We start from the raw sequence: 1153433 nt of genomic DNA, 5'->3' as shown, positions 1-1153433 counted from the left end.
ATGGAAATTTTTCTGCTGACTTTTAGGTTTTGCTTAATCTTTAAAATGAAGGTGTCAAACCCTCAAATTTCAATTTAATTCAACAAACATTTATTGAGTATATATGATTTTCAAAGTTTGTAGACAAAAATGAATAAAACTTGTTCATCCCCTTAAGAGGTTTACTGTTTAGTGCCTGGATAGACAGATGCACAGCTCCTTATAATACACGGAAAATCCCAAAAGTTCCTCAAAGAGGTATAAGGTGATCACTGTAGTTGTCAGAGCCAGTGGGCACTTCCAACCGGAGTTAACCAGAGATTGAGTTGTGGAGGAGGAGACGTCTGACCTGGGCCTTGAAGGGTGTTAAAATTTTAACAGAGCAGATCCTGGGAAAAGGGCATTTTAAGCAGAGGAAACTAGGCATTTAGAGGTGGAGAAGGCATTTCATGGAAAATGGAAGTGTCTCAACTCTGTGCATCCTGAGCAAAGATTGGGCTGAGAAAGTAGGATGGGGTCAGATTATAGAAGACCTTTATTACTGGGCTAAGGAGGCAGTAGAGCACTGCTGAAGGCCTTTGAGAAGGGCAAGCGAGGATACAGGGCATGACTGGACACAAAAAGTAGACACTCAATTGTTTATGGAGTCATCCAATGCATTACATTTTCTTAGGAACATTCTAATGCCAACAGCAGTTTTCTTAGATAAATTCCTCTTTCCGTTCAAGGCAATGGGTCGAGTTTCTACTAAATCCAGGTTGTGTTTTAAGTATATCTGTCCTCTTCCTTTGGCAGAAGTGCTTCTCTTTACCTTGTCTTCACCGTCCCATCTTGGTCTCCTCCTAGCCTTGCTCATCAGTCCCCCCATCCCCTTGAAGGCAAAGTCACTTCCCTGTTCACTCCTGTGCTGGCATCTCTGGTCGGGTTACTTTCCTTTTCTTACTGATTCTAGGTTCTATTTTGTCCCTTCAGATAATGGAGAGCTAGGTGTACCCATGAACTTCTGTGATTCTTTTTTTTTTTTTCTTTTTTAAGTTTTCAGTGCTTAGCATGAATCACTGTAGAGAAAAGTGAAAAGTGCTAGTGAACAAAAACAAAGCCCTGACGGAAGAGAGAGCAGAAGAGAGATCTTTAAAGCATTTTTAAAAACTAGCTATTAAGCAAGATAATATCTCTGCCTCAGCTTCTTCATGTGCCACAAGGAGGATGATAGTGTCTACTGCATGTGTTGTTAAAAGAATTAAATGAGTTCCTATTTTGAGCAAAATGGTTAGCCAACCAACTTGTACATGGTTACCATGCAGTAAAAGTTCCCTTAAACAGAAGGATGAGCATTCAATAGATATACTAAAATAATTTTATCATGGAAAAACAAGTTTGCTTTTTCTACTATCCTTATTCTACTTTTCCTCCATCTTGTTCCAGATTTCTTAAGTATTTGTAACCTTGAGAAAACATAACATAACCTCTGTGTAGAGATCCTCCTCTCTTCCAGAAACCAGCTAGTAGAAGGAAGGTCAAGTAGCAGCTGAAGAGACAACCACCTAAACTAAATTTGTATTGAAATCTTTCTTGCTTAACTCCAAATTTCATTGGTTACTTCTTATAAGTGAAGAATGGGATATCACTTGTAAAAAACTAACTAGAGTCAGGACGCCAGCAGGGGGTGCTCTCACACCCTGTGATGATGGCAGAGCCCAGTGGGGAGAAGAAAGACTCCTCTTCTTTCCTGTCAAGGACTCAACCAATGAAAGCTGTAGATGCTTTGTTTACTCCAGCGCTCCCAGCTTCCTTTCCCCTCTATGAAAGACCTCTATTTTTGCTGGGGACTTGGACGGTCACTCGCCGTGGTTGCAGAGCCCAAACTGCAATTCTCTGCTGATCCCGAATAAAACCAGTTTTGCTAGAGGAATATCTGGCAGTATATTTGTTTTAGGTCAACATTCTGCACATATTTTATCTGATAAAGCTCCCATATTTTACTCAGTCAATTTCAGTCATAATAGCTAGGATCAGTGATTCTCAACCAAGGGCACTTTTTTCTCCCAGGGAATAGTTGGCAATGTCTGGAGACACTTTTATCACATCTGGGGGTTGCTGCTCATGGGTAGAGGCCAGAGATGCAGCTGAACATCCTACAGGACACACGATGGCCCTCCACACACACACACGAGCATTACTCAGGATCAAATGTTAATAGTGCCAAGGCTGAGAAGCTCTGGATCATATTGAGCGGGTCTACGCTTCAGTGCCAGCTGAGAGTGAGGCTTTGAGGAGATGGTGCTAGAGGATGAGCGGGTGGAAAGTCAAGCTGACTACCTGGCATACCTGAGCGGAGGAGTCTGGACCAGGGCAGGTAGGAGGAGGATCCTGTGATCCAGGGAGAATTTCTGGCAATTGGGGTCTGAAACAAGTTTTGCTTATTTGTCAACTTGGTCAAGGCAATAGGAACAGGATATTCAGGGAATCACATGGCTGTAGAGAAGGGCTTGCTGTCATGTTTCTTCTGATGGAGACCCTCCCAAAAGGTACAAATGGTGACCTGGGCTAGGTTGAGGGGAGCATCCAGTGCTGATGAGCTCAGCATTTGTGGGCACATTGCAATAAAGTCAAGATAGCAGGAAGAAAACATGACCCAGAGCCAGAATCATTTAGAATATTTGCAATGAGATAGATATAAGTGGTGGGTTCAAAATATGTGCAAAATTCCTCGATATTCCCTTCAAAGGGGGAGCCTAATTCTCTTCCCTTTGAGTTTGGGTTGGGCTTAGTGATTTAGGTCTAATGATGGGCTAAAAAAGAAGTAATGGAACATGACCTCCATGGCTAGGTTACAAGATTCATGGCCTCTGCCTTCCTCTCTCTTTTTGGATCACTTTCTCTGGGGGAAGCCAGCTGTAGTGTCATGAGGACACTCAGGTAGACTCATGAAGACATATGAGGTAAGAAACTGAGGCCAACAGCCATGTGAGTGAACCATCGTGAAGCAGGTCCTCGGCCCTGGTGGAATGCTCAGATGACTGCTTGAGGACACATGGAGACGCTGAGCCAGAACTCCCAGCTGAGCCGCTCTCGTATTCCTGACCCTCAGAAACCGTGTGATAATACGTTCTTGGTGTTTTAAGGTGGCAAATTTTGAGGTAGTTTGTTAAACAGCAATATATAACTAACACATAAATATTCAGGAGTGAGTTTTTTCATTAAGGACTGTTATAGATAGTATGCAGGAGGTTTAGGTGTAACTTTTAAGGAGTAGAGGTGTCATTGCCTCTTCATTGTAAGAGATAGAATTTTGATTCAGAATTGTGTCGTTAGGAATATGGACTTGTGAACAGACTGCCAGGATTCCAATGCTGATTCCCACTTACTAGCTTTGTGACCCTGGGCAACTTAACCTCTCAGGATTCAGTTTGCTCATTTTTAAAAGAAAGATAAGAATTAATAGTTGTAAAGTGTTTATAAGAGTGTCTGGAACATAGTAAGCATGAAATAAACATTAGCTGTTATTATTATTTCTGTAGTTGTATCACCTTACACTCAGAAGGTGATTCACATTTGTAAAATACTCTGCGTATGTTATTGGAAAGCTTGGAGCCTGGGTCAGAATGGGCCCAATGAATGAATTCTCAAATTTAGCATAAAGGGCTATCTTTATGTGGGACCCTGTCGCACACAGTTTTCAGGCTGGCCTGGAGGCAGCAGCACTTAATGCCAACTGTGTGGTGGTTGCTTGTTAACTATTGTCATAAGAACAACCTCAAATACATTTGTGTGAGAGGCAAATAAAATGGTCATAAAATATTCATATTTTTTGACAGCTTGGCTCTTAAGGAATACACTTTCCCCTGAACTCTTAAAGAAAATTTATCTAATTTTAGTGCCAGGTACATTAACTTTTCAAAGAAGGAGATTTGATCTCAAATGTCATGTGCCCTTACATGCAATACATTTTTACCCACTGGTTAAGGTTGATAATGATGTTATATGGATTTCAAGTAATTGGCACAAATCTGGAACTTGAAATATAAAATTTCAAAATAAAATTTAAATTTATCAAAATGCTTCTCAAAACTACCTTTCTGTTTAAATGAGGAGTATCAGCCCTGCTCCTGGCCATTTGCTATCTCTGTTACTTGCACCTGTGAGCTTTCAGAATAAACCCATTGTCATACACTGAATGCTTGTGTCCCCTCCAAAATTCACAGTTGAAAACCTACCCCCCAATTAATGGTATAAAGAGGTGGAGTCTTTGGGAGGTAATTAGTATTAGGTGGGCTTGCTTCTGAGGACACAATGAGAAGTCAGCTATCTGCAGCTCACAAGATGGTCCTCACCAGAACACGACCTTGGGGCACCCTGATCTGGGATTTCCAGCAGCCAGAACAGTGAGAAATGAATTTCTGTTGTCAATAAGCCATTCAGCTTATGGTATTTGTTATGCAGCCTCAGCTGACACCAGGCATATTTACTAGACAGCATCACACTCAAGTCAGTTGTGTGTCTAAGGGGAGAGTAAGGCAGAGCAATGGATCACTTTGGATTTTTTTCTTTTTTCTTTTTTCCCTAAACTTGAAATAGCACAATAAATGGAGAGAAATTTTAGAAAATTTTGCTGGGAAAATAAAATATGAGAAAATATACCAAGAGTGTGCTTAGAAATGGAAATGGCAGATTTCCATCATGTTTATCAGAAAGAAGGAAGAATAAAATCAAAGCATTTGAACTGCATGTGCTTTTAAAATGTAGAAAGAACCGTACTGTTCAAGAGACATAGTAAATCAAAAAAAGACAACTTGGCACATTTTATTGTGTGGGGAGGAAACTTACCTTCGCTAAAACTGACACTATTTAGAAAATCACAATACCACCTCTAATCACGGTGTATCTTGTATGGGTCTAACCTGTTCGCTTCACAGATTTTACTGAAATCAGTCTGACTTTGTTTTGTCATTTTTACTAGGATAAATCCTTAAGCAACTGCATTTCAAATTCTTTCTTGATATAAACTGTAGAAGTGATAGAAAGAAGAGAGAAAAAAACTTGGGGAAAAAAGCTCTCCTTTTTGTATGAAGAAAAAAATTTTGAAATAAATAACTATATTTTGTTTTTCTATAAATAGGGATAATAATATTTTCAACGTTATAGGGTTGTTATCAAAATGACTTATCATTATGAGTTAATATTAATAAAGAATTTAGAACAGTGCCTTGTTCATAATGCATGTTATATCAGAGTTAGTTAAGTGCATAAATAAGAGAATTTTTAGGATGCAATTGTTTAGGGTAGAAATAAGTGTTAGTGATAGTGTGGCATGAGGTAGGTCACCAGAGGTGTAATAGGAGGGTAACAGGCACCTAAACGTTCATTTGAGTGATGACTTCTGTTTGTTTCTTAGCAAACGAAGTTGACCCAAACCATTCAGACAGGTCTGCAGAGGTCTTCTGAGCAGACAAGGACAAGAGATGGGTTGCTTGAGTGCTGAAAATTCTTTGCTCTTTTTTCCTTTGTTAGGGCTTCACCCCTCCTTGCTTGGTTCTAGGAGAGGCTTTCAGATTTTTTTTAAGGCCTTTTTGTTAAATTATTTTCATCAGAATGTTCCCTAGCCTTATTATCTTGCTTACTGAATTAGAAGAGTACAATTTTAACATGGTGTATCGCCCCGAAACATGTGCTCACCCACTCATGCACTCACAGGAATATCCCCTGGCATGAATGCTGGACAAGTTTCAACTAAAGTTTGGATTTCTTTTTTGTCAGAATTCACTTATCCTCCAGGGCGATTATTCAGTTAAGGGAATGAGGGGCTGGGTACTCTGATTCTCTCTGAAGTAGACTTAAACTTTCTGTGATAATATCAACAACTCACATTTGCTTCTGGCTTTACAATTAAAAAATACTTTCTGGAAATTATCTCATTTGATTCTCATAACAATCCTATAAAATATTAATAATATTCACTTTTATCTGAAGGGAAAACTGAGTCTCAGAGATTAAATTACCTACGCCAATACCACCACTATATGTAGAGCTAAGAGTTTCCAGACCTAAACTTTCTTCCCAACTTGCTTTCAGTCTATCACTCAGGGTTTTATTTTTAAAACCAGAATCAAGGCAAAAAATTCAATATGGTTAGCAGTTATGTTTGTTTATTATTTTACTTTCCTCTCTCTCTCTTTTTATGTTTCACCCTCTCTCCATAGTTGCTTAAAAGAACAAGTTTGAATATCAATTAGCCACAAATTAATGCCATTAGCTTGAGTTTTTTAGACCTTGTGGGAGGAAAAATTCCAAAGCTGTCTCCTATGATTCCCATTCCCTATTTATCCCATCAAATAGTTGTCTACGTACTGCTGGACAGAGACTCTGCAGTTGTAATTAAGGTTACTAATCAGTTGACTTTAAAATAGGGAGATTATCTTGGATTTTCTGAGTGCACCCATTGTGACACACGAGCCCTTTGAAAGCTGGAGAGGAAATAGAAGAGAAAAAGCCAGAGGAATTCAAAGCATGTTGACTCCATATTTTGTTGCTGGCTTGAAGGAGGAGGAGGCCAGAGAGGAATTCTGCCAACCACTAGTGAGCTTGGGTTAAGATGCTGAGCCCCAGGTGAGAACTGCAGCTCTGCCTGGTACATTGGTTCCAGTCTGGTGAGACCCTGGACAGAGAATCCAGCCACACTGTGCTGGACTTTTGGCCCACAGAACTGTGAGATAATAAATGAGTACTGTTTTAATATACTAACTATGTGATAATTTGTTATGCAGCATTAGAAAACTAACACAGATCTGTACATTTAAGTCTATATAATTCGAAAGAGAATATGTGAAATTTTTATTTACCACATTCTTGGCCTCACTGGACACTGAGAAGAGAGAGTGATAACAATCTCCATTCATCATTGTCAAAAAACACATGGCTCCAGGGGATTCTAAATAGCTTCTAAATTGAAGGGAATTCTACTACTCTCTAAGCAGCAGTAACATTGCTCTACCTGGTAAATAAAAGGAGTTTGAGTCACTTCAAGAGGTTGTGCATTTGGGTGATTCCAATAGTGATGATGTTGTCTGCCAAGATGCCTACATGCTATTTCACCTACCTACACTGGCCAGGGCCACACACTTCTCACCATAGGGACTCTGTGGTCTTTTTTTTTCTTTTGTCTGACTCTAATCGACCCATGGCAATGAACCAAAGATCCCAGCCTCCTTTGTAAGAGTAGGAAAAAAAACAGCCAGCGCCTAAGTCCCATCCATTGGGCATTTTGTTTGGACCATGAGTTCTATTCCCAGAGATTATAGGCTGAATTGTGTCCCTCAAAAATTCATATGCTGAAGCCCTAAACCCCTATTACCTTTTCTGGAGTAGGGTCATGGCAGTGGTAATAAATTAAAATGAGATCATGCTGGAGTAGGGTAGAACCCCACAGTCCAATTTTACTGGTATCCTTATATCAATAAATAGGGAAAATTTAGACACAGATATACACACACAGGGAGAATGCCATGTGGAAATAAAGGCAGATATTGGGGTGATGCAGCAAAAGCCAAAGAACATCAAACATGTCAGAAAACCACCAAAAGCTAGGAGAGAGGCCTGGAACAGATCTTTCCTCACTGCCCTTAGAAGGAACCAACACTTCCAACACCTTGATCTTGGACTTCTAGCCTCCAGAACTGTGAGACTATACATTTCTGTTCTGTAAGCTACTCAGTTTGCGGTACTTTGTTATGGCAGCCCTAGCAAACCAATACACTAGGTGATATAGAAACTATTCCCAGACCAGTTCTCATTATAGTTAAAGAATGACGGGGTAACCTGTCCCACAGGCTTGTGTCAATCTAGTTGTAATTTCGACCTTGATGGCAAAATTTTTCTGACACAACCAAGGTGTTCAGCAATCTGATGTCATCTCTAAACCTTTTCCAGATCAAGTCTGCCGATACGATCCTATATTCATCAGTTACCCTGAAGCCCCACATGGAGGTGACAGCACCTAAGATAAGCACATGACTCATTGATTTGAGATGGGCCAAATTCTGAGAAATATTTCATTGCTTGTCATGAAAATGTGTTAAATAAGACCACAAAAAGTATTTTCAAAGAACTACCATAGTTTCATGAACAATCAAGGTAATGGGTTTTCTGAAGTTAACAAAATCGACTTATTGGTGCTTTACATCAATATAAAAGTTTAGAATAGGGAAAATACTCAGCACTAAACTTTTACTAATTCTAATAGCTTCTTGTATCAAACGCAAAAAATGCCAAGTATGTTTGACAACACTTGTCTGTAAAATAGAACATACATTTAGGAACAAAATGTTGTTTTTCTTATCTATGTATATAGCAACCTTGAAAGTTAAGGTTAGATGACAGAGAGAAAAAGGAAAAATCTAAGATTTGGGAAACAAGTGTTCCATGTCCAGTTTCTGATATTAGGCACAGTTTTGGGCCATCGTTGTAACCTTCCTCTGTCTGGTTCTTCATCTGTGAAATGGAAGTGGGTGGGCTGCCATGATATTCTTTCTCAGAATGTTATGATGAGATAACTGTGGAAGTTCTTCAAGTTCTTTGAAAAATATATCCAGTATGTATTTTCCTAAGGAAATATGAAAACTATTTCTGTACACGTGTGTGTGAAAACTCATCTGTTACTGTGGCTTCTAAGTCACCAGCTTATTGGAATCGTTTTCTATAAAGATTTGGTTGAAAAGAGAGGAAAGTGAGCAGGGCATAGAGGCTACAAGGTAGCAGTGGATGAAGCCTGTGTCAGGGCACCAAGGCGTGAAGGAGACCAGGAGGGGCAGCTTGACTGTTACGAGGGTCTACATTTAGTACTAATACTGATATTATCAATGCCTATGACATTTTGCAAAAATTCTGAGGTTGGGATGATTGGTAAGCTGGGATGAAGTGAGAGAGTGGCATGGACTTACATATACTACCAAATGGAAAATAGATAGCTAGTGGGAAGCAGCCACATAGCACAGGGAGATCAGCTCGGTGCTCTGTGACCACCTAGAGGGGTGGGATAGGGAGGGTCGGAGGGAGACGTAAGAGGGAGGAGATATGGGAACATATGTATATGCATAGCTGATTCACTTTGTTATAAAGCAGAAACTAACACAACATTGTAAAGCAATTATACTCCAATAAAGATGTTAAATAAATAAAAAAAATAAAAAATAAAAATAAAAACCATTTCCAGGGTTACCTCCCCCAACTATGTGACCCTTGCAAAAAAGGTTTAGTTTGCTGTAAACTGGTAATCCCTTAATACATGGATACCCTGGTGGGGAAAATAAAATCTGATTGTATACCTTAAAAAAAAAATGCTGAGGTTGGCGTGATTTTATATATGTACGTATATGCGCGCACACACACACACACACACACACACACACACACACTCTGAAGCTTCATGTAATGAGGCCATATATAACAAGCACTTTATGTAAAGACTAAAGCAATATGGAAAGACACACATAAGGCTTTCTAGTTTTGAAAGGTTTATCTCGCAGCCTTCACCCTGACATCGATTCACCTGCATTCACAGATTCAGAGTGGTAAGAAACCCCTGGATTACAGGGTTGTGTGTACAAGAAATCCAAGCGGGGTAACTGGGCAGATTGATCCAAAACAGCTCCTTATAAAACTTTCCTCATTCTTCCAGGCTCAATCACTTTTTTCCATGGAGTGTTTCTGACCTCCCACTTCCCATTCTGATGCCCCCTGCACAGAACTGATTCATTTCACACCTGTAAACTTATCACGTGGTATTAGCTCAGAAATCGCTTTCCCTTCCTCTCGCACAAGGTTTTGCTGCTGAGGTCACAGCAGCGAGTGGTAGGGCAGACCCTGGCAGGGACTGGATCTCCGCCCCCCCTCGACGCCACGCAGAATGTCTGGAGCTCAGGGGCAGGCGATGGACCTATTTGATTCCATGAATGCCGTGTTTTTATTCGGGACATAGACCTGTGCCTGTCTTCAGTCAAGTTCTCGCTTCTGCCTCTAATCACTTGTCCTGCCTTTTTTTCCCCTCCCTTCCTATTTTTCTGAGTTAAGCTATTATCAAGATCCCTACCTAAGGCCTGGCAGTCGTGTCTATAACTGTTCGCTGAATGAGTGAACGGACTTCTACACAATTCGATGCTGTGCAGTGTCACAGAGCTCGGGCTCTGCGATCAGATTTGTACTGAAACCCTATCTTGGCCACTAATTAGCTTTGCGATTGCAGGCAAGTCCCTCAACATCTGTAAGGCTCATCTGTAATATGCAGGTAACAGTATTTACCTTACAGGGTTATTGGAAGACAGAATCTCATATATAATTAATTATCCTTATGATTTTTTTATGTCTTTTTTTGTTCATGTCCGCTATTTACAGGGACCATCTTTATTCGCATTTATATCTTCAGAACCTAGTGCAAGGCACCCTGACCTGGCAGTGGGTAACTTAGTGTTGGATAAATGGTAGGATCCTGGCAGGTCACTGGAATTTTTGCAGAGACTTTTGTAGAGCAGTTTTAGGTTCACAGCAAAATGGAGAGGAAGGCGCAGAGATTTGTGATATGCCCGCATCCCAAAATGCATAGCTTCCCCCATTAACAACATCCTCCCCATTGATGAACCCATACTGATGAACATCACAATATGATTTTACATAAAAATATAGTTGGGGATAGAGGAAGAGTCTGCCATGCAGGGAGGCCACTTTTGAACTCATATCCTACAGAAAACATGTTTGGTTCTACTGATTTATTCAAATAAGAAGCAAGGGTCACAGCAGATCACAGATCTGCTCTCAGGGGTGTTTCCTGCCAGGACGTGAGCTCTTGACACTGGGTGAAGAATATTTCACATCCTCACCTTAGGTCAGGCCACGCTGACTGTCAGCTACCAGTGAGACATGTGCTACCAGCCTAAGGTCCACATCTGCCTCACTTGAGATAAAAGCGTCTTTAACTTTCTTCCTCTCAGGGAAAAGGGCATCAGCAGTCTGTGAAATTGCTTCTTGAAAATCAGATATAGGTTTTGCTCTTTGGGCAAACTCAGTGCTCCTCAAAATTTACTGAATTCTTGAAAAGAATATTTCTTAATGGACAATTTCACTTTGCTATGATATTGAAAGTAGCTTATGAAATTCTCACATGCAAAAATTTAACATTTTCATATAATTACAAAATAATATATACATATTGTATGAAAGTCAGAAAATACATCAAAGAGCTGAGAGGATAACAAGAATCAAGATAAATATGCTGGATTTTTGGATATACATATACACACGTATCTATGTGCATATATGCATATATTGTCATTCTAAGTATTCGAATGTATTGTGTCATTTAATTTTCATGATACCTCAGTGAGTTAAGTACAATTACTCTTTCCATTTCACAGATGAGGAAAATGAGGCTTAAAGAGACTAAATGACTTGACTGAATTCATACAGATAATTGTGGAACCTGAATTTTAACTCAGATGCTGTGATTTGCATTTCTGTTCTTCAATCTCTATGGTGTGTGTGTGTGTGTGTGCACACACACATATGTACAAAACATTTACGGTCATATTGTATATACTCTGTGGAAACCTGTTTTTCAATTGGTTATAAATATTTCCGATGTCATTAATATTTTTCTATGACATAATTTTGGGTTATGGCATAGTTATCCATTGTAAAGCAGGATTTGTTTATTTAAAAATACATCATTAGACATTAGAGACATTCTCTAACAAATATCAGTACTCATAAGTATAATGGTCTTTACAGAATGCATTCCTAGAAGGAAATTGCTGGGTCAAATTGTATGCAAATTTTAAGGCTTTCAATATATATTGAACAAAGTGTTCTAAGAATTGTTGCAACTTCTTCCTCTAAAATAGAGGTCTTTCTTACCAGATCTGACCCAATGCCTGTATTTGCAAATAAAGTTTTATCAGAACACATCCATGTCCATTTGTCTATGGTTGCACTTGTGATAGCAGAGCAAACAGAGACCACGTGATCCACAAAGCTGGAAATATTTACTATCGGGCCTGTTACAGAAAAGATTTACAATCCCCTCTCTACATAGTAGATTATAAAAAGTATGTTTCCTTGCATTCCTGCCCATCTTGGATATAAACAGGTAGATGGACAGGTATATATATATATATATATATATATATATATATATATATATATATATATACAGTCACAAATTTGGTAGGCTAGATTAGTATTTCAATGTAGAAAAGAAAATTTCTTACATTTACTGTTCATTTGCCTTTCTTCTTTTGTGTCCATTATCCTTTTTTTAGTGTTTTTACTCTCTTTATTTGCCATTTTGTTTGTTGAGTTCTTTATAAATTAAAGATGTCTACAAATTTCCCAATAGATGTATTTCCCTTCGAGTCATCTGTCTTTCATGTTATTTACAATGGCTTTTGTTATATAGGAGGTTTGGATTGTTTTGTAGTGAAATCTGTCACTACAGTGAAATTTTTATTTAGGATTCCTTCCTTCAATTAAATTTTACTTAGGAAACCCTGTTTTCCCTTGTGCTTTGTGCAATTCACATGTATTTTCACTTGGCTCTTTTATAATATACTTATTTATTTTTGTATTCATTTATTACTGTTATTTCTTTAATTCATCTGGACTATATTTTGAATGAGGCTGTAAAGTGAGGAACTAGTTTAAAATATCTAGACAGGCAATTATCCAGCCTTACTGATTCACAATTCCACTGTTATCACCTGCTAAATTCTGGTTCACATGAGTGTCTGCTTCTGACTTCTGTGATAGTTCACTCATTATGTCTGTTCTCAGGTTATCCACTAAATTCGTACTCAGTTTTAATTGATGAACAAAATCTCCTCATTACATTTTTATAATTTTTTTTACATCTTCTATCCTGTTTACTCTTCCAACTGAATGAACTTTTGAATCACTTTTTCATTTTTAAAAAAATTAATGAGGATTTAATTTGAAATTCATTAGAACAATTATTTGAAAGGGATTGAAATCTACCATGTTAAGTCTTTCCATTGAGTCAGATTCTGTTATGTTTCTGAGAAATATTCAGTAGTTTATGCAGTATAGATCCTGCACACATTTTCAAATGTTTATTCCTACATAAATCAAATTCTCTTGTGCTAATAAACTTTCATCCATTACATTTTCTAAATGGATGTTCTTGGTATTTAAAGAAAGCTATTATTTTTCTAACAGGTTACTTTTGTGTCTTCTCTTAATACTTTAGTTATTCCTCAGTTGATTCGTTTGGGTTTTCTAGGTAGAGAATCTTTTAAAATATTATACTTCTGATTTAAGGTTTTTATTGTGTCAGTCAGAAATTTTAGATAGTGTCAAGCCCTAGGAGCAGCTGTGTGCATCTTATCTGTGCATCATTACTCATTTTAAAGTAATTCCTTGAATGTTTCTCAGTTATACCTGAGGTTGGCTACTGGGTTAATATACACTTTCTATGTCACGTTAAGGAAGTAGTCTGCTATTCCTATCTTATTAGGGAGTTAGTTGTTTAAAAATAAGTGTTTGGGGGCTTCCCTGGTGGCGCAGTGGTTGAGAGTCTGCCTGCCAATGCAGGGGACATGGGTTCGAGCCCTGGTCTGGGAGGATCCCGCATGCCGTGGGGCGGCTGGGCCCGTGAGCCACAACTACTGAGCCTGAGCGTCTGGAGCCTCTGCTCCGCAACAGGAGAGGCCGCGATAGTGACAGGCCCGCACACCGCGATGAAGGGTGTCCCCCACTCGCCGCAGCTGGAGAAGGCCCTTGCACAGAAACGAAGACCCAACACAGCCAAAAATAAACATAATAAATAAATAATAAATAAAAATTAAAAAAAAATAAGTGTTTGCTGGAATTTAGCAAATGGCTTTAGGTATCTGTCAACACAATTTGTTAGTCTGCACTTTTCTTTTTGATCTATGAATAGGAAATGTTATATGAACAAGTCCCTAATGTTAAACCATCTTCGCTTTCATGGAATAAGTCCTACTTGCCATGGGGTATCATTTTTTTATACAGTGTTGAGTTTGATAGAATAGCATTTTGTTTATTATTTTTAAAACTATATTCATGATGATGATGAACTGTAGTTTTAGTTTTATCTTTTTTTAGGTGTTGTTATTACGTTTTTACCAGTTTGGTAACATAAACTCAGGTGACTGCATGCTTTCTGTTGTGGTGGTAAGATCATTTAACACTAGATCTAACTTCTTAATAAAATTTGAAGTGAACAATACAGTATTGTTAACTATAGGGATGACATCATACAGCGGATCTCTAGAACTTCTTCGTTTTGCGTAACTGAAACTTTATACCCATTGGATAGCAACCCCGACTTCTCCCTGCCCCCAACCCCTGGCAAATACCATTCTCTGCTTCTCTGAGTTTGCCTATTTTAGAGAGTTCATATAAGTGGAATCATGCAGTGTTCATCCACTTGTCCTTCTGTGACTGGCTCATTTCATTTTGCATAGTGTCCAGTTTCATCCGTCTTGTCATATATGACAGGAGTTTCTTTTTTTTAAAGGCTAAATAGTATTCCATTGTGTGTATATACCACATTTGATTCATTCATTCATCCATCAGTGGACACTTTGGTTGTTTCTATGTCTTGGCTATTGTGAATAGAGCTGCAGTGAACATGGGGGTGCAAATCTCTTTTCAAGATCTTGATTTCAATTCTTTGGGATAAATACCCAGAAAAGGGATTGCTGGATCATGTGGTGGCTCTATTTTTAGTTTTCTGGGAAACCTCCATATCAGCTGTGCCATTTTACGTTCCCACAAACAGTGTACAAGGGTTCTCCATGTCCTCCCCAACACTTAACCTTTTTTATTTTTTTAGGACAGTCATCCTGATAGGTGTGAGGTGGTATCTCACTGTGGTTTTGATTTGCATTTCCTTGATGATTAGTAAAGTTGAGCATCTTTTTATCTACCTCTTGGCCATTTGTATGTCTTCTTTGGAGAAATTTTTATTCAAGGTCTTTGCTCATTTTTTAATAAACATTCTGGAACAGTTTATGTAGCATGACAGTTATTAAAATTTCACAAAACTTACTAGTAAATTCTGTGGACCTATTGACTTTTATAATGTTGCCAGTAACGTTTTAAATTGGCTTCTCTCTGGCTAGTGATTTCTTCCAATATTTTTAAAGTTTTGGATGAATTTAAGAAGTATGCCCAATCAGAATATGATGAACGGTCCTGGGTACACAGCTTGAAGAAGACAGGACCTGTATGCAAGTAAACTTTTCTAAATCACTTGTTTTCAGTAACATCTTCCTGCTCTCAAAGTCCCTGGAGTCTGCCAGCCCAGACACACTCTGCATTACCATCTCTAGGGGGATAAACCTCTGGTCTTCCGCGAGGTGGGAGAGAAGCAGTTGGTGGGCTGCAATTGGGGAAGGGATTCTTTTGTTTTTAATCTCATCCTCAGAGGCAGCTGGTACTGCCAATGTCTGAGTCTTTGGAGGGATTCTGTAGGGTAAACTGGCTGGCTGTACCCACCACTGGCTTCAGATTCAGCTCTTTGGATCTGTTAAGTCAATTACTACTCATTCATCTGCTTCCCTGTTTCCCAAGATCTGCTACTCCTGCTCGTCTCTTTGTCCTTGTGGATTTATACTGTTTAAAAGTCACTTTTAGTGGAATTTTGTGGCAGCTAATGAAGCTACCTGCATTATTTACTTCCATATGTTTGGTTGTCTTCTTCTCTTTTTTTTTTAACTTTTTACATTAAAAAAATTTCAAGTCTATGGAAAGTTTCAAGAACATTTCCCTTAGATGTATCAATTGTTAACATTTTTACCACGCTTGCTTTATCTCTCTACATATCTTTGATGTATTATTATTATTTTTATAAACAACTGGAGAATAGATTGCAGATGTCATGATCCTTTATTCCTAAAAGCTTCAGCATCTATTTCCTAAAAGCAGGATGTTTTCTTACCTAGTCATAACACAATGAAAATATTCAGGAAATTTGGCACTGTTGCAACACTGATGCAATATTTTATCTAAAAGGCAGCCTGCATTCAGATTTTGCAAGTGTTCCCAGCAGTGTCTCTACAGCAACTTGGGTTCTTACACTGCATCTAGTCGTTCTGTTGCTTTGGTCTCCTTGATGTGGAACAGTTCCTTTCATTTGAAAAGCTTCCTCAGCCTTTCTTCAATTTTCATGAAATTGACAGTTTTGAAGAGTTGTTTGTACAATGTTCCTCATTTTTATCTATCTGACTGACTCCTCATGATCAATTCCGGTTAACATTTCTGGCGAGAATGCTACTAAGTGATGCTGTGTCCTTCTAGTTGCCACATCAGGAGTCACATGTTGTCAATTTCTCTCATCATTGGTGATGTTAAATTTCACCACATTTACAGGCTGAATCATGTCCCTCCCCAACTCATATGTTGAGACTTTAACCCCCAATAAGACTGTATTGGAAGATTGGGCCTTTATATGGAGATAATTAAGGTTAAATGAAGTCAGAAGAGTGGGGCCCTGACTCTATAGGACTGATGTCCTTATAAGAGGAGGAAGGGACACTAGGAGCATGTGTGCACAGAGGGAAGGCCACGTGAGGACACAGCAAGAAGGTGGTTGTCTGCAAGCCAAGAAGAGAGACCTCACTATAAACCAACCCTGCTGGCACTTTGATCTGGGACCTCCAGCCTCCAGAAATGTGAGAAAATAAATGCCTGTTTCTCAAGCCACGCAGTCTATGGTATTCCATTATAGCAACACGAGCAAGTTAATAAAACTACTTAGTTAAGGTTTTGTCTGCAAGAGTTCTCCATTTTATTTTAAAGGAAGTTTTATCTCCCTTTGTAATCAACAGAATATTTCAGGAGATACTTTGAGGTTGTGTAGATATCTTATTATTCAACAAACTTTCCCTAAAGATTTGTTTCATTAACATTCATTGTACCATATGACCCAGCGATCCCACTACTGGGCATATACCCAGAGAAAACCATAATTCAGAAAGACACATGCACCCCAGTGTTCATTGCAGCACTATTTACAATAGCCAGGTCACAGAAGCAACCTAAGTGCCGATCGACAGACAAATGGATAAAGAAGATGTGGTACATATATACAATGGAATATTACTCAGCCATAAAAAGGAATGAAACTGGGTCATTTGCAGAGATGTGGATGGACCTAGAGACTGTCATACAGAGTGAAGTAGGTCAGAAAGAGAAAAACAAATATTGTATATTAATGCATATATGTGGAATCTAGAAAAATGGTACAGATGAACCAATTTGCAGGGCAGGAATAGAGACACAGATGTAGAGAACAAATGTACGGACACCAAGGGGGGAAAGCAGGGGTGAAGGGTGGTGGTGGGATGAATTGGGAGATTGGGATTGACATATATACACTAATATGTATAAAATAGATAACTAATAAGAACTTGCTGTATAAAAAAATAAAATTAAATTAAATTAAAAAAATACATTCATTGATGTTTCTTCCTTGAAACAGTTACTGACAAGGTGGTTTGCAAATGGTGATTTATAACTCTATCATTCCTTCTACTTTTAGTAACTGGCAATCTTCTATTTATTTATTTATCTTATCTATTTATTTATCTATTTATTCAGCATGATCTCCTGGATAGTTTATCTTAATCCAATGTGTAGTACTTTTTACTGCCATTATTCTTTTGGATGATCAAAATGTCCCAGATCCAGCCAGTGTCACCTCCTTCAGGCTGACTTCTTATTTTCTGGCACAAGGTGTTCTTTCCTACTCCACCTCCTACTTCCTTCCTACTTCACACCTGGAACTGGCCATTTCTCCAAGGAACCCAGGTTCCTCTTACTGGGGCACATGGATGCACATTGCTGCTGAGGTGTCATTGTTGGGTGTCATTGTTTTCTATACGCTTTCAGAAAACAGAACCAGGAAAAAAAATTTTTAGGAATGACTTCATACCAATACCTGAAATTCCATACAGTTTTTTCTCATCTTCCTTTATTCTAATTCATATTTGATTTCCCTTTTGATGGCTTTTATTTGCTAATAAACTAACAAATGATGTCAAGTTCAGCTGAGCTCATGGAAATGAAAGAAATAGTTGGAGTTTTGAGGAAAAAGGAGATGCATTATCAGAGAGTAAACTGATTACAAGAATATAGTAGGATTACAAGGTATGCTTGAGGGCCCGCTTAAGGTTTGGAGGAATAAAGTGGATCTAATTTGTACACATGTGTGTTTTTTGTAAGCCAATGTCTACAGCTCAAGAACAAGCCTGGAGTAAAGAGAGAACTGAGTTTAATCAAGTTCAGATTTTGCCGACCTACATGACGAAGTCAAGGAAGTTGTGAGTAAATACAAGAGAGGGATTAAAATGATCATGGAATCTAACTTGATAAGCAGGTGAGGGGGGGAGATGAACAGTGGAAAAGTGGTAGGATAAATAGGACAGAGGGAGTGAGTCCAAGGAAGTTGGCTGGAAAGATGAATGGTGGTGATCGGAAAGGCAGATCCCTGCGGTGGACAGTCAGGAACTGCTGCTGATGTCAGTGTTGACGTTTGGCCAAGGGATGCATGGTGGAGGGGACCATGCGGCAAGACCACTGGAGGAGACAAAATAAAGAAATTGAGAGGCCAGTGTTTGGATGGGACCATTCATGTTGATACTGAAATAATGAAGAGTCACCATAGCAGTAGTGGTAACAGTGAAATGGAGCAGGACCCTATGGTCCTTCCCCCCATGTCCTCCACCCGCCTTTTGTCTGTAGAAAAACTTTAGCCAAAGAATAAGTTTAATCAGAGAAATGAGAAAATTCAGAAGCAAAGGAAAGCAGTCAAATAAGACCAAATAATAATATAGTCATTAATCAAAGTCAAGGACATTTAATTCCTCCTCAAGGGTTATAGACAATACTCTGAGCCATGTCTTTTGAGCTCTTTTATAGATACTGAAACCTTCACCAGGTGGAAGAAGTTAAGTGCATGATGACCAGACTATAACCATGACATAAGCTGCCACAGTTCGGAGAACTGGCCTCAAGGAAATGGGAACAAATCGACCCTGGAACTGAAAACTAACTGTATTTAAAACAATCAAGATGACACTGACCTGACCAGGGCATGACCAATTTCAAGATGACTGTCATAGCTGCCTCTGCCTGTGCACCCCTGAAACTCCCCTTTAAAAGCTCTTGTCCATTTGCAGCGACATGGATGGATCCAGAGATTGCAGTACTGAGTGGAATAAGTCAGACAGAGAAACACAAATATCATATTATATCACTTACATGTGGAATCTAAAAAAATGGTACGAATGAACTTATTTACAAAACAAAAAATGGAGTCACAGATGTAGAAAACAGACTTACACTTACCAAAGGGGGAAAGGGGAGGGGGGAGGGATAAACTGGGAGATTGAGACTGACATATACACACTACTATATATAAGATAACTAATAAGGACCTACTGTATAGCAAAGAAAACTCTACTCAGTACTCTGTAATGACGGGAAAAGAATCTAAAAGAAGTCGATATATGTATAACAGATTTGCTTTGCTTTACAGCAGAAAATAACACAACATTGTAAATCAACTATGCTCCAATAAAAATTAATTTAAATAAAAAATTAAAAAAAAAATAAAATAAAATCTCTTGCCCGCTGACTGGCAGGGGGAAGTCGGCCTTTGGATATAAGTCTGCCCTCTCGCCCGGTTGCCGGCCTCTGAAATAAAACAAGTTTTCTTTTCCACTAACCTTGCCTCTTGAGTATTGGCTTTCAAGCAGCAAGCAGCTGACCTGACTTTCAGTAACAACTAGGAAAGTCACAAACAAGGTGCTAACACCTGGAAGAGGGTTGACTAGAGTCTCAGTAGACAGCTCCCACAGGTGACATGTGCTTCAGTGGGGTAGAGATTTATAAGAAAAGAGGCAAGAAAGTTGTCTGAAGGTGTCCACAGGGAACAAGGAGGACCCACCCTACCTCCAGACCCTGAAGTATATGCAACATTGGAGGAAAAAGGTCCTACTGGAGCAGCTACTGGCATAGTCCTCAGGGTGGGGTCAGATTTCAGTTCAAGCAGAGAGTAAAGCAAAGGCTCTGTTGTGAGTTTGAGGGTGAAGGATATTTTGCTGATATTAAGCTGTAAGTTACAGAATTCCCAGCTTAGAAGGTCTCAGAGGGGTTAGAGCGTGGATAGGATTAGGGGATCTACAGAGCTGTGTATGATGATTCCAGGTTATAAAAGATAACCCGAAAGTCTGGGACTGAGGCCAACAAGGACATAAAGCAGAGGATTAATACCAATTTTTTTTTTTTTGGAGGTGGGGAAACTGAATGAAGCTTACCTTTGTATCTGAATGTCTTTAAAATGAGAAAATCATGTATTTAACTTACTGAGCGTAAAGAAAGATAGTGATAAATGAGATCGAGAACTTGAAAATGAAACTGACTTTTGATAACATGGGATAAATGTCGACCTCACACATTTGTGAACAAAATCATACAAGTATCATACATACTCTCAAACATTGAGCACTAAGCAGGTACAACAGAAGTAATTTGAAATCATCTTTACAAAATAGATATTCTCTGACATGAAATGGAAGTCTTTGTTATCAGCTATTAATTATTATTTGAAAATGCTGCCCATTGAATTATTTCATTCAAAATAATTTGCTGAAGTAAAATAGGAGAACTGATATTTTGTAAAATCAGATTATCAAGACAAAATGAAAGAATAATAGAAAAAACAAAATCAAATCAGGAAACCATAGGTTTAACATTTTATTTATGGATTTGAAGAAGAATCAGAATTAACATTTAGAAGCAATTTGCATTTATTCACTTCGCTTTTTTTTTTTTTTTTCTGTTAGGGAAACACACTTTTTCTACGTCTCATGCTTTCTTTCTGATCCCAAAGTCTGATATTTTTTGTGTTTGGTAACATACTGTCCCTCCAGCCTGCACTGTGGGCTGAGGTTATGTCATTGGGGCTGAGGACAAGTGAGAGGAAAGTGACACAGTGAAGATGCAGCCTCACCACCTGTTACATTTAGGAACCCAGCCCTTCGCTGATAATCCTTTATGCTATAATTAGACTTACAGGAATCTGGTTGTCACCTGTGAATGCCAAGTATGCTTCCACGTCGTGTTTCACGTTTTATCTGCAGAGACAGTACACCCAGGAAATAACCAGCTTAAAGAATGTGCAAATTCACACCCCTGAACTGCTGAGAAATTCTTTAGTCTAACTTCATAGCTGTCAGAGGGAGCTATATTTGTTCTCCCTGACTGACGTGTAACAGGAGTTCAAAAAGTCACTTATTTTTCCTTCCATTATTACAAATGTGACTGAACATAGAAGTAGAGTGCAAGGGTTTTGCTCCAAAGTTGAAAAAGAATCACCGTGAGTAGCACCTGCTACACAGAGCATGGTGACCAGCGTGGAGACCCCAGCCAGCCCTTCCTGGACCACTGAGGGCACCCGACAGACTGGAGGCTGTGATTTCCTCTGAGCAGGAAGGCCTGTGACGCAGTGCTTTCCTTGAGCGAGGAGGACTCACGGCCTATGTGGGTGTCCCGGATAATTTCATTAGGAAAGGCCACTCTTCTGCACAATCTTAATGCAGTCAGTCTCCAAAATATTTCTCCTGGTATTGACATTTCCTGGGAGTAATTTGAAAAAGTGGAGGCATAGTCAAGACAATGAAATATTTCTATTTCTCCACTAACTTTAGAACTGTGGAGGGGATAAATGCCAAGGCTGAAACCTTGCAGGAAGGCTGACTGTTCCCAGAAGACAGGTGGCTGCCGCTTGATGAGAACAAGAGGGAGAGACTGAGGAAAATGTCATCTACCAGAGACAGAGCACGAACATGAGCCCGAGGTTAGGTATGTCGTGGGCCTCAGCACATGACGTCTACCTTGAGTTTAGATTTATTTCTTGGCATGCGGTGTGTCAAGAAGTTAGTCTAGGATCTAGGTGGATGTGTTTGGAAACAGCTGGATCCTACAAGAATACTCTTTTTAATTTTATGACTGAGTATGTTGACAGCTCACGTCAGACAAGCAGACTGCAGCCTAAGCAATGGTGGGTGAAAGAGCTTGCAAAGCGGAGGTGAAAAGGGCATGAGGAAAGCCAGTGTTACCTCTGAAATAAATGAGGACTTTTCAGGGCAGTTATATGGAATTTCAGCTGCTGGATTACTCCAACAAAGAACACTTAAAACATTGCCTTCCCTCCCTCCCTCCCTCCCTCCCTCCCTTCCTTCCTTCCTTCCTTCCTTCCTTCCTTCCTTCCTTCCTTCCTTCCTTTCCTTCCTTCCTTCTCTCTTCTGTCCTCCTTCTCTTTTCTCTTTCTCTGCTTTTGTTTCTTTCTCTCTTCCTTCCTTCCTTCCATTCTTCCTTCCTTCCTTGTCAGACAAGCCATGATTTTTACTGCTTCCGTGCTATGCAGTGATGGGTGTGGGTTTATCTTTGGTATGATATTAAATTAGAGTCGGGTTAGTTTCACTTTGCTGATGAAGGATGTGAGTGTAAGATCATTTTCCATTCTTTCTACCCTGTCCCCTTCCGGATGCAAAATGGTCTTTGACTTTCTTTACTTCTCACCTCATCCACAAGCTTGTTCATTTGATTATCCATAGTGATACTGTTATCTAAATCAATCTCTCTAGAGCAGTGCTTTTCAAACTGACCTATACAGGGTCTTGAAATTAATTTAGTGGGTTGTAACCAGAGTTTAAAAAATGAAGTAGAGGGGAATATATGATATTGGAATGCCTTGCACATTGGAAGAGTCTTGCTTTAATGAAACAGGTTTCATTTATATGTATGGCCATAATAGAACACTATAAGAAATATATCCCTTCATGTGGACGCAGATAAGAAAGATTGAAAACCACTGCTGAGGGATGGTGGGGATTCACTGGTGGCTGCTGAGGGGCCCCAGAGGGCAGTGGCCACAGTGGCCCACAGACATGCCATCTGGATTACCTGAGGTGGCGTCTTGTGCAGATATTGTTCTTCTGTTTTCTGAGCTCTTGGAGTTGCATTAGTTTCCGTTTTCCAAGCCTTGTCTTTTAGACAGTTCTATAAGCTCTCACTATCCTTCCGGCAAATTATTTTGCAGCTTAAGTGAACCAGAGTTGAACCAGAGTAGCTTGAAAAGGTCTCTGAATTATGCCCTATGTGGAAGAGTTAAATGTTAACCCACCTGATACTGATGCTGCAAGAGTTCGCACATGGGGAAGGTCAGCTGTAACTCGGGTCACAAATCCACAGTTAATGTGGTTTACTCCCTTTCCCTTTTTTTCTGCCAGGAAATACAAAGAAAGTCAAGTTGATTTTCACTAATTAGGGTCAAACAGATCCTCCAATGAAGCAGTATTCTGAGTATTGGTGATGTCATTTAGAATTTTAATGAAGTTTAATATGCCACATCACTCTTTTTTTTTTCCTTGAACACCTTTTTTTATTGAATGAAAGATTCTTTAAATTTTATAGTTCTTTACAATTTTCAAAAGTTTCACACACATGATTTCATATAATCCCGTAATAACCCCTTTTTTAAAATCTCCCACTCCTGTCTTCCCCCTCCCCCTTCTCTCTCTCCACTAGTAACCACTAGTTCTCTATATCTGTTCTCTATATCTGTTAGTGTGCTTCTTTTTTGTTTTATTCACTAGTTTGTAGTATTTTTTAGATTCCACATATAAGTGACATTATACAGTATTTGTCTTTCTCTGTCTGACTTATTTCACTTAGCATAATACCTTCCAAATCCATCCATGTTGCTGCAGATGACAAAATTTCATTCTTTCTATGGCTGAGTAGTATTCCATTATATATATATATATATCTTCTTTATCCATTCATCTGTTGATGGACACTTAGGTTGTTTCCATACCTTGGCAATTGTAAATAACACTGCTATGAACATTGGGGTGCATGTATCTTTTTGAATTAGAGTTTTCATCTTTTCTGGATATATGCCCAGGAGTGGGATTCCTGGACCATATGGTAATTCTATTTTTAGTTTTTTGAAAAATCTCCATACTGTTTTCCTCAGTGACTGCACCAACTTACATTCCCACCAACAGTGTAGGAGGGTTCCCTTTTCTCCACATCCTCACCAACATTTGTTATTTGTGTTCTTTTTGATGATAGCCATTTTGAAGGTGTGAGGTTGATATCTCATTGTGGTTTTGATTTGCATTTCCTTGATGATTAGCAACATGGAGCATCTTTTCATGTGCCTGTTGGCCATCTGCATTTCCTCTTTGGCAAGATATCTATTCAATTCTTCTGCCCATTTTTAAAACAGGTTGTTTGTTTTTTTGATGTTGAGTTGTATGAGCTGTTTATATATGCTGGATATTAACCCTTTATCAGTCATATCATTTACAAATATCTTCTCCCATTCATTGTTGTCTTTTCATTTTGCTAAGCCACTTTTTTTAAATATCTTTATTGGAGTATAATTGCTTTACAATGTTGTGTCAGTGTCTGCTGTACAACAAAGTAAATCAGCTATATGTATACATATATCCCCATATCCCCTCCCTCTTGAGCCTCCCTCCCACCCTCCCTATACCATCCCTCTAGGTGGTCACAAATCATCAAGCTGATCTCCCTGTGTTATGCAGCAGCTTCTCACTAGCCATCCATTTTACATTTGGTAGTGTATATACGTCAGTGCTTCTCTCTCACTTCATCCCAGCTTCCCCTTCCACCCTGTGTTCTCAAGTCCGTTCTCTAAAACTTCATCTTTATTCCTGCTCTGCCACTAGGTTCAACCTCACACCTATTTGTTTTTCTCTTTCTGACTTACTTCATTCTGTATGACAGACTCTAGATCCATCCACCTCATTACAAATAACTCAATTTCGTTTCTTTTTATGGCTAAGTAATATTCCATTGTATATATGTGCCACATCTTCTTTATCCATTCGTCTGTCAATGGACATTTAGGTTGCTTCCATGTCCTGGCTATTGTATATAGGGCTGCAATGAACATTGGGGTACACGTATCTTTTTGAATTATGGTTTTCTCATGGTATATGCTCAGTACTGGGATTGCTGGGTCATATGAAGTTCATTTTTAGTTTTTTAAGGAATCTCCATACTGTTCTCCATAGTGGCTGTATCAATTTACATTCCCACCAACAGTGCAAGAGGGTTCCCTTTTCTCCACACCCTCTCCAGCATTTATTGTTTGTAGATTTTTTGATGATGGCCATTCTGACCAATGTGAGGTGATACCTCATTGTGGTTTTGATTTGCATTTCTCTAATGATTAGTGATGTTGAGCATCCTTTCATGTGCTTCTTGGCCATCTGGATGTCTTCTCTGGAGAAATGTCTATTTAGGTCTTCTGCCCATTTTTGGATTGGCCACATCACTCTTAAGTAATGTTCACTGAGAGCCTATTGTTATACTTGGCAGTTAGAGTTGGAAAGGATTGTAAAAGGTAAAATCACCAGATGAAATTGTTTAAAGTAGGAAAATTTGTGTCTGTGCTAAGAATGCAACCAAATATTAAACACTTATAAGGTTTAGGATCTAGGTGGATTCCTAAGCTGTAAGTAATATATATATATAGAGAGAGCACTTCCTTTGTTCATAGTTGTACAAGATGAGACATAATCTAAACATTCATCAATAGGGAATTTTAACAATTAATTGGATATTTATACAATTGACTATCATGTAATGAAAAAAGAAAGTTTTCTTTATGTACTGACATGAAACAATCTCTGAAAAAAATTAATTTAAAAAAGCAAGGTGGAGGGTAATGCATATAGTAAACCCCATTTGGTTAAAAAAAAGGGAATATTACATGTTTGTTTGCTTAGGCATAGAAACACCTGTGGAAAGAGCCACAAGAAACTGATGCCTTTGGCAAAAGAACCTGGAGGACAGGGAAGGCTACTTTCCTATTATCCTCTGGACATTTTGAATCTTGCATTTAAAAAAAAAATCAGTAAATTAGAAATGAAAAACATCTTCTACATGCTGATCTTTGATCCGTTTTCTGAGTTTATTTAAGCTTCGTTTGCTCTTTTTTACCCTAGCCTTGGCGTGATGAAAATAATAGACTCTCAGAATTCCCCATTTGGGAGAATGTGGAATTGAGATGAATAATTAGCCTTGATGAATCCTGAAATACTGGGGACCCAGCAGCACATGACTTTCCAAGGGTGAAATTTGGCCCTTGTCACTTGGACCAAGTGTGTTTTGGCATGTTCAAGAGAGAGCAGCATCTGTTTTATTATTTTGTATTGAATATGATCACTTGTAAGTGTTTCTACAAACGGCAGGTATTTAAAGCATAACACCAAATGTGCACAAATAAAAATATCCCCAGTGATGAGGACTTGATTGCTGTCATAACTCATCAGTGCTTCTGAAATTGACGATTTTGTGACACCCAGGATTATCATTTGCTACGACTAAACCCTTGGTACTGTCCACTTCTTATCAAGGCATTTCTATGAATGTATTTGATGAACATAATTGTATTTTATATTTATGAAACAGATGAAAAAGTCTGATGCAATATACTGGTATTTAAAAAGACACTGTGGCCTACAGCATCAAGAACAACACTTGGACCATAATCTTCTAAAGAACCCAAGAGAAAGGAAAATAATTAGATAACTTTTAATAGAATGCTTATCTGTGCATTTGTTTAATAGTTTAAACATCTATGCTTCCTATAATCTATATTTTTCCATGTTCTTTGAATTTTTCTAGTACCCAGAATGAAATAAACCCAACATGCCTCTCTATTTTTCCCTTTGAGCCCTCATTTAGATATTAGCATATTTGATCAATAAAAAATATATGTTGTCATATCCATAGTATATTTCAAGAACTTGACCTAAATTTCTTGACACATATTGGCTAAGTGGGTGCACTAATAATATTCAATATTCTATGAAGTTTTATTAGTAGAGGTATAATAATAAGATAAAAACAGTTTAAACTTTCAGGTTCAACTCCATAATATCTAATTCATTGTATGCATTTTAAAAGGTGTCATATTTTCCACGGGTACAGCTTGCATACCATCTGTTCGGTGAGGGGATATTTGGAGTCATGCCAGTTGGCAGCAAAAGCTATTGTTGAAGCTTAAATTTGGCACTTAATACCCTCCTTCTTATCCCTACCACTTATCCATTCATCCACCAATAAATTTACCTGAGCTAAGTGGATAGGTTTAAACAATTCAACCATCCACAGAGTTTTTCTTTCTCTCAGACACAAAGTGATCCTGGTAGAATCTGCAGTAAAGATGATTATCCCTTCCAATGCTGCCTGTGAATTTTGGAATAGAAAATGTTTTATCTATCTATCTGGCTGGCTATCTCTATGTGTATATCTATATATAGATTAAGATTTCCCCCTATGGAGTGAGGCTCCACAACATAAAGCAGCAGTATCAGGAATGATGAGAATTCTTGGTTGAAAGAAATTGATGATTCTGGAAAAGATGAGGGGGAAGGAGGAGAGAGTCCATTTGCAGAGTAGCAGATGTCTTAAAATGGAAATAGATCTTGGGTTTGGCAAGAATTCGTAAAAGCTTCAGAGATAACCTCTGCTACCAAAGTTGACATTACCTTTCTTTGTCCAGCAATCAGTTAACTTCAATAACACCAGCACTTTGGACCAACAATCTGGCAGAGAAGCTGATTTAACTCAGAATAAAGATATTAACGTTTAAACGAGAAACACCCTTAGGTTTTATGTGGTTATAAAATTGTTTTAAATAATGCAAACAAATGAAAAATTCAAATTAGATATTGCAAATGTTATTATAATTTCAGTTTCTTCTTGGTAATAATACATGCCTAGTGGTGCCTTTGCTACTTGGCCTCTGGCTTCCTAAAAAACTGTGCTACATAGGACAGAGCAATATTCAACCAGAAATGCATTTAGTCCTTTCCCATGGATATATCTACATCTGTTTTTCCATTTTTGCTTCCAAAACATAAACTCTCACATGGATTTTGTTGAATTATTTCACTAGGAAACTGGTAAGTATATGTCCTTGTACTAATTAGGTATAATGACCTTATTTTGACACTAGACATAGAGAAACATTGTATCAATTTATTAAGTACATGCATGAAACCATCTTTTTCAGCTTTGCTTTTGATAGTGACACACTCTTACTGCTATACTGTGTATCTATATAGTGAAACACATCGACGTCCAGAGAGTGGGGCTTTAGGATTAAAAGCATGGGCTTTGGAGTAAAGTAAGTTTTGACATCAGATCTCAGCTCGCCGGTTATTGGCTATAGGACTTTGGCAAAACTTCTTAATCTGAGTGTCAGTTTTCATTTGTAAAATGGGGAAAGTAATTATACCTACATCAAAGATAGAATTAAATGAATTGTGTGTGATGTGGTGAACAATCATTCCCAATTCATAGCCTTGCATTTTGTTTACGATATTTTAAATGTGCAGGTTTAGAATTTTGCTGTTGGCAAAATTGCCTTGTCCTCTCTAGATTATTTCTTCCATTGTGCTTTACAGTAAGAAAGTCTTTCCTTACCTAGAGATCAGGTCCTCCTAGATATACAAACAGTTGATCTTTGAACAACGCCAGGGTAAGGGACGTCGACCAACCTCAGATCATGTAGTACTATCATACATATTTATCAAAGAAATCTGTGTATAAGTGGACCCGTGGAGTTCATACACACACACACACACACACACACACACACACACACACACACACACACGGTCATCCCTCAGTATTCACAGGGGATGTCAGGACCCACCCATGGGTACCAAAATCCATGGATGCTCAAGTCCCATAGTTACCTTATCTGCTGATTCTGCATCCACAGATAAGGAGAGCCGACTGTATATGTATTTCTTGTTTTTATGCTTCACTTTAACATTTATTTCTTCAATTTATTTATAATATATTTAGCATATGATGCCAGATGACAACTTGAATGAATGTTCTTCCAAACAATTAGTCAATTTACCCAAAGGCAAAAATCTTCCCACATCTTCATGTATTTAAAATAATACATTAAGTTCTTATTTTGCTAGGATTGATTTCTAAGCTTTATTATTATTATTTTTTTCCCCTGTTACACTGGTCTCTCTGTTAATTCTTCACTGCGTAAATTTTTCTGTTTATAGCAGGCATTACCATCTGGTATGGTCAGTCTTCCTTCATTAGACGTTATCAGAACTTTGGGCTTTTTTCCTCCTGTTTTTCCAGATGTGTTGTAGACTTTGTGTAATGTTTTTATAATTTTAATTTTTATATTTTGAAAATGTAGTAGCTGCACAAGCAATAGAGCAGAGAGTAGATATTCTTACCAACCCTGACTCCTACATTTTCTTCCCCTTGCAGTTGCTGTGTGTAAGAACTTAGACATGTTACTTAATCTCTCTGCCTCAGTTTCCTCACCTGGAAAATGGGGATAATAATTGTACCTAACACATTGAACTTCTTTTTTTTTTTTTTTTTTTTTAATTTTTGGCTGTGTTGGGTCTTCGTTTCTGTGCGAGGGCTTTCTCTAGTTGTGGCAAGCGGGGGCCACTCTTCATCGCGGTGCGCGGGCCTCTTACTATCGCGGCTACTCTTGCTGCGGAGCACAGGCTCCAGACGCGCAGGCTCAGTAGTTGTGGCTCACGGGCCCAGTTGCTCCGCGGCATGTGGGATCTTCCCAGACCAGGGCTCGAACCCGTGTCCCCTGCATTGGCAGGCGGACTCTCAACCACTGCGCCACCAGGGAAGCCCCTGAACTTCTTTGATGATTAAATTATATAACTAAATTGTTTAGAACAATGCCTGGCCTATTGTAAGTGCTCTGTAAAACTTAGCTGTTTTTATCAGTAGCAACGTTTCTTGTAAATCCTTCTAGAGATAGTCTATGCTGATGAAACGTGCTTTATCACTTTACACAAACAAATGGAAGCAAAATGTGTACATTCTTCTGCACCTCTTTTTTAAAAAAATTTAATAGATCATGGAGCTCATTCTCTATCAGTATATATGTATTATATATATATATATATATATATAATACATATATACCTATCTTTTCTTTTTAATTACATCATAATATATTATTGTATAAATATATTTTTTATTTTAAAAATCTATTGCTAATGAATATTTCGATTGCTTCCAGTCTTTTGCTACTGTAAACAGTGTGGCAATGAATGATTTCATCTTAAGCACATGTGTAAGTATATTTGTTGATCAATTCATAGAGGTAAAATTGTGGATCAAAGTGTATGTTCATATTAAATAGTAATAAATCTTTTTGATTTGACCTCCATAGATATTATATTAACTTGTGCAGACATCGGTGATGTGTGATAGATTCTGTGTCAATACTGTATTACTAACACAAAAGATTATCAAGCTTGGTCTTTGTTAGTGTGAGAGGTGAAAAATGTTGTCTCATGGTTTTAATTTGCATTTGTTTAACTATGATTAAGGTTGATTTCCTCTGATATGCTTTAAAAATTATATTTATTTTTATTTGAGCAGTGAATACATGTCTTTTGCCCATTTTTAAAATTAGAGTTTTGCTCTTTTTTATATTGATCTATAAGAACTTTTGGAATATTAAGAATATTTGGTCTTTGACATGTATGTGGCAAATATATCTCTTCCATCTCTTCACTTGTCTCCCATAGTTTATGAATTTTTTTGAGGTGTAGAAATCTAAAGGTGCTCTGTGTGTCAAGTTAACCAATATTTCTTTCTGTGACTTCTGGGTTTTGACTTCTCTTTTGTGTCATGGTCTTGGTAGTAGGTCACATCTGTTGTTCCCTACATTTTCTGGGTGCTATTCAGGAATGAACTCAGGAGAATTAAGGGTTAGGAATAAGATGTTCACGTTCTGATGGTCATCCAGCCCAATTTAATGCGTTTTAAGGCATGCCACCAGAAGATTAAAGTAATGGAGTCAGAGCAAGGCAATCATCGTCATGTCCATCTGTCATGAGAATGAGCTTAGTGTCTTCCTCCCTAGATAAGGACTGCTTGCTGGTGAACTGCCAACCCACAGGTCATAAGCTATAAGCTCTCATTTTCTCCCATTTGGTGACTTCTTTTCTTTGGGCAAGTTACTAAAAGTGGAATTTTAGACCCAAGAATAGGGATATTCTTAAAGCCTTTGACACCTATTCATATACTATCCTCCATAATTTGTAGAAATTGGTACCAACAATGGATGAGAGTTCCCTTTACTAGAGCCCTTATTAAATTTTAAAAATCTCTCCCAATTTGTAGGCAAAATATAAAATTCTATTAATTGTGTAATTTGTTTTTTTTTAAATTGCTAGTGAGGCCAAAATGTTTTTGCTTATTGTTTTTATGCTTTTAGAAATGATTATGTACTTAAATAAATTCAAAATTTTATGGTGTTTGACTTCTTATTATTGATTTATAAGTGCTCATTATATATTAAGGTTATTAATCCTTTAACTGTCATCTAGTGTACTGATTATTCAACAATCCAAATGTTCTCCTGGGTTCTGTTAAAATATATGTATATCATATATTTAATATGTGTATATCATATACTTAATTTTTACATATCATTTTACCATTTTTTACTTAATATATATATCATATACTTAATTTTTACATATCATTTTACCATTTTTCTCTCTTACATATAAATGCCTATAAAAGATAAATGTTTATATAAATATAAATAAATGCCTATAAATATGCATGATTTCTTTTTAGATTTTAGATAACAATTTGACTATAAAAGACATTCATTTACTGTGGCATATTGTTTTGAAATTTGTTTTAAAAATAGTGTAATTATAAGTCTCTTTGTTAAAATTTTAGTGTAAGTTTTAGAAGTTCTACACTTCTAACCTTGTGTTGAGTGTTAAGGACATTTTGCCTCTGTAATGTTGCTCCAGATGCTTTCTTTTATTAAGAACTCACTTACAGGAGGAGTGACATCAGCATCATGGTGGTGTGAGATGCTGTCTTATTCCCTTCAATTTACAAACAGTAAAACATCCATAACTCAACAAAGGTTCCTCTGTCCAACACACTAGGCCACCAGAGAATTCCACACATCCATACTTCTGAAGGTGGGTGGATTGGAATATATGGAGGAGGAACAGCTGAGGAGAGCCCACAACCCAGGTAACCCTAGACACAGCAGAGGCACCCACTGTCCTGGTGCCCCAGGTGGTGACACCAGTGACAGCAGTGATACTGGCAGCAACAAGGCACCAGCAACCGTGGAAGCTCAGGTACAACAAGGGCACCAGGTGACATTTCTGGTAGAGGCGATGGAGGGTAGAAAGTGCAGATGAGGAAGCCTAAGTAAGAGAAACCAAAAACTTGTGCTATAGCGCCACCTACTGAAAAATAAAGACATCTAGTTATCAAGCTGTTGAATTGTTAGAATCAAGTGAAAAAAACCAAAACCAAACCAAACCAAAACAAACCCCTCTGAATAAGGAAGAAAGGTGTTCACTACTTCAAATGCACCAAAAGAGGAACAACTTATCAAGCACATGATAAAACATGGTATCACAGTATCACAAAAAGAAAATGATAATTCTCCAGAAGCCAAACTTAAATTTACAGAATATTGTGATCTAACTGATAGAGAATTCAAAATAGCTGTCATGAAGAGATTCAATGAGCTATAAGAAAAGTCAGAAAGAAAGTTTAGTGAGCTCAGGAATAAAGTTAATGAACAGAAGGAGTACTTACCAAAGAGATGGAAACACTAAAAAGAACCAAACAAAAATTCTGGAGCTGAAGAGCTCAATAAATGAGATAAAGAATGCATTAGAAAGCACTGGAAACAGAGCAGATCATATGAAAGAGAGAATTAGTGAACTCAATGATAGAAATGATACAGGAGAAAAGGAAATAGAACTAAGATCTTAAAAAATGAAGAAATTCTATGAGAACTATCCAACTTCATTGGGAAGTTCAGCATAAAGATAATGGGTATCCCAGAGGGAGAAGGGAGCAGAGACTTTATTTAAAGAAATAATAGCTGAGAACTTCCCAAACCTGGGAAGGAACTGGGTATGCAAGTCCAGGAAGCTAAGAGAACACCTAATTACCACAATGCACAAAGAGCATTTCTAAGACACATTATATTAAAACTGTCAAAAGTCAATGACAAAGAAAGAATTTTAAAGCAGCCAGGGAACAAATGATGGCTTTCTCAGTAGAAACTCTATAGACCAGGAGAGAGTGGAATGACATACTCAAAATATTGAAAGTAAAAATGGTCAACCAAGAATACTCTATCCAGGAAAGTTATCTTTTAGATATGAAGGAGAAATAAAGGCTTTCCCAGGCAAACAAAAGCTGAGGGAGTTCATCATCACCAGACCTGCCTTACAGGGTATTTGAAAGGAGCTCTTCTCCTTTAAATGAAAGGGCAAAAGTACAGAAAACTTTAAGTAAGGTGATAAATAGAGAGACAGAATCAGAAAATTGCAACTCTATATCAGAAGAGGTTGTTAAACAGTTAATTATAGCATATAGATTAAAGGGAGAAAAAGCAGTAAAAATAACAATAGTTACTTCAATTTGATAACAAACTCCCAACATAAAAAGAGATTATTTGAGACAATAAAAACATAAAAGAGGAAGAGAAAATGGGTGGAACTTGTATAGGCAAATAAAGATAAATTTTTATCAGCAGAAAAAGGACTATTTTTATCTATGATGATTTTTTTTGCATAAAAGGACTATTTTTTATATAAAAGGACTATTTTATACAAACCTCATGGTAACCACAAAACACAAATCTAGAGCAGAGACAGGAAACAGAAAAGAGGGGAACCTGAAAAAAATTATAGAAAACCACCAAACTAAAATGGCAAACAGGAACACAAGGACAAAGAAAAAATGGAGATACAGAGCAACCAGAACACAAAAGACAAAATGGCACAACTAAGTCCTCATCTATCAATAATCATCTGAATTGTAAATGGATTTCATTCACCAGTCAGAAGACACAGAGTGGCTGGGTGGATTAAAAAACAAGATCCAAGTATATACCTCCTCCAGGAAACACACCTCAGCTCTAAAGACAAACAGAGGCTCAAAAAAGAAGGGATGGAAGATGATACTAGAAGCAGATGGCAGCCAAAAGAAACCAGGTATAGCCATTCTCATATCAGACAAATTAGACTTCAAGCCAAAAGAAGTAACAAGAGACAAAGATGGACACTTTATGATAAAGGGCATAATCATCAAGAAAGTATAACAGTTATTAATATATATGCACCTAACATAGGAACATCAAAATATATAAAGCAATTATTGCCAGACCTAAAGGAAGAAATGGACACCACACAATAATACTGGGGGACTTTAACACCCCACTTATATCAATGGATAGATCATCTGCACAGAAAGTCAACAAGGAAACAGCAGCCTTAAATGAAAGATTAGACCAGATAGACTTAATAGATTTATATACAACACTCCATCCAAATGCAGCAGAATACACATTCTTCTCAAATGTGCATGGAACATTCTCAAGGATAGAACATATGTTGGACACAAAACAAGTCTCAGTAAATTTAAGAAGATTGAAAGCCTATCCAACATCCTTTCTGTCTTCAGTGGTATAAAACTAGAAATCAACTGCAAGAAGAAAGCTGGGAAAATCACAAATATGTGGAGACTGAACAACATGCTACAGAAAAACTATTGGGTTAATGAGAAATGAAAAGAGAAGTAAAAAAATGACTAAAGAAAAATGAAAATGAAAATACAATATATCAATATTCTATAGAATGCAGCAAAAGTGATACTGAGAGGGAATTTTATAGCAGTTCAGGCCTATGAAACTCAAACAATCTAACATTACACCTAAAGGAAGTAGGTAAAGAATTAAAAAAACAGAGCCCAAAGTCAGTGTAAGGAAGGAATTAATAAAGATCAGAGCAGAAATAAATAGAATGGAGACCAAAAAAAAAAAAAAAAAACCACACATGAAAGATCAATGAAACTATGAGTTGGTTCTTTGGAAAGATAAACAAAATGGAAAAACCTTTAGCTAGACTCACAAAGATAAAAAGAGAGAAAACTCAGATAAATAAAATCAGAAATGAAAGAGGAGAAATTACAACAGATACCACAGAAATACAAAGGATTATAAGAGAATACTATGAATAGCTATCCACCAACAAATTGGTCACCGTGGAAGAAATCAATAAATCCTTAGACTCATACAACCTTTCAAGACTGAATCATAAAGAAATAGAAAATCTAAGTAGAAACAATCACTAGTAAGGAGATTGAGATGGTAATTTAAAAAGCCTCTCAAAAAACAAATATCCAGGACTGGGTACCTTCCAGGTGAATTCTACCAAACATTCAAAGAAGATTTAATACCTATTCTTTTCAAATTCTTCCAAAAAAATTGAAGAGGAGGGAATGTTTCCTAACTCACTTTGCATGGTTAACAACACCCTGATATCAATACCAGACAAAGACACCACACACACAAAAAATTACAGGTCAATATCTCTGATGAGCATAGATGCAGATATCTCCACATAATATTAGCAAACCAAATACAATACATTATAGGATCATACACCATGATCAAGAGGGATTTATTCCAGGGATGTAGGATGGTTCAGATCTGCAAATTAATTAACATGACACGCCACATTAACAAAATGAAGTATAAAAATCAAATGATCATCTCAATAGATGCAGAAAAAGCATTTGATGAGATTCAATACCCATTTATGATAAAAACTCTCAACAAGGTGAGTATATAAGGAAAGTACCCCAACATAAAAAAGGCCATATACAAGAAATCCACATTTAACGTCATACTCAATGGTGAATAACTGAAAGGTATCTCTCTAAGATCTGGAACAAGACAAGGACGCTCACTCTTGCCACTCTTGTTCAACATAGTCTTAGCCACAGCAATTAGGCAAGGGAAAAGAAAGGCATCCAAACTGGGGAGGAAGAAAAAATGTCATCATTTGCAGATAACATGATTTTATATGTATAAAACCCTAAAGACGCCACCAAAAGAACCATTAGAAATGTTAAATGAATACTGTAAAGTTCCAGGGTAGAAAATCAATATGAAAATCTGTTGAATTTCTATGCACTAATAACAAACTAGCAGAATGAAAAATTAAGAAAAGAATCTCTATGTCTTCTTTGGAGAAATGTCTATTTTGGTCTTCTGCCCAGTTTTTGATTGAGTTGTTTGTTTTTTGATATTGAGCTGTATGAGCTGTTGTATATTTTGGAAATTATGCCCTTGTTGGTTGCAACATTTGCAAATATTTTCTCCCATTCTGTAGGTTGTCTTTTCATTTTCTTTATGGTGTCCTTTTCTGTGCAAAAGCTTGTGAGTTTGACTAGGTTCCACTTGTTTATTTTTGCTTTTATTTCCTTTGCCTCGGGAGACTGATCTAAGAAAGTATTGCTAGGATTTATGTCAAAGAATGTTTTGTCTATGTTATCTTTTAGGAGTTTTATGTGTCATGTTTATATTAACGTCTTGAAGCCATTTTGAGTTTATTTTTGTGTATGGTGTGAGGGTGTGTTCTAACTTCACTGATTTACATTCAGCTGTCCAGCTTTCCCAACACCTCTTGCTGAAGAGATTATCTTTTCCCCATTGTATATTCTTTTTTTTAAACACTATTTTATATTGGAGTATAGCTGATTAACAATGTTGTGATAGTTTCAGGTGAACAGCAAGGTGACTCAGCCATACATATACATGTATCCATTCTCCACAAACTCCTCTCCCTTCTAGGCTGCCACATAGCATTGAGCAGAGTTCCCTCTGCTATGCAGTAGGTCCTTGTTGGTTGCCTCCTTTGTTGAAGATTAATTGACTGTAGGTGTGTGGGTTTACTTCTGGGCTCTTTATTCCATTCCATTGATCCATATGTCTGTTTTGTGCCAATACCATACTGTTTTGATTACTGTAACTTTGTAGTAGTGTCTAAAGTCTGGGAAGGTTGTGCCTTCAGCTTTGTTCTTTTTCCTCAGGATTTCTTTGGCATACAGATGGCCAACAGACAAATGAAAAGATGCTCGACATCATTAATTATTAAAGAAATGCAAATCAAAACTACAATGAGGTACCACCTCACACCAGTCAGAATGGCCATCATCAAGAAGTCTACAAATAATAAATGCTGGAGAGGGTGTGGAGAAAAGGAGCCCTCCTACACTGTTGGTGGGAATGTAAGTTGGTGCAGCCACTATGGAGAACAGTATGGAGGTTCCTTAAAAGACTAAAAATAGAACTACCATATGATCCAGCAATCCCACTCCTGGGCATATACTCAGACAAAACTATAATTCTAAAAGATACATGCACCCCAATGTTCATTGCAGCACTATTTACAATAGCCAAGACATGGAAACAACCTAAGTGTTCATCAACAGAGGAATGGTTAAAGAGATGCAGTCTATATATACAATAGAATATTACTCAGCCATAAAAAAAGAATGAAATAATGCTATTTGAAGCAACCTAGAGATAATGACACTAAGTAAGTCAGACAGAGAAAGACAAATATCACATGATATCACTTATATGTGGAATCTAAAAAAAAATGATACAAATGAGCTTATTTACAAAACAGAAACAGATTCACAGACACAGAAACAAACACATGGTTACCAAAGAAGAAAGGGGTGGGGAGAATAAATTAGGAGTTTGGGATTAACAGATACACATTACTATATATAAAATAAATAAACAACAAGGACCTACTGTCTAGCACAGGGAACTATATTCAATATCTTGTAATAACCTATAGTGAAAAAGAATCTGAAGAAGAATATATATATTCTTTATACATATATATATAAATCTGAATACAGATAATATATAAACATGTATATATATGTATATCTAAATCACTGTGTCATACACCTGAAACTAGCACATTGTAAATCAACTATACTACAATAAAAAAAAATTCTCATTTACAAACTCAAAAAAATAATAAAATACCAGGAATAAATTTAAACACTGAAAATTGTACACTAAGAACGATAAGATATTGTTGAAAGAAATTGAAGAAGACAGAAAGAAATGGAAAAATATTCTGTGCTCATGGATTGGAAGGATTAAATTGTTAAAATGTCCACATTACTTACAGCAATCTACAGATCAATGCAATCCCTATTAAAATCCCAGTGATATTTTTCACAGAAATAGAACAGAAAACTTAAAATCTGTGTAGAATCACAAAAGACAGCAAATAGCCAAAGCAATCCTGAGGAAAAAGAGCAAAGCTAGAGGGATCACACGCTCTGATTTTAAATTATACTGCAAAGCTGTATTAACCAAAACAGCATGATATTGGCAGAAAACAGACACACAGATCAATGGAACAGAATAGAGAGCTCAGAAATAAACCCATATAGATACCAACAACTAATTTACAACAAAGGAGCAAAGAATATACAATGGAGAAAGATAGTCTCTTCAGTAAACAATGTTGGGAAAACAGGACTGCCACACATCAAAAGAAAGAAACTAAATTGCTACCTTACACCACACACAAAAATTAACTCAGAATACATTAAAGACTTGAATGTAAGACCCGAAACCATAAAACTCTTAGAAGAAAACATAGGCAATACATTCTTTGTAATTTGTCTTAGCAGTATCTTTCTGGATTTGTCTTTTCAGGCAAGGGAAACAAACAAAAATAAATAAATGGGACTGCATTAAAAAAAAAAGCTTCTGCACAGAAAAAGACATGATCAACAAAATGAAAAGATAGCCTACCAAATGGGAGAAGATTATTTGCAAATCATATATTCAATAAGGGATTAATATCCAAAATATGCAAAGAACTTACACAACTCAAGAACAACAACAACAGAAAAACCCAAGCTGATTAAGAAATGGGCAGAGGATCTGAACTGGCATTTTTCCAAGAAGAAAAATGGCTCATAGGCACATGACAAGGTGCTCAACATTATTAATTATTAGGGAAATGCAAGTCAAAACCACTATGAGATATCACCTCACATCCATCAGAATGGCTATTTTCAAAAAGGTCAGAAATAACAAGTGCTGGAGAGAGTGTGGAGGAAAGAGAACCCTCATAAACTGTTGGTGGGAATGTAACTTGATACAGCCATTGTGGAGAACAGTATGGAGGTTCCTCAAAAAATTATGAGTAGAACTACCATATTATCCAGCTATTTCACTTCTGAGTATTTATTTGAAGGACATGAAAATGCTAATTAGAAAAAATATATGCACCCCTATGTTTATTGCAACATTGTTTACAGTAACTTAGATATGGAAAAAACCTAAGCGCCCATCTATGGATGAAAGGATAAAGAAGATGTGGTGTATATATATATGTGTGTGTATATATATATATATATATATATATATATATATATATATATATATATATATATATATATATATATATATATCACCTGAATAATATTCAGCCATAAAAAAGATGAAATCTTGCCATTTATGACAACACAGATGGAGGGCTTTATGTTAAGTGAAATAAGTCAGACAGGGAAAGACAAAGACCGTGTGATCTCACTCCTATATGGAATTAAAAAAATAAATAAAATGAACAAACCAAACAAAAACAAACACATAGGCACACAGAGAGGAGAATAGTGGTTGCCAAAGGGGACAGGGGTGGGAAGAGGGTGTAACAGGTAAAGGGGGTTAACTGTATGGTAATGGTTGGAAACCAAACTTTAGGTGGTGAGCACCCTGTCATGTATATAGAAGCAGAAACGTAATGTTGTACATGTGAAACTTATACACTGTTATAAGCCAGTGTTACCTCAATTCCCCCCTCCCAAAAAGTTCACTTGAATAAGACTGACATATTTTGAAGTATGCTTCATTAGTTACTTGCAAGATGAAATTTCTGCTTCCTTATGCTGTTATTTCAATGTGTATAGAATTTTGAAATGGAAGATGCTTCAAAAGGGATTCTTCATTTCCTTGAGCACATGCAATTCATTCTTAAAGCAAATCATTGGGTTGAAAGTCTGTATAACTCAGTTGTTTATCTAGTTCACAAAATATGCCTTGCTGATCAATTTGTCATTTTCCTGTGTCCTTTTTAATGCTCACCTCAAGATTCCAAGCCTCACTTTGTCAAATATAAAGCAAGTACTATCACTACACTGTGCTAAGTACTGTTCCAAGTACTTTCTGTTCATTGTCATTTAATCTTCACAAAAATTCTATAAAGTGAAGTATATTATTACCCTCAATTTGTAGATGAAGAAATTCAGGCACGGAGAGGGTGACTTTGCACAGATCATTCAGTCAGGGCAGCCAGGATTAGATCTACAGAGTCCCAGGTGAATCAGAAAGTTGTATTTTTATGTAAAATCTCTAGATCTGTTAATGGTGGTAACTAACTCAATTAAATTTTAAATAGTGTGTGAGTCAACAAAACGCAGGCAAAAGACAAAATATCTGCACACTGAACACAGCAGTGCACATTCAGTTTTTGACTTCAGGCTTTTAGGATTCCTTGCTCATTGACATCTTCCAGGTACTCCTGGCTTTGCTCACCACGGCTGCTTCTTCTGGATCTTTCTATGGGCCATTTATCACACTCTGATTTCTACATTATTAAGTTGGGCTTGTTCACTCTCTTCTTCTCACTTTCTTGCAAGTGATTTAAGAGGACAAATAGGCACAATTGAAGGAGGGAGACTGTGGGCAATGGAAGGACATATATCTATTGAAAAAAAATCCACATATAAATACACCCATGCAGTTCAAACGAATGTTGTTCAGGGGTCACCTCTACACTGAAATAGGCTTTTGAAGATGACTTCAGGAAAATGAAAACGTTATATTCTGAGATGAACCAGGCAATCTTATAAAGAAGCTGTTCCTTGCCTCTTACCCTCTTTAAGAGGTTCTTTGGGCTGAAATACTGCGGGGCTCTGTCTCGTTAGGGGAGTGCGTTAAGTCTATTGTATGACTATGTTATCTCTCATCTCCATTCTGTTGTCTATGACCTCCCTTAAGAGTTTGAAAACTCCTCATTTGAAGTTTCTCCCCCATGCTCTTTCTTGTGTTACATTGGTCACACTTATGCTCTTTTCTTCCTTTCTTTTGTTTGCATATATATTGCTAGGGGTACTAGTCTTCACATTTCAGCTGCACTTTAATTGGGATATTTCATTTGAATCCTTAAGCTTGTCAGTTTAACACCGTCTTGCTCACAACATCCAGCAGAGGAAATCAGTCCCATCAGTTTTCTCTTCTCTGGGTTGACATCGTTGAAGTGCTCTACAGGAAAAGGAGGCCTTTATTCCAGACATAGAGAGAAACTTCATGAACTGAAGGGCTGGTGTGTGACTTGCAAAACCAAAAACAGGATTGACTAAACTGGGACATCTCTGCCTCTTCCTGCTGCACTAAAATAGAATATATTCGGGTGACCCCATTTGTAGTCTGCTATTTGAGGGCTCTGTGATAAGGGCTAAATGATGGCAGGGAATAAAATCTAAACGAATGCCAGGATTTAAAAATATATATATATTTACAAATTCCTTTAAAGATGTAACTGATGCTGCATTATAATTTTCTAAAAGAGATCATGATTGACAATTTTTTATTTTGCAGTTGAAACATTTCCCCTCGGTTTTTGTGGAAGGTCTCTTTTGACTCATCCAATAATGCTAAGCAACCAGATATATAATACTAAATGATATTTTATTTGTATTTTCTCAACATTCTATGTACAATAGAAATTTGGATGTACTAGTCTTCCTTCCTTAGTGAAAACATGCAAACATCTCACAGAAAAGAAATGGGTGCAGTAATCTTTGACATGCCCTGTTTCAGAACAGTGGCCATATACTTATTAATATTATTTATTGTAATAAGAGGAAAATAATTATATAGCAGGGTGATAGGAGGTTTGGGATTTTCTTTAAAGTATCCCATAGAAATCTGACAAGTTCTACTTATATTTTAAGTTCAGCGTTTATTATACCTCCTAACTCTGCCAGGCAGAATTAATTATTTATCTTTTCTGCTTCTTAGCATTTTGTTCAGTCATAGTACTTGGTGTGTTGTATTGTAATTTATATTTCTGTCTCCTTAGAAGGACTGTGAAGGACTATATTCTTCTGGAAGGATATATGGTATATATCTGCAAAGAAAAGGATATCACTCAAGTGTTAATAATTATTAGCTTTGGATAGAGAGATTATTTGTGATCTTTGCAAATAAATTATTTTTGTTTCTGTTTACTTAAATTTTCTATTTTTTCTAGTATGTTGTCATTTTTTCCCAGCAAGTACATACTGGCTTTTTGTCAGGTATTGTTCTAGGAATTAGGTAGTATGTTGAGAACAAAACAGAGCAAAACCCTGTCCTCATGGAGCTTATATTCTCATGGGAGGAATCAGACAAAAAATATAAAGAAGGAAAAAAGGGAAGAAGAGGAAAAAAGAATGAGAAGAGGAGGAAGAGAGAAGATGGAGAAGAAAGAAAAATAACACTAGTAGTAGAGATCAATGATGGCTGGAGATCATTTGGAGGTGAAAGCAAGTGAAAGGGTGGTTTCTAAGCCCGTGCACCACAGCTACTGAGCCTGCGCTCTAGAGCCCATGAGCCACAACTACTGAGCCCACATGCCATAACTACTGAAGCCCGTGCACCTAGAACCCGTGCTCCGCAGCAAGAGAAGCCACCGCAATGAGAAGCCCACGCACCACAATGAAGAGTAGCCCCCGCTCGCTGCAACTAGAGAAAGCCTGCGTGCAGCAACGAAGACCCAACACAGCCAAAAAAAAAAAAAAAAAAAAAAAAAAAATTGAAGACATGTTTCAGAAAGTAGGAACAGAGGATAAGTAGGAACACAAGTGATGGAAAATAGGAGAATATATATTTAAAAAGCAGAGGATCCATTCAGGAGGTCTAATATTTGACAGGTAAGGGCTCTAGTCAGGGAAACCAAAGTAATGGGACAGAAGAGATCATCGATGGACCTGCTATACAGCTTTCCAAGTGAAGGGTCTGCCTAATTCACACTCAAACCCACCAGTCAAATGTGAGGGCAGAACAAAGGCTCTTTATACATGTGGGGTCTCACAAAGTTATCTTCTGTATATTTTCTGGAAGTTGGCAGAGGAAGCGCTCCACCAAAACCAGAGGGTAAACCATGTGGGAGAGACGTGGGGTCGAAGGACAAAGGGTTCTAACAAAGGGAGTGGGCGAAGGGAATTCCAAGCATGCGGGTGGAGGGAAGTGCCAGGGCTTCAGCTGGACAAGCATGGGCTAGAGTAGGAGGACAAGGGGCCACTACACGGAAGTCCCCCCCCAGAGACCACCATGAACTGGTGACATACCTGATGGGTTTGTACTGAGATGAATCTGAGAGTTTGTTAGGAGATTTTTAAAATATATAAATTTGTGATGAATGCACAGAAGACAAAGCAAGCAAACAAGACCAAGCAAATGAATAAGCAACAGTAACAAACAAACAAAAACACCCCAGTCAAATAGAAACACTAGAGAAAAGTAAATGAAGAGCAAATGTGAGAAAGAAAGAAAATATAATCATATATGTACTATGTGAATGAGCTGTGACAATGTATACGTAATCACAATTTTGTTAAAAATGAATATTGACTTAATAAAAATTATGATATAACCACATTGTGAGAATGGGGTAAGATGTATATGTATTTGGTCATATAAGAGATTTAAAAAATGTACTTCTGTGTAGGGTGCCAATTGACAATATCTAAAAAATAATGATATACTATTTATAAGCCTGCTGTTTAGAAATGGGAAATAAAACAATAGAATAAAAAGATAATATAGTTTAAAAGGATTATCTTTTGGTGGTGGAAGTAAATTGTGAGGAAGGATAGGGCAGGACACTGGTGTTTTTTGCTGTAAGCCTTACAATAATAGTATTTGACTTCTAAAATATATACGCACGTTATTTTGAGGAAGGAAGGGAAAAAGGGAACAAAGCAAGAAAGGAAGGAGGGATGGAGGAAAAGAGGGAGGGATGAAAGGGTGAGGGCAGGAGGGAGAAAAGGAGAGAGAGTAAGAAAGGAAGAAAGAAGAGTTAAGAGGAGGCAGAGAGACTACAGGCAAATAATAGAATAATACGTACTTTAGCCCTGCACAATACATCAGCTATTTTTGTGTGTTATGAGGGTATTGGGGGTGGAGAGGAAGGGATGATCTATCCTTTACCTTTTTCCTCTTTGGAGCTAAAATCCCCAAATTCTTGTCATTATAGTGAGAATTCAACACCCAGCCTCACTTTCATTGACATGGAAGCATACAACCCCAGGCTGATCAGTGTTCCCTCATAATTCTGGACAAAGTGGTTGGCTCAACGATGGACACATCATTGATACAGATTGACAGGGATACTGGGGGATAGAGTGTGTCTTTCTTTTTCCTGGATTTCTTAGCTCTAACCCTGGAGCTGCTGGGGATCATCTTTGCTACCACGTGATTGAATCTTTCTGGAATAAAGCAAACACAGAGGAAATCAGAGGGTAAAAAGACACAGCCTCATGTATGGGATGATATCATGCTTGAAATAGGTCAAGGATTTCTTAGTTATCCATGCCAATATATCTCTCATGCTTTGGCTAGTTTGATCTGGCTTCTGCCATCTGCCACCAAGAGTCTGAGTCACTGAGCCTTATCTCCATTCTCCATCCACTTTCTTCTTTGTCCCTGACTTGTTTATACCACCAACTTCAGGAATCCATAGCTCTCTTTTACAAAAATTCACATTCAAAAAACCTGTATAAACAGTTTTGGAAACAAACTAATATGTTATCTTATTTGGGAGTATTTGAGTGTTGATATGGCATGAAATAGAGGTGAATATTAGGATGTTCTTTTGAATTTTGTTTTTTTAGGATATTTACTTAATTTATTATTTATGTTATTTATGTTGACTGATTGAAGTATAGTTGATTTACAATGTTGTGTTAGTTTCAGGTGTAGAGCAAAGTGATTCAGCTTTCTCTCTCTCTCTCTATATATATATGTATATATGTATATATATATATACATATATATATATATGTTCTTTTTCATGTTCTTTTCCCTTATAGGCTATTACAAAGTATGAAGTATAGTTCCCTGTGCTATACAGTAGGTCCTTGTTGGTTATCTATTTTATATATGGTAGTGTGTAAATGTTAATCCCAAACTCCTAATTCATCCCTCTCCTGCTCTGTTATTTATTTATATATTTTTTTAAAAAATTGTATATGTTTAAGGTGATGATTTGATATACATACACATAGTGAAATGATTGCCACAGTCAAGTTAATTAACATATCTTCCCCCATAGTTACCATTTTCATGTGTGTAGTGAGAGCACCTGAAATCTATCCTCTTAGCACATTTCCATGTTCAGTACAGTCTTCCTAACTACAGTCATCATGCTGTACACTAGATCTCTAGACTCATTCGTCCTACATCAATGCAACTGTGCCCTTTCACCAACCTTTCCCCATTTTTCCCACCTCCCTGCCTCTGGTAATCACTGTTCTATTCTCTGCTTCTATGTATTTGACATTTTTAGATTCCATGTATAATGGGATCATGCAGTTTTTTTCTTTCTATGTCTGGCTTATTTCTTTTAGCATAGATCCAAGGATGGAGAGAATGAAACGTGCCCACCAAACTGAGAAGGTATCTTGAAACTGAAAAATGAAGGAGCCAGCTCCCTATAATCAATGGATCAGTTTATTATTGAGTAACTTACATACAGTGTGGAATCAGGCAGACAGTGATCCCTCTGCTACTCAGCAATTCTCTGCACCACCAAGGGGCCACTGGGACAACTTTATAGTCAAACTTAGGCATGAGGGTATGTGCTCAGAGACAGGGCATGCATTCCTAAGTCAAGACTGCATCTGATCTATGATGGGTAACTAGACTCATGAGTGCTGGGAACATGTAAGCGAAAAATCTTATTGTTCAAAGACTAACAGAGCATATGGGCTACCTAATGAACATTAAACAGTATCTATTAACTACAAAGCCCTTGACAACAGAGAAGAGATTTACTACACAGTAAAGTCCCAGGTAGTCAGAGGAAGAACCAGGAAGAGCTGAAGGGCCCAAGATGGTGTTAGTTATGGTAACAGCTGTACAACATAACAGTCTCCAGGTTCATCCATATTGTTGCAAATGACAGAATCTCCTTCTTTAAGGCTGTGGCTATACACACACACACACACACACACACACACACATATATATATATGTGTATATAGCCACAATTTCTTCTTCATCCATCCGTTGATGGACCCTTATATCTTGACTATAATGAATAATGCTACAAAGAACCTGGGAGTGCAGATATATTTTCAAGATACTGATTTCATTTTCTTTGGCTATATCATCAGAAGGCACATTGCTGGATCACAGTATAGCTTTATTTTTAGTTTTTTAAGGAACCTCCATACTGTTCTCCATAGTGGCTGCACCAATTTACATTCCCACCAACTGTATATAAGGGTTCCCTTTTCTTCACCCCCTCACCAACACTTATCGTTTTTCTATCCTTAGGATATTTTAACTGTCTGGAAATCTAGGTGGTAATTAGTCAAGCTTCATAAAAGAGAAAAGAAGTATGCTTTAATTCTTGCAAACAACTTGAAATATTAGCAAGAGCTGAGGTTACCTTTAAGCCATTGACCTCGTGGATGCATTTAAAGGACAACTTAATTCAGTCAACTATTTGTATCTTTTTAGAAATAAAATCATATTTCTAGAATGTGTAAATAGTCAAATAATTGATCTTTTTCTTTTTCAAAATTTAGATATATGTCACATAATGTGTGTGACTGTATTTTTCCAACATTTCCCTTCTCAATTATTCTTTCATTTCTCCTATCATTGCTAGAAATTTTAAGCCAACTAGAGAAATCCTTTTGTTGCTTCACAGTTTTTGCTCCCCCTCGTCTTTCTCCAGGGTGAGTACCTTGATTCTGAGAGCTGGCCATGGTGATGAGGCCTGTGTGGGATGTTTTCCTTGGATTGTCACAATGTTTGTACAGATCAGTTTCCTGAATGAACTTTCTGGCTAAGAGCAAGCAGAAACTGTACTTAAAGGAGCTAACATAGAAGACATTTTGTGGTCTCTGGATTCACTATATTAATCAAAAGGAAATCACTGAATTGAGCCTTTTAAAATTTTTTAATAGGAAAGTTCTCAGAAATCAGCTGTAATATAAATTCCCAAATGGAAAAACTGAAGATCAGCAAAATTGAAAAACTTAACTAGATAAATGCACGTGTGTTTATTTTACCCACTCTGATTATAATTGTAAAATATCTGCCATAAATAGGGTGAAATTTTTGGTAACTTGGTGTAAGTGTATATATTTACTGCTGACAGACTTCATTTAGATTTTAAGAGCTCTTTATAATTCTTAATGACTTAGCTTGAAACATTGTCTTTGTGAATGAGTAGTTCATCTCTTCACAAGTGTAACATCTGTACAGAGTACTGTTGTAACACAACGTCCTTCCTGTGTCAGGTAAAGGTCAAGCTCAGGAACTTCCTGTTGCTGTTGCAGATATGACTGGGGAGTTTTCATTACAGGGAAAGCTAAAGGTCAGACTGGAACTGAGCCAGCACACACTTTCTGTGGAAGGAAATGTCAGAACCAGATGGAGGACAGTGGAATTTCTATCCATGATATAGGGGTGACCCCATCACTCTTGAATGGTCCTACAGATTGGGAATGAGGACGCCTCTGTGTCTAGTTAATGCCACTTCTTCAAAGTACAATATTTGTGACAAGTTCAATTATGAAGTTTTCCATCTGTAAACTTTTCCAGAGATTAAATTTAGTGATAACTGTTCCTACCTCCTCACTCTCAGGATTCATACTGCATCAGAATTGACATTCAGAATTACAGGGGAAAGAAGAATGAGAAAGAGATGTGCTTTCTTTACAATTAACCTGTAATCATAGAAAAGTTACTGCCCCTTCTTCATTGCCTCATTTTCACATCTTGTTCTTTCTTCACATCGCAGAGATTTCTAATACTAAGTACTAGTGTTTTAAAATAGTCAGTAGTCCATATACTATTTAAATAAAAAGTTGTTATTTTTAAGGAAAAAGTTTCCCAGAGTCACTGAAAGTAGAATCAAAGAATACCAATTCTTAAGTGCAAACTGCTAGGACAGTTGTCTCTGATGTCAAAGCAACCTGAGATAGATTACCATGCATCGTGCTCCAAGGCTTTCTGAGGATGGAGATTGTACTAATGTCTGCAGAAGCCTCTTTTTGAACGTGTTGATCTCTATCAACAAAACTCTCTTATCTCTAGTGTAAATCTCTTCTCAATCACAATTTAAATCCACTTCCCACCTTATATAGCCCTCATAGTATGGAAATACTAGGAAGTACCCTTTATATAAAAATTTTCTACTTTTTAAAGTAGCAGTCATCCCATTACCTTCTTTTTTGAAGATTAAACAACCCAAATCCTTTATTCTTTCTTAATAGGCTTTAATCATCCCACCCATAATTTTGGTCTGCCTTTTCCAGCATCTTTTTCAAATTCTCTAAACTGCTCTTAAAATATGGAGATCAACCTTAAGCCTGTACAAGTAAACGGGAATCAGTGCCTACTCTCATCTGGCCAACTCCTCCAAGTATGAATTTTTAAAGAACTCAGTGCTGACTCATAATAAACTCATGGTCTGTTATCAGTTCCCACATTTAAAAAATGTGGTCCTGATGTCTAGCCAGTGATTTCCACAATTAGGATAGTGTTTGGTTTGGGACTTAAAGGACTGGGAGATACATGGTGAAATCTTCCCCTTTTTCTAGTCTGACATTAATGATGTATTGTACCCCCATTGTGGAACTGTCAGAATTCTTTATCCTACTTTGGTGAATATAGTCTCATTAAGAACATGAAATGTTTTAAGTACTTCAGGAGGAGAGCTACTTGTCAGCCAACTTGACATTGTTGTGTAGAGATACCTTCTCAATCAGTAGAAGTAAGCCAGTGGTTATGTTTGAGAAAAATTGCCAATCTGAAACTCTTCTCAAACTTCATATGCATTTATCTGCAATTTGTACATTAGCATATTTATAACACACACGTATGTTTATTGTGTATCCTCAGTGTGCTAGGCAGTGTGCAGAAGGAAAACATAGTTCTAGTCTTTGCAGAATTTTGGAAAAAAATAACTTTGCAAAACTGCAGCATGTCGCAAACAGAATATGTGTCTGTATAAATACGGTCACATGTATTTAAAATATATACATGCTATAATTCTGCTTTTCTATTTTGGAATTTATTTTTTATTTTTTTCCTGTTAAGTAGACCCAGGTAGATAATACAGAACAGTGTCAGACATATGAATCTAAATGTGAGACTCACTCCTTCTTAGACTCATACTTTTTCTGAAATGAGCTTGAATTTAAGAAAGATTTTTAATGAAGGAGGAATGATGGTTTAACAGATGGCAGATGGGAGCTTGTTCTAGGTTTTCGAAATAGCATAAACTGTCCTATAAAGCATCTATAGAAAGAGACAGACAGAAGGGGAAGTGAGTGGTATTTCTTGATTAGTGTGTTGGAAACAGGTGGGGGAAATGATGGAGGTGTTACAGGTAGGCAGGCTGGGGAGAGTGACACGGACACCCCGACTGATTGGCAATGCAGGATAAAGCACCATGGAGAGCCTCTGAGGAGAAGATAATTTTTGCAGCAGCAAAGGAAGAAGAACCAGCTATTTGCTAAGTGAGAAGAGATAGGATACGGAAAGTAAAAAGAGGAGACTTAGCATATGGTGAACATTCAACCCCTAGAAAGAGTTCCAGCTGCCCTCTCTAACTTCCCACCATCAACTTCCCCTTCTAAGAGTCAGCCTCTGAACTGAGTGCAGTGAGAAGCAGGTTTAACTGAAGAGTCTCTATCTTCCATAAACACACATCCTTCAGCACTCCCACACAGGCATGTCTCAAGTCCACAGCACTGTAATCACAAAGGTGGGCAAAAGAGTGCTAATCCCAATCCTCATGGAACTTGTTTTTTTGGGGAGAGATAAGAAAATAAGTAAGCAAACAAGTAAATACCTTACAAATTGTACTAGATGCTGTGAAGAGGAAATAAAAGCATGCAATAAGAGAGACTACTGGGAAATGTTATGGGGGGTGAGAAAACTATTTTAGACAGCATAGGGTTAATAGAAGCTTCCCTGAGGAGGTGATATTGTAGATTAGTCATAAGATCAGAGAAGTCGGAGGTCAGAGGAAAGAGTGTTTCAGGTAGAAGGAACAGCCTTTGTGACGACCTTGAGGAAGGAAAGAGCTTACTGTGTTTGAGAATCTAAAGAAGACCAGTGTGGCTGGAACAGGAGTTCAAGAATAGGAGCAGGAGAGATGGGGCTGGGCCTGATCGCAGTCTTGTAGGTCATGTTAAATTATTTTATTTTGTTCAAAGTGAAATGGGAATAATTGGAATGCTTTTAACAGGAGTGTGACATGGTCAGATTTATTTTTTTGAAAGATTGCTCTGGCTATTGTATTGAAAATAGCTGTAGCAAAGTTGGCAGAATTATACACAGATATTGTAATAACTTGAACAAGAGTCATTGAAGCAGTGGCAGCTGAGAGGAAGAGACTCAAGATATTTTTGTCATTGAGTTGATAGGGCTTGGAGGTAGATTAGACACTAGGGATGAGAAGGAAAGAGGGATTAAAAACAGCCCTCGGGTTTGAGCACCCGGTGAATGGTGGTACCATCTATGGGAATATGGGGGACACACAGGAGAAAAACTGGGGGGTTGAGTATTGTAGGCACTGTATTTGAGATACATGAAATTTGAGATGCCTGTAAGACATTCAGTTGGAGATATCAACAGCTGTCTGTTTGATATCACAATAAACACGTGAGTCTGGAGCTCAGAGGAGATGTCTGAGTTACAGATACACATTTGGAAGTTATCACCTTGTAGGTGGTAGAGGAAACATTCATATGGACATACACCTATTCTGTGGATGCGAAATATCCAGGGTACATAAACAGGTATATGCTACCACAAAGTTACATTTGCCATCTTTGATATCTCAGGTCCTATAAACTTTGGATTTTACTCTAGGATGGGCTTTAGAGCCTAATAGAATTTTGTGGAAAATTCAGGATACATTTGAAGATGGAAGGCTTATTTGTTTTGAAGACTATGCTCTGCCAGGCAAATGGTGAAGAATCCAATTAGGATTCTCTAATGCAAAACTCTAGCCCTTCTCAGTTTTACAATTGTTACCTTGCTTTTGCTATTGGGCCCAATAGATATTTTTCTTTATCCCTTTCACAGATGGTTGAGGACATCTGTATTAAGCCAACAATGAGGTTCACTGCATTATATTCTTCTTCTTGCCTTTTAGCTGTTACGATAATAATCAAAATTAGCATTTTGGAGTAATCTTTCATACCTTCAAATTGTTTTTAAAAACACTTACTAATTATTCCTCAGTACACTATTGTGTAAAAGGAAATGCTTTTATGGTTGTAAGGATGGGAGAGCAGGTAAATCGATACCATTTTGACAGCTGTTGTTTATTCAAACCATCACTGAAATTGCTAGGTGAAATCTCTTAGCTAGTGAGTACAATGTATTTACTTTTAAAAGAACAGAGTGACAAAGAAAGAGCTCATGGCTATAAGAAAGGTAAATTCAGTTATTCTAAAAACTGAGACTGAATCCTAAATAGCTGAACTCTAGTCTACATAATTATGTAAGTAAATAACTATATATATAAACATCTACATATATAAAATTATATATAACTATATATTAACTTAAACCTTTATAACATTATTTATATTGTACATAACTATATATACCTTTATATATGATATATAAAGATATAATTTTATATATAACTATATATATACAAAAAGTTTGCCTCTTTTTCAGACTTGGAATGTCAACCATTTCACATAAAATATTTGGAAGAGAACGTTACATCTTCGTAATCAGAACAAACTAAACATAATTTAATATTTTCTAGATGACTTAGGATTATCACTATAAACATTCACTATTGCACGGTACTACAGTAATATGAGGCCCACTTACCAGGAGCTGTGGAAGGTTTTCTTCTGGTTTCTCCATGAGAGAGCAAAGGATGGTGGTACTCTTGCCATTATCTGCTTTCCATACTTTGCTTCCTACTCATGCCTGTAACTCTCTTCCTAAATTCTCCTTCATTTACTTATCTCTCATCAGTCTCATGCCCAAGTCAATGCGCAAGGAACCCTACTGGGTAAAAATCAACAAATTTTTTAAAAATGTAAATTTTTTTCTACTTTTTAAAGTTTGTTTTTTATTAAGCTCCTTTAAGCTCTGTTTAGAGAAGTGAGTTATAATCAGAATAATAGAAATCCATCATATTTATCATGCATACATACACAAGTATGTATCATATTATACATACTCATGTATCCACATACAAAATGATTATAGATTACTAAGTATAGATTGTCATTTGGATTATCCTCATGGTACCACAAGCCCAAACTCAGACAGTAATATAAAAAATTGCCTGGAGATAGTGAACTCCATAGAGCCATGAACATGGCTAATTTAAAAATTTGCAATATGGATTTATTCCAGAAATGTGAGTATGATTTAATAATTTAAAAAAATTAATAAATAGAATTCACCACATCAATAGATTAAAGGATAAAAATAATTTTATTATCTCAATAAATGCAGATAAATATTTGTTAAAATTCAACATATGTCTAGAAAACTAGGAATTTCTAAATCTTACAAAGGCTATCTATTAAAAAATCTACAGAAAACAACATACTTAGTAGTGAAATATTGGAAGCTTCCTCCTGAGATTAGGAACAAGAAAAAGATGTCCATTCTCACCACTTCTATTTAACATTTGTATTAGAAGTGCAGTAAAGCAAGAAAAGAAAAAGGTATAATGGCTAGAAAGGAAGAAGGAAAACTGCTATTATTCACAATGACACGATTACATTCACAGAAATTTTAAAAAACCCGTAAACAAAATATCAATATTAGAAACAAGGAAGTTAGGTTGCAAGGTATAGGTCAATCTATTGTGTTAACAACAAACAAACAATTAAAATTAAATTAAAAGCAATATCATTTACAATAGCACCAAAAATCATATAGATAGAAATAAATCTAGTAAAAGGGCACGAAAAACTATATGATATTGCTGAAAGAAATTAAGGAAGGCCAAAGAAACAATGATTTACCATGTTCATGGATTAGAAAATTTAATATTGATTATATGTCAATTCTCCATAAACTGATCTGTATATTCAATTCAATCACAGTCACAATTCTAACAAGGTTTTTTGATGGAAATTGACAAGCTGATTCTATATAGGTAGAAATTCAAAGGACCTAGAATAAGGAAAGAAGCTATAAAAAGAAGAATAAAACTGGACACCTCCTAACATACTTCTTTCCTAAGAAGAAATACTTATACTAGCATATTAGTTACCTATATCATGTATAGCTAACTACCATATCAAGACTTATAGTAGTTACCTTTCAGTGAATATTGATGGATAGGGACCACAAGGATGCAGGAAACATTCTATGTCTTTACTTGTGTAATAGTTTAGGTATATATTACATATGCAAAAACTAACTAAGCTGAACACTCAAGATTTGTGTATTTTAATATATATAAATTGTACCTCAGCTTAAAAATAAAATTGGTCTTCGGGAAGCCTTATAATCTGGAAAGTGCTTTCTGTCAAAGAGGAGCTCACAGAAAAACATCACAAAGTACACAACAAAGTCCACCACCAGGAGAGAAAGAATTTAATCCCAAGAACAGGGAACAATATAGCAATATGAAAAAAATGATAAAATAACTGTGTTTAAAACCAAAAGGATAAATAGAGGTTTTATCAAAGAGCTAAATGAAATAGAATCCATAAAACCAAGACAAAATATTTTATGTATGTATGATATATGTATGTATGTACTATGTATGTATGTATGTATCTTTCTCCCTCGCTTCCTCAAGGTCTGTTTAAATCTAAAATCCATGTCTTGTTCCTTTGTTCCAATAAATTGCCTCCAAAACCATTAAAAAATTAAAGAAACTATTTCAATTCCCATACTGTTGGCACTGAAGTATTTAGAGTTAGGTTTTAGTGAAAGAATTAGTAAATATACATTAGGAAGTTGAATATTTATTATTAAATCTAAGAAAAGTAAATTTACTTTATATTCATATTTAAAGTTCTTTTTGTATATTAATGAGACAATAGCTATTAAATATTTTAAAATAGAAATAGTTGAATCCAAAAATTATAAAATTAGCTTTTTTTTAGCTTAAATCATCATCTTTTGGTGCAGGCTGAGAACTGCAAGTTGACTTTTTGTGTTTGTCTAAACATAAATATTAATTTTTCCCCTTTAAAAAACTAATAATATAATGAACAAATTATGTAAACATGGTCAATATAGTATTTTACCATTTCTGATACCTATACTCCAAAATGTTTCATCTACTTTGACTTCTAATTCCGTATGTGTGACCCCAACTATACAAAGAAAGTTTGTAGAATTAGCACCTTTTAGTTGTTGTGAAGGAACAGAAATAAAATGTTTACAAGATTCCAAGAGTTTATTGTGCGTATACCAGAATGCTAAATTCTGGGTCATAACAATTGAGTAACGTAGCTATAAAAATGAGTCAAGATGCAAGTATTCGCCTTATATCCAGAAGATAAATCACTTCAAAGTTCAGTAGTACAATAAACTGACAATTCAGAGAACTCGTCAGGATACATTTTTGTCTTATGACGCAGACAAACCATAAATTCAGACTAGAGAGTATATTTTACCTTTTGTTTTTGTTTTGCAAATTGTTACTGAGGGTGATTTATGGACAAATTTAAACTATTATTTTTTACATTAGTGATGAATTTTACGACTTGAAAATACAGAGTATAGTTTAGTGGCTTTATTTTGTATCCTGAAGATTGTTATGTTGGATAAAGCTGCTCTCAGATCCAGAAGAATAGTAACTCTATTCTAATCCCATGTGACCTGACATCTATGCTCTTGTGTATGCTCTTGTGTATCCTCCTTGACACTTCATCTATGATTATTCTTAAGTCCTCAGCCATTCAGACTTGGTACATTACAGATGAGACAGCCAGGGAGACCCAGGGGTCCAGAGTTAGCTGGGCTGGGGACATATTCCTAGGTTTGGGAAAATTAGTCCATTATTAGATAGACTGAAGGAAGCAAAGGCCTTCTTGCATTATCAGCTGGCATTGTAGTATCTGCCTGTCTCACAGTAAAGAAAGAAAATTAATTTTAATTTTTACACATTTTGGGGTGGTATTCTGGGTTGGATTACTTCTAGATGTCTAGTTGTATCTGCTGGGAAGGAACGGGCATTTATTTTGGATCTGAGACTTGGGGTGATATCCAATCAGGAAACCCCCCACTTCCCATATTATTCAACCCCTGAAAGCACACTACTTTAATAATAATAATAATAATAATATTGTTATTATTAATAATAATAATGGAAGCTATTTATTGAGCACTGATTAGGAAAATTTTGTCTTAACCTAGTTGATTAAATGAAGTTAATCAATGTGGACTTGTTTCAGTTTAAGGTTTTTTGTGCTTTTGTTTGGTTGTTGCATATATTGTATTTATAAAATATATTTATGTTGCAAATACACATAAACATCATGTTTTAGAACAAATGTACAGTGGTTGTGCTACACTGATACACAATTTAGATACTTTGGTCCTTTATGCTCTATATGGGTCCAGGGCAGTGTTATTTGAGTTGTATTTGAAACTGGTATCACTTATTATCAGTTTTGTAATCTTGGGCCAGTCACTTTACCTAATGAAGATGATAATTGTGTCGACTTTGTTGGGTTTTTGTGACGCATTTAGGACAATGTGTGACAAGGAACGATATACAACAACAGACAGCTGTTAAAATTCTTTTTAACGTTTTCACAAGGCTTTATTTTCACAAGGAAAGTTTTCAGAGATCAGGGATCATATTTATAAAGAAGTCTGTTGGTAAAATTCCCAGTATTGCACAATGTGCCAGAAGGCTTCTGATAAATGCTGTTTGATTGCTTGATTCTGAATGATCAGGTAAGAAGGATTCAGAATTTAGGAGCTTTCTGGTGCTATAGATGAATGAGTCAGTAGAATGTAAAGTGATAATAAATTCAAAGGTTCCATGGCATAATTTAGTAGCTTTTCAATGATCTGCTAGCTGTTCTTTGATAATGGTGTTGTCCTGCCTTAAGCAAATTTACTACTGACATTAAGTGGGGAAATTAAATTCCTGTGATCATCAACATCCTATTGCTTAGCATCAAAAGGGCAGCTCCCTGTTTGGTAGTAGTGGGTTTCTGATCACAGACCTTAAACCTTAGAACAGGGAGGGCTGTCACTTTTAGGGGAGCATCATGGAAATGCTCTGTTGATCGTGGAAATGTCAGCAGGTGTTCATAGATTTTTTTAAAAAAATATTTATTTATTTATTTATTTATGGCTGTGTTGGGTCTTCGTTTCTGTGCGAGGGCTTTCTCTAGTTGTGGCGAGCAGGGGCCACTCTTCATCGCGGAGCGCGGGCCTCTCACTGTCTGGGCCTGAGCACAGGCTCCAGACGCGCAGGCTCAGTAGTTGTGGCTCACGGACCTAGTTGCTCTGCGGCATGTGGGATCTTCCCAGACCAGGGCTCGAACCCGTGTCCCCTGCATTGGCAGGCAGATTCTCAACCACTGCGCCACCAGGGAAGCCCCATAGATATTTTTATTCCTATGTTTCCTCTGCAAACTAGGCTCTCTGCCAATATATACACAATCTCACACTTCTCAAATTAAAAAAAAAAAAAAGGAAAATAACAACACAGAACAGTGGGATGGCATGGAAGGGGATGTCACTGTCATATACTCAACTTCATTTCTGAAGAAATAGAAGACCTCCATGTTTTAATTTTGAGCATCTTCTAATTGTTCTCTCTAGAATAAGCATTGTGGTTCCATTTTAGACCCAGGCATCAAATTCTCTTTGGATTTTTTGACCATCTTGTTTACTCAGAAATGCTAATGTTTTTCAGTTAGCTAATCTACAATTTATATAGGAAGTTCTTTAATTTTCTTGTCACTTCTTCAGCAATATAACTGGATAAACTGGGGTAATCCTTTGTGTTTATTTAGTTTTAAGGCTTTCTGTTAATCTCTGTGCTCCAAGTTTTCTAGAATCATATGCCTGATTTAAAGTTTAACTTTTAACTTCAAAATGAATTCAAAATACTTTTCTTTGATAATTCATAATATGCCCTTGAGATTATTTTGAAAAATGGCTCACATGGCTAGAAAAATACATATATATATATTTATAATATATATCTTTATATGTAATTTTCTACATATTTCTATATAAATATATATCCATTTAAAATTGCATATACATTTAAATATTATTCATATTTATATAGCAAACTCATATGAAAAGCAAGAAATGTGTTTAATAGCAAATATTGTATAGAGATATTAATCCCATGGAGTAGGAGACTGGATTGCACTGATATTTTTAAGATACAAATTACACATTACGGGAATTCTAGCCTTCTCTGTTTTACATAGGGAGAAACAGAAGAACCAGACTCTAATTTAGCCATATGCGCTGTGTTCCCAAGATTTACTTTAATTCCTGGGAATCCTGGAAAGTGACAAGGAAGACTGAATGCCATTGCCTTTCAGATTTTTCTCTCCTTCTCAATTCATTTCCTTTGAATTTATTTTTGGAAAGTGGTATAGGGTGTATAAGAAATTTAGCATGGTTGGGAGTTAAGCCATTGTTGAGCCCTCTCTTTCCCTTCTAATGAGCATCAGAATAATCCTTCATTTCTGCGACTCTTTATTTTTATCTGCATCTCCTCTTTTCTCCTCCATCCTTTCTTTCCTCACATAGATTCTTTTTGCTGTTCTGCCACCATCAGGCTTTACAGAAAAATTTAAAAGGCAGTTTTATTATCATCAGTGTAGTACAGCCCACAGATTGCCTATGCAAATGCCATTCTTTCCTACTTCCTTAGAAGAAAACCCAGAATTTACTCCAAGCAGTGACGTATGTCTACATAAAGTCTCCAGGTCACAGCTTGCAGATATGGTGGCCATGAGATGTTACTGGGTAGGGATTCCCAAAAGGCTCCTCACAGGGCCTGACTTGGTAGGAGGTGTGCCCTTTGCCACCCCCTTTCATCCCTCTTCCTGCCAGGAATGCAGATGGAATGGACGGTAAGGTGACCCTGAGCAAGGAAGCCATGTTCTACTGGTGGAACCGAAAGGTATGAGAAGCCTCAGCCACTGGTAACCCTGGACCTGCCAGACTCCAGATTCCCCTCCTCCAGACCTCAGTCAAGTGAGAGAAATAAATCTTTGTCTTGCTTAGGCCATGTACTGGGATTTTCTATGGTATGCTGCAAAATTAAATCCTGTATATACACATGTACACATAATACAGGATTTGATTTGGGTGCATATCGGAGACTATCCAAAAGCATTTCAAAATTTTTAAATGTCTATAGTGAATAGAATGTGTGTGTGTATATATATAATATAATATATATATAATATATATGCATATATGTGTGTATATATACATATGTGTACATACATATATATTCATTGTAGAAATTTGTTAGAATATGAAAGGGCATAAAAAATTTAAGTAGAAACCACTTGTAACTTTATTACACAGAGACATACATTGTTAAAAATGTGTTTCCTTGGGCTTCCCTGGTGGCGCAGTGGTTGAGAATCTGCCTGCCAATGCAGGGGACACGGGTTCGAGCCCTGGTCTGGGAAGATCCCACATGCCACGGAGCAACTGGGCCCGTGAGCCATAATTACTGAGCCTGCGCGTCTGGAGCCTGTGCTCTGCAACAAGAGAGGCCACTATAGTGAGAGGCCCACGCACCGCGATGAAGAGTGGCCCCCACTTGCCACAACTAGAGAAAGCCCTCGCACAGAAACGAAGACCCAACACAGCCATAAGTAAATAAATAAATAAATTTTAAAAAATGTGAAAAAAAAATGTTTCCTTCTGTTCTTATTTTTTGAGATTTTTTTTTTCTACAAAATTGAGATCTTCCTTTATTTACTTTATATCCTTTTATATCCTGTCTTTTTTCACTTACAATTATATCATATCATTAAATATTCTTTCAGAATCTGATTTTAATAATCACATACTTGTCCATCTTTTGGATCCACTGCAGTTGATTTACCTAATCTCCAATTGTTGGATATTTAAATTGTCTCTAACGTTTTGCTAGACTAATTTTTAAATCAATCTTTCCATACTTTTATGAGTATTTCTTTAGAATAAATTTATGAAAATGACATTGTTAATCATGGTTTAAAATGGCACAAACGTTTCTAAAATCCTTGACAAACTTTGTCAAATGGTATTATACAAAGAACATTCTCTTCATCACTAATATAGAGTACTGCCATTTAAAATATCTTGTGTAACTTGATGGATGAAAAGTGGCCTCTCTTTTTTAAGAAGATGTACTTATTTAATTACTAATGAAATCAAATCTTTTTCATACATTTCTTGGAAATTATCAGTTTTTCTTATCAGTTTATAAAAGTACATTGCAGATTAAGGATATTGACATTTTGGGTTGAACTTGCATTGTGTTGTCTGGCACAATGCTGGCACCTAGTAAGTGCTGACAAATGTTTCTTGATTTGGGGCATTTTTCCTTTAATATTTAAAGGTAGGAACACAGGAAAGGGGTACCTTTTGGTTTGTGGCAGAATATAAAAAGAGACATTCTGCTTTGGATAAGTTGTATTGGGGTGTTGATTGGGCATCTAAGTGGGAGATGACCACACAGCAGTCTTTGGGAAGGTGTATGGGCACCACTTATGCTGTATGGAGAAAATATTGGAACATCTACTTGTGTTTATTTTTAATTTTTTATAAGGAATTAAGCTTTACGAAGTGTCACCTATAGATGGGTGTCACTCAGGCTGCCCTGAGTGGTCCCTACATTTTGCACCAGGATGGGTTATACACAGTAAGTAAGATTTGCTGCACAGACAGTTTAGTTTTGCCCTGAGAATTGGGCTGACAGAGGTCGCTCACATGTCTAATCAGGGCCCTGCCACACAGTAACATTACTGGATAAATGGATTTACAGAGCTTATTACTGAGTTTTAATAAATATACCTCAAGAAACAGAAAAGAGGTTTAAATATTAATATGGAGGTTATAGCTTGAAAATGATATCAATAATATAAGCATCTGTGCGCACAAGAAACTGTCAGAGTGACACTCGCGGTAGGAGCTCTTTGTCAGCCTCACTCCATGGTTAGAAACAGCGACCATTTGCTTAGGTCTAACAAGGTCCACCAGATACTTTCACATTATCCACATGTAAGTTTTGTAATAACAGTAAGTGAGAAAATAACTGCCTTTTGTACTATAGAGAAAATATATTGAAAATAAACATCTGGATATCTTTTCACCATTTAGCAATATGTGCCATTGATATAAATATATATACAAACTTATACACACACACACCCTCTACACACATTTAAGAAAATTGGAAACAGAATTTTCTAGACAATTTAAAAATATTTCATGTTATTTGGTATTTGAAACCACTTGTGAAAAATATAAACAAGTAACACTGTCTAATGAGTTTTCAAGGACAGTAGGATGAAATCAGCGAAAAAGCATATTTACCAGTTGAATATTTGCTTTTAATGACTGCCATGGCCAAATAAAAAATGTCTCACATAAATATCAAAATAAACTGAATTTCAAAACTGACCTGGAATCTAATTAATGTATAACAAAATATTAAACCAAGGTTTTCAAAAGTAAGGCAACATATTTCATCTCACTGTACTCAATATATTTGGGCAGAGTGGATAAATAAAACTTAAAAATACTGAAAGTGTTATATGGAAAATATTTATTTAATCTCATTGTAAAATGATTTTATCTTGGCACAAGTGTTATAATATATGCAATATATTAATATATTAGTCCTTCAAAAACTTATACAGATAGGGGAACATTAAGCTCAGAGACCACTGGAAATAAGAATGTAAGATTGCCCTTTTGAAGATATTGGGTAATTAAAGTCATTAGGGATTGCATGTCAAATGAGAAAAGGACTAATCAGACAGTTCCTCTATCTCACGACCATTTAGAATCAAATTATAGAGTAGAAGCCTAGAGGATGCATAATCCACAGAATCGATACTAGAAAGCAGGGTGAAAATGCAAAGGGATTTGTGTCCAGAAGCCCTCACATTCAATTCTGCCTCCACCATCCCTAGTTGTACAATTCTGGGCAATTTATTTCTCAGAAATTTAGACTCGATATGTGTAAAATGTAAATAACACCTAATTCTTAGAATTACTCTGAGCGTTTCTGAGATAACCTGTGTAGGATACTTAGTCTCCCACCTGGCACACTATAGGTGCTCAACCTATGGCAGTTTTTCTCACAGCATCTTTACAGGTACATTTCCAGTAGCCCGTTTGCTCAGTGTGATGTTATTGCTGGAGAAACTGGATATCCTACTAATTACCAGAAGAGGCTGAATTTCATTTGAGAATAGGAGTCACTACCATTTCTTTTGTTTTATTTTCATTACTACACTGATGTGAACTAGTATTTACTCCAATTTTGTGATTTTGGATGGATATATTTCTGGTTGGTGGATAGGCTTATAAAATGTTCATATTACCTATAGTAGGCTCCAAAAAGCATTTGTGGTTTCTCTCTGATCCCAGACCATCCTGCATTTAAATCCTTTTACTGGATGTCACATCCTTTTGCTTTTCCTCTGTGCTGTTTATTACATCATATTGCTTTATGATAGTATCCCCATGCACTCTTATCTTGCCCTTGCACCTCTCCACCCATCCCACTGTGATCAAGACACTACTTTTAGACCATCTATTTTTTAGACAGAACATGGTAGTGAACAGTGCTGCTGGCCGCCCTACCAGGAAATCTTGAAAACATCTTTTGTAGGCTTTGTAGTCTATCTACAGATGCTAGGAAATTCATATTTTATCAACCTCCTAGGGTCCAAATGGTACTCAGAAAATGCAGCCTTCAACTGAGCTTTGTGATTAATTGTTGCTGTCAGTCATTTGTCAGCAGAAGTGGTGCCTTCACCTTTAGCTTTTCACCATAAATCAAAAGTCTGGGGACTTCCCTGGAGGTCCAGTGGTTGGGACTCTGGGCTTCCACAGCAGGGGGTGCGGGTTCAATCCCTGGTTGGGGAACTAAGATACCGCATGCTGCGAGGCCAAAAAAAAAAATTAAAAATAAATAAAGGTAAAATTTAAAAAAAAAATCTACATTAAAAAAAAAAAGAGTCTGGATGAAGACGATCAAGAGGATGAGGGTAAGGATAATGGTAGCTGATCTGAGCCTCCACCTAGAGATCCCTGGATGTCCCCTTCCCACTCAAGTCTTTCCCGTCTCCTGGAAGTGTCCTTTCCTTGTGACTCTTACAGACCTCTGTGGTTGTTATCTCTGCCAGCCTCCTCTGAAGCCCTGGGGCCTTGCTGATGTCCACCCCTCAAACCCCATGACATAGATGGGAGGGAAGTAGAAACCATCTGCAGGAGCAGCTCTCTTTTTATAATTTTTTGTTGAGATATAATTGATATACAACATTGTATAAGTTTATGCTGTACAATGTGTGGAATTGATACATTTGTCTATCACAATATAATTACCACTGTAGCATTAGCTATCACCTCCAACATGTCCCACCATTGTCATTTCTTTTTTGTGATAAGAACACTTAAGATTTAGTTTCTTAGCAACTTTGAAGTATATAATACAGTATTGTTAGCTACAATCACAGTGCTGTGCACCAGAATGTATTCATCTTCTAACTGCAAGTTTATGCCCTTTGACCAATATTTCCCCAATTCCTCCCTCCCCAGTCCCTGGTAACCACCATTCTGCTCTCTGTTTCTACAAATACAGTATGACGTCACTTGTATGTGGAATCTAAAAATGAGGCTGTATTTTCTGTGGTGGAAAAAAAAGATTTTTTTAATTCCATTTTTAAAATTTTCAAATGGAATGGCCTTTGCTTATTTATTTAGTTTTTAACACACTACTAGTATTACATATTTTATTTATTTCTATCTCCATTTCTCCAAGATCTTAGGGCAAACTCTGTAGGACTGACCCAAGGGAAAAATGAGAGCAATGCTCACATTATTATACCCCAAGTCAGCTGTTCTTATATCTGGCTGTACATCAAAATCATTTGGAAAACCTTTTTCTCTTTAATTAATTAATTAATTTTTATAGACATATAGTTGATTTATAATATTAGTTTCAGGTGTGAGACATAATGATTCACTATTTTAATGATTACACTCCATATAAAGTTATTACAAATTAATGGCTATATTTCCCTGTGCTGTACAATATATAATTGTTACTTATTTATTTCGTCCATAGTAGTTAGTATCTCTTAATCTCCTACACCTGTCTTGCCCTAGTCCCCTTCCCTCTCCCAACTGGTAACCACTATTTTGTTCTCTATATCTGAGTCTGTTCCTCTTTTATTATATTCATTCATTTGTTTTATTTCTTAGCTTCTATATATAAATGATAACATGCAGTGGTTTTTTTTCTCTGTCTGACTTATTTCACTAAGCACGATACTCTCTAGGTCCATACATGCTGTTGCAAACGGCAAAATCTTATTTCTTTTTATCCTGAGTAATATTACATTGTGCAAATATATAACACACCTTTTTTATTCATTCCTCTGTTGATGAATGCTTAGGTTGCTTCTGTATCTTGGATATTGTAAATTATGCTGCTATGAACGTTGGGGTGCATGTATCTTTTCAAATTAGTATGTTTTTGTTTTGTTTTGTTTTTTTCAGATAAATACCCAGCAGTGAGTTTGCTGGGTTATACGGTACTTCTAATTTTAGTTTTTTGAGAAACCTCCATACTGTTTTCCACAGTGGTTGCAGCAATTTACATTCCCACCAACAGTGTAGGAGGGTTCCCTTTTCTCCACACCCTCACCAACATTGGTTATTTGTGTTCTTTTTGATTATGGCCATTCTGACAGGTGTGAGGTGATATTTCATTGTGGTTTTGATTTGCATTTCCCTTATGATTAGTGATTTTGAACATCTTTTCATATGCCTGTTAGTCATCTGTATATCTTCTTTGGAAAAATGTCTATTAAAGATCTTCTGCCCATTTTTTAAACAGGTTATTTTTTTGATGTTGAGTTATACGAGCTGTTTTTTATATTTTGGATATTAACCCCTTATTATTTGTAAATGTTTTCTCCCATTCAGAGGTTGTCTTTTTGTTTTTTCAAAGGTTTCCTTTGCTGTGCAAAAGCTTTTAAGTTTAATTAGGTCCCATTTATTTATTTTTGCTTTTGTTTCATCTTCCTTAGGAGATTGAAAAAAATATTGCTATGATTTATATCAAAGAGCATTCTGCCTATGTTCTTTTATAGGAATTTTATGGTTTCTGGTCTTACATTTAGGTCATTAATCCATTTTGAGTATATAGTGTAAGAAAATTGTCTAATTTCATTATCTTACATGCAGCTGTCCAGGTTTCCTAGCACCATTTATTGGAGAGACTGTCTTTTCTCCATTGTGTATTATGGCCTCCTTTATCATAGATTAATTGACCATAAGTGCATGGGTTTATTTCTGGGCTCTCTATTCTGTTCCATTGATCTATGTGGCTGTTTTTATAGCAGTACCATGCTGTTTTGATTACTGTAGCTTTGTAGTGTAGTCTGAAATCAGGGATCATGATATCTCCAGCGTTGTGCTTTTTTTCTCAAGTTACATTGGCAATTCAGGGACTTTTGTGGTTCTATATAAATTTTAGGATTATTTGTCTAGTTCTGTGAAAAATATCATAGGTATTTTGATGGGGATTGCATTAAACTAGTGTATTGCTTTGGTTGTATGGAAAGTTTAATAATATTAATTCTTCAAATTCTTCAAATCCATAAACACAGGCTATCTTTACATTTCTTTGTGTCATCTTCAATTTCCTTCATCAATGTTTTATAGCTTTCAGTGTACAGGTCTTTTACCTACTTGGTTAAGTTTATTCCTATGTATTTTATTCTTTTTGATGTGATTTTATGTAGGACTGTTTTTTTGCTTTCTCTTTCTGATAGTTCACTATTAGTGTATAGAAAAGCAACAGATTTCTGTATATTAATCTTGTACCCTGCAACTTTACTGAATTCATTTATTAGTTCTAATTATTTTTTGGTGGAGACTTTAGAGTTTTCTAGATCTATATCTATATCATGTCATCTGCAAATAGTGACAGTTTTACTTCTTTTCTTCCCACTTGGATGCATTTTATTTCTTTTTCTTGTCTAATTGCTATGGCTGGGACTTCCAATATTATGTTAAATAGAAGTGATGAGAATGGGTATCCTTTTCTTGTTCCTGACTTTAGAGGAAAAGATTTCAGCTTTCCATCATTGAGTATAATGTTAGCTGCATGTTCGTCATAAACAACATTTATTATATTGAAATATAATATATCTTCCCTCTACACCAATTTTGATGAGAGTTTTTATCATGAATGGATAGTAATTTTTTGTCAAATGCTTCTTCTGCATCTATTGAGTTGATCATGTGATTTTTATCCTTGCTTTTGTTAATGTGGTGTATCATATTGATTGATTTGCAGATATTGAACCATCCTTGTATCCCTGGGATAAATCCCACTTATCATGGTGTATGATCCCTTTTATATATTGTTGAATTTGGTTAGCTAATATTTTGCTGAGGAGTTTTGCACCTACAGTCAGTAGGGATATTGACCTGTAATTTTCTTTTTTTGTAATGTCGTTGTCTGGTTTTGGTATCAGGGTAATGGCAGCATAGAATGAATTAGGAAGTGTTTTATTCTCTTCATTTTATTGGAATAGTTTAAGGAGGATAGGTATTAGCTTTTCTTTACATATTTTGTAGAATTCTCCTGTGAAGCTGTCCAGTCCTGGGCTTTTGTTTTCTGGAAGTTTTTTGGTTATGATTTCAATACTACCACTAGTGATGGGTCTGTTCAGATTACCTATTTCCTCCTGATTCAGTCTTGGAAGCTTGTATGTTTCTAGAAGTTTGTCCATTTCTTCTATGTTGTACAGTTTGTTGGCATATAACCATTCATGGTATTCTTTTATTTATTTATTTTTTTTTTGTACCTCTGTGATATCAGTTGTTATTTGTCTTCTTTCATTTCTTATTTCATTTATTTGGGGCCTTTCTCTTTTTTTCTTGGTGATCCTGGCTAAGATTTATCAATTTTGTTTTTCTTTCCAAAAAAACCACCTCTTGGTTTCACTGATCTTTTCTATTTTTTGTCACTATTTTATTTATTTCCTCTCTAATTTTTATTACTCCCTTCCTTTTGCTTACTTTGGGCTTTGTTTTTTCTTCACTTTCTAATTCCTTTAAATGGTAGGTTAGATTGTTTATTTGAGATTTTTCCTATTTCTTGAGGTAGGCATGTATTGCTATAAACTTCTCTGTTAGAAGCTTTTGTTGCATTCCACAGATTTTGGAAAGAGGTGTTTCCATTTTCATTTGTCTCAAGGTATTTTCTGATTTCCTCTTTGATTTCTTCATTGACCATTTGGTTTCTTAGTAGAATGTTGCTTAGTCTCCATGTGTTTATGTCTTTCCCATTTTTCTTCCTGTAATTAATTTCTAGTTTCAAACTGTCGTGGTCAGAAAAAAAAATCTAATGTAATTCATATCTTCTTAAATTTGTTGAGACTTGTTTTGTGGCCTAACATGTGATCTATCCTAAAGAATGTTTCATGTGTGCATGAAAAGAATGTGTATCCTGCTGCTTTTAGATGGAATGTCCTGTAGATATCTAAGTCAAACTGGTCTGTTGTGTCATTTAAGACCACTGTTTCTTCATTGATTTTCTGTCTGGATGATCTGTCCATTGATGTCAGGGGGTGTTAAAGTCCCAGACTATTATTGTATATATTATTGTACATTTTTCTCTTTGTGTCTGTTACTATTTGCTTTATATATTTAGGTGCTCCAGTACTGGGTGCATATATGTTGAGTGTAATAGCTTCTTCTTGTATTGATCCCTTTATCATTGTATAATACCCTTCTTTGCCTTTTGTTATAGACTTTCTTTTAAAGTCTACTTGGTCAGATATGAGTATTGCTATCCCTGCTTTATTGTCTGTTCCATGTGCATGAAATATCTTTTTCCTTCCCCTCAAATTCAGTCTGTGTGTGTCTTTAGCTCTGAAGTGAGTCTCTTGTAAGCAGCCTATAGATTTCTCTTTTTAAAACAAATCATCCACCCTATGTCTTTTGTTTGGAGCATTTACTCCACTGACATTTAAAATGATATTGATAGGTATGTACTTCTTGCCATTTTGCTACTTGAGTGTTTTCTTCATGAGAGGAATGTAGGTTTCTTACAGCCCCATGTCAGTCCCACTGGTTTTCTAACCAGCTATGTGGACTCCTCTTTTCTGGTGTTGGACCCCAGGGCTGGGTGCCCAATGTGTGGCTCAAGCCACTCACTCCCCAGGGTGGTTTTCCAGCTGTGAATCTCCTTTTTCCTCTGAGTCCCCTCCCAGGGGCCCAGGTCCTGACCTGATGTCTTCTCCTCCCTTCCTACCTGATTCTGTGTGAATCTTTCTTACAGCCTTGGTAGTACAGGACTCTTTCTGCCTGTCCCCAGGTTATTTTCAGTGAGAAATATAGATGTAGATGTATTTTTGATGTGTTTGTGGAGGGAGGTGAGTTCTATGTCCTCCTACTCTGCCATTGTGATCTCTCTGGGAAAGCTTTTTCTTTCTTTAATTCTATGTTTTGGAGCCTAAACTTAAGTTCCCAAAACTTACTGAATGCAAATGTCTAGGGTGGGACCCAAGAATCCCACCTAATACTTCACCTATGAGTGACAGCCAGTGAGTGTTTCTGAACCACGTTCAAGTACCATATTTTCCTCCTGCCTCAGAGTAAAGTCTATGCCTCTTTTCTCCCTGGTTCTCTCTACAATCTCCTTTTTGGAGCTTTTCCATCACTGGCCTTCAAATCTCTCCTCCCTCATCACACATGATTGCATTAGTTAGAACAAGGAGATTAAAGTTAAGGTATAATTGTGAGGACAAATACAAATTTAAAATGAGAGACCCAATTCCCTCTGTAGAAAATAAGGGAAGAAACTTTCCCCCCTCTAGTTTTTTGAGCATTTACTTTAGTAAGCTCTTTCTTCTTTATTTAAAATTTTATAAATACGTTTGAGTACTAGATAGGACTTTGGTTAGCTTTATGACCCAGGACTGACTTTCTCAAGGACCTGGAAACCATCCTTTGGAATGTAAATATCAAGAGCAATACTGTCCAGTCTCTCCATTTCTGTGGGAGGGCTAGAGCCTAACTTTGGGGGTGCCTGGCTACAAGTTGCAAAACAGCCTCCTGTCACAAAAAGATGAGATTGTTTTCCCCCTGGAAAAAGCCAATTATCTAACACAGATGGTCACCCCAGTAACCAGGTACAGTCAGGATGAACTCTGTGTAACAAATGGTGCTGTCGAGTCCTCTTACGTAAGCACTAGTTATTATCTTGCAAATATATGGAATGGGCTGTATCTGCTCAGTTGTATAAAGGGTGCGATTTCTCTGTCTTTGTATCTATTAGTGGACTGCCTGTGATGCACATCACATTCTGGTTTAATGCTTATTCCGTAATGAAACTGTTTTCTTTCTCCTCTCCCTTTGTGGGAAGGTTTTCTGCGTTGGGAGAAGTTTTTTTTTTTTTTTTTTTTTGTCTGTGTTGGGTCTTCGTTGTTGTGTGTGGGCTTTCTCTAGTTGAGGCAAGCGGGGGCTACTCTTCGTTGCAGTGCATGGGCTTCTTATTGCGGTGGCTTCTCTCGTTGCAGAGCACGGGCTCTAGGTGCATGGGCTTCAGTAGTTGCGCACATGGACTCAGTAGTTGTGGCACGTGGACTCTAGAGCATGCAGGCTTCAGTAGTTGTGGCACGTGGGCTCTAGAGCGCAGGCTCAGTAGTTGTGGGGCCCGGGCTTAGTTGCTCCACGGCACATGGGATCTTCCCAGACCAGGGATCAAACCCATGTCCCCTGCATTGGCAGGCGGATTCTTAACCACTGTGCCACTAGGGAATATTTTGTTTTTAATTATATTTTCCTAACATAATCAGTGAAGGGAAGGCTCATGAAGGAAGGAAAAGTGTTTACAGTGAATAAGATAAATTTAACTGTTGGAGAAGTCCCTGATGAAGATGGGGAGGAGAAATATGGGGAGTGGACTGTAATAGGATATCTAGGGGTAGATGGGGCAGAAATGTACAGGTGACCTAAGACATCTAAGAAGAACTGCTACCTTAAAATAGAAGGCAATGAGTGCCTTTTGTTCCTCTTTCCATTGGGGCTGAGGTCTCAGAATGATCTGTGGGCTTTGGATTTTCTAATTTTCTAAAGCAGGCAGGTCTGGGCTGAAGATGAGAAGCCAGGTGAAGGAATAAGGTTTCTTTCTCAAACCAAGGTTGGTGGAAATGATACAAACAGTCATAACTTAATGACATATTCTCGTTAAGAAAAAGAAATTTTCTGACAAGAACTTCAAAAAAGTAACAATGACTAATGAAGAAATCAAGAAGATTTGAACAAAATGTTCTGTGAAACTGGGAGAATAAACCTTTGGGGATCTGGACAGGAAAAAATTTACTACAACAAACAAAAGACTTGCGAGCCCCTCTGTTCCCATGCCACCTGACAAGCTTCTGCTTCTTCCATAATCTCACTCCCTCTGCAGATAGGCAACTGTCTGCCTCCCCAGGGGAGCCTGGCCGTAAATGGTGAGTGCAGAAAACTGGGAGCAAGCAACATGCATCCGCTCAGATCAATGCTTATGTGGTTTTCACTCACTTCTCCCTTCAGGGGCTCCTGGCACTTACCTGTAGATAGGCTTTTGACGGGTACTGGAATCCATTCATTTGTAAGAACGTTCTAGGAGCTCTGCTTCCAACTAGTGTGCAGATACAGATTGTCCATCACCATGTATGAACTGCAGGATGGGTTTGCATAAATGGCCCTATACTTTGTAGATAAACAAGGGTTAATCTACCTTCTGCAGCTCCACAGGGGGCAAACTGCCTGCATGTTGGCTCAGGAAACGTTGGAGCTCTGACGTTTGAGTCCTTGACAAGCCAGTGCATTTCTGTTTGCTTCCTGAACTGGGACGAGTATAAACAGTATCCGAGTAGCTTTTTGTTCCAGTGTTTAAATGTATTTGTCTAATGTGCTATCACTTAGGCAGAAGGTATGGCTGTGTAGCTTCCAGGGCCTCAGAGCATCTCATAAATCATAAAGGAAGAATTTGAACATAGAATTGACCCACTGACTTCTGTGAGAGCGTGGCCAAGCTACCATACCTAAAGGTGATGTGCATTGTCTCAAGATGCCTTTACTAGGCAGCACGTAACTCTTTGCCTAAACGTCCATCATATGCATTTTCGAATGACCTATCCTGGGACAGATATTCCTTTGGCTGGTTTGTACATTATGACTCAGGTTTTGGAAGACATTCTGTGTTTAAAGAATGAGAGCTTATGAGCTCATGAGTACGTATGGCTCACTTTTGCCAAAATTTATTCGAATAAATCCATTAAATAATTTGAGGTTACCTATAGTATGGAGACCCTGGAAATAAAGATAAAACAAAAGAAATTATCGCAGTCCTTTAAAAGTCTACATTCTCATTGAGCATAAAAGATCAAAACACATGACTCAAAGAATGTAACGCAGTGTGTAATCTCAGTTGTCCAAATCCATTGCACTTACTTTTAAATAGGAAAAGAGAAGAAAAATACTGCAGGATGTAGATACAGCATCAACTGCTTTGACTAGTTCATAAAATGTGGTCAGATGGAGAGGACAAGGGGCCAGTCCAGCATGAGCAAAAGAATGGAGGTGTGGGAATGAGCATAACTGATTCAACAGGTTCTAAAAATATCAGCTTGTCTGCAAGAGAAATTTGTTTAACATAGAATTGCATTTCCCACTCACGTAAAACGCCTGAGCTATATGATCTGAGGACGATAGAAACACTCTGATGCCAAGAACCCAGGATCTTTCCATCGTGTGGCTCTGCCATATACTAGCTCCCTGTCAAAATCATTTGATTGTGCATGCTGGCTTTTCCAGTCATCTGGGCATCACTCCAGCTGGAAGAAAAGGGCACACTTTTGTCCTTTAAAGCACTTCCTTCCTTTGAGGACAATTCCTGGAAATTGCATGCACAAGTCCACTGAATTCTCACGAATTTCATTGGCCACAAGACACAAGGGAAGCTGAGAAGTGTAGTCTTCATTTCAGGCTGTCATGTGCTTAGCTTAAAAAAATTAGAGAAGGTGAGAATAAATATAGGGAACGGAAAGTCATCAGTGCCACAGAGAGTGATGAGAAATAAGGTGGAGCCCTTAGAGTGAGTCTAGATCAGGACTCTGCAAATATTTTCTCTGAAGGACTAGATAGTAAATATTTTAGGCTTTGTGAGCTATACAGCCTTTGGTATAACTTACTCAACTCCACCACAGCCAATAGTGAAAAAGCAGCCATAGACAATAAGTAAGCAAATGATCATGGCTGTGCTCCAATAAAACCTAATTTCCAAAAAGCAGGTGGAAAGCACAATTTGGCCCACAGACTATAATTTCTGATTCCTGGTCTAGATTATAAACTTGACTTGGAAATTTCATGTGCAGGGCAATGTGAGGAGTGAGCATGCCATGGTAGAAGGATCACTGAACTGTTGTTTGGAGACCTGGGGCCCCGTCCTGCTCTATCACAAGTTAGATTTGCAAATTTGAGGAAGTCATTTTGCCTCACAGAGTAAGAGTGTCCTCATTTTGCTAATGAGGGGGTTGAATAGAAAGTCTCTAATGTTATTTTCAATTCAGAAAGACTGTGGAGATAGTGGACTTAAGATGTCTAATTGGAAAACTGTTGCAGGGATCCTGGTGTGAAATGGTGACGCTAGGGAACTAGCAGGAAAAATGGAAAGAAAATTTCAAAGATAATTTAAAAGGAAAATAAACAGAAAACAAGTGGTGGTTAGATAGATAAGGTAGTTAAGGAAAGTCGTAAAATGCCTGGAAGGTTTTGAGCAGTGGGGCTGAGAGAATGTTGATCCCATATCACGGACAGAAACATAGAAGGGGATCCATCTTCAGTAAAAATTCCAGGGAGAATGATTCTTCTCCACTCAGATTTTTCCTTCTTTGTCAAGGGTCAGCAAACTTTTTCTGTGAAGGGTCAAAGAGCAAATATTTTAGGCTTTATGTGCCACACAGTCTGTCACAAACACTCAACTCTGCCCCTGTACGGTGACAGCAGCCACACACAATCTGTAAACAAAAGGGCACGGTTGTGTTCCGATAAAATTTTATTTATGAACACTGAAATGTAAGCTTCCTGTAGTGTTCCTGGGTCAAAAAATATTATCCCTCTTTTGAGTTTCTTCAATCATTAAAAAAATGTACAACCTATTTTCAGCTTGCAGGCTGTACAAAAACATGTGATGGGACAAATTTGGGCCCATGGGCCATGATTTGATGACTCCTAGCCTATGTGCAAGCAATTCTCTAGATTTCTGATCTTTCTCAACAATCTCTTTTTGGAAGTCTGTGGAGAGAAACTGGGCATGTGTAGCTCTAGCCTTTCTGTTCCCTTTGGTCTTGGAAGCTAGGGCTACACACCATTCTGCTCCCATCAAATTGGGGATGTAATACAAGACATAATGAGCGGAACTTCTCTGGTCAAGACAAGGTACCTCTGTTTATTTCCGAGAAATCCTTTCGTCCTCAGATATAAACTGCAACCTCCAATCCAGATTTACCTGCGTGACATTCTGACCTGCCACGAATTGATCGTATTGGGTTCAGAATTTGAACAGTAAGAGAGAGCTATTTATCAGGCGACCTCAAAGACCTTGGAAGTTGGCAAGCGTTCCCAGAGGCCAAAAAACCATTGCTTCAGAGACTTGGCCACAGACAGTGGTGACTGGGCTAGTGCCTAGGACATAGGAGTTAATGGGTAAACGACTGGATGTGTAAACACAAAAGCGTGGGAAGGTCCACCTTGATACTAGAAATAGGATTCTGAAATGGGGGTAGGGGCCAGAGGTAAGTTGACTGTAACAAAACTGGGGTTATCTTCCTTCAGCTCTGAAACTGCCCATCAGCCGATATACGCAGTTGTCAATGGTTTTGACTCAAGCTATTAGGACTGATAAGAAAGCCTGGGACAACAGAGAACTTAATTTAAACCATTGAGCCCTTCCTGTTACCGAAATATGGGCTTGACTTTAGAGACAGAAACATAACCAATATACGTTTTTAAAATTTTAAGGAGCTGCTTGAGAAAAAAAAGAGTTAACTCCCTTTTGATAAAAAGCATGCTGTTGCACATCTCCGAAGCAGAGAGGGAGAAAATCCATTAAAAAGAGATTTATTTGGATTCCTAATTAATGCATCTAAATACAACAGGCAAATTGACAGCAATTACTGGAACTGTTACCCAGATTTAAAACCAGTGCTAAAGGAGTTTACATTTCAGCTTTGTAAGCAATCTGGTCTCTCCTTTTTTTCATTCACCCCTTCTTAAGGTTTTTCTGCTCTTCTAGACAAGTTGGTCTAGAAAAGACCCTGGGCCTGTATCCCACTCTGTGGCATCTGTGCATGGTATTTCCCCTATTCAGTACACATTCCGTGTGGCCTGTCCAAATGCAACCCTCTCTTCAACACAAAGCCCAAGTTCCACTTCCTTTAGGATGTATTCCCTGACTATTCCAACCCTGATTCATTTTCCCCTTCTCTAAATTCTTACAGATCAAAAAATCTATTCCCGTTTTTCAGGAAGATGGATGTTTTTAACATTTAAGACCTACCCACTCTGGGCATACACTGGTCTTGACAAAACTATAGAAGAGTATTTCCTAGATCTGCACATTAATTTTGTTGCATAGTATTTATAAAATGGTTTAATATATATTGAGTAACTATAAATGGCACACTGGTAACAGTTGCTATTTGTGTGATTGGGCCTAATCAAGACAGATTGTGACTTATGTTCATTCTCCAGGGCTTTAATGTAACTAAATCCCTTTTTCTACTGAAGGAAGCCTAGATGATTACAAGTGAAAGTGAAGTTTGGTACTATGTGGTATTCCATGTGCCTACTGCTGAGAAAAAAACCAGCCAAAATTTAGTGGCTTAAAACAACAATATTAATTTTGCTCACAAATCTACAATTGGGCATGGATGGTGGGATGGGTCGACTTTGTGTCACTAGGGGTGACTCAGTGAGGGGCTAGAGGGTCACGTCCAAGATGGCTCACGGATGGAACATGGATGTGAAATTGGTGCTGGCAGGTGACGGGAAGCTCAGCCAGAGCAGGGAGACCAAGGCCTGGCTTCCTTTCCATGTAGGCCTCCCCGTGGGCTGCTTGGGCTTTCGCACAAGTGATAACTGATTTCCAAGAGCAAACATCCCAAGAAAACAAGGGGAGAGCACAAGGCACTGATATGACCTTGGCTTAGAAGTCACTGATATCTATCTTCCCTTCTCTGTTGGTTGAGGCAGTCTCAGAAGCCTACTTAGGTCCAAAGGAAAGGAGCATAAATGAAGCCTCTTGACAGAGAGTAGCAAGGGTCTAGAAGAGGATGTGGTGTAGGGGGTATTGTTGCAGTCTTCTTTGGAATATATGACCCATCACAATGGCATTTACTTTGAATGAAACTAACAATGGATTGCAATGCTCTAGTATTTTAACCACATTTTTGTAGAGGACCCGCTGATTTATAATCCAGTGTTCTGGATTTAATTTTAAATTGGTCTTAAATTATTTTCCCCTGGTCGCAGGTATACATGGCTTATTCCCCAAACTAGTTTAAAGGGCAAGGGTCATATCTATAGTTTTTAACCACTCACAAGGCTTGGTGGAATGCTGGACACCTAGGTGATTCTGGAAGTACACATTGGAAGGTGAGTAGAGAAGGGTTTGTGCCATAAATTCTGTCTAAATAAAGAAATGAGACTTATGCTTTAAGCAAAACCTAAAGAAGTGGTAAAGAGACTGGCTCACAAACTCTCTCTCACCTCAGCCTCATCATGCAGTTGTCTCCTGTACTTGGGGGTGTAAAGTGTTGCAGAATTCGGGAACAATTATGATGGAGGAATGGTGGGGATCAAGCCCAGTGTGATTACATGCCCTGAACCAGGTGATAAATCCACATAGCTGGGCAGAGGGAAGCAGTTATGAAAGTCAGGTGGCTTCTATCTCTGTCCTAAGCATCACTTAAAAAGCATTTTTAAGAAACGCCATGCTTTATTTTCTCCTATCTTGGAACTCTAAATTCCACGTTGATCTCCCTCTGTCTTCTGTGTGTGTGTGTGCACGAGCATGTGTGTGTTTAATACCTTGGAATGATTGTATACTTTTGATGAAACTTACCTTTAAAATGGAAATAAAAAGAAATAAGGATTTGGTTTGTACAAACATACCTCTGAGGTATTGCAGGTTCATTTCCAGACCACCACTATAAAGTAAATATTGCAATAAAGTTGCTCACACACATTTTTTGGTTTCCCAGGGCATATAAAAGTTATATTTACACTATACTGTAGTCTATTAAGTGTGCAATAGCATTATGTCTAAAAAAACAATGAACATACCTTAATTAAAAAATACTTTATTGTGAAAAAACTCTAACCATCATCTGAGTCTTCAGAGAGTCTGAACCTTTTTGCTGGTGGAGGGTCTTGCCCCGATGTTGGTGGCTGCTGACTGATCAAGGTGGTCACTTCTGAAGGTTGGGGCAGCCGGGGCAATTTCTTAAAACAGGACAGCAGTGACGTTTGACACATCGATTGACTCTTTCTTTCATTAATGATTTCTCTGTAGCACGCAATGCTGTTTGATAATATTTTACCCACAGGAGAACTTCTTTCAAAATTGGAGTCAATCCTTTCAAACCCTGCCACTGCTTTATCAACTAAGTTTATGTCATATTCTAAATCCTGTGTTGTCATTTCAACAATCTTCACCAGGAGTAGATTCCATCTCAAGAAAACGTTTTCTGTGCTCATCCATAGAAAGTAACTCCTCATCCATTCAAATTTATCATGAGATTGCAGCAATTCAGTCACACCTTCAGGCTCCACTTCTAATTCTAGTTCTCTTGCTGTTTCCACCACATCTGCAGTTACTTCCCCCACTGAAGTCTGAACCCCTTCAAGTGATCCCTGAGGGTTGGAATCAACTTCTTCCAAACTCCTGTTAATGTTGATATTTTGACCTCTTCCCATGAATCATGAATGTTCTTAATGTCATCTAGAATGGTGAATCCTTTCCAGAAAGTTTTCAATTTACTTTTCCCAGATCCATCAGAAGAATCTCTATCTGTGGCAGTTATAGCCTTACAAAATACATTTCTTAAATCATGAGACTTGAAAGTCAAAATCACTCCTTGATCCATGGGCTGACAAATGGATGCTGTGTTACCAGGCATAAAAACAACATGACTCTCATTGTACATTTCCATCAGAGCTCTTGGGTGACCAGGTGCATTATTAATGAACAGTAATATTTTGAAAGAAATCTTCTTTTCTGAGCGGTACAGTGGGCTTAAAATATTCAGTAAACCATGTTGTAAACAGATGTGCTGTCATCCAGCCTTTGTTGTTCCATTTATAGAGCACAGGCAGAGTAGAATTAGAATAATTCTTAAGGGCCCTGGGATTTTCACAATGGTGAATGAGCACTGGCCTCAAGTTAAGTCACCAACTGCATTAGCCCGTAACAAGAGAGTCAGCCTGTCCTTTGAAGCTTTGAAGCCAAGCACTGACTTCTCCTCTCTAGCTATGAAAATCCTAGATGGCATCTTCTTCCAATAGAAGATTGTTTCATCTACATTGAAAATCTGTTGTTTGTGTAGCCACCTTTATTAATTATCTTAGCTAGATCTTTTGGATAACTTGCTGCAGCTTCTATATCAGCACTTGCTGCTTCACCTTGTACTTTCTTTAAACTTCACTAACCAACCTCTGCAACTTCAAATTTTTCTTCTATAGTTTCCTAACCTCTCTCAGCCTTCAGAGAATTGAAGGGAGTTAGGATCTGGCTCTGGATCAGGCTTTGGCTTAAGGAAATGTTGTGGCTTGTTTGATCTTCTATCCAGACACTAGGAGATTGCTATCTCCATATCAGCAATAAGGCTGTTTCACTTTCTTATCATTTGTGTGTTCACTGGGGTAGCATTTTTAATTTCCTTCAAGAACTTTTCATTTGCATCCACAACTCAGTTACCTGTTTGGCACAAGAGGCTTAGCTTTCAGTCTGTCTTGGCTTTGGACGTGCCTTCCTCACTAAACTTAATCATTTCTAGCTTTTGATTTAAAGTGAGAGATGTGTGACTCTTCTTTTCACTTGAACACTTGGAGGCCATTGTGGGTTTTTTAAATTGGCCTCATTTCAATATTGTTGTGTCTCAGGGAATAGGGAGGCCCAAGGAGGAAAGAGATGGGAGAATGGCTGGTGGGTAGAGCAGTCAGAACACAAAAAACATTTATTGATTAAATTTGTCATCTCATATGGGCACAGTTCATGGTGTCCCAAAACAATTATACTAGTAACATCAAAGATCATTGATCACAGATCACCATAGCAAATATAATAATAATGAAAAAGTTTGAAATATTCCAAAATTACAAAAATATGACAGAGACACTAGTGAGCAAATGCTGTTGGGAAAATGGCACCAATAGACTTGCTCCATGCAGAGTTGCCACAGACCTTCAACTCGTGAAAAATGCAATATCTGTAAAGCACCATAAAGTGAAATGCAGTAAAATGAGATGTGTCTGTAACTGTAGGTGAGGAAAACTTTAGCCTTCTACTCTTCTAGGTTCTTTGGTTGGTCTAAAAATTAAATTGACATAAGACAAATTAATGGGAGGAAAAAACAAATTTAATTTTGTAAATATGGTAACTCCAAGGATATGAGGTGCTCAGACAGTTAATTGAGGTTTATATACCATCCTGAGCTCAGGAGAAGGGGATAGGGGTATGCGACTTCAAAAAGGAGGAAGACAGCTCACAGGAAGAGGAAGAGCAAACAACAGTTAAACAAATGTTTGCCCTCAGATGGCTTTCGTATGTAAAAAGTTATCTCTGGTAATAGCTCTTTTCCTGGTCCAGGCCCCCTGTATAAACTCTTTTAGGCAGTTAAGGAAGAGGTTAAAAAAACAAACAAACAAACAAAAACCCAACTCTTCATGAGTTTGTTAGGTCTTGATTGCCATCAGCTTAAAATAACCCACATGCCAACGTGGCATATTTTGGACTCATATATTCTTCTCCTGCTCGTAATACTTCTCAATCTGAGCATGTTTTAATTCACAACTTATAATTGTGTCTGGTGAGCAGACTTCCAAGATAGTGTTCATGCCTTTGTGTAATCCCCTCTTTTGAGTATGGACTGGACCTAGTGACTTGTTTCTAAAAAGCAGAGCACATTAAAGTGATAGGATGTCACTTCCACGATTATGAGACCAAAGACTCTGCCTTCCATCTTGGTGAGATGCTCTTTCCTGCTAGAAGGTTCTCTGTTGCATTCTCAGGTTTCTCACTTTAAGGAAACAAGCTGCTGTGTTGAGGACGCTCATGTGGCAAGAAGCCAAGGGTGGCCTCTGGCTATTGGAAGGGCCCTCAGTCCAAAACCCACAAGGAATTAATTCCTGCCATCACCTACATGAATGAGCTTGCAGGTGGATTCTTCCCTAGTTGGGCAGCCTGGCCACCAGCTTTATTACAGCCTGTGAGAGACCCTGAAGCAGGGGATGTAGCTAAGGTTCATCTAGTTTCCTGATCTACAGAAACTGAGATAATAAATTTTGTTGTTTGAAGCCACAAAATGTTGGAGTAAGTAGTTACACAGCAATAGATATTTAACACACTGTGATGATTACAGCAAATCTTAATTCTAATATCTACAAGAAAATGAAATACAACCTTGCTTTGGAAAATACAATAATCATCCCAAATCAGGTGATTGGTATGCAACTAGATATGCATTTTCCTTTCCATGACCTTCATTCCTTTCTTAAAAACAGTTCATCAGTGAAAAACTAGTATTGGATTGAAGAAACAAAATATACTGAGTTTAAAAGCACTGGTTTTCAGTGTGAGTTATTTCAAACTTTGTCAGGTGCCAAGGTTTGGTAAATGTTTTCAATAACACTTTCTTTTCTTTTTGCTCTACAATGAATGACACAAATTTATTTTGACCTCAATGATAATTCTGTCAGTAAGTCTATAGCATAAACAAATGCCAATTGAGGGGAAAGCAATAAATGTAAAAACAAGAATGTAGGTGGTATGGGGCTTAGGTCATTTGAGCAAATGATCCATCCTGTGGGCACCAATGCATGTGTATGAGTGTAGAGTCCCCATAGCAACAAGAATTTATAGTTTGCAAAGATTTCATTGTAACTGTCTTTGGAAATTCTCCCGCCAACCCCATGTTGGAGGAAAAGCAGTCAAATGAATTCACTCCCTTCATTAGGGAATAATGGTCCAGTGATATTAAAATGATGATTGAATAAAATGCCAATTAGTCATTATTTCTCACAAATCTTTGGTCTCACAAATCAAGTGTGGGTTTGTCAGTTAGGTTTACTTTGTTTCCTTTGGTGTGATGAAAGATAGCTTGTAACATAACAAATTCATTCATATGGAGGAGTGAAAAGCCCTGAAAAGGCAAGAATAAATTAGTTTTCCACCAACAGTTGGCAGTAGCTTGCAGTGGTCTTTTCCTTGTGTATATTTTTAATAAGTATGGACCCTTCACGGTTATAAACATTCATCCTGTGCTATTTGCACCAGATTCATATTGTTTAACAGTATTACTCTATGAACTAGATGTTTCCTGGGAGATAACTGTTACGAGTGAGTTATTAAGATAACCTCATGGGGAAAATAAAAAAGAATGATTGCTCTTCAGTGGTGACACTTTGTTTAATGGGGCAATATTTTTCCTTACAGAACTTATTGCTTTCTGGCTAAGGGTAATGAGTGAACACAGGCAGAGCTGTAGCCTGACTTCAGTTATTTTCAGGGTGTGAGGAGTGGGAAACTCCCCCCCAACATCAACTGTAACTGATGGCGGTATAAAGCTGCTGCATGGGAATGGCTTACAATTTTTTGTTTTTGTTTTCATAGAAACAATATGCACAGGAAAATATAAATCAATACAGAGGCTGCACTAAGTTTCCAGAATTTAGTACCAAAAATATATGTGAAGAAGGATATGCTTTTGTATTACCTATGACTAAGGAGGCTTTTTTTCCTTCAGCTCTCACAAGAAACATTAATATTCATCTTTATAGTTATATAATTTATGGGATTTACTAATAACTGCTCATTTTGGGAAATTTGGAGTATATAAAACATGCACAAATAGGAAAACAAAAACGATGCACACTCCCACCGCTTAGAGAGAACTATGTGTTATGTTCTGGCTTGTGTGTGTGTGTGTGTGTGTGTGTGCGCATGTGTGTGTCCAGCTTTGCCTCTTACTGTCTAATCTTAAGCAAATAACTGAATCTCCCTGTATTTTGGTTTCTGCATCTATAAAATGATGATAATAATAGCATTTTCATAAGACTGTGGTGAAGATTAAATAGATTTATACACACATATGCCTGGCCCATTATAAGTGAAAGTTATTATTCCTACGTACATAGAGTCTGATTCAAACTGATATTATATTATACATATGATTTTTAAAACGTTAGCAGTATATTAGGAAAATTACTTCTAGTTCATGAAATAGCCTTTTATGATATGATTTAAAATGGCTAGATAGTATTTTGTCCTACGAATGTACCACAATTTATTTAACAAATTCTTTCTTGTTAGATATGTCATTTTTGTCGTTATAAATAACACCACAATCCGCCTCCTTTTATCTCCATCTTTACCACAGATCTGACTCTTTCTTTAAAATAAAGATAAAGGGGAAATTCTTGAATCCAATGGCATTTACGATTTTAAACTCTTTTTGTAAATGTTGCCCGGTTGCTCACCAGCATATACCTCCATGGGAAATCCATGAGACTTCCTTTTCCCTGAAACCAAACAATATGAAAAAACCCTCTTACCCTTCTTACTCCTTAAAAATCCAAACCAACACCAAAACCAAAATTGTAACAATTTTATATGGGTTAAAGCAATATTTTAATTTCCATTTTTATTACTAGCAAAGCTGATTTTTATGTTTATTGATTATTTCTAGCTATTATTATTATTATTATTATTATTATTATTATTATTATTTTGGTCTGGATGGTCACCCTTGAAAGCTTTATTTAGTTTCCTTTAGACATAAATTTAGAGAGACTGATAACTAAGAAAAGATAAAGGAAGTAATTCTTCTTCTATATCTTTGATTAAGGGCACACAGAGAGTGCCACAGCAACCTGCTACTCTGTTAAAGCACAGGTAAATTAAGTTTCAGAAGTTTTCAGCTTAACTAACAACTGACAAGGGTGATTAAATCAGTTAATACCTGAACTGATCTGGTTTAAAAAACAAAATATAAGTGAGATTTACTTGACTTGTGTCCACAGGAGGGCTCTCAATGCTGCTAAACTTCATTTCTGGAGGAAACTTTTCTTTTTAGAGAAGATGCTTAATAGTTAGTGAATCCCATTTGATGATTAAATACTTTGGTCTTTAGGAATGTTCCACTATTTCATGTGAAATAAAATGTAAAGCAAAATGTTACAGATGGTGTGATTAACTGCCTAGAAAATCCAAGAGAATCTACAGACAAAGTGTTACAACTGAGAAATGAGACCAACAAGTTTGCTGAATACAGAAATCACCACCAAAAAATAATCTCATTTCTATATATCATGAAAACCAATTAGAATGTGTGATTTTAAAAACTATTTCGATATAGCAAAAAAAACCCCAAAAAAACCCAAAACTCTGTATGGTATCATTGAAAGATGAACTGAAGCACATTAAAATTTTCAAGAGTTTATTTGAGCATACATCAGTTTGAACTAGGCAGCGCCAAACCAGAAGTGGTTAGGAGTGTTCCACCACTAGGAGCTAGGGGGAGAGATTTTTATAGAGAAGATATGGAAGCCAAGCCAACAAATTGTTTGATTGGCTATAGCGTAAGCAGTTACCTTATTTGGGAAAGGCTGGTTGGCTGTTTGTGACTGATTGTTCTTAAGTTTCATTTTCTCAAATTTTCTCAAAAAGGCATTGGGGCTACCTCATTCTAACAGCCTCCTTGTTTAATTACTTTCACTGTATCTAGGAATAAATATAACAAAAATCATTCAGGTTTATTATGGAAAAAATCTTAAACCTTTACTGAAGGTAGACCTTAATAAGTGGAGAGAAATACCATGCTGTGTGTGGAAAGACTCAACATTGTAACTGTTTCTATTTTGCCTGAATTAATTAATAAATTCAATACTATTCATATAAATCCCCAAAATACTTTTCTTGGAACTTGATAAGATTATCCTAAATTTGGATGGAAGATTGAAGGGCAAAGAATAGCCAAGATAATTTAACTGATTAATTAATGTGTTTTTAAATTGAAATACAATTGACTTACAATATCATATTAGTTTCAGGTGTACAACAAAGTGATTCAATATTTTTGTACAATACAAAATGATCATCGTGATAAGTCTAGTTACCATCTGTCACCATACAGTAATTATAATAATATTAACTGTATTCCTTATGCTATACATGACATCCCTGTGACTTATTTCTTGTATAACTGGAAGTTTGTACCTCTGAATCTCCCTGACCTATTTCACTCATTCTTCACATTGCTTTCCCCTCTGGTGACCACCAGAGTGTCCTCTGTATCTATGAATCTGTTTCTGTTCTGTTATGTTTGTTTGTTTGTTTTGTTTTTTAGGTTCCACATATAGGTGAAGTCCTACAGTAATTCTTTATCTGACTTATTTCACTTAGTGTAATACCTCTAGGTACATGCATGTTGTAGCAAATGGCAAACTTTTATTCTCTTTGTGGCTGAGTAATAGTCCATTGTATACATACCACATCTTCTTTATACATTCGTCTATCAATATACATTTAGGTTGCTTCCATATCTTTAGCCAAGACAATTTTAAAGGAGAAGAAATAAGAGGAGATGGAGGAGTGTTTATTTATTCTATCAGATTAAAAAACTTATAAAGTCATCATAATTAAAACTGTGGATATTAATACTAGATTAGGTAAATAGGTCAAAATGAACAGAATTTTGAAATCTAGGAATAAGCTCATGTTTATAATAACTTGTTAAATGCTGAGGTTGCACTATACATTAGTAGAGAAAGAATAACTATTCAATATGTTCTTTCTCCATATGGTGCTGAGACAAAAATCACTATCTCTATGAAAAAAGGTAAAATACTACTCTCAACTTATACTTTGCTTACCCCAAAATTGCAGGTATATTAAAGACTTAAATATAAAAAAAAGAAATTCTAAAACTTCCATGAGAAAAATAGGAGACAATCTTTATGACATAAGGATAATGAAGTTTTTTAAATAAAACACAATATGCACAAATCATAAATGAAAATATTGATCAATTTCTCTATGTCAAAAGACATCACTGAATGTGAAGAAAAGTTACAGCTTTGGTGAAAATATTTGTAAACCATAGATCTGATAAAAGATTAGTATCCCAAATACATAAAGGACATCTACCTTCCCCCAAGAAAAGAGGCACATCTCTCTCCTTCCTTCCTTCCTTCCTCTCTTTCCCTCTCTCTCTCTTTCTTCCTTCCTTCCTTCCTTTTTTCTCTTTCTTTCTTTTTCTTTCTTTCTTTCTGTCTTTCTTTCTCTCTCTCTCTCTCTTTCTTTTCTTTCTTTCTTTCTTTCTCTTCCTTTCTTTCTTTCTTTCTTTCTTCCTTTCTTTCTTTCTTCCTCCCTTCCTTCCTTCCTTTCTTTCTTTCTTTCTTTCTTTCTTTCTTTCTTTCTTTCTTTCTTTCTTTCTTTCTTTCTTTCTTTCTTTCTTTCTTTCTTTCTTTCTTACTATCTACCTACCTATTTATCTGTCTGTCTACCTACATACCCATGATTCAGAGAAGAAAATTGAAGGGCCAATAACTGAGGGTTGAAAATATGTTCATCCTCACTCATTGTACAGTCAGGATCCACTCAGGAGACATTAATCATACCAATCATTTGAACAGGGAGATTTTAATACAAACAACTAGCTCTCAAAAAGTGGTTAACTGATAATAGAAGCTAAAAACGACTCTAAGGGTACAGAAGTCACAAATGAGGAAAGCAGCTACCACCTCTAAACTGAGGGAGAATGAACAAGAAAGGAATTAAGAGCTTAGATGACTCTGTCTCTCTTCTCTCTAAAGCTGCCAATGGGAAGAAACTTGCTGGAGGACATGGGCTAGCCAGGTGGCTGAGAAGCTTGCCTAAGGGCATGGGTAGGCTGGAATCAGACCAGGCAGGCCACTGAAGTGAGTACACACCACCAGGCCTCTTGTGTACCAATTTGCTGGCTGCTGTGCTAGACTAGAAAAGCACACTGGATCGAGGGAGGGACACCCCTTCTTCTTGCTGTGGTTTTACACTCCCTTCAGTGACCTCTACTGATGGAGCCATAAAAGGATGAAAGTTTAGAGGGTACACCTCCAGTATCACAGAGCAGGACAAAAAGGATGGGTTTAAAACTGAGAGTCAGTAAGTTGAAAACTGGTGCACTGGTAATCAATAAAGGGCATGTAAAACAAGGGGTTACCACTGACAAAACTTAAACAAGTGTGATAATACCAAGTATTGAAATGACAGCAATCATACCTTGCTGCTGAGAATGTAATCAACAAAGATTTTTAAAATTTATTTTTTATTGAAGGAAAGATTCCTTAAATTCTGTAGTGCTTTACAATCTTCAAAAGTTTCACAGATTTCATATAATCCCATAATAACCCTTTAAAAATAATCTCAGACCATTATATTGTCTCTCCCCTCTTTCCTCTCTCCACTGGTAACCACTAGTTCTTTATATCTGTGAGTCTGCTTCTTTTTTGTTTTATTCACTAGTTTGTTGTATTTTTTAGATTCCACATATAAATATTATATAGTATTTGTCTTTCTCTGTCTGCATAATAACCTCCAAGTCCATCCATGTTGCTGTAAATGGCAAAATATGATTCTTTTTTATGGCTGAGTAATATTACATTGTGTGTGTGTGTGTGTGTGTATATATATATATATATATATATATATATATATACTATACCATATCTTCTTTATCCATTCAACTGTTTTTTTTTTTTTAATTTTTTTTAAACATCTTTATTGAAGTATAATTGCCTTACAATGGTGTGTTAGCTTCTGCTTTATAACAAAGTTAATCAGTTATACATATACAATATGTTCCCATATCTCTTCCCTCTTGCATCTCCCTCCCTCCCACCCTCCCCATCCCACCCCTCTAGGTGGTCACAAAGCACCGAGCTGATCGCCCTGTGCTATGCGGCTGCTTCCCACTAGCTATCTATTTTACATTTGGTAGTGTATATATGTCCATGACACTCTCTCACCCTGTCACATCTCACCCCACCCCCTCCCCATATCCTCAAGTCCATTCTCTAGTAGGTCTGTATCTTTATTCCCGTCTTGCCACTAGGTTCTTCATGGCTTTTTTTCCCCTTAGATTCCGTATATATGTGTTAGCATACTGTATTTGTTTTTCTCTTTCTGACTTACTTCACTCTGTATGACAGACTCTAACTCCATCCACCTCATTACAAATACCTCCATTTCATTTCTTTTTATGGCTGAGTAATATTCCATTGTATATATGTGCCACATCTTCTTTATCCATTCATCTGTCGATGGACATTTAGGTTGCTTCCATGTCCTGGCTATTGTAAATAGAGCTGCAATGAACATTTTGGTACATGACTCTTTTTGACCTATGGTTTTCTCAGGGTATATGCCCAGTAGTGGGATTGCTGGATCGTATGGTAGTTCTATTTGTAGTTTTTTAAGGAACCTCCATACTGTTCTCCATAGTGGCTGTATCAATTTACATTCCCACCAACAGTGCAAGAGAGTTCCCTTTCCTCCACACCCTCTCCAGCATTTATTGTTTCTAGATTTTTTGATGATGGCCATTCTGACCGGTGTGAGATGATATCTCATTGTAGTTTTGATTTGCATTTCTCTAATGATTAATAATGTTGAGCATTCTTTCATGTGTCTGTAGGCCATCTGTATATCTTCTTTGGAGAAATGTCTATTTAGGTCTTCTGCCCATTTTTGGATTGGGTTGTTCGTTTTTTTGTTATTGAGCTGCATGAGCTGCTTGTAAATCTTGGAGATTAATCATTTGTCAGTTGCTTCATTTGCAAATATTTTCTCCCATTCTGATGGTTGTCTTTTGGTCTTGTTTATGGTTTCCTTTGCTGTGCAAAAGCTTTTAAGTTTCATTAGGTCCCATTTGTTTATTTGTGTTCTTATTTCCATTTCTCTGGGAGCTGGGTCAAAAAGAATCTTGCTGTGATGTATGTCATAGAGTGTTCTGCCTATGTTTTCCTCTAAGAGTTTGATAGTGTCTGGTCTTACACTTAGGTCTTTAATCCATTTTGAGTTTATTTTTGTGCATGGTGTCAGGGAGTGTTCTAATTTCATACTTTTACATGTATCTGTCCAATTTTCCCAGCACCACTTATTGAAGAGGCTGTCTTTTCTCCACTGTATATCCTTGCCTCCTTTATCAAAGATAAGGTGACCATATGTGCGTGGGTTTATCTCTGGGCTTTCTATCCTGTTCCATTGATCTATATTTCTGTTTTTGTGCCAGTACCAAACTGTCTTGATTACTGAAGCTTTGTAATATAGTCTGAAGTCAGGGAGCCTGATTCCCCCAGCTCCATTTTTCGTTCTCAAGATTGCTTTGGCTATTCGGGGTCTTTTGTGTTTCCATACAAATTGTGAAATTTTTTGTTCTAGTTCTGTGAAAAATGCCATTGGTAGTTTGATAGGGATTGCATTGAATCTGTAGATTGCTTTGGGTAGTAGAGTCATTTTCACAATGTTGATTCTTCCAATCCAGGAACATGGTATATCTTTCCATCTATTTGTATCATCTTTAATTTCTTTCATCAGTGTCTTATAATTTTCTGCATACAGGTCTTTTGTCTCCTTAGGTAGGTTTATTCCTAGATATTTTATTCTTTTTGTTGCAATGGTAAACGGGAGTGTTTTCTTAATTTCACTTTCAGATTTTTCGTCATTAGTGTATAGGAATACAAGAGATTTCTGTGCATTAATTTTGTATCCTGCTACTTTACCAAATTCATTGATTAGCTCTAGGAGTTTTCTGGTAGCATCTTTAGGATTCTCTATGTATAGTATCATGTCATCTGCAAACAGTGACAGCTTTACTTCTTCTTTTCCGATTTGGATTCCTTTTATTTCTTTTTCTTCTCTGATTGCTGTGGCTAACACTTCCAAAACTATGTTGAATAATAGTGGTGAGAGTGGGCAACCTTGTCTTGTTCCTGATCTTAGTGGAAATGGTTTCAGTTTTTCACCATTGAGGACAATGTTGGCTGTGGGTTTGTCATATATGGCCTTTATTATGTTGAGGAAAGTTCCCTCTATGCCTACTTTCTGCAGGGCTTTTATCATAAATGGGTGTTGAATTTTGTCGAAAGCTTTCTCTGCATCTATTGAGATGATCATATGGTTTTTCTCCTTCAATTTGTTAATATGGTGTATCACATTGATTTACGTATATTGAAGAATCCTTGCATTCCTGGGATAAACCCCACTTGATCATGGTGTATGATCCTTTTAATGTGCTGTTGGATTCTGTTTGCTAGTATTTTATTGAGGATTTTTGCATCTATGTTCATCAGTGATATTGGCCTGTAGTTTTCTTTCTTTGTGACATCTTTGTCTGGTTTTGGTATCAGGGTGATGGTGGCCTCGTAGAATGAGTTTGGGAGTGTTCCTCCCTCTGCAATATTTTTGAAGAGTTTGAGAAGGATAGGTGTTAGCTCTTCTCTAAATGTTTGATAGAATTCACCTGTGAAGCCATCTGGTCCTGGGCTTTTGTTTGTTGGAAGGTTTTTAATCACAGTTTCAATTTCAGTGCTTGTGATTGGTCTGTTCATATTTTCTATTTCTTCCTGGTTCAGTCTCAGCAGTTTGTGCATTTCTAAGAATCTGTCCATTTCTTCCAGGTTGTCCATTTTATTGGCGTAGAGTTGCTTGTAGTAATCTCTCATGATCTTTTGTATTTCTGCAGTGTCAGTGGTTACTTCTCCTTTTTCATTTCTAATTCTATTGATTTGCGTCTTCTGCCTATTTCTCTTGATAAGTCTGGCTAATGGTTTATCAATTTTGTTTATCTTCTCAAAGAACCAGCTTTTAGTTTTATTGATTTTTGCTATTGTTTCCTTCATTTCTTTTTCATTTATTTCTGACCTGATCTTTATCATTTCTTTCCTTCTGCTAGCTTTGGGGTTTTTTTGTTCTTCTTTCTCTAATTGCTTTAGGTGCAAGGTTAGGTTGTTTATTCGAGATGTTTCCTGTTTCTTGAGGTAGGCTTGTATTGCTATAAACTTCCCTCTTAGCACTGCTTTTGCTGAGTCCCATAGGTTTTGGGTCGTCGTATCTCCATTGTCATTTGTTTCTAGGTATTTTTTGATTTCCCCTTTGATTTCTTCAGTGATCACTTCGTTATTAAGTAGTGTATTGTGTAGCCTCCATGTGTTTCTATTTTTTACAGATCTTTTCCTGTAATTGATATCTAGTCTCATAGCATTGTGGTCGGAAAAGATACTTGATACGATTTCAATTTTCTTAAATTTACCAAGGCTTGATTTGTGACCCAAGATATGATCTATCCTGGAGAATGTTCCATGCGCACTTGAGAAAAATGTGTATTCTGTTGTTTTTGGGTGGAATGTCCTATAAATATCAATTAAGTCCATCTTGTTTAATGTATCATTTAAAGCTTGTGTTTCCTTATTTATTTTCATTTTGGATGATCTGTCCATTGGTGAAAGTGGGGTGTTAAAGTCCCCTACTATGATTGTGTTGCTGTCAATTTCCCCTTTTATGGCTGTTAGTATTTGCCTTATGTATTGAGGTGCTCCTATGTTGGGTGCATAAATATTTACAATTGTTATACCTTCCTCTTGGATCGATCCCTTGATCATTATATAGTGTCCTTCTTTGTCTCTTATAATATTCTTTATTTTAAATTCTATTTTGTCTGATATGAGAATTGCTACTCCACCTTTCTTTTGATTTCCATTTGCATGGAATATCTTTTTCCATCCCCTCACTTTCAGTCTGTATGTGTCTCTAGGTCTGAAGTGGGTCTCTTGTAGACAGCATATATATGGGTCTTGTTTTTGTATCCATTCAGCCAGTCTGTGTCTTTTGGTGGGAGCATTTAATCCATTTACATTCAAGGTAATTATCGATATGTATGTTCCTATTCCCATTTTCTTAAATGTTTTGGGTTTGTTATTGTAGGTGTTTTCCTTCTCTTGTGTTTCTTGCCTAGAGAAGTTCCTTTAGCATTTGTTGTAAAGCTGGTTTGGTGGTGCTGAACTCTCTCAGCTTTTGCTTGTCTGTAAAGGTTTTAATTTCTCCATCACATCTGAATGAGATCCTTGCTGGGTAGAGTAATCTTGGTTGTAGGTTCTTCTCCTTCATCACTTTAAGTATATCCTGCCACTCCCTTCTGGCTTGCAGAGTTTCTGCTGAAAGATCAGATGTTAACCTTATGGGGATTCCCTTGTGTGTTATTTGTTGTTTTTCCCTTGCTGCTTTTAATATGTTTTCTTTATATTTAATTTTTGACAGTTTGATTAATATGTGTCTTGGCGTGTTTCTCCTTGGGTTTATCCTGTATGGGACTCTCTGTGCTTCCTGGACTTGATTAACTATTTCCTTTCCCATATTAGGGAAGTTTTCAACTATAATCTCTTCAAATATTTTCTCAGTCCCTTTCTTTTTCTCTTCTTCTTCTGGGACCCCTATAATTCGAATGTTGGTGCGTTTAATGTTGTCCCAGAGGTCTCTGAGACTGTCCTCAGTTCTTTTCATTCTTTTTTCTTTATCCTGCTCTGCAGTAGTTATTTCCACCATTTTATCTTCCAGGTCACTTATCCTTTCTTCTGCCTCAGTTATTCTGCTATTGATCCCATCTAGAGTATTTTTAATTTCATTTATTGTGTTTTTCATCGTTGCTTGGTTCCTCTTTAGTTCTTCTACGTCCTTGTTAAATGTTTCTTGCATTTTGTCTATTCTATTTCCAAGATTTTGGATCATCCTTACTATCATTATTCTGAATTCTTTTTCAGGTAGAGTACCTATTTCCTCTTCATTTGTTAGGTCTGGTGTGTTTTGACCCTGCTCCTTCATCTGCTGTGTGTTTTTCTGTCGTCTCATTTTGCTTATTTTACTGTGTTTGGGGTCTCCTTTTCACAGGCTGCAGGTTCGTAGTTCCCGTTGTTTTTGGTATCTGTCCCCAGTGGGTAAGGTTGGTTCAGTGGGTTGTGTAGGCTTCCTGGTGGAGGGGACTATTGCCTGTGTTCTGGTGGATGAGGTTGAATCTTGTCTTTCTGGTGGGCACGTCCACGTCTGGTGGTGTGTTTTGGGGTGTCTGTGGCCTTATGATTTTAGGCAGCCTCCCTGCTAATGGATGGGGCTGTGTTCCTGTCTTGCTAGTTGTTTGGCATAGGGTGTCCAGCCCTGTAGCTTGCTGGTCATTGAGTGATGCTGGGTCTTGATGTTGAGATGGAGATCTCTGAGAGATTTTTGCCGTTTGGTATTACGTGGAGCTGGTAGGTCTCTTGTGGACCAGTGTCCTGAAGTTGGCTCTCCCACCTCAGAGGCACAGCCCTGATGCCTGGCTGGAGCACCAAGAGCCTTTCATCCACACAGTATCTAAAACACTGGGAGAAACCGCAGTCTGGGAGAAACCGCAGCAAGGCTGGCTTCTTAGCAGTTGCAGCCGTAACAGGAAGCTTATTCCTTCCTATGGATGGGGCAACAAGTTGTCTTGCAGGTGCAAGGGCGCCTCCTTGGTCCTAAGGAAACTAACTTCTCGTCGCCTTCGCTGTGGACTCGGCGCCGACATTGCGGAAGGACCACGCATGCGCCCATTCAACTGTTGATGAACACCTAGTTTGCTTCCATACCTTGTCAATTGTAAATAATGCTGCTACAAACACTGGGGTGTATGTATCTTTTTGAATTAGTGTTCTTGTTTTTTTTTTAGGTAAATATCCAGGAGTGGGATTGCTGGGTCATATGGCAGTTCTACTTTTAGTTTTTTGAGAAACCTCCATATTGTTTTTCACAGTGGCTGAACCAATTTACATTCCCACCAACAGTGTAGGAGGGTTCCCTTTTCTCCACATTCTCATCAATATTTGTTATTTGTGTTCTTTTTGATGATAGCCATTTTGACAGATGTGAGATGTTATCTCATTGTGGTTTTGATATGCATTTCCCCGATGATTAGTGATGTTGAGCATTTTTTGATGTGCCTGTTGGCCGTCTGCATTTCCTCTTTGGAAAAATGTCTACTCAGTTCTTCTGCCTATTTTTAAATCAGGTTGTTTGTTTGATCTTTTGTTGTTGAGTTGTATGAACTGTTTATATATGTTGGATATTAACCCCTTATCAGTCATATCATTTGCAAATATGTTCTCCCATTCAGTAGGTTGTCTTTTCATTTTGTCAATGGTTTCCTTTGTTGTGCAAAAGCTGTTAGGTTTAATTAGGTTTCATTTGTTTATTTTTGCTTTTGTTTCCTTTGCTTTAGAAGATGGTTCCAAAAAAAAAAATTGCTGCAGTTTATGTCAAAGAGTGTTCTGCCTATGTTTTCCTCTAGGAGTTTTATGATTTCTGGTCTTATATTTAGGTCTTTAAACCATATTGAGTTTATCTTTATATATGGTGTTAGAGAATGCTCTAATTTCATTCTTTTATATATAACTGTCCAGTTTTCCCAGCACCACTTATTAAAAAGATTATCTTTTCTCCATTGTATATTCTTGCCTCCTTTGTCATAGATTAATTGACCATAAGTGTCTGGGTTTATCTCTGGGTTTTCTATGCTGTTCTATTGATCTATGTGTCTGTTTTTGTGCCAGTATCATACTGTTTTGATTACTGTAGCTTTGTAGTATAGTCTGAAGTCAGAAAGCATGATTCCTCCAGCTCTGTTCTTCTTTCTCAAGATTGTTTCGGTAATTCGATGTCTTGTGTGTTTCCATACACATTAAAAATTTTTTTGTTCTAGTTCTATGAAAAATGCCATTGGTAATTTGATAGGGATTTCATTGAACCTGTAGATTGCCTTGGGTAGTATGGTCATTTTAACAATATTGGTTCTTCCAATCCAAAAACACAGTATATCTTTCCATCTGTTTGTGTCATCTTCAATTTCCTTTTTTTTTTTTTTTTTTTGGCTGTGCCTCGAGGCTTGCAGGATCTTAGTTCCCCAACCAGGGATCAAACCCGGGCCCCTGGCAGTGGAAACACGGAGTCCTAACCACTGGACCACCAGGGAATTCTCTTCAATTTCTTTCATCAGCATCTCATAGTTTTCTGAGTACAGGTCTTTTACCTCCTTAGGTAGGTTTATTCCTAAGTATTTTATTCTCTTTGATGCGATAGTAAATGGGATTGTTTCCTTCAGTGAAGCTAGTTTAAATAGTAATTGTCAATCCTAGGCAAAGTTGAAGATGCACAGACCTCATCGCTGCAATGCTACTTCCAGGAACACACAGCACAGGAGACCTCCTACATGTGTACAAGGAGATGTGTATGATAGTATATATTTCAGATATATGTTTAATGACCAAAAATTGAGCAGAACACAAATGTCTGTCCGTAGGGGTATTACACAATAAATTGTGGCATTTTCAGTGGTATTTTAACTCTGCAGCAATTTGAAAATATGAAATATTTCTATAGATATCCACATTGATAATTTTCAAAAACAATGTGAGTTTAAGAAAGGAAGTTTCAGAAGACCTCTTTAACATGACATCATGTATATCCATTTAAAAAATGCAAACTAATACTCGATATTAGGGACTAGTAAAATTTTCTGAAAAGGGCTAAATAGTAAATATTTTAGGCTTTGTGAGCCACATATAGTCTCTGCTGTATATATGCTTTTTTTTTTTCTAACCTTTTAAAGATATAAAAACTATTCTAATTTATGGCCATACAGAACAGGCCATGACTGGATTTGATACACAGACTATAGTTTGCATACCTCTGCTCTATATTGTCTACAGAAATGTATGCATGTGAAAGCATGGATGGGAAGGCTACGTAACAACTTCACAATGGTGGTTACTTCTCAGAAGGGAGTAACAAAATCAGATTTGTAGATTATGGTAGAATGTTAATATTTTCTAGCCTTGGGAAATGAGTACATGATATAGCTCCCTTACTGTACCCTGTATTTTCTGCATATTTAATATATATTTTATAATTAAACATAACTTGTAGAAAGTATAATGAAAACCATTGGCATACATAACCAACAGATTGGGACTGGTATATTGCAGGTATAATCTAGTTGAAATAGGCAACTGAGAATTATTTTTCTAGTAATTTTTGTATTATTTATATAAATATTTAGAATTAAAGCTGAAAGTATGTCTCATTGTTAATATTAGTTGGTAGTTGTTTTCTATAATATTTAGGAAGAGATAAGGGAAAAACTACTTAAGTAGTCTTGTTAAGAAAACAAACATGAAGAAGATAAGAATGAGGTCTAGAGATAAATGAGAAAATTATTTGAGGCAGATTTTGCCCTTGTGATGAAAAAAGATGAATAAGGCATAATATCAGAGAAAGCAACCTTTTAAAATTATGGGTTTAAATTTGAGGCATTATCTTCATAAACAATACCCATATCATGCATTGGGGGATAAGAAATTTGTTCCTATTCTTAAATCCTTATGAGGAATCAGTAATATTTGAATTACAGAGTAAAAATCATGACAGATTTTATTTAACAGTGGTAGCTGTTTGCATTTAAAAATATTTTGGAATGCAGTTGTTTCTGCTATTGGTTTGGTAATGATAAAATTCATGTCACAGAGAGCAGTGCTTTACAGAAATGCCAAGGAGACAGTCATAACCCCTTTTCAAGTGGTTGGAGCTTTTAGGTTTCTATTACATCTTTGTTGAAGGTCATGGAGCATCCTTAACTTATGTGCAGTGTAATGTAGTCTAACATTAGAAATGAGTAGTCTTGTTTTAATTTTAACCTACCTAACATCTTATTGTATTATCTGCCATGGAAGTAATTTTTAAAGTAATTTAAAAAATATGACCAAACCAAAAATAGAGATCATTATACAAACGCTAGCACATGTTCAAGGAGGTCAAATGCTCTTTAGAAGCATTAATTAAAATTTGTAGCTCTCTAGAGAAGTAAATAAATATAATTTTTCCTATGGAGCGTAATCTTGACAGAGTAGAAGATTGCGTTAGCATGAACCTTAGTTCAAAGTCAAACGGTGAGTCATTACCCAGGATGCACAGAAAACTCAAGGTTCTCTTTCCTCTTCCCTTGAGGAGCTACTGTACAACTGTCTCTAAGTGCTAATTAAGGAAACAGACCAACAAGAAACAAACAAACAAACAAAAAGACAAATGAAGTCTAGAACTAACTATAACATTAATTTTGGAATAAAGTACTTACTTAATCATAAGGGTGTTCCTCTAGTTTAACCACCATTGTCCTATCCCTCTAGCTTTGACTTCCCTGAGTGTAGTTTGATGTTGATGGTTACTGTGAAGTACCTCACAGGCATTCTCAGTTTATGACATGATACATGATAAACATCTTTAGCTTTGGGGGGGAAATTTGCTCTAGAAATTCGACATTTATTTTAGGTGATGAAACAGGTAATTACATCTACCAATGTAAATAAATTGCTCATTAAGAGCACAGGTACAGTTATGTTCACAGTAAAGTGAAAACCATTCTTCATGAGGGAATTTAACAATTTACATAAACACTTGAAAGATACGATCTTCTAGAGCATTTAAAAATTCGTATCCTTATATTTCAGGATGAAAGGATAATTGTTTTCAGGTTCTATGATATATGGTCAATAATCACTCAGCAGTGTTGCTACTTAGCCAGATATGTAATTGATACATTGCAAAATTCCAGAGTTGGTAATACAGAACAAGGGAAATATTAACAACACATTTTTGGTTGGTGATGGGATATTCCACAAGGCTCTGACAAATGGTGATCACGCATTAATGGTCATGAACCAGATGAATTGTTTATTAATGTATTAAATATTAAATCAGTAGATTCTGTTTAGAGGCTTCATTCAGGAATTTGCTTTCTTAAAGAGGTATTACTATTGCTCCAACTAATTTAAAAACTAACCATAAAATCCAAAGAGTAAGTATAGGAACAGCATTCACATTAGAGCATACTTTAGCAAATTTCCCTATGTAATTGATTTCATGGAATATTGCTGGGCTGGCATGTTCCCCCAGCACTCCTGGGAATACTGGAAAGACAAGACAGCAATACTTAGTGCAGGGTTATAATAATAAGTTTAATTAAGATAAGACAACATTAATTCAATGGTTTGACTATGAGGTTGGCAACAGCTTTTCCTCCGTGCTGTCAATGTTGTAATCTCATGAGTGTGCCTGCTTGTTTAGAAGAGCTGAATGTGGAGAGTTTTCCTTTCAGACCTCTTTGAGGAAAGTGCGGTTTTCTCTTGTTCAGGCCATTTTCATGGTTACTCAAGGCAACTCTAAGCTTCTTGGGACCAGTAAAATCCCACAGTCACCCTCTCAACCTCATACCTACGAAGCTTATCTAAAATCTAGACTCATGTGACAATGTGACAATGAACGTTTCATGATTTTGCCACAGGATGGGGAACTTCTCATTTTTTAAAATGGAAATATAGTTGATTTACAATATTGTGTTATTTCAGGTATACAGAATTGTGATTCAGTTATATATATATATGTATACATATATAATTTTTTTCAGATGCTTTTCCATTATAGGTTATTACAGGGTATTGAATATAGTTCCCTGTGTTATACAGCAGGTCCTGGTTGTTTATCTATTTTATATATAGTAATGTGTATATGTTAGCCCCAAACTCCTAACTTATCCCCTCCTTTCCCTTTCTCCTTTGATAACCATAAGTTTGTTTTCTATAACTGTGAGTCTGTTTCTGTTTTATAACTAGATTCATTTGTATTATTTTTTAGATTCCTCATATAAGTGATATCATATAATATTTATCTTTCTCTGTCTGACTTACTTCATTTAGTATAATAATCTCTAAGTCCATCCATGTTGCTGCAAATGACATTATTTCATTCCTTTTTATGGCTGACTAGTATTCCACTGTGTGTGTGTATATATATATATTTTTATATAAATAAATAAATATATAAAAATAAATAATATAGATATACTACATATATATGTATATATATATGTACCACATCTTCTTTATCCATTCATCCATTGATAGACACCTAGGTTGCTTCCATGTCTTGGCTATTTTAAATAGCGCTGCTTTGAACATTGGAGTGCATATACCTTTTTGAATTAGAGTTTTCATCTTTTCTGGATATATGCCCAGAAGTGGGATTGCTGGATCATATGACAGCTCTATTTTTAGTTTTTTAAGGAACCTTCATACTGTTCTCCATAGTAGCTGCACAAATTTACATTCCCACCAACAGTGCAGGAGGGGAACTTCTCTTTTTTGACCTGAAGGCTTAGAGGTCTTCAAATGTCAGATTCATCACCTGAATATGGGAGCAAGGAGAGAAGCAGAAGTGTCAATCAACCCTAGCATTTTACTAATTTGCTGATTACTGGTGCACATGAACATGTTCAAACTGTAGTCTATGGATGATTAGAATACAGATTTGCAAAGACACTAGGAATTAAGTCCAGACTCACCCTCTTTTCAGGAATGCCCTCTATGTGATCCTTCATAGATGAATCTTGCATTAGTCAGTGTTTCTGTAGTGATAATCCCAAAACATATGTTTCATATTCATTCTGATGTTGGTGGCTCTGGCTCTGCACATGTCTTCTCTTTGCAGGACTGAGGCTGAAAAAGTTCCCAAATTCAGGACACGCTGGCTTTGTGGCCAAGGGGGAAAAGCAAGAGAGACACAGGAAACTCATAATGCCTCTTCAAGCTTAGGTGCTGCATAAAGCCTTGCTACTCAAAGTTTGGTCTGACCACCAGCAGCTGTGACGTCACTTGGGAGTTTGTTAGAAATACAGTATCTCAGAACCCCTCTAGACCTACTGAATATGAACCTTGATTTTGACAGGATCTTCACCTATTTTTAGACACATTAAAGTGTGAGAAATACTGGGGTACATCACACCCCCTCACGATCATTGACAAAACCTCAACGTGGATCAGGGAAGTGCACACCCACAAGAAGATATTGCAGGTCACATGGCAGTGAACAGGGATAAATAATCTTTCAGGAAGCAAAAACTTGAAAAAATAAGACAGTCTACAGTCCTTAAAGCAGCCATGTAAAACCAGTGAGACTTACTATTTCTTGAGGCAGCCCATTTCAACAGCTGAATGTGTCTACTCATCTGGTTTTCATCTGTTGATTCTGCTCTTGTCCTCTGCAATGAAGAAAGCACCTACTCCCTATTCTGTATAACTTTAATTCAATGAGTTAAATGCACTGCCTGTGTCTTATCCTCTCCTGAGTATCATCCAGTGGAAACAGACCTCCTCTCCTCAGCATTTTCCTTGGGTTGTCCAGCCCACTATCCTGGGATCCCTGTTTGGTAGCCAAGCTATTCAGGTCAGGAAATTAGAATTGAATCTGATCCTTTAGTATCTGCCCAGCACATAGAAGAGTGAGGCTATTTAATCTTTTTTTATCAGGACATAATATTTCTATAATATGAGTTTGCATTAGGTTTACAGTGGTTGTGTCATTCTTGTGGACTCCTAGTGTGTTTATGCCACCATCTTAGAGGTTTTCATATCTCTTTTCTTTTCCATTCTGCATCCAAGCAATTGATTATTTGTAGTTAATACCAGGACAATACCTTAATTCTGATAAATTAATCTTGGGATGTTGACTCATTCTTTTAGAGGCTGAAGATTTAAAAATTCCTGATTCCATCATACTGTAAATTAAATAGCCTACCCAGTTTCAATTTATCTATGGATTTATTAAGCTAGCATGCATGTGGGGCTGAAGCACATCCTGGTTTGGGGATCCTGAAGCTTAATATAATTCTAGGAATTCTTTTTAAAGAAAAAGAACGCTAAAATACATTAGTTTTCCTAATTTCACAAAATCAATGCTAGGGCTCCTCCAAAGGCTTTGAAAATGACCTATGGGAGTGAGCGTCTCTGAAAGTTAAGCATCATTAATTTCACAGTAATTCTGCCACTGAACTTGGGATATGGTGTATGAAAAATTGAACAGTTGAAGTGTCACACAGTGTCAATATGCTTATTTAAAAAGGTATTGATAGCTCTAGAATGGTAATACAGAAAGAAGAAAAAGAATATGGGTAGAGAGGATTGAAAAATAGTTATCTATAAGCTGAAATCAGGAGCTTGAATGAAATGAGTGGTTAAAGCTGGATTAATACCCTGTCTTTCCTTCCTTCTATATCTTACAGATTATTAATAAAAATCATAAACCAGACAGGGCCATTAGAAAATTCAATAAAGTGCTAATTAAGAAAACCAATAAAAATGTATTTGTGTGAATGTGTGTATATATATATTATATATATATATATTCCCTCTTCTCTTTTATCCATTTTGGGTTCTCTAATTGAGGCCAATAAATTTCCTGTGGATCATGTATTAATTGTACTTTATGTGATACAATCCATCCCTTGACAGAAGTCCATCATTCTGATGCCATATATTTTTATCAAAGACACACATACAGTTGACCCTCGAGCAACAGGAGTTTGAAATGTGCAAGGTCCACATAACCATGTAATTTTTTTCAATAATTACATACCACAGTACTACACAATCTGCAGTTGGTTGAATCCAAGGATGTGGAACCACGGAAACAGAGGACTGACTCTATAGTTGTATGCGAAGGGTTGGCACCCCTAACCCCTGTATTGTTTGAGGGTCAACTGTATTCTATTTTTACTTCATTATAATATAATTTTTCTTTTTTTTACTGTATTTGTCAGGGCTCTCCCCAGAGGAATAGAGTGAATAGGATTTGAATATATATAGTTTTTTTTTTTAAGGAATTGCCTCACAGGATTATGGAGGCTGGCAAGTCCAAAATCTGCAAAGTAGTCTGGCAGGTTAGAGACCCAAGGAAGAGCCATTGCTGCAGTTCAAGTCCAAAGGCTGTACGCTTGCAGAATTCTTTGCTCAGGGGAGGTCAGTTTTTGTTGTATTCAGGCCTTCAACTGATTGGATAAACTCCACCTACATTATGGAGGGCAATCTGTTTTAGTCAAAGTCCATCCACCAATTTAAATGTTAATCTTACCTAAAATACATCCTCACAGAAATATCCAGTATAATATTTGGCCAAATATTTGGGCACCATGGCCCAGACAAGTTGACACATAAAATTAACCATCTCATTTACTATCATCACCATCAACTGGAAGAAGACTTGAAACATCTTATTTGTGCCCCCAATTGTTGTTTAACACTCATGTCTTTGAAGTCTTGAGAATTATGTTCCTTGTCCCTTCCAAAATTTTCCCATTTCCTCATTATGGAAATGAACCCAAGCTGTCCCAGAGAGTTTGACAAGACTCATGAAGCCCATATCATGAACCATTTCTATTGATTCATGAAGGTACAATTTTATTGCCTGAAGGAACCAAAAATTCTTTGCTGATACAGAAATCTGAAAAGAGATGAGGCTGACGAACCAAGAGGTGAGCTTTATGAGTTTTGTCAAACTCTGGGACAGTTTGGGTTCATTCTTTTAATAGGGGGAAGAGGCATCTGGGAGAATCTTTTCTAGGAGCTCAGACCACCCTACATAGAAAACCATGTAAGGAATGGGAGAGACCCTGAGCACTGAGGCTACTGTGGTATAACATAGCAATCCTTTGTCCCTATTGTTTTGAGAGGTTGAAGCATCAGTGTGTGAGGTTACCAAGGTGGGTGGGAAGACCTACAAGAATAGACTTCAAAAGAACACTTGCAAAGTCTGAAAGGCATAAAATTCCATAAAATACAGAGAATAAGACACAAATTATTTTTAGACTACGTAGTTGGTAGGAAAAGGAACAATAGAAAGATTTTAACTCACGTTTTGTTCTCCACCCTGAGTTTTATGGAACCTCCTGACCATTTGATTTTTAAAAATCTATGTGTATCCTCCAATAAAGTTTGCATAACATTTGAATACCTTCGTTATAATTTCCACATGCCCTTTGTAAAAAAATAGATTTATTTTTTAGAGTAGTTTTCAGTTCACAGCAAAATTGAGCATAAAGTACCTTTGCCCCCTGTCCCCACACATGCACAGCCTCCCCCATCAGCAGTTCCCTGATTTCATATTTTTTTAAATACAAAACGTGCCACTCTCCAAGAACAGTAAGACAGCCACCCTCGTGAGCAGCAAGGTTCCTCATGGATGGTCCCAGGGCGCTACATCACTGCCAGGTAAGTTTTCCACTGAACTTTGAGTCTACAATTAGCCAATGAATCTTCCCAATTCTGTGACGGAGACTGTCATCCATGGGCAGTGTTGAGCATCAGGGGGACGGTTTGAGACTTCACTGCAAGTAGCCTCTCCTTTTGCCAATATTCACATCCATAACAGTCTAGGAGGTGTCAAGACATTGGTCCATACACAGCCATTTGAGGTAAACAGGAATCACTTTGCTTCCTCCAAGACGATGTCCCAGGAAGATGGCACACTTCATAGTTACCCCTCAAGAGAGTTTCTAACTACCTTGATTTTGCTCTTCCTTCCAGGAGTGGCAATGAAACACTCCAGCTAGTGCCTAGGTGTTTCATTGAACATTGTTTCCTAATAATTTTTCAGAAGGGGGATATTTATCCTCCATGGGTCAAAACTCATACTTGATTTTAACTTGTGATTGTTTTTCTTCAGAATCCCATTCTTTTACTCTCTAAATTCTTTATATGGCCTGGGATTCCCTCCACTCCCACAAAATCATTTTCTTCCTGGTTTCCTTCTCTCAACTGGCAGGTCCTTATGGTTCTGTGGTGCACATGATAATCGATGATGTAATTATTATTACTAATTATTGGGCTGGATTATAGTAAGTATACATAGATGTACATAAAATTTACTAGGTGTTTACTCTGTGTGAGGCACTGTACAAAGGACCTATGAAAGGTTATCTCATTATCTCATTTAAATCCTTACATCAACCCTGAGGAGTAGGTACTATTATCTCCCTTGACAGATGAGGCAACCAAGGCACACAGAAGCTTTGTAAAAATTTAGTGATTTTAACAACAATAAAAGACACAACACACAACATAAGAAAAAAAATCTTTTCATGATGACTGGACAGCATCATTTGGTCTCCTCACTGTAATATCTTATTTTTGACATGACTGCACAGGTACATGTCATGAGAGGAATACCCATGTCTCCAGCCGACGTGTACCTGCTTCAAGGCCATCCATACTGCTCTGTGAAGGGACTTCTGGTTACTGCCCCGGCCCGGATTTCAGACCTCGAAGGTGACAATTTCTGTACAACAATGAATTACATATCGAAGAGAGCTGCTCTGTTTAACAGCCCCAAACCACTTTCTTTCAACTGCAGGGGACAGTCTCCATTCAAATAGAAGCTTCAGAGAGTTCATATTGCTTTAGACGGGGTGGAAAATACAGTTGGATGGAAATGCTCACAAGGTGCCCTTCTTTCTGTCACTGCTTGGTTTAGTCTCTGAAGATGCCCACTGAGAAGGACTGGTCTCTGTCGTAGCACTTAGGTGGGTAGGCTCTTGAGTTAGTCCGGCTCACCCTGTACGTCATCACTGCCCATGAAACGTGAGCAGATTGCTGAAGCTGGGTCTCAGCGTCGTCCTCTGTCAAGTGGGTTTCATGACTGACCGACCTGGTAAAATTGTTATATGGACTAAATAAAATATGTAAAGCATTTAGTGCAGTGCCTGGCACACAGGAAGCACTCAGTCTATATTAGAAGCTATCATCAATAGTATTATTAATAATTATTACATTAGTGAACAACAATAGTACTACTAATAATAAATCTATGTCTACACTCCTTTATATGCAACCCAGTAGTTAAGAGTCTGGGCTCTAGAGCTGGGTCCACATTTGCTAGCTGTGTGTTCCGAGGAAAGCTCCTTCACCACCTGACCCTCAGCTTCCTCACCTGTATAATGGAGATAATAAGAGCACATACTTTATAAGGGAGTGAGAAATTATTTGAATCAATGATATACATAAAGTACTTGCTTAAAAACTGAATTGTTATTGTCATTCTTATCATGAAGCTTTCCTTCTTGGATTTACCTACCTGTGATGGTTTCCTCAGGTAAATATAGAAAATAGGGACTTCCCTGGCGGTCCAGTGGTTAGGACTTTGCCTTCCAATGCAGGGGGTGTGGGTTCAATCCCTGGTCGGGGAGCTAAGATCCCACATGCCTCGTGGCCACAAAATCAAAACATAAAACAGAAGCAATATTGTAACAAAATCAATAAAGACTTTAAAAATGGTTCACATCAAAAAAATCTTTAAAAAATATATAGAAAATATGTTAAATATATATATACATACATGTATACATATACAGACACACACACACACACACACACACACACACACACACACACACACACACACACACATATATATCATTCACTTCATCAAATAGCACATGCTGAGTTGCATGGCTTATCTTGTTTTGGATTATCCTTCCCCCATTGAGGATGTAAGTCCTTGCCCAAAAGGTTCATGTTAACATTGCCATGCACACAAACTGACCCACACATACCTTCATTTAATCCATATTTGCATCTGATTGACTGCAGGGCGCATATACCCTATGAATGCGCAGGGAGATCAAGTTATTTTGAGTGATTTGCAAATCATTCATTATTTTAACACACATATTGAGAATCCACTGTGTGGTAGCACTGTTGTAGGTTCTGGGGCTACCACAGTACATAAAGGGGATCCCTTTCAAAGAAGGGGGTTTTGTGTATCTCACTCTGTGGCAATTTGGGGTTGAGAGCATGCTGGTGAAATATGAACGTGGAAAGAGGTGGCTGGGAAATGTTTGGTGACAAGATGCTGAGACGGATCGTATAGGAAGTGGAGATGTTGATGATGTTGCAGGGATGCCTGAGGGTCGTCCTCCTGAGTCATAGCTGCTGCCCGGGCTCCCTTTGCAGCGCGGTTTCTGCTTCCCTGTCTTGTTGCTGCAGTTCCGCCCCAGCCCCTGCCTGGGTCCCTGTCCATCTCTCATGACATGGCACTTGCTGGAATTCTCACTGACTCAGATGTTTGCTAAACTGTGTCTCTCCTCTGATATTTGTCTGATATTTTCATGTGGGACAGAGAGAGAGGACACCATTCTTAAGGCTCGTAATTACTGATTAATCTATAAAAGAAAGGAGAGGCTAAGATAATCAAATCCACCTTCTATGCTGTTTTTGTTTATATAATAACCATCTGACTAGTTTATAAGGATTAATCTGTGCTTAAAGTGCCCAGTAAAGCGCCCAGGACTACATGCAGATCATTTGTATTCTCTTGTTTTGTAGGGAATCGGGGTGGAGAGGAGAGACTACAAGGTAATGAGAGATTCATCTGAGAGCAGATATGTACTTAAGCTTCTGGCAAGTCAAGGAGTAAAGAGGACTTTTCTTCTTGTTGCAGTTATAAGAAACCCAGGATCAGCGAAAAGCCTGCGCAGAGATGCTCTGTTTTACTCATAAGATTTTTGGGTAAACTATGGTCTATCATCCTCCGATCTTATCATATTCATTCCCTCATCCAGCAGCGTCTGTTTCCCAAATTATTTTTCATTCATTTCTTTATACCCTAGAGCACTGGGATACAATGTTAAAAGATACACTTAATACTTAATGGGATAGTTAATAGTGCTGAATGGCATCTCTGTTGGTCACTCAGATATGTTTAATGGCAGAGACAATAATACTGGGTCAGAGTTTTTTCTCAATTCTGACCTAGTCAGCCCCTGTACTTCCTACTGACCCATCACAAAAGGGATAAATCTCAAAAAGGCTTCTCTGTTTTCCTAATCAATCTCCACTCATTCTGAACCTGAATAATATCCTAAAAGGAAAAATCCAATGTTTTTATGTATGTGTATCTTTCTTGCCTCAGTGTAAGCCCTCCTGATTGAATATGGTACCATTTCCCAAATATACAACATGTCTTCATAAAGTTAACTCTGCCTTATCTATAATCTTGAAATTGTTCCATGCAACTCACAGAAATCTCACAGGAAGTAATCAAGCCAAGCAGCTTAATTTAACAACAAAAATAAAATAAAAATGCAGTTGAGTGACTGTATATTAAACATATACTACAGCCAAGTCTAGCCTGCTGTCAATCATCAGATATTTTCAGCATGGCCAAGCCTACCAGTTCTGAAAGTTTTGTAAAAAAAAAAAAAAAAATTCAGTAAACTTAAGGTCTTGGGCTTGGGGTTGGATGGAGTGGGTGCAATCTTGGGAAGTACAGGATTCTTCCCTTGTTCTATCGCTGGCTTTGAGGGGTCAAGGCTGGAGATGTTCCATCAGAACTGTAAAAACACAGTTGGTTCTCAGATTAAGATTTTGAGGGATCAAATTACTCAGCAAAATGATTTATTTGGGGCCTTGGCTGAGTGAATTGGTTGATAACAAAAATATCTGTCTAAAAACTGATTTTTTTAAGACCTTCACTTGTGACTAATATTTGTATATTTTTATGTTACTTTTAGGGCCATGGTTGAGAACTTTTTTTTTAATATTAGAGGACATAAGTTTTAAAAGCAAAAATTTAAGTGGAACTTCAAGCTATCAGCAAAGCACTGTTCTGCCTGATGTTTGGTCTCTACCGCTTCACCCCAGGGATCTGTAGACATGGTTTGAAAGCCACTGTACTAGGACTTAAATTTCTAACAGCCTACGTAGACCAGTAGTCAAGAGGACAGGTTCTGAAGACAGATGAATTTAGGCTCTAATTTTAGCCCTGAGATTTATTAGTCTTGTGAACTTGGGAAAGTCATTCGACTTTCCATGCTTCACTTTCCTTAGTTCTAAAATGAAGATGATAATATTATCAATGTCATAAGGTTATAAGAATTAAATGAGACATTTTAGGGGTCCTTAACCTTTTAGGTGCCATGGAACCCTTTGGTGTAATTGAAGATAACATTTTTCAATTCATAAAATAAAATACATAGAATTAAAGGAAAACAAATCATTTTGAAATACAGTTATCAAAATATTAAAAATTGTGTGCCACACTAGTATACATGGTTCTTTACACATGAAATAATAAGATGTGAGGACAAGTCAAATAACTCATAATTTCAATGTAGTAATAAGCATAAACAAGTATTTCAAGGTATCTGTCATAAGTGTAATGTGTGATGAAAATATTTGTGATTTCTATTGAAAGAAATGCTAAATTTCTGTTGAAAGAAGTGCTAAATTTATGTTAAAGGCTAGGGAAAATTAAGATGTATTTTTTCCTGTTCAAATTTATGGATCCCTGGGTTTTATTGGATTTTTACTCAAGAACCCTTGTATTAGAAGGTTCTAGCACAGTATCTATAGATTAGGGGTTTAAGGTATATTTGTTGTTGTTACAGTTACTACCACCGTCATCATTGTCACCATTTCAGAAGGCAGGAATATGTATTTGGAATTATTAATTTAGCAATAATGTTTGAAGCTTCTTAGGAGCTACTAAAAAATAGACTAAGAGTTGAATATTCACTAACAATATGGAATAAAATATGACAGTATCAATTGGGATATTTTCTTAAAACCAAAACGCAGAGGCTTAGAAATGTCAATAATTAGGTGCCTTGCTATCACTAAAGTTTTTTTCATTTATATCTGTTGGAAAAGTTTTCTTTCTTTTCAATTATAATGCTATGGTGTTCCCATCTCATCACTGATTTCCACATGTTGTCACATTGAATAGATAAATAATTTGGCTTTAAAAACCACTGAAATTCATATAAATCTCTTCAGAAGCTTCTTTTTTTGGGGGGGGGATGTATTTGAAGCATGTATTTATTCAACACTACAATATTTTCGTGGTTTATGTGCATTAAATCATCAGAACACTGAGGTACAGACTCCCACCTCACCTCATCAGTAGGTGCACTCTCCACTCTGAGGTTTACAGTTTGCCATAGCCCCCTAGGTGCTTATCCCTATTTTTAAAGCTCACAGCCTGAGAATGTACTGTTTCCCCAGAACCATTTTTACTCCACAGGAAGCCTTCTCTTTGTTCACTAAACTTTGAGTTTATGATTCATCACTCAAACTCCACAATACATTCTTTGCCACCTTCTTTTATAAGACAGCTACCGATAAAGTATTTAATCTGAATACCACGAGCCATTATTTATTTCTAAGATAAATGCACAGTGTGTATTTATCTTAGAAATTCGCACTGTGTATTTCTAAGCGGAGACTAGATGCTCCATGTTCATATGAGACACAGTAATCCATCTAGGAAAACCGGAAGTTGCCCTGAGATCAGGACTCACTCACTGGTCCCAAGAGGACAGAAGCTTCTTGAAGGGGCAGCAGTGAGAGAATTCTATGACCGATATCCAGTAAAACTTCCTAAAATTTTTTTTTAACCATCTTAACCCTCAAAGACCCATTTATGGGTGTTGCTCTCACCAGTGATCCTTTCTTCCTGTGGTTCACATGTCATAAGCATACAGCTCAATAAATTCTTACAAACTGAACTCACCAGCACTTGGATCAAGACATAAAACCTTACCAGGAAATCCCCTCATGCTCTCCTGAGGTACTGCAAGCCTCCAACAGGGTAGCATGACCTGACCCTTAATATCTTACATTAATTTTGCCTGTTGTGCTTTTAGAAACACACAGAACTCTTGTTTAATTCAGTCAACATCACTTTTCTGAGATCCATCCATACTAACTCATGTAGTTGAATTTATTAGTTGCTGAATAACATTTCATTATGTGAACATACCACAGTTTGTCCATTTTTCTGTATAGGCATTTGGATATTTTATAGGCATTTTGGGTTAAGAATAGTCCTAATATGAATATAACACCCCTGGGCCTTAGCTGAACATCTGAATGACTTCTGTTTGGCATTCATCTGTGAGTGTAGTTATCATGTCTGATTGTATAAATTAACACACAGGAAGGAATGATCAAATCAGACTCACATAAGCCACAGAGATCTTATCCCTCAGCAAGCTTTACTAAATAATTTCAATTTGAAGGCGATTGACAATTTCAGAAAGAGCAGAGAGGGTTCAGGGCATCAAGGGTGGCTTCCCCGGTCTTGTCTTTCCTTGCCCAACATGTCCTGCTGGCCCAGAATAATAGATGAGATCTCTATTACATTTGCGGGGTCGCCTCACAAGTCAGGAGCATTTAAATACGTGAAGCCACGGAGCTGTGTAGCTTAGGTGAGGTTCTCCAGAGGGCCATTTCTCACGTATCCTGGGTTCTTTTTCTATGGGTAATCCTTAACTAGGACATCCTGCCAAGGGCATTTCAGATTTAAGGTCACTTCTCCCAAATATCATTAGTCTATTTATCTGGAGGTCTAGTTATAGAGCAGATTACACTGGATGACCCCAAGAGTCTTTCTCCCAAGAGCTCCCCTTGGTAAGGGCAGTGAATGGATCAAAACCCAGTTGCTTTAACTCCCTCCTCTCAGCACGGGCAGTTTTAATAGAGAATGCCAACGAGATTGACAAAGTGGTTATACAAATTTACACTTGCAACAGTATTGTCCAAACATTCCGGTTTCTCTACTTCCCCACCAATGCTTATTTTCCACTATCATTTGCTTGTTTATTTTCCTTTTCACCATCATTGTAGGTGTGTGGTGAAATCTATTTGTGGTTTTAACTTGTGTTTCTGTGATGACTGAAGAAGTTGAACACCTTTTCATACATTCGTTGGCTTTTTGGATATACCCTTTTGTAAAATATTTGTTTGGGAATTTTTGTCCATTTTCGACTGGGTTTGTGTGTTCTTTCCCTATTGAACTGTAGGAGTTCTTTGTACATTCAGGATAGATTTCTTGAGATATACGTGTTATGAATATCTTTTTCCACTCCATGTGCTGCCTTTATACTCTCTTATTAGTGTTTTTTGATGAACAGAAATTCTTTATTTTATTATCCAGTTTTCCATGTCTTTTTAAAATGTAAAGCCACCTGCTAATGACCTTCCCGTTTTCTCTGCCTATCAGTACTAATTTGGGAAATAAAGGAACCAGGGAATTCTGAACAAAGATGACGCCTTAGGAGGGAAGGGAACAGGGAAGATGAGTTTTGCTACTTTGTACATTTCACACAACCATGTAATTCATGTTGTCACATCTTATGCTCTGAATGGCTGGCCCTGTTGCTGTCTGACAGCTTTGGTGTTAGCAAGCCTGAGAATTTTGGCTTGTTTTGTGGCTCAGCAGTATCTATTTGCTATTTTTGGCTCAAAAAATATCACCTAATCCCCATTTTCCACATCAGACATTCAGACATGCAGAAACTCTGTGTATGTGTGTTCTCTACCCGACACTATAACTAAGTACATTCCATATCTGCTTTTGTTCCCAAGATACAAAGGATTTTCGAAAGACTTCAGAGGAAAATGGACTTTATCACCAAGCACTTTCTTCAGCCCCTTCTTAATGATTCACTCGTTTGAACAGGGCAATTGTAAGAAATTTGTCTATAGTTTCTTAAATCTAAATATGTAAATTTGTGCATTTGCTATTGTCAGGTTTTTGGATTTTATCCATTTTAATAGTAGTGATATATCACTGTTGTTTTAATTTACAATTTTCTAATAACAAATGATGTTGAGCATGTTTTCATATGCTTATTTGTCATCTGTATATCTCCTTCAGTGAGGTGTCCAGATCTTTTGCCCATTTTCCAAATGGGTTGTTTGTGTTCTTATTGTTGAGTTTTAAGAGTTCTTTGTATATTGTAGATACCAGTCCTTTAGCAGACATGTGTTTTGCCAGTATTATCACCCAGTCTGCAGCTTGTCTTTTCATTCTCTTAGTAGTGTCTTCCACAAAGCAGAAGTTTTAAATTTTAATAGAGTCCAACATTTTTCTTTCATGGATGTGCTTTTGTACTGCACTTAAAAATTCTTGTCAAACACAAGAACGCCTAGATTTTCTTCTCTGTTTCCTTCTAGAATTCTTATAGTTTTGCACTTTACATTTAGGTCTATGATCCCTTTTAGTATAATTTTTGTGAAAGGTACAAAGACTGTGTCTAGATGCATTTTTTCAAATGTGGATGTCTAGTTGTTCCAGTACGATTTGTTGAAAAGACTCTCCTTTCTCCACTGAATTGCCTTTACTCCTTTGTCAAAGATCATTTGACTATATCTGTGTAGGTATATTTCTGGGCCCCCTATTCTATTCCATTGATCTACATTCTTTCACCAATAACCACACTGTTCTGATTACTGTAGATTATATGTCTTGAATCAGATAGTGTCAGACCTTCAACTTTATTCTTCTTCAGTGGTATATTGGTTACTCCAGGTCTTTTGCATTTCCATATAAACATTAGAATCAAATCAGTTATACATAAAATAGCTAGCTGGGATATTGATGAGGATTACTTTGAATCTATAGGTCAAGTTGGGAAGAATTAACATCTTAACAATATTGAGTTTTCCAATCAATGACTATGAAATACCTCTTCATTTATTTAGATATTCCTTTTATTTTATCTTATTTTTTTATTGAAGTATAGTTGATTTACAATGTTGTGTTAGTTTCAGGTGTATAGCAAAGTAATTTAGTTATATATCTATATATATATAAAAGTTATATATATTCTTTTTCAAATTCTTTTCCATTATAGGTTATTACAAGTTATTGAATATAGTTCCCTCTGCTATACAGTAGGTTTGTCTATTTTATTTTATTTTATTTAAAATTTAAAAATTTATTTTGGTTTTGCTGGGTCTTAGTGGCAGCACACAATATCTTCGTTGCCGCATGCGGGATATTTTTAGCTGCAGCATGCGGACTTCTAAGCTGTGGCATGTGGACTCTTAGTTGTGGTATGCATGTGGGATCAAGTTCCCCAACAAGGGATCAAACCCTGGCTCCCTGCATTGGGAGCATGGAGCCTTACCCACTGGACCACCAGGGAAGTCCCTATCTATTTTATATATAGTAGTGTGTATCTGTTAATCTGAAACTCCAAATTTATCCCCTGTCCCCTTCCTCTTTGGTAATCATAAGTTTTCTATGTCTGTGAGTCTGTTTCTGTTTTGTACATAAGTTTATTTGTATCATTTTTTTAGATTTCACATATAAATGATATCATATGATATTTGTCTTTGTCTGCCATACTTCACTTAGTATGATAACCTCTGAGTCCATCCATACTGTTGCAAATGGCATTATTTCATTCGTTTTTATGGCTGAATAATATTCCATTGTATATATGGACCACATATTCTTTATCCATTCATCTGTCGATGGACACTTAGGTTGCTTCCATGTCTTAACTATTGTAAATAGTACTGCTATGAACATTGGGGAGTGTGTATAATTTTGAATTTGTTTTCCTCTTTTCTGGATATATGCCCAGGAGTGGGATTGCTGGATCATATGACAACTCTATTTTTAGTTTTTTAAGGAACCTCCGTACTGTTCTCCATAGTGGCTGCACCAGTTTACATTCCCACCAACAGTGTAGGAAGGTTTTCTTTTCTACACACCCTTTCCAGCATCAATTATTTGTAGATTTTTTGATGCTGACCATTCTAACCAGTGTGAGGTGATACCTCATTGTAGTTTTGATTTGCATTTCTCTGACAATATACAAATTCTGTTTTGCTAGATTTAGTCTTATGTACTTCATTTTTTTTGGTGCTATTGTAAATGGTAGTATTGTATTTTTAATTTCAAATTACAATTGTTCATGTCTGATATATAGGAAAGCAATCGACTTTCATTGATAAATCTTGTATCCAGCAATCTTTCTATAATTACATATATTAGTTCCAAGGGTTCTGTTTTCAATTCTTTGGGATTTTCTACATAGACAATCATGTCATTTGAAAAAAAGGCAGTGTTTTTCTCCCTTCCTGGTCTGTATACATTGTATTTCCTTGTCTTGTCTTATTCATTGGCTAGGACTTTCAGCACAGTGTTGAATAGGAATGGTGAGAGAGGACATCCTTTCCTTCTCCCCAGTTTAGGGAGATGGCATCCAATTTCTCACTGTAAGTAACGATGTTACCTGTAGGGCTTTTTGGTAGGCGTTTTTAATTTGAGTTGAAGAAATTCCCCTCTATTCTTAGTTTGTCGAGAGTTTTTATTGTGACTGAGTGTTGGATTTTGTCATATGCATTTTTGCTTCAGTTGATATGATCTTATGCTTTTTCTTCCTTAACCTGTTCATGTGGTAGATTATATCGATTGATGTTTGAATGTTGAACCAGTCATGCCTGCCTGGAATAAATCTCACTTGGTCCACGGTGTATAATTCTTTTTATACATTGTTGGATGTTATTTGCTAATGTTTTGTTTTGGATTTTTGCATCTATGTTCATGGAAGATACTGGTTTGCAGTTTTCCTTTCTTTTAATGACTATCTGGTTTTGGTTTTAGAGTAATGCTGGCCTTATAGAATGAGTTAGGAAGCATTTCTTCTGCTTCTATTTTCTGGAAGAGACTGTGGTGAATTAGTATTATTTCTTCCTTAAATGTTTATAAAATTTATCAGTGAAACCATCTGGGTCTGGTATTTGATACAACTTCTTTAATAGATATGGAACTATTGAGGTTTTTCTCTTTCTCCTTATGTGTTCTGCTAATTTGTATCTTTCAAGGAATTGGTCTATTTCATCTGAGTTATCAAATTTAGGGGCATGGTGTTGTTCATAATATTTTATTATCACTTTAATGTCCATGAGATCAGTAGTGATGAGCCTTTTTTATTTATATTATTAGTAATTTATGTCTTTTCTCTTTCTCTTCTTGGCTACCCTGGCTAGAGGCTTATTAATTTTATTGCGTTTCCAAAGAACCAGCTTTTGATTTTGATTTTGAAAACTAATTTTTCTGCTTTAAGTTTTACCAATTTCTACTCTAATTATTTCTTTTCTTCTGCATGTTTTTGGTTTAAATTCTTCTTCTCTCTCTCTCTCTCACCCAAGTTTCCTAAGATTATAAATTTTTAGATCATTCTTCTTTTCTAATATTTACATTTATTACAATAAATTTTCCTCTAAACACTCTTTTGCTGCATTTCACAAATTTTGAGGTTGTATTTTGTCATTTAAGTTCAAAATATTTTAAAATTTCTTTTGAGACTTTTCTTTGACCTATATGTTATTTATAAGTGTATTATTTAATCTACAAACATTTTTAAGCTGCCTTTCTATTATTGATTTCTAATTTAATTACATTGAGGTCTGAGAACATATCTGTATGATTTCTATTCTTTTAAATTTCTTAAGGTATTTTTATGGCCCAGAACATCATCTGTCTTGGGCCATATTTCATGTCAGCTTGAGAAGAATGTATATTCTTGTTGGATGGAGTATTCTATAAATGTCAATTACATCTATAGATAGAAAGTGCTATTCAGTTCAACTATATCCCTACTGATTTTTTGCCTGCTTGATCTATTGATTACTGAAATCTCCAATTGTAATAGTTGATTTGTCTATTTTTCCTTGAAGTTCTATTAGGTATTTTCTCATGTATTTTGATGCTCTGTTGTTAGGTTCATCCACAGTTAGGATCATTAGGTCTTCCTAAAAATTAACCCCCTTATTATTATGTTATGCCCCTCTATATTCCTGATAATTTTCCTTGTCTGAGGTTTGCTTAATCTGAAGTTAACATAGCTACTCAAGCTTTCTTTTGACTAGTGTTAGCATGGTTTATCTATTACTTTACTTTCAACCTATTGCTTTATATAAGTGGTTTTCTTGTAGACAACATATAGTTGGGTCATTTTTAAAAGGTCTGCTCTGCCAGTCTCTGTCTTTTAATTGGTATATTTAGACTATTCACATTTTATATTTAGACAGATCACACTTTGATTATTGGTATAATTAAATCAATATTTACCATATTTGTAACTGTTTTCTATTTGTTATACTAGTTTTCTTTCTTTCTTTCTTTCTTTCTTTCTTTCTTTCTTTCTTTCTTTCTTTCTTTCTTTCCTTCTTTTCTGCCTTATCTGGTTTGGATTGAGCATTTTATATGATTCCATTTTTCTCCTCTCTTACCACATCAATTACATTTCTTTTTTAAAAAAAATTTATTGGTTGCCCTACAGTTTGCAATATACATATACAACTAATCTAAGTCAACTCTCAAATAAAACTGTATCACCTCAATTAGCACAGGTACCTTATAACAGAATATTCCCAACTTCTCCCTCCCACCCCATATTACATTGTTGTCCATTTCACTTACCCATATGCTATCAACACCCAATACTATTATTTTGAACAGTTACCTATTAGATCAATTAAGAATAAGAAAAATAAAAAATCTAAAAGATTTTTACCATCTTTGATGCTCTTCCTTTCTTTATGTAGATCCCTATTTCTGACCTATATCATTTTCTTCATCCAGGAAGAACTTCTTTTAACATTTTTCACAGGCAGTTTTTATTTGTTTCAGAAAGGCTTTATTTCTCTTTCACTTTTTAGGGATAAATTCACTGGTACACAATTCTAGGTTAGTGATTTTTTTCCTTCAACCCTGTAAATATTTCATTCTACTTTCCTCTTGCTTGCATATTTTCTGATAAGAAGTTCAATATAATTCATATCCTTGCTTCACTATGGTTAAGTATTTCACCCAACATCCTGACTTTTGACTTGTTTCAAGATTTTCTCTTTGTCTTTGGTTTCCTGCAGTTTGAGTATGATAAATCTATGTTGGTTTATTTTACTTTGTTTCATGTTCTCTGAGCTTGCTGGATGTGTGGTTTGGTGTTTGTTATTAATTTTGGAAAATTCTCAGCTATTGGTACCTTAAATATTTCCTCTGCTTCTTTCTTTTCCTTCTGGTATTCCAAGTTAGTGTATGTTACACCTTTTGAAATTGTCCCACAGTTCTTGAATATTCTGTTCTGTTTTTTTATTCTTTTTTATCTTTGTATTTCAGTTTTGGAAGTTTCTATTGACATATTTTCAAGCTCACAGATTCTTTCCTCTGCCGTATACAATCTACTGATGAGTCCATTAAAAGCATTCTTCATTCCTATTACAGAGCTTCTGATTTTTGGTATTTCCTTTTGATAAATTCTTAGAGTTTCCATCTCCCTTCTTATATTGCCTGTGTGTTCTTGCATATTTTCTATTTTTTTTCTAGTAGAGCCCTTAACATAGTAATTATCCTGACTTTAAATAACTTATCTGATATCCCCAAATCTGTCATATTTGAGTTTGGTTCTGATCTTTGTCTCTTCAGACTGTGGATTTTTTTTTTTTTTTTTTTGCCTTTTAGCATGCCTTGTAATTTTTTGCTGACAGTCAAATATGATGTATCAGGTAACTTACTATGAGGTTTTATGTTACCTGGGGCTTTGTTTAATATTTGCTATAGTTGTAGGTGCCAAAGTCTTCGGTTTCCTCTAGTGTCCTTGTTTTTGCTGCTCCCCCACCCTCTTTTGTCTGTTTCCCTAAGAAATTCTCTTAAATAGAGTCTGTTGCTAGCAGCACTTTCAGCTGTGGTCCACTGTTTGCTGGAGCTCTGCCGTGGTGGTAGGTGTGGGAGAGGGGAGAGGGTCTATAATGTTGTGATTAAACCTCAGTCTTTCACTGGGATCACGACCCTGAACTGTGACTTTCACAAGTGTTCTTGAGCCTTTTTTTCTCCCCTTAAGTGAGACAGGACAGTAGAGGAGGCTGGAGTTGGGTAGTTGTCCTTCTCCCAAGTAGGATAAGGAGCTTATAAAGTCTTTTTCTTGGAGAGTAGCCCTTCATTATAGGGAAAAACTCAGAATGTATTTCAGAATGGTTACTTTCCTCCTCCCCCTCCCAGAAATGTAAGGGGTTTTTCCTGGAATCTTCCCTGTGAGAACCTGGTGGGGTTCCTGGAAGTAAAGTTCATGAAAATGTGTCAGGTATCCTCCTTCTCAAGTTAGTCCACACTCAGCCTCCAGCAATTCACCAAAATGACCATTTAACTGCTTCTACCAGTTTATGACTCCAGCTGCTTCTGTTCCAAGTAAACTGGTCTCCTCTGTGATTCTCTGTATTCTCTTATCTCTCCAGAGATATCTCACCACCTTATCTCTCCAGATCTTGAGGTGGTGGTTTGCCCTGTGACCTCAAGTCTCTAATGGGTCCAAGAAAAGTCAGATTTTCAGTTTGTTTGACTTTTTTTCTTGTAAGAATCAGAGCAACAACTTCCAAGCTCTTTACATGTCAGAGCTGAAACTGGAAGTTGAATATCTTTTTTATAAATAAAAATATATGAAACTTTGTATTTTTTTCAACCGTAGGACCAATATAAAATTTTCACAGAGTTTCTTAGTTAAGATAATTTTAAAATAAATAAAATTGAATATACTTAAAATTAAAGTAGTCAAATCTCAGTTATCCAAAGGCTGGTTGTACTTACAGATTGTCAGTAGCTATGCCTTCTCACATTTCGCCCAAGCATCTCTGATTTGGAGCAATGCTCTTACTCAAATAAGACTTCCTAAAGTGGTTGGGAGTGGGGAAAAAAGAGGAAGGAAAAACTCCAAGACCATTTTTTCTCTGTTAGAAACATCAGGGTAAGAAGTGAGGGATGAGATTGAGACAAATAGATAAAGTGAAGTGTCAGGATCGTGGAAATGAGTTAGACTCTACCCCAGGCCTGCGTTGTTATACCTAATTGAGTAGATAATATAGAATATAGGACTGGAAAGAGTTTGGTAAATGTTATTAAGGGAAGACCTTGCAAAGTATGAGATTCATCCTCTTCACCTTGTAAAATTTTTCACTCCGTTCACAGTGGCTAGCAGAGTTTTCAAAGCCTTTAAATCATTTTCATCATCAGAGAAGGTTATCCTATTCAAGATTTGACAGTCTTCTAAAGACCCACTTCTGTGACAATATGCCTCCACCAAAGAAGAAGGGTTATACATTAGCATTTGTGATGTGATCTGTCAGTTCCTATGAGTTATATCATGAGGTCTTTAAATTTTTTCCTGCAAATGATCAGGTGACATCCTTGGAGCTTTATTTCTGAAGAGCATAGTATAAACTATGTTGGAAGGCAAATAAAATGCTTCTACAAGCATTAACGCTTAATTGGCAAAGTATAGCCCTATGACTTGTATTTAGAAGTTAGTTTCTTATTGCTGCTTTCAAAAACACCCCAAAATTTAGTGACATAAAATGACAATAATTGTTACCAAGCCCAAGCTCATACTGATCGCCGCACGACAGGCCAATAAATCGAGAGACGAGTTGTCCGGACAAGGAATAGAGACTTTATTCAGAAAACCAGCAAACGGAGAAATGGTGGACCCGTGCCCCAAAGAAACATCTTGCCTGAGTTAGAATTCGGGTTTCTTTTATACTGAAAGGGGAGGGAGTAAAGTCAAACATTTCTTAGTTCCCGTCAGACTCCAGAGGGGATGTGTTAATATCTTCCTTCCTGCAGCCATTCACAGGTGGGCCTGGTCAGGATGTTTCCTGTGGGCTAAACAAAGGTATTTTAGCTGACTGCTCATCACCTGTGAGACAGGGTTCTCAGAGATGGGCCATTGTGTACACCTTAAGGTTATAGGCAACTTTCCTTCAGTGATGAACTTGTAATAGAACACAAAGATTCTTCCCTATTATGTAATTGTTTATCTTTCATTGTTTTTGTAGGTCAGGGGTTTGGGAAGGGCTTGCCGGGGCAGGTCCTCTCTGGAGGGTCTCAAGCAGTTGCCGTCAGATGTCAGCAGAAGCTGCAGCATCATCAAAGTATGCCTGGGGCTGGGGCCCCTGCTGTAAGGTGGCTCACTTAGCTGGCAGTTTAATGCTGGCTCCTGGCACCCAGGTCTCTCCAGTGGGTAGCTTGAGTGTCCTCACCGCACAGCCACTGGCTTCCCCCAGAGTAAGCAACCATCTGAGAACCCAAACGTCCAAGGTGGAAGTTGCGGTGTTTGTTATAACCTCACCTTGAAATTTACAGCCACTCCCACTGTGTGTTAATGGTCACCAGCAGTGTGATTCATCATGGGAGGGTGCTGAGTGGAGCATAAATAGCAAAAGGTATGGCTCCTTAGGATGTCTTGGAGGCTTCCTGCTGCTCAAACTTCCATTTCTTATTTTTAGAAATATGTAATAATTGATTTTATTACTGCCCCCCAACAACTGTTCTTTAGAAGCAAACCCATCATTATTATTCAATTTTCTTATACTTCTGCAATTATTTCATTTTTATATCATTGCAATAGCCTAATGCACTAAATATTCTTCTTCTTTTTCTCTCTTCAATATTATTCTTAAAAACTGAAGTAGAAACATATTTCTCTATAATAGCAATATGAAAAACTAGTCAGAGCCATCAACTAAAATCCAGTTCTGTGTCTACAAGAAATCATCCCGTATCTGTATTTCCCAAGAGGTATTCTGTGTGCAATAAGTTTCAAGGTTAGATACAATTGTGATATTCTGGGTTTTGCAAAGTTAAACATGCCTTGTTTTTTTTTTTCTAGCTGGATTCTTTCACAGCACTAGTCTTTAATATGCTACATTCACTGCAGATTTCTAAGAGGGGGATGTAATATGCAACACTTCCCAAAGTTCCTGGATCATGGAATAGTTTCCCCTTAAGACATTTTGCATTGGTGTTTTATGAAATATATTTTAGGAAGTGCTTAAATATCTTATTTCACCCACGTGTTTCTTCTGTTTAAAGCTTAGCGTTGCCAGCAGTATTTGGGTTTAAACCCCTCCCCATGCCTTCCTGCAATTCATTTCCCCTTGCTACAGCCAGCATGTTCTTTTAAAATGCAACTATCACCCAGCTGCATCCAAAAAGTCAAATGATATTCCAGTTTTTCTTATGATTAAGCCCAATCTCCTTCACAAGAGCTTGCATGGTCTGGCTCCTCCACGTGCACACCCCCTCTCTGCACTGTCACACTGACCTCACCTCATTGTTTACTGCTTGCTGTGCTTTTCCCATCACAGGACTTTTCATTGCCTGTATCTTCTACCTAGAACTCTCTTACCAGCCCTGTCTATCTGATTAATTCCAGCTGATCCTCCAGATCTACGCTCAAGGTTTAATTGAAATTTCTCTCACTAATCTTACTCTGTCAAGGCTCCTAGCATGTTCTACCCTTTGAAGTACTTATAGTATTTACAATTTTGTAATCATTTGTGTTATTATTTGATTACAGTCTGTCTCCCACTATAAATTATAAGCTCTCTTAGGGCAAAGACTTTTGACCGCCATATTTGATATTCCAAAAATATTTGTAAGTAACTAAATTGACTGCCCTCAGGAATTCCCCTGTCCTTTCTCACCATTACCATGCTGGTTCAGACCTTTATCATTCCATCCTTAAATTGCTATTGTCACCTGCTAGTAGATTTCCTTCATTCCAGTTTATCTATGTTCTGGTTCTTATTGAACACTGCAGCCAGACTCCTCTTCTGAAAGTACTATTCCCATATGTTGCTCTTTTATGAACATGCTTTAAATGGTGCTCTGCTCTTCAGAGCAGGATTCGCAAACCCAAAAGCCATCAGGTGAGGTCAAGTGGAAAACATTTGCTGCTGTTAAAGCCCATGGACCACCAGTTTATGACCTTGATTTATAAGTATCTAAATATGATGTCTAAATTCCTTAGCTTTGTACTCAGGACTCAGATTTGGATTTCACCTGAGTCTCCAGTTCTAATCTGTTCAACTATTCCATCAGTCACAGTTTTAGTCAAAAATGGCCTCTCTGGGCTTCCCTGGTGGTGCAGTGGTTAAGAATCTGCCTGCCAGTCTCTTCCCTCTGCCGTCACTGAACTGCCCCGGAGCCCGAGGGGAGAGCGGCCTCACTGAGGCTGCTGGCTCTGGAGGGGCCCCAGTAGCCGAAGCTGCAACAGTCCTGGGGACCGCAGGCCAGTTGTTTCAACAAGTAACTTAAAGACAAAATGGAAAAACAAGGAGGTTTGTGCCTGAGATCATGTTGATGTGAAACCAGGGATGGCCACCTTGTGCCACCCGTGTGGATGACATGCTATTGGTGCTCCAGCCAGGTGTCAGGGCTGTGTCTCTGAAGTGGGAGAGCCAAGTTCAGGACACTGGTCCACAAGAGACCTCCCAGCTCCAGGTAATATCAAACGGAGAAAATCTCCCAGAGATCTCCATCTCAAAGCCAAGACCCAGCTCCACTCAATGAGCAGCAAGCTACAGTGCTGGACACCCTATGCCAAACAACTAGAAAGACAGGAACACAACCCCATCCATTGGCAGAGAGGCTGCCTAAAATCATAAAAACGCCACAGACACCCCAGAACACACCACCAGATGTGGATCTGCCCACCAGAAAGACAAGATCCAGCCTCATTCACCAGAACACAGGCACTCGTCCCCTCCACCAGGAAGCCTACACAACCCACTGAACCAGCCTTAGCCACTGGAGACAGACAACAAAAACACCGGGAACTATGAACCAGCAGCCTGCAAAAAGGAGAACCCAAACACAGTAAATTAAGCAAAATGAGAAGACAGAGAAACACACAGCAGATGAAGCAGCAAGGCAAAAACCCACCAGACCTAACAAATGAAGAGGAAATAGGTAGTCTATCTGAAAAATAATTCAGAATAATGAGAGTAAAGATAACCCAAAATCTTGGAAATAGAGTGGAGAAAATACAAGAAACGTTTAACAAGGACCTAAAAGAACTAAAGAGCAAACAAACAGCGATGAACAACACAATAAATGAAATTAAAAGTTCTCTAGAAGGGATCAATAGGAGAATAACTGAGGCAGAAGAACGGGTAAGTGACCTGGAAGATAAAATAGTGGAAATAACTACTGCAGAGCAGAATAAAGAAAAAAGAATGAAAAGAAGAGAGGACAGTCTGAGAGACCTCTGGGACAATTTTAAACCCACCAACATTCAAATTATAGGGGTCACAGAAGAAGAAGAGAAAAAGAAAGGGACTGAGAAAATATTTGAAGAGATTATAGTTGAAAACTTCCCTAATATGGGAAAGGAAATAGTTAATCAAGTCCAGGAAGCACAGAGAGTCCCCTACAGGATAAATCCAAGGAGAAACACGCCAAGACACATATTAATCAAACTATCAAAAACTAAATACAAAGAACAAATATTAAAAGCAGCAAGGGAAAAACAACAAATAACACACAAGGGAATCACCATAAGGTTAAAAGCTGATCTTTCAGCAGAAACTCTACAAGCCAGAAGGGAGTGGCAGGACATATTTAAAGTGATGAAAGGGAAAAAGCTACAACCAAGATTACTCTACCCAGCAAGGATCTCATTCAGATTTGACGGAGAAATTAAAACTTTTACAGACAAGCAAAAGCTAAGAGAATTGAACACCACCAAACCAGCTTTACAACAAATGCTAAAGGAAATTCTGTAGGCAGGAAACACAAGAAAAGGAAAAGACCTAAAATAACAACCCAAAACAGTTAAGAAAATGGTAATAGGAACATACATATCGATAACTACCTTAAATGTAAATAGATTAATTGCTCCAACCAATACACATAGACTGGCTGAATGGAAACAAAAACAAGACCCGTATATATGCTCTCTATAAGAGACCCACTTCAGACCTAGGGACACATACAGACTGAAAGTGAAGGGATGGAAAAAGATATTCCATGCAAATGGAAATCAAAAGAACACTGGAGTAGCAATACTCATATCAGATAAAATAGACTTTAAAATAAAGAATGTTACAAGAGACAAGGAAGGACACTACATAATGATCAAAGGCTCAATCCAAGAAGAAGATATAACAATTATAAATATATATGCACCCAACATCAGAGCACCACAATACATAAAAAATATGCTAACAGCTATAAAAGAGGAAATCGACAGTAACACAAAAATAGTGGGAGACTTTAACCCCGCACTTCCACCAATGGACAGATATCCAGAGAGAAAATTAATAAGGAAACACAAGCTTTAAATGACGCAATACACCAGATAGATTTAATTGATATTTATAGGACATTCCATCCAAAAACAACAGATTACACTTTCTTCTCCCATGCACATGGAACATTCTCCAGGACAGATCACATCTTGGGTCACAAATCAAGCCTTGGTAAACTTAAGGAAATTGAAATCATATCAAGCATCTTTTCCAACCACAATGCTATGAGATTAGAAATAAATTACAGGGAAATAAACTTTAAAAACACAAACACATGGAGACGAAACAATACGGTATATAATAACCAAGAAATCACTGAAGAAATCAAAGAGGAAATAAAAAAATACCTAGAAACAAAAGACAATGAAAACACGATGACCCAAAACCTATGGGATGCAGTAAAAGCAGTTCTAAGAGGGAATTTTATAGCAATACAATCATGCCTTAAGAAACAAGAAACATCTCAAATAAACAAGCTAACCTTACATGTAAAGCAATTAGAGAAAGAACAAAAACCCCCAAAGTTAGCAGAAGGAAAGAAATCATAAAGATACGATCAGAAATAAATGAAAAAGAAATAAAGGAAACTATAGCAAAGATCAATAAAACTAAAAGCTGGTTCTTTGAGAAGATAAACAAGATTGATAAACCATTAGCCAGACTCATCAAGAAAAAAGGGAGAAGACTCAAATCAATAAAATTAGAAATGAAAAAGGAGACGTAACAACCGACACTGCAGAAATACAAAGGAACATGAGAGATTACTACAAGCAACTCTTTGCCAATAAAATGGCCAACATGGAAGAAATGGACAAATTCTTAGAAATGTACAACCTTCTGAGACTGAACCAGGAAGAAATAGAAAATATGAACAGACCAATCACAAGCACTGAAATTGAAACTGTGATTAAAAATCTTCCAACAAACAAAAGCCCAGGACCAGATGGCTTCACAGGCAAATTCTATCAAACATTTAGAGAAAAGCTAAATCTATCCTTCTCAAACTCTTTCAAAATATAGCAGAGGGAGGAACACTCCCAAACTCATTCTACGAGGCCACTATCACCCTGATACCAAAACCAGACAAAGATGTCACAAAGAAAGAAAACTATGGGCCAATATCACTGATGAACATAGATGCAAAAATCCTCAACAAAATACTAGCAAACAGAATCCAACAGCACATTAAAAGGATCATACACCATGATCAAGTGGGGTTTATCCTAGGAGTGCAAGGATTCTTCAATATATGCAAATCAATCAATGTGATACACCATATTAACAAATTGAAAGAGGAAAACCATATGATCTTCTCAATAGATGCAGAGAAAGCTTTTGACAAAATACAACACCCATTTATGATAAAAAACCCTCCAGATAGTAGGCATAAAGGGAACTTTATCCAACATAATAAAAGCCATATATGACAAACCCACAGCCGACATTGTCCTCAATGGTGAAAAACTGAAACCATTTCCACTAAGATCAGGAAGAAGACAATGTGGCCCACTCTCACCACTATTATTTAACATAGTTTTGGAAGATTTAGCCACTGCAATCAGAGAAGAAAAAGAAATAAAAGGAATCCAAATTGGAAAAGAAGAAGTAAAACTGTCACTGTTTGCAGATGACATGATACTATACAAAGAGAATCCTAAAGATGCTACCAGAAAACTCCTAGAGCTAATCAATGAATCTGGTAAAGTAGCAGGATACAAAATTAATGCACAGAAATCTCTTGCATTCCTATACACTATACACTATACACTAATTCCTATACACTAATGATGAAAAATCTGAAAGTGAAATTAAGAAAACACTCCCATTTACAAACAAAAAAGAATAAAATATCTAGGAATAAACTTACCTAAGGAGACAAAAGACCTGTATGCAGAAAATTTTAAGACACTGATGAAAGAAATTAAAGGTGATACAAATAGATGGAGAGATATACCATGTTCTTGGATTGAAAGAATCAACATTGTGAAAATGACTCTACTACCCAAAGCAATCTACAGTTTCAATGCAATCCCTATCAAACTACCACTCGCATTTTTCACAGAACTAGAATAAAAAATTTCACAATTTGTATGGAAACACAAAAGACCCTGAATAGTCAAAGCAATATTGGGAAGGAAAAACGGAGCTGGAGGAATCAGGTTCCTGGACTTCAGACTATACTACAAAGCTACAGTAATCAAGACAGTATGGTACTGGTACAAAAACAGAAATATAGATCCATGGAACAGGATAGAAAGCCCAGAGATAAACCCACACCCATATAGTCACCTTATCTTTGATAAAGGAGGCAAGAATATACAGTGGAGAAAAGACGTCCTCTTCAATAGTGGTGCTGGGAAAACTGGACAGCTACATGCAAAAGAATGAAATTAGAACACTCCCTAACACCATACACAAAAATAAGCTCAAAATGGATTAAAGACCTAAATGTAAGGCCAGACACTATAAAACTCTTAGAGGAAAACATAGGCAGAACACTCTATGACATAAAACACAGCAAGATCCTTTTTGACCCACCTCCTAGAGAAATGGAAATAAAAACAAAAATAAACAAATGGGACCTAATGAAACTGAAAAGCTTTTGCACAGCAAAGGAAACCATAAACAAGATGAAAAGACCACCCTCAGAATGGGAGAAAATATTTTCAAATTAAGCAACTAACAAGCGATTAATCTCTAAAATTTACAAGCAGCTCATAGAGCTCAATATCAAAAAACCAAACAACCCCATCCAAAAATGGGCAGAAGACCTAAATAGACATTTCTCCAAAGAAGATACACAGATTGCCAACAAACACATGAAAGGATGCTCAACATCAGTAATCATTAGAGCAAAGCAAATCAAAACTACAATGAGATATCATCTCACACTGGTCAGAATGTCCATCATCAAAAAATCTACAAACAATAAATGCTGGAGAGGGTATGGAGAAAAGGGAACCCTCTTGCACTGTTGGTGGGAATGTAAATTGATACAGCCACTATGGAGAACAGTATGGAGGTTCCTTAAAAAACTACAAATAGAACTACCATATGACCCAGCAATCCCACTACTGGGCATATACCCTGAGAAAACAGTAATTCAAAAACAGTCATGTACCACAATGTTCATTGCAGCTCTATTTACAATAGCCAGGACATGGAAGCAACCTAAGTGTCCATCAACAGATGAATGGATAAAGAAGATGTGGCACATATATACAATGGAATATTACTCAGCCATAAAAAGAAACGAAATTGAGTTGTTTGTAGTGAGGTGGTTGGAGTTAGAGTCTGTCATACAGAGTGAAGTAAGTCAGAAAGAGAAAACAAATACCGTATGCTAACACATATATACGGAATTAAAAAAAAAAAAAGGTCATGAAGAACCTAGTGGCAAGAAGGGAATAAAGACACAGACCTAATAGAGAATGGACTTGAGGATACGGTGAGGGGGAAGGGTAAGCTGGGACAAAGTGAGAGTGGCATGGACATATATACACTACCAAATGTAAAATAGATAGCTAGTGGGAAGCAGCCTCATAGCCCAGGGAGATCAGCATGGTGCTTTGTGACCACCTAGAGGGGTGCGACAGGGAGGGTGGGAGGGAGATGCAAGAGAGAGGAGATATGGGGATATATGTATATGTATAGCTGATTCACTTTGTTATAAAGCAGAAACCAACACACCATTGTAAAACAATTATACTCCAATAAAGATGTTAAAAAAAAAAAAAAGAATCCGCCTGCCAATGCACGGGACACGGGTTCAAGCCCTGTTCCGGGAAGATCCTACATGTCGCGGAGCAACTAAGCCCATGCGCCACAACTACTGAGCCTGCAATCTAGAGCCCTCGTGCCACAACTACTGAAGCCCATGCGCCTAGAGCCTGTGTTTCCCAGCAAGAGAAGCCCTCGCTCTCTGCAACTAGAGAAAGCCCACGCACAGCTACGAAGACCCAATGCACCCAAATAAATAAATTAAATAAATAAATAAATAAATTTATATTAAAAAAATGGTCTCTCTGCTTATTAACTCCGGAACAACTTTCACCCTAACTTCCAGACAAGTCTCTTGTCACCACATTCCATTGACTTAGAATCCTCTTCTTCCAGATCTATACTTTTCAGATCCTCCAAAGGCAGGAATGCTTCCTATATCCCAAATCAGTGCCCCAGCCGGGATTGATCCCTATCCCCTAGTGGTTAGTTAGCACTAAGATATTAAGGTGCAATGTTATCTTCTTTATATTTAAAATTTACAACAAAATATTACTATTATTTGCATTTCCTTATCCAAAATGTTCTTATTTAGTAAATGTGTAATAAATGTTTATTAATTGGTTTTTTAAAACAATCGTCAACAGCTGTTGTCAACAGGTGAAAATGTAGCAAAAGCTCCTTGAAGCATTACTTGTTAGGCTGAGAACTTATTTTCATTTATCTCCTTCAGTAAAGCCATCAAAGCAAGTTTCTTCAATTTCCCCATTATTAACACCAATATGTATTCATTCAACTATGCAGAAGAAATTATAAGTGTTATAAAAATAAAATAGCTTTTTAGGAAGAAAGTACAGCAGTAGCTTCTGCCATCCTATCCCTTAGAAGTCAATGGAGAAATTTAAGTTAAATTATTTTTGCTGGTCCCAGGAAAAAGAATGTATGAAATACATTTGAGATAGAGCATTGTGATTGATGATGGTTTGGAAGGTGTAGAAAATATTGAACAGAGCCACAAACCTACTTTCAAGGAAAGTGCCATGAGAATCCTGGAAATAATCCAGTAGTAAGGCATTTTTGAGCTGGGTTGGAAGTTCCATCAGTGACTGAGTGGAATCTGAAAGAACCTGTGTGGTGGTGTGGAAGAAATGCAACCGTAGCAGAAAGTAATAGCAAGTCAGTACTTTGATGTTACTGTTAGATCCTAGAATTACTGAATTATTAAGCCTGCCATGAAGAAATGACTAATATATATTGCCCACTTTCATTTAATATGCTCTCCTTGTGCTTTATTTTGAACAATCACAATCTCTTCACTTAAAGCAGAATCAAATATTGTCTTATGAATAGAGACACCAAGTTCTTGGAATTTATCTCTGGCCGGGCACGTGACATTGAGCCAGTCATTATGAATCTTTGTTTCCCACCTGGAAGTAAGCCCATTAAAAAATCTCACCAGAGAAGGTTCTTAAAATTCTGTGAGATTTTGAAAAGGAAATTTTATATATCACTTCTGTAAATGGTGAGATAGCATATATATTTTATAAAGGACCTGTTAAGTCTAGCACTCTGTTTGCATAGTTCATGTAAGATTTATCTATGATACTATTCAAATTATCATGTGTAATTAATGTTATTGTTTTTAATGTAAGTATGCTACTTTATTGATTTTGTGCCCAAAGGCAACCTCTCTATTTTCTTGCACTGATGTAGCCTAAATTATGACTAATTTCCACTACCTTTTCTCTCCACTAACCCCTAGTTATTATTGCATTCCTGTGGCACATTAACCGGATTGGTACACAGTACCATTCCATCCCCTGCTATACTACAGAAACTAGCTGGCTACAAATCACACCTGGAGACTCCCTTGCAGCTGGGGTTCTGCACGTCTTTGGGTGCCTCCAAGCAGATACATCCACAGAAAACTGGAGGCAGAAATGAGCGATCAGAAGGGGGTGGCACCACAGAGAGAGAGGGGTTCTTCCGGGAATACGTTTGAGAAAAACTGTAAGGCCCATATGCTGGAGCAGAACAGCTGAGGGGAGTGTCTCAGGGAACAGAATTGGCGATCACATCCCGCAGATCCTTGTAAGAGATTTTAAAGCCTTTGGTTTTACATTGAGCGAGATTGGAAACAACTGGAAGAGCCTGAACAGAGAGACATCATCTGACTTCGGTTTAAAGGGAGTGCTCTGGCTGATGTTGAAAAGAGATTGTAATGCTGCAGGGGTGGAAACAGAACGACCAGTTAGGAGGTCATCACAAACATCCAAGAGGGAGGTGATGGTGGCTCCAGTTGGGTGTCAGCAGTGGAGGTGGGACGAACAGTCAGATCCTGGGTGTATTCTGAAAGAATGCCTAGGGGTTTCCTGGGTTTTCTCATCCCAGGTGACAGATGACTCTTCCACTGGAGAGTGGAGTTGCCAAGTGTATCCAGGAGGGGGCGCACTCACCCACGTCAAATGCTGCCCATAGACTGAGGAGGGGGAGGATTGAGAAATGAAAACTGGTAATGTGGTTGTTATAGGTGACCGAGACAAGAGTGATTTTGGTGAAGCTGGGCATAAAAGACACATTGGAATGTATTAAGAGAGAATAGGAGGGCAGTTGGAGACAGTGTAGATAGTGCTTTCAAGGAATTTTGCTCTAGGAAAGCAAAGCAATATAGTGCTATCTGGCAGCAGAGAGACAAAGGAAAGTTTGTTTGTTTGTTTTTGTTTTTGTTTTTCATAGTACCGGAGAAATAACAGTGCATTTTCGTGGTAATAGACTAGCAGAGAAAATAAATGTGTTGATGTGGGAGAGGTAGAAGAGAATTGCTAGAACAATGCCCTTAAGGAGGAAAGAAGAGATGGGGTCCTATGTCTATGTGGATGGCCTGGTTTCAGATAGATGCAGCGGTAGTTCACTCTTAGTTACAAATAAGAAGGCAGAGCATGTAGGTGGAGATGCAGGTAGGGGTCTGGAAGTTCTCTTCTACTTGCTTCAATTTTATCAGTGAAAGAGGACTCAAGGGTAACAGCTGCACGTGAGCTCGAGATGATTATTGGGTCTATTAATGAGTAGTCAGGTGAGTGGTGATGTGTCACTCCCAGGTTAATTCAGGGTTAATCACATCTTTGCCCAGTGCCTTGGCATGGCTGGATGGAGAGTAGGGGGAGGTGAGTAAGAGAATGGAGTCTGAACTTTGTTAGGAGGAAACTAGGCAGGAAGTGGGGTAGGGCATCCGGGCCCAATTCAAGAAAACTTGGGGCTCAGAAGAGGTACTGACTGCAGCAGGGGGTAGGATCTGGGAGACACTCTGAAAGTCAAGGCAAACGGTGAGGAGACACAGCATCGTGTGTACGGGATGGGGAGAATGTCTTGTGTGTACGGGGTGCACGGACCCCATCCCAGGGACAGCTAGATCCTAGCAGAAACCCTGGCTCCTATCCCACTCCTAACAGGCTGTTCAGGTGCTAGGACGGCTGAACTGACACATGGAAGCCCTTTGTTGCCTGGAGCTTGAGAATCCTGTTGAAACAAACAGAAAATTGCAGAATTCAGTTTATTTTTGGTCTATCTACGTAATGGTGGAATCCTATCCATTGCATTAATGTTTTGTCCACACAAGCGTGTAAATTTAAGCAAATAGTTGAACACTGGGCTTGTTCCAACACCGTCTCTGATATCTCAGAACAAGAATAATTTCTAAGTGAAGCAGATTGTAAAATGTATGTTCCCTTTAAACGATTCAAATGTTCGTATACACTGTAACATGTTATTCTGAGAGGCATACACCACTGTGAATGAGAAAACTGTGTGTTAGAGAGCAAAACATCCAAGATCACAAGTGGTGATTGACAGGTCCCGACCCCCAATTCTGATTTTGATTCAATGAACACTCACTAAGTTGCTATGTGCCAGACACCCTGCTGGGTGGTTTGTTTCAGCCTCTTTACTTCCAGCCCTCTGCTTTTTGCTCCCCCTGCCCCACCAAATAACATCATCTCAAGAAAGCTGCATCACCAAAAGGACTATTGTTTTTAGACTAAATAATGTGAAATAATGGTCACATCTTGTATTGATCAATATCCTCCCATTATTTTCACTAATAAGTGATTTCAACTTAAATCTGCAATTATTTTCACAAGGAGGAGCTATAGCCATTTATCCTGCAGAATTGTAATTGCCCATGTTCCAATATTTTGTTGTTGTTGTTTAAAATATCATCTTCTGAAAGAATCTTATAAAATGAAGACTATTTTCAATTTGTTAGTCAAAGGAGAAAAGTGTTGGTGTTTTTGGTGGTAAGGCAATTAATGGCACTGAATTCATGTCCTGCCATTTCTCCAATGAATACTCTGTTCTTGACTTCAAACTAGTGTGCATAACAGAAAAATAAGAGGCAATAAGAAAACTGTGCCTCTCTTGCACCTGTATTCATCTTGGAGGCAGGTGTTTATAGCTACTTTAAATGGGTGTTCAGATAATATGGTGAATTTTGTCATCACTACGCCAGAGCAAGTAATCAGACTCAAGAAAGAGATCTGTATGCTTAAAGAAATCTGTCTAAGCAGACAGAGTTGATCTCTATAAAGAGCTAATGGGTTTGGCTGTTTAAGTGCTTGCCTGGGAGAGCATTATGAAGACAAAACCAACAATACCACTGGCAGTGCTGGCTAACGCTTCAATTATTTACTGTACTGGTATTTTAAGATCAATATTCCTTTAATTTATACAGTTTGGAGCCAGGATAGGACTTTATGTCTCAGAATTTCACTCTACCATCCAGGGGAGGTTGTTTTTTAAGAACATACGCAACTATTTGAAAATTCCAACATGATGTGTGAGACTTGGCACGCCCGATAATAAAATATATATATTAAAGGTCTTTATTTAGGAAACACGGGGCCAGAAATTGGTACACTTGTCATGTTCTAAGTGTATTGATTAAGTTCTCTGATTTTCCTCTGCCTAACCTTGTTGCTTAACTGAAACAGGAATGGGCTTCTTAATAGAGCAGTGCAAATAGAAATGGGGCATAGTTACTTTAATAAAGAGCTAATACATTAGAGAAAATCCCAAAGGAATTTTCAGAAACCTGTATTTAAAAGCTGATCTTTCAAAAATCTAAACAAACTAGAATTGAGTGACCACTTGGTTCTCTTGTTAAAGAAAATAATTTTTATTGTTTAAAAAAAATCTAGTACTTTCCCTAGGGCTGTTCACACCATTCCTACCACCTTCCTTTAAATTTTTTATACTATTTTTTACCTTAACTTTATTTAGTTTTGAATGAATAATACTTTCATATGTTTCAAAAATAAAAATAATATAAAAATATATACACAGAGAAGTTTTGCTACCACCCCTGTTTTCCTCCATCTCCAATAAGGAAGAGCTGTGAAGAAACATTTATTTATTTTCTTGATACTATTTATTGAGGATCTCTAAGCTCTCTGGGGATGCAGCTGTCCTTCTCAAAGCAAGATCCATCCCAAGCGAAGCCAAGTGAAGTGTACTCTTGATCGTTGTTTCACTGAATAAATACTATGCAGACAAAAAAACTATAGAAACATCAGTTTCTCTTTCCCCTTTTGGTCTGCATAAACACATGGGCATATCATCCCTAAAAGTGGATAAGTCCATCCCTCCATGGGTTGTAAGTACAACAAAATCACAATATAGACACGGTACATAGGAAATGATTCACTAGTTCAAAAGGAGAAGTCAAGGCAGACAAAATGGCCCCTGAGGAACTGACTTCTTCAAGAAAAAGGACCAAGTTTTAAAAAAATCTAATGTGTCTACTCGACAGGACACAAGTGCTCTTGCATTTATATAAACAGAAGAATCAGAAACTGGGACAGTTTTATTTCAGGTGACTTGTGAGTACTGAATTTGAAAAATCAGTCATTGAACAGCAGAGTAGATACCACAGAAAACTGGATCAGTGAACTAGGAAAGCAGCTCAAGAAAGTCTCGGAGAAGATAAAGGAAAAAAAATAAAGGACTAAGGTACAAAGGACACAGAGGATAGATGCAGAAAAGTCAAATATAGGCATAAAGAAAAATACAAAAATGTTTCCCTAATGTTTATGAGTGTGATATCCACCTGGACACATTTAAAATGCTGCGTCCTGAGCCCCATCCTCAGAGATGCTAGTTGAGTATGTTGGGGATTCGACTGAGGTTTACCTATTTTTCAAAATATGAACATGGAGTGATTTTAATGATATGAAAATTTGGGAAAACACTGCCGCAAATGAAGAAAAAGTACCCAGACAAACAAGCCAAAAAATTTAAAATATTCATAGATATAATATGATTTCCAGGAGTTTTAAAAAGATTTGGTCTTCATAATAAAGGGGTCATAAAATCCAAATAAAATTAATGATGAGACATAGTCTACTAAATTGAATTTCAGAAACAAAGGGGAAATCGTTCAAATATCTAGTCAGAAAATCTTATAGAAGGCAAAAAATCCATTTTGACATACTTCTATGAGACTCAACACTAAAAGAGGAGGAAGAAATGTCAGCAGTTGTGGCATAAAAGCTATACTGCCTGAAAAGCCATTGTTCACTGCAGTAGCAGGAAAGACATTTGCAGATAAACAACAGCTCAAAAAATGCTTTATTTGCTTACCTCTCCTGAAGTTATTGCACATAGAGGAATGTTAATCATAAATTAGAAATGGAAAAAGTGTAAGTCTAAAATTGTTAACATAGCTTAAAATGCCAAAAACATAATGTATTGAATTAGAATATATGTACTATCTGAAAAGAAAAATAATAATCATGATAATCTGGATGTTTCTTTTTATTTATTTTTTAAAAAACATTTTATTTTCAAATAATTTCCAACTCTCAAGTGTTGCATGAATAACATGACAAATTCCTGAATATCCTTGTCCCAAATTCAAGTTTTGCCCATTGTCAATGCCCTCATAACAAAAGGTTTAATTCAGGACCACACATTGTACCCAATTGTCGTATCTCCCTGGCTTCCTTCAGTCTAGAAGAATTCCTCAGTCTAATTGACTTTAATGACCTTGACATTTTTGAAGGTCAGTTATTCTGTAGAAACTTTCTAAATTTCTGTTTGATATTTCCTCTTGTGTATAACCAGGTTATGATTTTATTTGCTGAAATAATAGAGAAGTGATGCTGTATTCTTCTCATTGTTGGATTTTTCTTTTTTTAGAGACAGATTATTTCAACAAAAACTTGGGGATTGGAAGGAAGAGGAGGTAGAAATATACTAACCTTTCACGTTATGTGTGGCTATCAATAAACGTAGTTTATTTTTTACCTTGATAGACTAATATATGTTAAAATGTAATTAAAATGTGAATGCATGGCACCAGAAACAGAGACTACATTTCCCATGCTTCCTGGCAAGTAGCTGTGGCCATGGCGCCAGGAAGCGAGGGGAAGAAATTCCAGAAAAGAAAGAGACACAAGGGGGAGCCCCCAAATCTGTGTACTAACTTCTCAAATCCTTCCACATGTGTGGAAGATGCTAGGATGCCCCAGGGGAAAACAGCTGCTGGAAGGCTGAAAAAAAGAAGCGGTACAGAGATTTTAGCAGCTACCCTGATGCTGGAGAGATAGAGTTTGGAGTTTGATTCCCACCAATGTTTGGGAAACACCCCAGGCTTTCCATGGAATCCAGAAGGCCGTGGTTTAGGAATGAGACCCATGTCTCAGGAGAAAGGGCAGAACTGAAATGTACCAGCTTTATTTAACAAAGCCTGAAACCACACCTCCACACTCTCAATGTGATCTGCCAACAGTTTAATTATTTGCAGGAACAAAACTCAATACTTTTCAGAGGAAGTTAACACAGTTTTTTACTGGAAGCCAAGTGCACAAATAGATCAGTAGGATGGAATAGCTCAGAAACAAACCCAGATAAACATAATGTATTAGGTAGTACTAGGTTCAATTGCATTTAATTGAGAACAAAAACAAAACAAAACGGAACCCTCAGATAACTCTTGCTTAAAAACCTCCACAATGTACCATCTACAAAGCTTAGTATACAATTAAAAAATTTTCTAGGTATATGATAAAACAGAAAATGTAATTCATAGTCAAGAGGAAAATATGGTTAACAGAAACAGAATAGCAGATCACTCAGATGATAAAATTAGCATGTTTAATATGTTAACAAATCTACAGAAACATATGGAAGCAATGGGAAGAAATTAAGAAATTTCAGTAAAAAGAATCAAATGGAAATCCTAGAACTAAAAAATTACAATATCTGAAATAAAAACTTAATTGTATGATATTAATAGATCGTATAACTACAGCATACTTGGACTTAACATTTTAATTCTAAAACAATCTATCCAGAGGAAAGAAATATGTGAAGACAGATATTCAATGATATACATATGTGTATGTTTATAATAAAAAATAAACATTCTGGTCTGTTGACATTTAAAGTGGTTATTGACAGGTGTATAATTATTGCATTTTGTTATTTGTTTTCCTAGTTATTTTCTGTTCTTTTCTTCTTTTTGTTTCATTCCTTGTGGTTTGATGATTTCCTTTAGTGGTATGTTTGTGTTCCTTTCTCTCTAGTTTTTGTGTGTCTATTTGTAGGCTTTTGATTTGTGGTTACCATGGGGTCCCTACATGTTATCTTATAACTATATCTACTTGTTTTAAACTAATAGTCATTTAAGTTCAAACACATTCTGCAGATCTATGTTTTTTATTCTCATTTCCCACGTTTTTCTTTTTCTTTTTTTTAATTTAATTTTTATTGTTTTTTTAATACAGCAGGTTATTATTAGTTATCTATTTTATACATATTAGTGTATATATGTCAATCCCAATCTCCCAATTCATCCCACCACGAGCCCCCCCCCTCCCCACTTTCCCTCCTGGGTGTCCATACATTTGTTCTCTACATCTGTGTCTCTATTTCTGCCCTGCAAACCAGTTCATCTGTACCATTTTTCTAGGTTCCACATATATGCGTTAATGTACGATATTTGTTTTTCTCTTTCTGACTTACTTCGCTCTGTATGACGGTCTCTAGGTCCATCCACATCTCTACAAATGACCCAATTTCGTTTCTTTTTATGGCTGAGTAATATTCCATCGTATATATGTACCACAACTTCTTTATCCATTCGTCTATTGATGGGCATTTAGTTTGCTTCCATGACCTGGCTATTGTAAATAGTGCTGCAATGAACATTGGGGTGCATGTGTCTTTTTGAATTACAGTTTTCTCTGGGTATATGTCCAGTAGTGGGATTGCTGGGTCATATGGTAATTCTATTTTTAGTTTTTTAAGGAACCTCCATACTATTCACCATAGTGGCTGTATCAATTTACATTCCCACCAGCAGTGCAAGAGGGTTCCCTTTTCTCCACACCCTCTCCAGCATTTGTTGTTTGTAGATTTTCTGATGATGCCCATTCTAACCAGTATGAGGTGATACCTCATTGTAGTTTTGATTTGCATTTCTCTAATAGTTAGTGATGTTGAGCATCTTTTCATGTGCCTCTTGGCCATCTGTATGTCTTCTTTGGAGAAATGTCTATTTAGGTCTTCTGCCCATTTTTGGATTGGGTTGTTTGTTTTTTTAATGTTGATCTGCATGAGCTGTTTATATAGTTTGGAGATTAATCCTTTGTCTGTTGATTCATTTGCAAATATTTTCTCCCATTCTGAGGGTTGTCTTTTTGTATTGTTTATAGTTTCCTTTGCTGTGCAAAAACTTTTAAGTTTCATTAGGTCCCATTTGTTTATTTTTGTTTTTATTTTCATTACTCTAGGAGGTGGGTCAAAATATCTTGCTGTGATTCATGTCAAAGAGTGTTCTTCCTATGTTTTCCTCTAGAATTTTAGAGTGTCCAGTCTTAGATTTAGGTCTTTAACCCATTTTAAGTTTATTTTTGTGTATGGTGTTACGGAGTGATCTAATTTCATTATTTTACATGTAGCTGTCCGGTTTTTCCAGCACCACTTATTGAAGAGGCTGTCTTTTCTCCATTGTATATTCTTGCCTCCTTTGTCATAGGTTAGTTGACCATAGGTGTGTGGGTTTATCTCTGGGCTTTCTATCCTTTTCCTTTGATCTACATTTCTGTTTTTGTGCCAGTACCATATTGTCTTCATTATTGTAGCTTTGTAGTATAGTCGGAAGTCAGGGAGTCTGATTCCTCCAGATCCATTTATTTCCCTCAAGATTGCTTTGGCTATTTGGGATCTTTTGTGTCTCTATACAAATTTTAAGAATTTTTTTGTTCTAGTTCTGTAAAAAATGCCATTGGTAATATGATAGGGATAGGGTAATTTGATAGGGATTGCATTGGGTCACAATATTGATTCTTCCAATCCAAGAACATGTTATATCTCTCCATCTGTTTGTGTCATCTTTGATTTCTTTCATCAGTGTCTTATAGTTTTCTGAGTACAGGTCTTTTACCTCCTTAGGTAAGTTTATTACTAGGTATTTATTCTTTTCGTTGCAATGGTGAATGGGATTGTTTCCTTCTGATATTTCATTGTTAGTGTATAGGAATGCAAGAGATTTCTGTGCATTAATTTTGTATCCTGCAACTTTACCAAATTCATTGATTAGCTGTAGTAGTTAGGTGGCATCTTTAGGATTCTCTATGTATAGTATCATGTCATCTGCAAACAGTGACAGTTTTACTTCTTCTTTTCCAATTTGGATTCCTTTTATTTCTTTTCCTTCTCTGATTGCCATGGCTAGGACTTCCAGATGCTATCGGTTTTTCACCATTGAGAATATTTGCTGTGCGTTTGTCATATATGGCCTTTATTATGTTGAGGTAGGTTCCCTCTATGCCCACTTTCTGGAGAGTTTTTATCATAAATGGGTGTTGAATTTTGTCAAAAGATTTTTCTGCCTCTATTGAGATGATCATGTGGTTTTTAATCTTCAATTTGTTAATATGGCATATCACATTGATTGATTTTTGTATATTGAAGAATCCTTGCATCCCCGGGATAAACCCCATTTGATCATGGTGTATGATCCTTTTAATGTGTTGTTGGATTCTGTTTGCTCGTATTCTGTTGAGGTTTTTTGCATTTATATTCGTAAGTGATATTGTTCTGTAATATTCTTTTTCTGTAGTATCTTTGTCTTGTTTTGGTATCAGGGTGATGGTTGCCTAGTAGAATGAGTTTGGGAGTGTTCCTCCCTCTGCTATATTTTGGAAGAGTTTGAGAAGGATGAGTCTTAGCTGTTCTCTAAATGTTTGATAGAATTCGCCTGTGATGATTGGGATTGACATGTATACAATGATGTGTATAAAATTGATGACTGATTAAAAAAAAAAAAAGGAATTCGCCTGTGAAGCCATCTGGTCCTGGGCTTTTATCTTTTGGAAGATTTTTAATCATAGTTTCAATTTCAGTGCTTGTGATTGGTCTGTTCATATTTTCTATTTCTTCCTGGTTCAGTCTTGGGAGGTTATACCTTTCTAAGAATTTGTCCATTTCTTCCAGGTTGTCCATTTTATTGGCATAGAGTTGCTTGTAGTAGTCTGTTAGGATGCTTTGTATTTCTGAGGTGTCCATTGTAGTTTCTCCTTTTTCATTTCTAATTTTATTGATATGAGTCCTCTCCCTCTTTTCCTTGATGAGTGTGGCTAGTGGTTTATCAATATTGTTTATCTTCTCAAAGAACCAGCTGTTGATTTGCTATTGTTTGCTAATAGTTTTGCTCTTATCTTTGCTCTTGTTTTCTTTGTTTCTATTTCATTTATTTCTTCTGTGATCTTTATGATTTCTTTCCTTCTACTAACTTTGGGTTTTGTTTGTTCTTCTTTCTCTGTTTCCTTTATGTGTAATGTTAGATTGTTTATTTGAGATTCTTCTTGTTTCTTGAGGTAGGATTGTATTGCTATAAACTTCCCTCTTAGAACTGCGTTCACTACATCCCATAGGTTTTGGATCTTTGTGTTTTCATTGTCCTTTGTTTCTAGGTATTTTTTGATTTCCTCTTTGATTTCTTTAGCGATCTCTTGATTATTTAGCACCGTATTGTTTAGTCTCCATGTATTTGTGTTTTTTACATTTCTTTCCCTATAATTGATTTCTAATCTCATAACATTGTGGTTGGAAAAGATGCTTGATATGATTTCAGTTTCCTTAAATTTACCAAGGCTTGATTTGTGACTCAAGATGTGACCTATCCTGGAGAATGTTCCATGTGCATGGGAGAAGAAAGTGTAATCTGCTGTTTTCAGATGGAATGTCCTATAAATATCAATTAAATCTATCTGGTCTATTGTGTCATTTAAAGCTTATGTTTCCTTATTAATTTTCTCTCTGGATATCTGTCCATTGGTGTAAGTGTGGTGTTAAAGTCCCCCACTATTTTTGTGTTACTGTTGATTTCCTCTTTTATAGCTGTTAGCATTTGTTTTATGTATTGTGCTGTTCGGATGTTGGGTGCATATATATTTATAATTGTTATATCTTCTTCTTGGATTGAACCCTTGATCATTATGTAGTGTCCTTCCTTGTCTCTTCTAACATTCTTTGTTTTAAAGTCTATTTTATCTGATATGAGTATTGCTACTCCAGTGTTCTTTTGATTTCCATTTGCATGGAATATCTTTTTCCATTCCCTCACTTTCAGTCTGTATGTGTCTCTAGGTCTGAAGTGGGTCTCTTTTTTTTTTTTTTAATTTATGTATTTATTTATTTATTTTTGGCTGTGTTGGGTCTTCGTTTCTGTGTGAGGGCTTTCTCTAGTTGCGGCAAGTGGGGGCCACTCTTCATCACGGTGCACAGGCCTCTCACTATCGCAGCCTCTTGTTGCGGAGCACAGGCTCCAGACGCACAGGCTCAGTAGTTGTGGCTCACGGGCCTATAGTTGCTCCGCAGCATGTGGGATCTTCCCAGACCAGAGCTCGAACCCATGTCCCTTGCATTGGCAGGCAGATTCTCAACCACTGCGCCACCAGGGAAGCCCCCAAAGTGGGTCTCTTGTAGACAGCAAATATTTGGGTCTTGTTTTGGTATCGATTCAGCCAGTCTATGCCTTTTGGTTGGAGCATTTAATCCATTTATATTTAAGGTAGTTATTGATATGTATGTTCCTATTACCATTTTCTCAATTGTTTTGGGTTGTTATTGTAGGTCTTTTCCTTCTCTTGTGTTTCCTGCCTATAGAAGTTCCTTTAGCATTTGTTGTAAAGTTGGTTTGGTGGTGCTGAATTCTCTTAGCTTTTGCTTGTCTGTTAAGGTTTTAATTTCTCTGTCAAATCTGAATGAGATCCTTGCTGGGTAGAGTAATTTTGGTTGTAGGTTCTTCCTTTTCATCACTTTAAATATATCATGCCATGCCTTTCTGGCTTGTAGAGTTTCTGCTGAGAAATCAGCTGTTAACCTTATGGGAGTTCCCTTGTATGTTATTTGTTGTTTTTCCCTTGTTGCTTTCAATAATTTTTCTTTGTCTTTAATTTTTGCCAATTTGATTACTATGTGTCTCGGTGTGTTTCTCCTTGGGTTTATCCTGCCTGGGACTCTCTGCACTTCCTGGATTTGGGTGGCTATTTCCTTTCCTATTTTAGGGAAGTTTTCGACTATAATCTCTTCAAATATTTTCTGGGGTCCTTTCTCTCTCTCTTCTCCTTCTGGGACCCCTATAATGCAACTGTTGGTGCGTTTAATGTTGTCCTGGAGGTCTCTTAGGCTGTCTTCATTTCTTTTCATTCTTTTTTCTTTATTCTGTTCCATGACAGTGAATTCCACCATTTTGTCTTCCAGGTCACTTATCTGTTCTTCTGCCTCAGTTATTCTGCTACTGATTCCTTCTGGTGTATTTTTCATTTCAGTTATTGTATTGTTCATCTCTCTTTGTTTGTTCTTTAATTCTTCTACGTGTTTGTTCTTTAATTCTTCTAGGTCTTTGTTAAACATTTCTTGCATCTTCTTGATCTTTGCCTCCATTCTTTTTCCAAGGTCCTGGATCATCTTCACTATCATTATTCTGGTTTCTTTTTCTGGAAGGTTGCCTAGCTCCACTTCATTTAGTTGTTGTTCTGGGGTTTTATCTTGTTCCTTCATCTGGTACAAAGTTCTCTGCCTTTTCATTTTGTCTGTCTTTCTGTGAATGTGGTTTTTTTTCCACAGGCTGCAGGATTGTGGTTCTTGCTTCTGCTGTCTGCCCTCTGGTGTATGAGGCTATCTAAGAGGCTTGTGCAAGTTTCCTGATGGGAGGGACTGGTGGTGGGTAGAGCTTGGTGTTACTCTGGTGGGCAAAGCTCAGAAAAACTTTAATCCACTTGTCTGCTGATGGGTGTGGCTGAGTTCTCTCCATGTTGGTTGTTTGGCCTGAGGTGACTCAGCACTGGAGGCTACAGGCTCTTTGGTGGGGCTAATGACAGACTCTGGGAGGGCTCATGTCCAGGAGTACTTCCCAGAGCTTCTGCTGCCAGTGTCCTTGTCCTCACGGTGAGCCACAGCTACCCCTTGCCTCTGCAGGAGACCCTCCAACACCAGCAGGTAGGTCTGGTTCAGTCCCCTATATGGTTACTGCTCCTTCCCCTTGGGTCCTGTTGTGCACACTACTTTGTTTGTGCCCTTCAAGAGTGGAGTCTCTGTTTCCCCTAGTCCTGTCAAAGTCCTGTAGTCAAGTCCACTAGCCTTCGAAGTCTGATTCTCTTGGAATTCCTCCTCCCACTGTTGGACCCCCAGGTTGGGAAGAGTGACGTGAGGCTCAGTACCTTCACTCCAGTGGGTGGACTTCTGTGGTATAATTGTTCTCCATTTTGTGAGTCACCCACCCAGTGGTTATGGGATTTGATTTTTTTGTGATTGCGCCCCTCTACCGTCTCATTGCACTTTCTCCTCTGTCTTTGGATGTGGGGTATCTTTTTTCATGAGTTCCAGTGTCTTCCTGTCAATGATTGTTCAGCAGTTAGTTGTGATTCTGGTGCTCTTGCAAGAGGGAGTGAGCACACATCCTTCTACTCTGCTATCTTGAACCATTTTCCCCCAAGTTTTGTGTTTTTTATTTTATTTTTATACCGTCATGTTTATCCCTTATCTGTTTATTGTAGTTATACAACTGTACTTGATTTTACAATTTTTGTCTTTTAATCTCTGTACTATCTTATTTAAGTGGTTTATCCATAGCCTTCACTATATATTTTCCTTTAGTAGGGGATTTTCCCTTTCCTATAACTTTTTACTTCTTGTTGTAACATTTTCTTTTCCACTTAGAGAAGACCCTTTAACATTTCTTTTAGGGTAGGTTTAGTAGAGTTGAACATTTTTAGCTTTTGCTTGTCTGAGAAGTTCTTCATCTCTCCTTCAATTCTGAATGATAATCTTGCTGGGTAGAGTGTCCTAGGTTGCAGGTGTTTCCCTTTCAGCACTTTGAATACACCACTCCCTTCAGGCCTGCAACATTTCTGTAGAAAAATCAGCTAATAGCCTTATGAAGGTTCCCTTGTTCTCTTTGTTTTTCTCTTGCTGCCTTTAGAATTCTCTCTTTATCTTTAAGTTTTGCCATTTTAACTATGATATGTCTTGGTGTGCGTCTGTTTGGGTTTATCTTGTTTGAGACCCTCTGTGCTCCCTGTACCTGGATATATGTTTCCTTCTTCAGGTTCGGAGCATTTCAGCCATAATTTCCTCAAATGCATTTTTGATCCCTTCTTGTCTTCTCCTTCTGGGACCCCTATAATGCAAATGTTGGTATGCTTGTTGTTGTCTCAGAGATGCTTTAAACTCTTCTCATTTTTAAAAATTTGTTTTTCTTTTTGCTGTTCCGATTGGGTGATTTCCATTATTCTATCTTCCAGATCATGTATGCGTTCTTCTGTATCACCTAGTCCGCTGTTAATGAGAAAGTCCTTTGCCAAGTTGTGCTTCACTGATAGAATATGTAAAGCCTTTAATAATTATCATGTAGATACATATTTCTCACTATGATATCTGTAATATGTTAAGTGAGGAAAAGCAGGTTTCAAAGTAAAATTCATAGTATGATCATACCTTTGTTAGAAATTAACATTACACACATTTATACACATGTGTATAGAAATAAGTCTGAGATAATAAGCATCAAAATATTAAGCATGGTTATCTGTGGGTGGTCAAATTACAAGTGATATTTTTATTGTTCATCTGGGTTTCCTAAGCAAAATAATGCAAGTTAAAGACAGTTTCTGGGGACTTCCCTGGTGGTACAGTGGTTAGGAATCTGCCTGCCAATGCAGGGGACATGGGTTCGAGCCCTGGTCTGGGAGGATCCCACATGCCGCAGAGCAACTAAGCCTGTGCGACACAACTACTGAGCCTTCACTCTAGAGCCCATGAGCCACAACTACTGAGCCCACGTGCCGCAACTACTGAAGCCCACATGCCTAGACCCCATGGTCTGCAACAAGACAAGCCACCTCAATGAGAAGCCCACACACCGCAGCAAAGAGTAGCCCCAGCTCACCGCAACTAGAGAAAGCCTGCACACAGCAATGAAGACCCAGTACAGCCAAAAATTAATTAATTAATTAAAAATAAATAAATAAATACAGTTTCCGTAGACTTTTTATACCCCTCCTGTGTTCTGGCTATATTCCTTCTCATCAGCTTATTGAGTAAAATAATCTTTAGAAAAATGTAACAATTAGCGTCTCTTTTGAGGGGAACTTTGGGTTAAATAGGTTTCTGTGGGCTGGCATGTTCACTGTGTATAATGCTGACAGTAGGAGAAAATGAATCTGGGGTTCCAAATAACATTCTTAGGAATAAAAGGTATTGCAGGATAAGAACTTCTCGTTCTTTTCTAGTCACTCTGTCCCTTTGGCAACCACTTGCTCTTTGGGCCATTGTGAGTCTCTGAATAAACAAGAGACAATCTGTGTTCATACTTTTTTTTTTTTTTAAACATCTTTATTGAAGTATAATTGCCTTACAATGGTGTGTTAGCTTCTGCTTTATAACAAAGTTAATCAGTTATACATATACAATATGTTCCCATATCTCTTCCCTCTTGCATCTCCCTCCCTCCCACCCTCCCCATCCCACCCCTCTAGGTGGTCACAAAGCACCGAGCTGATCTCCCTGTGCTATGCGGCTGCTTCCCACTAGCTATCTATTTTACATTTGGTAGTGTATATATGTCCATGACACTCTCTCACCCTGTCACATCTCACCCAACCCCCTCCCCATATCCTCAAGTCCATTCTCTAGTAGGTCTGTGTCTTTATTTCCGTCTTGCCACTAGGTTCTTCATGGCCTTTTTTTTTTTTTTTTTTCCTTAGATTCCGTATATATGTGTTAGCATACTGTATTTGTTTTTCTCTTTCTGACTTACTTCACTCTGTATGACAGACTCTAACTCCATCCACCTCATTACAAATACCTCCATTTCATTTCTTTTTATGGCTGAGTAATATTCCATTGTATATATGTGCCACATCTTCTTTATCCATTCATCTGTCGATGGACATTTAGGTTGCTTCCATGTCCTGGCTATTGTAAATAGAGCTGCAATGAACATTTTGGTACATGACTCTTTTTGAACTATGGTTTTCTCAGGGTATATGCCCAGTAGTGGGATTGCTGGCTCGTATGGTAGTTCTAGTTGTAGTTTTTTAAGGAACCTCCATACTGTTCTCCATAGTGGCTGTATCAATTTACATTCCCACCAACAGTGCAAGAGAGTTCCCTTTCCTCCACACCCTCTCCAGCATTTATTGTTTCTAGATTTTTTGATGATGGCCATTCTGACCGGTGTGAGATGATATCTCATTGTAGTTTTGATTTGCATTTCTCTAATGATTAATAATGTTGAGCATTCTTTCATGTGTCTGTAGGCCATCTGTATATCTTCTTTGGAGAAATGTCTATTTAGGTCTTCTGCCCATTTTTGGATTGGGTTGTTCGTTTTTTTGTTATTGAGCTGCATGAGCTGCTTGTAAATCTTGGAGATTAATCATTTGTCAGTTGCTTCATTTGCAAATATTTTCTCCCATTCTGATGGTTGTCTTTTGGTCTTGTTTATGGTTTCCTTTGCTGTGCAAAAGCTTTTAAGTTTCATTAGGTCCCATTTGTTTATTTGTGTTCTTATTTCCATTTCTCTGGGAGCTGGGTCAAAAAGAAGCTTGCTGTGATGTATGTCATAGAGTGTTCTGCCTATGTTTTCATCTAAGAGTTTGATAGTGTCTGGTCTTACACTTAGGTCTTTAATCCATTTTGAGTTTATTTTTGTGCATGGTGTCAGGGAGTGTTCTAATTTCATACTTTTACATGTATCTGTCCAATTTTCCCAGTACCACTTATTGAAGAGGCTGTCTTTTCTCCACTGTATATGCTTGCCTCCTTTATCAAAGATAAGGTGACCATATGTGCGTGGGTTTATCTCTGGGCTTTCTATCCTGTTCCATTGATCTATATTTCTGTTTTTGTGCCAGTACCAAACTGTCTTGATTACTGTAGCTTTGTAATATAGTCTGAAGTCAGGGAGCCTGATTCCCCCAGCTCCATTTTTCGTTCTCAAGATTGCTTTGGCTATTCGGGGTCTTTTGTGTTTCCATACAAATTGTGAAATTTTTTGTTCTAGTTCTGTGAAAAATGCCAGTGGTAGTTTGATAGGGATTGCATTGAATCTGTAGATTGCTTTGGGTAGTAGAGTCATTTTCACAATGTTGATTCTTCCAATCCAGGAACATGGTATATCTTTCCATCTATTTGTATCATCTTTAATTGCTTTCATCAGTGTCTTATAATTTTCTGCATACAGGTCTTTTGTCTCCTTAGGTAGGTTTATTCCTAGATATTTTATTCTTTTTGTTGCAATGGTAAACGGGAGTGTTTTCTTAATTTCACTTTCAGATTTTTCGTCATTAGTGTATAGAAATGCAAGAGATTTCTGTGCATTAATTTTGTATCCTGCTACTTTACCAAATTCATTGATTAGCTCTAGGAGTTTTCTGGTAGCATCTTTAGGATTCTCTATATATAGTATCATGTCATCTGCAAACAGTGACAGCTTTACTTCTTCTTTTCCGATTTGGATTCCTTTTATTTCTTTGTCTTCTCTGATTGCTGTGGCTAACACTTCCAAAACTATGTTGAATAATAGTGGTGAGAGTGGGCAACCTTGTCTTGTTCCTGATCTTAGTGGAAATGGTTTCAGTTTTTCACCATTGAGGACAATGTTGGCTGTGGGTTTGTCATATATGGCCTTTATTATGTTGAGGAAAGTTCCCTCTATGCCTACTTTCTGCAGGGCTTTTATCATAAATGGGTGTTGAATTTTGTCAAAAGCTTTCTCTGCATCTATTGAGATGATCATATGGTTTTTCTCCTTCAATTTGTTAATATGGTGTATCACATTGATTGATTTGCGTATATTGAAGAATCCTTGCATTCCTGGGATAAACCCCACTTGATCATGGTGTATGATCCTTTTAATGTGCTGTTGGATTCTGTTTGCGAGTATTTTGTTGAGGATTTTTGCATCTATGTTCATCAGTGATATTGGCCTGTAGTTTTCTTTCCTTGTGACATCTTTGTCTGGTTTTGGTATCAGGGTGATGGTGGCCTCGTAGAATGAGTTTGGGAGTGTTCCTCCCTCTGCAATATTTTGGAAGAGTTTGAGAAGGATAGGTGTTAGCTCTTCTCTAAATGTTTGATAGAATTCGCCTGTGAAGCCATCTGGTCCTGGGCTTTTGTTTGTTGGAAGATTTTAAATCACAGTTTCAATTTCAGTGCTTGTGATTGGTCTGTTCATATTTTCTATTTCTTCCTGGTTCAGTCTCGGCAGTTTGTGCATTTCTAAGAATCTGTCCATTTCTTCCAGGTTGTCCATTTTATTGGTGTAGAGTTGCTTGTAGTAATCTCTCATGATCTTTTGTATTTCTACAGTGTCAGTGGTTACTTCTCCTTTTTCATTTCTAATTCTATTGATTTGAGTCTTCTCCCTTTTTCTCTTGATGAGTCTGGCTAATGGTTTATCAATTTTGTTTATCTTCTCAAAGAACCAGCTTTTAGTTTTATTGATTTTTGCTTTTGTTTCCTTCATTCTTTTTCATTTATTTCTGACCTGATCTTTATGATTTCTTTCCTTCTGCTAGCTTTGGGGTTTTTTTGTTCTTCTTTCTCTAATTGCTTTAGGTGCAAGGTTAGGTTGTTTATTCGAGATGTTTCGTGTTTCTTGAGGTAGGCTTGTATTGCTATAAACTTCCCTCTTAGCACTGCTTTTGCTGCGTCCCATAGGTTTTGGGTCATCATATCTCCATTGTCATTTGTTTCTAGGTATTTTTTGATTTCCCCTTTGATTTCTTCAGTGATCACTTCGTTATTAAGTAGTGTATTGTGTAGCCTCCATGTGTTTCTATTTTTTACAGATCTTTTCCTGTAATTGATATCTAGTCTCATAGCGTTGTGGTCGGAAAAGATACTTGATACGATTTCAATTTTCTTAAATTTACCAAGGCTTGATTTGTGACCCAAGATATGATCTATCCTGGAGAATGTTCCATGCGCACTTGAGAAAAATGTGTATTCTGTTGTTTTTGGGTGGAATGTCCTATAAATATCAATTAAGTCCATCTTGTTTAATGTATCATTTAAAGCTTGTGTTTCCTTATTTATTTTCATTTTGGATGATCTGTCCATTGGTGAAAGTGGGGTGTTAAAGTCCCCTACTATGATTGTGTTGCTGTCAATTTCCCCTTTTATGGCTGTTAGTATTTGCCTTATGTATTGAGGTGCTCCTATGTTGGGTGCATAAATATTTACAATTGTTATACCTTCCTCTTGGATCGATCCCTTGATCATTATATAGTGTCCTTCTTTGTCTCTTATAATATTCTTTATTTTAAAGTCTATTTTGTCTGATATGAGAATTGCTACTCCAGCTTTCTTTTGATTTCCATTTGCATGGAATATCTTTTTCCATCCCCTCACTTTCAGTCTGTATGTGTCTCTAGGTCTGAAGTGGGTCTCTTGTAGACAGCATATATATGGGTCTTGTTTTTGTATCCATTCAGCCAGTCTGTGTCTTTTGGTGGGAGCATTTAATCCATTTACATTCAAGGTAATTATCGATATGTATGTTCCTATTCCCATTTTCTTAAATGTTTTGGGTTTGTTATTGTAGGTGTTTTCCTTCTCTTGTGTTTCTTGCCTAGAGAAGTTCCTTTAGCATTTGTTGTAAAGCTGGTTTGGTGGTGCTGAACTCTCTCAGCTTTTGCTTGTCTGTAAAGGTTTTAATTTCTCCATCACATCTGAATGAGATCCTTGCTGGGTAGAGTAATCTTGGTTGTAGGTTTTTCTCCTTCATCACTTTAAGTATATCCTGCCACTCCCTTCTGGCTTGCAGAGTTTCTGCTGAAAGATCAGCTGTTAACCTTATGGGGATTCCCTTGTGTGTTATTTGTTGTTTTTCCCTTGCTGCTTTTAATATGTTTTCTTTATATTTAATTTTTGACAGTTTGATTAATATGTGTCTTGGCGTGTTTCTCCTTGGGTTTATCCTGTATGGGACTCTCTGTGCTTCCTGGACTTGATTAACTATTTCCTTTCCCATATTAGGGAAGTTTTCAACTATAATCTCTTCAAATATTTTCTCAGTCCCTTTCTTTTTCTCTTCTTCTTCTGGGACCCCTATAATTCGAATGTTGGTGCGTTTAATGTTGTCCCAGAGGTCTCTGAGACTGTCCTCAGTTCTTTTCATTCTTTTTTCTTTATCCTGCTCTGCAGTAGTTATTTCCACCATTTTATCTTCCAGGTCACTTATCCTTTCTTCTGCCTCAGTTATTCTGCTATTGATGCCATCTAGAGTATTTTTAATTTCATTTATTGTGTTTTTCATCGTTACTTGGTTCCTCTTTAGTTCTTCTACGTCCTTGTTAAATGTTTCTTGCATTTTGTCTATTCTATTTCCAAGATTTTGGATCATCCTTACTATCATTATTCTTAATTCTTTTTCAGGTAGACTACCTATTTCCTCTTCATTTGTTAGGTCTGGTGTGTTTTGACCCTGCTCCTTCATCTGCTGTGTGTTTTTCTGTCGTCTCATTTTGCTTATCTTACTGTGTTTGGGGTCTCCTTTTCACAGGCTGCAGGTTCGTAGTTCCCGTTGTTTTTGGTATCTGTCCCCAGTGGCTAAGGTGGGTTCAGTGGGTTGTGTAGGCTTCCTGGTGGAGGGGACTATTGCCTGTGTTCTGGTGGATGAGGTTGAATCTTGTCTTTCTGTTGGGCACGTCCACGTCTGGTGGTGTGTTTTGGGGTGTCTGTGGCCTTATGATTTTAGGCAGCCTCCCTGCTAATGGATGGGGCTGTGTTCCTGTCTTGCTAGTTGTTTGGCATAGGGTATCCAGCACTGTAGCTTGCTGGTCGTTGAGTGAAGCTGGGTCTTGATGTTGAGATGGAGATCTCTGAGAGATTTTTGCCGTTTGGTATTATGTGGAGCTGGTAGGTCTCTTGTGGACCAGTGTCCTGAAGTTGGCTCTCCCACCTCAGAGGCACAGCCCTGATGCCTGGCTGGAGCACCAAGAGCCTTTCATCCACACAGCTCAGAATATAAGGGAGAAAAAAAATAGAAAGAAAGAAAGAGGATAAAATAAAATAAAATAAAGCTATTATAATAAAAAATAAGAAAAAAAATTATTAAGAGTAAATGTATTCAGAAAAAATTTTTTTAATTTTTAAAAATAGATTAATTTTTTATAGTAAAAAATAAGAAAAAAATTTTTAAGAAAAAAATTTATTAAGAAAAAAATTTTAATTTTTTAAAATAAAAAATATGAAAAAACTTATTAAAAATTTTTTTAATTTCTTAAAATAGAAAATATGGAAAAAATTATTAAGAAAACATATATTAGGAAAAAAAAATTTTTTTTAAGTAAAAAAAAAAAAAATGGACGGACCTAACCCTAGGTCTAATGGTGAAAGCAAAGCTATACAGACAAAATCTCACCCAGAAGCATACACATATACACTCACAAAAAAAAGGAAAAGGGGAAATTAATATATCCTGCTCCTAAAGTCCACCTTTTGAATTTGGGATGATTCGTTGTCTATTCAGGTATTAAACAGATGCAGGCACATCAAGTTGTTTGTGGAGCTTTAATCCGCTGCTTCTGAGGCTGCTGGGAGAGATTTCCCTTTCTCTTCTTTGTTCGTCAGCTCCCAGCTTTCAGCTTTGGATTTGGACCCGCCTCTGCATGTACGTCACCTGAGGACGTCCGTTCCCTGCCCAGACAGAACGGGGTTAAAGGAGCAGCTGCTTCGGGGGCTCTGGCTTACTCAAGCCGGGGGAGGGAGCGGTACGGAGGAGGCGGGGCGAGCCTGTGGCGTCAGAGGCGTCGTGACGTTGCAGCAGCCTGAGGCGAGCCGTGTGTTCTCCCGGGGAAGTTGTCCCCAGATCACGGGAGCCTGGCAGTGGCGAGCTGCACCGGCTCCCGGGAGGGGTGGTGTGGAGAGTGACCTGTGCTCACACACAGGCTTCTTGGTGGCGGCAGCAGCAGCCTTAGCATCTCCTACCAATCTCTGGGGTCCGCGCTGATGGCCACGGCTCGCGCCCGTCTCTGGGGTCCGCGCTGTTAGCCGCGGCTCGCGCCCACCTCTGGAGTTCGTCTAGGCGGTGCTCTGAATCCCCTCTTCTTTCGCGCCGCGAAACAAAGAAGCAAGAAAAAGTCTCTTGCCTCTTCGGCGGCTGCAGACCTCCTCTCCGGCTCCCTCCCGGCTCGCCGCGGCATGCCAACCCCTTCAGGCTGTGTTCACGCCGCCAACCCCAGCCCTCTCCCTGCGATCCGACTGAAGCCCGCGCCTCAGCTCCCAGCCCCGCCCGCCCCGGCGGGTGAGCAGACAAGCCTCTTGGGCTGGTGAGCGCTGCTCGGCGCTGAGCCTCTGTGCGGGAATCTCTCCGTTTTTCCCTCTGCGCCCCTGTTGCTGTGGGATCCACGCTGATAGCCGCGGCTCGCACCCGTCTCTGGATTTCGTTTAGGCAGCTCTCTGAATCCCCTCTCCTTGCGCGCCGCGAAACAAAGAGGCAAGAAAAAGTCTCTTGCCTCTTCGGCAGCTGCAGACTTTTTCCCGGACTCCCTCCCGGCTAGCACCAAAGCCCGAGCCTCAGCTCCCAGCCCCCGCCCGCCCCGGCAGGTGAGCAGACAAGCCTCTCGGGCTGGTGAGTGCTGGTTGGCGCTGAGCCTCTGTGCGGGAGTCTCTCCGCTTTGCCCTCCGCACCCCTGTGGCTGCGCTCTCCTCCGCAGCTCCGAAGCTTCCCCCCTCTGCCACCTGCAGTCTCTGCCCACAAAGGGGCTTCCTAGTGCCTGGAAACCTTTCCTCCTTCACGGCTCCCTCCCACTGGCGCAGGTCCCGTCCCTATTCTTTTGTCTCTGTTATTTCTTTTTTCTTTTACCCTACCCAAGTACGTGGGGATTTTCTTGCCTTTTGGGAGGTCTGACGTCTTCTGCCAGCGTTCAGTGGGTGTTCTGTAGGAGCAGTTCCACGTGTAGATGTATTTCTACTGTATCTGTGGGAAGGAAGGTGATCTCCGCGTCTTACTCTTCCGCCATCTTGCCCCTACTCCTGTGTTCATACTTTGAGTGGCAAGTTTAATTTAGACAATCCGAAAATTTGAGGAAAAGATTCCATCCACTGTCTCTGAGCTTTCTTTCCCCTCAAGCTGACTAAAGCTCTTCCCACTGCAGTTGGGCTCAAACTTGTGTACATGGAGCTCTCTTGGTGCGGTTCAGTGCAAGCATCCTGTGGAACTCAGTCCATCGTAAGCCATGAGAGCTCCTTTTAGAATCTCATCTTCTGTTTCCTGGGTTATGCAGACAACTGTACTCATGTGAGAGCAATACACAACTTTGTTACCAGGACTGTAAGCTGCTTGAGTTCTGTAACAGGAAGGAAGAAAATCAGAACCTGTGCCGCATTTAGATTAAGCTTTGGGGAAAAAATGTGGGGACTTACATTGGCAATATGCTATTTCATGCTGAAATAGTAAAATTGAATGTCCATAAGGACAGTGTAGACTAAGACCAATGAATAAATAAACATGTTTCCTGTCTCCCTAGTTCGGAAAACCATAGGTTCCTTTTAGCTATTGGTGTTGAAATTTTTTAAATTATTACAGGTTGTCCTTACTTTGCACAGTTGTGAAGGAACATTAAATGGCTGAGCCAACTGACACCAAGCATGGAGCTCTGAATCATAATTGGGAAAATTTATGATCGTTCTGTGCTATTAGAAACTGTCATCAAAACACTTAAAACTCTCTTATCATTGGTTTTAAGTATATAGGGAGATGTTTTTAAATACTAAAACTAATATTTATTTAACATACTGCTATTTAAAATATCAGAGGGAACTTCCCTGGCGGTCCAGTGGTTAAGACCCTGCCTTCCAATGCAAGGGGTGCAGGTTCGATACCTGGTTGGGGAGTTAAGATCCCACATGCCTCACGGCCAAAAATCCAAAAACATAAAACAGAAGCAATATTGTAACAAATTCAATAAAGAGTTTAAAAATGGTCCACATCAAAAAAAAAATTAGAAACATTAATAATGAAAGTTTCATTTATTTGTAAATAACTTACCAAGGGTAGCTTGAACAGTGATGCCCTTATTGTTGTCATATAACTAACCGCCTTGGCCGATTATCACATTCCTTCGTAAATCTGGATCAGCTTCCCATATTGTCTCCTTTTCCCTTTCAATGTTGTGAAATATCTCCAAGAATTTCTTTAGTGAGACATTTTTGACAGCGTCACTTCCTGTAAGACATCGTCCTCCTTTTCCTCACCACCGTCTTCTTCCTGTCTGTCCACACCTGTCTGTCCACAGCCTCACCTCCACTAGGCTCTCCGGCTGTAGGTCTAGAGCCTCCCCAATGGTGGCTGTGCCAGTGTCCCCACAGTCAGCTGTGACTCCATGCAAGTTCCAGTGAAATAGCTCTCCCAGTGTAATCGCCCCTCATTTCTTTGCTGCACTTGCATTTTTTTTCTTCACTTCTTTACTGGAGTATAATTGCTTTACAATGGTGTGTCAGTTTCTACTGTATAACAAAGTGAATCAGCTATACATATACATATATCCCTATATCCCCTCCCTCTTGAGCCTCCCTCCCACCCTCCCTATCCCACCCCTCTAGGGGGTCACAAAGCATCGAGTTGATCTCCCTGTGCTATGTGGCTGCTTCCCACTAGCCATCCATTTTACATTTGGTACTGTATACATGTCAGTTCTACTCTCTTACTTCATCCCAGCTTCCCCTTCCCCCCTGTGTCCTCAAATCAGCACTTTCATCTTTGTTGGCCACTTCCCTCTTTGATTATCCATTTTTGGAACAAGTCACTTGGAAGGAACCAGCTGTCTTCAGGAACCACCTGGAGGCACCACCGGGAGAATAAAAGGGGTGCCATGATGTTACTATCCTGATGCATATACAGCATGAAATATCATTTCATCTATAGGCTCATTAATCTCCTTAACAGCAGTAACGCTAATAATCTTCATAATTTGAGAATCATTTATATCCAAACGAGAAGTCTCAGTAGTGGAACCTACTACTAATTACCTAGAATGAGAGACAAGGGGGCAACACAAGCACGTGCTTTCCTAACTGTGAACGAGACGGGATCTGCAGTGACAGACTTTGAAAGAAGCCAGGTGTTTGGTCATGATCCTGACGCGCGTCTGTTATTTACCTGGTGATCTGTGGACAGCGGCTTGTAGCGAAGTGTGTACTTTATGCAACTTCTCACGGTGATGACAACATGGTAACTGAAATTTGAACTGTGTGGTTGGGGTCTGCTGCTTTTTAAACTAAGCTGTGGCGACTAGAGTTCTTGCAAAGTGAGGACAGCCAGTACTGGATCAGAATTACATCCTCAAAACTTAGGTGAGAGGAGACACAGTTCTGTGGGGAAAACTGGAGGCGCTTCTGAACTTCTAGGGGCACAACTCTTCCAAACTGTTGTATTGGAAGCTGTGGATTGAACAACAAATCACTTTGATGGCAACACAACCTTAAAGACTCAGTTGCGTGAATAGAGCTGACACATACGTGGAGTACAGCTGATGTGAACCCAAACTGACATTTGGAGTGAGCCTGTTGACAGAATTGTAGGGATAGAAAAGAGCTGTTCATCTCCGTGTAATCAGGAAATGAGGAAAGTTGGAAAAAACATGGAGTTGTTCTAAACATCATAAGTAAAGTAAGGATACTCTGATTTCAACAAGGCAAGAATTTCCCACGGGGGCCCCTGGTTATTGAAGGAAGCTAATTACATTGATATTTTCTTCTTGTCTTTCTTCTGTGGTACAGTGAATTGTTTTTCCAGGGTCTTAATATCACACTAAAACAGAACATATTTTTAAAAAATTAAATGGCTAACATAGTGTCTGGATAACTAAAGTAAAATTTGAAAGAAGAAAAGTTTCTAATAAATAAGGTAAACATTGTGCAGTGAATAAGAAGATTTTTTAAAAGTATGTGGATTGTGCTCATTAAATCAATTAGCAAAAATATTTAAAATTATTTTAGAGTAGGAAAGAATTTGTCAAAATAGCTTTCAGGAAAATAATCAGCATGCTCAAGAACATTAAAATAGAGTCAAGAGATCAATCTTTGTTTTGACGCATTTTGTGAATCAATATTGGAGCTCATAAAAGGCAAGAATTCCATGCAGCCTAGAACTGCAGCTAGAATTTGCAGCTTCATGAAAGATAGGTAAACACATGAACTTAATATTAGGCCAGATGATTGTAGAAAAATCTGTACATATAGGAGCAATAAGTAAAATAATTATGAGAACAGGTAAGAATAAATTCGATTTCATCTTCAGCTTTGATTCTTTCCCAACGGTATTACATTAGTAAATACACAGAATGTGGCTCTGCGTCTGAGGTTTGCTGGAATAATTGATAGAGTGTCTTGTGAATTGGATTTATTTCCCAAACTGGGTTTAGCAGGCTTGGAGAAGGGCAGCTGGGAATATTGCAATCTGGCTGACAAACCAAACCCTGATGATGGATGTGAGTGGGTCCAGCTGGAGGTAGGAAAGAGCTGGTGGGGTGCCTCCCTAGTCACTATTAGATATGATCATAATTAGCACTTTTATTAGGGAATCTGAGTAAGGAGTAAATACCAAATTAATGGAAAGGCTGAAAAATGAACTAGGAGCATTAGTTTATAGCAGTGGGGAATGTCATAAAATACAGGTAGGGGAAACTGAAGAACTGCAGTGAGAAAAAAGAAAGAAAAGAAAAACAAAATAGAAAGCTAGTGAATCATTTCCACAAGGATTTTCATCTGAAACTTAATTATAAAGTACTCTGAAATGGCATAATAATAACTAAAGTTGCCTGCACAGACAATCAACTTGGGCATTATACGTTGTGATCAGGGTTTTGTCATCGGCAATGAATTATTCTGCCCGCCTACACCCGTATCTCATCTGTAGCAAGAAAAGGCCAGGATGAAATGCCTGGATTGGAGTTTCTGTCGCCAGAACATCATACATACTGTCACACACACATACAAATTGTCTTTGGCAACAAAGCCCATAAATATTTCCATTGGTTATGAAATAACCCTGGACTGCCTTTTATGATCACAGATGTAGGACAGAACGTAGCTTCATCCTAAGGCAGATGGCAGGTCTGAGGCAATGATCACCCCGTCAGGTTGAACCCTGAAGGAGGTGTCCTTTACAGGAGGAGCTACAGCTGGCAAGCTCCCAAGGAATTGTTCCTTGCATCTTGCTTCCCCCTTCTGTGTCCCTCTGCCTTTTTTTCCCCCCTCATACATCTGAATATCCAAAGAATATATATGATGCTGGCCATTTTTAATCTCTAAATTCCTTTTCATTACATTTTTCAATTCTCTGATTGATTAAGGGAGAACCTTCAGTGATAAATGGATTTCAGTGTCTACTTTAAGACTATAGATCTATCTTTCAATAAGAGCGTTTTTCTGAAGCTTTTGGTTGGCCAAGCAAGAACCAGCTGGTAGGAGTTGTTATTTAATATCAAATACAAATTCCAAAAAATTTTCTAGCATTTAACATTTATACAGTTGCTCCTGTGTTCATTTGGAAAGTTGAATGGGTGGATAACATTCTTAATTGAGCAGCAAATCTAATGTAGCCAATGAAAAGCAAACTGGAACCCATAAATTCACTTGTGAAGGCTTCCTAGGTTACTGCCCTCCGAGGAAAAAAGAGCAGCAAACTGAATTAAGGCTGAATATTTTTCTGGTCTCTATGGAAAAAATTTTCTTCAAATTTTATTTTTTTACCTTTCTGCTCTTAAGTCAGTTAAGATCACAGTTATAAGAGCAATTCCATCAACTTTGCCCTAACAGCCAAGGCCTTCAAATCCACTCAAATCCATTCTGTTCTAATGTAAGACTTGTTCTGTCTTTTAACCTCAGACCTATAAGTCCCCTCGGCAGCCTGTAAGATTCTTTCGTTGTCTCATTGTTGCCTCTAAACACACCGTGCCCTTCTTTTTTCTTGAATAAACTTAGCATTTTATGAGCAAAATGGTGTGAAAGCTCTCTCTCAAATCTTTACCTTTACACCTCTATTGGAATTAAAAAACAAAAATGAAAGCAAAAAAGTAAAACAGGGGCTTCCCTGGTGGCGCAGTGGTTGAGAATCTGCCTGCCAGTGCAGGGGACGCGGGTTCGAGCCCTGGTCTGGGAGGATCCCACATGCCGCGGAGCAACTGGGCCCGTGAGCCACAACTACTGAGCCTGCGCGTCTGGAGCCAGTGCTCCACAGGGGAGGCCGCGGTAGTGAGAGGCCCGCGCACCGTGATGAAGAGTGGCCCCCGCTTGCCGCAACTGGAGAAAGCCCTCGCACAGAAACGAAGACCCAACACAGCCATAAATAAATAAATAATTTAAAAACCCTTAAAAAAAAAAAAAAAAGTAAAACAAAACTAAATCCCAGGGTAACCAATACCAACAATCAACAACAACAACAGCAAAAACAATGACAAAACATCAGGAATTTTAAACTAAGGGCACATTCAAATCAAGGGAGAAAATTTAACACAAACCACAAAAACAAAACTAAAATCCTTTATTGCTTATTTATGAATGCTTTTTTATATAATTTCAACTAGCAGTTATTCTCCTAGTTAAGCCATATAGATAGTATACAAAGAAACAGATTATCTCATTTATTCTTATAACCTCATGAGAATAGAGTATCATTGTTCCTACTTTGCAGACAAGGAACGGGAGGCACAGAGAAGTTCAGAACTTGCCCAGAGACACACAGTCTGAAAAAAAGGTGTTGAAGGACCCACACTCAACCAGCTGTTCCCAGTCAGCTAGCTCCATTTATTTCTCATTTTTGGTAACTCCATGCTTAAGACCTTAAAAAAGAAACATATCTCACTGATTTTAAGAAAGAAGTTCAATGATGCAAAAGGCCCAGTGGCAATTCAGAGTGGGACTCTTCACTGCTGGGTGAAGCAAAGTGTTCATTCTGTTTTCAACCTTCTAGTTCCAATTTAATCTCCTACAGCACCAGAGGAGTGTTTATACTGAGCTGCCCAGGCCCTGCAGAGCAGGAAAATGATAGGAAAGCTTAGTGGAGATATTTATGCTAAAATATGATTGACAGGAAGGTTTCCTGCATTCTTTCTGATGGAGGGAAGAGGCAAGCTGATTATGGACCTTAATGACATCTGTAAAGTCTCTTTTACCAAATAAAGTAACATAATCCTGGGAATGAGATTCTGCTACATTAACGGTCTTGCCCATTCTCAAGGGGAGGGGATGATATAGAGTGTTTGCACAGAGAGGCAGGGATCTTGGGGACCAGCTTAGAATTCTGCCTACCACAGAGTAAGAGAAGCTTCTGTGAAATTTGTGTTGCCTCACATACAATAGAGGGAAAAAACCCCTGAATATTACATCTGTGCACTGATAAAGTCGAACTTTCCCCAAACCCTGGGACCCTGGAAAACAGCCATGGTTAAGAAATCCACCCACCCTTTTGTGTTTGGGAAAACTGCTAAATGGAAAGACCCACTCTTCCCTGTATGACTGAGTTCAGGGCTACCCGCCTTGTTTACCTCTGATGAGGCCAGACAAGGACCCTCCAAATTCCCACTCTGCCTCGTAAATGATTAGCTAAACTGCTTTGTCTCTACTAATCAATTGCAGCAAAATACGCATGAATCTGATATGATTGAACTTTAGTTAAGCTTCTCTCCTTCCCCCAGACCCCTGAACTTTGGTCCACCCTCAGCCTGCGTCAGCCCCTCCTAAGAGTCGGCTGACCCTGAGTGGTGCATTCTCTGACCTACTGTCTTGTCACTGCCATGTCCACCCCACATTCACATCCATCCACTGCCCTACAGCAGGCGCCCTCTGGTTTCCAGATCTGACAGAGCATCTTCCCCATGGCCGTAGTTCTTAGTCCCCCCTCTTTTTTTTGTTTTTTTAAAATTAATTAATTAATTAATTTATTTTTGGCTGTGTTGGGTCTTCGTTTCTGTGCGAGGGCTTTCTCTAGTTGCGGCAAGCGGGGGCCACTCTTCATCGTGGTGCGCGGGCCTCTCACTGTCGCGGCCTCTCTTGTTGCGGAGCACAGGCTCCAGACGCGCAGGCTCAGTAGTCGTGGCTCACGGGCCCAGTCGCTCCACGGCATGTGGGATCTTCCCAGACCAGGGCTCGAACCCCTGTCCCCGGCATTGGCAGGCGGATTCTCAACCACTGCACCACCAGGGAAGCCCCCCCCCCCCATTTTGCAATAATCCTTCCGAATAAAGTCTCTCCCTAACCTAAGTCCCGGTTTGTGGTTTTTTTAAACATACAGCTGTGCCTTTCAAAGCAATATTCTATTCAACTAATGTAATTTTTTAAACCATTTCTCTGAAAGCAGGGCAATTAATCCTCCATCTCAGCTGCTGTGTGCTGAGACAATGGCCCAAGTGAGTCCTGCAGAAATCTCCACGGAGTCATAGTTCCTTTCCTTGGAGCAGTTAATTAAAAATCACCCCTCTCAGACTCCAGTTTAATCCAGCTAGCTTAAATTAACACAACTAACATTAAAGTAAGTAAGAATTTCAAGGAAGAAAACTTCAAGGAAAGGTCACAACAGTTTTAAATGCATGAGATTGCCGTAGATTTTGGCAGTGTAGGAAAACTATTTTTATTTAGAGGCTAAGTCAGGGTAAAAGTCATCCTAATCCCTTGACTTGGTTGTGTCCTGGGATCCATATGGAATAAAGTAAAACTCACCCGGTCCATGATCTTCAAATAAGGCCTTATAGTCCTGTCTAGGAACTATTAGTCACACTACATCTGCATTTGGAAGTTTTAGATTTCTGATGAGGACAATTTGAAGTTATAACTGATTTTTAATATTTTTTCATAAACCATAGTAATTGGCCATTATTACTTTATTTAATGATCAACTTTACTATGAGATACAAATAGAAGATGCCACAGTTAAAACTACAAGAACCAACTTATTCTTTGATGTTAGGTAGGTCCAGGTTTTCAAAACTTGAATTAAGAAAACTCTTTGGATTACTGAGGAAATTTAGACCTTATCTTTCAAAGTCTAAACATTTGGTTCAAATTTTAAAAGCTCCATTTCTACTGAGGACAGCCCACTTACCAGATCTAGAGATTTAAAAAGGAAAACGGGACTCAGAACTTAGAATTTATGGAGTCAAGCAAATTTTAAAATATCTACTGGGCTGAATTCTCAGTAATAAACACTAGACTTTTATATTTGAATAATGTCATTTGTCATACAATATCTACCATACTACATAGTTTAGAGGTGGAAAAGAAAGAAAAACAAATCAACTTAATGTATGTGTGATTTAAGACCTGATATATTTCTCTAGCCACTAGCAAAACAGAAAATCTGCTTTATTTAACATCTCCTTTTGAATGTTAGCATAAGCCTAGTGGTAATTTGATAAAGGATATAAAAAGCCTGACTTAATGGCAATTAAGTGGGTCCATGTCAAGTCCTGTTATTATAATCTTCATCTATTTCTTCTTTCCTAGCCTATGTTTGAGAACACTGAATAACACTTAATCATATCAGCTGATATGATGGATTAATATGAAGTTCTTTGGAATTGGGGCACTTATATATTTGAACATTTCTACAATTCTCTGGATCTCATTAACTTTGTAGTATGACATGAACATCTTATAGATCAAAACATGGAAATAGTAGCATAGTAGGATATTTGGCACACTAGGACAAAAAAGGGATAGAATTTGCTCCTAAAATGTAATTAGTTCAGGCACAATTTCAGAAGAAACAATAAAAGGAATCAACCTTGTCTAGATATTTCAAATATTTTAATACCAATACTATCTCTTAGTCTTAAGCCTACGGATAAATTACCGTTACCCAGCACGGTGCTATGATAATGTCAACATCATCACCAATTAAGAGTCAGGACACAGCCAGTCCCACCACCAATTCATAAGACTTGACTTTAGCGGGACCCACACCTGCATTCAGTAACCCTTTCTTCACCTTTAAATGATCATTGGATACACTGCTCGTGGTACCGTGAGCATGGTGCATTTCTATTGTCCTCCAATTCCAATTCCATTCTTATCCTCTTTACTCTTTGTAGATGATTGCATATCAAGACAGGTCCACCACATAAGTTATTTACAAATTTTCTTTTCCATATCAAACTTTCTGCTTTTATTCATCATATTCTTCGCTTCCACCCCAGAACAAGAAGTGAATTCTTTATTCCATTCCCTCTCACCCCCTCAGGCACCTTGTGCATTTATTAAATCCTATTTCATCGACTCCTATCCATCTGCCTATGGATATTTTCAAGCCACTAGTTTTCCCACTTTTTCCTTCAAGGCCCTTTTTCTCTAAGTTTGTGTATGTCCATTTCCTCACTAGTTATGCAAAACTCTGTCCTCGGCAGTCTGGCTATTCCCAACCATTAGTGACATCTCTATTGATTGCCTAGTTATTAAAGCTTTGAGAAAGAAAAAAAGCGTAGCTCCTGAGATCCAAAAACACTCACGGAGGGGCCTTTCTTGTAAGCTGGTCTGAGTCTCACATCAAGGCCATATTGCTCTCTTGTTGGACGTAAACAATGTCAGAGAATATCAACATCAGAAAAAGTCTCTCTAAGACCATCATAAGTGGGACAAAAACAAGTCCACCATGCAACATACAAAATAACAAACATCCTGTGACCGCGACTTCTTTACCAAATGCAGCTTTAGTTTATCTATATAAAGTTATCTAAGTATAGAATTTTATTCTCATTTGCCAGCCTTGTATGTAAGATTTATTGAGATACTCAATCACAGTGTGTGTGTGTGTGTGTGTGTGTGTGTGTGTGTGAATTACCTGGATCCAGTCACAGTGACCCATTTCCCTGAAAAAGACGTCATGTTTCCTCTCCACATTGAGAAAGCCCGATAGTGAGAAAGAAGAATGAAGCCAATAAGCAGAAAAGTGGGGTTAGAAAAGGAGTTGGTGTCCTGAGGTCTCTCTGCCGGTGCAGGAGTTTGTTCAGCTGTTCCTTAGATTCTGAGAATTCATTAGTTTATCTTATTTGCTAAGCTCCAGCTGGGTTTCTGTCACATGGAAATGAAATATTCCAAACTGATATACTTATTCACTTTCTTCTGCCGGTCTGCATCTCAGTCTTTGGGACCAGACCTTTAGAAAGAAGATGACCCATGTTTCTGGCTGGAGAACTGTAGAGGAGGATGTACTTCAAAGACAGACCCCGCTGACTTCGATCAAGATGTGTAGTTTTGGTTTGTTATGCATAGATAAGACCTATACTAGATCTTTCTGTGATCCTCCAGACATTTTCTAATTCTGGAAAAATATTCTAAATGAAAAATGACTTTTGTTGATATGCACCACCCTTAGAGGATTTGCATGGGGTGAACATGGTGGGAAAGTAAATGGTATATAAACTTTTGAAAAGAAGAAGAAGATACCAACATCTAGCTCAATAAATTATGTTCTGATTGGAATTTCCTTTTTTTTTTTCCTAAAGAAACACACATACATTTAGGTCACAGCTCTGCAATTTGCAGAGGTAATAAACTCTAGTCTTAGTAAATAAAAATGAATGAACATCACTAACAGGTCTTATTTTGTTACCAGATTTCTTCCCCATCTGGAAAAAGATCCTTGGTGTTAGCTCTAACAAGTGACTCAACGTAGGGGAAGGGACAAGCCACGGTCTTCATATTTAGTTCTAGGCAACCTCTATTTGTTCTAGGCAACCTCTATTTGTGAAGTCTCAGGGTTTCTAGACAAACTTACCAGAGAGAAAGGAAAAGGGGACCAGAAGAAAAGATGCTTGATTTCTTGACGTTAAAATGGCAATGGATGTTTAATGTGGCCAGTGGAGTGTTACAATGAAAGAGTAATAACTATGCAAAAGAAACGTGGTTTCTTTTGATATAATATTCACATGTAACATGGTCCACTGGAAAGTTGTGAAGGACAGCATTGATTTCTTGAATCATCTATTCCGGAAGTTTTTGTTGAGCACCTGCCCTATGCCACGGGCTATTCTAGGTACTAGCGATACAGTGCTAAGCAAAACAAACAAAGTCCCTGCCCTCAAGGAACTTACATTCTCTAGTGGACAGCAATATATTGAGAATACACGATATGGCTGGTCTTTATGTTTGTAGACGATGCTTGTGAAGACGACCACCATCTTTTTACATGCATGAGAAAGTTGCATCGTCCAAATGGAACTGCAAAAGCAGGCGTCACTCAGCAAATTTTACAGCAGAAGCAAGACCCTTTGGGTATGCATTTGCCCCTGAATACCTGTTTTGCCAACATACTGAGGCCTGGTCACAGGGGGTGAGGTCAACAGCCTTCTTCCTTCTATTTATATGGGAACTATATATAATTCATTTTCCAAACTAGGAGACCTTGGAAAGTAAAAGGAGGCACTAATAATAATTATGCCAGGACAACAGGCATCAAGTTAAGCCCTGTGCCCATCAGAACAGCGTTCTCCAGATCCCTTATTCCTGCTGGGGAGGTCTGAGGCTTTAAACAGCCATCCGGTGCCACCTAGCAAGACCCTCGAGCTTCAGAAAAAGCTGATTGACTCCGGGGATACATATGAGACTCCAGTTTTGACTTGCGTAGTTTGTAGAGCTAGACAAAACTGTCAGCAGGGAATCCTTGATATTTTGACAGCCTCATCCCCAGTTCTACAAGGAAGGAGATGTTCTCTCCAAAAAAAGACCAATCTTTCTTGCTTTATCAGCTTCAAAAAAGGCTAAAGTACAGGTTTGAATTTTGAGACCTTGGGGGCCTGTAAGTTAAGAGTGAACTGTGTAAGAGCTCCCTACAGCGCCTCTACGGGGTAATTGAGCACATTGCACAATTCTCTAGGCTGCCACCCCAGGGCAGAGGGGCAAGACGATGTGACTTATAAAGGCCATTCAGTTTCTAATTTTTATGATATAATTTGTAATGCTTCATAAAAGTGACACTTTAACTAGTCCAGGTCATAAAACATGTAATCGTTTTGCTTGACAAATGTTGGTGCAGGAGATTAACAGCTCTGGATTTGTTGTTACTGTTTATTATTATTTAACCTTGATTGAGCTCCACTAGTATTGCTATTTCATAAGACACAGTCTTTGTGCTTTAAGAAACATCTGTTATGTTATTTAAAACTCATACACACGTATGTGAAAAATTGGGGGCAGGGACAGAGTGGGAGAGATTTAGGGAGAAGCTTGCCTTATCTTGGGGTAACCAGTAATTACCAACTTAATTTTATTTGATGAATTAACCCACATTTCCTTCCGGCCCCACTTGTTCAGGCCTCTTTTGGACCACTTTCCACTGAGACATCTATGTCCCTTCCCACTAGCCTTCAGATCATTGCTAGAATTGCCTGGAAGACCACACCTGCCTTGTTCTCGAAGTCCCGACACCTTGCACAGCTCATGACACAGTGGTTATTTGTTGAATACAGCAAGTAACATTTTTAGAAATTTATGTGGGTTGGTAACGTGCAGGATGTCAGCAACATTGAAACATAGAAGCTGCCAAAATATGACCTATACTCTGGGGAATTATTTGACCACCCTGTTGGCATATATAATTTCAGTTAACATAGTTTCTTCTGTATTTTAGAGATTTAGCGAGCATCTCTGTGATTTAATTGATGTATATCTAGCAAGCATTCATAAAACATAAACCCTAATCTACCATTTTAGTTTATTTCTTCTGAACTGAAGGACTTTCTTCAAGGGTCCCCTATTAAAATGCAAATAAACTCTGGACTGTTAATAAGCCCCATGGTTGAGATGAGCTCCCTAGGGAACCTGAGATAGGGCTGCAGCAGTGTCCCCTGCACTGTCTGCCTCCAGTTTGCCCCACAAAGGCCCATGGTAGCATTTCCACATAGGTTCCAAAATACCTGAAAACCTGCAGCTTTGTGGGGAAAGACTCCACATTAATCAATATGTAACTTAGTCAAGATTTTACAACTTGCAAAATAGCAACTGTAGGCATTATTTTCTCTTTTATGAATCCACAGCTGTTTTGGGGGATAACAACCATGGATCAAGGGGAGGAGGAGGATTTAGCTTTTATTTCAAATTAAGATAATCATCAGTTTTTCGAAAAATTATGTGCAGCAGGACCAGTGCTGCATTGGAGTTCGTGTTATTAGCTTTTCTATTTAACTTCCTTGAAAACTTTATTTCAGTAGTGAAGATAGGTTTTGATGGATTGGGTGAAAACTTGTTTTTGCCTTTGAAAAATGTGTTTACTCCTCGGGAACTCAAATTTCTCATGGCAGTGTTGATAATTTGGAGAAAGTTGGGAGCATGCAAGTTATGTTTTGGGTTACAAAGGACAAAAGGCAGCACCTGTGAACGTCAGATGTTCCCATCTGCTTGTGGAAGCACAGTCACTACTTTAATCTATAATCAATTGTCTTCCTTAATCAGAAAAGTGCAATGCGTGGAAGAATCTCCTCCAGCCTACAGTGAATGCTCTGCAAGGTCAAACTATTTTAAATACATACTGATGAGTCAATGGAAGTTTTAAAATGAAAATGTTATAACCAACAAGTTATAAAGGGGTTGCAAAGCACCAAGTGGATGATGGCTTACAAAGAGTTTAGAAAAATGTTAATTACATGGAAAATTTGATGACATGGAAAAGAAAGGGTAAGGAGGTATACAAAATTAAAATGATGAATCACAGACTTCTCTGGTGGTGCAGTGGTTAAGAATCCACTTGCCAATGCAGGGGACACAGGTTCGAGCCCTGGTCTGGGAAGATCCCACATGCCATGGAGCAACTAAGCCCGTGCGTCACAACTACTGAGCCTGCACGCTAGAGCCTGTGAGCCACAACTACTGAGCCTGCGTGCCCAGAGCCCGTGCTCTGCAACAAGAGAAGCCACCACAATGAGAAGCCTGTGCACCGCCATGAAGAGTAGTCCCCACTCGCTGCAACTAGAGAAAGCCCGCGCGCAGCAACAAAGACCCAACGCAGCCAAAAATTAAATAAATAAATAAATAAATAAATAAATAATGAATCGCCCTTTCTACATCAATTACTTTAGCTAATTAACGTTATAAAATCTTGGGCTTGTTGTAGATTTGCTGCACTGATGTAAGACTATTTTCACCTAAGGTGTTGTCACCATTGACATTTAGACGTCCTCCTTGTGATCAGCTTGTCTCTACCACACTTCACAAGCCCACACGTTCATGTCTCATCCAAATGTAAAGGATCCAAAACGTGCCGCCCAACTAAGAAGCAAAGAATGTCAACCCTGAGCTCATCCCCTTCTGAGGACAGATTTCTTAGCCCCTCTGAAAAAAAGATAGGTTTATATTTGAAATGATGTGGTACCATTATGGACAGGTCATCTAATATAGTAAATCCTATTTCAGATCTGTTTATTAATAGAAGATGAAGGATAAAGCAACACAGAAAACAATAACATGAGGTGTAAAATAAAACATTTGTTTTGCTAAGGATCATCCCTTAACATAAAATCTCACCATTCTCCTGGCTCTAATATAAGGGTTTTAGCTTTTATTTTATTTTATGTTTGAAATGTATGCATGCCTTACTGCTCTTCAATCTGTCTTCTTCTATTTATATTACCATATCATGGAATGAAAAGACGCCAAAGATATGCAGAGGCCAAGTCCACCCAATTTGATATTCTAAAATACAGAGAAAAAATAACTCCCTATGATATGCAGACAAGAGGAATTTTGGTTCTGGGGCAGAAGACAGTCTTCTACTTTTCTACCACTTACTTCTCTGGGCTTGCTTAAAATATATAGTAAATATATATTTTTTACAAGGGCATCGCAAAGATTCAGAAATAAATGGGTAAGCTGAGCTGGAGAGATTTTATGCTTACCTCGCTCTTTTTCCACATTGTGGGCTTCCTCAGGGTTGCATTTATTTATTTAATTTTATCCCCAGCACTTAGCAAAGTGTTTGGCACACGAAAAGTTGGTGCTCAGAAGTGTTTGAATGAATGAATGAATGAATACAAAATACATAAAGATGAGAATTAATAAGAAAAATTGAGACTAAGAAAAGTGACAGGCAAAGGGACCAGTCAGTTCACCAACCTTTACAAATATACCTTTTCACTGTAAACAGGAAGGCTTTGGTCCCCTGGTCTTCCTCCTTCTACTATCTATCTTTATAGAAAAATAAAGCTCATTTGCTTCACTCTTGTTTTTGCCAATTGTCTGCCGCCTGAAGTTTCTGACTCCTGTTCCAAAAGAAAGCACGTTCTCCTGTTTTTGTTTTTGTTTTTTTCCCTATAAGGAGTGTTTTTCCTACACTTCATCACGATTACCTTGACCCTGATCTGAATGCAGTAGATTCTCACGTTGGTGACTCAGGAGAGATCATGAACACACACACACACTGAATTACGGAATAAATCTCGTTTTGCTCAAGGGTTCTCAGTGATCCATTTCCTCCTCCTGGTTTTTTCCATATACTTTGTACTGTTGTGTTAGCAATAGGTCACATTTTTGGTTTTTCTGCATCACTGGAGAGCTTAATTGATGAGAGCATCACCTTGAGTTTAACCCTCTTTGCAGTTATTTCCCTAAGAAAAGCCATGGCATTTATTTAAATGCATTTTTGTTCATATTTTATGATTTTTTAAGAAAAACCACTTTATTGTGGGATAATTGGCATACAACAAACTGCACATATTTAAGGTGTACAATTGGTTAAGTTCGATATCTGTATTCACAGGTGAGACCATCAGCATACTCAAGAGAATTAACATACCTGTCACCCCAAATTGCTTTTGGCCCATTTTCTTCAGGGTATTGAACCATTTCTGAAAGAAGTGAGGTAAAAGGGTGAATTCATTTTGTTTTAGTTATTCTCTCTGCCTATTCCATTCCTGGGGTATAATTAAAACTTGTAAGAGAAATGTTATTTTTACAGTTTAAGATAACTTTATTACTTCTTCTCTGTGACACTGTTGAGGATTGTTTTTGTTTCTTCATATGGCAGAGAAGAGCTGGTTGTCCCCCACTATCCACACTTTCCCTTTTCCTTAATAAGAGCCACCCTGCATTGTAGCTGGACAGACACACGTCCTCTTAATTGACAGCCAGGTTTCCCAGTTTCCCTTGTGGTTGGGTGTGAGTGGGTTCAGTCCAATGGAGTGTAGACAGAAGTAGATCCTAGGAGTGCCTTGAGGGAAGGCGTGTAAGGTACTATCATTTAGCATCTTAGACCAGGAGACAGAAGCTGCAAGTTGAAGACGGGAAGACAAAAAACAGAAGACACTATCTCAGCCTGAGACTTTCCTAGCAAACGGTTATGTGGGAGAAAAATAACTTTCTGTCTTCTTTAAGATACTGTTACTTGGGGATTTTATTGTTGTTACTGTATCCAAACCTATATTCTAATTAATACCCTTCTATTTTATAAATAAGGAAAACTTGGACACAGAGTGGCTAAGTAAACAAAACTGCTTTGAGCCATCTTATTAAAATAATTATTTGTTTCTTCTAAAATAAACTCAAGGATAAAGTGTACTATTTGAAATCATTTCCAGTGAGGGGCATAAAATATCAGATATTTATTTAGGAAAATGTTCCAGCAAGATTGGCAACTTGAAATGCTTGCATAGCTGCTGCTTGGCAGACTTCAATGTAGTTCCATAAAGTCTGTTCCCAAGAATTGTCCTTTGGACAAATACTTGGCTAGACACACTAGCATCATTTATTATATACGAACGTTAACATTCTTCCTATTTCTCTAGGCCATTGCTGTTTCACCTTCATTAGAGTGGCAGTTAGAAACTTTTCTAGATTGATAACAAGAGTTGATTTGATATCATCAAGGAAATGGCTCTTGCATGATGCTTCCTTAATGCTCTGCCAGGAAGGACTGAGTGTTAAATATGTCATCATTTTATACTTTTTATGTGCAGAAAGTCTCATTTGACATTATCTCAGTGCCATAGCTGCACTGATTTTCCTTGCTACCTTCACACCCCTCAACACTTGGAACTCCTTTATTAGAATGGTAGATATTATGTAATGAAGGTAGTTCTGAAAGGCCATAACATAGCAGACGTTTACTGCTGCTGAATTGAAATATCAGGTTCAGAAGATGAACAAGTTGCCTAGCAACTGGTGCTGCAAGCTCCAGTGACTGCTCATGCCCACTGAGATTGACAAGGGAGCCATCACAAGCTGCCTGTACCTTCCTATTTAGCAATTCTGACAGTGAGACCAAAGCTCCCAAAGGAGGAAAGGAGGTGATTAAATATTCACATTTAAAGAAGGAAATATAGATATATCTTGTATATACAAAATATACTGGCTATAATATAGTTAGAAACTTTTCTTAGAGAAATTCCTATATTAATTGAGAGAGAGAGAGAGTGAGAGAGGAAATCAAGAGAATGGAGGAAGCAGGAAAATTAAGATTTGAAAAAGAACAAGATGGAAAAGGGACCTACTGCGGGCTTTGGTTTCCCGTCTTATATTGAAGTGCAGTTTGTTTTGGCTGAGAGCCTTACCTGATGCATGCATGACTGGGTAAGCCCAAGAAAATTTATCTTAGACTATAGCAACCATGAAATGACTTTTGAATATCTGAGCACGTGGTGGTCCATGTTCACGGCACTGTTTTATATGCAATCATACTTATGATGTGTTTGCTCCAATTGTCCAGCAGTACCAGCAGTCAGACTTAGCAGTGCACATTTTCTTCCACTGGGAATGAGATTTTATTTTTTGTTGTGGTCCAAATAATTAACTCCTATGAAGGATTTCTTTTCTACCCTGTTTCACGGACAGCATTTATTTTCTGCAGTTTGTGAAATATGTAAACACGAAGCACCATTCAAAATGTATCTTTTTGAAATAGATTCAGGGTTTATTTATTGTGCGTGACAATCCTTTTGTAAAATGTTCAAGCAAGGAATTGAAACCTCTTTTGTTTTAAGGGAAATGAAAGAATTCATTTTAAGATCCTCCATATTTTGGAGGTAAATCATTGATTATAAGTTCTGTCCCATTTCAAATAAAATTAAATTCATGTTTTGCTGTAAATTTCATCTAGGAATTAATATTTTTATCCTCATGGATGTAAAGCACATGGCCCAGCTAGAATATTTTAAAAATAAATATACCTTCTGACCTAGCTGGAATTTATCTTAGAATGTACTCCTGATGTATGAAAACATATAGGTTAAAGGACCCTCAATAAAGTATTGATAACAAGAGCAAAAATCTGATAACATAATTGTCCATTAATAGGGTACTAGTGACATAAATTATTGTATAGCCATAAAATGGAGTCCTAAGAATCTATTATATATTATATATATGTATATGTATGTATATATATGTATGTGTATACATATACACATACATACATACATGTACATACATACATGTATACATATACACGTACATACATACTAGGGATGTACATTTTTTGCAGGAAATATATTCAAAATACATTGTTCAGACACAATTTGAAGAAGACAATATAAAGAAAACCACAGAATACATAAATGTTTATATGTGATACAAGCCTTTACAGCAGTTGTTTCTGGAGAAATTTTTAGGGTACACTGGCTGGTGAGTAAGGAGGGTTTTTTGCTGTTTACCATAAACACTTTTGCCTTTTAAAAAAGAATCACACACATGTATTACTTTTATAATAAAAAATGCTAAAACACATATTACTTAGCACCGACACTATAAAATACATTGTTTCATTTCTACTTTGTGTAGACATATGCAAACCGAAAAAAATTTTTTTCATATCATTTTAGCACAGCATCTTTAAAATAATCTTGTCTTCAATAATCCTGTTAGGGAAAAGATCATAGAGGGTGTCTTGAGGTCTTCCTTGGGTCTTATGCGTGTTTCTAGGGTCTTAAGTAAATTAACTCATGAACTTTCTGAATTACAGGCAATTATCTTTTGAAGTCTTGAGAAGAGTTAGGGGATTAGGAAGGAACAAATGTAATACTGATCTCTTTCTTTCTTTGGAGCCCCAAAGCCAAATATAATTATCTTCTATTAAGTCTATTTCATCCCCCGGTAAAATAATGAAGCAAGTAGCAGTGAAGTGGCTCTGGAGCCTTGATCATCTCTTATGCAAAGAGCGATTATTCAAGGATTTGTAGAGTCAATATTCTAATTGGGAGGAAACCGTGTCCACCTCGGATGGTGTCACCCTTCTGAACGCTCCTACAGAAACACAGCTCATGTGTTTATTAGAGAAAAGCCATGAATGACTTAGGTGCTGGGAATCTGACAGTTTATGAGAATGGTCTGATGTTTTGATGGTTTCCTAACTCTGGTCTAAGATGAGATGGTTCAAATGCAATCAGTTTGGGGTTTTTTTATTACAGCAAGAGCATCTGACTTCTGGTTACCAAAGGTTTTCTGAAAGGAAAGTTAAAATACAGAGGACCCTAAACTGGATGTTGTAGCCAATCCGTGGAAGGGTTCTAGCAGAGAAGCCTGAGCTACTTAAGAATTTGCACAAACTATCTCGCATTCCTTCGTAATATCCCGGTTACCCCGTGTAAAATCAGTGTCAATCAATGTAAAATGAATGAATGAATGAGTAATATAGTTTAAATATCCTTTACTATCCTCCAACTGGGGATTACTTCAAAATGGGTTTTCTTGAGTATAAAAAGGTCTGTATTAAGCCAAACGCCAATGTAGAATGCCCCCTCCCATACACCATCAGCACCTCTTGACTACCTTTATTCGTGGCATGCTTACTGTAGTAATTGATTTTCCCCCCACATAGATCCAGAAATGTTGCTTATGAATGTGAAATGTTATTCTGTCTCAGTCATTATTGCTGTGTAACAAACAACTCAAAACTTAGTGGTCTGAAACCATCATCATTTGATGATGGTCAGAGAGTCTGGGGGTCAGGAACTTGGACAGGGCACAGCAGGGATGGCTTGTCTCTGCTCCCTGCCTGGAACTTCAGCTGGGAGGACTCAAGGGTTGGGGGCTGTGCATTGACTTGCCTGGAGGCTCTTTCACTCACACTTCTGGGCTGGGGGACAAAGACCCACACCAGCCACAGTGTGTTGACAGTATGGTCTCTCCATGTGGCATGGCTTCTTCACAGCATGGCGGCCACAGGGCAGTCCATCTCATGTGGACGCTTGGGATGTTTGCAAGCATCCAAGCAAACAGGCAGACACTCACAGCCTCTTTACAGCCCTGCCTCAGATGTCGCACGGTGTCACCTCCACTGAACGCTATTGGTTGAGGCAGCCACTAGCCTGCACAGATTCTGGGGCTAGGGATGCAGACCCCACCTCTGGGTCAGAGGAATAGCACAGGATTTTGGGAGACAGTGTTTTGTTTTGTTTTATTGGAGTATAGTTGCTTTACAGTGTTGTGTTAGTTTCTGCTGTACAATGAAGTGAATCAGCTATATGTGTACATATATCCCTTCCCTCTTGGACCTCCCTCCCCCAAGCCCATCCCACCCCTCTAGGTCATCACAGAGCACCGAGCTGAGCTCTCTATGCTATACCACAGGTTCCCACTAGCTAGCTATTTTACACATGGTAGTGTTTTTATGTCAAACCTAATCTTCCAGTTCGTCCCACCCTCCCCTTCCCCTCCTGTGTCCACATGCCTGTTCTCTATGTCTGCGTTTCTATTCCTGCCCTGCAAATTGGTTCATCTGTACCATCTTTCCAGATTCTACATGTATGCATTAATATACGATATATGTTTTTCTCTTTCTGACTTACTTCACTCTGTATGGTAGACTCTAGGTCCATCCACATTTCTACAAATGGCTCAGTTTCATTTCTTTTCATGGCTGAGTAATATTCCATTATATATATGTACCACATCTTCTTTATCCATTCATCTGTCAATGGACATTTTAAAAATGACCACGTTCTCATTTACAGAAACACATCAACACATTTTGTTGGCCATGGAAAGTCTTTTAACATAAACAAGTATCATCCACAACCAGATCACTGAAGGCATAATTATGGAGCCTCTGCTCTTTGCCAGCCATGTATAAAAACCTGCTATGCAGCAACTCTACTTAACTGTAGTATTTTCAAATTAGACTCTGAAAAACAAACCTTAGAGTAGGTAGAAGAGATCGGAATTTAGGGGCCATTTGGTTAACCTTCCATGTAATACAGAAACCCTGTCTACACCACCCTCCCTGTTCTCAACTAGATTTCCATTGAATCCTTCTGTCACAGGAAGCTTACTCATTTATGAGGAGAACTGTTCTACACAACTCTAAATACTATAATTGTTTTCATTACAATGAGTAAAAAGATGTGTTTTCATTTTAATCTTTGGTCCTAATTTTGCCTATTATAGCAACGCAAATATAGTCCTCACCTATGTGACTGGTTCTTTTTAAACAGCTGGAGAAAGCTAACATATTTCCTGTGAGTTTTCTTTTCTCCAGGCTAGTTATCTTCAGAGCTTCAAACTTTCAGTTAAATATCTGAATTTCAGGACATATATGTTCCTAATCGTCTTCCACTGAGTGCTTTCTGCTTTTGTCCATGTTCTTTTTAAAATGCAGTTCCAGGGGCTTCCCTGGTGGTGCAGTGGTTAAGAATCCGCCTGCCAATGCAAGGGACACAGGTTTGAGCCCTGGTCCGAGAAGATCCTATATGCCGCGGAGCAACTAAGCCTGTGTGCCGCAACTACTGAGCCTGCACTCTAGAGCCCACGAGCCACAATTACTGAGCCTGGGTGCCACAACTGCTGAAGCCCCCCTGCCTAGAGCCTGTGCTCCGCAACAAGAGAAGCCACCACTCGCTGCAACTAGAGAAAGCCCGCTCGCAGCAATGTAGCCAAAAATAAATAAATTTAATTAAAAAAAAATTCAGTTCCAAAACTAAGCTCAGCATCCACACTTGAGTTGATTAGGAAGAAATCAGCTACAGCTGAAAATTACCTCCTTTGATCTGAACAATATATTTCTATTAATACAACCCAATATTGCATTTGCTATTTAAATTAAGCACATCCTACAACTGGCTTAGCACTACTCATGCCAGAGAGCCTTGCCTAGTGATTGCTTGTAAGGACCCAGAGTCAGAAGGCTTGGTTTCACATCTTAGAGCCATTGTTTCTACTTATATGACCTTAGACTAAACAGTCTGCCCCTCAGTTTCCTCAGCTGTAAAATGAGGCTGGTGATAGTACGGCTGTGACACTGCATATAAAGTACTTAGTGCTGCACTTGGAACAAAATCTATAGTCAGTAGATATCAGCTAGTCAACTAAATCCAATTTATGTAAATTACTGTTAAATCAGCCCCCACTCCTCCCAGAACACCTGTCCTTGTGCAGCGTTTTGAATATAAAGTGCATACCTTCAAATTACCCGTGCATATTCCACTGTGTTAGCTTGGAGATCAAACCTACTGGTATGTGTTTTATTCTTATTCTGTGTTTTGCTATCTCAGGCATTTCCGCTGTTTTGTATCATCTGCTGAGTTCTTTGCTGTGCCTTCTCCGTCTTTGTCAAAGCCACTGATAATGGAACACAGGCCAAAGAACCAAGCTACTGGAAACCCTTTCTTTCTTTCTCCCTCCCTGTCAGCCCCACGCTCCTCCTCACCCTCTGAGTGACCCTCCTAGAGTGTCCTGTACAACTACCAATACTCTCACCCCATGGCCTGGCCTCAGACCTGCATTATTCATTCCAGTTCTGAATCCCTGAGGCTCTGAACAGTCCTTGTCCATTGCAGGCACTCAGAAAACAACCAAGCCGGCATTGCAAAGTGCTATGGGAAGACAAAGGAGGTATCTATTGATATGACCTTCAGCAGTCAGGGAGGACTTCTTGGTGATGGTGATGTTAGAGCTGGGCCTGGGAATCAGGAGTGTTATTCCTGGTGTTGGTGGTGTTTATATAGACAACAGCACAGTACCTTCAGACCCACAGGGAAAGCCTTGTGCTGGGGCTCTGAGGGTAAACGTTTGTTGCTTATATTCAGAAAATTTGCCTTAGGTCATTAGCGGATAAGAAGGGAGTGCGTGTGTGTGTGTGTGTGTGTGTGTGTGTGTGCGCGCGCGCGTGTGTGTGTGAAAAGAGGGAGGGAGAGATCGGGTGAGAGATGAGGCTGGAAAAGCAGAACTTAATTCTTCATAGCTTTAAGAGCCTTGCTAAAGAGCTGGCCTTCGTCCTGTGGGCAGAATGGCACAGCGGAAGGTTTGCTAAAGTACGGCTGTGAAATAATTAGATTTTTGTTTTAGAAAGATAACTGCAGACAGAAATGGATAGAAGACTGAACCGGGGTGGTGGCAGAGGGAGAGGAGATAATGGAATTGACTGATAAGAGTTTTAAAGGTGGTATCGATAGGACGCGGTGGCTGATGGAAGTGGGATGGGGGAGAGGTGTGGGCAGAGAGGGGTGCTGGCTCGCTCCAGGGCATCCAGCTTGATTAGACGGGCTGGATGAAGAGACCACTGAGGCAGCGGACAGTGCTGGGAAAGACAAGGTGTGCAATCCCGTTGCCTTGTGAGTCTGCGTCAGCAAAGGCAGACAGGAGTTCAGAATGTATCCATCGTGTCATCCATCCGTGGATTCCTAGTGACCAGCACGGGTCTCAGGAGTCTTGAGGGCAGCGTCTGGAAGCCGTACAGCTTCCCTGCCTTGCTAACTCTTGGCAGCAAAGTCTTTACTTATCCAGATGTCTTCACCTGTAACAACACCTTCGGGGAGGGGGTGGCTTCTTTCTTCAGGATTTTAAGAAGAGAATAGAAGAAGGAGTTGAAAATAGCAGACCTCACGCTAGGAAATTAGAACTAAATACGCTTAAGTTCAACCCAGTGATGGGGAATCTCTAAATAACCGCATCCAAGTCTAGACGTTTTTCATTATGAAACTGGTGAAACTGTACAGTCAGATGGGGTGCAGATAATTCTTTCTTTTCCTCCAGGTGCTACTGGTCCTATTCTTTATTCCGTGCTGCTTTTGTGCCACACCAGAAAGTGCTCGCCACCCATGAATTCATCAGTAATTGCTCAGATTTTAGTCAGAACAAAGCCATAATTGCATGCAGAGGTTCTTTATGTCAAATGCCTTACACTAAATATATGCTTTCAGTTGTTATCCCTGGTGCTGCTTCCTTTCCCACACGACTGGTCTGCTCTCCCCACCCTTCCATCTTGACTATTTGCTCTTTATTTTGCCCTTGTGAACTTGGTATTCATTTCCAAGGGGAGGAAGAAAGAGCTAAGGAATACTGAATAGAGAATCAAGAAAGTATTCCTCCCTTTTTCCACAGACAGAACTGGCCTGACATTTACACATTGTAATGCTGCCTGCGTGATTGTATTAAAACATTTTACTGTCTCTTGTACGAGTGGGGTTTCACTGTCTTGTTGGCTACCCTTGAATTGTTGTAGTTAAAAGCAAGAATGCACGTGAGATCTCCTGGTGAGGAGACTGCATAGGCGGCAGAGGGAGGCGTGAGGGGGTCCTGGTAAACAACAACACACACAGAAGAAGGAGTGTGCAGCGTTCTACCCTGGTACATGGGGATCATCAGTTCCACTCCTTCTTTTTCTCTAAAATTCTAAGCCATTCATTTAATCACCCATTCCAGCATTCTGCTGGAGACCGATGCTAAGCTCACTGATGTATAGTTTCTGGAATTCCTGGGACGCTTGCCCATCTCGCCGGGCACATCTCCCAGGCTCTGTTATCCCTCAGTGAACACTCTCAGAGGCTCCGAGTTCAGCGTTTCTCTGCACCATTCACTGTTCCCCAAAGCTTGTCCCTGTAGAGGGCTTGGTGCTCTATCACCATCTTCTTGCCTCTCTTATGAAATCTAAATTCTGAATTTTCCTATTAATCTTAGAAGCTATCTTTTAACTCTGTGCTATGAAACGGAAGATGTTGGGGGAGAATGAGAAGATCTTAAACCTTATGGAAAACAAATAAAAAACATGGAATGCAAAAGTTATTCGATTTACTTATATTAAATTTAATACTCCAGAGTTGATTAATTTTAGAGAATGGAGGCCTTCTTTGCATCTATTGTACTTAATGTTCTTTTGGAACATTATTCTGTTAAACTATCAGTTTCTGATCACCCCTCCTCACCCTTAAAGTCTCACCTGGATTTTACATCTGCTGTAATTTCTTCTCAGGTCACAACCTTAAGCTCGTTAAGACCAGGTCTAAATGCATATACTCGAAGCCCATCAAAACAATGCTTAAACTGTCTGGACATTTCTCTTCCAGACAAGTGAAAGAAGTCCAGTGGCAGCAAGAACTCTTATGGGGGCTCAGGTTGTCAGGGACCCAGGTGCCTCCTCTCTTTCTTCTCCTTTTATGCTTAGTATTTGTTTTCACAGCCCATGATGTGTCACTGGCTAGTGACAGCCTTCACATTTGCATTTCAGCCAGCTGGAAGGAGCCAGGAAGGGCAACCTTTCCTTTCAATGAGACTTTCTAGAAGCCCCATGTAATACAGTATCTTCTCACATCCCATGGCCACACACACCCACAAAGAGGCTGGGGTAACACTGTGACCAATTAAAAATCTAGGCTTTGTTAAAGAAAGAAAAGGAAAAGGAATTTCTGTCAGGCAACCGGCTATCTTTGCCATATTGTTATTCCTGAATTCGCATTATACTTATCAAAAATATCATTTACTGGGGGTTAACTTTAAACAACACCCTTGCCCTCTTGAACTTGAGTGTAATTTATTATTTTTTTTACAGTCTTATTCTTCTTTCCATAAGACACCCAGCTTTACGACTGCATCTTAGCACATTGTAGAATGTCTTTGGATGTGTCACTCTCAACTCTTCTCACAGTTCCTCACAGGAGTTAGGGACATTGGGGGTGAGTGAGAGTCACTTGCCCTTTATATTAAGGTTTTCACGATGGGCTGTCCGCGATGGGTAAGCTCCTGCTTGGATTTGATAAACACTGGAGAACAAGCCATTAGAGAAGAGCAACTTTCAATCTCACTTATAGGTTCACCTGTGTCTCTAGGGAACTCTAGAGCATCCCTACGTGGAAAGGTGGAAACGTATGCTGGCCGTTTCTCCCCCTGACATAAAGTTGCTGTGTGGAATGCACTTCCCGGCATCTGACTGTTTCCTCCCCGCCCTTCGGCTGTTCCGTCTGTGACCCTCTCAGGTCTCCCTTCCCTCTCCCTCCTCACTGTTGTGTTAGAGGTCACGGTTTCCTGGGCTCTCATGTCCCCTGATTCCACTCTAGGGGCAACATCTACTCCACAGGTGCAAGGACCTCCATGGCTGACTGTTCACACATGTGTTTCTCCAGTGCAAGCCTTTCCTCTGGGTTGTAGACTGAGTCCCCCTCGTCTGTTGACGGTCTCCAAAGACATCTAAAATTAATTAAGCCCCCAATTAAACCCATGCTCTCTAGCCCCTCACTTACCCCTCTTCCTGGAGACCTTCTTCAGGTATCGTCTCTTCGGTGATTGCCACCGCCATCCATCTTGTTGCAGAATCTAGACATCAGGTGGCGTCTTTGCACCTTCCTCTTCCTCCCTACACAATCCCACCCATCCTAAGTTCTGTCGACTTTACTCCCTTAAATCCAGTCTCTTCTCTCCATCTTTTCAGCTAGGTGACTTTCACCTTTCACTTACTCTGCCACCTCCTAACGTGCCTTTCCCATCCACCCCCACCCAGCCCATCTCTACGTCATGTCCAGAGTAATGTTTTCAAAAGACAGATCAGAACACGATCACTCTCATGTTTAAAATACTTCAAAGCTTCCCCCGTTTTCTCTTGGGATAAAACAGTTGCATACCATTACCTACCATGCTCCATTTGGTGGAGCCTCAAATGTGCACACGCCCTTCTTTGGACACTTCATTCTCCATCTTACCATCGACCACAGGGCCTTTGCACATGCCATTCTCTCTACCCCCTGCATCCACTCAGGTCACATGGGACAGCTCTTCATCATCACGTTGCTGCTCCATCACCACTATTTATGGACATGCTCCTGAAGTTTGCAACCAGGTCAAATTCTCCTCTTCTGTGCTCTCAGGGCACTGTGTCCTAGCACTTCTCTTCTTCATGAAATTTATTTATTTTAGGAATTCCTGATTAACAGCAGTCTCCACCACAAGACTACAAGCTCCACAATGTCTGGGACCATATTTGTTTTTGCTGTTGGGTCCTCAGTTCTCAGAAGAGTTCCCAGCTCATAGGGAACATTCAATACCTACTTGCTGAATGAATGGATGGCTCTAGTAGATCCTTCATAATGACAAGAACACATCTTTTAGGACTGATGCTCTCACAGTGACACCAAGACATTAGTTGCCTTTCCCACTGTGGTGATATTTGCACATTAATGGTGTAAACGCAACAGTGGTAAAACTTCTGGTGATTTTTAGTGCAAATAAAATCAGTGGCACCAAACGTTACTACAAGTCATTCTATTGTTCTTCACTGCAAGGCATTCTCAGTAGGAAAACAAAACAAAAATGAATAAAAGCAAAACGGAGCACAAAGCCAATTTCACATAAGAATGGTATTAATGAATCTGTAAAAATTGTGCTACATCTTGACCCTGAGTACGTGTCCTTTTAGTATCGTGTAGGGTAGAATACTACCAACCTGTAACTCACTTTGCAGCTGAGTTACAAACTGAAAGAGCTACTTGATTCAGGAAGCGACATGTTTACTTGAAAGAATGAATTATAAATAAGTACCCCCTTAAGTATTTGGGAGACATTTTCTTGAAACTGAACAAAGCAAACCTGCCACTTCCAGGAAACTGACTGACAGTATTTGTTGCCAATGATAAAATTTTAGCATTCAAGTGAAAACTAGAATTTTGGAAAACTCAGGTCTGCCACCGCAAACTTTATAGCTTCCCTACACTTAGAGACTTATTCGATGAGACTGGTGGTGATATGAATAAATGTGATCTTTTGATAGTACATAGATGAAGTGTTTTAACACTAGGAAGAGCTGCATAACTTGTCCAATATTTTCTAAATGATCAATGTATGGTATTACAAAATCGTTCAGAGTACAGGACGCATTCAAAGTACAAGACAGACCAATACATTTTAATGTAAGAGAACATGAAAATTTTACAACAATGATTTCAGATTTGGCATTGCAACTAGCTTTTTTTTTGAATATTTGAATTTTATTTTATTTATTTTTTTATACAGCAGGTTCTTATTAGCTATCTATTTTATACATATTAGTGTATACGTGTCAATCCCAATCTCCCAATTCATCACACCACCCCTCCCCTGCCACTTTCCCCCCTTGGTGTCCATACATTTGTTCTCTACATCTGTGTCTCTATTTCTGCCCTGCAAACCGGTTCATCTGAACCATTTTTCTAGATTCCACATATATGCATTAATGTACGACATTTGTTTTTCTCTTTCTGACTTACTTCACTCTGTATGGCAGTCTCTAGATCCATCCACATCTCTACAAATGTCCCAATTTCATTCCTTTTTATGGCTGAGTAATATTCCATTGTATATATGTACCACATCTTCTTTATCCATTCATCTGTCGATGGGCATTTAGGTTGCTTCCATGACCTGGCTGTTGTAAATAGTGCTGCAATGAACATTGGGGTGCATGTGTCTTTTTGAATTATGGTTTTCTCTGGGTATATGCCCAGAAGTGGGATTGCTGGGTCATATGGTAATTCTATTTTTAGTTTTTTAAGGAACCTCCATACTGTTCACCATAGTGGCTGTATCAATTTACATTCCCACCAACAGTGCAAGAGGGTACCCTTTTCTCCACACCCTCTCCAGCATTGGTTGTTTGTAGATTTTCTGATGATGCCCATTCTAATTGGTGTGAGGTGATACCTCGTTGTAGTTTTGATTTGCAAAACAAATGATTAGTGATGTTGAGCATTCTTTCATGTGTTTGTTGGCAATCTGTATATCTTCTTTGGAGAAATGTCTGTTTAGATCTTCTGCCCAATTTTGGATTGGGTTGTTTGTTTTTTTGATATTGAGCTGCATGAGCTGCTTGTAAATTTTGGAGATTAATCCTTTGTCAGTTTCTTCATTTGCAAATATTTCTCCCATTCTGAGGGTTGACTTTTCATCTTGTTTATGGTCTCCTTTGCTGTGCAAAAGCTTTTAAGTTTCATTAGGTCCCATTTGTTTATTTTTGTTTTTATTTCCATTTCTCTGGGAAGTGGGTCAAAAAGATCTTGCTGTGATTTATGTCATAGAGTGTTCTGCCTATGTTTTCTTCTAAGAGTTTTATAATGTCTGGCCTTACATTTAGGTCTTTAATCCATTTTGAGTTTACTTTTGTGTATGGTATTAGGGAGTGTTCTAATTTCATTCTTTTACATGGAGCTGTCCAGCTTTCCCAACACAACTTGCTGAAGAGACTATCTTTTCTCCATTGTATATTCTTGCCTCCTTTGTCATAGATTAGTTGACCATAGGTGCATGGGTTTATCTCTGGGCTTTCTATCTTGTTCCATTGATCTATATTTCAGTTTTTGTGCCAGTACCATATTGTCTTGATTATTGTAGCTTTGTAGTATAGTCTTGCAACTAACTTTTAAGATACTGTTGCTGCTGAGTTTTGGTATAGTGTAAAAGAAGACTATCCAGAAGTATCTAAAAAGATTATTTAATGACTTCTTCCCTTTCCAATCACACATCTGTGTGGAACCTGATTTTCTTCATCTACTTCAACCAAAACAACATGTCAGAACACACTGAAGGGGTACGTTGAAGGAATGCAGAATGGATCTGAGAATCCAGCTCTCTTCTATTCAGCCAGGCATTCAAAAGATCTGCAAAAAGTGTAAAATACTGCTATTCTTCTCATTAAATTTTATTCGGTTTTGGAAAGTAAATTATTCCTAAAATATGTGATTTATGCTAACAGGTTATGGATTTACTATTGTTATTTTTAAATAAGTAAAAATTAAAATAAGCAATTTAGATTCCTAATATGTATATTTCAGATATTTTAATAAAAACTATTTGGGAGATAGTCAAGAATTTTTAAGAGGTTTTGAACACAAGAAGAACTGGGGAGCCAGTGTGCGTGCAAGACCCCTGGGGCTGACTGTTCACTCTTCACAGCCCTGCAGCCTTGTCCTCCTGCCTCCGAGAACTCTGCAAGGCATGCCAGCTCTCCTCTGACGATGCACAAAGAAACGGGTACTTTGAGGTCCTTTAGGCATAAGAGGAACTTTGTGATTTAAAAAAAAAAAAACCTGAAAATGATTTCTGTACATGGCAGAAGCATGACACAAGCCCCATCGCTCTGGCAGCCACAGCTCTGGGGTCTGTATGGCTGCAGGTGGGTCAAACTCCCAGAGGACAGGCGAGCATCCGCTCCACGGCTAAAGAAAAGCAGGAATCGGAACCAGTTTGTCAGAAACGTTTTGTAACCTTAATTGTTTTCTTAAATATCTTTCCCTCTGTAGTAGGTGATACTTGAGAGGCAGTTACCTTGTCATCATGTTTCCTTCTTGTTTTATGTTTTGCAATACTTGGGTGATGATGAGGGGGGAGTGTGGGGTGTGCTGCTATGGGAAGTTTTTGTTCTGCAGTAAGTTGTGCAGCTAGTATTTTGAGTTTTTAATGAACATATTTTATTTTCTTTTGGAAACTGGAGAATTCAGTTGGGGGCTACACTGATCCCAAAATGGTGGTGAAACCATCTCTATGATGTGGATGGAACCAGAGACTCTCATACAGAGTGAAGTAAGTCAGAAAGAGAAAAACAAGTGTTGTATATTAATGCATATATGTAGAATCTGAAAAAAATTGGTATAGATGATCTTATTTACAAATCAGACATAGAGACAGAGACGTAGAGAAAAAACGTATGGACACCAAGGGGGAAAGGGGGGTGTGGGATGAATTGGGAGATGGGGACTGACATAATGCTCATATTATGACACTATTGATACTATGTATAAATGGATAACTAATGAGAACCTACTGTACAGCACAGGGAACTCTACTCAGTGCTCTGTGGTGACCTAAATGGGAAGGAAATCCAAGGAGGAGAGGATATATGTATACATAGCGTTGATTCACTTTGCTGTACAGTAGAAACTAACACAACATTGTAAAGCAACTATACTCCAATAAAAATTAAAAAAAAAAATAGAAACCACACTCACAAAAAAGAAACTCTAACTTCAACCATTTGATTGGAAGCAATTTGCCAAAAGAAGACAAGTCTGTGATGGGCACATCTTCCTCAATGTTTTGCTGGAGACCTAAATTGCTTTGTGACAGTGATTATCTACTTATGTACTTAGTGCTGTTGGCAGAGACGTTATAGGCTGACGCTATATCTGAACACAAGCCTTGCTCTAAGTAATCTTAACAATTTAAATAATTCAAATACCTGTCTTTACATAAAAGAAAAACTTAGAACATACTTTTTGGTAAATAAATTCTATTCTCTGAAAATCTTTGGAAGTGTTCCAGAAAGACCTAGACTGCAGGTAGGAGAAATATTGATGTTATTTCAATAACTTTTATTATTATGTGGTTAGATAACATTTTTAAAGGTCATCACTAGCTCTCATTGTGGGACAGTAAGTAGCTGAAGGGAATTCTCTGCATTACTTGAGCAGTTCAAGGTCCAATAAACCTACCTATGGATGTAATTTCAAACAAACATTGGCAGATTTTTTCTTTTTGTACAATGTTCTTTTTCTAAAAAATAAGAGATCCTTGTGTTGCTTTTGGAAATAATAAATCAAACTCTGAGGTCAACAAAACAGGGATGATTGCTGCATAGTTTGCAAATGTTCCATTGTGTGTGGGGAACCTGGAGTCAGTCACTGCGCTGGAGAAGCTTTTCTAGAATGTTCCCAGACTTGGTATGGTAGATAAGGTGAGATTCGGGGTCAGGGAAGATTTGACGATGGCTGCTGTGACCCTTTGAGCCTTAGAGCTCTCCAGAGGAGAAGCAGTCACGCGGGGCTCAGCTCACCAGTAACCGACTAGGTAAAAACAGTCACTTAACTGAACACCATCACTTTATGTTAGAAGAATTGATTTGAGAAGCCAGATTCAGCTTGTAATCAAACGGGGAACAGACCTTTTGCAGATAAGGCAGAGGAAATAAATGAGCACACCTCACAAGGGTCTGTGCTCCCTGTCACCAAGCAGTATTGGTGAGTTGTGGCTTTCTGTCACTTCCAATCCTTCCTCACCAATGTCCCCAAGTACCCTTTCAGCTTTGCTGATCACATCAGGAAATGAGTTGGCTACCTGATAATCTACTTTTCAATAACTTAGTTCTTAACTGTATTTGTTATCCTAGTCAGAAAAGAAAAATATTTCTTTATTCTCAGAAAAAGGAGTAAATCCTTGCTGCTACTGGGTATTTACACTGGGCCAGGTCAGTCTTATCATATATTTCAATAGCCTCTTACTCCCTTCAAAGAAAGAAGGCATTTTCATATCACATCTCCTGTAAGATTATGTAACCAGATTATGTTACAAAAACAGCAATGGACTCAGTGCTGTCTCCTGTAATGTGATAGTGTGTGATGGTGATCATGAAGTGCTAACTTTCTTCTCTTTTCTTTCATTAGAGTGTAGGAGCATTCATAGTTTCACTTTCACTAAAAACAAAAATTTAGTAAAAGAAAAAAAGCTATAAATTTTCAAGGGCTTTGTCAAATTGTAAATGAGGCATGTACTATGAACTTCTCCCCCGAGACAGAAGCAAGGGACACTTTTATATGACTTATAAACCATGAGAGCCGCCTAAATGAACTTCAGAAGCGGGCGTGAGCTGCGGCTAACAGCGCGGACCCCAGAGACAGGGGCGAGCCGCGGTTATCAGCGCGGACCCCAGAGACGGGCAGGCGACGCTGGGGCTGCTGCTGCCGCCACCAAGAAGCCTGTGTGCGAGCACAGGTCACTCTCCACACCGCCCCTCCCGGGAGCCTGTGCAGCTCGCCACTGCCAGGGTCCCGTGATCCAGGGGCAACTTCGCCAGGAGAACGCATGGCGCGCCTCGGGCTGCTGCAACGTCATGCCGGCCTCTGCCGCCGCAGGCTCGCCCCACCTCCTCCGTACCGCTCCCTCCCCCCGGCCTGAGTGAGCCAGAGTCCCCGAAGCAGCTGCTCCTTTAACCCCGTTCTGTCTGGGCGGGGAACGGACGCCCTCAGGCGACGTACATGCAGAGACAAGTCCAAATCCAAAGCTGAACCCCGGGAGCTGTACGAACAAAGAAGAGAAAGGGAAATCTCTCCCAGCAGCCTCAGAAGCAGCGGATTAAAGCTCCACAAACAACTTGATGTGCCTGCATCTGTTGAATACCTGAATAGACAACGAATCATCCCAAATTCAAGAGGTGGACTTTGGGAGCAGGATATATTAATTTTTCCCCTTTTCCTTTTTTTTGTGAGTATATAGGTGTATGCTTCTGGGTGAGATTTTGTCTGTATAGCTTTGCTTTCACCATTAGTCCTAGGGTTACGTCTGTCCGTGTTTTTTTCTTTTTTTTTTTTTTAACCTAAAAAATTTTTTTTCCTAATAAATGTTTTCTTAATAATTATTTCCGTATTTTCTATTTTTAGAAGTTAAAAAAAAATTTTAATAAGTTTTTTCATATTTTTTATTTTAAAAAATTAAATTTTTTTTTCTTAATAAATTTTTTTCTTAATAATTTTTTTCTTATTTTTTACTATAAAAATTAATAAATCTATTTTTAAAAATTAAAAAAAAATTTTCTGAATACATTTATTCTTAATAATTTTTTCTTATTTTTTATTATAATAGCTTTATTTTATTTTATTTTATCCTCTTTCTTTCTTTCTTTCTTTCTTTCTTTCTTTCTATTTTTTTCTCCCTTTTATTCTGAGCCGTGTGGATGAAAGGCTCTTGGTGCTCCAGCCAGGCATCAGGGCTGTGCCTCTGAGGTGGGAGAGCCAACTTCAGGACACTGGTCCACAAGAGACCTCCCAGCTCCACGTAATACCAAACGGCGAAAATCTCTCAGAGATCTCCATCTCAACATCAAGACCCAGCTTCACTCAACGACCAGCAAGCTACAGTGCTGGACACCCTATGCCAAACAACTAGCAAGACAGGAACACAGCCCCATCCATTAGCAGGGAGGCTGCCTAAAATCATAATAAGGCCAAAGACACCCCAAAACACACCACCAGATGTGGACGTGCCCACCAGAAAGACAAGATCCAACCTCATCCACCAGAACACAGGCACTAGTCCCCTCCACCAGGAAGCCTACACAACCCACTGAACCCACCTTAGCCACTGGGGACAGATACCAAAAACAACGGGAACTACGAACCTGCAGCCTGTGAAAAGGAGACCCCAAACACAGTAAGATAAGCAAAATGAGAAGACAAAAAACCACACAGCAGGTGAAGGAGCAGGGTCAAAACACACCAGACCTAACAAATGAAGAGGAAATAGACAGTCTACCTGAAAAAGAATTCAGAATAATGATAGTAAAGATGATCCAAAATCTTGGAAATAGAATAGACAAAATGCAAGAAACATTTAACAAGGATGTAGAAGAAATAAAGAGGAACCAAGCAACGATGAAAAACACAATAAATGAAATTAAAAATACTCTAGACGGGATCAATAGCAGAATAACTGAGGCAGAAGAATGGATAAGTGACCTGGAAGATAAAATAGTGGAAATAACTACTGCAGAGCAGAATAAAGAAAAAAGAATGAAAAGAACTGAGGACAGTCTCAGAGACTTCTGGGACAACATTAAATGCACCAACATTCAAATTATAGGGGTCCCAGAAGAAGAAGAGAAAAAGAAAGGGACTGAGAAAATATTTGAAGAGATTATAGTTGAAAACTTCCCTAATATGGGAAAGGAAATAGTTAATCAAGTCCTGGAAGCACAGAGAGTCCCATACAGGATAAATCCAAGGAGAAACACGCCAAGACACATATTAATCAAACTATCAAAAATTAAATATAAAGAAAACATATTAAAAGCAGCAAGGGAAAAACAACAAATAACACACAAGGGAATCCCCATAAGGTTAACAGCTGATCTTTCAGCAGAAACTCTGCAAGCCAGAAGGGAGTGGCAGGATATACTTAAAGTCATGAAGGAGAAAAACCTACAACCAAGGTTACTCCACCCAGCAAGGATCTCATTCAGATTTGATGGAGAAATTAAAACCTTTACAGACAAGCAAAAGCTGAGAGAGTTCAGCACCACCATACCAGCTTTACAACAAATGCTAAAGGGACTTCTCTAGGCAAGAAACACAAGAGAAGGAAAACACCTACAATAACAAACACAAAATATCTAAGAAAATGGGAATAGGAACATACATATCGATAATTACCTTGAATGTAAATGGATTAAATGCTCCCACCAAAAGACACAGACTGGCTGAATGGATACAAAAGCAAGATCCATATATATGCTGTCTACAAGAGACCCACTTCAGACCTAGAGACACATACAGACTGAAAGTGAGGGGATGGAAAAAGATATTCCATGCAAATGGAAATCAAAAGAAAGCTGGAGTAGCAATTCTCATATCAGACAAAATAGACTTTAAAATAAAGACTATTACAAGAGACAAAGAAGGACACTATATAATGATCAAGGGATCGATCCAAGAGGAAGGTATAACAATTGTAAATATTTATGCACCCAACATAGGAGCACCTCAATACATAAGGCAAATACTAACAGCCATAAAAGGGGAAATCAACAGTAACACAAGCATAGTAGGGGACTTTAACACCCCACTTTCACCAATGGACAGATCATCCAAAATGAAAATAAATAAGGAAACACAAGCTTTAAATGATACATTAAACAAGATGGACTTAATTGATATTTATAGGACATTCCACCCAAAAACAACAGAATACACATTTTTCTCAAGTGCTCATGGAACATTCTCCAGGATAGATCATATCTTGGGTCACAAATCAAGCCTCAGTAAATTTAAGAAAATTGAAATCGTATCAAGTATCTTTTCCGACCACAATGCTATGAGACTAGATATCAATTACAGGAAAAGATCTGTAAAAAATACAAACACATGGAAGCTACACAATACACTACTTAATAACGAAGTGATCACTGAAGAAATCAAAGGGGAAATCAAAAAATACCTAGAAACAAATGACAATGGAGATACGACGACCCAAAAGCTATGGGACACAGCAAAAGCAGTGCTAAGAGGGAAGTTTATAGCAATACAAGCCTACCTCACGAAACAGGAAACATCTCGAATAAACAACCTAACCTTGCACCTAAAGCAATTAGAGAAAGAAGAGCAAAAAAAACCCAAAGTTAGCAGAAGGAAAGAAATCATTAAGATCACATCAGAAATAAATGAAAAAGAAATGAAGGAAACAATAGCAAAAATCAATGAAACTAAAAGCTGGTTCTTCGAGAAGATAAACAAAATTGATAAACCAATTAGCCAGACACATCAAGAGAAAAAGGGAGAAGACTCAAATCAATAGAATTAGAAATGAAAAAGGAGAAGTAACCACTGACACTGCAGAAATACAAACGATCATGAGAGATTACTACAAGCAACTCTATGCCAATAAAATGGACAACCTGGAAGAAATGGACAGATTCTTAGAAATGCACAACCTGCCGAGACTGAACCAGGAAGAAATAGAAAATATGAACAGACCAATCACAAGCACTGAAATTGAAACTGTGATTTAAAATCTTCCAACAAACAAAAGCCCAGGACCAGATGGCTTCACAGGCGAATTCTATCAAACATTTAGAGAAGAGCTAACAACTATCCTTCTCAAACTCTTCCAAAATATTGCAGAGGGAGGAACACTCTCAAACTCATTCTACGAGGCCACCATCACCCTGATACCAAAACCAGACAAAGATGTCACAAAGAAAGAAAACTACAGGCCAATTTCACTGATGAACATAGATGCAAAAATCCTCAACAAAATACTCGCAAACAGAATCCAACAGCACATTAAAAGGATTATACACCATGATCAAGTGGGGTTTATTCCAAGAATGCAAGGATTCTTCAATATACGCAAATCAATCAACGTGATACATCATATTAACAAACTGAAGGAGAAAAACCATATGATCATCTCAATAGATGCAGAGAAAGCTTTCGACAAAATTCAACACCCATTTATGATAAAAGCCCTGCAGAAAGTAGGCATAGAGGGAACTTTCCTCAACATAATAAAGGCCATCTATGACAGACCCACAGCCAACATTGTCCTCAATGGTGAAAAACTGAAACCATTTCCACTAAGATCAGGAACAAGACAAAGTTGCCCACTCTCACCACTATTATTCAACATAGTTTTGGAAGTGTTAGACACAGCAATCAGAGAAGACAAAGAAATAAAAGGACTCCAAATCGGAAAAGAAGAAGTAAAGCTGTCACTGTTTGCAGATGACATGATACTATACATAGAGAATCCTAAAACTGCCACCAGAAAACTACTAAAGCTAATCAATGAATTTGGTAAAGTAGCAGGACACAAAATTAATGCACAGAAATCTCTTGCATTCCTATACACTAATGATGAAAAATCTGAAAGTGAAATTAAGAAAACACTCCTGTTTACCATTGTAACAAAAAGAATAAAATATCTAGGAATAAACCTACCTAAGGAGACAAAAGACCTGTATGCAGAAAATTATAGGACACTGATGAAAGAAATTAAAGATGATACAAATAGATGGAGAGATATACCATGTTCTTGGATTGGAAGAATCAACATTGTGAAAATGACTCTACCACCCAAAGCAATCTACAGATTCAATGCAATTCCTATCAAACTACCACCGGGTTTTTTCACAGAACTAGAACAAAAAATTTCACAATTTGTATGGAAACACAAAAGACCCCGAATAGCCAAAGCAATCTTGAGAACGAAAAATGGAGCTGGAAGAATCAGGCTCCCTGACTTCAGACTATATTACAAAGCTACAATAATCAAGACAGTTTGGTACTGGCACAAAAACAGAAATATAGATCAATGGAACAGGATAGAAAGCCCAGAGATAAACCCACACAATATGGTCACCTTATCTTTGATAAAGGAGGCAAGCATATACAGTGGAGAAAAGACAGCCTCTTCAATAAGTGGTGCTGGGAAAATTGGACAGGTACATGTAAAAGTATGAAATTAAAACACTCCCTGACACCATACACAAAAATAAACTCAAAATGGATTAAAGACCTAAGTGTAAAGCCAGACACTATCAAACTCTTAGAGGAAAACATAGGCAGAACACTCTATGACATAAATCACAGCAAGATCCTTTTTGACCCAGCTCCTAGAGAAATGGAATTAAAAACACAAATAAACAAATGGGACCTAATGAAACTTAAAAGCTTTTGCACAACAAAGGAAACCATAAACAAGACCAAAAGACAGCCCTCAGAATGGGAGAAAATATTTGCAAATGAAGCAACTGACAAAGGATTAATCTCCAAGATTTACAAGCAGCTCATGCAGCTCAATAACAAAAAAACAAACAACTCAATCCAGAAATGGGCATAACACCTAAATAGACATTTCTCCAAAGAAGATATACAGATGGCCAACAGACACATGAAAGAATGCTCAACATCATTAATCATTAGAGAAATGCAAATCAAAACTACAATGAGATATCATCTCACACTGGTCAGAATGGCCATCATCAAAAAATCTAGAAACAATAAATGCTGGAGAGGGTGTGGAGAAAAGGGAACCCTCTTGCACTGTTGGTGGGAATGTAAATTGATACAGCCACTATGGAGAACAGTATGGAGGTTCCTTAAAAAACTAAAAATAGAACTACCATACGACCCAGCAATCCCACTACTGGGCATATACCCTGAGAAAACCATAATTCAAAAAGAGTCATGTACCAAAATGTTCATTGCAGCTCTATTTACAATAGCCAGGACATGGAAGCAACCTAAGTGTCCATCATCAGATGAATGGATAAAGAAGATGTGGCACATATATACAATGGAATATTACTCAGCCATAAAAAGAAATGAAATGGAGGTATTTGTAATGAGGTGGATGGAGTTAGAGTCTGTTATACAGAGTGAAGTAAGTCAGAAAGAGAAAAACAAATACAGTATGCTAACACATATATATGGAATCTAAGGAAAAAAAAAAAAAAAGGTCATGAAGAACCTAGTGGCAAGATGGGAATAAAGGCACAGACCTACTAAAGAATGGACTTGAGGATATGGGGAGGGGGAGGGGGAGGGGTGACAGGGTGAGAGAGTGTCATGGACATATATACACTACCAAATGTAAAATAGATAGCTAGTGGGAAGCAGCCGCATAGCACAGGGAGATCAGCTCAGTGCTTTGTGACCGCCTGGGGGGGTGGGATGGGGAGGGTGGGAGGGAGGGAGATGCAGGAGGGAGGAGATATGGGAACGTGTGTATATGTGTTGCTGATTCACTTTGTTATAAAGCAGAAACTAACACACCATTGTGAAGCAATTATACTTCAATAAAGATGTTTAAAAAAAAAAAAAAAGAAGCTTTATTCCTTGTTCATAGCAACATCTGGCCCACAGCTGGAAGTTCCCTGGACACCAGTCTTGACAAAGGACCCCACAGCTTAAAATCCCGGTCAGTATCTCGGTGTGTCCTCTGCAGCCTCATCACCTGCCTACCTTCCTCCCCTCCCGCCCTCTGCCCGGCTTCTTGGCCTTTATTTTGGCGCAGTGTTTTTGCCAAGGACTAGATGCATTGTGATCTCCATAAGTCTTCATGCTTTTGGCCAGCAGAGAAGCATACGTTTGTTTTCTTTTCCCGAAGTGCTTTCTACATATGCCTTTTCTCTTGCTCTCAACCTAGCTCTCAATTCTCATCCTGATCGCCTCTCTCTCCCTGTCTTCCTACCTCCCTCTGCTTCTCTTTCTTTTTCCCCCTCCTCATCCACCAGCCCCTAAAAATAATGGTCGTGGTGTTAATCGTGTGTTGCTGGAAAACACAGGACACGATGCAAAGTGGCAAATTGATATTTATTCTCTAATTTACATTTTTGAAGCCTTCTGGAAAAGGCTTTTTATAAATTTTTGAACAGCAGAAAGACTTTGATATACAAAAATTTGAAACATCTGGGCTTGTATAACTTGCAACTTAGGAGAAAAGGAGTCATTTCTAAGTGACCTATATTCCTGCATTTGTGGCTGTGAACAGGAAGTAGAATAGTTTGTTTAACCTCTTTCACCCTGAACATAGCAAGTATTTTCAGGGCGACCCTCACCTGACTATACAATTTTGCAAGATGATGATGTGCAACTAGGCAGATGCCTGGGAATGCCTACAGGCTTTTCTTGGATGCATAGTTAAAGGAAGCAAGATGATTTCTTTTAATGATGAAATAATTTTTAGAGAATTCTCTAATTGAGTGTGAAATGATAAATTCTGAAAAAACACCTATTATGCTAGAATTATAACATTGGAAGTTAATTACACTAATTCAGATGGGGTGAGGAAGGTCTCTGCACAGCTGCAGTGAAGTGAAGCATTGGAAGTTACGGACAAGGTCTAGCATCTTGCTATGTAAACACATGGTTGTCACGATGTTGGTGTCAATGGGAAGATGTGCTCTGCCACATCCCAGAAAATGTGTAGGGGAAACACTGGGGCAGAGGGTCTCTGCTTGGTCTCCTGAGAAACCTGGATGCCATGTGCTTACTAACATTTTCTTGGCTGCTCCAAAATAGCGCTTACACAATTGCCTTTAAAAAGAAATATACCAAACAATCTCTAGGATATGCTGGTCTTTTGATACCATCATAAAAAATATTTTAAAAAAACTGCACAACCCTGCTTACAATTCAAGTATTTTTAAGATTCTAATACAGTTTTTTCATCAGATAAGTGATCTGCTCAGTCAAAGGAGCTGTGCTGAGGACAAACGCCTGGGACTTGTCCAGTAGGTCACAGGATAGATTTCTGTGAAGTTGTCTGTAATTTGCTGCCGAACTTGGCAGGGACAGAGGTGCTTGTGGACTCTTCCTCTAGGCCTTTCCATGGCAAGAAGAGAGAACCTGGCCCTCACTGAGGCTGCCGCTTCACCCCAGGCATGGTCGGACTACGGCAGCCAGCCCCGGACAGTCTCATAGGCATCTAGCAGATGGGCTTCCCAGCAAATGAGGACACAGACTGGTGAAACTGGGGAACCATGATAGGGATGGGAGAGCCTCAATTCAAAGCATAAAAAGTATGTGCATTATATTTCCACCAGGCTCCATGAAGAAAAGTAGGTCCAGTTCTCACCTCTATGATAAATGCCCGAGAATGAAATTGTGCAAAGAAAGGCCTTTGTCCAAGATCTCTCACGGATTGGGCCGTTTGATATGGCTGATCTGTCTGCAAGTTGGGTCTAAGGAATTCTGGAAAGGAAAAGGAAAAGGAATGGTACCCAAAAGCTGGCTGTACTCCAAGATCCTGAAACAAGAATAAAGAAAAGTCCTCCTCACAATGGCCACGTGGTGGAGGCCATTTGCTCAGAGTGATCTGTGGGAACATCTCTCTTTTTCAGGGAAGTCTGTCTGCTGAGGTGATGAGATGGCTGGACCCCGGGATGAAGATGCCTTGCCATGAGTTCGCTTGGTTCTTTATTCTGCTTTCCTGATCCTCGGGTCACTGGGGAGGTTAGGCCGCAAAAGAAGGGCCAACCAGTCGCTTCTGGTGCTGAGTTTCCCTCTCCTCCTGTGAAGGGGAGAGTCAGCAAGGAGCAGCCACGTGGAATCCGTGGACCATCCCCATCTCCCACCTCCTCAGGCTCAGATGTGAGAATCCCTGGGCATGTTCCCATTAAAGGCATCGGGTGGTCAGTGCTCTCTCTCTCTCTTTCTCTCTCTGTATATATATGAACATGGCATGCTTTAGTACCCTGATAATATTCTCTAAGCAAAACGTACTTTGATGTCAACCCTGGGATCTCATTCTGTCATGTGCCCTTGTGTTGAACCAAACCCAGTCTTGTGCTCCAGGGAAGCTCTTGGCAATTCTGCCTCAGCATCCTTCTGTATGGAAGGGGAGTGGTCTTCTGGATACCCATGTCTCTCTGCTTGATTCTGCAGATCTGTCCTTCATTCATCCCAAACACTTGCCAGTGAGTTTACCCTTCAACTTTCTACCCCCTGAGCACTATTCAGTTTTCAGCAGAATAACTGCGAGCTTAGATTCTGGGGCCAAGCTGTGAGGATGCGTCCTGGCTCTGCCTCGTGTCATGTTGGAGGAGTGATGCATCCCAGTGTCTTTATTTGTAAAATGGAAATAATGATAGAACTTGCCTCCTAGGCTTATTTTGTGGATTAAACTAATATTTACACATAAAGTATTTGCAAGCACGCAGAAAGAGCTTAAGATTATTACCAAAACCTCTGTTTTGGAAAGTCATCTTCATGGGTGATTTCTTGAAGTAGAGTGATGTTCTCCTCTTTTTGGATTCAGCCAGATCTTGGGGGAGCTTTGTATTTGTAGCACAATGTTTTGACTGTGAAAAACTGGTTTTGGTGACTGTATTTGGGTGTTGTTAAGTATTTATTTGTATTAGGATTCTCTAAAGAAAGAGAACCAATAGAGTGTGTGTGTGTGTGTGTGTGTAAATGTTTTACAGAGAGAGATTTATTTTAAGAAATTGATTCATGCGATCGTGGAGGCTAGTGAGTCTGAATCTGCAGGGCAGACCAGCAGCTGGAGACCCATAGAAGAGTTGACGCTACAGCTTTAGTCCGAAGGCCATCTGGGGAAAGAACTTCCTTTCCCTTGGGGAGTCTCTTAAGGCCTTCCACTGATTTCATAAGGCCTACCCATATTATGGAGGGTAATCTACTTTACTCAAAGTTTTACTAATTTGAATGTTAATCTCTTCCAAAAAATACATTCACCATGATATATAGACTGGTGTTTGACCAAATACTGTGGTCTAGTCAAGTTGAGACATAAATTAACCATCATATTACCCTTCAAGGAGAGACATACATCAGACAGAGAAAGACAAAAACTGTATGATATCACTTATATGTGGAATCTAAAAAATACAACAAACTAGTGAGTATAACAAAAAAGAAGCAGACTCACAGATATAGAGAACAAACTAGTGGTTACCAGTGTGGAGAGGGAAGGGGAGAGACAACATTGGGATGGGGAAGTGGGAGGTACAAACTACTGGGTGTAAGACAGGCTACAAGGTTGTGTTGTATACAACACGGGGAATATAGCCAATGTTTTTTAATAACCGTAAATGAGGTGTAACCTTTAAAAATTGTACAAAAAATAATCAGAAGTATTTTTATGATCTCCTATATGTGGTATATTAAAAATATTACAGGCTTTGTGTAAAAAAAGAGAGAGAGAGAGACATGAGAATTATGTCTGTAAAACTCAGGGAATTGAGGAGGCTACTGGTATGGAATTCACCATGTAATGCAGCATGAGGGTTCATGAAAAGCACCTCTTGGCCTTTTGTGTCTACAGAGGAGATGTTGGCTTTATCTAAGGGTCTTAGGGACACTGTGAACTACATAACTAATTGCAGTTTATATATATATATATATATATATATATATATATATATATATATATATATATATATATATAAGATTCCACAAGTTGCACCGTGCAGCTGGTTTGTGGGATCTTAGTTCCCCAACCAGGGATTGAACCCACACCTTCAGCAGTGAAAGCACAGAGTCCTAACCACTGGACCACCAGGGAATTTCCTGCAGGTTCTATATTTGCACTGGTTACTAGGAAGCTCAGAACCATCACTTGGTGTAGCTCCAGAGAAGAGTCTAGAACCTTGAGGTATACATTTTAGGTGTTAAGTTAGCCTCTATGTCACCTTGATTGTCCTTCCTCCTGTTTTTTATTTATGTATAAGTGTCTTTTCCTAGAGCATAAGTCCATTAAATTACTATAATTCTCTTTGTTGGTCTGTCTGTTCCCAAAGATACTAAGTCTCTTGAAAACGAGGACCATGCTTTGTTCACTGTTGAATCACCATCTCCTACCACAGTATCTAAATATTTGTTGAATAAACATTTTAATGTATATATTTTTTATAAATCACCTCAAGTTCACCTCAGAGTGAAGCACAACTTAATTACTACATAAAATTATCTTCCAGTCTACATATAAAATTCTCTATGCATTTTAGAAATGCAATTCTAGATTTGAGAGAGAGAAAAAGGGAGAGATACTAGATGATGCTAGGCATTCGTCTGAAAAGTTGACACAACCTCTGAGCTGATTAAACAAAAGAACAGGAATTGACATGCTGACCTTCACTTCTAATCTTTCTGACTCTCCTCTTTAGTTGAAAATTGCTTATTAAAAGCAAGCTGGCTCCTGTTCTTGGAGTTTAGTGGTTTTGGTGAGGAGGAAGCTGTAATTGAACACTTCTCAAGAGGCTCCGAGGTCTCTGACATCGGTGGGTGCTTCCAGAAGAATCGTTTTCATGATGAATTGCTGTCTTTTGTAAGGGTGAGAAGTGGTTGATGCTTTGAGGGGACTGAACTCTAGTGGATTAAGCTCGTAGATGTCTTAACAGTTTAGTTGGTTTTTAGGTGTCAGTGGATGAATTTACCTGTGACCAGGAAGATCTTAACACCCCCCTCGCTTGACCAAACTTCACACAGGATTCTCCTTGACTCTAGGCCCCTGACCTGTCTCTTCTTGGAGCTTTTACTTTAGAGAACTTGGAATCGTTAAGTTCTCTACCTGCCTCTGTGAGATGTAGGTCTTTTTAAAAGCTTCTCGAAGGTTTTACAGTACAGGAATGTCTTTCTAAAGCACCTGGACCAAGTCTTTGAAATGTGATCTTCAAAGAAGGCAGGGCAAGAGCCTAACTTCAGCAGAAGCCTTGCTTCGAGTGGAAAGTTACCTCCTCATAAAGAGAGGGGCAAGTTTGCATTTCTTTTGGGTAAGGCCAAACAGCAATCTGCACCCACATCCCAGCTCTATCTGAATTACAAACCAAAGTGCCATTTTTTACATTTCAGAAAGATCAGTATTTCCGAACCAGCACATTGTGTGGTGTAAAGATACAAGGAGTCCAAATGAAGAGATGATTGGTGAGCTCAGAATTAAAGAAAATTAGGTGTTCTCACCTAGTTTGGAATATTTAACACTTTCACTTTGGAATACTTTTTGTTTAAAGAGTCATGACTATTGTCAATATGAGAAAAATCTTTTCTTTAATCACTGCTGGCTGAACATGGACAGTTATTTTTTTTTTTAATTGGAGGAAAATTGCTTTCCAATGTTGTGTTAGTTTCTGCCATACAATAAAGTGAATCAGCTACATGTATACCTATATCCCCTCCCTCTTGGACCTCCCTCCCTCCTTCCTCTCCGCCCCCATCTAGGTCATCACAGAGCACCGAGCTGAGCTCCCTGTGCTGTACAGCAGGTTCCCACTAGCTCTCTATTTTACGCATGGTAGTGTATTTATGTCAAACCTAATCTCCCAATTCATCCCACCCTCCCTTTCCCTGCCGTGTCCACATGTCCATTCTCTACATCTACGACTCTATTCCTGCCCTACAAATAGGTTCATCTGTACCATTTTTCTAGATTCCACACATATGCATTAATATACAATATTTGTTTTTCTCTTTCTGGCTTACTTCATTCTGTATGACAGACTCTAGGTCCATCCACATCTCTACAAATGACCCAATTTCATTCCTTTTTATGGCTGAGTAATATTCCATTGTATATATGTACCACATCTTCTTCAACCATTCATCAATCATTGGACATTTAGGTTGCTTCCATGTCCTGGCTATTGTAAATAATGCTGCAATGAACATGGGGATGCATGTGTCCTTTTGAGTTATGGTTTTCTCAGGGTATATTCCCAGTAGTGGAATTGCTAGATCATACAGTAGTTCTATTTTTAGTTTTTTAAGGAAACTCCATACTGTTCTCCATAGTGGCTGTATCAAGTTACATTCCCATCAACAGTGCAAAAGGGTTCCCTTTTCTCCACACCCTCTCCAGCATTTATTGTTTGTAGATTTTTTTTCTAATATCTTTATTGGAGTATAATTGCTTTACAATGGTGTGTTAGTTTCTGCTGTATAACAAAGTGAATCAGCTATACATATACATATATCCCCATATCTCCTCCCTCTTGTGTCTCCCTCCTACCCTCCCTATCCCACCCATCTAGGTGGTCACAAAGCACCAAGCTGATCTCCCTGTGCTATGCAGCTGCTTCCCACTAGCTATCTATTCTACATTTGGTAGTGTATATATGTCCATGCCACTCTCTCACTTTGTCCCAGCTTACCTTTCCCCCTTCCCTGTGTCCTCAAGTCCATTCTCTACGTCTGTGTCTTTATTCCTGTCCTGCCCCTAGGTTCCTTAGAAACTTTTTCTTTTTTCTTTTTTTAGATTCCATATATATGTGTTAGCATACGGTATTTGTTTTTCTCTTTCTGACTTACTTCACTCTGTATGACAGACTCTATGTCCATCCACCTCAGTACAAATAACCCAATTTCGTTTCTTTTTATGGCTGAGTAATATTCCATTGCATATATGTGCCACACCTTCTTTATCCATTCATCCGATGATGGACACTTAGGTTGCTTCCATGTCCTGGCTATTGTAAATAGAGCTGTAATGAACATTGTGGTACATGGCACTATTTGAATTATGGTTTTCTCAGGGTATATGCCCAGTAGTGGGATTGCTGTGTCGTATGATACTTCTATTTTTAGTTTTTTAAGGAACGTCCATACTGTTCTCCATAGTGGCTGTATCAATTTACATTCCCACCAACAGTACAAGAGGGTTCCCTTTTCTCCACACCCTTTCCAGCATTTATTGTTTGTAGATTTTTTGATGATGGCCATTCTGACTGGTGTGAGGGGATACCTCATTGTAGTTTGATTTGCATTTCTCTAATAGTGATGTTGAGCATCTTTTCATGTGCCTCTTGGCCATCTGTATGTCTTCTTTGGTGAAATATCTCTTTAGGTCTCCCATCCATTTTTTAATTGGGTTGTTTGTTTTTTTTGATATTGAGCTCCATGGGCTGTTTGTATATTTTGGAGATTAATCCTTTGTCCGTTGCTTCATTTGCAAATATTTTCTCCCATTCTGAGGGTTGTCTTTTCATCTTGTTTATGGTTTTCTTTGCTGTGCAAAATCTTTTAAGTTTAATTAGGTCCCATTTGTTTATTTTTATTTCCATTTCTCTAGGAGGTGGGTCAAAAAAGATCTTGCTCTGGCTTATGTCAAAAAGTGTTTTTCCTGTTTTCCTCTAAAAGTTTTATAGTGTCCTGTCTTACATTTAGCTCTTTAATCAATTTGGAGTTTATTTTTTGTGTATGGTGTTAGATAGTGTTCTAATTTCATTCTTTTACATATAGCTGTCCAGTTCTCCCAGCACCACTTATTGAAGAGGCTGTCTTTTCTCCATTGTATGTTCTTGCCTCCTTTGTCATAGATTAGGTGACCATATGTGCATGGGTTTATCTCTGGGCTTTCTGTCCTGTTCCATTGATCTATATTTCTGTTTTTGTGCCAGTACCAAACTGTCTTGATTACTGTAGCTTTGTAGTATATTTTGAGGTCAGGTAGCCTGATTCCTCCAGCTACACTTTTCTTTCTCAAGATTGCTCTGTCTATTCGGGGTCTTTTGTGTTTCCATACAATTTGTAAAATTTTTTGTTCTAATTCTGTGAAGAATATCATTGGTAATTTGATAGGGATTGCATTGAATCTGTAGATTGTTTTGTGTAATATAGTCATTCTCACAGTATTGATTCTTCCAATCCAGGAACATCATATATTTTTCCATCTGTTTATGTCATCTTTGATTTCTTTCATCAGTGTTTTATAGTTTTTTAAGTACAAGTCTTTTGCCTCCTTAGGTAGGTTTATTCCTAGGTATTTTATTCTTTTTGTTGCGATGGTAAATGGGACTGTTTCCTTGATTTCTCTTTCTGATTTTTTGTTGTTAGTGTATAGGAATGCCAGAGATTTCTGTGCATTAATTTTGTATCCTGCAACCTTACTAAATTCATTGATTAGTTCTAGAAGTTTTCTGGTGACATCTTTAGGATTTTCTATGTTTAGTATCATGTCATCTGCAAAAACAGAAAGAGCCATGACTATTGTCTAACATGAGAAAAATTGTTTCTTTAATCACTGCTGGCTGCACATGGACTATTTTTGAATAATTCTTCTCATTCCAGTGGGCTTATTTTCTTTCACTGTGACAGTGTTGAACTTTACCTGAGCCCTATGACTTTGGGAAATGGCAGTGGTTAAGAAATCCCCCACCCTTTTGTGTTGCAAAAAAAAATGTCTTACAAAATGCAAAGAACCACCCTGCTGATATTACTTAGACAAGACTCTCAGATGAACATCTTGTCTACTTATGACAAAAGTCAGAAACAGACTGTCCAAATTCTTATGCTTTGTCTCGAGATTACTAGCAGAACTGTTTGTGCCCATGGACCAATCTGAACAAAATACTTGTTAACTTGACCAAACTTCAATTGGGCATCTTCCTTTCCCCAGGCTCCTGAACTTTGGACCATCCTTGAGTTTAAACAACTATCAGGAGATTAACCAAGCAGGGAAAATGGAACCACCTCCCCTGCCTGTCTGTCCCAGAATTGGCTAGCCACCGAGAAAGACATTCCCAGTGTTACTTGGTCCCACTGTCCACTCATCCTACTCTCCCACGCAGTTCCTTCATGTCTTGCTGACTCTCCCCTTCCTACCTGCCATCTGGGATGTTCTGGATCTCACAGTTGGAGTGTTCTCCTTACTGCAACAGCCCCTCTGCCCTACTGCAATAGTCTTTTCAAATAAAGGTTCTCCTTACCTAAGTCTGGATTTGTTTTTTGACACCTAAAAGATGATAGCCATTTTCATTGGTCACCAAAATTTCTTCAGTCTCTATGTTCTTCTGGTTCTCTGTTCTTATTAAACCTCTTTTCTGTTGTAATATCCCAGTTACAGATAACTACAGAAACATCTCAGGGGCAAGATGATTTTTTCATCATGTGAAACTCTGTGTTGATTGACATGCTGGAAACATGTTTGTCTCATATTCTTCAATGAAGTGCTACAACATTGTAGGATTTCATGAATTGATTTTGACAATAACTCTGGAAAACTAAAACTAATAAAGTTTTCCTAAGAAGCTAAGAGTGATTCAAAAATTACAAGCTGAATTTTTTGAAGCAGTGGGTTTTGGATTATGCCTATTTAAAAAAAGTTCTTGCAGCTATATATTTTTACCAGGTGTCTGAATCCAACCTGAAAATTCAGGTTGGCTTCTCTCTTCTGTCTCCAGCTGCATGTGTGCAGGTAATAACAAAACTGGGGGAAAATTAAGTACATTTCAAGTGGGTTTGAGAAGTAAAGCAGGTGCAAATAGAGCCACACAATGGACTCTAGATCCAAATCTGTTTAAAATCACCTGTTATTTTGGATAAGCCATGCTTTTCTGCTACAATCAGCTCCAGCCTCAGCACCCCCATGACAGCTAATGCATGTTTTCAGTTTTCTGCCTCTATGATTCACCTGAAAAACGTTTCCATGGAACTTGTTGTTATTTGATTTGGGGATTTAATAACGTAGAAGGAACAAGTGGAAATACCGTGGCATCAGGAGAATGGTCCCAAAGTAGAAGTCAGAAGACCTGGGCTCTAATAGTGGGTCTGTCATTTACTTATGGTGATCTTAGGTAGCTCACTTAGCCTCTTCTGAGCCCCATCTTTAGAGTAATTAATTACTGCCCCATGTGGTAATCTTAAGGACAAAAAGACAATATAGGGTAATAAGAGCTTCTTAATATTTAAATAATATTAATACTTGTTTCACATATGTATCTCATATCTTCAGTATATTGTGAGCTACCTAAAACAGAGGGCTTATAGAAATAAACACATAATAATTGTTCAGTAAACTCTTTTGGATGTGTGACGATATATATGACTGTAAGCAATTCTAAAATAAATTCCACAAATAATTCAACAAATACTTATTGTGTGCACATTATTGTGGTAGGTCCCTTACAGATACAAAAATGGATCAGATGTGAATCCTGCCCTCCAGGCACTTACAGCCCATCAGAGGATATCAGAGATGTGTATAAGTAACAAGAAAGAAGATTTCAAAAATCCTAGGAGAGGTACAGAAGCAGTGCTGTAAGAGTTCACAGGAGAAATTATTTTCTAGTTTGGAAAATCATGGATAACTTCGTGAAGAAGAAATATGACGTTATCCTGAAGCATAAGGAAAATCCGGTCATGTGGAAGGGGAGACCTTCCAGTTCAAGGGCACAAGGACCCTGGCAGGCCCTGAGTTGGCTCAGAGGGATGTGCCCAGCACTATCTAGGTGACAGCTGCACCCACTTTGGCAGGGTACGTGTGTAAGTGCAGTGGAAACTTCAAAGGCGTGTACTAGAAGAGGGCTGCCTTAAAATGATGATTCCTTGATACTTACTGACCTGCATATTTTTTCTTACAGATTTAAAAACAGAAAGCACCACTACAACTCGGCATCCTTCTTAGAGTAAATTTACACTAACATTTTTAAGTATGCAACTTTTGGTTAGCTTTCATATATTAATCTAATATTTAGAGTTATTGGAACTAGAGAAAAATGGCAAAAAGTATAAGTTTTTGTTTTATGGCCATGAATATTATGGTTTTAGAAGAAATATTACTATAATATATTGAATTTATGTCTTTAAACATATAGAATTTGTTTTCAAACATAGGCTTATTGAGTTTTTTTTTTCTTTTTCATCAAGATTTTACAGTTTGAAATGGGGAACTGTATATATGATTTTCATTCCATCTACAGGGTATTGAGCTGGAGCTGAGTGTTATGGATTTTATATACATATATGTGCATATGTATATGTGTGTATATGTATATGTATACATATACACACATGCATATATATGTGTGTTTATATATAATAGAGAGAGAGAGAAAGTGAGAGAAATTTACTAAATATTATTCCTGCCACTGGAAAGTCATCTGATCAATTTAATAGGCATTAAATATTACAATTACATTATCATTAGCATCAAGTTTATTTTTATTGAAAAACCAGTCCTTCGTTATGTTGTACTCTTTTTTGCATAATGATGTCACTTTTATTTTTAAAATCTGATTAAAAGTAGACTTCTCACGTCTTTACATGGAGCACAGGAAGGGTATCTGACAGGAGTTGGGTTTTAAGGCTCGAGCTCAGAGGCGCCCTTGAGGTTGAAGCACCTTGGTGTCTGCCTCGTGGCCTGTGGGCCGGGGTTCCCCTCGGTCACTGGCAGCAGGAGCCCATCTGAGTCTCGGCCAGACCACAGAAGACTGTACAGCCCAGGCTTAACCAGCAAACTAAATAAACATCTTAGAAATTTCGAAGCCCCCAATCTCCTCCCCACTCCCTTTACTTCCCTCAGACTGAAAAGCACAATCTCATCATCCCCGAAAGGATGAGGAAATTGCTGAAGTCCTCTTCCCAACCTGCCCCCCTGGCCCCCGGGTTCCTCTGGTGTCACCCTGAAGGGGGGGTTACATTACTGTGTGGCTCTAACACCAGACAGGGCACCAGGGAGCCTGCTGCAGTAAGCTCATGTCAGACTCCTCAAATCACAGATAAATCATCTGCCAATACATTCACTCCCCTCTCCTTCTGCTAGAGAATGTACAGATACAGTTTTTAAAAAAATCCCGAATAAGTTCATTTTCCCCATATGCTATGAAGAATGGTAGTACAAGTAGTTTCTTCTGTGAAACATGCAGTGAACTTCATTACTTATAATAAACATTGTCCCTGTATTATTTTTTGTATGGTAACTTACTGTTTCCTACCAGAAGTTATCTTTTTTGGCCATGAGAGAGAAAAAACGTAATATTTGTGTAAGAGTATGATGGCAGCAGATTTCTGACAAGCCCCATTCACATGGTACATTGTTCCAAAGGGTGTGTGAGTAGAATATACAGAAGCACTATTACTACTATTACATTGGAGAAATCATTAGCCTCAGAGGAGTAATAACGGTATGCTATTAAAACCATGAATACATTTTCAGTATCTGTAGTGAAACAAAACTTTATAAATATGTAAATTTCCGTTCAACAAATCCAAAATAAAATGCACTAAAAAACTGATATGTAGACAAAAGTTTATTTACACCATACAACATTTTAAATATTTTATACACAGCTGCAGCAGAGAAAGCTACTCAGAGCTTTCTAGAGAAAACTGCAATAATAAAGATGTGAAATATATTATTCATATAAAAGTGAGATTATTACTTTATTGCATTTAAAGCAATGAAGAATGTAGCTCAACAAACATTCATTTAATGACAAAAACTTTGCTTTTATATTATAAAGTAAAAAGTGTAGTAATGGCCAAACAGACTGTTATAAACTTTAAAAACTGCATAAATATATACATTGTGCTTCATGGTGAAGTTTTTTGAAAACTAAACCATATGAAGCGGTTACAACATGAATCGTTGCTTGAGGTTTATCTATAAAGTTTACCCTACAAATCCATTCCACGGGTACTTACAACACAGGGTGGTCAGGACTGTACACCTGGGCTTCTCTCCACTCGCCTGACTAGGGAGAAGTTACCAAAGCAAACACCACTGACATTTGGCATGTGGAGGTGCTGACATGAGAGTCACACTGTCCTGATAGAAATGTCAGGCTTCCCAAGTCTTAAGTGTCAGTGCAATACATTTTGTCTCCACCTCAGTCCATTTTGATTTTGTTAAACTTCTGTTTGAAAGTCCCCCTCCTGCACATCCAGAGGCAAATTCAGACATTTCTCCCACTCTGCTGGCCTCAGTTCCAAGGTGTCCTTTGCCTCTGTATCTAAGACATTGATTGTGGTGTAATGTTGGTATTCACTGGGGTTTTTGAAAGTGTCCCATGGATTCTTGTTTGGTGCTGGGTTTTCCTGTCGAGAAGAGAGGGGAAGAGAGTCATTTATGTGATGACTAGGATTGCTGCTTGTTGAAATTTCCAGGAAGAGAGCCTGTTCCTAAGCTTAATCCAGTTTATGTGATTCAGAGATGATTTGAAATTGTGGCCAGCTGCAGGAAATGGTTTTGATTTCAGTTTTCTTTCATTGAACAAATTGATGAACACCGTTTTTGAGTTACCCTAAAATTTTCCAGCAATCAAAGGAAGTGAATAGTATTATAGAAGGCAAGGTAGATGATGTTTTGTTTTGTGGCATCTTGTGAAGGGTCAGGATGGCTACATGTTCAGGTAGGAAGGAGCGTTAAGTTACTGCTAAGATTACATGTAGAAAATTTAAGTATTTTGTCAGAATCTTTGGAGGGATAAAAAAAATTGAGGCTATGTCATAGGGCATGTTATGTAACATTAAAAACTGTAAACCAAACTAGCCATATTTCATAAAATGAAATTTTAGATCACTGTATTTGTTTAGTTTTTCTGCAAGAAATTATCCTTTTTAGAATATGAAAATGCTGCTTGTGTAATCTATTTTTTTATCTGATGTATATTCCCCACAATTTTCTATATACTTGGGTGGCACACTAGCACAAATCCTTTCAAAGAGCACACCTTTTTCGGAAAACATATCCAGCAATATAAGCATTTAAAAAAAATGTCTACAAGTCATTTCTTCTTAAGTTTCATAGTCCACACCCTCTAATTACCTAAGATTTAAGATCTGCCTAATTATGCCACCACCGAGACCTTCCATGTTATAGGTGCTCGATGACTGCATGAGCAGACATCATTTGTGGTTTTTATAGTCTGGTATTTGCTGAAAGTTAGCAGTAAAATTTCTCTATTTTAAAGAAGTGTGATTTAAAAATTTCTGTAAAATGAGGGGCTTTGAATAGGATACACTAACCTGAATAACATCAAAGAACAAGAAGGAAATCATGACTGAAATCTCCTTAGAAAAAACTTAAGCTAAAACAACTATAGTTGTTAAATGTGTCCTTTACTCCCTCTCCCTTCCCCCCCTCATCCCCCCACAAATTCTGGCCTTCAACTGACTACAATCTATTAGCAGGGGGAACATAAAACAGGTACTTGAATAATTATTTGGATTCCATTCAGTATATTAAAAATCACTCTCTGGTTGGGATAGGCAAAAGAGGCGACTTACAGAAATACTTATAACTAGAAATTACGTTATTAAAATTCTCAACACATTAGATGTTTTCAGCACTTATTAGCCTTAATCATGATGACACACAAGAAAAAAAATAGCTAATAAGTAAAGATTTAATAAAAAGTTAACTTTGGGGATATGTACAGTGGATTAATTCTGATTTAGTCTAATACCTTAAAGTCTCATGAACTATATAGTCTTGTAACTCTCCCCTTTTCTCTCTCTCCCTCTTTTCTTTCCCTTTCTCCTTCCTTGCTTCCCTTCAACCCATGTTTATTTATCAGCTGCTCTGTGCTGGCATCATATTAGGTGCTAGGGAGAGTAAGGTGATAAATCACTTGGTGAAAAGCACATGGTCCACCAGGGAGCATAGGTTTAAAGCCCAATACACACAGGTCCAAATTCCAGTTACTCCATTCCATATGAATGTGACCTTGAACAATTTATACCATTTCTCTGAATCTCAACTTTATTATTTGCAAAAGAGAGATATGCTTTGTCTTTTGGGCCAAAGGAGTTGGCCAAAGGTGCAGCTCATTACCTACTTTGTGAGGCTGCAAAGATAAAAAAACATGGAGGGGCTTAGTATGATGCCTGATTTTAATAAATGCTCACTAGGTAGTAATCATACATATCATAAAGGTGTCTATAGTTAAATGAAGGTATAAAATATACAGTTATATCCACATCTACGATCCGGAAAAAGTGCTGAGGGAGTTCGGAGGGTGGAAATATGGCTTCCCTTTGTGGAGCACAGAGAACTTTCTGAGAAAAGCGACATTAAGGCTGGCATAGAAGAATGAGCTTTGTCATTAAGACATATGTGTGGCTGGAGATCGGGTGGCTGGAAAGGCACGTGTACCAAGAAGTACAAATCCAGAGAGCGTGGAGATGGGACATCGCAGAACAGTGCCAATTCATTTTAGCTGGAGTGAAAAAGAATATCAGAAAAAAACAGGCAAAGGTGAATTGAAAGCCAGATCATAAGGGGCTTCGCCTGCCAGGCTACTTCCCAATTTGGAATTTATTTTGTAGGCAATGAAGAATGGTTGGACCTTAGGTGGCATTACAGGTATCTGAGCCATCAGTCGTCAATGGAAAGCCATGGGGTGGATTTATCCATCTTGGAGGAAGGCTGTCTCAAGGAGCTTTCTGGGAATCCTAGGTTTGACAGAAAGTTGAATAAGTTCAATCCTAAAAGGATTCAAGATATGTAAAGTGTTAGTTCACTGGCTTTAAAAATAAAGGTTTCATTATGTTTGGAACAAGTGTGATTTTCCTTTTATATTTTAAAGATCAAGCACCATGGATACAGGAACTAAAAAGGCCCATTTTAAACTCTGTCAGGATGTCTAGATTCTAATTTCAAAGAGTATTATTGCCAGTACGGGACTGATCGAATTTCCAAGAGCTTCTATTAGTGGGTAATAGATTAGTTAATGTGGTTCATCTCCTCTGGCATCCCATGGTACTCCCTGCTGAGCTGTAGTTCTGACCACTGTTCCCGTGTGTGGACACCCTTGAGTGGAGAAGAACCACCACACCCAGCAATCAGGGTGGGAACAGGAGCCCCAGGGAGTGAGGGGGCTGGTGCCCACGGGCCACCCATCTTCCTCTGTGCTTGGGGTGGATGGATTCTCACGTGGAAAGTGTAAACTGTTCAACGGTCCAAGGAACGATCAACCTTGGAACAGCCCATGGGGGTCACTGAATTCCACAGGGAGAGCCACCCAGGCCAGGAAAGCTTTCAGTGGAGGCCTAAATGCTGATATAAAATTCAATCAGAGTTGGTACAAGTTCCTGACTTGATGTAACTGTTTTACGTTGGTTGGTTTGCTTTTTGAGCTCAAGTATAGAACAGAGGCGATGTACTTAAACTGAAGCATGTGTGATAAAGGCCTAATCAATTACAAACTTAGTATAAGCCAACATGCGTGAGGCTTCCAAAAATGCGAATGTGGTCTTAGGCTGTATAAATAGAGAACATTAATGGAATATGAGAATTCAGAGCCACTGGAAACATGGCCTGGGCTGCCTGCGTGTTTCCCGCAGTGTCCAGCCAGAGTTGAGGGTCGGGCAGACTGGTAAGTCCCTCCCGCCTCCATCCTTTCCTCTTTCCCTCCTTCCCTTCACCTTTTCTTCCCTCCCTCTCTTCTTTCTTTCCTTCCATCTTCCAGTCTACCGATCGCGATCGCGGGGACAAAGTGAAAGAGAATGTGTTTATTTTACATTCTAAAAGAGGGAGAATTTGGAGCTGCTCCTTGCGGGGGTGAGATCCTGATGGAGACACTCACAGGGAGGGGTTGTTAACAATGTCTACCCCTTGTAGGGATGCAGGTGCTGTCCGGGCTGGAGCAGGGAGACGGACTTAATGGTCTTTTAGTTTCCCTTTGATTCCCCACATTCTACATAATTACCATCATTTGCAGGTGCCAGGCAGGTGCTGTGAGTTAGGAGCCGGAAAAAAAGATGAAACAGACTTTATTGAGGTGTGTGTTTTGAAAATGTCTTTCTCCACCCAATTATGCAGTTCCATTAGCAATGTGCCACTATGAATTATATGACTGAATTAAGGATAGTGAACTCATTCACACGTTCCTTATTAATCAGAACTGGATACGGATTTTTTTCTCTGTTCTCATGTATTTAGGACAACGGTGAAGCAGCAATGACAACTAGCCTCCCCACTCCTAACCTCCCAAATGATAAATATTTATAAATCCTTTCTAGAAAAGGCAGGCGCCTGCTGCAGAGATGTGCTGTAATTAGTAGACTATTTTGGTTGTCAGGAAACTGAGATACAGATATTTGTGCCATTAATGATTTAATACCCAGACCATACAAGGGGAAATTATAGTCATATTATAGCAGTCAGCCAGCTGCATCTGTTGCCTAAGGCTTCTGGATTGGTAAACATAACCTTCTCTTAGAAAAAACAAAAAACAAAATGAAGTTTCTTCAATTTATTTCAATGTTAGCTTTCAACATTTCAAAATGAGCAGCTACTAAGTTTAGGTCTAATCTCAATGGTGCAATTTTCATTTTCCTGCTAACTAAAAGTTGACAGCCTAATATTTGGGGTGGGGGGGCATAGATGAGAAAGAATCACTCACTACATATAAGTGTTTTCTCTATGCTTAGTGTTGTGTTGATGATTCCACATAACATATGATTCCTGCTGTATGGAGGAAAATAGACTGATATACACAAACTCTTTAGAGACCAATGAAGAGTTAAAGTGTATATATTTCTGATAACCTTCATTTAACAAATGCAGATTAAACTATTAGATCTGCAAGAAATCAAGAGCGGTCGTTTACTGGTAACTTACCATGCATGACCAGCATCATACTTAGTACTGAGAAGAATACAAGAAAAACACAAAGACACATAAATTCTTGCTGTTGATAAGCTAATGATACTAATCAGGAAGCCAGGATTAAGACCCATACACGTATGAAAGAATCACTAGCATTAGAAAGTGACCCAAAATACCTTAGAGTGACATGTATTTCAGAACGCTAGAGGTTGGGAGGAGTAGGTCCAGCCAGGGCCTGCAAAAGTGTGAGGCAAAGAAGGAGTGCCACGCTTGGAGAGGGGAAGCGTGGAGTCAGACGGCTGTCCCAGCTCCAGCTCTCAGAGCTGAGTCTCAGCTTGTAGCATCTCAGGGTCCCACCCGCTTTGGAAAGTGCGAGGATCGAAGGAAGCGTATTACTAATGACTGTTTTTCTATGCCCAGATTAGAAGGAGAAAATTGAGGTTCAGAAATTGAGCTTTGTAACTTGCTCAAGATCGTTCTTGAGCTCTCGAGTTCTTAGCAGAAGCTAACTATCTGCTAGAAAGCTCAAGCAGATAGCTCTTGCTTGAGTTTTCTTTTACAGATCTTCCTCAACTTATGACGGGGATACGTCCCATTAAACCCATCATAAGTTGAAAATATCGTAAGTTGAAATGCATTCAATACATCTAACCTACTGACCATCATAGCTTAGCCCAGCCCACCTTAAAGGTGCTCAGGCACTTACATCAGCCTATAGTTGGACAAAATCATCTAACACAAAGCCTGTTTTATAATAAAGTGTTGAATATCTCACATTATTTATGGAATACTGCACTGAAAGTGAAAAACAGAATGGTTGTCTGGGTACAGAACGGTTGTCAGTGTATCGGTTGTTCACCCTCGTGATCTCGGGGCTGAGTGGGGGTTGTGGATCTCTGCCCGTGTCCAGCATCACGAGAGAGTACTGGACCACATCTCACTAGCCTGGGGAAAGATCAAAATTCAAAATTCAAAGTACGACTTCTACTGAATGCATATTGCTTTTGCACCATCATAAAACTGAAATATCTTGTTGAAGCATCATACTGATTTCTGGACGCCTGCTCCAGTGCTCTCACGAATAATGATATAGCCTTCTCTGGAGCTTTGATTGTGCCATGCACATAGTAGCTGCAAAACATCATTTTATTTGATTACATCCTATGCTAGCATTATAGTAGTGGGAATGAGTGAAGAGAATGGCTGCAATCAACAATCAAAGCCCCCAGTGCTGATGTGTATCCTGAAACTCTGGTAGACAAAACCCACCACTCTAGTTTTAGGTAGCAATTCTCTCTCTCTCTCTCTCTCTCTCTCTCTCTCTCTATATATATATATATATATATATATATAGAGAGAGAGAGAGAGAGAGAGAGAGAGAGAGAGAGAGAGACAGATATATATATGTTATTTATATATTATATATTTATAATATATATTATCTATCTATATTATATAGGCTATATATATTACATTTAATGACCTTAAAATGCCAGGCATTCAAATGAAAATATTTAGTCAACTACTTGGAAATTTGAATTAACTAACTTTTAACTCTGATGATAAAAGGTCCAGGTGAATCCAGCACATTTTTGATATATAACTAATTCCAATTAGACCTTATAATTGAGAACATTTGAAATATGAATAAAAAACTTAAAGACTCTGTCATACCTAATTTGCCTCTTAGTACATTTCAAAGCACCTTCGGGGGATTATTACTTAGTTTTCAGTTTGCCACTCTTGTGTTCCCAAGACAACTGGGAGCTTCCAGAAGGCAGGGGTGACAGCTGACATGATGCATCTTTATTGTGGCATCAGGCACCGATGAAGTAAAGCATACTCACCAGACTGCTTGTATTTGGTATATCCCGAAATCTGTCCAAAGTTTGAAATTTCTGATTGAGTTCCTGAAACAGTTCCATATGCCTCTTCCTTGTATGCATGACCTTCTGCAAAAGACAGTAAGATGGCTCTCGTTTCTAATCTGATTTATGCATTAAAAGAAGAGATTTAGTATTTTGCTATGCTAATAAGGGAAATCAAGTTTTGCAGGAACTAGAAGGTCCCAGAAGATGCCACAAATGCAAATGGTTTGCACCAAATCCTTGTCTTATGGTCAGCACTTCTGGAACATGAAGAATTGGCTATTTCTTCCATTTACAAGATTACCAAAAAACAGTTTTCTCCTGTGGGTGCATTAAAAATATAGCAGTCATTTCTGTGTAAGATTTTCATCATTCAAAGTTAAAGCTGTTTTACAAAAATTGTTACAATATAAAAAAAAAAGTTAAAAATTTTTGACTTGTAAAGCACCACCGTCTCTCAGTGTTTGTCATGGGAGATATTACATTTTTATGTTTGATTTCTATAAACACTAAAATCTTAGCTGGCTGTACTAAAGGGGAAGCAAAATCCCAGGCCCTGCCATTTAAGGCTGACTCAAAGCACTAAAGTGTCTGAAATATAATGTGAGATCTAAAATCTTACACTTTCCCTGTGAATAGTGATCGAGCTTCGCAGAAGGAAAATCTGACCCATAGGTTTCACATATTTGTTTACAAAATGGTACAGAATCTTAACACTTAGAATTCAGAGCATAAATTGTGTGGTTGATGAGCTTCTACAACCACAGATACAAATATATTGATATTCTTCATCCCTGGTGATATACTTCTTCCAACTTCATCATAACTCAACAAATAGAGTCAGAAATAAAAAATGACCTTGGGGTAGGTATAATATCATGAGCTGAATCTTTTTCTGTTACAGAGCATTTAAAAGAGCACTAACAAAGAAGAGTTAGATAATAAATTCCCTGTATTTACAAGTGTAAAGGACAAAATACCTTCCTCTACTGTGATTTTTAAAAGTTAAAAATTTCAATGTTTTGGTGCTTCTCCAAGATTATGCCTTCATGTTTGTGTAAGATTTTATAGTTTTTTTAAGCATGTGATTCATAACTCACCATTTGCTCTTGTGGATTGCATGGGTATACTATATTCATGCCTAAGCTAGGATTTGAACATTTGGTCTATTGTTTTAATTACAAATATTTTCAGAAGTCAGGATTTGTTTTGAAAAAAGAAATATATCTTTGGAGGAAGATCTATAATGCCCAATTTTCTTCTCAAAAGACATTTGCGCAGAACACTATCTCCTTGAGAACAAAAATGGCAAAAGAAAAATGCAAATGGAATTTTTAACATATTTTAAAAAGGCTTCTTCTCTCTTATGCCAACTTTAATTTCCTATATTTAATGAATCTGTGTTTAGGCAATACTTTGTTTAGCTAATTCTTCTATTTTCACTAGCTTACTTTCATAAGAGAGAATTCTGCCATTTTAAGTCTTGCTCTACTGGATTATTTCCACCCTGGCTCCTCTGAGCTCTAGGAGTTCGCTGTTGATGAATCAGGTGGGGAGGGTGGGAACATGGCACCATCAGTGGTGACAGGAGCATGAAACACAGCACCCGGCTACAGAGTGATTAACTTCCCTGCAGTTCTGGGGAGAGTACAAGAAACAGATTTGCAGGGTTTGCAGAGAAACACCAGGCAAACGTAACTTGACTAGTGATAGCTGATGGGGACTGATGAGAGGGAGATTTGCATAAGCAACGCGATGGAAGGATATTGAGGACCAAGTAGCTGGCAAACAATGCAGTACATTCTGTCCTTAGGGAGGCAAATATCTCCTGCAGCACCAGGTCCTAAGACACTGACGAAAATATGAATTTGTGTTACAAGGAATGCTTTTTTTTTTTTTTTTGGCAGGAGCCAGACTCTGACAGCGGGGTGGCGATGGGGGGGTCTGATGACTTTCAGGGAACTTAGGGTGGGGAGGGGGAGGAATGTTTTTTAAAAAAAACAAAACAAAACTATAGTCATCCGAATATTGACTCTGGCTCTAACTTACAAATAGTGTTTTTCATGATAACGAGTCTAACCACACAGTTACTTTGTGCTAGGGTGCAGTAGGAGTGACGTCATAGTGCTGACATTTCTCTAACGATATTTCATTCTGTCAGTTAATACGTATTCATGACATCACATATTGAGCTAAACGGGGGAGTAACAATGGTGTGCAAAATCTGGTAGAGTCCCTGCCCTTTTATAGTTTGAGGTGTAATGGAGGACCTAGGTGTTAATCACATAATAACTCAAATGCAAGTTAAATTAGACTGTGGTAAGGAAAACAAGCAGTGCTGTTATAGCAGTAAGTGACAGGGAAATTTGCTAAGAGAAATCCAAGTGAGGTCAGTTCCCCAATCTTTACATATTCATTTTTAAGTTGCATATTCTCAAATCAGTTATTCCTGCATCGTGTTTGTTCTCTTTCTTCCATTTTATAAAATGCAGAGAATTCCTAGTACAATTTTTAATCTTATGCCCAAATCCCCTTTCCTCAAGGAGATCATTCCTTTCCAAAGAGATGGACTTATTTTCTTCTAAGATGGTTGATACTACTGGCACAGCATGCCTGCTCTAAGGTGGCCCTGTGGTGAGTTTGCTGTGTCGTCTTCCACTTTTCTTTTATTTCATCAGAGGGTCCCGACTTTGCACTGGGGAACTGTCCATCAAGGTCTTTACCGTCCCCTGCCAAGAGGTGAGTTTTTCCATATCCTTCCAACAAAGTTCTCTTTTGTCTGTCAGTCAAAGTCACTCTCTGTCTCTTGTAACCAAATATCTCTGATGTGTAAAGCATGTTTAATGAAGCAAACAAAGTGTCAAATATATCCCATGGAAATGAGGATACATTAACTGATAGGAGTTTTTAAATCATATCCTGATTGAATGGGCAGTGCCTGATTCTGAACCGACTGGATTTTATTTTGAGGAGTTGGATTGTTAAGACATTCTCAGAAATGTATATGGTGGATACCACTATGATATAACCAAAAAGCAGTTTGCAGTGTTCTCTGTAAGTTCATGAAAGCTACTCTGAACAATAAAGCTCAAGGACCCTGAAATGAATATAAAGACAAATGAAAAATTTAGATGCTAAAATTCAGGGCCCTTCCTATCTAGAAACATCCTCATGCCAGATAATCATTCTAATTTGAAACTGCCATCTTAGCACAGCCAGAAAGCACCATAGCAATGATGGCCTGCTGGTTCTGAGAGGAATGTCACATTAGGGTTGCCAAGGGACAGCTCACATATCTGTCATGGGCCCAGTTTGACCTTCCATGCATGATTCTGTCTTGTTCATAAACTCAAGTACATCTTTCTGCTTTTCTTAGTGGGGAAGGTTCCATTGACAAGAAAGCCAGCATCACAGTGAATATTGGATGGTTTCTATCCCAGTAATGTTCTGGGATAAAAACTTAAGCTGCAGTTTAGTTGTCACAAATAATAAGGGTTTCCCTTGATTTATTTACTTGCCTAAATAATTACTTATTTGAAGCAGTCATGCCTTTGATCATCTTGCTGACCTAATAAGAAGTTTTCATGCTTATAGATCTTACTGGTTCATTTTGATGGCTCTTTTTGGATTTTTACAGACCTTAGTGTTTATCTGTTTACCTTTTTCTTTCTTTTGTGACCTAAACATCCTGTGTCTCAAAGAAATTGACTTCTGCGACAAAACTGTAACTCATGTGGATTTTCTACTTAAGCAAGCAAATATATTCTAATTGGCAATACATATAAAATTCAGGTTCCTTCAGTTATAACACCTTTCAAATATTACAGGCATCTTTTGCAATAAAGAAAAATGCTTGGCAATGCTCCCTTGCACTCAGATTATTATCACTCAGCCTTTTTCAAAGCTGTATTGAAGCTCCATCCCAAGAAGACCAGCCACCTAACTGCACAAAAGTAGTGTCTCCTGAATAGCTCTTTTCATAGGACTCTTATCTTTTATTTTATATCTTTGTGATTCAAGGGAGGCAGTCTTGGCAGCCTTTTAATTGTTGAAATTAGAGAAAAAGTGATACACTGTAAAGCACTTTCATGAAATTTCAGATACTTGAGAAAAATTAGGATGCGAATAAACTTCATGTCTTGAGCTCCTATTACATCCCAGACAATCTCCTTGATTAAATACTTGGGATGTATCAAATCTAACAGCTCTAGGTCTGGACAAACTTGGATTTCGATCTTACTTCCATGGCTTTCAAGTTGTGTGGTAAGAGGCCCAAAACTCAACCTCCCTTTAGCCACAGTTTCAGTAGTCAGAATAACCTAGTAAGATTGTTTTGAAGACTTAAAATGGGCTATAAATCACATCACTGGAGCACACAGGTAAGAGCCAGAGTAGCCATTATTATCTTTCCCAATCCTCACAATAACCCTGGGAGGTGGTGGTCCCTATCTCACTTGACTGATTAGGAGACATAGCTTGAGAGGCCGGTAAAGCTCCCAGCTCACACAGGTGGTGGGAGGTTGGAATCCATTCTGAATCCAAGTGAATTCTCTCTGCACGTTGCTTGCTGTCTTAGATGGACCCTGCAGATTCAGGGAGCATCCTTTATCAGACCATTCAAGTCTGTGATTATGCCATCTCATTTTTTCTGATGGAAATGGAGACGAAACAGTCCGGGGTGGGTGAGGGGCCTTCTGTAGAGAGCCCATAAACTCTGTGGATATTGATCACCCTGCAATGGTCCCATAGTACTGCAATTCTGGTCTCCTTATTTTGTCTCTGAACACCTCGTAGGCAGTGACTTTGCATCCCTGACACCTAGCACAGTGTTTGGCAGGTGCTCGACAGATGGGTATGGAATAAATTAAATGAATAAGATGTCATAGATACATAGATACATAGGCCTTGGAAGGCCATCATCAATCTTGCCCCCTCTCCTTCTATTCAAGAGGTCTCCCCACTGGAGGGAAGACTCATTTTATTGGCCCCAGACAAAAAGCCTCCCTCCCTGTTCTGGTCCCCTTGTGCTCCCTTATTTCCCGTACAAGTGCCTTATAAAGGGCCTGCAGGTGGTTTGAAACAAACTGAAGGTTTTCTCTTCCAAATTCAGAGTCTTGAATCATAGAGTTGGAATCTCTTTAAGTCTGAATTACAGATAAGATAGGCTTTACTATATATAAACTTTTAGAAATGGAAAGAAATTGCTAGAAAAAATTGGAGAATCTCCCGACTAGAAACTTTAGATTATGGGGCTGGGAAATCATGTGCTGTTAGGAATTAGAAACCACTTGGCCGGAATTACCTTTTCAGTGTTAGGCGTTTATATAGCTATGCTGCCAATGTCCATATTTACTCATATAAAACTAGGTTTATCTCTCCTCGTCTCACTGCTTTACAGTCTTCAATCCAGAGTGGGCTGTTGAATACTAGTCTGCAGTGATGTGAAAACCCATGTCAAGGAAGCAAGAGACACTGCAGGAATTAAGGTTGACTATCAAATCAAAGCCACATTGTGGAAAGGGGATGATTTATGTACTTTTCTTTGGCCAGACTCCCAATGTATCCATAAGACAGAACCTGTAGCCAATTGAACTGTCTGACATTACAGTGTCTATTTACATTTCAAACATGTTTCTATTTGAATAAATATGTACTCAGGGCTTAAAAGAAACCAGACAAAAGGTCTGAAAAGACTGAATAAGGTGTGTGTGTGTATATATATATATATATATATATAGTCACTGTCACTCAAGAGTATACTTGGCTACAAATAAATAATTTTGCAACAGTTTAAATTTAGGAAGCTACAAGAGATGGATATAGCCAAGTTTGCAGTGCTCAAATTTTTCCTCCCAAAATGTGCAGATTGCCTAACAAAATGTACCCGCTGCTGGGGGTCGGGGACAAAGCAGGAAGGGGCCTTTTATGAAAAGGACATTTCTAAGAAATCGTATGCTTTCTATTGATATTTAGAAATTAATTTAAATTTTATCTTCTATGTCATAGCTTAGCTGTGTTCACAGTGATATAAAATCAGTATAAAATAATATTTTATCTTACTTGACTATGTTCTCCCAAATCTTCCAATAAAATTAAGTCCCCACAAAGATAGTTCGTGATCACCCTGGATCGGTGCTGTCTTGCGCCTGCTGCCCACCACCATTGCCCAGAGTGAGAAGCATGGGTTTACTGGGAGTGGAGGACTCACTAGAAAAGTCAAAGGAACATTCTCAGGTGTGTTTAAGAGGCTGCATGGTTCCCATGGAAGAATGTGACAAGGTTTATCCCCATGGTTTTGAAAGAGAAGATACAAAATAGATACCTCTCTCCATGCATTTTTAACACTGGAAAGGATAACAATGTCTATTACGGTTTCAGAGTGGAGGCTTGTAATAGCATTCCTAAGAATTCCTTGAGCTTAGTCCTCAATCCAAGACAAACAACTTAAACCACCTGCCAAATATTTTTGATTTTACATCATATTAGGCACCTTAATCTCCAAAGTATTAAAATGCAACTCATCCTAGCTAGATGTCTCCTTGGCTTCCCTGGATCTGTTTGTGGTACTAGTAGGAACCCAGGCTCAGACCCATAGAGCTATCTTTCTTCTGCTCCCCTGCCCTTTGACCCTATGCTCAGTTAAGGATCTGATCTTGACTCTGCAGTGTCCCTTTATCCATTTCCTTTCCTACCACCTCTGAACCTTCATTTCTTCTTTCTTCGACTAGTCACTTCCTAATTTATATTTCAACTTCCTCGTTCACCATACTATAATCTCTCCTTCCTATTACTGCCATATTCATCTTTCCGTAGCCCAGATTAGACCTCAAAATATTCCTCACTAAAAATAAACAAAACAAAATACAACAGAAAAGACTTAGCAGCTTTTAGTAACAAATCAGGTAATTGTTTCCATGGTCACAAGCCCTTCACTCTATGGTTTCTAAATTACCCCCTCTGTCTGTGTTTTTCTTCCACAGACCTCATGTTATGGTGAATTTTGACTTGCCTCTTGTTTCTTGCACATGCCACACTCAACCAACCTCTATGCCTTTTCCTCCTCTGGGAATTTCTACCTGCCGTTTCTAGCTCCTTGAGTTATATTTGATGTGGGTAGCTTTGAAGTCCTATGTGGCTATCTTTGAGGTGTTACCTCCCTAGTGGTCCATTTTCTACACTGCTCTCTGCCCCAACTCAGATATAGTGCTTGATCATTTTTTATTAAAGCAAACCAGATTAAAAATTCAATTTTTCATCACTCACTCAACAAAGCCTTATTGGATGCTTACGATATACCAAGTCTCTGCTTGGAGTTGGGAATACAAATCCAATAAAAGGTTTGGTCACAGAACATAGGGTCATCACTACAGTATTTTCTGTGTATTTTCCAGAAAGTAAGAATCCATGTTCCACCATTTTATGACCAGTCAACCTTTTGCTTTCTTTGCTCTATATTGTCTTGGAGATCAGCTCCATGAAAGGGCTTTTCCCATGTATGACACTTACCCACAGGGTTTTATGGATATGTGAGCTAAGAGAATATTGTTATCATGTGTAGATTCTGAGGAGTGTGTGAAGGGAAGATGCTTTCAGGAGTCCAGGAGGCAAAGTTTGTCTGGCAGTGACAAAATGCCTGAGTTGGCCATTGTGTGGTAAAGCTTGCTGGGGTTGGGTGAGGGTTATCAGAAAGAGGGACATAAACATACTTAATTTATCCAGCCTGAATTAAAACGGGGAGAGGACAACTTGAACTCTTCTTCAAGGACCATCCATAAAGGATAGATAGATTGTGTTAAACATTTCAATACAGCCATAATTTTTCTGAACACAATCTATGAGACATCTGCTACATAAACGTAGTTGCACATAGACAAAGGGGATGAAGGGGACTACTAAACGGTTGCTTAAAAGAGAAGTAATACCTCAAAGACTTTTTCTGGCAAGATTTGACACCTATAGAAATCACGTAATAACTAAAGCAATTAAAGAGCACAAGAAAATATCCAGGGTTGCAGTGTTGCCACTTCCTTTCATTACCAGCAGATGTTTCGATAATATCCTGGTTGTATGTTGGAATCCTAAGCACAGGAAGCAGGATCTGCTTAGGGAGTCTGCTACCAGTTGCCATGGTGAAAAATACAAATACAAGTACAAAAGAAAAATAACAATTTTTCTAATGCTCCAAAGGACACTGTATGATTAGATTACTTTTCAGTGCTGGCAATTACATAACTTTAGTTGGTTGCCCTGAGGCTTAATTTTAGATCTAGATTTTTACTATATTTTATCACTGATGCCTAGTGGGTTAATTCCCACCTCCATCCCTTTGTACTAACACAACAACTGATTGTTTTCAGGAATATATAGACACACACACACACACACACACACACACACACACACACACACTGGATGATCCTCTTCTTTGGCTACCTGAAGAATTAATAGAAAAAACCCCAAAATATCTGTCCACTAAAAGGCACTAAAGAATCTAAAAGTGAAGACTTTTGCTTATTTTCTCTTTGAATTTATAGTCTTGATACTTTTATCTTAACAATTTAGAATATAATGAAATATTGGCTCTGTGCCAGGTTACTACAATTGAGCCACATCAGTACTAAAATGTGCCACGTAATCATTGAGGTCAGATTCATTATCATTACTTTGTATCTTGTACAAATACTCCTGAAATATGCATAAAAAAGACCAATTCTCCTTAGACCCTATTCAAGGTAAAATCAGGACTTGCTCACCATTGCAGTAAATAAAAACAATTGTCTCCCTTTTGATACCTGATGTGCATTACTGAGCTACAACACTCATCAACCTAAATGAAATGATGGAATTATGAGTTTCCATGTTCTGGGAGGCTTCTGTAATTTTAGGAATATCAGCTAAGAGTGTTAAGCTCTATGTAAGTATCACAACAGCACAAATATGCTGGAGAAATTGATAATGTATTATATCCAATTATGTCAGCAGGCTATGAATCATATCCAATTAACAAGATGCATAAGTGCATTTTATGTGACGCTCCAACATCATTAATTTTGTGCTTAGCACAAGCTGCTCAAACAGTATGATTTCAGTAATTTCTAGCATCAGTATTACAGCAGCATTATAAATTCAATGTAAATTGGAAAATGAACATCTTCGTCTTGTTTATATCTGTGAAAAAGCATTTACCAAACACAGGAGCACGTTGAACCAACACTTGCTATTGGAAAAAAGAGTCTGGAAGGTACCACAGGGATCCTATGGTACCACTGACTCAAGGCAAGTCAGTCCTGAGGAAGCCTAGCTACCCAGCCAAAGCCCCTCACATGGCTCTCTTCACGTCCTCACTGAAGTAAAACAAACACGATTGTTTTAAATATGAAAAATCAAGAAACCGAAATTCCTACCTCCCAACAAACTGAGGGAGGTAAAAAAATTGACCAAGTTCAACTCTCAACATAAATTGCCTGCTTATCTTAGCATTTATGAAATTGATTCTTTACTTGTCTGGAAAATCTCAGTCTTAGCATACATTTAAAGCAGTTAGAACTTAAATTTTTTTCTACAACTAGTTATACAGTAGGGATTTTAATTAAAAATGTTTGACTTCTCATTTAATTTAAAAAAAAGTAGAACTCCTACACAGATGCACAGGGTAACATGTTTAAGTAATTATACACCAACTTTGAATTCAAGTAATTAAAATTAAAAAAATAATCCTTAGACACTTACCTCAAAGTCGAGGTCTGAATATCGTGATTTTCTTCTCTGTTAGATATTTTGTAAAAAGAAGAAAAACCAATAAAGTTATGTTCAGTCATTCAAATAATACAAAAATTACTGCTTTCAATAAGATAATCCTGCTTCATTGTGTTATAAGTATTTCCTGCACATAAGAATCTGTGAACATTTTTATGATTTCAAACTATTACACTCACATTATTCCATTTTCACTTTGGACTTCCTTTAAAATTGAAGAATACAAATATACAACATATTTCTCTTGGCCTCTTAACTCTAATTTTTTCAATAAGGAAAAAAAATTCAGTGAAAATTCACACAAAACAGTCAATCTTGTGGGAGACTTTAGGACTACAGCAAAACTACTTTATAGACACAAAGGGTTCAAAGCTGTGTGGGAAAATCATCTAGCTCTCAAGACCTTGCACCATGCCCCTGCAATCTTCATTTCTACCAAATTCTATCCAACCCTCTGTCTATATTCCAAAGTTCTATATAGGTCTCACCCATAAATTTCTTGGTATTTGGTAGTCCTCCAGGACAGGAAAGTCCCTCTCAGTGCTAGGCATTAGGAACTGAAGTATTTGTTCTAATTTAGTAAACTGAATAACAAACAGTCTACACCTCAGCAGGACATGGATATAGATGTAAATACCTCACTATACCTCTGACTCAGTTAAACAGTTCTCAAATCTAGTTACAGATAAATATGACTTGATAAAATCAGGAAACATGATTAAAATGAAATTAATGTGATTATATAATATTAGTGCAGGGAAGGTGTTCTAAACATCTGCTCTAAGCAGTCACTGGATTCTTAGAATGATTAGCTGTAGAAGGAGATAGCTGATAAATATAGAAAGAGTGCACCAAATTGTTGGAGATCAAAAGTTTCCATACAGGCTTTTTTTCTCTTTTCTTTTCTTTTCTTTTTTTTTTTTTTTGAAGACGTGGGAATGAAATACAGGGGGAATTAATAAATATTAAACAACTTGTAATATCCAGGAAGTTGGGAAAATATATAAACCTTTGGACAAACTTCTTTTCTTTTATTTTTTCCTCTTCTCCCATCCCAATAGCTATAGCGTAAAGTTCAATAACCTACGAGGGAATCATATCCAAGACAGGTGAGAGATTCTTGTAACTGTTGAGTATCAGGAGAGAAAGAAAGGAACTAATGCAGTTTACTGGAAAATATGACTAAATTTCTCCAGTGAGAGTTAAAATCGTCACTATAGACCTGGAACCTTCCTAGGTAACCAACCCCACAAAGCATGTTGCAGTAAACAGACAGCAACATACCCAAAGAGAGATTTTGTTTAATCAAAAGTTTAGAAGTTCTGAAATCATTTGATTTTGGTGGGGCTGCTTAAAGACTGAGAACCGCGTCTTTCAGTGCTGTTGTGGAGAGCGCTGAGAAGGATGCTGCTTTATTCAAGGGAAAGTCAGCCTGAGCTCACTTTGCTCCCTGTGGCCAGCATACCCTAGGCCAGCCCTGGTGACATCCTGCAAGAAGAGACACGCGTGGGAAGCTGTTTAACCCAGCACTCCTTTGCCATCTCCCTGCCACTGCTGTTGTCTGACTGTGCTGTGTAAGAGCCAGGCTCCAGCGCACTGCAGCCCGCTTTGCTGTGAGATGTTAGACCACATGTCAGGGTTTCCCTTCTACTCTGGGACGCTTTGCCTTCTTGGCACTGTGACTCAGCAGGACACTTCTGTAAGTATACGTTAAGCAAAATTCTTTCCTAATACAGCAAAATCCAAGCATGGAAACAGTGTTAAGCAATTAGTAACAGAACATGAGTCACACGCCTTGCGTTCCATTTGAAAATTAAATAGTGAAACCTAAGGAAAAAGGTTCAGTTAGCCAGCAAAGAGGCCCATCCACTGCATGTGTTGAGGGCTTCTCTGTTGCAAAGGTCCTAACAGCCATGTGCTACCTTCTTTGTTGAATGCAAAGCTGTGTTGCCTAAGAACTGGAAATGTGGATAGATGCATATTGCTGAAGGCTCCCGATTTCAGGAGCAAGAACAAAAGATAGGAACCCAGAGGAGCAGCAGAGATAGATTTTCCCTATGAGAGCAGATGCCACCTATGCGGATGTGAAACATGGAAAAGAAAGCGGATGTACTCCCATCAATAAGTCTCTCTCTCGTCTATTCACTTTATTAAAATCACATGCTAACCTAATTGTATAGCGGAACTAGCAACCTTGAAGGATTAGACTAGGAAATGAACACGTGAAGCAGATTTCAATCAAAACAGCCGAAAGATAGTTGGGGGTAAGGTGAGGAGGTGGGCTGGAGAATACAGCAGTGAAGACTTAAACATTAGAGAGCGGAAAAACATGTGGCGGACTTTGAGAGTCCAAGGGAGATAAAATGTGCACATTATTCATAACCGCACAATCCTGACCAAGTGTTCAGACCTTTTATAAAGTGCTTTCACGTCTGAACATGCTAACTGCCCTGTGGGATGGTTAGGAAAGTACTATGCATTATCCCCGTTTATGAATGAGGACAGAAAACTGAGGACCAGAGGAGTTCAAATAACTTGCCTACTTCACCTGGGTAGTTATCACATGGGCTGGGATTCCCACTCAGGTCTTCTGCCTGCAAACCCTGTGTTTTCTCCACTGTTGCTCAGTAAGTGCTCAGTGGTATAAGGGGTGATGGTTCATAGCCAAGATAGTTTGCTGATTGTCCCTAGAACTCAGCAAGAATAACATTACGGGATCCAGTCAATCCCAGGCTGACAGCAGTGGGATCGAGACGCTCTGCAAGCATAAAGCAACGTCAGGCAGATGAACTTTTACTTGTCAATTATATTTTAAAGGAGAAAAAAAGCATCGATATGCTACTTATTTGAGAGAAAAATCTGATGGAAATTTACAATAATTTGTGTCAAATAAAATAACTTAAAATCATTCTAACATGAGATAGTTTATGAGCCATGATGCAACACAGTGGCCGACTTCACTTTCATGATGGGTCTCCCATCGCAAAATCTACTTTATCTTAAAGAAGTATCTGCATTGGGAAATCTGTGATGGAATGGAAGGACCAGAATGTTAACTTCTGTTTATCGCTTCCTCATTATAACACTCATTATCTCTTAGTCTGTTTTGCAATGTGCTGGAGAGTCTTTCAAAGCACTGAAGTCCGTGGAAACTGTGACTGACTTACGTGCTCATTCAAATGTCCCTCTGAGCTCTCTGGAATGTTATTGTAAGGTAGGAAAGTGGTTAGAAAGAATGGTTATATGTTTAAAAGATGAGAATCAATGAAGAAAAGTGATCAAGTCATAATGATTTTTATGATAAGTCGTTAATTGAAGAAATGCTACATATAAATTTAAAATAAGCCAGGATGGTGTTGACATATTTTAGGAAGATATAAGTCCCTTTCTCTGTACATACCCCAGTTCCCAAATAACTTGATACAAATCATCCTTTTTGTCATAGTAGGTGACGTTTCTTTTATGCTCTTTCCTTTTCTTAATTTCCCACTTAGAACTCACCCCAACTTCTGTTCTGTCCTCAACATTCCATTAAAATTCTTGTTGTCAAGGTCTCAGATGAACTCCATCTGGACGGTTTCTAAGGTCAATTTTCTCTTCTCATCTTAACGGACTCTCGGAAGCTTTTGAAGGTTAACAATCCCTTCCTCATCTCTCTCAGCTTTTCCTTTTGTTTTCTTTTCCTCCTTCTTACTTGCTGTAGTTCTGCCAAGTCTCCTTTTCTCGCTCTTTCTCATCTCCCTGCCTTCTAAATGTTGAGTTCCATAGTTTTCTTTTTTCTTATATTCTCTCTTGGATGAAATCATTCATTCCCAGGGTTTTCAATACCATCTTTTAAGTTGCAAACACCCTTTCCTTTCCCGTCACAGGAAATGTTGCATATCTAGTTGGTGAAGCCAGGCATTTAGGAGTCAGCCTTCAGCCCTCCCTGCCTCTCATCCTGCACATCAAATCCACCAGCGGTGCCATCTGTTCTATATCCAAAACACATCTTGACCTGCCCTCCACAGTCAAAGGCATTCTTATCTTTTGTGTGGATGACCTCAATGGTCTCCTAACGGTCCTCCAGCTTTCTGCTCCACTTCTATACCTCTCCCACTACCACTGGATCCTAATCCTTTCTATTCCAAACCATCAAAGTGATGGATGGATGGACGGAGAAATGATCATGACAGTTGCCTAACTGTCCTCAATTTTTTCTTTCATTTTACAAGGTTCTGCAAAATCTGGTCTCTTCTTCCTATTCCAACTCGGTCTTAAGAAGCTTGCCCCTTGCTACACGTGTCTTCTAATCCTATGAGAATATTCCAAGCTCTTTCCTGCCTCAGGACCTCTTCACCTGCAGTTTCTTTTGTCTGAAACACCCCCGATCCTTCGGTGCCTCACAAGCCATGTTCCTCCTTAACTTCGTTGTTCACCCTGTGGAGCTTCAGAAGGCCTCCCAGACCCCCTCATCTAAAGAGGCCTGTCTCTCACACTCCATGGTTATTTCCCAGCACAGCACACTCTTTTATTTATTTATTATTTATGGGTGTGTTGGGTCTTCGTTTCTGTGCGAGGGCCTTCTCTAGTTGCGGCAAGCGGGGGCCACTCTTCATTGCAGTGCGCGGGCCTCTCATTATCGCGGCCTGAGCACACACTTTTAGATTATTCATTTGTTAACAGTTCATCATCTGTCTCTTCCATAGTGTTTATTCACCACAGGGGCAGGATCCACATCTGTCTTGGCCACTTTTATATCCCTGGCATCTATCAGAGGGCCTGGCATAATAGTAGACATTCACAAAATTATTGATGAAAGATTGAAGGAGCTACACTATGAAAGCCAAATAAATCCAAAAGAATGACTTGTATTTTGCTTGTGTTTTGTTCTTTTTCTCAGGAATACTCCAGGAGAATTTGGATAAGCATGTGGGCTATATACACAAAGACAACCATTTTGAATATATCTATTGACAGCCAAGAGGATTGAGACCATTTAGAAGAATGCAGGCCTACCACTAACAGAGGGGAAAATTCTTTAGGATGATTTCAGAGTAAGAAAATGCACACCAGTATGAGGCTACTCAGAGGAATACTTAACAAGGATGTGTATAATGGCATCTGTCCATAGTGAAGCCTTGTAGAATGATGAATAATTTCTCAAAGGGAATACTTAATTGTTTGTGCCTTTGCAAATTAAGTTGGACAAGATACTAGAAGATTCACAGTGGGGAATAAATTCCATGGACTAATAAATGCCAATGTGACTGCCATTAAGAGTTTCCATTACAGACTGAGCAATGAACCCACTCAAGGAGAAAGCTTTGATGTCAAATCCATTCAAAATATCTGTGTAAATGAAACTCGAGAATCATTAATTTTGAAAAATGAGTTATTTGAGCTAATTTTGCTTGTATGCCTGCATAAAAGACAAAATTTCCTAATCCAGGAGCAAAAACAAAACACTGAAGAAGGGCAAGCCTTTCTTTCACCACAGCTACATGAGGAAAAAAATTTTCAGAAAGAAAAAGATGCTCTGCCCAATGGTCAGTCCTATAATGGTTTCTGTTAGTGACAGAAGTATGGCCATAACATTTTGTCTAATTTCCTGAATACTGACCTAGTACAGCAATCGAGTTTCTTTACCGATATTCAAGATATAATGGTAATGAAATAATAATCACACGACCTTACATCTGAAGTGCTCCTTACAATGTTCAAAAGGTTTTTCACATACATTATCCAATTTGATGTTCACAACAGCCATAAGGGAAACACCTGCGATGTGCCACTATAGCTAAAATGTTTTACCTTTCAAAACCATTATGCTGAGAGCTCTATAATTCATGTCCAGAGGAAAAATGGTATATAAAAAGTTAGCCTAGAATGGTGTCCCTTTTTACCCATTTATACATTGAGAGAGATTTATCTGAGTATGTTTTGAGATACATTGTTAAGTTATATCTGAATGTTCAGAAAACCTGGAGTAGCAGAACTTTGTTTAAAAAAGAAATTGTGCAATTTACTATCTAACTCTGTTTAGTTATGAGAAAAGCTAAGGCAAAGCTAAGCTAAGCACGTAATGTGCTTACATTGGAGCAAAGTGTTTCACAGGAATTCCAGTGATGGAGGAACTGAGAAGCCACAAAATATACCACGAGGGAACCCAGGGATTCACAGGAGAAGGAGCTACTGCCCACCACTGCCCACCAGGCTGGATGAACAAAGGGAGATGACACAGCGACCTAAGCCCGGGGGCTGAGGCACCTGGCAGAAGCTGGAGGCCCTACAGAACAGCTAAGGAGACATGAGGTACTGCCCAAAGCAGAAAGAGGGGGAAAAACACCCTGGATTCATTCTTTTCCCCAATCTCCAATCTCTCACAATGTTTCCTAGTGGCCAATCTTCTCACCCAGGTAGGAACCTGTATCAACCCCGAGAGACACAGGGGAAGAAAGGGTGAAGGTGGACCCTGGACTTGCACACAAGTTGGGAAGGCTTTGAGTAAGGAATTGTGTCCTATTTAGATCTACCAGCTACAAGCCATCGAATGTTCCAATAAGTCAAGACAAATATTGACCTATCTTCTTACACTGATATATCTATAATTTTTCAAAAAGTAAATAGAACCACAGCCCAAGGTTTAAATTATTGATATATCTCATAGTCCTCAATGGCTTGAGAACACTGATACCTCTTTTTTCCCCACTTGCTTCACAGTACCTCGTAGTTTTTTGCTTTATATACATACCATGCACTCAACACATTTTGCTCATTAATTGAAGGTGAATGACTTAAATGCTGATGACAATGTTAAGCAATTAGAGGACATCTAGGACTGAAGCCATTGTGAGACATTCTACCATGTGCATATTGCAATGAATCCTTAATTGTGGAAATCTAAAATTTTCAGAATTGCTTAACAAGTCCATTCTGGGAATGGATACAGTTTGAAGAATGGCAGATAACATATTACATGAAAGAAAGACACAAGATAATATTAAGATGGGAGAGAAGCTGGAAATGCTTTTATGCCAAAAAACTTGATGCATTTATTAAACTTTCTACGCTGAATAATTGGGGGTTAGCTGAACAAGCTCTCCTGGAGGTTGGAACCTTTTCTGCTGGCACTGCCTTCAGGGTTGGGGAGCCTCCCTCTTGCTTTGTTGCCTCCTGCTTATTTGAATAAATACTTCCACCCACTCTTTGGCTTTGTTTCTTTCTCCTTTGACTCTTGTTTTTCCTCGCCTGCACTTTTCCTCACCAATACTGCATTCTGGGCTGCAACTGACAGGTTTTACCCTCTTCTTTTTCTTCTCCCACCACTCCTCACTTTGTCAAGTTGTGAACACCCACTCCTCTGGAGGCAACTTCCTGAATTACTAGGAACATCTTTTTATTACATCCCTGAAAAGTCCCCGAGGCATCTGGCCATCCTCTGCCATCCCAGTTTCCCAGGCAGGATGCCCCTGTGGTTGGAACCTCCCTTCTCACTCAGAGAAGACTCAGATTGTTCTATGGTCCCATGGCTGCCACATAGTCACTCACTTTCATCTTTGTATTGTCTTCTAGGTCTCAAGACACCTCCTGGCTACTGTTGCCCCCCACACTACATGTAGATACTCTAGTCATCTTTCTGCTTTTCCTCTATTGTCAGAATATCAGCTTGCCTGCTGGTTGACTGCAGAGAGAGTGTGGCTCACTCCGCCCACAAAGGAAGCCACACCAGACTTTATCTTCATGGCCACAGTCTTATCTCCAAAATCTGCTAGCTGTATACATCTACACTTCATCTATTTCACGTCTTTATTCCATAAGACCAAGTGTCTGTCCAGGGTTAAATGAACTTTATAAAGTTACTCTCATGCTAACGTTCAGGCACATGACTGTCTCTTTGAGACAGCGTAAAATTGATCAGGACAGAAAGATTCCGGTCCTAGATTTGCTGTGCACTTACTCTGTGACCTTGAACAAATGACTTTACTTCAAGGATTAGAGCAATTTATCCATTGTCCAGAGGTGTCGCGAAGATGAATTAATTCACGTTTTTAAGGTGATTTGAGGATCTGCTAATGAAAGATGCTATATAAATGCTAATTTTTATTATTCATTCCCACATCTATATATTCAGCTGTCTCCTAAAATGGTCACCCTAAGCAATTACTAACTATTAAACTCTTTGAAAGAATGAAAATGAGGAACTGAAATTTCATTCTGAATCCTGAATTTTCTTCCTCTTCAAGATGTAAGCCTTGTGATTTCTAAGTCATTTAAATGCAGATCTTTTGGCTGAATCACATTTATATATGATGCTTATTCTTAATAATAAGGATATGGAGATTTGGAAAAATTACCACTAAACAAAGCAGCACTCAGAAATTCAGTCTATTGTTCAAGCACATACAACCTGTACAATATCAAACCCAGCAAGGTTTTAAGCCTTTTAGACATAAAGCATTTTTATAACAAGAAAAATATTTTAATGCAATTCCATTCTAACCCCTCTAGCACATTTTAAAGAGCCATTCTATGTAGAAGACTCCATATGGTCTTTAAGATTATTTACAGTGTTATGTTATTATATTCACACTCACTGAAAATTCTTGTAAAAACTTCTGTGATTTTGCATAAATGTTATGTAGTTTGTGCTTACGTGGTCATTATTTTAGTAGACCTGCTAGTCTCTGGGATATTCAAGTTAGAGATGGAAGCAGTGGCTATTCTGCTAATTCAGAATGATTGGATGCTCTTGTCTACAGGGAGCTCCAGCCACTCAGGAGTGAACTTGGACTTACTTCCCCTATGCCTTTGGTTCGAAGGAATGATTCTCCTCAGAAACCCTATTCTGTTTAAGACTGATCTACTGATAGAATTTCAGGATTTATTCTAGATTCCCATCTAGGGTAGAATTTCCTCAACACAGTTGGGAAAACCCTCAAAATTACACCGCACATCAAGTCACTCCAGCCTTTCAGGGTGTCTCTTCATCTTGGCCTTGTAGAAGGCACAGCCTTATGGGAAGAAAGAAGGGGCAATTGCCTCTGGGCACTTTTGAACATTAGAACATTATCAGCAAACTTCTGATGGAAAGAGTAGGCAACCAATTATAGTGTCTTATGAAATAATCTATTATATTAAGACAATTGGCAATACATATTTAAAAATGCATATATTGCATTGTATACTGAACATATGCAATATATCAGCAGTGGGTTTACAGCAAAACTTCAAGACAGAGGATATGAAAGTCACATACAAAACAGTAACAGGATGTATGTCAAAAGAAAACTAGACATTACTTGTCTTACTTGACTTAGATCTTACTTGATTAATTGTAATACAATATGAGTGATATTGATACCTGTTGACTACTCTTTACATCATTTTGTGGGTAGAAAAGAAGCTGAGGGGAGCTTGCTTTTTCACAAAAGCCATGTGGTTTGACCTCAGAGTCCTGACTCTTGATCTACTTGATTTACATCCCTCCCAAGAGTTCACAATTTAAGACCAAAACATTTAGGGTCATAATTCTGTAAGAGCTAAGAAAAATACATTTCCTCTGAAAGATATCAGTCTAAGGTAATAATAAAGTCTATAATCAGTGTAATGGTAGATCTCATTGAAACATTCCAATTTTGTTATTTTAACAGCTGCCCTCACACAGAAAACCCAGACCTTGGTTAAAGTTTGCAGTGCCATCCAGAAACTACTTTAACCACCAAAAGACTTCTGGTACCCAAGAAACATCAGGAGGATCTTCTATTTGTTTAGGAGTGGTCTACTTGGTTCCCATTATGACAGATAGGTATCGTTTTAATTATAGAGGGTTCCTTTTCAAAAATATGACCTCGAGAAAGGGGATTCTGATGCTCTACTGGAAAAAGCATATGTCCAGAATCTTAATCACAACATACCCCAAATGCTTGGACAATACATAACTGCAAAAGCTAATGTGACTCTTGCCCCCAAGTGCAGTGCCCCATGAATCTATCTATCTATCTATCTCTTATCTATTAATCTATCAGTCTATCATCATCTATCTATCTTTCAAATATCAAGGGAAGGCTTGTTCCATTGCTTACTTCTAAAGAACTCATTGATATCGTTGATCCAGTTTCACTTCTCGATAATCCCGCATTTTCATCCAACTCAGAGGCCATGAAGTTCTTCACAGCTGTGCGAGGCTCAAAGGGCAAATTCTGCATATGTTCCTGGGGTGCGAGATGTTGCTCTAAGTTCATATTGAACTGGTCCATGACAGGAGGATTCATGTTGAATTCAGGATTCACTTTGTAGTGCAATAGCCTTTCGTGGGGCAGGGTTTCCATGCCAATATTCATTTTGCTTTCTTCTTTCATTGATGGCTGGGTATTAACAGAACTTCTGGGCATCACAATATAGTCACTCTCCATCATTCTTTCTTGAGGATGGACGATGTCCATATCCGCCCCTCTCAAATTATCATCCGTACATAAGTACACAGTTCTCCTCAATTCACTGTTCTCTTTTTTCAAACATTGATTGCCCAGCTCATTCATACTCATGGGCATGTGCAGACTTGTGGGTTGCTGAATAATGACTTTGGAAATGACGTTTCCAGGTAATGTTGAATAGCTTAGCCCTTCAGGGTTTGTTCCCTTTTCTTCTTCGTCATCATTTAGAGAAATCCTGGAGAGGGTGCCTGTTATTGTTGCTGCTCGGCAAGGACCAATATCCTTGTGAAGAACTGTGAATTAGAACATAAAAGTAAATAAAAGAAAGTTAATGCACACTTATCGATTACTATCGTATTCTGTTGTCCCTCATTTTACTAAACATTTTCCTTAATAAAATAAAAATTATTAAAAATTACGTATCTATTTTTTGCACATGGTCCAAATTACTCAATCACTTTGTGTTGAATCTGATATGCTCTGATAGTTCTCAGGTAGCCCACAGATAAAACATATGGGAAAACTGATTAACAGACTTTCAAAAATCTCAGTGCCCTAACCCTAAATAACTCAGCCTAACTTTTCAGGGGAAAGGCAGATTACCAGAGAAATTTTCTCCATCAATCTACTGCAAAGGGCTTTATAAAATTATGGATATATTCACAAGAGTTTGACTTTTTCTTAAAGGGTTTTCCCCTAAAGTATTCTACAAGTTCTACTCATTAAAATACTTCTTGAGAGAGGTAATCAATGAGAATTTCATCCTACTACATCAGAAATCCCTTCAAAAATTATGCCCATTGAAAACTAATGAGCATTTATCTGTGAAGTCCATATGGTCAAGTAGATACAGGGTTCAAAAGTATTTATCATCTTCAGTTCCATGCAGGAAAAGTAAGGCATTTTTTAACAAGCTCAATCCATAAGCTCCAATGCCCTTGAGGGGGTATTAAAAGTGCCAACTGACTTTAAGCAGAAAAAAGCTGTATAAGCCTCTAAAAAAAACCTGTATGATAGCAGAAAAAACCTGTATGAGCCTCTAAAACCTCCATTCCATTTTAAGCCTGCAAAATAATGACTTAGGAAACTTAAAAATGCATGATAACTTGTAGTAAGAAAGAGAACAAAATAAAAACATAAACCACACCAAGGAAAAACCAATCAACAGAAGAGTTCAGAATTCCTTATTAAAATATAGTTTAGTTTTTTCTCTTTTTTGCCTCTCTAGAAAGAAGAAAATCATATTTTATGTGTAATGGAGGCAGAATGACTTGAAGCCTGCTTAGTTGTGGACAGCTGTCGGTTTTGAGGTCAGAGAGAATGAAATCCTGAAGACGTGTTCTTGGTCATCGTGGTGCTGAAAGCACACAGAACAGCACTGTGTGCAAGCTGGTTCAACACGGGCTCCCAGTGCTGCCCTATCAACAAGCAGATCCATTGCCATTGAATGTTTCGTTAGGCATAGGTAGCTATAAATATTTGGTTTATTATCTCCTCATGAAAAGTCTCAGACATATTCAATTTTACCCATTATTATCCAGTTCTCAAATAGCATCCTAATTATTATGCATTAGAGCAGAGTTTGCAAAATAGAAGATTTTGAATGCCTTTCCCTATTACAAAGAAGAGAAGCTTTCAAATTAATTCAAGACATGCATCATTCATGTAATATCTTTTATCTTTAGAGATACTGTATTTAATCATTGTATTAGGTCTCTTTCTTCTTAGATATTCAAGATGTTATTCACCTATACTCCAATAAAAATTTTTTGAAAAGAGCAGAAAAAAACCCAAAAAAACAAAACAAACAAACAAAAGATGTTAAATCTACATCGTGTATTTTTTATTAATCCACAATTTGGTGTGACTTTTTATATTTAACTATAATGTTTAAAAAGTAGAATAATTCAGTTTAAAAAAGTTATTTCCAAACCTCTTAAAATAATAGATAGGTAATGAATTGTGGTTGCCGGGAACAATTTACTTGAAAATATTCAGAGATAAAGTATGTTAAATTAATAGATTTAGTAATATTCCAAATAAAATACCTTAAAATATCTCCAAATTCAGGGAAGAATATTTTTAATCCTTAACTGTAGGCAAAAATTAATCCAAAATTTATAGCAATACAATTTAAAGGCTAGTTATGGGAACCTATTACATTTTATTAAGGACATATAATTTTATACTTTAATGAGTATTTTGTAAACTATAAAGTAAACCTTGGTACTGAATATTGATTTCATAATCTGCATTTGTATAAAATACATTTAGTTTGTACAAATGTAATATGATTTGCAGTTATAGTAGCACATTTTTATCAATGATACAGCTATCTTTGCTGAAAATTTGTATATCTTAAATATTTGGGGAAATATAATTCTTCTTATTAAGTAGTGTTGACTCTATATGAGAAATTTAACTGTTTCTTTGACTTACTTAAAATGGATATCCAAATTTTGAATCTAAAACATAAACAAATAGACACCACCTACACATACAAACGTGATGGTGAAGTGATGGGACTTTTGAGAGAAATTAATCAAGTTATGAAGGGCAAAATGCAAATAAAACCAAGACAAAGCAAAAAGCACCTGAATATTTTGCATAATCAGATATACACGCCACCCTTTGGGAAAGTGAATTTCAACAAAACTTAGAGAAAGATTATTCAGATACCAGGAATTGAGACTTTAACACTGAATATACCTCAACATGGAAGGAAATCTTTAGAAAAACACAGGGTCAAGTTCCTGATAAGCTCAGCTAAAAAAGGGCACAGACAGAAAATGAAAAATTAAAAGAATTTTTTTCTAATGAAGCAATGATACTGGCCTAATATTAAGAATACTAAATCTCAGAATAAAATGAATCTGGGAAAAATGGGTATTTTAACAAAAGAGAACAAGATGAATATAACTCCTTTATCTGTAAAGTTTGGATGAAGATTCAGAAGGCATTCTTATCAAACTTTCAAAGGCCAAACAATTTCAAATGGATAGAATGGTAACCTAAAACCAGTAAGATAGTAGCAAATAGAGATAAATGCAAAGGCTAGATTTTTCATCAAGGACAAAAAACCAAAAAAAACAAAAAAAAACCCAGAACCTTTACATATCGTAGACTGGGAAATCCCTGACCGCTACTACAAAAAGTCTTGGGGATTTTAAATGATAGCCAGTGGACACTAGTACTGTACCAGCTGCTATGAAATCAGATGCAAAGGTAGATAGCATTAATACAAGGAAAGAGCCAACTGTGATAAATGCTGGCTAAGTGTGGGCAGCATAGTTAGAACTTGGGCACCATAATTTCAAATGATTGACACCTGGGGCACCATGTCTGCCTGGGAGGATGCTCTGAGGAATGAGTGAAGAAACATGGTTTGTTTAGTCTGGAAAAAAAAAAAAAAAAAGACCTAGATTGGGCTAAGCAGTATTTGCTTTCAAATATTTGCATAGTTAGTTTAAGTGGATATTCACTCTTATTCTCAAAGGCACCACGAAGACCAACGAATAGAAGGTTAAATAAGGTATATTTTGTCCCAATATAAAGGAACATTATTCATCTACTCTTGGTGGGTGTCCACAGACTGGAGAACAGATGTTGGGGACACTGTCCCTGGGATCCAGCCTGGGATCCAGCTCTCTAAGACGGTGTGCGCATGCTCTGAAAATACAGCAACAAAGCTGTGATACACACACACACACACACACACACACACACACACACACACACACACACACACACACAGTGGTATTTCATCCTTCCAGCATGGATGATGAAACTGAGGCACAGAGAGACATCAACCTGACTGGCCTTACACCTGACAACCAGTAATAGGTGGATGGAAGGCTTCTGTCTCCAAGTCAATGCTTCCTGCGGTCACAGTGCTCCCAATCAACCATCTTCACTTCCTCGCATTCCCCATTCATATTCTCCCTCTCTCTCATTCCCTCCCCCCTCTCCTACATCTGCTATTACAATGCTTCCGGTTGAAAGACTCAATTTACACATTTACAGGAATATGTGATGGGTAAACCACAGCATTTTCTTTAAAATCAAAAATCATAAAAATGATTCAACATCTAATGATTGTATTTTCAAAATTCAAACATTCTTACCTGATCGACAAGCAATGTCTACATCCTTTTCAAAGTCTGTCTGTAACAAGAAATAATAACATAGAATCTTCATTTAATGAAGACCTCAAGTGACTTTTAATGACCAAATTATCTGAAGTTAACAAATATCTGACTAGGAGATACCAGGATATTGTTTTGTGCAAAGGAAGTTTACCAAGGAATAATCAAATTGTTTTCAAGAGTATTTTCTAGAGACCACATGTTGGATAAAATCAATGGAAACATGGTGTATGATTTTAACAAGGCAAAACTATACCCATGATCATCTAACACCAGATGTAAAAAAACAGAATTTCAAGGCAATTCCTTAAACCACGATAAAATGATTGGAATGTGAAATATTATGAAGATACTTAAATAAATGTCTTTGTTATTTATATTTTTATGCATTCATTTTGAATATATTGTTTGTAATTGAATATCTTATAATACAGCTTTGTCAAATCCTTAATAGTCAAACTAGGCTCTTCTGATGATCCATTTTCATGCAAATGTGACAAAAGACTTTCAGGCTTAGGAATTAAAATTGAAGATTAAACAATACTAATCTGGCCTAGAACCTGCTTAGAGTTTAGTTGCATCCTCATATTTTCCCCAAACTTTTACTGTAAACAAATTAGTTTATTTTTATGGTGAAATTAAATTAGCCCATCTTAATCAATATTTAGATTCAAGATATCAGTATTTATCTCTTTGTTTTTAATAAGGAATTAATTATTCTTTCTCCTGTCTTACTAGTTACTGGTATGTCATTTAGACTGCTTTTGTGTTGCCTAATCCAAACACATCAATAATTAATCAAACATATTATTAAGAAAACTCTATTTAAGCCATGATGTTAATGACACAGTTTAAACCTTACTTCATTTCTAAAATATACGGAAGTGGTTATGTGTAAAGTACCCCTTATCCCAACAACAGTCAGAACTCATGTACAATGGTTGGCCTTCTATTGGGAGTGTGTCTGCCCCTCATGCTTTAGGGCCGTGGCTCTCGTCTTGGGCTGCCCCCTGGAGCCACCAATGCCTGGGTTCTATCCCAGGATGCTGGTTTCCTTGGTCTGGAGTGCGGCTCCTCTGAGGAGTCTGAATGGGAAGCAAGGCGAGAACCACTGCAGGTCTCGCTTTAAGACCAGATGTGCAGGTACCATCCTGTTCTGATCTGTAAACAAACATGATCCTATGGACACACTGTGACCCTAACTCTGTGTGAGGATGAACATACCCCCCGGTGTCACCCAGAAACCCCACACTCAACACATCAAGGGTCCAATAACAGATCGAGGACTCCTAACCAGTCCAGACAGAATCGTCGTCTAGTATCAGAGTTCCAAGCCTGTGACTGAACTACAGTCAAGGCCGTTCAAAACGGAATTTTGATACTATTTTACGACTAAGAATATTTGCTTATTCCCTTGAGAAATCATGACTGAATCAAGACTCAGAGGGGAATTAAAAGCTCACCATGATTTGAGCATGCCCGTTAGGAAAAGAACTGGAAGAATCAGCATTGATTGGGTCCTGACAGTTTCTCAATCGGCATCTAAATGCATCTTGAACCTGTGAAAAAAAGACAAACATTCATTTTCTTCTCTCTTGGTAATGACCAGGTACTGTCTATATTGGCAATTGACTGAGAAAACCATTATCACTGTTTTTATGATCCAATACCCGTTTTGTTTACTTGGTGCACCTGGACTTTGGTCCATGCCCAGGGAATTCATCATTTGCCATCATCTGTAGAGGGAGGTGCTGGGAACTCCTCAGCTGTCCCGATGCCTGTGTCTGGCTCAAAACTAATTATTCCTGCCAGAGGGCGGGATTATTTCCACTGCTACAAACAATATGCCTGTCTTTCAAGGGGGATTTACTATTCGGTATGGCATAATCTTCATAAGAGCTTTAAACATTGGGAAAAATGAGATGACTCTATGATCTGTCGACCAAAATTGATCTGGGATTTTCCTTTTATGTCTTAAGTAACGCATATTGGGGAGACCATTTCTTGCCTTGCTTCAAGTACTATGTGCCCTTATGTGCAAAAAAACAAAACAAAACAAAAAAAACCCCACACACAATGAAACAAAAAGATAACAAAAACTACTCTGTTTCTGGTTGATTCTCGTGGAATAAAAAAAGGCCACTTAGCAAAGCCAAACTTCCTTAATATACATTCACAACTGGATTCTGAGCAACGAACAAACACATCACAAGGAAATTCAAAGAACGTTAAATCCTTTGTTAAACAGCACGTGGATAAACCTGAATAGATGAATAACAAACAAACACACAAATCAACCGACAGCTACTCTGATGTCATGGTACCTCTGTGTCAGCTGGTCCCTCCACCTCCTGCGGCTCATTAGGCCCCTAACAAGCTTGCCGGTGGGCATCACCGTAAGTCAAGTCAATGGCAACATCATTTTACTAGTATTTGGCGTTTCTGACTTCACATTATTGTTACTCCCCTCCTTGTTTATTATAATCTGTCTTATTGGGTTACCAAACAAAGCACAGATGACGTGGCATTCCTTCTATTTTCCTGAAGCACTGTGGTAGGGGCCACCAAGGGAAACATAATGATGTCCAGTTTTGCAAAGCATGGATATAAAATATCCTATCACTGTTTGGTTGTGAGATGTGCGTAGTTTAGGTACTGGCCATAAAAAAACCCTGAGCCTATTAAGCTGTTTTCAGCTCCTCTCATCCATTTCAAAAATTCGTTAGCAGCCTCTTTCCCAAACGGCAAGATGTGGCAAGTGACATGAAGTTTAGTTACCACCACTGAACCCTGGCTGCAGTTCCGTCATGAGACCTCTGCCCACCTGGTGGATTTCTCCCCTCAGGTTCTGATCCTGGTGATGCAACCACTATGGCTGTGAATTAAGCAGGGGGATGGGCTCCAAATCCTCTGACCCTTCCATTTTCCGATTCTAATATTTCTTTTTTTAACCGTTTTTAAATTGAAGTACAGTTAACTTACAATGCTGTGTTAGTCTCAGGTGTACAGCAGGGTGACTCAGTTATACATATATATATATATATATATATATATATCCTTTTTCAGATTCTTTTCTGTTATAGGTCATTGCAAGATATTGAGTTCCCTGTGCTATACAGTAGGTCCTTGTTGTTCATCTATTTTATATATAGTAGTGTGTATATTCTAATATCTCTAAATCTGGAACTCTCTGGAAAAAAAGAACAAGGAGTTGTCTGATACAACCGGGTGAGGTAATTTCTTACTTCCTCTTTCAGACACATCAGTAAAAGTTCAGGCTCAGTGAAATTTAGTCTGATCATCTTTTCCTGAAGAACTGGATGTACATTTGGAACTAATTCATCCAGCTTCTCCCTTGGAGGAGACATGGCATGGACAAACTAGACTCTTTAGAAGCGAATGCTTCTTAGATTAAGAAGTCATAGCTGTGAGTCATAAAGCGATACAATTAATAATCAGAAGATCATTATACACTAGGGTAATGCGTCTCCTGTTTGCCAGATGATCTCTTGTTTCTGTTACACAGAAATTTGCATTTGGGGGAAAACACTAAGAAAGTATATCTGTTTCAGAAAAAAAATTCTAAGAACTAATGTCAGAAAAATAGGTACTTGCCAATTTTCTGTTTGTGCCCCGAGGCAACTGTTAAAGAAGCACGCACTTTATAAAGGAAGATAAATAATATGTTAGAAATGTTGCCTTCCAGGAGCTTGTCACATGAATTTGTTTCAAATCTGCTTCTGAACACCAGCATCTATAAAATATGAAAGGTGGCCCTTGGTAAAACGAAACATTAACTCTTGCTCACCAGCCACTCTACTTTCAGACCTTCGGAGTGCAGTTGTCAAGGATATTTTTGTCTGACAATGAAATACGGAAAACCAACTCCTGTAAGTTTCTCTTCAAAATCCACTATCTGATTGCTTGAAGAAGATATAAAAGAAATCTCTTTTTCATAACACACACATACAAAATCGATAACCATAAACTACCAAACTCCCAAATATGACAATGGATTAAAGGCATTTCCATACTGGAGAATGATGTCAGCTACATGAATCAGTCAATGCTAGTCACAAGAAATATAAAACAGAGAAGCATAAAAACTCTACAGTAAATTCAAGGTCATTTTAATGGTCATATAAATGCCATGATTTAAGTGTTGGATTCTCTGACACTTTTAGTGCCTCTGTTCCTTCTAATTCAGAAAGATTTGCAGGAGAAACTCCTCTGTTCTATTAAAAAAAAATCTTAAAAATGCATTCAGGCAATCTAGCTGAACTAGCCTTAAATATTTATCCAACACTGACAGGGAAGCATGATCAGACTAGATTTTGTACTGTGTACTGTTATCACAGAAAAGGGTGTTTCAGACAGGACAGTACCTGGAAAATGCATCTGCAGCTATTTGAAAACATTTTGATAATTAAATGAACGTTCTATCAGGTAAACAAAGAGACTTTTATCTTTGGTGAACTAATGTGTATTGTATTTATGGAGAACAACTAGAAGTTTAAAAAAAGCAAGTCTACAAGGACTTTAATTCCGAACAAGGAGAAAGCATAAAAACAAACAAAAGACAGAATCTCGATCTGGCTATTGCATGCTGAAATTAAAATTTTCTGTGCCAAAAGTAGCATTTACAACACTGGCCAATAATAGTCTTGGTGTCTTTCTTGCTTTGTGATTAAGACTGAAGAAAAATAACTGTTAGAAGATTCAGATATTTACTATTTAAGCTCCTTAAGCTGACTGACTGTGGAGAACAAGTCACTTATTTGAGGTACCAATTTAATTTAAAATTTCTTTTTAGATATTAAAATCATTATACCTGAGTTCGTCCAATATCAATCATGTTTTAAACTTATGTAGGACCAGTAAATACAATTTTTAAACAAACCCGTCTAGAATAATTAAATATTTAATACCAATTTTGGCACTGTTAAAATCTAGATTTCAAAATGTCCTTTTTTTTTTTTTATAATACTCTGCCATAGATCTTTCACCTTGACGGTCAGGCAGAGGGTTAAAAAGTATCGGGGGTGTAGCAAAGAACTGATATGTGGATAGCCCTGGAATATTTAGGAGACTTTAAGGAAACCTGGTTTCATGTTGTGAAATAAAAAAGAGTGGCAAGAAACATCTCCCAAAATAAGGTGAGGTGACCACAATAAGCTAACAGGTTGTCTTCTGAAAGGATCCTGCCAGGCACCACCACCGTTATCCCGACCAGATCCTGCTGGGGCTGCTCTAAAATCTCCTGAGAAAGCTATCAACCCTTTTCCTGTGGACAGATTCCTGGATGAGACCAGAGTTCAAAGAGGTCCACAGGGCACGTCTCTCTCCTGTCCCTCCCCTAGGGACAGTGATTCGTTTCATCTCAGCAGCAGCCAGTGAGAGCTTCTCTGCTGGTCCCCGCTCCGAAGACAGCTGGCAATGCCACTGTGAAAGTCGGTGCCAGATCTAGAGATTGCTGGGGAAGAGCATGGAGCATTGCTTGGCAGTGTTGCAATTTAGAGGAAGCTTCAGGAGAGAGCTGCACTGTTTGAAACAGGCTCTGTATTCAGCTATAGACCCCAACGCTTCACCTTTTAAGAAGACAGCTTTACCTCAAGTTTTGCTTCCTGACTTCCAATTCCAGAAGATCATTTTAAGCAAAGAAAAGAAATAAAGTCACATTCTTGTAATTTTTTGAGACTGTTAGTTTGGGAGGAGAGGAGTTTCTTAAATGTTCTGGTTATTTTCTGAATCTAATATCGACTATTGTTTCTATTGATTCACATCTGTACAAATGGTTTTTAATTACATGAAATTTCATATAATTTCACCATTAAATGAACAAGAGTGTTGTCAATTTCATGTGTATAATACCAATTCACAGAAGCACCATGAATGACTACACACTATTAAAATATTATTTGACCCCTCTGATAGCAAAGGAAATGAACAAAAATGGTTTGTCATTTGCTATATGTTGAAGAGAAAATATGGACTTCGGTCCCAAATTTCAGTCCTAATGATTTTCTATCGGAATTCTCTAACACCTAAAGGATCTTTCACTTAGTCTCAAAATTGTCACAGCTTTTACTCTTTTTTGTATCAGATTTGGGGGTCCCATAAGCTGCCCCAGACAGCCTTTCACATACATGATCTGAAAAAATGTAACACTATTTCTTCTGCATGCCGAAGAGAAAAGAAAGAAAGGGAAGTCATACACCAGACGCCTCCACCCATGCCTTCACTGAAGATACTTCATCTTAGCCTCGTGCCATCCATGTCAAGGCAGAAAATAAAAACTTAACTCATGACCTCTTATTACTTATATTAATTTTAAACCTTTATCCCAAACATACTCAACTTCCTGTCGCCAGTTTAACACTGTTGCAAGCTGGGACCCTGGGGTCTGAAAAGAGAGAGAGGTGAGATTTGCCCTTCCACGCAGCCAAAGCACTCCGAAGAATTTTGGGTAACAGTAAGCCATGGCTGGGTGCTACCTGGCAGACATGCCAGAGTTTGCCAATCTCTGCCATGAGCTCTCTGTGTCTTCATTTGTTCACTGACGCCATTGTACTAATCTGATTTCATGCTTTTGTTAACCTCCTGTATGGAGTTGGAGAACCACACATGCAGATTAAGATGGATAGAAATATTCATGACAGGGCTTCCCTGGTGGCGCAGTGGTTGAGAATCTGCCTGCTAATGCAGGGGACACGGGTTCGAGCCCTGGTCTGGGAGGATCCCACGTGCCGCGGAGCGACTAGGCCCGCGAGCCACAACTACTGAGCCTGCGTGTCTGGAGCCTGTGCTCCACAACAAGAGAGGTCGCGATAGTGAGAGGCCCGCGCACCGCGATGAAGAGTGCCCCCCGCTTGCCACAACTAGAGAAAGCCCTCGCACAGAAATGAAGACCCAACACAGCCAAAAATAAAAAATAAAAAATAAAAAATAATAATAATAATAATTAAAAAAAAAAGAAATATTCATGACATAATTGCAATTATGCTCCAATCAGGAAAACCTAATCTGGAGTGAGATATAAGACTTATATTTTACTGCCTAAGAGATGAGATGACTATTGAGTGAAGGGAGGCTGGTGATTTCTGGGGAAAAGTATAGAGGGCTTTATATGGTCCTTCCTTGGGTCCTGTCCACGCTCCTATTTAAAGGCACTCTCTGTGCTTCCTACCCTCTGTTCCGATTAAAATCCAGCTTTATTGCAGTAGCTTTAGCCATCCTCCCACTTCCAGGCACACATTCTGTCTTATTAAAAACAAAACAAACAAAATCTTTAAATGTATTTCTTTTGAAAGCTTCAATTCAGCCAGACCAAGATAAAGCTCTTAGCAACCCACCTCGCTCTCCCTTTAACCCAACTTCCCTCCGAGCAAGGACAAAACCCTAACACTCCCCACCCTGGGCAACTCACTCACTCTCTAAAGTCTATTCTTCACGACACACTGTGGCCTCTCACCAAGGCCACTGCACACCTCAAGGAGAAAGCTCTAAAACATAACTTAGTGCTCTGCCCTTAAATGTCGTCAGTTCTGTCTTTCTCTTGATGCTGCAGTCAGAGCCACTAAAAAAAAATCTCTTCACTTGTTTTATGCCCCCATATGCCCCAGGTGGTCTCAGAGGAGAGTCAACTCTCTACCACTCACCACAGTCTTCATTTCTTGGAAGTCGTACGCCCGGGACCCTCTTTCCATTTTCCTCCACTTGAAACTTTCACTTTCTTAAGCAGGACCCCGTTAAGTTCTGAAGTCTCCTATCACCCACTCCCCCATCTTCAAAACCCACTGAAGCCCCTGCTCCTCAGGGGACTGTACAATGTACCTTCTTCCGTGGTCACGAGTCCTACCTAAATTCCCTGTAGATCAAGCTGGGAGATTCATGCAGCTCTCCATCTGAACTTTTTTGTATGCGATAAGACCTCTTTTCAAATTGCTCTCTAGTTATTTCACCACTACGGGCCTCATTTATTTTTTAAAATGATTTGGGGAGAATATTGGTTTTAGATGAGATAGCTAAGGAGGCTTGTCTGCTTCATATAGTCACTGGCATGTGTTTGGAAATAATTTTGTTTATCTGTATTTTTATGAAAACAATAAGACGAAATGGGACATTGACAGAAAAAAAAAATGGTGGAAGGGAGTGGGAGAAACAGAAAGAAAGAAAAAAACTGTTCATGTTTATTTTAAGCATTTGCTACAAAATCACTTCCCAGGTTTGGATGAAACTTCTGGGACCTCCTCTGGCAGAGCCTGGCTCTCCTGTCAGTGCTGGGGAAAGAGAAAAGATGAGCTTGGCCCCTGTGACTGATGCATCCTCATATACCGATACAACAAAATTATCCATCTAAGTACTTTCCTTTTTCCCTTCCTCTCAGTGAAGGGGTTTTAGTGTAGCTTATTTTGTACTACCATTCTTGTTATTTTACCCTGCTGACATCAAGCTGTCCGACTGTCTTAGAGCCAGGCACAGCCAGAGACAGGAGAGATGAGAAGAATGTACAGGCACCAGGAAAGTGGTTTCCTAGCAACAGGAACTATTTCAAAGCTTTCATAACTCTTGTGCAGTTAGAACTTCCATAGCAATGTGGAGAATAGTAAATAGTGGCTATGTCGCCATGTGCCTGTTGCAAATGAATTCTTCTCAAGAAATGATGGCTAAATGAAGGAAGCACCTGTATTTGTTCTGTTAGATCCTGTCTCATTACGTATGACACGTATTAGTTTCCAAGATCTAGGTTTGTTGCTGAAAGTAAGGTGTTGTGATAAATCAGATGGTTTAATTTTTTAAAATATTCTTATTCCCTCTTGGTGTTTTCACTTCTGTCAGTGACATCTGCTAAAGCAATTCAAAAGAGAAAGGGGCTTCAGAAGAAGACCCTGTACTTCAAGAATACACATTTTATGAAACTGAAATATTAAGATATCAGCTCTGGAGGTCACAACAAACTGCTGGTCAAAGAATCAATTTGCTTTTTTAGAAAAAAAGTGAAATATAATTGAGTTGAGATGGTAGTAGGGTGATCCTTTCTCCTTCCCCTCCTGACCTGAAATAATTTAGGTTTTCCAATTCGACCCACTGAAAGCAAAGCCACTCTTAAAATGGATGAAGCCCCACACATATCACATTCAAAATGCCACAGTTACAATGTTTCATTTCTTTTCTCCTTAAACTGCAAGGCTCTCTTCCCCTCTGTGCAGACCCACCTGCTTCATAGAAGACTGTAAAAGTCAATATGGGTAAAGCCTTTTTTTGTTGTTTTATCTTTGACTTTTTTTTTTTTTAACATCTTTATTGGAGTATAATTGCTTTACAGTGGTGTGTTAGTTTCTGTTGTATAACAAAGTTAATCAGCTATACATATACATATATCCCTATATCTCTTCTCTCTTGCATCTCCATCCTTCCCACCCTCCCTATCCCACCCCTCTAGGTGGTCTCAAAGCACCAAGCTGATCTCCCTCTGCTATGCGGCTGCTTCCCACTAGCTATCTATTTTACATTTGGTAGTGGATATATGTCCATGCCACTCTCTCACTTCATCCCAGCTTACCCTTCCCCCTTCCCGTGTCCTCAGGTCCATTCTCTACATCTGCATCTTTATTTCTGTACTGTCCCTAGGTTCCTCAGAACCATTTTTTTTTTTAGATTCCATGTATATGTGTTAGCATACGGTATTTGTTTTTCTCTTTCTGACTTCCTTCACTCTGTATGACAGACTCTAGGTCCATCCACCTCACTATAAATAACTCAATTTCGTTTCTTTTTGTGGCTGAGGAATATTCCATTGCATATATGTGCCACATCTTCTTTATCCATTCCTCTGTAGATGGACACTTAGATTGCTTCCAAAGCCTTTTGAATTCATATTGGATGAATCATTAAAGACTACAAACAACCATATTATGTTAATATGTATCAAAAATACGCAGAAACAGAAATATGCTTATCTGTACCCAGTCCCTTTCTAAATTGAAGGAAATATTCCTTACATTGTTTATATACTTTTAAGAAAGAAAAAGACCAGGGAATTCCTTGGCAGTCTAGTGGTTAGAACTCTGCGCGTTCACTGCCGAGGGCCCGGGTTCAATCCCTGGTTGGGAAATAAGATCCCACAAGCCGTGTGGCACAGGCAAATAAATAAATAAATATTAAAAAAATAAACATTTAGCTTAGGTGCTGGCATACAGCAAGAACACCATAAATATTAAACAAATAAAAAAGAAAGAAAGAAAGAAAAAGTCCATACAAATTATCTTGAATTATTGTGACGAAAATATTTTAAAGTAAAGAAAGCAGTAGAGATAAAACTGTATTCCTAGCATCTCCCATGGGATTATCAAGTAGATTACTAGATTTGAGTCATTATACAATATTTTACATGTAGCTATTGAGTCTATTTGCTTTGGTCTATTTTTATGAAATGTTTGTTCACAGGAGATAGCAAGGATATGGAAAGATGCCTTATTCTCCTGAACTGTGGTTAATGCTAGGGCAGTGTGATCACAGGTAATATGAGATAGACCCATTGCTGGTGTCGGGCAACACACATTTAGAAGGTCAGAAAGAATTTCTATGAATTCAGTGAGACATCCTTATGATGTGGTCTTTGGGATTTGCAAAATTTAAACAGGGTTCTTTTGGTTTTTCAGTAACAATTTCCACTGAGGAATTCTGAAAGAGACTTGCCTATAACTGAAATCTGCTCTGTGTATTTATAGCACTGTTACAGGGTATTTTTAAGGGTCAATGAAAAAATACTAGATATGCAAGTTTCCATTTCAGTGTTGGAATGAGAGACATGACACTCTGCTATTAATTTATCAGCTATAAAATTATTTAATTTGAACTAATCATTGAAAATGCAATAATAACAGGGCCAATATCCATATTCTTATTCCCAAGTAATACAGAAAATATATATTTACAGACACCTATTTAACAGAAGCATTTATTATATGATTTAATTACCCTTAAATCATGTTTTTGATAATTATTAGTCCAATTAGCAAGTATGGGAAAGTTCTGATGGAATTGAATTTTTGTGCCAAATATTTTTCTTCATGTAAGCAGCACAACTTTGATAATCAGCCAACAAAATATCTGTCACTTTAAAACCTGAATATTTTTATCATAGCCCAAGGCTTTTTAGAGAGCTTATTTCTGAAGAAAAAGAGAGGCTTATTTAGATTTGGGACATTTTTTTCCTCTTTAACACCTAAAGTATTAATATCTTCTGAAAATCTCATGCAGATAAATCATGGATCTTGCTTACAGCCCACACTATTCATCCTTAATCATCAATCAAAAATGTACTATGTGTCTACACACTTTGAACAATTTTGTTACATAAACATATTAGAAATAACATTAACATATTAGAGATAACATTAACACAGCAGACTCTCAGGATAGTTATGGTTGGAGAAGAACATAGCTCAATTTCTTTTTTAACTTTTAAGCAACTTTGGTCTATAGAAAATTCAACACTTGGAAGATTTTTAATGCTGATATTCTAGGTAGAAATTTGTGATGTCTTGGTAATGAAGAGCTAGATCAGATTTTTTAAATGATGAAATCCCCCCTTCCCCTTGCAATGTGAAGTCATTCTTCTGTTTTCATTGTTTTTCATCATACGATGTTCTTGGAATACACATGTGGGTTTATTGCTGACATCTGTATTATACTAAAGTAGCTCAGAAATACTGTTCTCCTCATCTGGTAAATGAGGTAAAAACCTGTGCTTACCTTCACTCATCACAGTGAAAGCTATGGGATGTATACTCAGATGCTCATGTGTCTTTTTTCAATGTGCACATCATAATAAAGTTGTCAAACAAGCTAGATAATGCAAAATGACAGTGGAGACCATCTTCTCAAAATTACTAGCATGGCACTGTGTCACTGTGTGTTTTAGTCACCACCGTCCCCAGAGTAAATGCTCAACTGACTCATAAACCTTGTAAACACTGTATTGGTGCTTCCAAGCACTCAGAATAATCGTTGCACCAGTTGGAAAACAATATTTTATCCCTAAACAACTCAAGTCTGAACTCCATCACTGATCTGGATGGATTTGGCGCAGGTTAGTGTCTCATGAAGGATGACTTCTTTCCTTCACTGCTGCCAACAAACCTCACCAGGACCTGGAGAAACACTGTGATTATAGACCTACAGTCCTTGGGGACAATTGCTGCCCAATCACGCTCCACTGTGTCCATTTTTTGTATTTTCTGAGCATTGACATCCATATCAAAATCATCCCCTTTGAGTAACCTTAACCGCACCTTAGTACAGAGACAAAAGAACCCCTCGTTCATCTTCAACATTTTCTTTCTAAACCAAAGTCTGTTAAGTATGAGGAATGGGGTTATGCTGTGTGTAGAAGCATGAGTTAAGGAACAGGTTTAAGAAATACCATCACAATTACATTTTACAGGTACGCTGCCCACCCTCTTATCTACACCTATGATTTCATCATAGCCTCTCTTGAACCCACTGTCCCTGGCTCTTGGCACCTCTGGTTGCATTTTCCCTTGCATCACCCCATCTGTTTTAATATGTCACTTTCAGAGTCCAAGGAGCCCCCTTGAACTTTGCCTTAGCATTTCTCTTTAGCGTTGACTCCCAAATGATTGTCTTTAGAGGAGACCAGCTTTAACCTGAAGATCAAGTTATTAAAAGAAAAGATCCTATTTGTTAACATGGAAAATACTCTTCTAAGTATCATTCTTCTCTCTTGCAGAATGATCTTTCTCACCTCTCTCCGAAGAATGCAATGGACCATGACGATCACAAAGCCTTGCAATGAATCAAACACGGCAAAAAGTATTTGAAACAAGATGGAGCGTTTGTCTGTCATGGCCAGAACTGCAGACATCCACGTCAGAGCCAGAAGGGGCAACACCACACAGGAGCTCCAAAGAGACGCCCTGTTGGAACACAGAGGAAGCGACATTACGTAGCTGCACGTACGTATGCCCCAGGCGATAACCATACCCCAGTTCAACAAAGCATTCTTGTAGGTGGCACCAAGACATTAACTTGGAAACCACAAAGCAGATAACATTCGATAGTTTTATTTAGTTTTTGATAAACAATCCCACAATAGTTACAAAAGCCGTTGCAAACTATAAATATTTAAGTATGCTCTTAGCTCTAATATTAGCAAACACGATTTTTTTTTTTTTCCATCGTAGCATTTTCTCACATGCACGGTAAAAGATTTGTCACAAGAAGATGTAAATGATTGGGACTAACATGGCGTTACTGGCGGTGGTGGCTGACAAAGCTGTTGTTGAAACTACTCCACACTTGGCACATTTGAGCGTCAAACCGCTATGAGGCTCACTCATCTGACTGCAAACAAACAGAACACCCACAAAAAGAACAAAATATTGAATTGTCACCAAAAAAAAGTTGCCACTGCAAGTTAGCTTTTAAATACGATTTCATGCAGAAAAGTATATTTATCAAAGAAGAACGCTCTCGGTCGTGTTAAAGATGCATTTACACTACACATTATTTTTGTAACATTCACCGCTTAATAATATGGGCCTTTGTTACATGCAAAGCATATTTCCATCATTTACACCATAAATGGCCCTTGTGTCTACAGATCAAAGTTGCCCAATACACTGAGTTAAACAAAAGCATGTGTTTGTGTGGACATACAGTGAAAACCCTTTATTCAGACCCTTGATAATCAAACAGGTAAGGATTCCTAGCTTCAAAGATTTTCAATGTCACTTACAGAAAACACATAATATCAATTAAACCCTTCTGAAATGTACACATGTATCTCAGAAGTCCAATATAGGGAGCTATGTATTTTAGGCTTTTAGTCATTTGTGGAAGATGTAGCTTTTATCTCAACATATTCATATTTGGAAATTTCTTATAGCATCAATGTACTGTCTATATTTTAGGATGATCTGAATATAGGGGCTGATGAAATTTGATGAAATATTAGTTGCTAATAAAAAGAGTGATAGTTTTCTGCTTTAATAAAACACATTTAACATAGTCACCAAGTTCAAAATATTCTTTCTGCACATTTTGTCATAGACTCCAACCTAATAGCTTTTATTTATTTATTTATTTATTTTCAACCTAATAGCTTTTAAATGATCTATTCAAGTCTAGAGGATATTGCAGGTAAATTCAGATTCAATCTACTATCTCATAGAAGCAAAGTCACACTATGTAGAAAAACTTGACACATTTTTCTTTAGAAAAAATTCCTTTGAAAATGACTGGTTTTTAGAAACCTATCATTTTAGGAAAAAACAAAAAAGAATTACTTGAATCAATTTCAAAACACTTTGAAATAATTTTCTGTGGTCTCTTGTCCATTCCCATGTGATGTTTATGCCTAAAATATAGGTTTGCCCAGTAGGTTTTTTATAAAAATAATATTGTGGTGGGCCTGTATTACCATGTGTAAAATAAAAATGGCAGAACAGAGAAAGTCATAAGGGGCTCCTAATTCAGAAAGTCTGGTTTCTTTCAAAGAGGTGCCTTCACTGGTGAATTGCACTTGGATGAGATGATAAATCTGGAAGCTATTAAGTAAATTGATCCATAGATCCCGTGAGAAAAATCAAAGCTCTCAGAGTTAGATATGGGGGTGGAGAATGATCCTAAACCGTTCATTTTACTGTTTCAACCCAGGGCATATGTACTAGCCACAGGTGTCCAGACTTTTCCAAATAAGAAGTAATAATAGTCTACCCAGTTTGGTTCATGAATGCCCCAATGGCCGATGTGTGTGAAACTGCTCCCAGGAGAAGGCCTAGACCAGTCGGCTCCACAATATATACTTTAAAATGGTAGATGAGAAAGTTCCATTGCAGAAAAAAAAAAAGAGAAAATAAAATATTTTACTTGAGATGTTCTAAATAGACACATGTCATTGTATCTTGTTTTCATTCTTTCCAACTATCATTTTATATGTGTTGATATTTGCAATAAGTTCCCCCTTGGTAAATACACTTTATGTATTAGAAAAAGTTAATCTAGTTTGGGTATTACAAAACTTATCAAACTATTGTACTATTATTCAAATATTCATTCACTCATTCTTTTATAAATCTTTATTGAGCATAAACTATATGCTTGGCAGTTTCTAATAATTGATGATAAAAAGAAGAAAGGAAATAGAAGAAGTAGATAAAATGGGAGGAGGAACATCTTGGTACCATATTTGATTCTAATTAAATAATAATGTTTCAAAAGAAACACTTGTTTTATATATATATATATATATATATATATATAAACAAACTGAAATGGTCAATATTTACAATTAGGGAGATCAATTGTTAAGTTAATCAATTAGCTTCCTGCCCAATATTTCTTTAGATAATTCTGATTATTTGTTCTTCCCTGAAGTCTTTATCACTGGCCCCACTGCTTCTCTGTGAACTAAAAATTAGCTGCAAATACTCATATCTTCTAAAAAAAGATATTCAATCACACTTTGGAATAGAGAGCAAATTTCAACCTTTAAGCTAAAATAAGGTTTGCTATTATAGAAAAAAAAATTTAAGCCTAGAGTCATTAATTTTTTAATAGTGTTTTTCTGCTGCTTTGAACAGTAACAAGCATTCTGTTTTTACAACTTGTATTAACGTCATTTCTATTTCTCCAGGAGTGGCCTTTGTACCAAAAAAAAAAAAAAAAAAAAAAAAACCCCAAAAACTGTTTGACTCAGTTTTTCCATTAAAACAGGTGTAACTTCTAATGATATTTTTAGAAATAAAGGTTTAAAAATTAATAGGTAGATTGAAATGGATAATTTCTAAATTCATAATATGACAATGTTGTCATTTCTCCTAAACCTATGTTATCTCTTACAAAGAGCTCTGTGAATCAAACTGGATGTTACGTATAAAATAATCAAATGAGAAAAAAATTCTGACTGAGTTTACTAAATCCTTAGCATTAAGCTCATTCTGATAATCTCGTCTCTTTTTCTGACTTCAGTGTCATGAATGGTGGAATGATGGATGCTTGATTGACAGAAGTTCAGGGTCCTTTGCAAGCAAGCTGTCCAGCTTGGTTTCTTCATTTCACCCATCATAACAATAGCCACCAACTGCTGAGTGAGTGCTTGCTATTTTCTAGAAATTCTAATGAAAGTTTTATACACATTGTATTTCATAGACTCTATTATGAGGCGAGAGTTATTATCCCCATTTTACAGTTGAGAAGACTGAGCTGCAGAAAGATGAAATAACATGCCCAAAGACACACACAGCTAGGAAACTGAAGAGCTAAATACTGAGTGTGGCTTTCTCTATTTTAAAGCTTTATCCTAACCACTAACCCACTCCATCCCCCAATTAAAAACAATAATTATACAAGTCTGCACCACTAGTGGCAGAACTGAGTTTCTATATCCAGTAACCAATATGAACAATTTATTCTAACATGATTAATCTACGCAAGAAATAACTGAAGTAGCTATTGCTCCAATTCTAACCATACGTCAGACTAATGAGTAATAGTGTGACAGTTTCAAGTGCACATGGTATAGAAAGCTCAGTGTCTGTACAAGTTCAAGTCTGCCTATTTCAAGTTGCTTTAGAGATTCATCTGAAGTGAAGACAGTCTCTAGATAGGAAGTGATTCCCCCTCAGAAAGGAGCCTACAATGATGTTTATATTCATCACTGCAAGTTCTAATGCTTGATATGAATGATATCCAACTTTATACTGAAAGCCATTAAACCTAGTCTTTTACTAGGAAAAAAAAATGTCTGGACTATCTTGTCTTATAAATCATTACATAGATTATAAATACACAAAGGACTTGAAATTCCCACCAGTCAGTGATAAAATACTATGCCTATTAAATAATACATAAATTATTAATGAAATGAGAACAATTAAGGGTTAAGTTTTGAATGAAAGTACAGTCAAACAGAAAGGAGAAAGCTATAAACTTTTTATAAAAAAATGATACAAAGGGAAATTCAAAGGCATTAATATTTCATTCAAGTTTTTACAAATTTATATGAGCTAACAATATAACCTTAAAAAGCTGCTATCAACCTGCTCATGAAATGTTATTAAGTCATTAGATATGGTGATATTACAATGACAGTAAAATTAAAGGAGATGCTTTTCAAAATTTTATAAGTGGTTAAAATGTGCAAGTGACAATTACGAGTAACTCTTTGTAGCAAGTTATAGTGAACATGTCATAAAAATGAATACATATGATAAGAATAGTGTTTCAGCAGTGATTATTTCAAGGGAAGACTTTTTCAGATATATACAATGAATCAAAGAAAATGTAATATTTTGCCCTCCTAAGGTTTGCTTGTCCTGATTCTCTTGTGTCCCATACTGAAATTATGTTCAATCTACCCTCCTGTCCTTTGTGACTAAAACTAGGAGGTCTTTGGAAACCCTCACCCAAGGACAAGCATTTCAAGGCTAGCCTTAATATTTAATCTTCTTATCTTACAAACAGGCAATATGCACAAACAAATCCAGATTTTCTTAATGGTCTTTTAAATTATTTTCAGATTTTGGTCACACCTCTTTAGGAATAGCCCATTGGAAACTTGAATGGCAGAATCTACCATACACACCAGTTTGTCAAGAACAAAATTCAAGGCACAGTCAAATGCAGTCGGTGACCTGGGATTGGAGTGTGGGATGCACTGGTAAAGACCCTTCAAAATCTACCAGTTGCAGCTTACCCGGCTCTGTGTTTCAGCTTTCTATCTAGGATCCCATCTCTTGAAACAAGTTTATTAAATACCAAAATGCCAATCACCATGTTGACCTGTCAAATAGAAACAAAGGTTGGCCTTTCAATGATATTGAAGGGAATCAGGTCCCTGATTTTTCCTGAAAACCCACTTTTATCCATTCACAACCTCGGCAGAATTATATACTCACAATGGTAGTGATAGGAAGCACTTCTCAAATATTTTACAAGTGTGTAAAGGAAAACGGGACACTTTAACAGTGGTGTTAGTGTCTGTCTCTTAAAGGATTCTCATGAGTTGGAAAGGTGTGTGACTTTAATGTTTTAAAGTGCATTAAGCACATTTAATTTCTATGCTTTGCAGCTAACACTGAGGAAATTAACATTCAACTGCCGAACTTTTAAATTGCCATACTATGCCAAGCTGGCGTTCTTCTCTCTGAGTCATCCTTGAAGAAAATAAATTAGTCAATGAGTTTTACCCTATGCCTGGGAATCAAAAGACTTTGTCTCACAGTGTATGGCTAGGGTGAGCCCTGGCATCCAAAGGTGCTAAGGATTTGTCGTTGCTCCCAGCTGGGAGAACAGAACGCCTCAATTCTGCACAGTGTGCAGCTATTTCTCCCATGAGGTGGGGAGCATTTTAATGCACCATGCTTTTCTAGACAAAGGAGACAAAGGAGAAAGGCTATTCAACTCAGCAGCATCCTTTAAGATGTACACTAACACTAATTTTTACAATGTGCTCTACTGAACACTTCTCAGCATTTTCCAAGACTCTCTCATCCACTCAAAAGGTCTTTTGCATACTACAGCTGAAATGAAGTCACACATATTTGTCTTTCTCAAGTCAAACTGTAAAAAGCTGTAGAGATTGCTGTGGTCTATTTTTTTAAAAAAGATTTATTTATTATTTATTTATTTATTTAATTTATTTTTGGCTGCGTCGGGTCTTAGTTGCGGCATGCAGGATCTTACGGGATCTTCCACGAGGCATGCGGGATCTTTCGTTGCCGCGTGCAGGTTTTCTCTCTCTAGTTGTGGCACGCAGGCTCCAGGTTGCATGGGCTCTGTAGTTGTGGCACGCGGGCTCTCTTGTTGAGGCGCGAGAGCTCAGTAGCTGTGGCACACGGGCTTAGTTGCCCCGCGGCATGTGGAATCTTAGCTCCCTGACCAGGGATCGAACCCACGTCCCCTGCATTGTAAGGTGGATTCTTTAGCACTGGACCAACAGGGAAGCCCCACTGTGGTCTATATGTAGCAGCTTTATTCTAAGTGCCCCTGGTTCTCTAACCTACCAGCGCTTCCTGATAAAGGAATCCAGTACAATGCTGGAACCAAGATAGATAATCAAGGAAAAATATTTTCTCCTTTTTGCCTTCCTGTCCCTCACCCTCCATGGTCAAAAGAACCTTGGTGCGATCCCCAATGCAAATGGTGAAGCCTTTACACTGAAACTAGTAGTTCACAAAACTTCTGTTTTAAATGAAGCAGGATGACCAGTTAATAAAAAAAGAAACTTCCACTTCTCCAATATGCTTTGGGCATATGGAACATAAAGCTGAAATCTACTGAATTACTGGTGTAAGGAAGATCCAAAGCACCCATTAGGTAAGAACTTAGGTGTCACTCTTCATAGCTTCCTTACAAGATACCATTTGATCAAGAGAAAGAGTTACTCATCTTTGTACGTCTATTATTTGAACTAAAAAAAAAAAGTGTATTCCATGGGTTCTATTAATCTACAATTTAATCATGAGGGAATTCATCACCACTCCAAAGACCTTTTATCTTTCAATTATACACATACTTTTTGTTTCTTCATTTTACGGTTATAGGTATGTTAACCTAGTAGCCTAGGGAAATAATTCAATTAATTAAATAAGAATTTAATGCAGCAGACAAAAATGTGTGCAATAGTTTCATTTTCCCTATGCTCTTCTAACCCTCATGCCTAGATTTTCTTTTTCTTGTGAATCACAAACAGTTCCTGCTCTCTTATAATTTAGAGGTGGAAGAACAAGCTTTAAAGGAAGAAAAGTCACGCAGAGTTATTAAGAAAGATATCGCTAGCTTCCAATTTATTGAATGAATCGTTCAAGAAACCAAAGGGTAACTTTTCAATTAGAAATCTAATTGTACAGCGAAATGGATCTTTGTACTTAATTCAGATTGTTTCTTTTCTCTCTAACATTTTTCAAAGATTTATTAGGCAAGAAAGATTTGCAATCAATAAATTCAGAGAGAAAGAAAGAAAGGCAGGTAGTGGGAAATTTTCATGTTCCTATAAACAAACATGTAAAGGAATTATTTTCTGATTCAGAAAAGAAAAATTTGTAAACCTTATGCATAACATATGGATATGTTGCCCCCAGAGAACATTGAGAAATGTCTGGAGACATTTTCTGATTGTTAACAACTGAAGGGTATTATTGGTATTTAGTAGGTAGATGCCAAGGGTGATGATAAATACACAGGACAGCCTCACAACAAAGAAATGTCCAGCTCAAAATGTCTGCAGCACGGAGGCTAAGAAACTTTGACCCACGAACATATATTTTCTTGTTGCTATTTAGTATCAGCCACAGTTATTATTAAGAGATCTTAATAACTATGTAGCTCATACAGAGTAGTGTGAAGCTGAAATAATAATGATGAAATTCTATACATTAATGAGGAAGAATTTACCGAAACTTAAACTTTGTCACAAATGTGAAATTCCTGTAAGAGAAATCCCACACCCCCACGTTTGATATTCTTCAGCCTTCAAAATAAGAATATTTTAGCATAATAAAGGACTGAATAGCAGTCAACATTCAAATTTAAGCAACGATTCATTGAACTTTAAAATTTCTACACAATACGGAAGTGTCGCTCTAATAGAAACGGGGTAGCCTTCCTTTGCTAAGAAAACAAACTAAGTTGATTTCGGTGTTTACCAGGACAACAGCAGCTGCGGGTCCCACAAAAGCGTAGAGAAGTCCTCCTTCAAGGGAGAGCCAGCAGCTGAAAATAACATCAGATAAAAACTAACAAAAATTAGTGATAAGGGTTAAACCACTAAAGTGTGATACAAATAACTCGGAATTTTGGCATATTTCAAAGGTTTGTAGTTTCAAAAAAAAAAAGCACAGAAGATGTGGAAAAAAGCTAAAATTAGAGCATTTCGTGAGTAAGAAATACTATATACCTCTCACAGAAAAGACGCTTCGATTATAAGGTCTTACTGTCGGGCAGTTAAAACATTCTAGACAAATTACTCTTGCAGTGAGATTTTTATACTGACTTTCAGTACAAAGGTGATGATTAAGTTTTGTAAAATGCTGCTTTACATCCATTATGGAATTTTTCAAATATACTTTGAAGCAAGAACAGTGTGTTTTTAGAGTCTTATACGTGCCATTTACCTGTTCTTCTTTGAGGCCATTGAGATAGTGGGAGACATTGGTTTAAAAACCATCATTGCAAAGAACAGATAATCTACATTTTGCATGCTTTTTTTTTCTTCTAATTTTACTTTTTCCTAGACTACTAAAAAAATCACTGAAGATAAGCTTTTGAATAAAAAGAAATACAGCTGTGTTTGTTTCAATTACTAGATTCACCAGGAGATGCAGATTTGCATTGATAGAGACATGGTAACCGCTTAGGTAAAAAGACTCATTCTCTCAGAGCAGAGGGCCGTCAAGAGGTCCTCTTGATGCAGCCACGCCCACCATTTCACGCACCTGCCTTTGACCTCTGACCTTTTCCATATTATTTCTCAGTCCCCAGAATCAGCAGACTGCCTCTAAAATGACCAACAATCAACAATTAACAATAACTGTTCTCTCTCTCTTCTAAGAACTTTTCTATATTGGTTGTGGTGGTGGTTACATGACTTACGCATTTGTTAAAACTCACAGAATTATATACACTTAATAAGGTGAATGTTACTATGTAAATCAGTACGTGCATGCGTGTGTGCGTGTGTGTGGATTCAAAGTCTGCATCTAGTTATTGCTCCTTGGCCATAACAGCAGATAGATAAAATTCTACTTTCCCACTTTGAGGTCAACGATTTAACATCTATTTTAAAAACAAAATACCTGGAGAAAAAGCCCTTAGTCTGATAGAACGCTTCAGTTTGGTGTCTCTGAGACTGCCACTCAATTTCTACTGTATTTTTGTGTAAATTCATCTCCAAACTGATACATTCCTCATCGTATTGTATTAATTGTTAATCATACACTCCTTGAAAGTTGGAACTGTTCCATCTATAATCCTACTTCTTTCCATGTCCCCAACATGGTGCCTTTCAAAAAGAGGTATGCTACTGTGAAAAGCAATGGCTTAAAGGTAATGGTGCTGTCCTAGGACTGCTCTACAGCATATGCTACCAGGGAGTTTTTCTGTACTGTAGACTGCATAAGAAAAGCAAGTGCTCTGATGACATGAGTTCTTGCAGTTCTTTGGAGGTTTCTTTTGGGTGACAGGTGAAGTGGTGTCTTTTGGCACACTCTCCAGTTGGATGTACCCACTGGAGGGCTTCATTAGCAACGATTCCTATCTCAAACCTGAGCACAGTTAAACAGGACATCTCCCTTTAAGACGTAGGCCTCTAATAAGATGCACATCTCTTTCCTCATTTCTCTACTGTCTCCTCAACTTGAAAGAGCAGATGAAGTAAAATATGAAAGTGCATCGTTTTACATTTGAAATATTAAATGTAGTCTTGACTTATAAATTCTCTCATAGAATGTTATCAGTATTCCAGCTCTGATTAGGGTGGGCTGATGCCACATCCCTTTTTCTCCCTTCTAATTTCTTCCATAGCCCAGGAATTTTCTAGTGTGGAGTCTATTGAGTCCCTGACCTACAGGTTCCAATATGCATTACCCTAACATAGCAACAAAACTTGAACTAACGTGACATAATTTGGTGGCTACCAGTATATACCATCATCTGTGAATCAGAAGCTCAGATTGGAATCATATTCTAAAATGTAAACATGTCAAGGTTTATCCAGTTCTTTAAAAAAGGTATCTGAGATTGAAAATGCAAAGTAAATATTGAAATATTTTAGAAATTAAGGACACTGGTCTTACAAAGAAATGGGAGACTGAAACAAGAATTCTGAATAGTCCTGCAGCATTTAATGTCTAACTTTTGTGCATTTAAGCCACTTACATCATTCCTCAGTAATGTGACTTATACCACTGTTAATGACTCAGTGATAAAGTGCAAGCCATCAGCAGTGCCAGCCAAGACTAATGAAGCATATTTGATGATTTACTTAATTATAAACAAGATTTATCACCGTGGACGGACTTACTAGTGATCAGTGCCATATCCTTTTGTCCTGGTGAAGCCTACTGATGTAGCCACCACTAATGCTGGTAAACCTGCAAGAAAAGCATTGTCACACTTCACATTCAGCTACAACCACTGTGCACACTGGCTCAAGCAAAGCCAGAACAAACTTGGAGTGCTGAAATCAGAGGAACTACCTTCAGATGAATCACTTCATAAAGTATGTTTCCATTACAAAATTTCTTCCAAGTACAAAAACATGAGTACGACAGCTGGGTTTTTATGTCAGTGCATTTCTCTGATGTTGCTAGGTTACCATCGGTTTTGACATGGGTCTAAAGGAAACTCATAACAGAGATTTAGTATATCTATTGTTTTTTCCCCTAGGGGTTTACACTCTTATAAAGGAAATTTATATTTATAAAATCAGAAAGGCAAAAAATGGATGTTCTGGTGTGATGGAATATCACAGAAATGGAACATTCAGTTGGCCTCATATTGATTCACATCAAGTTGTACTTATAATAAGATAGAAAGAATAAATCACTTAATTCTTTATGATTTACTTATAATAACAAGAATGTAGGAACAGGGTTAAGGGCCCGAGGAATTGATATTTAGGCTTCCTGCTCATCCTCCTTTAACAATCCTGAACAAAGTTCAGGGAATTTATGCCAGTTTTTCTTCATGAAAAAAAAGAAGGTAGGTATCACTCCGGGCAATACTTTGTCCCTCTTGGCATTCAAGTGCCTGCATTCCTGCACCAATTCCGACCTGACATCTTTTAGTTTATGTTTCTATGAATCACGCTTACCTTGCTCAAGTTCAATGGAAACTCCCTGTGTTTGGTGAATGGGGTTCAGTCTAACCTAATGTTTTATCCGGTCATGCCTTTTTTTCAGGAAGTCCATGTTTGTGTTTTCAGGTTGAAAAATCCATCATCTAATCATCTTCCTGTGTCCCCTCCATCCATCTTCTTTCTTCCTAACATTTTTCCTTATTCTCTTCCGGGAATCTTCAAATGACATCACGTTCCTTCACGAGGTTTAAATGATGGGAACTGTAAAGACCACCTCTGAGGGACACATCATGTTTTTTTAAACAAATGCTGGTCTCTCTCTCTCTCTGCATATATATGATATTATATGTATGTGTATATGTATATCTCTCTCTGTATATATATATATATGTGTATATACACATATATATACGTACACACATATATTTGTAAATATATGTATGTCTATAATTATATATATAATGTCTCTTCCTCCCCCTTTCTTGTCCTCCTTCTTCTCCTTCTTTTCTTCCTTTTTCATATAGTTGACTTTTTTGATCGACCAGACCGAGTTTGTTAGAAAAAAATTCTCTTCTGGGTCCTAGCTGAAGAGCTAATAGTCTTCATTCCATACAATTTAGATTAAAAAATTTTCTAAATTATTATGTTGCACTTTGCCATCATGAAACTCATATGCCACTATTCTGCCCACTCCCAGACCTCCTGACAGTCTAGAACCATTGGTTTAGCTTTTTTGTTACCCAGAGTAGTTTAATATTAGCTGTCACCCTGGAGACCAGCTGTGTACCCTTCTCCTCAATATCATCTTTGGTAATGATGTTAAATAAGGTAGTTAAGCTTCCTGAAAATTGCTACTCTTTATACTTCAAGGAAAGTCTTAATTTCCCTGCATACTATAGTTCTTGGACCTAATCAATTCCTGATTCAACTTTAGAAGGTCTTTAACATGAAATCCAGACAAGAATTTTAAGAAACTGTAAGTACATTACATTCTCCAATCTCTTCTTAATGGTTTTCCCATTTCCCTGTGCAGACATGACATCCCCTAGCTGAAAACTGATGGATAATCTTCGTGTTCTTGGTCTTATTTTTTCCAGCATGAATTATTCTGGTATGGTAATATGTCCACTTATTTGTAATTTTTCAGGGTCCCTCTAGCATCCTATTCTCCAGTCTTCTGGTACATTAGGTATTTGTTATATATTTGGTCCAAAATTCCCCAGTTTTTTTAGTGCAGGTCTTTTGAAACTCAAAGGCAAATAAGAAAAAATCCTGTTTTTTTTTTCCCTAAAACTAGTTTCTTAAGTGAATTAAACTAATTAATTAATTATAATTAAACCAATTTATTAATTCCAATTAAACATTAGAATTGGTCCCTTGAAATACATAGGTCCTCCAGATGTCCATTTCATAAGTCAATGTGAGAGAAACTTTTCCTAATGAAGAATTAATTCATCCTCAGCCCGTCAGCAATTCTGTGTTTCCTTTGAGGACCCCACAGACTAGCCATGAGGTTTCATTCACAGTTTGAACAGCTTTCTCCTGTGATGCGAATAGCTCTATTGAAATGGACTCCTCAGAGTTTTCTTGTGGGGAATACAGTACATGGTTAGTGTACATGACTAGAACGTCATGCTTTGAGCCCTGAACATCTTTAGACATTTTGTGTATCCAGAACCTATTAGTAGAGAACACTTTGATGTCCTGCCTGTAGATACCTCAGGTCTCATTTCCTACCACGTGGGCACTATTGATTATCAACCGACCAGCTACGTGATCATCTAATATTCATTCCTTTCTAAAGTTCCAAACACTCAAATAATGTTCAAATATGACCAGCTTCCTATATTTCCACTTCCACATATCAAATTAGACAAAGTAGCCTGGGGATAATCACACTCTCCAGCTTCATTCATTACAGAAGTGTTCAAGGTCATTTTAACAAGAGCACAAAAGAGAATATTAATATGCTTACCCCATCCAAGGCACAAAAAGCGTTTCCTTATAAGCCGCGTCCTAATTTTTCCAGTTACAGCCATATATGATTGCCACGCCTCAGTCAAAACCCAACAGAATGAAGCCAGGAAGAAAAAGTGCAAAAATGCAGTGGTGGTTGTACAGATGCTCTGTGGAAACAGAAAAGACTCACACTTAATATGCAGGCATCACGTGTCCTTCAGAAGGTTGTTAATCTCCAACTCATTGCTTTTACTTCAAATATCTACCTCTGCTTTCTGACAGAGTAATTATTTACAGAAATTAGAAAACCTGGAGTCTTTATGCTGTGCATTATCTATGATAGAAAAAAATGTCCTAATTCCACTTGTGTGTTCAATTTTTTATGAGGTGAAGCCTGAATGTAAATTTAAACTCAAGGGAGATTTAAATTACTACTTTACTTGAATTTTTTTCTTGAAACATAATTATGGGAATGATCCTTTCTTTGGGTTAATTTAAGTTACAGACATCTTGCATAATTCTTTTTGGTACATTCTTTATCCTTCCTTTTTAACCAATAATGCTTTGTTGTATTATCTGTTGATGTTAAGATTATATCGCCACAGCCTTTCAAAAGAAAAAAATTACTATGCTTTTTTATACAAGTGTGATATTCAAGGTGTAAGAGCAAAGTACAAAATGAGGTCTGGCTAATAGCCTAGAAAAAAATAGCATATGTATTTCAAAGTACTTAATACATTGCTCTGTGTTATTACACTATAATGTATATCCTAATCAAATCATTTTGAAAAGCTAACCAAGTCACTGGCAGTACACAGCCATGATTTCAGAGATCTTTTTCTTTGTGCAACTTAATCACTTAAATGTGCCACCATTAGTTACTTGTGACTCGTCTGCAAAGATGAGCAGCTTCATTTTGGTAAAGGCTGCTACTTACTTCACTACTGGTATAATTTCTTCGTGTAAATCTTGTTAAAATGCCAGTCCTTATAAACCAGTCCCAGTAACCAAACTAATTTCTTCTTTTCTCAGTTTCAGTCTTGCTGTTTCCAAAAATTGAAAAAAAGCAAAACTTATAGAGCTACAAAAAAAATCACTAAAAACTCATAACAAAGAAATAAAACTACAATCCCCATCCTCCCATCTCCAATCCGATCTACCATAGCAGAATATCTTTAAAAAAATTTAACCCAAAATTTTCAAATTATTTGTTTATTCTTTGGAAATTCACCAGATGTTAATTTAGCTTTTCAGTTCTTTTAATCATATATAAAAAAAAAAACTTTACCATGTTTATCTCACCAGGTTGTTTTAATGAGGAGGGATAATGTACAGATGCTGAGTAGGACTGTTTTAGGCAGATGGCAACTGCTTAACCGATTATGAGTATAATCATCATTATTTTAAGTAGTACTAAAAATACTATTACCATTTTTCAGCACGGGATTCCTTATTTCATGTGGTACTTAAATCTACTTGGTACTTAAGTTTATTCTTACAAAATTGATAGGAGTTTGGGACTGACATGTACACACTGTTGTATTAAAAATGGATAACCAACAAGGACCTACTGTATAGCACAGGGAACTCTGGTCAATATTATGTAACAACCCAAATGGGAAAATAATTTTAAAAAGAATAGATAGATGTATATGTATAACTGAATCACTTTGCTGTATACTTGAAACAATCACAACATTGTTAATCAACTCTAATATAAAATAAAAAGTAAAAAAAAAAGCAATCCATAAAGAAATTGATAACTTTCAGTCTGAGAAAGTCATGGCTTTCCAGCACCTTCTTCCTCATCCCTTTACTCCTGTTTCAGCCATAATGTAGGAGCTTTAACCAACTGTGATTCCTCCTGTACTTGAGACACAGACTTTTTTCCATATTGAAGTTTAAACATCTGCAGGCTGATTACTTTGCTCCTTCTTGATCTGTGGTCCCTGATTCCGATTTGAATTTCAAAGATAACCCTTCTATTCAATTCCTGGACTAGTTACACTTTCTAATTCACCTGTCATTTCCTTCCAACTGGTTGTCTCCTCTCAGTTGTATGTGTTTATTGATTTATAAACTATCAGTACAGGGTTATATGAAACAATGCAAAATGTTGAAATGTTTAAATGATAAGTGCTAGAGGCACTGAAATTTTGTAAGAAGTAATAAAATGCTCAAGGTCTCACTACAGTGACTTAATTTGCTCTCGCTATATTATGCTTGTTACTTTGGGATTTCTGAGACTCCCTTTAATTCTAATGTAAATTGAAATACACATAATACAAATAATTTGGGGTCAGTAACCCCAAAATTCTCGGGAATTGTCACGAGAATTCATGTCTCTCGGGACAATAATATGGCCACAATATGTGTGGGGAAATATACAGTAACGAGAGAATTAAGACCCATTTCTATGGGTGGTGGCATTCTACTATGATCAGATGAAATTCATATACTACTAGAAAGTGCTCCAAGTATGGAATTAAGCTGTCTCAATGTAAGAAAGGTATATCTGTGGACTAAAGAGGTCTAAAGTTATGAAACTAATCTTGTACAAAGGGTACAGCAAAATCCTATGATGCTGAGAGAGAGGGAGCTACCTTTTGCTTCATTATCATGTGAAGGATCGGTATACTCAGATATGCATTTCATGAAACACACACTGATTTTTCTACTGATGTGTTATATTTGCTAAGCTGTCTTTCAAAGTACAACTTTTATAAATAGCAATTTTCAAATAAAGTCTGTTATTTTCACATTTGTCCCATCAGTTTCCAGAAGGTGGCCACTCTAAGTCTGAGGCTCAGGATTCTCTGATTCTTCTTCCACAGAACCTAAATCCCACATCTGTAAGCCACAGAGATCACCCATCCTTGGATCCCCACAGGACTGGGGACTTTTCCACTTATAAACTCAAAACTCTGATTTTCCTTTTCTGTCAACGTTCACGTCTTGTCACTTGCTCAATTCTTCCTGCCACTGGACCCTCTGTGATGACCTCCACACTCTCACACCCTGTCTTTATTCAGCCTGTGTGTGTCTGCTCTCAACTCCACCATAGCTGGGTCTTCACAGCTTTTGCCACTACAAGCACAAGACTCACTAGCTCCCCAAGCTCGTCATCCACTTCTTCGGCTCGTCCTTCCCTGTCAGACCACAATTTGGTCCTGCTTGTGTATGAAGAGTGTTGTTGACAAATATTACAAAACTTGGAAAGGTATTTAACTTGGCAAACTGAGGACAGTTTATACCTGTAACCTTCACGTACACTCTTTATCACAAATCCATAGGGACAACAGAAAATGTTGCATAAAATAACTGGAAAGAAAAGATATGTAAACTGTGGTAGACTAGGTACTGTGAGAAATGCCTGAAAAACAGAAAGTCGACGAGGGAGGAATGAAGAATACCAAGACCAAAGCTACCCATTAGGAGCAGAGATTAAGACATGGAAATTAGGAGATTTAAGATATATGGATGATACAGAGGTTCCTACATCTGTTTAAAAGTATTTTTGGAATAAAAAAAAGAGAGAAAATTTGGGGAGGAGGAAGCCTTTAAAGAAATATTATGGGGAAATTTCTCAGAACATTAAAGATCCACTAGCTGAAAGACAGATACACACACACACACACCCCAATATGTACTGTGATGAAATCTGTGAATATCAAGAATAAAGAGAAAATCTTAAAAGCTGTCAGAATCGAAAGAAAGATTACTTACAAAGGAATAAGAATCACATTGACATCAGATTCCTTGTGAGCAACCCAGGATATAAGAAGACAATAGGCTATCTTCAACATTCTAAGGGAAAATAACTTTGCAGAATTCTACACCCAGCAAAACTGTTATTCAAGTAGAGGCAGAAATAAAGACATTTTTAGAATGGAAATGAACTTTGAAATTTATTACCTTAAGATTCTCTCTGAAAGAATTGCTAGACAATAAAAACCAATAATAATAAAAAATCCAGAAGAAGGGAATGAGACAAAAGAAGTCTCATGAATATCAATATTAAAATATGTTAAATCTAAATAAATGCTTATTAAAAATTAAAAATACATATTCATTATATAGCCACTTGGATATATAATTCAAAATAATATCAATGAGGGCTAAAAGGTGAGAGATAAAAGTTGCAAGGGAGCAGGGGAATTTAAAAGTATGTTGAAGCCTCTTTTTTTGTCTGCAGGAATATTTCAGATACTGATCAACTCTAGATGTTAGAAAAACATGTTTGAACATTTATGTTAACAATGTTAAGGTAACCAAAAAAAGGTGGAAACAAATAATATATTTTTAAAATAGTAGAAAAATTGAACTAAGAAAAATCTATCAGTCCAATTAAAGGTAGGCAAAAGTACAACTAGAAAATATAATACATAGAAAAATTAAATGAGAATAAGAATAATTCCAAACTACAGGAATTACAATAAATGGGAATGCTTTAGATTCACTAGTTAAAAGTTAAGAACTTTTATCCTGGATAAAAAAAAAAAAAATCCAGTAATGAATTTATAAGAGACCTCAAACACAATGACACAGGAAGACTGAGGATAAAGAGATGAAAGAGCTATATTAAGCAAATGCTAATAAGCAAAAATCAGATGTCACAATGTTAATATTGAAAAGAGCATTAAAAGAGATGAAGGACTTTTCATACTGATAAAAGGAGGAGGACATAAAGAAGTTTCCAAAGTAACACATTTCTATGAAACTCATCACAAGTTTCCAAAGTATATGAAACAAAACCTGAGAAAACTACAAGGACAAACTGTCAAACTAAGTTTACAATAAAAGACAACCTATAGCTCTCAGAAAGTCACAGAAAAGTGGAGGAAAATAGTAATATGGAATACTATAACAATCAGTAAAAGTGATTAATCATCTTTCTTTGCAATATTATACATAAGAAACAACATGTGCAGTTCTTTAAAATACAAATAGAATATTTACAGCAGTAACTAGTCCTAGGACAGAAAATAGAATAAAATAAACTTAAGTAATTTGATAACATACAGGACATTTTCACAAACTACAATGTAATGAATTTAGAAATCAAAATTAAAATTCTGTACCTCTTGGGGGGAAAACTTTTAAATAATTAATGAATTAAAGAGAAATTAAAATCCAAATTATAAACTATTTAGAACTGAAAAACAGTATCAAAACTTGTGCAATTTTGCTATGACAGTACTCAGGATAGTTAAAGCCTTAGATAGAAAACAAGAGGAAATGAAAATAAATGGGCCACTTAAAGAAATCAGAAGAAGGAGTTTTATAAAGACAAAAGCAGAAATTACAAATGAAAAAATTTTAGAACAGTCAAATTGATTTATAAAACCCAAGCTGATTCAAGAGGCTAATAAAAGAGCTACACCTTTGGCTATTGTGATTTTTTAAAGGGTGGAGGAGAAAGAAAAATAAATAACATTAGGAATAAAAAAAGTTATTAAAAGTATAATAAAAGAATAGCAGGTATTATATATATATAAAATTGAAAATCTACATAAGATGGACATTCTTCAAGAAAAACATAAATGATCAAAATTGGCCTGAGAGATAGAATTTAATCTTAGCTAAAATGGAAAGGTAGTAAAAGGTAATAAAAGAAATCTTCAAAACAGAAGTGACAGAAGTTTCAGAAAAATTTACCGTCAAATTCTAACAAACTTAATGTACTATAAGTCCCATTTTATAAAATATTTTCAGGCCAAAGAAAAAGATTAGAAGCATCTGATTCATTTTACAAGGCTAGAATAACATTGACATCAAAATGAACATGAAAACTATGAGCCACTTTCACTTATCTACATAAATGTGAAAGTATTAAATTAAAGATCAAATCCAGAAATACAGAAAAAAAGATAATAAATCACTATCAAATAAGTGTGCCCACTAACGCAGGATGATTTCAACATTTAAAGTGACTTCAATATAATTTATTATATTAACAGATTAAAGAAACCATGTGATCATATCAATAAATGTGAAAGAATTTGATAAAATTCAAAATCCAATGATCATTTAAGGTATCTTCATTACATATTACAAATAGAGGAGAACATTCTTACTTAATAAGGGTGATCTCTCCAAACTTATGATTGAAAATCATATCTAATAGTGAAATATTAGAAGCATTCCCATCATGAATAAAAGCATGCCCACCGTCACCTCTACTATTCTAAATTGTATAGGAGGTCCTCACCAAAACAATACAAGAAAAAGCAATAGGAAAGGAAGAGACAATATTTTCATCATTGCAGAAATATATCTCCTTACTAGAAAACCCAAAAGGATCAATTTTTTAAACAATTGGAAATAATGAGAAGAATCAAAAAAGTGGCTGGAAATAAGATCAACATACAAATATTATATTTCCTGTACACTGATATCAATATACAAAACTGACTTCCTTATATACCAACAATATCCATTGGAAGATGTAATACAAAATTTCTAATTAATCATGACAGATTTGTCTCTCTTCTCCCTCCCAAACCATGTTAAAATGGCCAAAGTTTTAAACAGGAAAAAAAGAGAATAAGCAGTAGACAAGAGTGAACTCAAGGCATTGACAAATTCAGAAGATGCTGAGGGAAGGAGGTGTAACTGACTTAGAGTGGCAGAGAAAGTTACAGCCTAAGTGCTTGTAGGATGAGGGGTTGGTGGAAGAAATACTGACTGTAATGGAGCAAATTCACTCTGCAGACCTTCAGAGGGTTTAACACGTGGAAACAGTAGGGGCCAGAATTGGAAGGAAGACCCAGGTTTGCATGGGACTGAAAAAGAGCCAGGTTGGTTGAAAACTCTACATACAGAGTAGCTGAAACTATTTCTTCCCAGCTCAATGCAGCCTAGCACTGTCACAGGGAGGTTTAGTCTTTGGAAAATTCAGTGGGTTGGGTTCTGAACTCAGACACCAGTCTCGTGGTTAAGTGTACAAGGCAGATGCAAATGTATGTATTAAACCATAGGGCCCTCCCTCTCTTTCCCCCTCACTTCTACTCCCCAAATGCCAGCAGGTCAGAGGTTAAAATTCTCCCCCAAAGGGGAAAAATCTTCATACACTGGCTCATCCTTGATTAACATATAGATTACCTTTCAATAAGTTCATCTACCCTAGTAGAGAGCTTCAAGTCACTTTTTAGGGCCTTACTTTTTTATATGGTTACACAGCCAAAGATAATTAGATAATTGAAAAAATCTTCCAACGTGGAAGAACGAAAAAAAGCCAAGTGAAGAAAAAAAAAAGTGAGGCGGGAGGAGAGATAATAGAGGTAACAGAAAAATTAAAACTTCTAAAACAGATTAAGTCCTTCAGAAATTGAGAAAAGACATTGCACCTATAAAACAAAATCACTAGGGAAAGATTATCAGATGAAAGAAAAGGTCCTATTCACAATAACAACCAAAATTATAAAACACCTCAAATACATTTAACAAAAATGCGCAGGAGTTTCATGTAGAAAATTCTAACATTTAATTAAAGTACACAAAACAAGACATGAGTAGATGGGAAATATATTATGTACATGAATTGGGAGGCTCAGTGTCATGTAAGTGTCAATATTCTCCAAATTGATGAATATATTCAATGCAATTCTCATCAAAATTTTTTTTTTTTTTAAGTTTGACAGGCCAATTCTAAGTCATGGAGCAAACCAAATACAAAGAATCCTCCAGGAAGTCTCAAAAGAAGAATAAAGCAGGATAGAGGTTTTCCTAATGGCATAAAAGAGAATAACATGTAGTCAGAGGATCACCATCCCCATTTGGCACATGAGGGTTTGGAGACACTAAGTAACTTGGCCCATGTTTCATGGTTACTGAATGAGGAGGAGCAATTAAGACATTGTCTCTGACCCCAGAGCTTGTGCACTTCCTTAACTACGTAACTACACTACATTTTGACAATGTTTTTTTGCTCATTAATAGCCTAAGCCTCACAATCTTTTTCATCTTTTTCAGGCCCCAACTTCCCCCCTTACTCTTATATCAGATGAGCTTGCCTTCAACATTACTGATGAGGTATGGACCATCAAAAGTATTGTTAATCTCATATTCCCTGGAACGCTTAGCTTCATCTACCTCTGTCTCCTTTCCAGAGCAGACCCTCACCCTTCCAGGAGCTGGTGTAATAAAGCTAAGAGGCAGGTTCACACACTGCTTCATCTGCTGTAAAAATGAGGATGCTGACAGCACCTACTTTGTAGGACTTTTGTAAAGGTTAAATGGCATGATCTATGTAAAGAGCTTGATACATAGTAACTACTCCGGACCCTACATTTGGTCAGCTCTATACTCTCCCCATTTAGTTAGCTCCTATATGTTTATATACATAATCTCCTAGCCTACAAATCTGTTAAAATATCTATCCTCAACCATCAAACCAACTAATCAACCTCCTTTTTATTGCCTTTTTTTCGTTTCTCATCCAGTTGCTTTCTCTCTTTCCAATTGTCAAAATTCTTGAAAGGTTAAGCTGTTCATCCACTGCGTTACTACCAGCTCACATATTTTCTTCTTGCCATAAAGCATCTCCCATGAATTGCCCTCCCACAAGAATAACCCATGACTTCCTAATTTCCAGAGCTCATGAATGGAATTTTTTTAGTTGCCGCACAAACTTTGGACCTCAACATTCTCACGCATCATGAGATCTTTACTATGTGATCTTTAAAGGCTTCCCTAGCTCTAAAATTCTACAATATCATGAATACTCTCTAATTAAAGACCTCATCAGGATATTCACTTCTTCTTGAATTAATTTAATTTTTAATTAATTAATTTTGGAAATTTATGTTTTCCCAGGAAATTATCCTTTTCATTTATATTTTCCAATGTCTTAGTATCTGGTTGTATACTATAATGTTCTCATAAGTTTTAAGAAATACCATTTGTTCATTTCTAAGATTGCTTATCTATATTTCTTACTTCTTATTAGGTTTATCAAAGATGTCTATTTTACTAGTTTATTTCAAACCTTAATGATTCTTTAATTCCAACTTGAAAAATATTTTACATTATTACGGTGAAGAATTTTTCAAAGTGTGAAATATAATTATTTACTCTTTTCATTTGGCAGATTTTCAAGAATTCTAAGAATAAAACACAGTGTTTACCTTATTACCAACATTCAAATAAATCAGAGAGAAGGGTGTTAACATTTAAAAATAAGTAATCTTAGATAACTATTTTGTAAATATTTCAAAAAAGCAAAAGAGAAAATGCTTTTGATGAGAGATACATGATATAATAAAACCTCCATGGAACATATAGAATGCAGAGAAACCTGATTTTGTTAAAAATATGAAAAACAGAATATTGAGATGAAGCAGGAAAATATTTATAAACTATAAAACAGTATCCATATACTTTAATTTCAGCATTTACAGAGAAATCAAGAATTATTGCAGTTATCACAACATTTTAACAATCTTAGACAAACTGAAATAATTCCTTAATATGAACGAATTCTTATTTGAATTATTTTAATACTTTCCTGTATTCACATACTGATTTGTCCATAATAAATGAATTATAAATGTGTATCCCTTGCTATTCACATGGAATAAAACATGTATTCAATACAAGGCACATACAGCATAATTTTGGGATGCATCCATAACTCTTTACATATGAATGTTGCTATGGGAAAAAATTATGGCTCACCACCATTGTGATTTTCAAAGACAGTCCTTTAAAGGCTGCACTAATAATTTCCTATTTGTAATATTCAGAAAACGGTAGTTCTTACAGACTAAAAATGAATTGTTGTGAGGGTGAAATAAGATAATGGATAAAAAAGGCTTCACACAAAGGTAGTACATAACTTCACATACAGTAAGTGCACAATAAATGATAGATGTTAATAATAGATCATAATTAAAAGCTTAATCAAATACATGAATTATTTTCATTTGGCAAAACAAACTTATTTAAAGATATTTTACTACATTTTAAAAGATGAGGAGAAAACTAAGTTGTCAAGCACATCCTCTGTCTTAAACACTAATTTCACAGCAATGTTACAAGGTCAATATTTATAAATGAGGAAATGAAACTCAGTGAAGTCGTGTCTGAAGTTGTACAGGTAGCAAATGAAGAAACATATGCTCCTTTCACTACAATATGCTGTCTGTGCCGTGAAGGACCCGATTTTGGTAATACTCATATTTATGTGGTTATACTATATCTTTTCAAGCCACCAAAAATTCTTTTTGAAATAAAAGTGTATAGCTTTTAAATAAATAGATGTTATTATAAACAAACAAAAAGGATATTAAATGATTTGTCCTTATTGTCCAAATCATCACCAAATAAAACAGAAAAATGCACCATTTAAAAGTATAGCTTTACAACAAATAATAAATGTTGGTGAGGATGTGGAGAAAAGGGAACCCTAGTACACTGTTGGTGGGAATGTAAATTGGTGCAGCCTCTATGGAAAACAGTATGAAGTTCTCTTAAAAAACTAAAAATAGAGTTGCCATATGATCCAGCAATTCCACTCCTCGGTATATATCCAAACAAAATGAAAACACTAGTTCTAAAAGATACATGCACCCCAATGTTCATAGCAGCATTATCTACAATAGCCAAGATATGGAAGCAACCTAAGTGTCAATCAGCAGATGAATGGATAAATCTACTCAGCCATAAAAAAGAATGAAATTTGCCATTTGCTACAACATGGATGAACCTGAAAGGTATTATGCTTAGTGAAATAAATCAGACAAAGACCAATGCTGTATGTTAACATTTATATGTGGAATCTAAAAAATAAAATAAATGAATGAGTAAAACAAAACAGAAACAGACTCACAGATATAGAGAACCATCTAGTGATTGCCATTGGGGAGAGAGATGGGGGAGGGGCAAGATAGGGGCTGGAGGTTGAGGTACAAACTATTATGTATAAAATAGGTAAGCTACAAGGATATATTTATACAGCACTGGGAATATAGTCAATATTTTTTAAAATGGAGTATAATCTACAAAAATATTGAATCACTATGTTGTACACCTGAAACTAATATAATATTGTAAATTAACTATCTTTAATTAAAAAAAGAAAAAAAATTGTTGAGACAGTAGGTTTCATGTTAAGTGTTCTGTTAAAAACAAAAACAACAACAAACAAGAAAGGGACACAGGGCAACTTTGGAAAGTGTTGGAGGTATCTACTACCTTGATTGTGGTGATGGTATAGTGAGTGTTTGTGTATGTTTAAACTCATCAAATTGCACACATTAAGTATGTGCAGTTCTTTGTATATAAATTATACCTTAATAAAGCTGTTTTTAAAAAAGTACAGCTCTGGTTATATAGATTCCACCAACACATATGCAAATGCCAAATGGAATGAATCATTAAAACCAGTTAGTGTTGTGGCTTTAAGCATCATCATTTCACAAAATTAAATGAAAACTTTATGGTATTAAGGATTCAATCAGAATCTTTCTGTTAATGTCACTTCTTCAGCCTCCCTCATTCCATAGCTGCTGTGACATGCTACATCAACAGCAATGTCATTTGCAGAAAACTGACAAACATCTCTCATAGACCCAGATACTTAGCTTGTGCATTGTTCCCCTTGGATGTAAAGGAAAATATCAAGAGAAGAGATGTAATGGACTTTAGTTCTCTCTTGAAAACTCTTGGCTCATCATTAAAAGTTCTAATACTCGCTTAAAATCAGTGGCACAAAACTTTGATGAGGAAATGTTATTATATTATTATCTCTCTGATTCATCTTTTTTGAAAAAAATTGAACAATACAAGACATTTCTAAATAGTCATGTACAATATGAAATAGTTAATGAGTAAAGGAACAATATCAATGGTTGGTAAATATGAATACCTCAAACAGTAATAACTCTTATTTGCTAGATTTTTATAATTTCATATTAAAATAAAGCAGCACTATTAAAAAGAAAATAAATGCTAGATAGATGTCAATAGAGATAAAAATCTGTTCCACAGATGTCAAAAATATGTATCTTGCAAAAACATGTTCCTAATTTGCAGACCTTGGAAAGTTTGTCACATATAATGGGGAAATCTGGTTCTTTGAAATATGTCCTTTGGGAATCCAAACATTTGTACATCACACACAGCAGATGCTTCATTATATACTGTTATCTCCAGACTTAGGAAATAACAATTTTATTCAAAATGAAATTAAATTAAGCCACTGCTAAATAAGGCCAAGAGTTCATCTAAAGCTTCACTAATAACTTGGAATCTTTGAAATGTGTTATAAGCTCTAAGATACTTCTAAAAACTGACTTACATTGTGATCTGTATTTGTAGAGGAGATCATTCCTCAGTGAGTGTATATCCTCTGGTTTAAGCCAGCACCATATACAGTCACTCAAAAGGGATAATAGTAACTCTTGTATAAAGTTGCCTTCAACTTGTAACAGCAGAGCAAATAAAATAAAACTCTGTAGCCTTGTTGCTGGGGTTTCTAGGCTTTGAAAATATTTCTTTGATGACTTGGAAGGCAGAGGAAGATAACAAGAAGAAGACATTTTTATATCAAGAAGAAATTTATTTATTTACTGTTTATCAAGTTTAATCAACTGTCCACTTGGTATCACAAGACTATTTCAATGTGGAGTGAAAACAACTTTTGATTTAGAGACCACATGGTGTGAAAAGGTCCTAGGTTTCAGAGGCAGGCTAGTATTTCTCAACTTTGGCTGGACAGGATTATAACCTAGGGAGCTCTAAAAAATACTCACCTATTAGTGTGATCCCCTAAGACTTTGATGCAATCAGTCTGGTGTGTAGCCTGGCCATTTTAGAATTGTCAAGGCTCCACTTATGATTCCAATGTGCATCCAACATAGACAGTCAATAACTCCAGACCTGTGACCTTGCATACAGTATTCAATTTCTCACAGCTTCAATCTTTCATTTGTCAGATGGAAGTGAAAATATCCACTACACAGGGTCACCTTAAAATTACATACAATTGATGTAAAGTGCTTAGCTCTTGGTGGGTTCTAAAAAGGATTAGCAATAATGACTATCCACGCAAATTCTCAACCCATTATAGTAACTTATCTAGTCGTAGTCGGTCCCTGGAAAGAATAACAAAAATGGACCCCTCTGCTATGCATTCATATTTTAATTTATAATGCCAATAGAACTGATATACTTCTTTATAGAACCCCCTATGAAAAGAGAATCAAGTAGCTAACAATGAAAGGTGTGGAAAAAAACAAGCCAAAACAGCGTAATGCAAAGAAGAAGTGACTTGTAGAAATCTCAAAGAACTTCTCCAAAGAACCAGTTTCAACCCTGAGATTGGGTGGTTCCATTTGTGCTCACCTTTCAAATCTCTACTTCCTTATCTCTGAGCCATCCAACCCCAGATATTTCCAGTCCAATATGTCTAAAAATAAACTCTTCACCCTTCCTCTTTAGCTAGCTCCTCTTTTTCTGTTTGCTATTATTGAAAGAACACCCTCATTCTCATGAATGAATGAAATCTAGATGTCAGCCTTGTAATTCCCCCACAACCAATCCATTACCCCTTCCTATCTGAGTATATTTAATAATGATATATCGACTCCACTGACCTTTCCATTTCCACAACCTTAGATGGGGCCGTCATGCGCTCTCTCCTGAACTCTTAGTGACAGAGTGAGATTTCAGTGCAGAGACCACCCTTCTGCTGGCCCCATCTCCAGCTCCTTTAGCAGGCTCCAGAGTAAGCACGGCAAGATGTCCCTGCCCCTCCCATCAACAAGTTAATCAAGGAAAGGTCTTTGATAATTCAAAAAGAGTCATGTACCAAAATGTTCATCACAGCTCTATTTACAATAGCCAGGACATGGAAGCAACTTAAGTGTCCATCAACAGATGAATGGATAAAGAAGATGTGGCACATATATACAATGGAATATTACTCAGCCATAAAAAGGAACAAAACTGAGTTATTTGTAGTGAGGTGGATGGACCTAGAGGCTGTCATACAGAGTGAAGTAATTCAGAAAGAGAAAAACAAATACCATATGCTAACACATATATATGGAATCTAAAAAAAGAAAAGAAAAAAAAAAGGTCAGAAGAACCTAGGGGCAAGAAGGGAATAAAGATACAGACCTACTAGAGAATGGACTTGAGGATACAGGGAGGGGGAAGGGTAAGCTGGGACAAAGTGAGAGAGTGGCATGGATATATATGCACTACCAAACGTAAAATAGATAGCTAGTGGGAAGCAGCTGCATAGCACAGGGAGATCAGCTCGGTGCTTTGTGACTACCTAGAGGGGTGGGATAGGGAGGGTGGGAGGGAGGGAGATGCAAGAGGGAAGAGATATGGGGACATATGTATATGTATAACTGATTCAGTTTGTTATAAAGCAGAAACTAACAAACATACCATTGTAAAGCAATTATACTCTAACAAAGATGTTAAAAAAAAAAAAGGAAAGGTCTTTGAATATGTCTGGTATATACTAAGTGCTAAATAAATATGTGGTGTCATTATCTGTATTTTTATAATTATTAGAAGGGGATATGGGTACGAGATTTATTTTCACAATGAGAAATACTAAAGTATGTTTAAATGTTAAGTGAAGAATCAAATAGAGAGAGAAACTGTGAATCAGGAATGAGAAAAAACTGACTGCATCAAGTTCAGGAAAATTCTGACAGAAATGAAATCTAAAGCACATGAGAAGAACGAACCTTTGAGAAAGTCCCAATTTAAAACAGGTAGGGAAGAAGAACGACGGGGTGAAGTGTAGATGAGGTGGCATATTTGTGGTGGGAAAGTAAGATCATTCTTCTCTGTGATGGCTGGCAGAGTCTTTCTGGAGTAGGATTGAGACAGTTGCTAAAGTTATAGAAGTAGGAGGGAGATCAGAGGTTTGAGTACATACGGAGGGACTGGGAATTCTCTTTGTTGAGAACTGGAGGGCCAGATGACGTGGAATTGCTAGGCAGCTTTGAAGCCTCTATCCAGCTGAGTGATCATGCATGTATCAGCTGATCACCACTGGAAAATCAAAGACCTAGAGCATAGGCCCCCATCCAACTCTGAAGTCAAGGATTCCAGTCCCCTGCAAAAGTCGAGAAATACTGGTTCTGCTGTTTTTCTGTTTGGGTGTTTTCCTGGGTTCCATTTGCAATGGACCATCCAGTACACACATGGTTCCATTTTCTCCCCGCTTTGACTTCTTATTACACTCCCCTTGCTGCTGTGCTCTCAGAAGACAGAAACCAGCTCCCTGGAAACAATTCAAACTATTGCCAGGAACAAATCAAGATTTCAGCACATTGGTTGGGATATACTGAAATCACATTGCCTCAAAACCCTTATGTTGAAGCAAGATTGAAGATGTGTCTCAAGCTGCTTCTTATCTTTTAATAAACAATGACTTCTGAAAGTTTGGAACCCTGCCAGGCTAGGTTCTCAGCTTCTCAGCATGTGGGACAGACAGCTATGGTCAGAGTGCTGTGGTCCAGATTGGACAAAAATAATAGATCGCAAAACAAACTATTTCCAGTATCATTACTTTTATAAGTAATAACTATAAATACCTTTTTGGAAGACATTCATTTATTGGGAAAGAATAGTTCAGCCCAGACAAACCCTAGATAATCTTTATCTTTATCATGTCTTAATAGGTTTTGCCGTCAAGGAATTCAGGGTCAAAATATTTCTTGAGTATCCAGTGTATGGAAAATCCTGTATTAGGCAAGTTACAATATAAACATTTTACACAAGAACATAAAACTATAAATTATTTAAGTATAAAACACATCTGCAAGCAGTTATGACATATGCATGTGTTTAGTACAGATTACTGAAAGGAATAAGGTCAAGAGGATAAGGACACTTCAAATTCTGAACTTAAGTTGCTGGATTTTTGGTGTGTGTATAAAACACATTCTTAACATTACTTAATTTCTTTTATCAGTACAGAATATTAGCTAAATTTTATGAGGACAATTCACTTTTAAATCTGGAGCTTAAGTGACACTAGCAAAAAGGAAGTAAAAACTATTTTATGTTATTTTCAGAACATTAAAACATTAGCAGTATAGTACATAATAACCTCATACTTTGTTTAGAAATGTTGACGGCTGGATCACAATGTTTCTGGGTTGGCCAAAACTTTATTATTAAGCTCCTTTGGTTTCAATGTGACATGTCATGCCTTATACCATTTCCTTTTATCATATTTTAAATTTTTATTTAAACCCAAAACAGCAAAAATGTGTCAACAGGAAAAGAGAAGCGAAATCCAAAAAGCCATTAAGTCAAAAATAGATCTCACTAAATATTTTAAGTGTAGTCTTTTATTCTTATATCATGACTTTTAATTATACAGTTTAAAGTCATGTGGCTGAGCTGAGAAACTCCCTCCTTTTTTACACACAAGCAAGAGTACAAGCAAGAGAGATCTGGGCTCAAGGTTGAGGGGGAGAGGGTGAGAATTGGGGAGGAGTTGAAAGGTGTTCCCGGTTGTCTCTAGAGCTATAATTTCATTCCCCTCATTTTAGGAGGGTGAAACCCGTTCCTCTCGCCCCACCTCCAGCCTTGCCTCCTTCTATTCTTCTCCATACATTTTTGCCTTCTGAGGAGAGGTGTGGCATAGTCAAAGTTAGTGTTGGAACAGAAAAGAGAGAAGAAAGAGAATTCAGTTACATCCAGCAACCTGTCCTCCTACTTTGACCACAATGTCCTAATGCCAGGATTCCACAAGGAAGAGAATTTTGCTGCAGAATCAACTCGATTCCAATGAACCAAATACTATACAAATAACTGAATCAGTTCAGATCAAGCTAATATTATATAAATCATATCTGTCTTTTTCTAAGTATCTACTTATTTATCTTATTCAATTCAATATGTATATGCCAAGTGTATGTTTCTAAGAGAAATCAGATTATGATTCATATTCAGTTCTCAATTACAGGCTCTCAATGCATGAAACACTCTCTTGTAGTAATTGAAGCACTTTGAGAGGAATACACATCCTTTCAGGTTTCTAGGATCCCATTTAATGCATGACTATAGCAAACAATGATTGTATCTCAGAATAACACAACACCTTTTTTTTTTCTTCCATGAATTCAAAATCATTATCTCTTGTATTATCACAGTATCTGTTGGAAACTCCTATTTTTATGCTTATTTCAAAGATTATAGCTTTTAAGGATCAGGAATTTGTTTTCTTTTTTTATGTTCAGTGGAATACCTGGCCCATAGATTTTATCCAGTAAATAGTTGTCCTATGAAAAAATTAAGAAAGTAGCTCTGTTATTAATAAATTCAAAGGAGATTTTGGCCTGAATATACATGTTGTTACTTGATGGTGATTAAGTGTGAGGAGTTATCCATCATTATTGTTGTAGAGATGACTAGCTTCCTTCGATATCTGTTCACTCCTTGAACTCATAACAGAATGTTAAAAGATAATACCTGGGCACATAAGTCTCCAGAATAAAAACTGAAATTTTCCATCCTTTCTTTTAAGGTCATATGATTAGATTCTTGCCAATGGAAGATAAACAAAAATAGTATGGGAACTTTGGAAAGTATCCTTTTCTTTCCCTTTTCCTTTTTGTTGTAAGATGGAAGGTTTACATGATGGCTGGAGCTTGAGCAGCCATCTTGGACACTGAGTGGAAGCTGCAAATTTAGTATGACAGAAAAAAGTCCAAAGGAACTGGGTCCCTAATGACAGAGAGCTGCCTATATTTATATTAAGTATGGAATAAACTTTTATATCTTTTACATCACTCTTGTTTTGGATTTTCCCATAACTCAGAGCCAAAGTTAAACCTAAATATTATATTTGGTATCAATGTATAAAAGACAGACATGTATTATCATGCTCTTAATTGATAAAATATTATATATTGTGCTAGAGTAAATGCAGTCTGTGAACCGATTGGAATAAATTTTACTACTCTGCCAAGCTCTGAAGTAAATCCAAATATTTACACTCCATTTAATATACTCTGAACCATATCTTCCTCGTCTCCACTAAATGCCCTCTCACTTAGCAATAAACAATATTTGTGAAGTGAGGTAGGTGGCTTTCCCAAAGTCACACAGTAGGGGCAGAGCAAGGACCCAAAGTCATGGCTTTTGATTTATTCCAGGTCTCATTTGCTTTCCTTCACACTGAATGTTATTAGAGGATCTGTTTGAATTGGAAATGACCAATATCACCTAAAATTATTAAACTGGAGCAGATCCTAGACATCTAAAACTTCTCACTAAACAAAATTCTCACCTTGCTCCTCCCTGCCTTTCTAGCAGATGGAAGTCAAGATTCGTGGCTTCATATTTTTCCTAGTGTGATACTGACACCAGAATGTACACTTCAGTTTCAAATTTAATTCGTAAGTTGGGATGCACACCTCACCAACGTATTTGAGGCTGGGGGCTCTGTAGCAAAGAGAGAGTAACATTTGTGCCAGCCACATACCCCGACTATTCCCCCATCAGCAGGACCAGTTCCCCGAGTTCTTCCACTGGGATGACCAGTTGGCTTGGGCTATTGTAGTGAATTAGAACAGCTAGGAATGCGATCCTTCTGGGATCTTTAAGTACAGATCTTGAACCTAGAACTTGGGAGTGTTCTTTCTTTTGAGGAAAAAAGTTCCTACTTGCTTCAGCAAATAAAGGCAGAACCAGGTCAAGCAGAGAATTTCCAAAAGTGTCAGGGAAAGGTGAAGAAGAGCCATCCAGGAGATGTGGTTACAATGTAAGCTCCCTTTGACTATTAGTTTAAATAGGATGTTGCAGGAACTCAAAATGTATCAGTGTTCAAATTATTCAAAAAACAGAGATTATGATACTTCACTTTTTATAACCTGACTTTTTTTTTTTTGACAATCCATTTTACTTTTATTTATTTATTTTTTAACATCTTTATTGGAGTATAATTGCTTTACAATGGTGTGTTAGTTTCTGCTTTATAACAAAGTGACTCAGTTATACATATACATATGTCCCCATATCTCTTCCCTCTTGCATCTCCCTCCCTCCCACCCTCCCTATCCCACCCCTCTAGGTGGTCACAAAGCACCGAGCTGATCTCCCTGTGCTATGCGGCTGCTTCCCACTAGCTATCTATTTTACATTTGGTAGTGTATATACGTCCATGCCACTCTCTCACTTCATCCCAGCTTACCCTTCCCCCTCCCCGTGTCCCCAAGTCTATTCTCTACGTCTACGTCTTTATTCCTGTCCTGCCCCTAGGTTCTTCAGAACCTGTTTTTTTTTTTTTTTTTTTTTTAGATTCCATATATATGTGTTAGCATACAGTATTTGTTTTTCTCTTTCTGACTTACTTCAGTCTGTATGACAGACTCTAGGTCCATCCACCTCACTACAAATAATTCAATTTCGTTTCTTTTTATGGCTGAGTAATATTCCATCGTATATACGTGCTACATCTTCTTTATCCATTCATCTGTTGATGGACACTTAAGTTGCTTCCATGTCTTGGCTATTGTAAATAGTGCTGCAGTGAACATTGTTAACCTGACTTATTTTTAATGTGAATTACTCAAGCATGGCGATATCTTTTAGATTTGTTTAAAATGAAGCACTTAACACAAGTGTGACTCTGAAATCCATAAAAAAATTAACTATATTTTTAATCAGTTGCAATACAGTTGGCTCTTTAATATCATAACTTTATGAAGATAATGACATTAAGAGATTTTTAGAATCAAATACACATCAATGAAAAGGAGTAATTACTGAGAATGCAATGCAGCTGGACTTAGAACTGTAGTTTGAAACTAGAGTATGGGCACAGTTGGGAAAGCAAGAAAGTTGGTGGTGGCAAAAAAAAAAAAAAAAGAGTTATTTTTACAAATATAACGAATACAATATCTTAAGAACAAAGCACAGAGTAAGGAGAATGAGGGGGTAGCATTGCCCTGCAATGCGACAGAGGCTACAGTAAGAAGCTATGATGTTGTGGTGAGTAGGAATGAATAAGGTGGAACACTCTGGGAAATCTTGCTGGATCTCCAAAGTCTGCCATGTGCCTCCTATGTTCTTGGGCCCTATCCTCTTGGATAAGCACCACTGTATTATCACAGCTCGTTTAATTGTCTATCTACTCCCACTCCACACTGTCATGCACACGTTCAGATAAAAGGACCAAAGAGGAAGCTTCGGTTTGCTATAACTTTGTTGCTGTTCATTGTTATAAATGTAGAATCAAGCCTGACCTGTGTTAAGAAATAAAAAACTCTCAGTTGCTAAATGAATGAGTGATTGACTGAGTGAATCACTGGATGAATGAACACTTTCTGTCTTTGCATTGCTCTGTTTCTAGTTACTGATTTGTCTGGCTTATCTCCCTGAATGCAAGCCTCCAGAAGCAGTTCTATCTCCAGTCCACTCCTCTATTTGTTACTGAGCCACGAATGAGAAGATGTTCTTATTTTTCCCATAAATGAGAAGAGGTAGCACCTTATATTCTATGTATGACAAAGACTGGAGACTTTGGATAAAAGCAAAATAAAAGATAAGTGTTACTGGTCTTGCTTTTACAAAGAAACTATATGTTGGATGACCATACATCAAGACATCATTGAACTTATGTAGATAATATCATGATGGTACTGGATGACTCAATGACACACTCCTGATTTCTATGGTATAAAAGACAATTCACTGGGGATTTACTAATTCCCAGTCCAAAACCAACATGTATTTAGAATCAATGATAACAGACCGTATGAGGGCTTGAAAAGTCAAGAAAGCTCTGTGGTCAAGAAACAGCCGGTATAGATTACTTACATGAGCCTGTGGTCAGGTGGAGTGTTTACCTGCAGCTCCACAAAGTGACCATGGCCCTAGGTCTGGTTCCTCTGTGGGCTGGTTGGTTTCACCCTGTTCTTTCTCCTACACCCTGACACACTAACCTTAATGAGCCCCAGAGGAACTGTGAAGGAACTTATGTGTAGAAAAGTATAAATCTAACCTTAGTTCTAGAAAGAGGATTAAAGTGACCCAGGAGCCTCTCCTTTATAGCAGAAGGGCAACAACTTAAGAAAAACAAAAGATGACCTGATAATTCAAACAGAGAAGTAATTCATCCTCTATCAATCAGCCATCTCTATTAACCAGAAAAGTAGATTGTGCAGCTGTCACAATGTGAATATCTTGACATTAATAATCAGAGAAAGATTGAAAGATGTTCCCTTGTCTTAGGAGCAAATATATTTAAGATAAGTAAAATTTAGGAAAATTGTATATTCGATGACCATTAAAGATTCTGTTTTTTCTTTGGTTGTTGTTTGTTTGTTTGATTTTGCTTTGTTTTGAGTGGTTGCTATGTGCTAGGCACTGTGCTAAGTGTTTTAGCTGCATTATTTCTAGACTTTATGATAGTCATTCCAGGGAATATTATCACTTATTATTATTACTATATACAGATGAGGAAAGTGAGGATCAGACAGATTAAGCAACACACTCAAAGTCTAATAAAATGTAATGAGTCATGTTAAGATTCAGATCCAGACTCACAGAACTCAGCCTGTGCTCTTAAATGACTCTGTACTTCCTCTTAAGTATTGGAAAATTACAGATTAATGTATGGTACACAACAGATTTGGACACCAAAATATTCTATTAACTACACCATTTTAGAGAATAGACTAGTACATGCCTCCAAAACTGACAATGCTGATAGAAAGTGCTACACTTATTCTAGAGGCAGGTAAACTGAGAAAAATAAAGAAATATTACACCTCCAAAGCTTTGACATACAAAGACTGACAAAATATAACTACCAAAGAAGCAAAAAATAACATTCACTTGAGTTTAATGAGTTCAAATCAATAGACAGCTGGTCCCTGACTTACAGTGGTTCAATTTACAATTTTTAAACTTTATGATGGTGTGAAAGTGACAGCAGTCAGTAGAAACCCTACTTGAAATTTTGAATTTTGGTCTTTTCCCGGGCTAGTGATACATGGTCCCTCATGATGCTGGGCAGGGGCAGTGATCCACAGCCCCCAGTCAGCCCCAAGATCACGATCGTGAACAGCTGATAGACTGACAACGATTCTGTACCCAGACAGCCACTCTGTTTTTCACTTTCAGTACAGTATTCCATAAATTGCATGAGATATTCAACTGCTTATTATAAAACAGGCTTTGTGTTAGATGATTTTGCCCAACCGTAGGCTGATGTAAGTGATTGAGCACCTTTAAGGTAGGCTAGGCTAAGCTATGATGGTCAGTAGGTTAGGTGTATTAAGTGTATTTTCGACTTACAATATTTTCAATGTATGATGGGTTTATCAGGACATAACCCCACTGTAAGTCAAGGAAGATCTGTAGTTAAAACATAAGGAAGACAGTTGCAGCATCTAAGATATCTAATTTCATTTAAAGATCCAGTAGCTGTATTTTCACTATACTCCCAATGCTAGTAGGAAAAGAGTCTAAGAAACACATTGTCCCAGAGAGGAGAAGAGAGAACATTTAAATTTTCTTTAAACAAGTCTTTGAAATCCTAAAATCAGGGGATTGAACTTATTGACTATGTTCAAGCCATGTGGATGTTATATTTTTGTTTTGATTCAAAGCCTGGAGAAAACAAATGGGGTTTTCCATCATGATAGAATTATGCACTCAATATAATTTTGAGGAGAAAACCTACAACATTAATAACTCAAGGATTAAAAAGTTCGACTTGCTTTGCCATTCAGTTATAAAGAGTGGTAAAAATGCGGTTCAACTTGGAAATTTAAAAATAAGCATATGAACTCCTTTTCTTTAAACTTATGATTTGTTTAAAATTTTTGCTTAGAAGAATATTATTGAAAGGAGAAAAAAAAAAACCAGAAATGAACGTCAAAGCAGATAAAAGATAAAAGTCTACAGTGAGGCCATAACAGAGCCTGAGCCTTGAGAGCAATTACAGACTGAGGAAAGCGTGCTGAGGTCAAGGAAAATGTCCTTCAAAGAAGAATCAGGATTCATAGGAGATTATAATCAAGCTAATGATGGGGTCCTTGTATACAACTGAACCAAACCCCAACCTCAAAAACTAAAAGCTGCTTTTCCCAGGCCTCCCATTAAACAAAAGGTCCTCTAGAGATAGGTCAGTTTTATGGGTCATTTTTAAAATAATGTCTTTTGTGTAGGAGAGAAGACCTAGAATGAATATCAGCAAAACAAAACAAAACAAAACAAAAAACAAAAACAACAACAACAACAAAAAAAAAAAAACAAGAAAAGCTTAAGAAGAAATGGACTCCAAAAGGATCAGATAGCAGATGATGTGAGAGGAAGTGAATAAAGGCCAAAACTTTGTGAGATGGAAAAATGCTGAGTGTGAGAAGGGTGACCTGGTGAGAAGGGTGACCAAGGCCTTCCCATCCCCTCCTGGACTAAATGTCAGACAGGCTTCCTCTGACTGCAGGCCCCACCTCCCTTTTCTTAGGGCATTCACTTTAGGAAACTTAGAATTGTAACTCTTTCTCTGCCCCTTGGAGATGCAAATCTTCTGCCACCCAGGAATGTCTTTCTCAAGGACCTGGGAGCCACCCCTTTGAAATGGAACTGTCAGGAAGGTGGTGCCCCTCCCAGTCTCTGCGGGAAGGGTCACTAACCTTCCCCATCAACCCCCAGTGCTTTTCCAGTCGCTGATTCCAGTGTTTAATAATCCTCTCGCCTTTTGTTTCAGCAGAGTTGAATCAATCTCGTTGCCCTGTTGCAACTGTTCTTCTCCTCTATTTCAATAAAAAGCCTTCCATGCCATTTTTAACGAGTGTCATGGACTGCCTAGTGTATGGTTCCATGTGACTCACAGTAACTCCCGAGTGGCCTGAACTCATATAAACTCCCAGAGGCCAAGTAACAAAAGTGAACATACTTAGTAAGTGGAAGAACAGGGATTCAAACCATGAGCTCTCTCTGTGGAAGGCCAAAACTAACGGCAGAAAGGATAGATGTTAAAAGAGTAATTTGACAGAAATTTATTTGAATGTATCTTTCTTATTAAAAACAGCATCATAGGGACTTCCCTGGTGGTGCAGTGGTTAAGAATCTGCCTGCCAGTGAAGGGGACATGGGTTTGATCCCTGGTCTGGGAACATCCCACATGCCGTGGAGCAACTAAGCCCATGCGCCACAACTACTGAGCCTGCGCTCTAGAGCCAGAGAGTCACAACAACTGAGCCCATGTGCCACAACTACTGAGCCTGCGTGCCGCAATTACTGAAGCCCGCACGCCTAGAGCCCGTGCTCCGCAACAAGAGAAGCCACTGCGATGAGAAGCCCGCACATCGCAACGAGGAGCAGCCCCTGCTCGCCGCAACTGGGGAAAGCCTGTGCGCAGCAACGAAGACACAAAGCAGCCAAAAATAAATAAATAAATAAATTTATAAAAAATAAAAAATAAAAACAACATCATAAACAAACAGAACTAAAATATCTATTTCAAGACAACTCAGAAAGTACCTTTCATGTTCCTTCACTTGGCTCCTTCTCCTAAGTACCAGCTGGTGCCCTTCTCTCTGAGTTCATCTTGAACACTTCATGAACCATCTTTTGGAACTGTTTTGTTCTCCTCTCATTTAAGGCCAAAACCAACATCCTCCCCTACTCCACACCAGCTTTAGCCACCTGACTGCTGACGGGGAAAACTTCAGAGCTCCTCCTTTGCCTTCCTCATGCCCTAGTGATAGGAAATGAATGGACTCTAAGTAGCTTAACCTCAAAAAGCATCCTCAAGCCAGGTTTTCTTGACGTAGCAGTTTCCGTAAGCTTTCCTAAGTGGTCTATAGTATTTTACTAATAAAAAACAAAAAGGAATTTACAGAGTAAAACTTCCTTTGTATTTATTGGGCTGGAATATATCGGTTCTGTCAAGTTCAGATGTTGATGAACAACTTCCATTGGAAACAACCATGACCTCCACTGTCATCACCACAAAACTCAAAGTACCAAGCGTTGCCGACCAAACGTGCAGCTTCCATGGTTGATTTGGCTGTGCATCAATCAGGCTGCGTTTACCCCTGAGTGAAGGTCTAAGAAAGATGGGAGTTGGGCCAAATGCTGTTTCAACGTGGCAAGACCATAATCTAAGCCTATGATATAACGAAACCCCGATTTTACCTTGTGGACATGCACTTGATATCCTCTGAACATCTTTTCAAAAGGCGGCTGCAAATTTTCACAAAGAATGTCTATGAATGGGTCAATCATAATCCTAACGTAGAGTCTAATGAGCCACGAGGTCCCGTGAAAGTGATGACAAGTCCCAAGGTGGGTTCAGACTTTTCTGCTGAGGGTGCCATCAAGTATCATGTCTTGGTCTCATCTCCCCCATAGGACAGGTACGAGGATAATGCCACATGATTCCAGTGAATACATTTTGAAATTAAAGCTTGGTAAGTAAGGAGAATTATTTTTATTACTATGAGAGTGGCCATCTGTCTCTGAAGAATTCAAGTGAGAACATGACCATTCGCTTTATAGGGCGTAATTTTCAGATAATAAGGTTTTCATCACCTCCTGTGCTGGAATGTTACTTGAGCTGAAAGAGTCTCTGTCTCATAATTCTCTGACATGTTGAGGGCTTGGATTATTTTTAAGGAAGGCATCAAGTCCTATTAATGCTTGAAAATTATTGCCATGATCCCAAAACTTGCATTTGGGAGATGGGAGAAGTGGGGTAAGCAAGCAAAAATAAAATAAGTAAATAATGATGAGATTGGAAACACTGCTGAGTCTCTTGTTTGTAGCTTATTATTATAAGAAATAACCATCTCTGTTGGTTATTTAACTTGATTAGTCATCATGAGTCCATTTAATTCCTTGAAATTTGTAGTGCAATTCTGTCGATTGTACTCATTACAGCTATTAACAACAATAAACCCATCTCACTTTGGACATTCATCAACTTAGGTAACATGAATATTTTGACAGAAAGTTCCTCGTTTGGCGGGAGTCACCAACAAAGCACAATTTATTGTTTAGCTTAAATGCCAACAGAAGCAATGAGGGTAACACAACTACTCAGACTAGCTGGAAGACATCACTAACACTCTACATATGCAAACATGATGCTACTACTCCATCAAATGGGAAACCCCTTCTCAGATTTCCTCCAAGATGGCCACGTGATCTCCTGACTCACAGAAACATCCTAGTCTAGCCTTCCCATGTGAGTGAGGGCTGTGCTAACGTTTGGAACAGAACAGACAACCGGAGGCAATAAATATGAACAATCAGTGTTTCATGGCTTGGCAGTTGATTATATGGTTTACAGGTTATTGACTTTCCTTCTTTGACTCCATTAAGAATGGTCTAGTACTGTCAACCATGAAGGTAGAATATTGCACATTATTAATAGTTCAGGTGCAAGTGTTAGGGAACTCTGTTCCCTGCCCTGGTGTTTGCATGAGGGAGCATCTTCTCCCAGGATGGGAGAGGAACCAGTGATGCCTGCAGTCACCTCTCTCTCCTCTCTTTGTTGGGTGGTTTAAGGGGTTGAACATCATTCTTCCCAGGTGGTATGGCCTCTCCCAGCCTTGGGAACAGCCTCCGCAATCTCCCCTCCATATTCTAAATTGCCCAGCCCTCTGGTGAGAAGCCTCAGGCTCTCCCTCTTATCTTCCTGTGTGTCCAGGAGAGGAAGGTCAGTTTGGAGATGGTGGAGGAGCAGGATGACCAGTTACCAAAAAACGAAGGCCAAGGTACTCAATCCAGCTCTACCGCCACAATCCTGACCCAAGCAAGGCTTGATCTGTTTCTCAACCGTGAGGCTATGATGACTACTTCAGAAATCCTGACTAAAAAATACGGGAAAGGTCTGCAACTCTTGATCACACGAGCTCTGTTGTTTTGTTTCTGTTGTTGTTTGTTATTTATAGATTAGATCTTGATTCCAAAGGTCCTTGCATCTTCTGACATGGATAATTGAAAATTGGCTGTAGTTTTTAGTAACATCAAGCAGTCAAGTTGATTTCTTTGCTTTTCCCTCTATTGTAAAAGCTTGGCAGTGTCTGCCAGGTCAGACAGAGCAGGCTTGATGCAGTGAGAGAGGTTTACAAGCCAAGGCACAGAAGCAGGAGCAACAGCACATGAAAAACAGATCCTTGATTTTCTCAGTAATTATGTTTCCAGTGATGATTTGGACAAGGTGATATAGAATACAGAATAGAAGTTTTAGCACCCAAATTAGAATTTTTAAAAATAAAAAATCTTATTCTTTAGTAAAAAGGAGCAAAGGTCAGAAATCAGATATATGTCAAATTCTTGTGCCTTCCAGGAAATAACAAAGAACAACAAACCTAGGAACTGAATAATTATATAACCCAGGCAGCATCTCTCCTGAAGCGTTATCAAGAGAACAAATGTGAACATATCCAGGCCCACTGCACAGGTTTTCTCTCCATTATATAAGTACCATATGTGTAACTCTTATTTTAAGAGCTAGCAGTGCACTGCCCTAGTAGAATGACACGTGAAAGAGATCCAACGTGGGAAGTGTCAGAGCGGATTGCAGAGAACCCAAAGGCTGCAGCTCACCAACAAAGACTCTATATTAGGTAAGAGGCAGAATTTAGTTGAATCACTATCACTTTTCTGCCCCTCTGCCTGGCATGTTGAAATATTCCCCTTCTATTTTTCTCCATCTGTCCTATTTACCTTGTAACTCCACATGCAAATTTAGGTACAGCTAAATATATAAAGCCTTTTGAAATATGACTTATGAAATGTGCATATGTTAGGAAAAGATTTCAATTTTCAGAAAACATTTTATACCTCTGAATCTATCTCTGTAATGGGACCTGTTTTCTTTAGTTCTGATAAATGCACAGAATGACCAACTGCACACAGAAAAGATCACTGCAATCTAACACTTTTAAAAAAGCTTTTCAGTGAACTATATCAATCAGAGTACAGTCAGGAAAACAGAAAACTTTCTAGGTATTTCAAGTAGAGGGAATTTAATTCAGGAGATTGATTAAACAGGGGAGAGAAGAGCTAAGGAGAAAAACAGAGGACAGTGATGTAACCCAGATGTGACATTAGTGGAAAGATGCCATCACCACTATCCTCGGGGGATTCCTCAAAGCCTTAGAACTGGGCAAGGTGGAAGCTGCTCTGGGCTCCTCACTTAGGAAGACCTCTCTCTGTTCCTCCCCAGCCATGTTCCTTCCTGGCTGGGAAGAACTTTCCTTCCAGAGAGAAAAAATACCTCTAAGTCAAGAGGACATACATTCCTAGATCTCATGCCCTGTCCCCTTCTAGACCATGTTCAAGGTAAACAAGTCCTGATCTTCCCACCCAAAAGGATAAAGCTTGTCTCCAGGGCCTGAAGAGGCCTTTTACCTGGGTCTGTTCTCTCTCGGACAGCACAGATCCCTGGAGCCAAGAGGTGGCCAAGAGGAGGCAGTTATTTTCAAGAGAGGAGTGGGTGGTAGTGGTGGACAGAGTTTGGCTGGGGTCTGCAGTGTCCATGTAGGTGCACTTAAAGCTCCTTACAGTGTGGACAGGAGCCAAGAGAGGAAGGGAAGGGGGTGGGTAGCAAGCCCGAGGCCTGAGAGTTCTGAACTTGAACCTGGCCTTCCAACTCCAGGTTCCTCTGAGGAACTTAAAGGCTCAACACCAACTAGACTGGGGGATTAGGGGACACCTGTGGGCAGAGAACTCTTGGCTTGGACTGGCTGGAGTAAAGCAAAATGCCTGGCATCCCCACTCACAGGATTCTCATGGCTCCTAGACGTGGGGAAGAGGAAGGACACACAGTCAAGTTTCCTGTGTGGGAAGTAAAGCCCCCGCCCTAATGAGCAAGAGAAAAGTGATATTTATCTTGTGGATTCCCAAGCAAGTGACTTTATTTTTAAATTTGTCATTATGAAATTGTATTTGCCACAAAAAAAAAGGGAAATACTTTGAGTCGTATTTGATTTATAACTTTTAAATACTGGACATATTTGTGGGCCTCCTTTTGTATCCTCACCCCGGGTTCTGCACATGCTGAGACAAGGCTGGCCAAAGCCCCCTGCTGGAGCCTTCCAGTGGAGGTTGGACTCATGTGGGGACTGATGGGTGGGAAATGGGACAGCCCAACACACACCAGAATCACAGAGGAGGTGCAGTCACTGTAAGTAGAGAAAGACCCTGTCTTCTCACCACCTCCTCTCTCTAATCCTCCTCCAGAGCTTCCCATGGATCATCCTGACCAGGAGCCAGGAGGCAATGGAGTGTGACAAGTTTGGTTCTCTAGGATCTGGAACAGAGCAGAGCAGTGCAAAGGGCAGGGAATGGAAGTGACAGCAGACAGACAAAGGATGTCCCACAAAACAAGTAAACTAATGCAGTCTGTTGTAGACTCCTTGACCTGGTTCCGACATTCTCCAAGAGCAAAAATGTATACTATGTACACACTCCTTTCAAGTGAACATGGAACATTCTCCAGGATAAATCATATGCTAGGCCACAAAACAAGTCTCAACAAATTTGAAAGGATGGAAATTATATCAACCATTTTTTTTTTTTTACCACAATGGTATGAAACCTGAAATCAATTACAGAAAAATAAGGGGGAAAGAACAAACATTTGCAGACTAAACATGCTACTAAAAAACAATGGATTAATGAAGAAATCAAAGAGGAAATCACTTATATGTGGTATCTAAAAAATAAAACAAATGTATAGAGCAAAACAGAAACAGACTCATAGAAATAGAAAACAAACTAGTGGTTACCAGTGGGGGATAGAGTGAGGAGGGGCAAGATAGGGGTATGGATTAGGAGATACAAACTAGCAAGTACTCTGCATAAAATAGATAAGCAAGAAGGTTATATTGTATAGCACAGGAAATTATAGCCATTATCTTGTAATAATTTAATGGAGTATAACCTATAAAAATACTGAACCACTATACTGTAGACCTGAAACTGATTTAATATTGTAAATCAACTATGCTTCAACAACCAAAAAGAACTGTGCATCCAAAAAATTATATATATATATATATGTGTGTGTATATATATATATATATACACATACATACTATGCCTTTCTTGGTCTTATATATCATTTGCTTTCTAAATAAGGGAAGGAGAATTGGGGTGACCTGGGGGACAATTTGCAACCCCTCATTGTATTTCTTAATAAGAATTTTCCATTCCACTCCCACTATCTCTAGAGAATGTTTGCCCTGAGGTTAGGGGTTGCTACAGGCTTACCTTACTGAAGAATGCATATAAATTGGGCAGCTTCTGTAAACTGGGCTTCAGGGTAAAAAATATGGAAAATATTGTGATGAGTAACTCCATTCTGAATACTAAAAATAAATGCAGTTATTTAATGCTAATGGTAGTAAGGAAGTTGGAATTCATAATAATAATTAAGAAAATTTTAAATAAGAAGTAACAAGGTATTTTGGGAAAACTATGGATTTCTACATTTGAATCCTAGTTTTACTGCTTATCAATGGATATTGTATACCTTTCAGTGAAATGCTGAAGCTCCTTTAGCCATTGTTCTCTCCTCCTTCAAACAGGGATAATATCCACCTATTTAGTGACAAGTTATAATCCAAGCGTGTAAATACTCTAGCACATGTCTGTTATGTAGCAGACACTCAAGTGATGCTTATTAATAGCTCTGATGATACTAATCACAGTAACAATAAAGAGAGCGTTGATGGAATTCTGAGGCTTATCACAAGGACGACACATGCCCACAGGCTAAAATAGCCCTCATTTCTGTTTTCCAGAAAAGCAAATGAAGACATTCTCACAAAAATTGATGTGAGAAACATTAAGAAGAGGATGACAAAGCTTCCTTTAGAAATTCATTTCCAGTGTTTAATATTTATTCCTCATTGCTAATCTTAATGTTTGAGCCAAACTTTTTCTGTCTATGCAATCAGCTACAACTAAAGCGAAAGCTGAACAGAAAGGGTATCATTCTGGTAAAGATGATAAACTTTGGCTTAGAATTATCCTAAGGGAAAAAATACTAGATGTTTAGAAAATGTATTTTGAGTAAAGGTCAGCCTTGTTATGAGCTTGTTTTAGATAGTCTGATGTTAACTTTAATGTATGTTTTAAAAAGTTATTATATTATTTCCTTAAGGAGTTTCACACAATTTTGCTGGGGCACTATTATATATGGTAGACTCATAATGAGTAGAAAATTCCTTAACTAGAGTTTGTTTAGACTTTTGCTATGAGATGTATTTACTTATTTGTTTGAAATAAAGACTCTGCTTTTTATTATAGCATTTAATGCTTGTCAGAGAGTCAAAAGGAGATAGAGTTGCATGAGTGTGTTTGAACGTCACACATTTTGAATTTAAGGAGCTTTAGTCGTGTACTGACAAATAGAATTAAAGACTTAGAACGTGGCTCAGGGCATTAAGTAGTTACCATCCATCATGGCAGGACAAGGAAAATGTGAATTGAAGCCACCAGTGACCTACCTGTGTCTCTCTTCTCTCCTTTTTCCTCTGCCACCTCCCACCCTCAAGGGTTAATGTTTTGACGACTCCACCATCAACCTTGTCACTAATTATTTTAGAACTAACGCTGCAGCAACTTCTGCTGGGTGAGATTGCTGCTTTCCCATTTCTGTCCCTCTCTTCTGTAATTAACCTTGCTATTCTTAGCTACAAAGCACAGATCTCATGCCAGTCTCCTCCGTGATTCTATTTTCTATTTCAATGGCCTGTTCCTGTCTGATTTTCTCCTGAGAAAGGGTCTGTAATCACTTAGTTATATTAATGATCCGGCCCCATCACCCCCTTTCCACTCTGATGATCTTCTGCACAATTCATCCTGGGAGTTTAGCAACTGGAACCGAATCGTTTACTCGCGGCCGGATCCTCCACAATTCCGGTCCTGAGGTGTGTGGGCATCAGTAACCGGTGACAATTAAAGCGCTCACTAAGAAAATTCAGTGTTTACGTGGGGTTTTAACAGGCTTCCTTCCTGTTAACCAAGAAGATGAGGTGATTCTCCAATGGCTGTACCTCATACAGTCGTGGATCACCCAGCCGCTGACTGTCTGCAAACAGGGTGCACAGGATGCAAGGCAATTAGTTACAGACAGAAGCACACCTGAAGGCCAGACACTGCTCCCGGCTCGGGCTGCCCGGCCATATTTGCAGCGGAGCCAAACCTGCACGGCCAGGGCCGGGGTTATGGGATGGAAAGGGACACATGCATCTACTGCAGATCAGGTGCCTGGGCCTGGGGGGGGGTCAAGTCCATGCACACCTGGCGGAAGCTCTTTTTGGTGCCACGTGCACGCAAGTGTCTGTGAGTCACAAACAGGCCGTATAACCAGGTGGCTGGGGGATGCAACTGAAAAGAAAAGGCTGAGGCAGAGCTACAAAACCTGAAATAAATCCGTTCTTACTGAATTAGGAAGGGGGACCGGCAGTGAAAAATAACTCCCCCTCTTTTTTTTGTTTTGTTCTGTTTTCTTTTGGTCAGAGATCTATAAAAGTGCTAAGAAGGGATTCCGGTGGTTGTGACAACCTGGGCCTTGACTGAGGTCCACACGTGTCCCAGGCGTGGCAGCTGGGTTGGGACCTCCGGTGTGTGGAGGTACATTCAGGTGACTTTCTCAGGCTGTGACGGGTGAGGCGGCTGAGGCTCTACCACTCAGCATCATCTCTTTATTCCCTGCCAGGCCGCCTACCTCCTTGGTGATTGGTTTAAAATTCACACAATTTGTGCTGCACTCTTGGGCAGAAAACCAGGCTCTGTCTCAGGAGGTCCCCTCTGAGATGTCCTTGTGTTACTCAGGGAGCCATGGGACAGACACCCTTCTCAACACTTATTTTAGTATTTCATCAGCTACCTGCCTTTTTCTTTGGTGGTTGTTGTTTGGGGGGGAGGTGCAAATAGGCCAAAAAGAAATGAATGCATGATGGAGACGGTTTGCTTTGGGGGTAGGGGTGGAAGGCCATAGAGATGGAGGAGGACAAACAGGAACTGGACTCCTTTGAAGGAGAGATGGCTCTGCTTGTACCAATCATGGCGCCTTGACATGCTAAGAAATCTAACTTGATAGAAAAGATTTTTTTCTATCATTCCACGTATAGAGGTGTCATCATTGTCAACAGAAATTGTGCAGCAGGTCTTTAATTTAAAACAAATAAATTTTAAAAATGGTTATGAAGAACCTAGGGGCAGGACAGGAATAAAGACGTAGATGTAGAGAATAGACTTGGGGACACGGGGAGGGGGAAGGGTAAGCTGGGTTGAAGTGAGAGAGTGGCATGGACATATATACACTACCAAATGTAAAACAGATAGCTAGTGGGAAGCAGCCGCATAGCACAGGGAGATCAGCTCGGTGCTTTGTGAACACCTAGAGGGGTGGGATAGGGAGGCCGGGAGGGAGGGAGACGCAAGAAAGAGGAGATATGGGGATATATGTATACGTATAACTGATTCACTTTGTTATAAAGCAGAAACTAACACACCATTGTAAAGCAATTATACACCAATAAAGATGTTAAAAAAAAAAAAACAAATGAATAAACAACCACAGCGGGGGGGGGGGGGGGGGTGGGGGGGGGAGCGAAACCACAAACTTGCTCAGAAAGTACACCAGCATTTAAGCCAACGACTCCCTTGGGGAGTACAGATCTGCAAGAATTGCCATTAGATTGTTGAACCTTAAGCCAATCCATCAAGATGTAACAATGGAAGAAGTTCGGAGTGAAACTTCATTTCAGTTGCTAGAGAATGGAAAGCGATGAACTTGAAGGAAAGTAAACGGTTTCAATCGCAATGTAAAAGGTACTCTCAGGAACCACGTTTTATTGCTACTGCAAGTTTCAGCTGCCCCAATAACAGAACACGCTGAGAATTCACATCTCCACCTTTTTTTTTTTTTTTTTAAAGGCAGGTTTCTTGAAAGTTGCCATGTGTTTTAAAGTAACTTTCCCTGGACCTTAGAAAACAAAATGATTGCACTGAGACTTCCGGAGTTATATCAATACTTTGTGGTTTCTCAATTATAGAAAAGATTCAAGGAGAAATTCAGGCAATCATACGGATGACTTTCATCCACAAGACCAATTTGGTTTATTAGAGGAGAAACTGAGGCAAGTTCATATTCAGAGAGCAGTGTACGATGGAAGAGAGGGTGGGATCACAGTCTAGGGCAGTTTGGACTCTGTCATATATTATCTGTGTGACCTTGGTCTTCATGAGCCCCAGTCTCCTCCACAGTGAAAAAATGGGGACAATTACACGGCCACTGGGTTGTTGTGAAGTTTCAATAAATCAACATTTGTGAAGGTACCTGGCTTGATGCCCGCCATACAATCGGCTCATTTTTCTTTCCTACTGGAATAGTTTCTTCCATGAGAAATGGTGGTGAACACTGATGCAAGTTATTTCATCTTTTAAACAGAATCCACATGTTAAAAGTTTTCCCATCATCCCCTCCACCCCGAGGAAATCTTAATCCATTTGGGGAGTAGAGGCATTTGAGGTCCCTTCTCACCTAGCGTCCTATCCACTCTGCAGAGAGTGTCAAAGAGCAGACATAGTGTCCTCAGTGACGGACACAGCATGACCTTGAAGGAAGAGGTGAAGCACGCACACACACACACCACACACACACAACATACACGCCCTACACACGCACATGCTCAAAAACTACAGCCTTCAAACTGTGTTCAGTTTTCTTTGAGAGCACCTTATGTTCATATGAACAAAACATTATATGATGTGAGTATGGGATCCAGAGCCACAAACTTTGAAATGGCTGCTCACATGCGATGGCTGAATAAACTCCATAGAACTTTTGCATTATGTGGGCTTGATAAATGTTAGGTTAAAGAAAATCAGCAGCATGTTAGTCATGCTAACTTTACTCTCATCAGAGAGGCTGACGTAGTTGGTCACCAGCACACTATGTATTTAACAGCACAGGTATTACATAGTAATTTAATACCTGAGAAGAATGTGAAGATTTTACGGAATTTGATTCTACCTCCTTTTTTTTTTGAGTTAGAATTCTGATTCCCTTTCCTTATAATAAGTTGCTCCCAAACTAAGAGTTAGATGGATTCCATGGTGGATTTAAATATGGGGGCTTTTTAAACACAGCATTTATGCACATTTCAGTTTTGAAAAGACTCCGACGCAATTTCTCTTGGTTTAATATTTGTGTCGGCAATGGCCCCCTCCACTTGGATCCAGGGGCACTTTCTGGCAGGTCCTTCTCTGGATCATTCTACCTACCTGACAGCCCAGCCCCCTGCACCTGGGGTTTCTGGCACACACAGCCTTGGTGACAACATTTAAAAAGGGACAGTCAACAGCATCTCCTTTGCAACTTGGGGCTCCCACACTGCTGTCAGAAATGAGCCCTTGAAAGGAGGACGGAAGAAGCCCAGCATTAATGAGGGAGGAATCAGGATGGATAATTAGGTGAGGAGACTATGAAAGCAAAGGATTAAGAGAAAGGAAGATAGGGGCAAATCAGATGAGGGACAGTGAGATCAAGCAAATGTTAAAGAGAGATGGGAAAATATACGGTTTAGAAATGAAAGATATATTTCTGAAAGGTGTCTTGATCCAGAAGAAAAAAACAGCATGATTAAGAATGAAGACTGTCAGGAAAATTTAGCCAATGCCAGCCTTTCCCTAGGAAGTCATTTTTTTTGTTCATCCTTTTTTTTTTTTTTCCAGAAACCTGCTTTGTAGATGCACAAGTGGAACAAGAGTGGGACAGGGTAACAGGAAGGCCCACATTTCAGAAGCGAGAAACCAAGTTTGGGGAGAAGCCAAGCAGGGAAGCAGTCCATGATTCCTTTGCCTTCTTTCATTAGGGAGGTATTTAACTGAAGGAAAGCTCTTGATTTGTCTGCTGGTGGTAGAACTAGGCTGACATCTGCCTAGAGAGAAGAGGTAAGCAGAGAGGCCCGACTCCAGGAGGTCCATGTGGGGAAGAGGCTGGATGGGGAGGGTGTGGACAGGTGATGTAGAACCTCAGAGTACAGAGAGAGGCTTGAATATGCTGCTGCAAGTAGTTCTGGAGTAGGAGACTGTCACATGAAAGCACCACTTTAACAACCTAAGTGTCCATCGACACAGGAATGGATAAAGAAGATGTGGTACTTATATACAATGGAATATTACTCAGCCATAAAAAAGAATGAAATAATGCCATTTGCAGCAACATGGATGGACCTAAAGATTATCATACTAAGTGAAGTAAGTCAGAAAGAGAAAGACAAATATCACATGATATCGCTTATATGTGGAATCTAAAAAAGTGATACAAATGAACTTATTCACAAAACAGAAATAGACTCATAGACATAAAAAACAAACTTATGGTTACCAAAGGGGAAAGTGGGGGGAGAGATAAATTAGGAGTTTTGGATTAACATATACACACTACTATATATAAAATATTAATAGATAACCAACAAGGACCTACTGTATAGCACAGAGAACTATAGTCAATATTTTTTAATAATCTATAAGGGAAAAGAATCTGAAAAAGAATATGTATATTATATATAGTATATTATATATATAATATATATTAAATATATTAAATATAAAAAATCAATATTATATATATTATATATAAAACTTTTATAAATATATATATGTATAACTGAATCACTTTTCTGTACACCTGAAACTAACACAACACTGTAAATCAACTCTACTTCAATTAAAAAGAGATTAGGATGTGAAAGGGGTGGAGGATGGTTTGGAAGCAGGGGCTACTGTGAGGCTACTGGAGGAAGGTGGGTTTGTGGAGATAGAGGTAAAGGAGCCAGACTACAAATGAATTTATCAGAGGAAGTTCATGATCTCTTCCCTAACCATTCACTCTCTAGAAGCAAAGTCATTTCTATTTCCTCTGGCAGGAAATAGAAGTATTTAGACTTCTTAATATGGGGAAAAGGTACCACTATCTCAATCCCCATGGATTATTTAAACATTTACGCCTCTTGGGCAAACCCATAAATTCTTCTAAAGGAAGAACCCATAAATTCTATAGCTTTCTGTGAGTACCTTATTACTCCCCAAAGGTGTTACTTTTTTTATTGTCAACTTTAATCATTTCTTTATTTTCAATGAGTAACTGTATTCTTAATGCTTTTTTTCTGCAATTTCTTGACAATTTCATTTGGTAAATCTAACTTTTTATTTCCTTAGTGTTTTTCTTACAATTCTCAATTCTCCTTGATGGTTTTCTGCACCAACAAACCCATGAGAGCAATCATTTTTTTTTCTTCTCTCAATGTTTTTAATGAGGAAGGGTAAATCAATGCACACAAAAATTTGGTACATACCCATGACTAGACATTTCAGGAAGCCCCTTCAGTCAATTGTCAGGTTAAGTGGCAATGTTTGAGTAAATCTAAGTAAACCCAAGTTATTTCTGAAAGCAAGATATACAATGTCAAGAGAAAGAAAGTCCCACTTCAATTTGCATTTCTGTTCCTTTTAGAAAGATTCAGAGAAAGGGCCAGATGTTGAAAAGCAATAACCAGGGTTCCTGGCCCAATTTCATGTGATGCCTGGCCAGGCTTAATCTTCATTCTGACAGTTTGCAGCCCTCTCCTGTTGCCAGTGTAGCAACCATGATGCTGCTAGTCAAGCAGATCAAGTCAGCTGATATGATTCTATTCTCTGAGCTTTACCAAGAACACAGCAGGGATCAATTATTTTCATTGCCCAATAACGTCCAGACGAAAGCTGGACTACACATGTAGTGGAAAAATATGATGACTCTGCACAAAGTAAATGCATAAAGGCAGCAGCTGGAGAGAAGAGATGAAAAGTGGGAGGAAGATGGAGGGTAGCCGAGGAAATCTCAGGACGCTCGTCAGGCCAGCACTGCCAGGCAAGGTGAGGGGTGATAGACCTTCAGTTCTACTCTGCTGGACAAGCCTCCAAATAGAAATCTTAAGAACAATAGGACTTAGAGTTTCTTTGTCACCTACAAATAACAGTAGTAAAAGTAGTTTGGGGTAAAAGAAGCATCATTCCAGAGCCCCTTTTGTGGAAAAAGCCAGTAGCCCATGAGTCACTGTCATTATTTTTCTCTTCAGGGAAGGGCTTACAGACTCTAGGAAGTGTTTCATGCTCTAGATTTTAGTAGGGGAATATGTGTGAAGCTCAGCTGTCAGTTGACACCACCCTGCCTGAACACACTTGCTTGGTCTAGTAATATCACAGTTGAAAATGTGAATGCCTTACCCACTTGTGCTGAGACTTCTTTGGGATATTTGTGAATCTCTTTGAATGTATAGTTAATGAAGGAGAGTACACATAAGTTTACTGAAAAGAGTATTCATGAACTCAAAGTAAATATATGGTCTATAGTTCCTATTTGTAGTCATAGCTGCTAGCTATTGCCTTTTCCCCATATCCCAACCAATGTACTAAACTTTCTTCACAGAACAAAACTGATGGGTGAAGAGCTCAGTAACCTGCCCAAGTTCACACAGCCACGGTCTGAATATAGGTTGCACCACAAGAAACCAAAACAATGTCCAGCTTCTTCGGCAGGTCTTCCCTCATGGGATGGAGAAGCCCAGCCTCCCACTGCACTGAATGGAAGGACCCTGCACAAACATGGTGGCTGTTACACAATCAGCTGGGTGGCAGGATGCTCATTCTCCAAACCCTGAAGAGAAGGGTGAAGCATGCATTGTCTGCAGCCCCTGGGCTTGCCAGCTCTGTGCAGTATCATTGGTAGATCAGTCTTACTTGATTTTCATTACAATCTAATCTCTTGCTCAAAGCATTTTCTAATTGTGTCACTACCTTTTTACCAAACAAAAGCAAAAAGATATATCTTTTAATATATCTCCCAGTCCCCCTGGCAATCTCCAAGAGAATAAAGTTTCAATCATTTTCCCAGGTGCATCCCCCTTTATCCTACTTCCGACACCCTGTGTTTGCAGCAGCCCCCGGACTGCTAACCATTGTTCTATTCTTGCCTTGATTTTTTCCTTTGCATGTTTTCCTCATTAGTCCACCTCTAGCTATTTATTTTCTGTCCATCCTTTCTTTGCTGGTTCATAGAATTTTACCTAAACCTCCCAGCTTCCACGTATCTTAAAATGCTTTGAATGGTAAGATGACTTTGCTTCTATATTTTAAGCTACTTAAAGGCAGGAATTGTGCTATGTTCATTTTTATTCCTCTTACATGACCCTAACCTAGTGATCAAGAAGTATTAATATAATTACTTGCTAAGCTCCCACTCCATAAAGTCAGATTTAGTTTATGCAGTTCATGGTCACCTGGTAAATATTGGGCAGTTTAAACCTCAATAATCCCATTATTAATCCTTTTACATATTTTCTACCCTCCCACCTGTCCTTTATGAGAAAAACCCAAATGCAAACTCTTTATCATAACTCTGACTTAAGTCCTTTAAGCACTTTATGAAATTGAGATTTTTAAAAAATCAATTCTTAAGAGTCATATTACTTATATGGAGTGACCTAAGTGCATTTCAATTCACTTTTTATGAAAGTAATTCAGACTCTTCACTGCCGTCTTTAAATTTATGGTTTTTTAAAATTTAGTTTTCTGAATGTGTGACTATACGTTTGTTGGGACTTTTTAACTGCACTTTTAGATTCTCATTTAGTGCCCTTTTTTTTGAGAAAACTCGACGGGAAGTGGAAGCAAGACCCCTTGGAGGATTGGGAGAGACAGACTGCCATCTTAAGCCTCTAAGCTCTGGGTACCCAGGGAGGGCCTTGATGGATGCCCACTGTGAACCACCCTTTACTCCTTGTGAGCCTCATAAGCTGGAGGGATCCCCCACTACTGAGCTTTGCTCATCCCCTTTCCCAAGAACATGCCTGGATCCGGACACCGATAAATTCTTAAGGAAGCTAGCTTAGCCTTGCCACCAGGGAATTTACTTTTTGCTCCAGGAATATGATCTGTCATGCAGAATGTAGTAGATTTTATTCATTGTCATAGCCCTCCATCATGTAGCTTCATTTGGCACCCAACACAGGGCAAGGCTTTTGTATTTGCCTTAAAGAGTAGATTCCCCCAAAAGGGAACTCTGGTACACTGTTGGTGGGAATGTAAATTGGTGCAGCCACTGTGGAAACAGTATGGAGGTTCCTTAAAAAACTAAAAATAGAGCTACCATATGACCCAGCAAACCCAATCCTGGGCATATTCTGTAGAAAACTCTAATTTGAAAAGATACATGCTCCCCAATGTTCATTGCAGCACTATTTACAGTAGCCAAGACATGGAAATAACCTACATGTTCACTGACAGGTGAATGGAAAAGAAGATGTGGTACATATACACAGTGGAATACTACTCAGCCATAAAAAATGAAATAATGCCATTTGCAGCAACATGGATGGACCTAGAGATTATCACACTAAGTGAAGTAAGTCAGATAAAGACGAATACCATATGATATCACTTATATGTGGAATCTAAAAAAAATGATACAAATGAACTTATTTGTGAAACAGAAATAGACTCACAGACACAGAAAACAAACTTGTGGTTACCAGAGGGAAGTGGGGAGGGGATAAATTAGGCATTTGGGATTAACAGATACACACTACTATATATAAAATAGATAACCAACAAGGACCTACTGTAAAGCACAGGGAACAATACTCAGTATCTTGTAATAACCTACAACAGAAAATAATCTGAAAAAGGATATATATATATATATATATATACACATATACATATATATACATATACATATACATATATGTGTAACTGAATTACTTTGCTGTACGCTTGAAATGAACAGAACACTGTAAGTTAATTATACTTCAATAAAAAAAGAGTTGATTCTCCCAAAATGAGCCCTTCTCAATGGCCTTCCTCATCTGGCTCAGCCTGGACCCTGGTCTCTCTTTCAGAGCATTCTGCCTCCCCTGGGGGTGTTCACATGCAGGGGAGCCTAGAGCTGGGCAGCGCACGTGTGCTGAGAGCACTCTACAGGGGCTTGAACCATCCCTCCCCCACCTGAGCCGGGCCTCCGGGGTCTCTAGAGGGGTGACAGCTCCACACTGGGTGCAGCTCTTCTACGTGAGGCGCCCACGGGAGCAACACACTAGCTGTGGATACCACACTGTCGATGGCGCTCTCGCACCACAGTTTCCTCCTCCAGTCCCCCCTTGTTCTATTACATGTTTCCTGGAAAGTGAGTCAAAGCGCTCGGGTTCTGGGAATCGGTATATGTGTCTGAAAATAGGTTCACATCCCCTAATAAATATGTGCCAGAGCCTGGTGCTAGATGCTGTTGGGCCCGCCCTGTGGGTGGAGCGCCCTGTTTCCTGTCTACCTCGGAGCGCGCTGGACCAGCGAGCGGAAAAGCAGCTGAAGAAGACCTGCCTGGGCACACAGGCTGCGGTGGCCCGGAATGCTCTAAATTACCAACAACGCTGTTCCTTGGTCTGTGGCTCAATTAAATGCTGCCAGGCGGACTGAACTGCTTAGTTATCCAGGTAGCATTGTCCTTTCCACTGAGCTTCATATTAATTAATTGGCCTGCTGCTGTATTTCAAGAGGGGATTTGGAAAGGCTGGTTACTAGGACATTTTAGTTTGAAAGAAAGGAGATCCCACTGAGATTCTGTTTCTTGTTACAAAGAACTTGTTTTTTTTTTTTACTTTCCTTTTTTTTTTCCAATATGTTTCTTTTTTTTTTTTAACATCTTTATTGGATTATAATTACTTTACAATGGTGTGTTAGTTTCTGCTTTATAACAAAGTGAATCAGTTATACATATACATATGTTCCCATATCTCTTCCCTCTTGCGTCTCCCTCCCTCCCATCCAATATGTTTCTTATACATTTTGGTTTTTTCTTTTCTTTTCTTGCTTTCTTTCTTTTTTTTTTTTTTTTTCTTTTTTGGTAGTCACAGAAACATACAATTTTCTTTTGCCATTAAAGCCTGCTGGGGTATTTGCCCTTTGGAGCCCACAGATAACTTTGTCTTTGAGAATCATGTTAGATACTCATTGTGTGCCAGTCATCATGCTGGGTTCTTGGGATGAGAGAAATTGATTAAAATCTGTTACTTTCCAAGAAAGTAACACAGACACTTGGCTGGCACTTACTGTGTGCCAGGCACTCTGCTAAGTGCTTTTCACATGTTAACTCATTTAACCTTCACAGTATTAACATAAGGTAGATATTATTCCCATTAGACATAGATAGGTAGATAGATAGATAGATAAGGTAGTTGGACAGAGAGGTGAAAACACATGCCGAAGGTCACATAGCCAGAGGTGGTGGAGCCAGGATCCAAAACCTGGCAGTCGGAGGCCAGAGTCCTCAATTTTAACCATAATGCAATACTGCTTCTCAGGAAGACACAGAAAAACAAATATCTGTACGACACTGACATTGGTTCCACGTGGGGTGGTGCCCCAAACAGGAGCTGACAGGTCGGTTCTACCTGGTGAGGTCTGGAAAAGCTTTAAGATTTGTGAGCCACGAATGTGAAGTATTTTGTAGCTTTGCCCATTGAGATATACAGGCGATCTGGCCTCAGCCTTCTTTTATAAGGAAGAATATTGTTCTGCATACAGCAGAATAGAGAGCCAAAGTGAAAACCAGGAACGTTTATTTTTAAAAGTCCCATGTCTTGCCATCCCTCCTTCTCTGGCTGTCAGATCTCCTCTGAGGAAAGCATCTCCTGCCCGTCACTGGGGAGTCTGGCCAGGAACCAGGGGCACAGACACCCCACAACCGTGGGAGGCTGCTGACTAAAGCAGCAAGAGGCTTTTCTCTAATGTATTTTTTGCCTTCTTGGAGGTTTTGTTGGAGAGGCAAGATACAAAGAGGGGGTACCAGCTGCCAAGTGTAAGAAGATGAAACGCAAAGATAGTTTCAGTTTAATGCAAGTGAACAGATCCTTCCCAAGCTCCCATGTTGCCCTTTAATTTCTAGGCAAAAGAAAAACTTAGCATCTTTCCTTAAGAGGGCTGGATTCTATAGACATCGCAATTTTACTATGTGGCCAAAAGCGGTCCACATTTTAAATGAATTGGTTAAGCTAGCAGGTATTAACCTTGACATTGGTCATGTCAGGATGAAGCCTGTTTATCAAAAATTTCAAAATCAGTTCCTCTGGGATATACAGAAATATATAACTGATATCCAATAGTTCAGAATCAGAGTCAAATTTTAAATGTAGGAAAGGAGGTATCATTTAAGAAACAGCTAGATAAATAAACACATATATTTAAAGTGCTATCTGAGGTATCGAGGAATCAAGGAAGGGAAGTGAGAAGTGAATTCTTGGAAGAGAATTCTTGTTATAGGACTGTGAAAATCAGGACATTGAAAAAAAAAAGCTTTCATTTTCTTTCCCAAGAATTCCATGAAGTTCCTTATTTCTGGATCATATCTAAATGTGCTATTAATTAGAGTTTAAATATAGTGAGTACTTTTCTCTATGCTAGGGACTGCTAAGTTTACTATCTTTAATCATCAAATAACTGTCTATCTAAGACAGACAGTATTATTACTCCCATTTTACAGATGAAGAAATCAAGGCCAAATCAGAGCAGGAAAGCAAAGACATAGGAATTTGAACCAGGAACTCACACTGTTTACCAGGACGCTGATTTATTTCTTGTAGCTGACTATGAACAAATGTTTACTAATTTTTTGAAAACCCAGTTGTCATGTATGTAGTCCAAAAGAGTTATAGATGCAGGAGGGTTAATATAGAATTTGTTCAATTTATGCTTTTGATTAGCTGTCAATGTTATTCTACAAAAAAACAGATTAGGTGAAGTGAAGAGCACTACAAGGCATCAAACAATAGGTAGAAAATAATTCATGAGATAATAGAGGAATTCTAATACACCAACTGTTATACCAAATTAATTAATCACTAATATACTACCACTATGCACCGTGAAGATTTTATCAAATTTCACTAAATTCAAATCTATGATGATTAACCCTTTTCTAATGCCTTGAAATGAGGAAGAAGTTATAGCAAAGGGTTTCTTGCTTTCTCATAAAAGCAACTGACCATAATGTCTGAATAATTTTCATGTATGAATATATAAAAATTGTCCTTCCAGGATGCCACATGATAGGAAAATGCTAAACACCAGCCATTTTTTTTCACAGTGTCTGTATGGTACATTGACATTGGAATTCTGTGAAAGTGGTTATGAATTTTGTATCTCAAAACCCTATTCTTTTTTGTTGTTGTTTTCATTTTTTAATTTTATTTATTTTTGGCTGCGTTGGGTCTTCGTTACTGCGCGTGGGCTTTCTCTAGTTGTGGCAAGCGGGGGCTACTCTCCGTTGCGGTTCAAGGGCTTCTCATTGCGATGGCTTCTCTTGTTGTGGAGCACAGGCTCTAGGCGTGCAGGCTTCAGTAGTTGCAGTGCCTGGGCTCGGTAGTTGTGGCTCACAGGCTCTAGAGTGCAGGCTCAGTAATTGTGGCACACAGGCTTAGTTGCTCCATGGCATGTGGGATCTTCCCGGACCAGAGATTGAACCCTTGGTCCCCTGCCTTGGCAGGCAGATTCTTAACCACTGTGCCACCAGGGAAGTCCTCAAAACCCTATTCTTTTAAGAAACATCCTGTTTTCTGTCAAAAACGTGTTTATCAAGCATCAATAAGAAAAAAGACATGGTGTGTGCAGAGGAGGATATTAGTAAAAAGTAGCACAAATGTCTCCAAGGATAGAACTTTATTCTTGGTACATGATACAATAATTAAATAGCAGTAACAGTAATATTGGGTTGGTCAAAAAGTTCGTTCAGCTTTTTCTGTAACATCTTATGGAAAAACCCGAACGAACTTTTTGGCCAACCCATCCATCAAACACCTGTTATATGTCAGATACTGTTCTAAGCACTTCACTTGTATTATCTCATTTAATACTTACAACAATACTATGAGGTGAATGCTAAGACCACTTCCCTTTTACAGATTCTGAAGCTAAAGCAAGAGTGACTAAATAACTTTCCCAAGGTCTCAGAGCAGGAGGTGCAGCCAGGGAACCAGACCCCTGGCTTGTGTTCTCAACCGTCGTTTCTTCTGTTTGCTAATGACAGCGATGGGGCGATGATGGTGGTGATTGGAGGTGAGGGGAACACAGCCCTCTAGAAGTCATCAGTAGCAGACCACAAGTCTAAAGTGCGGCTACTGTCCTACCTGAAAGCTCACGTTGTGGCAGTTTCTGAGATGACAGCTGCAAACCCCTTTGAATTCCCTTGGAGATGCTTATTCTACAAATCCATAGCTCCCGCTTGAACTGTGCTAGCTCCATGATCACTCCACGAGATCTGGCGTCCTGTCTCCACCAGTGCATCCAATGTGTCTATGCTGATACTTGACATGAAGGACAATGGGGCACTCTGCTCACAAGAGGAACAGTGGTAACTGGTAGAGAACAGTGCTCCGAAATCCATTTTTGGGTGAATGGACGGAGAAGGGGTTTAAGACTGTAGTGATGATTTTGTGCTCTTAAAGCACCCTATCAATCAGAAGGCGCCACAAGGCTGGAAGGTCCTTAGGCTGACAGGCTATGAGGGGAAAGCAGCAAGGTGAGCTAATTCATACCATCTACATCTTGTCAATGAATCCATCCCCAGAAGAGCTGCTTTTTCCCCACTAGTGGCTGATGAGAAGACCTTGGAAAGTCCTCTCTGGGCCCTGGAAGGAGCAGGGTTAAACCCTTCTCATAATATGATGTACATTAAAAAACCAAAACTTTGGCCATCATTAAAAAGTCTACAAATAACAAATGCTGTAGAGGGTGTGGAGAAAAGGGAACCCTCCTACACTGCTGGTGGGAGTGTAAATTGGTACAGTCACTATGGAGAACAGTATGGAGGTTCCTTAAAAAACTAAAAATAGAACTACCATATGACCCAGCAATCCCACTACTGGGCATATATCCAGACAAAACCATAATTTGAAAAGATACATGCACCCCAGTGTTCACTGCAGCACTATTTACAATAGTCAAGACATGGAAGCAACCTAAATGTCCATTGACAGAGGAATGGATAAAGAAGACTTCCATTCTAAATATATACATATGGAAGTTTACTCAGCCATCAAAAAGAAAGAAATAATGCCATTTGCAGCAACATGGATGGACCTAGAGTTTATCATACTAAGCGAAGTAAGACAGAGAAATGTCATATGATATCACTTATATGCGGAATCTAAAAAGAAATGATACAAATGAACTTATTTACAAAACAGAAACAGACTCACAGACATAGAGAACAGACTTGTGGTTGCCAAGGGGGAGGGGCTAAGGGAGGGAAGGACTGAGAGTTTGGGATTAGCAGATGCAAACCAGTATATATAGAATGGATAAACAACAAGGTCCTACTGTACAGCACAGAGAACTATATTCAATATCCTGTGATAAACCATAATGGAAAAAATATGAAAAAGAATGTGTATATACAACTGAGTCACTTTGCTGTACAGAAGAAATTAACACAACATTGGAAATCAACTATACTTCAATAAAATTGAAAAAAAATAACCCAAAACTTTGGCAGGAATTCATCCATCTTCCTCTTTTACAGGGACTCCCTTCCTCCCCACCTGCCCTGGGGTATTTTTATTTTAGATTAATTCAGATGTGGACTGACTTATGCTTGATAGGTTATTTGCTTCTTTTTAAAAACTCATTTGAATGCCCCCTGACCACAGCTCTGATTTCATAAGATTGCTTATTTCAATTTCTTCTCCTCCATTTGGTCCTTTGCTAATATCTAGATATTTAGTGTTATTTGTGAATGTAATTAAAATGGTTGCAATTTTTTTCTCTTCCTGATGGTACCCTCTCCCTCTTCCTACGTATAAATAAAGATATTTTACAGAAATTTGGTAAATACCAGATGCTCTAGAAATGTAGGAGAATCCTCTTTTAATTTCTCATTATTTTTTTCCACAGTTCTGTCTGCATTTTTTACCTTATGGGAACAACCAGTGTTAATGCCAAATTTGAATGAAGGGATATTTTCTTATTTAATACAATTTAACACCATGCAAAGAACCACAATTAATGCTTGGTTACCATGGAAATGTTGCGATTCAAGTAAAAAGGAAGAATGGCTAGGACTTAACTTGCATTTGGTGGAACGATATTGAGAGAAACCTTATAGCATATATATTTGAATACAATGTTTTTCTTATTTTTTTGTATTCTGCTTTCCTCCAGAAAGTATTGACCATTGAAACTCAGGAGAAATCATTCCATTAACCTCAAAATACTCAGAGATCACTATAAATAATTATTTTTATACAATCGCATGTGCTGAGAAAATATCTGCATGTCTGCTGAATTTTGCACTTACACCTAGCCCTGGGCACTATTTGACTTACAATTATCATTTTTTGATCTTAAGGGTCTTCTTTATCCAAAATATATCAACAATTAATGCAGGGGTGGGTCATTTCATGAATTTTACAGGGAAAGCTTTCCTGACTGTGTTTCACAGTGGTATCTGGATCATACAGAACATAATCTCAGGTCCTGCCCTCCCCTTCCCCGCCCCCCCCCCCAAGAAAGTAAAGTTTAAAAAACGCCTTACATAGAGGCTACTGTTGGGATTTCTAGTCCAATGCAGAATTATCAATACTAATACAGCAATATGTCTTCCTCCCTCTCTCCCTCCTTTTCTATTTTTCACTCAAGTTTTAGTCTCGTGAGCATTTTTTCCTAAAGAATTGCAGTTGAAGTAAAGATGAATGAGGAAACTATAAAGTTAATGACAACTCAAGCTCTTGGAGCACTTCTGAGCTTCTGCACAAGGAATTCAGTCTACTCCATGTCGTGGTCAGTGGGGTTCTGGAAAGAGGCAGTAACAGTGAGATCTCAATGTCCTGGGCATCCCAGGCCTACATGGCAGCATTGGGGCGCCTAGTAGAAGCACAGAATGGTCAGTCTCTTTAAATCCATGACAGCCCCCAAAGCGTTCGCTTTCTCTTGTCAAGAACGATTCTCCTCCAAACCTACAAGGACTGACTGGGTAGGAGCTAATTATGCAGTCCACCGAATGCAGAACCTAAGTGGGGAGGGAGTGGGATGGGGAGAGAAGCAGTGCGTTGGTACATTTCTAAGACTTGGTTTCGCTCCTCGGCCAAGGGTCCCATTGATGTTTTATTGCTGCTCGGTCCAGACCCTCCTCTGTAAGGGGATGTATGAAGGATTTTAAGCCCTTTCTGTTGCCTGATTGACTTCTTTCAGAGCGCAGCCTCATCTGTCTAGTTGGATTTAACTTTCTATTTGGCTAGAATAAAAAAAGGAAATGCAACTACCATCATGAAAGACAACCTTCTCCTCAGCACAAGCTTCCCACACCGCACACGCTGCTCTGTAATGAACTCCACGGTCCTTTGCTTCTTGGCATGAACACTGCAAGTCAGGTGAAAATGTTTAGCTGTGTGTGACCTGGGGATGGAAGGGTAAAACTCACAAAATTGGTTTGGCTTCGAACCCAAAGAGTTTTCCCAGAGGCGAAAGGTTTGTGTACCAGCATCACAAACATTGATGTTTGTTTCTTTCTTCTCAGACATTTTGAAGTGCAACTTGGCATTGTGAACACTTCAGTGTATGGATATTCTTTTCATCTCCCGGACATTGTTTTGCTCAGAATGCCCATTTCAGCTCCTTGTAGGTTTCAGTAGAGATTTGTTGACTTGGGATGTCTCTACTCACGTATTTATGCCAATTTCTGAAGAGATCCACCAGCAGCACGCCTCCACAGGACTCCCACACAGCTACCATCCAGAGCTGCCCTTTCTATTATTTTTTAAAATTAATTAATTAATTAATTAATTGCAATTCTAATTTTTTAATGTCCCTCTATTTTCACAGTTTTCAGGCAAAGAAAGCATTTTAGGAAATTTAAAAGACTGGCAAGCTGCCTGAGCCTTAAAACCAAGAGATTTTGAACCAGTTGGTCTCCTTGTAAGTTTAGAAACCATATCAGTTAAAATTAGGTTTCACAGAAAATGGCAGAAACATCAAGGTATTAATAAAATTTAAAAAATGGGTAGAAATTACTTCTCCCCCATGTAAATGTACGTAAATACAGATAATCCAAGTGGACAAGATATTTCCATGACCACTGGGTCCCAGCTTCTTTCTTTTTTTTTAACATCTTTATTGGAGTATAATTGCTTTACAATGGTATGTTAGTTTCTGCTGTATAACAAAGTGAATCAGCTATACATATACATATATCCTCATATCTCCTCCCTCTGGCGTCTCCCTCCTACCCTCCCTATCCCACCCCTCTAGGTGGTCACAAAGCACTGGGCTGATCTCCCTGTGCTATGCGGCTGCTCCCCACTATCTATTTTACATGTGGTAGTGTATATATGTCCATGCCGCTCTCTCACTTTGTCCCAGCTTCCCCTTCCCCCTTCCCATGCCTGAGAAAACCATAATTCAAAAAGAGTCATGTTCCACAATGTTCATTGCAGCTCTGTTTACAATAGCCAGGACATGGAAGCAACCTACATGTCCATCGACAGATGAATGGATAAAGAAGATGTGGCACATATATACAATGGAACATTACTCAGCCATAAAAAGAAATGAAACAGTTATTTGTAGTGAGGTGGGTGGACCTAGAGTCTGTCATACAGAGTGAAGTAAGTCAGAAAGAGAAAAACAAATGCCGTATGCTTACACATATATATGGAATCTAAAAAAACCAAACAAATGGCTCTGAAGAACCTAGGGGCAGGGCAGGAGTAAAGACACAGACATAGAGAACGCCCTTTGTATCCTAATTCAATGCATCATCTGTTTCGTCGGGTAGCTGCTGAGCGATGCAAGTTTGCCCCAGGAACAAACTGCTCTCCGCTCAGCCCGTATGGAGATAAAGGCCCCTGGAGCACAGCCTTCTGCAGCGGAAACAGAGCCACATCACACCTGAAGTCTCTGTAACCCTTCCACAGCTACCCAAGTCTGTCTTCTTGCTTTTCCTCAGCACTAGTGGTCTCTTAGAGTCACACAAAATAAACTTGAAAGCCGTCGCATTGTTCTGTGTTTAACATGCAAACATTCCCATAATAGGCCTCCAAAGAAAATGACCAAAACCAAGGGAAGAAAGCACTTCTGATGCTGACCCCTCCTGACCCCTGCTCACTGCCCAATTCCGTTTTCAACACACTGACCCCAGCTGCTGGCCTGAGTCTTCAAAATCTTGGGTAACGCAAACAGCCAACACTAAGGATTTCTGGGTGCATAATACAACCTACATAAAACTAAATTTTCTGTTTTTCTAGACTGCATGCATTTACTCTTTTTTACCATGCTGGATGTAATCAATCAAATTACGATTCTAAGCGGTCTCCTTTTCTTTTTGAGAGAATTGAACGTGGTGAACGTGATTTACACACGTTCCCACAGGCAAACCTGAACTTGGACTAGCGGAACCTGACCAGACCTCAGAGGCACAGAGGTGGATTTGGATGGAAAATAATTATTTTTAAAATGGTAGTAAAGCAAAGAGTTACCAGGGATATAACATAGAGGGGAAACCTAAGACTCATGGAATAACTGAGAAGTATTTATCTTGTGCCCAGATGATACCAGATCGGGGAACACGTGAGAGTCCTGGGTTGATGGCAAATCCTTCCCGTCCCCTCCTCTGCCCCCAAGTCCCACACCCCTGTGGGTGCTCTGCCTGGGGCTCAGCTCTCACTTGTCTGTGGAATCGGCTTCCCTTTGCTTCCTCATCTCTGGTCTCTCCTTGCTCCAGCCCCTCCCGTACACTGCAGCCGGCATCGTTTCTCTCAAGTTCACTTCTCTCCCCACATCTGTACTATGGCACTCGGGGCCCATCTCAACCCAGCTTCCCCCCTTCTGTTCAGTACACACTCCAGGCCCTGACTGCACTGCGATGCTGGGTACTGCTTACCCCACTCTGTCTGTCTTTCTTGTTGGGCAAATTCCCATTGATACGTCAACTGCTTTGCCAGTTCCATGTCCCCCGTGGAGCTTTCCCTAACGTCTCCTCCTCACTCCCACTTGTGATGTGCGGATTGATTTCCTGTATTCTCTTCTGAGCTAGAGAACAGCCACACTGTGTCCTAATAAATTATCTGCTGACCTGCCCATCTCCTCCAGGGCAGGAACGAAAACCACTTGTCTCTGGACCCCTAGCACCTGGGAGAAAGGAGAGCTAAAACACTAAATCTCAGCACGTATTCCAAGTTCAGATGGGAATCTCTACAACTATTGGGACCAAGTTTTCCTACACGTATCTATTGGCCAGGACTCGTGTGTGTGTGTGTGTGTGTGTGTGTGTGTGAGTGTGTGTGTGTATGTATGTGGGTGCGCGTGTTTGCTTTTCATTTATGTCATTTTTTTCTTTACTTCTTTTTTATTCTTAATTATTTTTCTTAATTTGTTCGGAAATATTTTTTATGAGTCACTTTTCACCTTTCAGATAAGAAGAGATGTGTGGTATCTGCAACAATAAGAAATGATGCCTTTGTGCACTGCAATTTTGCTAATAAGCAAGGAGAGATTCAGATCTTAATAGGCTCTGCTAAGTCAAGAAAATGCAAGTGAGATACAGAGCCATAGTAAAGAGCAGGGGTGGCGGGGGTGGGGGCGACAGAGGGAGAGAGAAAGAGAGATGGAGGGTGGGAGAGATTGATTTACATCATTTCTGACCTGAAATGAGTTCAATAATATGTTTTCCATGATGTTTTGGCTTTGAATAGGAAACTAAAATTCAGAATAAAATGCCATAATGCTACATAATTAAGGGAAGTTTGATGCTGTCTTGTTGATTTACATATTACCCAAAATAGTATTGATGAACAGAAAAGGAATCTGGATGAATGTGTTTTTAAAAATTTTCTTTAACTTTTTGGACTTCAGGTGTGCAATATTGGATTAACCTTAATCTCTGGTCTACGAAACAGTCTTATCACTGTTCTCTGCATGGCTCTTTTTTCATTCACTGATTCATTCATTCGTGGATGTATTAATAATGTAACACATACTCATGGCCCAGCCATGCAACACAAAAGATAGACCCTTGAAAATAGTTTTTATACAGCCGTCTGGTCCTTTGCCAACCAACTCCCTCGATTCTTAACCTATGGTGACCAACTCTAAACACCTGTTAACTGAGGTTGCCCTTTCCTTATTATTCAGTTTTATTTCATATTTACACATTCTCACACTGAATCCTTCCTCTGGGGAAAGGAAGTCTTTAGTCAAGTTCTTATTAGTGTTTACTACAACAATACTGGAGAATTCTTCCATTAATGACACAATTTTTAGCTTTCCCGATTCAATGCAAATTATGCATGTCTTTATGGTAACTGATCATTTGAAGGCAAATGTTGTCAACTGATCCAAAGCCAATGAAGGGAAAACTGTCACACTACCAATTTACTGGATTGCCTGAAAAATGCCTAGCTCATGTAAATTTTTCCATTTAAAATATTATTAGTCTCATCTACTGTAATAAAACAGTATGAAACAAAAATGATAATATTTAGAAAATCAACTTAAATTTGTAGACATCACTGCAATAATCTATGTGCTATATTGAACGAATGTGGGAAAGTGCCATTTTTAACCAAACAGTGGGGCAGATAGTTGAATTTGAGATCCCAATGATTTGCAATATCATTAAGGCTTACAGTTCAAACTGGTATTAAAATTTGACTGTCAATTAAATCACAAACAGATTTGGAGTTTTCCTCAGTCTCCTCATGTTTTAAGTTCCTCCTCAGTAAAATGTACATAATCAGCTCTACTTCCCTTAAAAGGACAATTTGATTACTCTTAAAGATTCTTTCAAAATAGTAGACACGTTGTTTTTCTTCTCAATATTGAAGTCTTGTAAACTGGTACATCTTATTGTTAAAAATATTTATATTTCATTTTAATCATGCCCATAAGCCTACTCTTGACACTAAGTGTCTGAAGTTCACGTGAGAGACACTGGCCAAATCAGGTTGATGTTTACAAAGAGGAAAGGGCGTATTCCACATCCCAAGACTTATCGCTGTTACAGCCTTTCTTCTTGTTGCTGTGTGACCAACAGTATGCTCGTCTATAATTAATTCATTTAACTGATGAATGTACTTGACATTATGTACCCAAAGCTCTAATCATGAAAAGCCTAGTGATCTAAAACCCAACTTTGACAAGAATTCACTGCTGGAAGTCTAACATCAAAATGTCAGCCACAGTGGAGGAACCATGCTCATTAAGAGTAAAAGACCCATCGCAAACTCCCCAAACTGCCATAATCACACATACAACTCTGGTGAGCCAAGGTATACAAATGAGAAACATTGCACTTTATACCTTTGTGTTCTAGAATACTGTCCCTTAATTAAGAAAATTGCTCTCAAATTTTAATTTTACAGTCTTTATCAGTGTGTTAATACTACACATGCTTTTTCTCATATTTAGTGAAATAAGGATTCTATAAGACAGTGAAGTATAATGTAGTTTCTAAAACACTTCAGTTGTTTTTAAATTTCGAAAGGAAGTTAGTATATATGCAATACTATGTAATAAGCCTAAAGCACCAAGAATATGATATACTAACTAAATGAAACGTTGTAGTGATATAAATTTTACTTCTTGGACCATTTCTTAGTCCTTTCCTGTAAAATCATACGATACTACAAAATGATTATTCCTGTACGCACAGCAATCATGATATTTCTTGATTTGATTGGAGGTATAAATGATTTAATGCTAGTATTGACTATTTTAGAAATCTCAAAGCTAATGCTAATGAAATATAAAAATTATTTGATAGCTATGCATTTATGCAATTCAAATTCTAATAAAGGAGAACTACTTGAAATATAACATTTTGAATGAACAATTGTAAGCATAAACTACTTTGTCAAAATGCACACATCAGCTTTTATCTCAAATTACAGGAACAACTATCACTTTAAGATGAATTCTTTACATTTAAAACATTTTTACATGATGGTTCCTTTTAATATTTTTTATCCTCTTCAAAGGAAATCTCAAGGAACACCTGTAGTCAATGAAGACAATTTTTAATACTTCATTTTTCTTTATATTCTAATAAACACCTCTGTATTCTGTTGTAGCTTAGAACACTTTCTGGAGTTAGACAAGCCTAAGTTCAACACTTGGTTCTGTCTGAACAGCTGTGTGACCTTGGAAAAGATAGTTAACATTTGTAGGTTTGAGCATACTCATTTTAAAGGGGGTTGATAAAAGAAGCTATTTGCATGGATTGTTGGAGGAGAAAATGTGATGATTTATATAAAATTTTTAGCGTAATATGTCACAGAAGGTAAATACTGAATACATGTTAGGTGTAATAACAATACTTATGGTGATGATGATTATAAGTAGCAGGCATAGTAGACCAGCGGCACATGCGAAATATGTGAACCAAGAGAACCTCATGACCATCTGTTCATCTCATTTTAGAAAAGAAAACGTCAAGGTCCAGACAGCTTCAGTGACATCCCCACTGTGTCAGCCCTCTCGTGCTCTGTAAAGCACTCTGTTAACTAACCAACCCGACTCCCTGCCAGCCCATTTTAGGAGTGGGTAACGCAAGGAAAGTAGCCTAAAATTAAGGTGACTAGAGATTTTCCTCTAATGAACAGAGAGAAATCATGCATGACAGAAGAGCAAAGTTAAATCACTGTATCGATTGCTCAGAAAAATCAATAGGAAGTTTCTATCTAAAGAGCTGCTTCTGAGCTGAGAACAAGGGGTCACAAAGCCTGAGAAATAAAGGGCACGGCTCCCCCCCAAGGACAGGATGTGCCAATAGTTGCTGTGGACGCCCACAATGCCCTGGGAGTCTGAGAGCAAACCAGCCCTCCGGGCCACCTTAAAATGCTAGCGGGGTCATCTTGTCAAAATGGCGATGGCTTAGAGAGAAGTCTAACAGGAACAGCAATAAATTCAACTGGATATAATGTCATAACCGTTTAATGTAATACTGGGTCTGACTTTGACTTCCTACCTAGCCAAAAAGAAGCAGGCTCTTTGAGTGTACAGATCTTCCTTGATTTATGAGGGGGTTACCTCCTGATAAACCCATCATAATTTGAAAATATTGTAAGTAGAAATGCATTTAATACACCTAACCTACTGACCATCATAGGTTAGCCCAGCCTAGCTTAAAGGTGCTCAGATACTTACATCAGCCTACAGTTGGGCAAAATCATCTAACACGAAGCCTATTTTATAGTAAAGTGTTGAATATCTCATGTAATTTATGGAATACTGTGCTGAAAGTGAAAAACAGAATGGCTGTCTGGGTACAGAATTGTTGTCAGTGTATAGGTGGTTCACCCTCATGATCGCAGGGCTGACTGGGAGCTGTGGATCTCTGCCCCTGCCCAACATCACAAGAGAAGATCGGACTGCATAGCACGAGCCCAGAAAAAGATCAAAATTCAAAAATGAAAGTATGGTTTCTACTGAATGCATATGGCTTTCACACCATCTTAAAATGGAAAAATTGAAATTCGAAACATTCTAAGTCAGGGACTGTCAGTGCTCAGTTCAATGCTCAAGAAAATAAGATATAGTCATTACATTTGCTTTCAAATAATTCTGTTATGAACTTGGATTTAAAAATTATAATTGGATATTACAAAAACATAAAAATAGAATTTCACATTATAAAAACTATATCATAAGTCTTCATAGTTACTTATCCAAATACTGTCACTGTACTGTTAAAATCCTTATTGTCTGATTTTTAATAAGATTCAAAAAGTTGAAAAAATAATACAATGATACATAAATCTAAAAAAATCATTCTAAATGTTTTCCAAGGTCGGTTAGTCAAAAAAAAAGGAATCTTCAAATCTTCATATTTTACAAATTGTGAATAGAAATATTTTTGAGTTGAGTATGCTTCCTGGTTTGTAAATAAATATTATACATTCTTGAGTAGTTTAATGTAAATCAGAAACTGACAACTATATTGAATCAGAAATTATTTACTGATGAACCAACCATTATACAAAAGTAACATCATTACCTTCATGCCATGATTTTCAGGGCTGCACTCAAGATTTTACCATTGTCAGAGTGATGGCAACCCTGACAAGGGATTTACTGCCCAGTGACCAGTGAACATCAGATGCTTATTGCAGGATGACATGAGTCCCAAGCTTAGTTAAAATTGCTTGATTTAAATCTCATGAAAATTAAATGGAACTAAAATCAATTTTTTCAATTGTTTTAAATAACATTTACTTTATTACAGCAATAGTTTTTAAGTCTGCAGTGGCTTCTACATAAAAGAAGCATTTTATTTGATATTTCAAATTATATTAATTATATTTATATATAATTTATATAAATAAATAAATGTAGCTTTTAAAAATAATTTAATAGAAAAGATTATTGGGTATTTTACTAAAATGTAACACTGAAACTGGTGAACAGATTAATACCTGGACACGTACAAATGACTTTTATGTTCTTTCTGTCATACTACATCTTTTGTAGACTGAGATTAGCCTTTTGTGCCAAGATCTCCACAGAAAGAAATGTGCATTGGCCCTCAAGGGGGAATGTCTATCTATATTTAAGTAATGCTTCCAGAGACTTTGCAAAGTCCTCCACTGTTGCAAAGTGCATATAAGCACTGAAAAACTAAAATAAATACCCTTGAATTAAAAACAAAGAAACATACAAACACATTCAGATTTTGTTTTTTTATCCGTTACTGTCAACAAGAAACCATGAACACCCTGCACCGTCCTTTGATAACACACAGAAATATCTGATTATTACCTTTATCTATCCAGTAAATATTTCATGTCAGTCAGTAGCTCTGAACCATATTTTCCTTTTCAATTTCCTCTCTTTTTGAAATTATCAGGCAGAAAATATAAACAGAAAACTTACTGACATAAAAGCACTGCTCTTTCAAAAAACTAAGAAAGCTTCTGCAAACTCTCTTTTATCTTCAAGTATTTTCTGAAAGGACTCAAGTAATTTGAAGTATTTCTGTAATTTTTTTCAGTTATTAAGCATGTAAATAATGGGCCATGGAATGAAGCAGGGCTGAGGTGAACAAACTGCATTTGCCTTGAAGGAGTCATTTGTCTTCTGTATAGGAGCAGGTTATTTCCACAAGGGAAGGTGATTCTCTTATCTCAGTCCATCATAGATTTGGGTTAAGCTAATTGAAAATGTCCTTCAGGACACATGTGGAGACATCATTCAGGGAAAATAGAAAGAAAGGAAGTGACCAGGAGAAAATTCTATTTTTAAAATTAGCCAATAAGCTCCGGTTTCTGAACTCTTGGAATACAGAAGGTCATATTTTGCATTTTTTAAAATGTTGGGTTAAAATTATTTCTTATTTTTGGAACATGTAATTTGGTAACACTCATCTAAATCAGGTTAAATTTAGAGACGTTTTCATAATGAAGTTAAATTTTAATCAAATTTACAGATTTTCTTTTTAAGAAATACATAATGCTAAGCAGTTTCTCCACCTGGAAGATGGGTGCTGTTGGAAGAATCACATGGAGAGAAACTTCAGTCCTGCTCATGAAGACTGTCCTTACGTAGGTGGGGCTAGGTGGTGAGGGATGAAGTGTACGGATGTTTACCTTCTGCTCTATGGATAATGGACTATCCCACTTGTGTCAACCATGCTTGTCACCTTACAGGGTCTATTATAAACTGTGTGCCCTGGCTGCAGAGAAGCATCACTTGTGATGCTCTGTCTGACCCTCGTTCCCTGACCTCAGCCCTCAGAGGTTCTAATTCAGACAATTTCATGGTCCAGTCCCAGGACCCTCAGCTTTAGAAAGCTCACTGGGTAACTCTGATGAGCAACAAGGGTTGAGAACCGCTGTCTAAGGCAATGTTCCAGTTTATTTGTTTCTGCTGAAAGGCTATTATTTGGACTTCAGCAAGAGCTAGAAAGAGGGAGAGAGAGTAAGGAGGCTAATTATATTTTGGATAGTGATCTTACTAAGAGAGAAACGAAAGGAACCATGTTTCTTGGAATTCACAATTGACTTTCCAGAAATTTAATGCATCAATAGAATACAATGAACAAGACAGTTGAGAATATCTTTGGACCTCTAATATAAAAACAAGTAGATATTTTTCTGGCAACTATGAAAAGATGTTTCTTTTTAATGTTGGAAAGAACTCTCAGCACAATCCATTGCTGTGATTTTGTATCCTACGGGAAATCTTGGTGAGTGTTTGAGGCGAGCTGGGATGTGTGCCGTTAACAGGCGCATCTGAGACAAGACTTATGGAAAGAATGCAAGTAAGAGTTCATGCAGGAATCTGAGACAGCAGATGTAGCACTACATGGGTTTTTGTAGTAAAATACTCAAGTTATACTTGAGTATAAAGATGACTATACTCATCTTTATTGGAGTATAATTGCTTTACAATGGTGTGTTAGTTTCTGCTTTATAACAATGTGAATCAGTTATACATATACATATATCCCCATATCTCTTCCCTCTTGCATCTCCCTCCCTCCCACCCTCCCTTTCCCACCCCTCTAGGTGGTCACAAAGCACTGAGCTGATCTCCCTGTGCTATGCGGCTGCTTCCCACTAGCTATCTATTTTACATTTGGTAGTGTATATAAGTCCATGCCACTCTCTCACTTTGTCCCAGCTTACCCTTCCCCCTCCCCATGCCCTCAAGTCCATTCTCTAGTAGGTTTGTGTCTTTAATCCCGTCTTGCCCCTAGGTTCTTCGTGACCACTTTTTTTTTTTTTTTTAGATTCCATATATATGTGTTAGCATATGGTATTTGTTTTTCTCTTTCTGACTTACTTCACTCTGTATGACAGACTCTAGGTCCATCCACCTCACTAGAAATAACTCAATTTCTTTTCTTTTTATGGCTGAGTAATATTCCATTGTATATGTGTGCCACATCTTCTTTATCCATTCATCTGTTGATGGACACTTAGGTTGCTTCCATGTCCTGGCTATTGTAAATAGAGCTGCAATGAACATTGTGGTACATGACTCTTTTTGAATTATGGTTTTCTCAGGGTATATACCTAGTAGTGGGATTGCTGGGTCCTACGGTAGCTCTATTTTTAGTTTTTTAAGGAACCTCCATACTGTTCTCCATAGTGGCTGTATCAATTTACATTCCCACTAACAGTGCAAGAGGGTTCCCTTTTCTCCACACCCTCTCCAGCATTTATTGTTTCTAGATTTTTTGATGATGGCCATATAAACAAATGGGACCTAATGAAACTTAAGAGCTTTTGCACAGCAAAGGAAACCATAAACAAGACGAAAAGACAACCCTCAGAATGGGAGAAAATATTTGCAAATGAAGCAACTGACAAAGGATTAATCTCCAAAATTTACAAGCAGCTTATGCAGCTCAATATCAAAAAAACAAACAATGCAATCCAAAAATGGGCAGAAGACCTAAATAGACACTTCTCCAAAGAAGATATACAAATTACCAACAAACACATGAAAGAATGCTCAACATCACTAATCGTTAGAGAAATGCAAATCAAAACTACAATGAGATATCATCTCACACTAGAGTTTTTAGCACAGCCCTGCTGGGCTTGAAATAGCCATGGTGGTTTCTAGGTATAAGTCTCCTTAGTCTATAGATCACAGATACCCTACTTGTATTTAACTTCTGTACTGCAAGTAAAATAAATTTCCCTAGAGAGATTCCTCCTCACTTTGTAAATTGGCTTTTCCAAGAAATTTTAATTGGATATAGTTTTTGCATAATGTTTGTCTTAGATTTGATTTAAAAAATGGGGAGAAGCAATGAATAAAGATAGCAATTTATGTCATCTCTGGATGAGTGCATTTCTGTGTCCAAGGACATTTTCCTTGTAGCCTCTACAGTTTTGACTCCAGAGTTAAACTGGCTGCTAGGAAACATAAAGAAATAAACGGAGTGGGAGGAACGTTTTATTTACACAAAAGATATCTAAGTGAGGTTCACCTGGGCAGCATATACATGGAGAAATCCGATTCTGTTGCTGATTATTTGCTTTGATCAACAATTACTTCGCTGTTTCCTCATTTGTAAAGTGAGAGGTTTTGAATGAAGCAATCATTAAGACATTACAGTTGACCCTTGACAACGTGGGGTGAGGGGCACCAACCTTCCTTACTGTCCAAAACCTGCGTATAACTTACAGTCAGCCCTCTGAAAGCACGGTCCCTCCATATCAGGGTTATTCGTCCATAGGTTCATCCGACCGTGGATGGAGTAGTACTACAGAATTTACTACTGAAAAAAAATAGGTGTACAAGTGGACTGGTGCAGTTCAAACACGTGTCATGCAGGATCAGCTGTATACAAATTCCTATGAGACATCACATCTACCTCTCTTACCATTCAATCTGCCTGAAAACTCACTTGTCCATGAAGCCTCCTCAAATTAATCAAAAAGCAGACAAGTGAACTGCCCACATTTTAACATGAGTTTGGAACTTTGAGGGTTGCAGTTCTTGAATTTAGACTTGATTGCTAAACATAAATGTAACATACACAAGACTGACACATAAGGTGAATAGAACACACATGTCTCTGCTACATTGTTGTGGCCTCCAAGTTGTGAGGACCTATGAATGCTGCTTAGGAGAAACTGTGGTTCCACTCATGGGTCATCCAAATTCCTTGTGTCAAAATGCAGAAGTCCTTTAGGGGCCACCATGCAAAAATCTCCCTTCTCATCATCATGATCCTTGAAAGAAAAATGAAATTTTTCTGAAGCATAATCAATTACCTATCTTAAATATAGCAGATGAAGAACATTCATTGAATCAGTGATGGTTCTGCTCCTGTTAGTGTATAAAGACAGAGCTGTTTCCCTCCCTTGCCTTACAAACAGCTAACTGAAGAAAGCCATAGCAAAGTGATGTTTGTTGCTTCCTTTAACACCTCCTGAGAGCTATTTTTTTTTACTGAAGATAAATGATACTTACAATTAACTCTAACTTTAGCCTTTACTTTTTAATAAATAGATTCCTGAAAATTTTCAGTCAACCAAATCCAAAATGGCTCCCTTTGGGAGAAATTTGACATCTGTTTTTAGAAAATGTTTTGTGTAAAGTCTCAGATGCACTATTATATTTAAAACATTTGTTGGAATTTTCATGTGAGATTGATGAGAAAAATTGAGGACCTGCCAATAAATGATAGATTTTTTGGAAAGACAGTTGGAAGCAATTAAAAATAACATGTCACACTAAGGTCCTAACCACCCACAGAGAAAATCATTTGTGTAAGTAAAGAACTGGTACTAATAAGACCAAGGAGGATGAGGATGGAAAAAAAAATAAAACTCCTCCTCAAAGATACTCATCTTTCACATGCTTTCAAGTCTGCTATCTTTTCTACTGAAGACTTCTAGTTTCTAAGGTACCAAAAATTTATGTATGTCTAGGAAAAAAATGAAATAAAATAGTCAAGAATTAGCAGGCAAATAAAATTATCCTTTTTTCTTTAAGGTAGGATCTCTATGACCCACAGTGAAACTCTAACAACAGCACTGTTTTCTATGGCACACACCAGAATTTGATACAAGACCACGGTATCTTGGACCCCATTCAAAGTGTGTTGACTTAAAGACAAGAAAGGGTTGGTTATTTCTGGCCCTTTGTGGCACAGTATGTTACCTTTTCCTCTAAAAAAGCTACTTTTCTCCCTATGTATTTATAGGAGATACAGAATGCCTTTGAAGGCAAGGCATGCTAATATTGACTATAAATACTTATAATCTGTTAATATTAACCCTCTAATTTAATCTCAATTGTTTCATAAACATTCAATAATGGTATATTTTTTCCAGCACTAAGAAAGAAATACCAGTGTGAATATGGAATTCTTAACTAATCTTAGGTTCTTGCAATTCTGGTCATACTTGACTATATACTATAAAATTTTCCTTTATTCAAAAGTGTTAAAATGAAGAAAAATTACAATCCTGCAGCCTGTGGAACAAAAACCACATTCACAGAAAGACAGACAACATGAAAAGGCAGAGGGCTATATACCAGATGAAGGAACAAGATAAAACCCCAGAAAAACAACTAAATGAAGTGGAGATAGGCAACCTTCCAGAAAAAGAATTCAGAATAATGATAGTGAAGATGATCAAGGACCTCAGAGTAAGAATGGAGGCAAAGATCGAGAAGATGCAAGAAATGTTTAACAAAGACCTAGAAGAATTAAAGAACAAACAAACAGAGATGAACAATACAATAACTGAAATGAAAACTACACTAGAAGGAATCAATAGCAGAATAACTGAGGCAGAAGAACAGATAAGTGACCTGGAAGACAGAATGGTGGAATTCACTGCTGCAGAAAAGACTAAAGAAAAAAGAATGAAAAGAAATAAAGACACCCTAAGAGACCTCTGGGGGCTTCCCTGGTGGCGCAGTGGTTGAGAATCTGCCTGCCAATGCAGGGCACACGGGTTCGAGCCCTGGTCTGGGAGGATCCCACATGCTGCGGAGCGACTGGGCCCATGAGCCACAACTGCTGAGCCTGCGCGTCTGGAGGCTGTGCTCCGCAACAAGAGAGGCCGCGATAGTGAGAGGCCCACGCACCGCGATGAAGAGTGGCCCCCGCTTGCCACGGCTAGGGGAAGCCCTCGCACAGAAACGAAGACCCAACACAGCCATAAATAAATAAATTTATAAAAAAAAAAAAAGAAAAAAAAAGAGACCTCTGGGACAACATTAAATGCAACAACATTCGCATTATAGGGGTCCCAGAAGGAGAAGAGAGAGAGAAAGGACCAGAAAAAATATTTGACGAGATTATAGTCTAAAACTTCCCTAACATGGGAAAGGAAATAGCCACCCAAGTCCAGGAAGCTCAGAGAGTCCCATACAGGATAAACACAAGGAGAAACACACTGAGACACACAGTAAGCAAATTGGCAAAAATTAAAGACAAAGAAAAATTATTGAAAGCAGCAAGGGAAAAATGACAAATAACATACAAGGGAACTCCCATAAGGGTAACAGCTGATTTCTCAGCAGAAACTTTACAAGCCAGAAGGGAGTGGCATGATATACTTAAAGTGATGAAAGGGAAGAACCTACAAACAAGATTACTCTACCCGGCAAGGATCTCATTCAGATTTGATGGAGAAATCAAAGGCTTTACAAACAAGCAAAAGCTAAGAGAATTCAGCACCACCAAACCAGGTCTACAACAAATGCTAAAGGAACTTCTCTAAGTGGGAAACACAAGAGAAAAAAAGGACCTAGAAAAACAAACCCAAAACAATTATGAAAATGGTCATAGGAACATACATATCGATAATTACCTTAGACGTGAATGGATTAAATGCTCCAACCAAAAGACACAGGCTTGCTGAATGGATACAAAAACAAGACCCATGTATATGCTGTCTACAAGAGACCCACTTCAGACCTAGGGACACCTACAGACTGAAAGTGAGGGGATGGAAAAAGATATTCCATGCAAATGGAAATCAAAAGAAAGCTGGAGTAGCTATACTCATATCAGATAAAATGACTTTAAAATAAAGAATGTTACAAGAGACAAGGAAGAACACTACATATTGATCAAGGGATCAATCCAAGAAGAAGATGTAACAATTATAAATATATATGCACCCAACATAGGAGCACCTCAATACATAAGGCAACTGCTAACAGCTATAAAAGAGGAAATCGACAGTAACACAATAATAGTGGGGGACTTTAACACCTCACTTACACCAATGGACAGATCATCCAAACAGAAAATTAATAAGGAAACAGAAGCTTTAAATGACACAATAGACCAGATAGATTTAATTTATATTTATAGGACATTCCATCCAAAAACAGCAGATTACACTTTCTTCTCAAGTGCACACGGAACATTCTCCAGGATAGATCACATCTTGGGTCACAAATCAAGCCTCAGTAAATTAAAGAAAATTGAAATCATATCAAGCATCTTTTCTGACCACAACGCTATGAGATTAGAAATGAATTACAGGGGAAAAAACATGAAAAGCACAAACACATGGTGACTAAACAATACGTTACTAAATAACCAAGAGATCACTGAAGAAATCAAAGAGGAAATCCAAAAATGCCTAGAGACAAATGACAATGAAAACACGATGATCCAAAACCTATGGGATGCAGCAAAAGCAGTTCTAAGAGGGAAGTTTATAGCTGTACAAGCCTACCTAAAGAAACAAGAAAAATCTCAAGTAAACAATCTAACCTTACACTTAAAGGAACTAGAGAAAGAAGAACAAACAAAACACAAAGTTAGCAGAAGGAAAGAATCATAAAGATCAGAGTGGAAATAAGTTAAATAGAAACAAAGAAAACAATAGCAAAGATCAATAAAACTAAAAGCTGTTTCGTTGAGAAGATAAAGAAAATTGATAAACCATTAGCCAAACTCATCAAAAAAAGACAGAGAGGACTCAAATCAATAAAATTAGAAATGAAAAAGGAAAAGTTACAACAGACACCGCACAAATACAAAGAATCCTAAGAGACTACTACAAGCAACTCTATGTCAATAAAATGGACAACCTGGAAGAAATGGACAAATTCTTAGAAAGGTATAACCTTCCAAGACTGAACCAGGAAGAAATAGAAAATATGAACAGACCAACAAGTAATGAAATTGAAAGTGTGATTAAAAATCTTCCAACAAACAAAAGCCCAGGACCAGATGGCTTCAGAGCTGAATTTTATCAAACATTTAGAGAAGAGCTAACACCCATCCTTCTCAAACTCTTCCAAAAAATTGCAGAGGAAGGAACACTCCCAAACTCATTCTATGAGGCCACCATCACCCTGATACCAAAAGCAGACAATGATATTACAAAAAAAGAAAATTACAGACCAATATCACTGATGAATATAGATGCAAAAATCCTCAACAAAATACTAGCAAACAGAATCCAACAAGACATTAAAAGTATCATACACCACGACAAAGTGGGATTTATCCCAGGGAGGCAAGGATTCTTCAATATACACAAAACAATCAATGTGATACACCATATTAACAAATAATAAAAACCATATGATCATCTCAATAGATGCAGAAAAAGCTTTTGACAAAATTCAACACCCATTTATGATAAAAACTCTCCAGAAAGTGGGCATAGAGGGAACCTACCTCAACATAATAAAGGCCATATATGACAAACCCACAGCAAACATCATTCTCAATGGTGAAAACTTGAAAGCATTTCCTCTAAGATCAGGAATGAGACAAGGATGTCCACTCTCACCACTATTATTCAACATAGTTTTGGAAGTCCTAGCCATGGCAATCAGAGAAGAAAAAGAAATAAAAGGAATACAAATCGGAAAAGAAGAAGTAAAACTGTCACTGTTTGCAGATGACATGATACTATACATAGACAATCCTAAAAATGCCACCAGAAAGCTACTAGAGCTAATCAATGAATTTGATAAAGTTGCAGGATACAAAATTAATGCACAGAAATCTCTTGCACTCCTGTACACTAATGATGAAAAATCTGAAAGTGAAATTAAGAAAACACTCCCGTTTACCATTGCAACAAAAAGAATAAAATATCTAGGAATAAACCTACCTAAGGAGACAAAAGACCTGTATGCAGAAAATTATAAGACACTGATGAAAAAAATTAAAGATGATACAAATAGATGGAGAGATATACCATGTTCTTGGATTGGAAGAATCAACATTGTGAAAATGACTCTACTACCCAAAGCAATCTACAGATTCAATGCAATCCCTATCAAATTACCAATAGCATTTTTTATGGAACTAGAACAAATCATCTTAAAATTTGTATGGAGACACAAAAGACCCCGAATAGCCAAAGCAGTCTTGAGGGAAAAAAACGGAGCTGGAGGAATCAGACTCCCTGACTTCAGACTATACTACAAAGCTACAGTAATCAAGACAATATGGTACTGGCACAAAAACAGAAACATAAATGAATGGAACAAGATAGAAAGCCCAGAGATAAACCCATGCACCTATGGTCAACTAATCTATGACAAAGGAGGCAAAGATATACAATGGAGAAAAGACAGTCTCTTCAATAAGTGGTGCTGGGAAAACTGGACAGCTACATGTAAAAGAATGAAATTAGAATACTCCCTAACACCATACACAAAAATAAACTCAAAATGGATTAGAGACCTAAATATAAGACTGGACACTATAAAACTCTTAGAGGAAAACATAGGAACAACCCTCTTTGACATAACTCACAGCAAGATCTTTTTTGATCCACCTCCTAGAGTAATGGAAATAAAAACAAAAATAAACAAATGAGACCTAATGAAACTTAAAAGCTTTTGCACAGCAAAGGAAACTATAAACAATACAAAAAGACAACGCTCAGAATGGGAGAAAATATTTGCAAATGAATCAACAGACAAAGGATTAATCTCCAAAATATATAAACAGCTCATGCAGCTCAACATTAAAAAAACAAACAACCCAATCCAAAAATGGACAGAAGACCTAAATAGACATTTCTCCAAAGAAGACATACAGATGGCCACAAAGCACATGAAAAGATGCTCAACATCACTAATTATTAGAGACATGCAAATCAAAACTACAATGAGGTATCACCTCACACCAGTTAGAATGGGCATCATCAGAAAATCTACAAACAACAAATGCTGGAGAGGGTGTGGAGAAAAGGGAACACTCTTGCACTGTTGGTGGGAATGCAAATTGATACAGCCACTATGGAGAACAGTATGGAGGTTCCTTAAAACCTAAAAATAGAATTACCATATGATCCAGCAATCCCACTACTGGGCATATACCCAGAGAAAACCTTAATTCAAAAAGACACATGCACCCCAAAGTTCATTGCAGCACTATTTACAATAGCCAGGTCATGGAAGCAACGTAAATGCCCATCGACAGATGAATGGATAAAGAAGATGTGGTACATATATACAATGGAATATTACTCAGCCATAAAAAGAAACGAAATTGAGTCATTTGTTGAGACGTGGGTGGATCTAGAGACTGTCATACGGAGTGACGTAAGTCAGAAAGAGAAAAACAAATATCGTATATTAACGCATGTATGTGGAACCTAGAAAAATGGTACAGATGAACCGGTTTGCAGGGCAGAAGTTGAGACACAGATGTAGAGAAGAAACGTATGGACACCAAGGGGGGAATATCACGGTGGGGTGGGATGGTGGTGTGCTGAATTGCGCAGTTGGGATTGACATGTATACACTGATGTGTATATAATTGAGGACTGATTAAAAAAAAAAAAGACAAAAAAAGAAAAAAGTGTGAAAATGCTTTGGCCTTCATTCGTAATTTTCAATTTGATTGGTTCAAATAAATGCTACGTAACCTAAACCAAAGACTTACCACTAACGACCAAATATTAGACATTATTATATATTGACTTGGAAAATCATTCCATCACATGAAACATGGATTCATATATACTCATGTGTTTACTTTTTTAGGGTTTTGTCATTTTACATGGCACCTGAATAAAAGTATAAACAGGTTGTTGAATAAAACACTTGAATGATTTTACTGAGACTCTACAATTTTCTGATAGATGAAATAAACATATAGAAATTGACCTATTTATATAACAATTCTACTACATTCAGCAGTCACTGAATCTGTATTTTGAGGTCAAACTTATTTTCAGTTCAATACAACTGACAGTTCTTCAGTCTAGATGAACTTTGATTTCAAAGGAATATCTTAGTCATGTAGCACAATGTTCATTGCAGCTCTGTTTACAATAGCCAGGACATGGAAGCAACCTAAGAGTCCATCGACAGAGGAATGGATAAAGAAGATGTGGCACATATATACAATGGAATCTTACTCAGCCATAAAAAGAAACAAAACTGAGTTATTTGTAGTGAGTTGGATGGATCTAGAGTCTGTCATACAGAGTGAAGTAAGTCAGAAAGAGAAAAACAAATACCGTATGCTAACACATATATATGGAATCTAAAAAAAAAAAAAAAAAAGGCTCTGAAGAACCTAGGGGCAGGACAGGAATAAAGACTCAGACATAGAGAACGGACTTGAGGACACGGGGAGGGGGAACGGTAAGCTGGGATGAAGTGAGAGAGTGGCATGGACATATATGCACTACCAAATGTAAAACTGATAGCTAGTGGGAAGCAGCCGCATAGCACAGGGAGATCAGCTCGGTGCTTTGTGACCACCTAGAGGGGTGGGATAGGGAAGGTGGGAGGGAGACGCAAGAGGGAGGAGATATGGGGTTATATGTTTATGTATGGCTGACTCACTCTGTTATACAGCAGAAACTAACACACCATTGTAAAGCAATTATACTCCAGTAAAGACGTTAAAAAAAAAAAAAAGGAATATCTTAGTTTTTTCAGTCTCCTAATAAAACCTAAAAATATTGCAAGCTGAACTTATGGCATTTCTGAAATTCTATCAGTTCTAACAGCTTGAGACCTTTCTCTTACAAAAACATGCAATTCCCTGCAGGTTTCTGAAAAGCTTCCCAGCAGCATTCATTAAGAAAGGCCACAGCTCTAGATTAGCTTTGCTGCTACCATTTTCCTTTTAAAGTATTTTTTTGGAGACACTTTCCTATTCAGTAGTACATCTGCATATAATTATTCAAATACAAAAGCCTGTTGTAAAAGAATGTGGGGGTGATGCAAAAACACCAAAAGCAAGTGAACTGGTGTGACTTTAGACACAACTTTGTCCTTCACTGTATTTACCGACAATTACCATTAGGAAATATTTTTAAGAGACTGAGGGCAGATTTCATCCATTTGCAGGTAGATAATGTTCCTAAATAAAATTTAGACTGGTTCAGATGTATAATAAACAAAATAATTTGCATCTTTGGTATATTGATGCATCATCACTAAATTGTTGGGGAAAAACTACAATAGCAACTGCTAATGTCCACATTTTGATACCAGGACACAGGGAAATGAGAATATATGAATGGAACATGCTGGTCTAAGATGGAGTTTATGGAAATCACAACTGGACAAAAATACTGGACAAAAAATCCTTTTTTCTTCTAGGTAAGAACCTAGGCTCTTAGAGATGTAAGGAATTTAAAGGCAGTTTCCATTGAACCCTTCCAAGCAGAGTCCGACGCTGCCCTTACTCCACCCTGCCCATCCAGCCTCCACTAAACATATACACACATATTTCCATTCTGCTGTTAAGAAAACTGCTGTTGAGACAGGCTAGACTTGCCTAAGATCATCTCTGGATAAGTTACAGGGTTAGGGTCTGAGACAAGGACCCCTTTGTACTAATGCCAAGTTGACTCTGAAATGGTGTCTAGAAGGAGGTCCTAAGACAGACAAAGCGAATAGACTTATTTCTTCTACCAATGAGGAATGTCACTCCTTAAAGAAAGGTAAATACACTGTAGCAGAGGGCCTATTATTTATGTGTGCCTAAATTAGAGACTTCTGGAAGGAAGAATGCTAAAGCCTAGTGAGACGTGTGGAAGTCTATAGCCTCACTATTTAAAAACATAGACACAAACTATTTCCCCCCAAATCTGTACTCATCCAGTCTGGTCTACTATGTATTAAAAGGACAAGAATTTTAAAATTTATTTTAAGTTTGACTTTCAATACTCCCCTCCCATACATCCTCTCTCCCTCCATAACGTAGAGAAGTACCAAAAAACCCCTGTAACTCAGCACAAAGCACATCACACACACACACATACATACATGAATATGATTTTGTTTATTAAAAAAATAGATGTTATACAAGGCATCCCTAAGGAAGAGATGGTTTCTGATCTTGAGAATTTGAGTTAAGTAAGATTAACTTTTTTAAACTTCTAGTTAACTTTCTCCAGTTGCCAACTGCAATTTTATAGCCAGGAAACTATGGATTGCTATAACCAAAAAGGGAAAACTTACCCAGCTTAAAGAACTCCAGTACTTATTTTTATTCTCTGATGTATTCAATGCCTTCTTATATCTGATTCCATTAGTATATGTAATATTTATATGTATATATAATATTTATAGGTATATATAATATTTGCTGGATTATACTCTAGGACATTATTGAAAATAGATAAGTAGGGAGAAAATCTATAAGCGTATTCTTGTTAAACTTTTCAAGGTGAAACTAAACATATGTTCCTGAACACAGGCACAGGGGATACATTAAATAAATGCAGTCAGAGGGCTGACAAAGTTGGCTGCAACAAGGTTAGTCATTGAAGACTTTAAAAAGACTTAAAATTATTCCCCGTGTAGGCCCAGCTATTGTTGAGTCTCATCTGCTTGGAGCTGAGAGCTTGTATTAATTTTCTGCAAAAGTACTGACTCACTTTCTTATTAAGCAAATTTGAAATGGTATGATATTTTTGGCTTTGCCGGATTCCTTTCTCTTAATATCTTGTGCTTTTCTCCAAGAAGGTCAAAGAGTTAATATTAATCTTCATAACATTGCTGTGGCATATTCTTATCCTTATTTGACACACAGTAAAGCTAAGGTAAGTAGAAGATTACACGGAATAGACCGAAACAGGAGAAGTATTGATGGGCAAACTTCAGCCTTGTATTCTTTACCCACTTATTCATTTTCTGGCACAAGCTCCGAGACCAGTGATTCTGAACCAGAATGCCAATCATAACCACCTGCAGGGTATTTTCAATCTGTTTCCACCATTCCCGAGGGCAAAGTTTGGGGAGGATGTGGGGAAGGAGGGTTGAAAACTCTCCATGTGGTTCTAAATGCCCTGGCTCCTTTACCCTAATTGACAAACACTATTGTCTCAGTAGTTTCCCAATATGAGGACTTTGGTTCTTAAATGTATTTCCCTTTATAAATCATCTTTTAAATGATTATCATCCCATTATAATAATTTAACAATTCCTACTTTGGGATCCTGGACTATACACTGCTTAGTCTTTAGAAAAATGGTTGTGAGATCTAACATTTTTGACACATAAAGGTAATTTATTTCTTTATTGACTTTGTAATATTCACTTTATTGAATGCATTAACTTTAGTATTTAATATTTTCATACTCAGCACAATTCCCAACTTTCTTCACTCCCATATACACATGGATTCAATATGCAGACATTTCTTATGTCAACAAGTTGTCCCTTTTACCAGTATTCTATGAAAAGGACCCCAATATTATACCTTACTCATGTTCCCTTAAAGTTACAAGAATAAGAAATAATCAGGTGGGATGACTGCAAGATTGGGAATGACATACATACACTACTATGTATAAAATAGATAACTAATGAGAACCTACTGTACAGCACAGAGAACTCTACTCAGTGCTCTGTAGTGACATAAATGGGAAGGAAATCCAAAAAGGAGGGGATATATGTATATGTATAGCTGATTCACTTTGCTGTACAGCAGAAACTACAAACACAAACATTGTAAAGCAACTATACTCCAATAAAAAATAATAAAAAAAGAAATAATCATGGCTGCGTGGCATTATTTTTTATATTTAAAAATATAAAAAAGCAGCTCTTCTCCATCAACAATATTTCCAGTTCTGAAACTTGGTAGGTTTTCTCTAATCCTCAAGAATTTCTTTATTGATCTTAGAATTCTCCCCGCAGAAATAGTTGTCTCTTTTTTTATCCTTCTCTGTGAATACAATTCCATTTCTGAAAATGGAGCTTAAGCATTTTCTTTATGTTGCTAGCTGTGGCGATTTCATTCAAATTCCCCTCTTTTCCAACAAATGGGCTCTGGAGGCTTAAAAAGGATCCTCTTCATGCCTGGACATGAGGCTGGGGAAGATGCATAACCACACTCCAGCCACCTCCACCGTAGACTAACAACCCCATCTCTACAAATAGATAGATCTGCCAACAAGCTTTAAGGACACTGTGTGAGCCACTCTGCGTGATTCCCCGAAGAACTGTGTTTCTCCTTGTTGTGCATAGCTGAGCTCTGTTATCACCAAAAGAAATTACAAGTGGGCAACCAGGGGAGAATGTACGCTGAAGATGCACTTTGCTCACAAAACTCACACTATCCCCCTTGGAGACACTGATGCAGATCAGTCAACTCAATCTTGAACCTGATCAGCAGACAAAATGGAAAATAATTAACTTTTCCCCCATCTGTGGAATGCATTTTTGTCATTTGTTTTCAACTGAGTTTATCACTGCTTGTGAGCCATGGAACTAGGTAAACAGTATTTTGTTTACTTCAGATGGCATTTCTTTTTTTATTTACAACCCACAGTTAATAAACGCAAATGAGAGGACTGCTGTTTGCAGGGTTGCCAGGGATGCAAATGGGTGCAGGATGGAATATAAACACATTTCAGGGAAAAAAAAATCGGTCCTTGTTGAATATGAAAAACATCAACAAGGTAAATCCGGGAAATAACTATAAGATATATAGCTTTAGGATTTACTCATCAAAGAAAATGCATCACTTTTTCTTGACAGTATAGAAAGTAAAAGGAAAAAAAATATAGAAATGGTTATGCTATACACTCCTGTTTCCCTATTCCTGAAACAGCCTCACAGGGAAAAATAGAAAAGGCTTTCCAATAGTAAAACATACTATATAGTCAACAACATCCTTTCCAGTATTTGGGAAAAAATAGGCACACTCATGGTATTACTTTATTAGGAAAAAAGGACCAGGCTCTACTAATGACACATGGATAAATGTCTTATTTTACCTTTTGAAAAACAACATTCATTGTGTTTGCATTAATAGGCAAAAGAGTGGTTATTTTCAGATATTTGGATGCTGAGCAATTTAAAGGAAGCCAGATAACAGAATACTACCTATACTTTAAAAAAAGAAAATCCTAGTCAGTGAAATTTAAAACATAAATGGTTTCCAGACTGAATATTCACTAATGGGTTTTTAAATTTGTTCTCACTCATTGCAGATGAAGTCAGAAGTGGTCTGCTTGGCATAGATTCTGTCCCTTATGCTCCTTTCTCCCCTTTAATTTGAGAACTGCTTTGCTCCCATGTAAAAAGTGTGCCTCTGACTCGCTGGAGGGGAGCATGCATAACTGCTCAATCTCTAGTTCTCTAAAAACACTTTTTTTGTGCCTAGTCATAAAAGACATCAAGAGACAGGCCTACGTGCCTAAAGAGAAAGTGGTCCGTGCACTTTTGATCTTAGACACAATTTTGCCTCAGCTGGTAATTAACAAGCTCAAGAAATTTCAAGAGATGAATTCAGTCCGTAATTGCGTATGTTTTGATGAAAATAGACACCATTTTGGAAGGAAAGCGCTCCACATTTTAAAGAAAACGTATGTAGGAAGTAATCAAGTGAAAAGTCCCAAAAGAGCGAAGGATTAAAGAACAAGGGAAAAATTGTTTGGAGCAGAATACTTTCCCTAGAGCAGGACACAGATCCCCCCCCCATCAGTGACACAAGACACTGATTCCCCTCAACTATTTCTTGAGTTTAAACATGAACATTATACCAGAGCCAAAACAACATTGCAGTTTATGACACTCCTTTCTTTCTCAGTATCCTTATCCAATTGGTCACAAAATCTTAACGATTCTACTTCATGAAGCCAATCCATACCCACTGCTACTAATTTAATAAGAATAGTTATTGAAAGTAGATATCAGTTCTTCCCTACAATAACCAGAAGCACAATGCCAACAAAATCGCAACAGATTTTTTTGCAGAAATTGACAGGTTGATTCTAAAATTCATTTGGATACCCAAAGAATCTAGATCAGGCAAATCTAGACAAAGGATCTAGATTAGATAAAATAATCTTGAAAAAGAAGAATGAAATTAGAGAACTCAAACTCTGATTTCCAGACTTACTATAATTTAATTTTTTACGCAGGTACCAAAGTAATTCAAAGGGGAAAGGAAAGTCCTTTCAACAGACAGTGCTGGACAATAGGGTATCCATATGGAATAAAACTGAACTCCAATCCCTACATCAGATCATATACAAAAATTATTTTGATGTACCATAGATCTACATAAAAGCTAAAACTATAAGGCTTCTGGAAGATAATTTAGAAGAATATCTTCGTGACCTGGAGGAGTGAGCAAAGATCTCTTATAGAATACTCACAAAACACAAACTATGAAAGAAAAATATGATAAGCTAGATTTTAAAAAAAATAAAAAAACTTCTACTCAGCAAACAATGCCATTAATAAAATACAAAGGTAAGCCACAGACTGGGATAAGATATAATATGTACGTATATATATCATATATATGAAAGGTATATAAACATTATATATAAAACAAAAGAGCTGCATTTAGAATACATTAGTTTAAAAACCTCTTACAAAGCAATAATAAAAAGTGAAACAATCCAATTTAAAAAGGGAGGAAAGAACTTAAACAGAGACTTCACAGAGGTGGCTATAAAATGGCCAATAAGCACATGAAAAAGAGCTAAACCCTATTACTTATTAGGAAAATGTAAATTTAAATGTTCGCAAGGGTGTAGAACACTGGAACTATCATAGATTGCTGGTACAAATATGAAATGGTACAACAATTTTGGAAAAGTGCTCAGCAGTTTTGTTTTGTTAGAAATACTCTAACCTCTCAATATTTTGTGATAACCTACATGAGAAAAGATTCTGAAAAAGAATGAATATAGGCATATGTATAACTGAATCACTTTGCTGTACACCTGAAACTAACACAGCATTGTAAATCAACTGTACTCCAATAAAATTTAAAAAATACTCTAACTTCTTTTTAACCCAGCAATTCTACTCCTAGGTATTTAACCTAGAGAAATGAAAATACGTGTCTGTCCCAAAATTTTATAGGAAATTTAAAGCAGCTTTATTCATAATAACAAAATACCCTGTAAATAATCCAACTGTCTCTCAGTTGGAGAATGGATTAAAAAATTGTGGTGTATTCACACAATGGAATAACACTCAGCGACATAAAAGAACTAACTACTGATACACAAAACATGCAGCTCGGAGACACTATGATGAGTAAAAAAGCCCTGAACGAAAAGGTACTCATTATTAGATTCCACTTGTATGAAATTCCAAAACAGACAAAACTGAGGTATGATGACAGAAATCGGAAGGATGGCGGTCTCTAGGGAGGGGTGGCTGGAAGAGGACAGAGAACTTTTTATGTGGTGGGAATGTTCCCTGTCTAGATTGTGGTGTTGGTTACCTGGTGCATGTTGGTCAGCACTCATTGCCTTATTCTCTGTACGTCTCCCTGTGTGTACATTTTATCTCTATTAAAAGCTTATCGTGTGCTGGACACTTTCTTAGGTGTCATTTTATTTGATCCCCATAACATCCCCTCCCCACTTCTAGATTTGGAAACAACGGCAACTTCAACAACTGAGAGTTAGACATCCCCTGCATCTGTAGAGGGACATTTGAGGAGTGCGGGCTGTTATGTGCCAGGTGCTGGGCTGGGCTGGGGGTACACAGTGTGAATAAGGCAGACAAGGTCCCCTCCACTCGTATCTAAAAATAAGATGACGAGTTACAGTGATGGTTATGAAGAAAAAGAATGGGTTCTTTGAAAAGAGCCATGAGAAAACTATGAGTGTTTCGGTTTGGGGGAGTGGCGTTTTAGGGAAGGTCTCTCTGAGCAGATTAGATTTGAGCTGCTGCCACGTGGACATATATACACTACCAAACGTAAAATAGATAGCTAGTGGGAAGCAGCCGCATAGCACAGGGAGATCAGCTCGGTGCTTTGTGACCACCTAGAGGGGTGGGATAGGGAGGGTGGGAGGGAGACGCAAGAGGGAAGAGATATAGGGGCATATGTATATGTATAACTGATTCACTTTGTTATAAAGCAGAAACGAACACACCATTGTAAAGCAATTATACTCCAATAAAGATGTCAAAAAAAAAAAAAAAAGAGTCTAGTCCCGGAATGAAGGCAGAGAGAGGGGATGGGGGACAAAGGCCGGAGGTGGGGACAAAGCGTGGCCAGGCCCAGCATACAAAGGGCGACAGGCGTGAGTGGCCTGCTGGTCTTTGGACCAGGACAACGGGCACAGACCAGGTGTACGATCATCTGGCCGCTGGCTCTCTGGGTACCCTCCATGGTGTTTTGGAAGGAAGGCCAGTGAGACAGGAATGCAGGGAAGGAGGGGAAGGAATGAATATGAGCGGTGAGCGGGAGAAGGACTTTGGGTCAGCTCATGTAGGAGCTTGTGGGCTGTGTTATGGGGTCTGGATTTCATTCCAGCTGTAACAGAAGCTTCATTTCTTCTGACTGAAGGGTTTAAAGCAGACAATCTGATTTACAATTTAAAAAGATCACTAGGCTGGCGTGTGGAGAATGGATAAGTAACTTGACAAAAGGCACGTAGCCAGCGGGTGGTAGAGCTTAAAGAGCCTTCAAGTGAGGGTAAGGGAAGCCTCCACTCCACCTGAGTGATGACACACCTAACAGTACATCCTCCGCCCCCGACCAGCCTCCACATGACCGCGGCTCTCCCACATCTGATAGCAGCCCCAGGAGAGGTGCTGAGCAGAGCTGCCCACCTAGATCACACCCACATTCCTGACCCAGAAACTGGGAGCACTGCACATATTTATTTATTTTTAGGGCCATTAAGTTGGAGGGAATTTGTTTCGCAGAAATTGATTACCCGTTTTGTTTCTGTAAAAGGTGTTCTTCCTTAGGTATACAGGATTCACTTTGTAACTTTCTTTTGGAAATTAGGAAAATATATAACAAAAGTTTCTAAACAGAGAAACAGATTCTCTTATCTTTAACAAAAAGAAACAAAAGTAAGTTATCTGTATGAGAAAAAAACCCCAGAAAACCAGAACTAATTTATATTAGTTAATATAAATATCATGTATATATTTATATATAAATATAATAATTTATATTAAAAGTAATATACACTATTCTTGTCCATTAGGAGAAATCACTTTAAAATACAAATAGAATTTAATTAACAATAAGAATGTAAAATAGACACAGATAAGATTTATTCAAAATCCTTTGTAGTCTTAGTTGTGTGTATATACTGATGTATCATCTACCACAGACACATCTATAGAGATATGTAAAAACTATGTGTATTGTAGTTTGACATAGAACATGTATCCAGGTCCTTATCATGAATATTTGTGAATTAAAATTTAATTTAATATAGAATTTAAATTATATATAATTAAAAATGATCATTCTATCATACATTTCTACTGTTTAAGCTAATGATTTCTTCTTTACAATTGAAACTTTAGTCTTTGGTTCAGTTCGCTAGCAGCCTAGATAACTATAAATATTTTAATTTACACACTTTGAATTTCATAAATCTTAAATTTCATAGATAAGACTTAAACTCAACTCAATCATATGCCTACTTCATTTTTTTGAGGCTTAAGATTTAAAATGAACTGACTAGCGTCACAAAAGAACTAAAGAGTTAAGTTTTATCTTCAAACATGCTCATTTTTTTCTGGCATTAGTGTTTGTGCTTTAGTTCTGAGGTTTGCTATAGCAATGCTTATGTTTTAACATACATAATAATAATAATACAATTTTTAGGCTAGAGTGAGAACCGGAGGCTGAGACATGAAAAAAAGACTCTGTCTATGGTTGAATTCAGTGGGGAATTAGCTGGACTCTGCCATCCTTCTTTTCTGTGTCAGATGTTACTTTTCTGCCCAAGACTGTCAGGTGAGAGAGACTTTCTCTAATAGGGGCTTCACCATTTATTGCTGTACTTTAAGAAGTTTTCTTCTACAAAGAGCCAGCTTTGTTGTCTCATGCACTGGGCATTTGTTAGCTGCTTTTAGCTTCTTCAATTCATAAAAGGTCTTACTTGGCCGAGAGTGATTGGATTCATGTTTTTTTTCTAATTTTGTATATACTGGTAACCAATAGTCACCATATGAAGAAACTCTGTGTTTAGTTCTTGCTCCAAAGAAGGAATTCAAAGTGCATTTCCCTCCTTCTTATCTCTGCAGAGGCCTTTTCAGAAACTGCCAAAGGTCTCCTGTTCTAGTTCTGCAGGCTATAGAGACAAAACCTTGGGTGGAGATTTCAGAACTGAAGGTTATTTTTACATAAAAGCATCAGCCTAAAAATGGGCTGGCCTCAGCTGACATTGTAGTTCTTCCATTTACATGTACAGTAGATGTTTCTAGAAAACTCAAAATTGCTCACGGTTGGCAAACAGTGACTTCATGTCAAATCCAACCACATCCATGTCTTAATATCCATGCTGATGCAGCTTTTGAACTACAACAGCTATGCTATAGCCCACAAAGTCCCAAATATTTATTATATGGCCCTTTACCCTCCAACCTTACCAACCCTTGAATTAGATTCTGAAGTATTTATGAAAAGAGTTCTCTTTGGCCACAAAGTTAACATAATGGACTACTGAAAACTATTATCATCTTATCTCAAGGGACTTTCACTTTTGTGAGAATATGATTTAAAACAGTTCACTTTATGTGGTGGTTTTTTTTTAGCACTTTAGTACTTTAGAGTGTATTCAGAATTCTCATAAACATTATAAGTTATAATTATACAACATGGTTCCCTTGTTGACATTAGACAAATTTCTGACCATTTCATATTAGGTACTGAGAATAGAGAAAGTTAAAAAATCATACATAGGGAGAAATTTGTAATATCTCTACTGGTTTGATTCTAGGAGAGAAAAACAATCTTCAACCTTTCTGTCATACTCCTGGAGAATCATTCGACTTCTCAAATTCTCTCTCAGATATCCCTGCATCAAAATAAAATCTGACTTTTGGTGACCTTCAAAAAGACCACAAATAAATGTTGGCAAGGATGGGAGAAAAGGGAACTCTTGTACAGAGTTGGTGGGAATGTAAATTGGTGTAGCCACTATGCAAAACCGCATGGAGGTTCCTCAGAAAACTAAAAATAGAGTTACCACATGATCCAGCAATCTCACTTATGGGCATATATCCAAAGAAAACAAAAACACTAATTTGAAAAGATACATGCATCCCAATGTTCATAGTAGCACTATTTACAATAGCCAAGATAATGGAAGCAACCCAAGTGCTCATCAGCAGATGACTGGCTTAAGAAGAGGTGGTATGTGTATATATAAATACACACACACAAGCGTGCATGCATGCACACACACACACACACACACGGAATGGAATACTACCCAGCCATAAAAAGGAATGAAAAAATGTCATTTGCAGCAACATGGATGGACTTGGAGGATATTACGCTTAGTGAAATAAGTCAGACAGAGAAAGACAAATACTATGTGATATCACTTATATGTGGAATCTAAAAAATAAAACAAACAGATGACTCTAACAAAATAGAAACAGAGTCACAGATGTAGAAAACAAACTAGTGGTTACCATGGAGAGAGGGAAGAGGGGAGGGGAAGAATAGGGGTTGGGGATTTAAAGGTACAAACTACAATGTATAAAATAAGCTACAAGGATATATTATACAACACAGGGAATATAGCCAATATTTTATAATAACTATAAATGGAGGATAACCTTCAAAAATTGTGAATCACTATGTTGTACACCTGAGACTTTTATAATATTCTATATCAACTATACCTTAATTTAAAAAATTTCCAAGTAAACACCAAAACAAACAAGAAAAAGAGTGACATCATCAGGCACAGCACTATAAGCTGCCCCAATATTTTGCAAAATATTTTAGGTCTCTTTGAAGAGAGGAAACTGTAAGAATGTGAAACCAAGTCATTTCTAAGATTTACTGAGACCTAATCACAATCTCTTCCTACTGTCCTGCCATGCTCTAATCACTGGAAAATTTGTCATTGCTTATTGTAAATCATATGGCGTTTAAACCAAAAAACCAGACTAGACTCAGAATGTCAGGGAGTCCCCAAATTATTTATGACCAATAGGAAGAATTTTCATCTATGCAAGGCTGGTATATCAAAAAAATATACAACCCAGTACTACCAGCCATGATATACCTCCCCCATCCCAAAACCCCCAAAACTCATTAAAAACAAATTCAAAATCGAAAAAAAAGATAAAATCTGTTTTAACTAATCATCTCTCATCAAAGAAAGGTCTCAGAACAAGTCTTAGGTGTTTTTCTCAACTACTTTTTCTCATAACAAAACAACAACAATAATTGACCTTGGTTGCAATTGTCCCAAATAAGGCCCCCAATGTACAAGTGCCTTTACTGCTGTTACATTATCCCTCATTTAATCGATAGAGCCACAGCTTCATTCATTCAACATTTATTGATTTCATATCATGTTTAAACAAGTATTAACAGTAGTGGTTTTAAAACCTAAAAGCAGAAAAAAAAACCACCCTTGAGAACCACAGTAAGTGGGCAAGGTTGATCAGTGAATGAAAGTTATTGGATAATGTTGGTGTTAAAAATAGAGGTATATACCACATGCTATGGAGGTGTTGAAGGGCTTCACGAGGATGATTTACATAAGCCAACTTCCAAAGGGTGGTAGGTCTTTATCAGGCGAAGTACAGAGGGACAGAGGCAAGGGTGGGCCCAGCACACACGGGCTAGGATGCACTGGGAAGCATAGAGATGGGCCCCCCGGCAGGGAGCAATGGTGGGAGATGAGAAGCTCTGCTGGAGGCCACCTCAGCCTGGAGAGACAGGAGTATTTTTATAACTCATCTGTACAAAAGGAGTGCCCTTTCTGTGTCCCACAAAGTCAGTTTATGTACTAGAGGCAGCCCTGAATGTGGGTGATGTTCAGAACGTGGGGTTAATCTCATGAGCTCTACAGACCCACTGTAGAGCTGGAAGCAGGAGAATGACTTAAACAGGCAGGTGTTTGTTTTCCTTTAAATTTAGGATCTTTTGCACAGTAATATGCTAATGTAAACAAAGGCTAAGGGAGCAAGACAGAAGTTGGAAGAATGTTATGCTCCTCCAGTGAGAAATCATGAAGGCCAGGTCTAAAGTGGGGCGGCTGGGATAGACACTAGGGATTGGCCAAATGGAGGAGTCTCTACGTTGCCTGTAGAACATTTCTGCACGATTGCTTGTGGGTGAATGAACAGAGGTAGTCAGAGTAGGTCTGACACCCTCCAAAGCAACTCCCAGAACACAAGTCTCCCCTGCTGAAGGAATGTTCTCTCTCCAGGAGTTCTGTCCAGCTCTGGAGACTGACCTAAGAACACACACTGAAGGTCCAAATGGGCTTCCTTGTCCCTCAAGCTTATTTGCCTCCTGTTACTGTAACCATTCCAGTCACTCCTTGTTGTCAAGTTAATGTCCCTTCCATCTCCTTTGCTTGTTTCAAACCCATTCTTCATATTGATCTTTTACCCTAATTTGAAGTTGACTTTGATAACGTGATCCTTGGCTCCTACCACACATAACTGGAAATGTATGGTCAGGGGACAAGAAGGCTAAAGTGGGCCAAGAGAGTCCCTCCAATCCCATGCCTCTCAGTCTGTGAGCCCCATACCAACAAGGCATAATAATCCTCGCTGCCGGGAGCCTGGGGAAATCAGGAAACTAACCTACCATTCTGTTCTGTGGTTTGATGAAGGTTTTCAGGAACCTAGAAGAACCCTGGGAAAGTTAGTAAGAAGCCTCAAAACAGACTCAAATGAATCACACCTAAGCTTATTATATCCAAATCCTTTTACAAACATCACAGCAAGTCAGTAAATGAGATTTTAATAAATCTAAATAGGAAGCTTTAGCTTCAGCTATTGGGATCACAAACACATTTGAGACAAAATAGACATGGATTTGGGACGTTATTGGCAGGAAGTGACTTCTATGAGAGAAGTTATGAATAAGCACATTCCTTTTGAAGGTTAAGAACATTATTTTACATGACTTATCAAGTGGGAATATTCACATCTGTTGGATTTCAGAGTCTCTAACTAAAACCCAAGAACCAGATTTCCTTTAAAGCATGCCATCGATCACTTAGAGCTTAAACCAGGCCCCAGGAAAATAGTCTTTATCACTACATTGGCTTAAATTCTGTCTAGAATGGGGGACCCTAATCCTTGTAAAACTAACCACAGCTGTCAGCTCCATAGGTATAAGCTTAAATGATGAATTCAGATAAATTAATTTACTTATTCATTCAATAAAGATTTATTATATATTTACTGTACTCAGATTCTATGTTGGCAATGAATTTAAGAATGAATGTAACCTAGCCGTTCCCTAAGAAGTGTATAGCCTTGTTGGAAACAGGTAACAAAATACAAGACAGTAGTTTTGCACTAGGAATCATGGAGCCTCAGAGCTGGGGTACCTAAATGTGGAGGATGGGAGAGGGGCTCACAAAGGAGGAAGAGTGTCAAGGATAAGCACGAGCCAGATGAAGATGTCTGGGAAATCAGGTGGGGTGCAGGGGAGTGACAGCGCTCCAGGCTGGAGGGGAGTGAGGAACAAGCAATCACCATGACTTTGATGAACTGTAAGCAGCTTGGTATTGCTGGTGAGACTAAAAAAAAAAAAAAAAGTCAGTAAAACAGACCGAAAATGGAGAGGTCAGTGCAGGTCATGTTTAAAGTTTCTCAAGTTTGATAAGCTATAGAACTCTTTCTCAATACAATTTATTCCTGAGCCCCAATATATTAATGCAAGAAAATCAGAGAATAGGAACCCTCACATTCTCACCACTTGTGTCTGAGCACAGTTTGAAAATCACTTCTGTAGGAGGTCAGACAACAATACATGTTTGCCGAGGGGAGTGGAGTGGTCATATTTGAATTTTAGCTCCATCACTTGAGCTACAAGGTAGAGAGTGGGGTTAATGATGCTGGAAGATTAGTGAAGGTAGTTCATACCTGATTGAGGCAAAAAGCTGGAGGTGAGAAATATGTGAGGGTACACATGGCACAGGGGGCTGATTTATTAGATTTACTACGTGAGGGAGAAGGAGGTATCAAGGATAATGCTCAGAGTTCCAGCTTATGTAACTGGGTTGGAGACTACAGAAAGTACACGCAATTCATATATAATGTGTTTGAGTGTGGGGCAGGGACATAAATGGGAAATTTAGTGGTGAGCAGAAAATTGGACACGAGGAAATCTGAAGCTCAGAAGAGAAATTCAGAATCAGATGTATATCCGTGAGTCATCACCATCATCACCATCACCATGATCACAAGAACTGTTACAGGAGTGCTTACAAAGGAGTGCTTACAAAGTGCTTCATATGTACTCTCATGTAACCTTGACAGCAACACTGTAAGGGAGGTACTGAGAGGAAGCTGAGGTCCAGGGAGGCTGAGTATCACGCTCAAGATCACACAACTAGGAAGCAGGAGATGTAGGATGCTTAGGTCTCTCTGGCTTAAAATGCCTGCTCTTCACCTTCACCACCGAGAGATGGATGTCTCCAGGGAAGCCTAGAGAGCCTGACCCTCAAGAGAAGAGCAGACTCTTTCAGGCAGTATCAGGATGGACAGAATGGGTGGCTGAAAACACATACTCAATATTCCTCCTCAGAAACTGAACACGTATAGATTCAGAGGCCAGGCATGGAAGTATTAATAAATGTGTGGAGAATCTCGGTCTCTCACAAAAGAAAGTCATGGGAGAAATAAGTGAATTAGAAAGTCCTTCACCTAATTAAAGTATTAAAATGCAAGATTTTATTAAAAAAAAACCCCACAATTCTGACAACACAAAAACATCTTCCATTAGAATAACCACAGCCTTCTAGTTTGGCCTATCTTTACTAATTATCTCTAGGCAACTACATAACAAAAACATAACAACACTTGATAAAGGATAAATAAGCACCGGATGTAGTAAGGAAACTTTGTAGATTATGTGACTTTTAAAAAATGCTCCAACACAGAGTTTTTATATTTTTTGCAAGACTGAATGAAAAGACACAGGCCTATTATGTAATTCAGTGGTCCATACATAAAGAACTATGAGAGAAATTCTTTCTGAAGAGTGATAAGGAAATGTCTGCACATCTGAAATAATTTGGGAAGCTTCCTTGATCTGTCAATGAGGACTTTTGCTAGGTCTTGTAGGTCTCCTGGGACTAAAGTTAGGGTCTAACTTTGCCCTCTCACATTTAGTTATTATTTTTCAAAATAAGGATGTCTATTCAGGATGTCTATAATTTATTTTATAACACTTTGGTATTCTCAGTATGATACTATTGATATACATGTGCCAGTTAGTTTAACCTTTAATCCTAGGAGCTGTTCAGGAATGCACAGAACAAGGCAGTCAGCTGGAATTGTATTTGAAAGGGTCATACCCCAGAGTCTTGCAGAGTCAACTGCAAGTCCTTTGGATTTAGGTAGATGTATCCACAATCAACACTTCAATTATTATCAAACTGACTACAGGAGATTGGTCTTTATTGATGAACTAGTGCCTAGTCAATTATTATGGTAGATGTATCAATGGGTTCCCTTGGTGAAAACAAAGGCATTGAAAGATATGTAGATGAGCTAATATAGTTAAACACTTCTTAGTCTAAATAGACTGCATGGAAAATTCCATTGAAACTTATATCCTGTACTTCATAGAGATGAGGCCCATAGTTTTATCCCCAATCATTCTGTACTCAGACACTCGATTAGGAGGATTTCTGATTGAAAGATGCTGATTGAAGGCACAGAAGCCTGTCTCTAGAGTATTGCTATGTCCACCTGAAGTGAATGTTGCATACACGGTGTGGTCATGGTCAAAATATCTAAAATGACATAGACCTATAGTTTCATTGAGTTTACAGAACAGGTTTTGCTCTTGATTTGCTAATAAATGTTTATGTAATAAATATCACACTGTCTGATTGAATCTAGACTTGGCTTCCTTTCATTATAACCTGGTAGTGAGGTTGTAGGGAGAAGTTCTCTCTCAGAATCTTCTTGGGTGTCCACCATTATCTAACCAAAAAAAAAAAAAAAAAGAATACCCAACTGTTTTACCAAATTTGACTTCTATCAGTTAAAAAGAATGCTATAAAATGGTTAATATGATAAATCATCTCAAAGTGTTTTAGAAGAAGGTAAATATATATTTTTGTGATTAAGAAAACTATTCTCTGAATATATCTGTTTCCAAAATAACCTTCACCTTCTGCAAAATAGTAGGTCTAAAATAGTCTACATGGCTCAACAAAAGCATTTGCATACTTTAAGGTACAAAGGAAATTCTAAAAATAAACAACATTCAAGTGATAAAGGAACATCCTGGTTGAAATTTAAAATACACAGAGAAATCAAAGGGCAATGACATTTTATAAGATAACTTGAAATATAATGAAGTCAGTTATAATTACATTTTATAACTGCATTTTAAGAAGAGATAGAAGAAATACATTTGATTCTTTTCTCTGCTGCCAGCAATTGAATCTATAGTTCAAAGATTTGAATACATCATATTTTAAACAATGGATCATTTCAGCTTGTTTCAAAAGACAGCAGAGATACTCAGTAGTGAGATAATTGAATCAATTATATTTCAACAAGCAATTTGGAGAAAGATCCCAGTCTGACACTTCAAAACCATTCTGGACCTCAGTATCAAATACCAGTTTTCACACAAACTAGCCATGACAACTCTCAGAGGCAGTACCAAAGAACCTGTTCATCAAGAAGCCCTCTCAGTTGTTGCCATTTTTCCAAGTGGGGAATGGTAAAGCATCAATCAAACTTTACCAGGGAAATCAAAGATAGGAATTTGATCAATTACAAAATGCCCACAGCAGCGATGGGATCCTACACACACCCTAAAAAATATACTGTACCCACTGATAATATTTTACCTTTTTAAAATACTGTCCTGGAGCTTATACAGATCATGAGTTTGTACGGATAATACATTTTGGTATTTTTTCTCTTTTTTTTTTTTTTTTTTTGAGACATCATTAATCCTCCAAACAGTGAAGCAGGTATGGCTTTTCACATACTGCTATTTCACATATATTTAAAATGAAGTGAGGTCAATTTAATCGAATTCAGCACATGTATCTTAATAAAATATATGATTATTTCCCCTGGAAACCTGATATTGTTGAGAGTGACTAAGAATAAAATCCTAGTGTGTTATATTTTTCTCTCCTAGTCACTCCATAGTGGATTGTCCTAGGCTTGCAAGATCATCTACTCAGAGCTAGTAAAGCAAAATTAACATAGCATGAGAGAAAAACAATAATTTTTCATTTTCTTTATCATCACCACCACCTATCCCCCACTCCTCCCCACAAACATCAACAGTGTAGCAGCAGAAATCAGCACAGTCTATCTGGAACAGAACCATTAGGATCCCAAAACCATATAGAATCTATTCTGCAGAAACAAAACTAAACTGACCTTTTATTTTTTTAAACCAAGCCCATGCTGGCCATGCTTCATAATTAGAAATGAAACGTAAAACTAGACTTGTCTTATCTTGCCTTTGATGTTCATAATATTCATAGATATCTAGCAGACATTTTAATAAAAAAAAAAAAAAAAAAAAAACAGGACATTGAGAACCTGGAAAAGCCAAAATGGGCAAGCAGAATGTAATTTCTCAAGACTGCTTTAGTCTCTAAGTATCATTACCATTTAGACCTACACAACATGGTAGTCACTTGGTACATGTAGCCACTGAGCACGTGAAATGCACTTGGCCCAAATTGTGATGTATTATAAGTATAAAACACACACCAGGTTCTGAAGACTTTATTTTAAAAAAAATTTAAAACATTGTATTAACATTTAAAAATATTACTTATATGTTAAAATGGTCATCTTTTGGATATACTGAGTTAAATATATTATTAAAATTGATTTTGCTTGTTTATTTTTACTTATTTTAATGTGGCTACTAAAATATCACTATTACATACATAGCTTGCATTTGTGGCCTACAGTGTATTTCTATCGAACAGCAATGATCCAACAGAAATACACAACAACCACTAAAATATGTGGTAAACCTTGTGGAAAATTCTAGTATTTGACCATTTGGCTCAGAACTTGTAAAAACTTTGCCAGACAGCCTAAAGCAGTTTTAAAAGCATATTTCCTACTGAAGACAATGAGTTTTCCATATTCTAATGAGGGACATAACTCAAGAGTGTTTGGAGGGTAAAAAATGACAGGGAGACTTTGGTGGAAAAAACAAAACAAAACAAACTACCAGCTCAAGCTAACTCTAGCTTGAATTTTTCTGGTTCCCAGACCCAGTAAGTGATTTCTACTTCAGAGGAAAGCTCTCCTTCTTTGCACGGAGGTTCAAGGACAAACAGTTAAAGAATTGTGACCAGGTATGAACAAGTGAAGGAGCATTCCTAAAGGATCTGAGGTCCTGCCTGGTGAACAGCGAGGACGGGGTGAGATGAGGGATTCTTCACTGCTCAGGGCTCATGGGGTGTCTCCCCTCCTTCATCCCCAACCCTTTCCTTCCCTTCCCAGCTTGCTTGTGCCTACCCCCATCCATTTCCCCTCTGCTGGTTACTCTGCACACTTCTTTTTCCCCTCCCAATTCCAACTGCATCTCCCTCACTGTGGTCTTTCTCCTTTCTTCCTCTGACTTTCCTTTCCCCATGAATTTCTTGTTAAATTTAGGTTAAATAGTCAGAAGGTGGCCCTGAAATATATTTTAATAGACTTTACATTGTCTCACCTTTTTTTAAGAAGACACAGGAAAGAAATGGGAAAAGAACTAAACATTCAGATACGTGAAAGGTGAAAGTGCTTTTTACTTCTACAAGGCTCCTTATTGGGCTCTTACTGTTTTCTCTTTTTTGCTTTTGTCCTTCATGGTTAGTCACCTTCCGCTTATCCCCCCTCCCCACCTCCCCACAGTCCTAGGGTAATATGGGTCAAGACAAAATCTTCATCAGAATCACCTAAGCACTTTCCCAGGCCTCTCTAGACCCAAAATTGTATTCTTTGGGTAGGAATCAGATTTGTAGGAGTGTAAGTTAGCAAAATAAACAAACTATCCATAATCTTTGATGTTGATGCATGTCCTACAAATATCTAATATATCAAAAGTACCTACTGAAAAGTGCATTGGATGTCCTAAAAATGATAGCTTATAGGGGAAAAGTTCAATTATTGACTTTAGTATTTGGAAAAAAATTAAGAAAAGAACAGCCACAAACTGACCAGCAAATATTATCAAAGCATTTTTTAACAGAATTCCTTTGAGGTTGGGGTAAGTTAATTTAAGATTTCTATTATGGGTTTCTTGGAATGTATTTCAGAGTCATTTAGCAAAAAGACTGACAGTCATTTCTCAAAAAACATGGTCATTCAACTCAAGTCATATATTTTACATTCTGCTGAAAGTGATTACACAGTTAAAGAAGTACAAAACTGTTTAAGTATCAAAATACATTTTGCCTAATAAAACTTTTTGAAAGGCATAAAATCTAGAGTCACTTCCTCCTAATACTGTCTTCAGTTATTGTCTAAAATAAGTTTTTTGGTGGATTTTTCAACCGCTATGTTACACTAGTTAGCAATTTATAGTTGAATTTTAGGAATCAGTATGTTAATAAATTAGATCAAAACACAGGAAATTCTATTACAATTAGGGTAATGAATTAAAATTTGTGCTTTTGATGTTCCAAGGCTTTGAACTCATAGATCTTTGACATAATGTGTAATAAACACATCTGTTTACTATTATAAACAGCCTCTCAACCCCCAAGAAATTAAGCCAAGGGAATATATTTCTGGACTGGAATAACCAATACTTTCATTCAGAAACAAATAAAATATTTTTATTTTTAAAAATAATTTCATCAGAAGTTCCCTATTTTATCAAGAATAAACGTTTAGATTATCAATAGCCAACTTTATGTCACAACATAAACACAGAAGGAGAAGCAGAATAATCACCAGTCATACCTTATTATGTGTCTGAGTCTGTCCAACCAGGATGAGGATGTTGGATGAGATGATAGACAGGCAGAAGTTAATCAGAATTATGGACCTCTCAGAGCGTATGTACCTAGCCAGAGAGAGAAAGTGTCCAACTTTAAAATTCAACGGAAAGATGAGAAATTCTCTTTTATGCAAATTGGTGGAATTCATCCAGAAAAAGACACTAACATGAAGCCTTTACATGAGAAAAAATATTTAAAAAGTTGTTTTTAAAGAAGATTATTCTTAGAGAACCAATTTTATAGTGACATATAATGTCCAAGAGACCTTAAATTTATTTTTCTTTAGACATTAGTGTGGACAACATGGCACTTCTGACAGAAGCTAAATTGAACACCTGTTATCACCATAACTTTTTTTACTAGAAGTATAAAATTTCATAGAATGATATCAATTAGTATCATTACCTTCCTATTTGTGTATAAGTAATATGCTAATTATCATTTACATCAACCAGTAGAAACTGAAAACCAAAAAGAAAAACCCCACACAGATTCTAAAATATCCCCCTTATTTACTAGGAAGATGCCTTTACTTTCATGAAACCATGAACAATTTTCATCCACCTCTTCACTCGCTCAAGTATTTTTATATAGTTAGGCTGTTACTCTTTATGTTTTTCTTTTTCTGAATAATTGTTCCAAAACAAGAAAAAAGAAAATGAATCTTTACTGCTAAAATCTAATCCAAACCACAAATGATAATTCATCATTAGGCTGGAAAATTAGTTGGAGCCTGCCATATTTTACCCGTATGAAGAAGTGTTTATATACAGTCTGTCATATAATTTTTAAGCGCATCAAGAATGTAAGCCATGGAGAAAACTGCTCAGAATCAAATGTTCTACCAGCTGTTTACCCTAAAAGGGTAGCAGCTATCTTGCTTTACTGTACCCTGTGGTAAATCACTGAGTGACAGTAACAAAAAGACATATTTGTTCTTGCTGTGTATTTGAGACTGTTCAATTTGTGTTAGAACATGAAATCACTGTCTACAGCCCACAGCGTGGGCTTCCCTGTGCAGTGTTCCATGGGGGTGCCAGAGATCTGGAAGCACTCTTTGGAAGGTAAAAATCTATCAAAGTTCTTTCTCTCTGTTTGTGAGGAATACTTAGGCAGAGGTCCTACATTCCATCACATGTTTCAGAAAAGAAAGCAAAACAAAAACAAGAGTAATAATAAAATATACAAAGAAATTTTTTAAGATAAAAGAATCTTCCTTTCTTCACAGAACAAACAGAATGAACCTAGATGGACCCTCAATAAAAAATGGCCTCAAGAGTAGATTAATCTTGTCCTTGCATCATCAGTATCTAAAAATATAATAAACCACACACTGGGATGCTGAAAACATCATCAAATATTAAGTTGTTTCTTTGTTTGTGGGTGGGGGATGTATCATTAAAACGTTTAAGGGCTGCACACAGTTGACCCTTTATGTGATATTAAAGGCTTCCATGACAGCACAAGTACACAGATGACATTACTGAAAGGCTTTCATTGATATTATTTGCTCAGTAAATAGAAAAATCATGGTAATGAAGACCTAGACTGACCACCCTGAAGAGTCTTTAGATGTTTACATTTTCATTAACATTGTGACATTATTGCCTTAAAAATTGCTATAAAATGTCTCAACTTTCAAAACTTTTTATAAATGTGCTTTATGTTTTAAACAAAATTTGTGAATGCATCATTTCAATACATGGATTAAAAGACATGCTCAGTTGCTCTGTGATGTAATAACGTAATTCTACAGAACATTCTGTAGATGGAGAGAATGTAACAATGGATTCATTTTTTGATGAATATTTCTAATGAGCTACATGAGACATCAGCAAGTTTCACAGTGGTATATTATATACAAAATAATTCTGATGTTCACACATTTTACACATCATTAGAAAAGCAAAAAAAACTTAACCCTTTAATTAGAAAAAAAAAGGCAGTAAGATCCTGACATGAGTATTATCATACAGGAATGTTACTAGGTAAATTTAATGTTTACAAAATACATTGAATTCGTCATGCTACAAGATTCACTTAATAGTTTATGAATCTTGAAACTTCTATCAAATTATTAATATTACTTCAATTCTTCTACCTGTAGACGATGAGTTGATGGCCACTAACGGTTAGGAATTCACATTTATATTGTTTCTTAGTACTGTCTTCTAAACTTCTCAGTTTCATGTCAAGTTTGGATAGATCCTTTCAGGTGGTAATTCCTAGAAAGCTATTGCAATAGGTGATTTTCCTGGATTTTCTTGATTAGAGCAAACTTCCCTACAGACTAAATAATCCTGTACTTCTTTGCTAAATTTTATATATCATTTATACTAGCAGTGTTTGTGCTAGCGTTAGCCATATGTATTGAGGCGTGAAGAGAAGGTGTAATTGGTGGCTGAACCCTAAGTACTGAGAAAGGGAACTTGGTTCTGAATACTTCAGTGAGTATGACTTATGATGCCATTGATGAATTGTGATACTATTACCTAGTATCCTGGCCCATGAACACTGCCTCATTTCCTGAGAAATACCATTCAGGCAATTGTGGGAGAGAAAGTCTTCTTCCCAGCCTTTGTCTATCTTGCTCTTGTATTACCAGGACAATGCCTGCTTGACTGAGTCCTGAACCCTGGATTCTACTGTCTACAATGCTATGCCTAGAACAAGCATTTCTTTCATTTCATGAGCCTGGCCATATATTATCAGATTCCCTCATTTGGTATTTCACTACACTGCATGGGAAGGCAGGACCTCTATTATGTATCTGTACCAATGGACTAAGAATGTGTACATATTTTATTTTTGTATGAAGCATGAAAATCTTAATATCTTTGACAATATAATATCCTGGACAATTAATTTTTGTCCTCAAAAGAGTAAAAATTATAATGGAGAACAATGATTTTTTTTCAAAAAAAGGATGTTAAATCAAATGATCTTTCCTTATTAAATTGTAATTAATTTTTCAATGAAATTGTTTTTTATCTTAAGTAAAAGATAAGTAAAATACTAGGCCTGGCTACCATTGCAATTTTAATATTTCAAATATTCAGGAAATAATACATAATTATTTATTTGCTAATATGGTAACTGTTTTTAGAACATTTTAAAGTAATCAAAATGGATATAAAAATGTTTAACATTTGAAAATTTATTGGGAAGTTTAGTTATATACTAGTTATCAATATGTCAGTAGACATAATAAACTTCACAAGTCTAATTCTCATTAACAGAACAAGAACAAATCTTAGAGATCTACTAAATTTTCATACAATGTCAAACAGATGTAATTTCACATATTATAGAACAGTATTTTTCAATCACTTCCCCTTGTTTATGTTTTTTTATGACTTTTTAAAATCAGTTTGTCAAAATCTGACTTATTGGAAACATTCAGCTGAGAAGTCTTTTCTAAAGCTTTATGGTATTGTATTAATGCATTAATATTATAGAAGACTTTACACATTGGGACACACTGAAAGCATGTGTTTAAAACTTAAGCATTTGGAGGCCATATTTCTATAACAGAGAAATTAATTTGACTGTACCATTAAACTCTCAAGCTCAATAGCAGTTGGGATAAATATAAACAACACATAGACTGAACTTGGGGTATTAAGAGTACCATGTTTGGGGGTAAGCAACTTGTTGATGGCTACTATCATTTGAATTGGGAAGAAAAGTGTGTGTGTGTTTTGTTTACTTTCCCATTATAGGAAAATACAGACAAGAAAATTAAGTAAACACGTATTTAGTGTTATTGAGCTCATTTATTATAGCTCAATCACGGCAATTATAATTCTGTTTTCAAAGTACTTCTTTCAGTAAATTAAGAAAACATGAGACTTATAATAGTTATTATATTCCTTGATTTAACTCTGAATAACCGAACATTCCATTTCTAGTGTATTAATTGATTACATACCTCCATAATGCTGCATAGACAACTGCTAGGGTGATCAAGGCCAAGCAAGAAAGGCCACTGCCTACAATTAGGGTAACTGAAGGTGTACTAGAGGATTCCATGATCTGTAAATTAAACAAAAGAAGCAAAAAAAAAAAAAAGAGAGAGAGAATTTTTAAAATAAATTAAAATAACTTCTAAACTCAACAAAACTATCCTAACACTCAAAAATAGCCAATATAGTTGTTATAGTAACCAGATAATTACCCAGTAACCACTCTGTTCACATATTCTCAACCTCTAAAATGGCTAATTCTAGCTACTCCCTCTTTCCCACTGTGAAGTAATGAAGGCCTTAGGAGTTTTCAATGCTTGATTGTGGCATATACCCACTTACGGCTTTCTAAAATAAATAACTGAAGCTACAACTTGGTCAACATTAACATGTTACATTTTATCTAGTTGAAATTTGAATCAGTATTTATTTTTCTTCAACTAACTACAGTTCAGTTATTTCACAAAATGTATTTTGGTGAAATTTACTTTGATCGTCCCATTATGTTATCCAAATCTGGTACCTAGATATTGAAAATTTTTCAAACTTTCTGACTTCTGACAACTTTGTTCTAAGTCAAGTATTCTCTCATTTAATTTCACTAGCTTGGTCTCTAAGAATATAGAAGAAAATCAAGTTTCAAGTGTAAGACCTTAGAATATATTTGTGATTTTTTTTCTGTGAACAAAATATATAGAGATAATCTTCACAATGTCAATATTAGTCTCTAAATACTTGACCTTGAAAAATAAGCCTTATATCTTTTAAAACATATATAAAGATCAAAGAGATTTCTTTCTTTAGAGACTAACATGGTACTAACTAATAAAATCTGCTGTTTTTCATATTTTCAGTATTGGAAGTTTAAAGAAATGCACTTTAAGATCAAGTGTGTTCCAAATCTTAGATATGCACAATCAATTTTATAGACATTTTTGGTTATCAAAATAAGTAAAAAGAGTGATGCATATTTAGGCCAGATTTAGACAGAAAGTCACATTTTTCTTAATAATTATTCTTCAGCACTTCAGTTTCTGAAATAATTTTTCAAAGTACATTTGATGAGAATATTATTTTTTCTTTCAGACAGTTTATACAACTGTCTGTTTCAGAAACTAGTTTTACAAACCTATATACTTCTAAGGAATGATTTTACAGTTTCTGACAGTCTCTGCTTTCATAAAAATTTCATTTAATTTTTAAAAAATAAATATCCAAGGACACCCCAGAAAACCTGTACTGAAAATATCCAACGCAGATATGCAATGTGTTTGGCTATAGTGTCTGGGGTCTTCATTCTACTACCAACAGTAACCTCACAAATTCCCCAGAACAGCTTTAGAGTTCTAAAATAAAGGTTAAGCTGACAAGTATTTTTATTTGAAAGTTTGCAGCATATTAGCAATATGATTGGAGCACATCCTCAAAACTATACTGCAGAAATTTCAAGTTAGAAGACATAAAATTGAGTAGAATTTAGTTATAGCACACCAACTAGAATTCATTTCACCAAGCTACTGTAGCTAAGGAGGAGACGAACCCAATTTTGCCACCCTGCAACATTTTCCATTTCCCCATTTAAAATGTCCCTGCCTTTGCATTAAAGCCGTGTTTTCCCTTTGTTACTTACTATTTCTCTAGGTTGCTGAGCCAAAATGGCGAAGGTAGAGAGACGATCACATAAGCATTTCGTATGGGATGCATCGGTAAGCACAGTTTTACATCCCTGGGTGGACCAGGTTCCCAAAGACTCGTTCCTGCAAAGGGTGGGGGGGTGGGGGGGGAGATCGGGATAAATACGCCTGACTGCCAAATCCGTAATGAAGAAAATGCAATTTAATTGAGAGAATCGTCTACTGTAATTCCCGTACAGGGGGGGAAAAAAAATCTACTTGTTGTTGAACAGGACGTAATTTAGATGCATCTCCAGTAATGCAAAGCGAGAGTGTTTGGAGAAAGCAGGCGGGCGGCGGTGCGGCGTGCAGAGAGCTGTCCAGCGCCGGAGGTGCTGAAACCGGGACTGGCTCTGTCCAGCCCTCTGCGAGGAACGGCGGCGGCGGCGGCGGCGGCACGAGCAGCCGCCAGAGCGCTGGCAGCCACTTCCTATGCTCATCGGATCGTTTCAAACACTCAGAGAGTGTAAGGAGGCTTTTCACATTGCATACCAGCTCTGATTCCCGTCCTGTATTTTTGGATCGTGAACGCTGGCTTTTAAACCGAGGATTTCTCTGAAAAGCCTGCCTAAAAGGTTAGATAGCTTGTGTTGGGTGATATAGAATCTTCTCTGCTGGCTAGGGATTTTTCCTCCCTTTAGAATTAGCTGCTGTGAAAATTTCACCCTGGAAATGGGAAGCAGCAGCGGCGGCATCAGCTGGCTCCGACTCTCATTACCTTTGCCTGGCATCCAGGGGAGGGGTGGGTTTCAGACACCAGCTTCCCACTCCACGCTTCACTCAGCCCAAGCGCCTCTGAAGCCCTTGACGTTTCTTCCCCTCACCCACCTCTCTGCCCCGGGGTGGAAGCATTAAGCTAACCCCGAGTCTGCCAGAACATTTAGAAGAATAACCCCACCTCAAAGTCCGGTAGGAAGGGGGAAAGAGGGCCTGCTTCAATCTTCCCTTTGGTGTAGCCATTCAAAATTCTAAAGCATATGGTTTCTTTCCCACCCCAGCAGAACAATAAAAATGGTATCAACCTACGCCTTCTTGGTGGGGGGTGAAGATGGGGGAGAATCCTTCCACCCCCGGCTGAACTACTCTACAGGAAGAGGAAGAAAAAAAAAAAAAAGCTACAGAGTTCAACCAATCAACTTTATTATCATTACACGTGTTATATACTGAATGCACCAATTGTCACCTCCCCTCCCCCAGGCACGGAACTCTCCAAGTAGCAAACCTCTGTGTATGTGTGTGCTTAAATTTCAAACCAAGTTACTATCTATGTTAAAAATGACTCTAAAACTCCAGAAGGATAACACATGGCTTGATGTTAATTTTGATATGGTACTTTTTATCTCATCTACTCCATATCTCTGAATGCCTAAAGCTATTGGGTTAAATATGAATGCAGTCTATTTCTGAGCTATTTCAATGACAGAGGTTTCACTGTGACAGCTGGACTTCCAAGTTGAGCTGTAGAATATAATTCACATTATCCCTTTTTGGGATTTAGATGCAATATCTTTTTAATATTCATTAATTTGATTTAAATATGACTTGATATCACTAATATGCATGACTCAAAATACTCTTAATTACAACTTCTTTTAAAAAGGAATAGACTATATTTGGGGAGAGGTACAAAAACATTATACCTAAGTTCACCCAAATACTTCTAAGTATTAGCCAATTAAAAATTTGGTAGGTCTCTTTTCTTTCTCATGATGTCATACAACCATGCAAAATTATATATATATATATATATTTCAGTTATATCTAAACCAACTGTAACAGCATTAAATTCCAATTCTACCTAACCAGAGCAGCACTTCAATTTATTTCATTGGCTGACTGTCTCTTATTGTCTTGTGACAAACAGTTAAGACCAAATAAAAAACATTTATCTCAGCTGATTAAAGTTTAAAGAAGAAAGACACATTTAAGAGAATCTGACATGTTTTAAAACACAACATTGCATTATTAATCCTGTATGGCAGCTTTACTTTAATGCAGTATTTGTGCTTTCAAGATGGAGTCCAATACCTACACTTTTCACATTATGTGGCTATGACCAATAAACCAATTCAAAGTCTTACCAGGAAAAAAGTTTACTGCAAATAAGACCTCATGAGACAAAGTGATATATTTATACCTAGGTAATGAAAGTTTGTTTACTCAAGAAAATGTTAGTATTACTAACCTTTGGCTGTCAGATGTAAAGTCTATGTTCAATATAATGTTGCTAGACTCTGAAGATCATGTAAATTTTATATGACATCTTCAGAAAAGTAGGTCAATTTACTCTGCTCTGTACAATGATGGCAGTACTGACCTGGCCCAGCCCCAGGCAAAACTGGGAAGTAAGTGACACTGGTCTCCATGTTTCAATCTTTCATTTCCCCCCAAGCATGAAATGTTTCTAATCTCACTGGGCCCCTTTTGATGGGTACCTTCCTGAGGCTACATAACTTTTCTCCTTACCTTTCTTAGGAATTATTATCCCTTTGTTGACTTTATCTGATGAAACTAATGGAAAATATTATGAGTGACTGAGTACAGCTTGATGTGCTCTCCCCAGTTTAATACAAGTTATAAAACACAAAATAATGCATCTGGTAGCAGAACACCAGAATATGATCAGATGAGTAGGAGTGAAAATTTTGAAAGGTGAGGAGGTAACTACCAACTTCTATATTTGGTTGCTTGCAAGAGCTGAGTAATAAGTGTGATGCCATCTGATGCTAAATTTTAAATTGTTTCATAAAACCTCTTGATATTTTAAAACCAGATAAAACTCTTATAAATTAGTTTTTAAAATCACTAGCATACATGTCACTACTATTACAAAAACTATAGTATGTGTCACCTGTATTTTCACACATTCCAAAGCTATTCTTACTGTACAAAATTCTTCAAAAGCACGGTACATGTGTCTGATTGATTTCAGGGAGACCTTGTAAAGCAAACTGATGTGTGGAAGAGCTAATGTGGAGCAAAACAGCTTCCCCAGTCTGCACAGAACAAGGTTTTAAAGCACGTGGACTATTCCAGCAGTCACATTATTCTTCTAATGTCATAGATTTGCATGCCATGATTAATGGTATATCTGTGAATTATTCTTAGTTATTAAGTCTAGCTTGTCATCAATGGGGCAAGCAAATACAATGAAATATGTATGAACATTAAAGATATAATAAGAATAACAGACTGAGGATGTCAGAAGCAAACACAAAATGATGATACACACGTTTTACTGAAAAATCACATATTTCTTTTTCATAGTGTCTTTTCTGGGCATTAAATTTTTTTTTCAAATAGTTTTCAAAAATAACTAGGCCTGCAGAAATTTCATATAACCAGCACATTCTTTGTTGGTTACACCTACATTCACCCATGTTAGCTGTTAGCTGTCATCTGTACCTCTTCTCTTTCTTCCTATTATTAGGCTGACTAAAAGAAGAAAAGAGTCTGCCTGTCCCAAGTATTTGAAAGTACATACCCACAAGGACAGAATTCTGTGAAAATATATGACACAAAATCTATTATTTCTCACCTTAATACTTATTTGAGGCCTTTCCCCAATTTCCTAAGACTCTACATGATTCCTCTTTGGATCTGAGTTCATTGTTGGGGTCTGGATTTCATGGGAGAGTTAAATAATATAGCATGTGACTACATTCTCTAGCATTTAAGATTAAAGAAAAAGATTATCCATTCATTCCAATGAAAAGTTGTTTAGGAAAAAACTGATAGCAAAAACTTAGAGTGACACATTTCAAAACTGTTTCAAGAAATCAAACTTTTACCTTTTGAAATACCCAAACAACTAAATATTCCACTTAAATCCGTCTTTTATAAAACCATCTATTTTGCTTCATAATACATCAGTGTGTAAAGTATTTATCATGAATAAGTTATAAACTTTAGCAGGTTTATTATCTCAGGGTCTATTTTTAATTTAATTTTTATTTCATTTTAAAGTATAGTTGATTTTCTTTTTTTTTTCTTTTTATTTATTTTTTAAAATTTTTTTAACTTAAAAAAATTTTTAACATCTTTATTGGAGTATAATTGCTTTACAATGGTGTCTTAGTTTCTGCTTTATAACAAAGTGAATCAGCTATACATATACATATATCCCCTTATATCCTCCCTCTTGCGTCTCACTCCCACCCTCCCTATCTCACCCCTCTAGGTGGTCACAAAGCACGGAGCTGATCTCCCTGTGCTATGCGGCTGCTTCCCACTAGCTATCTATTTTACATGTGGTAGTGTATATATGTCCATGCCACTCTCTCACTTCATCCCAGCTTACATTTCCCCCTTCCCGTGTCCTCAAGTCCATTCTCTATGTCTGCCTCTTTATTCTTGTCCTGCCCCTAGGTTCCTCAGAACCATTTTTTTTAGATTCCATATATATGTGTTAGCATACGGTATTTGTTTTTCTCTTTCTGACTTACTTCATTCTGTATGACAGACTCTAGGTCCATCCACCTCACTACAAATAACTCAATTTCGTTTCTTTTTATGACTGAGTAATATTCCATTGTATATATGTGCCACATCTTCTTTATCCATTCCTCTGTTGCTGGACACTTAGGTTGCTTCCATGTTCGGGCGATTGTAAATACAGCTTCAATGAACATTGTGGTACATGACTCTTTCTGAATTATGGTTTTCTCAGGGTATATGCCCAGTAGTGGAATTGCTGGGTCATATGGTAGTTCTATTTTTAGTTTTTTAGGGAACCTCAATACTGTTCTCCATAGTGGCTGTATCAATTTACATTCCCACTAACAGTGCAAGAGGGTTCCCTTTTCTCCACACCTTATCCAGCATTTATTGTTTGTAGATTTTTTGATGATGGCCATTCTGACTGGTGTGAGGTGATACCTCATTGTAGTTTTGATTTGTATTTCTCTACTGATTAGTGATGTTGAGCATTCTTTCATGTGTTTGTTGGCAATCTGTATGTCTTCTTTGGAGAAATGTCTATTTAGATCTTCTGTGCATTTTTGGATTGGGTTGTTTGTTTTTTTTGATATTGAGGTGCATGAGCTGCTTGTATATTTTGGAGATTAATCCCTTGTCAGTTGCTTCATTTGCAAATATTTTCTCCCATTCTGAGGGTTGTCTTTTCATCTTGTTTATGGTTTCCTTTGCTGTGCAAAAGCTTTTAAGTTTCATTAGGTCCCATTTGTTTATTTTTGTTTTTATTTCCATTTCTCTAGGAGGTGGGTCAAAAAGGATCTTGCTGTGATTTATGTCATAGAGTGTTCTGCCTATGTTTCTCTCTAAGAGTTTTATAGTGTCTGGCCTTACATTTAGGTCTTAATCCATTTTGAGTTTATTTTTGTGTATGGTGTTAGGGAGTGTTTTAATTTCATTCCTTTACATATAGCTGTCCAGTTTTCCCAGCACTACTTATTGAAGAGGCTGTCTTTTGTCCATTGTATATTCTTGCCTCCTTTATCAAAAATAAGGTGGCCATATGTCTGTGGCTTTATCTCTGGGCTTTCTATCCTGTTCCATTGATCTATATTTCTGTTTTTGTGCCAGTACCATACTGCCTTGATTACTGTACCTTTGTAGTATAGTCTGATGTCTGGGAGCCTAATTCCTCCAGCTCTGTTTTTCTTTCTCAAGATTGCTTTGGCTATTCGGGGTCTTTTGTGTTCAAATACAAATTGTGAAATTTTTTGTTCTAGTACTGTGAAAAATGCCATTAGTAGTTTGATAGGGATTGCACTGAATCTGTAGATTGCTTTGGGTAGTATAGTCATTTTCACGATGTTGATTCTTCCAATCCAAGAACATGGTATATCTCTCCATCTGTTTGTATCATCTTTAGTTTCTTTCATCCATGTCTTACAGTTTTCTGCATCCAGGTCTTTTGCCTCCTTAGGTAGGTTATTCCTAGGTATTGTATTCTTTTTGTTGTAATGGTAAATGGGAGTGTTTCCTTAATTTCTCTTTCAGATTTTTCATCATTAGTGTAGAGGAATGCAAGAGAGTTCTGTGCATTAATTTTGTATCCTGCTACTTTACCAAATTCCTTGATTAGCTCTAGTAGTTTCCTGGTAGCATCTTTAGGATTCTCTGTGTATAGTATTATGTCATTTGCAAACAACGACTTTGTAAGAAGCTTTACTTCTTCTTTTCCGATTTGTATTCCTTTTATATCTTTTTCTTCTCCGATTGCTGTGGCTAAAACTTCCAAAACTATGTTGAATAATAGTGGTAATAGTGGACAACCTTGTCTTCTTCCTGATCTCAGAGGAAATGGTTTCAGTTTTGCAACATTGAGGACAATGCTGGCTGTGGGTTTGCATATATGGCCTTTATTATGTTGAGGTAGGTTCCATCTATGCCTACTTTCTGGAGGACTTTTATCATAAATGGGTGTTGAATTTTGTCAAAAGCTTTTTCTGCATGTATTGAGATGATCATATGGTTTTTCTCCTTCAATTTGTTAATATGGTTTATCACACTGATTGATTTGCATATATTGAAGAATCCTTGCATTCCTTGGATAAACCCCACTTGATCATGGTGTATGATCCTTTTAATGTGCTGTTGGATTCTGTTTGCGAGTATTTTGTTGAGGATTTTTGCATCTGTGTTCATCAGTGATATTGGCCTATAGTTTTCGTTCTTTGTGACATCTTTGTCTGGTTTTGGTATCAGGGTGATGGTGGTCTCGTAGAATGAGTTTGGGAGTGTTCCTCCCTCTGTTATATTTTGGAAGAGTTTGAGAAGGATAGGGGTTAGCTCTTCTCTAAATGTTTGATAGAATTTGCCTGTGAAGCTATCTGGTCCTGGGCTTCTGTTTGTTGGAAGATGTTTAATGACAGTCTCAATTTCAGTGCTTGTGACTGGTCTGTTTATATTTTCTATTTCTTCCTTGTTCAGTCACGGAAAGTTGTGCTTTTTAAGAATTTGTCCATTTCTTCCAGGTTGTCCATTTTATTGGCATATCATTGCTTGTAGTCATCTCTCATAATCCTTTGTATTTCTGCAGTGTCAGTTGTTACTTCTCCTTTTCATTTCTAATTCTATTGATTTGAGTCTTCTCCCTTTATTTTCTTGATGAGTCTGGCTAATGGTTTATCAATTTTGTTTATCTTCTCAAAGAACCAGTTTTTAGTTTTATTGATCTATGCTATTGTTTCCTTCATTTCTTTTTCATTTATTTCTGATCTGATCTTTATGATTTCTTTCCTTCTGCTAACTTTGGGTTTTTTTTTTTTTGTTCTTCTTTCTCTAATTGCTTTATGTGTAAGGTTAGGTTGTTTATTTGAGATGTTTCTTGTTTCTTGAGGTCGGATTGTATTGCTATAAACTTCCCTCTTAGAACTGCTTTCGCTGCACCCCATAGGTTTTGGGTCATTGTGTTTTTATTCTCATTTGTTTCTAGGTATTTTTTTATTTCCTCTTTGATTTCTTCAGTGATTTCTTGGTTATTTAGTAGTGTATTTTTTAGCCTCCATGTGTTTGTATTTTTTACACATTTTTCCCTGCAGTTGATATCTAGTCTCATAGCATTGTGGTCGGAAATGATACTTGATATGATTTAAATTTTCTTAATCTTATGAAGGCTTGATTTGTGACCCAAGATATAATCTATCCTGGAGAATGTTCCATGAGCACTTGAGAAGAAAGTGTACTGTGTTGTTTTTGGATGGAATGTCCTATAAATATCAATTAAGTCCATCTTGTTTAATGTATCATTTAAAGCTTGTTTCCTTATTTATTTTTATTTTGGATTATCTGTCCATTGGTGAAAGTGGGGTTAAAGTCTCCTACTATGATTGTGTTACTGTCGATTTCCCCTTTTATGTATGTTAGCATTTGCCTTATGTATTGAGGTGCTCCTATGTTGGGTGCATAAATACTTACAATTGTTATATCTTCTTCTTGGATTGATCCTTTGATCATTATGTAGTGTCCTTCTTTGTCTCTTATAATAGTCTTTATTTTAAAGTCTGTTTTGTCTGATATGAGAATTGCTATTCCAGCTTTCTTTTGATTTCCATTTGCATGGAATATCTTTTTCCATCCCCTCACTTTCAGTCTGTATGTGTCCCTAGGTCTGAAGTGGTCTCTTGTAGACAGCATATATACGGGTCTTGTTTTTGTATCCATTCAGGCAGTCTTTGTCTTTTGGTTGGAGCATTTAATCCATTTACATTTAGGGTAGTTATCAATATGTATGTTCCTATTACCATTTTCTTAATTGTTTTGGCTTGTTATTGTAGATCTTTTCCTTCTCTTGTGTTTCCTGCCTAGAGAAGTTCATTTAGCATTTGTTGTAAAGCCGGTTTGGTGGTGCTGAATTCTCTTAGCTTTTGCTTGTCTGTAAAGGTTTTAATTTCTCTGTCAAATCTGAATGAGATCCTTGCTGGGTAGAGTAATATTGTTTGTAGGTTTTTCCCTTTTATCACTTTAAATATGTCCTGCCTCTCCCATCTGGCTTGCAGAGTTTCTGCTGAAAGATCAGCTGTTAACCTTATGGGGCTTCCCTTGTATGTTATTTGTTGCTTTTCTCTTGTTGCTTTTAATATTTTTTCTTTGTATTTAACTTTTGATAGTTTGATTAATATTTCTCTTGGCATGTTTCTCCTTGGATTTATCCTGTATGGGACTCTCTGTGCTTCCTGGACTTGATTGACTATTTCCTTTTCCATATTAGGGAAGTTTTCAACTATAATCTCTTCAAATATTTTCTCAGTCCCTTTCTTTTTCTCTTCTTCTTCTGGACCCCTATAATTCAAATGTTGTTGTGTTTAATTTTGTCCCAGAGGTCTCTGAGACTGTCCTCAATTCTTTTTATTCTTTTTTCTTTATTCTGCTCTGCAGTAGTTATTTCCACTATTTTATCTTCCAGGTCACTCATCTGTTCTTCTGTCTCAGTCATTCTGCTACTGATTCCTTCTAGAGAATTTTAAATTTAATATATTGTGTTGTTCATCTTTGTTTGTTTCCTCTTTAGTTCTTCTAGGTCCTTGTTAAACGTTTCTTGTATTTTCTCCATTCTATTTCCAAGATTTTGGATCACCTTTACTGCCATTATTCTGAATTCTTTTTCAGGTAGACTGCCTATTTCCTCTTCGTTTGTTTGTTCTGGTGTGTTTTTACCTTGCTCCTTCATCTGCTCTGTGTTTCTCTGTCTTCTCATTTTGCTTAACTTACTGTGTTTGGGGTCTCCTTTTCGCAGCCTGCAGGTTTGTAGTTCCCATTGTTTTTGGTGTCTGCCCCCAGTGGCTAAGGTTGGTTCAGTGGGTTGTGTAGGCTTCCTGGTGGAGGGGACTAGTGCCTGTGTTCTGGTGGATGAGGCTGGATCTTGTGTTTCTGGTGGGCAGGACCACGTCTGGTGGTGTGTTTTGGGGTGTCTGTGAACTTACTATGATTTTAGGCAGCCTCTCTCCTAATCATGGGGTTGTGTTCCTGTCTTGCTAGTTGTTTGGCATAAGGTATCCAGCACTGTAGCTTGCTGGTTGTTGAGTGAAGCTGGGTCTTGGTGTTGAGATGGAGATCTCTGGGAGAGCTTTCACCCTTTGATATTACATGGAGCTGGGAGGTCTCTGGTGGACCAGTGTCCTGAACTCAGCTCTCCCACCTCAGAGGCACAGGCCTGACACCCAGCCAGAGCACGAGGACCCTGTCAGCCACACGGCCAGGTACGTGGGGGAGTTTCTTGCCTTTTGGGAAGTCTGAGGCCTTCTGCCAGCGTTCAGTAGGTGTTCTGTAGGAGTTGTTCCAGATGTAGTTGTATTTCTGATGTATTTGTGGAGAAGAAGGTGATCTCCACGTCTTACTCCTCCACCATCTTGAAGGTCTCTCCTATCTCAGGGTTTTAATGGTCAATTTATTCAAAACCAAAATAGCTACAACAGAAATTCTTTAAAAAATTACACACAGCTTTTGAGTACACTGCTCTTGCAATGTATGTGCACTGAAAGAAAGTAATTATTTCCCAATCATAACAGTCATTAACTTCTAAGAATTAGGTGAATCTATATCACTTTTAATGTATATGTCATACAAAAATGAATAATGCGTATTGTTTCTTTGTATAAATTATTCTCATAATACAGAAAATTTTGGAGTACAGATAAAAAAATCTTCTCAATTTTGAGTAAAAAGCAGTCTTTAAGAGTAATTTCTACTTTCCAGGACATTGGAAATACTGAGAACTTTGTTATCTCTGGCAACCATTACTATGTTAAAACACAGTGAAACATGAAATTAAGAAGTTTTGCTAAAAGTAACCTTAGTGATCACCTAGCCCGTTGGTTTTCAACACTTGCTGTATATTAAAGTCACCTGGAGACCTTTAAAACTTAAATCCTGAGGTGGGGTCTGGGCATTATTACTTTTCTAATGTTCCCCAGATGATTCTAGTGTGCAGCCAAGGCTGAGAACGACTGATCTATCCCAACCACCTAGTTTTACAGAGGAGGAAAGTGAAGTGCAGGGAATTCAGGAAGCTTATTTTAAGGCACAGAGTGAGATGCGAAGTTGGGTTTCTCATTTCCAGATTAGAGATTTTTTTTAATACATTTAGTTGTAGTCCGTTTTAAAGCAGAATGTAATGAACAGTCCTATAAAAAGATCTGAATATCATGCCTATTTACACTTGCAAACAATGTGGCCCCCATGTAATGGTTTTAGCAAAGTACGAGTTATCAGTGGATGAAGTTAGCTAAGGACAGATTGTCATGCTCTGGTGTTCATCCTGTTTTTTAAGTGATATATCTTATGACATGTAAAAAAAAAACATTGATTTATACCAATTTTTCATGACATAAAGCATCTCTCATCTCTAGTGAGATCATTTATAGTTTGAGGTGATATAAAAGTTGAAATTACAAATTCTGAAAACATGATATTGAGTAAAAGTTATAAGCTCTTTTTTCCTTCTAAAAATATCCTCTATTTAGATACAATAGAGGATTTTTATATCAATTATCATAATGTCTGCATATAGTATTATACACTAGTATACACAAACACATATATATATATTTTTTAATTTAAAAAGAATAATACCAACATAAAGCATTTATAGTTCATTCACTGTGGTGAAATTTAGAAGTGAGTACTTTGCTACCAGCAGGAAGAACACTTATCATCCACTAGGCTGAACCTGGAATTAATAGTGACCCCTCCAGGCCATAATTAACACCAGATTTCCAATTCTTTGCCTAGAAATGAACTAGTTCTAGGAACATGCTACACTTAGATCTTTCCAACACTCCTCTGTGCCTATTCATGTTTTGTGTCCAACACTAGAATATTAGTTGATAAATTCACCTCACTTTCTTTATTTATAAAATTAACACTCTCCATGCCACCCTAGAATATTAGTGCTTTTGACAATTGTATCTTGTTCAGATTTGAATCTCTGACATACCGCTTTTCACTTAGTAGGGACTTCAATGTTTGTTCAGTTAATTTAATAATTATTTACATTTCAAGGGATGGCTTCTAATGCTGTTGGAGCCAGACAGATTGTCTTAGCTCCAATTCATTTGCTGTCCTTCAGCATATAGCAGAAATGCAATCTGAAGAGTATCAATGAATCTTAATAGGCTTATCTATTTGCTTTTGGTCTTCAAACATCATTTGATGATGAACTCTGAAAGACTCAGCATCCTGCAGTGATTATGTCCACTACAGCAGTGAGGCCTGAGTCTTTACTAAGCAGTCAATAAGTATTTAGTGAGTGCTTTTCAAATGCCAAAGTAGAAGACACATACAAAAAGAAAACTAACAGTTTCTTTCTTAGAAAAGTTGACAATCTGGTTGGAAGACTATATAATCCAAGAATGTTTTCTATCTTATTAGTTTTACAAATTATTCCAGAAAATGCTGTTGATACGCCCCTTCTATTTTAAGCCACTATCATCTCCCCTCTAGATAAATATCATCACTGGGCTCCTTGTTCCTTCCTTGCTATCTATCCTCAAGTTCAATTTCAACACAGAAGCCAGAGATCCTGCTGACACATATGTGAACTCACGTCACTCTGTTCAAAACTCTATCCGTGGTTCTTCCCATCTCACTTGGAGTAAATGACAAAGCAGTTAAAATAACCTACAAGGACCTCTACCAGCTGGTCTATCATTATCTCTTTTTAAAACATTAATTAATTAATTAATTAATTTTTGGCTGCATTGGGTCTTCGTTGCTGTGCACGGGCTTTCTCTAGTTGCAGTTAGCGGGGACTACTCTTTGTCATGGTGTGCAAGCTTCTCATTGCAATGGCTTCTCTTGTTGCAGAGCACGGGCTCTAGGCATGAAGGCTTCAGTAGTTGTGGCTTGAGGGCTCTAGAGCGCAGGCTCAGTAGTTGTGGTGCATGGGCTTACTTGCTCCATGGCATGTGGGAACTTCCCTGCCCAGGGCTCAAACCCGTGTCCCCTGCATTGGCAGGCAGATTCCTAACCACTGCACCACAAGGAAAGCCCCTGTTATTACGTCTTTACCTTCCTCTCCTAACACAATGCCTTTGCCCATCGTTTCCAACCACACTGAGCTCTTTGTTTTCTCAGCTTGGCATTTTGCGCTGGCAATTATCATGGCCAAGAATGTATTCCTCAAAGATAGTAACGTTGCTATTCCCTCACATCACGTAGGTCTCTGCCCTTATGTCATTCTCCCAGAGATGTCACTGACTATCCAACTTAAAGTAGTAACTCCGCATCTGTAGTAAGTTAAAATGGGCTCAAATTCTAATAATTCTTCTTATCAAGAGGTGGAGTTTCCTTCCTCTTCCTTTGAATCTTGATAAGCCTGTGACTTGATCTGGTTAGAAAAATTCAGTAAAAGTGATGTGTGACTTTGCCTGGAGGCCTCAAAAGTTCTTACAATTTCTAGTCTCATCATCCTGAAATTCTGCTTTCATGTGAGGACAAGAAACCAGCACCAACTACCAGCCATGTGAGTGAGGCAGTATTAGATCATCCATCCCTAGGCTGAGCAGTCAGGTGACTGTAGCCTCGAGAATGACACCAGAGGAGACCAGCAGAAGAACCAACCAGCTGAACTCAGTCAAAGAGCTTTGAACCATGGAATCATGAGCAATAACATGATTCTTTCTCTAAGCCACTAAGATCTGAGGTGATTTGTTACATAGGAAGTGATACACTATCCAAGGCTTTCCTACATGCCCTTGACCTTACTCTGATCTACTGTTGCCCACAGCACTTATTACATCTGATATATTTATGTATATATTTTTAAATTCACTTTTTGCCTGTCTTTGCTTACTAGAATGTAAACTTCCTGAGAACAGTGATATTGTTACATTCATTTCAGTCTTCCCAGATCCTAAAACAGTGCTGGACACTTAGGTGCTCAGTAAGTATTTGCTGAATGACTACCTGGTACAGATTTTGTCCTAGTGTAGTTGGACTTTCTGACCACATTACTTCATTTGTTTGTTTGTTTGTTTTAACAAATACTTATTCACCATCAAATAGATTCAGACACTGTGCTAGGTTATTTTGTGAACATATACATTTCCACTTTGCCTTTTGGAGCTTGAGAGCTTCAGTGGAAATTATCTTACAGGTGTAGTGTCATTGCCACTTTGTCATAAAATACACATTAAAACCAATAATATGTTACTCTTGAGGGTCACTGAGTAACATTTACAAGAATGGTAGCACCAGTTTCATTTCCAGTAATATTATTTATTTATTTACTTATTTACGTTTAAAACTGTGGTAAGAACACTTAACATGAGACCTACAGTATATACAGTTGACTACAGGCACAGTGTTGTACAGCAGATCTCTGGAAATTATTCACCTTGGATAATTGAAACTTTGCCCCTGTAGAACAGAAACTCTCCATTTCATCCTCCCCCCGCCCCTGGCAACCATGATTTCAGAAGTATAGGCAACAAAAGCAAAAAAAAGATAAGTGGCCTCTATAAGCTAAAAAGCTTCTGCACAGCGAAGGAAGCAAACATGAGTGAAATGGCAACCCACAGAATGGGAGGAAATACCCTTAAACCATATAAATGATCAGGGGTTAATATCTAACATATATAAGGAACTCTTACAACTCAATCACAAAAAGAAAAAAAATTAAAAATGGGCAAAATATTATTTTATTTGTTTTTTTAAACTGGAAATGTGAGAGTAGAAAGGAGTATGGGAAGTAATAACATTAAGGGAACCAATCTACTGGCTTATAAATATGTATAAATATCTTCACCATGATTTATTAATAATTAAAGGTTAAAATATGCTAGCTGCCATCATTAATTAGTCAATAGGCAAATAAAAATAATCATGCTAATGAAAATAACAGCTAACATTTACAGAGTGTCTACTCAAAGTTAGGTGCTGTGGTAGATACTTTAAATACATTTATGAAAAAATCCTAAAATGAAATATCAAAGTTGGATAGTACTGACAAATAGACCTAATGCCTCCATCTGGGATCGTGAGGACCCTGGAAACAAAAGAGCCTGGAGTTGGAAGGTACCTGGATATCTCCATCTGTATAAGATCCATGTAACCCCTGGACGCCTACCTTTGGCTTTATTATTATATGTTTAAAATACAGAAATGGTGACTTTCCTAAGGCCATTCAACTGGTACAGGGCTATGCCAGGAACTGAGCCCGAGTCTGTGTGACTTCAGAGCAGATTCCCGTCCCTCTGCTCTCTCAGCGATGAGGAGATAGGAGACGGCACAGTCTGAGCTAGGAATGCACAAGGAGAGCACCCAGAAAGGTCACGGTTTTGGGAATTAAAACCTGACAGATTGTCATACAGAGTGAAGTAAGTTAGAAAGAGAAAGACAAATATCATATAATATCGCTTATACGTGGAATCTATAAAAATGGTTCAGATGAACTTATCTGCAAAACAGAAATAGAGTCACAGATGTAGAAAACAAACTTATGGTTACCAAGGGGATAAGTTGGGGGAGGGATAGATTGGGAGATTGGGATTGACATATACATACTACTATATACAAAGTAGATAACTAATAAGAACCTGCTCAATGGCACAGGGAACTCTACTCAATATTCTGTAATGACCTATATGAGAAAATAATCTCAAAAAGAGTGGATATATGTATATGTGTAACTGATTCACTCTGCTGTACAACTGAAACTAACACAACAGTGCAAATCAACTATATTCCAATAAAATTTAATTTAAAAAAATCTCACAGAAAATACGTGGGGAGGATCTCATAAAAAGGTGATTGGAAGGGGCAAATACTTAAGAGAATAAAAAGATGTGGCTTGAGAATTGTCACTGTGGGCACAGAGGACATTAAGAACATTTGAGAGAACGATTTTCGTAGAGGTCTCAGATGAAGACTAGACTTCTGGAAGATTGAAAAAAGGAACCCTGTGATATCGAAGAGGTTAGCAATAGAAGAAAAAAGACTGCATGCAAGTCAACACAGAAACATAACATTTTATCAATTATGTTTTTACTTTGAAGTAAGAATAAATCTCCTAATGCCTTCCAATGCAGACCTTAACTGTCCACTGAGAAGAGATTCTGATAGGATGTAGCAATGGTGAGGCAGAAGTCCCACAGTTTGATTCAGTGTTAGTATGAGAAAGTGTTATTGGTGTCAGTAAAATGAAAGAAAATTCAAGAATAAAGTTTCACTTTGTGTATGGCTGATTCATTTTGTTGTGCAGTGGAGGTTAACACAACATTGGAAAGCAACCATACTCCAATAAAAATTTTAAAAAATTTTTCATTTATATCATTTTAAGCCTTTTTTGTCCTCAGAAATGTCCCCCATATTTGTTTAGACAAATTTAAAAGAAAAAAAGAGCAGAATCAATGGACAGAAAAAAAAAAAAAAAAGAGATGGTTTGCAGGATACGGAGATAAAATTTTGAATGGAACTGGAGGGAACTGCTATAATATATTTTAATTTATTGATGAATTATGTATGGTATATCTACTAAAGTGGCAAAAATACACTTTAGTTCTATCTATAACTAGATTAAGAAAGATTTCCAGTCATTCTTGGGTGTAGGTAAGGGAAGCTCCTAAAAGTTATTTTTCCTCTCATTTCTTTTTAAAACACTTTCAAATTTCTTGAACACTGAGTGTTAGTTAATCTCAAAATCACAAAATAATTCATTCCAATTGGATATTTTCCTCCCTCTAAAAAAACTGTTTATCTGGGCTAGTACCCAGTTTCTAGTCTGATATAATCTGCAACAGCTGAGATGCACAGCCCTAGAAAAGCAGGATTATTGAAATAAAATAGAGCACATGTAAACACATGCTACTTTCCACTCTAGTTCTCAGATAATATGGACACAAAGCAGTCCTGAGATATGGTTAGACCATTGTAAATTTATAAAACAACAATGTGTATCCAAGATCTGTCCAATTAAAAATTCACTTGCTCATTTCCTGATTCTAATGGCTTTTGTTTCTTTTTGTACAGTGTTAATTCCAAATGTGTAAAATACACATATAAAAGAGATGAAAATATATTTGACAAATTAATTACAGTAGTTGCTTCAGGGTATTGAATTATAAGTATTTTTTGCTTCTTTATATTTTTCCCATATGACTATATTACCTCTATAATAAAAAAATTGTTTTGTGATTCAAAAATAAAATTATATGAAATAATATCAAGCTAATATATGATTATCAGAAGATTAATTCTTTCATAGTCTTTATTTGTAGAAAATGAATATTTCTTCATAAGTACTTTCATAATTTGCACCACAATAGTCCCCTTACCAGAAAACTAAAGGGATAACTTTAAGGAAAATCTATATATAGCTTTAAAACTGTACATATATTTATATGTGATTCAGGAATATAAGAGAGTTCCAATTTTAAATGGATCCTCCAAGTCTTTTATTATTGGATATCAAAAGTCATTTTGTAGCATATAAATATTTTCTCTTAAACTACAGTAGCATTATGGCACACTGAATTGAATTAATAATGGTTGGGGTCATAAACTGATGTTTAATTTTATTACTTTCCGCTATTTACCAAGGGAGGTATAATCTTATATAATCTTTTGCTAAAGTTATATAAATAATCTACGCAGATTTATAGTGATAAAGCAGACTTTGCAAACTGACATTTAACCACTGACTGACAATGGTTATCTTTAAGCTTTAGCCACTATTTTGCAGAAGACCCAGTAAAAAAGACAACTTATAAGAGAATATATAGTCTTGGACCCACAAGGGAAGGTCAGCTGTTTATCCTGGAAATTTATGCTACATATTTTGGGACAAGATGATAAGTGTTGTGAATTCTTACAGAGTTCCTAGCACCTTGAAGTCAAATCACCAAACTGTTGAAAATTACCAACCAAAAATACTTCATAAACCATTGTAAAATGTACAACTATGATTCACAACAGTTTTCTATAGGCAGAAATCCTGGCACAAAAAATTTCAACACAGAATCACTGAGTAAGCGTCTAAGGCAGCTATTTGTAGTATAGAACCTTTTTTCCCCCTATTCCATTTGCGATTATAATTATAATGTGGTTTGGCTGTAAACTGGTCTAGTCATACTTTTGGCACTGGGTCATGGGTCAGCTGTTTTCCAAGTTAAAAACTGGAGCACATGCCTGCAATGTTAACCTAAACTGGAAGAATAGTTCTCAACAATTTACTGTTGAGACATGAAACTGAGGCATCACTTAGGGGTGGAAGCTTAATTCACTCAAAAGTCTGATGCATTATTTCTGGGATAAAGCTAAAAGTCTGTTTTTTAATATCAGAGTTATTATTTTCAAGAAACAGAAATTTTAAATCTTGGGTTAAACATACTTCAAAAATTATGATTCATCATTGCCTACATAGAAACTGAAAAAATGAGGATTCATTGGACATATATATATAGTCTAAATGACTATCTGGGTGGCACGATATTCTTAGAACTCTGAAAAAGGGAGCCCTGAGTATTAGGGGACTGTTTCTCTGCTCACTTCCTCAGTGTATTATGTGCAAATTTGGGAACGTAGATATTCACAGAGAGGAAATGGAAATGATTGTAGTGGCAGAACAAAGTATTACTGCATACAAACACGTGGACGTGAAATAAGATAGTCTATGAAAAACTGAATTCAATTAAAATATAAGCTAAGAAAATAATCTGTTCACCTCAACCAAGTGGTTCCTGGTCGTATGTTTATTCAACTAACACACTAATTTTGTACCAGCCCCCAATATCACTCATCTGCAACTACTGAATTCTTTATAAACGAATCAATATCCCAGCATTGCAGTGTTGAAAGTGAAAAAGCTCATTCAATAAAAGCCACGCTGCAAACGTTTTGCACCTACTTGATGACAGAGATAAGTTCTTACACCAAATCAAACTTTGTAATAATGGCGTCAGTAAATATTCTTTTCATCTGTTTTTTTTTCCTTCTAATTAAAATTATGCTTTGAATTTACTTGCAACTAGTTTCAAAAGACCTTTCCAATTTTCCTCCCTTTTATATCATCTATAGAATTTATGAGAAAACAAATATCCTTGTCCTGCATAATTGTGTCATCTTTGTTTTTTAAAGTCACAGATGTGGCAACAGGAAACACAGTTTCTGGTTTCAGCACCACCACAGTACTGTTATCTGGAGGAAATCCTTAGCCTAACCTGGGACTCAGTATCCTCATTGATGAAATTCAACAATTGCATGTTCTAGCTACCTTTTTGGGATTTGTGGTGAAAAAACTCAAGATAATAGACATCCTTACCAATTATTTATTTAGTTGATATATGGCCCAAGCATTATTAATGGGAATGAAAATACTTTCTCTAAAGAAAGTTAAAAGTTCTATATAAATGCAATATATTATCACGATGATCACATCTACCATTTTATCGACAAGAAAACCATGTCAGAGGAGTCAAGTGACATGGGCAAGACTATCCATCAAAGATTCTCTCTCTTACCATTGCATCATAACATTTCCAGGTTTAAGACTCCGGGTTTGGAAGACCCAAAATCAAAAGAAATAAAGTAATTAATATCCTCCATGAAGAAGAAAAAAGAGGGTATGAATTGATTTTTCACCATGAATTTTTTTTGTAACTATAAAGACCTAAAGAATTGAAAACAGAACCCTGAATTAGCAAATCTCTTTGTGATCACAGAATCACACAGCCAACAGCTACATCACATATTGTTTTTAAGTCATGGGTGGCTAGCGAACTATCAAGAGAAAATGTATACACTACCAGGGGAAAGATCCATGTCATATCCTGAAATGAAATACAAAGGATGGGATCTTTCTATCTCCTAAACACTGCCAAGAAATTATCAGTGGAAACCTCCCATTCAAAGTACTCTCTCTGGAAATCATGAATATTAAAAACAAATGCCCTTAGAAGTATGGTCAAGAAGAACAACGTGTGAAATTACAAAAATGTAGTAATTTCTACAAAATTCTGGCTTTGAGGAAACTTGAAGATAGATCAAAAAGATGTTAGGTAAGTGAGGATAGAGGACCTCTACTGCTGATGAGAGTTCACAGAGAAAGCATTGTTCCCAGACTCTAGAACATCTTGGATCACCCACCTGGCCAGGCGTTTGCTAAGCTAACCACTCTTGACTACATGTCAACTTGACCAGAGAGAAGCAATGGAAGCCTGTGCTTAATTCCTCAATGACAGCAGAAGCAGAAAGGATGATAAAGAAGCAGGAGTGACAGCAGAAGCAGAAAGGATGATAAAGAAGCAGGAGTGACTTAACGTGAATTATGTAATGTGGCTTTTTTAAGTTCAGTGCTTAACAGCGCTTAATGTTTAAGTTGATTTTTAGATTCTGACATAAAAGTTGAAAGAATGGTATTCTCTGAATTCATGAGTAGGTGAAATTAAGGCTTTTTAGGTGCTGATTTAGACACCATAAAATACTGACTTTCATCATTTAGAGAACATGAAATTTTGCTTTAACCTCATTTATTTGTAAATTTATATAAAATGTTTTAATGCCTTTTTTATGCTCTGCATAGTATAGGTTATAGAGATTTCAAAGACTGGAAGATACACATAGTATAATGTGAAGACAAATACGCAGCTTGGCCATCTCCACTCCCAATTAAGAAAATTTCAAACCCTATAACCCAATTAGAGACTGTAAGAGTGTGGCTAGTGATCTGCTGACAAAGGGAAAGAAGTGTGTGAATCCATTTCTCAAAAGTTTGGCATTTAAAGAAATATGTGTTGCATGTACTTAAATAAATGTGTTCTATCTTCCTATCATGCTGTGGTTCCACTGGTACTATGGCTTCTCTGTACATTAAAAAGTCGAGCTGTGAAAATTCATGGTTGAAGGACAGCCCTGAACCCCCATGGCACAATTAACATTTTAATAAGAAGTCAGGACCTTTTGTGTTTTGGATCTCAACTGTTTGTCGTCTGAGTGGACCTCAATCTGTTGAGCTCAGAGAATGGGGTGATTCTGTCTTAGTGAGATTTTAAACAAATGTAGATCACACAGGCCACTGTTTCAGCTTGATACTGCTCTCTCCTTCATTAGCAGAGCTCCCTTATGTTTGAAGGTGCCATATCAGAGTCCAACAACTAGTTTTCAGCTCTGGCTTCTTTTTTAACAGGCACAAAAACTGTACCCACAACACTCACATTCTGGGAGTGGCTAATTGCAGGTTCCCCTCATTTGCAAGGTGCAATGGGCTAACTGCTATTTGGGAATGCGATAACTTGAAGAGGAAGCATTGGATAATGCTTGTTATTTAATTATTTGCAAATCAAACATTGCCTCATACACCAGAGGCACTAAACTTCTTCACTGGAGACAAGTTTGAAGGTCATTAAAAAGCTATTTGTTTTGAGGTTTCAGAACAAAAAGTACCTTAAAAATGTTCTAATGTTTAGAAAAACACTTTTACTCCTAGATAACATCTTTCAAAAAACACTAAAAAACAATCTCCTATTTTCATTACTAGGCAAAATAAAAAACTGTCATGAGAAAAATTCCTATGGGAAAGTTTCAAACATCATAAAAACGAGGCTTATAATAGGAAAGCCTTCTCCGTCTTAATATAACATCACTAATATAAAACTCGGGTTGCTTCTCCCTTCTTCATATCTCATTTCTGACTACTGCAGACACATTACTATAATGTATGTTACACATATAGCACAATATTTGTTATATTATTATTCTTATTAGGTAAAGGCTACAGAATCTCAGGGAATTTTGACTTTTATTTCTTAGTGACAAGAAAGCATAGTTCTAGTTATCTCTAAAGAAGTGAACATTAATAATGCACATAGATATTGAAGTAGTTCAACCACGACTTTAAATTTTGCTTACTAATTCAGTCATAAAACCAAGGACAGCATGAACATTTACCTATGAGTTACATAATCTTTTAGCAAAGTTGAAGACTCCAGTTGTGTTCATTGTGTCCTTCAGCATTCCTGTTTTCCTCTTAACCATAATCAAGGATATTTTTTAAAAAACTTAAAGTATAGAAATGTCTGCCATATTTAGTTGATTGATTTTAAGAAGAATAGTTGTCACATGGTGTCTGCCACTGAAGTGAATGTCATCTGGAGAAGAAGACTCCAAATTCTCCAAAGAGAATCAGACATCAACATAATGCTCCACAATATAAACTACCTATCTTTGTAGCCAACGATCTAGGATACATAGATGATCCCAGGAAATCAGAAATATTCCTGTTGAGGATGCATTTGGGAAGGCTGGTATGAAGACTGTTTATCCTCAGAATGGCACAGAAAATTCATTTTGTACAATTTCCAACATTGCAATTTTAAGACAAAGAAACAAATTACCTATGTTAAAACTTCTCTAACTCAGGCCATTAGATGTATCTTCAATGTCCTAGAGTTTCACTGTAGCCATTTGGAGCGACAGACACAGAATCAAACACAGCCCTGGGAAGTGTAATAATGACGTTCTGGAGCAGTGGTTTTATATTACTAGGGTGGCTTCTGGACTTTTAACACATGAGACAAATGTGGATAGAAATCCACCTCACCTCCAAGTAAGAGTGATGGTATTTCATGAACTGGTTTGGGAAGATATTTAAGAACCCTGTAGATGTACAGAAAATCTGTTGTGAGCAACACTGTAAATTTCCACTGGCTCCACCTTTGTCCGATGAGTGCTACTCTCCCCCCTTCCTGAACTGTCTTCACCTAATTAGGCTTCTTTTGCTACCAGGCTTGCCAAACAAAGCCTCCTCTAAAGGCGACAGATTCTCGATGGAAAATCAAGCACAAAAGAAGAGGAAGAAGAGGGAGAACTTGCTTCTGGGGTCCCCTGTCTCTAGCCCCGGAGTTCAGTAGGATTTCTTTTAGGTTCTGAGTACAGAGGTCCTTATGGTAACATTTATTCATATCCTTGTGAGTTTGTTTTCTTTTATATCTTACGTGTAACTGTTCACTGTTACCAAGATTCTCTTCCCAGAACCAAAGAGATTCTTGGTTTGTATATCTACACCAGGACATCAAACACCCAGGGCTGCAGTTTATACAGAAAGCTGACACAAATAGAGCTTTATAGGTGGAAGAATATTACTAATGGATTCTAAGATTGGACTGTTATTTAAAATACGAGTAGATCCCATTTGTACAAGACTCAGTCTTGACATTAATGGGTTCAAATATTCAACAACAAGGACTTATGAACTACTCTGGACAGAAGTGTTCATATTGATATAACAATGGCTGCTTCATTTGCAATATAATGCTTGAAAGACCTTGATCTTTTTTTCAGACAGAGATAAGGTTTTTACACGCACACCCAAAGGTATTAATGTTAAGTGCAAAAAGAAGTGTCTCAAGAGAATCTCCTAGATATCAGAGGCCTTGAATCCCTATGCAAGAGTCAGATACTCTGAGCCCAATTCTCCATTACTTCTTTCATACCTTTGCATTTTTAAAACTAAATACCTATCTAGCTCCAAAGGGGTGGGGTGGCAGGGGAAAAGGATATAGTTACATTACTCTTAATTCTGCTAGGTTCAAATCTTACTTTCAGATATACCTCAGGAAGGACTCAAGGACAGAGGACTCTCCCACCTGACAGCCAAAGGGTCTGCGAAGAGAAGTGAGTCAGGGTTTTGAATCATCCTAGCAGTACAAAGGAGAAAACATGCTAACACCAAATCATCCATCTCCCGCGGTCTCTTTCAGCCAAATCGAAGGCCATGCGGGACCAGCGTTGAGATCTGCTGCAGCCCAGATGGGATGCTGGGTGACACACTGCTTCCTTTGCCTTGCAGCTAAGCCACCTTGAACAAACCGCTGCATTCCTGCTGTGTCACACAGCCCTCCTTATCAGCCATGTTACCAACTATAGATAATTTAGGACTGCTACACTCAGGAATAAGGGACGGGAAAAACAGATGCTCAAGGCTGGGTTTTACCAATTTTATTCTGTGTGCTTCCTATTGCTTCATAAAAACTTTTTCCCCGTAAGTTTTAATTGCAATCACTGTGCAGATGGCTCCTAGAGACTTGAGGTAAGGAGGCCAGCCATTGCCTCAGACTCGCCTTCAGTGCGGTACTGATAAGTCCCCTCCCTTCTCAGTGATTGCTGCCAGGACTCAGGCAAAGCCTCAGAAGGTTTGTCTGTGCTTATGAGGACCACGTCTCTGGTGGGACCCCTTCTGGATGAGGCATCTGCACCACCCACTCAGGACTCAGAGAAGCTGAGGGTTCCCTCTTGTCAATCATTGGCTGGACTGGATCCAGAGTGGCTGAAAGGAGGTGTGATGATTTATACACCCCTTTTGTTCCAGGAAGAAGGATCATGCCCTTGAGTGTCTTTTTCCCTTTCCTCAATAAGCCCCTTCCTGGCTTCAGGACAAGATAGGCTGCAGGTGCACGTGAGGCTGGCCGCACTGTGCTGTCACAACTCTAAACCCGAAGGTCTGCAGTTCCTCTGTTGATTGACAGCTGATTTCATCATCTCTCTGAAGACCACTAAGTTCAAAGCCACTGGGATCCCCTGCCCCTGAAATCTAAACACAGTTGCTTTCAGGACCAATGGGTGGGCTCTTTCCAGTTATTCGGTCCAAATAGATTTTGTATACTTTGGGACTCCATGGACCCTTCTAGGGCTTTCTAGGCTGTTTTTCTGTTTCTGCAGAATGGACACACATGGGGCTTCTTTTTACATGTTCTTGAAATTGCTCTCCTCAGAGGACTCTATATCCCAGGGTTTTCTCTTTCCTCTGGTCTCTCACAGTGGGGCCTGTGGTTGAGGACATTTACGCAGCCCTGGTCTTACCCACAAGCATTGCACAGACTATTGACACAGTCTCACTTACCTCTGAGCTCTCCTTTGTCTGGGCAGGGGCATCAGTGCCCACCATGACCCCAACAAAGCCCTGCAGTGACTCTTCCCTTCACAAAGTGTTAAAAGCCCTTCAAATCACTAAGCTTCTTGATAGGAACCTTGATCTTGAAATAGACTTAAGCAAATTTTCTCACTAATTCTGGTTATTCAAATGCAAATGTTCCCAGGCAGTAGTCTTTGGGGATGTAAAACAGTTCTGTTTAGACCCATTAGCGCCTCTCAATCAAGCAAATTCTTTGGCCCAAGGCCTCCCATTCATCCATCCACTTAAACAGAGTGTCTACTATTGTCAGGCATTTACTAGACTTTGGAGAAGATGAAAAAGATACTCTGTCACAAAAACCATTATCATCCTTAAAATAAGGTCAATATTTAGTAACAACTTAAAAACATGATGGGCAGAATACACATTTATTTCTATTGTAATCTCCTTTGCCAGTAGAATATTTTGAAAATAATCTTGCATTCTAGAAAGTCAAGATAGATAAATCGGTTCAGGAGATGTAAACTTATTTTAACAATCTAGGTCAACTGTGAAGAAGAATGAATGAGTTAGCAACATTCTGCTTGAGGATTATCAGGACCTAAGAAATGTATTTCACTGTGTAAAAGACAGCCACCCCACTTCTCCCCCTCTAACAATAAATGACAGAAATTTTGTTTTAACTGTGGGAGAAGGTCTTTAAATCATCGAGAATATTATTATGAGAGAATGGACAAGACCACCACTAATAAGCTCTGTTATGCTTATTTATTTGTTTGTTTTTTATTTTTTGTTTTTCTCCCTAAGTCTTTAAAATGTCTCTAATGAGAATTGTGGGGAGAGGTTACATTAGGTCTCTTGTAGGTCTTATAATTCTTTGTTACAGCAAAAAAGCTTGAGTTTAGTAAATATTTTCCTGAAAAGAAAATGCCCTAACTTTTGAAAGCAATAGACATTTTTTTGTTGTTGTTGTAATTGGTGAATTTTGTTCAAAGATTTTTTTTTAACATCTTTATTGGAGTATAATTGCTTTACAATGCTGTGTTAGTTTCTGCTGTATAACAAAGTGAATCAGCTATACATATACATATATCCCCATATCTCCTCCCTCTTGCGTCTCCCTCCCACCCTGCCTATCCCACCCCTCTAGGTGGTCACAAAGCACCGAGCTGATCTCCCTGTGCTATGCAGCTGCTTCCCACTAGCTATCTATTTTACATTTGGTAGTGTATATATGTCCATGCCACTCTCTCACTTCATCCCAGCTTACTCTTCCCCCTCCCGTGTCCTCAAGTCCATTCTCTATGTCTGTGTCTTTATTCCTGTCCTGTCCCTAGGTTCTTCAGAACCCCCTTTTTTTTTTTTTTTTAGATTCCATATGTATGTGTTAGCATATGGTATTTGTTTTTCTCTTTCTGACTTACTTCACTCTGTATGACAGACTCTAAGTCCATGCACCTCACTGCAAATAACTCTGTTTCGTTTCTTTTTATGGCTGAGTAATATTCCTTTGTATATATGTGCCACATCTTCTTTATCCATTCGTCTGTCGATGGACACTTAGGTTGCTTCCATGTCCTGGCTATTGTAAATAGTGCTGCAGTGAACATTGTGGTACATGACTCTTTTTGAATTATGGTTTTCTCAGGGTATATGCCCAGTAGTGGGATTGCTGGGTCATATGGTAGTTCTATTTTGAGTTTTTTAAGGAACCTCCATACTGTTCTCCACAGTGGCTGTATCAATTTACATTCCCACCAACAGTGCAAGAGGGTTCCCTTTTCTCCACATCCTCTTCAGCATTTATACATATATACATATATATACATGCACGTGCACATACACACACACACACACACACACACACACACACACACACACACAATTATGTTTATGTTTACTCTGTCACCCTTTATTTGAAGCTAGGACTAAGAACAAAAGGAAATGGGAAGAATCATAATTTATAGGTTCTCTCTTTTTTTTAACATTTTATTTTGGAATAGTTTTAGACATAAAAATGTTGCAAAATAGTACACAGAATTCCTGTATATCCTTCACCCAGCTTTCCCTTATATATTAATCTGACACAACCACAGTGCAATTAATCTAAGTCACTAAATTAACCTTAGAACATACTATTAGGACTTTCCTGGCAGCCCAATGGTTAGGACTCTGAGTTTCCACTGCTGGGGGCTTGGGTTCGATCCCTGGTCGGGGAACTAAGATCCCACATGCCACACGGTGCGGCCATAAAGTAAAAAAAGAACATGCTCTTAACTGGTCTCCAAACCTTATTCAAAATTCAGCCCTTGTACCTCTACTGTCCCTTCTGTGATGCACCATCCCATCCGGGATCCTGCACTGCATTTAGTTATCCTGTCTCCCTAATCTCTAATCTGGGGTAGTTCTCATTCTTTGTCTTTCATGATCTTGACCACTGTGAAGACTACTGCCCACTTATTTTGTAGAACCTCCCTCAATTTAGATGTGTGTGCCCTTTCTTAAAAGTAGATTGAGGTTGTGCATTTTTGGCAGGAATATCACAGAAGTGATGTGATAATAAGACACACATAGGTCCTATTCCTGGTGAAGTTAACTCCAATCACTTGATTTAGGTTGCATCTACCAGATTTCCCCACTTTTCCCATTTGTAATTAAGAAATATTTTGGGGGGAGATATCTATGCCCTCTTTTTTGAAATTATCACAGGGGTGATTCTGGGGCACCTTTTATAGGGACAGGAAGCTTCTTTCCTTATTAACACCTAACATGCTCTACAGTCATCCCCATGGCTCACTGGGCAGTGCTCCTCTTAATTTTAAACCTCAGCAGAATTGGGGAGTCAAGTCTGTACAGCTAATATCACCAGCTTGGCTGTGGTTTTAGTCACTTCTTAGGTTGATCATTGCCAGAATTTCCTTCCACAAATACAGTGTAGTTCCTGAATAGAATGCATGGCCCAACAATATAAAGGCAGTCTCTTTGGACTAGCAGAAAAATAAAATGGATCTGAATCAGCAGGAATGGAGGATGCTTTAACTCAGTACCTAGTCAAGCAGACTGACAGAGGTATGCAAGGGCTGCTGAGAAGCCAGGTCAGGTACCAAACGTGGTCATTTATTATCAAGCTGACACTCCAATGCAATACTAGCTCCAACTGACAACTGGAACAAAAAGGGAATTAAAGATTTTCAAATCCATCGTGCACATCCGCGTCTCTGTGCCTTTGTTAAGACTGTTCTTCTCCTCCTGTTTGTATCAACGCCCTTCCTTCCTTAGCCCAGGTCAAATGCCATCTCCTCTATGAAAGCATCCTTGACCTCCACCTCAGGGCTGCCAGGATTCTCCATGTCCAGATAGCATTTGTAGCAAATCCAATACTGTACAGTGGTTGTTTACCTTGGTCTCTTTCACCCATACTCATGTTTTCAGGTCCTCAGTATTAGAGACTATATCATTCTACTTGGAACCACAATATATAGCTTTGAACATATCAGGTGGTAAATACTGAGAAATTAACTACAAACTTCAAAAACATTGAAACAGTAAATGCTATTTCATTGTCTTTCTAAGTATCTACTTATCGACCCATCTATCTATCGCCTCTAGCTTTACCCTTCTGGTTACAGAAAGATTTAAGGTGACATTTAAATATATACAGTGAAAGATAAAAATAACAATACTAAACAAGAAAAGATATGAAAAAGTAGGGGTGAGAAGAAGGGGCCAGGAGTGTATCCAGCGAAATATATTTTATAATATCTTATACTTTTGCTAGGAATGGGGTCTGTTTTAAACTAAGTCTTATGATAAATATGAAATAAATAGTTCCAAAAATGTCATGAAACCTAAGGAACAATGCTGTGTAGCCACAGAATGTTCCGTTTGATGATTCTGTAAAAAATTAATAAACTGAAACCTCACTTAAACGGGGGGCGGAGGGAACCAGAAGTGGACCTCTCACTTCCTGTGATGATGGCAGAGCCCAGCAGGAAGAATAAAGACTCCTCTACTTTCCTGGAAGGACTCAGCCAATGAAAAGCCATGGACTCTTTGTTTACAGCCCTCCCACCTTCCATTCCCCTCTGTAAAAGGGTTCTTTCTTTTGCCGTGAGCGAACTTGCAAGTGGCTCACCATGGTTGAAGACCCTGAATTACAATTCTCTGCTGATTCCAAATAAACTCATCTTTTCTGGAGAAGTATCTGGCAGTCTATTTATTTTAGGTAAACAATTTCTTTATCCTAAAGCCAATATACAGTAAGTATTACCTTCTAAAAGCAAAATACAAAAATAATCCTGAATTCATGCAGAAGTCTTTAGTAATTGCCAGTAAAGGTTTGTTGAAACAATCCATACACTTGCTTCCCATTCACGTTGATGAACTTGGAACAAAGCTTCCTTAGAAACCAGGCATAGGTATGCTACCCATAAGTAAATTCAATAAGAGGGTTAAGAGCAAAATGACTCTCCTGATTGTTGGACTTATCTCATTCCTAGAATTAGTATATAGGGAAGAAAATTGTGTGCATTTGAAAGCTTTCTAAGGGGAAATGGGGGAGTGAGATATGAACAAATAGCTGAATTTGTTTATGTGTGTTCACTTTAATCTTGTGCTAACTGTTCCACATTCATCAAAACATAAAGTGACTTCTCTGTGAAATGAATGCTTTATTTATAACTTGTACCTACTCAGGTATCTCCTTAGACCAGTGGGTTAAAGTGAAACATTATTTGATCACACTACTGGAACACTTTGGTCAAGCTATGCATCAACTTTGTTACACAAGATAATATCATTTTTTCCTCTCCTTTATAAATTTAAAACTAAAATAATGTCTGCTACCTCCCATTAGCTATCTACTGCTGCAAAGAGGCATCTCAGGCCCACAGATCAATGAGAAATTTCTAAAATCAGCAAGTTGAAAAACTGGTTCAGACTTGCTGATAAAGGTTACTTGCAAAGACCCTCAGTCAAACACTACCCATTCTTCTTTTCCAGTACATTAAGTTTTCTTATCAAACCAGTGCTTTCATGGTCTGTAATGGGATTTGAAATATGGAAAACTAGCCAATTAAATATTTCAAATATTCCACCTACCAAATCAAGAAAAGAGAAGTGCAGTCAAGGAGTGCAATGTTATGAATGTTCATTAATCTGGAGGAATAAAAGAAAAGGGCTTATTTCAGTTTCTACTGGGGAGTCTTCTTTTTTCCCCCCTTTTCAAATAAAATTTTTATGGAAAATATAAAACAGATAATCACCTTTAACTTTAAGTTCATTTGGAAAGAGTTGTAAATTAGCTGTCTCTTGTTAGGTCATCTTTTGAAAAATTCAATGCCCCACATAAAGTGGGAACTCAAAATAGTGTGGTCTGAATTACTCTTAAATACAAAGTCTTGCATTTCTTCCATTTCAGGCTGAAGGAACTCATGCACCCACTTTAATTTTTTAAATGTAGCTGCATATGATTTACGTTTTCAGCAATTCAGCAAAATAATTGGAGGGCAATATTGGAAAAGGCCATCATCAAGCACATTTCACAGGCAAATAACTGACAAGTAGAATGAGTTTTGACTGTTTTTTCTGATGTTTTATTGCAACCTTATTTGTTGCAATAGGTTGTTGCAATATGTGTTACTGCAAACTTATTTGATTTTCTGCAAATTTACTATGTCAATATTGGAACTTAATTGTACTGCTACATCAGAATTTATAGAGGCCAGAAAATATTAAACTTCTTTTATATTTAAGAATAAAAATAATTCCACTAAATAGAATTAAAAAGTGTAGTCTTGGGTTTCTCTCTTCTTCTCTTGATAACATCTCTCCAGATTATGTAATTTCTGAGCATGTTTCCCAACATCAAAAAATGCTGAGGTATGTAAAACACATGTAGCCTAGTTGTAACTCACACAGAATTGGCCTTACAAGATTACACGTGGGAGAGCAATATAATTTCGTGGCTAAGTGAATGGGATTTTGAGTCATCTACTCATATATATTCAACTAATCTTGTTCCAGGCTCAGCTGTAGATTCTGGCGATATGGCAACAAGCAAAGCAACATTCCTGCTCATACATTTGAGTGGGAAGAAGATGATAATATAAACCAATAAATATTTAATAGAATGTAAACCAGAGCAGGGTAGGGGCATAGTCAATGAGAGAGAGTCCAGGGCTTCTATGTGGGTGAGTTGGCCTCTTTAAGCTCAGTTTTTACATCTTTTATGATAATGCTTACCTCACAGAGCTGTTGTAACACCTTAAATAATATAATGCAGGGAAAATACTTCGGCAGTACCTGGCACTTAGATGCACTAAAAATATATACGTATATTATAGACTCACAGGATTAGGTTTGCCAGAAAACCCCAGATGATATTCTCTTACACATAGAAACTGAATGAAGGTCACCTCGGGCTGTGTCAGGGACCCTGATTCCTTCTCTTTTATTAATTCATCATGCGTGACCTCCAGTTCAAGCACAAAGATGACTGATTCCGCTCCAGGCAGACCATCTCCATTGCAGCCAGCATGAAAAAATAAATGGAAAGAGAACTTTCTCCCTTTCCCTAAGGATACTTCCTTAGAGTCACATATACCACTTCTGCTTGTGTCTCATTGACCAGAACTTGGCCAGATTTAAGTGAAAGGGAGGCTGGGACATGTGGAATTGTTGTTTGTTTTGTTTTGTTTTTTAAATTTATTTATTTATTTTTGGCTGCATTGGGTCTTCATTGCTGCACACGGGCTTTCTCTAGTTGCAGTGAGCAGGGGCTACTCTTTGCTGTGGTGCACAGGCTTCTCATTGCGGTGGCTTCTCTTTATTGTGGAGCATGGGCTCTAGTTGCACAGGCTTCAGTAGTTGTGGCACATGGGCTTAGTTGTTCCGAGGCATGTGGGATCTTCTGGGACCAGGGCTCGAATCTGTGTCTCCTGCATTGGCAGGTGGATTCTTAACCACTGTGCCACCAGGGAAGCCCCTATGTTCCAACTCAAAAGGAAAGGAGTTTTTATTGTAGAAAAAGGGGAGAACAATGGTGACAGTCGCAATCTTAGACACATGGGGCCAGTATTATTGAAAATATTTCTTTACTAAGAACCCAGGCATGAAGAACCTCTTCCTCTGGGCTAAGTTTGAAAACTTAACATCTTCGAGGGTAGAGAAATGCTGTAATAGTGAGGAGTCCAGATGGTGTGGGTTAAATAAAGCTTTCTTGTATGGAGTGGACTTTAGCTAACTATTTAAGTCAATATTTTGATAATAAGAGCACTAAACAATAATCCATTACACAATACTGTTTTAATAAGGCTTATTTCTAGCTGGGTTTACTTTATGTTAAAAATTACACAAATTATTTAGTGTTAACTTGGGTGATGTTTTAAATGAAGGAAATATGTGAGCATATAAGATATTTCTAACATAATATAAAATAAATCCAGCTTTATTATACTAGATTTTGCTGAATATTACATTAGGAACATGTTAACAAGCACACCATAATTTTTAGAAATTGAAAATTCTATGAAGTATACAAAACCTACTTTCTACTTTTAGGTGTCCTTAACTTTGTCCATTAGTACTGGAGCTATAAAAGAAATTGGTGATAATTTACAACAATTCCATAATTTTACAGTCTTGGAAACTAGGTCAGGGAGGTTAAAGTACTTGCTCAAGGAAAAAACAACTAATGATGGCAACTGGAAGGTGAGTCTTCTAATTGTTAGATGTGTTGTTTTGTAAAAAAAAAAAAACAAAACTATAAACTAGAGAATAAAAACAGCAAGCAGATGAATTTTATATACCCAGGTCTTATCACCATCTCTAGACAACTTAATTCAAGAGCAGAGAGCACACAAGACATCCAGTTATCATATATATATATGTGTGCATGAATAGTTTGTATGAATAGTTTGAATGAATATATGTATGAATAGTTTGTATGAATTGTATACTTCAATTTTGTATGAATAGTTTGTTCAGATCTTTAAATACTTTGAACTTTTCATAAGTAAGAAGTTAACCATTTTCATTAGTATTATGGAAAAAAGAAATATGATTTGTGTCAACTAAAAAATATAATGTTCAATGAAAACACTTTTGCCTCATGGAAAAGGGAAAATTATTTTGAGGGCTCTGGGCTTTTATATTTCACACAGAATATGTGTGAAATAACTTAGCTTGAAAGCCAAGCTAAGTCGCAGAGAGGCTCTGAAAGTTCAAGTTAATGCATCCAGGAAAAAGGTTAAGCTTATTCTTAGTGCACCACTGGTCAGCCAGCCAGTCAGTCAACACCATTTACTAAAAACTGAATGTGTTCAGGGCACAGCTTTGGGAACGTTAAAATATATGTGGTAGTTCTGTTTCTCATATCAAAACAGTTAATTACCGTAAAGATAACTGAGAAACTTCTCAGATGAAAAGCTGGAGATGACATATATACAAAGCTAGTGGCAACCCTCTTGGCCTCTGTACATAAGACCAGAGGGATCACTGGAATTACTCATACACAAATTTTGGTAGTGAGCTGAAGAAAATTAAACCATGAGATTGCAAATGATGCATCCCATCAAAAGAGATTTACAGAGATTTCCAGTTCTTTGGAATGACATATTATGTTCAGTTGTGTGGAGTTATGTGTGACGATACCGATATGATTGCTAAGTTAGAAGAAAGATGTATGAGAGATAAGGGTAGGTAGGGGTTGCAGAGAACAATGCAAGAGCAGGAAGTAGAAAGCACTGTGGCTGGAGGAGTGACCAGGGGCTAGTGACTGAAGGAACTTAAGGGCCACATTTCCAAGACTGGCCTTCACCTTGTAGATGATAGGTCTGAGAGATTTCAAAGGAGAAGGACATGTCTTCCACCAGCTCCAATTTCTCCTATAATTCCCAGCATGTGTGCAATCCTAGTATAAATAATCATGGGTGAAATAAAGGGAAGGGTGAAAAAAGAAAATTAGAAGAAGTAAAAGAAGTAAGGACAAGAGAAAGGGCTCTGCAATTTTTTGACCCTAAAGCCAAGGTCTCCACTCAATCCTGACAATGCCTCTTTTTGCTGATGAATGATGTTTCACAAAGTATAGTTGTTCAAAACCTACTCAGTGATAATAACAGTAAAACTATGGCAATGATGATCTGCATATCAGACAATGCCCTTGTACTTTCCCAGATTAGAGTGTGATTTAAAACTGTTTTCACAATGTCTTTGAATAATGCAGTGTTAATTTCACATGGAGTTTTTGATGAAATACATGTATTCTTAACTGAGCTCCTCTCGGGTCTCTGCACTCTTATCCTTCAGTGCCTGGGATAAACATGTTACGTTACATGATTACTATCTGTCATGGTGTTAGTTTTCACGTACTGTTTGTTGTTATGATTAGGCACTAGCAGCTGGGAAGACTAATTTATTACTTGGCTATTATCATTGAAGGTCATGTAACTCCAACGTTCTGTTAAAGCATTTTATCACATTCTGCAGCCTCTGCCAGAGAAAGGCTTCCTTCTGGAACTCCTCAGGTTTCTGTGGAATTTATCATTTCTTCAACCAGCAAAGTTGAAGCAAGTAGGTACTTATTTCTGGTGGCTGCCAATAAAGTATTTGATTTCTCAAATGTCTCTGTTCTCATAATGCAGCTTTTCCTTGATTCAGTTAGTTGTAAGAAATGGTGTTTATAAAAATTCAGCTATCTGTGCCCTCAACCTTTAACTATTGGTTGGAGACTAGCTTGGTTCTAAATATTATTTGAAATCTCAACTAGGAATAATCTTCACTGTATTATTTCAGTATATAGAAGAATACTTTCAACTCTAGGTAATAAAAGGTCTATTGATATTGCAAGTGTAAGTTTTGGCTTATAGGATTTTGAGACAAGCTGAGAAAGAATTTATCTATCTATCTATGTAAATAAATGGAATGGAAAGTATGGATTGGAATGTTTTAGAATTTAGTACAAGTGGAATAATGCAACTGGTTAAGTGTCCATGTCTTAGGTGCAAAGAAAAAAAGAGTCAGAATCCACTTCAGGATATAGAAAAAGTATAGAGGTTCTTGGGATCTGTCATAGATACCATAGAAAACTTTGCAATTAGACATTAGTTCAATCTCAGAATTCTTAATATTGAAAAGCAGAAGGGGAACCTAAAACATCAATTTCAGAGACAACTTGCCTATCAACATTAGAATATTTATAACTAAAACATGGCCTCAGTAGATTAACATCTGTGAATTAACAGAAGCAATATATCCTCAAGACAAGCCCAAGTTCAACTTCTGAATGTAGAAACCACATGAAGGATTGCAAATCTCCCTGGTGGACCAAGCTGACATGTAGGAATGTCATCATGTCCTGCTGGCACACTTTAAACAGAGTTCAAAATACTGAGAGCCGTATAATAGAACTCAGCTTTTTACCTGGCTAAGATATTTTAATTGTGATGGTGATGCCATATTTTTGGACACCTTATTTGTGTAATTTTAAATCACAAGGAGACAAAAGAAGATATATTGGTATTTGGTGAAATGACAGGCTGAATTGGAGAGTGGTGGGAATATTCTGAAGGTGGTTGAAGCAGTCTGTTCAGAGAAAGAGTAGAGTCCAAGTGGGAACTCTGTAAACAAGAAGTCTCATGGAAAGAGAGATACAGTGTAGGATGGACCTGATGATAATATCCGTGTAGTTATAATTCTAGAATGGACAAGAGAGTGGTAATGCTGATAATGATGAAGTTAAGAACACAGGCATATAAAGAATGTAAAATGGTCTACTTATGCTATTTTAAATCAATAAAGTATAGATGTATAGAAGAGAATGGAGCCAAAATCAGAACTCTAGGAAATGGTCTCTTTTAGGAGTTAGGAAACAAAAAGTTGGAGGAATCAGAGAAAATGAGAAGGATGGAGGGGGTCAGAGAGAAAATACTACGAATAAGGCAAGATACACACACAGATACAGACACAAAGGAGGTTGGGAAAAACCAGCAGAGAATTTCAAAATCAAGTAGGTAGTCAATAGTGCTAAGTGTCCCAGAGAGAGTTTCAGAAAGAAACAGCTGAGACAAGGCCCTGGGAGCTGGAAATACTAAGGAGTCAGAGGAGGATGTGAGATCCAGCCAAGGTGGGGAGAGTGCAGAGACAGCAGGTGTAGACCCTCCCATGAAGATTGTTCAGTAAAGCACTTTAAGAAATGGGTGTTAGTTCAAGAGGAACCAGGGAAATATTTTAAGATAAGGGAGAAATAATAAGGGTGTTATTTGTTGTTGTTAGTTTATTTCTTCATTGGGAAAGAATGTGGATGGAAGTGTGTGAAGAAATAGAGTGATTTATGGGGCAAGGTCTTGTGACAATGGAACAGCAGCAGTGATTTCTGTGTTAAAACTACAAAGTCATATGTTCTGTGAAGCATTTTTTCATCTATGTTACTTAAACAAGTGTATTTTTTGCATTTCTTTAACAAATCAATAGCCATAGGAAAGCATGCTCTCAGTCCTTTGGAAACCGCATAGGGAATGGGTTCTAGCTTTGGCTTAGAAAAACTTCTCTTCCACTTCTATTTCCGACTGCTTTCAAAATTCCACCTTGGGGATCTAGGAATTGGCTTCTTCTAGTTTCTCCAAAGCCACCTGCTTGCAGATTTCTGTTTTAGTCTATAGCAAAGCCTGTGGGTCTCCAAGGAGATGCAGCAAAGGAGCCTTGCAGAGGCAACCACAGATCTCCCAGCTGCTTTTCTCGGATCATAATGGCCACTAGCTTTTCTACAGCTGCTTAGATTTCCGTTTTGAACAGAAACATTCTATCTTTGGTTAGAGCCCTCAGTTGAATAAAAATTGCATGTAGACAACACCTTGTTGGGGGCTGGGACTCTGACACTAAGCATTTTTTTTCAGGTGTCATCAGGGTTTCTGCTCTCAGACCTCTGCTCCTTTCTAAACCACACGTCTCTCTTTAGTAATTTGATCAGTCAACATGGGTTTAATTTCATTTGTATACTGATGACAACAGATTGAAGTTATAAAATTAGCCATAATGTTCTCTCTGCCACATCTATATGGCTATAGATATGCTATATGTGCTATATGCTTGCCAAACTAATGTCAAGGATAGGGTATCTAGAAATTGTCTTCAACTTATCACTACCAAAATAGTTGTTTTCATGAAATGCAGGCACACTCTTACTCCTTCCCAGTTTCTTTAAACTTCATATTGGAAATCAATACCTTGAACATGAGAATACCAGACCCAATAGAGTATTCTCTTTAAATTTTTCTGATTAAAATTTTATTTCTGGTTTAAAAAAGAAAAAAAGTATACATAGAGCAGAAAACCGTTAACATAAAGTTCTAGCAATTTAAGTATTAAAAACAACACTTTACTTCTACTTCAGAAAGCAAATACCAGGGGGTGAAGCCAAGATGGTAGAGTAGAAAGACCCTGAGCTCACCTCCTCCCATGGGCACACCAAAATACCCAACTATTGAAAAGGCAACTACCTATGAGAAGGACCTGAAGACTAGGAGAAAAGATTTTTCACAACTAAAGATATAAGCGCGAACAACACAAGACTGGTATAAGGGGCAGAGACATGGTGTTGGTAAGACTCATGCCCCTGGTTGGTGACCCACAAATGGGAAGATAATCACAATGCAGAACCCCAAGGAGTGAGGGGGCCCAAGGCTTACACTGGGCTCTCCAGCCCAGAGGTCTTACACCAGGAAGATAAGCCCCCAGAATGTCAGGCTTTGAAGGCCAGTGGGGCTTGTGTATGGGAGAGCCAGAGAGTTGTAGGAAACAGAGACGCTACTCATAAAGGGCACATGCAAAATCTCACACACTCCAAGTCCCAGTGCAGAGGCAGTAATTTGAAAGCCGCCTGGGTCAGACCCATTTGCTGATCCTGGAGAGCCTTCTGGAGAGGCAGGAGGCAACTGGGACTCCTCTTCAGAACAAAGATGCTGGTGGTAGTCATTTCTGGGAGCTCATTCACTATGAAGACACTGATGCTGGAAAGTGCCATTTTGCAGTCCTCCCACTAGCCTATTAGTTTTCCCACCATCTCCAGGATCCCCGGGTCTGTAGCCCACTTCCCTGGGAACCAAACCCATCTACCAGTGGGCTGGCAGCTACTGCACAAGATGGCCTGGCCACCAACTGGGCCAGGGGCCAATCCAGGCTACCAGCATACCCACAGTAGTCAGCACAACCACAACAGAAGGGCCCCTGCAGCCCAATAAGGGACATCCTTAGAGCATGTAGATCTGGTAACCAGACGGGAGGGTGCTACCAGGCCCCATAAGATGTCTCCTACATAAAGCCACTTCTCTAAGATTGAGAAATGTAACTGACCTACCTAATACATAGAAATAAGCACAGAAAATTAGGCAAAATGAGGAGAAAGAGGAATATGTTCTGAAGGAAAGAACAAGACAAAACTCCAGAAGAAGACCTAAGTGAAGTGGAGATAAGCAATCTACATGATAAAGATACAGGTAATGACCATAAAGATGCTCAACAAACTCAGGAGAAGAATGAATGAATACAGTGAGAATTTTCTTTTTTAACCTCTTTATTGGAGTATAATTGCTTTACATTGTTGTGTTAGTTGCTGCTGTATAACAAAGTGAATCAGCTATATGTATACATATATCCCCATATCTCCTCCCTCTTGTGTCTCCCTCCCACCCTTCCTATCCCACTCCTCTAGGTGGTCACAAAGCACTGAGCTGATCTCCCTGTGCTATGCAGCTGCTTCCCACTAGCTATCTATTTTACATTTGGTAGTGTATATATGTAAATGCCACTCTCTCACTTCTTCCCAGCTTACCCTTCCCCCTCCCCGTGTCTGCAAGTCCATTCTCTACATCTGCATCTTTATTCCTGTCCTGCCCCTAGGTTTTTCAGAACCTTTTTTTTTTTTTTTGATTCCATATATATGTGTTAGCATATGGTATTTGTTTTTCTCTTTCTGACTTACTTCACTCTGTATGACAGACTCTAGGTCAATCCACTGCACTACAAATAACTCAATTTTGTTTCTTCTTATGGCTGAGTAATATTGCACTGTATACATGTGCCACATCTTCTTTATCCATTCCTCTGTTGATGGACACTTAGGTTCCTTCCATGTCCTGGCTACTGTAAATAGTGATGCAATGAACATTGTGGTACATGACTCTTCTTGAATTATGGTTTTCTCAGGGTATATGCCCAGTAGTAGGATTGCTAGGTCATATGGTAGTTCTATTTTTATTTTTTTAATGAACCTCCCTACTGTTCTCCATAGTGGTTCCATCAATTTACATTCCCACCAACAGCACAAGAGGGTTCCATTTTCTCCACACCCTCTCCAGCATTTATTGTTTGTAGATTTTTTGATGATGGCCATTCTGACCAGTGTGAGGTGATACTTCATTCAACCCAATCCAAAAATGTGCAGAAGACCTAAATAGACATTTCTCCAAAGAAGATATACAGATTGCCAACAAACATGTGAAAGGATGCTCAACATCACTAATCATTAGAGAAATGCAAATCAAAACTACAGTGAGAATTTTTAACAAAGAGTTAGAAAATATAAAGAAGAACCAAACAGAGACTGAAGAATACAATAACTGAAATAAAAAAATACACTAGAAGGAATCAACAGTAGATTAGATGATACAGAGGAATGAATGAGTTAACCGGAAGACAGAGTAATGGAAATCACCCAAAATAAATTGAGAAAAGAAAAAAGAATGAAAAATTGAGGACAGTTTAAGAGACTACTGGGACAATATCAAGCACACTAACATTTGCATTATAGGGGTCCCAGAAGGAGATGAGAGAGAGAAAGGGGCAGGTAATTTATTTAATAAAATAATAGCTGAAAAATTTCCTAACCTGGGAAAAGAAACACACCAGGTACATGAAGTACAGAAAGTCCCAAACAAGATAAATCCAAACAGGTTCACATCAAGAAACATTATAATTAATTATGAATTTAAAATTATAGTCAGTTAAAAATGAAACATATTAAAGATAAAAAGAGAACCTTAAGAGTAACAAGAGAAAAGGGACTAGTTACATACGAGGGGACTCCCTTAAAGCTATCAGCTGACTTTTCAGCAGAAACTTTGCAGGACAGAAGGGAGTGACAGGATATATTTAAAGTGATGAAAGGGAAAAATCTACAATCAAGAATACTCTACCTGGTGAGCCTATCAGTCAGATGTGAAGGAGACATAAAGAGTTGTACAGAGAAGTGGAAGCTAAAAGAATTCAACATCACTAAACCATCATTACCAAAAATGTTAAAGGGATTTCTCTAAGCAGAAAAAAAAAATAACAACTAGAAATATAAAAATTATAAATAGAAAACTCTCATTGCTAAAGGCAAATTACAGTAAAGGTAATAGATCACTTATAAAGCTAGTAGGAATGTTAAAAGACAAAACTAGTAAAATCATCTGTATCTACAATAGGTAGTAAAGGGATTCACAAAACAAAAGATATAAAACACTAACACTAAAGAAAGTCATCAAATCACAAGAAGAAAGAGCAAAAGAAGAAGAAAGGAACAACAACAAAGAAAATTGTAATAACAACCAGAAAAAATGGACAAAAGGGCAATAAATACATACCTACCAATAATTACTTTAAATGTAACTGGACTAAATGCTTCAGTCAAAAGACATAGAGTGGCTGAATGGATAAAGAAACAAGACTCATCTATACGCTGCTTACAAGTCACTCACTTTAGATCTAAAGACACACACAGACTTGAACGTGAGGGGATGAAAAAAGTTATTCCATGCAAGTGGAAACAAAAAGAAAGGTGGGGTAGCAATATTTATATCAGACAAAATAGACTTTAAAACAAAGACTGTAATAAAAAACAAAGAAGAACATTGCATAATGATAAAGGGTTCAATCAAACAAGAAGATATAACAATTATAAAGATATATGCACCCAACATAGGAACACCTAAATGCATAAAGCAAATATTAACAGACATAAAGTGAGAAATTTATAGTAACACAATAATAGCAGGGGATTTTAACACATCACTGATATTCATAAACAGATAATCCAGACAGAATATCAATAAGAAAACCCTGGTCTTAAAGGACACATTAGACTAGATGAACTTAGTGGTTATATATACAGAACACTTAATCTAAAAGCAGCAGAACACACATTCTTTTTAAGTGCACACAGAACATTCTCCAGAACAGATCACATCCTAGGCCACAGAGCAAGGCTCAGTACATTTAAAAAGACTGAAATCATATCAAGTATCTTTTCCAACCACAATGTCATGAGACTAAAAATCGTCTAAAAACATATGCTGCTAAACAACTAAGGGGTCATTGAAGAAATCAAAGTGGAAATCAAAAAATAACTGGAGACAAATGAAAATGAAAACACAATGATCAAAAAACTATAGGACACAGCCAAAGCAGGTGTTAAGAAGGAAGTTTATAGTGATACAAGTTTACCTCAGGAAACAAGAAAAACCTCCCCCCCAAAAAATCTAACCTTACACCTAATGGAACCAGAGAAAGAAGAACAAACAAAACCCAATGTTAGCAGAAGGAAAGAAATAATAAAGATGAGAGTGGAAATAAATGAAATAGAGATAGAATAACAATAGAAAAGATCAATAAAACCAAGAGCTGATTCTTTGAAAAAATAAACAAAATTGATAAGCCTTTAGCCAGATTCATCAAGAAAAAAAGAGGACCCAAATAAACAAAATCAGAAATGAAAGAGGAGAAGTTACAACTGACATCACAGAAATACAAAGGATCTTAAGAGATTACTATGAACAATTATATACCAATAAAATGAACAGCCCAGAACAAATAAATAAATCCTAGAAATTTACAATCTCCCAAGACTGAATCAGGAAAAAATAAGAAACATGAGCAAACCAATTACCAGTAATAAAATTGAATCCGTAATTTAAAAACTCTCAACAAACAGAAGTCCAGGACCAGAGACCCTGACATGTGAATTCTACCAAACATTTATAGAAGAGTTAATACCTATCCTTCTCAAAGTATTCCAAAACCTTACAGAGGAAGGAATGCTTCCAAACACATTATACGAGGCCAGTATCACCCTGATACCAAAACCAAAGACACTACAAAAAAGGAAAATTACAGGCCAATATCACTGATGAACATGGATGCAAAAATCCTCAACAATATATTAGCAAACTGAATTCAACAATACATTAAATGATCACACACCAAGATCAAGTGGAATTTATCCCAGGGATGTAAGAATGGTTCAATATCCACAAATCCATAAATGTGATACACCATTTTAACAAATTGAAGGGAAAAAAATCATATGATCACTTCAGTAGATGCAGAAAAAGTTTTTGACAAAATTCAACATCAGTTTATGATAAAAACTCTCTAGAAAGTGGGTGTAGAGGAAACATACCTCAATATAATAAAGGCTATATATGACAAATCCATAGCCAACATCATACTCAATGGTGAAAAGCTGAAAGCATTTTCTCTAAGATCAGGAACAGATAAGAATGCCCACTCTTACTACTTTTATACAACATAACATTGGAAGTCCTAGACACAGCAATCCGACAATAAACATAAGTAAATAAAAGTAATCTAAATTGGAAAGGAACATGTAAAACTGTCACTGTTTGCAGATGACATGATACTATATATAGAAAATCCTAAAGATTCTACCAAAAAACTATTAATACTAATAAATGAATTCAGTAATGTTTCAGGATACAAATTTAATATATAGAAATCTGTTGTATTTCTATACAATAATAATAAACTATTAGAAAGAGAAATTGAGGAAACAATCCCATTTGCAGTTGCATCAAAATGAATAAAACACCTAGGAATAAATCCAACCAAAGAGGTACAAGACCTGTACCCAGAAAACTATAAGAACAAACTGAAGATGACACAAATGGGAAGAGAAACAATGTTCAAGGATTGGAAGAATTAATATTGTTAGTGAACATACTATTCAAGGCAATTTACAGATTCAATGCAATCCCCATCAATGCCATTTTTCACAGAATTAGAAGAGATAATCCTAAAATTTTTATGGAAAAACAAAAGATCCTGTATAGCCCAAGGATCTTGAGAAAGAAGAACAAAGCTGGAGGTACCACACTCCCTGATTTCAAACTATACTACAAAGCTATAGTAATCCAAACAGGCATTAAAAACAGATGCATAGATCAATGGAATGGAACAGAACAGAAATCCCAGAAGTAGGCCCACCGTTACAGGTCAATTAATGTACAACAAAGGAGGCAAGAATATACATTGAGGAAAAGACAACCTCTTTAGTAAATGGTGTTGGGAAAACTGGACAGCTACATGTAAAAGAGTCAAATTGGACTATTTTTCTCACACCATGCACAACAATAAATTAAAAATGTATTTAAGACTTAAACATAAGAACTGAAATCATATAACTCCTAGAAGAAAAAATAGGCAGTATGGTCTCTGACATCAATCTTAAGCAATGTTTTTTGGATTTGTTTCCTCAGGCAAGGGAAACAAAAGCAAAAATCAACAAATGATACTACATCAAATTAAAAAAAAAAACTTTTGCACAGTGAAAGAAACTAATCAAAAATTTTAAAAAAAGCTGCTTAGTAAATGGGAGAGGATATTTGTAAACAATATGTCAATAAGGGGTTAACATGCAACATATACAAAGAATTCATACAACTCGACAACAAAAACACAAACAACTCTGTTAAAAATGGGCATAGGACCTGACTTAGACATTTTCACGAAGAAGACATAATGGCCAAAGGTCCATGAAAAGATGCTCAATATAGCTAATCATCAGGGAAATGCAAAACAAAACCACAGTGAGATATTACCTCACACCTGTCAGAATGGCCATCATCAAAAAGACAATAAATCACAAGCACTGGTGAGGATGTAGAGAAAAGGGAACCCTTGGGTACTGTTGGTGGGAATGCAAATTGGGACAGCTACTATGGAAAACAGTATGAAGTGTCCTCAAAAAATTAAAAATAGAACTGCCATATGATCCAGCAGTTCCACTTCTGAGTATTTTTCCAAAGAAAACAAAAACACTAATTCAAAAAGATATATGCAGCCCTATGTTAACTGCAGCATTATTTACAATAGCCAAGATGTGGAAACAAGATAGTGTCCATTGATAAATGATTGGATAATGGAGATGCGGTAATTTATATACAACAGAATATTACTCAGCCATAAAAAAAAATGAAATCTTGCCATTTGTGACAGTATGATTTTACTTACATTAAGTGGAGTAAGTCAGACAGAGAAAGACAATTACCTCATGATTTCACTTTTATGTGGAATCTAAAAAACAAAACAAATGAACAAACAAAACAGAAACAGACACATAGATACAGAGAACAAACTGATGGTTGCCAGAGGGGAGGGGCGTGGGGACGATGAGTGAAATAGGTGAAGGGGATTAAGAGGTACAAACTTCCAGTTATAAAATAAATAAGTCACAGGGATATAATGTACAGCATAGGGAATATTGTCAGTAAAATTGTACTAACTTTGTGTAATGACATATGGTAGCTAGACTTACTGTGATATTCACCTGTAAAGTATGAAAATATTGAATTGATATGTTGCATACCTGAAACTAGTATAATATTGTAAGTTTATTATATGTCAATAAAAAAGAGAGCAAATGCCAGAACTGACCTTATCCCTTTTCATCTCAGGAAACTATCTTCTAATCAATATCGAAAGGCTCAAAACTTTTAATAACAAAATAACTAACATTTGAATAGGGTTATAAAGATTTCAAAGGACATTTATGAAAATGATCACTTTTACTTCATATGAAAACCTTGCAAGAGAGATATTATTATTTCCCTCATTCTGCAGCCAAGGCCATGAAGAATAGAAAGCTCAGATAACCTCCACAAGATCACCTGTAAAGCAGGTCACCAATAAGGACCAAGTACATGGCTTTTGGGTTCCAACCTCAAGATCTTTCTATAATTCCACATTCCCTCCAAGCCATGTGTTCAGTTTCTGAGAATGCTCATGGCTTCTATCACAGTAATGCTTTGTCCCAAACCACTGAACATGCGAATAGGATGGGCCTTCCTCTCCTAGAAAGAGGCAGATCCAAACTTAGCTTTTAGAAACTTAGATGATTTACCTTGGTAAGACTGAATGTCAGGAAAAAAAATTATCTTTTCCTGGTTATAATAAGAATAGTTAATGTTTCTGGAACAATGATCTCATACCAGGAACTCTATTAAGGGCTTTAAATGAATTATCTAATTTCATCCTCACAATAACATTGTGAGGATTATTACTATCCCCATCTACTGATGCAGAAACTGTGGCACTGACAATTTAACTTGCCCAAGAGCACCCAGTTGGCTTAATAAACACTCTGATTCCAGAACCTGTGAGGTTAACGTCTGTTTATATTCCCTTTCAGCTAAAATACTTGGAAAGCAGTTGGTTTACCAAGAAAGCTTGTTCTCCAGAATAGTAATGTAACACCTAAGGAAGTGTTGGCAGAGATGTGCTCAGCAATGGAAAAGAAAAGTGAGAGGAATAAAGTTTTTGGTGTAAGTCTCTCCACTGCAGAGATTTACTGGCACACCCGTCGCTGTTGGGGCATTTCTGCTTCATCTCCGTGGGTACCCTTGCTGCTCTGGCAGCACCAATAATGGATCTGCTGTAGTTACATACCCAGTTGCTCTAAGGTTCTCATCATTTGCTCCAATGAGCCCAGCCCTTGAGCTAGATTCACATAAAATGATCGGACTTCTTTTGTGTTTTGATAGAGGGTGTGATTAGCAGGCATAAAATGACATTTTGGCAATTAATCAATTAATTGCTCTGAAGCAAATGTACTTGGATCACACTGTATTTAGGCACCACTGACCCACTTTTTCATTTATTCATTCATTCAGTGGATTCACAGTACTTGCGAAATAAAATCTAAACTCCTTCTGGTTGACTCTGCGGCACTATGTGATCTGACCCTGTTAATCACGCCAGACTTGTCTCTTACAACTTTCCCCAGTGCTCCCTTATTTGCATTTTTTTTCTCTTAAATAAGCCAAATTTATTCCTGTTCCAGAGCCTTTGTAGTTGCTGCTGCCTTTGTCAGAATGACTTGATCTCCCCAATCCTCAGATTCTCACTTGATTCAGGAATGTGCTCAAAAGTCACTTTTTCCCAGAGTCCAGAGTCCTCCCTCATCACCTTATCTAAACACCACCCACCCTCCCAGTCCTATCCCTTCACAGTGCTTTTCCTTTCTACCACTTATCCTAAGCGATGACAGCACGTGTGTGTGTGTGCGTGTGTGTGTGTGTGTGTGTGTGTGTTCATTCCCATTTTTCTACACTAGAATATAAACTCAGGGGAGTAGAGGCTTGTCATCCATCTATGTTACCAGCACCCTGAACAGTACTTGGTTCCCTGCAGGTGCTTGAGTGCCTAGTTTTTTTCCAGGCACTTCTCTAGATTCTGGATACAGCAATGAACAAGACTGACAAAGTCCTGTTCTCACAGAGCTTATACTCTGATGGGGAAGACTGATTTAAAAATAATGATTTATCATGTCAGATGGTAATGAATTAATAACTTGTATACCTACAGTACATACCACTGTTAAGAGGTTCAGAAACACAGAAGTAGAAAACATCATTGTATCTGACAAATTTACAATTATTCATATAAATATAAAAGAATAAAAGAGAATGAAAAGACAAAGCAATGATTAGGGAAGAGTAAAGATGGTAGGGAATCAGAGGAGGTAAGTTTTGAATTAGGTAAGGGACGACGGGGTGGGTAGATGTGAACAAAGGGAGGAAAGGCTCCGTGCACATGAGATTCATTTTTTCCAAAGTGCTTTCTGAATCCTTCTTTATTTCAGGTTCTCTTATTTCCTCCCAGCCTTTCAATTGTCTAGCCTCTCACCTTTGGTTGACATCATACCCACATCGATAGAACACCTACACTTGATATCATTGTAATGTGAAGGTTTAATTTACACCCGACTCCAAACATTTTCGGTGCCTCACCTGCAGATCCTGAATTAGATGAGAGAAGGGGACCAGGAATCCTACATTTAGAACAGGTGAGTGGAAATGTAAATTTGTAAAAATCAGTGGAGATTTTAGCTGAGCATCTGATATACCATAGTTATTCCTTTTCCATGAAATAGCATGTTCAAGGATACATGTGTTTCTGCACATTTTCTTATTCTGAAGTCCCGAATTTGAGGTTTTCATTTAAGTGTGTAAGTGGGTAACTGAAAAATCCACCAGTGTAAAAAAAAATCCTTAGAATAATGATAAGAAGGAAGATCTTCTGTTAAATGCTCTTACCATACACACAAAAATAATATGTTGGTAGGAACTTTTGGAGGTGATGGATATTTTTATGGCATGAATTATGGTGATGGTTTTATAGGTTTACACATATCTCCAAAATCATCAAGTTGTCTACATTAAATATGTGCAGTTATTTTTGTATGTCAATCATACCTCAATAAAGTGGTTTAAAAAAATGAAGCACATTGCTTTTGAAATTTAGACAGAAGCTAAATCTAGTTACTCAATATAATATACATATACATGCAACATTAAAAACAATTACCATATGTAATCACATACATATATTTAAAAAATAAAAATGCTAAAATATTTTTGATTTGAGAAAATGGCAAATATACTGGTTGAATATTAGCACTACTGAATATGAAAACAGAGAATATTAAGTTGACCAGTAAAAGTTCAATTTAGACCAAAACCTACTAGCAGAATTTTTATCTCACCTTCTGTCTTGCATTCAAGGGATCCCAGTGTACACAGTATTAATATTAACAATATAACAATAAGAGCTATTAGGCACACACATAAACATGTGCAGGTATGGTTGGCAGAGTGCAAAGTGCTATTATTTCTTTTTTTCTTTACAATCTAAGTGTTTATTTATTTATTTATTTTTGGCCACGCTGCGCAGCTTGCGGGATCTTAGTTTCCCAACCAGGGATGGAACCCGTGGCTTCGGCAGCGAAAGCTCGGAGTCCTAACCACTGGACTGCCAGGTATTTCCCAGTGCTATTATTTCTAATTCTCACAACCTAGCAGGGCAGTAGTAGTAGTATCTTTGTTGCAGCTGTAATATTGAAGTTCTGAAAGGTAAATTACTTGCCTGAAATAATGCATTCAAATTCAGGTCTATCTGAACCTAGAGTCTGTGCCTCTTCCACTCTGCCTCATTGCCTTTCATTAGATGAAAAATAACCGTTCATGAAAAACCAAGGATTTCTCCTTTTTTTTTTTTTAAAGAGTAAAGGGAAGAAGGGATAGCTTGTGTAAAGGCAAATACATATGAAGCATTTCGCTTGTGGCAAAGAATTCCCCATGACTGGTGTGCAGGCAGTGAAGAATCTTTCTTACATGCCAAAATAAAAAGTTTGGATTTTATCGTATCTAGAGAGTTGTTATTGATCAGTAGCGTCACCTCGTACATCTGTATCAGGGAAGGACTGCAGGAGTTAGTGTTTGTGAGGTACTTAGAACAGAACTCAGCACATAAAGCTGTGTGAGAATTAAACAAATAAATAAACAAATCTTTCATATTGTATTTTAACTATTCACTAGAAGAACTCTTTTTCTCTTATGCATGTTACTTTTTTTTCCCTCTAGGGAATCTATCCATCTAAATATAAAATAGTATGTATGCCTACCTTCTGTAAACACTCTCATTTTAACTAATTAATTTAACTATGTATTAATTTGTTTTTATTGATGTATTATTGATGTATGACATTTATGTTGGTTTCAGAGATACAACATAATGACTCAATATTTGTATATATTGCAAAATGATCACCACAATAAATCTGAAGTCTCTTTTTAAACAAAAACAAGTGTACCACAGGGAACTTATTTGCTCTGCTCTTTCATTATGTAAATGCTATGGACTGAGTATTGTCCTCCCCAAATTCATATGTTGAAGTCCCAAAGCCCAGTACCTCAGAGTGTAACCCTGTTTGGAGACAAAGCCTTTAAAGAGGTGACTAAGTTAAAATGAGGCCAATAGGAATGGTGCCCTTATACGAGGAGAAAGGGACATGGGGCAGGGGTGGAGAGACATGCAAAAAGAAAAGACCACGTGAAGACACAGTGAGAGTGGGATGTTTACTAGCCAAGGAGAGAGGCCTCAGGAGAAACCAGATCTGCTTACACCTTGATCTTGGGTTTCTAGACTCCAGAACTTTGAGAAAACAAATGTCTGCTGCTTGAGCCACCCACCCTGTGGTATTTTGTTATGGCAGCCCTAACAAACACATGCAATAAAGTTGACCTGTTTGACATTTTATGAAGGTTGACATGACAGATCTATTATTGCCTGTTACTTGAGTTAGGGCTTTAATTCCCATGACATTAGCAAGGGAGAAGATCTTTTCTATGCAAAAGTTTATGAGTTTATGCACTGGTGCATTACATTATACACATCATAAGAGGAAGGGAAACCTCTGTTTAGAAGTGATTTAAGGTTCTCGGAGTGGTATACAACTTTTATCAGAAGAATATTCATTTCTCCTTTGAAATCAATAGTTGTTTCTTAAACTCCAAATTTCTAAAGATAAATAAGGCTTTGTGACATATTTATACTTTGGTGAAGCATAGAAAAGGGAGTTTGTTTAAAATGGTGTTTAGAAAGACAGTAGAGGCCAGGGAGAGAGACAGGGGCTGTGATTACAGCCGGGGCTGGTACAGTGTGGCCTTTTCTGGCCTTGTGTATAGAAAACCTCCTTGTGTATTGGTTTTTCCAAATGTAGAACCAATCGATGAAAACCTGACCTCCCAGACAGGAAGCAAGGAGAAAGTGTGGGAAGAAGAATGGGAGAATAATGGATGAAATCTGGGCTTTTGAACTGCTTCTTGCTCTACGAAGATCAGCCAGTCTTTTAAACTTTGGAAACTAGTGTCTGCCATTTGTATAGCTTTGAAACAGTTCCATGAACGAAACTCTGAAAACTGAAAAAGTTCAAGTCCGATGTTTCCAAGGACCCAGTGAAAAGTAGGTATAAGCGGGGAGGCTTGTCCCTCAATTCCTAGGACATCTGGGTGTCTCTCTCCAGTTCCACTACTGCTTAAGCATAGTGGGGCCAATGTGCCTGCCAGCTCGGACTTCTCCTCTATAAGCAAACACCCATCTCCGACAATGGAATCCAGACATTTGTCCACTTGATAAGCGAAAAACATTAACAGCTAACATTTAAAATCAACAGCTATGTGCCAGGCAGTGCTCTCAGCACTTTACATGTAGCAGCATACTGCAGTCTCATAATCCTTTAGGACATTATTACAATCATTAGTACATTATTATTATGTACAACTATTACAATTCACTGTACTGAGGTGAGAGAAACTAAGTGCCCAAGGCCACACAGCCAATAAGCATAGAGTTGGTCTCAAATTCAGGTAGTGTAGTCCCAGAGGCTCCACTCTTAAATATCAAGCCCTGTAGGCTCAAAGACTAAAAAGATCCTATGGGATCTTGGGCACCAAGATCCCTCTAGTATGGTTAAGAAGTTACCCTAACTAGGGGTTAAGAGAGTTGATCACCATCACGTGACTCATCAATAGTGGAACCAGGTCTGGAAGCCAATACATCTCACATCCAGGCTCCTTCTCACACAATCAAAAGCTGTTTTGGGCAACAGAGAATGGAACTCAATGCTAATCCACCTCTTTGTCTTAAGCTGCCAAACCGTGCTCTTATCAAGAAGGAACCAGAGAGGTACTAAGAAATTCTGCCCATCTTCTTTCTGGAACACGTGGAGAGGATGTAGTTATAGCATCCAGGCCCGAAGATAAAGGCCTCCCCCGCAACGGTACAGCCCAGGCAGCATCACCATCACCCGCTGTGTATGCCTCCCTCTGGGGGACAGAACATGGCACCAAGTGCTGTGTAAGTCCAGTTGCGTGCAACCCCACACACTCTCAGTGCAGGTCTGTGTGGTGATACTCTTTCCCACTGCTCTTTGATTTTGAGGAAGCTCCCTTCCTATTTCCTTCACCATCTGTCATATGACTTACATTTCAAAGAATTAAAAATGAATACACATTTCTTTTGTTGTAGACCTTTACAGCAGCTCCAGAGGTAAATGGAGAAATAAGAAGGAGAGAAATTCCAAAATGGAACTCATTGAATTGGAGATTTATAGAGAGAAGTGAGAGGGATGAGAAGGACAGGAAGAAGAAAACATCATGAAAATGAAATGAACACAGTGGATGGAGAAGACAGGTAAGGGATGGACCATTAGATGGAGGAAGGAAAATGAGCACCACGGGTCAAGGAACAGAACAAACTACAGCCTTATCTCTTTTCCTGGCTCTATCAGACCTGACCCAAGTTTCCCATGGGTTACGTTCTAAAATAATGTCATCTTAATTTATGCTCTATTTGATAGTTCACATAGCCCTTCTTGTCCCTTAATTCACAGAACAATCCTATGACATACTCAAAGTAGGTTATTATCTTACTTTCTAGGTGAGAAAACTAAGATCTGAAGGGTTAAGTAGTTTTGCAAAGGTCACACAGCTGGTCTGTGGCAGAGCCCAGGTATCCCACCTACAAGCTCAGTGTTTTTTCTCCTGCAGGACGCTCCCTCTGCAGGGTGCTCTTCAATGTGGTGTCACAGTGTCAGGAAAGGGGAACTAGCATCTCGATGTCTCCAACTGTCTCTGTCTCTCTTTGTCTCTCTCTCTCTCCTGATTTTGTATGAGATTGAGCTAAGAAGAGAAGACTGAGAAAAAGTACAGACACTGAAGCACACCTGCGTCCACCAGTAGAGGTTATTTCCTTCATACAATTCTCCTCATCAAGACAATGAATGCAAAGGCTCATAAAGTCACAGAACACTGTGTTTCAGGTATGTTTTCTTGCTGGCAAGTACCTGCCATCTCATCATCAGGCCACCTCACACTGCTCCGGCCTCCTCTGGGAGAAGAGGGAGCCATAGAAGTAGGGCTGCTGAGTCAGGGGGAGACGGGACAGGTGTGGAGAGTGAAATGGGAGGTGGGATGAACGTGGCAGGTAGGGGCAGGCAGTCCAGAAAAACTAGCAGAGAATAATTCACACAAGAATAGGGAGATTGGGATTGACATATATATACACAGTTGATACTATGTATAAAATAGATAACTAAGGACAACCTGCTGTCTAGCACAGGGAATTCCACTCAATGCTCTGTGGGGACCTAAATGGGAAGGAAATTAAAAAAAAAAAAAAAAATGAGGGGATATATGTGTACATATAGCTGATTCATTTTGCTGTACAGTAGAAACTAACACAACATTATAAAGTGACTATACTCCAATAAAAATTAATTAAAAAAAAAAAGAATCTTGAAGAGTCCATTCAAGTCTTCATTTAAGAGCAAAAAGAAATCTAGTTTAAGGTAACTTAACTTGATGGTTTGTTTGGACTCCTGATATTGAAGCATAACAAAAAGAACATCAGTTCCCCCATATAAGTTCTCAGGAAATAAGTGCTTAGCCAAGTATATGTTTCCTCCCCAAACTAACTGAATTTGCAGCAAAATGTTGCAGTCAGCAGTGAAAAACTATGATAAATATCTGTAGGTAAAAGCTCGGAGTTGGGGATGTGTCTGCCTTGTTCATCGTTGTTTCACTACCAGCGACTTTACTGTAGAATATAATGGGCCCTGGAAAATGTCTCTTTAATGAATAAAAATGAATAAGCACCCACGAATGAAACAGATACATTTTTCAAAATATAAGCAAGATCTCATAAGAAGGGATCAGCACAGTCTACACACAAAGAAATGGATAACACAGCTTGGTCTTCTTTGAAATAAGAAAAACAAATCATTGAAAGACTCCAAGTTTTAGAACCATTTTACCATTTTATACTCTCGACGAGAGAGAACTTATGGGCTGGAATTCCTGAGGCTAAGATTAAAGCTAAGGATTATTAGATTGCTAGAACCTTGCTTGCCAAGTTGCCCTTCCCTTGCTCCCCGTAACCTAGTTTTAAATTCCCTGCTCTAGACTTAGATAAGAAAACATTCACTCACAGTGGTCCCAGAAGCGCATGTAGCTTACTTTCCAGGCAGCAAGGTGCAGTGGAGAAAACATTTAACTAGGAGTAGGAAGACATGGGTTCCATTCTTAGTTTCACCACTACTGACTGTGTAATCTCAAGTAAGATTCTTAATATTTGGAGGCTAGTGGTATTTCACTTCAAGGGGGTAGCAATACTTGTTGAGAGAGTGACATGCAATCAAGTATATGAAAGCATTCTGTAAACTCAAAAGCACCATACAAATATAAAATATTATTATGGTTATATTCTGAAAAGCACCTCTCTATCTTAAAATAAGATTAGATGCCATTGGTAAATAAGATTCAATATGCTGTATGTATCTTACAAAGTAAAGAGAATAGAATTTTATTGATGAGCAGTCTAAGGTCAACTGCTGACTCATTTTAGCAGAAATTGGCTTAAGTTATAATAGATGTGCCTATTTATAATTCTGAGAGGTTCCCTAAGGAGAATCATATTGAGCTAAATGGTATTTTTACCAGACAGACTTCTTTTCCACAGAAATGAATGTGAATATTAATATGTGCTACTCTGGTTACAGTCACATTAATAATTTCATAACATTCCTAACAAAGCAATAATAAAAGATGTTTATGCCTTTTTTTTGTGCTGAGTCAATAGTGAATCCTGAAATCTTTCATTGCTGATGTAAAATCTTTAATATGAAAGAGCACCACTGTGGACAAATAGTAGAAAGAATTCTAAGCATGAAAAAAGCTGGTGTAAATGCAAATATCAAAACATAGTTGAACCAATAATAATTTTTAGGTGAATATTTCCCAAAGGAACTGACTCTTTGGGGGGTCAATAATGAACCATTCAAGTCTCATTTCTGACTCCATGAGAGAAAAGATGTTATAATAAATTCTGACATCCATGCATTATCTCCAGTTGTGGGACTGTAGTTTTTCTTCCATTTCTAAGTGTTCCTAATGTACCCACAGTGCTCCAGAAGAAATGGTGTTAATGTCAGTGGGCATCATTTCACAAGTGACTGTGGAAGAGGAACACAGAACTGCTTCCTGTTCCATTAAATTCAAAAATTTACCTTTTACCATAAAATGCCAGAGAGCATTTGTGATATTATATTTATTTTATCTTACTGTATATACTTAATTTTATTACATATGAAGAAGTATTTATAATTAAATTTCAGTTATTTGTGTAGTCCAATAATGCTAAATGGAGGCAAATGATTTATCCAGATATGCACATCCAAGCAAATTTGTCTGTTATAATTTTAAAAAATTTAAAAAAGTTTAATCCTAGACACACAGGTATTTTTAAATGTTTTATCATTTTCTGTTTTCAATATTATGACTTGAACACACAATGGCACCCCAAAAATGTATCTGTTGTGAAAAGTCATGAATCATAAACCTAGCAAAAAGAGACTCCAGGAGGGAGACATAAGTGAAAATGGCCTTAAAATATTTCTTGGGTAGTAATTCACAGAGCAGAAGACATTTCATGGAGAATACTCCATTTTCTATCAGGGTAAGAAGCAAAAAAACAAGAAAACGACCTTACAGTTTTATTAAAATGATAGTTCGCTGACTCTGGACCTCACTCCCTTCTCCGACCACATCCGGAACAAGGCAATACTGATCACGTAACACATTCCTGAGAACAGAAGCTTGAGAAAGAAGACTCTTACAAAAGAAACCACACCTCAGTGTGATTGCTGAAAGGAACCAGTTTGAGTTCTTTTGGTTTACCAGCACTTTAGTTATCACTTGGACAAGCTGTAGAATAATTCATTTTCTGAATGACCCCAAATTAAAGGCACTTGACAGCCTTCAGGTCCTCCTTGCTTTTTGCTGATGTCAGGACTCTCTGGGCACGCAGAGCTTGGTGACCAGCCAGTGCTGGCTCATTCTGTATCTCTAGTAGCTTTTCCCTTTCACATCCTCTGCGCTCTCCTCTCAAGAGCCTGCTTTGTCCAAACTGTGGAAGCTTCATAGAAAAGTGGGCTTTGGAAAGTTCCTATGTGTAGAACATCTACCTAGACAACGTCCTTCTTTGATTTGTGTTAAAACTGATTTGCATTCTGCTCTTAAATTGGCTAAGCTCCAGGAAACAAAACTCACCAGGTAGCAACTTCAAAGGGGATGTGAAGTCACAATATGAATAATCCGACCTGAAACTATTACTGCTGGTACATTACTGCCTAAACTTCAATATTACTCGAGTCATATAATTTCACTTTCAAGATAAAAATATCATTCAGTAAAGACCTGATCTAATACAGGTTACTGTCTACTAGTACTGTCAGAAACCATCATTATACAGATGTTCCCTTGTAGTTTTACTACATCCCCAGGTAGCCTCATAATAACTGTTAGCAGCTGTCATTGCTCTAAGCCTTATATCAGGTAAAAATCTTATCTCTGGCCCTTAAGGCTTCAGATTTAACATTATAGGTAAATATCCTAATTTTTTTTAGTTTTAAAGTTGTTACTTAAATGAATTGCCTAGAAAAATTTTTAAAGCAAAAATGATATCGTTCTCTCTCAGTCTTACTCCCTAACCCCTACCCCACCCCTCATATATACAAACACAAAGCAATATAAAAACCACGAAGAAGTATACACATTGCTTTTGATTCCACGTTTATAATTTCAGGAAGGAATGAGGGAAATTCAGAAAGAAAAAAAATCACATTTCAAATGTTACCTTTACCATCCTAATTACCATCCTAATTATTGTTATCTCATAGCTGAATCTGCGCATTGAAAAATCGATTCAGCTGTGTACCTACTTAAAAATAACCTTGCTATGAGTATACATGGGATTAGAGACCCAAGCAACTGGTAATAGCACAACTTTGTTTAAAAAAAAAAGTCTGTACACACACACAAACTCAGACATATATGAGCACTGGCTCTGGCTTTTCCTACTCTTACAGACTGAAATTCAGTTTGGTTCTGGTATTGGCCCAAATGGCAGATTTGAGGAAATAAGAGTTTTAGTCCAAGATTAATACAATAAGTTGGAGATTTTAGTTTATTCTGCTTAACCATTTACTTATTAAATCTGTATTAAAAATAGTGACTGAACTTTTACTACATGCCAGGCAATTTTTTCTTTATTCTCATTCTACACTGGGTATAAAATAAATGGAATTGGTGATGATGGGAGCAACAGAGCTTCTATTCAAGTAAGATTTTGTCCATCTTCACCACTGATTCTAAATTTCTAAGTGCAAGTAAATCAATGCTGCCATTTGCTTCTATGAAAAAGATGAATAAAATGTGTTTAGATCTATTACTCTTAACATAAGAAGCATGGGGCCTATTTGTCTAGCTGTGGCCAAGGACAAAGATAACCAAAGTTTCATTTGCTCAGTAAAGGGTTGAGGGCCAGTCGACAATTGTTTTGTTGCTGTTTTATTCGGTGGCTCATTTGAAGAATGACTTGAATGCCCAATCATACCCGGCCTCTTTTACCCCTCTGAGCAGGCTTTACCCAACTCCCTCTGTAGAAGAAATCTCCAACAAGGCTAAGTGATTACCCTCTCCCCCTACCGATACGTGTGTGTGTGTGTGTGTGTGTGTGTGTGTGTGTGTACACATACACCATGTGTATTTCAAAATCTAGAATTCTGATTTCCCTTCTTTTACTCTGCTTGATCACTTTGGTCCTTTTGGCCTATTCTGTCTTGATGTGTTTGCTACTAAAAAAGAGACTTCTTACACAAAGATATTTTATTGGAAATATAAATGTATCAGATGCCAGATTCTTTTATAAGGCTGTCATTTATCATTTGGGAGTTCACAATATGCTAATTGCTTCTCAGAGCATACAGAAGTCATCTGTATTCTTTGCATCCTAAAAGTCAATGATAAGTAGAATCTGCCTTTGAAAGATAAGGCACATACACATATTTTATTTCTTTCAGTTACATGAATAGAGACCTAAATAGAACCTCATGAAATAAGATCAACATATGCTTCTTGTAAAAGAAGTGATAAGAATGAGTGAGGTCCTTTAAGAGTTTAGAAAGCACTTCACTATTCAGAGGGAATATAGTGTGAATAGTGAGAGAGAAAACGAAAGGAGAAATTCCAAGAAAGACGACTCTGGTCCTTGTACCATTATGCCGTGTTCTGTTCTGTGCTGTGCTGAAAATGTTCCTGGATCTGGTCTAATCTGGTGCCTTAGTTACATAGTAGTTTTTCTTTCATGAATGATGTGTGAGGGTTTATACACTCTCCTACCAGTCCTATGGCCAAGAAGAGTTACAGTCAAAACTTTTAAACAATGCATCAGTGAATAAAAGTCTGTAAAACTATAAGAAGAGTTTTCATGCTATATTATTCTCTGTTCTGCATTTTTTCAATATTAGAGTTGGATGAAGCAGGTTATATGTACAGTACAATGATAGGTTCTTGAATTTTCATTAAACCCAACATCCAAAATGGCTATACAAAGGAAGGTATATTTACTGCCCTGTTCTTCCATATATGTTATTTTCCTCTAAAGTAGCATTGGAAGGCTAATCCCAGTTTAGAAAATAATAAAAGAATTTATATTAAAAAATAAAAAGATGAATTGAGGATGTTTGACAAGTCTACATGTGTGTAATGCACGGATGGCTTTTTGTGCTTAATTTAAAAGAATCCCTGTCATTCAGAGAACAACCTTCTCTCTCCACTGCATATGAAGAAAGTAATTTAAAACTTCCAAATCAGACATTTAAAAAATGAATTCTCAAGTAATCTTCAAGTAAGGTTTAGGGCACATTATCTTCTGCCCCAGCAAATATGTCCCATGCAAATTATGAATTTAGAATAACAAGGATATTTTTCAAAACATTTTCATTTATATTGTTTTCTCTTCCCTTAGCAGTTGTTCTTCTGTATTCATATGAAAGTATCTTTTATCCTTTCCACAGATCTGTGTATGCTTTTTTAAAAAAGAAACCAATAAGATAGAAACATATTTTGAAAGTTCAAATTCTTCCAGTAAGGCAATAATGTCAGGCCAGTTTATAATTTTAAAATAAAAATAATGCTGATTTTGGACTTTACAGATGTTTTAGGATGGTAAATTCTATACGTGACAGAAAATTACAAAACTCCACATACAACTAATGTACACCCACAGATTAATGATGTATTCTGTATAGGTTTTTTTTTCTTATACATCATTTTTAATTTGTTACTATTTTTGTTGATGGTGGTGGAAGCTATGATGGCAACAGTCACTTTTATTTGGGTTGGAGGAAAGAAAGATTACATTTGCATTTTCCCCCAAGTCACATGAGAAAAGTCACATTCATTTTCCTGTTTCTTATAGCACTTAGGACATATATGTACCAAGCGATGGACATGGCACTGGAATCCGATGGATGGGAACCCATTTCTTTATAATGGATGGACCCACACAGAGTCACTGGTTTCAAACATGATTTGTTAAGTTTATTAGGACACAGGAGTGCCTTGAAACTGTTGAAACCATTTCTTTATGGACAAACATAAACTGTCATGGCCACCAGCCTCAGCTGTTATTTGATTTATGAAGATTAAAAAAGCATTACTCTCTTTTGCCTACACACCCTTACATTTTCTAGAGTTATTACACTAGCTTTTGTGAATTTATTTTTATTCCAACTGGAAAAAAATGACTGCATTAATTTTTCATAATAATGACTGTTACCATAATGACATGGAAGATTAAAGGTATATAATTTTTTTTTTACATTGTCCATATTCATAGGGCACAAGAAATAATATTAGGGTGTTTTTTTTTCCATAAAAATGAGTTTGTTCAGACCTATGAAATTCTTATTTTCATTCATATCTCTTCAAGTCTATAGTATTTCAGATTGTCTAATATAAACCTCTATATCTCGGAGGATCAGAATTTAAGGAAGAGTTAACATTTGAGATTAAAATATGGATGTGCTTTCATTCTTCACACATATCATGTAAGTTCTTAATTGCAGATTGAGGAAAAAAAGAACCTAATAATCTGGCCATGTCCTCTTAGAAGTAGCTCAAGAATTTTTAATGTATAATACATACTTTGGTAAGGAGCTCTGTACCAGAATCTTGAGTCTAGCGCATTCAGCAATTTAAACTTGCTGGAGCACTTCACAAATTGGAATTCCAATTTGAAAGAATGAAGGTCCCCTAAAGACCCACAGCACTCCAATAATTTTAAATTATTTTCTGCTTCGTAAGTTCAGAGTCCCTACTGCTTATAAAGAGACACTTAAAACAAAAAGGAAAGTACCACAATCATTTCAAATCACCATGTATAGTGTAGGACAATTTTAAGACTGAAGTACTTGTAGGTTTTCCCATTTCATTTGAAGACTTTCATTTTGAAAGTAAGTCAAGCAGCTTTTATAATGGAACAATTCAAAATGCACTAAGCGATTTCAAACGGAACCAAAACTATGACAAAAGTAGAGTGCACGTGGTTATAGAAAAATATAAACATAAAGTGTATCCTCTGAAATACAAAAGGAAGTTAAATTGCCCTATAAATTAATTGGCATAAAATAGCGGGAATGGAGGGTAACATCCGTATAACAGTAATAGCAGATCTTTAAAGGGATAACAGAGAAAGTAGTTACTGAATTTTATAAGGAAGGATTAGAAAAAGAACAAGATCTATATTGTTGAATGTTTGATTCAGTGCTATGCTGGGGTCAGTTCCTCCAGGCTCACGAGAGTTGATCGCACACCTCATCCTCGTTCTCTACTGTTATGTAACATTATGTTGGTAGCTTGAAATAAGTCACGGTAGCAGTATTTACATCATGGAAACCGACAAAGGCTACAAATTAGTTCTTTTTTCCTCTGGAGAGTTAGTTGTTAGACATTTACCAACATACCATTGGTGCATTACATCTAATTCATTGCTATGCTAGGCTCTTTCAATTGAAAGGGGAAGTGATCACTCAGATTGCCTCAAATAAGGGAAAGGATAATGGTGGTTATGGGAAGAATAAGGGGGAAACGAATCTTACCCAAGAGAAGAGTCCCAGGCCAACTGGGACAAACAGAACCAAATAGTGAAGAATCAAGAGCATCATGGAAATAACTCAAAGGTCTGTGGTTCAGAATTCAAGGCAGCTCATTCAGCTCAATATCAAAAAACAAACAACCCAATCAAAAATGGGTGGAAGACATAAATAGACATTTCTCCAAAGAAGACATACAGATGGCCAACAGGCACATGAAAAGATGCTCAACTTCACGAATTATTAGAGAAATACAAATCAAAGCTACAATGAGGTACCACTTCACACCTGTCAGAATGTCCATCATCAAAAAAATCTACAAACAATAAATGCTGGAGAGGGTGTGGAGAAAAGGGAATCCTCCTACACTGCTGGTGGGAATGTAAATTGGTACAGCCACTATGGAGAACAGTATGGAGGTTCCTTAAGACACTAAAAATAGAGCTACCATATGACCCAGCAATCCCACTTCTAGGCATATATCTGGAGAAAACCAGAATTCGAAAGTATGCATGCACCCTGATGTTCATTGTAGCACTGTTTCCAATAGCCAGGACATGGAAGCAACCTAAATGTCCATCGACAGAGGAATGGATAAAGAAGATGTGGTACATATATGTAATGGAATATTACTCAGCCATAAAAAAATGAATAATGCCATTTGCAGCAACATGGATGGACCTAGAGATTGTCATACAGAGTGAAGTATGTCAGAAAGAGAAAAACAAATATCGTATAATATCGCTTATGTGCAGAATCTAGAAAAATGGTACAGATGAACTTGTTTGCAAAGCACAAATAGGGTCACAGATGTAGAGAACAAACTTATGGTTACCAAGCGGGGAAGGAGGGGTGGGATGAACTGGGAGATAGGGATTAATATATATACACTACTATGTATAAAATAGATAACTAATGAGAACCTATTGTATAGCACAGGGAACTCTACTCAGGCTCCTTGGTGACCTAAATGGGAAGGAAATCTAAAAAAGAGTGGATATATGTATACGTATAACTGATTCACTTTGCTGCAGAGTGGAAACTAACACAACATTGTAGGGACTTCCCTGGTGGCGCAGTGGTTAAGAACCTTCCTGCCAATGCAGGGGACACAGTTTCTTACTGTGTCTCTTTCTCCAATTCTCTGGAATCTTCAGCCTATCAGCTAAAGTATTTTCTGCAAGAAGGGCTTAGATAAAACTTGAAAGTGAACAAATTCCCATTTTCCCATGTCCACCCTTACTTTCTGCATTATCCTCTTTTTCCCTCCTCGTCACAAACCCTTTGGGTACTCCCAGCATGGTTTCATTTTCCCTGTATTCTCAGGCTTTCTCCTAGCAGTGTGGATTCACACACTGTTCGATTCCCTGACCTTCTTTATCCACTGGCCATTATCTATTCAGTATTTCTCCCACTCCTTCCAGGTTCTACTCTCTGCTGGGTAACAAAAATGAGTAGTAATGACTTAAATCACATAGAAAAAAATCAGTGCTACAAGATTAATGAACTATTGGAATATCTCTTCTGTTTACCTAATGCTTTCATTGTATGAAAATACACGTGTCCACAAACTTATGGTTACCAAAGGGGAAAGGTGGGCAGGGGAGGGATAAATTAGGAGTTTGGGATTAACATATACACACTACTATGTATAAAATAGATAAACAACAGTGACCTACTGTATAGCACAGAGAACTCTACTCAATATTTTGTAATAACCTATAAAGGAAAAGAATCTGAGAAAAAAATATATATATATACATATATATGTATAACTGAATCATTCTGCTGTACATCTGAAACTAACACAACATTGTAAATCAACTATACATCAATAAAAAAAAACTATATATATATATAGAAATAAATACCCTCCAAAAAAAGAAAATACACGTGTCCATCGTCATTTCCACCGCTACCATCTTAGTCTAAGCCATCACCAGTCTTCATTTTCAACTGCAAATAGTTTTCTTACTCTTGTCTTATACACTGAGTGATCCATCAAAATGTAAATTATAAATAAGCAAAAAGCTAATTACAAAACTAGGCCATTTAGTCTCCTGTTTAAAAACTTACTTAGTGGCTTCCCAGTTCCCTTAGGAAAGAATGTGAATTGCTCTCCTGGCCTAGGGGGCCTGATCTGGCCTGGCCCTGCCTGTGAACTCCTGTTTCTGTATGTCCTCTGTGCACTCCAGGTGCACTGCCATTCTTCCTGTATCCATCTCGGGCCTCTTGTGCTGTCCTGCAGGCCACAGCTCCCCAAGGAGACCTCCCTGACTGCACGGAGCAGCCCTTCTCTCCTGGAAAGTCTCTCTTCTGCTTGTTTACTTGTTTATTACCTTTCCTTCCCCCTTAGTGGATCTTGTCTGTGTAGGTCACTGCTGCTCACCAGGGGAAGGGCATGATTAAATACAGATGTAGCTGTTCTATAATATAAATGACTCAAAATATCAGTGGTTGAAGGAAAATAGACATGTACCCCCTCTCTCATGTAAAAGGAATGTGGTTAAAAATGATATGGAGGCCCCACGATCTTACTAGGAACTCAAGCTCCAATCTGCCCCCTGCTAATCCTCAGCACACAATCTCCAACCTCAAGGTCACAGCATGGTCGAGAAAGCAGCTAATAACTCAAGCCATGAAGTATGAGACCTCCAGCAAGTCATACAGAACACTTCTGCTTGCATCTCACTGGCCACATTGAGTCACATGGCCACACCTCTCTTCAAAGGGGGCCAGGAAATGGAGTATTAATTCTGCATGGCAATGTGCCAGAATCAAACATTGAGGTCCATTACTGAGGAGAAAGAAGAAAATGGATACAGGGTAGCAACCTCTCCCATGGGATACAGAGTTAGAACAGGCTTCTTGATGTAACATGGGGTTCTCTCTACTTTTTCTTCAGCGTTGCTCCCGAGTAGTTACAAGATACTGCTTAGCATTCTTTTGTTCACATCCAGAGAGAGAGAGAGAGAGAAAAACAGAGAGAGAGGGAGATGCACCTCAGGTTGCTTTCTCAATAGAGAGAGGAAGCACCTTTCCTATACAGCCCAGAAAGTGTCTCCTCCGACTTCATTGGTCACAACCAACAGCTACGTCCAGGGGAAGGAATTGAACGCATTAGCCTGGGGCTAAGTCATATGCACCTTTCTAGAACCAGAAGTTGAGCTGTCGTGGCCCAAAGCAAAGGGACTGTGGCTAGGAGCTATGGATCCCGGATGAACAAGGAGAATAGTTACCCAAAGCAGGAGGAGGAGAAAGTGGGCAGGTCATTTTGGGGGCTGCACATGTTTCTCAGCCCAAATCATACAAATACATGTTGAGCAAAATGCATGGTATCTCCTCGTTTTCTTCAGTTTCTTTATTTCTTTAGTTCTTGTCCTCATTAACTAAAATCAGCTCAAGTTAGGAACTGCACTGTCCAATAAGGGAGCCACCAACTGCATGGGATTATGCAGCTTTTGAGAGTTAGCTCGTAGGGACTGACATGGGCTGTGAGTGTAAAACACACACTGGATTTCAAAGACTTAGTATGTAAAAGAGAATGTAAATATCTCCTCAATAAATTTTATATTGATTGCATATTAAATGTTAATATTTTAGATCTACTGGGTTAAATGAAAGATATGATTAAAATTAATTTTTTTTTTTTTTTTTTACTTTTGAATGTTGCTACTAGAAAATTACAAATTACATAGGAGGCTCATATTATATTTCAGTTAGACGACACTCATCAAAAAGGTTTTAGATTGTCTTCTAAGACACTGCCTTACTCAAGCTCTCCACCTGGACTTCCTCTACCTTCAAGCAAACCTGAACGACTTGCAGCTGACATGCTCTAATTTTGTACCCAAATCCCACTCCCTACTCACTTTTCAAGCTCTTGTGCCAAAAGGCCATGTCTTCCATAAAGCGGTACCATGATACCTTTCCAACTTTCTTCCCCCGTCTCTGAATACGACTTTACCTGTTCAGGTTTATGGCAGGGAACACCATTTGCTATGTATTACAATGGATTGTTTACATGGTTTAGCACCTTTACAGACTTCATGCCTTCTTTTCTGGGAAGAAGTTTTGCTTCTAAATCTTTCTATCTCCCCTTAATTCCTTGGCTGCTGTAGGACTTTAACAAAATATCTGAGGATGAGAGAATAAATAAGTGCTGCTGTAAGGGGGAAAAAAGGGGGGGACTGATAGGCCTACTCTTGAAGAAAGGCTGAGAAATTCAAAAGTGAGTGCTAAAGGAAAAGCAAGGGCCCCAAGGGACTTTGAAAGTGATGAAATACCAGTTAGGGGTCATAAAGAAAAAAACACTTCCTATGAAAGCTAAAAGTATGCAGGTAAGAATCCACATCATTCAAATAATTTAGATCTAGGGGCTTTTCAGCAAAATGCTTTATTTTCTACATACACTTGAACTGAAAATGGTTCAAGGGAAAAAGTTATAGACTTGGCCTTATTATAAAAATTTGGAAAATTACTTTTGAGTGTCTCAAAGCAATTCAGTCTAAAATCCTAGTAAAATGTTCTGGGATCCCTTAAGAGCAGGGTAAGGAAAATCCATCCAAAGCTTCTCCTTTGGGTCAACTTCCCCTCGTCATTGGCACTTAGAAATTGCCGTGCTCCCTGAAGCCTGAATGGTCTCCTTGAGCTGACATCCTGGTGGAATTATTAGGTTTCAGGAGTGCACCAGAGAGCCTTCTAGTCAATTCTAAGTTTTTCTGCACTTAGCCAGCCAAGGACCCCAGGGCTGCTAAGACAGAACAGAGGCTGTGCAGGATAATCTAGCCCAAGGTCAGGCTGTAAACTATCATCTAACCAGGCCATAGCTGCCAGGAAAAAGTTCATGAGCCACTGCATTAGACAAGGTTAAATCTTCCAGAGCTTTAAACTGGAAACCAGTAGTTACAGAATATTATCCTTCTTTATATATTCCCCAAATCTTTATATTTAAGGTCAAAACAATCATAGGCAGCAGATTCAACTTGCAAGGTCCTTAATACCTATTGTATTTGATTTATTTTATTTATAGCACACTTGTGTTTTGCGATAGGTTACAGCATTGTACAACATAAATTTAAAATAAATAAGAGAAATAGGCAAAGAAAATAAGGCTTAGTAAACTCTAGTAGACGTTACATTGAGCACATTGTACATGCCAAGAAAACCTAGATACTTGCTAAATGTGGTCGATGTATCTCAAAATAAGCTCCATTTCTAGTAGTCAGTTGTAAAATTGTATAATGAGGATTTATGGTAAGTGGGTACTTTTTTCCCAATCTACCCATCTAATCTCATTTCCCCCCAACACCATTTGCTTCCTTTTAATGTATATTTGTCCCCTAGACAGAATGGCTACAGAGGAACTGTCTTTTTGCCTGCATAAAGTTCCATCTGCTTTATTTAGTACAGCAGGTACAAATTACAGTACTAGAAAAAGCCACTGAAAGTGAATCCCTTTGAAACATATCAAATTTTTATGGTAAATATTACAAAACAGAAACAATAACAACAAGTTAAATTGAGATGTTATCTTAGAGTAAAAAATTAATTTATGATATGCTTATTTTAATAAATTTAGTTTATAATTCAACTAGGCATCAGTTCTTATAACCACTGTAGACTGAATCAAATGTTGATTTTTTCCAACAGAAAACTAAGATAGAGCAAAGTGGCATTCTGCCAATAATTCTGGTATGATATGAGTAATTCTACAAATTTACTTACAGAAACTTCATGAAATCAGATCTTGCAAAATTTGGAATTTCAGTCTGCAATTGATTTGCATCAAAATGAAATTTTAAGTTGGACATTTAATGTGAGTCATAGTCAGTGAGAGACTGACTAATAAAAGGCTTTGATTGAACTGGCGTGCATAAATGTTACTGTGAATTGGGTAGGTTGTTTTAATGGGGACTAGTTTTATAGAATATTACTTCATTGGAGAGTGTTTTCCTTCAAGTGACCTTTGGTTCTCCATCTTCATCATCAAAACTTGGGTACTCAGATAGTGAATATTTGGGTAATTTGTATACCCCAACATTAACTAGTCATTTAAGTTTCTTTGTTGCTTCTCCAAAGATTTGGTTCACCCGTGCTAGAATTCTGCTTTGAGTTCCACATTTAATAATTCAGATAACTACAGCCATATTTGCCTGAAACTGCTTTTTAACTGGTGAAAACGAACTTGGCCATTGCCCTGTTCTCATCTACTTGGTAGCATACTCTAACTTTCCATTGATTAAACAATTTTCCTTCATAGTCACTGGGTTGTAGTTTATTCGATTCTAAGCTATGCAGCAAGTCAGAATTTCAGGACACATAGGTATAGAGGATGTCAAATTTCTTTAATTTTCTAAAAATTAATTTGTAATATGAGCCTTGATTCTGCATCCATGCTCCAGGGATGTAAATAATCTTTAATATGAGCAGATCGTGCATCGTCCCTCACTCTGGACTGCAAGGTCACTCTAAATCCAACTCCCACCCAGTTATTTCTCAGAACCCTTCTTGAACACAAAGAAAAAGTTCCATTACTGTAGGAACCTCATTGAGGTTGCCTAAGAACTTTAACCATCTCAGTGCTAGGCTCCCCTGCCGCTTGCACTGGCAACTAAGAACTCTGGAGATTGACTTAGACCCTTTGCCCGGCTCCAGTACAGGCTGCCCAGCCATTTCCATGGTGCAGCTTCTGTACTTGCTGGGGGGCAGAAGACCTCTGGGGTCTGGTTATTGTATTGGGCTCTCTTCAGGAATACGCACATGTCCCTTCTGTTCTAATATTCACAAACATATCTGGGAAATGTATTATCCTCCTAGCCAGGGAAGACATTACTTAAAATTGGAGAAAACAATCAGAAAAACCCAAATTACTAAATTTAGCTGTTTGGCAAGGAAATCCAGGAAGAAACAGTGGACGATCCTAAACCAATTGGGATTAACTTGTATGCACTGGAAGGATAGAGACATGGAATGAAAATGAGGATAAGCTTTAGAAAAAGAAAGTTTATTTCTTTTTCTGAATTTCTGTCCTTAAAATTTGTACCTTCTAAAAATTCATATCTGAGTATGTCACTTCTTGTTCTAAAACCTGCAATGACTTTCTACCACATACAGAATAAAGTTCCTACTCCACGTACTGGTCCTCAAAATCCTCCTGATTTGGCCCCAAGCTACATTTTCAACCTATCCTCTTTGTATTATAAGCTATAGACACAATTATCTATTTGCCAATATGCAGACATGTGCAGAAGCATAGTTCTACTCAAGCTGCTCTCTGTACGTGATGCACAGGACCAGAAACCTCCTCTCTGAGAGTGAAACTCTAAATAAACATGCAACAGAACAGAGAAGATATGCCAAAAAAAAAAAAAAAAAAAGAGAGAGAGAGAATGTCAACGGACTAAGACTTCAGTATACTCTAATTGTTAGAATAAACAACACTCAAGAATTTCTTTTTTTAACATATATATTTTTATTGAAGTATAGCTGATATACAATATTATGTAACTTACAGGTATACAATATAGTGATGCACAATTTTTAAAGGTGATACTCCTTTTATAGTTATTAAAAATATTAGCTATATTCCCCATGTTGTACAATATTTCCTTGTAGCTTATTTTATACATAATTGTTTGTAACTCTTAATCCTCTGCTCCTATGTTGCCCCTCCCTCCTTCCCTCTCCCCACGGGTAACCACTAGTTTGTTCTTTAAATATGTGAGCCTGCTTCTTTTTTGTTTTATTCACTAGTTTGTTGTATTTTTTAGATTCCACATATAAGTGATGTCATGCAGTATTTGTCTTTCTCTGTCTGACTTACTTCACTTAGCATAACACCCTCCAAGTCCATCCATGTTTTTGCAAATGGCAAAATTTTCATTCTTTTTACAGCTGAGTAGTTTTCCATTGTGTATATAAACCACATCCTCTTTATCCATTCATCTGTTGATGGACATGTAGGTTGCTTCCATATCTTGTCTATTGTAAATAATGCTGCTATGAACATTGGGTTGTATGTATCTTTTTGAATTAGTGTTTTGGGGTTTTTTCAGATACATACACTGGAGTAGAACTGCTGGATCCTATGGTAGTCCAATCTTTTGTTTTTTGAGGAACCTCCATACTGTTTTCTACTGTGGCTGCATCAATTTACATTCCCACCAACAGTGTACAAGGGTTCCCTTTTCTCCACATCCTTGCCCATATTTGTTATTTGTCTTCTTTTTGATGACAGCTATTCTGACACACGTGAGGTGATATCTCACTGTGGTTTTGATTTGAATTTCCCTGATGATTAGTGATGTTGATCATCTTTTCCTGTGCCTATTGGCCATCTGCATGTCCTCTTTGGAAAAATGTCTATTCAGGTCTTCTGTCCATTTTCTAATCAGTTTGTTTTTTTTGATGTTGAGTTGTAGGAGCTGTTCATATATTTTGGATATTAATCCCTTATCGGTCATATTATTTGCAAATATTTTCTCCCATTCAGTAGGTTATCTTTTCGTTTTATACATGGTTTCCTTTGCTGTGCAAAAGCCTTTAAGTTTAATTGGGTCCCATTTGTTTATGTTTCCTTTTATGTCCTTTGCTTTAGGAGACAGATCCAAAAAAAATTATTGCTGCGATTTATGTCAAAGAGTGTTCTGCCTAGGTTTTCTTCTAGGAGTTTTATGATATCCAGTCTTACATTTAGGGCTTTAATCCATTTTGAGTTTATTTTTGTGTATGGTGTTAGGGAGTGTTCTAATGTCATTCTTTTACCTGTAGCTGTCCAGTTTTCCCAGCACCACTTATTGAAGAGACTGTCTTTTTCTCCATTGTGTATTCTTGCCTCCTTTGTCATAGGTTAACTGACAAGAAAGAATTTCTTAAATATAAAGTGAACTTGTGGTCAGTGATAGAGCCTTGGTAGAGAAGGGAGTCAGGGAGCAAACACTGACCGAGAGCTGACTGTACTGCTCACAAGAGGGTTCCTTGCCATCACTATCAGCACATGATGGGGTTGTCTCTATAACGCAGATGGAACAATAGGCATATAGGACCTAATGATGCAACCCTGGTATTTAATATCTGTGAGCATAGGATCTTTGTCCCTTTTTGATCACTGTTGTATTCCTCAGTGCAGTGAGTGGCATATAGAGGTACTCAATATTTGTTGGAAAATTGTCTCACCAACTGCCAGAGCTCTAATCTCTGTGCTCCTGGCAATCTTTTAGTTATGATGTAACTCCTCATGCAGATATGACAACAAGGCATGAATGTACTTTTCAGGGAATGGATGATGAATTAATAAAGTATCACTTTAATTTTTATATATTGGTTTCTGATGATTTTAAGTCAAATAAATCTAAAAACTGATGATCCTTAGAAGCACTAATACTCAAGGTTGTGAATCTACAAAGCTCAGAGTGAGACTATGTGACCTTAGAGGGTGAGACTATGTGACCTTAGAGGGTAAGACTATGTGATCTTAGAGGGTGAGATTAACTATGTGATCTTAGAGGGTGAGACTATGTGATCTTAGAGGGTGAGAATATGTGATCTTAGAGGGTGAGACTATGTGACTGCACCAGGGTCCTCCTCACTGTGAGAATCTGAGAGGCCAAGTGATCTTCCCTATTTAACATCCTTTCTCCAAGCTACAGAACCCACCAAAACTGTTTTCATCATCCTCACCCACAGACCAGCCCTCCTAGAAGTCTTCCCAAGGCTCACTTGTTCTGTATTCTGTATTCAGATTTCATAGGAAACACTCTGTCAAGGGGTTAACTCTCCCCCTACTGTTAAAGGGGGAAACTAAAATGTGCCTTGCTGAAGGATGATTACTATTACTGATAACGTAAATTTCCAAGTGCAGTGAGAGTAGTCAGTGCTCAGCAAATGGCCGCTATTATAAGTATCGTTTCAGTAATTTGCTGATGTTTTTAATACTGCGTTTTGAGTCAGTTCATTTTAATAAGCATGTTTTCAGATGAACTTCTTGACTCAAGGAATTAAAATTTAACTTCTCTATGCCTTGGCTTTTTCAACTATAAAATATAGATAAAAATAATACCTACTTCATAGACTTTTGTGAGATTTAAATTATGTTATATAACGTACTACTATATATAAAAGGTAACTAATATAAGAACCTGCTGTATAGCACAGGGAACTCTATTCGGAGTTCTGTAATGACCTACATGGAAATGGAGTTTAGAAGAGAGTGGATATATGTATATGTATGGCTGATTCACTTTGCCATAGAGCAGAAACTAACACAACATTGTAAATCAACTATACACCAATAAAAAAATAAAAAATAAAAAATAAAAATAAACCTAATGGCTACTCCTTAGGGAAGTAGGGGATGTAATATATATTTCATTTCAACTCTGTTTAAAATAAAGCATCAAGGTGCTAAAAATTTTTTTTTAATAAATTTTAGAAATTATATATATAAAATGGTTAGAACAGGGCCTTATGCAATTATAAGCTTGGATTAAATAGTAGCCATTATTAGTAGTAGTATTAGTAATACTTCTAGAGTTTAGAGGAGTGACATGTAAGTAATGATGCTTATAATATAATAAGACAAACAACCTCAGAGGTATGTGAAAGAACCAGAGGTAACCCAAGGAAATAAGGGATGATTTTTATTAGGGCCTATTGAAGGAGACTCCCCAGAACAGGTGAAAGGTGAGCTTATTTTTGAAGGGTGATTAAAGTTCACCAAGCAGGCAAGGGGCAGGGTTACGAGATGACAGCACCAACTCCAGGAAGATACATGGAGTCCAGGAGAGCATGGTATGGCTGGTGGGCAAAGTGAGGTTGGGGGTATGACTGCTGGGGGAGAGGGTAGGGCCAGAAGATGACACAGAAGTGACAGATAGCTTGTGTCCTACTAAACAGTTTGCATTTAATCTTGGGATTCTTAAGGTAGAGTTCCTAGGCCTCTATCAGGCTTAAGAAATGGGCCTCAGGAAGATCACAGACACCTAGAAACTCGGTACAGAATCTTGTGTTGTAGGTGTATTTTAAGTGGGAAAATGACCCATGGCTTTCATCAGAGTCTCAAAAGAATCTCCATGACCAAAATGAAGGACCACTGTTATCTGCTGGAGATGACATTCAGGATTTTAAGCAGGATCAGGTGTGGTTTTAGAAAGGTCCCTCTAGTGGCAGTGAGAAAGAAGGCTTGCAGGAGATTTGATTGATGAGAGAGGAGACTCTCAAGGGTCCAGGCAGAGATAAGGGCCTGAGGGAGGAGGACGATGGACATGGACTGGGGAGGATGACCACTTTCCACTTGGTATTAGAAGGACTCATTCATTCTACAAGTACCTGTGGATGCCTTATATATTCCAGGCACTGTGCTAACTGCTAGATAATATCAATAGAAAGTCCTAGCTGCTCACAGAGCTTTGAAACTAAAAGAAGAAACAGAAAATGGAAAATTATCTAATTATAATTGTGATAGGTGCTATGCCTCCCCATTACATAGAAATTTCCAGAGTTCAGGGACTGTGCCTTATTCGTCTATCTTCTAACAGTGACTTGTCCACAAGAAGTTCTTGATTAATGCCTGTTTCATGGAATAAATATCTTGATTTATCCCTTGAGTGGTGACCTGTTGCATGGTGACCTGTTCTGAGTGGTTACCTGACCTGACAATAAACACATCTATACAGGCATCTGAGCTGGTGCTTTCTCATCCTTTAATGACAAGGTTTTGCTTTGAGAGACGAATCTTACCCTAACCTAAAGTTTGCAAGTTACAAAATAATGAATTCATTTCTTCAGGTAGTTCCTGTAATCATTTCAATGTCTGGATATGTGATTACATCTGATTGCCTCCTTTCTACTTTGGGAAAAAAATACTAGAGATACAGAGCTAAATCAGACATAACTTGCACCTTCAAAGATCTCACAACCACATGGATGATTCGGCCTTTAAGAGAGGCAGGTAATACTGAAGGAGGAACAGAGTCATACCTGTAAGTTGTCTCCTTAGGCAATTAGGAAAACTGCTCTAGAATTTAGGAGGAATTAGAAGAAGTCAGGGTTGAAACTAGAAATGGTTCAAATAATGCAATATTTGCTCTTAAACTTACTTACTCACTCAAATAATGCCATACTTTCTCACTCTTACTGAAAGTGTTATGCAATATTTACCCATTCAACCACCCCCTTAATCTATCCTCAGGCAATCTAGGTGATGGGCATCTATTTCACCTGGGCTTCGGGTCGCTTCAAAGCAGTGGTTCCACCTACCATTCCTGAAGTGAATTGCTCAGCATTTGTAAGGCCAAACTAAAAATGCATCTTGTCTCTGCCTCTTTTAATTTCTTTTCATATGATTTGCGTGGTTTCACTTGCTGATTTTCTGGGTCTTAGGGAACCTTTTCAAAATTGCGTATATTTGTACTTTGTCGAGCATTATTTATTTATCTCGTGGCAATATGGGGGGCACCTGGTTGCACTGCATGCAGAAAGCCATTGCTTGATTAAGATAAAGAATCAGGGCTTTGATATACTTCTCGATGCACGCACTAACTTTTCCATTATTGTCGCTATGGCTGAAGTAGTGCTAAGGAAAACACCTACACTTGGGCCGCTGTCCGTGGAACCCATGACCTGAAGCTGTCATGGGCTGACGTGATGGGTAATGGTTCGGGCATCTCTGTCCCCATCTCTCTTTTGGAGATGATTAAGAAAATGGATAACATGTTGAACTAAATGGCAGCCAAAATCAGTGACCAGGAAGTGAGAGCAGACTGAGGCAAGTGAATTGATTTCAGACAAATAAGCAAGCCAAGGAAACAGAACCCTCAGCCAGAGGGGCTAAGCTGCCCCCTGCTGCTGTAGCAAAAGAATATGGAAATTGCCGTTGAGACTGGATGTCCATGACTCCGGGAGATGGGATGGGAACAGCTGATGGGGTGAGGCAGGCTGTCTACTTATGAATCTCCCACACTTTTAAAGCCATTTGTTTCTACCTTTAAATTAAAATCATTTTCCTTTCATTTTATGAAATGTTGCTGTATTTTTTATGTTCATTTTCTTAGCAACTTTAACAGCTATTGTGTCCTTGAATATATTATTAATTTGCAGCCTAGTCTAAGTTTTCAGAGAGAAAGATGTGTTGAATGTCTGTACTTACGTATTTAGAACCGTCAATTGCCTTTATCTTAGAATGTTCTTAGTGGCTAAGCCTAAAGTACCTTTTCCAATAGTCCAGCCTGAACCCTCTCTCGATTTAAATACATGCTTAGTGGTAAATAAGGGGACAAAATTGTACTGAAAACCTTAATGGAATTTAACTCCACACAGATCTTTTTATATAACCTTGAAAGTTATTTTCAAATATCTCATTTATAGAGGCAGTTTAGACCAAAAATTGGAGGCATAATTGTTAAATATGTTGATTTAAAAAGAGTTCATTTTCAAAACATAAAATAATATTAATGATATAAACATAAAACTTATCCTGTAGATTACTGCAATAGCTTTCAAAAGTCTCACCTTCATTTTCACCTCCTCTCCATGCTGCATCCCTCCCTGTCACTCACTTGCTTAAAATTATCTACAGCAATGGTTCTCAGACTATGGTCTCCAGACCATCGCCATCATAATCACCTTGGCCACCAAAGACTCTCACCTCCTGGTATTCACACCCTTCCATTGAGTATGGCTGGATTTAGTGACTTATTTCTACCAAACAGAATATGGCAGATATAATGGGATGCCACCTCCAAGATTAGGTTACAGAAAAATTGTGGCTTTTATCTTGGGGCTTCTCTCTTGCTCTCCTGCTTGCTGTCTCTGAGGAAAGCCAGTTGCCATGTTGTGAGTTGCCCCGTGAAGAGTCTACATGGCAAAGAATGGAGGAAGGTCTTCAGCTAAAAAATAACCCAATCAAAAAATGGGCTGAAGACCTGAACAGATATTTTTCCAAAGAAGATATACAGATGGCTAACAGGCACATGAAAAGACACTCAGCATTGCTAATTATTAGAGAAATGCAAATCAGAACAACGAGATATCACCTCACACATGTTGAAATGACCATCATAAAAGAGTCTACAAATAACAAATGTTGGAGAAGATGTGGAGAAAAGGGAACACTTGTATACTCTTGGTGAGAATGTAAATTGGTGCAGCCACTATGGAAAACATTATTAAAGTTCTTCAAAAAAACAAAAACAGAACTACCATATGATCCAGCAATCCCACTCCTGGGTATATATATCCTCCCCAAAATGAAAACACTAATTTGAAAAGATACATGCACCCCAATGTTCATAGCAGCATTATTGACAACAGTCAAGACAAGGAAGCTACCTAATTGCCCATCAACAGACAAATGGATTAAGAAATGAACAATGGAGTATTACTCAGCCATAAAAAGAATGAAATTCTGCCATATGCAACAATGCGGATAGACCTACAGTGTCTTATGCTTAGTGAAATAAGTCAGACAGAGAAAGACAAATACTGTATGATATCACTTATATGTAGAACATAAAAATAATACAAATGAATGTATATATATGCAAAACAGAAAGAGATTCACAGATAGAGAAAACAAACTTGTGGTTACCAAAGGGGAGAGTGAGAGAAGGAGGGGCAAATTAGGGGTATGGGATTAACAGATACAAACTACTATGTATAAAATAGGCAAGCAGCAAGGATATATTGTATAACACAGGGAATTATACCCATTATCTTGTAATAACCTATAATGGAGTATAATCTGCAAAAATACTGCATCACTACATTGTACACCTGACGCTAATATAACACTGTAAATCAACCATACTTCAACTGAGAAAAATGGGAAGGAAGCCTTGGAAAAAAAGAAGCAGTTTCTCCTTCAGTCAAGCTTTCCAGTAAGACCACAGCCCTAGCTGACACTTGAGTGCAATCCTCACCTGGATTCCTGACCTACAAAAACTGAATAAATGTTTGTTGCTTAGCAAATTCGAGGATCTATTCCAGACCTACTGAAGCAGAAACTTTGGGGGTGGAGGCCAGCAATCAGTGTTTATAACAAGTCCTCCAAGTGATCCTGATGCACTTTCTTTTTTTTTTTTGATGTGAACCATTTGAAAAGTCTTTATTGAATTTGTTACCGTATTGTTTCTGTTTTATGTTTTGGTTTTTTGGCCCCGAGGCATGTGGGACCTTAGCTCCCCGACCAGGAATTGAACCCGCAGCCCCTGCACTGGAAGGCGAAGTCTTAACCACTGGACCACCAGGGAAGTCCCCTGATGCACTTTCAAATTTAGAACCACTGCTTTATAGGAGAAAGTCTAAAATCCTTAGGTAAGCCCACAACACCCTTTCTATGGCTTTTTTTTTTTAACCTTTGTTCTCTCATCCTATGTCATTCATCCCTAAGAATTCTCCTCCCCATAGAATTTCGGCAGCAGCACCTGAAGCCGAAGAAGTTTTAGAAGCCACTGACTGTCTTATTAGCTGATACAAACTATGCTAAGTAAATTGTATACATTATTTCATTAATTAATAATTATTAGAGTCATGATAGATACCACTTGAATTCAGACTACATATCTGGCCACTCTCTAGGTCATATCACACGAGAATCTCCTAACCAAACCCTGTGAAATCTATAGTGTTATTATCCCTATTTTAAAACTGAGGAAAATAAGTTTCATAGAGATAAAGTAAGTTGCCTAAGATCACGTGGATAACTTTTAGAGTCACGATTTGGCATGAGTCTGACTATAGCCTTTGCACATCGAGCCAGTGGTCACACAGCCAGAACACGCATTTACAGTTCCTTGAGCAGTTCCTATGTTCTCTCAAGTCCCGAGGCCTCTTCCCTCTCTCTGGCATAGATACTTGCTCACTCATTCATGTTTACTGAAAGCTTATTATATGCCTGGAAATATTCCAGGCATTATAAATATAGCAGTGGAAGAAAAAGTAAACAAACCAACAGACAAAAAGTACTGCTTTGGAGCTTACATTCTAGTTGGGGATTGGAGGAGACAGCCTAAAAGGAAACACTTGAAAACAAAGAGTTATTCTAGATGATTATTCAAAATAGCATACCATAAATCAGGAAAAGTGTATAAAGAACCTGGTGGTGGAAGAGGGAGGGTGTTATGATATTAAATACAATAATTAGGGAGGCTGGCACTGAAAGATAACATTGGAGCAGATTCCTGATGCAGGAAAGGGAGGTGGTTTCTGGTTTGGGTAGGAGAATGCCATGATTGGAAATAAGCAAGTCAAGTGCAAAGGTCCTGAGGTAGGAGATGTCTGCCATGTTGAGGCAACGTCAAGGAGACCTGAACAGCTGGAGTAGACTGACTTAAGGAACAGGTAGCAGGAGAGGAGGCCAGAGAGAAAAAGGAGGGCAAATATCAAGAAGGGCCACATAACATACCGCAAGGAATTTGGGGTTTTCTCTGCTTGGGATGGGAGGCAGTGGAAGGGTGTTGAGCAGAGGGAATGGTATGGTTTAACTTACAGTTCAGTAGATCACTTAGGCTGATGTGTTGAGAATAGACTACACAGGCCAGGGTGGAAGCAAGAAGCCCATTTGGAGTAGTTAGAAACCCATCTCAATAATCTGGGGTCTAGACCACTGATCAGGGAAGCTTGGGCCATGATGACAGCAGTGGGATTCATAAGTCTCTGTTTAAAGACAGGGCTGACAGTATTTCTAAAGGATCTGATATAGAGTGGGAAAGAAAAGGAGTCAACATTTCTGGTCTGAGCAACTTGAACAATAGAGTTGTCTTTTACTGAGATGAGGAGAATGTGTAAATTGTAGGTTTGAGGGAAAAGATCAAAATTGTGGGTTTGTATTTTTAAGTTTGTAAAGCAGAAAAGATATCAAAGTGGAGATGTCCAAGTGGAAATCAGATATACAGAAACATTCAGAGGAGCACTTGACGCTGGAGGTACAAATCTGGAAGTCATCAGTTAATACACAATATTTAAAACCACAAGACTGGTTGAGATTATTAAGAGAATGAATAGAGATAGAATCCCTGGGACTCTTTGAACAAATCTGTCTACTCAAACATAGCCCTTTCTCACTCATTCCTGTCCTTCCTAAATATTTACATAATAAATATTTACTATCTGCTTGGCAACCAGCTGGACCTGGTTGGTCTGCTTGTTCATTTCTCTCCCCCTCCACAACTACAGCAAGAACCCATTGAGCCAGGACTCATTTATATTTACCTTTCCATTCCAGGTACCTGGCATATAACAAGTTTTTAATCCATGTCTTTTGAACAAGTTGTTAACTATAATCAACTCTACTAGGACTTGAGGTAAGAAAATAAAACACAAAAATATTTTTAAAAAACAATTATAGTCTGTCCATAATAATCATGACCATGGTTAAAATGCTGATGGCATGTAAAGGAAGGCTGTTCATTTTACTTTAGAACCTCTAAATTCTACTAAATGATGAGAGACTTTTATTAGGACATGGAAATTAAAAGTGGGTTAGAAAGTTATGGAAAAAATTTCAGGAACAATGAAAGGAGATGCATTACAGGGAGCTAAGGTCTAGTCACTTATGAGTGTCTACTTTTCAGATGTGCTATAGAAATCCAAAGGACATTTTGGAACTTCAGACATTAGACTAAAGCCATGCTTTCTCAGTTTCCCTCACTTGAAACTGGAGAATAATTTCACAAGACATAGCAGAGAGGAAGGGGCTTGGAACCTGATAGAAATGAGAGAAGATGAACAATGTTGCAAGAAAACTGGAGTTAGGAGTTCAGTTCTGCCTTATTTGAATCTTCAAAAAGATTGAAAAATTGTGATAATCAAATGATATTATAGTCTGCATTAAGGTATTCTTTACTTTGGAGTTGGGAGAAAACCAGCTCACTCTGGAAAGTGCTCTTATGTTCACTTTGAAGCAGATGAGAAAAAGCTGAGTGGAAGCAAAAAAAAAAAAAAAAATGATGTCTTCAAGCAGTTTTCAGAGAAAGCTGTCACAATACTTTAGTAATGCTGGAAGACTTATAGACAGGGATACTTGTTTCCCCATAAGATCCTCCAATGAGTAGTATCAATAAGAAAAGTTTATTAGCAATGTTAATTCAAAATAAATTTTATTTTTCTTTTCCTATTTTTATGAGGCTGTATTTAATTCAAGTGAAGCATAATTCTTAGCTGGAATGTCTTTGAATTAGAGCAACGCCCATCTATTACATTTACCTGCAACTGCTCAAGCCTTGTTTGTATTGCTTTCTTTGATTGAACTTTAGCTGAGGGTGAGAAAATTAATACTTAATGTAATGTGTGTTTTTCAGTCTATGTTTAATCATCTTAGGTTACATGGAATTAGAGATATGAGAGATGGGAGAAGGCAGATTCAATTATCCAAAGCTATTTTAACAATTCAATGAACATTCATCAATTTCATTTGGTACCCAAGGAACTTTATTAGGTATTATGGAGGGGTAAGGGGAGAAAGAAATAAAAAACAATCCCTGTCTTCAAATTATTTACAATATATTGGGTTGGCCAAAAAGTTTATTCGGGTTTTTTTCTGTTATCTTATGGAAAAACCTGGACAAACTTTTTTGCCAACCTAATAGTAAGGAGGAATCATAGAAATAAATAGTGAATAAGAAAAGCATCATAAATGCTATTAGGGTTCATACCTATTTTACTTGTATGATAAGATTAAGCAGAAGATGACATTAAAGAGATCCAATTACTATTTGTTGAAAAAAATGAATGATCTGGGAGAGTATTTCAGACAGGATGATTCTACTCCAAGTAACAAAGCACCAGGCCAAAGAGGCCCAGACAAGAGAAATCTGTTAATAGAGTATACTTTAAAAGAACTCCAGATATAGGTAGTTCTCTGGTTGGAGAATTCAGCATCTCAGTGATTGCCAGACTCCAGTTATTCTGTGATACACTTGGGGTTTCCTCACGGTCACAGGGTGGCTGTCACCACTCCAACCATAAATTCCTCACATAGAAATATCCAAAATCATGGATGGGAAAAGGGGAACTTCTCGGGAGGATTTCTCTCTGGAGTAGCTTTGACAAAAGTTGAAAATTAGCCTCATATTTTCTTAGCAACACTGCTCTTCCTATTTCCACTTTTGTCTCTTTACAATCCATTGTCCACACAGCAACCTGAGGGATTTTTTAAAAATTAAACAAATCATGTTGTTTCTTTAGCTAAAGAACCCCTGTTGGTGAGGATGTGGAGAAAAGGGAACCCTTGTACACTCTTGGTGGGAATGTAAATTGGTGCAGCCACTATGGAGAACAGTATGGAGGTTCCTCAGAAAACTAAGCAATCCCACCCCTGGGTATGTATCTGAAGAAAATGAAAACATTAATTTGAAAAAATACATGCACCCCAGTATTCATAGCAGCACTATTTGTAATAGTCAAGATATGGAAACAACCTAAGTGTCCATCAACAGATGAATGGGCAAAGAAGATGTGATATATATATATATAAAATGAAATTTTACTCAGCCATAAAAAGAATGAAATGTTGCCATTTGCAACAACATGGATGGACTTGGAGGGTGTTATGCTAAGTGAAATAAGTCAGACAGAGAAAGACAAATACTGTATGATATCACTTATATAGAGAAACTAAAAAATAAAACAAACTAATGAATATAACAAAAAACAATAGATTCATAGATATAGAGAAAAAACTAGTGGTTACCAGTGGGGAGAGGGAAAGGAGGAGGGGCAAGATAGGGGTATGGGATTAAGAGATACAAACTATTATGTCTAATATAAATAAGCTACAAGGATATATTGTACAGCACGGGGATATATAGCCAATATTTTACAATAACTATAAATGGAGTATAACCTTTAAAAATTGTGAATCACTGTTGTACACCTGAAACTTGTAAATCAACTATACCTCAATAATAATAAAAAGAATGCACACACACACACACACACACACACACACACACACACACACAGAAGAACCTTAAAAGAAAAAAAATTTAAACCAATCATGTTGTTCCTTTAGCTAAAGGGCCCCGTATGACTTCTCATTGCTTTTAATTTTTTTTATATAAATTTATTTATTTATTTATTTATTTTATATATTTATTTTTGGCTGTGTTGGGTCTTCATTGCTGTGCACAGGCTTTCTCTAGTTGCAGTGAGTGGGGGCCACTCTTTGTTGCGGTGCATGGGCTTCTTATTCTGGTGGCTTCTCTCATTGCAGAGCACGGGGTCCAGGCATGAGGGCCTCAGCAGTTGTGGCTAGTGGGTTCTAGAGCACAGGCTCCATAGTTGTGGCGCATGGGCTTAGTTGCTCCGTGGCATGTGGGATCTTCCCGGACCAGGGCTCGAACCTGTGTCCCTTGCATTGGCAGGAGGATTCTTAACCACTGCGCCACCAGGGAAGCCCCTCGTTGCTTTTAGAAAATAACCAAACTCCTTACAATGTCCTAAAGACTCTGTGTGATCTGATGCCAGAGAAAACTCTGTCTTCTCACCTAATAAATCCCTCCTCACAGTGGCTTGTCCTGAGCTGCTGTCTCACCCCCCGCCCCCTTCCCCTAGCCTCTCTGCTAACCCAACTGTTCTTTATCACACTATCCTGCTTTCTTTCCTTCACAGAAGCTTTCCATATTCTGAAATCATCTTGTTCATTAATTTGAGGGCACAGACAATGCCCATTTTTTTAACCAGCACCTCGAATAATAATAACTTGTTGAAAAGGAGCTTACCATTTCTGTGAAAGACAAGTACAATATTTTGAGGTTTAATTGACAGTAAGTCTTACTTAAATATTTTTAAATTAAATCAATCAGCATATATAAAACAATACTAATGTCTCCCAATTACAGTTATATTTTTTGACTTTCATTAAATATATATATAAGAAATATGAGGACCTATATAGACAGTGTCATATTGCCGAATCAGTGAAAAGGACTAATTTTCCTTCAGGTTTTGGCCAAATATCAGCATTCAAATAATTACTGTCATGTGATTTCTCTCATTTGCAGCTTCCAAATGAAGAAACAAAGCTTTCTCCATTTTACTTAACTATGTCTTCCTCCTCTCAGAAGCAGTTGAAATTGTTGCAGTTTTTAGAAACAGATTGTCCTATGAAAAATTTTTTAACAGATAGGGATTATTCGTACTTAGCCTCTGCTTTAGAAACAGCTCCCATGTGAGGTGACAGCAGTAGACTTTGGGATGGATGGTGGGAGCTGCTCTTAACTCCCTACGCTGTGATGATTCAATTTATTCCTGCATCTAATAATCCTTTAAAAATACTATCAGCTTAAATTTTGTAATAATACAGAATTTATAATGTACCTTGACAAAGGGCAAAAGGTATTATACATTGAGGTACATGATGGCCTATTGTCAAACTTCATATTTTCTTGGAAGTTGAAAACTTGATTTATTGTAGTTAAACAAAACATAGTGAACTGTTATTTCTATTTTGGCAGATGGAAAGAGCCCACACCACCTACTTGGTGGCCAACACCAAAATGCAGATGTTTATCTTGTCTGAAAGTTAATAGAGGCGGGATTTTGGGAGATGTGTCTAGAAGGACAACATTGCCAAGGTGTGAAATATTCAGTTTATTCCTTTCTCCCTTCTTATATATACTGGACACATCCTTCCACAGGAGGGCAATTTGTCACATTAGGTTATTAGCTACATGAGAATTAGCTCTCAAATGCAACTTAAAAAATCAGCTCTTAGATTTCAGAACACTTGTAGACTATCAAGAGTTTCAGTGCTACTTAAATAACCAGATGCATGCAAAATGCATTTTCAATGTTCTCTGTTCAGTTTATCACTTTGAAACTGTCAAAGCTACTACAATTTTAAAACCTTTAAGCTGGTCATTCTTTACTTATGAGAATATGCTATCTCAGCAAGGAGCAAGGGCCTTATAAGTGCCATGAAATCCAATACCTGTTGTCTGAAGGAGTGGATGGATGGACGGATGAAGACTGTGGCCAACTCACATACACTGTTCAGTCCAGCTCAACAGACAGTGGACATCTAATGTGAGCCAGGCGCTGTGCTGGCCACTGGGGAAATCGAGTTGAAGTGCAGGTCTTTGACCTTTAGCCCTGCCCTCTAGGGCAGAGACTGCTCATAACATAGAAGCTCGTTATCACACACTGTGTGCTAAATAAGTGGTCGGTATGAGGTGCTCTGAGCAAACAGAGGGAGGGGCTGAAGTTGTGACCTGAATTTACCAGGCCCACTACCAAACGTAAAATAGATAGCTAGTGGGAAGCAACCGCATAGCACAGGGAGATCAGCTCGGTGCTTTGTGACCACTTGGAGGGGTGGGATGGGGAGGGTGGGAGGAAGGGAGATGCAAGATGGAAGAGATATGGGAACATATGTATAACTGATTCACTTTGTTATAAAGCAGAAACTAACACACCATTGTAAAGCAATTATACTCCAATAAAGATGTTAAAAAAAAAAAAAGACGAAAGTATGGAGAGACTCACTGGAGGTAAACAGAGCAGCAGGAAGCAAGGTGTGTCAGTGTGGTGTGTTGGGAAACAATAGCCGGCTGACTGCTGGGACAATAGGGCAGGTTCAGGAGGAGGAGAGAGCGTGATGGAGACTGGGCTGGACCATGGAGCCTCCTAAACCACGCTGAGGAACCTGCACTTTACCTAAGGAGCAAGTGGGGAACCAAAAGAAAGAGAAAATATTCTGGTAGAAAAATGGAAGACGGATTCAAAAACCAAAGACCAGGGGTCGAATCACATCTCCTACTGTAACTTTTGATTATAAGTGCAGGTCTCTCACCATCACATGAAAAGTAGGAGTTGACGTTAAACCCCAGCATTGACCTGTTAGGGAGACAATGAATACGCAAAGAGTTTGGCTTTTACGACGTCTCTAAGGTAGTTTAAGTTATTCCTACTGAATTCTAAGGTTGCACTTTTCTGGGGGTGGTGGTCCGAGATAAGTCAAATGATCTTTGTCTGATGTATTCCACTTGAAATGTCCCTATTTTCTTAAACTTTACTAATTCTTCTTTAGGATAAGGCTATGGTGTTCTACATCACTGAAAAGAGCTTTCCCTTTCTATGAAACACAATCACATTTGTATGCAAAGTGCCAACTTCTCTCTCTTTCATTGTTCCCTCCATTTACTTTTCATCCTATTTTTCTATAATCCTTCTTGGCCTTTAAAAAATATTCTCCCAACCTCCCTTTCCCCATATTACTCCATCTATTTGTGTGTCTTTAAGTCTTTAGGGTTATCAACCTTGACAAAATACCCCGTACAATTCCCTGGACCACAAGGCTACGTGTTTAGAAGCAGGAGGAAGGGTGAGTCTTGAAGGACAACTTTATAATATTCTTCTCTCTGTCTCCATGCTACACTTTCTGGCTTCTGTAAACATCTTCTACTTTTTCACAGAGTTTATAATTGAAAATCCAACTTTGTGCTGTTTTCTTGGGTTTCCTACATTTTAGCGATAGTTTTTTCAATATCTGGGAGTATACTCACCCAGAATTCACTTCTAGGGCTATATATTGTTGGTTATGACTCCAAACTCAGCACCTGAATTTGTTTTATCATCTTTTCCTTAAAACTATGGCTTAAATATATATTAGAAAATAAGTGAGATCATAAATTAAGTGCCTCAGTGCAGCTCCAGGACCCTCAGTTTAGCCAGAGAGATATAAATGACCCCCTTTATAATCTACTTAGACTTTTCATATAGTATCACAGTATAGTATTAAAATATAGATATAAACCCAATTTCTCTACCTGCTCCACCAGCTGTCTAGATATTCAAGCAGAGAATACTATATAAAATCAATATAAATGTGTCACTGAAAATACCTTAAATGTGTCTCAGTTGTGAAGGGTCAACTTCGATATTTATAAGACAAAAACACATACCCAGTTCTGCTTATGAATTCAGGCACTTAACACACTTGTAGGTTTAAAAACTGTGTAGCCAACACAACTGCCCCTCTGAGTGACTTGGGATACCCGGAATTAGTTGTTTGTGTTCTTGTGATGAGGGGCAAGTCACTAACTGCACCTGTAATTAATCACCTGCTCACCTAATTACAGAATCACAGATTAGGTATTCTGGAAAGTGATTCACTTTCCACACTTCAGATTAAAGATACAGATTTACATAATAGGAGAACATTTATCCCACTGATGGTTTCTAATAAATTCACACTCAATTTGCATTCAGGAGAGTCACAATTGGGACCTGAATTTAAACACTATCTCTCCAAGATTTCTCTCTGGTGGTAGCTGTGGAAGCTACAAGAAGCAATGCCTCCATCAGATAAATCCATTTTGGAGTATCAAGTGTAGAATAATGCATGTCTTTTTGACAAATAAGAATAAGATGAGCTTGAAAAGAAGTATGATTACTCTTTCCTCACTCCCAAAGACCAGCTTTAAAAAACAAAAATAAAATGTGTTTGCTTTGGTTGGGCCCTTTCAAATACGAAATATAACCAAGTAGCCAAACCATTTAAGGTAACAGAAATATATGGACAAGGGCCCCTAGACAGGATTGTTAACAAGACATTAGCTTCATTCATTCATTCAACAAACATTTAATGACTACTTGCTCTATGCCAGGCATTGGAATAGATGTAGCAGTAAATGAAACAGACACAAATCCCTCCCCTAACAGAGTTTGCATGGGGGACAGGAACATGTAATAATCATGATAGTTAGGAAAAATAATACAGTGTTTGGGCAGTAAATGTTAAGGAGAATAAAGAAAGTGGGAGAAGAGAGATGGGGAGTCAGTGTGGGGGAAAGGATTAATATTTCCTCCAAAGGGTGGCAGAGAATGCCCCCCAAGAAGGTGATGAGGGAGAAACTTCTAACAGAAACGAGAGGGCAAGTCCCATGGGCATCTAGAGGGACAGCATTCCAATCAGTGCAAAGACGGTTCTGGAGGGTGCCTGGTATGCAGGAGGGAAAACAAGGAGGCCAGAGAGACACGGAGAACAAGGAGGAGAGAAGTAGGAAACCAAGACGGAGAGGTAATCAGGGAGCAGGTAGTTCATGCACAGCCTTGAAGGTCATAGTACAGACATAGGTTTATTCTATGGTTGAATAGTCTGGGAGGAGATTTGTCTACTGATAGCACAGTAATGGAAAAAGTAGGTTGTAAAGTCTGAGACATTGAGAAATTGGGGTATCTGAGCTATGAGCAAGCCTGAGTCTTCCATTTTAAGCTGATGAAATCAAAGCACAGAGCAGTTGGGATTTGCCTACATGTAGCTAGTCAAAGGCTGAATTCTAACTCAATCACATATGCTGTCTCAAAGTCTCACAGACAGGTTCAGGAAGGAATGTGTCTTAGCTTCAAGGAAGCTGGAGACTAGGAGATTAGTATTGACGAGTTTAGAATCAGTGACCCTAAGCTGAACAATCACATTAACAAAATATTGGTGGGAAAAGGAATTCTCTAAAATTATGCTTTGATCTTGCTTTTGGCAAGTATTTCATTTATTGAATGTTTTTAATCTGATCATGTTCCGTGAAGAAGATTTGGTTGGATTGATCTGTCCCTACATTTTCTCTTCAGGGGTTAACTCGGAGTGGTCTCAAAAACTCTTTATAGGACATATAACGGTGGTTTGCATATGCAAAGGGCATCTGTCTTGTCTATAGTTGAGTATGAGTGATGTGCATAGATGCACAGGGCTTCATGAGAGTGCTCTATGTCCATTTGGCTTAGTGTGTGAGGCTTGAAGCTAATTAAGCTGAGAGCATGAGGTCTTCCCCATGTGGGCATGTACCTTGGCCCTGTCACAGCTGCAGAATGCATCCCAAACCCTGGCCAGCTGTCTTGAAAATGCATGCCCTTGGTCAGAAGGACAGAACCACACTAGTCAATCACCGTGGATGGAAAAAAAATTGCTCAGAGCACGTGCCATGCTAATGGTGGCATGCAGCATCCTCTTAAAGCCCACGGTGATCAGTCTTGAGTTGGAATAAGGTGGTTAGTTCCCCAGCTCATGACAACAAAGACTAGATGAGCAGCAATGCTGTTTCTCAGTGTGGATGTCTCTTCTCGAGTGCGGGGGCCTCTGCTGAGAGTGTCTTTCTCAGTGGGTCTCTCTGTGTGGGAGTATGAACACGCTCTAATCTGGGATGTGATCAAGGAAGAGTGCATTTTGTTTGTTTTTCCTCTATGCTCTTCTTGAAAGTCTGAGTCCGGTTACTATTTTCATGAATTGTCTTATTTAACCTTATTTATGAGGCTCTTGAATTCAGAGCGTAAACTTAATGATATAATATTACCAATTAGTATGTTGCTATTAAGCTTAGAGTCTTTCCACTAAGATGCTGAAAGGACCAGGTTTGAAAGAGTTCAGTGAGTCATCGAGGCTACATGTCATAGCGGCAAGAATATTCACTCTAGTTCTTGTCTGTGCTGTGCTGCTGACCAAGTAATTTACCCTGAAATAGGGGCATTTCATTTCTCTGGGTCTCCATAAAATAACTGCTTTAGATAAAGGGATCTCTAAATTTCCTTCAAAATATAAAATGTTTCTAGTTTGCTCACTTCATGTTGAGAGTCAACGTGAAAATATGTATTTGAAGTCAAGATAGACTAGTTGAAAATGACACAAAAAGACAACCTACTGACTGAGAGAAAATATTTGCAAATTATGAGACCGACAAGGGCTTACTTTCCAAAATATAGAAACAGCTCATACAACTCAATAACAAACAAACAACCCAATCAAAAAATGGGCAAAGACCTAAAGAGACATTTCTCCAAAGAAGGCATACAGGTGGTCAAGAGGCACATGAAAAGATGCTCAACATCGCTAATTATTAGAGAAATGCAAATCAAAACTACACGGAGGTACCACCTCACACCAGTCAGAATGGCCAACATTAAAAAGTCTACAAACAATAAACGCTGGAGAGGGTGTGGAGAAAAGGGAACCCTCTTGCACTGCTGGTGGGACTGTAAACTGGTGCAGCCACTATGGAGAACAGTACAGCGGTTCCTTAGAAAACTAAAAATAGAGTTGCCATATGACCCAGCAATCCCACTCCTGGGCATGTATCTGGAGAAAACTCTAATTCAAAAAGATACATGTACCCCAGGGTTCATTGCGGCACTATTTACAATAGCCAAGACACGGAAGCAACCTAAATGTCCATCAACAGATGAATGGATAAAGAAGATGTGGTACATATATACAATGGAATATTACTCAGCCATAAAAAAGAATGAAATAATGTCATTTGCAGCAATGTGGATGGACCTAGAAAATATCAAACTAAGTAAGTCAGACAGAGAAAGACAAGTATCAAATGACATCGCTTATATGTGGAATCTAAAATACTACATAAATGAACATATGTACAAAACAAAAACAGACTCACAGACTAGAGAACAGACTGTGTTTGCCAAGGGGGAGGTGGAAGGGGAGGGAAGGGTTGAGAGATTGGGATTAGCAGATGCAGACTAGTATATATAGAATGGATAAACAGCAAAGTCCTACTGTATAGCACAGGGAACTATTTTCAATACCTTGTGATAAACCATAATGGAAGAGAATATGAAAAGGGAAATATATATATACATATATATATATATATATATATATGTATATATATATCTGAATCACTCTGCTGTACAGCAGAAATTAACACATTATAAATCAACTGTACTTCAATAAAATAAAAAAGATAGACTAGTTGTTATTAACACAATGGGCGTCGGCCCTGGACAGACCTGTGATCTAAGCTTGTCTCCTACTTAGGAGTTACTGGGTGAGCTTGTGCAACTTGCACAAATTTGAAAAATTATCTTCTCATTTGTAAAACAAGTATAAAAATCCAGAAACCATTTTTGGGAGGATTAACTTAGGTAACATATACTTCAATAATTGAATGGCACATAAAAGTAAACAATGGTAGCTATTATTAACTCTTTTTCCCACACATTTCTACATATAGTTCATGGATATAAGTCATTTCATTATATTAGTAATGTACAAATCAACACAGTTCTTCACATAAAGGCAACCTTATCCAACAGATATATGTCATAATCAAGGGACAGGGAAGATACACCCACAATAAAATCTCACGCTGAAAGCAGAATGCTGGAAATTCCTGTGTCAGCAGTTACTTTTCACACTAACAGGGCACAGAAGAAGCAGTCCTAATGTCAGTAGATCACTCTGCCATTTTTTGGCATTTGACTTCCTGCAGGAACAAGTCTTTGTGGCACTGCTACCAGGCAGAGAAGTAGTGACAGCAGGGGGTGCACTGCTACCAGGCAGAGAAGTAGTGACAGCAGAGGTTGCGTGGGAGAATAGAGGGGGCTGCTAAAACACTCCCTTGAGAAAGCCCGGCTGCCAGGTGAAACCAGGTATCTGGTTTAGGGACAGGCTGAGGTGAAGAAGCATGAAAATTGGGTTGAAAAGCTCCAAAAATAGGAGGATCACCATGTTCTGAGAGGCAGAACTTGGTAAGGCACCTGCTTTCATAACCACACATAGACACTAGTGGCAGTTATCTCATGTCGAGCCATTTTTTCAGTACTGCTCAGTTTTCAAATAGAAATTCTTGGGCTTAGAGTAAACTCACAAATCAAGATCTGCTTGTTCTGAATAGAGCCATGAGCTAATTTCAAAGTAAAATAATATTTTCCTCTAGAGTCTTCTAATGGGCATAAAGCAAGTTTTCTCCCATGAACATTTTTCCTCTTATAACCTCTGCTTTCCTTAGTCACTTGAATTATGACATGAATTTCATCATACAGCTCTCCCTTTCAGTCTTAATGGCAGCTTTACAATGGAATATTCTTATTCCTCATTATAATTCATTAACTTAGCATTTTATAAACTTAATGTTATAAATCTCATTAATTTGGAGCTCAAGGAAGAAAAAAAATAGCAACCCCCAGTAAAAAAAGAATTCATCATATCCGATAATTCACTTTAACCACCAAAGAGCCTGATACTGGGCCAGCCTCCTTTCTCCAAAAAAGGACTTATGGAAAAATCAAGTAAGTTGTTGATGGGAATGTGGAGGTCAGGGGTCATTAAGGATAGTTTTAACTCTCAGTCTCACTTTGGCACATTTATGCTGTGAACACTTGACTACCATCAAATAAGTTTATCAGTAAACTGTGATGACACCATGATGGCACCAGGTCAGAACCATTACACAGCTATGCCTGAGCCCCAAACAGCTCTGGAAGCTAGCAGCTGAATATATTCAGGCACATGGCAGACCCTGAAATAGTTACCCATAAACTGCCTGCAGCTAGTGTCTTCCAACTACACCTTTCCTGATGCTGGGACAATGTTTCTGAGTAAAATAGATGGGACAGAGGCTGCCAGTTATCCTACAAAAAGGTTTTTTTTTTCACCTTCCTGGGAATGTAATTGAGCAGGACCCTATGCGGCCTTCCCAGGACAGATTCCACCCCCCCCCCCACCATGTCCTCTGCCAGCCTTCAGTCTATAGAAAACCTTTAGTCAAAGAGTAAGTTTAACCAGAGAAGTGAGAAGATGAAGAAAGAAAGGAAAACAGTCAAGCAAGACAAAATAATAATTGTTTAGCCATTAAACAATGTCAAGGACCTTTAGTTTCTACTCAAGGGCTATAGATAATATTCTGAGCCATGTCCTTGAGCTGTTTTGCAGATGCTAAAACCCCACTAGGTGGGAGAAGTTAACTGCATGCTGCCCACAAACACATAGACCCCAGACAGGTTGGAACCAGAAGGTTGATGATGTTGACTCCCAATTACCTCCCCACCAGCCAATCAGAAGAATGTCCATGAGCTGATCACACACCCCACAACCCCCCTTCCTGAAAGTCATTGGGTGATTTAAAACCCCTTCCTGAAAGCCATCGGGGAGTTCACGCCTTTTTGAGCACTAGCTGCCTGGACTCCTTGCTTGGCACCTGCAGTAAACACTGCACGGTCCTTCACCATGACCCGGTGTCAGCAGATTGGCTTTAATGCACTCGGGCAAGTGGCCCTGAGTTTGGTTCGGTAACAGAAACGCAGTACACCATACATTCCTGGCTTCTTCCCTGTCATTAGGTATGGTCATTATGTTGTTATTATATATTACATTGTATTATATTGTACTGTATTGTATTATATTACATTATATTTTATGTTTTGTTGTAATATTTATAATTGTATCTGTGTGTTTGTTTTTATTTAGGTATGATACAGTTTTCACCAATAAAATGTACCTAGAAGTGGTAGGTACCATTTCTAGGACTGGATCATTAAAAACTCCCATCCTTGTTCTTCCCTGTTATTTTCGACTTTCTCTTGTATGGAGTGGACCTGATCCCAAAGCGGCCTCTGCAGATATGTTGCCAATGGAAACATATCCTCCCACTGGGTTCCTGCATGATAGGTTGGAAGAAGGTCACCCTGCCAACCTCTTTATCTCCTTCACCTCATGACCTCTCAACAGGAAGAGGAAGGTATCTATTGTGTTTGAGCCACGGTAAATTAAGGAGCCCTTTCCTACAGCAGCTAGCATACTGTACCTAATATGGAGAATACTACAATTTGAGAAGCTGATGTTTCAAACCACTGATATTTATTTATTTGCTTGTTTGTTTTAATTTACCATAGTATAAACTGATTCATCTAAACTAGCCAAGTAAGCACAGGAAATATAGGTTCACTTTATCATTTTACGAATTGGCAAGGTCTGTAGCAAAGGATAAAACTACTGAATATAACCTATTGGGCAAAGAATAACATAGTTGAGAGAAAAACAAGTCTGTATAGAGACAAGGGGAAAGGACTTTAGAGGTTTATGAACTTTTACACGAGTCTACACATGACACACACAGAATGCAGGAGTTATGAGGGACAACATGGGTTGTCTGTTGTAATTTCACATTTCAGGCCCCAAAAAGACCTTACAAAAAAGAAACACTACTGCATTTGTGGGGTAAAGAGAGAAAAAATATTTTTTACTAGAAAATATATATTTTTTTAAAGAAGGAAATTAACAGTGAGGAATTGAAATCTGTTCTTTACTCAATAAAATCACTGGCCCTATAGAAGATATTATCTATTCATAGTAGGTAATATGTTTAATATACAACCAGAAAATGCCACAAAGAGCTGGGCATTATTCAAAGTAGCAAGATAAATATTCTCCTCTAGGTGTACATATAAATAAAATAGGCTGTTACTTGAAGCTCTGGGTTCTAAATATAGTCTGGCTATTAAAGGAAATAAAGACAGTTCAAAGAGGAACCAAATAATCAAAAATAATCAAAGACTGAAGAATTCTTCATTTTGAAGATGGAAAAGGGTAGTAGGTAGGGAATAACCAAAAGGAATACAATCATGAAGGGAATTGTTAAAAGAAAATTGATTTGTTTGTGGAATTCTAAATTTATTGACCTAGAGGAGTAGACAGAAAATTTAATATTAAATAAAATAGGCAATTACTTTTCAATATAGTAGGATGTATATTCTGTAGCAAAAAGCATTGGTAGTATTTTGTGTGGGCAGGCCACTACATATTCGCATTTGTAATTGATACATTCATAGAGAAAAATAGATGTCAGATATATATTTCTAATTGGGGGGGGGGGGGATTTTAGATATATAAACCTAATCATGGATTATAATTGTTTTTCCCCAGAACTTATTTTATGATACTAGTGGTACTTATAGAATATGGGAAGGGGAAAAATACAATCTTTTACTCATGATGACATTTCTTATGTTTAATTTTTTTATAGCCACAGTAGTTTGCATCTTATTTACAACTATATTCATATATTTGTATATGCACACACACACTTGTACACAGACACACACGCACACACGGATACATACATAAACATTTAAATCTGTATATATACACACATATGTATAGTCATGCTAACTAAGGGCATATTTCTGAAATTATATCTTTTCATTAGAGAATATGCTAGGAAAGAGATATCACAGTTATTATTTAATTTTGATCCCTGTGATTTTCTTCCTTCTTCAGTGAAGAATAAATCAAAGTTATGTCTTGGTACATTTCCTTGTATTTCATTTCAATTACACAGGAAATCTCTTGGAGAGGGAACAATTTCTGTTTTACATTGTTTATTGCCACAGACTAACCTGTTATGACTTTACCAAATTCAACACTTGGTACTTTTTCTTCTTCTCTTAATTGTCCCTGTAGTTTCTTTTCCTGGTTATTATGGACCTTTTTATCCCCAGGCAGATTTTTGAAAATCTTAAGTCAAAAATCAGGAGTTGCTGAATTTTCCAAGTCAGATTAGAAATGGGTCCTTTGGTATTGTTTAGACACAAGACACTGCAAATTCCTAGTAATAAACATGCTTTAATTTCCTGGATTTTTTTGTGCCAGGACAAGAATTTTTTAAAATAATGACATAGAAAGTGTAAATGCTATGTTATCTGTACTTACAAAATTTATATGTGGAAATTAACTCATGTATAGCCTTTCTCCTTGCTATGACAGAACATTTATTCTGTTGAGTAAAGAGAACATTTTTTTAAAAAGATAACTACACTTTTGTTGGCATTAAACTAGCCTATAGAGGACATTTTTATGGACCTTATTGAAATCAATGTCACCAGGTAAAAATCTGAAAATACTTAAAGAGGCCTGATTTAATGCATCAAATCCTTTCCACATAAAATGTAGTTGTTATTTTTGCTGAATAGTACTTATATCTGTTAGGCTACTTCTGGAAGAAACCAGAAGATAAGTCTATAATGGACAAAAAAGGTCACTTACTTAGCATAAACAGTTCTGCTACTTATTTGGAATTTACAAAGCTCCTTCCTATTTTAACGTCTGTTTGATGGTCCTTCCTTTCTCAAGGGAGTACTTTGGGTCTCCTCTTAAATAAAATTCTCAATGTATTTAAATTTATACCCCTCAGAATACACTGTGGAAAAAGATGATCTTTCCAGAAAACCAAAAACAACACTATCAACAGGGATTGCTTGTATGCGAAAGGTCCAGTTTACCTTTAGAAAACATACACCTTAAAACCTATGTAATCGAGCTTCCCTCGTGGCGCAGTGGTTAAGAATCTGCCTGCCAATGCAGGGGTCATGGGTTTGAGCCCTGGTCCGGGAAGATCCCACATGCTGCGGAGCAACTAAGCCCATGTGCCAAAACTACTGAGCCTGCGTGCTGCAACTACCGAAGTCCACACACTTGGAGCCCATGCTCTGCAATGAGAGAAGCCACTGCAATAAGAAGCTCGTGCATCTCAACGAAGAGTAGCCCCTGCTCACCACAACTAGAGAAAGCCCGCACGCAGCAACGAAGACCCAACACAGCCAAAAATAAATAAATAAAATTAATTAATTTTAAAAAAAATCTTAAAAAAATAAACCTATGTGATCAACTTCTGACTGAATGTATTCTATGGGAATGTTACTCTTCAAATTATTTTGATAACTAGCTTGTATTTTCTTACTGTCCAATTGCTCATGTATGGTCTTAAAATTAATTATTCTCCACTTATATTAGGTATGTATGTATATATGCCCCCTCCAGTGGAGAACCCACTTTGCTAGGTTCATGAGGGCAGAAAATGTCCTTCTGATCAACTTGTATCCTTCTGTCCTCCGTTTTCCAAAGTGGCTAGTGTTTACTACTGTACTTTTAAAAATGCAATAAGAATCACATGTGTGATGTGACACAGGAAGACCCATGATAGTTACAGAGAAACAAAGGGCATGGCCTCTAATCTCAAGTGTGTTCTCAAAATTCAGTTGGCAAAGTAAGACTCAGAAAGCTATCTGTCAACAATGTAGTATTTGGTGGCCAGAATACATAATCAGTGCTCTAAAAGATACAGAACTTTACGTTGATGAGGAAAAGTTTTCAAGAGAAAGTGGGACTTGAGCCCTCAATGGAAAGTAGGAGTTGAATATGTAGAAAAGAGTAGAGAACATAAATGGTGACAACAAAGGGAGAAGGGAGTGAATGTTCTGTAGGTTGAATGTTTATTTAAAGCAGATGCATGGGTTGAAGACAAGATTACAGAGTAGAAGGACTTGAGCTCACCTCCTCTCATGAAAACACCAAAATCACAACTAACTGCCAAAGAACTATTGACAAAAAAGACTGGAACCTACCAAAAAAAGATACCCTACAGCCAAAGACAAAGAAGAAGCCACACGAGATGGTAGGAGGAGTGCATATGTGATATAATCAAATCCCATACCCACTAGGTGGGTTACCCACAAACTGGAAAATAATTATGAGGATCTCCAACAGGAGTGAGAGTTCTAAGTCCCACGTCAGGCATCTCAGCCTTGGGGGCTGGCATCAGAAGAAGCCCCCAGAGCATTTGGCTTAGAAGGCCAGCAGGGCTTGATCGCAGGAATTCCACAGGAGTGGGGGAAACAGAAACTCCACTCTTGGAGGGAGGACAAAAGGTCTTGTGAACATCAAGACCAAGGGAAAAAGCAGTGACTTCATAGGAACCTGGGCCAGACCTACCTGCTGGTCTTGGAGGGTCTCCTGGGGAGGTGCTAGGGGGCGGCTGTGGCTCACTGTGGGGACAAGGACACTAGTGGTGGAGGTACTGGGGAGTACTCGTTGGTATGAGCCCTCCTGGAGGCTGCCATTTTGACCCCAAGACCTGGCCCCACCCAACAGCTTATAAGCTCCAGTGCTGGGACTCCTCAGGCCAAATAACCAACAGGATGGGAACATACCCACCTCTCAGTAGACAGGATGCCTAAAGGCTTCCTGAGTCCACAGCTGCCTCTAAACATACTCCTTAACATGGTCGTGCCCACCAGAGAGACAAGACCCATCTCCACCCACCAGTGGGCAGGCACCAGTCCCTCCCACCAGGAAGCCTGCACAAGCCTCTAGATGAGCCTCACCTACCGGGGCGGGGGTGGTCAGACACCAGAAGCAATAGAAACTACAGTCCTGCAGCCTGCAGAACACAGACCACAAACACAGAAAGTTAGACAAAATGAGATGGTAGAGGAATATGCTCCCAACAAAGGAACAAGATAAAATCCCAGAAGAACAACTAAGTGAAGTGGAGATAGGCAATCTACCTGAAAAATAATTCAGAGTAATGATAGTAAAGATGATCCAAGATCTCAGAAAAAGAATGGAGGCACAGACTGAGAAGATACAAGAAATGTTTAACAAACAAAAGATGTAAAGAACAAACAGAATTGAACAATACCATAAGTGAAATGAAAAATACACTAGAAGGAATAACAGAATAAATGAGGCAGAAGAAAGAATAACTGAGCTAGAAGACAGAAGGGTGGAAATCACTGCTGCAGAAGAGAATAAAAAAAAATGAAAAGAAATGAAGACATTTTAAAAGACCTCTGAAACATTAAATGTGCCAACATTAACATTATAGGAGTCCCAGAAGGAACAGAGAGAGAGAAAGCTCCTGAGAAAATATTGGAAGAGATAATAGTTGAAAACTTCCCTCACATGGGAAAGGAAACAGTCACCCAAGTCCAGGAAGTGCAGAGAGTCCCAGGCAGGATAAACACAAGGAGGAACACATGGGGACACATAGTAATCAAATTGAGAAAAATTAAGGACAAAGAAAAAATATTAAAAGCAACAAGGGAAAAGCAACAAATAACATACAAGGGAATCCCCCCCCATAAGGTTATCAGTGGATTTTTCAGCAGAAACTCTGTAGGCCAGAAGGGAGTGGCACAATATTTTTAATGTGATGAAAGGGAAATACCTACAACCAAGAATACTCTACCCAGCAAGGCTCTCATTCAGATTCGATGGAGCATATGCTAAGAGAATTCAGCACCACCAAACCAGCTTTACAACAAATGCTAAAGGAATGTCTCTAGGTGGAAAAGAAAAGCCCATGACTAGAAACAAGAAACTTACAAATGGGAAAGCTCACCAGTAAAGGCAAACATACAGTAAAGGTAGCAAATCATCCACACACAAATATGATATCAAAACCAGCAATCGTGAGGAGAGTACAAATGCAGGATATTGGAAAGGCATTTGAAATTAAGAGACCAGCAACTTAAAACAATCATATATATATATATATGGACTGCTATATCAAAACCTCATAGTAACAGCAAACCAAAAATCTACAATAGATACACACACACACAAACACAAAAGGAATCCAAACACAACACTAAAGATATTCATCAAATTGCAAGACAAAAGAACAACAAAGGAAGGGGAGAAAAAAGACCTACAAACACAAATTCAAAACAATTAACAAAATGGCAAAAAGAACATACATATTGATAATTACCTTAAATGTAAATGGATTAAATGGTCCATCCATAAGACACAGACTGGCTAAATGGATACAAAAACAAGACCCGTATATATGTTGTCTACAAGAGATCCACTTCAGATTTAGGGACAAATACAGACTGAAAGTAAGGGGATGGAAAAAGGTATTCCATGCAAATGGAATTCAAAAGAAAGCTGAAGTAGCACTACTCATGTCAGACAAAAGAGACTCTAAAATAAAGACTGTTACAAGAGACAAAGAAGGACACAACATAATGATCAAGTGATCAATCCAAAAAAGAAGATACAAAAATTGTAAATATATATTACCCGATACAGGAACACCTCAATATGTAAGACAAATGCTAACAGCCATAAAAGGAAAAATCAACTGTAACACATTAATAGTGGGGGACTGTAATGCCCCTGTAATACCCCTGTAATCCATGGACAGATCATCCAGACAGAAAATTAATAAGGAAAAGCAGGCCTTAAATGACACATGAGACCAAATAGACTTAATTGATATTTATGGAGCATTCCATCCAAAAGCAGCAGAATACACATTCTTTTCAAGTGCAAATGGAAAATTTTCCAGGTCTATCACATGCTGGGACACAAAGCGAGCCTCAGAAAATTAAGAAAATTGAAATCATATCAACCATCTTTTCCAACCACAACACTATGATATTAGAAGTCAACTACAAGAAGAAAACTGTAAAACACACAAACACGTGGAGGCTAAACAATATGCTACTAAACATCCAACGGATCACTGAAGAAATCAAAGGTGAAATAAAAAAATACCTAGAGACAAATGAAAACAAAAGCATGACGATCCAAAACCTATGGGATGCAGCAAAAGCAGTTCTAAGAGGGAAGTTTATAGCAATACTATCTTACCTCAGGAAACAAGAAAAATCTCAAATAAGCGACCTAAACTTACACCTAAGGCAATTAAAAAAAGAAGAACTAACAAAACACAAAGTTAGTAGAAGGAAAGAAATCATAAAGATCAGAGCAGAAATAAATGAAAGAGTAACAAACAAAGAAACAATAGAAAAGATCAATGAAACTAAAAGCTGGTTCTTTGAGAAGATAAACAAAATTGATAAACCTTTAGCCAGACTCATCAAGAAAGAAAGGGAGTGGGCTCAAATCAATAAAATCAGAAATGAAAAAGAAGTTACAATTAACACCACAGAAATACAAAGAATCATAAGAGACTACTACAAGGAACTATATGCCAATAAAATGGACAACCTGGAAGAAGTGGACAAATTATTAGAAAAGTACAATGTCCCAAGACTGAACCAGGAAGAAATAGAAAGTATAAACAGACCAATGAAAAATACTTAAATTGAAACTGTGATTTAAAAACTTCAAAGAAACAAAAGGCCAGAAGCAGTTGGCTTCACAGGTGAATTCATTCAAAGATTTAGAGAAGAGTTAACATATATACTTCTGAAGCTATTCCAGAAAACTGCAGAGGAAGAAACACTCTCATACTCATTTGATGAGGCCACCATCACCCTGATATGAAAACCACACAAAGATACCACAAAAAAAGAAAATTACAGGCCAGTATCACTGATGGACATAGACACAAAAATTCTCAACAAAATACTAGCAAACCAAATCTAACAATACATTAAAAGGATCATACACCATGATCAAGAGGGATTTATCCCAGGGACGCAAGGATTTTTCAATATCTGCAAATCAATCAGTGTGATACAACACATTAACAAATTGAAGAATAAAAACTGTATGATCATCTCAGTAGATGCAGAAAAACTTTTGACAAAATTCAACACCAATTTATGATAAAAAATCTTCAGAAAGTGGGCATAGAGGGAACCTACCTCAACGTAATAAAGGCCATATATGACAAACCCACAGCCAACATCATTCTGTACAGTGAAAAGCTGAAAGCATTTCCTCTAAGATCAGGAAAAAGACAAGGATGTCCACTCTCACCACTTTTATTCAACATAGTTTTGAAAGTCCTAGTGATGGCAATCAGAGAAGTAAAAGAAATAAAAGGAATCCAATTGGAAAAGTGCAAGTAAAAGTGTCACTGTTTGCAGATGACATGATACTATACATAAAATTCTAGAAAATTCTAAAGATGCTACCAGAAAACTGCTAGAGCTCATCAGTGAATTTGTAAAGTTGCAAAATACAAAATTTATACACAGTAATCTGTTGCATTTCTATACACTATCAAAAAAAGATCATAAGGAGAAATTAAGGAAACAATCCCATTTACCATCATATCAAAAAACATTAAATACCTAGGAATAAACATACCTAAGGAAGCAAAAGACCTGTAGTCCAAAAACTGTAAGATGGTGATGAAAAAAATCAAAGATGACACAAAGAGGTGGAAAAATATACTATGTTCTTGGATTGGAAGAATCAATATTGTCAGAATGACTATACTACCCAAGGCAATCTACAGATTCAATGCAAATCCTATCAAATTACCAATGGCAATTTTTGCAGATTTAGAACAAAAATCAAAATTTGTATGGAAACACAAAAGACCCCGAATAGCAAAGCAATCTGGAGAAAGCAAAACAGAGCTGGAGGAATCAAACTCCTGACTTCAGACTTCACTATAAAGCTACAGTAATCACAAGAGTGTGGTACTGGCACAAAGACAGACGTATAGATCAATGGAACAGGAAAGCCCAGAAATAAACCCACACACCTATGGTCAATTAATCTATAACAAAGGAGGCAAGAATATACAATAGAGAAAAGACAGTCACTTCAATAGTGGTGCTGGGAAAACTGGACAGCTACATGTAAAAGAGTGATATAGAACATTCTCTAACACCATACTCAGAAATAAACTCAAAATGGATTAAAGACCTAAATGTAAGGGCAGACACCATCAAACTCTTAGAGGAAAACATAGGCAGAACACTGTTTGACATAAATCACAGCAACATCTTTTTGGATCCACCTCTTAGAGTAATGAAAATAAAAACAAAAATAAACAAATGGGACCTAATTAAACTTAAAAGCTTTTGCACAGCAAAGGAAGCCATAAACAAAACGAAAAGACAACCTACAGGATGGGAGAAAGTATTTGCAAATGTTGTGATTGACAAGGGATTAATCTCCAAAATACACAAACAAGTCATGCAGCTCAATATCACAAAAACAAACAACCCAATCAAAAATGGGCAGAAGATATAAGTAGACATTTTTCCAAAGAAGACATACAGAGGGCCAAAAGGCACATAAAAATATGCTCAACATCACTAATTACTAGAAAAATGCAAATCAAAATTACAATGAAGTATCACCTCACACTGGTCAGAACGGCCATCATCAAAAAGTTTACAAACAGTAAATGCTGGAGAGGGTGTGGAGAAAAGGGAACCCTCTTGTACTGTTGGTGGGAATGCAAATTGGTGCAACCACTATGGAGAACAGTATGGAGGTTCCTTAAAAATCTAATAATAGAACTACCATATGACCCAGCAATCCCACTCCAGAGAAAACCATAATTCAAAAATATACATGTACCCCAATGTTCATTGCAGCACTATTTACAATAGTGAAGACATTGAAACAACCTCAATGTCCACTGAGAGATGAATGGATAAAGATGTGGTGTATATATGCAATGGAATATTACTCAACCATAAAAAATAATGAAATAATGCTATTTGCAGCAACATGGATGAACCTAGAGATTATCATACTAAGTGAAGTCGAACAGAGAAAGACAAATATTATATGATATCACTTATACATGAAATCTAAAAAAGATACAAATGAACATATTTACAAAACAGAAACAGACTCACAGATACAGAAAACAAACTTATGGTTACCAAAGGGGAAAGGTGTGGGAGGAGGGATAAATGAGGAGTTTGGGATTAACACTCACACACCACTCAAAATAAAATAGGTAAACAACAAGGACCGACTGTGTAGCACAGGGAATTCTACTCATTATTCTGTAATAACCTAGCTGGGAAAAGAATATGAAAAAGAATAGATATATGTATCTATATGTAAGAACACATATATGTATATGTAAAACTGAATCACTTTGCTGTACACCTGAAACTACCACAACATTGTAAATCAACTCTATCTCAATATAAAATAAAAATTAAAAAAATAAAGCTTATGCGTGAATGCTTTTTCAAATAGTCCCATTTAAATTTGTGTGTTTCAGCTGCAAACCACCACATGGACACTGTACTTGTTGCTATTACAAACTATGGACTTGTATTCAAACTTCAATCTACTTTTTTCAACAACATTTGGTACTAGACATAATGAGAATATTCAGTGTCATCTCTCTCTTCTGCTTTAAATATAATTTTCAATATTAACTTTCAGTACTCTACTGTTTGACCTCCATGATAATGCCATGATTTCTAATTAAATGCCTTATTCTGAAAGGCTATTGAGATAAACACTCTTCTTTTTTCTAATTTTAAGATAATTTATATTAGGTTTTAACCTTGAAATAATGGCTTTCTTCCAACACTTGAAATTCATGGCTTCTTTTCAGAATATCATTCTGTTTTAATGGTTCTTAATTTTCATCTGGAGATTTTCACAAAAAATATAATTATAAATTGGGGGAAAACTAGCAAATAACTATGTCTTATATCATTTGGTATTAAACAAAGATTAAAAACATGTTCAGAAACAGACTGAGAGAGGTCTCTGATAGGATTTGCTTGGTGGAAGAACTACTAAAGGATGTATCTCAAGCAGATGAAAACTGATACAATAAGCAGGACTGAATTTAGAAGGAAATAATGGGAAAAGCATTTGCTAATCATATGCAGGTAAAACTTAACAGGTACGCCTTTTAAAACGAAAATAACAATGCACAAAATTGGAAAGTATAAACATAATGTAGATATCAAAGCCTGGAAAAAAATAATGAATGTCAGGAGGGCACGACAGGAGTTAAAGAGTTCCAAATCTTTGTACTGTTCTGGAAAAGGGCTGAGATACTGATCCACATTAAACTCTGTTAAATCAAGTTTATAAGTTAAAAATAATAGACAACCATTAGGTGAAATGAAACAGAATATATAACTTCTAAAACCAGAGAAGGGGAAAAAGGCATCACAAAGCCTCAAATCATCTAAAAGAAAGAAACAGAGGAGAAAAAGAAGTCAGGGGTGCGGTGGGACACTTCCAAATCTACTTTAGTCAATTTAGAATAGCACTCTCCCCTCCCTTAGAAGGGTATTAGTGTCAGTGGGTGATACAAGCATGTAAGAGGGCAAATATGTGTTGATTGAATATGAGTTGTGAACTGGGCATGTTCAGGTAGCCAAGACAACACACAACAAGAATGATAACCAGGGCTTTCCCACCATCTTTCAGGCCAACTAATCTCTACAAAAACTGGTTAGAAATAATTAAGGTAGATTATTTACTGGGAAGGGAAAACTGGTAATGAGACAGAGTCTGGGAAAGGTATTCAAGGAGAGGATTGACAGTGTATTTCTGCACCAAAAAGGATCCTTAGTGAACATTTCCTTTTCTGATTTTGTACAATATAAAGACTCAGTGGATAGTAAAAAGCATCAACAGCTGTAGTCCAGTGAAATAATTCTCCTAGCATCTCACCTGAACAGGTGTCTGGTATTGATTCACATGGGACCACGATTGGGAGTCTGAGAGACTATGGTGAATGTAACACAGGAAGAAATAATCTTACCACAAGTGCATAGCTATTTAAAAATAAAACTTTTTTATTTAAAATTTTCAAAGTGTGATACTCTTCCCAGACCACAAATAATGTTTTCGTAGGCTTTTTCTGTTCAATATTCTCTTCTTCCGATATTCCTTCCCCCCTCACCTCAAGCAGGTTCTTTTAATTCTTTTCTCCTATTTGCACCATGAAATCCTGCACTTGGACTAATTTCCTTCTTCACTGTTTCTTATCCCCTGTTCTTTGATGCTACTCTCCAACTTCCTTATTCTACACATTTCTCTTTCACTTTTGTTTTCATCCCATCTGCATTATCTACATTTTTTAAAGAAATTCTATTAGGTTCCAGAGGAGTTTATTTAATTCTACACACGTGCACTGAATTCTTAACTCCACTAGTTGATACTATAAGGTAGAACTCAAGAGTTGCCTAGGTTCAGATTTTTGTTACCTTACATACTTGTTGTATGGGTTTGGACAAATCACCATCTGTATTTCAGATTAACTTCAGGTTAACTCAACTGTAAAGTAAAGACAATAGTAATACCCATTTGATCAAGTTCTGAAGATTAAATAAATTAATGCATGTAAAGAGTGTAAAACAGTTCCTGACATACAGTCAGCATTTTATAAATGCTATCTATCATTATGCTTTATGCACTGTGTTAGTCTCTAGGAAGATGGATGGTTCAAAGATAGATCCATGTTCACAAGGAATTTATGATCTAGTGGTGTTCCAGAAAAGTAAATTATCTACCCTAGGAAGAGGCTGCCTGAAACATGCTCTACATGGAGAAAGAATTCATAAACTATAAAGAACTGGTCTTGCATGTTCACTGCATCATTAGTCACAATAGCCAACATAGGGAAGAAACCTAAGTGTCCATCAATGGAAGAATGGATAAAGAAGATATGGAGTGCTTGCTTCGGCAGCACATATACTAAAACTGGAATGATACAGAAGAGATTAGCATGGCCCCTGTGCAAGGATGACACGCAAACTTGTGAAGCATTCCATATTTTTATGACACGTTAAACAAAATGGACTTAATTGATATTTATAGGACATTCCATCCAAAAACAACAGAATACACTTTCTTCTCAAGGGCTCATGGAACATTCTCAAGAATAGATCATATCTTGGGTCACAAATCAAGCCTTGGTAAATTTAAGAAAATTGAAATTGTATCAACTATCTTTTCCGACCACAACGCTATGAGACTAGACATTAATTACAGGAAAAGATCGGTAAAAAATACAAACACATGGACGCTAAACAATACACTACTAAATAACCAAGAGATCACTGAGGAAATCAAAGGGGAAATCAAAAAACACCTAGAAACAAATGACAATGAAAACACGACAACCCAAAACCTATGGGAACAGCAAAAGCAGTTCTAAGAGGGAAGTTTACAGCAATACAATCCTACCTCAAGAAACAAGAAACATCTCAAATAAACAACCTAACCTTACACCTAAAGCAGTCAGAGAAAGAAGAACAAAAATCCCCCGAAGTTACCAGAAGGAAAGAAATCATAAAGATCAGATCAGAAATAAATGAAAAAGAAATGAAGGAAACAATAGCAAAGATCAATAAAGCTAAAAGCTGGTTCATTGAGAAGATAAACAAAATTGATAAACCACTAGTCAGACTCATCAAGAAAAAAAGGGAGAAGACTCAAATCAAAGGTATTAGAAATGAAAAAGGAGAAGTAACAGCTGACACTGCAGAAATACAAAGAATCATGAGAGATTACTACAAGCAACTATATGCCAATAAAATGGACAATATGAAAGAAATCATGAAATTCTTAGAAAAGCACAACCTTCCCAGAATGAACCAGGCAGAAATAGAAAATATAAAGAGACCAATCACAAGCACTGAAATTGAAACTATGATTAAAAATCTTCCAAAAACCAAAGCGCAGGACCAGATGGCTTCACAGGCGAATTCTATCAAACATTTAGAGAAGAGCTAACACCTATCCTTCTCAAACTCTTCCAAAATATTGCAGAGGGAGGAACACTCCCAAACTCATTCTATGAGGCCACCATCACCCTGATACCAAAAGCAGACAAAGATGTCACAAAAAAAGAAGACTACAGATCAATACCACTGATGAACATAGCTGCAAAAATCCTCAACAAAATACAAGCAAACAGAATCCAACAGCACATTAAAAGGATCATACCACGTGATCAAGTGAGGTTTATCACAGGAATGCAAGGATTCTTCAATATATGCAAATCAATCAATGTGATACACCATATTAACAAACTGAAGGATAAAAACCATATGATAATCTCAATAGATGCAGGGAAAGCTTTCGACAAAATTCAACACCGATTTATGATAAAAACCCTCCAGAAAGTAGGCACAGATGGAGCTAACCTCAACATAATAAAGGCCATATATGACAAACCCACAGCCAACATCATTCTCAATGGTGAAAAACTAAAACCATTTCCTCTAAAATCAGGAACAAGACAAGGATGCCCACTCTCACCACTTTTATTTAACACAGTTTTGGAATTTTTAGTCACAGCAATCAGAGAAAAAAAGCAATAAAAGGAATCCAAATCAGAAAAGAAGTAAAACTGTCACCGTTTGCAGGTGACATGATACTATACATAGAGAATCCTAAAGATGCTACCAGAAAACAACTAGAGCTAATCAATGAATTTGGTAAAGTAGCAGGATACAAAATTAATGCACAGAAATCTCTTGCATTCCTGTACACTAATGATGAAAAATCTGAAAGAGAAATTAAGGAAACAGTCCCATTTGCTATTGCAACAAAAAGAATAAAATACCTAGGAATAAACCTACCTAAGGAGACAAAAGACCTGTATGCAGAAAACTATAAGACACTGATGAAAGAAATTAAAGACGATACAAACAGAGGGAGAGATATACCATGTTCTTGGGTTGGAAGAATCAACATTGTGAAAATGACTATACTACCCAAAGCGATCTACAGATTCAATACAATCCCTATCTAACTACCAATGACATTTTTCACAGAACTAGAATAAAAAATTTCACAATTTGTATGGAAAAACAAAAGACCGGAATAGCAAAAAGCAATCTTGAGAAAGAAAAACGGAGCTGGAGGAATCAGGCTCCCTGACTTCAGACTATACTACAAAGCTACAGTAATCAAGACAGTATGGTACTGGCACAAAAACAGAAATCTAGATCAATGGAACAGGATAGAAAGCCCAGAGATAAACACACACACATATGGTCACCTTATTGTTGATAAAGGAGGCAAGAATATACAATGGCGAAAAAGACAGCCTCTTCAATAAGTGGTGCTGGGAAAACTGGACAGCTACATATAAAAGAATGAAATTAGAACATTCTCTAACACTATACACAAAAATAAACTCAAGATGGATTAAAGACCTAAAGGTAAGACTGGACACTATGAATCTCTCAGAGGAAAACATAGGAAGAACACTCTATGACATAAATCACAGCAAGATCCTTTTTGACCCACCTCCTAGAGAAATGGAAATAAAAACAAAAATTAAAAAATGGGATCTAATGAAACTTAAAAGCTTTTGCACAGCAAAGGAAAACTTAAACAAGATGAAAAGACAACCTTCAAAATGGGAGAAAATATTTGCAAATGAAGCAACTGACAAAGGATTAATCTCCAAAGTTTATAAGCAGCTCATGCAGCTCAATATGAAAAAACCAAACAACCCAATCCAAAAATGGGCAGAAGACCTAAATAGACTTTTCTCCAAAGAAGATGTACAGATTGCCAACAAACACATGAAAGGATGCTCAGCATCACTAATCATTAGAGAAATGCAAATCAGAACTAGAATGAGGTACCACCTCACACCGGTCAGAATGGGCATCATCAAAAAATCTACAAACAGTAAATCCTGGAAAGGGTGTGGAGAAAAGGGAACCCTCTTGCACTGTTAGTGGGAATGTAAATTGATACAGCCACTATGGAGAACAGTATGGAGGTTTCTTAAAAAACTCAAAATAGAACTACCATATGACCCAGCAATCCCACTACTGGGTATATACCCTGAGAAAACCATAATTCAAAAAGAGTCATGTACCACAATGTTCACTGCAGCACTATTTACAATAGCCAGGACATGGAAGCAACCTAAGTGTCCATCGACAGATGAATGGATAAAGAAGATGTGGCACATACATACAATGGAATATTACTCAGTCATAAAAAGAAACAAAGTTGAGTTATTTGTAGTGAGGTGGATGGACCTAGAGACTGTCATACAGAGTGAATTAAATCAGAAAGAGAAAAACAAATACCATATGCTAACACATATATATGGAATCTAAAAAAAAAAGAAGAACCTAGAGGCAGGACAGGAATAAAGACACAGATGTAGAGAATAGACTTGAGGACACGGGGAGGGGGAAGGGGAAGCTGGGGCAAAGTGAGAGAGTGACATGGACATATATACACTACCAAATGTAGAATAGATAGCTAGTGGGAAGCAGCCGCATAGCACAGGGCGATCAGCTCGGTGCTTTGTGACCACCTAGAGGGGTGGGATAGGGAGGGTGGGAGGGAGCTGCAAGAGGGAGGAGATATGGGGATACATGTATACATATAGCTGATTCACTTTGTTATACAGCAGAAGCTAACACACCATTGTAAAACAATTATACTCCAAGAAAGATGTTAAATAAAAAATAAATTAAAAAAAGAAGATATGGAGTATTATTCAATCACGAGAAATAACAAAATCCTGTCATTTGTGACAACGTGAATGGCTCTTGAGTGCACAATACTAAGTGAAATAAGTCAGGCAGAGAAAGACAAATACTATATGATATCACTTACATATGGAATCTAGAAAAGCTGAGTTCATGGAAATAGAGAGTACAATGGTGGTTACCAGGGGTGGAAGGCAGGAAAAATGAAGAGATGCTGGTCAAAGGGTACAAACTTCCAACTAGAAGATGAATTCCTTCTGGGGATCTATGGACAGCATTATGATTAAAGATAACAATAGTGTACTACATACCTGAAAGTCACTGAAAGATTAGATCTGAAATGTTCTTACAGCAACAAAAAGGTAATTATATGATGTGATGGAGATGTTAGCTAACACTACAGTGGTAATCATATTGCAGTGTATGTGTATCAAATCAACACACTGTACACCTTCAACTTACATGACCTTATATGTCAGGTATATCTCAGTAAACTGGGGGGGAAAAGACTTAGATGAGACCCATTGACTCTGTGCAAATTCAGCAACCCAGAGTAGGAGGATACCTCAGGTTTATCCTTACATTTTTATGAAAGTCAAGTATTGTAAAGCAATAAGAATCATGGAATTATGATTAATGTGAAATTGGGATAGTAAGGCCCCTACACGGGAGTAACTAAGTTCTTTGAAGATAGTCTGAAAATAAACAATTTAAACAGCATCAAACTTAGACACTGAAAAAAGGTGAGAGGAGAAAGTAGCACCATTCCATTTACATTTTTACTGTGTGGCTTGTTGAGAAAGCACTAAATATAGATTGCTTGGCTTCAAGCCTGGATCAATGATTCTTGGAGCTTTTTTTTTTTTCTTTTTTCCTTTGGGGAAGAGGTGGGTTTATATCTGCTATGTGATTCGCCAAAGAGCAGAAAAAGACTTTGGAAGAAATTCTATGATTCCGGTTACTATCCATTAAAGGCCAAGAAGGAACATTTAAAATTATCAGTATTATCCCTGTAGAATAAATAATTGTCTTCAACTCATGGACTACAGGATCCCCTAACAGCTTTCTTCATTTAAACGGAGGCTTTAAATTTTAATAAATGACTCTAAGCTGTGGATTTTGTCATTTTGGCTTTGGGGAATTAAGTCTTTAAGTAAAATTGATGTGGCAAAGATATCGAAATACATTTGACTTTCAAATAAAGGGAGAGCTCTTAGATACTTTTTCTTGTGAACAGACAGGTGACAGTGAGGATAAGCAGACATGTCTTAAATACTGATGATAAGCACACACAGTGTTCACAGGGGCTTGCACTTTTCATAGACTGGGTGCAGCCCTGCTACAATGTCTCACTGGAAATACAGTAACTGGATTTTTTTTTTAATGGAGAATGTGTCCATGTGTGAACACATTGTTCTGACTCTTAACATTTGATTTCCTTTCTCTATAGGGAGACAGCTCTAGTTTCTCTTTAGGGGGTGCATATGAAGGAGACTTTCAAAGGCACTTGTGTGCAAATGCCATGCCAGAAGAAACACTGTTACCTTGGTTGTAACCTTGCTGTATGGGCCCTTGCCTCACACAAATTCCTGGGCACTGGGGCACTCTTGGAGCAAAATTTTAACATTTGGAAGTTGGTAGAAGCTGATACCAAGGTGTTCACAGTATCAAGAATTTTTGGAAAAAGAAATCACACCTAATATATGAGGTTGATATATTCTGGAATAAAATATGTCCTGTAGTGCGAACAAAGAAAGGAAGAAAGGTTAAGTTTTTCGAATACTAACCATGATTCAGCTGTTTTTTACACATTGGATTTAATACTCTTTGAGTAGTTTTTATTACATCCTCATTTTTATAACAGAGGGAAAGTAAGACACAAAGGGTTAAGTGATATGTCCCAAGTCACCCCGTGATTAAGTAGAAACTGGATTAGAAGCTACATTTGTAGTTTCAAACCTAGAAATAACCAGACCACCCCACACTCACTTGATGGTTACAGAAAGAATCGCAATGACTGACTTCGTGTATCTGAAGATATCAGGGAAATTTTCTAACACAGCAGAGCCTACTCATGTTCAAGAATGAGAAGCCAGGAAACCACACGTAAGAAACATGAATTACAACAGCAGTCATTTCTTTTAGTATAAAGAAGAAAACAAAAATTATGGAAGTCTCCAGTTATGTGTAAATATCAGTACTCAATTTCCAAAAGAAATACACTATGTGGTTTAAAAAATGTTTTCTCTTAGTAGTTTCAAAGCAACATTGCCTATCAAAACTTGAACATGATGACGAAGGTGGTAATTACCGTGGAACAAAAAGCACATAGCAAAATTTAATGGCAGATTTAGACGTTAACTGATATTAAGGCCTCAAACCTCAAAAACAATTTCGTGTAGTTTATGGGTCAGACTGACCTGTACAGGATCAATTTTGACAGGAGTCAGAGATCAGAAATAGACTTATAAAGGGACAGAACATAGCTTAGGCACTGTCATGATAGAGAGAAACATGTAATTTTGAACCAGAGATTTGCAGACTGCTATGCACTTTTCATAAAACATGGTGAAAAATCCAGTTTGGAAATTGCAATTTAGGAATACCATTTTCACTGACAAATAACTCAAATTTGAAGGCACGAATTATAAAGTTTGGTTTGTTTCAAATTCATGTCAGCTAAGACATAAGCAAACAGTCATTAATATGAGGATGTCAAGAAGGAAATGATCCCAGAAATATTGTGTTATCCTTTTCCCTTCAGTGCTGAATCAAGTCATATTTACTGACTGTGTAAAATATGTTAAGGCAGAACCTGGTGCAAAGTCTAAGTAGAAATAATAATAAACAAAATGTGTCTTAGTGGGCTTGTGGTAAATGTTTTAATGCCATTTCTAAGCTTCAGTCTTCAGGATTGAGATTGGGAAGAGGCATCTCAGTTTCTAACCTCCTTTTCAGTTTGTAAAGGTATGAGGCAGATGGTTTGGGGCATACCATGAATGACTTTGGATGATTCCGTGTGATAACTGCATTTGGACCTCAGAGATTGCAGGAACATTAATGAACGGCCATTATGGTGCCTAAACCCAATTTCAGAGGGAGACACATGTGAACATTTTATCTCTTAGCTCGGAAACACAATTACTATCTAATTAGTGATAAATTAGGTATTTTTATTAGACAATGTTTGTAAAGCACCCTACTATAATGTACATTACTGGGTATGAAGAGCTCAAAATTATACAGTCAACATTCAGCTATGGGTGAACATGAAACTCCTTTATGTATTTATTTTGGAATGGTTCTTGGTTTTCTTCAACATGGTCCCAGTCTCAATCAGTAGTGATTTGATAAATGTTCTCCAGCCCTACAGTTTTCTCAGTAACTTCCAGATTAAAACTTAGTGTCCTTTGGGTGAATACAGTCATATTCAAACATTTCCATGATCTCTTTCCCTTTGAACACTCTTCCCAAACTCCCTTTCCTCCTACTCTCAAACCTGATTTAAATCTGTGTCAGAAAGGACCAAAGAACATTTGCACAAAAGGAGCCTGTGAACAAATTGGTGACAGGCTGTGAGTCTGGTTTGGTTCACTTCTCTGTTGGTCAGTCCTCACGTCGTCTGTCCAATGAACACATCCAGCTTCTGACTCCATGCGTGGCCTGTCTGATGGTTTGGAGGCATCCAGCTAAGTGACCATCTACGGTCTCCTGACCTCATGCATCTCCCTGAAAAATGGCCACCTCTAATGCACAGTCTATCCCCCTGCCTTCACAGGTGCTCTGCCTCACTGAGTGGGACGTGGGAGTCCCTTCCTTGGTCATCTCCAGGCCCATTAAAAATTACAGAATTCCCATCCTATTCATTTTGACTTCGCAGGAACCTGAGGGAAGAGTGATTTTTGACCTTTCCTTTAATTAATTAATTAATTTGTTAATAGATATTTATTGGAGTATAATTGCTTCACAGTACTGTGTTAGTTTCTGTTGCACAACAAAGCCAATCAGCCATATGCATACACATGTCCCCATATCCCCTCCCTCTTGAGCCTCCCTCCCATCCTCCCTACCCCACCCCTCTAGGTCATCGCAAAGCACGGAGCAGATCTCCCTGTGCTATGCGGCTGCTTCCCACCAGACAACTATTTTACATTCGGTAGTGTATATATGTCGATGCTACTCTCACTTCGCCCCAGCTTCACCCTCCCAGCCCATGTCCTCAAGTCCATTCTCTATATCTACCTCTTTATTCCTACCCTGCAACTAGGTTTGTCAGTACCATTTTTTTTTTTTTTTAGATATCATATATATGCGTTAGCATATGGTATTTGTTTTCTGTTTCTGACTTACTTTACTCTGTATGACAGACTCTAGGTCCATCCACCTCACTACAAAAAACTCAATTTCATTTCTTTTTATGGCTGAGTAATATTCCATTGTATATATGTGCCACATCTTCTCTATCCATTCATCTGTCGATGGACATTTAGGTTGCTTCCATATCCTGGCTATTCTAAATAGTGCTGCAATGAACATTGGGGTGCATGTATCTTTTTGAATTATGGTTTTCTCAGGGTATATGCCCAGTAGTGGGATTGCTGGGTCATACGGTAATTCTATTTTTAGTTTTTTAAGGAATCTCCATATTGTTCTCCATAGTGGTTGTATCACATAATTTATTTTACAACTCTCTAATCTCTCTACAGCCCTTTGATGGTGTTGGAGAGTGGAGTAATAAGAGATGAAGTACATCCTAGCCAGGGAACTGGGTGCTAATCCCCCTTGTGAGTTGAAATTCTGAAATGTGGGAGGGAGACACATCCACAGGTGGGAACAGGGAAGACGAATGACCTTGCTTCTCCTCCCCACACACTGTTCTCAAAAGTTCCTCTCCTCCCTCCAGCCTCTGACTGAATCTCACCTTGCTATACTCGTCCCTAGTATCTTCCTGGAGGCAAACTCCAGTGAATCCACTTGGCCTCATGCTCACCTGGGGAAGAAGAGAGTCTGGTCCGAGGGTATTAATGTTCTTTAATTTAGGAGCTGAAGAGTTAACCACTATGGTTCTCAGCTTGGAGATCCCACTACGTAATCCGGCAAACTCATCTTAGGGTTGAAAGGGTCAAACTCTAAAGGAAGAGAAGGAAGGGAAGTTCTTGATGATATGACCTTCCTGTGTTACAAACTACTATGTTAGCCCTTAGACCTAAGCCACTCACAATCCATAGTCAGAAATATGAGCTGGAGAGTGCAAACTAAAAGATGTGGACCTGACTTGTGTTCCCAAATGTGGGACAGAGCACAAGCTTTTCATCACCTTGCTGCTTCCCCAATTCACTGAAATGACATCAAATATATTCTTAAGATAAGTCCCAAGGTCCAAGCAGAAATTTTGAGACCATGGATGCAGACAGAATGAGACTGGAAGAGAAACCAGAGTAGAGCCAACTGCCTTCAAGGTGAGAGGTGAGCGTTGTTGTTTTCAAAGAAGCGCTGGAGAACTTTCAGAGTCACTAAAGGAATTAAATGAAGAGGGGCTAGTCAGGTGCCCTCCTCCTGTTTAGATGCACATAGACTAATTGAGTTAAAGCTTGAGAAGTCTCCAAAGAAAGTGCCTGATCTGTCTGGGGAGGGCTCCAAATCTCGGTTTGGGAGCTGAAGAAAGAATCAGAGTGGAGGATAGGGGGAATCTAGACTCCCACAAACGATACAGAAGAAGGGCTCACACAAGGGAAGGCAGCACTGTCCAAGAGGGATGTTAAGCTGGGAATTGCTTGGTCTGCCTGCTTGTTCCCTGCCCATGTGCCCTCAGAGGAAGCCTGCCTCCTACAGACCTCTGCCTGGTAATGCAGACCCTGAAAGGAGTCGTTGCAGCCAAGGGGAGACTATCCATGGGATTCTCCCATGTCAGATGTATAGATACAAACAAAACACAAACAAACCATGTCTTTCATCCACTAATATGGACTGACAACTGAGCACCTCAAGGCTTCTGAAGAAAACCAATGGCAAAAAGAAAAATACCAGGAAGTAGATAGAGAATGGCAGACTCTAGAGGAAATAGAAACAATTAGGAGAAGAAAATAATTTCACATTTTTCCAATTGTTACCCTCAGGGAGATTTGATAGCATATTGTATACATGGACAAAGAATAGGCTGCTCTGTAGAAAGAATGAGTCAAAAAGTGAGAAAACATCCTTGGAAATTGAAATTATAATTGCCCTAAATTAAAAAAAAAAATCAAAAGAACTACTCAATGATAGAGTGAAGATACTGAACGCTGAATTAGTGACCTGGAAGATAAAGAGCTAACATTAGTTTTTCATTTGCTATGAACTCATTTTCCCCACATAACATTCCTACAAGGTAAGTACCATTGTTATTACCCTCATTTTATAGATGGAGAATCACAGACAACACAGAGATTAAGTAATTAGCCAAAGGTCATACAGCAAGTAAGTGGCAAGGACAAAATTCCAACTGTGGCAGTCTGTAGTGTAGAAAAAGATAAATATATGGAAATTAAAGGAAGAAAAGTTAAGAGATGTGGGAAGATCTAGAAAATCCATCATCCTTCTTATAGGAATGTTAGAAAGGATGAGGAAATAATCTAAGAAATAATAGAAGAAATTTTCATGGTGTTGAAGAAAGATTAGAATCTTAAGCTACATGAAAACAACTTTTGGAAAAAAAGAAACAAAATACCCACTTGGACACAAACTCTATGTAAAATACAAAGATGATTAGAAATGCTAAACATTATGGAGAGTTTAAGCTATCATCTATGAAAAAACGCAAACCAGAGTCCCATGCAATGCTGCATGGTGGGGGTCAGTGGTGACTCCAAAGTTTATAGGGAGGATGACTTAATCCCAGAAGCTTATTTCTAGGCAAGCTCTCAATCAAATGAAAATGCAAAAGGAAGAGATCTTTGGATGGAAGCCAGATCACGTAAGTCCTCTGCCCCAACTCTCCAGTTTCTATTTCACGCCAAGTAATTCAGTCCTGACAAAGGCCCACAAGGCTCTCTATATTTTGCATCTTGTTGTCTCCATCTCTGAAATTGCTGTCACTCCTCTCTGGTCATACTGGCAAACTTGCTCCTCCTAGATGTGCTCCAACTCCAGGCCTTTGCAGTCCCTCTTCTGATGAATCTCTTCCCCAAATATCCACCCGGCTCGCTCCTTCACACCCATGAGGTTTAGACTCAACTGTCACCTTAGGAACTCCTTCCTTAGGAACTCTATGTAGAATTCCCTTCCCCTCACCTCCCCATTATCAATATCCTTCTCCCTGTTTTATCTTTCTTCATAGTGTTTATGACATAGCATGTGTAGCATATTCTGTAATTTGCTGATTGTATTTATTGTTTGCCTCCGTCCACTGGAATATAACTTCCAGATGTGTGTCTATTTAGTGCACCGTTGTATCTCAGGCATCCAGAACAGTACCAGACACACAGGAGATCTTCAACATATTTTTGGTGAATGAATGTTGAACACTCTGCAAGAATACGATTAGAGAATTTCAGAGGTAGGAAATAAAAGTTTCCAAAACAGGCAGATGAGTATTGACTTAAATTGTACTTATATGAGACAAGACTTTAAAAATCTACTTTATTATTTAATCCAATTATATTACCTTCACTCTCTACTGAATGTAAAAAATACAAAATGGTAGTTAATTTTTAATTTCCCAGCCTAGTGATGTTCGTCTATGCTCTGAAAATGTGTTCATTTCTATGTAGACCATAATAGCTCAATCAGAAACCTAGAATAATGAAGACTACCATGACTAACTATTAGGTGACACTTGGAAATCAAAATGGCAGAACCAAGCTGGTTTCAAACATACATATATATTTTTGCTAAAACATTGCCGTGGTAAAAATATGTTAGTGACTTCGAATATAAAAACTCATGCTGTGTAACAAGTTCTTTAAACCTTAAAACATTATTTGCCACCACATAGACTTGGTTTTAACTAATAGCTTGAGTATTTTTTCTTATAACAAAATGAAAGAATAATGAGTTTTCCTGGAAAAATGGTTCCAAGACTACATCTCCCCTTATTTTTAGCTTACTTGCAGACTTCTGTAAACTCAGAGACATCATACTCTACATTTTCTAGAAAAGTAGAAAAATGAACCTAAAGATTGCAAACCAAATTTAAACAGATGCTAAAAGATAACCGCATACACATAGAGAAGCAAATTCATATTGAAACAGGTTTTTCTATTTTGTAGTAAAAATACAGACTTCTCTTTTCTTTCTGTATCCAAGGGAGGTAAAGAAATTATTTAATTCAAACAATTATTCCTCTACCAATTCACAAAAGTAGCATCATCAATCTCACATTTGCTTAGCAGTCATCTTTACCTGCATGTTAAAGGTTTAGCAAAACTTCAAGAAAAACTCTGATCTTCCATGTAACGTTTATTACTTCTTCTTGAAAGCAAAAGGACATTAGGAAAAAGTATTATACCTCCCCATCCCCAGCCTCCTGTCTCCTCTTCCTAATTCTTACAAAGTGCACAGGTTTTACCTGTTTTATCTAGTTCCTCACATCAATCTGGCGGCACAGGTATCAGTGTCCACCTTTAAAAGGTATAGAAATTAAGGCTCAGGTGGAGGGATCATCTTGCCCCAGTCAGGCAGGATTTGAATCCAGGTCTTCTAACTTCAGAACCCATAGTACTCCCATTCTGTAACAACGGTCCATGGTCCCTGTCGACGACACACAACGTTTCTCAAACTTGAGTGAGCATCAGAATCACCTGGAGGTCTGGCTAAAGCACAGACTGCTGGGCCCCATGGCTAGAGTTTCCTATGGAGAAGGTCTAGCATGGGGCCCAAGAGTATACATCTCTAACATGTTCCCAGGTGATGCTGATCCTGCTGGTCCGGGGACCACACTTTGAGAAGCACTGCAGTATACAAATACATACCCTCCAACCTTTTGGATTCAGAACTCCTGTTCCCTTCCCACAAACCTCGTCCGTGAGTCGTTTCCTCCATCTCACTTAATGGCAACTCCATTCCTCCGCAGCTCAGACCAATGTCTCTGAAGTGTTTCTTGAATCCCCTACAGCCTGCATACTGTGAATCCAATCTTTCAAACATCTTACGGCCTCTACTGCGACCATCCTGATAGAGACGCCAGCATCTCTCACCCAGATCACTGAAACAGACTCACATTTGACCTTCCTGCTTATATGCTCCCTCACCTACAGCCTGGGGTAAACACAAGATACATTTAAAATGTAACTTTATATCATTCTTCTGCTCAAACCCTGACATGACTCGTGTCCTTAGAGCCAAATCCCAAGTCCTTGTAATGGCCCGGAAGGCCCTGCATCATGTGGCTTTCAGAGCTCCCCAAAGTCACCTCTTGTTAGTCTCTCCCCTCACAGCACTCCAAACGCCCCAGACTCCTTGCTGTTCCTTGGGCAAGCCTGGCACTCTTCTGTTTCATGCCTTTTACCTACCCAGCTGCCCCCTCTGGCTGGCATGCTCTGTCTCCAGAGGGTCACGGGAATACATTTTCTCACTTCCTTTGTCTTTGCTCCAATCTCCCATCTCCAGGAGGGCTACGCTGGCCACACCCCTCCACCAATCCCCACCCACATCCTATTGCTCTACATTTTATTTTTCCCATAGTACGTATTACCTTCTATAACATGATTTGCTTATGTATTATGTTTCTTGTTTGTAGCCTGTCTACCCATGTTAGAATAGATGCTCTGAGAGGACAGAAATCTTCGTGTGTTTTGCTCACTTCTGTGTTCCAAATCCCTACTACGGTCTCACACACAGCAGGCACAAATAAATACTGTTGAATGAATGAGTGAATAATTACTCCTATTCACTTTACATTTCATCAGACTGATAAATTCCATGCTAACAATCTGCTCTAGAATCAGCCACTCATCAATAATTCTCTCTGAAATAACTTTTTAGCTCAGCGAGACACAGAAATTAAAATTATCAATAATTTCTGACTTCTATGTAAGTCAGTCGTTTTCTATGACAGTGATTAACTGGCAAAAAGGCATTTATATGGTGGCATGTGAACTCAAAATACTGTTAATAACAAATGCCAGCTTTGAGAAATCTGTGATCTAGAGTATCGGGATATGTCCATTACAACGGCAGCTCTAATTCTTTTCGAGTAGAATAAAATATGAACAAATTAGAGTTTAACTCATATTATATTCTTTTAGGGCATATTTATCATATACTCTTCATTTCAAGGGAAAAACAATATTTAGAATATTGTCACCAAAAATACAGTTTTCTTATAGATAGACCAAACATAAATTTGGTTATTAATTACTAATTAACCACTTTCAAAACTTTATATGGTAATATATTCCCATTTAAAATAAGTATATATACATACTAAGGCATATTTTTTGATAAAACAGTGGCCTATTTATGGGTTTCTGGTACCAATCAGATATTGAGAACATCTGGGACTGTGGTTTGACTCCCTAAAAAACTATTCCAACCTCCAGTCTGGTGTGACAACTTCTGCTGCAGAGGCTGGGAATCTGAAATGGAACATGTCCTAGAGGCCCTGCAGCCAGGGCTGAATGTCACTTAGTTTTCATCAACCACATGCACTCACATGAGAGCTGAAGTTAGAACTGAGCTGAACAAGAAGAGCAGCAGGTGCCAGGCATGCATCCTGCGGTGCAGACTTTCTTTCCTGTAGGCAGCTTCTTGATGATAGTAGGAGTGTCACTGATCCAGGTGGCTGGCTAAGCTCTGTGTTGAGGCTTTGAGGGTCTCTTCTGGAAACTGAGCCCAGTGGATTCAGTAAGCCATTTAATACCACATGCTAACCTTGGAAAAGCGAATTGTTTCCTGGTAGTTTGACCAGAACAGAATCCCAGGTCTGGTACCCAGTCATCAATGCATGAGTTAGAACAAGCTTCTGGTCTCCAAAAGGGTGAACGATACCAGAATTACACCATATCTGGAGGGATCTCAAGGCTCATGTAGTTTAGCCGTTTCATTTTATGGGTAATGAAACTGGGAGCCAACTGCTTTCCCAATTTGATTGATGATAGAGCCACAGCTAGACGTCAGGTGCCCCTGACTACCTGTTCAAAGTAATTCTTGCTATAATCACGTAGACTTGGGCCTAAGTGTTCATTACACTGTTACTTCTGTGACTTTGTAAAACGCATGTATTGGTAAAAGAGTCAGAAAACAGGAAAGGAATATCTGGATGCTGCAATCAGACAATGCTGTTATCTTCACGTTTCAAGAAAGTCATTCTAGAAATGGATGATACAGCTTTGAACTGAGGACATCAGCAATTCCTAAAACAGGCAGTAGTGAAGGGAAAGGATACTCTTTGGAGGCCATTGCATAATAAGCTCCCGAACTTAATTTTAACCTAATTCAATAAAACACATCATACTCAGACACAAGAAGACAAGACGATAGTTACAGGGCACTGAAAATTTGTCTTCGGTTTGAAAACTTCTGCCTGAAAGCTCAAGATAATATAAAATTTAAAAACAAACTGTCCTTGATTCATCACCCTTATTTCTGAACTTTTTGAGATAATTACATTTTAAATTAATGTTTACTCCTGAAATATTACCTATTGCCTGCGAGAGTCTGGCTTACTGTAATATGGCTGTGATATTACTTATTAAGGTGTGATGATTTAGATGACACAAGTATATCTTTTTCTCTTCCTGCCTTTCAAAAACAGAAAAAAAATTAATTTATGCCTGGTGGCCTGAGGATCACCAAAACCTCAGGAATGTGTATTCTGGTGGAATAACATACTTTGTACTTTATCGGGGGATTATACATTTCAACAGTAGTAGAGAATATAAATATAACGGAGCTCTATGCAGCCCTACCAACAGTTGTAGAAATATATTTATTGACATGGAACTATATTAATGAAACAGTAAATGAAAAAGCAGGGCATAAAACTGTATATAAAGCATAAACCCATTTTTGCAACTATATTCTCGTTATATCCAGAGCCAGATCTATATTAACATCCTGGCTAAATTAAAAAAGGTTTAAGAATGTGCACCAACAGAGATGATGGGATTACAGGTACTTTTTTTGTCTATGTTTTTTTCCAGTTTCTTTCAGACACTATATATTGGCTTTTGTAATAAAATAATAGTAGAGGAAATATCCCAAATGCTTTGACTTATGAAGTCAGCACAGCGCAACTGGAGGGAAGGGGCATCCAGCAAGCAGACCACTGGCCAAGGTCCAGGACAGCAGTTCTGTGCCCCTTGCAGCACTAATGAAGCCCGCGCATCAGCCAGACACATTAGCACGCCTGGCATGCCCGCTGTCATAATGTGGTCTCAGAGTTCTGTCCAAGGCCATGAGCCACCTGCCTGAGGATGGTCCATTTGTTATTGAAAGTTGTCTTCTGAAAACCATATATATATATATATATATATATATATATATATATATATATAGTTTTTTGTTTTTTTTTTTGCTCTGGCAATGAAGTTTGTTTGTTTATTTTATTGGAGTATAGTTGATTTACAATGTTGTGTTAGTTTCTGCTGTTTAGCAAAGTGAATCAGTTATGCATATACATATATCCCCTCTTTTTTAGATTTTTTCCCATATAGGTCATTACAGAGTATTGAGTGAGATTCCCTGTGCTATACAGTAGGTCCTTATTAGTTATCTATTTTATATATAGTAGTATGTATATGTCAATCCCAATCTCCCAATTTATCCTTCCCCACCCTGTTACCCCCTGGTAACCATAAGTTTCTTTTCTACATCTTTGACTCTATTTCTGTTTTGTAAATAAGTTCATTTGTATCATTTTTTTAGATTCCACATATAAGTGATATCATACCGTATTTGCCTGTCCCTGTCTGACTTACTTCACTCAGTGTGACAATCTCTAGGTCCACCCATGTCGCTGCAAATGGCATTATACCTTTATCTCACTCTAGCTGTGTTACCCTTAAAGAAGACACAGCTGTTGTTGGATACTATAACTTTCAGAATCTCCACCTTCTTCATACCACCTGGGACAAAAAATTGCCTTCAGTTTTCATTGTAATCAGTGAAAATAAGCATCCACAATCCCCAATTTTTCCTGTTCCCTCCTACAGCTTACATGGGTCTCATCAAAGAAAACACTTAGCCCTGGCCAGTCAGTCCTCTCCCTGCCCCTCCATCAGGGCCTGCCCTTATTCCCCCCGACACCTGAAGTCTCTCTCTCTCCCTCTCAGTATATCTCTCGATAGGCGATATATATATATATATATATATATATATATATATATATATATATATATATATATATATATATATATATATATATATATTCTGTTTTTCTGGAGAATCCTGACTGACATGCCCACACCCACTTTGTCTTAGATGTAATAAGAGTTGGGTAATATTCAAGGATTTTGGAGCCAGAGAAAGGAGGGGGAAACCTTAGTCTTGTCTTGAACGAGTCCATCACTTTTCCAGGCCTCGGATTCTTTATCGGTAAAATGATGATAATAGTACTCACCTAAGGGTTCTTGTAAGCATTAAAAGTGAAGCACTTAGGACAGTGCCTGGGACAGGGTGAGTACTCAGGGGTAGTGGCTTAAAGAAAAAAAAAATATGAAAGCCATGTTGAGATGCTATGGGTATGCTCCATTTTTTTCTCCCAAAATGTCATTGTTTGGGTCCTTCATTGTCCTAGGCACCAGAAATTCTGCAGAAATGCTAGTATTACACTGGGGACATAAGAGAGCAAGTAATGCAAATCTCTGTTTTAAGATGCACTTGAAAGAGAGCTTCCTTGCTCTGTAAATTCTAATACCCAGGCTGACTCAGGGGACATGATTAATGTCTGTCTAAATCAGACCTAAAGTAATAGTCATTCAATTATTTGGTACTGCAAAGCATTATTAGGAAAAGTCATAAAGATAAAAATTATACCCACTGCACCTCACAAAAAGTCTTTGAATAAATCACTTAGCTGAAGCAAAATAATTGACTAATGGCCTCAATCATGTAAGTTTATCCTCTCATTTTCATGCCAGGAAACGTTGCAACAAATAATATAAACTTCAGAACTAGGTAATATGTAAACATATTTAGTCATTTTGTATAAATATTTACAATCTATTGAAGTAAAATTTTGCTTTCTCATTTAATTTACTCAGAGTTAAAAAGAAACTGGAATTAGGCATTCTATTGTGGTTACTAATTATAACTTTCTTTTATTTTAGTTTTTTTAGAACTGGAATTTCTGTTAATATGTAAAATCACGTAAGAATTAGAAAAAGTATTTCTCTGGGGAGTAACTGGAGGGGTGTGTGTGTGTGTGTGTGTGAAATTTATGTGCATAATACACATAAAATACATATAGATATGGGTATATAGATATGCATATGTATAAGATGAATATTTTATGGTATATATGTTTTAGATACATGGAAAAATGTGCATGAGGTGCATACTTAAATTGTTTCCAGTACTCTCATCTCTATAGTATTAGAGTCCTAGAAATTTTTAGCCAGAGACTACACTTCTCAGCCTTTATTGCTACCTGGTGGGACACATGGTTTTGAGTAAGTGTTGGTCAATGGGACGTGAGTGGAAGCAATGTGACCAGCTACCACATCACATTCTATAAAGGAAAGTGTTCACCCTCTACCCCTTTTCTTGTCCCTTTCTGCTATTCTGCTGGGTTCAATGGAGCCTCTGCCCTTGATCCAGAGATAGAAGCCAAGCAGAGGACGACAAAGTAGTACCAACAGGGAAGGGGGTGGTCCTCAGGTGAACTTGTGGACTGAGACACCTCCCTTCTCTGGCTGGCCTGCCTGCCCACCTATGGACTCTTATGAACAGACAGGGTAACTTCTTCCTTGTTTGAACCCCTGCATTTTTAGGTCTGTTTGTTGTAGTAAGTTACTCTATGTCTTAAATATCACAGAGCCCATTTGTAATCAGGAATGCCAGTGCCCAAATGATGAGATCATCTCTGCCTGTGAGAGGATCTCAAACCACTGGGGTCTATAACTGATTACTTCATGGCCACTGAAAGTGACCCAGATGCCAACACATGCCCAATAGGCTACCCAGCTGGAAAAGAACTCTTTCATTCTTTCTATCAAAGGTATCACAGTCGGGTCTTTGAACCTGTGGGCTCATATGTGCTCAATGGTTCTGTTTCTTCTGCTTTTCACAAGTCTGAAGTGAAATGACATTTTCATTAAAAATATTTCATTGTGGCAGTCACAATTATCTTGGTTCATGTCACAGAAAACCCAACCCAAACTGAGTAAACAATTAGACAAACATGTTGAGTTATTTAGCTGAAGAATCCAGTGTTAGTGTGAAGTTCAGGTATGGCTTGAGTCAGAAGCCCCATGATGTCACCAAGGATATACTCATATTCCTTCCTTTTTTCCATGCTGTTTCCCCACTGGACAGTTTTATCCTAATGCTGATTCCCTAAGGTCACAAGATGGTTGCAGGCAGCAACCAGGGCTTCATACTGTCTCATTCAGGCCACAGAAAAGGGAGACAGTTGTTGCAGAAAAAGCCATGAGCTGTGGTTTTTATGGACAGCCCTAGGTCACATGCCCACCCCACGTCCATCAGGTGGCCTTGATTTAGGTTAGATGCCATTGCTTTGGTTAGGGATAAGGTCAAACTTACACAAAACCTATGGTTTTATATGGAGGAATGAGTGGTTCTCCTAAGGACAACTGTGATATTCTTCCCAGAACGAATAGGATTACATGCTGGGCAGCAAAAGAGCACTTAATATATTTCAACCCCAGTGTATCTGGAAGGTCCCTAAGTGACTGTAATGTGCTTAAGTGAGATATGATTCTAATAATGTTTGTGTGGGGAGCATCCTATTTGTCAATAAAAGTCTCTTTATACTACAATATTATTTCATGAAAAACTAAAGCATCAAGAAGAAACCAAATCCATTTGATATTTTGAATAATGATAAAAAAACATAATACATTTTCAAGAAAAATTTCCTAGATGTATTCTATTTTTGTGAGGTTGAATATTCCCACAAATGTAAAGTTTAATCATGCATATTCCACTGAGAAGCTGGAGAGCAAGATTTCAAAATGTTCACTGTATGTAAACTGAAGATAAAAAATATCAACCTTAGGAAGGTTGTTAACTTTCCTGCTGTCTTTCTACACCCCTGGTACTATCAACAGCCTGAAAATTAGGTACTAAGTGTTTATCATTTACCACTTTAGATAAGCTTTGTATTATTCTACAAAATAAATGGGATTTAAAATTTATTGTTAATTTTAAAGCAACTTATCTTCTACCACTTTAATAAGAAAAAGGGAAAAAGATAAGGATGAAACTGGTTTCAAGGGAAAAGTTTGGGACTTGATTACATATGCATTATTAAAATAAATTCTACAACAATCAATGAGATTTCATCCATACAAGATGCTTTTAAACTTCTTTATAGTAAGTTCTGTCTTTCTATAGCAATTTCCTATCTAAAGTATGATGACTTAACAACAAGGTCCTATTACCGTGTAGCACAGGGAACTATATTCAATATTCTGTAACAAACCATAATAGAAAAGAATATAGAAGAGGAAAATGTGTGTGTGTGTGTGTGTGTGTGTGTGTGTGTGTGTGTGTCTGTGTGTGTGTGTGTATATATATATATAAAACTGAGTCACTTTGCTGTACAGCAGAAATTAACACAACATTGTAAATCAGCTGTACGTCAATAAAATTAAAGAAAATAATGATGACATTTTTTTCCCATTTTCAACACAGAGTGACTTGGCAATCATAAATTGTTCACTACTGTTAGGGATATTATGTCCAAAATATGGTCTTATTCCATTTTTATCTCAATACATGGCATGTTTTAATCTCATTGTTAAACATGGGAGTTATTCCAGAGTTAACACCACAGCCTAAAAACAGGAGCAACAGTTCATATAATAAAAAAAAAAAAAAAAAAGAAGGCAATCATAGGATCACTGTGCCATTTCCAATTTGAAAGCATCATGGTTATTAGTTATAAACAACAGTGACAATGACACCTTAAAACAGCAGAAATCACTCAACACCGTTTGCACAGGGAGGGAATTGGCCTTAGAAACTAGACTTGCTACACTAAACCCAGCAAACAGTAGTTAATCTTATCACCTTCTCACCCCTCTGAGTCACCAAAACAGAGCTCTGACAGTTTCTGACCCACCACCTCCAATACAGGGAGTTGGAGCAGGGGCTCTGCCGTCAGACAATCTGCGATGGAGCCCAACCTTTCCCTTGCTAGTTGGACAAGTCACCTAACCCCTGGAAAGCTCCATTTTCTCTTCTGTTAAATAAGGCTAATAACACCTACCTCACAATTTGAGTTAGATAGTGAATGGGAAGCCCCGTAGCATGCTTTCCGGTAATCAACATTACCTGTTACTATTATTACTATTTTTATTCATCACTTTTATTGAGTTACATGATGTCTAGCAGAACCAGATAATGAAGCACAAAGGAATGCGAGGGTCTGGGATGGGTGGGGCTGGGAGACAATATCGATTCTGAGCCTCTCACTGGCCCTTGGCCACTGATCTTGGAAGCATATCCAAACAGTAGGCAGCAGGAAAAGAACTTCTACATCCCTCTTTAAAGTACAAAAGGACACTTCTTCTTCCCCATTTATTTCACTAATGAGATACAGTTTCAGAAGAAATCCAACCTTGGCTAAAACATGTCATCAAACTGGCTCTCACTTTGTTTATGCTAAGAGAAACGGAATCCCAGAATCTTACAGGCCACTATGGTGGGTAGTTTTTACAAAAGCATAGATGGGATAAGGTTACCCTCTAATTGAATGCCCTCCAGTGGCTTTCCATTGCCCTTGAACGTGGCCAAACAGGAGGCGCCCGAGACACTCTCTGTTGCTTCGTAATGACCAACACTGCCCCCTCCCATCACCTTTGCTCCTTACTGAGTTTCCCCGCTCAAAATATGTAAGTTACATGACTACCTCCGAATGAGGCCCAGTTTCTTCCCCGCCCACCTGCCCCATCCCCACAAGATCACTAGCATTTCAGATCCCTGAGGGCACCAAACCCTTTCCCCCGCCTGAAGGCTTCCCAGCACTCCTCCAGATCCCTCCCCCGGATGACTCTTATCTGTCATCAGACCTCAGTTTGATTTTCCATCCTCAAAAAGGCCTTGGATTTCCCTAAACTGAATTCTGACCTCCACTCCATTCTCATCTTTCCTGGGATCTTGTCTTTGCTATCCCTGCCCTTATCCCAATCTCCCATCTCTCTCGCCAGTTACAGATGGAGCTGACCTTAGAACTCCAGTCCATTTGACTTCACTTCCCACACATACGTTACCAGGCTGATCTCACAGCCTAGGTACACACTGAGTTTTCCAACACTCGCTGTACTCAATCTCCAGGGCATAGGAACTGCAATGCCAGGGAATCTCTTGGCCAATTTTGGCAGTGACAGTCTCTCCTCAAAGGAGGAGGCCTAACAGCCTCTGTGACCTGGAGCTAAGATTCCTAGTGCTTTCCACTGACTTGCTTCTTGGTCTACACAATCGAGACGGTGCCTTCTTCTTTGGCTCCCGCTGTTTAGCTCAGTGATATATATATATATATATATATATATATTTTTTTTTTTTTTTTTAATCGTGTATTTTGTGACTGCTAGTAACCCACACACTCTTGGTTCACTTCTCACGATGAGAAAGCTACAGTCTAAGAAGGGTTTTAAATAAGAAGCAAAATTCTTTTATTCCTAGAACCCTGCATAATGCTTGGCACGTATTAGACACAATAAATATTTGTTAAATGAATAATTTTCAAGGGTTCTAATGTATATTTAGTGTCATAGATTAAAATAATACAGGTTTGAAAGTGATATTTTTATATACATTCAGTGTACTTAAAAAAAGAAACATCAGTTTTAGGAAAGCTGGATTTTAAAAACTCTTCTGCTCATCTACCTAAGCAGAAATGTATCTAAGGTTTTTGCTACTTAAAAGAGCCTAATTAATAAGAAAGCACACAAACACACTGTGTAATTTTCTTGTAGAAGTTTAACAAAGATTAGTCATAGTTTATTGTTTTGCTATTTACGAAGAACATCAAGGATTTATTTAGACATCCTCTGATGAAGATAATTATTGAACAGATTTATGTATAATAGTAGCACGAAGATCCTTGATGAAGTAATATGAGTTTTGAGAGACTGGAGAGTTGGGCCAGATGTATGTTTGCATGAGTTAATGTGCTTGGATCAAAACTGCTTCCATCTTGTTTTTTTTCTGATAGGAAGGTTTTTATCCTGGCCATGTGCAGGGTCCACAGCTACACCATACAGCTCCCCTAGTGGGGGACTCTAAGCACATTTAAATCCCGACATGACTTCCTTCAGCTGTGTAGATACTCTGTTCCTCTCTTCCACAGCCACTAACACACTGGTCATGTTTATACTCCCACGTACTGCAGGTATGAATGGATAATTCACAATGAGTGCTTTCCCAGAAGCACTACCCTTTACAACAGAAGTCCCTTGAGCAAAGTGCCTTTTCTGGCTTTACAGTATAGAAGACTATTAAAGCCTCTGGAAAACTGCTGAATCCACTGAATTCTCCAGGTGAACAAGGGGATCTGACCAGTGATGATATAACTGAAATAAATTGACTGAAGAACAAAAGCTTTTACTGACTTAGATACTCTTCAAAAGGTGATTTACTTTCTCTTGGGAGGGATGGGGGTACACAAATGCATTTTCTCACATTTTTAGTGCTGTAGGGACAGGAAAAATAAGGCCTGATAAAAGTAATAGGTGGCAGAAGTATGGCTTCAACCTTGGCCTGTGGGGCTCTGCACACCACCATCCAGTTAAATGCAATTTATACCTCTTTACTACCATACGCCTGAAAGTGCGTGGCGAGGCAGGCGCACCTCAGCCAGGTGATGATGGTGACATTGGCAAAATAATGTAAAAAATGTCAAAACGTAAAACGTAAATGATGTTAACAAACATTAAAAAAAGTAACAAAATTATTATCGGGTTTGATCATTGTTATAAAATAATGCCCTTAGGTTATTACTATTTTTGACACAAAATTTAACTTTTACAGCTGTGTTTGGTTCAGATAGCCTGGTTAATAAGAAGCCTTCTTGGAAGTCTATTTCTTATTGGGATCACAGTGATCTGTGTTTTTTTTTTTTTAATATGACTATTTCCACGTTCTCTAACTGAAGTTTACTTCATTCTGTATTTATTAATTGATTTCATAGTATTTTTAGCAACTAGGAAAAAAATCAACTTTTTAGTCAAGGAGAAAAACGTATATAAAGTACACGGTTTTCTGCAAACCAATCTGCCATGTGGCAAGGAGAACTAGTTCATGGCAATATGCTGACGGATGGTAAAGTCAACCTCAGATTATTTTAGCAGCTGTGGTGTGGAACATACACTTAGATCCGAGCTTTAGATGAGACATTTCTTGCAATCTAGAGTTGACGGTGCACAAGTTATACCCACTATACATCCATTCCAGTTACCACTACTATTAGTATTGACTAGCTTCCTACTTCACTTACTTAAGGATCAATTCTTAAGTCATTTGATATAAACCACAGCACTAAAGCAAGTTCATTTTCCAAATGTTATCAGAACCATAGCAAATTCATATGTTGTGATATTTGGCTTCTCCCAAGAATAAGGTATTTTAAAAGAAAGATATCTTTTAGATAAAAATGGAAGAATAATGAAACAGAATATACCTATTTGCTTAAACTTCTTTGAGGCAGGCAACAAATAACTTGCTTAAATATGAATTTTTCCTAGAAATTTCCAGAAAAGTAAATTACCAGAAAACGTGTGGATTAAAAAAAACAATATATAGAATTATTGAGCTACTGGGGAAGTTTTTATTGAAACAAATACGTTTTCAATATTATCCCTTGGTTCCTTACCACAAATGTAGTTGGTTAGGAGTTTCCACATGTTTTCTTTATGATATTATAGAAAAGGGCAGAATATTCTTTGCACAATAATTTTATTATGTTTATAGATTTTTATATCAAAGGCTGCAAGAAATCTTATAAAAACAAAAAATCACAAACTAAAGATTAACAACAAGCGAAATTTGTGTTCTGTCCTAGACCTTTAACAAATTAAAATATAAAATTTCAGGGAATCTAGAATACAAACAAAAATTTCAACTTCATAACATATTATTGTCCAGAGCCTGGCATATTCACGTGTAATTTAAATATTAATGACAGGATCCAGGAAAGCTTTGAGATAGGTTCCAATTGTTATTTAGTTTGCATACAAGTTCTCCCACTGTTACCACCTGGTAATTGTTAAACACAAATGCTTCTGCCTTAATAGATGCTGCTTTATAATTATAAATGTATTTTGCAGAAGTTCACTTGGATATATAGATGACAAAGAGAACTTTTCTGAGTGCAAGTGTAAGAGAATCCATGCAATTACCCTTCTTCATTATTTTCACAATTCATTATAGGATGGAACTATGGATGGCAGCTATAGGAAAGAATTAAACATCTTTAATCAAGTTTAGGAGCTCATAAAAGATTTTTAAGAGTTGGATAAATGTCATAGGTTTGTCATAATTAATAAATATCCAAAGGTTCATTGCTAAATGAGACTTTTTTTTCCTTAACCAATGTATTAAGAAAAAATGATTATGGAGACAGAAGGTAAGGACATTTTACTTGATTGACAACTGGCACACTCTAGTTATGACATGTATAATTAAATCTATAAACATAACTTGCTTAATGTAGCCATCTAAGCAGAGCTATAGAAAACAGTTTTATTGATGCCTACTTTGCTTAACGAAAATTAGCTTCTCTTGAAACATCAGCATGGTGTAAATTTCATTCCAGTAAATAATGTAACAATTTCATAGTTTTGACTTATTTCTTTCAACTGAATGAAACATAATTTCAGTATACCAGAAACATTTGGACTTTTCTAAAGATCAATATAGCTGAATTTCATCTGTACGTGCCCCAATATGGATTATGCCACCTTCCTTACAGAGGTCAGCAGCTTTTCTTACTTGTTAGTTGTTTTGAGGACAACATCTGAGCACTTTATAATATTCATTTTGAGAATACCATGGAAATGAATTCATTCCAAGCATATTTTTCTTGTTGGAATTGTTGTCATGAGAACGAATACACAATATAACACAATGTCTTTTTTTAAAAAACAAAATATACCGGGGGTAAAGAACAATAAAAGAATGAAATGTATACACTTTGGATTCTATGGTTGTCTCTTCTTATGGAGAAATCTGAATAAATCTAAACATAAGAATGAGCTTCAGCATAAAATGAAAAACTGCAGAGTGATAATTTTTTCAAGAGCCCACACATGAGGTATACCAAAAAAAGGTTACAGGTTTCTTTGAAAGAGGTCAGCTGTATCTGGACTCTCATTACAAGTCCAATCTGTTCCATAAATCAGATGTGGCACCAGGTAGCCTCTTTTCTACCAAATAATCAGTGCAAAATTACTGAAGCTCTCTTTTCCATTTGGGCTCCCCCAGGCGACCTTTGTCGCCCCACTGTTCACTGATCCGTACCTTAACACCACCTTATACTCATGGTGACATGTGTGCCTTGGCTCCTGTTAGCCCAGGGAACGCGGCCTCAATCACAGAGCCAGAGATCTCTGATCCCTAACGCCATGTATTTAGACGGCTGCTTCTTAAAGGCTGAAACAGGGACTTCCCAGGTGGCGCAGTGGTTAAGAATCTGCCTGCCAATGCAGGGGACACAGGTTAGATCCCTGGTCCGGGAAGATCCCACATGCCGTGGAACAACTAAGCCCGTGCGCCACAACTACTGAGCCCGCGTGCCTAGAGCCCGTGCTCCACAACAAGAGAAGCCACTGCAATGAGAGGCCTGCGCACCACAATGCTCGCCGCAACTGGAGAAAGCCTGCACGCAGCAACGAAGACCCAATGCAGTCAAAAATGAATAAATTAATTAATTAATTAATTTAAGAAAAATAAAGGCTTAGACACAAGTTTGTGTTTCTTGCAAGGAATTTCAGGTATACGTGAAAAACATTACACGTACAAAAATACACATATTTGAAATATCTTTGCAGGCTTATTCTAAGTTACTCACCATACTGACTTAACCCTATTTATAAGAATTTCAGGACAGATGCATCTCTGCTGTTTGGGATCACTTTATATAGTTCACTACAGCATATTAAATGATTCTAATGTGACAGCTTCAAGCTGACTGACTATGCAAATTTTGTACTTAAGTGTTTTTAAGATGGAGAGTCTTAACATATTATATCAGGAGAAAATATAGTATTCACACTGGAGTAGACTGTCTAGGTTCAAATCCGATTCGACCCTCACTAGCTTAGTGATATTGGACACATTTTTAAATTCTCTGTGCTTCACTTTCTCTTGTATAAAATGGGGATGGTACTATCTTATATGGCTTCATGAGATTAAACATATTTGTATGTTAAAAAAATTTGGAACAGTACCCTGCACCCTAGGAAGTACCATATAAATGTTTCTCATAAGAATGGTAAATGAAAGTTCAAGTCTATTCTTTCATAGTCTACTTGTGTAAGAAAGATATAAACAGTGTGAAAACCCCAACAGTTCAGTGCCAATTCATCTCTGATTCCTGTATTTTACTCTTCAGCCCTTTGTTCTGTAGCACACGTACATGATACTGACTATCTGATATTTGCACTTATAGCCCTAATGATCTTCCGCTCTCTCAAAACTTCTGAGTCAAAACAAGGAAATAAAATTGTTTTAAGAAATATTCTAGGGATTAACCAAGATGGCGGAGTAGAAGGACGTGCTCTCACTCCCTCTTGCGAGAGCACCAGAATCACAACTGGCTGCTGGACAATCATTGACAGGAAACTCCTGGACTTCACCAAGGAGGATACCCCACGTCCAAGGACAGAGGAGAAGCCACAGTGAGACGGTAGGAGGGGTGCAATCAGAGTAAAATCAAATCCCATAACTGCTGGGTGGGTCGCTCACAGACTGGCGAACACTTATACCACAGAAGTCCGCCCACTGGAGTGAAGGTTCTGAGCCCCACGTCAGGCTTCCCAACCTGGGGGTCCGGCTACGGGGGGAGGGATTCTTAGAGAATCAGACTTTGAAGCCTAGTGGGAATTGATTGCAGGACTTTGACAGGACTGGGGGAAACAGAGACCCCACTCTTGGAGGGCACACACAAAGTAATGTGTGCATCGGGACCCAGGGGAAGGAGCAGTGACCCTGGGGGAGACTGAACCAGACCTACCTGCTGGTGTTGGGGGGTCTCCTGCAGAGGCGAGTGGTGGCCCTGTTTCACTGTGGGGCTAAGGACACTGGCAGCAGAGGTTCTGGGAAGTTCTCCTTGGCATGAGCCCTCCCAGAGTCTGCCATTAACCCCACCAAAGAGCACGGGTAGCCTCCAGTGTTGGATTGCCTCAGGCAAAACAACCAACAGGGAGGGAACCCAGCCCCACCCATCAACAGTCAAGTGGATTAAGGTTTTACTGAGCTCTGACCGCCACAGCAACAGTCAGCTCTACCCACCACCAGAGCCTCCCATCAAGCCTCTTAGATAGCCTCAACCACCAGAGGGCAGACAACAGAAGCAAGAAAAACTACAATCCTGCAGCCTGTGGACCAAAAACCACAGTTACAGAAAGATAGAGAAGATGAAAAGGCAGAGGGCTATGTACCAGATGAAGGAACAAGAAAAAACCCCAGAAAAACAACTAAATGAAGTGGAGATAGGCAACCTTCCAGAAAAAGAATTCAGAATAATGATAGTGAAGATGATCCAGGACCTCGGAATAAGAATGGAGGCAAAGATTGAGAAGATGCAAGAAATGATTAACAAAGACCTAGAAGAATTAAAGAACAAACAAACAGAGATGACCAATACAATAACTGAAATGAAAACTACACTAGAAGGAATCAATAGCAGAATAACTGAGGCAGAAGAACGGATAAGTGACCTGGAAGACAGATTGGTGGAATTCACTGCTGCAGAACAGACTAAAGAAAAAAGAATGAGAAGAAATGAAGACAGCCTAAGAGACCTCTGGGACAACATTAAACGCAACAACATTCGCATTATAGGGGTCCCAGAAGGAGAAGAGAGAGAGAAAGGACCAGAGAAAATATTTGAAGAGATTATAGTCTAAAACTTCCCTAACATGGGAAAGGAAATAGCCACCCAAGTCCAGGAAGCTCAGAGAGTCCCATACAGAATAAACCCAAGGAGAAACACGCCGAGACACATAGTAATCAAAGTGGCAAAAATTAAAGACAAAGAAAAATTATTGAAAGCAGCAAGGGAAAAACGACAAATAACATACAAGGGAACTCCCATAAGGTTAACAGCTGATTTCTCAGCAGAAACTCTGCAAGCCAGAAGGGAGTGGCATGATATACTTAAAGTGATGAAAGGGAAGAACCTACAACCAAGATTACTCTACCCGGCAAGGATCTCATTTAGATTTGATGGAGAAATCAAAAGCTTTACAGACAAGCAAAAGCTAAGAGAATTCAGCACCACCAAACCAGCTCTACAACAAATGCTAAAGGAACTTCTCTAAGTGGGAAACACAAGAGAAGAAAAGGACCTACAAAAATAAACCCAAAACAATTAAGAAAATGGTCATAGGAACATACATATCGATAATTACCTTAAACGTGAATGGATTAAATGCCCCAACCAAAAGACATAGACTGGCTGAATGGATACAAAAACAAGACCCATATATATGCTGTCTACAAGAGACCCACTTTAGACCTAGGGACACATACAGACTGAAAGTGAGGGGATGGAAAAAGATATTCCATGCAAATGGAAATCAAAAGAAAGCTGGAGTAGCTATACTCATATCAGATAAAATAGACTTTAAAATAAAGAATGTTAAAAGAGACAAGGAAGGATACTACGTAATGATCCAGGGATCAATACATGAAGAAGATATAACAATTATAAATATATATGCACCCAACATAGGAGCACCTCAATACATAAGGCAACTGCTAACAGCTATAAAAGAGGAAATCGACAGTAACACAATAATAGTGGGGGACTTTAACACTTCACTTACACCAATGGACAGATCATCCAAAATGAAAATAAATAAGGAAACAGAAGCTTTAAATGACACAATAGACCAGATAGATTTAATTGATATATATAGGACATTCCATCCAAAAACAGCAGATTACACGTTCTTCTCAAGTGCGCATGGAACATTCTCCAGGATAGATCACATCTTGGGTCACAAATCAAGCCTCAGTAAATTTAAGAAAATTGAAATCATATCAAGCATCTTTTCTGACCACAACGCTATGAGATTAGAAATGAATTACAGGGAAAAAAACGTAAAAAAGACAAACACATGGAGGCTAAACAATACGTTACTAAATAACCAAGAGATCACTGAAGAAATCAAAGAGGAAATAAAAAAATACCTAGAGACAAATGACAATGAAAACACGACGACCCAAAACCTATGGGATGCAGCAAAAGTGGTTTTAAGAGGGAAGTTTATAGCTGTACAAGCCTACCTAAAGAAACAAGAAAAATCTCAAGTAAACAATCTAACTTTACACCTAAAGAAACTAGAGAAAGAAGAACAAGCAAAACCCAAAGTCATCAGAAGGAAAGAAATCATAAAGATCAGAGCAGAAATAAATGAAATAGAAACAAAGAAAACAATAGCAAAGATCAATAAAACTAAAAGTTGGTTCTTTGAGAAGATAAACAAAATTGATAAGCCATTAGCCAGACTCATCAAGAAAAAGAGGGAGAGGACTCAAATCAATAAAATCAGAAATGAAAAAGGAGAAGTTACAACAGACACCGCAGAAATACAAAGCATCCTAAGAGACTACTACAAGCAACTTTATGCCAATAAAATGGACAACCTGGAAGAAATGGACAAATTCTTAGAAAGGTATAACCTTCCAAGACTGAATCAGGAAGAAACAGAAAATATGAACAGACCAATCACAAGTAATGAAATTGAAACTGTGATTAAAAATCTTCCAACCAACAAAAGTCCAGGACCAGATGGCTTCACAGGTGAATTCTATCAAACATTTAGAGAAGAGCTAACACCCATCCTTCTCAAACTCTTCCAAAAATTTGCAGAGGAAGGAACACTCCCAAACTCATTCTATGAGGCCACCATCACCCTGATACCAAAACCAGACAAAGACATTCCAAAAAAAGAAAATTACAGACCAATATCACTGATGAATATAGATGCAAAAATCCTCAACAAAATACTAGCAAACAGAATCCAACAACACATTAAAAGGATCATACACCACGATCAAGTGGGATTTATCCCAGGGATGCAAGGATTCTTCAATATACGCAAATCAATCAATGTGATACACCATATTAACAAATTGAAGAATAAAAACCATATGATCATCTCAATAGATGCAGAAAAAGCTTTTGACAAAATTCAACACCCATTTATGATAAAAACTCTCCAGAAAGTGGGCATAGAGGGAACCTACCTCAACATAATAAAGGCCATATATGACAAACCCACAGCAAACATCATTCTCAATGGTGAAAAACTGAAAGCATTTCCTCTAAGATCGGGAACGAGACAAGGATGTCCACTCTCACCACTATTATTCAACATAGTTCTGGAAGTCCTAGCCATGGCAATCAGAGAAGAAAAAGAAATAAAAGGAATACAAATTGGAAAGGAAGAAGTAAAACTGTCACTGTTTGTGGATGACATGATACTATACATAGAGAATCCTAAAACTGCCACCAGAAAACTGCTAGAGCTAATTAATGAATATGGTAAAGTTGCAGGATACAAAATTAATGCACAGAAATCTCTTGCATTCCTATACACTAATGATGAAAAATCTGAATGAGAAATTATGGAAACACTCCCATTTACCATTGCAACAAAAAGAATAAAATACCTAGGAATAAACCTACCTAGGGAGACAAAAGACCTGTATGCAGAAAATTATAAGACACTGATGAAAGAAATTAAAGATGATACCAACAGATGGAGAGATATACCATGGTCTTGGATTGGAAGAATTAACATTGTGAAAATGAGTATACTACCCAAAGCAATCTACAGATTCAATGCAATCCCTATCAAATTACCAATGGCATTTTTTACGGAGCTAGAACAAATCATCTTAAAATTTGTATGGAGACACAAAAGACCCCGAATAGCCAAAGCAGTCTTGAGGCAAAAAAATGGAGCTGGAGGAATCAGACTCCCAGACTTCAGACTATACTACAAAGCTACAGTAATCAAGACAATATGGTACTGGCACAAAAACAGAAACATAGATCAATGGAACAAGATAGAAAGTCCAGAGATTAACCCACACACCTATGGTCAACTAATCTATGACAAAGGAGGCAAAGATATACAATGGAGAAAAGACAGTCTCTTCAATAAGTGGTGCTGGGAAAACTGGACAGCTACATGTAAAAGAATTAAATTAGAATATTCCCTAACACCATATACAAAAATAAAGTCAAAATGGATTAGAGACCTAAATATAAGACTGGACACTATAAAACTCTTAGAGGAAAACATAGGAAGAACACTCTTTGACATAAATCACAGCAAGATCTTTTTTGATCCACCTCCTAGAGTAATGGAAATAAAAACAAAAATAAACAAGTGGGACCTAATGAAACTTCAAAGCTTTTGCACAGCAAAGGAAACCATAAACAAGACGAAAAGACAACCCTTAGAATGGGAGAAAATATTTGCAAATGAATCAACGGACAAAGGATTAATCTCCAAAATATATAAACAGCTCATTCAGCTCAATATCAAAGAAACAAACACCCCAATCCAAAAATGGGCAGAAGACCTAAATAGACATTTCTCCAAAGAAGACATACAGATGGCCATGAAGCACATGAAAAAATGCTCAACATCACTAATTATTAGAGAAATGCAAATCAAAATTACAATGAGGTATCACCTCACTCCTGTTAGAATGGGCATCATCAGAAAATCTACAAACAACGAATGCTGGAGAGGGTGTGGAGAAAAGGGAACCCTCTTGCACTGTTGGTGGGAATGTAAATTGACACAGCCACTATGGAGAACAATATGGAGGTTCCTTAAAAAACTAAAAATAGAATTACCATATGACCCAGCAATCCCACTACTGGGCATATACCCAGAGAAAACCGTAATTCAAAAAGACACATGCACCCGAATGTTCATTGCAGCACTATTTACAATAGCCAGGTCATGGAAGCAACCTAAATGCCCATCAACAGACGAATGGATAAAGAAGATGTGGTACATATATACAATGGAATATTACTCAGCCATAAAAAGGAACGAAATTGAGTCATTTGTTGAGACGTGGATGGATCTAGAGACTGTCATACAGAGTGAAGTAAGTCAGAAAGAGAAAAACAAATATTGTATATTAATGCATGTATGTGGAACCTAGAAAAATGGTACAGATGAGCCAGTTTGCAGGGCAGAAGTTGAGACACAGATGTAGAGAATGGACATATGGACACCAAGGGGGGAAAACTGCGGTGAGGTGGGGATGGTGGTGTGCTGAATTGGGCGATTGGGATTGACATGTATACACTGATGTGTATAAAATTGATGCCTAATAAGAACCTGCAGTATAAAAAAACAAACAAAACAACTAATACTAAACTTTCATTGGGTTATTTGTATGGAAATATGTTAATATAAATGTTTCAGACATTACATGAAATTTCTAAAAATCTTATATTTGTATTTGTATGGAAATATGTATGGAAATATGTTAATATAAATGTTTCAGACATTACATGAAATTTCTAAAAATCTTATATTTGTATTTGTATGGAAATATGTATGGAAATATGTTAATATAAATGTTTCAGACATTGCATGAAATTTCTAAAAATCTTATATGTTCTGGTATAATGTTATAAGTAATAATCCTAGTTATTACTTTAAAATGTATATCTCAGAAATAACTAATTTTCTTGTCAACTGCATTATTATGAACTTTCATCAAATCTTTAACCGTGGTCATTTTTAAGTCTTTTGTCATTTACAGACAGTTCTGGGTGTACTCTGATGATTTTGCAAATATGTTCCTATAAAAGGGTTTCATCTTCAAGAAATTCATGGAAAAGACTCTGACAAGTACAGGTTTCTGGTAACTGACTGTACTGCTGAACTGAATGAATAAGCATGTTCAGAACTCTAATGAAAAACTGATGAACTCATAAAAGTGCTAACAAAAGATCAAGATGAAAAAAAAATTAATTACATGGGACTGAGTGAACTGATGAGGATGAGTATAATTTTTGTGACTTTCTGTCTGAATTAAAAAAAAAAAAAATCCCACAAGGACTCAGAGGCAAAGAATATACAAATCAATTTTCACTGCAAAGTAAAGGAGCTGTTACAGTGGAGGATTACTGGACTGAATGTCAATATTATGACACAGTATGAGTGTGTTTCATGTTTGGTAATTGCAATCATTGTTGCTTTTGTTGTGGTCATCCATGTACAATGCTTGGTGTCAGTCTATTTATCTCTTGTAAAAATAAAATACAGTGTTTGTGTGTGAAAAAAAAAAAAATGAGGCAAAACAGTTCCACAAAAAGTAAAACATAGAATTATTACATGATCAAGCAATTCAACCCCAAGGTATATACACAAAGGAATTAAAAACAGGTGTTCAAACAAAAACTTATATAAGACTGTTCATAGCAGCACAATTCACAATAGTCAGAGGGTGGGAACAATCCAAATGTCCATCAGTGAATGAAGGGATAAACAAATTGTGGTATAGCCATACAATGGAGTATTCTTCAACCATAAAAAGGAATAAAGTTCTGATATATGCTATAAAAAAAAAAAAAAAGAAATATTCTACACAAAATTTAATTTTGCTGTATTGTAGAGCTTTAAAGATCAACAATCTATACTCCTGTTATTAACCCACAGGGAACCAAACTATTCATTGAAGCTATTCTTCACCGAGTAAGCATTTTAGATCCCTTGAGGGGAGTTGTTAATAGTGATCAGATCCAAGTTGCCCTTAATCTGGGGAACACTGTAGAGCATGAAATCTCATTTTTAAAGTTAGAAAATGCTCTATCTCCTGTCCTGATCTTTCCATGTGTCTGGGAATGCTTGTCCAGATCTGCAGCTGGGACTTCACCAGCCTCTTTCTCCTTCCCTCTCTCCCTCCCTTCTTTTTCTTCCCTTTCTTTCATTAAATCTACACTTTTTTCTGAGAAGGAAATTGACCTTAAAGTCTTGTTTTAAAAGGCCAAAATTTAACAGTAATTGTCTTTCTGAAATTATGATACCCATTTTTAAGTTATCTTTTGAAAAAGTTCTAGCAGCTGGAATAGTATCAGGGTCTTATCTTATTTGAAACTAGAAGACAATGTGTGATCAAGGAAAAGTCTGTTTATGTCCCCACTGGCCCATATGCCCCAAAGCATTTAATTTAGGGGAAAGGCAACTGTTTTACTTGAGTAAAAGCTCCCCAGTTATTAAAAAATGGGAGAATTTAGTTTTTGCTTTTCTTTCTCTCTTTCTTAAAACAAAAGCAACTTTTCTTAGGGATCTAAGTCACACACAAAAAATATTAGTTTAGAGAAGCAGGCATTTTTCATCTGTTATGCTAGATGCTGAAATTCATAGCTGTGAATAACATTGTTTCTCTGGTTATCACTCTGAGTATAAAGAACATGATATACACTGCAGTAAATTGGATATACCTCTCAATTGTACAACAGAATAAGCAGAAGCATAAAATACATGGTATTTGTTGGAGGTTATCCATGCCTCAGTATACAAATAACTTTTTAGGATTGATTCTGAAGACACTACTTTCTTGGTGAACATTTTATGGATTGGAACAAATTTTTTTTTTTGGTTTTTATTTTTCAGTTATTCTACATCTAGTTACAGCCCTCCAGGTGAATAATGAATAGTATGTGTTTTTCACAGAATACAAAGGACAAAAGCAATCAAAACCAAACAGTAAGGAAGACTGAAGGAAAAAGTTAACATATGAGATACATTTAAGAATTATAGATGTAAACAGAATGATTTACAGAGAATTCTGCATCACAGGGGAGGGAAATTCTTTCACACATATTCCTCTGCAAATGGGTATTTCTAATAAAAGTTAAAATAATATCTAGAGGGAGGCTAGTAGTTGTTTATTTTTTTATAGGAAATACTCTTTCTTAATTTGTTCATGTATAAATGACTTATGGGTCTAAATCTAATAATAAGGTTTATAAAATTGACTTTAAAAGTATTTTCTACATTTGGAATGACTCCACATTTTCCTATCTTGTTCTTTATGTATAGTAATGCAAGAGCCACAAATATTCACACAAGGAAACAAAGGACTGAAAAATATTCCATATTCCATGTGTAGATAGATCTCTGTGGGTGATGATTTACTTAGTTCAGCTTGCATGATACTGGGAGAGGAATGCTTAAGCAGAATTGGCCCTTGGACGGTCTCACCCAATGTATGGCCTTGCATTGAATGGTGACAAAGACCACATTTCTGCCTTGTGGGAATGAAGGAAATCTATTTTCATCTCAGATCCCCATCTGGTAAACACAAATGTGTTCAGAGTGTATATATTTGGGGGAGAATTAATGAATGGGCACCTAGGTGGTAGAAAATATAGCAAAGTGAAAAGTGAGGAAGGCCACCCTTTTGGGAAACAGATTGGAAGCAGGACCTTCCCTTGGATACTAAGGATGAAAGTTTTACTTACAAACTTTGCACTAATGCATAAGCAAAAAAGAGAGACTTTCTGCTAACAGTAATATGGCAGGCGTTCCTGAAACACATAGTTGCCATATGTAAGGAAAACAACACTAGATGTAGGTTTTAGTAGAATCTGAAAGCAAAGAAATTTAGGCTCAGCCAGAACAGAAGCTGTCACTCTCTTAGGCAATTCGACTATATCATATCATCAGTACCTTGGGTTAAACTGTAACAAGGGTTCGGAGACCCATCATTATTGCATTTTGGACTAGATAACTCTTCATTGTAGGAGACTGTCCTGTGAATTGCAGGGTATTTAACAGCATTCCTGTCCTCTACCCACTAGATGCCAGTGGACCCCCCATCCCTGTGTGACATCACTGGACGTATGCTGCAGATGGTCACCCTCAGCTGTGAACCCCCAGAAGGAACATGATGCTGATATCAAAACTGCACACCATATTTTTATAGATGTAGGAATTTAAAATTAAGTTAATTAAAGACTCCCCCAAAATTGGTGCTCGGAGAGTGCACTGGTACTAATAAAGTTTTCATTGAAATGAGATAAAATGAGAAAAATATAGGACAACATAGTGACTTTTTGTCCTAAGTAAATGTACTTCTTTTTTTCCACTAACATTTTAAAGTTATCGTTGTATGTGAAAAAAAAAGTCCTTTCTTAATGTTCTTATCATAATAACATAGAGTTTTATTAGGATTTTATTCTAGTGAAATAAGTTAATAGTCATTTCTTGGGAACCAATAACATGCCAAGTTAATACCTAGTAAGTATGAGTATGTATCTCATGGTGTGGTTCACTCATTCTCAAAAAATTCTTGTGTTGTTTTCCTAGAGTCCCAAGTTAGTAACACTTGAACTTGGTAGTTCATTTTAGTCATGATTCCAGTACTCAAAGTAGTAAAACTCAGATAAGATGCCCTCCTTCTTCAATTAAAGTTTTACTTGTGTGTGCATGTGTGTGAAGAACAGAAAATACAATAAAGGAGTGGGAGAAAAGAACTGATAAAGTGGAGGCAGTTTATTCAAGTCAGAAATCATTCAATGGATAATTCAAGAAAATAACCTATTTTACCTAAATGATCTAAATCCAACTGTGTAAATGAGGCCACAGAATATCTGGTTTTAATGCTAACATAATTATACTTTTACTTTTTCTTTTCATATTGATTACTACAACTATTTCATTTATTGAATGAAATAACTCATTAATGTTTAAAGGTTTTTATCTGTTCCCTAGGATCTTTGGAGGGAAGACTATAATTTTTAGCTATGGTGAATATATTTGTGTATTATTCTGGGAAACACTTCCAAAGTGCTTGGTATATCTAGATTTTTCCAGTATCTGCAGCAGCCCATGAGATACATACTTATACCTCAGAGACAAACTGTTTCAAGCACATAGACATGACCAGTTAGGAATATTACACTGGGCTCTGCAGGAAATGCTTCTCATTGAACAATTCCAGGGATTACAAAAAATGCAATGTGTTTTCAGCAAAAGATTAATTATTTCATCCATGATCTAGCAGTTATTTAAAAAAATACATTCTTTAAGTAAAATCATTTAATCTAAAGCTGTTCATTGAGTAATATTGTCATTCATTTGAAATGTTTAAATCCATAGAGTCATCTGTATTATTCTTTTTAATCTGGCCACCCTGTAGAGCTTAATTTGAATCACAGATATTCTAATCTCATGATGTGGTAAGTGGCATCCACATGACCTACCTTTAAAAATTATTGAACGTTCTCAAAGATAAAAGCAAACAGAATGTAATATTTACCTCTCTTTACTAGCTATAACTTTTAAAGTGAAATCGCTTTCTTAGTGTCCTCTTTTAGTCTAATATTAGGGGACATCAGGGTCCCCTTCTAGTATTTATATATGGCAAAAAATCAAACGGCTAACTCACAGAGAGAATGAGATTTCTCTTTCTTTCAGATGCAATGCAAATTCCATTTGGACTCCTGAGAGACCTTGCATTTCACTAAACATGTCACTTGAAATGCAGTGTGTAGCATGGTTAAAACACAGAACAGAACCTCTGGGTCCCTGACCGGCTCCCTAAGATGAAATGAGGCTCTTACGGAGATCAGAAAGGTATTGTTCTTTTCTGTGGCGAAGATGAGACTTAATGTGTTTGAACAGAGTGTACCAGTGACTTTTAAAACTGGGTAGCAGCTATGAGAGCACATTCATATGCGTAGAAATGACCAGAGCAAGGTTTTTACAAAGAAAAAATCACAAACAATAAGCAAAATTATATGGCTTGGGTTTAGGAAAATATCAGATTTTAAGTTAAAAAGCTGACAGTTTAAGTACTTAAGACAGTGGGAGAGCTAACATTCAGAGTTTTTTAAATAAAAACTTACAAGTATTTTAGCAGCATCAAATAGTTAACATAATTGTGAATGCTCCTCTTACTCTCAGGGGAATTCTGGGTATGCGTATAGATGCACAGAATAGATGATGATTTAATGGGTGATGACCAAGGAGAAGAAGAAATCTTCCTCTTTCTTGAGCAGGAGACAATCATCTTCAATTAAAGCAAGCTCACAGAACTTTGGGACTTGACTTGGTTTTACATCCTCATGCAAGGCATCAGCACATAAAAATGATAACTTAAAGTTTAAACTTCTGACTATAGCAGTTTGCAGTGAAATACTAGGAAGGCTAAAATATTCATTTATGACCTAAAGGGACTTTACAGACTTTGTCATATTAGAAACATTTCAAATGGAGTCTTTAAAAAGTTCCAGAAAGAAATGGAAAACTCCACTAAAAAGTGCAAAGTCAATCACAGAAAAATCTGAGACAAAACAATGAATACAAGTGTTGATTTTTAATTGTCGTTAGAGGTGTTCTATGTGCCCCGATCTTTATTTTAGATTATTGTTCATTATTTATATCTGCTCTATGTCTACTCAATATTAAAAAAGAAATCATCTGAACTAGGGTCATATGGGACATATAGAAAAGAAAAAAAAAAAAACAACAATATGCAATGTAACAGTACAAACAAGTGTGTGTGTGTGTACCACCCCAGGTTTTTGAAATACTGAAGTAATAAATTGCAATAGGCATCTCTGTTTGCCAGGTTCTAGGAATCACTTTGTGATTACTTTGCAAGGTAAATAAATGTCTTTCATATGGCCAGAATACATGAACTAAAAAGTAAAAACAATACTAAAGCATGGTCCTTTCTGCAAGTCGAAGCTATTAAAACATTTAGGTAAACCAAAAATCTTACTGCTAAACTCAATTTTCTTAGCCTGGACTTTAAATTTACTCACCAGTCTCCCCTACCTTATCATCCTAATTATCATTATTTTCACTAACTAAATATGTTGGTTGTGCCTTTGAACAAATTTACTAGCCACCCCCTCTATGTGTAAGCTGCTGTCAACCATGCCTCCCAAGGATCTGTCCCCTGTGCTTCTGAAAGGCCGCACTCAACCTTCACAAAATCTACTTCAGAACTCTTTGCTGAAAGCCTTCTATGATCAAAATTTCCCATTCTTCTGGCTATTTTTTCAAATTAGAAATTGCAAAACCAATCCGGTAAATCTACTGTTCTTCTGCTTGTTCTTGGCATTTAATATGGATTTTCTTGACTGCTAGAACACGGTGAGTGCCATATGTGAAAAGTAGCCTGCAGAAAATCACAGGTGGGCTTCCCTGGTGGTGCAGTGGTTGAGAATCCGCCTTCCAATGCCGGGGACAGGGGTTCGAGCCCTGGTCTGGGAAGATCCCACATGCCGCGGAGCAACTGGGCCCATGAGCCACAACTACTGAGCCTGCGCGTCTGGAGCCTATGCTCCGCAACAAGAGAGGCCGCGATAGTGAGAGGCCCGCGCACCGCGATGAAGAGTGGCCCCCGCTTGCCGCAACTAGAGAAAGCCCTCGCACAGAAACGAAGACCCAACACAGCCAAAAATAAATAAATAAATTAATTAATTAAAAAAAAAAAGAAAAAGAATTAAAAAACAAAACAAAACAAAACAAAAATCACAGGCCATTCAAAAACACGGGGTTTATTTCTTCTGACTTGGGCTAATTAGAACAAAGGCATACACAGTCAAGAGGGAGTGAGTTATGAAACATCCCTGTGCTTAACAAAGGCCTGAGGCATAAAGGCTGCGCTGATGCCTTCTAAGAGACCTGTAGCTTTGGTTAGCTTCGTGTAGCTCAAGTCAGAGGTAGCTTGTGATCTGCATTATCGTTAGTGCTCCTAAAAGTGTGCTGACGTGTACATCTTGAAGTTCTCTAAATAAGTTTTCTGCCTCACATAGGAGTGATCTAGGCATGGTGGTCTCTCTGCAAGTGGGCAGGTATCCAAGCCACATTATGTAACTAGAAATTTAGATTTTTTTCAATGTACATAAGCCATTCAATTAAAAAGAATCTTTAATCTTATGTTCTATACAGATAGTCAACCATGAATATCTGAATGATATATCAGAAAAAAAGTATATTTGATGGAATAATGAAAGCCAACATCTGACGACCACATTATAAACACAGAATGACACATGGTTTTCAACATCTGCTGAATAATTCAATCTCTCCTGTTCTGGGTGCCAATTGAACTTGGATGTATGCATCCAAATGGTCAACATTAATTAGCATTTGTGGGTTAGTCTACCGTTCGTGCTCAATCAGAAAGTAGTCTGACCTAATAAACATCAGTACCAGCATGTCTGTTAGTAAACACAGTAGCAACTAATAAGGGAATAGTTTTGAAAAGGAGAATTTTCATCTTTAATCATTTCAATAATTATTAGGTCAGAGCATGAGGGAATCATCAGTTTTGATGTCTAGGTAAAATAAATCAATTACGTTTCCCTCCTCAATAGAATAAGGGTCCACAGAGAGAAGGTGAGGCATAGACCCTCTGCTTTGGCCCTTAGAGTCGTCCTCCACTGTTCTCCCTCCTTCTGCCCTGTGTCCAGCTGGTCACCAAGTTCTGTTGGTTTTCAGTCACAGACACCCCTCTGACCTGTCCACACCTCTTCATCCCCTTCCACTGTCCAAACTCCCTTCTGTCTGGCCTGGCATCCTATGGGGCCTCTGAAGAAGTTTCCTGCCTGTTGTCTTGATCTCTCTGGTTCAGTTTCTTTCTCCATCACTATCTAAATTTAAAAAAAATATATGTTTCCTTGTAAATTTATCTGGTTTCAATAATTTTTGTGGCTTTCCGTAACTTCGAAGAAAAAGTCCGAACTCTCTAGCAAGGCAAACCCAGCTCTCGCCCCTCTGGCTCTGACTACCTGTAATTCTTGGGGCTGCCCACCCCCTGTACTTAGGCTCCAAGCATCCCCAGCAAGCTAGGGGCTCCAACACTACCCTCCACACCCTTACACATGCTGCTGACTCTGTTTAGAAAACTTCCTTCCTCTGCTCCCAATCCACCCATCCAGCACTCCCCTGACTATTTAATAATTCAGGCATCATTCCCTCTGAGAGACTGTTCCTGGGTCTCCTAATCTGACAGTTTTGATATGCACTCTTTTGTTTATCAACTGTCTCCATATGTTCACTTTTCTGTTTTTACCACTACACTAATTGTAGCTTCTTGAGGGAAGGCTTCATGATTCAGTAGATCTGAGCTGGAGCAAAATCTGTGTTTCTGACAAAGTTCTCCAATATCAGTGGTTCTCAATCGGAAATGATTCTGCCCCTCCCCATCGTCGTCGGAGACACTTGGCAACATCTGGAGATATTTTTGTTTGTCACAAGTAACGGGGAGTGGAGCGCTACTGGTCTCTAGTGGGTAGAGGCTGGGACGCTGCTAAACATCCCATAGTCCAAGGTGGAGAGAAGCTGCTGGTTGGTGGAGATGGAAGGAGTGCTCTAGGGATGCAGCCCTACCGCAGCCTGGACCACACCCCTAAGCAGATTGGAGAGGGGAAGGTACACGTTAGAAAGATACAGCTTAAATGAGTAGGGCTGTAAGACGGTTCTTCACTTAACTGTAAATTCTTTAACCAGGAGCACTCATTCTCCAACAATGCTGGATAAATGAGGTGTCAGTAAATCACTAATTTACGTAACACGCACAATAGAGGCTCAGAAAAGTTCCTGATACTCCCAGGTATACCGCAAGGGAGATACTAGTTCAGAAAAAAAAATGATGTAACTGTTCATTCATTGATTCATTCAACAAAAATTCCTTTTGATGTGCAATTATTGAGTACCTAATTGACATATATCTGACAAAACTGAAATAGTCTATTTTCTTTATAAAGTTAATGATTATGCCTAAGTTCAAGGTACGTCTCAATAAATATTCTGTGTTAATATTTTTTGACACATTTAATTACAGTTTGAACTGATTTCTACACTGCTGACATAATACTATTCATGAAAAAAAAATACCATTCTGTACTTTCAATAATAGTAGAAATATGCAAATGACTTTAGTGAGCATTTTAAATATCAGAGAGCAATACAACACTTGATCTTTAGGGCTTCAAAGAATTTCCTAATTAACCCTTTATCTCCTTAAAATGAAATGATCACTCCCGGGCATTTCAAGACAACTGTAAGCCTCCTTTTCTAAACCTGTAATATCAAAACATAAGAATTGTTACTTTCACCAGCTGTGGTTGATTTACCATTTAGTAGAACAAATTAAGAACTTATCAGTAATTATGAAAATAATTTCCTTCTTTTATTGAAATACTTTGCAGCCATGGCAGCTTAGCACATTATTATTCTGGGTGGCGTAGGTGTTGTTGAAAGGCAGTGTGAAAATAAGAGGCTGAATTATGAATTCCTCCCATGAACACTGAATCACTTTGTGTTTTCTGTGGCAAAAAACTTATTTTTCTCTTGAAGGAAAAAGAAGAACAAGAACATTTTAACTTTCAGGAACACATAGATTGCTATATTGAGCTAGATGATCTATCAACTCTGAAACAGTATTTTATTCTTTATATATGTCATAAAACTTACCATTTTTGTGTAACATATCTATATGGACAAGGCAATAACCTACACAAATTTACTATAAAATTGAACACTTCAGGTTCAACTTGGTAAATATTTATTCAATGCCTACTCTGCCTAGGAACTGTTCTAGGTGCTGAAAAAGCAGAAATGGAGTGATACAACGAGGGGATTCACAGAAACCTGGGGATGAGGGGAGGCCTCTTAAGAAAGCCAATGGCATGCAACACCATCTAATAAATTTTGAGTGCCTGAAACTGTAGAAAATGTACTTTCGTGTCCTTAGTTTTGAAAGGTATCTTACACTTCAGCAATGTGTGATCTGTACACAGAGCCAGCCAAAAAGACCTGTCAGCATAGGACCTACGTTGAGCTGAGGCATAAATGCCTTTTAATTACAGTGATTATTCAAAGGACAGCTGCTCACTTGTGACCTAGACTCATGGACGGTCTGAGGTCATTCCAAAGGTGTTATATTTCTTTTAGCTGAAACACAAGCTAGTTGTCTATAAGCTTTTTCCAATTCCCCCTACCTATACCTTTTACATAGCTTCTTTTATGTTCCCAGAGTCAGTTCAGTACGTAACAGCTGTATGGAAACCAGATATTCTACTTTCCACATTTCTAACTTAAGAAGGTGGATGGTAATGGATTTAGTTAGGACAGTGATGTTAAATTCTACCTTCTAAGTCTCAGCTATCTTGTCCTGAGACTTGAAGTTGACAAAGATTAAAGAAAATAAACGAGATTCCCTTTGTAGGCAGCAGATATAGAGGCAGACTAGGTCTCTTCTCTGACTTCAGTTTCAGTGTAGGCTCAAGTTTCAAACTTTAAAGCATCCATATATGTGTATGATTCCCAAAAAAGGAGCTGACTGGCTGTGGACTTTGGTAAGTAGTACCTTATTGAGACTACATGGTACATTATTACAATTATGTTTCTAATAAAAGAGCTTAGGCAGTGTGCAAAGTTTTCCTTGTTACTAGAACACTTTTGTGTGTGTGTGGCAGGGGGAGAGGGGGCGTGCTTTGCTGAGTTAATAAAACTTCAGAACCTGCTTAGTTAAATGTATATTTCAAACACACAGGCATCCACACATAGCAATTCCCAGGTGGCTGCCACTGTGATGCTGGAAGCGGTTTAAAATATTCTATTGGAAGACTTCTTTCAATGCTACTCCTCTTTCCCCTCTTCCCCTTCTCCATAAAAAACAAACAAAAACCTGGCACCAGGTTTCAGGTATTTAACCATATTCTCAAATACAGTTTCATAAAACCTAGTAAACTGAACCACACTTTTAAAAATCACAACTACATCTACTAGTGAGAGGGAACAATGCCACCCACTCTGAGTTAGCCTACTGAGCAACCCATCTTAGAACAGCGCTGGCTTATGAAGCTGGTGAAAATTCAGGGCAATGAAACTTGCCTAGTTCTTGCCAAAGCCCAGTTCTACAAATAGCATTAAAAAGTAGTCACATAACAACAACAGGACATACGAAAAGAGCTGCTTATAGAAAGCACAGAGAGTGGCTAGACAATCTTTTGTGTATTATGTATTGACAACATAGTGTTTTAGTCTGATGTTTCAATAGAGATTTCCAAATTTCTTTTCTTTTTATAGACCATATTTTTTTAAAGCAAATTAAAAAAAATTTTCCTTTTTTAAATTAATTAATTTATTTTTGGCTGCGTTGGGTCTTTGTTGCTGTGCATGGCTTTCTCTAGTTGCAGCGAACGGGGGCTACTCTTCATTGCGGTGCACGGGCTTCTCATTACAGTGGCTTCTCTTGTTGTGGAGCACAGCCTCTAGAGCACCCGGGCTTCAGTAGTTGCAGTGCATGGGCTCAGTAGTTGTGGCTCACGGGCTCTAGAGCGCAGGCTCAGTAGTTGTGGCGCACGGGCTTAGTTGCTCCGCGGCATGTGGGATCTTCCCAGACCAGGGCTCCAACCCGTGTCCCCCGCACTGGCAGACTGATTCTTAACCATTGCACCACCAGGGAAGTCCCTAGACCATATTTATACATATTTTAAATGACTTCTTTTGTTTTCAATCTTTTCAAAGTATTGCATCTGCAATAAGAACTCAATTTGACTCCAAATTAAATTTTTAAGATACTGTAGTTATAGTTGTTACTTGATGCATAGCTCTCAAGTACAAATGAAAATGATTAAATAGTAAGTTTAAATTTTTTCATGAAAATCATGACTACTACATACATTCTTATCCTATTCCTTTTCCTCAATGGTCCCCAAAGTTAAATCTATAACCTGTGGATTTATTACCAAACTTTAAAAAACATTGGTCTCACATTTCCTAATGTTCATTCACATTTTAGATAATTTGGAAGAGAATATTATTAAAATTTTAAGAGATATTTATGAATATATAGTGAATTTCTTGGTTAACGGGGTCTAAGGAGAGATGACATTACCTTTCTTTAATTATTGAATGTATTTAACACAGAAGCTGTCAAATGATTATTAACCATGGCACAAATGAACAGTTCTGAGGCTTAAAATTTTAAAAAGTCAATAGCAAATTAAATATTAAGAAAAATGTCCAGTCTGTTGTTTATAGGATATATAAGTAGGGGAAATTTTTAGCCTAAGTCATTCAAACAGCTGAAAAAATGGAGATCTAAAATTATCTAACATAAATTCTCTGCAATTTAAACCTGGATCTTTTCAGAAATAGAACAACAGACACTGGCAAGTTAAGAGAGGTTCACCAGGGACCTGTCCTTACCAGCCAGCTCCTGTTTCTTCCCATTAATACCATATCCAGTAATATTTTAACAACCTAATTTTAAAAATCCCGTCAAAAGTGTTTCCTGGAATCAGCCCAGGGCTCCTAAGAACAGTATAAATTGGAGAGAAATGTTGGATGAATTCCCAATTTTGCTATCACTGCTTTTTAAAACCTTCAGTTTAAGTAAATACTTTGAAAACTGACTTCAGTGACTGTGAGGATGGCTGGGAGAAGGAGGGCCCGTGGGTAAGGGGCAGAGCAGGTGCAAACACTGATGAGAGTTTCCACGGCATGGACGAGTCTCCTCAGCAGCATTGCTTGGCTTTACTTTGTCCAGGTTATTTTTTCCCATTGCATCCTATAATACTACTCAAGGTATCTGACATCTTAAAAAATTACTTTTCCAGATATATTAGGCTCATTGTTCAGACAAGGGAATATGGGTATCTATCCTTCCCTGTTAGAATATCCCAGCAAGTAACCAACGGCCCAGACAGCTCACCCATCCCCCCACAAAGCTTTATTGAACTTCTGCCATGTTCCAGTCACTGGACCAAGCATGTCTGAGCAGATTCTCTGCTGATCTTCACGACCTCCCTATGCAATAGGCAATACTATGCCCATTTTTACTTTTTAGGAATCTGAATTTTAGAGTATTTAGATATGTTAGAGTTACTTTTATTATCATATTTTTTCTATATTACTGATTAAAAAGTTGAAGCTAATTTTCAGTTTCATATCCTCAAGCACGTAGGAACCCTTACTGACAAATTGAGAGCCCCTATTTCCTATAATATTTTCACTGAACTTTGAAGAGGAATTTGTGCAATATTATTCCTTCAAAAATTGCACTTTCCAGATAATTATTCATATAGTAAATAATTGACTGTAGAAAACTATAAATCTAGATATAATTTGTAATATTTTGGTTTTAGAAATGCCTATGGATAAGGTCAGAGAGTTTTCCTTTCTGAATTTTAATGGCAAGGAGAAAATGAATCGACTCTGCCTATTTAGTTGTTTTTTTTTTTTTTTTTTAATTTTCAGCTGTTTCAATTTCAGAAAATATTTAACTTTCATAGTTTATGTCTACCACTTCTCAGGCATTACACAATTTAGTTTCATAGTTGAGATAACTGTGGGACCAGAGGGACAGACACTTAGACTGCAGAGTATAAATGAAGATGGAAAGCCAGACATTTAATGAAAGGTAACTGGAAAGGACCGGGAACTTCACCACCAAATGTAACAGCTAGTTATGTAGCCTAGGAAAGCACCTGGTCAAACCTGAGGAACCAGAGATGGATCCTGAAGTGATACCTTGCCCACTGGGAATATTTATTATTAAATAAATATTGTATAATAAATGGTGGCATCTTATTCAATCAAATGAATAAAAATAAATCAACTGACTTAAATAACACTCTCTACTCTCCTATCTTGATCAAATCCACCATGACATTTTTTGCCTTTTAACACACTATATAATTTATTTATCTATTATATTTATGTTCTTATCACTCTTACTTCCCCCATCCTCCCATATAAGCTCCATAAGTCAGGTATTTTTGTCTGTTCACTAATATATGTGTCAGGCACCTTGAATATCAGAACAAATAATAGGTTCTCAAGAGATATTTGTCATATGAATTAATGAATTTACTCAGCACACTAACTACTTGCAAATCTCTTTGCTAAGCATAGAATTTACAAAGGTGAATGAGACACACTTCCAGTCCCCTAAGTACTCAGCTCTACAAGAAAATATCAAATTGCTATAATACAAGGCAGAAAATATAGGGTTATCAAGGATAGACATAAAGTACTTTAGGGCAGTGCTTCCAACAAATAAGGTGAGCAGTTCAAGAATTAGAGGTGTGATAAGATATTGATTTAGATTTCCGATTTCCAGCAATAAGTTATTTTTCAGATCAGTCCTCCTATGTGACTACTGATAGAAATGCTGGAACACATGAGGAAAAAATGGGACAATGATGCAGTCCTCCTGTAGATTTGCAGCTTGGGTTAACATCACCTGGATGGCCCAGGTAACCTCAAGACTGAATTGGAATCCTGGGTAGTAGTATAACCAAATGCTCAGAAAAGGCAAAAACAAATCATCTTTGGAAGATTATACCTTAATAATAGGCCTCAAAGAATCCTCACAAATAATATTTTAAGGACAGTTTGGGTGATGTAATCTGGCACACTTGGAAATAAGGTCCTATGAGTGAGAATTAAGAGAAACAAAAGACAGCAGAACAGACCCACAAAAATTCAAATACAGAAATTATTAACCATTGATTATAAAACTTCACTTACTAAGGTAAAATAAATAAAACATAAGTTTAAAAATACCTGCATAAACTAGAAAAGTCTAAAAAGTAATCTAATAGATTAAAAAATTACCAAATGGAAACTCTAGGAGTGAAAAAATGATAATAACTTAAAATCAAAACTCTTTGGATAATTAAACAACAGATTAGACAGAAGTGAAGAGAAAAATGGTAAACTGAATTGTTAGGTTAAATTTTTTTCCAAAATATATTACTGAGAGAAAAAAAAAAAAAAAAAAAAACAGAGCAGAAGATCAGGAAGAGAGGTTATGATACAAGGAACATAGGAAACAATATTCTTTAGAGTTCTAGATAATGATGAAACACTATAGGTGAATATGTATTTGAAAAAATAATGATTGCAAATTCTCCATAACTAATAGGTTAATGGTCCTCTCCACCCTTGGGCACCCTAACCTGACTCAGCTTGCAAACATTTCATTCATTTATCCCAATGTGCTGTATAATTATTTTCTACGTGTGCCAAGACATGAAAAATGCTGGAAAACAATTTTTTTGGGCAGGAGTTGCCAATTTTTTTCTGTAAAGGACCAGATAGTAAATATTTTAGGACTTGTGGGCCATATGGTTTCTGTTAAAGTGACTCAATGCAACAGTTGCAGGACAAAAGCAGCCATAAACAATATGTAAAGAAATAGGCATGGCTGTGTTCCAATAAAACTTTATTTACTGAAACAGGTATCAGTCTGGATTTGTCCCACAGGCTCTAGATTACACTTTGCCAACTCCCATTTTAGAGGATGAAGGGTTACAATAAAAAATATGTGGTGCCATTTTACTCCCAATATTAGTCCTCAGAATGCACGTTAAAGGCATAATGCAATATTTCTTGAACTTTATAGCTCACAATAATGGACATAATGGGTTGTTAATAATATTAGAGGCACTTGTATAAACTTTATCAGTTAAAGTTTAGGAACTTTATCAGTTAAACTTTAGGAACTAGATTAAATTGCATAGAATCTATGATGTAATTTAAAACATTCTAAAATTTTTTTCAAACATTTTAAGGGATGAAAAAAGAACTCCTGAAGAAAGCTGAAACAAGGTCATTTTAAATTATAATGGATTTATGAGAAAACACACATTTGTGGATATATGAAAACTTCAAAAAGTAATGTACAGTCGAAAACAGGAAAGCAAAAGTAAAGAAAGCTTCATTTAGTTTCTTACCAATGAATCTTTAATTATATTGGTAGTTTCTCAGAAAATTAACGTTTTTCTAATGCTTTTTGCAGTACTTTTAGAAGAGTACAGTTGTTTTATGAACAGAAGCAAAAATTTTACCAATTACAAATCTGAACACCAGTAACTATTATGATTTTGGGCATGATTTATTTTGACCATGATAAAATATTTAATTTGTTAGAAACTGGGTAAATTTTAATTTACAAGGACTCATGTTTTGATAATGCAAGCATCTAATATTCTTACTTCTGTTAACATGTGTATAATCAAGGGGATAAAAAGTACAACAGTTTTATATTATTAGAGAATTGATCATTGAATCTGAATGGATAATGGCAAATTCCATGGAATCCTGACATCTTAGACAAAAACACCATAAATTTAACTTAACTGCTTCTGCAGTTGGATCCATATGGGCTCTGATATACCCACTGAGGCAGAATTACATCAAGTGCCATTCAGAACTAGTTATTTCTTACCACTCTAACTACAGAAAAGCAGGCATGACCTCAGAGACTATCCAGTAAAATTTAACATACCGACACCTAAGACATATATTGAACATATTAGAAAATGCACATAACAACGTCAATTTGGAAGCTTGAGTGTCGTAAGATTGTCATATAGTCATGTAATTTCTTTCCAGAGTATTACTTATATGAGACACTCAGTTAAATTTTAATATTTTAAAAGACCAATCTATGCAATAAGAATAATAACGCTTTTTGAAGCTAAATAGTTTTAAAATCCTGTCTCTGGTTAATTGTACCAACAAAAATTCCAGTGATCTACTGGAATCATGACTGTAAGTATGCTGAATATTTTGAATATAGATTTTCATTGCTTCTCAAGAAAAGGTTTCAGTCAGGTAACTTCAGGTCTGTAAAGGATGTTTCCATTTTCCCCCCTATAACAGTATGATCAACCTATTACTGTTTTACATAGCTGTTCTTGGCCTATTTTCTTTTCTTTTTCTTCCAGTTTTTTTGAGATATAATTGACATACGGCACTGTATAAGTTTAAGGTGTACAGCATAATGATGTTGCTTTCATACATCATGAAATGATGACCAAGGTAAGTTTAGTGAACATCCACCATCTCATATAGACACAAAATTAAATAAATAGAAAAAAGTTTTCCCTTGTGATGAGATTTGCACTCTTAACAACTTTCACATATAACATCCAACTGTGTTAATTATATTTGTCCTGTTGGACATTACATCCCTAGAACTCATTTATCTTATAAACTGGAAGTGTGTACCTTTTGACCACCTTCATCCAATTCACCTTCTCCTCACTTCTACCTCTGGTAACCACAAATCTGATGCCTTTTTCTATAATTTGTTTGTCTATTGGTTGGTTTTTGAAGCATAATTGGTCTCTTTCTTTTCTTAACTATTTTATAAATTGTCTCCAACAAGAGCTCTTCCTTGTTGTTTTTGTTCTCCTATAATAACTGTAAGTTATTGAGATTATTAACTTCTGTCCTTATCAGTTTGCCCCAAGTCTAGCAGTTTAAGGAGAGCAGTTTGAATACAGTCTATAAAGGAGCTTTATTATTTGGTTATTATTTGGAGGATAAAGGTTGGTTATCCAATAGTAGCAATGTTTTGTTTAATTGCTCTGAACTTCTAAGAGCTAACAGGTCTTTCTTAAAGTGTATGTTCCTAACAGTATAACATATTTTTCCCTAATGACACAGGTATGTTGGTCACCTAAAGAGCAAGGACGGTGATAACAAGCACTCTGGAGCGATGGGATGAGGCTAGAGAGTTAGTTTTATATTTTCTAGGAATCATACCATGAGGTCAATGAAATGATGACTTCCAATATGAGTAATAAAAAGAGGACAATGTTCTGGGTATGAAGGAATAAAGATAGCAAAAGCAAAGAAGAGGAATCACTTAAATTCAATTACATAACTTTGAGATAAAACAAGCCAGTGTCAGTCTCAGTCAAGATGTGATTATTCCTACTTCCAACTCCAATAAATCCATCTGAAATGTAGAGAAATGGAAAGTCTAGTTTGTAAAAGTTTTTGGTTTCAACTATAAGGTAGGCAAATAAGTTATAAATGGATTGATAAAACTGTTTATCAATAGTTAAGAAGTTACAATGAAAATTCATGCAATTAAAACTCTCGAGGCAGGTGGGAGGGACCGTCCCAGACTCCAGACCAGAGGAGCAGGAGAGGAGAGGAAGGCATTTGCCCTGCCCACTCGAACCCAGGAAGCCTGCTGGGCTCCCAGGTGAGGTCCCCTGTCCTCTGAGACCAGGGGTGGGGGGCACACCTGGGCCCCTTCTGTTCCTTGAGTCTAAGCCCCTCCCCCCACAGCCCCCAGAGCCTTTTCCAGCCCTGTGAGTCCTGAACATTGGCCCCACCCACCACCCAAACTTTGCCCTTGCTTAGGCCCTGCTCTCACAGACAAGGCTTTTCCCCGCCTCCTTTTTTTTTTTTTTTTTTCTTCTTCCGCTTTTTTACTGCTGTTGTACTGACATACCTTCTGGTTGTTGATTCATCTATATTTTTATTTTTACATTCTCTCTAACATAACTGTTAGTTTGCTAGTCTAATTTTATTTTTTACTTTGCTATTGTTCTCTTTTTTTTTTGCCACCCTACGTGGCTTGTGGAATCTTGAATTGCAAGCACAGGGTCAGACAGAAGCTCCTGCAGTGGGAGCTCCAAGTCCAAACCACTGGACTAACAGAGAACCTCAGACCCCAGGAAATATTCATCAGAGTTAGGTATCACAGAGGTCCGCATCCCAGCACAAAGACCCAGCTCTAACCAATAGCTTACAAACTCTAGTGTTGGAAGCCTCAGGCCGAACAACCAGTAAAACAGGAACATAATCCCATGCATAAAAAAAAAAAAAAAAAAAGACAGCAAAAAAATATGTCACAGATGAAGGAGCAAGGTAACAGCTATAAGACCAAATAAACTAAGAGGAAATAGGCAATCTACCTGAAAAAGAATTCAGAGTAATGATAGTAAAGATGATCCAGAATCTCAGAAATAGAATGGAAGCACAGATTGAGAAAATACAAGAATTGTTTAACAAAGATCTAGAAAAACTAAAGAACAAACAAACAGAGATGAACAACATAATAACTGAAATGCAAAAATACACTAGAAGGAATCAATAACAGAATAACGGAGGCAGAAGAACGAATAAGTGAGCTGGAAGACAAAATGATGGAAATAACTTCTGGGGAGCAGAATAAAGAAAAAACAATGAAAAGAATTGAAGACAAACTCAGAGACCTCTGGGACAACACTAAATGCACCAACTTTCGAATTATAGGGGTTCCAGAAGAAGAAGAGAAAAAGAAAGGGTCTGAGAAAATATTTGAAGAGATTATAGTGGAAAACTTCCCTAACATGGGAAAGGAAATAGTAACCCAAGTCCAGGAAGCAAAGAGACTCCCATACAGGATAAACCCTAGGAAAAACACACAAAGACACATATTAATCAAACTAATAAAAATTAAAATCAAAGAAAAAATATTAAAAGTTGCAAGGGAAAAACAAAAAATAACATACAAAGGAATCCCCATAAGGTTATTGGCTGATTTTTCAGTGGAAACTCTGCAGGCCAGAAGGGAGTGGCAGGATATACTTAAAGTTATGAAAGAGAAAAACCTACAACCAAGATTACTCTATCCAGCAAGGATCTCATTCAGATTTGATGGAGAAGTCAAAAGCTGTTTAGACAAACAAAAGCTAAGAGAATTCAGCACCACCAAACCAGCTTTACAATAAATGCTAAAGAAACTTCTCTAAGTGGGAAACACAAGAAAAGAAAAAGACCCACAAAAACAAACCCAAAACAATTAAGAAAATGGTAATACGAACATACATATTGAGAATAACCTTGAATGTAAATGGATTAAATGCCCCAACCAAAAGACACAGACTGGCTGAATGGTTACAAAAACAAAGCATATATATGCTGTCTTAAAGAGACCCACTTCAGACCTAGGGACACATACAGACTGAAAGTGAAGGGATGTAAAAAGATATTCCATGCAAATGGAAATCAAAAGAAATCTGGAGTATCAGATAAAATAGACTTTAAAATAAACTGTTACAAGAGATAAGGAGGAACACTACATAATGATCAAAGGATCAACAAGAAGAAGATATAACAATTATAAATGTTTATGCACCCAACATAGGAACACCTCAATACATAATGCAAATGCTAACAACCATGAAAGGAGAAATTGACAGTAACACAATAATAGTAGGGACTTTAACAGCCCACCTACAGCAATGGACAGTTCATCTAAACAGAAAATAAATAAGGAAACACAAGCTTTAAATGACACAATAGACCAGACAGATCTAATAGATATTTACAGAACATTCTACCCAAAAGTGGCAGAATACACTTTCTTCTCAAGTGTACGTGGAACATTCTCCAGGCTAGATCACATCTTGGGTCACAAATCAAGCTGCGGAAAATTTAAGAAAATTGAAATCATATCAAGGCTCTTTTCTGACCACAATGCTATGAGATTGAATATCAATTACAGGAAAAAAAAACTGTAAAAAACACAAATATATGGAGGCTAAACAGTGTGCTACTAAATAACCAAGAGATCACTGAAGAAATCAAAGAAGAAATTTAAAAATATGTAGAAACAAATGACAAGAAAAACACAATGACCCAAAACCTACGGGACACAGCAAAAACAGTTCTAAGGAGGAAGTTTATAGCAAGTAAATCTCACCTCAAGAAACAAGAAGGATCTCAAACAAACAATCTAACCCTATACTTAAAACAACTAGAGAAAGAAGAACAAAGAAAACCCAAAGTCAGTAGAATGAAAGAAATCATAAAGATCAGAGCAGAAATAAATAAATAGAAATGAAGAAAACAATAGCAAAGTTCAATAAAACTAAAAGCTAGTTCTTTGAGAAGATAAAAAATTTGATAAACCCTTAGCCAGACTCATCAAGAAAAAAAAGGGAAAGGATGCAAATCAATAAAATTAGAAATGAAAAAGGAGAAATCACAACTGACACCACAGAAATACAAAGGATTATATGAGACTACTACAAACAACTATATGCCAATAAAATGGACAACCACAAAGAAATGGACAAATTCTTGGAAAAGTACAATTTTCCAAGAGTGAACCAGGAAGAATTAGGAAATATAAACAGACCTATCACAAGTAATGAAATTGAAATCATAATTAAAAATCTTCCAACAAACAAAATACAGGACCAGATGATTTCACAGGTGAATTCTATCAAACATTAAGAGAAGAGCTAATTAATCCGTATCAAACTCTTCCAAAAAATTGCAGAGGTAGAAACACTCCCAAATTCTTTCTATGAAGCCACCCTCATGCTGATACCAAAACCAGAAAAAGATATCACAAAAAAAGAAAATTTTAGATCATAATCACTGATGAGCATAGATGCAAAAATCCTGAACAAAATACTAGCAGACAGAATCCAACAGCACATTAAAAGGATCATACACCATGACCAAGTGGAATTTATCCCAGGGATGCAAGGATTCTTCAATATACACAAATCAATCAATGTCAGATACACCACATTAACAAATTAAGGAATAAAAACCAGATGATAATCTCAATAGATGCAGAAAAAGCTTTTGACAAAATTCAACATCGCTTTATGATAAAAACTCTCCAGAAAATGGTCATAGAGGGAACCTACCTCAACATAATAAAGGCCATATATAACAAACCCACAGCAAGCATCATACTCAATGGTGAAAAACTGAAAGCATTCACTAGGATCAGGAACAAGACAAGGATGTCCACTCTAGCCACTCTTATTCAACATAGTTTTGGAAGTCCTAGCCACAGCAATCAGAGAAGAAAAAGAAATAAAAGGAATACGAATTGGAGAAGAAGTCAAACTGTCACTATTTGCTGATGACATGATACTATAAATAGAAAATCCTAAAAATGCCATCAGAAAATTACTAGAACTAATCAATGAATTTGGTAATGTTGCAGGATCCAAAATTAATGGACAGAAATGTCTGGCATTCCTATACACCAACAACGAAAAATCAGAAAGAGAAATTAAGGCAACACTCCCATTTACCACTGCAACAAAAAGAATAAAATATGTAGGAATAAACCTGTCTAAGGAGGCAAAAGACTTGCACTCAGCAAACTATAAAACACTGATGAAAGACATCAAAGATCACATAAACAGGTGGAGAAATATACCACGTTCTTGGATTGGAAGAATCAATAGTGTGGAAATGCCTATACTACCCAAAGCAATCTACAGATTCAATGCAATCCTTATCAAACTACCAACGGCATTCTTCACAGAATTAGAAAAAAAAAATCTTACAATTCGTATGGAAATACAAAAGACCCCGAATAGCCAAAGCAATCTTCAGAAAGAAAAACAGAGTTGGAGAAATCAGGCTCCCTGATTTCAAACTATGCCGCAAAGCTATACATCAATAGTACCGGATAGGATGTCCAGAGATAAACCCATGCACATATGGGCACCTAATTTACAACAAAGGAGTCAAGAACATACAATGGAGAAAAGACAGTCTCTTCAATAAGTGGTGCTGGGAAAACAGGACAGCTACATGTAAAAGAATGAAATTAGAACACTACCTAACACCAAACACACAAAAAACTCCAAATGGATTGGAGACTTAAATATAAGACCAGACATTATAAAACTTTTAGAGGAAAACATAGGAGAAACACTCTTTGACATAAACCACAGCAATATCTTTTTTGACCCACCTCCTAGAGTAACAGAAATGAAAATGAAAATAAACAAATGGGACTTAATTAAACTTAAAAGTTTTTGCACAGCAAAGGAAACCAAAAACAAGACAAAAAGACAACCCTCAGAATGGGAGAAAATATTTGCAAAAGAAACAACAGACAAAGGATTAATCTCCAAAATATACAAACAGCTCATGGAGCTCAATATCAAAACAACAAACAATCCAGTTAAAAAATGGGCAGAAGACCTAAATAAACATTTCACCAAGGAAGACATACAGATGGCCAAGACGTACATGAAAAGATGCTCAACATCACTAATTATTAGAGAAATGCAAATCAAAACTACAATGAGGTATCACCTCAGGCCGGTCAGAATGGCCATTATCAAAAAAGCTAGAAACAATCAATGCCGGAAAGGGTATGGTGAAAAGGGAACCCTCCTACATTGTTGGTGGGAATGTAAATTGATACAACCACTATGGAAAACAGTATGGAGGTTCCTTAAAAAACTAAAACTAGAACTACCGTATGACCCAGCAATCCCACTACTGGGCCTATACCCTGAGAAAACCATAATTCAAAAAGAGACATGCACCACAATGTTCATTGCAACACTATTTACAATAGCCAGGACGTGGAACCAACCTAAATGTCCATCGACAGATGAATGGATAAAGAAGATGTGGCACATATATACAATGGAATTTTACTCAGCCATAAAAAGAAATGAAATTGAGTTATTTGTACTGAGGTGGATGGACATAGAGTCTGTCATACAGAGTGAAGTAAGTCAGAAAGAGAAAAATAAATACCGTATGCTAACACATATATATGGAATCTAAAAAAAGAAAAAAAAAGGGGGGGTACTGATGAACGTAGTTGCAGGGCAGGAATAAAGAGGTAGACATAGAGAATGGACTTGATGACATGGGGTGGTAGGGCAAAGCTGGGGTGAAGTGAGAGTAGCATCAACATACATACACTACTGAATGTAAAATAGTTGGCTTGTGGGAATCAGCAGCATAGCATAGGGAGATCGTCTTGTGTCTTGTGATGATTGAGAGGGGTGGGATAGGGAGGGTGGGAGGGAGGCTCAAGAGGGAGGGGATATGGGGACATGTGTATACATATGGCTGATTCGCTTTGTTGTACAAGAGAAATTAGCATGGTATTGTGAAGCAATTATACTCCAATAAATATCGATTAAAAAGAAAAATCTCTCGACAGAGTGACTGAGATGGCAGAGTAGGAAAACATGGAACTCACCTCCCCCCGCAAACACATCAAAAATACATCTACATATGGAGCAATTCTCACTGAATCTAGCAGAAAGACTCCTGCATAACCAAGGTTGCAAGAAATATTCCCATGTAATCAGGTAGGATGGGAAGAGAATAGATCAGTTGGGGACCTGTGCTCCTGGGAGGGAACTCAGAGGAAAAGGGAAGTTACACAGATGGAGATCCTCCCTTGGGAGTGAGCGATTTGAGCCACATATTGGGCGCCCCAGGCATGGAGTCCAACTCTGAGAAGATGAGTCCCCTAGACTGCTTGGAGGGCTGGTGGGACTAACAGGAGGGCTGTGGGGAGCCTGGACTCTGCTTGTGAGGGATGTGGAAATGTTTGCTTACTCCCAAAACAGGGAAGAGAGGGTGGATTGAAATGGTGTGGATAGCTGGCCGGTTTCCCATGACCACCCTGACATGTGCCCCAGAAGGAGCTGAGAAACCACTCTGGACCCCCTTGCTTCCTGATGCAGCTCCACAGTGGGGAAGGACTGCTGTGGCCAAGGAGAGAACTCGGCATAAGGCACAAAGTTGGCTGAGACCTGAAGAAGCACCTGAGCAGGGTGGGGGTAGCCATTAACAGCGCTCACACAGGCTACATATCAGAAGCAGTCTGGGGCACTGCCTATGGCCAGGGCCACCACAGCCCATGTCCAGATCCACACCAAGCACCCACACCAGCCCCTCTTGCTGCTGGACCTCTGGGGTGACAGTTCCAGTGCTGGGAGAGGGGCGAGGATACATCTAGAGGGAACAAAGCCAGCTTGGATCTGACCCTCTAGGCTTTTGCTCCAGTAACTTGGGACTCAACCCTGCCCCTGATAGGTTGTTGATTGTCACTGAGCACAGGAGAAGCCCTGCTTCACACTTTGCTCTGGCTCTCTTCCCTCCATATCCAGGCCCATCTCATACCAAGGTAATAGCTGTCAGCACACACCAAGGAAAAATGTGACTTTTGTTCACATCAAATTCAACTCTCCCACCAAAACCACTGGGCACGTGCAGACTATATAGGAAAGCTCCTACATAAGAACACCCATTTACCACTGCATTAGGTAACACTTTCACCTAAATTCATAGGGACAGAGAAAGTTAAGCAAAATGAAAAGGCAGAGGAACTACTCTCAATTGGAAGATAAGGAGAAAACCTCTGAAAAAATAATAAAACAGAAATTTAAAATTGACCAGATAAGAGTGCAAATCATTAGGAATGCTAACTGAATTAGGGAAAAGAATAGATAAACACAGTGGGAATTTTAACAAGGAACTAGAAAATATGAAAAATAACTTATCAGAATTGAAGAATACAATAACTAAAATGAAAAACACACTAGAAGGAATTACCAAACTAAGGTATATAGAAGCACACTTCAGTGAACTGGAAGATAGAATAATGGAAATCACCCAATCAGAACAGCAAAAAGAAATTTTTTAAAAAACGAGAACAGTTTAAGGGACCTCTGAGACAACATTAAGCATACCAACATTTGCATTACAGGGGTCCCAGAAGGAGAAGAAAGAGAAGGGGATCAGGGGGACCTTCAAGATGGCAAGGAGTAAGCCGTGGAGATCACCTTCCTCCCCACAAATACATCAAAAATACAACCACATGTGGAACAACTCCTACAGAACACCTATTGAATGCTGGCAGAAGACCTCAGACTTCCCAAAAGGCAAGAAACTCCCCACGTACCTGGGTAGAGCAAAAGAAAACAGAAATAACAGAGACAAAAGAATAGGGATGGGACTTGCACCTCTGGGAGGGAGCTATGAAGGAGGAAAAGCTTCCACACACTAGGAAGCCCCTTCACTGGCGGAGATGGGGGTGGAAGTGGGGGGAAAGCCTTGGAGCCACAGAGGAAAGCACAGCAACAGGGGTGAGGAGGGCAAAGTGGAGAGATTTCCACACAGAGGATCGGTGCCAACCAGGACTCACCAGCCTGCGATGCTTGTCTGTTCACCCACCGGGGTGGGTGGGGGCTGGGAGCTGAGGCTCAGGCTTCAGAGGTCGGATCCCAGGGAGAGGACTGGAGTTGGCTGAGTGAACACAGCCTGAAGGGGGCTAGTGCATCACAGCCAGATGGGAGAGAGTCCGGGAAAAGGTCTGGACCTTCCCAAGAGGCAAGAGACCATTATTTTGGGGTGTGCGAGGATAGGAGATTCAGAACACTGCCTAAATAAGCTTCAGAGACGGGCACGAGCCACAGCTATCAGCACAGACCCCAGAGACAGGCATGAAATGCTAATGCTAATGCTACAGCCAACAAGAAGCCTGTGTGCAAGCACAGGTCACTATCCACACCTCCCCTCCCAGAAGCCTGTGCAGCCCACTACTGCCAGGGTCCTGTGATCCAGGGACAACTTCCCCGGGAGAACACATGGCGCACCTCAGGTTGTTGCAATGTCACGCTGGCCTCTGCTGCCTCAGGCTCGTCCCCCATTCCAATTTGATTACCATAACCCTTCCTCTCACCAGCCAGAGTGAGCCAGAGCCCGCTAATCAGCTGCTCCTTTAACTCCCTCCTTTTGGGGCAAAGAACAGATGCCAGAGAGTGACCTACATGCAGAGGCTGGGCCAAAATCAAAGCTGAATCCCAGGAGCTGTGCGAACAAAGAAGAGAAAGGGAAATTTCTCCGTACAGACTCAGGAGCAGCAGATTAAATCCCCACAATCAACTTGATGTACCCGGCATCTGTGGAATATCTGAATAGACAAGAAATCATCCCAAAATTGAGGCGGTAGACTTTGGGAACAACTGTAGATGTGGGGTTTGCTGTGTGCGACTGAATTGTTTCTGATTTTTCTGTTTATCTTAGTATAGTTTTTAGCACTTGTTATCATTGGTGGATTTGCTTACTGGTATGCTTGCTGTCTTCTTTTTTAATTATTATTTATTTATTTAATTTTAATAATTAAAAAAAATTATTTTAATAATTTTTAATATTTTTTTATTTATTATTATTATTTTCTTTCTTTTTTCCCTCCCTTTTCTTCTGAGACATGTGGCTGACAGGGTCTTGGTGCTCGAGCCTGGTGTCAGGTCAGAGCCTCTGAGGTGGGAGAGCTAAGTTCAGGACATTGGAGCATCAGAGATCTACCGGCCCCATATAATATCAATCATCAAGAGCTCTCCCAGAGACCTCCATCTCAATGCTAAGACCCAACGCCACCTAACGGCCAGCAAGCTACAATGCTGTATGCCCCATGCTGAACAGCTAGCAAGACACAGCCCCACCCATTAGCAGAGAGGCTGCCTAAAGTGATAAGTTCACAGACACCCCAAACACAACACAAGACACAGTCCTGCCAACCAGAAAGACAAGATACAGTCCCACCGACCAGAACACAGGCACCAGTCCCCTCCACCAGGAAGCCTAGACAAGCCACTGAACCAATGTCACCCACTGGGGGCAGACACCAAAAACAACGGGAACTATGAACTTGCAACCTGTGCAAAGAAGACCCAAACACAGTTAAACAAAATGAGAAGACAGAGAAATATGCAGCAGATGAAGGAGCAAGGTAAAAACCCACCAGACCAAACAAATGAAGAGGAAATAGGCAGACTACCTGAAAAAGAATTCAGAGAAATGAGAGTAATGATGATCCAAAATCTTGGAAATAGAATGGAGAAAATACAAGAAACGTTTAACAAGGACCTACAAGAAATAAAGAGCAAACAAACAAAGATGAAAAACAAAATAAATGAAATTAAAAATTCTCTAGAAGGAATCAATAGCAGAATAACTATGGCAAAAGAACAGATAAGTGACCTGAAAGATAAAATAGAGGAAATAACAGCTGCAAAGCACAATAAAGAAAAAAGAATGAAAATTGAGGACAGTCTCAAACACCTTTGGGACATTAAACAAACCAACATTAAAATTATAGGGGTGTCAGAAGAAGAGAAAAAGAAAGGGTCTGAGAAAATATTTTAAGATATTATAGTTGAAAATTTCCCTAACATGGGAAAAAAAATAGTCAAACAAGTTCAAGAAGCACAGAGAGTCCCATACAGGATAAATCCAAGGAGAAACACAACAAGACACATATTAATCAAACTATCAAAAATTAAATACAAAGAAAAAATATTAAAAGCAGCAAGGGAAAAGCAACAAATAACATACAGTGGAAGCCCCATAAGGTTAATAGCTGAACTTTCAGCAGAAACTCTGCAAGCCAGAAGGGAGTGGCAGGGCATATTTAAAGTGATGAAAGGGAGAAAACTACAACCAAGATTACTCTACCCAGCAAGGATCTCATTCAGATTTGATGGAGAAATTTAAAATTTTACAGAGAAGAAAAAGTTAAGAGAATTCAGAATCACCAAACCAGCTTTACAACAAATGCTCAAGGAACTTCTCTAGGCAGGGAATACAAGAGAAGGAGAAGAACTACAAAAAAAAAACACAAAACAATTAAGAAAATGGTAATAGAAACATACATATGGATAATTACCTTAACTGTAAACGAATTAAATGCTCCAACCAAAAGGCACAGACTGGCTGAATGGATACAAAAACAAGACCTGTATATACGCTGTATACAAGAGACCCACTTCAGACCTGGGGACACATACAGACTGAAAGTGAGGGGATGAAAAAAGATATTCCTTGCAAATGGATATCAAAAGAAAGATGGAGTAGCAATTCTCATATGAGACAAAATAGACTTTAAAATAAAGACTATTATAAGAGACAAAGAAAGACACTACATAATGATCAAGGGATCAAACCTAGAAGGAGATACAACAATTGTAAATACTTATGCACCCAACGTAGGAGCACCTCAATACATAAGGCAAATTCTAACAGCCATATAATGGGAAATCAACAGTAACACAATAATAGTAGGGGACTTTAACACCTCATTTTCCCAATGGACAGATCATCCAAAAGAAAAATAAATAAGAAAACACAAGATTTAAATGACACATTAGACAAGATGGACTTAATTGATATTTATAGAACATTCCATCCAAAAACAACAGAATACACTTTCTTCTCAAGTGCTCATGGAACATTCTCCAGGATAGATCATATCTTGGGTCACAAATCAAGCCTTGGTAAATTTAAGAAAATTGAAATTGTATCAAGTATCTTTTCAAACCACAATGCTATGGGACTATATATCAATTACAGGAAAAAAAAAACTGTAAAAAATACAAACACATGGAGGCTAAACATTATGTTACTAAATAACAAAGAGATCACTGCTGAAATCAAAAAGGAAATAAAAAAATACCTAGAGAAAAATGACAATGAAAACACGATGATCCAAAAGCTATCAGATGCAGCAAGCTCTGTTCTTAGAGGAAAGTTTATAGCAGTATAATCCTCCCTCAAGAAAGAAGAAAAATCTGAAATAAACAATCTAAACTTACACATAAAGTGATCAGAGAAAGAAGAACAAAAAATCCCAAAGTTAGCAGAGGAACGAAATCATAAAGATCAGATCAGAAATAAATGAAAAACAAATGAAGGAAACTATAGCAAAGATCAATAAAACTAAAAGCTGGTTCTTTGAGAAGGTAAACAATATTGATAAGCCATTAGCCAGACTCATCAAGAAAAAATGGGAAAAGACTCATATCAACAGAATTAGAAATGAAAAAAGAGAAGTAAGAACTGACACTGCTGAAATACAAAGAAACATGAGAGATTACTACAAGCAACTATATGCCAATAAAATGGACAACCACAAAGAAATGGACAAATTCTATGAAAAGCACAACCTTCCAAGACTGAACCAGGAAGAAATGGAAAATATAAAGCGACAAAGCACAAGCACCAAAATTGAAACTGTGATTAAAAGTCTTCCAACAGGGCTTCCCTGGTGGCACAGTGGTTGAGAATCTGCTTGCCAATGCAGGGGACACGGGTTCGAGCCCTGGTCTGGGAAGATCCCACATGCCACGGAGCAACTGGGCCCGTGAGCCACAGTTACTGAGCCTGCGCATCTGGAGCCTGTGCTCCGCAACAAGAGAGGCCGCGATGGTGAGAGGCCTGTGCACCGCGATGAAGAGTGGTCCCCACTTGCCGCAACTAGAGAAAGCCCTCACACAGAAATGAAGACTCAACACAGTCATAAATAAATAAATAAATAAATAAATAAATAAATAAATAAAAGAACGTGAATTTCTTTAACAACAACAACAACAAAAAGTTAGATTTCTCAATTTAAAAAAAAAAAAAAAAAAAGTCTTCCAACAAACAAAAGCCCAGGACCAGATGGCTTCACAGGCGAATTCTATCAAACATTTAGAGAAGAGCTAAAACCTATCCTTCTCAAACTCTTCCAAAATATAGAAGAGGGAGAAACACTCCCAATCTCTTTCTGTGAGGCCACCATCACCCTGATACCCAAACCAGACAAAGATGTCACAAAAAAAGAAAAATACAGGCCATTATCACTGATGAACATAGATGCAAAAATCCTCAACAAAATACTAGCAAACAGAATCCAACAGCACATTAAAAGGATCATAAACCATGATCAAGTGGGGTTTATCCCAGAAATGTAAGGATTCTTCAATACACACTATTCAATCAATGTGATAGCCCATATTAACAAACTGAAGGATAAAAACCTTATGATCATCTCAATAGATGCAGAAAAAGCTTTTGACAAAATTCAACATCCATTTATGTTAAAAACTGCCCAGAATGTAGGCATAGAGGGAAGCTATCTCAACATAATAAAGGCCATATATGACAAACCCACAGACATCACTCTCAATGGTGAAAAACTGAAACCATTTCCACTAAGATCAGGAACAAGACAAGGTTGCCCACTCTCACCACTAGTATTCAACATAGTTTTCAATGTTTTAGCCACAGCAATCAAAGAAGAAAAAGAAACAAAAGGAATTCAAATCAGAAAAGAAGAAGTAAAACTGTCACTCTTTGCAGTTGACATGATACTACACATAGAGAATCCTAAAGACACTACCAGAAAACAACTAAAACTAATCAATATATTTGGAAAGGTAGCAGGATACAAAATTAATGCACAGAAATCTCTTGCACTCCTATACACTAATGATGAAAAATCTGTAAAAGAAATTAAGGAAACACTCCCATTTAGCATTGCAACAAAAAGAATAAAATACCTAGGAATAAACCTACCTAAGGAGACAAAAGACCTGTATGCAGAAAACTATAAGGCACTGATGAAAGAAATTAAAGACGATACAAACAGATGGAGAGATATACCATGTCCTTGGATTGGAAAAATCAACAATGTGAAAATGACTATACTACCCAAAGCAATCTACAGATTCAATGCAATCCCTTTCAAACTAGCAATGGCATTTTTCACAGAATTAGTACAAAAAATTTCACAGTTTGTATGGAAACACAAAAGACTCCGAATAGCCAATGCAATCTTAAGAAAGAAAGATAGAGCTGGAGGAATCAGGCTCCCTGACTTCAGACTATTCTACAAAGCTACAGTAATCAAGACAGTATGGTACTGGCACAAAAACAGAAGTATAGATCAATAGTACAGGATAGAATGCCCAGAGATATACCCACGCACATATGGGCACCTAATTTATGACAAAGCAGGCAAGAATATACAATGGAGAAAAGACAGACTCTTCAATAAGTGGTGCTGGGAAAACTGGACAGCTACATGTAAAAGAATGAAATTAGAACACTTTCTACCACCATACACAAAAATATACTCAAAATGGATTAAAGACCTAAATCCAGATACTATAAAACTATTAGAGGAAAATATAGGCAGAACACACTATGACATAAATCACAGCAAGATCCTTTTTGACCCATCTCCTAGAGAAGAGGAAATAAACACAAAAATAAACAAATGGGTCCTAATGAACATTAAAAGCTTTTGCACCACACAGGAAACCATAAACAAGAATAAAAGACAACCCTCAGAATGGGAGAAAATATTTGCAAATTAAACAACTGACAAAGGATTAATCTCCCAAATATACAAGCAACTCATGCAGCTCAATATCAAAAAAAACAAACAACCCAATCCAAAAATGGGCAGAAGACCTAAACAGACATTTCTGCAAAGAAGATATACAGATTGCCAACAAATGCATGAAAGGATGCTCAACATCACTAATCATTAGAGAAATGCGAATCAAAACTACAATGAGGTATCACCTCACACCAGTCAGAATAGCCATCATAAAAACATCTACAAAACATAAATGCTGGAGAGGGTGTGGAGAAAAGGGAACCATGTTGCACTGTTGGTGGGAATGCATATTGATACAGCCACTATAGAGAACAGTATAGAGGTTCCTTAAAAAACTAAAAATAGAACTACCATATGACCCAACAATCCCACTACTGGGTATATACCATGAGAAAACCATAATTCAAAAAGAGACATGTACCACAATGTTCATTGCAGCAGTATTTTCAATAGCCAGGACATGGCATGGAAGCAGCCTAAGTGTCCATCGACAGACGAATGGATAAAGAAGATGTGGCACATATATACAATGGACTATTACTCAGCCATTTTAAAAAAGAAATGAAATTGAACTATTTGTAGTGAGGTAGATGGCCCTAGAGTCTGTCATACAGAGTGAAGTAAGTCAGAAAGAGAAAAACAAATACCATATGCTCACACATATATATGGAATCTAAAAGAAAAAAAAAAAGGTTCTGTAGAACCTAGGACCAGGACAGGAATAAAGATGCATATGTAGGGAATGGACTTGATACATGGGGAGGGGGAAGCACAAGCTGGGGTGAAGTAAGAGAGTAGCATTAACATACATACACTACCAAATGTAAAATAGATAGCTAGTGGGAAGCAACTTCATAGCACAGGGAGATCAGTTCAGTGCTTTGTGACCACCTAGAGGGGTGGGATAGGGAGGTTGGGAGGGAGATGCAAGAGGGAGGAGATGTGGGGATATATGTATACATATAGCTGATTCACTTTGTTATAAAGCAGAAACTAACACAACATTGTAAAGCAATTATACTGCAATAAAGAGGTTAAAAAAAATCTAAAAAAAAAAGACTACCTGTTTGAAACAAGTAAATACAGTCATAAGACATTATATATGAACCTCATGGTAACCACAAATCAAAAACCTACAATAGATACACAAAAACCATAGAGGAAATAACACAAGCATACCATTAAAGAAAATCATTAACTCGCAAAGGAGGAATCTAAAAAGAAGAGAATACCTACAAACACAACCAGAAAACAAGTTGTAAAATTGTAATAAGTATATATTTATCAATAATTATTTAAATTTCAACAGACTAATTGCTCAAATCAAAAGACATTGGGTGGCTGATTTGAGAAAAAAAAAAAGACCATCTATGTGCTGCTTACAAGAGACTCACATCAGAGGTAAAGAAATATACACAATGCAAGTGAGAGGATGCAAATGGAAATGTCGAAAGAAGGGTAGCAGTACTCATATCAGACAAAATAGACTTTATAAGAAACTCTTTCACAACAGACAAAGAAGGCCATTGTATGAGGATAAAAGGTTCAACAAGAGAAGAGGATATTACACTCATTAACATATATGTATGCAATACAGGAACACCTAAATATAAAAAGCAAATGTTAACAGACATACAGGGAGAAATTTATAATAGTACAATTACAGTTGGGGACTTTAACACCCCACTGACATCATTGGATGGTCATCCAAACAGAAAATCAAGAAGGCAACAGTGGTCTTAAATGACACAATAGACCAGTCAGACTTAATACATATGTACAGGACTTTACATCCAAAACCAGCAGAATACACATTATTCTCAAGTGCATATGGAACATTCTCCAGGATAGATCACATGCTAGGCCACAAAACAAGTCTCAACAAATTTGAGTGGATAGAAATTATGATATATAAAGTGGTTTTTTTCCCCCCAAACAAAATGGTATGAAACTAGAAATCAACTACAGAAAGAAGAATAGGAAAATAACACATGGAGACCAAATAACATGGTACCAAAAAAAAACAAACAAACAATGGTTTGATGAAGAAATCAAAGGGGAAATCAGAAAATATGCCAAGACAAATGAAAATGGAAACACAACTTTTCAAAATTTATGGCATGTATCAAAAGCAGTACTAAGAGGGAAGTTTACAGTGATACAGGTCTTCCTAAAGATATAAAAAAAAACCTCAAATAAACAACCTAACCTGCTACCTAAAGGAATTAGAGAAAGAAGAATAAACAAAGCCCAAAGTCAGCAGAAGGAAGAAAATAATAAAGGTCAGAGAGGAAATAAATAAAACAGAGACCACAAAAAGAAAAAAAAAATAAACTCAATGAAACCAAGAGCTGGTTCTTTGAAAGGACAAAAAAAATGATAAACCTTTAGCTCTCCCACCAAGAAATAATGAGGACTCAAATAGACAAAATACGAAGTGAAAGAGGAGAAATAACAACCAACACCAGAGAGATTCAAAAAATCATGAGAGCAGTATGAACAGTTATATGCCAACAAATTGGACAACATAGAAAAAATGGGCAAATTTCTGGTGACCAACACCTGCCAAGAATGAAACAAGGATAAACAGACAATTTGAACAGATCAATTACCAGTAGTGAAATTGAATTTGCAATTAAAAACCTCAAGCAAACACAAGTCCAGAACTGGACAGCTTCATAGGTGAATTCTACTAAACATATAAAGAAGAACTAATAACTATCCTTCTCAAACTTCCAAAAATTAGAGAACACAACACTCCCAAATTCTTTCTATGAGGCCACGATTACCCTGATACCAAAACCAGACAAAGATACTATAAAAACAGACATTTACAGGCCAATATATTTGATGAATATAGATGCAAAAATTCTCAACAAAATATTAGTAAACCAATTTCAACAATATATAAAAAGGATCATACACCACGATCAAATTGGATTTATTCCAGGGATACAAGGCTGCTTCAACATTCACAAATCAATCAGTGTGATTCACCACAACAACAAAAGGAATGATAAAATCACATGATCATCTCAATAGATGCAGAAAAAGCATTTGACAAAATTCAACATCCATTCATGATAAAAACTCACCAAAGGGGATATAGAGGGAACATACCTCAAAATAATAAAGGCAATTTATGGCAAACCCACAGCTAACATACTCACTGGTGAAAAGCTGAAAGCCTTTCCCCTAAAATTAGGAACAAGACAAGGTTGTCTACTTTCACCACTTCTATTTAACATAGTACTGGAAGTCCTGATCACAGTATGAGACAAGAAAAAGAAATAAAGACATCTAAATTGGAAGAGAAGAAGTACAACTGTCACTGTTTGTTGAAGATATGGTAATATACATAGAAAACCCTAAAGTCTACACCAAAAATCTATTAGAACTAATAAATGAACTCAGTAAAGTTGCAGGATACAAGATTAATATACAGAAATCTGTTGCTTTTCTATACATTAATAGTGAACTATTAAAAAGAGAAAGCAATAAAACAATCCAATTTAAATTTGTATCAAAAAGAATAAAATACCTAGAAAAAACTTAACCAAGGAGGTGACACACCTATACTCTGAAAGCTATAATACATTGAAAAAGGAAATTGAAGATGATACAAATAAATGGAAATATACCTCATGCTCTTGGATTGGAAGTATTGATATTGTTAAAATGGCCATAGTACCCAAAGAAATCTACAGATCTAATGCAATCCCTATGAAAATGACACTTTTCACAGAACTAGAACAAATAATCCTAAAATTCATATGGAACCACAAAAGACTCTGAATTGACAAAGCAATCTGGAGAAAAAAGAATAAAGCTGGAGGTATCTTGGTCCCTGACTTCAGACTATACTACAAAGCTACAGTATTCAAAACAGCATGATACTGACACAAAAATAGACACATAGATCAATGGAACAGAATAGAGAGCCCAGAAATAAACCCATGAACCTCTGGGAGAAAAGACAGTCTCTTTAATAAGTGCTGCTTTGAAAATTGGACAGCTAAGTGTAAAAATATGAAACCAGAACATTTTATCACACCACATACAAAAATAAACTCAAAATGGGTTAAGGATCTAAATGTAAGGCCTGAAGCAATAGAACTCCTAGAAAAGAACACAGGCATAACACTCTGAGATAAATTGTAGCAATATTTTTTTGGATCTGTCTTCTAAGGCAAAAGAAACAAAATAAAATATAAACAAATATGGTCTAATTAAATGTAAATGTTTTTGCACATCAATGGAAACCACTGACAAAACAAAAACACAACCTATGGAATGGGAGAAAATATTTGCTAATAATATGACTGAGAAGGTGTTACTTTCTAAAATATATAAATAGCTCATACAACTCTATATTAAAAATCCAAACAACCCAATTAAAAAATGGGCAGAAGACCTGAATAGACAGTTTTCCAAAGAAGACATACAGATGGCCAACCGGCATATGAAAAAATGCTCAACATCGCTAATCATCAGAGAAATGAAAATCAAAACCACAATAAGATATCACCTCACACCTCTCAAAATGGCTATCATCAAAAGTCTACAAATATCAAATACTGGTGAGGACGTAAAGAAAATGGAACCCTAGTACACTGCTGCTCAGAATGTAAGTTGGTGCAGACACTATGAAAAACAATACGGAAGTTCCTCCAAAATCTAAAAATAGAACTACTACATGATCGAACAATTCCACTCGTGGGTATATGTCTGAAGAAAACCAAAAACACTGATTTGAAAAGATATATGCACTCCAAAGTTCATAGCAGCACTATTTATAATAGCCAAGATATGGAAGCAACCTAAGTGTCCATTAACAGATGAATGGATAAAGAAGTGATATATATATATATACTACTCAGCCATAAAAAAGAATGAAATTCTGCCATTTGCAAAAATGTGGATGAACCCAGAAGGTATTATGCTTAGTGAAATTAGAGAAAGACAAAATCTCTGTGTTTTCTTTTATATGTGGAATATAAAAAATAAATAAAATGAATGCATATAACAAAACAGAAACAGATTCACGGATATAGAGAACAAACTAGTGGTTACCAGTGAGGAGAGGGACGGGGATGGATCACAAGCTTGGGGTATGGGATTAAGAGATACAAACTATTGTGTATAAAATGAATAAGCAACAAGGATATATTGTACAGCACATGGGAATATAGCAATTATTTTGTAATAACTTTTAACAGAGTACAATCTATTAAAACGTTGAATCACTATGTTATACTCCAGAAAGTAATATAATATTGTAATCAACTATACTTCAATAAAAAAAGAAAAAAAAAACAACTCCGAAACATTTTCTGAGAATAAACATGATATTTCACAGACCTGTTAGAATCAGATGGTGCTACTGAAACCCATGGAGAAACACCGCAGGTTCACATAAAGGAAGGATTATGGGTTTTCCAGTGAAAACCCATGTGTGTAGTCAACACACATGATCCAATACCCAAAATCCAAATTTGGAGTAGCCCAAAGAATGTGCAAATTATCAATCACACAAGTATAATAAAAAAACAAAAAACACAAAAAAACCCCACTTTTTTTACTAAAATAAGCCTTTTTCTGAAGTGAGGAAAGTACTTTCAGTTTACTTCATGGGTCATCCATGATGAAGCATTTTCTTCATCCTGTTAATCAGTTACTCAAAGCAGAATAAAAATGTCTTTTATAATTGTCTAAAACTGTTGAGCCTAAACAGAGTAAAATAAAATGGCTTTGTCTGGGATTATCAGGGTAGTAGATTATCACTAGAGATAAAGTTAATTGTTTATGATGGACCTTAGTACTGTAACACACTGAGGCATTCTCCCTTCAATCTTTCAATCTAATGATTGCTAGAAGTATATGTCACTAATAAAATGAAACATAAATGAAAATCATTCTTAAGTAAAAAAAATACCTTGGGGGGGGGTCTGGGCAAGATGGCGGAAGAGTAAGATGCGGAGATCACCTTCCTCCCCACAGATACATCAGAAATACATCTACATGTGGAACTGCTCCTACAGAACACCCACTGAACGCTGGCAGAAGACATCAGACCTCTCAAAAGGCAAGAAACTCCCCAAGTACTTGGGTAGGGCAAAAGAAAAAAGAAATAACAGAGACAAAAGAATAGAGACGAGACCTGAACCAGTGGGAGGGAGCTGTGAAGGAGGAAAGGTTTCCACACACTAGGAAGGCCCTTCGCGGGTGGAGACTGCGGGTGGCAGAGGGGGGAAGCTTCGGAGCCACGGAGGAGAGCGCAGCCACAGGGGTGCAGAGGGCAAAGCGGAGAGATTCCCGCACAGAGGATCGGTGCCGACCAGCACTCACCAGCCTGAGGGGCTTGTCTGCTCACCCGCCGGGGCGGGCGGGGCTGGGAGCTGAGGCTCGGGCTTCGGTTGGATCGCAGGGAGAGGACTGGGGTTGGCGGCGTGAACACAGCCTGAAGGGGCTAGTGCGCCACAGCTAGCCCGGAGGGAGTCCGGGAAAAGGTCTGGAGCTGCCGAAGAGGCAAGAGACTTTTTCTTGCCTCTTTGTTTCCTGGTGCGCGAGGAGAGGGGATTCAGAGCGCCGCCTAAACAAGCTCCAGAGACAGGCGCGAGCCGTGGCTATCAGTGCAGACCCCAGAGACGGGCAGGAGACGCTAAGGCTGCTGCTGCCACCACCAAGAAGCCTGTGTGCAAGCACAGGTCACTCTCCACACCTCCCCTCCCTGAGCCGGTGCAGCCCGCCACTGCCAGGCTCCTGTGATCCAGGGACAACTTCCCCGGGAGAATGCACGGCGCGCCTCAGGATGGTGCAACGTCACGCCGGCCTCTGCCGCCGCAGGCTCGCCCCGCATCCGTATCCTTCCCTCCCCCCGGCCTGAGTGAGCCAGAGCCCCCGAAGCAGCTGCTCCTTTAACCCCGTCCTGTGTGAGCAAAGAACAGATGCCCTCAGGCGACCTACACCCAGAGGCGGGTCCAAATCCAAAGCTGAACCCCAGGAGCTGTGCGAACAAAGAAGAGAAAGGGAAATTTCTCCCAGCAACCTCAGAAGCAGCGGATTAAAGCTCCACAAACAACTTGATGTACCTGCATCTGTTGAATACCTGAATAGACAATGAATCATCCCAAATTCAGGAGGTGGACTTTGGGAGCAGGATATATTAATTCTTCCCCTTTTCCTCTTTTTGTGAGTGTATATGTGTATGCTTCTGGGTGAGATTTTGTCTGTATATCTTTGCTTTCACCATTTGTCCTAGGGTTCGGTCCATCCATTTTTTTTTGTTTTTTTTTTTTTTTAACTTAAAAAATTTTTTTTCTTAATAATTTGTCCTTATTTTTTATTTTAAAAAATTAAAAAAAATTTTTTCTTAATAATTTTTTTATTTAAAAAAAAATTAAAAAAATTTTTTCTTAATAAAATTTTTCTTAATTTTTTTTAATTTTTTATTTTAAAAAATTTTTAAAAAAATTTCTTAATAAATTTTTTCTTAATAATTTTTTTCTTATTTTTTATAAAAATTAAAAAAAATTATTTTAGGGCTTCCCTGGTGGCGCAGCGGTTGAGAATCTGCCTGCCAATGCAGGGGACACGGGTTCGAGCCCTGGTCCGGGAAGATCCCACATGCCACGGAGCAACTGGGCCCGTGAGCCACAATTACTGAGCCTGCGCGTCTGGAGCCTGTGCTCCACAACAAGAGAGGCCGCGATAGTGACAGGCCCGTGCACCGCGATGAAGAATGGCCCCCGCTTGCTGCAACTAGAGGAAGCCCTCGCACAGAAATGAAGACCCAACACAGCCATAAGTAAATAAATAAATAAATAAAAATAAAATTAAAAAAAATTAATGAACTTATATTAAAAAAAATTATTTTAAAAAATTAAAAAAAAATTTTTTCTTAATAAATTTTTTCTTAATATTTTTTCTTATTTTTTATTAAAATAGCTTTATTTTATTTTATTTTACTTTATTTTATCCTCTTTCTTTCTTTCTATTTTTTCTCCCTTTTATTCTGAGCCGTATGGATGAAAGGCTCTTGGTGCTCCAGCCAGGCATCAGGGCTGTGCCTCTGAGGTGGGAGAGCCAACTTCAGGACACTGGTCCACAAGAGACCTCCCAGCTCCACATAATACTAAATGGTGAAAATCTCTCAGAGATCTCCATCTCAACATCAAGACCCAGCTTCACTCAACGACCAGCAAGCTAAAGTGCTGGACACCCTATGCCAAACAACTAGCAAGACAGGAACACAGCCCCATCCATTAGCAGAGAGGCTGCCTAAAATCATAATAAGGCCACAGACACCCCAAAACACACCACCAGACGTGGACGTGCCCACCAGAAAGACAAGATTCAGCCTCATCCACCAGAACACAGGCACTAGTCCCCTCCACCAGGAAGCCTACACAACCCACTGAACCAACCTTAGCCACTGGGGACAGACACCAAAAACAACAGGAACTACGAACCTGCAGCCTGTGAAAAGGAGACCCCAAACACAGTAAGATAAGCAAAATGAGAAGACAGAAAAACACACAGCAGATGAAGGAGCAGGGTCAAAACACACCAGAACTAACAAATGAAGAGGAAATAGGCAGTCTACCTGAAGAAGAATTCAGAATAATGATAGTAAAGATGATCCAAAATCTTGGAAATAGAATAGACAAAATGCAAGAAACATTTAACAAGGACGTAGAAGAACTAAAGAGGAATGGAGCAGTGATGAAAAACACAATAAATGAAATTAAAAATACTCTAGAAGGGATCAATAGCAGAATAACTGAGGCAGAAGAACGGAAAAGTGACCTGGAAGAAAAAATAGTGGAAATAACTACTGCAGAGCAGAATAAAGAAAAAAGAATGAAAAGAACTGAGGACAGTCTCAGAGACCTCTGGGACAACATTAAACGCATCAACATTCGAATGATAGGGGTCCCAGAAGAAGAAGAGAAAAAGAAAGGGACTGAGAAAATATTTGAAGAGATTATAGTTGAAAACTTCCCTAATATGGGAAAGGAAATAGTTAATCAAGTCCTGGAAGCACAGAGAGTCCCATACAGGATAAATCCAAGGAGAAACACGCCAAGACACATATTAATCAAACTATCAAAAATTAAATATAAAGAAAACATACTAAAAGCAGCAAGGGAAAAACAACAAATAACACACAAGGGAATCCCCATAAGGTTAACATCTGATCTTTCAGCAGAAACTCTGCAAGCCAGAAGGGAGTGGCAGGATATACTTAAAGTCATGAAGGAGAAAAACCTACAACCAAGATTACTCTACCCAGCAAGGATCTCATTCAGATTTGATGGAGAAATTAAAACCTTTACACACAAGCAAAAGCTGAGAAAGTTCAGCACCACCAAACCAGCTTTACAACAAATGCTAAAGGAACTTCTCTAGGCAAGAAACACAATAGAAGGAAAACACCTACAATAACAAACCCAAAACATTTAAGAAAATGGGAATAGGAACATACATATCGATAATTACCTTAAATGTAAATGGATTAAATGCGCCCACGAAAAGACACAGACTGGCTGAATGGATACAAAAACAAGACCCATATATATGCTGTCTACAAGAGACCCACTTCAGATCTAGGGACACATACAGACTGAAAGTGAAGGGATGGAAAAAGATATTCCATGCAAATGGAAATCAAAAGAAAGCTGGAGTAGCAATCCTCATATCAGACAAAATAGACTTTAAAATAAAGACTATTACAAGAGACAAAGAAGGACACTATATAATGATCATGGGATCAATCCAAGAAGAAGGTATAACAATTGTAAATATTTATGCACCCAACATAGGAGCACCTCAATACATAAGGCAAATACTAACAGCCATAAAAGGGGAAATCGACAGTAACACAATCATAGTAGGGGACTTTAACACCCCACTTTCACCAATGGACAGATCATCCAAAATGAAAATAAATAAGGAAACACAACCTTTAAATGATACATTAAACAAGATGGACTTAATTGATATTTATAAGACATTCCATCCAAAAACAACAGAATACACATTTTTCTCAAGTGCTCATGGAACATTCTCCAGGATAGATCATATCTTGGGTCACAAATCAAGCCTTGGTAAATTTAAGAAAATTGAAATCGTATCAAGTATCTTTTCTGACCACAAAACTATGAGACTAGATATCAATTACAGGAAAAGATCTGTAAAAAATACAAACACATGGAGGCTACACTGCTTAATAACGAAGTGATCACTGAAGAAATCAAAGGGGAAATCAAAAAATACCTAGAAACAAATGACAATGGAGACACGACGACCCAAAACCTATGGGATGCAGCAAAAGCAGTTCTAAGAGGGAAGTTTATAGCAATACAAACCTACCTCAAGAAACAGGAAACATCTCAAATAAACAACCTAACCTTGCTCCTAAAGCAATTAGAGAAAGAAGAACAAAAAACCCCCAAAGATAGCAGAGGGAAAGAAATCATAAAGATCAGATCAGAAATAAATGAAAAAGAAATGAAGGAAACAATAACAAAGATCAATAAAACTAAAAGCTGGTTCTTTGAGAAGATAAGCAAAATTGATAAACCATTAGCCAGACTCATCAAGAGAAAAAGGGAGAAGACTCAAATCAATAGAATTAGAAATGAAAAAGGAGAAGTAACAACTGACACTGCAGAAATACAAAGGATCATGAGAGATTACTACAAGCAACTCTATGCCAATAAAATGGACAACCTGGAAGAAATGGACAAATTCTTAGAAATGCACAACCTGCCGAGACTGAATCAGGAAGAAATAGAAAATATGAACAGGCCAATCACAAGCACTGAAATTGAAACTGTGATTAAAAATCTTCCAACAAACAAAAGCCCAGGACCAGATAGCTTCACAGGTGAATTCTATCAAACATTTAGAGAAGAGCTAACAACTGTCCTTCTCAAACTTTTCCAAAATATTGCAGACGGAGGAACACTCCCCAACACATTCTACGAGACCACCATCACCCTGATACCAAAACCAGACAAAGATGTCACAAAGAAAGAAAACTACAGGCCAATATCACTGATGAACATAGATGCAAAAATCCTCAAAAAAATAGTAGCAAACAGAATCCAACAGCACATTAAAAGGATCATACACCATGATCAAGTGGGGCTTATTCCAGGAATGCAAGGATTCTTCAAAATATGCAAATCAATCAACGTGATATACCATATTAACAAATTGAAGGAGAAAAACCATATGATCATCTCAATAGATGCAGAGAAAGCTTTCGACAAAATTCAACACCCATTTATGATAAAAGCCCTGCAGAAAGTAGGCATAGAGGGAACTTTCCTCAACATAATAAAGGCCATATATGACAAACTCACAGCCAACATTGTCCTCAGTGGTGAAAAACTGAAACCATTTCCACTAAGATCAGGAACAAGACAAGGTTGCCCACTCTCACCACTATTATTCAACATAGTTTTGGAAGTGTTAGCCACAGCAATCAGAGAAGAGAAAGAAATAAAAGAAATCGGAAAAGAAGAAGTAAAGCTGTCACTGTTTGCAGATGACATGATACTATACATAGAGAATCCTAAAGATGCTACCAGAAAACTCCTAGAGCTAATCAATGAATTTGGTAAAGTAGCAGGATACAAAATTAATGCACAGAAATCTCTTGCATTCCTATACACTAATGATGAAAAATCTGACAGTGAAATTAAGAAAACACTCCCGTTTACCATTGCAACAGAAAGAATACAATACCTAGGAATAAACCTACCTAAGGAGACAAAAGACCTGTATGCAGAAAATTATACGACACTGATGAAAGAAATTAAAGATGATACAAATAGATGGAGAGATATACCATGTTCTTGGATTGGAAGAATCAACATTGTGAAAATGACTACTACCCAAAGCAATTTGCAGATTCAATGCAATCCCTATCAAACTACCACTGGGTTTTTTCACAGAACTAGAACAAAAAATTTCACAATTTGTATGGAAACACAAAAGACCCCAAATAGCCAAAGAAATCTTGAGAATGAAAAATGGAGCTGGAGGAATCAGGCTCCCTGACTTCAGACTATATTACAAAACTACAGTAATCAAGACAGTTTGGTACTGGCACAAAAACAGAAACATAGATCAATGGAACAGGATAGAAAGCCCAGAGATAAACCCACGCACATATGGTCACCTTATCTTTGATAAAGGAGGCAAGCATATTCAGTGGAGAAAAGACAGCCTCTTCAATAAGTGGTGCTAGGAAAACTGGACAGGTGCATGTAAAAGTATGAAATTAGAACACTCCCTAACACCATACACAAAAATAAACTCAAAATGGATTAAAGACCTAAATGTAAGGCCAGACACTATCAAACTCTTAGAGGAAAACATAGGCAGAATATTCTATGACATAAATCACAGCAAGATCCTTTTTTGACCCAGCTCCTAGAGAAATGGAAATAAAAACACAAATAAACAAATGGGACCTAATGAAACTTAAAAGCTTTTGCACAGCAAAGGAAACCATAAACAAGACCAAAAGACAACCCTCAGAATGGGAGAAAATATTTGCAAATGAAGCAACTGAAAAATGATGAATCTCCAAGTTTTACAAGCAGCTCGTGCAGCTCAATAACAAAAAAACAAACAACCCCATCCAAAAATGGGCAGAAGACCTAAATAGACATTTCTCCAAAGAAGATATACAGATTGCCAACAAACACATGAAAGAATGCTCAACATCATTAATCATTAGAGAAATGCAAATCAAAACTACAATGAGATATCATCTCACACTGGTCAGAATGGCCATCATCAAAAAATCTATAAACAATGAATGCTGGAGAGGGTGTGGAGAAAAGGGAACACTCTTGTACTGTTGGTGGGAATGTAAATTTATAGAGCCACTATGGAGAACAGTATGGAGGTTCCTTAAAAAACTAAAGATAGAACTACCATACGACCCAGCAATCCCACTACTGGGCATATACCCTGAGAAAACCATAATTCAAAAAGAGTCACGTACCAAAATGTTCATTGCAGCTGTATTTACAATCGCCAGGACATGGAAGAAACCTAAGTGTCCATCATCAGATGAATGGATAAAGAAGACGTGGCACATATATACAATGGAATATTACTCAGCCATAAAAAGAAACGAAATGGAGGTATCTGTAGTGAGGTGGATGGAGTTAAGAGTCTGTCATACAGAGTGAAATAAGTCAGAAAGAGAAAAACAAATACAGTATGCTAACACATATATATGGAATCTAAGGAAAAAATAAATGGTCATGAAGAACCTAGTGGCAAGACGGGAATAAAGACACAGACCTACTAGAGAATGGACTTGAGGATATGGGGAGGGGGAAGGGTAAGATGTGACCGGGTGAGAGAGTGGCGTGGACATATATACACTACCAAATGTAAAATAGTTAGCTAGTGGGAAGCAGCCGCATAGCACAGGGAGATCAACTTGGTACTTTGTGACCACCTAGAGGGGTGGGATAGGGAGGGTGGGAGGGAGTGAGACGCAAGAGGGAAGAGACATGGGAACATATGTATATGTATAACTGATTCACTTTGTTATAAAGCAGAAACTAACACACCATTGTAAAGCAATTATACTCCAATAAAGATGTTAAAAAAAAAGATACCTTAGAAATAGTCAAATATTTATTCTTATACAAAGCTCACCAATAAGTATTTGTTGAATTCATACTATGTGCAGGTGTATCAGGCATTAGTGCAGTTAGTGAATAAGAAAGGTAAAGTCTCTCTCTTGTGGTATTTACTCTCTAGTGGGGGAGACAGAGAGTAAGCAAGAAAAATAAATAAAAAGTAGCAATGAATGCTGTGAAGAATGTAAAATAATGTTATATAAAGAGAACAACAGGGTAGCAAGTTGGACTGTGAAAGAGCACCTCAAGGAGGGATGTACAAGGAGGTACGCAGAAGAACAGTTTGTAGAATAAAATAAATTGAAAACCACTTCAATGCCACCAATATTGGGAATACTAGATAAATTATGATATATCTATACAATGCAGCAGGTACAAGGGATAAAACATATGTAGTGAAATTTTAAAACTTACACAATAATCATTGAATTAAAAATTTAAGATGACAAGTGTTACATACAGTATGACAATATTTACGTTAAAATAGTGTTAATTTCTATGGCTACACATGTGTGTCAATGCATAAGTAGATGCCTGAAATTATACATAACAAAATATAAGTAGGAGTGACCTTGGAGAGGTGGTGGATGTGGAGACCCAAGGTATTAATGATTAATGGGGTCTTGTGCCTTAGCAGTTATGTTTTATAGTTTTACAAGTAAAAGATACTCATGCATTATTTTTGTAATTAAAATTTAATTTTAAATATTTAAAAGTAAGGCAACTTGATATTGCCAGAGGGGATGGGAGATGGGGGTGGGTGAAATGGGTAAAGGGGGAGGGTCAAACCCTCCAGTTATAAAATGAATCAAACCTGGTGATATAATGTACAGTACACAGGGGATGACTATAGTTAATAATATCAGATTGCAAACTTGAAAATTGCTGAGAGTAAATCTTAAAAGTTCTTAAAGAAAAAGAATTTGTAACTATGTATGGTGACAGATGGTAACTAGACTTATTGTGGTGATCATTTAGCAGTGTATACAAATATTGAATCATATTTCACACCTGAAACTAATATAATATTATATGTCAAATATACCTCAATAAAAAATTAAGGCAATTTGATTACATAAACCAAAATTAAAAGACAACTTCTAATTTCAACTTTGTTACTGCAATCTTGAAAACACCATTTAGATCAACGCTTTTCTGTGTAAAAAGGAATAGCCATATCTCTTCATTAACTATTCTTAGAGGTCTTATACTCAAAGTTAACATCATTGCATCGATAAAACTATTGTGTATGTGAACATGATCAAAACAGAGGAACAGATGTGAAGAAAGAAAACAAAGTTGTCTTAACCTTCACTGTTTAAAACTCACCCAGAAAAACAATTTAATGATGAAAGAGTCTGGTAAAACGTGTGATGGTATGGAAGTTCTGTCACAGTGGAAACCTTTCTGATCACTTTTCAGATACATCAAGGAAACATGAACTGCACTTATCTCTGGAGATAATCTGATCTGAAAGGCAGCTAAGCACACCTCCTCTCGCTGAATTGTTTTCTTCAAGGACAACTAAAAAGCTGAAGTTTGTAAAGCTAAGACATGTTCTTTGTGATGGATAAGAGTCAGCAGATGTTAGAGAAAGCAGAGAGTGATTGATTCCTAAACTTAACACTGACCTCATCCAACAGTTTTATAAATTAAACTTAAAACCTTAGAAAAACTGTGAAAGCAAACCCAGAGAGGCACAAAATAAGGGAATATTGTTTCTTCTGTAATATCCCTGTAAGTCCCAAAGGTCTTTTGGAATAACCAACACGTTCCCCTTTTTGGATCAACATAGAAGCACATTCTACCCACTAAAAAGGTAATAAAACTAAATAAAAGTTGGTTATTATTCATGGAGATATGCAAGTATCTGTAATCAGGTGCTTAAGATGGCATGTTTTTCTTGAGTAGAAAATGTTCAATTTGATTTTTGTGGCCTTTTATTTTTCCCTTGTCTGTACAACATACTAAATAGTGCCTTAGAATATACTACCAGCATCTTCTCTGGCTATTGGTAAAGAGGAAATCTTGCAAAAATTCTATGACCACGGATTTCTCTATGTGGTTTTAAAATGAAAAAAAAAATAATGACATCAGTGAGAAACATCCAGCTCATGTTATCACCAGGACAATTTGGGATTCTCCATATGCACTAAGGTTCCTAGGAGAAGAGGATCCCTAGAATATCAGAATCTATAGCAAAAAAACATGCTTAATATCATTGATTTTTCACCCACATAAATACTAGTTTAAATTACATCAGTATCCTAAGAATTAGCACATTTCCTGTAGGTTTGCTCTTTAGCTAGAAAGTCTAAGAATGTCCCTCTTCTAGACTCTCCAGTAACTACTGATGAGAGACAAGTAACATCATAAAACCTTACATGTAGATCCGGTTTAGGGTGAAGAACATGGGGGAAAATCTTAGAATACATAGAACCCAACAATGTGGTGCGTTAACTGACAGCATATACATGGTGGTATTAGCTTTTGAGATTGATTGACATTTATCTCCCCTCCATGCAAAACAAAACAAACCAAGATTGTATAACCTGGCTACTACACTGAAATAAACCCACAGAAGTACTTAAAGTATGGGAGTCTAATTAAGCCTTAATCATGGATTTTTCTGCTCTTTGAGACCTTAGAATCTCATAGCATTACCAATGAGATTAAGATGATTTTGACCAGATATATTGCAATTACTTGTTACAAACAAAGCAATACATGGAAGAATGATTCATCCTTACTCTATGAATAAGAAAATTAAATGTCACTCAATGTTTTTATAACAAAACAATTTGGAAGGGCCATATAAATATCTCATTACTCTGATAATAGATTCAAGGCCATGCAAGTAACGTATTGGCTAAATGACCATAGAGATTGCTATTTTATTCTGCGATTCTAAGCTGAATTACTAGGGCAAAATGTTGAACTAGCATCTGAGCTCCTATAATTTTAAAATATTAGAGCTTTTAAAAATCCTCATGGAATTCGCATCGCAATGTGCCTTACACATCAGGTAATGCAATCCTACCTTGGGATGTAACCTGATGGCATCATCACACACAAACACAATCATCATGCTGTCCTACAGATTCAAAAAGGAGACTGCTTTCTCTCCTAGTGTAACTCACATCCCACTAACTTATCATATTCCTGTTGACTAGAAAGCAGCTGAAATAACTTAATGTGCTTTGAATGTTTAGTCCAAAGTCATGTAAGAAAACATCTGTCACTTACGTTTTTGAGTCATCCCATAAAACACAATAAGGATTCAAAGTGCCCTAAAAATAAGCAGAGAAAGAATAAATGTATCTTGAGTACATACATAAAAAACTGAAGGATTATGTGAAATGCAAAAAGAATGGCACATTTCTTATCCTGCAGTAAGATTCTTTAAGGTTTCCACCTCTAGTTTTTTGCGTTAAAAATTTGCATGTCCTTACTCATAGGTTTAATGGCCCATTTTATGAAATTTTATTCATGAAAACTTTATATTTATTCCAAACATCATAACCCATAGTTGTTTTTTTTTTTTAATTATAAGTGAAGGCCTCATAAACGACAAGGTCCATACTTTGATGATTTCTATTTCATTTTTTTCCCCTAAAATAGTAACTGCTGGATTATTTCTTTTAAGAAACCAAAGTATTTTCAATATCTAATATTTATAATAATTCAATCACAGTGAAACTTTCTGCATTAGGCACACCTGCCACTTCCTCTTCAGCCTCCAGTGGTGCAGCTTCCAAAAGGCAAGACATGGCTGCATTAATTGTCCATTTCTAGAGAGTCTGTAGACTTGCAATATTTTCTTAATCAACAGATCATATTCCTATAAAATCACATCTAATAAAACTATGGGAAAAACATGCTAAATGTTTATTCAGTTTAATCATTATGCAATGAGTAGCCACAATGACCTTCAGCATGACACAATGAGTTTTCCACATTGGATTATCCACCAAGTACCTTCTGTTTTGAAGAGACTAATTGTTGGCATGTTTTTCTTTCTGTCTTTCTGTCACATTCATTGGGCCCTATTTTTCCCATTGAAACTAACCTAGTAATTCTTCTTCTCTGATATTGTGAGCTATTCACAGATCCTCTTCTCTTTTTTATTAAACACACTCTGTAGCTTTCAAGTTCTCTCATCTTCCACGACATTCATCTCCTGGAGCACACACTTTAAAGTGTGTTTAGGGAACACATCCACCTGTGTCCTACCTGCACAGGACAAAGCGGTACTATTGCCTCTGCAATGTAGGTGCCATATGCCTAATAATGCATTCCAACAGTGTATGGGATATTTTGGTAATCTTCCCCTGAGCTTGACAGGTATTATTACCCACTGAGGCCTCTCAGGAGCTTTTTGAATCCTGATTTTGACATCACATATATTCACTCTTTAACTTTGTGTCACTGCAGGATTAAGAAACAAACATGATATCTATGGGCTCATCCAACAAGTCAGTGATAAAAGTGATGAATAGGCCAAAGCAGGTGAAAGCTACAGTCCTGAAACAGCCTACTGGCTCCTTCCCACAGGGGGACATGCTCACTCAGAGAACCTGCCCTTGGTCTTGTTTCCAAGTAGATAATCACTGGCATGTATCTGGCAAAACAACATCTTTAAAAGTCTAGGCAAGTTCTTTGTGAAACACTGCCTTTCTAAGTGCTGTTCACTGAGTCCATTCTAGAATTCCACTAGGAAGAAGAAACTTAAGCTCATTATTCTAAAATTGGTGAAATCTACCCCAACTTTCATTATTCATTTTAATTGGGACATTGACTAACTCCCATATTTTAGCACCATTACCATTCTCCAAAATCCCTCAAAGACCACATCTCTAAGGCATCCTTCTCATCAGATGCTCATACCTACAAACTATGCTCTTAGAAAATAAAAAAAAACATTCCCTTCCCTGAAATGGGTTATAGCCTTACAGAGATTGAAGAGGAACACACATGGAATGTTCAAATAACAAAAAAAGAGACATGCTCATATCAATGTCACTAGTTGATAATTTACTTTTTAAAGGACAAATGATGGACAGAGCATCATGGCCTGTGTCAGAGAGAGTTCCATGGAAGAAATGGGTCCTTTTCTAGTTCTCACAGGAGGCATAGATATGGATGTTCAAGAGATGGGGAGGCGGATACTGTTTCAAACTGGTTCCTTTCTCTGTCCTATGAGACCCTGTCTGGTCTTACCTGAAATCCTGATACAGCTTGTGACTTCCTAAGAAATCCTCAGCAGAGCTACAATGTCGTATAATAAAGTTATGCTATATTTATCTAGGGTTCTGTTCAAAAGAGCTCAGAGAACTTTCTAGAAAGTAAATTATCCCTGGAGTATGACAATGAAGGGCATGGGAGTATACATGTCATGGATATAGACTGTATGCGTAGGTGAGGACCTTGAGATTACAGGTCCTCTACTTCGAGTTCACTTCTTCAGTAATGTATGAGTGAGATTAAGTTCAATCTTTATATAAACCAAAGCAGGATACTGATTATAGGATTAATATTTCATAATTAGAGCTCATAACAGGTTATAACAAAAGAAAATAATATTAGAAAAGAAATAGAATATGAACTTAATTGTTTAGATATCACCATCCATTTTACCCCTCTAAAGACACTAATTTCCACTTTAGAGTGAAAGTATAAAGGTGAGAAATGCCTCTTCTACTCTCATCCATGCCTCTGTCAACCCTCAGTTTCACCCACTACCTTCCTCACCCCTTACCCCTTAGATCTCATGATTCTCTCTCTTTCTGTCCTTGTGAAAATTTAGAAACAATCCATATGAAAATTATAGGTTCCAAACGCACCACTCAATCTTGCATTTCACTGTACATTCCGGACCTACACAAAAGACAGGCACCCCTCTGTGAACATTCATTCCAGAACAGTCACCCATACGTGGGCCTATGAGCTGAGGTCAGTTATGGAAACATCTGAAGTTTACAAAAATAAGCAGAACAAACAAACTAGAGGAATCTTAGTACCTGGATAGACCAGTCACTTAGAGAATAAGAATGTGAGATGGTAAAGAAAGAAAAACCCAATGATGAATGAATTCTATACATGAAAAAAAACCCAAAAAACCTGGCTAAAAGAAACCACTTGTAAAATATTTGTTATAATTTTCAGATACTTTTCTCAAAGGTACTCTGCTGCAAGGTCTGTTATGAGGAATTTACAGAAAATCAATAACAGGAAATGGCAAGCCCGACAGAGAGCAGGAACAAAACGTAATGACAGAAGCAAGAGGAAAATAGGCAGGCTGTGAACCAACTCACAGAAGTGGATTTAAGAAAAGCATGAAACTAAGAAACCAAAAGCTGTCAGGTAAATGAGACAAACCAGCTAGAGAAGATTAATTTATAGAGCTGTCAATATAATTGACACTTAAAATATTAAAACTGAATGTATTTGAAAACTTTTGGAAAGAATACGCTGTTCTTGAAAAACATATTTTTGGCCAAAAAACTGTCTCTTGACTCCACTGAAAACAGTATAGTTGAACTTGAGTTAAACATTTGAACTCACCCACTTTTAAGTGTTTAAAAACGTACCATGACCCAAGTTTCCTAATTACCATAGATGTTCTACACAGCACTTTTAGTGCCTTTAACAGTTTTTGATATTTTCTTTTACTTCTCTCCTCTGTCTCAACATCAAGCAAACCATTACTGATCATCCTTGACTGGTGATGGGATTACATTCTGATAAACCCACTGCAAGTTGAAAATATCATACGTTGACAATGCACTTCATACACCTAACCTACAGGACATCATCGCTTAGCCTAGCCTACTTTAAATGTGCTCGGAACACTTACATGAGCCTACATCTGGGCAAAGTCATCTAACATAAGGCCTTTTTTTATAAAAAGTGTTGAATATATCATGTAATTTATTGAATACTGTACTGGAAGTGAAAAACAGAATGGTTGTATGGGTACAGAATGGTCATAAGTATATCGATTGTGCACCCTTGTGATTGTGTGGCTGACTGGGAGCTGTGGACCACTGCTCAGCATCATATGAGAGTACCTTACTGTATATCTCTAGCCCAGAAAAAGATCAAAGTTCAAAATTCTAAGTATGGTTTCCACTGAATGCGTATCGCATTCCCACCATCATAAAGTCAAAAAATTGTAAACTGGTGACTGTCTGTGTATCTATTTAACAATACAATACATCACTGGCTTTGTCCATGTATTTTTATAGGTGGTTCTCTCTTTTCCTCTGATCTTCATAACTTTTCTATTTTCTTGTTTGTAGAATAGGGAATTTAGACATCTTTTCTAGCCCTAGCCCTTAATGATTCTAGAATGACATTTATAAATGAATTCCTTTTCTTTTACAAAACTCTCTTCCAAGTCCTTTTTTCCCCTATGGAATATTTTCAACACATCTCACTATGGTATAAAGAGAAGAAGAAGAGTGAGCCAGGAAGATGATCAAAACAAACTCCTCCATTCATGCAAAAGTCACTTAGCAAACACCTGTAACATTCCAGACACCTTGGAGGCACTGGGGCTACAGCATTGAACAAAACAAAATCCTTGCCTCATACACTTAGCTATAGTGAAGGGGGCAGGGAGAGAGACAAAAAACATAAAGAAGTAAATATATAATATGCTAGGTGGTAACGTGTTATGATGAAAAGTAAACCACATGAGTAGGAAAGGCTGGGAAGTTGAATGGATTGCAATTTTGTACATTGAGAAGGCTTCACCAATAAGATGATATCTGAAGAAATGCCTGAAGGAAGTCATTTACAGAAAAGATAAAAATCACAATAAACATGAATGCTGAACCAAGTTACTTTAATTTTTCCTTGGTGCTTTTAAGTTCTGAATAAATTCAATTCACATGCTATCTTAATTACACTCTTGCTATCTTCATGTTTTCAAGGTGTTTTCTCTGGACCTACTCTAGAATCACCTGGGATGCTGATGAAAAATGTAGGTTCCTTGGCTCCAGGAATTTTGAGATTGGGGCTTAATTTAGGAACATACATTCTAATGACTCCCTCCACTCCTTATAATTTTTAATCTACATCACATTTGTAGAAGCATAGACACACAACAGAAATAACATGGTTACTTCACTCTGCTTTTCTTTACATTTTCAAATGCTTAGTCCTCATATGCCATAGTAAATTCCTAATCTGGAAACCTCTTAACTTTCTTGTACCTTTCATAGTCCTCTTGAAACAAAAAATATCCTCTTGTCTGTAGAGGTAAAGCAAGCTCATAGACAAAGCTTCTAAGGACTTGGAGAAGGCCAGTGACCTCTTTGTCACTGTTTCAACATTTCCAGTGCTCTGAGAAAGATGTTCCAGGGCGAGTCCTTGTGTCACATCTTCCAGTGAATTGCACATTGAGTTCTTGTACGTGGATAGGAGAAAGACTGTTCAACTGAGACTCCAAAGTCTCTCTTCATTTCCAAAACTTTAGATATAAAGGCATTACATTAATAATATCTGGATTTTGCTAAGCTTACCCTTTTTCTATCCCCACTGTTAATTGTATTTATTATATAACTGCAAAAACACATTTTGGGAATTCCTAAGAACATTTCCAAAATACCTGACCTGACCCACAAAAGACTAATATATATCCTGCCTATAATTCTAATACTACTTGAGAAAAGCCACATTTTAAAAAGCTCAGGAATGCATTCTAAGAGAAGTAAGATTCTCGTAGATGTAAATTTTTCCACAGTCAAATTTCTGACAGGTCATGAAAGCTGATCAATGTGAGAGGGAGCCCTTTCTGGATTATGTCTTCTAACATACAAACATCTTCATAATCCCTGCAAATGTAATACACCACCCAAGGGGATGATGCAGTCGAAGAGGTATCATATCACATGCAACTCTACAACGAAGACAGTCTGTTGAATGTTCTCCATACCTCTTCTCAAGGTTTTGAGAGTATTTTAGCATTTCTAAGTGATACTTAAAAAGAGTTAAATCTGGGTCTAACTCTAATTTTTTTACAAGGTAGCTGACAGTCCTGAAGTCCAAAGAGCCTCACTGAGAATGCAATACTCTGTTCTTACTTAAAAGGAGATGGAGATATGGAATTTTTCCATTTATTTACATGAGTTCTACAGAAAGCACCTCATTGAGAACCAGTTAAATCAAGAAAATGGAAAAGGAATAGTTGTCTTTAGCTAAAGCAGAAGAGCATAGAGGCCACTGAAGTGAGGAAGGCAGAGTACGGTTCTATCAGGATAAGTCATGTCTTCCAGGACTTGGCAGCCATTCAGTTAGAACACAAGGGGAGGGCACGTGTGTAATCCAGCTTCTGCTATCTGGTTACTCAGTAGCCCACATTAACCATATGACACTATTTTTGTGGATGTGATAACAGCTTGCTTCTCTAATTTCTTAGATATATCACTAGTCACTGAATGTACATTATTTTGTGACAAATACTTTCTATTTGACATGTGGGAAGTAGTAAAAGTAGAACCACTAGCAGAAATTATTTATATGTGTATCCTTCAAAGAAAATCATTGCCTCTACATATATGTCTTAGAGTGTCTTCCCCATATGTGACTGCATCATTTCCAACAATGGCTGCACAAGTCTGGGTGCACCTCTCAAAAAACAAATGGTTTATCTGTTGGTAAAAACTCTCCAAGGTTGAAGTGGCAAATAACTTTAATAAACAAACACTCAGATAACTAGATTCCATATAGATATAGCATACAGCTTGTCTTTTCCTTTTATATCCAAGAGGTTGTAACAATGTGTCCTAGTAGTGCTTTTATGGGGTTGTAGCAGAGACAAGGGCTGGCCAGGCTGTTCTGCACAGTTCCAATCTATTGGCTGCCAGCAGAGAAGTTTTGCTAAATTGCTTCAAGAGCACAACACATCTACAAATGTTAGAGTTGCTCCTGGCAACCTCCAGTTTTCCCTAATATCCCACCACCACTTTACAATGGCCATTCTCATTGTGTGGTGATTCCTTTAATCAGATTCCTAAAGTGTTGGCATGAAATCAGCATGGCAAAATGTAATCTCTAGTTGCTAACTGACTTTCATTGAGTAATATATTATCATTATTGTAGTTTATCTGATTCAAAATGGCACTGTTACTGTATGCATATATATTATTTTCATAATCAAAAAATTAATTTTGCAATGCTCCAGTGCAGGGTTATTAGCTTTCTATTGCTGCTGTAACAAATTACCACATACTTAGCAGCATAGAAAAACACTGATTTATTATCTCACGGTTTCTGTGTGTCAGGAGTCTGGTGAGCTTAGCTGGGTTTCTGCTCAAGAAATTCACAAAGCTGGTATCAGAATGTTAACAGGAATGTAGTCCTTTCTGGATATGGGGATGAATCCACATCTAGGTCCATTTGGGTCTCAGCAGGATTTAGTTCCTTGTAGTTGTAGGACTGAGGTCCACATTTCCTTCCTGGTTGATAACCAGGGGTTGTTTTCAGCTTTTAGAGGCTGCCCATATTCCTTGGCTTGTGGCCCTCATCCTTCATCTTCAAAGTCAGCCATGGCAGGGTGAGTCCTTCTTACCTTGCATCTCTCTGACCATAGCCGGGAAAGGCTTTCCAACTTTAATGGCTCATGTGATTAAACTGGATCTGCTCACATAATCCAGGATAAATGACCCATCTCAAGGTTCTTACCCTTAATCCCAACTGCAAAGTCCCTTCTGACATGTAATATAATATATTCACGATTTATGGGGGTTAGGATATGGGCATCTCTGGGGGGCCACATTCTCTTTACCATACAGGGGGTGACAACTTATGCAGTCCAGGGGCCAAATCTGGCTTGCTACCTACTTTGTAAATGATATTTTGTTGTAACAGAGCCACATCCATTTTTATATACTGTCTCTGGTCGCTGTCACACTACAATAGCATAGCTGAGTAGATGTGACAAAGACCATTATAGCTCATATGTCTAACCTGACTCAACTGAAAATGTTTGCTGACCCTTACTCCAACAATAACATAATTAGTCTAAAATCTTTTTGAAGAATATCAATGTTGTATTATGAATAAGAATAAACTGAATGTGAAATGTAAGTGGGAAGAATGCTTACTCAAGTTTAGGAATTCAGGATAAAACCAAAAAAAAAAAAAAAAACTGTAGCCAGAGAATAATTTCTATCTCAATTTCAGCCGTTGGCAGCACCATCAATCTACTTGTTAGCATTTCAAGACTCTCCCATAAAAACTACCAAGGGGTTTAAGCAGGCAAAACATCAGAAATCTTTTCCAAATGGACGCAAGCTAGGGTAGAAAAGTAATTTTAAAAGTAAAGGGATAAAAACGCCCCTTTGTAGACATTATAGATGTATAGAATGAACTTCTTTAAGCTTTGCCAAGTGATTTTTAATTCATTGGGTTGTTATCAGCCTTTGCTATTCATGAAAATACCCACTGATGAATGTTGGAATTTCTTTTCATTGTTTCTCATGCTAATGGTAAAAAGCATATTCATCAGAGTTTTCCATTGTGTTTTCCACTATGATTTACAAAGGCCATGGCTCATGATTCATTTTAGTTTATACACATGAAACAAACTCCTTAATTTGTTAGCTAGATCCTGTTAGTATGCCAGCAAATACAGCAAGGAAAATAAAACCTCAAGCCCCAATTCCCATGAGATCGTTTGTGACTATGACCAATTTGAGAACTACAAAAAAACCCAGTGGATTTTTCTCAATCCTGAAAGATAGCAGGTTGGCCCTACCTAGACCATGAGAGTTGTTGCTTAGAGGAAGGAATAAAAAGAAAGGCGAAAATAGACTGCAGAGGCTGCAGGCCAGGATAGTCCAATGTGTCCTTCCACCAGAAATGGAACTACATTTAAGACTTTTTATTTGAAAAAAGTGCACTTTCAGGCTTGCAAAGTTGATAGAGCACGAGATAACTAAAATGCATTTATTTTCTTATTCTTCTAACTCACCTTTTAACGCTAAGGATGTTATATATCTTGGAAATTCACAGCAGGCTCAGATCTGTCAAGACCAAGGCATCCTAATGGTGGATGTGAGCATGTGTGAATGTGTGTTTGCTTATGTGTGCACTTATAGATCCATTCTGCTGCACTTATTTAGGTCCCAATAATGACTTTCAATAAATGTATTAACTTTCCTTGTACATTATGGAACCTAACAATATTGATAAGTATAAATGTCACACTGAAGAAACCTTAAATAATATGAAAAACAAAATTCTTCTTCTCAGAAAAGCAAATTTGGTATTTCCTATAATCAAGCAATTGCTATGCCCAAGCACTAAGGACCACAAACTCAGACTCTACAGATTATAACAATAAAGCCACGAGCCTAGAAAACTGAACTAAGAATAGTATCTTACTCTTCAATGACTTATGAGCTGGTTAAAACTGCAAATGGCTTTGCTGAATACAGTTTGAAATTTCAAGATTTCATGTTCTATTACCTATTCCTACCAGTTCCCAAGGGGCTTATTACACTTAACATACTTTAAATGTTATTTATTTAAAAGCTTTTTTAAAAAGAACATGTTTTGTTTAAATAATGTTAACAGGCTTTTCCCTAGACTCCTTATAACTATTAATTTCTTTTCTTCATTTCTTTTGCACATGGTGTATACAACAGATATAATTTGCAAGTCATTAATCTCTTCTGAGCTTAGAAAAATGCAGCAGATACATTTGCTATAAGAAAATAGGTGAAAGTAGACAGTCTTGATATAAGCAAGATGTCATATCTAAAATAGCTCAACTTTGAAGGCAATACCAATGATAATACATCTGTATCTATATCTCAATAGTGATTTTATCTTTATGTAGGAAAGTTGTGTGAATGTTCATTTACAGAATTGTTTACTCCATAAGAAACAGGATATACATTCTGACATTGCATTGCTTTTTCAGTAAGCAATTCAGGGAATTATTATCTCTTACTATGTTTCATCAATGCTTATAACTGGATAGACATTACCATGATAAACAATATATACAAACAAATATGTAAATAAATATTTTATAATACATGTTGAAGGTACAAAGTTCCTTATTCAAAAATTATGTTAAAAGTATCTCCTAGCTTTCAGTGCAGTGATTAGATTAGGGTCATTAAAGGTATGAGGAGGTAGATATAACAGAAATAAAATACATTGTCAAAGGTAGATAGAACCAGTATGGTCACATTTTTGCAAAACTGGGAAAAGACCTAATAGTTTAAGTAGCAATCATGATGTTTAAAAGTTACTGCTGAGAGATTTGAGATTTTCATTAGACAATCTAGGAAGCTGGAACACTTTTGTAAAAAGTGGTTTATAGGGAAGATAATTGTCATTTTTTTTATAAAATGGAGTTTTTTAAAATCAAAAATTATAAAATACCAGAAATGTACAGGTTTTGTAAACTAAAGGATGTGAGAATCAATTTCATCATGTCATTCACTAACTATATGAACTTGGGAAAATCACAATCATTTTGTGCTTTCATTAATTGTATGCAAAAATCAAGTTCATAGAAACTTTGCAAGGGATTAAAAAAAAAACTATGTATATGCAACATATGAGACAGTTTAACACAGGAATTGTAAAAGCATAATTAAGAAAGTCTCAATAGGAATCACTTTCCTTGCCCCTTAAATCAATGATTTAGGTATTTAAGGTGGATGTATAAAGGATAAGTAGATATTTTAAATTTCTACATAAGGCCTGAACAAGGTCTAAAGAATTTCAGTTGCAGGTGGATGCATTTAACAAAGGGTTCTTGTCATTCTGGATGGAAGAGTTGGATTTGAATCACTGGAGCACCCAAACAGTTACAAGGAGCCTCCGCTGATCCTGGGTGTAGCACTTTAAAAATCTGTTCCACCGACTCTCCTACCCTGGGGTACCCTGGAGGATGTCACTGCCCTTTGCTTTATGTCTGTAGCTTCTGTTGCTGCATGCATCTTAAATCTGTGTGTTTACATGGCAGTTTTCCTCACCATGTGGCAAGAGTGGTTCTTCCATTTGATCTCCCCTACTTCTTAGCTTAGAGCCCAATAAAGATGTGGGCACTGACAAACTATTAACTATTATCCTGGAGAAACTGAAGAGAGTTCTATCATGAACCAAAGCATAGGATAATGTGTCATTTTGTTTGTATATAATACATATCTTCATAACAAATTAATTCATTTGCAACTCTAAAGAGTTTAGAAAATGTGTTCTGGTCTTATCAGTCAAAAGAAGGATTGTTAACCTTCTTTAAAAGGTAAATTCTACAAGCAACTCAATGCCAAGTGGATGATACTTACATTAGCCAAATGAGCTAGTTCTATCTCCAGGAATGAATCAGTTGTCTTGGGTTCAGGCCTTATGGTGACCACGATGATTTTGGAATTAACGACAGTATAATTTCTGAAACAGAATAATTATGATTAAAAGGAGACAAGATTGATGATGAATATTAATTCCTACTGTTCAATACATGTTGTGATGGCATTTTTAATAAATGTATCCTAAGCAAAGACATAGAAACATCGCTCAAATAGATTTAAAACATGATACTGAACTACTATTCATGGAAAGATATAGTTGATTTTTTGTTATAAATATACCCGATCTGTAACTAGAAAACTTTAGGGGGAGAAAGCTATTGCTGACTGTTACCATTTTAAAGGTAGGAAAGATGGAAAAGCAATAGCGCTAACAATTAGTTAAATCGGATTTACCTGCGAGACAGGTGGATCATGAATTCAAACCTTCAAAAGATCCAGGCAACCTTTAAATGAATATAATCCATTCATCTCAAGGTGGACCTAACAGTTTGGTTCTCCAAGAGACCAATTATTCTTCTTGCAAAGTGCTGTCTTGGTGTTTTTTAGACTATCTCAAAATTCGTTAAGATGAATGATTGGAAAGTGGTGTAGAATGAAAACAAGTAGAATTTAAATATCAATAATCTTTGTTGCTAATTACTGACCATCATTCATTTCAACAATAGAGATCTACAGGCCACTTCTTTATCTCAAAATGCTAGATGTAAGGAACACATTTGCATTTGGAAATATCTCACCAGTACTGTTCATTCACAAAGAAGTTTTAAATATAACAATATTTACAAGCTACAAAAAAAATTATCCCTAAATATAAACATGTAAAATGGAACCAGCTCTTTCTTGCATATACAGGTTTTCATCCAACATATATAAAATGCTACACACTTCCTATAATATAGAGATTTAAAGATTTTATTGTACTTTAGTTACTTGAAGAAATATATATATATACACATATATATATATATATATATATATTCATCCTTCCTTTTTACTATTCTGGGGAATTTATAACAGGTAGCAAGACAAAGTCACTTAATTTTTTTCCTCTTTTTTGTTGTTTAAGGCGTTATTTATAGGTAATAAAATTCATCAACTTTAAGTGGACAGTTTAAAGCTTTTGGTAACTGTATGCTACAATGCAAGCACCACCAAATCCAGACAGACAACCCTCCAGTTTCCTTGAGCCCCTTTGCACTTGATCCCCACACCCCTCCCCATGGTTCCAGGAAACCATGGGCATGATGTCACTATAATTATGTCTTTGTAGAATTTCATTATATAGAATCATACACTACATAGACTTTTGTGTTTGACTTAATTCACTCAGCGTAATGTTTTTGAGATTTATCAGTCCTGTTTCTCTTTATAGCTGAGTAGTATTTCATGACATTGAATTTGTGATCTATTCATCAGTTAAGTGAGCAACCTTTAGGTTGCTTCTGATTTTTAGCTTTTATGATTTTTAGCAGCTATTCATATTTGCCTATTATGAATAATTGGTATATATACTTTCTGGATGGACATATATTTTCATGTCTTGAGTAAATAACTATGAGTGGAATTGCTTGCTCATGTGGTAAAAGCATGTTTAATTTTATAAGTTACTGCCATACAGTTTTCTAAAATAGCTGTATCATCAAAGTCATATAATTCTAATATCATAGAATAATGTTGAACCTCACATTCTTTGTGAAAATGTTTTCCCTAATGGGCTGATCTTTGCCACAAAATTTCACCAGAAAAAAATGACAACTATGCCACACTTGGAGGAATATTTAGTAGCAGAGGAACTATAAACATATTCTGAGTGGGATAACATTTTTTAACCCATATATTTAGTAATGTCAAATAACAAATTCTAGAACACTCAGGAAGTTTCATGGTACCCAGCCTAACAGAAAGATAGTAAAAAACAACAAAGTATAAATTTGTTTTCAGTATTCCTTAGGAGGAAGGTGGTTGTAAACAGAGAAAGTTGGTTGACTGTTATTTATTTCATTTAATACTAAATGAGTTGGGCTTCCCTGGTGGCACAGTGGTTAAGAATCTGCCTGCCAGTACAGGGGACACAGGTTCGAGCCCTGGTCAGGGAAGATCCCACATTGCTGCAGAGCAACTAAGCCCGTGCATCACAACTACTGAGCCTGCTCTCTAGATCCCGCAAGTCACAACTACCAGATCCCGTGCACCTAGAGCCCATGCTCCACAACAAGAGAAGCCACCACAGTGAGAAGCCTGCACACCATAACAAAGAGTAGCTCCTGCTTGCTGCAGCTAGAGAAAGCACGTGCCCAGCAATGAAGACCCAATGCAGCCAAAAATAAATAAATAAAATAAATAAATTTATTAAAGAAAAATACTAAATGAGTCAACTGAAGGTAAGGGGCATTGAGAAGGATATGGAAGTAAGCTCTAAATGCCAAGTTTCCTTTGCAAACTCACTCTTCCCTGTTTCTCTGTGAGCAAAAGTGATCAGGGGATCAAGTAAGAATAGATGTGATTAACTGTGAGGTGATACCAGTTGATTAATTATGTTAACAGATCTGACAGGATTCCCAGAAAATGACAAGATATATATATATCTTGTTATATCTATCTATCTATCTATCTATCTATCTATCTATCTATCTATCTCTTGGAGTTGGGGACAAAATTAATCTGCCACCACCAAAAAATTTATGGAGGTTTCTCCCAGAGAACAGTCCTGGGACACAGATGCAAGTTCCTTTTTCAGGAATGAATACATTTGAGTTCAGGTTGGTTATCTGAAACAAAAATATTTACACGTCACACAAACCCAATCTGCCCCCTTATTCTGGTCCTGTTTATAATCCCATTTCCCTGCTATAAATAAAACCAAATGCTAATTTATAAACTGCTAATTTTAACAAATTTTAGTTAAATTTGATAGTATACAGATATTTTGTATTATTTTAGAAGTTGTATAGGTGGCTGATTTACTGGAAAATACAGATGTGGGTATTCCAAACAGGAATTTATAACTTATCAAGATATTTATGAAGTTCTCCTTGTGTGTTTGGGCTTGTGGGTATTTTAGCCCTAGGAAACTGGACGGTGGAGAGCCAATGGCTAAGATAAGCAGCCTTCTGTGGCGGGTTCACCAGCTACTTAATCAGCCTGGTGGAGAAGGTCCCTAGAAGATGAAATCTGCCTTATGGCTTTTGCTAAGTATGTGTGTGGGGAGTGGGGGGAGAGGGCATGTGTGTGTATGTGTGTTAACTCATTTAGACTACATTTGAGAAAGGATGTGTGTCAATATATTTATGCATATGGATGTGCTTATCACATTACGTGAGTCCCCTCCCACCTTGAGTTACTACCATGTACTAGCTCTACCCCACACCCATTAATGCTATATATGTCTCCTTCCACAAGATTATAGTTCAAGGAGGGCAAGATTTGTATATAGCATTTATGTATCCTCATTTACATTATGCGTGGCACATTTTAGGGCTAAGACATATTTGAATGACTTATTAAATACCACATAATAAACAAAAATATCAAACTTTTTGCCAATGTGATTTAAAATATAATGTCAGTATCACAGTATCCAAATATTTAATGAAGGAAAAATAAACAAATTTACATTATGCAGTGGCTCCCTTTTAAAAAAGTGTACAGTGTACAAAATTTCTTTAATTTATTCCATCAATTTATTCTAATTTGCATAAGTGAATAGCTGGCTCCTCATGTGCCATGTCAGGCTTTGTGATCTACTAATGCTTCCTGGCTGGGTTCACATTTGTATTCACTGCTAGAAAAGCAGATCTTACAGCCAAATAGATTTCATGACTAAAGTAATAAAGATCTTTCTTGTCCTTGAGATTTGCACTAGTCAGTATCTAAAACATTTTAAAATGTGTAGAGTTCTTTATTCAAAGAAGGCTCAAGTTATTCTTCACAATTTTTACAAAGGTTTAAGGTGCTTAGGGTACATGAATCATATCTTAAAGAGAGTAAAATAGTGACTACAAAATGCAATGCAACTGTTTACAAGCGACTCACTTTAGGTATAGGGCCATACATAGGCTGAAAGTGAAAGATCTAAAATGATACTCCATACAAATGGTAACCAAAAGAGAGCAGGGATGGACATATTTGTATCAGACAAAATAGACTTTAAGCAAAAACTGTAATAAAAGACAAAGAGGAACATTATATAATGATAAAAGGAAGATAGGAAGATATAACAATTATAAATATATGTAGCTAATGGCAGAACACCCAAAAATATGAAGCAAACACTGGCAGAACTGAAGGGAGAAATAGACAGTAACACAACAATAGTAAACTATTTCAATACAATACCCTGCTTTAATAATGGATAGATCAATCAGATAGTAGATCCATAAGGAAACAGAGGACTTGAACAACACTATAGACCAATTGTACCTAACAGAGATATACAGAACACTCCATGCAACAGTAGCTGAATATACATTCTTCTCAAGTGGATACAGAGAATTTTCCAGAATAGATCACAGGTGAGGCACAAAAAAAAGTCCTAACGAATTTAAGACAACTGGAATCATACCAAGTAACTTTTCTGAACACAGCAGAATAAAACTAGAAATCAAAGGCAAAAGGAAAACTGGAAAACTCACAAATATGTGAAAATTAAACAACACACTCTTGAACAATTAGTGGGTTAAAAAATAGATCACAAGGGAAATTAGAAAATATATTGAGACAAAACTTATGGGATGCAGCAAAAGCAGTACTGAAACAAAAATATATAGGGGTAAATGCCTCCTTTTAAAGAGAAGAAAGATCTCAAATCAATGACTTAACTTTACACCTCACAGAACTAGAATAAAAACAAACTGAACCCAAAGTTTGCTGAAGGAAGAAAATAATAAAGATCAGAGCAGAGATAAATGAAATAGAGAACAGGAAAACATAGAAAACATCACCCAACTAAGAGTTGTTTGAGAAAAAAAAAAGATGACAAACTCTTAGCTAGAGTAGCTACTAAAATAAGAAGGAAAACTCAACAAAAATCAGAAATCAAGATGGGACATTGCAACTGATGCCACAGAAATAAAAGGATCATTAGAGACTACTATGAACAATTATATGACAACAAACTGAATAACTTAGAAGAAGCAGATACATTACTATAAACACACAACCTACCAAGACTGATTCATGAAGAAGTTTAAAAATCTAAGCAGACCTATAACTAGGAAGGACATTAAATCAGTAATCAAAAACCTCTTGACAAAAAAAAAAAAAAAAAAAAAAGCCCAGGACCAGATGGCTTCACTGAATAATTCCACTGAACATTTAAAGAAGAATTAACACCAATTCTTCTCAAACTCTTCCAAAACATTAAAGAGGAGAGAATATTTTCAAACGTATCAGACAAAGATGCCTCAAGAAATGAAAACACAGTGTAATATTGAATATTGATACAAAAATTCTAAACAAAACACAAAACCAAATTCAACAACACATTAAAAAGATCAAATACATGATCAAGAGGAATTTATCTCTGGGATGTATGGTTGATTCAACATAAGAAAATCAATCAGTGTAAAACACCATTATTAACAGAATGAAGAACAAAAACCACATGATCATTTCAATTGATGCAGAAAAAGCATCTGAAAATTTTCAACATTCTCTCATGATAAAAATTTTCAAACAGTTACGTATAGAAGGAATGTACCTCAATGTAATAAAGGCCATCTATGAAAAACCCACAGCTAGTATCATACTCAATGGTGAAAAACTGAAAGCGTTTACTGTACAATGAGGAACAAAGCAAGGATGTCATCTATTGCCACTTCTATTCAACGTAGACCTGGAATTCTTAACAATTAGGGGATGCCTAGTAGCCTAACAATCAGGCAAAAGAGAGAAATAAAAGGCAACCAAATTGGAAAGCAAAAACCAAAATCATCTCTTTTAGTAGATGGAATGATCTTACATGTAGAAAACCCTAAAGATTCCACAAAAACCCTTTTAGAACCAACAAACAATGTGGAAAAGTTACAATATACAACATTGACACACAAAAATCAGTTGCATTTCTATATACTAACAATGAATAATCCAAAAAGGAAATTAAGGAAACAATCCTACTTACAACAGCATTAAAGACAATAAAATACTTAGGAATAAGCTTAACTAAGGAAGTGAAGAACTGCACACTGAAAACCTGAAAATATTGTTGAAAGAAATCAAAGAAGACACAAACAAATGGAAAGACATCCTATCTTCATGAACTGGAAGACTTAATATTGTTCAAATTTCCATAATATCCAAAGCAATCTACAGATCAATGTAATCCATATCAAAATACTAATGACTTTTTTGCAGGAATAGACAAAAAAAATCCTAAAATTCATATGGAATCTGAAAGGACCCTGAAGAGCCAAAACGATCTTTAAAAAGAATACGAAAGCTGGAGGTCTCATACTTCCTGATTTCAAAACATGTTACAAAACTACAGTAAGTCAAAACCGTATGGTACTGGCATAAAGACAGAGACTGATGGAATAGAATAGAGAGCCCAGAAATAAACCCTCACATATATGATCAAATGATCTTTCACAGGGTTGCCAAGGCTACCCAGTGAGGAAAGGATAATCTCTTCAAAACATGCTTCTGGGAAAACATCCCATGTTTTCAGTATCCACATGCAAAAGAATGAAGTTGGACATTTACATTGCACCATATACCAAAATTAACTTAACGTGGGTTAAAGATCTAAACATAAGATTTGAAACAATAAAACTCTTAGAATAAAACATAAGAGAAGAGCTTCATGACATTGAATTTAGCAATGATTTCTTTGATATGACACCAAAAGTACAGGCAACAAAAGGTAAAATAGACATATGGTACAACATCAAACTTAAAAACAGTAAAGAAAACAACTGACAGAGTGAAAAGGCAATCTATGTAATAAGACAGAATATTTATAAGCCATATATATGATAAAGGGTTAATATTGAGAATATATAAAGAAATACTAAAATTCAACAATAAAACCAAACAAATTAAAAAGATTAAAGATAAATTTTTAAAAGATTAAAAAAGAGACAAGAGACTTAGATATCTCTCTGAAGATTATATACAAAAGGCCAATAATACATGAGAAAACGCTCGACATCACTAATCATCATGGAAATGCAGGTCAAAATCACAAGGAAATATTCCTTCACATCCCTTAGGATGGCCAGGATCAAAAAAACCAGAAAATAACGTGCTGACAAAGTTGTGGAGAAATCAGAAGGCTTCTGCACTGTGGTGGGAATACAAAATGGTGAAGCTGCTATGGAAAACAGTAGGCAGAGTCTTCAAAAAATCAAAAATATAGTTACCATATGATCTAGAAATCCCACTTCTAGGTATATATGCTAAAAAATTGAACTGAGGGGACTTCCCTGGTGGCACAGTGGTTAAGAATCTGCCTGCCTAATGTAGGGGACACGGATTCGGCCCCGGTACGGGAAGATGCCACATGCCACGGAACAACTACATCCGAGCTCCACAACTACTGAGCCTGCGCTCTAGAGCCCATGTGCCACAATTACTGAGCCCACGTGCCACAACTACTGAAGTCCACATACATAGAACCCATGCTTTACAACAAAGAGAAGCCACCGAAATGAGAAGCCTGCACACCACAACGAAGAGCAGCCCCCGCTCGTTGCAACTAGAGAAAGCCCACACGCAGCAACAAAGACCTAATGCAGCCAATAAATAAATAAATAAATAAATAAATAAATTTACTTAAAAAAACTGAACTGAGGACTTCATCAACGTCACTGAGCTAAATACATTTACTTTTAAAACTAAAATTAGCCGACGGCTGCTACAAGTAAGGTTGGGCTAACTTAGAACTTTGAAAACTAACAAGAATTTCAACCACTGCGGCCCAGAGTGCTGTAGTCCCTCCTGCGTGGGCAGGGGAAGTGCAGAGAGCTTGGAGGAAGGGGCCTTGAGCACCTCCGTGAGAGTGGCCTGGTGGCAGACGGCGAGGAAGATTTGACTGCAGAACGACTCAGGGACAACAGCACAGCTGAAAACACGGACCTTCAGTGACAAAGACACAGAGCAGAGGTGCTCCCCAGACACGGCCAAAAATCACCAAAGTCCTTGTCCTCTTTTTCCAATGGCCAGCAAAATGGAATTACCTATAAGAAAGCTTATTCCTGGACTAATACAGCCGTGGGGCTGACAGGGACTTGGTGCTCTGGCAGGGCGTCAGGCCTGAGCCTCTGAGGTGGCAGAGCTGAGTTCAGGATATTGGACAACCAGAGACCTCCCGGCCCCACGTAATATCAATCAGAGAGAGCTCTCCCAGAGATCTCTGTCTCAATTCTAAGACATAGCTCCACTCAATGACCAGCAAGCTACAGTGCTGGACACCCCATGCCAAACAACAAGCAAGACAGGAACACAACCCCACCCATTAGCAGAGAGGCTGCCTAAAATCATAAGAAGTTCACAGACACCCCAAAACACACCACCAGAAGTGGTCCTGCCCACCAGAAAGACAAGATCCAGCCTCACTCACCAGAACAGAGGCACCAGCCCCCTGCCCCAGGAAGCCTACACAACCCACTGAACCAACGTTACACACTGGGGGCAGACACCAAAAACAATGGGAACTATGAATCTGCAGCCTGTGAAAAGGAGACACCAAACACAGTAAGTTAAGCAAAATGAGAAGACAGAGAAATACGCAGCAGATGAAGGAGCAAGGTAAAAACCCACCAGACCAAACAAATGAAAAGGAAATAGGCAGTCTACCTGAAAGAGAATTCAGAGTAATGTTAGTAAAGATGATCCAAAATCTTGGTAATAGAATGGAGAAAAGACAAGAAACGTGTACCAAGGACCTAGAAGAAATAAAGAGCAAACAAACAATTATGAACAACACAATAAATGAAATAAAAAATTCTCTAGAAGGAATGAATAGCAGAATAGCTGAGGCAGAAGACCGGATAAGTGACCTGGAAGATAAAAGAGTGGAAATAACTACTGCAGAGCAGAATAAAGAAAAAAAGAATGAAAAGAATTGAGGACAGTCTCAGAGACCTTTGGGACAACATTAAACTCACCAACATTCGAATTATAGGGGTCCCAGAAGAAGGAGAGAAAAAGAAAGGATCTGAGAAAATATTTGAAGAGATTATAGTTGAAAACTTCCCTAACATGGGGAAGGAAATAGTCAAACAAGTCCAGGAAGTGCAGAGAGTCCCATACAGGATAAATCCAAGGAGAAACATGCCAAGACACATATTAATAAAACTATAAAAAGTTAAATAAAAAATATTAAAAGCAGCAAGGGAAAAGCAACAAATAACATAAAATGGAAGCCCCATTAGGTTAACAGCTGAACTTTCAGCAGAAACTCTGCAAGCCAAAAGGGAGTGGCAGGACATATTTAAAGTGATGAAAGGGAAAAACCTACAACCAATATTACTCTATCCAGCAAGGATCTCATTCAGATTCAGTGGAGAAATTTAAACTTTTAGAGACAAGCAAAAGTTAAGAGAATTCAGCACCACCAAACTAGTTTTACAACAAATGCTCAAGGAACTTCTCTAGGCAGGAAAGACAAGAGAAGGAAAATACCTACAATAAAAAACTCAAAACAATTAAGAAAATGGTAATAGGAACATACATATGGATAACTACCTTAAATGTAAATGGATTAAATGCTCCAACCAAAAGACATAGACTGGTTGAATGGATACAAAAACAAGACCTATATATATGCTGTCTACAAGAGACCCACTTCAGACCTAGGGACACATACAGACTGAAAGTGAGGGGTAGGAAAAAGATATTCCATGCAAACGGAAATCAAAAGAAAGCTGGAGTAGCAATTCTCATATCAGACAAAATAGGCTTTAAAATAAAGACTACTAAAGAGACAAAGAAGGACACTACATAAGGATCAAGGGATCAATCCAAGAAGAAGATATAACAATTGTAAACATTTATGCCCAAAACATAGGAGCACTTCAATATATAAGGCAAATGCTAACAGCCATAAAACGGGAAACTGACAGGAACACAATTATAGTAGGGGACTTTAACACCCCACTTTCACCAATGGACAGAACATCCAAAATGAAAATAAATAAGGAAACACAAGCTTTAAATTAAACAAGATGGACTTAATTGATATTTATAGGACATTCCATCCAAAAACAACAGAATACACTTTCTTCGCAAGTGCTCATGGAATATTCTCCAGGACAGATCATATCTTGGGTCACAAATCAAACCTTGGTAAATTTAAGAAAATTGAAATTGTATCAAGTATTTTTTCCAACCACAATGCTATGAGACTAGATATCAATTACAGGGAAAAATCTGTAAAAAATACAAACACATGAAGGCTAAACAATACACTACTAAATAACCAAGAGATCACTGAAGAAATCAAAGAGGAAATCAAAAAACACCTAGAAACAAATGACAATGAAAACATGACAACCCAAAACCTATGGGAACAGCAAAAGCAGTTCTAAGAGGGAAGTTTACAGCAATACAATCCTACCTCAAGAAACAAGAAACATCTCAAATAAACAATCTAACCTTACACCTAAAGCAATCAGAGAAAGAAGAACAAAAATCACCCAAAGTTACCAGAAGGAAAGAAATCATAAAGATCAGATCAGAAATAAATGAAAAAGAAATGAAGGAAACTATAGCAAAGATCAATAAAACTAAAAGCTGGTTCTTTGAGAAGATAAACAAAATTGATAAACCACTAGTCAGACTCATCAAGAAAAAAAGGGAGAAGACTCAAATCAACAGAATTAGAAATGAAAAAGGAGAAGTAACAACTGACACTGCAGAAATACAAAGGATCATGAGAGATTACTACAAGCAACTATATGCCAATAAAATGGACAATATGAAAGAAATCGAGGAATTCTTAGAAAAGCACAACCTTCCCAGACTGAACCAGGAAGAAATAGAAAATATAAAGAGACCAATCACAAGCATTGAAATTGAAACTATGATTAAAAATCTTCCAAAAACAAAAGCGCAGGACCAGATGGCTTCACAGGCAAATTCTATCAAACATTTAGAGAAGAGCTAATACCTATCCTTCTCAAACTCTTCCAAAATATAGCAGAGGGAGGAACACTCCCAAACTCATTCTATGAGGCCACCATCACTGTGACACCAAAACCAGACAAAGATGTCCCAAAAAAAGAAAACTACAGGCCAATATCACTGATGAACATAGATGCAAAAATCCTCAACAAAATACTAGCAAACAGAATTCAACAGCACATTAAAAGGATCATACACCATGATCAAGTGGGGTTTATCCCAGGAGTGAAACGATTCTTCAATATATGCAAATCAATCAATGTGATACCCCATAATAACAAACTGAAGGATAAAAACCATATGATAATCTCAACAGATGCAGGAAAAGCTTTCAACAAAATTCAACACCCATTTATAATAATAATAAAAAAAAACCCTCCAGAAAGTAGGCATAGAGGGAACTTACATCAACATAATAAAGGCCATACATGACAAATCCACAGCCAATATAGTTCTCAATGGTGAAAAACTGAAACCATTTCTACTAAGATCAGGAAGAAGACAAGGTTGCCCACTCTCACCACTAGTATTCAACATAGTTTTGGAAGTGTTAGCCACAGCAATCAGAGAAGAAAAAGAAATAAAAGGAATCAAAATTGGAAAAGAAGAAGTAAAACTGTCACTGTTTGCAGATGACACGATATTATACATAGAGAATCCTAAAGATGCTGCCAGAAAACAACTAGAGCTAAACAATGAATTTGGTAAAGTAGCAGGATACAAAATTAATGCACAGAAATCTCTTGCACTCCTATACACTAATGATGAAAAATCTGTAAAAGAAATTAAGGGAACACTCCCATTTAGCATTGCAACAAAAAGAATACAATACCTAGGAATAAACCTACCTAAGGAGACAAAAGACCTGTATGCAGAAAACTATAAGACAATGATGAAAGAAATTAAAGATGATACAAATAGATGGAGAGATATACCATGTTCTTGGATTGGAAAAATCAACATTGTGAAAATGATTATACAACCCAAAGCAATGTACAGATTCAATGCAATCCCTATCAAACTACCAATGGCATTTTTCACAGAAATAGAACAAAAAATTTCACAATTTGTATGGAAACAGAAAAGATCTTGAATAGCCAAAGCAATCTTGAGAAAGAAAGACTGAGCTGGAGGAATCAGGCTCCCAGACTTCAGACTGTATTACAAAGCTACAGTAATCCAGACAGTATGGTACTGGCACAAAAACAGAAATATAGATAAATGGAACAGGATAGAAAGCCCAGAGGTAAACCCATGCATATATAGGCACCTTATCTTTGAAAAGGAGGCAAGAATATACAGTGGAGAAAAGACAGCCTCTTCAATAAGTGGTGCTGGGAAAACTGGACAGCTGTGTGTAAAAGAATTAAATTAGAACACTTCCTAACACCATACATAAAAATAAACTCAAAATGGATTAAAGACCTAAATATAAGGCCAGACACTATAAAACTCTTAGAGGAAAACATAGGCAGAACACTCTATGACATAAATCACAGCAAGATCCTTTTTGACCCACCTCCTAGAATAATGGAAAAAGAAGCAAAAATAAACAAATGGGACCTAATGAAACTTAAAAGCTTTTGCACAGCAAAGGAAACCATAAACAAGATGAAAAGACAACCCACAGAATGGGAGAGAACATTTTCTAACGAAGTAACTGACAAAGGATTAATCACCAAAATATACAAGCAGCTCATGTAGGTCAATATCAAAAAAACAAACAACCGAATCCAAAAATGGGCAGAAGACCTAAACAGACATTTCCCCCAAGAAGATATACAAAGGAAAGGATGCTCAACATCACTAATCAGTAGAGAAATGCAAATCAAAACTACGATGAGGTATCACCTCACACATGTCAGAATGGCCATCATAAAAAAATCTACAAACAAGAAATGCCAGAGGAGGTGGGAAGAAGAGAGAACCCTCTTGCACTGTTGGTGGGAATGTAAATTGATAGAGCCACTATGGAGAACAGTATGGAGGTTCCTTAAAAAACTAAAGATAGAACTACCATACGACCCAGCAATCCCACTACTGGGCATATACCCTGAGAAAACCATAATTCAAAAAAAGAGTCATGTACCACAATGTTCATTGCAGCACTATTTACAATAGCCAGGACATGGAAGCAACCTAAGTGTCCATCAACAGAAGAATGGATAAAGAAGATGTGGCACATATATACAATGGAATATTACTCAGCCATAAAAAAGAAACAAAACTGAGTTATTTGTAGTGAGGTGGATGGACCTAGAGTCTGTCATACAGAGTGAACTGTCAGAAAGAGAAAAAAAAACACGGTATGCTGACACATATATATGGAATCTAAAAACAAAAAACAAAAAATACGGTTCTGAAGAACCTAGGGGCCAGACAGGAATAAAGACGCAGATGTAGAGAATGCACTTGAGGACATGGGGAGGGGGAAGGGTAAGCCAGGACAAAGTGAGAGAGTGACATGGCCATATATACACTACCAAACATAAAATAGATAGCTAGTGGGAAGCAGCCGCATGGCACAGGGAGATCAGCTCGGTGCTTTGTGACCACCTAGAAGGGTGGGATAGGGAAGGTGGAAGGGAGACACAAGAGGGAGGAGATATGGGGATATATGTATACGTATAGCTGATTCACTATGTTATACATCAGAAACTAACACACCATTGTAAAGCAATTATACTCCAATAAAGATGCTTAAAAAAAAAAAAGATAAAAGATAAAAAAAAACTAATGAGAATTTCAAGTTAAGTTTGCTGAGGGAGGCACCACCTAGACCCACAATGAAGCCAAGTGATCAGGGATTTAAATACACTTTCAAATAGTATGGCCCAATTAAACTCAGATTTTTGTAAAGAATGCACTGACTAGGCAATATTACAATATTTTATAGTATTAGTCATGCCAATTTGTTATCCCGATGGATAATTTTAATTTCTAATGTTCTCAATGTAGGGCATTATAAAAAGATACAGAGTATCACAAAACTACAGTATTTCACTGTAAATTCAGAATGAAGTGGGAAGGTTTAGTGCCTGGTCCTCAAACTGAAGAAAAGGTGCTCTTGAGGGAAATCAGTACTTCAGGTCCAGTGCCTTCAGGATGAATTGGTATAAAAGTGATTGAACTAGAGACTGTCATACAGAGGGAAGTAAGTCAGAAAGAGAAAAACAAATATCGTATATTAATAGTTTTATTAATCACATTAATTAATCATATTAGTTAATCTTATATTAATAATATCACATATATGTAGAATCTAGAAAAATGATACAGATTAACCTATTTGCAAAGCAGAAATAGAAACATAGACTTAGAGAACAAACGTATGGACACCAAGCGGGGATATACTACTGTGTATAAAATAGATAACTACTGAGAACCTACTGTACAGCACAGGGAACTATACTCAGTGCTCTGTGGTAACCTAAACAGGAAGGAAATCCAAAAAAGAGGGGATATATGTATACATATAGCTGATTCACTTTGCTATACAGCAGAAACTTAACACAACATTGTACAGCAACTATACTCCAGTAAAAATTTCTTTAAAAAGTCATTATGTTTTCATTTTTGTCTTATTTCCAATATTTTCTAGTTCAACTGTTTTTCCTGTTTGCCTTTAATTCCTATAATATTAGGAACTCAAATGGGTTCCATTTCCTAAATGTGAAAAGAATTAGCATCATTTATCTTTTATTAGGTTGGTGCACTTGACAGCAATTTATGTGATTTTGCATTATTGACTTTTTTTTTTCCTTTTTAAAAGATAGTTTTCATGTTAGAGGCTTATGAGAACGTTGAGGGTTTTTTTTGTTGTTTCTTTTTTGGTTTCTTTTTTGGGGGGTTCATCTGTATTTTTCCTGGCACTATAATACTATACTGTAATTTGCATATAATTTTAATTAGATCCTTTACAATATCTTGAGTGTTAATAGCTACATTAATGTGTCTTTTTTCTGTTTCTTTTTCTTTCTTTCTTTCTTTTTTTTTAAAACAGGACTATATTTTCCATACGTCCTACCAGGAAAAGTACACATTGATCCCATACTCAAAAGTATCATGATCTTCCTATAGAACTGGAACTTGGCTTTATTAAATGAATCAGAAAATGGGTTGATTACAACTGTTTCTTGAAGTCCTTGGCTTGAATGTATGATTGGATATACTTCTTTTTCCTTAGAGATAATTTCTGTCAGGCACATTCTTACAAGTGGCATTGCTGGATCAATGAAAATGTATTTTTAAAGCCTCCTGGAGTTACCAAATTGTCCTACTAAAAGGTACTACAGTTAAAATCCTCACCAGCAGAGTAAGAACACACCATGCTGTGGGTAGTCATCAGTTCCCTAATGTGAATGGGGCCTGTGTGGGTGGTCTCAGCTCCCCCCAAAGGACCCCTTGCCCTTGGCTGGCCAGCTTTCAGCTATCAGCCCCAAAAGTGATCATGAAGGGTGGGAAGAGTCCAGGCCTTGTTGCCCATAGGCTGTGTTAGGGCCACCAAGTTGACCCCAAGCACCTTGAGCTGCCCAAGCACAGCTACTTCCCCCTGGGCCTTTCAAGATTTTCTGTGGAAGATATATGTGTATTCAAAGGAATGTAGAAACTTGTACTGCGTAAAGGAATAGATATGAACATCACAGAGGCAGCAAGACAGTGGAAGTGTCCTGGTTTTGGAGGACCAAAGACTTGAGATGCATTAGAACCCACCCACCTACTGGACATATCATCTTTGGCCAGTCAGTGAGGCAATAAGTTTCTCTTGTCTGTAGAATCAGAGTTCTGGACGGCATAACCTTTAAAGGGCGTGCAGCACTAATGTCCACTGGCTCTATGCTTTTTACTGTAAGACATTATTCCGAAGAATACAGTTGGGAGGCTGAGAATAGCCCTTATTTAGTTTGGACTTGAGTAGAGCACATTTCCTTCAGACGAAGGCATAATTTGAATCCACTTAATTGTAAAAGGAAAGACAATCCAGCAGTAAAATTGAAATTACAGATTAAAGAATAGTCGAATGCATATTAGGGCAAGAGAAGAAAAAGAAATATCGAAATGAAAGAGTCAACATGAAAAGTTACTTCTGTCTTTGTAGGAAGGAAAATTTCTAAATTATATCTATTCAAAACATTATGTCAAGTTCTCCTTCTGGGTCCCCATGAGGGGAATTATGCAAAGTATTGTTTTAAAATATTGTATCAAAATATAAAATTTCTGGTGACTTAACAGCAAGCCTAACATTATTCTGTGTCTGGGAAACTTGGCTCCAAAATATTCAACAGATAATTATTAGTAAAATGATCACAGAAGAAAATGTGTCACGAAAATTTAGTAATAATAAGTAAACATATAGAGCAAATTTGTATATTTTTTCATGTTGAATAAGAAGATATTTCCTTTTCTATTGGGTTCAATTCACACAGTCGAATTTTACAGTAAAACAATAGAATATATGTATTTTATTCCTTTGTTCCTAAAATATTTGAATAGTGTAAACACTAAACTTCTATGTATCTCATTTTAAAAAAATGGCTTATATAGAATATTTTATCAGTTAAGACAGTTATTCCAGTAAACATTTCTTGGACCTGTATTATTTATTAAGCACTGTTCTGGGAGTTTTGACAGTAGAGGAGATTTAAAAGCATTAAGACAGTTCGGTGAGGAGGATTGTTGCTTAGTAAATGTTTGTTAAGTGACTATAAAACAAAGACATCACCCTTGTCTTTTGAAAGGCTTATTCTACTCACTAAACTTTCTGGAACAACTTTTTGAAAAGGAAAAAAAAAACAAAAAAAGAAGCCGAGATTGCTTAGTGGTTACCTTATTTTACAGTATGAAATAAAAGAAAATGAGAAGTAAATGCTAATATTTCACTTTTCAAAGAGTGCTTAAACAAACTTTTCATCCTGAGCATTCTATTGTCATTATTTCTAATGAATCCAAAGGTGTTGTTTGTTTTCCTATAGTCATTTACCTAATTATACTTAGAAAGTGTGAGTGGGTATACATATTCATAATTCTTATTCAAATTCTTATACAAAGGTTATTAAGAACTTCAAGCTAAAAAAATATGTCAGAACGCCACAACCCTACAATTTTACTGAAATAAAGGCAGGGAATTTTTGAAGTTAAAAAGAACCTTTGAGTCCAACCCCACGATTTATAAAGTCAGTGACTTGCCCAAAGGCTAATCTGCATCTGCCTGTGTCCCAGGTAGTACTAGGGGGTGAAGTTCTGGACTTTTCCCAGTTTACCCATTCAACCACCTACAATGTTGTCATTAGTCCACCCACAAGTGACCACTACCTCTGTAATAATTTCAAAAATGTTGAAACACTTTTTTTTACAAAAAGGCTGATATCCCTAGATAAATTTCCAATTCCCTTGACTATATAGATTTATGAAACTTGGAATAATCTGACTTTGTGTAGGTGAGTGAGTTCTATGGTGTTATTCAAAATAAGATTAGTCATAATGAAACTCTGTTAAACATGTAGCAAGGAAACTAATTCACAATCTACAACATTTCATGTTGAATATTTTATTTGTATTCACTATGTCCCTCTGCAGCAAACAGAATGAATGTTGCATATAAAGGTGCTTCTATTTTGAAGTTGAACTGAAGGCAGATGATGACTGAGTGACTGAACAAGTTTATAAATTTCTTGTTATGTTAAATTGAAATTAAAACCCAAGTCATCAGATTGTGAGTTAGTGCCTAGTGTAGAATTCCTGCAAGATTAGCTTTACGCAAACGAACTCCCAGTGGAAATAAGGGTCTGACTTTGAGTATCCGGGTACTTTTTTTTTTTTTAATTACTTAATTATTTATTTATTTATGGCTGCGTTGGGTCTTCATTGCTGCGTGCGGGCTTTCTCTAGTTGCGGCAAGCGGGGGCTACTCTTCATTGCGGTGCGTGGGCCTCTCATCGCGGTGGCTTCTCTTGTTGCGGAGCACGGGCTCTAGGTGTGCTGGCTTCAGTAGCTGTGGCACATGGGCTCAGTAGTTGTGGCGCACGGGCTTAGTTGCCCCACAGCATGTGGGATCTTCCCGGACCAAGGATGGAACCCGTGTCCCCTGCATTGGCAGGCGGATTCTTAACCAACTGTGCCACCAGCGAAGTCCTTATCTGGGTACTTTTAACTTTAGCACATTTCCCCTCAAATAAACATACACAGCAATAGAGTTGGTGTAACTATAAATCAATTTTAGCTGTGAGTAATCGTACAGACCAATGTGTTTTAATAAAACCCATGGCAAAGTTGAGAGTAAATATATTAGCTTTGAAAATCTGTTAGTAGAACAAAACCAAACACAAACCTATTCAAATTCAGGAACCCCAAATTCCATCCAGAGAGGAAGGGCGTTAAAGAAAGCTAGATTTCCCAGAGTTGTCTCTGTGGTCAAAACATCCCTCTGGATGATTCACAGACTATAATAATAATTCGCCGCACATAGATTTTCTCCAAATAATCGTGTCTAACTGCAGCTGTTATTGCTTCCTTGGGAGACCTTTTCCTGCTGGACTGAACTCTAATTGTTTTTATTTATTAGACCATTTGTTAGGCCCCTGGTATAACTGTACACATCATTCGCAGTCTCTCCTCTTGAAAAACTTAAAGCTTTATTCATGAGGCTGTGGGTACGTGCTCACGGCCGTGTGGCTGTATTTAACTAAAATACAACTTTGTCTCAGTCCTCCACAGTGAGGTGGGGTGGAGGAAACAGGTCACCAAGAGTGAGAACAGCACCATCCAGAGAGATGCGTATCATGTTTTCTGTACAATCTGGTAAAATAGTTAAGACGGCAGAGCAAATAAATTAATGTCGGTAGAATTACTATCTGTAATTGTTTCTTTTTAATGTCTGGGAGGAAAGAAATCAATGGATTTCTTCCAAAATTCGTCCTCTAATTGAACAACAACATTTTTCTTAATGTAACTGTAATTGAATATTTATCTAGAGGCAAATTGAGATCTTGTGCAGATGAACAAAACCAAGTATTCCCCGCCATCATGACACTCCTTTAATTTCATGTAATGCTGACGAACAGTACAAGTAAGTACAAATAAAGGGAGAAGATAGATTCATTTTAAAATGATCCATTCTATTAATAGAGCCTTGAGGTTTTCTTTTTCTTACTTTTTTTCCCTTGGTCTTAAGGCAAGTCATGATTAGTTACAAAAGAATTACACAGCTATAATCAGGAACCAAAATTGTCTTTCCTAGTTGTTTTGCAATGCACAATATGCTAATAAGCTGTTCATTAAATGGGTATTTTCTATTTCATTTAAGAAAAAAAAGCCCTTTGTATTACCAAACTTTGTTTGACTGTTTTCATAGAATGAGCTAGAATCATATATTTGGAATCATTTACAGAGATTACAACAGCTTATTACTTTGTAGCTTACCTCAGAGTGGGCAAAATTAGATCTAAGTTTTTGTACAGGACTGCTCCAAGAACAAAGACTGATGATTCATCTAATTCTAGAAAGAATAAAATTTAAAAATATTAGCAAAACAGCAAGAAAAATACTGTGTCTTATAAAACCTTAATCTCCTAATTACAAGGGGATTCCAGTATCTGCTGATGCAAAGCCAGGTATAAGAAATGCCTTCTTAACTGTGCCGGGCAAGTGAGCCCACACACTGCATGCATTAATTGTAGCTCCAGAAGATGTACTTTCAGTGGTTTTGTGTCATGAAGTAACTTTCCTGCAGGCTGAGACAAGAAGCGGCTGTAGTTACGGCTAAGGAGTTTAAATTCCCAATGATATGGGGGAGAGCCAATTCTCTTTTGGAGCTCTCAGTTAAAATGTCAAAATTTCCAACGTAAGAATTAAGACCACAATGTCACTCTTGAAAAGGGCCATTAAATTTTAGAGGCTACCGAAGATGTGCTTAAAACTTAATTTTTTGTTAGATTTGTTTTTAGATACCAACTTTTTTTTAAAAAAGTGAGGCAGAAACAATTATTTTGCATGGAATGGAAAATCCAACACATTTCAATACCGAAACTTAAAATCTTAGGCCAAGTGCTTTACACTGGGATGAGACTGCCAGCACTGAAATTTGACCCTGACAAGCTCGGGTCTATAATTTGCACTTGTATTTTTTTTTTTTTTTTCATTTTAATAGATCCTTTCCTCAAGTAAATTCAGATTTAAAGCCCAAATTAGGTTTTCTATAGTTACAAAATGAGTTTAGAGTCGTGATTGCAGACTGTTTCCTGAATTGCTTAATACATGGGAATTTATGCCAAGTGTATTATTAAATTGAACTTATAAATTTTTTGTTCGAGGCTTAAATTATTTCACATATTTACCTTTTGATGATACGGGGGTAAAGATGCTCTTTGGAATGACCACCCTGTCTTCTGAGTTTCTTGCCCAGTCAACCATGCCCTTCCGTCCTTTCATTGGGAAGTTGATGTCTGTTAGAACAGAGGCTGCAGGAAGCTTCTGAATGCTAGCCACTGTGAAGAAAGAAGTAATGATGTCAACTAAAATATTTCAGTGCTATCAAAATTGATCAAATTAAACCTTGCAGTATATTAAGAATAAAATTTCCAGTCCTAATTGTATTTATCAGAGCTATAAAACATGCTGATTCCTTCAAATTAGAGGATATTCATTAGGGCTGCTGACTTTTCCTTATTAATTTGGTTTCTGTTGCTTTCAGCAGGCATCATACAGTGACGGTCAGCGGCTGGGTGGACAGTTTCACGAGCACGGACAGGTGCGGTCATCCCCGTTGTTCATGATTGGCCTCCATTCCCATTGTTAGAATCCCCTACTGTATTTTTGTTAAATATTTTGATTAACACACCTGATTCACAGACTGACATTTTCATTTAACTCTGAACTTTGTCTTCAGAGCAAGTTTTCTGCACCTACCTCTGAACACTATCTTTGGAACAAATATTTCCTGGATGAGATGGGATACCACGAAGACATGAAAAACAAACACATTGCTCTGGGAGACAGACCGTCAGGATTCAAATAATGAAGCACTAAAAATGCCATAACCACAGAGGCAGTATAATATGCAGAAGTGTTTAACGAATAGGACAGTAATAACAAACGATTCTTAAAATGCACACCCACAATTGAAAATAACAAATGTGTATATGTGAATGGAGAATTCTGTCTTTACTCACAGTAAGTATTTTAATATATATTGAGAAAATTAATGAATAATATGTTTGGTTATGCCTGAATATATTTTTATTATATATATTGTATATATACACTCACATACACATCTATATGTAACTACATATAACAAAACTATGATAGTAAACACTCAAGCACTTATTGAGTGCACAGAGTTTCAATTAAGAAATGTAATCTGTAGAGCTTTTACATAGGTCCACACTTGTTCCACATTAAAGTTTCAGGTGTTCCCTGGAAGATTTAAATGGAAATATGATGAGGAAACTCTAAAAGCTATCCCAATAAGAAAGGTGAAGTAAGAAACCATTAGACGCCTCATAAGTGGATTTCATTCAAAAGAAACTTGTAATTAAAACAAGAGAGGATGAAAACTAAGAATTTAACAATATTAGTTGTATAAATCTATTACCGTACCACAGGCTTAGTTGCAAATTAAACTGGTAATGTATTACTATATTTTATTAAAGCTCTTTCAGGCAATTATACACATCCATTTTCAGCATAGGATAGAATTTCATTTGGCCTATAATTTGACATAATAAGCTTAAAAAAGGATTTTGTAACTAAATGTTGAAGGAAAGAGGGTGCTGGGTAACTCATAAATTATTATGGATGTGAAAGGCTGTTTTTGGACCACATCTCTAATTCTTTTAGTTTCTTTAATAATTTGAACAATATAGTCTTGATTGTCCAGAAATAACCCAGTTCATGTGTCCTAAAGGGTCCAAAGCCTCCAGTGCATACAGATGGACAGATCAGCACATTAGTAGCATGCTTTTTCTTAAGGGCCCTACAAGCTTTATCCAATATGCAAAACTAAGTTCATCTACTTCCAAATTCCTTGACTCTAACTTTGGTTGTCTTGGTGTTTAGAGGAAATTTATTTCACCTCTCTGCTCTAAAAACTGATGAAAAGAAATGAAGGTTTTTCTGATTTCTGGTTTCTACTATAAAGGAAAACAAACAAGAGATAAACTGTTGGATCTTGAGGTCTAATAATTCCTCTGTTTCTATATACATTGGATAGAAAACAAAAATAAATAAACAAACAAAAGGAATAAATAACATATGGAGGAAGCTTATTCTGTACCAATTATATATCACTTTATCCTGAATAAATGCTGGTCTAATACCTTATTCTTAAAAATATAAAAATGAGATAATTATACATGCATGTATCTCACATTATGAAATGCATTCATTCTTCAGTTGGAGGTACATTGGGTATTAAATGATGACTATATAGATTAGATCGACTTTTGAGTCTAGACTAAAGGAATATAAAAATCAATTAGGATCACTAACTTCTGCAAGAAGTCCTTTAAGTTGCATAGTATTGAGCATCAGAAGGATATAAAAACAAACATGTATTCATTAATTTTAGTAGATACGTAGTCCAAAAAGTAAGATGGTATTTTCAATAAATACATTATGAAAAGGGATATGACTTCACAGACTGATAAGCTTCAAATCTAGCCTTCAAATTATCAGTATACATGTTCTTTAAAATATGCAGTATTTAAAATTGTACATCTTTACCTTAAACCTACTTAGGAAGATGCCTAAGGTGACACTGCTGTTCTTCATGACCATGCAGTAATTAATTAACATGAAAAACTATTTCCATACAGCAAAAATGATTTACAGATGACTTTTATTTTCTCCTTCTTTCAGTCCCTGTACCACACTTGGACCAATCCAATCCTCAATTCCTTCCCTTCTTCACTGAAGTTCTCCAAAACCCTCAGGCAAAATTTAAATGCAGTTAGTCTTTAGGGAACTAGGGAGCTCAAAAGAGGTAAGATTAAAAATGAATACCTTACATATATCCAGAGAAAACCATAATTCAAAAAGATACATGCACCCCAATGTTCATAGCAGCACTATTCACAATAGCCAAGACATGGAAGCAACCTAAATGTCCATCAACAGATGAATGGGTAAAGAAGATGTGATACATATATACAATGGAATATTACTCAGCCATAAAAAAGGAATGAAATAATGTCATTTGCAGCAACATGGATGGACCTAGAGATGATCATACTAAGTGAAGTAAGTCAGACAGAGAAAGAAAAATAGCTTATGATATCATTTCTATGCGGAATCTAAAAAAGTGATACAAATGAACTTATTTACAAAACAGAAATAGATTCACAGACATAGACAACAAACTGATGGTTACCAAAGAGGAAGGGGTGGGGGAGGGATAAACTAGGAAGTTGGGATTAACATATACACACTACTACATATAAAATAGTAACTAACAAGGACCTACTATATAGCACAGGGAACTAAACTCAATATATTGTAACAACTTATAAGGAAAAGAATCTGAAAACGATACAACATTATAAATCAACTATACTTCAATAAAAAAAAAGAATGCCTTAAAGTATGTCTAGAGTACATATGTGTCTAGTGCTGCCAAAGGACATCAGTGCAAAGTATGAGGGCACAATCTACGTACTTTGCTTCTGTGACAATTGTTGCATTAAAACCAATCATTGTGGGTGTTTAGATGATAGAGCGTCTTTCCTCAAAAATTGAGAAAACGTCTTTCTTACAGAAGATTAAAGTGGTTAAAAAAAAATCTCAAAGGACACAATGTCCCTGAACAAATAGGCACATCTTGAATGCTCCAAGAACTACCCTAAATTCACGGTATCGTGTTTTAATTACAACTCTAGATTTGATTTCTTATGCAATAAAAATAGGTGACTCATCATGGATAAACCTTGGAACAAACCCAGCTGACTTTCAGTTTGCATTTTTAATACTTTCATTTTGCATTTGGATATGCAGCATAAAATCTTCTGACAGCATCATGTCTGTTATTGGCCAAGCTCTCAAAGGATTGAGGTTCAGTATAGATTTTTGCTCATCAGAAAGCATAAGGGAATTTTTGCAAATGGGCCTAAAAGCACATGAGCTGTTCTTCTGCTTTTGTTTTTTGTAACCACTGAGCTCTCCTTTGGTTCATCAAAGCAGGTGGTGCTTCTAACCTGTTCCTGAGGAAAATCATGAGGTTTCAGCCCTTTGTCCCTATTAATTGAGGTCCTGGATGATGGGGACTCTTGTCCTTTTCATCCTTGTAATGTGAATGGCCCACTACAGTTGAATCAGTTGCATCATGAACAAGAAAATAAGGGATAAATTAGGAGTTTGGGATTAACATATACATACTGCTATATATAAAAAAATAGATAATCAACAAGGACCACAGGGAACTCTACTCAATATTTTGTAATAACCTATAAGGGAAAAGAATCTGAAAAAGAATATATAAGTATATATATCACTGAATCACTTTGCTGTACACCTGAAACTAACACAACATTGAAATGAACTATACTTCAATTAAAAAAAGATATAATGAGAAAAAATAAGGCATCTGGAAGGAAAATGCTAGAGAGTGAAAGTGTACGGTAAATGGTGTAGGAAACAGCAGAATGGGCAAATGAGGGCCAGCAGAGGTAGGTGGCAGTTTACCAGAGTAGGGTAAGTGTGGACTCTGGATCTGGGCCCTGGATTCAAGTCCTTGGTAGTTTAGGCTAACTATGATGTCCTAGTTTTTTAAGGCTGGTGCCAGTTCACCTCTGATATTTTGTACAATTATAATTAGCATCCCCTATCACTCTCAAAAGTCTCATTTTAGAAGATAAATTCCAAGTTCATTTTATATGTTGTGTGACACTGGGCAAATTGCCTAACATCTCTGTGTCTCAATTTCCTCCTCTGTACCATGGGAATAATAATATTATCTACCTCACTAGGATGCTGGAGGATGAAATAAGTAACTATATGCCAAGACGCGGGAGTTGGGTGCCTAACTAGCACCTGGAGCATGGGTGGTCCTATGGAAGTGTTGGCTATTCCAGTAGGTTTTCTCATAATCACTTCCAAGGGAACTTGGGAGCTACCTCATTGTATGTCCATAGTATGATAAAGTATTTGACTTTTACAACAAACATTCTGTTTTGGTTGTCCTTCAGTGACCTTAGGCATGGGATCACATAGTCAAAACTTAATGCTGACTATATTCAGATGATCAAAGGCAGGAATTGCACTTAAAATAAATAGAGATCATCCTTTAGTACTTTAATGCACCACTAGGGAGTGAATAAGCCTTCCTTTTACTCATCCCTTCCCTCTCTCCCTCCCCCCCCTCCCTCCTTTCCTTCCTTTTTTCTGATAGCTTCTGCCAGAGGCAAGAGGGTGCCTTCTCTGGTTATTTGGCTACACGAGGTCAGTTAGGTTAAAAATCTATTGGCTGCATCGTGAATGACAAATTCAATACTTCCATTGTAGCCATGGCCACAGACTGCACAGAGAACTTCAAAAGCACTACTTTTAAGCACTGACCTAAGTGCTTAATGCAGTGACTCACATTCTATAGTGAGTGGAGGGAACTTCCAAGGGAGGACCCCTAATAATCATAGGCCCTTCATCGTCGGGGGCAGATGAAGAAGAAGCTGTTTACGGGATGCCCTAAAAGCAGTCCTTCTCATTGCTTCCTTCTATTGATGTTTCCCATATATTTAAGGTTTGCATCATTTCTCATGTCTATTCAGAGGGAACAACTTACAAACGGGGTCCTGACTCACCAATATTAGAAAATTGGCCAGTTATCAAAATGGAATTGCTTGTGGAAAACATCACTCGATATTACTAGATGGTCACCTGCACAGTTTCAAAATCCTGTAAGTAAAACTTGGGAGGGAGGAAATGATGCATTGCATCAGTGTGTTAGAAAGCGACTCAACCATAATAGAAAAGAATATGAAAAAGAATGTATGTCTATGTATAACGGAATCACTTTGCTGTACAGCAGAAATTAACACAACATTGTAAATCAACTCTACCTCAATAAAATAATTAAGAAAAAAACAAAAAGGAACTCAGTTCTGCTCTTGAACCCATATCAAGCACACGGGGGCTGAGCAGAGCCTCTATGTAGTGTGACCCCCCTGGCACTTAGCAGCTTAAGAAGCCATTGTTTTCCTATGGCAATGCTGAGTGGCTTGTAAACTACTGAGGGTATTTGGGAGGGAAGGGAAGCACAGCTGATTTTATTGCACACTTGCCATGGCCTTGGCACTGTCCTTAACTGATTCAGCACATATTTATCATGTGGTTCCTCTGTGCTAGGCCCTGTTTCTAGCACAGCACTTGGCCAGATGCCTTAAACATGATACCTTATTTAATATTTAAAACAAGGCTAGGAGGTATTGGTGTTGTCAGTATCCTTATTGTTACTATCTGTACCTTCCTTTCTTAAATGAGGAAGAGGACACTTAAGTGGTGGCATTGTGATTCAAATCTCAGTTGTCTACTCAGAAGTATAGGATTTTGTACTGTGTGATGCAGTTTGATTATACTTAACACATAAACAGCAAATTTACTTCGCCTTACTGTAATATTTTTGCACTAAATATAAAAGACGGACATAGTGACTCAATTAGAGGAAATCAAACTATCTTTCTTGCCCAGCAGAAGATCAAAACTAGGCACCGGGCTTCCCTGGTGGCGCAGTGGTTGAGAATCTGCCTGCCAAGGCAGGGGACACGGGTTCGAGCCCTGGTCTGGGAAGATCCCACATGCCGCGGAGCAACTGGGCCCGTGAGCCACAACTACTGAGCACGCGCGTCTGGAGCCTGTGCTCTGCAACAAGAGAGGCCGCGATAGTGAGAGGCCCGCGCACCGCGATGAAGAGTGGCCCCCACTTGCCGCAACTAGAGAAAGCCCTCGCACAGAAACGAAGACCCGACACAGCCAAAAATAAATTAATTAATTTAAAAAAACAAAAACAAAAACAAAAAACTAGGCACCACTGAAGAGCAATGGTTATCAAAAGGGAATGCAGATATCATACATACACACACTTTAATTCGTCCATCATGATCTCCAACATCGTTTCCAGGAAACACGCAGACGTTCAAAGAGAGAGATTCTGAGTTTCTCTCCTCCCCACTCTATTTCCCCCGTTTACTCTGTCTCCTTCCCGAAGGCTGGGATTGGAGTGCTGAGGGTTGCGGGGAAAGGGCAGGCTCCCTGAGAGCAGCCTGGAGCCACCGTTTCCCAGGAAACAGAGGAGGTGGGAGGGGCGTCTGCAAGGACCAGGGTGCTGAGAGCTGAGAGCATCCATCAGTGCAGCCTCCGCCATCCCCACTACAGGGTGTGGCATCCCCACATCCTAGAGCAGCACACAGAGATTTAGCTGAGAAACGTTCTTCCCACTAGGAGTTCACAGATTTGTTTTCAGAGAAAAAGCAGGCTCCCCTGATATTTAAAAGTAGGCAAACTTGATAGGCAGTCAAGAAAGTAACCATGTGGCAAGTCAAAGATTTTTTTCAACTTGCTACTTTCCAATGACATATTATACATAGTGAAACTTTAAATAATTAACCATTTTGTCTATTCCTTTCTGGCGTCAAAATCGAAAAACTTGTGAATTATTTGTGAATTATCAGCTTCAGATTCTGTTTTTTTATCCATGAGCCGGTTTCAAAGCCTGGGATCCTCTGCAGTACAAGGCATGTTTCTTATTTCTGCTCTTGGCCTTTTGGCCAGACTTCAGTGCTCTCTACGGAGGATCTCCTCAGCTTCTTCTCAGGTCACTCCTACTCCCCAACATGTAATCCTGCTGACACACATGTTTACATGATTACATGGTACATCCCCAGGCAGACACACCACCCTTGTTCAAGCTGAACTCTCTCAACCAGGGACAGGCAAACTACAGCCTACGGTCCAGATCTGTCCTACAGATGTTTGTGGATAGTCTGCAAGCTAAAAGTGGTTTTCACATTTTTAAGTGGTTGAAAAACATCAAAAGAAGAATTGTATTTCTTGGCATGTGAAAATTAAATAAAATTCAAATCTCAGTGTCCACAAATAAAGCTTTATTGGAACACAGACACACCATTCATTCACATGAAGCCTAGGGCTGCTTTTAGGCAACAAGAGCAGAGTTTAACAGTTACAGCAGAGACTGTATGTTCCACAAACCCTGAAATATTTACTATCTGGCCCTTTACAGAAAAGGTTTGCCTACCCATGTTGCAGACATATATCGGAGAAAGTATTTTTAAATATTACAATCTTTCTTTAAAGAGAAATACATTCTAAAATATCTTATTTTCTGCACTTTTTCTGTGAACTATTGCATGTTCTTTCTGATGGCCTTTTTCTTTCTACGGTATGTAAAGTTTAATGAGGGAAATTTAACCTGATTATACCAATTTTCTTTCAGGTTTTAAAAAGGGTATGTCACTGATAAATTTTCATCTTCTCTACACAAGTAGTTCATGATTTCATTCCTCACACAAATACAAAACAAAATGTGATATGCAAATCAATTTTGCATGTATACCTGAATGGTAAAACCAAATCAATAAAGAAAATGCTTTAGGAAGTAAACTCTCCCTCTTCTCCCAACCAGTGAAATGAAGAACAGTATTCCTGTCCTTCCTTCCTAGAGGAAGGACCTTTAGATGATAATAAACCAAGTAAAAACAAATGAGAGCGTTTGTGTATGCAGCATTGTGTGTGTGCGTGTGTGTGTGATGTATTGTTTTGATATCTATGGGTATTCAAACCTTACCAGGGGAGTGAGGCAGGAACCTGTGAGAAGTCAAGCACCCATGCAGTCAGGAAACAACAACCGAAGTCAACAATCCCAGGGCTTCCCGAGATAGTGATCATCAATCCCCAGAAGAGTACTGGCAATGCCAAGTGCTACGACTTGACAAGAGGATGATCACTGTAGACTCAAGAGTTCTGTCTGGAAATTCATTCATCCAGCAAACTTCTATTGATCCCTGAGAGTGTTGCAAGCAGGGTCTTACCACTGAGGACCTAGCAAGTGAGCAAGAGACACAAAGTCTTTGTCCTTAATGAGCTTGCAGTCTAGTGGGGGAATGCACACAGTTCGTTAGTGAAGAAACAATTCAGATGATTCAAGGTTGTGACAGGTGGCATGAAAGAAATAACTGATGAGATGGCACGCGGTCAGTCGGCCAAGGAAGGCCTCTCTGAAGAGGGAGAATGTGGGCTGTGGTTTGACAGCTGAGTATAAGTTAGGGGAAGAAGAAAGAGCCTGTGCAGACCCAGGGCCTGGAAAAGGGCTGTGATGTTCCAGAAGTATCAGAATAGCAGTGTCTGGGTATGAGGTGAGGGAACTTACTGCACCCTAGAAAAAGAGTAATGTTTTTAATAGAGCATGAAGGTTTAGGTAGAGAAGCAGTCAAACAAAGGGCTGGAAATGACACTTTAGGCTAAGTGATCTGAGATCTAGAGCATGATCAAATTTAGAACTTAGAGATGTAAACTGGTTGTCTTCTAATTAGAAGTAATGTAAACAACGAGGCCCTACTGTAGAGCACAGAGAACTATATTCAGTATCCTGGGATAAACCACAATGGAAAAGAATATGGAAGAAGTTGTATACATACACTGAGTCACGTGTCTGTAAAGCAGAAATTAACACAACATTGTAAATCAATTATACGTGAATAAAATACATTTTTTAAAAAAGAAGTAATAGTTGATAATGTGGACATGGATAAGTTTCCCCCAAAAGAGAGAATACAATGGACAGATTCATTCATTCAACAAATATCAATTGAGTACCTATCACATGCCAAGCACAGTTGTGGGCACTGGAAATACACCAGTGAACAAAACAGTTAAAGTCCTTGCCCTCATGGGACCAGCATGGTATCTGAGGAGAGACAGGGGACAAACAAACAGAGCTAGATCGAATGTCAGTAACAGTAAATGATCTGCTAGAGAACGGTGAGTGGGGTCGGGGACCTTCACTAAATAGTGGAAGCTTCTTTGGTCGGCTGGCCTCCGTGCAGACACCTGCAGAAGAGACATAGTGAGCTGTGTAGACATCAAGAAAATGAGAGAAAAGAGGCTGAGAAGTGTAGTTTAGGAGAGATTCACTTTTAGAGGGTAAAGAGAAATAATCAGGGAAAGACACCAAAAAAAAAAAAATGGAGAGATAAAAAGATAAACCACAATAGTAAACTAACTGTGAAACAGAAAGATGTATTTTAATAATGCCAGAGTGGCTTTACAAGAAGTCAAAGGCTTTATAAAAATTATGGAAAAGGGCCACTGGTTTAGAAAAAGGAAAACCATACTCTAAAATTAGGTTCTGGCCATGCTCTACTGCAGAGTTGGTAAACTTCCTATAAAGGGCCAAAAAGTAAATATTTTCAGCTTTGAGGGCCACCGAGTCTGCTAGGAGGACCTGGAAGCCACCCCAGACAATTCATAACTGAATGGTCATGCAAGAAAATGTGGTATTTAATCATAGAAGAACAATTATCTGATGTGACCAATATTGTGGTTCTCTAGTTCAACAAACATTTTTTGGGAAAAAACTCTTGATTTCCTGCCACCAAGGCACTTCTCCTCCATCTTCCTAGAAGGTGCCACCAGGTACTCAGATGTTTGAACCAAAAACGCAAGGGTTGTCCTGGTTTTCCTGCATCTCCTACAACCATCCATCAACACCATGCTTCTTCCCTCTGTCTCCTTTCCAGATCCTTCTGGAAGCCTCCAGTATCTCTCACCTGAGCTAATTCAAGGGCTGCCTGACAGGCTTCCTTGATTCCAGTCTTGTTCCTTCAAGTCCTTCTCTCAGAAACCAGCGTTAACTTTTAAAAATGTAAATCACACCATGTTGTTCTCTTACTTGAAAGAATTCAGTGGCCCATCAGTGCTTTTAGAGTAAAATCCAAATCCACACGAGGGCCTCCCAGGCTCCGCATGGCTGGCGCCTGCCTGTCTGTGGGTCACGACCAAACCACCGTCCTGCTCGCTGCCCCTGGTCTTTCCTCTCCACCACAGGGCTCTTCCTCTCTAACTAGAATATTCTTTTCTACTCTTATCCTCGAGTGTCTGCTAAATTGTTTTTTCCTTAGCTTGGTCTGTCTGAACCGCCCAATCTAAAGAAGTTCATCTCCCTCATTCCTCTCTATTATATCACCTGTTTATTTTCTTTATGGCTCTATATTCATAGGTAAATATTATCCAGCTTTATGTTGATTTATTATCAGCCTCACACACTGCACTATAAGCTCCAAAAGGAAAGGAATTCTCCCTATTTACTGATATGTACTAGGGTCCTAACATCTAGTAGGTTTGACACAGCTCCTTGTAAATTTTTGTAATGAATGAGGTTTTCCAAAGGCTCACTAGCAAGCACTGGGGTTTAATGTGATATCTTTGAGCCCTGAAGACAAAGACACTTGGTTTTCCAATTACATTGTGATCTTTGGCAAGTCATTTAACTGCATTTTACCTTGACCATCTGTAGAAAATCAATAGCCTTTCATGAGGATTAAGCCAAAGACAGCTCATTTCTTACACACAGTAGGACTTGATATATGTCAGTTTCCTTTTATCCTTCACCTCAACCATTCTCCGCCTTGTAAAAAACACCGTGGAAGATCCAAAATTTAAAAAGAAAAAAATCCTTGCATAGAAAGAAACTACAATCTGGTGAGACACCTGTTTAACACAAATATCTTCAGTATGGGTCGAACGGGTATAAGAACTCTTCTTCTGAACTCCAAACCTGCCTACTTCAACTCTTCAATGGTATGTCTCCAGGCATCTCCAGTGTAGCATCTCTGGAGCTTAACTCTTGATTTCCACCCACTCTTCATCAAAATATTCTTTCCCTTAGCAGCCTTTTCCATCTCTAACAGGGTACCTCCACCTACCCTTTTCTCAGGACACTAAACAGTAAGTTATCCTCCATATTCACCTGCCAGAAGGCCATTCATCACTGTGGTCACTGTTTCTCTTCCAAAACATAACTCAAACTTGGCCCCTTATGTCCTCCTTGATGGCCACCCAAGAATCCACCAAGACATGGAAACAATCTAAATATCCATCAACAGAGGAATGGATAAAAAAGATGTGGTACATATATACAATGGAATACTACTCAGCCATGAAAAAGAATGAAATAATGCCATTTGCAGCAACATGGATGAACCTAGAGATTATCATACTAGGTGAAGTAAGTCAGACAGACAAATATCGTAGGATGTCACTCATACATGGAATCTAAAAAATGATACAAGTGAACTTATTAACAAAACAGAAACAGACTTGCAGATATTGAAAACAAACTTATGGTTACCAAAGTGGAAACATGGAGGGGAGGGATAAATCATGAGCTTGGGATGAACACACACACACTACTCTATATAAGATAGCTAACCAACAACAACAAAAAGAATGACTGGGGCTTCCCTGGTGGCGCAGTGGTTGAGAGCCTGCCTGCCAATGCAGGGGACACGGGTTCGAGCCCTGGTCTGGGAAGATCCCACATGCCGCGGAGCAACTGGGCCCGTGAGCCGCAACTACTGAGCCTGCGCGTCTGGAGCCTGTGCTCCGCAACGGGAGAGGCCGCAACAGTGAGAGGCCCGCGCACCGCGATGAAGAGTGGCCTCTGCTCGCCGGAACTGGAGAAAGCCCTCGCAAAGAAACGAAGACCTGACACACCCAAAATTAAATAAATAAATAAATTAATTAAAAAAAAAAAAGAATGACTGTTGGGAGGAAAATGAATACAGGAGCTCTATATTTGTGAACATCCTTTCTTTCCCCTCAAGCTCAGAAAACAGTTTTGGTCTTTGGATCATAAAACCAAACAACCCAAAATAATCCCCAAATAACAATTACTCTTCCTCACTACACACATGCACGCACAAACACATAAAAACACACACTCTAAGACTGAGTGCTCTATTTCACTACAAAAATTTATATGTCATTAAAAAGGGCACACAAACCAATTACAACTTTGCCTATGTAGTCTAAAGTGTACTGCTCAATAATATACTTACTTTGCTGTTAAGAAATTGATATTTTAGAAGTAAACATTACATATTTCTAATCTACTAGGATACTTTTTGAAATATTATGGATTCTTGGAATAAATTTTAAAGATGATAGAGATTATCCTCTTTAGTAAAAACATTATTACATTTTAGGGAAGGCAAAGAAAAAATTGAAGGAGTTAGGGAAAGTTAAAAGAGAATTAATCAGGCAATGAGTTTGGGGAAAGCAAAAGGAGACTGCCTAGAAAAAAGGAGAGGACAATTAAGGCTCTCAAATAATGAAGACAAGATTCTTCAAAAGGAGGAAGGTTCATACTTCAAAAAGTAATAAAGTAGCCCAAATGGATATTGAAGTTGACCATTAAAACGTTTTGTAGTGGCAAAGGAAACATTTCAGTATCTTCGTCCCAACTATATCCCCCTGTATTCCTACTGCACTTTAGAGCCCTTTTAATAATTTCAGCGTATCAAGCTTTATTTGATATCAGAATATATATTTGGATATATGAACTTTTATCCAATGTAAATCATTCCTGTATGAACTGTTCAGTCCCTACGAATATAAAATCCTATTTTGTAGTTATCAGCTGCAACTTGAATAAAATTACTGTCCAGCATATAAGGTTATGTGACCATTACAGCCTGTTATTATTGGGTTTTCAATTCAGTTTAACTTTTATTAAAAAGTATCTTCATTCTCTGATGTAACTTTAAAGGAAAAAACATGAATTTTCCCCTAAGCCCATAGTATGAATTTTAATGGTATCTAAAAGAACTGCATTTTGGTTGATAAATATTTTAGGACATATACACAAGGGCACACTCATTCACACCTGCTCTCTCGTATTCATATGCCACCGACCAAAACAGAAGATAAAATTAAAGAAAACACATTAAACTAACCACATAAGTCATTAGTTACATTTCTAAAGTTAAAGTTCTTCACATGAAAAATTTACGTGGGCAACAAACGCAGAAAAATATTCTGGACTATGCAAAAGACATTATTTAAGGACAAAAGAGAACTAATTCATTTATGAATTCATGAGGATTTAGCACTACAGAATTATTTAATGCATCTATAGAGACAGTTGATACAATTTTGCAGGTGATGGATTACGTGTTAAGGGGCAGAAATTATAAAATTAAAGCCGAAAAAATTCTTCTGTATAAATCATTCAGGAGAGCTAGGATTTGACTAATGACAAATAAATACATGGAAGAGAGGAGCTTCTTAATATAGCAAAGTACAAGTACCAATGAAATGTTTTTGGGTCATTTGTGTCATTACACTACAGAAGACAACTGCATAACAAACTATCTCCAAACAGACAGGCATGGCACCAGTGGTTTTCCAGATTTAGTTACAGTATCTACCTAGAAGTCTGGGATCCTGGCTGCTTTGTTAAATAAACAGTAAGTGTACTATTGAGATTAAGAATAACGACAACAACCAAAAGCTTAGGGTCTTAAATTTAGGTAGCAACTTTGGAAGCTCCCTGGAGGAGCAGACTGTGAATATGGGGATGGAGTGACCTGACCAAAGTCACATACCCTATCAGTAGCAGAGCCCATATCTGGCCCTACATTTGTCCACTATCAATTACTGAGGGCCTATTACATGCCAGATGATGTGTATATCTTTAATCTTTACAATAACACTTCAGGAAAGATATCATTACCTCTACTTTAGAAAGGAGCACACTGAGGGATTTAGAGATGAAATAATCTGCAGAAGGTCAGTTAGTTGTGATATAGCCAAGGTTTGCAGCCATTTGGGCTCGAAAGCCAGCGTGTTTTCTTGGATACAAAACAGCATCCCCGCTTCCACTGTGTAAAAGAGTATCAGTCTTTAACTTTAATCTGGGTCAGAGTTTTCTGTCAAATTCAGATGAGAACCTTTTTTTTTTTTGGAATTCAGTGAAGGAAACAATGGAGAAGAGGAACAATTTAGCACAGAATTCTTGGTCTAACCAAATAAAATAAGACATTTGAAAAGGTGAAACTATAAAAAGGAAAAAAATGAAAAAATTGTTAAAAGGGAATCAGTACTTCTTTTCACTGGTTATTGTTGTAGAGGCAAAGTGCTATTGCCATAGAGATAAGCAATTATTGCCATAGAGACAGTTAAAATGGGACTGTATTTCATATTCACACAAACTCATGGCAACATCCTTCTAATACAGTTGAACAGCAAAATCAGAAAGATGGCCTGCTGTGTGACAATTTTAGTGATTCCAAATCCTTATGGCATAAACCAATAGAGACCAGACATGTTATTTTATAACAATCAAATGTTGTGTTTAGTTGGCTTTAGGTTTTATGTTCCTATTCTAGTCTATAAGTGTGAGTCTATTAGATTCCGAAGGAACTGGTTCAAAGAGAAGAATGAAGTCAGACTGGGAAGACCTATCCTTCCAGCATCTTTTAGAGGCAGTGTCTGCAGGGAACTAGGAAGCCATCCACTTTCCAACATGGCCCTGTGCTAATCCCACCTCTGAAAGCCTTTCCCTGATGGGAATCCTCCTCTTGATCCCCAGCTGATGGACTGAGGCAAAGCACTGATTCCTTTAGGCAAAGCTCTTCACAGCTTCCTGAGGGCACAAAAATCACAGTAACTTCTCTGCAGAAACTCATGTTCTTTATAGAGAATAGTTAAAACTCAAATCCAAAATGTGTGTGGTTAGGTCTAGGTGTCAAGGTGTGTGAAACCCAAGAATTCTGTCTGCATTCTCACCAGAAATCTTAATTTTTGAAATTGTGGTTTTCTATCTCAGGACAGCTTCCACAATTCATGTCCCATACACCAAGATGTAGCCCTAAGACATACCTCTTCACCGTCTCTGTAACACACATGTCATCCTTTAGGCTTTAAACTCTTCCTCCTTAGATATGCACAGCTATGCTAGAAGCCAGCTTGGCCTCTGCTTTTCCTGTTCCTGCTTCTATGCTGTTGAGCATCATTGTGACAGTGTATGTTGTACATTTCCTACTGAGGTTTGTGTGACCTCATTAGGTTACTTCAGACCATGAGCATTTTCCCTGTAAATATAAAATCCAACAGAAATGATGGGCCTAGGCCAAAGATTTGGTCTTTACCTAGGCATTCTCCCCCAGACAGTTACTGAAGGGATGGAGAACGAATGAATGACAAATAAGTTCACAAAATTTTCACTGGCCAAGATATGTTATAAAAGATTCAGAAAAAAACATCATTCAGGCATCTAAAGGTTAACCCTCATTTTACTTTGATGCAGAAATACAGAATACATGAGTAAGATTTCCCTAGAGTCATATCAAAAGCTACAGTGAAGTTCTTTATATGACAGAAGTAGGTTAGCGTGTGGTTGGCTGAGCAAGATAATGAAACAAATCTTTAACTTTCAATTACTAAGATGCAAAGGGATAAAAATGCGTCCACTCTGAATGGAAAGCACTGATGAGAACACATCGCGTGGGTGTCCTTAACGCTCTGGCAGCAAGGTTGTATCTTGAGTATTTGTGAAAGCGTTAATTTGGGAAACACTCTATAATACAAGGGATGCTTTACCAAAGCTTTTCTTGGAAAGCCTGAGGAATAAAAGTAGAAACAAACAAATAAAAACATTTTCCTATGCATTGTACTCAAATGGCACTTCTGAAAAGGGTTTCTTAGAATAACAGTCACTGTCTGATTCTAAGGAATTTTCATTAAATGGATACTCAGATGATGTACACATAAAGTACTATAAGAAAGGAGGCATGCCAAGTAGCAACATGTAGACTCTCTATTATTTCTTTTTTAATATATATTCTTTTTCATATTTTTTGGGGGCAGGGGAGGGATGGATTGGGAGTTTGGGATTAGCAGATTTAAACTAGTATATATAGAATGAATAAACAACAAGGTCCTACTGTATAGCACAGGGAACTATATTCAACCTCCTGTAATAAACCATAATGGAAAAGACTCTATTCTTTCTTAACAGTAAATTAAACCAGGGTAAAGAAGTAAAAACTATTCAAGATCCAGAGACCATGTGAGAGATTCACAGCAGAGCAGTAGATAGGATTAGAGCTAGCAGTTGGCAGAGTACAGGGGCACTAGAGGGAAAGTTTAGGGCATCTAGGTTACTCAAAATGAGAAAGAACAGCTATTAACAATGTTTTCTAGTTCAAGTTTTTTCATGAACAAGAAGTACTATTTAATAATGACTCCATGAATAATTGTGTCCTTGAGTGTGGCTGTATAAAGCAGATTAGATAGATAAACCTGGAACTATGTAACTATGTAACAATTATGTAACTATGTAACCATTATTATATGTAACTATGTAACTATTATGTAACTATTTTTACCCCAGTTACTTTCTAAAAGAACACAGACCTACTGTTAATTTGAAACACTATGACATGATGAGGGTTTTCCATGTTGAGGTCCAGGGTTGTAATTATGTAAGTATTACTAGTAGAAATAACATTTTTTTAAATTGGAGAGATAAAGGTTTGCAAAGACCTTTGCAAAGATCTTTGCAACTTGGATAATAAACTTTTATTTATTATTTATTTTCAAAAAAAAACTAAAAAAATACAAAATAGTTTTAAGTAAGATGAAGCTGACAAGTTTATGGCTGGACTTAGTTGATCCATAGTGTTCTTCCATTCTTGAGGTCCCAGGACTTTATAAATAGAAGAAAAAATACAAAAATGGTAGGAAAGGTAGAATTTATTTCATGTGTTAACTGGCAGCTCAATCTGTCAGCTTTAAAAAAGTCATTTTAATGAACAATTTCATTCTAGCTTTTGACCAAGGATTCAGAGGGTGTAATGATGACAGAATGCTCATGGCTTCAAAGGATAGAATTGCTTAAACTGCAAGAGCAAGTATTTGTGTTGGACTCAGGAACAAGACTACATAAAAAAGAAACAGCATGGTGACTATAATCAACAACTGTCTATTATATATTTGAAAGTTGCTAAGAGAGCAGATATTAAAAATTCTCACCCAAGAAAAAAAATTGTACCTATGTGTGGTGATGAACGTTAACTAAAGTGATTATGTTAATCATTTCACAATATATACATATATCAAATCATTATGTTGTATACCTAAAACTGATGCAATGTTATATGTCAATTATATCTCGATGAAAATACTTTAAGGAAAAAATAAACCAAAGAGATTGCTTTGGATCCTAAATTTTAGAGACATTTAAACGGCCACCAAAGGAGGTTTATGACATTTGTTTATAGTATAGAGATTTGGAAATTAACCTCTCTTGTTTTTGTAGTTGGGTTCTTGGAGATGTAGTGGAAACATTCCCTTGACAATCTCTTTCTTGCACACCCTATTTCTAGCCATCATTAAACTCGGTCAGACGTACCATTAAAATACCTCCAGCATCTGGTCTCTTCCCACTATTTCCCCTGGAATCTGGTCCAAAGCACAGAGCTCTCTCGCCTGGCCTATTGCCATAATTACCCTCCCGTCGCCCTGTATGCACTCATACCCCCGACAGTCCATAGTCAGAATGGTCCTTTCAGGACATATACCAGATCCGGTTGCTTTTCTGCTCAAATCCTTGAGTGGTTTTGCATCTCGTTCAGAGACCTACAGTCAAACGCCCTCCACAGTCTGGTTCTCACTCCCCTTCCACCTCTCACAGCCTCTCTGTCAGCCACTCTACCATCAGCGGCCTCCTCCAGGCCTCTACGATGCCAAGCTCGTGGACGCATCATGGCCTTTGCGCTGGTTCCTTCTGATGGAGATAGTCTGTCCCCACATGTCACCGTGCCTCATGGTCTCAAGGCATCCAGGTATATACTCAACTAGCACTTATTCCCGACCATCCCTCCCCTCCACTCTCCCCTCTCTGTCCCCCTTCAGGATGACTTGTCTTCACATCACTTAGAACCACTGGGCATGTTAGAGGGTGCTTGACTGACATCTGTCCCTGCCACAAAACACAAGTTCCATGAGAGCAAGAGCTTCATTCGATTTGTTCACTGAGAAATCCCCAGAACCTAAAACAGAACCTGGCACCCTCTTAAAGCCAATTAAATCCATGAGTTATTACCAAACTATTACACCGACACTAGGGAGCATCTAAATGGGGTTCTCAGTTGGGTGGAAGGGAGCCCATCATATCCCCATAAGGACTATGTCTTTCCTACCACTAGAAGAGTCTGGTATGGCCCTTTCTTAGCAGCCTCCCCAGAGCGCTTCACCCCAACCATTTGGAATAACTGTATCATAGAAAATGCAATAAGATAATTCCTATTAAGTGAGAAATAATCAAAGAACTCAATGCCGCATATTATTCCAAGCCATAGTTTTAAAATGCTGCTTGAACTATTTATTTTCTCAAGGGAACCAGTATGTTAGTATCATTAAAAAAACACACACACACACACACAGGTATTTTTAATTTGTTCTTTCTGACCTACAGAAATACACACCATTTGCTTCACAAGTCTAGCAAGAAAAAGTGTAGCGAGCCAGGCAGAGGAGGTAGAATCTGACACTTCCAGACTCAAGTCTAGCTGACTGAAGCAACGTCAGGTGCTACAGATAAACAACAAAAAGATGTTAAATGGTGTATTTTTCAGGCTCAGTGTCAACTCACTACAGGCATCTTTTTTCCAAAGAAAGGAAGTTAAACAAGTGATGGAGATGTATGAACCACAAAATGAAGCAGTGACAGAAAGGAAAATAGGCCTAGAAAGAGAAGCCACTTTATTTTTATAACTACATCATCAGATTGAAGACGGGTTTCTCAATTGAAGAACAAGATATTCTCTAAAGGAATGATTAAATTTACCAGTGAGTGTAAGAAATAACATAGGTTTGATGTTGATGAGACAGCATTGTGGAGAGAAAGGAGATGTCAAAATTGCATTATGCCATTCTTAAGATTGAATTTGGATTCGATTTCAGAAAACACCAAGTGTGAACGTTCATTCCGAAAAGCCCAGCATTTCATATTTCTAAACCAAGAATAGACAGTGATATTTAGCTTGGCAGAGAAAAATGTCTTACCATTAATGTTTTCAAGGCACTAGCCCTATTGGATTACTAGAGAAAAACTGAAACTATACTTTCCAGAATATTCTATCTCTAAGGGTGTATATAGAGGTGACTTCTGAAATTCCTTACAGCTAATAACTTTAATATTCTGTATCTTGAGACTTTCTTAGCCTAACAGTATTCCTTTTTTAATCTGATATTGTCAACTTTGAAGAGTTCCTAAGGAACTGTTGTGAGATAGTGTTAAGTGGATGTAGCAACAATGATCTGTGCAAACTAAATTCTTAGAGATAATTGTATCAAAATGTTATGGGTAAATCCATTGAAAGCACCTAAAGAGCTTGGAAATTTAGATCTTGTTCATTGTATCTGCACTTTTCTTGGAGAACTTTTATGTTTTACCACCAGCAATCACATAAGATTTTTCTTAACTCCACTACTCTGAACTTTATTAGCAATTGATACTAACTACAGTATTTGTTCTGAAATGTTCTCTCTCTCCTATTAATTACATGCCACTGATTTTCTACTGCCCTGTTCTGGAACTCCTTATACCTACTACCTCTGACTATTCTTATTCTGATACCTGTAACGATTCTTTGTTGTTGTTTTTTTTTTTTTCCCTCAACATTGATTTCTATTCTATAACGTACATGACCTCTTCCTAGTATAATGTGTAAATTTTATTTGCAAACAAAATATGTTTCTTAACGTGGTTTATTACTATACATACTTTTTCAGGTAATAATATATCCTAGAGACCTCTCCATAGTCATATATACAGATATAATTGACATATAACATTAGTTTCAGATGCACAACATAATGATTCAGTATTTTTATATATAGTGAAACGATGACCACAATAAGTCTGGTTAACATCCATCACCACACATAGTCAGGATTTTTTTCATTTTAAATATAGGCATCATCTTCCATCTTACCCCTCTTATTACTGTCCTGATAATTGAAAAAGCTTTTCTGGCTTCAACCATCACTTGTATGCAGTTGACTACCAAGGGTATATCATCAATTTGACTTCTCTACCAAAACCCAAGACCACATTTTATTTTTCCACTTGAGAGGTACATTTGCATCTAAACATTAATATGTGAAAGACACTCTCAAATGTTCATTGAATAAATATAATCCCAATTCCTCCCTTCTCTCTGACACCACATTCAGTTACAGAATGCCATCATTTCTACCCTCAGAGTCTCAAACTGATAACTACATTTTGGTTTCTATTCTTACTACCGCTAACTCCCGTCTTCATTATCTCCTGCAAGGTTTATTATAAAAAGCCTTCTGGTCTCTGTGTTTAAAATATGTTTCAATCTCAACAAACTTTATCTCTGCTGTAACCTGTGTCTTTCCAAGGCACAGCTCTCACCCATCCATGAAGCCTCAGGAGCTCCCTACTGTCTTTGGAATCGGGAATCATGTTACACCATGTCTCAGCATGCCTCTCCAAGTTTATTTCATTTCCTTTACTTCCATACATAGGTGTCTTTATCAAAATAGACCACGTATCCCCTAAGCACTATCTCAACTTGGACAACTCTATACTGTTTTTGCTAAAAGAAACATTAGTGACAAACATTAGAAACATTAGTGACATAATGTTCTGGAATGTCACCATCTCCTTGCCACTCACTGTGCCTCAGGTTGAACTGTCAACAATCCAGCCATCCTTCAACATCTACACTGATTGTAGATGATTCCTTCTTTAAGAACATTTTCTAGTTCCTTACACAACATCTCTCGGAATGAATCTCTAACATTTGGTTTCCATGACACACACCAAAGTGCGTTTGGTATTTTATTCATCTATGTAGTTGTTTTATGCCCACAACTGGATTACAAACTCTTTGTAGATGAGAAGCTTATTCGTTTAATGACCTGAATCACTAAGGAAAGGCTTTGCTTATAGTAAGAAATAAATTCTTTTTGTTTTTAATTGAACACAGTCAGTGGGCTGCAACATTCATCACATGACATATCCTCCTTGAATTCAGTTTGGTGAACACAATTCAGGTTTTAAGTCCAAAACTAAAACACTTAATTTCTAAAGAATAGGCTATTCTTACCAATAAATAAGGCAAACACAATACACAACTTGAAGTGATTATGGAAAATAGATGACTAAAATCATAATAAAAAACTATAAAACACTCTGCCGCAACTTTAGACAAACGCTCTAGAGCAGCTGTCATCCATGCACTTGCCCTGTCACTCCAATCAGGTGAGGTCGCATACATCCTGTTCTGTCTTGGGAACTGCAAACAGCTGGGCCTCAAACAATGTGCTTGTCTCCCCTTCAGTGCATACTCTGCTTTGTTTTACGTTACTGCCTCCAAAAATTCTAAATATCTCTGAGTCATGAGTAATTTTTATCCCTTAATTCTATTTTATAATATAATACATACACAAATGTTAAAAGAATGGACAGTTTCAAGAGACAGTGTGGGTTTAATTTGGCAATTGGGAGTTTCCAGAAGGCTTTTCTGAGGGGAATTTCAGGAAAGTGATGAGAGAAGAATGGGGCTGAAAAGAACTGAAGAGGAAATGTTTGGAGAGAAAGGGTAGAAAGTCAGTTTAAACACTCTTCAAGAAATATTCTTGTTGAAGAAAAATAACTTGAACTCACATTAAATAATATTAAGATATAGTCCCCCTGACCTAATCGATAATAAATATTTTAAAAATATATTGAAAAATTCACTTTTTTCACTGAAGAAAATCACTTGCCTGTACAGCATATTTAGAACATGTAGAATACAACTCTATGATAAACTGAGGCATACTGAAAATTTAAATCTCTCTGTAGCACATCAATTTTTCATATTCATTCATTTATTGAGTAATTATGTAAGCTATTTAGTAGTGTTTACTAAGTGCTCACTAAATTTTATTCATTATAATTTATCATGTGTCTATTTTGAATGTCATATTCATATGTGATATGAAAAATATTCAATTACTTTATAACTGCATTGGCTTGTTTAACATCTTTCTTTGTTCATAGAATACTTTTTTCCAAGGCTTGTGTTAATAAATTTTTGAGGTCATAAGTCGTTTGAGAAATTGATCAAAGCTATGGACCTGTTCCCTCCCACAATGAACATGCTCACATTTATACCAACCTGCTCATAGTTAGCATATAAGAGCATTTCAGTTATCAAAAGCTGATACAGGGCTTCCCTGGTGGCGCAGTGGTTGAGACTCTGCCTGCCAAGGCAGGGGACACGGGTTTGAGCCCTGGCCTAGGAGGATCCCACGTGCCACGGAGCAACTAGGCCCGTGAGCCACAACTACTGAACCTGCGCTCTGGAGCTTGTGCTCCACAACAAGAGAGGCCGCGACAGTGAGAGGTCCGCGCACCGCGATGAAGAGTGGTCCCCGCTTGCCGCAACTAGAGAAAGCCCTCACACAGAAACAAAGACCCAACACAGCCAAAAGTAAATAAATAAATAAGCTCCAATCTCTAAAAAAAAAAAAAAAAAAAAAAAGCTGATACAGGTAGGGACACTTTTCAGATAAAAGAAGCTTCAAAACTTTTCATTTGAATTATTGGGGAAGAAAATCTTTCCAAGACATGTCACTCATTGTCCTGCCATCTTAATCAGATTACAGAAACTTTTATCTTGATGAATAATGCTGTTCCCACCATATGGGCTCCACTCTGCCAGGTTCTTTCAGAACTTCTTTTTCTTTATTGTTTCAGGTATTCTATCTGCTATGTATGTGATTCTAACAGCACCATCTCTGCTCCCAGCCCTTTCTATCAAAACCAGGAACCAGAAAACAGAAAGCCCAAAACTATTTAAAGCTGAAATAAAATAAGCTATCTGAAAGGTTCTGAGACTCTCTTATTAAATTGTATGGTCTTTCTCTTATTTGTGGTTATTCAACTCTGTCTCTTTCTTCAAGAGCTTATCTATATTCACGAAAAGTGAGGTGCTGTGCATACAGGCTTTATAAAAAATATTCATAGTCTCTATAAGACATGATGATCTTTTGAAGTTCTTTAAGGAGTCTTTTTTTTTGAATTTTATTTTATTTATTTTTTTATACAGCAGGTTCTTATGAGTTATCTATTTTATACATATTAGTGTATACATGTCAATCCCAATCTCCAAATTCATCACACCACCACCCACCCCCGTCGTTAAGGAGTCTTATTCCAACCCACTGAAAAAAAAAATGGGCATAAGCAATAAACAAACTTTCTTAGTTACCTAGTCTCTATTTATCCCTAACGTGCTGTGTGTATGTGTGTCTCTGAGCCTGTAAGCATGTGTGTGTGTGTGTGTGTGTGTGTGTGTGTGTGTAAGCTCGATGTTGGATAATTAATATTTGGACTTAGGACATAAAACAAATGCCAACTCACACAGTTTACAAGTTGTCACTGCAAATTATTCTCTCTGTGTGTCCTTGTCCAAAAACATTGGACATATCCGACACAACACTATAGCCATGCTTTACATATACTAGTATCAAATTGGATAACATGAAGAATGTGAATAGTAAGTGATTATTATTTATATTACCCAATTTGGTACGAGTGGATTGCGATGGTTAATTTTATGCGTCAACTTGACTGGGAGAGGGATACCCAGATGGCTGGTTAAACGACATTTCTGGGTGTGTCTGTGAGGGTATTTCTGGAAGAGACTAGCATTTGAATCAGTAGACTGAGTAAAGCTCTTGCTCACCAATGCAGGTGGGCATTGTCCCATCCATTGAGGGCCTGAATAGAACAAAACGTCAGAGGAAGGGTGAATATGCTCTCTGCTTATGCTGGACATCCATTTTCTCCTGCCCTTGGACATCAGCGCTCTTGATTCTTAGGTCTTTGAATTCAAAGTGGGACTTAACACCATTGGCTTTCCTGGTCCTCAAGCCTTCGGGTTTGGACTAGAATGACACCATCAGCTTTCTGGGCCTCCAGCTTGCACAGAACGGATCTTGGAACTTCTCAGCTGCTGAAATTGCATGAACCAATCTCCCAAAATAAATCTATTTCTATGTACCTACAGATATCCTATTGGTTCTGTTTCTCTGGAGAATTCTGACTAATATATGGATATACTTTGGAAAATTCTTAAATATTATTGAGAATAACCTTCTTCTGGTCATCAAACAACAGTAAGTCAGTCCCTGGTATTCGGAGAAAGCAAAATAAATAAAATCTCTTTTGGGTGGTGTAATAATGTTTGGGATACTTATTCACAGAATATAACCTTTTCCTATATGGATAACCAGTGAAGCGATCGGAGGGCCAAACAATCACACTGTCCTTACACAAGACTGAAGACAATATAGGACAATATTGGTTTTATTTGCAGCATTAAATTGCTTTGTCACTATGCTTAATATACTTCTTAAAGTTTAGTGATGATAAAGGAAGTAGGCAAACCTAGGCAAAGCATAATTTTAACACAAAAAAATACACAAATTTTTCAAAAATACAATTTTGGTAAGTCAAAAGAAAGGTAAAAAGGAGTAAAGATTTGCAATTTATGGATATTTATGGAATTTTTGTCGTAAATAATACTAGTACTATAGGGCATTTGGTATGCTGTTATTCAAACAGTCTACTTTAAGTTCAAATTTAAGTTACTAGACTCTGAGAATGGTTTTGGTTTTTAAAGTTTTTTTCCAAACACATTCTGAACAAGTGCCATGTTTTGATCTGATAATACTTTTAATTAGCCATGTGTTTTAGAATTAGGTGCTAACACATTGACAAAAATCAAGAAAACAATAGCCCTTTGCTTTTTCCCCCTCTGTTTTTCTTGTAAATTACTATTGTCCAATCTGGCATAGCAGCTTTCCTGGTTCCTTCCTCCCAAAAAAAGTCATAGGCCCTTAGAAGAGTGGTTCCATCTTGAATGACCAGCGTCCCCAGAATCTCTCTAGGGCTTTCCTTCCATGTGCTCCAAACTCATAGCCCAACATGCTACCCCCTTTTTCCACGGATTTTACCTTTCCTCTCTTTGCCCAGCCACTTTTGGAATGGACATTTAATTTGGATTTTCTCTGATTTCTGAATTCATCCTTCAATAAAGATATTATTTTCAGTCACTTTTTCTTCTCATTGCCCATAGCAAGGACAGCTCCCTTCATTCCTGAACCAGCGCAAGCTGCTGGACATCTACTCTTGGGAAAAGTCTGGGCCCTCCACCACCTCTGGAAAGTGGATTAAGGCATAACTCTAACTCGTAAGGCCTCAAGCTGCATGAAGGTGGCATGTGGGCATGGAACCGTCTGCAGACCTTTGAGGTCTCCATTACACACGTTCTCTTCAACTGAAGAATATTACCGGTAGTTAGCTATTACCAGTTACAAGTTGAGGTCACCCTGGCGGAATATATCTCAGAATCAAATGAGTTGTTATAGGACTAAAGGACCTTCCAAAGAAATCAAGTATAAAACGAACCACCAAAGCTGTAATCATAAAAATGTTATGTTTTATACCATGTGAACTCCCCTAGTTAATCCCTCCACGAAGTTAGGTCTCTTCCTGATCTAGAAACTAAAACTTAAACATCCTTTGAATAAGAATGTGAGGTAAGATATTGATTTAAACACATCTTTATCTACAGTTAGTAGTCTTTATGTGAAGATTGCTAAAACATGACAGTGAAAGAAAATCTGAGTCATAGTAACATCACAAGAGGAAGTTGTAAAGAAATAAAACTGTAAACCTGTATCAACTCAATGCATATACTATTTAGGAAGAATATTTCTTTGTTCTTGCAGTTTTTCTAACTACAAAAAGAAATGCGCCATTTGGTTCACATAATCGCTGTTGGCTGAATGTACAATAATTGTAGCACTGTACGAGGCCCTGTGGATTTTGCTTCTCTGTGTAATTCCTCCTTATAAGAGACAATGTTATAGACAGCTAAAGGAAGAAAGATGTTTTCACTTTACGTGTGCTGATATTACAGAATCTACTAGAGACTCGAGAGACGCACCGTGTCCTGAAAGTTACTCAAGAAAACTTCGGCGGCAGCAGCATTGTGACAATGACCCCTAAAGGTCTCTGAAGCGTCCCACCCTTATGGAGATTCAGCACTTCTTTGGGACCCCTAGCAAGAAAGTGACTCGGCATCTTCATGAACAGTGTTTGCGAGACCACGAAGACTTATTTTTTTATATAATCACATAGTATATACTATATATTTTCAACATGAGATTGGATAGCAATAAACATTTGCTATATACGTGTGCAGATAAATACAAGTATGCTTAAATAAATGTATACAAATACACTCAGATGCATGCGAATGTGTGTGTGTAGGTATGTGTCTATAGTGCATATGTTGTTGGCCCATTGAAAAATCAGACACCAAATATCCACAATACATTACTCATGTAGACTCAAAGATATGAACAATGGGTACCACACTTAGAAATGTATGACTCAGATACTTGCAAATTTTTTTAAAAATTCAGTCAGATTTTGGGAAAACATCCTATTTCTTACCTACATTTCCAGTCATTAAGTATGAATTCTGAAAGTCCATCATCCCCATTCCAACAATGTGTATAAAATCTTCAATCACCTGCATTAACTCTATTGAGCCCGGATAAATCTACAAAAATAAGCAAAGGTTAGATGGAATTTTTAAAAATCTATATAATAGAATATATAACTGGAATTTTAAAAAGACACAATGAGACCATAAATGAGCTCTGATTTATTTGAAGACATTTCTCCAACTAGCAGCAGCTGTATTTTTTTTTTTTTACTTTTTAAAATTATTTTTAATCATTTTATTTTACTTTTAAATTTTTATTTATTAATTTATTTTTTAACCCATCTAACAGTTGTATATTTTTTGAACTAACAGTTGAGAATGACATCAAATGTCAGACAGCAAGAACTCTGGAGGTGATACGATGCCATGATTAATCCTTCATAAATCCAAGAAAACTCAAAATATGTAACAGATTGTACACTTAGAAGTAGCATGTCTTTACATTTGATGGGTTCCTTTCCTCACTTAAATATAACATAGAACAAACACTGAAATTTGGGGGCTCTTTACATTTTTTTTTACTTAGTATCTGTATGATGAACACTGGGAGAAAAAATAATTATTATTGCCATCATGAATATTTACAGACTATTAAGTTCACTGCAAAATAACTATCTTGGGAGAGACATTTATTTCTAATAATTGTAATAGCTGCTATATGAATAATAGCATTGGCAATACTTGCAGGATCATAAAACAGCTCTAGTATAGGTGTTTCACATGTACATATGTAAGACACGCCCAGCACCATCCGCCTCATACACTGCAAACAGATGAGTGTTTGCTTAAAGATGACCTGATTCTGGCAATAGCTCATAGTGAGTGGAATGTGAGGTCCATTTGCAAAGACAGATGAATTTTAGCATGTGTAACCCATCATGTTGACAAAGTCAGCCTGCATTATATAACCAGATTAAAGCAGAAAGTCTTTTGAAGTTACGTTCATTGCTTTTAGCCATTCAGCACCACTGCAGCTTCGAGCCATGAAAAATTTAAGTGGATTAGAGAATTTTAATGGCTTTGTATTTGCAAAGGCTTGTGCAGAAGGGGGAGAGACACTCTGATTAGCAGAAAGACACGTCGGGCAGGGTGGCCAGCAGGCACAGTGTGTATATTTTACAGGAGCTTGTGGCCGCACCCATCCAAAAATCAGACACCTCGAATGCATCATATACTTACTCACATATGGTTGAAGACATGAACAATGGTTATTACAGTTAGAAACGTATGGCATAGATAGTTGTAATTTTTTTTTAATTTCAGGAAGATTTGGGGACAAATGCTATTGCTTGCCTATTCCATTCCCAAAATGTGTGTGAAATTTCCTCCCCATTCCAAAAATGTGTGTGAAATTTCCATCAGCTCCAAACTTCCTGCTGCTACTGTATTTTTTCTTCTATTTTTGCGTAGGTGTGTGTGTCTATGAGTATGTGTAGTGTGTGGGTAAATACACATTAAAAAGAAGAGGCTTAATCCTCCCTGTTGAAAATAGAGAAGAGACTCCCTCCCTAACCCCTTGCTCCCCTCACTTAAGAGCATTTACTTTAGAAAACTTGTAATGGTTAAATTCTTTCTCTGTCTCTTTGAAATGCATGTAAACCTTTTTGAAATTTAAATAGCCTCTTCCCAGCTTAAAGACCCAGGGATGTCTCTCCGTGGAAAGTAATCATCCAGACTGCTGTGCGGTGGGAGGGGCGGTGTGAGGGTTAGACCCTGACTTAAGCAGGTGCCTCGCTCTGAGTTGCAAAACTGCCCGCAGTCATTAAGATATCAGAGCTCATTTTTCCTTTGGATAAAGCCAATGAACTAACAAGGTGGTCACCCCAATGACCCAGTGCATTTAGGATGAACTACCTAAAGTCCTCTTACTTGAGAACTAGCTACTGTTTACCTCGAGAACACGTGTGTAATGAGTTGAACATCCGCTTGTCTGTATTAAAGGGTGAGGTTTCTCTGTCTTTGCATCTCTTAGTGAACTACCTGTGATGCACATCACTTCTGGCTTAATGCCTATTCAATAATGAAACTGTTTTCTTTCCTGTCTACTTTGGGGAGAGGTTTTCTAGGGCGGCAGCAGATTTTGTTTGTAGTTATATGTTTCCCAACAGTTTTCAAATGTCGTAGAGCTGGGGCTGATTTTTTTTTTTTTTTTTTTTTCTGTAACGGGTCAGAGAGTGGCTTTGTGGAGCATGGGGTCTCTGCTGAACAACTCAGCTGTGTCCTTGCTGTACCATAGCAGCCATAGGTACTGTGGCTATGATCCCAAACTTTATTTACAAAACAGGTGCCAGCCTGGATCTGGCTCAGTGGCCACAATTCATGCACTCCTGGAGAGACACAGGAGCGTTCAGTATAAAAAGGAGATACTGATGATCACAATTATCATGATTGAAAGGGACCGTCCATTCCCAACTACAATGATGGTGTATAACACAGTGCTATATAGAATGCAGCCTTTTTTTTTTCACTTTAGTATACTGTGTTTTTAGTAGGATGCTTTAGCTAAACATAGTTTCATCCTTCATAACTGGGGTTTATATGTAGTGAACAAACTACGAAATGACACTGTTTATTGTCCAAAAGTGTGCGTTCTTATGGCAAATCCCTTCCGACGTCAATATTCACCCTTTTACTCAGCTAGTCTTCCAAATGCACACAGAGCTATGCTTTATATTATATTTTGTTGAGACTATTCCTCTAAAATAGACAAAGGATTATCTTTGGTAGATTTTAAGCAGCTCTTATTTCTGAAGAGTTCACCCTTTGTGCCAAAAACTTGGAGGCTCATTTACCACGTGGCTGCATTTATGAAAACACCACTACAGAATAGTTGCTTTTATTTCAAATAGTTACTTCAAAGAAGCATTAAGGATCATCACTACTGAAACATATTTAAAAGATAAGAATATAGTTAACTCAAAATCACAAGTAAATAGGTGGATTATGGATTCAGGATTTTCCATTGACAAAAAGTTCTGCTGCCACTGTTCATTATTTGCTCAAGTTGGGACCTTGCAGTAAATAACACCATCTGATGGATTGCAGTCTTGTTTTAAATAGGGTATTATACATTTGTCCTAAATATATCCATAATTAATAGTCTCCAGCACTCTACAAACATGTACTTAGCCTCTGCAGTGTATTCTAAAGAAAGACACCATTTTGTCACAGTGAGTGAAGGAAGTTCTCCTCTAGAATGAAGCCAAGGGCAAATACATAACTCAAACTAGTAGGAAAAGATAGATTCAGTGTCTTGACCTAAGGAGTGATTCTTTTTTTTTTTTCTTGCTATGGCCAGAAGCACAGCACTTGTACCTGATAATGAGGTGGTCCCACACTGGACTATTTTTAGAGTCTATCCATAGAGTTCCTATGATAATAGAAATAAAGGGCATGCTTTACTCCTGAAGGCCCAGAATATGATTAAAAAGGGAAAGGGAGACAGAGGGTCCACTTGAACCTCAATAAATACTCATTTTCAATATTGCATTGTTCTCGCGGAATTTTTAACAAGGGTCAAGTAGAAAACTTTTAAATTAAATTTCCACAGGATTTTTAAAAACATGCTTATTCTCCCTTTCTTAACTTCTAACTCACTTTTTCTGTGATTTAGAAAAAATTAGTATTAAGCATGTGTCAGTGAGTTTAGCACAAATGGCAGGGCCAGGCATTTTTAAAACAATAACTAAACCAATAAGGCTACTTGCTACAGTTACCATGCTTAGCAGAAAGAGAAAAAAAGCAGAATACATTTCTTTTAATGAGAACTCATTTTTACAACTCTTAGCTTTGAATCAAAATGCACATCTGTATACATAATTCAGATTACACATAACAGAGTAAATACAAATGATTTTACTAGTTAGTACTCCCACAGTTTAGTTTGCAATGTGTCCTTTTAGATTAGCTGTTTTTCCTATAGTCTGTAGACTGGAAAGAAAATGATGGGTAAGGCATAGAGTCATTATGTATTAATACCTTAAAGTTAAACATTACTTAAACCTGCTCTGTTTTTTCATGTTTTAAATATCATGGATTCCATAGATTGTTATGATAAAGGAGGTCACTTGTTTTCTCTAAAATTAGTATGAGATAATCTAGAATGACTTTAAAATTTTTCCTTTTATGTTCTTGGAATAGCAAGCCATTACTTTTTTCACATATTATGAAACCTTATTTAACCAACTTCATTTTAAGTTCCGAAATAACTCCAGCTTTACCTGTTGTGCATCTTCCCATTTTTCCTTGTTGTCTTCATCTAGAAGGTTGCTAACTATTTGAAAGAAGTTCTGTAAATTAAATTAGATAAAAGGTTTAATGTTACATGAGGGAATATCCTTTCCAACAACATCTGTTTGAACTGATCCTGTGCTGAGGGTATAAACACTTTGCCATACTGCTTGATGACCCTAACATGCTATCCTAGAAGATCTCTGAGGACCCTCTCTCAGCAACATGATTCTGGGATTTCTAGAGAACGTCACGTATTCAGAAGACATCAGAATAGGCACAACACTCACTTTCCATCACAGTTATATGCTCTGCATTCTACTCTGTCACGCCACCGTATAATTATTCCTTACAAAGAAACTCTCTTTGTAAGCTCCTGTAAGAGAGTCCCCTGTGTTTGTCTTATTAAAGTCGTCCAGTTCCCTGTGAGGAACGATTGCTACTCACACTGCTGGGTCGAAGGGCATCACAGTGAAGGCACAGGCCACGGGCAAAGCTGAGGCCAGTGAAGGCTTCCTCTGTTGGATCCTGGCTCTGCCCTTCCTGGCTCTTTTACTTTAACATTTACCACTACTTATTGTAAAGACGACATGACATTTTTCAAGTCCCTGCATGGTAAGTGCTCCGTAAGTCTTGGCTATTTTCAAATTATCATTCTTAATTCCCCTGCCTTTTGCAGCAAGCCAAACTGCAGGGATGTCCAAATCCTTGTCATCCCCCTTGCCCCTAACTAACTGTCGGAAACACATTGGCTTTAACATGTTCCAGCAGTGCCTGCGATGAGTTTCGGTTTTCCCTTTCCAGGCAGACAGGCACCTCTCAACGTTTGCCTTTTGTTTCCCACACATCCGCGTCGTCTGTGTTAGTACGCACGTCACACACGAGGGATCTGCACCAAAGAGAGACCTTCCTATCCTCTCACACTCGCTGTGAGCCAGGAGAGGAAAACCAGGGTGCCAGGGACATGGGGTCACAGGAGACCTAAGAAGTGTAAAGTGAAGCCTTGGCATCTGTCTGAAGCTACACGGATGGCGGTCCCTTGCTTTTGTCCTCGGAGCCCATCTCGTCTAGCTGGTCTGTATGTTATGAGCGGAAGCACCGCCTTATGCTGATACCTTCGCTTAGGACAGGTCTCCCTTCAGGGGTTGGGGGCCAGGTAGTCACAACTGTTTAGCCTCCTCAGCCTTCTTCCCTATCCAGCAAGCTTTTCAAAATAGGCCTTTACTCCAATTCCAAAGAAATCCACCTGCGTGTTTTTAGAAGAAAAACCAAAGCAGCTTCATTTTCTCTTGGGGTTTGAATCTGTTCGCATCTATATTTAATGGCCCTATTTGTGCTATTCATTTTAATAGTTCCCAGCAATCATACGGCTGAAACATGTTTCGAGTCACAACCTCTATAAAAGTTACAGAATATTTTAGGCAACTCTTGAAAAAAAAAAAAAAAAAAAAAAAAAAAAACAACCGGCAAGTCTGTTTGAGACCCGTTTTCTAATTCGTTTAACCTTTTTGTACTACCAGCCATTTTTTCCACTTAAAATGTCCTGGCTGGGGTGATAACATTTCAAGGGCTTTGTCCACTGAGCTGTAACTCTACGTATGGGCAGAAAGAATTAACCTTCAGAGTTCTCCGATTGCCTGTGGCTGGTGAACTCAGTAGGGGACGTGGTGCTAGTGAGAGAAAAGGAGCAGATTTCATCCCCTTTCACGCCGTCAGCCTTGCTGGGGTCCACGACCGCGCCTGCGTCCTAGCCCCTGCCTGCTCTCATGCAAAATGCATGCTGCTCCTAACAAGGGTACCGCAAGAATGGGAAGCAATTTGTGCCAATGCATCGCCGTTTCTGGGAAAACATTGCACAAAGCGTGTTTTACTGACAGCGGGTCAGCAGCTCTGCGCCGTACGTCAAGGCCAGTGAGCACACGCGATTCCTTGATCAAAACGATAAATTCAGAGTTCGGTGTTTCAAAATCACCAGAGGGCATACATAAAAAACTACAGATTATTAAAATATACATTCTAGTAAGCAGAGAGTCTAAGAAAGGCGGCTGTACTATTTTCCAAGGCCAATAAATCATGCTTGACTAAATGTGCATGGGAACGCCGCACAGCATAAAGCCCTCCTTCTGTCTCCCTGTGGATTGAATTTGGAAATGGTCAGTTGTGGGTTCGTGTAGGGGGACAGGGGCTAAGCCTCAACGTCCCAGATGGGGGAGGGGGAGGGGCATTTACGGGGATACCGAGCTTTGCTTGTTCCTCAGTGTATCCTCATCGCATGCAATGCCTTGCCCACAGCAGGTGGTTAATAAAGTCCTAACTTAAAGGAAACAATGAAATCACAAAGCCAGTACACCTCGGTTTCTCCAACAAGACTCAAGCATCATTCCTCTGAGTTGACCCTGCTCTAATCTGTCTCACACACATTGAAAAAAATGTACTTCGATATATCGATTCACTTATACATTTGCTCAAATATCAGACTGACAGACGGAACAAAGCAGAACCAAACAGAACAGCATTTTGAAGAGGGGACTCATGACCTTTCAGGCCACTTGACTGAATTTTTGAGAAAAGTATAAAGCAACTTCCACGGCAGCAGATGCACAACTTCTAGAGTTTTTCAAGAGCTCTGTTACCTATGGTCAGACCTCTCTTTTGATGATTTGTGGATCAAGCCCCTTAGCCCCTGAATTGTATCTGACAGGTTTCTGTTTTGTTTTGATCAAGTCCTGATCTCTACGGCCTAGATTGGTTTGAAAAATTGAGTGTCCTTGGCAGAGTCTGAGTTTGGAGCTTGAACTAGGCAGACCTGCTTTAAAAATTCCCCCAACATTTATAACCTGTGTGGTACTGGGGCTAACGTTGCCCACCTCTGCCTACGTTCTCTATCTAGCCTGTAAGGCAGAGATGTTAACACCTGCAGGGCAGAGCAGCTGTGACGCTCGGAGCTAATTTTCAGCACAGTATCTGACACACGCTAAGTGCTCAATATATGGCAGCTTTATGATTTTATTCCCTTTGTGTTATCTTTTCACGACTGGCTGCATGATTTGTATTTATAGCCACATTATGGCCCGTGATTTGTTCAGCAGAAAGCTCTCCTTCCTAAGAACGTCCTCTGCTGGGAGGGGTTTCAGTGTTGTGATGATGAGACACTCACCACGTGGGAGACCCTGAGCAAACGGCTGTGGGACACCATGGGCAGGAAGCAGGACTCTGGTTTTCCTCGGCAGGAAGTATTATGAAAATCAGCACAGCGAACGCGTGTCGTAAAGAGAAACATCGCTGCCTCTGCCCCATTCAAAGTGCAAGTCCTAGATTTGGCCACGTGAGACTAAAAGGGCACTCGATTTTCTTTCTTATTGGAGTATAATTGCTTTATGATGTCGTGTTAGTTTCTGTTGTACAACGAAGTGAATCAGCTATATGTGTACATATATCCTCTCCCTCTTGGACCTCCCTCCCACCCTCCCACCCCTCTAGGTCATCACCGAGCACGGAGCTGAGCTCCCTGTGCTATACAGCAGGTTCCCACTAGCTAGCTATTTTACACCTGGTAGTGTATATATGTCTATACAAGTCTGTTCTCTACGTCTGCATCTCTATTCCTGCCCTGGAAATAGGTTCATCTGTACCATTTTTCTAGATTCCACATACATGCGTTAATATACAATATTTGTTTTTCTCTTTCTGACTTACTTCACTCTGTATGACAGATCTCCTAGAGTAATGAAAATAAAAACAAAAATAAACAAATGGGACCTAATTAAACTTAAAAGTTTTTGCACAGCAAAGGAAACCATAAACAAGACAAAAGACAACCCTCAGAATGGGAGAAAATATTTACAAATGAAGCAACGGACAAAGGATTAATCTCCAAAATATACAAACAGCTCATGGAGCTCAATATCAAAAAAAAACACAAAAAACCAAACAACCCAATCAAAAAATGGGTGGAAGACCGAAATAGACATTTCTCCAAAGAAGACGTACAGATGGCCAAGAGGCACATGAAGAAATTCTCAACATCACTAATCATTAGAGAAATGCAAATCAAAACTACAATGAGGTATCACCTCACACCAGTCAGGACACTCAATTTTATGAAAAGCGATAAGTATGTAATTCTTCTTTCTATATCTGGTTGGCTTCCACTTGACAAATTTCTCAAGGACTGTATACAATTTTCTATAAATATATTGAAGCACATCTTAGCATGTACTTTTGCTGAATTTCTTATTGAAAGAGAGTTGTAGATTAGGCTCATGATCTGAGATATCTAAGCCACAAGAAACGTGTTCTCCTCCTCCTAACCAAGCAGCAAATGCCTGGGCACTGAGAGGCAGAGACAGGCCCCAAGGAACAGAGTTAATAAGGAGAACTGAAAGCTTTCAGGAATGGTGGTGGTTCTGACTTGAAATATAGAGGGATCATAAGAGAGGCTTAAAGGCTAAGCAAGGAAGCAGGGACACACCATTAGGATTAAAATGGCACAGCCCAGGACAGTCATGCATCCCTAATCCAGAGAGCAGTTGGCAGCTGCAGGTCAAGCGTGATCCAGCCCCTTCCTGTCTCCCCACTCTCTCTTGAGCGATCCTGTCTCCCACTCTCTCTACTCCAGGCTCAGCAGACTTCTCCATGCATCCCAAACCTGTTTCTGCCCAGTCTCCAGACCTATATAATGCTGCTCCCTTTCTTCAACCGCTTTACTTCCTGTTCTTTACTTGAATAACCCTTTTTTTGTCCTCCACATCTAGATTTACATGCCATTTCCCCAGAAAGGCTTTCTCACATCACCACCCTGTAAGTATACAAAGTCTGCACAGTCTCTTTATGTTTCTGATTTTGAGTAGTGAAAATTTTTATTTTTCATTTACCAACACTGTCATCATTCATGCTTTGCCAAAAATCCATGGAAAAAAGAAACAGCCCATTCCTGGAAGTAATCACCTACAAGAATAAGACGTGAAGGAAGAAGTTCTATTGACCAGAAGGGACCCTTGCTCCCTGTTCTGAGAGTCAGCTTTCCCCAGTACCTGGGGAATTATTAGTACGATGGTCTCTGACTCTCCCGGCCTCTACATCCATGCATGAGCAACCCAGCAAAACTACTGTGCACTCATCCAAGGACGAATAAGTGCTCCTTCACCCTAATGTAATGCAGGCAGCAGTCAACTGTAAGGGAGACACTCACAGGGCAGCAAACGTGCGGAGTTGCAGTTGCACTGTGTAGATTTCTTTTGAAGTATATCACAATTCCTAATTACAATGTGTTTGTATGATGATCAGTTTAGGGCTTTTTCTCTACCAGTTTATAATTTAGCTGGGATTGTTTCCATTTGGTTCACTCCCATGCCCCCAGGGTACAGCACGAGGCATAGGAAAATGTAAATACTCAAATATTTCAAGTTGACTGACTGCATGCTTACTGTGTAGAAGACCATAGGATAAGCACTGTGGGAATTAAAAATCATGGATACGTGGTACCCACCTAACGTGTGGCCTCCTTTCAACACCTTCCTCTGCTCTATACCCAGGGTTCTTGTAGGTCCAGGGAAGGAGATAGGGTGCTTATTTTTACAGATCAGAAAGCTGGTTATCCTGATTAAATATGGGATCTCACTCTCCCTATTTGAATGGCATTTTGAAGTCTCAAGGCCATCCTGGTCACAGACACCCACTTTTGAGAAACTGTAGGGCCTCACAAGTAGAGGACACAGTGGACGATGTTAGGTCCTGGTCCCCTCCCAAGGAAGGGATCTCCTCTTCCACACACAGCTCGTTCTTTGCCAAACACAGTGGACCCCATCCCTGATGGAGCGAGGGCTACCTTGTTCAGCAGCAGAGGGCATCGGGAGAGAGAGAAAAATACACTCCAGGCAGCAAATCTGGGGGCTTTGGGGAGGAAGAAGGCTGGGGAAGGGAACATCCCGGGGAGAGTTTACCAAGAGCCCAAGTGAGAGACAGTGAGGACAGAAGTGGGCGTGAGGGTGGAGGTGAGGAAAGACCCAGGGGATACTTGAGAGGCAGAAAGGCACTCACTCCTTCAGTAATATTTCCTGAGCACCTACTGTGTACTTGGCCCTTTTCTGAGTGCAGGGAATGCAACAGTGAGCAAGACACACGAGGGTTCCTGCCCTCACGGAGCTTACACTGTGGTGTGTAAAGAAAGGACATTTAATAGTAAGTAATAATTTAAAACATGACTTAAGGTGATGAATCAAAAATAAAATAGTGTATGGGGCCAGGAGGGACTGGGCAGGGGAGGGCTGTGTGTGTGTGTGTGTGCACCTGTGTGGGCATGTGTATGTGGGTGTGTGTATGTGTGTATGTGCGTGTGTATGTGTATATGTGGGTATCTGTGTGGACATGTGTATGTGTGTTTGTGTGTATGTGTTTACGTGTATATGTGTGTATGTGTGTTTGTATGTGTATGTATGCACGTGTGTATATGTGTGTATGTGTTTGTGTGTGTGTATATGTGGGTATCTGTGTGGACGTGTGCATGTGGGTGTGTGTATGTGCGTTTGTATGTGCATATGTGGGTATCTGTGTGGACGTGTGTATGTGTATATATGTGTATGCATGTTTGTATGTGTAATTGTGCACGTGTGTATATGTGTGTATGCATTTGTATGTGTATGTGTGTGTGTATGTGTGTGTGTAACTGTGTGGACGTGTGCATGTGGGTGTGTGTATGTGTGTATGTGCGTGTGTATGTGTATATGTGGGTATCTGTGTGGACGTGTGTATGTGTGTTTGTGTGTATGTGTTTATGTGTATATATGTGTATGTGTGTTTGTATGTGTAATTGTGCACGTGTGTATGTGTGTGTGTGTGACTGTGTGGATGTGTGCATGTGGGTGTGTGTATGTGTGTATGTGCATTTGTGCGTGTGTGTGTGTGCACAAGGCTGCTTCAGGAGGAACAGTCAGCAGGGAAGACCTCTCTGAGGAGGTGACATCTGAGCTGAGGACAGAGTGATGAAGGCGGCAGTCATGTGCAGGCCCGACGAAGAGAGCCCCAGAACAACAGTGGGGCGAAGGAACACAAACAGAGAGGAAGCAATGCAGCTGGCATGGCCTTGAGCAGGGAGCTAGAGAGGGGGTGGGGGAGAATATTAATACAGGATGAAAAAGAGAGGCAGGGGCTCAGATAGAGAGGGGCCTGGATCCCACCATAGTTATGTGACACGAGTTTCAGGAAAAATAAAAATCTAACGTTGGCTGCTGAGTGGAAAACAGAGTACAGGACTGTGAGAGTGAAAATGGGGAGGTCAGAAAGGAGCCCGTGTTGTCTGCTGGCTTGATTAGGGAACAAGGTGTCGTGGTGGCGGAGGGAGAGGGCAGAACCGGGACCAGGTCCTGGTTCCTAGAGGACACACAGCTCTGCTGAACACGCAGAAGACACAGCAGAGCTGCGTGTGCCCGGGCACGGTGGGCTCAGCTCTGTTCCGGCCGAGCGTGAGGGGCCTGGGATAGAGCTGAGAGCAGACGCCCCGCTGCCGCTGTCCCTACAAGCCTGAAGCTCAAAAGGTCAAAACTTGTGAATCCTTAATCCTAGTTGAAACCTGGAGCCTTTGGGGGGAAAACTAAAATGACCAGGAACAGAGCTGAATGGGATGAACTCAAAGTTAAAACACTGGTGATAAAATAGACAGGAAGAGGGCCAGGTGAGGGAGATGAGGGCTTAGGGATAAGGAAGTAGGAAGGGGGGCAGAAGGACTCTGCAGTGGGGAGGTTAAGTCAGATGAGATGGACCAAGTCCGCAGCAAGGTGAAAACCCAAAGAGAGTCCAAGATACAATGCCTTGGTCTCCTGTATTTTTTTAGCCTCCATGCATTTGGGTGATGACACTTGCACGTGAGATGTGCAAAACCAGGAACACACCCAGGTTACAGATTAGGGCCTGGATAACTGATGTCCGATCCCTGTGATTGGACTATGACTCTACTTCTTAGCCTCCCAGTCAAGAAAGTGTACAGAAATAAAATTGAGTAAGAGGAATATTATTACACAAATAATCTTAGGCTTGTTCTACTGTATTTTTTAAAGCTAAATAATCCCTAAAGAGTGCTTTGCCTATTTTTTTTAATAGGTGGTCTCTCAACGGATCAGGACAAAAAGTCACGTCACTCTGGTTTAATCTTTTGTCTAGAATACCTATCCTAGAAGCACATCAACTGGCCATTGGCAATGAGAAACCCTCAAGGATTCAGGAAGCAGCAGGTGATAATTAAAGACGTCCCCTGGAAGGCATCAGAGACCAAGATATATGGAGAATATGATTCAGAGACAAGAAGCTGATGCACTGGAAAACCAGAGGATCAATGAGGGGACAAAGGGATTGGGGTATCAGGGTCAGAAGGTCAGCCATGGGGTCCCCAGCAGGCTGGGTCACCAGCCTGGAAGGCTGTGGTCAGAGGGCTCCTGCCAACAGGGCGGGACTGTCCCAGACAGACCAGTGTCATAGGCCAGATCCAGAGGGTGTGAGAGCAGATTATTGAAGCATATATTCCCTAACGTTCACTAGTTTAAGAGAAAAAAACCCAGAGTCTTTAAGGACATCTTTGTTTTTTCTTCTCATTTTAGTCACAGATATCACAGAAGCTCTGACTCATTTTGGAAACAACATGGAACAGGGGTCCAGGAATCTCAGGCTGCCTTTCCCACTAATCTCACTGCTCTGCCGAGATGGAAGACAGCTCCACCTGTGGAGTTTTGGAGCTGCTTGGATGGGCAACTTTCTACACAATGCTACGAGTCTTTCCAGGGCAAGTGTAGGATGGAGGGCTCCAGAGAGAGCAAGCAGAGAGTGGGTCTGCTTTGAGGTGCAGGTGACAACTGGGATGGGGGAGTGGAGAGAAGCAGCATCTATTGTCAGCACTTAGGGGGCCAAGCTTGGTGCTGCTTTACAGATGAAGGGTAAAACAGTTAGTGATGCTAATATGATTAAATATGATCATCAATTATTCCCAAGAGGGAGCCCTGCAGAGCAGCTAATCATAAAAACATCATAACAAGTGTGGCAAAATCTTCCTCAAATCCAGACAAGGCATGAGGTAAGAAGGGATCACCACATTTGGGCAGGCCTGGCTGACACACCGAAGGGCCACCTGGGCAGGAAACACACACACATCACAGGTTCACCCCTGGGATGCTGAAAGCAGAGCCATAGCGGTCCTGTCCCTGGGAAGATGCCTGGCACATACCTTCCTTGCCTAAAGGGAAATTCTCACAGTTCCTTCAAGATCCCCTATTGTGTGCTGAATTGTGTCTGCCCCTGATCCATGTGCGGAAGCCCTTAACCCTCAGTACCCCAGAATGTGATTGTATTTGAAGACAGGGCCTTTGAAGAGGTAATTAAGTTAAAATGAGGCTGGGTCCTAATCTGATTTGACAGGTGTTCCTGTAAGAAGAGGCATTTTGGACACACAAAATCATCAGGGGTGACACATACAGAGAAAAGGGCCATGTGAGGCCACAGGGAGAAAGCGGCTGCCTGCAGACCTGCCCACGCCTTGATCTTGGACCTGCAGCCTCCAGAACTGGGAGACAGTACACTTCTGTTGTTTAAACCACCCAGTCTGTGGTATTTATTATGGCAGCCCTGCAAACTGATACATTCCCCCTTAATTTTTTAAAAGAAAAATTTAATAATAAATGGAATCACAATAGAAGATGACCTGTACACTGTGCACAGGCAAATCTCAACATTTTCTTAACTCTGATGGAAATAATGAGGGATTCTGAAACGACAAAACTACCTATCAGACGCTTTATCATATTTTTCTTAAGCTCCACCCTAGTCATTCATGTACATCACATGGCATGTACCAGTTGATAGGCTTCATTCCACAAACACCTAACCTTCTTAGTCGCCCTTCTTTTTTCCCCCATCTTTGTGAATACTCTGTATTTACCTACGGACATTCTCAGTTCCTCTCAGCCTGCAGCCATCTTCCAAATTTTGTTCATGGTAGGATTTACTCACGTTGGTGGGTGAAGCAAGATGTGTTTATTAATATCTCACCCATTTAAGGCAGGTATTTGGTGTTGAATTTCTTCTTTCCATCTTATAATAAGGGCACATTCTCAACACTACCTAGAAAGAGCTTTTAGTTGTACACGTTCTCTCTACCACAGAGAAAGACTAGGGAACCGTCTCAGGCTGGAAGCATTGAAATGACTGCCGTTTGTGACTTGGAGCGATTGTCAGCTGGGAGTTGCCATCTTGGGCTCAACTTGGTTCCCACAGATCCAGGAATCCTGGCTATTGATTGAAGCCATCCTCTCATCCACTTGCTGGCTAACTTTTAAATGGCTTTGTGGTACCGGCCTTAAGGACTAACACTTCTTTTCTGACTTCCATTCTCCTTGATACATTCCCTGCCCTTCTCCTCTACTAAGAGTGGGGGAAAAAAAGAGTGGGAAAAAAGCAGTGGCCCATTCTTGCATAGGTGGTACCATGAAGAATATTTGACCTTCCTTTGTTCCCAGGAGCGATAGCAAAATACACGTCTGCCCTGGCAGCAGACACCTGTGGTCCGGAGATGCTTCAGGTGTTTGCTCCACCAGAATCTCACCTTCCCAGATCATAAGGGTCATCACCATGTTCCTTGAGCTTTTACTCTGTGCCATGTGCTGTGTAAGTTTTACACAGTAACTCAACCCTCACATCAGCACTGTGCATAGGTACCAGCATCCAACACAGTGGAAGAGAAATGGCAACACAGGGAGGTCCAGTCACCTGGCCAGCATCAGATAGTTAACCAGTAGCAGAGCCCTGACCAGAAGCTCGGGATTTTGACCACGAGCAGGCACTCTGAGTCATCACGCTTTCCTTCCCTACCTCTCCTACTTACGTTCCAGGAAATTATTAATCTTCTGCTGCACAATGTTCTTTAAGCAGAGGATCTCAAGTCATAAGGTACTGTCTTGTAGGCTAGAGTTATACTACAATTCCAAACCTAAAGGGCCCGTACTAGATCTTACTTAGTCAAGAGAATTAGTTTCAGCATTACATGATGGCTTTGGATTGTCATAGCCATAACTGCTTCCCCATTTATCAGACCACTCTTTTGTATACAAAACGTAAAAGCATCTCTCACTGAAAGCATCAGAGAAATAATACTCAAGGATCCTCACCTAGTGCTTGATGGGTAGCATGAGAAATATCCAACATACATGCTTGCCCGTCAAGTGTTTTAGCAAAGAAGATGCTTGGCTTATCCGAAATCACCAACTCTGCTTTCGGGTTAATTTCTTGATCACCTAACTCTGAGAATTTTATTTAGAATGTAGTTTGCCTTTAAGAAAGAAATTGGAAGCTGAGTTTTGAGCTTCCTATTTAATCTTAATCATTGGGAAATGAATTTTCAAGCCTAGAGAACATGTTAGACAAACAAGTGATTTTCAAACATTGAGTGGCGACCTGTTTGAGGGTCATGATCGACTTTTCATAACCAAATAGGAATGCCTAGAAAATACAAGAGTGCATTACCCACAGAAGAGGGAAATATTATTTTGTAAAAGTCTAGTTTTCAATTATATATTGATGTAAACTGTGTGCCTTACTGTGGGTCATAGTCAAAAACATTAGGAAAACACTGAGTTAGACCAATAGAAGTTTTGTCAGGGAACAAAAGGATGCCTGAAAAGAGACAAATCCTTGCATCCAGGAAGTTTGAGGGCAACTTTAAACAAGGAGTCTCTGTGGATACTCCATGTATGTATTCTTTCCAATTTTTCTTTCTTTACCCCCAAATATAAGCTGTCTCAGGGGCCTGTCTTTCATTCCATTAAGTGGATCATGCCTGCTTTTCTGGTCCACTGTTACTGAAACATGCTTTCTTTTTTCCAACCTCTAGGTCATTGCTGTAGCCTTTTCATGGGTTTCTTTCCCCCAATCTTCCGTTACTCACTAGTCACCCTTATCCACCTCGGCCAGACCATCTTTCCAAAAACAGCACTCACATTTAGTAACTTTGCTTATAGAGAATAGCATCCAAACTCTCCTCTAGCTTTGATTCTCCTGCCTTCACGATTGACATTTTTCAATGTGAATTCCATTTTTTACCAACTGTGGTCTTTTGAATGTGCCTCACTCATACCATTTCTGTGGCTTTGACTGGAGTTTGATTATTGTTTCTGCACCCAGCTTGTTTCTCCAAATTCTATCTCAAGGCCTAAGGCTCCCATGAATCTTTTCTTATTGCTGCAGTTCAGATTCTATGTTTTGAGAGTTCCTGGAAGTGAGACACTGAACTCATATCTCTCTTCCTCATTACCGATCTAGCCTCATTCATGAGTTATCTTTTCCTTCAATGACGTTGTAAGCAGCTTGAGAGCAAGGCCCATCTTTTACTTTTATGTTAAGAGTTACAATGCCAGAACTAAGGGCATTACAGAGCACCTACTCTCTGCTGGTCGACTCACAAATACCGTCATGTATGGGTTGTTACGTATTTAACCTGAATTACTTCTAAGCCTCACAACAACACTGGAAAATAGTTACCATCGAACTTCATTACTCATGGATTCCGTATTTGCAAATTCAACTCCTCACTAAAATTTATTTGTAACCCCCAAATCAAAGCTCATAGCTTCAAGGACATGCACAGTGGTGAATTTGAGTCACCCCATGCACAAGCACCCAGCTCAGGTCACATGGCCATGCTCTGAGTTTTGGTTTCAGCTCATATACTGTAAACATGCCCTTTTCATGGTCTATTGAATACTCAGGTTTCTTTCCATATTTTTTGTTGGTAAATTCTCTTGTTGAGAATGGCCATCAGCATAGTGCTGGAGGTCCATCTAGTATTCGTAAACCCAAGAAGGCTGTGTTATGCATTATAGAGAAAATATGTGTGTTAGATAAGGCATGAGTATATATATATATATATATATATATATATATATATATATATATATATATACACAATGTATATATAATAATAACATATATAGTTATACGTATAACAATAATGGAAACACACATAAAACAGGTCATGTATTAATTGGTCGATGAAAATTATATGACAGATTCTTGAAGGAACCCATCCTGTAGTTTCCCTATGAGTAAATGATTCAGTATTCTTTCATTTTAAAGAATATAACTACTGTGACTAAAGAGAATAGACTGTACTACTATTTCTTCTTTAGATACGAAGAAATAAGGTAGAGAAAGATTAAGTAATGTATCTGAAGACATCAGGATATTTATTGGACAAACTGGAATTTCAACTTGCGTGTCTGATTCAACTTTGTCAAGTTGCTGGTGTGGGTGTCGTGAGTTCATCCTCCGCTGATAGAATGAGACTCAGTATGAATTTTCCCAGGGGTGGAAAAAAAGACAACTTTTCCTCTCCTTTTCTTCCTTTCTCTTAATTGGATGTTCAGAGTACTCTTCTTAGTTTTTTGTGAAGTAAATTCCTCAAATATTACTACATTACTCATATTCACTAATTACTTGAACAAATATTTGCATGTCTACTATGCTCCAAGTGCCAAGCTAAGCCCCAGGGACCTAATTGTCTCTCCACAAGCTTAACATTTGCTGCTGAAGGGAGGCCTGAAAACAAATAACTACAATGTTATGTGAGAGACCTGCTCTAGTAGGAATATTTACAAGGTTTCAAAAAGACCAGACAATTAGGAAAACACTGAATTCTGCCTGAGATCTGAAGAGAAGACTTTTGAGTAGGAATGATTTTTGAGCTGGATCTTGAAGGACTTTTGCATCAGATTGGAAATGGGAAGAATAAATTACATAGAGGACCAATACGGGCAGAGGTTTGGTCATATGACCAAGCCCCAAGGTTTGGAAAGAATATGCCTGAAGGGAAGGGACTTTTGGAGTAATTTTCTACCAGTTTCCCAAAATAAAACTATTACTATGTTTCATCCTTCCAAGACATAAAAGTACACTTTATTTTTTCCCCCAATTTTAACAGGGTGTAGCTATACTATCTCACTTTCATCAATGTATTAAATCAATTGTTTACTGAATCCAGCATCACCAGGCATTTTACATAAAATGTCTTGCACATAACTAGATTTAAAAGAATGTATTCTCTTTAAATAGTTTTTCTTAATCTCTCTTTGGTCTTTGTTCTTTTCCCAGTTTAAAAAAAAAAAAGGATAAAAAAAGCTCTATGGTGGTATCTATGTAGTTATTAATTTTGTTGTTAATTAATTCAACAAACATTTGTTGAGCAGCTTCTATAGTCAAGACTCCTGTTTGGGGGCAGGAGGACCTGGAGCTCAGCTAGTATCCAAAGGTGGATCAGGGATATTTCTTCTTTTTCAAAGATCTGCAGATGAGTACTAATTACTCAAGACATAAAGAGATGCAGGAGGAAAAGTGCTGCTGGAATTCAGAGGCCCAGAGTCTGTACCAAGAGACTGATTTAGGAGACGGAGACAGACAAGCCAGTCTGAAGGCATAGAGGAAGCAAAGGCCCGGAGCTAAGAACACACAGTGCATCCAGGAAGCAGGAAGTAGTTCACTTGGCTCCAAGTCTGTGAAGGGAAAGAGTAGTCCATGCACACAGCTGGAAAAGCAGGTGACCTACGTACGGCGGGCGTACTAGAAACCAAGACACAGGCTTCGGGTTGTCTTTGAGGAGGCCTTGGAGCCCCGCTGAAGATTTCTGACTGAGGAGTGACAGAATCAGGGCTGTCCTGGGACAGCCAATAGGACCATGGTGTACAAGATGAGTAAGGATGTTGGTAAGGATCTGAGGGAGGATGAAAGGAAAGAGGCCATGGAAATAATGGAGGCTGGGGTAACTGGAGGCCAAGAGAGGGAAACAGCAGTGGGAAGAGAGAGGAAAGACGGATGGAAGAGGTACCGCGTAGGCTGACCCAACAGGAAAGGAAGAGAAGGGAAAAGTCAAGATGACATTACAGTTCCAGCCCACGGACCACTAATTCTACAAGGCAAAGTAGAAAATACAAGAAAATGTGGCACTCAAGATGAGTTTAGCTTACTCCATGTGAAGCCTGAGGTGCTAGCTGATCAGAAGTTCCGAGAGCCCTTGAAAGTGGAGGACTGAAGTCGCAGTAAGGCTGTAATCAAGCAAAGACAACAAATACGTCCAAAAGATTTGTATAAAATTGTTTGTGGAAAGTAGAATAAAAGTGGTACAAAGTCCTCTAGAATTTCAGAGGTGAGAAAGGTCATTTTCAGATGGAGTTTGGGGCTTGCAGTTCTGGCAATCAGAAAGACTTGCTGGAGCTGTGCCAGGAGTTTGACGGGCAGAGACAGAAGAAGAAGGACTTCCAGAAGAGGAAGGTTTCCAGGTGCCCGAAAAGACACTAATAAAGACAGTGAAAGAGAAAAACACAGCTCCTGTTTGTGAATGACTAGCACGCCAGCCTGCTGAGAATTCTGTGCGCATGTGGAGGACTAAGGAGAGAGTAGGAGAGAAACAGAGGAAGGTATTTCTGACCATGCCACAAGGACACCACCACCATCAGCCACGTTGCTCTATTTAAGTCAAGCCAGCTGATGTCCATGCCGAAGGCTGTGGTTACACTAATTGTTCATGGAGTCTGTGCACTCCAATGAGAAACTCAATCATAATATGTCCCCAATACAACCTGGGAATCTTAGTTTCCTGAATTTCAGCACCTAAAAATCTTAAAGCCCTACACTCACGAGGGTTCGAAGAGGCCTGAGAGCTCACTGCCTGCACCCTTCTGCCTGATGTTTCAACCGTGAACACAAGGATCTGAGGTTTTTCAAAATTACAGCTTGTATTTTATGTCAAGGGCTTCAGATGCTATTTTTCAATGTAAATGCCAATGGATAGAAGTATCTCAGAACTACAGGGAAAGGTTGTACTTGGCTTACTTAGTACATTTTTAAAACTGGAAAACTCTTTCATTCTTTGTAAAGAAACAAAAGCATCTTGGGGATTCCCTGGTGGTCCAGTGGTTAGGACTCGGCACTTTCACTGTCAGGGGCCCGGTTCCATTCCTGGTTGGGGAACTAAGATCTGGCAAGCCATGCAGTGTGGCCAAAAAAAATAAATAAAAACAAAAAAACCTCACAAATGCATCTCTGAAATGCTCAAATGACAGTAATCTTCCACCTCCCCTCCCTACAATGTATTTTTACAATTAAAAATGTATTCCTGGACGCTGGTGATATAATATAGAATGCAGTCCACTAACTCTCATTGCAGCTACTTTCAGCAGTATATGCATATAATTTAAATACTATATGCACCTCTATACAAATGAGGGCATTTAATATTATTTATGAATAATTCCATGATTCCAAAAAGCCTTCTATTCCTCTTTCCCTCAATAGCTGATCAAAGCAAAGCAAAACAAAAGAAAAACAAAGAACAAAACAAAAAACCCACCCTCTGAATTCTCCAAGTGAAATGCAAATAAAACTCCCAAAGGAAGAGTGGGCTGAAAGAAGACTACCTGATGTGGGAGTTTTGCCAAAACTTTATTTAATGAACTTCATGCCAAGATACAGGAAGAACATTATGCTGGAAATGCAAAAGCCAACTCAACGTTCTTGGCAGGCGTACATTTCAGCCTAGGCGCAAGAAGAGTTTATCTGAAATGCAAACTAGAGTTGCATTAAATATGCCTTTTTTGCCATTCAACAAGCTTTGTCTTAATGGCAAAGGCAATTCTAAAACTGGATGAGTACTTAAACTTTACTATGGAAATAAATGATGCTCTTCTAGAAGTCTTCCATGACAAGAAAAATATGCTGTGGGGAGTTACTGAATTCCTTATTTTCCTACCCAGAACAGTTCTCTACTCGCCTGATATTTTCAGGCAATGGTTCCACAGAATTAAACATGGCCTTCCCCCTTCTAATAGCAAAACCCCAAACAAAACTTCAAGTGTGTCTTCTCCGCATGCTATAGTTAATGTGCCTTCATTATGCTTAATGTACTTTTAATAGTTTCCTATGGGAAGATGGTGATATTAAATGTGGGAATAAAATATCCACGCTATGACCTGGAATTTGCTATAGTGCCTTTCTGCTGAGGACTCAAATCACTTCACACACGTTCTCACTCCCTATCTCCTGGAGGTGCATTACGTGCGTTTTACGGTTGATGACACCGAGGTATATAGAATGACTAAGGAGCTGAGGTCATTTCCAGAGCTCAGCTGAGCACGGCCTGGATGCCTTCCAGGAGTGAGCAACCTCCCCTCCAGGCCAGGGAGCCCCCATGGTGGCTGCACTGGCTTCTCAGGACCACAACAGATCCCAAGCTCACTTGTTTTTCCTTCATGGAATCACCTCCCTTACCTGGACGCCATCAGATGCAGGGATGTAACTTGCCCTTTTAAACGTGTCTGTCACATTCCTGAGGATTTCCACGGACATCAGAAGATCACCTGCATAGAAGTTTTTCCTCTGAGTTAAATCCAGCAGTGTCTTGGTGACCTGGGACATCCCATCACCTGCCAGCATTCTCTGCCCTTTCGCAAGGTGTTCTTTGATCTGTGATGGTCAAAAGAATGGAATAAACATCAGAATCTTCACTACTGTTTCTTCACATATATCCATCAAACGAATGTACTGAAAACTGCAGGGACAACATTCCAATAGCACTAAAAGACCTGGGAGGATTTCAGAACTAATTTGTGTGTACCCCAAACTCACATGGATAGACCTCTGCACCCATGTCCACACTTTGGCTGACTTGACGGACTTGCCTTTTCTAGTTTCCAGAAAACATAATTTAACACTTCGCAGAAAGCATGTGTTAATTTATGTTTTTAATTGAAATAAAAATAAAAAAGTTTTGCACGTGGTAAACAGGGGAGATTGTTCAGTGAGGTGTGAGCAGAGATGGGAGATTATAAACACTTCAAAGTATCCTTTTATATTAACAAGCTGAGGTTAATAATTTTTGCCTTACCTCTTAAAATAAAGACATCTTTATACAGTAGCAAAAATGAAAAAGAGTTTTCACGAGGACATTTAGCTTAAGAAAGACATTTAGTTAAACTTTAAAGGACTACTATGACAGACATGACTGAAAGCTAGATTATTTTGGCTTTATTTAAAAACAACAACAACAACAAAAACAAAAACCTCTCAGATAGGTCTTCAGCAGCAGAATGAACTATTGAGATGCAAGCTTAAATTAGTTTGATGGCCAGGGAAACATGCTGTCAGTTTTCATATTTGCTTATCCTCCAGCCCAAGGGAAGAAAAGCAACTTATCATGTGGAAGAATGTTAAGGAAAGAGAAGGTAAAGTGATAGCACGGATCTGTTAAATGTTTACTTGTTTACTAGAAGGTTAGTCTTTGTCATCGCATTGTTAAATTTATGATAACAACGACTTATCAAAGGATCATGAAATAACCAAGAACTAACACACCAGAGAAAGACTGGACTAGAAAGGTTAAAGTGTAATAACTATAATCATCAATTTCCCATTAAGAAAAGTGCCAGCAAATCCTTTGAAGTATGGCAGTCAATCTGAGCGAATCCTAAAGTTAGGAATTTTCTTTAAAATGGATTTTAAAAAGGGCTATCTTGACACTTCAGATATTTAACTTTTCTCTAGTCTCTAAAGCTCTGTCTAAAAATATTTTGGGAAAATAAAAATCTTCAGAGACATTCTCTGTTCCCATCGTGTTACGTTAAAAAAACATAACATATATAGGGAATTTGTTTCTTGCCATTTTCTTATTTCATTTCTCTCCTGTCTCCCCTCAGTGGCAGCCATCAAGCCCTGACTAAAGCCAGAGGATGGGTGAGACATCAGTGATCTAATCCTTGCTTATCTCTGTGGTCTCAATGCCCATCTTAAGATGCAGACACTGTGTTGGCCAATCAGAAAGGATGCTGACCTCCAGTAGATGCCAGCTAGTGTACCACGATGATGTGTGCTACCAGGTTGACCTTCAGTCCTGCCTCTAATCTAGTGATAACTCTTTGCAATTTCCTGTTCAGGTCATGTGTGCTATAACATCCTATTTTTGCACTGGATATGCTAACCTCCTCCCTTACGTTGTCTCATGTTTATACACCACTCAAATAGTCCTGGTTCTTCTAAATATCTAAACAGCGTTAATCAACTCCTGTCTGTGCTGTCTCTTAATTCATATATACATCAACCACTCTATCACACTGAATTAAATATAATCATTTGCTTATATGTCTTCTGTGGGTGGTCTTTCCGAACCTTGAGGGTAGGTTCCTTGCTTTCCTCACAGCCTTAGAACACAGCACTGTAAAAGTTTGGTAGGGTGAATTCAGTTACGATATTCTAACTAGAGCTTTGTGACAGAATATGATGGAATGGGCTTTGGAGCCAGGCCTGCCTAGGTTTTTATTTAAACTTTTCAACTTATTATTTATGTAATTGAAGCCATCAGAGACTCATTTTTTCATGTATCTTCTAAGCCTTGAAAAATATGCCTATATGGTTAAAAGTTTTTAAAATCATTTAAAAAAATTCAAATGAACTCACACAAGCCTACCATAGTCAGCACAGCTACTGCACACGGGAAAGCTCCCTGCTTCATCATGGTCTGTGTGCCCTACATGATCTGGTTCCTGGAGACTGCTAACACTTTCCCCCTGATTCACTGTGCTCTGGTCACTCTGGTCTTTTTGATCTTCCTCAACAACATTTCATACAGGCCTGTCTCAGGGCCTTTGCATGCGCTTTTCCTTTTGCCTGGAACAGTCTTCCCACAGAGATCCAAATGCTTTTTGTCATTTCCTCAGAGAGGTCTTATCTAACTTCTTATCTAAAATGGTATCCTTGTCATTCTCAATGATCTTACCCTTCTATTTATTTAGGTATTAATTTATGTATCTCACCTTTTTAAAAAAAATATCTCACCTTTCTTCTTTTTTTTTTTTTTTTTTTTTTTCACCTTTCTTCTTAGTGCTCAACCTTACCTACTATTGTGCATCTATCTTTTGGCTTATTTGTTTTTCTGCTTCCCCCATTAGAACTTGTGAAAGAAGAGATTTTGTGTATTTTATTTACTGTTACATTCCAGTACCTAGAAGACATACTCAATATTTTGGACAAAAGAATTAATGAACAAATTATTGAATGAGTCCTTCTAAGCTCATGTAAGGTCATGGGAAGTCACTTGGAAGTCATCCTAAACTGTTCATCAACAGAGTCCATAGAAAACACTGATATCAAACAGCATGAGGTAAATCAACTACCTGACCTACAGAGACAGTGAAGCTCCTGGGCTCAAAAGTGTCTGCTTCAGCAGGTGGAGTGTGAAATGTTGAAGAGAAATGAAATTAATAAGGTCTACCTTAAAAAATGTCATAGAATTCAGTGTTCAGTTTGGTGCTGGCAATGCAAACCACAGCTGAGATGCTCAAAACCAAGGAGCACTTAGATGGTTCTCCACTAGGGATGTGGTGCAGCAACGGTCGCCAAGGTAAACTTCATCTGACTACTCAACTCAGCTCCCTATCTGTTATTTTGGCAACACCTACCTATGTCTGTGAGGGTCTAACTCACGTAGACAAAATTCATCCTTACCCGCAAACAAAAGCATCACGACATTGACTTGAACCTTGAGGAATACAACATTCAGACATGTTTTCTGTTTGCAGTAAAAATAGCACAGAAGGCTTTGGCTGGCTCAGCTAATCAGAGCTAGGAAAGGCAGTCTTTCACGTCTGGGTCAGCACTAAATGTGGCCCAGTCAGTAGTAAATTAATAACATCACTGCCATCTGACAGCTGGAATGAACTGTTCTCAGTCCCGCTCTTTGGAGACAGATGTGCCCAGACCACAACACCAGCTCTCACAATTGGCACTAATTAGCATCCTTCCTGGCATTGTCAGTGGAAGGCACCCAGCCAAGGCATAACAATACCTTGTAATGTTTGTACACACTAGCATAGGCTACTGGTAGCATTTATAAAGGATATAAAGGGTATTCAGATAAGACAGATCCAGAACATATTCAGGTGGAAAAAAATTCCAGTCTCTTGATCTTCCTTCCATATCAGAAGAGTCCTTACCTTGTGCCTACCCTTTCACTACCTTTTTCTAGAATGACAAATCCATGTTTATCTGCTGGGCTGTTATGGATCATGAAGAAATAGAGTTCAGATTGGGTTTGCTCACCTCACCTTTCTCTATTTTCATACTGTTCCTTTATTTGCATCCTTAATTTTCATCTCCATGATTTCACCCTATGGTTAACCTCTATAATTTTGAAACCCACCTGTTCTTCAATCTTCATTCTTCTTCAATCTTTCCCTATCTCAAAAATATGGCATGAAGTTGGGTATCTTATTTAAATACCAACACCTCATGCTGCTATTTCCTTTCAACTAGTCTTCTTTGCTACCTGCTACGGTTGGGGGGTCTCCTGCAGAGGCAGTGGGTGGCTGTGGCTCACTGTGGGGATAAGGACACTGGCAGCAGAAGTTCTGTGAAGGACTCAATGGTGTGAGCCCTTAGCCTCACCAAAGAGCCTGTAGGCTCCAGCGCTCAGTCACCTCAGGCCAAACAACAAACAGGGAGGGAACCCAGCCCCACCCATCAACAGACAAGTGGATTAAAGTTTAACTGAGCTCTGTCCACCAGAGCAACACCCAGCTCTGCTCACCAGCAGTCCCTCCCATCAGGAAGCTTGCACAAGCCTCTTAGATAGCCTCATCCACCAGAGGGCAGAGAGCAGAAGCAAGAAGAACTATAATCCTGCAACCTGTGGAATGAAAACCACAGTCACAGAAAGAGAGAAAAAATGAAACGGCAGAGGACTATGTCCCAGATGAAGGAATCAGGTAAAACCATAGAAAAACAACTAAATGAAGTGGCGATAGGCAATCTTCCAGAAAAATAATTCAGAATAATGATAGTGAAGATGATCAAGGATTTTGGAAAAAGAATGGAGGCAAAGATCAAGAAGATGCAAGAAATGTTTAACAAAGACCTAGAAGAATTAAAGAACAAACAGAGATGAACAATACAATAATGGAAATGAAAAGTACACTAGAAGGAATCAATAGCAGAATAACTGAGGCAGAAGTATGGATAAGTGCCTGGAAGACAGAATAGTGGAAATCACTGCCACAAAACAGAATAATGAAAAAAGAATGAAAAGAAATGAAGACAGCCTAAGAGACCTTTGGGACAATACTAAATGCACCAGTAATCACATTATAGGAGTCCCAGAAGGAGGAGAGAGAGAGAAAGGACCTGAGAAAATATTTCAAGAGATTATAGTCCAAAACTTCCCTAACATGGGAAAGGAAATAGCCACCCAAGTCCAGGAAGCACAGAGAGTCCCAGTTAGGATAAAACCAAGGAGAAACATGCTGAGACACATTGTAATCAAACTGACAAAAATTAAAGACAAAGAAAACTTATGAAAATCAACAAGGGAAAAACGACAAATAACATACAAGGGAAATCGCAAAATGTTAACAGCTGATTTCTCAGCAGAAACTCTGCAAGCCAGAAGGGAGTGGAATGATATACTTAAAGAGATGAAAGGGAAGAACCTACAACGAAGAATACTCTACCCAGCAAGGCTCTCAGTCAGATTTGACGGAGAAATCAAAAGCTTTACAGACAAGCAAAAGCTAAGAGAATTCAGCACCACCAGAACAGCTTTGCAACAAATGCTAAAGGAACTTCTCTAGGTGGGAAAGAGACTAGCAACTTAAAACAGCCTTGTACATATATAGACTGCTATATCGAAACCTCAAGGCAACAGCAAACCCCAAAACTACAGTAGATACACACACAAAAAAGAAAAATCAACCCAAAGACAACACCAGAGATGGTCATCAAACCACAAGAGAAGAGAACAAAAGAGGAAGGAAAGAAAAAAGACCTACAAAAACAAACCCAAAACAATTAAGAAAATGGCAATAGGAACACACATAACAATAATTACCTTAAATGTAAATGGATTAAATGTGCCAACCAAAAGACACAGACTGGCTGAATGGATATGAAAACAAGACCTGTATATATGCTGTCTACAAGAGATCCACCTCAGACCTAGGAATATATACAGAATGAAAGTGATGGGATGGAAGAAAGTATTCCATGCAAATGGAAATCAAAAGAAAGCTGGAGTAGCAATACTCATATCAGGCAAAATAGACTTAAAAATAAAGACTGCTATAAGAGACAAAGAAGGACACTACATAACAACCAAGGGATCAAACCAAAAAGAAGATATAACAATTGTAAACATATATGCACCCAACATAGGAGGACCTCAATATATAAGGCTAATACTAAGAGCCATAAGGGGAGAAATCGAAAGTAACACAATAATAGTGGGGAACTTTAACACCCCACTTTGATCAATGGACAGATCATCCAGACAGAAAATCAGTAAGGAAATGCAAGCTTTAAATGACACATTAGACCAGATGGACTTAACTGACATTTATAGAGCACTCAATCCAAAAGCAGAAGAATACACATTCTTCTCAAGTGCACATGGAACATTCTCCAGGATTGACCACATCCTGGGCCACAAAGCTAGCCTTGGTAAATTTAAGAAAATTGAAATCATATCAACCATCTTTTCTAACCACAGCACTATGAGATTAGAAATAAACTACAATAAATGGTAATAATTTTTTTAACATCTTTTTTGGAGTATAATTGCTTTACAATTGTGTTAGTTTCTGCTGTATAACAAAGGGAATCAGCTATATGCATACATATATCCCCCATCCCCTCCCTCTTGCATATCCCTCCCACCCTCCTTATCCCACCACTCTATGTGGTCATAAAGCACCAAGCTAATCTCCCTGTGCTATGCAGCTGCTTCCCACTAGCTTTCTATTTTATATTTGGTAGTGTATATATGTCAAAGCTACTCTCCCTCTTTGTCCCAGCTTACCTTCCCCCTATCCATGTCCTCAAGTCCATTTACTATGTCTGTGTCTTTATTCCTGTCTTGCCCCTAGGTTCATCAGAACTTTTTTTTTTTAATTCCATATATATGTGTTAGCATATGGTATTTGTTTTTCTCTTTCTGACTTACTTCACTCTGTATGACAGACTCTAGGTCCATCCACCTCACTACAAATAATTAAATTTCGTTTCTTTTCATGGCTGAGTAATATTCCATTGTATATATGTGCCACATCTTCTTTATCCATTCATCTGTTGATGGACACTAAGGTTGCTTCCATGTCTTGTCCTGGTTATTGTAAATATTGCTGTAATGAATATTGTGGTATATGTCTCTTTTTGAATTATGGTTTTCTCAGGGTCTATGCCCAGTAGTGGGATTGCTGGGTCATATGGTAGATCTAGTTTTAGTTTTTTAAGTAACCTCCATACTGTTCTCCATAGTGGCTGTGTCAATTTACATCCCCACCAACAGCGCAAGAGGGTTCCCTTCTCTCCACACCCTCTCCAGCATCTATTGTTTGTAGATTTTTTGATGATGGCCATTCTGACAGGTGTGAGGTGACACCTCATTGTAGTTTTGATTTGCATTTCTCTAATGATTATTGATGTTGAGCATCCTCTCATGTGTTTGTTGGAAATCTGTATATCTTCTTTGGAAAAATGTCTGTTTAGGTCTTCTGCTCATTTTTGGATTGGGTTGTTTTTTGTTTTTTTTTGATATTGAGCTGCATGAGCTGCTTGTGTATTTGGGAGATTAAGCCTTTGTCAGTTGCTTCGCTTGCAAATATTTTCTCCCATTCTGAGGGTTGTCTTTTCACCTTGTTTATGGTTTCCTCTGCTGTGCAAAAGCTTTTAAGTTTCAATAGGTCTCATTTGTTTGTTTTTATTTCCATTTCTCTAGGAGGTGGGTCAGAAAGGACCTTGTGATTTATGTCATAGAGTGTTCTGCCTATGTTTTCCTCTAAGACTTTTATAGTGTCTGGCCTTACATTTAGGTCTTTAATCCATTCTGAGTTTATTTTTGTGTATGGTGTCAGGGAGTGTTCTAATTTCATACTTTTACATGTACCTGTCCAATTTTCCCAGCACCACTTATTGAAGAGGCTGTCTTTTCTCCACTGTATATTCTTGCCTCCTTTATCAAATATAAGGTGACCATATGTATGTGGGTTTATCTCTGGGCTTTCTATCCTGTTCCTTTGATCTATATTTCTGTTTTTGTGCCAGTACCATACTGTCTAGATTACTGTAGCTTTGTAGTATAGTCTGAAGTCAGGGAGCCTGATTCCTACAGCTCTATTTTTCTTTCTCAAGATTGCTTTGGCTATTCAGGATCTTTTGTGTTTCCATACACATTGTGAAATTTTTTGTTCTACTTCTGTGAAAAATGCCATTGCTAGTTTGATAGGGATTGCATTGAATCTGTAGATTGCTTTGGGTAGTATAGTCATTTTCACAATGTTGATTCTTCCAATCTAAGAACATGGTATATCTCTCCATCTATTTGTATCATGTTAAATTTCTTTCATCAGTGTCTGATAGTTTTCTGTATACAGGTCTTTTGTCTCCTTACGTAGGTTTATTCCTAGGTATTTTATTCTTTTTGTTGCTGTGGTAAATGGGAGTGTTTCCTTAATTTCTCTTTCAGATTTTTCATCTTTAGTGTACAGGAATGCAAGAGATTTCTGTGCATTAATTTTGTATCCTGCTACTTTACCAAATTCATTGATTAGCTCTAGTAGTTTTCTGGTGGCATCTTTAGGATTCTCTATGTATAGTATCATGTCATCTGCAAACAGTGACAGATTTACTTCTTCTTTTCTGATTTGGCTTCCTGTTATTTCTTTTTCTTCTCTGATTGCTGTGGCTAAAACTTCCAAAACTATGTTGAATAATAGTGGTAATAGTGGACAACCTTGTCTTCTTCCTGATCTTAGAGGAAATGGTTTCAGTTTTTCACCATGGAGAATGATGTTGGCTGTGGGGTTGTCAGATATGGCCTTTACTATGTTGAGGTAGGTTCTCTCTATGCTCACTTTCTGGAGAGTTTTTATCATAATTGGGTGTTGAATTTTTTCAAAAGCTTTTTCTGCATCTATTGAGATTACCATATGGTTTTTATCCTTCAATTTATTAATATGGTTTATCACATTGATTGATTTGCATATATTGAAGAATTCTTGCATTCCTGGAAAAAACCCCACTTGATCACGGTGTATGATCCTTTTAATGTGCTGTTGGATTCTGTTTGCTAGTATTTGGTTGAGGATTTTTGCATCCGTGTTCATCAGTGATATTGGCCTGTAGTTTTCTTTTTTTGTGACATCTTTGTCTGGTTTTGGTATCAGGGTGATGCTGGCCTCGTAGAATGAGTTTGGGAGTGTTCCTCCCTCTGCTATATTTTAGAAGAGTTTGAGAAGGATAGGGGTTAGCTTTTCTCTAAATGTTTGATAGAATTCACCTGTGAAGCCATCTGGTCTTGGGCTTCTGTTTGTTGAAAGATTTTTAATCACAGTTTCAATTTCAGTGCTTGTGACTGGTCTGTTTATATTTTCTATTTCTGCCTGGTTCAGTCTTGGAAGGTTGTGCTTTTCTTAGAATCTGTCCATTTCTTCCCGGTTGTCCATTTTATTGGCATATAGTTGCTTGTAGTAATCTCTCATGATCCTTTGTATATCTGCAGTGTCAGTTGTTACTTCTCCTTTTTCATTTCTAATTCTATTGATTTGAGTTTTCTCCCTTTTTTTCTTGATGAGTCTGGCTAATGGCTTATCAATTTTGTTTATCTTCTCAAAGAACCAGCTTTTAGTTGCATTGATCTTTGCAATCGTTTCCTTCATTTCTTTTTCATTTATTTCTGATCTGATCTTTATGATTTCTGCTAACTTGGGCGTTTTTCTGTTGTTCTTTCTCTAATTGCTTTAGGTGTAAGGTTAGGTTGTTCATTTGAGATTTTTCTTTTTTCTTGAGGTAGGATTGTATGGCTATAAACTTCCCTCTTACAACTGTTTTGCTGCATCTCATAGGTTTTGGGTCATCGTGTTTTCATTGTCATTTATTTTTAGGTACTTTTTAATTTCCTCTTTGATTTCTTCAGTGATCTCTTGGTTATTTAGTAGTGTATTGTTTAGCCTCCATGTGTTTGTACTTTTTACAGTATTTTTCCTGTAATTGATATCTAGTCTCATAACGTTGTGGTTAGAAAAGATATTTGATACGATTTCAATTTTCTTAAACTTACCAAGGGTTGATTTGTGACCCAAGATATCCTGCAGAATGTTCCATGAGCACTCGAGAAGAAAGTGTATTCTGCCACTTTTGGGTGGAATGTTCTATAAATATCAATTAAATGTATCTGGTCTATTGTGTCATTTAAAGCTTGTGTTTCCTTATTTATTTTCTGTTTTGATGATCTGTCCATTGGTGTAATTGGGCTGTTAAAGTCCCCTAGTATTTTTGTGTTACTGCCCTTTAGTTCTTCTAGGTCCTTGTTAAATGTTTCTTGTATTTTCTCCATTCTATTGCCAAGATTCTGGATCATCTCTACTATCATTTCTCTGAATTCTTTTTCAGGTAGACTGCCTATTTCCTTTTCATTAGTTTGGTCTAGTGGGTTTTTACCTTGCTCCTTCATCTGCTGCATATTTTTCTGTCTTCTCATTTTGTTTAACTTACTGTGTTTGGGGTCTCCTTTTTGCAGGCTGCAGATTCGTAGTTTCTGTTGTTTTTGTTGTCTGCCCCCAGTGGGTGAGGTTGGTTCAGTGGCTTGTGTAGGCTTCCTGGTGGAGGGGACTGGTGCCTGTGTTCTGGTGGATGAGGCTGGATCTTGTCTTTCTTGTGGGCAGTGTTGTGTCTGGCGGTGTGTTTTGTGGTGTCTGTGAACATAGTATGATTTTAGGCAGCCTCTCTGCTAATGGGTGCGGTTGTGTTCCTGTCTTTCTAGTTGTTTGGCATGGGGTGTCCAGCACTGGAGCTTGCTAGCCATTGGGTGTAGCTGGGTCTTAGCATTGAGACAGAGATCTCTGGGTGAGCTTTCACCAACTGATTTTATGTGGGGCCGGGAGGTCTCTCGTGGTCCAATGTCCTGAACTCAGCTCTCCCACCTCAGAGGCTCAGGCCTGACACCAGGCCAGATCAACAAGACCCTGTCAGTGACATAGCCAGGTACGTGGGGATTTTCTCTCCTTTTGAGAAGTCTGAGGTCTTCTGCCAGCATTCAGTAGGTGTTCTGTAGGAGTTGTTCTACATGTAGGTGTATTTTTGATGTATTTGTGGGAAGGAAGGTGATCTCCACATCTTACTCCTCCGCCATCCTGAAGGTCCCCCTGCAACAGTAGACTCCACTGATGATGCCAACCTCTGCAAGAGCTAGAGGTGCAGAGGCATTTATTTCAGAGGGTTTGCAGCTTGCTTTTTTTTCCTTTTCCTTTGTGCTTCATTTAATTTCACTTGTTCACAGGGTGCTTCATGCAGAGGCCTCAGACCCTGCACTTCAGATCAGAGTGCCTAGTGAGAAATGGCTGTGCCGACACCTCAGCTTGGTCAGTTGTAATAATTTTAATCCAATCTATTTATTCACTATTGCTTTTCAACCATTGCTTCTTACATTCTCTTCTTCTTTCCGAGCACAGTTTCCTTTCTTCTAACCTTTTAGTAGTTGTTTTAGTAAGGTTCTGTGAATGGTAACTCTTTCAGTCTTTGACTTACATTTTTTAAAGTTATGCTCACTTTCAGTTGATCTTTTTCATGGGAGTGTTTATTTTTCCCTTTGCATTTTCATAATATGACTTAGTGCCTCTATTGTTGCAAATTAGACAGCTGATATTCTGTAAATTACCAGTCTTTTCTTTGTGGTAGCTTTTAGTGTTTTTCTTTGTGTTTTTAGTACAATGAGGATTAAGTTTATGTGGATTTTCATGTATTTATTCATGATTCTTTTTAATCTGAATGTATTACCTGTCTTCACTCTGGAAAATTCTTAAGCACTAACTCATAGAATGTTGCTTCTCCTACAATCTCTATGGAGTCTCTTTCTGGAATACATTTCCATTATATTATATACATTTCTATTAACTATATACTAAACTTTCTCTTTTTACTCTTCATTTTCTAAGTTCTCTTTTATGATTTTCATTTCTTTATCTATTCTGGCTTCTGAGTGATCTTTTTCCCAACCTAACTTCTGATCACTAATTTCTTCTTCAATTGTGTCTAATTGGCTCTTTATTCTGTTCATTAATTTCAATGACAATATTTTCCACTTATAGAAGTTCTAGCTCATCTTTTTCAGTCTTTCATTTCTTAACTGTGCTTTCTGTTCTTTCTTTTATCACTCAAATTATTTTAAACAAATGTTATAATTTCTTTCATATTTTCTAATATTTCTACTTCTTGCATTGCTAATTTTCTTGATTCTTGCATTTGATAATTCTCTCTCATGATATTTGTAATTATTGCCAACTCATATTCATTAATGTGTGTTTATCCTTTGGGACCCGCATGTTGTTGTTTTGTGAAAGAGTTCTTAAAGACTAGCTTTGAGTGTGTTTCTCTGAGGATGAAGGCCTCAGGCAGTTCAATGATACTGGATCATTTTACATTAATTTCCATGTTAATTCCTTCTGTTTATGGTTCAGATAAGAGTTTCAGTTTCTGAAAGGTCATTTCTTTCCTCTTCCTCCCAAAACCTTGTATAAATTTAAATTGCTTCGACATATCCTAGACCTACAGAGTTTTTCTTGCCCATGAAGCCAGAGCAATCAAGATAGTGCCAGCTTGTTGCAGGGAGCTAGGTATAGTATCACGACTTGTGTGGAAAGGGCTCTTGTCAGCAAACCCAAGACAGTTTTAGAATCTCAGCATCCAGTACCTAGGACTCACATATAATCTGAAACTCTCCCAGGCTGCTGAAGCATCAGCTTTCCCCTATCACTCTGGTTTTCACTTTTTTCCCCTCATTTCTGATGTATTTCTCTGTCTAAGTATTTCTCTGTCTTTCTTTTGAGCTCAGCTATAACATACTATTTGAAAATATATTCTTGCTGTAGTTTATGCAGAACCTCAGTATGATCTGTGAAGTACTAGTGTGGTCCATCCCACTGTTCCTCTCCTGCTGCAGGTCCCTAATACCAACCAGAATGAACTACTCACCATTTCCCAAAGAAAGCCCATGGATCTTGCTCTTACTTCCTGACTTATGCACTTCTATAACTTTAAATGCTTTCCCTAAATCCTTTTGTTAAATTGTTTTCTTTTCTCCTTCCTGAATTCTTTTCAGATAACTGCAATCATGATATGATCTCTACTTTCAAACCTCATATAAGTAATCTTGCTCCATCTTACATTATTATAGTGTTTGTGTTCTTATCTTATCCATTCTATTAGACCATAAACCCCTAAAGGGCCTGTAGTGTCTTTTTTCAATTTGTTTACCCTGTAATATCCAGCACATTGTCTGACACACAGAGGTATCTTCTCAAAGTGCTTGTTAAATTAAACTGAAACCACAGAAGAATTTTCTTTTTCCTTCTGTAACTATAATCCTCAACAGTCAACAAGGTAAAAACATAGCTGTCCACAATTATTCAAAACAAAGAAGTATGTAATAATTAGAGAACATTTACATTTCCTGACAGAATTGCCTTTTAAATGATATCCAATTAATATAAATAGGCAAATGATTTCAGAAATTTTAAATTTCTACAGTTATAGTTACAGAATTGCTACCTTTTAAAAAATAATGACAATTACAACAAAATATAGCATTTATTAAATGCCTATTTTATGGCAAGCATGGGACTATTTTTTACATGAATTATCTCATCTGAGTTTTAAAACGACCATTGGAGGTGCCATAATTATCCACATTTAACAGATGAAGATGTAGAAACACAGTGTGGTGACATGAGTTCCCCAGGATTGCTTAGCTCCTAAATTGTACCAAGATTTGAGCTCAGGCAGTTGGATTCCAGGGTCCATGCTCTTAACACCACACACTTAACTCAAGTTTTATACAGCACTGTTGTTAGAAACTATCAAAATGTTTAAATATTTAGAAGTCATCCTCAACCACGTTTGTTTTAAAGAGACACTAAATCTTTTTCATATGTAGAAAGAATATAAAAATCAAGAGGCTTGAAGAGCAACTTTCCAGGCTGTTGAGGTGCTGTCAATTATTTGAGTAGTGGTCGGTATTTTTTAACACAATGCGGAAATGTTCCTAAAGCCATTTACCAATATCTATAAAAGATTTTGTAGGTAGCTTTATTCAAGTGGAGAGAAAAGCCCCCATGGATACATCAAGGTTTCTGTTTCCCTTGGGCTTTATTTTTTTAATTCTTTTATTTTAGTCACTGAAGTAGTTCAGAAAGCTTTATAATTTTAATATTTCCTGTAAAATTATAATTGTCAGTGATTATATCTGCTCACATTGCTGTACTCTGTGAGCATTTTTTCTCCAAAGGACAAGCTTTAAAAGTTTCTGTGTCATTCACATTTAATACTGTTGACAAGATCAACAGCGAAAGGCAAAAAAAAAAAAAAAAAAAGAAGAAGTCTAAAAATAGTTGCTTTTTATACTTCTGGATTAAGCCTCCTTGCTCTTTATATAGAGAGATGTGGTTAGGGTCATGGTTTAAAGAGTAGGTGTGTTTCTGAAATAACCTGATTTTTTTCACTTTATGCCTCCCACTGCCAGCCACAGTTGCCTCTATTGTGTGAATCCTAAAAAAAGGTTTATCGTAGTCATTCTGTGCAAATGACACCCTTTGAACATCGTATATTCATATATTATTTTCAGCCTCAACTCCTACAGTCCATCTGTAAGGTATATTAAAGGTTCTCACAGCTCTAAGTGGCTTCAATTAAAAGATAATTATACAAGAAACTTCTTTTCATAAAGCAATGATCTAAATATACATCTTTTGCTTCAGTTAATAACTGTCATTTTCTAAGACAAAAGTCACTCACTAGATGATAGTTTTAAGTTATTTACAGGTTTATCTGGTGTCTCCAGGAAAGACAGAGATCATTCTATATGAAAAAGAAAGTATATCTTTTGTTCTAGTACATGAATACTTCTCAATTTTCCCTATATTTGATATTAAAAAAAAACATACATTCATCTTAGGGCTAGGACTTCAGATATGAAAAGACAATTCTTGTCTAGAGACAATGTGATAGGGAGATTTAGTTAAATATTCCCCTGCATAAATTATATATTATTGCCCAGGACCCAGGATGAAAAGCATTTGGCCATAGGCGCATTGAGTATCCCAATTTCTTGCCCCGGGAATTCCTGAAGTGAGAGAGAGGACCCCATGGATTTGAGGATTGCAAGGTATTGTTATGAGAATAAACTGAGTCATGAAGAAAACTGAGCCAGGTATACACTGTGCATATTTCCTTGTAAAACCTGGAAAGTTCCAAACTAAGAATGAGAGCACAGTAAACGTACCTCCCCGCAAAAAAACTAGAAATAGCTTTAATTTCTAGTCAAAATTAAAAAGTACAATTGCAAAGCACAGGCCATAGGTAGGTGGAATTTCTTTTCTTAACACCAAACAAATCTAGAATGATTATTAATATTCTGACCCAGAGGACAGCACTAGAGCATATGCATGAGCTCAAAGTAGTATGGTGGTTCCAGATCAGGACCCAAACTTTCAGGCACCTGCCCAATGGGAGGCAGAGCAGTAAGCAACCCTCCTTCTCTGAGGCTTTTTCAATTCTGTTTCTGTTACTTGGTTTCCTAGTTCTAGAAATACTGCATCAGTCAGAATGGGATAGGTTATGCTGTGACAACAAACAATTCCCAAATCTCAGTACCTAAAAACAAAAGATGTATTTCTCACTCACTTTACATATGCAACCCAGGTCGTCAGGGAGGCTGGGTTCATGCTAGTTCACGTTCACTCAGGGGCTTGGGATGACAGAGGATGAAGGATTTTGCACTGGCAAGGACATTCCCAAGCCTGAAATAAGAAAGGTCACTTCCATACACAAACAATTGGCTGGAACTTCAAGGGGTGAAGAAGCACGATCCTCCCATTTGCTAGGAGAGAGAAACTAGGTATCATTTAACATACTATGCCTTTCAATGGTACGGAACTGGCCAGCACTCATTTAAATTCTTTGCATTCATTCAGCAAAACTTCAACCCTAGAGAAACTCTACCACAGTACTTCTTAAATTGTAATGTGTATATGAATCACAAATGTTACTTTTCAAAGTGCAGGTCTGGGACAGGTTCTATATTTCTAACAAGCTCCCAGGTGCTGCTTCTACTTTTGGTCTTCATAAACCATCTAGGCTCTACCAAATGCATTCTCTGCACCTGCATCCAAGTAGCTCAACTTTCCTGGAGACAAGTCACATCTACACTGGCTAGTTCTACTCTAAGTTCTTTATGTCACACTTTTATACCATGCAACCTTTGGCAACCCCTAAGCCACCTGCTTCAAGTTAATCTTCATCGTCTTGCTTTCTCATTTCAGAAAATAATATCACGTCAGCCGCATGTTCTCGCTCAACCTTAATAAAGGGTTCCATCATCTCTCCTCGGGATTCCGCAGTGCGCTCCACAGCTTCCCATCCTGCCCCCTACAGTCTATTCCCTATAGAACAGCCCTCTGACCCTCTTTCATTATATTGAATCATATCACTCCTTACTGTCAATGGCTTCCCATTCCCCTTAGAATAAAATCCAAACCTTAGCAAAGGTCTTTAAGGCACAGATAATTTTTTCCCTACCTAGTTCTCCAACTTCATCTCATGACACTCTCTTCTTGCTCAATACCTCTGACCACTGGATCGAGTTTCACTTCCTTAAACACCTCATGGTTTTCCCACACACTATTCTCCCCAGTAGAATGCACACTCATGCCCTGAAAAACTCATTCTCTCCACTTTTTGCATGTCTACATCTATCTCATCTTTCAGGTCACTCTTATAATGTCATTTCCTCTTCGATATCTCACTGACTTTCTTATGTAAAGTAGTCCCCAAACTTTATTCCCTATGTTGGCACTTTGTTAAGCTCCTCCAACATATCACAGTTTGGAATTATTTTGTCTCTTTTCCTGTCTACTTTATTTTGTATTTGTTGTGTGTGTCATATTCAAGTTGCATCCTTGGGTCCTTACACTGTGTTGCACCTAGTTAAAGCCCAGCAGATATTTGTAGAATAACTAATGGGTAGTTGAATGGATGGATGAATGATTAAATAATAGAGTACACTTTGCTTTATAATATTTTTCCTTTGGCATTAGCCTAAACATAATTATCTGTACAAGTATATTCCATTAAATCATCCCATGAATAAGTTTCAAGTCAGTGGATTTCAATGCCTAAAACTAATTCTAACATTTCTTCGCCAAGACACAATAAATCCATAATAAGGGAGAAGCTTAAAAATCTTCTGGGATTTATAGATATAATCAGTAATATGCTGTGCATTTTTAAAAAAGAGGAAATACAGTATAATTTTAGAAGTATTTCATTATACAGCTTTGTAATAGACTCCCTTAAAATTCCCTGGGAAACACTGTCATATGTGCCTAAAGATTTTTTTATACTTTATAATACAGTGAAAATTTATCAGTTTAGTAAAGTGTAGTAATTCCTGTAAGGCCAATGTGTTTGCCACTACAACTAGAAAAAACCATATAAATTACGAAAATCATATTCTTTAGAGCTTCAGTGAGCTACGGATGAGATGAACTAAGTTTCCAGAAAGAAGAGATCCTTTCTGAGATAGGCAAACAATTTCAGCCAGTTGTTTTTTTTTCCCCTTAGGAATGTTTGCTAAATTTTGGCAAAAAGTGAGGGGAAGGTGTGGCTAAGGCAGAGGACTTCTAGGGTAGAAAGAGAAACTAATGTTCTTTGGTTGCTCAGGGCTGAAGAACTATAATGGAAATTGTAGGGTCCCTAAATATCTTACTGGGATATTTCTCCATGAGACATTTGCTGGATTTTTGGAATGTGTAGGAAGCTGAAGAGTTAGGATAAACACTTGTAAAAATCAGAGTGCAGTTTTCTCCACCCTTGTAAGTAGGCATTTAGAAACAAACGCCTAGTGAGGGAGGAGTCCAGCTTTAAGTAACCAGCTGTCTCCCACTCAAGACATTTGATGTATTTGAAGTTGCCTGGGCAGAAAGCCTGGACCCTCTGAAGGGCAGAGCTGAATCTTCTACAGTTTCTCAGGGCTGATAGGATGGGCACACATGAGCTCTCTATCCAAAGCGTATAAGACACACGGTGGAGAAAGGGAGACTAAGGGGATGTGGTAGTCTGATGAAAACTGCAAAACATCTTGACCCAGGTGAATCCTTGGCTGCTTTAAAGTTTCTGCTCCTCATTATGTCTGAAAAGTGGGAAGGCTTTTTGGTGGATATCAACACTGTCCCAAAATCCTACATTTGTTTTACACAATGACTGAGATTTAATTAAAAATTACTAGGGCTTCCCTGGTGGCGCAGTGGTTAAGAATCTGCCTACCAATGCAGCAGTCACAGGTTCGAGCCCTGGTCCGGGAAGATCCCACATGCCGCGGAGCAGCTAAGCCCATACACCACAACTAATAAGCCTGTGCTCTAGAGTCCACGAACCACAACTACTGAGCCTGCATGCCACAACTACTGCAGCCCACACACCTAGAGCCCGTGCTCCACAAGAGAATCCACTGCAATGAGAAGCCTGCGCACCGCAACAAAGAGTAGCCCCTGCTCGCCGCAACTAGAGAAAGCCCGCGTGCAGCAACAAAGACCCAATGCAGCCAAAAATAAATAAATAAATTTATTTTAAAAAATTTACTACATATGTCAGATGATGTGACTGATGAAAGAAAACAAAACAAGCCCTTCACAGTTATCCATCTTAGATTTTCTTGAAAAGAAATTTTAAATGACTGGTTAAAATGTTAAAGAAAACAGAGAAGAGAAGAACAAAATAAAATTTGTCCATTCTCTGATGGAGAATTCTAATAGAGTTGAAATGTTAAAAAAAAGAAACCAACTTAAAATAAAATGTATACTATAGACCAGGAGTTAGTGAACTACAGCCCATGGGCCAAATTCAGCCCATTGCCTGTTTTTGTAAAAGTTTTATGGGAACACAGCCATGTTCACTAATTGTCTATAGTTCCTCTTGTGTTACAACACCAGAGTTGAGTATTTAGAACAGACACCATATGGAATATAAAGTCTAAAATATTCTCTATCTTGTCCTTGAAATACATTGTAAACTTTGACATATGAATTGCTTAAAATATCAAGATTTAATTAACATCTTCCTTCCAATTTTTTTTTTCAATCAGCTCCTTCAGGGTAGATAGCATTCAATAATGTGAGCTATATGAACACTCAGTAAGCTTGTCATTTTATTCAGGACCTCACATTGGAAACTTTGGGACTGTGAAGTTGAACTCACACGCCAAAACCTTAACACGTGGCCTTGAATAAATTAAGAGCCTTCTGTCCATTTTAAAGGAAGTAATGTTTTTCAACGTTTCCTTGGTATTGTTGGATTCTGCAAAAATTATTTGAGCTCTGGGAGTGAGGACTCTGACAAACCTGAAACTTGGCAACAGAAATAAGAAGGCAGCCACGCACTGTGCCTTGAGTACTTAAAAGGAGGATGTCCACATTCTTCCATGAGAGGGCCAAGTAAGTAGAAATACATGTATATGAATGCCAAATTAATGTTGTAATTAATAACAATAATAGTTCACATTTATTGAATGTGCACTATAAGCTAGTAACAGCTCACTTAACTGGCCTTGGGTGAACTTCCCAAATTGGTATTTTTTAAAGAACTCCCACATGGTTATTATGTTCAGCCAGGATTAAAAATCTACTGATCTAGTTTCTTCTTCCCGATTTCCCTATCACTTGCTGTGTTCCAACGTTCTACTGTTCTCTCTCTCTCTCTCTCTCCCCTAATAAACACTCACATTATACTGCAAAAAACGGGCAGAACAAATAACTCTTGTTCTCTCAGGCTCACTTACCTTTACTTATGAATATTCAAATATTAAAATCATCTGCTAGTTCCCCTGGTTGGCTGGACCATAGCACTCAGTTCTTTGTGTTGCAATTGCTCATTAAAAAACAGTAAGACTTGCCCACTTTTCTGGCTCAAAATATATTTGGTGTAAACAAAACTATGGTGGCCATTGTTTTCTTCCTTTCCTCTAAATAAGCTGCAGTCATCAAATGTATTAGCCTCTTTTAGGCAATGTGTTTGGCATTTGTGCAACGAGGTGGTGGCCAACAAAGTGTGATGTGTGAGAAGTTTTGTTGCAATGGAGCAAAACTCACCTGGAAGGTAGGGAATATGGGTTAATATAAAGCATATGCTATGATGTGATTTCTTTGGTATTATGATTCCTACTCAACTAGTGTGAACCTTACAGGATTCAAGCTACCTTAAGACACGATGAATAGCTCAAAATGAGTCACAGTGGCCAGTATGAACTTCCACGCTAGTTGTTTTGAAACATCCCCTGTAGGACTATGAGTGTTTTGGAGTGATAAACTAAGAGTGTTACTTTAGACAAGAACGTTGATGGGCGATGTACTTCACTGGAACAGAGGGAGAATGAGTAAAGTCAAGACCCCCTTTCCTGGGATAACTGTTACTCCTTAAAAAGAGACCACTAAGCTGAGTGACATGAAGACTCTTCCCTGGAGGACCCGACACCACGCAGCTGAGAGCCATTCCCATTGGAGTGGATGGCAACTCCCCACTCACGCTTTTCCAAGACCTGTTGCCAGACAAGAGATCACTGCCTCCTTCCTGGACTTTTCCAGGAAGGGTTTGTTACTCCCTCTTCTATTTTCACAACTCTGTGTTGAGTGCTTATTTTGTGTAATAAGCTGAGTGATTCACTCACTCTGTGGTGTACCTCCAATCCTTTGATTGTCACCTGCCCTCCCGCTGGGCCCTGCAAGGAGCAGCAAGTGCATTCTCCACCCCAGCCTCTCTCTGTCTCTGTCTCTGTCTCCCTCTCACTCACCCTAACCTTCCACCCCATCTGTCTCTATCGTTCTCTCTCTCTCTCTAATTAACACTCATAAAAGTAGAGGAAAACTGGAGAAACAAGTCCTTAAACCACAATTCAAGTTCCTTGACATCCCTTCCCACAAAATCAACCTTTCCATGACTAGACAGATCATTGCTCCAACTTCTGTATCTATTCATTTGTTAAATGACGTCTTGAAAAATAGAAACAGAGGTTAGAAAGGACAGTGACCTCAAAGGAAACATTTATACCAATTCTTCAAATTTCCATGTGGAGGGACTTCTGCTAGAGGAATATCTGTGACCTTGTTCTGGAACTGTCTACCTGCAGAGGGCATCCATTCTGCTAGTTCTATGTCATCTGTCACTTCCGGTGTGTGTGTGTAGGCATGTATTTGTATGTGAATAAAAGAGAGAGAGAGAGAGGGAGAGAATGAGTGAGAGAGAGGACGGGGTGGGGGGAAGAGAGAGAGAGAGAGGTACCCTGATTGTCCAGGTGCACCAGAGACAAGGCAGTCTGTTTGTTTAATTTGGGGAGGGGTGGGACTGGCCCTCTTGGTCCACAATATTCACCCATTTTCTCCAAATATTTTTATAAGTAAAAGAGACACTATTCTTAATGTGCCTGAACTCTGTGCCTATTTCTCCATAGGTTCAGAAATTATTTCTACCTTGCTTGGTACAAAATTCAAAAAAATCCCAGAATATGAAATGAAATATTAACATATGGAAAAAACACATGAAATCTCCAAGAATCCCACTACATTAAGCACTTTATTCCTCTAGCCTCACTTTTTTAAACTGTGTGCATTTATTTGTGACTTTTTTTTTTTTTATAAACAGCAGTTGGATCATAGTGTTTAATTTTGTATCTTACAAAGTTTCCAAGAGACTTCATGAATTTTAGCTTACTGAAATTCTTCTGCAATGGCCAAGTAAGTTCATGAAGTAATGTCATAAATCACTCCACATTTCTAGGTATTTTTGGGTTAGGAAAATTGCACGTGAGGGATAATACTTATTAATTTCTTGTGGTTAAAATTCACGAACATTAAGTCTGGTACCTCACCTTCTTAGAACTCTCCAGCTGCCAGCATCCCCCTCCTGATAAGAAAAGTGGCAGAGTCATTCTTTACACAAGCATCTATGGAATATCTAGAATATGCTTAGCATTGTGCTGGGCACTAGAGAAATGAAGATTAAGAGAAATGATTTCTGTCCTCAAGGAATTCAATAAATGTTCAATATGACAGATTAGTGATTTTATATATTAAACTGATTAATGACACCTTTCTGTCTATCTCAATTGGTTTATAAGTATGAGAGTTCATAGGACACACTCAACTAATGTTTGTTGATGATAAAATGTCATTTCAAACTTAGTCTTCATATAATTTTAAAAAATGGGCATACAAAATATTGTAATCTATGTGGGTATGTACATATATTGTAATCTATGTGGAAAACACAGATCTACTTATTTTAAATAATTATCTGCAGTGGGTGACAATTAACATTTAATGAGTTTTGTGAATATAGAGTGGCAAGAAATGGAATCCCCCAAAGAAAATAGAATATTAAATTGTGAAATGACAAACTCTACTAGAGAAGAGGCAGAGTCTTCAAGGTAATTTAAGAATTTGTGGGAGACAGAACTACTCTACATCGTAAGCACTACCTAGCTTTGTTACTCAGGCAAAGTATGTGAAGCCACAAGAGTACAAGCATGCAAGGAAGGGGATTTAATTTCCACCTCCAACTGACTTTTCAGAGTACACATGATGAGCTCGATGTACTAGGTAACCATTCTTTAAGGCATACATTGGTCCTATACTTCTCTGAACTTGTAAAAGAGAAGACCATGGTCCCTAGGCAAGTACTAGAGGCATGTATGTATGGATGTATAAGTATGTATATATTTCTATATGTGTATATAAACAGAATTCATGAGCAAAAATACATGTGACATTTGGGACTTCCCTGGTGGCACAGTGGTTAAGAATCACCTGCCAATGCAGGGGACACGGGTTTGAGCCCTGGTCTGGGAAGATCCCACATGCCGCGGAGCAACTAAGCCAGTGCTCCACAACTACTGAGCCTGCGCTCTAGAGCCCGTGAGTCACAACTGCTGAGCCCACATGCCACAACTACTGAAGCCTGCAGGCCCTAGAGCCTGTGCTCCACAACAAGAGAAGCCACCGCAAGGAGAAGCCCACACACCTCAGTGAAGAGTAGCCCCCGTTCACTGCAACTAGAGAAAGCCTGCACGCAGCAATGAAGACCCAACAATGAAGACCCAACACAGCCAAAATAAATAAATAAATAAACAAATTTATTTTAAAAAAACTCACTTGATTTAAAAAAAAAAATACATATGACATCAATCCTATCCATCCATCCATCCATCCATCTGCTTACCTACCTATCTATCCATTCATCTATATCTATCTGTATTTTTCCACATGAAGAGTTCAAGTTAGTAACTTGTTGAGTTCTAAAATTTGACTCTTATGGAGATAATTTTTTTACACAACCCATTTTCTTTACCTGTAGATATTAATACCTCAGAGTTACAAACCTCTTTGCTTTGCAAACATCTCACATATGGTATCTCATCTACTTTTCCTCAAAACCTCCAGAGATGCTAAGATGAGGCTACCGATTTCAGTTGCAAATAGCAAGCCAAGACCTGAGTGAGATCACATGACTTTTCCGAAGGACACACCATCAGAAGAAGGTGCCCCCAGCACCAGAATCTAGGGCAGAGGATGTCAAATCAAAGGCTCAGGAGGGAGTAAGGCCTCCAGAAAGGAGGTTACGTTTTGGAACAGTTGTACCTGGGATGCAGATTTCACCCTTGCCGCAGGTAACTGGACTGCTCCCCAGCAGAGCTTCAACCTGGGGCAGGGATGCCCACTTACAGGTTGTGGTGGGGACTGAAGTTAATTTGTGAAAGTGCCCAGCTGAGTGCTTGGTCCTCTGTGGAAGCTGAATGCCCTGAGGCTGCTCCTTTTTCTACAAAATCACGCACTTGATTTCTGTCTGCAAGTCAGCACGGGCAAGGACACATCGGCTGTCCAATCACTGACTGCGTGATTTCTATGCGACTCACAATCCGAGACCATCTCTCCTGTTTCACTGAGCGTTTCTGTTTCTCTCCATTATCAGATGACCTGTACTCGCAGAACACAGACTCATTTAAACACTACTGTGCAAAACACTGAATTTAGGAAGGAAAATTTTTCTGCCAACAAGTGAAATTATTCATTCTTAACAAATTTGTAAGAATTGACCTATGGTTTACTTAATCCATGGAATTATTCTCATATTCATTACCATGAATAAACAAGAACTAAATATGCATATTATTAAGATTAAGTAAACAGAGTCGAATGTCTAAAATTAGGGGAAAATAAAATTCATTAAAAATTAAATTCATAAGAAAGTCTTGGTTCTATATATATATATATATATATATATATATATATATATATATATATATATATATATATACTTAATTCTGGAATATTTCAATTTTGACAGAAATAAGACTCAGTGAAGCCAAATATCACCAAATACTGATATGCACATAAATATATATTATTAAACATATGTATTTGTGTGTAATCAGTATTTATGTATATATATATATATACAATAACATGTATGTATATATATGAATGTACATACACACAATAATAGAAATAAGGGTCTGTGTAGCCAAATAATCATCAGTTTACTGACTGATCTGGTCAGTAAGCATATTAGACAGCATTTGGTTTTCAGATGTTTTTAAAATGTGCTTTTTGTTTTTCTGATAATCAAATACATTTACTTCACTAAGAAGCGTTCTTATTGTACAAGCTACTTCTCCATCCACAAACAAGAATGTTCTTTAGGATTTTTTTTTAAGAATAAGGCTTATTTGTGAGCAACTGTAAGAAGATGGAAAGAAAACATAAGCACAACAAAACTTCAAGGCTCTTAACTGAACAGCATCCCTGCCAACGTTGGGCTCTCCAGCGGCTCCGGCTCGTATTTTGTTCTGAGCCCCGCGATGTTTGTTCACGCAGGAAGCTCTCTCGACTGTCAGGATGAATGACATCAGTCTCCGAAAATGACAATGACTTGCACTCGTAAAATACCAAGTGACACTTAACTGTGCTCGAAATATTCATACAGCATACTCTGTGAATAATTCAATGATGTGTGGGAGAAGAGGGGCTATTTTTGAAAATTTGTCCTATATAATCTTTTGCAAACAGCTAATTTTCTCTGATACAATAACGCTGTCTTTTTTTTTTTTTTTTTTTTTTGGTGTCTTAATGTCAAAATGCAGTGAGAAATTTGATACCTACATGACACAGCTTTATCATTTCCCATCTACTAAAGTACTAAAGAATTTAATTTTAAAATGTACGGTATTTTGAAATAAGTCTTATGTACTATGTAACACAGATTTGTGCCAATCATAATACATAGTTTAACTCTTATAGATAAGCCTGAGTAGCAGATTTTATTCACGCCTTTCCCTCATTGGACAAGGAATCCATTCATTTAAATAGCAGGATCCAAGCAGGATCCATAAAAACCCAAACCCTAGGAACAAAACAGTTTAGCACTGACATAAAAATTAGCTTTCTAGCACAGACTTTTTTCCTTCAGATTTTTTTTTTTCAGAGATTTTACTGATTTGATTGTATAGCAGAAGATTAAATTCTCACACAGCGATCATTAGCAAAAAATAAACAGAGCAAGTACTAAAGCTGGCTTTTGCACCTACTGAATGCTGCAAGTGTCTGTACTCATTTGATATGCATCTTGCAAAGCTCGGCTGTTCCCAGAAGGCCACTCCGTGAAGACTGAGCGAGCAGCGTCTGCTAGCGGTGCCTGCGAGTCACAAAAACAGAGAGCTTTATGACAGGGAGGCTGGGAGGTGACACAGAACTGGGAGGCGGGCAGAAAACCTGGGTTCGTACATTTTCGCGCTTTTAACAAACATGCATGTGAAATTGTTACTTTGACTATTTTTACAATGCATATTAGTCACACTGAGAAACCACTGCATCATCAAGATTTTCCAGGTCTCTTCATTGGCTCCACTTAGGAAGCCCTTTACTAAAATTGTTTTATTAACTGCTTCTTGGACAGATTTATTTTTGGACATAGGACAAAGCATGGTGAGGAACACAGCATGTTGCTATTAGTGGGTGGTCAACTTTGGAGGGTCATCCTACATTACCTGTGGCATTCAGTGGGCACTGATTGAAGGCCAAGTCTCCTGCTGGAGTCCTTTTCCACACCATAGACATCAGATAATCCTCTGGGCATATTTCATAAGGTGCTGCAATTTAGAACAGAGGGACTTGAATGCCGGTGGTGTTTATTTTTTAAATGTTGGCAATAAGCAATCCTGAAACGCACCTCTGTGACTGCAGAGAGCTTTCATTTCTTAAAAGTGTATTGTTTACTGAAATGTCAGAGATGTCTTCAGAAACAAAACACCACTAGCTTTCATTTCATTATCTACAAAATCCTCACAGAAATGTACTTTCTTTGGAAAGTGTTTACTGTGCAGGCTTTTTAAAAAGGTCATTTGGATTTGCCTATAAATTGAACATTATATTCAAGCATATACATAAAAATCTTTCCAGTATTCACCTATATTCATAAAGTTTGGGGATGTCATACAATAAAATGATTTCTAATAAACTGAAAGCTATATCAGAATTATTAACTGTAGGTGATACGAGTAAATAAACACGAAGGGCAAAAACACGTAACTTTTTATTTCTTCATATAAGTATGATGCCAATCATACTACCTTATATAAAAATTAACAGATTTTATCTTTTAGCCTTATGCTTTTCAAAAGCTCCATTTGGTTACTGAGGTAAGCAAGTTAAAGGGAATTTCAAGAATAACAGATGCACACCAGAAATATGTTCATGGAAAGCCAAAGAATTTGTGAAAGAAGAAGGTCTGTCTATGTTGTATTAAACCTGAAAGAACACATCTGTCCTTTCTCCAGACAGAACCCCTGCTGTGCTTTCACACAGAATTGCCGTTTATATGTTCTGATATTTGTCCTCACAACTTGCCTGGGATAAGCTGGGTCCTCTCATCTCTGTATCTTGCACTTAAAGGTGTGTCTGGCACAAAGAAGTTGTTCAAAGTTGAGTGAATACATGAATGACGATATGGCTATAGAAATACCTTTAGTAAGTAAACAAGGGCCTACAAAATAACAAGTATCTAATATATACAGGAGTGTGATGTCCAGGGAGCAATTTCTTCCTTTGGGGACAATATACTATTGAACCCATGCTAATCTAATTCTACTGATACTAATTCTACTTCAGAAGGTATGACCTCATTAGGACCCATTGCAGTTGTTAGTAGGTGAAGAATGCAGCTTGAGACATTGCCATCTTGAAATAATATTCACTTTATAATTACCTGAAATAAGATGAGTGGTTGAAACTCGTGGGCATTCAGAACTGAGAGTGGCACTGAAGATCACCTAATCCACTTCCTTCTTCTTTACAGATGGGGGCACCAGGGCCCCCAAAGAAGAGGCTTGTCTAAGGCAATGGAGCTGGTGGAGGTATCAGCAGAACTGGATTCTAGAACCCTGACTCCTGCACACCCTCTATGCTACCTTGGATTCTTCAAGATAATCTCCCTCACGCTGAGTTTACATTTATATATGGACATAAATCTAGGTTCTCAGTAAAACCCATAGGCTCCTGTCTCCGAGTCATGGAATCTTTGCTCGGTGGGTGGATTAGCAGTTGATCCAACCTTCACCAGGCCCGTCTTCATAAATGTCCCCTCCTCAGCCACCAGTGATCTCCTACTGGCCAAACCCAATACGCTCACCCCGGTCATCACTCACTAAACCTTCCCTGCAGTACTTTTTATATTGACTTCCCCCTCCTCCTTGGAAATCCTTTCTTTAGGGTCTTAGAAAGCTCTTCTCTCTCAGGCCTCCACCAAGCACTTGGACTATTCTTTCTCCCTGTCTCATTCCCCGCATCCTTTGCAGAATCATCCACCCCTTACATTTTCCTCATGTTAAATGCTTTCCTTAGATAATTTCAAACCCTTAATAACAGTAATAGCATTGAGCCCTTATTAACAGTCTTACATGAATGGGCTCATTTAACTTTCCCCAACAACTTTATAAGTCAGACACTATTAGCCCCATTTATCAAAAGGGAAAACAGGTAGGCACAGAGAGGTGAATTGATATTTTTTTTCGGATTCCAAATATATATTTTTTAATTACATGTGGGATGCAGGGTGTAAAGTGCTACAGTTCTCCAGCAACTTCCTTCTTTTATGCCACATCAAAAAAGTAATCTCTAAAATGAAGAGTAATCCCATAACTTGCTGCATAAAATTTTCCATGGTTCTCCAGTTATCTGATGGGATAAAGAGGACTGTGCTTGCTGTGATGAAAGGGCCCTTCCAGCAAGCCCTAACCTCGCCCTCCAATTATGATTCACACTTACTGTCCCATGGACCAGCCACACAGAATTAACTGTCACCCTCCAGATACCCCACACCAATTTACACTTCTCTAACTTTGCAAAACCTATATCCGCTACTTAAGATACTCTCTCCCCTCCTTGTTTTTCTGTTTGTTTGTTTGTTTGTTTTTGGTAATATTCCTGTATATCTTTAAAACACATCTTAAATGGTGTATTCTCTGGGGGGCCTTCCTCGGTACCTCAGTCATTGAATATACAAGTATTATATCTCTTCTCACAATGGATGGAAAGCATCTGGTTACAGTGTGAAACTCCTCAATTCCTAAATTTTGCCCTTTAGGAGACTAATGATGCTTTACTTTATTTCTCTTTAATCTGCTGTAAGGAACTGCTAAGCTGTCTAGCACATAGTAGGTGTTCAGAACATGTTTGTCAAGTACATCAGTTTTACTGAGGAAACAATATAATAGACTAGCCCATCCAGTAGAACTTTCTGCAGTGACGGAAGTGGGAATTTCACTGTCCAGTACGGTGACGTCTAGTCAATGTGGCTATCGAGCACTTGAAATGTGGCAAGCAAGACTGAGAACTGAGTTTTAAATATATCTATTTGAATTAATGTAAGTTTAAATTTTAAAAGCTACCCCACTGGACAACACTGGAACAGATGATAATTGTGTTTCTGTAAATGTCAACCAAAACTACTACAGAATATGAAAAGGAAACTTATAATACATGTTAAAACTCACAAAATGCATCATGCATAGTTTATTCCATAGTTGAATTCTATAAAATTAATTAATTCGATATAATTCTATAGAATTGATTAATTAACCTGATATTACTATGACACTTGAGTATTCTTTTTGTTTATCTATATCCAACTTCTGCTCAATGTTTTCCTCATTCACTCTTCCTTTGTAATCTTTCACTTCACTTGTACTTTTTTTTCTGTTTTCAAACAATTTCTTCAGTTCCATTGACGTTGAAGTACATTTCATAAAACTTGTTGCTATAGCTTTCAGGGTTTTTTTTCTGATTCAGGCTTGACATAAGCCAATGAAGGAGCAATTTACACCCGGAGGTCTTCATTTCCCTGTATGTTTTCAGAAAGCTTTTCACTCGTATGTTTTGGTTTTTTTTCTTTATCCATTCATCTGTTTTTGTGGGGGTTTTTTGAATTCTTTTCTTTTTTTCTGAATTTTTGAATTTTATTTTATTTATTTTTTTATACAGCAGGTTCTTATTAGTTATCCATTTTATACATATTAGCGTATACATGGCGATCCCAGTCTCCCAATTCATCACCCCCCCCCCCCCCGACACGTATTGTTATTCCCACAAGAGCACCCTGCCCCCGCCCACCTTAGGGTCAGAAAATCTGGTAATTGCAAGCGTTCACCACTAGATGGCACGGGTGAGCCAACAGGGCGAGCAGTTTACCGGGCCCACACCTGGAACTGATTTCAAGGTTCAAAATCAAGGCAGGATAGGGGTGAGCGCTCCACTGTTTTTTAAAGGTGTACCACGTGGGGGAGGGTTCTTCTTTCCGTGTAGGTACAACGCTGAGCCTTGAAAGGAGCGTCAGTTACAAGGCACCTCAGTCCGGCCCCTTCCTCAGCTCCCCCCGTCCACTCTCACTGCCCCCCGGGGGCTTCTCCCACTCCAGGAGGACCCTCACCCCACAGCCTGTGCACCTGTTCTTTCTGCCCAGGACACGCCTCCCCCTTCCCTCCCTACACCTTCTCACGGCTCCTCTCCGCTGCCCTCAGGCTCTTCTGGAATCCCGCCTTCTCACCCCAGCCCTTCCTCTGCCCCAGCTGCTCTCCAAGACACCCCTCACCGTACAGTGCTACCCGATGTCCTTCCTTATTTATTAGTCGTATTATTATTAGCCTGCTCCTGCTAGAATGTGAGCGCCAGGAAGACAGGGCTTTTTCTGTTTTGCTTCGTTCGTAACGGCACATAGCACTTACAGGTCCTGGTAAATGACTGTGGGAACTATAGACACACATGTGCTTTTAACCCTAAAACTACCAAATACGTTCAGAAGATCTATTTTTCCAGGACTCCAGTGCTTAAGATGACAGATAATGAGGATGATTTTGCAAAGTACTGAGGACTCGTGTGTGTGTGTGTGTGTGTGTGTGTGTGTGTGTGTGTGTGTGTGTGTGAAATAGGCCAGCAGTAGGTAGTCATTTTCATTTAAGGGCAATAAGAGAGAGAAGTTAGCTACCATAGGTTTCCTAAAAATTAGCCAAAATAGGTTTCCATGGTACTGGATATTTACAAAACTTGACCTGGTAGGGCTGTGCCTGACTTGGTAAGGGTCCAGGAGACCCTGTTCAGAAGCCCCTGGTATGAACTGCATACATCCTGACCGGTCAAGGAAGAAGCTGATTCAGCAGGTACTTTTCCAACTACGCCACTCAAGTAAGTATTAATTCCCATTTACCTGGTGACAATCAATGTGAGGTAGTTTAACCAGACCAAAGAAAAAAAAAATCACAGTAATTGTTTTAAACCTAGAGAAGTCAGCAAACTTTGTTTTCTCCTCTGTAAATGCATGAAACTTTGGATTCGTCGTGCTTCTTGTAGATAGAAACTCAGTACACAAATGATACGAAGGGAAGATGACAGAGGAATCAGAGATTCAAAGTTGCAAATCGGTTCAGGATTTTCAGCTTTTTAGAAGGAATGTCAAATCCCGCAGCTGCTTTAAATATTTCATCAAAGGTGATTTGGCATCTTTGAAGATTAAATCTTAAAAAAAAAATTTTAGTTCAGAAAGCAGGTCTATTTCTGCTCATACCCAAAGCAAAACAGCCTAGATATTAAAATGACAATTTATTTTCTTCCATCTTAGGTTTATGAAGTCCCCAGGGGTGAGAAGCTTCCTGGGGTCTTCTCAGTGGCAGGAATGGAACTCATTCATTCTACAAATACTTGGGCACCCATCATGTCCCAGTCTCCTTGGGAAGTACTGCACAAAAAAGGAATAGACAGAGCCTCTCAACTCCAAGATGTCGAGGGCCACAGAAGTAGAGACATTACGGTGCCGTCAGGCTCCCACTATGACCAGAGGAGTCCCGGTTGCTCTAGGGGTACTTTAGGGGTGAGCAGGCCAGCAGAGGATTTCCAGAAGGATGTCCAAGTTGAGATGTGAAGGACAAGGAGGAGTCAACCACCAAGGATGGGCAACTGTGCCTCGAGAACCACACGTGGCAAGACCCAGGGCAAGGAGAGCCTGGTCCATCCAAGGCACTGGGAACATCTCCCCTGGGAGAGCTGAGGCCAGACAGAGGTGGGTCACTGCAGGAGGAGGAGGGGATGAGGATGACGATGTAAACTAGAGGTGTGAACTTAAGGGCGAGGGAAATAGATGTCATGTTTTGAATGCTGTCCCGGCAGTTTGGAGAGTGGGTTGCAGGCGAGTGAGACTGACGTCAAGGAGGCCTGTGACAATCGAAAGGGTGTAACTGGGGAAGAAGGGCTGTGGAACCACAGGAAGTGGCTGCAGGAAGTGGGTGGATTCCAAATGTGTTTAGGAGGAGGGATGGGCTCAGCTCCAGGGCAGGTGTAGGAGGTGAGGACGAGAGAGGGAGTAAAGATGAAACTCAGGTATCCAGGGAGAGAGTCTGGTGTGCCCTACCCTGAGCGACAGCACACGGGGAGGATATGACTTGGGAGAGAAGATGCTGAAAACAGTTCTGAGTGTGAGCTATCTGAGCGCATCCTGGTAGCAAAAAGCTGGCTGGTGTATGGCACGAAAGCGCAGGAGAGAAGCAAAAGCTGGAGATAGAGATTTGTGTTAATGTTGTTTTGTGTTGTTTTGTTTTGTTTTGTTTTGTTTTCTGTTTAATGTTACCTGCGTGCACTTTGTAAATTAGAAAATGTATAATTAGCTCAGGCCACGCGGCTGTGCTCAAAATAAAAACATATTATTGTGTAGCAATATGAAGCACTTGCTTTTTTATGCCTCAGCAAAATGGAACCACGACTCTGTTCATCAGCGGAAAGATCCCACGGTTTGCTCTCACTAGTGCAAAGATATAAAAACCCATCTGTAAGATACAACTGTATTTGAAGGCACAAGTACGTAGTTAGCATGCGCCCTTAAAACAAGGTGGCAATTACCTAGTGATTAGCTGTTAATCTGTCTATTCAAACTGATTTTCTGTCTCTTAAAAATAGCAAAAATTATACAGGGCTTAAATTAATTTGATGTGGAAAATTAGTTTTTACCACTTATGCTAGAATTTCAGCATTAAAGAGAAATTAATTCTAAACTGTAGAGCTGCAGGCAGAAAAAGAAAAGAAAAAATTATGCACAATGCATGACCCCATATTTCAAATTTCATTTGCTGGCAATTCATTAATTCTTATGTTTTGGGAACCCCCTGTGCTGGGGGGTACAGAGGTAAGTAAGACAGATTCAGCCTCTGTGCTCACACAGTTTACAGCTCTAATTCAGCAGTGGACCCTACACATGTGAAGACTTCATGGCGCTACTAATAAGGCTGAAGGGAAAAAGAGGGGTGTTTACCAGATGTGTTTCATAATAGCCTTCCTTCTATAGAGAATGATGGTTATCAGTCTCAAGTTGCTACACCGTTACAACAGCAATATTTACACATACTATGAATTAGGCAATCTTCTAAGCACATTAAATATTTTCATTCAAATAATTGTCATAACCTTTAAAGTGGATGCAATTATTGTCATCCCTGTAAACATGGGCAAAACAAGGCAGAGAGAAATTGCTCAGTGAGGAGGTGGTGGACCTCAGTGCATCAAACATCTCTCTCAGCCCACTTTCAGAGAATGTTACACCATCTCTAAGCATTTGTTGCACTAAAATAAGTACGTAAGTATTTTGCAAAAATGTGTTTCCAAGTCTGGAAGTCAGCAAACCACGAACTTTGAATTCCCTAGCGAACAGTGTGCATTTCAGGTTGCCTGTTTGAGTACTTGGTCTGACAATGTGTTATACATAACACACACCCCAAAATTCTGAATTAGTATTTTTTAAATTCTATATTTTGACTTAGACAAGGTCACCCTACTTCCAACTTGTTAGCAAAGTTAAATAATAATTAAAAAATAGATAACTTTAACTGTGGGGAATAGCTCTTAAGTAACTATCTTTTCATGAGACGAAGTTTTATACTGGAGTACCCGTGAGGTCTGTGCTGTGCTTACTTGCCTTCTTACATCATTTTAGGAACTGCTGAGGATAACAGCACTCCACGGCCTTCCCCAGGTCACGGCAGATGGAGCAAATGATAACATTTGGAGGCACATTAGGGTGATGGGCAAGGCTGCTTCAGGCTCAAGGCCGAGGGCCACCGCCTCCTGTCTTGTGAGCTGCCCTAAGGCCTTAAGAATCCCTATTTGGGCAAACCTGGGACCCATGCTAGCCCGACAAATGGCTCCGAGATCACCTTGAGGAGCTCTGGCCTAAAAGAATAAGCTGGGCTGAGATTTGGGGAAACTGAGTAACTTGCTATAGAAAGTTACATATTTTTTTTTTTTGCCCCCAACATCTCGATGATTTGTTTCTAAAGAAGGAAGGATCATGCCACAAATTCTAACTACAAAATAAAAATAGTAGATGCGCTAAAAATGTCCATTCAAATTCTAATTAAGTAATCTAACAGCATTTTGAAAGAGTAAAGTAAGATTATAAAATGTATTACTATTATAGTCATTTTGAAGTGTATTCACATGCTTTTACACAGATGATTTCATTAGTCCAGTTATAGATTTTATGATATGGAATAAATACATTCAAAAGGGCATATATCTAAGGACCTGCTACAGTCAATGCAGAGAAGGGGATCTGGAAGGTGAAAATATATAGCTCATTTGCAATAAGCTAGAATTCTAGCTAAGAGGTATATAAATATATATATATATATATAATAAAATATAATAGCAATATATAATAAGGGAAGCACAAAGCAAGTTTATAAGGGTTCAAAAAAGAAAGAGCACCCATGAAGTTGTGGGAGAAGGAATGCTTAAGTGAGAAGACAGCTTCTAATGGCTTGGGCTCCCAAGATGCTCCTAGTTCAGTAGGTGAAGATGAGGGCCCGGGACCCTAGGGAACTCCAGGTGAATAGGAGGGCAAGCAACAGAGAAGGGACAGAATACGTGCTTCTCGATCCAGGAACCAGAGACTGCGTCTGCTTGGTTGCTTTACATACAGAGATTTCCATATGTATAAATGAGCCACTGATGGGGACACTACTGTCCCCGGGATCTCAGTATGCATGGAATCGGGCAGGGAACCAGAAGCCACGGAAGTTTCTTAATGAGTGAGTCACATGACTAAGGCCATGAATAGGGGAGAATCATCAGATAAGAACCTGTGCGGAAGAGATTAGAAAGTGGGGTTGATGTCATGATATGGGTAATGGACATAGAAGACCTGGACTGCACTTTAATCACTCTGGTCTAGAGTATTCTATCACTGCATCCTTGAAACAATCCCCTGGGCCTGTATCATTATCCCATTTAATGTATCAGGACAATGAGGCCAAAGCCAGCCTTGGTTTGACCACACTCCCCAGACTCTTTCCGCTGGAAGGCAGTGGCCGGGGCAGGAGAAAGCAGGGCCCCAGGAGGAGAGACTTGACTCAGGTGGACTTCCCCACTAGGAAAGAGGTTAGAAAGAAGGAGGGAGAACTTCAGACAGAAAAGCTCCCCTGGGGGCATAAGGGTCTGATTTGATACCCCAGTTGGAAAGGTCTGTTAGGTGACAGTTCTCACTCAGGTGACAGCTGGAGAGAGACAGGAAGCAACCAAAGCCCAGGGGCAGGATCTCAGGGCCATTCATGGGTCAGGATGTGTGAGGGGAGGAAAATAAGTGGGGATGAGAAATGCCAAGGGCTAACGTTCAGGTTTAGTGTCTTGGGAAACCTTAAACCCAAAAAGAAGTTTACTAATTGCATTAATGTTCATTTTATTCACTAAAAAACATTAAGTGGGGGGCTTGCCTGGTGGCGCAGTGGTTGAGAATCCGCCTGCCAATGCAGGGGACACGGGTTCGAGCCCTGGTCTGGGAAGATCCCACATGCCGCGGAGCAACTGGGCCCGTGAGCCACAGCTACTGAGCCTGCGCGTCTGGAGCCTGTGCTCTGCAACAAGAGAGGCCGCGATAGTGAGAGGCCCGCGCACCGCGATGAAGAGTGGACCCCGCTTGCCACAACTGGAGAAAGCCCTCGCACAGAAACGAAGACCCAACACAGCCATAAATAAAAAAAAAAAAAAAAAAAAAAAAAACATTAAGTGGCTCTTAAAATATGCTTATTTTTACTGTCAAAACAATGTGGACTGAAAGGAAGAAATAAAAAAGGTAAAACGTGCTGCTTAAATGTTCTGTTTCCATTTGCGAATGATCAGCACGTAGCCAAATATTTCTAAACTGGTCAAGGTAGAGTCACACAGGATTACAACAAACTGCGTGTTAAGTTTTTGCTGTGCAGAAGCTGTGCGAGTTTTCTCCCAGCTTCATCTGATGAGCAATCTGATAAGGCGAATTATGATAATAATTATTTCCATAGCAACGGGTTTGACTAGCAGGCCTAGAGTACTATCTGGCATATATACTGATTATGTCAGAGCCCAGTGGTCCTCCCTTAATTCTGCCTCTAACGCTGAATTGATTTGCCGTAGAATCTCGGACTGCAGCAGGTCAGGAAACCCCAGCTTTTCGGGAGGACGGGATGCTTCCCTGGAGATTGGTTAAACACCAGGTGGGGTACCTTCTCTCCCTATAGGGTACCTTCAAGTTCTAATTTATTTCCCTACTTTTTGGAGTGTATCTGAGGTGACTTAGCAAGAAAAGATAGGACATTGCAGAGGAGAAAAGTCAGTCCCTAGTGCCACGTACTGCCACCACTGGACTCAGTAGTTGGTTTCAGGTGAACGGCTGGTATGAACCGTGTGGGTGTGACATTACTTGCCATGTCCAAAAATGTGCAGTGAAACACTTGCCTTAACCTTCTGAAACTGAACAGGTAATAATATAGTTCCTTACAGGGTATACACATAACATCCGACAGCAAAAATAATAGCAATTCTAATGAAATAGGAGCTTTTTTAAAGCACTAGTAGTGATTAGTCTTGTGGTCTGGAATCAAAAAGGTAAAGCAGGTGCCAACTTGTATGTGAAAATTTCAATAGAGACTAGTATACTGTGTGTTTTTTTTTAAAATAAATTTATTGATTTATTTATGGCCATGCTGCGTCTTTGTTGCTGTGCGCAGGCTTTCTCTAGTTGTGCTGAGCGGGGGCTACTCTTTGTGGCAGTACACGAGCATCTCATTGCGGTGGCTTCTCTTAGTTGCAGAGAGAGCATGGGCTCTAGGAGCTCGGGCTTCAGCAGTTGTGGCACACGGGCTCAGCAGTTGTGGCTCGCGGGCTCTAGAGCGCAAGCTCAGTAGTTGTGGCGCACGGGCTTAGTTGCTACGCGGCATGTGGGATCTTCCCGGACCAGGGCTCGAACCTGTGTCCCCTGCGCTGGCAGGCAGATTCTTAACCACTGTGCCACCAGGGAAGCCCAGTATGCTTTTTTTTCTCTTTAAAATATGTAAATTTTACACTTACATATTTGGGTTTCCAAGAATGATGACGTTTAACCCTAAAATACCTTGGTCCACACAATTTAGAAGTCTAACTTTTTAAGTTGTCTCTAACAGAGACAAAATATTTGAATTGATAGTGATTAATTAATTCCCCACTCCTCCAACTGGGAACTGAGGAGAACTTTAAGTCGATGTGAACTCAGACCCCATCCTCCTCCCTGACACCCAGCCCAGATATTATCCACCTGTGTGTGTATAGTAGCTCAGAGCCTTGGGGGACAGAGCAGTGAAAGCTCACTCCTGCTACAGAAGATCTGTGTCCTGGTGGGGCAGAGCCTCACATCAGACAGGTCCCAGTGACACCCCTCCTGCTGCCCACAAAACAGGAGCACTAGTGCTGTACAACCGAGCAGCTCTGCCTAAACCATCCTACTTTGTCTACCGCGGCTAGTTAATTGCCCTATTTTTCTGTTTTATTTGGGTTGAAACAAGAGTTGGGTAGGGAGACTTGACATGCATTGTCTGTATTTCATTATGAACTGATTCCAGAAACAATCCCTCCTTATTTATGAAGAAGTGTGGATAAGACAAAATTCTGCAGCCTTATTCAGGTGATATCTCAACTTTCAACAGTGGAGCTGAGGTGGAGAACTGTTTCCCACTCTTTGTGAATTTTATCACTAATATTTATTTATTTAGTTAGTTACTTACTTACTTACTTATACTCGAGGCTGGTGCAACCCAAGAGGTAATCTGCAGCATCATCACCATCATCTGGGAGCTTGTTAGCATGCAGATTCCCAGGCCTGGACCAGACCTACTGAATCAGAACCTTGGGGCAGAGGACATTGGCTCATGAATCTCCATCTTAACAAGTCCTCTGGGGGCATCCCTGGTGGTCCAGTGGTTAAGGCTCCACGCTCCCAATGCAGGGGGCCCGGGTTTGATCCCTAGTCGGGGAACTAGATCCCGCATGCCGCAACTAAGATCCAGTGCAGCCAAATAAATAAATAAAATAAATACTAAAAAATAATAAAAAAAAGAAACAAGCCCTCTGGGTGATTCTTTTGTCCTCTAAAGTTTGCGGTGCATGTATCTTTTTTAATTATAGATTTGTCTGGATATATGCCCAGGAGTGGGGTTGCTGAATCATATGGTAGTTCTATTTTTAGTTTTTTGAGGAACTTCCGTACTGTTCTCCATAGTGGCTGCACCAACTGACATTTCCACCAACAGTGTAAGAGGGTTCCCTTTTCTCCACACCCTCTCCAGCATTTGCTGTCTGTAGATTTTCTGATGGTGCCCATTCTGACTGGTGTGAGGTGGTACCTCACTGTAGTTTTGATTTGCATTTCTTTAATAATTAGAGATGTTGAGCATATTTTCATGTGCCTATTGGCCATCTGTATGTCTTCTTTGGAGAAATGTTTATTTAGGTCTTCTGCCCATTTTTCAATTGGGTTGTATTTTTTTGTTGTTGTTATTGAGTTGTATGAGCTGTTTGAATATTTTGGAAATTAAGCCCTTGTTGGTCTCATCATTTACAAATATTTTCTCCCAGTCTGCAGGTTGTCTTTTTGTTTTGTTTATGGTTTGCTATGAAAAAGCTTGTAAGTTTGATGAGGTTCCATTTGTTTATTTTTGCTTTTGTTTCTATTGCCTTGGGAGACAGACCTAAGAAAACACTGGTATGACTTATATCAGAGAATGTTTTGCCTATGTTGTCTTCTAGGAGTTTTATGATGTCATGTCTTATATTTAAGTCTTTAAGCCATTTTGAGTTTATTTTTGTGTATGGTGTGAGGGTGTGTTCTAACTTCACTGATTTACATTCAGCTGTCCAGCTTTCCCAACACCACTTGCTGAAGAGATTGACTTTTCTCCATTGTGTATTCTTGCCTCCTTCATTGTAGATTAATTGACTGTAGGTGTGCAGGTTTACTTCTGGACTCTCTATTCTGTTCCATTGATCCATATGTCTGTTTTTGTGCCAATACCATGCTATTTTGATTATAGTAGCTTTTGTCTGACTATAGTAGTACTGTCTGACATCTGGGAGGGTTATGCCTCCTGCTTTGTTCTTTTTCCACAGGATTGCTTTAGCAAGTGTGGGTCTTTTATGGTCCCATATGAATTTTAGGATTATTTGTTCTAGTTCTGTGAAAAATGTCATGGGTAATTTGATAGGGATTGCATTAAATCTGTAGATTGCTTTGGGTAGTATGGGCATTTTACCAATATTAATTCTTCCAATCCAAGAGCATGGGATATCTTTCCATTTCTTTGAATCATCTTCAATTTCCTTTATTAACGTTTATGGTTTTCAGCATATAAGCCACCTCCTTGGTCAGGTTTATTCCTAAGCATTTTTTTTTTTTTTTGATGCTATTTTAAAAGGGATTCGTCCACTAAAGTTTGCGAAGCACAGCTTGGGCAATGCAGAGAGGCACTCAGAGAAGGTAGGAGCCCAAAGGAAGCAAGCATGGTGATGCTTTCTTCCTACTGAAGGAAAATTACTCAGAAACGAAATGAACGACTCTCTTGGTCTCCAAAGAAGACATAATTCTGTTGCGGAGCAATCTTGCAGAGACAGTCACTCCAGAGGGGTGGGGGGCTGTTGAGGGCTTATAGTCAGCACATTACAGGGGGCCAAATTCCAACACAAATGCATCACAATGTGCAAGACAAGTCTGAGCACACAGCGTCACTGCTGACTTCCCTTGGGATGAATATCTAGAGTTCAGTATCCCAGTAATTGCTCCATCCCTGATCTAAGTTGCTGTTACCATGCACATTTATGGTATGGCACCCTTACTTCAAAGTTTTTCTCAGAACGTTTAACCTGCGCGCTTCACTTACCACTTGCAGACAAAGCAATGGTGACTCCAAAAAGGACATTTTATGTATAAATTAAGTGTAACATCTCCCTGTGAATGGTAGGTTCCAATTTAGCAACTAATGACTAAAGAGTCATACATCCTATAATTGGGCTCTGGAAAGAGCAAGCCCTTCCCTGGGAGCAGAGCAGGGAGGGCCTGGGAAGCCTGGGCTAATGTAGGCCAAGCACCAGTAACTCTGCTTTCTGAATGATATTAACCAGGGGAATATTGGGGGAAAAAACCAACCAAACAAAAGATTAAAAATAGTATTTTTTCACATTGTAGCAACATAACATAATTAGGGGAGCTATTAACTTTCTACTATTTTAACCCTCAAAGCCTGGGTGTACAATAAGATTGAGATCAATGAAATCATTATTTGGTGAGGTTGACCAATTTAAAAATTGGGCAACTTAATTATCTCCCTTGTAGCTACGCTATTCCTTAACTAGCAGTATTTTTAAAAAGTAATAATATAATTTTTTAATCCCTCTAATTCTCTTTTCTTATGAAGACAGGGGCATCATTGAGGCCCTTTTTAATACTTTCATTTTATCTATTTACCAGGAAAGAAATATCCTAATCTTGATGGGAAAATATTTTTTATTTTCCATTTTTAGTAGATGTCATAACAGCTTTTGATTAAACCCAGATGATTAATCATTATTTTTATTAATTATCCAGACAAACATCTGCATATATTACATTTCTCCTTCCTGACAACTGAGGGTCTCTTGGAAAACTTGATTAATTTGTTTTGTATCCAAATTAAGTGAAGCATAAAAATAAATACTAGTTTATTTGCTTCCAGCAAGAGGAAGAAAAATTAAGAGAGAACAGTACTAAAAATAATACTAGAAAAAAACATTGTTTCAAAAGAGACATTTGTTCAGGCTTTATCACTGACAAAACGAGAAAAAATGCCTTAGCAACTGTTAAGATAATTTGAAAGTTTTCTCAATTTATATTGTCAATGTGTAAATTTGGAGCAATCTAATGGCAGAAATTAGGAAACCTATGCTCTAATCATAAAGGAATATATATTAACTACAGAGAAACAATTGTGCGGAGTTGAAAAGCCAATATATAAATCAAGTCCACCGTGGAAAACTGAGTTATTTATAAATCCCGCTTTCTTGATAAAATAATCTGGGGATGACATGGCTGTGCATTGAAAAGTTAAAGGATAAATATTAAAAGTAAAACACCTCCTTTATTTTGATAAAATTTCTATACAGAGGCAGAAAGCATTGTTGAAATTAATAGTCACATATAATTTTTAATGGATAATGTGATTTGTATGAAGGTGCAAGATTAGGATATATTTTCAAAAGCTTGGTACATATATTTATTTTTTTACCCCTGTATAATCACTAATCTGTGAATTGTTTAGCTGATTCAATAATTCATTTTAATTCAAAAATGTTATTTACATACTTGAGGGGATTTCAAATCATATTTTTGAAAAGAGAAAAATGAAAATGTTACGGTTAATACCAAAATAATTATATATATTATATAATCTAAAAAGTGCTTACAGTTTTATATGATAATTTTTCAGTCTCCCTGAAAGCACGAAAGCCAGCAAATAAACCTAGCAAATAAGGTATAATATCTTTTTTGTAAATAGAGATGTAAAATGTTTTCCAAACAGCAGGTGGCAATCTTTATAAAGCTGATTGCAAGCACCACCATCTTACCGCTATATATGCAGATAAAAGTCAGTTTTAAAGGACCAGTTAAGAACCTTGGCACGCTCAGACTAGTTCAGATAACTTCAGATGTTAAAAGGGTCTTATTTAGTCATGCCTACTGTTCCAGTGAAATTCCTCCCTCGGCAAAAGAAATATTTTTGTTTAATGCTTCTTAATTCTTATGCAGCACAGCAGAAATTTCATGATGCTAATCTGTATAGGTATCTTTCTAAACAGAGTCCTGCGTGCTGGTTACTTCTTATCATTCTGGATTCATATGGCCTTAAGAATTAACAAAACTAATTTTAGATCTTTTTTAAGAACCAAAAAAATACCACTGATATACTGTTACCCTTAGAGTCCAGTTTCTGTTGCTATTGAACCATGAAAAGTCTTTAGAATTCTAAATATGGAGAAATAAAAAGTTTTGATCCCTGGATAGCTCTTAGAATTCCTTGGTTTTTCTAAATCCCAGTAGTCATGTTACATAGAGACAAAAATCCATAGTTTCCTGAACTGAAAAGGAATCTCAAACAGCTGAAGTCACCACACCCACTAGGACCAGATAGCCCAAGATCGGCGAGCTTGCCCACAACAGTTACTAGTGGCAACAACGGCTCTAACTGGGTCTTCAAATTCTCTAAGTTCAGAACTTTATACCCAGCTATGAAGTTTTTAAATTCCGTGCTATTAGCTTTTCCTGTATGTTTATAAAATTTTGCCAATGGTATCATTCTAAAATCCGAATTTTCACTTATTTATTGAGTCTTGAGTGTGTTAATAGTATTTTATGAAATGTACACACACTTAGGAAGGAGTCTTTGTTCTAAATGAGCTTTTAAAATTTATGACCTATAATACAATATGATTTATAATCTGGGCAATTTCTGACCTTCTCTTTTTTCTATGCTCATATGTAAAATCCTCCAGTGTAGCAATACTTCCATTTTTTCACTATGAATTAAAGTGTGATGCTGTTATTTTAAAGTGAGTTACTCACAGGAATTTCCTTTTACAGTGGGAATGGGGCAAGGGCTAGTAAACTGGGGTGTCCAAGGTCACACATCAGGATGGATTAACAGCAGAATTTACAAGTTTCTGAGTTTCAACCTCATCTCTTTATTTCCTTACTAATCTACCTCACACTGATGTCTCTATATTTCTAGTAAAATAATCTAAGGCAACTTGTTTTGTGTTCTCAGTAAACAAATATTTCATAAAGAGAGTGAAAAAAAAAACAGTACCCTAACTTAATTTCAAAAATTTCTAGCCGTGTTATTGTTCAATATGCCTACTTTGGTGTTATTACATTTTTCAACGTCAGTTTTCAGCAAATAATTTAAAAATGTATAGAAGGCACAGCCTTTGACACATAAACAGACAAAACCTCATACATTATGGAAAGAAGTAAATTGCCACTTATTATTAGCAATACTTCCATTGAGGAAATACGGCCTTTAACCAATGACAATGTTTTTAATCCTTTTTTTCCCCCAGGTACCAAAGTGTTTCCCTGGGGACGATCTGAGCTCACTCACCAGGACATCGCTGCTCGCTGCATCTTCTCACTTCCTCGCCTGTCCCTTCACACGGCTGCCCGGTCACTGCCACACCCTGGCAGGTCCTCATTCGCCTCTCCCAGCCGCCATCACAGGACTTGGAGCACCCACTCCAATGACCCCACTGATTCCACTGACCATTGGCTGAAAGAAATACGTCAAGGTCAATGGCAGTCGTCCAGTGCACACTGTTTTAGGGATTTGAAAATCTGAGGCCCATGACTGTCTATTCAATTTTTATTAATCTACCACCATGAATCAAATGGACACAAATATTTAACTTGCTGGTCAAATGTAGAGCATTGTGATGAACAGAAGTTTCTGTAAGTTTGTCAGAAGCTGCACATGGACATTGACCTTTACTTGTAAAGAACACGAGCTCCGTGCTAGACTTCATCAATTTCATCAAAATTTAATCTAATCTCATTAATTTCATCTAATTTAAGAATCTGTTGAATCTTGTTACTTTATTCATGTAACATACAGTAGGATGAGCTCTGGTACAACCGGCTTCATTGACTAGAAATGTATAATCACCTGACAATTCCACGACCGTCTGGCACGATCCTGTCACATTATCTAAAGGGCAGGCATCCTTCGAATGCAGTCATCAGGCCTCACCTGTGCACTCGGGGTTGTAGCACTCTCTGCTTTCTGCCCAGGGCCCTCTGCATTCCGAGCCCCCGTGGGCGGCTGCAGTACACTGCCGACTCCTCTGCTGGGTCCCGTTCGAGCAGGTCACGGAGCACCGGCTCCAGAAGCTCCACTCCTGCCACTGTCCATCAACTGCCAAAGCAGAAGCAGAGACAGCGTGAGGAGGTCTTCTAGGAGAGAAGGCTGTACGCAGAGTACACGCATGCCTTTACTGCACTGTACAGATAATGCATTTTTTACAAATTGAAGTTCTGTGGTGACCTGCCTGGAGCAAGCCTACAGGTGTCATTTTTCCAACAGCATTTGTTCACTTTGAGTCTTTGCATCACATTTTGGTAATTCTGGCAATAATTCGAACTTTCTCTTGCTTATTATATTTGTTTTGGTGATCTGTGATCAGTGATCTTTGAGGTTAATATTGTCATTGCCTTGGGGAACCAGGCACATATAAGACAGGGAACTTAACAGAGAAATGCTGTGTGTGCTCTGACTGCCCCACCCATTGGCTGTTCTCCCATCTCTTTCCCTCTCCTCAGGCCTCCCTGACACAACAATAATGAAACGAGGCCAATTAATAACCGTACAATGGCCTCTAAGTGTTCATGGGAAAGGAAGAGTCACGCGTCTCTCACTTTAAATCAAAAGCCAGAAATGGTTAAGCTTTAGTGAGGAAGGCATGTTGAAAGCTGAGATAGGTCAAAAGCTGGGTTTCTTGTGCCAAACAGGTAGCCAAGTTGTGAAAGCAAAGGACAAGTTCCTGAAGGAAATTAAAAGTGCTGCTCCAGTGAACACACGAATGAAGAAAGTGAAACAGCGTTATTGCTAATATGAAGAAAGCTGTAGTGGTAAGATAATGCATGAAGGTGGCTACTCTAAACAACAGATTTTCATGCAGACAAAACAGCCTTCTATTGGAAGAGGACACCACCTAGGACTTTCATAGCTGGAGAGAAGTCAATGCCTGGCTTCAAAGCTTCAAAGGACAGGATGACTCTCTTTTTAGGGGTTAACGCAACTGGTGACTTTAAGTTGAAGCCAATGCTCATTTATCATCCGAAAATCCAAGGGCCTTTAAAAATTATGCTGAATCTCCTTTGCCTCTGCTCTATAAATGGAACAACAAAGAAGCAGGCATGACGCACATCTGTTTACAACATGGTTTACTCAATATTTTAAGTCCACTGCTGAGACCTACTGCTCAGAAAAAAAGATTCCTTTCAAAATATAACTGTTCATCAACAAGGTACCTGGTCCCCCAAGAGCGCTGATGGAGATGGACAATGAGATTAATGTTGTTTTTCATGCCTGCTAGTCATTTTGACTTTCAAGTCTTATTAAGAAATACATTTTGTAAGGCTATAGCCACCATAGATAGTGATTCCTCTGATGGACCTGGACAAAGTCAATAGTAAACCTTTTGGAAAGAATTCAACATTCTAGATGTCATTAAGAACATTCATGATTCGTGGGAAGAGGTCCAAATAGAAACATTAACAGAAATTTAGAAGAAACTGATTCCAACCCTCATGGATGGTTTTGAGGGGATCAACACTTCAGTGAAGGAAGTGACTGCAGATGTGGTGGATATAGCAAGAAAACTAGAATTAGAAGTGAAGCTTGGGGAACTCTTCTTAATATTATGTAACAACCTACATGGGAAAAGAATTTGAAAAAGAATAGATACATGTATATGCATAACTGAATCACTTTGTTGTACACCTGAAACTAACACAACATTGTTAATCAACTATACTCCAATACAAAACAAAAAGTTAAAAAATAAGTAAAAATAAAAGTAAGGGAACATTGGGACTTCCCTGGCAGTCCAGTGGGTAAGACTCCATGCTCCCAATGCAGGGGGCCCGGGCTCGATCCCCGATTGGGGAATTAGATCCTGCATGCATGCCACAACTAAGAGTTCACATGCCGCAACTAAAGATCCCGCATGCCGAAACTAAGACCCGTTACAGCCTAAATAAATAAATAAATATATATATTTTTAAAAAGTAACATTAAAAAAAAATAAGGGGGCTTCCCTGGTGGCGCAGTGGTTGAGAGTCTGCCTGCCGATGCAGGGGACACGGGTTCGAGCCCTGGTCTGGGAGGATCCCACATGCCGCGGAGCAACTAGGCCCGTGAGCCACAACTACTGAGCCTGAGCGTCTGGAGCCTGTGCTCCACAACGAGAGAGGCCACGACAGTGAAAGGCCCGCGCACGGCGATGAAGAGTGGCCCCCGCTCGCCGCAACTGGAGAAAGCCCCCGCACAGAAACGAAGACCCAACACAGCCAAAAATAAATAAATTAATTAATTAATTAATTAAAAATAATAAAAAATAAGGGAACATGAAATAAAAAAAAGAAGTGGAGCCTGAAAATGTGACTGAATTGCTGCAATCTCATGATAAAACTTGAAGGGATGAGGAAGTTGCCTCTTATGGACGAGCAGAGAACGTGGTTTCTTGAGATGGAATCTACTCCTGGTGAAGATGCTGTGAGGATTGTTGAAATGACAGCAAAGGACTTAGAATATGACATAAACTTAGTTGATAAAGCAGCACAAACATTTGAGAGGACTGACTCCAATTTTGAAAGTAGTTCTGCTGTGGGTAAAATGCTATCAAACGGCACTGCATGCTACAGAGAAATCGTTCATGACAGAAAGAGTCAATCCATTTGGGAAACGTCACTGTGGTCTTAGTTTAGAAACTGCCCCAGCTGCCCCGACCTTCAGCAGCCATCACCCTGATCGGTCAACAGCCACCAGCATGGAGGAAAACGCTCCACCAGCAAAAAGATTACAACTTGTGGAAGGCTCAGATGATGGTCAGCATGTTTTAGCAATAACATATTTTAAAGTTAAAGTGTGTACGTTGTTTTAAAGACACAATGCTATTGCACTCTTAAGAGACTACAGTCTAATGTAAACAGAATTTTTGTATGTACTGAGGAACCAAAAATTGTTGTGACTCACTTTACTGTGATATTCACCTTATTGAGGTGATCTGGAACTGAACCTGCGATATCTCTGAGGTGCCTGTACAAGGTAAAACTAACCTTGAAGATGAGTCCCGACCAAGGGACTCTAAATGAGTGCAGTTAGATTTTATTAACCCCCAAACAACTGTTACCTGATTCTGCACTTCTATTTACTTTATGTGTCTGGTATCTCTTCTTATTGACTTATTTCTTCAAAAGTATTTATTGATCATTCAACAAGCCAAGACCTTGATCTTGGAGATGGGTACAGGGAGCAATTAATACAACAAGTAATGACCAGTAACTCACAGAGCTCATATTTTAGAAAAGGAACCCCTAGAATGAGTTAACTAATTAATTCCATGCTAAATAAATTAATTCTATAGCATTGCTGCAAAGGATGATTTCAAGACACTGTGAGATAAGAGTTTACAGAGCCTGGGGAGTCTTCCCAGACAAAGTGAGGTTTCAAGTATGCTTGCACGATAATAGGAAATCCCTAGGGAAAGGGCATGTTCCCTGAAGATACACAAAGATCCTGGGCAGGACTGAATGGAGGGCATTGTGAACAGCATCCAGAAAGCCAGGTGAATAACTACGCAGAGGAGTTCGTGAAGAAGATAGAGGGCAGATTTTGCAAACTTTTTGTCAACTGTGTTATGGATTTTGCCTATTTTTAACAGATCATTAAGAAGCCATTGGAAAAAAGAAAAAAAAAAAAGAAGAAGAAAACAAAGAAAAAGAAGGAAAAAAAAGAAAAGAAAAAATAGGAAAAAAAAAAGAAGCCATTGAAGAATGTCAATAGGATTCTCTGATCATATGTAGTGCAGGGAAGAGAAAGAATCATGGGAGATGGTGAGAAGGGTCTGAACTGGGATGAGGAGAAGGTACCAATGGTGCATCCTGGGAGATCAGGGCCACACGGGAAGGACCGTGAGTGGAGAGAGGACCAAAACGACGTCCAGGTGTCTGGTGACCAGAATGGAATATAGATGGTTGACTTTGTCTTTGGAAGTTCAAATTGAGATGCATTTATTTATTCACTCATTCGAATGACTGTTAAGAATCTCTTAGTCATCAGACTCTGTGGTAGGTATTAACAAGAAATACAAGAATTTGAATTCCAACCTCAAAAATATGATAACAGTAAAAGAAGTACTCTACACATACAAATAAGTAAATGAAAAATTAAGAGCAATACATCTTAACACAGCAATGAAGACTTTCAGAGAACAGATCACACCTACTTGCGGGGTAATTATGATTTGGATAATTTAGACAAAGGAGACAGCATTCATGAAGGTATAATCCCACAGGCCACAAACTACAAGGGAGCAAAGGAATCAGGCAAAAATATTTACCTAATTTAGAAGGCATAAACTAGCATATAAGTGTTATAAATGCACTAGGATATAACTCTCTACTTTTTCCAGTATCATTCCATGGCTCTTGGTCGATTTCATTACAGCGAAAGAGAGTTCACCATAAATCCAAAGTTCCAACATAAACTAATGCTGCTGTGAAAACCCACCTAAACAAGAAAGCCTGGCAGAATAGGAGTGAGTACTTTCAACCTAATTGCAGGTCTCGCTGGTAGCTGTTAAAAAGAAGTCTGTTTAATATGTGTCTAGCTGTATTTAATAAACACTTTGTGAGATGAAAAATCACAAAATGCCAATTTAATCATCCCATTCATGTAATTTTAGCATCTCACTTTATTAAAAGTATCTGACACAATCTTATTGGCTATGTAATCCATTTGCCAGACTAAAAAGTCTAGTGAATCAATAGGCTGATATAAACTATTTTCATTTCAGAATTTTGCTTTTCAAAGATAAGACTTATTAAGTTTGCTTTCAAGAAGAATGGTTAAAAAAAAACATTCATGCCTGCAGCATATGTACCATCTATTTGGCAAAAGAATATACAGGTATTCAAATTTTTGAGAACATTCAGAAAGCAACACATAAACAAAGATGAATTAAGAGATGCCAATCAGTTTAGTGCTCAGTGAGTAGAATAAAAGAATATCTCTTGTCCTTAAGAATTCTGGTTTGAGGTAAATTTTTAGCTTTTTTGTTTGTTTGTTTGTTAATGAATGTAATAGCTACACACTCACTGCAAAGAACAGAGGATTAGTGTCTCCGGCTAGGAAGATGTGCACGTGGTAATGACTGAGTCAGAGGTGGAATCAGAGAAGATAATTGGGCAGGGGGCTGTATTATGGACGAGGAATGAGGAAAGACCTTGCCTAAGAGAGATTAGGAAAAATATTTGTGAAGTGTTTTGCTCAGAGGGCTTTTTTTGAAAGAAGACTTTGCATCACCATAGTTAAAAATTTTTAAACATTTAAAATCCATACATTTGTAATATTAGTTCAGTCCTTTCTGCCAAAGTACACATGTTCTGTTTTGGCTAAAGTTCAAGAATGAGTTAAATTAGACATTTGAGGGAACTTTTGAGGTTCAACACCACCATAAACATCAACAAAACATATATTTTAGATATGAACAGTTTTGTTTATAAATTAGTTACAGAAAATAAATAACAATGAAATTGAAGATGTATCAAGTGGATGTTTTTGACTTTTTATTTTACACTGAGAACTAGAAGTTTCTTTTCCTGAACATTCACTGCACCAGTATGAAAGAATGGACTTGACAAAGTAACTGATTGGATATTTTTAAAAAAGAGCAAAAACCCAATATTCCTTTAGTGAGTGTGTTATAGAGTGTGGTAAGGCAAAGTTCCATTTCCGCTGTGAAAATGGAAAATTGAGAGGTTAGAAAGAGAGGAGTACGTGAATTTAATTTAAAAGATTAGACAACTGACTTATATGTACATGAAAGAGTTTCTTTAGTGCCAAATGTGGAACGTTGTTTTATTTTAGGTTTTTTGTTTGTTTCTCATCCTAGAATTTAAAACAAAAAAATCATTAATTATGTTCTGGGGGGGAGGGATAAATTAGGAGTTTGAGATTAATATATATACACTAATATATATAAAATAGGTAAACAACAAGGACCTACAGTATAGCACCGGGAACTATACTCAGTATCTTGTAATAACTTACAAGGGAAAATAATCTGAAAAAAAAAGATATATATGCATATATAATTGAATCACTTTGCTGTACACCTGAAACTAACACAACACTGTAAACCAACTATATGTCAATAAAAAAATTAAAATAAAAAACAATACCACAATATCACTGAAATCACCTAAACCAAAAAAAAATTAAAAAGATCTTTCAGGAAATGGTAGTGTCATTTTACTGATTAGGAAAAAGTAGAGGTTTTTGAGAGGTGGAAATTAAGAGTTCTTTTATGGGCATTTAAGCATTTCTTAGTCTGATATATGCATTATACTTCAGGGATTAAATGTTGAGATATTTAAAAATAAAAACCAATTATCATATGATACACCTAAGTTTTCTATTTCATAACCTCTTGTCTAGGTACCACACAAGACATGAAGAGACTTTTTTCTTTTTGTCTGATGCTTAACTGGGATCCAGAGTGGTGCCGAAGCTGCTTCTCCTTCAGCTGCATTCAGGTTTGCTCTCCACCTGGGTGAGTACGGAGGCAAGAAACCACCAAGGCCCTCCCCACCCTACTACCCACCCAGATACGACTGCCTTCCACACTGACAGGGAGAACCCCCAGACTCACTGCAAAACCACGAGCTTGAAAACACCTCAAAGCTTTCTTTCTAGAACTGTGTTCCTACTGAAGGCTAATTAGCACCTTGTCATTTTGTCAGAAAAGTGTTCCCAATGATTTGGGGAAATGTAAACATTCCCAAACTGGCTCCTCTGTACTCCTGAGAAACGATGCACACAGCATCCGCACTGTGACCGGTCTTGTTCTGTTAGACTCAGGGGAAACTGTGCTGATAAAGACCCACCAAGCTCTGCTCTCCTGGAACGTGTAGTCTGAGGGGCTGTGGTGGAGACAGATGATGATAAACAAGTAAACAAATGAGTGAACAAGAGAGTCACAGCTGGAAGTGTTCTGAAAGCAGTGTGACCACAGGAGAGCTTAGTTCCCATCACTAAAAGAAGCCAGAAGCATAAAGTTCCGTGGAAGGCTCTACCCAAGGGAGGTCTTGAGGTCTAGAAAGCTTTGTGTATTCGGGGAAAGAGAGAAGCCTGGGGCTCGTGGGGATCACGAAGAGGGGGACGCGGCAGGAGGTGGGTTTGGAGGGTGAGCAGATGTCCGATCCTGGAGGGCCCGGCAGGCATGGGGCCAACAAGGTGAGGCACCACGAGAGGACTTTAAAGTAGGGAAGAGATGTGACATTTTAACCGTTCATTTTGCGGTTGTGTGTAGATTGGATTGCACAGAGACAAGAATGGGTATGGGAGATGTTGGGGACTAGAGTGTAGCCCAGACATGGGTAGATGGTAGACCCTTTTACTGAACTGGGTTAGAGTAGGTTTCAAACAGGTCCGTGGATACACAGTCCAGAAATATTAGAATGTCTATTTGGAACGCGTTGAATGTGTGATGCCATTGTAGACCTAATGCAGGGAGCCCTACTCTGAATAGACTTTGTTTAAAGCTGTATCTCCCAAATTTATTTAAAAATCAATCCTCCCTCCCCTCTTTCCCTTTTTCTTCCTTTTCATGGGACACCATTTGGTAAACATCGCATTAGAGGGCATAATTTCTTCCATGATAGGCAGCCAGGTTAAGAATCAGCACTTTCTTAGGCTTTTTAGTTTCTTTTCATTTCCATCATAAGCATTTGCAGTTGGATTTTTCCAGTGCTATTTTTCAATTTAAAAACTCCAAATGCCTATTTCTTAACTAACCATCCCACAAAGGTGACTAAGAATAGAGAACACGAGGCTGTATTTTGAAGCTGGGAGGATGCTGAGATCAGTCTGTCCTACCTTCATGTAATGTGCTTCCTTATACAACAGTGTCACTCTGGGGACACAAAGTTTTTTTACAGCAATGTGACACATGACCAGATTTTCTGGACCCAGAAGTATTAAAATTGCAATGGCTAAAACATTAGATTCCTGGGGTTTGCTGTGTTAAAGAAACTTCCTTCTGCAATTGTGTTCACCCGGAAGAAAAACCTGTCTCTGATGTGCAGGGAACAATTCCTATGATACATTTTATCTTATTTTATTATTTAAAAAATTTGTTTATAGTTGATTTACAATGTCGTGTTAATTTCTTCTGTATAGCAAAGTGATTCATTTATACACATATATACATTTGTTTTTATATTCTTTTCCATTATGGTTTATCCAAGGATATTGAATATAGTTCCCTGTGACTATGATACATTTTAATGAAAATACTATGTTTCAGTCTATTTTCTCATCTTGACCAATAACTGGTGACACTATAGTATAGACTGGATAACAATAACCACAAGTTAAAGTCATGAATATTTTGAACACTAAAACCATCATTTCAACAACTGTTCTGTGTTGATTGCTGATGACTGATTAAGTTACCTGTAGGGAGGAATCAGGGGAGAAGAGTTCTGGCCCCTGACTTTGAGGCTATCTGATTTAGGTATGCCAAAGTTGGAAAGCTCTGATTTTTACTGAATTGGGAGTTACCCAGGGAATGGGAAAGACTCCTTTGGGATACAAGACTGAAATGTAGAAGAGCCATATGCTGAAGAGCAAAAACCTATGTTTCCTATTTGTCATTTTAAAATAAATGACAAAAGAGGAAAATCAAAATGAAATATCATTTTTAAAAATTAGAATTAAGAATAGAAGCAAGTTATCGTGGTAAGGGCTAAGAAGGATTTAAAAAAAAAGGTTGGTAAGTAAATTAAGACAAAGTTTAAATGAGAAAAATATTAAATAGTAAAAGAGAGCAAGCCAGGATTAAGAAAGACACATTTTTTTAAAACTCTCATAAGCTAAGCACTGAAAGATCACCAGAATAATGCTGAAAATCTGAAATGACACAAAATGAATACAATTGCCACATAATAGACTAGAAGGTTAAGATGATGAAATGCAAATTTTAATTAAAGACCAGGTTAACGAGGCAGCATTTGTGTTTTAAATTATAACATCCTCATGTTGAGACAATCAGGGACCTTTGAACCAAGGTAGGGCAAAGGCTCAGGATCTTTCCACTCTCTGTCCTCACAGGAACGCTCCCTGCAGAGGGACTGTGGGGAGGTCACCCTCTCACAAATGCTGAAGGATCAAAATACTAGGACCACAGGAGACCGAAGCCTCTTGCTCTAGGTAACAGATGTTAGGTTCCAGCTGTGTTCCTCAGGACCTATAGTTGGGTGGTTCTTTCCTTCTTCTTAGAGTTTATGAGTCTGCAAATATATCTGGAAACTACAACCTAATGGGATCTGTCTGGAATGGTTCTGGATTCTCAGGAATGAATTTCTCAAACGCAGGACTGCTCAGCCCCACAGACTGAAATGGGCCCTTATGCAGCTACTTCTCCCTAGAACAATCCTGGCCAAAGAATCCCTTTGAGTGTCTGATGAAGGCTGTCCATAAGAAATAAAGCTCAGAAACTGTCATAATATCCTGAGTTTACTTCACCAAATCCCTAGTTTTTAAAGTAATATTCCCATATAAATCATGATCCTCGACTTCATATTGTTTTATAGTTTTCAAGATTCTTCCACCTAATTTTAATCACATTAACATTCCTATGATACAGAAGGGTAATGAATATCAGCTCTATTTTAAAAATGAAAGAAGTGAGGAATAGAAAAGAGGAAGAAGTTGCCTAAGTAAATATTTAAAATTAAGGATTGGAAAATAAATAAATACATACATACATAAATAAATAAATAAAATTAAGGATTGGAACTAAACCTTAATCCATGTCTGTGAACTCCAGACCACTGAATCATATAATTATATTCATTTATACATAGCCCCATATATAAATGAAAACTTGTCAATAGTTCTTTATTTCAGTCTTCAATCTGTCACTTATTTATCCCTACCTATCCTCTATATTACTTGTTCTCTACTTCATAAATATATATCAGAAAGAGAATTGTCAAAACTGACACAAAGAGGGCCAAACTTAAATCATTGGTTCTTCCAGTCTTCAGCTACTGACAGAGGGAAAAAAATTATTACTATGAAGTAAAATACTACGAAGAAAATTACCATAGAGCTTGAGGCTTTGAACTAAAAACTTAAGCTTTCATTTTCCCAAAATAATTTAATTTTGGAAAAGACAATATCAATTTTTTTTCGCAGATATACATCTATATAATTTTAATGGAGGGCCTACCTAGAAAATGTAAACATTCCATATGTCTGTCACTTTTCTCCAGCTGAATATTAATCAAAATCAAAATCATTAAAAATAGAAGCATCTAAAGTGATCAAATCACCCTGGAGGAGGAGTCACCACCAAGGTGACACCCAGGCTCAGGTCTGACACTTAGCCAGACCTCAGTACTGTTGGCAGCTTCCTTGTTGTCACAGCGAGGCTGTGTTATCCCCTGTTGGACCTAAAAGCATCAGAAAACACATTAATAACCAGACAAGGTCACTCTGAGACTGTGATAAAAATGAGGTAAAACAAGGTCACTTCATAGACAAAGACAAGGTCCCCGTGGAACCCACAATGTTCCAAGCATTCTCCTTTCTCAGCTAAGATGAGTGACTCACTTCTTCACCAACTGCATCTGGTCTTCCCTCATCCGAGATAATTTACTAAGATACACAATCATAGCATTGTCCCCCCTCCCTGACACCATCAAATCTGGAGCAAAGCCCCACTTTTTTAAACCTTCTGTGAAATCACCCAACACAAGCCCAAACCCTTGATAAGTCTTTCCTAACACCCCCTTACTAAGACGCCCTGCAATTCCCTATGTTGATTTCCCCTCACTGCCAAGAGTAACAAACCCAACTTGTTCAACTACAAGTGTCATCCTGATGGACTCTCTCACTGGAGGACACTGACATGATAATAATACTAGTACTAGAGAGTGTTTGCTCGTTTGCCACCTACCATGGTCCTCTCATGAAGAGGGTGTTACTATACTGTCCTCATTGTACAGCTGAAGAAACTAAGGATCAGAGGGGCAACATAGATATGAAAAGATGATATCTAAATTTAAATATATGTTCTCTTGCAAAAGTCCAAGATCTTTCCCCTACAACACATTAATGTATTATTAAGTAGGCACAGAAAATGTCCTAGAAAAATTTGGATGAGTATTAGAAATTCATACATGTCAAGAAAATCCAATCAATAGTCATCTAGTGCATATCACCAGGTACAAAGTTGCATGGAGAGATAAATAGGAAATAAAAGAGCATTTCCTTGTCCTCAAATATATCAATTATGAACTTGATGCTCAATTAGTGACTGCAATGAAAATTCAGAGAAAACAGAAAACATAGGTTGGACTGCCAGAAGTTCTGAGTTTGGTGATAAGAGAAACATATCCCAAAGACCCCTGAACACACACATACATACACACATCCTTCCATAGTACCACACGTAATTATTACTACAGATGAGAAAAGGAGAAAAACGAAGTCCCATCACGTTTATGAGCCAGTGAATGAATCACAGTGAAATCCTTTCGTTGCTCTGTATACCTCTGGCCCATCTCCCCCCAACCAACACCAGTCACTGTTCTCAGACACAGTACACAAGTCGGTAACTAGTAACTCAAACTAGGAAATATCAGATCAGATCTACCCTTTCCTTCCTTTCTTCTCTCCTTATATGGATCTCAGGCAAGTGGTTTACTTTCATCTCTAAAGAAGTTGGGAGAAAGTTGGACATTGACTAAGGAAAGTATCAGATAAAAATAGGATGCCATCTACTTAGCAGTAGACATCAGAATTTGCATAAATAGAACCATTTCATTATTTGATGTGAGCAATATTCATCATCCCTACATAGTATCCACTTTGTTATGGGGGTGATATGTGCTTCCTAAAAGCAGGAAGCTGGGACGCTGCTCTGACATGATCCCACACTAAAACGTCACTGCCCATGACCACAACCTGCATGGTCAAATCTTGCAAAGGTGGTGAGCAGAGACCCAGTTTGTTGTTTTGAATGTTTCATCTGCTCTCTTCTGTTCTTCACTTCACAATCAGCCTAACCAAGGAGAACCAAGTGTGGGTCTTGGCCCACTTCTTCATCACTGGCAATTTTCCCATTATAGGTTTTCCCTTAAGAGGTGGTCTTAGGGTTCTCAGGTAGGATGGCTACAAGAAATGGAGGTTGAAACCACTTACTATTCAAATTACCACATCTCATTGAGACTAGAGTATTTGTATATGTTTTTCAGAATTGCATTTAATTTTTCACATGCTAATTTCTAAATCCTCAGAAGATATTACAACTTTCTTGAGATCAAGGACTATATATTCTTCTCAGTAGTGTCTTACATCTAGTTGACACTTAATAATGTTTTATATTCAGTGAAGGTGCCTGAGATTAGCTATAAGAAATTAGTTCTAATTCTTCTAATATCTAGGAAGAATTTGAAACATTTGTACCAAACATATCTTATATAATTTAAAAACATAATGCCAAAATTTTGAGCAGAGTATAAAAATATATTTTTTTAAATCATAGTTATAAGAATTCCCTTTCAGATAGCAAGGAAATTGGGATAAAATATGGTAAGAATTTTATCTTTTATGATGTAACTAAATCCAAGAATGGAAATAACAGAAGTCAGAAACAACATATTTATTAAGTATTCAAGATAGATCCATAATGCTCACTTTATGAGAAAATATGAGCTAGGCCAGAGTTACAATTAGTATAATCGTAACTCCCCAAAATTAAAGACCTAACAAAAGAAAGCCAACCAAATTTAAGGGTCTTAGAGTGGCTCCAGTGATAGTATAATACAGGTAAAACACACATGGTTACTACTTGAGTGATAAAGCAAAAACTACATCAACTTAGAAAAATGAGTTTTCTTATCTAAATTGTAACAACTCAGCCTCTCTGTGCACTCATCCAAGCCTTTTCCTGCTAGAAAAAATTCATGGAAAGTGTACTATGAAAAACCTGGTTGACAACATTTTACTGATCAGTGCTATTTTATCTTTGTACTTATGCGGATCAACTGAGGTAAAAGAATTAACTAGAAACTAATATATTAAAAGAGAGTCTATAGTTAGCTATGATTTTTTATTTCCCAGTGTTATCTATTTTTTCACACTCCACAGAAAAATAAGAGTGAACTCTGACTCCCCATAAATATCACAGCTCAGCAGTTAAAAAAAATTCTAAAATTTGTATAAATTTACTCAAATCTTTGGAAAAAAAGGCAGAGCATAAATATATATGTGTGTGTCTGTGTGCCTATCTGTATGTTTACAGAGAGATAGAAATAAGACAGAACATAAATAGATTTTCTGGGAGTGATTTGCAAATAAGGAATAATGATTATTGACTCCCCAATATTCATAATACTTGAATACTGAATCATACGAGTTATATTCATCATTTGTAGAATTCATAACATTCTAAAAGTGACGATATTACTCAATACAACTACTACATATTTACATGTATATTCCTAAGTGTAGCAAGCCAGTTAAAGAGAACAATTAAGCTTGTTAGATGACTGTTGCTTCTCTACATTTTTGGATGTTTTTCAGTCTTCAGATGTTTTAGATTCTTAAAATTTCCAGAAGAACTTTGAATCACTGCCTTATAATATAGGATATTAACTTGGGGAATTTAAAGGGCAAATGGGACTCAGTGTGAGTTGAATAATGTGTCTGGAGCTCACTACTGGCATCCCAGCTTTGTTGCTTGCATGTAGAACATGTGACTGCATGGACAGGTGAGAAACTCTCCCAAAGAGAAGATGATGCTTATTTATAATGGTCCCATTGCCATTTTTGTTAGCCTCTGCCATTTGCCACTCCTGTCTGTGTCTTCCTCTAGAAGTGCCTTTGCTTTTCCTGGGGAGATTCTATCATTTGTTTGTTTTTATTTTCTCTCATAAATTGCAAGCCCCTTCAAGCTGGAGATGAGTCTTTTTCATTTTGTAGGTATCTGTTTTATGTGTGAATGTTTCAGCAACTTAAATAATAGCATTACGAAGACTTCTGTCTGGAGTAATGGGTGGAATTAGCAAAGTCAGGTAAAACAGAATTGAAATATTTTGAAGGAAACAAATTTTAAATAACATAAATACACTCTAAGAACAGACTATACAGTCTTCATAATCACATAAATACTGTATGTCATTTATGATCTAACCATTTTATGCATCTAGCAGTGAATCTAGAAAGTCTGATTTCCTAACAAATGTTTACCATGCTCACACGTGGTCAAGGGTGTATCCCACTCCTTAGCTGAGTGAGTGTGAGAGAATAACATCAGAAGGATTGCCTCCACACTGGTCTCTCTAGTTACAATGTGGATGCAACAGTCAATTCAGGTCTTTGGGATGGCTTATAATTTTTCCAGGAGGGAAATCCAAGTAGAGATAAAATCTTAGTGGGAATCATTAATATACCTATTTATAGAAATCCAATAAAGGTGAGCATTCATTGGTACTCACTCAAGGAAATATTATACACAATTACATATGATAGAATCAAGGAAGGTACCCAGTTTTATTTAAGCAAGAATCAATACGCAAAGGACACATTTTCCAGCGTGACTGAATGAAGGTTGTACTCTTAATATCTCCTAGGTATCCTAGGGACCATATACAGGGACATAAATGCCAAGCTCCCCAAATCCAGAACAGGCTTACCTGGGCAGAGAGCGATATTACAAGGCTTATGATGAGTCTCGGGTCCTTCACATGGCCTTCCCCCATACTGGGGCGGAGTGCATGCCCGTGTTCTTGTTCTTTGGCCTCGACCACACGTGAATGAACACAAACTCCACGGAGACCATTCCTCCCAGACTCCATGGACTGTAATAAAGCAAAGAAGCTTCAACAACAGAATCAGAGAGGCGAAGTCAAAGATTATTTTTCTTTATAATTAAGAAAAAAACTCATCAAATAGACAAGTATGAAGATATTTTAAAAATTCAATTGGATTACTCTTATTTGTCACAAGATGTAAGTTAAGTTAGCAATCATTTAAATAATGGAAAATTGCATGTACCTCTTTTTGTATTTGAACAATTATGTTATAAACTTTAAAAGTTTTTTGTTTTTTTTTAATGGAAATGCACCTCTCTCCCTCATAGTAAAATAGTCATGAGTTACTTCTATGTAAAAGTAACATCAACTAAATTTCTTAGAGTGATCTTCTGGAGTTAAAATTGCATTTAAATAGATAAGCGTCAATTTTATTCTTCCAACATTTACAAAGTTTCAGGATTAATAAATTTTATGGTGTCAGAGAAAGAAAAAAATCTGAAAATTGATGGTACATATTTTAAACAGCTTTTTTACCTCACATTTTAGAAAACATATTTTTGCCATTTAAAAAATGTGGGTGTTTAAAGTCACTGTCTTTTGAATAAGAGGGAAATTTCAAAAACTCTATCTACTTGCATAATAGCCTCCTCTCTCCCCAGTTTTAATATGAGGGGCAAATATGAAGACCTCTTTCTAATAGCCAGAAAAACAGAAGATACCTCTCCTCTTCCAGTGACTGGATAGCATTGGAAATCCTCCTAATTAATAAAAATTCTAGAAAAAACATATGATCTAATTAAGTTATGTCTTATATAACTATCAGTACACCAGTACTTCAAATACACCATTACGATGAATTCACACTTGACCGGAAATACTAACATAATTTGTGTTCCTCCATTAATAACTGCTGCAAATAAATGTTGACATCTTTTGCAGAAAGTCCATTAAGGTTCAAAGTTTAGGTCACTTTCTTGCACTGTCAAATCACCAACCCCATCCCAATTCTTAACATTTGGAACACAGTAAGCAGTTGTACTCCATGGATAATACAAATCAAAAGAAGCCAGGCAAAATGTGCTTTTCAGTTCAAAATTCCTGTCTTGATGTTGAACCTCTGTCTTACTCTTAAAAGTTCCTCAGCAGATGTTTGATATAACACCCACTGACATGAGTAGGGGGAGTAGAAATTTATCACAAAACATGACAAAGATGTTCATTTTCTCTTCAACATTGGTCGGGGTAAGCAGAAGTGTCAGAGGAGACATGCCAGTAAATATAGTACATCTAGAATATTTTGCATGTTATCTGCTGACCAAGTTGTTACTTTAAAAACACAGATATGACATCCTCAATTATGAGGCAGCCTGTTCTCTTCTATTTATACTATTTAGTTGCCCAACTTGTGAAAATATGTTCAAATATTGGAAAAATTAGCCAAATTTAGGTAATATTCAATGAAAAATTCTTTAAGATTCTGTGAAACTTGCTGGAAAGTATATTTCAAAAATACTATATAGAAAAAGTGAGAGAAATTAAGATGTTTGCATTTTTCCCATTTAAGTTTGGGAACACCAAAGACAATTTGTATCCAATTTGGTATAAGAATAAATAGTAAGTCTGTATTTAAGTCTAAGGAAAACACTACACATATACCTATATTTACATATAGGTATATATGATCAATTACAGCAAAATAATTTAAAAGTAACATATATGAATGTACTTTGTTATGTAAACTGTACACCTGTAAGCAATTTTTGCATTTATTTCTAGTTACCAAATGTTCTCCACTTAAAAACCACCTTTTCTCCCCAATTTTCTGTATAAAATGCTAATAGACTATATAGTATTTTTATTTCTGGTTCTGTTCTGTTCTGGTTCTGTTGTCTTCTATCAAATCACATTGTTGCACATGCAGTGAACAATCCCAGAAGAAAAAGCTGCTAAATTGGCAGATTTTTCTCTAAAATCTCAAAGAAATGTTCATTAATCTTGATGATTTAGTTAAACTATGGAGCTAGAATCCTCTGAAAACTAATCTTTTTTTTAATTTTTTTTTTTTGAATTTTATTTACTTATTTTTTACACAGCAGGTTCTTACTCACTACTTCTTAACAGTCTTCATTGCTCCATGGTGAAATTTCATGACTTCTCCACATCAATTTTAAAAAGCAAAAATATGTTTTTTCATTTGAAAAAGACATACAATTATTAAAAATTTGTTACTTTTGATACTTGATACTATTGAATTAGTAGGAAATTGTAGCACAAATCTTGTAATTTTATGAATCCTTTTCATAAAGATTTATGATAAAGATTAAATATTTTTATTTTAATGGAAATTTGTTGGATAAACTACTTTATTTTCAGTAAAGTATGAAAATCTGTAAATGATCTAGTCCATTTGAAAAATGTACCTAGAAACTAAAATCAAATTGATCCATTTTTATAGTTTTCTCCTTTAGACACTAGCTATAATATCATGTCTCTGATTTATCTAGAGAAGAAATGAAGAATACACAATACACAAATTATATTACTACCAGGTTTCTGAAATAAGCATACAAAGTATCTTGTGATTCAGATTGAGATGTATAAAATAACTCCTTTAAGTGAAAGCTTTTTTTCTTAGGGAAATAAATGGATGTGAAAACTGTGACATTAAAAAAAAAAAAAAATCAAAACCATTCCTTAGCCTAAATCAGCTTTTTTCTAAAAGACTGGAATATAGAGTAGACTAGTGGTTCTCAACCAGGGGCAATAATGACCTCCCCTTCCCAGGGGACATTTGGCAACATCGGAGACATTTTTGGTTGTCACAGCTCAGGGGAAGAAATGGGGCTACTGGTATCTAATGAGTAGAGGCCAGGGATGCTGCCAGACACCCCCAAATCCTCAGGCCAGCCCCACAACAAAGATTTATCCATATCAAAATGCCAGTGGTACCAAGGTTGAGAAACCCTGCAAGAGGTCATAAAACTGTAAATCAGAAACCAGGGCAGTAAATACAGAATTTCATGTAGCTCTCTCTTTTTCTCAATTTACTTTCTGTTTATCCCGATCATTTTCTGCCCTGAGCAATAAGGGTTGCTGAAGACACTATGATGTCAGAGCAACAATTTTGTAAAAGGCTGGATATCTTAGGATTCATATTAGAAATAACACATTATTATGCAATTTAAAACTCTTTAAATGTGAATAATGTGGGTGAAAGGTTACTAATTTATAATACTATTGATTAGCCTTTAAGAGTACAAATAATATAAGCTCTAGTTCTATCATCCCACATATTCTGTGAAAAGTGACATTAATATTCAGTTTGTCCTTGCGTCATTTTCATTAATTAAATAGCAAATACCCTTGCTTATTCACAGTGTGACAAGTAGGTTATTTCTGAGATAATCTTCTTCTTGGGAATAAAGTATTTCAGAAAGATATTTACACTGTTCAGCGTACTATGTTAGGTTTTAAATTCACTTCTTGTCACTGTTTTCATTATATATTGTGTAAAAACATACATATTTACCAGCATGACAAATAACTGAACAAAATATCAAACACAAAATATTTCATAGCAAGCACAATCACCATCTGAAAGGTATCACAGTTTCCTGTAGTGGGATACTTATTTTACATTTTTAAAATAATAAAGTTGCTAAATTATTCTTCATGTTTGGAAAATTAAAAAGAAATCAACAAAATGCTTTTCATTGTCTTTAATTCAACATCTGAACTATAACAATGATTAAAAGATACGTATTTCTTATCATCAGTACTATTTAAGCAAATTTAAAAGGTAAACCTATACGTATACGAAGGTGAAGAGAAACCAGTAATTAGTATGTACTTCTTCAGTAGGCATAATAGTAGAAGGTTTAAGAAACTGAGGAAAAGCTTTATAATCATAGAATATTATTCAGTTTTCTGGACATGAGATGCAGAGTGAAAGGGAGTACACACTGGTCCCACTATACATGGTCTCCACGCCCAGTGAGGGGATGGGTCAGCAGCCTCGGGCAGAAGGATGGAGATTTCCATATGTCAGCCAGGTGAGTGTTCATAACGAGTGTTTGGAAAGTAAGCTCTGAATGGAGAACTGTGGAGAACACTTTAGCACCCACTCAGACTTCCATTTGGGGATCTGTTTGCCATTAGAGTCTATCCCTGTATGTTAAAAGGATCTTGACTCTTCAAAAGGATACTGACAACCTAAATGTATATGTCAAGTACAGCTTAACTCTTTGTTGACACTTTTCTCATTGCCAAGTACAGGGCACTTGATCATGGAACCCTTAACATAAATACTGTAAATAGGGTCCAGCTTTAAGTACTCATCCAGACAATGCACTTAACCCACACCCACCTGAAAATCCACTAGCATTTCCTCATGAGGTCCTTTTACCTATAAAATGTAGACACATTACAATTTCTAAATTGCCCATCTCCTTACTGCTCTTGTTTCCCTTCTCTTGCCTTATGTACTTGAGTATGTTTGCTCTGTGACCCCTATTATTGTCATCTTTTTTTCACTGTCTTCCCCACCCATGATCTCCTTAAGCATTTTCCCCCCTCTGTTATCTTTTTATGTTTCATTTGATGTTCTTTCTCATCTAGTCTGATTCCCTCTGATTTTCACTGACTTTTCTTATTTTCAGTGGAACCATTGCTCTTTTCCTACTAATTCTGTCTTCCCTCCCTCATACCTTTCTGCCCTGTTTATCTTTTTTTTTTAATTGAAGAATGGTTGATCTACAGTGTTTCAGGTATACATCAAAGTGATTCAGTTATGTATGTATGTATGTATGTATATATATATATATATGTTTTCTTTTTATTCTGCCCAATTTATCTTTTAATTCTACCTTTGTCTACTGCTTTGTGCCTCCCAAGCCCATAGCAAAGGGATCTCCCATCTCACTGCAGCATTCCTCCTCCACGACTGCCCACCACTTCCTTCCCCTTTTAGTTTTTCCAGCTTGCCTTTTCTTTTATCATCTAATCCTTTTTAAGTGTACAGTTCAGCAGTGTTAAGTATATTCATGGTGTTGGGAAACAGGTCCCCAGAAAATTTTCATTCTGCAAATCCAAACTCTGTACCTGTTAAACATCTCCACCTCCAAATTGTTTTTGAATGAGTTGCCCTCGCCCGTTCTTCTGGGAAATTGGGATTGTCCCTGCCCCTCCCCCATGCCACCCACTCTGTACTCTTGCTTTTAGCAACTGCAGAATTAGGCTTCTCTGGAAATGGAGCTTGCCAGAAGACTTAAGCACACTTCAGATGAAAGGCGGCTGTAGTGCCAGGCCCTTTCTTTGCGCCCACCTCACTCCAGAGGCCCCTGGAAGGGCGTGAATGCAAGTCCATTGTCAACTGCAGTGGTCTGAGTCCGCATCACCCATCCACCAAATGGCTGAGCAGAAACACAGACCTAGAGATTCACAGGATTACGTGCTTCGGACTTCTTGAAAGAAAGCCCAGAATCCTTTTAGTACTTATTTTTACATGAAAGTCAGTGGTCTGAGAAGAAGAAACGCTTATAATATGCATGTATGCACCGATGGACAAAAAAAATGATGTAACATGGAAAATCTGATCCTAAGTGGGTAAGCTATTACGTTATGCTCCATTTAACATGTTTTTTTTTTTTTTTTTTTCCATTAGTGACTTTAAGTTTACAGGCAGAGGATGGCTCTGATGAGGGTAGTCACTTAAATGAAATAAACTAACAGAAAGTCCTTTGGCCCGGGACACTATTCTGCCCGATGGGGTCAAATAAGTGGTAGGAAAATAGCTGACTGCCTTAAAGGCTGTATCAACCACTGCCTTAAACACTGGGTACTGATCACATTTCCAGGATGCTGGCAAATTTCACTATTCCTCCAACATTCAATTGGACATTTTCACCATCTAAAATAAGTAAAGACTTGGAATCTTAAATACCATTAGAAACAGATACAGAATTTCAAGCTTATAGGTGCAGTGGGTAGGGAGTCACTTTTGTAATTTCTTGGTTGCTCTGAAAGCGGAAAGAATCATATACATAATAAAATCTCACAGTTGAATACAAATTACACTTATCCACTCTAATTAAAATGCCTATACCAGGTTCATATGAAAATAACACATCGTTCCAAATGCGTAGCATGACACAATTCAATAACATCCACAGTTGTAGTTGCTGCTAACACTACCTGGACAGAGGGCAGTGTTATTGCAAACCCTTGATTCTCTTAATGGGCCGCTGCAGTGTGTCCCGTAAGGTGATACACAAGTTCTGGTTCGCACCTGCGACCCCTGACCACAAGTAACTGAGCATGTGCTCCACTGGGACCACTCTTCCACGCCAGATTCACCTGTGTGCAAGACAACAAATAAACATGAAATACTGTATTGAATATTCATCTAGTAAGCATTATACCAAACTGACATTATGACATGCAAGAATAATTTCAATGTAAGAACATGACAGTATATCAAAGATACACAAAAACATTTCAGAGAAAAAGAAACTTAAAGAGAGATACTATTACACTGACGCAAGATCCAAGTTAGCTATAACCTTGTTAGCAAGACTCCACTTCACAAATCCACTGGGCCATGGATGCTATGAAGGGACAAGTCAGCATTTTTCAAGAATGATTGTTGGAGCGATTCTCTTCAAGCCAATCTAAAGCTTTGTCCTTTGATGGAAGAGGAAACAAAATGTATTGCTAAACTTACTCTGGCTTTGGTGAGTAGGAATATATTGATGTATCCTTCCCCAGTCGTTTGTTCCATAATCTCCTTTCTAATGCTGGATGAGGTAGGGCTCTGGGAGTTTGGGCATATCTAATTTTTATTGTGTTGAACACTCACACTTGTTTATAATTTATTCCTTGTGCAATTCCTACTTTTTCATCTTATGACAGCTATTTATTTTGTGACAATTTGTTCAAAAACATTCTACTCACAATTTTCCCCATGATGATCCACAGTAGAGAAGTAAGTTTTACTTGAAATGAAGGAAAATTCCTCTGTAATTTCTATTAATTTAATCTGGAACTAAAATTTACTAAAAACATAGGGCTTTAAAAAGTCACTGAATGTCTGAATTCATTAACTTTCTTGGAGTAGGCATCACCCTGAAACTACGTCTAAGTTCTATTATGATCCAAAGTCATGTCCCAAGGAGACTTAAAGTCAAGAATTTCTAAGACCATCTCAACGGGCTTCTAATTCTATTCTGGAATGGTGTTCAGGATAGATTTTTAACACTAATTTGAAAACTTGCAGTTGCTTTTCTACAAATACAAAATTGGGCCATTTACCTGCTGGCAGGAACTAGTTAAATTAAATTTAGACTTTGTTGAAAAAGACTACTTTTGCTTCACTTGGTGAAGTGTTTCTGAAAATGCTGCATCACTGATTATATAAATCAAGGAGCAATTTATATTTTACAGATTCTGCTTAGAATTTGATTTGCCTTTAGAAGAAAATTCAACTGATAGAATATGATGATCCATTCTCCACCTTTTTTGGAAAGGTTAATACATGACTTAGAAATGCCTTGCAGTGCAACTCAAGGCATCTGGTCCACGGGCTGGGACTCTAGGACAGATGAAGTTTGGACCAGAATGTAACTCAACTTGTTGATCACTGAGAAGTTCTTTTTCCAAAAAACAGAGTCAGATGAAATAAAACATGTGTTTGTAAAGTAGTTCAAGTTACATTCTGGTGTAAGCTTCTTATCTCCTCGAGGGCCCATGACAACTAGGTCACAGACAAGCACACTTTGAGTAGCATTGTTCAGAAGCATTTGCTCTTATACTGGTCTGCAGTATGCACCCAGAGGTGTAAATAATATAATGCATTTATAAATGCATATATATCATAACGGCACAGTGGTAACTAGGATGACATATTATATTAAATAGCACATCTTTTCAGTGTTGTGATCAGTGTTTGTCCTGGTCATACTCTATATGTCACCCTTGATTATTTCAGTATTTTTTGCCTTTACCAATTTATATATAACTAATCTATAAAAATGTTATTCAATGACCATTTGAATAATATTTAAAGCTATGCCTCATAGTTTGTTCTTTTACATGAAAGAACACTCTATCAAAATTAAAAATAATTATTTTAGAAACCCTATATTAAGACAATGGTTAAAAAATATCTACCCATATATGTATACGTGCACATATATATTTAGCAGTGAAAAAAATTTAAGCTTAATGTTGGGGAAAATCTAATGCAAATTTTTTTCTTGTGATATTTCAACCTGTGTTTGTGATGAGATTAAGTGAAGTAGAAATACTATGGTTGAATGTGATTAATTAAAAGCCAGAAAACCTTGAACATTGTGAATTCTATAATAAGTAAAATGATAAAGGTTATGAATACAATTAGTTCTATTTTTCCACAAGAGCATTTCATTGTTATGATGGCAGCAAAAGAAGGTTTAATTAAACTGAGCAATGAATCAGGATCAAGAACTATTTTTATGTGCATTTCTATAAAATTTTTAAAATTTTGGGTTGCTTCTGAATGTATGAAGCTACAATGATGTTGAACAAGCTAGATAATGATGCCTGGGTCATGAGGGATTGATAATTAGTGCTCAGAATTGGCATTATTCACTCCCCCTCAAACCGGTGGTTCGTTTTGTTGATCAAAACCAAAACAAATAAATGAATAAGATATATATGGGCTTTCAAATTCTGAATCAAATCTTGCCGTTGAAATACTGGCCCACCTACCAAAATGACCCCATTATATCTCAATCTATAATTTCAAGTGACATTTCCATGAAATAGTTATGATTTCCATGCTGCCACAGCCTCATCCCAAAAGGCATGAAGGCTGTTCTAGTCAAGCACATTGGGGCTCTGTGAGAAATACTTTATAGCAAAGATATTCTGTAAAAAATTCACTGACATTGAGACAGTAAAGAATAACACAAAGTATATTATTCTCAATATATATGTCTTTGGAGATAGCACAAACTAATTTGGTTCCTTAACTTGTAACTTAAGGCATATTACACATTATGTAGAAGGATTCAGTATCTAAGGTACTATTAAGGCTCTTTATTCTGACACGAAACATGAAAGGAAACTGAAAAAAGCACTGCTATTAAAGTCAGAAGATCTGTCGTTGATGGAAAGCTACTGCATATTAGCTCTGTGACCTTGAGAAAGTCACTTTATTTCTCTGAACCTCTCAATAAAATGAGTAATACATCTACCTCAAAACCTAGTTGTGAGGATTAAATGAGGTAAGGTATGGGAGTGCATTTTAAACTGTAAACAGGATACTAATAAAAAATGTTGCTAGTATGTTAAAATCATGAAATTAGAAACACACAATTTTATTTTTCTGTTTTAGATAACATGTGACATACTATTTTCCCCACTGGAATAAAAGACTACTTTCCTAAACATGTTTATAAGATCATTTGATAACTATGATGTTAAAAAGCATCAGTATGTGTAATTAAGATGTCTTAAGCCATCTTGTTGGTATTTAATTTAGATGTCTATATTAAATATCTATATCTTATCATGGCATTTCACTTCCATCGACTATAAATACAGCCGTGTCCTAGACTATTTGAGCATTGTACAATTATGTCCAAACTAGCCTATCTCAGTTACCAAACTGACCAAAATGGTCAAGTTATTTTGATAAAGTAATGTGACTTTACTAAATATTATTCTTCTAGAAACATTGTCAGTCACATTATTACTTTATAGAAAGTTTGTTTTTAAATATTGGGTTGACTGATCATAATGACTGAAGAGGCCAGGTTACTCATTTTGAGAAGTAATTCTTAAGTTATATGGTCTGATAGCTCTTGCTTTGTTTTTCCTCATGACTAACATAAAAATATAGTGTGTTTTATTATTCAGTTTTACCCCTATTGCATTATTCTTTGTTCTCAAATTAATGCTAGCAATTACTCATCATTATTTACACGCAACACAAATTTCTTGGTTTGAAAGACAAATAGAAAAGTATAAATAAAACTTAACTTTTGTAGAATTTTATTGTGTGATACTGAGCTGTATTTATTCAGACTACCTTAACATCTGGAGAAAGTACAATCTCAGAAAATATTTAAGGGAAAAAACAAAAAAACAAAAAACCTGCTGTTTTCAGCTTTACAATTGCCTCGTGTCAAATTATGTATTTTAAAAACGATGTTAAATAATGCAGTTTTCCAGTCTTTAATCAGTATCATAGAAATGTAAATTTAAAATGTCTTATACCTGTATTTATATTTACCTATACTATATTTGGTTTAAATTAAATAATAACTATATGTTATTCATTAGTTAAAGCATCCAATCAATATTTTCAGAACTTTAATTCTGAAGTTCATTGACTTTTCTGACTTATTGTTAACAACATGGGGAAATAGTTTTAAAGCTCCTCATGGATCTATTTAATAAGCATTTCATTTATTTTACCAAATCATGTGTCCCTATATATTAGATACAAAACAATGCCTGGAAAATAGTGAGTAAATTAAAATGGAAACTAGTAATTCCTCACTAAGAAAATATAATGTTCCTTGTGATTTGAATTTGCAAAAAGGTTTCTGGCTAAAAACTCTGAATTTTCTTGGTATGTGTCACAGGCAAATCCAAAAACTGAATTTATATAAAAACTCCTGGCCAAATTGCATAATATTTATGCATAAACTAATTTTGCTACATTATTGGAAATTTAAACTATGGTTCACCATTTCATTAATAAGTGACCCCAATTTTAAGGAATTTCAGTAAACCAATGTCTGCCACTTCTTTTGAAAAATGTCAGGACACCTCTAATCTTACAGAAATGCCCCATGAAATGGCACAAGAAGGAGGCTGAGTAGTCAGTCCATACCCTGTGTCTTTACTTAGAGTCAATCATCCCCTAATCTCTGGTCAGTAGTTGAGACTTTTTGATCCTTGTAAGGGAGAAACATACATTTAGAAATTTAAAACTTTGCCTGAACCTGGTCGTGCACTTTTGGACTTGTTCAATCAAATAGTAAAAATATAAATCACCTTTTCTTAAATAAGAAGGTGCACGAAAAGCAATCCAGATAAGCAAGTTTTCTTCATTTCTGGATTTGGCTGCACCATATATTTTTAAAAAGCTAAAAATATGTCCTTAATGTAGAATTTATTCTAAATGTTCTTCCTTTTCTGAGAGTTCTTTGACCTACTTGCCACTAATGTATTCAAGTCTACTATTCACCCATTACCAAGAGCACAATTCATTAAGAATATTTGCATTTTTGAGTTATAGATTCAAATCTAGTGTTCTGAATAAGTATTATCCTAAGATCACATGAACTAAAGGAAATATTCATTCTTCAAGGGAATTTCATCAAAATCAGTCTGAATGTCATGTCAAAAAGCTGGTCATGTACTTGAAACTTCTGTATTAATAGTAAAATACATGATCTAGATTGGAATGTATAAGACTTTATGAAGACATAGATAAAACTGTTAGTTTGCAATCTCCTGCAATAAAACTGACAGATGAAAATGTTTATAACACAGATTAATCATGGTTTCATCTAAGAACGTTCTACATTCAAAGTAAAGAGGGGGAATTATAACCCATTTATTATGATGAGCCCAAAGAGGAATGCATCTATTTGTTTATATATATATATTTGGAGTGATGTATTTTAAAGTAATCTAATTTATATTTAAGATTAAAAATGTTATAAAACAAAAAATCATTTTTGTTGATAGTTAATTATTTGGAGTGTATTATACCTTACTAATAAAGACTGTCAACTTTTTATTATTTAGCTTATATAACAAAACTCTTTTCAAATTAAAGATATTAAATTCTAAAAAAAGTTTCTAACTAATTGCTATACACTTTAACAATCAATTAATATTTATATGATACATGACAACTGAAAAAATATTCAACATATTAAATATTAAATTTCATCATCTAAAGTCCTGCTTAAAATATTAATTCTGAAAAGTCCTAAAATAATCAATTATTGATGAAATAACTTTGCTGAGTTTCTTTAAAAGTTTAATGATACATTTTAAGTAGTTAATTAACATAAGTAAATAATAATATGTAAATCCTAAATGTCCCACAATGAAAGCAAAATAAATCTTACACATTTTTTGTGCACTTTTCAGTTCACAGCTACTTCATTTATGGACTTTAACTGGTGACAAAAAAAAATGGCTCAAAAAAATATCAGCTCCAAAAACTGACAAATGTGCAGCAAAAGATTATGAAAGCATGCAGTGGTTTCATTAAATTAACAACAATAAATAGAAAAATGTAACTAACGTATTACCAGTTTGTGCCATAAATTTAGCAGCATCAGCTTGTTCCTGAGGGACCCTTTTTTCATGAACAGATCGAGGTCGCTGACTTTTAATTGTATGATCTCCCATCATTCCAAATTCTAAAGACAGAATAAAGGTATATGAAAGCTTGTGTGTAGACATTTCTCACAAATTACATCACTGTCTCATGCAATATGTTCCTACACAGACCTAGAAGTTACTGATTAAATCCACGATTGTAATTTTTTAGGCTGATCTGCTTGGAACATTTCTAAACTCAAGTCAAAAAAAAAAATCTATAAACAAGAACAAGGTTTCAAGAAACAATGATAACAGTCAGTGAAATGACACATCAGGTTTTAAGCCAGCTGAAGTAACAGAAATAGTGTACTCTTTTCTGATCGTGTTTTGAAGCAATACATGAGCAAAAATACAACCACAGAGCTAACTTGTTTTTCAGAGATAGAATCCTGATGCAAACCAGCTGCTGCTTTGCTGAAGAATCATCACCCCGACAAGTTTTTTCAGCACTTCCTTAAGGAGTGAGTAATCCTGTAACCTAGCTTACCTAAGGCAAACATTCACTTGATGGACTATTTTCCCAAAGACAAAGTTGCCCTTAGGGTCCTCCAAAGCTTACAGAAAATGGTGGCTTAGATAACTCTCATTCTCTCCTGCCTTGTGCCCACATAATTCTTCATCCCTTTTCTAACCACTTGGAAGAGGGTGTTTTCTCTTGTAAAAGTTATGTTTAAGAGAGAGAATGACTCCAGGTTTCTGTTATTTAATCCTTTCAACATATACCTGCTAGGAAAGGAAAATAATCTGGGCCTAACTCAGAGACAGATGGAGGAGAGAAAAAATAAGCTGAACAAAATAATAGATTCCACATAGCATATATTTTTTAATCTATATGCTTAGAACTCTGTAAGCATTCCATGCTTATTTCACTGTTACTGTAAAATAATTTGAATAAAACCAAAGCCTGATGAATGGAGTGGTTAGTTCTGGCTCACAGGACTGTAGGTGGGGGAAGAGCATTGCTGAGGGGCAGGGGTCAGTGGTGCTCAATGTTCCAAGAAAAGTTTTGGGTCTTTAACACTAGGTCTTTCATACATAACACACATGACTGGGTAAAATATGTTCTAATGATAGTGCAAATAGATTGCTAGACCTAATAATGTCAACATTTGGGAATGGATAATTTCACCAGCTTATTGTTTTGGCGTTTCCCATCCATCTTTAAATCATCTTCTGCTAAAATATTACAATGTACCTTGTACGATTAAGCAGTGTATTTTTTATGCACAACTCTGATCTTTTATGCAAGGAGAAAAGACTAGCACGTGTTTTTGTCCAGCCTGGCAGATTTCCTCATAAATATTAAAGTATGGCTCCTGACAGATTGATTTGTCAGAAATTCTTTCCAGATATTCTACCCAAGAGAACATCCCATGAGAAATCTGAGAAATCTAAATGTGTGTTTGTTTTTGTCAGTTTAGATAAAATCCAAGGCAGGAAATGGAAATTTTCATAAAATGTCAGTTGGTTTAATCTCCTAAAATCCATCACTGTTTTCCATTACTGCCAACATCCTTTCATTCCATTCATTTATGTGTACATTATGTGTTGCCTAAACCATGCTTCATTCTGCTACTGAGAAGTATCTAATCATCTAACATTTAATGATTTTGGAAAGTGACCACGTAGAAAAATTATATCCAGACTCCTGCACTATCCAATATTTTGAAATATTATATATAAATGAAATTTATCTGGATCTGAAAATAGCAAAAGAAATTTAATAGTAATTTTTATTAACAGTATGATTAACCTTCTGTCCTCTTGAATTTATCATTTAAATTGTGTACGTGTGTGTCTATCATTTAGGGCATCTGAGTCAGAGCGCATGTTCACATAAGTAATCTGGGGGCTCTGATGCTTACACTAAGGTAGTTTTGGCACCCGGAGAGCAAAGGACACCAAAGAAAGTATCCCATGCCTACAACTTCCTAACTACAAGGTAACTTTTTTACCTGTTCTAGTAGAAGGCAATTCTTCAACTCGGTGGCAGCATGATAAAAACCTGCAATTTGTTTTCTAAGGAAAAATAGTTTACAGGAACTATGATCTTGAAATCTAGGGGTCTAAGGATATTGGTTGGCTCTGAGATCATTTTAAAATTGTCATATTCAATTTTTAATGATTTCTGAAATTTAAACACGAGTAAAGTACTATTTTTTTTTTAAATAGGCATTAGTATTTCAGTGAACTATTTCACATTATTAGCTGGAATGCAATTGAAGCTTCTCAAATACAAATTACAAATTTTATATTACAAATTAAATTTCTATACTCTTCACTCTAGTCCCTTCTACTTACTAATAATCAATGTTATATTAGCATTAGTGCTAATGCCTTATCATGGGTCACAGCATTTAAGAAATTCTTCAATCATCTGTGGACTTGATTACTTTAGTTTTACATAATCGAAAGTTTAAAATAAATTTTCTGATTATTGCTATCAATATAATTTATATTAAAAATTACTTTAAAAATTAAAACTATTCAATAATATGAGGTCTTGATATAACTAAATTCCCTATAAGATAGAAGACATGCTAACAATTTACTTCTTTTTCTCAGATGGAAAAGCAACACTATGGTAGTATTTTTTTAATGTGCTAGACGGATTGTTTCAGACCTAAAACAATCCTAATTTGTAAGTGAAACACGTAAACTCTTATCTAAATAAGTGAGTTTCCTTTGCCAATATTTATGTGCCAAGTGTTTGAAAAATAACTTCTTTGTTTAAGGGTTGTTATCAATGGTAAAATTTAACAACAAATGCTATGGCTCCATCCATTTCTCACAAGGGAATACTTTCAAAATATTTGTGCTCTCTTTCAAGATGATATCATCTTCTTGATTTCTCATGAATATAAAGGCCAATTGGATCATCTAAACTTAGGGAGAAAAAGCAATTATTTTTGCTATTATTCTCTTATTTAGTGAATATGGGTTGAGGTAAACCTTTAGTGTGTTATGCTTTCTGAATAATATAAGTTCTTCATGGTTGTTGATTTATATTCAAATGATTCTGAGGTGGCAAAGATCATATACTACATTAGTTACACGAGAAAAACAGCATAGCCAAATAAAAAGATGATCTGCTCTGGTGAAAGCAATGAAAAGCAAGTTATGAAATCAAATGAAGTCATGTACAGCATAATATTGTATATGTACATGTGGTACATGGCTTATGAAAATACAGGGTTATTTCCTATATCTTTATGTTGATGGTATCGATGAAGTGGTGGATAAATAACTGCATTCATATATAAAACTCATATGGCTTTCCATGTTTAGGCACATTTTCTCATATACACTCTTTCACTGTGCTTCTCGATAAAAAACAGTAGTCTCTGGAAGTACGATACAATCAAAGTCACATGAAAAAAAGGTTTTGAAAATCTGTTGCTTTAGGTATAGTTTTATGTCTTTTCTTCCCCCATCCAGAAATATTAGAAGTAGATCGTTAAGAAACAAATACAGTTGAAAACTGACTCTTGGTAGTTAATTGTCAGTCATGAAGTTTCTGTCTGGAAATCAAGGGTTATAATAATGTGAAGTCATCAAAAAGCTAAAACACACACATATCCATTTGTTATTTTACCATGTGTTTATTTTTCAATGTATGGACAAGTAGAACAGCAAATCAGTTGATAACAGTTATTACTGCAAACTATCTTGCAATATAAATATTAACTTCGCATTGTTAGCTAGCTTTCCTTCGCATTTCTACAGAAACTATTCTAGCCCACTGTTGCTTCTCAAGAAACTCTCAGAGTTATGCTCTACTTTTAATCTACAGCCAAATTGCACTACTTTTTGTCATGGAAATGGTCAAGCCAACACCACCTTTCTCTTATTTTCCTCCACCTGAAACACCTGCTCCTCCAGCCATGCCTGCAATAAAGCCCTCTCCAAGTCCACCTCCAATGGCACCACCTCCATGAACTAACCAACCAATCAGAATCAGCCTCTGTCTGCCCTAACTTCTGTTCTGCTTTGTATCAATAATGGACTTTTACTTATTAGATTGTGCCTTATTCCCCGAACTGGATTATAAACTTATATGGAAAGGAAGTATGTCTTATGAGTTTTAAAAGCACCTCCTGCTTTGCATATAACTGGGGTTCAATATTTATTCTATAAATAAATTTCATGCTAAGAATTGCTTCTCCAAAAGGCAAATTTCTAGATGCCTAGAACCATTCCTTTAACTTGTTTGGTGAACAGTTCAATGGGGAAAAAATAAAATTCTTAGTGAAGTACTTAAAAGTTAATTATGTATGATTATGATGGTCAACATTTCTTTTGTCAACAGAGTTAACTATTGTTGCTATTGTGTCGATAAATATATTCAGATTATTATTTAAATAATTGAAATATTACTTTATTTAGAACTTAAATCTCACTGTCCCAAAGCAAAGCTTAATGCCCTAAAACAATGCTTAATTTTTGTCAATAAACATTTATCAATTACTTACTGTTTTAGGTATTAAAATTACAAACGTAAGTAAAAAATAGTCTCTGATATTCTCACACCCAAGAAAACCCACTAAACATGGCCTGATCCTTTCAAATACATAAAATTATTTACCTTAATCAAAACATTAAGCTGCACTTGTATGTTACTAAATTCGTTCATTTATTTTTACACTTATTGGAAACAGAGTTGGCACAATTATTTTGCATGCAGATTTTTTGTGTGCATAAGATGGCCTGGAGATATTTAGGTAGTGAAGAGGAGACCAGATCATCAGTTATTATGATATTATTCTGTTTTCTGAGATTATTTAAAATATTTTTTTGCAATATGATTAGACGTAAAAATTGTTTTCTCTCCCTCAACAACTCTTTGTTGAGTGCCTATAGAGTCAGGTGCTTTATGAAAAGATAGAGCTGATTGGGAAAAAGACTATTATCTTTTGGAGTCTACATCATCAAAGATATTTCTAGAACTGGCATGAACTATTGGAAACAAGGAATTTTAAAATTAGACACCATTAGCTGAAATTCTGAAGAACTCTGTTTAAGAAATACTTTTTACTGTTAATTATACATACACTAATTTCATTTTCCCAAAGAACCAAACAGGAATAGAATAAGTGGATGAAAGACAATTTCCAAAGAATTAATTCAAATTAATGACAATTATATAATAAATATCAGGAAATATTTAAATAAATTTTGAGAAAATCAAAAATTAATATTAAGAAATATTTAAAATAAATTAATACATGTTAAGAAATATTAGAAATTTGAGAAATCTATCATTAAAATTTGAAAGGTTAATTGATATTCTTTCCTTCAAATTATTTCTTGGTTCCATGGCCATAATTAGATACCTGGTTATAGGCATGAAGATGCTATTTATTACAATAATAAAACAGAATCTTGCTTTTCAAAATACTCCCACAGAAATGATTTTATTAGATAGTTGGCCATGACTCTGTTAAGTAAATGGGTGACTTTATGGCACTTCTAAAATGGACAAAACATAGTATAATGAAACGATATACTGCTAGTATGTTTATAGAAAAATTTTAAATGATCAGTTATTTTCAATTAAGTTGTTAAATTATGAAACCCAAAATATTTTATAGAAGCGATTGTCAAATATATTTAGTGTCTATACTCTTAGTCAATGATGATATATTCTAATTCATTTTATTTCCAAATAGAAGCTTTGAAATAATTACATATAATGATAGATTTCTTTTAGATCTTTTCAAACATGTATTCAAAAATTATATTATAAAACATCTTATCTAGAATGGTTCCAGGACATTTGGGGTGTAAACCCTTAAATCATCATTTTTACACTTACTCTGTCTTACTTCTGGGAAATGTTAGTAAACTGGATGCACCGTTCCATGTAAGAAATCATCAATGTGTGAAATCATGTAGGAATTATTTGTTAATATTTCTTATATATTATCCAATTGCATTTTATGATCTCATCTCTTTTTGAGATAACTTTTGGATTTTTATAAACTCTCAGTAATGGTTTGCTTGAAAGATACTTTATCTGTTGGTGATAAGTAAAATAAATGTAGAAGCACATAAATAATAAAAGCAATTCTATTTCCAATAGTAAACTAGTAGGATTCATCTTTTCTTGTTGACCTGTATCAGAATTTAATTTAGCATTTTAGTACATCAGTGGCAAAATAAGATGCTGTGCTGTGAGTTCCAGCACCTTTTGTAGGGAACTAAAACCCTCACACTATAAGACGTGAATAATCTTATTGCTAAAGTGGCCCAATAAGATCTTAGGGAATGTGAATTACAAGAAAGTAAACTGGGTTGTCCCTGGATGAAGCATTTCTATATTTTCCTAACAAGAACAGGGCTGGCTTGCTTTCCTGCCAAGCTCTGTGACATGCAGAGGGAATCAGGCCCACAGAAAGCTTCTTTTAGGCCTTATTAAGGACCCTGGAAAGTATCTCTATCCGATTAAATGTGAAATTTTTGTAGGGGTTTAAGAGGCAATGAGTGAGAAATCATGGTTTGATTTGAATTGTAGATAGATTACTGTAATTGAAGAATGGAGAGCAGAGTCTAGGGGAACAAAATTAGAGGCAACATAAACTATGGAGAGCTACTGCAATTGTCCATATACAACTATTTGTGATTGGGTAGGGGGTCGGGTTTGATGGATGGGTCACCAGCAACTCTTAAGCCTGGGGGAGCAAATGGATGGGGTACCCCCATTAGATAAGAATCAGAAGTCCCAGCTTACTGCAGGTTGAGTACATCTTTGGACCATTGGGTCCAAATTGTTGGCAACTAGAGCAATTGCCAGTGCCCCAAAAGTTTACAGGGAAGTGTTTTTTTTTGTTTTTTTGTTTTTTTTATTTTGGCTTTATTGAGGTGTAATTGATATACCAAAAAATTTCACACATTTAATGCATATATCTTGATGAGTTTGGACATAAGCATACACCATACACCCATGATATCATCCCCACAATCAAGATATTAAGCATATCTATCACTTCCAAAGTGTTCATTATTTGTGGAAATGTTTCTCTTTTTCTTCTTTCTTTTTTTGTAAAATGATTAACATGAGATCTATCCTCAGGGAAGTGTTTTATAAGAAAGTTTATACTTGAAAAAAGTGACACTTTTAGTATGGTATTTTTGAGAGATGTTACCTTTGTATATATATTATATTATGCATATTGTATTATATGCATTATATTATGCATTCATTTAGAATGTTTAAGAAAAATGATTCCTCTATGATTTTTTAATTAAGGCTCATATCCATATGGGACTTTTCCACTTGCTGAAGTTCAATCTCATTTCCTATAACAGTACAGCTCAGAATAATTTAACTTAAAGCAATATCACTGAATGCATATTTACTGAAAGAAATAATTTAACAAGATACCTCGTGAGAATAATTAGTACATTCTACACTCCAACTGAAAGTTAAAAGATTAGATAAATGTTTGTTTGACCCAAACATCTTAACATATATACACAGTGGGTAAGCCATGAAGTGGATTTTTCATGCTTTTTCATAAGGCACTGGTATCTGGATAGTTCTGAAACATATTTACTGCACTTAAACCACCTTCACATGACTCAGATGATCTCAAGGTTGTACCTAGAGGTAAGAAAGGAGAAGTTCCTCTGTCATTTACACTTTTTAACTCATCCATTTTGTTCCCACAGAATTTCTTTTTTAGAGAATCTATAAATATCAAAATAAATAGTTCTACTCATGTTTTACCATTTATTGCTATATTTTTTGTGTCTAATCACATAATGTTTTAGTTTACAGCAGTATCATTGTATACATGTTTACTGAAAGAAATATCAAAGCTGAGTTTTTAATGAAAATGATTCCACTAAGACATACATATAGTGTTTACAGCAATTTCTAAAAATAACTATAATACCATCTTAACTATCTTCTCAATACTGTAACTTATTTTTCAGGGACACATGAATACATGTGGATAATAGTTTCAGTATTTTTCTAGTCTATAAATTATCCTTATAATCAATTAACATATATTCAAACTTGTTTCCATCATTTATCATTATCAGTATTGAAGCCCAAGGGGCATTCTATAGAGAGAACTAAAAATGATTAGCCGTTTCAGAGCAGTGTTTCAAATACCTAGAGACAAGGAAGAGCATTAAACTAAGATGTGAGCTACAGCTGAATTGTCAGGGTGGACAAACAAAGTGAAGACCAGCATATGCATCTCCTGTTTTGAGCATCACACCTGAAGTTCTCTGAACCTGTTTCCTCCTGTTGCAAAAGGGGATTCTGGGAACAGGGTCTCCGAGGTCTTCTGAAGCTCTAAAATTGCATTATTTTCTCAGGTCAGAAGTTGGCACGTGAACATAACATACAGGCCGTCTCTCAGCAGACCTGGAGGCCTAGAGGCTCTGACCAAGGTTGACTGGGGCGTGCAGAGACACAGAGGCACCCGAGTCTAAGTAAAACACAGAGTTGTAGTTGCTTCCAAACCTTTTCTTAAGTCACTCAGTGTGGAACAGTTCCCTGGATGCATGTCCAAGAATCAAAGCAAGGTTTACTTTGCATGGGAGGTCTCAAGATTGCACAGTACTTATTAAAACACCTTAGCCAGCATCCATGCTGCAGAGGGATTTTTTTTAGAAGACAATATGCTTTCAAAGGCATTGAGCATGAATAGAGCCCATTCATTCAACAAACATTAAATGAGCAATTACTATATTCCAGACAGGATTCGAGGCACTGGCGATATAGCCGTGAACAGAGTAGACAAAAATTTGTGGTTTTTTTGTTTTTGTCTCTTTTTTTTTGTTTTTTCATTTTTATTTATTTATTTATTTATTTTATTTATTTATGGCTGTGTTGGGTCTTCGTTTCTGCACGAGGGCTTTCTCCAGTTGTGGCAAGCGGGGGCCACTCTTCATCGTGGCGCGCGGGCCTCGCTATCGTGGCCTCTCTTGCTGCGGAGCACAGGCTCCAGACGCGCAGGCTCAGTAATTGTGGCTCACGGGCCCAGTTGCTCCGCGGCATGTGGGATCTTCCCAGTCTAGGGCTTGAACCCGTGTCCCCTGCATTGGCAGGCAGATTCTCAACCACTGCGCCACCAGGGAAGCCCCCAAAATTTGTTTTTGTGAGAGAAAATTTTATAGTTATTCTTAGTCTGATAGGCAAGGCTTATAAAATCTTTCACAAATATTAAATTTACTAGCCAGCCCTTGGAAAGTTTCATTATAAGCAGTCAAATATATATTTGTCAGATTAATAACTTTTAATTTCATTCTTTCATTCACAAACTGCTTCAGATAAAACTGATTTAACTGCATGTCTCATCCATATCATTCAACAGAAATCGGTTAAGAGGACCACTTAGATGAAAACGGTTGACTCAAAAGCCAGGTCACCATACCCAAAACAATGCTGTGGTCTCATTGGTTTCTCTTCTATTATCTTCAGAGTTTTCTTTCCTTTCAATTTTAATTGATTTTGTTATACACTGATCTAATCTCTTTATACCCCATAAGAAAATGTTTGTTCTTTCTCATTCCATTCACTATTGTCATATTATATCTTTTATATCTTTTTATTTTTGTAAACTACCCAAGAAGACATAAATATGCTTTCATTATACCATGCCTCTCTATTTTCCTGGGGCCAGATATTTACATCTGTGTTGCCTTCAGAGGTTTGCCTCCAGAGGAAAGATTCCTAGAAGTGGTTTTGCAGTGTGATGTCATCTCCCATCCCAAATATACTTCACAACAAATAGTGAAGGGAGGGAAAATGTTAGATTTTTTTGGTCTATTTTCTGTCAACGTACAACACCCCTCTTCATCCTAATTAGTGCTTTTTCTTGTCCAATTTTGCTTGATATTAATACTGTTATTGATGCTTTGTTAACGCCTTTGCTACATTTTTTTCCATATGCCTTCTATTCTTCAGTGTCATTTTGCTTTAAGCATATATCTTACATAAAACATGTATAGTTGTATTTTAAAAATCCCATCTGATCCTCTTCCTTTTAGTAGGAAATTAAATCCATTGACATTCATTATATTTATTATAAGGTTGGCCTTATTTCTTCTATCTTATATTAGGATTTCTCTTTAGCATATTTTCTTGCTGTTTCTTCATTTTTCCCCTATTTCAATTTTTTTGGATCAATAGGAATTTTCGGTTACATTTTTTTCTCCAGTTATCCTTCTTCAATTATTCCAAGTGCTGTACACTAATTTTATCACATGTACTTAAGTAAATTTTTAAATCTATCAATATCTATAGTGAATCAGTATCCGTACTCTTTCCCAAACCAAGACAAGAATTTTAGTGTGCTATCCACGTCTCACTGTCTTGATACTCAATATCATTCATTTCCAAATGATTGTATATTGTGCTGCAATAATTAGACTTAACTATTAGTCTCAGCTATTAATCTAACTATCAGTATTAATTTCTCTGTTGATCTTTCTTAGATTTGTTTAATTTTGCTCAAGTACATTCTTTAACAGAGAAGGGTCTAAAATTGACTCATCTTGCCTTCACACTTGAATGCTAGTTTGGCTAGACCTAGAAATTTAAGGTCAAGAAGTTTTATCTTAGTTCCCTGGCCAGGGTTTGAACCTGGGCCCCCAGCAGTGAAAGCACCAAGTCCTAACCGCTGGACCGCCAGGGAATTTCCAAGGTCGAGAAGTTTGTTTTTCATACTGAACTTTGATGATTACTTGGACCCTGAATGCCAGTATCCAGTGTTGCCTGTGAGATGTCTTCTGGTAAGAGAATCCGCTTTTCTTTCTGGAAGGCTTTTTTGGGATTTTTCCTTTCATCCTTGGAAATTTTACCAATGGATGTCTAGACATCAGTCTTTCTCACTCAGCTTACTTGCTACTCTGTTCCCTTTCCATACAAAGACCAACCCTTTAGCTGAGCACACTGAGGGCTCTTCTCCAACTTCCTCTTTTGTTGGTTTCCTTCCATATCGGGGTGTGGAGGTTCGGAGTTACTGCAAGCTGCCCTCTGCTTCCATCCCAGCCCCTCTGCATCCACTAAGAACTTCCTCTGAGAAAAGTCAACCTCTGATTTCTGACTAGTAAAGGGTAAGTGCAAACCATATGACTTTCCATGTCGTTCTCTGAACAGTTCTCTTTCCTACTTACATAAGCCTTTCAAAAGCATATCCTCTAATTGCTCACTTTCCCCTCGCCCAATAATGTCAGGCTATCTGACTTCAAGCCTCCTTCCCGGAATGAAACTGCTCTCTGGGAAGTCAGTTGCCTCTTAGAAACTGTCACATTCATCCTGATTCCTTCAGCATTTGACACCCTCCCACGCTCCCCCATCCCACAACTTTTCCTAAAACGTTCACCTCCCTTGGTTTTCAAAGCTGACGATTTGATTTTCTTCCTCTTCCTGACTGCCTTCCATCTCTTCCATTGCTTTAGTGGCTCTTCATTCTCTAAAAGCTAAGTTTTCCCCTCGGGATTCATCTCAATACTCTCTCCCTGAGAAATTCCACCCATTCCTACAGGCTCAGGTACCGCTCTTGGGCAAGTAACCATCAGTCTCCCACTTCTCTAGGCTGAACTATCTCCAGACCACCTACACTACAGTGCCCCCTAGATACTGTGACACAAACTTAGTATCTACGAAAACAAGCTAATCACTGCCTTTAAGTGAGCTGGACCTAGATGTGCATTTCAAATTTAGTTTTAATAAACATACGGTGCTCAAGATAAATCGTTTGTGAATAAAGAGCAAAATAAAAGTTGACCAGAAATAATGCAGAAAATTTTCTTAGATTTATCAAAAATATCCTGATGGACCAGTTTGGTTATGTAAAGATGGGCCTTGGCACTAAATCTGGAAAACTGAAGGTGATAGAGAGATACTATTTTACATAATAACAGAGTAGTAATTTGAAATTTACTGAGGCTGCCAGGGAGACAAGGTGAGGCTTCCTGGGGAAAACAGAGGAAGGAGGTGAGGTTAAAAGGAGAGGCTTAAGGAGTAAGGAGAGAACGTCCAGAAAAATGGTGGAAAGTTGAGACCAGAGGAGAAAAGTGTGAGAATCCATGTGGAAGGAACATCAGGAGCAATGTTAAGAACACTGGTACTTAAGTATAAATGTATATACTGTGCTGGGGTGAAATAAAATCCCTCCACACTACAACCAATTTCTATTAAAAGCCTATACCCTGTATTAGAAATATTTACAAAGAGGTGATTAAAGAAAAGAAAGATTGATTTCACATTGAGGTTGGCAAGGGACAGAATAAAGAGAATAGCCCCAGACACAAAATACAAAGCAACGATTGAGGATATAGCTAAAATACATGTAAGAGTGGATGGGCAGGAACACATAATTCCTCCCTCAAAAAATCCTTAGAGATATTGGGAGTATATTGAATTTATCATTCTAAATTATGTGGCAGATCAAGCCAAGTGTTTGTTTAAAAATTATACTGAGGTAAAGATAGTCTTCCAAAGGCTGGAGAATTTGGGAGCACATCAATGATAACTGTAGGGTTACAACTTGACATTCTTATACTGGGCTCTGGGTAGCTCATACTGTAATATATATTAAACATGGTCCCTCAGCTAATTTTGTACTTTCTGAACCATATGCAAACTCTAACCTAATCTACCAAGGAGTCCTAAGTTGTTTACTAGTCATCACGTAACTGGGTTCTACAGGATTGGTGGCCAAGTGCCCAAGGATTGGCAGAGGGGGTTAAAGATGACATCTCTTATGTGCTAAATCCTTCCCTATTTTGGTTTAGGGCTTCTTCTTCTTCCCTCACCCCAACCTTCACAGGAGACACTAGCTTTGACTACCCAACTATTGTGAACTGTTTCACCAAGACTTAAGTGGTAGACGTAATTAAAGTTTTATTTTTCTGAAGGAAAAACAATGTCTTCTTTGTGTTGTAGTTTTAATTTTTTAATGTTTTCCTTAATTATAATATCTCTTCAAATCTATGTATTCTGTATATTATTATTCCTTTGCCAGAGTATATGTCAGGGTATGTCTTCTAGGCTGGGATATACCTGGCATAACAAGTTATCTTAAAGTGAATATATTGGGTTTTTGATGACTAAAGTTTGATGAGTCAACACTGTAAAATAGCTGTACCAAAACTCAATAGAAACTTTTGAGTTTGGGATTGACATGTACGCACTGCTATATTTAAAACAGATAACCAACAAGGACCTACTGTATAGCACAGGGAACTCTGCTCAAAATTATGTAACAACTTAAATGGGAAAATCATTTGAAAAAGAATAGGTACATGTGTATGTAGAACTGAATCACTTTGCTGAAAATAACACAACATTGTTAATCAACCCTACTCCAATATAAAATAAATTTTTTTAAAAAAGATGATTAAGAAATACTTTAGTTGCATTTTTTAAAGCGTGGAATTCAGGACTTTTGGTCTACTTAGCATTTAGTTGTGGTCATTAGTGTTTTACAGAGGAATATTGATAAATATGTGGAAAGAATAGTGCTCAGAATGGTAAAAGAGTGAGAAATGGAGTGAGGGCTGTCTCAAAAATTATAGTTTAGTGTCAGGCTTATTTTGGGAGTAAATTTTGAGTTCCCAATGGATAAGCACTTCAGGGAAAACAATCTAGTAGAAAAGCTAGGGAGAACTTAAAGAATCAAACCTCAGTTTAGAATTATAAGCTCTATAAGTACCACAAAAATAGATTCTTATTAGAATCAAACACTGGGTATGTTTAGCTTGGAAAAAAACTCAGGAAGAAATGATAATTTTCTTTGGATATCTGGAAACCTCAAGTAGCAGAAGGATTACAAATAAATTAACTATGTTGTTTATTAAGAAAGAACTAAGGGGAAGGGTCAAATCCATAGGAAGAAATTTCTAACAATTTGGGGTCCATAAAACAGAGTGAGTGGCCATATGAAATACCAAGCTGTTACTCAGTGGAAGTACTTAAGCAGTGGCTGTGTGCCTAATGAGTATTGTAGCAATAATTCCTACATGAATGTATCTCTGATTCCTAGAATCTGTGATTCTTCCTGTTCCCCCAACCCCATAGTCTATCAATTTTCCACTGTCATGTCTCCATCCAAAGCATGTTCCAAATCTGTCAAGGTCTCTTCAGCTCCACCACCACCACTCAGGTCCACACCCCACTAGCCCCCAGCACTGGGATCATTGCAATGACCTCCTAACTGCCCCCCACCCCTGCCATGACTTCTGCTTACAATCCAGTCTCCACATAACAGAAAGGCAGACCTTTTAAAAGATAAGACAGATACTGTAAATCCTCTTCTTAAATTCCTTTCATGTCTTCCCAACTCTTAGAATAAAATCTAAACTCCTTACTCTGGATCTTATTAAGACCCCTGTGTAATCTGCCCAGCCTACATTTCAAAAACCATTTCACATCCTTCTCCCCATGACTAATTGTGTTCCAGCCACACTGGCCTTCTTTTAGCTCCCTAAACATACATTGATTTCTTTCACTGGAAAGCTCTTCTGATCTTAGCATGGTTGATTCATTCTTGTCATTCTTATCAAAGCTAAAATCTCACTCCTTCCAGAGGTGGTCCCTGACCACCAAATACAAATACAGTCATTCTCTAAGACCTGAATTTAATTCTCTACAGAACTTATCAATATCTGTGTTGTGTTTGTTTTTATGTATTTGTCTAATAACTGTATCCATCAACACACTAAAATACGAGCTTCATAAGACTAGGAGTCTTGTCTATCTTGTCCATCACCATATCTTGTGCCTTGTAAGTGACTGAAAAGTACTTTGGAATGGAGAGAGAGAGGAAAAACAGAGGAAAAAAAGGGGAAGAACTTTATTATTATTGAATAATATCATGATCTTAATCTTACTCACTGCACTCTGGGTGACTTCCTCAGATCTACCTTCTAATTCACAAACATTCCCCTTGACAGTGTCAAATTTGTATGTAACCCATCTACTGAATTTTTAACTTCAGTGACTATATGTTTTATTTTTGGTAGTTCTATTTTTTCCAAATCTATTTTCTGTTATGTTGTTCTGTATTTATTATTTCTTTATTATTTCTATTCTTTTTTAAAAATCACTTTAAACATATCTCTTTTATGGTTTATTTAAGGATTTTGCTTGTTTGTTTTCTATTTCAGAGTGTGCTCCTTGCATTACATCTGTTGATTCCCCTGCATGGCTTTTGTTTTCTCCTATATTTTATTTTATTTTGTTTTATTTTGTATTATTTTATTGAGTGTTCATCTTGCACAGCATTTCCTCCCCTATGAAACTCCTATAATCCTCACTGTAAAAACATCCTTTCACAGCAGTAAATTTCTTGGCTCTAGGTTGCTATATCACAAAAGCATCAATTTCTATCATATACCTGCATGGCATGTGCTACTATTTGTTTCTTTTGTTGGGGGGGGGGTGCCTTTTTTCTCCCCACTAAGGCTCTTGAAAGAAGGTGAGCTTCTTTCTCACTGTTTCCTGGGGCCAACAAATAAAATTTCTCTAAACTTCCTTTGACAGAAAGGGTAATTCTGTGAGGCCCCAGGCTTTACGTAGTTAAATTGATTTTAGTTCTCCAAACCTACACAGGTTGAGGACATTCTTCTCTCCACATAGCAACAATGAAATCCTAATTTTTAACCATTTACAGCTTATAACTATCCAAAACATTTAAAAGCCCCCAGCTTACAACTAATACTTTGTCTTTTGTCTTTTTATTGTTGCTGTTGTATTTTATGGACACCTATAAATCTCCTTTTATTTTCAGTGTGGCTCACTTTTGTTGTCCTAACATTTTATCCAGCATTTCTATGAGTTTTTATCAGGGCTGGGGTCCACCCACATCACTCATTCTGCCATATTGTTCGAATCCTTTCCAAAAGATAGGTATTGTGTTTAAGTGCTATCTTCATCATGAGTTAGGTTCTATTATTATTCCCATTTTAGACATGGAGATGATGACATTTCAAGAGGCTACATTACTTGTCCATCATTATACAGTGTTTTGGGCTTGGGATTCGAAAAGATCACATATAATTGATGCCCAAGCCAGGCTTTCAAGTATAAGGCCATATAATTAATAAAACCCCTTTCAACTTCAAAATTAATTTTATATCTTTGTACTTTGCATGGTTTATTTCCCTACATTGGAATATGTGGTTTCATGGTGTTAATCATGATGGAATATATAATCAGGCTAGTGTTTGCTCAGAGTTTTTAATAATCTCAGCTGCAGATCACTTCCAATTGCTTTGTAGGTTTTCCGTGATACTCCATGGGAAGGCAAATATGCTAAATTAAGAGTTTCACAATGTGAATTAATATTAAGATGCCCTAAAAAAGTGTAATCTTATAGTGTCATTAGCATGAGGTTGAATATAATGGAAATATTTTAATGGTGAGTAATGTATCATACTGCTCCTTCCCTAATGTTTTCACCCTTGGCAATAGATGCCTTTTTAACTTGCCTCTACCAAAATTTCCTTTACTGAGCATAAATAAGAAGATACATTTATATTTTCAATAAAGAATTTAAAAGTGTGAGTACTAGGCCACATTACATTCATTCGGGAAGAGGCACATAAAAAATCAGAGAAATTTATATATTCAATATTTAAGTTACTGAGACTGAAAAGGCATTAATTTTGGTGTCCTATACAGACTGTAAAGGTTTTCTGACTTCAATTTTAATAAAAGAATAAAACCTTACAACAGTACTCAATTCTTCTTAGTAAATGGCCAAAAAAGAACTGAACTCCTTTACCAGACAAGCAATCCGTTAATCATTCATAAAGGTCATAACTGAGCCACACAAGAACTTAATTTTTCTGTGTGACAGTGCTCTGTTTTTCTCATACCCTATGGTTTTAGAGGATCAGAATTTCCCACTACCTCAAAACACTAGCTTGACCTCAAAAACAAGTCTGGAAAAAATATTCTTCCAGACATTAAAAAAATGAAACATGAACAAATACCAAATGATGTTTGACATTTAAGAATGACCTTTGTGCAGCAAATAAAGTCATTTTCCAAAAAGCCAACATTCAAACTTTCCCAGAAACACATTTGCAAATGAAAAGACATCACCATCTAAAAAAGTAATTGCTAGCCATAAACCTTTTTTTTTTTTTTTTTTGCAAACACCACTAAAATTAGTGAAGTTAAATGCCCAGATTAAGAAGAAATGCTCCATCAATTCTCATGTCACTTTTGTAGCACTACTGAATTGGTTTTGGTAACTTTACTGAATGAACATTTTCTTTTTGCTAAACTGCCTTCTCTTGCAGCCTCCTCTAAAGATGGAGAGCATCTTATGCTGGTATCCAGACAGTCTCACTGAATTTAGTGACTTGAAAATTTAAAGGAGGTTCATGGTTTGCTGCCTTGACCTCAGGTTTTGCCCTTGAAATCTCACTCTGATTCTATAAAAAGCAACCTCCAGTCTTCCTGGAGCAGGTTGTCTGGAAAAGGGTGGTTAGAAGTATTTTGGTTTTACCCTGAGACCAGCCAGTAAGTGATATCAGCAAATATGTTAACAAAGTTACCATAAAATGATTATATGCATACACCTGGAGAAAACCATAATTCAAAAAGATACATGCACCCCAGTGTTCACTGCAGCACTATTTACAATAGCCAGGACATGGAAGCAACCTAAATGTCCATCAACAGAGGAATGGATAAAGAAGATGTGGTACATATATATAATGGAATATTACTCAGCCATAAAAGGGAATGAAATAGTGCCATTTTGCAGAGCCGTGGATGGACCTAGAGACTATCATACACAGTGAAGTAAGTCGGAAAGAGAAAAACAAATATTGTATAATATTGCTTATATTTGGAATCTAGAAAAATGGTACAGATGAACTTATTTGCAAAGCAGAAATAGAGACACAGATGTAGAGAACAAACTTATGGATACCAAGGGGGTAAGGGCGGTGGGATGAACTGGGAGATTGGGATTGACATATATACACTACTATGTATAAAATAGATAACTAATGAGAACCTACTAATAATAGTGTCATTTATACTATACTAATGTAAGCGCTGACATTCAAAATTAGGTATGTCTGTTTTCAAGGCCTACATTCATTGCTCTACAATATTAAAGTAAATGCACAAAGGGACAGCATCCATCCCCTGAGTAAAAGTAATTCAAGTTCATTATGGAAAATAAAGATGCCAGAAAAAAATATTATGTTTACCCCTATTCCAAAAATTTCTTAGTACCGCCAAAAATTTCTTACTACCATTATCTTCCAAGTTTTAAACTTTCTTTTGGAGGGAGGCATATGTCATAAGATGTTATGAGGTTTCCTTTAGAACTTGTACAGGGGTGACGTTATAGTGCAAAGATTTCACTGTTGAGAACAAATTTACTGAATTAAATCTCCAGCATCTGCCATGGACACAAGAACAGCTTTTACAATTGAAAGTCATCCCAAGGTAAGGGTATTGATGGTGTTTTTCCCAAAAGAAGAAAAAGAGGTCTCTGGAGAATCACTGATACATTTAGGGGAGACTAAAACATTTCCTGGTTGGACATTCACTGAAATCATCAGACTTGCTTGTCAGCAGTGTGTTGTCACATAAAGAGGAGAAAGCACCAGTGGGAGATGCTTCCACGAGACCACGTCAACTAAAAATACAAGAGTGGCTTAGTTTCTGCAGGTGAGGGAGGGGGATGAGGATCTGGATAACTTCAGGGTTTAAAGATAAAAAGATTTAGAAGGAATGGAAGTGATACCTTCTATTGGCAATCAGGAAGTCACAACATGGAATTACTTTTGAGAATTTTATGACTTCACTTTCAGTTTAAGATGAGAGTGAAACTTCTTAGTGAAAATGTAGGCAGATGAACTAAGAAAGTCAATATGAGGAGATATATATATATACACATATATATATATATATATATATATATACACATATATATGTGTGTGTATATATATATATATATATATTTTTTTTTTTTTTTTTTTTTTTTTGCAGGAAGCACTTTTAACTGGCCAAGGAAAAGGGTTTTGTTTTTGTAAAAAGTCAGATCAATATATTTCCAGTAAGTAATTTTCACCCCTACATATTTTCACATAGAGATGTTACTCTTTTTCTATTTACAGTGCTAGGTACAGATTAAGTTTTTAACAAATAAATACTTATGGCTTGATCAGTTGGTTGAAGATAACCCAGACTTGCCTGAGGCATGGAAAGTACAGGGTGACATCGGAGGAAAGAAATTAGAGATTGGTGAATGTGCATGAAAAAGGACTTTCCTCTCTGGTTAATAGCTTGCCCAGGCGAGAAAGTGCATTTGAAAATTTCCCAAAGATCTCTCTCCAAGAGCAAACCATTATTAATTTAATTCTTTAAAAACAGAAAATAAAATAGTCATCTTGGTTTCTTAAGCTTCCTCATTTTAAAGCTTATTGACTTTTTCCTGTGATAAAGGTTGGGTGAGGTCTACAAAACAAAGAAGGAACAGAAGCTGCTTTGAGAGAAAGCTCACATTTGGGATTGGAAGAGGAAAGTGGAACTCTGAAGTAAGATTGAGAGAAATAGTGAAAGCAGACAGAAAACCTAGGAGAGTATTTCACCAGGGAAGCCCAGCATTCAATGAATAAAAGGGAGTTTAGAAGGTTACTGGATTTGGAGATTAGGTAATCAATGGTGACCCTCAAGAATCAAATAATTTTCAAAAAGGTGAAAGAGAAATAACTTGATTAGAAACAGAAAAATGAGAATTGAACATTGATAAAGCCAACAGATGTGTCTTTTTGAGATTCTAAGAAATGCAATGAAGCAATAAAATACGCATAAAATTAAAAGGGGAAGAGATAACTACATAACTTATTGATTTTAATATTAAGGAGAATATTATATTTGTAAATATTAAGATTTTATTGAAATTAATAATTTTCAGAAAAAATTAGCAATAGTAATTCAAGAAGCAGGAAAAATACTTAATTGTCCAATAAACAAAGAGGACAGAAAATGTTGTTAAAGAACTATATGCAAATAAGGACCAGTTTCATATACCTTGGGAGAGGCTGACTTTTAAACTTTTATAACAAAGTTATTTCCTGATATATACAAAACGTTATAGAACTTGCAAAAGATGAAAAACTACCTAATTTGTTTTATAAAATTAGGATATCAAAGATAGCAAAATATAACAAACAAAATGGTTAAAAATAAAAAGCATAAAGTAAAATAATTTATGTGAAAATCCTAAATAAAATACTAGGATGAAATTAATAGTGCATGAGAGGAAAAGGTCTCTCACAACTGGGTAAGGTCTGTTCACGGAATTATGTATCAATATTGGGAAATCTTTGATAAAAAGTATACTTTAGAGAGATCTGGAAAAGCCTGAAATTCATCAACTTTTCTTAATTAAAATTCTTTTAAAACTAGTGTAAGGGCTTCCCTGGTGGCGCAGTGGTTGAGAATCTGCCTGCCAATGCAGGGGACACGGGTTTGAGCCCTGGCCTGGGAGGATCCCACGTGCCGCGGAGCAGCTGGACCCGTGAGCCACAACTACTGAGCCTGCGCATCTGGAGCTTGTGCTCCGCAACAAGAGAGGCCGCGACAGTGAGAGGCCCGCGCACCGCGATGAAGAGTGGCCCCCACTTGCCGCAACTAGAGAAAGCCCTCGCACAGAAACGAAGACCCAACACAGCCATAAATAAATAAATAAATAAACACAAAGTTTAAAAAAAAAAAAAAAGAACTAAGCTCTCAAGAGATCAGAAAATAATAATAAGAACAAATATCCCTGTTGTTAAAAAAAAAACAAAAACTAGTGTAAAACGAAGACTGTTGCCCACCCTCCAGTTCTACAAGAGTCAAGTCATTAGCCACTGCAGTCACTGACACAGTGCACCTGAAAGGAGTTCAGGATGAAAAACAGGATAAAGCGCTCTGTACTTTGGAAAAACAGGCCCCTTAGATAGTTAGGATGCATGTCTCAGGAAAAAACTTTAGTGAGCCCAGGTTCTCGGATCTTCCCATACATAGAAAAGCACCGAAACCATTAACTGAGAGCCCATTCTTCACGACTAGCAGTAATCTTTCACCCAGAAGTATGCTTGGCTGCATGCACCCTCTTCGCCAAAATCATACATACACTGGCCTCTCCCTTTACCTCCTCAGAGGAGTAGTTCCTCAGAGTTACTGACAGGCTGTCTCCTGGGCTAGATTACTCCTCCTCAGTAAGGTCCCTGAATAGAATTAAAACTCACAGCTCTCACACTGTGTGGTTTTGTTTTGTTTTGCTATTTCAGCCAGCACTCAGAATCCTCAATCTGATTAGGGAAAACGACCACAGAAGTATCAAATCAATAGCCTTATCATACTTAGAAACAAAACTCTAGAGACATGCTCGTAAGTGAAAAGCACAAAACAAGGATGCTCATAATAACAATGATTGCTTCGCATTGGTTTGGAAGTAGAACCAACACAATTAGACTCAAAGCATTTATACAACACACATAGTGGGAAAAGAAACCAATTGTCTTTATTTGCAGACAAAATTACTTACCTAGACAGACCAACTGAAAAACCGGTAGAATTAATAAGATGTCATTATGTCTGCATATGTGATAAAATATCCAAATTAATAGCCTGACTATAATCAAAAATAATAAATTATAAATATTTTCTTAACGTATACTAAAATTATAACACAAGCAATTAATTTAGCAATAAATATGCAAAAGCTTTCTGAAGCAAAACTACAAACCTCAGCCAGAATTATAGAGTGTGCCAGACACAGTGCTTCACAGTACGACGTACAATTACCCTTCGTATATGTATAACGTTGTTTTGAGGTTTATGAAGATGAGTAGCCTTGCCTAATGTCTCACAGTTAAGTGGCAGGAGGAAGAGAACAGGAGGGCAAGAAAAAGGGAGGAAAAAGAGAAAGTGGCGATTACACAGGCTAATAGTCACAGACATAAGAGATTTTACTGTCGAAGACTTTCTGTACACAGTAAAGATTTGGTTTATCAGAAACATCATAAATAGAAGCTAAGGTTTAACAGCAAACCGGCAAAGATCCTGTGGTACTGTTACATGAATACACAATTCACAGACAAAAATGATAACTAATAAACACGCTGACTCCACTAGCAAAGCAGATACGATAAACTGCAAGAACAAAAAATTAATGTATTAGAGTAGCAAAAGTTCAAAGTGAGACAATCCTTTTAAGAGCTCATTTCACAAAGTGAATGCTCAAAGAATGTTCCTGGAATCCGAAACTATCTCAACCTTTGTCTTTAGCAACAGGGCGATTTTTACCAGGAACTTTAAAACTGTCAATATTGTGTATTGACTGGGCAATTCTACTTTCCTGAATATATTAATATCTGATTAAAAATACTGGAGTTATGGTCAAACATGTATGATCAAATGTTTGTTAGTTTCTAATAGCAAATAATCAGAAACTAAGGAACTAGGAATTAATGAGATGAATGCAGCACTTAAAAAAACCATTCCCAAGAAATTTTAATGGCAAAGGAAAATGTTCTTGCTATATTTATAAGCACAGTAAAAAAAAAAAACAACCAAACAAACAAGCAAACAACTCAGAAAGAAACCCAAAAGACAAAATATAGGCCCACAGTATTTACCTCTGTGACATAAACAATTTTTGTGTGTCTCTATAATTCGTTGTCTTTTCCAAGTTATCCACAATGATTATACGTTATTTCTAAAAGTCAGGAAGGGAGCATTTGAAAAAATTTGTTTTCAGCACAGTTCCTCTAGAATATAGGGAGGGAAACTAAATTCATGTATTTAAGGAGAGTAGGTGGTGAGAAAATAGAGACCGTGGTCAAGTTCGTCCGTTCTGTAACTGTGAAGAGAGAGGAGGAAACTGGGACAACAGCTAGAGGGAAAAAAAGAGTTTGAAAACTTGGGAAACTTTTTAATCTAATTTGTAAAACTCATTTACAGTTTGGAGACAATCAAAGAACTGCTGTGAAGCAAGGTGCCGTGCTCAGTGCTCGGCAGTGATGAGGCGGAGGATGGAGGTCATGGACCAGCCTGCAGCAGGTGTCTCTGAAGTGGGATACCTGTAATTATCTGCTTGGTCAACCAAGCAGAAAGGGAAGCCTGCTAGAGGCCTCATTGCTTAGCGATTAAAAGAGATCACCGCATATTTTGCTACAAAATATATCTATTCCCAAGTAGCCCTGCAGCTTTAGTCCATAATAAAGGAAGTGTTTTTCCTCAATCCTTATGGACAGTAAATTATGAGATCTCACAGAGTAAGAAACAGGATGAACTTATTATTCGTTATTCTTAATGTCAGAGGCTTGGGAAGAGGCTTTGTGGAGTTTATATCAGCTGCAGAAAGGATAAGAGTAGCACTGACAACATAAACCTGAGGATGAATTAGAGGGCTCTTATATATGTATCCTAAATCATATGTTGTTCATCTTTAGGAATAGAGCTCTAAAAGCTCGACATGGTTTTGGACCTATTATTTGGGACTATTACTAAAGATATGATTATAAGGTATAATGATGCTATACACTGGTCAGATAATGTAATACAAAGGAGAGAGCTCCATCAACCTAAACATACATTTTCTTCATTATGATGTCATCCAGTATGAGCCAAAGTTGGCAGCTACACACAGTGTTCATGTCCCTCTTTATAAGTGGAGTAAAATTCAATTCTCAGGTAACAGCATCAATTGTATGAACATGCCTTACTTTAAATTACAAGAAAAGGAAGATTTACATTCTTAATGGTCCTGACATCACTGAAATCACTGAATCACAATAGAGCTTCATTACATTGGGTGTTTGGGGAAGAAATGGCTCTGGCGATTAGTTTCAGTATTTGAAACAGGATCATGAGAGAAACATGCAAAACAGAAAGTCACAACAGAGGGTTCTTGGATGCCCATGGTTGGAAGTATGTCCATGGAAACATCCTAAATATCTATCAATAAGCAAGAATGAAATTAGGATACAGCCAAAAATACAGACTATTTTGCAAGCAATGAAAGATGAAGCAGACGCGTGTGTATAGACTTGGAAGAACCTCCAAAGGTACGTTGTGAAGTGAATAATGTGTCACATAACTTACACCTGATTCCATTTATTCAGACCTTCACTAAAATATGAGTGGGCTCCTGTGTGTGCTTGCATGCATGTACAAATGTCTCCGAAGAATCACGCCAGCTGTTAACATTGGTGACCTCTTTGTATCAAGGTCAGATGGGGAAGCATGAAGGTATGTGGTCAGTATACTCTTGTACTGTTTGGGGTTTTTACAATAAATATTACAATACAAATTTTACAATAAATATTAATATTCATGTTAACTAGGATAATAATTTTAAAATTGGCACTGAACAGTTTTCTTAAAAGCCTACAGATTACCAAAAATAAGTCAAGTAAGTCAAGTACATGAAAACTCAGAAAGGTCCTAATCCTTGTAAATCTACATAAATGAATAGGAGATTGTATACCTCACAGGCAATTGTAAGCTGGAGGTGGCTCTGGACTTCAGGCACATACAGGAAACATTATCTAAAAGCTGAGCTTTAGGGAATGTAACTGAAGAGAGAGGTTCTCTCAGTAGGAGACCACAGTGCAAATTCACTCTTCATCACTATGACACTCCCCTGGTTTGGGCAATGTTGTGGGTATCTCTTTCAAGTCACAACTAACTCAGTTCTGCAGTCAAAATGCAATGAAATGCTGATCCCACTGAGCCCTGGGTCACTTCCACAGGCACGGTCGTTTGCATTATTTTGTTTCTAACACAGTTGTACTTGCAGGGACATTCTCACACAAGACTTTTCGAAATATGATTCTCAAAATGAATACTTTCATGCCTATTTAGGCACTTTTCTCTTTTTTAAAAATTTTTATTGAAGTATAGTTGATTTACAATATTGTGTTAGTTTCAGGTATACAGCACAGTGAATCAGTTATACATATACATATATCCACTCTTTTTTAGACTCTTTCCCATATAGGCCATTACAGAGTATTGAGTAGAGTTCCCTGTTGGCACTTTTCTTAATGTTAATAATTAGACGAGGCTGAGGCGTGCTTTCTCAGAGATCATGTGATGTGAAATTACTAAACTAGAAACCTGAGGTCACACGGAAGAATGTTATACTCCCATCAAGCCTGCCTAAAAGGTCCTGCCACTTAAATTTTGCTCTATCTCCTTTCATTTTCAAATTTTTAGAAGAAATAAACTTAGACCATGTTTAAAAAAGTTTAGATTGCCTAGGAAATACCTGTTATAGTTTTTAAAATATATATCAGTGCCTAATTCAGACCCGTTGAATCATAATTTATGGTGGGGAGCCCCAGGAACAGGGATTTGTAACTAGTACCTGGTGATTCTGCAGTCCATCTTTACTTCCTAATAATCACCCCTCCTCAAAAACATTTATCAACCACCACAAACTGTCTACAAAAAAGTTTGGTTTGGTTTAAAACATGCCTTAAGAATTTCACAGGAAATCTATATTTCTGACTTCTATTTAAATGTCTGAAGATCTAGCAATTAAGGTCAGCCTTCTTCTATGGAAAAAAATTCTTTGGACTAGATAGGCCCTCTCCAGTCCCTAGTATCTCCACAAGTTCCTAAATACCTTTCTTACCAGTTTCAGTAATTGATTTTACCTGTTAGGACTTGTGGTTGCCAAGGGGGAGGGAGTGGGGGAGGGATGGATTGGGAATTTGGGATTAGCAGATTCAAACTATTATATATAAGATGGATAAAAAACAAAGCCCTACTGTATAGCACAGGGAACTATATTCAATATCCTGGGATAAACCATAATGGAAAAGAATATTAAAAAAAACATATATATATATATATATATATATATATATACATATATATATATATAAATCACTTTGCTGTAAGCAGAAATTAACACAACATTGCAAAACAACTATACTTCAATAAAATAAATTTAAAAAATTCTACCTGTTAACAACTCCAAACTTTGGAATTTCTCACACCTACATATAATCTGGCTATTCCATCTCATATCTCAAACCTAATGTCTGACTTTCAGACTGAACTTGGTAGAGGACCCCTTATATATGCCACTGTGTGCTGAAAGGTCTAACTAAATTATTTGGTTTGATTCATCAAAAGGGCCTTTAGAGATGACTAGAATTTCTTCAGATTGAGTAAGTGAGTGAGATTTAGTTATTGCTCATAGGGTGTTATAAGTATCACAAGTGTTATCAGTATTACAGGCAGTATTGTCATTTTATCAAGTTTCAAATAGCAGTAATTCAATTGTAGGCATCCTAATTAGGTAGGACTTTCTATTAAAGAACACTAATAGGATATTGGCTGGTTAGCTCTTTCATGATTAAAAGTCTGATCCCTAGAATAATAAATACATACTGAAGCAAATAAATATGTGTTGGATAGGTTATAATGTTTTTGAAATATCATCATCAAATTTGTAATCTTGTTTGATCATTAAGAGATATGTACTCAGTACTTTCATGGTGGCTTTTCATTACAAGATAGATCATTTTGGCTACTTCTCGATTTTAAGTAGTAAGAGATTTAGAGACACAATACTGTTTAACATCATCATCATCATCATTATTATTATCCTGAAGCTGTTTAACTTCAGACTGTCAAATCCATTATATACTGTCATCATTTATCATTGACTGTTACTTAGAAAGTTGCTCTTGTCTCCCCAGACAATTTATCTCCTTTTCACAAAAGACTTCTTTCATGGTTAGATCACTGGGCCTATTGATAGTGAGCTCAATTCAGAAATGGAAATTATGGGCCAATTAGTTTTTTAATCTTTGTCCCAGATTAAATTATATGTCCTAGATTTCTAGAGGAGTCCAATTAAAAAATTCTATACCCATAAATACATTCTTACATATCAGAACATGTGGATTGATATTTGTTTCTATATTTCATACTCAGCCTTCACAGGCAGCAGAGACCTTGCAAAGGGGTACTCCCTGATATAAAACAATTTAAAAATACATCAAAAGCATATTATTACATGAGGTCAGAGAGACTTTGAAATCACATTGTCTAAGTCCTTCATTCTACTCCATCACACAGGGGTTAAGTTCAGAGTTCTAGTGCCAAGATCATTAGGTAGGACTTTTTTTCAGTTTATCAGCCAAATGGGAAAAGGAGCATATGATTATATTTGGAAAATGAAATTTTTTCACATTTATAGCAAAGTATATAGTTAGTCCCTCCAACACCTTATCTAAACAAGATTGTAGACTCTTTCATGGCTTTTTTTCAAGATTATCATATATATGTATATATATATATATGTATGATATATACAACATAACATACAACCAAGTATATTAATCACAATTTGGTGTTGAAATCTCAACTAACAGTATCCTAATTATTTGTAGACTGGTTTCAGAATACAGATAAGAAAACACGTGGTGCAAAATTGTGGATTCTCTACACACCAGGATGACGTTACTAAAAACCTGATGCCATGAGTGATAGAAGGTTTGCAGGGAGTCATCCCTACTCTTAGTCATGTCCACTTTATGACAGTTCTTAAGCTGAATTCATGTATTAAGAATAATATGTTTCTTGGGGCTTCCCTGGTGGCACAGTGGTTGAGAATCTGCCTGCCAATGCAGGGGACACGGGTTCGAGCCCTGGTCTGGGAGGATCCCACATGCCGCGGAGCAACTGGGCCCATGAGCCACAACTACTGAGCCTGCGCGTCTGGAGCCTGTGCTCCGCAACAACAGAGGCCGCGATAGTGAGAGGCCCGTGCATCGCGATGAAGAGTGGCCCCCGCTCGCCGCAACTAGAGAAAGCCCTCGCACAGAAACGAAGACCCAACACAGCAAAAATTAATAAATAAATAAATTTATAAAAAATAAAAGAATAATATGTTTCTTACTGTTAAGACATATAAATTAACATTAAATATCATCAATACGGTACCATTTCTATCATTCTAAAAAAATAGATATATTTTTAACAATATTTAATATTTTTGAATATTTAATGAATTTTTTTAACCATAATACTGTCACTCTAATTCAAGACATTGTTGTGCCTTTTGTTACTTCCCTTCCAAGCTTTGTACTTATATGTATATTTGGATAATTTTGTTTTCTGCTTTTCTGTTTCAGATTATTTTATAATAATTTTCCATTATACAATGCAGTATACATAACTATCTCAAGTGTTTTTTATTTGCATTTTCATATATGAGTTTTTCCCTATTGTTTGGGATTGAAGTTGTTACAATTTCACAATAGTATTATAAGTAGTGATAAAAGGAACATTTTCATACTTTTTATTTTTTGTTCTTTTGTTATTTTTTATTGTTATGAGAACATTTACCATGAGATTTACTCCTTGAAAACATTTTTATTTACTTAGTGCAGTAAGCAGTGTGTAAGATGTCTCCTAATGACCCCCACCTCCTAGCATCCACCCCCTCGTGTGGTCCCCCTAGATTCAGTGATCACATAGACCTAACACAGGTCAGCAGAGGTGATAGGACATCACTTCCAAGACTGGGTTATAAAAAGACTGAATTCTTCTGTCTGGAGTGTGCCCTCACTTTCTCCTGCATCACTGTCCTGGAGGAAGCCAGCTACCAGGGTGGGAGGCTTTGTGGAGAGGTGCACACGATGAGCTGAGGTCTGCAGATAACCACAGGAATGAGTCTGGAAGCAGAAGTACCAGCCCCACAACCATCACCAGGTGAATCTTCAGGTGAGCTGCATTCTAGCCAACAGCAACTTCATGAGAGGCTTTAAGCCAAGGGCACCCAGCTAAGCTGGGAGCCATATTCCAGACTCACAGAAAGTGGGATATAATAAATGTTTGTTACCTTAAGTTGCTAAGCTTTAGGGTAATATGTTATCCAGAAACATATTACTAATACAGACTTGGGGAACAGATGTAGGGGACATTGAAAGAACAACAATGCCACAAGCATGGGAAAACCATCATGTTTCATTTACTGGGAAATGAATTCCTATGTTAGAAGAGCTGCTTTTTGGAATGTCACAACAGTGGATAAGACCTTCTATAAACCCACAGATGACAGTGCTGGCAGAAGCGGTGTGGGGAAAGAAGAGTGTCTGTTTTAGTAGATGTTGCCCCTTCCATGATGGAAGTGGTCCCACTGGTTGACCTTGTGGGGAATCCTGGCACATCATGGCCTCAGTGTTGGTCTCCACTGCTGGCAGCCTGGGCGTGCACACTGGAAGTGGACTGCTGTCGGTGTGTGGAGGCCCGTGTTGCTGAGCCCGTGCACAACCTCCTTCCTTGTCACCACGGCCACTTTGGTCACTAGCCCCTTAGGCGATGAGAAGAATGCCTGGGGAAGGAGATTGACTGAAATTCACAAAATGGGTCATCTTATCTACTTATTAATTAAAATTCTTCTCTGCTGAGGTCACCCTTTAGTGAGCCTTCCAATGAGATACACGTATCTTCAAACTAGTTTGCCTACTTGGAGAGGTCTATCCATGTACCTCCTCCCCAGACTTCCTTGTGACCAATTTTCCAAGCACTTTCCTCCTGAGTCCCTGACAATCTATCCAAGCATTTAGCCACGATCTGTGAATCTCTGTAGACCTGTACTTCTGGTTATGCAGCAGTAGGTAACAAATACACTTAAGAACATTCTTAGAAATGGGAGTACAGGATCAAAGGTAATAGTAATTTTAATGATTTTGAGTTATTATTTTCCCACTACCATTAAATTTTTTCACTGCTACCAAACAATATGAGAGTATGTTCATTTGACTGCTATCTTACTGTTAATTATTATGTATTTTTTTAAATTCGTGATTTAACTACTGTGTGCCAGGCACTGTGTTTAATGTCTTATTTTATCATCTTCAAGGAAAAATGTCAAGTTCCATATTTTGCGTTTACCCTCATCATAGTGTTCACGATTTGTTCTTAGTCATCTGTTGAACACTTAATTTAAAAATATTAATTTACTGGAGTCTTTAAATAGTATATTTTAAACTTTTAATAGTGTTATATATGCTTCACATTGTTTAGGCAGAGGTTTACAAATATGTATATACTAATCTTTTGTAACTCTTTCTTTCTAACACATTAAACCTTAGAAAAATACTTTTCTTAGACATATTTGGTCCTATTATTGCTATATTTAGTTTTTTATATTTAACATTTTAGTCCATTTGGCTTACAGTTTGTTATATAGATATTATCATAATGATGTAAGAATGGCAGAAGCATTTATCTAAGGAATAGTTTTATCACACACAATTTTTTTCCAAAAGCCTTTTAATATTAAGTTGTAGGTAGCTGTAAACTAATTTTTTAAATTAACTCTTTTAGATTAGTCTTAGATGTACAGAAAAGTTTGGAAGATAGTACACAGAGTTCCTGCCACCATATACCCAGTTTGCTCTATTGTTAAAATCTTCCATTACTATGGTACATTTGTCACTACTCATAAACAAATATTGTTACATTTTTAGTAACTAAAGTCCACATTTTTCAGATCTCCTTAGATTTTAATGTCTTTTTTTCTGTTCCAAGATCCCAGCCAGGACACCACATTAGATTTAGTTGTCAAGTCTCCTAAGGGTCCTCTTGGTTATGATAGCTTCCCAGACTTTCCTGGTTTTTGATAACATTAACAGTTCTGAAGAATTCTGGTCAGGTATTTTATAGAATGTTTCTCAACTGGCAATTGCCTGATATTTTCCTTATGATTAGACTGAAGTTATGGGGCTTGGGGAGGAAGGTCACAGAGGTCAGGTACCATTCTCATCACTTTATATCTAGGGTACATGCCATGAAGATGACTGATCACTACTGATGCTGACCTTGGTCACCTGGCTGGGGTAGTGTTCACTGGTTTCTCATGTCCACTGTGAAGTTATTATCCCCCCTCTTTCCATACCACAGTCTTTGAAAGAAAATCACTGTGTGCCGTCCACACCTAAGGGCTGGGGAGTCATGCTCTATCTCCACTCTTTTAAAAATAAGTGTCAAAAGTAAATTTTCTCTCAAAACAAATACTCTGTAGCTTTGCTATATATAATGTGTTTGTCTGCATTTCTTGTAGTAGACATATTAAATCTGAAGTGTTGATGTTTTACAATAAAATTATCTTCATTTCCTCTTCCTTCTGCAATCCTTTTATTTTTTCAATATCTAACCACCCTCCCACCAGCTACACATACACCAGTTTAGATCAGTTGGTGGATTTATTGCTAAGTGTGTTCTAGCCTGGAAAATGCACGGCTGAGGTTAAAGTCTAATACCTCAGTGAAGCCGGGAGAAAAAATTAAGTCTAAGGTTGATCTTGTAACCCAGGTGAGGTACCTAGACTGGCAGCTGGGTGTGGTCAGGGGACCAAGAGATTTATTGACTTACAGATAAGAGAATTAGTTTTTTGCTTTGTTTGTTTGTTTATTTAAAGCTATAGGCTCTGATTCTACAAATCATGTGTTAGAAACCAGCTTTCTTATTATCGGGGAAGCAAGAGAATCAAGGTGCCTAGCCCAGCAGACAGGCACTTTTATCTCTGATGATCGGGTCGGATCAGGTGAAAATTTAGAATATTAGTTTTCTTTAAAATTCTTAATGAAACATCAGATGTTCAATCCCCATCTCCATTCTCATTCCCTTTACTGATTCTCTCCTTTCCCCACATAACTTGTGCTTCCCAAGCAAGAAATAGGTTTGTGTTCTGTGAAACTTACACACCTACGAGACTTTACCTTTTTCTAGTAGGATTAATTAAGGCAGGAAGGTGACAGTTGGGAGAGGTCACAGTCAATTAAAAAGAGAAAAACTGGTGCTGAACTAAAGGAAAATTCTTCTCATAATTTTTTGCTTGCTCCATAACTTTAGACTTGTAACTTTAAAAATTAATTTCTCTCTCTCTTTCTCTCTAACAGCTAAGGACTATCATTTTTTTTTAAATTTTATTTTATTGTTTTCTACAGCAGGTTCTTATTAGTTATCCATTTTATACATATTAGTGTATATATGTCAATCTCAATCTCCCAATTCATCCCACCACCACCCCTCCCCCCACTTTCCCCCTTTGGTGTCCATACGTTTGTTCTCTACATCTGTGTCTCAATTTCTGCCCTGCAAACCGGTTCATCTGTACCATTTTTCTAGGTTCCACATATATGTGTTAATATACGATATTTGTTTTTCTCTTTCTGACTTACTTCACTCTGTATGACAGTCTCTAGATTCATCCACGTCTCTACAAATGACCCAATTTCGTTCGTTTTTAATGGCTAATATTCCATTGTATATATGTACCACATCTTCTTTATCCATTCGTCTGTCAATGGACATTTAGGTTGCTTCCATGGCATGGCTATTGTAAATAGTTCTGCAATGAACATTGGGGTGCATGTGTCTTTTTGAATTATGGTTTTCTCTGGGTATATGACAAGTAATGGCATTACTGGGTCATACAGTAATTCTGTTTTTACTTTTTTAAGGAACCTCCATATTGTTCTCCATAGTAGCTGTATCAATTTACATTCCACCAACATTGCAAGAGGGTTCCCTTTTCTCCACACCCTCTCCAGCATTTGTTGTTTGTATATTTTCTGATGATGCCCATTCTAACTGGTGTGAGGTTATACCTCATTGTAGTTTTGATTTGCATTTCTCTAATAATTAGTAATGTTGAGCAGCTTTTCATGTGCTTCTTGGCCATCTGTATGTCTTCTTTCGAGAAATCTCTATTTAGGTCTTCTGCCCATTATTGGATTGGGTTGTTTTTTTTTGATATTGAGCTGCATGAGCTGTTTATATATTTTGGAAATTAATCCTTTGTCCATTGATTCATTTGCAAATATTCTCTCTCATTCTGAGGGTTGTCTTTTCATCTTGTTTGTAGTTTCCTTTGCTTTGCAGAAGGTTTTAAGTTTCATTATGTCCCATTCATTAATTTTTGTTTTTATTTCCATTACTCTAGGAGGTGGATCAAAAAAGATCTTGCTGTGATTTATGTCAGAGAGGGTTCTTCTTATGTTTTCTCTAAGAGTTTTATAGTGTCCGGTCTTACATTTAGGTCTCTAATCCATTTTGAGTTTATTTTTGTGTATGGTGTTAGGGAGTGTTCTAAATGCATTCTTTTACATGAAGCTGTCCAGTTTTCCCAGCACCAATTATTGAAGAGACTGTCTTTTCTCCATTGTATAGCCTTGCCTCCTTTGTCATAGATTAGTTGACCATAGTTGCGTGGGTTTATCTCTGGGCTTTCTATCCTGATCCATTGATCTATATCTCTGTTTTTGTGCCAGTACCATATTGTCTTGATTACTGTAGCTTTGTAGTATAGTCTGAAGTCAAGGAGTCTGATTCCTCCAGCTCCATTTTTTTCCATCAAGACTGCTTTGGCTATTTGGGGTCTTTTGTGTCTCCATACAAATTTTAAGATTTTTTGTTCTAGTTCTGTAAGAAATGCCATTGATAAGTTGATACGGATTGCATTGAATCTGTAGATTCCTTTGGGTAGTACACAATGGAATCACAATGTTGATTCTTCCAATCCAAGAACATGGTATATCTCTCTATCTGTTTCTATCATCTTTAATTTCTTTAAGCAGTGTCTCATACTTTTCTGCATACAGGTCTTTTGTCTCCCTAGGTAGGTTTATTCCTAGGTATTTTATTCTTTTTGTTGCAATGGTAAATGGGAGTATTTCCTTAATTTCTCTTTCAGATTTTTCATTATTAGTGTATAGGAATGCAAGAGATTTCTGTGCATTAATTTTTTATCCTGCTACTTTACCAAATTCATTGATTAGCTCTAGTAGTTTTCTGGTGGCATCTTTAGGATTCTCTGTATAGTATCATATCATCTGCAAACAGTGACAGTTATACTTCTTCTTTTCCAATTTGTATTCCTTTTACTTCTTTTTCTTCTCTGATTGCCATGGCTAGGACTTCCAAAACTATTTGAATAATAGTGGTGAGAGTGGACATCCTTATCTTTTTCCTAATCTCACAGGAAATGCTTTCAGTTTTTCACCATTGAGAATGATGTTTGCTGTGTGTTTGTCATATATGGCCTTTATTATGTTGAGGTAGGTTCCCTCTATGTCCACTTTCTGGAGAGTTTTTATAATAAATGGGTGTTGAATTTTGTCAAAAGCTTTTTATGCATCTATTGAGATGATCATATGGTTTTTATTCTTCAATTCGTTAATATGGTGTATCACATTGATTGAATTTCATATACTGCAGAATCCTTGCATCCCTGGGATAAATCCCACTTGATCATGGTGTATGATCCTTTTAATGTGTTGTTGGATTCTGTTTGCTAGTATTTTGTTGAGGATTTTTGCATTTATTCATCAGTGATATTGGTCTGTAATTTTCTTTTTTTGCAGTATCTTTGTCTGGTTTTGGTATCAGGATGATGGTGGCCTCATAGAATAAGTTTGGGAATGTTTCTTTCTCTGCAATTTTTTGGAAGAGTTTGAGAAGGATGAGTGTTAGCTCTTTCTGAATGTTTGATAGAATTCACCTGTGAAGCCATCTGGTCCTGGACTTTCGTTTGTTGGAAAATTTTTAATCACACTTTCAATTTCATTACTTGTGATTGGTCTGTTCATATTTTCTACTTCTTCCTGGTTCAGTCTTGGAAGGTTATACCTTTCTAAGAATTTGTCCATTTCTTCCAGGTTGTCCATTTTATTAGCATAGATTTGCTTGTAGTAGTCTCTTAGGATGCTTTGTATTTCTGCAGTGTCTGTTGTAACTTCTCCTTTTTCATTTCTAATTTTATTGATTTGAGTCCTCTCCCTCTTTTTCTTGATGAGTCTGGTTAATGGTTTATCAATTTTGTTTATCTTCTCAAAGAACCAGCTTTTAAATTTATTGATCTTTACTATTGTTTTCTTCATTCCTATTTCATTTATTTCTGCTCTGATCTTTATGATTTCTTTCCTTCTACTAATTTTGGGTTTTGTTTGTTCTTCTTTCTCTTCTTTCTCCTTTAGGTGTAAGGTTCGATTGTTTATTTGAGATTTTTCTTGTTTCTTGAGGTAGGCTTGTATGGCTATAAAGTTCCCTCTTAGAACAGCTTTTGTTGCATCCCATAGGTTTTGGATCATCCTGTTTTCATTGTCATTTGTCTCTAGGTATTTCTTGATTTCGTCTTTGATTTCTTCAGTGATCTCTTGGTTATTTAGTAACGTATTGTTTAGCCTCCATGCGTTTGTGTTGTTTACGTTTTTTTTCCCTGTAACTGATTTCTAATCTCATAGCGTTGTGGTCAGAAAAGATGCTTGCTATTATTTCAACTTTCTTAAATTTACTGAGGCTTGATTTGTGACCCAAGATGTGATCTATCCTGGAGAATGTTCCATGCACACTTGAGAAGAAAGTGTAATCTGCTGTTTTTGGATGGAATGTCCTATAAATATCAATTAAATCTATCTGGTCTACTGTGTCATTTAAAGCTTGTGTTTCCTTATTAATTTTCATTTTGGATGATCTGTCCATTGGTGTAAGTGAGGTGTTAAAATCCCCCACTATTACTGTGTTACTGTCGATTTCCTCTTTTATAGCTGTTAGCAGTTGCCTTATGTATTGAGGTTCTCCTATGTTGGGAGCATATATATTTATAATTGTTATATCTTCTTCTTGGATTGATCTCTTGATCATTATGTAGTGTCCTTCCTTGTCTTTTGTAACATTCTTTATTTTAAAGTCTATTTTTTCTGATATGAGTATTGGTACTCCAGCTTTCTTTTGATTTCCATTTGCATGGAATATCTTTTTCCATCCCCTCACTTTCAGTCTGTATGTGTCCCTAGGTCTGAAGTGGGTCTCTTGTAGACAGCATATATATGGGTCTTGTTTTTGTATCCATTCAGTGAGCCTGTGTCTTTTGGTTGGAGCATTTAATCCATTCACATTTAAGGTAATTATTGATATGTATGTTCCTATTACCATTTTCTTAATTGTTTTGGGTTTGTTTTAGTAGGTCCTTTTCTTCTCTTGTGTTTCCCACTTAGAGAAGTTCCTTTAGCATTTGTTGTAGAGCTGGTTTTTTGGTGCTGAATTCTCTTAGCTTTTGCTTGTCTGTAAAGCTTTTGATTTCTCCATCGAATATGAATGAGATCCTTGTTGGGTAGAGTAATCATGGTTGTAGGTTCTTCCCATTCATCACCTTAAATATGTCATGCCACTCCCTTATGGCTTGTGGAGTTTCTGCTGAGAAATCAGCTGTTACCCTTATGGGAGTTTCCTTGTATGTTATTTGTCATTTTTCCCTTGCTGCTTTCAATAATTTTTCTGTCTTTAATTTTTGCCATTTTGATTACTATGTGTCTCGGCATGTTTCTCCTTGGGTTTATCCTGTATGGGACTCTCTGTGCTTCCTGGACTTGGGTGGCTATTTCCTTTCCCATGTTAGGAAAGTTTTTGACTATAATCTCTTCAAATATTTTCTCAAGTCCTTTCTCTCTCTCTTCTCCTTCTGGGACCCCTGAAATGCGAATGTTGTTATGTTTAATGTTGTTCCAGAGGTCTCTTAGGCTGTCTTCATTTCTTTTCATTCTTTTTTCTTTATTCTGTTCTGCAGCAGTGAATTCCACCATTCTGTCTTCCAGGTCACTTATCTGTTCTTTTGCCTCAGTTATTCTGCTATTGATTCCTTCTAGTGTAGTTTTCATTTCAGTTATTGTATTGTTCATCTCTGTTTGTTTGTTCATTAATTCTTCTAGGTCTTTGTTAAATATTTCTTGCATCTTCTCAATTTTTGCCTCCATTTTTTTCCCAAGGTCCTGGATCATCTTCACTATCATTATTCCGAATTCTTTTTCTGGAAGGTTGCCTAGCTCCACTTCGTTTGCTTGTTTTTCTGGGGTTTTATCTTGTTCTTTCATTTGGTACATAGTCCTCTGCCTTTTCAACTTGTCTCTCTTTCTGTGAATGTGGTTGTTGTTCCACAGGCTGCAGGATTGTAATTCTTCTTGCTTCTTCTGTCTGCCCTCTGGTGGGTGAGGCTATCTAAGAGGCTTGTGCAAGTTTCCTGATGGGAGGGACTGGTGGTGGGTAGAGCTGGCTGTTGCTCTGGTGAGCAGAGCTCAGTAAAACTTTAATCCACTGACTGCTGATGGGTGGGGGTGGGTTCCCTCCCTGTTGGTTGTTTGGCCTGAGGCAACCCAACACTGTGGCCTAGCCAGGTTCTTTGGTGGGGCTAATGGCAGACTCTGGGATGGCTCACGCCAAGGAGTACTTCCCAGAATTTCTGCTGCCAGTGTCCTTGTCCTCACATTGAGACAGATCCACCCCCCGCCTCTGCAGGAGATCCCCCAACACTAGCAGGTAAGTCTGGTTCAGTCTTCTATGGGGTCACTTCTCCTTCCCCTGGGTTCCAATGTGCACACTACTTTGTGTGTGCCCTCCAAGAGTGGAGTCTCTGTTTCCCCCATTCCTGTCAAAGTCCTGCAATCAAATCCTGCTAGGCTTCAAAGTCTAGATTCTCTAGGAATTCCTCCTCCCGTTGCCGGACCCCCAGGTTGGGAAGCCTGACATGAGGCTCAGAACCTTCACTCTGGTGGGTGGACTTCTGTGGTATAAGTGTTCTCCAGTTTGTGAGTCACCCACCCAGCAGTTATGGGATTTGATTTTATTGTGATTGTGCCTCTGCTACCATCTCATTGTGGCTTCTCCTTTGTCTTTGGATGTGGGGTATCCTTTTGGTGAGTTCCAGTGTCTTCCTGTTGATGATTGTTTAGCAGTTAGTTGTGCTTCCAGTGCTCTTGCAAGAGGGAGTGAGAGCACGTCCTCCTACCCTGCCATCTTGAACCAATTCCTCCTCCAAGATTCTTTACAGCACATTCACCTGACCCTTCAGATGTATCACTAGGCACAGTGCCCAGGACTATCTTTTGAATAGAGAAATCTTCTGTATCATATCATGTCAATCTCTGACCATGGTTCCAAGGTAATGTGGATTTTTCATCTGGTCTCCTCTCTATGTAAGTGTGTATCAGGACATAAAGTACTTTAAGAAACTATTACAAATTCTCCAGTTCTTTTATATATTTTTCAAAACCCTATGTGATTATTAGCTGCCAGGTCAACCAGTTCCAAGGGAATTATAGCTTTCAGGGATTACTTGTACCTGAATCCCTATCCTTCTCCTTCTCTTATCCATCATTAAGTGTTTATGTTCCCCTTAAAAGAAGCTTCCAGTTCCATTAATCTTTTCAATCCAAAGAAAGGCTGTGCTAACCTTGTTTCTGACTCTTGTCCTTTTCCAGAACTTTAAGTTCCCCACACGAAATTGTTGCTCACACAAAGATTTACCACTCTTTTCATTTCACTTTTGCCCTCAACGCCATAACTTTCTTTAATAACAAATGAAATATTTTGTTTTTAAAAACTATTACTTTGATTCTTTATAAAGTGTTTTTGTCTGCTAGTGTAGTTCATTTTTGTTATAAACTGTTTCTTCAAGAATATATACACTGATGACCATTCAGCAAAGAAATGACATCCCTTAACATTCCTGGCCACCTCCCCACCCCCTACATGTTCACATTTCATTTATCTACTGTGGGCCTTGGATATTCTGTGTTTGTAACCAGTTTCTTGGTGACTTTACTCATCAGGAAACACTGGGAAACACTGATATGAATAACTGACATACTGTGTAATACATTCATCCTCTACCAATGTCAAATTTTGAGACAGCAAGACATAACATTTATATACTAATGTTTTGAGACATGGAATATTTTCATGTATGAGAAATTCAGTTTAATCCTCTTAAATGATTGCATACAACAAATACCCCTCCCCTCCTATAGAACACATGGCAGATCTATGGCATAGAATACAGACAGATTTGTTTAATTCCACCCTCTTGGTACATTCTAGAACCCCAGACCCAGAACGATGCCCTCTTAAGCATCACAAAAATTTGCAAATCCTGGACCCTAAATACACATTCCACAAGACTTGCAAAAATAAAACAAAGAAAAATGAGAGTGCAAAAGACATTATATTTCAAGTCAGTGTGACTTATTTCAAACATTTAGTCAGGAAGTGTAGTCTGCACACATTGAACTTAGGGAAAAAAAATCAGTCTCAGCAGAATCATCAGCTTGTGAAGTCAATGGAATATTTCTGAATTAAGGAAAAAGGGTATGCCAAAGTAGAGTTATGTCTGGGAAAGGATTATTATGTTAATAATTATGCTCTGTTTCAGAGGGGAATGCCTTCAAGACTTTTTGTTTCTTGTGTTTAAAAAATGCACTTAATACCACTTCAATTATTTTTCCCACTCACTCCCTTTACCTATGAGATCTAGATTTTGACAACAGTGTTTTCTTTTTTTCAAAATATGCTTTTTGATAACTTAAAAATGCAGTCCATTAGGAATCACCAAATGATAATGGAATCCCATCTAATTATATACACACTAGAACACTGAAATTAAAAAAATATGTTAATTCACATAGCAACTGGATTAATAGTTATTTGAAGTAACAAATTTAGCTTGTGTCTTAACTCTTATGATTTGAAGTGAAATGTGTATGCCAAAATGACTGGGGCACACCACATGTTCCTCAGACTCATTTAAATTTTTGAGATCAGAATGAGTTAGTGTTTTGACAGAGCTATCTAAGTAATTACCTCATCTGCAATTTTGTTTTCATACTAACCAATCCATCTGTGTATACAACATGAGCTCACAAGGTAATTATCTACTTTCTAACATGCTCCTTTGGGCAACAGAGGAAGATAAAGGAAAGACATAGTCTTTCGAGGACTCATGTTGTAATTTTCACCACTTGAGACTCATCTGCCTTTTATTTTCTCAAATTCTCTACCTAAGGAGGCATAGTCCAGAAACAAATTAATGATACAAAATTTGTAACTCACATAGTACAGAGACTCCTTCTCCAGAATAGACATTCTAGAAGTTCAACAGTTATATCAGAAAAACCTTACAGAGCTCATAAAATATGTCCCATTTTTATGTCCCAAGTTATCATTCAGAATACTAAAACAGAGACCCATTTTGCTTTCAGTCTTTAATGTAGGACATTAGCCAACTGTACTGTATTCCCATGTAGGGAAGTTTCATGATTATCTAATTAATAGGCACCACGTGCTAAGTAATGGGTCATGGAGTAACTACGTTAAATTCAACAGGAAAATGAAGGAATTAGAAAAAGATTTCAAAAGAGAGGTTATTTTACAGTATTATTCATAAGATTATCTTCAATTTGGGGACAACTTTATTGGACTATTTTTTATACTTAAGGCTTAATTTTATATTACTAAAATATATTGTTAAAAATCACATCTGTTCATTGCCCCTCCCCCCAAAAAAAATCACATATGTTATCTATACTTATATAATCTATACCCATCTAAGAAAGTTTATGCTTTTCAAACAGCTTTCTGGAGTCATCCATTTGGATATGGGCCTAAATTTCAGATGAAGGAAGATATATAAGTATTTGAATAGAGTTAAAGTTAGAATTAGAAGCTGTTTTTTAAATCCAACTTTATTTCCCAGACCCTTCGTAAAAACTATACATCAGCATAAAAAATTAAATACATGGAATTTATTTTTAATTTAGATATGGAAATAAAATTAGAATTTAGTAAACTCATATTTTTGAGATAAAATGTGCCTGCTTCATACTAGCATATTCAGTTATACTTTATTTCTTTTTTTCCCTTTATTTCCTTCTTCCATCACTGTCCTTTTCCTTTTGTATTTTTAAAACATTCATAGTAGTGGAACAGGAAGCATAACACTGGGGGCAGGGGGAAAGAGCTGCTTGTCCTGGAGATACCATTTTAATCAGTAGATATGAATCCTCATTTTAAATACTAAGGAAAAACACTGGCTTTCATATATGTAATTTCTTTATACATAACTTTTAAAAGACAAAGGTCTTTTAAAAACTTAAAAATGATGCACCATCAATTTCATTCCTAGTGAAATAAAATTTTATTAAAAGTATCATTCTCTGGTTACTTAAGTAATGGAAGCAGTTCAACAGGACAGCTGCTTTATTTCACTCATATAATGAAAGTAAACAACTATTTTTCTGAGTGCTAAATTGGTCCTAATTTCTCATGCATTTCCAAGTGAAAACAGATCCTTTCACTTTCTGTAATACACTGTCAATATGAGAACCAAATGTTTTATTTTATTTTGTTTTCTAAATGGTAATAATGAGGCTTCCCTAGTGGTGCAGTGGTTAAGACTACACCTGCTAATGCAGAGGACAAGGGTTGAAGCCCTGATCGGGGAAGATCCCACATGCTGCAGAGCAACTAAGCCCGTGCGCCACAACTACTGAGCCCACGTGCCACAACTACTGAAGCCCACACGCCTAGAGCCCATGCTCCACAACAAAGAGAGGCCACCTCAACGAGAAGCCCGCGCACCACAACAAAGAATAGCCCCTGCTCACCGCAACCAGAAAAAGTCCTCGCACAGCAACAAAGACCAACACGGCAAAAAAAAATAAAAAAATAAAAATAAATAAATAAATAAAATTTTTAAAATTAAAATGAATGGTAATAATAGTAGTGTCTACCTTCCATTATTATTGAGAATTCCAGAAAATACCCTGAGCAAAAGTGTTGCAGTGCTTTCAAGGGTCGTAGAAACCTAAAGAATATATCAGAGATAGGCACTGGAGGGGTAGCTAAGAAATAAAATCTTCCTCTGGTGCAGGAAGAAGCTGAGTGGAGCTAGAGAGGCTGGGAATTCCAGACTTGAGGCTCTACAAAGTACAAAAGTTACACAACTTTATTCCACATGAAGTACTACCCAAATTGTGTCTTTCAACACATATTATTTTAGTTTCTTCTGTTTTAAAAGACTTTTCCAGGTATATATTTTACAAATCTGTTTGTATAAGTTCCTCTGAGCATTTTTTTGCTGAAAACAGACTCATTTCACAGCAACAAGAGATTATTTATGGAAACTTGTTTGTAGTTACATAGTCTTTGTCAGGCAGTCTTTGTTGGTACTTGATCAACACTCGACCAATATTTATTGAGCACACACCATATACCAGGCACTCTGAGAGGTTTGAGAAATAGAAGACACACATGATCCCTGCCCTCAGGGAGTTTATAGTCCAGTAAGGGAGGCTGAGGGTAATATATAGATAATTGAGTACAAATTATGATCCATGGCATAAAAGAAATAAATTGTAGAGTTGGAGAATACGAGGGCCATCTGGCTATTTTAGATAAAGGGCTAAAGGGAGACCCCTCTGAGGAAGGATACTTACACGGAAACCTGAAAGACTAAGAAGAAGGGACACTAGAAAGAGCAGGGGGAAATGAGGGAGGGACATTAGAGAAAGGAGGACGAAGGCCTGGCCTGGAAAGGATCGGCCTGCTCGGGAAGGCTGATGTGGCCAGGGCTTTGGCTGAGAGGGTGAGATTGGAGATGCCTCCTCAGAGCCGTGATGCAGTAGCTTGGACCTTATTCCAGACACTGAAGAGCCACTGGGGAATTTTAAGCAGGGAAAAGACATGTTCCAATTGATATTGTAGGGGTGTCACTTGGTGGCTGAGTGGAAACGCGATCGCAGTGAGACAGAGTGTGTTAATCCTCTCTGTAACGCATTTATCAATGAAGTAGCTATGTGGCTATTTAAAGTTGAAACTAGTTAAAATTAAATAAGATTTACAACTCAGGTCCTCACTAGTCCCATGCGGCTGCTGGCCACCAACCTGGACCGCAAAGATGGAGAACATTCCCATCAGTGCAGGACCTTCTACAGGCAGTGATGCTCTGGGACACCATCCACATCTTCTTGGGCTCCATCCTTACCTCCTCACCTTCCCACGGAACCTGCCAGCTATAAGATCCCTCTCGGCTTCTCATCCTCACTCCTCATTTTCCCTGGCTCTTCCACTTTTATGCCCATTTCTATGCCTCCTGCCCCATCAAAACTTTTCTTTCCCCTTTCTCTGTTCTAGACAACAGCTTTCCAGCAGCCTGTTGCACATCTTCCTAGAACAACTACGATGGCAGTGTAAATTCAAGATGCCCATAATTGTATTATTTTTCCCTGTGACCATGAACTCCTCCTGACCCCTCTATTTTTTATTAATGGCACTACCAATGTCTTAGTCACCAGATGGAAGCGCCCTGCACTCCTTTCCCAGGCAGCCATTCAATCATACATAATCTACTTTCTTAATGTCTCTTACATACTTCTTATTTCCAATGTTACCTAATTAATTCTTGCCTGGGCTAATTTTATAATTTCCCCAATAAAATTCATTCCAAATCAGCATTGGTAGATACATCTTCTTGAATTAAAGTTTAAACCCATGTCTTCAAAGATACTCCTGCTCAAAAATATATACTCTTTTCCCAGTACAGTACTGCTGTGAAAATAATGTTGGATTTCCGATTTTACATAGCTTGTTTGCTGTTGCAGGAACCTATCGTGTGCATTTCACCCTAAAACTTTATTTATGCAATTCTCTTTCCATCCACGAAACATCTCGCATCCACTTATGACTATCCAAACTCTCCTTTATGATCCATCATAAATACTACTTGCTCTCTGAATTTGCTCTTTAGATTCAAAACTTGCTATTTTCTCTGGTTAATTCCCAGTAAAAGTTGTTTTTGGTTTTTTTTTTTAACATCTTTATTGGAGTATAATTGCTTTACAATGGTGTGTTAGTTTCTGCTTTATAACAAAGTGAATCAGTTATACATATACATACGTTCACATATATCTTCCCTCTTGCATCTCCCTCCCTCCCACCCTCCCTGTCGCACCTCTCTAGGTGGTCACAAAGCACATCTCCCTGGTCTATGTGGCTGCTTCCCACTAGCTACCTGCTTTACATTTGGTAGTGTATATATGTCCATGCCAGTCTCTCACTTTGTCCCAGCTTACACTTCCCCCTCCCCGTATCCTCAAGTCCATTCTCTAGTAGGTCTGTGTCATTATTCCCATCTTGCCCCTAGGTTCTTCATGACCACTTTTAGGTTTTTAATGTCTTTTTTTTTCTTGAGTTTATAATTTTTCACCATGCATTACAGAGTTTATTAATTTCTTATACCTAATAATCTCTAAGATCAAAAATAGTGTGCATGTACTTATATCCAAGGCAGCATCTAACACATTTATTTAATTGAATTAAGTAGAATATACAAACATCTCCACATTCATTACAGATTTCATTGTAGCACTCAAGGAATACCCTGCTTAGATTTATCTATGTATCAAAAAAGTCTAATGTCCTTGTAAAGATTGCTCAAGTATAGTGTAACAACGTTTAAAAAGTTTGGGAGTGAGAACTGAAGTCTTCCATCACTTTGGAATCACTTTAGATGGACTGCTCTTACCTGTGAAAAGAAGCATAAAATATTCTGTTTTGTCAGGGCAAAAGTATTTGCTAAGGATAATTTGAACATCCTATGTGAAATTCTCAAGTGATAGTACTTACCTGTAAGTCAACCTCTGCAAAGATATCAATTCTCAGATTCTTAAGCCCAAGTTGAATTCCTGAGAATGTAAAAGTCATGATCTGCTCTTGGATACTGAGCACAGTTTTCTCGATCGGTGGCACATACTGTGAAGGACAGATATGCTGACATCTTAATGAACTAAGTGCTTTAGTGTTCCCTTAGGACTTTATAGAAAGAAAGATTTCAAGAAAAAATACCTTTATCATTTAAAAATCAGAATATGTACAGAAAATATCATTGAATTTTTATTATTTGCATATTCCTTTGGAGAAATCACTTGAATTTTTTTGAAATTCATAATTATTTGATGGTCATGTATAGAGTTTTACAACAGTACTTATTATTTATATCTACATATAGCCCTATATATAATGGTATATATAGATAGATAGATTCAAAAGAATATGGAAATTTTACTCCATAATGTTGGATTAATCTTGCAAACTCTATTAATGCCATAACTGCTGCTCATTTAGATGTTGGGGATATTTATTTGATGTCAGCTGGAGCACCAAACAGGATAGCCTAAAAGATAGATATCATATACCTGGTTCCATCAGTGCGGCTGGATAAACTCATTGTCTCAGGTCAATTAGCCATCAATCAAAATCCAGGACCCAAAAGTTGATGTAACTTTTGTAAGACTCATTGTCCTAAGATGCTACTTTTTGTTGTTGTTGTTGTTATCATAACTTAAATCATGTATGGAAATCAAGATGCTGAGCTAAAAGGAAGTCTCGAATTCAATATTTGGATAAGAACAATGTTGAATTCTTTAGTCATTAGAGGTCATTAGTCACACCACTAAAACATTTTTTTTTTTTAATAAATTTATTTATTTATTTATTTTTGGCTGCATTGGGTTTTCGTTGCTGCACACAGGCTTTTCTCTAGTTGCGGCGAGCGGGGTCTACTCTTTGCTGTGGTGTGCGGGCTTCTCATTGAGGTGGCTTCTCTTGTTGCAGAGCACGGGCTCTAGGCATGCGGGCTTCAGTAGTTGTGGCTCACGGGCTCTAGAGCACAGGCTCAGTAGTTGTGGCTCACGGGCTTAGTTGCTCCACAGTATGTGGGATCTTCCTGGACCAGGGCTCGAACCCGTGTCCCCTGCATTGGTAGGTGGATTCTCAACAACTGCCCCGCCAGGGAAGCCCCACTAAAACATTTTTGTTTAAAATTTATACACTAACAAATTCTACTTTTGTCCCACTATCCTACCTACCCTAATTCAGCTTATCTTTCCCCTGACATCTACCTCTATCAGCCTCTGTCTTTAGACATTTCTAACATTTAAAAAAAAGTGTGCCTAAAAGAAAATACATTAATGAACATAAACTTTATATACCCTACTTTCTATTCATTTGGGCCAATTAATAGATTTGAAGTTAAACGTGAAACAGTAATTCAATAAGAAATTGAGGAAGTAGTATAAAGTTTCCAGAATAATCCCTGAATGTGCTAAGAATCAAGCACACTCCTGTTTTGGGGCCTCCCCATGTGCTGTTCCCTCAGACTTGATTTACTCAGGGAGTAAATCGTTTTGTACTATTACCGTATCTCTTATACATGGAAACAATTATTAAACTGCATTAATAAGCCCACTTTTGCTATTGATCTCCTGTAAATACTTGAGAAGGGTGGTTACACATACTCTGCAGAAGCATTTTCTTCTTACCCTCTCCTGTCTCCTCTGTTCTCACCGGATTGGTCCCTGAACCCCATCAAATTCTGATTTCCCACTGTCAATCTCAAATTGTTCCTCTACCCACAAATTTCCACCTAAGTTTCTAATTTTGAGAAGGATACATTTTCTCTAAGTAACTACGATTTTGTGTAAGAAACTGAAAGGCATTGTTTTGGCATGCAGTAAGCACAGCATTTGGAAAGGGCTGCCAGTGAGAAGAGTGAAAACTCAGCTCTTGTCACCCACCAGGTATGCAAGCAGAGATTTCAATTTTTATGATAACTCATGCTAACTAACTTAGAAATCTTCCACGTTATGCTGCCTGCTCAGATACTGGTGAATATAAGTTTTGCCTTCAGTGGCAGTACAGGGTTACCACTTAAATTTTGACTTTTACAAGAAATATCTCTTTTGACATATTTTAGGTATTTTTATGAAGATAATCCCCATAAGAGAATGGTAAAATAAATTACATAAGATAATGTTGGTAAATGTCACCACTTTTATTCATTTTCATTAAAACAAACATTGAATAAAGAGTTTAGTAAAATGAACACTACTGATGTTAAAGAATACCAGGTGTTCAGTACGTGGATTTTTTGCCACAGCACAAAAAATTGTTTTGCAATAAAAGAACAGACATAACAAATCTAATTATTTCAATAATCTTTTAAAACTAGTTGTGTTAGTTGATGGTCATAAAAATATTTAAGAAATTCGTGTGAACACTTGTGGGAAATGGGCAAAGAATAAGAACAGATAGTTCAAAAAGGAAAAATACAAATGACCTATGAACGGAAGAATATAATGTTCACCTACAAGTAACTCACAAACACAAATTAAAACCCTGAGATATATTTTCTAGCTACTAGACTGCTCATTGTTTTATTGTTGAAAGAGTGAGGAAATGACTATTTACATATTCTACCTAGGGGGTTATCCACTTCTATACGACAATTTGAAAATATGTACGATAAGACATAAAATTGTACAACTTTGAACTAACATCGTGTTTAGAAATTTACTCCAAAGAAATAATCAGACAAATGTGTGAATACATGCACACATGCACATACATGCATGTATATATGTGTATATCTCTATATGTGTGAGTAGGCAAATATTTTATGATAACAGTATTTATAGTAGAATATATTAGGAACCATCTAAACCTACTAGAAAGTTACTGAAATAAAATTTAATAAAGGTTATAGGGATGATGCTGTTTATAATTATTCACTGAAAAGACATTCACAGCTAATTATGATTTGAGAAAAATAGGTCACATAACAGTAGGTACAGAATGATCACATTTTCAGTACATAAAATATGATCACATTTCTGTAATAAAAGATATTTTACATGTATGCAGAGGAAATAAGCTCACATAAATCAGTGGTTATCTCTGGATGGTATGATGATGGCTGATTTCAATTCTGTTTCTTTTTTCTAGTTCAGTTTTCTTAATTTGGATGAATTTTTAAAAATAACTTTGAAGGCATTTTGAAAACTTGTCTAAAAAATACACAAGATATTTTGGTTGGAGAAAGTTTATTAAACAAGGAGTTATGACTCATTGTTTGGAAAGGAACTGTGGATAGGTCCAAGAATGATTTTGGAAAGCTATTCTTGAAGAAGGAGAAAAAGGGAGAATATGTGAAACAGTCCATATTTCTGACCAGTGGTCCACTTTTACTCTCCAGGAAGAGAAAAGTTATAGCACTTAAGGGTCATCATTGCCCAAGCTACGCCTGGTAGAAGAAAGCCACACGGAGGGTTATGTAAACAAAGTACAGTCACTAAGTAATGAGTATTGTCCTTTTGGTTTATGAAAAATATTAGTTAGAGAGAGGTAAGTAAATAATGTCAAATAGGTAAACACCAGCCCGTTAATACTAGCAAGTCTAAACCCCAGGATTTGACAGCAGTAGCAATACAAGTGCTTTCACCTACTATCCTAACAAGCAGGTGACAGTGTAGGCTGAGACTAGACCACATTTCTAGTTGATGTGTAAGCTGTATATCTTACTGGAAAATATTGCTGTTACTAATTTACTGAATTAGAATGAATCCAACATTCCAATTGATTAAATAGTGACAAAAACTATTCCCCAAATGTATGAGGTACACATTTCTGCTTTCTAGGACTCCTCACTTTTCCTTGAGTTCCATATCCAAACAATTACCGAGTCTTGTCTCATCTTGTTTCCTTACTTTTGTTTGATCTCTCAAAAATACTCCTTACTTTCCATTTGCATATCCATCACTCCACTCTGTATCGACTCAGGCCAGGATTCTGACTCCAGGCTTCTAAATGTGATGACCATTTCTTCTTTCCAATCCCTTTGTTAAGGCTTTCACTGGATACTTTTGACCTATTTGATTCCAGCATTTCCCTGCTCCAAAGTCTGCAGGGGGTCTCTGTGACCCATATCATGAAACACACACTCTGAAGGCTGGTGTTCGGTATGATTTGCAATCAAACTGCCTGACTTCTGATTATGTCACCAAATTATAGTGACCCCAAAACATCTTCCGATTTCCCCTTCTATAATCTCTACTACTATTGGTCCTGAGATGTCATAAACCCTCCTCTCAGGTCATTCAAATACTCTCAGCTTTTCAAGATTCCCAAAAGAAGTCCCTGACCACTGTGGACCTCTGACACGTCACTGTCTGCTCAACTGATTAAGCTATTATACATGGCTTGCTGATTATAGTTTTTTGATTTCGTCCTGAACTATGATTTAAATTTGTTATGATTAATTATCATTTCCTAAGTTCACGCCTTTTCTATCCAACGAGATTACAAACTCTCTGAGATGAGGCACAGAGCTACTCAAGTTGGGTATGAGTACTCCCAGGTGGGAAATGAAGCCTTTGAAGGAACATCTTCAGATGCTTAAATTCCACATGGACTCTGGCCTGAAATGATTTCCTTGAGAACCCAGCCTTTTCAAAAAAGGCACATCTTCATAATGCGAACCACGTCTCTCTCCATCTCTGTCCCTTTCAGACTGTTCCCATATTTAATGAAAGCCCTAAGCTGGCCTCAAGCCTCCCATGATGTACTTTCTGTCCTCTCTCTGCAGCCTCATCTCAGACACAGACCCCGTCCTGGACCTATGGGAGATTTCATGCCTCTGCCCGGAGCCAGTTCTGCTTCACTCCACTGCTGCTACGTCTCACTCCTCAGATTTCAGCTCAACACTCTCACTCTGTCAGAGAAAGTCCCAACTCTCACTCTAGGTCAGGTTCATCCCTCTATTGTCTCCATGACATCCTTGCTGCACTGGTCACAATTTCTAGGTGGCTACTGATTTCTGTGATGATGTGCTGTGTGTCTCCTCCTGGACCCAGGTCCCACAGCACAGAAACTGTGCCTGTCACTGCTTCATCCCTCTGCCCAGCAAGGTGCCCAGCATGAGGGAAGTACTCAGAGTACAGCAAAGACGATTTTGATTCCCAAAATTAAATCTATTTTGGACTTAGATGAACTTTGGAGATCATGAAAACCACATTTAGTGAGAGACGAGGCAGGGACTCAAACCCAGCAAGTGGATTTCTAGTCAAATTCTCTTTGAATTCTGCCACTCTTATTCATAATATATCACTGAACAAATATCCATTGACAGAACACCAATCTAAGCAGTATGCTTAACTTCTTGTTTGACTTCAAGCCTCATTAATTCTAACTGTAATCAAATACATGAAATGTCTAGTTTTAAAGGTATCTCGCCTCAGTATTCCCATCTGTATAGTATGGTGATTCTTCACAAAAGCAGCTTGGGGAGCCTATCAGAAGAACAGACTATAAAATATCTAATTTTTTTATCACTTTGGTACTTGGAGAAGAAGAGGTTTGATCTTTCTTTTAATCATTTACCTAAAAGAAAGATAAACATTATAACATGGTCAGTTAAGAATTAAGGGTAATGAAATACTTAAGAAAATTAATTCCTCTCAAATGCCTTTCTATAGGAACAGTTTCACAGAGCATCTCAGAAAGACAAATTTGCCATCCTGAACATTTTCTTGCTCGGAAGGCTGGTTCCTCACACCTGACTTACAAAACCAGTAATGGAAGTGGCAGCTAATGGAACTGTATTCTTACCAAACAGATCCTCCAGGGCAATGAACATTAGGGGCCTCTTTGGTATTACATTATCTCAAAAAGTCTTTTTAGATGGTGTATAAAGGTGCCTATAGTAAAAGCAGGGAAGAGGAGGAAATCTATATTGACACAGAAAACAACTCACATAATTTGTGTAAACTAGCATAGTTGAGGTTTCTTATGTCACAGGATAAGGGAGGCACCTACAGACCATTAAAAAGAAAGGGGGTGATCCCATCCACAGAGTAGATTCAATTCAGAGAGAGAATATAAAGGATATTATCATAAAATAGAATAAGGTGATACAACGTGAAGGAAGCATAGCATTCTTTAAGACTATAATCTATTTTTTTAAAATCACAACAAAGCATCATCATTTTATTGTACGTTTAATACAATAAAATGGAAATCTATAGCTCTACAAATGGAAGACCAGTACTACATTTACATGGAAAACTCCCAACAGGAAATGAGAACTTCATATCCTGTGGCTTAAATGTTACACGTGAAAGAATAATAACTATTATTTGCATGCAGACTACACACATTACCAATATTGAATCACTACTTCAAAAGATTTTTTTGAAATACATCAGGACTCTACAATCTACATATATTTTTTCCTTGTGGTAATAGAGCAATTACTGATAATATCCATAATTTTCTGCAGAATAAGATCCACATTCTGCCCCAGGTTTAGAAACAGCATTAGAGGAATATTTATGAAATTAATGGGAATGTAACATTTCTAAGTCAAAGTGAAATAACCTTTAAGAGAACATTAAAGATTGTTAATAGATCTAGTTTATCAACACTTAGGAGGATACAATAGTATATGAAAAAGGATTCATAGATTTCACACAAGCAATTATGAATGGATTATCATAATCACAGACCTGCGTACACAAAATCTGGATGTAACTTGCCTAGCAAAATAAAAACCATAATTACAGTAATATTTAAATATACATCAAATATTTTGTTTACTCCAGTATGGAACAGATGAATATGATAATCATTTTTACTATTTTAAACTGAAACACAAGCATAAAGGAAGCAAATCCTTGTTTTATTCATTTATCAAAAAAGTTAATTAAAAACTATCTATTAAAAGACAGAGTTACCTTCCAAAACATGAATCAGAATGTTCCACAATGAACTCTATCTCCAAGAGATTCCATGATCTCTGATCTCTGAGACTAAAACCCCATAACCCTTTGTTCAGACTGTAATGTTGCCTTATAATAGGATTTGTGTCATGACTTATCCCCAAACACCTATGCACACTAAGTGGAAAGCTGCATGAAGAGAAGAAATGTGTCTTAGTCAACTTTAGGTTGCAGAGAATAGAGCCCTGTGCACTCAAGATCACTTAGGAAATATTTCCTGAAGGGAACATAGTTCACCCATTCAACATATACTAGCCACACACCTACTCTGTGCTAAAATTGTGCTAAGCACCGAACAAAGTAAACATCATCCTTGCCCTCAAGATGTAATAGAGAAGAACAAATCTGACTCCATATTAGATCTGTTTCTTTTACTTTAACCTTTGTGTTCTGTTGCCTATGCTTAGTCATGCTGGCTCTGCACCTTTTGTAAAAGAATGCTGCCTATAGCCTGAAATATACATAACAGCCCATTCTCAAGGCTCTGACCTTTAAAGGTATAATACATTTCCATTCATATAGAGATAAAAAGTTGCAGAACAGAGAATAACGTTTGTCTTGTTGGAGGTTTACAGGAACATCGTGACCTGACCTATGTGGACAGCTGCAAGAACAAAGGATTCCAACACCAAGAAGTTTGCAATTATCAGCCACCACACCACCACCACCCCTGCCCCCTTTAGTATAAAAGAAGCCTGAATTCTGACTGCGGTAAGATGGTTCTTTGGGACACTAGTCTGCCATCTTCTCAGTCTCCTGGCTTTCCAAATAAAGTCACTATTCCTTGCCCCAGCGACTCATCTCCCCATGATCCCCTCCCAGAGATAACCACCACTAGTATTTTGATGCATTTCCTTTTTAATGTCTCACAAACTTGATACAGATAGTGTTAAACTTTTGATTAGCTTTATATTCCCTGGTCTTTTATTTTTTTTAAGGTAAGATCTACATTTTCATGATTAAAAATAGACCTTTGACAACAGTGCCTAGAATATTATAGGCAGCCAATATTTGTTGAATAAATATATGAATACACTATATTAATTTGTTCTGGGGATGATGGCTCTTTTGATTTTCTTTTTCCTGTGTGCTGTGAAAAATGCCCCACCTTCGATTTGAATTGCAAAGTCTTCTCTGGTGCCTTCTTTAACTGTTTTCTTTATATAGTACAAACTCTTCAAAAAGCATTGGTTTGGTAGTTACTTACACTGTGGTATGAATTAGGAGAGTTTTGTGGTTCCCTTATGATACACAGGATATCTATCTGGCCAGCTTGAAATGAGAGTGTTGTTAGATGGAGTGGGAAGAGATGCTTTGGAAGGTGGGGTAGCAAAAAAGATAATTTAATGTAACAAGCTTTGACTGTATAAACATTTTTACACTTAAAGAAAAAATTGACTTACATGTCCTTTTTTAAAGTGATAATAATATTATGTAATTGTACAGGAAACAGGAAGGGATGACGCAGGCCATCTTTAACCTTGCAACTTATGGCCATGACTCGTTTTAGCTGCAGGAGTTGTGATCACAGGGGGCAGCCTGTCCTTCTGAGCCAATGTCACAGCCAGAAACCAATCATAACCTCCTCTTAACCCCAGGCAGTGGCTGTGCAAATCTGGAGGTCAAAAGTCAGGGTCTTTGGCATACCAATCCTTCTGATAATACAACAATGTCCCCTGATTTAGAAATCTCTCCTCTTTATATAGTTTCAAGCAGTCTGATCATACCTAACTATTATTATAAAGGGGCTACAACTTGCACATTGCCATTTTATAGAAACTGGTTTGCATCTCACAATTTGTTATGTGGTCATGTAGACATGCTTTGAACGCAATTGACCTGGGTCAACGTGCCAGTGGAAAGAGTGAACAGCCTCAATATCTGCTTTGGCTCATTTAGCTTAAATTTTATTGAATATAAGAATTAATTAATACCCCAGAATGACTTGGATGGTGCGTGAGCTAAAATTTGTCAAGGCCTGATCACAGTTTGAACTCAGAAAAGATGCACATTGAAAAATTGATTCTCTGATTTAGTCTGCTAATATTTCTCAGTACCTAAATACATAAAGTACCTCAGAAAACCAAAGGTTTCTGACACAAGACTCTTTTAAAATTTGAAAATAGCAGATTCAGAGAGATAGAAATATTATGATCACAAGGAAGCAAATAACTGAATTCTAAGGTCATTGAGTAAGAGGAACACCCACCAGTGGTGTTCCCATGTGGGTGTTCTCCCTCCCCCCCTTCTCCACCCCACCTGCTGCCCTTTAATCTTGACTTTAAACAAGTCAATTACAAGAAAGAAACTAAGGGGTTTAACTTAGATGAGTCCAAAAAAGTCCTGATATGTTTACTTTTAAAGAATATACTGGATCTTAATTTTACTTTTCTTAAGTATATGTGTATACATATATATAATTTAGTTTTTTAAGTGATTTAAACTATTAGAAGGTGAAGCTAATAATTTTAATCATCTTTAATAATAATTTTTAATAATCTTTATCACAAAACTGTTAAGTCTGTCACTTCCATTAAGGACAATGGTCAGTGTGTAAGTTTTTGTGAACTCATTTAATCCTTATTAATGCATTATTGTATTATTGCATCCCATCTTGCTGAATAGGAAACTGAGTTTTAATCCAAACATTGTAGCTCTATAGCAATTACAGTTAAAGTAGATGAGAGCAAATTTGAATACTGGACCTTAAATTGCCCCAATTTTGAGGATATTTGCCTCTGCAATCATGTCCCTTTTACAACAATCATACTTGCATAGAATTCTTAGATGATACAGCTTTTAAAATAATAATCTGAACTTTTATTATGCCAATATATAGAGTTAAAAATTGTTACAAAGGTCTCATCATAAGACTACTATAAGGATAGGAGAACTTTAGAATTTTTAGTAATATAGCATTTTATACAAAAATATGCATTGTACTCTACTTATGCTTGATTTAAGTTAATTGGCTTGCTTTTGCAACTGGCTTTAGTCATCAATATTTGATTTATGTACTGGCTATGTGATCATAATGAGCTTTAGAACAGTTAATCCATTCATTTTTATTTCTGTCATTCTCTCTCTGGTGCTCTCTCTCTCCCTCTATCTTTCCCTCTCTCTCTCTCTCTCTCAGTATAAAACAGTCTATGATTTCATTTTACAGGTACGATGGTACACATCTATAATTTTGGTTCTCTGGCATATATTTACTCCTATATACTTATTCTCCAAGTGAAAATTCTATTTCCTCTGGGGAACCACATTTACTTCTGCTTTCGACATGTGGTTTGGACAAGGCTGATGCTAGCTCTGTCCTCCTGGAAGGTGCTGGGGTGAGGAGGATGGAGGCCTGAGACCCGGGCCTATCCATCAGGGCCTACTTCCTAGTGATGACAAGCTCAGGGGTGGGGATGGAACTCAGGCTGAGACAATGAAAGCCCCCCCTGGAACTTCCACTGATGTCACTGGAAAGATGCACCCTTAGGCTTTTTCTGCCAGGGGTGCCAGCCAGGAGTGGTGGAAACCTGCTTTGCCACCAACTGGAAGAGAGTCACTGAGAATGAAGCCAACCAAAAGGAAAGCAGAGAAGAGAGATGGAGAGATGGAAGTCAGATTTCTGAGCACCTGGGTCCAGTCAATAAATAAACAAATCCTTTCTCTTCCTTAAGCTATTTTAAATAACTCATGCAAATGAAAGAATCCTGACAAAAACTGAAGTGGTCACAGAATACACATACTTTTGTATGCTGGAGAAATTAAAGGATTATCCATTATCCCATATTTGGATCTTTAGGTACCTTCCAAACTTTCATTAATATAAACAGCACAGAAATGAACATCTAAATTGTGAAGGGTTTTCTATGGTTTGGATTATGTCTATAATTTTTTAGATGATTACTGGGTAATGAGAATTATTTTTTACAATTTTGCCAACAATCCATCGAAGTTATTGCAAACACTTCACCCTCAGCAAAATGATTAAATTTTTAAACAGGCAAAATAAACCAATCTTCTGGACCAGGTAGCTATATATAAACATGGTTTTAATTAAGTTCCTCGAAATTTTATCTCTCTCTTATAATAACAGAATAAGCACTTAAAACTTTGTGAACTTAAATCAGGATAAAAATAATGGAATGTTTTCCAATAAGCACAAGGATCAAAGAATATAAACCATTATTTTAAAAGTTACTCTAAAAGATTTTCTTGAATATATTAAAATCTAAATGGAGTAAAATAAAAGAGAGAAATTTTGAGCTTTAATATAATGAAAAGTTATAGCAACAAGAATTATAGTCATTGTGGAAAAGCTGACATGATCCTATGTGAAAATTAAACACTCAAGTTCCACTAAGTATCATAGACTCTAGTCATATCTTTATTTCCTAATGAAGTTGGTCATATATGGCCTGATCTTGATTAGGCACTTGAATAGTGAAATAAAATTACTTGACCCCAAGTTTTAAAACAGGGAACAAGATTGAGCTGTCAACTTCGCAACAAAATTTACCTTTTATGATGATTATTCTAGTTAGCAACTAAGATGGTCTACTAACCAGAAGTGTTGCTATACATTATTTTTAAACTATATTTTCCTGTTTCTTCTCTTACTATACATCAATGTAAAGTACTTTTTAACAAATGAATTGCGAGGAAGGAAATATCTTCTAATCTTCAATACTTCAGAAAGAATATTCGGATATGTCTAATTAGCTAAGACTCATTAAAATTGGGGATGTGCTGGGAACAAAGCCCCCCTTAGGAATATCCATTTGGAAGACCTCCCCCCCACTTCAATGAAAGCATGATAAGTGAAGAAGTATCAGTAAAAAAAGATGATGGGCTTTTTATGGGGATAAAGTAGTCTTATGTGGACAGGAAATATCTTTTTATCATTCCAAATCATGAGAATGTTCTATGGTTTGTTTAGGGATTGTCTTGAATCTAAATACAAAGTATAATAAATCCTTAATCATTTCTTCTAAACTTATGTATTATTCTTCACCATATTTTTCTAAATGGTGGCAACTTTCTATGTGTATGTATAACTGTTCTCATACGCTGCCACCTAAAGTTTAAAGTTGGGCACAGCCTAATAATGTCTAGAAACCAAAAAAGTACAGAACCTGAAGATTCACAGAAATCCAATCATCTCATTATATTCAAGTGTTAATTTACATATACATTTATCTACCTGAATGTTTTGAAGAGAAATATAGAAGTAAACTATTAAATATTTAATGAATATTTTATCAATGACCTTACCAAATAAAAAAGGTAAAAGAATCAAGAATGACTTAAATATGTACCAAAACACTACTACTACTACTTCTACTACTGAAAATTAAAAAGATGTTTTATGGGTCATTTTACAAATTAAAATGTTTGAAGTATTTTTTCTGATTAAACATTTAAGATTACAATATAGCTAAATGAGACCCATTTTTGTCAATGCATTATTGGCTGGTTATAAATTGATATTTCTAATTTTGAGAAAAGGTCAGTAAAATCCATCATGCAAACTAGTTAAAACCACCAATAAAAAGCAACCTTGGCCATACGTAAAAATACTGAACACACTTGGCCTGAAAATATTTTGCAGAAGGCAAATGCCCAGGTCAAATCCAGATGACTACGGTATATCCAGGAAAGACAATACTTAAATGTAACTGTTAACCTACCTAATGATTTTATAATGGTGCTTTTGGTAACCCACAAGAAGAATACACAATACAACACAGTATTCTTAAAATTACGCAATGTTATATGTCAATTACATCTCGATAAAAGCTGGAAAAAATTAAATTATGTAAACTTACAATTAAATTATATTAAACATACACAAAAAATAAAGAACAAAGCAAAATAAACATTTTGCAGTGTTTATTCATTACTTCCCATAAAGATTAACATTATCTGGAAAATTCTGGCCAGCAAAAAGGTATTCTAGGAATAGATTGGAGATAATTCCCTGGAAGAAAAATAAATCATCCACCTGTTGACACCATCGAAAACTCTTTGGTATGATTATATATTTATCGAAATCTTCTTCAATACTTTCAAGTCCCAGGCACTTGCTATGAAGGCATTACATAGTGTCACCTTTAGAAATCAATAAAATATTGCTTTGGCTTTTATACCTCTCTCTTATGAATTTAGTTAAGATGGGTCTATTTATCAAGGATTGATCATCTCCTGGTAGAATGATACAGTTTGGCTTCAGAAGCCACAAAGAAGGCTCTGCAGACTCCACCAAGAAAGACAAAGTTCATGGAGGGAGTCCTACACAAACAGCAGGTCACCTTTCTGTCAGATGTCTTTTTAGCTGTGATTCATCGTGTGTCTGTGTATAGTCATCTCAAGACAGGAAGGTCCTTGAAGGCAGAGACTCTCCATTTGGTTCATTCGACCTCTAAGCTCTGGGACAGTCAATACATATTTACTGATTGAATGAATAAATGCACTGTTTATATTTAAAACTAAAATGTATACAGTTGTTTATTAAATCAGATATGAATGGAAATAAGTTTCAAATATAAAATTTTACAAATTCATATCCAAAATAACTTCCACGAAGCTTCATTCTAGCTTATGCTTTAGCACTGAATAGAAAACATTGATAAATTAATTTCAACACACAGTGTATGGACAGTAAGAGTGCTTGTAATTTTCTTGGGCAAACATGGTACACATTAGTAAGCTTCCCATTTGAAATTTTTTAAAAAAATTAAAACTGCTTGTCTAACAAAATATTCTCAGAAAAATTTTCACTTATTAACACTAAAATCATTTACTTGAAATAAGGTAATTTGGTTGTATTTTTTAATGTGATTAAAGTAGTATCAACAGAGTTAATACTTAAAATATGTTAACACTTTGGAACTCAGAAAGCAGAGACTCAAATCCCACCACCTTTCTGCTACTTCAACAAAATACTCAATTTCCTTAAACCTTAAAATGGTAATAATAATACTTGTAAACACATAGGAATGTTGTGTCAGCATAATGAAACAAAAGAAAATCTGAATAAATGATAGGCATGCATCAGGAAGAGGAAGAACATCTGATAATTGACTCGAGCTCTTTCTCATAGTTCTAAGTGGACATGTGCCCTAGTTCTAAGTGGACATGTGCCCTTGTTGCTAGATGTGGTCCTAGGACCATGTCATCAGCTGGGGGAAACCATTTGTTTTATGCACAATGGCTCGCTTTCAAGCTTCCCATTTAACCCTAACAACAGTGTCAGCTGATTTAGGCAAGTATTGATAAGAAAAAGAGCTAAGACCCAATGTTTTGTTTTGTTTTGTTTTACAGTTTTGCTTTGGAGAAAAAAGAAAGAAGGAAAGAAAACATTTGTACCCACACTGATGCTTGCAGTGAGTTGTCATCAAGGCACTGCTGTCTGCATCAGGACCAGTTACTGTTAACACCCAGGCTTTCACTTGCAACACGAGGCATTGTGGGACCAAGCTTGCTCCCAGCATATACCTTTGCTCCACTTAATATAATATTCAGTCATCAACACACTTTACTCATGACTCCTTAAATCAGATTTATGAAGAGCAAATGTACTATGTGAATCATGATCACAAAGTCATGAGACACATTCATGGATGGACAGATTAACTGAACAATTTAATTGCAAATTCCATGAAAGTCACTAATAGTTATTTAATACATGGTCATGAATGTTAATAATTAATGGACAGTGGCTTTATTTGAATTTCAAGTATGGAATTCCACTAGGATCTGGCTCTATACATATGAATTACTAAAATATTAATACTGGCCTTCTCAATTTTCCTAAAATCATATGGTTTTTGTTTAAGGTACATAAAGAGCATTTTCAAGTTTGCCTAAATATGAAGCTTAACATACTGATGCATAGAAAGCTAATTCAGGGCATAGGGAAATGTTTATTTATTATTAACTTTCTAAGAGGCTGGGGTGTAATCCAGACTAAATGCTGCTTGAGGTAGGAATTTTAAAAGGTATATTTAAGAGTTTATGGTTAATAATTCATAATCCATAATTCATAATTCATAGTTTTGAAAAATTTATAGTCATAAGAGTCAAGCTTGGAAACTTGAGTGTTACCTGGAAGTGTAATAATAAATTATGAAGGTACAACATGTTATTTCCCAGAAGGTCATGTTTTAAGAAAACAGTTACATTAGCAATACTTATGTGAATTCATACATTTTTATATTTGCCGAAAGCACCTTTAAAAACAGAAGCATTTATTATCGAGAATATTATCCCATCTATCAGAAAACCCCAACATTATCAACAATGTCACGTGGCATAAAAAATATGCACAGGCAGCATTTCCGAAAGTCAAATCTCAGAGTCGGTACCTACTGTGATGCGTGGGATATTAGCATCTAGACATTTCAGTCTGGAATCATTAGATTTATACTATTTAACAACCAATATAATTTTAGAGCTTTCATTTAATAATTAGGATTTTCTGAGTTATGTTAACTAATTTGGAATGAAGAGAGAATATACGCTAAATTTTTATAAAATAAAAATGTCCTTCGAAACATACCGAATTACCTTTAGAGAAATGTAATGTAAGCATTTTGAATATTTAATACACTTCCCAAGTATAATGAAGTTATCATTCCTTCATACTCCCCTCACTAAGAATGAGTATTTTATTAATGTTGCTTCTTTGGTGAAGAAACTTGGATCTTGTAAGATCTTGTACTTTTCACTGTTGGAATTCAGTCAATAATCTAAGGCTGAATCTTACACATTATGACTTCAATGTTATTGAAAACAGCAAATGAAGGCATTGGTATATCACGACACTTCCCTCAGGGCACACAGAACCTTGTCCCCCTGCCCCCCTTTCTCAACTTTCCTAATTTAATCCTTACAGCTGATACAATGACTCCTGTTTTACCACTGGCACTTACAGCACCCACATCTGTTATCCTAAATGTTGCCCCAGTTATTTCTTCTCCAGGGATTAATGGCATTACATCCAGAGGATTTTCATTAGCTTTCAGAGAGGAAAATACATGAAATATAGCTGTAATCCAAACTACAATCTTACAAAGAGTAGCCAAACCTAAAACCAGAAATGATTAGAAATGATTCACCTCCTGTTTAGAAATGATTTTCATCCATTTTCTTTGCTGAGACTGATTCAGAATTACACAAAGCTAATGCATTTACCATACTACATTTTTTTTAAAGACTTTTTGATGCAGACCATTTTTAAAGCCTTTATTGAATTTGTTACAATATTGCTTCTGTTTTATGTTTTTTTGGTTTTTTGGCCACAAGGCATGTGGGATCTTAGCTCCCCGACCAGGGATCGAACCCGCACCCCCTGCATTGGATGGCGAAGTCTTAACCACTGGACAGCCAGGGAGGTCCCAATCATACTATATATTTATGCTACATATTTTAACACATCTTGAAGGATTTGTCACAATTTTAGTCATTGCAGACTCTTCATTTATAAGTGGCTAGCTCAGTTCTTTTGATTTCTAGCAATGCCATTTTCCAAAAATCAGCACGTCTTCCAGGATCTAAGGCCATAGAGAAACACATGCAGTTGAGGGTTTGTGGAAACTGGAGAAGGATCAGTCTGTAGCCATTAGGTAAGTGCATTTATGAGTCCAAACACCCAAATATTCAATATATTTCTCTCCTAACTCCTGTTCTTTAGGAATATATATATATAATTAATATTTATTTATAAGTATTTATTTATATTTACATATATTTTGTGTGTGTGTATGTGTGTGAAATGATCCTAGAATGTTTGAGCTTCCTCAACCAACAATAAAATACATTAAAATTCTAATTATGGTCCTAGAACTTGTCAAAGTACCTCCAAATGGGTCACCAATACAGAACCACTGTGTCTTTTCTGTTCAGAGCAGCTAAGCACGAGGAAGCCCTTTTAAACTTATATTCCAGGTTACACTTAAGAGCAAATATAGCAACATAAACCGTAACTTTATTACAGTTTTCATGGGTTTGTTATTGCAAGAAGTAGATCCTTAATTCAATGATAAGGTAAAATAAATCCTAGGATTAATAAAGAACTCATTCTCAAAAGCATTTGACCAATATTTTTTATGTATATGACATACCAAATAGTAAACACTGACAAAGCCTAATCTAGAGACTTTAAAAATTCTATATGTAGGAGAATTAAAGAAAAATGAAGCTTAAAAAATATGACACAGACTTTCAATCCAATGAGTTGATTGTTCTTCTATTTCTTGCTTTCTCTTCTCATATATTTCTTTTTTAAAAATCCCTTTCCTAGTTGTTTCTTCTGTTCAAATCATACCTTCCTGACAATTGTTTTCACCTTCTCCCTACTTTCTTTTTTCCTATCGGTAGCAACTTAGCTATTGCATTATTTAAAATAAATAACAGGTTGCTAAGTCAGCACACAGTATCTCTACAGGCAAACAAATGCTGTTTAAGGCTGGTATACACTTATCTTCAAAGAGCCTCTCATTTCCTGCAACCTGACAAGAGTCATTGGCTGCTACAAATTCTGTAAATATTGCCTTAACTGAATTATAGTAAGCTTTCTAACAGCTGTCCAAGTGTCAGAGCCTCACACATATGGATATTTATACCTTTTTTAAAAAAAACACTGTTTTATTGAAGTCTAGTTAATTTACAACGTTGTGTTAGTTTCAGGTGTACAGCGCAGTGATTCAGTTATATATATATATGTATATACATGTATATACATATATATACATATATATATTCTTTTTCAGATTCTTTTCCATTATAGGTTATTACCGGACATTGAATATAGTTTCCTGTGCTATATGGTAGGTCCTTATTGTTAATCTATTTTACACATAGTAGTGTGTATATGTTAATATCCAATTCCTAATTTATCTCCCTTTATTTATACGAAAAGTACAAGAGAAAATTAATTTATAAAATGTAATTAAAATCATAAAATTATTTATAATCATTGAAAATAATTTAATTTGTTATATAAAATCTTAGCACAAGTTTAAGCATCAGAGATGATCTTAGGAAGGCAAAGATCCTGTCAAAAGAAGAAATAGATTAACTCTAGTGAAATACAATTTACTCCATAAAAATGTTCTCTCTTGCTTTTTATGTAGATTTTAGGGTGATAAAAACAAATTTAATTTGACAAGAGGGTAATGGGGGTCCCACATTTTGATGAGTATGACATATGTCTAATAGATATCTGTTGAAGACAAAATTTTTCCTTCATGGATGACACCTCAATGTTTTCACCTGTGAAAGACGGGCTAGATCAGGGGTCAAAACCTCAAGTATCTTTGGAGGTTATGCAGATACTAAGTTGTGAAATTTACTGTTTGCAAGGCCACAGGGATGAGGGGGTCTGTGGAAACCTGGAGGAGACACACCCCTCTACAGGGCTCAGGTGTAGACTCAGCTTCACCTGATGGCCAGACAAGCCCAGTGTATTTTCAAGCTGATTTCGATTTTTCAAAACAAGCTGAGAATCAAGATGTCTATGTGAAATTTCCAAATATTTAAAATATTAAGGACGCCAAGCACAACTGTGGTTGAAAGCTGCCTATGAGTCACCACTTGGTTTTTTCCAGAGCCAGTGCCCTAAAACTCCCCTACAATACCCATATGGCAATGTGTTTAGTGGTCATTTCTCATGGGAAACTCAAGGCAGTGATGTCACTGGTTTTGGACACACTGTGAAAATCCTGTGGCTACTACATCAAGAAAGATGAGTTTGTATTACACTGCACAAGAATATTGTTGCTTTTTAAAGTCCTGTGTGTGTGTGTGTGTGTGTGTCCCTTACATAAAGTTGGATTTTAAAATAGCTCTTTATGATTTTCCTTATGTGAGAGTGATTTCAGAACTCTAAATCAATTGAAAACTTAGATACTTTTTCTTATTTTCTTTATATTGGGAATATTACTTTTGCTTTTACATTGTATTCATAAATGGAATGATCAAGCTGACTTAACTATACAAATATCGTTTACTAAGTTTTACTGTCAGCTTTTATTCTTTGCATCATAAACGCTCAATTTGATATTTGATTTTCCTGCATGATTTCTCTCCTTGTTTCCAGTCTAGAAAATTTAAGCTTCCATAGATATAATTATCAACCTAAATTTGAAGCACGCATATGGCATACTCAAAACAACTAAAGATATTCCTTAAATTTTCTATCACAGAAAAATCTCTCTGAAATCTCTCTGTGGTTTTAGTCATAGTTAAAATTATAAATATATAAAGAACTATGTATGTCAACTATAAGCTATTCACATTTCTGAAAGGACTATGAATTTGGGGTTGTTTTTCCTATTCCTATATTTAGCAAGTGAACGATAGAGGGAATTAGTAATTGCAATGACAAATGCATAATAACTGAAATGCAAGCATCTTGTAATTAGTTTCTCTCTGATGAACTTTAGCTTCCAGTTGACTGCTGAGAAGGATAAAATCTTTGAGGTTAAACACATTAGCTTCATTGGAATCTTCTGCAAAGGATTCATTTTGCCTTGAGAGGCATCAGCAAAACCAAAGCCTAAAGTTTTAGAGCTGGATGGGATGCTGAGATGAAGTTCACACACACACACACACCCCCCCCCCACTATCTGCCAGTCTTGTCTCCAGAGTTATAGTCAGTGTATAAAATACTTCTCGTTACTAGCTTTCCAGGAGTTTGTATTATTGGATTGCAAAGCTGCATGCCATCACACATCTGGCATATGCCTACATAGAAATATTGCACAAATGTGTATTATAATATTTATTCAAAACATCTCAGAGAATGATAATAATAGTTATCAAGGTTATGACAATTCCTTAACTAGATTTTCCAAAATAAACCTAAAAATAGCAGCATTTGATACTCAATTAAAAACAGGCATTTTGGGGAGCAAGGGAAAATAAATGTTTATTCTAAATGTGCGTTGTGAAACTACCGTATAATTGCTTAAGCCGAATTTTGTGGCTTTCATTTACAAATTAGATCATTCTGTATAAAATGATATGTGGTCCCCACCAGGGACATCATCCTAGACGTAACGGCATGTAAAGTGGGACTAGTGCCAAAACTGTACACAAAGAATTTTTAAGCAACTCTTCTTTCTGAAGAGAGGTGCCTGGCAATTGGAGCCAGATCTCTTCCCCGTGGGTCTCTGAGGATCAAGAGATTACAGAACCCCTCCTTATCCCTATCTAGTAAACAGATGGGGGAAGAGCACAGGTGGAGTGAAAGTGGTTACGTCTTGTGAAAATTTGATGTTACCGCTAGGAGGTCACGGTGAAAAGGGGGAGGACTCCCATGCTGTTGCCTGGCCGGACATCTGCTGGGGGAATAGATGTACTCCTGTGACTCAGGCCCTTTGGTCAAGAGAGAACCGGAGAGAGACAGCAGGGAGGGTGGATGGAGGGGGGAGGAGTGGCCCCTACATGCCACATATATACGTTTGGTAGAGGAAGATGTCCATGGACCGTGGGGACACAGAGGAGGACGAGGACTTGAATCCTTCCGCTGGCAGCTCACGCAGGACGAGCCTTCATCCCCTCGATGAAGGGACCCCTGCGGCTGGAGGGTGTCCGTACTCCACGAGGGGTGAGGGCTAAGAGGGCTGCAGGGTCAGTTCCAGAAGGATCCCCCACTCCCACACTAGGGAACTGAGCCGCAGGAATGGCCCTGCAGGACCCCCCCCCCCCCCCCGCCACGAGACATCAGCATTTTGTACTATCATCACAGAGAAGGTGAACCCTAAGAGTGAGATGGGGTGAGAAAAGGCAGACCCTTCTCTTCCCTTACCACTCCAGGCCCCTCAGCCAGGGCCAAGTTTGTGCTTGGAAAAGAAGATAAAATGAAATATTAAGCAAGTTTGAGAACTGAACTGGGCTTTTAATAACCAAATTCCCAAGAAAAATTAGCAAAATATCCAAAACGTTGTTAGGGGATAGGAAAGGGTCTGAGGACAATTGTAATATTAAAGAAAAAAAACAAAAAACAAAAAACAAAACACCTATTTTAGATTAAACTTCCCCCTGAGTTAAACACCTCAATAAACTGGGGTTTCAGCAAGACTCAGGTTACTTTTGGTCTTTATTCTATTCTATTCTTTGAATCTACATTTGGAGAAGAGGTAGCTGAAACTATAGGTACAAATAATTCTGCAGACCAAGATTTATAGGCGGCAGGCAAGTTCATCATTCCTTCAGATCCTTCAAGAAGCCAAAGATAATAAAAACTTAGGGTATATTGTTTAGTTTTTCAATTGGAGTCAGAGCCTAAGAAGACTAAGAAAAATAGTCCTGCTCTAATCAACACCTCATTCAGGCAGCACTGGCTTTATTTATCATCTAGCGAATTAATAACCTAACAAAAACCAACTATCTTCAGAAAACTAGTGTTTAAAATCTCAGGACCTGAGTAGATGAGACTGAAATAAAATCTACTGAGGTTTTTAACTGAAGCCAAGAGCAAATGAACCAGCCAGTATCTTGAGCAGAGAAGACGCTGTCTTCACACAGTTAACTCTTCATTTATACTAATTAGGATTAATGAACAGAAGCATAAAAAGACTCCAAATAATGGTGGCTTAAACAAAAGAGAAGTCATTTACTTTGCCCTTAATTTGGGGGTCTCTTGTCAGCTTCCCACTCCATCATCCTTAGGGTGTGACTCTCATCCTCTCTTCACCAAGGGAGGGCTGTGAGTTCTAAGCAGTTGGATAGAGAGAGGCAGAAAAGCACACCGCTTCCTTTAAGGCTGTGTCCAGAAAATGGTACACTTTCCCTCCATCTCTTTGTCCAGAAGTAAGTCACAAGGCTGCTCCTTTCTGGCTGCTGGAGCCCAACTGAAGGTGAAAGTTCTACTACAGCAGAAGGAGTGTATAGGGGCCAACTAGCAACCAGCAGTTACTAACACATACATCACTTTTATGACAAGCTTAACTAGACACAGATAAAGTCATATCTAGGAATTAACTAATCGTATATTCTGGACAGTCCAAATAAGTATTACAAACCCATGCACTAAGCTTTATTCACACAAGAGCCCTTATATCCACACTATTAGTTTTTACCCTGATCAAATAATTTTGATTATATGGTACAAAGCCCACAGGTCAAGAGAAGCAACCAGTTATAAGAAAGGACAGGAGATGAAAAAGGAAGAAATACCAGATTATAATGAGCTCTGGTAGCCCAAAAGCAAATGTAACTAAGAAAAAGAGACAACTCAAACAGCACAGAGATCTAGAATATTTAGTATAAGGAATATACCATTCACTCATTATTTTACCCTACAAGTATCCCTGGAATAATAACCGAGGTTCATTATGAGCTTTCAAAAAAGGCTGGGCTCTTTTAAGGAAGGCAGGATTGAATGTAATGCAGTTTTGGAGTGGCTCAGTTAAGCTGTTTTCTGTGCTTACAGACAATAATCACCAGGCATTTCAAAGACTCAGTTATTCAGAAAAATCCATTCTCCATATAAGCCAGATATCTGAGAGTTTCACTTTAATGTGTCCCTGTGTGCATTCTTAAGTGTGTTTATCAATAAACAGCTTTTATGTTTTTGGACATACAGATTTTTGAAATGTGTGAGATTGTAAATTTATTGCATTACACATAAGGAGGATTATAAATTTTATTGAATATCAGTAACTAGGGTCCATAATCATTCTAATAGATATATTCATTTTACCCCAAAACAACATTATAACTTGTCCTAATTGCTAAAGTATTCCAAATTACCTTAAACTTGTCCCAGTCAATGTGCAATGAGAAACACTATAGACTGTCTTGTTTTATAAATATAAGGTAATTTTAATAATTAACTTTTAATACTAAATTAAATGAGAATTTCTATTAATATATTTCTCTTAGATGAATACATCTGACTATTTCTTTTCATCTGTACAGATAGAATTGGATTTATGAGTATTTAAAATATCTCTGAAAATCCAAATAGGTGGCAAATAGAACGTGTCAATTAATGAAAAGGAAATGACTCTTTTATTTGCACGTCCCTTATAGAATGTCTTGTGGGAAAATGCAGATAACTGGCAAACATTTGGGGATTAAAATGGTGGTAAGTATGCACAAAACTTACAATATGAAAATTGTAATAAAATGAAAATAAAACATAATTATTAACTTCGGGGAAGACAAAAAGTAGTGAATAAAAGGAAAAGTAATCATAGCTGTGAATAGCATCTATATAATCATAATAATGTAAATATTTGACACTAATCTACACCAAAATTATGACCCAGTCCTATGAAGAATCTTTCAAGGGTGCACATGTGTGACAGAGCAGGGAAAGAAAGAGAGCCACCAATTCTGATCTTCTGTAGTGAAAAGTTAAGAAATCGTTTCTAAAACTGCAAATCAAGAGGAAGCAGTACAAACATATCCTGCCGAGACTTGAAGGTGAACGCTGAATGGATCATCCAAGAAGTGGTGGCTTTAACAGTAAGAGGAAGAGTACAAGGATTCTTATTTTATGAACAATCTTTTATTTATATTTTTGATCTTTTAAACTAAAAGTAAGAACAAAAGTAGACAAAGTGGGGGGAGGGAAATTTAATACATAGAAGCCAGGCAAGCTTGGCTAAGGCAGCTGGGGCAGACACTGTCACATGCTGATGCTTTCTGTGATTTGCAGCAAGTTACTCAATCTCTCTTAAGCATGGGTGCTCCTAACCCCATTGCTGCAAAATAGGATAATACCTTCTTCATGGAATCACCGTAAAGACTAAAGATTATGTTGGTAAAGAGTTAACACCACGTATGGTTAAGTACACAGGGTCTTGCTTAGTCCCCTTTTGCTCTCTCCTGAGTTGTTATTATTGTGTAATAAAACACTAGGATGTCTAAGGAAAAAAAAAAAAGAGGTCATGAAGAACCTAGTGGTAAGACGGCAATAAAGACACAGACCTACTAGAGAATGGACTTGGGGATATGGGGAGGGGTAGGGGTGAGATGTGACAGGGTGAGAGAGTGGCATGGACATATATACACTACCAAACGTAAAATAGATAGCTAGTGGGAAGCACCCGCATAGCACAGGGAGATCAGCTCTGTGCTTTGTGACCACCTAGAGGGGTGGGATGGGGAGGGTGGGAGGGAGGGAGATGCAAGAGGGAAGAGATATGGGAACATATGTATATGTATAACTGATTCACTTTGTTATAAAGCAGAAACTAACACACCATTGTAAAGCAATGTAAAGCAATTTGTAAAAAAAAAAAAAAAACACTAGGATGGAACACTGACTGTTCCCATTTCATCCATGGTGTCTATAGGCTAAATAGCAGACACAAAAATGAGAGAGACATACCCCATAGACAGAATTAAATGAAGGAATAGTTGAAAACCAATGTCATAACTTTTGTAGGTTTTAAAATTTTTATTGAAATATAGTTGATTTACAATTTAATTTTTATTGAAATATAGTTGATTTCAGGTGTATGGCAAAGTGATTCCTATATATTATTTTCTTTTTTATTGGGGTATAGTTGCTTCACAAGGTTGTGCTAGTTTCTGCTGTATAGCAAAGTGAATCAGCTATATGTATAGATACATCCCCTCTTTTTTGGATTCCCTTCCCATTTAGGTCACCACAGAGCACTGAGTAGAGTTCCCTGTGCTATACAGCAGGTTCTCACTAGTTACATTTGTTTTTCTCTTTCTGACTTACTGCTCTCTGTACGACAGTCTCTAGGTCCATCCACATCTCTACAAATAACCCCATTTCATTCCTTTAAATGGCTGAGTAATATTCCACTGTGTATATGTACCACATCTGTTTTATCCATTCCTCTGTTGATGGACATTTAGGTTGCTTCCATGTCCTGGCTACTGTAAATAGTGCTGCAATGAACATTGGGGTGCATGTATCTTTTTGAATTATGATTTTTCTCAGGGTATATGCCCAGTAGTGGGCATTCTTTTCCATTATTGGTTACTACAAGACATTAATAATAATGAGTATTAGTTCCCTGTGCTATACAGTAGGTCCCTGTTTGTTATCTATTTTATATATAGTTGTGTTTATATGTTAATCCCAAACTCCTAATTTATCTCCCCCCACCACTTTCCCCTTTTGGTAACCATAAGTTTGTTTTCTATGTCTGTGAGTCTATTTCCATTTTGTAAATAAGTTCATTTGTATCATCTTTTTTAAGATTCCACATATAAGTGATATCATATGATATTTGCCTTTGACTTACTTCACTTAGTATGATAATCTCTAAGTCCATCCATGTTGCTGAAAATGGCATTATTTCCTTCTTTTTTATAGTTGAGTAATATTCCATTGTGTATATATACCACATCTTCTTTATCCATTCATCTCTTGATGGACATTTAGGTTGCTTTCATGTCTTGGCTATTGTAAACAGTGCTGCAATGAACACTGGGGTGCATGTATCTTTTTGAATTAGTTTTTTCTGGATATACACCCAGGCATGGGATTGCTGGATCATACAGTAACTCTATTTTTCTCCACACCCTCTCCAGCATTTATTATTTGTAGATGTTTTGATGATGGCCATTCTGACTGGTGTGAAGTGATACCTCGTAGTTTTGATTTGCATGTCTCTAATGATTAGTGACGTGGAGCATCTTTTCATGTGCCTGGTGGCCATCTGTAGGTCTTCTTTAGAGAAATGTCCATTTAGATCTTCTGCCCATTTTTTGATTGGGTTGTTTGTTTTTTTCGATGTGGATCAAGAATATCGAAGGTGGTCAGAACGTGAAGACGAGGGGTTTGTGAAGACATTTATTTGGAAAGAGTCACAGTAGATCCCCTCCCCCTATAAGAAATTGTTGCTGGAGTCAAGGTCTGCTCTTCTTCTTAACCCTAGAGTGAGGGCATTTCTGTAAGATAAGTCAGAGATCTGGAAATAAGTTCCCTGTGATTGGGAGCCAGGGCAGGACAGTGCCTGACTCACTTCTGGGAAAGCAAGAGTGGCCAAGGGCAGCAGCATAAGATAAGAATAACAACAGTAGTAGTAGTAACTAACAGCATGCATTCATCTAACCCTTACAATATGCCAGACACTAAGCACTTAACAGGTACAGTATCACCTTATTTAATTCTCACAGCTTCCTAAAGGGCATGAGGACTCTGAAGTTGCCATAGATAGAAAATGGTGGAATCTGGGTTTGAACGGAGAAAATTTGGCTCCTAGAATCCTTGTGTCTAAAAATTATGCTAGGCTAATTATCACTTAAGATGAGATTCAACTAAAATTGAGTACCTTGCCAAAAAGAAACTGAGGGGACTTAATTTTGACATGGTCTCTTCGACAATGAAATATGCCGCATTTGCACGTTTGTGTAACTATGGTGTACTGAAGAGTGCATAAAATGTTCCAGTTAGACAGCTGGTGAGTGGTGGAGCTGGACTGCAAACCAGGCCAGCTGGAATATAAAGTCCAGGCATCGTCCACTCAACTAGAGTCAGATTCATAACCTGCAAACAGAGGGTAATATGATTTATTTCATATGGTCTTTTGTTTTTCAAAAGCAATGACTAGCACAGTAGTTCTCAAAGTGTGGTTCAGGAACCGCTTGGGGCACCCAAGACACTTTTGGGGTCCACAAGGTCAAAATCATGAACAGGTAAAAGATCCACTTGAAGTTCAAAACAAACCAACAGACTTTGATGTAATGGGTGTGCAATGTGTATTGATATGGCTTCCAAGTTTACATTTAACTAACTTTAAAGAAAATACTACTTATTGAGTTTTAGGGTAGGACCAAATAATACCCATAGCTATTTGAAAAGTATATTAAAGAATCCTCCCTTTCTGAACCACCTATCTGTGTGAGGCTTGATTTTCTTCTTACACATAGTCAAAATAGCATATCAGCATATACATAGTCTAAGAGCAAAACATACACACTCAATGCAGAAGCAGATACCGAAATCCAACTGTCTTCCATATACCCAGACGTTAAAGATATTTGCAGAAACATAAAATGATGCCACTCTTCCCATTACTTTGAAAAGTACAGTTATTTTTCCTAAAAGATTATATTGCTACTAATATTCCTAGATTTATTATTTTATTCTAAATGAACTAACACATACTTTAAATTTTTCCCAGTTTAATTTCAATTAATAGATATAACCCATATAAACAAAAATTGGGGGAGCTCCTCAATAATTTTTAAGCATGTAAAGTAGTTCTGAATGTAAAATGCTTGAGAAAAATTGGCCCAATAAATACAAATACCTTGTCCCTTAATTTGGTCAGTAATAGGTATAGTTTTTTAAAAAATCTTTTGAAAGTTTATTTCTCATTGCAACTTAAAAAAAAATAGTCATTCTACTATGTAATAATGTACCAGTTCTGAATGCCTATGTTATTCAGTTGCATAAACATTGTGGAATTGTTACTAATCCAGTACATTCTTAATATTTAGCAAAACAATGAAGCCTATAATGTTATCATTTTTCCATTGCTCTTTGCAGAGTAAAGTTTATCGTCATCCAACACCCTGTTTCAAAATTATTCTGTTTAATAATGGTGCATATTGGAGAATACAAATGTCTGATCATCTCAAATAGAAAAGAAATCTATAATACCTGAGGAAAAAAAGATACACTTTTAGCACAATATATTTATTTTAAGAAATCACTAATAACATAAAGGTTTTGAACTAGAAATTAGAGATGCTTTTAGTTTTGAGGGGTTTTTGTTGTTTTGTTTTACTTAAGTATTGAAATTTTAATTTTATGAATCACAAAGCTTATGTTCCAGTAGACTCTCATTCAGATAGTAGACATGAAACTATTTGAAGACAGTATAAAGTAAAGCTGTATCTGCTATTTACAAATATTTAAAATTAGAGTTCTTGCTGTCTTTAAAAAGCCTAGCCCACAATCACCTTGGTTGTAGATATTTGAAGATGTTTAGAGTTTATATCTACTAAGAGGCAGGCATCAAAGAGTTAAACAGAAAATTGAACTTTCATAAAGGAAATAACAATGCAGCACACAGCAAAAGACATGGGGCTCAAGGGGAGCTCTTTTATGTCAAAATAAGTTTGGAAGCAGGCTCCTTCCTGACCAAAGTTGTCCTGCTTGGGTCTAGCTCCTTAGACAGAGACAGGAGAAGTGAGAAGCTACATGCAGGAGGAGGGTACAGGGAGGGGGTCTCAGAGCAGGTCCAGCAAGAGCCAGGATGCCCTCCATGGATACCCTGCCCTGAAGGAGAAATGAAGACAGATCGGGGAGAGCCTGGGGTCTGCAGCCGTGGGGACAGTGTGGAGGGCAGAAACTGGGTCAAGTTCAGATCAGAAAGGAATGTGCCCTAGCTTCAGAGTTGCAGAGAACGAAGTTGAATACGCAGTGGATAACATCTGGCAGTTGAGACTCTAAATCTGCGAAACCCTGGCACAGACAGGACATTACTTTTCTTCGTAGCCAAACCCTTCACCAGGATGAGAAAATTCCTGATGGGCTGGTCACCTCTCTGTACCACCCAGCCCAGCTCTAAAAGCTGAGCTCTTGAACTTGCAAAGATGAAAACTAAATAGAGAAAAACTATTTCCAGAAAACTAGCAGCCATGGGCAGAGATCTGCAGAGACTGCCCAAGAGAAGGAAACAATAAGTGCTATACTATAGAGGGACAGTTGATAAGAGTCTGGGCCCACAGAATCTTTGATCAAGCCAAGACAGAAAACCTTTAGAATGAGTCTTGATAGGAAGAAGCAGCAGTCCTTATACAGATCACTACAAAACAAACACAGCAAGAAACAAGCAGATGGTGCAGAACTAAGAATCAAGATGAATAATAAAAGGTCTGTAGAGGACAGGGTTGAAGAAAATTCCCTTTGCACATGCGTGGTTAAGGATTCCAGCACTTCCCTGGTTCTGCAAGACTGAAAGTAAACATCACAGCTCCAGTATTTGTAATCTATGCTATTCTTATTCATGTCTCGGTGAACTTTCTAATAAACTGTATACATTATGTTCCATGTGCGATTTCAGTCATTCTCACATCATTTACCTTGTATTTTGCAAGTCCAAGTTCGAACAACCTCTTCACTTAGTGTTAAATGAAGACATAAAACAGATCCCAGGTTCACAGATATTAAGAATATTCCCAGACGCAGCAGATAGCAGTGCTGCACCCCTCACAGAGCTATGTTTAATTACGTTTTTTACTCAAAATATTAACAGAAACATTTCAGATTTTAGTTGTTTTCCCCACTGCCCACATGTTGTTTCTCTGTGTAATAACATTTTTGATTTCATATTTCTTCCAATAACAAAATCTGGGTTGTATTTTTACTTAGAAAGATAAGGATCAATATAGAATGAAAAACATTATTAAATGTTTTGCCAACAGTTGAGTGAAACCAATCGTTTTTTTCAAACTTATGGTTATTAAATATGGGACTTCAAAATCTTTTGAAAACAATACAGGTTATGAAATCTCCACTCAATTATAACGTAAGTTAATTGCTTTTTTTCCCAAATGCATTTTTCTTTTTACTTACTCTGGGTGATTTCTGTCAGATATTATTGTACAAAGATATATCATACTTTGTTCTGCTTTGGCTTGTCATGATTGCAGAAAAGATTAAAAGTTTACCCATGGGTAAAAGTAAATTATATACACTAATGAATAAGAGTTGCAGGAGAAAAAAAAAGTCTGGCCTCTAGAATGTACACAAAGCAAACGAGACATAATTTCAGGGATGAATTTAAACACTGATTCTGGTCAAATTGATCCCATCTGCACTGAGGACATTTTTGTTGCTGAGCGATACACACAGCTTATCATTTAATATTCCAGTCACAAAGGTGACACGGTTTCCATTCGTGGCATTTTACTCAATTGAGCCTAAAGAAGTAACTCATTATTCCATACTCAGAGCCAACATTTTCTACTTGAGACACAATTCTAACAAAATTAACGTGAGAGGAGGATAGTATTAATTCATTTCCAGCTAAATTAGTTCTCCTGTCTTTGACAGCCTGTGTTGCCCCTGTGTGCAGGATTGAAAGCAACAGGGTTTTATTTAAAGAAAAAAATAGGTTTAGAACTTAAAAGACACAGATTATGCTCACGTAGCATTTTTTTTGCAGAGAGACACCGTTAAAAAGATGCCACTAATGATGCTGACATAAATCCTAAAAGGTGGATCTTTTTGTTTGTTTGTTTTAGGTGAAAATGTTTAATGATGCCAAAATGCGTTGATTTACCTCTGAAACAAAACAATTTCAGATGGCCTTTATGAGCTTTTTATCAATAACTCGTGTTTATCCACAGTATTTAAAGATACACAAGTTATTGGGTATATACTGACACAGTTTTCTACTAATTGTATAAAATAATTTGAGCATTTTAATCAGAGATCTATTACCATAATTCTTTTATTTTTCTAAATTAGGCTAACTTAGTGTATCCAAAATATACTAACCTAGCTTTAAAGACTCCTATACCCTTTACAAAAATGCTTTTATCTGTGGAGACCTTACTAATTAAATATAAAAGACATTAAGTACAAATATGATTTTTCAAATACAGAGGCTGTAATTCAAATTCAAATTGAATTCAACTTCAAATTCAAGGCTGTTACAAAATAGCTGATAAATCTAGACACTCATGATTAGAACATATTTGTAAGTACCTGGTCTTTGATATATGATTTTTAATATCGTTTTTTAAAAAAAGAAGAAATATAAATTACCAGTTTATTTAAAAAGTAGAACAGTAACAACTGGATTAAAGCATAAGGACTTAAATATATACTATGATAGATTATAATAATCAATGTTGAAATGAATAGTCAATAGAGATTTTAAATATGTGCTTGTGCCTTGCGCATGTAAGAAAAGAAAATGTGCTCATTGTATTGTGCAAATAAATAGCTTACATTTTTACAAATCAGTCAACAATATCAGAGGATAAACTTGCTCTGTGAAAATCATATGTTTAATGCAACTTCTATTTACTATGCTGAAGCTCTTCAAAGTCATTTTACCTACCAATCAGAGAAAAAAATTCAGAGATACATTTAAGGACCATCCACATACATTATGATAAACTTTCTGTTGTTAACTAAGGGCTATTTTAAAAATGCAAGATATTTTTAAATGCCACAGTTCATGTAACATAATTGTCTCAGAAATATAATGATCATAAAAATTATATGTGGTGTTGGGAAAATCATTTGACAATGTATGTGTAGAATTTTAAGATTAAAAAGGGACTTCTGGGTTAAGATGACTAAAATATCTTCAGAGTATTAGCATTTTCTCCACTGATACCTAAGCATGAACAAAAAAGGGTCACACACACACAAAAAATAACCAACAGTATCCAGACAAGAAACTAGGCTAACATAATTCAATGATCTTCAAAAACTAGCAAGCAAGACAGGGAGAGAGAGAAGACTTAGATGAAGAAAAAGAGGAAGAAAGAGAGAAAAAGAGAGAAGGGGGGGGGAAGACAAGCCAGGGACATGCTCTCTGGGGTGGGGTTGCTGAGGTCAGCCCTTGCTGGCACTTTTCTCTGCCTCTATACTACTGAGTCACACCCTTGATAACCCTCAGTAAGGGTGCTTAACCTGAAGGGAAGTAAATCTGAATGGGCATCCTTATTAGTAAACTGCAGTAGAAGTGAAGAGTCCGGAAGATATGAAATGAATTGGAGGGCTGATCCAAAGTCCAAGGGTTAACCCTTTGAAAATCATACACACCTTCACCCTTAAAGTCAGATGAAGTGAATCCAGAATTGAATATTTGACAAAATCTCAGATGGAGAGAAAACTCTAACAAACACTGTGTACCACCTCAGCTCACCCTCCTACTTCCACTCACTCTGTCATGCTATAAAGCACAGCAAGCTCAGCTCGGCGTTCTGTGACAACCTAGATGGGTGGGATTGGGGGGTGGGAGCGAGGTCCAAGAGGGAGGGGATATAGGTATACATATAGCTGAATCACTTCATTCTACAGCAGAAACTAACACAACATTGTAAAGCAAGAATATTGCAATTTAAAAAAAAAAAATTTAATTAAAAAAAAATTAACCTATGACAAAGGAGGCAAAGATATACAATGGAGAAAAGACAGTCGATTCAATAAGTGGTGCTGGGAAAACTGGACAGCTACATGTAAAAGTGAAATTAGAATATTCTCTAACACCATATACAACAATAAACTCAAAATGAATTAAAGGCCTAAATGTAACACCAGACACTATAAAACTCTTAAAGGAAAACATAGGCAGAACACACTTTGACATAAATCACAGCAAAAATTTTTTGGATCTGTCTCCTACAGTAAAGGAAATAAAAGCAAAAGTAAAAAAAAACGAAACCTAATTAAACTTAAAAGCTTATGCACAGCAAAGGAAACCATCAACGAAACAAAAAGACAACCTACTGGATGGGAGAAAATATTTGCAAATGATATGGTTGATAAGGGGTTGATATCCAAAATTTATAAACAGCTCACACAACTCAACATCAAAAAAACCAAACAATCCCATAGAAAATGGGCAGAAGAACTGAATAGACATTTTTCCAAAGAGGAAGTGAAGATGGCCAACAGGCACATGAGATACTCAACATTGCTAATCATCAGGGAAATGCAAATCAAAACTACAACGAAATATCACCTCACACCTGTCAGAATGGCTATCATAAAAAAAATAACAAATCTTGGCAAGGATGTGGAGAAAAGGGAACTTTCCTACATTATTGGTGGGAATGTAAATTAGTGCAGCCACTGGGGAAAAGAGTATGGAGTTTTCTCAAAAGCTAAAAATGGAAATAAAAATAAGACCCAGCAATTCCACTACTGGGTATATATACCCCCCCAAAAAAAACCCTCCAAAAAACCCCAAAACATTAATTTGAAAAAATACATGTACCCCGATGTTCATAGCAGCTTCACTTAAAATTGTGAAGATATGGAAACAACCTAAGTGTCCATCAAAAGATGAATGGATAAAGAAGAAGTGATATATATATACAAGGGAATACTCAGCGATAAGAAAGAATGAAATATTGCCATTTGCAGCAACATAGATGGACTTGGATGATATTTTGCTAAGAGAAATAAGTCAGACAGAGAAAGACAAACACTGTATGATATCACTTACATGTGGAATCTAAAAAATACAACAAACTAATGAATAAAATAAAAAAGAAGCAGACTCACAGATATAGAGAACAAACTAGTAGTGGTTACTAGTGGATTACCAGTGGTTACCACAGTATATTAGTGGGGGAGTGGGAAGCACAAGCTATTGTGTATAAGGTGAGCTCAAGGATGAACTGTACAACACAGGGAATATAGCTAATATTTTGTAATAACTGTACATGGAAAGTAACCTTTAAAATTGTATAAAAATTTTAAAGTAAATTTAGATACATGCAACCAAAAAAAAAAAAAAAAAAAAGGATAAGAAAACCAAATGCACAGCCCTCAATCTGAAACTCCAAAAGAATACATAACTGGTGTCGGATATAGAGGGAAGAGAGTAAACATGTCAACCATATTTTATCAGAGCAGATAAGATCTCTGTAGAATTCCCAATATGAGCAACTAAAGGCAGAAATACCAAGTTTCTAACATTGAAGAAAAATAACTAATGGAACAAAATGGAATTCCTCACAATTATTTCATGATATAAAATAACATTGAGAATGTGAATTCTGCAAAAGTGAGCTCAAAGATGAGATGAAACGACTACATGAGATAAAATGGTTATCACAAACTTGAGAACACAAATCAAGGATCACAATTCCAACATTACATAACAGTACATAATATAGAAACAGTAGAAACAAAGTTGATTAAAGATCAAATAAGTGATATCCAAGTAATGAAATTGAAACTGTGACTAAAAATCTTCCAAACAAACAAAAGTCCAGGACCAGATCACTTCACAGGTGAATTCTATCAAACATTTAGAGAAGAGCTAACACCCATCCTTTTCAAACTTTTCCAAAATATTGCTCAGGATAGAACACTCCCAAACTCATTGTACAAGGCTACCATCACCCTGATACCAAAACCAGACAAAGATATCACAAAAAAAGAAAATTACAGGCCAATATCACTGATGAACATAGACACAAAAATCCTCAATAAAACACTAGCAAACAGAATCCAACAGCACATTAAAAGGATCATACACCATGATCAAGTGGGATTTATTCCAGGGATGCAAGGATTCTTCAATATACACAAATCAATCAATGTGGTACACTATATTAATAAACAAAAGAATAAAAACCATACAATCATCTCAATAGATGCAGAAGAAGCTTTAGACAAAATTTAACACACATTTATGATAAAAACTTTCCAGAAAGTGAGCATAGAGGGAACCTACCTCAACATAATAATGTCCATATATGACAACCCCACAGCAAACATTATTCTCAATGGTGAAAAACTGAAAGTATTTCCTCTAAGATCACGAACAAGACAAGGGTGTTCACTCTTGCCACTATCATTCAACATAGTTTTGGAAGTCCTAGCCACAGGAATCAGAGAAGAAAAAGAAATAAAAGGAATACAAATTGGAAAAGAAGAAGTAAAACTGTCACTGTTTGCAGATGACATGATACTATACATAGAAAATCCTAAAGATGCCACCAGAAAACTATTAGAGCTAATCAATGAATTTGGTAAAGTTGCAGGAGACAAAATTAATACACAGAAATCTCTTGCACTGCTATACACTAACAATGAAAGGGCAGAAAGAGAAATTAAGGAAACAATCCCATTTACCATTGCAACAAAAAGAATAAAATACCTAGGGATAAACCTACCTAAGGAGGCAAAAGAACTGTATGCAGAAAACTATAAGACACTCTTGAAAGAAATCAAAGATGACACAAACAGATGGAGAGGCATACCATGCTCTTGGATTGGAAGAATCTATATTGTGAAAATGACTATACTACCCAAAGCAATCTACAGATTCAAAGCAATCCCTATCAAATTACCAATGGCATTTTTCACAGAACTAGAACAAAAAATTTTACAATTTGTATGGAAACACAAAAGACCCTCAACAGTCAAAGCAATCTTGAGAAAGAAAAACGGACCTGGAGGAATCAGGCTCCCTGACTTCAGACTATACTACAAAGCTACAGTAATCAAGACAGTATGGTACCAGCACAAAAACAGAAATATAGATCAATGGAACAGGATAGAAAGCCCAGAGATTAACCCACACACCTATGATCACCTAGTCTATGACAAAGGGGAAAAAATATACAATGGAGAAAAGACAGCCTCTTCGATAAGTGGTGCCGGGAAAACTGGACAGCTACATGTAAAAGAATGAAATTAGAACACTCCCTAACACCACACACAAAAATAAACTCAAAATGGATTAAAGACCTAAATGTAAGGCCAGACAGTATAAAACTCTTAGAGGAAAACATAGGAAGAAGACTCTTTGACATAAATCACAGCAAGATCTTTTTTGACCCACCTCCTGGAGTAAGAAAAATTAAAACAAAAATAAACAAATGGGACTTAATGAAACTTAAAAGCTTTTGCACAGCAAAGGAAACCATAAAGAAGACAAAAGCACAACCCTCAGAATGGGAGAAAATATTTGCAAATGAAGCAACTGACAAAGGATTAATCTCCAAAATATACAAGCAGCTCATACAGCTCAGTATCAAAAAAAAAAAAAAACAAACAACCCAATCAAAAATGGAAGGAAGACCTAAATGTACATTTCTCCAAAGCAGACATACAGATGGCCAACAAACACATGAAAAGATGCTCAACATCACTAATTATTAGAGAAATGCAAATCAAAACTACAATGAGGTATCACCTCACACGAGTTAGAATGGCCTTCATCAAAAGATTTACAAACAATAAATGCTGGAGAGGGTGTGGAAAAAAGGGAACCCTCATACACTTCTGGTGGGAATGTAGATTGATACAGCCACTATGGAAAACAGTATGGGGGTTCCTTAAAAAGCTAAAAAACAACTACCATATGACCCAACAATCCCACTACTGGGCATATACCCAGAGAAAACCATAATTCAAAAAGACACATGCACCCCAATGTTCATTGCAGCACTATTTACAATAGCCAGGACGTGGAATCAACCTAAGGGTCCATCAACAGATAAATGGATAAAGAAGATGTGGCACATATATACAATGCAATATTACTCAGCCATAAAAAGGAATGAAATTGGGTCATTTGTAGAGAGGTGAATAGACCTAGAGAGTGTCATACAGAGAGAAGTAAGTCAGAAAGAGAAAAGCAAATATCGTATAATAACGCATATATGTGGAATCCAGAAAAATGGTATAGGTTATCTTATTTGCATAGTAGAAATAGAGACACAGACATAGAGAGCAAATATATGGATACCAAGGGGGAAAGGGGTGGGGTGGGAGGAATTGGGAGACTGGGATTGACACATATACATTATTGATAATATGTATAAAATAGACAACTAATGGTAACATACTGTGTAGTACATGGAACACTACCTAATGCACTGTCGTAACTTAAATGGGAGGGAAGTCCAAAAAAGAGGGGATATCTGTATGTATATGGCTGATTCATTTTGTTGTGCAGTGGAGGCTAACATAAGAGTGTAAAGCAACCACACTCCAATAAAAACTAATTAAAAAAACAAATTAAAAAAAGATCAAATAAGTGATTTGAGGAAACACTGAGGTTTATATAGTGAATGTTGATTTTTTTAATGTAAGGGATTAAAATGATTAAAGTAAAACAAATATAGAAGCAAGACAAAGGGAATCCAGCATAAAGATCATTTATGTTCATGAAGTAGAGATGCCCACAAATACAAAAGAAGATGCATTTTATATCTCTAATATAACTCCCTCAATGAAGAACTGAATCTACGCACTAGAGAATACACTGTGTTTCAAACAAACTTAATACAGAATAGTCAATGCCAAGGCATGGCCTGGTCAACCTACTGACTCTACAGAGTCCCCTAGTCTCCCTTTAAAGATTACTTAATAAACATCAGGCTAGCAGCAGGTATTTCCAACTATCAATGTAAGAGGTAATAAAGCAATGTCTACAATGTTCTAGGGTAACAAAAGTGTAACCCAATAATTCTATAACCAGTCAAGATGTTATTTATGTAAAAAGGCAATAGGCGGATACTATGCTTAAGCAGGAAAAAAATGAGATAATGCAATGCCCAGAAGCCCTTCTTGAGAAAAAAAGAAACAAACAAATACAGGTAGACCATTAATACGTCCAATTAAGAGATAAATGAAAATAAACACTGAGGAATTAACAACCTATGGTAAAAGTACTGGTCAGGCACATGAATCCATTTACACACAGAAATATTAATAACACCCCACAGGTTCTCAGGTTATGGAACAAAATCTGAATGTCATATTGGACATGGGAAATGTAAAAACAATAATATGCCTTGTTAAAATGAGTCATAATATATTCTTTTTTTAAACAGAGAGTTGATAGAGTTAAAATTGAAGTAGATAGGGGAAAATGACTCTACTTTTAAAAAATGTGTACTTCCTTCTCCATCCTCTCCTGTCTTCCTTTGCCTTTTTCCTCCTTTCCTGACCTCTTCCCCACTCTCTATGCCAGTCTCTTTAACCTTAGAGGCATATTTTAAGAAGTACTGAGTTGTAGTGAAGAATCATTTGTTTGACACTAAAATTTTTCATTTTCGTATCAGTTTATTTTTCTTCTATGAAATTCAGATGAAACTAAAGTTGAGGTTTTTACTTAAAAACACATCTGTACTACAGTTCCCATATTATAAATTATTTCCGTGTTTTCATCCATCCAGCCACCCATGCACCCAGATATTTAGCAGTATTTCTGCACAGAGAGAAGGAAACTGGTGCATTGAAAGATGGGCTGGTGTCCAGCTAACGTTAAAAGTTATTATTTTAGAGTGGTAGAATTTAATTTTTCATCTTTAATTTTCAGTATTACTTGTATTCTTTAAGCATGTATAATTATGCCTCCCAAAATGAAATATTTTTTTCTTTAAAAACTGGAAGCAAATGTGTAAAAATGGCATACAATTCAAATTTTCAGTAGCTGACTCCTAATGGAAGATTAATGACAGGTTTGATTTGGATACTCTGGGTATTTAACACTTAATGTGTATACAGTTTAGCTACTCATCCCTCGATATTTCCTCTCTTAAGAGATCATTTTAAATTTTATCAAACCTTTTTAAAAATTATAAATCTGAATTTAACTTAACTGTGCAACTTAGATGACAGTGCCGGCATTCTGGTCTTTCCTTAGACTCTCCTGCAAAATCTCCAGACACAGATTCTAAAATGATATTAGTAAAAATATGTCATAAAGTACCTCCAGTGGGAAAGATTTAATTTAAGGACATTCATGTTTTCCAAAAGCCCTGTTTCATGATTCAAGAACCATTTTTCACCTAAAAAACATCAAAGCAAATATCATTCCTTTTCAAAGCTTCCTGATAAACAACTCAAATATTTCATTCACCACAAGTGTGAGTGAGTGTTAACACTTTTAAAAAAATTAATCAGCCTTAGAGAGCAATCTTCTGTCTTTCCTCTAAAAAATTTAAGTGAGGTTATGGCCTTCTTATTTACTGCGAAGAAACATCAAAAATTGGGTTAGTCTTTGAACTGTCAACGTCCAAAATTCAACAGACAATTCATATAATGCTAACATCACCTCAGAAAAAGATTTTTAATGTTAGTATATGTGTAATAATTATTGTTTTATTAAATTTTGGTAACATTGATCAAGGAAAGAATAATAACTTCTAGGGTGAAATAAATTTCAGCAAAACAAATGAACAAAAGCACTTTTACATTATTTTATTCCTGTTAGAATTTTCCTTTTCCCTGTTGATCTTGAAATTGTGAGTCTGTAAACTATATAGAAAAATACAATAAGCATATTTTAGTAGAATTGTGTAAAACATGGTAGAAATAAATGTTATGAGTCTAAGAAAGAAAAGACCTTTTAAAAATATAAATGGAATCTAGAAAACTGGTACAGATGAACCGGTTTGCAAGGCAGAAATAGACACACAGATGTAGAGAACAAAAACATGGACAAAAAGGGGGGAAAGGGGGGGGTAGGATGAACTGGGTGATTGGGATTGACAAATATACACACTAATATGTATAAAATAGATAACTAACGAGAACCTGCTGTATAGCACCGGGAACTCCATTTTGCTGTACAGTAGAAACTAACATAACATTGTAAAACAATTATACCCCAATTAAAAATATATATATATATATATATATATATGGGATATTTGGCAGCTAGTGCCTTAGAGCAATGCAAAACAACAGCCATTATGTTGTTTCTACGATTTTTTACTCTTAAGAGTCAATATATTTATAGGAAAACCTAATATTAAATGAAAACATTCAAAACTTGAGTTTCCACCTGTATTCCTAGTTAGTATTTGTTAACAGTGAAGATTAGCATTTTTCCTTCAGCTCTTTAGATGAAAGTCTTTATTGTTGTTGTCAATGGGAATAATAAAGTGTCTTTTATTTATACAGTATTTACCAAAGTGCAAGATGAAGTAAAGAGACCCTGGAACTTAATATACAATGTGGAAGATTTATGCTTTTCCTTTCACCTCTCTTAAACTTAAAAAAAAAAAAAATTATTTATTTTTTTGTACAGCAGGTTCTTATTAGTTATCTATTTTATACATATTAGTGTATATATGTCAATCCCAATCTCCCAATTCGTCACACCACCACCCCCGCCACCTTCCCCCCTTGGTGTCCATACGTTTGTTCTCTACACCTGTGTCTCTATTTCTGCCCTACAAACCGGTTCATCTGTACCATTTTTCTGGGTTCCACATATATGCATTAATATACGATATTTGTTTTTCTCTTTCTGACTTACTTCACTCTGTATGACAGTCTCTAGATCCATCCACGTCTCTACAAATGACTCAATTTCATTCATTTTTACAGCTGAGTAATATTCCATTGTATATATGTACCACATCTTCTTTATCCATTCGTCTGCCGGTGGGCATTTAGGTTGTTTCCATGCCCTGGCTATTGTAAATAGTGCTGCAATGAACATTGGGGTGCATGAGTCTTTTTGAATTATGTTTTTCTCTGGGTATATGCCCAGTAGTGGGATTGCTGGGTCATATGGTAATTCTATTTTTAGTTTTTTAAGGAACCTCCATACTGTTCTCCATAGTGGCTGTATTAATTTACATCCCCACCAACACTGCAAGAGGGTTCCCTTTTCTCCACACCCTCTCCAGGATTTGTTGTTTGTAGATTTTCTGATGATGCCCATTCTAACTGGTGTGAGGTGATACCTCATTGTAGCTTTGATATGCATTTCTCAATTAGTGATGTTGAGCAGATTTTCATGTGTTTCTTGGCCATCTGTATGTCTTCTTTTGAGAAATCTCTATTTAGGTCTTCTGCCCATTTTTGGATTGAGTTGTTTGTGTTTTTAATACTAAGCTGCATGAGCTGTTTATATATTTTGGAGATTAATCCTTTGTCTGTTGATTTGTTTGCAAATATTTTCTCCCATTCTGAGGGTTGTCTTTACGTCTTGTTTGTAGTTTCCTTTGCTGTGCAAAAGCTTTTAAGTTTCATTAGGTCCCGTTTGTTTATTTTTGTTTTCATTTCCATTACTCTAGGAGGTGGATCAAAAAAGATCTTGCTGTGATTTATGTCAGAGTGTTCTTCCTATGTTTTCCTCTTAGAGTTTTATAGTGTCTGGTCTTACATTTAGGTCTCTAATCCATTTTGAGTTTATTTTTGTGTATGATGTTAGGGAGTGTTCTAATTTCATTCTTTTACATGTAGCTATCCAGTTTTCCCAGCACAACTTATTGAAGAGACTGTCTTTTCTCCATCATATATCCTCGCCTCCTTTGTCATACATTAGTTGACCATAGGTGCGTGGGTTTACCTCTGGGTTTTCTATCCTGTTCAATTGATCTATATTTCTGTTTTTGTGCCAGTACCATATTGTCTTGATTACTGTAGTTTTGTAGTATAGTCTGAAGTCAGGGAATCTGATTCCTCCAGCTCCGTTTTTTTCCCTCAAGACCACTTTGGCTATTCAGAGTCTTTTGTGTCTCCATACAAATTTTAAGATTTTTTGTTCTAGTTCTGTAAAAAATGCTGTTGGTAATTTGATACGGATTGCATTGAATTTGTAGATTCCTTTGGGTAGTATAGTCATTTTCACAATATTGATTCTTCCAATCCAAGAACATGGTATATCTCTCTATCTATTTGCATCATCTTTAATTCCTTTCAGCAGTGTCTTATAGTTTTCTGCATATAGGTCTTTTGTCTCCCTAGGTAGGTTTATTCCTAGGTATTTTATTCTTTCTGTTGCAATGGTAAATGGGAGTGTTTCCTTAATTTCTCTTTCAGAATTTTCATCAATAGTGAATAGGAATGCAAGAGATTTCTGTGCATTAATTTTGTATCCTGCAACTTTACCAAATTCATTGATTAGCTCTAGTAGTTTTCTGGTGGCATCTTTAGGATTCTCAATGTATAGTATCATGTCATCTGCAAACAGTGACAGTTTTACTTCTTCTTTTGCAATTTGTATTCCTTTTATTTCTTTTTCTTCTCTGATTCCTGTGGCTAGAACTTCCAAAACTATGTTGAATAATAAGGGTGAGAGTGCACATGCTTGCCTTGTTCCTGATCTTAGAAGAAATGCTTTCAATTTTTCACCATTGAGAATGATGTTTGCTCTGGGTTTGTTGTATATGGTCTTTTTTATATTGAGGTAGGTTCCCTCTATTTCCACTTTCTGGAGAGTTTTAATCATAAATGGGTGTTGAATTTTGTCAAAAGATTTTTCTGCACCTATTGAGATGATCATATGGCTTTTCTTCTTCAGTTTGTTAATATGGTGTATCACATTGATTGATTTTCATATACTGAAGAATCCTTGCATCTCTGGGATAAATCCCACTTGATCATGGTGTATGATCCTTTTAATGTGTTGTTGGATTCTGTTTGCTAGTATTTTTTTGAGGATTTTTGCATCTATTCATCAGTGATATTGGTTTGTAATTTTCTTTTTTTGTAGTATCTTTGTCTGGTTTTGGTATCAGGGTGATGGTGGCCTCAAAGAATGAGTTTGGGAGTGTTCCTTCCTCTGCAATTTTTTGGAAGAGTTTGAGAAGGATGGGTGTTAGCTCTTCTCTAAATGTTTGATAGAATTCACCTGTGAAGCCAACGGGTCCTGGACTTTTGTTTGTTGGAAGATTTTTAATCAGAGTTTCAATTTCATTACTTGTGATTTGTCTGTTCATATTTTCTATTTCTCCCTGGTTCAGTCTTGGAAGGTTATACCTTTCTAAGAATTTGTCCATTTCTTCCAGGTTGTCCATTTTATTGCCACAGAGTTGCTTGTAGTAGTCTCTTAGGATGCTTTGTATTTCTGCGGTGTCTGTTGTAACTTCTCCTTTTTCATTTCTAATTTTATTGATTTGAGTCCTCTCTCTCTTTTTCTTGATGAGTCTGGCTAATGGTTTATTAATCTTGTTTAGCTTCTCAAAGAACCAGCTTTTAGTTTTATTGATCTTTGCTACTGTCTTCTTTGTTTCTATTTCATTTATTTCTGCTCTGATCTTTATGATTTTTCCTTCTACTAACTTTGTGTATTGTTTGTTCTTTTTTCTCTAGTTCCTTTAGGTGTAAGATTAGGTTGTTAATTTGAGATGTTTGTGGTTTCCTGAGGTTGGCTTGTATTGCTATAAACTTCCCTCTTAGAACTGCTTTTGCTGCATCCCATAGGTTTTGGATCACCGTGTTTTCATTGTCATTTGTCTCTAGGTATTTTTTGATTTCCTCTTTGATTTCTTCAGTGATCTCTTGGTTATTTAGTAACGTATTGTGTAGCCTCCATGTTTTTGTGTTGTTTACGTTTTTTTCCCTGTAACTGATTTTTAATCTCATAGTGTTGTGGTCAGAAAACATGCTTGATATGATTTCAATTTTCTTAAATTTACTGAGGCTTGATTTGTCACCCAAGATACGATCTATCCTGGAGAATGTTCTGTGCGCACTTGAGAAGAAAGTGTAATCTGCTGTTTTTGGATGGAATGTCCTATAAACATCAATTAAATCTATCTGGTCTATTGTGTCATTTAAAGCTTGTGTTTCCTTAGTAATTTTCTGTTTGGATGATCTGTCCATTGGTGAAAGTGAGGTTTTAAATTCCCCCACCATTATTGTGTTACTGTCGATTTCCTCTTTTATAGCTGTTAGCACTTGCCTTATGTATTGAGGTGCTCCTATGTTGGGTGCATATATATTTATAATTGTTATATCTTCTTTTGGATTGATCACTTGATTATTATGTAGAGTCCTTCCTTGTCTCTTGTAACATTCTTTGTTTTAAAGTCTATTTTATCTGATATGAGTATTGCTACTCCAGCTTTCTTTTGCTTTCCTTTTGCATGGAATATCTTTTTCCATCCCCTCACTTTCAGTCTGTATGTGTCCCTAGGTCTGAAGTGGGTCTCTGGTAGACAGCATATATATGGGTCTTGTTTTTGTATCCATTCAGCAAGCTTGTGTCTTTTGGTTGGAGCATTTAATCCATTCATGTTTAAGGTAATATCGATATGTATGTTCCTATTACCATTTTCTTAATTGTTTTGGGTTTGTTTTTGTAGGTCCTTTTCTCCTCCTGTGTTTTCCACTTAGAGAAGTTCCTTTAGCATTTGTTGTAGAGCTCCTAATTGCTTTTTTTAAAATGTTGTTTTTTAATTAGTTACCACTGTGTTGTTCTCTGTTTTAAATGTTCTAGTCCTTTTAAATTCATAAACTTTTTTCATTTTTATTTAATAACTTGTTATTTACTTTTACAGTATGCTTAATAAATTTTAGTGCTTCCTCATATTTAAGTAAGTCTCTGACGTTTTTAAAAAGTATTTTACATTGATATCTTTTTTGGACTTAATTTCTCAGTCATATTATACAAGTTCTTAAACTTTCACTTTGTTAATACCTCTTTCTTTGTTTTCTTTATTCTTTTCTTTTGCAAATGTCATCCTCTCCTGGTTCCTTTTGAACATGGCTTTTATACTTTAGTTACGCCTTTTGATTTCATATGCTTAACAGTGGCCAATGGGGAACAGGATTGCAAGGTTATGACTAGACAAAGTCAACACCACCAACAGGAGGTTCGAACTTTCTTCCTAGCAGGTAGCATCTGTCTATCATTAGCTCATCAAAAAGTCATATTCCTGGGTACTTGGAAAAATGGAAGAGTAAACATCCCCAGGACAGTAAGTACTGTTCACATAGAAATGGTAAACTTGACCTTTTAGAATGGTGCTGTCTTTGACATTCTACATAATCAAGTCATCATATAAGAAGCTGTACAGGGACTTCCCTCGTGGTGCAGTGCTTACGAATCTGCCTGCCAATTCAGGGGACATGGGTTCAAGCCCTAATCCGGGAAGATCCCATGTGCCACAGAGCAACTGAGCCCGTGAGCCACAACTACTGAGCCTGCGCCCTAGAGCCTGCAAGCCACAACTACTGAGCTCACGTGCCACAACTACAGAAGCGTGTGCACCTACAGCCCATGCTCTGCAACAAGAGAAGCCACCACAATGAGAAGCCCAAGCACCGCAACAAAGAGTAGCCCCCGCTCACCAGAGCCAAAAATAAATAAATTAATTAATTTAAAAAAAAGGAAGTTGTACATTCTGAAGTTCATGGTTTCAGATAAACTTTGACTATATGTGCTACAACGCTGGAGTAGAATGATGGCAGAATAATATATACAACTTCACCTGACCTTCCTGAGAAGCTAGATGGTGACAAACTCCTATGAGAAAATGACAGAAGAGGTCCTTGTATTTCTATCATAGGACGTAAATGAAGATCATATTTCTAATTTGTACCACTCTGTTCACGACTACTCAGCAAGGGAGTGAGAGAGAGAGACTCTCAGATCATGTGCCCATTTACCTTCCCTTCTGTGTTGACTTCCAGGAACCGAGAGCTGCTTTAGTCCCACTTTTGGTCTAGTCTTTGCCTTGACTTAATTTTGTTCCAATTATCTGCTCATATTCTACACGTCTCTCTAAGCCAGTTCAAATAGATTTTGGAATAAAGAGGCGTTAAAAAATCAAACACACACAGACACATGAAATAGTCATCAAACAACCCTTTAAATTATTTGAAGCATCTCGTTCACTTTGCTTATCAGCATATAAGGCGTGGAGAGGTGAAGCCATTTATATAAACCAAGTCAGTATATAAGTAACAGATCTAGAACTCTAAACTTAGGACCCGAGTCCTATTTAAACCAATGTTCTTTTCAATATCTCATTTGGCTATGTTACAAATTTTAATTTTACTAACAGAAGAGTCTACCAAATAAAAGGAATATACTGTTGCTTGCTGTTATATCCAATCTGGATTGGTAGTATTTGCAAATAAGGTAACTGTGGAATAAGAAAAGGGGACAAAGAAGTAAATCCAGTTCTGTTCAGGAATAAAAGTGTGTTGTTGTTATCGTTTGTTTCCGTTAATACTTTGTTAAGAGCAAAAAAACAAAGTGAGGCAAATTGCTGCCTATGCTCCAGGAGCTACATTTCTGCAAGTGTTGTAGTAAACAGTTGAGCTGCAGTGGGCAAGGGGACCAGTGTTAGAGCAGGCTGATTGTTCGGACAAGACATTATCATGACAGAGCTAATGTTAATTCCTCAGTTTTGAAGAGACTTTGAGAAATGGGCCCAGTAACACATGAAGGTTCTGGAAAGCTATGTTTACTGCAACATCTACTAACTGGTTTCTGAAGCCATCATCCTGGTAACAGTCTGCAGAGTTCCTGGCATCCCTTTACCTATCATATTCCAGGCTGGTATTTCCCTATATATATATTTTTTTCTTTTTCTGAATTCTGCTTTTTCCCTCTGATTATTTTTTTCACATGAAAGTGAAAATGTAGGAGTTGAAAATTCAAGATCTGGAATGAAGGCAATGGCCATCGGAATAGGCATGGAAGTTAACCTTGATGGGAGATACTAAAGCTCAGCTTGAGATACTGTTCGGTGGTTGCTACTACAAATAGATTTTGAACCTGGTTAAACCCTCAGACGGCAGCATCCTCCTTAAAGAGCGTGAGTGGGAGTCCAAGTACAAGGGTGGCTCTAAATGATAAATCCACTCAGACGTAGCTTGGCCTTCAGAAGCCATGCAAGAGACCCCAGGTCAATAAACCAATTTTTCAAATGATAAAGACTATACTCCCATCTTGGAAGGTTTCTTTAAGCCCATATCTATTTCTTGGGCTAGGACCATAAACTATCCCTGAACGACACAACTCAGTTTTTAGCCTATTTCAAGTCTTCAAAAAGAGCAAATGAAACTTTTTATTGATATCCCTTTTTGTTTAAAGGACATGTACTTAAAAGAAATTCTTGCATTTATCTACCTTAGACTATACAAATTACAGATTAATTTTACCATATTATTTATAAAAATATTTAAATAGTTGAGCAAATAACATAGTTATGCTCTATATAAAGTGAATATATTATATAAGAGTTAATTTAAGGCAAAAATATATCAACTGTAAGACTTTTACACATTTTGTGCTTATTTTTCTAGTTTGAATTATTAGCATCTGTATTCATTCTTATATTCTCACGCATCTTATGGTGTAACAAGTAACAAAAGGACTGGCCTTACGAATCAAGGTTGTTAATTAATTCCTGCACCTCAGGAAAGCTTCATAGCCAGCAAGTTAGTTATAGAAGCTCTTTAGTTGTGTTGTGTTTTCATCCAGTTCCTGGTTTCTGGTGTGCATCATTCTAGGAAGTAATGCATTTCTTCTTGTCCAAGGGTTTGAGTAGGAAAGAGATGGTGAAGCAGCAGGGTCAGTGGTTGGACTGGTGAGTGCAGGGCTGCAGTGGGGAAAGCCAAACAGTTTTTCAATTTCTCTAAACTTTTTTTTTTTGGCTGCGTTGGGTCTTCGTTGCTGCACGTGGGTTTCTCTAGTTGCGGTGAGCGGGGATTACTCTTCATTGCGGTGAGCGGGCTTCTCATTGCGGTGCCTTCTCTAGTTGCGGAGCAAGGGCTCTAGGTCCGCAAGCTTCAGTAGTTGCAGCAAGTGGGCTCAGTAGTTGTGGCTCGTGGGCTCTAGAGCGTAGGTTCAGTAGTTGTGGAACACGGGCTAGTTGCTCCGCGGCATGTGGGATCTTCCCGGACCAGGGATCAAACCTGTGTCCCCTGTATTGGCAGCAGGATTCTTAACCACTGCGCCACCAGGGAAGCCCTCAATTTCTCTAAATTAGGATCCTCACAAGGGAGCTTCCTTTTTTTTGAGATATATGGACTTTTAACACCCTGAGTTCACAATCAAATGAAAATGAATGTTGAAGTCATAAGCACTGTACCTTCATGTTGTTTCCACCCTCCCTCCACACATCCTCTTTCACAGACATTTTACTCTTAAAATAAGGTGCATGGAGATGAAAGAAGAAATTATGCATTGTTATTCTTTAAAATAACAGTTAAAGATCCAGAAATAAGGTTGCCTTGTCTGGTTCTTCTTTCTGAAACTAACCAACAAGAATACAAATATGGGAAAGAAGAACTTGTCTTGGTGAAACTAGAAAATGGCCACAATCCTGACGAAGGATCTAGGAAGATGGGCAGCGAAGAGCAGTAAAAACTGGCCCTGGTCCAGGGAAGGAGTATAGAGGGCCTCCCTGCCCTGCAGCTCTCAGGCAGCAAATGGCTCACAGTGCCAGGCCAGTGTCCCTCATCGAGAAAGATGAGATGGACCTGTGAGGGCAGATATGCAGGAAATCCCTGAGCTCCTCATCCCAGGGCAGCAGATGGGAAAACACACATCTGTGGCATCTCCAACACAAGGCAGGCTTTTGATTTGTCACATGGAGGAGAAAAATCACCTCTGCGCCTGTGCTTTGGTGTATTAGAGTAAAGCAAGTGCGATGTCCAGGACTGGTGACATGTAATGAATCGCTGGGAGCCTACCCGCAGCCCTGCTATCCAAGAGCAGAGGCGGTCTCCCTGCAGGGTGGAGTGGGGGGCTGCTGGAGAGGTGCAGCACCAGCATAAACCAGCTAATACCCCAAAAGCTCACCTCCCCACGCCAAAATTACAAAACTGCTGGGCCAGGGAAAAGCGATCACCTCCACTAAACAGTGAGTACGATTCTGGAAGAAAACCAATTTTAAGCAAACTCAAGTCCAAAAAGTGCCACAAGAAAAAGAGAGAAAATGACATGAAAAGCTAAAGGCAGATCAAGAATCTATAGCTGAAAAACTATGCTGTAAAATAGACAAAAAACTATAAAAGGCTCCTTGAAACCTAAGAAATTGCAGAAGTTATGACCTCTCTAATACATGAACTCTCTAAATGCATGTAAGGGCTCAAAAAGTAAAAAACAAAACAAAAACAGGAGATGAAATTTGAGCTGGAAGAGCCAGAATAAAAATGAAAAAGAAAAACAATGGTAATAGAATTATGCCTCATGTTTATGTGGGATGTAATTTGTTTCCTTAATGACTCATCTAGACGATTTTCATTTAATTTAGGATAGTTATTTTTTCCTAAGATAATTGAAAAAGAAACATAACACACACTTCTTTCTTATGAAAATAAGAGAACAAGGAAGCACCACACATCATTTGCATACATTTTGTCTAAATATAAACTCCAAGGGAAGATCAATCACTTCAAATCACTGAACAACTACTTAAATTGATTGCAGTGATATCGATTCAAGCTGAATCAGAAAATTAGTGTCGGCAATGATGGCAAGTCAGACCGCCTAACTCCTCTGTGCCGCCTGTCAAGACCCCTCCAGCCCCCAGAAAGCAGCAGGTGAGTACATGGAAAGCATCGAATATGTCTCCTTACTTTAGCAGACCTAATGCCGAGCGTCTTATCTTGAAGTCCCACTGTATAAGCTCATAGTATTTTATGTATATCTACTTATTAAGGTGGTCTGATGATTCCATTCTGTAACTAGTGTTGACAAACTCCTGAACTTTCTTTTAAAATTTTCCCCTAATACAGTGTGCCAAATATTTTAAGGGTTGACATGACATAAATAAATACATTTTAAAAGTTTTTAAATGGCCTAGATATTGGTTTTCTCAACTGAAATATTTTGCATCTAACCAAGTCATAATGTTTAGTTTGAGAAAAAAAAAATATTTATGCCTGATTTGTCCAAAACTTAAAGGCTTGACCCAGGTTCTTGAAAACAGAATCTTGAATTTGATTTTGTAAACAGTATCTCACAAGCCCTTCTGAATTTGGGCAGGATCTTAGTATTTTCCTGCTTCAGTGACTCGTCGGATCAGAGCGAGAGGCCACCCATAAATATATTCTTCCAGGCTCCCTCCACACTGAACAGATGGAGTATCCATGAATAAATGCAGCAAATCTAACTCAGAATATAAAAAACTGCGGAAACATCAGCTGAAGTATTCTCCTGAAGGAGTTCATCTTGGCTGCAGTCTTCTTGATTTCTGGTCCTCCACACAAGGTGGCTATTTTTTAAGTTGCTTCGTTTTATAACTTTTGAATTCAGATCAACTGGTTACAGATTGGAACCATCAGACTACCTTAAACCTTTTATATTTTTGATTTTTAAAAGTAAACTTTATACGTAGATATATACAAAATCTTAGGCACAGTCCCATTATTATTTTAACAATATCCTATTGCTCCCGAAGGATATTGTTCTCACACTCAGGAGAACTTGAAGTTCAAGTAATTATTCTTACAAGTAATTATTCATACACGGTTGGTTATTTTTTTTTATTTTTTATTTTTTTTACACGGTTGGTTATTATCTTTGTGTTGATCTACACACACCTTCCCTTGGTTGAAATTTGACCCCTGTACATTAACAATGAAAGGGAGGAGAGCATGGGGACCTCAAGACCCTGCTGTGAGGGCACGCGGCTTTGGTTATTGTACAGACTGGAAAAGGGACCAGAGCTGATCAGAACAATGTCAAAGAGTTTATTAGTCTCGGTTTACATGTTCCTTTTCTTTGTGTGGCACAATTATGTTGATTTATAAATACGATATTGTTCCCAGATTATCAGATTCATTTTCATTCATTTACCAATCCTTATTAATTACTTGTACATAAGCACTGCTCTTGGTGCAGACAGTAATGCAGAGATCAAAGCAGACATGAAGCTTACACTCTAGTGCAAAGGAAAACGATTTCATCTTGACTGGTTATAATATCAAACAAATTAACATTTTCTTTTCCCTTTTTTTTTTATCTTTTCTAATTCCAGAAAATATGTTTGCTTTAATTTTTTTGAAGTAATAACTACAAATTTTTTTCCAGCAATACTAGAACTAAATCATGTGTAAGTTATGAACCTTTTTAGCAGAGTAATTGTCAAGAAAACCGTTATTTTTTTTCCACTTTAAACACATTTGCAGTAATATTAATTAACTTCTATTGTTTTAGTAAGTTTAATAATATTTAGCAAGTTGATACACTGATTTCAGGAAAATAGGAAGATAATAAAGATTCTGACTTCAAATAATTTTTCATCCTTTAAAGTAAGGATGCTTAACTAGTTAAAATAATGATTTTTTTTTCTTCTAACTACTTGCAAATATAAATACAATAACACTTTAGTTCAGTGATTAGATTTCAACTTTTAGATTTGACTAAAGCCACAACCTGAATGACTTGGTATATTGTGTTCCTTTGATAGTAAAAGGCCTTCATAGTACCAATAATATAACAAACTGAGTAACTATAATATGTTCAATCTCTGTATTCCCATACTTATTCAATTTTTTAGTTAGTTTAGTTTATATACACTACCTTAACATTATTTTTAACAAAAAAATTTTGCATTCTACCTATTAATTTGTTTCATTTATAAAATAATTTTCTTAAAATAATTGAGCATGAAAAGTTATTTGTAACCGAATCAAGAAACATTACAGTATCTTGGATTTTTAGATTGCCTATATATGCTCTTTCCCATACAGAATGGAGATGACTATTTTGGTTTAAAGTCATAAGCCTTTGAAATAAACATGTCTTTTTAAAAGTCATGTTTTAAAACATGAGACAGCCTTATATTCCTTAAGTGTGGGCTGACTGTATTTCTGAGCACCCTGCTGGTAACAGCGTGCAGGAAGGTACACAGCGAGCAGATGCTAACAGGTCAGTATTGGAGGATCATCAATACAGGGGATTCAGGTCTCAGGCAGCACACAAAAAAATGTGCTGTTTCTTAAGAGCAAACATGCTACTGATCCAGACCGAATAGATATGTTCTTTCAACTCATTTTCCATGTATGTAAATGGATTTGTAAATAGTTTTTCCACTTCTGTCTACCCACTGCCCCTTTATTTTTAACCAATATTCCACAGCTGCAAATGTGGCCAAGGTTAAGACTGAATCTGTGGCTCTGAGAAAAAGAGCTAAAAGCCCCACAAAGAACTCAAACCCTAGGTTGATCATATTAGTACCACACTCTAACCAATCTAATCACTAGTCAAAGCTGTAATAAGAAAATTAAAGAAGCTAATTTAAAAAACTGTGAAACACACAATGTGATTTGTTTTCATTGAGGCAGGAGCAAAATTTAATCTCATCAAACCAGATAAGTGATATTTGTTGATATTTTGCTGATATGATATATTGAGAAACATTTCACTTTATCTCTAATTTTGGACTTTGGGTCTGGAGGCAAAGCAATGTGGGAAACTCAGAGATGAGTCAGAAAGAGTCCTCTCACCAGGGAAATTAAGAGTTTAGTTGAAGAGGTGAAATGCCTAAATAATTACAAAACAAAGATTAAAAAAATGATTTATCTCTAAGACTATAATGATATAAATGTTTTAATAAATGGTAACTTAATCAGCATTATACTTTATTTACACTTTATTCATAGAAGCATAAATAGTTATTTTAATAATTGAGTTAAATACTTTCTGAATGTCTTGAGTCTGTTTTTACGAATATGGTTATGTCATATAACCTTAAGGATCTTAATGTTAATTCTATTCAATCCTACTAGGTTCTGTATATTTTGGATACAAAGTCCAATTTAGAACATACACTTTAAAATACACATAGGTAATTAAAATGAAAGGCTGTGATTTAAACTCCTTAATATTGGGACACCAACAAGAAAAGGTAGCCACCAGGTTCATAATTAAATCACTGCCCATGATCCTGGTAGCAATGTCATCATTGACTCTGTAAGTCCATCTGGGCTCAGATCATGGTAAGAACAGTCAAAAGTGATCTGCAAGAGGGTTTGGCATTCTAATGATGGCTGGCTGGAAATACCCTTTGGGGCAGGGGACATAATTTAGGATATAATTAGGATAACTGTTTTCCCCAATCTTTGAAGCACAACTTATTTTGTCATTTCATTTGACTTTCTGCAGAATCTGATCCTTTTGACCATTTCCCTCTTCTTAACACTATCCCCCCTTGACTTCCCAGACCTTTCTCTCTCCTGGTCCTCTTCCCACCTCCCGATGACCTCCTCAGCTAATGGCTTTCCCAGATATCCACACTTGACCATCTTCTCCCCACAGCCCACAGGCTCTCTCCAGGAGATCTCATTCACTACCCTATTCAATGACTCTGAAACCTTAACAAGATAGACCGGTGTGTCTCATAGACAGAAAATCACTTCTGAGTAATCTGATAAATACAACTCAGTCTTTTCTCTTGGGTTCTACCCTCATTTTCTCAACTCTTGAATGACCTTCCACCTAAATAGTCCACAAAAATCAACACATCCAAAATCGTTAAAACGAGGCTTTCCTTCTGTCTTCTCCCCTTTATCATTCATCATTTGCCTCAATGAAAAAGAAGCCTTGGGGACACTGTGCCATCTTTGCTCTTTTACACTCACAGCTGGTTCATCACCAAGGTTCCTATTGTGACTCTACAACTTTTCCAAGTGTGTCCCTTCTCTATACTCCTTTTCTTTTGGGCAGTCAATTACTGACATTTTCAGGTCTATGGTATTTTTAAACATATAATTTCCGGCCACCTAGGTATAAAAATTGTCAATTAATTAAGTTCAGGAAAGGAATTCACTTTGCTTTTCTAAATTTTTATATACAGTTGGTTTAATTTAAACTGAAAGACATTATTGTTGTCTCTTCAAGCAAATAACATGTAGATGTGAGAACTAGGACAGAAATTCCAAGTTCTATATATTGCTTTTGAACACTGCATCTGTGGTTGGAATTAAGAGATGTAGGTGACAGAAAAAGTTGCTTGACATTATAAATTCCAAATCTGAATATGAACCTTTGCTTCCTTTGAATTTTCTCCTTTTCCCTCCTTTATCTAGCATTTTATTGTCCATATGACAGTAAAGGGCAAGGTATTTCCAGTTTTGATACCATCATAGGTCTTAAAATGTCAAAAATAACACTTTCTAATGGAGACTGTTAACTGGCTCTGATTATGAGTCACAAGAAATCCAAAAGTTTCTTAAAACCAGCCTTATCTATCACTATTCTGCTCTAAGGTGAAAGTTTAGACAGTTCGGACTACATCTGCTGTGACAGTAAGATCTTAGTTGTTTACTGCTCTTCTTAAACAAGGTATAATTCTACTCACTGATGATCATTTTGTAAATTCAGTATGTCTGAAGAGCAGATGTAGCTATCTATTTCAAATACTCATTCTTTTCATTATGTTCTATCTCATACAAGATTATTTTACTTCGTCTTCTAATAATAGTAAATTCCATTCAGAACATATTCTATTTTACTCAACGTGCAGAACAGTACTCTTGTTTCGTGATAGTCATTTAAATATGAATGTGGGAAAATTAACAACAATTAACTTGAATAATCTGACTTCTAAGTGAGCTCTTTTGATTATATTTCAATTCAAAAGCAGATCCCAAGAAAGAAGTACCTGAAGGTACCTAATGCATTTGTCAATAAAAATGTTTCCTGTTTTATATTCATCAAAAACAGGACATTAGGTGTTAAAACAGTTCTATTAAAAGCATGCTGAATAATTAATATTTTCTCTTTATCACAGCTTATTAACTCCTTCTAACAAGAAGGCGCTGCTAAGCATGGTGATTTTGGAATGTTATTCACTTTGTTTGTTTGTTTGTTTTTAACATCTTTATTGGAGTATAATTGCTTTACAATGGTGTGTTAGTTTCTGCTTTATAACAAAGTGAATCAGTTATACATATACATATGTTCCCATATCTCTTCCCTCTTGAGTCTCCCTCCCACCCTCCCTATCCCACCCCTCTAGGTGGTCACAAAGCACCGAGCTGACCTCCCTGTGCTATGCGGTTGCTTCCCACTAGCTATCTATTTTATGTTTGGTAGTGTATATATGTCCATGCCACTCTCTCACTTTGTCACAGCTTACCCTTCCCCCTCCCCATATCCTCAAGTCCATTCTCTGGTAGTTCTGTGTCTTTGCATCAAGACAAGTCAAAGAATCAAACCGGCGCATGCGCACCACAACACTCAACTTACCGAAGTTAATACATCTTTGAAAAAAGATGAATTCTTTCTAAAAGATTAAATTAATTCTATATTAAGAAGAATATGAATTTTTCCTCCCCTGCCTCCATTAATGCTAAAATAATACAGAGTATTGCACTAAAGATCCAAGTAATTTTATATAACACCTCACCCCACCTTAATTCCTTCATTCCCTTGGCTTTTGTGTCATAAATTTATCTACTCATGTTTATGCCATGAACTGTTAGGACTGACTTTTGCTTTGGCACTGCAGCAATGACATTATAGCAGTTATTTGAAAGGTACACGGATTAAACCTTGTCTGTTCTACCTGAGATATGGACTCCATGAGACATCAATTAAAGGGATAATATGGACCTTGAGGCTGCACTTTTAGGGATGGAACTTCTTTTAAAGTGAATGAAAGATTCTTTAAATTCTGCAGTGCTTTACAATTTTCAAAAGTTTCACACACATTATTTCATATAATTCCATAATAACCACTTTCTTTTTTTTATCCCTTACCTCTCTATTCCCCCTCTTCTCTTCCCTCTCCTCACTGGTAACCACTAGTTTGTTCTCTATATCTGTGAATCTGCTTCTTTTTTTGTTTTATTCCCTAGTTTGTTGTATTTTTTTAGATTCTACATATAAATGATATCATACAGTATTTGTCTTTCACTGTCTGACTTATTTCACTAAGCATAATGCCTTTCAAGTCCATCCATGTTGTTGTTCCATTCATTTTTATGACTCAGTAGCATACCATTCTATATATACCACATCTTCTTTATGCATTCATCTGCTGATGGAAACCTAGGCTGCTTCCATACCTTGACAATTGTAAATAGTGCTACTATGAACATTGGGGTGCATGTATCTTTCAACAGTGTATTTCTTTTATTCAGACATATGCCCAGGAGTGGGATTGTTAGGTCATATGGTAGTTCTAATTTTAGCTTTTTGAGAAACCTATGTACGTCTTTACATCTTCCACAGTGCCTGCACCAATTTACATGCCTACCAACAGTGTATAGGGGTCCTTTTTCTCCACATCCACAAAGCCAACATTTTATTTGTGTTCTTTTTGATAATAGTCCTTCTGACAGGTGTGAGGTGATGTCTCATTGTGGTTTAGATTTCCATTTCCCTGATGATTAGCCATGTTGAGCATCTTTTAATGTGCCCGCTGGCCATCTGCATTTCCTCTTTGGAAAAGTATTTATTCAGTTCTTCTGCCCATTTTTTAATTGGATTGTTTATGGAGGTTTTTTTGATATTGAGTTGTCTGTTTTTTTGATATTGAGTTGTCTGTTTGTATATGTTGGACATTAATCCCTTACCAGTCATATCATTTGCAAATATCTTCCCCCATTCAGTAGGTTGCCTTTTCATTTTGTCCACGGTTTCCTTTATTTTTCTTTTAATTATGCAGCAGTCTCTTTCTGTGGCACGCATACTGTTAATTGCCATTTCTACCTTATAGACTCCGGTCACACAGCGGGCACATGCAGAGGGACAGCGCAGCCCCCGCCCCTCAGGTGTGAAATTAGGACTGTACACTCTAGTACTCTCCTGATAACCACACAAGCAGCAAGCATCAGGACCAAGCACTCTTTTACAGTAAGTCCCCTACCTACGAACCTTCACGCTGCGAACTTTCAAAGATGCGCACGTGCGTTCCATCCATGTAAGGCGTGAGGGAAAGTGCAGCTTGACTTCCATCTCCTATGGCGGGCGATCCTTCAGCTCTACCATCTCCCACCTCCTCTCCCTCCTCCAGTCAGTATCTCTTCTTGCCTGTTCACTGGATGCCAGCCCCTGTGTGCCAGCTGGTGTACTGGACTACTGTACTTTTCCAGGGACTGTACTGTAAGATTAAAACTGTTTTCTTTATCTTCGTGTTTGTTTTTTATGTATTATTTGTGTGAAAAGTATTATGAACCTATTACAGTACAGTATTGTGTAGCCGATTGTGTTAGTTGGGTACCTAGGTTAACTTCGTTGGACTTACGAACACGCTCTCACAATGGACCTTGTTCATATTTACGGGACTTACTTGTACTTGACTCCTGCTAGGTTTTAGATATTGTTGAAATTCTCCTGATTTTTGGATACCAGCAAGATATTTTAGCCACACTGTTTTATTCCTCATTTTGTTGTTTGTATATCATTTGAATCAACGTGGAGCCACTGATTTAATTTCATTTTGTTTAAATTTTGATTTCCAACCCCCTGCTCCCATAGGTCTGCTCACACTTCAGCCTCAACATACTCCACTAAAGACATGCTTTTCCCAGACCGCTGAATGCTTTATTTCAGGAGGAAAATATTATACATATTTGAGGCAGTGCTATCTCTAAATTGTAGAAGCAAAATTAAAGGTTCTTAAATTGAAGCTTAATTTTGGATGTCTAAGTAACATTTGCTGTGTACATGCATCTTTTTCTTTTGAACAAAGTGGCAAAACATCTTCTTCCAATGTAAAGCGACTTGCTGGCTTATTGAGATTACATCTTACTCGTTAAAATATGTTATCCAGGCAGCAGAGAACTAAGTACAATTATGAATGTAATCTACTTAATCTGTATACTACCTAGGCAGCCAAACTGAATAGCAGGAAGCACCTGCCTTATGTACTTTGTATCCTATAAATTAAAAATATAAACTATAAATTAAGTACATTTTTTTAAAACAAAAATGTATCTCGTTCATACCATGCTTGCCAATCAATCAGTCAATAGTGAATGTCACTGTTTGCTACTCAGTATACTCTGTGCTTTTTATACATTTTAAGAGATGTGGTCCAGCCTCATGTGATTAAAGCCTAGTGGTAAAGACTGGCTTTCAGCAGATGATCCCATAATTGAATGGAGTTACATCCTTGGAAAGTGTTACAAAGGTCTGAATGAAGCCACGGGTAGGTACCCTTGGAGGCAGATGTAACTGCTATGCAAAGGTTCTGTGGTGAGCAGGGAGCTTCCAGGGACCGAAGGTCATTGTGGCTGGACCACAGAGAGAGACTGGAGTACACAGGGTGTTTGATGCTGCACTACCAAAGAGGATGCATTACGTCTGTCAAACTATCTGGCCATTTCTGACAATCTTGTAGATTATATGAGCAAAAAACCCATCCATGAAACACCTTAGAACAAACACCCTTTTAAACCCCGGGCCTTGCCTCCACTCAGGCTGCGTTGCATCCATGCCTTCCCATCTATTCCAGAGCGAAGTTCCAGGAGTCTCCCTTCTCTCTCCTGCATCATCAATTTTTCTCTCTCTTCAATTTTTTCCCTCTACAAACATGCTCTTTTCACCACCCGAATAATACCCTCTTTCAGCCCCACTTCCCTCTCCAGCTATGGACCCATTTTCTTGCTTTGTTAAAAGAAAGAATCATTTCCTTCCTTCTCATGCTCTCTTGAACTCACTCCAATCAGCCTGAAACCTCCCCTCCAGACTACAAAGCTAAGGTCAAACCACAGTCCTCCTCTCCATGCTGTCAGCGTTGCTTGCCCACTTGTCACTGTATTGCTGGCCTCACTTCCAGGATGCCACACTCCTGGTCCCCCTTCTAATATGGGGCCTGCTCAATTTTAATCCACTTTTCTGGTTTCTCTTCAACTCCAGACCTCACAACGTAGAGCTCCCAAGACTAAAGCCCTAGAATTCACCTTTTTTCTATCCTTACTACTTTGGGGAGCTCATCCAGTGTCAGGGCTTCAAATCTATATATTGATGCCCTCCTAATTTATGTCTCCGGTCCTGCCCTGTCCCCTGAACTCCTGTTCTCTTTGAAGTCTCCACTGGAATGTTTAGTTGGCATCGCCAACCTAACGCCTCCCAAGCTGACCTTCCCCACCAGACGGTAGGTATCCTATTCCCTTCCCCATCTCTGCTGGTGGTGAATCCATCCTTATAGCTGTTCAGACCAAAAACAATGTGGTCACTCTGGACTCTACTCTTTCATACACCACAACCAATCCATGGACAAATCCTGTAGGGCTGTGCCTTATAAATACCTCCAGAATCTGACCCTTTTCTCACCACCTCCACTGTTGTCACTCCGGTAAAACCACCACCATCTGTGATCTGGGCCCCTAAGATGGCCCCCTGGCAGATCTTCCTGCTTTATCTTTGACCAATCCCAGTGTATCTCAACACGACAATCAGGTAGATCCCTTTAAACAAATCAGATGACACCATTTCTGTCTTCAAAACCCTCCAAAAGCTCCCAGCTCCACCTGGAGTTGAAGCCAAACTTTTTCCAATGTCTGCACGGTCTGGCCCTGTTCTGGCTCTGAGTTCATCAGCTACTGAACCTCTCTGTAATCGCTCTGCTCCAGCCAAGCTCCCGTACTCTTCCTTGTCCTAAACCACCTATGGGCTGTTGTGTTATTTTTACTGTTCCCTTTGTCTCAACTATCCTCCCACATAACTTCCCTACTCACTCCCTCACTCTCTTCAAGCCTCTCTTCTCAGCGAGGCTCTCCCTCCCTGAGTATAACTTTCAAAGTCTAATTTCTGCCCCCATGAACACTCTCTCTATACTATTCTCCTATACTCTCCTCTGTAACATTTATCCCATTGGACATACTCCGTATGTTACTTACTCATTCTAAGTATTGCCTCATCCCAACTACAATATAAACTCTCTAAAGGCAGAGGATTTTGTCTGTTTTGATCATTTCTGTATTTGCAGCAAGTAGAATCATATCTGAAACACAGTGGGCATTCAGTAACTATCTGCTGAATACATAAATAGGTGAATGAATTCCATATAAGAGAAAAACGTCTGGCACAAACCTAGGGAGGAAGCTGAACACCAGCGTGGATGGTTAGTCCTGAAAAGTTACTGTAAATGGTGGTCATTTAGAGTTCTGCGTCTTAGTCCATGGGAAGTGAAAAATGTATTAATTTCATTATTCTGTTTTATTTACATATGATATATATATTACTTATGTATGTATTCCCTTATATATATGAAAAGCCTGTTTATATGTGATGTATTACACAATGAAAAGTTTAAAGTGATCTTGGATACCTGTGGAGCACCTAGAAAGAAAGAAATGCAAATTCTCCCTTGAAGAGCATTTCCACACTAAATTAAAGGTCAGGCAGAACTGTCAGATGAAAATGTGCAAAAATATGTGCTCACAGGGCACATTTACAAAACACACAAGGAGCAAAGCAACCATGAGCATAATGCATCAAAAACAAACTGAAACAGAAATCCGACCATAATTAGACCGTAAGAGGTTCAAATTATAGAACTAACTGGATGCCCATCACAAAACAAACACATTGAAAAGCTAAAGACACAAATAATGAATGAAAATATGTAAAGGCAATAAGATACTATCAGAAAAGATGAGAAATGTTAGGAAAAAATAACTAATAAAAATGCTTTCTGGGGAGACCTTCAAGATGGCGGAAGAGTAAGACGTGGAGATCACCTTCCTCCCCACAAATACATCAGAAATACATCTACATGTGGAAAAACTCCTACAGAACACCTACTGAACGCTGGCAGAAGACCTCAGACTTCCCAAAAGGCAAGAAACTCCCCACGTACCTGGGTAGGGCAAAAGGAAAAAGAAAAAACAGAGACAAAAGAATAGGGACAGGACCTGCACCAGTGGGAGGGAGCCATGAAGGAGGAAAGGTTTCCACACACTAGGAAGCCCCTTCGCGGGCAGAGACTGTGGGTGGCAGAGGGGGGAAGCTTCGGAGCCACGGAGGAGAGCGCAGCCACAGGGGTGCGGAGGACAAAGTGGAGAGATTCCCGCACAGAGGATTGGTGCCGAGCAGCACTCACCAGTCCGAGAGGCTTGCCTGCTCCCCTGCTGGGGCGGGTGGGGCTGGGAGCTGAGGCTTGGGCTTCGGTCGGATTGCAGGGAGAGGACTGGGGTTGGTGGCGTGAACACAGCCTGCAGGGGGCTAGTGCACCACAGCTAGCCGGGAGGGAGTCCAGGAAAAAGTCTGCAGCTGCCGAACAGGCAAGAGGCTTTTTCTTGCCTCTTTGTTTCCTGGTGCGCGAGGAGAGGGGATTCAGAGCTCTGCTTAAAAGAGCTGCAGAGATGGGCGTGAGTCGCGGCTATCAGCACAGACCCCAGAGACGGGCATGAAACGTTAAGGCTGCTGTGCTACCACCAAGAAGCCTGTGTGCGAGCACAGGTCACTCTCCACACCTCCCCTCCCGGGAGCCTGTGCAGTCCGCCACTGCCAGGCTCCCGTGATCCAGGGACAACTTCCCCAGGAGAACGCACGTGGCCTCAGGCTGGTGCAATGTCACACTGGCCTCTGCCGCCGCGGGCTCACCCCACATCTGTACCCTTTCCTCCCCCCAGCCTGAGTGAGCCAGAGCCCCAGAATCAGCTGCTCCTTTAATCCCGTCCTGTCTGAGCGAAGAACAGACGCCCTCAGGCGACCTACACGCAGAGGCGGGGCCAAATCCAAAGCTGAACCCCGGGAGCTGTGAGAACAAAGAAGAGAAAGGGAAATTTCTCCCAGCAGCCTCAGGAGCAGCGGATTAAATCTCCACAATTAACTTGATGTACCTTGCATCTGTTGAATACCCAAATAGACAACGAATCAGCCCAAAACTCAGGCAGTGGACTTCGGGAGTGAAGATATACATATATTTTTCCTTTTTCTCTTTTTGTGAGTGTGTATGTGTATGCTTCTCTATGTGATTTTGTCTGTATAGCTTTGCTTTTACATATGTCCTAGGGTGCTGTCTATACCTTTTTTTTTTTTTTAGTATAGTTTTTAGCACTTGTTATCATTGGTGGATTTGTTTTTTGGTTTGGTTGCTGTCTTCTTTCTTTCTTTTTTTTAACAGTTTTTAATTTTTTTATTTTTAATAATTATTTTCTATTTTAATAACTTTATTTTATTTTCTCTTTCTTTCCTTTCTTTTTTCCTTCCTCCTTCCCTCCCTCCCTCATCTCTCTCTCTCTTTCTTTGTTTCTTTCTTTCTTTCATTCTTTCTTTCTCCCTTTTCTTCTGAGCCATGTGGCTGACAGGGTTTTGGTGCTCCAGCTGGGTGTCAGGCCTGAGCCTCGGAGGTGGGAGAGCCAAGTTCAGGACATTGGTCTACCAGAGACCTCCCAGTCCCATGTAATATCAATCGGCGAGAGCTCTCCCAGAGATCTCCATCTCAATGCTAAGAACAAACTTCACTCAACGAAGAGCAAGCTACAGTGCTGGACACCCTATGGCAAACAACTAGCAAGATATGAATACAACCCCACCCATTAGCAGAGAGGCTGCCTAAAATCATACTAAGTTCACAGACACCCCAAAACACACCACCAGACGTGGTCCTGCCCACCAGAAAGACAAGATCCAGCCTGATCCACCAGAACACAGGCACCAGTCCCCTCCATCAGGAAGCCTACACAACCCACTGAACCAACCTTAGCCACTGGGGACAGACACCAAAAACAATGGGAACTGTGAACATGCAGCCTGCGAAAATGAGACCCAAACACAGTAAGTGAAGCAAAATGAGAAGACAGAGAAACATACAGCAGATGAAGGAGCAAGGTAAAAACCCACCAGACCTAACAAATGAAGAGGAAATAGGCAGGCTACCTGAAAAAGAATTCAGAGTAATGATAGTAAAGATGATTCAAAATGTTGGAAATAGAATGGAGAAAAGACAAGAAATGTTTAACAAAGATCTAGAAGAACTAAAGAGCAAACAAACAATGATGAACAACAAAATGAATGAAATTAAAAATTCTCTAGAAGGAATCAATAGTAGAATAACTGAGGCAGAAGAACGGAAAAGTGACCTGGAAGATAAAATAGTGGAAATAACTGCTTCAGAGCAGAATAAAGAAAAAAGAATGAAAAGAATTGAGGACAGACTCAGAGACCTCTGGGACAACATTAAATGCACCAACATTCAAATTATAAGGGTCCCAGAAGAAGAAGAGAAAAAGAAAGGGACTGAGAAAATACTTAAAGAGATTATAGTTGAACACTTCCCTAATGTGGGAAAGGAAGCACAGAGAGTCCCATACAGGATAAATCCAAGGAGAAACACACCAAGACACATATTAATCAAACTATCAAAAATTAAATACAAAGAAAAAATATTAAAAGCAGCAAGGGAAAAACAACAAATAACATAAAAGGGAATCCCCATAAAGTTAACAGCTGATCTTTCAGCAGAAACTCTGCAAACCAGAAGGGAGTGGCAGGACGTATTTGAAGAGATGAAAGAGAAAAACCTACAACCGAGATTACTCTACCCAGCAAGAATCTCATTCAGATTTGGCAGAGAAATTTAAATCTTTACAGACAAGCAAAAGCTAAGAGAATTCAGCACCACCAAACCAGCTTTACAACAAATGCTAAAGGAACTTCTCTAGGCAGGAAACACAAGAGAAGCAAAAGACCTACAATAACAAACACAAAATAATTAAGAAAATGGTAATAGGAACATACATATTAATAATTACCTTAAATGTAAATGGATTAAATGCTCCAACCAAAAGACATAGACTGGCTGAATGGATACAAACACAAGACCCGTATATATGCTGTCCACAAGAGACCCACTTGAGACCTAGGAACACATACAGACTGAAAGTGAGGGGATGGAAAAAGATATTCCATGCAAATGGAAATCAAAAGAAAGCTGAAGTAGTAATTTTCATATAAGACAAAATAGACTTTAAAATAAAGACTATTACAAGAGACAAAGAAGGACACTACATAATGATCAAGGAATCAATCAAGAAGAAGATATAACAAGTGCAAATATCTATGCACCCAACATAGGAGCACCTCAACACATAAGGCAAATGCTAACAGCCATAAGAGTAGAAATCAACAGTAACACAATCATAGTAGGGGATTTTAACACCCCACTTTCACCAATGGACAGATCATCCAAAATGAAAATAAATAAGGAAACACAAGCTTTAAATGATACATTAAACAAGATGGACTTAATTGATATTTACAGGACATTCCATCCAAAAACAACAGAATACACTTTCTTCTCAAGTGCTCATGGAACATTCTCCAGGATAGATCATATCTTGGGTCACAAATCAAGCCTTGGTAAATTTAAGAAAATTGAAATTGTATCAAGCATCTTTTCTGACCACAACGCTATGAGACTAGGTGTCAATTACAGGAAAATATCTGTAAAAAATACAGTTAGAGGCTAAATAATACACCACTTAATAAGCAAGAGATCACTGAAGAAATCAAAGAGGAAATCAAAAAATACCCAGAGACAAATGACAATGAAAACAGAACGATCCAAAACCTATGGGATGCAGCAAAAGCAGTTCTAAGAGGGAAGTTTATAGCAATACAATCCTACCTCAAGTAACAAGAAACATCTCAAATAAACAACCTAACCTTACACCTAAAGCAATCAGAGAAAGAAAAACCCAAAAACCCCAAAGTTAGCAGAAGGAAAGAAATCATAAAGACCAGATCAGAAATAAATGAAAAAGAAATGAAGGAAACAATTGCAAAGATCAATAAAAGGTGGTTGTTTGAGAAGATAAAATTGATAAACCATTAGCCACACTCATCAAGAAAAAAGGGAGAAGACTCAAATCAATAGAAATAGAGATGAAAAAGGAGAAGTAACAACTGACACTGCAGAAATACAAAGGACCATGAGAGATTACTATCAGCAACTATATGCCAATAAAATGGACAACCTGGAAGAAATGGACAAATTCTTAGAAAAGCACAACCATCTGGGCCTGAACCAGGAAGAAAGAGAAAATATAAACAGACCAATCACAAGCACTGAAATTGAAACTGTGATTAAAAATCTTCCACAAACAAAAGCCCAGGACCAGATGGCTTCACAGGTGAATTCTATCAAACATTTAGAGAAGAGCTAACACCTATCCATCTCAAACTCTTCCAAAATATAGCAGAGGGAGGAACACTCCCAAACTCATTCTCAACCACAGTCAAGTGGGGTTAATCCCAGGAATGCAAGGATTCTTCAGTATACACAAATCAATCAATGTGATATACCATATTAACAAATTGAAGGTTAAAAACCATATGATCATCTCAATAGATGCAGAAAAAGCTTTAGACAAAATTCAACACCCATTTATGATAAAAACCCTCCAGAAAGTAGGTATAGAGGGAACTTACCTCAACATCATAAAGGTCATATATGACAAACCCACAGCCAACATCTCAATGGTGAAAAAAGGAAACCATTTCCACTAAGATCAGGAACAAGACAAGGTTGCCCCCTCTCACCTCTAATATTCAACATAGTTCTGGAAGTTTTAGCCACATCAATCAGAGAAGAAGACAAATAGAAGGAATCCAAATCAGAAAAGAAGTAAAGCTATCACTGTTTGCAGATGACATGATACTATACATAGAGAATCCTAAAGATGCTACCAGGAAATTACTAGAGCTAATCAATGAATTTGGTGAAGTAGCAGGATACAAAATTAATGCACAGAAATCTCTTGCATTCCTATACACTAACAATGAAAGGGCAGAAAGAGAAATTAAGGAAACACTCCCATTTACCACTGTAACAAAAAGAATAAAGTACCTAGGAATAAACCTACCTAAGGAGACAAAAGACAAAACAAAAAGTTTTCTGTATGCAGAAAACTATAAGACATTGATGAAAGAAATTAAAGATGATACAAACAGATGGAGAGATATACCATGTTCTTGGATTGGAAAAATCAACACTGTGAAAATGACTATAATACCCAAAGCAATCTACAGATTCAATGCAATCCCTATGAAACTACCAATGGCATTTTTCACAGAACTAGAACAAAAATTTCACAATTTGTATGGTAACACAAAAGACCCTGAATAGCCAAAGCAATCTTGAGAAAGAAAAATGGAGCTGGAGGAATCAGGCTCCCTGACTTCAGACTATACTACAAAGCTACCGTAATCAAGACAGTATGGTACTGGCACTAAAACAGGAATATAGATCAATAGAACAGGATAGAAAGCCCAGAGATAAAGTCACACACATATGGTCACCTTATCTTTGATAAAGGAGGCAAGAATATACAATGGACAAAAGACAGCCTCTTCAATAAGTGGTGCTGGGAAAACTAGACAGCTACATGTAAAAGAATGAAATTAGAACACTCCCTAACACCACACACAAAAATAAACTCAAAATGGGTTAAAGACCTAAATGTAAGACCAGAGACTATAAAAGTCTTAGAGGAAAACACTGGCAGAACACTCTATGACATACATCACAGCAAGATCCTTTTTGACCCACCTCCTAGAGAAATGGAAATAAAAGCAAAAATAAACAAATGGGACCTAATGAAACTTAAAAGCTTTTGCACAGCAAAGGAAACCATAAACAAGACCAAAAGACAACCCTCAGAATGGGAGAAAGTATTTGCAAATGAAACAACTGACAAAGGATTAATCTCCAAAATTTACAAGCAGCTCATGCAGCTCAATATCAAAATAGCAAACAACCCAATCCAAAAATGGGCAGAAGACCTAAACAGACATTTCTCTAAAGAAGATAAACAGATTGCCAACAAACACATGAAAGAATGCTCAACATTACTGATCATTAGAGAAATGCAAATCAAAACTACAATGAGGTATCACCTCACAACGTTCAGAATGGCCATCATCAAAAAATCTACAAACCATAAATGCTGGAGAGGGTGTGGAGAAAAGGGAACACTCTTGCACTGTTGGTGGGAATGTAAATTGATACAGCCACTATGGAGAACAATATGGAGGTTCCTTAAAAAACTAAAAACAGAACTACCATATGACTCAGCAATCCCACTACTGGGCATATACCCTGAGAAAACCATAATTCAAAAAGTGTCGTGTACCACAATGTTCATTGCAGCTCTATTTACAACAGCCAGGACATGGAAGCAACCTAAGTGTCCATCGACAGATGAATGGATAAAGAAGATGTGGCACATATATACAATGGAATATTACTCAGCCATGAAAGGAAACGAAATTGAGTTATTTTTAGTGAGGTGGATGGTCCTAGAGTCTATCATACAGAGTGAAGTAAGTTAGAAATAGAAAAACAAATACTGTATGCTAACACATACATATGCAATTAAAAAAAAAAAATGGTTATGAAGAACCTAGGGGGAAGACAGGAATAAAGACACAGACATAGAGAATGGACGTGAGGACACGGGGAGGGGGAAGGGTAAGCTGGGACGAAGTGAGAGAGTGGCATAGACTTATATATACTAGAAAATGTAAAATAGATAGCTAATGGGAAGCAGCCGCATAGGACAGGGAGATCAGTTCAGTGCTTTGTGACCACCTAGAGGGGTGGGATAGGGAGTGTGGGAGGGAGAGGCAAGAGGGAGGACATATGGGGGTATATGTATATGTATAGCTGATTCACTTTGTTATAAAGCAGAAACTAACAGACCATTGTAAAGCAATTATACTGCAATAAAGATGTTAAAAAAAATGTTTTCCACCACCATTCTATTTATATACACACACATATAAATATACAGTTATACACTTAAAATCAGTAAAGTTCATTTTATTTTATGTAAATTATACCTCAGTAAAGGTAATTTTGAAGAAAGTTACAGAAAGAGAAAATAGTCATTGAAATAAAGATGCAGAGAATGGTGTAAGCAGTAGGTTACTCATGATATGAAAAGTAGTGACTTAGAAGATGAAGGTAAAGATGTGACTCAGAATTCTTCATAGAAATCTATAAAGAAATGGAAATATAAAGAGAGGTTAGGAGACGTGGAGCACAGGGTAAGTCTCTCCTGGCTCTAATATTACTTTCACAATGAGAAAATTGGTACAGTGAAAGATGGGACATAAATCAAAGTGAAAATGGATAAAATAGTCTCATAAATGCTGAAAGACATGAAACCTCAAATGTAGGAAGAAGAGTCCACAGCAAGTCAATTATAAAGAATTCCACAGCTAGGGACCTAGCACTAAAACTTCAGCACAGAGGGACAATGAGAAAAATACTACAAGCTGTCAAAGAAAAACTTCTATGAAGGAATAACTATTAGACAAAAAAGAAACAACAGAAATCAGAGGATAGTGCAGTAAAATCTTCATTTTTCAGAGAAAATAACAAAATTAAACAGCCAACTAAATTATCATACAAGAATACGGGAATTATTATGACTTTTTAAATATAAAACCCGAGAAAGTTTACCAGTAACAGAAACTCACTTGGAACTTCTAACATGATAGAAAGAAGCAATGATTACTTAGTGTAGGAAAGCAACTGAATTTCATTTCCTGTTTTATGACATGATCCCATAGTCAAAACATCTTTTCAAACTTCTCACATCATCTAACAGGGCACATCAAGCATGAATGGCTTTACATGAAGACTGCTGGTCACTGACATGATTATTAACCAAAATATGAGTAGTTCTTATAAAAATCATACCGTAAACAACTGGAAATAATATCCATGTTTGGAAAAAAAAATGTTCCTCATTATTTATCATGAAGATCTTAAAAAACCAAGAACAAGAACATAGAAAGGTAAAGATATTTTCTTCTGCATTACCTTAGTGAGCATCCCCACTGTTTAAATAAATCATAGAATAAAGAGTAAGGAGAACTTGCTATAACATTTTTGAGGTAAACTCATTTTTTTCCATCATAAAAGTAATAATTTCTCATTCAAAGTGTAAAAACGCCTTTAGTATGAAAAGTATCTATACTTGACTTCCTCCATTTTTCTTTATGCCCCATTTTTTAGAATCATGATCATATTGAATTTTGTGCTCTAAACATTTCAATGAACATTAATAGCGCCTTTTAATGGCTCCATACTATTCCACCAAACAGACGAAGGTTTGAAACCTGCCTGCCTCTGCCCCGTGAGAGCCTCTTCAGCTGCTGTGAATTATCTGAGAGTAGCAATCATCTTGGCGCCTAAAACATTTTGTGCTTTATGTTTATTTCTTCCAGTTAGATTCCTAGAAGTGGAATGACTTATTCTTTAGCTCGGGAACCAATACAGCTTTCTTGTCGATGTAAAAGGAAATGATGCTTCCAAAGATTCTTAACTTAGTGGCAACACAACCTCTTTAAGAAATTGTCACTATCTCTAATGACCAGAAAGTCATTGAATTCAGAGTCTAAAATGAAATGCCTCATAAAATGCTTGGATGACCATTTCTATTTCTCAAGATCTCTTATAGAATTTCTCAAGGTATAGTCCAAGGCTCTAAAACTGAAACTTTACACAGAAACATTTTTTTTTTTTTTTTTTTTTTTTTTTAATCTGCATGATGAGCTTTTCCTTTGATTCATCCTTTGGAGATCTGGTAGTTCAAATCAAGATCAGATGGACCTTGAATGGCAGCTTTTGAATTTTAATAAGAAAAACTGCTAAACAATAGGAACATTAGCTTTCAGAGGACACAATAACTCTATCTGAAGAAAGCTTTTAAACTATTCTTATTTGACAATGCATCTCAAATATATCAAATAATAGGTATTTCAAACGGAACAAAATGTGGGAAAAGAAGGAAGTAGTCAAAAAGGAGCCAGATTCTCTAATATCAAAAAGATCTCTGGGCTTCCCTGGTGGCGCAGCGGTTGAGAATCTGCCTGCCAATGCAGGGGACGCGGGTTCGAGCCCTGGTCTGGGAAGATCCCACATGCCGCGGAGCAACTAGGCCAGTGAGCCACAATTGCTAAGCCTGCGCGTCTGGAGCCTGTGCTCCGCAACAAGAGAGGCCGCGATAGTGAGAGGCCCGCACACCGCGATGAAGAGTGGCCCCCGCTCGCCGCAACTAGAGAAAGCCCTCGCACAGAAAGACCCAACACAGCCAAAAATAAAATAAATAAATTTAAAATAATTTTTAAAAAAAATCTCACCTGGCTGCTTCTGATCCCTGTGTTCTGATAAATTTTGGAATTGTATGCCTCAAATTACAAATAATTATTTCTTTTTCCCCTAACTTCTCTTTTTGTGCCTTCTCCTTAAATTTATTATTCATCAATTTGGAGATGATGGAATTGGTTACATAAAAAGCTGTCTGTTAAATTGTGCCGGATATATTAGGAACACACTTGAGATCAGCCTCTCAGCTCTTTATTTCCTTTATGGCATCAGTGTTCCTTTTTCTCATCTCACAGGCACATACATCCCTAGGGAGAGCCAGGAAAGCAACATTCCTAAGGGCACAGAATCTGAAGTCAGGCTTTGTTGATCCCCGAGCCTTCTACTGTTGGACAATTTACATGAACTCTGGGTGCTTCATGTTCTCCATCTGCAAACCTGAATAATAACAGTGCTGAACTTCCATGGTGGTTGTAAAATATTAAATGGGTTAATATCTGTCTTAGGAAGAGTGTGAGACACACTAAGTACAATCCTCATTTTAACTAGTATTATCGATAGTTTTCCAATTATCCAATTGAACCATGGAACTAAATTACTTTGTTTCTTAATAAGATACATGTCGGAAAGTTATAAATAATGTCTCTAATGCAACAAAAGTTTAAATAAAACAAGGCAGCTTTGCTATCAACTGAGTTTACTAAAATTATCAATCTTTTCCTAAGCTTTCTCAGTTTATACAACACTATACTAGATTTTGTCAAGATTTAAAAAATAAGAGGCAGATTATATATATGGTCCATTTCAATCAACACTTAAAATGTTTATAGAAACAAGTAAGAGACAGATGAGGTCATTAAGTCATGCCACTGAAAATATATTATCAAGCAGCAAAATGAGACCACTCCCAATACCACAGTATTGACCAATATTTGTATCTAAGTAATGAGTAATAATAATTGTATCTAAGTATCTAAGTAATTAACATAGATTTGAATGAATATCATTTATTCAATTTAATAAATATTTGAGAGTACACCTGTATGGTACACTGGGCTAACCATTGCAGGGTTAGAAATATAAGTAAAATGAAGCCCCTGCCTTTTTGGTGCTTACAGACTGAAGGGAGGATAAAATAAATATACAAATCAGCATAGCATAAAGCACTGTAATACAAATGCTATTAGACAAGGTAAAAACAAATAACTAGGAGCTTCAATTATTTATTTGTTCGATTAATATTTATAGAGCATTCACTATAACCTCTTTTTAAGATGCTTGGAGGGAGCATTTTAAAAAGAGAAAACATGAGCAAAGTAGAGAGATATGTACAGCTACAGTAAAACTAATAGGGTTAAATTAAATTAACATGAAGGCAAGTACTGGGTACAAGGTAGATCAGCTTTCTGTGTAGGGTCTTGAATGCCAGTCAAAGCAGAAGGCCATGGAAGCTACTGTGAAGGAAACTTGTACAATAAATAAGTCTAGCCTAGCAGAGATGTAGGATGGATCCGGATAGGAAAAGAGATGATGCAGAACCAATTATAAGGGTATTTATTACAGTAGCTCAGGTTGAAGGTACCAAAAGATGGATGGTAATTCTGGGGGGAAAAAGAAGTAGTGACTTTGAAACCAAGTCGCTACTCACTTTCCACTATGGAGGAAAATTCCATAGCACAAAGCAAACAAGAAGCGAAAGGGAATGAGAAAGTGAAGTGTTCTTTGTAATTTCAAAGCTGATATGTACTACCAGGGTAAGAAAGGAAGGAGAAATAAATCCGCATGAGGGAAGCAGCGAGTTTTGCCTTGGGATTTTGGGCGTTGAGGTGCCCAGTGGTGCCTCTTGTTGGCAGAGATACCCAGGAGCAGGGGGATATACACGCGAGATGTCAGGACCACATGTAGAGATTTGGGAGTCACGGCGCTAGAGGTACTAACTAAACTCAACTTGTGGGAGTGAACGAATACACCAAGAAGGAGAGTTATACAGAGAGCAGTCACCTGAGGATGCAATCTGGTTGCAGACAGGAGAAAGGCAGGCTAACAAAGGAGACAAGGAATGGAGGGGAAATGCACGGCGGGGCAGAGCAGAAAGCGTGTATGGTAGAAGGGGCCACGCAGTGCAGAGACATTAAGGAGGAGAGAGAGTAAAAGCATCCAGGCAGCTAGAGGGTTGTTGAAATGGGAATGAGCAGTTTTAATGGAGTGAAACTGGTGAAAGCCAGATTTTAAAGGGGTGGGTGAGTGTCACGGACATGCACATGTAATTGGCAATAAGCAGCTAGTTACAGATGAAGATAGGTGTGTCCCATTGCTTTCAGATAGAAAGGTGAGGAAAATGAAAGAAGGCTGGATATACTGAAAGCTGGATAATTTCTTTAGTGGAATAAACAATACTCCACTCATTCAACCATCACTGCTGTCACAGATGACAGCTGTGAAATTTCAGGATAAAGAAGCATCTGCCATGTGCTTTGTTCCTTTTAAGTCAAATGTTTTATACACTGAAACGTGTACTTATCAATCTTTTATAGAAACACTGTTGATTTCTTTGAAATTTATCTCTCCTCATAGAGTTGGTTTTCTTTAAGAATTTGAAAGAGAGAAAGTCTGGAAGATTAAATAAAGAATGGAGAGGCTTTCTCATCCTTGAATTTTCCGTATTTCAAATTTTTGTATTGGCAAAATATCATACCATTTCTTCGGGTCCATCTGTCTGTGGATAAGAAGACTTGCTAGTTCTTTCTGGAACCGTAGATAATTCGAGCTGCAAGTAATAAATAACTAAACCTACATTGTATGGGAGAAAAATGAGGTCCTCAACGTTCCCAGGGACCAAGATTATATGGCTAGTGGGAGAAAGCCTTTTCTCCTTTCCAAGAAAGGTTTCACGCTAGTTACACAACTGACTATAAATCAAAATTTCCTTCTCTTAGCTTTCCCCACCAAACCAAGCTGTTTCATTTCTCCAATACTGTTTTCACACATCACAACTGTTTGGGCGGAGGGTCAGGAAGAGGAAAGAGGAGGGAGAAAAACTTGAGGACTTGCCCTGTGCCATGCCGGATGCTCCTTCACTCCTCACCAGTGGAGGTGGGCACCCGACTTCCGATTATACGTGACGGAGTGGTGACATAAAAGGCGTGAAGCCAGTAAACTGTGTGTGCTGATTTCCACTCACACTGCAGGAGCAGTGCAGATGGAGAGGCTGAGGGCCCAGAGAACCGTGCCTGTGATTTGCATTCTTCCTCCTCTGAAGCCTTTGGTCTGTGAGCTTCTCACCTAACTTAACAAAGCAGAAGGAATGGGTCCCAGTTACTAGAACAAAAAGCTCCTCTCTTCCCTGGGCTTTGGCTCCTTTAAAAAAAAAGAGAGAGAGAGAGTAACTCAGTTACTTTCTTTCCTAACTCCTTTCACCTCCAGCCAAAGATACAAAACATGACACTAAACACTTGAAGCACAAGCACAACAGTCATTTTACGGTAATGAGCAGGTAGATGGCAACACAAATGGTGAAACCAGATCATTAATTCTTTTTTTCTCAGAGTTCTACCATACAACTTTCCCGTGTGTAGTAGCATAACCGCTCTTTTTAATTGCCTCTCTGCTACTCACAAATGCATTTGGCTTGAAAATCAGCATGAAATACGACCATAGTGACAGTTTATTGAAGGCTTACCACAGATGCCAGGCACTATCTAGATACTTTTTAAAAACATTTTTACTAAAACTTGCAACCATCTTAAGGATTATTAGAAGACCCATTTTACAGAGGCATTTTGTGTGTTGCTGAATGTTTAGCTAGCTCTTTTCTATACACAGGACTTGTATGCTTTAACTTAACAGTCCTCTTAGCATTCTAGCAGCATACCACATTCAACAGCCTTTTTATACTATACAGTGGTACCAGCTGGAAAAAGAGTATTCAGACGTAGGGAGAAAAAACTAGCTAGAAGAATAAAGCTAATGTCTTAAAGGGAACAAGTGTGAAATACAGAGTCACAGATTTTATACATATAAGGACAAGTAGAAAGAATACATAAACTTTCACCATTTATTATCTCATAATTGATTAAATAAACCCTTGATCTTTGGCATTTACATCAAGCTAGGTACTGAGTCTTTCTTCTACTCATTTATTCAATAAATATTTACAAAATATCCATAGTGGCCAAGTGCCTGGTGCTGCTGTGGTGTTAGCCTCTGAGAAAAAGAGAGGTGAGTAAAACAGGTGTTTACTGTTCAGAAATTTTAGTCTAGCAGGGGAGAAATGTATGGAAGACAAGTATATTTTATAAAATATATCATAAAAAATACGTTGTGAAGATTTCAGCCAGTCTCTTTGGGTTAGGAGATAGTCTCCACGTATTTCCCAAATAATATTTGAGAGAATAACAATTGGTGGATTCATACTGGACTAGTGAGCTGCCAACAAGAAATTTAGAAGGCCACTATGGGATGGTATTCAACAGAGTTTTGAGTTTTGATGAGGCAATGGGAGTCATGAGAAGCCAACCTAAACGTCCCTAAACAGAGGAATGGATAAAGAAGATGTGGTACATATACACAGTGGAATATCACTCAGCTATAAAAAGGAATGAAATAGTGCCACAGACATCGAGAATGGTCGTATGGATACTGGGGGGTGGGACAAAAGGGGGGGTGGGATGAATTGGGAGATTGGGATTAACATATATACACTACTATGTATAAAATAGATAACTAATGAGAACCTACTGTATAGCACAGGGAACTCAGTGCTCTGTGGTGACCTAAACAGGAAGGAAATCCAAAAAAGAGGAGATATATGTATACATATAGCTGATTCACTTTGCTGTACAGCAGAAACTAACACAACATTGTAAAGCAACTATACTCCAATAAAAATTAAAAAAAAAAAAAACTTCATCCATAATTATACTACACTTAAAATGACTTTTTCTTTTATCAGGATTCCCTCTCCTGGGCCTAAACATCTTTTTTTGTTTTAATAGGCTTCTTTTATCAAAGTCCAACTTACATGGAAAAAAACACACAGATTCCAGGGTATAGTTCAATAGATCATATCACAAAGTGCACATACTTGGTTAATCACTACACAGGTCCAGAAATAGAATATTACCCTAACCTAAAAGCCCCATCATGTCTCCTGACAATCTGTATCCTTCCCTTCTCCTCAAATGTAACTTCTATGCTTACTTCTGTCACCATAGATTAGTTTTGCTTGTTTTCAAATGCTATTTAAATGAAATCACACAGTATATGCTTCCTGTGTAGGTGGCTTCTTTTTTTTTTATTATTTTATTTTATTTATTTTTGGCTGTGTTGGGTCTTCGTTTCTGTGCGAGGGCTTTCTCCAGTTGCGGCGAGCGGGGGCCACTCTTCATCGCAGTGCGCAGGCCTCTCACTGTCGCGGCCTCTCCCGTTGCGGAGCACAGGCTCCAGACGCGCAGGCTCAGTAGTTGTGGCTCACGGGCCCAGCTGCTCCGCGGCATGTGGGATCTTCCCAGACCAGGGCTCGAACCCGTGTCCCCTGCATTGGCAGGCAGACTCTCAACCACTGCGCCACCAGGGAAGCCCTAGGTGGCTTCTTTGATCAATCTTGTGTTTTTGATATGAATCCATCATGTATGTAGCAATAGTTCATTATTTATCTTTGTTGTGTGGTGTATTATATTGTATAAATAAGCTATTATTTGTTTATTTATTCAAAAAAACAAAACAAAGCCCAGGCCTGGGCTGAGGAGGGCTGGCTGCGTGCGCGGGGACCTGGTGCTGATGTAGCCCCTGAAGGCTGCTTACATGGAAGGGGATTGAAACACATAACTGAAGGGAATAAAGGGCGTGCCAACACCATCTACAAATAATTTACAAATATTAATTTGTTTAGGGTTGGGTCTGTTTGGGTTTTTTTTTTTTCTTTTCTTTTTCTCATTTGTTGTAGCCTTTGTGTGATTCTGAAACAACTGAAACTTTCATGCAGTAGAAAAGGGAGGTTGGGAGCCATAAGCATTTAGAGAAAAATAAATAATACATTTGTTTCATCAATAAGAATTTGCAAACCAACAAGAGGGAAGAAAGCTTTCCTCTTTAATCTGGTTGTCATTAATACTGCAGGAATTATTTCTGCACTCCTGAAGAGCTAAATACAAATCAATTTTATATAATTAGATATTAATACTCTCTGTTATGTTTTCTAATAACTCTCCATTTAACAGTCTCATAACTCAGCACAGATTCTTAATCATTTTCACAGTAATAAATAATCATAACTTTTATTCCAATAAGCATTGGCTGCTTGTTCCAAACTAAACACTTCTAGGTTTATTTCAGATTTAAATACATCTCAGTATATTCAAGAGTGCCTAAATTACTTATTCAAAGTCAATTTAACTTAGTTTGCTAATTTAAAATCAATTAAATAGCATTTATTTTCCTATATCAACTAATTTTTATACTTTCGTATAGAAGCTTTTGCCCACTGCATTTAATTTTATTCAGTCTTTGACTTTATTCTGTTCTTCTTCCAGGGATGGATCCTTGTCCTTCAGGAACTTTCAAAGCTAAAAATAGAAGAAAGGATGTTGGAAGACACCTTCCCCTTGTCTGCCTACATGATTGACAGTTTTCTTTCAAGATATACAGTTTTATCACAACCAGTTTTAAACCAAAAGCATATACGCTCCAACAAATAGGAAAGAAAGCTGAAATACCATGAATAGATACTATTTTAAAGGTTTTCTAATGTTTTTAGATAAATTGTAATGTCCAAAGGCAATTGTCTCCTGTTACCATATTTTTTTTTGACATATTTTTGTTCCAAAGTATTTTTATAGTCTAAAATTATGACATATTATGCCATTAAAATTTCAGAGAAACTGCAAAATATTTTAGAATTTCTTTAGTCTGAAGAGGGTAATAATTTGCAGCTGAAAGCTTAATATTGTGTGAGAAGAAACTATATAAAATGATTTTGAGTCTGGTAAATAAATCTATCAATGTGAGTATGAAAAATATGTATAATATTATGACTTTTTAAAAAAAGTATTAAATATAGCATAACATATACCAACCAAATTATTACATTCTTTTTGGAAATATGTAAAGCAATGCAAATATTAAAGTTCTGTGGAGGAAGGATTTTTGGCTGTGTATCTTTAACATATGTCTATTTTGTGCAATTATATATGCAAAATATGCTTAAGGCCAGTGATTTTTTTCTTTGGCTGAGTTTCATAATTCAGCAAGAGTTTTCAGGGAACTATTATCTGAGGCATGGACGACACATACACATATTCTCACACATACATAAGTATTCTTGATAATCAAATCAGTCATGTGGGTATCATGAAAGTTGAATATTCAGTACTGAAAGTATTTGTGGAACAACAAAAAGTACACTAAGAAAATAAATATTCCCTTTGGGAAGTTAATAAGAAGGGTCTCCTAACTCAATAACATTAGACAGAATGCTGTTGTTTTACTTTTTCATAAAAATTAGACTACTTCAGTTGACTCTGATAAATTTAGCCAGTTGGCTAATAATGCCAATGCTATCATTAACTTATACAAAGATTCAAACTACATAAGGCCCGTCTTTTGAGATTCGGTATTTAGTTTGTGAAGACCATAAATAAAGGAAGAGAGTAAGAACTGAAAGGTAAGTTCTAACTTAAACTCCGTATTGAACACTTAAAGCATCCGAGCAAGGGCTCTCTGAAGGATTGGCTAATGGGTGTGAAACAAAGCATTACATTATTCATGCAAAGTCAAACTCTTTTCACCAGCTGGTTACTGCCTGTGCTAAGTTAATGTGGGCCTACATCCCTGCTACAAGGTAATATTAGGTCCACTATCTGGTATTTTTGGAAGCCAGCTTGTAAGTGTCACTACTTAACACATTTAGCTGACACTACCAAGCACAATTTAGCCCAGTGGGTACAAAAGTAGTGTGTTGTATTGAGGATGCTAAGGGCGTTTAGATTCCCTGGACTCAATTCTTGAAGAACCTCTAAGTAGCGATCTTTGTACGTGGCCGGTGGGAGAAACATTCACAGTTAAGCACCTGATAAATGACACTTCGTGATGAGAATAAGCCTTAATGTCCTACACAGGCCACTAACTGGTACAGTCATTCAGAAATAAGAATTAAGGTAGATTAATCTACCCTCAGCATATTTAATCATGTAAATATTTCTATTATCCCTAAGCTTTCTGCTGCCCACAGGATAAATTTCAAAGTCTACTAGCCTGGCATTTATTACAAGTGGGTCCCAAACACATATACTAGTCCTCACATGAGGTCCCTGCGATAGCCAGGTCCGTCTACTAATCTATTTGTGTCTCCCAAAACCACTTGACGGTTGCAGACTCATATTTTTCTTCATGCTGTGGCCTCTGCACCTCTTGACACCTGTTCAAACCCCAGGTTTGACAGTGGCCAAATAATTCTAATTTTGCCATTACAATCATTTCTTTACTACAACTGAAAATGAATTCTTCCTCACTCAATTCTTAGAGTATTCACTGACTCAATCACTCAAAGCTATTCATATGTTTAACAGCAGATCAGTTCTGTGTATGTGTATGTCTGTCTCTCTGCCATCATCTGTCTCTATATCTCTAGTATATCACATTTCTCCCATGGCATCTTGAAAAGTGCCTGGTCCATTCTGATGTTCTATAAGTAACTGGTAAAAAAATTAATTGATTTGGCATGATAGAGAGATCTAACACTAAGTCATCAAAAAAAAAAAAAAGAAAAAGAAAACTCATGAAATACAAATCCTAGTCAGATCCATATGGTTTATGCCATATATAAACTTTGGTACACTGGTTTGTTTATATATAGATGTAGAAAACTCAGCAAGTTTCCAATACACAGAAAATGCAAGTGCCTCGGAATTAAAATGTTCTTATCCTTAATTATTATTATATAAATAAACAACTAAAGTTGTTGTCATTGCAGGTCGTGTCCAGGGCAGTGATTCTCAATGGGCTGGTGTTTTTGACAGCGTGACTGTTTTCAGAAGCATTTATGGGACATTTTGAGTTACAGACAACATTACTCCATTCTACCCTAAGGACCTGACATGCCCCAATCCTCCCCGGAATCACAGCCGCCCAACACAGCCTACATTATTGGCCAGGAGTTATGTGTTTGTCATCGGTCACTGATACTTTGAATGATTTTCCATTTATGCTCCTACATAAGGTAATAATAACAATAACAACAAAAACAGAATGAAAAGGAAATTAGTCCAATGCCAGAAAAAAGTCAAATATTAACGTCTTTGGACACCCATGAGGAAGTTAAAACTCCCAAATCATGTGGTAAAACCAGGAACCCACAAAATTCTCTTACTACAAAGCTCAGAGCATTCTTGCATAAAAAATAAAAATGAACTTTTCACTAAATAATGTATGCTAAAATATGTATCTTTTGACATTAAATTTTCAGAGCTGTGGAAAGAACTGTCTTGATTTGCATATCCTTGTGTTGTGATTCAACTTCAAACATTGGAGGGAAAAGACACAGCGATTAATATGTTTTTAACAGAGATTAAAATGTACAAGTCAAAAAGAGCGCCACAGGAAATGTATTTTTCATTAATAATCAATAGTTTTGACACTGATATTGGTAATTTTTTTTTTAATGAAGGAAATCCAAAATTAGCATTTGACCTTTGGGGCTGTGAATTCATTTCTTGGTTTTTTATGCTATTTTTTTTTTCTCAGATGAGAAAATTTATTTAAATTATATAAATAGAGAAATAGTCTTATACTCTCAGAAGTCATAATAAATATGCTCCCAAATGTATTTTTTTAATTAAAAAGAACCCCTTGGGGCTTCCCTGGTGGTGCAGTGGTTGAGAATCTGCCTGCCAATGCAGGGCACACGGGTTCGAGCCCTGGTCTGGGAAGATCCCACATGCCGCGGAGCAACTAGGCCCGTGAGCCACAATTACTGAGCCTGCGCGTCTGGAGCCTGTGCTCTGCAACAAGAGAGGCCGCGATAGTGAGAGGCCCGCGCACCGCGATGAAGAGTGGCCCCCACTTACCGCAATTAGAGAAGGCCCTCACACAGAAACGAAGACCCAACACAGCCATAAATAAATAAATAAAATAAAATAAAATAAAATAAATAATAAAATTAAAAATTTTTTTTAAAAAGTACATCAAAACTCTTATTAAAAAAAAAATAAGAACCCCTTTAATTAGCAAGGATCAACTACCATTATCTGTTATTTAGGTGGTATTTATATTATTTGCCTGGGCAAAATATGTTCCAACATCAATAGATTTATAGTAAATATGTTGGCATACAAACAGCATTTGGTATTCAAATTCTTAAAATAATTTGTATGCTTCAGCAATTCAGAGAGAGGCTATACCTACACAGCTTAATTATTGTGTTACTTAAACATTAATTACACTCATCATTTAGGTTCTCATGAAAGAAAAACACTCTGTAGGTAAATAGTCATTCTATCTTAATATGTCCCTGCTTGCATTTCAAGGATGAGCTTTCCAACAGGAGTGAGCGGTAAGTGAATAAGTCCTCATCAGTTTCTGCTTTCCAACACGTTCTCCATGGAAAGTTTATTTTCTTATAGGGTTCTGGGCATTTATACTGTTCTTAATGCTTGAGAACAAGTCAAAATACATGAGTAGATTTTCTAAGCCAATGCAATCTTTTAAAATCAGGCTATGGGTCAGAATTTTCAGTTAACTTTACACTTTGAAATCAGTAGATTTCAAACTTCAGTGGGCATAAGATCATCTTCGGTGCTCCTGAAAAATACAGATCCCTGAGTCCTGTCCCAAGAGAATCTGACTTAGCAGATATGGAGTCGCACGCAGGAAGCTCTGCTTCTAACAAGTCCAGTGTTAATGCTTTTACAGGTGGTCCTCTGACCACACTTGGAAAAATACCGCTGTAGCTGATTCTCTGATGACAGCTGCCTATGCAAGGACCTTCTTTTATTCATTCGGCATTCATTTTATTCCTTTCTCCCCCTTCTCTCCTCTCCCTCTGCTCCTTTTCATCCTTTCCTGTCTCCTCTTCCTTCCTGATGATATCCACCCTTGAATGTGTACAAAATGTACTTTTTGTGAGTTATCTTTATAGTATCTCATGGATGTTAGTACATTCTGAGGGGGTATTATGAAATATACAAGTATTATATCTGGAGTCTAACTTGATGCATTCACTTTACCCATTCCTAGCATATATTACTTTGGGGACAAAAAGAACTGTTCAGGAGGGGAAAAAAAAGATACCATCTGCATAGTATTGAAAAGGGATTAGATTTGAAAAAAAAAAAATCTTAAGTGTAGCAAATGCATACTTAGGGATAGCAAAAGAAAGGTTTTGAGAAGTAAGGTATTTTTGCCAGACTTATATAGATAACAAGCCTGTGGGAATGAGAACAATTCCAGAGACATTATCTGAAACAGAAGCCAAATCTGGACTTGGTGTCCGGCTGACAAGGTGATGGATGATGTCACCAAAACAAGCACCCCTCCCTTTGACTGGACTTTTGACACCACTAAATGCCAGGTCAGAAACTACCACACTGGAATCCCTGGAAGCCTGATTTAATTTTATTTTGGCTTTATTTTTTCAGAGATAAAAAAGAAATCAGATCCATCTGACCTTGAAATATGCTTATTGAACTAACTTTACAAATATTTTAGAGCTTTCTTAAGGCACAACAAAGTTATCGTGACTAGGTATTAAAGGAAATGCAAATGAAAATTTGCATACTTAAATGTTTTCCTCACTCTCGGTCCCTGAAATTCTTTCAACTATTAACTAATGATACATTTAACTAACTGAGCTGTTGTAAGTGGTTCCACACAGTATCCTTGACAAAAAAATCTAGTTGTTTTTTTTTTTAAGGTTTCACAGATTTCTGAGCCCTTGCTTAAGTGAAATACACATAAACATTTTTTAAATTAATTTCAAAGAACTCTGTCTACAGTCTACTGATAATTGAGATGCTACTGTCTGTGCATCATTACCATACTGTCTCTATTTTTATTTTGGAATTTATAGTCAAATGGCAAGCAGAGAACACATCACTAATCACTGTCATGTTAAAAGAAATTAACAGCTATTTCGATGGGATAAGAAAAGAACAAGTCCAATGTCACCATTATCTCACCTTATCTATAATAAAATTGGGTTTTATTTGAGATATTTTGTAACATGCAAATTCAGCAATTCATGTTAAAAGAGTTCTTTTTAAATGTTCAAAAAGGCTAAGTTGTGTTACATCGTTGCTGTTAGGAATGTAACTTCACATAACCTTTTCTTGATGCTGTCTAGTGCACAGGTAACAAAGTCTTTAAAATGTGCATGCCTTTAACACTACATTAGGAATTTATTTTCAGTAACTAATAAGACAACTGCATAATGATATGGATGCTTTCCATAGCATTGCAACAAATTAAGTATATTCTAAATGTGCAATAATATGGACCACTTTAGAATTATGCTATATTCCAGAAAGGAAATACTATGCAGATAACTCTGATTTATAAATGTAAAAATTGGTCATAATATACTATTAATAAGATTTCTGATTATAATTTGTATATTTTTATTATATATTATATGGTCACATTTTAAAATATACACATATATATTTATATGCCTGCTTATATAAAAATGGAAGAAGATAGCTAGATATTTATAATATTCAAGATATATTCTAATATATTAATTGTCATTGTTTCTGGGAAGTGAAATTATAAGTACTTTTTTCTTTTTAATTCAGGCTGCTTGCTGACTTATAACTCTATACAATAAACTTGAATATTTTGTAAGTAAATAGTAATGAGAGTATTATGTAAATTTTAGAATATCAGATCTCTAGACTACTATGCAACCATTAGAAAAATAATATAAAAGATTTTAACAACACAGACAATTCTGTTTGGCAATATGTGAATACACAGAACACAAAACTGTATATATGCTAAGATTCCAACTTAGTGTCATAAAAGTTATCTGGAATGGAACACAGAAAGGTAATGCCAATGATTTGCTAGGTTCTGAAATTATGAGGGCTTTTTCTTTTTTGAACATTTTAAATGTTAATAGTGTTATAGTTTTTAAAAAAATCTGAACTCAGGTGCTTAGATCCAAAGTTGTAATCTACAAATATGAAGCACCTATCCTGAAGTTCAGACTCTGAGTACCTATTTATTTCTGAACCTCTGGTAACTGGGTAAGGTCCTTAGTGACTGCAAAAGAAGAATGTGGGCTGTGATTATATAAACCAAAGTGTTCATATTAAAAGTTAACAAGTATAATCATAAGGACAGTTTATTTTATTTATTTTTTTAATTTATTTTTTAACATCTTTATTGGAGTATAATTGCTTTATAATGGTGTGTTAGTTTCTGCTTTATAACAAAGTGAATCAGTTATACAAATACATATATCCCTATATCCCCTCCCTCTTGCGTCTCCCTCCCACCCTCCCTATCCCACTCCTCTACGTGGACACAAAGCACCGAGCTGATCTCCCTGTGCTATGTTGCTGCTTCCCACTAGCTATCTATTTTACCTTTGGTAGTGTATATATGTCCATGCCACTCTCTCACTTCGTCCCAGCTTACCCTTCCCCTTCCCCATATCCTCAAATCCATTCTCTAGTATGCTTACAGGCAATGCCATGATGTCTGTATATTTTTTTTAAAGGACAAAAGCCAATCCCCAGGAGTTAAAAAATAATCCATCTTAACTTTAGTACTTTAATTTCGTCAAATCATGAACATCGATTTTGCAAACACTTATAATCCTAAAACTACACAGGAAAGATAATGTAATGAATCTAAGTGTGTAAAATAATTACCATGGTTATTCATTCATGCACATCTGTAATCACAGCCCCTCGCTGAGCTCTGGCACATAAGTGCCTTATGCAGTCACCTAAGATTTGGTTCCTGCAATTGAGATGTGAGCCAGTTGGTGAAGGCAGGCGCCAAACGCCTCCTCCCACAGTTCAAGAGCTATAGATACTCTGAACTTTTTTTTTTTTTTTCTTTATTTTTTGGTCGCATTGGGTCTTTGTTACTGCGCATGGGCTTTCTCTAGCTGCAGTGAGCGGGGGCTACTCTTTGTTGCGGTGCACGGGCTTCTCATTGCAGTGGCTTCTCTTTGTTGCAGAGCACAGGCTCTAGGCAGGCGGGCTTCAGTAGTTGCAGAACGCGGGCTCAGTAGTTGTGGCTCATGGGCTTAGTTGCTCCGCGGCATGTGGGATCTTCCCGGACCGGGGATCGAACCCGTGTCCCCTGCACTGACAGGCGGATTCCCAACCACTGTGCCACCAGGGAAGTCCCATTCTGAACTTTTATTTCTGGTCTCAAGGCCTTCAGAGGATGAAAACAATTCCAGAATGTCCCCTGAGGGATGGGAGTTTCTTTCTTTCATGGGTTTAATAAGACAGAACTTGCCCCATATTAGGCTTTCTTAACCATTCAATTATACTCATTAGCAAGACGGAGTTCAATTAAGTAAATCCAATAAAATTAGACTGAGAAAAGAAACAGCTATCAAGTTAGTGATCAATATTGGAGGGAGATTAAGAGTTTGTAAAATGTTCACATTCTGTTCTGTAGAGTACACAGAGTATAAACTCATTTTAAGCTGGCATTTTTTCAGAACCACGGTCTACACATTTTAATAGAACATGAGAAATCAGAGAAAAGTCAGAGATAAGAAATCATGAAAGATGAAAAATAAGAGCTACAGTTAGTACTAATCTAATTGAATTTGAATGATCAGATATGTAAACAAAAAAGTTGAGAAATTATATTTTAAAATATTAATTTAAAATATTGAACTCTGGGGACTTCCCTGGTGGTGCAGTGGTTAAGAATCTGCCTGCCAATGCAAGGGACACGGGTTCGAGCCCTGGTCCAGGAAGATCCCACATGCCACGGAGCAACTAAGCCCGTGAGCCACAACTACTGAGCCTGCGTGCCACAACTACTGAAGCCCACATGCCTGGAGCCTGTGCTCCGCAACAAGAGAAGCCACTGCAATGAGAAGCCCACACACTGAAACAAAGAGTAGCCCCCGCTCACTGCAACTAGAGAAATCCCATGCACAGCAACAGAGACCCAATGTAGACAAAAATAAATAAATAAATATATTAAAAAATAAAATAAAATATTGAAATCTCTTGTAGTCATTACAGCAAACACTTTCTCCCTGACTGCAAATTCACCATTTAAACTGTAGAAAAGATATTTTTTTTATTCAATCTCTTTCATCAACTTATTTTATAGAGATATGTGATATGGAGGAATATTATAGAATTGCCCTCACCAAAGAGCTCTGATTGAGGACAAACTATTATCAAATAAGTCAATACTTAGTGACCACTTACACTGTGGTAAGCACTGTGAATGTAGAGATGAATACAGACCCCAACCTAACGGAGGAAATAGTGTAATGGGAAAGAGAAAGTTCTAAAAATACTTTCAATATATGACATGAACTATTACTGAAAGTTTGTAATACATATAAAACATGGGAAAGCAACAGAGACAGTTGCTAATTCTCCACGTAATAATTAGAGAAAGCAGGTGGTCCAGTGGGAGTGACATTTGGGGAAAAATTTGCAAGACAAGCATGACTTTCTCAAGTTGAAAAGTGTGAAACAGCGTTCTAGACAGAGAGCAACAGTGTTACCCAAGGCCTGGAGGTATGAGCGTGCATGATATTTTGGAGGCCTTCTGGTGTGGCTCTAAAAGGTTGTGCAAAAGTTAGATTGTATTAAAATGTGACAGGCCAGGACATTTATTATGTAGGTAACGAGGAGCCACTGATGATAGTTGAGGAAAGGCATGTCCAACTAGGCTTTCAACTCCTAACAAACAGGAAAAGAGTCAGAAAAGTAGGAGCAAATACTGGAAAATCCATATTCTTCAAACCAGAAGTGGGCAGTATTTCATGAAAGAATGTTGGAGAATGAGAACAAAGATGGAAAGAGCATGGATTTGGACTTCAGAACCACGTCAGTAGTGCAGGGAGACTTAACACCTGAGAGCACAGAATTGAGGAATAGATAGAATTGAAGTCATAGGTATCCACTAGCATTTCCACATAGTTGTCATCAAATAAAAAGCAAGCAATGAGCAACGTGGTAGATGCTGGAGAAAGAAGCAGAGATACTGGAAAACACTGTTGTTTAAAATGAACCAAAATGAACAAAATTAAAAACAAGTAGAGTGTAGGTTGACAGAAAGGAGGTAGTGGAAAAGAAGATATCAAAGGTACGAGAAATAGGTCATCATCCGAGACAAGGGAAAGGACGCAACAGAGAGCACAGGTGGGCGATCTGGAAGGGGACACACTGCTACGTGGGGCAGGGAAGCCAGAGTGAAGGCATGGATGGATCTACTGGAAGCTGAGGGTATATTTTGGTCGAGTTCACACCTACCAGCTGGTTTCTCAGTGAGTCAGCTGAATAAGCAGTAAGGGCAGGAGGACTGGAGAGTTGAAAACAGTGGTAGATTTGAACTGGCCACTCTGGAGAATGAAAAAAGAATGCAACTCTGCTTAGGGAAAGGGACAGCTGAGTAGCTTGGAGGGTCTGTGAAAATGAGATTCCCAATTATAACGGAGTGAGAAGCAGTTATTGGAGTCTCAAATAAGTTGACATTTGATGGGGTCTTTGAAGAAGTCATAGGCTTTCAACCAGTAAAGAAGGATCAGAAGGGCATTCCAATAAGACAGATAAATATAGAGGCCAGAGGTGAGTAAGTGTGTGGTGTATACAGGCAAAATAATTAGGAGGCAGTTGTTCAATAAAAGGTATATAGCAGAAAATTAAAAAGAAAGAAAGAAAAAAAAAAAGAGTTTGGCTAGAAAAGAGATTGAGGAACAGGGATCAGTGACACCATTGGAAAGGTAAGTCAAGGTAGATGGAGAGGACCCTGACTGCCATATAAAGAAGTTTGACATTCATTCTGTTGGAAACAGGGAAAAAGATTTTAAATAAGGGGATTGAATTAAACAGAGGGTTTTAAAAAGGTAACACTGTTAGGAATGTGGAACCCAGATTGGATTGCTGGAGTTGTATTTATCTAACCACCTACCCAGAAAATCTAATTCCCAGCTATTTACACAAATAAATTTTAAAAACTCTAACATTATCTACACAAGGCCATTGGTTTAACTGATTAAGTTGATTCACTAATCAAGTATTAGTTCAATTAGATTTGTATTTCAACTGACCAGTTGTTTCTGTAAACACACATCACTATGATTATTTTGTTATAGTCTGCTATTTTACACAAGATTCATGAACTTCAAAAATTAAGTATTAAGATTTTATACTCTTTGTCAATATTTATTAAGTTCCCCATCCTCTAAGCAGATCTAGTCAAAACTATTGCTTCTCCATTACAAGTGAATACAATTTGAAGCTTGAAACACAAAGAGAAATTAGCCAAGCATTACTGTACTTCTCCTTCTGCATCTGTAGCATGATGCATCCACATATTACCATGTTTGTTTCCCAAACAGTGCTCTTGTTTCCGGGAGTACAGTAAAATTAATCCACCTACTCAATGGAAAGAATTAGACTGTATTGAAAATTCAGTTACCGTGGCATTTCTGTGTGTATGTGTGCGTTTTTACTTTATTGGAAAAAGAAATAGTCTAAGGTTTGGAAACTTGGGTACATGTCTGAGATCTACAAAATTCAGTTTTGTGTCTTTAGATGCATCCGTTAAATTTATTGGATTTCAATTTCTTCAAGTGAAAAATAAAGTTGGATTATTTCCTTTTCTTGCCTAAGGATCTAAGATTCATTTTTTATGTCTGCTTCATTATTGTGTGCTTTCAATCTCTTCTAAATCCTAGAATCTATGTAACCGAGTTCAGCTTAATCTTAGGCTATGTCCTCTGCTGTAGTTCAGACATGTCTGGGCATATTTGTCAGGCTAGTGGGACAGACTGGAGAAGAGTGCATTTATCCACTCCACGTGAATATCTGTCTTTGGCTTAAGAAGGAAGGGGCGAGCTTTGTGCTCTTGGTTGAGAGGTATTGGGGAGATCAAACACGATAAGGACAGGATAGAGACACTCTTTCTGTTGAGTGTGAAGCCTGTCTGAAGCCCCAAACTGGAGGAGAGTGATACGAACAGCCTCGAGGAATAAATCATGACGCTGAGCAGGGGAGAGAAACCTTTCTGTTAAGAAGAGAGCATCTGATGAACCCACGTTCTGCAAACTCCTAGAAATAACACAGAGCAAAGGAGACTGAGATTTCCCACCATGCACATGGGCAACAAGCAAGTAAAATAATTAAATGAATAAGTATTAATTAAGCCTAAACACACAGGCCAACGGAGCTGGAGAAAACTGAAAGGAAATTTGGTTATTATCTCAGCAGCAGCACTGAGTCCCTTTCCCTTCTGTCTCAGAATCAAGTTTCTGCACGAAACAGTTTGTCAGGAGGAAGCAGGCCTCCTTGGTCCCAGGTGCTCTGGGCTCTGCAGTCGGCTGCTTGCGCTTTCTCATCCGCCGTCTGCCTTTTAGACACGATTCCCTCTTCCCTGTGCTCCCACCACAGTTGTTTGTACCTGTCTTGAGCAATGATACTCTCCTTTTTGTACAATAGTTTTATATGTACTGGTCTTAATTACTATTTTTTTTTCATTTTTAAAATTTTCTGTAATAATTTTTTATAAGGGAACTTCTAAACTGAAAAAGGAAAACAAAAAACAAAATGGCTATATTAAGCACACAAGAAGCAAGGGAATTTCTCTCCCAAGTATTCTTGGGTAAGAGCCAAATTCCTTCTTTTTTTAATTAACTTATCAAGTATAGTTAATTTACAATGTTGTGTTAGTTTCAAGTGTACAGCAGTCAGAATATATATATTAATATATATATATTCTTTTTTAGATTCTTTTTCATTATAGGCTATTACAAGACATTGGGTATGGTTCCCTGTGCTATACAGAAGGTCCTTGTTGTTTACCTATTTTATATATAGTAGTGTGTATATGTTATCTTAATTCCTAATTTTTCAGCTAGATCATTCAAAGGCAGAATCCTGTGAATTTTTAAAACTCTGCAGTAACTCAAGGTTTAATTATCTGACCTGTCAGTAGCAATTGACATAATTGATCCATACTCTCCTTCTGGTGATATTTTTATCAGTAAAATTCATAGATAAGATGCCCCAAATCTCTCAGTGTTTCTTCTCACCATATTTGCCAGTGCCCTCCTCATCCTGATTTCTGCATGTCTCCAGGCTCACTGCCCCTCTGCCCTCTTTCATCCACTGTCCTCCAGCCCAGAAGATCCCATTCACATCCACACTGATGACTCCCGAGTTTAGAGCTCCAGCGGGAACTCTCTCATAACTGCTGACATCACGGTCCAACCATGGACCCGACATCTCTTTGTGAATGTCCAAAGGCACCCCAAGCTTAATATGTCCAAAACTGCACTCTTGATCTCCCCATCTTCCATATTCTCCCCAAACTGTGCTGTTTCCACACCTTAACGGCTCAGGCCAAACACCTAGCATTCCTCCCTGACTGTTCCTTTTCCTCACCTTGGGACTCATCCATCCATCCATCCATCCGGCCATATATCACAATACATATTGATCCTAAACACTCCTCAAATCCTCACCATCTCCCTAGTCCAAGACACCGTGATATCCTCTTGAACTGCTGAAACCGCTTTCTAACTCGTCTCTCTGCATCTATGCTACCTTCCGACAATCAATTTTCTATGCTCCACAGCCATCATGATCTTCTAAAGACATAAATCGGATCTTGCCACTCTGATGGCCAAACTCTTCTGCCATAAAATCCCACCTCTTCTCTATGGCAAGGCCACTTCCTCTCTCTCTGAAACTCACTTCCTACCCCATTTCCCACCTTGGCTCTCTCCACTCCCACTCAATGCCAAAATTACTCCTGTTTCCTGTTCTCTCTTCCAGATCTTCATGTGGTTGTCTGCTTCATTCATTTCTCCAATTAAATGTCACCTTCTCAGAGAGAAGATATTTAGATATTTTCTAACCGTCTTGCCTCTAACAGGCTTCCCAGCCTACAACCCCTACTGGCTTATCTGCTTTAGTCTTCGCTAGAGCACAAACCACCACGTGGAATTCTATTATATACTCTTTTTTGCACATTATCTGTTCTCTCTACAGACTGTGAACTAAGAACAGGAGATTTGTCTGGTTTGTTTTTTATATGTACAGCACTTAGAGCAATGCTGGCATCTAGCAAACACTTGATGATATTTGTTAAATTAATGGATGACTGCTCCCTCCAAAACGTCCCATCCCCTGTCTAGGTAGGTGGTACCACTTCCTGTTCTTCCTCCAAGGCCTGAAACTTGGAGGTCATCTTGGGCTCTGTCTTCCTCACTATTTAAATCCAATGAGCCACTAGTTTCTGGGGATTCTCCCTCCTAAATACCTTTCTCCTCCCTTCTCCGTGGCACTGCCTTACTGGAATGGTGGCTATGCTGTGACTTTATGTGTATTTGGGTTTCGATATTTTATTATCTGTTTTGGGATTTTGTAACCATTTCCTAACTACTCTCCCTTATCTAAACTTGCACTCTTTTCACCTTCTTTTACCCACCAACATATTCTTTAAACTGAAAAAGTATTTATTTTTTCTATTACGTAAGTCTGTTCAATTATCTTTCTTGCCTTAAACCCTCCTGTCTTCCCACAGCCCATAGGGTAAAGTCGAATCAGTTAGGTGGGTATATAAGACATTTCACCCAGCCCTGCGGGGACCCTACCTCTTCCTGCTGTCCTTCCACACTTGAAGTTTAAGGCTGGTGCACTTAACCATTCCTGAGCAATTCATGGCATTTCACCCATCAACATCTTTTTTTTTTTTTTTTAATTGAAGTATAGTTGATTTACAATGTTTTGTTAGTTTCAGGTGTATGGCAAAGTGATTCAGTTTTATTTATATATATATATATATTTCAGATTATTTCCCAATATAGGTTATTACAAGATACTAAATGTTATTTCCTGTGTTGTACAGTAAATTCTTGGTGCTTATCTATTTTATGTATAGTAATTTGTATCTATTAATCCCATTTCCCCCTAAGATATTCTACTTTATCCCTTCCCCCTCCCTTTCCCCTTTCTTAACTATAAGTTTGGTTTCTGTGTCTGTGAGTCTGTTTCTGTTTTGTATATAGATTCATTTGTATTATTTTTTAGATTCCACATATTATAAGTGAGATCATATAATACTTGTCTTTCTCTGTCTGACACAGTATGATACTTTCTAGATCCATCCATGGTGATACCTGTTTAATTAGTCCTATTGTATTTATCTCCTTTAAAAAAGCTTACATTATGTATCAGATCAATACATAATAATATGGTCTATAAAATTTAAATATCCAATATATATTTCTTACTTTAATTTTTGATCGGTCCACATATAAGATTCTACATATAAGTGATATCATATGGTATTTGTCTTTCTCTGTCTGACTTACTTCACTTAGTATGATATTCTCTAGGTCCATCTATGTTGCTGCAAACAGCAAAATTTCATTCTTTTTTATGGCTGAGTAGTATTCCATTGTACCACATCTTCTTTATCCATTCTTCTGTCGTCACCCATCAACATCTTCACACAGAACATTCTTTCTACTGGAAAGATCCTGCGCCCAATAACTTGCTCCTCCTAGAAAACTCCTTTGCTGTTTTGAAAGCCCAATTTGAGGTTCCTTTCTCCAGGAAGCTTCTCCTTCTTCTCCAGGCTGAGTCACCCTCTCATCAGCATCCTCTCTGTATTTTAAAAGTGCTCCCACTGCTGCACTCTGTAGTCAGTGTTCCAATTCATTAGCTTAAATATTTGGCTTCCCTACCAGTCTTAGAACTCTTCGAGGCTGGGGCCAATGCTTTATTCATCTTCTAATCTTCCACGTGAAGATGGAGAACAGAATCCAGAATAGAAGCCTTGTGAACACATGCATATTTGCCAAACTCAATTAAAATACACTTCCATAAATTGACATCATGTATAGGTTCATTGTTTTTCAATAAACCATCCATTTTAATGAGTGTATTTTCAATTTTATTTAAAACTTTCAGTTCTTGACTTGCAAAATAAGTCTATTGCTGAGGAAGGGGTAGCAGGAAGAAGTTCTTTAATTTTAAAAGCGCATCTTAGAGAGAATTGCTTCCAACTAGAAAGGGAATAATGGAAATGTCACACTGAGAAAGGACAAGGGGGTGGAAGGAAGCCTGAGGAGGGTAGAAAGGCACAGAGGTACATTCATCGGTGACAGGTTACAACCCATCCAACCAAGATGCTTTTAAGTGGTTTACTAATAAAGCAAATGTTATTACATGGTTTCAGCTTCCAGTTTAAGGCCTACGGTCCAACAGAGGTGAAAATAACATGACTGAAGAGAAATCCAAATACAAATGTGAGGAGCATCCTTGACCAGAGGAAGGCTCCTTGTCTTTAGAAGCCACAGACACAGAGCACCCCGCGAGATGACCACATCACTAGGGCAGGAAGTGCCCTCGCTGGAAGCCTACAGCTCAAGGTCAATGACTTAACTCAGTAAACAGAAGCCTCCAGGCCAAGCCCTTAACCACTCAGAAACTCTACCCACACTTCTGTCAAATGGAAAAGTGACTCCTAGGAGTGTTGCAGGGGGACCCAGCGCCCTCCCTCCAGTGGGTGGATGGCTTCCAGGTTTCAAGGGGTGCAAGTATCCCTTCCATCCTTCTGCTGAAAATGGTCCCACTCTCCACCTGCTGAGACTCAAATGGAAAATATCTTCAGAAAGCTTCCCCTTACAGCTTCAGGAAGGATGGAACGTTTCCCTGCATTGTTTTCCACAATGTGCTTGTTTACATGTCTGTCTCCTCTCACTGTCCTCCTCTTCCCTGTAACCAGAAGCTTCTATCTCAGGGTTCGAAGATGCTAGACACCCAACCCACACGTGTGGAATGAATGGATTCGGGAATGACAGTACAAGGGACCATCATCATGGCTCCTTCGTTTCTGGGAGTGGCTCACTTCAGCTGCCAGACAGGCCTTCAGATGAGGACAAGTGGACATATTTTCCCTAAAAACCCTCAGAAATTAGGAAAACAAATACTCCTCATGTCTCTGAAAATATTTTCAAATAGCTTTTATCATCACCTGTCAGAGTCTTTTCTCTCATTTTCCAAAGGAGGATGCAAAGCACAGATACAAGTATACATAAAACATATACGTTTTGTTCTCCTACACTATTTTTCCCCACAGAGGCTACCTATACATAAGCACCTAAGAAACTGCACCCAGTGGTCTGGCAAAACCGTTCTATTTTATTTCATTTCCAGAAAGAATTGTGCCTAAGTTGTTATAAGTGGACAAAGGTCTTCCCTGGACTGATTGTATCAGAAGTTATAGAAGCAAACATTTCATTTCACAGTTCTCTGAATTTGGGTCATAATAGTAGGACTGTCACCAAGACAGCAGAGACTGATGCAGCGAACCCCCTAGACGGGCCAAGCATATTCCCAGAAGATCCGCAGTCAGAAAGTGCTTAACTGAGGCTTTCGGAGAAAACAGAAAATTCTCAGCAATCACTTGGAAAGACTGGTGGCAGAATGACTACAGATACTCTGACATAAACATATGACATTTCAAAAGAAGGGTAAAGATAATGGGAACACTTGTAACCCCAGAGTAGTAGGAAAGACTGGAGGAGTTGTCAGGCAGAAGAGGGTTTAGACTTGTAATATATGAGTGCAATGCTTCAAAAAAAAAAAAAAAAAAAAAATAGAGGAAAGTTACATCTTGGCAGATTCCAGTCAGTAGAGTATATAAAAGAATATTCTAATAAAATGGTGAAACACAAAATGGAGTATCTTGGACTAAAATGGAGTTCTATCTGGTATGCAAATATATATATATATATATATATATTTTTTTTTTTTTTTTTTTCATTTAATCCATTACAACCTTATGCTACATAATCACCATTATTACAAGTAAGGAACGATGAGATTCTAAAACTTATGAAATGTGACCAAGTATCAGGAAAAGCTCTGAACACAAATTCTACCTGGCTCATCAAAAGCTTCTTTTTTCTCCTTTCACAGGAGTGATTCTTTTTTTTTTTTTTTTTAACATCTTTATTGGAGTATAATTGCTTTACAATGGTGTGTTAGTTTCTGCTTTATAACAAAGTGAATCAGTTATACATATACATATGTTCCCATATCTCTTCCCTCTTGCATCTCCCTCCCTCCCACCCTCCCTATCCCACCCCTCTAGGTGGTCACAAAGCACAGAGCTGATCTCCCTGTGCTATGCGGCTGCTTCCCACTAGTTATCTATTTTACATTTGGTAGTGTATCTTAAGCACAGGCTTGTCTTCACCTGGCAGCAAAAACAGAAGAGATTCACAAAGATGGAACCTGGAATTCTAGGAGCCTATGATTCTACAACATTATACAAAGCCATTAACACACATTAGGTGTGAAGTCTCCAAGCCAGTCCAGTTCACGGACAGGTTAAAAAGAAAAAGAAAAAAAAATACTGTTCTAAGGAAATAAATATTAAGAGTTTTTGGACCCTTGGAAATCTGATGAAAGATACAGACTTTCTCCTCGGATGCTTTGCATTTTAATTCAAGGTGTTCTTGGAGACCTTCAAGCTCACTCAGGACCATTTGGTGTTTACTTATTACTTAGCTTAACCTTTTTCCAAGGACTTCCAACAATTTCAGCTTTTAGATTCCTCATAAATATTCAACCTTTAAAAATTAAAACTTGACTGAGGAAAAATTCTGACGTTTTGATTTGAGAAAAAAAAATTGATTTAACCTCTAGCTCGCTAAGAGCACCTTACGATTTGCATTTCTATCACTGTATACTTGTATCCGATTATTTTAAGAAGAAATATAAAACTGCTCCTGTATTATCAGAGCAGTCTACAGCTTCTTGAATGTCGTGTCAATCTTTATTTTAAAAGAATATATCTCATTTGTCTTAGAGTTCTGTGCCTTTCTATACTATATACTTTGTTTTATTTCAAGATATATTTTTTTCCTTCAGGATTATTTCATTTACCTGTAGTTTATCAAAGGTAACTTTAATAACTTCCTGTTTTTATCTCCCTTCTTTCAAAAATTCCACGGGCTGATTACAAGTCTTAAGATGTATGATTGTTGAAATTATGAGTTTCCAATGGTATATGCATGAAAGCCCAGGCAACCGCTAACATCCCTGAACTCACCTGATGGCCCAGGGGCTGAAGATCTAAATGCTACACACGTGTTCACTTTCACGTTCATGGAAATGTTACTAAAAATCCCCATCACTTGGTTCCACCTGGGTACTTCTGGCTTTAGTCAATATTTTACATAATCTCAAAACTGGCAAAAAATAATGATGGTTAAGAATAATAAAGTTCATGACATTTTTCATAGACCTTCCCCAGGAAATCAACTGAGAACGTTCTGGTTGATCTACGTGAACTGAAGGAAGATATATAACATTCTGCCGTCGTAGGACTCCAACAGTGCCTGGTATTAAACTTTTAAATTATCTGAGCACACTTAACAGTCAAGTACAGGACAAGATTAAGCTGGATTTAAGTGATGGGACTCCAACACCCCTGTGATCCTTTCTACACACAGACCTCTCAGGGAGGATTATCTATCGGGGAAGGACTTCCAATCCCTGACTCAGCCTCTTACTGACTTGTATTCCTAACAGGCATATGGTTCATCACTGTAGCTCTCATTTCCTTCAAAACTGCAAAGTAAATAAAGCCACTAAAATAGACCACCGGATTGTAGATATGCTAACTGCCGCATATTGGGTAAACTACTTAATTTCTTTAGGGCTCACCCTTATATGTAAAGTGGGAATAATCATGGTACTTGCTTTATAGGGTTGTTGTGAATATTAAATAGACGAGCATATAAAGTGGTGCATGATCTGTGCTCAGTATGCTGGAGCTATTGCCATAGCATCGATTCCTTCCCCAGGTAGCGTCTCATTTTGCAAAAGAGTAGAACATAAATTCTTGCATTTCAAACTGATGGCACAGCTTTAATAGTTCTTATATTTCATTGATCTATGTTTATATATTAGTATAAATACACACATACAGTATCAAAACATAAGATGGGTTAATATCACACGGCTCTCCCTTAAGGGATTATATTTTGATTCACCTATTTACTCTGGCTAGAGCTTTGAATCATTTCCATATTTAAATGATACATAAAATTTGCTAATATACATAAGCAATTTTACCATCTAGGAGCTCCAGCCTCGGTTTGGTTATACTGTAGAAAGTAAGAAACAGGATATTGGAGCTGAAATACTGCTTCTCACATACAATTCCCAAACTGCACAGGCGATTTTTAACACTTAGAGTTCTAATGAGACAGGTTTACATGCATCTTGAGAAAGCAGCAGCGGAAGAATTCACTCTGTCCTGAATGCAAGGGTAGTAAATGACACGCTAACTGCATATAGTTTCCAGAGTTAAATATGAAGGATTGTTTTCAATGATGAGCGAGATTGTAACTAATATAAACTAGTCGGTAAAAAGGGTGATAATTGTAGCCAGTTAAAATTTTAAAGGACAGAGTATAAATTTGAAGAAAATTATAACTGCCTTAAGAACAAATTCATGCATAGAGCTAAGAAAGCAATTCACACTGGACTATGTAGATAAAGGGACAACCTCTGGATGTAAATACAGTTGACCCTTGAGCAACACAGGGGTTAGTGATGTCCATCCTCCATGCAGTGGAGAATATGAGTATAAATATAGTCAGCCCGCCATATACGCGGCTCCTTCGTATCACCAGTTACACACGCCAGCTCTCAACCAATCCCGCGTAGCACTGCAGTATCTGCTATTGAACAAATCCACTCATAAGTGGACCCAAGTAGTCCACACCCACACTGTTCAGGGGTCACCTGTAGTGTATATAAATACACATACACACACAAAGAATATAAAAGATACAGACTAGTTTCACTTGGTAAGATACTGTGGGCTGCTGGAATTATAATAACAAGCAGGAAATTTTAAAGATCAACACCCAGCTATCCTCCCACAGGGGTAGGAGGCCAGCAGGGGGTTAAGAGCCTGGAAGACCCACTGGGCAGGCTCCCAGCCACCTGCCTCTGCTCTGTCAGAACTGTGTGCCCCTGAAGTCTTCTCTTAGGTTTATCCAGGATCCTAAATTGAATTGAATCATAAAGCCAAATCCTTTTCATGGAAAAAGTTACCAGAAATAATTCCAAATAATTCCAAATGCTTGATAAGAGAAATGAGGGGAAAAACTGTCATACAGAGTGAAGTAAGTCAGAAAGAGAAAAACAAATACCATATGCTAACACATATATATGAAATCTAAAAAAAAAGAGAAAAAAATGGTTCTGAAGAACCTAGGGGCTGGACAGGAATAAAGACGCAGATGTAGAGAATGGACTTGAGGACACGGGGAGGGGGAAGGGTCAGCTGAGACGAAGTGAGATAGTGGCATGTACATATATACACTACTAAATGTAAAATAGATAGCTAGTGGGAAGCAGCCACATAGCACAGGGAGATCAGCTCCATGCTTTGTGACCACCTAGAGGGGTGGGATATGGAGGGTGGGAGGGAGGGAGATGCAAGAGGGAGGTGCTATGGGTATATATGTATATGTATAGCTGATTCACTTTGTTATACAGCAGACACTAACACACCATTGTAAAGCAATTATACTCCAATAAAGATGTTAAAATAAAAACAAAAGAAAATCAGCCACTATCTAAAATGACCAGAAATGCGTTCCCTGGAGATAAACAGCTGCATTGGCCAAGGGCTCCTTTCCTGGGTCTCCTTGGCTTGTGGGTAGTGAACTCATCCAGGGGGGAAGCCCAGGCGTTTGCTCAGGTATCTGAATGCAAACACTTCGGTCGGGGTGCTAAGTACTCTATCTATTAAGGTCGATGAATGAAAACTGTACCAGGAGCAGGACGGTAGGCCTCGCCCAAGCATACGGGGGGCCCGTAATGGACTCTATAGTGAGATTTCTTCCCTCGGCTTCCCTCCTCCTGGCATTAGCGGTCTTGTAGCTTTGTGTAGCCCATTTGGCCATCCGACCTGTCGTCCCAAATGACAAGAGGCATATAGCAGAGCAGGGAGCAAAGACGCTTCAACTGTGATGCATCTCAGCTCTGCCAGGGCGGGAGCTTGGGGGAGGGGTACTTTATTGTTGACAGAATATAGCCTAAGTGTCATCCGATTAGCCTTGTTTCTGCTCAACATGAGCCATACCTACAGCAAACTGCTTCTGCCAAAGGGGTTAAAATGCCAGGGCTCTTGACAGTGAGAGCAAAGGTTGATTGTGCAGAACACATGAAGCTGCCAGGACATCACAGATACAGACACGGAAGAATTCAGGTTGGAGAGATGGAGGGCTTCAGCACCACGGACAGCGTCACTTGGTCGTTTACACAGGAGGAAAAGCAAGGCGTTACTCAGAATTCAAAGACCACCAAACAAGAGACTAAGCACGTACCGTAACTAAGCAACAAGGGCCCTGAAACAAGACTGGGCAGCGTAGCTCCCAGCACAGGAGCCACGCCGGCCACTGTAAGGACCATGAAGGAAGCCAAATTCCGCTACCTGCTGTCAGGTAGCGCCTATGCTGGCGCCCCCGTAAGGAGGAGAGGAGGAAAGGCAGATTCACAACCAATTACCTGCACTCAGGTGTCCGTCATTCTCACAAACACGCTTACCTCAAAAACATTTTTTGAGTAAAATAATCTTTAGGGATACCTGACTCCGGAACACCCCCTGTAACACTTCTAAAAAAGATTCTAGTGCCTAGAAGCGGTAAACGAGTAAAACAATGCTCATCTTTCTACCAAATTCTTTCTTAACAAAGATTCTTTCTCTGGCCGAGCTACAGGTTATGCTATCCCTGCTCTAGTGCAACACCTGTCCAACTGCATTGACCAGAGATTTTGAACTCTGATTTCATTCCTAGAACTTGTCTTTCTGGGCCTCCCAAACCATAACTTGGATTTACCCACAAACATTATGATAATACCCTTGGCTTGTATTGTCACATTTAACTGACTTCTAATTGACCTGATGGAAATATTAAAAATCATTTCCAAAATGTAATTTGAATACTTTGTTCATCAAAGTCTCATATTTGTTAAATATAAAAAAAATTATATTTATTTTCAAAAAAACCATTTCAGGTTGCTTATGTGGAAAACGAGGTAGTTTCTTCATTCAAAGTCAGCCAGCTCGTTCTCTAACTCAGAGAATCTGCAGTGTCTACACGCTACACAGCATTCGGTCTTGCCCAGTAGGAAACTGAGTCCCCCTAGATAGTCAATTTCCATAGATACAACATCAAACAAAGGAGTAAAAAAAGGAATAAAAATCATAATCTAATTTTCTCCGTATTTTATATTGTATATATTCATCATACTTATACTACATATATTTATAATTTATATACACACAAATTTTTTTTACTCTTTTTAAAAGCAATGCTTTCTAATTGTCACCTGCACAGTCATGAATCACTCTGTGAATATATATGCACATGAGCACAGTGTGGAAAAAACATAAATGAATGTTCATTTTAGAATCATGACACTGACAATTTTAAATCTTTCCTCTGAGTAATGCCTGTTAACAAGTCAGAAGAAGATATTACCAAGGAAACTCAGAAAGCAGAGATATAAGTTGTCATTTAAAAATCTAAGATTTTTTTCTTTTACCAGGTATAGATAAATCAATTCCAATATAGGCTCATTAATACTGAATTATTTTTCTAAATAAGTAGCAGTGATCAAGGTCTGCGAGAATCAGAATGTCTTGCATCCCTTCATACTCTGGTTATTGACCATAAGTAAATCCAGCCACTTCTCTTCTCCACTCACTTAAATTGCTTTAAACACAACATGTGGCAGCTCCCTAGAGAATTTTGACATTCAAATAAATAAAATGAACACTATTAAAATCTGTGATGAAAAAGAAAATAAGAAAATAATGTGGACTATTTCAATATTAAGAATTCTTTGCTGATTGAATCTGCTTTGCTGATACAAAGCTACCTCCATTTTAACACAGATGATGTATAACTCAAATGAGTTCCTAAAAGAAAGTAAATAAATCAAAGAAGGCAGGAAAACCATTTCTCACCTGCTAGTGAGCAGACCAAAAATGCATTTCTACCTCTAAAGCATCTTGCAACATAATGGAAACGAGGTAAAGCTAAGTTTAAAGCTCATATAAAAGCATTCAATAGCTTTCTATTTACTGAAGAAATTGATATCCTTGACAAGTGACATTTCTGAGATGTAGACGATTGCCAAAGGAAATAAAATTAAATCCATCACAAAGTCCATTACTGAGAAGTTATAAATGTGCATGCGGATACAAAAGGAAAACACAATTCACAGAAAAATTGGGGGAATTATATGGAAATTTAATTTCTTTAAATAAATACATGACATAATTATAACAGAATAATGAGAGATAATTTTGAACCAAGTTAATAAAGAGCTCAATCAAGCACTTATAGCAGAAGCCTATTCAAATATCACCAACCTCTTTTCAATAACATCGATTTACAATGATGAAGTTAAGAAAGAACGGTCAGTGGTCAGATGAAGTTGGTGGCATTTCTACTTGACTAGCATAAGACTTAAGCTCCAGTCTGTTTTTTCAGGACAACTTCTGACATCCACCCAGTTCCAGAACAATGATTAAGTATTATATGAACATGTCATAATAGTCGCCTAACTGCAAGCAGGGGAGATCTTCTAAAGCAAAACTGGCCAGGACTCTCCACAGCATACAATCATCAACAGTTTCCCACTTTCTCCTGGATGAAGTGTCTCTTGAATATGACACGGTTCTCATGTGGCTCCTGGCTTCCTCACCTTTTCTCTTATCACAAGTCCTCTTCCCACGCTGGGCTCCAACAACCCCGTGTTACCTGCTCGTAGCCAAGTTTTCCAGGCTCTCAGAAATGTTATTCAGGGCTGACACCGCTGTTCTCTGCTCTGACCGCCCCTGCCTTTTGGTTCCCCTGGAGAAACCCTCACTCCTATTCCAAGTTCAACTTGACTGTACTGTCTCCTCTGAAGTCTCCCCTGCCCCCGGGACAAACTGGTCACTTATTCTTTTGTACCTACCCTATACCCTGGACACAGAAAAAATCCTAGAACCTCAAACACTTTATCATACATAGGGAGGCCATATAGCATAGGGCAAGGAGCATGGATTTTAGATTCAGATGGTCTAGGTCAGAATCTTGGCTATGCAGCCTTGTGACCCTCGGCAGTACACCTGACCCCTGAAAGCCTCGATTTCATCATCTGTAAAATGGGAATAATAAACACAACTCAAAGGGTTAAATGAGGAACTACATTTAAATAATTTATTATCATTCCTGGCACCTACGTAGTACTCAATGAATGTAACTGGGTAGTAAATACGAGTTGGCAGCAGCAATAAGGATAGTCATTGTTGTTTATATGATGGCCTCTTCCTACAAAACTGATTTCTTCCCAGCAGAGATAATGTGCACTTCATCCTTGTCCTTTGTGCTCAGCAACAAGCCATCAGGTGGTATTTCTGTTAAAAATGAGAAGTACACCTGGTCCAACACTATTTGGCACTTTTGCTCTCAGATCCGTTCCCTACTCTTCCTTTCTTCTGCTTGGAATACATGTGGGTGTGAAACTATGTTTCCCCCCCTGCCCAGACATTAGGCTTTGGCTAAGTTTGGATGGTGGGTGGCACTGGTTTAACAAGGTACCTCTGCTTCCTGGGACCCAGTCACTCCATCTCTGCTCTTTGCTTCTCCAGCGAAGGCAGACAGCTTGGTGCTTGTCAACCTGCTTGCTTCACTTTCCCATGGTTATTCTTGTAGCTCTTCCATCTAACTCTAACCAACCTATTTTAAATGCTCCATATTAAAGTGAGATAGTGGCATGGACATATATACATTGCCAAATGTAAAATAGATAGCTAGTGGGAAGCAGCCGCATAGCACAGGGAGATCAGCTTGGTGCTTTGTGACCACCTAGAGTGGTGGGATAGGGAGGGTGGCAGGGAGACACAAGAGGGAGGAGATATGGGGATATATGTATATGTATAGCTGATTCACTTTGTTATGCAGCAGAAACTAACACACCATTGTAAAGCAAATATACTCCAATAAAGATGTTATAAATGAATAAATAAATAAATAAATATCCTCTATTGATTTATCTGGTACAAATATGCCTTCCCGGCTTCACCCAGCTTTTTTCTGAATGGGTCTGATGTTTAGTCGCAGGGGCCCACAAAGCTTAAGTGGAGATAATAAAACATTTGCTCTGCCTATTTTACAGGGTAGTTGTGTGGGATCCAGGAAAATTCTGCCCATGAAAGTATTCTGAAACTATAAATGGTTGCACAAATGTAACATTTTGCTCTTAGCATTTTCAGTTGCAAAGGAACAGCTTAGCTTCACTGATCTATGGCAGCAATGTTCCAAATGATACTGATGTCTTCCAATGACATCATGCCTGTAATTTGCACAGTTGAATAAAAGGGAGGACAAAGTCCAAGAGATAACCGAGCTTGGCATTGCAGAACTCCTATGAGCTCATAAGTCAAAAGACACTGATAGAAACAGTGAAAATTATGATTTTACGGAAGACAAGGAACCACTTGGAAGACAGCCACCTTAGACGTTCTCCAAGTCTTAATTTTGCAGATGAACAATCACATCAAACTCCACAAGAATTCATGCAATGGCAGGTTATAATATCTGCCTATTTGAGAACAACACAAAAACAAAAGCAAAACATAAATGCAGATAGGAAAGCTTTGCTTAGGAAATCCAATTTTCAAGTAAATTTTTGAGTTATGAATTAAGACATATTACAAAGCAGCTATCTGAAACACAATAATTTTAAAACAATAAAAACAATCATTAAGACATGATAAATAATGTGTTTTTTCTAAAATGCATAATTGTGAAATTCAAATAAAGTCTATAGTTAGTGGTAGTGTACAAATGTCAATGTCCTTGTTTTGATAATATATTCTGGTTATGTAAGATGTCATCACTGGAGAAGCTAGGAACTCTGTACTATTTTTGCATCTTCTTATAAAACCAAAACTATTTAATTCAAAATAAAAAGCTAAAAAAAAAAGACAGTATTTCATATGCCAAGGGGATGTATACAGGAAAAAATCCATTAAAATTTGAAGTGCAGACTTTGTTCTCTTAAAAGGACCGTCTGGGACTTCCCTGGCGGCGCAGTGGTTAAGAATCTGCCTACCAATGCAGCGGACATGGGTTCGATCCCTGGTCTGGGAAGATCCCACATGCCGCGGAAGAACTAAGCCCGTGTGCCACAACTATTGAACCCGCGTGCCACAACTACTGAAGCCTGTGTGCCTAGATCACGTGCTCCGCAACAAGAGAAGCCACCGCAACGAGAAGCTCTCGCACTGCAATGAAGAGTAGACCCCGCTCGCCGCAACTAGAGAAAGCCCGCATGCAGCAACGAAGACCCAATGCAGCCAAAAATAAAAAAATAAATTTAAAAAAAGGTCTGGATGAAATTAGAAATGCAGTTCTTGCTCTGCTACATGACCAAGCTACTTATGCATTTTTGAATCACTCCACAAACATGCACCATCAAGACATTATGCACTCATATGTTACCACATTTTCCTCCTCAGGCCTTTTACCATTTGGAAGATGTTCTGCAGTATTTTCTGAACCATCCTTCACTTGGCCATGGGTTTCAAGCAATTTAAACTCCTCTGCTTGAAGTTTACTCACTCCTCAGGAACATTCAAGGACAACTGGTCACCAAATACCCACAACTCACTTTTCAAAATTTCAAACAGACCGCATTCCTATCAAACGTGAGGCTCTGACCACTTCCCATTGATATTTACCTCTTGGTTGACATGTAAGGCTTGTTTGAGGACTAGGAAAACATCTGGACAAATAGCACAGTTCCATTCTTAACCATGTAGATGTTTGGGGATGGACGCTTAGGGATGGGTTCCTCCCAGAGTCTAGTGATGCCGGCAGTTACTCAGAAGGATGCCTCGAGCCCGGCACTGACAGGGAACATGATTATGTAAATTCTGACAGCCATCCTGACCTTCCTCCAGATGAAAAAACATACAGGCATCCTTTTCTTGGGCTCAATGGAATTCTTCAACCTCAAAGACGTTACTCTCAAAGAAACAAACATACTCTTAGGGAAACTGCTCTATAGGATATGAAAGTATCTGTCCTGGGGCTTCATCTCCTTCCAGAATGTTACTTCGACACACAGGTGTAGCTTGGGCGAGAAGCAGGGAAAGTAAGAAGTCAGCAGGCTCCCTCTCATCCCCTCCCTCAGATGTAAAGAGCTGCTGGGGGTGCACCACGTACAGCCTCAATGCTGCTGTCTGGCTGGGAAGGTTCTCAGCCTTTCTGTGCCTCCTATAAAGTACCACCGCATGTTTGACGTCTGTGATTAGCTTGGAAGAATTTGGCACAGTGCTTGGCTCACAAGAAGCCCTTTGCTTCCTGAAAGCTAGGAAGTCAGAGGTAGACCTATTATTCTGAAATACCTGGGCACTGACTCTGCTCTCTTCCCACTGATGACTGATACTGATTTTAGTTCAAGATCAGGGGCGCCAAGTGTTGACGAAGATTCCCTCCCCTAGTCCTCCACAATGTGCAATTATTCTGCAATGTCCACGTTATCCCTGAGGGTCACAAGCATGCACAGCAAGAACTGAACCCTCCAGGGCGTCACAGACCCCATACTGCCCCGGCAGCATCATATGGCCACTTTGGGACCCTGTTAGGGACTCTAGGGAGGGGGCCTTGGGTGGGGGTGTATGTTTGTGGGGAGGGGGAAGTGGGGAGGTAACTTTGCTGTATCTGCTCTAGCTTTAAATGCACTTCGTTTCCACTGGGATGTTCTTTACCTTGTATAACACACACACACACACACACACACACACGTACATATAACGTGTGTGTGTATATATGTATTGTGTGTGAATAAATATATATAATTTTTAAAAATATCTTGACGATAAAATTGGGAGAGCGATCTCTTCTCACCAGTTCACCCCCATCATAACCAGTGCAGCCCTCAGTGATGGTCTCAGCTGCGGCGATTCTTAACATTGTCTTCTTTCTTCACTGTAGATTCATCTCTATTGGTGGGTTCCCATTTGTTATACTCACGCTTTGGAAACCTGAGAAACCCTGATCACCCAGTTTTGATGAGGTCCAAACCAGAAGTGCCTTCCCTGTTCCACCAGATGGCAGCCCCGCATCAGGACCAGAAAAGTAAAGGGGAGTGGGAGGGAGTTGGTGGTAATATTTTGGATATAGAAGTATGTAATGCTGGTATTTTCTGTGATGGGAAATACTGACAAATATACAGGTTGATTCCATAAGAAACGAAGTGTAGGTGTTTTGTACAAACTCCTCACAAGTGTTCTGCAAAAATACAAAAGCAAACAATTGGAACTGCACAAATTAAAAATATTTTGATGACTAACCTAAGCTTCTGCTACCTGACACTGAGAGTTGAAAGCAAACTTATGAAACATAGAATGTGTTCAAGTACGTGGTTACAGTCACTATCTGGATTTGGTTAGTATTCTAAATACACCTCTGCTTCAAAGCTAAAAATTGCCTCAACTTTTTCATTTGGAAAGTGAATATGTCCTGACGACATATTGCCGTAGAACTAAGTTAGAACATGGGCACGTGTAGTGAGCAAGCTTCAAGGAATTGTCTTTCTGTGGTGATAAAGGGCTTTTTTAAATCTAGTTTTGCCCAGCAACATGAGGTGTATGAAACCTTTCCATCTGTCTCTCTCTCACAGCAGCCTTTAGCAAGGACCAGGCTAGATAGCTCTCAACCATTCCTGGGAAATCCAGTCTGGAATCTAACACATCTCTCATGCCAGTGGCTTGGCTCTATTTCAAGACCATGTCATTCTCTGGCAGTAAGTGATGCTAATGAAATAGCATCTACTTCAGGATGCCTGATGTGATGTCTGTGAAGGGCTAAAGGTTAAGCTCCATAGATAAGAATGGGCAGACTCATGCTTGTAGCCTTTTACCTACAGAAACTGAATGTGGCGTTGGCCTCTATTGCTTTGAGGGTGTGTTGCTTTTAGGATGTGCTAAGCTAACTAGATCAGGATGATCTGGCTTTACCTTGCTTATCAAGGTAACATTTTTCAGCATGCTCTGCACATCACCTAAATCAACATTTAGCTTCAGCTTTCAATTTTGTATTTTTGAAACAAACTGTTGTACATTTCTATGCATGAGTCTTCTGGACCTTCATCTCCTCTAGTTGGAAGTCATCTGTAAACCCCTTTGACGGATGGTTCAAAATCTTTTCTGTGGCTAGATGTTAACATATCATGATTATCTTTAGTAGTTTTCTTAGTTCCTGGAGAGATCGATTAATTGTTCCCTATGCCCTTTGGTCCCATTAGCAGTTTTCCAGTATTAAAGAAGCTTGTGTTTCTCTTTTAGGAATTTGCCACCATTTTTTTCATGTGTCCAAAGACATTTTTCCCCTAGATCCTGTGCCTTTTATCACAGATTACTTACTTATTCTGATTATCACTGGTAGGTAATATGAGTTTGTGCTTTGCTTGCCTAATATATATTTATCTTGTATGATCCAAGTATAGAGAGATTTAGAGAAGGAAAATTATTTGGAAAAAAAATTTCTACATTACTTCCAGAATTTTGGGTCAGGCATATTTTTTTGTTCAGGTATTACAACCAAAATGTTGATGTCTACAGATATGTGTTAATTGCATCATTGTGCAAGTGAACTAAAACCAAATAATTTAGCACAGAGTTTGTCAGCAATGGTAAAAATACCACTATGCTTTTGGAGATAACATACACACTTATGTACCATTACAATGCATGGTTCAATTTCCCCTGCACATAAGGGAAGGCATAAAAATGGAGCTTGTCAAAAGTCTGCATTTTACGACAATTGAATTGCATTACATCACAAAAGTAATTATCACATATTATAGAGTCAACCGCAAAAAAAAAGTAGGTCTGCTAGGCTGTTTTGCAATATTTTCTATAATCAAGTAGCTAAATGGGTCACAATGTAATACTTTATATATTTTTCCTAACCCAAAGGCCCTGTAGAAAATTGACCTAATTAAAGTACTTCTCAGCTGACATCACGGTTCAAATGGTATTTTCCTGCAGAGAGAAATTACGTGGTTAGAAGAGTGTCCGGTAGTAACGTGCTTGCTAGGTGCTTTTTTCTATACCCTGAGAAAACCATAATTCAAAAAGAGTCATGTACCACAATGTTCATTGCTGCTCAATTTACAACAGTCAGGACATGGAAGCAACCTAAGTGTCCATCGACAGATGAATGGATAAAGAAGATGTGGCACATATGTACAACGGAATATTACTCAGCCATGAAAAGAAATGAAATTGAGTTATTTTTAGTGAGGTGGAGGGACCTAGAGTCTGTCATATGGAGTGAAGTAAGTCAGAAAGAGAAAAACAAATACCATATGCTAACACATATATATGGAATCTAAAAAAAAAAAAAAATGGTTCTGAAGAACCTAGGCTCAGGACAGGAATAAACACGCAGAAGTAGAGAATGGACTTGAGGACACGGGGGGGGGGGGGGAAGGGGAAGCTGGGATGAAGTGAGAGAGTGGCATGGACTTATATACACCACCACATGTAAAATAGATAGCTAGTGGGAAGCAGCTGCATAGCACAGGGAGTTCAGCTCTGTGCTTTGTGACCACCTAGAGGGGTGGGATAGGGAGGGTGGGAGGGAGACGCAAGAGGGAGAGGATATTGGGATATATGTATATGTATAGCTGATTCACTTTGTTATACAGCAGAAACTAACATACCATTGTAAAGCAATTATACTCCAATAAAGATGTTAAAAGAAAAAGTTAGAGTTTCACCATTGTTTTTAAATGTTTTATATTATAGCTCTTATAATTATTACAAGAAACACCAGGATCATATTTACCAATGAAAGAAAGGAATGAACTGTAAGTATTTAAATATAAATTATATCACACACATTAGAATGGCTGTAAAAATGGCTTTAAACATTTTACAACCTATTATGAGACAAAAAAAAAATATCTCATCAATGGTGATTCTCAAGGTATTCAGGAGACTGTTAACAAAAAGTCTAGAAAAATAATTGTGTGAATCTCTACCAAATGTAAAATAGATAGCTAGTGGGAAGCAGCCGCATAGCACAGGGAGATCAGCTCGGTGCTTTGTGACCACCTAGAGGGGTGGGATAGGGAGAGTGGGAGGGAGACGCAAAAGGGAGGGGATATGGGGATATATGTATACATATAGCTGATTCACTTTGTTATAAAGCAGAAACCAACACACCATTGTAGAGCAATTATACTCCAATAAAGATCTTAAAAAAAAAGAGAGATTTTAATTTTTCCACTACTGTGAATTTTATTTACTTATGAAATGAAGGTTAATGATTTCGTTTTGATTATTTCCTGTGAAAATCTTCAATAGAATCAAAGTAGATTAATAGCTTTAGAAACAAAGGTAATACTCAACAGACTACAGCCTTTCACTGTGAGGAGGCATTATAATTGGCAGTATCATTTTTCTTAGATTTGTTTACTTTCCATTACTCATAATTGCTTCTTTTAATTGGACCAAGCCAGCTTTGTTCAGACTCCCCTGGAGAGTGATGTTGGCAGAAATGATTGGCAGTTCCCTCTCCCACACGGTGCCATCCTGAAATTGCAAATGTCAGTTTAACAGGCTCTTCTTTCTGTCTCCAATGTTTAAGAGTGGGAGTCTGCATTTAGCAGAAAGCAGTCTGGGCGCACATAACTCTGAATAAATGCATGTGAAATTATGCATTCAAATCATGGAATCAGGGGACTTGAAGGATGCCAGAGAGGTCAACCACTCCATCCATGCCCGCTTTCCAGTCCTGCATCTCTTTGTCAGTCACTCCGGGCAGGTGAAACTATAGCTTACTTTTAAAGATCATTACATGTAACCCCTTCTCAGTTATCTATGGTAGAGGGTTAAGAAGAGCAGCAATGACTTAATTTTCCAAAGCAATTTTTTTTTAATATCACAACTTTTTTGCACTAAGGCTTTTATTAGATGTTCTGACCAGGAATAAAGTGTCCATTCTTAGTCCCTTACCTCCTTATTTTTTGTATCCAATTAAAATTGATGTATTATTAACAGTGAAATGGCCATTAACTGGGGGGGTGGTGTGTGATAAGCAGAAGCTATCGAGGTAACAGAGTCTGTGTTTGTCCCAACCTCTGGATCATGACTGAACATGTGCTCTCTAGGTACTACAGCATGTAAGGAAAATACACAGCCACGTTAACCTATGCTGGAGTGACACAGCACAAGGTGGGAACCTTGACCTCCAAATCCTTATTTATCACACCACTGAAAACAACAAAAGTCAAGTCTATTACTGAATAAATGCTATACGAATAAAATGTTTTTATAATAAATCAGCTAGGTGTTTTTTGTTTGCTTGTTTTTTTTAAATGGTGTTGTTTTGAACCACTAAGTTTGGAGTTGACATTTTATTTATTTATTTATTTATTTATTTATTTTAAGTATTTGTTTATTTATTTATTTATGGCTGTGTTGGGTCTTCGCTTCTGTGCGAGGGCTTTCTCTAGTTGTGGCGAGCGGGGGCCAGTCTTCATCGCGGTGCGCGGGCCTCTCACTATCGCGGCCTCTCTCGTTGCGGAGCACAAGCTCCAGACGCGCAGGCTCAGTAGTTGTGACTCACGGGCCCAGTCGCTCCGCGGCATGTGGGATCTTCCCAGACCAGGGCTCGAACCCGTGTCCCCTGCATTGGCAGGCAGACCCCCAACCACTGCGCCACCAGGGAAGCCCTAGGTGTTTATTTTAAGGGAAAGAAAGAAAAGAAAAAGAAAGAAAAGAAATTCTTTGGGCAGCCAGGCTGCCCGGATTCAAAATGAACTGAGGAACAGAAGAGGAAGCTTCTTCCCAAGGTTAGGTCATAATTAGTGGTGGCTAAAGAAGAGAAATCTGTGACCAGAGTGGATAAAAGGAGGTGAGAGGCCCCAAAAAGGAATCTTACTCTCTTTATCTGTCATGTGTGAAATCTGGGAGAAGTCTTGGTTGCTGACTTTTATTTTATCTGAAACAGTTCCATGCTTTGGCAGCCACTGCTCTGAGTGCTTTAGAAACATTAACTCATTTAATCTTGGGCATCGAGGCTAAGAATGAGGCTTGGGGGCCTCCGGCTGCTGTCTGCACGGAGGATTGAAGTTCCTGCCTTAATCTTACTGTCTTCTCCCTAAAGAAGGCAATGTCTGGCCTGCGCTCCCCGTGGCCGTCTCCAGGGAACTGCAGCAGCCAAGGGCCCATAAACGTTACATCATGTACCGAGGCACCCATGTTCTGTGCCCCTGGACCAGTGGCAGTGTCCCCTCAGGTCAAAGAAAGGCAAAAAGGCACTAACTCCCCTGCCCGGGCCTCACTCTTTTTGACTCCTATTGTTCACTCCCCATCCCCACCCCTGCCCCATGCCAGGAGCCACGACGAAATGCAGACTGGGGTTCAAATGGATGAAGGAAGGAAAACGAACACTTTTTTTTTTTTTCTGAGCAATTAGCTTGTGAGAGGCACGGAAGTAAGTGTTTGTGGAACTTATCTCATTTAATCCTCACGAGAAAGGCTCTTATCCCTGCTTTACAGGTGAGGCTGTATTAGTCATGAGCCTTTCTCTCCCCATTCCCCAGACCTCCCTGTCTCCTGCCCAATTACTCTCTTAACAAACTGAAATGTCTCTTGCCTATGAAAAAAAAAAAAAAAAAAAAAGAAAAGAAAATGCTCTCTTCCAGAACTCCTCTTCCCAAAACCTTACAAGATATGGGCATATTTATAGAGTAGGATTTTGCTTAGGGGCTGGAATATATTTGTTGAATCCTGAACAGGTTTTTTGCTGGAAATGTGTTTACTGCTATGATAAATACACTTGTTGATAAAATGTTACTGTTGTAACTTTCACGTGGGTGAAAAATGTTTCAAAATAACCTATTTGGGGAGCCAACTGGGATAGAGTCCCAGGCCTCCTATTGTATTTCACATCTTCAGAAATGTTTCTGAGAAACAAATGTGTCCCTGAAGCATGACCTTTTCCTGAACAGAAGTATCACTGGAAAAGAAAATAGCAATAAACATAAGAAGGCCACATACCACTGCATGCCCAGTGTCCATAATCCTTTTCCTGGAATTAAAAGTATTTAAAAACCTGTGTAACTACAAAAGCAAAATTGGGGGAAATTAATCTAGTTTCATTCTGAGGCTGTTAGAGCTAAATTCACATATTTCTGAAAGCGATCTTGAGGATACCAATACTAAGAAAGTTCAATCAAAACTTCAGTGATTCCATACCCCCCAAAAAAGGAAAGGAGGCAAAGTGGAAGAGTCAGCATTATTCTGTCTAAAAAAGGCATTAAAATGCACAAAATAGATTATTAGAATTCTGAATCCAGTTCTCATCCTGCTCCCTAAACTCCCTCTGCTTTCTTAGGACCAATGACTTAACAGACAATAATATAAAGAATCACAAGGATACTTCACTTATTCAGGGATACCTTAGTTCACACAAAGCCATTTTCCAGAAAAATTAAAATTTAACAGTAGGTGTTACAAACTTAAAATAAAATCTTGATAGAAACCTGAAATGTATTAGACATTACTCTGTCCTCTTTATAGAGAGAATCCATCGCGTATAGTTTTACAAATTTACTTGTAATTTAGGTGTCAAGGCCCCACTTTGCCTTCCGCCTTTTACTTCTTCGAGTTCGCATGTGGACACCCCGCCACCCGACCCTTTATGCTCCAACAACACCGTTCCCGCTTAGGCCTTCTCATCTTCACGTCTTGCTGCCTCTTTAATAAACCCAACTCATCACATCACACTTCTGGTTTCAGCTCAGATACTGTAACCAGCAGGACCCTATGGGGCCTTCCCGGGACAGACCCCTCCCCCATATCCTCGGCTTTAGCTCCTCCCTGAAGTACCCAGATGATCATGTCTGGTACACATTCCTGAGCTGCATTACACATGCTAAACGCCCACCAATGGAAGAAGTTAACTACCTGATGACCACGAGCATGTAGCCCCCAGACCTACTGGAGCCTGAGGACTGATGACGTTAAGCCCTGTGACACCACCCTGTTACCACCATCAACCAACCAGAGAACTGTGACCGAGCTGATCACACACGCTGGGACGCTCCTCCCTCACCTGGCCTGTGAAAATGCTTCCCTGAAGCTAGTGGGAAGCAGCTGCAGCTAGTGGGAAGCAGCCACATAGCACAGGGAGATCAGTTCAGTGCTTTGTGACCACCTAGAGGGGTGGGATAGGGAGGGTGGGAGGGAGGGAGATGCAAGAGGGAGGGGATATGGGAACATATGTATGTGTATAACTGATTCACTTTGTTATAAAGCAGAAACTAACACACCATTGTAAAGCAATTATACTCCAATAAAGATGTTAAAAAAAAAAAAAAAATGCTTCCCTGAAACCCATGGGGGAGTTTGGGTGTTTTGAGCACTAGCTGCCCGTCCTCCTTGCTTGGCATCTGCAGTAACTGCTGCACTTTCCTTCACCACAACCGGGTGTCAGCAGATGGACTTTACTGAGCACTCGGGCAAGAGGACCCAAGTTTGGTTCTGTAACAGTGTCACCCCCCATGCGAAGTCTTCCCTGACCCTCTGAATCTGGGCTCCACGTTACTCCTGGGTTGTCACGCCATCACACACTTCCCGGGACAGAGCTAACCACACCGTCCTTATAACTGCCTGTTTACTCCTCTGTGCCTTTGGATTAATTTCTACCTCATGCACTTTTGATCCTCTCAAGTGAGGACACTGCCCAACGCATAGAAATCAGTAGATGTGTGTTGAATGAATGAACACAAATGACCTCACTATGCACTAATATGAACTAACTTAACTGGGTTCTATCAAGGTCTGTGAACTGAACAACAGGTTGGTATTGGTTTCACTGATGTGTCCTAATTTAGGGAGTTGGCAGTGTTTAGGATGACATCAGTGCTGTGAGTACAGCACAAGACAGAAGAAGGAATCTGTATTCTTTCCAGCATGAGGAGCTGGCCTTGAGTCCTAACTCTGCCACATATGACTTGGGCAACTTTGGGAACTTGGTCAGTTTCTTTAAACCTTAACTTCCTTCTCTGTTAAATCAGAATAGTCAGAGTGAACCCACAGGTTGTTGTCGTGGAAAGAATGAGACAATGTATGCAAATTTTTTAACAAGCTATAAATAGCTACTTGTGTCATGTCTGTAATTACTATTCCTAACTAATATAGGGCTATCTTTGCCTACACTACCCCGAGCGGCCTTAGTTTTATTCCATTTCAAATGTCTTGACTTTTCACATTGGAGTAACTGACAGAGTAACATCTCTCAAAATTGGTTACTGGTATGGTAATTCATTACTGACAGTTTTGTTCTTTTTTTTTTTTTTTAATCACATGTCCCAGCTATTCCTTTTTTATGCTGAACATCTTTACTTCCAAATATGCTTCTTGAATTTCACACTTTCTTCCAAAATCCGGCCCATAGCTGCATGAGATTCCTGGATACCTCAAATCAAGAGCCCTATCATTGCCTCAAAAGTCCCCATCGGAAATTACCTGTCACAGCTCCAGAAACCTGCTCCCGTATCCATCTTCCATAACTCCCTTCATGGTTTCACCATCCCTTCCTGGACTCAGGTTCAGGAAACCTTCAGAAGCCCCTCCAATACCCCGATCCTTCCTCCCTGCCCACTGCACACACCCAGCTGCAAGCCTTTTCAGCTCTGCATCTGCAGTGCTTCAGGCCAGTCTGCTCCATGACCATCCACTACTCGCTGGCCTGGGGAGTTGCTACGCCTTCCTAACTAATCCACCTCAGTGGGATCTTACTGCTCTAATTCCTCCCACAAAGTAAAGTGGAACTCTATTCCACTTCTAAGTGCAGCTCTCCTCACAGGCGTCCTCTGCTTATAAATAGAAGCAAGCATAAGCAGAGCTGTTAAAAGGTTTCCCACGCCCTCAAGAGGCCACACTCCGTCCCCAAGCACTCACTCAGGACCCTATGCAGTCCGATCCACAGTGTCGGGAAAACAACCTCTTCTCCCTCAAGTTCAACTTATCTTTTCTGTGCTGCAACCTCTCCTTCCCCTGCCAGTCAGATGCCAAGGGGATCAGAGAACTCTCCTCTACACATCTGATCCAGCCAAGCACATCAAGAGCACACCACTGTCCCTCTCCTTACGCTGCTGTAGTTTTCTTCGTGGCACCTGAAACTACATGATATTAATAACTTGCTTGTTTGCTTGTACGTTATCTCTCTCTCCTTGTGAGAACGTAAGTTCCCTGAGCACAGGGACTTTGTTTCATTCACTGTTGTATCCTCGGAACCTGGACTCAAGAATGAGCACTCAAACAATACTTACTGGATGAATGGATGAATATGGCTGTTATCACATTAGGCATTAAAATGCAATAGCTGCTTACATTTAAACCTCTTCTATTAGAATGTAATCTACGTAGGAGCATGAGCACAGCTCTTGTTTATATCCCTTTCAGCACCCAGCATGGTCTTGACACATTATAGGTGTTCAGTAAGTGGTGAATCAAATCGTATCATATGCATACCTTGGGTATTTGATTTTTATTACTGCTCACTTTTCAACCTCTTAAGGAAAAGAAACTTTACACGTTCCAATTATTCTGTTTTTGAAGTCACCAAAATCTGACATGTGGGGCTTCCCTGGTGGCGCAGTGGTTGATAATCTGTCTGCCAATGCAGGAGACATGGGTTCGAGCCCTGGTCTGGGAAGATCCCACATGCCGCGGAGCAACTAGGCCCGTGAGCCACAACTACTGAGCCTGCGCGTCTGGAGCCTGTGCTCTGCAACAGGAGAGGCCGCGATAGTGAGAGGCCTGCGCACCGCGATGAAGAGTGGCCCCCGCTCGCCGCAACTGGAGAAAGCCCTCGCACAGAAACGAAGACCCAACACAGCCAAAAATAAATAAATAAATAAATAAATAAATAAATAAATAAATAAATAAATAAATTTATATAAAAAAAAATCTGACATGTGGAAAGTGAAACATTTCCATAATTAAAATAAAAGTTTACATAGTAAAAGTAGAAATTAAATATTAAGATAATTCACTATGATCCACTTATGGCTGCACTCTTCACTTGTTCAGTGTAAAAGAACTTTCACTCAGCATTCACGGACCAAGCAGATGCTAATGAGAGGCAAAAAAGGCAACAGATAATGCATAAAGTGATGAAAAGAGGGTCTATATATCTCCAACCTTATAACCTGAGACAGAGACGTGCATTACCAAAATTACGACATCAGTGATTCTGGCAACCACTTATCAGACAGTGTTGTTGTTCCCTTCATGTATTCCTTCCAGAGTGCCTGTGTTACTGGCTAAAGAATCAATAAGAGCCCTGGCATAAAAATGAGAATGAAGTCTCAGAATCCATTTACTGAGGTTTGTGTATAAAACAGCAGAAAACAAAGTATGCAGATTTCTTTCTCTCATTCTATTAGAATGATAAAGACAGTGTTTGTCAGTTCAAAATGAAGACAGCCAGAGTAATCTGGAATACTGAATTAATAAAGATATGCCATGTCATGTTTTTAATGATTGAGCTTCAGTTAATTTCAATAGGAAGTCATTAAAAATTTAAGGCATTCTCTCAGGGGTCAATTCTCAGCTTCCCCCGTCTAGACTAAGAGGACAAAGGGTTTAGAAATTAGTTCTTACCTGATTGATAGCTATACTTTTAAACTTCTTTAATAAAAATTATTTCAAACATTTTTATCAGAACTTCATTTCCTAAGCACAAGAGAAAATATTGTTACATGTCCCATTTGTTTTCATACAATTTAGAACTTAATTTTGAATATTTAATATTTTCAAGAACAATAATCCTGAGATTATGCTAGATCCAAAATTCCTATCAATATATTACAAATGCATTATGAACCACTATGCTAGAGTACTTAATATAGATTGAAATGTCTTCTATAAGTTTAATTATGCCATATATCAAATGAATTTGTTTTACAAATAAAGGCTTGCAATAAGAATGGGGAAAAAAATTGGCATTTGTGTTTTGTGTATCTTTTTAGTTGAATTAGATAAATGTTTTTTAAGTTTTGACAATGAATACACATCTTTGTTTTTCATCTTCTTTAACCTAAAGGAGATTGCATACTGTCACTAAGAAACTGAAATACAGGCACACCTCAGAGATATTGCAGGTTCAGTTCCTGACAACAATGAAGTGAATATCAAAATAAAGCAAGTTCTTTTGGAATGTCTGTCTTTTCTTGTCTACCTGGTAAAGTTTTACTCATTCTTCTATACAGGCACACCTCAGAGATATTGTGAGTTCGGTTCCAGACCACTGCGATAAAGTGAATATTGCAATAATGCAAGTCACACGCAATTTTTGGTTTCCCGGGACATATAAACGTTATGCTTACACTATACTGTGTAGTCTATTAAGGTGCAATAGCATTATGTTGAAAAAACAATGTATCAATACCCTAATTTTAAAATATTTTATTGCTAATAACTTCTAACCATCATCTGAGCCTTGAGCAAGTTGCAATCGTTGTGCTGGTGGAGGGTCTTGCCCTGATGCTGGTGACTGCTGACTGATCAGGGTGCTGGCTGCTGAGGCTGGGGTGACTGTGGCAGTTTCTTAAAATGAGACAGCAGTGACATTTGCTGCATCTCTTCCTTTCACGAGCAATTTCTCTGTAGCCTGCAATGCTGTTCGACAGCATTTTAACCACAGTAGAACTTCTTTTTGACATTGGAGTCAATCCTCTCAAACCCTGTCCCTACTTTGTCAACTAAATTGATGTCATATTCTAAATCCTTTGTTGTCATTTCAACAGTCTTCACGGCATCTTCACCAACGGTAGGTTCCATGTCAAGAGACCACTTTCTCTGCTCATCCATCAGAAGCAACTCCTCATCCATTCAAGTTTTACCATGAGATTGCAGCAATTCAGTCACATCTCAGGCTCCACTTCTAATTCTAGTTCTCTTGCTATTTCCACCACATCTGCAGTGACTTCCTCCAATGAAGTCTTGAACTCCTCATAGTCACCCTCGAGGGTTGAAATCGATCTAAACTCCCTGTTAATGTTGATAGTTGGATCTCTTCCCATGAATCACAAATGTTCTTAATGGTATCTAGACTGATGAATCCTTTCCAGAAGGTTTTCAGTTGACTTTGCCCAGATCCATCAGAGGAATCACTATCTGAGGCAGCTATAGCCTTACAAAATGTATTTCTTATTTAATAAAATTTGAAAGTCAAAATGACTCCTTGATCCATGGGCTGCAGAATGGATGTTGTGTTACCAGGCATGAAAACAACAGGAATCCCACTGTCTATCTCCATCAGAGATCTTGGGTGACCAGGTGCATTGTCAATGAGCAGTAATATTTTGAAAGGAATCTTTTTTTTTTTCTGAGCAGTAGGTCTCAGCAATGAGCTTAAAATATTCAGTAAACAGTGTTGTAAACAGACATGCTGTCATTCAGGCTCTGTTGTTACATTAATAGAGCACAGGCAGAGTAGATTTAGCATAATTCTTAAAGGCCCTAGGATTTTCAGATGGTAAATGAGCACTGGCTTCAACTTGAAGTCACCAGCTTCATTAGCCCCTAACAAGAGAGTCAGCCTGTCCTTTGAAGCTTTGAAGATCTGAAGCCAGGCATTGACTCCTCCTCTTTAGCTATGAAAGTCCTAGATGGTATCATCTTCCAATTTGAGGCTGTTTCAACTACATTGAAAGTCTATTGTTTAGTATAGCTGCCTTCATTATCTTAGTCAGATCTTCTGGATAACTTGCTGCAGCTTCTACATCAGCACTTGCTGCTTCACCTTGCACTTTTATGTTAACGAGGATGGCTTCTTTCCTTAAACCTCATGAACCAACCTCTGCTACTTCAAACTTTTCCTTCTGCAGATTCTTCACATCTCTCAGCCTTCAAAAAATTGAAGAGAGTGGACGCCTTCCTCTGGATTAGGCTTTGGCTTAAGTGTACATTGTGGCTGGTTTGATATTCTACTCAGACCACTAAAACTTTCTCCATATCAGCAATAAGGCTGTTCTGCTTTCTTATCATTCATGTGTTCACTAGGGTAGCACTTTTATTAATTTCCTTCAAGATTCACAACTTGTCTACCTGTCTGGCACAGAGGCCTAGTTTTTTGCCCAGTCTTGGCTTTCAACATAACTTCTTCACTAAGCTTAATCATTTCTAGCTTTTGATTTAAAGTGAGAGACATGTGACTCTTACTTTCAATTGAACACTTGTAGGGTGATGAATTGTCCTAATACAAATACTGCTGTGTCTCCTTGTAGGGTCATTAATTGTCCTAATAAAATATTGCTATGTCCCAAGCAGAAGGAGAGAGACAGGGAACAGCCAGAACACACGCATTTATCAATTAAGTTTGCCATCTTATATGGACATGGTTCCTGGTGCCCCAAAACAATTACCACAGCAACATCAAAGATCACTGATCACAGATCACTGTAACAAACACAATAATGAAAACATTCGAAGTACTATGAGAATTACTAATATGTAACCAAGACACAAAGTGAGCTAATGTTATTGGAAAAATGGCGTCCACAGACTTGCTTCAAATGGGGTTGCCACAAACCTTTAATTTGTAAAAAACATATTATCTGAAAAGTGCAATGAAACAGGGTTTGCCTGTCTTGTAGAATAAATTCAGTTTATCTCTAGAAAAAGGAATTTTACTGTGAGGCAGAGATTCTAAAATATAACAAGCATGATAGTTTAATACAGATTCTCCTGTCCAATGTTACATGTCCTGTGGCTCAGGGCAGGCTGCCCCCAAATATGCCAAGGTGGCATATTGATTATTTTAAATTAAAGTTAATGGAGAGACAGCAGGAACAAAAAGAAAACTCTGGCCCTCCTCTGTCCCCGTGAAAGCAGGAAACAAAGCTCCAATGGGGAGGTATCCTCCTTATGGCAGGGGGATGGAGGGCATCCTATTGCCAGAGACAGGGAATTCAAGGCCAAGAAAGCTGTCTCAACAAACTGTGTTACTTCTTCATTAATCTGCTATCCCAAGCAAAACCCCTTTGTTTCATCAAATCTTCACACATATTTGATTCTTTGTCTAAAAAGGTATATCAACAACCTGCTTCAGTCACTTCTTAGTTCCCTATAGGGGCCTCCGTACTTACAAAATTAAATTTGTTTTTCTCCTGTTAATCCATCTTATGTCAATCTGTTTATTATACCAGCGAAAGGACCTCAGAAGTATAGAGGAAATCTGCTACACACACACACACACACACACACACAACCTTCATGGTGGAACTGCTGTATCTACTAATCCTTTACAATTTTCTTTTCTTTTCTTTATTGTCAACACCTAGAATATTTTGACATATAAAATATAACAGCCATGATTTTTATCATATATGCAGCTAGTACCAATTTTTAACTTTAAATTTTTTAAGTTTAAAGAACCGCAGATTTTTTCAGCCAAGAGTTATATTACACTATGATTTTAAAGGGAGAGATTATGTACAACTTTGCCCCTGGAATCTTTTAAACTACAACTTCCCAAATTGTAGTTAAATCAGTATTGTAATGTTATTTACTCTAATTCATAAAACTTAAAAGATGGGCCAATATACTCTGATCATTTCTACATCAGTGATGTGGAGATGCTAAGACAAATAATTTATGCCTCTAGAAACATACAATTGAGGAGCTAAAAATAAATAACCTTTAAAAAAGCACTTTTATTTTAAAGAAAGTCTAGAGTTAAAGAGAATACAGACAATATAGAGAGAATGCAGTTCACCTGGCATTAGCAAATATGACCATGTAGGGTCAGAATGTATATGAGAAACCCTAAGAAGGGTGTGCTGATACGATTTATCTTGGGAACCATGGATTACAAACCTGTGTGTTACAAATGAACTATTGTTCCTTAATCAGATTTCACCAAGTTGATCTCTGCATCAGGAGTTGATTTATGTATTTATCATTAACAGAGACTGTATATTTGCATCATGGATAAACTATAACTTTTTTTCTATAGAGATTCTTCTATGAATATATCTCTTTTGGAGGTTGTTCTAGTGGGAGTAGTAGTTGTGAAGTATCTAAAGAGGAGTTGGACAAGAAATAATAAAAACATTTTTAAAATGACTACTGACTGGATCCTTTCATGGACTTGTTAACAATAATCTGTAAGGTAAATGGTTTATTAAAACAATCAAGAAAACATAAATCAAGTAAATATAAAATTATGTTCAAAATAGCCTTATCTAAGAAGCATCAGCAATTGCATTAAAGCAAAAATAATATGTTATTTTTGTTCATTAAGTTGCAAATTGCCTTTAAGATCTATAATTCTAGATCTAGGAATAATGTGGTTCTGAAAAACAATGCACTTTCACACGTAGAGCTATTGTGTGTATAAATTGGCACAGACTGTAAAACAATGGTCAGTACATGTATAATCCTTTAAAAAGTTCCTACTACAAAGGAAGCAGCTAGTACAGTACCTCCAGGAAAATGTTTAGCCAAAAACTCATTTAATAGAAAATATGAAAAACTGAAAATAAATAATCTGAGCATTCAGTGGAATAAGCTAAAAAAGAAAGACAGAATTAATACAAGAAATGTAAGGAAAAGAAACAATTGAGGGAAAAAGTAATTAAATAAAATAGAAACTAAGAACAAAAAAACACAATTGATATGGTCAGTAAAAATAATTTCCTGTGTTTTGAAAAAGAACCCAATAAATACCTGACAAGATTAAACAAAAATAAAATAATAGCTCACATAATATAAAAAATGTAAAATAGATATATCTTCACATAAATTTGTGATATTAAAATACATAATTTATCATTAAAATATGTCACTAAATTTGAAAACATAAGTGAAACAATATGTTCCTAGAAATTTGTTAATATTTAGAAATATACAAGTTACCAAAATTGACCAAAGAATAAAAATAGGTGTCTCATCCAGGAGCATTTGCAGAGATTTTTTTCTAAAATTTCAACTAATAGATAATCCTTATACACATTGTTCCATAGTACAGAAAAAAATCCAGAATCATCCAATTTTATGAAACTAGTATAACCTTGATCTTAAGGCATCATATGTAAAGAAAATTATAAGCTTGTCGAACTTATAAATAAAGAAGAATTAAAAAAGACGAGAACCTTGCAGGAATCGATAATAACACACTGTGAACTATGCAGTATAATTAACCCAACCTTCTGCTGCAGTTGGCTATTTAAAATATTTATATATCATAGACAAGAAAGGTTTTTTCAATGATGCTCCACATTTAGAAAATCTACCAACGTTATTTCATCACATAAAGGATATGACCAAATTTAATAGATGCAGAAAATGTATTTGATAAACCTTAATGTCTATTCATGACTAAAAGCATCATGAAAAACTCGGGGTAAGTTACTTCCTTAGTCTATTAAAAATAGTTATCCCTCTTCCTCAGACAAATGTAAAGTAAATACCATCTCTGATTGGTGTAACTTTACAAGCAGTCCATAAAAATCAACGCATGAGTATCTGGTATTACTTCTGCTGTTCAACATTGTCCTAGAGGCCCCCCCAGGACAAAATGATAGTGAAAGTAAAGGTATGAGAATCATAAAGCAAGAGTCAAACCTGACACATTCTGCAGAAAATGGACATTTATGATCTTCATATAAGCCCAGAGAATCTACAAACTCTTAGAATTAATAAGAAAGGTCAAAAAATTGCTGGATATCAGGTCAACATGCTAAATTTAGTAACATTCCATTAAACCGGCAGTCACCAAATAGAAATTTTAGTAGAAAAATGTTGAGGAGTAAAATTTTCTAAAATACAATGGGATAAAGTTTACCAAAATGTGAAACGTTTTACAGATGAAATTATATATTATTATTGAAGAACATAAAAGAAGACACAAATAAATGTAACATGTTGAAATATTTAAAGATGAATTAATCAATGAACTCAATTCTAATCAAAATCCCACCAGGAATTATTTGGAGAACATTTTTTTCTGATACAAGGATAATGTTATTAAAGCAAAGAATGGAACATAATCTCAAAGGACGTTTTTAAAGGGACTCCATCTCCAGCATCTTCCCTCTTAAATCTTCCTTGAGGAAGTGTGCAAGATTACATTTACTTTATCCAGTGCTGCTGTTTTGGTTCCTCTTAGTTTGGTAATCTCACCTTCATTTCTGATTCTGGTTCTGACAGGAGTCATATATACTTCTTTATTCTTTTCATTCTCCTTTTGAATCATGGTCATAATCTGTTTGGTATCCTATGATGTTACAGCTCAGTCACCATATTCTTTATCTCTTTTTTCTAACTGAATCGTGATTTTCTCTAAAACTCTGACATGTTCTAACTTTTACTTGCTCTAGAACTTTATTCAATAAAACTAGAAGGTTTTTTGCAAGTAAACTTTTGCAAGGACATTTACTGCTGATTGTAACTACTTTTGCAAGAACATTACTACTTACTGAGAGAACAATTGTGCACAAAAATTTTATAAAGCCCAATGCCTGTTTGTGTCTAAAAATATTGTTTTAAAAAAAGGAATAGAAACAATTAAGGAAAACTAACTTTTTTCAAAAACAAGCAAATAACATGAAATAATCCTTAATGATCAATCCTCAGATGCATTTCCATTAAAATCAGAAATAAGACATGAATCTCTGCTGACACTTCTAACAAATTCTCCTTAACATTTAAACTGTGCATCCCATCATCCAGTAATTTTAGTAGAAGGAAGAAATCCTTCAATAGGTGCAAAAAGGTGGGTACATGAAAATGTTCATTTGTAATAGGGAGCATCAACAAGCAATATAAATGTCCACCAATATGACATAAATGAATAAAATGAGTAGTCCATTCTTTTGATTCATTAAAACATAACAGTTAAAAGCAGAGTTCTCTCTTAAACATGTGTGTGTACATCAAAAAGTTCATCTGAGTGTTATAATACTAATAAAGTAAAGCAACCTAAATAACTACACACAGGAGTGTTTTAAGTGATTATAAAAAGTCAGACTGGGCTTCCCTGGTGGTGCAGTGGTTGAGAGTCTGCCTGCCAATGCAGGGGACACGGGTTCGAGCCCTGGTCTGGGAAGATCCCACATGCCGCGGAGCAACTGGGCCCGTGAGCCACAATTACTGAGCCTGCGCGTCTGGAGCCTGTGCTCCGCAACAAGAGAGGCCGCGATAGTGAGAGGCCCGCGCACCGCGATGAAGAGTGGCCCCTGCTTGCCACAACTAGAGAAAAGCCCTCGCACAGAAACGAAGACCCAACACAGCCATAAATAAATAAATAAATAAATTAAATAAATTTAAAAAATTAAAAAAAAAAAAGTCAGACTAAAGTTTAAGTTATGACAGAGTTTAGTGAGTTACTTGAAATCTAAGACCTGTGTTCCTCTCATGAAGATCACAGAGATTATAATGTGAGATTCACAGAGGATTTAACATGGTATTGTAAGTAAACCACTTATCAGAGTTCCTGACATGATGTAAGGTTTCAAAGAAGGATAAGTGGTATTGTTATTATTACTATAATTCTTATTTTATTATTTATATCTGTAAGTCATATTCTTTGATAATTGTATTTGGGTTCCAATTATCAGTGATCATATGATAATATTATTTAACTTTAATTATAATATAGCATTTAAAATTTATGCAAATATGTTTATGATTTATTTCATTGCTTTCTTGTTTAGGTGAAAGGTTAGAATGCAATCTTTCCTTTTTTACTTTCTTTTACTTTTCAGTTAATTAATTTACCAGTCCTACTTATTGAACAATTCTTTGATTCATTAATTTGGGGGTCACATCTATTACTCATTGTATATTTATCCATACTTGGGCTTACGAGGGGGTGGATTTATTTTGGCTGAATCTTATGCTTTATCTGTACAATAGTAATTTAATTATTGTGAGTTTACAGTAAGGTTTAGCACGGAAATCAAGCTGCTAATTATTACTCATTTTTTTTAACAAAACATATACGTATTTCTCACCTGTTTACTTTTCCATATAAACTCCAGGATTACTTTCACAAGCCCTTAAAAAAATGGATCAGAAAAAAAGAGGAAAAGTCGAAGGAGGAAAAAGAAAAGAGAAGGTCGAGCAGAAAAAGAAGAGGGAGAACAGGGAAGAGGGCAAGACTAAAAAGGCTGCAGTAATACGTAGCGTAGTTTGGAAAACAGTGATATTTGCACATTACTCAGTTTGACCAGCAAGGGACATGGTAAATCTCTCTATGATATTTAAATATATTTATATACTTACTAGGTGGACATTTTAGATCAAAGTAGACTTTAAATGTGGTGTCATGGTTTAAATCATTATATGAATGATGAAAATGAAAATCTGTCATTCTTCAAATACCATACGATATCACTTATATGTGGAATCTAAAATATGACACAAATGAACTTATCTATGAAACAGACACAGACTCACAGGGAATTCCCTGGCAGTCCAGTGGTTAGGATTCTGGGCTTTCACTGCCGGGGGCCCAGGTTCAACCCCTGGTCAGGGAACTAAGATCCCACAAACAGCATGGCGTGGCCAAAAAAAAAAAAAGAAACAGACTCAGAGACATAGAGAACAGACTTGTGGTTGCCAAAATGAGATGAGGGATGGATGGATTGGGAGTTTGGGATTAGCAGATGCAAGCTATTCTATGTAGAATGGATAAACAACAAGGTCCTACTGATTAGCACATGGAACGATATTCAATATCCTGTGATAAACCGTAATGGAAAAGAATATGAAAAAGAATGTATATATGTGTATAAGAGTCACTTTGCTGTACAGTAGAAATTATACAATATTGCAAATCAACTATACTTCAATAAAATAAATTAAAAAACATAAAATCTGTCATTCTTATACAAAAATATTAGGCAATAAAACGTTCATGTACAATACCTCTCAGGTAACCCCAAACTTGACCTACGTATTATATAATTGGCCTCATAAAAACATTTTCCATTTTTCAATTACTATTTTAGAAGACACGCAAGTATAATGATGAGAAAATCTGACAGTAAAATAGATTAGCAGTTTCATGTTTAAAAAACTTAGACTTAATCTGAGGAAAAACAAGTTGGACCACCCCCCAGAAAGCAGAACCTAAACAAAGATAAGGAAAAATATAAACAGGCCACTTAACATCAACTACAGTCTATATGATAAAACAGAAAATAGAAAACACGTGGTTGGATCGTACACAATGAGGATCATAGGAGCATAGTAAGATTGTGGACTCCTTGAAGAAAACCTACTCAACATTCTGTAATAACCTATATGGGAAAGGACTCTGAAAAAGAATGCATATATGTATATGGATAACTGAATCACTTTGCTGTACAGCAGAAACTAACACAACATTGCAAATCAACTATACCCCAATAAAAATTTAGAAAAAGAAACAAAAAAAGAAAACCAAGCAAGGCTCACACAGGTACTCCAAGAGGCTGCCAAGGATACTGAAGGACGGCCCAGCCTGCCCTGGGTGTATAGTAAGATACACCAGTAGAGGTAGAGCCTGATTCAGGCCCAAGGGAGCCCACCCCAGAGACTAACGGGGCAAGACAGAACCTGACCACATCCAGTACCAACTAAAACCTGGTTGATTAAAATGAGGGAACCAAATAAGGAGGTTTAGGGTATCTGTATAAAGCCATAAATCCAAGCACGCTAGTGTGAGACTATTTAGGGCACTGCCTACCTTCTACTTGTCTCCCTGCTGCCTCTTGGGACTGGGAAGTGGGGAACTCCTTGCCCTGACAGGGCATGGGGCTGAGCTGGGCTGCAGGAATCAAACCAGTATTTGCTGCTCTGAGCAACCTGTCCCTTAGGACCACCGAGGAAGAGTTGGAACACCCACTGGAGGAGGTTGCTGGAACGGAGACCTAGGGAATCGACTTTTTCTTCCCCACAACATGGAAACAACCCAAGCTATTTAGCTAGAAGGCAAGGTGCAAAAGGATGCTAATATATTTTCAAAATTCTAAGTTTGGCAAAAAGAAAAATGATAGGATTTGAATATTTTCCCTTGCTTCCACTCTATGTCATATATCTAAACTGCAGCTGGCAAATTTATTCAGAGAACTGAACGTGCTGCACTTATAGCGTCCGAGAGTAGGCTCAGCAATCGGACACCGAATCCAGCTATAGATTTCATCCCCAGTTATGTTTTGCTGAGGGGAAATGTATCCTGGCAAATGCCAGGGTTTTCTCTAGCTGTAATACTAAAAGGGTCACTGCCCACCTGCATGGCACCTGCTACTTCACAGATTCTTCGCCAGCAGCCACTATTTAATAGAGTTGTGGGCATATTATGTTTGTGGTTTTCCTTCTGACACAAAGCAAGATGAGTTGGACTGGAACTTTTGCCTTGACTTGCTTTCATAGTTTCTATTATTTTTTAGGAAACCATACTTGGTAGTGTCATTTTATTTAGTTCTCTCCAAAGCAATCCTTTGATATTTTATGAATTACTTATCTCATTTTAATAAGGCTTAACATGGAAAATTAACCTCCTATAAATTCCTAATTGGTTTTTAATGAATTTTAGCTTCTCTGTTAGGAAAAGATCTATCCAACTAACTAGTAGGAATTTAATCTCCATTACTGAAGCATATGACAACCATCCCTAGGGGAGAAATGTCCTTGAGGGTGTGTGTGTGTGTGTGTGTGTGTGTGTGTGTGTGTGTGCGCGTGCGCGCGCGTGTGTGGTGTGAGAGAGAGAGAGAGTGAGAGAGACAGAGAGACAGTCATTCTCAGAAATAACTAAAATACCTAATTTTTCCCTTCAACTTTAATGGCATATGGAGCCAGCATCATTTGCAACTAATGAATGACTTTTATTATGAAATACTGAGTATAACATAAATTACATGATGCGCAGATAAGCTGAATTGCTTGCTTCTGTTTATATCTTATGCTTTTAATCAAGATTTAATAGAAAATAATGGACCTAACTAGCTAATTATTACATAATTAAATAGAATTTTCCAAGTTAAGAAGACATTGACTAAAAGGAAACCAATGGCATATACAGTACAGCAAAAGGAATAATTTCAAACAATTAAGACATTACTTTAGTTAATAAGCAAAAATGCATGGGATTTTCTTAGGTTAAATTTTATAATATATGATGATCTAATGAAATGATTTGTGCTATTAACATCCATTTTCTTCAACTACAGCCCTTAATTTTTACCTCAATTGACCTAGTTTCTTTGGCTTTTCTGGAAAGAAAAGTTACTTTTCACATATTGAGAAAATTTTCATTAACACAAGAACTAATCTATGTTTAAATTGTATTTGAGTTTAAGAAATATTGGATATACATTTGGGGAATATCTTTTACACAAAAGAATCAATTTGATCTAAAGACTTCATGAGCACCATTTTATGTAAAATTAGGCCATGTCAGAATGTAAATGTAAAGGTAGTTCTGGAATAAGGAAAGCAGTGGCCAAATATTACACACACAGTAACTATATTAAAAATAAAAAGAAGCCGGGATTGGAATTAATACAGACAACGGAAAAAAAGGACTTGCCAAGAATGTTAGTTAATGAGGAGCACACATTTTGTTAGGTGAGAATAGGTGAATTATCTTTTAAGAACTGAATAAAAGAACTATAAACAGTTCAGAGTAATATATAAATCTTTTTTACTCATAAATGAATAGTAAATTAATTTAAATATTTTGGAATATATTGATTATATTTTCTTTTCATTTTGCCTCAATATAAGGAAAAATAAATGCTTTTTATTGAATAGCTATAAACTCTATATAATAATAAATAATAATAAACAGGCCACAAGCCATCCAAAAAACACATATTTAAATTACCCAGATCTTCTGTAACTCGGTATCTATTCTTTTCTCAGCAGGTAAGCAAACAAGGTAGTTTGCTTGTTTTATACTTTATCATGAGTAGCCTCTTCCAATGGAATTATTTTTCTGGGTTTTCAAGCCACAAGAGTTCATGGCCTAGAATTTCATATTCTGGGTACCTACTGTATTTAAACACCTTTGAAATTATGTGCGTTTGCAGGCCTATATATGTAAAACTGTCAGTCTCAGAAATCACCCAGTTGAGGTACAAAGCTGGTTGTAATTCAAAAAGGAATGAATCCATGTAGTTATCCTAGGCAGCTTTTAGGATTAGGAGAGGGGTGGTCAAATAGACAAATAAGTAACTCATTATACTACAAGCAAAATAACATATATGCCATAAAGCTCTAAAAAGTTCTGAATACACATAATGGGAGGAATATTTAATCGTTCATTTCCAACTAGGGGCTGTAAAATTTGCTTTAAGAAAGAGATGCTAATTCAGCTGGACTGTATGTGTAAAAAGGCACAGGTAAATAACATTTTTGGCTGATAAGACAACAAACACTAAGGTGCAGGAAATGGAAAGTATGTGAAACCCTGTTGTTCAAACTCGAGAGGTATGGAAGAACACGTTATAAGACGAAATCATAGATGACATAAATGATAATATGAGGAAATGGGTTACAACTGGAAGTTTTTTACAACAAAAGTGACACAATGAAACTCTCTTTTTCAATACTGTGTTACAGTTGTGTTACTGTGAGTGGAAGCAAATCAGCAAGTAAGGGATAATGAGTGAAAGCATCATGAGATAGAAACTTGGTGCTCCAATAACTAAGGTGATGATAATGCTGATGGTGATGATAGTGGTTATGGTGATGCTGGGATACTGGGATAATGATGGTGATGGTGATGGCAGTGATGCTGGGATGATGCTGGTGATGGTGATGGTTGTAATTAGTGATGTTAGGAATCCACATAGCAGGGACCATTTACTGAGGTCTTCATATGTATCAAGAACTTGCTAAAAGTTAATATCCATTACCTCTAAACTTAATAGAAATTCTGCAAGGTCAATTTATCTCCCACAGATGAATACATGAGCCTAAGAAGAAGTAAACAGCTCTCCTAGGGTCACACATGTCAGAGACCTGAACGAAAAGATGGGTCTGTAAGGCTCCACAGCCCACATATGTAGACTTTCACCAGGATGCTTCCCATCAGTGAAAGGAAAAGGACACGCATTCTAAAAACCAGGAAGATGGAATGAGGAGTTTCTCATCAAAGCTGCAAGTGGAATCAAGCAACAAGTAGCATAAATATTGCAAACAAATACCCAAATCAGTCATTTTAGAGGTCCATGGTAATGCTAGAGAACATTTCCATAAGTAGTAACCATGGAAACCGACTGTAAGTGACTAAAATGGTGGTAAGCTTCCAATAGTTTTTCAGGGAGATAAGGATATAGGTTGTTATTTTGAGGGAGGAAAGCAAGACTAAAAGGTTATTTATTTTTTTGTTGTTGTTTTGCTTATTGCAATAGGAAATTCTCAAGCATCTTTAGGGCTTTCAGAAAAAGAGCTGTAAAAAGCAAGGAGGAAATTTCAGGAGCATATGGGGAAATGAAGAGGCACAGCACTGGGGAAATGAAACTGCATGTGATTAAAAGCACTGGTAGATAAGTTGGCCAAAGCCAAGGATTTAGAGCCTACAGGCATTTTATTTTCAAATCAATGGCCAGGTAGAGAAGGAATCTTAGACTAAGAATCAGTCAGACCAATGAGATGGAGATAAGAAAACTGCCAAGATTCAGGCAGTAACTTCAGGATTTCTGCTTAGCAAAAAGGTAGTGCCCAAGGATGAAATCTGTTTTTCAAAGTACAGGCAGATGGAGAGTCCATATAAAGTTGAGGTAGGTGACCACAGTGAAGGGGAAATCAGGAGAGATAATACTCACACATCTGGACAGGTGAAACCAAGCAGGACCCTGTGAGGCTTCTGGGCACAAAAGCCTTTCTGTGTCTCCCATTCCCATTTCTTGATTACAGGAAATAGCCTTCATTCAGCCTCCAGGACCTTCCCTGAGGTCTAACAGGCAGGTTCAAACAGATGCTAATCAGGAAAGGGAGGGGATGCAGAGACAAGGGAGGAGCAGTCAGGAAACAATAGTGCAGCCTCGGGGCAGGGTCCTGGTCACCCCCTCAAGGGAGACACATAACAATGACTTTGAGCTCTTCTGCAGATTCCGAAACCCCCATCTGGTGGGAGAAGTTTACTGTCTGCTGACCACAAGCACGTAGACCCCAGACGGGTTGGAACCAGAAGGTTGATGATGCCGACTCCCACTTACCTCCCCACCAACCAATCAGAAGAACGTCCACGAGCTGACCACGCCCTCTTTGACCCATTATTATAAGACTCCTCACTACCCCCTCCAGGTTGGGACATACGGTTTTGAGGACACTAGCCTGCTGTGGCCCCCTCTGCCTGGCAAAGCAATAAAGCTACTCTTTTCTACTTCACCCAAAACTCTGTCTCCGAGATTTGATTTGGTACCGGGATACAGAGGCCGGATTTGGCATCACAGATGGAGAAATAGGCCCTTAAATTCATCTCAGGGTCCTGGTTAAGAGAGATTCTCCTCTGGAAGGGGCTGTGCACTCCTTCTGATAAAGAACAGAAAGACAGGGAGGGATGACTGCAGAAATCTATGACCAAACTGGAGGGAAGCTGACGTGATTCTCTACACACCGCTGTTTCTAACTGCTCAGAGAAGCAGGGATCCGGGAGTGTGGAGAAGAAGGTGTGACACTATGAGAAGAGCCAGGATGTGTGTAGCAGCCGTTCTGGGGAGAGAACGAGAGCCTCAGACATGAGAGATGGAGCTGAAAACAGCACGGCGAGCTCAGCCGAACGCCTCACAATAGTTTACAAAGGGAAAGCACATGTTCTGGGATTAAATGTCCATTACCACACCGTGAGAAACACCGTACCCAAATTATCATCACTCCTGAATGTAAAAATGTGCTCTGCGCAGAAGCAGTGTGTCTGCAGCTATTAGAAGACCGAGGGTTTTGGAATAAACAGTCTCTGATCCTTGAGGCACCTTCTTCCAACATTAAAAACAAACATGCGGGGGCTTCCCTAGTGGCGCAGTGGTTGAGAATCTGCCTGCCAATGCAGGGGACACGGGATCGAGCCCTGGTCTGGGAAGATCCCACATGCTGCGGAGCAACTAGGCCCGTGAGCCACAACTACTGAGCCTGCACGTCTGGAGCCTGTGCTCTGCAACGAGAGAGGCCGCGACAGTGAGAGGCCCGCGCACTGCGATGAAGAGTGGCCCCCGCTCGCCGCAACTAGAGAAAGCCCTCGCACAGAAACGAAGACCCAACACAGCCATAAATTAATTAATTAATTAATTTAAAAATAAAAAATAAAAAAATTAAAAAATAAGAAAACAAACATGTGAGAAACAAACTGGCCCTGAGCTCTCATCTGGTTCCCTGCATGGACACGGAGAGACTTTTTTGGTATTGAATATGGCCTGCAGGAAAGCAAACACCTGTACCACAGGACAACAGCCCACCGCCATCCTAGCGAACAGGTTTCCTTTTTTTTAAAAGCGTTTTTAAAAAATTTTATTGAAATATAGTTGATTTACAACGTTGTGTTAGTTTCAGGTGTACAGCAAAGTGATTCAGTTTTTTATATATATATATGAATATATATAATATTCTTTTTTAGATTCTTTTCCATGATAGATATTACAAGATATTGAGTAGAGTTCCCTGTGCTCTACAGTAGGTCCTTGTTGTTTATCTATTTTATATATAGTAGTGTGTATCTGTTAATCCCAAACTCCTGATTTATCCCTCCTTGCCCCCTTTCCCATTTGGTAACCTATGTCCGTGAGTCTATTTCTGTTTTGTAAATATGTAACCCACCGCCATCCTAGCAAACGGATTTCCTAAACAAGGAGCCGGTGCTTTGATTTGCCTCTTTGTGCTTGTAGCTGAGCAATCGCCTGCTTCCGCAAGCCCAGCTTTCTCTGCTGTCTCTGTGCCCACTATTCCCCTCGGATTGAAGGTGCTCTGTACACTCTTGAAATACTACCTTATTAAATTGTTTTAGTTCTTAACTCTCAAAGCCATGGCGTAGATAGGAAGGAAGCAGTATTATTTAATTATAAAGTAACTCTCTCCTTAACCAAACGCTTTAAATTATACCAGGGCAATTTTTTTATTGGTGGCATTTAAATGGAAGTTATATACAGCCGTCTCCTGGGGCAGGGGTACTCTGTCCTCTACCCTTAATTTGACCTGCAGAGATTTTCCAGAGCTAAGTTAGCCAGCATGTCCATCAACCAGAATTCTAGACTTAGAGGACACATCTATCAATGTTTTCTAAAGGCTTTTTCTAACAGGGCCTGGAAACAAGCAGAGGGGTTTTTACTTTACCTGAGAATGACCTTCCTTTAATGTGCTCCTGTTGGACAAGCATTTTATTTTAGTGGAAATTTAAACAAAGGCACCATGTCTACAGCAGAAGGCTGACACAAAGCTACAAAACACCCTTTATCAGAAAATAGGATGTCTTAGATGCAATGTTCCAAAGTAAATGTCCTCAGTTAACGCTTCAGAAAACTATTTCCTCTGTGTCTGCGACCTTCCCTCTTCCGGAACCAAAGAACTCAGCTCCTACTCTTCTCTCTTCTATCATTAATATTTTGAATCGTTCTCCTCCCTTGTGGTTTCTTTCCTCCTTCCTTCAAATCCTGAGTGCTCAGTTTTCCCTGGACTGATCTCTGTTCCCTTCAAACTCCCGCCATCTTTATTCATCTTCCACTGATCCCCTCCCACAGGGCTCACTACTAACCTTTCTTTCCTCTTTCAGGTCTAAGTCAGCCCCATCGTGGGTAGGTGACCTTACCATCTAATTCTCCAAGAAAGACCAGACAGACCATTGCATCTATCATGAGCTCATGCCTAGAGTTCCCTCCACTTCAATCAGTGACCCTAATGTCTCTCATCCTTCTCTCCAAGGTCAAAAATTAAAGATACCCCATCCTGCTTAGCGGGGCCTGAGCTGCCCACACAACCAGCCCACACCTCCCTCCCCAGGTGATTTTTCAGGCAACCTCATCAAAGGCAGCATATTTGCTGTCTTAATTGTCTTGCTCTCTTTCCTTTATATCTTTTTCTCATAATATGCAGCTATTTACTTTTTATTTTATTTTATTGAAGTATAGTTGATTTACAATTGGTGTTAGTTTCAGGTGTACAGCAAAATGAGTCAGTTATATATATATACAAGTGTGTGTGTGTATATGTATATATACATATATATATTCTTTTTCAGATTCTTTTCCCTTATGGGTTATTACAAAACATTGAGTATAGTTCCTCTACTATACAGTAGGTCCTCGTTGGTTATCTATTTTATATATAGTAGTGTGTATATGTTAATGCCAAACTCCTAATTTATTCCTTCTGGCTCCCTTCTTTCCCTTTGGTAACCATGTTTGTTTGTACATCTTTTTTTGTTTGTTTGTTTGTACATCTTTAAACATAACTGTATCCACAAATAACCTGAGGAAAGCTCACCTTCCGCCCTCACAATGTGCTTGACCCTGCTATTCACTCACATGGCCCTCAGTTCCACTCAGGACCCTCACTTCCACTTCAGGACCCTCAGTTCCACTCTCATTAGTGCCTGCAAACAGGCTCTGCACCCACTCCTTTGTGCCGGATGCAAAGGAGCTCACAGGGCTGGCTCCACCACAAGCACTTGCAGTCACACCACACACACAGAATCCTGCTCACACGCACAGCCCTTGTTCTGGGGACTCTCCCTTTGACGCTGTCACATCAACTTGTCCTGTGTCCTCCGGCACCTTCAATGTCTCATCTGTTTGACTGGCGGTCCTTGTTCGTGATGTCAGCACACGTCTCTCTCCCCTGCCCCCAGCCCTTCCCTCAGGAACATTACTCAGCTCCTAAGCCCTCTGCGCCCGCAGTGAGTGTGTCCGCGATCACGTCTGCAACTTCCCAAGTTGTGGTTTGTCAAATTGCCCTCCTCATGCTGCACACACAACACGTAACATTGCACAGGTAAGCTCTCTCTTAAACGAGAGTCTCATCTAGATTTCTTTATGAGTTACTGGAGCTCAGGACCCATATTTCCTATTCTATACACTTCTTATTCCTCGATTCCCTTTGCAGAAATTGTAATAGGGAAGAACAAATCTGACTCCATATTGGGTCCGTTCCTTTTGTTTTAACATTTGTGTTCTATTGCTTTTGTTACAAGTTTATCACTAAAGGGGTGCTGCCTATAGTGTAAAGTATACATAATTGCCCATCTCTAGGAACCCCTCCTCCCATGCAATGAGTGTTAAGCTAAAATACCTTTGTTTAGCTCACAGGAAACATCCTGACCAGGCCCACCTGTGAATGGCTACAGGAAAGAAGAAATTAACACATCCCCTCCAGAGTCTGGTGGAAACCAGGAGATATTTGCAACAACTTATTGCCTTATTTTATTTGCCTCTTCACTTCCCCCCTCTTTGTTCTCTAAAAGAAACTAGCATCCAAACCCTATCCAAACCCCAAGATGGTTCTTTGGGACACTAGTCCACCCTCTTCTCGGTCTGCTGGTCTCCAAGTAAAGTTGCTATTCTTTGCCCCAACAACTTGTCTCTTGATTTATTGGCCTGTCATACAGCGAGCAGTACAGGCTTGGACTCGGTAACAATAGTGTGCCCTCAATAAAAATCTGGGGGCCACCTATCTGGTACGATGTCAAGTGCCAAGAAGAGAAGACAAATGAAACACAGTGCATGCTTGGTGAGTTCCCCAGCACGGATGCAGCACCGGGGATGGCAGAGCAGACATGTGCATAGCCTTCCGTGAGAGGGAACAGGAGGGGAAGCCCTCACTCCTACCTTCTCAGTTCTGAGCCGCCCTCCATCATCACTCTTATCCAGACTCCCTGCCCTCCCCCGCGACTTCTTGGTCTTTAAGATTCTCTTCCTCTAACCAGAGGGCTGGCAGGAAAGATGAACACACGCCTGCCTTTCCTAATCCAACATGGGGATAACACTGTCTGTTCTGCCTCACTCATGATTGACGTGAAGATCAAATATGCAGTGCACTTGAAAGCAGTTTGTAAATGTTTTATCCTTAGTTTTAATCTCTGACTTCCAGAGAAAAGTAAAGCTTGCTTCCTAAGTCACCCAAACCACAGTGTGACACTAAACTTTCCCCCCAGGGACTTGCTCTTTTACAGAACTCACACCTCCTCTGGATTTATATTCATTTTATATTTTCAGCTGTTACCTCAAATAATATACCTTCTCTGGATACCAAAGTCCTTCTATTGAAAGTGATTTAATTTCTAAATCTCATTTTAAAATGACCTGGTGTTTTTAAAAATTACATCTCTGACAGTCTAGCCAAAATTTCCAATTTGGTACTCTTCCAAATCTCAAACCAAATTTTTCACATTGTCTTAGGGATACACCAGCCCCTCTAATCAGCGCCAGGCTGCTTTACTTTTGTAAATGACATATCATCTTAGAAACACACCAAGTTAGGAAAAATGACTTTTCTTTACATTCACTTTCCTACTCTCAGTCAGTTACTGAGATTATTTTTTACAATGTTTCTTAATCGGTCCTGTTCTTTGTTTTTCCATTACAGTTGGCCCTCAGTATCTCTGAAGAATTGGTTCCAAGACCTTTCACGGATACCAAAATCCGTGGATGTCCAAGTTCCTTATACAAAAGGAAGTAGTACAGTGAGCCCTCCATATCCGCGGATGTACAACCCAGGCATACAGAGGGACCTACTGTATTCTTCCCTCACTATGGAGGAGGACTTTACCTGGACTATTATAATTAAGCAGCAACTGCTCTGCTAGCCTTCGCTTCTACCCTCAGATCAAATAATGCATCCTTATTCATAACTCCCCTAAACAAATGTTTTCGCAGCAGCCTTATATTTAAAAATCTTCCATGGGCATCCTTTGCCAGAAAGGAAAGATGAGTTCCAAATTACTCTTTGCCTACCTTGCCGATCTGATGCCCATCACTGAACCTGCAGACACTGGGAAGACTCGGCTGATTTCCTCTCATGCCTTTTTTCCATTTTCTCTCCTACTCTTCCTGAAAGGCTCAGCTCAAGTCTCATTCTGTCCAAAGAACTTTCTAACCAATCCCCTTTGTTGAACACATGCCCAATTTTGACATTTTCCTGGCAGGTGAAGCCTTACGTTGTCACTGATATTTTTTGTGTATGAATTCTGTTCTCCTCGTAAATCCTGGATGGAGCATTAATACCACACTCTATCCTTATCTCCTAGGGTGGTGCCTTTTCCATAGTAACTCTCCTTATTCTTGATGAAAATGCCGACGATGTGTTGTCATCTCTTCAGCCTCAGGCTGTTAACACCTTCCACATGTACCTCTTCCAACACCATCTCTGTGAAAACAACACAGCCTTCACTTCTCATCAGCAGCTTCTCAATGATTTTCAAAGTTAACTGCATTTTCTTATGGCCCAAGGCCTGCCTGAATCTTTGATGTTAACTTACTTCCTATTTCTCCCATCACTAAAACATTTTGCAGGTCTGTACCAGATCTACTCATTAAAATATGACTTTATCAATTGAAACCAGTTAATCACACACGTACTGTATGTGCCTGATTCTCCGGGGCAAGAACGTCAATGCTGCCTCTTGAATGTTACCCCAGAAGCTCAGTGTGACTCCCATGAGTGCCCATCAACTGGACCCATCTTCTCGCTTCACATACTTCTCTTTATTTAATCTCTATATTCTGAGACTTGTTCAAGGATACCTTCATATTTCAGGAATATTCTACTATAACTGAAAAGCCATTACCTTTTTTGAGCTAAGCCAATTCTTATACTTCTTTAGTAAGCTAATTCCCTATCCCAACTTTAATTTCTTTTAATATTTATACTGTGTTATCTTGCAATTTGCTTATATGTTACTTACAAATCACGTCAACTTTACACACACATTTTTACCCAATTACATCATAGGTTCCTAAAAGCTAGAACCTGTGTTGTAAATGTCCTTGTATTTTCTACAGTATTTGGCATGGGTTGGTGTGAGATGAATAGTCAGCTAATGGTAATTGAATTAACACAGAATTACAGGAAATACATAATTAGTACCCAATTATTCGTATCACTACATCACATCCTTAAGGGCCTGTATGTTATATAGACAGAGGATTTACAGTGGCGTCACACACAAAGTTTGTACTCAATAAATATATACTTATATATATACTTAACAATATATACTTAATATACTTAGTATATACTTAATAATACTTCATAATAAAATACAATATATACTTAATAGTAAAATAATTGCAATATGTCTTCTCCATTTATCTTCTCTCTGCATATGAAACAGAATTTTCTAGCTGTGAATGGACTCCAATTTTGACAACGGCTGCAAACAGATGGAGGAGTGAGGACAGGATATATCTGTCTTTTTCTTTTTAAACCATCAGCTTTTCTTAGTTCTCTGCAAGTTGCATTTTAAATTATTTGAGTGCAAAATGCTTCCTTGATACGGGGAAAATTTTAATAAGCCTTTTGGTTATGTAAATGTGTTATAATACCTAGGAGACAAGCATTTTGCATAATAATATATTTTAAACAGGTTTCTTCCTTTCTCCATGAATTTACATGTCTGCCGTTTTACCATTTTATTTTATTTAACTTGAAGGCTGAGCTGTGACTGGGCAAAGGGAGGGGAAGTGGAGACTTGTTTTCGAAACTCTGCTGAGCCTTAGCAGATGAAGGGCAGTGCGGCGGGGAGGGGAGTAGGTGGGCACAAACTGGGGGTGAGCTGGTAAAGGAGGGGAGGTGAACTGGCCTCCGAAACACAGAAGAAGACAAAGTAGTGAGTGCCCAGTGAGGGACAAAGTCTTGTCCTGTGCAGCCTGAGAGCAGTTATATCTAGCACGGAGTCGGAGTCATTCTTGCCCATCTGGCATTTTCTGTAAATACTCTGAGCAGAGCTTGGACCCAGCTATGCTCTGAGTGACAGGCTTGTTGGAACAGCCGTCCAGGAGAGGAAGAGCCATCCTGGGAGAGGGATACTGCACATGAGGTGCAGAAGACAGCAAGAGTGGGTAAGATCTCAGTCAACCCAGGGCAGACGGGTGAGAAAGCGAAGAGTTTCGACTCTCAGAAACACATGAGAACAGGAGCCTGGTAAAGGACAGGCTTCCTGCAGCCAGGCCTGCTGCAATTTAGACAATGGCGGTTTGGGCATTAAAGGCTGAAGGCTGCAACGTGCAATTAATTGCTTTAAAACTGTACACTTTTCTGGCTTATATTACACACATCTTCCACCAACCCGTACCTCCCCTCAGCCAGCTCCTACACCCCCAGTCTCTCCCCTGGTCAATGATAGGTAAGAAAATATGTTGAAAGAAACATTGAATGAATCATTATCTTCATTTAGTTACAGATATCATACAGCACTCTGATAGCAGGATCTGAATATTATCCATTATAAATATTTCAAGGCAAGCACACTCCAAGAGTTCTCTAAATATGGGTCCAAACAAAACAGCAAAACAGGTTGTTAAAAGTAAGGCAGAGGTGAATGGAAGTGTCGCAGAATAAAGAAACTTGTAAAATACCAGAAAGAAAAAAAATGTCATGGACAAAGTTTAAGCAAAGATAAAATTAAAGATTAATTGACAAGTTATTTGTTCATACATATTTGCTTCAGTGCAAATACACAGAAGAACTACATTTGATAACATGGAAAAATAAAGGCTAACGTACTCTATGCGTTCATTTATTTATAGGCTCTAAACAATGGAAATACAAAAACACTCTTCTTGTGGCAGTAGATAACACATATGCCCTATTTTGAATGACCCTCTTCCACACATTCCTCCTACCCTCAGTCACATAGGCAGAAACTGTGTACTCAATACTGTATAGTTCAGAAACATATAAAAGCTTTTATGGCAATTCAGTGATCACAACAAGACTCAGTGCTTAATGAAAGACCCTTGATTTAATACTAGCTTAAATATAAAGTATTCTGAAACTCCCTACTTCCTTTTAGAACAATACTTTTTATTCTTATCACAAAATATTTGTATACTGATGTTTATGGCAGCAATGTTAACTGGTGAATTTCAATAAACCAGTTTCATAATTCAGATGCTGAAATTTTAATGTAAATTTTTTTCAATTATCCACTATGGCATAAAATGGAAACTCAGTCAAATATTCTGGTTACCATAGCGATGTTTTATGTGGGTTACCAATTACCCCAGAAATACAGCACACTAAAATAGTCAATTCCTCAATTTTTAAAAAGTTTCATTTTTTATAAAAAATGACTGCTTCAGGAGCTTGTATTACTATGGAGGCATATATGTCTATCAATATCCTTACAGATATTTAGAAATGCTGCCTTCACACCAGGTACCGAAGACTTTACCCTAAGTTTGACTACTGTGACATTTTTCCTTAGTCACAATCCTTGACTTAGAATACCAGAATTCTTTTTTACATATCCTGCAACTATGCAGCGATTACTGCTGCAAAATGTTAGATTAGGTAATTTCTGTTATTCAACCATGGTGACTTATGAAATTTAGTAACATTTTTTTTTCCTGACAGACAGTGTTACTGGACAGATTCACAGAGACATGAAACTTAATCATGATGTAGGTATCTGAAACCACTTTTATTCAACGTTACAATACTAGACTAATTTACATGCAATATTGCCAGTGAAATGCTAATACTGCTAACGACGATTTTTACCAAGTGACAGTATGAATACTGTGGGCATTTTGTTGCCAAAAAAACTCTCAACTAGATAATTCTGACGATTTCTATGTTTCACAATCTCCCATGAAGTATTCAAAGATTCTTCCATTTCACACTTTCTTATCAACCTTCTTCCCTACTCTATGACTAGTGCCAAATGTGCAAATGCAATTGGCTGAAATGGTTCCATGTACAGTACTTAGATGGATTACATTAAAGTGTATGGAAATGGTGTATCAGTTTCTAAGTCGATTCTAGGAGATTCATTCTGTTACTTGAAAATGCATAGGTTCAAATGGATAAAAAGTATAATTGATTAAAAAAGCATGTCATCAGACTGTAAAAAAGAGTCCTTAATCAATTGCTCCATTACCATAAACTCTGCCCTGAATACGAATGTTACAGAAATGTTTGTCTTTGAGTGACTTCACTACTTTCGCTGCTCACCACGCACGAGTGGATGATTCATTGCCCTGTGAAGCAACACACAGGCTCACATTCACAGGAGCCTATTTTTCTGGCCACATATCCAGACTCTTCATTCAGATAGGCTACGTTACACCAAAAGTATTTTTTCAGATATATAAATATATATTAATACATAAATAAATTCATGCATTACGGGGATTGGATAATTTAAGTTCTTATTTCCATGGGCCTCCCTGTCTCCTGCCCTGCCCACGCGAGCCCTGTGTAAGACACCCTAGTACACGCTGCCATAACAAGGTAGTGACTTATGGGAACTATGAGATGACTCTGAGCCCATTTGTTTTTATTATTATTATTTATTTATTTATTTATTTATTTATTTATTTATTTATTTATTTATTTATTTTGGGCTGCATTGGGTCTTTGTTGCTGCGTGCAGGCTTCAGTAGTTGTGGCACACGGGCTCAGTAGTTGTGGCGCACAGGCTTACTTGCTCCGCAGCATGTGGGATCCTCCCAGACCAGGGATCGAACCCGTGTCCCCTGCATTGGCAGGTGGACTCTTAACAACTGCGCCACCAGGGAAGTCCCCCGTGCTGCTTTTATGACCAATAGATTCTATCCAAAAGACACAAGAGCCCAATGACAGAGCAAGTCCAGCAATCCGCAGGGGAAAACAAACGGACTATGGGACTAACAGCATAGAGTGAAATATTAGAGGATGTGAAAACCAAATTATCTTCAAAGAGTATTAAATAAAATTAAAATGTTAGTTTAAAAGGATTAGAGAGAGTCAAAAAATTACTTAAGAAATCAAATGAATGTTTTTGGAGAGTCTGGAAAAACCTACAGAAGAAAAAAATAGAAGAAAGAAAGCCCAAGGATAAATAATAAAATGCTCTACTAGAAAGGGTGAAAAAGGAAACCATTTTCACAACCAAAGAAAGAGAGGGCTAAAAGGCCACTGAGACAACATCCATGTCACAAGGCCCTGTGGGATGAGCTTTATTTAGACACGAGAAGTAGGATTCTAATCACAATTTAGTATCGCATGTCCTATTAAATAAACTCCAATTTAGTTGATTATATAAAGACTATAAGTATTTCTATATTGAGATTCTTTCTAAACAAAGTTGCAGAATGGGTTCCTGTAAATTAATAAGGAGACAGCAACAATCATAATAAAAAGGCAGAAGCTGGCTAAGGATATGAACAAGAGGTATCCAGAAAACATACAAATCATATGGTACATTAAAAATGACATTAGCAAACACTGTTATGTCTCTAGATAAACTATTTAAATTGATATTACCCAATATTGGCAAGGTTATATCAGACATTCTCACTTTTGTGGAGGTTAATTTGCAGTACCAATTTAAAAAAGAACAAAAGCGTAAATATAAATATCCTTGATTGAGTATTCCCCTTATAGGAATGCATCTGTAAGAAAATTTGTACAGAGTGGTTGACTGCAGCACTTTCTACAATAAATATGCCCATCAATAGAAGAATGACTGACAAGTGTTGTGCTGTCAAAAACTGTGACATCATTATCATCAGCAGCATCTTCCTTACAGACTGTATTGAACAGACACAGAAGGAGAGCTGTGTTATACTGACAAGTGCCAAAGGCCAGCTGCAGCACCAAAGAAATAATAAGCTCTCGCTTGGGAGAAAACAGTAACTATATATATGTATGTGTGTATATATATATATATTTATATATGTATATACATTTATATTATATTTATAGGTATGTTCTAAATTAATTTCTAAATATATATATAGATATAGGTATAAGACATAATGTATAGGTGTATATATAGATATATATATGTGTGTGTATATAAATGTATACATACATTTATACATGTACACATAAATGACATATATGTAAGTGATTCACAAAAATCCTGTGGAAGGATGGAAGGATACATACTGATTTTTAAATTTTCTTTTTTTTTCAAGTTTATAAAAATATTTTATTTATTTATTTTTTGATATTTATAACAGCTTTATTCATAATCACCAAAACCTGGAAGCAACCAAGATGTTTTTTTTTTTAATTTTTATTTTATATTGGAGTAGAGTTGATTAACACTATTGTGTTAGTTTCAGGTGTACAGCAAAGTGATTCAGTTATACATATACATGTATCTATTCTGTTTCAAATTCTTTTCCCATTTAGGTTATTACAGAGTATTGAGCAGAGTTTCTTTATTGTAGTTAAGAAACACGTAACACAAAATTTACCATCCTGTTTTTAAGTGTACAGTTCAGTAGTGTTAAGTATATTCACATTGTTGTGAAATATCTCTAGAACTTTTTCATCTTGCAGATCTGAAATTCTATACCCATTAAACCACAGCTCCCCTTTTCCCATCCTCTTTCAATTATACCAACTCAATTTTCAAACAATGAACCTTTCCTGAGAATGAAGATTATAGACAGTGTTTTTATTTTCTCTCCTCCCTCTCTCAGAGTCAAGTCCCAGAGGAAGTAGGAAATCTGTCAGATTCGTTGTTAAATGTACATCATCTGTCACTGGAAAGGCTTGAATCTTCATTCAGACATTTATGTTGAGATATACTATATAAACAGTGTGCTTAATTAGCACTTGAGAATCCACAATGTACACTGAATTTGAAACTGTTCTACATCATGAAGAAGCTACTCATTAGCAATGATTTGTGATAAGACTGGGGAAAAAAAGAAACACAAGCAACCTATTTTCTAGGATTTCTCCATAAGTCAGTTGCAAGGCAATAGTAGTGAAAGATGTCACTGACTCGTAGCTCTTATTTCAGAGAAAGTGTCCCTGTGTTATTTTCTTCATTTTTAGGTGAAATTCTTCATACAAGATACATGCATATTCAGCCCTTTCATTGAACTTTCAACAAAGGAATTTGTTCAAAATCTTTATGAGCTTTTTCAGGTTGCTCTTCTTTCCAAAGCAATATAGTCACTTGTGAATGGCCATGAGAGAATTTACACACTTAGCTAAAATACTGTAAGAAAAAGAATGTAAAAAAGACGGGAAAGATATTTTAAAGAAAATTTCATCAGAAGCAAATATATTCAGTCTCTAAGGAATTAACAACACGAATCCACAATGCTCCCTCAAGAAGCCAGTTTGCTGTGATCACCCTTCTCTGTGTAGGATGGAAAAGGTGACATGATCTGGTGGGTAAGAAGGCCAGGCTGCTTGTGGTCAAATGCCAGCACCACCTCGTGCTAGCTGTGTGACCTTAGGAAGGTTCCTTTATCTCCTCTACCTCGGTTTCATAATCTGCATCACGTAGATAAAAATAGCCAAAATAGTTCATTTTTGGTGACAATTCAGTTCAGCTCCCCAATTCCCTCAGCTAATCTTCAGATCACTGTCTGTACGACAGAGTATAGGGGCAGGGCTGGGTCATACGAAGGACGCCTACCAACATCCCCCTAACTATGCTTCAGTTTCTACAAACTCACTTAATCTTTGTTAAGAGTGTAAGACAAATGGAACACAAGGTGTGTCCCAATTTAAACTTTATTAAAAAAAATATTACTGCTGTCCTTCTACAAATACACTGAAGCTAGTTTTCCAAATGTATGGATACAAGTAATTATTATGTCTTACTGACACAGGAAGAACGGGTAATGCTGCGACACGTTTACATGCAACACTGCATACACATTTTTAAAACAAAAGCTCATGTAAAAATGAACACTGACATTGTGGTCCATATAAGGCCAAGGTTCCTACAGAGTCCATGGTTCACTCTCACTAGCAAACTTGAATGTTTCTGAAACAGCGTAGTGAATTCTAAACCTACTCTTCTGCCATATTCTCACCTGAGGTTAATGACACAAGTTGATTTTTTTTATAGATTTTATTATTATATTTTAGGTCACCTTTAGTTTACCTTGGATCATCTTTCTTCCAAAGATATTTTCTCTTTTTTTGTTTTTGTTTGTTTGTTTGTTCTTTTTTTTATTGAAGTACACTTGATTTATAATGTATTAGTTTCAGGTGTACAGCAAAGTGATTCAGTTATACATACATATATATCAAATTTTTTCAGATTCTTTTCCCTTATAGGTTATTATTGTACAAAATATTGAGTAGAGTTCCCTATGCTATACAGTAGGTCCTCCATGGTTACCTAGTTTATATATATAGTAGTGTGTATATATTAGGAGTTTGGGATTAACATATACAAGTTGATTTTTTAAGGTGTTTTAATTATCTATCATAAGAATGTTTTTTGTTTGTTGTTGATATTTGTTTTCCACTTATCACTTTATGGATTTTTGTAACAAGAACTCTTTGGAAAGCTTGCCAAACATACAACACTGTGTATGATAATAAGTAGTACAGACTCCCACTCACTAAAATATATACTGAGATTTGTTTTGAAAGGAATTTTTTATTGATCAGCAGAAAGCAGTAGAAGCAGAAACCATTATATGTGCCCAATCAAGTGTACAGTATCTGATAAAATGGAGATGCCAGCAAGCTTTGTGAGGATCTCCTACTTCTGAATAATTGGAATTAGTCTCCCGTAGTTGTACCTGTGTTGATGAATATTGTTGTTCACTCGAAAATGCTAAATCAGCGTCTCCCTTAACAAGCTACAAAATTTTGCTACCAGTAGTCCAGAAAGTTGAACAAAAGCAAAGAAAATTACAGTAAGTCCCCTACGTACAAACGAGTTCCATTCCGAGAGCGTGTTCCTAAGTCTAATTTGTTCGTAAGTCCAACAAAGTTAGCCTAGGTACCCAACTAACACGATCGGCTACACAATACTGTACTGTAATAGGTTCATAATACTTTTCACACAAATAGTACATAAAAAAACAAACAAAAAATAAACATTTTTAATCTTACAGTACAGTCCCTTGAAAAGTACAGTAGTCCAGTACAACAGCTGGTACACAGGGGCTGGCATCGAGTGAACAAGCAAGAAGAGTTACTGACTGGAGGAGGGAGAGGAGGTGGGAGATGGTAGAGCTGAAGGATCGTCAGCAATAGGAGACGGAGAGCAAGATGCAATTTCACTCACACCTGACGTTGGTGGCACAGGCTCTGCTTCCTTGCTGGATTCAATTCTATCTACCCTCTTGAAAAAATGATTCAGTGATATCTGGCTAGTGGCTCTTTTCTCATCATAGATGACACGGTAGCACTGGATTGCATTCTGAACGGCTGCTGTAACCTTCATGTACCGTTCTACTTCAGGTTCCCTGCCTCAAAAACTAACAGTGCTTCCTCAAATAAAGAAAATCCCCTTGCCATTTCCTGCGTCAGGAATCTCTTCGGTTCTTCAGTTACTTCTTCCTCTTGTCTCTCTTTGTCCTTTCTCTGGGCCTCCAATTCCATCAGGTGTTCGTTAGTAAGCTCCTCGTGTTGCACAGCAAGGAGTTCCATGAAGTCGTCCTCTTGCAGATCTAGCTCCAGCTTCTCTCTGAGGGTCACTACGTTGCTGAAGACCTCTTTGGACTCCTCAACCACCTTCTCAAATCCACGAAAATCATGAACAAACTGTGGGCAAAGGTTCTTCCAACCCCCATTCATGGTGACGGCTGTAACCTCACGCCAAGCAAAGTCAATGTTTTTTACGGCCTTGTAGATGTTATAATCCTTCCAAAATTGTCGCAAGGTTGTTTCTGATTCCTCACTCGCCTCTACTGCCTGATGAAAAGTGTGACATAAATAATAGTTCTTGGAAGTCGCTATAACTCCCTGGTCCATAGGTTGGATGTGTGATGTAGTATTCGGTGGCAGATGCGCTACTTTGACGTTGAGATGAAAGACGTCCTTGAATGGGGGGTGGCCCAGAGCATTGTCAAGCAGCAAAAGAATATTGAATGGGACATCCTTCTCCAAGGAATATTTCTCTACCTCCGGGATAAAGTGGTGGAAAAATCAGTCCTGGAAAATGGCCTGTGTAGCCCAGGCTTTGGGGTTACTCTTCCACACAACAGGAAGAGAGCCTTTGGCTATGTTTTTAAGGGTTCTTGGGTTCTCTGAATGATAAACTAAGAGAGGCTTCAGCTTCGTTTCTCTGAAAGCATTGCCAGCAAACAACAGTGTTATCCTATTCTTTGCTGCTTTATAGCCTGGCATCAACTTTTCCTCCTTACTGATGTAACTTCGGTCCGGCATCCCCTTCCAGTACAGTTGTGTCTCATCCACATTAAAAACCTGGTTGGGTAAATACACACCATCATCAATAATTTCTCAAAGTGTTTCCGGAAGTTCCTGGACAGCTACCCTATCTGCACTTACTGCCTCTCCACTTACTTTTACGTTGTGAAGGTTGGCTCTAGCCTTGAACCGATGAAACCAGCCATGGCTGGCATTAAAAGATGTGCCCTCTGACTCTTTGCCGTGTTTCTTCTTCAAGTCTTCATAAAGGCTTTTAGCTTTCTCTTGAATCAGCGTTAAGCTGAGCAGGACTCAGCGCTGATGTTGATCTTGCATCCGCACACTGAGAAGTTTCTCCATCTCCTCCATCACTTTTCCATGCTTCTTCGATATTTTGTCAACATCGTTGGCACAGCAGACTTCACATGTTCCATGATCTTGTCCTTGTTCTTTACATTCTTGCCAATGATTGAATGATTCATGTTATAAGAATGAGCGATGTCTAACATCTTTTTGCCTCGCTCCACTCTCTCAATTACTTTCACTTTTGTTTCCATCGGTATCACTTGGCAATTTTAGCAGTACCAGCTACATCACCGCTGCTTTTATGCTTGCTTCCAGACATCCTGGGCTTGAAATAAAAATACTGTACTACTGTACTCTATACAGTACTGTACAGTCAAGTACACAAAAGCACAACCACTTGTAGAGGATGCACACACGAGACAATGTACATCAGACACGTGAACTAACTTACGTGATTGAACATGCAAATGCACATTCACTTCTTTGAAAGTTCGCAACTTGAAGGTTCGTAGGTAGGGGACTTACTGTACTTAAAATCAAGCAGATGAGATAATGAAACAAAATGACCACTGATAGTTTAAACTCTCCACAAATGACAAGAGATGGCATGAGATCTATAAATAATTAACCTATAATTTGAATATGTAAACACGTGGAATGTATTTAGTACTATGATTTTTGAAAAATAAGTCAGAGTTAAGAAAGGACAATTCACTTTCCTGGCCAACTATTCCAAATATTTTTTCTTTCTAGACTTTCACCACCTCCCATCCTCACTTGCGGCTGAGTTTATAATCACAAATTATAAACAAGCAGAAAAGAGTCTCCAAGGACTCTCACTTGCGTATCTACCATCCACCTGCATCTGTACCTACAGACTCTGGTTTTTTCACCTCCTCCAGGCTCCCATCTGAAGAAGGGCCCCCCAATTGTGCACCAGGATCCATCCCCCTCTCACCTATTTAAGGGCAAGTTTTTATCCGCTCAGTTCCTTATGTCATCAAATTGTTCTCCTCAGAATAATCCTCATCAGCCTATTAAAGCATCCTGAACATTTTCCCACCTTAAAAAACAGATCACAACAAAACTTCTGCTTGACTACACATAACTTGCCAATATCCAGCTCTGTGCCCCTTCCCACCAAAGTTCCCAGAAGGAGTTGCTTTATTTGTTGCTTCCGACCGCTCTCTTCGTATTCACCCTTGAACCTAATCCACTTGGGTTATGCAGATTTCTGTCTGGCAAAACTGCACAGAAGTGAAGAACTCTTAGCGTGGTCATCACTGACCACCATATTCCTAAGTCAGTAGTCAGGGATCTGTCTTCAGTTTACTGACCAACAGCAGAACATGCAATGTTACCTCACGCCCATTCCCCTTTCTTTCTTCTCTTCCCCCCGCCCACTCAGAGGCACACAGTGTGTTTATTGTCAATAATTTACCTGTCTTGTCCATCACCATTTCCTCGGAACCTATAGCATTCATGGAGGGTTTAATGCTGCTCAAGTAATTTTTTTAGTATTTTTTTCCTCTAGTTTTATTGAGATATAATTGAAGTACAACACTATAAATTTAAGGTGTAATGCATAATGATTTGACTTAAATATATCATGAAATGATTATCCCAATAAGTTTAGTGAACACCCACTATCTCATAAAGATACAAAACTAAAGAAAAAGAAAAAAGAATATTTCTCCTTCTGATGAGATCTCTTAGGATTTACTCTCTTAAAAACTTTCATACACAACATACAACAGCGTTAATGGTATTAATCACAATGTACATTACACCCCTTCCCCCATCTCAACTTGAGTACAAGACACTACACTCTTAGTTTTCTATCTTAGGACAAGTACCTCTCAGTCTCCTTGGCTGTACCCTCTTCATGTCGCCAAATATTAATGTTGGATTGAGCCAGATATAGTTCTCACACCTCTTCTCTATTTAGAGTCACTTTCTTGCTAAGATCATAAAATTTCATTTTAAATTTTATTTTTTTTAATATCCACTGACGACTTCCATATTTTTATCTCTACTTGGAGCTCTGTGAAACTCCAGGTTAGTATATATAATGGTCTCTACTGAATGTGAAATGTTTCTCAGGTTTATCATGACCTAAACCAAACTGGTTATCTTCCTGCAAAACTTGCTTCTCCCATGGGTTTCCTTATCTTGGTAAACAGCAGCTCCATTCTTACAGCTGCTCAGACCAAAATCCTCAGGGCCATCCTCGCTGATGACCCTCTTACCTTCACGTTCTATACTCATCATCCAGGAAACCCTCTAAGTATAGCCAGACTCGAATAATTTCCCACCATCTCCACCACCTTCTCCCTATCACCACAGTTACTGCCCTCATTCAGTCCATCGTCATGTTCTGTCCTGGCTCATGTGAATAGCCTCCTAATGGGTCTCCCTGCTTCCACTGTGGTCCCACAACTGTTCTCAGCTCAGGGGCCAACATGATGCACTTAAAACATTTGTCAGATCACGTCACTCCTCTACACAAAATCCTCTGAGGATTCCCCATCCCACCGGCCCGTTGTGAGGACCTGCAAGATGATACAAGTCCTGGCTTCTCCCCATCACTCAGACTCCATCTGCGACAACTCCCTCCCCTACTCCGGTCATACAAGCCACAGAGGACATCCAGACTATCCTCCAAATCGCTAGCAATGCTCTTGTTTTATGTCTCTGCATTTGCCGTTTCATAACCATTTACCTCAAAATATCAGCATGGCTCACCCCCTTCTTCCTTTCATATCTTTGCTCACAGATCACTTTCTTATTAAAACTTGTATTCCACTTTCCCCAGCAAGGTTGTTCCTTTTCTCTTTTATTTTTCTCCATAGCACTATCACCACCTGGCAGATTATATATTTATAATTGAATGTATTTACTGTAAGCCCTCTCCACTAAAATATGAACTCCCATAGGCAGATATTCCTTGTCTACATTTGTACTATTCTATCCTTGGCCCCTAAAGTCCCCCCTAGCTCATAGGTAGCTTTCAATAAATATTTATTGTTGGTGACTTGCAGTTTCACATTTTTTTGGCTTTACTTTGAAACAGTCTTGTATAGGAAGCTGAGCTGATTTCTGGCCACTGAGAATGAGGTGATTGCTAGAACACCCAGGGAACCCCCAGGAAAACCCCCTTTTATTTCAGGGCCCTCAGGTTCCCTGGCCTGTTTCCTAGCTTATATCTCTACAGTCCTGCCACCTCCTGCCTTCCATCCAGTGCCTGATAATAACATCCTGATTGCAGATGGGGCAAGTGGCAAAAACTGGCATTTTTGGAGCCTGAATACCCTAATTCAAATCCTGATGCCAGCCTTAAGGAGATAAAAGACTTATTATTAAAAACAATGTCCTTATATTTTAAATGGAGATTTATAAAGTAGTAAAGTAATAACACATAATAACAAAAAATTGAAAAATATACGAGCCTTTCCTTTAAACTTTTTTTTTTTAAATTGGGGTATAGTTGATTTACAATACTGTGTTAGTTTCAGCTGTACAGCAAGGTGATTCAGTTATACATAAATTTTTTTCAGACTATTTTCAATTATAGGTTATTACAAGATATTAAATATAATCCCTTGTACTATACAGTAAATCCCTGTTACTTATCTTTTTTATATATAGTGGTGTGTATCTGTTAAGCCCATAATCCTAATTTAACCCTTCCCCTCCCCTTTCCCTTTTGGAAACTATAAGTTTGTTTTCTATGTCTGTGAGTCTGTTTCTGTTTTGTATATAGATTCGTTTGTACTATTTTTTAGATTCCACATATAAGTGATGTCATATAATATTTCTCTTTCTCTCTCTCTCTCTCTCTCTCTCTCTCTCTCTCTCTCTCTATATATATATATATATATATATATATGTATCACATCTTCTTGAACCAATCATCTGTTGATGGGCATCTAGGTTGTTTCCATGTCTTGGCTATTGTAAATAGTGCTGCTATGAACATTGGGGTACATGTATCTCTTTGAATTAGTGTTTTCATTTTTTCCAGATATATACACAGGAGTGGAATTGCTGGATCATATGGTAGCTCTATTTTTAGTTTTTTAAGGAACCTTCATACTGCTTTCCATAGTGGCTGCACCAATTTACATTCCCACCAAAAGTGTAGAAGGGTTCCCTTTTCTCTGCACCCTCTCCAGCATTTATTATTTGTAGACATTTTGATGATGGCCATTCTGACAAGTATGAGGTGATATCTCCTAGTTTTTATTTATCTCTAATAAAAAATGATGTTGAGCATCTTTTCACTTGCCTGTTGGCCATATGTATGTCTTCTTTGAAAAAAAAATGTCTATTTAGGTCTTCTGCCACTTTTTTGATTGGGTTGTTTGTTTTTTGATATTGAGTTGCATGAACTGTTTGCATATTTTGTATATGAACCCCTTGTCAATCCCATTGCTTGCAAAATATTTTCTCCCAGTCCACAGGTTGTCTTTTCATTTTGTTTATAATTTCCTTTACTGTGCAAAAGCTTTTAAGTTTGATTAGGTCCCATTTGTTTATTTTTGCTTTTATTTCTATTGCTTTGGGAGACTGAGCTAAGAAAGTACTGCTACAATGTATGTCTGGAAATGTTTTGCCTATGTTCTCTGCTAAAAGTTTCATGGTATCATGTCTTCTATTTAGGTCTCTAGGCCATTTCGAGTTTGCTTCTGTGTATGGTGTGAGGGAGTGTTTTAACTTCATTTATTTACAAGTAGCTGACCAGCTTTCCCAGCACCACTTGCTGAAGAGACTGTCTTTTCTCCACTGTATATTCTTACCTCCTTTGTTGAAGATTAATTGACCATAGGTGTGTGGGTTTATTTCTGGGTTCTCTATTCTGTTCCACTGCTCCATATGTCTGTTTTTGTACCACACTCTTTTGATTACTGTAGCTTTGTAGTATTGTCTGAAGTCCAGGAGGGTTACGCCTCCAGCTTTGTTCTGTTTTCTCAGGATTGCTTTGGCAATTCTGGGTCTTTTGTGGTTACAAATTTTAGTATTATTTGTTCTAGATCTGTGAAAAATGTCATGGGTGTTTTGATAGAGATCACATTAAATCTGTAAATTGCTTTGGGTAGTATGGCCATTTTAACAATATTAATTCTTCCAATAAAAGAGTATGGGTTATCTTTCCATTTCTTTGAATCATCTTCAATTTCCTTTGTCAATATTTTATAGTTTTCAGTGTATACGTCTTTCACCTCCTTGGTTAAGTTTATTCCTAGGCATTTTTTCAATGTTATTTTAAGTAGGATTGTTTTTTTTACTTTCTCTTTCTGATGAAAAAATATACAAGTGACTTTTAAAGATGGGGAAAATGTGCAACATCACTAGTAATGAAATAGATGAAAATAGTATTGATATCATTTTTCCTAGTAAATAACAAGTTACAAAATACTCAGTGCTATGAAAGATGTGGGAAGCTGGCTCCTGGCCGAAGGAAGGTTATTTGATACAACCCTTCTACTTCATTCATAACTCCTAATACAGTAATTCCAGTTATGAACATTAATAACCTGAGGTTCACATAAAGATTTGAGCATAAAAATACTCATTGTCACATTATAAAGAAATGTTGGAAAAAATCACCAAATTTTTATGTTAAAAAAATTATGATGTGTTCACAGACTAGAGTATATCATAACCATATACAATATTTCCTGTTACACAGGAGAATGCTCATTATGTCTTACTGAGGGAAATATTCGTATTGAAAGGTATGGGACATTAAAATGCTAAGCATGACTCAATCAAGTATGTTAAAAAAAGATGGAATGACAGAAAGTATAGCAACTATTAGCAGTGAGTGACTCTGGGTGTTGGGACTACTTTTCTTAATTTAAAAAAAAAAAGTAAATACATTTTTTTAAATGTTTGCCTACTTCCTTTAGAACTGTAGGATAATGTAGAATAAATTCAAAGACGTTGAATTAATTTAACAACAGAAATTATTTGATATCTAGCCTTTTATTTTCACAAAACTAAATCTTCATTCTCCTTCAGTCAAAAGTGCACGAGTCCTCTAAAGGACTCTAAGTCCCCAGGACTTGTCAAGTCTTCCCCCCCACCCCCACCCCTCTCTGTTACTTATCCATCCAGAGGTCTTTATCATAGAGTCTTCAATTAAACCCTATCAGCATTTACACAGAAAAACAATATACCTGCATTTAAGACCAATTGGTAGAGACACTCAAACTGTGGGAAAACAAACCTTGCTGTTTGTTTGCAGATAAGTGGAGTTCAAATGAATACAGTTTAATATATTTTTTTATTTTCATGGAGATATTCCATGAATATTATTATTATTTATATGGTAAATTTTTTTAAGAATTATTTTTCAACTTCCTGTTACTCTGATAAGGACAATAATCACTCTTGTAATCATTATTATTATTATTATTATTATTATTATTATTATTTCAAATTTAATTAGTTCCATTTTGTCAGAAAACATTGATAAAGCCATACCATTCTCCACCCATAATGAAAAATTCAAAGCCAATAATTATAATAAAATATCTTTAGGAGAAAAGGAGAATTCAGTGGCTGTTGTGTTATAAAAATTGTAAAATCTTTTCACTCAAAACCTTTCACCAAAACTGAAGCATTCATCTATTTTAAGACAGATGGGAAAAAATAGGTTTCCAGAGTTTGCCCCTAATATGGGATTATGCAATATCTGGGTTTTTTCCTCTATAAATTAAATCCAGTCTAATGCCTTAAGCCTCCACTGAATAACTGTTTCAAGGAAGGCATGGTGATAGGATAACCCGCAGTATCCAGGTTAGAAGCCTTTCCAGAGAATAAGTTTGAAGATGGAATTTTTCCCTCCTAATTTTGTTATAATTCCAAAGCTAAGCATGTTAAAAAGCTCCAAAATGTGTAATCAATTTAATTAGGCAAAACTTTAGTTTCCAATATATTTTAATATGGGCACAAACATATTGTTCAATCATCATAACCTCCTTAGTACTTTCCAAATAACTGCCCAGTAAATTAATAGATGTATTTCTATCTTTAATTTGTAACACTATGTTCACCTGTTTTCTTCTCTATCATATACATTTACACAGCCTATAATTGTAATGCAGTCTAATTATTCTTAGATGCTAACAAGTCATCATTGTGTCCTCCATCATAGAAAAGTAAAAAATGTGTTAAATTTTCTGAGCACTAAACAGGCTTTTAGAAACTGGGGTAAGCCTATTTTTTTTTTTTTCATGTCAGACATATCTTAGATTCAGCTATCTATATTTTATAGTTTAATTAATAACCATAATTCTAGAATTGGATTCTAGAACTTGATTATTCATTCTTTCAAATAACATTTTTTATCACATGCTATGTATGTACTAAACATGGCACGTAATAGCAGTGAATCAGATAGAATAGATTGTTTCCAGGAGATGGCAAGCTAGAAGGGAAAAAAATGGAGGAAATATTCCCAGGTATGGTGAGCGTTATAAAGATGGTTAAGGAGCTCATAACCAGAGACCCTATTAGATACACCAAGTTCAGGAGGAGGTGAAGTCAACAGTATTCAAAGCAGAGAGAACAGCAAAGACCATGAGGCAGAAAAGATCAAGGTGAAGTTTTAGTACCTGAATTGAGTCCCAGATGGCTGAGGACATTACACTGAACGGGGGAGAGAGCTGAACAAGATGAGGATGGAGATGTACAGATTTATTATTCTTTTTTTATTTTTAGTTTTTACTTGCAATGGGAAACTAAGAAGAGTAAATTAGGAGTGACATGGGCAGTGATAAAATGATCACAATGTTTGAAGTTTTTCTTGAACCTCTGCATCAGTATTAGTCATTTTCATGGTACTGCTGACCTTGTGTGATCTCTGTAATTTACTACTTCACTTTACTCATTCAAGTACTGGACTTCCCAGAAGCCCAGGTTAGACTCTATCAAAAGGGTAAGAAGTAGGAGGCCTTTCAGGTGGCCTGACCAACAGACCTAATCTGAACCAAAACCTGGACTCTCCCTCTTCCCATACCATGTTCCTATAAAATAGTTGACTATTCTTCCAAATGTTTCATTAAAAGCGAATCCACCCTGGTGGCGCAGTGGTTGAGAATCTGCCTGCCAATGCAGGGAACACGGGTTCGAGCCCTGGTCTGGGAAGATCCCACATGCCGCGGAGCAACTGGGCCCGTGAGCCACAACTACTGAGCCTGCGTGTCTGGAGTCTGTGCTCCGCAACAAGAGAGGCCGCGATAGTGAGAGGCCTGCACACCACGATGAAGAGTGGCCCCCACTCGCTGCAACTAGAGAAAGCCCTCGCACAGAAACGAAGACCCAACACAGCGAAAAATAAATAAATTAAAAAAAAAAAGCCAATCCAGCATCCTCCTCATTCCTCCTTGTTTTTTGTCGGTGGCAAATACGCCCCCTGGCTGGACTGCCAGGTAGCCTCCTTGCCCTTGAATGTCCTTCATATCCTGTTCATATCCACCTGTTCCCATTTTCATTACCATCCTCCAGCATCTGGGATACTTCTCAACTTTCTTACAGAATGTTCTTACAGAATCCATGTTTTTCTTCTACATTACCATCACCCTGGATATACCTTTAAATATCCATATGGAATGGCTCTTTCAAAGTTTCATGATGTCAACTTCAGTGTCTTCTTGTATTTATTCCTTCTGCACATGCCCAAGACTTAAACCACATCCTCAGGATAACAGGCAGAACTTCATGTCACTCACCAGAACATTTTGATCTTTCGCCCGCTGAATTTTCAAAAACCTCAGAACTCCATTTCACTAGATTCTTTAATCTTCTTGATAAAAGTACCTCTAAGTATTACTTTAGCCAAAGGTATCCCCAGCATGGATAATCTCCAGTCAAGATAAAGGGGAAAGATGTTAATTTTTCAGTGAGAATGCCTACCTATGAATAGGTAGTAAGAGCCTGACAGAAGATAATCTATAGGTTCACAGAGCTCAGAAAGGAAAAATGGAAAAGAAATGTTCAAAAATCAAACATTCAAAGCCACTCTGAGGGAAGAGGGGAAGATATCTTTACTCCCTTCCACCTGTATTCTATATTCCTTTGATGTATGTCATCATTAATAGTTCTTCCCTTCTCAAGTCATATGAGAAACTTCCGCACACCCTACAATTTTACTTATTTTCTAGTACCAAATATTTCTATGAACCTCACTTTATTTTCAAGTTTCTGCTTATATATCTATTTGTGATACCATTTCTTCCATGAAGAATTTGAGAAAGTCCCCTCTCTAATTATTGATTAGCACTCTTGCATCTTCAAACTAAAATTCTCATAAGGATGGTAAGCAGTGGTTCTCAGAGTATGGTCCCAGGCTGACAGCAATTCACGTATTTCTGAGATGGTATCAGAAATATAAATTCTGTCCTGCCCCAGCCCACCTGAATCAGAAACACCGGAGTGGGGTCCAGTAACTTGTGCTTTAACAACCCTCCAGGTGATCTTGATACTCTCCAAAGTTTGAAAACCATGAATAATTTTCCTTAACCATGACAGCACTTTAAAACTACGTGGGATCTTTTCAATAAGACCCTTGCCTAGGACTCACCACAGACCATGCGAATCCCAATATGGCAGCAGCCCCAGGTTTTACCAAGACTCTGATACACGGTGAGGGTGGAGTCTATATTTCCTTCACCCCCTGCACAGATCTCCTGCACTTCGATCTGACTCCTGTCCTCAGAGGAACACTCTGCAAATCATCCTGGACTTTCTGTCCCCCAGTTCCCCAGACCTCTTCCCAGTCTCCCTGTCACCACCATCTCTCCAGGTCCACACCACAGTCTGAGCAATGGTCCTGTGATAGGACAGCATGGGCTCATATCTTCTTCATTCATGTCTGAATTTCAAATTGTTATAGCTTTTATAACTAGAAATAACTCTCCTTTAAAAATAGTTCAATATTTAAATAATTTAAAACAATTGAACAAAATTTTTAAACTAGTAAATTACATTTTTAAATCACTAACTACGTAATAAAGAATTATTTCACTGTTATAAGGAGTAATACTAAAGTTAATTGATTTATAAAAATACATTTATGAGTAGATAAGCTAACTATACCCACGAAGGTATTACTGTATGCTTTTTCACTCTATTAAGGAACAATAAAATCTTAGAAAACAACCCGAAAGCACTGAACAGATATATCTGTATATATGCCCATAAATGAAGATATATATATTTAAATTGTTAATAACTATTATTTATTCAAGTCTATTACTTTTATAAACAGTGATCAGTTTTTGTATATAGTGATAATGTGATCCACATGTCTATAAATTAGTAATATCTAAAAAAGATCTCATTTCTTTTTCATCCTTGAAATTAAACATAATTTTACATTGTAAAAGTGACTAAACTTATACTATTAATTGTTTTACTATAAATGAAAATAATTTGATTTAGGCATATGTCAGTGTATTCTATAAACTATGCCTGTGACTAAAGCTTGAGCAATCCAAAAAGTGTATACAAATTATGAGTCTGATCACCAGTGACACATCATATTATTAGAAAGTGCAAAAGATTTGAAGAATATCATTTTTAAAAAAACATTTAGGTTCTGAACTTGAAGCTTTTAATAAAAGAATCAGCATTGTAGATCATATTTTCATGTCATAGTTGAAATTTCAGGCTTTTGTTTTTTTCAGTAGCTCTTTTTGTGTGACTGGTTTGTACTCATCTTGACATCTTGAAATGCAGCTTAAGCTATGCATTAAAGTATAAGTAAAATATAGTTTATGTTATTGCATCAAAGATATGCATATTCCTTGTAAAAGACTCAAACAGAAATAACTTAAGTCAAACCCTAGTGGAGTTATGTTTCTTTTTTTCTTTTTGAAAAAAAAAATATATATATAATTGACCTATAGTAAATCAGTATCATGAGGATTAAGATATCTATGGGCAAATACTCTTTTGAGAGAAAAAGATTATCCATGAGATTATTGATCAAATATTCATTTACGTATCTGTCTCATTGTCACTTTTATTTTCAAGTCTCTTTCATCTTCAGCAGACTTGGAAGGAAGGGCTTATACATCTTTTGTGACTCTTTCTTAAATACTTTCTTCAACTCGCTCAAACTACACATTTGATTTCCTTGTTGCTTGGCTGTAATCCAGACAACTCCTTAATTCCTTCTTGTTTTCTCCCTAAAGAAGTTTTTTTTTTTTTTTTTTCCCTGCCTCTGTGAGTAATTAAGATTTTTCTTCTTCCTTTCTGAACATTACCCTGCAGGTCTGTGATTCACATCAAAGCAGTGCACTGTCTCAATCTGCAGATGAACATCTGGAACAGAAGCTAACTCGGCCTCATGACTAATGAAAACAAGGACACTCATGCATCAAGGAAAGCTACGTATAATTAAAAAGCCTGGGACTTCCCTGGTGGCGCAGCGGTTAAGAATCCGCCTGCCAATGCAAGGGACACAGGTTAGACCCCTGGTCCGGGAAGATTCCGCATGCCGCGGAGCAACTGAGCCCGTGAGCCACAACTACTGAGTCTGCACTCTAGAGCCCGCGAGCCACAACTACTGAGCCCGCGTGCCACAACTACTGAAGCCCGTGCACCTAGAGCCCATGCTCCACAACAAGAGAAGCCACCACAATGAGAAGCCTGCACACCGCAACGAAGAGTAGCCCCCGCTCGCCGCAACTAGAGAAAGCCTGCGCGCAGCAACGAAGACCCAACGTAGCCAAAAATAAATAAATAAATAAACTTAAAAAAAAAATAAAAAGCCCCATTTAAACCATTAGTTTTCACATCTTCCACTACTACTTCCCTTTGTAACCGAGTTGTTGAAAATTATGGAATCTACCTTCGAGCGTTACCTCCTTCTTTCCAGCTCACCTGCTAGAAGGGTGAGAGCCCAATAATGACCAAAAGCAGGGAGCAAACTGGGGAGAACGAGGGAGGACTCTACAGCCACGGCCCTTCAACAGCCAAGAGGCAACAACAGCGTGCGGCTTTCCTCCACGGGGGCCATTTCAACACGGATGTGCCCACGTTTCTAATTCTTCCTCTGGCTCAACGGTGCCTGAGTCATCATCTGTGTTGGACGTTTGCTAGATGTGTGTCATAATTCCATCTTAAAATGCAAACTGCTAAAGGAAAGAGATGTTATGGTGTTTACATTCTACACAGCAGTGCAGACATATACACAGAAATGAAACGTTACTCCTCTTATGGGATTAATTTCATTTTCTCTTGAGAAGCTTCATCAAAACTCTGTGATGGGTCATTCTAGAAGTTTAGAGTGGGAAGGACTTGTACAAGATCACGTGATTCATTTTCTATGGCTAAAAGCTACTAAAAGTTTAAGTATAACTTTACATTTAATTGAATATAAGAATTTAGGTATTTACCTGATTCAGCTTTGAAAAGATTTCTAAGTGCCAGACATTTATAAAGATAAATAAGAAACTGACCCTCTTTCCCCAAATTTCACTGCTTAATCATAGAAGCAGACAACTAAACAAATGGAATAGGATATCATCTTATTTCCAAATACCAACTGCCTTATTTTTCAAGCATCCTTTTGCTACTAGATAGTAAACTTCTCTAAGGTAAAGTCGGTTTCTTATTCATCTTTGTGTTCCCAGAGCTGAAGAGACTGCTTTTACCAGTGTATAGCTTGGCACAGTAGATTTCTGGCTTCTAGAAGTGGGAGCCATACTATAAGAATATAGAGAAAAAAGTGTGCATTTATAAATGGAGAATCAATAAAGCAAGGAGCAAAGCCATTATCGGACTATGCTCCCCTCAGCACAGCACTGATGTTAACTGCTCTGAAAAGTGCTACTGTAACAGCAACATTAGTTGCAAAAACTACAATTGAGCAATAACTGAAACCTTGGCCCTGATTCTGTAAATATAACAGTTAGCGTGGGAAAGAGATTCTCAGGTATTCTTCTATGATGCCAGCCTGGCCCAGGGCCCTTCACTGCCTGCCCTGGAGCACAAGAGCCCCACAAAAATTCAGGCTCTGGATCTCCAGGAACCAGAGACATCCCTCCAGGCTCTGCTCCCTGATGGTCATTCAGATCGTCCTGTTCCGGCCTTTGATCTGCAGTGTCCATCACGCTCTCTAGCACTAGATGGGGCACTCTGATTTTGGGGTTACTTGGTTGAGAAATCAGATGGCAAGCATTTCCTTAAAATAATCAAGCTTACTGAGATAAACAGAGACTTCACAAAACACATGAGAGGCTTGCTGATACCTCGATAGTGATTTTTATGGCGAACTGAGCATTTAGAAAGGATTTTAATCCCAGGATTACACCTTCCAAAGGGACTTCATATTTTCCTGATGACTCATCCGAGAAAGCCCTGGGTTCTGACCTCTAGATGGAGAAGCAGCAACACCAACAAGGCTAACAAGGGGAGCTTTCAGGGCAGCTCTGCCATCCAAGGGCGTGGCCAGAGCAGGGCCACTGGACAGAGGGACAAGAATTCCTGTGGGTACACCAGTACTGCCTGTTAATGCTGTTTGGAAAAACTTGATTACAAAGCAAAACTCTTCTAAAATGTACTTATTCTTTGAATGTTTGGATTATTCTACCCCTACATCCTCAAAACTTCTTGCCTACATCAGAGTGGCTTAGCTGAGTTTGTTACTCACTAGAGGAAAGTGAAAAGGTTCATGAATGTCTCTTAATGGAAAAAAAAATAGTACAGTGTAGAATTCTGGCTTGAGTAAGAACTTCTTTTTTAAAATCTTTTATTTGAAGTATAGTTGATTTACAATATCCTGTAGTATAGTTTCAGGTATACAGCACAGTAAGTCAGATAGATAGATAGATAGATAGATAGATAGATAGATAGATAGATAGATAGATGAATATATAGATATATACCTTTTCAGATTCTTTTTCCTTGCAGATTATTACAGAATATTGAGTAGAGCTCTCCCTGTGCTATACAGTAGGTCCTTGTTGGTTATCTATTTTATATATAGTAGTATGTACATGTTAATCCCATACTCCTTCTCTATCACTCTCCCACCCCCTTTCGCCCTTACCCCCCTTTCCCCTTCGGTAACAGTAAGTTTGTTTTCTACCTCTGTGAGTCTGTGTCTGTTTCTGTTTCGTAAATAAGTTCATTTGTATCATTTTCTTAGATTCCACATATAAGAGGGATCATATGATATTCGTCTTTCTCTGTCTTTCTTTGTCTTTCACTTAGTAGGATAATCTCTAGGTCCATCCATGTTAAAAAATTAAAAATAGAGCTACCATATGATCCTGCAATCCCACTCCTGGGCATATATCCGGAGAAAACCATAATTTGAAAAGATACATGCACCCCCGTGTTCACAGTGGCACTATTCACAATAGTCAAGACATGAAAGCAACCTAAATGTCCATTGACAGAGGAATGGATAAAGAAGATGTGGCATGGGCTTCCCTGGTGGCGCAGTGGTTGAAATCTGCCTTCCAATGCAGGGAACACGGGTTCGAGCCCTGGTCTGGGAAGATCCCACATGCCGCGGAGCAACTAGGCCCGTGAGCTACAACTACTGAGCCTGTGCGTCTGGAGCCTATGCTCCGCAAAAAGAGAGGCCGTGACAGTGAGAGTCCCGAGCACCGCGATGAAGAGTGGCCCGCGCTTGCCGCAACTAGAGAAAGCCCTCGCACAGAAACGAAGACCCAACACAGCCAAAAAATAAATAAATAAATAAATTTATAAAAAAAAGATAAAAAAAAAAAAGAAGATGTGGCATGTATATACAATGGAATACTGCTCAGCCATAAGAAGAACTTCTGATAGTTCTTTCGTCTCACTGGGAGCTGCACTCCACGTCGTATTTTCAGTCAGAGCTGCACAGCAGTGTTTATTGGGTAGGTTCAGGGACCCAGGGATCAAGCTGTCTGGTTGAACACAGCTCTGCTGCCTCTTGCTGGCTGTCTCACCTTGTGCCTCAGTTTCCTCACCTGTGAAACAGGCTAACAACAGTTCTTCTATCATAGGGATGCTATCGAGAACAAATGACATGAATTACACATATAATTTAGAAGAATGCCCGGCACTCATTGCTATGAAAGCATTTACATGTATATATCAGTGTGTTTGTGCAAAATAAAATATTTTGTAAAGAAAATTAGACCCTTTATCTGGTCTGGAAATTCAGTGACTGTGGAAAAAAAGATTTCTTCGTGGTTTCAGAAAGTTTTTTTGTTTGTTTGTTTTCTGGTTCCATATCCCTAGACTGGGAGATAAGGGTTTTGTGGTATTCATAGATGGCCAAGCACTCAATTTGCTTACATAAATCTAGATACAGAAAGATGTACTGCAACATTGTCAAATATCATCTGGACTTGGAGGGGAAAGTATGGCTTGGGGAGCTACCAAACAGCAGCAAATATGTCATCAAGCTGCAAAGGAAATCAAAATGTACCTTAAAATGTCCCTTGGGTGTACTCTGTCAATATTTTATTTTTCAAAGAACACAGCCTATCTTCTAGAAATTTCATTAATGTGTTAAACCATCAAAATGTCAATTTGAGTGAAACTTACAAGCAAAAGGCCATTCTCACAGAAGAGTCGGAAAAATCAAATCAAGTAAAATTCAATAAAAATGCCCAGATCAAATCAAACAAAAGAAATTTATATTAAGCTTCTGACAAATAAATGCCTGATTATTTCATTCTCAGAAACTATCAAAAGTTCAACAGTCCTCTTGGTGAAGAAGTTCAGTTGGACTCTGAGAATTGTTTTTTGTCACCTGATTGAAATGACAACCATTTTATCACCGAGAAGGACATGCTGTCAACAAGTTGGATGCAGTACGCTTAAGGGAATTCACACAAACAATTCCTAGCATCAATTTTCTAGTTTTTCACGTGACATTTGGATTTCCAAGCAATGGCTATAGAACATAAAGTCCCAATGTAAGACAAATCTTATGACCCTTTAAAAGTAAACTGAAAAAGTCCCAATGAAAGAAAATATAGAATTGTAGTGACTCCTTACAATGACAACCATGCCTTAGTCTAAAAAGTGACTTCTGGAAAAAGGGGGTTAAATTACAATGTACCACCACAGATTTCTGTGTATACCTCTTTTGTTTTTTCTCAAATTTTATGGAATAGTACTGAAAGCAATTTGGAAAGACTGTTTAAAAACAATCAACCAAGAAAGAGCATCCTACTAATTATGTCTTGGTGTAATTCTTCTGATAACCTTTAATGTTCTGATAATATTTAATGATTACATTAAATGATATATATATTTTTTAACCTAAAGGATTTTTTAAAATGTTTATTTTATATTGTAGTATAGTTGATTTATAATGTGTTACTTTCAGGTGTACAGCAAATTGATTCAGTTATACATGTATACACGTATCTATTCTTTTTCAGGATTTTTAATTTCTAGTTTTAAATAAGTTTTCCAGGAGTTTGCAACTATGCCATTATGGGCAACAAATAATAAGCCTGGACTTATTATTTATAGTTCTGGGTTTATATTTGTTTTTCTGTTGTATAGATATAGTTTAAGTGCATTTGCTTTGACAGTTTCAACATAGTAAATTAATACTTAGAACACTAGGCTCCACAAAGCTACTGACTCTGAATCCTTCTATTGTAGAATCATGGAATACCCAAGCTGAAAGGGGACTGGACAACAGGATTCACAAGCTCAGTGCCTTCAGAGGCCATGACCCGAATACCTGACAAGAGGACCTAAAATATCCTAGGGAAAGCATTTCTGGTTGAAGACATTAAAATTCAAACAGTTGTGTGAGCTCGACCAAACAAGCCTTCAATGGACTTCAAAAGACCTCCAGTTTCGAACCCTGACCTAGTCCAATAAGGAAACTGAGGCCCAATAGAGTGTGAAGTGTCCAAAGCACAAAGTAGCACACTTGGGGTCAGAATCTAATTTCCCTGATTTCCACCCCAATGCTCTGTCTACTTCACCCTTTTCTCCCTCTAAAAGCAATATATTCTGCTCCATTTTAACATGTACAAAATACAGCAGGTCTAATGAGAAGACACAGAGGTCTGGAATCCTACAAAACAGGAAATCAAAGTCAGTCCTCAAAAACCCCACAGCTCTAGGAATTTTCTCATAAATATTTTGCATCTTCCGTATTCCAAATCTGGAAATAACCAAATCCCCCAAGTAAAAGATTTTACATGCCCTGTTCACATGGTGCATCTAAATGCAGCTCAGCAGTCTCAGTTCCTAGGAGTCCAGACTGAGCTTCAAGACAGATGGCAGCAAACCATGCAGAACATCTCTGCAATGACACAGCTCATTTGTTTTTCTCTGCATAGAAATGACCTCTATCTTTCTGTTCACGGAGTAATGGATAATATACCAGACCACGAATCAAGAGGCCAATCCCAGATTTGGTTTTACAACTGACTGTGTGCACATACTGGGCAAAACACTTAACCTTTTTGATTCTAATTTCCTTTTCTCTAAATTGAGTAGGTGGAAAAGGTAATCTATAAAGCCCTTTTCTGTATCCCTCTGTTATTTCTGCATGGGTGTACATACTTTTGGGTGAAAAACATTCACTCAGATGATAACAAAAAAAATCACGGAAGAAAAATTTCCAGCAAATAATGTTTGACAAATAATCCTCACCAGAACTAATCTAATCTAGATAGCACCCCTCCAACATTTCTGGCTTTTACCCACAAACATGATGGAAAATTTTATAGTCAATAACAGTAATAGCTTCCTAGCTGCCAAATCCATAGGCCTCTGTCATAGCCTTTACCTTTCTTAGACTTTCTGCAACATTTGACACTGTTGTTCATCCTCCAGCCTTCCTCTATTTCCATCTTGATTACTGTGACTACACTCCTTGAACCTGTATTTCCTTAATTGAATTTACTTTCAGAGTCTTGGCTTCTTTTCGTCAACACTCTCCTCACACTTCTGTCAACTGTGCCCATTCTCACTCTGTGCTGGTTACAGACTCACCCCCCCCTTGGCATCAGAACTACCAACTGTAGTTACTCATGATTCTCAAATCTTAATCTCTCACTCCATCCTCTCTCCCAAGGGATCTTCCCAACTGCTCCCTAAACGCTGCACAGCCAACTAAAAACCCTTCATCTCAAAACAGGTCTTTGGTCCGCATCCTCCGTGTTACCCAAGCTAAAACTATGGCATCATTCTTAAGTTGTTTTTTATTACTTCTGGCATCTAATTGGTCATCAATTCCTTTCAACTTGTGATGAAAATGTTGTTGAAAAACACCCCATTCTGGGCACTGTCTTTTGGCTTCGTTCCTATCTGTGGCATGTGGATGGCTACCATAACCTCCTAAATAACTTCTGTCATTCTAGTTTTCCTTCTGTCTAATCTATCAGCTGAACTCCTGAATTATCTTTCTAAAACAAAAATCTAATCATGCCCTTCTCACTGCCTTAAAAATTTAGGAATCTAAATTCCATGAAATAAATCCTAAAATTCTCAGTGCATCCTATATCATCCTTCAAATTCTAGACTGAGCCACTGTTTTGCCTTCTCCTGCTCCCCCAATGGGTGGAGGGGCATAGGTTTCCTCTTTCTGAAATTTGTGATGCAAGCTTCTATTACAGTGCCCTTGAACGTCACATCCCTTCTGCCCAGAAATCCCAACCCCTTCCTAATCTATGAAGCTTTCTTAAGCTCCTCAAGGCAACTGACAGCACAATTCTCTGACTAACAGTAGCATAGCCAGGAGATCTGACAAATAAAACTATATTCATGGAAACTATAGGTTAGATTACTAAACATTAAGGCAGCATTAGAAATACTGGGATGTATGGTGGCCGTACGCACACCTTTGTTACAGCAGTTGTAACTATATTTCTATCAAGAGCACAGACTATGTCTTGCTCTGGTTTATATTCCTAGTGACTAACAAACTGCTTATGCATCTCCTCCATGAATTAAAGTAAATGGTTCTTGTATAGTTTTTCCCAATGACAAAGGTTAAAAAATAGAGATGATGGGCTTCCTTGGTGGCACAGTGGTTAAGAATCCGCCTGCCAATGCAGGGGACACGGGTTCGAGCCCTGGTACGGGAAGATCCCACATGCCGCGGAGCAACTAAGCCCGTGCGCCACAACTACTAAGCCTGCGCTCTAGAGCCCGTGCTCCACAACTACTGAGCCCGTGTGCCACAACTGCTGAAGCCCATGCGCCTAGAGCCCTGCTCCACAACAAGAGAAGTCACCACAATGACAGGCTTGCGCACCACAATGAAGAGTAGCCCCCCCTCGCTGCAACTAAAAAAAATGAAAGCCCGTGCTCAGCAACGAAGACCCAAGGCAGCCAAAAATAAATAAATAAATAAATTTATTAAAAAAAAAAAAATAGAGATGAATGGGAAAGACTCTTCGTAAGAACTCATAAAGAAATGTGAGTTTTTACAGACAATTCATTTTTTTAAAATCTGTGCTTGTTTGTTGTATGCTCTAGCTTGGATCTGCCAGGATCATAAATCTAGAAAACAAAGGGACACACGAAGTCAGTAATCAGTTCTCTTCTTTTGGCATCTAAGAGTTCAAATTAAAATTTTATGGTTATTTATGTATTTATTTTGCTTACCTCTAATATAAAATTTTGTGAGAGTTCGTGTGTGTGTGTGTGTGTGTGTGTGTGTGTGTGTGTGTTTAAAGATGTTGGTATCCAGGAAGTAGAAAAGCCTGTTTTCACCATGAGACAGAATTATTAAATTAAATACTTCTTCCCAGGACAATAAACCATTGAGATTTAGAGACCTGACCTACAGTTGACCGATATTTTGGCCATGCCCAAAAGTCAATAAAAGTCCACTGAACCTCTAATTTAATATCATATTCCCCATTTTGCAGTTAAAATCTGTTTCTAGTCAGGAATTTGGACTAGAAATTTGAATCCGTGCAATACAAGCTAAAAAGAATCAATGTCTGAAATCTGAACTTCTGAATGTGATACCATGACATCTATATGATTCTTGAAACTATCTGTCAAGACTTCAACATTTCCTGGACCAGTACATAATAAGCAAATTATAAAATAAACGGCCGGATAAAGACAACATTTCCACGGAGGCTATTTCCTTAATACTTTACATATACTACCAGGTCATGGAGAAATTTATCTCCACCTGTTTTAACATCAGGTCAAGGTTTCTCAAACCTGGCACTGCTGGGCTGGATATGTCTTTGATGCGGAGGGCTGTCCTGTGCATTGTACAGTAGTTAGCACATCCCTCAGTGGCACTAGATGACACTAGATGTTAGTACTGCCCCCCAGGTGTGACGCCCAAACATGTCTCCAAATGTCCCCTAGGCAGCAAAATACTCTCCAGTTGAGAATCATTGCTTTAGATGGCGAGCAAAATGGCTAATACTTTTTTTATATAGTCACCACATAGCACCTCATCCAGCACGTAATAGGTATTCAATAAATATTTCCTGGAATAAATTAATAAGTGCTAATTATATTTAAGACTGTTTGCCATACTCTAACTCAGCAATCCTACAATTACATATGTATTAGCCCCAAGGTATATCCAGTCCATAAGTACTGATGAAAGATCAGCAACTCCCACCACTCCTGGGAAAACGTACAAAACCAACAGCATGTGACTTCCCTATGTGTAAGTAAGTTGCACAATATTCTATGTGAAGGGGAACACAATTGACCATCATTCCTCTTCAGAGATTACAGACTCATAGTGCAAGTGGGAAATAACACTGCCTTCTGAGAGTTAAGCTGTCAAACCATCACTTAGCAGATAAGACAGAAGTCATAAAAAGTCATCTTAAAGGGGTCAGATGTCTACAAGATTGGCAGACCTTGGCTGTAACTTCACTGAATGTATTAACCTCTGAAGATGGAAGATGCCAGTTAAGAGAGAGCTGCTCAAGCTGGAAAAAAAGTCATGAAGGCAAACATGGGGTCTGGGCAATCCGGGGACTGAGGCCATGTAGCGTGTTATCTTTTGCAAGTCACATCTTTTTACAAGCAAACTACACAGGAAGCCAAATCATCAGAAGTTTCCTTGTTGAGCATAAAATCAGAACAAAAGAAGTTGGTTATATAACAGAACGTTTAATATCTGCAAACACTGTTATTTGAGTACAGCCTTGTCCGCAGGCAAAAATTCACCAAATGAATATCACTACACAAAGCCCTCAGGACACCCCAGGGTTGCCCTCCGAGAGCACTGTGCCCTCGGGGGCCTTTTGCAGCCTGTAATTTCCTCCTTGGAACTTCTAAGATATTTTTTCCTTGCCTTTTTCATTTGTTTGCTTGTTTTCTTGGTCTTATTTCTAAATGAACATCACCAAATGCAATAATTAAATGTAGATAACATAGGGTCACTTCCTAAAATTATCTTTTAGGAAAGAAAGAGTTGATTTATATTTGAGACTTCACACAGTGTCTCATATTATGGAACAATTTCTAATCACTTTATTTTTCAAAATAAAGTGCTACTGGTGGGAATGCACATCAGCCTGAAATGACCTCAACCAATGATGGTTTGAGATACCGAAGGAACCTGATAAAAGCAACTATAACAAGAGGGGAAAAAGTTTAACGCAAGTCATTATTCAAGGCGGTATAACTTCATCTTTTAATAGCAAAAGCATTCTGTGGCACCTATGAACATACACCTCAGGATCAATTTTTTAAATCCTCACATTATGCAAATAAATATTTATGGCTTGCAATAAAATTATACATGGATTTAAAAAGTGTTGCATTTCAAATAATTTGGTAGGAAGCAATGATATTGTCAATCTGCATTACATAATTCAAAAAATAATCCTGGTGATGATGTAGACACAGCTCTGTACAAAATGCATATGAAAAGAATGAAGAAAATTATTTCATAAAATGTGAGTGAAAAATGTTTAATACAATTTTATTGCATAGTTACATTAATAAATTAAACATGATCAGCTAAAGAGATGCTTAATCTACATGTAAAAGTTCATTTAAGTTTGTCCTCCTCTCTGAAAGATCCTCACAATGGAAAAGGAGAATTTACCTAATATTACGGGTTGCCACCTCTTTGGGCTCATAGATCAATTTAAAGTATGGCCTTCTCTTCTTCTGCTTTGTTTGGACGATTTAGAGGAGACCAGAGCAATTTATTTTACATATATACATAAATATATTTAAATATACATATCAAATGATAGTGATAGATACCTACAGATAAATATATATACATAAATAAAATATCTATATATAGATGTATCTACATCTATAGATACCTACTGAGACTGAGGTGATAATTTAGGTGGATGCCTCACTTTTCTGAAGAATGGAAAATTCTCAGAAAGCTTGAACACCGTATTATCAATATAATGACTATTTAAGACATGAAAATGACTGCTACAAAGGAAAACAGCATTATTATCTTGCTAATCCGAGCTCTGTCTACACTGATTGACAGGACGATTTTAAGAAACAAAATATTCTGTGAAACAAAATATCCAAAGGATGTTTGACTGCTCTCCTTACTCTGCAAGGTGACATCAGAAACAGCCTCCCTTCCACCCTGCTCCTTTTCATCACGTGCTAGATAGGGCTCTAGCCTCTGTCCCTAAACAGTTGTATGTGCTTAAAAAATCAACTCCTTGAACTTGCACTTTTCCACACCCATAGGATTCTCATCAACTACGTTCATGCACAAGGAAGTTTAACTCAATTTCACTAAACACAAGTGCAAAGGTGATAACTACACAAGTAAGCTGGGGAAGCGTAAGAGCCCCCTTTCTCTACCACCAATGGCAATGCACCCAAGCCCTGGGCCAGCCTCACCCTCCCTGCTTTTCTCTTTCCCTATGGTTACTCGGCATCCAACCTCAGCACAAGCACACACACTCACATGTAGAATCTACGTGTGAATCTTTAGGTGTTTCTAATTTTCTTCTTTCATGTTTATCTTGGCATATTTCATCTTTGAAAAGATGCCAGTTCATCAGTGCAAATGCTGAAGGACCCTAGAAAAAAATGGAAACTTAGGAATAAGACTTTATATCTCTAAGCGTTTTGGCCTAACTTTTGAAATCAGTTTCTTGTTTTACATCCAAACCTTAGAGTACTAGCCAAAATACAACTAGGGATCACAACAGAGGGATCAGAGCTATCTTGTAGACTTTATTAATTCTTCTCTCTCTCTCCCTCTCACTGCATGCAGTTCATCTTTAGGTAGAACTATTTATAAACCCGTCTGTTTTTTCCTCTATCTGCACGGTCCAATATGGTTTGACTAGCTACCATATATTAATTTTATATTAATTTAAATTAAATTAAGTTAAAATTCAGCTATTCGTTTATACTAATCACGTGTCAAGTACTCAAAAGCCACATGAGCCTGTGAATTCGAAGCACAGATAGAGAACACTATCCATCATCACAGAAAGTTCTATGGCAGCACTGAATGACACCAAGGACAAGGGCTCAAAAACAAACTGAGGCAGGAATGGGAAAAGAGTTTAAGTTTATATTTCCCTTTTTGACATAATAAACATATTTCCCAACTATTTCTTCATTCTTTCACCAATTATTTTATATAACTTACAGTGTACCAAATCTCTACAACACATTCTATTAAACACTAATACATAATTAGTATATAATGCAGCACATATTCCAGCTCTGGGTTGGCAAACTCTAAGGACCCAGGTGGTAAATATCTGACTTGGAGGACCATTGGTCCCTGTTGACACTACTCAACGCTGCTGTTTTAAATGATGTGCTGTCAAATGGGCACGGCTGTGTTGCCGTAAGACATTATTTACGAAACAGGCATGGGCTCGATTGCCCACAGACCACAATTTGCCAACCCCTTCTCTAGTTGATGGGTAAGCACTTACCTAATAGGTAAAGAATTCTATATATATGCAAGATACACTGTGATAAATGCTATCGCATGTTCAATGTCTTAGGGAAACAGAGTTGAGAGATAGATTTTGACTGAGTGAACTGGAGATTTCCCAGGGGAGGGGCGATACGAAATGGGTCTTGAAAGATAAACGTGACCTCAGTGAGTAAATATGAAAAGAAGGGAATTTCAGTGACAGGAAACAACCTGAAGAAAGACAAAAGGCTTAACAGCATAGGACTTGCTCAGTGAGCTGGGGGCAGATCCCTGTAACTGGAGCTGACAGAGGCACCTGGACATATTAGTAGGAGGGCACCATGCTTTCTAAGAATATGCCAGGATGTTCTTTCCTAACATCAACAGGAAGCAGGATCTCTCTAAGTGGTCCATGGCTCAGCTGCATCATCTCTGGCATTTGTTAAAGTTTAGAGTCATGGGCCCCAGCCCCCAGAAATTCCAATTCAGTGGATTTGTGGTAGTGCTTAGAAAACGTCCATTCTGAGCAAACATTGCTGTGATTCTGAGGCACATTTTTAACACGTGAGAACCACTGACATACATGGTTAGTTAAGACATCTCTAAATACGATTCCTTAATCATTTAACACAGACTGAATAGTTTGAACATGTAAAACGAGCTAAACATTGAATAAAGGTTGAACAGCCTTAGAATTATTATTGAGTCCGTTTCCATCCTTCATCCTCCCTCTAAGTAAAAGTTAATTTACTCCTCACTGTTTAAGTGGTTTCAAGAAGTTCCTCCTCATTCTAACTCATTTCAATTCACTGCACGAGCCTGTGTTCACCATATCATTCCACTGATGAATTTTTATACTTTAGTTATTCCCTTTTCCAGGCCTGTTTTCTGGACTGAAATATACAACTCCTTAAAATGATTCTCACTCACACCCCTTGCCTCACAATTTCCTGGTCAAATCATTTGTCCAATGGAATTTCTCCATAACACATTCTTGAGACATACTAATGAAGTTTATGTAACATGGCAGAAACACACTATGTTTTATTAATTCACAAAATCATAAGAAAAATGTAGGTAAATTTTATATCCTCATTAAATATGGCTAGTGATGTGAAGACCTCTCTAATAAATAAAATTCCATCAAATTCTTAAAAAAAGAAAGGCTGTTTCCAGCCCTTTCTTGGTACAAGAGCTGTCTTGGACCCAAGTGACTTCCAAGTAGAATCACTTTTCCCTAAAAGCATTACCTTGAACTCGTCTACACTAAAACTCATTTTTATCTTACCCATTCAGGAAGACTTTCTATAAAATAATTTTTATTTTCATTATTTTGAACACCTAAGACATTTGTAGACCAGAATTTGTTATGATTTGACATTCTAAAATCTATCATTTTTAATGCCAAGGCTTTCATTTGAATTGGAGAAATTAACATCTGTAACTGGAGCTCTAAATTTGGAATTATTATAAAATACAGTGAATTATATTTAGATCTATTGCTATATGGACCTTCTTAAGAGCTATGCATACGTAACATTTAAAACTGTTGATATAGCAGAAATAAAAATTTCCCTTAATGATGGTCCTTTATTGAAAGGTGGTTCAGGCAAATTGAAGCAATTTACTTACAAATATGTTATAAAATATAGTGGCACTTTTTGAAAAAGAAGGTCCTTTTCAAACAAAACATTCTTGAGTAGAACTTGAAAACTGCTGAATATCCCACGTAGAGAGATAAGCACCTAAGTGAGAAGTGAAGAAAGCCTATCACCAGGTCTTTTCATGGAAATAAAGAACATGAGAAAATTAATCCTACAATAAAGAAAAATCTTTGAATCTTAAGTTTACAGGCTCAGAGAAAATAAATCACTTCCAAAAGTCAGAGCTTATCTCTAGGGAACAGGAGGGTAAATTATTTTCCTTAGATGCAGACTCTTCACAAACCTCCCAAATACTTCAGCAGACTTCCCAGCAGAAGAGTTAAAAGCAGTAATGAGCTTGAAAAAGTTTAACAACTGGTTTTCCTGGGATGTGAGGAAGGAGGAAGCTCTGATTTGCAGTGTCTGCCAATTTCTGTGGTAGAAATACTCCTAGTGGGCAATTTCAAGCCACCAATGTGAGGTCACTGAATGTGGAGTGAGGAAGGAATGCCAGCTCTGTGAGCTTGTATGAGTTGGCTCTACTACACCTCTAGAAAAGAAACCAAAATGAAGCTGTGATACAAATTTTAGCATGTCCAAATAAATATGGAAAATAGAGTCTATATTACAAGACCAGTAAAACATGGGTCCACAAATTTAGGAGATGTTTAATATCTCCAGGGTTCTTTCATGAGTATGGACATACTAAGTTGCTCAAGCAGTTGATCAAGTAGGATAATAATATTTCAAATCAACTAAACTACATTGTACTTACACATATAGTCCATATGAATATATTTATGTATATGAGTATACATAAGTATATTCACACAAAATGAACAATGAAAATCTACCCTACAGTTTAATGGAAGCAGATGAATACATCAACTCCAGGTGTTCCCAAGGCACTTTTATGGAAGAATGGTGGTGTGGTCACTGGAAAAAACACAGTATTTTCACCTTTACCCTGACTGCATGTACATTTTAAATTGAAACACCCTCAAAACAATATTTCAACATGCCAATTATATTGTGGTACACAGAACATTCCATCCAGCTGTGTTTTGCTACCTGATCAGCATTTTTCATCATTATTTTCCAGACTGTCTACCAGGTAAAATAAATCCATGAACCTAAGAGTGGTTTGTGCACATCTGTGCATCACCATCTCACTACCACCATATGGTGATAAAACCTGTGTAAACACTGACAATAGTGTCACGTGACTTGAACAGAATGAAAAATACCATGTGTGCAATAACCTTTAGACAAAAAGCTCTTTCCATAACTGAAAATCTACTTATTGTTTTGGATATATCCTCTCACATCTTCTTACCTTTGGGAATTAAAAAAAAAAGTTGCCTAGACTACACTGATGAATGCTCAAAATGTTTTGAAAATAATGTACAATTAACAATATTTTTTCAAATTCAAAAGACTATTTCAGAAATCAGAGCCTTAAGTCCAGTTTAAAACCACCAAGGCACCAAATATTTTACAGAAGTTGCCAAACAACTGTCTACAGTATATAGGTAAGAACATAGGTACAAAGTGTTTAGACTGTATGTAACCAAAGAATACTTTTTTAAAACATCTGTTAGCAAGTATTTACTGCCCTTCTAATGAACAGAAATTACTCCATAATGTTCCTTCCATGTAAAATGTTATTTATATTTTAAATGCATATATAAAAAATAATATAAGTGTTTTAACTTATTAAATAGATATAGATGAATTATCTTGGGATAAGAGATATTAAATTCAACTTTCTAGGTGTAAAAGTAAAATTTTCACTTGGACTTAAGATACACGTGTGAATACCTGAAAGGAAAGCAGTTGCCCTTTGTTAGCCCTGGAGTGTTCCAACTAAAGAGACGATACCTGATGGGAGGTTATAGCACAGGGGTCAAAAGAAGACAATCTGTTAACAAGAAGGGTGGCAACGGAAGACCCACAACGGGTCACGAAAGTAGAAGTTAGGGGACTTCCCTGGTGGCACAGTGGTTAAGAATCTGCCTGCCAATGCAGGGGATACGGGTTCAAGCCCTGGTCTGGGAAGATCCCACATGCTGTGGAGTCACTAAGCCCATGCACCACAACTACTGAGCCTGAGCTCTAGAGCCCATGAGCCACAATTACTGAGCCCGTGAGCCACAACTACTGAAGCCCACATGCTCTAGGGCCCGTGCTCCGCAACAAGAGAAGCCACCGCAATGAGAAGCCCGCACACTGCAATGAAGAGTAGCCCCTGCTCGCCGCAACTAGAGAAAGCCCGTGTGCAGCAATGAACACCCAAACCAGCCAAAAATAAATAAATTATTTAAAAAAAAAAAAAGTAGAAGTTAAGTTGGCAAAGCAGATGTTAGGGTAGAATTAAGAAATTTCCATTCAATTCAGAAAACAATGGATGGTCAGAGACAGAGACCCAGCACACACAGAGATGCAGAGACAGAGCAGTGACACTGGGTGAAATGCCTCCAGTAGTCGATCTGGGAATGATTTTGCTATCATACAAATTACGCCTCAGAGTTAAAACATAACTCCAGGGTACAGTGCAAAGGGAACTGGAATCTTCCAGGTATGAGTGCACGGAGTGTTTCCAGTGGGAGCAGGTAGTCAAATGGCGGGGGCTCTGGTTTTATGACTCAGAACAACATTCTCTGAATAAGTGCTCACAAAAATTGAAAATTGTGTTAAAGTGTCTAATCCATTTACCTCTGAGCCTTTTCGTTTCCATCAAGGTGTCATTTTGTTATTGTTGTTCACACCATATGTTTTCCCTAATTAGACCATAAAGCTGAATTTGATTTGAAAGAAACGGCTGAGCAGTACAAAATATCTGCTGATTCAAAATATAACCTTCAGCTATTTTGGGTACAAGGTAGCCTTAATAATCCAAAAACAAAAACAAACAAACAAAAAAGATTTTCTGCCAGTGTTTGAGGTGTTTACGCCCATATAATAAACTAACCAAAATCTGTAAGTCCCAAAACAAATTTATAAAAAAATTCTTTCATCCTTCAGCAAAACCATCAGTATTCAATAAGATTTATTTTAAAAACATCAAAACTTTGAACCCTGAAAATTAAAGCTGGCAAGCTGCTTCCAAGGAAGAAAGGGGTGTTCTTAACTATTACAGAGGGACAATTCCAAATAACAGTGATAAAAGTTGAGAATGGCTATTATCCAAGTAGATAGGAAAGAGCAAAATCCATTCAACTGGTCTAAACATCCAAAGACATAATTTACCGAACTTCTCTTTCATGTTTTTCTCTGTTTTTCCTTGTCTGTCCAGGGTGTCCTTTTCCCCTAATACTTCCTCCTATATTTCTACCTCTTTGTCTCCATCCATCCTCCTTTTCACAACATTCCTTTTCATACCCTCTCATTTTTACCCCTACATTCTTTCTCCTCCTGATTTCTGAGACATGCAGTGTACTAGTATAAGCATATAGATTCCTAGTGATTTTGACCAGGTAAAGAATCAAATACGCTAGAGGCAAAAATTCACATTTGGCATTCTAGTGTTAGAAGCAAAGCTATTAAAATGCAAAAAATAGGAGTTTAAAATGAATTTTAAATAGTAGCTATTGAAATGCCTGTGGTGAAGGTCAAGACCAAAATCACTAATATAGCTGTGCCCTTGAAACCCAGCAGGACCCTGGGAGGCCTTGACAGTGACACATCTTTGAGTCGCCACTATGCAGAAGCCAAGACCCTCGCCCAGGTGGGGGATGGTGGCTACATGTTGACCACAGGCACGTAGACCCCAGACTGACCGAAACCAGAAGGTTGATGACTAAGATTCCAGAAACAACATCACCCTGTTACCTCACCACCAACCAACCAACTTATTGTTACCAAAGGGGATAGCGGCCGGGGGTGAGGGGGATAAATTAGGAGTCTGGGATAAATTAACAGATACACACTACTATATATAAAATAGGTAAACAACAAGGACCTACTGTATAGCACAGGGAACTATACTCAATATCTTGTAATCACCTATAATGAAAAATAATCTAGAAAAGAATATATATTTTATATATATGTATACATAACTGAATCACTTTGCTGTACACTTAAAACTAACACATTGTAAGTTAACTATAATTTAATTTAAAAAAAATTTTAAATAAAGTCCATGAGCTGCAACTCTCATCCCAAATCTTGCCTTTAAAAACCCTTCCCTGAAAGTCATTGGAGAGTTCAGGTTTTTTGAGCACTGGCTGCCCCTTCTCCTTGCTTGGCACCTGCAATAAATGCTGGACTTTCCTTCACCACAATGCAGTGTCAGTAGATGGGCTTTACTGCACTGCGGGCGAGCATACCCAAGTCCAGTTCAGTAACACTCTTTGCCCTCTCGGTTATAGTCACCAGAAATTGCTGCCTCTTTATTTATTTTATTTATTTATTTTTGGCTGCATTGGGTCTTTGTTGCTGCGTGCGGGCTTTCTCTAGTTGAGGCTAGCGGGGGCTGTTCTTCATTGCAGTACATGAGCTTCTCATTGCGGTGGCTTCTCTTGTTGCTGAGCACAGGCTCCAGGCGCGCAGGCTTCAGTAGTTGTGGCACACGGGCTTAGTTGCTCCATGGCACATGGGGTCTTCCCAGACCAGGGCTTGAACCCATGTCCCCTGCATTGGCAGGTGGATTCCCAACCACTGTGCCACCAGGGAAGCCCTGCCTCTTTATTTATAAAAGGTCTTTTATTTCTGCTGAACTCAGACAAGTTGCAAAATAATGATGTTCCACACATAAATTAAGCCTCTGCTCGACTTCCATTCCATAAAAAATTTTAGTGCACTTTGGAAGTCAATAAATGTATTAGTAATATTTTTGCCTCAGTCATTATTTTTGGAACTTTAATTCATACTTTTCAAGGACATTCATCCCAGAGTTATCTTTTGTTTCCATAGCATAATATTTCAAGCCAAGAACAGACAGAATCTTTAAGATATAGTCAGTCACATTAAAAGTATGGGTAAATTGGAAGATTAGGATTGACATACACACACTACCATATATAAAACAGATAACTAATAAGGACCTACTGTATAGCACAGGGAACTCTACTCAATACTCTGTAATGGCCTATATGGGAAAAGAATTTTAAAAAGAGTGGATATATGTATATGTATAACTGATTCACTGTGCTGTACAGCAGACACTAATACCACATTGTAAATCAACTATACTCCAATAAATAAAAAACTATGCCTTTCCAAATTAATATAACATTGTAAGTCAACTATACTTCCTTAAAAAAAAAATAAAATAAAACCCAAACAAACAAAATATGCCTTCCCAACAAATCATGTTCCCCTAAAAGCCACTCCTTCCAACCCTATCTCATTAAGTAAGGTATTTTCACAGTGTTTAGTTTACAAAAAATGTTCATGCTAATTAGGTTTAATGTACTAAGGGGCAAGAACCATGTTTCTCTGGGTGATGTGATGAGTCCCTGTGCAGACATAAGCTGATCAGTGGTCATGGGTGTGAATTAATCAGAGTGGCTGCAGAGAATGGAAGCAGCAGTGGGCCAGCAAGCAGTCTGGACAGGACAGGCTAACAGCTGACCCAGCAGCCAGGTCAGCCTCATTCTCCTGGAGCTAAAATCTCATTGGCTTTGCTGGGCAGGCTGAGCCCCAGATAAAAACCAGAGGCTGGCAGGGGGCACCCGTGCAGAAAGTCAAGGGGCAGCTGTGGGGAATATTAGAAAGCACACTTAGTTCCTATTTCAATTTGAATTAAGCCTTCAGAGGGTTTGCATTTCCATGATTCTCATTATTTGCTAATTTTGTAAATTCTGTTTGCTTTCCTATGAACTAACCATAAGAACTCATACAAAATAGAAATCATTTTATGTGCTGTTTATAAAAACTGTATGGATTAGAAATTATAAACAGTTTACCAGTCTTCTGGAGGGGAAAGAAGTCCAAGACAAAGAAAATGTTAGAAGAGATGTAAAAGTGAGAGAGAGAGAAATGCAAGTAGTTCACAGCCTTGGCAGGAGGAAAGAAATAAGGTCTTAAGTTATGGATCTGGGATCTAGAAAGATAAAGATAGCATCAGTTGTCCTCATTCCATAAGGATGAAGAGACCTGGCCTGGGTGGAAAACAAAGGATGTATAGACACAGATGGAGACTCACTGGGGTTAAATTCACAGCAGTCTGAGGGGTGAGAAGGGAGAGTGGAAATTAGAGTAGTTAACTTTCCCACCAAAGTCTTTCATTTATTTCAAGAAATGGAAGGGAAGGAGAAAAGACAAGGGGTCCCAGAAAGAAAACTACTCTGTGGGGTGGGCAGTGCCGGGGGGGGGGGGAATCCCTCAGGGAGATTTAAAACTATCAATGCACATGTCTGGGAGTTCAATTTCCATGAAGACCAGCCAGCTGAACCTACAGTAAGGGAATGATGGGAACCCTGGGCAGAGCCATCCCCTAGTCTAAGGCTCTGAAACTAGGGTAGAAGTCGCGGCTGCCCTCTGATCATTAGTGGCTTCTGCAAAAGGAATGGCCCGCAGCAAGCTCAGGAGAGATGCACCCTCAGGGGCTGGGGTGGTACATCAGCACTGTTCCAGGACCATCCCCTCAACTTCCTTGCGGCAGCAAGAGAGAAGGTTCTGCCTTAAACTAGAAACATCCTAACAATGGCGTACATGTAGGAAATGGAAGCTGGTTCTTCTTTAAACAAAAGCAAAAGTGCATCTGCCACCGGAAGCCAGATAAACCCAAATAACAGATGGTACTAATCGCTAGAAATGCCACACTCAATACAAACGTTAGCAACAAGAGCAGGAAGAGAAGACTGAGAACCACCCAGAGTAAAAGCTGCTGCAGAACAGGCTGGACACGGTGAGCCATGGGGCAAGAAAACAGAAACTCATAGCACCAGCTCTGAAGTGGATTTAACAACATACAAAAAGCATCAGGGGATGAAAGGGGCTTTCAGGGAATGAGGTTTCGCTGATTCTTCTGAGACGAGCACAGATTAAAGGTTATATTTGAAACACTTTTGAAAACAACACAGCCTACATCTTTGATTTTACTCTCCTCCCAGCATCCACCCACCAGCCCCTGTAACCTCAGGATGATGGAGAAGTTGACAGGATGAAACCTGGAGCCAGACCACCTATGGGGACATTTGCTGTAGGACATCAGGTAAATGATTCCACCACCAGTGGAGTTTTTGCTTATAAAATATAGATAGTAAGAACATCCATTTCATATGTTTATTGTGAGGATTAAGGGCGATAATCTTTCAAAGCAATAACCAGAGTCCATCACCCAGTAAGTGTACAATAAGTGTTAATGTGTCAGTTATTCTTTTTTTCATTATTATTTGTATTTTTATTAATGTAAGATTAAGATAAAAGGAAGAAAACAGCAATAAGATTTAAGACAAAAGGAAGATATAAGCAAGGATTAAAATGAGGAGCAGGAAAAACATAGTGCGTTTCAGCTTCTTAGGAACCAGAGCATAATAATCTACACCAAAAGAAAAACACATCGACCTGAAGTAGTTCTTCAAGAGAATTCGTACATTTAGGTCAAGTCTATAAACAGAAACACTCCTATGGAGTGTGACACAAATAACATACCCCAGTTTAATATTTTAATATAGGAGCTAGCTGTGTCCTTGATGAAAATGATATCCGCCCCCCTCTAAAAAAATCACACTATTTGGAGAAAATAGATGCTTTCTCCTCTTGGCATAGCCAACCGTATACCCTCCCAATCCACAGGCTCTGCACCCCCAGCTATAACGCTGAGGCACATTTTAAACACTGAAAAGTTTCTGAAGCTTGAGAGAGCTAAGAAAAAGCCCCCTGATTCTACTAACAGATTCATTAGTGGAAAAGCATGCACTTAGTATTCAAGTAATGTTATTGCTATGTAAAATTATTTTCTTAAATCTGATACATATTTGCATGGGAGGAAAGCAACGTCATATAATTATTATAATTTTTGCAAAGTTAGATTAATTTAAAATGGTGTGATAGAGCTTAATGCACATTTTACCTCTTGTAAAAGGCATTAGAATACAATTACTATGCAGTACTTCACCTCAACTGGAAAAGAAAGAAATCGGTGTGACCAGTGGGAACGTCACTATTAACAGGCGGACACAGCAGTGAGGCTAATGTATCTGCATCTCATTTTGGATTTAATTATTGCGATAACACCTCATTTGCTTTAAGGTATTACAATTATCTCCTGTTTTAAATTGAAAGGTATTTTAGAAAGAATGCGCAAAGGTTCAAAATGTCCAGAGCATTGAGCTTTAAAGAAGAACCACCTACATTTTAAAGGAATCCTCACTGAAGGAGTGCCTGGGAAATGCATTTCCTCCCATCCTAGCCCCAGTGTCTGTGGCCCTGAGTGAGGCAGAAAGGTTTTTTTCTGATTTCAATGCTATTCAATAAGAAAATCATATTAGGTACAGGTTGATAATAGGCATTGATGTGAATCAAGCTCTTTAAAAAGAAGCTCACTTTCAGAAGTTCATAAGACACCATTTGCAAGTATGAAACATGTGCTTAATTTTTTTGGTAAGATAAAACTATTTTAAAAATGAAATCAAGTGAAGCTTCAAACCTGATATGTATCAAGAGTCAGCCATTATCTTGTTCTTAACTAGGTATTCCTGAAATAATTCAAAATTTTTTTTTAAATATTCAGGATAGATGTCAGTGGTTAAGATCTTTCTAAAGGTAGACATCTTTCATTAGAAGTATCTTTAGTTTTTGTGTATTAAATATCTAACGTGTGATGATCCAAACTTCTGCTATTTTTATGGAATGTATGTGTCCGTGAACTGAGCCCTCCAGAAATCTTGGTGGAGAAATGCCCTTTTCTTAGGTAGGGCAGCAGGCCACTGCTCTTGAGACAAGCTGGGACCTGGGACCCTTTGCGGCACCTGGACAAACCTCTCCTCAAGGCACAGATACAAAGAAACCACAAGGGACTAAAAATAACTGCACGCATGCGCAGTTGGAGCAAATTATGGACAAGAAGATACCAAAAGTACAAAAAAAAAAAAAACCCGACCGTCACTTATGAAGAGCAGGGACAAAAACAGAGTGTCGTGGGCAAAAGCAGGGTCCTGCGCATGCCCCCTGCACTCACCACCACCAAAGGGGTGGGCAGACCACCTAAGCCGCCCCTTAGCCTGACCCCTGTACACACCCCTAACCTCACGCCATATAATGGAACCAGCTCGCCCCACCTTGGGGAGCCAGCAAGGGAACCTGTTACTTGTTTTCGCTCCTCCCTGCTGCAGCAGGGGCCCCAGTATAACCTTGCCTGAATTTCCTGTCTGGCCACTGATCAATTTCTCTCGATTGGGGAAGGTTGAGAATCCTGGTTGGTATCACTCTGATCTGGGCGGGGGGGGGGGGGGGGGGGGGGCTGGAGGTGCAGGTCAGAATAATTAATCTCTTACTGCCCCTACACTGCTAGACTTCCTCCTAAAACTAACTCACCTAACTTCACTCTTCCATTTACCAGTTAATGCGATTATAATGATTTGATGAATTTATTTTGAATAAGAACAAAGATTATTTCTCAATAATTTATAAGTGTAATTACTTCATCTCATACTGACATGAAATTATATTTTAATCTTTAGCCCATCTGTTTGGATTATAGCAATTGAACATGTAAACATGTAAACTAGAAACAACTGACACATGGGTAAAAATAAACCCATTTGGTCTTTTTTCAGAGTATGATTGTTTATAATAATAAATTGTTTATACTTGAAAACTGTCTCTTCACACACACATACATACACACACACGTGCATAAATACACAAATGATCTTACCTCACTTTAACAGAAAATATTTAACCAAACGAGTTTCTTAAGGTATTTGGATACACAATGCAGATGTGGTGTTAGGAAGGAAAATACCTACAGAGCACAATTAATCCAAGAAAATGTGATTTAAACTCTATTTCAGCTTTGTTTCAAGGCCAATGTCAATATAATCCATCAGATGATCAGTTCAAATAGGCTATACAAAAACAAAAAGAAGACCTTTTTGTCACTGGTAGAGTCATTGTCAGCAAAATCCTTTAGTCAAAACAAACTTAATTATAATTGAATTACTTATGGGTGGATATATAATAATATGTATGCATTAAAAATTATTACATATCCATGGAGTAATACTAATATCGAATAAACCTTTATTACATCCCAGGACTTGTTCTCACAACTTGTATATCTCATCTTATTCCACAACAAAACTGTTATCCCCATTTACACAGACGTGGAAATGAACACACAGAGATATTCAGTAACTTGCTGAAGGTCACAGAGGTAGTAAGTGGCGGAGCCAGGATATGAACACCGCCAGCTTGGCTCAGGGCGTGTGCTCAAACACCGCGGCCACACAAACACACAGATGTACATCCGCGCTGTACACACACAGTCCCCTCCTTATTCACAACCAGTTTCACTTTCTCACAGGCTAGGTAAGGCAAAAGTTTACGTTCACCAAATTAAATTGTTTTTCCGCTTTAATAACATTGCCGTATCTTTAGTTTCCTCAGCCCATTCTTGATATATTCGACTTAGAAGGTAACTCTCAAATCAGAAGAAAGTTCAAAGGTCAGGAACCTGAGAGATTTAAATTGTGTCTATGCTCAGAACACCAAGAACAAGGAAATTATAGGGACTGATGTATGCTAAGTGACTTACATATTTTTCTTTCTTTCAATCTTATGATTACAAATTAGGTCTTACTGTTCACATTTTACTGATGAGAAAATAGCTTTCAAGGGAATGAACAATTTGTCTAAAGGCACCAGCCAGTGAGAGTATGCGTGATTAGTCCCCGGTGACCCCTCCCGTCTCTTGTGCCCTCTTCTGCCTGGCTCTTTGCTCAGGAGAATGACCTCTATACATGAGCTCCCTTGCTGCCTGGCCCCCTGTTGGGTTGGCCAACTGGGGTATTTATTCTTCACTCCCCAATCCTCCCCACGCCCGCTCCGTTTTGTACTGGGTCAGAATTTTAGCAGTGGCCTCCTGCAAGCCCCAGCTCCTGCAGTGTCCTTCCCTCTGCCCCTCAGGGCTAGAGGTGGTAACAGCTTCCCTCTAGCCAGGCTCCTTTGAACCCTCTTCTCAACCATGCCTCGACTTTTGAACTTCTGTGTCCATCGTTGCATTGCCCAATTTTAGCACAATTTTAGCAAAAATTCTGCTAAGTCAGTTTACAGAGAATCCCGCACCCTCAATATCTGATCACGTTGATATCTGACCAAGGCGACGGTCCTCTGGATCCCCCAGGTGACACCTGATCACACTAGCCTACCTTCTTAAGAATCTTGTTGCGTCGGTTTAGACAAACACCCCCCTTCCGCCACTTAGTAGAGTTCCATCCACTGACCCAACCCTGCTCCTGGGCTATAAATCTCCACTGTCCATGCTGTATTCAGAATCAAGTCCAGTTTTGTATTGAGGACTCTCTTCCTCTATTTCAGCAGTTCCTGAATAAAATCTGGTTTTGCTGCTTCAAGTCCTGTCCAATTTTTTTTTCTTCAACACGAGTCCTTGAGTGCTTCCTATCTCGGGTTGGTCAACTTAAGCCTGCCCACACCTCTAAATGGCCCTTCATTAAACTTTCTTCAATGAAACCATGCATCTGCTTCCTAGAGGCCACTGACTGACCCAGAGAGACCTAGAATCATCAACCTAGACTGACTCTACCAGGACAATTCAAAGAAACACACATACTATGGGAAAGAAAAGGGAGGACCCTGAAATTAGTTTGCTCTCTTTCAAGACCGCTGAAATGCTGATTGGCATTAGAATGGCCCTGAGAGACAGCAGGCTTCAGAGGATAAGTCAACGGTTCCAGTTCACTGAGCACTTACTTTGCTCCAGAGGGGCTACAAGCAGCAACAAATGGGCACTGGAGAAAACAATCCCTGCCCAATTTGAGCTTAGATCCTATGGGAGGAGATACACAAGTCAACACAGTATTAAGCACTACAGGGTGCCATATTTGGGAGAAAAGAACAACATAGATGAGCCAGTTTTCAGGTACAGGGAAACAGAGCAAGAGAAAGTAACTCTAAGCTGGTACCAAAGAGCAAAGGGTAGCTGAACAAGTGAAAGAGAAGCACGCACATTCCAGATAAAGGGAACCATAGCCTAGAGATCTGTGATCTGTTCCAGGCATGACATTTCAAAAATATAGCATTCCTTTGTCCAGTAACTATTCCTAAATGCATTTGTGATCTCAAAACTATTTTTCTAGTATTTCTTCAAATAACTCTATACTAACATACTTGTAAGTACATTTGAAATATATTGTTTATTATGTAGCTAAATTACTAAGAAGATGTTACAGCTTTCAAGGACTGGTTTTTATTTTTTTGTTTAAATCTAAGACAAAAGTATACCTCACATTATAGGATTTTATTTTTAACGGAATTTAAAATTCTCACTTTTAAAAGGAGCCCTTTGTCATAAAGTGAGGTCTCCATATGGCAAAATATTTTGCAGCCATTTATCAAATCAAAGCACACGTATATATATTTGAGGACTCCCAATTAAACTGAACACTTTGAGACTTTGGTTGTTTGCTTCTTTGTTTTTTAAAGCAAACCTGTATCCTCTACTTCTTTATTTGGACTGCTCTTGAAGTGAAAGAATTTGGTTCTCAGAGGCAAAAATGTCAGATCATTGCAAGATGGGTCTATAAACTGCAACCTCAACAGACTTATAATCTAAAAAGTATTGACGGAAATATTTTCTAAAAAGTGAAAAGCTTTAAAGTAGGTGAATTCAAATTTGGTTCTGTTAAAAATAGCTGCTTCCTAGAGCATGCTGTCCTCTTCTTAACTTTTAATGAACTCTTGAAAGCTCACTTGAGAATGATAATCAGGTTGGCATTATTCCCTAAATGCCCCAAATCTAAAAACAGAGCAAAACTTTTACAACAACAAAGATATATAATACGTGAGGTTAATAAGCCTTGATGCTTCAATAATACCATGCCTACCTCAGTATTCCAGAGGCTCTCTTTCTTATACTTTATTTAAAAAAAAAAAAAAAAAAAACTTGGACTACCTGTAAATTAAATGTAGACATGTGGAAAACAGTATGGCGATTCCTCAAAAAATTAAAAATAGAACTACCATCTTTCCCCTCTAATTTTTAAATTGTCTCTAGTATGTGCTTATCACTTTAACTTTTACTATCGTAACTTTTTCTGATTACAAAACTAATATATTGTAAAATGTATCACATGCATATTGTAAAATATTTCAAGAACTCAAGCAATTTTAAAACATTTCATGTAGAAAATTGGAGATTGATTTTTGTTAATAACTTTAAAATCCACACACACAAAAAATAGAACTACCATATCATCCAGCAATCCCATTTCTGGGTATATTCAAAGGAAATGGAAACAGGATATTGAAGAGATATCTGCACCCCCATGTTAATTACAGCATCATTCACAATAGCCAAGATATGGAAACAACCCAAGTGTCCACCAACAGATGAATGGATAAAAATATAAGGTGTGTATATATATATATATCATATATATAGTCTATATTATATATGATTATTTATATAATATATATATTATATATGATTAATAGTATTCATATATATATATATATATATATATATATATATATATATATATATATGATGGAATACTATTCAGCCATGAGAAAAAAGGAAATCCTGCCATTTATGACAGGATGGGCCTTGAGGACATTATGCTAAGTGAAATAAGTCAGACAGAGAGAGACAAATTCTGTAGGATATCCCTTACATGTGGAATGAAAAAAAAAAAAAAAGAACTCAAAAAAATAGAAAATGGAGTAGTGGGCACCATGGGCTCGGGGGTAGGGGAATGGTAGAGATGTGGTTTAAGGGTACAAACGTGCAAGCAGTAGATAAATAAGTCCTGGAGATCTAATACACAATACAGTGATTATAGACAACAAAACTGTATTTTAAACATTACACTTGCTAAGTGACTAGATCTTTCCCATCACTAGAAAAAAATGATAATTATGTGACCCAATAGAGGTGTTAGCTAATGCTACAATGTATCAAATCAATATGTTGTACACCTTAGATTTACACAATATTATATGTGAATTATCTCAATTAAAAAATTAAATGCAGACAGTGCTTCATGGTAAAATATAAATAACCAAATAGGTTATCAACATGTATTAGGGACTTACATATCAACAACACTGTTTTTATAAGCTTCATGAAAAGGCCTCCTTTAAATGCAATAGGGTGATATATTAATTTCAGTGAGGCTTCTTGTATTTAATATTTTAGGCATTATGCAAAAGTGTCAAGTAAATCCTTGAAACGGGAAAGGTCCTCAGTTTTAACCATAATTTCTCTTAGAAATTATGTGAAATGAATAACAATGTTAATTTCTTACATTTCAACTATGAGTCTGGCCTTTATGAGTATATGACAATGCTCCCAAAATTTCGAAGTCCTTTGGTGACCAACAAAATAGTAGTAGTGTATAAAAAAGACTGTTTAAATTGTATTTAAGCATGCTTTTCTTATTAATTTTTAGGTAATTAGGAGAACAAAAAATATTGATTATGAACTAAATCACTGATTCTTTTTTTTTAATTTTTAAATAAATTTTTATTGGAGTATTGTTGTTTTACAATGTTGTGTTAGTTTCTGCTGTACAGCAAAGTGAATCAGCTGTAAGTGTACATATATCCCCTCTTTTTTGGATTTCCTGTAAATCATTGATTCTGAGTGTCAAAAAAAGAAATCGTTTTGGAATCTACAAAATTTGATTTTTTTTCCAAAATTTTATTATGAATATTTTCAAACATACAGCAAATTTGAAAGATTTTTGCAATAAACAGCTGTGGACCCACTACCTTGACTCTACTATTACTATACTTATTTTATTAATATCAAGCCACTATTAGTCTTTCCCGACAACCATCAAACCATATCATTTTGATGTATTTTAAAATAAATATTTTTTAAAAATCATAGATCTATCTTAAATACTCTGTGAAATAATCGTCAAAAGGGACACAAATGGTATGCCACTTCTAACCATGCATAAATGTATCCAGAAAATAAGAGTAAATCCTACATATTTTATATTTCATCCAAGTGCATTGGCCAGGTTCCAATTAGGAAAACAGAAACCACTCTGAGTAGTTCCAAAAAACCAAAATTTACCATGAGAAATTTATGATACTTTTATCTTGGCTGATTAGAGTCTCTCAGCTTCATACACATTCTTATTAATGGGCCTGAAATATTAAGAGGCTCTAACATTGAACCCTAAAGGAGTTCACTGCTGTGCCCTTTTGGCCTCAGATTCTTCCCTAGCCCACTCCTGCTCTACTCTGGGGGGGGGGGGGCAGGAAGGATTGACTCCCCCACCAAAAGGCTGCCTCTGTACACTGACACTCAAGTCATTAAGGAGTTAAAAAATAATTTGATGAATTGCATAAATGCACTCAAAGATTTATATATAAAGTTTGCAGATTCTAAGACAACTTATCAATCCTTCGAAACCAGAATAAACCATCCCCAGTCTCTTTTGCTTCCCCTAGTCTGGGGAAAAAACTAACACAAACTGAAAACCTCAGGTGTTTATGAACACCATTTCCATCTTTAAAAAGTGATTAGGACAACGGGTGAATGTGGAAAAGGAGGATTTTCCTGGCCTCGTGTCTGCGGCGTTTGATCTGGGAAACTTCTGATTTCCTTTTGTGAGGCAGCAAAATAATGAACAGCCAATTTAAATGGCTTTCAAAGCACAGGAGAAGAATGACTTTTTTGTTTTGCAAGCTGCCAATCAAGAACCCTGAACCAAGACGTGGTTAAAAAAAAAGAGAGAAAGAGAGATCATTAAATAAAAGAAGCAAGTTTTCAGGAAGACGTTCTGTTAATTTGAGATGAGGCAGAGCTATAATCATAGCCACAAACACCTTGCAAAACAAGCTTTGAATGTTGTTTTTTTTATTTTGGCTGCACAGCACAGCTGGCAGGATCTTAGTTCCCTGAGCAGGGATCGAACCTGGGGCCCCGAGGTGGAATCACGGAGTCCTAACCACTGGACCACCAGGAGGGAATTTTTCTCCCTCTAATCCGTGCAGTTACCAATGCAATTTTATATCCCTTAAAAGGAGGAAGAGTGGACTTTTATTGTACATGTTGAAAGGAGGAGGTAAGAGTATTATGTATTTAATTTAATTTGGACAAGCCATAGTCTTAATGGAGCTGTGGTCTGAATTTGTTATCCTGGACTGGCCATTGCATGTACATACAATATGCTCTTTTGGATGTAAATCTTAGAAATGCAGTATGAGTATTATCATTAATGAAAACATTATCCCAGTCTAAAAAATAAATAAATATATATATATATATATATATATATATATATATATATATATATATATATATAATAAATAAAACATTTACACTAATATGGGAAGGGTGAATAGGGTTCATCTTTTGTGCCAGTTCTGATCGCCTGGGGTCCTCTCCCCTCTCTCCAGTGTGACTGTGCATCCTAATTTGCGCCGGGTGGGAAGGATGCCTGAGTGGTGGTTGATGGCTACTGCTGGAAAGAGAGAGGGAGCTAGCAGAGATTCATGTTTATTTGTCAACCTTGGCCCAAGTATTAATTTGAAATTACTGTATAGTTGTTGGCTATGAAATATCCAGGTAATATAATTGATTTCTTGGTTTTAATACTGTACCCTTTTCAACACTATATGATTTTTTCAGAGGCCATCTGCTTGCTGACAAAAATAAATGACAGTTTCATAATGTCAAGTTTCATTGATTATTCAGATCATTTCAGAATGCTTTTCATGGTGTTTCAGTATAGTATCAAAGATACCAACTAGGATATCTTAAGGCTTTCATGTGTTCTATAGAATTCCTGGACTAAATCTAAAAAAGTTATAAATTATTTATCCTAGTTACAAATAAGGAAAAGGCTCAAATGTTCCTTAATCCCATGATAACGAACAACTGATATATCAAAGTGTTTTCTATCTGTTTTTCTTATACTCAAACTGTTTAGATGTTGGTGGATGGGTTAAAAAAAAAAAAACAAAAACACTAAAAAAAAATAAAGTAACACTGCATATAGTTTGTATTTGTTTTAATGGCAGGAGTTAGAGGAGAAAAATAACACCAGATCCCTTTTATACTCTCCTATGATTGGGAAATACTAAATTGAATCCAACTCACTCAGCATAGATTTTCTTTTTAATCTCTTCATGTATTGAATGCAGTAAGTGAAAAAAATTTTTTGAAAATAAAATAGATCTATTTTGAACAAAAATGTGTTTTATATGACTTTAAAGAGTGTAAATATTTGGTGGTGTATTTATGAGATGCCTACTTGAAAATCTGCTATGGGTACAACCTTTCTGAATTTGGACCTTTTGCCCTGTCTCCACATGACAGTCCTCATTCAGGACCAGGCTTTCTCCCTGCTCCCTGACCCACACACCTGTACGTGCTTCTGCATTATTTATATAAATATCTGACTCTGCATTAAAGATCAAACCTTGTCCATTTACTTTTTCTTTGATGCCTTTGTCTCCTCTAGTCTCTGGTTTCTTAGTGCATGTGTGCATTTGTGTGTTGTACAGACTTCCTAAGGATGGCTAGTGGACATCTTCACCATTAAGTGGTGAAAGAAGGATCTGAGTCACAGGGGTAAGGGTGGAGATGCCTTTGAGAACAGGAGGGACCACACCTAGGCAAGTGTTAAGTGTTGAAGACTGTCTTCTGCTGGAATCACTAACTGCCCCTGGGACTCAGGTGTCTCTTGTTTGTCTGCCAGCCCTGGGATGACCACTTAGAGCTGGGCACGGGGCAGGGGGTTCCAGGAGCACATCTCGCATATGTTCACCTGCTCTGGGTGGTGATACACAGTCACCTTCTGCCTCTTGTTTTTCAAGCTAATACACAGTTCTGAGGGTCTGTATTTTGTGTGTGACCGTGTGCCCAGGCTAGCAGGTCTGATTTGGTTCTCCAAATGAGAGATGCTCACTTAAATCAAAAGAAACTATGGAACGTTAAAGGAAGAGCCTGTATGAACAGAAGAAAATGTGATCGATCTAACACCACCAGCTGCTGCACATAATACATTTTCAATTTCACCCAAATTTATCCTAAAATATTAAAATGTTTATCAGTCAAACTGTGAAGATTCATCCCCTTTTGCCAGTATTCAAAATAAATCACTACATCCCAAGAATATCTCTTTGGTTTTAAAAAAGTTTTTGAAATATTGAACTCTGAACATTTCTAGGGATGTTAGTTGGATTTACTCTTTAGAATTACCTCATTTATGTGGCTGTTTTTTTTCTCAATAGCAGTAATTTACACAAATAGATACACCAATCTAAGATTAGCCTGAAGTATCTGCAAATTGTACAGTGTTTATTCAAAGAACAAGTTTCCCCAGCTGCTGTTAAATGGGGAAGAATTTATGTCCATTCATATTACGGAACTCGACTTTTCAGGATTTGTGGTCCAAAATATGTAGTGTGCAAGGAAATGATTTCATCATAAATAAATCCTTCCTTTTAAAATGGTATTTTTAATATGCATTTTGTTAATTAGTTTTTCTGGAGAAAAAAACTACAGAAAAGTTAGAGACTTCTATGTTGAAATAAAAAGAGCAGTAGATAGGCATCAGAATCACCTGGGAATTACCTGGGAAGCTTTGCACTAATAATACATGTGCCCAGATATATCTATTCTAGATTTTAGCTCAACAGGTCCTGTTATTATCCTGTGCCAGTTATCTGTGCCCTTCTTGCTTTGTTTTACCTGTAAGTCACAAGGCTGATCACAAAACCATCTCCTCCATGGACCTTCCCCAAACCCACAGATTGGAATAAATACCACTGCTATTAGCTTTCCTACCACCCTCTCTCTCCAGCATACTTTATGCCATTATTAATAACCATATTCTCTCCATATTACCAGGTTTAGTGCCCCTATGCCCATCACTAACACTCAGAAAGGTACAATGATGCTTTTTTGTCTATCACATGGTAAGATATTCAATGATATCAGTTGAAATAAAGACTGAAAAGAATGAATAAAATAAACAAAACAAATGATCTTAGATGATTAGATAAACCAACAAAATAGACCAATTAATAGACAATATTATCTATGAATCAAAGTTTTCTATTTATCGTGGAAAATTCATTTCAATTCACCATGGTATAATTTAAGTTCTTTACAATTTGGTCTTTCCTCATTAATATCTATCCTTTATGTTATAATCATTCACATTCTTAAATGATTACTGTCTCATTTATACTTTGTATAAGACTTGCTTTTTTCTGTTTTGATGACCTTTCCTAGATTTGCTCACCACCAACCAGATAAAAAGCGTTCAATTCAAAACTGCTCTAAATTGGAAGGCAATTGATTAGTATTGATTAGTATTGATTGATTGATTAGTATTCCATTGGTTAGTTACAAATCCAACACAAATGATAATCATGTAATCATTATATTATACTATAATTTAACTGTAATAGTTATAATATTTTGTGCTTAATAATCTATATCAATTTCTATATATATCTGTAAATCTATACATCCATTTGATGCTTACAGTAACCCTAAACAGTAGGTATTATTCCAATTTTACAGATGAAGAAACTCTAGTTTATCTTACAAATAACACGCACAACATTATCTGAATATTAATTGGTGGAGCCAGAATTCAACCTCAAGTTCTTCTGATTACAAATTATATGAAGTTGAAAATATTCAAGAGCAAAGAACTAGTCATGTGTCTGGGAATCAGGGCAATATGGAAAATGCTCAAAGGTGTCTGTTTCACCAAACGTTAATGATTAAATGACAGGTGACCAGCACTGTGTCACCCACCAGCAGTAACAGTGCTTGTCCAGTATTTTGCACTGAACAGAAGACAAGGAAGGCAGAGGATGGCTGAATCCTTGCTTTCTAAACAGTGATCACCATTATTCCGAAACAAATAGCTATGTCATTCCACTAGGATGATTGAAATTATTAATAAAATAATCAGCATCACCTATTAGAATGGCCAAAATCCAGAACACTGACACCACCAAATGCTGGTGAGGATGTGGAGCAACAGGAACTCTCATTCATTGTTGGTGGCGATGCAAAAGGGTGCAGCCACTGTGGAAGACAGTTTGCCTGTTTCCTACAAAACTAAATACACTCTCACCATGCTATCCAACAAGCGTGCTTCTTGGTATTTACCCAAAGGAGCTAAACACATATGCCCACGCAAAGACTTGCACGCAGATGTTTATGGCAGCTTTATTCTTAATTGCCAAAACCTGGAAGCACCCAAGATGTCCTCCAGCAGATGAACAGATAAACAAAGTGTGGTGCATCCAGACACTGGAATATTATCCAGTGCTAAAAATAAATGAGCTACCAAGTCATGAAAAAGACATGGAGGAAACGTAAATGCACACTAAGTGAAGGAAGCCAATCAGAAAAGGTGACAGACTATATAATTCCAACTATATGACACTCTGGAAAAGGAAAATCTACAGAGACTGTAAAAAAAAAAAAAAAATCAGCAATTTCCAGGGTTGGCCAGGGCAGGCTTGAATAGGCAGAGCACAGAGGATTTTGAGGGCAGTAAAAATAATCTCTATGATACTGTAATGATAGATACATGTCATTACACATTTGTTTAAACCCCAAAAATGCACACCACCATGAGTGAACTGTAATGTAAACTATGGACTTCAGGCGAATGTGATGCGTCAAAGCAGGGCTCATCAATTGTAACCAATATGCCCCTCTGGTGTGGGATGCTGATAAGGGGGTTATGTGTATATTAGGGCAGTGGGGATATAGGAAATTTCCATACCTCTCTATTTTGTTGTAAACATAAAACTGCTCTAAAAATAAAAGTCTTAAAAAATGAAAAAAAAAACAACAACAGATGGGTCAATAACAAAGAAGGTTATTATGAGGGACTTAGCCTCCTAAAATAAAGATAAATGAGTGAAAAAAGAATATGTGCACAGGAAAGTATTTCATATGTTTTTATAAGAGCAAATAATGTAAATAAACACTAGTTTACAAGTTCAGAGCGGAAAAGTCAGTCATTTGCCACTTGGACTAATATAAGCAAGAATATCAATAAAGATGGCCAAAAGCAGACTGTAAAAAAAAAAATTTCTAACTTTAAAAATAACAGAATCCTTATTTTCAGAGGTTCATTCTGAAATGAACCATGAAACCACTGGTTAATTAAAATGAAACAGCAATTTTATGAAATTTACCTGTGTCAATATAAATGTAAAAATGATGTTCCACCAAAAAGAATGGTGTTAATTTTTAGGGAGAAGTATTAAAAGCTGTATTTAACATAAAATCATGGCTAAACATTTTGATCTCAGGTTTGATCCATCCCACACTCAGTCCCTCAGAGAATACCTTCATAGGATGCTTTACATCACCTGAGGTCTTTTTATTATTTTCCCACTGACTGAGCTAACAGGTGATAATTCTCCAGGAATAAGAAGCACCACACTATGATGGCATCAATTTACAGGAGAATGAACTGTCCTTTAATTAATCAAAACAATCTGGGGCTTTCTAGACATTCTTTAAAGCAAATGCTCAAGCAAAGTTAACTACAACTTTGCTAAATGTGCTCCACATTGATATTCTATAATATACAAATAAATGGCTAATTTTCTTGACTAAGGGACGTATATACTTTATGATCTCTAAAACCGTTTAATGTTCAACTCTTTGGAGCCAGATTGGAAACTGCCCCTTAATTACTTATAATCATTAGGACAAAAATTACATAAGTGTTTAGGATTCAGAATTTTTCATATAATGTAAAATATCTGATTCTTGTTAAACATTTTAAAATGAAGCTCAGGAGCAGATTTGCTTTTCGTCCAAACAATAAGATATGAAATTCCGGGGCTTTCTTTATTGAAACAGTCTTATTAATTCAGTTGTGGTTTGTATTTTACTTTTAAATGAGGCTGTACAAAATTTCATAATTTTCCATTTTAGATTTTCTCTTTATTTTTTAGGATACAAGAGTGACAAATGTCAATTTTCAAAAACACTGCAGAGTATAAAAAATTTAAAACCCCCAATTCATAGACTGCATTATTAATATCATTGTATAGGTCCTTTGTATTTTTAATGCAGGAAAAAAAAACAATATTCACTTTTAATTTCAAAAAGAGGCAATTGATTCCACAGTGACACAATAATTATGAAAAAGCCAGGCTTTGCCTAAAGAGACAATGAGAAATTCTAAAAGTTCCCTTTAAATATTAAAGACTCAAGCTTGGCTAATTCAGATTGTGAAAGCTTACTACTAACCATTGATAACAGGATGTAAGACAAGTTCTGCCCAAGCAGGAAGAGGAAGGGAAAGCCTTCAGAGGAGAGGAGGGGGGTTAGTTAACAGACTCTGTAAAGCAACTACCACTTTGGCCTCAGCCAGATATGGGTAGGGGCTGAGAGAATCCACAACAGAAATTCCAGAGGTGCAGATGAAGAACATCTGAGCATGGGGGTCCTTCCCCACCACACTGAATGTCACACAGGCTGTTCTTTTGCCTCTGTAGGATCCAAAACACTGGGAAATGATGCAGAAACTATCTGGATTCTCAGAGACCTTCACCTATGCTGTCCTAGAGAGCCAGCAGTCTGATCCCATCAACGCTGGTCGGACTAGGGGAGGTGACCAATAGCAAGAGCCACCAAGAACCGACCAGGAGTCCTAGCTGCTGTGGACTTTGGCAGCAGGGGGTGAGCCATGCCCAGACACCAGACCTCTCCAGCACCAGTCTTTAGGAGACCGAAGGAGACCTAGATAATGGCATGCAATCCAGGGGGCCCCTTCCCATCCCCAGAAGACATAGCCATAGGCTTTCTTTCACATCCTGATGCCATCTTGGAAAGTGAAGGAAAGAATTCTCATGAAAGATGGAGGATTTAGTCAGAAGAGATCTTTCACTGAAAGTTTAGATTTCCCATCTGCTCTCCCTGCTACTCACCTGCACCCATTGGTGACAGAGGAGCACAAGTAGAATCTATTCAGAAAGAGGGACAAGTTTTTCTTGCAGGCAATCTGAGTTGCAATGAGTCAAATTCGTATTTAACATGCTATATAGCACTTCCCAAATGTGAGTTTAGGACTGCCAGATATTTAGTCATTATAGCCATTTCTTTAAAAGCCTCATAAGTCTTCCCTTTGTCCTTTCCCCACATTCAAGCAGTTACCTGTGCTAGCCAACATAGCAGCCACTAGCCACATGTGGCAATTAAAATGTAAATCAAATAAAACTCAATAAAATCAAAACTTCAGTTTCTCAGTCACACTGGCCGCATTTCAAGGGTTTCAGAGCCACATGTAGCTACTGGCTACCATACTGGATGGCTCTGATAAAGAATATTTCCATCATCACCACAAGTTTTATGGACAGCACAGACAGCAGACTAAACTGTGCCTGCTGCCTTCTAACAGGAGATACAAAATAGCCCAACACAGAGAAGAAAGGAGTACTCCTGACTTTAATTTCTGAAAGTCTGAACCCATAGGGACACACAGAGAAGTCCAAGGCGTACCCACAATGTTTAGGAGAAGGGGGTTTAGGAGACTGAAGCTTTCTCTAAAGATGGGAACCCTGGTCTGGGGAGCAAGGAGGTGGTGATTATGGGATAGAATCCAGAGATGCAGCAGAAGTAGGCAGTTGCTGGGATTTTGAAAAGCACAGAGTACGTACTTCCTTTCCCTAATGTAGCCTGGAAACAATCAAATGTTGCCAACTTTGGAAAGTGAGAGGGCACCAGACCTTAAGAGGATGATCTGACAGGAACACAGCATGTCTCTGAGGTAACCTATGGGAACAATAATTGAGGGCCATATGGGATGACGGCCATCTCAGCAGACCTCTGCGTGTGTAGGCAGAGGACCTGGAAACCGGATGGATTAGCCACCGCCGCACCTTCCCTCCACCCCACTTGCACGACAATACCTTGATACCAGTTACCCCAAACTTGGATAAATCTCAGGGAACTGAGGGGGAAGGGTCGGCTCAGAAACTCACTGAAATTGACTTTCTGCCATCCTAATGGATGGTGATTCCAAATGGGTCTATATGCCTTACCACCCAAGTTGAGAAATGATACTCATATTCTTCACACTTTCTTACAAATAGGGTTCAATATATCAATTCACCAGGCCCCTGGCATTATGCCTTGTGCAAAAAAAAAAAAAAAGCCCATTTTGTCAACAGTGCCAAATTCACAAATGATACTTTTGAGTGCTTTCCAAATTTGAAGGTAGATGCCATGTGTTCCCGGTGATTAATGTGCACCTAATTTGTCGATTAGTATAGAACACCCACTCCTGCTGATATCGTAAGTTCAGGATGAAAAAAATTATTTTGCTAACTCATAGGCATAAACATACATGAAAATCAAAGACCAATATACATCATAGGAAAAAAACACAAGAGTATACGGTATCATGCAGTACTTAATTGTAAGCAAATCCAAAACCATTCCTAAGGAATCAGGGGAAAATGATATGCCATATTCTAGTTAACTGATTTATATTATAAAATATGGAAGGTTCTAGCAATATCTTTTTAATAATTTTAAATTTCTTAAGTGTTGAAGACCATCTCTAAAATATTGCAATGTTCTTCTCACACTGGGTACGTTTCAATAGATGGCCAAACCCCAAGACTAGCAATTCATTTCATTTACTCTCTTTGTTGTGCAATTCATTTTCATAAGCCTAAATCCCAGAGTTGGAATTATAGGGACATATGAGGAAAAATGTGGTCAATGAACTATATCACCCATTGAACTCACAAAAGAGTGGAGATTTTTATCAAGAAAAATCTGACCTCAAGCAATTTCCCACTATTATTTCCTTCCTTAAATTCAGTTACCTTTAAAATTGAACATGCTGTCTGTTTGAAGCTTCTAAATTTCCTTAAATTGATTCCATGGAGCTGAGTAGTCATATGAGCAGCAAGCAACAACTTGTTTTTTTTTTTTTTTTCAGTATGTGGTTTTAAGTGTGTGATCTTAAGAGTCCTTTTGAAAACATTATTTCATTGTTGACATTTTTAAGGAGGCAACTCTGTCTGCACGAGTAGCTACCACTTTCATTTCTCTTTACAGCCCCCTTTGCAGTAGGAAAAATCATTTTCCAACATCTCAAAATAGGAGTGAGAGTCAAAAGGCAAACTTTTTTAAACAATATTGAGTTTCAAAATTCTATCCGCTTCAAACTTCTAGTAACACACACATCCATGAAATGTATGATAACCTCCAATAGACAATACTGGTCTCAAACAACCACTTCAGAATATCCCTAAGGCTTCCCTTGCTGGTTTGATTTCAGCATTAGTTAAGGACCATTGATGGTGAATGTGTATTTCATGGATTTTTGGGTAGCTACAGTATAGGTTTAAGTAACCTCTGATATACTTCAGGTTTTTTCTAACCAAGGTGCAGAAATGGTGTAACATATGGAATATTTCAATGTAATGCCTCACTTCTTAAAATTAGAAAGAAAAAAAAAAAAAACCTTGGAGCTTAGAAGCATAAACAAAATTTGAACAGCATGAATTCCATTTTTTTCAGTATCCTAGCTTACAGTCTTGCTATTCTTTACCTTTTTTTTTCTCTGTAATTTTAAATGTGGAAGAAAGCAGATTTCATTACTTTAAACACCAAATTAACTTCCTAGGGAATAATCAAAGTAGTTATTCCATATGTAAACAGCATTTTAAATGACATCAAAGTTAATGGACTCTAAAAACTGATTTCAAGAGATTTTGCATAGTTACTTCAAACATTAGAAAATGTTTACCCTATTTCAAGTTTCCTAGGGAATATATTTAAAATTATTTTAGGAATAAATATTAAAATCCTCCTTTTATAATTATACAGTAGTCTAAATATTGGAATTAATCCATCGTAGATTTTGTATATACGAATGTGTATGTACACAGCTGTGTAATTGTGTACATATGGCAATTCTTTTGTCAATCCTCTATATGCTAGCATTTATTTGTGAATTAAGATCTAGCTTCTTTCGTTGAATTCATTAGTATCTGTTAGGAAAATATAATGCATTTGAAATTTATAAGCAATCCAGATATATATATATTTAAATGGGGGCTAAATTTACTTAGATATTTATAAATTGTGGTCCTTTTAATTAAGGCTTAGAATAGTACTCAGTCTCAGGCAGAGTAGAAATAGAAATTGGCACGTTAATAAGTGCTTACTATTATTATTTCATGGTCAACATTAGCCCCTATTGTAGCCATCTATGTACTGAAATAATCTGTGATCTGAAATGGATAGTTATGAATTTATTTTAATGACGTGAAATATGAATTTAAGACGACTATATTAATGTCTTTCCAGTGACTGCCATCATACCTAAGATTGTTGGGTAAGAAAGTGGCAATTGGGGAACTCCCTGGAGGTCCAGTTGTTAAGACCCTGTGCTTCCAATGCAGGGGGTGTGGGTTTGATCCCTGGTCAGGGAACTAAGGTCCCAAATGCCGTGTAATGCGGCCAAAAAAAAAAAAAGAAGAAGAAAGTGGCAATTAAAGAACCAATGCATTTAAAATCCATTACACTTGGGTGGGTGTATATATAAAATATATTAAATTTAAATACATGGTCTTCAGTCTGGGGAGTTCACTTACTGAGATACTGGGCAATAAAGAAATTTCCACCAGTGTATATAAGCTGCTGCAAGTCAGAGACACATAAATTTTAAAATTTCCCCAAGAGGGATGAAACTCAGATACTGCACATTCATCTATCAATTGACCAAATGCAAGTTCCTTGTTCCAAGGCTCTGGAAGGTTCCTGCAGCTGAGCCTTAGACTCTTACAAAGTCAGCAGCTATTTTCAGTGAGAAGAGAACAAACATGATGAGAAACCCATCCCAATGCCTACTACAATTCAGGCGTTTAATTAAGAAAAAAAGTCATGTCCTCTATACAACACATTCCATTTTGTTAAGATCCATTCAAAAACTCAACTGGTGCCCCTACAACTAAAATGGGCACATGATTACATCTAAACCTATGGGTATTTTAATCTACTTCATCCTAAAGTCTACAGCAATAACAAGTGAATTAAAATCAGTGAAAAGACTTTTGGGCAAATATTTATCAAGTCCTTAAAATATGTAGAATAAGGTGGCATTGTTGGATAAAGCACCCAGTTGTCTAGAAAAAAATATTATAGTCATTTTATAAAATGATTACTGGTATTCTTTTTTAATTCTTTGAATAATTTATTCCTTTCCTTGAGAAAAGTATAACCCAGAGGCAGAGACCAAGATGGCAGAATAGAAAGACATGCAGCTCACCTCCTCCCACAAATACATCAAAAATACTCATACATGTGGACAATTCTCACAGAATACCCGCTGAGTGCTGGCAGGGGATCTCATACAACCAAAGCTGCAAGAAAGATCACCACATAATCGGGGAGGGGAGGGGAGGGGAGGGGGGAGGGGCAGGGGAGGGAGGGGGAGGGGGAGGAAGGAAGAAAGGAGAGGAAAGGAAAGGAGAGGGGAGGGGAGGGGAGGGAAGGATAACCCAGAGTGGCTTCTCTATGAAATGAATAGGAAAACAGACATAAAATAACAAAGCATGGAGAAAAGATGAAAAAAAGGGAACTTATATTCGGGGTGCCGACCATATGCTAGAAACCAAATAGAATTAGTTTAACCTGTGTAAATATATTTAATCCTTACACAAGGTAGCTGTTATCCAAGCTCATATTATGAAAGTTGGGCTTGGAAGTCAAGCTCAATCTCAGAAAACAAGTAAAGTGAATCAAACTGAAGCTTTTCTAAATCAAAAATCTACATTCATCCATTACCCCAAGAGAACTGATGATTTAACATTATTCAGGGGTTAGAAATGCAAACTTTTCTTCTTAGTTTTTCTATATATTTAAAATATAAAGGAATTTGATCCTGTTTATGGAGAACATACCAGTGGGCAGAAACATTCATTCTGATGGCAGCAAACCTATTATTATATCGCCCAAAAAGGAGTTATTCCTTTCAAGATTTAAATTCTGAGAGGAGGAAACTTGTAGCCCCTAAATATATGTTAAGCTGTGTTTCCATGCCTCAAAACACACAAAGTAACAAAGGGGCATTATAATATTTTCAAATCTTTTGGGGACAAACCTCCCACACACACCAGAGTTGCAGTTAGCCCCACACGTTGTTCCTGGCAGCTCAGTAGCATATAAAGGCTAAGATTTGCACCCACATCAATTACTCGCTTCTTCTCCCTCTCCCTGGCCGAGAAGGGCTTTACTGTCACCCCCACGTAAGCCTGTCACCACCCACACGTGGGACAAGGATTGTGCCCAGAAGACTCGGGACATAGTGCTTTCTAGGAAGTTGCTGGTGCAGGAGCTGTACGTATAAGGATCAGGAACGGCAAAAGACATGAGAAGAGACAGTCAAGATGCTGTCGGCAGGCTGGCGGATGTCAGGGGCCAGGAAGCTGTTCTGTGTTCACAGGGGAATGTATTGTGTGCTTAAACTACAACTCACCCTCCTTTGATAATATGTACTCTTCACAAACATATTTAGCAATAAATCCCTCAGTATCACATGATTTTATGATTTCACACTGTAACCGAGCAGGATGCCATGGGGCTTTCCCGGGACAGAACCCTCCCCCCAAGTCCTCTGCCTGCCTCTTGTTTGTGGAAAAGCTGAAGTTTCCCACGCCCCCCCTGAGTCACAAAGGCCTGACTCAAGAATGAATGATTGAAAGGATGTGAACACGTAGCGACAAAAGCAGCAGCTGGACCAGGAGAAACGGTAACAACTTAAACAGGAAATCAGCCAGGTGGCAGTCACAGAATCTTTAGTTCCTCCCTGAAGTACCTAGATAACAGTATGTGATGCACATTTCCTGGGTTGTTTTACAGATGCTAAGACCACCACCCAATGGAAGAAGTTAACTACTTGATGACCTTGAGCATGTAGCCCCCAGACCTACTGGAGCCTAAGGATTGATAACGTTAACCCCTGTGACACCACCCTGTTACCTCACCATCAACCAATCAGAGAACTGTGCATGAGCTGATCATATAACTTCCAACCACCCTCCCTCACCTGGGCTTTAAAAATGCTTCCCTGAAATCCATCCAAGAGTTTGGAGTTTTTTGAGCTTTAGCTGCCCCACTCTCCTTGTCTGGTACCAGAAGTACAATAAATGCTGCACTTCCCTTCACCACAACCTGGTGTCAGTAGATTAGCTTTACTGCACACGTGGGCAAGTGGACCCAGTTTCGGTGGGGTAACAACAGCCCCTGATGGACTTTTTTGAATTGTTTTGTTTCTTTTAGCCTCTTTCATCAAAAAAGCAGAACAGGCAACAAAACAAACCAAACAAAAACTACAGCGGTGTTGCTTTCTTGTTCACGGAGTTTCAGTTAGTGGTAAAGACAGTTTAATTAGTGGTAATGCTAGAAATTCATATAGACATGTACCCAGGTAATCAAATAGTAATCTGCATTATTCAAGACTTTGTTTCAAGGGTACTTGGGACCTGTGCTGGTTAATTCTGGTTTGTTTCCCCACCATACTCATTGTCTGCCTTTCTCGGCTCTGCTTTGTACCCTATGAACTGCAGCACCCAGGGTCCCTGAGCCTCTGGCGGACCCCTGGTAGCAGCCAGTTGGGAGGTACCAGCAGGAGAACTGAGGAGGTCGGGCTGGGGCCGCTGCTGAGTGCTCTGCCTAAAGCCCCGGTTCTAATTCCAGCGGAGTCCGCCATCCCTCCCCCTAGGGGCCTCAGGTCTCCCAGGCTCCAGCGCTAGCACTTCCGCCATTGGCCCTGCCAGGCCTGGGGTAGCTGCTGACAACTTCCCACTGAGCCAGTCTCTGGGCACTTCACCTGAACCCTAGCCACACCTCTGTAAACAGGCCTTCCTTAAACTGCATCAGGGAAAAACTCTGAGGGTGCCTTTTGTGTCTGTACACAATATGACAATGACATAGCAACAGTTAAAACAATGGGAAATCATCCATGGAAGGATTAAACAATCCCGGAGAAAAGCCTAGACTTCAGAAACGTAGTCCAATCAGGTACTACAGTCCATTGATCAAGGTAGGTTGCAAATCTGATTCCAAGCTTTCAGAGACCAGAGGCTCATGTCCTGTGAACTCAATGAAGCTTCAGCTTTAGGGCCCCTTGCTTGCAGGGATCCTTTTTTTTTTTCCATTACTTTTAAATTGAAGTCTAGTTAATCTACAATGCTGCGTTAGTTTCAAGTGTACGGCGAAGTGATTCAGTTACATATATATATATATATATGTATATATATACACAGGAGAGAGATACATCTATTCTTTTTCAAATTCTTTTCCATTATAGGTTATTACAAGATACTGAGTATAGTTCCCTGTGCTATACAGCAGGTCCCGATTGTAAATTAGGAGTTCGGGATTAACATATACACACTACTATATATAGAACGGGTAAACAACAGGGACCTGCAGGGATCTTCTTAAGACCCTGGGAGGGAACCTAGCAATATGCTTATACGGTAATTTATTTTGTCAAATTTGCATAAATAAGATATTTCAATTGCAATCAGTGAAGACCATTGTCTCTTTCTAAGACAGTTTTGCCTCTATCACACGGGGTGACAATACAATGGCCACGGGCAATCTGAGATCCAGCTACAGTGAAGGTAACTAAAGGATCCATTTAGCTTGGGTCTTGTGAGATCTACGTATGTAGTCAGAGTAATCAGTGTATCATTGCTGTCCTTCCCAAGGGAGGAATGGATTCCTGGAATCCTCCTGGCTGGTTACTTTCCAGGCACTGTGACACGAAGGTTTTATCACAATAAAAGCATCTCCTACTGTGCCCAGTAGTGGAAGTATGTGGGTAGCGGAAGAGAAAAAAGATTTGCAAATATACAGAGCATGATGTGAGTTCCGTAGAAAATTATTCCAATCATCAGGCCTATAAAACTCTAAGTGGAGAATTTGGTTCTCATCAATGCCTAGTCAAAATAGAAGTTCTCTCTATAAACAACCATACTTTCTCTCTTATGGATGGGAATTGTATGAAATAGAATTTATCATGACCCTTGGGTTTTCAGAACACAAACCTGGAGTAGTACTATAAACAGCACGTCGGCTGTTGTGCAAAGTTGCATGTATTATTCACTTCAGCTATCAATAATAAAATACATGCTAGGGGAAGACTGAATTAACTTCCTATTTTTCTCAGGGGGAAAAAATATAAAATCAATGTCTTATGAAGAGGAGATTAAAAAAGTAGGCAGTCAAAAATTTAGGAAAAATGTTTTAAAAATGTATCTCAGTCACTTAACTACTGAAATTATTAGGGTATTGTTCTGAATTTCATGACATTTGTGGCATTTATCAGTTTTTTAAATTAGCATTTTCTTATAAATTTGTTTCCTTGTCTTATAGTTTTGTATACTTTCTTTAAAGAGACTTCAAAATAGATTAAGGATGCAGAGACCACAAAACCTCTTTTGCTTTGTTTCTTGTTTCTCCCTGACATGGTCAAGCAAAGATCACCAACTAGATAAACATTATCCCTAATATTAAAATCTACATGTATTTTTATTAAGAGGAAGTACATATTTCCTTGCACTAGTGCCTGTTAATAAAGGAATGCAGAATTCAGATCAGTAATAATGTTTATGTTTTAAAAAATTTAAGAATGCATATATAATACCCAGGAGAGAAAAATGAAGTTAAAAAATTCCACAGAATTAAACATGGATTGCTTATATTCGGTGTACCCCTTCTATTTAACACTCACCATATAGTTTATGTTTGTTGGGAGTTAGTAGGGACATAAATTTAGGACAGGCCTTTCATAGAAAACCAAGACAGAAGCACAAGACATATTTCTATAATCTTACAGTGAAGCCTGTGATTGCACAAAAATCAGTGGAAAGAACAACATAAGCTGTGAACCTAAGTGAGTATGAAATAGCCCAGGATTTGGGAAAGAACAAACCGGAATAAGTGAGGTTGGTGCCCTCCTTCTAACAGAAATTCCAGCAGGAGGAAAGAGATAAAATCATGATTCAGACTAGGTATCTCAGGGATTGCACCTTTACTGAATCTTTCAGGCTCGGGTGAATACCAAGTGTCATACCCAATTAAGTATAAGTAGGTGAAGGGAAAATTATAATCTCTTACAGAATGGAATATTTAAATTTAAAGAGAAATTAGAATCTTTACAACTTTGATGGAATCTAAAATTAACCTCATTGATCATGGCATAAGGTCAGGGAGGAAAGAGAACAGAAGCCTTAAGATCAAGTCACCTGCATACCTATTCAGCTCCCACATTTTTCTGACACTAGGAAAGTTCCTTGACCTAAATTTTATCATGTGTAAAATGATGGGGCTGGAGTTGAATTTCTTAGGTCCTTTATCAACAAGCCAAGCCTGACAACTCGGTCCTATGACTGGTGCCTGGATCTAAAGAGCCCCAGCTTTCCTGACTTAAATTTCTTTGACAAGTTACTCAATCTCCCTGTGAATCAACTTCCCCAAGGGCCAAATATAGATAACAATATCATTCTGTCTTTCTAAATGTATTTGACAGGAATGGTGAAAAAGTACATTGTTCTTACACTAAAACTTAGTGTGCCTTAGTGAATAATGTACCTCAGAAAGGTCACTTTATAAATGCTAGTTTTCAGGGGAAAATATGCTTGGAGGCTTTCAGGTACTTTACATAAGAAAACTAAGCATATTAAAGAACATTTGCATTCTCATAGCACTCTCTCACAGAACCTATCAAAATTGCTAGTTGTATACTATTCGTGTAAGTTACATATTCAACATCTCTGAAAGGTTAAGATTCATGGTCAGTGGTATATAATAAATATGCAATATGTGTTTTTACAGACATACATGGTTGAAAATGTCTGTTATATTCAAAGACCTGCAAAAACAGCAATTGTGCAATCTTCCACAGTAATCCTTTCCATCAAAAATGTTTTTAAAAAATTCTTTATCTTTGTGATTTTGGGTACAGAAACGTTAGATTTCCACCTGTACACAAGGATTCTCACCTATCCGAATAACTGCTTTACTCTTATCCTCCTCTAACCCTACTGTTATCTTTAATTACATCTGGATTCTTCTACTCTCTAAGTGACCCATAAACTTGCACTTAGCACACTCTAAGTTTCTTTATTCCGTTCCAATTTTCATGAATTCTTTGTAGCTTGCAGAAGAACTACAGGTACTATATCCTCTCATTTAAAAAAGTCTAATTCTCAGGAAGATATAACTTGATCATCTAAAAAGTGATCACTATAAATTAAAAAGTGATTTTTAAAAAATATATGCTTTCTGAAACATTAGGTGCATTTAGTGATTTTTAGTAGTTTGGGGTTATATATATTTATACATGGCAACAGTTGCATTCTATCAGGAAAATATCCATTTTGTGTGTGGCAAAATTTCTAATGGTCTGAATATATGGAAAAAAATTCCTAAATAACAGCTTTGAGTCAGGGAAAAACAAGATTCCCTTATTAGTGTTATATGGAGAAAGACACTTAAATTTCACATTACATATTATTTTTCTTTTGAAACTTTTATACACACACACCCCTGTATAATGAACATATTATATTGGTACATGAAAACTATTAACATTCTCAATTTTGAGTCAATACCATAATTACATAGAGTTTGCTATTCTAATTAGTTTCATGAACATAAAATAATGTTCCAGAGCAAAATATTTTCTGAAGTTGAAGTAACAGCCAAAGACTTTCCAAACACATGTAGCCATATTTTAAAGCCCTACCATGCCATGATCTCTCCAAGAGGCACTGCAGGTGTATGCGTCAATAAGATAAAGCCTCTAGGGGCTTGCAAGCTAGTAGGTTAGATATACACTGCCAAGAAGCACCTTAAGGCCACTGAGTGCCCTAAAGGCAACAAAGAATGAATTGGCAAATACTTGGAAATGATGAGGGATCATTAATCTGCTTCTGGATTGGAGAAAATCAGAGAGAAATTTTTTTTTTTTTTTTTTTGGAGTGCAATCTGGTTTTATTAACACATTTGGTCTGAGGAACGCATCTCCGTTTCCTGACAGACAGGTAGGGCACTAACAAGGCTCCGATGATTAAGGTTCCAGAAAGGCCAGCCACCCACAGAGCTGGGGAGTCTACAGGAGACCTTGAGCACTTACGGAGCTTTTCTGAAGAGTCCTGAGTGGCTTGGAGTAGAATCACGGGACGCTGGCCAGAAATGCTAGCAGTGCTGTTCTGAAAATGGATGTCAGGGCTTCTTCTCGTCTGGCAGGACAGGCTGTCGTACAGGATGGGCCCCAGCAGGCTGGCAGACCGATGCACTGCAGTGCAGATACGCCGGTCCCTTGAGTGCCTGCTTTGTCACTGAGTCCACGAGACTGCAGGTGGAAATGCTGAAGCGCTGGTAGTGAGAAGGAAACGGCAGGTCCAAGGCTTCCCGGACAGGGACCAGTTGGGCCTGATAGTTGTCTCCAGTTTAGGGCATGCGTTTACCAGCATGCGCCCCTGGGGCTGGAGCAGGGCGTTTGTGCTGGGTGTGGCCCAGCAGTGCTGTAGGCGCAGCCCTACGTGATGACTTCTGTCACAGATTTCGCTCCGATTTCTGAGAAATCAGAGCTGCATCTTAAAATTTTAAGTTGGAATTCTGCACAGTTTTAGGTATGTGCACATATCTGAGGATACCCTCTTCTCTGTGAGCCACCTTCCGTACTGGCTGCTTGCTGGGCTTGTGTACAGATTACCAGGGGGCACTTCCCTTTGTCATTAATCTGCAAAATCCCTTCACCCCTCCCTGAATTTCCTGTTTTACGGATCCCATATCTTCCTCTTTCTTGGTTTACATATCATTTTGCTGTATACAAAGCTTCCTGAGAAAGAATACTGGGAAGCAAATTTTTGCAATTTTTTGGTCTTAGCGTGTCTGTAGTCAACCTTTATGCTGGATTGATTATTTAGTTAGGTATAGAATTCTTGGTGGAAAATCATTTTACTTGAAAAATTTGAAGGAATCTATCTTATTATCTAGTTTAGAATGTCTCCATGAAATGACATTCTTTTTTTTTATTCACTTGATAACATAGACCTTTTGTTTGAATTTATTTTTTCTTTAAATCTTTTTTAAAAATTTACTTATTTTTTATTGAAATATAGTTGATTTACAATGTTTTGTTAATTTCAGGTGTACAGCAAAGTGATTCGTTATACATACATACATTTCTATTTTTTTTCAGATTCTTTTGCCTTATAGGTTATTACAAAATATTGAGTATAGTTCCCTGTGTTATTTAGTAGGTCCTTGTTGGTTTTCTGCTTTATATATAGTAGTGTGTATATGTTAATCCCAAACTTTTGATTTCTCTCTCCCTGCCCCATCCCCTTTGGTAACCATAAGTTTGTTTTCTATGTCTGTGGATCTGTTTCTGTTAAGTTCATTTGTATCTTTTTTTTTTTTTTTTTTTAGATTCCACATATAAAGTGATCTCATATGATATTTGTCTTTCTCTGACTTCCTTCACTTAGTATGATAATCTCTAGGTCCATCCACGTTGCTGTAAATGGCATTATTTCATTCTTTTTTTTTCTTATGGCTGAGCAATATTCCACTGTATATAAATACCACATCTTCTTTACCCATTCATCTGTTGATGGACATTTAGGTTGCTCCCATGTCTTGGCTATTGTAAATAGTGCTACTATGAACGCTGGGATGCATGTATCTTTTCGAATTATGGTTTTCTCTGGATATATGCTCAGGAGTGGGATTGCTGGATCATATCTTTAAAAACTAAAAATGAAATGACATTTTAACTCCCTATGATCTCTACTGTTTATGTGCCACCTGTTTCTCTGTTTTGTTTTTGTTGTTTTGCTTTTCTGGAAACTTTAAAGATCTTGCCTTTATTCCCAATGTTGAGAAATTAATAACGAATGCTATGCCTGCACCCAAACCCTCCAAATCACTGTCCTGGGAAACTGGGCCCAAATCTGGATACCATGTCCTTTATTCTTTATTTCTGAAAAACTTAATAATCAATTACATATTCTTATTTAATTTCTGCCCATGATATTTTTCTATTTTTGGAATTCCTATCAGCCATTGTGTCTTATAGACTGATTCTATACCTTTTTAATTCTTTCAGTTCTAACTACCCATCTTTGTACTTTTACTTTCTATTATCTTTAATTTTATATTTCAACCTCATATACTGAATTTTTATTTTGCTTCTCATATTTTTTAATTTCTGAGATTCTTTCATGTTTGTTGATTTCTTTTTTTATTTTGTTTTAGAGATACAATATATTCTATTTCTCTCAAGATAATAATTTATAGCTTTTTTGAAGTTTTCTTTTGCTCTCTGAAAGTCTTCATTTCCTGTGTTCCTTGTTCACCCTTTTTATTTGGATTCGTAATATCAGAGGTTTTCCTTAATTTACTTAAGAGTAAAGCACTGAATAAGTGGCCTGTCACTGCAGGTTATGTCCAATCAAGGGAGTTCACAGATGCAAATAGAGCTTTTCCACCAGAAAAAGGTGAGGGTCAGTGTTCAAGTGTGTGAAGGTCTTTTGTCTGAGTTGGTTCAGTTTCTGTTGAGTCTTTCCCTGGAGGCTGTAAGGGTTTGAGTATCTGGGCTCTCATGGAGTACGGGAGTAAAGCATGGTCTCTTTCTTGACATATTTTCACCCTCGTTTTGTCCAGCACATCACCCCACCCCCCTATGACTGTGAGAGCCAAGTCCAAACACTCTCTGGTTCCATATTTGTGTATTTTTAACATACACAAAAGCATAGGTTCCTATTTTAAAAGAGTGATTATTTTCAAAAAGAGCATTTTATGATGATTTTAATGACAAGAATTAACATACAATTAAATTATAGCCATATGTGGCTATGGTATATGGCATTAGTTCCACTCCAAAAGATAATCTATTTATGTGTAGCTAGTCTACTGTCTCTTATAAACACATCCTCAATTTTTTTCTGGAAAATTGTCCCTATATTCATATTAGAATCTTTCATAATTGCAATTTATATCATATTGCTCTCATTTTCCTCCCAATGGAAATCAAGTCCCTCTTAATAAAGGCTATATTAAAAGAGCGGGGCCTCATTAAAAGTAGGCCAGACATCTCAATTCAGACTTCAATGACCCCATTATAAAATGTAGGATTAAATCTTAAGAAATGGCCATATTCTGCATTTCTTAAGTGTTGAGGGTCTAAAAAATACATCTTTTGTACCTTTTTTGTCCCTGAGCTAAAAAGATTGTTATAAAAAGAGCAGACTGAGCTTTTTTTTTTTCCTAACTGACTTAGTATGAACTGTCCAATGCAGTGGAATTAATATGAAGAATAAAATGGCCAGGAAAGGCACTGCGTAGGCTCAAGAACAAACCAGATCAATAAAGAAGACAGATGGGTAGATAAACCAACTACATTAAATCCAGAGTGACAGAGAAAACTGGAGGGCAGTCAGGAGAGCTCTCAAGAAACTACTGGAACAGTACAAATTATCCTAAGACACTAGGAATGAGAACAAGACAAAGCCTGCGAGCGAACATTCCAGAGCTAGATTTAGCCCACATCTGTGTTGCCTCACATCGTAAAAGTTTAAATTCATATGAAAATCTACAGTTTCAATCCTTCTTGATAATGTTAGATCAAGTTACACTTGCCCCCATTTCCAATGACAGCCGTCACTTGGCGCTAGGAAGCAGGTTCCCCTCCGGACTGTTTACTGGTGTCCTCACCGCTCACACAGCTCAGGCATTGCCTATGTACTCACCCCTGACATGCTTCAACCAGCTCTGTACCTGCCTGGCACAAAAATGTCCTTGCATTTGCTGTGCCTTGTATGAGGCACTAGTACAGACAGAAGATCAGCACCTTAAAGGTTAAGTGCAGGGAAGTGTTAGCAGGTATTTATAAACCTAAGTCAGCTGACATCACTCCTCTGCTCACAGCCCTCCACGGGTCCCATGTCTCACTCCAAATGGAAGCCAAAGGCCCTACAATATCAACACAACCCCCAGTTGCCAGGCCACAAAATTAATCATGATTCCAGCGACCAACCCATTATTTGTAATGTGAATATCTACCTAATATAAAGAAATGCATACTCACTATAGAAAACTTTAAAAATATGAAATACGTAAAGAAAAAAATACTCATAATTCCGTAGTCTAAAATAATCACTATGCTGTTTGTTTGGGGGTTTTTTCCAGCTGCTATGTACAGATCATGTTACTGGGTTTTATTTTAATTAATTTTTATTGGAGTATAGTTGCTTTACAATGTTGTGTTCGTTTCTGCTGTGCAGCAAAGTGGATCAGTTATACGTATACATATATTCACTCTTTTTTAGATTTCCTTTCCATTTAGGTCACCACAGAGCACTGAGTAGAGTTGCCTGTGCTACACAGTAGGTTCTCATTAGTTATCTATTTTATACATAATAGTGTGTATATGTCAGTGCCAATCTCCCACTTCATCCCACCCCCCCCAAACATCCCCCCTTGGTAACCATAATTTGTTCTCTACATTAGTGACTCTATTTCTGCTTTGCAAGTAAGTTCATCTGTACCGTTTTTCTAGATTCCACATATAAGCAATATTATCCGATATTTGTTTTTCTCTTTCTGACTTACTTCACTCTGTATGACAATCTCTAGGTCCACCCACATCTCTGCAAATGGCACTATGTTGTTACATTTTATGGCTGAGTAATATTCCTTTGCATATATGTACCACATCTTCTTATGCATTCCTCTGTCGATGGACATTTAGGTCACTTCAATGTTTGTTTTTAATACACATATCTTTTTGTTAACTTGCTTGTTAAAATTTAATAATAGTAATTGTGCAAACAAATTTACCATGTCAATAAAAATTTTTGAAATAATCTTTGTTTTATGACTGTGTCATATTACCTCATGTTATGTTTGGGTACTTTGTTTCTAATACAGGGTATTATAAATATTACCATCATAAAAATATTTATTAACACCTCAGATTATTTTTGCAGATGAATAATGGGAAGAAGAGTTATGAACCAATTTATTTAAAACTATACAGGTAAACCAACTTACATGATTCTAGCAGTGTGTATCTTAAGCCTTAATCTAACCAGTGTTGGTTATTTTAAAATATTTAGTTATTTGGTTTTTAGAAATTATTGAATCAACTACTCATGTGTCATTTGTCATTTACTTTGTTTATGGTGCTTGGTATATGCCACACATTTTTTATCTTGAGGAGTCAAATATACTTAACTATTTTGTTAATGGTTTCTTCCTTTCCTTCTTATGGTAAAATGTCCCACTGCCATGAAGACCAGATAGTCAATAAATTTCTTTAAGAATTACAACTGTTTATTTGTTCTTTTTGAAACAATTTATTAATATTTCTGAAACTTTATTTGGTGTATGATGGGAAGTTTCTTTTTTTAATTTTTTTAAGAGTTTTATTTATTTTTTTATACAGCAGGTTCTTATTAGTTATCTATTCTATATATATTAGTGTATACATGTCAATCCCAGTCGCCGAATTCATCACACCCCCACCACCTGCCCCCCGCTTTCCCCTGCTGGTGTCCATATGTTTGTTCTCTACATCTGTGTCTGTTTCTGCCTTGCAAACTGGTTCATCTGTACCATTTTTCTAGATTCCACATGTATGCGTTAATAAACGATGTTTTTCTCTTTCTGACTTACTTCACTCTGCATGACAGTCTCTAGGTTCATCCACGTCTCTACAAATGACCAAGTTTCATTCCTTTTCAGGGCTGAGTAATACTCTATTGTGTATATATACCACATCTTTATCCATTCGTCTGTCGATGGGCATTTAGGTTGCTTCCATGACCTGGCTATTGTAAATAGTGCTGCAATGAACATTGGGGTGCATGTGTCTTTTTTTTTTTTTTTTTCATGTGTCTTTTTGAATTATGGTTTTCTTAGGGTATATGCCCAGTAGTAGGATTGCTGGGTCATATGGTAATTCTATTTTTAGTTTTTTAAGGAACCTCCACACTGTTCTCCATAGTGGCTGTATCAATTTACATTCCCACCAACAGTGCAGGAGGGTTCCCTTTTCTCCACACCCTCTCCAGCATTTGTTGTTGGCAGATTTTCTGATGATGCCCATTCTAACTGATGTGAGGTGACACCTCATTGTACTTTTGATTTGCATTTCTCTAATAATTAGTGATGTTGAGCAGCTTTTCATGTGCCTGTTGGCCATATGACGGGGAGTTTCTAAACTAACATTTTTTTCTGCCAATTAAATTTAGAGTGCATCACACAATTGAAAGTTATCAATGTAAATAAAAATATTAAAGTAATTTATTGTTCTGAATTTACTTTCTTAGGTTTAATTTCCAGCTTCAGGCTACCCTGATTGTTATCTTCACTTATGTAATAGGTTTTGTCTTCAAGGGTATTCCCGATTTTGGGGTAAAACAAAATAAGATCACTTTGAGTAAAACAGCATTAATTTTTTTTTTGGCTGTGTTGCATCTTCGTTGCTGCACGCAGGCTTTCTCTAGTTGCAGCGAGCGGGGGTTACTCTTCGTTGCGGTGCGCAGGCTTCTCCTTGTGATGGCTTCTCTTGTTGCGGAGCACGGGCTCTAGGCACATGGGCTTCAGTAGTTGTGGCAGGCAGGCTCAATAGTTGTGGCTCACGGGCTCTCGAGCACAGGCTCAGTAGTTGTGGCACATGGGCTTAGCTGCTCCACGACATGTGGAATCTTCCCGGACCAGAGCTCGAACCCGTGTCCCCTGCACTACAGGCAGATTCTTAACCACTGAGCCACCAGGGAAGCCCCTGAAATACCACTCTTAAGAGATCTTGTAAAAGATGGTCAAAAGTCAGTAGGGTATATTTGACCCACAACTGGGTTCAGGAAGGAGAGCTGCAGCTGTTAAGGGTTGAGTAGAAGGACAGCCATATGCACTGGTTCCCCAAGCACAGTACCCAGTGGTTTCTTCCTTGGACCCTTGGTTTCATGGTCGGCCTTGACCAGGGAACTGCCCTTGCTGGGCTGGCAGAATCTCCCAGGTGCCTGCTTGCACGTGACCTGCCTGTCTCCAACACCTCTTCTTCACACTATTGGACCTTGTCTACTCCTCACCTTGACCCAGCACTTCAATCCAACATCACACTAGAGTAAATGCAGAGGTTCCTAGGACAAGTTCAAGAATACGGTCCCTGTCAATATTGAAATTTGACCTAGATAGCTATAGAAACTCTCCTGGATTAAATGGAAATAAGTTCTAAGCGATCTAACCTAGTGCCTAGTTCGAGGACCATAGCCTGATTGCTCTTGTTGTTATAATACTTATTATTTACTTGCCTAGAGGCCAGTCTGTACCTAGCGTAGTTCTATAGTGAGTATTCTGATCTCAGATTTAAAAAGTAAAAAAGAAAGAGAAACAATACATCTTGAGAAAGAAAGTCACTTTTAATTAAAAGCCATGAGAGATATACATTAATCCATCTTTTCTTTGAAAACTAGGTAGTTAAGTATATTTATACGTTGAGTGCTTCATACTGTCTTATAGTTAGATTAATAAGGACTCAAAAATTGATGAAAATTTTCCTAGAAGTTTCGGATGGTTAATATTATGTGACCTTGACTAGGCCACAGGGTGCCCAGATATTTGGCTAAACATCGTTCTGGGTGTGTCTGTGAGGGTGTTTCTGGATGAGAGGAACATCTGAATCTGAATGGACAGACCCAGTAAAGCCAAGGCCCTGTCCAGTGTTGGTGGGCTGCACCCAATCCACTGAAAGCCTGCATAGAAAAAAAGGCAGAATAAGAGAAAATTGTCTCTCTCTGCCTGACTGTCTCCAAACTGGAACAGTCTTCTCCTGCCCTAGGACTCAGACTGGTACCGGAACTTAGACCATCAGCTGATCCTGCTGGTGGACCGCTCGTCCTGGGACGTAACCTCCTAAACCACATGAGCTAATTCCATATATATATGAATTAATATATATAATAGAATGAATGAATATACATTGATATAATAGAATGAATGAACAAACAAACACTAATGGTTCTGTTTCTCTGGAGAACCCAAGCTAATACAGAGTAAAAAATAACTCAACATGAAAATTAAAAAAAAATACTGAAAGAAAATGTGTAATTGTTTTTCTGAAAGAGTCCTTGATTGTGCTGATGTAAATGTAGCAGTCATGAAATGTGCTTTTTCATCGATATAAATGTCCCAATAAATTGGAGTTTTCTCATTTAAGTGCCAACAGATTGCATTTAACTTGAAATATTTTCTCCACAAAGTCCTTTGGAAATGCATTTCTTCATTTTTAAAACTGTGCCTACCAACTATATCATAGATATCTCTAACTTACTTCATGTCAGCATTTTGGCCACCTAGTAAAGAACTGAATTGTAATGTGACCATTGTTCTCAGACTAGGGAATAGAAAGGTGTCATCAGAAGAGTTTAGGTTCTGGGTGCAGACAATTCTTGGTTCTAAGTCCAGATCCACCTGTGGGATTTAGGAAGTCTCACTTCAGGAATGGCTCACTTTCCCTTCAGAATTATGAAAATAGAATTAGCCCTAAACTGTAGGGTGATTAGAACATTTTAGATACTATATAGACAATGTCTGCCACATTACATGGCATTATTAGCCTCACAGTTTTTTATTATCTCTAATCTGAAAAATCAGATCACCAATATTATTAGAATTTTTATAAATTAAGTTAATCAATCCTCAAAACAGCTTGAAAATATCCTCTGATAAACTGAGGAATCTTTAGTAGCAACCATTATGACTATCATATCAGCCTGATCAGAAACTTTGTTTCCTTCATCTAAATATCCAGGTATTAAAAGGGCTGAATGGCTATAAATTCAACCTCATTAAAAGATATTAATTTTACTAACTAATTTCATTTTAACTAATTTATTAAAGATATTAACTCTATTGTATCTCAACAGATTTTGGAAAAGTTTGATGTTTTAGAATAATGACACAATTCACTAAAGAGATTTTGTTTTCCAGGAAAAAAAACAAAACAAAAAAGTGTAGCTTTAAAAATGTCCTAATATGTTTCCAACTTCATCACCCAGGTAACGTACATTTAATTTCTGATAAAATAATAATGTCACAGAATTTGAGCAGAAGTTAACTTTAATTAGATAATAGAGTAAGAAAGTAGTAGAGATTGAAATAGCATTATTCCATGGGATAGTTTAGAGATTTCAAAGGCTATGTAACTCATTTTAACTATTACAGGTAAGCAAGAAAAGATGCAAAGGTAATGAATAAGAAGACAGGTGCATTTATCCCATTATAACTAGAATCTCTTTCCTTTTTGGATGATTTTAAAGCATCCTGTTGAAATCATCCTTACCCTCTGTGCTATGTCCCCATATTACTGACAAACTGATCTCCTACATACTATGTAATTTATGGGATAAGAGCTCTGAGTCTTCTGATGGTAACCCTACAATCGCACAATTCTGAAATAGAAAATAAATTTGGCAATACATAGTTTAATTTCCAAGTTATTTTTTTCTTTTTTTTTTTTGGCTGCGTCGGGTCTTAGTTGCAGCATGCAGGGTCTTCCTTGAGGTGTGCCAGCTCTTCGCTGTGGTGCGCTGGCTTCTCTCCAGTTATGGCACGCGGGTTTAGTTGCCCCGCGGCATGTGGGATATTAGTTCACCGACCAGGGATGGAACCTACATCCCCTGCATTGGAAGGCGGATTCTTTACCACTGGAACACCAGGGAAGTCCCTCCAAGTTTTATTTATTTATATGTATTTGTGTTTTTATAAATATGAATTTTATAAATTCACACAAAATATATATAATTTATATGCACATAAAAATACTCGTATTTTATTTTTGTTAGTAACCTGTTAATAGGTATCTGAATGTACACCTCAAAGGACGGGTAAACTAACTATGAGACCACTTTCAACTGATTCCATTTAGTTCTTCTGGTTCCTGATCCCTAGGCTTAGAAATTAATTTCTATGCTGTTGGGTTGCTCCAGTTATTCCATTCAGAGTAGCCTAAAGACTTCAGGATTAAAGTGGATGAAGCACTCTGCCACATTTCAGACACACTAAGAGTCCAGAACGCTCCACAGTCTGTTACTAAAGTGCACAGCTGAGCCTGTCTCAGGCACACACTTCAAAACTTCCCTTCTTAGTCCATGTCCACTGTCAGTCTCCCTCTCTGCTTGGTTTGTATATGTCGATTTTTACTGCCTCTACCTTTCCCCTTTTGTTCTTTTCTTTTTTCTTTTTCCTAGCTTATTGTTTCTTGCTTTTTTTCCAGCTTTATTGTGGTACAATTGATAAATAAAAATTGTATGTATTTAAGGGAAACATCATGTTTCATATATGTATACATTGCAAAATGATTGCCACAGTCACGATAACTAACATATGCTTCACCTCTCATAGTTACAGTTTCTTTGTATGTGGTGAGAACACATAAGATTAAGTCTCTTAGAAAATTTCAAGTATATAACACGGTATTATTAACTGCAGTTACAATGCTGTACAGTAGAGCTTCAGAACTTATTCATACTATGTAACTAAAACATTGTACCTCCTGCCCAACACCTCCCCATCTCCCCCACCTGTCACAACCTGGCAACCATCATTCTACTCTCTGCTTTTAGAAGTTCCACGTTTTTGCATTTCACACGTGAGATCATGAAGTATAATATCTGCTTCTCTCTATCTAGCTTATTTCATTTAGCATAATGTCCTCCAGGTTCATCCATGTTGTTACAGATTTCCTTCCTTTTTAAGGCTGAATATATACGTATATATCTCTCACATTTTCTTATCTATTCATCTGTCAACAAACATTTAGGTGGTTTCCATATCTTGGATATTGTGAATATTGCTGCAATTAACATGACGGTGCAGATATCTCTTCAAGATACTAATTTCATTTCTTTTGGATAGATACCCAGAATTGGGATTGCTGGATTATATGGTAGTTCCATTTTTAATTTTTTGAGGAACCTCCGTACTGTTTTCCATAATGGTTATACCAATGTACACTCCCACCAACAGTGTAGAGGGGTTCCCTTTTCTCTGCATCCTTGCCAACAAACTATCTAAAAAAGGAGACTAAAAAACAGTCCCGATAGTAGCTAACAAAATGTATAAAGTACTTAGGAATAAACTTAGCCAAAGAGTTGAAAGACTAGTACACTGAAAATTATAAAACATGGATGAAAGAATTAAAGAAGACACAGATAAATGTAAAGACATTCCATGTTCATGGATTGAAAAATTAATACTGTTAAAATGTCCATACTACATATAGTGGTCTAAAGATTCAATGCAACCGTTATCAAAATCCCAATGACAATCTTTACAGAAACAGAAAAAACGGTCTTCAAATTCATATGGAACCACAAAAGACCCAGAATAGCCAAAGCAACCTTGAGGAACAACAGAGCTGGAGGCATGATACAAAATATATTACAAAGCTACAGTAATCAAACCAGCATGGTACTGGCATAAAGACAGACCCAGAGACAAAGGGAACAGAATACAGAGCCCAGAAATAATAACACACATCTACAGTCAACTGTTCTTAGACAGGTGCCAAGAATAAACAATGGGGAAAGAACAGTCTCTTCAATAACTAGGGCTGGGAAAACTACATAGCTACCTGCAAAAGAGTGAAACTGTACCCTTATCTCACACCATATACAAAAATCGACTCATAATGGAATAAGACATATGTAAGACCTGTAACTGTAAAACGAATAGAAAAAATATAGAGAAAAAGCTTCTTGACATTGGAGCGGGCAATGATATTTTTAGTTATGACAGGCAGCAAAAGCACAGGCAGCAAAAGCAAAAATAGACAAGTGGGATTGCATCAGACTAAAAATCTTCTGCACAGCAAAGGAAACAACCAACAGAATGAGAAAGCAACCTATGGAATGCGAGAAAATAGTTGCAAACTATACACCTGATAAGGAGTCAATAAGCAAAATACGTAACTCAGATAACTCAATAGCAAAAAAAAATAATTATAATAACCTGATTAAAAAATGGGCTTAGGACCAGAATAGACTTTTCTAAAAAGAAAACAGACAAATGCCTATCAGTATATGAAAAGATTTTTCCTTTTGTTGCATCATTTTTTCCTCCTCCTATAATCATCTGACAGCAGTATACTATGAAAAATAAAAATTTACATTTACTGTTCTCAATTTTTTCTCTATAGGACAAAATAACCGAACTCACTTTTTTTTTCTTTCGATGATATCTTTCTTTTGAATGTGTCCTCCAGTTGTTTTTTGTTTACTTGTTTCTCCTTGGAAAATGATGCTGACCTCTTTACTCATCAAAGCCACTGTGATCAGTATAGAATGAGGTTTCAAATGGAAGGATTCATTAATGGTGGAACGTAGGATTGACTAATTTTTGCCAATAAAAACGTGAGCAGAAGTGGCTCTTCTAGTCCATAAGAAGCCGGTGTGCCTTCTTTACAAGCTTTCCCTTTTCTCTACTTGGGTACAAGAATCTCCATGTCCCTAAGGGGTGAAGAGTCACAAGCAAAGAATCTGAATCCTGGGACTTTTCTGGTGGCACAGTGGTTAAGACACTGGACTCCGATCCAGAAGGCCCCGGTTCGATCCCTGGTCCAGGAACTAGATCCCACATGCATGCTGCAACTAAGAGTTAGCATGCTACAACTAAGGAGCCAGCAAGAGGCAACTAAGGAGCCTGAGAGCTGCAACTAAGGAGCCCACCTGCTACAACTAAGACCAAATGCAACCAAATAATTAAATATAAAAAAAAAAGAACCTGAATCCTACTATCACCCCATAAAGGAAAGCCACCCACAAACCAGGAACACCTTCATTGAACTGTTACATGAGCAAGAAATAAAATTCTACTGTCCTCAGCCACTAAAATTTTGGAGTTTGTTACAAATTAACATACTATAACACTATAAATCTCAGTGATTTTTTTTTTTTTTTTGGTCTGGTCTTGAATATTTTCATAGTAATCAACAACTATTTAATTTTATGCAAGTGCCTCCTATACAATTTGAATGTTGAAGTCCCATCATAAATATTCAAAAGAGGATTCATTAAAAAAATGTAAAAAATGTAAAAACCTAAACAATGAACAAACTGGGATAAAATTTAAAAGAAAAGGAGTTAAGAAAAGCCATTCACTTGTATTTGTGTGCATAACACCAAAACATCTGTCAGGTAAGTCACTGGAGAGCTTGAAATAATATCCTTTTGAATTTTTTTTATTATTATTATAATGCTCCTTTGATTTTGTTATTAGATTTTAATTTACATATCCTAGACTTTATGAATCCTGGAATTAATGGAGTGTTAAGATTTTTATACTACTGACAAACTTGAATATTAAAAATTATAATAAAGTTAATGAGAATGAGAAATTCTAAAAGTGACAGATGCAAAACTGGCTATTAGACCCAACAGGGAGGAATCCTGAAAATAAAGATCCAAACCAGGATGTACTCTCCAATTTCATCTTTCAGTCCACTTAATTTTCCTCTGATCGCACCAGCATTCCAACTCCAAAAGAATTCAACCTTTTTTTTTTTTAAACCACTGTTTTTCATTCTATATACCTGTCACTTATTATCTGTTCTACAGCAGAGATCACAAATCCAAAACCTTAAAGGGGATGGGGCCGTGGCCCAGGCCTGCAGGTTACACTTCCTCCGCAGTGGTGAGCTTGTGAGGAAATGGGGGAGGCAATGCCCCCTCTACAGGGAGCAGATGCCAGGCTCCAAACAATGCCTTGTGGACATGTCAGTCTAGTGATTCTGAATCCTCTGATCTTTTTCAGAAAAATTAACAATCCAGAGCTGCATGTGAAATTAACTTAACTTCTGAGACACTGGGAAGCAACCAAAATACATGGTGGACACAGCCCTGACCTGTGTTCTAAAGATTCTACCTGTCTGTGAACAACTGAGGGTGTATTTTAAATTGATGAAGAAAATGAAAAGCAATGAGCATTCAGGAGCAATGATCCTTTGGCCTCTCTTTTGATTTAGCATGACCTAAAGAGACAAGATGGCATTTTCTATGACGCTTTTATTAATGATAGATTATCAATACTGTTATTTTTTTCACGATTATACCTGATGCCATCACATTTTTTTTTCACGTAAGTGACTAAAGAAAAAGAAATTTGGATGCATCTTTTTTGCGTAGCCCCCTCTATTATTACTTGAAATTACATTTTAAATTCCTATGATTCCATTTACATCAATAAATTCTGAATGTTCCCTTGAAACATTCAGGTGGGAAAAAAAAAAAAAAAAACACAAAAGGGAAAAGTAGTTACATCGCATAAAAAATTCTGAGATAGCATCTGTAGTGACAAGAAGAAAATAACTCAAGAAAATAATTCTTCAGAAAACTGAGAGTTATCAAATATTTGTATTGAACCAAAGCCAGTAGAAATGCACTGAGGACAGCAAATCTTTTACTATTTAAGAAATCTATATGCAGCACAAAAAAATAGACTTTCAGTTTTACACAATGTACATATTGTTTTGGTCTGTTGTGAGCCTTTTAAAAAATACAAATGTCTGAATAAAAGAAAGGACAGAAACTTGCCATATAAAGCAAATATTCTTGCCAAAAATTAACATATGGAGTACTTACTCTTTATGTGTACTCTTTGCCAAAAAAGACAAGATGAGCACTAAATAGGATTTAAGAGTTCTAGAATCAAACAGCAAAATGTAATTAGAACAAACAATATTCTGAAATGGCTGGGTCCTGAGTAACTGCATCATAATTTTTTGCAAATTGAATTAGGGAGTCTCAGAATTTTTTAAAACATGTCCTTTTAAGGAAGGTATTTCCATTTAAATGTAGGTTTATTAGACTGGAAATCCTTGGTTACATAGATATGTTACCTGACTCCTTATATGCACAGAAGAACTGTATCATTAATTCAACTAACATACATTAGAAAGCACATTGTACTCAGCACGATACCAAGAGCTAAGGAGAACATAAAAGCAGTAAGATGCTGTCCTTGTCCTAGGGGGATTTTACAGTCTGGCTGGAAACAGAAGACCACAGAAATATTAGAAAACGAAAGCAAGTGCCTAATAATGCAGCTTGAAAAAGATTCACATCATAGGTAGGTGCTTAAACAGCCGTTCTTTGGCTGTGAGTTAGCTTTATTACAGTTTCATTATTACATTAGCATTCTAGAAAGACAACACCATCCATAAAAATGGCACGATTTCATTTAGGAAACAAACAACAAAATGTTGGCAGACAATTTTAAAGGAGAATACTATGTAGGTCAAAACATTTTGAATAAATATGTACAAGCTATTTCTTTTTATATGAATGATAAAATGGGACAAAGAAAATAAAGCATTTTTGGAGTGAGTGGAAAACAAAATGGCGAGCTGGCAAAGAGAACAGACCTTTCTATAATTGTATAAAAATTTTAAATTATGATAAATCTAATCAGAGAAAAATAAAAATAAAGAAAATCATCCAAGAGCAGAATTGACATTTATAAACAACGGGTGTGTCAATTACTACTTATGTGGGGTTTGGGTGATTAGAGAAAATCCCAAATAAAAAAGTGATGGAGGACCTTATCTAAAAGCTCCCCTTCGAGAGAGATATGGGGAAACCCACCTGGGTGATGAGGGGCTCCCTCACCCAGGGCTTTTACTCTCTCCACCTTATATGCAGGTCTTAGCCTCTTACTTCACTTTGGTTTCAATTTTTCTTTCTATTCTAACATTTCTTTCACTCAACTTTATTTCTCAGTCTAAATACTATTTTTAGATTTTAAGCCCATTCGTAATCATTTTCCTTTTTCTCCTTGCTTTTGATCCTTTATATCTCCTATCTTAAATCTTCTGTGTACCTGTTTCTTTCACTACATTTTATTCTGGTTACTAGTTTTAAGCCTGAATTTAAATGTCACAGCAATAACTTATTATTTACCTCCTTGGTTTTCTCTTCTTTGAATTGACAACCAGCAAGATAATAAGCTTAGAAGAATGTCAATATATCAGACTAAGGAGAATGGAGGTTATCTAACTCCCAACTACCCTGCACTTTTAACCATGGGTTCAGAAGAAAATGTTAAATTTTCCCTGACAATACCAATTGTTTACGACTGCCAACTAAAAATTGTTGCTTCCCATCTGGTTCTAGAGGAATAAAGTCACTGGCCACTGCAGCCACTGACCTTCAACACCCCCTGAAAGGAGTTCAGGGTGGAGATCAGGAGTGAGGCCCTCTGTGCTCTGGGAGAAACTGGCAGAACAGGCCTTCAGATAGGTAGGTATCTTCTTCCGGAGAAGATATTATGAGCCCAACTTCTTGCATCTTCTCACATCAAGAAAATCACTAAAATCATTAACAGTGGCACGTGTTCCTCGTGACTAGAAGCCAGCCTCTACCAAAATGTGTGTCTGACTGCACTCAAATCACATATACACCGACCTTCCCCACCTCTCTGGAGCAGTTCCTCAGAGCTACCTGAGAGGCTGTCTCCCGGGCTAGAGTCCTCATCTTGACCCCAATAAAACTTAACTCACAACTCTCACGTGCATTTTTTTTTTTTCCAGTCAACACAACTAAACTACATTAAAGTTAGGACTGGTATATAATAAATTCCAGTATTTGCAAAATTAGCCAGAATGAGGGCATTCTCTGAAACAGAGTCCAAAATCTTAACTTAAAACTAACTTTCCTATCATATCCCTTACTTTAGTCCACACCCTCTGTCCAGGCAAAACCTAACTAATCTATGAACCCCGAGAATGCTCCTCTGCTCGCCCAGGACAGTTTTAGAAAAATAGAAGATTCGGACCTAGAAACACTTGACTTTTAATGTTGCTTCTTTTCTCAACTGGTCTGGAGCTCTGGGAAATGACTCACCTGAGCCACTCCTTCCACTTGGGCTCCAGTGAAGGTGGTTCCCTTCCCCCTCCTGTTATTGGATCTCTGTCCCCTTGCACAGGGTACACATCAGGGCTCCTAACACCCCCCTTCATGCATCCCATTAATTTGCTAGAGTGGCTCACAGAACTCAGAGAAACATTTTACTAACTGGGTTATCGATTTAGTATAAAAAAGATATAACAAGAACCTACTGTATAGCACAGGGAACTCTGCTCAATAAAATGTAACAACCTAAATGGGAAAAGAATTTGAAAAAGAATAGATACATGTATATGTATAACTGAATCACTTTGCTGTACACCTGAAACTAACACAACATTGTTAATCAACTATGCACCAAAATAAATTTTTTTTAAATTAAAAAAAATTTTTTTTAATTAAAAAAAAAAATGTAACTCGGGAACAGCCAGATGAAGAGATGTGTAGGGCAAGGTATGGGGAAGGGCTCCGGGCTTCCAGGCTCTCTAGGAGCCCCACTCTCCCAGCACTTCCACATGTTCACCAAACCAGATTTTCTCCAAACCCCTGATCCTCTTCGGTTTTTATGGAGGCTTCAGAGTCTCTGATTAGTTAATCACTTGCCTTTGGCGACAGATTCATCTCCCCTGCTGGAGGAGGCTGGGGGTTGGGGGAGGCTGGCTACTGGAACTTCCAATCCTGTAGTCACACCTTGTCCTGCCAACCAGCTCCCCCGGCCTTAGGTTACTTCAGAGTCTCCTTATTAACATGACAAAAGACGCCTTTATTGCTCTAATCACAGGACATTCTAAGGGTTTTAGGAGCTCTGTGCCAGGAACTGAGTCTAAGAACAAATAAATATTTCTTATTATAAATCACAATATCACACCTTCCTGATATGACTTCCTGCACTATTGATTTTGGAGTACCAGAATCTACATTTCTCAGACTTTCCTGTATGCAGGGTTTTTGACCTAATTTACTTGCAGCTTATTAGACAGCACTGTACAATATTTGAAAGAGAGGTGCTCTCTGCCATAAGGTTGCCCTTGAAAGCATCTGTCTTCAGGGCAGTGGTCCCTTAATGACGGCTGCTGAAAGACAACCCCGGGCTTTAGTCTATGGCTCTGGCAATTGCTGCACAGTTTTGAGCCAATATCTGACCTGGTAACTTCCTGTTCGCTGACTCGTACCAAAGGGGATTATCACGAGTTAGCTTATGCTGTACAGTATTTAGCAGCTTAAAACCACAAACATTTATCATTTCTCAAGATTATTCGGATCATATGTGTGGTTCTTCTGAGCCTCAGGCAGTCCCAACTCCAGCTGGAGGGTCACACATCTGTGTCCATGGTGGGGATGGCGGGGATGGCTGGGTACACATGGGATCCCAAGCATGGCTGGATCCTCTCTCCTGTGGTCTCTCACTTTCCAGAAGGCTAGCTCTCATTGCAACCATTTTTCAACGTCCCATTGGCCAAAGCAAATCACACAGTACAGGTGATTGAAAATGGCAACCATATTTTGCAGCTTCTCCCATCCAGCATCTATTTCCTCACCTCATGAATCTGGGCTGCCCCTGATACTTATTTTGACAAATAAAATATGGTAGAAATAACAACGTGCTGCTTGGAATCCTAGGCACAAAGATGCCCTGGGCACGCAAGCCTTTCTGTGTCCCCGATTTCTTGATTACAGGAAATCGGCTTCATTTGGCCTCCAGGAGGTTCCCAGAGTTCCAACAATCAGGTTCAAACAGATGCTAATCAGGGAAGGGAGGGGCTGCAGAGACAAGGTAGGAGCAGTCAGGAAACAATAGTGCAGCCTCGGGGAAGGGTCCTGGTCCCCCCTGAAGGGAGACACAGAACAATGACTTTGAGCTCTTCTGCAGATTCCGAAACCCCCAGCAGGTGGGAGAAGTTAATTGTATGCTGCCCACAAGCACAGCACATAGACCCCAGACGCGTTGGAATCAGGTTGACAGTGTTGACTCCCACTTACCTCCTCACCGACCAATCAGAAGAACGTCCACTAGCTGACCACGCCCTCTTTGGATCTTTACTATAACACTCCTCACTACCCCCTCCAGGTTGGGACAGTTTTGAGGGCATTAGCCCGCTGTGGCCCCCTTTGGCTGGCAAAGCAATGAAACAATTTTTTTCTAATCCTTCACCCAAAACTCTGTCTCCGAGTTTTAACTTGGTGTCCAGGTAGAGGCTGGACTTGGCTTCGGTTTCTGCTGTTGTCCTTTCAGGGCTCTGAAAAGCATGCTGTGAAGAAATGCAATCTAATCTACTAGAGACTCAGGACATGGGGGGGAGCCAAGATACCAGCTGATGTGCGTAAAGCCACCTTAGCTACTCCAGCCCCATCAGGACATCAGAGGAGAGCTGTTGTTCCCTTTATCTGTGTAAACATCTAGCCTTCTCAAGCCCTTTGTGCTTAAATAGCTAGAGTAATTTAACTGAACTTACTGCAATTTTTATCATAATATATATGTATTGCAGCAATAAAGTGTATCTTCTGGGATTGGCAAGTTTTAACATTACTATTCAGTACTTCCTTCTATGCTCCTTGCACTCACTGGACAAAAAGAAATTAGAAACATGAAGAAACAAATGAAACCAACCCATAATCCTACTAGAAGTAAGACAACTAACATTTAGGTGTGTTTCTATATAGTCTATACATATAGACGTAATTTAAAACCAAACTTTGGCTTCATAATCACAACTTTTCTTTTTTCACTTAACATTATATCATGGTCATTTTTCTATGTCATTATATTTTCAAAACCATGAATTTGAATACTCATATTATTTCATCATAAAAATATATCATAACTGAATTAATCATTTATTTATTATTAGGCACATGAATTTTTCCAGTTACTTACAAATATAAAAATTACATAAGAACATTATATAAAGATTTCTCTGAAAATTCAGTTATATTCTTAGAATGAAGAATTACTGGTTTAAAGCTCTTAGTATATATTGCCAATTTCTTTTTATATAGCTTTTATCGATAGTAGTCTAAGAAAAGGCACCTATGATTTCACTATTATCACTATTATCTTCTTTAACATTTTCTGATTTGATAGATTAAAAAATTGATATCCTAAATGGCATCCTAATTGCTGTTTCAGTCATGTTTCATTACTAGTGATGTTTGGTATCCTAATATATTTACTGTACATTTGGATTTACTTTTTTGTCTGTTCCATTCATATCCTCTATTCTTTCATTACAGTATTTTCTGCTTCTTTATTAATTTAAAATAATAATGCTTTCCAAGCCCAGTGGAAAGCAGAAATTTGATTTATAAGAGCTATATATGCAGTAAGGACATCAACCTATTATATGAAATATTTTTTTAAATATCTTGCCTATTTGGAAATTTGGCTTTTAAGTTTGATTATAACATTTTCTGCTATGTATTAGTTTTCTTTTCCTTTTTTTTTTTTTTTGATGGTCAATTTTATCAAAATTTTCTTTTGTATTTTCTTCCATTTTTTTCTGTTAAATACCCTGAGATTAGTTAAGTATCAATATTTTCTTTCAAATTTTGAAACTACATTCTTACATTTAACACAGATGTGAAGATTTTTAACCCATCCAGATTTTTAACCTTTCAGCATAAGATTTGAGGGGAGATTTTAAACTTGAATTGTAGTTTTCCAAATAGCCCTCCAATGCTATGGGTTGAATCCTTGATTCCACTTGTATTTGTTAGTGATGCTTCTCTTACTGAATATTAAGTTCTCATTTATAGTAGGGTTGTTAGGGCTTTATATAACCTCACTGATATATGTTAATGTTGGCTAAATACTAAATACTCTTTACTTACAACTTCATAATTACTTGATAATTGAGTTCCCCTCAGAGCTCTTCCAATTACAAAAAAAATTGCTATTAGAATAACATTTGCAAAACTTTCCATTTGAAAAATCCACTAGAGTGATAATTTGACTTTGGAAAAATTAACATTTTCATAATTCTTAGATTTATCATCTAAGAAAATACCCTATTTCTCCATTTTAAAATTATGTTCTTTACCAAAGTGTTGTACGTTTTCTTCAAATATTCCCAATAAACTTTTATTAAGGTTGGCTGTAGTTACAGTTATGAAATTTTGCTATTGCTGCTATTGTGAATGGACTCTTTATCATATTGATTTCTTTTAAAAATTTATTTGGAATACATATTAATTCTAAGAATTGTTTGGCTCTCTAAGGTTCTATAGATACAAAATTCATACTGTCAGAGTTCCTAAAGCTTATTTTATGAGTCTATTGCCTTAAGTTAAACAGAGGAGTACCACTGCTGGCTTTGAGCAGAGAAGGACCTATGAATTAGCATTTTCACATTCAAATCCAGTTTCAGTAGAAGTGTGAAACCACCAAGCAGTTTGATGTGTTCTACTTAAATCTGTAATATTAAATGTTTATTTTCATCATACTATGAGAAAATAATCATTTTAAAACCTTATCAAAGCCCCCGTTTAAGTAATGTCTTCTTAGTCACTTTAGAATTATAACTCAAATTATAACTTGATCTCAGCTAACGAAACCAAGTTTGATATTCATATTTTAGTTATATTTCCCCCAAAGTAAAAAAAAAAAAAAAAAAAAAAAAAACACAAAATACATCAGTTCTATATGGAAGACTGTCATTGGTTATAAGGCAGTTTGCCTATAAAAATAATCCGCTAGAACCACTGAATGAAAACTCTTAATTTTCCAGGTAGTACTCCTGACAGCAGTGGGTCAACTTCATATTTATAAAATACTAGAAATAATCATTAATTTGGATATGATAGCTTTTTTTTCAAAGGGTACAAACCACTTCCCTTTAAATTACCTCATTATCTTGACCTTCAGCCTACTGAAATCCCATGACTATTATAGCAAGGTCATTTGCCATTACTTTTTGGGGGGTAGTCATCTAACTATGCTTATGGAATTCAAAATAAGTTACAGTTTTGACATTTACAAGTCTTCAAACATTATTTTAAGAGAAAAATGAAAATAGCCAATGACAAAATTGATTAATGTTAAGACAGAATCTAAATTTGCTATTTTTATAGTGAATTAATAATACATTTTCTCCTTGAAATACCTTTATAGACTGCAAGATAATGAGCACTTACAAAAATCGTAATATATTATTTTCTGGGACCCACGACCAAAACAGAAATAGCCATTCTTCCCAAGTGGAATATGAGAGTTACACGTATTCACCAAAGGGCATTAACGGATGGGGCAGGTGGGTGCTAATAAAGACCAATTTGTTCACCTCTCTAGCAGAGAGGAACAGTCATATGGATATGCAAAACCTTTAAAGTGGGAAGCAACCTCCTAGATACAGGTCCAGGAGTCAAAACCTCAATTCCATCCGTGGTCACACACTTAACCTGAGTGTATAAAGCAGTGGTACATAAGCTGTAGAGTCTGAAAAGAACTGGTGACCCTGACTGAGGCATTTAAATTAAACAATGCTTTGAACTCTGGGCTGATACATCAAAATATTTCTCCAGGCAGATTCAGGTCTGCTAGTCTATGATTCTAGAACTCATCTATGAGATATTTCAATACTGAAGACCATGAGACTCACAGAACAGAAGTGTCTCATGTAAGGTCAGGGTAAAGCCTATGAATATATTCTAGCTGGGATACATATATAAATAATTAAAAGATACTATATTAAACCTCAGAATACATCTATTTATCCGTTGATGTTAGATAAACAAATATAAAGAGATCATACTGAATCACTAAACTTGGGAATACAGAAATTAGACACTAATATATTGATGCTTATGTGATATAGATTTACAGCAGTATGGCTGCAGCTTATAATAATGTCAAAGCTCATTTCATGTATCCACTGACATTAAATTCCACTTCACAAAAGAATTATCAAAATTATTTTATTTCATCAATTATTACATTCAAAATAAAGTATTTGTAGAGTCACTGATTTGAATTAATTCAGAATTTAAAGTGAAATCCAAACAAAACATACATATATTAGCCCCCAAAAGCCCCAACCATGATGATGCTGATGATGATGTTGATGACAGCTAAACATTACTGTGTAATTATTACAGTATATGATACTTGGCTACCATTGTAGTTTTTTTTCGTCCAGAGGCATACATGTTGTACTAAACATTATAATTTTAATTTAGATAAAATTCTTCTGAGAAAAATATTTTGGTCTACAGTTAAAGCCTGCAAAGGATCTGTATCTTGCTAAACCTCTTCTCAATCCCTGAAACCCAACAGGCACAATAAAACAAACATAAAGAGAAAGACGAACTCTCCAACCCAATGGGCCCAATGAAACATATATAGAGGGCAAGACTGACTTCATTTTCATTAAAGAAATGAAATCACCCTAACCTTTCAAACACCAGCCACAGAGAACCTACAAATACCATGAAGTGGGGAGTGTTGATGAAGAGGGGTACCTCCCTCCTCACCCCTCCAGCACGATATGGAGTTCCCTAGAGCATCCTGCCAGGTACAGAGGGCTGAAGCTCATGCCTGGTGAAAGTGGAGGGGGTGAGATCCTGTGACTTAAATGACCTAATCTGATCCACACACTAGGCATCTGAACACAGAAAACTGAGAGACAGGCCCTCAACCAACCACCAAAAAGGAATTAAAAAAAAAAAAGATTTACTAAGAATGTTTAAGACTATAAACTCTAACGGAAGTCTCTCCAACATACTCACTTGCAACCGCACTCTCTCCGCCCCCCCAAACTCGCTCACTTGCCCCCCTCCTATGTAATTTTTCAGCAAATATGTGGGTGCAGTGAAGCACGGAGCGGTGGTGAAGGGCATGGGCTCTGGGGACTGACGGCCTCGGTGCAGACCAGCGTCCTGCCCTGTGAGTCCTCCAGAAATAATTACACGTAACCGCCGGCCCTCAACTTCCTCATCTGGGCCAGAGCACATGAGCACACTAGGATAACAAGATATTTCATCCTAAACATCAAACACATCTCGGAAATTTTCACATTGCTCAAAAAAAATACAGTTTTGAGGATGATGGCCCAGCAGGTTTATGCAGTGATAGTATTGTAAAATAGAAAAAAATGTGATTAAGATTATTTATTCTATTTTACAAATGTAGAACACACTAGAGGAGATAAAATAAATTAGGGCAAATGCGAACATTGATCATTAACAAAATGACAAATATCACTCAGCATATTTTGCTCCATTTACAAATAATCCTTTTATCCCATGAATGGAACTTCTATGTTCAACTTTTGCTGACAGGGTGATTTTCCTATTGACTCTCATGCTTTTAGTGAAAATTAAATTGCACAGAAAGTGCCACACTGCAGATGTTTCAGTTGGGCTACTTGTAATTTATAGATAATGTAACTCTAAAGATTGCAATCTGTGGTATACTAAAATACTTGAATCATTTGGCCTTCTCTTATGTAGTACTTGGAAGGCCAAGTACTCTGTTCAGCTCTTTGTATTTAATTCCTGTTGAAATCAAGGCAATGTGCTCATTGATAGCTGGGAATTTCTATTTTAAAATTATTTTTATTCAAAGCTATTAACAACAAGAAAGACAGGAAACATTTCAAGCGGGCAACTCTGAATCCTATCTTCTTTAAAGGCAAAATGTGTCTTTCAAAGTAACTCTGAATTCCTACAGTGCACTGTACACAGAACACATACAGATATTAATGGCAGATTTCAGCAAATACAGGCAATTTAATAAGCATAAAATTGGCTGCAGGGGTTTGGATGAATAATTTAATCCTATTAATCTCAAATTGAAAATCCCTAAAATATTATATAAAGATTTTTTCAAATACTAAAATGTGATATGTTTATGCATAATTTATTGTGCAAATTTTTGGTAATCATACATTTTTTTTTAATTCTAAGAAGAAAAAACATGTTATTCCAAAATCAAGAACTACTTTCAACAGCTTTCAAAATAGAACTGATGGGGAAATGGTACAGTTCTATGTAGAAATTATACAATGAACACAAACTATAATTTATTGTATACAAAATACCATTAAAATTCTTTCTTAGAATCTAGATAGTCTACTTCATATTTATTTATGAACCTTCAGAAAACTGAAATCGAATAACAGAGAAAAGAAAATATAAGTTATTTAAAATTTTTTCATACCTATTTTAATTCTTATTATTTTGAATAACTTGTTGAAAGCTGATAAAATGAATATAATAAAAATTTATTGTTTATTTGACAAACCAGATTATATAATATCTGGGAAGAAACTTATAGCAACATTTTTTTCATGAGATAAATAACATAAATTCTTAAAATCTCAGGTGTTATTTTCTCTTTTCATTTTTCCCCTTTAAGGGACTAGTAATTCTAGATTAGTGATTTTTATATTTTGTGAAATAGTGCCGATGAAGAAAGGCAACAAGCACTATTTTCATGATTCCCTTGTAATAAAATTAATGTATATGCATAAGAGATTTTTAACAAGACTAAAAATGATATTTTTATATATGACACATTGTGGTATAAACTTTCTATAATGAGTGGATTTTATATTCTAACATTATTTTAAAAGTACTTTTGCCATTTCTATCTACGGAGTCGCAAGAATAAAACCTTTAACTTAACTCAATGACCCATAAAAGACAGTGTTTAAGAAATACTGAAAGAAGAAATAGTTTTATATTTTGACTAGTCTCGGCTCTCTTTTTGCCTTGCCTAGCAACATTTTGATTTTAAACATTAGACTTTACAATGCTTTGGGAAAAAATACAACTCCTGAAATGCATGTCCTATGACAACAGCTTTAAAATCCTCACCAAAAATTATTTACTTAAGCCTTCAGATCCTGTTTTTACCTCTCACCACTTGGCTACTCTTGAGGACTCCCAATGATCTCGCCCTAGACTCCGGACTTGACCCCAATTCTCTACCTTACGTTATTGTCAATTTTGATCATATGAAATAAATTATTCCTGTGCAAATTAACTTAGAGTACTTTCTCCAATTATTTACTATTTTCACCAAAATTATTAAGCACCAATTACATGCAAAGAACTCCTCTAAGCTCCTTAGATTAATTGATTAATTGATTTCTGTGGTGAGTCCCATAGCTATTAAGTGACAGAGCTATAATATGAAAGACCGTTTGCTTTTTCACAGGACACGGCCAATTTAATTATCTGCCAAAACCTCAGACTCATCATTTATGAACCATACTTGACTGAACTTGAACCAGCTCCCCTTTGCAAGTTGCTAAGCGGTCCCAAATGCCACAATCATCAAAACTCAGACCTTTTCTTTCCCTCTGGTACTTCATTTGAAAAATGTGTCACCTCATGCCATTTTAAACATCTCAAATGGATCACAAAAGTCTTCACCACAGCTTTTCAATGATTACTGTTTAGTCACGCTTTGTTTGGATTATTGCGGAAGCCCCATCGCTAGCCCCCGCAAGGAATCTGATGCCCTACATCCCTTCCCAGATTGTCTAACTCTGCTAGTTTAGACTGCATTCAATCTCTACCTTCTTGCCAGCCTCCCACACACTCATCGTGAAATCCCTTCAGATTAGGTGCCTAGCCTAAATAAAGAACCCTCTGACCTGCCCCACCTAAGGCTATCTGTGCCCATACCTCTTATAATCCAATCCCTACACTACTGAAGAGTAGTGCATAAACATCTCCTGGTGTGATCTCTGTTAAAGCTGTTTCCTTCACCTCAATTACATTCTTGCCAATCTTTGAACATCCAATCTAATTCTCAATGGCCATGAGCCATATTGATCTTTTCTTTTTGACCTTCTATAGTGTTTGCTTCTTTTCAATAATGGCAAAAATCTTAAATACTCTTCTCATTTGGGATATGTATTAAATGCATTCCCTATTTCTATTACATGGCTCTGATTTCAAGGCCAAGAACATAATATATGCAGTTAATACCTGTTTGCCATTACTGGTTTATCACTGATGATACCATACCTAGAGACACTTCTTAGAAAGCAAAGTTCCAAAAGAAATATTTTGTATATAAGATAATTCTATTCAGCTGACTACATCACCCTGAGATACTATGTATATGCCAGTAATTACATATTTTGAACTATGATATATATAAACTTCATATAATTTTATTTTTCAAAAATGGTCTCAGGGAAGGAAAACACGAAGAATCGTGATTTTCTTTCAGTCAACTATTCAGCTTACCTCATATGAATATATATATATATATATATATATATATATATATATATGCCATTTACAACCATTGTAACATGGCATGAACTAAATAAACGTTTTGCTAAAGAGAGGAAGAACATGGCAAAACTAAATCCTATTCCTTGACAAGAGCTTAAAAACTGGAATTATTGCTGTGCTACTGAAGCATTTAGCCAGAGATGAGACATTTTAAAAGAAATCCATTATGGTTTACTTTATAAGAATTTCAACTTTATCTCTAATTGTTTTCACTCTATTAACTATGCCTAGAAATTTACATATACAGGATTAAAATTTTTAAAGGGGGGGTATCAGTTTGTGGGATTTTGAGTAAATTGAAAGGACAATTCATTCTACCAACTTCTGGTGTTTTCTAATAACTAAGAGTATAATGATTATTTTTTAAATTGAATCAGAAAATTAACCATTTTTCACTGGGATCTGAGCATGGGATCAAGATCATTTAACATTTCTAACTGAAAGCATCCCAAAGTTATCTACATACTAAATGAAAATAGATTAATACAAAAGTAGATTTATTTGAAAAGGTAAAAACTTACAGTATTAAAACATATTGTACTTATTATATATTACACATATTGTACATACAACATTTATAACCTAACAAATATATTAAACATCTTAAAAGGTGTGTGCTCAATCCTTCTCTACGAACCAATTCAACATTAAGGTTCTGCTAAATGTGACAGGGCTGTTACTGCAATGTGGCTTATTGCCTAAAGTATGCTGATTTGCACTGCAAGGAAATTCTAACTATCTTAATTATCTGTATAGACTATCAAGAGTTAGCTTTCTTTTTACAGTTTATGATAATGAATTTGGAATCTGATTTTAATCATTGTTATTCCCATTTTTCATATAAATTTCAGCTGACATTCTACAGTTTGGAATTCTCAAATCATCTTTTCCCTTTTTAAGTAAATCCCTATAGCAAAAGAAAGCAAGAATTAATAGTAGTTAATCCTTCCTAGTGTTTGGGAGTGCATCGGGAATCAGTGTAAAAGATGCTTACTGCTGCCTTAACTCTCATTACTCCAGCTGTTAACCAGATGTTCAAAACAAGTAAATTACCGAAATGTTTTTCTAAATTATTTTTCTTAATCTGCTGAATTATGCAAATGCTAGAATATTTTTAATCATGTACCTAAAGTCCTGCTACAAAATTAGCATGATATAAGAATTCGGGAGTAATTCAAATACAATACCTTTTGAAATAATGAAGTATAAAAATAATTAGTATTGGGGCTGACAGGATATAAGATATATTTATGTTGATTAAAATGTAAGATCTATAAAATGCAATAAGAAACACAGAATAAAAAGTTATTGGGGAATATGTTTTCCTAGCTCACATAAATGTGAAAGAAATTCAAGAAAACATAAAATAAATGAAGAGAAAATGGAAATAAACCTTAAATCTTCTGAGGTATCTGAACTTTTCAGAAAATTATTTTTCAGTTATCTTTTCCTCTTTTTGCTTTATGACATTTACCTACATAAAGTCTCTGAATTCCCCTTCTTAGAATAAATGGAATAGCTGTTCTTTTTATGAAGAAAAATAATTTTATTTTGATTACTCCCTCTCAAGAAACTCTTACAGCCCCAAAACACTTAATCACTATCATTCAGAAGGAAAAGTTGGCATCAGCTTGATTTTCAGTATTTGAATGTTATCACAGTTAAGAAAATTCCACAAAGAATGATTTTATTTGGAATGGATCATGATTTATTCTTTTTCCCAGTAAGACAGTATTCATTTTCAATGCCCAAGCATTTAAAAGTTGAGAATTTAAAAAGAACATCAAAATTAATTTAAAGACAAAGATTAAATAAAATATTCTCTGAGCTAGGGAATGAACTTTTCAACTTTGTTTCTTTTTATAAGTATCCTGTATTTTCTAGTATTCAAGACGCTTAATCTAACTGTAACCTATTTTTGTCTAATATAAATGGCATCTTCCCAACTTAAAATCATTAACTTATACAAGAAAAGATAATTGTCATTCTAATTTTATTTTGATCTTCTACCATCATAATTACAGAAAAGATTAAGCACCTCATTGTGTTAATATGGTACTAAGTAAAGTTCAAGCAATTAAACCATAGCCTTTACCAACCTTACTCTTGAAACCTAAGAAATTCATATTTTATAGAAAACTATTAAAACAGACTGTACTTATATCTCAATGAACATTTACATTAATTGCAAATATAAAAATTCAAAAATGTATATGTAAGAGTAAAAAGGACTTCATAAGCATTGCGTGCCTCAGAGCAGGTCAAAATCAATACTCTTATTTTCATCAGTTGAGGTTTCCTGGGAGAGATGAGATTGAAGAGTTCTGTGAATAATGGACTTGGTTAAAGAAGAAAGATCCTTTATTAGTGAGGCTCTAACACAGGCTACAGCTTGGGTAAGACTGAAGGCTGAAGGAGCATTAACAGATCAGAGGCTACAACAAACACAGGAGGTAATGGACTTCGGAGGGATTAAAATAAAAGGCTACACTCTTTTAAAACATCTTATAGTTCCACAGGATTGCAAGAGTTAAGCACCTTTGCAATTATTCAAAATATTAGACTGTATTCATGTGTACAGAGTAGAGGTATATTGCACGGATTAAGAGAAGAATTCAATTTCAGTTCTGCCCCTTCTCAGTGTCATCCTGGCAGGTCACTCAGCCCTGCTGTGTCCGAGACACCTCAACTGGAAATAATAACAATAACATCTCAGAGGAGTCTTACAACATTAAAAGAGTTGACATCTAAAATTGTACCTGGGGCTTCCCTGGTGGCGCAGTGGTTAAGAATCTGCCTGCCAATGCAGGGGACATGGGTTCGAGCCCTGGCCCAGGAAGATCCCACATGCCGCGGAGCAACTAAGCCCGTGCGACACAACTACTATGCCTGAGCTCTAGAGCCCGCGAGCCACAACTACTGAGCCCGCGTGCCACAACTACTAAGCCTGCGTTCTAAAGCCCGCGAGCCACAAGTACTGAGCCTGCACTCCTAGAGCCAGTGCTCTGCAACAAGAGAAGCCGCGACAATGAGAAGTCCGCTCACTGCAAGAAAGAGTAGCCCCCGCTCGCCGCAACTAGAGAAAGCCCACGCGCAGCAATGAAGACCCAACACAGCCAAAAATAAAAAAATAAATAAATAAATAAAATAAAATAAAATAAAATTGTACCTGACACACAGTTAGGTATTCATTAGTACTGTGATTAGAAAATAAACACAAATAAACACATTCACAAAAAATACATTTAAAAAGTATAAGCTTGGTAGTCTGTTTTGTTCCATTTGGATTCTCTTCAAAATACCCATTATGCGTGGTACATTTCTATTAATGGATCTCTAAAGTATCCGTTCCCCACTGATGTCAGGCTAACAGAAAAGTTTACGACGTTAGGGGGTTAAGTTGTACAATGCCAAGGTGTAGGAAGCTGGAAGTCAAAATACTTAGGCTTAAACCTGAATTATGGAAGGTTTGTTTTAAAAATCTGAATATAGTTTCACCGATTAAGTTTGCTACACTTGTTCAAAAGCAGCACAAAACTGAGTGTTTTTAAAAACTGTTTACCAAGTATTAGGTTTGCCAAAACTCTTTAATTATTTTAAGTAGAAAGTAACGGACACACATTTTATCTACTAAATTTGATGGATAATCCCATCAGAACAACTACATGTCTGGCTACTACATCACATTTGACCTCGGAAATATTCCCACCTATGACCTATAGAGAAGAACAGATTCCAAACTGTAGTCTTTTCAGGACTGATACAAAAACACTCCATGAAATTATGAAGCTCTATCCACATGTATCCATATTTTAGTCTGTTTCAAAATTTACCCTGATGTAAAATTTACCTAATTTGTATTCCTTAAAGATTAATATATTAAATTTTTAATCACTTGATATGGGGTACAGAAACCCTTGCTTATTTACATGTAGCCTTTGTCCCCTAGAGAAAACAAGTAGTTTTGTAAAATTACAATTTCTCCCACACAGTTTTTTGGCACTTGGGATAAGGTTTCGGGCAAGAGTTCATCTACTCATTCTCCTCCAATGCTAGGTCTTGACTTTCCCAAGACACAAAAGGGAAGAAAGGATGTGTTTATTTTCAAACTGCTTCTCTGACCGACATGAAGTGGAAGCTTATTATGGAGTGATTCATTGTACTTCTGGTCTTCATCTACAGATGAGGAAAGCTAGAGTTGAACACAATTGAAGTCATACTTTAATTCACTATGGGCAGCCAAAAACTTAAAGTGTTCCATTACTTAAAAACTGCATTAAGATAACTGACCACTTCTGCATTTCTCATGTATTAATCTTAATACTGTTTTTTGTATAGACTACATTAAAAAAAAAAAAAAAAAAAAGCAATGGCATAGAGATGATCTCTCTTTTACAGACGAAGAAAATGTGATTCGCAGATACGAAGCAAATTGCCGAAGGTCACAAAGTTGGCAGAAGGCAGGGCTGGGAATCAAACTAAAAGGTTTGAATGTGCACCTCAAACTGTCACAGCTTCTGCTGACGCAGGAAAAAGAAAAAAGAAAAAACCAAGGGAACAGTGTTTTCCTAGGGACAGATCAGTCTTACCTAAAAACGCCAAGTCCAACAATCCATCCAACAATCTGTGATATTTATGAACCCAGGACAGGACCATTATTTCACATACACACTTGCCAATGAACTAAACTAAAAGACTTAACCAAATTTACAAGTTACTATTGTCAATGACAATAATAACAACATTTTTGGATGCCCCTCTTCATTTTCTTAATGGCTTTCATATATAATACAGTTTTACTTGCCATACAATCCTATGAGCGTCAGATGCCCAATTTTATTTTTGTAACTGAGCTAACTGAAACTCTCTCTGAGAGATAATGTGACCTGACTGAAGTCATGGCAAATCTCATCCAGAAGGCAGCTATTCAGTCTTCTAAGTGTTCTTCCATATACAAAGGACTCTAGAGAGTTAAAGAAAATCTAAAGCCATGTTGCCAATTCTCTTGTTTATAATGGCAAAAGTAAAAGTTTCAGAAAAGCCAAAGTAAAAAAGTATGATCTTTTGAAAAATATTGTATGGATTTATATTTGATTGATATTTTCTTACAGTAAGCCTTAGAATAAATGTTACCAAGCAGGCAGCAAGCAAGATATTTTTCCAGGAGATCTGACTCTGCTCAGAAGGAAAAAGGGATTCGTTGCAGGCCAAGATGTAAGTTAACAGTTTGCTTCATTTTAACATGCATACCAATCCTAAGAAGTCAGGATATAGATTTTAACTTGTCTTAACCAATAAAATGTGAATCCATTTAAACCATAATGTTATGGAGAAACGACTAGCCCAAAGGGACATAAATATTTTCAGGAAAATACCCAGAAGACGAAGTTGCTTAGGTGGACAAAATACAATCAACAACACTTTCTGATTAGAGTGGTCCCAGGTCTTCGGGAGAACATCGTTTGGGGCAATCACCCTTTGTCAAACCATCTGTGAATATCACTGGTTAGTCTGTTTTAAGAGAAAAACGATGATGTTGGGAACAGAGTGATTCACTTCTGAAATGAGAAGGAAAGGAGAACAGATATGGCACCTTAACTCAGACTGTTTTTCTCAGTAATGTGAGGACTCAGAGGGAAGAAAGGATGAAAGATACAGTGCATTTCTCCAGACTACACGACCCAGGAGGCAGTTTACTTTCTTTGAGGTCAATTAAATAAATTGATTACTTTTTCATTACAAATCAAAATTTTATTTGTTGCCTAAAGAAATCTCATGCAGTAAAGGGTTCCAGAATCATCCAATTACTGAAAGGTGACATTTATTGAGCCTGTACTACACAGTCCAAGAATCATGTTAACTTTTTACATTAATGACCTCATTCAATCTCTCAATTACCTCACTACAATAATCACCTCTTCCCTGACAAGAAACTGAGGTTTAGAGAGATGCATAATGTTCTCTGTTAGAAGTGGAGAAAATCCAGGAGGCCTGACTCCTAACCATTATGAAATGTTGACTCTTGCAGCAATTTTTGTTTTACATTAAAATTAAGTTCTATAAGGAAATATCTAAAGTCTGAAACTGGATTAATGGCTGTGGGATGTGTGGGATCTAGTAGGTAACAAGTTCCAAAGGAAGAAAATAATCAACGATCAAAAAGAATTTGAAAGAGTGTTAATTTGTTATGACATAATATATATGAATTTTTCAGAAATGGAAAAGTTAAATTATTCACTTTTTTCAACTGACATTTATTTTCAACTTTTAGAAACTTGCTTGGCAAATGATTTACTCTTATATCCTAAGTAAAACTTTAATTTCTGATATCCAAGAAGATCCACAGAATACTGTTCTGAATGTATTTGTTAAAAGGACTCCAAGAGCATTTTCAAACATATCAATATAAATGTTAAAGCTTCCCTTGCAAACGGTATCTTTATTCTTCATCATTCCTGTGATCTTCTCATAAGTCACTCTAGGTAGATTTATATTTAGTAAATATTTAGTTAATTAATGCAGTTTAGCGGGGAATATATTCTCAAACTATTGAAAAACGTTCATCTTTTCAAATCATATTGCATGTTAGACCTGTGAGCATTTAATGCCACAGATTCATGCATAAGTGGCTGGGTATGTGTGTGTCCCACAGATCAGATATAAAACACGTGGGAAGGAAACTGACAATTCATTGCATACCTGGATTTTCTTCAGAACATGATATAAAATGAAAAAAAAAAAAAAGAAAGTGTTTGTGTTCATTTTTGTTTTAATTTCTCAGTTGCTCAATGTTCTGTATAACCCTGTTGGAATCCTGAAGTGTGTCTCTTATAATTAATGAGCATATTATAATCCAAACTTGAGAACAGGAGAGGCAGGGAAATAATGCAAGGCTCAGCCCAGTGTAACAAAACTTGCCCGTGTACCACCAACATTCACTCCTGCTAAGGAACGCTCAGAGGCGTGTTCAAAGTTCACAGTAGCTCACTGTTCCCTCCCACCTCTCCTGGAAAGGAACAAGGCTTCTCAATGTGGCAAAAGCCCACCTACTCAAACGGGAGGTTAATTATTACTACATAATTAACCTCGCTATAGAAAATTGTTAAGATTAATGAAGCAGTGATTATAAACTCCCCTTGAACCACCCTAGAAATATTTGTTTACCACAAACACCTACATGTATATTGATAACAGATTCTGTGCAAATTATTGCAATATGAGATCTAGGTGAACACATATAAATCATAGCCTATGTATCTGAAAAAAAACAAGCAAGAAAGGAGAAAAAGGAAGAGGGGAAGGAAGGGGAGGGAGGGAAGGAAGAATCAAGATAAAAGAAGGAAGGATAAAGAACAGGGACCAGAACACGTTTTTACCGTCCAGCAATAACTGCCATGCCAAAATGAATGCTTCCTACTTAGTTCTTTGACAATCATGACTCGGCAAAAGACCATGATACCCTCTCTAATCTGAGTGAGTTGAAAATACAGAAAAACCCAATAACTTTAAATATATGTCAAAAGAACGGTCTCTTGTAATCTAAACATACAGTGATTGCAGTTAATTTGGTATTAATTTTCATTAGGCTAAAACAATTAAATACGGATAAATACTACCTAAAATGAGGTCCAGAGTGTTGCTAACAATAAGTACAAATTCAGCTACCCCAGAGCACATTGTAGAAAATGCAGGTAGGTGAGTTCCTCCCCACAAAACATCACAGACCTGTCTGGTCACCACATCATCACAGCTCAATTACAGAACACACCGCCAATGTAACTCATCACCTTTCAGCACCCTCATTAGCACCACTGTGCCCCAATCCTCCCTAACTGGACACTGTATCAGCTAGAATATGCTAGGTTAGGCTGCAGGAACAAAGACAAACTCCAAATCCCCAGTGTCTCAAAACAGAAAAGGTCCTTCCTGGCTCAGTCTTCAGGACCATCACAGATCAGCAAGGGCATGGGGAGGGGGCTCCTCTCCTTTTACACATTCAAGGACACAGGCTGACACAGGAGGCCCTTCTCTCTGGCACAGGTCTCCCTGCCAGAGGTCAAGAGACCTCGGTGGTCTGACCCAGCAATGAAATGACCCAGTTCAGAAGGGAGGTGTGCCACTGCTGTTCACAACTCATTGGCCAGAGCCAGTCACATGACCCCATCCAACCACAACTGGTCCAGAAAACAATCCCTACCTGTGCCCAGAATGGTGGAAGGCTGGGACTACTGGAAGAGCATTAATAACACCTCAACTATCCACTCATGTCTATGGAATGGCAACGCTAATACGCTTTCGGTTGTTGTTTTAATAACCTGCTTCAGTTGTGGATATCCATTACGTGCGAACAATCAAAGGAACTCAGAATAAATCTCATGCCCTAATAACTTTAGTTGATTCCAAGAAGTTTGACCATTTGTAACTGAACTGTTTGGGGATTAACAAAACATTGAGGAAGAGAGCCAGAATGAACACCACCAAAATATAGCACATTTATAAAGATTTAACGTTAGGGCTTCTAACTGTTTATCAACTAAAGTTAAAGATCCAAAAGGATTCTAAAACAGTATTCATTTTTATCTGGGCAAACTCTAGTCTGTGAGCAAGAGGTATGATTGGAATAAGCATATTTGCAGGTTTGGGAACTCCGGGTGGGAGAAGTTTGGAATACAGATGACGAGGCAGAAGGATGGAGAATTGGGGTGTTCATCCTGAAATCCTACATGCAGCCCCAGGACGAACTGACTCCAGAGAGACCATGAGGGAAGTGTTCACAGGACTGGCACTAGGGATGGGTCATGAGCAGGTCTCTCATTCCACAAGTGGGAAAGAAAGGAGAAGGCGGGAGTGGGGGGCGGTCTCACCTCTGGAGACCCTTGAGGCTAGGCTCTGAGCCTCCCGTCCACCTCAACGAAAGCAGCTTTATTTTTAAAAATCTTTTTTTTATATACTGTCTTTTATTTAGAAAAAGAGTTTCCACTGCTAAGGAAAAAAAAAAGCTGTATTAATTCCCATCCTACACGTACTTATTTCTTTTGCATTAATCAGTTCTTGCTACTTAGTGGATTAACTTCTAGTCTTCTCCACCTCTGTGGTTTCTCTGCCCTAAGGATGCAGAGACCAGTGGCAAGGACATGTAACATTCATTATTGCCTAGAACTCATTTATGCCCTTTATCATCAACCGAACACCAAAATACGGTCATCAGAAAATTCCAGGAAAACCACTAAACAGAAAGAAGCCACACATTTTTAAGAAAACGGATTGTTAATATATTACAAGCTAAGGAAGGCATTAAAGTTCTATGCTGTACAAATTGAACAATAGTGCTTCGTGGCATTTACTTCAGATGGAAGAGCTGCACTTGGTTAATTTCTCAGGCACCACTTAAAAAATATATATTGTTTGCCCTCTGAAGTTACAAAAACCAAGGCCAGTCAGAGAGCTGACCACAGGCTGACATTTCTGTAAAGGAAGCTGACCTCTCTGGGAATCCAAAATAAACTGGAATTTCTCAGCCTGCAGTGCAGAAACAGATCTTTGAAAATTTTCCATATTTATGTGGAAAGATTATATAAAGTAAACAGATTTCTGTCTTCCCAAGGTGCCCTCTTTTCCACATTACAATTATTATGAGCCAACATTAGAAGGAATATTTCCAAAAGCATCCACTGTATAATCAATATTTGTTATGCACCACCTATTTGGAAAACAGAAGGTCAGAAACAAAAACAAAACAAAGGGTTAGCCCCTTTGTTTTTTTTGAAGTTACTTTTCTTCTCTTTTCTCTTTTCTTTTCTCAGGACACTTCCTTGATGTGAAGGGCAACCTCAAGACCAACACAGTTAAGAGTTAAAAATTGTAATTTTCTTAATGAAATTATAAGGGCAAACTTAACTGCCTTGGTTTCTTTTTTGCAATGAAACGAAAGAAAAAAATGCTTTGTGTGAGTCTTGTTGGGTTTTTCATTGTTGTTGTCTTTGCTTTCAGAGGTATAGTGAAATCAACAGGCAAAATGATACTTATATTAGCAACTGAAATTCTGTCTTCATTTTATATTTCCATTATTATAATCATATAAAATGAGAACTAAATAGTAATCTGTCAGGATTTTTTACGGTTTATATGCGAGCCTTGAAATTACCTACTTACAAAACTTTCTTTGAATACCCAGGCCAGTTTAAATGTTCTGCAGTCACATCAACACTGAAAAATTGTATGGAAGATGTATATGAATGTATACACGTTACATGATTTTAAAACAAGCTAAGTAATCAATGAACCAACAGGTAAATATAGAAAAACTCTTGGAGGAGGGCCTAAACTCAATGGAGTTATGAAGATGAACACATATTGATCCTGAGTTAGGACCAAGTATAAAAAATACCACATCAACTGAGCTTTAAGAAATGGCCAACTGGTTTTCACTTTCATTAACTCAATTCTTTAAATTATTATTATTTATTTCTTTATTTAATAGAGCTGCCCATATGCCAATCTCCAAAAGGGCTAATCATTACATAAGACCTTTAGCACCTTAAAAGGAAGGATCAAAAGATCAAAACTTAAAATGCGGATTTCAGACCAATCCCAAAGTAATTAGAAATCACCTCACCACCAAAATCATACACCCCTGTACCAGTCAGGGTCCTAGTAAGAAACAGACGGTGTCCTCAAGTTCAGTAATTTGAGAAGAGCATAGGGCATGGATAGAGGCTGGAGAAACCAAGGAGACAAGAGTACAGTCCTGGGGTGAGAATCAGGGGGCCCGCAGGCCTCAGGAGTGAGAGGAGAGAGGGGTCTCCAGAGAGCCTTGGGGAAGCCCACCCCACAGGAGCCGTGACCTTCAGTACAGGGAGGGGACCCTGACCTCACTGCCCCAACCTACAGCAGTATTTCTCAGTGCACCATGGGGTAACTAAAAAATGTGACATGTTATTTCTTTAAAACACAGATTGCCCTAGAGAAATAAAGAAATGAAGATTCAAGACAGACCTTCATAAATCATTTTCCTAAATCTGGACAGACTCTGCACTTGAAACACATTGCTCTTTAAATTTAATGAGCTTAGGCTGAAAATCAATAGTTTTTTGAGACCTGCATCGTATTTGTTTAAATAATATAGGACAACAAAAAAAAAAAATCTAATGAATGAAAGCTCTGATTTGTAGAGACTAGTCTGTATTCAGGAGTCTAGCAAAGTATACTCTGATTATTGTTATTATTGGCTGGATACCAGGTAATTTTTTTTTTAAATAGTTAGAACTATCCCACCATCCTAAATGACTGTGTCTCTTTTACATTATAGAAATGGCATTAAATATAAACTCCAAGAACACTTATGTTCAGCTGAAATAATGTTCCCATGATACATCTGTAAATTGGGATTCCTTTAATTAGGTAAGATTTGGACTAAACTATTGCCTAAAGCCCCTTATGAATCTGAGAATTTGTGATTCAGATTCAAGTGTTCCAGAAACAGTGAGAAAACTCACAGCTTTCAAATTCTGTAGTTTTTCATTTGAACCAATTTGTATTAAAATTTTTAAAGAAAGGAAAGCCATGGTCGGTCTTCAGGGTATAACCAGCCCATGTTGATAACAGGTGTCTCACACAGTTACTGCCCAAGTAAAACAATTTGTGCCACAGACCTTTGTAAACTGGAAAGCACTTTCTCAACATCAGGTTTCATTATATTCTTTTAATTTATAAAATGTTTACTAAACCACTTTACGTCTTTATTTTCTCAAGAGTGACATGTAGATGAAGCTTCCCTTTAAAAATAGTTTATTAGAGAAAAATTATCCTTATTTATATATGCAAGCATAGATATTAATTTTTTAATAAATTTTTAAATTTTATCAAATTTTTAAACATTATTTTAAAATGGAGGAACACCAGTAGAAATGTCATGAAATAAATACTCTAAAACCATTCACCCAAGATGAATTACCCAGGAGAGCAAATATTTCTGTGACATTTCTATCACCTTAACATATTTATTGCTAAAAAGTAATTCACCAAGGTAACTTTCTCTGGTTGATTCCACAACTGTTTTAATGCTTTGGATTATGTCTAAGTGTGTGTAAATTGCATTCTCAACATTGTAATCTGGTTCCATCAGTGTTCCAATGTCTTTTCCATGCACCTATTTGCTCAGCTTTCCCAAACAACTCTCAGTCTCCAAAGAAACTGGTTATCTAGAAGAAATAATTTGAGAATATAATAGCCGAGACTAAATTAGCAGCTAAATTAGTTCACTTAACATGGCAGAAACCAAAGAGTAACCATTTGGCCTTCGTATTTTACAGCATGTTCCAATCATAAGGAATGTGTTGTAAGGCAGGGGTTCCCAACCCCCGGACTGAAGACCGGTGCCGGTCAGAGGCCTGTTAGGAACCGGGCCGCACAGCAGGAGGTGAGTGGCAGGCCAGCGAGCGAACCGCATCGCTTGCATTACTGCCTCAACCATACCTTCCCCCAGCCCCGACCGTGGAAAGAGTGTCTGCCACGAAACCTGTCCCTGGTGCCAACAAGGTTGGGGACCGCTGTCGCAAGGGGTTAGTTATGAGGAAAATGCGAAAATGCACATCAGCAAACATGTCCGATTTCAGAAAAGACACCTATTCAGGGAATTAGTTTTGAGAGAAATAGCTGCATACTAATGTATTTACTATGCATTTGTTACTTAATTGCACTTTCTTTGCAAACTAGAAATATATTACTTATTATTATTTATTTATTAAATATAAATGTATATTTATAATAATAGATAACAATATAATAAACAATAAATATATTACTTTTATATTTATAATATATTATTATAAATAAATTTATAATAATAATATAATAATATAATAAATATATTACTTTATTATTATAAAGGTTAACTATTATTAACCTTTAACAGATATGTAGCTGGTCATTCTCTGCATGTGAGCAAAATTCCTGAATGACAGTAGAAAGATAATTGAACATAGAGCATTTAGCGTTTAATCGAACATAGAACAGTTAGCATTTTATGGAGTCTTACAGATGGCATTCTGTAATTCTGCTTTAAGAAAATATCAGAAGCTGCAAAGGAGTAGTAACAAAATTTTTAAATTTTCTTTTCAATACCTGAATATGCAAGTCTTCGGGGGACTCTTAGGGCTCATTGGCCTATAATAACTGATCATAATTCAGTGAAAAAAAAAAATTCCAAAAAAGTTCTACTTTTTTCCAAATGATTTAGTATAGACTTAATGTTTCAAGATAATTCCTTTTCAAAACAGATCTCAAAACATGAACTTAACTTTGCATGATGCAGCAGAGTAAAATACTTGGAAGCTGTTTAATTTACATTTAAATTTTACAGACTTTACAAAGGATCAGCAATGATATTCAAAGGACAGCTTCCCAGCCCTGGGATGACTCATAGCACTAGCTTGATCTATTTGATGTATTAGTCATGCCACCATCAGCACAAAGGTATTGAGACGGGACCTTTTCTTTATAGAACACGAAACAGACATAACTTCAAGATGCTTAATGACCCTTTGTTGAATGCCCTAAATTCCTAAACAAGTTCAGATAATTAAATGGCAACCTACTTCATTATATTATCAATCCTCCATCATTTATAGCTAAAAGATAATAAAAAAGAGGTTTCAAAAACTGAATTGAGGGCCTAATATAACTTGAGCCTTTGACTAAGTGTCTTTCGTGTGCAATCTCGTTTAATACAACACGCCACTACAGTATAGATTGCTGAGTCAAGCTCAATAAGCACAGTCCCTTGTCAAAGATGCTACAAGGTGGCTGGGTCACTCTCTGGGCCCAAGTGCATCTTACACCAAAATACACCTTTCATTTCAATGAAGTGACCACAGTTAGAAAAACTGAACACCTCTCTGATTTGTACTAGTTAACTGAATTAGTAAGAAATTTCCACAGGGCTGACAGGAACTAAAATATTCCAAGCCATTAATTTCATTCGTTTTTTGTTTTTTTTTGTTTTTTTACTACATAATGTCATATCCTGTTCTCCTGTACCCTGAGGAATAAGCATTCCTAGCAACACAAGAAGGGAAGTAGTTGACACAGAAGAACACAATTCTGAGGTGAACGTACAGATTTAAACCTGGCTCTCTCTGTTCAGAATCTTTAAACCCAGCTCACGGTATTTTGAAAAAGTAAGAAAGGCTGATTTTTGAACAAACATTGATTTTCGATCCAAGGGCCAGATGACTTTTACAGGTAATATATATCAAAGTGACCCTAAAGAAACCTATATTTTATAAAAGTATTCCGTTTAACAATAAAATCACTTCTATTAGGAAATGAAGTATAGGAATGCATGAAGCTAGATTCTAAGTAAAGTAAAACTCCCATCTCAATTTTGAAGAAAACCAATCTACGGCACATTTATCTGCATCCAACACTAAAACTGTAATCAGGGAAGAGCCAAATCGGACTACAGGCTGGATCTGTTCCTTTTACTTTAACCTTTGCTTTCCGCTGCTTTTGTTCACTAAAAGGATACCATCTATATACAATGGCCTGCCTCAGGGAACCCTGCCCCTCTTCCTGAATGTTAAACCAAAGTGCCTATGTTCAGGGAAGCATCCTGACCCTGTCCACCTGGGGATGGCTGCAAGAAAGAAGAAATTAACACATCCCCTCCCTGAGGTTGGCCATTCCAGGTGATATTTGCAGAACTTATGGTCTTTTTACTTTATTTCCTCATCTCCTCCCAGTCTCTGCTATAAAAGAAACTGTCATCCAAACCCCAATAAGGTGGTTATTTTGAGACTTTAGTCTGCCATCTTCTCGGTCTGCCGGCTTTCCGAATAAAGTCGTATTCCTTGTCTCAACACCTCGTCTCCGATTTATTGCCCTGTCGTGCGGCAAGCAGAGTGAGCTTGGACTCAGTAACAAAACCTGCCTGACACACGTGCATACACAAACATTTTCTTGTTAATATTTTAATTTACTGTCTACGAAAAAAATGTTGCCATATGATGGAGTTTTCATGAATACTATATATCTGAGTCACTTCCTAAACTGGTTGACAAAATTCTACAATGGCAAAAGTAAAAATTAGGGCATCTTACTTGGCCAGGCTTACAATTTTAGTAATATTATACTATTACTATATGTATAGATTGCAACATAAGTAAGAAGTAGGTAACAGAAGCACTGAGCTTGACCTGCAAATATTCTTCCTCTTTCTTGGAAAGAGTTTGCATACGTTTCTCTTCAAACTGTGGAAGAAAAGATTTGGGAAATGTCATGTCTGGAGAAGTAATGCTAGAGCCAGAAGAAAGAAACGTAGATAGAAATGAAGGCAATTAAACAGATAGAAATTGGCAAATTTTCTTACCCCTGTTTTTGCAGACAGCTGTGTATAGAAAGTTTTATTTATCATTAATCTAATCTATTAAAATAAACACATATGGAATTAAGACTATTTCTCAATGACTCCATTCTTCTTGTTCTTTTAAAAATGTTATGAAACAATACCTTGAGATAAGGTATTGTTATATAAATAATACATTAATGGAACTGGAAATGCTATAAATGGCAGCTGTCTCAATTTATTGCTATCTTTCCTATTGAGTTGTTTTGTTTTGTTTTGTTCATTTAACATTCATTTCAACCAATATTTATTGAAGGTCTGTTTAGACTGTGCTAGACTATTGGAAGACCAAGTCTGCACACTTGAAGAACTCACAAGACTAGTAGAGGAAGATGGAAAAAGAAATGGAAATATGTGCTAGAACAGAAGTACAGTATGTGCAAAGGGCTGTGTGTCCAGCCAAGGGGCAGGGCAAACTGTCAGGTACAACATACTCAGTAGGTCTTTCTACATTCTGATACAGTGTGGGATCACGGCATTTACAAAGGAAGTAAGATTAAAAGAGGGTAAAGAGGAAGGGGAAAGGTGGCTGAAGCCCTAATGAGGGCAAAAAGAGAAAAGGTAGAAAGAAATGAAAACACTTAAAATGAAACACACAAATTGCTCTAGACATGCAAATGCACACACAAACACAGGCCAGATTTTACATGGGAACATGGTGAGACTTCCCTTGGGTGGTTGATTATCAAGGATTAGCAGAGGCAGAATGAAAAGACAAATAAGTGTGTGTGTTCAGATTTCCTGGAATCTATACAGGGATCCCAATCTCCCTTCACATAAGTAGCTCCTTTGATGTAAGCAGGAAACAAAGGTTCCATTAAGGCTTCTTATGTGCTTTAGATACACTGGTGTGGAATTTTTCTCTCCAAACTGTTTAAATTACTTATTTCAAGTGAAAGAGTAAGAAATAAGATCATACATCACCTTTTATATTTTAGCTATATAGTCCAGAATCATCTTTGGTAAAAGAGTCCTATAAAACATATTAAAGACCTCATGAATCAATGTCAGTCTTGCCCCATACTCATATCTGAAAACCAGGTAAACAGCAACGTTATTGGAGTTTTCTTTTAAAAATAGTTATATACACTGTACGTAGACAGCTTTTTAAAACAACTGCCTGAAATAAGACAACATTATTTTTAAAAGGCTTCGTTTTGTTGATTTACTTGGTTTTCAAAACTTCACGTAAAAATTGGGAAATGACAACAAAGTTTCTATAATCACATGGCACCCTCAAATATGTCAAATACAATCTTAAATAGGAAGATACTGAAATGCACTAAAATCTCACACTTTAATGATCATTTAATAATTTATAATGTATTCAAGATAAAATTTGTAATTGTTGGTGTTGTCACTTCAAACAGTGACAGTCATCTTATTATTTTCTGGCTATGAAATTCTTAAGCACATGAATGTATTATTAACAAATATCTTAGTAGAAATCCTATCAATATCCCATTGCTGGGAGCCCATAGTTTCCTCTAATACTAACTAAATATGATAATTCCAGTGGACACATATTCCAAAATATTCAGTATTTAGTATACTTTTGCCATCACTATCAGCATCACATAAAAAAAAATTCTGAAACTGCATTTACTGAGTGTAAAGAGCCTTCTGTCAAATTTGTGCCACCTCTATGATATAATAAACATCAAAATATTCCTACTCAAGGCTTCTGAGTCAGTACTTATTACAGTGAATAAAATGGGAGTCAAAAACCATGGAGAATAATCTTGTATTTATTCCCCTGATGATTTACAGGATGGTTTATTTTTCATAGAAAATAGAAATCATAAAGTAATATAAAATATAAGTGGAATTTTTAAAACCCCATTTTAGAAGTTGGGATTACATGTTAACCAAATAAAGTGAAGACATTTTGGAATAAAATTAGATATGAGTAGCACAACTATATGTGATTATTACATATAGCCCTCAAGCCCTGTGAATATCATTACATGGTAGTTTACTTGAAATAGTATTAAATAATTCTTTCATAAGACTTTACATATCATTTATATCAACTATTGAAGATTTAATGTACTTTGCATAAATCTGACTAAATTACGCATCTGCAGATTTTCACAGTCCTTTCCTACAATGCAGCTTAGCCTAAAAAGTCTTCTTTGAGTGAGGTAAGGAGTGCTATACACATATTTTATAACTTACTTACAAATGCATCCGCTACAATTATGTCATCAGGAATTACTTATCATTCGTTACCTTTCTGACTCAGAACACCTAAACAATTCAAGGGCACATATTTAGAATACAGAGACTACAGGCTGTGCAATTTTACCGATACAGCGTATATTCTTTCCCTATTATATAAACTTTTCCTTGTCAGTTCTATTAACATGCTAACAATTTTAATACAATCTTTGAATGGTCTGTGGAGGTATTTCATTCTCATTTCGCCAGCTAATTAGCCAAAAGAAATGTACATTCTCCCCTGTGATTTAAACATCTAATGTCTAAAATCACTCTTATTCTTCGTCCTACACTAAAACGAATGGCCATCTAGTCCAAATTCTATAAATTCCAGCATTGTCCTAACCCATATCTCATGATCATGACCAGCAAAATCTCTGAAAATCATGCTTAGTGTGCACACGACTTTTTTGTCACTTGTCACCATTCACAAAAAAGGGTTGTACACCTGGATTTTCTTTCCACTGTCATCAGCAGTCAATTTGATGATAAAACTTTACTGAAGATACAGATTTTCTCAATTTTATTAGAACAGCAATAAAACAAACGAGCAAAAACTAGTTTCTGGTGTTAATTGTCTTATTAGCCAGCTTGTAACATCACACTTTCCTGGCGTACTGTAGCTTCTTATTCTAGGGGACATTAATTGGTTTTAAATGGTGTTAAATACCATCCCTGCAGTTGCAAGTGCTTCTCTGGGATTTTTACTAGAGAAAAGAACTCCTGTAATTTAAAACCACTTTGCTTTCTTCAGTCACAGCTGTTAGGGAGACACTGACCTGTCGAAATCTTAAAGGTTTTTCACCCCTTTCCCAGTGCCATTAGTCTGCATTTATTTTCTAAGGCTTCTTTGCCCCTTGTGCCATGGCTCTTCCGTAACTCCCATCCCCCAAAATGCTTTCAGAAGAAAAGTCACCGCTTTTCGCTGGTTAAGCCCTTTTCTCTCTCTTTCCCCACCCCCGCCCCTTACAAAACCTTGGCTACCCTTAAAGAAAATTCTCCAACAACGTGTCAATTTTACATTGGCCACAAAGACAACTTCTGTTGGGAGAGGAGAGGAAAGAGGGGCTGGAGCTTGGCTGTGCCTTTCCACAGACAGGGATCTTTGTGGCGATCGGAAAACACTTCCTGCATAAAAATTCAACACACTCTCTGGGTGCAGGGCTGGGGAGAAGGAGCGACTAGGTACCAGCAGTGCCCTCAAACGAACGCAACGCATCCCCTAACCTTCCAAACCGGAAAGTCATTTGTTCTCAAAATGTGTCAGCTTTTTTGCCTTATTAAACATAATCCACTGTCTCAGATCCCGGGGCAGCTCCCCCTCTAGCGTCTGGGTGAAAGCTATTAATCACTCCTGTACTTTCTCTCTTTCCTCTGCATTTCCGTTGCACTGTTTTTGCATCTAGCTCGGCTCTGACAAGCTCCCGCTCCTCGTGGGTATCAACAGGGTACCGAGAAGCTAAGAGCAAAAAATCCCGCGAATGGGATACCGGGTCTTGCAGGACCCGCCTGTGTTAATTCCGCCCCCTCCCCCTGCCACGTGACTTCACCGCCCGGAGACCCGAGTCTGCACCCCCAGTGGGCTTCCCTGGACGAAAGACCCGGCACGCGGGCTCCTTCCCAGGCCTGGGGAGGAGGGGCACCCTCGCCCTCCTGTGTCGCCAAGTCATTTGGTCCACACAGGCTTGCCACTGAGTTCGTGTCACCTTTCGGTCGCGAAGCCCCAAGTTCCAACCTGGAAAGGGGTCATGGATGAGAGGGTGGGCCGGAGGCGAAGGGAGAAGTCTACAGATCCCTTCACAGGTGTGTGTGCGTGTGTGTGCGTCCGTCTCCCGGAGGGGCCGCAGCCTAATAAAGCGACCCCCCCACCCCTCCCTCCTCACCGACCTCCAGCGCAAACCGGCTCCACGTTTTAGCATCTCATTTATCCTGAACATGCATGCCACTCGCACCGGGCGTCGGGTATGCTGAGCGCTATCCCATCTCTCAAACCTTGAAACGTGAAACTAGCTTTAGGAAGATCACAAGTCCAATCAATCCAAAGGTGACAGAGGAAAGGGGTAAGGGTTGGGCCGGTGTGTGACACAGCACGTTTTAACTCCATCCCCCAGCACCACTCCCCGCCCAGCTCCCCCTCTCGGCCGGCGCTTACCTTCTTTGGGCGGTCGCTTGGCCTCCCTGGTAAGATTACAGACCTGGGTGGTCTGCAGCTCTTGGGTCAGGCAGCCCTCGGTCTGCTCATTCAGGGGTAACACCACGTTATTTAACAAAACCAGCGACTGGTCGTCGATTCCCCACTCTCCCAAGTGTTGAGGGCAGGTGCATTTTGTATACATGATCCCGCAGGTCTCTGTTCTCACATTTTCTGATTTCAAGCAGCTCTCCAACCAAGAGCATAATACGTGGCAACCAAACTGGCTTGGGCTCACCTTGTTCAATACCAAAAACTCAAAAAAAGATTTCTGATCTTCTTCCCCTTTTTTCTGTAATCCTGGGAAATCGGTTGGAAAGACCCGACGTATTTGAATAAAATTTTTATCATACTGTAGAAAAACGAAAGCATTCTTGGATTCGCAGAGTTGCATTATAGAATGATTCTTTCTTAAAAGATCCTTGATTTTTTCATGGGAAAAATGATCAAACTGATAAGCCAGGAGAGAAAAGTTAGAGCAGCTAAGGTCCTTTTTGGAAAATTTCAGGTAAATGCTATATTTGGTTGGATCTGGATTTTCCAGCGTCCAAGTGCAGTTTGTAAAGTTTTTGGGAAACATTTCACTTACAGAATACGATCCATAAATGACTCCTTTCACCAAAGTTGAACACCAGAAGTCTTGGGCAGCATTAAATCCAAACATAACCAGGAGATAGGTGGAAAATATATAAATCAGCAGGTTACGAACAGCCTTCATCCTATGTCATTTGGCCTGTAAAAATGGCAATGAAAGAAAAATGCAAGTAGGAGTCTACGCGCATTGAAAAAAAGAAACTCCTTTCAATATCACAGCCAGCTGTTTTCAAGATTTCAGTAAAAAAACCCTTTTTAAAAGAAGGGCAGGTAATTTTTATTTTATAACGCACGAAAATTATCTGTTGCTGTGTGAACAGCGCCCTCACGTGGTCATTCACAGTGGCCAAATTCCCTACATTCAATTTAAGAATAATATTCAATAGATTATTAATAGGAATGCTCTTAATTTATCTACCAAGATTTCCTTCAAGTGCATGGTGATTCTCTTGAAAGAAGAGGAAATTTTTGCTTTTTAAATGTAACAGCCTAAATGTTAATTTTTCAGATATTTTTAAGCAACCTTTACAAACCTTTTCTCCCCCTCAGCCCTCTGCCTGCAGTAAACAACATCACACAAAATCTAATCTGATAATCTGAGAACAGCTGTTGTCATATTTCTTTTCTTTTAAATGTGAAAAGCAATTATGATCAATGATAGCCTCAATTTTAAAAGCACAAATGATAATTTGTTGCAGCTGAAACATCACCCAAATGCTCCTGCTAGCCTTTGCAGGGGCCACTGGGTGAACTGGTGGGAAATTCCTGTGCAAAAATACAGGTATTCGTGTGGATTAACAGAATTTGTAAACCAGCATCCAAGGAAGTGCAGATACATAGGGAAGACCTGCTTTTGGACATTATCATTGAGAACCAGGATTTAAGGCAGTCATATCAATGTGACATGTCCTCTTGGGATACATAAAGTAGACCACTATATTAATATCTGTATCCAAAGGTGATGTCAGTGAAAAATCCCAGAACCACAGTAACTGAGCTGGTTTCAGCTTTATTTTATTTTTTTTTAATAGAGCTATTTTATCTAGAGTTATCTACTGTAATTTAAGATGTACACATGGTACATAAAAGATATTAGCATTGTCTTTCCTAGCCGATTTCAATTATTGAATTGTTCCCTCTCCAACAACAGCTTCAAAGCTCCTTTTCTTCTCTATTTTTTTAACCTGGCCTTGCATAATACAGTAATCCTTGGTTTTATTTACCTCTGTAAGTTGTCATCCAAAAGTAACTTGAATATTTTTCAGCTGTAACCTTTAAGAAGTTATTTCTTAGAATAAATGACACTGCTTTTTTTTTTTTTTTTTTTTTTTTTTTTGCTTAGCCTTTGAGCTAAGTGATGCCAAGTTAATTTTAAAAGTCTTTAGGCTGCAGTCTCTTCCACTGTTCTGTAAACAGAGACAGACACACAGACATATAGATAATTAAGAGTTTTCATGTCTTTGCCTGGGTCCTCTCTGAACCAAAGGATATAAACCCTCTTCCTTCCTGTTGCATAACACACACCAACGCATGCACACAAAATCCAGTGACTGAAGTCCCTGAAGACAGATCTGCAGTCCCCAGATCATAATACAAATTCTAAGTTTTGATGTAAGCAAAAACAACCCCAACTCTAAATCTCCATATAGCAGCAGTTTAAAATAACACCAGAATTGCGGGGACTATCAAAACTGTGTTTTCCTAATTCAAACATACAGTTCAATGAATAATGCATTTTCTCCTTGAGAAAATAAAGCCAATGAGCACGTAAAGGTTAAAAAATAGGGAAAGTTATAGGAAATTCTGGAAGTAATTTTCCTTTTTTTTTCTTTCTTTTTTTTTGCTGTAGCACTTTGCAGGCAATGCAGGTCTGCGCAGTGTTCTTCAGGATAGAGTGTAGGCGTTGAGAGCCAATGTGACAATAAGTGTCTAAATTAGGAATTCCAACCATGAAAGGGGGCTTCATTTTATAATCGCCAACTCAAAAAGGGGTCGTATTTCTTTTCGTAATGAAATCCGGTACTTTTGCTTCCATCTATTTGACGGTGCAAGTCTGCATTGTTGTACTCAACAAGGATTAGAAAGAGTGAGGAAATGGCTCTGATTTCACTTTCAAGCCGGCTCAAGAAAGCCCCCTCAACGTAATGCTCTTTATTTTAATCATTCAGCCTTGGTGTACGGAGTCTCCTTTTATTCTAACTAATCACAAATGAATCACTGAACTGTCGCTGCCGCCACCCCCAGCCCTCGCCAGCCCCCGCCTGCAGGGCCACTTCAAACAGCTGTATTTCTCCCTTTAAGAAAGAAAGACGAGGGTGCGGGTGTTGAACGGCCCGGCCCCCGAGGTTTCAAGGATGTGGCATTTATTTATTTATTTGCTTGTTTCCTGCTGAGAGGCAAAGCGGCGTTTAGTTTTGCTCTCCTCAAAACTGATTTTCTGGTTGACACTTTTTAGTCGAACATAGACGGCGCCATCACTCCACTGATTTTTTTTCCCTCAATAGAAGACCCACGGCCTCCCCTTATCTTAACTTCCTTTTAACCTGAAATTTCCCCCCATCAAATTACCCTAATCACACACAACCGTCAGGTTTTCTAGGTCTCCCTGCCGATTCCTTCCGACCCAGCACATCTCTGGAAAACCAGACTTCCCTAACTTTTCAACTGCGGCGTTTAAGTAAATGCAGACAGTCGGGTTTGCTCGCAGCCTCTCCATCCGCCAGCAACAGCCTGGCCTTTGCAGATCTTCCCTCCGCAAACACCCGGCGGAAAGCTCCTCGGTGGCGCCCCCGGCAGAGGGAAGGTGACCCCTGGACCCCCGTCCTTACCTTCCACTCCGAAAGCTCAGGGAGGCTCTTGCTCTAAGACACCAGCACAGGCACGCGTCCCAGCAACAGTGACGGAGAGACTCCCCTTCGGTCCCAAGCACCGTTGCCCATTTTCCCCGGCTGAGCTTCAAAAATCAGGATTGATTTTTTTCTAACGCACTCATAAGAGAAGCAAAAGAATGGGGGGGGGGGGCTGGGGGGAGGAAAGAATCAAAGAGTGGAGGGGTGGGAGAAAAAAGCCCCCAGGACCCCGGAGCCTAAGCCGTAGCCGAGTGAATCCAACCTCCAACCCAGGCGGGGGCGGGGGGAGCCCCCCGAAGACAGACACTAAGGAATCAAAAAAAAAAAAAAAATGCAAGTGGCTTAGGAGCGAGGATTTGTTTTTCCAAATCTACCCCCCAATAAACCGGTCAGCCAAGAAGCCGAGAAAGCGCTGAGACGAGAAGCGGCGGCGGCTGCTAAGGCAGATTTGTTGGGGGCGGTGGGTTTATTACGGGAGTGTTCGTGGTCGCCTCGGGAGGCTGGAGCTCATGCTTTCTCCTCTTTCCGCTCTCCTCCCGCCGCCTCCTCCTCCTCCTCCTCCCCCCTCCCCCCCACCGCAGGTACTGATGGACTGACGGCGACTAAGGAGAGGGGGAAAAAAATCCGCGGCTGGTGATGTCGGAAAGCTGTTTGAACGCCGGGCGAGGAGGGAGGCGCGGGAGGGAGCGAGATAGTAAAGCTCTGTCTCGGGTGTGCGCGCGGCGCGCGGCGCTCGCTCTCCCCGGGCGCGCGAGGGAGGGGGCGCGCGGCCCCGAGGCGCGCGCCGGGCCCCGCGTGCTCGTGGGCGCGCGCGTGCAGCGCGGTGCGCCCGGCGGCCGCCCGGGGTCCGCGAGCGCAGCGCGGCCGCGGCGCCTCGCGGAGCTCCGCCTGGGCCCTGGCGGGGCGCGGAGGGAGCGGCGCGGGAGGGCGGCGGGAGGGGCTCCAGGCCGGGCCGCGGTGCGCCTGCACGTCACGGCTGCTCCGAGCCCAGCGCGTCCCGGGAGCGGCGCTTTCTGCGCCTGGGAGGTCTGTGCCTCCTCAGTTCCCAGCGCAGCTGCCGGCGGCGACCGGCCGTCAGAGAAACTCCCGGGGAGGCGAGGCCAGGGGGGGTGCGGAGGACGGGAAGGCGACTCCCGGGGCTGGGGAGTAAATGCCGCACTTGATCGTCTTTCTCTTTCTTTCAGCGCCGACCTGTCGCAGCTCTCATTTCCGCACCGGGATTCGGAGGGATGGATTGCCCACCGCGGAGGGGGCAGGTCTCGGCCGCCGAACTGCTCGCGTTCCCGGGTGGAACAATCCTAGTTTTTCTCAGCGAGGCTGCAATTAACATCTTACTTGCTCTGGCTGATAGTGGCGACCGAGGTTGGGCGTCTGCGTTGCTTTCTGCATGGCAATGGGATCGTGGTTATGGGGTCTAAACTTTTGTTTTCCTAATGTTTCCGATTCTTTTTCGAGTTTCCCTAGTAACAGTTTGGGGACGCGGATGGGAAGGAAGGAGGGAAAGGAGGAGGAGACATGACCAGATTCTCGATTTAGCAGGGAAAGGGGGATACATTTCCACCACTCCCCACCTCGATATTCTTGCCTTCTGGACAGTTGGCTGACAGGTATTTGATGAACTAGATTACAGTACGTGCTGCAAAAGGTCATTCTCCTACCGATTATGCCTCTACTTGTAAACGCAGTTGGTGGTTTGCAAAACAGGTGCTAAAATAGTGCGTTGAAGTGGTGGGAAGAGACCACACTGGGTAATTCATATAAAGTGTCGCGTCTTCCTATGGGCGAGTTGCTTGAGCGACAGGTGAAGTTGAATAAAACAAATTCCCACCATTTTCTCTCCGTACTTTTTCTGCATTTTTTTCTTCTTCTTGTTGTTCCTCGCCCCTGGGGCGATGGGATAGCCAAGAACATCGTTTAAAAAGAGGATTGTAGTGCAAACAGGGAGGTGCTCTACAGTGATCTATTCACAGGAGTTGTTTGAAATATTAAAATTGGCCCTTTACTGCTCAATACATATTAATAGGGTGACCCTCTTTAAGTCTTTTTCTTCTGGGACAGGTGTTCAGAATAACACTCTGTAAGGGAAACAGTTAAGCATTCCCCATTCAGCAGGCTTTAACCATGTTGCAGGAAAAATTCACTGCTGAGAGAGCCGCCTGGGTGGCGTTTTGGTTTTGTGTCGTTTTTGGTTCATTACAATATTTTTTATTCATTTAAGAGAATGCGAAAGGAAAATAAGGTTTATGTCCAGGGCATAATCCAAAACATTGTGTCTTCAGCAAACACTTTTTTTTTTTTAAAAAAAAAAAACAAACAACATTCAGCAACAGAAAGAAGAAACACATTTCATTTATTTCAACTTCCACAGAGATTGTGATTATGATATTTGCAAGACATTTTGGTCAATTCTGTTATTTTTGCCAGAAGCAAAAATAAAGAGACTAATGACATGCAAAAAAAAAAATGGAGAAAAGGAGAATGGTTTGCATGATTTGTACATAAAAAAGAACGAGTGTGAGGTTTAGAAATACTTCTACTTTGCATCTAGGGGTTCCTCACATTATCTTTGAACACTGATTTAGATGTTTCTTTAAAAATCTTGTGTGTCTCATGACAGTGCCATAAGAATAACAGCCAAAAGGGACAATTTAAAAAGCCTTAATCCTGCAGGGAAAGGAGCACTCACTCTCAGGGTCATTTATATTCAAGAGGAATGCAGGACTGGGTTAGGGAGAAAGCCACCCTTAATAAAGCACTTCACCCTTCACACTGTTTCCTATAACCTTCATAAACTGCAGGCTAGGGAGCCAGCCTGATGATGATCCGGCTGGGGTATATTTATAGCAGATGATTTGTGGTTGATAAATCTGCAGGGCAAGACGCGGGCTCCAGTACCCCCAGGCTGGTCTGACTTGCTCAGGGAGTCAGAATCAAGAATCACAAAAAGACCCTTATGTGGAGAATCTGGTCTCGGGCCCCTGGCGACAGCACGCTCCTGAGGCACACCGAGGGAGAATCACCCTGCCCCGTCTGCAGTGTTCCACGTGAAAGCACTGCTGGCACATTTACCCTCCCCCCCAAAAGGAACACAACAGTTGACATGCTGTCGGCTCTCTGTGTCCTTTCCTCCCTTTTGAGATTGATCTGTTTCATGCTTTCGTGCGTTTTAAATTCACCGTTTCAAATTATTATCAGCTCTCCTTGGCCTCTTTCACAAGTCCATGTATGTGTCTGTACATAAACATGTGCACACACATGTTTTACATGCACACGTGTGATACATGTGTGCACATATGCACACGTTATACGTAAGTGTACACACACATAAATATATGATACGTACATATGTGTTTCAGTTGTTACACATGTATTTGTTTGGGAGGATGATTTCCCTGCATTGTATATTTCTCTTTGGTAATTTACTCTAACCCCTACACTGCCAGATTAATTGTATAAACTAATTTTCATTTAAGTGTCCTTTCCCAACTTTCAAAAGGACTACTGGGAAACCAGTGTTAACACATCAAAATATAGTATTGTATTTTAAATTGGCCCAGGTTTGTAAAGTTAAAATCTTTCAAATTTCTTTCTCCTATTATTGATGGTTTTATTAAGATTACTACAGAAAAATGAGATTTCTGTGTAATTTATCGCTTGCCTTTTCTTCTATTGCCTTTTTTTTCTTGCTAAGGCTGATCCTTCTGCCTTTGAAAATCACCTCATCTTCTAAAATCATTGCTAAAAATTCAGTATAACCTACACAATTTTCAGGCTCAAAAAATGTGTTTTGAATATGTTTACTCAATTTTAGAAAGTGTTTTCTCTCTCCTCACCCCTTTCTCTCATAGTCGTTCTGGTATTACTTTATTACCATGTTCTAAATTTTATAACTTTTCTTCAGTAAGGCTTTAAGAGGGACAAATAAGTTTGTAGAGTATTCCTTGTTCAATATGCTCTTATTTTTCAACACTTAATGTCTCCAGTATACACCAAAAAGGACTTTTGGAAACTACTAACTCCTTTTAAACAATTAATGTAATGAAGTTATAGTAGTTGCCAAAAGTCTTTTTTGGTATAAAGTAGATAACTAATGAGAACCTACTTTATAGCACAGGGAACTCTACTCAGTGCTCTGTGGTGACCTAAATGGGAAGGAAATCTAAAAAAGAGTGGATATATGTATATGTGTAACTGATTCACTTTGCTGTACAGCGGAAACTAACACAACATTGTAAAGCAACTATACTCCAATAAAAAATAAATTGAAAAAAGAATTAATGTAATAACTTCAGAGATATGAACCTTAACTACCTTATTATTTACTATAATCAACTAATGCTTATATATGTTCTGTTAATAAGATGATCAAAATATTACATGATTAAATTGTTATGAGTACTTCCCTTATACTTAAAATAAGCATATTTACTATGAACCTAAACAACTTCTCTTTCTCTTCCTCCTCCTCCTTCTCCCCTTCTTCTTCCTTATTATCATTAAATATTGAAGTTTCTTAGGAACTTAGCTGATCCTCTTCAGTCTCTAAAAACAAGTTGGCTGTTTTCACTTAGACATCCCAGAATAGAAAGTACATGACAAAAGTACTAAAAAGTAGAAGGATAGAGTAAAGGACTATGTGACATGGTCGTTATCCTGGTTGGTTAGTCCAACTTGCCCCATGCCAGACACAGCCAGAGTTACTTCTAGTTGGAAAAGCCCAACTACATCATGTTTCTATTTTTGTCTTTGTGTCCCTCTACAGTGACGCATGTACGGAATTTAAACTGGTAAAAAGTTTTAGCCATCAATTCCCAAGAATTCATTTGAGTCTCAGGAAATGCCATGGGTAGGTAACACATAATGTCACATTTGTGTGTTGTCAAAGCATCATGGGAAATTACTTTAAAAGCTCAGAATATATGTTTTCAGTTAAATATGAATTCACCCCAAAATCCTTCCCTTGTCAGCTATTTTGTTTGTCTACTTTTTTTGTATAAAGTTTTTATGCCACTATATTTTATCCCCAGAATTTCAAATGGACGAAAAATCAAGATTCTTCATTTTTATCCCTGAACCTGACACTGTTTTTATACCTGGTCATGGATGAAATGCTGTGGACTCTCTGGGCTTCAGCTTCTTCCCAGGAAAGAGTTTGAGGAAATAATTTCTTAAGGTTTTTCCTGATATCTTCTAACTAAAAGAAGGTATCTCACAAGAAGTGGCAGCAATGAGAGAAAAATGCAACAAAGTTATAGACTAGGAAGAATCACAGTTGTTCCATTCAAGCACTGGAAACTCCTCTATCATAAGTTTTAAAACCTCCATAGTTTTACCAGCTTTGGCCTTTCTTCCTTGCTAATTCGTCACCTGCTAATGTAAAGACAGCCCTTTACCTTCTTATTCTTCCCTCACTGTGATCATTTCTTTCCTAAGATTGAGTTCCCACACTACCAGTAATGACGACAAGAACCAAAGCTGTGAGGACCAGCATGTCTGTTGACCTTCATCAGCACCAGAGATTGAGGTCTATTAATCACCCATTATTTCTGAACTCTTGTACCTTTCCAGCCTGGTTCCTTACCAATCCTGAACCACCCATCCTGTTTCTGCCAGATTTCTGCCAGATTCTCCCACGTTGCCTTCTAAGAGCTCCTTGCTGTTTGATGCCAACACATCTTTTGCAGGACAGTAACCTCTGTACCCTCTGTTGACTGAAAACTGCTCCTTCACGATGAAATGACGTCTCCTATTTGCATGCCTCTTCTACATCCTGATTAACTAGGGTCTGTGGGGAGATGGGATCATTTTCCTTGCTGTCCATTGCTGGTTTCAAATCTTCACTCCTCATCTGCCTTTTACACCTCTTTCCCCTTCACCAGCTTCACCTCTTCCTCCTTGCTATATCATCTTCTGACTTGCAACGTTTTGCTTTTTGTTCATGCAGTCCTTTAGCTGCTGGCTCACAGCTTCTCCATCCAAGTTCCAGTCTTCCTTCTCATGCTTCCAACATCCTTGTCGATGGCTTGTATGGCACAACAACTTCTCAGTTCCATTTCTGTATTTTCCTTCCTACACACTCAACAACATGTTTCTCTGGTCTTCAACTAAAGAGGTCATAAACCAATGACCGCACCATCTTCAGTATTTCAAATTTAATGTTTCAGTCTCTAATTACAACCTTCTACACTTGTATACTCACCTGCTCAATAACCACATAGAACCAAGTCTTCCATAAAATTCAGATCTTTAATCCATTGACCCCTCCAATTTCTTCTCCCTCCTTATACCCTGTGGTAGACAGCCCCTAACCTGGCCCCCAATAATCTCTACTTCCTGTCATTCATGCCCTTGTGTAACCATCCCCCCTGACCTGTGGGCTAGAGTTAGAAATTTGCTTCTGATGAATAGAATATGGCAGTAGTAATAGGATGTCACCTCCTAGGTTGGGGTATAGAATGGCTGTGTCTTCCATCTTTGGAGCTCTTTCTCTTTTTACTGGCTCTGAGGTCAGACAGTTGCCAAGGTGAGAGACAGCCCTGTCGGGAGTCTCGTGTGTGTTTGACTAGGAGCAGATCTTCTGAGGCCTGTCCTCAGCCATGTGAGTCAGTCAGAAGGGAACGTTTCCCCAGTCAAGTCTAGCCATACCAACATCTCAGTAGGAGCCTTGTGAGAGACCTTGAATCAGAAATACTCAGCTAAGTTGTTCCCAGTTTCCTGACCTGCAGAAACTACAAGATACCAAGTGTTTGCTGTTTCTTATTGCTAAGTTTGGCGATAACTTGCTATGTAACAATAGATAACTAATGCATTGTGTCTCTTTTGCTGGTTCTTCTTCTCCACGACCTTGAAATGCCACTTTCTTAGAGGTAAATCTTGGGTCTACTTCCCTCCATTTCTCTACCATGTCTTCCTTGGTGATCTAATACATTCCCTGATATCAAATATCACTGTAAGAATGTATGCACACGTACATACAAACATATATACACACATACTTACATACAAATGCACAGGCACACACATATATATTTCTTTAACCAGGAACTCTCTTCTGAGCCCTAGATTTTTATACAGTCAATTGTCTAATTGATATCTCTACTAAAGATGGCTCACAGTCATCTCAGACTTAAGTAACCAAACAAAACTCCTGGTTTCCCCAAAGAAATGTATTCTCCCTCAGTCTTTCCATCTCAGTAAATGGCACCACTATGCACCCAGTGATTCAACCTGCAAACGTCAGAATTATGCTTGTGGCCTCACTTTCTGTCACTCTCAAATCCAATCTCTTGATAAGTGCTGTCTGTTCCACTTTGTATCCATTTGCTAGGGCTACACAACAAAATATCACAGACTGGGTGGCTTGAACAACAGAAATATATTTTCTCATGGCTCTGGAGGCTATGAGTCCAAGATCAAGGTGCTGACAGGGTTGATTTCCTCTGAGGTCTCTCTCCTTGGCTTGCAGATGGACACCATCTTGCTGTTTCTTCACGGGATGGTCCCTCTATGCTTGGTTCCTCTGGTGTCTGTAAGTCCTAATATCCTTTTTTTATAAGGCCATCAGGCAGATTAGATGAGGGCCCACCTTAGTGACCTTGTCTTAAATTAATCACCTCTTTAAAGACCCTGTCCCCAAATACTGTCACATTCTGAGGTACCGAGGGTTAGAGATTCAACATATGAACTTTGAGGGGACACTATTCAACCCATAACACATCTCAAACACACATATCTCAAATCTAACTAATTCTTTCCCTTTTCACTTACATCTTTATTTTCCAAAGCATGTAGTTTGTGCCGAGTGAACTGTAGTAAACTTCTACCTAGTGTCAAATATTCTTCATTAATCTACCTTCAATCAATTATGCTCAAGGCAAAAATGTGCTCTTTTAAAAAAGATTGAGAATCTTTTTTCTTTTTTTTAACCCTAGTTACTTCTCATGGCACATATAATAAATCCAAACCCTTAATCACGGACAACAGGGCCTCACATCATGTGACTCCTGTTTCCCTTTCATCCTGCACCGCTTTTCTGCTTACTTACGATGCCCACGCTACTTAAACTTTCTGTGTCTCAAAGACACCAAAATGTTTCCTTTCCTTACAGCCTTCTTGTAGAAGGAATGGACTTCCCTTCTCTTGCTGTTGGGATAAATTTCATTGGCCTGCCTTTTTCTCATCCCTCAGGTTTCATCTTGAAAATCCTCTCTTCAGAGAGGCTTTTTTAAACCACCCAATCTATGGTCTCTCTCCTTATATTCTTTTCAAGATACTTATGTGTCTGTTTTTTAGTATTTGCTAATTTTTAATTATTTAATTGTTCTTTATTTCTTTTCCACCTTAGCCTACAAGCTCCATGATAATATACTCTTCCCTAACACAGTGCAAGGCACACAGTAAGGGATTATTAGGTATTAAGTGAATGAGTTGGTTGGAATTTGCAACATGATAAATTCCATACATTGGTATTAGTTGGGCCCACTGAGGTATTTTCTGTTTTAATATCTGTATAACATATACTTGTACCACAGCTCAGCTAGAGTTCTCTCTTCCCCGGACTTTATTTCCTTTAGTCATTTCTCATGTGCCTTGTTTCCAAACTTTCCACCTTTATGTCTGCTTTCAATTGAATTTATTTCTGTTTGTCACAGTTGTTGGATGCCCTAATTTTTAAAATGACTCCTTCTTTTAACTTTCCCATGTATGTAAAATAATCCTATTTAGTGTATTCAGTTTAAATGAATAAACATTTACTGAGCATCTACTTAGCCAAACTCTGTAGTTACAAGGATGAAAATCTCATTGTCTTCTATTTGCAGAGAAGAGGGCTTTAAAGCCCCTGAAATAAACCAGTCATTGATGTATTTAACACATAATTACTAAGCACATACTCCATATAAGGCATGTTGTAAGATGTTTGGGAAACGGAGGTGTTAGGAATAGTCCCTGCCATCGTGATGATTGTCTCTTTTGGCAGAGGTAACTAATGAACAACTAGCCACTTTTAGTTATAAATTGCAAATGTGTCAAATGTCTCAGAGGACAAAGCTATGGCATTCTGAAAGGTGTATGTGGTGGGGGAAGGAGTGTGTATGACCAGGTACGGGAGGACAAAGAACATTTTCCTGAAGCAGTGGTATTTGATCAGAGATCCGAAGGACAGTAAGAGATTACTAATCATCCCAGGCAAGGGGAACAGAGAGCACAAGGAGATTGAGGCAGCTGGGAGCAGAACACATTCTAGAAAAAGAAAATAAAGGTGAGGGGAATGAAAAAAACAACGAAGGGGTCATGGCAATTGATGTTGTTGATAAAGATTAGGATAAAAATCAATAGGTCTTTATCCTAATAGCAATAGTGATTGAAGGATTGTGAACAGAAAAGTAACTCATTGAGATTTATGTTTTTAACAGTCCATTCTCACTTCAGTGTGAAGAGTGATTTGAGGGAGGTAAGAATGGACGTGAAGAAACAACTTAGGAGGCTACTGTGTAAGTGACCACAGTGGTGTCAGTGGAGATGGAGAGAAGAAGGAGTATTCAAGAGAAATTTGGAGGTAAAATCAACAGAATTTGTCAATGGTTACATATAGCAAGAATGACTGGATTTAGATAAGGGCGTCTGTTAGTGAATCTGCATTCTGCTGGTTCATATTGAAGTAACAGTCAGTTTTAGTACTTTGATCAATGTATTTATGTACTTATTTATTTATACAATTGAGTATTTTATCCTGTGTGTGTATGTGTGTGTGTGTGAGAGAGAGAGAGAGAGAGAGAGAGGGAGAAAGAGGGAAACCACATCCCAAGAACATGGTGGCTTAATAACAATCATCTATTTTTCTCATAAATATGCAGTCTAAGGAAGACTCTGCTGGCAGAAAGGTTTGCCTCTGTGCCCTACAGTGTCAGCTGGGATAGATTGTTCGACTGCATCCGAGAATCGGCTTCCAAGATGGCGCACTCAATGACTGGCATTTGGTGTTGGCTGTTGGCAGAATTTGTCAGTGCCCCTTCCCATTGGCCTCCCCAAGGCTGCTCCACTTTCCACGCAGCACTGCAGCTGTCTCCCATGGGTCAGGAAAAGAAGGCTGCCAGTATCTGAAGGCCTATGTCTGGAAGTCGGTACAGCATCACATCCAGCATTATTCTACCAGTCAGAGCAGTCGCTAAGCCTGCCCAGACTCAAGGTACATGTGGAAGTGGGGGAGACATCTTGATGTAATCACCTCTCCATGGAAGGAGTGTTAATGAATGTGTGATACATGGTGCCCACTTTGTTTATGGACATCTTATTGGTGGATAATATTATTCAAAACATTCCTTAGTCAATGGCATCTGTACATCTGATGTGCTTATCCAAGTCAATGGACCATGTTAAATAGATCAGGTTCAAATAGAGTGTCCAATAAGATACCACTAGGACCTTCTCTCCATTAGAATATAAATTGCTGGAAAGCAGGGATATTGTCTTATGCCATGGCATTCACCAGATGAATATTTGTTGGCTAACCCACTAACTGACATTCTTTTAGTTGTTATAGAATGCATTTTAATCAAACAGCCCATGCTTATCTTTCCTTTCTCCAGGAATATGCCAGATTATGCTAAATACCTTGTAATCAGAAGCATAGGCATTATCCTTATAACATTCCTCTCTTGTAACATCTCTAGAAGTAACCATTAGATCAACAATATTGTTTCTTAGTATGTTCAGGGTGGTTCCTCTTTGTCACCATTTTGCTATCTATATATTCACAAACTACCTATTCAATAATTTATTCTGTAATTTTTCCAGGGATCAATATTGAATTTGTTAAACTGTGATTTTCTAGAAATTAGTTCTCTCTCCCTTTTGAAACAGAGTCAATATCTACCATTTAATGACGTATTTTTCCTGTGCCTACTTACATTCCAGGATTTTTCAAACATCATTGAAAATGCTTTCATAAAAACATTTATACTTTCTTTATACTGTGATGCAGTTTTTCTAGGCTAGGGCATTTGAATCAATATAAAGGATTTAAGGGTCCATTTAATATTTTCTTGACTTCTTGAGTATCATTTCACTCAGACATTGTTGGACCATACTTTCAAGGTGAAAGATCATTCTCTTTTTAGTGGAAGATAAAATCAAAGTAAGAATTGAATAATGCTGCTTTTCCTGTCTTCTATTGTCATTAAACATTCTGGGTTGTGAAGGCAGGATCTTCTTCAGACTTTCTGTTATTATTACACATTTGAACGTTTTTGTTTCTTTTATCTTTCTTTATGTGGTCATCTTTCTTTTTAATATTCTTACAAATTTTTTTCTAAGTTATTTTATCCTAGTGATGCAACTGACTCGCTCATGTAATTTTGGCCTTACTGAACAGGAATTATGTAGATTATCCATTTGAGGCAATTTATTTTCTTAATACTTTTTTATATTGAAGTATATTTGATTTACAATATCATGTTAGTTTCAGGTGTACAGCACAGTGGTTCAGTTATACATAGAGTCCTTTTCAGATTCTTTTCCCTTATAGGTTACTATAAAATATTGAGTAGAGTTCCCTGTGCTACACAGTAAGTCCTTGTTGGAACTTTCTTAATACTTTTAAAATATTTTTACTTGAAGATAATATGATCTCTCAAAAATTTCAGAGTCTTTTGGAGGGAAATTTGTTTACTGAAACCTCTTGTAAATATCCTGAATTTTAATACTATGGAGAATTTGACAGTTCCAACTTGTAGAGAAGGCATTTCTCTCTAAGTTGCATAACCTATAAATAGGCTATTTTTGATTTTGCTTTTGGAGATGAAATCTCAGGCAAACCTGCCATTTCTGTGTCAACACCGTCTCTCTATGGTCTTAGCTGCTCTGCTAAGGGAAACATTGGTAAACAACTCCTTACAAAGTTCCCTTTTTGAAGGGCACCTGACCTCCCTAACTGATGCCTTCGGTGTCAACATCTGGAAGAATGTCTGTATCTCCCAGAGCCTGCTCAGGGCTGCTGCGGAGTTTGCTGCCCAGATTGCAGGCAGAGCACCCAGCAGACATGCTAATCCATAGAGCACTAACCATAAAGGAATTATTCAGTGACTTAAAAAAGAAGGGCAAACTGCTGATGTGATGCCAGTCATCAAAATGCATCCTCATATTTTCTTTTTAGGAAAGAGGAGGGGATTCAATATGGATTTTATTAATCTTTTCCCTCTGTGCCTCTCTTGAATCACACAAAATTAGAACTAGTAAAAACTTCAAATTAATCTGCCATATAAAAATGCAGATTCATATCAACGTATTCAGTTTCCCCATAGGCTAAAAAGAAAGTCTCCTCATCGAATAAATGTTACCTTCTGAATTACTGAACATGTTAAACACAGAAAGAATTTCATGCTTCACACATGCAACTCTATTTTGTTTTACTCAAAATTTCATTCTTCATGCTGTCCTCGTGTCAGGACCTCCAGTAACAGCAGAATATATACTGAGGCTAAATTTTATTTTCTTCAAGAAAGTAACTTACAAACTGGAAAGAAAAACCTAGATTAAGCGCAAGTATTGGCAATGATAAATCATTTGGTTTATCCACTCTCCATTTTTCTACAGAGAAGTTTGCAGAGTTATAAGATAGATTATGAATTTTCATAACCGTAAGCAATACTAGAAGCAGTTTACTCCTGTGTTTCTGAAACTTGCCCCATCGTCAGTGTCAACAAGGATCTCTATTAAAATACACATTCCCAAGACCCTTCTTCAAGGTTCTGATTCTCTAGGCTTTCCAGAGTTATGTTTTTAACCTTGACCCTAAGTGATTCTTATGATCAGATGAGTTTGGGAAATAACAGTGTAGCTCAAGGTCCTCATTTACAGATAAGGAAAAGGAGACGTAGGCTTCAGCAGTGAACCATCCAATATTGCCTAGCTGGGTGATGACAGAGCTGAGATGGGAAGCTAGGTTTTCATGTCCTGTTGCTCTTTCCCATTTCCAAAATCATTTCTATTTTGATGTTTTTATCTCAATTCCTGAAAGACGATTATTCATACAGTTCTCCTGAGTAGATGTTTTTATTATTATATGAGCTTATTTGAACAAAAAATATACTGAATTATTTTCTCTTACTTGATGGTAAGACATAGGCATTGCTTATCTTTCTGCACTGGGACCTGCAATATACCTGCATTATACCTGCATTATAGCTGCTCAACCTTCACATGATGGGAAGCCATCTGGTGACCCCTCTTAACCGGGCCTGGAGAGAGAGCTGCTTAAATTTCTTGTAACCACTGAGAGCTTTGATGGGTGCACTTTGAAATCAATTAATTAAAATTGTGGATGAAATCCATGGAAGTAAAAGAGGGCTATTCTTAAAACTAATAAACTTTTATTAATGCATCCATTTAAGAAGAATGTTTATTGTGCCTTTGTTTCTGCAATACACATACTGTATTTGAAAAAATTCAAAAAGATCATCATGGCCTACAGTGCAAAGATAACCAAAACGTGTTAGTGATGTAGTATAGGTTTTGAGGCAGACTAAAGCTTGAATTCTGACTTGGCTTCCTAGTGACTGTGTAGACACAGGCAAGTCACTTTACATCTGAGTCTCAGTATTTTAAAAAATCAGTTATTAAGGCAATACAACTTATTTCACATCATTGTCATGAAGATTAGGGATGACATGGGAAGTGCTAAATATGGTGGAAGAAATGAAAAGGACCTCATTTATAAAAATACATAACTCTTATGACTTATATAATTATAATAAATTACCATTATAATAAATGGTAACTGTTAGCACTATTTACAAATATATTGTTTGACCCTGAGTCATATATATTGACTCACATATGCTGAGTCAAGCAGTGGTTATATGAGGATGAGAACAAGAGTTTCCTGTTCTCAAGGTCAAGGAGAGGTTAGACCCGGAACTTTGCCCACTTATATTACATATATAGTTTAGACTAGAGACTGCTTGTTGTATCAAATATTCCAAGCACTTGACAGAGAACGGTTAAAATGAGCTAACATAATACACATTTTGTGTTATGGTTTAACTGTTAAAATATAATTGTTTAAGCTTATTTGGCTATATATATTTTTTTCCTTGAAAAGCAAAATAAAATCCAGATATAGAAAAAATATTTGAATTAGTTTTCTAGAGATGGTAACATTCAGGTCATAAACTTTGGGATCTGAATGATTATCAGTAAAGCCTAAACATGTTTAATTTCTTTTCAAAAAATGTTACTTGTATGATAGGGTATGAATTATGTATTCATAGTTTTACATACTTAAATATAAATCTGTCTTCATACGTGGATATAGCATTTGTTATTTTTGTAAATTTATTTATTTATTTATTTATTTTTGGCTGTGTTGGGTCTTTGTTGCTGTGCGCGGGCTTTCTCTAGTTTCGGCGGGTGGGAGCTACTCTTCGTTGCAGTGCACAGGCTTCTCCTTGCAGTGGCTTCTCTTGTTGCAGACCACGGGCTCTAGGCCCACGGGCTTCAGTAGTTGTGGCACCTAGGCTTCAGTAGTTGTGGCTCGCGGGCTCTAGAGCGCAGGCTCAGTAGTTGTGACGCACAGGCTTAGTTGCTTCACGGCATGTGGGATCTTCCCGGACCAGGGCTTGAACCTTTGTCCCCTGCATTAGCAGGTGGATTCTTAACCACTGCACCACCAGGGAAGTCCCAGCATTTATTATTAGTGGTATATAAAACCAGCACTCAGATACATTCCTATTTATATTGAATAATTTTATATAATCAGACTTGGGTAATGAATAATGAGTCTATGATTCAGAAACAATATTAGTGTTTTAAACTTAAATTTAGTTTTATTTCTGTGAAAATAAGAGAAATAAAATATCAAAATATCTATTAAAACTCTTCTACTTGTAAGAAAATGATACTGGGATCTTTAAACCTACTTTTCATTTCTGATTATTTAATAGTGATAATCTTAATTTTCAAGGATTGCATAAGAATAAATTCAAGACATATGCTAACTAACAATTTTCATGTTTTTTTCAATCCATGTTATTGAAAAGTTTGCTGAAAGAGGCTTTGAATGTAAAGTTTTATTCTGAGATGAACATTGCCAGCTAATGTCAAACTATTCATAACCTCCTGAAAAACACTCAGAGAATATGACTTTGGCAGTATAATTGAGTGCTTCCATAATAAAACCCAAGTAATTGGAAAATTAATTTTCTGTAGTGTGCTTACAGTAAAAAGTAGGTTCTAATAATCGTTGAAAATTTAGTTAATATGAATTAGAATTTAAGATTAAAGTCTAGCTCTTTTTAGGTATGACTTTTAGAAGATGTTAAATGGTGTTAGATGTTCTGGGATCATTGTTATGTGTTACTAAATAGTGACACTCTTTTCAAGCAATTGCTAGGTATAAGAGTCAATTTGATACAACCACCAATATTTTCATTTTATAAAAATTGCTAAATGTATCAATTATTTTAATACAAAAAAAGAAAAGGACTCATGGAAACTTTTGAAAAGAATTTTTACAAATTGTCAGACAAATTCTTCTTACTCTCTTTTAAATCTCCGTAAATAATCACTTAGTAACCAAGACACCAGATTCGTACATCATTGCCCATGGAATTCATAAAACTTCAGAATTCCATTGAAATTCAATAGGAATTTTAGAATCAAATTATCTCCCTTGTTACATAAAGAAAATGAATGTTGAGATCTGAACAGCATTTCGGATCTAGTATACTATACAAGAAGACATTTCATTCCTCTTTGTATAATCTCCACATGTCTGTTAGGAATGTGGAATGTGGAATGGAGCCAGATTTCAGGATGAACAAACCTCAATTTTGATCAAATTCCTATAACATCTGTTTGATACTTTCAATATTTTAATTTATTCTTTCTTTTTTTTTTTTAAAGATTTGTTTTGGTTTTTTTTTTGACTGCGGTGGGGCCTACTCTTCCTTGCCGTGTGCGAGCTTCTCATTGTGGTGGCTTCTCTTGTTGCCGAGCACGGGCTCTAGGCACACAGGCTTCAGTAGTTGTGGCACACAGGCTCAGCAGCTGTGGCTCACGGGCTCTAGAGGGCCGGCTCAGTAGTTGTGGTGCATGGGTTTAGTTGCTCCGCGGCATGTGGTATTTCCCTGGACTAGGGCTCGAACCCGTGTCCCCTGCATTGGCAGGTGGATTCTTAACCACTGCGCCACCAGGGAAGCCCCTAACTTATTCTTTCTTTTTAACACAGATATTTCATTTCCACCTTTTCTCAACTTGTTTTAGTTATAAATTTATATAAGAGATATAGTTACCAGATAAGGTTAAAAGAGCATTTGAAACCTATGTATGAGAAGGAAATATTTGAATAAATCCCATAGTAATGAGAATGAGCAAGTCAGCTTAGGTAATCTGGTAAGTAAGTTAGCTGGAGTTTTGTTACCATAGCCTCTGCCAGATAGATGGATACATAAATTGATAGATAGATGAGAGATAGGTGATAAATTATACATAGATACATAGATACATGGATAGATGATAGACAGATAGATAGATAAATAGACAGATGCTAGATAGATCAATCAGCTGTCATTAGGAGTCTTCTATGTCTCCTGAGATCTTAAAAGAATGCTTCAAAAACCCAATCCCAATTTCACATCTGCGGAGTGACTATATCACAAACCACCCAACACACAATGTGACATTACGCATTATACATTCATATTCCTAAAATTCTCTTTAATTATATAGCCGTTTTTCTCTCCTCTTCCATCTTTCTTTTCTTCCCCTGCAGAAACAATGACCAAAAAATTCTTATTTTCAATCATGTCTCTGTACCCCTGTATTCAAGTCTTACCTCCAAGCAGCTCACCAATGTAATTTTCCAAATAAAGATATATTTCCTCCCTGAGTAAAGTTGTGGTACCAGCTATAAAGATAGTTTCAATCTTATACTATACAGTTAAGTCAATATGAACATTGGTATTGATATTGCTATTTATATTTTGCACATTGTACTGGCTAAGAGGGTGAATTCTGAAAAAGAGAATACTGGGTCTAATTTGTAATTCTACCACTTATTTGAGTTTCTTAACATCTCCTGAATCCCAATTTCTTCAACAGTAACATGGGGAGACTAATGCTCATCTTATAGAGTTGTTGTAGGTTTAATGCTAAGGAGTATTAACTACTGACTACTATTCTCAGTGTATCAAAGGTACTCAGTTTCCTCAAATCTAAAATAGAGATAATAATAGTACCTGCTTCATAAAGTTATTGTGAGGTATGAATGAAAAAATTTCAACTAAAACACTTAGCACAGTAAGTAGCACAGGGTACAGTAGTGAGCAATATATTTTACTGCTATTGCTATTAGTGATAACTCAATGTCACTTTTCTATTCACACTATAAATTTCATATACCCAGAAATTAATAACAATAACTGTTCATTACTTATCTTATTTTAATAATACTTTTATACATAATATTAAATTAGATAGTTTATTACTGTCCACCGTATAAGCAGGTCATTCTACTGGATCCACAAATTCAAACTCAAACCTTAGCATGTATTTAATAGACAATGTAAAATACCTAGGAAGAAATACAGACTCTCCATTTCACAGTCCTTAATGTCCTAGCCATTATTTAGTAGTAAATTTCACATTAAGATAAAAGATAATCTGTGATCCTCATTATCTACTCATTTAAATATTTATAATAGAATGACAATATTCTGGGTATAGTCTTCATAGGTTACTATTTCTTATGTGTGTACGTATATGTATGCGTTGAGGATAATAAGGGGAGAAGTAAAATAGAAAAAATACATAAATCATGATAATAAACTAGATCAAAATGATTAATTTAGGAAAGTATAGGCGGTTTTAAATGTATCACGTAGGAAGATTCAGGCACATCTAACATCTGTTAAACAAATTGTCATCAGAAAGGAGAATAACTCAAGTGGTATAAAAGAGATTTCTAACTAAATCCTTTGGCTAGGTTCATACTCAGTTGCTTAGTTTAGCTTTTGAAGTAGAGACCTAGAAATAATTCATAAAGTTTCTTGCTTATTAAAATGACTTGCTATTATAGCAATAACACAACCTCATTCTAGATAGCACCCGAAAGAATCATACAACGCTCCACCTCTTTCCTCCAAGTCTAGGGTTTAAAAAGAAAAAAAAAAAAATTTTAACACATAACTCTATTCTCCTGGCTAAGTTCATATCCTCTTGGTTTCCAGCCAATTTTTAATTGAATTCGGTTAGTTTAATTGCTCCTCAGAGATGTCCATAAAATGTGCTCTCCCAGATTTCCTTGCAGAAGTGCCATTGTCTCTGTTCAGCATTCATTCTCAAGCAGACAGCAAAACTACCATCCAGTTCCGTCTTGCTCAACAATGACTCTTTAATGTGGTCACCTCATGTGCTTTGTATTTCAATTATAATTTAGAATGAATTAAAATTCATTTAAATGGATAGCATTACCTCTTACTACCCTGATCAAGATCCATTTCAGAACATCCTCTTTAAGGTAGCTCAGTAAAAGTGTGGGTTATATTATAGATCCTTAATTTTATGCCATCAATTTGATTCCCCTTTATAACTTAATCCTCCATTTGTATCGATGTTCATCAACCAAATAATATACAGCCACGTGTTTATGCCATATACTCTTCATAGGTGAAACATCAAAATTTTACACTTAAAGATATATTTAAAAATCCAGGGTTTTTGTGTTTCAATATTGTAGTGCAGATTTTAGAATCGAGTTTTTTTGTGGAAGTGAGTAAAGTTATTTGCTATAGACTGAAGAATCATATTATGGTGTTTCAACATAAAAGTATCTCATAGAATGAATTCTAAGCTTATGAAATCATTAACGATAACATCATGCAAGGGTACAGAAATTTACATTTTATGCAGGAGTCCATTCCTATGTATTTCGTCATTTACGTCAACCCTGTCAAAGAGCTGGGACTGGCATTATTATTCCCATTTCATACATCAGGAGTTGCCATACTGTGGTCTGTGGGCTAAATCTGGCCAGCCACTTGTTTGTGTAAAAAAATTTTATTGGATCACAGCCATGTTCAATCATGTACGTATTTTTTATGGCTGCTTTGGAGCTACAAAGGCGGAGTTAAATAGTCATGACAGAGAAGTATAACCCACAAAACCTAAAATATTTACTATCTGATCCATCACACAAAAAGTTTGTCCAACTTTGTTATAAATGCCTAAAATGAAATTCAAAGTTTGACTAATGTTACATATTTATATATCTAATCTAATGCACATGTGCAATCACTCAAATGCAAATCCAACTCTTCTGAATCCAAGTCCAGGTTTATTTTCACCTTAATATAGTATGAATATCAGCCAAAAATTCCTGTCTCAACAATGAAAAGCCTAACAATCCATTTTTATTTGATATGATTGCATAGATGTCACTTCAGTGTACAACTACTTAATTATCTGGGCTCTACAAGGAATAAAAACGATGAGAGGGGGAAATCTGAGGCACCGAAATCACATTCTGTAGCTGGTGTATCAGTGTGTAGGAGCCAGCAGTACGAGGCTATGCAATCTTTGCCATAGAGGGATGCAACTTTGCAGAAGCCCAAACTCAGGAACGTGGTACCCAAACGGAAGGAAGCTTGAGTGAGAGGGGTTATTGATGGAAGATGAAGTCAGAGGGAACTCTGAGGACCAATGCTGAAGTTCCAAACAAACAAAAATATCCTGGATTCCAGGGCACTGCTGTGCCATCTGCTGTAACAGCAGCTTTTTAGACTCCTTGAGCTCCTGGAGGCTCTCCTCTGGTTATTGTGATAGATTTTACTATACTAATAATAGCTATCTGGGTTTTAATCATAGAACTCACTCTCATCTCAACAAATACCATGATGATTAAACACATTTACTTTCTTATTCCAATCGCTGTGCATGGCTTGACAATTTCAAACAATTTTACTAACATTAATAAAGCTTAGGTTTTTTTAAAGTCATTTTTCTTGAATATAGGTTACACTTTATGTTAGCCCATTGCTTTCTTATATTTATTCAAATATTTTCTTTCTCTTTATAACTCGATTTCTCTAGTGGAATAATATGCTCTATTTTTAATTTTTTGCTCCAAGTGAATTAGGATTTAATATATGTCAATACAGATTTCAGTTAAATCATTTTGGCTTGTAAATTAAACCCTTTGCAAAAACTACAAGTTTTGGGCCCCACTCCCACCCACATAATACTAACAGATGAATAAGTCCCTCAATTTGCATATGTTAACTGAGTTATGGATGTGATTCTTAAAAGTTGCATATACAAATAATATATATAATTTAATAAGGAACATATGTTCATTAAGAATGTGACCAGTTTGAGGAAGAGTATATTCAGAACTAAACATGGTAAGATTTCTATTTATAATCATCCACATTGTTGCCTATGCATAAGTACATTTAAGTACGTATGCACAATTGTGTCATCCTGTGTATAATGTTTTGTAACATATTTTTAATTAAAAATGATTTTGAAATACCTTAATAAAGTGAATGATGTAAAGACATATATTATACTTTTCAAATTTCAAAGAAGTAAAGTGGAAAAACTAGTACTACAATATAAAGCCATTTGTGTAAAATTTCAAAATCATCTATATATGGCACACAGAATAATAAGGGTAACAACACAGTCAGGAAACAAACATAACAGTTTCCAGATAAGGGTTGACTCTGGATAAGAGGGAAAGAAAAGGATAGTGATAAGAGGGTTTTAAAACTGTATCTAAGTTTTGTTTCTTTATAAAATAATCAGTGGGACATATTGCAAAGATTTAACATTTGTTAAATCTGACTATAGTTGGCCCTTGAACAAGGATTTGAACTGTGTAAGTTCACTTATACAGTGATTTTTTTCAAGAGTAAATACTATACTACACGATTCACAGTTGGTTAAATCTGTGGATATGGGGAAACTATGTATTTGGAGTGCTGATGAAAAATTATACTTGGATTCTTAACTGCACAGAGGGCCATAACATTTGATGCCCACATTGTTCAAGAGTCAACTGTATATAATTCTGTTTTTATCCTAGTACCATACTGTTTTGATTACTATAGCTTTGTAATATAGTTTGAAATCAATACATGTGATGCCTCCAGCTTTGTCATTCTTTCTCAAGATTGTTTTGGGTATTTAGGGTCTCTATAAGTTCCATATGGTTTTCTCTGGGTATATGCCCAGTAGTGGGATTGCTGGGTCATATGGTAACATTATTTTTAGTTTTTAAAGGACCCTCCATACTGTTCTCCATAGTGGCTGTATCAATTTACATCCCTACCAACAGTGCAAGAGGGTTCCCTTTTCTCCACACCCTCTCCAGCATTTATTGTTTGTAGATTTTCTGATGATACCCGCTCTAACGGGTGTGAGGTGATACCTCATTGTAGTTTTGATTTGCATTTCTCTAGTAATTGGTGATGTTGAGCAGCTTTTCATGTGCCTCTTCTTTGGAGAAATGGCCATCTGTATCTCTTCTTTGGAGAAATGTCTATTTAGGTCTTCCACCCATTTTTTGATTGGGTCATTTATTTTTTTGCTATTGAGCTGCATGAGCTGTTTGTGTATTTTGGAGATTAGTCCTTTGTCCATTGATTCATTTGCAAATATTTTCTCTCATTCTGAGGGTTGCCTTTTCGTATTGTTTATGGTTTCCTTTGCTGTGCAAAAGCTTTTAAGTTTCATTAGGTCCCATTTGTTTATTTTTGTTTTTATTTCCATTACTCTAGGGGGTGGGTCAGTACAGATCTTGCTGTGACTTATGTCAAAGAGTGTTCTTCCTATGTTTTCCTCTAAGAGTTTTATAGTGTCGGGCCTTACATTTAGGTCTTTAATCCATTTTGAGTTTAATTTTGTGTATGTTGTTAGGGAGTGTTCTAATTTCATTCTTTTACCTGTAACTGTCCAGTTTTCCCCCTGCCATTTATTTAAGAGACTGCCTTTTCTCCATGGTATATCCTTGCAACCCTGTCACACATTAGTTGACCATAGGTGCATGGGTTTATCTCTGGGCTTTCCATCCTGTTCCTTTGATCTATATTTCTGTTTTTGTGCCAGTACCATATTGTCTTGATTACTGTAGCTTTGTAGTATAGTCTGAAGTCAGGGAGTCTGATTCCTCCAGCTCTGTGTTTTGTTTGTTTGTTTGTTTGTCTTTTTCTCAAGATTGCTTTGGCTATTCGGGGTCATTTGTGTCTCCATACAAATTTTAAGATTTCTTGTTCTAGTTCTGTGAAAAATGCCATTGGTTATTTAATAGGGATTGTATTGAACCTGTAGATTGCTTTGGGTAGGATAGGCATTTCCACAATATTGATTCTTCCAATCCAAGGACACGGTATATCTCTCCATCTGTTTGTGTTGTCTTTGATTTCTTTCATCAGTGTCTTATAATTTTCTGAGTACAGGTCTTTTACCTCCCTAGGTAGGTTTATTCCTAGGTATTTTATTATTTTTGTTGCAATGGTGAATGGGATAGTTTCCTTAATTTCTCTTTCTGATCATTGTTGTTAGTCTATAGGAATGCAGGAGATTTCTGTGCATTAATTTTGTATCCTGCAACTTTACCAAATTCATTGAATAGCTCTGGGAGTTTCCTGGTGGCATCTTTAGGATTTCCTATATAGAGTATCATGTCATCTGCAAACAATGACAGTTTTACTTCTTCTTTTCCAATTCGTATTCCTCTTATCTTTTTTTCTTCTCTGATTGCCATGGTTCGGACTTCCAAAACTATGTTGAATAATAGTGGCAACAGTGGACATCCTTGTCTTGTTCCTGATCTTAGAGGAAATGTTTTCAGGTTTTCCACCACTGACAATGATGTTTGCTGTGGGTTTGTCATATATGGCCTTAATTAGGTTGATGTAGCTTCCCACTATGCCCACTTTCTGGAGAGTTTTTATCATAAACGTGTGTTGAATTTTGTCAAAACCTTTTTCTGCATCCATTGAGATGATCATATGGTTTTTATTCTTCAGTTTGTTAATATGGTGTATCACATTGATTGATTTGCATATATTGAAGAATCCTTGCAACCCTGGGATATATCCCACTTGATCATGGTGTATGATGACTTTTAACATGTTGTTGGATCCTGTTTGCTAGTATCTTGTTGAGGATTTTTGCATCTCTACTCATCAGTGATATTGGTCTGTAATTTTCTCTTTTTTTTGTAATATCTTTGTCTGGTTTTGGTATCAGGGTGAAGGTGGCCTTTTAGAATGAGTTTGGGAGTGTTCCTTCCTCTGCAATGTTTTGGAAGAATTTGAGAATGAAGGGTGTTAGCTCTTCTCTAAATGTTTGGTAGAATTCACCTGTGAAGCCCTCTGGTCCTGGACTTCTGTTTGTTGGAATTTTTTTTTTTTTTAACATCTTTATTGGAGTATAATTGCTTTACAGTGGTGTGTTAATTTCTGCTGTATAACAAAGTGAATCAGCTATACATATACATATATCCCCATATCTCCTCCCTCTTGCTTCTCCCTCCCACCCTCCTTATCCCACCCCTTTAGGCAGACACAAAGCACTAAGTTTTTCTCCCTGTGCTATGTGACTGCTTCCCACGAGCTATCTATTTTACATTTGGTAGTGTATATGTGTCCACGCCACTCTCTCACTTCGTACCAGCTTACCCTTCCCCCTTCCCATGTCCTCAAGTCCATTCTCTACGCCTGCATCTTTATTCCTGTCCTGCCCCTAGGTTCTTCAGAACCATTCTTTTTTTCTTTTTAGATTCCATATATATGTGTTAGCATATGGTATTTGTTTTTCTTTTTCTGACTTACTTCACTCTGTATGACAGTCTCTAGGTCCATGCACCTGACTACAAGTAACTCACTTTTGTTTCTTTTTATGGCTGAGTAATATTCCATTGTAAATATGTGCCACATCTTCTTTATAGTTGCAATTTCATTACTTGTGATTGGTCTATTCATATTTTCTATTTCTTCATGGTTCAGTCTTAGAAGGTTATACCTTTCTAAGAATTTGTCCATTTCTTCCAGATTGTCCATTTTATTGGCATAGAGTTGCTTGTAGTAGTCTCCTAGGATGCTTTGTATCTCTACGGTGTCTGTTGTAACTTTTCCTTTTTCATTTCTAATTTTATTGATTTGAGTCCTCTCCCTCTTTTTCTTAATGAGTTTGGCTAGTGGTTTATCAATTTTGTTTATCTTCTCAAAGAACCAGCTTTTAGTTTTATTGATCTTTGCTATTGTTTTCTGGGTATTTTTTGAAGCTAAAAGTATATTGTTAGAAAAATGAAAGATTTTCAAAATTAATTTTATGTTAGATTACTGTGTCAATATTAAATATTTATTTTGGTTATTGTGGTGGTTATATGACTACAATTCCCATCACTACCAAAAATTGTATATTAAATATAATAAAAGGTTTATGAATTATAGACATCTTGGCAATTTCTGAATGTGATCAGTAAGAAGCATTTATTATAGCCTATTATATATGAAGTCAACCATTGCCACAAGGGGATTCAAAGGCACGTGACAATCTCTGTGCTTGACAGTTAAGAGATTAACTAGTTAAGGAACAATAAACAATAACATAGATGATATACCCCCCAAATATCAAATTGCATGGTATAATCCATTGTTTCTTAAATTTTTTATGTACCTATGAATTACCAAGAATTTTCTATTAGACAGGCTTGGATTTGATAAATCTGTTGTAGGGCCTGAGATTCTGCATTTCTAGTAAACTCTGGCCCTTGGATCACAATTTAAATGTGGGTGTAGACTGTAAGAGCTATAGAAGGAAGGAATTATTAAGAATTAGGGTAAGTAAAGAAGGCTTTGGGGAGAAAATGAATCTTGATACCTTAACCCTTTTTCAAAAATGAAGGGGCAAAGGGAAAGGTAGAAAGGTGTTTATAATAGCTCTATTCATTTATTCATTCCTCATCTTGTACATCTTCTCAGTATCCAGCATGTAAAAGACTCTCTGTGCAGCAGTGAAGGCAGTATTTGAATTCATTTTAGCTTTTCTCAGAGTGTCTTATATAGAGGAGGAGCTCAGTGAATATATTTATCAAACTCAATTTAATTTATGGCTAGGAAATAACCGGAAAAAAGAATTGGAGAGAGAAATTATCATAATGCCGTTATGGGCTGGTAAAATAAATAGTCTGACTCAAGAGAAATAAAATTGTGCCTGGGAGGATAGGATGAAGAAGGATTATGAACAACTTAAAGGGGTAGCAGAGAAGTGTACATTTAATAGAGTTAAACTTTTTAAAATTGGGAAATAACATTCTAAAAATAATGCTTGAGAACAGTTTGGCAAGCAATGTTCTTGATTGGAGGGGGATATGATGGAGGTCAGTTGGAAGCTATTGCATAATCCAGAAAACCATCTCTCCTAATTTATCAATTTCCTCCTGGCCTCAAGCATTTCCTTTGCCATTTTCTCTTTTCTCTGTATCAGAGGTTGGGTGACTGAGTGACTGAGTTATTCAAATTCCAGGACACTAGGTCGCTGGTAAAGGTGAAACCCTGGTCAGCTTTTCCTTTACCCATGTCAAAGTTCTTATATTCACAACTGATTTTTTCTTAACTTTTTACAAAAGTTTTTAAAGTTGCTTTTAAAGGAACTTGATATCAAAGATAAGGCACCATGCTAATCATTTTAATCAGGTTCTTTCTTGAATCATTGATAAAGTTTAATTAGCTAGGCAATTATTGATGTTAGCTTGTTAGTACAAATATGTAAAAGCCTCTCTATTTTACACTTACTTCTGTTAGTAAATACTATTCACATGTATATTGTGAATAATTTTTCCCTGTCCATGGCTTGCGTTTTCATTTTCTTAATGCTATCATTTGATAAACAAAATGTATTAATTATTAATAATAATTGCCAAGTGAGCAAGATGGCGGAGGAGTAAGAGGTGGAGATCATCTTGCTCCCCACAAATACATCAAAAGTACATCTACATGTGGAATAACTCCTACAGAACACCTACTGAATGCTGGCAGAAGACCTCAAACTTCCAAAAAGGCAAGAAAAGCTCCACATAACTGGGGTCCTGTTGCTTTGGCCAGGGCTCAGGCCTAAGCCTCCAAGGTGGGAGAGCTGAGTCCAGGAGGTTGGACCACCAGAGAATTCCTAGCCCCATAGGATATTAATGAGTGAGAGCTCTCCGAGAGATCTCCACCTCAACACTACACCCAACCGCCAGCAAGCTCCACTGCTGGACGCCTCATGCCAAACAACTAGCAAGACAGGAACAACACCCCACCCATTAGCAGACAGGCTGCCTAAAGTCATACTAAGCTCACAGATAACCCAAAACACAGCACCGGAAGTGGCCTTGCCCAACAGAGGGACAAGATCCAGCTCCACCCACCAGAACACAGGCAACAGTCTCCCCCACCAGGAATCCTACACAAGCCACTGGGCAATCCTCACCCACTGGTGGCAGATACCAGAAGTAAGAGGAACTATGACTGAGCAGCATACAAATAGGAGACCCCAAACACATTTAGTTAAACAAAGTGAGAAGACAAAGAAGTATGCAGCAGATAAAGGAGCAAGGTAAAAACCCAAAAGACTAAACAAATGAAGAGGAAATAGGCAGTCTACCTGAAAAAGAATTCAGAGTAATGATACTAAAGATGACCCAAAATCTCAAAAATAGAATGGAGAAAATACAAGAAACGTTTAACAAGAACTTAGAAGAACTAAAGGGCAAACAAACAGTGATGAACAACACAATTACTGAAATTAAAAATACTTTAGAAGGAATCAATAGCAGAATAAATGAGGCAGAAGAACGGATAAGTGAGCTGGAAATAGAATGGTGGAAATAACTGCCACGGAGCAGAATAAAGAGAAAAGAATAAAAAGAATTGAGGACAGTCTCAGAGACCTCTGGACAACATTAAATGCACCAACATTCAAATTATAGAGGTCCCAGAAGAAGAAGAGAAAAAGAAAGGGTCTGAGAAAATATTTGAAGAGATTATAGTCGAAAATTTCCCCAACATGGGAAAGGAAATGCTCAATCAAGTACAGGAAGCGCAGAGAGTCCCATCCAGGGTAAACCCAAGGAGAAACCTGCCAAGACACATGTTATGCAAACTATCAAAAATTAAATACAAAGAAAAAATATTAAAAGCAGTAAGGGAAAAGCAACAAATAACATATAAGGGAATCCCCATAAGGTTATCAGCTGATTTTTCAGCAGAAACTCTGCAGGCCAAAAGGAAGTAGCAGGATATATTTACAATGATGAAAGGGAAAAACCTCTACCTAAGATTACTCTACCCAGCAAGGAACTCATCCAGATTTGATGGAGAAATCAAAAGGTTTACAGAAAAGCAAAAGCTAAGAGAATTCAGCACCACCAAACCAGCTCAAGAAATGCTAAAGGAACTTCTCTAAGTGGGAAACACAAGAGAAGAAAAGGACCTACAAAAACAAGCCCAAAACAATTAAGAAAATGGTAATAGGAACATACATATCGATAACTACCTTAAATGTGAATGGATTAAATCCTCCAACCAAAAGACACAGACTGGCTGAATGGATACAAAAACAAGACCCATATATATGCTGTCTACAAGAGACCCACTTCAGACCTAGGGACACAAACAGACTGAAAGTGAGGGGATGGAAAAAGATATTCCATGCAAATGGAAATCAAAAGAAAGCTGCAATAACGATACTCATAACAGATAAAATAGATTTTAAAATAAAGAATGTTACAAGAGACAAAGAAAGACAGTACATAATGATCAAGGGATCAATCCAAGAGAAGATGTAACAATTATAAATACATATGCACCCAACATAGGAGCATCTCAATACATAAGGCGAATGCTACACCTATAAAAGGAGAAATCAAGAGTAACACAATAATAATAGGGGAATTTAAAACCTCACTTACACCAGATCATCCAGACGGAAAATTAATAAGGAAACACAAGCTTTAAATGACACAACAGACCAGATAGATGTAATTAATATTTATAGGACATTCCATCCAAAAACAGCAGATTACACTTTCTTCTCAAATGCACATGGAACATTCTCCAGGATAGATCACATCTTAGGTCACAATCAAGCCTCAGTAAATTTAAGAAAGTTGAACTCGTATCAAGTATCATTTCCAGCCCTAACGCTATGAGATTAGAAATCAATTACAGGAAAAAAAAAACTGTAAAAAACACAAACACATGGAGGCTAAACAATATGCTACTAAATAACCAAGAGATCACTGAAGAAATCAAAGAGGAAATCAAAAAATACCTAGAGACATGGGACTTCCCTGGTGGTGCAGTGGTTAAGAATCTGCCTGCCAATGCAGGGGGCACAGGTTCGAGCCCTGGTCCAGGAAGATCCCACATGACATGGAGCAACTAAGCCCATGTGACACAACTGCTGAGTCTGCACTCTAGAGCCACAACTACTGAGCCCACGTGCCACTACTACTGAAGCCCACATACCTAAGGCTTGTTCTCCACAACAAAAGAAGCCATTGCAATAAGAAGCCTGCACACCACAACGAAGAGTAACCCCCACTCACCACAAATAGAGAAAGCCCGTGTGCAGCAATGAAGACCCAACGCAACCAAAAATAAATAAATAAATAAATAAATTTATTAAAAAAAATAACTAGAGACAAATGACAATGCAAACACATGACCCAAAACCTATTGGATGCAGCAAAAGCAATTCTAAGAAAGAAGTTTATAGCAATAAAATCGTACCTCAAGAAACAAGAAAAATCTCAAATACAATCTAACTTTACACCTAAAGGAACTAGAGAAAGAAGAAGAAAAAAAACCCCAAAGTTAGTAGAAGGAAAGATATCATAAAGATCAGAGCAGAAATAAATGAAACGGAAACAAAGACTACAATAGCAAAGATCGATAAAACTAAAAGCTGGTTCTTTGAGAAGATAAACAAAATTGATAAACCACTAGCCAGACTCATCAAGAAAAAGAGGGAGAGGACTCAAATCAATAAAATTAGAAATGAAAAAGGAGAAGTTACAACAGACACCGTAGAAATACAAAGCATCCTAGGAGACTACTACAAGCAACTCTATGCCAATAAAATGGACAATCTGGAAGAAATGGACAAATTCTTAGAAAGGTGTAACCTTCCAAGACTGAACGATGAAGAAATAGAAAATATGAATAGACCAATCACAAGTAATGAAATTGAAACTGTAAAGAAGATGTGGCACATATTTACAATGGAATATTACTCAGCCATAAAAAGAAACAAAGGTGAGTTATTTGTAGTCAGGTGGATGGACCTAGAGACTGTCATACAGAGTGAAGTAAGTCAGAGAGAGAAAAACAAATACCATATGTTAACACATATATATGGAATCTAAAAAGAAAAAAAGAATGGTTCTGAAGAACCTAGGGGCAGGACAGGAATAAAGATGCAGGTGTAGAGAATGGACTTGAGGACACAGGGAGGGGGAAGGGTAAGCTGGTACGAAGTGAGAGAGTGACATGGATACATATACACTACCAAATGTAAAATAGATAGCTCGTGGGAAGCAGTCACATAGCACAGGGAGATCAGCTCAGTGCTTTGTGTCTGCCTAAAGGGGTGGGATAAGGAGGGTGGGAGGGAGAAGCAAGAGGGAGGAGATATGGGGATATATGTATATGTATAGCTGATTCACTTTGTTATACAGCAGAAATTAACACACCACTGTAAAGCAATTATACTCCAATAAAGATGTTAAAAAAAAAAAAAATTCCAACAAACAGAAGTCCAGGACCAGAGGGCTTCACAGGTGAATTCTACCAAACATTTAGAGAAGAGCTAACACCCTTCATTCTCAAATTCTTCCAAAACATTGCAGAGGAAGGAACACTCCCAAACTCATTCTAAAAGGCCACCTTCACCCTGATACCAAAACCAGACAAAGATATTACAAAAAAAAGAGAAAATTACAGACCAATATCACTGATGAGTAGAGATGCAAAAATCCTCAACAAGATACTAGCAAACAGGATCCAACAACATGTTAAAAGTCATCATACACCATGATCAAGTGGGATATATCCCAGGGTTGCAAGGATTCTTCAATATATGCAAATCAATCAATGTGATACACCATATTAACAAACTGAAGAATAAAAACCATATGATCATCTCAATGGATGCAGAAAAAGGTTTTGACAAAATTCAACACACGTTTATGATAAAAACTCTCCAGAAAGTGGGCATAGTGGGAAGCTACATCAACCTAATTAAGGCCATATATGACAAACCCACAGCAAACATCATTGTCAGTGGTGGAAAACCTGAAAACATTTCCTCTAAGATCAGGAACAAGACAAGGATGTCCACTGTTGCCACTATTATTCAACATAGTTTTGGAAGTCCGAACCATGGCAATCAGAGAAGAAAAAAAGATAAGAGGAATACGAATTGGAAAAGAAGAAGTAAAACTGTCATTGTTTGCAGATGACATGATACTCTATATAGGAAATCCTAAAGATGCCACCAGGAAACTCCCAGAGCTATTCAATGAATTTGGTAAAGTTGCAGGATACAAAATTAATGCACAGAAATCTCCTGCATTCCTATAGACTAACAACAATGATCAGAAAGAGAAATTAAGGAAACTATCCCATTCACCATTGCAACAAAAATAATAAAATACCTAGGAATAAACCTACCTAGGGAGGTAAAAGACCTGTACTCAGAAAATTATAAGACACTGATGAAAGAAATCAAAGACAACACAAACAGATGGAGAGATATACCGTGTCCTTGGATTGGAAGAATCAATATTGTGGAAATGCCTATCCTACCCAAAGCAATCTACAGGTTCAATACAATCCCTATTAAATAACCAATGGCATTTTTCACAGAACTAGAACAAGAAATCTTAAAATTTGTATGGAGACACAAATGACCCCGAATAGCCAAAGCAATCTTGAGAAAAAGACAAACAAACAAACAAAACACAGAGCTGGAGGAATCAGACTCCCTGACTTCAGACTATACTACAAAGCTACAGTAATCAAGACAATATGGTACTGGCACAAAAACAGAAATATAGATCAAAGGAACAGGATGGAAAGCCCAGAGATAAACCCATGCACCTATGGTCAACTAATGTGTGACAGGGTTGCAAGGATATACCATGGAGAAAAGGCAGTCTCTTAAATAAATGGCAGGGGGAAAACTGGACAGTTACAGGTAAAAGAATGAAATTAGAACACTCCCTAACAACATACACAAAATTAAACTCAAAATGGATTAAAGACCTAAATGTAAGGCCCGACACTATAAAACTCTTAGAGGAAAACATAGGAAGAACACTCTTTGACATAAGTCACAGCAAGATCTGTACTGACCCACCCCCTAGAGTAATGGAAATAAAAACAAAAATAAACAAATGGGACCTAATGAAACTTAAAAGCTTTTGCACAGCAAAGGAAACCATAAACAATACGAAAAGGCAACCCTCAGAATGAGAGAAAATATTTGCAAATGAATCAATGGACAAAGGACTAATCTCCAAAATACACAAACAGCTCATGCAGCTCAATAGCAAAAAAATAAACGACCCAATCAAAAAATGGGTGGAAGACCTAAACAGACATTTCTCCAAAGAAGAGATACAGATGGCCATTTCTCCAAAGAAGAGGCACATGAAAAGCTGCTCAACATCACCAATTACTAGAGAAATGCAAATCAAAACTACAATGAGGTATCACCTCACACCCGTTAGAGCGGGTATCATCAGAAAATCTACAAACAATAAATGCTGGAGAGGGTGTGGAGAAAAGGGAACCCTCTTGCACTGTTGGTGGGAATGCAAATTGATACAGCCACTATGGAGAACAGTATGGAGGTTCCTTAAAACCTAAAAATAGATTTACCATATGATCCAGCAATCCCACTACTTGTCATATACCCAGAGAAAACCTTAATTCAAAAAGACACATGCACCCCAATGTTCATTGCAGCACTATTTACAATAGCCAGGTCATGGAAGCAACCTAAATGCCCATCGACAGATGAATGGATAAAGAAGATGTGGTACATATATACAATGGAGTATTACTCAGCCATAGAATGGAATGAAATTGGGTCATTTGTAGAGACATGGATGGATTTAGAGACTGTCATACAGAGTGGAGTAAGTCAGAAAGAGCAAAACAAATATTGTATATTAACGCATATATGTGGAATCTAGAAAAATGGTACAGATGAACCAGTTTTCAAGGCAGAAATAGAGATACAGATGTAGAGAACAAATGTATGGACACCAAGGGGGGAAAGGGGGGTTGAGATGAATTGGGATATTTAGATTGACATACATACACTCATATGTATAAAATAGATAACTAATGAGAACCTGTGGTATAGCACAGGGAACTCCGCTTCGTGTTACAGGAGAAACTAACACTACATAGTAAAACAAATATAACCCCCCCTCCCCCAAAAAATACCCAGAATCCAATGAAATTGAAAGCATTGCCTTTAGTTGTAAAATCTCCTTTTATCTAGAAGAGCTATTCCCTTCTTTTTGTGCCTTTCATGATGTTGACATTACAAAAAAAAAAAAAAACATTTCAGGCTAGTTGTTTTATAGAATGTCCCTCGACTTGAATTTGTCTGATTAGTACCTTATGATGGCATTTGGATTAAATATTGTTTTGGAAATAACATTACATTGGTAATGTGTCCTTCTCAGTGTATCACAGCAAGAGGAACACAAAGTCTGGGTGTTTCATATTGGAAGTCTTTAATTTTGAAGTCTCGATTGATGTGTCTGACAGGTTTTTCCATTACTAAGGTGCCCTTTTCTCTTTCTAATTAATAAGTAATGTATTAATACATTATTCAATCATTCAATCATAATTAATCATTATTCATTCAATGTATTCAATACATTATGCAATCTTTGAGCATATGTGAATATCCTATTCCCAGTCATTCACTTAATGGTTTTAGTATCAACTGATGATTCGTTTCTATATCATTTATTATTTTAGTGGTTTCTAAAGGTAATTTTCAATCTGTCTTCCCTTCTACAATAATGATTTTTCATTCTTCTGTTAAAAAAACAGAACAAAACAAAACAAAAAACAGCTTCCCTTACTCTCTCCATTGTATTTTTGAGTGCCACTAATGACTCAGTTGACATACACACACATTCAATGTGTGATACTTTGTTACCATCATTATAATTTGTGATGCTCAAGAGTATTCCCGATAGAAACTCTTTCAAGCTGGCTTTTGTCTTATGATATATCCTCTTACTCTCAGTATAGCAAGAAGATATTCTGGGATTATTTTACCTTGCACTGTTTGCACTTCAGTCCTGGAATCTGCCATTTCTCCAGTAATCCTTCCCCACCCCCTTTTCTGCTGAAAGGCATTTAGTAAGCAAATATGAGCACTGGATATGTGTTTTGCTGTGGAGATATCACTGCTTCGAGGCCCTTTCAGGGATCAGAGCTGGGAAAGTCATGTGTTCATGTTGATATTTCCGAGTCCAAAGCCAAAGTGATGGTATTTGGAGGTGGGACCTTTAGGAGGTAATTAGGTTTAGATGAAGTCATGATCTTGGGGATTTCGAAGTCATGATGGGATTAGTGTCCTTACAAGAAGAGAAAGAGACCAGAGCTTGCTTCCTCCCATTCATGTGAGGACAGAGTGAGAAAGCAGCCATCCCCAAGCCAGGGTGAGGGCTCTCACCAGAACCCGACTCTGCTGGGTTATAATCTCAGACTTCCATCCTTGAGAACTTCAAGAAAATGAATTTCTGGTGTTTAAGCCACCCAGTTTATGGTATTTTTCCATGGCAGCCGGAGCAAATTAAAACAAGGACCTTCTGCATAATTACCATGCTCTTTATCTTATGTTAAAGAATCATGTTGCATGTTATATATTCCCAGTAATAAATATGTGCTTTCTTTTTCCTGTCCTTAGTAATATACATAAGAATGATGTCTCTGAGTACTTGTTTCAAAAATATCTGTAATAGTTATAAAATAAATAAGCTACAAGTGTGTATTGTACAACACAGGGAATATAGCCAGTATTTTGTTGTAACTGTAAATGGAATATAACCTTTAAAAATCATGAATCACTATGCTGTACACGTGAAACTCATGAAGTTTACTCATAAAGTACATCAGCTATACTTTAATTTAAAGATATCTGTAATGGTTTGGATTATTGTTCAGAATATACTGGCCCCTCCTTTGGGTGGAATGTACTTCCTGTCTCAGTATGTATTGGATTTGGCCGTGAGCTTTTTTGGCCTCTTGGTGGGCCGAATGTACCCCTTGACTCTGGGTATGGCCTTGTGACTTGCTATGACCAATGGATTATAGTAGTCATGAGGCAAGCAAAATTTGGAATGTGGTTTCACAGTGGGACTGCACCTTGTTTTTCCACCACTGCTATGAGAAGAGCACCCCTGGCTAGTTGCTCCCCCTTCATCCCAGGCCTCTGAATGAAAACATATTAAGTGGAAGAGACATCAATAAGCCGTGAGGAGCCAACTTATTTGGAATCAGAGCTTAAAATAGATCCTCAAATGTATGAGAAATAAATGCCTGCTTTCGTATGCCATCAAGATTTTGTGGTTGTATACGTAGCAATACTCCCTGATAATACATCCTTTTATTTTAATTAATTAATTAATTTATTTATTTATTTATTTTTCTGCAGCATTGTGTCTTCGTTGCTTCATGCGAGCTTTCTCTATGCAGCGAGCACAGGCTACTCTTCGTTGTGGTGCCGGGGCTTCTCATTTCTGTGGTTTCTCTTGTTGTAGAGCACAGGCTTCAGTAGTTGTGGCACACAGGCGCAGCAGCTGTGGCTCACGGGCTCTAGAGCGCCGGCTCAGTAGTTGTGGTGCACAGGCTCAGTTACTCCGCGGCATGTGGGATCTTCCCGGACCAGGGATTGAACCCATGTCCCCTGCATTGGCAGGCGGATTCTTAACCACTGCACCACCAGGGAAGTCCCTATCCTTTTATTTTGAAGCAATTTAACTTGTTTATAGGCATCAGTGTTGAAAGTTTGATATGATGAAATACGTAATTACCTGTCAAGATAAACTGATATTCACCTATTATTTCAAGCCTTAAATAATGACTTAGATATGGTACTTATAAAAAGTAATAAACAGAAACCTAAATTAGAGTGGGGAGACCAGCAGGGGGCTCTCTCACACCCTGTGATGATATCAGAGCCCAGCAGGAAGGAAAAAGACTCCTCTTCTTTCCTGGCAAGGACTCAGCCAATGAAAAGCCATGGACTCTTTGTTTACTCCAGCCCTCCCACCTTCCTTTCCCCTCTATAAAAGCCTTCTCTTCTCTATTTTTGCTGGGGCTTGCGTGTGGCTCACCATCGTTACAGGCCCCGAATTGTGATTCTCCATGGATCCTGAATAAACCCATCTCTGCTGGAGAAATATCTGGCAGTCTCTTTGTTTCAGGTCAACATACTTAACATTTCTTTAAAATCTATTTTATTTCACTATTAGGAGGAATGCTTAAAAAGCAAATTGCCATAAGAGAATTATATATAGTATTATTAATTACTCATTCATACTAAGTGTGCATGTCAGTTAAAAGTGAGGTAGGAAAGCCTACTGGAGGGGGAAAGCATAGAGTTTGAGTTCCTTGTTCGTACCAAGAAATATACATGTCACTTTAATGAAGAGTAAGCTTTCTATGGAGTATTGTCACCACGATACTGGTTGAAATCTGTTGGAATTCATATATAGTTCTTTGCAAAGTGTCTTTAACTTTGTGTTTGTTTTAGAATACATCTGCAAAAATCTGAAAATAAACTTACTTTAGAAGGTGAATTTGTTAAAAATAATTCTCTCACCAACTTGTTTTTCCCATCATGAATATATTTTCTTGGCAGTCACTTTCTTAATGTTGCATTCCCACTTTTATACCTGTCCACTCTTTTGAGACAACTGTATGCACTGTATGTTATAGGCAAAATTATTCATAGAAAGGAAGACTAGATAGTTTAAAGATCTATATGTGCAATATCTTTGTGACCAATGTATGGGGAAATATTAAACAATCTTCAGAAGCACACATTATAAGGGAAAATTTTAGACCACTCGAATTATGTAAAAATTGAGGATTTCTGTGACATGAAAGAGACCACAAATCACAGAATGGGGAGAAGACATTGTCATAACAAAACATAATGTTATTGTTATATACAACATAACATTGTGTTGTATATCTTTTTAAAAAATTTTAAATTTAATTTTATTTATTTTTTTATACAGCAGGTTCAATTTTATACACATCAATTTTATACACATCAGTGTATACATGTCAATCCCAATCGCCCAATTCATCACACCACCCCCACCCCCCCGCAGCTTTCCCCCTTGGTGTCCAAACGTTTGTTCTCTACACCTGTGTCTCAATTTCTGCCCTGCAAACCGGTTAATCTGTACCATTTTTCCAGGTCCCACATATATGCGTTAATATACGATATTTGTTTTTCTCTTTCTGACTTACTTCACTCTGTATGACAGTCTCTAGATCCAGCCACATCTCAACAAATGACCCAATTTCTTTCCTTTTTATGGCTGAGTAATATTCCATTGTATATATGCACCACATCTTCTTTATCCATTCGTCTGTTGATGGGCATTTAAGTTGCTTCCATGAGCTGGCTATTGCAAATAGTGCTGCAATGAACATTCGGGTGCATGTGTCTTTTTGAATTGGGTTTTCTCTGGGTATATGCCCAGTAGCGGGATTGCTGGATCATATGGTAGTTCTATTTTTAGTTTTTCAAGGAACAGCCATAATGTTCTCCATAGTGGCTGTATCAATTTATATTCCGACCAGCAGTGCAAGAGGGTTCCCTTTCCTCCACACCCGCTCCAGTATTTGTAGTTTGTAGATTTTCTGATGATGCCCATTCTAACTGGTGTGATGTGACAACTCATTGTAGTTTTGATTTGCATTTCTCTAATAATTAATGATGTTGAGCAGCTTTTCATGTGCTTCTTGGCCATCTGTATGTCTTCTTTGGAGAAATGTCTATTTAGGTCTTCTGCCCATTTTTGAATTGGGTTGTTTTTTTTAATATTGAGCTGCATGAGCTGTTTATATATTTTGGAGATTAATCCTTTGTCCGTTGATTTGTTTGCAAATATTTTCTCCCATTCTGAGGGTTGTCTTTTCCTATTGTTTATGGTTTCCTTTGCTGTGCAAAAGCTTTGAAGTTTCATTAAGTCCCATTTGTTTATTTTTGTTTTTATTTCCATTACTCTAGGAGGTGGATCAAAAAAGATCTTGCTGTGATTTATGTCAAAGAGTGTTCTTCCTATGTTTTCCTCTAAGAGTTTTATAGTGTCCGGTCTTACATTTAGGTCTCGAATCCATTTTGAGTTTATTTTTGTGTGTGATGTTAGGGAGTGTTCTAATTTCATTCTTTTACATGTAGCTGTCCAGTTTTCCCAGCACCACTTATTGAAGACACTGTCTTTTCTCCATTGTATATCCTTGCCTCCTTTGTCATAGATTAGTTGACCATAGGTGTGTGGGTTTATCTCTGCACTTTCTATCCTTTTCCATTGATCTGTATTTATGTTTTTGTGCCAGTACCATATTGTCTTGATTACTGTAGCTTTGTAATATAGTCTGAAGTCAGGGAGTCTGATTCCTCCAGCTCCATTTTTTCCCCTCAAGACTGCTTTGGCTATTCGGAGTCTTTTGTGTCTTCATACAAATTTTAAGATTTTTTGTTCTAGTTCCATAAAAAAATGCCATTGGTAATTTGATAGGGATTGCATTGAATCTGTAGATTGCTTTGGGTAGTATAGTCATTTTCACAATATTGATTCTTCCAGTCCAAGAATATGGTATATATCTCCATCTGTTTGTGTCATCTTTGATTTCTTTCATCAGTGTCTTATAGTTTTCTGCATACAGTTCTTTTGTCTCCCTAGGTAGGTTTATTCCTAGGTATTTTATTCTTTTTGTTACAGTGCTAAATAGGAGTGTTTCCTTAATTTCTCTTTCAGATTTTTCATCATTAGTGTATAGGAAAGCAAGATATTTCTGTGCATTAATTTTGTATCCTGCAACTTTACCAAATTCATTGATTAGCTCTAGTAGTTTTCTGGTGGCATCTTTAGGATACTCTATGTATAGTATCATGTCATCTGCAAACAGTGTCAGTTTTACTTCTTTTCCAATTTGTATTCCTTTTATTTCTTTTTCTTCTCTGATTGCAGTGGCTAGGACTTACAAAGTTTTGTTGAATAATAGTGGTGAGAGTGGACATCCTTGTCTTATTCCTGATCTTAGAGGAAATGCTTTCAGTTTTTCACCATTGAGAATGATATTTGCTGTGCGTTTCCTATATATGGCCTTTATTATGTTGAGGTAGGTTCCCTCTATGCCCACATTCTGGAGAGTTTTAGTCATAAATCGGTGTTGAATTTTGTCAAAAGCTTTTTCTGCATCTATTTAGATGATCATATGGTTTTTATTCTTTAATTTGTTAATATGGTATATCACATTGATTGATTTGCGTTATTGAAGAATCCTTGCATTCCTGGGATAAATCCCCCTTGATCATGGTGTATGATCTTTTTAATGTGTTGTTGGATTCTGTTTACTAGTATTTTGTTGAGGATTTTTGCATCTATATTCATGAGTGATATTGGTCTGTGATTTTCTTTTTTGTAGTATCTTTGTCTGGTTTTGGTATCAGGGTGATGGTGGCCTCATAGAATGAGTTTGGGAGTGCTCCTTTCTCTGCAATTTTTTGGAAGAGTTTGAGAAGGATAGGTGTTTGCTCTTCTCTAAATGTTTGATAGAATTCACCTGTGGAGCCATCTAGTCCTGGACTTTTGTTTGTTGGAAGATTTTTAATCACAGTTTCAATTTCATTACTTGTGATTGGTCTGTTTATATTTTCTATTTCTCCCTGGTTCAGTCTTGGAAGGTTATACAGTTCTAAGAATTTGTCCATTTCTTCCAGGTTGTCCATTTTATTGGCATAGAGTTGCTTGTAGTAGTCTTTTAGGATGCTTTGTATTTCTGCAGTGTCTGTTGTAACTTCTTTTTCATTTCTAATTTTATTCATTTGAGTCCTCTCCCTCTTTTTCTTGCTGAGTCTGGCTAATGGTTTATCAATTTTATCTTCTCAAAGAAGCAGCTTTTAGTATTATTGATCTTTGCTATTGTTTTCTTTGTTTCTATTTCATTTATTTCTGCTTGATCTTTATGATTTCTTTTCTTCTGTTAACTTTGGGTTTTGTTTGTTCTTCTTTCTCTAGTTCCTTTAGGTGTAAGGTTAGATTGTTTATTTGCGATTTTTCTTGTTTCTTGAGGTAGGCTTGTATAGCTATAAACTTCCCTCTTAGAACTGCTTCTGCTGCATCCCATAGGTTTTGGATCATCGTGTTTTCATTGTCATTTGTCTCTAGGGATTTTTGGATTTCCTCTTTGATTTCTTCAGTGATCTCTTGGTTATTTAGTAACGTATTGTTTAGCCTCCATGTGTTTGTGTTTTTTACATTTTTCCCCGGTAATTCATTTCTAATCTCATAGCGTTGTGGTCAGAAAAGATGCTTGATATGATTTCAACTTTCTTAAATTTACTGAGGCTTGATTTGTGACCCAAGATGTGATCTGTCCTGCAGAATATTCTGTGCACACTTGAGAAGAAAGTGTAATCTGCTGTTTTTGGATGGAATGTCCTATAAATATCAATTAAAACTATCTGGTCTATTGTGTCATTTAAAGCTTCTGTTTCCTTATTTAGTTTCATTTTGGATGATCTGTCAATTGGTGTAAGTGAGGTGTTAAAGTCTCCCACTATTATTGTGTTACTGTCGATTTCCTCTTTCATAGTTGTTAGCAGTTGCCTTATGTATTGAGGTGCTCCTCTGTTGGCTGCATATATATTTATAATTGTTATATCTTCTTCTTGGATTGATCCCTTGATAATTATGTAGTGTCCTTCCTTGTCTCTTGTAACATTCTTTATTTTAAAGTCTATTTTATCTGATATGAGTATTGCTACTCCAGCTTTCTTTTGATTTCCTTTTGCATGGAATATATTTTTCCATCCCCTCACTCTCAGTCTGTTTGTGTCCCTAGGCCTGAAGTTGGTCTCTTGTAGACAGCATATATATGGGTCTTGTTTTTGTATCCATTCAGCAAGCCTGCGTCTTTTAGTTGGAGCATTTAGTCCATTCACGTTTAAGGTAATTATCAATATGCATGTTCCTATGACCTTTTTCTTAATTGTTTTGGGTTTCTTTTTTTGTAGGTCCTTCTCTTCTCTTGTGTTTCCCACTTAGAGAAGTTCCTTTAGCATTAGTTGTAGAGCTGGTTTGGTGGTGCTGAATTCTCTTATCTTTTGCTTGTCTGTAAAGCATTTGATTTCTCCATCGAATCTCAATGAGATCCTTGCCAGGTAGAGTAATCTTGATTGTAGGTTGTTCCCTTTCATCACTTTAAGTATATCTAGCCACTCTTTTCTGGCTTGTAGAGATTCTGCTGAGAAATCAGCTGTTAACCTTATGGGAGTTCCCTTGTATGTTATTTTTCATTTTTCCCTTGCTGCTTTCAATAATTTTCTTTGTCTTTAATTTTTGCCGATTTGATTATTATGTGTTTTGGTGTGTTTCTCCTTGGGTGTATCCTGTATGGGACTCTCTGCACTTCCTGGACTTGGGTGGCTATTTCCTTTCCCATGTTAGGGAAGTTTTCGACTATAATCTCTTCAAATATTTTCTCGGGTCCTTTCTCCCTCTCTTCTCCTCTGTGACCCCTATAATGTGAACATTGTTGCCTTTAATGTTGTCCCAGAGGTCTCTTAGGCTGTCTTCATTTCTTTTCATTCTTTTTTCTTTATTCTGTTCTGCAGCAGTGAATTCCACCATTCTGTCTTCCAGGTCACTTTTCCATTCTTCTGCCTCAGTTATTCTGCTATTGATTCCTTCTAGTGTAGTTTTCATTTCAGTTATTGTATTGTTCATCTCTGTTTGTTTCTTCTTTAATTCTTCTAGGTCTTTGTTAATCATTTCTTGCATCCTCTCAATCTTTGCCTCCATTCTTTTTCCGAGGTCCTGGATCATCTTCACTATTATTATTCTGAATTCTTTTTCTGGAATTTTGCCTATCTCCACTTCATTTAGTTGTTTTTCTGTGGTTTTATCTTGTTCCTTCATCTGGTACATAGCCCTCTGCCTTTTCATCTTGTCTATCTTTCTGTGAATGTCTGTGTTGTATATCTTGAATATACAAGTGATTCCTGTACTAAAATGAAGAAAACATCCAAAGTAGAAAATGAGCAAATGATTATGAAAAAGCAATGACCAGAAAAGTAAACCCCAAATTTCACCAGTATATGAAGGGATTTTAATGTTATTGTAATCATATAAATGCAAATTAAAACAATCTTGTGATTTCACTATAGCTCTCTCAGCCTAACCCAAAGTGAAAAGCATCAGTGTCTGTGTTGGACTTGGAAATTCTCTAGTGAGGTTGTAGATTGGTGTGGCTGTGTTTGAGAAAAGTGTGCTACTGCTTAACTATCAATTACCTTCCTGAACATAAGTCCCAGTGTAATTTTTATACAGTCCCATAGGGGATTGTGTATGTCTACATTCCTTGCAGCGTGTTAGTTGTGGAAGTGAGCAGTTGGAAGCATTTTGCATCTCCATTTCAAGGGAGTAAATAAGTAAAATGTGCTTGGTGCACGCCATGTTGTACTGTAGTTAGGTGCAACTGATTTGAAGTCCACACGACAATAAGGGCAGATCTGAAGTGACAATTCTTAGTGAAAAAGCTGTAAAAGTGACTTAGCTATACAATACAAGCCTTTATGAAAGTTAAAAACACAGGCATACAAAATGATAATATACATGTTGAAAAATCACAGGCAGACATAAGATTAAATGGTTGCTCAGGCAGAGAGGTTGAGGAAGAGAAAGGGATAGGAGGGAATCAACAAATCAAATAAGAAAAATGGTACAATCACACCCCCTCCCTGCATACAAACTGTGTGCTCTACACTGAACCTTAATGATTTATCCACAACCACCAAATAAGAAATAGCTCCTTTGTTGTTACAGTAACAAAACGTAGCATGAACACAATCCCTAAATTAAATGTCTGTGAATAGGTGACTATGTGATAGCTTTTATAAAATAGAATGGGTCTTTAAATATGAGGACTTTTAAAAATATGGGGAATTAAGAATTATTCTGCTTGGTAGAATTGTTAAACAAGCCACAGTCTGTCAAAAACATTTGCATGTAATCTATGTTTTTGTGCTCTAAAATCACTAAAAATCCCATATATGGAGCATACATTTCTGAACTTTATATGCTGGAGAATGTACTACAAAGAAGCCAATTGAGAGATAGTTACTGAGTGTAGGTTTTGAATTGGTCTTTAATAGGAAGTTAGAGCACAGATTTGTGATTAGTATTAAATTATATTTCCCCCAAAAGAAGTCTGACCCAAGTGGACTGGTACCTCTATGTTGAGCATTCTGTAGGTAAAATACTTTAAAAATTTTCATGTGCCACTTGAATGAATGACAGTATTATTACTTAAGTAAAGGGGGGGGGCGACCTCCACGGGTAGGCAATATCCACTAATAGATATGCGAATTTGCCTTTCTTCAGCAATGAATACTGTTTAAAAGAGAACGTGATGGGCGGATGTCATTAATAATTTCTTGGATACAGAAAAAATCATCGAGCTTTCACCACAGAGTATCAAGAAGCTTGTGTCTTCTTGTCTAGGTACTCCACCATGGATGCTGTTATACTCAGTTTAGAACAATTGATACTTTTGTCGTTTTATCCAGGCAACTGAAGGAGTTAATAGTTGTTACCTCATTTGAAACTTTTTTCCTACTGATTTATGGAAATAATCCAGATATATAATGATATTTACTTCAGAACTGCCAACCAATTAGCAACATCCATTAGACATTTCGTAGGTTTAAAATGTCTCTTGGTGATGCAAAAAACTACATCATTAAACAGTTGTTCCAGTACGCTGTCCTTATTAAGAGTCAGTTTGGACTTTAGCAAGGCCAAAATACACTCAATAATGTGACCATAGCATGATAGAAAAAAAAAAAAGAGTAATTACCCAAGTCTGTGTCCATAGGTAGATAAGAACCTGTGCTGAAACTAATTGCACAGAGATGAATATTCTCTGTTTGACCTAATGTACTATTTTTCTATCTCATAGTTGGACATGATACTTTAAAAAATACTACTACACCAGTATAAGCCCAATTTCATACAGAATTCCTGTTGTTTTGTGCTTGCTGATTTCAAACTAAACCAAAGGACTGGGTTTAGGCTGATGGACAGTGCTATTCTCCCCTCAAGCTAGGATGAACATGGAGGTCTGGAAAGTTAGTAGCAGAAAAAGAGATTTTAAGGTCACCAGAGTATCTTTGTGCTGTCCTTAGGATTTAACAAACGAATGTAACTGCACTCTTAAATCTTCCCTCTCAAGTATGGATGAGGAGAGCAGAAAAAGGTTAAATTCTGAGAGTTAGTAAAACAAGTGCTTCCCATCAGAGATACGTGTTTGTTTATTTTTAAGAAATGCTTGATTTAGAAAAGTCTTTTCTTTGAAAATGTAGTATCAGCCTTTAAATATTTTAAAGTCTTTGTAGAATTATTATCTTCCACAGAATTAGTCCCTTTGTTGCAATATTTGACATTTCTCCAGTGGGAATTCAACCAATTAAAATGTTGTGACAAAATGATTATTTGATCTTATTGAAAATCTCCCACCCTTCCTCCCTTTCTTTCTCTCTCTCTCTTTCCTCCCTCCCTCCCTCCCTCCCTCTTTCTTTCTTTCTCTGTCTCTTGATCAATTCCTTTCTTTCTTTCTTTCTTTCTTTCTTTCTTTCTTTCTTTCTTTCTTTCTTTTTCTCATTAAAGCTGAGTTGTACTGCAATTTGACTCATAACCATAAAACACAAGATGGCAGGCACTTAGGATATATTTCATCATTTGCATTATCACACAGCCACCCACTGCTGGGTTCAATTCAGACAGACAGGGAAACAATAAGGAAATTACGTGTTCTTCAAGTGCCAGTTGCTATGCGTGTGTGGGAAAAATATTTTCTTCTACTACCAGCTGTATTATATTCAGATATTTGACTACTTTTGTTACTTCTTTAAGCCAAAACATACATTTTACTTTGACAAAATAATTGAGATACATTGCTTTAGATTGCTTTTTAATAGAACACTGTGTTTGAATTCAAATATCTTATGAATGTGACAATTTCAACATCGTGGGGAATATAGTCAATAATAATGTAATATCTTTCTGTGGTGACGGACGGTAACTAGACTTATTGTGGTGATCATTTTGTAATGTATAAAAATATAGAATCACTATGTCGTGCACCAGGAACTAACACAATGTTATAGGTCAATTATACTTCAAGAAACAAACTCCTAGAAAAAGAGATCATATCTGTGGTTACCAGAGGTCAGGGTAGGGGGGATGGGGAATTGGATGTAGATAGTCAAAAGATACAAACTTTCAGTTGCAAGATAACTAGAATTTAATCTTCTGATGGAGAGATTAATCAGGGCACTGTTGCACTATCTAATTTGGTTTTTGAAATCTGTAATTCATTGTCATGAGTCAATTTATACTAGGCATGCACTGTAAAGATGCTAGTTTTATTCATTCTAAAACCTCAGACTGTATTCTTTTACCTTTGAAGAAAAACTCTTATCTGTATCCATATTTTATGAACAAAGCCTGTGACTATGAATTCCATTTGCAATTTTAATTGAGGTCACAGGAAATTGAAACAGTAGAATGTGAAGATTTTCTTCAGAAAAATAGAGTTAAATGGCACCACCAAACGACGTTACTTAGGCAGGAAATGATGTACTTACCTCAAAAAGAGGGAGGAAAAATCATCAAGAAAGTTCAGCACAAGCTTTGGGCCTCAGTGGGTATCTGGCATTAAAGTGACATTAAGCCCCAGGAGATAAAAAAAGAATAGAGTTTTGCTATCATTAGGTTGAGCAAGATATTGTCTGATATAAACCTAGGTTTGAAGTCCTATTATTTTTGAATCTTAAAACCTTCTGAATGATAGAAGCTGTAAAGGCTTGGGGTAATGGTCACCTGGAAATAATTGTCCCCGACAAGAGATTATCTGGTCTTTTCCATATGATGTTGATGATAATAATAACACCTTACAGTATTTTACAATATTCAAACATTGTATCTCTTGGAGCTAGAGCCCAACCAAACTCGGGGCAAAGGTATTATTTCTACCTGTAATTTCTCAGTGGAAAAAACTAAAGTTCAGCATGAATTGTCTATGGTCATACAGATAATAAGTGTCAGATATAGATCTTGAATATTGTTCCTTTGATTCTAAGTGATTTGCCTCTTTATTTCACTAGAGTTATTGCAAAGTGTTATCTGGAAGGATGAACTTTGACATGTTTAGAGAAGAGGACTTTTTTTAAAAAATGGTTTGGGAAGTTGAAACATGCTTTGAAATGGAAGTTGCAGCATTGTGGGGTCAGGTTTTGAAAACAACACTTAAGAGTTGAGTGAGCAGCATTAGTCTGTGTTTTTTCTAGATCTTGGTTTGCCTGTTTATGAAACGATAATAAATACTTGCTCCACTTACTTCTCAGGATCATTAGAAGATTCAAGAATAATACTCGTGTTTTTATAAGATATACTATCTTTGCCTGCATGCAGATATGTACTGAAAAGTACTCCACGCAGATGCATCTGTTGACCTTTTGTGTGGATCACTAAGTGTTCAGCAAATACTGTTAAGTCATATTACTGAGGAATCAGGTTTAAAACCTGGAAAAAATGCCTACAGGGATACAGGAAAAATGCTTCTTCTCCCTCTCCCATGCCCTCCCCCACTTTCCAAGTCACTCAAAACTTATTTCACTTTAATTTTTTAGAGATTTATATAAGAATCTCTTTTGGTAATTTTTAGATGATTTTGATAATGGCTCTCGCTGACACTGTTGGTGTCTCACCCAGATTCTCCAGGATCCCCTTTAACTGCAGCTTCAGGGGCTGCTAAGGGCTCAACTTTCTGAAAACTTCCCTGGACCTCTCCCTTTGGCTTTTGGAGCTGCCTCACTCACTAGGAGGCCAGACAATGCCTGACTGTGCTGGGTTGCAAAGGCCCTTCCTTCAGGGAGATGGTCTCTGTAGTGAAATGCATGCTCCAGAGCTCGACGGGGGGATCGGGCTGAGCAGGGTCCCTGAAACCACACCCTCACTTCCCTTCTCCCCTTTCCTGATGCAGCCTCATTCAGGCTCTCATAGGCTTCTCCTGAGGCCACGCCCTTGATACATCCATCGTAGGCATAAGAATCTCAATCTCAGGCTCTCCTTCGAGGGACTCGACCTAAAACAGACCCTGAGCCCTGTTATTTAACTCTAAGCTACTTAAGGAGTGACATTTTTGGTGTTTTTCAGTAACTTATTATTATTGATCATAAAACCAAACTTTGGTTGGAAGTAAAAAGGAGAACCGATTGCTCAGATGAAGGTTAAGAGTAAAAATTTGAGAGGAAAGTCTCTTTGGCTACTTCACAATTCTGCATAGGCTAAAGCAGGATAAAGAGTTACTAGGCTGTGTTGCTGAGATAAAAATTAATCTTTATTCAAATATTATAGAAACAATGGGTCACTCAGCCTCGCAAATAATCACTTTAGTTTTGAAGCAGAATTTCTACGTTTTGACTTTTGCTTTCTCCTTTAAAGTGATCATTTAAAATGCATTCTCCTGTATCCATTTTTCATTTCTGCCTTTTCTTGTCTTTTTTTTTTTTTTTATGCTCTAGTGTCTGGTAACTATAGATATGGATGACCTTGTTTTCAGTGTAGAAATAGTTCATTACTGCACATGTTTCGGCTTTTGGCCTGGGAGCAATGATGGATGTTTGTCCACCACAGGAAACAATATCCATTTTTGGAGGGAGTAGTGTTACATATGACTTTATAATTGTAGTGTTGCTACATATTTAAGAATAACAATAAAACACTCATTCCTGACTTTGTTTCCAAGAGCCCAGGCTACCTGTAGCCATCCTTCCTGTTCTGCCTTTACTCCTAATCTTCAACTTTTCTCCAAGTCGTCCACTGAGCAGCATCTCAAACCTCCTGCTTGGCATCACCGTCTGCACTGCACCTGGTCACCTGTTGCATAATCCTCACGTATTACTTTGTCATGTTCAGAGGTCTCCCTGGCTCCCTAATAGCTTCCAATGACTCAAGTGTATCAGGTAGACTTACTATTGACACCTCTCCACTCCTTCCTCTTATTTATTTCATGCAGATGAGTGGATAGTGGCTAAACTCCCATGAGAGGGCAGAGTGAATCAAAGTTGATGTCTTATTAAAGGGGATGTAAGCAAGGGTGAAAAATCTTCAACAGAGGATGGATTGGCTGTGTCACAGGGAGCAAGATGGTGAGGGAGCCTAGGTTGACTTCATTATACCCTTGTTCTATACTTTCCTTGACATTTTCTATATAATTATTCAATCCACAACATCATTCTGGAGGTGAATATTATCGTCTCCATTTTAAGATAAGAAAACTGGGTTCAGAAAGCTTCAGTAATTTAAGAGATAGTGTTGTCAACATTTCAAACCCAGATTTGTCCCACTCAAAAACATGATTATCATTATTATATAATTGACTTTCCAAATATTTCTGATCCAAGTATTTGAGTTGCTTATTCTCTTGACATAGCAAGAATTAATAGCTGAAAAATACAGGCTTCATACAAAGACTCCTTAGACACTCCAACAAACTCTCATGACTTTTTATCTACACTTTTTTTTGGGGGGGGGATCTTGATGTAGGGTTGGGAATATAGTATGAATGCTCCTGCTAATAATTTATCCACTTTCCAAAGTCTTTATCTTTTTTCTTTCACCTATTCTTCTGTAGACTTATTCACTCCCTCCCCTCCCAGTTTTAATTCATTCTTTCTTCTTTCTTTTTCTTCTAAGTCACAGTACAAGGTTTTGTTTCATCCAAGGGCTTTCATTTTTCAACCAGTCATTTATCATTTATTCCAAGCCTTTTCAATACCTTTCTATTCTTTTATCTCTGCAAAAGTTAGTGTTATGAGAATAAGTGATAGGGGCTCTATGAAAACAGAGTTGTACTATAATATCCCCACTCACTTGGAATCATTCTGGATCATAAAGAAATACTATCTGTTGTGTTCTTCTACTAGTCTGAAGTTTTTTGATAGATGCAACGTGTTCCCTCAATCCACCTCATGGGAGAGTGAAAGAGTAGTTTGATCACAGATATTATAACTCCCTGCATAGCCCTTAGATAACAAATGATTAAAAACAAAATGTGGCTGTTTGAAAACAAGCAGAAATATAGAAGTTATTGGATACAGTAATTTGAGAATAAAGAATTAAATTATAATTGCTAAGGTGAGAAAGAAATCAGATATTCCCTGCATATGTGGAAAACATCCACTGTGGAGTTTGTCATATTAGTTCTCTTCAACTAACCTCTCATACAGGAGAAATGATTCAACACGCATAAGTCAAAGAATTTTGTAATCTTAAAAAGTGGCAATTTATTGTTCTATAAGGAATTAGTCCATGCTAGTGATCAGACTTGCTTCAAGTAGAATAAAATCACAATGAAGGCAAAAAAAAAAAAAAAAAAAAGTCATTATGCAATTCAAAATAAGATTTCATCAAGATGAGGCACATACTCTGACTCAGTCTGGAGCAAGATGCTCCTAATTTTATACAATATCTAAAATAGAGATGCAATAGAGACTCCAACCTTGCTGGCTTGTTTGGGGAGCACTGAAATATATATAAAACATATTGCATAGTGCTAGCAAAACTTTTTTATGTATTAGATAAACTAGTGCTATTATAATCATTATCTGAAAGTTTTAGGACTGGAGTAAACACTGATTTATTTATGATCACCCGACATTTAGATTTGAATAGTTCTGCATATAAAGTATTTATTTATTTGGTTGAAAAGTTATTTTAATATAAAATTTCAAAATTCTTTGTTTCTTTTGTGTGAAAACTAAGGAATATTCTTTGAGGGACTGTTTTACTCTCTAATAGAAAAAGTATATAATTTGCAACCATCAAGAGATCAGGGCTGAAATGGGATCTCTATCTCTCTAGCCCATTTGGAGCAGTTTCACACCATTACCTTGAAGGGTTATGAGTCTATCACATGTCCATTAGTGCACTTACCAAAGACAAAACAAGGAATTATTTCCACAGTTCATTCAGACAATGGATGAAAACTCACAGGAATTTCCAGATGGAATATCAAGGCTCTGCTGGGGAAAGAAAAAAGTTTTAGTTTTGGGTATTTAGAAAACCTAAAGGAGGGAAAAAAATAACTGGGTAACTTACGGTACTGTTAGAGTCTCTAGTTCTAGAAAATATGAATAAACTATATGATTTATGGTCTGTCAAGATGGAGATGTTCCTAAAACATTTAAGAATCTTACACACTTGAAGATCTGTTACAAGTCTCACTTTATATTGTAATATTATTTTATTGGCCTCTACTGTTGTTATAGATCTATAAAACCAAAATTCCAATTTGAAGTAATAGTAGACGTTTACAAATTTATATCAAGAAAGTAAATATCTGTCCATGAAGCACAGATACATAACTTATCTATCAAAAGCTTAATTTATAGACATGTAAATTCTATAATTGAATCCACTAATTCCTGTTTGACCAAATTCAAATGACACTTGCATACACTTTCAACATACCTCAAATGACAGTTGTCCATTTAGTTAGTTACTCCTTTTACAAATAAGCATGTGACATTGATATACTCTCTAGTTTTTTTTTTTTTTTTTTTTTTTGAGTTAGCAGTGATCAAGGCATCTCTTTATTTTCATAGCGTTTCAGTATTGTGTTCATTTTCTACTTGTGTTTTGTGTATGTTTTCCTTGTTGTAAAGGAAGATGTAAAATATGCATCATGGTACTACATAGCGGATCCTGCATTGTGCGATATTGTAACAGGCTCAAATGTCCAGAGTAATGGTTCTGAGCCAAGAGACAAGGCTCTGACAAATAGTAAATTTCCTAGAGATCTCAGCCCATGTGAGTTTGGTCACTGTGAGTTTTCATGAACAACTTTTTGTGGACTTCCTGATCCTACCCTCTGAAGAAAGTCATCTGAAGGCTGGAATGACCATGGAAGGAATCAGGAAATAACACTGAGCAATAGATTGTACTCGCTCCTAGAGAAACAAGAGTTACAGGAATGAGTCCCTGAGCCCTGGTCCTGTTTGTGCACAAGCCTCAATCAAAGCACAGTAAAGGATCAGGGCAAACTGGCAATCAGCCCTACCTGCAGATCCTTCCTGTAACAGATGTTCGTGGAGAAGAATGATGGGAGACGACACACAATTAAGTTAGAATGACAATCAAGTGAGAAAGAGGACAGTTCTTTTTTTCTTTTTGGTCTACTCGTGTAGGTGAAGATTAATTTTCTCTTCTTTATTTTTCCATCTTTTATTTTCTGTTCTCTCTTTAAGAATCCCAATGCTTAATCATTTACCCCCAAGCTGTGCAGACTATCTGTACCATTTCTTTTTCCTTTCTCTCAATAAAATACCCATCTTCTTATCCCTAGAAACTTTACATCCTCTGCAGAGCTCTAAAATCTTATAATTGGGATTATGTTTTTAGAAAGTCAATATATGTTTGCAAGTCTTGTCACACATTTGCCTCGTAGAGATTACTTGTGATGACAGATTGTCAGCGTCTAATGGGCTTAGAGCTACTTTAAGGTTTAAATTTTGAACAGTTCTTAGCATAATGCTTTGTGTTCAGTGTATCAGCTGGCTGGTGATATGTTAACTGCATGCATTAATTGATATTTTTCTTTCCTTTTTCCAAGAATTATGTAACTCTCACCCAGAAAACAAAACCTTGTAGCTAATATGAATATCTTAATTCATACAACTTGACCAGCTTTTTTTTTTTTTTTTACAAAGTAAAAATATTATCTTAAAAGAGGCAAAGATCAAAGTAAAATATTTTCATATCTATTAAAGGATATGAAATAGAACCAACTCTTTATTGTTAGAAAGATACAATTCTTTTTTTTTAAATTTGTGTTAGAGCTGAGATAACTAAAGATTTTTTTTTTAAAGATTCATTTATTGATGGATTGATTGCTATGTTGGGTCTTCGTTTCTGTGCTAGGGCTTTCTCTAGTTGCGGCAAGCGGGGGCCACTCTTCATCGCGGTGCGCGGGCCTCTCACTATCGCAGCCTCTCCCGCTGCGGAGCACAGGCTCCAGACGCGCAGGCTCAGCAGTTGTGGCTCACGGGCCCAGCCGCTCCGCGGCACGTGGGATCCTCCCAGACCAGGGCGCGAACCCGTGCCCCCTGCATTAGCAGGCGGACTCTCAACCACTGCGCCACCAGGGAAGCCCGATAACTAAAGATTTTGCTTTACAATTTTAAAAATAATTTCAGTGTGAAAAGAATACAATAACTGAACAAATTATAAAAGACAAAAACTTATGATTGCCATGAAGTATCAATGCCTCCTCCTCTTATAATAAATGCCAGCAACACATGTAAAAATATTTCTTAGGACAAAGTCCTGATATCTTTTTATTACATAATGGCAGGACGGGTCAAGAAAACACAAATGAACAGAGAATGTTTTCCATGTGTGAACAAAGGCTTGTGCATCCACTGACTCATCAGAGAGTTGAACAAAATATGTATAAAAAGGTGCCCTTCCCTTCCAGGCAAACACAGCCCCAGGCCAGGACCCATGCCTTCAAGAGCAGAGTGAGGGTGGACTTCAGTCCACAGTCATTTTCTCAGACTAGTCCTTGGGCAGGACGCTAATGCTTACCAGTCGAAGGCATCCCTGATGATATTTGTCGATCACCTATGAATGTCTTAGGAGTTAAAGAACATCAGAATTAGTCCCCTTCTACCTGCATTTTCCAGCTTTATATTCACCTGCAGATATTCTAGGTAACATGTGGAATGATATTGATGGTAATCATTTCTTTTTTACACAGCCTAACACTATCCTCACAAGCTTGAGTAATTCAACCTGTCAGGTATTTTTCTAAATTGTTTTCTTTTGTGGACTGGTAGCCCTAATATTTTTGAACAAAATTCATATTTTTTCTAAGTGAATTGTGATGCCCTTTAGTTCTTCAAAATTTAACTTCACTTGGAGGTTTGGGGGAGAGGCTTTAAGATACTCTCAGAACAAGAACCAAAAATTAGAAATCAGCTCTTTAGAAAGTAGCACACATTGCTAAAACCTATTGGCTTTGATTTTACGCTTTTCTTGCACCCTGATCTCCTTGTCTGATTTTGATTGTTGCATACTAGTCTCTCTCAGTTTCTTAGTTTGGTATTTGCTGCAACTTGTCTCATGATTGCTACAGAATAGCTCCATGCTACTTTGCCATTTATCAAGCTCAGATTAAACAACTGATTTTAATGAAATATTTTTCTGTCCTCCTTGGGATAATGTGTTAACATTTATTCCTGAGACTACCCCATTTCTAACAGCAGAGCAAACATTTCCAAGTAACCCAGATTCCCCATATTTTGCTAGTACTGGTGACCAGGTAGAATCAACATATGACATCTCTTGATTCTCCTGAGTTAGGAAGCCTGTCATTCCATCATAAAATGGAATTTGATCAATTTGAAAGATTGATAAATAAATATCATATTTTTCATAAATATTATGCAAAAGTTCTGTTCTATTCTTCTTACTATTACAAAATTCTACAAACTGAATTTACTTGACATGTTCTTATATTTTCAACCAAAAAATTATGACAGATGGGTAAATTAGTATCTTTCATGTTGTTAAAGGAACGAAGATCAGAACTGTGTTGTGTACTTCTGTATTCACCATTGCAAAGTTCAAGCTATAGAGTAGTGCCTAATAAATTTCTGTTGAATTGAATTTCTTTTCCATGTCCTAGATTATAGTTTCATATCAGTTTCCCAGGTGTAAAAAGTGACTGCTAGTAATTTTATTGAAATCCTAAAAAGAAGTGTGTGTATATATATATATATATATAGTGTACAATGAAGAACATAAAATAGGAATCCTTCCTTAAAATACCTAGAAAATTCTGAATGGGTTATACTGTGCTTTCAGGCAAGGATAATTTGCCCAAACTCAAAGTTTTGTGTGAATGTGTGTGTGCCTGTCGGTGTGTATAATATTTTGAGATTATATACCATATTTTGATATATGATTAGGAAATGTACCAAAAAAAACAGACTACTTGCAGGCCGGCATAGGCATGTATAGTGTATAGTAATCGTGAAAAAAATCCTTCTCAATCTTAAAGAATATGCAAAAGCCTTATTTAGAGAAACAACTTAGAACTTAATTAGGAAATAGTGCCAAATCTATAGGATTGGGTCTAGGAATATTTTATATTGCTTTGTTACAGAAGGAACAGAGATGAAGAGTAATTTGTATGATGGGCTTGCAAGGGATCACATGGATAGGAATGGGCAGCTGTGTAGCACATTGGAACAGTGTACATTTACTTTGGGATGCAGCCTACAGACTAATTAGTCCAGATAGGAAAATCTTAATGCCATGATATTTTTTTTCCTTGAAAACCATAGAAACAAAAACATTTGCCTTAATTTTAAAGATCAGTTTAATTTTAGCCATCTCTAGTTTTACATGTTCATTTTCCCTGAATTCATTTCATTGACATTTTACTTCACGGCCTCATAGAGTTTAGGAGAAGGTCTGAAGACACTAAATCAGCTATCAACAGCCATCCAGTACTTTGGAATGCAACAGAAAGCAAAGAAAAGCTCAGCATGTTACATTTATACTTGAGTGAAGTCTATAGTGTGGGTCACCCTTTTAGTGGTGGCTAAATTTTACATGAAATAGGACGGCGTGACTATTTTGTACACCAGAATTATAATATTTAATATTGTTATCACAACAAGGAATAAACAATTGTGTAAGGAAATGGGTGCTCCTGGTTCTCTGAGCTACAGTGCTGACTCAGTCATGCAGAACTAATTTCCTGGCGGTCTCTGAATGCACATAAAGCTGCTCTGTAGCTGCCGCTGACAATGAACTAGTGACTGGAGAAAAGAATCTTAAATACAGTCACATCTCTAGACTGTTAAAATCCTGTTCACAAGGCAGGCTGATCTAATACGCTGCACGACAGGAATAGCATTTTTAAAAAATGGCTAAACAGTATACAATGCTTCTCATCTTTTTTGGGGGGTGTTGCTAGGCAACTGTATCATTTTTACATACATTCCTCAGAGCACCAAAATTCTATTTTGGCTATTTCTTTCCAATGAATAATTAAATGTTGAAAAGTTGGCTCGATACATGATTTTATAGTAAATATTTGTCATGATATCTTAAATGAGGCAATTGTTTAAATTTAGAATGACCATTTAAAAAAAAAGTTCTACAACAATTTGAGTAGAGAGTCTTATAGGAAGAGTGTTAATATCTGATACTTAAAAGGAACAGACCACTTTAACTGATTTCTAAACTAATTACAAAGGTTGGCTTGCTAATTAGGGTTTATTGATCGAGATGGATCACCTGATTGGGTTTGTTTAAGGTGCTAATATTAGAATCACACTGATCTCTCACACTTTACTACTTGGCAGGAAATAAAGCTGAAAGTTGCATCATACAGTCACCCCATGTGGGTTTTGCAAGAGACTGATTGTACTGGCCATCCTCCTGAGCACATAACAAGACTTTACTGCCCTCTAGTAGTTACAGGGATTGCCAAGTTCATTTAAGAAATTGATTGTATTTAGGAATTTAGAGCTATCTGAGAGAAAAATAACATCGGTATCTGAGTAAAAATTAAATGTGTTAGAGTTGGAGATAACTCTAGATAATTTTTTTCTACTGTCTTCATGTGAGGTAAGCATTAATATAAAATTCAATTAGAATATAGTCTTATTGGCTTCATCCTTTTTATCAAGCTTTATTCACCTTTTCATCACGTGTGATACCCTCTAATCAATATCACTTTTTTGAAAAGAGTTAAATATGAAGAAATAGGTTATTTCATGTATTGGAAAATATGGTATAGAATAAAACGAGTTGGGGCTTTAAAAATACACAATTAAGCTGATTAAAGTAGATTTTATTAAGTTCAAAATATGTATTTAACATCTTTATTGAATTGGTCATTAATTTTAAACATGAATAAACAATGCTTTCACTTAATTTAAAAATAATGACGGGCTTCCCTGGTGGCGCAGTGGTTAAGAATCCACCTGCCAATGCAGGGGACACGAGTTAGAGCCCTGGTCTGGGAACACCCCACATGTTGCGGAACAGCTAAGCCCGTGCGCCACAACTACTGAAGCCTGCGTGCCTAGAGCCCATGCTCCACAACAAGAGAAGCCACTGCAATGAGAAGCCTGCACACTGCAATGAAGAGAAGCCCCAGCTTGCCGCAACTAGAGAAAGCCTGCACGCGGCAATGAAGAACCAACACAGCCAAAAATAAATAAGATAAAAAATAAATAAATTTATTTTACAAAATGGGGCTCATTAACTTAATATACTCATGTGAGTATTTTTCAACTCATCAAACCCTAGAAACTTGAAATTAAAAAGAATCTTCTTATTTAGCCCTATAATTCAGGAGGATTTTAAAATTTTCAAGTGTTTGAATTTTTAAACTGTAAAGATTTGTTTTTAGTGTCTAATTCTAAAAAGTATAATTTAAGTTTTGGAAATTTGAGACTTTTAATTTGTGTTCCAGTTTATAATCAATTTCTGAAAAAGTTTTGTGGGAAAATTAAAGACATTTTCTATTTGAGAAGTTCAAAATATACATATCAACATTTTTCCTTATTTGTTATGTTGTACCATCCTCCTTGTCTTCATATTTCTACTAGATCTGTCATAGAATGATTACTGTGTTTTTAGTTTCCATACACTAATTATATTATATTAAGTTTTAATTTATTATTTTTTCTGTTTCCTAATATATTTTCTTGCTATATTATTCAATTAATAGAGGTCAGTCCATCTTATGTGTTCATTATTCATTGAGCTCTCATCAGTATAAATATTTGTTACATACCTGCTTTTTATTCGAACTCTTTTCTTGATGGAATAATCCAATTTTACTTTTTATTCTTTGTAAACTTTGTGCATCGTGTTTTCTTTAATAAATTTACTTATTTTTAATTTATTTTTGGCTGTGTTGGGTCTTCATTGCTGCACGCGGGCTTTCTCTAGTTGCGGCGAGTGGGGGCTACTCTTCATTGTGGTGTGTGAGATTCTCATTATGGTGGCTTCTCTTGTTGTGGAGCACGGGCTCTAGGTACTCGGGCTTCAGTAGTTGTGGTGCGTGAGCTCAGTAGTTGTGGCTCATGGGTTTAGTTGCTCCACTGCTTATGGGATCTTCCCAGACCAGGGCTCGAACCCGTGTCCCCTGCATTAGCAGGTGGGTTCTTAAACACTGTGCCACCAGGGAAGTCCCCTTGTGCATCATTTTTGTTTAAACATTTTTGTATCGTGTTGGTCCACTTGTGAGCGGTGGTAGTGGACGTCTGTCACTGTTTGCTCTTCATCTCTCCCTTCTGTGAATGCTTCTTCCTCCTCTGCTTGCGGGGTATGACGTACTCCACCTTTGCTCTGTGAGTCCCACACACCTGGCCATGGTGGTCGGCTCAGAAAAGGATTTGTAGCCCTGGTTGAGCTGATCAGAGGCTTTTCTTACTCTGTGAATCACTCATGATTTGGAATGTTTAAATCCGTAGCTGTGGTTTGTTTACACCAGATGGAGAGAGTTTTCCCGTGAAGGAAGTTAACACCGGGAAATGAAGGTGAAAGATGGAAAGCCATGGAGTCGCAGCTGCTTTTGAACCACTGCATCCTCTCACATCTGAAACCAGTCATGCCACTTGTGCTTTGCAATTACATATGCCAAGAAATTGCATACGTCAAGTTAGGTTTCTGTGACTGTAAGCCAAAAGAGTCCTGACTACAATGGAAATATACAATTGTATACTTTTTATCTCAATCTGAGTGTCTGTTTATTATTGGGAAATTAAAATCACTTTATATTTACTTTTTAATCAAATATATTTTGATAAATATCTTATCATAGTTTATTTGTTTTAACTATCTCTCAGTGTATTTACAATGATTTTAGATGATATGCCACAGTGGTTAAGTGCACAGTTTCTGCAAACATCTTGACCAGTGTCAAATTCTGTCTTTGACACTTCCTGGCTGTGTGAAGATGGACAATCAGCTAATCCACTTCTGCACAGTAAGGGGATTGGCGATACCTACACCCTAGGGTTCCTGTGAGAATTCAGATTATATGTAATTTTAATAAGAATTGAGAGGATATGTTAAGTGCTTAGAAAATGGTGAGCCACCTCAGTGAATATACACCTTAACCAATGTTTTTGTTTTCTTTTAATTTTCCTTTTTAATGAACTAGGATTTCTTTATATTTTCTGTGAGGGAGAATTCTATCTATCTATCATCTACCTATTTATCTATCTATCTATCCATCTATGTATTAAAAATGTACTAGTGGTTTATGTTAAGCTAAAAAGAAAGCATATCTACTTCTATATAAACATAGGCATGGGTTAATTCTGTTTCTTCTCACATAGCATTATGAGCAGAAAGATCTACAGACAGATTTTCTTCCACATGGACAGTTTTTATTACAATGATTATACTTTTATCATTCCTTCTACTTCGTTTGTTCTCATTTCTTCTTCATCAGCACGTATAACTCATGGGTTGGGTCCCCACTCTCTGCCCTCCTTATTTATCATCTATTTCACTTTCATTTGTATTTCATTTTCCTTGAATTCGTAGGAAGCTTTTTCATTTTGTCACCCGGTCATTTCTCTGCAGTGTTGATTCTCCTTTTAATGGACTCTTCCTGGGGAACTTAATTCTGATATTTCATTTTAGGTACTTTTCATTCTTGTTCTATCCTTTTTTGAATCCCTTTTTATTTCGATTCCCTGAGCCACTCAGTCTATTGTCTTTTAATCTAATATTTAATCTCATCTTTCACTGTAGCCACATCTTGTATTGGTTTTACAGCTGTGCAAAGTAGATGCTTTCCAAATATTTATTTTGTCTGCTAGAAAAAAAAAAAAAACTTTAAAAAATGTACAATTTATCAAGCTTTAGGGAAACTCTCCCTTTGTCTTAATCGCAGAATTTTCTCTCCTTTTCTCTGTTGTTGCTAATGATTTACTCATGTGAAAGTAGGATAGTCCTGTGTTTGGGCTGAAGTTTGCCAACAGAGAAGACGTGAATTCTTTTTCATACACATTAGTGTTCACTGGGCATGGACAGAGTCCTTCTTCTTGGTTTCAAAGTATATAGTCTAGACATATACACACCCTCAACAAATTCCCATGACCTTGTAGCATTTGCCTAAAATGGCTTTAATGCCTAAATAAGGAATGTTTCTTGATCCTATTGATTAGTTATCCCTGTGGAGAAGAATGTATTCCTGTATAATAAAAGGCAATTTGTACTTTTTTGACAGAAAGGAATATGTAAAGACACAATTAAAGTAAACTGTACCCAGGACCCTCTCAGATTTCACTTCTAATACCCGCTTTTGATTCTGAGAAACAGAAGAAAAAGAACACTTCCCTGGTCTCCTGGGCTTAGCTGATGATTTAGTACAACATTGGCCTCTAAATGGATGGAGGGAGAAAAGTATCTATGATGATCGGGTCGTTGTGAGAAGTGGCAGAATCAGCGTGTGATGAAGGTGTTGCAGAGTAGACTGCTCTCAGAGATAGATTCCCACAGAGTAAAGCATGAATATTAAGTTTCTGAATTGATAAACTCTGAGATTCTGTAGTACCGAATCTTTAGAGAGCTGGGTTCAATCTAAATCTAACAGGCTTCGTGTTCAAACCTGTTAATTGAGTATATCAATCAAAGCAACCATTGATCACTGATAAATTCTCAATAGGATTTCTCTTTGAAACTTTAACTCATACTGTTGCATTTCACTGCCGTTATAATTTTTGTGACTTTTTGTGAGTTTTCATGGCTCTTCCTATTAACTGCTATTTTATTCTGAAAGTAATAGTATACATCATTTTTAATAGACTTCTAGTTCTAGCAATGTATCAGACAAATTCATCTGAAAAAGCTGCTGTTATAAAATATGGATCAATTCTGGATAAAGTTTTATCAAATATATTTTTAAATGACCACTTGAGCATTCAAGAAACTAAGGAAAAAGCTAAGAATCTAAAATAAAGGTGAAACCAAAATCTAACTGCCTGCACTCACTCTAAGGCCATCCTGGAGGGGTTCCAGTTGATAGGGGCTTGGTTATTAACAACTTCCTAGGGAGACAAGACAAGACCTTGCTTGGATGTATTTACAAAAGGTAATGGGAGGGAACCAAACCCCTGAAACACTAGTATTCAATCCACCACTGTCAACAGAGCAAGACTTTTCTATATTTCTATTTAGACTCTAGGTCAGAAAAAATATCTTAACTGTGAATTTGTAAACAAGAGCCTAAATCCCTAATATGTTTGGATTTCAAATGCATGCTCTCTGTGTGGGCCAGAAAGCAACAAGTTGAGAAGTTAAGATGAGACTACACTCCAAGCTGAGAAGCACCTGATAAAAGCAAATGTGAAGATGTTCTAAAGGAAAGCAGAGTCTACTCAATTCTTGGAGGATTTCCACAGAGGAATTTTTGTTTAAGATTAACTCAGGGATTTCTTCCTCCAGTGTTGGTGAATTGTGCTAACCAGACTAATCGTCTGGCCCAGAACAAATGGGAAAGTGGGATAAATATAGAACTAGACCTAGTCCTAGGTGGATAATGCTGTAGATAAACTTGCACCAAGGTGTGGGAAGTTACCGAGATTGTGAAGAAAGGTGGGGCAATATCTAGGAGAGGCTAGAGCTCCAGAGACAAGAGGCCAGCCTTTGGGTCTCTTTTTACTCTGGAGACCCTGGTCTATCTTGAAGGGGATTGATGATCTGAGAAGTTGGGGAGCAGTTTTGACAATCCCATAGGGCTAAAGATCATCAAGGATGTGTGACATCAAGGACTTGCCAAGTGGTATATGCTAATGACCATGTTTTCTGAGCATGAATTGAGATGGAGGGGCTGCACCCTAGGATAAGAATGAGCCAGAAGTATTGATACAAATAAACTAACAGAGACTGTAGCTAGCTTCAGATGATCTCAATGCCTGAATCGGATTGTAGTTCTCTCAGAATGATTCTCCCCAGGCACCTGGCAAATGCAAAGGAAATTCTCTGTGGAGGAAAATAACATTATCCTGGGCCTGAAATTATTTCTATGATTTTTATATACAATATCCACCACTCAATCAAAACTAAGCAGACACATCAGGAGATAAAACAATGTGATTCTAAACCATGACAAACAATAGATAGCTGAAACAAATCACGGGGGATCCAGATAATGGAGTTGCCAGAAAATGACATTAAAATAATCATGCTTAATAGGCACAATAAAATAGAAGCAGCATCGAAATTTTCAGCAGATACTTGGAAAGTATAATAAAAACCAAATAGAAATTCTATAACCAAGAAATACAATAACCAAACTTAAGAAAAGAGATAACATGTTATCTTTACTGTGGACCCTTGATCTTTTCTCCAACACATGCCCTTTCAGTTTGGTAAATGTTCTGGGGTTATGGTAAATTCTGGTTTATTCTCATACATGCAGTGTTTTGTGAGTTGATCCCAGGTGGTTTATTATTTTTATTTTTAAAAATACATTTCAATTGAGACCATTGCATTATATTTTACATTAATTGATCGACTTTATTATGTATGTGTCTATATCTATCTATGTTTCTATCTACCTATCTATCCATCTCACTTCCCATACCTAACGTGTAGATATGTCCCTCTTTCTCTCATCTTTCGATTGTGTCAGTGGGCATGTAAATAAGATTTCAGCTAGGCCTTATAATGAATAGATCCTTCATGAGTATTTTAATGAAAAATTTGAAGGAAAAACAGGCACTGATTGAATCTACATCTTAAATTTGAATGACATCACTTGAGATACTTTTGATAACTCATCCTATCATCTAACTCTTAAAGATTGTTTCCCTCTCTGTGTGCCAGTAATTCATTGTCACATACTGAAGTTTCAGTGATAAACAAGAAGATATCCCTTCCCTCAAGGAGCATATGTACTGACGGGGAAATGGTTAAGTAAACAGACAATTAAAACTCAGCATAGTTTTATGTTAGAAATTAATGCAAAATGTGGCCTTTTTTTCTATAAATTTTTATTTATTTATTTATTTATTTTTGTTTGCGTTGGGTCTTTGTTACTGCGTGTGGGCTTTCTCTAGCTGTGGTGGCTTCTCGTTGCGGAGCATGGGCTCTAGGCGGGCGGGCTTCAGTAGTTGTGGTATGAGGGCTCAGTAGTTGTGGCTCGCAGGCTCTAGAGCGCAGGCTCAGTAGTTGTGGTGCATGGGCTTAGTTGCTCCGTGGCATGTGGGATCTTCCTGGACCAGGGCTTGAACCCGTGTCCCCTGCATTGGCAGGTGGATTTTTAACCACTGCGCCACCAGGGAAGCCCCCCAAATGGGGCCATATGGAATGATATTTCACCCTGTCTACAGGGAATGGGAAATTCTTCTTGTAGGAGATGCCTTTACCCTAAACCTGAAGGATCAGTGTTTGAGGATTGGAGAGGAATAGCATCTCAAGTGAGAGTTACTGAAATCTGTAAACTTCTGTATGGATGGAGGAAGAATCTAAGGGCAAAAAAACTTAGGTGCCAATATTTTTGGAAAGAGAAACAAATCTACATATGATCATGAAGAGTATTATCCTATTAATGAACTTCTACTACTAGCAACATGGAACTATTCAAGACTTTTAAAGATGGAAAATACTATAAATATTTTGTTTTTCCAAAAATCCATCTGGATGCAGTATGGTAAAAAAATTGCTCTGATCTTGTCCAGAAGCTGAGATATCATTTTTAGCAGTAACCCAGAGAAAATTTATAGGGGTCAAATATGTTATTAATGGGATCAAGAGAAGAGCATGCCATCAAGAAATATTAAATAGAAGAGACAGGACCTGGATATTCGTTGGACCTAGAGAAGAATGAGAAAGATGCTTCAAAAATGAACGCCAATTCCTGGCTTGTGAAATGTGTAGATGCCACTGTGTTTGCAGAGATGTGGATTTCTGGAGGTGGAAGCAGTTTTGGAGGGAAATACCATAGGCCCAAGTTCAGTTACTTTGAATTTGAAATGTCTGTAATTTGCTCTAAGGGAGGTAAAAATAGAAGAAATTATGGTTTTGAATTTTGAAAATGTATTTTTACAAAGATTTAAAATTTGTGTTTTATTACCTTAGAGATAATACTGAAGTCGTTGTAGTAGATAAGAACAACTCAAATGGTGATTTCAAATTATGGGCAAAGATCTCTTTGTGGGTCATGAATAAATTTAGAAGGACTAAAACTTCATTTTTAAAAAATGAAATAAAATAGCACAGAATACAGAATAGTAGAGAGCATTGCACACAATTCAGGTGTAAGAAGCATGAAAAAAAATTGTTGGGTATAGCAATAAGCAATCACTACTGGCTCCAATGTCTTTCTTGTTATTCAAGGGAGAAAGAAACTTATGAGTCATAATTGACAGCCCTGTCTCACTCAACCCCCACTTCATCAAATCCTACTGATTTAATTTCCAAATATTTTGAAAATCTTTCCACCCTTCCCCATTGCCATGACCAGCATGCTAGTCCCAGCAGCCTCCAATATTTGTGTAATAGCTTCTTCACTGTTTTCTATGTGTGCAATTTTATACTCCTTAAGCTCTATCTAGGCTGCACCCAAAATAATCCTTTCAAATCAAAAAGCACATCTTATTTACTCACCACACCCAGACTGATCCAGTGTAATAATTCTGATACACTGCGTTTCTTTCATTTTTGTATTTGTAAATTATGTGCATGATTATGATTATTCTAAGTATTTCAATTTTACAAAATTGTAGAAATAACCCTCTAAAGAAATTCATATCCTACTTTTAAATATACCTATGTACTGATAATTTATTCCATGTTAGTACATATTTTCCCAAAGCAGAGGATTAATGGTCCAATAACATTGCAGAATCTTCATATATACTTATTTAATTATTACACTATGACAACCTTAAGTTTTTTCCAATCTATTAACCTTTACAAACTAATTATAGATACATGCTTGTATATATTTCTTTTACCATATTTGATTATATATTTAGGAGAGAATCACAGAGGTTATATAATGTGAAGATTATTTAGTATAGAACCACATCAATTAAATTGTTTCTACATAGGATAAGAACATATTTCTATTTCTTAAAAATATTGACAAGTTCTTCCTTGAAAAATTACACATATTTATACTCCCACCAATGCTGTGTAGGTACCTCTGCACTATTGATTTTCTCTCTGTGTACATTTTAAAACCTTGGCCATCATAGTTCTCTTTTCTTTAGTCTTACTTTTTCACCTATTATTTTTTTTAATTTTAAGACTTTATTTATAAGGGCGATTTTAGGCTTACAAGAAAATTCTGAGGGAGGTACAAGGATTTCCCCTATACCGTCTACAACCACACATGCAGTCTCCCTGCTTTATCAGCATCACTCACCACAATGGTGCATTTATTTTAAACATGAACCTACCTTTGTACATCATAATCACCCAAAGTTCATAGTTTTCCTTAGGGTTCACTCTTAGTATTGCATATACTATGGGTTTGTACAAATGTATAATGATATATAGCCATCGTTATATTATCATAAAGAGTATTTTCTCTGCCCTAAAAACGGGGCAACCACTGATTTTCTTACTGTCTCTATGGTTTACCTTTTTCAGAATGTCATATAGTTGGAATCATACAGTATGTAACCTTGTCAGATTGGCTTCTTTCTTTTTTTTTTTTTAAACATCTTTATTGAAGTATAATTGCCTTACAATGGTGTGTTAGCTTCTGCTTTATAACAAAGTGAATCAGTTATACATATACAATATGTTCCCATTTCTCTTCCCTCTTGCATCTCCCTCCCTCCCACCCTCCCCATCCCACCCCTCTAGGTGGTCACAAAGCACCGAGCTGATCTCCCTGTGCTATGCGGCTGCTTCCCACTAGCTATCTATTTTACATTTGGTAGTGTATATATGTCCATGACACTCTCTTACCCTGTCACATCTCACCCCAGCCCCTCCCCATATCCTCAAGTCCGTTCTCTAATAGGTCTGTGTCTTTATTCCCGTCTTGCCACTAGGTTCTTCATGGCCTTTTTTTTTTTTTTTTCCTTAGATTCCGTATATATGTGTTAGCATACTGTATTTGTTTTTCTCTTTCTGACTTACTTCACTCTGTATGACAGACTCTAACTCCATCCACCTCATTACAAATACCTCCATTTCATTTCTTTTTATGGCTGAGTAATATTCCATTGTATATATGTGCCACATCTTCTTTATCCATTCATCTGTCGATGGACATTTAGGTTGCTTCCATGTTCTGGCTATTGTAAATAGAGCTGCAATGAACATTTTGGTACATGACTCTTTTTGACCTATGGTTTTCTCAGGGTATATGCCCAGTAGTGGGATTGCTGGGTCGTATGGTAGTTCTATTTTTAGTTTTTTAAGGAACCTCCATACTGTTCTCCATAGTGGCTGTATCAATTTACATTCCCACCAACAGTGCAAGAGGGTTCCCTTTCCTCCACACCCTCTCCAGCATCTATTGTTTCTAGATTTTTTGATGATGGCCATTCTGACCGGTGTGAGATGATATCTCATTGTAGTTTTGATTTGCATTTCTCTAATGATTAATGATGTTGAGCATTCTTTCATGTGTCTGTAGGCCATCTGTATATCTTCTTTGGAGAAATGTCTATTTAGGTCTTCTGCCCATTTTTGGATTGGGTTGTTCTTTTTTTTGTTATTGAGCTGCATGAGCTGCTTGTAAATCTTGGAGATTAATCCTTTGTCAGTTGCTTCATTTGCAAATATTTTCTCCCATTCTGATGATTGTCTTTTGGTCTGGTTTATGGTTTCCTTTGCTGTGCAAAAGCTTTTAAGTTTCATTAGGTCCCATTTCTTTATTTGCGTTCTTATTTCCATTTCTCTGGGAACTGGGTCAAAAAGAATCTTGCTGTGATGTATGTCATAGAGTGTTCTGCCTATGTTTTCCTCTAAGAGTTTGATAGTGTCTGCCCTTACATTTAGGTCTTTAATCCATTTTGAGTTTATTTTTGTGCATGGTGTCAGGGAGTGTTCTAATTTCATACTTTTACATGTACCTGTCCAATTTTCCCAGCACCACTTATTGAAGAGGCTGTCTTTTCTCCACTGTATATGCTTGCCTCCTTTATCAAAGATAAGGTGACCATATGTGTGTGGGTTTATCTCTGGGCTTTCTATCCTGTTCCATTGATCTATATTTCTGTTTTTGTGCCAGTACCAAACTGTCTTGATTACTGTAGCTTTGTGATATAGTCTGAAGTCAGGGAGCCTGATTCCTCCAGCTCCATTTTTCGTTCTCAAGATTGCTTTGGCTATTCGGGGTCTTTTGTGTTTCCATACAAATTGTGAAATTTTTTGTTCTAGTTCTGTGAAAAATGCCAGTGGTAGTTTGATAGGGATTGCATTGAATCTGTAGATTGCTTTGGGTAGTAGAGTCATTTTCACAATGTTGATTCTTCCAATCCAGGAACATGGTATATCTCTCCATCTATTTGTATCATCTTTAATTTCTTTCATCAGTGTCTTATAATTTTCTGCATACAGGTCTTTTGTCTCCTTAGGTAGGTTTATTCCTAGATATTTTATTCTTTTTGTTGCAATGGTAAACGGGAGTGTTTTCTTAATTTCACTTTCAGAATTTTCGTCATTAGTGTATAGAAATGCAAGAGATTTCTGTGCATTAATTTTGTATCCTGCTACTTTACCAAATTCATTGATTAGGTCTAGGAATTTTCTGGTAGCATCTTTAGGATTCTCTATGTATAGTATCATGTCATCTGCAAACAGTGACAGCTTTACTTCTTCTTTTCCGATTTGGACTCCTTTTATTTCTTTGTCTTCTCTGATTGCTGTGGCTAACACTTCCAAAACTATGTTGAATAATAGTGATGAGAGTGGGCAACCTTGTCTTGTTCCTGATCTTAGTGGAAATGGTTTCAGTTTTTCACCATTGAGGACAATGTTGGCTGTGGGTTTGTCATATATGGCCTTTATTATGTTGAGGAAAGTTCCCTCTATGCCTACTTTCTGCAAGGCTTTTATCATAAATGGGTGTTGAATTTTGTCGAAAGCTTTCTCTGCATCTATTGAGATGATCATATGGTTTTTCTCCTTCAATTTGTTAATATGGTGTATCACATTGATTGATTTGCGTATATTGAAGAATCCTTGCATTCCTGGGATAAACCCCACTTGATCATGGTGTATGATCCTTTTAATGTGCTGTTGGATTCTGTTTGCTAGTATTTTGTTGAGGATTTTTGCATCTATGTTCATCAGTGATATTGGCCTGTAGTTTTCTTTCTTTGTGACATCTTTGTCTGGTTTTGGTATCAGGGTGATGGTGGCCTCGTAGAATGAGTTTGGGAGTGTTCCTCCCTCTGCAATATTTTGGAAGAGTTTGAGAAGGATAGGTGTTAGCTCTTCTCTAAATGTTTGATAGAATTCGCCTGTGAAGCCATCTGGTCCTGGGCTTTTGTTTGTTGGAAGGTTTTTAATCACAGTTTCAATTTCAGTGCTTGTGATTGGTCTGTTCATATTTTCTATTTCTTCCTGGTTCAGTCTCGGCAGTTTGTGCATTTCTAAGAATGTGTCCATTTCTTCCAGGTTGTCCATTTTATTGGCATAGAGTTGCTTGTAGTAATCTCTCATGATCTTTTGTATTTCTGCAGTGTTAGTGGTTACTTCTCCTTTTTCATTTCTAATTCTATTGATTTGAGTCTTCTCCATTTTTCTCTTGATGAGTCTGGCTAATGGTTTATCAATTTTTTTTATCTTCTCAAAGAACCAGTTTTTAGTTTTATTGATCTTTGTTATTGTCTCCTTCATTTCTTTTTCATTTATTTCTGATCTAATCTTTTTGATTTCTTTCCTTCTGCTAGCTTTGCGGATTTTTGTTCTTCTTTCTCTAATTGCTTTAGTTGCAAGGTTAGGTTGTTTATTCGAGATGTTTCCTGTTTCTTGAGGTAGCCTTGTATTGCTATAAACTTCCCTCTTAGAACTCCTTTTGCTGCATGCCATAGATTTTGGGTCGTCGTGTCTACATTGTCATTTGTTTCTAGGTATTTTTTTATTTCTCCTTTGATTTCTTCAGTGATCACTTCGTTATTAAGTAGTGTATTGTGTATCCTCCAAGTGTTTGTATTTTTTACAGATCTTTTCCTGTAATTGATATCTAATCTCATAGCGTTGTGGTCGGAAAAGATACTTGATATGATTTCAATTTTCTTAAATTTACCAAGGCTTGATTTGTGACCCAAGATATGATCTATCCTGGAGAATGTTTCATGAGCACTTGAGAAAAATGTGTATTCTGTTGTTTTTGGGTGGAATGTCCTATAAATATCAATTAAGTCCATCTTGTTTAATGTATCATTTAAAGCTTGTGTTTCCTTATTTATTTTCATTTTGGATGATCTGTCCATTGGTGAAAGTGAGGTGTTAAAGTCCCCTACTATGATTGTGTTACTGTCGATTTCCCCTTTTACGGCTGTTAGTATTTGTCTTATGTATTGAGGTGCTCCCATGTTGGATGCATAAATATTTACAATTGTTATACCTTCCTCTTGGATCAATCCCTTGATCATTATATAGTGTCCTTCTTTGTCTCTTGTAATAGTGTTTATTTTAAAGTCTATTTTGTCTGATATGAGAATTGCTACTCCAGCTTTCTTTCGACTTCCATTTGCATGGAATATCTTTTTCCAGCCCCTCACTTTCAGTCTGTATGTGTCTCTGGGTCTGAAGTGGGTCTCTGTAGACAGCATATATATGGGTCTTGTTTTTGTATCCATTCAGCCAGTCTGTTTCTTTTGGTGGGAGCATTTAATCCATTTACATTTAAGGTAATTATCGATATGTATGTTCCTATTTCCATTTTCTTAAATGTTTTGGGTTTGTTATTGTAGGTGTTTTCCTTCTCTTGTGTTTCTTGCCTAGAGAAGTTCCTTTAGCATTTGTTGTAAAGCTGGTTTGGTGGTGCTGAACTCTCTCAGCTTTTGCTTGTCTGTAAAGGTTTTAATTTCTCCATCACATCTGAATGAGATCCTTGCTGGGTAGAGTAATCTTGGTTGTAGGTTTTTCTCCTTCATTACTTTAAGTATATCCTGCCACTCACTTCTGGCATGCAGAGTTTCTGCTGAAAGATCAGCTGTTAACCTTATGGGGATTCCCTTGTGTGCTCTTTGTTTTTCCCTTGCTGCTTTTAATATGTTTTCTTTATATTTAATTTTTGATAGTTTGATTAATATGTGTCTTGGCGTGTTTCTCCTTGGATTTATCCTGTATGGGACTCTCTGTGCTGCCAGGACTTGATTAACTATTTCCTTTCCCATATTAGGGAAGTTTTCAACTATAATCTCTTCAAATATTTTCTCAGTCCCTTTCTTTTTCTCTTCTTCTTCTGGGACCCCTATAATTTGAATGTTGGTGCGTTTAATGTTGTTCCTGAGGTCTCTGAGACTGTCCTCAGTTCTTTTCATTCTTTTTTCTTTATTCTGCTCTGCAGTAGTTATTTCCACTATTTTATCTTCCTGGTCACTTATCCCTTCTTCTGCCTCAGTTATTCTGCTATTGATCCCGTCTAGAGTATTTTTAATTTCATTTTTTGTGTTTTTCATCATTGCTTGGTTCCTCTTTAGTTCTTCTATGTCCTTGTTAAATGTTTCTTGCATTTTGTCTATTCTATTTCCAAGATTTTGGATCATCTTTAATATCATTATTCTGAATTCTTTTTCAGGTAGACTGCCTATTTCCTCTTCATTTGTTAGGTCTGGTGCGTTTTGACCCTGCTCCTTCATCTGCTGTGTGTTTTTCTGTCTTCTCATTTTGCTTATCTTACTGTGTTTGGGGTCTCCTTTTCACAGGCTGCAGGTATGTAGTTCCCGTTGTTTTTGGTATCTGTCCCCAGTGGCTAAGGTTGGTTCAGTGGGTTGTGTAGGCTTCCTGGTGGAGGGGACTAGTGCCTGTGTTCTGGTGGATGAGGCTGGATCTTGTCTTTCTAGTGGGCAGGCCCACGTCTGGTGGTGTGTTTTGGGGTGTCTGTGGCCTTATTATGATTTTAGGCAGCCTCTCTGCTAATGGGTGGGGTTGTGTTCATGTCTTGCTAGTTGTTTGGCATAGGGTTTCCAGTACTGTAGCTTGCTGGTCGTTGAGTGAAGCTGGGTCTTGATGTTGAGATGGAGATCTCTGAGAGATTTTCACCGTTTGGTATTACGTGGAGCTGGGAGGTCTCTTGTGGACCAGTGTCCTGAAGTTGGCTCTCCCTCCTCAGAGGCAGAGCCCTGATGCCTGGCTGGAGCACCAAGAGCCTTTCATCCACACGGCTCAGAATAGAAGGGAGAAAAAATAGAAAGAAAGAAAGAGAATAAAATAAAATAAAATAAAATAAAATAAAATAAAATAAAGCTATTATAATAAAAAATAAGGAAAAAATTATTAAGAAAAAATTTATTAAGAATAAAACAATTTTTTTTAATTTTTAAAAGTAAATTTATTAATTTTTTATAATAAAAGTAAGAAAAAAATTAAGAAAAAATTTTATTAAGAAAAATAAATTTTTACTTTTTTAAAATAAAAAATAAGAAAAAACTTGGAATTTTTTTTTTAATTTTTAAAAATAGAAAATAAGGAAAAAATTATTAAGAAAACATTTATAAGAAAAAAAATTTTTTTAAGTAAAAAAAAAGAAAAAAAAAACAAAAAAACAAACGGACGGACCGAACCCTAGGACAAATGGTGAAAGCAAAGCTATACAGACAAAATCTCACCCAGAAGCATGCACATATACACTCACAAAAAAAGGAAAAGGGGAAAAATTAATATATCCTGCTCCCAAAGTCCACCTCTTGAATTTGGGATGATTCGTTGTCTCTTCAGGTATTCAACAGATGCAGGCACATCATGTTGTTTGTGGATCTTTAATCCGCAGCTCCTGAGGCTGCTGGGAGAATTTTCCCTTTCTCTTCTTTGTTCGCACAGCTCCTGGGGTTCAGCTTTGGATTTGGACCCGCCTCTGCATGTAGGTCGCCTGAGGGCGTCCGTTCCCTGCCCAGACAGAATGGGGTTAAAGGAGCAGCTGCTTCGGGGGCTCTGGCTCACTCAGGCCGGGGGGAGGGAGCAGTACGGTGGATGCGGGGCGAGCCTGCGTCGGCAGAGGCCGGCGTGACGTTGCACCAGCCTGAGGCGCACAGTGCGTTCTCCCGGGGAAGTTGTCCCCGGATCACGGGACCCTGGCCGTGGCGGGCTGCACAAGGTCCCGGGAGGGGCGGTGTGGAGAGTGACCTGTGCTCGCACACAGGCTTCTTGGTGGCAGCAGCAGCAGCCTTAGCGTCTCATGCCCGTCTCTGGGGTCCGCACTGATGGCCGCTGCTCGCGCCCGTCTCTGGAGCTCTTTAGGCGGTGCTCTGAATCCCCTCTCCTCGCGCACCAGGAAACAAAGAGGCAAGAAAAAGTCTCTTGCCTCTTCGGCAGCTGCAGACTTTCTCCCGGACTCCCTCCTGGCTAGCTGTGGTGCACTAACCCCTTCAGGCTGTGTTCACGCCGCCAACCCCAGTCCTCTCCCTGGGATCCGACTGAAGCCCGAGCCTCAGCTCCCAGCCCCGCCCGCCCCGGCTGGTGAGCAGACAAGCCTCTCGGGCTGGTGAATGCTGGTCAGCACTGATCCTCTGTGTGGGAATCTCTCTGCTGTACCCTCCGCACCCCTGTGGCTGCGCTCTCCTCCGTGGCTCCGAAGCTGCCCCCCTCTGCCACCCGCAGTCTCTGCCCGCGAATGGGCTTCCTAGTGTGTGGAAACCTTTCCTCCTTCACAGCTCCCTCCCACTGGTGCAGGTCCCGTCCCTATTCTTTTGTCTCTGTTTTTTTCTTTTTTCTTTTGCCCCACCCAGGTACGTGGGGAATTTCTTGCCTTTTGGGAGGTCTGAGGTCTTCTGCCAGCATTCAGTAGGTGTTCTGTAGGAGTTGTTCCACATGTAGATGTATTTCTGATGTATTTGTGGGGAGGAAGGTGATCTCAGCGTCTTACTCTTCCACCATCTTGAAGCTCCTCTCCTCTTATGTATTTTGGATCACTCTGTCTACTACACTTGGGGCAAAAGTAGGTTTTGTACTTCTGGGGAAAGTCGGTCAGAGTCTTTCTCCACAGGTTCCTGTCATTTCTTGCCCACCTAAGATGATAGTAAAATCAATTCCTTAAATTATTTTCTGGATGCTGAGTTACTCTTCTTTTTAGTTTACTGTAGTGGTGTCAGAGCACAGAAAGAGTGATTATTCTGTCTTTCAGATCTTATTACATGTTTTAATACTTAAGTGAGATTTACACAAATGCAACTAGCAGTATAATTCAGGTTAATGGGTTGCAAGAGAATGGGGAAAATTCTGTAGTTCCTCCCACACCCGCTTCTATACACACCAAACTTCCTTGGTGTGCATCAACCCTCATTTTGTCCTGGAGGAGACCTGGCCTTAGTATAATTTTATCTGTTATCCCATTAAATTATTTTTCTCATATAAAATCTGCACATGTTTATTGTAAAAAGTTTGGAAAATGTGGGAAAAGACAAAGAAGAAAATAAATATCATCTCATATCTATTTCCTTTAAAGAGGTTCATTATGTGGTATTTGAAAATATCTCCTTGGATGCAAAATGAATTATTTTTCTTTAGACAGAATTCAGGTACAGTAAGTTGAAAACTTCAAATTCTGTTTAGAGAGAATAGAAAAGCATTCAGGTAAAATAGTTCTAAATGTCACTTTTTTCTTTTGACATAGTAATAAAAAAAAATTGTACATTTGCTTATTTGCCACTATTTCAAATGTCACTCAAACATGGTTTTTAAATATTTTGCCTGATATATACTCAAAGTCTGTAAAAGAGATTATACAAACGGGAACATTTCTAAGATTATATTTTAATAATTTATGAAAGATGGTGATGTTTGCAATTCTGCCCAGAGAAGTCATCACAGTAATTTGGTGGTAAGAAATGCTGTTATTCATAGTTTCCCCTAAAGCCAGCTAAATCTGTATTGATAAAACTTTGAATCTCCTTTCACCTGACTTAAAAGAGTCACGTCTCATAACCTGTCAAATGTGGGGAAATATTACAAGAGGCTAAAAGAGGAGAAAGAGGAGAAAACACACAAGTTTAAGAGGGCATCCATAAAGCTGCCAAATATCTAAGGATATGCAAAAATTCTCTCTTATAGTCCCTTTTCCTGATTTAAACAGAAAGCACTTCTATAGCATAACCCTCTCAGAGCCAAAGTACATACAGTTCTTCAGAAGTTATAGTCTCAAAGGACCATAGATTTTCTTTTCTCTGAATAAATGTTTCTTTTCTTTCCTATTCTTACCTTTCCTTCCTTCCTTCCTTCCTTCCTTCCTTCCTTCCTTCCTTCCTTCCTTCCTTCCTTCTTTCTTTCTTTCTATTAACATGTAATTGACATACAATATCATATTTGTTTCAGGTGTACATCACAGTGATTCAATATTTATATAAAATTAAAATGTTCCTCATAATAAGTCTAGTTACCATACAAAGTTACTACAATATTATTGACTATGTTCCCTATGGACTGTATATTACCTCCCCATGACATTTATTTTTATAACTGGAAGTCTGTACCTCTTTAACCTCTTCACATATTTCACCTGCCTCCCCAATACCCCTTCCCTCTGGCAACCACCAGTTTGTTTTCTATATCTATGAGTCTGTTTCTCTTTTGTTTTTTTTGTTTGTTTTGTTTTATAGATTCCACATATAAGTGAAATTCTACTGTAATTGTCTTTCTCTGTCTGACTTATTTCACTTATCATAATATAATCTAGGTCCATCCATGTTGTTGCAAATGGCAGGATTTCATTCTTTTTTATGGCTGAATAATATTCCATTTCATATATATATGTATATGTATATATACATATATACATATACATATATATATATACACACACACACACACCATATGTTCTTTATCCATTCATCTATTAATATCCTTCCTTGTAGGTTGCTTCTGTACCTTAGCTATTGTGAATAAAGCTACAATGAACATTGGAGTGCATATATTTTTTCAAATTAGTGTTTTTTTTTTTTGTTCAGATAAATACCCATATCTGGAAATGCTGGGTCATAGGGTACTTCTACTTTTACTTTTTGAGGAAACTTCATAAAGTTTTCCCTAGTGCCTGCACCAATTTATGAAATTTACGATCCCACCAACAGTAAACAACTGTTCCCTTATCTACACATTCTTGCCAACACTTGATATTTCCTGTCTTTTTGATAACAGCCATTCTGACAGGTGTGAGGTGATATCTCATTGTGGTTTTGATTTGCATTTCCCTGATGATTAGTGATGTTGAGCATGTTTTCATGTGCCTATTGGCCAGCTGTCTCCATTTTTGGAAAAATATCTATCATGTTCTCTGCCCATTTTTTAAAATCAGGTTGTTTATTCATTTTTTGATATTAAGTTGTAGGTGTTCTTTGTATATTTTGGATATTAACCTCTTATTGAAAATATGATTTGAAAATACCTTCTCGCATTAAGTAGGTTGCCGTCTTGTTTTGTTAGTGGTTTCCTTTGCCGTGCAAAAACTTTTTGTTTTGATGTAGTCCCATTTGTTGATCATGTGCTTTTATTGCCCTTTCCTGAGAAGGCAAGGCCAAAACAAAAATGTCAAAGAGGATATTGCCTTTGTTTTTTTCTATGAGTTTTATTGTTTCAGGTCTTACATTCAAGTCTTTAATCCATTTTGTATTTATTTTTGTAAATGGTGTAAAATAGTGATACAGTTTCATTCATTTGCAAGTATTTGTCCAGGTTTCCCAATACCATTTATTGAAGAAACAGTCTTTTCTCCATTGTATATTCTTGCCTCCTTTGTCATATATTAATTGGTTTTAAGTGTGTGGGTTTATTTCTGGACCCTCTACTATGCTTCATTAATGTATGCAACTCTTTTCATGCCAGTATCCCACTGTTTTGATTAATATAACTTGTAGTAAAATCAGGAGTCATAAATGTCCATATTTTTTCTTCTTTCTGAAGATTGTTCTGGCTATTTGGGGTTTTTATGGTCCTATACACATTTTAGGATTTTTGTTCTACTTCTGTGAAAAATTCCGTTGATATTTTGATAGGGATTGTATTGAATCTGTAGGTTGCTTTGGGTTGTATAGACATTTTAACAATTTTAATGCTTCTAATCCATTAGCATGGTTTATCTTTCCATTTATTTGTGTCTTCTTCAGTTTCTTTCATCAGTGTCTTATAGCTTTCACAGTATAGGTCTTTCACCTACTTAGTGAAATTTAGTCCTAAGTATTATATTTTTCTAATGTAACTGAGAATTATTTTAATTTTAATTTTTTTTATTGATGTATAGTTGACTTACAATGTTGTTTTAGTTTCTGGTGTAAAGTAAAGCGATATATATATTATATATTCATATCATATATAAATAATATATTATTATATTATATATTATATATTATGATAATATATAATATATATAATACATATAGATATATATGTATTATATATATTATATATTACATATATATTATATATGTATATGTAATATATATTATTTTATGAATATATAATACATATATTATATATAATATAATATAGATAATATATAATACATATATTATAATAATATGTATCTTATATATTATATATAATATCTAAAACATATATTATGTATAATAATATATTATAAATTATTAAAATATATGTATTATATATTATCTATATATCATTTATGATATAATTCAAATATATACATATATGAATATATTGTATTGTATATATTATATGCAATATTATATATATTATATATAATATAATAAAATCATATATTATTATATATTATAGGTATATAAAAATATGTAAATATATAAAATATATAAATATGAATATATATAAGTATATAATATAAATAGTATAAATATAAGTATATTATATTAAAATATAAATATAAATATTTTGAATTATATATTATATATATTATGTATGTGATAAACATACTAATATATATATATCATATACATATATATGAATGTATATAATGTACAATATATTTATATATTATTATTATTTTATTATATTATATTATTATATAATATATGTATATATTTATATACTATGTATTTGTAATATGTGCATTATATATTATATATCATATTATATAAATATAAAATATAATTATATATATTTTATGTATTATATATGATATATTATATCATGTAACATACATCTTATACATTATATAATAATAAATATATAATATATATTATATAATTATATATATTTCATATTGTATTATATTATTAGGTTTTGTTTTATTATTATATTATAGTATATATTATATATTATTATATATTACATATAATTATATCTTATTATATAATTATATATTATTATAGCATATCATTATATATTATTGTATATTATATATTATTATGGCATATAATTATATATTATATAATATATTATGTAATGTATATTTTATATTTCTATTATAATATATTATATTATGTATTATTACAACATGTTATTATATTATATAATAGTTATATAATATTATTATAATAATATAATTATAATAATATAATAATTATTATATAATAATATGCTCTAATATATATATTGTTATATATTATTACAACATACTAGTATATTTTATTATAGTAATATGTTATAATAATATATAATATTATTATTGTTATAATGTATATTATATCTTATAACATATTATTATATTATATTTAATATATATTATAATTATATATTATATTGTATATATTATATAATATATATTATATACATTATAATATGTTATATACATTATAATATATTATATATATAACAATATATATATTATATGCTTTTCCATTATGGTTTATTATAGAATATTAAATATAGTTCCCTCTGCTGTACAGCAGAGCCTTGTTTGTCTATTTTATACATAGTATTGTGTATCTGCTAATCCCAGACTCCTAAATTATTCCTCCCCCACCCTCTTTCCTCTTTGGTAACCATAAGTTTGTTTTCTATGTCTGTGAATCTGTTCCTGTTTCTTAAATAAGTTCTTTTTGCGTCATATTTTAGATTCCACATGTAAGCAATATCATATGGTATTTGTCTTTCTCTTCCTGACTTACTTCACTTAGTATGATAATCTCTACATCCATCCATGTTGCTGCAAACTGCATTATTTATTTTTTATGGCTGAGTAATATTCCATTGTATATATATACCACATGAAATGTCCTTCCATCCATGGACATTTATGTTGTTTCCATGTCTTGGGTATTGTAAATAGTGCTGCTATTAACATTGGGGTGTATGTATATGTTCCAATTGTAGTTTTCTCCAGATATATGCCCAGGAGTGGGATTGCTGGATCATATGACAACTCTATTTTTAGTTTTTTGAGGAAAAGATGCTTGATATGATTTCAATCTTCTTACATTTGATACTTGTATTTTTGTTTCAGATGTGATTTCCTGGAGAACATTCCATATGCACTGGAAAATAATGTGTGTTCTGCTGATTTTGGATGGAATGTTCTATATATATGTCTCTTAAGTCTATCTGGTCTAATGTGTTGTTTAAGGCCAGTGTTTCCTTATTGATTTTCTCTGGATGATGTATCCGTTGATGTAAAGTGAGGCCTTGAACTCTTATTGTATTACTGTCAATTTTTCCCTTTATGTCTGTTAATATTTACTTCATATATTTAGGTGCTCATATATTGGGTGCATAAATATTTACAAATGTTATATCTTATTATTGGACTGTCCCCTTTAACATTAAGTAATATTCTTTATCTTTTATTACAATCTTTGTTTTTAACTATATTTTATCTGATATAAGTATTACCACCTCAGTTTTCTTGTCATTTCCATTTTTATGGAATATCTTTTTCCATTTCTTCCTTTTCAGTCTAAGTGTGTCTTCAATCTGAATCAAATCCTTGTAGGCAGCATATATATGTCCCTTGGTTTTTTAATTCATTCAGAATACCCTATGCCTTTTGATTGGAGCAATTAGTCCATTTACATTTAAAGCAATTATTGATAAGTTCATACTTATTTCATTTTGTTCATTGTTTTCAGGTTATTTTTGTAATTCTTCTCTGTTCCCTTCTTCTTCTCTTGTTCTTTTTTCTTCTGGTCTGATGATTTTCTTTAGCGTTATATTTGGATATGTTTCTCTTTAATTTTTTTGTATCTATAATAGGTTTTTGGTTTGTGGTTACCATGAGGTTTATATATAACAATCGATATATAAAGCAGCCTATTTTAAGTTGATAGTCACATAAGTGTAAACACACTGTAAAAGCACTACATTTTTACTAGTTCCCCCACATTTTATTTTTACATCATATTTTACATCTTTTTATTTTGTGAATCCCTTAACTACTTATTGTAGTGCTAGGTGATTGTACTTTTGTCTTTTAATCTTCATGTTGCTTTATAAGTGGCTGATCCACTACCTTTCCTATATATTTGCTCTTACCAATGAGTCTTTTCTTTCATATTATTTCTTATTTCTAGTAAAACCTTTTTCTTTTCCATGTAAACATTTCTTGTAAGTCCAGTTTAGTGGTTATGAACTCCTTTAGTTTTTTCTTGTCTGGGAAATTCTTTATCTCTCCTTCATATCTGAATGATAACCTTGCTGGGTAGAGTATTCTTGGTTGTAAGTTTTTCTTTTCAGAACTTTGAATATAGCATGACACTCCCTTTTGGCCTGTGAATTTTCTGCCAAAAAATCCATTTATAGTCTTAAGTAGGTTTCTTTATACATAACTAATTTTTTTTCCTCTTTCTGCCTTAAAAATTATCTCTTTATCTTTGACTTTTTAATTATAATGTGTCTTGGTGTGGATCTCTTTGGGTTCATCTTGTTTAGGATTCTCTGTGCTTCCTCCACGTGGAAATCTGTTTCCTTCCCTAGGTTAGGGAAGTTTTCACCTATTATTTCTTCAAATAGATTTTCTGCCCCTTTCTCTCTTTCTTCTCCTTATGGGGCCCTAAGAATGCAAATGTTTGTTAGTATACTTGATGTTGTCTCAGAGGTTCCTTAAACTAGTCTCATTTTTAAAGATTCTTTTTTCTTTTTGCTGTTCTGATAGGATGATTTCCAGTACTCTGTCTTCCAGATCACCAATCCATTCTCCTATATCACCCAATCTGGTGTTGGTTCCCTCTAGTGTATTTTTCTTTGTTATTGTGTTTGTCAGCACTGATTGGTTCTTTACTATATTTTGTAACTCATTGTGGAAGTTCTCACTGTGTTCATTCTTTCTTCTATCATGTTACTTGAGCAACTTTATTACTATTCCTTTGAATTTTTTATCAGGTGATTACTTATCTCCATATCAGTAGGGTCTTTTTCTGAGGTTTTCCCTTGTTCTTTTGTTTGGAACGTATTTCTCTGTTTACTCATTTTCTTGGCTCTCTGTGTTTGTTTGTTTGTTTGTTCATTTTTTGCTTCTATGTATTAGGCAAAACTAGTGCCTCTCTCAGTCTTGAAGGAGTAGCCTTGTATAGGTGATGATCCTTCTCATTTAACCCTGCCCTATCTCCTTGTTGTCTCGAATTTTTGTGGTTGTCTATACCTCTGGTTTATTCTTAATATGCCCCTGTTGTTGAGAGTGTGTCAAGATCTGTTAGTGTTCCAAGTGGAGGAATCTCATTTAGCACCTAGTTTCAGCCTGATTGAAGCCAGACTCTCAGGCTGCAGCTAAAGTATGCAAATATATACAGTCTCATAGGGCAACAATGATAATACCTAGCTACTGCCAGTCTAGGAGATCTGGAGAGCACAGTTGTAGAATTCATGCCTTCAGATGAGTGTAAATTCTCCTTTCTTAGAGGCCTCATCAAGCTGTAATGAGCCAAAGAGGTGTGTAGGAATGGTATCCCCGTGCTTATGTTCCCTGGGAGCTCCTCCTGAGCCTCTAGAAATGTGTTATGCCTGAAGCCTGTCCCTCAGGGTGAAGCTCCAGGTTAAGTAAAGAGCCTCCTTTCACAGGAAAACTAGGGTTGTGGTTCAGTTGGCATCTGTGCAGTGATAAGAATGGTTTTTCTGATTGTTAGAGTCCCACCAAGTTCAGAAACTCCAGCTCTCTTGGTGATGAAAGGGTATCTCCAGTGTGGATTGTGCATACCTACTGGCTTTAGATAGGCAACTGGAGAGGGCTTGCTCTCTTGCTTCAAAAAGGCAAAATGACATGACACATGCACCTGTGGGTTTCAGCAGTGCAACAAGGAGTGCCTTTTCTGTGTGCATGCATCAACTACAGGCCAGGAGTGGGCAAATACTGTGACTGTCACCCACCAGCCCCAGCCAGGGGGCAGGGGAGTGTCACAGCTACCTGCGCTTGCAGACTTTAGCTAGAGTGCAGAATGCTGCAAAGTTTCATGCTCACCTGCCACAACCAAGGAGCAGGGGAGTGCTGCAGCCACTGGACATCTCCAGCTTCAGCAGGTAGTGGGATAGTGTCATGATTGCTTGCTCCCTTATCTAAGCTTGCCCACCTATGTTAGTAGGCTAGGTGGGGATTAGAACAATGGCATCCACCAGTGTCTTCATCTCCAGGGAACATTTGAACCCTTCCCTGTTCCTCCAGCTATGCTTTTAGATTTGTAAATGACTCTCCTTCACTTATAGTCTTGGCACTTTTCAAACTGCTGTTATTTTGCTAGGTCTTGTGGTGAGGGAAACCCCACATGGACCTTTGAAGAGGACAGTCTCTGTTTCCTATAGCACTTTGGGACCCTTGGATGTCAGCCTCATTGGTTTTCTAAGTCAGACATTTTAGGACCTCACCTCTCTGGTGTAGGTTCCAGGGACAGGGTGCCTGATGTGTGTGCTCTCTTGGAGAAGCACCTACTACGTGAAATCTCTCCCTATTGTGTTTTACCCCACCAGGGCTGAGATTTTTGGCCAGACTGTCTCACTGCCTCTCTTAATCATCTCAGTGTGGTCCTTTTTATTCTTTGCTCTGAAATAGATGTTCAGCTAGTTCTCAGGTTCTTTTCAGAGGGAATTAATCCATATGCAGCTGCATACTTGTTGTGTCCATGGAAAGAGGTAAGCTTAGGCTCTTCCTACTCTGTCATCTTGAACCACCTCCCTTTGCAACTGACTTTCGTATATTAACATTGTTTCCTAAAATCTTGCTATAATTGCTTATTAGTTCCAGGAGTTTTTTTTTTTTTTTTTTTATTCTTTCAGATTTCTATATAGATAATCATGTTATCTGTGAACAAAGTCAGTTTTATGTCATTCTTCCCAATTTTATACTTTATGTTTCTTGCTTCCTTGCATGATCAAGGACTTCCAGTATGATGTTGAAAAGGAATGGTGCGAGGGGACATTCTTGCCTTCTTCCTGATCTTACTTCAAAAGCTTCAAGTTTCTCACCATTAAGTGTGATGTTAGGTGTAGGGTTTTTTTTTTTTTTTTTTCTTCTGTAGCTATTCTTTCCAAATTGAAAAGAGTTCCTTTCAATTCCTATTTCCTGAGAGGTTTTTGTTTTTAATATCATGAATGGGCACTGGATTTTGTCAATGCCATTTCTGCATTTATTGATATGATCATGTGATTTTTCTTTTTTAGTCTGTTGATGATTTACATTAATTTATTTTTAGTATTAAACTAGTCTTATATACTTGCAGTAAATCTCACCTAGTTGTGGTGTATAATTGTTTTTATACATTTTTGGGTTTGATATGCTAATGTTTTGTTGAAATTTTTGCACCTATGATCATGAGAGATACTTTTCTTTTTTTAATCTTGTAATGTCTTTTTCTGGTTTTGATAGTAGGGTAATGCTGGCCTCATAGAATGACTTAAGAAGCATCCCCGCAGCTTCTACCCTCCAATAGAGATTATAAATAATTGGTATAATTTCTTCCTTTAATGTTTGGTAGAGTTCTCCAATGAATCCATCTGGGCATGGTACTTTCTGTTTTGGAAGGTTCTTATCTATTGATTCATTTTGTTTAGTAGATATAGGCCTATTCATATCATCTATTTCTTCTTCTGTGAAATGGCAGGGTTGTCTTTAAAGAAATTGGTCCATTTAATCTAGGTTGTCAAATTTGTGGGCATAGAGTTGTTTATAGTATTACTTTATTATTCTCCTAATTTCCATGGAATCTGTAGTTGTCTTCTCTTTCATTTCTGATATTACTAATTTATGCCATTGCTCTCTCTCTCTTTTTTTTATTGATTTTTTTTCAAAGAACCAGGTTTTGGTTCTGTTGATTTCTCAATTGATTTCCTATTTTCAGTTTCATTGATTTCTGTCCTATTTCTTATGATTTTTTTTTTTTTTTTTTTGCTCATTTTGGATCTAATTTGCCCCTTTTTTCTAGTTTCCTAATGTGGTAACTTACATGATTGATTTTATTTTATTTTTTTAAACTTTTAAATTTTATATTGGAGTATAGCTGATTAACAATGTTGTGATAGTTTCAGATGCACAGCAAAGTGACTCAGCCATACATATACATGTATCCATTCTCCCCCAGACTCACCTCCCATCCAGACTGCCATATAACATTGAGCAGAGTTCCTTGTGCTATACAGTAGGTCCTTGTTGGTTATCCTTTTAAAACATAACAGTGTGTACATGTCAATCCCCAAATCCATAACTATTCCTTCTCTCCATCCTTCCCCCCCGGTAACCATAAGCTCATTCGCTAAGTCCATGAGTCTGTTTCTGTTTTGTAAATATATTAATTTGTATCATTTCTTTTTAGATTCAACATATAAGTGATATCATACAATATTTCTCTTTTTCTGTCTGACTTACTTCACTCAGTATGACAATCTCTAGATCCATCCATGTTGCTGTAAGTGGCATAATCTCATTCTTTTTTACGGCTGAGTATAGTGCACTGTTTATATGTACCACATCTTCTTAATCCATTCCTCTGTCGATGGACATTCCATGTCTTGGCTATTGTAAACAATGCTTCAATGAACATTGGAGTGCATGTATCCTGTCTGACCATGTTTTTTTCCCGGATATATGCCCAGGAGTGGGATTGTAGGGTCATATGGTAGCTCTATTTTTAGTTTCTTAAGGAATCTCCATGCTGTTCTCCACAGTGGCTGTACCAATTTACATTCCCACCAACAGTGTAGGAGGGTTCCCTTCTCTCCACACCCTCGCCAGTATTTATTGTTTGTGGATTTTTTGATGATAGCCATTTTAACTGGTGTGAGGTGATATCTCATTGTAGTTTTGATTTGCATTTCTGTAATCATTAGCGATGTTGAACATCTTTTCATGTGCTTCTTGGCCATTCATATGTCTTCCTTGGAAAAATGTCTATTTAGGTCTTATGCTCATTTTATGATCAGGTTGTTTGTTTTGATGATATTAAGCTGTGTGTAAATTTTGGAGACTAATCCCTTGTCAGTCACATAATTTGCAAATATTTTCTCCCTATCTGTGGGTTGTCTTTTTGTTTTGTTTATGGTTTCCTTTGCTGTGCAAAAGCTTTTGAGTTTAATTAGGCCTCATTTGTTTATTTTTGTTTTTATTTCCATTACTCTGGGAGACAGATCAGAAAAGATATTGCTGTAATTTATGTCAGAGAGTGTTCTGCCTATGCTTTCCTCTAAGAGTTTTTACAGTGTCCGGTCTCACATTTAGGTCTTTAATCCATTTGGAGCTTATTTTTGTGTATGGTGTTAAAGAATGATCTAATATTTTTTTACATGTAGCTGTCCAGTTTTCCCAGCACCATTTGTTGAAGAGACTGTCTTTCCACCATTGTATAGTCTTGCCTCCTCTGTCATAGATTAATTGACCATAGGTGTGTGGGTTTATTTCTAGGCTTTCTATTCTGTTCCATTGATCTATTGTTCTATTTTTATGTCAGTACCATAATTTTTGATGAATATAGCTTTGTAGTATAGTCTGATGTCAGGGAGCCTGATTCCTCAAGCTCAATTTTTCTTTCTCAAGATTGCTTTGGTTATTCAGTGTCTTCTGTGTCTCCATACAAATTTTAAGATTTTTTGCTCTAGTTCTGTGAAAAATGCCATTGGTTATTTGATAAGAATTGCACTGAATCTGTAGATTGCCTTGGGTAGTATAGTCATTTTGACAATATTTATTCTTCCAATCCAAGAACATGGTATATCTTTCCTGTTTGTGTCTGGTTTCTTTCATCAGCATCTTATAGTTTCTGGAGTATAGATCTTTTGTCTCCTTAGGTAGGTGTATTCCTAGTTGTGTTATTCTTTTTAATGCAATGGTAAATGGATTGTTTCTTGAATTTCTCTTTCTGATCTTACATTGTTAGTGTATAAAATGCAACAGATTTCTGTGCATTAATTTTGTAGCCTGCAACTTTACCAAATTCACTGATGAGCTCTAGTAGTTTTCTGGTAGTGTCTTTAGGATTTTCTATGTATAGTATCATGTCATCTGCAAACAGTGACAGTTTAACTTCTTCTTTTCCAGGCTCGATTCCTTTTATTTCTTTTTCTTCTCTGATGGCCGTGGTTAGGACTTCCAAAACTATGTTGAATAAAAGTGGTGAGAGTAGGCATCCTTGTCTTGTTCCTGATCTTACAGGAAATGTTTTCAGCTTTTCACTGTTGAGTATGATGCTAGCTCTAGGTTTGTCGTATATGGCTTTTGTTATATTGAGGTAGGTTCCCTCTATGCCCACTTTCTGGAGAGTTTTTATCATAAACATTTGCTGAATTTTGTCAAAAGCTTTTTCTGCATCTATTGAGATGATCACATGGTTTTTATTCTTCAATTTGTCAATGCGGTGTATCACACTGATTAATTTGTGGATATTGAAAAATCCTTGCATCCCTGGGATAAATCCCACTTGATCATGGTGTATGATCTTTTTAATGTATTGCTGGATTCAAATTGCTAATATTGTGTTGAGGATTTTTGCATCTATGATAATCAGTTTTATTGGCCTGTACTTTTCTTTTTTAGTGGTATCTTTGTCTGGTTTTGTATCAGGGTGATATTGGCTTCATAGAATGAGTTTGTAAGCTTTCCTTCCTCTGCAATTTTTTGGAACAGTTTCAGAAGGATAAGTGTTAGCTCTTCTCTAAATGTTTGATAGAATTCGCCTATGAAACCATCAGGTCCTGGACTTCTGTTTGTTGGGAGTTTTTAAATTACAGTTTCAATTTCAGTGCCTGTGATTGGTCTGTTCATATTTTCTAATTCTTCCTGGTTTAGTCTTAGGAGACTATACCTTTCTATGAATTTGTCCATTTCTTCCAGGTTGTCCATTTTATTGGCCTACAGTTGCATATAGTAGTCTCTTATGATCCTTTGTATTTCTGTGGTGTCATTTGTAACTTCTCCTTTTTCATTTCTAATTTTATTGATTTGAGTCCTCTCCCTTTTTTTCTTAATGAGTCTGGCTAAATGTTTATCAATTTTGTTTATCCTTCAAAGAACAAGCTTTTAGTTTCGTTGATCTTTGCTATTGTCTTATTTATCTCTATTTTGTTGATTTCTGCTCTGATGTTTATGATTTCTTTCCTTCTACTAACTTTCAGTTTTGTTTGTTCTTCTTTCTCTAGTGGCTTTAGGTGTAAGTTTAGATAGCTTATTTGAGATATTTCATGTTTCGTGAGGTAAGATTGTATTGCTATAAACTTTCCTGTTAGAATTGCTTTTGCTGCATCCCATAGGCTTTGGATCATTGTGCTTTCATTTTCATTTGTCTCTAGGTATTATTTGATTTCCTCTTTGATTTCTTCAGTGATCCATTTGTTGTTTAGTAGCATATTGTTTAGCCTCCTCATGTTTGTGTTTTTTTGTTTTTTTTCTTGTAGTTTATTTCTAATCTCATAGTGTTGTGGTTGGAAAAGATGCTTGGTATGATTTCAATTTCCTTAAATTTACCAAGGCTCACTTCATGGCCCAAGATGTAGTCAATCTTGGAGAATATTCTGTGTGCACTTGAGAAGAATGTGTATTCTTCTGCTTTTGGATGGAGTGCTGTATAAATATCAATTAAGTCCATCTACTCTAATGTGTCATTTAAGGTCTGTGTTTCTTTATTGATCTTCTGTCTGGATGATCTGTCCATTTATGAAAGTGGGGTGTTAAAGTCCCACACTATTATTGTTTTACTGTCAATTTCTCCCTTTATGACTGTTAGTATTTGCCTTATATAGTGAGGCGCTCCTATGATGAGTGCATATATGTTTGCAATGGTTATATCTTCTTCTTGGATTGCTCCCTTGATTGTTATGTAGTGTCCTTCTCTGTCTTTTATAACAGTATTTTTAAGTCTATTTTGTCTGATAAGAGTATTGTTACTTGAGCTTTCTTTTGATTTTCATTTGCATGGAATACCTTATTCCATCCCATCACTTTCAGTTTGTACGTGTCCCTAGGTCTGAGGTGGGTCTCTTGTAGACAGCATATATATGGGTCTTGTTTTCATATCCATTCAGCCAGTCTATGTCTTTTGGTTGGAGCATTTAATCCATTTACATTTAAGGTAATTATCGATATGTGTGTTCCTATTGCCATTTTCTTAATTGTTTTGGGTTTGTTTTTGTAGGTCTTTTTTCTTTCTTTCCTCTTTTCTTCTCTTCTCTTGTGGTTTGATGACCATCTTTAGTGTTGTGTTTGGGTTGTTTTTTCTTTTTTGTGTGTGTATCTATTGTAGTTTTTTGGTTTGCTGTTCCCATGAGGTTTCGATATGGCAGTCTATATATGTACAGGTTGTTTTAAGTTGCTAGTCTCTTTCCCACCTAGATGAGTTCCTTTAGCATTTGTTGCAAAGCTGGTCTAGTGGTGCTGAATTTGCTTAGCTTTTGCTTCTCTGTAAAACTTTTGATTTTTCCATCAAATCTGAATGAGAGCCTTGCTGGGTAGAGTATTCTTGGTTGTAGGTTCTTCCCTTTCATCACTTTAAATATATCATGCCACTCCCTTCTGGCTTGCAGAGTTTCTGCTGAGAAATAAGCTTTTAACTTTATGGGAGTTCCCTTGTATGTTATTTGTCATTTTTCCCTTGTTGCTTTTAATAACTTTTCTTTGTCTTTAATTTTTGCCAGTTTGATTACTATGTGTCTTGGCGTGTTTCTCCTTGGATTTATCCTGCCTGGGACTCTCTGCACTTCCTGGACTTGGGTGGCTACTTCCTTTCCCATGTTAGGGAAGTTTTTGACTATAATCTATTCAAATATTTTCTCAGGTCTTTCTCTCTCTCTTCTCCTTCTGGGACCTCTATAATGCTAATGTTGGTGCATTTTATGTTGTCCCAGAGGTCTCTTAGTCTGTCTTCATTTCTTTTCATTCTTTTTTCTTTATTCTGTTCCATGGCAGTGATTTCCACCATTCTGTCTTCCAGGCCCCTTCTCCATTCTTCTGCCTCAGTTATTCTGCTATTGATTCCTTCTAGTGTATTTTTCATTTCAGTTACTCTATTGTTCATCTCTGTTTGTTCTTTACTTCTTCTAGGTCTCTGTTAAACATTTCTTGTATCTCTCGATCCTCACCTCCATTCTTTTTCTGAGGTCCTGGATCATCTTCACTATCATTATTCTGAATTCTTTTTGTGGAAGGTTTCCTATCTCCACTTCATTTAGTTGTTTTTCTGGGGTTTTATCTGGTTCCTTCATCTGGGATATAATCCTCTGCCTTTTCATTTTGTCTATCTTTCTTTGATTGTCGTTTTCATTCTGCAGGCTGCAGGATTGTAGTTCTTCTTGCTCTGCTCTCTGCCCTCTAGTGGATGAGGCTACCTAAGAGGTCTGTGCAAGCTTCCTGATGGGAGGGACTGGTGGTGTGTAGAGCTGGCTGTTGCTCTGGTGGGCAGAGCTCAGTAAAACTTTAATCTGCTTGTCTGCTGATAGGTGGGGTTGTGTTCCCTCCCTGTTGGTTGTTTGGCTTGAGATGACCCAGCATTGGAGCCTACAGTCTCTTTGGTGGGGCTAATGGTGGACTCCAGGAGGGCTCACGCCAATGAGTACTTCCCAGAACTTCTGCTGCCAGTGTCCTTGTCACCATGGTGAGCCATAGCTGCCCCCTGCCTCTGCAGGACACCCTCCAACATTAGTAGGTAGGTCTGGTCAGTCTCCTATGGGGTCACTGCTCCTTCCCCCTGGGTCCTGGTGTGCACAAGACTTGGTGTGTGCCCTCCATGAGTGGAGTCTCTGTTTCCCTGAGTCCTGCCTAAGTCCTACAATCAAATCCCACTGGCCTTCAAAGCCTGATTCTCTGGGGATTCCTCCTCCTGTTGCCAGACCCCCAGGTTGGGAAGCCTGACATGGGGCTCAGAACCTTCACTCTAGTGGGTGAACTTCTGTGGTATAATTGTTCTCCAGTTTGTGAGTTGCCTACCAGTGGTTGTGGGATTTGATTTTATTGTGATTGCGCCCCTCTTACCATCTAATTGCAGCTTCTCCTTTGTCTTTGGATGTATCTTTTTTAGTGAGTTCCAGTGTCTTCCTATCGATGATTGTTCAGCAGTTAGTTGTGATTCCGGTGTTCTTGCAAGAAGGAGTGGGCACATGTCCTTCTATTCCTCCATCTTGAACCAATCCACATGATTGATTTTAGATCTTCTTTTCTAATATATGCATTCAATGGTATAAATATACCTCTAATCACTGCATTTACTGCATCCCACACATTTTAGTATGTTGTGATTTCATTTTCATTTTTTTCAAAATATTTTATTTCTCTTGAGTTTTCTTCTTTGACCCATGTGTTATTTAGAAGTATGTTGTTTAATGTTCACTTCATTGGGGATTTTTCATTTATCTTTCTGTTAGCAATTCTTAGTTTAATTCTACTGTGGTCTGAGGTCAGACATTGTATAATTTTTATTATTTTAAATTTGGTAAGGAGTGTTTTATAGCCAAGAGTTTGGGCTATTTTGGTGAATATTTCATGTAAACTTGAGAAGAATGTGTATTCTGATGTTGTTTGATAAAGTAGTCTATAAAAATGTCAATTATATTGATTTAATTGATGATGATGTTGAGTTCAGTTATGTCCTTACTGATTTTTTGCCTGCTGAGTCTGTCCAGTTCTGATAGAGGTGTGTTGAAGTCTCCAACTATGATAGTGGATTCATCTATTTTTCTTTGTAGTTATATCAGTTTTTGCTTCACATAATTTGACATTCTGATGTTAGGCATATACATGTTAAGAATTGTTATATCTTCTTGGAGAATTCACTCCTTTATCATTTTGTAATGCCCTGCTTTATCCCTGACATCTTTTCTTACTTTGAAGCTTGTTTTATCTGGAATTAATATAGCTACTCCCTGTTTCCCTTTGATTAGTGTTAGTATAATATAATTTTTCTCCATCCATTTACTTTTAAAAAATAATTAGTTAATTAATTTATTTATTTATTTATTGGCTGCATTGGTCTTTGTTGCTAAGCGCAGGCTTTCTCTAGCTGTGGTGAGCAGGGGCTATTCTTCATTGTGGTGTGTGAGCTTCTCATTGCTGTGGCTTCTCTTGTTGCAGAGCACGGTCTCTAGGCACATGAGCTTCAGTAGTTTTGGCAGGTGGGCTTTAGTAGTTGTGGCTCGCAGGCTCTAGAACACAGGCTCAGTAGTTGTGGCACACGGGCTTAGTTGCTCTGCAGCATGTGGGATGTTCCTGGACCAGGGCTCGAACCCATGTCCCATGCATTGGCAGGCGGATTCTTAACCACTGCATCACCAGGGAAGTCCCCACCCATTTACTTTTAATTTATATGTGTTTTTATATTTAAAGTGGGTTTCTTGTAAGCAACACATGGTTTGGTATTTTTGATCCACTCTTATAATCTCTTAATTCGTGCATTTAGACCATTGACATTCAAAATGATTATTGATATAGTTGGGTTAATATAAACCATATTTGTTACTGTTTTCTATTTGTTGCCTTTGTTTTTTGTTGCTATTTTTGTCTTCCACTATTTTTCTGCCTTTTGTGGTTTTAATTGAGCATTTTTTATAATTCCATCTTCTCTCCTTTCTTAGCATTGTTCGCATATCCGTTTTACTTTTTTTTTAACTTTTTAAAGTGTTTGCCCTAGAATTTGCAATATTCATTTACAACTGATCTAAGTCCATTTTTTAAAATAACTTCATTGTAGTGTGAATACTTTATAGTTACAAAATAATTCTAATTTCTTCCTTTTATCTCTTGGGTCATGGTCATTCATTTCAAATATATGTAATATACACACATAAGCATACATAATTAAAAAGTTGTTAGTATTTTGAAGGATTTAATTTTTTCATTTTTATTTTATTTTTATCATTTTGAAAAAATGATCTGTTAGCTGTAATTCTTATCTTTGTTCCTTTATAGTTAAGGTATTTCCCCAACCTCTGGCTTCTTTCAGGATTTTTTCTTTATTTTTGAGTTTCTGTAGCTTGAAGATGAGGTGCATAAGTGTAGTGTTTTTCTATTTATCCTGCTTGGTGTTCTGGGGTTTTCTTCCTGAGTCTGGGGCTTGTTGTCTGACATTAATTTGGCGGATATTCTCAGTTATCATTGCTTCAAATATTTCTTCTGTTCCTTTCTCTCTATCTTTTCCTCTGGCATTTCCATTACATGCATGTTACAACTTTTGTTATCCCACAGCCCATGGATATTCTGTTCTGTTTTTTTTTTTTATTTCTTAATCTTTGTTCTCTTTGCTTTATGGTTTTTAAGGATTCTATTGATATGTTCTCTAGCTCAGAGGTGCTTTCCTCATTTGTGTCCAGTCTAATGAGTCCATCAAAGGCATTTTCATTTCTGTTACAGTGTTTTTTTATCTCTAGCATTTTGTTTTTTATCTCTAGCATTTTGTTTTTTTCTGCTTACATTGACCATCTGTTCTCACATGCTGTCTACCTTATCCATAAGTCATAGCTGTTTTACATTCCTGGGATGATAATTCCAAAATCCCTGCCATGTCTGGTTCTAATGCTTGTACTGTCTTTTTAATATTTTTTTTTTTGGTTTGCCTTGTGGATTTTTCCTTGATGGCCAGACATGATATGCTAAGTGAAAGGATTTGCTGTAAATAAGCCTTTAGTGAGGTGGTGGTGAGATATGAGGGGAGGTAAAGTGTTCTTTAGTCCTGTGTTACAGCATCAGCCTTTTATCAATAGTCTGTAAACTTCACAAGTGTTTCTCAGTTTCTTTTCTCCCCTCTTAGGTGGGACAAGAAGGCTAGAGCTGGCTAAAGTTGGGTATTTCCCTTCCCTAGTTAAGCTCCAATAGTGCCCCAGCAGGCTAGGCTCCGGTTAGTTAGTTTCCCCTGAGAGCAGCCTTGTTAAGAAGAATAGAATGCTCTGGGTATTTCCTTCCTCCTGCTGGTAGTAGGAGGGGATATTTCTCTGATATTTACTGTGGAAACCTGGCCGAGCTCCTGGAGGTAAATCTCACGAGTTTTTGGCCAAACCGCCCCACCCCCATGCCATGACTGGGATTTGTCCATTACAATTCTGGTTTTCCTGCCCCAGCACTGGTTTCCACAGCGGTTTCTGCCCGTGAGTCTCTGCCTTGGTACGCTATGCCTTTCTGTATTTGCCTGTCTGTCTCTCCAGTCTTGGGGGCGATGGTTTGCCTGGTGTCCCTACCCCCACCCCCTGTCTTATGAATGCACGAGAAGCTGTTTGTTTTTCAGTCTGTTTGGCTTTTGACTTGTTCTTAGGATGAAGTGGCAACTTCTGAGCTCCTTACATGTGAAACCAGACAGCCTTTCCACTTATTTTTTTAATTGGCGTCTTTCTTGTGTTTCCCAAGCCTAAAAGAAAGTTTTAGAAAAAGCTGTAAATTCTCCTTCTTGGGCAACCAGTTAGAAAACTATTTTCTTTGTATTCATTGCCAAAATACTTGAATGAGTCAACTACATTCACTTCTCAACATTCAATGCAATCTACCCCATCACATTATCAAAATATTTATTGCTAAATCAGTGGTGAATTTTCAGCATTCATTTTATTTAACCTTTCCAAATCATGAGATAATGCTGCCTCTCTCTTCTTGATATTCTACTCTCTTACATTTAGTAACACATTGCTTCTAATCCACACTTTTTTCCAGGTTTGCATATTAGTTATCAATTTTGCACCAGCTCTTTACCTGAAAGCCCCACAATACTTAAAACTCAACGTAATCCCAAAATGACTCTGTGATGACCTGCTCCCATCCTTACTCCTCACCTTACACCTGCTCCTCCTTTAATTCCTCCTGCATTTAATGATGAAATTTGGCAGCCTCTGCCTGTTTCCTTTTCCCTAACCAGGCCTCTCTCTCTTGTTAGACCTGGGTCTACTGTCTGCTTCTTCCAGATGTGGATTTTGCCACATGCGTCTTTGTAAACTAGTTCTGATTAAGGCAAGGAAACTGTCAATAGCCTCAGAAACCTATTTGGGAAGTTTAAAGTAAGTTACTCTCTCAAATCTGGGATCTGGTGGCATATCATCCCTTTACCTAAGATTTTCTACTAAACCCTCTGTGTTATCTCACCCATAGAAGTGGGTATCTATTTTTGTCCATCTTCCTAGACTTTTCCAGGCTCTTTTCCAAGAGCTTCTCCTACTCCATTCTTCTGTTCTCATTCAATTCTCTATGGAAACTTTCTAAATCCTAAATTCTGCCACATTATTCATCTGTTTAAAAACCTTATATAATTCCCTATAGCTTCTTGTCAATATGTGATTAAGAAGCTTCACAATTTAATAGTCACTTGTTTACCCAGTAGTCTCACTCCATAGAACAATTGTCCAGACACCTAATACACAGTAGTCACTTTGTATATTTTGTTGGTGTGAGAGTTTGTAATCCATGTAGTAGGCATTTCTGGGAACACAATATTATTAAAAAGCTGTTGTTTCCCAGTCAAAGTTTATGATACAGTAGGTAGAGTTGGTGTATGGTCCACACTTTAATGGCAGTTAAATTTAAAGTTATAGCAACTTATAGTCAGTTCTAGGTATAGCCTCTGATTTAGGATTTTGCAGGTCATATGATGGAACTAAATTGGACATGCCCTGGTAAATAGACATTAGGTGGGGATGTCATTAGCTCAATGGCATGCAAGTTCAGATTGATGTGTAAGTACTGCCATTTAAAATATAGAGTAAGAGCATGTATACTATAGTGTATAGTATCTCTATGTCTGAACAGGGTTGACACCAGGAGGTCAGAGGAGCAGGGACAAATCTGGGTCAGCCAGTGGAGGTAATATAACTCTAGCTAGAAGGAGGAGGGAAGACATGGATCAAGGGAAAGAGGTATAACTCACCAAGGCAAGGCTGGATATTATCCACACTTTAAAAATAGGAAGCACAGTAGAGACCTAATTAGTTGGGGAAGGCACTGTTATGACAGTAAAGGAGCAGAATCTGATGAGACTCTGTCAGCCAGGGCCTTTGATTTAACTTAACCTTTGCAAATCATCATATCCATTGAATAGGGAAGAAATCTAACAAGAACTGCTAAAGTCAGCTTTGTAAGAGATTAATGACTAGAGCCTAATGTATAAAAATGGGCTTGTTCTAGACACTACTTTTCCCTTGGAGGAATCCCAACTTCTTAAAAAATAGCCAAATCTCTCCTAGTTTGTGAAATATAAAAAGTTTACAACTCTATGGTTTCCATCAAATAAGCCTGCAATTCAAGGTAAATCCAATCATGTACTAATGAAGTCCTAAATACTATGATATCGATGTAAACATTTATATGTATTTAAAGCATGTTCTTTAGAAGTCAAATTTATATGAGTATATTTCTCTCAAAATTGTAAAACTATGTCCTGGAATTTTTCACTTTATAATAATTGCTTGCTATATGTTTATCATTGCCAAAGAATAACTATCAATTGTGATCGTACCTAAATCAACATGGTGAGTATTCTAGAAGAGTTAACCCAGGGGCTGCTTGGGGCAAAAAGGGAGCTATTTAATGGAGAGAAATTTTATTGTACATCTTACAAAGCACTATATGTGTTATCCTTTCCAACAGGGGTCATATCTCCTTCAGTGGCTAAACACAGAGACTTTATCTCCTTAAACACCCACTAGTGGTTCCTTACTTACAATGGTATATTCAAACTTCTCAAGGATACTCAAGTGCTGAACACAGCGGGTTGAAGCATATTTACTACATTTAAAATAACATCACATGGGTAAGTAAATAACGTGTTTAGGGCCTCCAATACAACATAGTTGAATGTTTCTTCAAAAACATCCTTTTGTATTCTGAAGTTATGAGCAGCTGGAAATAGTTACATAAATATTTGCCATACGTATATTTATTGCCACTAAGTCACAGATTTTAAAACTCCTAGACTGATGTACACATACACAATATACATATATAGCAAGACAATCATATTGTGATAAACGTAATTTTCTCTAGATAAAAACTTTAACCTATGATACTTATTCTATACTTCCAGCATAAAAGAAAAGAACACTTAAGGCAAATGTAAGTTACGTATAGCAAAAGAGTTTGAAAATACAAAATGTTATATCCAAAATTTTCCAAATTTCCTGTCTACTACCTAAAGACTTAAAATTCTATTGCATAAGAGAGAGAGTGGTTCAAGATTTAAAACAAAAACATTTCTGTAGAAAGAATTGCTTCAGACCTTTAGCAAGCAAAGGTAGTATCAAATGCTTTGCATCAACTAAAATAAAGCCCACACATATTTTAATAGACCAGTTTTTTAATTAATTTGACAATCATAATGTATGTCAATTCCCTCATTAATTAATAGTTATGAACATCAAAATACTGAAAATTACTGATAATAAAGTAACGTCACAAAGACTCTTTTTCTTAAAGCCCAGTTTTAATATACTTTATAACTATTTGTAATGATTACAACCAGCTTTTTTTTTAATAGTACCTTAGAGTACACAATGCACTTTCACATATATGCCTTCATTTAACTTATATCTATATTCAAATTTGTAACTGAAATAAAAGCTTAATTCAGTGTGATCTTTTTTTGTTCTGGCTTTGGAAGACTTCCTAAGGGAAGGAATTGTACACAGTGTTAGTTTCATTTGAGGATTATTTTTAAAGAAATATAAGAAAAGAGAACGTTATAAATAATCAGAGGGAAACCAGAAAAGCATGAATTATGTGACTGTGAGTTCTTCATTACATGTCATTACATGTCATTCTGTCAAATACGGGCAACAAAAGACATGACCAAATACACCTTGATATTCAACTTATCTTAAAATCACTTAAGAAATGATGAGGGTAAGGACAAAAGATGCTCATATAACTAATGGATCATAGTGTTGACAGGTTAAAACATAATTTTGGAATATTCAATGAAAGCTCTCCATGGGTGAAAATAACAAAGAAAAATGATCATGATATAGAATTACAGCCTTGATATCTTTCCTCTTTACGCCTACCAGGTGCTTTAGTCCAGTAGGTCTCAGCCAATTCACTGTCTCATCACACTTTTTAGGACATCCCATCCCAACACTTCTTTTTCCAGACTTCAGAGAAGCCATAGAGATGTGCAAGATACACACATCTTCTAAGGTGAAGATACACACAGACACTCACACACACAAATGCTGTTTAGTATATAAATCACAGAGCAATTCAAAATATCTAGTTATTGGACAAGGAAGGACAGCAAAACACTATGTCCTGCATAACTAGAGATAACTTTGAAAGAAATTAGTAATTACCAGCTAATAAAATGATGCAAATAGTAACCATAGATGTAATCATCCAGCTTCTCCTCCATGGCCTGTAAATTCTCCAGCAGGGTGCTCTTGTGGATGGAATGATGGAAAAATCAATGTTTCTGGTCTTCTTAGAGCAGAGAACAAATGCTTTTGTTCAATGTTTCTTAAAAACAACAAAACATATATCCATTTATCTTATTAGAGTAGAATTCCTTTCCCTTGTATTATTTCTCGTGGAGTGAGTGTATAGAGAAGACATTTGCATGGCCGAGATATGTCTACAACATATTTTGCTCATCTTTTTTAAAGCTAGTTTTCTAGGCTGAAAATAGAGCTTTGGGTGTGTATGGGGAGAGGAGACTCAGATGTGGGGAGATTGCATTGTTTGGGAAGGTGAAATAAATTACCATTGAAAAATATGAAAATAGTGTACAGTAAGTTAATTTCTTAATGTGAAAACCAATTTGTTGTGCAAAACACTGCATTAAAACCCTAGATCCAAAATTAGAGTTTCCCATTTTTAAGCTGTTTTATTGTTAATGGATCACCTTCAGAGAGTCTCAATCTCTGTGAGTAACAAATCCTCAAAAGGAAGGGTTAAATTTACAAGTATTTCTGTTTTTCAATTTGAATTAGAACTATATTCATATGAATATGTATATATGCAATCGTTTATATATAAGCATGTTTTTTAAATAAAATAAATGTCCTCAGTGTCTCAGATTTGAAGTGACTAGACACAATCACTGAAATGTAGCCATAGTCATATCCAAAATTTTTGTTATATTTCTCATAACAGAAAGCTATTAAAACATCCAGTTTTTCACTCAGGGGAGTTGGGAAAGGTGGTGAGGTGACAATGTAAATTATAGATTTTCATATTGCACATACATTGATTAAGCAAAAACTAAGTGTATTAGTTCCCTGTGGCTGCCATAACAAAGAGCCACAAACTGGGTAGCTTAAAACTATAGACGTTTATTCTCTCTTGGTTCTGAAGGCTGGAAGCCTGAAATGACGGTGTTGGCAGGATCATGCTTGCACTGAGGCTTTAAGGGGCAGAGTTTTGCCTTGTCCTAGCTTCTGGTGGTTGCAGACAATTCTTGCTCTTCCCTTGGCTTGTAGCTGCATCACTCAAACTCTGTCTTCAACTTCACGGGCCCGTCTTCCCTGTGTATCTCTCTGTCTCTCTCTTCTTCTCTTCTTATAGAAAGTATTAGGTAACTACCCTACTCCAGTATAAACTTGTATTAACTGAATTAATTACAGCTGCCATGACTTTATTTTCAAATAAAGTCTAATCCTGAGTTTCTAAGAAAGACATAAAATTTTTTTTGTGGATACTATTCAACCCAGTACACTAAGAATGTTTATCATCTTTTTATAACTTTCATCACTGGAAAAAAGACCTTGAATTGAAGACCATGTGATTAAATGTTAAGAAATTTCACTTCAAGTTTTAAGTTACAGTAAGTCTATGTATCCTAAAATTTATTGAAATAATATTGAGGTGGTACCTTATTCAATATGGGCTGAACAGCATGTAAAATTACTGATATAAATGAATGGAGCCATTTACTGAAATTTCCTTTAAATATTTGATAAAACAGAAATAAAATTTGGGCAGAAAAATGGAAGAAGTGTTGATGGGATTAATCAGTACACTGATGGGAATAGAAGCTGAAGAAGAACAGCCTAAAGCAATAGGTACTTACAAGCAGATATTTCAAAAAAATCTAATTTTTCAAGTATTTATGTGAGGTATTATTAAGAAATTCAGGTGTATCTCAAGGTAACTATCATTATACCATCATTATTTAATAACTATTTATTAAATATCAACTATGTATATAGCTCCATGGAGGTACCATGCAGTACAGAGAGAAGTACAAATATGGTTTTTATTTCTAGTCCAAAACCTTGAGGAAACTTCTGTATCCTAGAATTTGCAGTGATACCAACCTAAATTATGAAGGAATGGTAATACCTCCATAGTCCTTTGACTTACAAAACAATTTTAATAGTTGCATATAAAAAAACCTAAATTATGAAAAGACAGTGGAAAACAGAATGTCATTCAATCTTACAACTTTTAATTATGTCTGGTGTTCAAAAGCAGAACAATATTTATAGATGTCTAATAATTTCATATTGAACTAATAGAGAATTTTAGGGGAATTGTACTGTGTTCTGCTGTCTTTCTTGGTTCCTAATGTACTTGTCAGAACAAAGAACAATTTCTCACTGTCATGAAAACACACTTATTTCCCAATAGTTCTTGCTAAGGGAATATAGGCTTCAGCAGAGTATTTGTATGGACTAAGTGCTCATACAATTGTTTAAGAGGTCAGCAAATTTTCTTATATTTTAGGCTACTTCTTCGACTTAATGAAAACTATTTTGGAAGTTTATTGGTTTTCCAGGTGTTCAGACTGCTGTTTAGCAAGTTCTTGCTTCCTTTAACTTGAAAGAATTAACCATTTTGAAAATGTGGCAATTTTTAAGAAAAGTTTAAAGAGAATTGGGCTCTAAATGATTGGACAACATAGAGGTGAATTTATTTTCCTCTACCTACACAATGTGAGGTGGCTTCCATATGAATGACATTGTGTTGAGCAGTGTATTTTGTATGTAAACTAACCAGAACAATAGCAATATTAATTTCTTACAAGTTCATAGTCAAGAAAACATTGCCAGTGCTACATTTGTCATATTACTTAATTCAAGTGAGAATAAATTAGAGACAACAGGGATTAAATTTAATGTTAATTCATTTATTTATTGTTAGTCATTCAGTAAGTGTTTGTTAAGGGCAGGCATTGTTCTGTACACTTGGGACACATCAGTGAAAAAAGAGAAAAACATTTTTATATTCAAGGAGCTTATCTTCTGGTATCAGTGAGACAAATAAATATAATAAATAAGTAAAATTATGTAGTTTTTTAAAAGGTTATAAGTGTTTTGCAAAAAGAAAAAATGGAATAGGGTAAAGGGAACCAAGCATGACAGCTGTGGAGGTGTTTATTTTATTAAATAGAATCACATGGACAGACTGCATTGAGCTTGAAATCTGAGCACAGACTTGGAACTCCATCTAGGAGAAAAGCATCCAGGTGAAAGAAAGAGTTAGAGCAAAGACTCCATGGCAATGTATCTGAGGTCATCCCAGTGTGACTGGGATGTAGTGGGTGAGGGATAGAAAGGTGGAGAGGATATTAGAAAAGTGATGGGAGAGCCAGATGGAGTAGGGCCTGCTAGGTAGGCCATCTAGACACATTACATTTACTCTGAGTTCACTGGAGAGTCATTCTAAGCAGATGAGTGACTTGATCTTATTCATGTGTTAACCGGTGACTCGGGAAGAGCAAGAGTAGAAGGGGAAAGCTGTGGGATAGTTCTCTAATCCTAGTGAGAGATAGTGGTGACTTGAACCAAATTAATAGTCATGGTAGATGCAATAATAAGTGGTCAGATTCTGGATATTCTGAAGGTAGAGCTCACGTAATTCTCCTACACAGTGGGTGTTGCGGTGGGGAGCAGAGAAGAGTTTATGATGCCGATAAGACTTTTGGCAATTGGAAGGAACAAATTTGGTATCAACTGAGATGGAAAAGCTGGACAGAGAGCAGGTTTTGAGGAAAAGATGTTCAACTTTGGAAATATTGTAATTTTCCAAGGGAAGATATCAAGTTGAAAACTGAATTTCATGATTTAAATTCAGAAGAGAGGACTAGAAAGGGGATTTAAAAACAGCACTGACATAACAGTACCAGAAACAGATAAATCATTTCTGAAGATAAAGTATATTTAAATCCTTGGGAACGGACAAGATAATTATATGCATTTCCTGTGGCTGCTGTAACAAATGGTCACAGCCTTGATGGCTTAAAATTACAGAAAACCGTTCTCACTGTTCTGTAGACCAGAAGTCCAAAATCAGTTTCTCTGAGACGAAGCCAGGGTGTTGTCAGGCTGCTCTCCCTTTGGAGGCTACTGGATGTTCTGCTCCTTGCTTCTTTTTTTTTTTTTTTTTTTTAATATTTTAATTTTATTGGAGTAGAGTTGATTTACAATGTGGTGTTAGTTTCAGGTGTATAGCACAGTGATTCAGTTATACATATACATATATTCATTCTTTTTTAGATTTTTTCCCATCACAGAGTATTGAGGTCATCAATTGAGGCCATCACAGAGTATTGAGTAGAGTTCCCTGTGCTCTACGGCAGGTCCTTGTTGGTTATCTATCTTAGATATAGTAGTGTGTTGCTCCTTGCTTCCTTCAGTTTCTCATTTCTTGGCTTGAGCTCCGTCTCTCTAATCTCTACCTCCGTGGCCACACTGCCTCATCCACTTCTCTCTCTGTCAAATCTCCCTTTGTCTCCCTCATTTATGAGTGTACGTGATTGCATTTAGGACCCACAAGGGTAATTCAGGCTAAACTTCCCATGTCAAGGTACTTAATCATATCTGCAGAGACCTTTTTTTCCAAATAAGGTAATGTTCTCAGGTTCCAAGGATCAGGACCTGGTATCCTGTGGGTGTTATTCAGTTCACTACAATCACCAAGGGAAGGAATGTAGATAGACATGAGCCAAATAATGAGCATTCATTGCCTCTTTTATTGTTTATATCTTTATGGAGGTATAACTGATAGATAACAAATGGTTTATATATTGTGTACTGTTTGATGAGTTTTGACATTAATGAAAACATTACCACCATCAAGGTAATAAATATTTGCACCACCTAGAAAAGTTTGTTGTACCCCTGTGTAATCTGTCTCTCATCTAAACAATGCTCAAACTAAACAATGATTTGCGTTATGTCATTATATATTACTTTGAATTTTCTAGAATTTTAAATAAATAGAATTATGTTTGGAAACATACCAAGAAACTGTTAAAAATAAAAGACAAATATAAAAAAGACAGAAAGAAAGAAATAGAGATGAGTGAATCCTGAGACATCAAGATATACTCTTTCCAGGTAGTGGTAGGCTAGGGGAACCATAAGTCTCATCTTGTTTGTTTCCCTTCTCTCAAGGATCATTTTCCTGTGCTACTTGTCCAACATCTGAAAACTGTTGCTTCATATGTTTTGGCCAGTTTATTATTGCTTAAGCCTGAAATGTATATCTGGTTGCTTACTATATCATGACTAGGAGTGGAAATTCAGAACATATTGATTCTGACCAAAGTTCTTACTATTTCGCTTTTTCTTTATTTCCTTTGATCAAGCCCCTGCCTCGTCCTTCAACTAGTTTTTACTTATATTCCCTCAGGCCAGAGTTCCTAATTGGTATTCCAGATATTTCAGAGATAAGAGTACTGCTTTTGATCTTACTCATGATGCTAGACTATGCTTTTTTCATTTCTCTCAGTAAGTCTTGCTAACCCCTTCCAGAATGCTGTGAAAACAATATGCCTTCTTAAACTTTCCTGATGTATGCCATCTTCCTGGTAACAATTCTTCTTGCATTAACTCATGAACCTAGTTATGTTATCTCAGTCTCTGAGTTTCCCTAATCTCCTCCTCTAGCCCAAGTTATGTGAGATCTATATTCCTGAATATAAATCCCTGGTCCTTGCCATGGAAATAATTTGTCCACAAAGATATCTATTTCCTAAGATGCTTATCATTTAGGAGATATCATATCCTCTGAATTTGGGGGTTTTTGTTCTTTAGCTGTATAAATCCTGTTTGGAGATCTAGAGAGAAGTCTATATTTAGGACTTGACTTCTGAATAGATGAAATATGGCGCTTGGTTTTCTGCACACTGAGAATGTTCTTGTGCCAAAATTGTTTCCTCAAACCTCAGAATTTTATATGGAAAATGTTGCTTTTAGACATTTGAAAGAAATATGCTTTAGTCTTATAAAGTATTTTACTTACATGTTACAAAGTAACAAATACACTCTGAAAGGGATAACAGCATAAGCCTTATCTAGTAAAGGAATAGAGAAATCTTCAGGAATGACTGAAGTGAAGAGGGAAGCCCTGATGTGCACGTGGGCTAAAAATAAATGTTCCACTTTACAATTTTGTCTGAAGTTGGTCCTCAATATAACAAAAACACCTGAAATCAATGGGGTTGTCTGGAGCCATGTGGCTGAATGAATCCACAGTGATCAACAAAGGGGCCACTGACAAATACTATACAAAAAGCCAAAGCTTTTCTACTTAGTTATCTACATTACTACATCTTCTTGAGAAAGAATGAGAAAGTTTGTTCTAAAAGTAAAAATAGAGTTTAAAGATGTGTTCTGTCTGTGAAGGTTCTATTTCAGTTTCTAGCTCAGCTGTGGCTAGTTATTTTAACAGATGTTTTCAGTTCCTTAAGAATGCACAGATTAAGGAAACTTATGTCGAGGAAATGACCACATATCAGGATGCTTTGTCTTACATGGTCAAAGGCCATCAAGGAAGAATTGAGACATCTGAATAAGGAAGGTATATTGGTCTCACCTAAATTTTTATTCCTGAAAGGTGTTGGGGAAGGAAAGAAGGAGGCTAAAACAATAGCAGAATCCACCTGCTCTAAATTGCAATCCTATTTTAGTAGCAGACCCAGATTTCCCTGGCAGGGCTAGTCAGAGAAGCATATGCTTACTTGAATCAGTTCACCTACAGGGAACATGGATTCCTTGATGACACATGTGGCTGCTAGAGCCACAAAATTAAAATGTCTACTTTCCTTTTTTTGCAAAAAATCTTTTTTTAATTGAAATACAGTTGACATACAATATTATGTTAGTTTCAGGTGTACTACATAGTTTGACATTTGCATATATTATGAAATGATGACCACAATCAGTCTGTCCACATACAAAATTATTACAATATTATTGACCATATTCTTTATACTGTATATTACATACACTTGGCTTATTTATTTTATAACTGGAGGTTTGTAGCTCTTAATACACTTCACCTATTTTGCCCCCTCCCCACCTCACCTTCAAGCATCCTTTCATTTGTTCTCATTACCTATTAGTCTGTTTTCGTTTGGTTTTGTATTTTTTAGATTCCATACACAAGTGAGATCATACAGCATTTGTCTTTTGATGTCTGACTTATTTCACTTATCATAATACCCTCTAGATCCATCCATTGTTGCAAATGGCAAGATGTCATTTTTTATGGATGAGTAATATTCCATTGTATGTATATACCACAGTTTTTTATCCATTCATCTGTCATTGGAACTACTGTTTTGTTTTCTTTGGGTAAATACCCAGAAGTGGATAAGCTGGATCATATGGTAGCTCTATTTTTAATTGTTTGAGGAATCTCCATACTGTTTTCCATAGTTGCTATACCAATTTATATTCCCACCAACAGTGTACAAGTGTTCCCCTTTCTCTACGTCTTCACCAACACTTTTGTTTGTTTGTTTGTTTTGATAATAGCCATTCTGAGGTGGTATCTCAATGGATTTTGATTTGCACTTCCTTACTCATTAGTGATGTTGAGCATCTTTTTATGTGTCTGTTGGCCATCTGTATGTCTTCTTTGGAAAAATGTCTATTCAGGTCCTCTGCCTATTTTCTCATTAGGTTGTATTTTTTGAGGTTGAGTCATATAACTTTTTGTATATTTTGGATATTAACCCTTATATATCATTTGCAAACATCTTATCCCATTTGGTAGGCTGCTTTTTCATTTTGTTATCTTTACCATGCAAAAACATTTTAGCTTGATGTAGTCCCACTTGTTGTTTTTTGCTTTTGTTTCTCTCACCTGAGACAGATCCAAAAAAAGTATTGTTAAGACCAATGTCAAAATGCGTACTGTCTGTTTTCTTCCAGGAGTTTTATGGTTTCAGGTCTTACATTCAAGTCTTGAATCCATTTTGTGTTTATTTTTTAATATGGTGTAAAACAGTAGTCCAGTTTGATTCTTTTGTATGTAGCTGTCTAGTTTTCCCAACATCATTTATTGAGGAGGCTGTCTTTTTCTCTATTGTATATTCTTGCCTCCTTTGTCAAAGATCACCTGACCATATAAGTGTGGGCTTATATCTATGCATTATCATTGATATATGTACCTGTTTTTGTGCCAGTACCATAGTGTTTTTTGTTCTGTTTCCTTTTTTTGTTTGTTTTTTTAAATTTTTGGTCATGCTGCACAGCAGGCGGGATCTTAGTTCCCTGACCAGGGATCAAACCCATGCCCCCTGCAGTGGAAGCTCAGAATCTTAACCACTGGACCAGCAGGGAAGTCCCCCATAGTGTTTTGTAGTATAGTTTGAAATCTGGAAGCATGATACCTCCAGCTTTGTTTTATCTCAATATTACTTGAAATATTTGGGGTCTTTTGTGTTTCCGTACAAATTTTAGTATTATTTTTTTCCAGTTCTGTGAAAAATACCTTTGTTATTTTGATAGGGATTGCTGTAGATTGCCTTGAGAAATATGGTCACTTTAACAACATTAATTCTCCCAATCCATAAACATGGTATGTCTTCATATTTATTTTTGTCATCTTCAATTTCTTTCATCAATGTCTTATAGTACAAGTATTTTACCTCTTTGGTTAGATTTATTCATAAGTATTTTATTCTTTTGATACAATTGTAAATGGGATTGTTTTCTTAATTTCTCTTTCTGATAGTTCATTATTAGTGTATAGAAATGCAACAGATTTCTGTATGTTAATTTTACATCCTGCAACTTCACTGAATTTATTTATTATTGGTAGTAGATTTTTGGTAGTGTCTTTAAGGTTTTCTATCTCTCTATACATATAATATCATGTCATCTGCAAACAATGACAATTTTACTCCTTCCTTTCCAATTTGGATTCCTTGTATTTCCTTTTCTGGTCAGATTGCCATGGCTAAGACTTCCAGTATTATGTCAAATAAAAGTAGCAAGAGTAGTTATCTTTGTCTTGTTCCTGCTTTCAGGAATGTTTTCAGCTTTTCACCAGTGAGTATGATGTTGACTATGGGTTTGTCATATATATCCTTTTTTAAGTTGAGGTAAGTGCCCTCTATACCCACTTTGTTGAGAGTTTTTTTTTTTTTTTAATCATAAATGAATGTTGAATTATGTCAAAATATTTTTCTGTATCTATTGAAATGACCATATCATTTTTTTTTTCTTCATTGTGTTAATATGGTGCATCACATGGATTAGTTTGCTGATATTGAACAATCTTTCCACCCCTGGAATAAATTAAATCCCACTTGATCATGGTGTATGATCCTTTAAATGTATTGCTTATATTTTGTTGAGGAATTTTGTATCTATGCTCATCAGGGATATTGGTTTGTGCTTTTCTTTTCTTGTGGTGTTCTTGTCAGGTTTTGGTCAGAATAATGTTAAACTTAAAAAATGAGTTTAGAAGTGTTCCCTCCTTTTCTATTTTTTGGAAGAGTTTAAGAAGGATTGATATTATTCTTCTTTGAATGTTTGGTAGACTTCACCAGTGAAGCTCTTTGGCCCTGGACTTTTGGTTGTTGGGAAGTTTTTGATTACTGTTTCAATATCCTTACTAGAATTCAGTCTTTTCATATTTTTTTTATTTTCTCATGATACAGTGTTGGTAGATTTTATGTTTCTAAAAATTTATCTATTTCTTTTAGGTTTTCAAATTTGTTGGCATATATTTGTTTGTAGTAGTCTCATGATTCTTTATGTTTCTCTGGTATCAGTTGTAATGTCTCCTCTTTCATTTCTAACTTTATTTATTTGAGTCCTCTAACTTTGTTAATTTTTTATGGCTTAAAACTGGATTTTTTTTTTTTTTTTTTTGGGTATCCCTTAAAGATGTTTGGATTTTATTCTGGCAGGCACTTAAATTATTTGGGAATCATTGTTTTTTTTCTTTTTAAAGCTTGATTTTAAGCTTTGTTTGCTTGTTATTCTGAGTCTAGATTGACTATTGGTCAGGCTCTAATTTAGCCTCATTACTAAGGTGTGGCCCTTTAGAACTTAATGTAATATCCTCTATCATGACATCTCTCCATTCCATCTAAAGGGACAAAGTATTCTTAAAGATATGTGAGCACTTGGAACTTTTTAGCCTATTTACTTCATCAAACATGGGGAGTGTTAAGCTAGGCATGCAGACTTATAGTAGACATCATTCATCCAAAGAGTAGACATGACTCTGCTGATTTTGCACTCTCTGAAAATTCTAGGTGCCTCAGACTCTCTGAAATCCAATATATGTATTCTCTACTTAGACTTCAGGCTCTGTTTGGGTTTCTACTCTCTACATTGCAGCTTGAAATTTGACTCTGGGAAATATCTGGGGAAATCAAGGGCTCACCTTGTTTTATTCTCTTCAATGGAATACTGCTCAAAAACATACAGAACAAACTATTGATACATGCAATAATTTGGATGAATCTCAAGGGCATGATGCTGAATCAAAAAAAAAGTCAATCTCAAAAGGTCACATGCTATATGATTCTCTTTATATAACTCTCTTGAAATAACAAAATTGTAGAGATGGAAGAAAGATCAGTGGCTTCTCGGGTTAGGAATAGTATGGGGGCAATTGAGTGGGTGTAATAACAAAGGATTAGCATGAGGAAGATTTTTGTGGTAATGAAATAGGTTTGTGTCTTGATTGTGGTGGGCATTATATAAATATACAGATGTGATAAAATGGCACAGAACTTAACACCTACATTGTGCCAATGTCATTTTCCTGGTTTTTATATTGTATTATAGTTTTGTTAGTTATTTATTTATTGGGGAAATTGGGTAAAGGGTACATGGGACCTCTCTATTATTTTTGCTACTTTTTGTGAATTTATAATTATTTCAATATTTAATATCATATCTCCTTCCACAGAGAAGATTCCAGCACCAGACTGTTTCATTGGTAAATTCTGTCTTACACTTAAAGAAGAAAAATAACAATATAATAACAATCTTACTTTGAAAAATAGAGGAAAAGAGAACACTTTCTGAGTATTTTATGATGCCTGTATAATTTTGCTCCTCAAAACTAACAAGGAGATTACAAAAGAATGAATTGGCAAATATTTCTCATGAGCATATACATAAACATCTTAATAAAATAAACAAACTGATTCCAGAAATATACATAAAAAATAAAGCATCATAACCAGGTGTGGTTTATCCTATGTATGAAAGGCTGCTCAAACAATATAATTCACCACATTAAAATAATGAGGAAAACCACATAGCCACCTTAATAGACATAGTAGTAAACATTTTACAAAACTTAACACTCATTATTGAAAAAATATATTCTCAAAAATATATATAAAAGAGAATTTTTGCAATCTGATAAAGGGTACTAAAATCCCACATGTAACCATGTACTTAAAGCTGATATATTGATTGCTTTCCCACAAGATCAGGACTAAGGAAAAAATGCCTGCTTTCATGTTTTCTATTCAACATTGTACTACAGATCCTAGCCTGTGCAATAAGGCAAGAGAAAGAAATACAATCAAATAGAATGAATAATATTTGAAAAGAAAACCTTAAAACTGTTTTTTATTCACACAAAACATAGTATATGTATATAAAGAATTTTTAAATAATATGATTAATAAATGAATTTAACACCTTTGAAAAATACATATTTAATATAAATGTCAACTTTTTATTCTTATGTTAGCAATTTAACAAATGGAAAAATAAAATTATAATATCTTTACAAAAGCATACAAACTATAATACATACAGAAAAATTTAATCAATATAGGCAAGAGGCTATGTTGAAATATAGAAAATATCACAAAGAAAAATTTAAAACCCACTTAAGTGAGAGAAACACCATGTTCATAGATTGGGATGTTTAATATTTTACATTGTTAATTATCCCTAAAAGGATCTATAGATTTAATAAAATAATCATAACCAAAATCCTAGCAAGATTTTTTGATAGAAATTGACAAGAGAATTTTTAAATTTATATAAGAATTCAAAATATCTAGAATAGCCAAAACACTTTTAAAAACATAAAATAATTTTAATTATTTATATTACTTGTCAAGATTTACTAAAAGCTATTGTAGTCAATTTAAGTATGGTTTTTTGTACAAGCATAGAAAAATAGATCAATTGAACAGTAATTAGAGTCCAGAAATAGACCCACATATATCATAATAAAATAAGTAAAAACAAGGTAGTGTAGGTTTTTGCATATTTTGAGGTTATGTTAGTAAACATATCAGTGTAATAAAACTTAAGGGAAATCCACTCTTGTTTTATATGAAATGTGTACTAAATGCAGGTTTACCCTTTCCAACATGATAAAAACTTAAGCACAAGTGTTAAATTTCTCCCTTTGATATCCTATCTGAAAAGACTTTTTAAACATAAAAATAGAATCCCTGTAATATCATCATAAACAAAGAAAGAACCCAATTTAAATGCCCAAATTTCCAGATTTCTGACAAATTGAGGGTACATAGAACAAAATTTAAGCATAGTAAAGAGGGAAATTTTAGAAATTCTCTTTCTTACAAGAGAAGTATGGTGTCATGTTAGGTAAATAGAAACAATTCTGTCGGAATTGCATCATGGATCTTATGAGGAGCAATAAATGTACTGTAGATGACAGAAATAGATGGAAATTATAGATGATAGAAATGATGATGGTAAACAGATGGAAAGCTCTGCACTTGAACTGAATTCAATGCTACAGAAATTGAACTGAATTTCACTGATTCAAGAAAGTTCAAAATCAACAATCTTTGTTTATCAAGACCAACTAAGACACACAAACACAACATAAACTACATATTATAATTTACAAAAGACAACAAAATATGAGAACTGTAGGAAGTCTTGAAATTACAGGTCAAAATGACTCATGACACGCCAGCTAAGAATTAGTCATATTGTGGACATTTGTTTTATAATGGTAAATCACCAGGCAGAAAAATAATACATTTTACCAATGAAGGAAGGAATGACTTTAGATTTTAGTCTGTAATATAAACATTAGAAGATAATGAGTCAAGTTATGTTTGATACCTTAAAAAGTTGTTTTTTTATATCACTGCAAAGAAAACAATCCCCAGACATATGAGAATCAATTCTGTGGTACTAAGGGATATTGTAGGTCATCATTTAATCACATATGGGCAATGTTTTCCTGGCTTCAACCAAGTTCTACAATAGAAGAATTTAGTCTAGAGCAGCCAATTTTAAAGCAGAGATTAAAGGAGTGTTATGGGAAATTTCCAGGAAAGTTGCTTAAGGAACCAACTCAACTGAGAAGATTGCCATTTGCATCTTTGCTCTTTTTTTCTGGCCTGCAGACTTTTCATGTGATGGCTGGAGCCTCAGTATCCATCTTGGATTATGTGGTGATTTTTAGAATGAAGCATGCCCTTGGCAATGGGGTAGAAAGATAATTACCTTAGTCACTGATAGTCCCATAGAGCCTTCCTTGGACTTCCTCCTTCTAGGTTTCCTTTATATAAAAGAGAGAGGTAAACTATCTTTAATTCACTACTGTACTTTTTTTTTTTTAACTATATGCAGTCATTTCTAACTGGTAAAATTGGGTATAATAAACAGGGAAACACAATTTTGTCCAGGTATATAGTTACCAACCTCAAAGAAGATTTTCACAATGTAGCTATGTAAATTTCTATGCAAATTATTGCTTATTGGACAATGAAAGCGTCCTGGATTTTCACTGATTGCAACACTAACGTTTGTCACTAGGGAGCTGTGCACTAAACCCCTGCCTTGTAGAACACTGATCCAAGCGTCTAACTCTTTACATGAATTTTGATGTACTTTGTCTTTTCTAGGTCGTAGTAATTTCTGGGTAATCAGAACATTTAAAATTAAATGTTAAAAGTACCATCCATAAACAGTGTAAAATGTTGCCAAGGAAATTTGCTGTACAATTCAAGGGTTTTCCTTCCAACTGTGAGGAAATGAGTCATGTTTGCTGACTTGTAGCACTAGGAAGAGTCTGGCCCCAAAGTAGCACTGAAACAGGTTAGAAACACTGCTTTCAGTCATTCATTTAAAGGGTATTGTGTTTTCCTGTTTATGAATTTCTTACTGGGGAGTTGTTCATGGACAAAAGTTGCTGACCTATTCATTTTTCACTGAAATATTTTTCAAAATACTGTGTCATGCTGGGGGAATTTGGGGGAAGCATATTGAAAAATTGATATCTACTACAATGATCTGTTAAGTGTGAACTACTAGTATTTTCAATATTGATTATTTTTAAAATTGTTATTACTTCTTTGTAAAAATGCTTAACTTGGGAGAATTCTGTTTGAAATGATTGGATAAAGATATATGAAGGATAAAAACCAATTCGGGGTGAAGGAGAATAAATTAATGAATATTAAAGTTAACAATTTGCTCTCTGCTTGACCTGAATTTAATGTAGAATTAGATATATAAAATAGGACTTTCATTCATGCAGTTGATGCAAGATTTTAAAGTCCTAGAACATTATACTTTAATATGTTTTAAAAGTACAGTTGAAACTTTATTTTAGTGGGTGTAGGTCGAGACTGGAAAGAATGATGGAAATAATGACTCACACGGCAGTTACTTAAAGGTATTTTTTAAAAAAATTATTTATTTGTTTTTGGCTGCGTTGGTTCTTTCGTTGCTGCGTGTGAGCTTTCTCTAGTTGCGGTGAGCGGGGGTTACTCTTCATTGCGGTGTCTTCTCTTGTTGCAGAGCATGGGCTCTAGGTTCCCGGGTTTCAGGAGTTGTGGCTCCTGGGCTCTGGAGTGCAGGCTCAGTAGCTGTGGCACACGGGCTTAGTTGCTCCGCAGCATGTGGGATCTTCCCGGACCAGGGCTCTAACCCGTGTCCCCTGCATTGGCAGGCGGATCCTTAACCACTGTGCCACCAGGGAAGCCCACGGCAGTTATTTAAAACTATGGGAATTCTATTCTTTACATTAGAATCAGAAAATATTTTGTATATTATATATTTAGAAAAGAAGTTACTTTTCCATAAATGCCAAAATATATGATTTTTATATAGTTAACATATATTTACTACATCATCTTACATTCCAAAAATAATATGAATATGTAATATACCTCAAAAAAGCATATTGTTGTTAAAAAATACACTCGTTTTAAATTTCTTTGGATTATTTATGTTTTTATAGAGATGCCTCAAGGAGTCAAATAAAAATCAAAACTGACAAGAATGTATCTTTTTAATCCCTTTTGTTAATATTTCCCTTTTTTGAAGACAGGGACAATGTTTAAAATAATAGCAGTATTTTAGAATGGAAATGTGATCTCCATCATCTTTCTGTTTATCAGAGAATATATAATCCTTTTATATTCTAAGTTTTCATCCTTTTTTAGCACATTAGAAGGAGCCATTAGAAATGACCCTGAGTGCATTCTACCTTCTAACATTAATTATGTGAGGAAAGGATGATGGGACAGGTGGATATCCCATAGCATCTCAACGATACAGATGCTGGAAGTCATCCATTCCAAATTCTTTATTTTGTGGGATATGAGGCTGATTGCCAGAGGTTAATAGCATGGAAGAACCAGTAATCAATTGTTGAACTTAAACTAGATCCTGATTCTCTTAATTATTCAGAGTCCAACGTTCGTACTGGAACATTTCCTTTAATTACTTCTACCTATATAAAATTTTTCCTTCCCCAGATTGTTAATTTTATATTATTGTAAAGTGTTCATTCGTTCATCACTAAGATGACTAAAATATGCATTTTTATTTAAAAATTTTATTTAGAAATATTTATTTTTTATAAAACATGTAAAATATATTTAAATATTATTTCATTATTAGGCCTATCAGTTTCTCAGAAATGATTTAGAAATATTTTACATATTATTTTGGCAAAAAAAAAAAATGAATAAAGGGACCATCTTTGTGTCTTGGACAAATAAATAGTTGGAGTAATGTTTAATACATGGTAATGTGCCTATTACCATGAGTCTATATGAAATTATTTTCCCAGTATTTTACACTTCTTTTGTAACATGTCCTTCTTAATTTTTCAACATTGACATCCTCAAAGCTGTCACTGGAGATGCCATATATGTCACGACCCCATATCCACTGGTTCCCTGGCCTTGGTCAATGCGTGGTTATGTGAACTAAGCTAGGTTGAAGAGGTCCCTAGGGCTTTTGCAGTTAGGACTAAAGAGAGCATCAATACTAACTCTCACCAGTTAGAGAAGCCATGGGATTTAGAATTTGGCAAATTTAGTAGCCATGTGTCTTAAAAAGTGAAATAGTCAGTCTGCAGTGTGAGGATGTACTCCAAATTCAGAAAGAAAGATAGAAAAAAATTAACCAACACATCAATCACCCGCTGCCAAAAAAAAAAAAAAAAAAAAGGAGATGCGGAAAGTGTTCTAGAAATATAACTTAGTTCTATGCATTCCTGAGTGCAGGGTGCATCTCTATCCTTCACAGGGCTTCCTTATTTAAACTTCTTAGTGTCTCATAAGTCAAAACGTTTCCTCTTTTCTTTGAGTCTATGTCACTTGCATCTGATAAAAAGTATCTGAGCGCGGCAGGGTTTGGGAGGGGCAGTGAGTACCCCATGAGCTGGACTGCAAAGTCAGCAGTCCTTGTTATAAAGGAGCAAAGTACCTGGTTAAATCACATACTGAGCATGTGGCTGGAGCTTCAAGAAATAGTTGGCTTCAGGAGACCTGAGAAAATATCAACAAATGGGGAGTTGTTGTAGCCTTCAATAAAGGGTTAAAAGATTGAAACCACTTACAATACCATCTGAAAAGTTATGTAGAACATCAGCACAAATGTGTAGAGTTCTCTCATATCAACTTTATGAGGTATAACTTACATATTACAAATTTGCCCATTTAAGTGTGTAGTTCAATGAATTTTGACAGATATACACATCACTACAACAATCAAGATATAGGATATTTCCATTATTCCCCAAAGTTTCCTGCAGTCCTTTGTAGTTAAATTCCACTAGCCCTAGCCCCAGGGAAAAACTGACCTGTTTTGTCATTATTAATTAGTTTTTGCCTGTCCTAGAATTTTCCATAAATAGAATCATGTGGTACCTTTTGAGTCCAGCTTCCTTTGCACAGACTAATGTGTTTGAGATTCATCCTGGAATTATAGTTGAGATTGCTTTGAACCTACAGCTTAATTTGGGAATTCCTCAAATTATTGTCTTCTAATTCATAAGCATGTTATATCTCTCAATTAGGTCTTCTTATAGTCTCTCATCAATAATTTGAGGTTTTCAGTGTGCTAATATTGTACTTTCTTTGCTAAAATTTTGTGTAATTATATTACTGTTTATGATGACTATTGAAAATGTATTTTGAAAGTTTTATTTTCAGATTGTTCACATAATTAATCATTCTTATTGAATGTTTTCCTTGTTGAGTTCTGGGAATTCTTTGTGTATTCTGGATATAATCCTTTAATAAATTATGAGTTTGCAAATAAATTCTCTCCGTGTATGACTTATTTTTTCATTCTCTCAACAGTGTGTTATTCAAGAAGCAGAGTTCCTTATGCTGGTACAGTCAAATTTATCAATGTGTTCTTTTATGGGTTATGATTTTGGTTTCATGTCCAAGAAATTTTGCTTCACCAAAGGTCACGAAGATATTTTCTTATCTTTTATTCAAAATGTTTACTGTCTTATTTTTCTTTTTTAGGCTTGTGATATATTTGGAATTAATATTTGTGCATATTATAAGATAAGGGCTGTGTTCCTTTCCCCCCCCCCCCCCCATGGATAGACAATTACGTTCAATCATTTGTTGATAAGACTATCTTTTTCTATGGAATTTCTTGGTTACTTTTGTTGCAGTTTATTTGAACATATAGGTACACTATACTAATGCAAGTATCACGCTGTCTTCTTTTTTTTTTAAGATTTATTGATTGATTGATTGATTGATTACTATGTTGGGTCTTCATTTCTGTGCGAGGGCTTTCTCTAGTTGCGGCGAGCGGGGGCCACTCTTCATCGTGGTGCACGGGCCTCTCACTATCGTGGCCTCTCTTGTTGCGGAGCACAAGCTCCAGACGCGCAGGCTCAGTAGTTGTGGCTCACGGGCCTAGTTGCTTCGCGGCATGTGGTTTCTTCCCAGACCAGGGCTCGAACCCGTGTCCCCTGCATTAGCAGGCAGATTCTCAACCACTGCAAAACCAGGGAAGCTCTATCACGCTCTCTTGATAACTCTATCTTTACAGTAATTCTTGCTCTTCTTTTACAAATTTGGGGTAACTCTTCTGAACTCCTTGAATTTCCATATCAGTTTTGTCTATTTCTAATAAAAAGCCCTCAGAGATTTAAATTCTCGTTGTTTTGAATAGAACTATTGAGAAAAGTTAATATTTTAAGAATATTGAACCTGTCAATCTACAAACATGATACAACTCTCCATTTACTGAGATCTTCTTTAGACTTTTTCATCGTGTTGTAGTTTTCTGTGTGCCTGTCTTATACATGTCACATGTGTTTTCTTCCTTTTAGCCCTCTATAATTTATATTCATTTACCTACATTATTGCACTGGCTAGAACCCTCAGTACTAAATTAATAACAAGTAATGGTAGTGGTTGTCCTAGCCTTGATTTTTGTCTTAGTAGGAAAGAATTCAATATCTTACTCAAGTGTAATATTAGTTATACATTTTCCATAGATTCCCTTTATCACATTGGGAAAGTTTTCTTCTATTACTAGTTGGTTGAGAGTTTTGTTTTTTTTAAATCCATATTGAATAGTACATCTTGTCATTTTATTTTTTTTACACAAATTGAAAATGGCTTTTATCTCTTATTCTGTGCATATGTTGGATTATATTGATTGTCAAATATTAACCCAACTTGAATTACCAGGATATAACATACCTGGTCGTGCTGGATTATTCTTTATATAAATTGCAGGGTTTGCTTTGTCAGTATTCCATTAGGGATTTTTGTATCTACATTCATAAGGCATATTACTCTGCAGTTTTGTCTTCTTGTGATCAGAATCTTTGTTGGGATTCTGTAATTTCATTTTATTTTTGTAGTGTTTTTGTAAGGTTTTGCTTATTAGGGTCTTGGTGAGGAGGGAGCTTTCAAAATTAGTTGGGATTTGATCCTCTCTTATTCTGAGAGGGTTTTTGCTAATTAAGATTGATTGCTTTCTTAATTGTGTGATAGAATTCACCAGTGAAGACTTCTTGGTCTGTAGTTTTCTTCATGGGAAGGTTCCTAACTAAGAATTTAATTACTTTTACAGATATAGGGCTATTCATATTGATATTCTTCCTTCATTTGGCTTTGGTAACGTTTGAGATTCAAAAAAATTGTCCATTTCATCATAGTAATTAAATATATTGGCTTAAATAGTTTTAAAATATATTTATTTATTATGTTTTTATTGTCTGTATTTTCTGTGGATATATCATTTTTCACTTCTGATATTGCCAATTTGTTTCTTCTCTCTTTTTGTCTGGGTTAGTCTAGCTAGAGATTTATCACTTTTATCAATCTTTTTAGAAAAACAGTTTTGGTTTCATTGATTTTTTGAATTGTTTGTGTTTTCTACTCCATTGATTTCAGCTCTTTATTTTTATTATTTCCCACCTTCTACTTATTTTGGATTCATTTTACTATTCTTCATCTAGAATCATAAAATGGTATCTTAGATCTTTGATTTTAGGCCTTTTTGATTTTCAGATATAAATATTTGAAGCTTACATTTGCCTTGAAAACTTGCTTAGGATTTACTACACAGAATTTGATTTGGTTTATGTTTCTTATCCTTCATATAAAAATATTTTATAATTTCTCTTGTGATTTATTCTTTAATCCATGGGTATTAGTTTCTAAATATTTAAAGATTTTTATTTAACACTGATTTCATTCATTTTAAATTCATGGAGACTTCTTTTATGGCCCAGCCTATTATTTTTCTTGATAAATGTACCATGTGCCCTTGAAAAACATGTATATTCTACTGTTTGTTTGGTCAAGTTGGTTGATAGTGCTGCTCAAATATTCTACATTCTTACTGATTTTCTACTTATTCTACAAATTGCTGAGAAGAGTGTTAAATATTCCAACAACAATTACAATTGTGTATTTGTCTATTTATTGGTATCCAGAAGATTCCATCAGAGAAGCAGAACAACTAAGATGGAGATATATATGTATGCATATTTTATACAATATCTATATACACACATATATAATACATGTGTGTGTATTACATATATAGCTACAGGGATTTGAACTTGTGTAATTATGGGAACTGGTTAAGCATTCTTTGTGAAGAACTTATCTTCTCATATGAAGTTGGAGCTGAAAGCCTCAGAAAAGGTAGAGTACAAGAGAAGATGGATGTGAAGTTGGGGAGAGGACGGACGAGCTGAAACTCAAAACCATGATGTGGAACCGCTAGGATCAGTTGAAACCCATGTCAGTCCCCTTCCTCTCTAATCTTGATGGTAGTTTTTATTTTTAGTATCTATTTCAGCATATTAGATATGTTGGTGAATGATACATTTATCATTTACCCCATGTATTGCTTGACCATAAAAAACTATATTCATTTGGAAACTCTCTCTACTTTCAGCTCAATTTCTCTGTGAACTCAAAACTGCTCTAAAAAGATAAAATCTATTTTTTTTTAAAGCCACACTCAAAGACGGAAAGGAATGAATAACAGCCAGAGGTACCAAATCTGGAAGTGGATGAAGCTGTTAGTTATGAGTTTGGTTTATTTTCTATTGTAACAGGAGTGAAGTTATTCACAATTTAATGTGATATGTCCAAAATAATATACCTAAAATATATTCTGGGGAAAGGGGAGAAGTTTTTAAATTGTGTATTCGGGAATAATATATTGAGAAGCCAAGGAGGTAACTATAAAAGAAATTTGTGGTATTACCTCTACGCATGGACAAACTTTTCTCCTGGACACTTCCGCTCTCCAATGCATCCCATCCCTAGAGAGCTACCATGTTCTTCTCAAAATACACGTCTCTCACCAAAGGTCCAAGTGTGACCATAAGCCTGCTCTCTCTTGTCGGAATTGGAAATCAAAAAGAGTTAGTATATACTGTTCCCTATTAAAACATATTCAACATCCTTATTGCTCACTAGCAGAAACTGCTTCCACTTATGGAGGACTAGAAATGACAAAACTCCTTTCTCACTAAAAAAAGTTTATAGCAACATTAAAATTTTATTCTTTTTTTTATTTAACTATAGTGACATACAATATTATTGTAGTTTCAGGTGTCCAAATAGCGATACAACCTTTATATATATTACAAAGTGATCACCACGTTAAGTCTATTAACTCTCTGTCACCATACAAAGCTACTAAAATATTACTGACTATATTCCTCATGGCATACATTACATCACAATGATTTACTCATTTTATAACTGGAAGTCTGTACCTCTTAATCTCCTTCGACAATTCACCTAACCCCCGTGCTCTTCCCCTCTGGTGACCTCCAGTTTATTCTTTGTACCTATGAGTCTGTTTATGTTTAGGTTTTTTTTTTTTTTTTTTAAGATTTTTAGAAACTTCATGTAATGTCTGAAACATTTATATTAACATATTTCCATACATATTTCCATACAAATACAAATATAAGATTTTTAGAAATTTCATATAATGTCTGAAACATTTATATTAACATATTTCCATACATATTTCCATACAAATACAAATATAAGATTTTTAGAAATTTCATGTAATGTCTGAAACATTTATATTAACATATTTCCATACAAATAACCCAATGAAAGTTTAGTATTAGTTGTTTTGTTTGTTTGTTTTTTTATACTGCAGGTTCTTATTAGGCATCAATTTTATACACATCAGTGTATACATGTCAATCCCAATCGCCCAATTCAGCACACCACCATCCCCACCCCACTGCAGTTTTCCCCCCTTGGTGTCCATATGTCCATTCTCTACATCTGTGTCTCAACTTCTGCCCTGCAAACCGGCTCATCTGTACCATTTTTCTAGGTTCCACAAACATGCATTAATATACGACATTTGTTTTTCTCTTTCTGACTTACTTCACTCTGTATGACAGTCTCTAGATCCATCCACTTCTCAACAAATGACTCAATTTTGTTCCTTTTTATGGCTGAGTAATATTCCATTGTATATATGTACCACATCTTCTTTATCCATTCGTCTGTTGATGGGCATTTAGGTTGCTTCCATGACCTGGCTATTGTAAATAGTGCTGCAATGAACATTGGGGTGCATGTGTCTTTTTGAATTACGGTTTTCTCTGGGTATATGCCCAGTAGTGGGATTGCTGGGTCATATGGTAATTCTATTTTTAGTTTTTTAAGGAACCTCCATATTGTTCTCCATAGTGGCTGTATCAATTTACATTCCCACCAACAGTGCAAGAGGGTTCCCTTTTCTCCACACCCTCTCCAGCATGCACTGTTTGTAGATTTTTTTGATGATGGTCATTCTGACTGGTGGGAGGTGATACCTCATTGTAGTTTTGATTTGCATTTCTCTAATAATTAGTGATGTTGAACATCTTTTCATGTGCTTCGTGGCCGTCTCTATGTCTTCTTTGGAGAAATGTCTATTTAGGTCTTCTGCCCATTTTTGGATTGGGGTGTTTGTTTCTTTAATATTGAGCTGAATGAGCTGTTTATATATTTTGGAGATTAATCCTTTGTCCGTTGATTCATTTGCAAATATTTTCTCCCATTCTGAGGGTTGTCTTTTCGTCTTGTTTATGGTTTCCTTTGCTGTGCAAAAGCTTTGAAGTTTCATTAGGTCCCATTTGTTTATTTTTGTTTTTATTTCCATTACTCTAGGAGGGGGATCAAAAAAGATCTTGCTGTGATTTATGTCAAAGAGTGTTCTTCCTATGTTTTCCTCTAAGAGTTTTATAGTGTCCAGTCTTACATTTAGGTCTCTAATCCATTTTGAGTTTATTTTTGTGTATGGTGTTAGGGAGTATTCTAATTTCATTCTTTTACATGTAGCTGTCCAGTTTTCCCAGCACCACTTATTGAAGAGACTGTCTTTTCTCCATTGTATATCTTTGCCTCCTTTGTCATAGATTAGTTGACCATAGGTGTGTGGGTTAATCTCTGGGCTTTCTATCTTGTTCCATTGATCTATGTTTCTGTTTTTGTGCCAGTACCATATTGTCTTGATTACTGTAGCTTTGTAGTATAGTCTGAAGTCACGGAGTCTGATTCCTCCAGCTCCATTTTTTTGCCTCAAGACTGCTTTGGCTATTCGGGGTCTTTTGTGTCTCCATACAAATTTTAAGATGATTTGTTCTAGCTCCATAAAAAATGCCATTGGTAATTTGATAGGGATTGCATTGAATCTATAGATTGCTTTGGGTAGTATACTCATTTTCACAATGTTGATTCTTCCAATCCAAGAACATGGTATATCTCTCCATCTGTGGGTATCATCTTTAATTTCTTTCATCAGTGTCTTATAGTTTTCTGCATACAGGTCTTTTGTCTCCCTAGGTAGGTTTATTCCTAGGTATTTTATTCTTCTTGTTGCAATGGTAAATGGGAGTGTTTCCATAATTTCTCTTTCAGATTTTTCATCATTAGTGTATAGGAATGCAAGAGATTTCTGTGCATTAATTTTGTATCCTGCAACGTTACCATATTCATCAATTAGCTCTAGCAGTTTTCTGGTGGCAGTTTTAGGATTCTCTATGTATAGTATCATGTCATCCGCAAACTGTGACAGTTTTACTTCTTCTTTTCCAGTTTGTATTCTTTTATTTCTTTTTCTTCTCTGATTGCTGTGGCTAGGACTTCCAGAACTGTGTTGAATAATAGTGGTGAGAGTGGACATCTTTGTCTCGTTCCTGATCTTAGAGGAAATGCTTTCAGTTTTTCACCATTGAGAATGATGTTTGCTGTGGGTTTGTCATATATGGCCTTTATTATGTTGAGGTAGGTTCCCTCTATGCCCACTTTCTGGAGAGTTTTTATCATAAACGTGTGTTGAATTTTGTCAAAAGCTTTTTCTGCATCTATTGAGATGATCATATGGTTTTTATTCTTCAATTTGTTAATATGGTGTATCACATTGATTGATTTGCGTATATTGAAGAATCCTTGCATCACTGGGATAAATCCCACTTGACCGTGGTGTATGATCCTTTTAATGTGTTGTTGGATTCTGTTTGCTAGTATTTTGTTGAGGATTTTTGCATCTATATTCATCAGTGATATTGGTCTGTAATTTTCTTTTTTTGTAGTGTCTTTGTCTGGTTTTGGTATCAGGGTGATGGTGGCCTCATAGAATGAGTTTGGGAGTGTTCCTTCCTCTGCAATTTTTTGGAAGAGTTTGAGAAGGATAGGTGTTAGCTCTTCTCTAAATGTTTGATAGAATTCACCTGTGAAGCCATCTGGTCCTGGACTTTTGTTTGTTGGAAGATTTTTAATCACAGTTTCAATTTCATTACTTGTGATTGGTCTGTTCATATTTTCTGTTTCTTCCTGGTTCAGTCTTGGAAGGTTATACCTTTCTAAGAATTTGTCCATTTCTTCCAGGTTGTCCATTTTATTGGCATAAAGTTGCTTGTAGTAGTCTCTTAGGATGCTTTGTATTTCTGCGGTGTCTGTTGTAACTTCTCCTGTTTCATTTTTCATTTTATTGATTTGAGTCCTCTCCCTCTTTTTCTTGATGAGTCTGGCTAATGGCTTATCAATTTTGTTTATCTTCTCAAAGAACCAACTTTTAGTTTTATTGATCTTTGCTATTGTTTTCTTTGTTTCTATTTAACTTATTTCTGCTCTGATCTTTATGATTTCTTTCCTTCTGCTAACTTTGGGTTTTGTTTGTTCTTCTTTCTCTAGTTTCTTTAGGTGTAAGGTTAGATTGTTTACTTGAGATTTTTCTTGTTTCTTTAGGTAGGCTTGTATAGCTATAAACTTCCCTCTTAGAACTGCTTTTGCTGCATCCCATAGGTTTTGGGTCCTCGTGTTTTCATTGTCATTTGTCTCTAGGTATTTTTTTTATTTCCTCTTTGATTTCTTCAGTGATCTCTTGGTTATTTAGTAACGTATTGTTTAGCCTCTATGTGTTTGTCTTTTTTACGTTTTTTTCCCTGTAATTCATTTCTAATCTCATAGCGTTGTGGTCAGAAAAGATGCTTGATATGATTTCAATTTTCTTAAATTTACTGAGGCTTGATTTGTGACCCAAGATGTGATCTATCCTGGAGAATGTTCTGTGCGCACTTGAGAAGAACGTGTAATCTGCTGTTTTTGGATGGAATGTCCTATATATATCAATTAAATCTATCTGGTCTATTGTGTCATTTAAAGCTTCTGTTTCCTTATTTATTTTCATTTTGGATGATCTGTCCGTTGGAGTAGGTGAGGTGTTAAAGTCCCCCACTATGATTGTGTTACTGTCAATTTCCTCTTTTATAGCTGTTAGCAGTTGCCTTATGTATTGAGGTGCACCTATGTTGGGTGCATGTATATTTATAATTGTTATATCTTCTTCTTGGATTGATCCCTTGATCATTATGTAGTGTCCTTCCTTGTCTCTTGTAACATTCTTTACTTTAAAGTCTATTTTATCTGATATGAGTATAGCTACTCCAGCTTTCTTTTGATTTCCATTTGCATGGAATATCTTTTTCCATTCCCTCACTTTCAGTCTGTATGTGTCCCTAGGTCTAAAGTGGGTCTCTTGTAGACAGCATATATATGGGTCTTGTTTTTGTATCCATTCAGCCAGTCTATGTCTTTTGGTTGGGGCATTTAATCCATTCACGTTTAAGGTAATTATCGATATGTATGTTCCTATGACCATTTTCTTAATTGTTTTGGGTTTGTTTTTGTAGGTCCTTTTCTTCTCTTGTGTTTCCCACTTAGAGAAGTTCCTTTAGCATTTGTTGTAGAGCTGGTTTGGTGGTGCTGAATTCTCTTAGCTTTTGCTTGTCTGTAAAGCTTTTGATTTCTCCATCCAATCTAAATGAGATCCTTGCCGGGTAGAGTAATCTTGGTTGTAGGTTCTTCCCTTTCATCACTTTAAGTATATCATGCCACTCCCTTCTGGCTTGTAGAGTTTCTGCTGAGAAATCAGCTGTTAACCTTATGGGAGTTCCCTTGTATGTTATTTGTTGTTTTTCCCTTGCTGCTTTCAATAATTTTTCTTTGTCTTTAATTTTTGCCGATTTGATTACTATGTGTTTTGGTGTGTTTCTCCTTGGGTGTATCCTGTGTGGGACTCTCTGCACTTCCTGGACTTGGGTGGCTATTTCCTTTCCCATGTTAGGGAAGTTTTCGACTATAATCTCTTCAAATATTTTCTCTGGTCCTTTCTCTCTCTCTTCACCTTCTGGGACCCCTATAATGCAAATGTTGTTGCGTTTAATGTTGTCCCAGAGGTCTCTTAGGCTGTCTTCATTTCTTTTCATTCTTTTTTCTTTAGTCTGTTCTGCAGCAGTGAATTCCACCATTCTGTCTTCCAGGTCATTTATCCGTTCTTCTGCCTCAGTTATTCTGCTATTGATTCCTTCTAGTGTAGTTTTCATTTCAGTTATTGTGTTGTTCATCTCTGTTTGTTTGTTCTTTAATTCTTCTAGGTCTTTGTTAATCATTTCTTGCATCTTCTCAATCTTTGCCTCCATTCTTATTCCGAGGTCCTGGATCATCTTCACTATCATTATTCTGAATTCTTTTTCTGGAAGGTTGCCTATCTCCACTTCTTTTAGTTGTTTTTCTGGGGTTTTATTTTGTTCCTTCATCTGGTACATAGCCCTCTGCCTTTTCATCTTGCCTATCTTTCTGTAACTGTGGTTTTTGGTCCACAGGCTGCAGGATTGTAGTTTTTCTTGCTTCTGCTGTCTGCCCTCTGGTGGTTGAGGCTATCTGCTGGTCTTGGAGAGTCTCCGGGAGAGCAGAGGGGGTGGCGGATGGGGGCGCACAGCTGTGGCTCACCCTGGGGACGTGAACATTGGTGGCAGATACATCGAGGAACATTCAGCCACAGGAACACTGCTGCTGGAAGCTAATACCTTGGCTCATTTGCTCTGAGACCTGGCACCACCCAACAGCCAGCAGGCAACAGGGCTGGGACGCCTCAAGCCAAACAACACTATGTTTAGTTTTGTTTGTTCATTTATTTGGTTTTTTAGATTCAAAATGTAAGTGAAATCATATGATATTTGTCTTTCTCGGTCTGACTTATTTCGCTTAACGTAATACCCTCTAGGTCCATCTATGTTGTCACAGAAACCAAGATTTTGTTCTTTTTTTATGGATGAGTAATAATCTATCATATATACACCACATCTTCTTTATCTATTCATTTATCAATGAATACTTAGGTTGCATTCATATCTTGGCAACTGTAAATAATGCTACAATGAACATAGAAGTACATACATCTTTTTGAGTTAATGTTTTTGTTTTCTTCAGAAAAAATACCCAGAAATGGATTTGCTGTATCATATGATAGTTCTATTTTTAATTTTTTGGGAGACATTAAACTTTTTCTCCATAGTGGTTTCATTTCACCAATTGACATTTCCAAAAGAGTGCATGAGGGTACCCTTTTCTCCACATATCCATCAACACTTGTTACTGTTGTTTTTCTGATATTATTTATCTGACAAGTGTGAGGTGATATCTCATTGTGGTTATGATTTGTATTTCCCTGATGATTAGTGATGTTGAACATATTTTCAGGTGCCTGTTAACATCTGTGTGTATTTTTTTGGAAAAATGTCTATCCAGGTCCTCTTTCCATTTAATAATCAGGTTGTTTTTTTTTGATATTAAGTTGTATACATGCTTTATATTTTTTGGAATTAAACCCTTATTGAATATATGATTTGTAAATATCTTCTCACATTCAGTAGGTTGCTTTGTGTTAGTTAACGATTCCTTTGCTGTGCAAAACTTTTTAGTTTGATGTAGTACCATTTGTTGAGTTTTGTTTTGATCCCCTTGCCTGAAAAGTCATGGCCAAAAACAAATATTGCTAAAGTAGATGTTAAAGAGGATACTGCCTGTTTTTGCTTCTAAGAGTTTTATGGTTTTGAGTCTTATATTCAAGTTTTTTATCCATTTGGATTTTTTGTGTATGTTATAAGATAGTGGTCCAGTTTTATTTTTTTGCATGTATCTGTTCAGTTTTCCCAACATCATATATTGATGAGACTGTCTTTTCCCATTGTATATTCTTGCCTCTGTTGTCATAAATTAATTCACCAAGTAAGTGCAGGTTTATTTCTTGGCTCCCTATTCTGTTCCATTTATCTATGTATCTGCTTTTGTACCAGTACCATACTGTTTTGATTAATATAGCTTTGTAGTATATTTTGAAATCAAGTAGAATGATACCTATAGCATTAGTTTTCTTTCTTAAGATTGTTTAGGCTACTTGGAGTCTTTTGTGCTTACACACAAATTTTACTATTTGTTCCAGGTCTGTGAAAAAATACCGTTGGTATTTTGATAGGGATTGCATCGAATCTGTAGACAACTTTGGGTAGTATGAATATTTTAACAATATTCTTCCAATTTGTGAACACAGGATATCTTTCCATTTGTGTCATCTTTAATTTCTTTCATCATTGTCTTATAGTTGTCAGACTACAGATTTTTCACCTATTTGGTTAAATTTATTCCTAGGTATTTTATTATTTTTAATGCAGTTATAAATGGAATTGTTTCCTTAATTTCTCTTTCTGATAGTTATTAGTGTGTAGAAATGCAACTGATTTCTGTATGTTGATTTTGTATCCTGCTACTTTATTGAATTCATTTATTAATTCAATAGTTTTTTGATGGAGTCTTAGGGTTTTCTATTAGTATCATGTAATCTGTAAACAGAAACAGTTTTATTTCTTTCTTTCCAATTTGAACTTTTACAATTTCTTTTTCTTGTCTCATTGTGACTAAGACTTCCAATATTATGTTGAATAAAAATGCTGGTAGTGGGTATTCTTGTCTTGTTCCTGATTTTTTGACAAAATGCTGTCAGCTTTTCACCATTGAGTATAATTTTGACTATAGGTTTGTAATATATGGCCTTTATTATGTTGAGGTATGTTCCCTCTATAGATACTGTGTGGAGAGGTTTTTCAGAAATGGATGTTGAGTTTTTGTCAAATGCTTTTTTCTGCCTCTATTGAGAAGATCATATGATTTTTATCCATAGTTTTGTTATTGTGCTGTATCACATTGACTGATTTTGTGGTTATTGAACCATCCTTGCATCCCTGGAATAAATTCCACTTGATGATGTTTTTTGATCCTTTTAATGCATTTTGAATTCAGTTTACTAATATTTTGTTGAGGATTTGTGCATCTATGTTCATCAGGGCTATTTGCCTGTAATTTTCTATTTTTGTGGGTCTTTATCTGGTTTTGATACCAGGGTAATTCTGGCCAAATAAAATTAGTTTGTAGCATTCTTTCATCTTTTTTTTTTTTTTCCACTAGTTAAGAAGGATACATATTAACTCTTTAAATGTTTTGTAGAATTCACTTGTTAAGCAGTCTGCTCCTGGAGTTTTGTTTGTTGGGAGTTTTTGATTACAGATTCAATTTCATTGCAAATGATTAGTCTGTTCAGATTTTCTATTCCTTTCTGATTCAGTCTTGGAAGATTACATGTTTCTAGGAAATTATCCATTTCTTCCCAGTTGTCCAATTTGTTGGCATATAACTGTTCGTAGTAATCTCTTATGATCCTTTGTATTTCTGTGGTGTTGGTATAACTTCTTTTTCATTAGAAATTTTATTTATTTGGACCCCCTCCCCTTTTTTTTAGTTGCCACTTCTGCTTTTTTACTTGATATTTCTTTTCAAAGATCCAGCTCTTAGTTTTATTGATCTTTTCTATTGTTTTTTTAGTCTTTATTTAACTTATTTCTGCTCTGATCTTTATTATTTCCTTCTTCTACTAATTTTAGGTTTTGTTTGTTCATTTTTCCTAGTTCCATTAGGTGTAAGATTAGATTAGATTAAGATCATGTGTTTCCATTTTCATTTGTTTTCAGGCAGTTTTTGCTTTTGATTTATTCAGTGACCCATTGCTTGTTTAGAAGCATGGTTTTTAGTCTACACATGTTTGATTTTTAGTTTTTTTCTTCAATCGATTTCTAGTTTCATTCCACTGTGGTTGAAAAAGATGCTCAATATAATTTCAGTCTTCTTAAATTTATTGAGGTTTTTTTTTTTTTTTTGGCCTAGCATGTGATCCATCCGGGAGAACGTTCCATATACATTTGAAAAGAATGTGTAACCTGCTGTTTTGGGGTGGAATGTTTTATATCTATCTAATAAGTCCATCTATTTTAACATGTTGTTTAGGGCCAATGTTTCCTTATAGATTTTCTGTCTGGATGATCTATCCATTCATGTAAATGAGGTGTTAAAATTAACTATTATTTTTGTATTATTGTCAATTTATCCCTTTGGGTCTCTTAATATTTCCTTCTTATATTTAGGTGTTCCTATGTTGGGTACATAGATATTTACAAGTGTTTTTTTCCTCTTGTTCCAATAATCCCTTTATCGTTACATACTCCTTTTTTGTCTGTTACAGTCTTGGTTTTAAAGTCTATATATCTGATATAATTATTGCCACCCTAGATTTTTTTTTTTTCATTACCGTTTGAATGGAATATCTCTTTCCATCCCATCACTTTCAGTCTGTGTGTCTTTGGATCCAAAGTGAGTCTCTTGTAGGCGGCATATATATATATATATATATATATATATATATATTTTTTTTTTTTTTAATCCAGTCATCTGTTCTAGGTCCTTTGATTGGAGCAATTAGTCCTTTTACATTTAAAGTAATTATTAAAAGTCATGTACTTTCTGGCATTTTGTTAATTGTTTTCTGTTTGTTTTCTGGTTCTCTTTTCCTTTCTTCTCTTCCCTTGTGATTTGATGACTTTCTTTAGTGTTATATTTGTATTCCTTTCTCTTTATTTTATTTTTTGTGTATCTGTAATAGGTTTTTGATTTTTGGTTACCATGGGGTTCATATATAACTATGTGTACAGCAATCTATTTTAAGTTGATTGTCAAGTTTGAGTGTATTCTAAAAGCACTACATTTCCCCCCACCCGTTTTAGGTTTTTATGTCATACTTTGCATCTTTTTATTTTGCATACTGCTTAAGTTATTATTTTAGGTAGAGATGATTTTACTACCTTTGTCTTTAAACTTCCTCCTAGCTTTATAGATGATTGACCCACAATTTTTACTACATGTTTGCCTTTATCAGTGAGATTTTTTTCTTTCACAATATTCTTTTTCTTAGTTTTGTCCATTTCTTTTCCATTTAAACAGGGTTGATTTAGTGGTGGGAAATTCTTCAACTCCCCTTTCATACCAATGAATATCTTGCCAGGTAGAGTATTTTTGGTTGGAAGTTTTTTCTGTCAGCACTTTGACTATATCATTTCACTCCTTTCTCGCCTAAAAAGTTCTTGAAAAATCAGCTTATAGTCTTATGAGAGTTTCCTTGTACATAACTAGTTGTTTTTCTCTTGCTGCTTTTAAGATTCTCTATCTTTAGTTTTGACATTTTAATTGTGAATTATCTTGGTGTAGATCTCTTTGGGTTCATCTTGTTTGGGACTGTCTGTTCTTCCTGGACTTGGATATCTATTTCCTTTGCCAGGTTAAGAAAGTTCCAGCCATTATATCTTCAAATAGATTTTATATCCTTTTCTCTCTCTGTGTCTTCTTCTGGAACCCTTATAATGCAAATGTTAGTATGCTTGCTTTTGCCCTAGAGGTCCTTAAACTATTCTTTCTTTTTTTTTTTTTTCCTTTTTCCTGTTCCAACTGGGTGATTTTCACTACCTTGTCTTCCAGATTGCTGATCTGTTCTTCTGCATCCTGTATTCGACTGTTTATTCCCTCTAGTGTATTTTTTTATTTCAATTTTTATATTCTTCAGTTCTGATTCATTTTATATTTTCTATCTATTTGTTGATGTTCTCACTGACTTCAACTATTCTTATCCTAAGTTTGGTAATCATGTTTATGATTACCCATGTTTAAACCCTTTATCTGAATTGCTTATCTCCATTTCACTTAGTTCTTTTTCTGAGGTTTTGTCTTTTTTTTTAGTTTGTTTGTTTGGAAGGTATTCCTTTGTCTCCTCCTTTGGCCTAACTCTCTGTGTTTGCTTCCTTGTATTGAATATATGATCTATATATCCTGGTCTTCAAAGAGTGGTCTTATGTAGAAAGTGTTCTGTGGGGCCCAGAGACACAATCCGTCTGGTCATCGGAGCTAGGTGTTCTATGTGCAACCCCTGTATAGGCTGTGTGCAACCTCCTGTTGTGGTTGGGCTGTGATTCCTGGGGGGACATTGGTGTGAGAGAATGACCCAGCCTGGTTGTCTATAAGTCTTGGCTGTGACTGCTGTGGTTATGTTGGTGGTTGGCCCCCAGTCTGGCTGGCACAGAGGTCCAACCATGACTCTTGTGGGCACAATGATGTGAAGGGCTGGTCCCTGGCTCAGACGTCTGTGAGGTCCAGATATGACTATTGCAAGTATGCTGCTGTGTGGGCCTGGGCTCCAGGAGCAGAATTAGTTTTAGTCCCAGATCCTTCACTTTGGAAGTTGTTTTTGTAGGTAAGCATTTCCAGAATTAGTTAATATGATGCCTGAATCAAAGTAATAAATTTTTTTTTCCCGTCTTTCTCTTTTCCACATTTACCCTGCTGGCTTGTCTACAGTTTGACATGGGCTCTTTTCAGAAGATATCTCATACAGCCCTGGGCATCCTTTCTCAATCAGCACGATCTAAGGGAAAGGTCATTTCTCCCTATGCATCTCCTTCAGTCAGGGAGACAATCATTTCCAGAAATTTCCAGGGTCTAGTTGGACGGAATTGAGTTGCATCCCCATATCCCACCTACAAAAGTGAGAAACTGAGGAGTTGTACAAAGATCCTGAGCTCACCTCTTCCCATGGACACACCAAAACTACAAACACATATAAAACAACTACTCTGATAACAACCTGAAGATGAACAGAACAGATTTTTCCACAACTAAGAATATAAAGGAAAGGCCACATCAAGATGGGTAGGAGGGGCAGAGAAGTGGTCTAGTCAGAGCCCACACTCCCCAGTGTGGCAACCTACAAGCGAGAGGGATATCACAACCATAGGGGTCCCCCATGAGGAGTGAGGGGTCCAAGCCCCGCATTGAGCTCCCCAGGCAGGGCCTGCATTGGGAAGACAGTCCCCGTAATGTCTGAAATATTTGAAAACCAGCAGGGATTATGTCTGGAAGAGCCCGAGGGCTGTGGGAAACTGAGACTCTGCTCTTGAAGGGCTAATGCGCAAACTCACTCACTCTGAGTCCCAGCACAGAGGCAGCAGCTTGAAAAGAACCTGGGTCACATGAAGAGATTCACTGACCAATTTTAGAGCAAGTGCTGGAAGGGCAGGGATCTAGTGAAAGTTTCTTTATGGATGGAAGCACTTGCAGGTGCCTTTTTTCACTCTCCTTTCACCCAGTTGGCCCAGTGCTGGTGGACATTAGTCTATTATTCTCCATCAACCTAACTAACACTGTGTACTCTGCCTTGGCATTCCCCTAAGGGCCTATCCGGCCCAACCCACCTGCCAGGCTAGATCCTCCAAAGTTGTTCCCACACTGCCACACCTAGCAATAACCCTGACTGGCACTATACCCCTCCAAAACAGCTCCCACCCCTCCCTACCTGGTGGGTGACCTGGAGTGGCACTGGTACCCCTGTATTATTCTCTAGGAATCATCTTGAGTAAAATTATTTCACTCTTTTTATGATAGATGAAGGTCTAATATTAGAAAGCAATTATTGGCAGGTCTGTTGCCTATTAGGTGAATAAAGCTTCTCTGCTTTTAGAGAGTATAAAGCTTGGGAAATGGTTAATACAGAGAAGAAAAACGATAGTCTTAGGAGCACTTATATATTGTGTGTCTGAGCTTTCTTTGGCCTCAGTTGTGACTACCTGACTATTTTTTAAATTGAATGAGGTATACAACTCCTCCCCTTTAGTGTTTACAATATTCTTCTTTTATTTCTGATACTAGCCACCTGACTCCTAACTAATACACCAATAAACTTTAGGCAATATCACAATCTTTAGCAATCTCTCTGTGATGATTCACCTGCACCAATTTTGAATCACGTGCAAAGTGAAGCTTCCTGAAGTGAAGATATGACTGAAAGAAGAATTTTGGGAAATACATATTGAAGTTTTCCCAGATATGTAGTATGGCATTTTGCGAATAGTAAGAGGTCAGGATATGTCTGTTAAACACCAGAGGAAGACATTTGGGAAAAAAAATATATTCCATACTGGAGAGAAACAGATTAGATTACTTTAGCTAACTTTTTTCAAATCATTTAAAATAATATGACTCATATATGAAATAGTTGCTTTATCTTTAAATTTTTATTTCTGTTTAACTTAACTGAAAAATGATTTTCAGTGCACGCTTGCTGTAGCCAACAACCAATAAGTGACAATCTACAATATTGCGCTGACAATATTGCATTATCAATGAATTAAGGAGAAATTTAAAATTCTCTATATTTGTTTAGTCTTTTACATGTCCTGAGAGAAATGTCGAAATGAAAAAATGTGGCTACTTCATGCAATACAATTTTGGAAGAAAATATATAGGTTAAATCAGTGCATTTTTATGATAATGGACCTCATTTCATATGGTGTCTAGAACACAAAAAAACGCTATATAAATATGGTGACTAACAATTTATGTTTTCTGTTTGATTGCGTCCCTAAATATATTAAACTTGGGAATGGGAAGAGCCTTTTATAGTTTGTTTTGAAATTCACATTATATAAGCACTCTATAACAGTTCCATTACTCTGGGATTATACCTGAGTTGTGATTTTGCAACATTCAGTGGTATTATTCAGAATAACAAAGAATACTTTGGTGACATTTAAACTCCTTTATCTGAAACTCTAATGAACCTAGTCAGCTGGTTAGGATCAATCAAAATTTAGTTTTAATTTTAATTCAGGGAGAAAATAGATATAGATTTTTAGTTTTGTAATCAGAGTTTGTTATTAGAGACAAGTCTAATACATATGTTTAGAAATTTTATTTTTCTTGTGTGTGACAGAAATAAAGAGAAAGGGAAAATTAGAAAATTATTTTTCTGAATTTGTCAACAGTGTCTAAGAACTGTAAATTCATTTAAATAATTTTATACTAGCTTTAACTTAAGGTGTTTTATTTTTGCCTTAAAATAAATGCATACATGCATATAATTTAAAAATACACACACACACACACACACACACACACACACACACACACACACGTCAGTATACAATATTACACCTAGTTCTTTACCCAATCCTTATTTCTCAGCTTCCTTTACCTTTTTCATAATAACACTTCAGAGGCTCATAGTCAGCAGAAATCAGAATAAGCCTTGTTAGAAATCTTTTTTTTTTCCCCAAGAAGAAGAAAAAAATTATTGTAGAAATATAACTTTGGCCATTATATATTTCATGTTTTCTGTAGTTTTCCAATTGTACTTTTTAAAAATTAATTTTTATTGGAACTTAATTGCTTTACAATGTTATGTTAGTTTCTGCTGTACAGCAAAGTGAATCAGCTATATATATATATATACATATATCCCCTCTTTTATGGATTTCCTTCCCATTTAGGTCACCACAGGGCACTGAGTAGAGTTCCCTGTGCTATACAGTAGGTTCTCATTAGTTATCTATTTTATACATAATAGTGTGTATATGTCAATCCCACTCCTCCCTTCCCCCTTTGGTATCCATAGGTTTGTTCTCTATATCTGTGTCTCTATCTCTGTTTTGCAAATAAGTTCATCTGTACCATTTTTCCAGATTCCACATGTAAGTGATGTTATACAATATTTGTTTTTCTCTTTCTAACTTATTTCACTCTGTATCACAATCTTTAAGTCCATCCATACCTCTGCAAATGGCACAATTTCATTCCTTTTTATGGCTGAGTAATATTCCATTGTATATATGTACCACATCTTCTTTATCCATTCCTCTGCTGATGGACATTTAGGTTGCTTCCATGTCCTTTCTATTGTAAATAGTGTGGCAATGAACATTGGAGTGCATGTATCTTTTTGAATTATGGTTTTCTCTGGGTATATGCCTAGTAGTGGGATTGCTGGGTCATATGGTAGTTCCCTCTATGCCCACTTTCTGGAGAGTTTTTGTCATAAATTGGTGTAGAAATTTGTCAAAAGCTTTTGCCACATCTATTGAGGTGATCATATGGTTTTTGTTCTTCAATTTGTTAATATTGTGTATCACACTGATTGATTTGTGTATATTGAAGAATCCTTGCATCCCAGGGATAAACCCCACTTGATCATGGTGTATGAACCTTTAAGGTGTTGGATTCTGTTTGCTAGTATTTTGTTGAGGATTTTTGGTCTATGGTCATCAGTGATATTGGCCAGTAATTTACTTTTTTTGTGATATCTTTGTCTGGTTTTGGTATCAGGGTGATATTGTCCTTGTAGAATGCGCCTGGGAGTGTTCCTCTCTCTGCAATTTTTTTTGGAAGAATTTGAGAGGGATGGATGTTAACTCTAAATGTTTGATAGAATTTGCCTGTGAAGTCATCTGGTCCTGGATTTTTGTCTGTTGGAAGTTTTAATCACAGTTTCAATTTCATTACTTGTGATTGGTCTGTCCATATTTTCTATTTCTTCCTGGTTCAGTCTTGGAAGGTTGTACCTTTCTAAGAACTTGTCCATTTCTTCCAGGTTGTCCATTTTACTGGCATATAGTTGCTTGTAGTAGTCTCTTATGATCCTTTGTATTTCTGTGGTGTCAGTTATAATGTCTCCTTTTTCATTTCTAATTTTATTGATTTGAGTCCTCTCCCTCTTTTTCTTGATGAGTCTGGCTAAAGGTTTATCAATTTTGTTTATCTTCTCAAAAAAAACAGCTTTCAGTTTCATCGATCTTTGCTATTGTTTTCTTCATTTCTATTTCATTTATTTCTGTTCTGATATTTATGATTTCTTTCCTTTTACTAACTTTGGGTTTTGTTTGTTCCTCTTTCTCTAGTTTCTTTAGGTGTAAGGTTAGGTTGTTTATTTGAGACTTTTCTTCTTTCTTGAGGTAGGATTGTATTGCTATAAACTTCCCTCTTAGAACTGCTTTTGATTCATCCCATAGGTTTTGGGTCATAGTGTTTTCATTGTCATTTGTTTCTAGGTATATACTCTTTAGCCTTCATGTGTTTGTGTTCTTTACATTTTTTTTCCTGTAATAGATTTCTAATCTCATAGCATGTGGTCAGAAAAGATGTTTGATACGATTTCCATTTTTTAAAATTTATTGAGGCTTGATTTGTGACTCAAGATGTGATCCATCCTGGAGAATGTTCCATGTGCACTTGAGAAGAAAGTGTATTCTGCTGCTTTCAGATGGAATGTCCTATAAATATCAATTAAGTCTATCTGGTCTAATGTGTCATTTAAGGCTTGTGTTTCCTTAGTTATTTTCTGTCTGGATTATCTGTGCATTGGTGTAAGTGAGGTGTTTAAGTCCCCCACTATTATGGTGTTACTGTTGATTTTCCCTTCTATGGCTGCTAACATTTGCCTTATGTATTGAGATGCACCTATTTTGGGTGCATAAATACTTACAATTGTTATATCTTCTTCTTGGATTGATCCCTTGATCATTATGTAGTGTCATTTCTTGTCTCTTGTAATAGTCTTTATTTTAAAGTCCATTTTGTCTGATATGAGTATTGCTACTACAGCTTTCTTTTGATTTCCATTTGCATGGAATATCGTTTTCCGTCCCTCACTTTCAGTCTGTATGTGTCCCTAGGTCTGAAGTGGGTCTCTTGTAGACAGCATATATATGGGTCTTGTTTTTGTGTCCATTCAGTTAGTCTGTGTCTTTTAATTGGAGCATTTAATCCATTTACATTTAAGGTAATTATTGATATGTATGTTCTTATTGCCATTTTCTTAATTGTTTTGGGTTTGTTTGTGTAGGTCATTTTCTTCTGTTGTGTTTCCTGCTTAGAGAAGTTCCTTTAGCATTTGTTGTAAAGCTGGTTTGTTGGTGCTGAATTCTCTTGGCTTTTGCTTGTCTGTAAAGTTTTTGATTTCCTGGTCGACTCTGAATGAGAGACTTGCTGGCTAGCGTAATCTTGGTTGTATGTTTTTTCCCTTCATCACTTGAAATATATCCTGCCATTCCCTTCTGACCTGCACAGTTTCTGCTGAAAAATCAGCTGATAACCTTATGGGGATTCCCTTGTATACTATTTGTTGCTTTTTCCTTGTTGCATTTAATATTTTTGTTTTGTATTTAATTTTTGTTAGTTTGTCTGTTTATTGGGTGGAGCTGTGTCTTGGAGTCGAGATGGAGACCTCCAGGAGAGCTCACGCAGATTAATATTCCCTGAGGCCAGGAATTCTCTGGAAGTCCAGCATCCTGGATTCAGCGCTCCCACCCTGGGGGGCTCAGGCCTGTCCCCTGGCTGGGAACCAAGACTCTGTGAGCCAAAAAAAAAAAAAAAAAGTAAAACAAACAGAGAAACAAAACCCAAAACAAATAGGAAAAACAAACAACACCAAAAAAAGAAAACAAACAAACAAAACCCAAGATAAATGGTAAAAACAAAACCAACCAAACAAAAACAACAACAAAGAAAATGCACAAAGAAAACCCCCAAGGAAAACAAAAAAAATAAGAAAACAGCCAAAGAAACAGAAGAACCCAAAAACAAACAATAAAAACAAAACTAACAAAAACAGAAAGCAAACTAAAAAAAGCAAAGAAAACATAAAACAAACACACAAAAAAGATAAAAACAAATAATACAAAACATAAAACAAAGACAAAAAAACCACAGAACAAGAAATTAAAATAAAAGTAGAAAAATAAAAGATATATTAATTTTTTTAAAAAAGAAAAAATAAATAAAAAGTGATAAAAATAAACAACAACAATAGTACAAAATGAAACAAAAAACAAACAAACAAAAATATTTTCCTGGTTTCTGCTTTGTCAGTGTCCTCCCACAATGAGCCACAGCCAACCTCCACCTCCCCAGGAAGCCCTCCAGTACCTCTAGGTAGGTCTCTGGACACACTGTGGGCATTGTGGGGGCAGCTCAGTCTCTGACCCAACTCCCTCATGTACTTGTCTCCAATGTCCACAGCTGCTAAAGCTAGACTGTTCTCAGTTGGGGGAACGCTCATTATCAGTTCAGATGCTCTGCAGGCGTTGGATATACCAGGCTGACTGCAGGGATTTAATCCATGGCTTGTGCAGCTGCACAGAGAGATTTCTGCCCCTTTTCCTTAGTTGCACTGCCCCTGGGGCTCAGCTTTGGTTTTGGCCCTGCCTCTACATGTGGGCCACCCTCAGGTGTCTGTTCCCCACCCAGGCAAGAGGGGGCAGAAACAGCAGCTGACTGGGGCACACTTACTCAGGCTGGGGAGGGATAAGGTGGCCACAACTGGTGTGCATGCGCTTGCTCCGATGGGATCCCCCTGTAGTGCCTGTGGTAGCAGAGACCGGTGAGAAGTTGGAACAGACTGGGGCATGCTTGCTCTCGTGGGAGTCCCTCCCAGTGTCCTTGGAGGCAGAGGCTGGCCTGTGGGTGGAGAACCTGTGATGTCAGCCCTGCTGATGTGTGACTCAACAGTAGTGCTTCATTTCCGAGGCAGACCATGCCCCCTCCAGGAGCATTACCAGCAGTGGAACCCCTCACTCTCATCCCCTCTGGTTGTCTCCACGTTGCTCAGCTCCCCATCCCTTCAGGCCATCTCGGCATAGCCAACAGTGGCCCTCTCCCCGGGTTTGCTCGCCTAACCCCAGGCTTTAGCACTCAGCCCCCGCCAGCGCTGGTGGATTCAGTCTCAGGCTGGGGGGCCCAGGGCTGATTCCTGAGGAGGCTTTGGTGGGGGCAGCACTCGGGACTCTGCAGCCTGTGCAGGTGGAGGAGACCTTGGCTTGAGAGGCGAGTGAACCTGCTCAGATGGGTGCCCATCCCAGTGCCCACAGTGGCAGGGGCTGGTGGGTGGATAAAGTGTTACAATGGTGGTTCCACCCCTTGCACCCCACTCAACAATGGCATCTTGCTTCTATGGTGACCCAGGTTTCTTCCACAAACTTTTCCAGTTGTGGAGCTCATTGTTCCCATCCTTTCAGGTTGTCTCTTCACAGCCAACAGCTGTCCCCTCCCTGGGTCTGTGCTCGGAACCCCACTTTCCAGCACCTAGATGCCCTCCACAGCAGGAGACACACGACTCAGGCTGGGGTGCAGAGGGCTGTGCACAGACCATGTGCACATATCTTACTCTGTTCTGCCTTTCCCAGACTGGATGCTGCATTCCCCTCTGATTCCCTGAAGCTCCCTCTCTGCCCCAGCTGATTTCCCCACTGTGAGGGAGCTTCTCTGGGTGCAGGAACCTCTCCTCACCTTCAGCTCCCCACCAAGGGTGTTGGTCCCTTCACATTTCCTCTTTTCTTTTTCTCTTTCTTTCATTCTACCAGGTTGCATGGGGATTTTGCTTGTGCTCTTAGGTGTCCAAGGTCTTCTGCTAGTGTTCAGCAGCTGCTCTGTGAGAATTGTTCCATCTGTAGATGTCTTCTTGATGTACTGTAAGAAGAGGTGAATTCTGCGTCCTCTTATTCCACCATCTTGACTCCTCCTCTCCTAGGAATCTTAAAATTATGCTCTGGACCTATGAATGTGAACATCTTACTTGCTAAATAGGATATTGTGTAAAACAAAATGCAAAATTATTGGGAGAAGCCACAGCTCTCAGAATAGATCTTTACCCTTTCTCATTTCTTTCAATTCACTTGGAAGTTGAGTGCAGGCTTTGCATGTTTGGTAACGGTCATGCTGTTATTTCAAAGTTACATTATCAGCCACAGGCATATTACCTTTTAACATTTACCCTTAAAATAAGTGATGCCCTTTAACATTATGATGTGTGATTATACTACACTAAAAATAATGGGAAAACTCAACAACTTGTAAGAAATATAAAAAAAAGTTTAAAAGTGATTTTTGTTAAAAATACCTAAAATACCACATAACTCCTCCACTCACTTTTCAAAAATGAATAATATTTTTTGGGGGATATGGGAAAAACTGGAAGAAGGAGGGAAAATGACAATAAATAGAATGACAAAATGGAAAACGAGTTATATAAAAGTATATTTGTACTGTATTTTGAAAAGACAAAAGCAATTTACTAACAGTGTATTTCTCCCAGCCATAAAAATTAAAAGAAAGAACATAAAATTCAAACTGTATTAATTTAAAGTAGGGAACATTTGAAAGCATTGATTGAAAAGGATAAAATGACATACCCTTAATTCTCTAGAATATAGAGTTACTTTCAAGAGTAAAAAGTAATTGTGCATGGAAGACAGGGAGTAGCAGAAGAATCTGACTATTTTGTAGATATATTTTGGCTTTGGCTATTATATAAGCCTGTTATGAACACTTGTCCTTGGTTCTTTCTATGGACTTATACTTTTAGGTAAATACCTAGGAGTAGACTAGTTGGATTATGTAACAGGTATATGTTTAACATTTTAAGAAACTGGCTTCCAAACTGGTTGTCATATTTTACATTCCCACAACAGTGTATGAGAGTTCCAGTCTTCCACCATCTTGCCAAAACCTGGTATGGCCTGTCTTTTAAATTGTAGCCATTCTAGTAAGTGTGTAGTGGTATCTCATGGTTGTTTTAATTTTTATTTCTCCAGTTACTAATGATGTTGGGCCTCGTTTCATTTGGTTATTTGCCATTTATACATCCTCTTTGGTGAAACGTCTGTTCAGATATTTTGTCCGTTTAAAAAATTGGGTCATTTGATTCTTATTATTGACTTTGAAAGTTATTTTTTATTCTAGACACAAGTCCTTTATTAGATATATAATTCTAAAATATTTTTCCCAGTCTGTGATTTGTCATTTCATTCTCCTAACAGTACATTTTGAAGAATGGAAGGTTTTAATTTTGAGGAAGTCAAATTTATCAATTTGTTCCTTTGTGGAATGTGTTTTTGATGTAATATCTAAGAAATTTTTTGCTAACTCAGCTTCACAAAGATTTTCTTCTATGTTTTCCTCTAAAAGTTTTGTAGTTTTATAGATTTTACTGTTAGGTCTATAAAAAATTTTAGTTAATTTTGGTATATGGTGATTTATTTATTCATTTTTGGGTTTGGATATCCGAATCGTACAGCAAAATTTGTTGAAAAGATGATCCTTTGCTGAATTGCCTTTGCACCTTTGCCAAAAATAAGTTGTTTATAAATATGTGGGTCTTTTTCTGAACTCTCTTTTATATTATATTGCTTTATTTGTCAGCCTTCATGAAAATACAACATTGTCTTGATTACGCTCAGCACTCTTTGTTGTTCTTTATCAAGGTTGTTTTAGCTCTTATGTCCTTTCAATTTTCATATAGACATTGAAATGAGCTTGTCACATCCTACCAGTAAGTGGACTCGTATTTTGACTGAGAATGCTTTGAATCAACAGATCAATAAGGAGGGAATTGATAGTTTTACAATATTGAGTCTTCTAATCCATAGTCCAGGTATATTTCTCTATATATTTAGATCATCTTTAATTTTTTTTCCAGCAATATTTTGTAGTTCCATTGTATAGGCTTTCTAGAGGTGCTTTGAACATTTGTGTTGTTAGAAATTTATTCATTCCATCTATGTGATTTAATTTATAGGCATAGTTTTACTTACCATCCATTTACCATATGTAGAATAGAGTAATGTCACTTCTCCTATTCCTGAAATGATAATTTGTATTTTATCCTTTTTTTGTTGGTCTGACATGGACAGAGATTTATCAATTTTATTGTCCTTAGCAAAGAACCAGATTTTGGATTCAATAATTTTTTTCTATTATTTTTATGTTTCTTATAGTTATTTTCCTCTTTGATTGTTATTATTTCCTTTCTTCTGCTTACTTTTAGTTTAATTATCTCTTTTTCTAGCATCTTAACATAGAAACTGAGATCTTTGACAAAATTTGATGTTTACTATAAAGAATGGTAAATATCACCCTAATAACTGTTTTTCAGCATCCTACAAAATCCGATGTGCTGTGTTTCTACGTAAGTTTAAAGTTAACTATAAATTTCTTTTGGTTTCTTTTGACCCATGATTATTTAAAAATATCATTTAATTAAAAATACTTGTGGGTTTTACAGATACATGTCTGTTGTTGAGTTCTAATTCAATTTCATTTATTATTACTTGAATTCTCTTGACCATATGAAGAGTTGTTTTCTGGTTCAAAATATGAGCTATCTTAGTAAAATGTTCTGTATGTACTTTACAATAATATGTAATTTGCTGTTCGTGGTGAAGTGTCCCATAAATGTCAATCAGGTTAAGTTGTTTCATAGTTTTTCATGTCTTCTACATATTTATTTATTTACTGTCCACTTTTTCTATTATTTATTAAGAAAGGGATCTTGAAATTTCCAACTACAATTGTGGATTTTTCTATTTCTCCCTGTGCTTTTACCAGCTTTTGTTTCATATATTTTGAAGCTATTTATTAGCTGCATCCCATTTAGAATTTTATACCCTCTTGATTGACACCCTTTACTTTTATTTAAATTGAAATACAGTTGATGTACAATATTATGTTAAAGATTTACTACATAGTGATTTGACATGTGCATACATTATGAACTGATCACCACAATAAATTGTGTAACCATCTATCCCCATATAAAGTTATTACAATATGATTGACCATATTTCCTATGCTGTATATTACATCCCTATGATTTATTTATTATATAACTGGAGGTTTGTAGCTCTTAATCCCTTAGACCTATTTCTCCCAACCATCCACCCCTAACCCCAATCCCTTTTGGCAACCATTCATTTTTGTTCTGTATCTATGACTCTGTTTTTATTTTGTTTTTTTCTTTGTTTTGTATTTTAGTATCCACTTATTTGTGAGATCATGTGGTATTTGTCTTCTCTGTTTGACTTATTTCTCTTAGCATAATACAATTTAAGTACATCCATGCTGATGCAAAATGACAAGATTTCATTTTCTACAGCCAATAATCCCATTGTCTCTCTCTATATATATATACCACATCTTCATTGTCCATTCATCCAACAATGGACACTCAGATTGCTGCCATATATTGGCTATTGTAAATAACACTGCAATAAATATTTGGGTGCATATATCTTTTTGAATTGGTGCTTTTGTTTTCTCTGGGTAAATACCCAGAAGTGAAATTGCTGGATCATACTGCAGATTTATTTTTAATTCTTTGAGGAAACTTCACACAGTTTTTCATAATGGCTGCACCAGTTTGCAATCTCACCAACAGTACATGAGTCCCGTTTTCTCCACATCCTTGCCATCACTTGTTATTTGTTGTCTTTTTGATGGTAGCCATTCTGACAGGTGTGAGGTGGTATCTCACTGGGTTTTGATTTGCATTTCCCTGATGATTAGTGAAGTTGATTCTCTTTTCATGTGCCTCTTGGCTATCTGTATGTCACAGGTCCTCTGCTCATTTTTTAAATTGGATTGTTTATTTGTTTGATGTTGAGTTGTATTAGTTATTTGTATATTTTGGATATTAACTCCTTATTGGATATAATGTTTGCAAATATCTTCTCCCATTTATTAGGTTGGCTTTTCATTTTGTTGATAGCTTCCTTCATTGTAAAAAAGCTTTACAGTTTGATGGACACCTCCCATTTTTTAAATTTGCTTTTGGTTCCCTTGTCTGAGGACATATATCAAAAAAATTATCGCTAAGACCAAAGTAAAAGGGTGTATTGCCTATGTTTACTCCTAAAACTTTTGTGGTTTCAGGTCTTGCATTCAACTCTTTAGTCCATTTTGAGTTTATTTTTGTATATGGTGTGAAAAAGTAGTTCAGTTTGATTATTTTGCATACAGCTGTCCAGTTTTCCCAACACCATTTAGTGAAAAGGTGTTTTTTTCATTGTATACATTTGTCTCCTTTGTCATAATATAGTTGACCATATAAGAATGGGTTTATTTCTAGGCTCTCTACTTTGTTCCAATGATGTATGTGACTGTTCTGTGCCAGTACCTTACCATTTCATTACTGTAGCTTTGTAGTATAATTTGAAATCAGGGAGTGTGATACCTCCAGCTTTGTTATTCTTTCTAAAACTTACTCTGGCTATCTGGCTGTCTTTTGTGTTTCCACACAAATTTTAGAAATATTTGTTTTATTATGTGAAAAATGCCTTTGGTACTTTGATAGGGATTGCACTGAATCTGTAGATTGCCTTGGTTAGTATGGTCATTTTAACAATATTAATTCTTCCATTACATGAGCATGCTATATCTTTACAGTTGTTTGTGTTGTCTTCAGTTTCTTCCATCAATGTCCTACAGTTGTCAGAGCATATATCTTTTGCCTTTTTGCTTATATTTATTCCTAGGTATTTTATTCTTTCTGGTGCAACTGTAAATAAGATGGTTTTCTTAATTTTTCTTTCTGATAGTTCATTGTTAGTGTATAGAAACACAAGTGATTTCTGTATATTAGTTTTGTATTCTGCAAATTTACTCATTTCATCTATTAGCTCTAATAGATTTTGGTGGTATCTGTAGAATTTTCAGTATATACTATTGTGTCATCTACAAACAGTGACAATGTTAGTTTTTCCTTTCCAATTTGGATGTTTTAAAATAGCTTTTTCTTGTCTGATTGCTGTGGCTTAGACTTTCAGTACTCTGTTGAATAAAAGTGATGAGAATGGGAATAACCGTCTTTTTCCTGATCTTAGAGGAAACGCTTTCAGCCTTTCACCATTTAGTATAATGTTGGCTGTGGGTTTACAATATATGGCCTTTATTATGTTGAGATATGTTCCCTCTATATCTACTTTGTGGAGGGTTTTTAGTAATAAATAGATGTTGATTTTATCAAAAGCTTTTTCTGCATCTATTGAGATGATCATATGGTTTTTATTCTTCAATTTGTTAATGTGGTGTATCACATTAAATGATTTGTGGTTATTGAACAATCCTTGCATCCTTGGGATAAATCCCACTTGATCACATGTATGATACTTTTAATGCATTGTTAAGTTTGGTTCCCTACATTCTATTGAGGATTTTTGCATCCATGTTCATCAGGGACATTGGCCTGTAATTTTTTTTTTTTCAGCGTGTTTTGTCTAAATTTTGTATTAGAGTGATACTGGCCTCGTAGGTTTAGTTTTGAAGCCTTATTACCTCCTCATATATGAACATTGGGATGCATGTATCTTTTTGAATTATGGTTTTATCTGAATATATGCCCAGGAGTAGGATTGCTGGATCATATGGTAGCTCTATTTTTAGAGAAGAGTTAACACCTATACTTCTCAAACTGTTCCAAAAAATTTGAGAGGAAGGAACACTCTCAAGCTCATTCTACAAGGTCACCAACACCCTGAAACCAAAACCAGGCAAAGATATCACAAAAGAAGTAAATTATAGGCCAATATCACTGATGAACATAGACACAAAAATCCTCAACAAAATACTAGCAAACTGAATCCAACAACACATTAAAAAGATCATACACCATGATCAAGTGAGATGTAAGGATTCTTCAACATACATAAATTGATCAATATGATACACCACATTAACAAACTGAAGAATAAAAGCTATATGATCATCTCAATAGATGCAGAAAAAGCTTTCAACAAAATTCAACACAAATTTATGATAAAAACTCTACAGAAGTTGGTATAGGGGGAACATACCTCAATATAATAAAGGCCATATATGACAAACCCACAGCAAACATCATTCTCAATGGTAAAAACCTGAAAGCATTTCCTCTAAGATCAGGAAGAAGACAAGGATGTCCACTCTCACTACTTTTATTCAACATAGTTTTGGAAGTCCTAGACATGGCAATCAGAGAACAAAAAGAAATAAAAGGAATCCAGATTGGAAAAGAAGAAGTAAAACTGTCACTGTTTGCAGATGACATGGTACTATACATAGAAAATCCTGAAGATGCCACCAGAAAACTACTAGAACTCTCCAATGAATTTGTAAAGTTGCAGGATACAAAAATAATACACAGAAATCTCTTGCATTTCTATACACTAACAACAAAAGATCAGAAAGAGAAGTTAAGGAAACACTCCCATTTACCATTGCAGCAAAAAGAATAAAATACCTAGGAATAAACCTACCTAAGGGGGCAAAAGACCTGTACTCAGAAAACTATAAGATACTGATGAAAGAAATCAAAGATGACATAAAGAGATGGAGAGATATGCCATGTTCTTGGGTTGTAAGAATCAATATTGTCAAAATGACTATATTACCCAAAGTAATCTACAGATTCAAGGAAATCCCTATCAAATTACCAATAGCAATTTTCACAGAATTAGAACCAAAAAAAATTAGTGTTTTTATGGAAACACAAAAGACCTCAAATAGCCAAAGCAATCTTGAGAAAGAAAAATGGAGCTGGAAGAATCAAGCTCCCTGATTTCAGACTATACTACAAAGTTACAGTAATCAAGACAATATGGTACTGGCCCAAAAACAGAAATATAGATCAATGGAACAGAATAGAGCATCCTGAGATAAACCCATGCATCTATGGTCACCTAATCTATGACAAAGGAGGTAAGAATATACAGTGGAGAAAAGACAGTCTCTTCAATAGTGGTGCTGGGAAAACTGGAGGGCTACATGTAAAAGAATGAAATTAGAACACTCCTTAACACCATACACAAAAATAAACTCAAAATGGACTAAAGTCCTAAATGTAAGACCAGATACTGTAAAACTCTTAGAGGAAAACATAGGAAGAATACTCTTTGACATAAATTGCAGCAAGATCTTTTTGGATCCACCTCTTAGAGTAATGAAAATAAAAAACAAAAATAAGCAATGGGACCTAATTAAACTTAAAAGTTTTTGCACAGCAAAGGAAATCATAAACAAAATGAAAAGACAACCCACAGATTGGGAGAAAATAATTGCTAATGAAACAACAAACAAGGGATTAATCTCCAAAATATACAAACAGCTCATGCAGCTCAATATCAAAAAATAAAAAAAAACTAAAACTAAAACAAAAACAAAAAAACCCAAATAACCTAATCAAAAAATGGGTGGAAGTTCTAAATAGACATTCTCCAAAGAAGACAAACAGATGGCCTAGAGGCACAAGAAAAATGCTCAACCTCACTAATTATTAGAGAAATGTGAATCATAACTGCAGTGAGGTATCACCTCACAGCAGTCAGAATGGCCATCATCAAAAAATCCACAAACAATAAATACTGGAGAGGGTGTGGAGAAAAGGGAACCCTCCTACACTGTTGGTGTGAATGTAAATTGATACAGCCACTATGGAGGCTCCTTAAAAAACCAAACATAGCCACATATTTTAATTGATCAATAATCAAATTATCAAAATTAACCTTACCAGCAGTGGGAGAAATTGTAACCATGTGTTCCCTGGTAGAATGCAAGGAAAAAACATAACTTCTGTGATATCCTGCCAGAGATGATCTATACCTATTCATGAGGAACATTGGACAAATGTAAATTAAAGGACATAGTAAAAATAACTTAGCTATACCGTTCAAAAATAGCAAAGTTATGAAAGACAAAATAAAATAAAGCAACATGAAATTTGAGTGCAATACATGATTCAGGATTTCATTTTACTGTAAAGTACATTGTTTGCACACATGCAGAAAATGAATGATGTTTATAGTTTAGATACTATTATTGAGTCAATTTAAATTTTCTGATATTGATCACTGTACTCTGGTGTCATGGATGAATATTTCTTTTTTAGGAAAAACATGATATATTTAGGGGTAGTGGGGCTTCATATTTACAACTTAATCTCCAATGATTCAGAAAATAAAACAGAGAGTGAGAGAGAGAATAATAAAGTATGTGTGATAAAGTGTTAACAGTGGGGGACTCTGAGTGTACAATTTCTTGTATTTTTTTTGGTTGTAGTCTACGTCTGAAATTAAGCCAATATACAAACATGTTTAAGAAGTAAAAAAAAAAAAAAAAGCAGTACATGCTTTGAATTTACCAGGCACATCCGACATTGGGGGAGAGAGGTGTCCTATAAAATTTAAAGCAGATTTATTTAGTAGACACATAGGAAAAAGAGAAACCAGTTTTAGTGAATTCAATTCAGGTTATTGCAAGTTTATTGAGTATATAATATGTGCTATGCAGTATGCTCAAAGTTGGGAAATCAAAGAAGGATAAGACTAGAGATAGGGACAAATTTAGTATGCTATCTTATGATGTGGAAATGGTGAATGAAGTACCTATAACCATTTCCTTTCCATTTAGAATCATGTTTGGTGTGAGCGATATGTAAATAATCTGTTGAATTGATACATAAGAATTAATCACAAGGAAAATGTTTGAGAAGGTGTCAAGGCCAAATAAAAAAAATTCTCATTAGTGTGCTTCTAAAATAAATTGTTGAGGTTGCCGATGAATAACAGCTTCTGCAAAAAACACTCTTATTGGAAAATTCATTTCTATGAACATATTTTTCCTGAGAAAGGATACCTTAATTGAATGTATAGGGTTATTTTATAGTTTTAAGAAAATAGTTTGTATATATTTTCTCTTAGATAGTAGTTAAATGATTGAGTAAAAAGGAAATGTGAATGTTTTCTTGTGGGAAACAATTAATTCAATAAATATTCATTTATATTTACTAATTATTCATATTTATTAAGTGCTCTTTTTGTGCTTATTTTGTAGTAGACTCTTCTAAATTCTGAAGCATTAGAAAACTATATCTACAATAATTGAGAATTCATTAAAAAATCTTGAAAATGTTTTACCTTTGTTATTTTATTAAAACATATAGTAAATTAAGAATTATAACCTCTCTAGTTTGAAAAGAATTATATCTTGTTTTGAACTTTTACTAGAAAAATTGTTCAAAACAGTGTATTACTTTAACATATTGTAATGGTTAAATTGTAAATTCATGTAAATATTTTGTGGGAATGATTTATATGCCAGATTTATATAAACCAGTTTTATTTATTTCTTGATAAAGAATGATAACAACTGTTTAATCTGTCTGCCTTTTTTTTTTTTTCTTTTTGCTTTCTTGAAGTTAAGGAAATTAAGAGGTAAGCTTTTGGGGAATTAAATGAGTTGACTTTAGTTCAAATTAGAAAGCTATTATATAGCTCTCCTGAGTGTCAGTTTATCAGTTTAATAGCTAAGATATGAGAAAGAGGAAGATGGGGACAATGATATTGAGTTGTGTTGATCAATTAGTTTACTATTTCTGTGTAGTATATCTCTGGAATTTCAAATAGGAAGATAGAAGTGTGTTTTTCAATCAAAGAGGGTATTCAGGGCCGGAGGTAGAGACATCCAATATCCATTTATTCACTGATTTATTAAACTAATATCATTATTTAGTATGTGCCAAGAAATTCCCTACATGCTCTAATTATAAAGGTTGACAAATGAAGCCAAATAAGTATAGAAAATTTTCCCCCAAAATTGCAATTTTGAATGGGAAGAAAGAAGGACCAAAAACTAATCTCTGTAAAATATCTACATCTCAGATTTAAGTAGAGGAAGCAGAGACATAGAAGAGTACAGGACATTTCCAGAGAAACAGAGGGAGATCAGGAAGGAACAAAGAAGAAAGACTCCCTACCACAGAGACCATAAGCTGTGATTTGTCCACATCATCAGGAGCCATACAGAGTTGTAAGAGTGCCTGAAAAGCTGGGGTTTTAAGAAAAAGCTACTACATTTACCAAACAGTAGTAAATTAGGTGACTTACAAGCCTGGTAGAATCTGAGAGCTGAAGCAAGTTTCAGAGACTTAAAAACAAGGTGATGGCTAGGGAACTGAGAATGAATTATTCCTTAAAGATACTCAGCAAGGAAGGAAAAGAGTAAAGGTTACAGTAGTTTAGGAGGAAGGGGTTAGTGGAGAGAGGATAGGGAATATATTTATTAGGAATGGCTCATGAGGAATATATTACTATAACATCTTCTTTATATATTTATTGACTCCTAACTTCAGAAGGAAGTGAAATGAACTTTAGAGCAAGCTGGAGCACTGGGAGGAATATGAAGGTATATATCACCCCAACTATGCCCAACATGTAAGCTGGACAGTCTTCAGTTCAGGAAAAATATAGAAAAACAAAATGATCATAAAAAATAAGAATTTCTGTCATCAAAGGATACCATAGGAAAATTGTGAAAAGATAGCCTCAAATCACATATATGATGAGTTTATTATCCAAAAAATTAAAAGATTTCCTAGAAATTTTTAAGAATTAGATAAAGAAACTATCAGAAAATGCTGAGACGTAAGTAGACATTTCACAGTAGATGAAACAGTAATGGTCAGTGAATACATGACAATCTGTTAAGCATCTTTAATAGTCAGGAAAATGCAAATTAAATTTACAATAAGACAAAATGTAAAACCACAAGATAGCAAAAATTTAAAAGTCTGATAATACCAATTTTAATTGAATATTAGAGCAATAGGAATGCTTAACTACTACTAATGGGAGGATAAATTGCCACAAGTACTTTGGAAACAATTTGACATCACCTAACAAAGTTGGAGATGTGCATACCTACAATCTAGGTTACAAGGTATATAATTGGGAACCCTTTCCAAATGTACTCTGGAGATATTAAAAAGCATTCATAATGTATTTTTTGAATTACAAAAATAATGAAAAAAACTTGAGTACCTATTAGGAGGAGAATTGTTAAATAAATTGGTTATAACAGAATATGATATGAAGTAAAACAATACACAGTAATAGGTCTTAATCTTAGTAATGTTGAATGAATAAAACAAATATGAAAAGAAAGTATACAGAATTATTCCATTTCTGTAAGTGCCAAGTTATATATAAATAAACAAAATATTATTTAGGGATACATATAAGTTGGTAAATATACAAAGAAATGCAAGGGAGCAATAAACTTTAGAATAACAGTCAACTCTGTGCAGATAGAAATGGTGATTCATAGGAAGAAACATAAGATTCTCAAAGGTATTGCCAGTGTTCTATTTTTTAATCTCCACGGAGGACAGTGGGGTGTTCCTTACTTGATATGCTTTTAATTATACATTTATTTTGTATATACTCTTTGCAGTTATTATATATTTCATAGAATTAATTTTTAAAGGACAATGAATAGAGCAATGAAGAATATATCTATAAGCCTCCATGATAGCCAATGCAGTTTTTCAGAAAGCTGACACCTTCACTGTGTAAAATACTGTTACCTTTTCTAGTGACTCAGATTTCAGAGCTGTGTATATCTGTCACTAATATTTTGAAATACAGAGATGGTATTTCTATTGAATATTTTTTTTTCCTGTCTGAAAACACCATTTAGTTGTAGGTATTCTGTAGGAAAATACCCACAAGATATTTAGGAGTATACAAATTTTATTGAAACTAGTCATATGTTTATGAGGCACTTGTTATAATAGGAAATTATATTTAATATTGAACTGGACAATCTAGGTTTGAATATAAGTTTTTACAGTTTCTGGTAGTTATATTCTTAGCAAACTCCCTTATTCTTGTTTTCTCATTTTGCTAATCTATAAAATGGGGATAACAAGACCAATCCCGTAAGGCTGTGTAGTTTTCCCTTTTGGAAGAGATGGTCACGGTTCAGCATCATCAAGAAGGGGCAGAGAAAATACATGTAAATATTGAAAACATGGGTTCTGAGGATGGGTAACTTCTGAGATAATTAGAATAGTTAGCTCTATTGTAATATTCTCATGATAAAATAAAAAAAAAACTGAAAAAGACGTTTTTGTTTTGAGAATTTACACTATATATTTTTGGGCTTGAATCTTAAAGCACATCATCCTTAAAGAAAAAACGGAGAACCAACATTTTCTAGAGAACTTTGAAAATAGTAGCGAATTTATGCCACTCAAAAACCATTTAGCATTATATACTAAAATTCTTTTGGCATGAAGAAATGGATCATATACATTATTCTATTTACAAGTTTATCAGCCACAGATATGAGAAAGTAGTTTAGGTTTAATGGAGACAAGTAAAGTATTTGCCTATATTTAATCCATAGAAACCATACTAAATGTGGGCTAGATTTGCACATATTGGTAACATTTTTTGAAGTCAGGAAATATATGTTTTAGAATATAGAATAAAGATAATATTTTTAAAGTTAAAGTGAAAGAATGGTATTTGATATAAATTTAGAAAATATTTTACTTAGATGAAATAGAAAGAAAGAAAAAAATGAATATAGAGCCAAATTAGAGCTGCTTACTTGGGTAAAGTTCTGTTTTATAAAAATCTTGTAACTATGGAATCATTTCTCAAAGCAAAATCTTACTTGAAGTTCCCAAAATGAAACCAATAAAAATGGATCAGCTTTGGTTGAAGATGTTAGTAGGAAGCAGGGGTGTCTCCTTGTCATGCCACTCCCATCCCCCAACCATACCTGCGGAATATCTCCTCATAAATTTGGAAAAAGTATGATAAATGCATGGATTCTCCAGAATTTCCTCTTGCTCAAAATATTGATATCTTTGCCTCCTGTAAATAGTAAGTCATTGAGCCAAAGCACAGCTCTGCAGGTAAGTTACTAACCTAGGACGGACAAAGTCTCTAAACAAAAAATGCACTAAAAATGTAGGTTGGGATGTTGAAAGTTTGATGAGTCAGTTTGGAGTGTAGATCACAGCTCAATAAAGTAATGCTCGGTTTCTCTACTAAAGAGACTGCTCAGCCCTCTGTGGTTTCGAGTATTAACATTAGCTGGGAGCTAGAGAAGAGTGGCAATACAACAGAGATGAAGAGGGAACAAAACATAACCTCCCACCCTTTCATGAAATGAAACTTTAGAAATGAGTGTATAACAATCTAGTCTGGGGGTCTCCTACATTTTTATGTCATGCATTCCTATCAGTTAACTTTTTTCAGTGTACACTCTCTAAAAATATGCATATTTATGCATTATTTCGATGTACTATATTACTAAAAGTTTCATGATATAAAACAAAAACAGAACTTAAAAAAGGATGAGAGGAAAATAAATACAAATAGATGGCAAAGGTTTTTCTTCCACTTACCAAAAGGAGACAACTGCTTAGGTTTTCATGTCACATTGATTTTGTACCCTCCATTGCAAGGATTATAAAAGGAATAGTTTGGAGTAGATGAGCACCATCAATGTAGATTTCAGTATATCTCCTAAGATAAAGGCATGCATAATATTAGAGAAAGAATATTATGAGATTTATAAGTGACATTTTAAATAATAGTGCTGACAGATCTTGCATATCTTATTCTAAAATTACATGATATGTTTTGGTGGGGGATTCAAGCTTAAATTATTAAAAAAGTCTTTAAAGTTGTTTTGAACTGAGTCAACTAAGCTGATTGTTCTCGACTTTTACTTTATTTTAGTGTGGCTAAGTTTATTTTAATTTTCATCAGAAACTATCTTGTAGAATTATTTAAACTCTAATTAGAGGTATTTGTATAGGATGACTGAATGAAAAGCAATTTATAAATATATGACACCTACTGAAGTCATAATGTATTTCTGAGTGCTAAGTGATTAGGAATTATAAAAATTAAATATTTTTATTTATTCTTGCCATGTGTAATTCAAAATTCAGAATTTTTCAAATAAGAAGTTATTGTTCCTCTCTCTTATGGGTGATATTTTCTGTTGGAAATAAAGGATGATTCACGTCAACAGTGGACTGTAAAGTCTCCATCCTTTATTAAAAAGCTCTCCAAGTTCATTTGATAGTGATCAAATGACTATCCTGATAGTCTTGTAAAATGTGTTTGGGAGTGTTCCCTCCTCTTCAATGCCTCTAACATATTAGAGGCATTCTTCATTAACATTACATCATGTAACACCCATAAGATTACAGGACATAAATGTGCAAGTAAACAGCATTGTTGCCATATTTTTAAAGAAGAAAAAGTAAAAATTTCCATTTTACTGCTCATGAATTTTCATCTTTCACTGACAAAGCCATATGTGAATTATTGGAAGTTACATTTTTCCAACTATTCATGGGGCATGTGATCCTACCTTCTAAACTTGGATTGTTGAAGACTATGCATGAAGAAGAGAATGATGACACTCCCACATTTAGCCTAAAACACTTTTTTTCCCAGAAGAAAAAAGTAAGCAAACAGATTAAATAAACAATATAAGATTGTTGGATTAACAGATTTCTGAAGAAAGAGGAACATAAAATAATACAAATATCCAGTTATCTTAACTAAATTAATTTTTAAATTGAGATATAATTGACATACAGCATTGTATAAGCTTAACATGTACAATGTGGTGATTTAATACACATACATATTGTGAAATGTTTACCAAAATAAGGTTAGTTAAAACATCCTTTACCTCACGTAATTGCCATTTAGTTGTTTGTTATGGTGAGAACATTAAAGCTCTGCTCTTGTAGCAACTTTGAAGTATACAATACAGTCTTGTTAACTATAGTCATTATGCTGTACCTTAGATCCCCAGAATTTTATAACTGAAAGTTTCTACCCTTTGACCAACATTCCATATCTTCCTCACTGCTAATCCCTGGCAACCACCATTCTATTCTCTGTTTCTATGAGTTCAGTGATTTAGATCCCACATATAAATTAGATCATGCAATACAGGCATACCTCATTTTACCGTGCTTTGCTTTATTGAACTTCACAGCTATTGCGTTTTTTAAAAATTGAAGGCTGGTGGCAATCCTATGTCAAACAAGTTTATTGGCAGTCTTTTTCCAGCAGCATTTGCTCACTTTGTGTCTATGTGTCACATTTTGGTAATTCTCACTATATTTAAAACTTTTTTCTTATTATTATATTTGTTATGATGACCTGTGATCAATGATCTTTGATGTTACTATTGCAAAAACAATATGACTTGCTGAAGGCCTAGATGATGGTAATCATTTTTTACTAATAAAATATTTCAAATGAAGGTATTCACATTGTCTTTTTAGACTTAATGCTATTGCACACTTAATAGACTATAGTATAGTGTAAACATAACTTTTGTATGCACTGGAAACCAAACAATTCATGTGGCTCATTTTATTGTGATATTTGCTTTGTTGTGGTAGTTTGGAACCAAACCCCCAGTATCTCCCAAATATGCCTGTATTTGTCTTTCTCCATCTGACTTATTCCACTTAGCATGATGATGCCCTCAAGGTCCATTTACATTGTCATAAATGACAGTATTTCCTTCTTTTGTATCACTGAATAATATCCCATTGTATGTGTGTGTGTGTGTGTATATGTATATACATCTACATATATCTTACTTATTCTTTATCCATTCATCCATTGATGAATATTTCTCACTAGAATTTGGTAGTTTTTGTCATTTTGATAATGGCCACTCTAACAAGTGTGAGGTGATAGCTCATTGCAGTTTTGATTTGCATTTTCCTGGCAATTAGTGATGATGAACACTTTGTTGTGTACTTGTTTGCCATTTGTATGTCTTCTCTAGAGAAATTCAGATCCTCTGCCCATCTTTTTAATAAGATATATATTTTTTTGCTTGTGTTCCTAACGTATTTTGGATATCAATCCCTTATCCAGATATAGATTCATAAATATTTTCTTGTATTCCATCGGTTGCCTCTTTATGTTGCTGATTGTTTTGTTTTTTTGCTGTGCAGAGTAATTTGGTTTGATGTAGTCCCAACTGTTGATTTTTGCTTTTGTTGCTTGTGTTTTTGGTGTAATATCCAAAAAATCCTTGTCCAGACTGATGTCAAAGATCTTTTTCCCAATGTCTGTTTTCATCTGGGAGGTTTACAGTTTCAGGTCTTCGATTTATGTCCTTAATTCATTTTGAGTTAATTTTTGTGAGTGATAAAAGATGGGGTCCATTTTCTTTTCTTTTCTCTTTTTTGCATATGAATTTTTTACCAACACCATTTATAGAAGAGACTATCCTTTCTCCACTGAGTATTCTTGGCTCCTTGTCAAATATTAGTTGACCATATGTATGTGGGTTTATTTCTGGGCTCTCAGTTATGTTCCTTTCATCTATTTGTCTGTATTTATGCCAGTAACATGATTAAGATAGCTTTGTAATATAGTTGGAAATCAGAAACTGTGATGTCTTTGTGATGTGCTTTGTTGTTTCTCAAGATTACTTTGGCTACTCAGGATCCTTATGGTTCTATATGTAATTTAGGATTACTTTTCAGTGAAAAATGCCACCAAAATTTTGATAGGGATTGCATTGGTTCTATAAATGGCATTGCAATATGGATATTTTAACAATATTAACACTTTCAGTTCATGAATATGGAATATCTTTTCATTTACTCATGTCTTCAATTTCCCTCATCAATGTCTTATCCTTCTCAGTGTATGGATGTTTCACTTCCTTGGTTAAATTTATTCCTAAATATTTTATTGGTTTCGATGTTATTGTAAATGAGATTGTTTTAATTTTTTTCAGATAGTTCATTGTTGGTGTATAGAAATACAACTGATTTTTGTATATTGATTTTGTATTCTGAATCTTTACAGAATTTGTTTATTTGTTCTAGCAGTTTTTTCTTGTAGTCTTTATGATGTTCTACATACAAGATCATATCATTAGCAAACAGACAATTTTACTTCTTCCTTTCTGATTTGATGCATTTTATATGTTTTTCTTGCCTATTTGTTCTGGCTAGGTCTGCCAGTACTATGTTTTAATACAAGTGGTGAGAATTGGCATCCTTGTGTTCATCCTGATCTTAAAGGGAAAGCTTTCAACCTTTCACTGATGAGTATGATGTTACCTCTGGGTTTGTAACATGTGACTGTATTAGGTTGAGATATGTTCCTTCTATTTCCAATTTGTGAGAGTTTTTATCATGACAGGATGGTAAAGTTTGTAAAATGCTTTCCTGCATCTGTTGAGATGATCATATGATTTTAAACTTTCAATTTATTAAAGTAGTGTATTACATTTATTGATTTCTTTATGTTGAACCAACCCTTCATTCCAGGGATAAACACCACTTGATCATGGTGTATGATCCTTTTAATATGCTGTTTAATTTGGTTTACTAATGTTTTGTTGAGAACTTTTGCATTTACATTCAACAGGGATATTGACCTGTATTTCCTTTTATTGTAGTATCCTTATTTAGCTTTGGTAACAGGGTAACGATAGCCTTGTAAAATGTGTTTGGAAGTGTTCCCACCTCTTCAACTTTTGCGAAGAATGTTAGAGGGATTTGTGTTAATTATTCTTTAAATGTTTGGTAGAATTCACCAGTGAAGCCATCTGGTCCTGGGATTTTCATTGTGGGAAGTTTCTGATTACTGATTCAATCTCCTTGTTATTGGTCTACTCAGGTTTTCTATTTCTTCATGATTTAGACTTGGTAGGTTGTATATTTCTAGGAATTTATCCATTTCTTCTAGGTTATCCAATAACCTAGAAGTGTATAATGTTTCTAGGTAGTATAATTTTACATAGTAATCTCTTACCATGCATTCATGTGGAATCATATATAATGTGTTCTCTTTCATTTACAATTTTATTTATCCAAGTCCTCTCTTTTCCTTGGTGGGTCTAGTTAAAAGATTGTCACTTTTGTTTATCTTTTAAAAAACCCAGCTCTTAGTTTTGTTGATCTTGTATATTGTTTTTCTATTCTCTCCTTCATATATTTCTGCTCTTATCTTTATTATTTCCTTCCTTCTGCTAACTTTGGGCTTTATCTTCCTATTTCCTTAATGTGTAAGTGTTGGTTATTTATTTTCTTTTTTCTTAATAGAGGCATTTATCTCTGTGAACTTCCCTATTAGCACTGCTTTTGCTGCATTCCATGTCTTTTGGTATGTTGTCTTTCTAGTTTTGTTTCTTTCAAGATAATTTTTTATTTCTCTTTGGATATCATCTTTGAACCATTGGTTGTTCAGGAGTGTGTTTAATTTGCGCATATTTGTAAGTTTTCCAGCTTTCCCCTGTTACTGATAATTACTTTTATATCATTGTGGTCAGAAAAGATAACTGATAAGATTTCAACCTTTTTAAATTTGCTAAAACTTGTTTTGTGACTTAACATATGATCCATCCTGAAGAATGTTCTTTGTGCACATGAGAAGGATGTGTATTCTACTGCTATTGGATGGCATGTGCTGTATATGTCTGTTAGGTCCATATGGTATAAAATGTAGTTCAAGTGCAATATTTCCTTATTGATTTTCTCTCTGGACAATCTATCCATTCTTGAAAGTGGGATATTGAAGTCCCCTACTATTACATTTTGTTGTCTATTACTCCCTTCAGATCTGTTAGTATTTGAGTGATATATTTAGATCCTTTGATGTTGGGTGCATATATATTTACAATTGTTATATCCTTTTGATAAATTGACCCCTTAACATTATATAATGACCTTGTTTGTCTCTTTTTACCAATTTTAGCTTCAAGTCTTTTTTTTTCTGATATAAGTATAGTTACCCCTGCTCTCTTTTGTTAACAATTTGCATAGACTTTTTCCATCTCCTCGTTTTCAGCCTATGTGTTCTTAAAGGTGAAGTGCATCTCATTTAGGTAGTATATAGTGGTTCTTGTTTTTTTATTTGCCACTTTATGCCTTTTGATTGGAGAATTTAATTCATTTACATTAAACTAATTATTGATAGGTAAGACTTACTAATGTCTTCTTATTAATTATTTTCTGGATATTTTGTAGTTCCTTTGTTCCTTTCTTCCTCACTTGCTGTTTTCCTTTGTGAACTGATGATTTTCTGTGGTTGTATTTCCATCTTTTTATCATGTTTGTATCTACTATAGGTTTTTGATTTGTGGTTAACCTGAAGCTTACTTGAAACATCTTTGTGATATAAGTCTGTATTAAGCTCATGTCTACTTAACTTTGGTTGCATACAAAAACTCTACCCTTTTACTCCGCACCCAAATTATGTTTTGATATCACAAATTACATTTTTATATTGTGTATTCATTAACTAATTATTATAGCTAGAGCTATTTTTAATATTTTTGTCCTTTAAGCTTTACACTAGATTCCTGTGGTTAACATAACACCATATTACAGTATTAGAGTATTCTAAATCTGCCTACATACTGAGATTTACCAGTTTGTTATATATTTTCATGTCTTTTCACGTTACTAATTAGCATATTTTTTCAGCTTATAGAACTCCTCTCAGCATTTCTTGTAAGGCAGATCTAGTGTCACTTAACTCCCTCAATTTTTGTTTCTTTTAAAAGTCTTTATCTTGGCTTCATCTGAAGGAAAACTTTGCTGGTAAAGTATTTTTTTGTTGGTAGTATTTTTCTTTCAGCACTTTGAATACAGGCACACCTTGGAGATACTGTGGGTTTGGTTCCAGATCATCACAATAAAATGAATATTGCAAAGTGAGTCACACAATTTTTTTCATTTCCCAGCACATATAAAAGTTATGTTTACTCTATATTATAGTCTATTAAGTGTGCAATAGCATTATGTCTAAAAAAGACAATGCACACACCTTAATTAAAAATTACTTCATTGTTAAAAAATACTAACCATTTACTTTGCCATTACATTCACAGTGACAGGTGACAGGGTCAGAGCCAGACCCACAAGCAGCTGCAGAGGCCCTGGCTGTTGGCCTGTGGTTGTAAGTTCTCCACATGAGTGCATGAACAACAGTGGAGGAGAAAAGGGAGTCAGGCCAGGAGTGTTCAGCTGCACTGCTGGAGGGGCTGGCTGCAGGTAAGTCAGGCCAGTGACAGGAGACAGGAGTGGGTCCTGGTCCACAAGTAGCTCTGGGGGCTCTGGTTGTTGGCATCTACTACCGTGGCTGCATGTCTTATCATGGGCACAGAGAAATGGAGGTCATGTGCTGGGGTTTGTGCATCAGTTGGGCAGGTGCATAGGGGAAGGATCTAGTTGTAGATGAGCCCAGTTGTGCAAGCCAGTGGCTGGAGACAGGGCTGAATCCAGGCCCACATGCAGCTGTGGTAGCCTTGACTGTCAGTGTACACATCCATGGCTGTGAGATCTCATCATAGGCATACATAGCAGTAGAGGCTGGTGATGAAAATCAAGCTGCAGACAAAATTAAGCTGTTCTTTCTTCCTTTTTGTGCAGTTCCTCCCAGGTTTTTTGTTCCACTGCATTGCTAAAGTTTCTTGAGTAGACTCCTGATGTCTCCTAGAGCTGTTTTTGTTCATGAATTGCTTTCTAGTTGATCTTTTGAGGGGTTGAAGGTTGGGAATTCCTACTTCACTATCTTAGTGACATCTGCCCCCTAAATGAATTTTCTTAGGTTCCTTCAACCTTTATGTTTCCTTGGTTGGGGGTGCATGTATGATTTGTTTTGCCTTCTATAATGTTTTGGAAAGCCAATTTTTTTGAAAGCTAGTGTGTTTTGCAATTATGACATATAGTCACCATCTCAATAATTGAGGTCTTACCTCTACTATTGGAAATATATCTTCTGTTAAAAACTGACCAATAAGATACTACTAATAATATTTAGCATTTGTTGAGTGCTAGTTATTATGTTTCAATCTAAAGACTGTACACAGATCATCAGACTGAATCTTACCACAGTCCTGTGAGTTAGGGGATATTATTTCCCTTGTTTAATATGAGTAAATTGAGCTTAGAGAGGCTAACTAACTTGTCTAAATTCACACAACTAATAAATATTGGAGCAATGAACCTCAGTCCTGTTATCAAAATAATTCAGTTATAATCTCTAACTGTATCCAAATTTTTACAAAAATTCAGCCTTTGGGATTTTGAGTACATTTTCAATTATTTTTGACAGATACTTTCAAGAGTACAGATAAAAATAAAAACATTATATAATGCCACCATTTTGTTCCTAGAAAGAACATGGAGTAGAACATGAATGGCCCTTACCTTCTACAGGTGGAAAAATATTTCACATCAACATGGAAAATAACAGTTTATTATGACAGGAAGAGCCCTGCCTTTTCTTTAACTAAACTCATCATATCTATAATATACTATGTATCTAAATGCTTAACGTTTTTAATGTAATGGAATAGTTGAATGAATGTCTCTGCAGACTGTTGTTTTTCCTGAGTGGAATGTATGAGTATATTTAACTACTGATTTTACTTTCTTATACAATAGAAGCAGATTATCAACCTGAGTTTTAGTTGTATTAATAATATACAGCAATCATCAGTAGATATCAGTGGGGAAGCCCTGTCTTACTTAATTGTTGTGTCGCTACAGTCTGATATGTCACACGTACTCAGTGTTCTACAAATGTTCGGTGAATGGATGAGTTAAATATTGCTAATTTGGATAGGTAATAAAACATTTTTCTTCCTTGAATTTACTATGCATTGTCACATTTGGTTGGCATCAATTCCATTGTTCTCCCTGCTTGAAATTCTATTTTTATTTCTCCATCAAGAAAAATTTACATCCCTTAGTAGACTTCCCAATAATTCTTCTTATCTGCCTTTACTAAATTATTTTTTTCAAATTTTAACTCTTTATTGACAATGCATTAGACATCTTTCCTAATAACTTATCCAGAAACAAATACAGTTTTTTAAATAAATGACCTTGGCTTATGGGGCTTTGTAAAAATTGATGTATAATTCATATATAAAATATTTTTTCAGGTACACGATGTAGTGATTCAATATTTGTATATGTTGTGAAATGATCACTTCAGTAAGTCTAGTTAACATTCAATGCCATACATAGATACCAAATTTGTTTTATCTTGTGATGAGAATTTTAGGATTTATTCTCCTAGCAACTTTTACAACTCTCAAATATGTAATACAGTATTATTAACTATAGTCACCATGCTGTACATTACATCCCTATGACTTATTTTATAACTGAAAGTGTGTACCTTTTAACATCCTTCACATATTTTGTCCCCCTCCCCGCAGCTTTGGAAACCACCAATCTGTTCTCTGTATCTATGACCTTAGTATTTCTTTTTTTTTACTCTTCCATATAAAAGTGAGAACCTATGTTATTTGTATTTCTCTGTCTGATATTTCATTTAGCATAATGCCTTCAAATTCTGTCTATGCTGTCACAAATGGCAGGATTACATTTTTTCATGGCTGAACAATATTCATTCTTTAACCATTCAACCATCAATAGACAATAAGACTGTTTCCATATCTTGGTTACTGTAAACAATGGCACGATGAACATGGAGTGCATATATCTTTTTGAGTCAGTGTTTTCATTTTCTTTGGATAAACACACAGAAGTTGAATTGCTGGATTATATGGTAGTTCTATTTTCAGTCCTTTGAGGTTTATTCCACATCCTTGTCATCACTTGTTATTTGTTGTCTTTTTAATGATAGACACCTGAAAGGTGTGAGGTGATATTACATTGGGCTTTGATTTGCATGTCCCTGATGGCTAGTGAAGTTGAATATCTTTCCATATAGCTGTTAGCCATCTGTATGTCTTCTTTGGAAAAACTTTTACTCCAGTCCACTGCTCATTTTTAAATCGGGTTATTTGGGGTTTTTTGATGTTGGCGTCTATGAGCTCTCTTTATTTTGGATATTAACCCCTTATCAGATGTATGATTTGCAAATATTATCTCCCATTCAGTAAGTTGCCTTTTCATTTTGTTGATGGTTTCCTTTGATGTGCAGAAGCTTTTTAGTTTGATATAACCCCCTTGTTTATTTTTGCCACTTTTCTCCTTGCTTTTGGTATCAAATCCAAAAATTCATCACTAAGACCAATGTCGGGGTTACTGCCTATGTTTTCTTCTAGGAATTTTATGGTTTTAGGTCTTATGTTCAAGTCTTTAATCCATTTTAAGTTAATTCTTATATATTGTGTAAGAGTCCAGTTTTATTCTTTTACATGTGGCTGTCCAGTTTTTGAATGTCATTTATTAAAGAGACTGTCCTTTCCCCATTACATATGCTTGGCTCCTTTGTTGTTAATTGACCATATATGCATGAGTTTCTTTTGGGCTCTCTATTCTGTTTCACCAATCTGTGTTTTCTTTTATGACAATACCATGCTGTTTTGATAACTATAGTTTTGTACTATAGTTTAAACTTAGGGTGTGTGATGCTTCCAGTTTTGTTCTTTCTAAAGATTGCTTTGACTATTTGGGTGTTTTGGAGTTCCATACAAATTTTAAAATTGTCTTTTCTCTTTCTGTGAAAATGACATTGGAATTTTTATAAGGATTGCATTGAATCTGTAAATTGCATAGTATGGACAGTTCAAAAATATTAATTCTTCTAATTCATGAGTGTGGATTATCTTTCCATCTGTTTGAATCTTCTTTAATTTATTTCATCATTATAATTTTTAGTATGTAGGTCTTTAACCTCTGTGGTTAAATTATTTTGAGGTATTTTATTCTTTATACTGCAATTGTAAATGGGAGTTTTATATTAATTTCTCTTTCTAATACTTTGTTGTATAGAAATGCAACAAATTTTTGCATGTTGATTTTGTATCCTGCAGCTTTACTGAATTTAGTCCTAACAGCTTTTACGATTTTTTAAATATATAATATTATATCATCCTCAAACAGTGACAGTTTTACTTCTTCCTTTCAAATTTGGATGCCTTCTTTCTTTTTCTTGCCTATTTGCTCTGACTAGAACTTCCAACACTATGTTGAATAAAGTGGCCAGAGTGGGCACCCTTGTCTTCTTTCTATTCTTAGAGGAAAAGCTTCTAGCTTTTCACTATTGAGTATGATGTTAGCTAAGGGCTTGTTATATATGGCATTTATATGTTAAGATGTGTTCCTTCTATACCCACTTTGTTGAGAGTTTTTATTACAAATGTATGTTGAATTTTGTCAAATGCTTTTTCTGCATCTATTGAGACAATATGATTTTTATCCTTCATTTTGTTAATGTGGTGTATCACATTGATTGATTTGCAGATATTTTTACATCCTTGAAATTCTGAAATAAATTCCACATGACCATGGTGTGTGACCCTTTTAATGTACTGCTGAACTCAGTTTGCTAATGTCTTGTTGAGGATTTTTGCACCTATGTTCTTCAAGGATGCTGGCCTGTAATTTTCTTTTCTGGTAGTGTCCTTGTCTTATTTTGGTATCAGGGTAATACTGGCTTCCAAAAATTAGTTTTGAAGTGTTTCCTTCTCTTCTATTTTTTTTTTTTTTGAAGCATTTGAGAAGGATTGGTATTCTGTGAACATTTCATAGAATTCACCATTGCAGCCATCTGGTCCTGGACTTTTTTTTGAATTTTTATTTTTAATACAGCAGGTTCTTATTAGTTATCTATTTTCTACATATTAGTGTATATATGTCAATCCCAATCTCCCAATTCATATCACCACCACCACCCCCCACCCCCCGCTTTTCCCCCTTTGTGTCCATACGTTTGTTCTCTACATCTGTGTCTCCATTTCTGCCTTGAAATCGGTTCATCTGTCCAGTTTTTCTAGATTCCACATATATGCATTAATATACGATATTTGCTTTTCTCTTTCTGACTTACTTCACTCTGTATGACAGTCTCTAGGTCCATCCATGTCTCTACAAGTGACCCAATTTCGTTCCTTTTTATGGCTGAGTAATATTCCGTTGTATATATGTAACACATCTTCTTATCCATTCATCTGTCGATGGACATTTAGGTTGCTTCCATGACCTGGCTATTGTAAATAGTGCTGCAATGAACATTGGGGTGCATCTGTCTTTTTGAATTATGGTTTTCTTTGAGTATATGTCCATGGTCCTGGACTTTTGTTTGTTGGGAGGTTTTTGCTTAATGATTCAATCTTTTTTCTACTAATCAGTCTGTTCAGATGTTCTATTTCTTCATGATTCAGACTTTGTAGCTTGTATGTTTCTAGGAATTTACCATTTCTTCTAAGTTTGCCTATTTGTTGGCCCATAATTGTTTATAATAGTTACTCTTTTACCAACTATATTTGTAGATGTTTATTAAGAAATTCACTGAGGGGTCCCCTGGTGGTGCAATGGTTAAGAATCCGCTTGCCAATGCAGGGGACACGGGTTTGAGCCCTGGTCTGGGAAGATCCCACATGCTGCGGATCAACTAAGCCCATGTGCCACAACTACTGAGCCTGCGCTCTACGGCCCGTGAGCCACAACTACTGAAGCCTGCACGCCTAGAGCCCGTGCTCCACAACAAGAGAAGCGACTGCAATGAGAAGCCCCCGCACCGCAATGAAGACCCAACACAGCCAAAAATAAATAAATTAAATAAATTTAAAAAATAAATTCACTAAATATTTATTTCATGAATTTTGCTAGGTTGACATATCTTTATTTCTATTAATATTAGTAAACAGAGTATTATCTGATAAATAATATTTGATATGATTTTTATGTGCATATGTGTATAATAATTGATGTTCAAATGCATATAAAATACAGAATATTCCAGGGCAAGCGCAGTCTTTAAACTTTTTATTTTACTCAAAATAATTTTCACAATTTCTCAAGCTTAGAGTACCAGGTAAAAACTAAGAGTGCCCTTGCTTTTCTGATTATTAGATCACCTCTTACTTTTCTTGAAATTCCTTACTTGTGCTAACTTTTGTTCAATGAAACACTCCTTCCCTGGTTGTAATTTTACCTTCCAGGCTAGCTCTTTTGCAGGTAGCATCTTAACTCAATCTCAGCTACACTGTAATAACTACTCCCACTATTATACAATCAGGAAATATTTATTGAGTGTCTACTATGTGCCAGGCATTAGCATTCTTTACAATTAGAAATATCAGTGAATAAAACAGACAACAGCCCCAGCCCTCCTGGTGTCTCTATTCAATAAAAATAGTACATTTATAAATTATATAACTATAAATTATGTTAGAAAATAATTATCATTAATATTTTTTACTTTCTTATTCTAATGTTGCAAATTTACTTCTTTTGTGAGCATTTTTTATTGATAATATTAAAATGCCTTGATCTCCCCTTTATTGAAATTTGGTTTTAGTCATTATCTGAAAAAAATTTTTTGACATTTATTTCTGGGCATACAAATTGTTTTCTCAAAAAGACTGAAGTTCATTGTTTATGTTTATATTTATAAAAATACATGATGGGGATCAAAGCAAATCAGGTCAAATGCCAGTTCTCTAGGGCAAATTATTTAATATCTTTACTTCTTTACTTCAATTTTCTCATCCTTAAAATGGAAATGATATTGTTACAAGACTAGTCACCACATCATAGATTTTATGAGGAGTAAAAGAAACAGTGCATATTAAGTGGATATTCAGTTATCTTAAGCTATCACTCATTATTTTTCTTTGAAATGTGATAAATCTGGAATCAGAATCTTGCTCTTATCTTTCCCAGTTGCATGACCTTGGGCAAAATATTTAATCTCTTAGAATTTCACTTTCTTTATCTGTATTTAAGAAATATGTAAAAATATTGGCTTTTTAAAAGTACTGACTAAAATAACATATGTAAAATGCCTAGCAGTGCTTGCCATATAGTACACTCTCAATAATTCAAGTTAATCTTTCTGAGGTTCAGAGTGAATATCTGTGATTTCA

At 37.3% G+C, this 1153433-nt stretch overlaps 1 protein-coding gene across 3 annotated transcripts; it reads right to left on the bottom strand.

Annotated features, from left to right (window-relative positions):
- Nucleotides 1-200862: 200862 nt before the first annotated feature.
- Nucleotides 200863-991271, bottom strand: ADGRB3 (adhesion G protein-coupled receptor B3). 3 transcript variants are annotated; one of them, XM_082405028.1, is made up of 31 exons: nt 990678-991271; nt 987217-987988; nt 689833-689943; nt 683708-683869; nt 677396-677560; nt 662655-662819; nt 662013-662177; nt 645057-645158; nt 644598-644704; nt 619208-619402; nt 601909-601977; nt 597634-597742; nt 570410-570559; nt 569496-569571; nt 549933-550035; nt 538864-538907; nt 353693-353819; nt 352029-352132; nt 348060-348162; nt 259261-259411; nt 256509-256578; nt 254134-254200; nt 251184-251269; nt 246731-246829; nt 246231-246402; nt 234925-235020; nt 233441-233480; nt 228966-229609; nt 218875-218910; nt 209125-209229; nt 200863-202761 (listed from the first exon to the last, which is right to left on the bottom strand). In XM_082405028.1, exons 2-31 carry the CDS (start codon nt 987971-987973, stop codon nt 202573-202575), a joined length of 4569 nt encoding a protein of 1522 aa, XP_082261154.1. In that variant the 5' UTR covers nt 987974-987988; nt 990678-991271; the 3' UTR covers nt 200863-202572. The 3 variants fall into 3 exon arrangements, with proteins under 3 accessions (XP_082261154.1, XP_082261155.1, XP_082261156.1); XM_082405029.1 differs by lacking the exon at nt 990678-991271 and adding an exon at nt 989073-990650; XM_082405030.1 differs by lacking the exons at nt 246731-246829; nt 990678-991271 and having other exon boundaries at nt 987217-990651.
- Between the last annotated feature and the right edge of the window lie 162162 nt (nt 991272-1153433).

The sequence above is a fragment of the Balaenoptera borealis genome (genome assembly GCF_965194805.1).
Source record: "Balaenoptera borealis genome assembly, chromosome: 9".
NCBI classification, from domain to species: Eukaryota; Metazoa; Chordata; class Mammalia; order Artiodactyla; family Balaenopteridae; genus Balaenoptera; species Balaenoptera borealis.
The sequence above is the reverse complement of the archived record's forward strand: the minus strand, read 5'-3'. Positions and strand labels throughout refer to the sequence as shown.

Bases quoted from the DNA above. Each gene is read 5' to 3' on its own strand.
- ADGRB3 (XM_082405028.1), bottom strand. From the start codon at position 987,973: ATGAAGGCTGTTCGTAACCTGCTGATTTATATATTTTCCACCTATCTC. The intron at 259,412-348,059 runs GTATGACTGGTG...CTGTTTCCACAG, and splicing joins AGACTCAGACACATAATAAG to AGCATCTGTACAACCACCAC. The intron at 246,830-251,183 runs GTAAGCTGCAAC...GTTTGTTTGCAG, and splicing joins AAGCTGAAACACAGAGCCGG to TCAGATGAGTGAGCCTCATA.